This window comes from Colletotrichum fructicola (genome assembly GCF_000319635.2).
Source record: "Colletotrichum fructicola Nara gc5 chromosome Unknown KSG_Nara_v1_contig04, whole genome shotgun sequence".
Classification (NCBI taxonomy): domain Eukaryota; kingdom Fungi; phylum Ascomycota; class Sordariomycetes; order Glomerellales; family Glomerellaceae; genus Colletotrichum; species Colletotrichum fructicola.
Window position 1 is genome coordinate 878,406 of NW_027094054.1, and position 1,067,306 is coordinate 1,945,711.

A 1,067,306-nucleotide genomic window follows, 5' to 3' on the forward strand; every position below is an offset into this window, starting at 1 on the left:
AGATGTTCGCAGATGTTCGTAAATTGCCTTGGTAGTTGAAGTCGCATCGGAGCACTGCCTTTACCAGTGGAGACCTGATTAACAGGAGTCTGGCCTAGTTCTGCTAAATCCATGCTTATATCCTGCGCCATCACTTGCAGTCGGTGAAACGAGAAAAGGAACCCTCACGTGAGAAGGGGAACATTAAACTGGCAAGGTAGCTAGGAGGTTATCCAGGATAAGGACATGGCTGCGATGACATTCATTGAAGTATGTACGTTGTCGATGGTTTACCCTAGACATTAACCATCTGTCTACCTAGGAAACTCTGGTTTTTGACATGAATGGGTGTACTTCGTGGTTCTGCGTCCATCGTTGATTACCTGTCCATCGGCCATCATTTATGTGATTTCCTCTCGCCGTCGTCCCGGGATGGCTCTACCTTCGCATCCTTCAACACCGCGTCCACATGAGACCAGGGCAGATCAGAATCAAAATACAGGGCCAGCATATCTTTGAAACCCCAATTGATGTTTGCTTTAGCAGTCGTGATCTTTGTATCCGAACTTTTGGTGTTGGCTGCAGTGGTTTCGGGATGCTCCTGGCAGGGTTGGGCCTGGAAGCTGCGTTGAGACAGGGGTGTTAGAGACGGACTCTAGGCTAGTCTACGAAATCTATGAATGCCAAAGAGGGCTTCATATTGCAACTTACTGGTCTGGAAACTGGGAGCCCATTTTGGAGACAGTGAGATTTGGCAATGACATCTCAACGGTAGATATGCATGTCTCGCGGATCGGGATCTAAGAAGAATTGGGCTCGTGACTTGGGGCTACTTGAGGGTGTTGTATGTAGAGGTTGTCCGAAAACCAACTCATTTCTCTGTGGACTGCTGGCGCCTCTTATATGTTCCATAGCCGTTGCCTTCTTCGTACGCTTTCGCGTCATATTTGGCCAGGGCCTGCGGCGAACCTCTGGCTCTGGATCCGTTAAGTCTGAGGAATTGCGATGGTGTCTCGTCTGGAGACTGGAAGATGATCGCATGCCAGGTCAGGTTCAAGAGAGTGGAGTGGTGCCACGGAGCGCGATTGGCCAAGCCGTCATTGGGGAAAGTTGCGGTCATGGATGTGGAGGGCTGCCTCACAAAGTAATTGGCCAAGGGCTCACTAACGGGTATCCGCAATTGCGCTCACTCCTTTGCAAATAATGCACACTCCAGTCCACTACAACTACACTTTGAACATCAGAGTTGCCTCTTGGCGACGCTCGAAGAGGTTTGTCATCTAGGGAGTGCTTCGGGTGCTTTCGTCAGAGCCTCGTCTCGTCTGAGAAAATGTCAAAGTCTGAAATCGCAAGGACAGGAATGAGTTCTGGGCTAGCAGGGTCAGGATGGGTGCCGCTGGTTGGTCATGAGTTCTGTGTAGTTAAATGAGGAAGTATTGGTTGCAGATCAATGTAAGGGGCTGGCCCCTAGGCTTGTTCAACGTAGAGGTGCCGTCGATTGACTATTCTAAGCTGAAGAAGGAAGAAAGGACTTTACAAGGGTAGGCACCTAACAGCGGTGAAGCAGGCCGGGTTAGGCGGCGTACTGCGGCAGAATAGTGGGTCCAACGGAGCCGGATCTCGGTAACTGCTCCGGCGAAGCCGGAGATATCAATCCGGGCTCTAGCCCGTGACAATCAAGCATAGAAGGTGACGTTTATTCACCCTGAGTTCATGCTATCTTGTCCTAAAAAGCGACCAGCTGCTCAAGGATCTAACCACTCCTCACCTATAACTGTGTTCTAGGACCTCGACATCTAGTTCGATTTAAATCTGGAATAGTGAACAGGTTTATCTAAGCCTCGAGATCGATTACGAATGCTTGCCTTCCAACTGAAAACATCTTTAGATGACGACCTTCATAAGTCAAGATTGCATACCTAAAAAGAGGAGAGGACCACGAGTGACTGGCCTGTAAGCAGGTTATAAGGTAGTTCCTTGTTTGTCTCATAACGAGGTGCTGATGACAGAAATACACGCTTGGTTGAACAAAATACACCTATTGCTGTGAAATAAAACGGTGGTGGGAAATGAGCAAGTCATGTACATATGGGACTCTGATATTCTGTACGTTTGCCATGATCAGTTGTGCCTGCCTTGTGCCTTCGTCCTTTCCGTTTGTGTTCAACGTGCGGGCGACAAATTCCATCCAGCTGCATAATAATGGTGTCCATCTAACTGCGTCATTCGATTACGGGCGGAAACTAATTGGCCTGGCGGCCGGAACCCTGCAGGATTACTGGCACTATCTCAGGGCCTAATAGGAGGATGCTTCAGGCCGGGTTCAGATCTGGTGATGATTTTGTTGGCGGGGGCAGGCAGGGACTATTGATGTGATTTGACAGGCATTAGCTGGCCTGGGACCTGAGGCATGTCAGTATCGAGTATTCCGACGTGGCACATCACCTCGCTTATCCCAGTTCCCACGATGTAAAGGGTTATAGACGTGCTTGCATCAGCATATAGATTACCGCCTAGTCTAGCGTTGATGCGGTGTTTCCCCCGTATACTTCGTCGGCTTTCACGACACCTAAAACCCTCACTTCGTGAAGCTATAACTCCGAACCAGCAGGCAATTGGCACGTCTACCGTGCCATTTGAAGCCGTATTGGCGTGACAGAACCAATAAGCAACTAAATGCGCCAGGCAAATTTGGTCGCAGCGATTGTCGCGCGTTGATAGAAGGATCCTAACATGCAAGAAACATGTGAATGTTTACAAGAAAAGCAGCCCGGCGACGTATCAAGCTTTGATAGAAAATGCGACTTAGGCAAAACGTGAGATCTTGGCCATCTCCACGCATCTCCACGTTTATTGAAGTACGTACACCCATCCAAGACAGGATGTCACAGACAATGAGCAGCCACATCGCAATATCTCCTCGCCTCTACAAGGGCCTTCAATGGTTGGGGCTATACCAACAGTGTCCATTTCCTAGATCTAGGCTGATCATTATGTATCTTGTTCTTTCTTGTCTCCGTCTTTGTGCGCCTCTATCGTCGCCTCTCTTGATGTGGACATTGCGTCAATGTGGTTCCATGGCAGGCTTGACCCGAAGTACCGAGACATTCTATCCTCGAGCTCCTCGTTCTTCGTAGCCTGACCTCTAGTCACATAGGTATTCGAGATGTGAGCATGGGCTCCATCGGAGTCGGGACGCCGCTGGAGAAGGTGGGACTGATTGCTATGAGAAGGCAGGTACTATCAGCAACGGACTTCACGTTACGTGATGCGTTTGCTACGCAGTTGCTGTGGGGTCTCCAAGGTATGGGGTAACTCACGAGCTGGGAGAATGGGAGCTCATTTTGAAAGAAGTGGTGTTAGAAGAAGTCACCCCCATTGATGGCTTGTAAATGGGAACCCTGATTTGAAGGGACAGGCTTGCGACTGAGGGTTGAATGAACGAGGTGTTCAAAGCTCCGCACATTGTCTCGAGGGGGCGTTGGCACTTTATACGTTTTAGATGGTTGATTACCCTCGCTCTTGTCCTCTAGCTGTCAGGCTCCTCGTGCGGACAACATTGCAATTTCAATGGCTCTACTTGATGTTGCTGCACGACTGTGGTATCTGTCGCAGCGTCCTTCCACCCTCCCTCGAGACAGGTACGTATCTTTCCCATCCCCCATCCACACTGCAAAGCGAGAGCGTAGCGCATTTTGATTGGCCAGAAATGACAACGACCTCCTTGGCACCCTCCTCGCGGACTCCTCCCACCAGTAGGGATGACCAATGGAGACAGCTTGTCGGACAAATAAGGATTGCCGCAACGCCTCGGGAAGCCAGGGACCTAGAGAGGGGAGACCAGGGGCGGCGACGTCGACCGAAGGAGAGAACGGAGAGAGGGGCAACTGGGCGAAAAAAAGAGTGCACACCCCTCATACCTCAACAGCCTGTTTAGCCAGAGTGACCACGACTCTATTAAGAGAAATGACGTAATAGGGGACTTAAATTAATCCTGAAAATGAGAGCTATTTTCTGATTATTTCTTCGTTTATTTTAGTTGATCGAGGATTGAGGAAGTGTTCTAGGAAGCTTGGTGTAAATGGTAGGGTATGCGCATAATTTCTTCGCCCAGTTGAGGGGTGACCAGTGGAGACAGCTTGTCGGACTCCAGCAACGCTCTGGGGAGCCAGAGACCTGGAGGGGGGAGGCCGGGGGCGGCGCTGTCGACCGAAGGAGATCAAGCCCCGGCAGGCTGGAAGTCCACAGATTTGTGGCCGTCAGCGTCAGTGTATCCGTACACTGAGTACAATTGCACCAAGCTTTATAGGCAAGGATACCTCACAGTACATGACGTCTATTGTTCCTCACATGTCCTATGACAACTTACTCTGCCTCACGCTGCTTTCGAAGCTGTACTGCATGGATGAGTTTGTCGTTCTCCGCATGTAAGCTAGGCTGCCTTACGCGATCCCTGTTTCGCCAATATCTTTTGGCGGCGTATGTTGTGCCGCAGGCGTTCTAGCGATGTCCCTTGAGAATGAAATTGGGATTTGCCTTAGGTTGGCTGTCCAGGAGCAAACCTGCCCTGTATTGTTCAATCACCTGGCGACCAACTGCAGCGCTGGACTTCTCACAACTCAAGCCGTTTGAAAATGGCAAGGTTCCGAGCGATTCATGTACAACAACCCTTTTTCACAAGGTCCTTCCAAACATGTCCTACACTTCGTCACTTCCGGGCGGTATGTCAACAACAAGACTTCTCACATACAGAAGTACGTTAGTATCAGTGAGAGAAGCAGTCAGTTGATCGTTTCTGCCTTGGCAATCTATAGGGTGTATGACGGACATGATAGCAAGGCTATGGACGGCGAAGTACATGTATGAATCTCGGCAACACCAGACGCCAGACAGTGATGAAATCGTGGAAGCTCCTAATTTCTATGCAGCCCTTGAACCGTATAGCTTAACCTAACTTCCTCGTGGAGTACTCCATCGTCAGCCGCTATTCATCTCAGTCCTTCTTGCCATTCTCTTGGGATGAAGTCGCCTTCGAACTTGACATGGCGTCAACGTGCGTCCATGGCAGGTCGGAGCCGAAGTAGCGAGACATTCTGTCCTCAAGTTCCTTCCCCTTGGACTCTGGACGTCTCGTGGTATTGATTTTCGAAGTCTTAGTGCGCTTCATAATAGAGATGTGATCCTCCTGAGGAAGTTGAGGCTCGTTTCTTTGTGAAGTGAAAGAGGTGGATGTCAGTTTCTAGTACTTTGAAAACTAAGATATAGAGAATCAAAGCAGCTTACTGGTTTTGAGAGTTGGAGTGCATTTCGGAAAGGTTGATACTGGAGCTTGGAATCACTACTAATGTGCCGGCGGATTGAACTTCCAATAACAGAGGAGAGGCTTGGTAATGAGAGACGAACGAGCAAGGGATTGGAAATTCAGATCATACATCCATAGATACCAGGTATCTCTTATAGGTTCTTCGAGCTTCTGCGCATTCTTTGCGGACGTTGAAGCGACCCTCTAAGTTAGCTTAGATTTGATTATGCTGCGTGGAGTCCTTGCATATCTGTCGGTGGAAACCTCTTGTTTGGCCGGTTCAGATTGAGGCTTTGAATCGAACTAGTTGATGCTGCAAACTCAATACCTACAAATCTTACTTGTTCCATTCGTCGCAGTCCTCCACTCCGGAGGCCAATCCGCATCTCGCCCAAGCGTATCTCTATCGTTCTGTTGCCGAATGGTAGGCTGGTGGGCGGGCGCTCTGCATTCAATTGGCTAGACAGCCGGACTCTGCAGGACTCTGCAGGACTCTGCAGGGTTCCATACTATCAAGCTGACATGGGGCAACGTAGTGACGCAGCAATTGGGCTGGGCGCGGAGGCGTGCGGAGACACCAGTCCCGTTGACCAGTCCCGTTTCGGACGGGCCCAAGATCACTTAAGCACGGTATTCGGCTCCGATATGCCGAAGTGAATCACGGTGTTAAACCATCAAAGCCACGAGCCGCAACGCTTCAGCGATGAATTAAAGACAGCTACCGCAAAATGTATCATATTTTCAAACCCTTAATTTGTCGACATGGCTCGTGTTATTTTTATGTAGCAAGCACCCTGGATTATCCAGCTGAATTATCGCTGTCCCTCACCTAGTGCGAATTACCGCAGTCCAAATTTTATTTGTGCGACCTCTTTCCGTTCCAAGCTGCTGGCCTCATGTCATCATGAGTAGCGAGAATTCAAACTATGTCTGATTGGGATGTTGTTGATCTTGTGTTTGACTTGCTGGGCCGACTTTCTGATGGAATGCGTAAGTGAACATGTAAATGCCCTATTGGTCGGGCTGGACCCGATCCTCCTTGGGAGATAGGGAAGCTTGCTCCCGTTTGATCACTTAGGAAATGAACACGGCACAGGCAAACCTTCGGCACAGCTGCTGTCAAACCTGCTAGTAATCAGCAAGCTCTGGGTTTTTGAGCTCCGGACCTTGACGGCTCAGCAGACGGAGCGCATCCATGTGTTAGGGACCACTCGCCATGATGTAACACTGCACTTCAGACCTTCTGCCAGTCTCAGCCACCATTAGATGGTCAATATCGATTCGCAGTGATCCCTATGACTTATAGCATCTCCACAGGTCAATGTTTCAATAGCATACTACTATTTCGCTCGTCCTTAAGAATCCACGTCCAAGTACGGTATTGTTTGCGTGCTTATTGATTGGTATTTTGATGAACAAGCACCTACAGACTTGTCATACGATGCTCAACAGCCGACGTCTCAAGGGCTGCAGAACCGGCTACCATAATCGAGTAAGAATTGATATCTTTGCGCTCCCTACTGCCTAGAACATTCAAAAGCAACTTATTTATCGACAAAAAGTTCAATGCCATAATGGCTTTAGGTCGACGTAGGTAGCATCGCTCAACCAAGCCATGGACATAGAAGCCAGCAAGTGGCTCAGACGTGGCATATCTTCGCCGAAGTTACTTCGGTAATATGTGGTTTATCCCACCGAATAAGAGAGCCATCTTGTTCTGAAAATGATGAAATAAATTGGCACCGATTCTCTTGTACCGCTGGCACTAGCTGGCCATCCTAAGACAGTCGCAGGTGTGGTAGGACGCACTCCGTGAATACGTGGGATACCGCAGCCCTTTAACCTCTGGCTGAGCTGCTGACTCACCATTTTTTTCACCTGAATCGACTGACGAAGGCCATTTCAGCCCTTGTTGGCTGCCATGATCGGTCGAGGTCGAGACTCTCCCTCGTGGCTTATCCTATGCACCGGCCAGCGCTTCATTTTCGGTGGATCCGATGCGCCCTGCATAGTGGCATGATTACGCAAAGTCAGAAGATTTCGTGAAGAAACGCTTTGATGGCGGACTGTTGACACTGGCCTTGATAATAATGCTTGTTTTTATTTGCTTGGCTTTACTTCAGGAGCCAGCACCGACGTAACCAGGACCTGAATGAATCTGAATGCCTTTTGTTAGACCCGCGAAGCTCGCAATATGGGTCTTTTTGTGAAGTTATTGATCTTCTGGAAGTCAAGTGGGGAGTGTCAGGAACCGTTTCCGTTACAGGATCTTTGCATGTGCGCCCAGATTACAGGCTACAGCGGAAATACCCTCAGGTGTGTACCTTGCGTACGAAGACCATCAAGATAGACTGTGGAGATATTTTATACGGTCAGAATATGGCGACTTTTGTGAGTCGAACAATAGAGCCCTGCGTCAACGCGATGCCCAACCGATGGGGTAGCGTCTGTCTTGCATATTAAACCCTTTGAAGAACGCAAAGAAACACCCAGCGGCGCCTCAAGCTCTCAAGTTTCAATTTCTGGGCTTCAAAACCTGACCTACACTGTTAAACGCCATTTATAAAACAGTCTGCTTCAAGGATCGGGCAGAATTTGACGCACATTAGTGAATGATAGAATGAATATTACAAAATGCAGCAACGGACCTGGTGTTCTTTGCGTTTGCCCATCTCGTTGAGACGTTGTACCAGCTTGATCGCTCATGAAGGGGTAGATAGATGAAATTCGCTAAAAGACCTATCCGTACCATCACCATTTCCGACGTGGATCTGTTGTCAGTGTCAGGAAACTAGCGCTGGTGGTTAGGTTAGGTTCTGCGATGAGATGATAGATCAACTGGCCAGATGAAGTATGAAAAGGACTTCTTCATCGGTGACTGAGACGGAGCCGTTATGGCTGGAACTTGAAAGCATGCGAAGAGATAATCAGGTCACTATCAGACTCAGCATGTAGGGACTAATTTCTCTTCGACCTTATAACGACATTTCCTTTACCAGCTGACGCATGAATAAACCACACCACCAATGGCGAGACTGTACACATGCTTTAAGAGAAGATAGACTGTTTTATTATCTGGGTATGGAAATTTGTCAGTCCTAATGCCGGTACCCCATCAGTTTACCTACAAAGTAGCTAGCATCCCGGTTCCATCATGACAGCCAATGTACTCAAACATCTGCTGCTCCGCCTCCAAAACAAGCACTTCGTGGAATAAGCTCAGACTCATCTTATCTCCTAGTCTTTTGGCGTACTTGGCAAACTCCCCGAAGATGGCGAGGTGTGTCCTGTGCTCTTTGCTCCAGCTTTCTAAGGAGCTGAGGTTGTCGAAATACGCAAGGCAGAATGTGCGATCTGTGCCACCCTCGGCTGTGACCGGATCCACTACATCCATGAAGCGACAGCTGATACAGCCGACCTCGTCGCCGTGGTCACGTAAGAAGTCCATGCCTCTAGTCAGGGGTGGTTGCATAGAGTCGAGATAGATCTGGCGTTCTTCGGGAAGAGCGGCTGACCAGTCTTGGCCCGACCGGATGACGCAGAGATTCTTCTTGCCGTGAACCCGCACTATCTTTGACTTGGCAGCGCCATTCGTGGCAGAATCCCCGTTCTTGACAGTCTCAGTGTTCCCAAGAAGTTCGTCTATCTGTGAGATGGGAAGGCGGTCCCGCATGCTTCCCCAGTAGACATGCTCTTGTATGGGACCAGTGATGCTCTCTCTCAAGTTCCCAGCCCCTTCCGGTAATTGTGTCGAAAACACTGTCTCGAGGCGATCGATCGTCGGGTAAAAGACCTCAAGAAACCAGCCATTATCGTCAGACGTAAGATTGCTCCACCAATCGTGGAATCCGCTGGTGGTTGACCATTCTTGGTATGCGGACTTGCTAGGCCAGTATGCGAATACAGCGAGATTGTAGAAGCCGCGGTTGTCGGTCACTGCTGCGACCTCGTGAAAGCCGGGGCGCGATTCTGGAGTGGCTGAGTTGGAGGTAATGAACTCAGACATTGTTCTTAAGGCCGAACCATCGTGCTTCATATTTGGTTCGTATTGGGCGCCGATGACTGCCATGACAAGGTCTTTCGTTTCTTTTGGGAATCTGGACGTGTAAAGCTCGAAAGAAGGCTTGAAGCCCGGCGGAGCTCTCGCCGGTACTGTGCGATCCTTTCGCAGCCATTCTGGAATGGCGGACTCGAGCTCCGTCATCGTGAAGTTTTGAGAGAAATAAAACGACGTGCTCGAAAAGGTGCTCCAAACCTGGGGAAGGATGACTCGGGGTGATATCCAAACGTAACAATTACCACATCATGTCCTGCAGCAACCCCAGTCCGGACTTTTTATAAACTGCCGGCATCTACCAACAAGCGCCCAGTTCATCCGAAGACGATCTGTGACACCTTCAAAACCAAGGTTTGCATCTAGCTGATGTTGATTCGATGATACCGGGCGTACCGGGTCCTCGGTGCCGGAGCGAGAGCGAATCACGATCGGCGATAAGTACCCCGCACGGAGACTGACGTCCGCGTCAGCGGGGCCGATAGGGTAATGCTCTTCCGGGCCGGACCCACGTCGATAATGCGAGGTCCGGCATGAGTTAGCCAGGGTTTGGCCTGTGTTGGCTGGTTTGGGGAAGTGGAGGCCTGTTTAGTTTAGCCCAAAGGGTTTTGCTGATCCATCACGGATCCTCCATGTAGTCGATAGGGTAATGGTCGACCGGCAGAATCAGATGATGGGCATTTGGGGGTTTATCGCCACGCGTGTGATACGCGGGAGGAAGCATCAACGACAAAGGATAGGATAATGCTGTACCGATGTAAAACATGATAAACCCCCTGGTGCATCATGAAGATGATGAGGAGAAAGAGGAGAAGCAGGATCATCGACATTCATACTTAAGCACGCCTCTTTCACGATGAGTTCAACATCAGACGAAGCATCAGCACTCACAGATTCCCAAGATTCCTCCTACCTCTCCATTCGCCTGAAGAACTCAGAGAACCTACCACCTCCTCCATCCAAAACGACCTCTTCAAAGACCAAGATGGCCCCCAAGCTCAAGATCGCTGCTATCCAAGCCGAGCCTGCCTGGCAGGACCTTGAGGGCGGTGTCAACAAGTCCATTGCTCTCATTGAGAAGGCGGCCAGCGAGGGCGCCAACGTTGTCGGTTTCCCTGAGGTCTTCATCCCCGGATATCCTTGGTAAGTAGTCGCAAGACATGATTCTTCTGCACGAAGTCAACATTCGACTAACATGCGCCGGGAAAGGAGCATCTGGGCCAAGTCTCCCACTGACAATGCCGCCTTCATGGACGAGTACTTCCGCAACTCGCTTGTGAAGGACTCGGATGAGATGAAGCGCATCTGCGCAGCTGTCAAGGAAGCTGGTGTCTTCGTTGTTCTTGGTTACAGTGAGAGATACAAGAACACTCTCTACATCGCACAGGTATGCCCTCCATGCCTCGGTCGTGATAACGCCCGCAGTACTCACAAGCTTCAGTCTTTCATCGATGAGAACGGTGTCATCGTCCACCACCGCCGCAAGATCAAGCCCACCCACGTCGAGCGCGCCTACTGGGGCGACGGCCAGGGCGAGTCCCTCCAGACCGTCGTTCCCAGCACCGTGCACCCCGACGTCCGCATCGGCGGCCTCAACTGCTGGGAGCACACGCAGACCATGCTCCGCTACTACGAGTACGAGCAGAACGTCGACCTGCACGTCGCCAGCTGGCCTCTGATCTGGCCCCAGCCCAACGACAAGGACGGCAACCCGGACCCCAACTGGCCCGGCCACATCACCGACGAGATGTCTCTGCGCTTCTCCCAGATCGTCGCGCTCGAGGGCGCCTGCTTCGTCATGGTCTGCACGCAGATCTGCAAGGACGAGTCGGCTGCGCGCTGCCGCATCGACGACTTTGGATACGCCAACAACCACCCCACGCACGGCGGCGGCTTCAGCATGATCTACTCTCCCTGGGGCCAGGAGCTCGCCACGCGTCTGCCGCCCAATGAGGAGGGCATCCTCTACGCCGAGGTCGATCTTGCTGAGAAGGCCAAGGCGAAGCAGAACCTGGACATTGTCGGTCACTACTGTCGCCCTGACCAGCTGAGTCTGCGGGTCAACAAGTACCCCGCCAGACCTGTCCACTACGCGGCTGACCCCTGAATGCGATGAGTCCCTTGGCAAGGGAGGGAGGGGACGGAGATCTTTTTCAAATGTCTTAAATCCAGCCGCTTGGAATATTGGAGACGCTAGGCTGTGTTTTTCGTTAGAGTTCGACTAGGCACTGTTAGTGGATATGCGGGGAAAGATAACTCAGCACTGATTGATTCGTCGGAGTGGGGGGTTTCAGGTAGTGATAATTTCTGTTATTAGGCGCTCATGACACAACGCGGACGCTCATCTGAACTTAGTCTTCTACACCTCGGTGAAGTGACTTTTTTTTGAATGCCCAGCCCTACCCCAGCCTCGACGACGCCCTCTGAGAGCCTCACGACGCGCAGATAAGGCGCGATAAGACGACATGTCTGAGCCGACCGCTTCTGCGCCGCAGCCTGAGGGGAAGAAGAGGCAGCGGGTCTCAATCGCGTGTCTTGCGTGTCGGGGGAGGCGGATGCGCGTAAGTTGTGGACACATGAGCGCAGCCCCACGGAGTTCTCCGATGAGATCCGAATGAGTCGCTAATGAGATATTGCGGTAATAGTGTGATGGACAACAACCGATTTGCGGATCTTGTGTGAGAAGAGGGACTCAGTGTGAATTTCAGCATGCGGAAAATAAGCGCAGGTCGGATTCCTCCCTTGGGTGCTAAAGGGGGTTTATGTCGCGGCTGTTGACGATGAGATAGGCCACCGAGCAAGAAATATGTCGAATCGCTTCAAGCACGGATAAGACTATTAGAGGCCCAGGTCGTGTCACTTGGGTCGCAGCCGCCGATGACGCTACCCGAGACACAGTCGATTGAGCCCGAAGGAGCCGAACTCGATGAGAGCACTGGGGACGAACAGGACCCTCTCGCAGAACTTACGGGACTAGTGGGACGTCTCAACGTGATCGAAGACGGCCAGGTACACTATTTTGGATCACAAAGCTCCTATAATCTTGTCCGAGAACCAATCCGCGAAGCCGATCCTCACGAGCCATCTCTCCGTCTGCAAAGACAGGGCATTGCGGCCGCCGCGCAGTTAGGAAAACTTGTCACAATATCCGACGACATGCAAAATCACCTACTCGACATTTACTGGCGATGGCAGAATCCATGGAATTACGTCATTCACAAAGGAACGTTTTTGAGGAGTTTCAAAGGCGAGGATGGGGGGAAATACTGCTCACCATTACTGCTCTCCGCCATCTTTGCCATTTCGGCACGATACTCGGATCGCCCGGAGCTACGCTCAGACCCAAACGACCCGAACACCGCCGGCGATGCATTTTGCGAGCATGCTAAGATTCTGTTACTGTATGAGAGCGAGGCGCCTACAATCACGACCGTTCAAGCTGCGTGTCTCTTGGCTCTTCGCATTATGTCGGACGGCAAGGAAGCTCTAGGATGGCTTTACTCAGGTGAATGCCCTCGTATTTCCACAGCTATCTAAATCTTCTGACAGAACTTTTAGGAAACGCGACAAGAATGGCTCATAATCTCGGCTTAAATCTGGATTGTTCAAAATTTGTGACTTCAGGATTGTTGTCGGAGGATGAGGCCGATACGAGAAAGGTGACGTGGTGGGGATGTTACGTCGTGGACAAGTAAGCGAGCTTCTTCCAAAACCATTCAATCATAGAAAGGGTTCTGCGAGAAATACTGACTCAAACTAAGGCTTTTCTCACTTGGTTTAGGCAGACCAAGCAGCACACCAAAGTCAAGCATCACTTGCCCAAAGCCTAGCATCGATAACGAGGAGGAGTACACGCCTTGGAAACCGACCCCTGGCGGAGCTTTTGATGACAGCACTCTTGGCGTTCACTCTCACATCTCATCGACAGCTCACCATGTATCAGAAACCTATACAATTGCGTGTGAGGCTATGGACATGATGTAAGACCCTCACTTCGCAGCAGACTCTCTTCGTATTGACAATTATCAGATACGCGATCAACAGCAAACTTTCACCAAGAGAAATTGAGGACATCGTTACAAAGGCCGATGTCGAGTTACAGTCACACTATCGAGCGCTCCCTAGCTACCTCCGCCTACCTTCTTCCCCCAAAGTACCGATGCTTCCACACATCTGCTTGTTTCAGTGAGTATCGCCCTGTGTCATCTGCAAGTCCTCTTATGATTGAAGCTAACGGACCTGCTTAGCATACAATACCATGCCCACTTAATTCTCTTACACAGACCCTTGATGAGGAAGAGAAAATCAAGGCGTTCTGTAAGCAAGAGCGCATCATCCCCGGAAGATACAAGCAGCCTGGCGGATGACGAATACGCAAACGAGCATATGGCCACATGTCGTCATTCAGCGGCAGAAATTGCAAGACTGCTGAGGGTTTACAAGCAGCAATACACTCTGGTGAGTTTCTCACATTCTGTCATTGAGTTCCTGCTAGTTGCCTAAGTACAACCCAACTGATAATTCTCGACTAGCGTCGTATCCCGATCGCAGCAGTTCATCTATGCTTCTCAGCAGTTATCATCCATCTCATCGATGCTCGACCATCAAACCCCAAGAGGCAACTGGCGATCCATCACTTGCAGACGTGCATCGATGCGCTGAGAGATCTGAGGACGGCGTGGTGTGCTTGGAGTGACCGAGCACTTAGGGCGATTCAGCTACTTGCAAGAGAGTGGTACCACTGCGACGACGTGTCGCAACTACAGCATGTCAACAACACCAACAGAGGAGCTCGTGAGGCGGGCTACGTTAGTTTGGGAGATTTGACTATGGGTGCGGGAGGGGGCGCAGCAGGTGGCCAGCTAATGGGACCTCCGATTGCTTCACCAGGCGCGACTGTTGAGAGCACGATGGGGAACACGGGCCGAGAGCAGGCTGTGGCGGAGGGAGACCCGCTGGCCTTTCTCTTTGATGCCAGTATGCCAGATCAGTACACTGATACGCTGGTCAGAGAGTGGCTTGCAGAGAGCGGATACGATGATATGCTGAATATGGGCAACCAGTAAACAGACTGGCGGCCCTGAAAAATAAAAAATAATGATTCCTGGTCTGGCGTGAGGGGTTCAACACCCCAATGCCGCCGATCGAATATTCTCAAGCCTGGAATGTCCACGTGCAGGGTACGACGCGTGAGATACGGTGTTTAGATCTCATCAGGCAGCCAACGTGGGCGTTGAATGAAAATGTGATACCTAACGCGGACGTCATCAGTCTAGCGCGCTGCGGGAGTCCAGACTCCTTGCGTTAAATCGCTCAGCCGAGATTGTCATCGCAGAGAGTCCTCGCAGGGGATGAGAGAGTCCTGGCGAGACCCGCTGCGCGGCCGTTCAGCTCTGCACCAAATTGGTAAATATTGGGGAGATCATTTCTTGGCGGCATACTGCAGGAGGACTCCTCGGAAAGGCTCTCTCGTCTCGCTTTCGATGAGTTGCTATTGGCTAACTAGATTTCAGAGGCTGCAAGCCATCGGACTCCAACCTTTTTTGAGTCGCCGGTGATAGTATACAGCAGCGTTGCCGGAGTGCTAGGTTTGGGTATTTATCAGCGACCTTAGCACCCTAAACTTGGGATGCTTTGTATCCTTACCTTCACCCACTTTCTCTCCTGTTACTGAACACAACCCACCAAGATTTCGAGAGGCTTGCGAGTCTCTTCAGCAACTCTATCACCTGGGGTTTCCCGGGTGAACTTTTATCTACTCTTAGAAGGGTCGCCGTACCCCTCAAGCGGCGGCCCTTTGAACCCTTTCAATCGACCCACCAAGTTGGTGTGCTTTTGTCACCCAACAAGACTTCATCAACTTTAACGACAACACCTCACAAACCGTATCTCCAACCCCCTACCAACAACCACATGTCCCTTCAAGTACAGACGGAGCTTCCCGCGACCAAGCCTCTTTTCACTTCTTGCATGGATTCCCTCACCTCGATCTTACATCACCACTCTTTCAATGGTGTCTAGATTCCTATCTCAACTCGGAAGATGACTTCGGCCTTGACCCAACCAACGACGTCTCGGAAGCCGATTTTCAATATCTACTTCAACCAATACAACTTTCAGCTTCGGGAAGCGACTATTTCGCTGCAAACCACACATCTCCAGCCTCGGGACGCGACCATCTCGCTATAAACGACCCACATTCAACTTCGGGACGCGACTATTTCGCTATAAATCAACCAACATTTCCGGTCGCGCCAATCGCGATCTTGACCCCCGAATCAACAGATCCAGCGACTTCCATCTATCAGTCGCCAACAGAAACGCGACTAATTCGCAAACACAAATGCCAAGAACCTGGCTGCCGGTACTCCACCAACTCCCGAAAGGATCTGATCAAGCATCACCGCAAGCACAAGCCGCTGGCTCAACATGAACGCCCCCGGTGCCCTCATAGCGGCTGCGGGAAGACTTTCACTAGAGAAGACAACCGTAAGCGACACATTCGAAAGAGTTGTCGTTATCGATCGCACAACAAATGAATCCGTAGTGCGATGCTGAGGTCTCCAGTGAGTTCTTCCCGTGGCCCATGGGTTCCATCTAGCTAAGGTGCTAACAGAAACGCAGTTGCAGCCCGCAAAGAAAACATCACCACTTGTTCAATCAAAATAGAACGACAGCGAGCTTTAGATCGACGCATACGGCTATTATGTGGCACAACAAACTGTTCCAGAAAAGGAAGCAACGCCATCATTTCTTTGCCCAAATATGGCAACTACATCAAATCTAAGCCGAAAAAGGCTAACAATAATTAGCCGAGACACATCGCAGCTCATCAAAAACGATACACCGGATGTTGAGCTTCCTTACCTTCTTGTACTGAACTGAGACTGGTCGCAAAGCCCTTGGCTTGGAGTTTCAATGAGGTATAAGTTGGATAAGGGTACTTTCTCAGACAAGAGTGTTGAAAACGGTAAAACCTACCAGGCTCTCTTGGATCGCGCCATGGAGCGTTGAAACACCAGACATTTCTGCCGCTCAAATGGATTGCTGAGACTGTTACGTTGTATGTGTCGAATACCATAATTCGAATGGCAACACCAGAGAATACTTTGAATAGATCAGGCTGATCGGCCGATATTTTCTTGTGAAGATCAAATCACTTGAAGCCTTTCCTTGTGATGCCTGGACTGTTCCTTCTATTACAATACGTATTGGTGCTACTCCATGACGACGAATTCAAGAGTAGTGAACTTGCATCACGTTTTGATATTGATGGAGGCATAAGCGGCCAACTACAGACGGGGGACCGGAGTCTCTCCGTCTCTCCCCGCACCCTCCCGTCTTGGCTTCTCGCCAAACGGCTTTTGTCACGGTACATCTGCACAAAGGTTGTACATGTGACCAAGACAGTGAAGCCTGTTCCTGTCTATCCTTCATGAAGCAGCTTCTTGATCGAGTCCGCCCTCCAGTTACTTTGGCGTAAAGTCATATCGTACGCACCCAACATCGATGTAACCACCTCGGCCCTTATTACCGGTACCTGATCATAAGTGTGTTAGCCACGGCACTTCCATTCCTGTTTCAAGTTCGTGAACTCACACTTTTCCCAATTGTCCTGGAAGAGTTCCTCGCAAGCGGTATTATGAAGCATTGTGAGGTTTTCCGTAGGATTTGCGTAATTGATAGACTCGGTTGCTGACACGCACCCTGACCTCCAGCTGATTGACATGTCATAGCGGAAACCGCCCCAACTGTCGTCTCGCCTTCGGGTCTCTGAATCAGCTTTCATCGGCGTTTTGCACTCGGTGCAGGCTCTTAATGAAGCGTCGTATACCGAAGATTTCCAAATGTCCGTCCCACCAGTGTAAATGCTGGCGTCATGGCACTTACGCTCGCCGATCACAACTGGCGTCTTCGGCTTCTCTGGTGAAGTCGGTACGGGATCGGGTGGTTTCGGAGTGACAGTAGACAGAGTGGTCTGCACAGCCGTAGTCTTGGAAGGCAGCTCGGGCAAGACGCAGACACATTTCCCGTCGACGCAGCCGTTGGTCTGAGGTGCACTGCAGATGACTCCAGGGGAACACTTGTCGACTGTCCTCTCGGTGCAGACAAAACTGGTGGGTGCTGGCAGATCGGGAAGAACACAGACGCACTTGCCATCGACGCAGCCGTTCACCTTAGGGTTACTACAAACGACGCCGGGAGCGCACTTGTCAGCAGTCTCTTCGGTGCAGACGAAGGCCGTTGGAAAAGCAGTGGGTGCCACTGTGCCGCTGCCTGTGGGTGTTGCTGTTGCTGATGGAATGTGTGTTGAGCCTGCAGAAGCTGTTGGAGAAGTGCCGGGGACACATTGACCAGTCAAGGCCGCGCCTTCTTGTCGCCGAAGTCGGAATATGTTAGTAGTGCCTGCGATGTAGGGACAAAAGCCTTCGCGCTCCAGACTCTCAACAGTCGCGCCATTCCAAATTCCCAAGACTCCGTCGTTCTTCTCGTTTTGCCGTACCCAGCCGTTGTTGATGATGTACCTCTTAAGCCCAGCCGGACTCATATCAGGCTGGTTTCCCTTTTTGTCAGGACCTAGGCGTCCAAGCTGATGCAGTTTGAGGAAGTAGGCTGCAAGACCGGCGGTGTACGCAGTTGCTGTAGGTGTGATGTCAGCCATCCAGTCGGTCAACGTCGCTCAGATTCGTACTCACCATCTGAGGTCCCCTGGGAGAACTTGTAGGGGCTCTTTCTGTTTCCATTCTGTCTCTTTTCCGCATTCGCACCCTCAGACTGAGAAGTCTCTGGCCATTCGTCTCTGTTCCCGTTCGCAACCAAGAGGTTCGCGCCTGGCGCATATATGTGTGGTATCGCATCTGCCGTATTTGGTGGCTGTCCGGACATCCACCATCGATTTCCTTTGTCAGGGTGGGCGGCCCCCACGACTAGTAGCTCCGGTATGGACAGGTCGAAGTCTTTTGTCAGTTCAGATGAGAAGGTGGCAGGCAAGGTGTTTATCTGCATTTTCACATCATTAGCCCTTGATTTCCAAGTATTGGATGAACTTACCGCTGCGCCGTTTCCTGCACCGGTGACTATGAAAAAACCTTTTTCAATGAGACCAGTCAGAATACCATGCATGGACTTTCTAAATATAATCCACGCTTCTGATATTAGCTTCTCGTTGTCCTGCCCTTCTTTCTTGTTTGTCTTCTCCCAGTCACTCTTGAAATCATCAAACTTGTGGCCCTGTGCCATGCAAAGAATGGCTCTTGTCGTTGTTGTTTGTCAGCGAATACACCAGCAACCGCAGACATGGCATCTATCCAATCTTCGGGTGTTGCTCCACCGCCCTGCTTTTCACGGCGCGGGACACGAACCATAATCGGTTTTGCCTTCTTCGCAATCCCTATGTTTGCGCCAGCAACAATGCTCAACATAGAAGTGCCATGCGGTTTACACTTGCCAACTGGAGGACATCTGCCGCCCTTTGGTATATTGGAATCGTCCCGGTGTTGCTGACCATCAAAATCCTCGCCGACGAAAATGAACTCGGTTTTGGAGGCTATCTTGTCCCGGAGATTGAACTCCTTTACCACGAAGTCAGCATAAGCTGTGCACCAGACGGATGAACTAGAGATGATTGAAACTCACAATGTGATCCATCGTCGCTCCAGTGTCCACGATGTACACCGGGACGTCTTCTCCAGCACTGACGTCAAAGTAGTAACGTCCATTGTATCGCTCGTCTTGAGATCCCTCGTTAGCTGAGATGTATGACATCTGCGCTTGGTGATCCTCCAAGTCAAGTTGTTCATCGAGATACTGATTCTGGTATCGCCATGATATCTTCGAATCCTGCAACGTTGGGTCGGAGCAATCTGATTCACAAGGACGGTAGACAGACGCAACCTGAAATATTGTTTAGTGATGCACAAAGCAATTCCATGATTCTTCACTCACATTTGGCATCGTCCTCACACTTTCAGCTTGGTCTAGATCCAGATGTACTCGCCAAAAATTGACCCTCAGATCTTTCACAGCTGATACCTCGATCTTGCCGCCATCAGGGAGCATTTTCTGCATTTCGCCGTAAACTGCGGAAGTCTCATCATTTCGGCTCCCATCCCGAGGCCAGACGATGTATTCGTAAGTCATTGGACAGTCGGGCACATCACCTTCACCTGCCTGGCGCTTGTTGCTTCCGCTCGGTGCGGGTGTGCACGAGACGGTCGTTGTAGTTGCCGTAACATCGCATCCCGCTCTGGAGCTTCTGGTCCTCGTGGAGCAGGCCGTTGCTCCGCCACCACTGCAGGTGACGATGATGTCGCTAACAGTTGCAGTTTCGCATGTGGCTGTCGTCGTAAGTGTCGCTTCATGAGTCGAGTCCGCAACCAAACAACCACGCATCTCCGCGCATGTAGAAGCAGGTGCCCCAGTTTCAATGGTTGCCAGCACTCCGCTTACACTCGATACAATCACAGGGGTGGTTGTGGCGCAGAGTGATGCTGTCTTGGTTTCACACTTGGTAGGCTCGGGCTCGGGAGGAAACGTAGGAACACGATCATTCCCAACGCTAGTAATCAAAACATGAAAGTCAGATCATGAAATATGACTGAGAAAGACGGTTTCTGGGACTTACGTGAACTTCGGCCACGGGGGCAACTCGCCTTGAATCGATATTGATTGGGGAAGCTTGATAATCTGATCAAGACGTAGATGTCTATCGCCAGGCTCACATTAGTATTATGTTCCCAAGCAGTATATGTAGAAGGCGATTTGATCTCACGGAGGATAAATGCCAGGTGGCAATATGATTTTCCAGCCGAGTATGTTAATGTCGTTGAAACGGATGCAGAGCTAGCGAGACCAGCTCCAATTAGTCACTGCTCTGCTCAGTCAACATAGACATAGGTGGCGGAACTTACCGAGAAAAACCATAGGCTACATGGAATGACAGCGCTCTCGTCATCTTCCGAGGGCTCTGGCTTGTTCACACTAATTTCAACGGGCGTTATCAGGGCTCTGGGTGGCCATGTGGTGAAGGTGGCAAAGTCCGCAGTGGAGGATGTTCCAGTGGAGGATGTTCCAGTGGAGGATGTTCCAGTGGAGGATGGGCCTTCGGATGGCTCGACTATTGTGATGGTTGGGGGTCCTCCAGAAACCAAAGTGATGGTTCGGCCCTTCGTGGTGATGGTGCTGTCGAGGGATACCGATGGAAGATGCAAGGTGTGCGTCCCTATAATGGCCACGATAGATTCCGTTGAACTCAATACGGAATTCGTCGGTGACAAGGATGTCAGTGATGGCGATAGCGACTTGGTGGAGATGCTTGTAGTCTCGGATGGCGTTGAACTTGTTGATTGCGGTCCTGTCGGTGCAAGAGTTGGCGACCCTGGAGCTGAGGTCCCATCAGGAGGGGATGTTGGTGTTGGAGTGAGGCTCGTAGACATTGGCGGCAAGATAGTAAAGGTTGAGTCCAAAGTGACTAATGTAGTTGCTTCTGAGACTGAGGGTAAGGTGGCGGTTTCGGATCCAATCACCACAAAAGTTGGGTATGGCATTGTGTGATCTCCCTCTGCGGCCGGTGCAATAGTGAAGGTGTGACCAATGGTGGTGAGAGTCGTTGGCGAGGTTAGCTCGGTAACAGTCACAGTCTCTGTTCCAATGATGATGACAGGCCCGGCTTTTGAAGTGATATCAGGCATACCTGTAGACGTCAGGGAATTGGGTGGGATTTCCGTGGTCCCAGTGATACTTTCGTAGTTTGTGCCTGGTGATGAGGGTATTTCACTGCCATGGTCCGTGTGAGTGGTAGTGGATGTCACGTTGTTTACCGTAGATACAATCGTCGATTCCGGAGGAGAACCTGAGTAGATAGTTGTCATAGTGCTTGGCTGCACTCCCGAAGGGTAGGAGCTGGCGTCAGTGGTGTCGATTGGTTGGGCTGGAGAATGCGTTGGCTCATCTACATCAGTAGTGGACGCACCGCCGTGTGAGGAAAGTCCCGATGTTGTAGGGTATGGGTCGCCGGATTCATCGGGATTTGGCACGGGCGGGATGATCTGACCATCGGGCCCAGTGCAGCTGAAGTCGGCGTTGCAGGTGAAGGTACTGTCAGGACAACAACCAAACCCACAGCAAATTGTCCCTGTAACAAATTTGGTTGGACACGGTTATATGTTTGAGTATAGGAAACATTGCGTACCCGGACCGCAGAGATTGTGCTTTGAGCTGGGGGTTTCGCAACATGTGTCCCTGTCTGTACCGCAGCGATCCTGACACCAGTACTGTCCATCGGGGCATTCTTGTGACCTGACGACGATCGCACTGAGAGTCAACAACAGGAAGTAGAAAATGAGTCTTCGGCCTTGACCTTGCCACATTTTGGTACAAGCCTAAGAAGTAATGGTAGTGGTAGTGGTTATAAACGAGTTGAATTTTGTTGAAGAAGCAATTTGCAACAGGGTATCAAGAGGGCGTTCGCAACGTTTGGCTCTATATTTGATTTTTTTGACCGAATGAACTTCGTCGAGTTCTTATAAAATACCAAATGCCATCAAGTCTGTCCAACAACTTCGGCCCCCGTGTTGGCCACTTGACCATTTCATGATTCTGAAACTAGCTGAAGCCCAAGACGCTGGTAACCTGCCAATACTCGTGCCATTTTCGAAAACGAGCAAATGCTCCGTGGGGGCGTTGTGGTTTTCGAGGCAACACTCGCCCCCGATTTTGGCATCACGAGTGGCTTACTGCTGTTGGTATGACTGCTACCAAAATAGTTCAGTGCATGGTATGCGGGGGCGGGAATCATGGAATTTGGCTGGGTCACATTTTCAATGTGTGAACACGAGGCCAAGGTAATTGGTACGTTATTCTGCATGGTCTGGTAAAATTAGATGTTGTACATGCTGGTGCTCCGGGATTTATGCATTTGCCCTGGAACTCCCGTGAAAGGATGCGATTTATCATTGCCTTACCCTCTTGGTATTCACGGGGAAACAGGCTCTTTGTAAACAGAATGAAAGATGCAGCTGCAGAGCTTGTTCCTGGTGGCTTAGCTTAGAGGGGCTTGCGTCCTACTGATTACACCAAGACACAAATCATAGTTACAGATCCGAATTAGACCTTTAAACGGGAACAGGCTGGCGGAGTACTCAGTTGAACTCGGATGGGATTTGGTCATCAATTCCCCAATACGTATGCTCTAACCTAGCAAGTTATGTGCAATGATTGCCTCACATCCTTCCATTTCTATGCCCACAATCTAAGTTCTCAGTGGTCGTCTAAGTCTCCGCGGCAAAGGGATGCCAATTTCGTCGCCAGGATAGTCGGAAAACCAGTTTGGGCGTTCTACCAAACGGACCTATTCGTTGTGAGTTCAACACATCCCTAGACAAACAGGTTTAGAATTAGTACCTCTAGTAAGTCCTGTACCTTTGGAATCTCATCTTCACGAAGCTCAACGCGCCAATAGATGATCCCGGACGGAAGTTCGGTACGGTATGAGGGCTCAATGAGAGAGTTGGAACCAGTAATTGCGAGAAGGTTTTCCGAGCCGCGACTGGCTGTTTCATGGTTATTCCAGCAGTCGTCTGTACCCCAAACGATATACTGCTTTCTTGTGGGGTCTTTGGGCTCCGGGACTGGATTTGAAGTGTTAGACATCAGTTGCCCAAAGAATTATTTCAGGAATACCATACTTTGCAAGCGGTCATGTACTTGGCATCGATCAAGCAGAGAACCGCTTACATTCTAAATCAAGGTTATTACATGTATCTTCAGTACGAGCTTTTCAACAATACCTCTGACCAGGTGAGGGCTTCGTGGAACTCTTCCCTGGTGAGATGGGCACGCCAGAAGAGAAGTCCCAAGTCCCTCGTTTCACATGCTTGAATTCCCGATGCATCTCCAGTCCTTAAGAGGAGATTTTCGTACGCCCGTTCGTTCATTTGGACGTCGCGGCCGTCGCCTGCTGGCCATATACTGTACCACCGACGATCATCGCATGTGCATCTCCAGACTTTTGCGATATAAGGCTCAACTAGGGAAAGAGGAGATGCGCTTCTCGAGTCTGCAGATGGCAGAGAGGGTGCAGATTCCAGCAGACTTTGACTGGTGTTTGTTTGTCCAATCTTGTCCCTATAGATGCTCCCCGACGATGAGGAGGTTGTGATGCTGCACGTATTGGTAGGAGTTGAATCGCCACTTTTCCCTTTCGCTGTAACTGTATCATATTTCAGTCATGTTCGATGAAGAACACCGTGCCGTTCAACACTCACCCACAGCCTTTTTCAAATACCGAACACAGTCTCTGATCCTCCTCTTCAGGTTTTCGATAAGATTCATTGCTGAGAGCTTTGCCGGCGTATCTCAATCGACATTGTAAGAATACCGGCTGGTGTGGAAGTGGCAAGAAAGTGACGTGATACTTACTGTGTCAAAGACGAGACAAGAACTGAAGACGCACGCTCAACTGTAAGCGGGTCAGGGCAGCCGTCTTCCCTCACTACAGGAGAATGATCCGCCGCCCCCAGACGTGCGAAAAGGCTCTTCCGGCTGCGACGTGCTTGGCGAAGACAGTGAGGTCATGAGAACAAAGAAGTGGTACGTTTCAAAAAATATTAATATCGCGGGGAACAGTCGTATCGTTGGTTGTAGCCGCTGACCCTTTTGGCCCTCCGGTAGCCCCGTTGTATTCTAGCCCCCAACACCTCCTCTCCGCACCAACATGGGCGACCGAGACCATGCGATGCAGGTTTCTTTCATATCAGTTTGCGAATGTCGGCCCCTGAGCACCAACAGCCGATGTTCACCGCCTGTCAACTTTCGGGGCATTCTCCTGATTGATCGCTGCTTCCTGCGTGGTATTTCTGCTTGCCCCCACTTCCACAACCGTGATTGCTTCCGCGATTGTTTGTCACACACAGAGCAATAATCTACACGGCTTACCAACACCCGACCACCTCGGTCTGCTCAACGAATGCAACCGATCTGAGGGGGGCCCAACACCCCGCAGCTGCGTCGACCCCAAGGTATCCTTGCTCGAAGGATCTCCAACCTCCCTGGGTCCTAATCGGTTCTCGTCCATCTTGCCGTAGCACTGGCAATGCTTTGATTACGCTTCTAATACTTTCGACGGTTTGCGGTTTAGACTTTGATCAGCCGTGCCGTTCGTTGGATTGAAACCTGAAAATTAACAGAAAAAAAGGTGGCACATCGGAATTCTTTCTTCCCTTCTAAGTTATCTTCTCACAGAGGCCAAGACGTCTTCCCTAAAGAAAGTTTGCGCGTGGATCATCAATTTCGTTCCTCAGCCGTACGTTTAATGTCTGCATCACACTTCTTGGCCACTCTTGCAAAAACCGTCGGACTGCACGACACTTCAAGCGAAACTTGAAATTCACATGCAGTGGATACGTCTTGATTCCCTTGGCCTGTCATGCTAGCTAAATCTAGAGCCGCCAGACATCCTCGCGCCGATCAAGTCCAGATCCCTAGGCATCCATTTAGGCTTGGATGGTTTCATCGCCCTTTTCTCCCTGTTAGGTATAGGCTTTCCAACATCATAATGAGGATCGAAACTTGAGTTTGCAACCTCTACTTCACGAATCTGGCCATGGTTAGATACTATTATACGTGGTTGGGCCGCAGACAGGAAGTCGAGAGCACGTACTTCTGGGATGCTTTCCACTGCATCAATCTGTTCATCCAGGATGGTTATCTGCCAGTACAAGACTCCTGATGGATGGCCTGAAGTTTTACGGCAATGTGTAGCCTCCATACGCGAGCAGTGGCCTACAATGTCGAGGAGGCTTCTGGCCCCCCGCATGGCCACATCATGATCATTCCAGCACTCTTCTGTTCCCCACGCGATGTACTTTTCTCGACTAGGCTTACAAGAGCCTTGCATCAATGTTACAATCAATCTTTGAGTCTTGTATTCAGAAGATATACGCACCTTCATTGCGCGCAGGGCATTCCTGTGGAGCTCCCACGGGCGAAAGAATCTCGTGAAAATTAGCACTAGGCGTCTTGGCTTCAAGCAATATTCATACCTCTGCCCACATGCAACTAGAGACTTGTGCAGCCTCTTCCATAGTAAGCCTTACGCGCCAATTTATGACACCAAGGTCCCTTGAGTCGAAAACTTCAACATACGAGGAGCCGCCACAGATCGAGACGAGCTTGTCGTACGTCTGCTCGTTCAGGTGCTTATCAAGACCATCCGTTGCTGGCCACAGAACGTAATACTTGCTCTCTGAGTGGCATGTACATATCGCGGGAGTTGAGACGACATATCTCTGATTCAGATCGGACGGACCGGGCGGCGACAATTCTCCTCTCGGTCGGGTTACCATTGCGGTACGCGCTGTGTCGAGGTCGATTTCCTTGCAAACAGAACCGCGCAAGCTGGCCAAAGAGCTGTTAATCGATAGCCTTGAATTTGTGGGGCTGAGCTTTCCCATCACGTCGGGGTTTCGATATTGAGTTTGAGGTACTGAAGTTGCTTCAACAGATGCATTCGTGCGGAAAGTAACATCAGCGAAGGGAGGTTTCAGACCTACCTATGACATTTTCTAAGTATCGAATTCGTTTTTTGATGGTTCTCTTCAGCTTGCTAACGTAAACCATTTTTCCAGCTTTTGCTTCGAAGCTGCGTTTGGGTTGGAGAGCGATGCAACGATTCGGGCTACCTTCGCCAATTCTTTCCAGCGCGGGGCTCGTGAGTAATCCGTGCGGAGACATCTTTGTACGGAGGCGGTCCTGAAAACAGGCCAGCAGCCAAGGATTCTGATGATGCTGCAGCTGCAGGTTGCTATTTTTGACGCGGGGGCTGCTTGAATGATGTTGGCTGCAGCTGCCCGAGACTCGTCTGCTGAACGATTTCTGGCCTCCGAAGCGTGCTTTGCCCGCCGTCACGCTACCAACACTCTTGAAGATCCAAGCAACTTGGCTGTGTGTGTGGTCGATCGATATCTAAGCTGCGTGATTGATTACTGGCGAGCACCAACAGAGGCCAATGCTGCGGGTTTCATTCCTTCCTTGACCCGCCCCGTCAAGACACGGAGTAGCACCCTCTTCTGGTCTAGCCGCATTCAAGTATTCCAGTTCTGCATTTAGATTACCACAAACATCCAAGAAAGACAAAGCGCCGTGTTGAATCCCAACGTCTGCACGCCATAACAGACAGAGGTGTCTCGTTCCTCAAGGCTCCAGTAGCGAGCATTGATAACGGGCAGGGGTTTACGCCTATGGTACCGCCGCACCCACCCTGTAGCGAACTTCAAAATGGAAGAGGGTAGGTATTGAGGAAACGATTATTGGTGCGCCCAACTACCTAGCCGATGGATAGATAGAATCTTGCGTGGCAATGCGAAGCCACTACTCAATCCACCATTGAGGCCAGCCGTTGACGTTTCCCAGTTAATCACACCTTCACCTTAGCCCAACACCCCCCTGACGAGAGCTCTCATACTTTTTGAAGGGAGGATATGATATAGCGTGAATGAAGTCCACTGCTTCTATTTTCTGATCCCTGATTTACTGTTTTCTTTACTATTGTTATCCATGTCGCTGAGGCGCAAATGATTGAATTAACAGCCTCATTTGCGAATTGTGGGAGACCTATTTACAGCTTCCCTCGGACCCCGCACTATATTCATGCGGAGCCCCTCCTGAATTCCAGCTAGCATGAGGAAGCCAATATCGGCTGATCTCTTGCTTTTTGGGTTTAGGTCTCCAGATCAATTGGGCTCAAAGTACAAGCCGGCATGTGACGGTATAAAACTCTCCGAGGACGTCCCTGACCCTCTGACCTGCCGTGCGCTTTTCAACTCTTACGAGCCACATACCTGCTCGATCCAGACTCGAGATTATTCCCATTGATTATGGAATCATTCTCCTCGACAGCTTTGTTATACTGGCCAAGAAACTGGCCAGATCGCGAGACCTTGGACCTCCAGTCACTCATCTGTACAGTCTGGCCTCAATATCTCACCCTTCAAGAGGCCTGTGGCATACTTGACCAGTTTCACGGGCCGGTCTGGATGCTGGACAAGCAGGTTCTTTGGACAGGTTTAGGTCAAAAGTACACCCTGGTTGATTCTTACGCACGAGAACATGGAATGCAGACTTTGGGAATTGCTATGGGACCTTTGATGGATCCGCAAAATCCCACCTGTCTCAAAAGTCAGAAGTCAACTAAAGAATGGGGGAGATACATTAGGGGCGCCTCACTCATCTTCTCGTGGCGTATATCACAAGGAAATGTCGCTACCGTACTGACACAGCCCCCGCCAACTCGCTTCAATCCACATGGACGAACAGCCTACCAGGATATTGAGGAGCCAGTTCTCAAGGTTATTCTTGGAAATCGACCTATTGATCGAATCTTGGCAGTACATCCAACAATTGAGGACGCTAAAACGTTTCCACCATATGAGATATTTCCACAGGATCATCAGGACATCTGGAAAGATGTTTTCGGGGGTGTCAAATGCCCCAAGCATACCTGGAGGGGCATTGATGGGAACATACGTACGAGTTCACCTGTCCAAAAGCCTCATACCTGAAAGACTTCCTGATTAGTAGGCAGCTTTACCAAAGTGGGCTATCACGTCAGCGGCCTATGGGTTTCTCGGCAACGAAAATCCTAAGTCTCGCTCTGTCGAAATATTTCTCTGCGGGTTTTTGATTTGCGCTGGCATATCCTCCCAGCTGTCATTGGTCATTCTGGTGATTTCCTCTCTTCTAGCGGTTCAAGGCACGGTTGGAATTTCTTACATCTCCATGCACCTTACCGAAATCGACCCTGAAGATTGCTGTGAGCTCAAATTGGCGATTCCGTCTACCGACGACGTAATCGCCAAAGGCTTGGGTGAAAAGATCAAAGCTTTAAAGATCAGTGAGAATAGACTAGATGCTTCAGTTCCCCCGAAGGCAGCAGTGGGAACGGATCCAGGCAAGCCCCCCGACAGGGAAGAAGTAGCAAAGGTGGGCAATCCTGCGAAAGTACCCAAGACGAAAGATACTGCTGAGCAACCTTTATCGTCTCCGACGACTTTGGAGACTCAACCGTTACCCTTCGAGACCACTACGCCCCCAGTGAATCAGTCTAGTGTCCAAAGAAAGGGAGAAGTTAATCCGACTTCAACGAAATTGTCCAAAGCCAAGGCGGCGGGAGCCACCGAGGTAGCGCCCGAATTACCAACACAAGGACTGAACGCCCAAAGTCCTTATGGGCCCGGAGCTGAGCCCCACAAGAAGGAGAAGAAAAAGAAGAATGTGGGCGGCGGAGGAAACCTGGTCGCAAAAGCGAAGCCGAAGAAGTCGCAAGACAGGAAAATGGAAAAGGAGAATGTCGACTGTAAGGGAAAAGCCAAGTCCCAAGCTTCTCTAGACTCCAATCTGTCTACCGTTCCAGAAAGGCTGGTGGCTGGAGGAACCAAGAAGAAGAAGCAGAATAAGGTAAAGCCTGCAAAGGTGAAAGGCATAGCATTAACAACAAAAATATCTTCCCAGAGGAAAGAGGTGGACAACAGCAAGGAAATTGAGAACCAGCCGGGGAAGTCAACCAGACCTCATACTTCAGCGAAATGAACGTGGTCTGATAAACTGGGGAAATTCGCTTCAACTATCACTAAGACCGCAGATGCCTTTGTTTCCATGCACCTTCTGTCGGCGCGCCAAATAGTAGTAGGCTAATGATGAACTGTATTTAAATACAGGTCCGAGCCGTGGATGAAGTGATCCCGCTTATTCAGCTGCTCCCATGGGTTGGTTGTATGAGCAAGGGCAACTTGCCGATATTCAGCCTACATGAATCTGACAACGTGCCTCAACTTCCAGAACAAGATAATACGTACAAGAAAAGCGCGAGACAGTCTTTTTGCTCGTGGCTTCCGGGGCTCCTACTGATCAATGCTTGGGAGTATTCTCTGCCCCGATTGGGCGGCTAGTGGGTGGAGCGCAGTGCGTGGCAGAGCGGTTTCAGGAAAGAAGATAAAGTTGTGTGAAGCCGCAACCCAGCGGATTGCTGCATCGACTCGCCATTTCATTGAATTTTCATTGTCTTTGTGACTCATCTTTTGCGTACTATTAAATCCACATTCGTTTTGTTGCCTAGCTTGTACAGACTTGGCGTGTTAATACGGGCCCTCTTCCACTTGACTGTCCGGTGCTTGATTTTCTGTCACGTCTGTGTTCCCTGTTGTCTTATGAGTAGACAGCTAAGTATGATGTACCTTAATCTTGATGCGATTAAGCTTTCTCCATGCGATAAGGACACCCTGGTTTGGGAATAGGCGGAGAGGATAGGATGAAGCGAATTTGAGCTGGTGTTTGTCCATACTTTAGTTTCAACAGCAGCGTTTCAAGATGAGCACGACAAGTTAAACGCTACTCTACGGCGTTCTCTACGGCGCCCTCGGGAAACTATGCCAATTTGAGTCGTGGCCCGAAGTCTCCAGCATCGCGCTTTTTTGTAAAATCTGCCACATCCCGACATCTTTCACTGCATCTTCATTCAGTTCGAAAGTACAGACGGCTTGTGCAACGTGTGATATCTGTGACAAGGGCAACACGTGTGGCTCGGTACACGCGCTTCCAACATGAGGACCACCGTCTGCTGGACACTTGTTTACGCCGTTCTGGCGATTGCGGGCCTTCTACCCCGACGCACAATCAACTTCTTGAACGATGATTCATTTGCGATCGAAGACTCGGGTAAGGCGTTCGTGGCCAGCAGCGCCCCTGAGAGCGCATGTGCAATGGTGCAGCCGGCGGTAAACAAGTTTCTACAAGACAAGCCCAAAGGTACGTCAATTTACAGACCATCCTCTCCCCATCCCTTTACGATTGCTACACGTAAAAGAAGTGCCTGCGCCTGAAGTTTTGCTGTGGCTATTGCTAATCATCATGAACAGCCCTCCCAAGAGTGCCAGCAAAGCTTGCATTCGACTGTTTGCAATCTGTTCCAAATAAGCCCGACCCTGCCAAAGAACTGCTCAAAAGCCTGAAGACTTATGTGCAGCTTCAAAGCACACTTCCTTTTCTTAAAAACCCACCGGCTTCGTACAAACTTCCAGCAGTCGACATTGAAGGCGGTTTCCAATCCATTGGAGATAAGGTAGCCAACAACAAGTACCAGAGCGAATATGACTTCCAATTGGACATTCTCGACCTGATCTCGTCGGCTCACGATGGCCACTTTGTCTTCCGGGGCGATATGTTCAAAACATTCAGTTTTCGGAACGGTCTAGTCACTGATGTGGTCTCAATATCTCGCGACGGGGTCGAGGTTCCCAAGTTGTACCATCTCAGTACGTCACACGTCTCTCGCGAACCATGCTTTTACTAACAGCCCCCAGAGCAACTTCGTCAGAACGCATCCGCACCAGCCATTACGAAGATCAATGGAAAAGATGCGAACGTCTTCATCTCAGACCTGAATCTCAAGTATAGTGGTCTTCAAGATCCTGATTCCCAATGGAATTCCCAGTTCAATTCATACGCAACCAAGCAGAATTCCATGATCCTAGCTGCCTCGCCCATTTTTCAAGGCCCGATGCTCACTCTGACGTATGAAAATGGCGAGGAGCGCTCTGAAGAAAGTGTAGCTGTTATCCGTCCGGGTACCAACTTCACCGACATAAAGAACGGCGAGGACTACTACAACAAATTCTGCAATCCTGTCATGGTCTCCACGAACGGACTTTCCGAGGCATCAAACACAAGGACGCAGTCAAGAGCCAAGAGCCCAATGGCGTTGTCACCGATGGTCACGCCTATAGACGGCTATCCGGTCCCTGAAGTTCGGGACAAGGGCATCAACGCGACTGCAGGGTATTTTCTGAACGGCACTGGATATGACGACGTAGCTGTACTAGCTGTGTCTTCTTTTGCGCCGCCGGAGACGGTCGACAGCTTCGCATACCTAAATGATTTTCAACAAACGGTTGAGAAATTCCTGGCCGCCAGTCAAAAGGCTGGGAAGAAGAAGCTCGTCATCGATGTCACTGCCAACGGCGGCGGCTTTATCCTGGCTGGATTTGACTTATTTGCTCAAGTAAGTGGACGAAGTTGCTATGCTTCACCCAACGTGCGCTGCTGACCTCTTCTGTAGCTCTTTCCAACTGTCAGCCGCTTTCAGGCAAACAATTTGCGCCTTCCACCCAGTGTCAACACTTTAGCGCGGCTCGCTGCTGCTATTCCTGCGGACTTCAAACCCAACACACCCGAAGAGAATAAGGCTCTGGGCAACCTGCGCGGAAGTCCTATTCTCAGCAATCTCCTCCCAAAAGGCGTGTTCACACCAGATCGCGTAGCCTTCACTTCTTTGGAGCAGGTTCTACGCCCTGTTGTATTGAACGGCGACAACTTTTCGGCTTACCAGCAGATCCCGATGGATCAGCCAGATCCTCTCTTTAACCTCACTGGAACCGGCCCCCGGACTAACCCGCCTGCGAGTGTTTTCACCCCGGAAAACATCGTCCTACTCACAGACGGCACATGTGCGTCTACATGTACCATTTTCTCATATCTACTCATCCTTCAGATGGGCGTGAAGACTGCGGTGATGGGCGGTCGCCCCCAGACTGGGATAATGCAATCGATCGCAGGCGTCGAAGGTGCCCAGCTCTTTTCCTACAACGACATAACTATCGACGCAACCTCGGCTCTACTACTAGCACCCGAGAACCAGAAGGCTGAGCTACAGAACGGCGATCTTGGTGAGCTAGCTAAAGCATACGCCATAAAGCGCGCCGCAAACCCCAAAGCCGCCGGTGCCGTGAACGGTAAAAACGCTTTCGCCATGTCCAACGCCACGGTACCGTTGCAATTCCTCTGGGAGCCTGCAAACTGCCGGTTGTTCTACACATACGAGACACTTACCCAGCCAGAGGCTGCCTGGAAACGTGTTGTTGATGTGACGTTCAATAATCGCCCGCAGCTGTGTGTTGCCGACAGCATTGTGCCGGCCGTCAAGCCGGCTACAGTCGATCCCTTTTTCCAGCAGAGCGCAAAGGATCTAGGTCTCAGCAAGGGCGGATAGGCTGAAGAACGTTTTTTTGGGAGAGTGACGAGGTTTTCATCAAAGTATTGGAGTTCATGGGGGCGTCTCAGGCTGTGCGGATATTGCCATTGCAGCAGAAAATGACCAACGGGATAGACGGCAGGGATCTCTCCGGCCTTCGACGACCACATTAGGGTCCTTTTGCCGCATTGTTGAGTATAGCACCAAAATGCGGTTCAAATCGATATCAACAGTAATCAAACCGGCTAGCCGTGTGGATTCCAAGTCCCTCATCTTAGCACTGATCTGTTTGTAGTCCTGTAGTCCTGTAATGGACGAAGTTGCAACAAGCCCCTGATAGGTGTTGAGGGCTGGAGAGATCCAAACGCTCTTGATAGACAGATTGCTTCTGCATTCGTAGTATTCAGAGACTGAAGTGTTCGACTCATGCAATTCGCCCCTCAAGAGTGGCTTCAACTTACGGTTTCGAGGCCGGGCCTGGCATTCGTTATGTAAACGGCACCTGAACGAAGGTCAAATCTTTTCTAGCCAGCTGAAGGTAGAACAGACCGCTCTTTTCGTGGGCTGCCAAGCCACAGCTGAACTGCAGTATGCGGCAAATATATATAGAGGCTGATACTTCCTGCAATATCCTGCTGGTTTTGGATGATGGGCGGCTGACGCCAAGAGCGATTTTGAGTCATTTACCAGGTCTCATGCATACTCAATGTGCGGTTTTGTTCTCAATAGTGCCTCTATGTATCTGCTATGGTGGGAAGATGTAATTCAATAGAGTGAACCACCTCGCTCAGCTTTGTATTTGATCTTGCTCGTATTTTAGTATTGGCTGTGAAACATGCTGCCCTTCCTTCCTGATTTTGCCCAATCATCAGAGTCTGCAGAAATCCTCCGCCGCCCGAAGATTCAGCTGGTCGCAAGCCGTTCGAAGTAGTCATGGGCACTTGGCAAATACAATATCGCTCACAATCACATCTAGCTCACTTCCACATCTCTTTCTTTCTGCTTTCTCTCGAAGGAATCGTCCTCCTCCGATTTCATGACGAACTCATGACGAACATAATTGAGATGGGGAATGTTGAGAGGCAGGATGAGGTCCTCAGTGGTTTGAAGACCCAAGATGAAGTCATTGATCTGAAGAAATCGTAAGAAATGCGCCCCAATCTTGAGGGTCCCAAGTTCCAGTTGGTTGATATTGACGACACATGAGGCATATCTATTTGACTAGCTTCACCGAATCGGAGTACGGTACAGGTCCGGATGGTCGAGGTATGAGGACAAGAGATGCTCAGCTCGGGCCAATGGAGCTACTTGATCTAGACGACATCAACACTTCGAAGAAGCTATCCGAGAACCGCGGGTGGATTCACATACCAGCCAATGACATTGAAATGGCCGAAGTCACGCCCCCATCGATTCCGCAATACTCTGAGAAGTCTACTAACACGGAGGTCGTAGGCGTGTATGCGAATTTTAACAAATGACGATGTGGCAAAGTCGGTACGAGAATCATGGGAACGAAAGCTTCGACCAAAGATACCCGATCTCACGAAACCTCTACCAACACATGCATGGAACTTGGACGCTTCCGTTGAGAAGGAAGTGACGAACACGACAGTTGAGGTCACGCCAATGTCAGTTCAGCAGGGGAAAATCACAGAAATATTTGTGCGTCCCGAATCCCGTTTCCTGTACTCATCTTCAATTTTCTCGCTTTGGGCTATGTATCATCTGGAGCTGGCTCCATAGGCGTAGACCACGTATCTGAATTGGGAGTCCTACGACACTGTCTTGATGAATCCCGGGCATGGCTACGGTCTCACCAGGCATCAACGAAGAACACTGGATCAATCATACTATTCAGGCTTAGGAGACACGAAATCTCGAGACGCAGGGCAGACGGTCTCCAAGTGGACAGGGGAGAGAATACCAGAGAACGGGCACCAGGAAGCGATTGGGAGCAGTCTCCTCCTCATGGTAGATCAACTTTGGGTATGGGTTGTGGATGAAGGTACGCGCGTTCCTCGTCATTTATTTGACTATCACGTTCTCATGTTTACTTGTCACTAGCAACGATCGTTACCTGTTTCCCATTTCACGATTCTAGGGTGAAGGCGGACACTCAACTGGCTTCTTCCTTGGACATCATGTCCTCGGTCTTCTCACCATCAGGCATAGAGCCGTATTGGAAGTGGTACAACTTAGTCACCGCAATACTTGCTCGTTCTGTCATGGGTATTTTTCAAGTAACCGGGGACAAATTGGGAGATCCGCTGGCAATATACCGGTGGGCCATAGCGAACAAGGTATGTCACGGCGAGAGAGCACGATGAATGTTAGTAGGCTAACTCCGAGATCCGGCAGACTGCTCGTCACGCCACGCTGCTTGAAGCCTTCTGGAAGCGAAGATTGAGTCAAGCAGCTGGGGGTCGGTCTGATGAGGGGTCCGAGGAACTTGAGTTGGCTCTCGAACTTGCGGATATTTTGGACGAGCTGAATATTCTCAAGCGCTTTCTCGATCAGCAGTATATAACGCACTTGAAAGCGGTCAGAATTCTGGGTCACAATGGGAACCTAGAAGAAAGAGATCAGCTCCCAGCAATGAATTCGCGCAAAGCCGAAGTCAGAGGGCTAGTCGCAGATGCGGAACAAACGCATCGGATGGTATGTCACAGTGCAGCATCTCATGTGTTGGGCGGTGGGGCTTGTCATGCCTGCATGTCCTCAAGGTTTACTTACTTTACCAGGTACTCGAATTGCTAGACCTCGAGTTGAAGGCTGCGAGCCTTTCGGAAGCTCGCACCACCACCCGGCAAGGACAAGCCGTCATGCTATTCACAATCATCACCATCATCTTTGTTCGTTGAAACTCGCCTTCTCTAGACTGCACTTTGCTAACTAATGTAGCTTCCGCTTTCGTTCTTCGTGTCATACTTTGGGCAGAACGTCTCCGAGCTCACTGGCGACTCTCAAAACCCCACCTCCGGCCAGGTCTGGAAGATAGCAGGTGAGTTCGTTACGGCGGCACATTTCCCCATGGCCATGGATGAATGTTTGTGGGCTGACAATCGGTGTTCCGCAGCACCTATATCTGCTGTAGTGATTGTATTCGCCCTTGCTGTGTCTTTCGTTATCATGGACCCCTGGAAGTCTTGGAAGGATTTCGCGGTTAAGATATACAGAAGCTTCCTCGGAAGGCTTAGGAAGTGGAGAGGAGTGAAGGACATGGAAACTCGGCATCCAGAAGCCTGACTTACCTTGGTCTCGGAAACGTCAGCGTCTGAGAGATTGGATCCCAGTTTAATCGGCAGGCCTTGGGATTTACGACTCCTTGCTCTCGGTGCCGGCTCAGTTCTGATTAAGAGGGGTCAGATTTCAGACTAGAGAGTTTCTAGGAATGACTTTCTGTTGAGATCAGTCGCAGATATATTTTACGTCTACAGGCTATCTCTCATGCATCTTGAGATTGAAATAAATTCCAGCCTCATTTAGACAATTGAAAAAAGGTTGAGCCCACGGTAGCAGTGGACAGGAAGATGATGACGACAACCACACAGAAGAGATTGCCAGAATGAATTCTGACAATAAGAAGATCTTCTATGAACTGCAGTCCCTATTCTGATGGTTAGTATCTCACAGAACGGCGCCAGACACCGAAACAATGTGAACACGCCGGCCCCGCCCGCTCCGTAGCGTCACGGCCCCACTCCATACGGCCTGTCCCGAGCTACCCCGGCAATCCATCCCCCCCATTTTCCACATTACCAAAATCTCAAACCCCAGACACCCTCCTATGAACGAACCAACTCATCTGTCTCATCCAAGCGCTTCCAAATGGCGAACGCGTTGGCAAACCCAGCCTACCTTATCTCACCTCCCCCCCAACCTAGCAAACAAGTCCGGCCTTGTGGCACTCCAATCTAACCAATCAGCCCCACCCACGTCAAAAACCAGCCAACCTAGCCTTAGTCTCTTCTCTAGACTACCTACCCTCGAACGATACACTCCAAGAATCAAGATCACGATGCGACTCTACTGTCTCAGTTGAGCATGTTCTCGACCTGGCCGGGCCATCACGATTTCGTCCAGTTGATGGTGTTGTTGGGGTTCACTTCGTTTGTGGGTGTGAAGCGGGGATAGGTGGGTCGGTAAGGCTGACGTGTTTGTCTGTCTACGGAATCTGTGGGGGGAAAGAGGGGATTCTTCAACGGACTTCGTATTTTATCTGACCTGTCACTCTTGGTTGATGCCCAGTTGAGAAATTGTGAGAATCACGTTGCAAGTGTGAGAATTGATGGTATCGAGCAATGGCAGTTCTTTTTGTCTTCCCATGCTACCCTAACTAATCAAGCCAAATCAGGCCAGACGCTGTTTAATTGTAACCGCGTCCACTCTTCCCAACGCCCAGTGTATGAACCAGTGCCGTGTTCGTAACACGCGAACGAGTCGATGCTTCAATCTCAAGACTCAGTTGCTGAACTTTTGTGAATCCCAAAACCATTGTCCCCAAGCGACTGTCCGACACACCCATCGCTGCAGCAGGGTCAAGACCAGCGCAACCGATTGAAGCGGACGGCAGAGGCTAGCCCCGGAACGTTGGAGGCGGCGCTGCATCACGCGCTTGCCCAACGAGGACTTTCCCTGTCCCACGCCGGGGCCTTTCCATCCCATGACCAAAACACATATCCCATATCCTTCTAGACCCACTCCGTCGTTTGCTGGAGGTCTCTTGGTTCGGCCGCGAACAAGAACGCAATCTCAGCAAGGAAAATAAAAACACAAAAAATCAATGTCGATAAATCAGTCGCTGATGGAGGTCGAGAATGAAGGCGCGAGCGATTATGCATTAAAGGAACTCCTTGTATGCCGTCCGTTCCTATGTACCATCCGGAAAGAATAGTCGTTTCCCTCGACGCTGCGTTGAGCTCATCAGGTATGGGCAACGAAAGACTGAAATGCAAGGCTGTTTTTCCGTTCGACTCCGAAATCCCTATTCGTATGCTTGGATTGTAGTCAAATCGGTGTGAGAGCCGAGGACTGCGATAACTCTTTGAACGCCCCGCGATGCCGTGGCCGTGCGCGGCCGGAAGAGTTGAAATGCCCTGAACGCCGATGACCGAAAGATGAGCTCAAAAAATTGAATCGAAAAACATTCGAGAAACGTCAAATGACAAGTCCGTCGTGGAAGTGCGACGGTGGTGTGAGAGTGCGAGCAAGACTGCTATTAACCCCTAATTGCTGTCGCAGCATGAGTCTCGGTGTTGAACGGAAAGCGCTCCTGCAGCTGCTGGGCGTACGGATAATCATTCGGCGACGTACCGGCGAAAGGAAAGCCACCCACTGAGGCAACCGGAGAGGCCGACCTCATGGTCGCTGGGGCGGAAGCCTGACTCGGACGCTGGTTCGCAGTTCGTTCTGTATGGGGTTGGCTGAGTGGGGAGGCGGCCGGAGATGAGCCATAGGGTCCCAGTTGCTGAAAATAAGGGTTGGGATCCCGAAGGTGGAATGCGTGGTGCTGGGCGGGGCCGGCATGCTGAGCGTGGTGGGCCATGCTGGGGCTGCCATTCGAGCTCGAGCTGGTGCTGTTGGATCCTCGGGTAACGAAACCATCGTCAGCTCCGTCAAACTTCCCGCTCTTAAGGGTGCCGTCAGTGATCTGAGGGCTGGACTGCTTGGAGCCGAACTGTTGAGAGCCAAAGTCAGTACATGCTTTTCGGGCTGAGATTGGGCGAGCGTTGATGAGAATGATGATGAGAGTCGATGAAAGGGTCGTGCATCTGTGATTGTTGACCAAGAGTACGTACAAAGCAGTATTTGTTGACCAATTCCTCGTACGAGGACGAAGCGATCATGGCGTTGGGGGAGTCGTGGCCAGAAGCGGTCGGCAGGACGGGCTTGACAGCAGGGGCGGTGGAGGTGGCGGTCGGGTTCGGGGTTGGCCTGTGCTGTTGGGGTTGCTGGGCGGGGACCTGGATCTTGCGATGGCTCTTCATATAGAGACCATCGGCATTGCGATCCTTGCCAATATTGTCCTTTGCAGCCTGGACCGCAGCAGAGAGAGAGGCACCAAAGTCGTAGCGGTTGGCAAAAGCTTGTCCGCTAGGCGCTGACAGACGGGTCGAGAGGTTATCGCTAGCCAGGCTGCCAGTGGACTTGTTGCTCTTGAGGCGAAGGCCAGCATTGGGGCCTGACTCGCCAAGGTACTCGTGGATGGGCTGGTCAAAGTGGATCTTGCCCTGCTCGCCAAAGTCATCGAAGCCGACGGGCATAGACTTGGGGCGAGGATTGGACGAGGGGCTCGCACGACGGTTGCTGCGGGGAAGCGCAGGTCGGCTGGCGGCGCCCTGGAGTCCACGCTTGCCGTTCTGGGGCAGGTACTTCTTGCGGAAGTCAACCTGGAAGTTGGTGCCGTTGTTGCTGTCCCAAAACTCTTGGCCGTTCACGTTGTACCGAATGCAGAAAAACAGTGTCTTGCTCTCGAGGTTAGCCAGGTCGGACAACTTGATGGAGAACTGGAAGCGATCGTGAGAGACACCGCTCTCTTGAGGGCGGATCTCGTGGGAGTACTCGGCGCCGACTTCCGAGGTAGTCTTCCAGTAGTCGAGGGTGAATCTGCAAGTGACAGACTTCTGGAATGCCAGGTTGGCCACGCAGACGGAACCCAGCAAGCTCTTCTGGTCGCTGGACAGCCACACCCTCTCGAGGCGGACAGGCAGTGATTTTCTGATAGGAGTGTCGGCAGGGTGATTCGCCGCCACGATCTCCCACTCGAATGGCGGGGATCGGGAGGCAGGGCGCTGTTCATCGCCGGGGAAGGGGTACTCGGTGTCACTGTCGTAGGCGTCAACAGGCGAAGAACCGGCGCTGACAGCAAGCGGTCTGTCGACCTGGAGGAAGTGGCGGACATGTTCGAGGTGGGAGTCGAAGTGGACCGCCTTGGAGAACGTCGGAGTGCCAGGCATGCTGGAGGGTCTGCGGCGGGAAGGCGGCCTAAGTGCGGGGCGAACAAGCTCGCCTGACTTCTTCCGCACCATCTGTGGCTTTCTGGGTGCTTCCTCATCGGACTCCTCCTCAGAACCGGTCAGGGATGCATCGGCAGACTTCATGACAATCTTGGGCTCAGTGCTCGATCTGGAGTGGCCCACCCGGCGGCCGACAGTCTTGGCGAGGGCGTCCAGAGCACCGGTGCTAAAGCTGTGTGTGATGCCCTCGTTGGTGACGAGTGCTAGTGTCGGTTGTTGTTGTGATTGCTGCTCAGGCTTCGGGCTGGGCGATGCCTCGCGGTGGACCGGAATCTGGCTAATGGCATCCTTAAGCTCCTTCAAGTTTTCGATCTGTCTCCCGCGCTGTGCACCATCCTCCTCTTCGCTGCCAGAGTCCGGCGGGGAGATGATAGCTCCCTTAGGCATACCTCGCTCATCCGTCAGTGGCGGCGGTGATTGTCTCACGCTGCTGCTGGTTGCCATACCCTTAAGATCGTCCGACGTGCCCGGAGGAGTGGGCTGGTTGGGGGTGCCATTCGGTGCACCCGTCGCGGCGGATGGTGTCCTCCTGTGTTTTGTGAGGTACGATGCTGACCTTGGTAGTGATGGTCTCGGGCTGGACTGGAATGACGAACGGCGGCTCACGTCGGGCGAGGACGGTGCTGAGCTTGCTGGCGAGCGGTGGGAGGGTGGTGTATAAGGCATTATGGATGCCGGTTATGTGATGGGGGAAGAGATATAGGTTGTTGATGTCGTGCACCCGGCACGTAGGGCTGTGGCGGCTCGGGGGATGAGGTCGAAAAATGCAAACTGGTATCAATTCATGCGATTAGGACAGAGGAGGGAGCGGCCGAGGACGAGGTGCGGCTTTAGGATTAGGATCTGTAGGATTGGAAGGTTCTCGTCAGCCCGGTCGCGGCCATGAAGTATGAGAGTATCAAGTCGAGTAAGGAAATCGGAGCGAGTGCATTGGCTCCGGTCGAGTTGGAGTGGGTGGTTGAGAATAGGGAAAAGAGACAAGGACGAGGAAAAAAGAAGGCGCTGAGGCAGTAGGTGCTTCGAAGTAAGACTACGAAAAAAAGGTGCAGAGATAGGAAACAATTAGAGGTGGAGGTGCAAAGGAAATCAGGGCAGTGATGACGATGGGTGTTTCTTGTGTTCTTTTTTTGCTTTTTTTGGTGTTTTTCTGCGTCGTGGTTGACCACTTACATGGATGGAGAGGAAGTCGAGGGAAGGGACGTGGGCGAGCAAGAGTTTTTGCACTGGCAATATTCCAGCAACAGATGCACAAAACTCTTGTTTGGCGACGAGGAATGTCGGTAGCTGGGGAGGAGGGTCCCGTGGAGGAAGCCGTCAACGCACGAGGAATGCAATGACGAGCGTGGGAGGCGGTCGAGGTGTCTCGTAGAAGGGGCCGATGGAGGGCGAGACGACTGCGGATCGGGTGGGTAGAGGTCCTTCGTGGGTTTCTCTGGATTTTTCGTGGGGCGAAACGGGGAAGGCAGAGGAGACCAGCAATGTTGGGGCGTATTGCTGTTGAGGGTCAATCCTACAATGCCGTGTTGTCTTTCGATCTTTCGTTTCTTCTTTCTTGTTCGTTCCTGCGTGTTCTTCTCGAGTCGTCAGGAGAGGATTGGGTGGTGGAGGTGTTGGACGACGAGGTATCGACTTTGGTGTCTGGAGCACACAAAGGTTAGAGAGAAGGCGAAGCTGGTGGGCGGCTCCGGAGGGGACGGAGTGGTTTTGAATGGCAGCAGTCCCGAGCACCGCGACCGCACGCAGCAGGGAAAAAAAAGCTATCAGGCAGTTTCTCACACTAGCGTGCGGCCCCCCCAGCAGGTACCTCGTCTCTCTCTCTCTCTTTCGCTGAGAGAGTGTGTGTGTGTCTGTCTCGCTCGCTTTCTCCAGGCCCCAAGCCCCCCAGGCCTTGACTGGGGGGCTGTTCCCAGGCGGCGGGAGTCGCAGTAGCACGTACCTGATGGTCAGGAGCACCCCTGCAAGTGCGAAAGACGGCGAAGGACAAGGATGGGGCGAGTGTGGGCGAGGATGGCGGCAGCAGTCGACGAGAGCGAGGACTTGGAGGGGGGTGTGAGAAAAGAAAGGTAGAGGCAAAAACGACGAAGATGGATGTGTGCAAGGTCGCCAGGAAGGGCCGGGGGCTGATGGCGTGGACGTAGGGGGTGCGTGTGGCAGGGCGTGGACACTGGGGAGAAGAAGAGTCGAGGCGAAAAGAGTACGTACCGCATGCACCACCACACTACCTCCACCACGACCACCACAGTGTCGCTCGCTGCTGCTCTGGCTCTGCGCTTTTTTTGCTGGGGAAGGTGAGGAGGAGCCACCAAAAAAAAAAAAAAAAAAAAAAAAAAGAAAATACAGAAGGAGGGAGGGGTGGGGCAGGCGAGGCAACGCACCACGCCGCTGCACCTCAGCACCTCAGCGTGGGATAGTGGCACGGAGACGGCAAGCCGGGGGCTGCCACTGGCACGGAATCGCCATTGAATGCTACCACTGCAGCTGCCGCTGGCGTTGCTGGTAGCTTTGATAGCTTCGTTACCGCCGCGTCTCTCTGCTGCAAGAGGAAGTGGAGGTGAGAGGAGGCATGGTGGTGGTGGTGTTGGTGGTGTTGTTGGTCTTGCACCTTGGTGTAGGTTAGGTTGTTGGTGAAGGTCTTCTCCGGTAAAGGTGAAAGGTACACCCCGGCCCCTTCACTTGCACACGCACTGGCAAGACAGATACAGAGACAGCCAGATGCTCAACCACGAGCATGCGTCTGCCAGGCCAGGTATCGACGCCGGTGGAGATGATGCTCGCAACCAAGAGGGGAATGCCGTTGGCGTGATGGTGGTGCAAAACGCGGGAAAAAAGGCGAGAGAAAGAGAGAGCGAGTAGAGACCACCGGCGGCTGGATGCAGTCACACCTGAATCCCTCCAATGCTTTACAATCAGGGCCCGAAGGCCGGTCTCACAGCTTCTGCGCCGTTTCTCTGGGTGCGGGCACAGATATCGAGGCATGTAACAATCCAACAAGCCCGGTATCCTTGGTGTTGAGAGAGCAAGACGCCGACCGACCGACGGGTACGGCAGTCGGGGCAGGGAGAGACAGACAGACACATATCTGTTGCAGCTGTTGCAGCCATTGTCCGGCTCTGGCGATAGCCTTGCTGGTGTTAGTCTGCGATGATGTTCCCGGCTGCGAAGCTCCCGCTGCCGTTGCGTGCTGCCCCCCTGCCCCATTGCCAGTGGTGCCCCCCCTCCCAGATCGAAAAGCAACGTCCTGGGTGCGGAGGACGTTGAGGTTTCTGGTAGAGTCAACCTAGATCAGCGATGACCGGGCCTGGCTAAACCGCGTACCCCCATGCCACGATGCCGAGAGCAGAGAGGTGGAAAGAAAGCTGGCCAGAACGTTGAAACATCCAATGGCGAGGTCAGCCTAGAGCTATGCACAGAAACCAAGGACGAGTTCATCTTGTTGTAGCAGGTAAGCAGGCAGAGCGTGTTGTGTTGTGCCATGCTGCCGCTTGCTGGTTTCTGCGTCCCTGCCTTGCTTCTTGGTTTCCCTTCCCTGCGGTGCAGTGATGTTCTGTGCTGAGAGAGCTCCCGCCGTCGCTTCTCGGTCAGGATCAGGTCCAGTCGGAGGCTACAAGCAGCCCGGGCAACCTCAAGCCAAACCAAACACCACCACCAACCACACACCGGCCACACGCTCACGGTGCACAGTACAGGAAACAGCGACCGGGGGTTGCGACGGACAGTAAAAGATCTTTGATGGGACGGTACAGCCAGACTCCACCTTCGCAAAAGGGGTGGGGCGGCTAAGAGGCGCTAGCAGGGGCGACCGATGATACGTACCGAGTGGCTCGAAGGTGAGAAGACGGGCAGGAGCAGGGACAGGGGGTTGAGCCGGCTTAGCGTTGGTGCTGATTTAAAATAATGGTCCCATCATTCCCTCATCAATGAGCACCACCAGCCCGAATGAGAGGGCGAGAGAGCGAATTCGTACAACGCTGCAGGCACTGGCATTCGCAATCCGCTGCGCTGCACTCCTTCTCCTCCTCCTCACCTAAGCCTCGATGTCTGTAGCTGTACTCTGTAGCTCTAGCCGCGAGTAATAAAGGGTATGCATGTAGTAGTAGTAGTCAGTACAACTCCGTAGGCTTCTTCGCCTGACTCTGTAAATACCTGAGGCACGCCGACTTACACGCAACCATGGCGATGCAACGTTGAGAGTTGCGAGTTGCCAGCAGCAGCGCTGACTATCATGGTAAGCTATGCAGTTGCAATATCAACACATCACTATCATAGCATTCGTCCCGACTCCGGTCTGAACCAGTATCAGGTCTCGTTACAACATCGACAGAGTCGAGGAACGGGACGGGACGAAGGGGGAGACGACTGCTGACTGCGTCTGAGGCCTGATGCGTGCCTCGACTCTTCTTGTGCCGGCCAGATGCGATGCCAGGCGATCCGGGGTAAGGCAGAAGCATGGTAGTGAGGCCTCTACGATGCCAGTCGTGAACTACCTTATGCCCGCAGCCAGAGGAAAGCCACCCGGCATATGGCAGAGGAACGCGTCTGCGGTCACCGGCAGATATTGGCTCCTGGCGTTGGCTTGCCCCCGGATCGTCATCCTGAATCAACTACCCCCAGGACCCCGAACCGTTTGACGTTATTCTCATTTTACAGTTGGCGTCTGGCTTGCTCGATCTCGGCTGCGTCCCTCTAGCCGGAGCAGAACCCAAGTTGGCAGGGTGAAGTGTGAGAAGATGCTGTTTCCATCGTCATCGAGCTGGGGACGGAAATTGTGGCGTTGCGTGTCTCTCGTCGCTTCCAAGTTGCTGGCTGTCTGCGTGTACTGTGCGTGCCAGTCCGGCACTGCTCCCTTTTCGGCCGCAACCCCCCCCCCCCCCCCCCCCCCAGTCTAGCAGCAAGCAGCGGGCAAGCAGCAGGCAGTTGACGCAGGCACAGGCAGGAACGGCACGGGCGGGCATGGGGCATGGAGGTGTTTTGAGCCCTGCCTGCCTCGCCTGCCCTGTCTACTGCCCTGGCCGGAGTGTTCGCCGTGTCCGTACTGTACGGCGGCGACACCAAGCCCGCAATGCGTTCAAGACACAAGACGAGAGCTCTTGTACGAGCCGAAACAACTCTCAGCCCAAGAATCCTCCTCTGTGCAGCGTTGCTTCCTCATCGAGTTGGAAATTGACAATCGGATGGGGAAGCTGTCTGGTGAGGCGCAAACTTCCTGAACCGCTGAGACGGCAGGCAGGATGATGTCATTGTTGGTGTTGGTCCAGAGACGGTTGGGCAGGTGCACCTACCATCTTCATCCACCTGCCTGTGCTGCCATTCGTTGAGGGCTGACCACCGCTCGGCTTACTATGGAACGTGCCTTCCTCGCGCAATCATCGTGAGTTTCCAGGTGGGGGTGGCAGAAGGCACTACCTTCCCTACCTACTCCGTCACCAAGCAGGTGGGAAGGGACGGGCGGGAGCTTACTAACGGGCATTTGACCGTCCCGCTTGATACGCACCCGACTTCCCGTCTCCATCGCATTATCACTGTCGTTGATTGTCCTTGTCATTATCTCCAGCTCCATCACTTATCGCCAACCGTCCACTTCAGCTCACCCCCCTCCGTCTCCCCATAGCCTTATCTCTTGTCCCTATCATTTGCACCTCGAAAAAGCATCAGTCAAGGAAGGTGGTGGGCATGGCACATCTCGAGCCAACGGTCGTCGGCGCGTCTCGGTCGCGTCTCACAGGGCTTTTAGTTTCTTCTTCTTTTCTCGTTTTTAGCCCGTCAACCTGGTCGATATCCATATAAACAGCCGCTGCGCTGGTATCACGAACCTGGGCGCCACGGGTGATGACTCGGGTCGCCGTTTGACGTTGTCGATGGGCCCTGCTCAGCTTGAACCTTATTTGCTTCGACGACGGCGACGACAACGGAATTAAGAATGAGGGCAATTAAAAAAAGGTTGGCCAACTCAATTGCATTGGCGTTGACACGCAGCATCTGCACCTTGGAGGCCCCGGCCCTGCTGCGATGATCTGATCGCCCGGGCGCCCGTACAACACCTCATTCACCAATAACTGGGCAAAATATCACCCCAGACTCTGGAGGCTGCCGGGACCTGCCAGGTTTGGAAGCGACATGAAGCGAACCCCAGCGGAGCTGCGCAAGCACACGAGACGAAGATGGGGATTGTGGAAAAAGGCCGACTTCAGGCGACAAACTCACAGAGCTGCACTCCATCTCCACCCAGCATTCCGCTTTTTCTCCTTCTTCTGCATTCCACTGTGGGCTCTGCTGTTGTCACTGCAAGGTCTCTCCGCAGTTTACTTTGGGGACTTATCGACAGCGCCGCCGCACCCATGACAAACATCAAACACGCTGCGAAAAGCTTCGTCGATGGACGTTCGGCGTGGTTGGGGTGGCGGAATTCCAGAGCTGGCCAGAAGGTGTAGACAGCAGACGCAAAAGGGGCGAGCGGTATACACAACCTCTCACCAAGCGGACGTGTGCAAGTCCAAGTGCGAGTGCGGTGCAGCAGTGCTAAGACGAGGACGCCGCCAGCCGCCGTGTCACGGGGATAGGTGTCAGTCATCACTGCAGCCAGACCAAGGCCAAGTCCAAAGTCAGTGCTGTCGATGGTTGACAATAGTGAGGAATGGAAGACCAAAGAGGACCGACCGATGCCGGCATCAGCGCCAGCACCAACCAGCGTAACCGCAGCATTGTCAGCATCGGCATTGACGGATGCCAGTACAGCAGAGATGCAGCGGAGACGTCCAGACCGCGGTCGAGAATCGACGTCGACCCTTCTCTGGGTGCAGTGTGTCGCAGTCAGGGCCGCAAGTCTCACTCTCTGGGTTGGCAGCGGCATTAACAGCAACAAACTACGACTGCCACCAGCATGGCGGTACCGGCGTGAAGAATTTTTATTCTGCAAAAATGTCTCATTCCCAGCGACTGGAAGAATGTCTGGGTGGGTTGGCGAGTCGGGTTCACGCATTGTCGCAGTCACCTCGCTGGCCTCGCCGAGTCAATGGTTGCATTGGCGATGGCCACTTCTCTCATCTTTTTTGTTGTGAATTTTCACTTAGTCGAGTCAACCGACACGGGGCAGACTAGGCAAGCTGTCACCGCTTTTGCTTCACATTGCATCGGCGATGAGCAGCGCAGGGAGGGCCTTTTTGGTGGGAATTTCTCTGCCTCGCCATGGCCCAGCTTACCAGCACTACGAGCCAACCCCCGGGACGCTAAAGGAAGAAAAAAGTGTTTCGATTGGGGTAACAGAGGGTCCGCTTGGAGCGTTGGGCGGCTCAAGCGAGGGAGATAAGACGAGGGAAAGCAAAGGCCTGGCGCGAAAACGAGAGATAACGCGAGCTTCGCCATGGGGCCCCGGGGCAGCACCCAGAAGGCATTGGAGTGGCCCGAGCTTCTTCGTTCGGATTTCTTTTTGGATGTCGGCAAGGATCCTGATTGGCTATCCAGACGCTGGGCGACTGTTGTTGGTCACTGATTGGTGTCGCGCAATGTTCTGGAGCTCCGTGTGGAAGTTTTTCTCAATTTATTTTTATTTTGTCCTTGTCCTTGGAGAGCGGGACCGGTGCCAGGCTGTGATGGGATGAAGTGGATTCGACCTCGCCTTCATTCGCACCGCAGCAGCCATCAAACCACCAGACCTTAATATTCAGTAAAGTGTTCAGTCGAAAATTTGCACTGAAAGGGATGCAATGGATAAGAGTGATAGGGTCACATAATTGGCAGTCGCCAGCGGAAGGTGTGGAGGGGGGCACTTACCCAAAGGGACAAGTTCAGTGACGGGAAGGAAGGCATCGCGCCAACCAAAGGCAAAGAACCAAAAACTGCGCAGGAAAGTACGGAGTACGTACATGCAAACATCGCAAAGGAGAAGGAGGCAAGGAGGCAAGGAGCGCAGGAGGAAGGAGGAAGGAGGAGGGGCTCCCAGCCTGGCAGGACCCGCCCAATCGGCCTGGGCCAGTCTTTCTTTCCTCCCCACCAGAAAAAAAGAAGAAGCGAGGCTTCCATGGAAAGGATGTGAAGTGAAGCAAAACTGCCCATCCCCATCGAAAAAGAAGGAAAAAAGGCGCGAAGCCAACTCCAGCGTTTTCCTGCTGCTGCAACCTCACATCGCCAGCCCCGACGACCGAACTGCGGCGCGGACAATTGGCGCGCGGAGATGCCGCCCTCGTCCGTCCCCGTCCCATCCTTCGGGCTCCATCCTCACCGGCACCGTGGCACACACCTCTGAAGTTCGTTGAGAACCCTACAAAGTACGAAGGCCGCACAAACTCAGGGGGCCTTGTTCCGGACAGGGAATGCCTTCAAAGTCAAACACCGCCCAGCTCCGACCGGTAGCCCTGCCGGCGACCCACCCAAACACCTCCATGCTCCAGGGAGGGATCTGACGGCCAGGGACTAGGGCCCAGCTGTGTTCAGCTTTGCAGGACGACGACGACGACGACGACTCCACGCATTAGGGAGCCGTTGGTCGCATCACCACATTCCATTCGGCGTGGCACTCTGCTTTGTGTCACGGCTCGCAGCAAGATGCTCCTCCATTCAATCGCCGCACGCCTTCACCCATTCCACAGGGCCACGATATCCTGCTTCTGGCAAATCCGAACCCAGCCGAGATGCCTCCAAGTTGTCTCTCTCACGTCCCAACGCCCAACACCAATTGCCACAGGCGGTACATGAATTGACACCCTCAACCGCAACTTGCAAGGGGAGGAAGCCAGTGTGCCACCACATGGCAGTCTACGCCCTGGTGGTGTTTAATTTATATCGGGAGTCATCAAGAAGCTGCGAGTCTGACCTCCCGCAGCGGCTTGCTGCGGATATTCTACGGCCGAGACCAGTCGCCGCTCCAGCACTGGACGTAGTCCACCGAGAACCTATCTCTTTGGCTGATGTGCTTCGTCCGAGCATCGGTGCCGGACCACTTGACGGCCACCCTCACCACCGCCGCCCTGACCGGAATGTCCACCAAGTAGTCGCTGGTTATCTCGCTGCCAGTACTCGACCTTGACCAAGACTCGTCAATGGCAATAGAAGGCAACAACGGTCCTATTAGGGGCTCCCACTGCTACTCTATGGCGGGGCATTTCCCTTCCCCCGCCTCCGCGTCTCTACAAGAACGTCCTCGCTGGTGGTTTTCCCCTCCTTGGGGATACATGGCTGCCGCACGGAGCGTATGCAGTCACCGCTCGCTCCGGCAGCCCATGGCCTTCAGCAATCGCTCCTCCGCCTCGCCCGACGGCTTGCGCGCGATGCATCTATCTCTCAGATCATCCAGTCAAACGGAACTCCACCAGCCATGCTCCCCGTTCCCACTCACGCACATAAAGTACTTACATCCAAACATCCACTTCTACGCCCACGGCCGGTACGGAGCTCTTTCGGCACACATTGGCGCATGCAAGGCATGGCCGGCCGGCCTGTGATAGGTTGGACTCGCAAGGGCTGACGGCCAGTCATTGAGCTCCATGGCCTCGCTTGATGCCCCGAAGCCCACACACGCCACCATCCACTCTCCGGCCCAGCACCAGCCCCTCTTTCGCTGTCACCACCACTTGCCATGGCTGCCAGTGTCGTCGCGCATCGTTGGTCGTCTCATCGGGGACTTCGTCGTCCAGCCTCACGGAGAACGACATGGGTATCATACGACGCATACCTCTTTGGCCCTTTTCGAAACCCGTGCAGAAAGCCCATCGATATTTCAAAGTACCATGGCAGCCACCTGGTGGAGAATCGCTTCACCAAGACCTCCTCCAGCTGAAGCCATTTTGCATGGCACCAAGCCCGTGAATCCACATCACCGTCTGTCTCCTATCAGAACATCTGTCAAACCATTACTCACAGCTTGCATTCTGGGGAAACATACGCGAGGTCAATTGCCCCTCGCTCTCGCGGCATAGGCCAGACTCTGCTGTATGACATTGTATGCAGTCATTCATGTCTCCCTAGCGTGCATGCTGGTCTGGGTTTTCTCTATGTCTCCTTGGCCCTTACGGTCAAATTTTGCCGTGATATTCTTGGCATGGTCTGTCGACAAGGACTGGAACGATCTCACCCAACAGCAAACCAAATGAAGCCTAGGGCCGGCGATTCGATGGTCTGCATTCTACATACAAGCGCTTCCCGAGCGTTTCGACACCACGGTGAGAGATTTTGCAGTTACTAACGATCTGCTTGTGCGACAGCAACCACACCTCTTGGTTAAGGCTGTTGGCCACCACCTACCATAATCACGTCTCACCGCGTCTCGTTATCTTTGGAGTCGCAATCTGAGATGCCCAAAACGCACATCTTGGATCCCTGATTCGCTGCGCCGTCGACCTGGCCCCTGCCACCCGTGGCTAGGCTCATCCATGATGGCTGCTAATTTTGCCCCTGCCTCTGTCACACCGACAGGGATTGACGGCGCTGCCTTCACTGAAGCCATTCGAAGACAAAGCACGCAAGCCATGGTGCAAGCCACACCTGCTACAAGGTGATGCGGTGGGGCATGTTTCTGCGCTAATTTGAATCGCAGCGGGCGGAGATATGACTGCTCGGAGGTGAGGAGGCTTGCCCTCACCGGCGACGTGGACGGTCCGGACGGCATCTCCATTGCTTCCGGGACCTCAACAATGTGGATCGTCTCTGGTCCGTTACAATGGCTGGCGCCGATACAAGCTTGTGAGCACTTCAAGCTCATGTTAGTCTGACGTCCGTCCCATATGCAGGATCACCGACTTATGAGCTCAACCCCCTCTGCAATCCCCGCCTTTGCGTGAGGAACATGGTTTCCGGGTGTCAGGACATAGGACTAAGCACACGAGCTGCTGCATGTTGGCGGATATGATTGCGTCAAGCCTGCTCGACATGGCCACAGCTTCGGCTACAGTCACGTCAATTCATCAGATCAGACACGAACGAGTTGGAGACGGGTGTTTGCCTTGGCCGATAAGGGTCCCTTGAGCTCCATTCCGAGAGCGGACCCGAGACAGATCCCGAGATGAAGACCTCGTCCGTGGACCTCAGGCCGTGGGCTGAGAACCGGCGACCATGTCACATAAGTGCAAATCTATCACATTAGAGATGGTGGCGCCGCACCACTGCGCAGAAGCCTGGCAACCAGCTCCGCAAGTCCCCTAGCCTGCTAACGAACCCCCAAAACGAGGAAGACCCTATGATCATGTACAGAGGACCCTGAAGACCTGCATCGGTCCTCTTTTGTGGCGAGGATCGACGCGGAAACTGCAGTCGACGGCTCTAGATACGAATCGTTCCAGGCTCTTGTGGCCGACATGACGCGCCAGTGAAGCACAACCGCCAGAGTGATCGCTGGGACCACTGCACGCCAACGCGACCGACATCATACAACTGAAGAAACACCCGGTAGTGGCTGTCGATGATTCAACCTGGATCAGAGAGACGCAATCACAGCAATCTGATCGTGCCGTCATCCCCCTTCCACATGCTCGAAAAGCAACTCATGGAGATGCTGGATGGTGGTCTGATGGGCAACAGGCATTATCATATCATCCAATGTTGATTTCTTACAGCTTTGGAGCACCGGGGACATCTTGCCTGACACTTAGTGGGCCCGTCCCTCGTCAGCTTCATGCTGCGGCTGCGTCCGGGGTCCTGATTCGCCAGCGAGATTCGTTGGGAGCGGCGTAATGGCCTCAATTGGAATGAACCAAAGCTCAGCATCAACTCGCAAAACTTTGGAAGGGATGATGGGCGGCATCCGCCCGCACATTCTCATTTCTTTGTTTCCACGCGGCGGCGTCTACGGTGGCGTTTCCTTCCCCAGACAACAAGCGTGTTCTCCAGACACCGTTGCGGACAGGGTCCAGGGAGACGCCCGGGAACGACTTCAGACGCCTCCGTGTCACCAAACTGACTCTTACAACCACTCCCGCGCGACCCAGCAGCGGGTTGTCAGGCCATCGATCTGGATCTTGAGTCGACGCAATGGTGCGAAGTGAGATGTCGGGAAAATCAGAGACATGACGGGGACGGCAGCCGGAGTCTGGGGATATGTCATTGTCAGGCCGTCGTCTCCGCGATCGACGTCAAAATCCGGAGATGGGAGATCATCTCGTGATGGGTGACGGGGCGGCAGAATCGAGTCGCCAAAGAGAGACCAGCACACCGAGAGCAGCGCTGCACCCAAGTGGTCGGTGAGCCGGATGTGGACAAGGTGAGGGTGAGATGGGACGGCTTCGAGGTACGCAAACACAGTGCGTGTGGCTGCAGAGGACGACCGTACGTTTTCGAAATACGAGACACTGTATGGGCATGCCGTGTGCCAATAAGCGTGCCGAAGTCGCACAACATTCGCGTGCAGGGGAGAATGCGCATGTGTTTTCTGCAGGCCTGGGGTCGGAAGGGTGTTTCACTGCCAAATGGGCAACAGCAAAAAAACGAAGGCGACCACCACTCTTCAGTCCGCGCCGCGCCGTACACTGACAGTCGAGCGAGACGCCAAGCAGAAGCCCATCATCAATGCTTCCTTCGACTCGAGTCAGCCTGCTGTCGAATCGCCGATTGATGATGAGGCAAATGGTACGGTAAGGAGCGGTGAGGCTGGGCAAGCAATCGTCAACGAGCTCTATCGACGTGTCTGAAGAATGCTCAGGCATCCCAGGTCCTCGACGAGTCGAGACTCAAGTGAGCCTCAAATAAAGTTTGACTCTTCATCTCCACACTCGGCCTCGCAGTGGAGGCAGACTGCGGACGACGAGACAGGAGACCACCGCTCGGCTGCCGAGTGACTCCCGGAGCGCGTCAGCTTCCGGATCATCCGTGCCAGGCAACGTTCAAGGGGCACAGCCAGTGATTGTCGTCTAGCACAGGGCCTGTCCTTGCAGGCGCAAAAGTCTAGAAAGCTGCCTTCCCAGCGCAGCCAATCACGTCTGCAGCGCAATGTGCCTGTGGAAGACGAGCGCAGACGATTGGTCGGCATTGGGTCCTCCATGCTGCTGCTCTCGTAGCAGTAGCGGGTTTTCTGCCGCTCAACAGCTTGCTATCGAGGCTACTACGGAGCACCTGTGGTTCAGCAAGCTCCATCTACTATCAAACGCCAGCCAACGATTTGGAGAACAAACGCGATGGCAGCAGCAATCGCGCTGTAAACGATGGAACGATAAAGAGGCACAACAATTCGTCGACGAGAAATTCACCACACTGACGCTTGAATTCTATGCTGCTTGATGGCTTCTAGCCGGAAATAGGCGCTTGGTCTGTATCAAGCACGGCACCAAGAATTGACCAATTACATACCTCTTTGACGCCATTCAGTCCGGAACACAGCTCCCATTTGATGTGCAGCCAGGGGGGGTGTCGGATGCGATTCACAAGGCAGAAGCTTCCATACCCACCTATTCGAAAGTTGTTATCTGGGGAATGGGTACCAGGCACACGAGCAGTGGTAGGTTCGCCCAAAGAATACGCAGTACTTCTTGTTTCGATGCCTCGAACATCAGCTGTTTAGCCGTGGCTCTGCGCCCGACGCTGGCCACATGTACGGATGCCGGACGGCTGGCGTTGTTCCCCGCAAGCCTTGAACCATGCCAGGAATGAGCGGACCAAAGACTCCAAAACTCAGTGTCTTCGAATTGTCACGTTCAGACTCGGATGGCACGGTTGTTTGTGGGGGAAGCAAGCAATAAGCAATGCAGGCGTGCTCACGAGATCAATATCTTTGGCGCTGCTCACGTTCCATGGTCGGAGAGTGACCCAAAACTGATCGAGCAATGACGCAATGGAGTCGAGGGCAGCACAGGCGTTGGCAATGTCCCGCTTTACGGGGGCCTGCGAGATGCAGTGCTGTCCGTACGCGTGGGCAGATCGTGATGAGACGTGTCGTTTCGGTGTCGTCCTATTCTCGAAGGCTCATCGTGGCTCGGTCTTGACTCCCAGGCACGAAACCAAGGCCTGTTCACGTCTCCCACGCTCCGCCGCGCCGGGCCATACCATCCGCGTGGGTCGTGAAAAGAACAGGCCCCACGAGGCTCCCGGCCAGTGATGCCAGCTGATCGGGACGGATCGAGAACAATTGGTGGGATGCTATTTTGAAGCGAAATCCGGTATTTTGGCTCCCAGGCTGCGACGATCGAGCGCGAAATGCCACGGCGAGACGACCATCGCCAGACGGCAAAACCCTGATTTCCTTGCGGCGCGGTGCGTAGGGTCTTGGAGAAAGCTGTCTCTCAGCTAGCTGTCACCAGCTTGTCGGCTCAGACAGACATGCTGTTTCCCAAAGATGGTGCGCTGCCCTGGGTGGCCTGAGGGTGTCACTGCAATGTATCGCATCGCACACAATGGAATGCGTCGCGACTTTGACGCTACGGCGAAGAGGACCGGGGCGTTTGTCGACCGATGACGGACCCCACTGATCTGCGCGAGGTTTACCTCAACGAGCCGGGGTGCTGCCAAGTTTTGCATGCGAAGGCTGCAGGGGTGCAATACCCATCAGATAAAAAAAGGACCCATGGATGTGGTATTGCAGGCATGAGCGTCGCCCTGATAGGGCCTCTCCGCGGCCATCGCGTCCGCGGCCAGGGCCAGAAATGGCTACCGATGAAGGGTGGAATTCAGCAAAATTGAAAGGCATTTTTGCTTTCGAAAGCTTTCGAAGAGCACGACGCAGGTGGCAACAAGGATGTGCAATATCGAGCGGCGTCCCCCATCTCCGAAGGTATAGACAAGACGAGATGAAGGTGTACGATTACCAGAGCAGTAGTGTCCATATCTACAACAAGTTGATACGGCCTTGGTTCGGTATACCACTCGATACGGCGAAGCCACGAGGAGATATCCTCATGATTGCCTCGTTTGGAATCTTGGACCCCCAGACGTCCCGTGTATTGCCAGACAATGGGCTGTTTGTCTCGTGGGGTTTTGGAAACCAAGGAAGACTCGCCCAACTCATCGTCCATCGATTTGATCAGGCAAGACCAGCAGCCGCTCCAACCTGTTCCCCGCAGCTCGGCGCACAGAAAGTCAACGGGAGTGCGGAGAAGGCCATCGAATTTGCTGCTTCGAGGGGGAGAATTTGCTCCGGAAACGGCCAACTGCAGCACAGAAGCATCGTCCCATGTCCGTGCTGGATGCAAATGTCCTTCACACAGGCGTTGTCACGGATGGCCTCAAGAAAGTGAGCAGCGCATCTCGGCACGGCTCCCCCTCACTTCATCCCACCATTCAGCTTTCAATGTCGAGCCATCAACCCTGTATCGATATGACAGTCAGTGGACACCAGATGCAGCGTATCCACTGAAAAAGCTCATTTGTGCCTCCTTCACGTCAAAGAGACTCCGGAGCTTCAGATGCCCAGTCACAAGGGGGTTGACGGGTCTCCTATGTGACCTCCATCCCCCATTCTCAACTCCTCAATATTCCCCGCAGCAGTAGGACGGGGCAGGTCACGATATGGGCATTGGGCCAAAGAGGCAGGACAGATTCCAACGGCACGAAATCTCTTCAACCGCAGCACATGGGCTGCGCGTGTCGTCGCATCCTGCAGAGGCTCAATGACGTAGGGACCCGTTTCACGGCCCTCAGCCGTCATCGGGAATTAACATGGAAGATCGAGCTTTTCTGTGATGAGCCAGGCGCCGCGCAGCGCCCAGGGCTGCAAGTGGCCAGCGAGCCAACAGCAGCCCCCTACCCATCCCCACAGCGCCGGCCAGTTTAGTCCAAGTACGCTGCTAGTCCGCACCGCTCCAGGCGAGCTTGCGCGGTTGCTACAGGGGCTCAAGGCCTGCACAGGGGCAGAAAGCCATTGTTCGCTGCGCTAAAGGCGCTCATTAGAGCTTGCCGTTTCAGCGCCGGCCTCCACTGAGGAGAATTTACTTCGCGGGTCGCTGCAGCCCGTCTCGCGCTAGACAGGGACGGTCAACAGGCGGACGACACTGGGCGTTTGGCGGGCTCTAGGGCTCCCAGAAGCACTCATCGACGGCAGATACAGTGAGAGAGAGCCCTGGAACTGTCAAACCGGAGCATCTCAAACGGAGAGAGGTTGACGACCTGTGTCCACTTCAGATGGAAGAGCATTGTGGGCATCAATCACCATGGGTGCCCCTCGCAGCAATCGCCCCTCAATGCTGGATCTAGACCTCTCGCGGACCCGATCAAAGCCAGAATCTCCCGTCCGGGCGTTGGAAATTGCATCTGAAAATGGCATGGCCGTATCGAAAGAACATGAGAAGCAACCACTGCAAAAGCAATCCGCGACAAACCCATCCTGGTTGCTCCCCCACGCCCCTGGACAGGCTCTGGAAATCAGCCTCCTTTGAGCACACACTCTCTTGCAGCAACTTGGCAGGCCGTCGAGGCCTCCCCTTACTGCGACATGTTGTCCATGTAAAGGCTGCCCTGGCCGTTGCTTCACCGAGACCTTTTGGTGTTTGCCAAAGCATACAGCGCCCGGAGTTTATGCCGCGTACGGGCTTGACGCAATCTTGCAAGACAAACTAGTACAACACTAAGACGGCATGGCGGTACTCGGCACAGGCAAGCCTTCTGGATGTTTTTTTCCCTGCTCAGTCCCTTGCAGCCAAGGTCCTACAGGTTCGAGAAAGCTCACTGCCATTGGCGCAGCCACGTATCTTGGCTGACCGAGCCACACTTCTCAACCGGTTATGGCCCCCAACGAAGCCAGCTTCCGATTGAACCATCTCGCTTGTGCTTCCGCAGCATGGCTCTGCCTTGGTTTTAGACTATTACATTCCTCTCTCGAGCGAATGAGCAGGTGTCACGACTCACCGGCTCGCTGACCAGCTTCTTGCCAGGTGTCTAGGGGTATGAGACTGCGCAAGCCTCGTTCCACGATGGCATCATTGACGTGATCAAACCACTCAATGGATGAGATTATAGCAGTGACCTAATAACATGGTTCCCTGGCACTCGTCAAGCGAGTGTTTGGCGGCAGAGCCTCAATGTTGCCGTGGCCAGGAACCGCCTGCCAAAGCTGCCAAAGCTTCAGCGTGGCTTCAATGCCCTGATAGCCGTCTCAGAGACGGACAGCCTTGACCGCGTTTCTCATCTTTGATCAAAACAAGGCGCTACCAGTCGCCAGGGTGTAGAGCCAGCCCTCTGTGGCTTACCAAGACAGCCATCGACCGAGACACGCTGCGTGCGACAGACATGGCCCGCTGCGAACTACCACCAGGTGATTTGGGGTTAGGGCAGGCGCTTGCTATCCATGGAGCTGTCCGCCGACTTGTCTGCAACTGGTCTAGAACACTCGCCACACCAAGCTGTGGTGGCGGCTCTTAGTAAGCCTGCTCGGCTCTCTGACTGATGTTTCTGGAATACCGCAAAGCGAGACAAACGGGCTGGGCGGGAGTCCGAGCATCCAATGAGCTTACACTATGGGTATTCTTGGATATGCGACTTGCGCAAGCCGCAAGAACTAGGGGCTTCAGACCAGAAATGCTGATCTCTCGCGAGCACTCGCATCAAATGGCGGTGAGATTTCATCTGGTCTTAGCCATATATGCTCATCTTCGACGAAAGCACCCCAGTCCGCCACCCTCTATTGTCCACGGACTGCCGTGGCTCGCACCAGATCTACGAGATAAAGTTTCGCCCGCATGCCGGCGTCTTCAAGCCGCGGCCCACCTCAACCGCCGGGCGGACGTCGCCGTGTCGATCTACGGTGAGGCTCTTCGTGGTCCCCGGCCCTTGATTGTTTCCGTCGTACACATTGAGCGGAAACACGTGAGGGCGTCTGCCACCGGGAACTCTCATGTTGTTGTGGGGAACTCTGGTACCGGAGCGATGGCTCCAGAGTTTCTCAACGGTCCGAAGATGGGATTTTGCCTTTGCCATCTCGACTCAGGAATCTGGGGATTGACCAGACGGAGGCGTCTCCGACCGGCTCGGTGCAAGGTTCCGGGCCAAGCGGCCGGCTGGGCGCATGAGCTGGCCATTTTCGGACGGGACGAAGCATCTCGTGGGACTTGGACAGGTCCCGTGATCTCCTGCATATTCGAGCCTCGGGTTCACATATGCAGTGTGCCTTGACGAGAAGCAACCTCGGAAGCGCCGATTACGGGCATGCGCAGGCAAGTGCTGGCTGGGCGTGCCGTGGTTGTGTCGCTTACTACGACAACGTGGAAGCGATTATGTGGGCTACACGCAATCTATTGCGCAGTGTCTGTTTATGAACAGTCATGACGCGCAGCGTCGGAGAATTAATTGTTGCAATTTGCGGCTGCCGACGGGATTTCCTGTTGCGTCTCGGTCTGGGTCAACGGCGATGCCCGCCAGGAGCTCGATGGAGTATGCCATCTGGTCCAGCCTGAAGTTCAGAGGCACAGCTCCTGTCTTGGCTGCGTCTACTCCTATCAAAAATCGAAGCCGTCTTTCCTCCTTACACAGCATGAAAGCGTTTTCACCTTTGGGTCCTATTCGCTTCGCAATATCTGGCGAGTTGCCCAGGTTTGCACGCGCTTGATAGGATGGATGGTCGCACCGCAGCAATCTTACGACATTTGGGTTCGAGACTGGAGAATCTTCACCGGTGCGGTTGTACGACACGCCGACCAGATATCGGTGGGAAACGGAGAGTTCCTGGAGCAACTCATCATCTATCACCTGATCATCGAGCTGTCGAGTCGCTGTAAGAGCTGAGTATGAATTGGCAACCCCGCATATCAAGTATACTCGCGTGGCCGCCAGATTAACATGCACAACGTGCAGCGATGCAGTCAGAATCCGGGGATGAATCGTGGCTGGAGCTGTCATTCTGCGTCACGGCGCGCAGGCAGGCTTCACTTTGGCCATTGAGCCCTCTCCGTTGACCGAGTAAGACGAGCCCCTCAGAATGATCACCATGTTGACCGGTGTGTGTAGCATGTCGAATGGTGGTGCCATGGTGATGCACTGGGCAAATGCAACGACAACTACACATACCGGCCTCCGCATGAATCGTCGTGGCGCCTCGAGACCTAGACCTGGCCGGACGGACAGTTCTGTGGGAGCAGACTGCTGCCATGCCCGTTGATGAGACGACGTGCAGCGGCCGCTGGCCAACCACATCGGCACATCTCTACCCCACAAACGTCTGCTGCGACGACTACCACAGAGCGCATGTCCATGTTGACCTTGCATGTCTGCGGCACCCTGTGGCACAGAGAAGCTAAGGACTTGGGGTAAGATGGGAGCGGAGGGCGTTTCAGCATCGTCTCTTTGAGGCAGTCGAGCTGGGGAAAGCGGGGTTGGTTTGGCGACGGCGCTAGCAACCTCTAGTCTCACGGACATTTGCGCTGTTGGAAGCGGCACTTGGCTTCTTTCTGGCATGACTGGCAGCCGGTCGCGGACGGTGCGGTTTGCATTTCTCCTAAGGCAGTTGTTGAGGAGTCTATCTGCGCTTTGCTGCAGACTTGACGTTTCCTGCTACTCACCGCGGTGGCGGGATTTCTCCTGATGGCTGGGTTCACCGCTGCTGTCAAGGCGTTTGGCTTTACCCCGGACCGGCGCCGGATGGGGATCCAGAATATCCATGGCCCTTAGTTCGACGTCCCATCCGCGGGAGCCAAAAATGGGGAATCCTCTGATTCCCGTTTTGGAGGGGAGGCGTGTGTGTTTCGCCGTCGAACTCTCGACGGAACACGGTGCTGACCAGACCGTCGAGGACGGACTGGATCTACGACTTCAGTTGGAGCTGATGGTGTTACCGTCAGGGTCTCGCCCATGTTTGTTTGCATTTTGCCTCCCCGGTGCCGGCGCCGGGATACAACGACCTTTCAGCCACGGGAGGGGTTGGGGAGGTTGACGGCGGACGATACGACCAGTGTTTTGCGGGATACCTCGGTGGTTTGACAGTCCAGGTTGTCCCCCGCTTTCCATCTCAAGTTCCAGCAAGCGGGAGATACGGTTGGTATAGGCTTCCCTGCTCACCAACAGCTGTATCTTATGGCGGAGGAAGGGGGGTGCCAGATGCCCGCGCTAGCGTGGTCCGATACACGCGGCCGCTGGATGTTTGCCGGACGTGAAGGGTTTCCGGGCGTCTTGGCAAAGCTGGAAAAGACGATTTTGCGTCGCATTGCAGCGGGACCGGGGATATGAGATATCGGAGGGCGGTGGTCGTTTGCTTTGCCTTCTCCACGCATCCACCTCGGATATCCACATCGGTCAGCGACGACAGCTCTCAACCCGGAGATTATTGCAGAGCTTAAGAACGGGCCCAAAGATGCAGCTGCAGAGATGCCTTCAGTGAGACGGAGGTTTGCGAGATGAGGTGGATGTCAAGGACATCCATCATCGACGGACCCCGCCTCTGTCGCGATGGATGGAGCTCTACCTACGCAAGCTTCATCAGTGAGCTTCCAGACCTGGTCGGTGTGCCTGCCCGCAGTCAGCACACCTACTCAAGCCCAGCGGCTCATCTTAGCAGGCGCCTCAAGTTTCCATGGGACTCTTGATTGGACGATACCCCTCTCTCGGTAAGCCGTAGAGGTGGCCTTGAGGCTGGGGCGGGAGGGGGGACGTTGGGCGGCGCGCAAGCAGGGCTGCCAATCTCGTCCTCCCGCATCGATAGCGTATGAACCCGGCGACAGTGAAGTTGATGCTGGGTTGCATGCAGCAGCGGGGGCCCTGATGTTGCGTGCTGCTGCCATGTCTTGGACCTGACAAAAGCAGCGTCATTTCAGAGGAGCTGCTTCTGGCATGTGAACAGATTGGCGGTGCGTCCAGCGAGCTGCACGCGGTGAGAGTGGGGAGTAAGGGTCTTCATCGCCGTGGAGAGACGGGTTGAGACATGCTGTGTGAGATTTGCGGGATCTTCGACGGTGGCACCTGGGGTTCTGGTGGCTTGCGGGGAAATACTGGCTGCTTCTATGCGCGTTCTTTGTCGCTGGGCACGAGGGGACCTGCACAGCCTGGGAAAGGAGGAGGGGGGACGTCACGGCAACGGTTTTTGGAGGGTCCACGGCAATTCGAGGACTACACTGCGCGATGGCTGCTGCGAGTCGAGGAGTGCTTTTAGACGCGGCGACTTCACGGAGATGACGGGGGTGCTACCCCAGCGGCGGGCGAGAATGTCGTGGACCCGGGGAACCTGCGGTGAATGTGGACTCGGGCGGAGATGCGCTCTCTGTTGCTCCCATCGGCGCCCCGACTACGACGACCACAGGAAATCGTTCCGGCATAGTTCTTGGCCCCCGCATTTCTTCTACGACACAGCACGACAGGTGCAGCCGATGCAGTTTGTCCTGCGTGTTCATCGTGTATCGCGGGAGAGGAAGCCTTTTCCTTCGCTAACACGGCATCGCACTACATGCAAGGAGCAGGAGGCTCGGGATGGACAAAAGCGAGACACACAAGAATCCTTCGCGGAAATTTTCTTGATCCTCACAACTTTACGCGCGATATCTGCTCCTGGGAGACCCACGACATATTGATGCCACAAGATTTTATCGTGACACGGCAGCACGGATGGGGAGAGAAAGGTTACACCCCCGGATTTTATGTCTCGGCCGGGTGAGACCCTGAAGGATTTCCTATCTTGGCGGGGGAAAGGGAAGCTGTGAATTTTGTTTTCAGCTCCAGGTTCGTGGTGGTTTTCTGACTAAACTCCAACTGCACGGCCGTTGGCAAGGACGGGCGCTGGAATTGAATATCCTGGGGAAATGCGCGATGAATGAGTCGGGGGCGGGGACGGCATTCATTCGTACGACGGCGAGGCGTTTGATTTACGCGCGGGCTGCAGATGGAAAGTCTGATATGAAGGGACGTTGTTTGGCTGACCAGTCAGGTTTAGGTTTGGGGGTTGAGTAGGATCAGGGCAACATCAGCGGCGACGACGACGACGATGAGGCCAAAAGCACAACAGGAAAAAAAGTTCGTTGGGCTGGATGGAGGCATGCCGGGAGCTAGCCGCTGACGGGGGAGGCTGGCGGAAAAGGGGAATTGAGTTGGAGCTCGGATGTTTTTGTTTTGTTTGCATGTTCACTGAAGAGCAGCAAACTTTCAGCGGATTGCGGGGAAGCGTGTAGCAGAGCTTTCCTGTGCTTGCTTGCTTCCCCTGCCCAGTCTTTGAACAAAAGGTTGATTTTTTCCGGTCGTGGCGGGAAGGAAATGCCATGTCTAGGCGCCCATCGCCAAATACACCGCGGAGGATTACTGTTTTCCCTCCTTGTTGGGGAGGATGCGACATTGGCTTTTGCCTCGTACGCTTGTCTACTTCGTCTGATTTTCCTCATTGTGGAGGAGTGCAGACCGAGGAGTTGACACTGTGACGGCGAGGATTGTCTGATGGAGGGGAGGTGTTCTGAGAGATAGCGCCCGCCTGTGGAAGGGTCCAGCAGTCTCTTCTTTGGTTCGAATAGGAAAGCCGACATCAGGCCAGTGTTGCTCTCTGGATATTTCGGCATGGAAAGGTGGGAACGCCATGGCTTACGAGCTGTGGTTGTACCCTTTGCGCCGCGCCGCCTTCTTACCTGCCGTGCATGAAGCCCTGGCCTGGCCTTGTTGTGTAGGAGCACTCTTATTGCAGTGGTCCAATTTTTACAGCATAGGTAGGTGGTGGGTTTCGTAATGATGCAGATGGGCTCACTCAGGAGGGGAAGACGGGAGTGAGATGTGAGATGGGAATAGTGACGGTTTAGCAGGTGGTTTTCAGCGAGTATTTTGTGAGTGGTCATGTACGATCATGTCATGTTAGTCGCATCTGGCGCTCTCCCATCCCGTCCGTCCATGGAGATGACGAGATGGACGGGCGAGATTGGCGTGAGGTCATAGGGGTCCTTGGGATCGTCGCGTTGTGAGTAGATGGGAAGGGTTTCGCGGATGGGAGATGGGAGCTGTTTTCCCTGATTTGTGTCGTTGATGTGCGCGAATGAGGGCATGCATTGGACCCTTTCGGCGTAGGTCGCTCTGCTACGAGCGGGTTTTTCTTTTTCAGGGTCCGACGATCATTTGAAGATTGTGGCTGCGAGCGAGGGAGGGTGGTGCGTAGGGGACGGGTTGGGCGACAACGGCGAGACGCGAGGCGAGAGTGTGTGTTTGGATGGGTGGATGGATGCGGGAGGTGGGAGGTGGGAGGTTCGTGATGGTGGTGGTGGTGGTGATAGTGAAGCAAGTGGACCACTTACACTGGCGAGGGAGGTGGTGTGTCTCAAGCAGACGAGGTTTTTCTTCTTCTTCTTCTTCTTTTGGTGGAGGTGTTGGTTGGCTGTGGAGACGCCCCCCTCGAGGAGGCGTATTGGACATGCAGGATGCGGAATACGGTCTTGGAGGGGATGCGAATTGTGTGTGGGAGGATGGTGGTTGTGGTTGTGGGTGATGAGTGCAGCGCAGCGCATTGCAGCTTTACCACAGGTAGGCAAGGTGTGGTGGAGGCTCCCCGATGATGAGACGCTGTTATCAAGGGGTGAAGGGCCTGGCCTGGCAGGGGACGATGGGTGATGGGGATCCGGGGTGTCATTGTAGATTTACGCGTCCTAGGCGGGTTTTTGGCCCTTTGTGCAGCGGCTTTCAGAGCTTTGGGGGGTGGTGTTTGATATCAGACTTGATTAACTATGGCGATAAGGCTTCACAATTGTCATGTCGACTGGTGCTGTCTCTAAGTTGATGCTTCAGTCTATGGCTACTCGGGAAGTGATTGTCGTTCGTCGACGGGAAGCTAGAAGCTTTGCCAGCAGATGCGCAATGCCAATCAACACACTACCTGACTATCAAAGCCGGCTATCCTAAAATTCTCCTGCTGCCTCCTTCTTCAAGAAAGGGGACAGACACCACAAGACACCACACGGACAGACGACGGTCTGGGTGTTGGCGGCGTGCAGGGAGGAAGTTTATTCTTGTTGGGGAAGTTTAGTCCCCTTTTTTGCTTGCTCGCTGGCTGTTTAGTGCTAGTCCAGTGTGTTTAGTAAGGTCTCTTTAAGGTGGTGGTGGTTGTGGCCAGGTACTGCTACTACACACACCCTGTCCTACTCGAGGCTTGGGCGCTATTGTCAGTGCGGTGAAGAGCAGACAAGAGTCAGGGAGCGCTGGCGGACACAGGTTCAGCTATTGTTTCTACGGGAATAAACAACTCGATGGATGGGTGGGTGCTTTGACGCTGCGACTGCCGGGTTCGGAGGCTGGAAAGGTGGTTGACGGATGGCGGACGGGGTCGAACAACGAACGGCGGATTTGGGGGGCTTGCGTGCTATGCTATTCTGGCAGCGATGGCGGCCGCTTGCTTGGTTTTGTGCTTGTGGCGGGTGGGAGGAGCTGTTGCTGGCTGGTTTCGGTCGAGATGGAGATGGGCTAGTGCTCGCGAGAGAGGGGCGTGTGTGTTGGACCTTGAATGTTCCTTTGTTTGGATGTTAGATGGCGGGATCTTGCCAGATGGGCTAAGGGGGTTTAGAGCAGGGCCCTTTGGATGTGGATATGGTTACAAGAGGCGAGGTGAGGTGAGGCTCTGGATGCGAGGTTGGAAGATGCTTGGCTGTGATGATGCGATATCATCGTGCGTTTGATCCGCGATGAGATGCGGCCTTTTTTTTCTTTCTTGGGGATACAGATTGAGACTGCTGCAGGTTGGAGGTTTAGAGACTGCGAATGGGGCCCTTGGGGCTGGGCAATGTTGAGAAGGAGAAGGAGAAACGAGACGATCAACACAACCTAGGTGAGAACCCCAGCGAAGACGGAACGGGTCCTGCGGCATGGGATGGGGCCGTAAGCGCGGAGGCAGATTGGAACTGGAACCTCGAAATGAACGGCTGCGTCCAATCTGCGGCCTCGGTGGGCTGCGCTGCCCTCTCGGAGAGAGAATGTGGATGTGTGGGTTGCGTATGTGGTGGTCTGCGGAAAGGCGAACGGACGCGTCGATCTCCGTTCGTTTGTTCATTCAACCCATGTCCACCGCAAATGTCGGACAGAAAACTGCTGCGAGTGTTTGTCCTGTTCCAACACCCCCTGCGTGAGCCTGGGTGCGTGCTGTGAATAGAAATGCTGTTGGTGCTGTACCCGCAATTGTGCTTATGCTGCTGCTTCAACTGAGACAGAGAGAGAGCTCTTATCTCCAGGCCCCCTCAGGGCATATCCGTAAACAGATCCGGACAGGCGCATCGTGTCTTGTCAGCCAGCCGTTGCGTCTCCGTTCTCCAGAGAATAGACTACTTCTCACCCGTCTCCGCCTCCGCGAGGAGAACGATAAGCAACCGCTCGTGCATCCGCCCTCTCTCTCTCTCTGGCCAGAACGCCCCAACCCCGCGAGATCCAGTTTTCCGAAGCTGAAAAAAAGTTCCCAGTTCGCAGTTTGAGACGTTGAGGCTGCTTAAGTGGAGCCACCGAACCACGGCCACATCATCATCATATCAGCGCCGGATGGTGGTGGATACGACGCACGGCGTTGCGCGGCGAAATATCACATACTTGCCATGCCTGCCCCGTTGGCGCTACTCGCTTCTGAGAAACTTACACACTAACGGACTAAATGTGGCACGGTTTTCTTCGAGATGCCAACCTCGCCTCAGTGGAGTTTTTGCCATGCGCGCGTTGTTGTGCGTGCGGTGTGATGTGGATGGGGAACTAGACTACTGCCAACGTCGGTGGAAATGAGATGTGCGCATCCATCTTGTTTTGCCTCTCCCTCCCCAAAAGGGCAACAGAGAACCCTCTGTGCGCTCGCTCGCTCGCTGTTATTTTCTGCAGCGTTGGCAGGGTCCCTAGTTGCATCTACACTCCTAGAACTCCTAGAGGCTGGGCTGGTTGAGTTGGTTGGCTGGTTGGCTGGTTGGGGGCGTCTGTTCCCCCGACCACCCCGGTGCTTCTTCTCCCAGTCTCTCTCTCTCCCTTGGCCGTGGTCGGGAGGCGGCTAGCTTCGCGCGAGGCTGTGCGTTGTTTCCTGGGTCAGTGCTTGCGTTATCGGGAACAATGCTTTGTTGAGGTGGCCTGTCTCTCGCGTGTATGGGCTTATTGTTTTTGATAATAATGTCGTCAAATTGGTTTGATGTCCTTCTCGGTAAATTGCGACCCATCCATGCCCCCGTCTCATCCCAGATAGTCAGCGCGCATCGATCCGTACCGCTTTGAACCTGGCCTTGTAGCAGGCGTATCTCCATTTGGTATCGGTACTCTCTCTCAACAAGACGAACAATCTCGGACGATTGTTCAGGGAAATTTTTCGAGACGGAATGGAGGGTCGGGAATTATCATCCTATCCTGACACGCCGGCGCGCCGGTGTTTCTGGCATCTTCTGTCTAGGCCTGAAATTGACTGCTGCAGAAGTGCTGCAGAAGTGCTGCGACGGCCCATGGCGACGTTCTAGTTCGTCAATGGGTGTGAGATTGATACCCAAGGAGAGGGGACTGTTCTTGAAGTTCTGCACGACAGGTCGCGTCTGCAAGAAGACGTTTCGGGGTCCTTGAGGCTGCCTCGCATTTTGCTTATCACACCTCACCTCTTAAGATTGCGAGAGGGTGTCGTCGCGGCGCTGCTCCCTGCCATACACGGGCACACCCAAAGGACCCTGAGAGGGGGGAACGTTGGAGGGTGGTGGATGACGCCAGTGATCGTCCCGCAGTTCTAGACCGGCTCGCCCCCTCTCTTCGTCTGCTCCGCCCGTGGTTCGTTCGCGTTGCTGCTGTCTGGTTGGCTGTGCGGTCATCGCCCTTGGCTTCGAGCTGGACTGGAGGTTTCGTTGCGCCTGAAAAGAGGGGACTGCACGCCGTTGATCGTCGCTGAATGATGTGCTTTTTCTTTTGTGGAACAGGGGCGTTTCGGGGCACGGCGATGGGTGAGGTGAGGACGGCTTTCTGTGGGTTAGCTGGGGGAATAGGGGTCCTCTGGTGAGCTGATCCGGAGGATTTGTGATGTCAAGGGCGTTGCCTGAGAGGGTGACTCTTCTCGTGCTTCTGGGTGCGGTTGCGTGATGATAGGCAGGAGATGTGAGACCGCTGACGTCAAACCGTTTGAGAGGGGTTGAAGATATCGAGATTGAATGTGTGTTTTGAGGCCCGAGGTCGTCGGCGGGATGATGATCTCGGGCAGTTTTGCTTCTTGTGCGTGAGGTTGTGTCGGATTGATGTAGGATGACGGTCGCTCGATGCCTGAGGAGATCAGCGATCACGGCTGAGGGATCTGGCTTTCAGGTCTTCATCGAAGGCCGATGATTCAGTCTGACACCCGATGTAGTTGTGGGCTATCAGGTAGCACAAAGTCGGTCATCTTGCTGAATTCTCCGAAAGATTTACCTGTCGATCGATCATCAATGTCACGAAAGCCATTGTAGCTGGGTTGCAAGGATTGAAGTTTCTTGAGTAAAGGAAATAACAACTGTTTCGCTTTGCATGCGACGGGATTTTAGGATCATCCGTAAGTTTACAGGTAACTATGTTGAAAACTTCAGTACATATCATGCGTGTATTCGAGGCAAGAAGTCACGGTGCTGTCGGGAATTAGAGAAGTTTCGCCAGGAGCAGCACTCAGATATGCGTCGTCAGTATCCTATTTGTTGACGACTTGCTCATATTGTAAACTACAACAACGAAGTTGATTTACGGAACTTATTAACAGAAAGTCCGTTGATCAAATCAAAGGGTTCTTATGACAACGAGGACAACCAAACTAAGGCTCTGAGTCAGTTCCCATACAAAGTTACAATTTCTGATTGATATAACCAATTTTGGTCCCTAGGAAACGCCCGATCTTCTAAACACAGATACTGTGAAAGCCCAGCTCATCACCTCTTTCCACGCCGGTGTTACTCGTATCAATATCAAAACACCTAGATCATCTTCAGACCGAAGAAATCGTGACGCGTCGCGCCCGGTTCCGAAATGCCTTCTTCAAACTCTTGGGGTCCCATCCTCCAAGGCTCCTACATACAACCACAGTCGACTTCTGTGTAACAATGGGTTGAGAAGTACTTTCTTGGGGGAGAGAAAGCTTCTGGCGTTGCCTCTTCTTCAAGCGATGTGGAGGAACATCTCCGCTTAGTATGTCGGTAACTTTGTTTGCAACCAAGCCCTGATTCGCACTTGTATCCGTTCTGATCAGACCGGACTTGTGCGGCTTGGTGATTTTGGAGGACGTGCTACTTCCCAATTTTACCTCGGTCTGTGGCTCGGAGTTTTGGCATTCATATGTGAATTGCGTCGTAAGAGTTTCCAAGAAGACAATGAAGGGCAGTACGACGTGTAGGAAGATTTCGATAAACAACATGAAAGCGAGAAGCCCGGATCCTGGTGACTGGTTGACTTCGGACTTCTTCTCTTTCATTTGTGCCTGTTCCTGAAGTTGTCCTTGATGCTGTCCCTGACGTTGCTTGATCGTTCCCTGATAGTCATCCTCCAACATGGCTTGAAGCTGAGGAACGGCGGGGATGGGCTGCCAGATAGTCCGCGCTGTTTCTACGTTAGGCAATGCGTCGTAATACCAAAGAATAATCAAGATACCTCTAGTACGGCTTACGAGTCTCCATGCTTTGTCAGGGAACTCGCCAAAAGAAGCTACCCAGGTCGCGTAACGGTCAGAGGGCCACGCTTCATAGACAAAGCTCTCAGCGCCGGCGACCTCCGGATGAGCCATCATGATTCTCTCGACGGAACTTCCCAGTACACCTTTGAGAATCGGCTCCTCCACGTCCTGGTAGTTCGTCAACCCCGACGGGTGGAATCGATGGGGAGGCGGGGGTGTCAAAACTGTTGTAAATCGGCCTTGAGACACTCGCCACGCGAACAAAGCTGAGGCGCCTCGCATATACAGAGACCAGGATTTAGAGCAAGTCTTCCTCTTGCATCTGTCATTCCCTTGCTCCATCAAAGGACCCATCGCACTCGTGAGGGTTTGAAACCCGTTCAGTGCTGCCCAAATTGTGGTTTTATGCTTGTCTGCTCCGCTCCAGAAGACTTGCTTATCCTCGATCCAAGCCCTGTTGAATTCTTTACGTATCTCATCTGCTTCGTCAGTGGTCAGGAACTTCGGGCAAATCTGGAGGATAAGGCGTTTGTATCCTGTAGCATCGCCATCGACCGTCCCTTGGTTCGTGGTCTCAATCATCATCGTCTCATTCATCATCGTCTCTTCAATAGACCTGGAGCGGAGATTGTATCTCGGAGCCATCGTAAACGTAGCAACTTCGAGCTCGTGGTGGCACACACGCCTTTCACTCCCAATATTGGTCCCAAGGCGAGGCAGTATTTAACTTAAGCTGTGGCTGCCGGGGCAGCCGATGACTCTCACCTTCAGATACGTGCACCTCGGTATCTCGGGCTCGACTGGCAAGCTTCATCTACCCCTCTCCGCGTCGAGATGAACCTAACTTTGACTGAATTAGTTTGAGGGGCAGGAGCCACTAGGAAACCTCAACGTCGACTGGGCTTCATCGGGCAGCAAAACCTTGAGCGACGGATGTGGCGTTAGTATACCAAGAAAGTTTCAATTAAGGGTATCAATTCATTTCTCTTATATTTGATATGCAGTCTTCTACTTTGGAAAACCGGGCTTGAGTTTCGTGACCTTCAGAGCTTTGTTGATCATCATTAAGGGTACTGAACTGCGACATGAAAGTGGCGAGGTTGAACTTGGGAAGGGTTGTCATCAAGATGATCTTAATGGAATCAAATTTGAAAGCGGGAGGGCAACGGGATGTAATAGGTGATGGTGTGAAGGGACGATACCTACCTGGCATGATAGACTCATCAAATATGACAATGTGATTCGGAATGATGCTTTGAGAAGGAATTACAACACTAAACGTGATGACGTACGTTTTACCAATTATTAGACTTAATCTAGAAAAAGTCTTTCATGAGGTCCACGCAACATTCTGTGCAGGTGTACAACTCTCTAGAGGCAAGATGCAAATATTGGAACTGTGACAAGCACGATTCCCAATATTGGGTCAGGGGACGTGGCAAGTAATCTCGATGCTGTGAGGGATAAGGCTGTTATGGTGGCTAAATACATCGGTTTGGGCCTGGCTCAAGGAAGCAAACATTCAAGGGTTGAGAATTGTTGGACCTCGACATGGTCCGTTCTGCGAAACCAACCACCTTTTTCTCCTTTGCAGCAATTTCAACATCTTTGCCTCCCCCGCATTTCTTTCAGTCTCAGCATTCTGACCAAGACATTCCCCGACATTGTCATCAGCTCGCTCTCCACGGCCGGCAGCGATGGGCGGAAAAACGCTGATCAGAAACATGAAATCGAAGGCTGAAAAATGGTTCAGGTCCCTGAGAGATGCTGTTGGTAGATCTTCCCTGCTGGCGGGCTGCTCAAAGGCCCAACATCCTTCGGTGGGCTGACATTTTACACAGCTTCAAAGATCACAACAAGGCGCGAGAGACCGATGCTTGCCACAGAAGGGGAGGAGTTTGATGCCAAGTGGTCAATGAGCTCTCAATCATCCTTGGATCACCGACGGGATTTTGCGGCTGACCCATCGAACGATAACGTCCCCTGTACATGCGAGGTGGAATTTATGCTGCCCGAAGACGACGATCCTGGCAGCGATTCATCCGAGATTCGAGGCTATTGAAAGTTATCCAACGAATCCTGTACCGTCAGACCTTATGCGCAGCTGGACCAGGCCGCGCTACAGCGCAGTTACCGTAAATTGGAAGCTGGCTGTTTGCATTTCAGTCTGATTAAGGGAAATGGAAAAGCCGGCGCAAAGCTCATCGGATGGAATGTTGAGCTGACAAGAATCAACGTTGCCATGATGAAGGCTTCGCAGGAGGTAAGTTGCAAGAGTATGTCCATGGGTGACAATGGGCTGATTTCACCATTTTCTTTAGTTCAAATCCGCCGTATGGCTCGACCTATGCCGACGACATAACACGGACCGTTGGGTGCGGAAATACTTCGTCTGGACCTGGAATATCCATGATCAGGATCACGTCGACCGAGTCTACAAGAGCCTCATCAAGAGTTCGGGTTGCTCGAATGTGACTGTCAATTCAGAATGGGACACGCTTCGATGCCTTGGTGATGCTGAAAGAGATCACGGTCGTTATATTACTCGGGCACAACTTTTCCCAGAGGTGCGAATGAGTCAACGAACGTAAAGACGTTTTTGTGCTTTGCAAATGCTAATGCTACGTGCGGACTGATCAGATCCATTTCGTCGAACATGACAACGAAGTCGAAGAACAAAAGTATGTGGGATTGAGCTACTCGTTCCCTCGGCGGGGAAGTATTCCCTTCTATGCTAGAAACAGAAGCGACAACATTGAAGAACCTGGTGAAGGAGGAATACGCGATGAGAGGCTTCTTGAGAACACACAATATGGAGACGGGCAAATTTAGAGAAGGGAGTATACGCCACATAGCAGCCGATTCTGGAAACGCGCAATTGAGGCATATTCTGATTGGCGACAACAGAGGGAAACCACTGATCACTAGTGTGGCATCCACCAGCTGACTGCTCAGTGAATTTGCTATTTTGAGAGCTGTGTGGAGTTTGTAGGTAGGGTTTACTTTGTATATTCGGTTCAATGATATATATACGCTTTAGACTTCAAATTCATGTACAAGTGACGAACGCCTTGAGCATCATAGACTCCTTTCCAGGTCTTCGTTTGCAAGGAATGCTTAGGTGCACTTGCCATCCGCATCGACCTTGTAGCTGCAGCAGTCGTTCTGGCCGAGGGCGGGGACGGCTGGACACACGCTTTGTCAGTACTCAACACTGTGAAAGAAATCTCTTGGTTTAACTTACTGCCCTTCTCAACACAGGCTCTGGTAGAGTCGGTGCAAGTCCAGCCGGAGTAGGGGTCGCAGTAGGTGCAGCAGTCGTCGCCGCTGGTGCAAGGCGCTGTGAGGAGCATCATGTTAGTTCGAGTCCTTGTTTGCGCTAAGAAAAACCTTAGCAAGTACCTCCAGTGGTACCGCAGGCGCGCTCGGCAAAGCCGGGCTCCAGGGCGCGGGTGTCGACGGCACTGGCCATGGCGGTGGCAGCCAAGGCAAGGTTGAAGAGGACGGTGAAAGCCTTCATTTTGGAGTTGGAATTATGTACACGGACAAAGACAGGCTTGAGATGGTTGAAAAAGAAGGACTAATGGGCAGGCTTTTTGACTGGTTGATGATGATGTGATCGGAGGGATTTGGGACGAGATGGGAGCTGTCTTTATAGGAGTTGCCAGCTACCTAGTACTCATAGTTAACGGCAGTAAACTGATCTGCATGTTTTCCAAGTTCGGATTCGGAATACACCCACTGCCTAGTACCATGTCGTGCCATCTCTAATTGCAACTCTACACAGCTGTTGCGGAGACCTACTGGGGCGATGATCGTGGATCTTGACATGGATGCAGCGTTCCGATCCAGAAGGCACCCCCGCGAATGGGTCAACCAACGGCAGATAGTGACGTCTGTATAAGTGGAACGTATTTATGTGCAAAGTGCCGTGGACGATTATTACCTAAGTCAGAGCTGCCATTGTCAAATTGCGAGGCGGACACTACCGAAAAGGAGATATCCCCATGTTTTCGAGATAGACCCGGTCCGAATAGCGGCAGAATGCTTAGCCATTCTCTCAGTCGACTGTCAGCAATGCTTGATTCGACAGGCTCAAAACTCAAATTTAGTATATCCGGGGTAGCACGGCAACTAAGAACAAACAGCACGGTCATGCGGCATAACCGGGCAGTTTGCGCCCTACAGCTATGATCAGTATGATGTCAAAAATCTGATAACGGAGGCAGTTAAGTCCCATCAAGGCCAGCTCTTCGTGGAGCAGTACCGAGGCGCGGCTTCAATTCCATATTAACATGCCGCATGTTTTCCGGCAAAGACAATCTAGTAGAGACAACATGCGCTATAAATTCCGTGATTTCATGGGAACAGACTTTCTTTTTCGGGCTGTGAGAACCAACATGACCGGGGGTACTGACTCGCGGCGACTGGAGGACTACTGCCAGCCCCTGTTTTGGAATGTCACGCAGCGTGCCGGCCACCCGGCGATTAGCGGCACACACGGGATACACGGGATACGAGGGCGTGCTCATGTCAGCAGCCGCGCGACTGCTGTGCAGGTGGAACTCGGCGGCTGTCTTTTGCGTGGGGAAACTCGCGATCTGTCGTCCGATAAGCATTCGATCGACGCTGCCGAATGAACCGGCGTTCATCTGGACTAGCGCCTCGACAACATGTGTCATCAACTTTGAACAGCTAACAACACCTAAAAGCCGATGCAGTTGCCAGCTGCCACTGTGTGTTGTCATTCAATCGGGGAACGGAAGGGAAAGGGCACCCACAGCATTGGCAAATGAGGAATCCGCCTCAACGCAACATGAACTAATTGGCTTCGCTGTTGGACATTCTGAAGTTATCATCTGAGTCCAGAATAACCAGAATGGGAGGCAAGCAACAGGGTGTAGACCTTGTCTTATCCAAGTTGCCTTCGCCTAGTCCGAACATAAATAAACATCGGCATCCCGCCTTTTTATCCGGTCACGGTTGAGTGGGGGTGGGGACACAGATCCCGAAACTGCTAGGCTGTCCACCGAATAAGTAAAGGCAGGTCATAACAATCGAGGTACGGACGTTTGATTAATTAATGCCACGGAACCAACAACAGTCGTGGTAATTGATGCGCTTCCTCAAAGACATCTGTCAACTGTGTTGGTGCGAAATCACCACCGTTAATGACTCTGCTGCTTCTGATAGTAGACTAAGGTGATGGCGTAAATGTGGATTCATTGACGACACGAATGTTTGGTCGAAGCACGTGGTTCAAGATGTTGGTCTGATTTTGAACATTTGACCTCCGCCACCGCTTCCCCTCACTTTGCTGTGAAAGCCTGTCTCTCCCTGTACCGCATGCAGAGCACTGCCCTTGTTAGCACTCGTCAGACGGACTGCTCACCGCCATGGAAGGTCTCAAGGACGTTTGCATAGTTTCATATTCAAGCATTCTAGTTTTTTCTCATCCCCAATGCCCATCTGCCTTGCAATCATTTTGTTTCTGGGCTTTGGATGCTAGCGTGCGGATACGTCTGATCCAGTTTTCATCCGTTTACAGAACCGCAAGATACCTTGAGCTTAAGCCCTATGACCGGTAAGATATAACGGGCTTTGGCGACTACAGCGAGTCAAAAGCCGAGGGTATAGACGAGGTTTTGCTGAGTTCTGAATTCTCCTTCACCCAGCTTCTGCTCGGGGCCGTCGTCTTCGGCTTCATTCGACCGCTCGAGCGTTATAGGACGCTCCGGAGGACGTGGAATTCCTGAATCACTGCCAAATTAGCTCAGGCATATGTCGCCGCCTGCCGCACAGAGCGGACTGTAAAGCGATATGTCAGCGCCTCCGAACCGATGGTGGCGAGTCAAGATGACTCTAATTTTCCATATCCTTACAGTTGCCTTAGAATTGCCTTTGGAGTTCTCATTGGCCCCATTAGATAAATCAAAGTCGTTGGCCTAATTCCATCTTGTCGAGATAGGTAACGTCTTTGTCGGAATTCGTGACTCGCGGTGAATGAACTTGAACTGATACACTGCGTATGGCATGTTTTCTTCATTTTATTGGAAAGCGGGCATTGCTATTTCTGTTGCTGCTGCATCAATCCTCTATGTAGCTGTTAAGTGACATGACCGGACCGACGTTCGCCAAAGAGCAAGCAGTCCTTGAAAGAGAGTATTGATGTTCCTGATTATTATTGTTAGACGTCATGTACAGATGAACTGTTCCGCAGGAAGTGCAGGTCCTCAGCTTGGTGGCAATCCCTGCATGGAAAGCACTAAAGACTGAATTGACTCAATGCAACTCGGGATTAACAGCAATAAGCAAACCGACGGCACATGAAAACCTCTCGGAGTAGAAATCACTTCGACGGCTGAGACTCTCGGAAACTCATGATATTCTAGATTCCCTTCTTTAGTCTATGGCAGTGTCTACGAGAACCTGTATGAGAAATTCTTTTATCTTGCAAGACGCCCCAAAGACCTGTAGAAATGCACGACAGAAGGCAACCAATCCTCCCTATTGCTAGCTGTTCACAAATTCACTCCAGGTAAAACGCAAAGGCTATGGCCTGACATTTGACATTAAGTTCTGAAGTCTCTAGCCTAGTTATGACGGACGATTTCAATTCCATTGTAACTCTCTGGGCCTTCAGGCGGTGTATCCCTGCAACTGGAATCTTTGCCGGTGGCACCGGCGGCCTGACACATCACCCGCCAGTCGCAGTTGCCGAAGCCGTAGGCCTGCACGTCACCGCGGGGGCGGCGGGGATCATGGGGGGTGAATTTGGGACCGGCGTACTGGCATTCTTTTGCGCCGTCGGACCATTTGTTGACGTCGATCATTTTCGATTGGTCTTTGGGGAATCGGTTGCAGACCGTTTGGGTCGCGACGTCATTGGGCTTGCCATCGGAGTTGTAGCAGTGGCAGAAGAGGTAGCCGTCGCAGGCGGTTACGGTCGCAGAGAGAGCGGCGAGGAGGAGGCAGACGGGGGTGGTGATATTGAGGAACCGCATGGTGAACTCGTAAATTGAAGCGAAAGAAGGTTGTGGTGATCGTGTGAATGAGTGTTGGAGTGAATGGTGGAGAATGAATGAAGGAATCAAAAGCAGATGAAAAGAGTGACTGTTACTAAGGCGTAGTTACTTGAATTGTGATTCTAACGAACGCGTGGGTGCGATGATGAGCCTGTCCTCATTCCAGGGGAGGAGAAGATGGCTTTATATCGATCTTCGTCGGTCTGCTCGCCTTGTCTAGACTGTCGATCGATGCCATGTTCAGATCTGTGCTTCTAGCAACACTTAAATTTGAGGCAGACGGCCACCCCGAAATACACCGCCATGTTGCCGGAGGGCGGCATGTTTTATGAGTAGAACTGTCTGTGCCACCCGGATGACTCCGCCGATCCGGGGCGAATTTCCCCACCTGCATCACGGGTTGGTCCGAACATGGGGCCTTTTGGCCCGCCCAAGCACGGCGGGCTGCAAAATCCGAGTTTCACAGACGATTTGATCCTACGTCCAAGAATATCTGGCGTTGAGGGCCGAGTGCTGCGGCTATATTGCAGGCAAAGGTATTCTTGTTGTCCACCAACTTACGCCTGAAGGTCACCGTCCCAACGATGCTATGTAACAAGTTCATGGGCCGCGATTCTGGCCTGGAGTCTGCAAAGATTCAATTAAAGGTCGTCGGGTCTGTCAAGCCGGCCTGGAAGACACCCCCGGATGTGTTCGGAAACTACCGCGGCACGGCCGACCCACAAACCTGCTGCTACTCGGTATCGCATTGGCTCCAAGCGATATGCTTACTCCAAAATAACCCTTTGAATAATTCGCAAGGCCCTTCAGATTTTACGAGTCAAGATTTGTTGCATGTTGATTGTTATCTGCCTAAGAGCACCCGCAGCAGAACGCTTGAGACGTTTACCCCTAGTTGACAACCGAGCAAGTCCTTCACACGAGGTGTATTTCACCAAGGCCTAGATATCAGTGAAAACTCTAAATACTCACTGTTAGTTGGATCAGATATATGTAGACTGTCACGTTTTCTTTATGCTCAGTTACTCTATAAGTAGAATGCATGTCTCTTCGAATGAATTATATTTCACGATGGAAATCCTACTCCTCACTTACAAATCACCACCTTCAAAATGAGAATCTTGACATCTGTCTGCATTTTCTTTTCCTTCTTCGGCGTTCTGGCGGCAGCTGCTGTGCGCGATAATGGAGAAGGGCAACATGCATCCCATCATTTGTCAGAGAGTTACCTCCGTATACTACCATCAATCACAGATAAATTTCGCTGATACACCATGGTGCAGGATAAAACGAGCAAACTGTCAATGCGATAGCAGAGTAAATACAAAAGACTGCTGCAATGGGATCGGGTCGATGGGGGGTCTGTCGGGTCGGGAATGCGTAACCACCAGCAATGACAAGTTCTTGTCGTGCTGCTCCAAGAAGGGTGACCTTTTGAACGGTTGTGCTTAGCAAGTTGGATTGCGTCATATCACAGCCAGTTATGATTGTTGCTGTTGCACTGAGACTATTTACTTTGTTAGAAAGATATCGTTCCTCCAAATCTTTCCTCATGACCAGCAGTCTTGTTTCCGTTGGTGCATATAAAGCAATGCGTATGAGAGCCTTTGATATTGAACATCATTTCAAACGGTGCTTGTCTGGTCCATGATGAATCTCCATCACTAACTTCACCCAAACTCGGGCCTTCAAACCCTATCGGCTCTGTTCATCTCGAACCTGGGTCGCTGTGAGCGCCACAAAAGTGGCATTTCGTAGGATCCATACCAAGGACATCTTTGTCGCCGCCTAGCTCCTTGTAAAGCTTGGCAGGACGCTTCTCCAGCTTGCACTTCTCCTCAAACTTTCTATGCAGCTCGCCGACTGCAAAAATGTCATCCGAATCAGGACGTGGCGGCTCGTAAAGGGTGGGATCTGCGCCGCCACCTAAGCGATGGATGCGGCACGCCAGGGACCGTAGCTGCAAGAAGTCCCAGTTGGGGAGGTCTTTGATGTTGTCTGCACACACTGTGAAGATCTGGCCGTCCCTGATATGGCCTGCGTTGTGGCCCCCAAACTCTTGATCTCGCTCTTTCAAAGGCTTGAATATGGTGCGGGGATTAGTGCGCAAATCGGGCCCATCCGCTCTCAAGTGATGGAGGGAGGTTGCTGGGAGCCATTGGAATCGTAATTGGACACCATACTCATTAGAATCTGCGTCGGTTTGCTCCCGGGACCGATCATGGACGAGGTTTTGGGCGAGGGCATGCTTGAGTTTGGACTCCTGATTGTTGACCTGGTCCTTTCCTTCGGTCGATGTAGTTGTTTCTGGGGAGTTGCCGATCTTTGTAAATCTACTCCTTGATCTGAAGGCTGCTGCCATGAACGAGCCTGCGCCCCGGCTACTTGACTGGCACAACACATCGCCATCTTCTTTAGTCTTCTTTATCCTTGTGACGTAACCCACCGGTTCCAAGACAAACGCTCCGTTTTGCCAGATAGCTTTTAATCGTCGGCTCAGACAGAAGGTATCCATTAAAGATGGTTTGCGAAGCTCGAGATCGACCACCCACTGCATTCTTGACGCAGTTTCATAACCAAGAATGTCGTGCAAGTTACGTAGCAGGAAATCGGTTCTCTCACGTCTTATCGATGTCCATAAAGGTATAATGTGACATTGCTCAGCATCTTTCTGGCCCGTAATACAACACCTATTGCCGTCGCGGATGTCGGTCGTATTTTCTGAACGCTCTGAAGGGACACCGATGACTAGGTGGTAGCAGTTAGCTCGGACCATACAAGGATAAGGTAAGTGGTCAGACTCACACCACTAGACAAATTCCGGTATTACACCTAGAAAAAATCTGAAGATGTAACCTCTATCGTTCAGCGTGTCGTCGTGGAGAGCCCTCAGACGGTCAATATCCAAGGACAAAGCGTAGCCCATAAACGCGCTTGCGGCAAAACGTCGCCAAGCTGATATCTCAGCGGGCGGGTACTATCACCTGGTCTGCCTTATCCCAGAGAATATCATATCTGAGCGTCTCTTTGTCTGTATGAAGGTGGATGTGAATGCTGACAATGAGGTCAAGTCGAGTGGACAACTCATCTTCGAAAGGAGGGCTCAGGCTGGGACAAGCGTCCACATCTACCGTGGTGTTCATGTTGCGCACTGGTTGTTCCAGGGAATTACAGGAGACTTTGCTCGAATTCAAGCGTATTCATGGGTGAGAATTGTATGCGAAGAAGTAGTTATTGCATGGTTGTCAATGCGAAAAGAATCAACTTTCATTTTGTACGCTACTTTGTCCACACGAGTTCTTAGGCTAGGAATGTTTTCTGTGTACGGCCTAACTCGCAACAGGTAGTGACTTTTGCCCATCCAGGCATTCCGTGAAGTCTTTTATTGACAATCTACACGCAGAGTTCCGATAGTTAGCGAACATCTTCATAGAAGTTGATGGTATTGCGGCAGGTCCTTGCGTCATCGACGTTTGTTTCCTACAATGTTCCAGGTACCTTACCTCCAAGGTTGCCAGCGCATAAAGGTGACTAAAGCATATGCTTAAGCATCAATATGACAAATATGACCCAGAGACTGGAGAAATAAAAGACGAAGGTATCAAACATGACGAGGGCGACAAAGGAAGACAACGCTGGGCGACGGCGGTAGACGACAATAATGGAGGGCGACGGTGATAATTCAGAAGTAGTTGATGACGACGGTAGCGAAGATGACGAAATTGGCGATTGATGATGATGGGGGATGGCGACGCTAGGACACAATGATGGCCATAATATTTGTGGAAGCTTCTGGTTATGGGACCGATATTGGTACATGGCTTCGTTGGGGCTTGCTGCTACGGTTCCCGGCATCGTCAACCGGTCGCTAGACAAACCACGAATGGAAAAATCCCAAAAGCACTCCCAGACCCTCTAGAAGGAGATAACCGCTAGACATACTACACCGATTCTGTCACTCTTGCCCTTCTCCTCCCTATTCTTCCCAGCCAGCTTCCTCAAGCATCTGCCAGTCTGTTCTTGATACGGAGTTCTAGGTCCGCCATGCACTTTCGTAGTCTGGTGAGCTCCTCAGCATCCCAAAGCATATTATCAATAGCGCATACATCGTCCGAACTAGGGAAGAGAGGCTCATAAGCCTTAGGGTCTATACCCCCTGCGAAGCGATGAATAAGGCAAGCGAGCCATCGAACCCTAAGAAACCCAATGGCGGGAAGGTCTTCACGCCTGTCTGCCCAAATTGTTATGATCTTACCGCTATCGACGCGGCGCAGAGAATCGGTTTGGAGTTCGTCATCTGTCTCGAATGCTTGGATAAGGTCCCGAGGGCTGGCGTTGAGCAGGTCTGTGGACAAAGTCGCTCTCAGGCCCTGAACTGATGTCTTGGGCAACCAATGGAAGCGGAGCTTCAGACAGTGTTCGATATCTTTCTTCTCTGCGTGTTCCACCGAGGCACTTGTTTCACGATGCTTGGGTCTTGAATCGTAGCCCAGAGGTTCCAAGGCAAACAGACCCTTGTCCCAGAGCATGCGCAACTCTCGAATCATGTAAATGGTGTTCCAGGTGATGCCGATCTTATACTTCAACAATGCTACGCTGAGGCGAGGTTCCTCTGTGCCAAGAAAGCCTTCCAGATTGTACTCCAGAAGTTGGCTCTTTTGCGGCCGCGTCAGGGTCCACAAGGGAATGATATGGCAGCGCTCTGCATCATCACTGCCCGTGATGCAACACTTGCCACCGGCGCGATCAGGAGCCTGCTGAGCCGTAAGCGGCTTTGCTGCATGTTCCGATTCACCTTCTATGCATACCTTTCCCCTCTGAGCATTGTTTCGGCTGATTTCCGTCTCTCGGCTCTCTGGTGGCGCACGGGTGACTAGAAGAAACATTTGTTAGCCCGGAGAAGGCCAAACTGACTTGGCCAGACCTACACCACCATACAAGTTCGTGTATCACTCCCAAAGACTCAATGAACTGACGAGGAAAGTATTGTTTGTCCTTGTCCAATAGATCCTGGTGAATAGTGTCGAGACGCGGGCGCTCCAAGGACCACAGCGCCGCCCACAACCGCGCCTGGTTGACAAGATCGCGATTCTTAAACATCGAGGGCCGAGAAGAGTCGCCAGGCTTGGCAACATCATCTCTATTTTCCCAATCAAGCAAGGATTCATCGGCTTGAAGTAACAGTCTGTGAATGTCCTTGATGATGTTGAGGCGGTCGGATAGGTCCTCGCCGAGGAAGTCGTAGCGGCCAGTTGCGCCCATGATGGAACTGGTTGGCACTGGACGCGATCCGAAGTATTGCTTGAAGAATGCGAACATCTTGGTAACTTGAGCGTGTTTCGGAATCGTCTAGTCTTGAGTTGCTAAGGGTTAAACAAACTGTGGACAGCGCTGCCGCAAGTCCAATCAAGTCAATTTTGACCCCCCAACTTGCTAAATTGCCTCTTTTCTTTTGAGGCTTTGACTACTTGGTGAATTGCCAATTAAAATAAGTCAATCATCATACAAAAACACGTGCAAAACCCTTACTAATCAAGAAAAAGTGAAGTTATATACATCACGACGGCAACAGAGTAAAGCTCTGCAAAGGCATCAAGACCCCCCTCTTCATCCAGTTCTTACTTAGCTGGAGAGTCTCTATAGTACCCGGCACCATCGAGAGCCTCTGCGAAGTGAGGGTTAACTTGGCAGTACTAAAAGCCCTCTCACAGTCTGCCGCCATCGCCGGCACGGCGAAGACGTCGAGGGCAAGCCCCGAGAGCGCCGGGAAGGTCTCCGAATGGTCCCTCCACCATCGAACGGGATCGGAGGTGGTCTCCGGAGGCTGCCGGAGGTAGAGATCAAGCTCATCCGTCCGGGGCGGCGTCTTGCGGCGCCAGCTGTTAACCCATTGCCGGTAATGCACATCTTCTCCGTCCCCGGCGCCGGGATCAACTGGAAGCATGCCGGCTTGCCAGCTAGACGGATATATCTCGCCGGGTTGACGATACCACTGATCGAAGTACTCTGTGAGGGTCTTCAGAGCCTTCTCAACCCATCCCTCCTGGTGTTCTTGCCCCCATATATCTCTTAGGTATGAAATACCATATGACGGGTGCAGGATGATCGCACCAGAGAACAGTGGCGAGTCTCCGAGAAGATCATAATAATCGAAGAGCTTCTGCCACGCCTGCTCAACGCTGCTACGTAAGAAGGTCTGCCACTCCTCGTTGAGAGACTCGAATCTCGAGGCAGATTGAGAGGCTGGCGATGCCCAGTCCTGGTGTACATGATCGGGCAGGGCTTGAAGGTTATGATGACGGCGCCGGGCCCGCCTGGCACGCTTCTGAGATTGCTGCGACTGCTGAGAGTCACCCTCATCGCCGTGATCTATACTGGGTGATAAACTGGCGTTGTAGTAGATCTTCCAGTTGATGAGATGCGAGAGAAGGTACTCGATACCCAACGTGACCTCCCAGAGTCGCCCATGCCCGTCATTAATACCCCAGCCCTCACACCGCTTCGTCTGGAGGTAGAAGGGCTCAAGGATCATCCCGATCTCAGCGAGAACCTTCCAATCCTCACTCGAGAGTAGGTCCTTCTCTGAGATGTGCTGCCTGGCATCGTCGTCGTCGTTGTTGGCTAATAGGAAGGCTTGAATCTCCGTCTTCTTCTTCACAGCCCTCTCGATCATAAGATACGTACTATTCCATCGAGTGTCGTTATTCAGTATAAGCTGTGCCTCCCGGCGTGACTCCGAGAAGATCCGGAAGTCGGAGTCTCCGTCGACCTCCGCCGCAGCCTTCCGGTACCGCTCCGTCCGTTGCGGAGATGCCCGGACGAACTTGACGATATTCCGGAGCCGGCCCACGGGGCCAAGCTTCCGCCAGAGCTCAAGATCGTCCTCATACCGCTCACAGAGCCGGAAGAAGTCCGACTCAGCCTCTAGGACCTCCTTGTCAGCGCCAAACAAGAAGGCCCGGGCGGCGAGGTTGAGGATGTGGCCGTAGCACCGCATTCGCCGGGCCTTGACGTCCGCATCCGTCATCTCGGGCGAGATACTCCGGTAGAAGGCCCGGAGGCAGGTGTCGTTGTTCGTAGCGTTGTCGGAGATCGTTACTCCGATGCGGGGCCGGAGTTCATAACGGTCGACGGCGTCGATAAGGGTCTCCGAGAGGCTGAGGCCGCTGTGGTTGCCGTGATGCTGCGGGAAGGCTAAGAGACGAGACTGTATTGTGCCGTCAGCATGGATGAAATGACCAGTGACTGCCATAAAGGCGTAAATATTTGGTGATGACCATAGATCGAATGATAGATGGATCTTTGAGAGTGCAGAGTGAAGCTCAGACTTCACGAGAGCCTCTCCACGCCGGCAGAAGTCATCGAGACGGTCCCGAATCGCCGTCCGGCCCCACGGGATCTCGCCAGCGACCTCCGGGTTATGGTACCGAAACATCTGCTGCACGTAGGCGTTCTCGAAGTGGACGAATGGGAGATCGGCAGAGACGATGGAGGCAACGCTGAGGTCTCTCAGAGTCGTGATCTTGGCCCTCGGCACGTTACTGTTAGGTCGAAGTCGTTTGTACGAAGGCGGGCCTGATGTGTCTGCCGAGGAGGGCAGAGTACTGCTGTCAGAGTCCTCATCTGACACAGCAGAGATCCTGCAGACCTTATGGCTACTTCAGCTTCGTCAGTATATGACTTATATAGAAAGCAAGCTGACAGATACATACCGAAGTAAGTGCTCTTGAGGAGCGGAGGTGGCGGCAGCGCCAAACAGACGAGGAGACCCCTTCGCGTCGCATCGTCGACAGCTCCAAAAGGACGCGCCGGCGCGGCTCTGAATAACTTCGACGAGGAACTCGCCATGATCTCGAATCCAGCTAGAGCGCCCTCGGCCACGCCTTCGCGATAACTGCGTCTCAAGAACGAACTCTCGACTGCCTACGACGATGTGAGGAAGGTCGTCGATCGTGGAATTCAGAGGTGGGGTAACAAGCAGAGCCTGCGCGATCTGCGTCGAGATGCGGAGGCGCGGGGTACCTAACATCTCATACGCGTTGGCGTGAGAAGCGCTGGCAGCAGTGGCAGCAGTCGACATCGTGAGTATGGAGTCGGTGAAATTAAAAATGGCTGAAAATGGTGAAGAAGATGTGAGATGATGAACAAATCCCGCTAGAAGTGTGCAATCGGGATGAGTTCTATATCATTCGAACCGCTGTGATCCCTTCTACCTCCTCTGAAAGTTTCAAAGGAATTGGCTGTAAACTAGTATTTTGAGGGCAGTTCGAAAAACCACATCAAGATATGTAGTCATCGCGAGGTTGGCAATAGTGGCATGTTTCAGTGGCTGGGCATAACCGAATAACTAGGGCGCAAGCTGATCTACGGCCTCTCATTGGTCAGAAGTGAAACAATCAGGTATTTCAAGTCAATCGAGGGATGCGAGATTGACTACTTGAGGGATGGCGATGGCATCACTTTGACTAGTTGACTTGGTTAACTTGGCAAGTCAGATTGGACTTGCGGCAGCGCTGACTGTGGAGAGTGATTGATCGTTGTCGTCTGGGAAGTGGTTTTTAAATTAAGCACCAGTTGGGAAGTATTTGAAATCCTACAAGGTTCTGTACTTAAAGTTTATGTTTTGCCTAGTCTCCTAGCCATAGATGGTACACCTGGCAGGTTGGTCTTCATCGTCCCAATCACTGACGAACATTACGTCGAAGATTTCTCCACAAAGATAACGTGTTTAAGCTTTTCCACACAGGTTCGGCATTTTTGGTAACACCTAATATAAAATTAGTCACTGCATTGTGTTCTAACAATGCTGTATATCGTAAAGTAACTGGCCTGAGTTTCCGAGGTATGCTTATATATGAAGCGCTAATACAACTATGAACAGGAAATATGTTTTGTTCGCTCAAGCAACAGTCAAGGCCGTCTGCGCCTTGAAGTCTCTGCTGCTCGCACCGACGTACAGCCTGTACTCTCCGCTCTCCACCTTCCACTCTTGGCCAAAAACATCCCACACACTCAGATCCCTACGTCTCAGGGAGAACGTCACATCGGCGCTCTCGCCAGGCTGGATCGTCACCTTCTGGAAGCCACGCAGCTGTCTGACAGGCTCCCCAGCGGCGTCGGGGAAAGAGATGTAGAGCTGCGCAACCTCGGCGCCGGCAACGGAGCCTGTGTTCGAGATGCTGGTGGACACGGTAGCCACAATATTCCAGAGATCCTCGCGTCCCCCGACGGACTTGTCGCCAGTGGCAAATCCGCTGGTGAGGTTAGAAGACTCAACGGTGGCTGTGGAAGAGTACTCGAAAGTTGTGTACGAGAGACCGTATCCGTACTCGTAGCGAGGGGTGACGTTGTAGTAGTCGAAGTACTTGTAGTCAATGTAGTTGCCATCCGAGAAGTCCAGGTTCAGCTCCGTCTCGCTGATGATCGTGTCGGGGTTGTAGTCGCTCTCGTTCTTGGCGATGGTGTGTACCAGTCTTCCAGAGGGGTTGACGGCGCCGAAGAGGACGTCGTCGATCGCGTTTCCGGACTCCTGGCCCAGCGCACCGCCGTACAGCACACCAGTGACATTCTCGTGCTCGATCCAGGCGTCCACCAAACGCGGGCCGACAGTGTTGATCACGACAATGGTGTTGTTGCACACATCCGCGACGGTCGTGACTAGAGTGTCCTGGTCCGCGTTGGTCAGCTCGGTGCGGTCGGCACCCTCGCCGCCCCAAGCGTTCAGGAAGACGACGCACGCGTCCGAGAGGTCAGCCACGCCGGTCGTGGACTCGGTCAGCTCCGTGCCGGAGCCCGACATGCCGCTGAAGGACGTCTCGGAGGTGTCGTTGAGCCACCACCTCAACATGAAGCCGTCAGTGGCGGCGCGCTGGTTGAAGAGCTGCAGGGGCGTGGTGAGGTACGACAGCGAGCCCATGGCGGAGCCGCCGACGACGGCCATGTGGCCCTGCATCGTAGACGGCTCGCCGTCGTAGACGCCGAGCGCCGTGTTGGCGCCGACGTAGCGCGGGCCGGCGTGGAACCCGAAGATGCTGATGCTGGACTTGTTGACGAGGGGCAGCGCGTTGTTGGTGTTCTTCAGCAGGGCGATGGAGTTGGCCGCGTACTCGCGGGCCATGGCGCTGTGGTTGCCACGGTTGTCGACGCGGTCGGTCACGCCGGCGTGGGCAGGGTAGCCCTGGTCCTGGCCGAGGTGGAAGTAGCCCATCATGTTGCGGATGGCCATGTCGTCGAGGCGGTCCATGGTGAAGCTGCCGTTGTTGAGGCCGGCGCCGAGGGTGGTGTTGGAGAAGTAGGAGCTGGAGGAGAGGTCCATGCCGGCGTTAGCGGCGTTGATGCCGGTTTTCTGGGCGCTGACGTCGGCGTGGACGATGCCGGGGAAGCCGAGCTCGACCTTGAGGTACTTGGCGAGGAGGTCTTGGCTCTCGCAGGAGTAGGTGCCGTTGACCTTGTTCATGGCGCACATGGCGCCGCCCATGCCGTTGTAGACGGTGTCGTAGAAGGGCCAGAGGTATGTTTCGTGGAAGGCTTTGTCTGAGATGGTGACGGTGTAGGCGCCGGTGTCATCTGAGGAGGTCGAGTTGCCGGTGGTTGTACCGTTTGTTGAGGTCTGACGTCTGGTAAGTGTTGAGTTACCACCTGGCCCCGCGCCATCAGGGGGCGACCCGCCACCCATGCCACCTCCAGAGCCGGTGCTCATTCGGTTAGTCTCCTGTTCGTTCAGGATGAAGTGCTTGGCACTGGCGACGACGCCAGCTGAAGACATGCCCTTGACGACTGCTCCAGCCATAATGCCGGCTTGGTAGCTGTCAACACCGTACGTCTCGCCAGTACGTCCGCCCCATGCTGAGCGACCGAGAGGTTCCAAGGTCGGACCGTACGCCATGTTGATACCCTTCCCCTTGAACTCAACACCGACACCCTGGCCCTGGCCTTCAGCCGCCGCCGTGTCCCACGTCATGGCCATTGCGAGGCCGGCGGGCCATGTTGTAACGTAGAAGTAGGTGAGCGGGTTGGTGGCCGAGTCGAGATTGTGAAGGCCGGTGAAGTTGCCGCCGTCGCCACCGGCAGCAATGGAGATCTTTTCGTCCGTGGTCAGAGTGGCGACGAGGGCTGCGGCCTTGTCGTAGGCATCCTGCCAGGCTCCAAGCTTGACTGCGGAAATGATAATGAGAATCACTCAGAGGGAAAGAATGAGTTAGAGACAGGGGCAGTGCGTACTTGTGCCTGAGCTCAACAGCTGCTCAGTGTAGTTGGCCGAAGCATCAGCAGCCAGGGTGCCAGTCACATAGGTGAGGATGGCCAAAGCCCAGGCCGTTGATGGGCGGTACATGGTCGATAAGCGTTAGTGTTTACTCACTATGCTTAAAAGAGACGCGGCAGGGTAAAAACTGTGAATGAGTAATAAAAGGCTACTTGGGATGAGCGAGTGCACTGCAGCGACGAAAGAAGCCAGGCAGCTGGGACAGCGGGAGTAGATAACCCTTCTAGAAAGCAACAAGCATACCAAGCCCCTATTATAAACATTCTCAACCGTTCAATCGGAAAAGCTGCGCCTTCAGGTCAACCAAGAAACAATGCCCGTGGGCATGGGGGATGGCCAAAAAGTGGTGCCAAGCTTACGACGAGCGGTGTCCACCCGCCCCGTTCACCTCTGGCCTAGAGCGCCTTACTCGGCGCAATCGCCGCCGGCGACGGTCTCCGGGTACGGAATCCGCGCACGCTGGCGCCGACTCCAAGAGGGCGGAAATTGACCGCTGGCCTCATGATGTGCAAAGCGCCGGAGGGGAGGTGCGAAAGCAAGCTGCTGCGGCGGTGTTGTAAGACGAGAAGTCATGAGACAAAACGCAAAGCAGATGGGATGAACGGCATCACCGCATCAAGCAGGGCCCCATCGCGAGCGTCCTGACGACGCGTCCTTATTTAGAGAAAGCATGGGCCTGTCTTCCAATCACGCCGACCGGCGGGTGCGCAAGAGGGAAAGGATCTCCACAGGTGTATGGAAATAACTGTTCATCTGATGAGTCTAGACGGGAGAGGCCATGCAAACAAACCACTCATCAAGCTGATGTGCGACGAGGATAGTGATCCCCACTCGAGTGGGAAGAATGGAAAATGATGCACGCTGGTGGCAGGGGACTCCCAAGTGCCGGCCGGCAGTGATGGAGATATTCTACGTCAGCCATATAAGTGACAGCCCGATCGGTGGAGACAGGAGGAAAAATCCGAACCGTGATGGTGGTGTCGGGGACCGACGTATGGGTCTTGACACCCCGGTCTCTTAAGGGTTGTGGGTGAAGCTACCCGATATCTCCACGTTGACCGGATTTACGGAATTGGGAGTTGATAATTGATGAGTTAGCAAATGGACGCAGTGCAGAAGCCAGCAACATGCTACAAGTTACTGAATCACTTCAAATTCAACTCGTATATCGTGCTAGGTGTTGAATCATGCAGAAGAGAATCTAGCATCGCGATGCTTAAGTCCCCGAAATTTGGCGGCAGACTGACAGTCAGGGGTCAGGGGGCGGGGGCCACGTGTCGGTAGTTGCCGATGACATGGTCCCGAGGGACTCGCAGATTGTGTGGTCGGGCTGCGCCCGACGTGGAAACGGGGCATGCAAAAGCTGCTGTTTACCGCCGGGAAATCGGGAAAACGAAAAGCTTGTGCGGTGTCAGGCAAGCTTGTCTGGCGTGTATTGACGACGGAGATGGACCGCCCTGGAGCGGTATTCTGTGACCCACATTATGACGGCTCCGAGTCCGGTCGATTAGCGTATACGTCCCGGCAGAATGGACTTCTTCAAACTGACTCGGAAGTGTTCAAACGGGGCCGAATAATGTTTCCTAGATGCCGCATGGATATCAACAAGATGTACGGCTTGACTATGCAAGGCGTGCTTTCTTTTCAAACAACTGGCCGTCATGCAATACATATTCCTAGATTCGGTCCATCTTTTCCCCAGTCGAATTGTGTTTTTTTTTTTTCGTAAGTCATGTGTGATTGAAAACGCCCATGGCTGGTCCGCCGTTGGCCCGGACGTTATCCGACGCGGGACCAGACCTCCGAGGTTGGAGTGGGTCCAGTTGACATCCGACTCGGCCCCATCCGGTCTGAAAGTCCGGCCGATAGGCCGCACCGTGACTACACCTATCGCTCTACGAGCGGCTCCCACCAAGCTACGGCCAGCGACCAACCAAAGCAAACCTCCAGAAGTCCCAGTCCTTGCTCCTCTGCAAGCATGAACCAACATTACCAACCCGTCCCAATCCATCGAGTTCGGGCGGTCCTGAAACGCAATCTGAATCACCAACAGACCACCCAGCGACCCTCACCTCTCACGATAGTACCCCCGGTCCGGCACCGTTACATCGCAAAACATCCGATCAAATCTTGAGCCTCTGCCCCACGTCTCGGGAGCTGCCAAGCGGCAAATGCTATATGTCCAGTCTGTGCCCGCCTCTTGAGACGGCGCATCGAATTCCTTCTCTTCTTTCATCGCAACTTACCCCAGCCGCTCCTTACTATCTTCAGCCTTACATGCCGCGCATGATGGCCAAACGCACCACACTCGCTCTCTTGTCCCTTTGGGGTGCCTTCGCCTCCGGACAGGGCCTTCACGACCTAGCCGTCAAGAATGGCAAGCTCTTCTTCGGAACTGCGACGGACACAAACCTTTTCAACGACGCGGCGTACATGGCCGTCCTCAACCGCACCGGGGAGTTTGGGCTGGTCGTGCCGGAGAACAGCCAGAAGTGGGACGCAACGGAGAAGACGCAGGGGCAGTTCACCTTCACGAACCCCGATGCTGTCCGCGCCGTCGGACAAGCCAACAAACAGATGATGAGGTGCCATGCGCTGACATGGCACTCGCAGCTCCCTTCATTCGGCAAGTATTTCCTCTCGGAAAACGTTGCGCGTGAACGCTTTATTGACGAAAGCGCAGTATCCCAAGGCACATGGACCCCCGAGACCCTCACCCCCGTAATCGAAGCCCACATCTCCAACACCGTCGCCCACTTCGCCGGCGCCTGCTACTCCTGGGACGTCGTTAACGAAGCCCTGGCCGACAACGGCACACTCCGGGACAGCGTCTTCTCGCGCACCCTCGGGCAGGACTTCATCCCCATCTCCTTCCGCGCCGCCGCGGCCGCGGACCCCGCCGCGAAGCTTTACTACAACGACTTCAGCCTCGAGTTCAACTCCAAAAAGACGGACGGCGCGGTCAAAATCGTGCAGGACCTCAAAGCCGCGGGCGTGAGGATTGACGGGCTGGGGCTGCAGGCGCATCTCGAGGTCGGCAAGACGCCGTCGCCGCAGACGCTGAGTAAGGTGATGTCGCGGTTTACGGATATGGGGCTGGAGGTGGCGCTGACGGAGCTGGATATCCGGCATGGCAAGGTGCCGGCGGACGATGCGGCGGTGCAGCAGCAGGCGAAGGACTATGCGAGCGTGGTGAAGACGTGCGTTGACGCGAAGGGGTGCGTCGGGGTCGTGGTGTGGGAGTTTACGGACAAGTACAGCTGGATCCCGTCGACGTTCCAGGGGCAGGGGGATGCGTGTTTGTTTGATAAGGATATGAACCCGAAGCCGGCGTATGATAGCATCAAGGCGGTGTTGATGGCCGGAGCGACGAACGCGACGGTGAAGAGTACGGCCGGGTCGGCGGAGGAGGGGAGTGGGGCGGGACGGGGAGCTATGGCCGCTGTGCAGGGGTTGGTTTTCTCTTCGGGCGCAGCGCGGTCTAGACCGCTCGGGGCTATCTTTTCTGCGTTGGTGATGGGCATGAGTCTCGACAGTTGGATGTGAGGGAGGCCTTTGCGATGGTGTTCGGGCAATGGACTTGGACTAGTGCAAGCAGGAAATGAGATGAAATCTAGCACAGAATGAGAGAACGCCGAGATGCACGTGACGCCTCAACCGTGTGGCTGGAACTATGAACGTCCCGACCGTTCTTGTATTCCGAGGCGTCGCCGCCACACTTTATTTCAAGTCTCACCTTGCACAACATCCTATTATACCGCCGCCGAGGAGGTCTCTGTCCACAGGATTTTTCAGTGTTGAGTTACCGAGTTGCACAATCATGCAGCATGTAGAACACTCCGGGGGTAAGCCGTAGATCAAGTCATGTGAAAGCTTTTTGATGATCTAAGTGTAGGGTGAGCCGTTGCGAGAAGAGTCATTGGGACAGCTAAGACATAATCGGCAAATTGTGAAAGGTTGAAATTCAGTCGATGAAACCTATTCTTCCGCGATATGGCCCTTGAGAGCGAATCTAAGCCAAAGACAACAGTAAGCTTGTTAGCAGCGGCGATGCCGAAGCACTCATCCCACGTCAATGGCCCCCCGTTGCTATTTGGACCACATCTTACACCCAATCCTCACCTGTGATCCCACAAACAAAACCCAAAGCTTTAGCTTACCACGCAAAAGGAGATTTTGTCAGAGCTTTTCGCGTAAACAACCCCCAAGGAGCCAAGAGCCTACCGCTTGTTTAGACTATTGATCGTCAGCTGCAATTACCCCTTGTCGACAACCCCTGCCGATCCCGGGATCCAGACCTTGGCGAAAAGCCGGGGCTTCCCCCATCACAGACCCCCAAACCCGACTTTCTGGGTCGATTGGAGCTTCTCAGCTGTCCCTCCGCTCAGGGCTGAATTTGTTTGTCAAATTAGGCATTGAGGAAAGGGCCGGCATCTCCAGATTCCCGAGTTCACGTGGTGAAGGTATCCACATTCGTCAACGACTCAACCCAGATTGAGTCTTCTGTGCGACAGTAGCGTTGCAGAGTCGGACGGCAGCGGTCCAGACTTGCTGACTAGCAGGGGAGAAGAGAGAATTAGGTTATGGGACGACATGGCTGGCTATCCCGATACTGTGGTTCAGCTCCGCGATCTAATCCCCATCGGCTCTGGGGATGAAGTCTGTGTTTCGATACTATTGTATGCATCGTGAAATAGCCCGTGGGGAGTGCTGAGCAGGCTCATCCAGACCACGAACGTGATGGCGAGGGCAGAAACCGGTCGGTCACTAGAGCATGGTCTAAGAGGCATCAACAAATCTGTATAAAGTGCAACATCCCATCTCTTGTCTGGCAAGAAGGACACACAGCAATCGACTCAAGCTTCACTCCTTCCTACCCCCTTCCTCAGACTGAGCTCCAACACTTGGCAACAGTCCAGCGGTCTCTCTTTGACACCGCTAAAATGAGATCCGTACCTCTCCTCAGCGCCCTCGCCGCGCTCGCCAAAGCCCAAGACCTCGTCTGGCAAGTCATCGACGATGCTCCTCCCCCACCCAACGCCACTGTCCCCATCGGCGCCGCCGCGGAGACCATCGTGCCCTACGACGCCAACGCCGCCGCTGCCAGCATCGTCGCCGAGGTCATGGCCAGCCCGCTCCCGCAGGCAACCACTCCCGTCAAGGCGGAGAAGAACAAGCGGAGTCTCGCCGTGCGTGGGCCGTGCGACCCGCAGCCCACCGGCGCCGGGCCCGTCCCGAGCCCCGACACCGCGGCGGCCTTCTTGAGCTCCGCGGAAAGGTCCGCGGCGGCTAAGAATGCACCCACGCCTGCAGGCTACTTCAACACGTTCAAGAATCTGCAGGCCTCCAGCAGTGCGTACGGATACATGGGCTACACCACCCTCGACAGCTACGACACCAAGGCGTGCGCGGCCAAGTGCGATGCCATCAACGGCTGCGTCGCGTTCAACATCTACTTTGAGCGCGATCCCACTGTCGTAAGCATGCCACCTCTTTCTCTGGAAAACAAACCTCTTCTAACATGATACAGGAACCCGCCGACAGCTGCCCCAACCCCGCGAGCACAAACGTCATCAAGTGCGTCTTCTGGGGCGGCCCCGTCTACGAGAGCTACACCACCAACCGCGGCCAGTGGCGCGCCCAGTTCGAGGTCGTCATTGCGGGTTCCAACGGTTACGTCGCCCAGCGCGCCGACAACCAGGCCGGGTACGCCCCCGCGGTCTACCTCGGCGACGCCAGCATCAACGCGCCCCTCGACTGCGCTGGCTACAACACCTTCATGGGCTCCAAGATCTTCACCAACGGCCCCTTCGACCCGAAGCTCTGCGCGGCGGCCTGCACGGCGCAGTCCGAGTATAACGTCCGCCACCCGCCCAAGAACTCGCCCGCCCAGACGTGCCAGTTCTTCAACACCTTCTTTGTCCTGAAGAACGGGGTGCCTGAGGGACAGTACTGCTCTCTGGTATGTTTCCTTCTCATCCTCGATATTCTTGCGGTTCTTCTCTAACAGCGCGCAGTACTCCAAGTCCTGGGATGCCAGCTACGCCACCAACAACGGCCAATACCGCGGGAGCGACCATTACACCATCTCCTACAGCTTCTCCTACACCAACTCCACAAACGCAGGCAAGCCGCGCATCCCGTGCCCCGTCGCGTCCGCCAGCTCGGCAATCGTCGCCTCTACCTTGCAGCCGTACTGCTCGTCGCTGCTGGGGTACACCACGCCCACGACCACCGCGACGGCGACGCTCTACGCCACCGTCCCGTCTACGACCAACGTCGCGACCGTCACGCCGGTGGCGACGGCGTACAGCACCACCACGCAGCTTGTCGCTGTCACGAAGCAGCTCAAGCGCGCCCTGCCGCCTCGTCCGACGAGCAGTTGTCTGCATGACGACCTCACCCCGCTCGACCATTCAAGCAAGATCCGCCGCGGCCTTTGGGCAAGAGACGACCAGCTTGTTAACGGGACTAAGGACGCGGATGGCAACTTTGTCGACGTCGTCATTCTGCCTGAGGTTGCTGCTGCGTCTAAGAGGAGGGCAAGGAGGGATGCTACGCCGGCTGGGTTGGCTTCTTTCCCTGGTACGTTTTCACCCCCATCACTCATCATATCACGATACTAACCTCACCTCCAGCTGACGTCGTCTCCTCCGCCTGCTCTCTTCTCGCAACTCCCGTGACCACAACCGCCACCGTCTCAGCGACGACAACTCAGACCCTCACCACAGGCGAAGCCTCCGCCACAACCACCGCGCCAACCTCCACCCTCACCCTCATCCAGACCGTCACCTCAACCACGACCATCAACGTGGCCCCCAACGCGCCCACCGGCACAATCGGCTACCTCGCCCTCAGCCCAGCCGTCAACGCCAACTCGGGGTACGTCCTCTCCGACGGCGCGACGCACATGACGGACAACTACTACCGCCAGGGCAGCCGCGAGACCTTCATCGTGGCCGCCGACGGGAGCCTGTACTCTGTGACGCACAACGCGTACTACTATGTCTCGACCTCCGGGTCGTACAGTCTGCTGTACTGGAGCAACAGCCAGAGCGCGGCGATGAAGGTGTTCTCGTATGCGATGCTGAGCGATGGGCGCGCGCGGGTGCTGATGAGTGTGGCGGGTGTGGATTATCTGTTCTGTGTGAGAGCGGCGAGCTCGGGGGATGGGAACTCGGGGTCGGGGATGCATGTGTATGCGGTCAAGGCTGGGGTGGCGATGCCGGGGTGTACGGCGGTTGAGTTGATTGTGAACCCAGCGTAAGGGGAATGTGGTGTTCGAAGGGTGGTGATGGTTTCGTATTTCTGGTTAATTAGCATATTTCTACAGTAATAACAAGCAACAATCAAGTGTTTTCTATGAACGTGTAGCTGGTTTTGGCCCCAAGTCCAATGAGAAGGAGAATATTGTCCGAAGACGGGCCCTCCCCGGTCGCCGATGGCGGAGCTCTCCCGGGAGCTATGGCCTCCTACCGGACCCCACCGGAGCTTCATCTTCCTCTTCCGGCATAGCCTATCTTCACCCCTGGCATCCATCAAGATGGCGATGAAGCCTCGGCACATCTAGATGAGATGAATCTTTGAAGGTCGAGACATCCCATCCCATCTCGATGCTCAATGCGTGCTCAGAGTAAAGTAACGTATCCAATTGACCCGAACTGACGTGCTCGAGCTGCGACGTTGCGCGTGTCAATGCAGTGTGGTGAAAGTGAGGAGGTGGATGATGTCATCTGCCGTGCACCTCCGCAGCGGGGAGGGGAGCCGGGGATGGATGATGCGATTGACTGAGCAGGGGGTGGGAGGAGCATGTTTATCAATTTTGGGATGATAAGAGAATCAAAAAGGCGGGCAACCCCCCTCTTTCGTTTTTACAAAGGTTGAACAACCCCATCGCCAAACTGCGAGAGCAACGAAAACAGCTTCAATAATGGTGTACCTTAAAACGCTAGCTGCCGCCGCCGCCACCGCCGGGCTGGCCCACGCTGCCCTCCCCGGCCTCGACAAGATCCCCGCCCTCGGCCTGGGAACCTGGTTATCAGACAAGGGCAAGGTCGCGCACGCCGTGGAGTTTGCGCTGGGCGAGGTTGGATATGACCACATTGACGCTGCCAAGATCTACAGTTCGTCTTCCCTGCGTGGTCTGCGCGATGAGTAGTACTGACGGTGACCCCCAGGAAACGAAGACGAGACAGGCAAAGGCATCGCCTCCTCCGGCGTCGCGCGCAAGAACCTCTGGATCACCTCCAAACTCTGGAACACCGACCACCGCCAAAAGGAAGCCGAGGCCGCCATCGCAAAGTCCATCGCCGACCTGGGCGTGGACTACCTCGACCTGTACCTGGTCCACTGGCCGGTGGCCTTCGTGCCCGGCACGACGCAGCTGGACCGCGACACGTCCATCGTCGACACGTGGAAGACGCTCGAGGGCTTCGTGAAGGCGAACCTGACGCGCCACATCGGGCTGTCCAACTTTGCGAAGGCGGATGTCGAGAAGATTTTGGAAGTGGCGGAGATCAAGCCGTACGCGCACGAGTTTGAGACGCACCCGTACCTGCAGCAGCAGGAGTTTGTGGACTGGCACAAGGAGAAGGGGATCGAGGTGATTGCGTACTCGCCGCTGGCGAACACGAACCCGACGTACCGCGACGACATCCCGGCCATTTTCGATGATGAGTTCTGGAAGGGTGTCGCGGAGAAGAAGGGGGTGAGCGTGTTCCAGGCGGTGCTGGCGTGGGGCGTGCAGCGCGGGACGATTGTGATCCCGAAGAGCACGAAAGACTCGCACATTGTGAGCAACAGGGAGGCGCTGGAGGTGGAGTTTAGCAAGGAGGAGCTGGAGGAGATTGGCAAGCAGGATAAGAAGCACCGATTGAACAACCCTGGAAGGAACTGGGGCGTGAAGCTGTTTAAGGATCTGGATGATCCGACCAAGTTGGATGAGAAGAGCGAGGAATTGTAAGAGTTGTGTATGGGGTCTAGTCTATCGACGTATCTGTCTTTCTAGATTGAGTCATTTGGAGAATGTAAAGCTGTATCCAACCCGTCTCTTCAAACAGAACTTGACGGCCCATCTACTCAGTCCTCGCACTTCTAGCAGCGTACTTCCGTCTAGCCCAGTAGAATCCCAACCCCACCAACCACAGCACGATCAAAATGACAGCCTGCACCGGTGCGAAAATAGCACCACGCACAACAACAAACCCGCTCACAAGCGCAAACACAACAGGGATGAGCACAAACGGCTTATACGGCCGTCGCATCTTGGGCTCGCGCACGCGCAGCACCACGGCGCCGAGCACGGTCAGGAAGAAGAAGGTGTACTCCCCGAGGCCATTGAACGTGAGCAGGGCGCGGAAGTTGCCGAAGAGGATGTACAGCGCCGAGAGGACGGTCGAGAGCAGCAGCGCGTTGAGGGGCGCGTCGGACTTTTCCTTGGCCGGGGACTCGCCGTCGGAAGAGTCGGCCGGGGAGGCGAGGGCGTCGGAGGTGATGCTCAGGCGGCCGACGGCGCCGAGGAACTTGGGCAGCCAGTTGAAGTTGGCGGCGGCGACGGTCATGCGGCCTGCAACGAAGGAGTTGCCGAGGAGGGAGCCGGCGACGACGAGGCAGATGAGGACGGCGGCGAGGATGCCGAAGGCGGGGCCGAGAAGGCGGTTGATTGCGGTCTGGGGGTGGTTAGTGGGGGGTTGAGGGGATGGAAGATGGCGAGACTTACGACGGCGACGCTGTCTGTGGTTGAGACGACGGACCAGGGCAGCAGGATGTAGTAGGCTGCGTTGGCGGCGAGGAAGCACAGGATGATTGTCGGGACGGCGGAGTTGATGGCGAGAGGGAGCTGGCGGGCGGGCTGTTGCAGCTCAGCCGTGACGTAGATGGCCTTTAGATGTTAGATACGGCATGTTCGTGAGATGAAGGGAGGACTCACCTTGTCCCAGCCAGAGTACGCCCACAAGGCGCCGTAGAGAGCAGCCGAGTAGAACCCGAGCATGTCCCACGCGCCAACCTTGGTCCAGTCAATCTCCTCGCCGCCGGGGAGGACCGTCTTGCGGCTCTCGAACCAGGGCTTGGTGAACCAGTCGCGGCCGCCAATGTCGCGGTCGTGGTCTGCCGCCTGGATGATAACCACGACGAGACCAGCAACGACGACAGCGGCGATGCTGACGAACTTCGTCACCACGAACAGATTGTTGAGGCGGGTGCTGGCCTTGGTGCTGATGGAGTTGGCGCCGTTCATCACGATGAGGATGAGAATGGAAAACAGCTTGTGCGAGAGGGCACCGGCCTGGTCGGTCACGCCGCCGGCGGAGTAGATGCTCTCGACGAAGACAATCGACAAAATGGCGAGGGTGGCGGGCATGACGGCGACGATCCAGGTCCAGGCGGCCAGAAACCCAAAGACGTCGCCGTAGATGTAGCGCAGGAAGGGCTGGACGCCGCCCTCGCCGGGGATGGCGGTGCCCAGCTCGGCCATGGAGGCGGCACCCGTCCAGGCGAGGACGCCACCGACGAGCCAGACGACGAGGGCGGCGCCGGGGGAGGGGACGTTGGTGTCGATGGAGCCCGGGGAGGTGAAGACGCCGCTGCCGATGACGATGCTGATGACGATGGCGAAGGCCTCGACGGCGCCGAGGTTGCGGGTGAAGGTGCCGGCGCCGCGCTCGTCGGCGATGACTTCGGGGGGCAGGACGGCGCGGTCCGGGCCGCCTTCGGTGGCGCCGTACTCCTCGTGAGGGTCGGCCAAGAGCGGCCGCTGCTGGGCGACGTCTTCCTGGGTGGTGTCGTTCGGCGGCATCTTCCTTGCTCGCTGTTGGGTGTGTTTGTGTGACGGGGTTTGCCAATTGGATGAGGTCCCGGGCGATGTTTGAAGGGGGGACGAAGGCAGGTGGTAGGTCCTTTGACTCACGGAACAGGGATGGCGCCATGACGGTGGCTGGGGGGTGAAGGTCCGGGCGCTGGCCAATGACGAGTAAGGAGTCGACCCACTCTTGATGACGGCCGTTTGTAAGAGACGCGCATCGTGACATTCCTCCCCAAAGCGTGCCGAATGTCGTTTGTTGAACTATCACATTTCGAAAAAGGTTTCGAGGGGATTAGATTACTTTACTCTGATGTTGATCCGGATTCGTTGCTTTATGAACTCTTAGGTATCAACTGTGTAGGATGCAGCGTCTTTGTTGACAACACGCAATTGTGACGAGGAAGTAAACTTGGTAATGAAGGCATAGTAGTAGCTTTTAACTGAGTAATGGTCGGAAGAAGGCTGTTCAGAGCGAATATTTTGCATATCAATGGTCACTAAGGGAAGGCTTCATTAAATATAATGATGCAAAGCTTAACTAAGAGGTCTATTGCTACTTATTATTCGTAAGATGGCTAAGTAATTCGCAATGTTTAATGCATATTTCGAAGAATGGACAAAGAATAAGGAGCATAAAAGTAACAGGAGGGATGGAAAAGACGGAGGAAGAAAATCGGAGATGGGGTGAAGGGCTGGGGATGAAGATGGGGGGTACAGGAGACGGGAGACGGGAGACAGAAACGAGGACCACAGAAAGCACGGGGATGGATCCGGGTAAAGAGACGGGGATGAGATGGTGGATGGCGATGAGGATTGAAAATGAGAACGGGAGAATAAATTGACAACAACCTAAACTCAAGGACGAGGGGGAAATAAAGACAAGCACGGAAAGCGGGAAAACCGAGAAAGACAGGACGGCCTTTGGAACATCAATGACATAAGCAAGCTACCAGCCCTACCTGGATTTGGCAGGCACGCAACCCAGGTAGCTGGATACCTCTTGCCTGCTCTGATATTTATGAAGGAAGAAGGGAAGGCAAACCTCACCTCTGACTTTTTGCCATTCCTAGCGGAAGCTAAACCCTCTTTCTCTTCCACGCACCGCCCATACAAACTTCTCACAAGACCACCACGGCGAAAGGTAGGATGAAATTCCAATAACTTGAACTGCCTAGTAACTGACCATCGCAGGTCAATCATCATGGAGACCAAACCCACCCCCGCGGAACTCCTCTTCGCTGCCAATGCTCGAGATGAGCTCCCCAAGGACCAAGAGACCCTCGACGTCTACGGCTTCGCCCGTTGCCGCTCGCTGACCGATGTCGTCCCTCTCTACAACATGTACGACATCCTCTTCAAGTCCAGCGGTATCACCCCTCAGACTCTCCACCAGTGGCGCTCCGACACCATCCCGAACTTCATCGGCAATCTCAAGCGTGAGCTGCGCAGCAAGAACACCAGGGCGGCCGCGCACTGCTACTCCTGGCTTGTCCTCAACCAACGCGTCTTCGGCTTTGACCCCACTGGCGCAACAACTGCTGCCGGCACCCAGACTACAAAGTCCATGTCGTTTCCCGAGATCGACGCTTACATGAAGAACCGATGCCCAGACCGAAAGCGATACGAGGAGATGATGACCCAGACCATTCTCAACGATCCAAGCGTCAAGCGAGCAATTGAGACTGGCAAGCTGAATGTCGCCGCCCAGGTGAAGGAGCTCGCAGACTTGGTTTATGGCAACACCTCGTCCGACCCTGCCGGCAATACCAATGGAAGCGAAAAACCGGTGTCCCTGGCGGGCACCACAACGGAGATCCTCTTCAAGGATGTTGCCGCCAACCGGGACCCTACCGACCCGCAAACGCTGACCGACTACGGCTTCCGCCGCTGCCACTTCGAATTCGAGCGCCTCAAGCTGCTCAAGATCTACGGCCAGCTTACCAAGACTTGTGGCATCTCCGAGATGACTGTGCACAAGTGGATGAAGGAGGGCCAGAAGAGCTTGGGTCTACAGGTGAAGGCGGCCTTGGCCAGCAACAAGAAGGTCCCCGCCAGTCTCGTCGCCTTCGCCAACGACAACCAGTGGGTCTGGGACCACGAGGATGCTGAGGGCGAGATTCGCTCCCTCTGGTCCACCCCTGACCTGGAGCAGAGATTCAAGAAGCTGCTGAATCAGGTCAGACTCATGGACGCTTGAGCTGTTGCCGTGCTGTCGTCGTCGCCCGTCGCCGTCGCCCGGTTCCTGCTGCTGTCACTGCCGTCGGCCGTAACCACTATTCGTCGGAGTACGAACGCTATTACATTCTAAGACTTTCACCGAGTGTATCTTGGATCAGTGGGTGAGATGGGGCTTACCCGTGACTTGGCATGGGAAGCAGCATGGCTTGACGATGTCGCCCATAATCGCGGACATGAAGGGGGAAGAGAATCAGGAGAACAGCTACACCGCAAATACGAGCAATACAAAGAGATAGGCATGAAATTAACAAGAAACTACATTAAATGACTGCAGGCATTGGTTCATGCCCATTCCATCTATTGTGAGAAGCATCCCGCAAGCCACTCTATCCCTGGGCCACTGTTTCGTTTGCACTCTTTCTCAATCTGGCATGATGTTCTGCATCTCGGCCCCAACAAACAATGCATCCTTGTGCATGGCCGCCCGGCCGCTTGCCGTTTGTCTACCTCAACCTGATCGACTGAGTTTCTGACGGATCGCCAACATCGTTGCCATGTGAAGCCCCGTCAAAGGGGAGATTCGGCAGCTGGGCCCCTTCCCCTCCTACCTTTCTAGCAGACAGTCGCCCGCAACCTCAACCTTCCACCTACCAACACCATCCACACGACAGATCATCTCTGAGAAAAGGAAACTACTCGATTGCAATCCGGTAAGTTTGCCCTTACCGTCTCATATACTCATCTAACACATCTGACCAGACAGCGATTGCCATTCCGACAAGATGGTCAAGGTCAACTTCGACGCCGAGGAGTGCGTCGCCGACATCCGCGACAAGGTCCAGGAGGTCGCCGACGAGGAGCTGAAGTGCATCGCCAAGGAGCGAGGTCACAAACAGTCTGCCTCTTCGTCCACCCCTGCCGAGGCCCTCCGCGCCGCTATCGACAGTGACATGCCCCCCCTCGACCCCACAATGGCCCAGGCCTTCCGCTTCGACCGCGCCTACCAGGTCAAGGACAAGTTCGCCCTGCTCGCCCTCTACCGCGTCCTCGTCGACACCCTGTCCCTCGACCCCGCCGACATCCAGAAGTGGATCGAGAAGGACACCATGCTCGCCCGCCTCAACAGCCTCCAGAAGAAGCACGCCGGCGCCCCCGCCACGCAGCCTGACCTCGCCGCCGCGCTCACCTGGTTCGGCGCGCACAAGCACATCTTCGACGACCTCAACAGCGACGGTGACAAAGCCGCCGTCGAAGCGGCCTTCATGGCCGCGCCCGCGGGCTCGCAGCTCGCGGAGGTGTCCAAGGAGGTGGCGGGCTGGGACAAGCTCATGGGCGAGGACATGGACGCGCGCGCCGAGAAGGGCGAGTACATTGCGTACATCCTGACGCGCCCGCACGTGGATAACAAGGTCATGATGTTCTACTCGTACAGCGACCAGGGACCGCCCGACGAGGTTAAGACGATGCGCGCGGATGAGGAGTGCGTGATGAGTATTGTGCGCACTGGCCAGACGTACGCGGAGGCGATTGCGTCGGCGGAGAAGGAGTACCTTGAGGCGCAGGAGGAGAAGAGCAAGCGGAAGGCGGAGGAGCAGCGGAAGGAGAAGGTCAGTGAGCCCTTGGAGTGAAGATGGGGAGAACGTTGGCTGATGTGTGGTGGAGTAGATGAGAGAGGCTGGACGCTGGGTTACTCTTGGCTCGGCTATTGTTGGAGTCTCGTTTGCGGCTGGTGTTCTTGCTGCTATTGTCTCTCACTGAGTGACATACATGGGAAGCATCTGCTATCAAGTTTCGAGAATGTGATGGGATCTGAAGACATTTTACGGATGGGTTGGAGTTGGGAACATCAAGCTGGCTAGGATGGAGGTTCTAGTCGCTGGAGATGATACGTAGCTCGGTTATCATGGCCTCATGAATGGCTTCCTGTCCAATGATGACCTGAAAACAAGAAGCTCACGTAATACCAATGACATGACACCGTTAACAATATCTCTTCCTGTGAAACCTCATGCCTGTAGCAAGTGATAACGCTTGTTTCGTCTCCGCCTGCATCATGGCTGCCTCTGATCCAGGCAATCCAGGCAAATATCGATATCTCACGATCTGGAATTCTTGATCAGGGGCAACTGCGGCTGGTAGGCTTCCACGGAAGTGAAGTACTACTCTCCCCTGACCGCCTCGATGCTCGCCGTTTGCAAACGCGCATCGACTAAATTGCTCGAGGCTGCCAGATGCCGCACCCACCTACGACCTCGCCCCACCACCACCGGCACAGGCACGTCCACATCTCTTCCTCCTTTGCCTCGACACCTCCTCAACCTCTCTTTCTTTTCCTTTTCTCCTTCTTCAATTCTGGAATCCTTTTAAGACTGTTTCCTCCGTCATTCATCAACGGTCACTCATCTTTCTATTCCACTCACAACTTCTTCAAACATGTAAGGCCCCCTTCCAGCACAACCAATCCCCAACTAACATACCCAGACACCCCCTTAACCCACCATGTCTTCCATCCCCAAGTCCGACGAGGCCCTCTTCGCCGAAGCAGCCGCCGAGTGGCAAGCCGAGCACGACGCCGGCCTCGAGTCTCTCTGCTCCATGGGCGACGCGCTCATCGCCGAAGTCGAAGCCCACGAGAAGCAGAAGCGCGCCGCCACCAAGCCCAACCCCTGCGCCACCTGCCCGGTGCTCAAGTGCATCGACTTCGCGAACATGAACACCGCCGACATACTCAAGGCCTACATCGTCACCGGCATCGTCCCGGTCCACCCGCAGACCGTCTCGGACTTCGGTTTCGACCGCACCGTCACCCAGGCGGACGGCTACCAGCTGCTGGATGTGTATCGCCACCTCATGGTCACTACGCTCAGCGTCACCTCGGGCGAGGTGCACGCCTGACTGGGCGAGGGAAAGGCTGTGCTGTTGAAGAATGTGCAGGACAAGCTGCGAGCTGCGCTGGAGGCGGGCGGGGGTAGTCGGGAGGAGATGAATCAGTTGAAGGATACTTTCAGCTGGTACCTACTCTCCATCGCCACCTTCTTTGACACGATCAGACTGACACTGAAACCAGGCTCACCCGCAACCGCTACATCTGGGACACCACCTACGCCAACTCCGAGACGCGCGCCTACATGGACGCCGCGGGCGCCAAGCCCATCAACACCAAGGCCGACTTCCTCGAGCAGGTCAAGCTGATGAGCGACGGCCTGTTAAAAGTCGCCGACAGCCGGAAGGCGCGCGAGGCGCGCGGCGAGGCGGGCGTTGCGGCCGACGACAGCGGCGAAGCCAGTGTCCACCACCTCACGGGCCCGGGCGGCATGCCCTTCGCGCCGATCATGTACATGCCTGGCGCGAACCTGGCGGGCTTCGCGGAGGAGATCAAGGCGCAGCAGGTTGCGGCCAAGGTTGCGCGGAAGAAGGCTGCGATGGAGCAGGAGAAGTAGATTCGGGTTTGCTTCCTGGGATGTGTGGGTTGACTTGAAGCCGAGGAGATTCGGGCTTTTGGTTTTCACTGCATTAGTCTTCTTCGGGGGAAGTAGTGAAGCTCATGCTCTGTTATGGTCTTCGTGGTCTTGCATGAGCACACGGCGGGCAGGGATTATCAGTGAATCGGTTGCGGAAGGGAGAACTCGCTAGCATAGCTTTCTAAAGGATGGTGTCTACATCATGCGTCTCTGCCATTCCTTGCCATCGTCCCATGTCTTCTGAAGTAACTCAACCGTCATACCTATACTTTTATCACGGTGAATGGGATCACTTTCAATAAATCACTTTTCTGAACCCTTCACACATCACCATGACTGGCTAGGTACTGACATAAATACTGGACCATTCCGCTTACCTTCCCTCATCTTTCTTTCCCTACACGACCAATATCCTTTCGGCTTCTCCTCTTTTTCCAAACACCGCTCGCCATTCTGTTGGGCACATCAACTAGCCTCAAAATGCCCCAAATCCAAAACAGGTGGAACGGCTACGAACAAGAAAAGTACTATGCTTCTGATTCCATTGACTCTTACTCGTCAGATGATGATCTCACAGACCTTGAAGAGGACAGCGTTGTCCGGGAATTCGCCGAGTGTCTCCAACGGGACATGAATATGACGATCGCCAAAAGGCGGTTGGGGCAGACAGAAATCAAGAAGCCAGACGACTGTAGCTCTGATCTTGAGGGTCTTGCGCTGAACACCAGTCCTGCCAACGAAACCAAGGACGAGGACACCCTTGGTTCTGAAGAGAAAGACCGCCGTGAGCACGCTGATTGGACCGCCAGAATCAAACAGGATTTTAATCGCTGGAGCGGCCGACAGCGGTTGAAGGATACGGACATCGACAAGTCCGACGACCGCAGCTCCCATACCGAAGGCCGTTCGCAGAAGTCCAGTCCCGACAACACCGCCAACGCCAACAAGAAGGCCACAGAGCAGGAACAGGTCAAGGGCCTGTGCACCGTCTGCCAAAAGAAGCGCACCTCGAGAAAGTGCGCCCTCTGCAACGACTTCTGGATCTGCAGCCTGCGATGCCAAAAGAGCTTCGTGCTCGTCGGCGGTCATTTCGCCGGCCCTTTGGCCTCATGCGCCGACCACTTCAAGGAGTGCGTCCTCAACCCCAAGACGACCGCCAGTCTGCTCTACATCTTTGCCGCCGCGGAATGGCTTCCGTACTGCGCGGAAAACTTCCCGGAGATGTACCAGCGCGTGGTCAAGGACTACCGCTTCGACGTCTTCGACATTCGTGGCCCCACAAACAGGGAGTGCCTTCTGCGATTCTATTGGCAGGCCATCTATCAGATGGACGTCAGCGCTCGCGAGATACATCTCTGGAGGGAGGAGGGTAAGCTGTTTGAGCGCATTGCGGTGCTGTGCCAGTCGTACCCGAACATGCATGGCTATTGGGACCTGCAGTGGTTCAAGCAGACGCCGCTGTGGGAGAGTGAGCTTATTTCGAAGGCAAGGGCTACAATCGAGTTTGTGATTGCGCGGCAGAAGCTGGAAGGCGAGATGGAGGCGGAAGAGTGGATCAAGAACGGTCGTGATTGAGACGGCGTGAAGAACAGTATGCGTGGTTTATGAATCTTATGGAGACATTAACCAGCGGGCTGGCACACCTGGCGCAGGAGATAAAATGGCCAAGGATGGTTGGCCCGAAAAAATAGTGAGAGTTCATTGCAATCAAAATGGTGAAGAAACGTACTGTTAAGTGAGATGAGGTAAGTACGGCTGGCGCTTCCAGAAGATACTCGATTATGCTTGCCTGGAATATAATCTAGAAGAATGGGAAAGGTAACCGCGGCCACACCTCCGACTTGTTCCTATTTTGTATGATGCAGGAACAACATAGGAACTTACTTGCCTTCTGGGATTAAGAGCCCGTTGAACGACAAGAAGTAACCGCGAACGCCACCTTCCTTGCTACTTCAATTTTCTCTCACTTTCCGCCTCTAGTCTTCCGTCTATAAATATCAGGCCTCATCCTCCAACCCATTCTGCTTCTCCTTTCTCTCTCTACAACCAACCCAACTCAGCTCCTCTCAGCTTTCAATTTCAACAAAGGATTCATGCCTCAAGCGATTTGATATTTTCTATCTATCCACCTCAGAGACTAGACACGGAATGCCCAACATGAACGTACATCTCGTGGAATCTGACGACGAAGACGAGTTCGACACGTCTGGGCTCTTCCTTCCAGATTTTCAGCAGAAACGTCAGGACCACGACTACAACCAGGGTGTCGCTTTGCTGTCGAGCCCCAGTGTCGTCGACAGCTGCGATAGTGTGCACGACGCTAACGACGTCGACGACGTCGATGATGGATGCATCGTGTGCAAACAGCCTACCTTGAGAACATGCGCCCTCTGCAACGACGTCATGATCTGTAGCATGGACTGTCAGCAAATCGCCGTTATCGATGACGTTAACTCTGATCACTTCGATATGTGCGTCGCCGAGACTTCCGCCGATACTCTCTACAAGGATGTTCTAAGCAACAGAATCCCCAGAGACACCGAGACCTTCCGCGACTACCAATTCTACTGGCTCTCCAGCTTTATCGATCGCCGGAAGCTTCTCAAGATGTACACGACTATTATTCGCGAGATGGACGTCACACCCCACGAGATGAAGATATGGGTCAAGGAGCACAAGCTGTTTGAGCGCATCGCTATGCTATTTCTCTCCCGTCCAGACCTGATCATTCTCGATGATCTCAAGTGGCTCAAGAGAACTCATCTATGGACCGCTGGATTTAGCAACACGGCGCGGGGCATTTTCGAGGATGTGATCGCTCGCAAGCAAGAGAAGCTCCAGTCGGACTGAGGAAGTGATCCGTATGGATCATTGCGTCTTATCCCTCCAGAACTGGTATGGAGATGGGCCTGAAATGAGAAGTACGGCGGGTCATGGTGAAAAGGTCACTGATGGCCAACAAAAAACAAGAGAGGACCAACCAAGGTTCTTCAGTGAGTAGCTCCACTCAACTACAACTCGGCATCATTTGCTAACGATACTCAGTCTGCATTTTGATCTGCAGTCTTTGCGCTTTGAGGTTCATTTTGCGGCTTGGCGGATTAGCTCAGATGTGCCAGGGATAGAATGGGAAAATTTGGAACATTGAAAAAAGCGAATTGGGCTATGAAAAGGGCTGATAGAAGGGAGCATTCGGACAAAATGGGTAGTTTTCGGATATTTTGGGACTGGGCGATTCGTCTTTCCTACCTTCTCAATAGATTGAGTTTAGCTGAAGCTGGCAGTCGATTCAAGATGCTGATGTTCTAAGCATCAACCTAAAGTGCCAGTAATTGTCTTATATCATGGAGTCTCTTCTTTTGACAGACCTCTGCATGCCCCATGTTCAACGTTTGGTTGCTCGAGACAGTGCAAGTGCTACTAAAAAAAAGCGCTTTCAACTTGGCCTGCCTGCACCTTCCTTCCTACCCGTACCTTCTTCCTGCGGGTGCGTTCCTTCCTACTTCCACAACTTCGCGTGTTCTACTGAACCACTTGAGCCCCACTTTTTCGACTTCACCTCATTATGGCCAGCCTGGATTTCCATCTTCGACTGATTTCCAGATTCTCCCTCAGTTTAGACGTCCGTCTATCAAGCTCTCCAACTTCTGCCGCACAACACAAGAGATCATTCAACAATCTGCTCTGAATCCTACCAAACCCGGGAAACCAAACACGATTTACATCCAGCAATGTCGGCCTCTCCTCCCGACAACGAGCCTTCTCCCGAACGCGAGTCTCCTCCCAACCGCGCATCCCCTCCCAACCGCGAGTCTCTTCCCGAGGGCGAGTACCCCCTCATATTCCACCCTCCTGGTGCCCACCACTTCTTCAGATTGATCGACGCCATCCGGAGCGCGGGCACGTGCGAGGCTTGGACGATGCCTGACTGCGAGGCCGAACCCTACAAGTCGCCGAACCCCTTGGGCACCTGGGGCATTTGCATCATCTGCAAGAGGCTCCCCACCTCTCGCAAGTGTAGTAAATGTGGTCAGGACTGGGTCTGCTGCAGGTCCTGCGAGAAGTACATGCGTCTTGGCCTTGCCGACAAGCCTCACGAGGAGATGACCGCGCACATTCGCCTCTGCGACAACCGCGACGAGACAACCGCCGACATCATCGTCGAGGCCGTGACCCGCGGCAGGATGCTTACTCACCCTCAAGCCAGAGAGGACTACGGCTTCAGTCGCTGCCCCGAGCCATCCGACCGGGTCAGGCTCTTCACCCTCTACCATGACCTCGTCAAGAACCAGAGTGTGACCTCCGAGGAACTCAATGTCTGGATGCTGGAGGACACGCTGTACGAGTCCATTGGCGACAAGATCCACGCTAGACCACAGGATTTCAGTCCTGAAATTCGTGACTGGTTCGCGGAGAACAGGGTCGTCTTCGAGAGACCGGCTGCTGATCCTGAGACCTAGGCAGCATGAAGGTGGTCAAAACTGCCATTCAAGTCAAATGCTTTACTGATGAATATTTCTAGCCTTGTTTCAGCAGCCTTGCGCTTTCAGCATTGTTTGATTGGCACTTGGAGGCGGAAAGCTATAGCCTTTGATAGAGGGAGGTATGAGTAATGAGGAGGTGGAACAAGAGAGGCGGCTCCCCCGGAAGGGCTTTAGGATTGCAGGCCTTCTGAGCTGCCTTCAGTGTGAACATCGCATAGGTAATATTGCTTGGGTAGACAGAAATCGCGGTGACAGTAATTTCATTGCAAAAGGACCCATTCTTTGGATGTGACTGGAAGCCCTAGTCCCTCGGTTCAAGTACCCCGTCGGCTTCGGACCCTTCTGCCGTGTCATCTGCCCTACCACAGCCCAGAAGGAAAGATCGGCCTAGAGTTCCTTCCTATTTGAATATCACCTACCGACTTCCACTTTACCATCACCTGAAAAGTCACCTTGAGTTTCCCCCTCAGGCAATACCCGCCAAACTCACCTTGCTAAATACAAAGGTCTGAGTCTTGAGTAGCCCTGTCGCAAGACCTCTCATCTCAAACTTGCTTCCGTTCACAAGCATGCCTTTCCATCTTTCACTGAAAGGAAAAAAACCTTCATGGTCACAACACACACGTTTGAGCAACGCAGCAGACAACAACACAATGGCCAACAACAACGGCAATTCCGGCAATGACCCTCTCTCGGACGCAGAGCTCAAGGACCAGCCAGCGCCTCAGCGCCAGTCAAAGACTAAAGGCCAGTGTATCATCTGTGGCCAGAACACCATGCGCAAGTGCAACATGTACTCCATCCCTTTCATCTGCACCTCCACGTGTCAGTAAGGTATGGTCCCATAATTGATGGTTCGTGGGCGGAGCATTTTAAGCGTTGTGTGGACCAGCCACCCCGAACCACCGCCGACATTTTCTCCAAGAGCATCATCATCAACCAGGTTCCCACTGACCAGAAGACCCTGACCGACTGTCGCTTCGATGCCTGTATCAATAATTACAGCAAGAGACAGCTGGTTGCTGCCTACAAGAGTGTGGTGCTCTACCATAACATCAGCACACGCGAGCTGGACATTCGGATGAAGGAGAACGTCCTCTTCGAGCGCATGGGCACCCTGTTCTATGTCTACCCTGGAATACTCCTTACCCACAAGCTCAAGTGGTTTTGCAATTGTGCGATCTCAGAGAAGGACGACCTGAGCGGCAGGGTCCGACGCTTGCTCCTGCATTCCATTGCTGACAAGGAGGGTGAACGTATCTAAGAAGAAGGAAGAATCGATGGCGAGCTTCGCTTTCCATATCCACATGGCTGCGCTTAACTGACATGTGCTTCACGGCTTGATGAAGACCTCACAAATTGACGTTTCGGATACAGTGACCAGATTGGTTGGAGGAAAGGGCGATTGAGATGCTGCATTTGGCTCGTTTATTAGTGGTTTCCTTAGATAGCAGAGCTGAAAAAGAAGATGCCAGCGTCCTTGAAACAGCAAGACCGCTTCATAGAACAATCATCACAGACTGAGTACTTACCAGCTGCACCTTTCAAAAACTTCTGCAGTGAAAATATCTCTCTCTTTCTTTTTTTGATCTTTTGCTATCCCGTCTCTCATCGTTCTATCAGGGAGGACCCAGGATACGGCGTACCTGCCCTAAACAGCCCACCGTTGCTTGATCCCGAGACATGCGAGGCACTTTCCTTCTAAAACTCATTATCAACTGACTGTGACGGGGAAAGAGCTCTCCATTGGCTTCACATCTATCCTACCCGATTTGAACGTTTCCCACTAGATTTGTAGTGCAGGAGCCACGTCCCATCCACAAATATAAATATTCTTCTCGCCACCACTCACCTCCAAGATCTTGACTCTCCAACCTACAACTCAACAAAAGCCTTTCACAGATCCAATCTTCCTCTACAATACATAACAAAAGCAACAGGTATGCCATCAAACACCATTCCTCTTCTGAAGCTGAAGCATCAACTAACCCATCTCGGAAAAAAGACTCCCTCAGCTACAAAATGGCCACCTACAACAACGCCTCTCGCTTCGCAAGCTGCAAGACCACCGGAGAAATCCTCCACAAAGCCGTCTGCATCGACGAGATGATCACCGATGAGCAGACTCTCAAGGACTTTGGCTTCGAGAATTGCGTCATTCCCTCCGATCAGTTCACCCTGCTCGGCGTGTACCGAAGCCTCATCGTGAGCCTGGCAGTCTCGTCCACGAAGCTCGACGAATGGAAGGAGCAAGGCCTCCCAGTTGTCGGCGAGAACCTTCTCTCACGATTCAAGCGAAGACGCGGAACTATCCCGGGAGAGTTCTATGAGTGGGCCTTCAGCAACCAGTACATTTGGGGCCTGAAGAGCATGTTCGATGAGTGGGTGGAGAAGTCCAACCGTTACGCCATGTGGTACAATGGCGAGATCTCTGATGAGGAGTTCGAAGAGGAGGCACGTGCCAAGAAGTCTACCGCCTCGAAGGACAAGAAGCAGAAGAAGCATACTGCTACTTTGAAGAAAGATGATGGTGCTCCCGAGGACAATGGACAAGATGCCGAAACTGGCGCGAAGAAGAACGCCCCTTCCGATAAGAAGACTGGCAAAGGGGTTGCAAAGAAGAAGAAGAAGAAGTCCATTCCTTTCGACAAGTGGAAGTATGAGACCGTTAATCTTCCCTCTCAGTCCAAGAAGAGAGAGCGAGAAGAATCTCCTGGCGGGTAAGTTCTTTCGCTTGCATACTTATCATGATATCACACTGACACGGGAATGATGCAGCAATGTCCCCGAAGCATCTTCAAAGAAGGCGAAGCTCACCGGAGAGCCTTCTCAGGAGGCACAGAAGGATTGAGGATCAATCATGATGTCTCAAAGCTTTTCCGTCAGTACAAAAACTGTTCTAATGGCTGAATCTTCGCTGACCAGTTCTCCTGATAGCAGATTATCTTCTTCAGCACGACCATCACCTATCTGGTTCCGGAAAGTGGCAGAGAATGAGTGGGAAATCGACATTTTGGGGTGATGATGGTTGTGTTTCCCGGCACATCTACATAAGGAAGAAAAGGGGCCCATTTCCATCATACGGGTCGCGGATTGAACAGCAGATTGGTTTCACTTGCGAGCATCGCGTCATCATGGGAAAGCTCTAGCTTGAATTTAGTGGCATCTTTCTCCTCGGAAATGCTGGAATCTAAAAGTCATTTCTTACACATCGCCATGTTGTTGCTTTTTGCGCATCCCTGCATGAGGAAATGGTTACATCATTTCGGAATTGCTGCATCCTGTCTTATCCATGTTCTCAGTACGCAAATGCGATGTCGTCGACTGCCTACATGAGCTTCTGAGCTATCACATACCTAATACCGAAACCTATGGAATGGCATGTAGGCACCTGGTTCTATAGCTGTGCAGCATGAGCCGCAGTCTGATTCAATTCCGTATTATCCGGGCCCGCTTTCTGCACATCCAACAGTGCCCTCCATTCGCTCATCGGCCGATGCAAGGTCTGGAAATCCTCTCCGTTCTTTTCGTAACTGCCCAGCCAGCTGGGATACCTTTCCTCGTAGTACTCCTCCAGTCCCCTGTTCCCATTCAGCACCTCTCCTAACGCCAGCGCATCCTGGATCGCCGCGTTCGCCGCCGTCCCTGCATGGTTGGACCAATCGTGCACCGCATCGCCAATGAAAACAACCTTGTCCGACTGGAGCTCGGCGAGCAGGTCGTCTTTCGGAATCAACATGCTTACAAGCTGATGGTGAATCGTTCTATCACCTCGCGCTCGCACGTCTTCATAGACAGTCCTGAACGGTTCCACAAGATCCTTCGGCGGCAACGCCTCGACTTCGTCCCAGAAAGCGTCTGGCGCACTCCCCTTGTCGAACGACCGGTCCCCGTATCTCACGAACAGCGGATCGTTACCTTCTTTTCTCCTTCTGGATAAGCCCCACGACACATCGACGTAACCTATCTCGGGGTCCCAGTTGGCATCATAAATGGTGAGGGCGAGGACCTTTTGATCCCCGAATCCGGGGTACACCGCCGCATCCTGGATGTGCGGTCTAATCTTCGCGTCCCATTCTGCAAGTGAGAAGCGGCATGTGCCATTCACCATGACACCATCCCAGTCCTGCGGGACACAATGCGGGAGCAGGCGTGAGCGGATGAGTGAGTGCACCCCATCAGCGGCGACCAGCACACTACCTTCTACCACCATCCCATTCTCAAACTCCGCACGCACGCCGGAAGTTGTAGAACTAAATAATCGCAGCTTGCATCCATACTCCACCCTCCCCGCAGAATCACCCATGATGACGCCTCTCAACCTCTCTCTATTTGTCCTGAAGTCTCGCGAGCTCGCTCCCTCTTTGAAGCTCGCCGCCGCAAATTTCTCGCCTGTCGTTAAGTTGACCAAGAAGGTGTTCGTCTTGCCAGTTTTGCGATCCACAGCCACGCGAGTAGCAAAGTCGTCTTCCCCTAGGCCAAGAAGCGGGAGGAGCTTGGCGGTGGTGTCTGAGCGGAGAGTAAGACCAAAGCCCTGGTTCTTGAACTGAGATTGCTGGTCGAAGATGCGGAAGGGGATGTCGTGGGAGTGGAGGTAGCGTGCGAGGGTTACGCCGGCCATGCCGGCGCCAATGATGAGAATCATTATCGCAGATAGTTGACGAGACTAGGGCAGCTGATGGAAGGAATAGAAAGCCTCTTTGAATATGTAACGTGCGTCGCCCGCCGGAGAGATATTATATGAATGCTGCAATCTTGGAAAGGCGCGGGGTATTGATGCCCTGTTCAAATGACAAGCAAACCATCCTTTTTCATCCTAGCTCTGAGTCAGATTGTTGGTAGACATGATAACATGAAACAAGGTAAGAAGATACAGGCAGCTATAACTTCTCTTTAATTGGTTTGGTCGGATCACAAGGGCGCGAGTTGAAATGCTTGACGCTGACATGGCGTCAAAATGTGACATGGGTTCTAAGTAGGCCACCTTTTTAGCGTCTGACATGAGGTTTTGAGAGCGTTGGCACTTTACGAAAAGGCGTGAGCAGCATACCACTTAGTAAAGTTAGAAGCCTCTCTAAATCTGGCCTCGAAATGTAACACATTCTGTGGATTTGTAAAACTCGCCTGGGGATCAACAAAAAGGCGATGTTCTGAATGTCCGACATCAATAACCTGCGATAGCGGCAGATGAAATAGGTTTCTGATTCAGAACTATATGTGCTGTCGCAACTTCAAAAATGCAGAGTCCTACGACCCGGCAACGTCTTTATCTGGCTGCGACTTTGAATCCATCCAGCTCACCTTCATTCTGAAAAGCCTCAATTTCTTGCAGATAGGATGGCATTCCCGCGCTCCATGGAGCGTTTTGAGCCGCCTTCTCCATATCGCCGGGATTAGGCGCTTTCTCCAAGCCTAGTGCCATCCTTAGCCCTTGACCTTCATTATTCAAGTATCCTGGCGTGCAGACGGAAGTCACCGCGAGACGAGTTGCACCTTGCATGACCCGCAGGCTCCAGGCGTCTTCGGCATCAGTGTCAGCTTCGAAAACGCAGGTGCGGAACGTACTGGGATCGGAAGCAACACTATCCGCTCTGTCGTGCGCTTTCGCAATGATGTGGGCAATGTGTTGGCTCTGGGCGTCTATGACATGGCCCAGGTTTGCGGCGGACGGACCTTGCGATACACCGATCCAGACTAAGTCAGGAAATCCGTTCGATGCTACGCCGTGAAGAGTACCTAGCAAGACCTTGAGTTTCCCACTTCTCCGCCATCGGCAGCCCCGTACGTCCGTAGACCTCAACTCCGGCCCGGGCAGCGGGATCTACAGCCGTCGACGGCGATCCATATCCTGTTGCGAGCACAAGGATATCGAGTTTGTACTCAACTCCTTGGACTACCAGGCCATTTGGGGTTGCTCTCTCGACTGCATGGCCCTCCGTACATATCCACGAGATGGACGTGGGGCATGTTGAACGTCTGGAGGTAGGTGTCGCTGAAAGTGGGCCTCTTACACCAGACCGGGTACCATGGCGTGAGCTTTTCCGATGTCGAGTTCTCTTTGACGATATCAGGGACACAGTCTCGGAGTCATGATCTATTGAAGGTATCGAGCTTCAAGTAATGCGTAATGAGCCCGGGGACCTTTTCAGGACCGATGGAAGCCCATTCAGGGTCGCCGATAACACCGGCATATGCACCCTGTGTCGTCCATTTGTTGTTGACCAGGTCAGGCGAGCCTGACCACAGCTGTAGACGGCAGTTGGAGTAAGCTGGAAGACATATAACTCTCCAGCCTATTTGGAAAGGCAAGGGACGACCTGAATAGACGTTGCGCGCGCTTGTGCAAATCCTGAGGTTGAACACCAAACTTCCCCAATGGATCATTTTCAACCCCTCCTAATAACCAGATCTCATCATCCCTACCCTGGAGTGCCAAGGATCAAGCTTGAAAGATCTCCTTCTGGCCCGAACCATCGATTAGGGTGTGAGGCCGTGTAATAGAGACGAGCGTTGCATCGTGGAATGAGACAAAGTAAGGCCCACTTGAGGCAAGTCTGTGTAAAGATAGTCGGTAAGCTCCTTCGGGCCATCAGCGGGACGCGTCAACGGGTGCAATGCATTTGGATCCGCCACGACCGAGGGGGGCGTCGTTGACTTGGGTGAGTGACATGTGATCGGGTGTTCAGTTGTGGGCACGTTGTAGATAATATGGGAGAAAACAAAAGCTGGTATCGCGGCGCTACATTGTTTGGGCACATGGTACTCAAGTTTCCCTTTTTTTTTTCTGGTCACAAAACACGTTAGCAAGTCTAAACGTAGCTCTTTAGGCATAAACGGAAATTACTGAAACTGAAAAGTGTTCTTACGTTCAGTCTCAGGCGCCCTGTAAGTTTGCGCCAGCCATCTTCTCTGGTCACAAGTCTTTCCAAGGCTTGGCGTAGTTTCCCAGGATCAAGAACATCGTCAAACTTTAACATGAAGTTGACCACAATTCTCCGCAAGATTGAGTTGTCATCAAAATGATGCAAGGGAATAACGTCACCCGACGGCATCCGGGCGGGCGGCTTAGGAGAGTTCTTGAACTTTTTCCACATGTTATCGAATTCTTTGTTTGAGCCGTACCCATATGTGCCGTGAAATAAGGCTTCCTGGCTTTCTTAAGCCTAACGCATCAGTGGTACGGGTCGGCCGCAGATGTCAGACTTGGCCGTTCCATCCGGGTGGAGGTCCGGTAGGAAGCAGGAAGACTAGATGGAGGAGCTTGCGTCCGAACATCCCTGGCTTGTCAGTCTTACCTGCATATGGCATCCACTGAATTCCTCTCAGCTTGGCAGTTTGTCAGTTCTAGATCCTTTTCCGTTTATCTTCTCGGATAGTTCTAGCGTCTGGTGTTGTTGGTTCGACTCGATGGATGATTAATATGGGGCAGGCGAATACGATTACGACTGGATAAGGTGGTGACAGGGGGCCTTGGGAGCACATCCCAAAGTCCCCTGCGGCAGAGATACGTACCACGCTTCCTGGCAGTCTTTCGTATTCGTGTTCCGAACCTGTCTGTCCGACCACAAACAGTCCAGAGCATTCTCCAACCAATCAAGCATCTCAATCGTTAGATTATTCGGTCATGCAGGTACAAATGGGGTTCCTGAAATGTGATGGATGAACTTTTTCGAGATTGGAAGACAAAGGGGTTCGTCTTTTCTTTAACTACTGGAGCTCGCCTTTCTCTTACGACCAAGCTATTCCACGAACTTCTTCCTCATCTCATCTTTCAGTATCAGACCTCAGACAACACCATGGCGACAAGTAGAGAGCTGATCTCGGCCGAGCAGGTTAAGAACAACGCCTTCGATCACGCCCTGCATGGAGGCTCCGGCAAGACCCAAGGTGGCATCCGATCCATGATGGGCAAGGACAACGCCGCGCATGCCGCCGCTGTCGATGAGTACTTCCAACACTGGGATGGCAAGAACGCCGAAGACGAGACGGACGAGATCAGGCAGGCTCGCACAGCAGACTACGCGAGTCTCACCAGACAGTAAGGCTCACCTACAACCACTAGCTCTCAAGCTCTCTCGTGAACTGCCAACTAATTTCCTTGTTCAGGTATTACAACCTTGCCACAGACCTATATGAGTACGCCTGGGGTGCCTCATTCCACTTCTGTCGATTCGCATATGGCGAGGCGTTTTCCCGCGCCATTGCCCGCCACGAACACTACCTTGCGCACAACATGGGACTCAAGGGTGGCATGAAGGTTCTCGACGTAGGCTGTGGCGTTGGCGGGCCGGCCCGTGAGATGGTCAAGTTCACCGGCTGCCATGTGACAGGTCTGAACATCAACCAGTACCAAGTACAGCGGGCGACAAACTATGCTGCCAAGGAGGGCCTGTCTCACAAGCTTGACTTTGTTCAAGGCGACTTCATGGTACGTAGGTAGCAGCTTGGACCGAGATGGCCCAGATGGTTTCATCATCCTCCTCCTCAGTGGTGCAGTGATACTAATGAAGGAACTTCGCGTATAGAACATCCCCTTCCCGGCCAACTCTTTCGACGCCGTCTACGCCATCGAAGCCACGGTTCACGCACCGTCATTAGAGGGTGTGTACAAGGAGATCTTCCGCGTCCTGAAGCCCGGCGGTGTATTTGGTGTCTACGAGTGGCTCATGACCGAGGAGTTCAACAACGACGACCTGGAACACCGTCGCATCCGCCTGCACATCGAAGAGGGCGACGGTATTGCGCAGATGTTCAAGATCTCCGACGGGCTCGCCGCGATCAAGGCAGCTGGATTCGACCTCGAACTGCACCACGACCTTGCAGCAGACGACGACGGCCCGGCGCCGTGGTACTGGCCCCTCGACAGCGACCTGCGTTACGCCCAAACAATGTGGGATGCGCTGACGGTCCTGAGGATGAACAAGTGGGGTCGAGTGGTCGCGCACAACTTCTTCAGCGTCCTCGAGACTGTCCGCGTCATTCCAGCCGGCACTAGAAAGACGGCAGAGAGTCTGGGCAAAGCGGCTGATGCACTCGTAGAGGGTGGCAAGAAGAAGTTGTTTACGCCGATGTACCTCATGGTTGGAAGGAAACCTGCTGCCTAAGGGGAAGATCGGGGTGTTGTGGAAAACAGGAGAGCAAGACTGGGCTGTCGTCTTTCTGAAAGCCCGTAGAATTAATATTAGCGACGTAATAGATTTTAATGACATATGAGAAAATCTTGAGTTAAGGCTGTTTGGGGTACTACTGGTGGTTTGGCTTTGGATAGGACGCTGGAGAGCGTTGTACCGGGATCGAATTGCCCCATGAAAAAGAAGGGGACCAAGAGGTACCTGTAGATGTTATTCATGCTCGCCTTTCCGTCAGCTAAGAGCCACATAGTTCCCCTGATATAGACGGGTCCCTCTCATTCTAGTTCTGACCCCGTTCTCACCTGTAAGTGTGTCTGCACCTTGGATCTTTTTCCGTCGCTGTTCTGGACGTCAACTGGGAAGACAAAGTTCAATCTCGGCAATGCGTTGACTGGGCCTAAAGCCAAGTTGGAGAAGGTCATATATTCTAGAGGTTCTAGAGAGACCTTCTCCACGTGACGTTCAGCAACGATTGCTGTTTCAGGGAAGATAATCCCGAGCCTGGGTCTCCGAGTTGATTTTAAGGTTGTTGCAGGCATTCACAACCTCATGATTCACTCCTGTGCGACCAATGGACGCCTGTTGAGGAAGGGTAGCGTAGAGATGAAGTTTCCACTAGCGATTACTGCCCAGCATGATCGCAACATGCGAAAAGGATAAAGAAGGCTCTTAGACATTTTCCTTCGAAGTTGCAGCTTCGTAAACTTGCCATACTCGCTAAGTTCCACAAGATCCGCTTCAGTAAGCTTTTGAGTAGCGGGAGAGGGGGATGGTCCGGATATTTCCATTACGCTAATGGTTGAGCATTAGCTATAGAGAGTATCCGGAGCGAAGGATTTTGAGCCCGTGTCTGTCGGTCAGGCAAACGCATAGTCGATGGTGGCACAGGACTGCGGGTAAATCTTTGAGCTAGTCTAGCATTGGCAGACCTGTCGGGTTGTTTTGTTGACTGGAATTAATCGCAATCACTGAGATCACGCCACATTAGCCTCCTAGGAGCAGAAAATGTCCCGGAGAATCCAGAACGGAAAATAGCCAACTCCGCCGCATGAAATGTGGATGGACCTAGCTACTTCACGAAGCGAACGAGTAGAGACTTAGGAGTTAAGCCAGCTGGGTTCTAATTGGTGCCATTATTCCAGTCCTCCCTTCTCAGAACGTTCATCATCGTGGATTAATGATGAGATTGAACTACGCCTGCTAAAGTTAATGGAACGAATGCTATCGCCGCAAATACGATATCATCCCACGACTGCTAGTATGCCACGCTATAAGAAACGCGCCGGGGCTACGTCCAATCAGATACTGTCATAGATGGTTGACACATCATTGTACCCGTTACGATTTCCATGACTTGAGGGCAGCAAAGTTGCTGGATATCATTTGTATGGCAGCTTAATAGTACGTAGTGTAAATTACGATGTGCAACATCATTTCCTGCTTCAAGGTGTGATATGAGTTCATCTTCCAACTTGACTATGACAAGGGGCAAACGCATAGAAGTTGAGAAATACCTGTGTGCCTGAAAGGATTCATGTTATTGAGGCCCGAAGGCAAAACGCAGAATTTGGAAGTGTTCTCAGACATGTTCTAGTTGAAAGCGAGTGTCCATGAGTAATGACAGCATCTAGTCCTAAAAGCCGACAAATCTATGCCTTACAGGATTTCTCAGCCATCCAATGCCGCAGCCTCTGGTGTTTCTCCATTCATTCACGGATGACTGCCGAGCCTAGGAGACACCCACTTTCAGTGCCAGACATCAACCATCCCACTCCATCGCGTTCTTCTCGAGAACCCGAGGGCGCTGGATCCCTCTAAAGAATGTCCAGTTAGCACACATTCCCACAGAAAGATCGTGAAACCCAAAGGCTTACGCAAATTCTTCTTCCTCGACATCCCGCCTCCCATACTTACGGTTCGGACGCGTGCGTGAAGGCCGGCTTCGGTTCGGAACCGATTCCATGATCGGATCTCCTCCCCCACCACGCCCGCCTCCGCCTCCGCCGCCGCGCCCACCCCCGCGGCCCCCCCTGCCTCTGAACATGCCCATCATGAAGGGTGGCGGCGGATTCAGCATCGGAGGAGCCATGGGCACTCCAAACGCCCCACCGCCCATCACTCCGCCGACGGCCATGATCGGCTGCCCGTTGTGGCCCCTGGGCGGCGAGCAATCGCTGCACATGCCGGCGTTCTGCGCAAGAGCTGCCGTTGGGAGCAACAGAAGAATGAGTGTACGCATTTCGAGTGTAGCAAGTAAGTCAAGATCACCGATGCTGGCTTGAGTTATTGATTAAGTTCCCTTGAAGATGCTGTGATGCTCTTTGCTTAAATAAACAGTTGCTACCTGAAAATAGCCTTCACACGATGCTATTCCTGACGGACTTTCATGAGGTTGAATGAGGAAATTACAAACCGAGAGGCAAGGTGAAAGGTTCAACTAAAAGTCAGCTGTTGATGGCATGAAGCAGAGTTTGGTCCGGATATGCGATAGTCGAAAAGAGTTCCGCAAAGTATGTTTACTAAACCCCCGCAGAGAGCATTCAACAGGGCGTAAACATCCCGAACTTTTGAGGGGATATCTACTACCCTTCCTCAAATCAAGACTAGAACTCGCGCTTGCCCAACTTCCCCACAGGCTAGCAAGGCATTACGATCGTGCCCCTACCATCTTCTTCAGCCTTCACTCTTGATCTCCCCCAAAAATGCATCCAACGAAAGCCCTCAACGCGTTGATCTACACTAGACTAGCGTTCTGTTTTGATCTGTCTACCCTTTACACGCCTATAAGCGGTCACAGTGCTCACGCACTCGTACTAAATGTCAACGACACTGCGCTATGCCCTCTCACTCACGGACGACCCGAGATATATCTTTCCACGCCCCAGAACACCACCTTGTCTAACCAAGGGTCCACATGCATCTGGTCAGACAGCCACTCAAAGCAATACTGCATCTTCGCAAACCCGCAATTCAATAACGGAAAGGGAATCACCGTGATAACAACCCCCGAGCGCATCCTCCACATCGCCAAATCTATCGCCTCGGTGCCAGATCACCACCCCAGCCTCTCGCGTGAGCCGTCATTCAGAACGTCGCCAAGTGGAAGCAAAGGGCGGGGTATATTTGCAACCAGACACATACCCGCAGGCAGCCTCATCACCAACGAGGCCCCAATCATTTTTCTGGACCGCAACTGGGTCGGAGACATCTCGTCCGAAGAAGCGCGGACGTCACTCCAGGCGTTGGCTATTGAGAAGCTACCAAGAACCACACGCCAAACGGTTGAAGAGCTTTACACTGGCAATTTTACTAAGGGTTTAAAGCAAAAGATCTGGACGAATGGCTACGGCGTCTCTGGCGGACCCGCAGAGGACTGGCCGGGTTTGGAAGACGAATTGGACCTCGGCATGATTGCGGTGCATGCAAACATATCTGTGAGTTCTCAAGGCGCATCGCACAAAACCTTGATGAACTGACAGCATGGCAGAAAATCAACCACAGCTGTCGCTCCAACGCAGCGTCGCAATGGGATTGGGACTTGCTTGCACACAGGCTGTGGGCAGTCCGCGACATTGCCGCTGGCGAGGAGATCACCATATCCTACTTCGACCCTATCCAGACCCTCCGCGAGCGACAACGCTACGCAAAAGAGACTCTTGGCTTCGAATGCGCTTGCAGCCACTGCCAAGCCGCTCCCAAGTTCGCAGAACTATCAGACGACCGCATCAACGAAATTCACCTACTACAAGGGTACCTAGAAACTCGCGAAATCGCCCCGGCCGAGCCCACAGCAATGGCTAACCTGCTAGTCAACCTATATAAGCAGGAGGGGTTGGATTCTTACCTTTGCAAGGCATACGCTATCGCGGCGCGCGAGTGGAATGGCGCGGGATACGAGTACCAAGCACGCTCATGGGCCTATCAAAGTGTTAAGGCCGGTCTTGTAGCTGGTTCGGGAACCGGAATGGAGGAGTATATGATGGACATGGAGTCGTTGCTTGATGGGGCGAGGAAGCATTGGTCTTGGAGATATCGCCAACATTTCTAGGGAAATAATTATACGTATCTCTAGACCTTTTCGATCATTCGATGCTGTCTTAATTCTTTCCCATTTCGATCCTGACACAAACCCTTCAGATGCAGTAACAGTGGTTGGTTTTGACTAATGATAGGATGATCGCGAGCATGAGGCTGCTTCGGATGCCAAGGGGTGCGTGATCAACTTGAATCTGGTAGTTACGCAGGCCTGTTTGACTGCGATACTGAGCTTTGTCACCGTCGCCGTGGGTTCAATTTACGTATTACGGTGACATCAATCCGCCTGTCGGGGAGTAATGGAAGAGCAAGTCATGCCAGGGGCGATTGGTCTCAACTCTCTATCCAAGGCCAAGTTGTGGCTGAAACGTTAGCTTGATTAGTGGCTGCAAGGATCGCACAATGGCAAGACCGTTTTCTTCTTGGATTCAGTAATTTACAGCGACCAAATCAGCAAAATCAGTTGATGAAATCACGTTGCTGATTATTCATCTTTCCCGCGCTGCTCATACCTGCTGTTGTTCCAGCCCTTCAAGCCAAAGGATGGACGCCCAAGAAGGTGCAGGCTTGCCTCCCGGCTTTCTCTTGACCTCATTATGTACTGGAAGCTCTGCCCCTCCGGAATGGAATGATCATGTTAAGGGAGACGCCGATCTTGAGCCAAAGTAGGCTGAGAAAAATGGGACGATGTGCATCGCGGTGCGCCTCCAAGTATCCATGTATGTTGTATGGGTTCCCTAAGCGCTCCAATGCACCTTCGCGCTTGTAGAGTCTTTTGACTGGCGGACTGATCAGCAGCTGAAAATACGAGGCCATTCCTGACCATCTGCCAAGAAAACCTGCAGCTGCCAGAGTTCAGCTCAACAAAAAATTCATCGCCAACGAGATTGTTTATAAGCCAGCATCATGCCTTCTTCCCCAGCTGCTTTCCGCTTCTCTGGCTAAATGCATACACGATTTTTTCGCCTTTGTAACTTTATTCACCCTTTTGTCATCATGAAGCTAGTTCTGATTCACCTTCTTGGCTTGGCATCAATAGTCGTTGGCATCGTCGTCACACCCGGGGGAACGGACTATAACGCCATCAAGAACGCATTAACCGCTGCCGCTGTGAAGGACGGCAGACTGACACCAGTCGACTCTTCGCTTATTGCTCCCACGAAACGGCGAGCCGCTGACCCCGTGGAAGTCTGGTCAGCTGTAGGCACATTTACCAACGGGCCTGCGGGTTTGGAGACGGGTGTCATTCTCACAACCGGACAGGCGGCATCAGCGGCCCCCGGTGTCACTCTCGATGGCTCCTGGGGCTACGGCCAAGACCGGATGGTGCTTTGTCCTGTTGCACCATCGTGCGAATATTCCATTCTCCGCATGAACATCACGGCTCAGTCTGGAGTTCGGGCTCTTCGAGTGAACTATCTCTTTGCAGAAGAGTAAGTAGATATCTTGTACGCCAAAGCCGAGGTATGGCATGCTAAAACAAGCCAAAGCGGTCGTCGCTTCCAGCTTGATGCGGCACAGCTACTTACAGCAGGTAACAATCCGGTGCCGGAGAGCGTGGTGGTCGCCAAGCGCGATCCGCGAATGAAGCCTGGCGTGCCAGGAGAGCAGCTTGGATTGTCTTACAAGATAACATCTGGAGTTTTCAGCTTCGATGTTGCGCTGGGGTCGGGAAAACAGGACTTGACTTTCATTGTGTGCGACAGAGGCGATAGCGCTGGAGATTCAGCCGTGATGTTCAATATTGAGGGATTATCATGATGCCCAGCTCAATGCCAGGATGATACTTAATCAGCAACAGGTTGGAATCGAGTAGCACGCCAACAAACCCCAAGCGAATTCTCTAGATACTAGTCATGGTTTGCAAAGACTGCATTGAAGATAGAGACTACATGGATGTAGGGAGCGGTGAATGTGCCTGGATTCCGAACTTGACTGGATAATGACAGGCCAGAATTTGTTATGAAAGAACAGAAAGAATCGAAAACGCTGCATGGGACAAATTTTTGTGCCTATCATTACTGCCAAAATGCAGTTGTCTTGGAATCACATGACGCTTAGCGGTGTTGGCACACTAAATGGCCTCCCTTGTCAGCCTCACAAGCTTCCTTATGATGGCATACATTTGTCAAGATAACCTTTCACTTCCAATTTCTTCAGTATGGCGTCTGAATCCGAGCCAAGTCCCAGCAAAACATGCTATGCTTGCAGTCAAATTCTCCAAACAGTATCGATTGCATCAGATGCGGTACACATTCAACAGCACAGCCTGCAGACATTCCAAAAGGCAGCTTCAAATGGCTGCTTGTTGTGCTCAACCATGCGCAGAGCACTCGAGGACGAGACAGCCTACTGGAAAACCCTTGATGAGAACTCATGGACCCCATTATCGTTTGCCCCGCGACGCCATGTCGCAGGTGGAAAGGCGTATACGGTGCTGTACGTCTACGTCGAAAATCAGTTCATCAGCCTGTACAGATTCTTCAATCTGTTCCCTGCAAAAGGTATCCCTCGTCGTCGTTCTCAAGTATACTCCTGGCTGGGTGTGTGTTGTTTCAATGGCTAAATCAGAGACCATATAGATCACCCGACCTGTTTGAGCCCCTTTCCTCCAGTTGAGAAATCCACGTCATCTAAAACGTCTCTTGACACGGCACTCAATTGGCTTCGCCAGTGCTCGGTCAGTCACGAGAACTGTGCTGGGTTTTCGTCGCCAACGTCAGACTGGATACCCACGCGGCTGGTCGATACTGGCCTCGAAGATGACCAGAAATGGAAAGTCATCGTTACCAAAGATGATGTAGGGCCCGGTGTGCCCATTTCGTACATTACTCTGAGTTACCGGTGGGGTTCACGCCAAACCACCCTTCTCTCTTCATCAAACCTACCCTCTTTCCGGGCTGGAAAACCTGTCGCACTCCTACCTTTAACGTTTCGCGATCTCTTCGTTGTAGCTCGCCACGTTGGTATACGGTATGTTTGGATCGACTGTTTGTGTATCATCCAAGATTCCGTCGCCGATTGGGATGCCGAGGCTTCGAGCATGCGAAATATCTACGCAAACGCATTTTGCAACGTTGCGGCCACCGCTTCCAACGACCCTGACGGCGGTCTTTTCCGAGAGCGAGACACCGATACAATCCGCCCAGGCATCGTTGAATCTACCTTAACGACCGGAACTCTGGAAAGGAGTTTGATCTTTACTTCCAACTACTGGTACAGCCGGCTTTACCGCGGTACGCTCCACCATCGGGGCTGGGTCTTCCAAGAGTGCTTCCTTGCGCCACGGTTGCTGGACTTCACCCAAGATCAGATCATGTGGGAGTGCGGGCAGACTCACAAATGCGAAGGATTTGTCGATGGAGTGCCAGGCCACGAACCCTCTGTGGATCAGAGTCAGAAGACAGAGAGAACCTTGCGGGAGTGGACGCACCTGGTCATGCAGTACTCCGAATGTCATTTCACCCGACCTGAGGACCGCCTCAACGCATTTTCCGGGGTAGCAAACCTGTTCCAGGAGGCCACAGGATATCGGTACTTGGCCGGTATGTGGGAAGAGGAATTGCTTCATCAACTGTGCTGGACCGCAACAGAACCTGGACCAAGATTGTCGACGAAATATCGCGCCCCATCTTGGTCCTGGGCATCAATCGATGGGCCCGTGTACATCCGGGGCCCGAATGCGAAGAAAGCCATAGATTTCTTTGTTCGGGTCGAGGACGTGGGCATGATCACCAAAGGTGCAGACCCGACACTCAATGTGGTCGATGGATTCCTTACATTGCATGGTCCTTTTGGTACCGCTCGGTACTCTCAAGGGCGTGAAACTGAGCATTTGATTATTCATTTAGGAAATGGACGCTCTCCTGAGAAGATGAATGCGCGTTGGTTGCCAGACACGACGGATGACGAGAAGCTACCCAGAAGCGGGATCATTCAACTCGTCTTTTGGAAACGAGAAGCAGCCTGTGAAGGCTCGCCAGAGCCATATTTCATCGACTGCATTGTGGTTGAAGGCGCTCAGGAAGAGGGTGGAAAGTTTAGAAGAGCTGGCATCCTTCGCATAGATGAAGAACGGGACGTGTCACTCGCAAACACTTTGCTCTTGTCTGATCAGATAGAAAAGAGAACAATCACTCTTGTTTAATCAAGAACGACGTAAAGATCTGAACTCAAACACCGGCGGTTGGCACTTCGTCTTTCCTAACTACCACGAAATGACTCCCATTCACCTTTCGAAACCTCAGCCGCCCCTGAGTCTGCTTGAGTGTTGGTAGAACAGAGCTAACCCTCAACACCCTCAACCCAGGGAACGGGACCACCCCATCTTCACTCATCCCCTCCAGCTCATCAAACAAATCAAGCTGATCAACCCTATACACCTCCTCCTTCTCCCCATCATACACCCCCCCAAACCCCCCATCATCCAAATCCCACATCTCAACCGTAAGCACCCTCATCCCCGGAAACTCCTTCAAAAGCCCAAACGCATATCTCCACGGGCCCTTCCTCCCACTGTCAAAGAACCCATACATCAGCTCCACCACAACCTCCGCGACCCTGGCCCTCAACCCCTCCGGCATAACCCACTCCCGAGACTCGCGCTGCACCACCGCCCCGGCCTCCCTACAGTCCTTCAAGAACCTGTGCGCAGCCCACATCGTGCCCCCGTCCCAGAGCAACCACACCGCGTCCCTCGCCGGGCTGAACGGGAACCCCAGCGGGTCAGGCACCCCGTACGCAGCGCACGCCAGCCGCCGCGTCTCCGCGCTGACGGCGTACAGCACCAGGTCGCGCCAGGCCCTGATCGTGTTTTGAGAGAAGCGCGCCTGCGGCCCGTGGTTCCATTCAAAGTCCACCCTGACGAACGCCTCGATTCTCACGGGGGGCACGCTCGCGAGCAGGATCTTGTCGCGCAGCTCCTTGGGGAGGTGGGCGAAGAGGTGGAATGTGGGCGGCGGCGGCGGCGGTAGTAGCGTGTCCACCTCTCCGTCCGCCGACGGAGGAGGCCCTTTCTCTGTGTGCCCCGTGGTGTTGCTGTCGCCGGTGGGTAGGTTCACGCCCTCCGGGCAGGATGGGTCATATTCGACCTGGGCGTATCTGTCCGGATGGTGGGGGACGCAGCGCATGTGCTTCCGGGCGCGCAGGACGATTCCATGCCAATCTTCGCGGTTGTCTCTGTCGATGAGGATGTCTAGGTCGCCTTTGGGCTGAGGTACCTCTCCGGAAGAAGCCGAGCAACGGCGCGGAGGAGGAGACATGAGTCGTTCTTGGCGGTCGGACGATGCCATTTCCAGGCAAGCGCTGGCGTTTGTGAGGAGAGGAGCGCTTGGTGCTGACGAGAGTTTGATATCGAGGGCGCGTGGCTTGAGAGGCGTCGCCCCTTTTTTGCCTCTTTGAGAGACGTATCGTGAGTCGTTGAGTAATGTCAGGAACCGTTTTTTCGAGGTCCCATGAAGCGGTAAGAGGCGGAGAGCCGTTAGGCAACGGGCATCACCTCCGACGACATAATGATTCGGTTGTGGGTCGAAGGATGCGCCAAGGATCTCTCCCCTTTCGCGGCTGCCTATGCAACTCTGCTGATCAAACCCCATATCATCCTGCTATCGTGGGAGACATAAGCAATCCCCCTGATCTCTCGTAAGCATCTTGAACGACTCGTGGGTTCATCGGATAAGGTACCCAAAAGATCTCAATCTCAACTGCCGTACGCTCAGATTCCTCTCCTCCTTCAGCCCTTCCCCTTCGCTTAAAATCTACCGTCATCAAGGCGTTCCCCCAATCCGTGCAGAGTTGCCCCCTTTCAGCCCAACGTCCAAGCAAGAGAAAAACGTGGAGGAGGATCTCCCTGGACCACTTTTGGGCGAGAGATAAGCCTAGCCTGGCCCATGGATGTGTTCTGATGCGTGTTCTTCCACGCTTATGTCATGCAGGGCGCGCAAATCTGAGCACCGTCAGGGCTCATGCGAGGTAAACCAGAGGGTCGGGACGGTCTGTGGTTTTCGCTGCGTGGCCAGCCCAGTCTGGACCAGGCCATCGTCCATGACAGCTTTTGATTGGCAGAGGAGCGAGAAAAAAGCCTGGACCGTTTGCTTCCAATCTGGCCTCCCGTCGACCACCATGTTCTGGCTGGGAGACATCGTTACCCCGGTGCAGCGATGCAGTTCTTCAGCCGTCGGCCGAGTTCGCGCATCGCGCTGCATATCCCTCCCACGCGGGACGCGAGAAATGCCGGTCTGACTCTCCAATAGAATATGCACCCATTCGGGTTGCTTGGTCCCAGTTGGGTTATCCCTTGCTCTGCGCAGTTCCTCCGCTTCCAGAAGAAGACGAACCGTTTCATGCCCGCTTCTCAGCTGCCCATCCCCATCCGTCCCAGGCTTCAGCCGCGCTGCCGCCAAGACAACGCCGGAAAAGCCGTTCCAGCCAAATTTGAGATCTCGTTTCTCCAGTAAAACATTCGCGGCCCAAAAGATCAGGGACACCCCCTCCTCCTCATCCCTTCTGCATCACTCTCAAAATACTTCGGGCAAACGAGGCCGCGTCCTGGCCCGAACAGGTTCCGAATCCGGTCAGAAACTCATAAAGGGTCTTGCCTGCTTGAGACCAGCAACTACCAAACCACAGACCGGGGTACCGTAGCCAAAACGTGCCGCTGCCGTCGCCCTGCCTTCCCAGCGTCCCACGTGCATATGCCTGCTCATGCCTGCTCCTGCCCATCTCCCCCAAAAACCCGGCAACGAACCTCGGAGATTGAGGCTGAACGCAGGGAGGGAGGTCTAGCTTGCTTGTACTATTAGCCGACCCTGTGTACTGTGTTGCGCTGCGGTCCTTCCTTTTCAGCTGATGAAGCAAGTATCGCCACTCGGACGATTTCGACCGTGGTGCCAGCCAGCCAGCACCAACCAGCCTAGCCAACCAACACCCGTGGCCTGGGCTGGAGGACAGGAGGATTGGATTGCAGGAATGCGGAGGAGGATCCGTCGCTCTGCTTAATCTCGGGGCTGACACGCACTTGGGTTAGATTCGTAGGGCGTGTATGTAAGTGCGCTAAATTTCCAGAAAAGAAGTATCTATCGTGACGCGGATGAGGCGGACGAGGAACGCATGCACTCAGACCAAGCAGATGAAAAAGTGTAATCTGTACTCTGATTTTGATTTTTTTACGATCTCTTTTGTTGCAGGCATTGATGCCTAAAACTATGTACAAGAATTTTGAAAAAAGGTGTTGCGGAGTTTACCGCTGGGTATCCAAGGTTTCCAATGCTCCTCCCAAAAAATGTTCATGCCCATTCTTTGCAGGTCTGTCTTCTGCATTGATAATTTTTAAGCGCGCCGAAATCCTGAATCCGTCCCATGTAACCGTGTAGCAATAAGCAAGAAATGCTCCCCTCATAATCATAATAATGTGTGTGGTGTGTCGGCCGTTAGAATCCCTATGCGTTGGCGGCAACAATGCCCGACCTCAATGCACCAGTCGATGCCTTCTCCTTCAGCTCGCCGGATACCGTCGCGACCACCGGGCGGCGGAACCGCAGCTCCAGGAAGTGCCCCACCACGCTCCTGATCTGCTCCTCGAAGCCCTGCAGCTCGAAGCCGAAGATCTCCTCGGTGGCGGACGCGTCGAACTCGATGGGCGTGGTGCCCACGGAGCCGCTGCTGCTGATGAGCTTGCGCTGCACCGCCTCGGGGAAGCTGCGCTTCGCGATGAGCTTGGCGTCGTTCCACCGCGCCTTGGTGCTGAGGATGTAGCTCCTGTTGCCGGGGATGGTGGGCAGGAGAGCCTGGACGTGTGCGCGGGCGACGTCGTCGACGTGGACGGTCGCGCCGGCGAAGGCGCAGCCCCACTTCTTGCCGAGGAGCGTGGCGAGGACGACGGCGTTGGTGCCCTTGATCGCCTCATTGGTGTTGGTCGCGACGTCGTTGCGGCCGAGGACGAAGGAGGGGTGGAAGTGCACGACGTCGAAGTTGGGCTTCTCCCGCGCGAGCCACGCCTCGGCGCCGAGCAGCGCGGCGACCTTGCTCGCTGCGTAGGCGGCGAACTCGCTCTCGTACGGCTCGGGCTTGAAGCCTGCGCGCTCTGTGGGCTGAACGGCCGTCTCTCTCTTCTCGGCGCCCTCCATCTGCGCTACTGAGGTCAGGGCGACGATGGAGCTGGTGATGACGACGCGACGGACGGTACCCGCTCGCCTCGCGGCCTCCAGCATGCCGAGGGTGCCGCGCATGGCGGGCTGGATGAAGTACTCCTGGTGCTGCTCCGGGGGGACGGAGTCAGCTGTCGCCAGAGGCGAGGCGGAGTGGATAACATAGGAGACGCCGCGGATGGCCTCGTCGTAGGCGCCATCTGCCGTGATGTCGGGGACGATTGTGAAGTTGAGGCGGGCGCGGGGGAGGTTGAGGGCGAGGATTTGAGGGCGGGAGCGGATGAAGGCGGCCTTGGCCTCTGAGCGGACGGCGCAGCGGACGGTGTGGCCTGCACGCAGAGCGTGGAGGAGGACGCAGAAGCCAATGTGGCCGGTTGCGCCTGTGATGAGCAGGAGCTCGTCTGGCAAAATGCACAGCATGGTTGCTGTTGTTGTGTGCTGGTATGTAAGTGGTTGGGTGTTTCGATGGTTGGGTTCCTTGAGACGACGGGAACTGGTGGAGGATGTCCGGTGAAGAACGAGTACGACTATGGTAATTGTACTCGAGTTGCCGGAAACGGGTGCTTGTTCAACGATACAGATCTCTCTGAGTTGGGAAACTGGTGCGAAAGTTGAGGGATGAGGGGGGGAGGGTCATATATCTACATTCAAGCAAAAGGCGTTCCCACTACTTGCCTCCACGTCCCCTGGCTATGCCCAGGCTCCCCTCCCTCGGGACGTACCTCAGATAGACGAACGCCACGCGCATGGGGGTGAGACCAACGAAGACCCCAGTTCGTCCCAGGAAGCATTCCAGGTGCAAAGTCTAGCAGCCTGGAGACGGAGGCGAGGCCGAAAGAGGAGGCGGTGGCTTCCCCATGCTTGCGCGGTGCTAGCGTCAGCCAACCTGCTGAGTGTTGTTGTCGACTTGCTTAGTGGCTATGATGAGCTCGTTCGGATTGCTAGCCACACGTCCATGACCGCGCACTCATTTGCCAGCAGAAGAAGGTTACTGCACAGCACATGTAGGGCTGGCGTGTCTCCCCGCCAAGCCAGAGGTCACGCAGCTTCACGCAGTGCGCAGGACAGTTAACCGCTTCGGCTAGCTGCACCAACAATTGTACCCGAGTGGACGAGCCGGGTACTACGCAGCATGTCGTGGCACCCAGCGAGCCGCACTGACGGAAGCGTCCAGCATCATCCCTCCTCCGTCAGCACCAGGTCTGCGGGGTGAACTCGGCCAAGAGCTCCCAATGGGAGCGGCACTGGACAAGGTCACTTGATGAACAAGAAAAAGGGGGGCGCGGCATAGCCTAGCCAAGCAACCTAGCCTGCACATCCCAGGGGGGCAGTGAAGGGAGGAAAGACTCACAAAACACTTTCCACCCGCAGTTTGATGAGTTCATGCAGACTCGTAACTGGGAGTTTAATGCCCAACTGTTCGTGATTTATTTTTTTCTTTCCCTTCGGTTCGCACTTGATTGAACATGGTCGCACGCCGTAAGGTTGGAGCTACCAGGTCTAGTCTGGTATCAGAGTAGCTCGACCAAGGGAATGTGCAGAGACCATGGCTAGACGCCAGCCATCAAGCCAAGCTGAATGACTTGGCTCCTCCAGTGGCGCACCCTGGCTGGACCATTGGGTATCCAAGTGCTCACCTCGCCAGACTCGAAGCGCGGCTTGCCGCAGTGTACAGCAGACGAATGGGTGGCGGACCGTTTGATTGGCGATAACGGGCGGTCGAGACTCATCGCGCGGCAGGCTGGAGCTGAGCTCTTCGTCCTTTCTGCTGGGCCCCCATCGCCCGCGCGCATTCCCAACAGCCAGAGTTGAGATGTTTGTCGTGGCAACACCAGTGACTCAAAAGCGAATTGGTTTTCTTCTGTTGCATTCCCAGCTGTTCTGCAACCGAGCTCTCGGGCCCGTCAATAGTATCCCATAGCCGACGGTGCTGGTGCCTTGATGGGGACAGATTGGGACACTTGGTTGACGCCATTCATTTCCGGCCCTCGGTAGTCCCTCAATGCTCCTGACTGCCAGCCCCTCCACCCGCAGCCTTCAGTAACAGTCGACACCGGGAGATCGGCGGTGTGCCACCAACACAAGGTTCGCTACCGACTGTCTGGGCCGCCAGAAAACGCCCCCTCCCCTACCACTGCATGTCTTCCCCCTCACTTCCTCAATCCCTCAGCACAGCGTCGCACTGGAGTGGGGATTGGAAGGATGCAATAGATGCAGCAAAGCGACAAGCCAGTCAGCGAAGGCCTAGACCTTTGCGAGTCGGAATTGTTGGCTGCCTTGATACCCACGAGCTGCCAGGATCGTTGGGTGAGACAGCAGCGCGCCACCACGTCTCATCATCAACGCCTCTTGGGCAGATGAGAGGAGAGAAGAAAAAAGTGCGCGAGCACAACATTGCACATGCACAGCACAACAGAGTCCCCGCGGAAACCACACAGCGCCTGGAGATGTCACGCTTGTCAGCCGACCGGCCGCGGGGTGAAAACGGTCCAGAAGGCAGCAAAGGGCCAAGCCGTGGCACGGGCCCCTGCCTCATGGCCACTTGGGCTCGCGCTCAGCGACTGGCCCATCTGTGCTCATACATAAGCCTCCGTCTCAACTTGTTTGAGTTGTATTAAGGCTCGGAGTCAGACAATGAGGGGAAAGGCAGTCCAGAAAACCCCTCAAGGACTGTTGGTCCAACAGCAACTGATCGTCGTCAAGTGCGACTGTGACACACGGAAAAACAAGCGTGCAAGCAGCCGGTCCATCAACCAGTCGCTGTCTCGAAATGTCTATTCGCTGGCTCGCTGTTTGGTGTGGGATGAGTAGGGGCCACGAAGGATCCCGAGCACATCGCGACTCATGCGTCTTTTCGGACCGCGGAACCAGACGATGCAGTCCCGCCGAGATGATATGGTCGTGGTGAAGATCATCACAGCTGTGAACGGCTGCGTCCGAATATGCAGATCAGACTGCAAGGCGATGCCAGCTCCGACGTGCTTCCTTATCTCTTCACAGCTTGCGATCCATGCAGCCGCGATCTGAGCGCCGTCTAATGCAGTCGAAAGGGATGAAGCACCGCGGGAGGATTGGCGAGAAATAAGGGTCTCGCGGAAGAAAGCTGACGATACCTAGGACGATTCTCAGCTCGTGTTTAGTTGTGCCGTATCTTCCCACCTTCTTTCTCCCCTCCAGTTCAAACACTATGTTGACTGTGATTCACCGCAGTTTGAGTCAGTCCCTGATCGACAGAACCAGCCATGGCCGCGCGTTAGAGGCTCACCAATCGCACAAGATGCGTGGCGAAGAGATTGGCAAAGGGTCCCAGACAAGATTTGGAGACGGTCTTCTGATCGACGCGTCGAAGCAGCACCGGCGCCGTCCCGCCAAGAGGAGCCGCCCAGAGAACGGACCAACATGAGGCATGCCGAGAGAGCTCCGCCCAACGGCCGGGGTGGATCCCGTCCCGTCCGCTGCATCAGCCGGATTCGTCCGTTCATCCCGGAGGCGAAAAAGCCGTGCGACGGCGGAAGAAGCCGCGATACATCATCTGAAGACGCTGGCATTCGAGTAAGATTCATCCGCCGAAAGGCTCGGCTTACTTTGAGATACTCGGGACCGAATGCTAATGGAGGTAAATTGACATCATCGCTGTGGCTGAGCTTTTGAGGGTATTGCCGTTTGCCTCTCACGTCGAACATGACCAGTCGAAGTTTGATCGGACGACTATTTTTGGTCTGAGATAGTGACGCGTCGAGGTCTTCGAGCCGCGTTCGCCTCGAGCTCTTCGAACGGCATGTTCCGCGCCGTCGTCATTGATTTCGAGTAGTCTCTCGGGTACGCGGTCACCTCTGGGTATCCGCATGCACGTTGCGAATTGCCTCCCGTTGTCAAGATAACCAAGACCAACGCCGACGCCGTTTGTTGACGCGATCGACAATGTCTCCTTTCTCTGGCAAAGGGCAGTGAATGTCTTGCCGTGGATTGGCAGCCAAGCATCTTGGAGGATCGGTGCCAGTTCGAAACCTCCAGCAGAAAACTTCCGACGATCTGGCATCTGTGCTCCTGCCGATCACACAGATTTCTCCACTGCGTCGCGTGAAGTTGCGCCATTTTCACAAAAGTGAGTTTGATCACGCTGCCAGATCATGGGCGCACTTTGACAAGCGCCACCTTGGCATTTGTTTTCGGGCAACAACATGGTCTTTCGGACCCGATCTTTCGAGTGTCAGTGTCCGGCGATCTCCCGCCCCCGGACGCCGACCCCGCCCAAACGGCTCCCGCGTTGTTGACGTGTCGAGGTGCCCTGAGCAGCAGGTCGACGGCGGTCTCGCGCCGAAACTTTGGCATAGCCACTGCCGTCGGAAGGCCCGATGATGAGGTGCAACAGCCGCTTCGTCACTTGCCACCTTTATCAAACGCTTCTGCCTGCCTCCGCCTCGAAGAAAAGAAAACCTTGAAACCAGCGGCCAAAATTTCGAGTATGCTTAGCAAGCATAGGGATGTCAATTGCTTCGCATGTATTCGGGTGCACGTGATTGTCGTTGGAGCACCGATCATTTCTATCCGCGGTGTCGTTGCTGTTGTTGTTGTTGTTGTCTTCGTCGTCGTCGTCGCCGTCCTTTCAATTGTCCCTATCGTTGTCGCCACGGTAAACCCCGTCCTCAATTCGGATAACAGATCTGCAGATGCCCATGACAGCCTTTTCGTAGCAGTAGGTTGTGTATTTGAGCTGGCTGTAACTGAATTAGACGGTGGTTGTTCCAACATGGGGAGCAAACCACGTGCCAGATGAACCCCAAGGGCAGAGCAAATCTGAGGTTACATTTGAGCGACATTTTGCATCGAGCAGCGGTCTGGAACGGTCGATGGAAGACCCAGGCCCGAACCCCGACCCAGGTCCATCAGAGGAGGGACCGGGATCTCGCTGGTTGGTGGCGGTCTGCGGAGTGCATTCCACCACTGGCGAGTCGGTCGCAACGGCACCTGGATCTGAAGCCTATCGCGAGGTCGTTGTCTGCAACCTTCGCACAAGCGTGGTGGATGGAGCCGAGCCGCATCGCGTCACGATAGATTCCCTTTGCGGCGCGTCGTCGGATGACAAAGGGTCTGATTTGGGCAGGTGGACGGTTTCGGGATGACGGGTTTCTGACCAAATTATGACGCAAGCGGCAGGAAGCAACAGACAGACCGCCTTCCTCTGGCAGGGATTTCCTAAGCAAAAAGCTGGCACGTTGAGAATGCACTGTGCGGGAGCGCTGTTTCCGCCAGGCGAAATCGAATTCTCAGGGCCTGAGTGATGGAAATCTGCCCCCAAAATCGCAACTTCCAGATGGCTTGACAGAATTTGCCACTTGCATCCGCACGGTGTCAGAGTGGGTCAGGTACGTACTGGGTGCAGCTGCTTTACCTGCGTGCCTGCCCTGCCTGCTCTCTTCCAAGCAGCAGGAATGGGAAGCTGCTGCTCACCTGCTCCACTTCCAGCTTCAGCAATCGGTGCGGGCAGCAATTGGATGCATTTTGCTTAATCTCGATCGTCATCGTCGAGGGTGAAAGATCGGAAATGGCCCACTGTCTTTCTGACTTGTCGCCAAAAAAACCAAAAAACCGTCCGATAATTAATGCGAAAGCTGCCAAACCAACCTTTTTCGCCCCCGCCGTCCTGTGTGTGTGGCCTTGTGTCGTCCTGTATCCCGCCCTGCTCAAAGGTTTTCCGAGTCTCTCAGCACGCCCAAACTCACCCCGTCTCTCCAACATTTCCATCGCAATTCCCCAGCCTGTCGCGGGCTTTTTGGAAGGCAATCACCCCAAAGGAAAGGCCAGCTGAAGGTCGCGACAGGGTACCACCCGGCATTCCCAGCAGACGGTCTAGACCTGGCCATATCGGATTGTCCATCGCCCATCAACCATCGGCCACCGTACCAGCGACGGCACGGCACACCCAAGACCGGCTCCCATGCCATTTTTCAATTTGCCATCCGAATCTCCAATTTTCCGACCCGCCATCGCGATTGTTTGCTGCGAAGCCTCCCCTCCCCCTCCCCTCCGACTCCTCGTTCTCGACCTCGCCTGAAGCACACCCCGCGATCCAGACCACGCCACCACATCCCATACCTCACGCTGACCGACAACACGCTGCCGCCCGTCGTCTGCATCCCGCGCGTCAAACAATCTGCCACTGTCTCGACCATTTTATCATCCTGCATCGGTCCCACGCCCTTGCTGACTTGAGGCTCCAAGAGGGAGGGTCCAATCACCGTCTCCAACCATGGTCGGTGGCAAATCCTCCAAAGCCTCAATCGAGTCTGCCCGCGAGCGCGAAACCTTCAGGTCAGCACTCAACAACAACCTCATGCTTTGCTTTGTGAGCGCTATACTGATGTTGCCGCAGATACGATACCACCCTCATTGCCGCTACGCGCAAGAACGACCCTGCCAATCTCATCCCTCCGTCAGAGCTACGAGCTTCTTCTGATGCCTCCCTTACTGCTTTCGCCCAGCTGGGCGCATTGCGCATGGGAGCCTCTCGCGCCTTGATTTCCCTCTTCGATAGCAAGTGCCAATATGTTGTCGCCGAAGCCACTCCCAATCTACTTTTGGCCCCAAATGCGACGCCCGACTCGGATGCTGGAGAGAAGCTATGGCTTTGCGGGACCGCTCTCCCTCGCGCCCACGGCGTATGCGAATCAGTACTCGTCGCACCCCGCGCCGCAGAACGTAAGGCATCTGCCGACGACGCCCTGCCCGTGTCCGTCATATCCGATCTCGCCAACGACCCCAGGTCATCAGAAAAGGCTCATTACAGGGAGTGGCCGCACCCTCGCTTCTATGCCGGAGTGCCCATTAAGTCGCGCAGAGGTGTCAGCATTGGCGTCTTCTCTGTATGGTCGGACGAGCCACGACAGGAGCTGGGCGCCAACTCGACTCAGCTTCTGAGGGGTTTGTCAAGAATGGTGACGGACCACCTGGATTACAAGCGTACCGTCCAGAGGCATCATAGGGCAGTCAGGATGCTTCGTGGCATCGGAAGCTTCGTCGAAGGCAAATCTACCATGTCGAAGCTAGGGCTTCAATCTCACCCATACGATGAATCTGTCGAAGGTGCCCTAAACCTGCATCAGCAGCGGCTCCAGAGAAAGGAAGAGGAAAGCAACGCCCACGATGACGGATCTACACCTGACTCCATCACACCCCCGACTCCAAGCCCCCAGAAGTCTCCCTCCCTGTCACAGCACCGAGCCAATCGTCACCCGTCATCATCTTCGGATGTTTCGGTCGATAATACAATGTCAATGACGGAGAAGACGAGCCAAAACAGCCACGAGGAAGGCGTCTCTTACATCTTCTCCAAGGCGGCAAACATTATTCGTGAGAGCATCGAGGTCGAAGGTGCGCTATTCCTGGACGCTGCAATTGGCTCATTTGCCGGGATGGCCACCAAACCAACATCTTCCGGAAGCTTCAGCTCTTCTTCGAGTAGTGATGAGCGCAACAGTAGACACCCTTCAAGACAGGCCGGTCTTACCAACGTCGTGGATGTTCCTTGTCGTATCCTCGGCCACTCCAACTCTTTGACGTCTAGCATCGATCGGCAGATAACCTCTAGGGATCAGCGCCAATTTTCAGAGCGTTTCCTGGCAAAGCTGCTACGTCGTTATCCTGCTGGCCGAGTCTTTGCTTTCGACGAGAATGGGTCTCTGCAGTCATCCGACTTCTCGGAGGAGGACGCAGCGACACCGATTTCACCAGTGGCCGAGGAGGAGCTATCCACGGCGCAACTGTCTGATCGAGCCCGCAAACGGAATAAGAAGCTGCTTTCGCGTCAAAATGAGGGGAAAATGCTGATGACCCTCTTCTCTGGCGCTCGTAGCGTCGCCCTCGTCCCTCTCTGGGACGCCCAGAAGCAACGGTGGTATTCGGGCGGTTTCGTGTACACGAAGACCGCCAACCGCGTTCTTACTATCGAGGGCGAGCTCAGTTACTTGCGAGCATTTGGAACTGTCATCATGTCAGAAGTCGCAAAGCACAATGCTCGAATGGTGGATAAGGCGAAGTCGGACTTGCTCAGCTCCCTGTCGCACGAGCTTCGTTCGCCTTTACATGGTATTCTCCTTGGTGCCGAGTTGATGCAAGACACGCCTCTGAATGCCTTTCAAGGAGACGTACTGCACTCTGTGGAGACGTGCGGAAAGACCCTGTTGGACACCATGGATCATCTCCTTGACTACAGCAAGCTCGGGAACTTTCTGAGACCGACCGCTGGGCGGCGGAATAGCACTGCCGGTATGGAGGATCGGGGGCTTCGCACGGCTGATAAGACCCATACCATTGAGGCTGGTATGATGTCCCTAAGCCGCAACGTCAACATCGACGTGCTCGCGGAGGAGGTCATCGAGAGTGTGTGCGCTGGCTTCAGCTTCCAGCGATTCGCCGTTTCCCGACTGACTGGGAATCGACCGTCAGAGCATGCTGATATCGACGTTCTGCATAGACTTGACAGCATGCAAGCGCTGGAGAACATGTCATCGGAGAGCAACAAGGGTGGCGATTCTCAGATCCTGCTCGGGGAAGTCTCAGTGACGTACGATGTGAATCCAGCTGCCTCCTGGCGCTTCAACACCCAGCCCGGTGCACTTAGGAGGGTAAGCCGTTTCCCCCTCTGTGTTCCACTAAAAATTGAATGACTGACTGGTACAGATCATCCTCAATATCCTCGGGAATGCACTCAAATACACCACTCGGGGCTTTATCAATGTTAACGTTCTCCAAGTGGAGTCTTCGATACCAGGGGCACGAGAAATTCACATTGTGGTCGTTGACTCTGGGAAAGGCATGTCTGAAGATTACTTACGGTATCATCTGTATGCTCCTTTCCACCAAGAAGACACCCTTTCGGCAGGCACAGGTGTCGGCTTGAGTCTCGTGAAAGAGGTGGTTACTCGCCTGGGAGGGTCGATCCAGGTACAGAGTAAGGTCAATCGAGGCACCAAAGTTACTGTCAAGTTACCGCTGCAGCAGGCGTCACCGCCATCGCCCAAGACGAGCATCCCGAAAACGGTAAACTTTGACGATTTCCGCGCCCAGGTAAGTGAGTTGAAGGGACTCCGAGTGCGCCTTCTTGGGTTTCCAACCGAAGTCAGCACCAAGGTTGAGGACGATCTTTCGGCAAACGTGCCAAGTGAGCACACTTTGCTCGAAGGATTATGTCGTGAGTGGCTACAGATGGACGTCATCGACGAGTCTTCTTTGGACAGGCTGCTTCCCGATCTTGTTCTGGCCACGGAGCGAAATCTTGACCGTCTTCTCTACGAACGGAGACACCGTGGTGTATCAACTCCCGTCGTTATTGTATGCCGCAATGCATTGATTGCGAGACAATTGGCGACCTCTCCTCGGTTCACAGGCCGGCTGGTCGTGTTCGAATTCATATCTCAGCCGTAGGTTTTTGTGTGCCCAACGTACCGGTTTCAGGCTAACAACATCACAGCATTGGGCCGAGGAAGCTTGCTCGAATTTTGCTGCTGAGCTTTAGGCGATGGACCAAACTTCAAGCCTCTGTCATAAGAACCCCCACTGCTTTATCACTGGCCAGTGCCGACTTAGGACATGTTGATGGTCCCTCCACGCTAGAGTCGCTGGACGCTCGATCAACATCTGCCATGAGCACGGAGGCTGCCCCCGACAAGGCGGAGTACTTTGGGACTGCAAATGGAGAAGCAACACATTCGACAGACACAATCAACCAAGTAGAAACTGATGAGGTTAGGACCATGACGTTGCCAGAACGTCCAGGTCCGAGGTTATCGACGCCGACGCCCGCCAACCCAGAACCCAGCCAGTCACCCAACGACAGCGATGGCGATCCATACTTGTTCCTTCTCGTAGATGACAATGTGATCAATTTGAAGATCCTGTCCGAGTACATGAAGAAGCTTGGTCACAAATACACGACGGCAATGGATGGAAAACAGGCCGTCGAAGCTTTCAGGAAGGGCGAAGGCCGATACAAGTGCATCTTTATGGACATTTCTATGCCCGTTATGGACGGATTCGAAGCCACTCGAGAGATTCGCGTATTCGAGACGAGGAAGAACATGCCCCGGTGCCAGGTGTTTGCGCTTACGGGCTTGGCGTCGGCGAGCGCCCAGGAAGAGGCATTTGCGAGCGGGATCGATTTATTCCTGACGAAGCCCGTGAAGCTGAAGGAACTGAGCAAGATACTACAGACGAGAGACCTTGCGTGATATGTATACACGAAGGTAGATATTTCGAGGGAGGATGTAAGACGGTTGTTGACAGATGCTGGCATAGATACCCCATGTGGCAGGCACGGTTGCGGGAGTTTTGAGCAAAGGGCGACTGTCGCTTAGGTAAAACGAGAAGAATTTATTTGGGGAAGCCATACGATCTTTCTTGCAGATGTACGCGGAGTCATGATAGCCGGGGCATTCACCTATTCAACTCTTCTCCCCAATGTTCTGCCAAAAACTGCCGGTGATGTGGAACCCCATCCGGAGCACCGATCCACCGATCCAACGGGTGCGCCCATGCTGTTTCCGGCCTCACTTCAGTCAACTCGGCTTGAACTCCGGGTATGTGCCGCTGGCGATAGCTACTCATTCTAGGGCGTTACACGCGGCACCAGAGCTGTTGGATTGGTTGAGCACAACGAAAGTGGCCCTCGCTAGAAATGTAAATCTACCGAGTAAGTTCAAATTGCAGACATTGTTTGTATAGGAGTAACGCGATGATTTACAGGAAAATATTACACGTCAGTCAAGGAGGTAAAGGATGCTGCTATATTGGGTATAAAACAGATTTTTTCGAGCTCAAGACGCCATTGGCTCTCTGTTGTTTGATACATGATGGATGGTTCACTGGGCCCACTCACACAGTCGTGTGTGATGGATTCCCCTAATGTTTGGCACCGTGTCTTCCTTCTCAGCCCACATTGTGTAATACTTGGGGTTCGAAAGATGCAGATTGTGGGCTGCGGCTAGCTTGACTTCCGCAGCGGCGGAGGTGGCGATAGGACGGTTGGCGGGGATTCGGTTTCCTCTGCGTCGCTGTCGTCCTGCTCGTCGCCCTCTTCTTCCTCGACCTGCTTTTGGTCACACGCCTCCTCGGCCTGTTTCCAATTCTGCGTCAGTCTGTGTGAACAAACGGAGACACGAACACCCGAGTATGGGTGCTTTGGGGCCGGTGAACACGAACCCTCAAGATCGCAAGCCACTCCTCCGGAGGCCGCTGCATCGTCCTCCGAAACTCATCGCTCAAACGTATCGCCGAGGGAAACTCCATCAGCAACAGCGTATGCCGCGCGCCGCCCCCGCGCTCCCCGCCGTCCGTCGTCGTCGTCGTGCGCGACTTCAGCGTCGAATTGGTGTTCTTGCTCAGCGGCGGCGGCGGCGGCGGCGGGTGGACCTCGAAGATGCCGCGCGGCGAGGTGATGGCTGTGTCTACAGTCGGCGTGGCGTCCTCGAGGTCGAGGTTGTGCGCGGCCCGGACCTGGCGGCTCGTCTCGTTGCGCCGGGCTTGGTGGCGCTGGCGCCACTGGTCGCGCCGGAAGCCGCTGGAGTTGGTGCGGCGGACTTTGGTCGCGACTAGTTTGTAGAGGGGCCGGAGGGTGGCGATGGAGGCGGCGATGATGCCGACTCCTGGCTCGACGGTGCTCCAGATTGCGAAGTTTGTGGTCTCGTCTGTACATGCAGGCTTGTTTAGTCTGAGGCGTCGCCGCGGGGTAACGGAGGAACTGGCGTACACAAGAAGTTTTCACCGTCGAGTAAGGTCGGTATGTAGAATGCCCGGACGATTGTAGCCGTGCTCCCGCTATGCAACCATTAACATTAGTCTTGAAACTTGCGGGGGGGATAACTGAGATACGGAGAAGTTCTGCCTTACATCGCGGCAAGACCAAGTATGCCGACGACTACGATCTTGGTCCCCAGCGGCAGGTTCATGGACCGGACGATGAACCACGGGAGCGTGCCGAAGATGAAGTCCGCGCTCGTGTTGATCACCGTCGCGGCGATGGTCATGATGAGGATGACCTGCCGCGGCCAGCACTTTTCGGGTGTGCGCGGCCCTTCCTCCCAGTACGTGGGGATGGGTCGACACTGGAATGCGACCATGAGGAGGTACGTCGTCCCGAAGATTACTGTGCCGGCCATCAGGAGCCATATCGTCAGGATGTGAGGGCGTTCTATTGCGACGCGGAGGAGGAAGTAGCCGACGGAGATTTTGAGCAGGCAGGTTGAGCCGACGTTGAGCAGTTCCAGTATCCACCACAGCTGGGAGGCATAGGTGTCAGTATGTTTCTGATTGAAGAATGTTGGAACTGACTTTGAGTGATTCGAGCCTCTTCTGGGGGGTTAGGTCGACATCGAGAAGACCTATCCCACGCGTGCCGCCGTAAACCTGTAAACCTAGATAGACCGTGAACAGCACCTATTACAAGTGAATCTGTCAGCTTCAATACCTATGCCAGCTATGCGATCAACACATACCAAGAGTATTCCCATCACCTTATCATCATTACCAATGCACCGAACCAGGAACGTCCGGCAGTAAATCCGCAGGCCGACCGCGAGCCACGTCAAAACCAGAAACAAAATGGCCACGGCGATGACTTGCGCGCTCCTGTCCGCCATGAGGTCTAGGGCGTTGACAAGTCCAAAATCGCCATCGAACGAGTGCGGCCGGGTGACGAACGTAGCATCGCGGTTAACGTCATGGAGATGCGGAGACTACGGACGAAGGGGACATTTGTGGAACGAATAGCTCCCAGATGCTCACTGGCTGGCTAAGGAGGCTGGGAACAAAACTCACGCCCTACTGGCGGTAGAGCAGGAAACTCACCCCAAGATGTGCGAGAAGAGCAGTACTCAACGGGCATGGCCCATGCTTCGTACGCGCGAAGATCAAAGAGTTGCAGGGTATTGACGGTAAGCTAGGTTCCCTTGAAACAACTGCTCGTAAGACCAAGGAATCTGTGTTAACGGGATTGGAAGAATACTCAAACCTCCTTTTCCGATTGATTTAGGTGATTGGCCCTTGTGTGCGGAAGGAAACTCTATCTCACGTGGGAATTTGAGATGGAGCATTGGCCGCACGAAGACGTACATGTTTTCTACCGGATGAAGCGGATTGGAGCATTGATATCCAGTCCTCCATGACTGAAAGATTCTGAAAGAATTAGATGTGACTTTGGATACCGTGCTTCATTGTAGTAGCGAGAGGCTCCGGCTAGATTGACAGTAAGGAATCCCGTACATTGAATGCGTGCTTGAGTATCTACGTAGCTCTCTTGCACTACAAGAGCAAATATCAGTTGAAACAGGAGTTCTTCGATGAATGGGAATTAATCAGACGGAACGTGCACCTCAAAACTCAGAGTGGGCTCAGAGGGACAGGATCTCTCTATATTTGTGTTGGTGTCGTCGGACATAAAGAACGAACCGTCTGACATTACGCAGATGAATCTCGGATAGTCGGGTGTTGATGTGTAGCTCCCCAGCTTAAGTGTACGCTTCTTTTCGGTGTGTGTTCATGCCGAAATTGGTTTGGTTTTGATGGATAGAATCTTTCTTCCCTTCTAAGCTTGAATACGAGGGTATATCGTCCTTCTTCTTTTCTCGCAAAATCCATATTATTGTCAAGCATAATCGATCAGTGAAAGATGTGACTTCCTTGTGTATTGAACAATCTAGGTTGAACATTCGCTTGATGAACTCGACTAACTCATGTATTTCGTATGACCCCATCCGATCTCACCAGAGCATTCACTCCTTCACATTACACCGAAGCTTCCGGCTTGATCAAGCCAATACTGCTCAACAGCGGCCTATCACTCACAGCAACCAGGTACGCCGTTGTGGAAAGGTCATTGATATGTTGGATCTTGGACCACGCAGGCACGGCAAACGTGTCCCTCGAGGACCACTTGAAAATGACCCGGGGACCTGATGGCGGCTCCACGATGGTCTGCCCCTGGCCCTCGTAGCAGTGGTACAGGAACGAGGCCTGCTCGCGCACCTCTTTCGTCGTGTGGTGGCCATCGATGCGCTCAGCCTGGGCGCCGAGAATGGGGGATAGTGGCTTTCCGTTGCTGGTGTAGTGGTAAACGGCGTGAGGACCCTCTTGAGCCTTGAGCTCGACCTCGACCTTGTCCCATGGATGCCTCCATTCGCAGTCTTCAGTCAAACTATTGGATATTAGTACATATTCATAAAGCTTGTGGGAACGTCCTTACACGCTAGGGTAACGGCTCTCGTGATACTGTTCCGCGAAGTGAACAGGAGTGAATCTGAATAGTGGAAGGTTGAGAGCGTCCAGCCAGATGACGGGGGCATCACTCTCGTTGCCGTGGTCGTGCCAATGCCAGACGGGCGTGACGACGACATCACCTCTCCTAAGAGGCATCTTCTTTCCCTCGACGGCAGTGAAGCCCTCTCCATCAATGATGAATCTGAGGGCGAATGCAATGTGTCGGTGGGCTGGTGCGGTTTCTCCAGGATTGACGATTTGAAGACCACCGTAGATGGTGTCAGTGGTGTAAGGTGATTCTACGATGTGTAAGTCTCAGTAGTGGCATAATGAATCGTATCAAAACATACGCATGGTAGGGTTGACCAGCATCAGAACTCTCCTCTCAGCCTGCTTCTCGCCCACCATCTCGGCGGCCTTGTGCAGGAGGGGGAGGTTGTCGGCGTACTTCCAAATGTGTGGCCGTGCGACCGGCTGTGGCGTTGGTGGCACCATCACGTTCATCTGGGACCATAGTGGCTCGAGGTGTTGGGCTGGGAGCTGCTGCAGGTAGTCGGTCATGGCCTTGGCCGACTGGTCGTCCTCGTGAGGGGAGTCCATGATGGCGTTCGCGGTATGCAAGTGCTTCAAGGTTGACTGTGCTCGTGACGAAGTGAAAATGGTTTAGACGTTGCAGATGGTGAAAATGAAGTTTAATCGGCTTGGTCGGAAAGGCGCAGTTCAACAGATGAAGTTGGATGCTGGAGGGACCATCGACGGAGGTTATCAAGGAGCGTTTCCCCATTATCCCCGGATTGCTGACCCCCTTGCCCGCAGTAAAGGTGCGGAACGGCGCCACCCGGGACGGGTCCGGTGCATGCAGCTGGCTTCATTCCGAGTTCCGACGCGTCGCACAATTCCCCGACCACGACCACCGGAACCAACTATGATTGGCCAATCTTACAGATGCCCCAGTAAGGGACCATTGAGGGGAACATTAGCATCACCTCAGAAACGCGCTTTAAAGAGAGAATTGTCCAAGAACTGCGGCGAAACGGCACCGTTGTTGCTAAAATAGAAACAAACACCTATTTTCTGCCACACACCTGCCCATCATGTCTTGGAACCGTCTTGTCCGCTTCGTGGATGACAACGATGTCGAGCATTTTGGCGAGCCAGAGATCCAGAATGAGACGGAACTGACGGAGCGGCTGGACAAGAATGACTTGTGGGCCGTGGTCTTCGATGGCGCAAGTCCCGTCTCAACCCTGACCAAGGGCGAACGCGTGCACGTCAAGGCCCTGCGACCCCTCCTGGCACCGAAGGATGTCCCGATTGTTCGGTGTATTGGTCTGAACTATGTCAAGCACAGTAGGTTACATCCCTTAACAGCACAATGTTCACAGTAAAAGGCTAACTGTCAACAGTCAAGGAGGGCGGCCGAACACCGCCACCGTACCCTTCCGTCTTCATCAAGCCGGCGACCTCTGTCGCCGCGTGGAATGAGGATGTCCCAATTCCAAAGGTCGCTCAGGACGGTACAGTGGACTATGAAGGCGAATTGGTGGGAAACTTTCCCTTGCTTATCAAAACTTGAGCTGATGATGATTCAAGGCCTTCATGATCGGAAAAGACGCCAAGAACGTCCCCAAAGAGAAGGCTCTCGAATATGTCGCTGGCTACCTCACCTCAAATGACGTTTCAGCAAGGGCATGGCAAAGAGACCCCGCCAAGGCCGGCGGTGTACCCCAGTGGTGCTTCAGCAAGGGTTTCGACAAGTTCGCTCCGCTGAGCCCAATGCTCGTCTCTCCGGCGGTTGTTGGTAACGCAAGCGACCTGCTGCTTCAGACGTTTGTCAACGGCGAAGAGAGACAACATGAGAGCACAGGCGACCTGCTCTTCGGCGTCGAGGAGATTGTGAGCTTCTGCAGCCAGGGCACAACGTTAACGGCCGGGACCGTGATCCTCACGGGAACGCCGTCGGGAGTTGCTATGGGTATGAAGCCGCCCAAGTATCTGAACGATGGCGACGTCGTTGAGGTCAGGATAAGCAAGTTGGGTGGTGTGAAGAACAAGATGGTGTTCGAATAAAACCTCAGCAGTCGGTTTCAGTCTGGACAGTTGAAAGCATTGGACGGGTATCTCTGCGATGAATGAATGTTGTTATATACAAAGAGATGCTCGATAGCATCTTTTACAAACTTCCTGGCATACTGTTCAGCCAGGAAAAGTCATTGACATCAAATGATATTGCATCCATGTCAAATGCTGCGTCTTGTGCCATATATGTGAAAGGCATGTCGAAGGTCTCCTGTTCGCTGGGAACAGCTGGTACAGCTGGGTTCGCTTCGGAGTTGGGAATCGTCTGTGGTTGTGGTTGCTCCTGGAACATCTTGGTCGATAGAATTTGGAGTGCTGCAGCACATCTCTTGGGCGAAGGTCCGAGACTTTCGTGATCGTGTAGAAGAGCCATGGCCTGGTTCCAGGATTTGGAAATGTCGAGTGAAGAAAAGACTGTTGGGCGTAGTCTAGCTGCAATGAGAACTGTGGCGGCTGTGTAGATGTAGAACACCCGATACCACCAGGCGGGAAGAAGACCGAGCGTGCCATCGTGTCGTTGGAATTGGACAATGACTGAGATGAGGCTTTGCGCTGCCTCAACGCAGACCATAGCGCACTGCTGCATGACGCGAGACGAGAGGTCGTCGTGAGCTTGTGTTGAATCGGGGCATTGAGATAAACAGAAGCGTGTGAGCATTGGTCTCAGAAGCAGCATTCGAGCATGGAGAAGTCTAGTATTTTGTTAGAGATGAGCCCTCACTTCGAAGCCTGAAGACTTACCGTATCCGAAGGATGACAGCCTGTCTACGAAAGACTTCATCTAACTGGGTCTCCGGTTCGGCCATGGCCAGGAACGATGGCGTGTTCTTTTCCCACTTCGTGAGGCGCTGGTCCAGCTGCAAGGCAACACCCAGATCAAGTTCATGTCGTTCTTGAGAGTTTTGACCCAAATGACTGGGTGTTGTAGGTGACTTCAATTTCGGCGTAGCGGTGTAGAATGCAAGGACCGCTTGATTGATGACTTCGTATAGTTCTAGCGATTTCACGAAGAACCCCTGATACCTGAGACGATGCAATTCAACGGTGTTTCCGCCTTGGGCGTCTCCATCTGGTATCGAAGGAAGAACTACAGTCGACGCCAGGTGATCTGAGATCATTGCTGGTCGACCATGTGTAATGGCAATCATCCTAGACGATGGTGTGAGCGGCATGAATTCACAGCAGTTGTGAGTCCGAACTCACCGATCCATGAGGATGCAACCATGCCATATTCGTCGGACCAAGTCCCTCTCGGGCTCACTTGAAAGTTCCAACGCAGTCTCTGGAAGGTGAAGACCCAGGCCCTGTGCGATCCTTACGCAAGATCCCACAATCATCCAAGTTTGATGAGGATTGTTTGTGCTTTGCAGGTATTGGCTCATGATGAGCAAACACTGGATGAGTTCAACGGACCCTGTATCCCAAAGACTGAGCTGCAGTAGATCCTGGGCGCGAGTGAAGTACCCCTGACTTGATGAGTCCCTTTGCTCAGGCGGCATGGACTCGATCAGTTGGGTAGAGAGAGCAAATATGATGTTTAGTATGCTCACGAATACTCGTTCATCGGCGTCAAGTGATGTACCAGCGAAGAGAGCGCGATACGAATGGTCAAACCGTTGGCGGTCCAGAAAGGGATACAGAGGATCAACATAGTACCAGTATAGGTCCATCAAGTGGTCTGCCTGCTTACGCGCCGGAAGCACGTAGTCAGCTTGTCCCCCTGGGCCTCCTCCATTCAAAGGGAGTGATGACTTAAAGATAGATCCCCTTGGGCCTCTAGTCTCCGTTGTCGATCCCAATCTGGCATCTATCGCTGCCTTGATCTGGTTGGTGAAGGAGCCTGCACTGCTGCTACCGAAGTACTCGCCAGTCACTGTGCCATCCTCCCGCACAGTTGTCATCGAATCGACGACCGAGGGACTTGCATCGGACGGCGTGATGGGATGGCGATCCATCCGGCCTCGCCTTGTCAGGTCTGGACCGGACGATGTCGTTGACTTTGGCGTGGCATTGGGCCGGGGGCCAGGAGGCAGAGGAGGTTGCGCAAAGGTTGCTTCTGGGGTATGGAGGATGTTCGGCAACGTCATCTGAGGGTTGCCCGGGCTGACATCTGAAGTCCTTTCCCTAGCAGGAAGCGGCTTCTCTGGGGTTTCTGAGCTGTAGGTACAGCCATTTCTCAGGTCCGTCCTCTTCCAGCAATTTCCGCATGCTGTATCGCAGCGTTAGCATACGCATAGCATAATCAGATGACTTCAAGCTTCGGAAGAGACGAAACGTTCTAGAAGCCGCCGCAGTAGACTTCTGCTTCCGTGCCGAACCCCACCAGCCAAGCATCGGAGCACATCAGACTGGCCGGACGAGACCACTCACCGAGAACTCACCTGGGCGCACCCCATCGCACTTCACTTTCCTCCTCCGACATGCCTCGCATGCCACATCGATTTTGATCCGCTTCGGCTTGGGCTCCATTGTTTTCTCCATCCCGTCGCTGGCCATGCTTGGAACGACAGCGGGCGCACGCACGTGGGGATCGGTATCTCAACGCGCAGAGCCCCTCCCGAGAGACGAGGAGTACTCTCGGAATGACGTGGTGAGCGGCTCGGAAGCAGGTAGACGCTGGAGGCCAAGTCTAATCATGGACCTCGGACACCACTCGTCAAAGCAAGATAGGAGATTGCGGGGAGAATAAGCAAAGTTCGGGGTCGGACAGGAATGTTTGGATGGAGAAGAAGGACAATTTCTGGGAGCGCCGCCGAGTTCCGACACGACTTGAAGAAACTTGGAGGACTCTTGAACAACGTAGTGGGTCACAAGACGCTTTTGGCGGAGCACGGAAAACGGAACGCTGTCTGATTCGTTTAGTCTAGTCTTCCGGATGTTGTCCGAGTCATGTCCGGGGTTATCCACTGACTACGGAAACCACACTAGCTTATCTTCTCATGCCCTCCCATTGAACAGCTCCGTCCACCGCGTGTTGCCAAGCGGGCCGTGACTTCACAAATATTTCAGCCTCCGGCGTCAAGTTGGATCTTGTTCCGAGACTGGTCAGCGCCGTGCTTCAATTCGCCTATCCGAACCTGTGTATTACGGATACATACCCACCATCCAGGAGACTCGTCCGGATCAGGAGAAACTGCCCCTGGGCTGATGCGGGGGCTGTCCAGAGTGGGGTCCCGCAGACGCGACAGAACACCTTTTCTTTGGGTGAGCCGCTCGAGGTGTTACTGAGTGTGAAGTGGGAGACGAGGTCGGAACCGGACGTAATAGCTACCGATCCATGGGGAAATTTGGCAATCTGCATTGCTTCAGCTTTCTGTTGGGACTTTAGGGCTGTAGTCGTTACTGCACTTACCACTTGATGTGTGCCTCCCGCGCCTTTGCAGCAGTGGTCACAGAAACATGTGAATACGATGAGAGGGGTTGATGAAATCGACATAAAAATGCCACCACAAAGACACGAACCAGTGAAATATGACATATTCGGTATGCTACCCAAATAAACAAGCAAGGTCAAAGTTTCCAATGGGTGGGATAAGCCTTGATTTAAATATCTTTCTCTGGTTCTTTCCTATTCGCTTAAAACTGGACGTGATGTGGCTTGGAGCTCCAGACCTGATGGTAGCATTTTCTGCATTTTTTTGTGTTGAAATCAGAAGGCACTTAAGTGTCACTACTATTGATCAGGACTTGGAATTTAGTATGCGAACAGGAACTTTGTCAATTAGGACTGGAGGAGCATTGAATAGCCCTTTGGCAGCTCGGGTATGCTCTGAGCGTGCAGCCACCGCAACTCTAGACCTTTCTATCCGCAACGTTTTCAACCTCCACAAAATCGTCCTTCAACTTCTCCTCTCCAGCACCACTGATGCCAAGTGAATGGTTCTTGCCGTCGAAAACCTCGGCAATCTGCTCCAAAGTCCTACCCTTGGTCTCAGGGAAGAGGAACCAGATCAAGACCAGCAGAATTGCTAAGATGCAACAGAAGACAATGTAATACATCCAGCCCAGATTTGCCATACCGATGGGGTTGAGGAACTGTCCGATGATGAGACCAATAAAGGTAGATCCCAGGGAAATCGTCAAGCCCCTTCCGCGAAGCGTGTACGGCATGATCTCGACGGGGTAGGCCATGAGCAACGGCGACCAGGCGATGTCGTAGAAGAAGTAGTAGATGAAAATAAATGCCACCACCGTGTAGCCAGCTTTCTCGTCCTTTGTCCTTGCGAACACGCTGGTGAGGATGGTCCAGATGACGTAGCAGACCAGCATGCCGGCGGTTGAAATCAAGAAGAGCTTCCGCCGGCCAATGCGGTCCACCATCATCGCACCCGCAAACACAGCAGCGATCCAGTTGAAGACCTGAAGGAGGCCGTTGATGAGCGCTTGGTCCTTGGTAGCGGTGATTCCAACAGTGTTCAGCACGAGGGTAAGGTAGTACGAAATGACGCCACTGCCAGACTGTTACGAGTTAGCTACCGTTCCCGGGGCATGGATTTGTAAGACATTAAAGACATACCCATTGAGCACCAATACCAACGATAACTGCAATCAGAGTTCGCCGACGGTTGGGCCCAGTCTTGAGAAGGTCGAGGTAGGAAGACTCCTTGGATGCCTCCATCTCGATACGGAGGTTCTCCTCAATCTCCTTGATTTCATAGTCGACAAGAAGCGCGGATGAGTCGCCACCGGCGTGGTAGCGGGTGATGACTTCGCGGGCAACATCGGTCTTGCCATTGGCAACCAGCCATCTCGGTGACTCGGGGACGAAGTAGAAGAATACACACTGAATTGCGGGGAGAGCACCCTGCAAGATAGATGGGATTCTCCAACTCCAAGTCGAGGGCAAGCGGAAGGTTCCATCTGCGCAAGGTTAATCAACGAAGAGTATGGTTCAGGAGTTGAGAGGCTCACAGGTGGCCCATGCGGCGAGAATCGCCCCAAAGAAGAAGAATGTGTTGTAAAGCGCACTGATCTTGCCTCGTTGAGTCGGGTAGGCAAGCTCGGTGACAAGAATAGGCGCGGGCTGCGCGATGAATGCAGTCGCGGCACCGAGGAGCCAACGAGACACGATGAACATGGGCAAGCTGACACTGGCACCCTGAAGGGCGGCGCCCAGAAGGAGGAGGAAAAACCCAATCCACATCGGTGTCTTTCTACCATATTTGTCTGCCAGCCATGTAACAGGAACCAGACCCATGATCTTGCCGATGGGGTACACGGCGTTCATCGTGCCGAGGATCGGTGCGCTTGGATGACCAAAGTAGCCGCGCCATTGCTCAATCGTCTGCAGCCCGTTCATCATGGCACCGTCGAAGCCCACCGAGGCGGACGAGAACATCGGAACCAGAAGGGTCAGGTTGAGCAGAAGCAAGTGCTTGGTGCGGTACCATGGTGCAGGGTTTTCGGGCAGGACCTTGAGCTGATGTTAGAGTTCGTCATGACAGAGAGTTGAGGCATGTCATCAGGTGGAGTTTCGGGTGATGGGCGCAACGGCGAGTAAGAACGTACTGCTGTCAGGTCAGAGCCGACGGCCTGTTCGGCCGTCTTCTTTGTAGTCTTTGACTTGAGGAAACCCATCTTGAATGTGGTCGGGCTACACTGGGATTGTAATGGAACTCCGTTGCAATCGACTTTTGGATCAGTGAAGTCGCCGAGCCAGGGACCACTCCGAGGCTCATCAGAGGTTGGAGAAGGGAGACGCGAGATATATGCAGAATCACTCAAGTCATGATTATGACTGGGGAACGGAACAGGGTCCGCTACATCCACCGCCCTTGTCTACCCCAGCTGTCCCCCAAACCATCTGCAATTTTCCCCACGGGAGGTGGATTCTTCCCCAACTTGGCGCGTTGGCTAGCTTGGTTTAGTGGCTAGCCCACGATCCCGGGAATACGGGTTCTTTGACGGAACTCGGGAGTCGGATGACAGGTGGGCTGGGATGAACTCCAAGGAGGCTAGGACTTAAGTCATTTGTTAACGCCGCACGAATTCTGGATTCTCGGTGAGAGATGGTGAAGCATCAGAGTCAGGTGACCTTCACCGACGGGTAGCCGCCCCGAGCAGACACGTTTTCCGGAATGTTCCCCGGGGACGGTCCCCGAGCAGACTTTCGCGTGCGGTCAGACTCTATGACATCGACACTAGCGAGTCACGGCAGAGATTCTCGAACCCAAAAAGCTCCCCGAAGCCTCTGCGCAGCCGGTTCTGAAACGGTTCTGCGGGGGAGTCGGGGGATCAGTGCTGCATGATAATTAAACTCGAGATCCCCATCCCCCTCAACTTCCGTCGCTCCTCTCCCCGACACGAGATGCTTCCGAAAGACGAGGTTCCAACCGGCCATCTATCGTCGTAATGGACCCACCGCCGAAGAGGATGAGAATGGATGCCGGTCGGGGTCTCCCCGACATGGGACATATGTCCGGCGGCGGCTCTCCCCCCGTCCCTCGTCCTGGCGTCGATCAGGCGCACGCCGAGCAAGCTGATCCCAGGATCCCGAAGCAGAGAACGTGGTCGCGCGCGTCATCAGCCTGCCAGACTTGTCGCGGACGCAAGACAAAGTGCGATAACGAGCGCCCTATATGCGGCTACTGTAGGAGGGTCGGCGCAACATGCACTTATATCGAGGACTCGGCCCCGGCCATGTCGTTGTAAGTTGACCCTACACTAGCATGGCCTACAAACTCTGTCCAGCGCCATTGTGCCATATTTGGCATCGCGCAGACGACATATATCAGTGTGGTACTAATGGGTCGCGGCTGGTCACCAGATGCCAAGGCGTTGGGCCACGGCTACTTGGGGCAATAGAGAACCTAACCAACCTGATCCAACGGAACGAGGAGAACTTTCGTGCCATTCCTCAGCTGAGTCGAGACTTGTCTCGTGACTCTAGCGACTACCCAGACAGCCCAACAGCGCCCACCGGACGGCAGGACAATCTCAACCTATTCACGGGCCAAGACGGCAACGGCCATGATGGAACTAAGAAAGCGGGTCACCCTTCGCTTTCGGAAACCGCTGGCCTCGACTCGGTGTTAGAGTGGCCGATATTTCCCAAACCGGTGCCTTTCGCGATAGACCCCTTCAGCCATGCTTCTCCACGTGGGGAGGTGTTCTCCCCGAGATCCCCACCGGCGATGGAGTTCTACGAGCTTTCTAGACTCGTGGACCTGTTTCTGGCTAATGTTCATCCCATGAATCCCGTCATCGACGTGTCTATGCTTCGCCAGATGTTGAAGCAAGTCGCCGAGAACGGGCCTGACTGGTCAGCTGCTACGTGCTTAGTCGCGCTTACATGCGCCCTGGGAGCTATATCCCAACGGCCGGGACAGAGGACACCGAGCGGGACACCACGTGGCTACTCGGTTGAGCCCAACCGTCATCTCGCCTCGCGGTACTGGTCTGTTGCGGAGAAACGTCTTGGCTTTTCCATGGGCCAGCCCGGATGGGAGTCAGTACAGTGCCTGTGTCTTGCAGGGTAAGCGGCCCCTCCCGTATGGTTGACAAATCGAATAAACAGGGCTGACCGATTCAGCATATGGCACATGTACAACATGGATCCCTTACAAGCGTGGAAATGCTTCAGTATGGCGAGCAACACATGGTACACCACCTCGCTCACCAGCAAGTAAGACTACGATCCCTTCAGTATGGAGTCGCACGAGACTGACTTAAGTGCTCAGATTGACCTTGCCTGGAAAGGCAGAGACCCCCGAGTACCCTCAGTCTCTCTCACTAGAACAGATACTGTACTTCACATGCTATAAGTCGGAATCGTGAGTTCTTGGTCCCCGTACCTCTGTCATGTTCTCAGCCAGCTAAACCGGTTACAGAGAACTTGCTTTTGAGCTGTCTCTGCCGGGCTCGATTCTTGCCGGCATAGATTATCCCTACAACTTTCCCGCTCCACCAACACTGGGGGTGATGAATCTAGACAACAAGGCACTGATGATGGAGCAAAGATCCTGGTACTTCTATCTCGCGGAGATTGCCGCGAGACAGCTGATGAATCGCATTGTGCAAGCCCAGCGACGTTCACCTCCACACCCCACAGAGCATGGTATAGATCGGATGCTTGAAGTGTTTGAGGTATTCGATGCCCAGTTGACGGATTGGTATGAGTCTTTGCCACCACCGATCTCATTCCAAATACCCAACGGTGAGATTGCACCACTAGCGGATGATCTATGTCAAATGCTCCGCGGACGCTATCTCACGATGCGAGAGCTGCTTTGCCGGCCGTTTGTAAGGCTAGCTTCGACGATTTCGATTGGCATCACAGTGTCGGAGCACATGGTCACCAGGGTAGCTGAAATCGCTTCAAGGGGTCTCCAATATTGTTTATTCAGGATCCAAGCCACGTCTTCCACTCCTCATCATGGCCTGTGGCTGCAGCTCAGGGGGTTTGTCACTTGTTCTTTGATTTTAACCGCGGCAGAGCGGGCACAATCCATCCCTTCTTTAAACATGCCTACAAGGGTCGTGTATCCTCAGAATTGGAAGAGAACCATCCTAGCACAGAAGGAGATCCTATCAAATTGCTGGGAATACGAGGAGGGAGGAATAAATGACTGCGCCAGGGTATTGGATTGGGCACTTGCCAAGTTTTCAATGTAGCATATTGTATAAACAGGTCTATTCTACAAAGCAATGTATTTATGTGAATGTGCATGGCAGGACCATGTTGCGATGTTGCAGCTACTGCAGGGCATCAGATTCTTCTCACATGACAGGCGTTCCACGTTGCCTTGTGTTCAATATTAGGTTAACGAACTAGACTCACACAGGCCGATGAATGTCATTTTACTAGGCGCCACTGCTGGATCTGAGCGACGCTAGTCGAAAGGTTTTCGGGGACGCGAAGTTGTCGATCTTTAACGTTGAACCGGAATCCTTTGCCGTCGGGGAGTCGGCCTGACCGAGTCCCAACGGCCACTCACGAGGCCCCTTTGCCGACATTAGCGCGACCGTTGAACTTTTGGCTGGCAGATTTTCTACGATCAGACCGGGCTTGGCCGTCCGGGGTTAGCAGATACGACCAGCGCGATTACCGCGAGCGGACCCGAGACCCGAGATGCAAGACCTTAGGTGCGTGGCATGTTCGCAAGGTTTTCCCACGTCTGCGGCCATGCAGTCGGGGCAAATGTCCGACGTTCTCGTTTGTTTCCGGCTGGGGTTCTGCCAAGCGATCGGCCCGTCTCCCCGAGTGATCCGTCGGCTTAGCTCCCCGTCTGCAAGCTCCGGGGAACGATTAGGTGCGCCGTTAACTCAGGATCTAAAGCTTTTGATCGCCTACACGGAGACCTACAAGAACCATTGATGTTTTCTTCAATAAAAAGTAAGGTTAAGACGGGAGTTCCGAAACTCAGACGGGTCCCCCCACGGACCAACTGACGTGTGTCATTGGCTTCCCCCCTCGCCGTTGAATTGCGGCGCACGGGCGGCACAAAGGTTGGGATTAAGAGATGGTCGAACTATTCTGGAACCTATCTCACTGGTTGTCTGCTCGGTTTTGTAAACAAGAGAGTAATCTGGCCTGTGTGGAGAACTTCTTTCAAGATGCATCATGACAACACAAGTCGCCCTGCACAGTCATTACTATGAACATCCTAATGGCTTTCTGTACTCAAAACCTGAAGACAGTGAAAAGTCGAATTTCGGTGCGTCATTCTTAAACTGAGGACAGTTGAGAGTAGAGCGTGTTGCCTTTCATTGCGCAAACACCGATCGATAGCAGGTGTTTGCCAAGTCCCACTCCGTCAGCTTTGTACATGTAGCGCAGGCATTGTCCATCCGTATTGGCATCTTACAACTTCTTCTGCCACTGTCTTCTACGCAGTCGTGATCCATAGAGAGAGACTTGCGCAAGTAGTCTGATGAATTGTTCTCGGCCTGCTTCGTAACTACCAAAAATACATATTGTCCCCAAGACAAACCAGCTTCAGCTTGGAAGGCTGACAACCACGGTATAGCTGGACTCGTGAGGTCTAAACGGATACATATATGGGGATCGGATGTGGCACTGATAATATTCTCCCATGACAATAGCTTTCCTTCCACATCCATCGTGGCCCTGCTCCCTGGTCCATGGGCTGTGTGCAACTCAGCCTCCACGCCTACACATGAGTCTAGACCTCTCCGTGCTGCAGCTGTTTTAAACAGTCGGCTTAACTCCATCCTATATCGACGTGCTGCCATTCAGCATCAAGAAGGCTATTGCTGGTAAATACCCATGCATCTTGTTTGTGCAAACAGCTGAGCTCTTCTCGACACAAATGTGAAGACCAGTAGTCCAGTCGTAGGCTACATTTAGCACGTAGATTCCCGCCTCCACGCTGGCATAGACAGGCTCTTCAGATATTATTCTCAATGATCTCCCACTGTCAGTCCATACCGTGTCACCTCTGCTTCCAGCAACCATCATGACTGGTAATTTGCACAGCAACGAGCCTCTGGGTGATAGGTGGCCTTTGGCGACCGGCTTCATGTGCCATGAAGAGCCGTAAGAGTTGCAACTGTCACCCGCCTGGGACGTTATTCGGTGCTTTGTTTCGATCCCATGCACCGATGCGCGCTCCGGCGTGACGTACATCATATTTTTGCCCAGGCTTTTTGAATAAGCGTCCTGCCCCTTCGCGGAATGCCGTGACATTGTGTATCGCTGCCTCATTCTGAGGCCCCTACACGCCATCTTCGCAACTCCACCAACCACACTCAGTCTCCCCATCCCTCAGCCGAGTCTCTCTCCCTCCCTTTGCGAATCTACATTCCACCTTTTCCAAGGGAGAGCTACGTGTTCGTTGCATCATGTAACGCCCCCGATGTGCTGAAGTCGGGTCGACGCTCGTGGCAATCACCGCGTACGTGCCGTTCTCCTCCTCCCTTTCAGTTTCTCCTTCCATGTCCTGATTGCCTAGACCGGTAATAGAAAGCCGGCAAGCCATTTGTGGATAACGTCGCGTGGTGAGATTTATGGCCTCTAGGTACGTACATCTGTCGCGTCTCCGGCCTCTGACACACCTTTTGATGGTATTTCGGGTGAGATGCTGCGATTCGATGGTGGACTTTGCGTGGCTAACAATGCAGAGAATAGAATGGGGGCCAGAGACATCGCAGTAAGCAAAGGACAAAAAGGACGAACCGAAGCGAGATCAGGAAACAGGCTCAGGTGTGGGAGTAAAAGAAATAGATGATGACATCGGCAGACCCAAAGAGGAGTAGGAGCAATGTGCACATCTCTTTCGCGACCAATTGGGAGAAGTAGCTTAGTGGTCAATTTCCCCCCGGTGGTTGTGTCTTTTAACTTTAGAAGAAGAATGCCAAGTTGTGTAAGGATGGACACGATGTTTTCTTGACATGTCCAAGATCCGGTTGCTCATCGCGTCTAAAAAGCCTCTACGTGAGACAAAGGTAACTTACCTTCGAGAAGTTATCGCACGCAACGAGGAGGGGTACGTCCGGCGTACATATTCGTCCGCTGCCAACGGACAGTTGAGCCCAGCCCCTGTTCATGGTTCCTCTCTAACGGTTGGCACCGAGTATCAGCTCCTGGATGTGGTAGTCCGTATCCGAGTGGGGCCAAAGCCGTATGTGTATCTTCGACACCAAAATCATCTCTCTGATCGGAGTTCGGCACGGAGTAGCCTTTGACTGCTACGACGAAAACGGTTGGCTCAGCCGATTGACAACGCGAAGGTAGTCTTTGAGGCTGTGATGACTTCATCCTTACATCAGCTGTCGCGGTAACACGGAGCTTGCAGACACCGACGCCGGCCCCGTCTCTCCGACCTCCGATATCGTGAGAAACAAAGGTCTCTTCATATATCATCGACATATGATGAGATCTCATTAGGGGATGCCAGCCTAAGGACATAACAATCAAGTTTGAGTCCTCGGAACCATGGGCAGAATCGATACTCACATTCACGCTCTTCCCCCCGCGTACGTTGCTGCGGTTGAAGCGGCCGGGGGTGATCCATCAGGCTTCCCCTCGCCAGATTGGTCCTTGGAAGCCACCTTCAGCTCGATGAACTCAATCAGCACATCCATCGGTAATTAAGCCATCCTGAACTTACCTGGATTCACATATTGAGATGTTTTCCATAGCGATATTGTCAGTGTCGGCGCCGGGACCCTCCATCGCTGGCGCAGGTGCCGCGGGCCGCAAGCTGGCTCGAGATCTGAACCAGCATCTCGGCAACCTTACTACGAACCCAAAGTCCGAGCAAAGACTTGGGTTCTTCGGGGCGCTTCCAGATTGGCAGGATGTCGAAGGCACTCTCGCTGAGCTCGACTTTCTTTTCGGGGAACAGAAGCTGTGTTTTGGCGTTACCGTCTTCACGTCTTACGGTAACAGACTGCTCGGCCACCCTTCCTTCAAGCCGATCTGGCAGAAGCTTCAGACCTATAAGGTTCTAGTGTTCACGCACCCAACTTCCGTCGATGTGACACCCAAGTTCATCGCGGACAACCTCCCACAACCCATCGTTGAGTATCCCATGGCAACCACCCGCATGGCGGTAGACCTGGTGTTGACTGGAACACTGCGTACCTGTCCCGACGTCGACGTCATTTTGTCCCATGCTGGAGGCACTCTGCCCTTCCTTGCGAATAGGGTTATGGGCTCCTTGAGGATACCCTCAGTCGAAGAGATGGTTTCGACCGACTTCGACAAGGCCGAAGCTGACTTTGCTCGCTTCTACTACGATACGGCCTTGAGTACTAGTCCAGTCCAGCTACTTGGCTTGCTTGAATCTGCAGACCCATCGCACGTTCTATTTGGATCCGACTTTCCTTACTGCCCCCAGCCGGTAGTCGAGATGCAAACTCAGCTCTATGACAACTTCGTTGATACCAACCCTCGAGGGGCGGAAATCAATCCTGAAATTCTTCGACAAAACTCGAAAGCTCTTCTGACCAAGCACCAGCAAAATTGCAACATAAACTGGGACTTCGATGCTAGCACTGGGAGGGAGACAAAGATTTGAGGTCGTTTAAGTAGATTGAGCAACTCATTGAATAGTTTATGGATAATCGCTTGCGTTATGATATGCGTCTGTTGAATGGTTCCGTCTTTGGCATCCTGCTCTTCCAAGTCTACTCAGCATCAACCCACTCAAAGGGCAACTCGCCCTGTTGGAGCCTGTCAAATCTCTCCCGCTCCTCGGGCGACATGTCGGCGCGCAAAGCAGCCGCCTCAGCGCTCAGATCGTCCACCTCCACATCAGCCATGGCATCTTCCAGCCCGGAAGCTCCCTCCTCGTGCTCCACTTCATCGTCGCTATCATCCATTTCGAAGTCATCGTCATCCGCGTCGTCAGCGTCTTCCGCATCACCAACGGTTTGCGCGATGCGCCTTCGCTCCTCCTCCTGGACCCGACGGCGGTAGGCCTGCAGCGCGACAATGCACTCATCGTGACGGAAGTCGTGGCTCGGCCACCCGTGCGCGAGGTAGATCTCCCGGGGCTCGGCAAGATTGTCCTTCGGACCGAGAACCTCGGCGTCCAGCTCCTCTGTCGGCGGGAGCGGGATCAGGTTCTGGCCCAGCTCTGGAACTAGCTGGGCGAAGTAATCAGCCACAGAGTACGACTGAACGGTCCGCCACGGCTTGTTGCGCGGGACCTTGCCGACCTCATAGATCTTCTCTCTGAACGGGGAGAAGATTCCTCGACTGCAGTCCACGATCCACCAGTACGGAACTGAGGTAGTCGATCCCCAGCGCTCACCGTGAGTGAGCGCGACGACATCCGGAGGCAGGTCCATCGGCCCAGCTGGGGTCGAGCTCATCGGCAGAGCAGCGAGCTCCAGAAGGCCCGCGTCGCCGCGGTCAGACCACTGGCTGAAGTCACCCATGTGACGGAGGTAGCGCACGGCTTTGGAGTGTGGTGCGACGTTCCAAGGACCTGGACGCGGTCCATCGTGCATCGGTCTCGGGTAGGGGAGATGGCGCAGCAAGTCGATGACAGTCTCGGAGCGTCTCAAGGCGCGAAGGGCGCCGACGTCGAGCTCGGCATCGGTCCAGCCGCCTGGAGGAGGGAAGTCAATGTATGAGGCTGGGATGTATGCCGAGAGGGTGAGGATGCGGTAATATTCCGTGAGCCCCGCGACCACATCGTCACGATTGTATGTGCAGTTGAGAGGGTGATGGTTTGTTGGGAGGACCATGGTGTTGTTGGCTAATTGACTTAAATCGATGATAGAGGCAGATGAAGCGAACGCCTTGGACTGCAGAAATGAATGTGACACAGTTGAAGGAGTGAGAGTAAAACCATCTATCACTGTTTTGGCGGCGATCGTGAAAAGATGCACTGTTTGCTGCCTGTCTAAACTTCACGCGACGCGTTTGCTGTGTGTGTTGTACACCCCGCTCTGGACCACGGTCTAGCAGGCCTGGCTTGGCGAAACTATTGGTGAATGGTGGTCTATTTTCAGAGGGTGGCGCGGGAACATGCAGATATCTTTTCCCTCAACCACTCAACCAACCGGCGGCTCATCCAGCTGAATGACAAGGGTTTGATAGGCTGGTTTGACAGGGGCCTTTCGGACATGAGGCGCAATCGATCTCACCTCATATGGGAATGTTCACTTAAATCTCACATCATGTGTCGTTGAAAGTAGTATAAAGACGCTCCAGATGATTTCTATCTTTTTTTCGATGAAAATACCCTGGTATCCAAGCAAACAAGGCCCATTTGCACTTTGAATCCCTTCAAAAAAGACGGCCCCACCCGGCGACCCACCTCTTTGAACCCCGGCATGGCGACAGAAGCAAAGACCCTCTGCTACGTTCCCGCAGCTCGAAAAAGACGCGGCGGGAAAACCACGGAACAGCAGTATTTCTCTCATCTGTTTCAACATCTTTTGATGACTGGTGTAGAGCATCCTGGGGACGAAGATGTTCATGAAGAATTATATGAGATGGATCCTGTGGCGTATGAGATCAACTGCTGGATCAACCGTTCGCTCGAACCTGTCGATGGTATGTATCCGAATGCCAGGTTTCCACATGGGTAAAAGGCTCTCATATTTTGTAGACATTTCGCCATTCCTTGCTGTGTTTGCAGATCGTCATGAGGTTGATTCATTAGAAAGGGCTCTGGAGCAGCCGCATGTGAAATCACCAAATTATACCAGCAGTATGCGCAAGACACTAGCACTTTTGTTGTTGCGAGACCGTTATGCAAAGGTGTTGAAGTGGTTGTTGAGTGAAGTTATTTCATGTTACGAATCTACTTTTGAAGACGAAGCAATTCGCGTGAAGAAGGACAAGGATCCCGAAACGTGGAAAGTTCTCAAGGAGAGCAACTATGTGCCAACGCTGGAGTGGAGAAAGACGGGTGGCCTGTTGAAGAGAAGTGAACTACTCACTTGAAAGATCGCTGATTTCAATGGATAAGTGAATAGGACGAGGATAGCTGAGACGATAAAGATATCTGAACGGTGGGGCTGTTTATATCCAGCTTGGACCTACTCATATTCATCTTCGCCTCTTCAGTAAGAATGAGTGACCATGGAATAGACATGTGCTTTTATCATTCTGCAGTCTGACTTCTTGTTCGCTGAAAGCAAAAAACGTGCCTTCGAATCGTGCAGTGCATCCCCATCTTGGTGGTCAGCCTAACTAAGTTGTGCAGCAGCCCAATTTCTCATTCTCTTGGTCGCATCCCCAACGCGCCTAATGTTTCCTTCCAGTAAGATGAAATCATGCCCCTCATGCTCTGATAACTCGACAAGTAGATCTAAATCATTCTTACAGCAGCTGACGTACTCCGAAAACGACCGAATATCATCCCTGAATGCCTCCTGCTGACCTCCAGTAATGTACAGACTCTTCGTCGCGTTGGAGATATCATTCACCCATCCGAGATCTCCATCCATGGGCATAGCCAAGGCCAGATCGCTTTCGTCGGACTTGCTCTTGACAGGGAAACGGGGATGAAGCAGCTCGGCCGTGGCGCCGTGCATGCATGTCGTAGTGAGCATATCCACAAAGTTGTTCTCTTGAAAGGAACGCGTTGTAGTCTTGCTTGTTAGCCACGGTGAAACGAGAAACACGCCGGCGAGGCGTCCACTGAGGCTGACTGGTGCGATATCCAGCTGTGCTGGGAGACAAAGGTGGCGGACGACCAAGAGAGCCAAGTTGCCTCCCGCCGAGTCACCACCAATGATGAGATTGTCTGGCCTGACGCCGGATTGAAGCAGGTGATTGAGAGCAGCGATACCCTGACGGAGCTGTGTGGGGTACCGCGCTTCGGGTACGAGAGTGTACTGCAGGATAGCCACTGCCACTTCCGTCTTCTCACCTGGGCCGCCGGCAATGTATGCCTCCCAGCACCACTCGACGTGGCCGGGCAGTAGCGGTACGACGTAGCCGCCCCCGTGGAAGAAGAGCACGAATTTCTTGGCTTTCTTGCGGTTGCCGAGCCACATGATTGAGCCGTCATTCGCCGGAAGCATCTCGACATCTCGCTTCAGCTTTTCAGCAAGCTGTGGATTAGCAAGGCGCTTCTTCTCGATCCAAGTCTCGTACGTCTTGAGAGTAGGCGGCTGCAAGAACTGGATCTCCCGGGCTTTCATAGACCCAAGTACGAAGCGGTAGAATGCGCAGAAGGCGAACAGGCGGAGGGACATGCCTCTCGCGATTGCCAACGGTAGCCCATAGCAAAAATTCCAAACCAGCTGGAATGGGGCTACGAGTCCAGACTGTCAACTCAAGTTCGTCGTAAATTCATCAAGAAAGCATACCTCGGAACAGAAGCCGCAAGAGCAGATCTCGTTTTTCACCAAGCGATAGGTGGGGCCTAGACGATCGTGCAGACATCTTCAATGACAGGTTCGCGAATACGCGTCAATGAGCTGCAATTGGAAGTGGTGATTTGGGTTCGTCTCGTGTCAAACAGAAGCTTCGCCTACCCAAGCCAGTGGGAGGGAAATGTGGGCAAATAGGCAGCAGAGAGCAAGCTAACAGTACGGTACAGAATTTCGGGCGACCTTCTTGCGTCTGCTGTGCAATCAAATAAAGCGATTTGATCTCAGGAAACAGAAGAGGTGTCGCCCAAAATGTCACTGACATGTCCGTCCGCAGAGGCACGGGCTTAGGGGAAAATGTGTCAAACCCAACTACCGACCGTCCTGACCGAGGCATAAACCAGGGACGAGAGCTGCATCAGGAAACCCTCGCACTCGTTTACCGTCGCATACTATCGTAGATCTGCGTGGCATCTGAGCAATCGCATCGCCCCGTTTGGGTTAGAGCGCTGTCTCCAGCCGCGCACAACGCTGAATGGTCCCCTCATTTGATGTGCAGCGAACCAATGCACGGATGCTGCAACTTCATGCTCTGGCACATCCTCGGTGAGAGATTGGCTAGTTCGATCTCATGGCGCGGTTTGGGGACCTCGGCTCAGCTTCCCGGAATATGGTTTGCAGGGGTTGGAGTTGCTTCTGCTCCGGGTTGAAACGTGATCGTTTCGACTACAAGATTGGAGAAGTAGCCCTCGATGCTACTAGACCATCAATGAGAACAACGAAAATCATCCGACTATTTTCAGTTTCTGTGTACTGATTCAATTGTGAACTACGACAATGGCTTTCTCACGAGAAGGTTTTACGGTCGATGTCATTGCCCAGTGGGTGAGAAAATCTGTACTCAACCCGTTTCTATCAATACCAATTGCCGCCGGGCTAGCAGTGGCCGCAGCGAAAGGTCACGGAGCAATTGGGATTTCCGGAGTTAAACCCGAAAATGTTCGCAGACTAGCCTACATCGCTGCGCTCGCTAGTCTTGTTCTCTCGACGACGGAATATCTCAACAAATGGTCAGCAAACAACTGGGTGACAGACAACAAGTGGGACTGGGATCGAGAAATCATTGTCGTCACCGGCGGCAGCAGCGGCATTGGCGCAAGCATCATCAAGCACATCTTTGCCAGAAACCCAAAAGCGACAATTGTTGTGGTAGATTTGGCCCCGTTATCATGGGAACCACCCAAGGGTTCCAAGCTTCACTACTTCAAGTGTGACCTGACCGATACAGCGGCACTGAAGACGCTTTGCACACTCATTCGGACCCAGGTCGGGGATCCTACGGTTCTCATCAACAATGCTGGTATCGCGCGGGGAGCAACAATCATGGAAGGCTCATATGCTGATATTGAGCTTACGGTGAAGACAAATCTCATCGCACCCTTCCTGCTAACGAAGGAGTTTCTGCCGTATATGGTTCGCAGGAACCATGGACATATCGTCAACATTGGTTCGATGAGTTCGGTGGTTCCCCCAGTCAGGATCGCAGATTATTCTGCAACCAAAGCAGGACTGACTGCTATGCATGAGGTGAGACTGCAACAGATTGCCTCTTGAGTTGGGTGCACTACTAACAGACTTAGTCTTTACAACTGGAGCTGAAGTACATTCACAAAGCACTGAAAGTTCGACAAACGCTTGGAGTCTTCGGCTTCATTAGGACGCCTCTTGTTCCGTTCAACCCCGGACAGCCACATTTCGTTATGCCACTGCTTCATGTCGATACTGTTGGTGAGGCAATTGTGAATGGGCTTTACAGCGGATACGGCGGGACCATTTACCTTCCTAGAATCATGTCTTTGGTGACTGCACTCGTAAGTTGTAAAATTATCCCATGAACAGTTAGCATGAGGCTGACAAAATCAAACAGAGGGCAGGGCCAGAATGGATATGGCGCCTAGCGCGAGAGACAACCGCCAGTGCGAAGGATATCCCTTACACCCCCCGCCAGAAGATTGATGACTTGACGGGCACGTTTGACTTGGAAGAGGCTAGCAAGGCAAAGACCAACGGGATCAAGAATGAGGAGCTTTAATCATCGAAGCGTTTCATCAATGTAAATAAGTATATTTTGTTCACAAATGCCACGCCTCGCGTGATCTCTGCCCAATTCATCGATGTCAATCGTGACATACTCGCCGCCACGCTGCCAAGTCTTCAGCGTCAATCATCCAGCTCGGCTATTGAGCCGAGGTGATGTAAAGCGGACGACAGGGGCCAAATCGAGATGAACTAACCGGGGTCTTCGACTCACCGTTCCTCCGACCCTCCGGTCCTCCAACGGTTACGTTCTTCCATTGAGGCTAATGCAAGATGTCTTCAGTCGTCGCCATTGACCAATGGAGTGGTATTCATTTCATTGCACTAGCAGACCCAGCGACGGTTTCCCCTCACCTTCCTGGTCAGAGCTCCCCCGCTCATCGGCTCAGTTGTGCGAGCTGTTCCGCCACGCGATGAACACTGGCCGTTTCACAAGCCCGCGAATAGTTCAGACTTTCAGCGGAAGATCGCACGGATGTGCTGGTTATTGTCGGACGAAGATGCGCGAAACGTGGCACGAGCCGAGGTATGGGCGCTTCAGGCTCAGGTAACCAAATCAACTACGACATAACTTGTAGTCCCCGCACCGAGCAGGGTTCTGCTACGCAAGCTGGTAGACTTCTGAAACTGACTTTTTGACCTTACCCATTCTGTCTCTCTGGGTGCGAGCTAGATCATCGCCGGTATCCCACAGTGCTTGCAGATGCCAAAGGACAACCGAAATCATGTCGAAGACTGAGGTTCCCAGTTATAGTCAGTTTGCGTGCGTCGGCACTGGGTTTGCGGGTATTGGGCTTGGAGCGACGTTGAAAAGATGGTATGATATCGGCGACATCCAGTTCTTTGAACGGAACAGCAAGCTAGGTGGAACGTGGTTTGTGAACCAGTATCCAGGTATGAAAAACAACTAAGACATGTCCGGCGAGGCTCCTGACATTGATTCCAGGATGCGCTTGCGATATCCCAAGTGCGCTCTACAGCTTCTCATTTGAAGCCAACCCCAACTGGAGTCGGGTCATGCCGCCGCAGGAGGAATTATGGCGATATCTGGACCGTGTTGCGAGGAAGTACAACCTCATCAGTAAAATGAAGTTTGGTGTTGACGTCGAGAGATGCGAGTGGTCCGAAGTACGCCAGCGCTGGAGAATGACCATTCGGCGGTACAGCGATGACAGCATATTCAGTCATGAGTGTCAATTCCTGTACACGGCCATAGGGCAGCTCATGCAGCCAAACCCAATCGATGTCCCGGGAGCCGAGAACTTCAAAGGTGCCATCTTTCATTCCTCTCGATGGGATACGAGTGTGGACATTGAGGGCAAGAAGGTGGTCGTTTTCGGCAATGGCTGCACTGCAACACAGCTGATACCAGCGGTCGTGGATAAGGTGAAGCACCTCACGCAGGTGATCCGGACGAAGCACTGGATCATGGAATCAGTCGACTCTGCCAACACGACGTTCATGAAGAAGGTGTTCGGCAGCGTTCCCGGAACCATGACGATCCAGCGGCTTCTCATGTTTGTCTGGGCAGAAGACTCATTTCGTGGGTTCTACATGACTGATGCCGGGACGCGCTACCGCAAAAGAGTGCAGGCGCGGGTTGAGAAGTACATGAGAGCGACATCACCGGAGAAATACCACGACAAGATCATTCCCGATTTTGAGCTTGGCTGCAAACGACGCGTTTTTGACTCCGGATACCTCGAGAGCTTGCACTCGGAGAACATGACTCTGATGGACGATCCGATCCTTGAGATCGTACCAGAAGGAATCAGGACCAAGGACGGCATTATTGAAGCAGATGTAATAGTCATGTGCAACGGCTTTGTGACGAACAATGCGGTTGGAGGGTTGAAGGTGATTGGGCGAGGCGGCGAGACGATCGATCAACACTGGGAGAGCTTTGGCGGCGCAGAGGCGTACAACTGCACCATTCTAAACAACTTTCCCAACCTTTTTGTGCTACTAGGTAAGTCTCTTGGCGCGCCCTACACGTTTCATTATTTGCTGAGTGCGGTTTACCAGGCCCTAACTCCCTCACTGGGCACACTTCTGCAATCATCGCCGCTGAGAATTCTATCAACTTTTCATTGCGTATCATCAAGCCATTGCTAGATGGCAAAGGCACCATTGTAGAAGTCAAGAGGAATGCAGAAGAAGAATATGTCGAGCAGATGCAAAGAGACATGCAAGATAGAGTGTGGTACACCGGGTGCAATAGCTGGTACCTGAGAGGCTCGAAGGAGGGGAAGAAGTGGAATGGGTCAACATACCCTTACTCACAAGTCTACTTCTTGTATCGTTGCTTGTTCCCTAAGTTTGGCGACTTGCAAATAAGTGTAAGTCTCCGGTTTTGCGCGTCACCAAAGGACATGGAACATTGACACATCTAGGGGCCTACCCATCCCGGACGAAGAAGAAGCACGTGGCGGAAGCCAGCAATGATAGCTTTAACGGGATACTTATTGTCAATTTTCCTGGGCATCAGTCGGAATCCCCTCGCTCGAAACCGATATTGGCAGCAACTTCGGACAATCATGCAGTTGTTGCGACTCATGTTGATCATGAAATTGAGGAGCGCATGGAGGAAAGTACTGTGCTGTGAAGAAGTGGTTAGGTTAAAATCTAGACGGATTAAATAACTTGGCAAAGAGTTGACAGAAGTATCTCGAAGTAAGCCTTTATGGCGGAAACATGTTTTTGATACCGGGGAAAAGATTTGACCCCACATTTTCGGATGATGCCATCGCGGGTAAGCTCAGGGGCGCCAACCCAGGCGTGAGCACCATGGCGTCAGCAGCAAAGCTTCATCGTTGATCTAGCGATAAGCTGGGGTGCATCTCCAGGCTTATCTCGCGCCATGTCCTCAATCTTTTGCATCAACATGCCGTCTTTTCCTGGTACCTGCAGCTAGCCAGGGCGCTGTAATCCAATCAGGAAGGTGTCTGAATCCCTGAAAATCCGTGTTGGCCGTCGCTGCGCCGCTCGTATTCAGCTATCCCACATTCCACCCCTGCAGCTTGCTTTGGAGCCAGCGAGTTCATTGGTGGTTCGCCCCTGGATGTTTCGGAAGCGATGTCGGTATCGCCCAAAGGGACTTTGGTTCTTTGAATGTCAACACCGCTGCGCCTACTACACCAATGCTTGAAATGCTGAGGCTCGGATGGTTTCCACCTCGCCGATTTCGATTGTCGTTGAGAACCCTTCATAAACAAATCTACACGTCGCAATTGCTTTCCTCACCTGCTTTGCTTCAATCCCTCTGGGCCTACCTGAGCCCATCATGGATCACAACTCTCAGGCCATCTCCGCAGCAGCGTCGACTGTGTTCTTGCTGTTATCACCATTTCGGCTATGGAAACTGCGCCAAGAATCGATCAAAGTTGTGCCAGGCCATCGGGGATATGTGACACTTGTGGGTTTGAGCCTATGTTGGGATCGAGCGTATGGAGACTTACCCCAAGCAGATAATTGCAGTCTTGCTGGCCCTGGTGCAGATTTTCCTTGGCGGTACACGAGTCTCGCTGGTAACTGAATTCGACATCGGTCAGTTTGCCGCGATTACCTCGTTTTTGGCATGCATACTACTTTGCCCTCTGCTTTTCTTGGAGCACTCTCGCTCGGTCAGACCATCTGATCTGTCAATCATCTATCTGCTCGTATCCTTGGCATGTGACGCTACCGAACTTTGGTTGGCCTTTGCAAGCGGCGAACTAAACAACACCGATGCTCTCTATATGGGCATAGCCAACCTGACACTGAAATTTGTGCTCATTTTCGCTGGAAGCCGAGGCAAGGCAGCGATCCTGCGCAACACTGGCGAACAATCATGTCCTGAAGAAGTAGGTGGCGTGCTGAGCAGAACCTTCTTCTGGTGGATCAACCCGATTCTCGCCCGTGGAAACAAGTTCGTCCTCTCCGGAGACAGTCTTCCTTCGTTGCATACGGAGCTTTCATCAGAGGTGCTTAGACGTCGGACCCTGAGATGTTGGGATCAGCGAGGTTAGTCAGGGCCCTAGGGATCCAGATTTGGCATCACTGACTCATCTGAAGTCAAGCCAGAGACCAAGATCACCTTACCTCGCGTCTTACTTAGCAGCCTCCGGTCGCACTTCCTGGCCCCGATTATCCCCCGACTTTCACTCATCATCTTCCGCTATGCCCAACCAGTCTTGATCAGTGCGGTAATCCGATATCTGAACTCGTCATCTGTCGAGTCTTCGCAAACTGGCTATCAATTGATATTCATGGCTTCAATTATTTACATCGGCCTGGCTGTGAGTTTCCTGCCCTTTGGTGGGACTGAACGAAGGCTCATGTTCCATGACAGGTTTCCAGCGCTCTTTACTTTAATAGTTTGAACCGACTTCAGGTCATGATCCGAGGAGCGTTGGTTGGTCTCATCAACAGCAAGTCATTGACCCAGCAATCAGTAGGCTACGATGATGCCAGGGCCATCACGTTGATGAGCACCGACGCAGAAAATGTTGGGCAAAGCGCACGACAGTTTCACGAAACTTGGGCGCAGATTATTGAGGTTTTGATCGGTACAGTGATGTTGGCCCGACAGGTTGGTTGGGCTTGTGTGGTACCCTTTGTCATGATCTTCTGTGGGTTTTCAGCTCCTATGTCTGGCTTCGGTGAACGACTAATGTCCTCCTAAGTCTGCTCCCGCATGAGTAAATATCTTGCTCAGAACCTTCAAAGCAAGCAGAAAAACTGGAACGAAGCTACGCAAAAGCGCCTTGCCATGACAACTTCGATGCTGTCCTCGATGAAGGGGTTGAAGATGCTAGGGGTGACTAACTATGCCGCTGGGCTAGTCCAACATCTCAGAAAACAGGAGTTACACATGGCCAGCCGTGGTATGTTTTTCGTCACACTATACATAGACGGCCATTGACCCATACTTACGTGGAGTGCAGTCCGATGGATGATGGTGGCTTACAACGCTAGCGGTATGTCGTCCAACACACTGAGAAGGTCGAATTGCTTACTTTACCAGCCAATGCTTTGGGTCTCTTCGCTCCCATAATTACCCTAATGGTCTTCGTCATTGTTGCTAGTATTAACAATAAGGGCCAGTACCTTGATACTGAAACCGCCTTTACCACAACAGCCCTTCTTGGATTGGTGACGCACCCGGCAAACATGATCATGACGATTATTCCACAGGCTGTGGGGTCGCTCGCTGGCTTCCAGAGGATACAAGACTATCTACTGCAGCCTCCTCGAAGTGACAGCAGAGTCTTGTTGAGAGAGTCTGACGACGCAACGACCGAAGCTGCGCCAGCAATTGTTATCGAGCGCGTGGTTATTCAGCCCAATGCCTCAAAGGCTCCGATTGTCAGCAACGTCGACGTCGAAGTTGCCCGTGGCTCATTAGTCATGTGCTCTGGTCCTGTGGGATGCGGGAAGTCGGCGCTGGCCAAGGCTCTGATAGGCGAGCTCCCAATCAGCAGCGGAACAATCTCATTGTCTTCCAAGCGCATTGGATACTGTGCACAGTCACCTTGGCTGCCAGGAGGCACATTGAAGGAGGCCATTTGTGGGTTTCTGCCGGAGGACCAAAGCTGGTACGAAGAGGTGATCCAACTCTGCTGCTTGAAGGAAGACCTCGAAGCCCTCTCTACTGGAGACCAAACCATGATCGGAAGTCGCGGTTTGAATTTATCTGGGGGACAAAGACAACGCGTGGCTCTTGCGCGTGCTCTGTACGCGCGTTGCGACATCATGCTTCTGGATGACAGCTTCAGCGCACTGGACGGTAAGACGGAACGTCAAATCGTCGACAACCTCATCGGCTCAGAGGGATACTTCAAAAAGGCAGGGGTTACCGCCTTTATCATTACAAACTCGAGTAAGTCGAGCTCACCGTGAAAAGCTCTGAGGATCTTCTGACAGTCGTAGCTTCGTACTTTAAGTTGGCTGACCAACTGCTGATCCTCGGCAATGGTTCCGTGACCTACAAAGGCACCTGGGATGATTTAGCTCAAAAGCCCGGAGAGATTCTCAAGTTCAATGATGACGAAAGCCATGATCAACACTCGATGCAAGAGGTCAAGATGGACAAGACCGTATTGAAACAGAAGCTGAAAGTAGAAGAAGGCATCTCTGACTTGAGCCGAGCGGCCGGTGACTTTTCGCTTTATGGTATGGTCCCTCGCCATTTTGGCAGTGCTTATTATCTAACGTTCCATCTCTTTGTAGGCTATTACATTACAGCGGTAAAGCTTCGAAACTTTCTACTTCTGTTGCTGTGCACAGCTGGAAATGCTTTTTTTGCGACGTTTCCGCAGTACTGGCTGCAGAAATGGACTTCAGCACCTAATTCGGAGACCTGGTTCTACGCCGGAGGTTATGTCTTGTGCTCATTTCTCGCATGGTGTTCCACCAACGGTTCCATGTCGTGAGTTACAAGTCACATTGCTAGACATTCTTGAAGCGTGCTGATCCCGGAATAGTTCCACATGGCTCTTGATAGCTCCATACTCCGGCATGGAGCTCCACCGGCGACTTCTGGGAACCGTGATTGAGTTCGTCTCCTTCATTATGACGGCTTCGATACTTGACTGACAAGGCATAGTGCACCGTTGTCCATCTTCTCAAACACTGACATAGGTGTTACTCTCAACCGGTGAGTAGGCACTTAAGGCGAATCGGGTCCTCTGCTAAGTCATCACAGCTTCAGCCAAGATATCCAGTTGGTGGATCGGCAGCTGCCACCCGCTATCCTTTCTTTGACAGTCCGCAAGTAGCAGCCTTGGAAAGTCTTACTCTCGCAGCCGCTAACAAGTTCACTAGAGATCTTCAAGCTGATAGTGCAAACGGCTCTGCTATTCACCGCGCAGAAGATGATGACACTGACATTCCCACTTGTTGTGGTGGCCATTTACATCGTGCAGCGGGTCTACTTGCGTACATCGAGACAGTTGCGACTACTCGATCTTGAGTCACAATCAGCTGTATACTCAAGTTTTCTCGAGTCGGTAAGTCATCTCTCCACGACGCTTCTGAAATTTCTGTCTGACGTCAACCTAGCTGGACGGTCTTGCAACGATTCGAGCGTTCGGTTGGGTGAAACAAGTAGAAAACGCAAACATCCGATCGCTCGATAAGTCGCAACAGCCTGCTTACATATTGTTCTGTCTTCAACGTTGGTTATGCATTGTACTTGATCTGATTGTGGCTGCAATCGCTACAAGTCTCATCGCCTTCGCTGTTTTGATGAAGGGTACAACGACGGCAGGACAAATTGGCATGGCGCTAAACTTAGTGCTTGTCGTGAATTCGACACTGCTGAGTTTTGTGTCGGCTTTCACAAATCTAGAGGTATCTCTTGGTGCGATGTAAGCTGTTTTTTAAATTTCTCTCCTCGTCTCAGCTTCTTCCGCCCGCTACCGATTTGGTCTTGAGACGCGACCAAACCAATCCATAGGTAAGGTTAGTAATCTGATCGTTTCACTGACGAGACGACAGCTCTCGCCTAAAGAACCTCGAAGAACAGACGCCAAAAGAAGATAAACCAGGCGAGGACTATGTTCCCGAGCTGTCGTGGCCTTCAGCTGGAGTAGTCGAGATCAACGACGTGACAGTGGCTTACAAGTACGATCGAAGGCACTTCAACGTTTCGTTCTCAAACTGACGGTATTCTCCAGTTCTGAGGCCGTTGTTCTACAAAATGTCACCGTCAAAGTTTCTGGTGGCCAGCAACTTGTCATCAGCGGTCGCACGGGAAGGTATGTCAGCCTGAAAATAAGAGTGGAGCAGAATGGCTAAGGTAACTTCAATACAAACATAGCGGAAAGAGCACTTTGTTGCTGGCACTTCTCCGCCTGCTGGATGTCAGTTCTGGAAGTATTAAAGTGGACGGAGTCGACCTAAGCTTAGTCCCACGTTCATTGATTCGAGAAGACTGCTTCATCACTGTCTGCCAGGACCCTTTCATTCTAGACCAAACCAGCCTTCGCTTCAATCTCAACGTAAGCAGCTCCAACCTAACTCCGCAAGACGTTCCGCATATTTGCGCGATGCATGTGTACTGACACCCCTCGCTTCCAGCCCATATCCATGGTGGGATGGCGCGGCCTCGCCGATGTCCTTATCATCGATGTACTCCAGCGGACTGGTTTATGGTCTCACTTCAAATCGAGCGAGTCTGAGATTACTCCCTCGGAGGCCAAGGACATCCTAGATACCTCTATGTCATCTCTACCTCAAATGTCCACCGGTCAAACACAGCTATTTTCACTTTCAAGAGCAATCCTCCAAAAGTCGATTGACGCTGCTGAGGCCTCTGTGTTGAGTGGACAGCTTCTCGGAAAAAAGATTCTTCTCCTTGATGAGGCTACAGCTTCGCTGGATCCCGACACCGAGACTGCCATGAGCCGCATCATTCACGAAGAGTTTACCGCAAAGGGACACACGGTCATTGTCATCTCGCACAGACTTGGCGGCTTAGCCGAGAATATGCGGGAGGGCCAGGACGCGGTTGCCTTATTGTTAAACGGGAGGATCGACAAGATTGGGAGTGTGCATGAAGTGCTGGGTACTGCGGCCCTGGGAACTTGAAGGCATCATAATTCAAGGACTCAAAGCGTCTAGATCGTGAAGGAATTCCAGAGGGCGATTTAAAAACAATTGCTTGTTTTCGAGTCATGTACAAAAGGGCCCGAGGGCTGTAATGAGGGTTTTCATCGTCGTGGCGGTGTCGACCGGGTATGATCTTTTGTAAGTCGCATTATTAGAAATGGATTTAACCAACACAACAAATACGCAAGATATTTCGTCAAACCCAAGGTATCATTCAATTAGCGAATATAGTAACTGTCTCTGACCTCAAGAAATATGCTTAGCGTCATGCACACCTATTGTAGCTTCTAGATCGTTGTGCTTTCTTCCCCCTTCCTTATTGTATGTTCGAATGCTCCAGCTTCTACGACCCGGACTTTCCAAATCTGGCAATACGCTCATGCTGTTGGTACTCTGTGTGTTGTACTGACTTGATCCCACATCGGCCTCGTCTTCTTCTTCCTCGTCGCTGTCTGTGTCTTCGTTCTCGATAGTGGTCCTATTGCGCCTGAACAAACCCTTGAACTCGCCATATGGCTTCCTCAAGTCGACCTCTTTGATCACCCAAAGCATCGCTCCTGTGAAAACAAATGCCCCGGCTGCGGTGGCCAACATGTAATACAGGGTGGTGGTTTCTGGCGCTTGGTCCATGCTGAAAATGCTGGCGGCGAAGCCCAGCGGAACGAAGATTGTGGTGATGACGGTGAACAACTTGATGTTCTCGTCCTGAGTTTGATTCAGTTCGCTTCGCATAAACTCCAAGTCGCCACGCATCAAGTCCAGCTCCATCTCGATAAGATTTGTAATTTTGTCTTGATTTCTCCGCAAAGTCTGAATGCTGTCATCATTCGATGCTAGCAATTTCAAAATGATGACTCGGTATCGACTTTCGTCGTTGAATGTCCATCGAGGTCTCTCTAATTCGCGACCCTTTTCTCGATCGCACCAACGATCGATGTTCGCAAGGGCCTCCGCATAGTGCCTTCCCATCCTTCGAATGGCTTTCTGAAACTCCCGGAACTCCTTGATTGTGTCGAGCAGGTCTTTGTAATGCGGCCGAGTGGCCTTGGTCCCCTTAGTCGGGCTCAACGTCTTTTGCAGGCGCTTCCTCGTCCCCATCAAGACAGATGTTGCCCATTCGAGTATTCCTCTCGTACTCTCGTTCATCATCTGCATGATCCGTTCGAACAATATGAGCTCCAGAATTCTTCTCTGCTGCCAAGAGTTCTTCTCCACCTCAGTGATTCTGCCACCCTCGAACTGCCTTTCCAGCAAAGCCTGCACTTCTCTCTGCACTTCCTCTTGTACTCCTTCCTTCCAAGGATAGTCGTCTGCCCGCGATGGGTTGGCTTCCAAGAAATTGCATGTCCAGTACCGATCAAAGAAGTCGCCCTTCAATCGAAATCCTGCGGCAAACTTGCGGAGGTATCTTGGTGCCTCAACCCCACTCAATGTTGTGAAGTGGAAAGTTTCGGCCTCCAACGTGTCGTCTGAAGGGGGAGCACCAGGTCGGTCGTCGTGCAGCAGGGTGTAAAATGACAAATGAAGCTCTGTTGTCCAAGTGTTCAACAAGGCTGCGGTGTCCTCGGCGAAGAAATTATCGTAAGAATTATGCCTTTGGAAAAATGATCTCATCTCCTGCTCTTCCCGGTCCTCTCTCGATACTACCGGAATGGTTGCCATACAAACCTCATTCTCGGAAGGGGTTGATGCAAAAAAGGCCCAAAATCTCTTCTTCGCATCCTCGGCGGTTCTGCCTGCGTCCATTACGTTTTGAATTTCCGTAGCGTTTTGCAAGACTCGCATTGGAATTTTGTTTTTTGACATTTTTGTTTTCACGGGCCGTGACTTGGGAATGTCAACGACAGCCCCAGTGAAGGTGAGATATATCAGGTCCACAGGGATGGCCATTAGGTTACCAAGCTTTTGTTGAGCTTTCTGAATGGCAGCAGCAGAAATGAAAAACGTCGGCGGATTGTAAAGCCACTCATCTTGAAGCTCCCTTATGTTGCTATGAGACAACATGTTGTTAAGAGGGATGTGAGATGCCTTTTGAGATTGGTATCGATCGCGATGTACACCGTCCCATAGATGTGACTGTGCGATAGATTGCATGGCCAGTGGTGCCACATAGTCAGGCTGAAGCGGTCTATCCCAATGGTTGTCCCCAAGCTTCTTTCGCTTTCTACTGGGAGCATGTCCGAAATTTGGCGTGTGGGAATACTTCCACTAAAGGTACGGTATCTCGAACGTTGTTCCCCAGAACTTGCCTCGCAAAAGCTCGTTTTCGTAACAACTGACAGGCCGGGATCTTTCATCAAGTACCCCTGGAAATATTCCATTGTCCGAAGAGAGTTCTAGCAGGGCAAAGACAACTGCATCCGGATTTGACGTCCCCATCGTCGTATTGAAGGGTCTGAAATGCCCCATGACCACAGGCAGGGCCAATCTCCGAGGGTCAGTGCGATTGATTGTATTATGGGTGTAGTGATGAATCTGGTATTGTATCGTTCTCTCCCAAATATCCAGTCTCTTACGCAGTCCATTGGGACCATCTAATCGTGTCGGCCGGTCGAAGAGTCCCATTTCCGCCGCACGAAATAATGCTGTATCTGTAGACCGAAAGATGAATCTAGTTTTAGCGGGATTTCTCTTCACGGACAGAAGGCGTTGCTGTATGGAAGGATTTGGAGTGTCGAACATTTCGAGGATGCTCTCCTGGATGTGCTTTGACGAGCACTCTGGGGACGCAGGGAGCTGTATGCCTATATCTTCTGCAGACTTTATGGCTTGCCAGATCACTGCGTGGTCTGTGAGGTAGAAGGTCCTGGTTGGCTCCGTATCATATCGGGGGAAGGCGTATAAACCTGGGATGTTGACTTTGTGATTATAGATTTCCTGAATCCATGTCCGGACAATACGCTCAAGTGCCTGCATATCGTCTCCATCGAAGTTGTCACTGCTCAACTCGTAGAAGTCGCATACCTTGAGGACTTGGAAAGGTGTCTCGACCAGAGACTTTCTCGAAAGAAGATCCCCAAGTTGCCATTCTTCTATCTCGTCCCCGTTGACCCAGGAATATGGACAGAAAATCTTTCCAGATGTGTTTGACGTTTTGAAGAGCCACCTCATGTGACCCTTGCATACCCGCTTGATACGGCTCATCATTCCATAGACGTAAGTTTTCGTTCCATTCGTCGTAGGTTGGTAATTAGGGTCATTTTCGTATGCTGTCAAACTCTCATATCGGGATTGAAAGTGTTTCAGGGCCAGCAATAGAATCTGAAAACAGTAACTTTGAATATTCTGTCAGAAAGTCCATTGAACTCAGCGAATCCCATACTCACAACGACGCCGCTGTCGACACAAAATGACTATCCACATCGCCACAGGTGAGAGCGATAGTTGGCACCTCGTCGCCCCGTGTGGAAACCACTGGAATGCTGCAAACGGAGAGGACGTGCTCCAGGTTCTTTCTGAGACAAACATCGAGGTTGGGGTTGTTGCTGAAAATCTGAGCCTCATAAGGCATTGTGGATAGATCCAACTGCTCCGCGGACTGGACCGTGTCCACCGGCCTGACAGGCGACTGATCATACCCAAGTCTATACGCCATTGTCACTGATAGACGCCCATATTGATCAATGTCCTTGGAAGCTTGCTCGTCCCATTTGAGCAGATAATCCCACCCAAGAAGGTAGTCGGCTGGCATCTCCCCAATCTGTAGAGTAGGGGCCTCAACGATCTCGAAGACATGCTCGTCATTGAATGCCATGATAGAAAAGAACGATTGCTTGCCATCTTCGTCCTCATGCTCTCGAAAGATACTGCCACCTTCTAGTCGTGCCGGCTTGTATCCGCTGTCATCAGTATTATTGAAGGGATTCTGACCAGGCAAGGTGATATAATCCAGGTTTCTGATCAATGAATCACCCCTTAAACGAATAATCGGAGGGCTTGTGGGTTTAGATCCGTTCCTAGTGATTTGAGAGTAATCAAATTTGAACGTCTGATAAACGGTGCCATCCAAAATGGCATATTGTAAATCAAGATTGACATCCAGTGAGCCTATTTTGAATGCCGGCCACCTATCATGTATCAACTCTGAATAGTAGACTTGCCTATTCAGGTGGAGAGCGTCGACGTAAGTGCCGATGCCATTTTCGAAGGAGGGGTCTTCAGCTCGGTAGAGGAACTGCTTGAGTCGAGGAGTCACACGGAATGGCTCTTCCATGTCGGGTTCATCCACACAGAACCCTGCCCTCTTGCCAGGGAAATGTCGCGATATCCGCAGCAATTGCCCAGATGCCCCAACGGTGGCGGTGAGCCCCTCATCGCCGAAGGAATAGTACCCATTCTTCTTCGCACGATCCGAAGTGGAGTCAAAAGAACGGCTTGGCAGCATTTTGACGACCCGTCAAATGCCCCGACCTCTTTGATTGGGTTCAGCGTTGGCCACCGATGCTTGCAAAGAACTTCAAGGAAGAGGCGTCGTAGAGAGTGAAGTTTTCTTTCTTTCTGTGATGATGAGGGGGTGTCAGATACACGAACTGCGTGTTTATCCACTCGCGCAATTCAATCGATTGGGTGAAAAATGCATCGTGTCGTACTTGGTTAGCTCCCAAACATTCCATGGTGCGCCTGTATGCCCCAACAGGGGGACGGAGAATTGTCGTAATGGGTTTGGTTTCTTTCAGTGAACATCACCGCCCGTGACTGTGATCAATTATGCATAAGCGAAGTGGTATGTACAGGGGGCTGTGTATTCAATCGTTGGCGCAGAGTAAGATATCAAGTGAGCGGCCCACAATCCAACGTCCCCGCCAAACTCACAGATAAACCATTGGCGTTGAAACCCGGCTGTTGTAACCGGAAGTTGCAAAATACCTCTTGTCCTTTTACCACAACATATTACCAAATATTTTCTAGCCACCTAAAAGAACAAGACTTTGTCCCGGTCTCACTACATCGCGAGGAACGAACATGTGTAACGGGCTTCACTAACCGTTTCAGTAGACATGTCACCGGCCACAAGGAAGCTGATGTTTTCGATTTCTGGAATTATTGTGCCTGGCGGAGCCGGTGATAGAGGCCGAAGCGAAGCTGTACCACAAATCATGGAGAAGAAGCCCGGCTCACTCATCTCAACCGACGCAAAGAAAATGGCCCTCTTTCTTTTTCAACCAACGACAAAATTACAAGCAGGACGCAGCTTTTATGTATGCAGTCTTTCAGTCTGGCTCATAACACTGCCGTGGTGAAGTGGGGGAAACAACACGGTCGAAGCTGACGATGCGGCCTCAAAGTCCGCAAAGTCATTCGTTACCTCCTTTCCTATGACTCGTGCCGTTACATCTGCTGATAACGTGACAACGACACTATTCGGCCCCGAGAAAAGCGCATGTGGGCTGATGCGTTGATGACGGCTTGGCTACGGCCAAGCAACAAGGACATCCGTCGCGATTGAGTTGAGCAAGTTAGGGAGTGTGGGGATAAGCGTGAAAGATGCCAAGAATACCTAGTCTAAAGAAGCTTAAAGAGTCTTAAAGGAAATGAAGGAAGGGAACAACCCTTTTAAAATCGACTAATGAGGAAGGCAGACGACCCCCATCTGGATCGGGATATTCCCGATGGCCTCGTGTTTTTCGGGTGGACCATACGAACGTAAATATTTGTTTCATGAAAATTAATCACGGATCTCACCGAAGCCCTCGCCCTATGATACATGTTTTCGCCTTATACAGAGTATTCCTAAGTGTGGATTTACTGTCTGTTTTCGCGCAGAAGAGGACGTTTCCCTCGGAAAGCCTCCGTCTCACAGGACTTCCTGGACACCACAAGTTGAAAGATAGCCGACTCGAGCGACGGATGCATTCATACTTTTGTAAAATGCCTAAAAGCTTTTGCCATTCCCGACTATCATCGTGTCTGTGGAACTCAACTTACTGCAGTCCCTCCTGCGATCGCTTGCTTCTTGATTGCTACAAGCTGCGCCTTTCAACGCCGTTCTTTTCATCACCTGTACAAAATGCGTCTCTTATACACCAAGTTTGCCGCTGCGTTTGCTTTGCTTTCTGCTGTGTGAGTCGAGGAGAACCCACGTATCATGTTATCGAATTCCGCTGACGCGGGAGACGCAGCATGGCCGACCCTCACGGTAGTTGCACCTGCCACAACGGCGATAGCTACAACTGGCGCATGACCACTGTCGCATGCGCCGAGTACGACGCGAATGAACACCCGGTACGCAAATCCTCTTCGTCTTCGGACATTTCGCCAGAAGAGAAACACTAGCTAACATTTTCGCAGTGGGGAGGCACTTTGTATGACACTCCTTCTGGCCGTGTGAGTAAACCACAGCAACCTTCGGTACGATGACGGGAGCAAAAGCTGAACAGTTGTGTAGTGCCAGAGTCAAGAAGACGGCTACATCGAGGGAGACCCGTGGGAGTTCGCTTGCAAGACCATCGCCACCAAGGGCTTCCAGTGCGCCGACGGGCGTGGAACTTGCTTTGCCGACCCGGACCAGGTCGCGGGATGGTGCGATTAATAAGCAGGCCTATCCATACCCCAGGCTTGGCCCGATGGGAAAGGCAATCAGGAGTCGCGGTGGGCGTATTTACCGGGCTACAGAGGCGAGGATGCTCTGAAAGCGAAAGAGCCCGGCTGTAGGTTTTGTGACTAAGGATCTCTCAGACGTGGGGGAAGGCAATCGCGAACCTACTTTGGTACTTGCATGTAAAGGAAGTATAGATGCAGGCAGGACTCAGCAAGTTATGTGTTTTGTTGACTTGTCTTTGCGAGAGCCCTGATCCCGGACGGTGTGGGGCTGCAGAACCTTCCGTATGAAAGTAACTGACAATTCCATCCATGGATGCTTACCGGGCGCTTTTCCGCTACATATGAAGTTCACATATGGCCTCGATTGAAGGAATCTCGCCACATCAAGGCATCAATTAATTGAGATAGACGATCAGGCCACTGTCTCATCACAAAGTGTAACCACTCATTGTTCATACAAACTTTGCAGAACCGGCAAATTACAGTCATCAAGGGCATTTGCTCCCAAAGGACATCCTGGATCTCTTGAGATGCTCAATACAGTATACCTGCTTGCTTGCTTAGACCCAAACATTGTGCACAATTATCATTCGAGTGGATATAATATGTTTGAGTCGACCATGAAAGCAGAAGTCAAGATGTAGAAGTTGAAGTTGTCACCTACATTGACAAGCCCACACCCATTGGGAAAATATGAAACCGCAGAAACAACGCTATACAATACATACATCACCCCATTGTCCTTCTTCAGTAGGATTTGACCCTAACTTCACACTGCTCTGTGCGGTAAACAAGTCTTCTAAGGGGAGCAAGTGACGCTTGGTCTCGTCGACAAGTTCAAGCAGCATTTTCCATGCATCGCGCTCATTCCCTTTCTCCCATGAACGATCGCCTTGAACAGGGATGGGCTCGGCGAATCTTGACAGCCCATCCTCACGTCTCATGTATTCGCTATTCTCTCTGGTAATTTCTTCTTCCTTGCGTTCGCTCTGACTGCCTGATAATCCCAGTTGAGACAAGAGTTCCTTGAAGGAGACTGCCCATGGCTTACCGGAGGCCATGTCATTCGTGACCCGCATAGGATTAGACTGGTCGAGGTTCAAGCTCATCTCCAACCAGTTCAACAACGAATATACTCTTTGGTCTTCGTATAATGGATTTGCGGCTATAGTTGGACCAAGATACTCCTGAACCTTACCCTTCCTGGTACGATCGCTCCTGGATTCCCATCGAAGCATGTCGTTAAAGACAGTTGACTTTGCGCTTAACGTTTGAGACATTAGATATCCCAGAAATGTTCCCGACGATATGTCCCTCTTTTTCACGCGCCAAATATGATCAGGCGTGAGTTTGGCAAGGCCCTCAAAGATCGGCTCAACCGCTGCATCTTGGATATAATCTGGGTGCCAGCATAAACTGTACGGTTCCCTGGGCTGGTAGACTTTGAGCTCCCTACGTAGCCAGCGGTAGTCGGGCTGGTCTCTGCCAGCGTTGACGATCTTCCGCCAGTCCCAGAAAGCTTGCATTAGGGACGAAAGGTAGTCCTCTTCAGTCGCTATGGCGGGTGTTGAAATCGGTTGTGATGGACTGGAATAGGCCAACTTCGGTGATTTAACCCCACGGTCAGTCCCAGCGTCTGTAGCGTTGGCCTTAAGATTTCCTGCACTTTGGAGCTTTTGGCGCAAAAGCGCAACCATGTCAGATAGGGCAGTCTTTCCAAGACCGGACGACTCTGGGCAGTTGATTATGACCCTCTTGGCATCTTGGCTCTGCTGACTACCACCTGCTTCTTTAATACCACCAGACAAATCATCCGAATTGGGCATTCCGGAGTTCCCTTCCGTAGACCTCTGATGAAAAGATCTGATGAGAGCGCAAATTTTCTTGATCTCATCCCAAGTTTGGGATTGAAACCAGTTCTGGTGGTCCTCGTTTGACAATATCTCATTCCATGTCGACACAAGCAGAATTGTAACGCGGTCCAGCGATTCCAGCAAGTAAGCCATCCCGTTCTCATGCGGCCGCTTGCAAATAGCAACAAAATTATGCTTCGCCGTTCCTTCCAGTGGCCGTAGAATGAGAACGTGCTCCATACCCCGCACGGAAAATATCCTGTCTGATTGACGGGTTCAGCCGGGAAAGTCTCTCCGTTCTGGGTGGTAGTTTGGCTCGTGGTAAATACCAGAGAGAAGGCCAGGAGGCCCACGTTTCGCCCATCTATCGAAAAGGCAGTCATTAAGGTTCCAAAGCGGGACTCCCTTTAAGACAAGCGTGCCATCGCGATAGAATTCATACTGAGGGCTTTTGCGTCGGGATTCTCTTGGTTCTTGTCCAGTACAGTTGCCAGCCTCAAGACCCACCGAACGTAGGAAGTTGGCGGGAATGCGAAAGGCTGTTGAGGTCCAGTCTACAACCCAGGAAGGCAGATGTTGTGATGACGTCGGTTGGATCAGAGCAAGGATCCGCCAAGAAATTGACTGCATCATGAATGCTGTGACGCCACTGAGTACTTGGGCTAAGCTTAAGCCATAGTCGGCCACCAAGCCAACCTGTTCCGTCCCAGTGAGAAGTCCCAGCAGAGCAAAGACTTTGTCCCTTGGATCTGACGCGAGACATGCCGTGGTTGCGAGAAGAAGGTCAAGTAACTCGTCAACATCTCGATGTCTCCTCTGAGTGACAGAAAAGAGCCAGGGATGCGACCAGCTAAGCTGGTGTCGATTGTTGCTGTTCCGCTGTAAAAAGTCTTCCAACTGAGATCCCTTGGAACCATAAAAGCACCATGCATCCCTTGCGTTGGCAACTTCTTGAATAACCCAAGTTCGAGAAAAGTAAGGCAGATGCAAAGGGTTGGTAGGAGCAATGTTGCAACTCGTACTTCCTTTCTCAAATGAGAATCCTCAGATGAGGAAGGAAGGTTTCTTGTTCATCTCAGCTACATCTACATGCCCTTTTATCTTCGACCCTGATATCCTATCCCTTGATATCCTATCCCTTGATGTCTTACTCAGTGCCGAACATAGCCGAGAGCATCCCATGTGACAGACCTAGCCTGTTACAGCAGGATACTGAAATCAGCACGTAGGTCGATGTTGTTGAAGTGCTTCTCCAACATCCATGGGGTACAAGTCCTAGGGTTGGGATCATTCGGGTCCTCGCCCAAGAAGATGACGACTCTTATGGCAGTTCTATATAGTTATGTCCCTCATTTTGCTGACCTGGTGGGATCTCTCCTCGACGTTCCTCTGATTGATGCATATACTGTCGACCCATAGTGTTCTGGTACGATCAAGATAGCGAAGCCGTCGAAGAGCGTTGGCGCAGTTGCGTGTAATTCTGAGCCTATCAGTCCAACTCATGTGAATGATCCATATATGCTCTGATTCAGTCTTATCGCCAGTATTATCGGCCCAAGTGTACGAAAGAGCCTCGTAATCCGGCTTTGACTGAGAACTGAGTTCTGCGTTTTGCAGCTCGCAAAGGAGATCTTCGTCGTAGTCACCGCGATGTAGCTTGAGAAGGCGAATTTCGCCATTGCCCAACTGGCTGTACTCCCGTTGAGACGTGAGTTCAGGTGCCTCATTTGTTTGTGTTTGAGGAAGAGGACATTCAGCCGCCGGTTCATGCTCTGACTCCGCTTCTTCCCCAGTCTTCGCAGGGCCATCAGGCGTATCCGTTATGTCAGCTGCGTGGTCTGTAGGAGCATCCTCTTCTATGAAATTTACAGAAGACGGCCAGTAAAGATTGAAGGAGGGCCTGGAGATCGAATCGACTGATGGAGCTTTTGACTCGGTAGCTGTGTCGAAGGTGCCAGACATGGTTGCGTAATTATGGAGGTTGGGGTGATTGGTAGCGGTCAAGTAGTTGCTCGATGTAATGCAGCGTGAGATGGGAGAGATGTAATTGAACTGTACGGCACAAGCTGTAGTGAAGTTTCAAAGATTGATAGGAAGAGGTAGGTCAAGAGCTAAATAGAGACTAGGCCAAATAGAGTTGAAATTAGATGAAGGCTGTGAGAACAATTGAATGGGTATGGAATTTGGGAATGAGGCGGCCGCCCAGCACGTTGAGTGGCAATTGCTTCCGAGGCATAATGTCGTGTGCCCCAAGAGGAGGCGGTGTGACAGCCTTGCAAATACAGGGAAAACTATTCGTGGACAAAACCCAGGGCGTTATCATTGATGCTCTATTAAATCAGTGCTTCTGCCAAGGTGCGAAGAATGCCAGTCATCTTCGCCTTACGGCTCAACAAGCTTACATGTGTGACGATCACTGCGGCGGTAGCAGTCGGACAATTGTCAAGTCCTGTTGAGGAAACGAAAATGGATAAATGTTACTGGACAAGCGTCACGTCGTGTTGGGGAAATGTCACCAAACAAACGTCATTGGACGGGCGCCACGTCAGGCTCGACCGGTTGAGGATGTTCCAGCCAATGATGTGGTGATGGGCATCAACCAAGAGCTAGTACAAGCGTTTCGGAGGCAGCAATGAGGCGATACGAGGCACATGAGCAACGAAAGAGAGCGGTTGCAGGACGGTAAAACATGACCTGCGGCACGGCGGGGGAGGTAAGGCATCCCGCAATCACAGGCTTTTCGCGTCTATTTAGTGTTGCCCACAACTACTCAACGGCACTGCCCACTTATATATTTCAATGGAATGTGCTTCAAGTGTTGGGGTCGATCAACTTGCCCGGATGTCGTAACGTCTAGAACACGGTCTCTGGGCATCTTGCCATCTAATGTCTTCCAGTCATCGGCTCGAGGCGGAGCAAAATCATCACCCTCCTATTTCACCGCCTTCGCATAGAACTCAGACCCCGCGTTGCTCGAGGGAATGCCATCATTACCCAAGCTTGGGTAGGTGGCAGTTTCGGAAGAGGCGAACCCACAGGGTCCGGATGATAGCGGCTGGAGCGGGGTCGATGTGCCCGGACCGAATGGATCCCGACGGAGCTAGGTCCGGAAAGCGAGCCGTCAGAGTAACATTGGCGCAGATCAGTCACCAGCGGGCCATTGAAATGCGTGAAGACAACTTTTATTCACCAAGAACGTCGCAAGATGCATTCTATTCTGCCATGCCGCGCATTAAACCAAGTCATTACATGTGCCCCTACCCTTCTCTCGGATAGATATCAATGCCTCATCATCACAAACTTAAGAAATATTAAAACAACTTCGAAGAACACCCCCTGCTGTGTCACCAAAATCAGCAAGCTGATCTACCTCCCGAACAAACTAATCCGGAACTTGCCCTTCTTCCCCTGCATCGAGCTGCGCCCGCTCATCGGCCTCTCGTCGTAGCTCATGATGCTCGACGCCGGGCGCCCCAGCGTCCGCGGCGGGCTGTCGTTGTACATCTGGTGCTGCTGCTGCGACGTCTGCGGGTGTATCTGCTGCTGCTGCTGCTGCTGCGGTTGAGGGATCGGCATGGCATAGTCCCCGCGAAGCGCCTTCTCGACGTCGAGGTGCTGGCGCTCGTACTCGTCGTGCTTGCCCTTGGCATCGACAAACCGCTGCTCGGCCTGGCGCCGGCGCTCCTGCAGCGCGCGCAGCTCGGCGTCGAGCTGCGTCATCTGGCCCTGCGCCTCCTCCATCAGGTTGTGGTACTCGAGCATCTTGCGCTGCAGCGGCTCGAGCACGCTCTTGGAGATGGACGGGCTCTGCAGGCGCGAGATCTCGTCGCCGGCCAGGCCGAGGTTCATGCCGGCCGTCGGCGGGGAGGGCGGGCGCAGGCCGGCGGGGTTGGAGGGCGCGCGCTGCGGGTGGTGGTCGCCGTTGTTGTTGATTCGGGGAGAGGAGGAGGCGGCGCCGCCGGACATTTGGAGGGCGGGGTCGGAGGCGGTAGGCGCGCCGGAGGTGGAGGACTGGCGGCGCGCGTGGCGTTCTGTGCGCCGGCGGGAGTAGCCTCCTGCGCCTGCTCCTGATCCTCCGGCGGCGGCGGCGGCGGCGCGGGAGGCCGGGGACCACTCGTCTTCGGGGTTGCCGGCGTAGGGGGGCAGTTGGGAGTTGACGGGCGGCGGTTGAGGGTATGAGCGGCGGTTCTGGGAGGCGTTTGCCATGGAGGGGGGGCCGCTTCGGGGGCCGGCGGCGCGGGCTTGGGTGCGCGCGCCGGCGGGCTGGGTTGTTGGGACTACTCGCTGCTGCATTGTGGAAGACATTGTCAGCGGTTTTGTGTGTCTTTGTCGCGGTGTTCGCGATCGCGGTGGTGGTGGTTGTGGTTTGTGGTGTTTGTGTGAGGTAATGGATGTGTATGTGCGCGTAGGTGTATGTGTGTGTTCGTCTGATGTTTTTTTGGGCAGCACGAGCAAGCGGGTGTGCCCGTGTTTAGGTGTGAAAAGGGAGAGGAGGGGAGGTGGGAGGTTGGGGGGTGCGAGCACTGGCTCCTTGTACGAGAAAAGAGTTTGAGGAGGTAGTATGAGGTAAGAAATTCTGGAGGCTGGTGGCACGGTGCCTGTACCAGCTACCAGCTCCAAAGCAGATCTTGCTTTTCCCTCGGGCTCCGTGCTCTCTCTCTGTTTGTTTGTGTGGGATGTTCGCTGTAAGCCAAGGCAACCTAACTCACCTGTTGATGGGCGGCCTGGGCGAGGACGGCGTCGTGCAGCTCCGAGTTTGTCTGCTCGCTGGGGGCGCCGGTGGTGAAGCGAGAGTCGTCGTCGAGGGAGGGCGATCGAGGGCGGCGGTAGCGACCGTTGCCGGTGCCGTTGGCGGTGTTTCGCGGCTGGCGGTCGTTTGTCTCATACTGGCCGCCGTAGTCGACAAAGTCGCCGGGGAACATGGGCGGTGATCCCTGGTGGTGGTGGTTCTGCTGCTGGATGCCCATGGCCATGATTGCGAGGAAGGCCGCCGTTTGAGCGTTGTGTTGGGAGTGACAGTGGGAGGAGGACGAATGAGACACTACGCTGTAACTCTTCGTCCGGGTTCTGGGTTCGGTGTCTCTTCTGTCTCTCGATGGAGGCTGGGAAAGACACGAAGCTTGATGATTAGGGGCCAACCCTGAAAGACGGCAAAAAGACGTTGGTACTTTTTGACAGGTGCAAAAAGATCGAAGATCAACAGACTGGAACGACGGGAGCTAGGAAAGAAAGAAACACAGACATTTCCTTCTTTCTCGAGCGAAGAGCCAGACTATTACATTGACAGTATCCAAGTGGCTGGGAAAAGGCGACGACACTAACAATTTTCGCAGCAGAGCCCACAATGGCACGACGACGATTACGTGCATTGGCCCGTTGGGTGGTGGGCTGTCACTCTGTCTGCGCTGAGCTCGGGAATGTCAGTGGCTGGGTCCCCACTAAGCGTCTCCCGTCGCCTGTAACTGGTCGGCTCCCACGCCCCGCGGGTCCCCGTCGGGAGCAGCCAAGGAGCGTCCCCTTTTTTTCTCCCAGCCGCTGAGTTTCAACGGCCAGGGTCTATCATCCCACCGCACCCTGGCCTATTAAAAGAGATGGCGGCGGGAGGAGACTGGCAGACTATTGGACTGCGGTCGATGTCTGCTGCCGTGATTGCTGCATGCGAGATGTGTTGTTTGCCTGGTGGCTGCTCTTTTTTCGTATATGTGGCTGATTGCTACTTGACGCAATTGGATGCAGTGGTGCTTGTTCGTCCAGGGGTTGTGCGATTGGCGATCTCTATCGAGCTTACTCAAATGGTTGACGATGGTGATGGCTAAAGACACATTACAGCTTCAAGACCCATTTTGGGCTGTCATGCTTTGGGCTTCAAGGGTTGCCACGTTGTTCCTGCTCAGAGGAGACGCCAATCAACTGTGATGAGCGGGGCTGGACGTTGCTGAAGAAGAGCGTGTTTGATGCGAGAGATAAGAGGAAACCGCATTTGCAACAAGTCTTTGATGGCCTCATGATGAAAGACGGTAAAAACAACGGCCCCTACCCCACAAGCGGCATACCTGCCCCAGGACGATACCCCAAGACACTGAGAGACAGTATGTCTTAAAATCTCCGGTAAGCGAAACATGGCCACAACAAGCCTGCATGGAAAGGTGCGACATGATGCGGGTGGACTTCGTCATGATGTGCTGGGGATCGCGGGGTGATGGGCGGTGAAAGCAGCACACTGCCGGCACAGCACCGGGCCGGTGGAGAGATAGCGAGGACCGGAAGGCCAGTCGCCGATTCCGGTGCCTGCGAACCGGAGATTTCGGAGGGTGGATCGGAGGTGGGTCCCGTCACTAGCTCCGCGCACGGGCCATCGTCAAACCCAATTGGCCTGGGCGGTGACATTTCCGAATTTCGCGACCATCGATAAGCTCCATTCAGACCAACAACCTCTCACCAAGCGAGACCATTCATGAGCCACCGACGGGAAAATGCCAAGGAAAGCAGCCACCACCATGGGTCACAACGAGCCTCATACTCATAATGACGAGAAAGACACAATGACCGAGCAGGAGCGGAAGTATGAGTCAACTCATATCATGAATTATTATGACTTGCGACGGCTAACGGAATCTGTCTAGGCGACTACGCAACCGCCTCTCCCAGCAGGCCTTCCGGCGCAGACAGCAAGAGCGCATCCGAGAACTCAGCAACAGGGTCAACACGGATCAGAAACCAGAAGATGAGCGAGTCGCAGCTCTTCAGCAGGAGAACCGCCAGCTCCGGGCGCAATTGGTTGAGGTCCAGACAAGACTGTCTCGGCTCATGGCCAACTTGCAAGGGTTGAATGATACGGTGTCCAAGACGCTCAACGACACAGCTTCAGGTGGGAGCAAGACGCACGAGGGCCCGAGTGAGATAGAAGAAAGTCGCTTGCATCAATCAGGAACAGCTGATGCGCTTGCGCTGCGGCCGATGGATATGACGTCCTTTGACACGACACTATTTGACTTTGATGCTCACCTACGACATCAACCTGCCGCAGGTGGGTGCTCATTCTGTATCACCACGGAAACTCATTCTAACTCTCAAAAGGACAACTAGACGACACGGGTGCGCTGCCCGAACTGATAAACGCCGCCGGCATCAGCCCTCTTTATAACCAGATCCCGAATATCTGGAGTTTTGAGTACCAAACCGGTGTTGAGCCGTACCAGGCTGCCATGGCAGCAACCCAAGAGTCAAGCTTGGTCCTCAGAAAGAATTGGACGCTATCAAATTCGCCATTCTCGGACCACATCCAGCTTCTCCAGCGACTGTTGAAGACCAAGTTGGCTGCTTCCGGATTCTCTCCTGAAGGCCAGCCCTCAATGCAAGGGTAACCAACTCATCACCCCAAGCACAAACTCAATATGCACACCGGCTAACCATCCAAAGCATCTATCAACCAGTCCTCATGGTCCTATCCATGTTCAACAGCATGACTCGCCCCGACGTGATGGCCTGGTACGCCAAAACGCGCTTCTTCCACATCATCGAGCTCACCGCCTGGCAACTCTACCCCTCCGCCGCCACCTTCGACAAGCTTCACCAGCGCTACCGGCCAACAGAGGCGCAGATGAAGCACCCGCACCCCCGCGTCATCGACTGGATCCCCTTCCCCTCCATCCGCGACCGCCTCATCCAGCTGCACGCCGCCAACCCCCACATCGACCAGATCTTCTGCGACGCCGTCACCGGCTACGTCGTCGAGACCACCATGTCCGACCTCGTCCGCGGCGCGCCCGACGTCACCGTCTACATCCGCGTCACCGACCTCATCACGGCCATGTCTACCACCACCGCCGACGAGGATGCGGACCCGACGACGGCGGCGGCTCTCACGCTCCCGGCGCCGGATGTGACGGCCCTCTTCTCTTCGCCGGCGTACGCCCGCGCCGCGTTCAAGCAGCTCAACATGGACAAGGGCGCGTCGTATTACAAAATCGACCCGGCCTTCTACGCGAAGTACCCCGAGCTGTTCGACCACGCCAACGACCTCACCGCAACCGGCGTCCCCCTGCGCCCGAGGTCCCAAAAGGTCCTCACGTACCCGCGGCCCCTCGACGCCTCAACCGTGGAGACGTACCGCAGTTTCATCGACTTCTCGCTGGACGCGTCGCAGACGATATCCTCGTGACCACCCCCCCGACAAAACGCACGCTGAGGGACACGGGTCAACACCAAGCTCCCTGCTCCCTGCTCCTCTCCGTGCTCCCACAACCCAAAGATAAGACAAACCGGGATCTCCATCCGGTCCCCGCGATGCCGAACATATCCGCCACCACGCCGCAAGTAACCGTACTTCAATTTTAAAGTTTCGAGACACACGCGACATGTTCCTGTCAGTGTTTTGTTGAGCATGAGCACCGACCCACCGGGTTCCCGCACTGACTAACGTAGCAGTTAGTAACCCGCTCGGATTTTATGTCATCGGACGATAATGCGTTCCACGGCGCTCCATGCCACCAGCAACACAAAACAATCAAGGTCAAAATGTATATAGAAATTCCCCCGGGAGCTGCGGGTTGAGCACACAACCTTCCACCCTCCCTTCATCATCTCCCTAATCATCAACCCCCAGCCCAAAATGCCCTCCCAATTCCCTGCGCCCACAGCGGCCCCCCGCTACAGCTTCCTCGACGACTACTCCGAAGGCGCGCACCCAGCCCTGCTCAAAGCCATCATCGCCACAAACACAACCCAAGAAACCGGATACGGCGGCGACACCTGCTGCGAGGTCGCCCGCGGCCACATCAGGCGGCACCTCGGCCGCGCGGACGTGGGCATCTTCTTCGTGCCCAGCGGCACCTCCGCCAACGCCATATCCATCGCCGCGTGCCTGCGCCCGCACGAGGCCGTCATCGCCGCGTCCTCGGGCCACATCGTCACGCGCGAGACGGGCGCCGTCGAGGCGTCCGGGCACAAGATCATCAACGTCCCCCCGCTGGATGGCGGCAAGCTCACGCCCGCGTCGATACAGCGCGCTGTTGACGATAACTGGCACTTCCCGCACATGGCGAAGCCGAGGCTGGTGTACATCTCCAACGCCACGGAGATCGGGACGGTCTACTCGAAAGCCGAGCTCGCGGCGATCAAGCAAATATGCGAGGCAAACGGGCTGCTCCTGTTCCTCGACGGCGCGCGTATCGGGACCGCGCTGGCTAGTCCCGCCAATGACATGACCCTCCGCGACATCCTCGACCTCACAGACATCTTCTGGATCGGCGGCACAAAAAACGGCGCCCTCCTCGGCGAGGCCGTAGTCGTCAAAGACGCAAGATTAGCCTCTGAGTTCGAGTTCTACGTGAAGCAGCACGGCTCGCTGCTGGCCAAGAGCCGCGTCATGGGCGCGCAGTTCGCGGAGCTCTTCCGCGAGGAGCTGTACTTCGACCTCGCGCGGCAGGCGAATCTCTGCGCGGCGCGGCTGTCGGCGGGGATTGCGGCGGCGGGGTTCGGCGTATACGCTGTGACGCAGACGAACCAGGTGTTTGCGGTGTTGCCGGTGGGCTTGATTGCGGCGCTGCAGGAGCGGTTTGTGTTTTACGTGTGGGAGAAGAGGGGCGACGGGGAGGCGGTTGTGAGGTTGCTTACGACGTGGGCGACGGAGGTGGGGGAGGTTGAGAGGTTTGTTGGCGTGGTTCAGGGGTGGGGGAAGGCTTGAGTTGGGTGAAAGCGATTAATTAATGTTAAGAATGATAAAAATACAAGACTAATGCCATGATATCACTGGCCGTGTCTTGGTGCAAGGTGCCTCAGAACACTTCTAACGACAGATATCAATCCCACTGCAGCACCGGCACATAAGGACACCTGACCGGCCTTCTACCAACCATGCGGAAAGTGTATCCTCGGAACGCAGTGTAGTAAAGTATGTTGGTGAGACGAGGGAACTCATTTGTAGCGCGCGCCAGCCAAACGACACTATCGTCCCATCCCTTGGTCCTATCCGGGACACAAAGGAAGACCCTCTTCAGGGTTCGAGGCAGGCTTGAAACGAAGAGCTCAGGCGGACCAATGATCCAAGGCAGCGTGTGGAGGTTTGCCGGTTGAGATGCTGCGGGACGCCTGTCACTGCCTCCAGCTACGGCATCCAGGTCGACCCAAAGACTTTCCAGAACGTCGAATCCCCGCAGAGCGTCGATCAAAGTGTCAGAGCTGGAGGATCCGGTGACGTAGTTGTTGCCGCCGATGGGCAGGAATCTGAGGCAAAGTGTACGGAGGGTTTTGCCATGGCAGGCTCCCAGAACGGCGACGACTTGAGAGGGCAGGGAAAGACTTGGTGTCCGTGTACTGGTGGCGCTGTACTTGAAGGTTGAAAGCGGTGCGCAACAATGGAGGATGATTTCTAGTCCCTTGGGGACGAACGTGCTGTCGCTGAGAATGAGCGCGGTGACGTTGTCCAGGACGCCCAACAAAAAAGAGAATGGATTGTATCTCCATTCTAAGGTGCTCGTTTTCGAGTTCATGGTGTCGATGTAGAGATGTTTGACGGGTCCCAGTCTCATCAGAAAGTCCAAATCATGACTGACTAGACCGCTCGCTTGGGACCCCCTAAGAGAAATAGCCCTTAGCTGAGAGAGGTTCGGGATGAACTCGCGAGAGGACCACCCGTACCCATTGATCCTAGGTCTGAGTAGGTCCGAGTCCCTCACATCGACGCCAATGTCCTCCAGATTAATCATCTGCGCCAGGACAATCTTGACGAGGATGCCGTAGCGCCTGATAGACGCGTTCCGATTAGACTTCTCCTCATAGGTGGATAGAAAGGGGGAGAGCCAGTCAGGCTGCGGCATCTTCCCATAGTTGCAGAGCATCTTGAGCCTCGCATCCTCGTAGTCCAGACGCAAGTCCTTGATCGCCATGAGAATGGGCAGCGTGTTGTCGGGACCAAGGTCCAGCGGCCCGGGATCACGCCGTGATATGCAGATGTAGAGCTGTTTGACTGCGAGGGCGAGCTCCGGGGCTGACTTGAAGAGCTTCAGGAGGTTGAAGAGCTCATGAAAGGAGTCACGGATGATGAGCGTGCGGTGGAGGAGGCCGCGGTGCATGATGACGTTCCGGAAGTATCGGCTGGTTACGGAGAGGTTTCTGAGAGACCGCCATTCCAGCAGGAGGACCCTGTCAATGGGGTTGTTCTCATGAGTGGTCTTGGCGAAGCGGTCTCTCATCGGTTGCATCGGGCGAATGTAGTCGCATATCATCTCGATCAACTCAGACGGCAGACTGGTGAGGCGAGCCATTTTTGCGTGACAAGAACCGATAGCTGGTGGGTGGCACTGTGGTTCTGGCATACGACAGAATGTGAGGATGGATCGCTTGAACAAGCAATCGTTGATGGCGCCAGGGTCGCAATGGATGGCATAACAGGGATGGAGAGTAGAGCCAGGGAAGGTTAGGATTTGCTCTCATCGGGATGTCAACTTAATATACTTGAATCCACCTGTTGAGCGCGAATAAGTAGTTCTCTGCCGTTGGAGTTGAGTAGTCACTGCTTTAATGGCGTTGCACGGGTCTTTCTAGAGCTTCAAGTTCCGAAGTACATACAAAGCAGACACAAAACGTCTTTTTTCTTCAGCTTTCTTCCGGCGATCATGTGAAATAGAAGAGTCGACGATGCTTCAGTAAAATAGTAATGGATGGAACTTTTCAAATGTGCCGTTGAGCATTGAATTTCTTTTCCCCAAAAAGTTTACTTTAAGGCTCTTCTCCAATTCACCAGACAACCAGGTAAAATTCGTCGCCGCCAAAAGATTTGATAACTTCACTAAAGGCTCCGAAGGCAATTGTGACATGGACAAAGTGGGCTTTTAAAACGGAGTGAAAAGCAATCATGGATGCCCTTCTTCATTGAATCAAAGATTCTTTGCGTGTTTTCTCCGCCGACGGTTGTCACTAGTAAAATCAGCCATCATGATGAAAGACAAAGTCGAAAGTCCTTCCCGACTCACATGCATTGGAAAATCGACAGACCGACCACAAATGTGCCGGCAAGACAGGAGAAGCCTACAGCAACCCAGCCAATGGTGCCCACATACGCTACCAGTCCGAGCGAAAGAAACAAAAAAGCGAGAACTAAGAGAATATGAAGCAGAATAGAGGCGGCAATGCCCAAGATGTCCCAGTGCGTGTGCCATGTGTGGTCGTTGAGGCGCTCAGCCCTCTGTCGCAGAATGGTCAGAAGGCTTGAGCTATATCCGGCGATAGCAATAGTAAGGATAAAGCACAGCCATGCTGCTGCGAGGAACCGTCGAACGGTAGCTAGGCTGAATGGCGGAGGAGAAGGTTTCCAGAGCTCCGCCGGATCCTGCATTTGGCCTGCCAGGATGGCGAAGGTAGAAGCTCCGAAGATTGATATCGTTAGGACAATGGTGATGAACATCTGAAACTCCTTAACCGACCCCTCTCCGTTGATCTCGAGGCTCTCAGGTCTAGGTTGACTCTGTGAGGTTATAGGAGTTAGGCTAGGCGTCACCGGTAGTACCGAGTCTGCGCTCCCCATGGTTGGCTCTCTGGGAGGTGGATATCCCTTGGAAGACATTGTGCAAAACGCGACTGAATTGAGCCCGATGCCATACGTGGAGATCTCGCATCGATGGTGAGAAGGGCCCCGTGAGCCGCTGTTTGAAAAGGGAGGAAATGCCGTGAAACCCCTGACTGCGCAGCCTTCTCCAGGTCGCACCTGCGAGCTGCCTAGGTAGGGTATGCAAGAAAAGATGGGACCTCGTCAGCTGAGGGCCTGAACCAATAGAATTGGGTGATCGACTCTCTGACTAGGCACTTTCTTTTTTCAGGTCGCATACTTGCATGCTTAGTAGCTGCCACATCATCAGCAGGCGCCCATTGAAAGTTGAAGGAAGCCCCAGACCTGTGGTCCTGAGGCAGGAACATGATTGGTATTGACTGGAAACATATGAACCCCCGTCACCCCCGAAAGCTGCGGGTGTATGGTTTGTCCCCTCAGCTTCCACAACTTTTCAGCCCATTTGAAATCGGATTTAAAATTCTCTCCCGTTATCGAGCAGTCATGACCGCTCCCATTAAACATGCCATTCTATTCGTCAGCGTCATCCACGCCACTTTTGATGTGATGACGGTATTCTAACTAATCATAGTATTCTACAATTCTACTTTTCAGTCTTTGCATTGCCAAAAAGGATGGGTGGAACTATCCGCGAGTCGTAGAACCTGGCCGTGCTGGTACACTTGACTTGAATCTCCTGGCGAATCCAGAAGATGCATCAATAGAGTGGGTTCCAAAGAATGACACATTCGCGAACTGATGAATCTGATATGAAATTAAGTTTCGTTGCTGTCCACGGGATGGACGGTCACTGGCGAAGATCTTTCACAGCGGAAAATGGAGTCTTTTGTTACAGGATCTGCTACCGATATCGATGCCTCGCGTCCGGGTATACTCATTCAGCTATGAGTCAAGAACACGTGGGGGGGATATGCCGTTGACACTCGACATTTCTGACCACGGAAAAGAATTGGTTAGCGAGCTGGCAATTGCTAGACAACTTACCAGGGTATGACTGTCATAGATAGGTGAATGATAATATCCATGGGGTGCTGACTTTGCATAATATTGCTAGACCGAGAGAAGACCAATCATATTCATCGGGCACAGTTTAGGCGGACTGGTCGTCAAAAGTGTAGGATATTCATAGCAGCCAACCCAGACGGCGCCTGAGAAAACTGATAATCATGCTTAACAAGGCACTTGTACATTCCGAAATGGGTCGATCTGGTCATCTTGAAGAACAGAAGTTCATCAAACTGTCCACGTTCGCAGTAATATTCATGGGAACCCCGCATCAAGGGGGGCAAGGCGTTTCACTGATTGAAGCAGTGACACGGGTCTTATCTGTTGTGTCCCATACCAATACGAAAGTATTGGAGCGAATCAAGCCAAATTCAGAGTGGCTTCTCGACCTTCAAGAGCGTTACAACGCTATAAGTCAAGATTTCCGGACTGTTTATGGCTTTGAGCTCCAAGAGATGGCGGTGCCGGTCTTAGGGCGACTCCTTGTAAGAAAATCCCTGGCACAAAGCTACAGAATGATGAAAATAGCGGGAAGCCGATTTATTAATTGACTATACAGGTTGTCCCACGACCGTCTGCCGTGGTCTTTGGTGCAATCAATGCAGAGGCATTGGCGTTCAATGCTGATCATGGGACGATGGTCAAGTACATAGGAGCGGACGATCCTAATTTTCATAAAATTATCAACAGGATTGAGTTGTTCTCCAGGCTTGCACACAGTTCTTTTGGGAATGCCGAGGGCATGTGGGTCCACAATGAAGGCATGTGTTAAATCTCAGAATTTGTAAAAAACATTTTATTACTTTTGTAGGGCGCTGCTAATACTCTACACAGCAAAACGCTTGCACCAGAATTCATTTGAAAACAGGCTCGACATCGAGACTGATATCGAGTTCAACCTTGGTGTTACCTTCAAGAGCCACCGAAATCGTCACTTCACGGGCAGAGAGCACACCTTGCAACTGCTGACAAAGATGCTGACGCCGTCATCACTCGAAGATACATTTCAGTTAGTGGTCCTGTACGGCCCCGGCGGTGTAGGAAAAACACAACTGGCGCTGGAATATGCGCGTCTTAAACGATCTCGGTACAGCTCAATATTCTGGATTGACAGTAGTCGTCCAGATACAATCGATAATAGTGTAATAGCATGTCTTCAACATCTCAAAGAACACTACGAACTCCACGGACTGCATGAAACATCCCCCCGATTTCGAATAATCAACGACAGCTTGTCTTCTGAGGCAGCCATCCGATCCTCTTCACAGAGGTCTGTAACCGATTACTTCGTCAAGTGGCTTTCTTTTGAGCATAACACAAATTGGCTGCTCTTAATCGACAATGTGGATAATCTGGAAACTGTAAACCTCCGAGACCTCCTACCGTCAACTTCGTGGGGTTCAGTTGTGGTGACGAGTCGCCGCTCTGAATTGGCCATTAGCTGGGATTCAATCGAACTTTCCGTCATGGAAAAAGACGAGGCTCTTGCACTTCTCCAAAAAACTAGCCAATTAATCTTGACGAAAGATTCAGAAGGTACAATACATATCATCAAACACCATGAATTCTCAAATTTGCACTGACTGGCTAACAGAATGGACAAACGCCGTCACACTAAATGAGATGCTGGCGTACCTCCCACTCGCAATAAGTCAGGCAGGCGCCCACATTGCAATGCGAAAGTCTGGAAACCCAATTTCTACATATCTGGACCTTTATGCTCAGTATCCACGAGATATCTTAGGAAAAAGAGCTATCCATTACGAATGGGACATGAGGCAGGATACAGTCCTTACGACATGGGAAATATCGTTTCAGGACATCAGGAACAAAATGCCAGAAGCTGCAGAAATCCTCCAACTCTGCAGTTTCTTTTCCCCCCAAAACATTTTTCCCGATCTTTTCATCCGGGGAAGCTCATTCACTGGTAAACCTCAAACATCCTCAGCATTATTTGCATGCAGTTGGGGAACTAACTAATTTCAAATAGAACTCCAGGTTCATGAGTCGTTCGGTCTTCTTTACTCTTTCTCTCTTATTCGAGAGTCAGCTCGTGGTAGTGGGTTTTCGATACACCCACTTATACACCTGTGGGCAAGGCTGCGTATGACTCCAGAGGATCATGAGGCGAGATTGCAACAGGCTCTTCTCATTCTTCATGGCAATGGAAATTCATATCAAGCCACCCAGTCCGGGTGGCACTTGTTCAGTCTGCTATCCCAACAGGAGTCCCATTCGTGCTTGGCTCCGCCAGAAATGGTTGTTGGGCTCGCGAGTGTAAAGGAGACGAAGAATCTGCTGGCATTCAGCTTGTTCGATCGTTTGGCCGGTTGAACGCTCTGGATAAGAGGCTACTGCAATGAAGTCGGATGGTTCCTCGTCCAAAAGGCTTTTCGAGACAGTGACTACAAACTTTACGAATGGGAAATTATGTACAGGCTAATTGGTCAAAGTGGCGGACGACAACGCACCGATCTACTATCGTGGGTTGTGTGCAGAGGCATGAGGGTATTCCCGCCAAAGCACCCTCGAATTCTCGAGATCTTGGGAAACTACGCATTTTCCATGGTTGGAACTGAAAAGAACCACGCAAAAAGGGGCGACGCAGCGGAGTGGTACATGTGGCTACTAAGAGCACGTTCGCAGGTCCTAGGACCCAACCACCCAGCCACAGCCGGAGCATACCTCGGACTCGGCAAGTCGCTCAACGACTGCGACAAGGCCGTTAAGTACGCGAGCGCTGGACTCGAACTAAGACATACAATGCTTGGCATGAATGATGTCCTCACACTCAATGCTCGCAGAATTTTGGGCGAGACGAAGAGTCGCTGTATGCGGTTTGAGTTACAAGGCTTGAGCCGCGAGGCTCAGCTGCAGAAACTGATGACTTCTTGCAGGCGAGACGAATCTGCGTCTCAAGTTCAATTGCACGATGACATAATAGAAACCGACTTGACAGATTTTTATCACGATGGCCCAATTGCATCATTGGAGACGATGATTCAATATCTTGAAAGCGAAGGTCAAGCCTTTTTGAGATCTTGGCCGTCAGCCGTGGCTCACCTGGCTGCTCATTTCAAGCGCCTCAAAGCTAGTAAAGACGGGTACAAAGTAGTACAACAACTTGCCGATATATGGCGACAGGAACAGAGAGAAATAGGGCTTTCAATTGAACCAATGGTTCAAATGAGTCAAATAGCATTCTACCTTGCAGCATGGTGCATGGAAGCTCGCGATCTACAGTGTGCAGAGTTCTGGCTGTCAAAGCTCTTTTTCGCACCTAAGGATCAAATGAGCCAACATTGGCATCGAAGATGCACCTGGCCGAGGGATTACGCGCCAAACTGGAGCTCGAGTCGCAATCCTTTGCTTAAGGTCAATGTTAATTGGGGTTGAATTACTGGATTGAGGAGGCCTTCTGGTATGTGTCTGGAAGCATCCAGGATCAGCTTCGAGGATTTCACTTGGACCTGATGTTAGACACGGAAGACGAATTCTCAGATCACATAAAGGAGGCGACGCTACTTTTTCTTCGCCCAGGATTGAGGAAAGCTGCGACTACAGATTTGAACTTGGCTGAATTTCTGGTGCTAGCAGGAGAGTATCCTGACGATATCACCAAGTGGATGGGAAATACTTTCAGATACTGGGAAGCGGAAGGGAAGCGATGTCCTGGGATGATTCTTCGTGATAGGATTTTCGAGAATCTTTATGGAGATATCTCGGGCGACGAAATTGGCATGAGGTCTTTTCGAGACTCTCGTGTGTGGTATACGTGCCCAGCTGTGTAGAAATGGAAAAATACGCACTTTTGCCCGCCTACTTAGAAGATAGTGCTACTTGCGTAGTCTTATCCAGTCAAATTGATCTTATGTTGCACCTTTGTATCGATATGCAATGCTGGTAGCTCTAAGCGTATCTATGAGCAAGAAAGTGTCAAACTTCCGACGAGATAATACAGTCTACGAAGAAGTTGACAATGTCGTATGATTGCCCCAGTGGGAATATCAAGGAAACGTCTTGAGCCCTGGTAAGCTGCTGAGTGCGGAGAAGAGACCTGATTCACTTACATTGGTCTGGACGCACGAGAGCCACAGCCCCAACCGCAGGATCGACGCCGTATTTGGTGTAGGCTTCACCATGACCAGCATGATAACTCTGGTCATCAACGAACACATCTTGGAGACCTTAGTTATGGGATTTCTTTCGTCAGCAAAACGGAGCTTTGATGACATGTGTGGTGTTGTTGGACTTACGTCGCACTCCTCCATGTCCCGTGTTTGGTGTGAAGAAACTGGGGATCTTCCTCTCATCCAGCGATTTCCGGTCAGACTTGAGCACCAAGATTGGGTGGAAGCGGCTATGAACGTTAGAACCTCCGGGCACCAAAGTTCCAAAAGCAGCCGCTAGGTCTGAAGTAGCCTGGTATTATGGTCAGAATACGGACAACTCCTTCGTAGAAAAGCCGTGTTCCACAATCGGTGCTCAACCTACCTGTGACAGACGAGCTGCGCCTTCTGCATTATTGATATCTCCCCCAAAAACGACCACGTGCCACCGTGAATCAGACTGTAAGGCTTTCGACATTTGCATGACCCGGGCATCAAAAACGCGGACTACTTGCGCGCTTGGGAATCTCATGCCCACACGCACACCCGATGCCAGCTTATCAGCCTCGCTCGGCCGAATCAGAATTGAGGGCTTGTACTCTATTGCGAGCCCGGCTGTGTATCTCCCTGATTTGATGAAATAGTCCTGAAAATCTTCCGCAGTGACACCATGTTCCTTCCGATACGATGATGAAAATAGGTTGGTGAAGTGGCGATCAAACTCAATCAAATCGTTGGCAGTTTCTTGCCGCTCGGAGACATATGTCTCCAATATCGCGGGGTCGTTCTCCATTTTTATCACAGCCGCGAGTTTCCACCCAATGTTGTATCCATCCTGAAGACTCACATTCATACCCTGACCGGCTTTCGGGGAATGAGTGTGACATGCGTCCCCAGTCAGGAACACACGGTGGTCTTTGGTGAAGTTGTCTGCGAGGCGTTGGCCGATAGAATACGCGGAGAACCACGAAGTCTCTACAATATCCACTGTGTAAGGACTGAATATCTGGTCAACTCGATGCTTCACCTTGTCGGGTTTGACGTCGCTTGCCGCCCAGCCAGGCATCTCCATGTAGAATCGGACCTTCTCGTCTCCTTCTCGCGGTATGATCACGAGATTGCCGGCTGGAGACTGCAGCACGCACTTCTTGCGGATGTCGGGAAAGTCTGTTTTGGCAAAGACGTCCATCACGGCCCAGACGGCGTCGGTGCTGTCCCCGACCATCTTGAACCCCAGTGATCTTCTGACGGAGCTGTGGGCACCGTCGCAGCCCTTGTAGTACCTAGTTAGCCAATTGATTAGGTGTCGCAAATGATCGGAGTCGTACCAGGGCATATTTCGCTCGATACGTGCGCTCAACACCGTTTTCCACCGCCTTGACCGTGACGCAATGAGCCTTTCGATCCTTGGCTGACTGACTGTCTACCTCGACACTCTGGACGTCGCTGCCATACTGGATATGAGACTGCCCAGATACGCGTTCGATGTCTTTTATCATGAATTCGTTGATCCGGGCCTGAGTGTCTCATTAGCCCTGTTCTTAAAGCCCTTCATGGAAAACATGCGTACTTGATTCAGGATAACATGAGGCAGCCAACTCAACCCCGGCTCCGTGTCCGGCTCCAGGTGTGATCTCCGGATCCCGCCGTTACCGTCCGGAGTCCAAAATGCGAGCTCCAGGACATGATACGCTTCTTTCAATAAATCCTCCGACAACCCCAGACTCTCCATAATCTCTACTGTCCGGCACTGCACGCCGTCGGCTTGGCCTTGCTGGAGCGGACCCTCCCGGCGCTCGAGGATCTTGAATTTGACCCCGCAACGAGCTAGCCAGACCGCTGCGCAAAGGCCCGCTGACCCGCTACCGCAGATAAGAACGTCGACTTCTTCGTCGGGCATGGTGGTGAGCTGTGTCTTAGAATCCACAATCGAGAAAAAATGTCACAAAAGAGGCAATGATGCAGGGGATTTGAACACGAAGCGAGTTGACTACGATCAATTTGATCCAGTCAACGGCTCCATCGGGATGACCGGGCGATGCCGAGGGCGGGGTTAAGTCAATCTCCCCGATCGGATTGCCGTGCGGGGTGATCACTGATCGTGGCGCAACGGGCTTCTTTGTCTTTCATGAGCCGCGAAGATCTGTTGAATGATCAGGTCGGATAATGCCAGCGAATGAGTCGTCGTACTATAGCCGCAGATGAGATCGACTTAGGAGCCCTGCTGAAATGCCAATTGAAAACGGGGAATATTCTGCCCGCAATAAGCTCGGGTCATCATCAAAGCCTATTGTCAGGCTTAGTGAGCCTCAACCTTCTTTAAGTTGACGACTTTCCTTCCCAAGTGACCCCGAACGTATACCGCTTTCCATATCTCTCAAAAATAACCCATTCGCAAGCCTTACTGGGTTATTTGCCGCACTTTCGAAGCTCTTTCGGTAATCAGTACCGACTAACATTGTGCGGAGCCTAATACCTAGGTATTATCTCCCTTATCGCTGTTTCCCCTGATCCTTATCACCCAATGTCTGTTATCGCAACGGCAAAGCGTACATAATCTGCCCCAATCCCTTGCTTTCCAGAAGTGTTGGGACGGTTGGTCTCCTTACTTTCATGAGGTCATAGAAGCCTGATGCCCCCACAGAAGCGGATGTTATCACACGAATCCAATGCAAAGGATTCTCATATTTACTGTTGGAAACTTGGCGTCAGCACTACGCTCCCGGCAATTGGTCCCTTCAACACCTTGGCGATTTATCTTGGCGATTAAGATACCGCACTCCTGGTCGGCAAGAGGCCTTGCAACCATGCGGAGGGCCACTGCAACCTGAGCATCTGTGCCTCAATTGCGGAGGGCAGGGGTGATGGCGCCAACGCCACGTTCAAATGATGATCGGCCGGGGGAGACGCATTGCAGAATCGGCTTGGTCGCAGAGGCCATCCGCAGCCCCTCACCTTGCCTAGAACATCGAACTTTTCAATGCAGAAATCCCACGTCGCTGTTCTTGAGAGAATTGATCTTGAGGGATTCAGTAGAGATATAATGACATACAAAATTCGTACAAAAAAACAAATTTCATCCGACGAGACTGGTTGGCGTTACGTGATGAGGGGCTTCACGGCGTGTCTTGCCAACGGCCCCAACTAGTGGTAAGGTTCTTATGTTAAGTCGAATGAGGAAGGTGATAGTACTAGCTTGGGCCTTTTGTTAAGAACAGTCAGTGGGAACTGTGGAATTCGGGACCGCGGGCCAGTTCTGGGCGTTTCCCGCCAAACCCCTGTCGCGTTGCAGTGCTGCTACTGCAGAGGGGATATTACCATGACACCACGAGATGGTCTGCATGTTGCTATCTGCAGGCCAAGGAAGGAAGGTAAACAGATGGACTTTTGCCCGGTGCAGCAGCGGCGCATGCATGGCAGGGCATATAAAAGCGACTTCCATGCCTCCCGGACAATGCTTCATGAGCTGCTCGCCATCTTGTTCTGCTTGCACTCTGCAGTGGATCAGCTCAGCCATTTGTTGTTTTCGGTCTCGTCAGACTGAATATCAGACACAGCCATGAAGTTCTCTCTGGCTGATAGCAGCGCTGTTGTGCTTGCTCTGGCAACTCAGCTTGCCAGTGCGGCCGATTGCAATGCCGACAACTGTCTCCGCGCTCTGAGGGCCACTCAGACTCCGGGTCGCCTTGAGACAGCGCGTGCTTTCTGTGCCACTTTCACGGCTGGCACAGTTGCGCCTACTGCTACCCCGGCCTTCGCCCTCGACAACTGCAAGGCCAACCAAGTTGGCAATGCTGAGGTTCGCATCTCGAGTGCCTGTTCCTGCATTGCTGCGCCGTCGACCACCACCAGCGTGGGCACCCCCACTGGGGCTGCTTGCTCTGCAGTCAGCGCTTCATGGGCCGCCCAGCTCGCGGCTACGGCTACGCCGACTGTGGAGGCTAAGCTTGCCTACGACTGCATCAACTCTGCGCCTCTGAACAAGGCAGCGGCTCTCAAGTTCATCGACGAACTGAAGCCATACCTCGAGTGGCAGTCTGACTTGGCTTTCCTGAAGGACCCGCCAGCCGACTACTTCTTCCCGCCCCACGATCTCTTCGGTGCTCTCGACAAAGTCCGTGCCGGTATTGAGGCTGACCAGTACCCCAACGAATACTCCTGGCAGCAGGACATGTTCATCAACGTTTTTGGTCCTGGTCATGACGGACACTTGTACGTCTACTCGGATATCCTCACCAACGCCATTGAGTGGCAGAGACCCTACGGTCTTGTCTCGATCAGCGAGGACGGCAGCTCCACGCCGGTTATCAAGATCTACGAGGACATCATCTCCACTCCCGACACCGCGTCCGCCCTGAAGCTCATCAACGGCGTTGATGCGGTCAAGTTCATCGAGGACCTCATCTTCAAGGTCACCGGCAACCAGGATGCCGACTCTGCCTACAACTCCATGTTCTACGAGAAGGCCTATGGAGCCGTCGGGGGCACGGGCTACTTCAAGCGGGGCGGCCGCACCCGTTACGTCTACCCTGGTGAGGCCACTTCCTTCACCTTCGAGAACGGCACCTCTGTCGAGCTTTCCAACGTTGCCAGGCTCAAGGGAAACTGGACCGGCGTCGTCGACGGCACCACGTTCTTCAAGAAGTTCGCCCCCGGCGCCGTCGCCGCCAAGGAGGCCGCTCCTACCACTAGCGCCACGGCGACTAGCTCCGCCGCTCCCGCTGCCACCCCTACTGGAGTGCCCGGCTACCCTGCCCCCGTCATCATCAGCAGCGACGAGATAGTTTCCGGTTACTTCATTGATCAGCCGGGCTTCGAGGATGTCGCAGTCTTGGCTATGCTCTCTTTCTCACCCGAGGACCCTCCTGAGTTCCAAAGGGTTGTTCAGGACTTCTTCGCGGCTGCTGTCCGCGCCGGAAAGACCAAGCTCGTCGTCGATGTACAGGTTAACGGCGGTGGATACATCTTCCAGGGCTACGATACGTAAGTGACCTCCCGTCTTTCAGGTTGATGTACCTCAGCTTGACGAGAAGGGTGTTGCTTACACATTTTCACAGATTCCGACAGATCTTCCCCGACATTGTCCAGGAGGGCACTGGCCACTGGCGCTACTCCCCTGGCTTCAAGGCCGTCTCAGAAGTGTTCTCCAAGAACTGCGAGGGATACGACCCCGAGACAGCTTCTGACGAACTCATTCAACAGTGTGAGGCCGTTTACAACTGGGGCTATGACTTGGACAGAAACCTGGACAAGTTCACCTCCTACTCGGACAAGTTCCCTCCGGTGAGTTGCTATCTGCACACATTTGAATCAATTTCAAAAATGCTAACATGGACATTCAAGGCCGTGTACAAGGATGACCAGTACACAGACCTCATCCAGTGGGACTTCAACAACCCCTTGGACACCACCAACACCACCTATGGTATTGGTTACGACATCACTGGCTACGGCTCTCGCAAGAATTTCACCAGGCCCTTTGGCGGACCTGAGAACATCGTTCTTCTTTTCGATGGCTACTGCGCCTCGACTTGCACCCTCTTCTCTCAGTTCATGAAGTGGGACGCCGGAGTAAAGAGCATCGCCATGGGTGGCCGTCCTGAAATCAAGGGCAAAATCCAGGGCGTCGGCGGCGTCAAGGGATCGCAGAGCTACGGCTTCAGCAGCGTCTACGGCTACACGCAACTCGCGAAGGAAAATACCGAGGACCCCGCCCTGATTGCGGAGCTCGACCGCTTCACGACTTATGTCACCTCTCGTTCTTCAGCCGCCGGTGTCAACGTCAAGGACGAAATCCTCCGCCAGAACTGGGACGATGGCACCCCTGCGCAGTTCATTGCCGAGTACTCTGACTGCAGACTCTTCTGGGAGGCCAGCATGCACACCGACATCACCAACCTCTGGAAGGCCGCTGCCACGGCCGCTTTCAAGGGTGGAAAGTGCGCCTTTGGCGGCATTGACTACGCCTCCACCGGATCAGCTAAGAAGCGTACTGCTGAGCGCCCGGCGCCCTTTAACAGACCTCGTATTGGTATCCCGAAGGGTGTGCCGAAGCGCGTGCCTGTGGCCAAGCGCGACGTCGACGCTCCAAAGCCGTGGACCTTCGAGGCCAACCAGCTCATGGTTGCTGAGAACTAAGGCGGGATATGTTTGACCTCGAACAAGTAATACAGTAATCTAATAATATTAGTTATTAAGAGCATTGATGACCAACCTGAATCGTTATCAAATACACCTTCGCGAACTATTTAAGTTTTGTATGTGGATCGAATAATGTAGAGTGATCAGCCTTTTTTTCTCAACCTTGAACAGCCGAACGGCGAACGTTCACATGGCCACGACTGCCGTTCAATGACTGAAGCTCGAGTCTTATATATCCTTCGTCAAGATACAGTGAGAAGTAAACAATATACTTTTTGCTTCAGCTGCGCAGTAAAACATTTGGTAATCAGTGTTACTTTCGCCAATCTTCTACTGGGCGAGCACAGTGACTGATGTGTGTAAGCTTTCCCTCAGGTCGTCAACCCGAATTTCCTAAGACCGTTGCTCCATCCCCTCAATATGGATATTTAACACCAATTACCGGTCGTGGGCTTGACTAGAGTATGTTCGTTAGCGGTGGTGGCCTCTCACTTTCCCTGTGAAACCTGTCTATCAATTTCGCCGATGACGGCCTTGGGTGCGCTCATGACCGTTGACAACACTTGAAAGGTCATCGTCAACGTCCTCTGTGGAATGGTCTTGCGACTGATGTTGAGCGGGTCATTGCCCCCGGCGCGTAACTATTTGTCTGTTGCCGGTTCACTCACGACGTGCAATGACGTGGTGTTTGAAGTGGCTTTATTACCAAAACTGTCCATGTGCATCACGGTGTAGATCCAATTTCGGTATGAGATGTGCTAGAAACAAATGACATCACTGAGTGCGACAAATGGAGAGGCTTTCACAGATGCCAGATCTGAAAGGGCTGAGGGCCGGGCGGGCTGTAATGTATTGCCAAGAGACAGGGGTTCGGAAATCATTGCAATCAAGCTCATTCCTGAGTGCGTCCCCACAACTCGACCTGCATGTCGACGCCTTAGTGCTGACGTACCCGACCTTGAAATGCCCAAAATCGCTCAACTGGGCATGATGGTCTCGCATGTACCATCTCGGCCGGGCGCAAAGCTCGGTCTAGCGGCTGATCGTTTTCGAGATGGTTTACATGATCTCTAGGAAGCAAATGGGGAGCAAGTCGTAGGCTGCCCGTGTCCAGCCAGGTCGATGCGCTGACTCCCTTGTTTCCTACACCGGAAGAATCCAGCCTGCCAATGATTGGAGAGCTGGCTCAGAGAAGGGCAGGAGTTGCACTATATCTCGAAACCGTTATTAACCCACTCGTAGGGCCACTTTCCCCAGTCTGTACTCTCCCAGCCATAGATCCAGGCCTCTCAACTCCACTGCGTATCTTTAACCCCCTGGCGTAGTCGACCTAAAATATATTCATCGCCAAGCCAACGGTTTATCTTATTCTCCCCTGCGGAGGTTACTGCTCATCACCACCACAAATATGAGAAGTCCTATCTTTGCGTGGCTTCTCGCCGTATTTCCCATCGCTACAGCCCTCCCAAACACCACAGTCGAAGTAGATCTCCTCTTTTCCCGCGAAAACACGACCTACACCCTCAACTCCACAGGCATCCCCGTCCTGCTGTCGATCCACAACCCTTCCACAGCTAACGCTTACGGCTGGACGTTCTACTGGGAAGCATTTAAACAGCCACATCCCGACCTGGATTGGCGTCTCCCCGTGAACAATATCTCCGCGCAGTTTGGAAACACAACTAGGTGGCCAGACAACCCGCATCTGATCACCGATACGACGGGTCCCCTTGAGGCGGGGACGTACACCTTCCACTGGAACCTCCAAGGCGGCCCTTGGTGCAACTTCGAGCCGGGATTCGGGAATTCATCTAGGATTGCGCTGCCTGTTGGCGGTGGATCGTTCGAGTTTCTGGTAGCGGACGAGACAAAGGCAGCGCCTGTCCTTGCTGGAGTTTGCGGCGAGGTGGCAGGAATGATGGACTATGCCTCCACGACTACTTTCGCGAATGGCGGGATACCGGGGATGGGGGGTCACACGGTGACGTGCGGCGTTACAAGGAGCGTTACTGCTACGGCAGAGAGCTGTAAAGCCACACTCGACGAGGGACAAGCGAGGAGCGTGTCGAGTTTGATGGGTTGGGGGGAGTTTGCGACGGCCTCAGCGACGACAACGCCCACCACCACTGGTGGTACTGGCTCAAGCGAGGGGCGTGATGTCTCGGTGCCAGTCCGGTTGTTGAGTTTGATGATGGCTTATATGCTTGTGCATATTGTCTGAGGTATGGGTATGGTTTTGAGAATGGTGATGCTTGCGGCTATGATGGTGGTTAGTCCGAGTTCACGCGTTTCGTGGAGGTCTGATGATTGTAGTACCGTTGAAATTGTTGGCTTGACTGGCTATCTCTTGCACCGATTGCCACACACTCTAGACGGCTTTCACCAAAAGATTGTCGTTGGTAATTGACTCGCTTTAAACTCACGGAAACGTGCTAATTACTAAGGCCAAAAAGCCAGGCTAGGCTCACTCTTCGGAGCAAGTTCCGGAGGGTATCCACTAGATCTGCTTGATCGACCCCACCTGGATCGGAACACCATGAATACATGCCCGGTCGCAGACACCGAGTTCTCCGGCCATGGCTCGCTCACCTCGCCAAGGAATGGCACTCAGGTCGTTTGCAACTTGATTTGTGGCCAAATTCAACGCCCCAACAACTCTAACTCTGGTCAGCAACTCGAAATCTCATGGTGACATTAGAGAAGCAGGAACGGACCAGCGTTAAATGGGCCGGCTGCTGCTTCAACAAGTCCGAAGACCCTCCTGTCCAGATATGATCATAAGGGGACACTGGAGTTTGGAAGGGAACGTCCCATCCAGAGCATGAGCGGAGCGGAATCCTGGGGAAAATGTGGACTGTTGCCCGCCGGCGAGCGCCAAGTGCCAAGTCGCCGCCGGCGACCATAGCTGCATACCCGATTCCGCAGCTTTGATTTATCACAAGCGTCGGCTGTGACGAACCACAGTTCTACCTGTCCTTCCGTGTCTCTGGATGCGATGCGGCTTCTACTAGCTCTCTTGATTTGAAATTTTACTTCTAAAAAACAACGTTGACCGGATTCATGAATTTAAGGGGGTTGTGCGGGCCCAACCGCCTGGTGTTGGCGGTGTCGGCAATGGGCGGCAGCGGTCTAGCATTTTGAGCGCTCAAACGGACAAGTTTCCATCATTTCATATTTCAGGAGAGTATTTTCGGGTTTTCAAGCTTGTAGAATCTTTACGTTTCAGAATCGCAATTGTCACATAATCTCCTTGAACAAAAAGCCCAGCCGGACGAAGAGCTTATCTCCAATTGATATCTGATTGGGAATTGATAAGGGGACCTGACGTCCAAGAAATACTACTACCTTGGCCGCCCGGGTCCTAGCCAGTGAGAACCTAACACTGAACTCTCGGCTGCTGGGCACGTCTCGCCAAAGGAAGTGAGGATCCGCAAGCGAGCAACAAGCATTTTTGAGAACCACATTGGCTCCAGAGGTTCGCTAGATGATCCAATGGTTAAGATGAAATTGCTTTATTCTCTTCACAAAAAAGGCCCCGACGACTCCCACGGGGATATGGCTTATGCCGCCCTCGTGGGGTTGCTGTATTTCCATGGATTCTTAAGGCGACGCCAGCGGGTCGGTCACTTCTGGGCAGTTCCCCACGATGTCGTTCGTTACCGACCTTATCTCTTGGGTGAATCCATTACTCCGATAGATTGGAACAGTATGTCTTGGCTGAAGATGTTTATCTTTTTGCCCAGCATTAGCATTGGGGCGCCCGTATTGAGTTTTAGTGGTGGCTGATATCAGCGGCTTTGGCCCGTCGGCCCCTCAGGAATCAGGGGCAGCTCTATATAGACGGACGGATGTCCTTGCACGTAAGCGCGATATTTCCACCGCATCCATACAAAGAAGCAAGAGATATATTGCTCTCAATTGACATTAGTGGCACGAATTCGACACATCGCTGTTTCCTGCCGCCTTCGCCAGAGAGCATCAATGAGAGCATGGACTCGACTCCGGTTCTCCACCAAGGCTGGGGGTATGTCACATACTACAGTCTCTCTCATGTCACGCGAACCAGCTTTGACTGACAGATGACAGCTATGGCCTCATGATCGGCCTCGGATTCCTTTTTGCGTAAGCATGTGTATTGACACCATTGTGGATCGCCAGCTAACCATCGCCTCAGAGTGCTCATGATTGTCATCACGTGGGCATTGAAGAGATACAATTATGAACTACAGACTTCTGAGATGTTCACAACTGCGGGCCGATCGCTCAAGTCTGGCTTGGTACATGCTCAGCAGTCAGGCGACTGGACGATAAGCTGATGTTTAATAGGTTGCGTCTTCCGTACTGTCAACCTGGACATGGGCGGCAACCCTGCTGCAAAGCACCGCGGTCGCATACAAGTAGTACGTCCTCGAGATCTTTCTTCGATATCAATTTTCATCGCTCATGCAAACGCAGTGGTGTCTCTGGTCCGGTTTGGTATGCCTCCGGAGCCACGGTCCAGATCATTCTCTTTGCGACGCTCGCAATTGAACTAAAGAGACGAGCGCCGAACGCCCACACATGTAGGATGCCGGGAGCTAAATGACAGTGTACTGTTTGCTAATCAAGTTCAACAGTCCTTGAGGTAGTAAAGGCGAGATATGGCCCGGTAACGCACTGCGTATACATCGTCTTTTGCTGTTTCTGTAACATTCTTGGTAAGCCTTGTAACGAGGATCATGGCGGGACTGAGCTAAGTCTAGACCCCAGTGACGGCAATGCTACTCACCGGAGGATCCGCTGTGATCCAGAACCTTACTGGCGCTCCAGTAGCTGCCTCGGTCTTTCTCTTCCCCATTGGTGAGCATGCTCCATTTGAAACGCAGCATACGGTGTGCCTGATGCTCATATATGGACAGGCGTCGTAGTGTACACCCTTTTCGGCGGTATCAAAGCGACTTTCATCACGGACTACATCAACGGACTCGTCATTCTCATTATCATTTTCGTGTTTGCTTTTGCAGTGTACTCGACGAATGACATTTTGGGCTCGCCAGGACGCGTGTGGGAAATCCTAACCGATCTGGCTGCCGAGCGGCCCTTGTCAGGCAATGCTGGCGGTAGTTATCTGACTATGAGATCACAGGGTGGAGGTATGCAAATATTTATGCTGACACCAGTAGATTACTGACAAGCTTTTAGTTGAGTTTTTCATCATCAACCTGTGCGGAAACTTTGGCACTGTGTTCCTCGATAACGGATACTACAACAAGGCAATTGCAGCATCTCCGGTTGATGCACTGCCAGGATACGTCATGGGGTAAGGCCACCGCAATATGGGCCGACAGTTGTAGACTAATTCGTTGTGACAGTGGAGTAAGTTGGTTCGCCGTTCCTTGGTTGACGGCGACAACTATGGGTCTTGCTGGACTGGCCCTGGAAAGATACGACATATGGCCCTCATTCCCAAACCGGATGCCCGCAGCCGATGTCGATGCGGGCTTGGTTCTCCCAACAGTTGCCGTTGCTCTGCTTGGAAAGGGCGGCGCTGTTGCAACCCTCATTCTCGCGGTAAGTATTATCCATTTCTTAAAGAACACGGGCTGACACGACCAAGTTTATGGCCATCATGTCGACTTACAGCTCTGAACTCATCGCAATCTCGTCAATTTGCACTTACGACATCTACAAGACGTACATCAACCCCGCGGCAACTGGCAAGCAACTCATGCGCATCAACTACATCGGTATGGCCGCATTTGCCCTTGTCATGGCTGGTCTGGCGACCGGGTTCAACTACATTGGGATCTCCATGGGCTATCTGTACCTCATGATGGGTGTCATCATCTCCTCGGCTGTTCTCCCCGCAACTTTGACACTCCTTTGGTCAGGCCAGTCCTGGGCTGCGGCAACCTTCAGCCCAGTCATTGGCTTCGTCTTGTCCATGACGGCATGGCTAGTCACGACAAAGATCAAGTATGGCGAGCTGAGTGTTGAGACGACTGGAGCCAACACTCCGATGCTGGCTGGAAATCTCACTTCGCTACTCTCTCCTGTTGTCTTCATTCCGCTTCTCACCTTCATCCCCCCATTCAAGCATCAGAAGTACGACTGGCAAAGCATGCTCAATATCCGCAAGGGGGATGATCATGAGATTGTTGATGCTGCAAATGTCGACTTGGAGAACATGACTGAAAGGCCCCACGCTGTCGACAGCGACATAGACGAGCGGGTAAAATTGGACCGTGCCGCCAAGATTGCCCGCTGGCTTACCGTCGGTGTGACCCTTGTCTTACTGATACTTTGGCCGATGCCGCTGTACGGCAGTGGCTATGTTTTCAGCAAAGAAGTATGTGATCATCTCTTACTTCTCATCATATATCGAACTAACGGCTGCAAAGTTCTTCACCGGATGGGTCGTGGTCGGCATCACCTGGCTTTTCGCTTCAGTCATCATGGTTGTCTTCTTACCCATATTTGAATCTCGGAGTACAGTCATACGTACCACGCGAATGATGTTCAAAGATCTACTCGGTATGCGCGGCGGGAAGGTGATTAGCGAAGGTCACTCTCCTGGATCCAGAACGCCACCGGAGCCTGCAAGTATGGCAAAGATGGAGCTCAAATCGTGACAAACAGGGGCATAACATAACACAAGACGCACACCAAAGAGGCTTTGCATTTCTGCAGACGTATCATGGAAAACACATAGATCCTGTACAATGTCTTTTCGGTTACATACATGAGTTCCAAGCTCCCGCAATTACGCCATACTCGTAACGCAATGCTTGTCGGACAAATGCCTGCCCTTCTGCGAGTACAGATGTCTACTGCCACGCAGAAGACCGAATGTAAGTGTGCCTGGATGCTCCGTGACTGAAATTTGAGCCCACCCTGTCCACGGTGTCATTTATTGCGCAATGTAGCGCAATTTCCTCAAGTTCTGGGAACGACGGCCCTCCTTGATTGCTGATAAGCCAATCCACAGAATTTTCGTGCGCCCGAGAGACCCAATAGAAAAACGTTCTCTTGAGGGTACGAGGAAGCGTAAAGAAGAAGTGATTGGGCTGCGGGTTGTACCAGCTGGGATCATTGCCATTGCCCGTCTCATCCTCCACAAGACCGTGGGCAATGTTTGAGTTGTCTATAGACCCAAGGTCAATCCACAGGCTCTCGAGGTTGTCGAATGATTCAAGCGTTGAGATCTCTCCCAAACCCCAAATTCGACTAAACACGTGTATGCATAGAGTACGGAGAGACTTCGCATGTCTGCGCTGTAGGGCTTGAACGACAATACCAGGAGCTATGGCGAAGACGGAATAGTGAGACATTATGTATCTGAAGACCGATACAAGAGTGCAATTGTCGAGCATCCTCGCAAGTTCCTGCTCGTTAACCGGGCATCCGTTCAGTGTGATGTTCGTCAAGTTTTGAAACTTGGGTTCGGAAAAATGGGAGTGTGAAAGCGTCATGTATAGAGGGAGGCCCTCTGCTTCGACGTAGAGGTTTCTGACGGGGCTCAAATCTACAACCAGGTCAAAATCATGGCAAAACCATAGGCCTCCCCCAAGATGGAGTAGAGGCCAGTTACTGCAGTTTTCGAGTCTCACGGCCACAGACCGGAGATTGGGGAGGATCAGGCCTTTGAAAAGGGACGTAGAAGGCGGCTCCATTCCTCTAAAGACTCTGCTTATGATCTTGATGCCAATGTCTTCGATGCTGGGCATCTTGGCCAGAATAACTCTTGCCAGAAGACTAGTCCACTCGCAATGAAGACTGTCACTCGGGAACGGGGCTGTTGAGAATGATAACGCCGCTGGATACTGTACATTGCACGCTGTGGCCATCTCCAACACGAAGTCTAGGTGCCATTGCTGAGGCGGTGGCAATGAACCTTCCTTGGGGTAGACCTCAAAGGCAAGACCCATGTAGAGCATCCGTACCGCAGGACCCATTGCAGGGTTCTTCTTCAGACTCCATAGAAGTGAGACGACGCGCCAAATTGAATCGCCTTTGACAATGATTGTTCGATAGAGACAGCCGCTGTCGGCAATACAGCGCCTCAATCGTCTGTTGGTGATTGAGAGACGTTCTACCGTACGCCAATCGTGTTGTAACGTGTCGTAAACCGTGCCAAAGTCGTACGTTGCTCTGCTTGCGAACACCTCATGCATTGGCCGAATCGGACGAAGAAAGGAGCAAATCATAAAAATGAGCTCAGGGGGAAGCTCATCAAGTGCAGGTGTCCCCATCCCCGTGCGCAGAGACAGGGAATTGATGGCTTGGGCACAGTCGACATCATCTGGCTGTGTCCTGCCAGACACCATCTGTTCTTCCGACATTGTCCGGAGGACGTTGGTTGTTAATCAGAGAGTTGAAGGTTGCCACAGCTGTTTATCAGAGATGGAAGGATTACAGACGAACTCTCAGTTGACTCTTGGCTCTGAGCTCTTGGGCCAGCTAAGTAGGGTAAGGCTGGCGCGACCGATGCTTAAAGAAGAAGCTAGACCCGTGGTTCATTCTCGGCGATACGTTGAAAGGGAGAAAGATGGAGAGTCTTCATGCACTCTTCGCGGAAAGCCATAACAAAAAGCCTCTTCAGCCTGATGACTCAATCTTCAGACCACCTATTCAAGGCTTTGACTGAGCGACACCAAGACCTTTTCGGGTTCTATCATCTGGAAAGGATAAGGAATACAATGATGATCATAAGTATCACTTTCGCATTCATTTAGACTTCATCATCCTTTGCTAGAACCTCTACCTGATGAGGAAATTTAAAAACAATTCCCTGTGCCTGGTAAACTCATTTCATTGTGCCAACGTGCAAGTACCTAGTAGTCAAAATTCTAAGCTGCATACATGCCTTTGATGACCAGGTACTTTCCTCCAGACATGGTCGCATATCAAAACTTTCCAGCTCTGTGATCCATGTATCTCAGAATGTGCTCAACCTCAACATCAGCGGCCTCAAGAATATGAGTGGGGCAAAATCGCGGGCTCCATCCGATTTGGCCGCCATGTTCAGCCGTCAACGTGCACCTGAGATTCAATCAGCATGGGAAGCAAAGCAGATATTACAAGGAGCGTAAAATTGAGTCATATGAACTTACTTTCCTCCCACTCTCATTGCAACAAGAGAGGGATCTGTGTTGAGTCCCTGTGCCATTTTCACCAAAGCGATGTCGTCAACAGGAGCGACAGTCTCGTCCTCAATGATACCCCTGACTTTCAACCCCAGCGCCATCGCGGCATATATATCATCCCATGCGATACTGCCCGAAGCTGCTAGACAATAGCCGTTCCGGCCGTGCCCGATGTTTTTACCTTCGAGGATGGACCGCAGGATTTGCAGATAGAGTGCTGTGTTGTCGCTGATATGGCACACCGGCCAGGTCTAGAGAACTTGTCAAATCCTCTTCCCGTAGCCCAAGAGATGATTTGGACTTACAGGCTGATTAGGCGTAACTGAGTGAACCCGACCAGAAGCTATGGCTGCTTTGACGATGTCCGTGGTCTGGATAGACACGGTGTTCCCAAAACCTGCGCCTTTTCCGTCTACGCAAAACGTCAGCGGTTTAGAGGGTTCCTGATATGTTCGCAAATACGTTTGGCTCCTTAAGAAGATAGACATGACTGATACCGCAGCGGAGTGGGGTTGTGAGGGGTCAAGGGCATGACAGATATTGCGGAGAGAACGCGGACATGAGTGGTACCTCAAGATATCCCTTTCGAACATCCAAGGGTTGATGAATTTCATGCAAGACTTACACACAATACACGGGGCAAAGATGTAGGATCGTACCCCATGGTCTTCAGCTTCTTCGATGATCGCGTTATTGGTGTCAACACACTTTGCATACCTTAGTCAGACGAATGTGTTCCAAGTTGGCTGTTGAGAACCCGCCTTCTGAAGAATCTTTGCTGACGCTTTTTGTCCTTTCTGAATGTCATAGAGGTTGGGGTCGGTGTCCAAAAGCTCTCTGTCTGTGGGAGCGCCAGCGTCACTGGAGAAGATCTTTGCGCCAGATGTCTTGCGAGGAATCTGTTAGCTTGGGGTGGAACAAGCATCGTCGATTAACATCGGATTTACTGACGTGAAGAAAGTGCACATCTTGCCCAGTGGTCTGCCTCAAATCGCCCAAGGCCTTGATCAGGTTCTCTTGAGCGGTCGATTCGAAAACGTCGATCAGGTAGAACACCACAGATATCTTGTTCTGCATAACCACATCTCTGACTGCCTTGGCATCCTTCAAGGACACGCTCAAGGGCTCAGCGCCATATTGTTGGACTGCTTCCTTCTGGGCGTCTGATCGAACCAATGCGTAGATCTTGTCATAGCCGCTCAAGCCGGAACTTTTCAACCCAGCAACCAGGCTACCTCCGAGGTACCCAGAGGCACCGGTCAGGAGAACGTTGTGGGGCTGGGCACTTTGCATGGTTGCTGTTGAGTAAGAACATGAAATATCTTGTCGGATGGATGGTAAGCTCCAAGGAAGTCGGTTTCGGTATTGCCATTTATGACTGGACGGACCTTTCCATGTCATTACAAGGGATTTATTTTCCGCGTTCTTGCGATTACTCAGACCCAAGGAATTGGCCGAGCAATTCTTCCTCTCACCTTCGTCATCCGATGTTAATCCAGGCGGGCACTAGCGCGAGTTTCTGCGAGGTGTCAGCCACCTGCATAATATGTGGGACCGCAGGCACAAGATGCAGCACGAATACTATACCACCGAAATACACATGAAATTCAAAGCTGGAATTCTTGTAGATTTCTGAATGAATCTCGGCATCGCCAGGTGGACGTTGATCGCGCTATTTCAGTCGGTTCGGCCCCTCCTCGATCGCCTAGCTGGGTACGACGCCCAGCGGCAACAGGCTCAGGGGCAATCTACTCTTCCGTTCATCAGACGACGTTGTCTTGCAAGCACATTCTCCCTCATGCCTACCCAGCATGTGGTATAGTCCTCAGAGGCGTGCAAGTCAAACCCTACGCGAGAAGGTTGGGATGAACCATCAAGAAAGACAGAGGTTTTGGTTGGTAATTGGTTCCGATGTACGCCATGAGATATTGTTGAGGGATGCGTGTTCGCTCTATGTACAGGTCTATGTATGCCAGGCCGTAATCTAAAGATGCCTCCCTATGGTCATGGTGTACAGGAATATCTTTACTGGGACCTCAAGGAAAGTGGATGAAAACCTTGATTTCGTCGTGCGCGTTAAACCGGGCGTAGTATGCTGGAACATCCTCGATTGAGATACTTGCCGAAGCCACGAAATGAGGGCTCGCTTTACCGCTACTGATAAGCTCAACCAGCATCGGTGCATACACCTTTGGATCGACAGGGCCCGCTTGGAACTTCAAGCGTTTGCCAAAGAAGTCCGAAAGGGGAAACGAAGCGATGGGCGAGAATGTGGATCCGAGAGGGGAGCCGGGCGAGTCGGGTTGGGCCATGTACACCCCAACCTGACCGATCCCGCCCCCGACATGGGTAAGGTTGACCATCTGGTTCAGAATGATGTTTGGCTCGTGCTCCAGCGTCGAGTTCAGGGCTTCGATACCCACGCAGTCGATGGATCGCGTAACGCCGTTCGGCTCGGCGGCCAGGATTTGAGCGACGGGATCGCTGGTTACAAAATTGATGGGGATGGCTCCAATTGAGGCAGCGCGGTCAAGTCGGGCTTGGACATAATCAACCACATACACCTTTGAGGCGCCGCGAAGTACGGCAGAATAAGCCGCTAAAAGTCCGACCGGACCAGCCCCAAAGACCGCAACGGTATCTCCCGTCTCGAAGCCAGAGAAGTCAAGGCTAGCCCAACCGGTGGCAAAGATATCAGAAATGGTGAGATAGTCTTGCTCAATGGTGGTGTTGGTCGTCTCACGGGTCAGGGGAATTGGGATGAGATTGGAGTCGGCGAACCTGACTCTAGCATATTCGGCTTTGGCGAGGTCAGTAACGCATCCTTCTGCGGGTCGTCCTCTTGCTAAAGTTAGGTGACTTACATTGAAGACCGTCAGTCACGACAGCTCCGTTCCCGTAAAAGTCCAAAGCCGTAGGTTCCATCTCCAGCCGGCCATGGTTTACGGTATCGGGAATGATGACGTAGTCACCAACTTCCAATCCAGACACAGCGCTTCCAAGCTCCGAGATGTATCCGATGGCCTCATGTCCCATATTCCAAGGAGGAGCGCCACCTTGGTACCCGCGATAAACATGAAGGTCAGAGCCGCAAAGGGCTGACGTAGTGATTCGGACGACGGCGTCGGTCTGGTTCAGGATAGTGGGCATCGGGATATTTTCGAGAGTCATCTCTCCAGGAACGCCCCGATACATGATGCCGCGCATCAGAGCGCTGCCGAAAGAGCTGTTGAGAGCCATGTCGAAGAATGATGTTTGAATTCAACGAGTGTGATGAGAAACAGAGTGCTGATCATAATTGTGCCTGAGAAGACTGGCTTTTATGTGTCTTTCAGTCCGGCTATCTCGTATCGACGCGCAACTCTGGTCTTGGCCTTTTTTACCAGTAACTCCATTTACAATGCTGTTATTTCCTGATGCCTTAGTCTCTGGTTCCGCTCTAGGCTTGTGCAATCCATCACCGCTCCGTGGTCGAAGCAATTAGGCCAGCGCCCCCCGTAAGGCAAGTAAACTTGTCAAGTTCAATCAATCAATCAATCAATCAAGTATGAAGCCATCACCAGTCAATCAAGTCAAGTTTGAGCCTCAAACTTGATTGATTGCCTTGCGGGGGGCGCTGAATTAGGCCGGATGCCAATTTCCAGTCTCCACCCCGACCCGGACGTGAACCAAGCCATAACACCCGGACCATGTCAGCGTACTATATGCCTTAACTCCAGCCAATCGTCTCACATGTCGAAATCGCTACGGAATCCGGGAGTCTAGTTGAAGAGACCGCCATTGATCATGCCTAGATATCACTCAGTCATCCCTCGAAGGGACCCGATTGTTTTCGTCATCGACCACGCATAGCCACTCTGATCAACTACAAGATGGCGGCATGCTCATATGACGCTTCCATGCCCTGGTTACAGCTCGGGCTGAACGGAAATATTTCGGGGCGCTCAACTACTTCGACCGAGCCCGTTCAGAATTAATGCACCCTGACGGAGATTGCGGATCGAGCGAGATTCTTCGTTGGGCTGCATCTCCAGGCAATGGATTACAACTTCCTCTTGCATTCGGTCATCTTTGTTGCATGTACCTCAAAGCTTTGATATTATTCATTCAGTTTGCAGGTGGTAATGGTTTGCAGAATTTTAAGCTACCGACATATACTTTCTACATAAACCTCCTGATTAGGAGGTCTTGGGGGTAATCGCTTGAGGAGCTTCAACCCAGTCGAAGTTGCCCATGAGTTTGGTTAGCCATACGTCTCCTGGGTGATATGCGCCCCGAGGGAGACCGCCGAAAAGTGAGGTACCACTCAGGAAGGTGTGAGGAAATCCGGGATCAAAGTCATGAGACCTCTCAATCATCCGGATGTCCTCCTCGTTAAGACTAGTCCCAAGCCCCTTGATATTGCCCTCGATGTGACTCAACTTCCGGCCACCAACAATGGGAAACACGAAAGGAGCCTTGTGCGTCACATACGCCAAGGCGACATCTGTCAGGGATGCACCCTTCGCGTTTGCAACCCTTTCCAGTGCTTTTGACACCTTCTTGTCATGTTCCGATGCCGTGTTCTGTCGTCCAGAGTTGTGCTTCTCGCGCTCCTTGAAGCCTTCCTCGGTTTGAAAGCGGCCAGCATTGAGAACTCCCCAAGGACAGATGCCCATACCCTCACTCATGCACATTGGGATGATTTCTCGCTCAAAATCTCGCATGGAGGCATTCCAGTTGCCTTGATAAACGACAAACTGGCGAAGGCCCGACAGCCTCGCATATTGGTTCGCCTTGGCTACCACCCAGGCAGGGGTATCCGAGATGCCCAGGTAATGCACCTTGCCGGATACGATCAGATCGTTAAGCGAGTGCATCACTTCTGGAATAGACGCAGAATAGTCCCACCAGTGGAGGTACAAAATGTCGATGTAAGAGGTCTGTAGCGCTTTCAGAGACTTTTTGACAGAGTGCTTGAGTGACTTGACGCTGTTGCCGCCGTAGTTGGACTGGAGCCGCTTCTTATCGTGCGTCATGTAGGCGCTGCTGTACTTCGTTGCTAGCACAATGTCGTCGCGATTGCCACGAGACGCAAGCCATTCGCCTACCCATTCCTCGGACTGGCCAAGCTGGTAGTTGTTCGCGGTATCGATGAAGTTGCCGCCTTGACTATAGTAGTGATCCATAATGGCGAAGGCCGTTTCCTTGGTGCATTCTCCCATTCTTTCCTTCAAATTGTCTCCGAAGTTCATTGCCCCAAGGACAATCGGGGAGACGCGAATAGCTGCGCTGGGCGACAACTGGCGATGACGAGCCAAAGGTGAATCAAGTGCGAATTGGAGTTGAGGAGCCATTTTTGCTATCTTTCGTCAGCCTCATGCGGGAAGATCAAACGTAAGGTAGACTAATACTAGTCCGAGTGAACGATAAATTCTGATGAGATGTATTATATGATGCCTTACCTTCTTCTTGGATGTACGTGGTATTTATATTTCACGCCTCGGGAGGTAGATCACAGGGTTTCACGTATCACGATCTTCCTGCCATGCCATGTTTCCAAGACCCCTCCTCCTTTCGTTATCTCAGAGTATCTGCTGGATACGCTGCCGGACGATAGAGACGCTAAGGGCGATAAATCCGCGTTCATGACAGCTATTGTCACGAAACCCTGGCAGAAAGCCGGCATCCTGCCAGGGGGTTTCGCAATGGCATTCTGTACGCAAAATACAGCTACTCACCGCCAAATCCAGACACGAAGAAATTCTGAACATAATACGCTGTCACGGCTAACTCTCAAATTATCCCATACTCAGATACCGTGACTGAGTCACTAGGCTTATCTGCCCCGTTGATCATGCAACATGCCGAACGGATAGAGCCATGATACAAAAGAAAAGTGTCAGCGGGCAAGTCGGCATGGTCTCGACTAACTCCGCGCTTGACAAAAATTACAAACATTGGATAGATGACGGAGGGGAGATATTCGTTGTCCACACTGGACTGATGTGTATCCATGTCGTCGACGAAAGACCGCCCACTTGAATCGTGCACTACTGCAACCTGCTGACGCGATACGTACCACTTCCCATGCAACCCAACTTGATGGATACGAGCTTGTCAACATTGAACACACCTTCGGACTGGAGGTTGGCTCTTTTTTTCCATTGTTAATGACGTCGTAGGAACTCTCAAACCTCTATAGGAAGCTCTGTTATCATGTGACCTCCGCAGCAAACTGCAAACTCCGTGAATGAATTTTGAATAGGGCGAGAAGCTGGCTGCGCCCAATCTCTTCCTTGACGTATCTCAGTTATCTAGAGATCAAGTACCATTTATGAAGATGCCAGAGAACTGAGGGTTGTTACTATCACCTCTTATAAATCTTAATACTGATCTCATTCTTTCCAACCTTGTGCATTGACCTTTTCGAATGTGTACTGAAAGAGGATGCCATCCACGATCCAGTTTTCCGTTTCTAACACGCCAATTCTCATCGCTAAGTCGCCTCAAAAGTGAATTTCACATCTGAATCATTCGCCGATGCCGTAGAAAGTGGCTCAAGGCCAAATAGCTGAGCGGCATGCAGGCTTCGATTTGAGACCCTCGGCACTATTCAGCGGGTGGCTATCCCAAAAGTTGCTTGCGTGGGACTTCGAGGAGCCGATTGCCACCAACATCACCACTGGTATTGGCACTCGAAGAGACGCTTGTACACATGCATGGAAAAAATTGAATCATCTGCTTCCCTTGCAAATATTCCGAGAACATGAATCGGAGAACCTCTCCCTTTGCATGGATGGTAAGTCATTCTTAGTTTAATTGACGAATGTGGCTTGTCTTGCCATGGCCTTAACAGCAGGTAAGCTTCTCCACGTTCAGAGGCAGATGGCTTGCGCAGGGATAGACATTCGTGAGTTGTACGACAATTGTCTTAATATCTAAGACGTCGCACATCCCTTCCTTCAGCTTGGCTATTTCCGTTCTTAGGGATGCCCGACTGCATACCGAACGCTCAGCCGCTACGCCACATGTGGAAAATTGAGGGTGAGAAGCCAAGGCTTAGTCTACTTATTCAACAGATTGACCGTCCGGGTTATCGTCGGGGTCACTTTGCTGTATTCACGATTTCAAAATAGTTCTTGGCATCAACTATTTAAGATCGATGTTCCCATCGTGTCAAATGTAGCTCTATTTAAAAGTCCTAGAGCCTCCTTCAGCCTTCGATCAGCTTTTATCATTTCCTGACTCACCATGAAGTCGCCAGCAACATTAAGCATCTTCTTGTTCCTTTCCCGCGTTGCGTCTGCAGCAGTATGCAACAATAACTGCGGCCGCCAAGTTGCGGGCACGGGTAGGAATGATCCATCTCTTGCTTCGAGATCATCTCTTTGTGCGGCCTTCGTGAGTACCTATGCCACGGTGCCTGCTACGTAAGCTAGAATGTCCAAAACAACTTCCCCACTGTGGATCATATGCTAACCTGAGGAACAGACCTCAGCCGACTGTTACTCTGTCGGTTCCATCCCCGGTGCAAAAGAGAAACGTCCACGGCCCGCGTCAAGAGACCCCTGCGACTACGGTCCTTGGCACAAAGCCTGCATACGCCAGTTCTTGCCCTGATGCAGCTGCCTATTGGTCGGCATGTCAATGCTTTGAAGGTATCAAGCCCACCACCATCCCTGTGACGGCGCCCACAGGTGTCGCTTCTTCAACCGCTTCGGCTTCTTGCACGCCAAGCGCTGAGTTCGCTCTCCATGTGATTGAAGAGAGATCAACCTTGTGTAGGAACACTCTTCAAAACGCAGATGTCAGGGCGAATACGTATAATCTTAAGAATCTCGTGCAAGGTCGTGTTCCGGTAGGTATTGGACACACAGAAGTTCCAAGATACAGCCAAAACGACGAGAACCAACCAATCAACTATAGAGGGGTTCAAGGCCCCGCAGGATCAACGATCAAGTGCAACATTCTTGTCCATCGCGGCTACCTCAGGGCATCTCTCAGCGGATCTTACGAGTTCATTGTTGGTGAGGCTGACGACGTGGTGATGGTCTGGCTCGGGGATAAGGCCAAGTCAGGCTTCGACGCCAACAATGCCGATATCACAGTTCAGAAGGGTTTTCGCTCATATCCCTACAGCGAGTTCATCTACTTTGAAACCGTGGAGGAGTACATCCCCTTCCGTATCTTCTGGTCCAATGGCAGGGGTGGCGGAGCTTTCAGCTCTGGGGTCTACCCAGATTACACTCTAGGGCTGGACCTCCCGGAAGGTACTGTGATCGAGGACCCCAAGCTGTATACAAGCTGCCCTGGGGATGCAAGCCCTGCCCCGGCGTGGCCTGCTTGGCAAGATGAGGTCTGGGGCTAACGAGGTTTATCGAGTAAGAATCCTGTCACATGTCGCTTGGAGAGCTGGATACCTATCCGATGCTAATAGAGGATAGATTCGGTGTGAGAGAAGCCCATCAAACCCGGCACCCATGCCTCATCAAAGTCTCGGAGCCTGCGATGTGCGCGGAAATCCCCAGCTATTTAGACAAAATAATGCCTCCAGTTGCTCTGACATTATGAAATTGCCGCCATTTATTTTGTGCTTGTTCATGTTCTTCATGTTGCGATATCTTCATTCTATCCTCACAATACAGCCTGCATTCGTTAACCAATCGACACATCCTGCTAGTTCGTTCCAGAAATCCAGCGTGAGAAATTTGCCCTGTGTACTGTTACTTGCAGGAAATATTGAAAAAGATTCAAAGTCCATCAAACGCCCAACGTGCAATACCAGACGTTCCTCCTGTTCTGCAGAACACCATCCTCTGCGGCTCGGAGAACGCGGAGACGACATTTCCCTTGGCTAATCTGTCGCTTCTGGCATTGGAGATCGCGACTTATGTGGTGCAAATAATGTAGGTCGCCATAGGTACAAAGATCGTGGAGAGTCACTGGAAGGAATCACGAAATAGGAGTTCGGTGAACCATTCTGGCGAGAGCGACCTGTGAGATCCTATGGGGAAGCGGGATATCGCGGATGCTCAGCAAAAGTATCTCTTATCTGGGGAAAGCCTCCAGAGAGGTAATCACTTTCGGGCGACGGTCATGGAAGCTGAAGTCAATGCAGAGAGTGCGCAGCGTAGCGGCATACCCCTGCTGCAAGCAGTCCACCAGTAGACTCGGGGACATCGTGTTGTCAACAGGATGGCATGGGCGTTGTCCTTTGAACGCGAAACTGGCCAGTGGACCGCAAGCCGGGATGAAAGTGCTCATGACGACCAAGGACGCTGGAAAGTTCATCAAGATCAATGAGGTAACGCTGGGTAGGTTCATTTGGTAGTCGCGAAATATAGAGCCCCATGGAATCTTGATGTAGAGTGTGCGGGCAGGCCCCAGTGTCATCGGTCATTGTATGGTAGGCAGGAAGAATGTGTTAGAATTGGATCAAATCGATAACGATTGCAGGCGGGACATTTTGTTTTTCATTTCATGATCAACGAGGTGGGCGAAGGGTTGTGAGGGCATGTCGTAGCCGAAGTCTGAGACGTTCGGTGCAAATTTTAGGAGAGGTTTCTGTCGAATCTGTGCAGAGATTTGTAGCTCTCAAAGCATTTTCAGTGTTTGGGTACCAGCATTGGGGACGCCGTCTGACTGACGAACTTCAAGTCGCCGGGCTGAATTGGGGGACTGTTGTCGCACCGGGCTCTCGTGGAGTTGACATGTATTCGCTGGACCGGCCGTCCAAGTTAAGGCTTGGTGAGTATCTGGCTCAGAACACCGATGAACTGAGAAAAAGACCAGTCGACAGACACAGTGACGTAGAGAATGTCCTGTACAACAATGACATTCAAGTGGCGACAGACCGCAGGCAGATGGACACAGGTCTTGGGATCGAGGGTCAAGTACTTGACATGGTGCGTTTTCGGGATCGAGGTAGGCGCAAAGACGGTTTGCGAAAATATCGGGGCATAAGAAAGACCGGATGAGATGTAAGAGCTGGGGAGGTAGGTCTGTGATATGGGCCGTCTCTTGTGGGACATCGAATCCGTCAGCGTACATCAATCGAAAGTGATAACTCAGGTACGAAAAGCGAGGGAGTTGAAAATATTCATGTGGTGGTCGATTTGTAGACCGTGAAAGCTTTCTGAGGAGGAAGAGGGCTGATAAAGGGGTTTGGCACCCCTTTAAATGAGCGTCTTGGTTGCAAAGCGTTGCTGTCCGTTAGAAGGATTCCCAGTCCGATTGTTTTCATGGGACTTTCTGAAAGTTTTCTTTCCTCGTCTTATTGAAATTTTTGTCTATCAACCCTAATGAAATGACTCGATGCATTCTTCTCCACATGATTTAGTCTTTTGTTCCCTTCAGCCAAGCCCCGGCAGTTGCAATCATCAACGTTCACAGTCACAAAAGCTTCCCCTTTCTTGATTTTCCACACCTAAACACCAAAAGTAATAATTGAAAAAGAAATGCGCTGTCGTTGTTGCTTCTGGTCTTTCACAGGGTTCTTAGCAAAGTCTCTTGCATAAACACCTAGCGTTGCTGGCCATGGTATGCACGCTTGCCCGAGTCATGGTGACGGGACGCTTGAGCCGGGATGCCCGAATTGTGGGGGATGGAGAAAGGGACGCGATATTGTAGACGAGTCGACCAATAGTCTTGTCGTAACACTTAAAGCTGTTTATCTGGACGTTATCAGTTCTGTAGTCCTTCAAATCCATAGTTCTTCAAATCTTGCCGCATCCTTCGGTCGAGGCGAGCTTGCCTAGATATTCAGCCAAGCCTTGCATGACAGAGGCAGAATTGCTGCAACTCTTCAACGGCTGATCGAATGGTTTAACTCGGGAGCTATTAATGTTTTTGTTGACAAGTGCAAACTTTGTTTCTAGTCAAAAATATTTGCCGGTGCAATCGTTGCGGTTGGCCGTGTTAAGGCTGACAAGGGAAAGGATCGACGCGATCGGGCGGGCCGGGGTACGATGGCAGCCCACTTAATCTCGGCTTCCCCGTCCCGCACACAACATAGATCTCTGCGATAAGTCCCCCGCGACGAAATCTTCGCCTATGGATGTCGAGCCAGAATGTAGATTGAGCATCACTGCAACCAATATCGAAATAAACAAGTCAAGGAATTGCCGCCGAAGTTTCCAAGACGGACATGGAGAGGAAACTCCTGCCGCCTCCGAACCATCGCAGTTTTGCGTGACAGCGTCCTTCGTATAAAGCATTGCGAACATTCTCTCAACTCAGTCGAACTCTCTTCTATTCAACAGACACATTCACTATCAAAATACATACATCTTCATTTCTTCCTACAAGACAGTCCCAACCACACAGCCGCAAACTCTATAATACTACGCTCAAAATGAAGTTCGCTACCGTCTTTGCCCTCATGTCCCTGGCTACAGCCGTGACCGCGAAGCACTACTGCTTCGGTGGCTGCGTTCAGTGCTACTGCGGCGATATCCAGTACGACGAGCACAGATGCTCCATGTGCAGCTGCAACCACAACGCATACAAGTCGACCGACCCCAACAACAAGCAGGGCAACTGCGACCAGCCTGGTGGCTTCCACCTTGGCTGTGGCTACTCAAGCGGCGGAAAGTGCTTCTAGAGGGTTATGAACGAATGACGAGATCAAAATTTGGAGCGTTAAAAATTTCGGCGAGATTTAATAAGGATCGAACTTGCGCCAGATCAGACCAATTTCTGCCACAATCGAACGGAGGAGTCCATCTAGGGACAAGAGTTATGACCCAAAAAGGAGCGCGGAAAAAGCGGACGATGAGTAAACGATGAGGACTTAGACACAATGACAGCATTTTCATACCGTACAATACCAATCACAGTCCTCCTGAGCTCTTCTGTGGCCTTCGTCGACTGAAAAAGCATGGCTGGCCAATCATAACGAATCTTCTAGATCAAAGGTCAATTCCTCAAGCAAGCAGGTATGTGGATATCAGAGCCACGTATCAAGCGGAGAGCAGTATCTTTTGCTTTCCACAACTGTCAAACAACCTTGACTACTGATATTCCAATCTGATTGTGACCCCATCTAGATATTCTATGGGCTCAAATGCAGCAAATCTCAACAATATGCAGCCTTTGGGGGTCAAGATGGCACAATGGTGTATTTGCTGTTATTTGGTGCATTTGGAAACCTTAGCCAGTGGAGAAAATCCTTTGAAGTTCCACTGCCAGGAGAGTCTACTCACACCACGTCTTTGACCGCAGTTCACATAGAGACATCTCTTCAATCAAGCCCGTCGACTCCCCGAGGAAGCTGCTCCCGGCTGGAACTGGAGCAAGGCTTGCCATGTAGGCAGGCAAGTCCTCCCAACAAACTCCTTCCTCGACTTCTTTTCTTTTTTCTTTTTTCTCGTTGTAATCAAATCTTCGCCTCCAACTTGAGCAACTGGCGTCCATCACCATCTTCACCACCACAAATTCGAACAAGAAACTCATACCAAAAACTTGCTTACACTGCACTCTTGCATCCAGACTCAGGCAAAAGCACACAATGGCGAAGCTCACCAACCTTCCGGACGACGTTCTCTTCATCATCGCCGACTTGCTACGCCATCGCGGAATGACCATCGACGAAGCCTTTGCCCAGGCCCACAAAGATGATTCGGATCGCGCCATCAGCCGGTGTCTTCTGCGCGGCTTCGATGGTGTCCGCAATCTATCCTTCGCCTGCCATCGTTTCCAGTGTGTCATGAGACGGGCTTGGCCCCGCGTCAGCTTCACGGGATTGAACGCGACTCGGAAAATGGTCTCTTTCCTCAAATTTCTCGACAAATATCCTGAGGTCCAAGGCTGGGTTCGCACAGTTTATCTGAACCTTGAACAGTCCCAGCGGACGAATCACCGCTTTGACAAGACCTCGGTCGCTTTCCTGCGTCAGCAAGCTCAGCAAGTTTCCAAGAAGGGTGTCAAGTGGTCGGAGGATGCCTGGCTGAGCAACGATCAAGGCTGGCATGGTCATCGCATTGAGACGATTACTCTCCTTCTGCTTGCCAACCTCCCCAACCTGCAAGAACTTGGCCTCGCCCTCTCGGGAGGCGAGCCGATGACATCTCCCCATTACGACTTGGGACAGAACTCCGACCTCAGTTCGCTTACCCTTTGTCCCCAGCTCAGCTCTCTCGCTTTGAGGCCCGCCGACGGCACCTTTCCCGTCTTTAAGGGACTGTACTCCATTATCGGCAAGATTGGTGCTGAGCCCACGCACTTGTACATCGACAACCTGTATCCAGTGCGCATGGGCTTGGAGTCCGCAGGCCTCTGTCCCACCATCTTCGAAAAGGTTACGCATCTCACTATCGCCGGCACCATCTCAGGGGGTGAATACCGTGATGCGTTTGACTCCGTCATGGCGGACTGTGGCCCTCTCTTGGACTTTCGGCTCGTCGGTCACCTCAGTGATTCGGATACGGATCCCGGCTATGGAATCGACCCATTACACGCTCTCGAAGGACTCCGTCAGGGCGAGCGGCACACCAAGACCATCCGCAGCCTGGCCATCGACCTTTCCGATAATTGGGTCTCTTACGGGAAGTCTGGTATCGACTATCTGGACGAGTTTGAGAATCTCGAGAACCTCTGGATCGACGGAGACAGCCTCTACCGTGGAGAATTCGAAATTACGACCGTACACGAAAAAGGAGAGCAACTATATGATTACTACGAAGACGCGCTTTGGTCTCTACCAACGAGTTTGAAGAGAATATGCTTCACTCATGAGCTTGAGCTTTTCAAGTATGTTCTCCCCAACTTTGCGGAGAACCTCGACTATCTTACCAGCTTGGAGCGCGTCTACTTGAAGGACCTTGACAATTACGACGGCATCGTGGAGGACATGAAGGAAGAGTTTGAGAATTCGGTGTTCCGGTGACGATCACAGAGGTGGATGCGGCTATGTGGGAGGCTTCCTGAGAATTAGCTTTCGTTGCCTGCGTGGCGGACTTGTCTTGGGCCATCCAGGTTATGGGAAATGGACAGCAGGATGGAATGGAACAACAGTTACGGCCTCTCGCCCCGCGGTGACTTTATTTATAGAATCAGATCACCCAAAGTTTTCCATGGCCAGAATCCGTATGCGCCTGCATCACGTGTGATACCTTGACGAATGTTGCCGTCTATGTGAGCGCCCAATCGAAAAACCTGACTGTGCCATCCACAACACATATTTAACCCTTAAAAGTGCCTGCATTTGCGAAAGTTTTCGTGGAGGCATTTTGGACCTCGTTTCGCACTTCTTTGTGCTATCGTGGCTCGTTATTGGCATGTCATCATGCCTTTCATCACAGATCAACCACCAGCGCAGGCAGAAACGATGACAGGGCTCTGTGGTCTCCCCATGGAGTTGCTCCTAATGACCTACTCCTTCATTCCAGCGCCTTACACTGGCAAACGCATTTTGGATGAAATCGCCAGAGCCCAGTCCAACTCCGCCTCAGTCGCCCATGACATTACAAAACACATTCGACGCGATCAAGACGGACTCGTGAATCTTGCCCTCACATGCAAGAGGCTCAGCACTCTCCCTCTGGAGTCAACCTGGCGCGAGACCAACTTTGGGTTTTACGCCAAAGACAGTCAAGAGGCCATCTTCCTGATGATTCGTTTTCTCTGGAAGGCCAGGAAATACCCCGCGCAGTTCTCGTCGATCCGGAAACTATTCATATACGTTGACGAAGCGCACGCGACTCCTGCCGAGATTCCCGAAGACAGCCGGGACTTCGTCATCCAGGCTTTGGAATCCATTGGTTTCGACTACGACAGAGTTATCCCCGGCAGCAGTTGGCATTCAGAAGTCAAGCTCAGCGAAGCCATTCAAACGGACGACTCAGAAGCACTCATGGGGACCCTTCTCTTGGCCATCATCCTCCACTTGCCTCGTGTTGACGATATGGCTTTTAATGTCACGCCATACACGTGGAAATACTTACAGGAATTCTACAAAGGCTGTATGAATCGCCGGCTTGTTACTCAGAGCCTGAACTCCAGCAGCGACGACACCGGCACACGAGACGTCGAGGGTGATGGATCGGATGTAGAGCAGAATGCCTCGGCGCGCGGGCCGACAGGCCACAGGCAGAAGTACGCCCCGCTCAACACAGTGCGTTCATTTTCCTTTCGAAATCCGCAACGGACCGAGATAGACTGGGTCATGTGCAACCGCGGATACGACTGCCTTTTCCCACTTGCCCCGGGAGCCGAAGTCTACTCGCATGGATATGATCGCTCGGAGGTCTGTATTTTCGACGACTGCAAGTCCCTCCGCGGACAATTAACTCCAAACCTAACGTCGATCGTGCTGGTGAAGATGTTGATGGGTCCCAAGGCCCTGCGTCAGACGCTGTCCGACTGCCGGCAGCTTACAAAGTTCATCTACGTGGCACAAGGCGAAGTCGCTCACAATGGCCGAGATCTGACGGCTGGCGATGTCATTGAAGCTCTTGAGGTACACGCAAAGACCCTGAGAACGATCTGCATAGACTGCCGGAGTCTGAGGAAAGTCCATCCGATCAAGTCGCTAGAAACGTTCACCGCGCTGGAGAACCTGTGGCTGCATGTCGACTCCTTCTTCGAATTCAAACAAGGAGGTGCTTGCGATCCCGAGACGCTCATAGCAAGAAGCTATATGTCAGCCTCAATCGGATCCGTCCCCAGCATGTGTCGGAATATCCAAGAGAAATTGCTAGGACTAGCCGCCAATAGTAGCACATTTGCTGGTGGAAACGACAGTCGACTTTCGGATTACGAAATAATACATCCCGCTTTTCACAGTCTACCAGCTTCTTTGAAGAAGTTTCACTTGAGCGGACCGGTGAGATTCCTTCTCTCCGACTTGGTGTCAATTTGGGAGAAACACGCCTCACAACACCCTATCCAACGCCTGCCCAATGTCCTCGCCATCGATGAAGCTGCGCAGGACTGGCCCACCAAACATTTACTTCGATGTGGCAACAGTCATGGACTCAATATAAAATTCGAGATCGATTCTCTTCCACAACTGTGGTAGACTAGTCTTGGGTCATTTGGCAGACGAATGTCTTGTCGTACGTGGACCTAGAGAGCATGGTCGAGCGAGCTTGAACTTTTACAGATATTAGATTTCGGTGACATGTATACGTATTTTGGTTAAATATACACCATTAACATTGCCAAATGTCTATTTCTTATGAAGTGTTTAGCTCATGAACCCAACCTGCACCTTTTACGCTTAAGACGGTATGGACTTCCCTTTCGAATACATGTAGCGATCTGAAATCAATGTTGAGAACGCCTCGAAAACCATCGTAAAGCCTTGATCATGTGTTAGGCCGCCACATGAAGGTACGAAAGGTGTCACATTTTTCTTTCCTAAACTTTTAGCGCCACCAAATCTTCAAAATAAAAGCCGAGGGTGCCTTTTCCAACCTCTTTGATTCTGCTTTTCTTCGTCCGCCAAAACTGGTTCCTCACATTTGCAAAATCCCACTCCTGACCACGACCTCAATCTAAACGACCCTTTACCATGGGTTTTATCCAAGACCTTCCCCCTGAGTTGATCCTCCATATCTGTTCCTTTCTTCGCACGGACTATGGAGGCAAAGAACTCATTGCAAAAGAAATCAATGGCAGAATCAGCATTGCTTGCCGCGCTAAAGCCAGTCGGCACGCACTCTTTAACTTCTCTGCAACATGCAAGACGTATCGGAATATGAGTGTTCATGAATTACAAGGCTCCATCGAAGTACACAAGCGGACAGCTTGGCAAATTACGCGCAGATTGGTTTCCTTACTCCGACGTGCTCATACTGGCGCACTAAACCCAAAATCGGTTCAACAGCTCTATATCGGGTTTTGGGATGCCTGCTATCAACAAAAAGTATCAGTGGACGATGTTGCAGCAATGGATAGTGTGGCGTCGTCGATGGGTCTCGAGGCCTTCCGGGCGCCAACGTCGAACAGCTTCTATGACCCGCAGAGCGGGACGTGGTGCAGAGCCCTCTCTAGAAAAGGCTTCGTACGATTCTTCGCGCATCTCATCGGCATCATACTTTTGAAATTCAAGAGTGTGAAACACTTGGCACTATCACTTCCGACGCGTTTACTTTAAGGAATCACGGAATTTGCCTCACAGGTCATTCGTAAGCCGCAACAGGACGGAAAAGGAAACAGGATTCGCGAATTTTTAACCCTCCGATCTCTGGCCATAGGGCGAGACTCCTGGGATGCGGCTAAGACGGGCTCGGTAGCGCTGATTGACCCTGGATTCGGGGCTCTCTTTTCTTGGAATGCTGGAGCGGAGGTTTTCATACATGGCTTCGAGGTAGGAGATGCTCTCGCAGACATCGCACCAAACCTAGGCTCGATCGTACTGAGCGGCTGCTCCATCTCAAAATCGCAACTTCATCACGTTTTGAGCAGATGTCAGGCATTGGAAAAGTTCACGTTCATCTACAGCGGTATGAGTGGATCAGTTTCGTCTGCGATACCTAGTCCTGGGGATACGATTGGCATGCTTAAAAAGCACACTGCCACTCTGAAGACATTATGCCTCGATTTCCCCAGCTTCATTTACCGGAGAGATCATGGCTCCCTGCGCTGTTTGGGGGAGTTCACGGCATTGAGGAGGCTGAGTCTTTCGGCAAGCACACTACGGTGGATCATTACCGATGCTCTCTGGGACAAGAATATTCACAAAGAGGTCTGGAGCGAAGCAGCATTGGATGCAAGTATAACATACATCCCTTTCTTGAGGACTATCCCACCGTTGTTCAAGGTCTTCCATGTCGCCGGTGTGACTTCCAAAAAGTCCACATACTTGATCCCTGAAGAGAAGATCTCTAGTAGGGAACGATGCGTTGTGTTTTCAATATTCTGATTCAGAATTCACATGTTTGATATGGAACCATGAAATGTTGAGGAGAAGGGGAGTTCTGTTATGCGTGAATTCTAGTCAAACATCTAGTCAAACCCCAGCTTTTTGGTAGCCGCAAGCAATAAATTTACTAGAAACTCCGCAACTTAGGTATCGCAGTCAAATTCAATAACACCATTCTACGACGTTTATCAAATAGGTTACTGAGTAAAATCGCGTCCATATGCCAGCTGGAAGTAACGAGGTTGAGGTGGTGCAACAGAACGTGAAAAGCTCATGGCGTAAATCCTGAGATTGACACGTTCATCACGTAGACTCTTGGAAACCTCAGTGAAATAGGTTTGTCTCTGGAACCCCTGAAATCAAAAGTCGCAAAGAATTTCGAAGCAGGAAAGCATTTTAGAAAACAACCTACGTTCTAGTCTTGCCCGATTGCACTTTCCTATTTCGTTGCCTGCTTCATCATTCGCGCCTTCCACTGCGTTCGTTTGTTTGTTTGTTTTGTATTTAACGCCGTGGCGGCAAGGGCGCAGCCGCCCTTGCGGCCGACCTCCCGAAGGGTATGTGGCGTGGAGGGCCGTAGGTTCTCGCTATATACTATACAGTACACGCTGTCCCTCCCGTCCTCCAGATCTTACTCGTGAGTCACTTCCGTGTTCTATCCATCCCTAGTTCCCACTGGTGCCCTAGTTCCGTTATAGTAGTCTGGTCTCCCCTATGAGGTAGACTTTTGTTCGGAGTATAGGTTATGGCCTATCTCTCAGTACTGCGGGCAGATCTTCTGGAAGAAGTTTGTCACGCTAAGGAAGGCCTGGAAGCCTTCATGGTCAGTGATTAGCCCCTTGAAGTAGTGCTCAAGGGATCCTATAGGTCCTATAGGCTCCTGGCGACCATAAGGGTAGAGGGTAGGCCACTGTTGCCTCCTCACTAAGGTCTTTCGGCAGTAGACCAGATGGTCTGCTTCCTTAGCCTCCCCGCAAGAGCAGGTAAGCAGTGCTTCTGTATGGTTGAAGCGTTGATGATACTGTTCGAAGTCCCCATGGCCTGATCGGGCTGCTAGGAGATGATGTAGGATTGCCCGTGGTAAGGCTAGTTCAGGGGGGCAGGCCAGGGTAGCCTTAAGCCCTAGTTGTATATAGCGAGGGGCTGCCTCTTGCCTCCACCATTTCCCATACTGGTGTCGTTTACGCTCTTGAGCAAGCCGCTTGATCCCTGCTAGGGTAGCTAGTAGGCCTCTGGGGACTGGTAGCGTTGTACCCTCCTTAGCTAGGCTATCAGCCTCCTCATTCCCTCTTATCCCTTGGTGCCCTGGGGACCAGTGGGTTTGTATATTGTGTATCCTAGCTGCTTCCTGGATCTCTAGGAAGGCAGCTTGTGAGGATTCCGGGGCCTCACCTCGGATCCCCTGGATAACGCTAGTGTTATCGATACAGATGTGTATAGGCTGGCCTTGGGAAGTCAGGAGGGCCCTCCGGAGCCCTGCCCTCGCCCCCTCTGCCTCGCCGTCGAACACTTCTGCAATGCCGAGGCGGCTGCACCCTTGAGCTATGCGCTTGTTACTGCGGTAGATAACAAAGCCGAAACCTGTAGCCCCGTTAGGGGCTTTAGAGCCGTCTGAGTAGATGATCGTATGGTTCTCTGGCACAGTCTTAAGCCAGTCTTGGAACGCTTTAGCTGCTTTCTCCTTGCTTCGTCCATCTGTAGGGTCTTGTAGTCCTGAGAGGTGCTGCGGCTGTAGGAGTAACGGCCTTGGGCACCTAGGTAGGAGGGCTGCTGTTCTTTGTAGTCTTGTTTGCTGCCGCCCTGGCTGTGAAAGCCTAGGGACTAAAGGGTGCTGTTGGTCAACCTTCTGTAGGCGTGTAGCAAAGCGTAGGCGTGCCCCTTCGAGGGCTACTTTTGCTGTTGGCAGGCCAGCATCTCGAAGGAGGCTACTAGTAGGCGTAGTCTTCCAGACGGGTAGGATAGCCCTTGCTGCTGCTGTCATAACCTTCTCTACCCTCTTTATTAAGCCCTTCTGCCTTGTACTAACAGTAGCTGCCTGGTTATTAGCACTGCTGCTAGTAGCAGTAGTGCTGCTGTTTCTAGCTGGTCTCTTTAAACCTGCATACCAGGTCTCAGCTCCATATAGGGCGGTTGGGAGGACACAGGCAATAACAGCTTGGCGGGCAGCAGCAGCTGGGAGCCCCCCTTTAGTGTTTGATAGATGGCGTAGGAACTGGGCTACCTTCTTTGCTGCTGCTACCTTTGTATCGACGTGGTGCCGGAAGGTGAGTTTCTTATCAAACCAGACCCCTAGCCATCGTATAGGCTTAGTTGAGGCCTTAATAGTTAGGTCCTTTGCCTGTATCTCTGGTAGGTCTACCCTCTGCTTATGTTTCCTGCTGAAGTGGATTGCTTCACACTTAGCTGGGTCAAACGCAACCTTATTATCAATACCCCAGTTGAGGATCTGAGTTATCTCCTGGCCAAGGGCTGCAGAGTTTCCCTCTAGAGAAGGGCTAGTAGCTAGCAGGCCTATATCATCTGCATAGCCGAACCGTAGCTTCTGGTTATCAGCTAGGATATCAGCTATATAGAGCAGAAAAAGGATAGGGGATAGCGGAGAGCCCTGAGGGAGCCCACAGGATAGGGGGAAGTCCTCTGTAGTAGTCTCCTCTAGCCTGACTCGGGCGGTCCGGCTAGAAGCAAAGGTAAATATCAGCCTAATCAGACTACTAGGCCAGCCTTGCTGTCGTAGCCTAAGAATAAGTCGATTTCGTAGGACAGAGTCAAAAGCCCCCTTAACATCCATTGTTGCTAGAGTTGCAGTAAGCCCTAAGTCTAGAGCCCTTTCGATCTCATGGGTTAGACAGGTTGTTAGGTCGACTGCAGCCCTCCCTGGCAATGCCCCAACCTGCTGTGGGCTGGCAACCCCTTCTAGGATAGTAAGATAGGCCATCCTTTTTGCTATCAGCCGCTCTAGGCCTTTGCCTAAGCAGGATAGCAGGGATATCGGGCGCCAGGACCCAGTCTTAGAGAAGTCTGTTTTCCCTGGCTTCTGGATCATAACAACCTCTGCCTTGCGGAAGGTTCTTGGGAAGTAACCTGTCTGAACGCAGGCCTGAAAGAGCTGCTGTATAGGTGTAGCTATAAGGCCCCAAATAGATTGTAGTAACTTTGTAGTAATCCCATCAATCCCAGGGGTTGTAGCCTTTGTGAGAGTAGCCTGGCGTACTTCCTCTATGCTGACTGTGTGCTGCCAGGGTATTAGACGCCTTGCGACTATAGGAACAGTGAACGGGTTCCCAGGTAGGTCGTCTGCAGCATCAAATCTCTCTAATAAGGCCTTCCGCAGGGCTTGGGCCTTATTGTAACTGTTGTTGACAGCCTGTCCATCCACTATTAGAGGTGGGGCCTTGATAGCTAGCCCAGACTTACGCCAGCTTAGTATCTGGTATAAGTTCTGGTTAGACCCAGCCTCCTCAATCTTAGCAGCCCAGTAGGTGCGTTTTGCCTTCCTGACTGTAGTCAGAAAGGCCTTCTGCTCCTCTAGGATAGGCAGTGGTATTACTAGCCTAGGTTCTTGGGCTTGTCGTCGCCTAGCCTCAATAGCTGCTCGATGGGCCTCTGAACACTCTTCTGTCCACCAGGGGGCTCCCCTGCCCTGGTTAGTCCGTCTCTTCCCTACTGCTTCTATAGCTGTAGAGAGGAGGCTGACTAGTTGGGTAGCTAGAGTGTCTATTTCTGCTGGAGTAGGTGTATCCCTTAGGGTAGGTAGGGCTGGGATCCCCAGCTTAACTAGGTCAGCTAGCCGGAGTATAGCTGAGTCTGGGACTATAGGGTGGCTAGTCTGACGCCTCTGTTCCTGGGCCTTGCTTATCGGTATAATAGTCGTAATAGCTTGATGATCAGCCCCTGGGTGTATATGTGGGCTAATATAGGCCTCAGCAAAGGGGATGTTTGAGAAGGTTAGGTCGAGGGTGTGCCCATGAGTGTGGGTAGCAGCTCCAACCTCCCCAATAAACTCAAGATCGTGGCCTTCAGCCCATTCCGCGATGTCGTCTCCCCGGTTCCGGCTTCGGGAGCCAGGTTCCCAGTATGGGCAGTGCGCGTTAAAGTCCCCAGCTATAAGAGTTCCTGCTAGCGGTTGATAGCCTAGGAGGGTACTTGTTGTATGGTTTATAGGCTCGCCTGGTGGCCTATAGACGTTTGTGATAGTGAAGTTACCAACCTTAACCCATAGGATATCCCTTGATTGGGTAGGTCTTTGTTGTTGTATTTGCAGCCTTAGACCTTTACGTGTATAGGTCATAACCCTAGGCCTTGTGTCCCTGCTGTTCCAGAAGTCTACTGGCACATAAGAGTTATAGCCTGGGTGTGTGTTAATTTGCATCTTATCTCTATAGCCTATCCAGGGTTCCTGGATCAGTACTATATCGATCTGATCTGCCCAGCAGAGCTCTAGGAGAGCTGTGTGAGCTGGACTTATCTTCCCCACGTTACACTGGGCGACCCGTAGTACCCGTGGGGTAGCCGTTCTGAGCCTACTGCTCTGAGTCGAGGTCGAGGTGGGTATAGGCATTAATAACGTTATAGTCAGGCTTCTGTGCTACCCTCTGGCTTCTGCTGCTGCTTGGAAGCGGGCGGATAGGGCGGTTAGTTAGGGGGAGGGCATCAGAGTCCTCAGTTTCATCCTCATCCATACTGCTGCTGCTTCCAGCTATGCTAGCAGTATCTGCAACAACAATTGAGTCTTGTGTAGGTGTGGGGGGGCGAGGGCGCTTTGATGACAGCTGTTGCCTCTGTGTAGCGCTTAGCCTAGCTTTAGCTTGTTGTGTGCTTCCTGGGGGGCAGGTCTGACTGGTAGAGAGGTTCTTGGTTGCTTCCTCTCCAGCTTTTCTGATCCCTCGTAGTTCCTTCTGAGTTGGGATAGTGAGGCTCCCATTCACTAGTAAAGGTCTAGCTGGGCAGTCTGTATGGCTTGATGGGAAGGGCCCATAGCAGTTAGCACACTTAGATCTGGCTAGGCATAGCCCAGCCTCATGAGTATCTAAGGGCTTGCTGCAGTTCTCGCAGAGGGCTTGCCTGGTGCAAAAGCGGTTTGAGTGAAAGCCCTGGCAGCCAGGAGAGTGTCGCTTAGGGGTATGCTTCCTTGGGGGAAGCAGACGGGCAGGGCCTGACTGGCCAAACAGGCGGAAGCCTTCCTTAACCTCTTGAGGGAGGGCAATAATCAGGCTTTGCGTGGCTGTAGCTAGGTTAGGGCTATCCCGGGTTGGGCGCCAGGAGAGAAGTCTTTGCTTTGTCCTTAGAAGGACCTCCTCCTCTATTTCAGATTCTAAGCCTACCCTACTACCATCAAGGCTTGTGAAGTAGAGGGGGCAGAATGGGATGTTGTACTGATACCACTTTGTAGGCACCTCCACCTTTTCAGCTGTGAGACAGTTCTTGATCTCAGGGGCCCTCTGGAGGAGTAGGGCCTGGATTTCCTTGTTCTGGGGCCGGAGTGAGAAGCCTGTAGCAGTATGGCGGACCTCAACTAGGTCCTGCGGCTGTAGGTTGAGCTCCTTTGTTACTACCATCTTGACTGAGTGGGGGGCTAGGGTTCTGGACGTAGGGATATGTTCTGCAGGGAGCCGGACTAGTAGGCGGAGGTCCTGGGTCTGTTTTGGTTTGTTTGTGTTGTTGGTGGCCTGCCGGCCTGTTGTTCGGTTCGGCCTGGGGCCGGGGGTGGGGCCGGAGAGGGGTCCGCCTCTAGTGGAGCCTCCGGCGGCTTGGGCGTATGTTTTTCCGGGGCCGGGGCTAGGGGTGGGTCCAGAAATTTCTGAGGTTGCAAATCTGGCAAAAGAGTTGATAAGGTCTTGAGCTGTAGCCTTCAGACGTGCTGGAGCCGTCCCAATGAGGGCATCTAGACCTTTTGCGAGGAGGTCTAGGGCCTCATCTTGGAGGGCCCGGCCTTCCCGGGCTTGCTGAAGGGCGGCAGTGGCCGTTCGTGGCCCTCTTCCCAGGGGCCGGATAGGGGGGGGCGTGAGGCCCCTCGGGCGCGGGGGTAGGGAGGTAGGGGGGGGAGGGGTCTTCGGCAGGTTATGCATAGAGAGTAGGAGGCCGTTAGGGCCCTGCGAGGGGCCCGCGGCTGGCTGTGAGGCCATCGCGGGCGAGGGTTCTGGTCGTGGGGGGTAGATTTGGTGGTGTTAGTGTTAGGGTGGCGGACCCAGCGCGGCACTAACAGTGGGTGCCGGTGGGGTGGTATGTAGGAGGGAAGTCCTTCCACTGCGTTCGACTTTCACGTAGTGGACTTTCCACTCTCCACAATCTCACACTCACCTTCGGGCACCTACCGACATCACTTTCCTGTCCCACCACCACTCCAGAATAACAACACGCACAACCTGTCAATCGACGAAGCAAACTTCACGCCGTTGCCAGGAATCGAAGTACGACTTCTTCCGAGCCTGACGATCCTGCGTGCTCGGAAGAATTTTGCTGGCCAGGCAGCGCCAGGTGGCTATCCCGGCAGTGTCCATCGTCATCGTCCTTTGTCGTCGTCTTTCATCGTTCGTCGCTATCTTTATCGCTACCCCTACCGTTTCTCTGCTAACTTTCTTGTAGCCGTGCGACTCGCCAGAATCGACGCCGCTTCCCCCATTTGCGTCCCTGTTGACTGGACCTTGCTCGCCAGCGATCGGCAATCCAAGATGGCGAAGCTGACTGACCTTCCTCCCGAGATAATTCTCATGATTATCAAGATTCTTCGACCTCGATTTGATGGCAAGCTGTCAGTCGCGACAGGCCATGAGAAAGCATCGGCAGGAGATTACTACGACACTGCATTCACCGTCAGCGATCTTCTTCACGAAAACAGTCAGAAGCGCCACGCTTTAGCGAGCTTTGCCCTTTCTCACAGAGCCTTCACTCGAGCTTCAGTTGAGCAAAATTACACCATCGCCGGAATCCACAAGCTTTACGAAAGAACGGCATTGAAGAGGATGGTATCGCTTCTCCGACTTATCGACTGCAACAACACTGTACGCACCTCTATCCGACATCTTTACGTCCACGCACGACATCCAACAGTGACCAGGGATTTCATAGACTTTTATGAAGCGAAGGTGGCTACTTTACTGGATTCATTCGGGCCCATGAGCCTTGATGTGCCTTGTCTCGAATCTCTCGACTCGACCGCTGCTGTGCCGTCTCGTTACCTCATTGGTTACTGCGTTGCGCTCATTCTTATTCGCCTTCCAAGTCTCCAGGAGCTCACACTTAGTGTGGAGCAACCAACGCTGCGAACCATGGCCCAGGTTCTCTCGGTCGCTCGAACTCACCAGAATCCCAATTCAAACACACCCACACCGTTGTCTATTCCTATCCTTCAAGCTCTCAATATTAGCGATTTAGGGTTGGAGTACATCGAAGAACTGGAACCATGTCTGTGGACGAAACCCGGTTCTGAAAGATGCTTCCACAACTCCGTCCTCCGCCAGCATTTCAATGTTTCTACTGTCACTTCTTTGGTGCTCGACAAAGTTCACATGGAGGTACCTCTCCTGGTTAAGACGGTTCGCAACTGTCTAGCCCTGAGGAAGCTTGTCTGCGTTCGATTCGTAGCTCGGATGATGTCGTCCTCGGATCTCAATGCAATCATGGATGCCATACGGGACCAATACAAGACTTTGGTCACCCTTTGTCTGGACCTAAGCACCTGGCACTACGTGCAAGACCAGCGTGTATATGATCGCATTGCGACGCTTGGCGACCTGCCCAGTCTGGAGCAGCTATGGATCACTACATGCACCTTCGCTGATGACGACGAAGAAGATAACATCGATAACAGCGAAAGTCAGGGCCACAACAGTAATGAGAGCGACACAGATGACAGCAACTTGGCAGAACATGAGGTCTTCGAGACCTTTCTCCCAAGTCTTCCTGAGTCGTTGAAGCGTTTGCACCTAGCTGGAGGAGTGCGCCCGATCCGACAAAGTCTGCTGGACATGGTCCAACGCATCAAGATGGGAGGTCTGAGAAATCTACGGGAGATTGGTCTGAGCAGGAGACAGTGGGACGATGAGCTTGAGGAGGCGTTCGCGGAGTACGTCCCGGTGCGAACGACAGTTGATCCACGCCCTGCTACGTGGTAGGCACGATCTTGCTGGATTTGCCTGGTTCGGAGATGGATAGGCAGGAGAAGACGGAGACAAGTAGGCCTTGACAAGCGGATACATACGACAACAAGAGAATGACGCCCGTCGGTTGGGCCGATAGTAGTAAAGAAGACGATAGGGATAGCGAAAATGATGATAATGTTAGACGACAACGATAGATGATGATCTCGATGGATAGTGACCACGATGGACGATGACGATAGATGGCGATAGGCGACGACGGCGATAGATACAACAACAATGATAGACGATGGAACGACAGGAAAAGAAAGGGGGTCGCGCACAGTCGGATATACTGATTACAAGCGTTCATGATAGACACTGCCCAGCTAGCAAAAGTCATGGTTGGATGAGGACAGTGTTTTGAGGTGAGAGAATTGAGGCAGATGAGGATTGTTGCTGTGTCATAGACAATGAGTACCATCGTTCTTCATGGTCGGTCCTTTGGTGTCACTGGGCCTGCGTCGGTGGATGCCTATTGATCTTGAATAACTTTTCTTTCTTTGTGGTCATGCGGCAGCTTTCTTCGACCGTACAATACGAGAAGCAAGAAGGAAGCTACGTTCAGGTACTGGAGCCTTCCTTCCTTTCTCAGATTGAAGTGCGACACCTCCCACATGACCTTAGCCCAGCGCAATTTCTTCACCTTCCCTCTCAACACAACTTTAGCGCGGGGGCTGATTTTTGCAAATCACCAGGCTATCAGACTCAAGATTTTATCTCAAATCAATCTACCAGCAACACAGAGGTGACTGCGACAATAACGTCTAAGACACACGAAGATACAGAGAAAGTTATCGCCCTGAAGATAGCCGGTTTCCAGCTTCTCCTCGACATTTCTCAAGCTATCGATCGCCAAAGCGCACACGGCGAAGATTGGTCTCTGCCAGCAACGGCCACAGCGTGTGCAACGAACCCTTTTCATTGGTACCCAGTCTCCCTCTCCGTTGTTGTTCTCCTCTAACCAAGATATTTGGTCATAGGTACCTGCCATTTACTGCTCGACCTTTCAACCGCCGACGCAATCCTGCACCCCTCACAAGCACCACCTAATCGTCCTCGACGCCCTCATGGCCAAGCTTTCAGACCTTCCGCTGGAGCTGGTTCGCCACATCGCGTCCTTTCTTCGCCCTGACTGGCCCGGCGCACTGCTTTTGGATCACGATGAGGGCTGGGAATGGGTCCACGATATTCGAAAAGTCCACAACGCCAACCGAGCATCTCTACTCAACTTCTCGTACACTTCGAAAGCCTAACACCTTGGCCTTGCGCCCGAGCTGGTGCGCTCGCTTGGGGTTCTTGACCGAACTGGCGGAAACGAGCTTCGAATGCTGTTCAAGTTGCTTCGCTACTTGCTGCACAATCCGGCGTCATCGCCTAGTGCCGTTCGGAAACCATTCATTGGCCTTTACTCTGACAAACATACGGGAAGATCTTCCGGCTTGGACCATGTCTGTCAACGCGATATGGATCTTCTCAAGGAAGCAGCCCTCTGCTTTGGCATCAACATCTGGAGGGAAACGCTCGCTTGGAACGACGATATGGTAGGCTGGAGCATCGGAGAAGTCTTGATACATGTACCACATTCCCTGAAGGGGTTTCTGGTCGGTCTGATCATCCTCAACCTCCCAAATATCCGAGACCTAAGCATCATACTTCCGCCAGCGTCGCACATGGCTGTGACCCAGCTGCTGCGTCTTGTTCAGAAACTGAGGGCAGTCGACAACGATATGCAACCGATCCTTCACCTTGAAAGCATTGCGGTCAGAAACTGGAACTTTAACGACATTCAGCCCACGGGTTTTGAGACACTATTCGATTTCAGACCCCATGCATCGATATACTTCTGCAACTGCATTCTAGACGCGCCTCTGCCATGGGCCCCGAACATCACGTCGCTGGTATTCAGAGATGTCAAGGGGATTACGCTGTCGACCGTCTGCCAACTCATCAACGACACCCAGCGTCTGACGAAATTCATCTGGCTGGCAGCGTTGACATCCTTGAGGACGACATGTTGCGCTGGGCCGAGATACTTTCGGGGAAACGCTTTGATGAACAGGATGACGAGAGAGATGACGAGGCATACGACGAGGCATACGACGAGGCATACGACAAGGAAGACGACGAGGAAGACGACGAGGAAGACGACGAGGAAGACGACGAGGAAGACGACGAGGAAGACGACGAGGAAGACGACGAGGAAGACGACGAGGAAGACGACGAGGAAGACGACAATGACAATGACTATGTCCATATTCCAGAGCATCTGGCTTGGGACATCGGCTTGGACAACTTTGACCATGAGGTTCATGAAGCTTTTCGGGACAGCAAATGGGTTGACTTCTTTGAGGCCCCTTCCCCTTTGCCCGGTATCTTTTAGCTAGATAATCACAAGCGCAAGGTCACAGACAAAGATCAGACCGCGGGCAGGGTGCTGGGTCTTGCTTCAGACTGAGAAATGGAGTTGTGTTAGTACCTGCTTAGAATTAAATACCAGATGGAAGCTTTTCTCTGCACATAGCACATTCTTTGCGACCGATAACAAAAATGACTTGGAGAGTGTTGATGGCTTTAACCCTACGACCCAAAAAGGCAGGAAGGAACCCACGCCTACCCGCTGGAGCCTTCCTTCCTGCCATCGCATCTCAACGTCAAGTATATCACGTGATCATGGAACAGCGGTGTTTGCACAACTCACCTCGACAGTTGACTTTCACTCCACGTTGATTTTCTCAAATCACCCCTCGGATTTCAGCTTCGCTCTTCTATCGCACAGTGACGACGACGGCGGCAGCGATCAAAAAGCACACCCACGCAACGAAGTCGCCGCGCACAAACAAGCGGTTTCCTCAAACTTCCTTCACTTCCACCATTTCACGAGCTGCCGATTCCCGACGCGCAAACAACGCGGATCGATTTCTCTCCACAACAGCGGTAACGAATGCAAACAAGATCTCCTCGGTACCTGGTTTCACTCTCCACGATCGTTTCCGTCTAACAATTTTCAGACACCTGCCGATTTCCACCCGAGTCTCCACGGCCGACGCAATCCCCCGGTACCAACATGGCGAAACTTTCCGACCTTCCACCGGAAATGATTAGACACATCGGCTCTTTCCTTTGTCCCGACTGGCCCGGGGAGCTAATGTTAGATCACGGCCCCGAACACGACTGGGTCTGGGAAGTGTATGCGTCCCAAAACGAGAAATGGTATTCGCTTGTCAACTTCTCATACACTACGAAGGTCTATAACCAAGCCCTGTTATCAGAGCGATTGAGATCACTCGGTGTTTGTGATTGGACTGGCGGCCACGGGGTTCGACAACTGCTCCAACTACTGCGACTTTTTCTCCACAATCCGGCAGCGTCGTGCAATGTTGTCCGAAAGCTGTTCGTCAAGATGCCTTCGCACGACCATGCCTGTGAGCCTTTCGACTTGAGCAATCCCAGCCATCAACGCGATATGCAGCTTCTCGAGGAAACAGCACAGGGAGTTGGTTTTGATATCTGGAAAGAGACATTCGCACTACCCGGCGACACGCCAAGCCACATTATTGGGAAGATTTTGACAACCAAGGACGGATTTAAGCCTTATTTCCTGCAAGGGCTTTTGCTTGGACTTCTCATCCTTCACCTTCGGAACATACGAGATCTCACCATCGAACTCCCCGCTATATCGCTGATGGCGATTACCCATATTCTGCGTCGCGTCCAAGAGCTGAGGGCAAGCGGAGGCGAAAAACGTCCAATCCTCCATCTGCATTCCGTTGCCATCTCATCCTCCTGGGCCTTTGATAATCAAATGCCTGGAGACTTCGAGGGGCTATTCTCTATGCGAACACAAGCGTCAGTGTACTTCCGCGACTGCCAGATACACAACCCTCTCGCCTGGTCCTCCACCATCACGTCCCTAGCACCAAGGGAGTTGAGGGGCATCGACACGTCGACTCTCACAGACCTCATTTCCAACTGCACATCTCTCACAAGGTTCATCTACACCCCGACGTTGTGGACATGCCAGATATACCAAGTCCAGGTACAATCCTTCAGGCGTTGAAGAAGCACCGTTCAAGCCTTGAAATTCTCTGTTTGAGCTTCGTTTACGATGGAGGTCAACATCACCGTCTTCCTCCTCCTTACATCGACTCCTTTGACGATTTTTGGCGTATCCAAGGACTTTGGATCAACTGTGCTTGCTTCGGCGACGACATACAAAGCAGTGTGCTTCGGACTATTCCCTCATCTTTGGAAAAACTACACTTGGCCGGAGACGCGAGCGTTATTGCGGATGACCTGGAGTGGTGGGCTAAGTCACTGACCGGCGAGAGCGATGAAGAGGACATTGACCCTCTCGCCGGCTTGTGCTTTTCTTCGGATGACGAGAGTGAAAATGGTGGCTCCCACGATGGCAAGGGCGACTCTCGCGACCAAGCTGAAGATGACTTGGATGTAGAAGAGGACCCTTTGGAGCAGGAAGAAGATAACGTGGATGAGGGCGAGGTGTGCGAAGTGAGCGGGGATGAAGAGAGCGAAGAGGATGAAGACGATGACGGCGATGATGAAGATGAAGACGACGAGGACGACGTGAAAGACTACGAAGTGGAAGACTATGGTGATTACGAGCACGATGAGACCGAGTTTGAAGAAGATGAGTACGGACAGGATAAGAACGATTTGGAAAATTACGGAGAGAATGTGTGCGAGGCGGAGTTGTGCGAAGAGGACGACTATACAGCGGACGAGTACGAGTACGAAGTGGAGGAAGAGAGCGAGCGCAACAACAAGCAGAATACAGACCAGCAGGACGAGCATCGGCACAACGAAAACGACCAGAACGACAGCAACCAGAACGACAGCAATCAGAACAACGAAAACCAGGAGGACAGCCAGGAAGACGAAGACGAGACTGAAGCGGATACAAACGGGAAGAATGAGGGCCAAGGTGACGACCATAAGAAACGCCCCACCCGCTTCTACATACCGGAAGAGCTGGCTTATGACGAGGAGATTAATGACATCTCAATCCCCTCTGAGGTGTGGACAGCGTTTGAAACCTGCGAATGGATCAACTTTGTGGAGGTTGACACAGATCATGGCCAGTGGTACGCGCCAGTGAAGGATATGAAGAAGCGATTGTGGCGGGAACTGAGCTGATTGCGGATGGCAATTTGTGTTCTCTTTTCCATGCAGTCTCCACAGAGTAGGCGCAGCTGTCTTGATAGGTGCAATGTTAGCATGATGGGAATACTAGAAGCTTTGCGTTGTGCTCTGCACTACATCATGTTCGTTCCTGTGACAGGCGTGAAGCTTGGAGAGTTCATATTGCGACGGTGGTAGCGAGAGATGCCGGCTAAGAATATGGAAGTCTTCAAGGAGAACTCAAGCGCCACATCAAGTATAAGATGGATTTTCTCTTGATACAGTCCTGCTTGCTTTACTTGACAATTGTCGCTTCTCGTTGCTCATGTCTCGGTGGTTTTGATGTGGATATTGGTCGTCTGATGTTGAACATCCGGTTCAGTCAGAGCACCAACGTGTCCAACGGCGACAACCTGACTCAGACACCACAAAGGTCTTCAAGCACTATTCAATTGGGTTCTCCAGGGCGAATTCAGCATCTCCTCAGCCACCACAAGTGAGGTTGAGAATACGATGTTGCACTGCGCACCTTAAACATGTGATGTTGCATCCCGTCTGCTGCGGCCGCCAAGAGGACCCTTTTTTTGGGGCCAACCTTCGGGCAGAAACCGACATTGAAACCACGACATTGGCAATAAGCCTATTTTTACAATCCTTGCGTCATATCCTGATAAGAAAGAACAGAGAAGAAGCCAGAACTCCACAAACCGGGGGCCCTTAGATAATCACTAGACCGCCTCTTGTCCCAGTTTTAAAAATTCTAGCTTCCTCAAGGGTTCCCACAGAGCCGCCACCGGGGGACCCGATTTAAATCCAAGGTGAACACTGTGAAGCAGGGCGGGCACCCATCTTTGAAAGCACACACCACTTGTGTATCCATCGACGGGTAGCACACACCACCCACACACCTGCGGCCTCGTGGACACGGGGAGCGACCTTGGGGACCCTCCTCCGCCACCTTGATCCCCGACACTAACAATGGGGAAGTTGAATTGCGGATCCATCAAAGGTGCTTGATTTTTTTTTTGCTCAACAACCTGGCTGGAACGGGAACGTGCTTTTTCGCCCTCCAGCAGGTCAGGCCCAGGCCTCCGTAAAACTCGGTGCCCGAACTTATTCCGGATTGTGACCTGCCTGGTTTAAAAAGGGCTGACCTCAGGGGTAATCGGCGGTGAGCTGTGGTGTTCTGTTTCTCAATCATTCAACAACCTCCTCCTGCTGCGACTCACGATAACCCCTCAGTGTCCTCGTCCCCCTTAATTCTTCGTCCTCTCCGCCCGCAGAAACACCCGTCATCTCATTTCATTATCATCTTTTGTTCATCTAGCGAAAACAAGTCCCAAAAAAAGTCCTTTAGAATGCCTCACAGCACGGAGTCCCTCAAGCTCACCAGCGCCAACTTGTCCACGTTCGCTTCGCAGCAGGGTGAGAGGAGCGTCAAGACGCCGACCTACGCCCGCGATGGCGTGAAGCACGGCATCGTCCACGTCGGCGTCGGCGGCTTCCACCGCGCCCATCTCGCCGTCTACGTCGACCAGCTCATGCAGAAGCACGACCTGCGCGACTGGGCCATCTGCGGCGTCGGCCTGCGCCCCAACGACGCCGCCATGCGCGACGTCCTCGAGGCCCAGGACCACCTCTACACCGTCATCGAGCGCTCCGCAAAGGGCAGCTTCGCCAACGTCGTCGGCAGCATCACGGGCTTCCTCTACGCCCCCGACGACCGCGAGGCCGTCATCGCCAAGATGGCCAGCCCGGACACCCACATCGTGTCCCTGACGATCACTGAGAGCGGGTACTACTACAACGAGAACACGCACGAGATGCACGCCGACCACCCGGACATCGTGCACGATCTTGCTAACGGCGACGCCCCCGTGAGCACGTTCGGCTTCCTGTACGCCGCGCTGGCGAGGCGCCACGCCGCGGGCCTGAAGCCCTTCACCGTGATGAGCTGCGACAACATGCAGAAGAACGGCAGCATCACTCGGCACATGCTGCAGTCGTTCGCGCGGCTGCGCGGGGACGCGGCGGTGGCGGAGTGGATCGCGGCGGAGGGCGCGTTCCCGAACGCGATGGTGGACCGCATCACGCCGAGCACCTCCCAGGCGGATATCGCCTCGCTGGCGGCCAAGTTCGGCGTCGAGGACGCGTGGCCGGTCGTCACGGAGCCGTTCATGCAGTGGGTCATCGAGGACAAGTTCAGCGACGGGCGCCCGCCGTTCGAGAAGGTCGGCGTGCAGGTCGTCGAGGGCGTGCACGAGGTCGAGCAGTTTGAGAAGCACAAGCTGCGCCTGCTGAACGCGAGCCACTCGGCGATGGCGTACCCGGGCCAGCTGGCGGGCTTCAAGTACGTGCACGAGGTGATGGAGCACCCCGTCTACAGGCAGTTTGTGTGGCAGATGATGCAGCAGGAGGTGAAGCCTCTGCTGCCCGAGATTGCGGGGGTCGATATCGACGAGTACTGCAACACGCTGATGGAGCGGTTCTCGAACCCGACCATCATGGACGGCATCCCGCGCGTGGCGCTGGGCGCGTCGGGCAAGATCCCGCAGTTCATCATGCCGTCGATCGCGGAGCAGATCTGGGTTACCGGCCCGTTCAGGAGGCTGTGCTTCGTGGCGGGCGCGTGGTTCCGCTACATCAACGGCGTGGACGACAAGGGCGAGAACTTTGAGGTCGATGACCCGATGAAGGAGGAGCTGCAGGCGCTGGCGAAGGCGGGCGGCAACCACCCGGGCCAGCTGCTGACGATCAAGCACCTGTTTGGTGATGACTTGCGCGGCGACGAGCGCTTCGTGAACGAGGTCGCCAAGGCGATGGAGTTGATTGCCAAGGACGGTGTCATGGCTACGCTCCCCAAGTACGTCGACTAAAGAGGTCTGACGTTTGTTTTACTACATGCAACAACCAAAAAACTTCACGGCTTTCATGATATGGATAGATGGGATTTTGAACCTAGATGGGATAGACCTGTTACAGATGGGATAGACCTGAGATGATGCAGCGATTATGAGTGGACTATTTTGATAGAATTAATACTACTGGAGGATATGAACATTTCTCGCGTCTTCTGAAATTTCTTCGTGTGATCAATTGTGATCAATATGGTGAGTGAGAATCCCAGATGAGTGCTTTGTTGAGTAAAATGAAACGGTTTCAGTTGCAGACATGATCTCTGTCAACGCAAGCCTCAGCCCGTCAACCACCACTAAGGGTGATGGCGGGATGTGGTCCAGCAAAAGCGGTGAGTCCCAGAAAACAAACCCACGATGGTGCTCTTTCTCTCCAGCTTTCTCCAGATGGGAATTCTCTGGAGAAGCCGATGCCGGTTCAGGGGCTGGACTCTGGCGGGAGCAAGGGGGCAGATGCATCGTGACCTGCTCACAGGGGCCAGGGTTGGTTCCGGTTGGGGCCAAAGGGCCTGATCCGTTTGGGCCGAGACGGGGTCTCTCAGCCTCCCCGGGTGATCACCTGAGTTGATGAAACTTTTTAATGCAAGAGAAACGGAAATGAACAGAATAAAACAAATGACATTGAGTAATGCAGATGGATGCGGGATGAACTGCACGTGGTCCATCGTCTCGAGGGAAGGAGACAACAGAAGGAAGATGCAGCTGCTGTTGGGTTGACGTGCTTGCCCTCCCCGGGCAGTCACTGAGTGCGCTTGCACCTGCCTGCTGCCATTGGCTTCGGGACACCTTCCCCCTATCTGCGCTGCGACCCAGGCCAGGTCCTGCCCCCCGACCGGCAGCGGCGACCCTCCAACCGACGGGCACCGTGACACCGTGGGCCGTGGGCCGTGGCACGGTATCCGTACCGTAGGCGGCGGCCCCTTCCACGGCTGCGTCCAGTCCCTTGGAACCAGACGGAAGGAACGGTCTCCACAAAGTGGATGTCACGTGCATGGATCGCCCCCAGCGATGCCGTTTGACGCAGCCCGTGCTTTTAGCGAGCCAATGACAGCAGGAGAGTCACGATTAGCTAAGCTTGTGTCGCATCGCGTCGCGTTCGTTCTCTCTTACGTTATCAGTCCCGTTACCAGCAGATAGGCGCAACCCGCCAATTAGGTGCTGCTGTCTACTGCTGCTTGCTGCTTGCTGCAGGAAAAAGAGGCAACACACACCACCAAGAGGCCAAAGCTCCTCTTCCTTCCCCGAACCTAAGCTGACGTGACGGGTTCGCCGTAAACCCATCAGCGCACTTCACGTACAATCTCCGACTCCGAATCGCCCCCAATCGCAACCGCGTCGCAGATATCTGTCCCTGCCAATTGACCGCATACGCCTCTGTCGCGGTCAAACAACCCATTTTGGCAGCTTATCCATCAACAACGTCACCAACATCCACCGGATCGCGCGAGCAAAGGTAAGCGCAAACAACCTCCGACCCGCGACACGTCGTTATCCGTTATCCCACGGCTTCCGAGGAGGGAACGTTTGCACTAATCTGTCAACATCACGAAATAGCTCACCCAACACCGACACCATGGCCAGACTCAGCGAATCGCCAGCCAACGGCGCGAGTGGGGGAGGCTCCCAGCCCGCGAACAAGCACCAGATCACACTCAAGAACGGCGCCCTCGGCGGCTTCCTCTCCTCGCCCGCCAAGCCCTCCAGATCGCAGTCGCCACATGCCAACAAACGCCTCAAGAGCCTGACCAGCCCCCGATCAGACGCATCGCGCTCGCTGTCCCCCGTCCCGCGCCTGCCGGGACAAGCAGCTCTCAGCTCTCCCGTGCGCAAGGCTTTTGGCGAGGTCGTTACTGCTGGAGGTGCTGGCGCGGACGAGATGGACACGAGCGAGGACCGCGGCACGCCTGCCGATGTTGTGATTTCCGCTCCTGCTGCCGAGACGCCCATGGAATCTACGCCGACGCCTACTGCGCCCACGGCGGACATGGCGACCTCTGATGCAGAGAAGAGCGCAGCGGCTACGCCTGAGCCGATTGTTCCGCGCCCGACCGGCGGCGTGGTTTCTTCTGTGTCGAAGAAGCTCACCAACGTCTTTAACAACTTCACTGGTGCGCGCAACGGAACAGCCAGCGTCACGACGACTTTTGAGCAGACGATTGTGAGCCGGAAGCGCAGCAGAGAGCCAGAGGCTGAGGAGACGCCTGCTCCTCTCGAGGAAACGCCTGCGCCTGCGGAGAAGGAGACCCCCAAAGAGAAAGAGCCCGCCGAGAAAAAGATTGCGAAGGAGGCTGAGCCTGTCGAGAAGGATACTGCTGAGAAGACCGAGGTCGCCGAGAAGCAGACTACGGAGGAGCCTGAGCCTGCTGACGTCACCATGGGCGCAAACGACACCAACGTCGAGCTCGGCAACCAGCTTGAGGAGGATGTTGCTGCGGAGCGCGCGAAAAGCCCTGTCAAGGAGTCATTGCCTCGTAAGATTGTCTACTCGTCGTTGTGAACTAATTACTAATGTCTTGCAGCTGCTCCTAGACCTACCTCCGCTGCTGGCGAGATCAGCGTCACCACTGACGCCGACAACGCGGACACGATCCAAGCCGCTGAGACGACCAAGCCAGCGCCCAAGGCTGCCCCCAAGGCCGCACCGAAGGCCGCGGCGAAGGCCACACCAAAAGTCACACTCAAGTCCGCACCAAAGATCACACTGAAGGCCAAGGCCGCCCCCAAGACCGCCCTCAAGCCTGCGCCTGAACCCGCGGCCGAAGAGGAAGACGAGACAATGGTCGACGACCCTGAGAAGGGCCTGTTCGTGCTCGACACCATCATCGGCCACCGCAAGGATCCCAAGGACAAGACTCTCTTCCAGATGCACGTCCGCTGGAAGCACGATGAGCCGAGCTGGGAGCCCGAGAGCAACATCCAGGAGGATGCCGAGGAGGCGCTCTTCGAATACTGGGACAGCGTCAAGGGCGGCCGTTTGGGTGCTATGGCTGACAAGGATCTGTGGCACGTCCTTCGTGTTGAGAAGCACAAGCAGAAGCCTACGGGCAAGGTGGAGCTGTACGTCGCCTGGACTGGATCTCCCGACCGATCGTGGGAGCCTGAGGAGAATGTCACGCAGTTTGCTCGCGAGCTTGTGGAAGACTACTGGGCTTCCAAGGGCGGTCGCGACAAGGTGATCAAGCCCATCGCCGCGCCTGCGAAGAGAGGCCGTGGCCGTCCTCGCAAGGAGTCGGTGGTCGAGGATGCTCCCAAGGCGGCCCCCAAGGCAGCTCCGAAGGCGAAGGCCAAGGAAGTCAAGGAAGCCGAGGAGCCTGCGCCGAAGAAGCCCCGCGCCGGACGAAAGAAGGTTCCGGAGGAAGCAGAGGCGCCAGTTGAGGCCACAAAGAGTGCCGAGCCGGAGAAGGCTTCCGAACAGACGGAAACCGATGGAGAGCCGCCAAAGAAGCGCGGCCGTGGTCGCCCCAAGAAGACACCCGTTTCATGAGTTGGTCCGGCCGTGCCTACGCTCTAGCGGTTTGATACAGAAGATTATAGACATTTGGGGTCCCGGAGGAGACGGGAGATTTGGGTCACGAGGCTTACTGGCTAAATTTGCTATTTGGGGTGAGCTGTGGGGATTCTGATGAAAGAAGGGGCCTTAGGACGATGAGTCTGAACTGTGTATTGTACGTTGTACGTTTTCCTCATGTTTTCCTTAGCTCAGGCGGTTCATTATCAGGCTTTCCAATACTAGGGTGATTTCAACGTTCATGTCGTGCAATGTATCCGTCACCTCAATGGATTGCAATGTGCGGTGAGACGCTGGTACACTTTGCTAGTCTGTTAGACCAACAGAGTGAATGAGATAGGTAAGGGCTTAACGGATGGTTCTTGACCTCGAGTTCGCAGCTCGCCACGAAGCGAGTGTAGTGGAGGTTGGTGTGATCTCAATGGATGGGTGTGCTGAGGTTTTGGCAATCAATCCTGTAAAAGAACTGTTACAGCCATTTTGAATTTGTATGCCATGTGTTCCCAGCTTCCAGTCACTCGCATGTGCATATTTCGGGAGGATTACAGGCTTGATGGAAGTCTTCTCATCTATGTCACTTAGATTTCCGAAGAGGAGTCCTCAGTTTTCCAATTCCTTCTCTTGCGGCTCGTTGCATGCTAGCTCCGAATACTAATTAGCAGCTTATTGTGGTGAAAAGCTCATTCGCACAACTTTTTGTCCGTCATTTTGCCATATCAACGTCAAGCCATTGATAACCGGCGTCACCGCGTTTGACATCGAGTTCAGATCCAGTCTGTAATCCAACGGAATCCTCAGCAGTCTTTTACCATTCAGTAAAACCCAGTCTAGATCGTGGCTCAAGCCGTAGCCGGAGAAGCGGAGCGCCCCTTCACTGCCTTCGCTGTGGATACCTTCCGGATCTGGTGCTTCTTTGACGGAATTCGATGAGCCGTCTGTGCCCTCGGACGTCTGCTTTGGGCTCTTCGAGCACATACAGTCTAGGCCAAAGTCATTCAAGTCCATAAACCCGAATTGAGTGTGCAGACGTGTTTTGATTCTGCCGTCGAACGATACGTGAAGATCCGGATACCTCTGGTTCTCAATTTCCAGTACGCGAGAACCAGAATTCACATCCCAAAGATAGATCTTACGGCCTGAGCTGGATGCCAGCTGCTTGCTATCTGCCGAAAAGCTAAGCGAGGTGTTGTCCATCAAGGCAAGTTCCACGGCTGCCGTTGAGATACACTGCTTTGAGCGAGTGTCCAAGATTTTGATGTCGTTCACGGAATTATTCTTGGCGATGTAGGCAAGCCATCTTCCGTCTCGTGAACAGGCAATGCGCGTGCTGCGTTCGTCTCCATAATTAAACGTCTCTGCGCAACTCCCATCAGATATGTTCCAAATCGTAATGGTTCCAAAAGCACTGATCACCAGCTGAAGATCATTCCGAAATAGCAGCGCATCGAGCTTTGCGCCGAAGGGACTTTCTGCTGTTTTGCTTTCTCCAACAGCTGCGGTGTTCAAACCGCCCTCTCCAGGAATCGCGATTCTGAAATGGGATGCCTCAATGTTGTGCAATGCGCATGTAAGGGCGTCGGTTTCTATATCCCAGATCATGATTTTGTCCATGGAAGAGACAAATGCGAGTCGCTCGTTGCGTCTTGTGAAGGCTGTGGAAGGGATGCGGTCACTCCCGTGATGCAGTTCTTTTCCGTGCCGCGTGGCATCTGTACTCCAAATCTTAATCCTTCGACTTTCTCCGTAGCATATCGCTAATTGGTTCCCATCAGAAGAGAGGCGAATGGAGCGACGCGAATCACTGGCGTGATTCTCAATTCCATGCGCCCTCCGCCCAATTGACAGGTCCCAGACTTTGATCGTCGCGTCAAAAGCAGCTGACACAAGGCGTCGGGCGTTTGGCGAGAAAGCCAGCGACTTAATGTCGTCTTCGTGGCCGCGGACCTTCCAAAACATGGCATGTGTTGCTGTGTCCCAGACATGAATGTATCGTGCAGAAGCTGCGGCGAGTAGCTCGTCATTTTTGGAGAAGACTATTGACCCAACGGCTCGAGGAGAAAACTCCCACTCGAGCGGGAACTGACTCACCAGCTTGCCAGTCTCTGCTTCCCAGAGTCGAACCGTATAATCGCTTGATGCAAGCCATCTTCCCTCATTTGAGAAGACTGCCAATTCAAGAAAATCGTCATGGCCCTCAAGCGTCCGCTGGCAGATTCCGGATGCCAAATCCCACAGCTTGACAGTTCTGTCATTCGAGGCTGACACGAGACGTCGGCCGTCTGCCGAGAATGCCGCTGACCGAATGACATCCGTATGACCCTTCAGCGTTAAAGACGGGCCATCTCCCTCTGCATGCCGAACCTTGATAGTTTGGTCCGACAACACAAATGCAATTCTTCGTTGATCAGGCGAGATTGTGGTGAATTTTGCCTCGCCCACATTGTGTTGGATCGAACGTGCGCGGGTCCCATTCGCCCGCTTCCAACCGTTCACAATTCCGTTCAGTGATCCGGAGACAAGGCTTTGATTGTCACCCGAGAAAGCTGCAAAATACACTGCTGCTGTCTTCTCAACGCCGGGTCGAAAGCCGTCAGGCTGTGTCCTATGGCCAGCGAGTGTATGTTCACAGGTCCCAGTCTCGGCATCCCAGACCTTCACAGTACCATCTTCTGAAGCAGAAGCAAGCCAGCGGCCGTCAGGAGAGTACGTCGCTGAAAGGACTTGCTTCTTGTGGTCCACCAGCGTTAGCAGGCATGCGTTCCACTCTTCGTCCGGGCCAGGTGCCACAGTGACCCACGCAGGGGCCTCGTGCTGGAAAAGTCTCCTGATAATGCTGCGTTCAGGGCTGAATATGAGAGCTGAGGCATAAAGCTGCAGTGGGGTTGTTTCGATCACGACCCTATGGTACAGAAGAAACCTGTTCGCATCTTGTACCAAATCTGTAAGTTTCTCGGCCTCTCTGCTTGCTTCTGCGTCCTGTATTGATATTAGATAGTGCTAATACACCCAGTCCAGCCTGCAGATTGCCCTGAACTCACCAAAACTGTTTTGAGCTTTTGTACCGCTTGCACCGCCTGCGGCATAAGGTGAAGAAGAGCCAAAGCCTCAATCAGATACAGAAATTTGCTTTCCAAGAAGCTCAAGATAACGGGAATCTGTTCCGGTCCGACAACTTTGCATTCCTCATCCGGAATGGAGTCAATCAAGTGGTCTACCCAATAAGCACAGACATATTTAAGACCGGCCAACGGATTAGGCTCGGGTGTCGTAATAAGTTCCAGGCGTGAATCTGGCGCCTTCAAGTCGAATATATCGCGTCTAATGGTTCCCGATAGGATCAAAACTTGTAAAGCCCTTCTGAATACGGCGTAGTGTTCATGTAGGATTCCGCGAGGAAAGACTCTCTCGAATGCTCCGTATTTCTCGTCTTGTAGGAAGTCCTTGGCTGATTGGTGCACGAAGTAAATTGTTCCGTCTTGGAGATTAAGAAACGACCCGCATGAATTGATGACCTGTTTCAACACTTCCATCGCGCTGTCAGAGCTTGCCGGCAATCTCACCATGGAAACAAGCTCCTCGATCTTAACAGGGCGCTTCAAAACAGAGACAATGGCCAATATAGCGGTGCATAACTTTGCGTCCCTGGAAGTGGCTATATGGTCGAACGTTCGCTCGTAAAGGTCCTCAAGGCCTGGAGGAAACGTCCCCAGGACTTCTATGACGTGATCCTTTCGAGTGACGGTGCCGCCCGAAAGTTCCTGGCAGACAAGGGCCACCCAGAGGAAAGTTCCGTTTGAGTTTTCGACGAGGTGCTTCTCGACTTCAAAGCGGGTTGCGTCGTCATACTTCTTACGCATAGCGAGGTCCTCCACCTTTTGATGAATGTATGCACGCACCGCCCTGGCGATTGTCTCTTGATTCGTCTCGAGGGATAGAGTGCATCGACTTGCGGTATCACCTCCAAGCGCTTCGTCGATGTCCCACAAGTTGCGACTCGAAACGACTACCTTGACATTAGATGTGCCTGATAGCCGGTTAAGAAAGTCCAGAAGCTTCGGCCGATCCTCTAAACATTCGTCGAGAGCATCCACAATCAATAAAACTCCATCCAGGATCGGGTCGCTGAGAATTGACCCAAGGATTTCTGACATGACCTGCCAGGCGTTTCGACCCTCGAAACGTCGCTTGCCACCATCATCATACTGCTTTCGAACGTAGGCGAGGAGCCGTGGGTATTGCTTTACTAAATGATAGATCAACCCTCTGAGGACGGCTGTCGCATTGTTCAAGTCTCTCTCCGTAGCTTGGCAAAAGAAGTAGCACAGCCGATGGAATGGGTCTTGCTCCAGTTCTTGAATGATGCCGCAGAGAAGCATGGTCTTTCCCTTGCCTGGATCACCTCTGATCCAGAGTCGATGATTTTGTTTATCTGATTGCCAGCGCTGGAAGTAGCTGATGATCCAACTGTACGAATCCGGAAGAAGACCTCCTTTTGCATTCATAATGCGCTCCCTATCGTGTCGTGGGTCCGTGAGGAAGAGGTCATGTAGGCATTGCTTGTCTTCCTGATCATGTCTCATTTCCTCCAGAATTCTGGTTTGTTGTCGAATGGAAATTGTGGCCCGCTCAAGCTCTTTGTATTGAAGACTTGCACCACTGGACATGATTTCAAGATGACCAAGAACAACTTGGGTATTGAAAGTTTCCGAGTCGTCTCGAATGACCATTTCGGCTGCCTTGATGTCATCGAGCTGGCCATTCCAATCGTCCAGCTTGATAACATCTCGGAAAAAGACGACAAACTGGCTGCGCTAATAGCGGCATACGCTTTTCATTTGATACAGGAGAAGCTTCTGGTAGAGTTCTGTAAGGTGCCTCTCGAGTTGCTGTCGAAGTCCGGATCTGCGGTTAGGGCCATCTTCGTCGACCAGAAGACTAGCAAGATTCCAGTACCATTCCATTCGCGATACGACGTACATGATACCGGAGCGGTTGATGCCTGGCTCAGTGAAGGGATTGGACAGGATCTGTCATCGTCCAGTGATGGCACGTGACTCCCAGGAGCTACTGACCTCAAATGCGAAACAAACGCCAATCCAAGCAATTGCTCCTTCCGGGCTGGTTTGCACAGCCTTTCCTATCACTGCTTTGATGGGAGCAGTGATATTGATCCCCTCATTGATTCTCTGCTGTATAGCTTGAGTCTTTTCCATCTTATCAAGCCCAGTCAAGACGAGGTCTCTCATCTGGCACCATCTTCTTTCTGCGGAAGCTTCAATCTGGTTCTCAGTGGCGGCCGTTAAAGATTGCTCAGTGTCCTGGAGCCGTGCAGACAACAGCTTTTCGTATGCGTCGACAATGGCGGATTCTTGGAGTTTAAGTTCTTCGTATGCCGCATTCCACAGACGATTATGGACATTTGGTTCCGTGGTCTTGGCCGCGGGGGACGAAGGCTTGGATGTGATGGTCGGAGGAAGCGGGGAAGTGGGCGACCCCCCGTTCTTTTCTCGGCGTCTGCCCTTGAGTCTCTGGAAAAACTGAAGAGTCATCTTTCTGGGCGTGTGTGCTTTTGAAAAAGTCGTTGTGTAAGGCGGCAAAGCAATTGACAGGCTTGATCCTAACGTCGGGTGATGGCGATAGCAGCAAGGGAAGGTGAGGTAATTTCGTGTTTGACGGTGCCGGAAATGCTCGGCCGACACGATTTCTGGTCGTTGGGGTGCTGGTACTGACCTGGCTCCGTCGAGAATTTGGATTAATTGGTCGGGTCGCCATGCAGGGGACGACAAGCCTGTACGTGCCGCGTGGCTGCTTCCCGAGGTAACACTGCCAATCATGGGCTCTGCTCATCCAGCACCGCAATTCGTGCTGAAATGAAATGTAACTTTTGCGGTCGTGACACAACTGAGGGCCGTTTCCACAGTTATGTTGCTCAAGGTCGAATCGAGATCTAGCATGGCTTCTTGATTATCGGGTACCCACAACTGCACTGTTCGCACTACATAGCTATGAACTGCCAAGCTTCTTGACGCGGTCCGTATGTACTAAGCTGTGCCATCCTTGCTTTATCCCAGCGTCATGGACTTTCAGATGCCTGAGACCAATTATCAAATCCCAGCAAGATTACCTAAAATTATTTTTCCAACGACGTTAGCGTAACAGTTTCTTTGGCTTCTTATATGACCCACATGGAGAGTGGTATCTTTGGGGCCACAGAGTATTCCATCACAACGAATGGGGGTTAATGAACTTTATGACATTACCGAAGCTAGTAGACGTTTACCACAAGAAAGCAAACCGATTAGGAAACCGTAAGCAAAGAGACGGTGGCTGTGGTCTAGCTTGTGAAGATGCTAAGCTGTTACCCTGAAGTTTGAACGCGAATATCATCGGGCATCTGCGAACTCTACCTGTATGAGTTTTTTCACCAATGACAAACCATACCTAATAATCAATGTCTTTCCATCTATGATTAGTTTGTCATGTCCTTGTCAGCGAGTTGGTATTCAAAGGGAATTGGCAAGACACTCTTCCAATCTCGCAGCACCCAGTTGCTCTCGTGGCCGCTCCGGAGCTAACTAATCCCGTATCCAGAGAACAGGGCAGTATAATGGTGGTTGATACTCACTGCAAGATGTAAAACAAATCGAGAACAGTCAATGACGAGAGAAGATGCCCACTATTTAATCAGAACTGGTACTGAGGTAAACAGCTATCTTAGGCTAACATCATGGCACCAATCATGGCTCTGATAGCTCCAGCCGCAAAAGCTGATTGTACGATGATGATGCCCAAATTAATGTGGTTCCGTTTATGAACGGAGTTACAACCGGTTGATGATCATTGAAATGAAAGTCCGAGGGTATGCAAACCAGTCTTTCCCCATCCCGCATTATCCAATTCCGGCTATCGTCTGGTTTAAGGCCAATTCCATATCCAGAAAACGATATCTCCTCCAAATGGACGGGTCTGTCCGAATTGTTCGGAGAGACTGAGTGCAAGTCAAAAAATCCGAATTGGGTGTGAAGGCGTGTACTGAGATTTGCATCGAACGATACGTGCAGACGCATCTCCGTGGACAACGTCCACAAGCGGGAATTTTGGCCCAGATCCCAAACTTCAATCCGGGTGGGTGAGTTCAACAGAATCATCAGGTTATCCGGTGAGAACATGACCTGCCGGAACTCTTCGTATTCTGTATACAGCGTGCGTTCTCTTCCTCCAGCTCTGAGGTCCCAAACTTTGATAGCTGTGCTGAATCGTCCCTTTCGCTTATGACACGCGCGTACGAGCCATTGCCCGTCTGCAGAAAACGCAAGGCATAGAACCTCGCTGGAATGGTTTTTGAAAGTCTTTGTACACTCGCGCGTGTCAATATCCCAAATTTTGATCGCGTCGGATAACACCGATGCAATTTCTCGGGCATTTCGGAAGGCTACCGAGGAACGACCTTCGTTGTTGTTGGGGATTGTTTGCAGGAGGCTGCCAGAAGATGCTTTGAATATCATGATCTTGCTGGAAGTTACGCATGCAAACTTGTCTCCGTCATTGGAAAAAGCCAGACTTGAGAACTGTTCCTTTTCTAAAGAAACCAGTGATTCCTGCCAACCGGTTTCGACACTCCAGATTCCGACGGCATTGACATTTGCGGCGTAGAAAACGCTTTGACTACCATCTTGAGACGAGACCAACTGGTCGTTAATGGATTGAGATCTGGTGTGGATGGATTTGCCTGGATGCGATGATACGTCCCAGACTTTGACCTCGCCATAATCTGTAGCAGAAGCGATTCTTTGTCCGTCGGGCGAAAACGATAGCGAGGTGATAAAACAATCTGATCCATGAGTGCCGAGTTTCCATGTGGAAGCAGGGTTATTCGCAGGTTTACCCAAATCGCAAATGTTGATTTCCGACAACACAGACCATGCAAGCAGTCGGCTCCCGTTTTCGGGGGGAAACGAGACTTCTTTGCTGATATCTGCCCGATCAAGCATGATATTCTTTATCAAAGAGCCTGTGATCACATCCCAAACATATATGTTATCGTTGGCCGATGCTAGCAGACGGGAATCGGCTGAGAAGGTTATGGAGTCAACAACTCCGTCGCTATACCCTAAGGTTTGCGGAGAGTGGGTTGCCCGAAGCTGCCAGATATTGATTGTTTCTTCATCAGAAACAGTCGCAAGCATCAATCCATCCGGAGAGAAGACTGTTAGCCTTTTGTAACGCGACTTTGTTTGCGCAGGAAGCGTGTGATTCTGGGCACCAGTCTCGGCATCCCATATGAATACTTTCCCTCCTCCGTCGAGAGAGACTATTTGGCGATCATCAAACGAAAAGTCCAAAGAATAGACCTCTTTGTCCGATGCACTGATACCAATTTCCGCTTCAAAATATAGACTAAGCAAGTGAGTCCCGGTCTCTGGGTCTCAAACCTCCGCAATACGCTCACCATGTCCAATAGCGAGTTTAGCAGACTTTCCGATTCTACCAGAAAAAGCGAGCGACGTCGGGCTCTCAAAGATTTCCGGGAGTTTCCGTACTAGGATACCCGTTGCGGCGTCCCAGAGTCTAACGACTCCGTCTTCACAAGCTGATGCAAGCCATCTGCCATCTCTCGAAAAGGAGATCGAGAAGACCTCCCCGTCGTGTTGTAGGGTCTGCAGACATGAGTCCCAAGTCGGATTCAGCCCTGACAGTGTAGTAATCCAGCTAGGAATGTCATGCTTGAAATGCTTCCTGACAATGCTGTCTTCGGGGCAAAAAACAAGAGATGAAGTGTAAAGCTGTGAGGGATACCCTTCTGTTACTGCTCTATTATAGAGGACAAATCGGTTGGCATCTCGGATGAAATCTGTGAGCGCCTCTACTTCTTCGCCTCCTTGGGGTTCCTGCCTTCAAATTAGCAAACGAATTTCCATGAAGAGGTAAATATGTCTGCCTTACGATCAGCGTTCCGAGCTTTTGTATCGCTTGAATTCCCTCTGAAACGTGACCAAGCCGAATAAGAGCTTCCATCCAATAAAGAAACTTGCTTCGGAAAAAATCACTAATCTTTCGAATGATTTCCAGGTCCGTAAGCACTGGGCTCTCTCCCAATTGGGATGGCATGGATGTTAGGGGCCTCTTCATCTTCGGAAGAATCAACCCGGCTTGCAAGTGGTCAACCCAGTGAGCACAGCTGTATTTCAGACAAGCAAGTTGGTCGGATATAGGTGGTTTGGTGTCTTTCGAAGATGAATCCGGGACGTTCAGTCCAAGGATGTCGCGCCTCAGTATATGGGACTCGTGTAGTATTTTGAGAGAGTGCTGAAAGACAGAGTGGTGCCGATCAGCGATGCCAGCAAACCCTGAGAATTGCTCATCTTGTAGGAAATCCACTGCCGATTGGTGTACGAAACGTACTATTCCATCACGAAGAATCAGGAAGAACCCACAATCTCCCAAGAGCTGCTCCACAAAGCTCATATTCGCGGCTATGTGGCGTGGTAGCTCGGTAATGAGCGGAAGCTCCCATAGAGCAATAGGTCGCTTCAAGACAGAAAGGATTGCCAAAACCTTTCTGGGAAGCATGCTATGCTTCGATGTTGAAAACTCCCGTAACATTTGTCTGTACAGTGCGGTGAGGCCTTCCGGGAGGTCGTCAAGAACCATCTCGACTTCATAGCCCTGGATAGCCCCAAGTGTCTTGCAGACCAATGCCACCCATAAGAAAGTATTATTCGCGTTCTCGCTCAAGTGCCTCTCAACCATAGATCGAGTTGAGTAGTCGTACATCTTTACACTAGCCAGAAACTCCACATTCTTTTTAATGTAGTTCTGGATAGTGCTAGAGACATTGTCTTGTTGATGTTCGAGCGAGATGGAAATTTCGGTACTGGAGCTGCTTGCAAGAGCCTCTCTTACGTCTGGGATATTGCGGCTTGAAACGATCCATTTGATGAGGCTTTTAGATGACGCCCGTATGAAGCCTAGTAGCTTTCTGCGGTCTGTTACACACTCATCAAGGGCGTCCACAACTATTGTGACACCCTCTAAGCGTGAATCTTGGAATGATGACAGGAGAATATCGGACAAAGCATACCAGGTATTGGCATCTTCAAACAGCATCTTTCCTACGATGTCGTATCTTTCGCGGACCTTCAAGAGAACCCACGAATGCTTTCTTGCGAGTTGATAAAGCAGGCCTCGTATGACTGCTGTTGCATTATTCAGCCTCGAATCGGTAGCTTGACAGAAGAAGTAATAGCACACATATCCTCAAGAGAACTTTTCTCCAGGGTTTCAATAATGCCGCAGATCAACATCGTCTTTCACTTGCCTGGATCTCCTTTGATCCATAGCCTGGAGCCGTGCGGAATTGTGTTCCAACGCTGGTACTCGGGGAGGTCCAGAATCCATTGGCAGGAGCCTTCGAGAAGACCGCCTTTATCGAGTAGTATGCGTTTCATGTCGTTCACAGGATCAGTTTGGAAGAGGCCGTTGATACACTCTCTATTCTTGTTATTCTCATAATGAGTCTCTTGCCGTTTCGTGTGGCGTAAGATGGCTTCTCTCGTCTCAAGCAAGAGGTTGTGAATTTGAGGATCTACGATCAAATTTATTAGCAAGGCCGCGTCCTCTGAAGAATTTCTCATTCATAATAGCTGATAGCTCATTGATATTTAAATGCCCTATGTCAAAGACCAGAATTACCTACCGTAAAGAATGGGCTTTTCTTTCTCCACGCGCTGAGGAGTCACCACCGACAGAAGCTCCTTCCCATACGCCGCGGCCGTTGCGGCGGCGTATTCTTGCCATCTTTTATTCTTGTGAGAGTCCGAGTAATCGCAAATACCACGGATCACTAGACATGGAAACTCTTGCATCAGCCCTGCTGCCTCCATCTCAAAGCAGAGCACCCCAAGTTCCCTGCTCAGTCGATCTCGGGTCTCGGCATGCTTGATGACCTGGTTTCCTGAAGCGATGTTGCCATAGTGAGCCACCGGGTCCGTATCATCTCTTTTCTCTCGCTGCACCGTCTGCGCAGCATCGCACTCATTGCAGCCGATGTCAGGATCAACATGCTCGTATTCTGGGCGGAACAAACAGTCATTTGATTCCTCCTGATAAACGTATTTCTGCCTGATCTTTGGCTTTTGAATCTTCTCCACTGCCTCGGCCAGAAGCTGGGGCATGTCGCTTTCCCCTAGTGAATGGTTGGTTTCCACTTTGCCCGCAGCCGTCAGAAGGAGGGTGGGCGGCGCATTAAGCGACCCTATGCGTATGAACTCCCCTTCTTTTCCTGTTTTGCCCCGGTCATACTGGATCACGCCTCCGTCGACATCAGTAGGGATGCTAACAACGACGTCGCCAAGCCGAATATCGTGCGCCGAGGATGGTACTCCGCCTCCGATCCCAACCATTAGACCGAATCGAATTGATTTGAAAGTCCGGAGCATATCTTTGGCAACCGTGGCGGCCGTGACTGTTCCATAAACTCCCTTCGGGAGGCAGGCGATGACCACCTTATGGCCCTTCATTTGGCCTAGTATGTAGGCATTGTGGTCCCCGTCATCCTGCTCGACTCGGAACTCGTGAATCTCGTCTAGCATCAATTTGGCGGCCGCCATCTCGAGTGGTAGGGCACAGATCCATCCGACGGTGTATGCGTCTTTGCTGTCGACTCCGCTAGCCGCATCTTCACCTGCAGAGACTGCACTGCTGGTAGCGACGTCCATGCTGCGTGAACTACAAGTCAGTGCAAATGTCCTTAACAAGTCTTGAAATACACAGGCTCAACGTACGCAAGGCTCGGTGCTTCTCGGATTTCTTCTCATATGGATGTCGATATCAAGAGGATTGTGTGGAGGTAGACGCTTTGTCGAACGCCAAGTAGCTGGTCTCGCAAGAACAGTGAAGTTGGAGGAGATTAGGTGTGCTCGGGAAGGAAAGTCTCAAGGTCCTGGTGAAGGTCCTGGTGAAGGTCCTGGAGAAATGGATGTCTTCAGTCACTGCTGTAGACTGATGCACTTTGGTAGAGATACGGTATACCCACAACGGGAAATGTTGCAGTGGCGACTGGCGAGTCGCAACGAGTACGAGATGGGGTCGGTTTATGCTCTTCTAGCCGCCAACAGGCGCTCCTGCACATGCGAACACGGCGACCATCCAATAAACGATGACAACATGTCTGGTGTTTTCAGCTCAGCCTCCACTATGATGGGTCTTCCGGTGTGAATATTGAATGCCATGCATTTATTGATGACAATATCCAGTTAGTCCAGGTGGTCATCACTTTGCGTGCTCCTGCCTCGCCCGCCGAGCGAATCGCCATGGCAGAGTGAGTGGTCTGACGCTCACCGAAGCCTCATTATTATGTCGCCGAACGAATCGCGGTGCACGAAATGTGTGGTCTGATACTCACCGAAGTCGTGATCCCACGTCGCCAAGCATCCCTGTTCGGCTAGCCGGCCGTTGCCGCCATCTAGACTTGTCGATCATCCGTGCTTCCCTGCTTTACAAGTTCAGCTCGAGCTCCATTTGGTGATTTCCCCACTCCATGGCAGCGCGGTCCTTTTGCAAGATGTATCACAGATTGGCATGATTGCACCAGGTCGGGTATCTCGCGTGGCTGAAATATGCCCAACCATTGGCATAATTGCACAGATTCAGCCTAGCTAAATCTGTGGGTGTTTGCTGGCCAAATTCCTATTCGTCAGAGTTATGCAACGATGCTTCGACAGGCGAGAATGCATGTACCAGGACGCATAAAACTGTCATGTCTATCAATGAAGGGTGAGGGGCATGCTTGAGGTTGACGGTGCGCATGTTTCGCACAACCCATGAAGTGAGAACCTTACTTCAACCCCAAAGAGCATCAGAGGCATGGTCTTGGTGTCGTTCTCGCAGGAGCAGTTAGCTGAGTGAGGCTTGTTTACGTCAATAACGAACGTCGTTGCCTACGAGTGGTGATGTGCGGTACTTTCAACTTGGGCTGCCATGGAAGGCACAAAAGAATGGGTTGGGCGCGCCTTATCGACAGGTGGGCGGGCCTGCCTCCGCATCTCATGTGAGGAATCATCATGACGCGAGTTGTTATTAGCCACGTCGTATACCCGCAGACATGTCGTTGTATTTACACTTCGCTGTTGCACATTTGTGGCTGAGACGGTGAGAAATCTTCATGTTGGCGAGAAGGCGGGCTTGGCGAGTTGCTATTGGCTGCCCTACGAAAGTGATTTTGCTGTTGTGAACGAGCAAAAACAATTTCAGGGCAGCCAGCTAGATTAATTCCCAGAATTCTCTTTGGAACGACCGATAGGCACCCTGGATTACAGATTTTCCGAGTTCGAGACACGTTTCGTTGTACATGGCTAGGGAGCAAGTCTGAGGCGAACGTCCACCAATCCTGGCGTCCTACGGAATCCATCTTATGTGACGATCATCACACCGGCAGCGACTCAACTCTTAGGACATTCATCATCATAGCACCTTTTCCCTCTGTAGAGTATTTAAAATTCTCATACTAATAGTTTTCGATATCAATGAAGCCATGCTAGCGGCCTCATCACACGCAGACGGTCGTCACCGCAGCAGACCCGGCGCACTACCTCAGGTTCTCCACCTGAACGCAGGGTGCTTCCAATCCAGATCCTGGATCTCCTGCTCCGACATACCCGCCAGCTCCTCCTCAATACTGCGATCCTCGCGGCGCTTGTTATCCCATTTCATCCAGAACCAGGCTGTGAAGGCGACGATGAAAATCATGCTAGCCGCGGCCAAGTTGAGCCCGTTGCCGATGTGGTAGTCGGGCGAGTCCCAGGGGAGGTATGACCAGGTGGAGATGATGCCGCCGATATTGCCGCACATTACGTTTAACCCAATGGCGCTGCTTCGGGCCGTGTCGCTGAGGACGTTGGCGCTGATGTGGGCGTTGGACATGGGGCCGAGGACCATGGCGGAACTGTGGGGTGGTCAGTATTTTCAACATCGAAACTCAAAGTCAGGGAAAACAACTCACCTCGCAATCAAAAACGTCGCCGCGTACCGAATCTTCGCCACCTTCGACGCCAAAAACATAATATACCCCGTCATAACCATCGGCGCCGACAACCCAATCAGCACCTGCCGGCGATCCAGGTACCAACTCAGCCCCGGGAACGCCAGCGTGAAGAACGCGCCCACGGCGTACGGCGGCACGGAGTACAGCTGCTTCTGGACCGTCGAGAAGGTCGGGTAGATGGTGCTCACGATCGTCGGCAGGAAGAACGCCAGGCCCTGCACGGTGATGTTGTTGAAGAGGAAGATGAGCGAGATTTCCAGAGTGACGGGGTTGAGCATGCCGCGCAGTAGCTTCTTCTTGTCGATGCCGTCGATGACCTCCGTGGTGCCCACGCGCTCCGACTTGACGCGCGCGATACACAGGTCCTTTTCCTCCTGCGTGAGCCAGCGCGCGGTCTCGGGCCGGTCGGTGAGGGTGAAGGAGATGAGGGAGAGCGCGATGGTGACGATGCCCTCGATGGCGAAGATCATGCGCCAGCGGTGGAGAGTGCCGAAGTGGTCCAGCGTGAGAATCGCCGAGGCAAGCAGCCCGCCGAATGCGCCGGCCAGGGGCGCCATGACCATGTACAGCGACAGGCGGAAGGTGAGCTCGGCGCGCTGGTACCAGCGGGAGAGGTAGTAGGCGATGCCGGGGAGCATGCCGGCCTCGAAGATGCCGAGGAGGAAGCGGACGCCGCAGATGGCGGCGCGGGACTCGCAGAAGGCGGTGGCGATGGAGACGATGCCGAAGGCGAGGGAGGTGGCGGGGAGGAACCAGCCGGGGCCGATCCACTTGCAGAGGACGGTGGCGGGGATCTCGAAGAGGATGTAGGAGATGTAGAAGGTGGAGAGAATGATGTTGTAGTCGTAGCCTTTGAGGTTGAGGTCCTTGTCGAGGCCGGCGATTCTGGCATTTCCTTTGGTTGTTGAGTTAGATGGACGATGGGGGAGGGGAGAGAGTTTGGGGCTTACCGATGTTGGCGCGGTCGATGAAGCAGAAGAGGTAGAGCAGGGCGACGGTGGGAATAGTGTAGAGGTCGAGCTTCCAGCGCAGCTTGCGTTCTGCGACGGGGTCGAATTCGATGAGGGGGTTGCCGTACCTGGTTGTGAGTCTTCAGTATCTTGTGTTTACTTTGGTGAGTAGGAGTGTTGCTCACTTGTCAGTAGCAACCTGGCCCTTTCCGGCTGCGCTAGAGATGGTTCCATCGTGGAGGGGGACTTGGGTGATGCCGTCGGCGCCTTCCACGTGGGTGCCCTTGGGCGTTTCTTTCTCGGTAGAGGACATGATGAAGATGCTGTCTTGAAGATGGCCAAGGTGTTGTCGTCACAATATCTCAGTTGGGCGAACAGCCCGGCTCAATGATGAAAAGCCGAGGGCACGTGAGGATGTTCCGTGAAGCCGATTGAACGGTCTGGCGTAAATGCCGGAATTCGACAGCACGGCCAGAAGTAACCGAGGATAAAACGGAAGTCACGATGTTGTCGAGTCAGGACGGAAGCTGCGACACCGTGTGTGCTCAAAAAGGAAGGGCACTTCCAGGTTGCTATCAAAACCCAAGCAACCTCTCGAACTCGACAGCAAAGCCAGCGCACTCTCTCCCTTTTGACTCACGATGGCAATACCCCGTTTTAATACCTCCAGCAAGGACTCCAATCAACCCCCAGGGCAGAGGTTACATCAATACCATCTCCGAATAAGTGCCGACCCCCAAGATCCCTCCCCCTCACAAAATCCAGATAGAGCTCCACCCGGGGGACGCGAAAGGCTGCAGCTCTAAGCTGTTCCGCGCGCTCCAACTCGTCGCTTCCCGGGGATCCATGAGTGTGTGTGTGTGGAAATGGACATGGGATATTTCTGCGGGGTAAATCACATAGATTGCAGACGCGGACCGGGGGAGAGGGCAGGCAGGCAGGCAGGCGTGGCAGCTGCCAGATTTGCTTTTGCTGCGGCATTGGATGCAGGTTTTCTGGTTGCAACATTGAGGAATTTGTCACTATGCGTCGTTGCGTTGCTGCTGCTGCTGCGTTCGCTTCTCCTCCAATTGTGGTTCGCGGTGACATCGTCCGCGATGAGATGCAAGAGCGATGATCTCTTGTTTCTGATTCCGCGCGGGAGATCAGCGATGCCGAGACCTTTCTTAAAGCCTCGTCTCTACAGCAGATAAACATCGTGAACGAAGTTAACATTCATCGATCATCTCTTTCTTTGCTGGCGAATTACTTGCCGAAGTCATCCACGTATCCGCCCGCGCCGCATTCCCCAGATTCCTCCCCGCAATCCTGGGGAAGAAGGGCACTAAGAAAAATATTGAAGGGCAAGTTCCCACATTGGCTCCACGTGCCCCGGGCACAGCCAGATGGCCCAATCAGCGAGGTTGGATTGCAATGGAAAGGTGTGTCCGTCGTGGAGTCCGTCGTGGAGTCCGCCAAGGAGGCCGTAGACGGGCCAGCTTGTCTTCGGCAGCTGGGATCGGCAACTGAGGTCTGCTGTGTGTGGTTGTTCTCGTTGCGAACGTGTCGCGTTGAGATGAACGGGCTGTTGGTGAGTGATAGCGTCTCGCTAAACTTGCGGTTGGCCTGGCTAATTCGGGTGTCGTGCTAAACTCTGTTTTGCAGTAGTGAGGACGTCAGTTCCGAGGTGTCGGAATTCTGTCTTGTACGCGGAAAAGGTCAGATGATCTATTTATGGCATCTTGGGTTTGGTGATTAGCCTTGTGGTTAAGCGACGCGTGGGTTTCGGGAACAGGCGCAGGCGCTTTTGCGCTTGAATGGCGCGGAGCGTGAAGCTAAAAATCTACGGCAGTGCATGTCGGTTGATGAGAATGAATTTTTTGACCTTTGGAGTTGATGGGCTATTGTTGGGGCATGAATTGATCACATAATTGAGTTGAGCATCGTGCAATGCAGAAGCTTAGGCACTCGAGGCTGAGCTTGTCGTGGCTCAGCAGGTGAAGAGTACGGGAGCAGCAACACTCAATCTTTCATCTCATCATCGGCCGTCTAGAGGCGGCGCAGTGTTCGGCTGTCAAAATCCCGGTACGGCCCTAGAACGCGTCAACAGCTTACAATTCGCAAAGTGCCACAGGGCACAGTTCCTGTTCCTTCTGTGCAGCGGCGAGAGCGGTGACCATTGACCAAAAGGATCGCAGAAAGATCCGGATCGTGAATGCTTCCGATCTTTTTGGTGGGCAGACCGGTGTCCCGGCCGGGAACCCACCTCCAACACCACGCACCCGTAGCGACCCTACGGTTCGGAGCTGGAGCTTGTTCAGGTTGCTCTGCAGTTGGATCCCAAGGGATGAGGGTGTGAAACAGCACAGCATGCCTCGGTCGAGTCAGCCACATGGGCAATTGAGCGAGCTGCGTCTTTTGAGACAGGTCCATGTGGGATTGAGCGACAGGGACGTGCTTGGCGTTGACACTTCCAAGCTGGATTTTGGAGAATTGGGGTTCGGAGTTTGGGGGGCACGGGGTTTGACCTCGGCCGAATGAGCCAGCATCCTGCGAGATAGAATCTGCCGCGGATGATTCGGTGGTGATGCCAACGTCAAGATGCAAGATATCGCATGCAGCTGCCTGAATGGGGTAGCTCTGCTCTGCAATCTGCAATCTGCATGGTGAAAGGCAGGTTGACGATTGGAGCTCCGCTGCGATGCGACTGTGAGGGTTGGACGGATATTGACGTCTTGTGTTTGTCAGCTGGCGGATTACCGGCACATGATGCGGCGGCGCTCAAAAACCAAGAAAAAAGCCAAATGGGAAGTGCCTTCTAGATATTCCCTCACCGATGCCGTAGGGGGAACGTGATATCCGGCCTGAACAGTCCGGCGACACGAAGGAGCTGGCCCGGACGGCTTGGCGTCGCCGGACGTCGGTGAGAGATGGATGATCGGCACCGGACGTCCTTTCGTGGCACTTTTTTCGGTGCAACACACGTCAAAAGAAGCAACGCGGCGTTTGCGGGCGTTGGGCGATCTAGGTGAGTCAAGACATTTCTTCCAAGACAGCCGAGCTTTCCAGCGATCTGGTTGCAAGGAAACGTCAAACCTCACCGTTCGCATTTGGTGCGAAAGAAGGGTGAAAGGGCAGCCAAGACCAAAGTTCAACGGCCCAAACCTTGAGGCGTCGCGGGGCGTTGCGGCGTGGGAACGGCGCCCCGCGATGGTTGGAACGGGGGCGCCTCCTAACATCGGTGCCGGAGACGTTGGGGCCTTGGAAAAAAAAAAAAACCATGAAAGAAAAATTGAAGATCTGGGTCGTGTCCGGACTGGCCGCCGTCTCAGACCCCCGAAGCGGGGACGACCAAGCCGCAGAGCAGCTGGAGATCACGGAAGATCAGGGGGCGAGCTGAAGATTTGCGGCGGAGACGGGGTGGGAATGCCGTCAACGGCAGTGGTCTTTTGAGTGCCACGGTGTTGGCAATGAGGTAAAAGCAGGGACAAGAGGTGACAATGGCACCTTAACCAAGCAACCAAGCTCCTCGTTCCAACAATGACCCCGGTCGTCAGCTCTTGGGGTGTCTCGGAGGACCCTGTTTTGTCGGGCTGAGTGACATTGATGAGTGTTGAATCCACCGAGGGATGACTTTGACAGCAGAGACACATGAAAAAAAACATCCATAATAACATCCTTGGATAAGAAACAAACATGGATAAACGTGGATAAGATGGGATAAACATGCATAAACACGGATAGCCAGCTGGCATGGTGCACAACTCGTGGCTTGTGCACCTCAATGTGTGGCTCCTGCGCCGGAACGCTCACAGTCCGGACGACAGCAGCGGCTTCTCATTGGCCAATACTCCACACAAGAGAAGCTCTAGTGATCCTTCGGCCTGGGCTGGCCTTGGCTTGGCGAACCTACAGCACTCACAAACGGATCCTTCAGAGGGTTCTGTCTGCTAAAAGACTGAAATCCCTACGAGCTGCCCCTCTGAGACCGCAACACCGGAGACGGATCATCTGCACCCGTGCGCCAGATGACGTGAGACCGGACGGCGGCCACATGCATCTTCACAAAGTACGTCCTTGACAGAGAAACCCCGAACCCTGCCACCCCCCACCAACAACGCCTCCCTCCCTGCACCGCACCGCTCGCCCTGCCCTGCGCCGCCCCTCCCCTCAGAGAGTCTGCGCATCTTTTTGCGCCTGTCTAGAGGTGTGTGGTGTTTGTCTGTGTTTCGCTGGATTGCAGATGCCCATGCTTTCTGCCCTCCTCCTTAGCTCCAGGCCGAGAGCTAAACCAACCATGCCAACCTAGCACAATGGAGAGGTCCCGGCCCGGGGGGCTGTGGCATCCTTGGCCGCGATCAAATGCCTAATCATCAGCGGCACCTCCGTCAGCAGACAGAATACCCTATCTATCTCACCTCCAACATCCTTCTTTCATGTCTGGCGCATTTCTCCTCCCACAGACTTGCGATCCTACACCACCACCACCGACGACGACTCTCGACAGACAACCGCCGACGACCATCCATTGACGCCCCTTAACACCAGCATCACCGTCGACGCGAACCGACCACCCAGACGAACTCAACGAAAGACACGAGGAAAGCGCTCTGCGCCCAGCGACCCGTCACGATGCTGCGCAAAAAGGAGGTCTACACGACCATCACCCCCATCCCGGGCTTCATCCCCCGCCAGCTCGCCATCGACATCCTCCACTCCCACTCCGAGGTCATCACCCTCAACCCCCTCGTCCTCGACCACAAGCCCATCAAGGCGCCCCGCGACGCCGCCGCCGACGAGTACTACTCCACCTGGTACGAGATCACCGAGCGCGTCCAGTTCATCCCCGGAATCGGCAAGATGGGCTCCGGCAAGATCTCCTTCAACGGCTGCTTCCACGACATGCCCTGGGGCCTGCAGACGCACACCTACGCCCCCATGAACATCGACATCCGCATCAAGTACCGCATCGACGGCAACCAGCCCGGCGTCGAGCCCCCGCACCAGCCCGAGATTGGCATGGCCGGCCTCGGCGTCCCCGTCGACGGCCTGTATCTTCGTGAAGATATCGAGATCCGCTGCAACGTCACCATGACCAGCTTCGTGCGCACCCAGCTCAAGGCCGCCAGCAAGGAGATGGTCTCGCGCATCATCAAGAAGGCAGAGCTCCTCGACGCCGGCGTGTTACAAGCCATGATCGAGGACGGCAAGCTCAAGACCATCAACCCCGCCGACAGGACGAGCACCGGCATCAGCGGCGCGCGGTCCCCGACCTTCCCGCCTCAGCGCCCCAACGGGAGCCCCCGCCCCGAGTCTGTCTCCTCCCCGCGCTACCAGGTGCCTCGCCCCATCTCCATGGCCAGCATGGGCCGCCCCGGCTCGCAGGGCAACTACGCGCCGCAGTACCAGCAACACCAACACCAACAACCCATGGAGCTCCCCAGCTCCCCGCAAAACCAGCAACACACCGCGCCGGGCCACACCTCCTTCATCGCCGAGCTGCCGGGGAACTTCTACCACCCGCCCGAGAACAAGACGCTCTACCCGCCGTCGCCGCAGCCGCAGGGCTCCGGCTCCCCGCCGCAGTACGACCGCAACTCCATGTCGCAGCAGAGCTCGCAGCTCTCGCCGGACCCGAACTCGTGGCGCTGGTCGCAGGGCCAGCCGAGCCCAAGCCAGCAGAGCAGCCGCCCGACGAGCATGAGCTCCGACGGCAGCGGGGGCTACGCGAGCCCCGGGCTCGATCACAAGGGCTTCTCGTCCGAGCTGGCGACGCATGCGGAGACGCAGGAGGAGCACCGCCGGGACCCGATCAAGGTGGCGGACGCGTCGCAGCATAGAGTGAAAGGCCCGACGGCGTATCAGGCGTATCAGTATAATCCTGCAGACTACGCGCAGGCGGGGCGGTAATGGTTCAGGGAATGGAATGTAATTGTACGTTCTACGAGGGCACGGTGTTTAGGCTTAAGGATTGGCTATGTTTGCTTTCTATGATACCGCTTTGTTTGGGAATTCGGGTCCATCTATGGGATATATCAGCGAGTCACGGCGGATGGAAAAATGGCGTTGATGTTGATATCCAGTATTGCAATCAATTTTGAACACATCTTCAATTATTCGCATGAGCCACGCTTCTCCCGCAGTGCTGAGGAATCAGCGGTGATGTCACAATGCGGATATCGCCTCCCTGGGTCGGCAGTGGCACTCGTCATCTCACTGGAAGATCGGCAGTAAGCAGCCACTGCATAATCCACAACCAGCCACTGGTCATTGGAGCTGGAGGATTGCACTTTGTTTCGCTACCCATTTTTGCGGTTCCAAGGGTCGTGAGAACCACAGTTATTATCGAAGACCAAATCAGCGCCACGTCGTTCAGTCCAAATACTGAGATCAGTATGTCACCGTTGTGGGACAGGAGTGTCTTGCTCGCCGCACGATGCATTGACTCCCCGGTCTTCTACAGATTCCACACCACCGCTCTCTGTCCGCGTTCGAGAGTGCCATTGGCTTCTCTGGCGGCTCACCTCACCCATGGATGCCGGTCCAGCGGTCCGGCCTCGGTGCGGGGCCGCTCGAGTGGGGCGCCGGCCCTTCACTTCACTTCATCTCCTGCTGCAACGCTCCGTCCATGTGTCGGCTCGGTGCTCAAAATCAACCTCGCCCGTCCTAACCCGACTATCTGTATGCCCATTCACGCCGTCACCAACTCAGCACGAAAGACGGATGTATAGGGCATACTGGATGTGATGCCACACAAGCTAGGCCTTGACGAGAATACACCAGCAGCCTGCATGAAGGGAACGCGAAGCGTGATTAATGTACTAGATGAGTGTGATTTCTGATGACCCACAATACTGAAAGCTCTCTCAGCCGTAAAAGGCCATTTAGATGGGCTTGTATTTCTCCGGAATGGGAAACCCTCTCGGATGTATTTCGAATGGCCCCGATGTTCTTGTGTCACATGCGGGCACCTGTCGCTCTCATCGTAGGTTGGATATGCGATTTTCCAGCTAATTCGCAGAGGAAGATTCGAAACGAACCATGACCGTGATCTGGAAGTCAAACAATGCTTGATCAAATATTTAGCGTGGAGTTCTGTGCCCCAGCCGCAATGAGGCCGCCTTCAGCTGGCAGAAAATCTCCCCTGAGCGTTACCTGTACGTAACACTTTTTGTGCTGATGCCAGGCGCGCCTGTCTCATTTATCATCTGCACGAACACCTTTGGGGCAATACAGATTGCGTGACAAAGTGGGCCTGACATTGACCCCGACGAATGGAAGATTGAGTGTGTATTGAACATCGATTCGATGCCTGGATGTTGGGTGATCGTAATACCGATTCCGATTACCTAGGCCAGCCAAGGTTGGGCAGCATTCGCCTGCGGGGTACATCACTCCCTTTCGCTCTTCCCTCTTTTCCCAACAAAGTGCCATCTCGCCTTTCACATCCGCCACCCCGAACTCGACCTTCGCGGTCAGTTGTGCGGCAGAGACGGTTTTCGAAGAATACCACTGGCCTCTCGTTACGTAAATTGAAAGAATACGCCCCCCGTCCGGGCCCAAGTGGAAATCTCTCCTACAGCTCTTGCTCCGTGAAGTTCTTGCGGTTTCAAGTGAGTCAAACTTTACATCGTCTACGAGCAAAACATTCTAACCAACTATCAATTTAGATCGTACGACCAGTCACCGGCAGACAACAGCAAGCTAGCAAGAACCACGACACTTCGACGAAATGGCACAGCCTCCTGGGCAGCCATCCGGCTCAGATGTCTCACGAGTCGAGAGCGATATTGAACAGACTCTCAATCTAGCTGGCACGCTTGTGACCCTGGTTCGCGAGCCTATTGCTATGCTTTAGCAGAATGTGGTTAAAGCCAAGGACCTGAAAAGAAGCCTGGGAGTTTGGCAAGAACGAATGCTGGATAGCAACGGTTATTGCAACATCCCGGTGCTTCGTCTGAAGGAATTCGAAGAATACCTCGTGTCACTTGATGGAGTCATTCCTGCATCTGCAGAAGAGCAGCAGCAACAGGTCGCTCACGATAAACGAGGATTTAGCCTGCTCTGGGACTGGTCTAGCTGGCAGAGACCCAGGTCAAGTTCGAGCTCCGGACCAACTTTGCCTGCGTCTGGAACGGCGTGTTGGGGTTACTTTCTCTTCGCCATGGGCATCCAACCCGACACGGAAGTTGAAATTGGCGGCAACAAGAAGAGAGTGGTTGACCGGAAACCTCCAACAGACGGGTTCATAAACACTCAAAATGGTGGTATTGAATTGGAGGTCGACGACGCTGTCTTGTGTCACGTCTTCAACCTTTATTGTCGGAACTATCCTCAAGATCACAGAACCTTTCAAAAGGAGTGCTTGCTTCCTTTTGGGCGCTTCGCCTGGGATGCTCTTGGTAGCAAATCCCAGCTTCACGCCCACTTTAGTCCGGATGTGGAAACTGAATTGGTTTCCGAAAAGCTCCCGATTAATGGTTTTGAATTTCCGATGGACGGTAACATGATGACGTCCTATCTCAACGCATTACACCACAACGTGTCAGATTCGCGTTACCAGCTTGCTTCGCCACGTGCGCATGTGTCTGAACGACTCCACAGGCTTGTCACTTGCTTCGAAATGCTTACACCCCATTGGCCGCGGCCCAAGAAGCCCAAAGATCCTCTCGTAGTGTCATACGAGTGGTTTGAGGAGACTTCCAGGGTGAAAAGGCGAGTCTTAACTCAAGGTGGTAAAGATCACTCTTTCTTCGAAGATATTCTGGACCTTTGCGACACAGTCGAAGAAGAAATTAGATTGGAAAGTTTTTTTCTCCGCGGGCAGGACAAAATAAAGGTGTCCGCCAAACCCCCTGAACGGCTGCGATTCGCTCACAGCGTGGATCTCATACCACCCGTGGAAGCCGCGGAGGAGGTTCTATCCAGCTATGAGGCTTGTCAAGCTGGATCATGGAAGCGCAGCCTGTTCGAAATGAAGGAGGACGTTTTGAAATTGCTGGAAATTCCAAACGAGTTAGATATCGGGGGGAACATCGTTTGGATAAAGGTTCTGTGGTTCACGCCGGCGTCCGACCTATGGAACCAAACAGTTTTCTTAGGGGCACCCGTAACTTCTTGATTTGTTAAATACTTAAGAGTCCAAATCAGCGAAGCACAAATGTAGCGCTGTTTCTGCAAGGTAGATTAACTATGGCAAACTGAAAGACGGTACATCACATTATGCCGATACCTTCAGATGTTGACATACCTAGATACGGAGCTCATATCTAGTGCCTTTTAACATGATTTTCCTGAGTGGATGATACGCTATTTTTATGTTTGTTTATAACCAAGACTGATTAAGTAGATGTATCTTTTCGCTTGAAGGTTCGAATTTTACTAATTGATACCTCCCTTTGAGCTACGTCACGGTCCTCATCTCAGAGTAACTCGGCTTCCTCACATGCACCAATTTTGTGAAGAAAATGTCTGAAGAGCGAAAGCTTCTAGAATTGGCACTAATTATTGAGAAACTCTATAAGCATCCCCCCTGCATTAAGATACTCCCTTTCACATCTCATTATCGCCACCGTTCAAAGCCTTGCTTGATTTGTCAAAATATCATGCACCCCCAAAGACCGAAATGCTTTGAGCATTGACTAACCCGAATTTATGGCTACGTAATAGCCCCCTCCAACGATGTAGAGAGAACTCGGCCATAATCATTACGTTGATATGCTTCATGTCAACACCAACCTACCCCAATAAGTCCAACACCGCACACATCGTCACGCCCGAAGCAAATACATTATCCACAACCATAACTGATGCCCTCCTTGGAAGTGCCTCACGTTCCATCTCAATGCGTCTCTCATGCACGCCGTTCACGCCTGAGGATTTGTGCGAAGCAGACTTGGCGACAGAAACCACAGGTGAGGGCAGCTTACCGGCCTCGCGGATGGGCACCTGTGGCAGACCAAGTTGCGACGCCAGTGCTGACGCAAAGATGAAGCCACCTGCCTCGCAGCAGACGATGGCATCAACCTTGCCCCAATCACCTACGAAGTGAGATCGGAGCAGAGATGTGCAGAGGGCTAACCCACCCGGTTTCTGGGCGATGTCGAGAACGTGACGGAAGTCGATCCCTGGGCGCGGAAAGTTAGGTACGATGCGGATCATGTCGGCTAGCTTCTTCAAGTCGTCATGGTCAAGGGGCAGCAATCGATCCTGAGCGAAGACGGCTGCGGCGTCGTCTCCCTCGACGTCTTTGTGAAATGTTACGCTAGGCCTACAATTCGGGCCCGTTGTGGCTGGCCCTTCGTGATTTTCCGTATTGCCATTGTATCTCTCTCCTCCATTAGACAATCCTCTCCGGAGCCTTTTGTTCTTCTCGCTGGCGTTCACTCAAACATCAACAAGTCTACTATCCGACACAAGGTGGCCCAAAGCTGCAATTATTACGCCTAATTTAGGCGGTCTACGTACGACTCGGGCATCGCGCCCTGCGGCCTCCGAAACATCCACTATTGGTGCTCTTAGCTTTCAGACTCCGTTCCACATCCTGTCTCTCTCGGTAAGTTTAGAGCTCCGCTCCGCACAACATGACAAATCTACTATGATTTCGTCCGCCGAAGTCCGGTGTGTCTTATGCTGTCGGTTGACACTCGTGAAATATTTAGCACTCTGCAGGCGATCATTCCTCAGAGCATTCTTCTTCTCCTCTTTTCTCAGCGTGGTCAACGTTGCAGTCTGCATCTCAGTCTATCATTATTTGGCATCATTCAATATGGTCGTTGCGATTGCTGGTGGCACCGGCGATGTAGGTAGGACTATCGTGGATCAACTGGTGAGGTCTGGTAAAGACTTCATTGTACTTTGTCGCAAAGTGGGGAACCTAATAATAATAAGCTATAGCCACAACAGACGCTGACTGCAGAATAGGTCCCTTCCCCACCTTCAACAAGCGGACCCAGGTTCGTAGCTATCAACTATGATGACATCCAGGAGGCTTCAAAGACTCTTGAAGTTTACAATGTCGACACCATTCTCTCGACCTTGAACATCGAAGGACCCTCTGAGCAATCGCAGCTGAACCTCATCGCAGCTGCAGATCTGTCACCGATCACACGGAGATTCATCCCAAGCGAGTTTGCGGGATATGTGCCGTTGGGGTATTTGAAAACGCGGACTCAGTGACTGATTATTCTGACGTGAAATAGGGAAACTATCGAAGATGCCATGACTGGCCCTGGCCTGCGTGCTGCTAAGGCCCTTGCCAAGACAGGATTAGTCTTCACACGCGTGGCTAGTGGTATGTTCATGGACTATTTCGGCCTCCCAAACATTCCAAGCCATTTGAGACCATTCCAATGGGGCCTCAACGTGCCCGCTCGAAAGGCCGCTATCCCTGGAAATGGCAATGAGCAGTTCAGTGTGACATACTCCAAAGATCTTGCTCGATTTCTTGATCGTCTTCTAGATGAGACTTCATGGCCTGAGTGGAGTATTATCAGCGGCGCCGATACATGCATGAATGAATTGTTGAGCTTGGCTGAGAAGGTTACTGGTGAGTAACACGGGTACCCTAAGCTTTACCCGAGACAACGAGAAACTGATATTACTTAGGTGACAAGTTTGATGTGGTCTATGACCCAGTTGAAGACCTTCAAACAGGGAAGGCCACGCTCGTGTTCAAGGATGGTGCTTCGTATGGTGGCATGGACTCAGTATTGATGGCTGCGATGTTGGGATTAAGCATCGCTCAGAATAAAATGCTTCTGCCAAAGGACAGAAGGTTGAACGATAAGTTTCCAGACATTCAGCCAATCTCTGTTGACAGGTTTATGGCTGAGGCTTGGGCAAAAAATCAGGGTTAGAGTTACATGCTATCCGAGTATCTTGAGCAGATGTGGATATGGTCGGCTTTCTAATATTGAGATCTGCCAATAAATATTAAGGAATACTACCCCATACTGGATGTTTACTTTGGTTCTCAGCAATCATTGCGTCAATAGATTTGTTGCCAAAACTTTTCACTGGTTCTTGGGTTTTTACTTGTGTTTAATTTACTTCAAAAGAGCAAAACATTGAGCAAAGGTGCGACAAACATGCGGTCGAGAAGAGGGCGCTTTTTGGCCGTTAGCGCCGGGACCGGGTCCGATAGCAGCCCCACTCGTGCTTCCGGCGCCGACTTTGCTCTTCACATGCTCTAGATGATGGATAGTGCACGAGACCTGGACCACCGGAATAACTTGAGGTCTTCACATCGCCATTTTCCAACCCTCATATACACGTGTTTCTCTTTGTCAAGACACTGCAAGGCCAATCCTTCAATCCAGACCGGAGGCGACTTCATGTTGCGATGTTTCCCGAGACAGCTGTACTCGAGATACCCCACAGCCGTTCGCTTACGGACGTGCCCTGGGACATTGGACCTGACAATACAGACGGGGAGGCACCACAACTCAACGAGAAGGGACAACTCATTGTTATCAATCGTCACTGCCCCTAAAGACTCGCCAGTCTCTGCGTCGACCAGGTCGTCGCCCCGCTTGAGCTTTGCCGGGAGGTGCTTTTGGAAATCGTATTCAACATAGGGCACGTAATACGCCTTCCTGAGTCGACCTCTTACTCTCAGCAGCGGCCGTGGCTCATCCTGGCTCAACGCTTCAATGCCGAGAATGTCCAGCCATCTCGTATCAATGAACTCTCTAGGGGCATTAGACAGAACGAACCTGCAAGCCCCCGGCAGCGAGCCCCATGACCACGACGGTGCGCGATATGACCTTAATTCTCTCTGGGTCTTGACTCCTTCTGCCACCACCCAAATGAGTCCCCGGTGTATGTCGCCTTTCCAGAGTCCGGAGACATACTCATCCTTCAGCGCGAACTGAAGTGCCTGCATTATGCCAGCAACGGCATGAAAGATGTCGGATGGCATGGTCAATTTGCAGTGCGTGTACTCCCGTACGATCTCGTACCAGCCGTGATAGAGTCTGTGGGATGCGACAGGCGATGAGTACAGGTCTTCCCCAATCTGGGATGTAGACTGCGCACGCTGCCAACCCATGATCGACCACCGCATGTCCTTATCTTCTCTGCTGCTTTCCAAAGGCCTACCTTCTGGAATATTCTCTGATGCAATTTCTTCTTGGCACTGCCAGCTCATCTGTGTCAAGGAGAACAAAAGCAGTCTTGGTGACAAGACGCGCTCCTGGACAACCCACGCTCTTGTCCATAGCGGAGGCTTATGGTCGCCCCAGATATCGCGTGCCGGGTCGGGAAAGTATAGTGCATGCGCGAACCCTTTCATCTTTCCATCTTCAGGGAAAGTAATTTCTGTCGGTATCGGAGAGGTAAGGCCGGGATGCCGTGTCGCAAACAGGCCGCCCTCGCCACCAGATGAACTGACCCCGGAGATGGTCATGAGGGAGTTGGTGTAGTATTGACACATTCTTTTAGCCTCAAACTCCCAGTCATCTTTCGAATCTTGGATGATGCCTAGAAAGGACATGTATCAGCAGAACGACACCAAGAATACCTACAAGCACAAGACTTACAAAGCGAGTCTATCCACAGATACCGAATGCCTAATGCCCTCGAAGAAATAACAGCATCGCGGAAGGTCTGAGATAAGTCCTCTAGGAGAACATACTGTCTTCTTTGTGTAATAGTAGCCTGCTTTGTAGTAATAATCGTCGACTTGCCCCAGCAATGACTCAACGTAATGTATGGGCCGAAGCGTCCGGCACCGTCAACAAGGCGGAGTCCCGATGGACAGCTTTTTGCCATGACGTCCAAGACACGAGAGGGGAGCGGGGCCAGAGGATTAGTAACTAGGCTGCAAGAAGGATGGGTTGCGAGACATCGCTTTGCCCAAGAAGCTGCAAGACGAAAATCGTCATCTGTGCCAGTTGCCCATGAAGATTTGGCTGCTTTCGATGTCAGGATGGAGCTGATCCCGCCTGTAGTGGTGATTAGCTTGGATCATACTATGCCTTGAAGACATGAGCAAGAGCAACCCGACCTTCATACTGCGTGAAGTGAAACGGAACTTGGAACAAGCTGGGATTCGTTAGGAGAAATGCAGCTAGACAGCAATATGTCGCCCTGTCATTCCCAATACCGATTCGAACATCTGGATACCAGCGGATCTCGACTGCACTCTCTGGGAGCACACGAGGAGGCCTACTGCGGTCACCAAAGATACTGTGCTTGAAGTTGTCGAGTAATAGTGCGCATAGGTGACAGCCATCCTCTGCAGCGGCTCGCAGTGCCTTGATACTCGGCTGGTGAGAATATGGGTAGAATGACCCGTGAATATCTGCCGTTACATTCTGAGATCGAAATAGGTAGTACCATGTTGGCAAGCATTGGTCCGGTTGGAGAGAAACATCCCTGAACTTAATGTTTGCACAAACTGAGCATAACATAGTTGGCTTCAGGGAGGATGTGTAGGCTTTGGTTGTGACAGACAATTTTCCCGCCCAGGCTGCAACTGGTTGAAAATCCCCGCGCCTTGGCAGCAGTCGCCTTCGTCAGACTTCAGACCTTGCAATTGCATAATCGAGGCTTTCTTTACTGACAGGGGTCACGACTGCATGACATCTATGTGGGAGTGTCTGTCAGATTGGGTACATACGTATATGTAGAGGGGCGCAACAATAAGCGGGCCCGATGCCCTTTTGCGAATTTGGCAGTGTCATTGGGTTACAGCCTTGCTGCTGAATGAGTACTTGCGCGTCGAGGTTTTATGAATGGAATTCGCATACCTACTGGAAGATTGTCCCAGAAATCTGTTTTAAACAAGTTTCAGGCATTACACGAGATAAGTATACCAGGGAAAGAACATATGGTAGGGACCATCGACCCATGGAATTTGAGACTTTGGGATGCGCGCAAACATTTAACACATACGGCCATTGCGCAACATTAGGTACTCACTCGACATCTGGCCTCCTATCTTTCTTACGTTTCCAATAAAACTTTGTGCTCAATAGGATTAGATTACGTGACTTCTGAACGCCCTTTGTCCTAGGGAACAGGGACGCACCGGCGTAAAGTTACACACCTATACACACACAAATACAGGCCCTCTAACTCAGTGCTGACATAGACCCCTGAACAAAACATTCATGAGAAAAGGTAGTGTTTCTACCATCACAAATATTGGCGATGATGCCAGAAGAGTCTGTGATAAAGACTGTTTTGGGTTTAAAGTGAAAGTGCCTACGTGAGATTTCTAGTCAACATCCACCGTACTTCCATAGCAACATGTCAGCATGAATGCTGTGGAGCATTTTTAAGCTCTACTTCCGAGCTTGAAAACATCTTGCCCAAAGGTACCATCGCGCTCTTCAACCCAGCCCCGCGAAACTCTGGATCGGCCAAACCTTTGAGAACCTCAAGCATCCTATCTACAGGGACGTCAATCGCCTCATCTTCGAAGAGCCTAGCGGAGTGCCCAACTGGGGCAAGCTTCGAGATCAGCAGGATTCTCACAAAGCCTTGGAAGTCTTCGTCGTCCGAGTCCGAATCTGAGTCTTCCTCGAGAATTCTGATCATTGAGTTGTTTCTTCGGCGGCCTTTCTTACGTCCATGGTTTGCGACCGTTCCATCATTGGCCTTCAAATCATTCAAGGCCTTCGACCTCCGGAAGACTTTGCAGCTTGGCTCGAACACCGTCTTGAAGAACATGTTGCATTCTTGGCTTTTCAGGGTCAGTGACGGCAAGCTGGGCGCCAGGCTAGAGAGCTTACCACTGTACTTCAACGCCCGCCTCGTTTGGCGATGTCGTCCCGCACTTCGGGCAGCTTGCTGACGTCGCCCATTTCATAGTGCGTCGTGCATCTCTACATATCAGGCTCATAGAAACTCTCTGATAGGGTGAGAACGCGCTCTCCCAGTCGAGTGACCGATCCATTTCTCGACCAGTGGCTCGCTCCTGCAACGTATAGCGGCCCTTTTGGATTCGATGGGAGCCTTTCTTGCCTTTGAAGCGGTCGACGATAATGAACTCGAACACCTCCCATGACATGATAGTTCTAAGATATATCGGAAAGACTCTTCCTGTGGCATCCTCGAAAACAAAGTCTTCGTCGCTCATCGGTCTGTCTAGCCACATCGTACCTGTTCCTATACGACTAAGGTCGGCTGAGACTGCAAGCACTAAAGCCATAATTTGAGTTGTCAGGTTCATTAAATCTATCCCTAAACTCGAAACATACTCGAGCCTTGAGAGAACCTGCCGACCAATCACTCCTAGGTACCCCATAAGTGACTGGTTGGTGTCTTGGATGATAGCTGCTGTGCGCTTCTCGCTACCAGATATCTTCTGGATAGTAGCGACGTGGGCTTGACGGATAGTAAACCTATTAGAAGTCAGCATTGCCGCAGGAAATAATTTTGTTACGAGATGAACCGTACAATGTTGTAAGCTCCAACAACGTATTCATCGATATCGCATGTCGTAGCAATTCCTCGCGGAACTTCTCAATCTCTTTCTCCTCTAGCCTCCACTGGACTTTCCTAGCGGCATCTCTCAATACGTTGTTTGTCCCATGATTGGCAAAGCTAGGCCCGAATTTTCGAATCTTGTCGCAAAAGCCTACTAAGCATTGCCTGGTTTCCTCAACCTGGCGCAAAGCAAGCGTTCGTACTTCACCCCGTAATTCCTGATCATGACAAAGCTTCTCTATCTGCCGGACCGTACTTTCGAGAATTTTGAGGCTCTGTGCGACGCCTCGGTATTCTTTTCTTGATCCACAAGAATCATCTAGCGCTGCCGCAATGTTCTTGATAAGTTCCAGAACGGCGATGAAGTCGCCGACGGCACCGAAAGCAAGCGTGAACTCCATGTGGGAATAGGAGAGCGGCTGGCTGTTTGAAGGACGAAGCTGAAAATTGGGAAGGGAGACTGGAAGGGGTCACAAATGTCCGTGTCGGAGTGAGCGGTGAAGACCTCCCTTTTTCAGCGACGGTAGAAATTGAGGCGCCCACATGCGATTTTCACTGCCACTAGATACGTGCCTGGTGTGAGACAAGAAGGCTTACACATAGGAAAGGCAGGAAGGCTGCCTTGACCTGCGTTCCAGTCGATGTGGTGAGCCAAGGCTTCATTCCTCGAGTCTTGCCGAAAGCCTAGCCTACCATCCAATTTACCTGGAATCCTGAATGATCTTGACGGCGCTTGGCTGCAGTGAAGTCATTGTCAGTTGGTGAAAACCGACTTCGACATTTCGTGAAGCACAGAAAAGTATATATAGAGAAGAAAATACCGGCCATCTCGAGGCATATTTCAGAGGCAGCACTTGTAAAATGAGGACTGACGATGATCTCGTTGATGCAAATAGTCAAGCTCCATGATGAACAAATGGCGCCCAAAATAGCGGCATACGGAGGTCTTCCTCCCTGGCAGCCAGCACAGCCTCTTTCAACGCTGACGCCACAGCGCCGTCATGCCAGTCCATTCCGCCTTCTAACAGCTTCGAATAAAGTTGTTGGCCACCGTAACACAAGTTGTGTTGTCAGATTGCCATAGGCAGCCCACAACGTGCGGGAACCCGACAACTTGGAAACCGCTGACTACATGAATCATTCCATCTGCCAAAATTTTCTCCTTGTTTTCCGCCGTCGAGCAGGCAGACAGATACGCCACATGCGCGTTCGCGAGGTTAAGCCCCACCACGCTGCGCACCGTGAGCCGATCCTGTTCCTCTATCCCTTCATCGCACTTTCTCAGGATGAGTCCGCTGCTCAAAGGGTCGCGATGATCAGCGAATCCGTGGCATGCCATGTGGGCGATACTGCACTTCTTCAATGATTGAATGACCTGCCTGCCTGCTTTGCAGTCGGCATGTCCAGCACCCCAACAAGTGGATGACCCTCCGCTGCCTTCCTCACGTCATTCCTTTCATCCGTCACCCCAGCAAGGCTCCCTGCGCTCCCTGCGCTCCCTGCCCCTGGTGTCGTGTGCATCGTGGCGATGATGAGTGAGCCATGTGTGCCTTTTCGCACCCTTGCTTCTTGCTGACTGTGTGCGAGCGCCTTGATGGACGGCGCATAAGAAGAGATCACCCGGTTGAGGGTATTTTCGGTCGAGCCGCGGCGATGTTTCCCTGCTGCATGGAACGGTATGGAGCTGGCCAGGCCCGTTGGTCGACGTTCAAAAGCTTGATGATGATTGGAAGAGCCAAGATGTCTCTGGTGACCATTTCTTGTTCTCAGATGAGTACCTACACAGTTTCGCTTCTGTAAAATTGAAAAGAAAAATAAAAAATTCGTGCCTGCTTGTCACTGACTGAGACGAACTATGCTTGCAGATTTAATTCTGTTTCTGGAAAAGTAAAGGGTCTGCTGAAAAGCCGATCTTGAGTGCATTCGATGACCAAAGTCTAAACTGGACGTTCATTTATTTTGGGCGAGAGACATCAATTTTCCAATAGACTCCTTGTTTAGCCGTCATTATGCCCAATAGCGAGTTCTTCAAGCTGACTGGTGCGCACACTAGTCCAGATTATGGCTTCGTCAAGTGTGGGTTCATCTCAACTTTTGCAGTCAACGCCAAGCGAAAATATCATAAGCCCTCCACATAAATATCTATGCTACATACCCCAACAGTTTTCTCCTTCAATTTCTGGAGACACAAGTTCATATTTGCAGCAGAAAGTCGGCGATCCAGTTACCGACAGCTACTTGCTGTGATTTGCCGTGAAGGACGAGACTGAGCAGACGCCGAGGCCTTTGGATGAATCATAAGAATCCGCGGCGTGTCCCGGGGCTCAAGTCGAGGTTTCATCAGCACAGCCAGGGGTTGATATGCGCTGACTGTGCGCGTATGCATCAGACCTGCATGGAAGTTCCAGAACGTTGCATAGGTGAGCTCTCAGACTCTGAGTAAGCAATATGTCCCGCGCCTCAGTTGCGCATACTGGACCAAATGACATTTTAAACTTTGGCTGAAGTATCGCAGGCTTGGGGCCACTCAAAGCTGAGCAATCAGAGCGCAGGGCAATGCGCAGGGCTTTGCTGCATATCACTGGAAAATAAGCTAAACGGTTTTGTTTCCCGAGTCAGCCGGATTCCAGGACATCGTCAACGGTCGGTAACGTTTGATGAATAAGTTGAGAGGAAACGTGACGCTCACATGAAAGCGAGTCATGCGATGCCTCCGAGGCCCTGGGTCCACAAGATGCCCAATACCTACATATATACCGCTTCGTGCTTTCTTGGGCCTTCTTTGAATGCCTATCCTCTCATTTTGAATTCAGTAACAAGACACCGCTGTCAAGATGAAGCTGTTTCTTCCCTTGGTTATGTTCGCGGCGGCAGCTTATGCCGCAAGCCCCGAGACATTGATGGAGTTCCAAATGGATCTTCGTGACCCTTACAACCCTTTGACTCTCAGAGGCCACCCACCCGACTGTGGCGACGAAAACGAGGGTGAGAACGGCGGGCCTGTCGGCGACAATGGCGGATCTCCTAGCCCGGGTCAAGGTTCGAGTGGTAGATACAACGTCTGCTGTCGGTACAACGGTCAACACAATAAATGCGTAAGTCGCTCAATGATGACAACTGTACATGATGGCTAACACGTAGTGTAGATTTGCTTGGCTCGGTGCAGGGCGGTTCGTATCTCAACATGGACCATCTAGAGATCCGTTGGCTAATATTGATCTAGGACTGCAACGCTGGAATCTGTTTGATGTAAATCGCATTCAACTCTCGTGTGCCAATGGAAACGTACATACTCTGAGACGGAGTATTCGATCAACGGCAAAGTCCATACACACTGAAGGAGCATTTACTTGTTTCCACATGTCGCTCCTATTGTACGGAGGAGTCGATGACAGAAGTGTCAATTTAATGGTTAGGAGGGAGCACGCATGATTCATATACCCAATTTCAATTTGGATAAACATTTCATTTGATACATTTCCTATGGTTTGAGTGACCGTATCAGGTCCATTCACATCGAAGCCGAGCCTAATAAACTCAAATTCGAAATGTCGCCCTCGGCAAGGTAGTATAACATCCAACGCAGTAGCTAAAGCAGAATACGGTACAGATGTAGGTAAGCCTCGTGAATCATTTGATGTATGCGCCACAGCTTAAAGGTCTCGAGCGCGCAGCTCGATACCGGCCTGATGCGCTGTCTTTGTCTTAGCAAATTTCCATGCGGGAATACGACGCTCGAATAGTTCATCAAGCTCTCGATATGTGCGCCCCTTTGTCTCGGGATAGAGCAGAACACAAGGGATGAGGTATACAAAGGTGACGCCTCCAAAAAAGAGACCGATCTTTTGCTGCCAGCCAGCGTACTGATTTGAAAGCATCAACGGCACAGTGTAGTTCTACTCTGGTTAGGCTTGGATGGGCATGAAAATGACAAGATGTGATGCCATGACTTACAAAAATGATACCCGTGATGTATTGAACAGTTACAGCTAGTGAAGTTGTCTTCGCCCTCAGCTTCGGACTTGAGACCTCGACAAGGGAGATCCAGCCTAGAAATATTAGTATACGTATGATCGATCCCAGAAGGTTAAACTAATGACAGGCTCACCGATTGGAGCCAGTGAGTTGGCATACAGGAATGCCCAGATACCGCATAGAGCAATCAGTACAGGACCGGACGCCGAGGTGGGTTGCATAAACCCCAGGCCGCCGACGATGAAGCAAATGACCATCATGCCGAAACCCCCTCCGAGAACCAGGGTGCGGCGACCGACCTTGTCAACCATGTAGAACGACAAGATGATCCCGACCAGAAGAATGGCGTTGATGATGATTTTGCCCAAGAAGGGATCTTCGACGTTTGCCATGGAGAAGAAATATGTTGTGTAGCCAAACATGAGGGGCACGCCAACGACATTCTGAAAGGTCAGGGGCAGGGTTGAGATGATAGCACGCTTGAGGTTGATTGGAGTCATGAGGGCTTTCCAATCACTATCGCCACCGAGGGACTGGGAAAGGGCGATTGACTGGTCGATTTCATACCGCATAACAGCGTACTCATGTTCAACGTCATAACCCTCGACGTTTCCAACAAGTCTTCGGAGAGAGTTCTTGGCTTCTTCGTGTTTTCCCTTGGAGGCATACCAGGCTGAGCCTAGTTAGCTATGGCCTAACGCTGCTTTTAGGTGGTTTAAAACGTACCTGGAGACTCCGGTAAGAAAAGCATCGGCATGATCCAGAGTCCGCAGAACACAAACTCCGAGTAGAAGATGTTTCTGAAGTGCATGGGGTTGGTGTCCTCGAGGATCTTGAGTCCGATGGCAAGGAAAACCTGACCCAACGAAAAGGCGAGGGAAAAGCTGCCCAATAGCGCGCCACGGAACTGAGGCATTGCAATCTCGGACATGTATACCATGACGGAGGTGCCCATCATACCACCGGCACAGCCTGCGATCAGTCTGGCAACGAGGAGGACAATCCAATCCTTGGATATAATGGCGACTATGATGGACTTTTGTTGTTAGTCTTTGTCGGTTCTAGGGGTGTGGAGGATTATTGCTTACCAATGTCAGGAAGAACGTGACTCCCCACATGTTGAACTTCCGCCCGAAGCGATCCGCTGTGTGGGGAGCGATGAGCTGAATGGCGATGGCAGTGACGAAGAACATGGAGCTCCATAGGGAGACATGGTTGGCGTTGAGAGCCATTTGGCCAGTCTTGGGGTCTCGAACGGTAGCGAATTGCTTGATGAAGCCTTCGTTGGCGACGATGCTTCCGACTACCGAATTGGCATAGCCCGCGTACCTGGAAGGAAGCCTCAGCGTGTCTGGTTTGTGAATTCATGGGGAGCAAACTGACATTCCCGCAAGCGACACAGAAAGGCCGCAAGCGTAGAGCCTCCAGAACTTCTTGATACATTTCGCCCTACTCCAGTCGGCAAATGCAGAGGTGATAGGTGTTACTTCCCCACCCTCTTTCGAGATGCCGGCTTCATGGTCCATCTCGGCTGCTTCCTCGAGATGGTCGCCATTCGGCTTCTCGGCTATATGAGCACCGTCGCGATCTTGTGTTATCTCTTGGTGACAGAAAGAGAATGAAGAGAATGAATGACAATTCGAGACAGCGGCAATGAACGACCACGGACAGTGCAAGAAGCAACACAAGAGTTCAAAGCTCAAAAGTTGAGTAGTCGCAAGTCCCGACGTTTTGGAAAGCCCGGGGATGTGGGGTGGTTCTTTATGAAGACCAACCGTGGGGAAACAGGTTTCCTAGAGGCTAGAGCTCGTGGGGACCTTCAGCGACGACGCTTATTGTTACCATAAATGGTCAATACTGACCAGAGCAGCTTTAGTATCATGTCACATTACACCCATGAATATGAGAACAGCGTGATTTCTGGGGTTCAGAAATATGTCCCGGCCTCTCGACCATGCCCGATCCCTGACACCACAGGGCAAGCCCACCTCACTTCATCCACTTTGTTGATGATGGCTTAAGATGGTTGGCCGTTGCAACGTGAGCAGACCGGCCTTTAGCCGAACATTTCCAAAAGCCCGGCACTCGTTTCCATAGTTCAACCGTACTTACCCCATGTGTTTGGTGAATGCAGAAAATCCTAACACTCAAGCTCTCGGTGTGGACCAAAATGGATGTTTAGCCCCGGAAAACCATCGGCCGATGACCGGCCGACCACCGGCCGATCGTTGCCCGGTCTCCGCAAAGTGCACTCTGTCGAGATCAATCCACCTGTCCGATGCACCTATAGCTCACATGACGCCTACATGGGTACTCAGTTCATACCCCTCACTATGACACAATGATAGTTGGTAGCTAATATTGCGCTTCGTATTTGGTGGGGCCTATGGGAGCAAGTGTGCCCATCTTGAGCCGCGGTGTATTTCAACTAAATCATCAGTCGTATAGCCTGACCCCCAAGCTCACGGCATGTTTGAAATCGCATTCTCTTCCTCGAAGGATATTCTTTCAAGACAATATGCTCAAGCCACAGGCTAACCCTATTCGGGAACTCGTCTCACTTGACGGGGTCTGGAACTTCGCCTTGGAACCTTCGACACAGCCGCAGCCGAAAGCATGGGAACATGATCTAACATCTCAACTCCAAGTCCCTGTACCAGCCAGTTACAACGACATCCTCATCGATCCAAAGATTCGAAACCATGTCGGATGGGTGTACTACCAACGTCACACAACGATTCCTCGCGCGTGGTCTGGAAGGCGGTATGTCCTTCGCTTCGATGCCGCCACCCATCGGGGCCGTGTCTACGTGAACGATCAATTCATCACGGAACACACTGGTGGATATACGCCATTCGAGGCGGATATCACTGATGCTGTGTCGCCGGGGCAAGAGTTCCGTTTGACTGTTGCTGTCAGCAATGAGTTGGACTGGACGACGATCCCTCCAGGCAGGATCGAAGTCGAGGACGGGAAGCGAAAGCAACACTATCAACACGACTTCTTCAACTACGCTGGACTTGCTCGATCTGTGTGGCTATACTGTGTCCCACAGATACATATCTCTGATGTAACCGTCAACACCGACGTCACCGAAGGAGGAAGAGTTGGCATCGTCAACTTTGAGATCAACACCAGCCAGTCGATATCAGACTCCAAAGTCAATGTGTCACTTGCAGATGAAGACGGCAAGGTGGTTGGAAAAGCATCTGGGATGACCGGAAAGGTAGTGGTGAGCTCGGTTCATCTGTGGCAGCCGGGAGCAGCATACCTCTACCAGCTTCGTATTCAGCTCGTCAATGACGAGGATCGTGCTGAAGACTCTTACCATCTTCCCGTTGGCATAAGATCAGTCGAGGTGAAAGACAACCGGTTCTTGATTAACGACGAGCCGTTCCATTTCCGCGGGTTTGGGAAGCACGAGGATACCCCTATTCGAGGCAAAGGCCATGATGCCGCATACATGATCCACGACTTCGAGCTGATGAAGTGGGTCGGGGCCAACTCATTCCGCGCGTCGCACTATCCCTACGCAGAGGAAGTGATGGAATATGCGGATCGTCATGGAGTTATCATCATCGACGAAACGGCTGCAGTTGGCTTGAACTTGGCTGTGGTTGCCGGCCTTCACGGGTCGAAGCAGTTGCCGACATACTCCCCTGACACGGTCAGCGACAAGACGAGGACATCGCATGAGAAAGCTATTCGAGAACTCATCGACCGCGATAAGAATCATCCCTCAGTCGTCATGTGGGCCATTGCCAACGAGCCGGCGGCACATGAGCCCGGGGCAAGGGAATATTTCGAACCGTTAGTCGCCCTTGCTCGCCATCTAGACTCCCGACCGATTTGCTACGCCAACGAGTTCCAAGGAAGCGTCGACAAATGTCTTATTTCCGACCTGTTGGACGTGCTGTGTCTCAATCGCTACTACGGCTGGTACCTGCACACGGGCGACCTCGAGGCTGCTGAGACCAATCTCGAGAAGGAACTGTTGCAATGGCAAGCGAAGTTCAACAAACCCATCGTGATGTCAGAATATGGTGCCGATACTCTTGCTGGGCTGCACACTGTGGGTGATGTTCCGTGGAGTGAGGAATACCAGAGCCGCGTGTTGGAAATGAGCCACAGAGTCTTTGATCGGATAGACAGTGTCGTTGGGGAGCATGTGTGGAACTTTGCGGACTTCCAGACCCCGTCGACCTTCATCTTCCGCGTAGACGGGAACAAGAAGGGTGTGTTCACGAGAGATCGGAGGCCGAAGATGGCAGCGCATGTGCTTCGAAAGCGATGGACCGGAAGTTAGCGACACACAGCGAAAGAATACTTGCCCCTGGCAAATGTTACCAAATTAATTTATTTGCATCATCACAGGTTATGAATCATGTGTGGCCAAATTTAATTGCTATTTTGAATGGCGCGGAGACCTTTCAAGCCTCTGACCTCGGACTAGATCTAATTGGCATTTACTTGACTGACAAGGCGATTAATAAAACATGTTGTTTTCCACTGAAGTCAAATGGCATGACCAAATTATCAGGGATACTTGCGTACAAAGTCTCAGATCTGACAAAATCCTGAGTGCGTTTCGATTCAGAATGGTGACTCGGATACTTGAGCCATCGAATCTCGGTCCTCTTCCACGCAGCCTGCATGTCATTCAGCTGCATCAGACCTGCTGGCCTGGGACTTGGCGGTGTTGGTTCACACTTTGATCGAATGCGCCAATGACGAAGCAGATCAGGTTCTGTGTGTACTCTTGGAGGATCTCACTGTCACCGTTTGCGATTAGTGACACAATTTGCTCGTGTTCGCGTGTGGATAACTGTTCTGATTGACCGAGCAAAAGTTCTCTGCCCTCAACGGCGGGCTTAGATATGCTGTCACTGCCCAGAATTTGGTTGTTTGCAACCTTCTCATGTTATGCAGACAGCTATTTCCGGCCTCGAGGTCAGCACTTTGGTGTAAATTTACCCCTCTTGGACAAACGGCGCAAACACCCTGGTCTGTTTGCACAGCCGAGCCTAGCCCACAGGCGATAATTACTATGGACTGTCGGATCCCGCCGACTCGAGTCAATCTCACTCGTCAAAATCATTGTATGCATTGTAAGTGATAATATTAAAACCGCTGTAGTGAATGAATTTGTTGTTTCGTGGCGCCATTGTTGCCACGAGGCTGCCATCTCGAACCCACGAGAAGAGGCTTTCGCATGATCTTTCAATGTTGATACGTCAAATGAGCCTGCGATAAGTAGCATCACCCATGAGTCCTGATGATTCGTTCGCATGCTCGATCCGGGTCGTCTTTCAAATGCGAGTCCAAGCCCTGGACCCTCCCCCTCGGCGAATCCCACGTGGCGTCGTCAATTACATCTTCTCAGCTTTCGCCATGGGGTCGAGTCTTGTTTGACTGTTTGCTTTTCGTTTACAGACCATCCGTGCCCCCCATACGTCCGTAACCACGCAAGCATGCAGGTTCCAACAGGCAGCACTCCACAGCACGGATTGCCGTCAGGCCTCTAATCTGCCAGCCCAATTCCCGATTGCAACGCTTCTCTGCTTGTGCCCACCTCTTTCCACGTTGTTTAACGGGATACCCCGACGATCTTGGCTCTAATCAGCCACCAGCCTGTCAACCGAGATTCTGGGCAGATGCACCCGGTCGTTTGGCTCACTTACCAAGTAATTTGCACCCGCGCTTTGGGGCGTTCTGATTGCCCCCTTCCTCAACGCAGAACCAGGCCACGGGCAGCTGAATGAATGGGTCAGCATGCATATCCGCCTCAAAGGGAACTCCATTGTTCGTCGAGCGTCATGGTCGAGATGGGTGCGGGTGCTACATAACAAAATGGTGATGGTCGTCCTGCCAGAGACACCTGCGGTGTTCCAATTTTCAACTCGCTTTCTGCGCCTTCGCCAACACCTTGGCCTTCATCGGTTCCAAATTTCATTCCATTGTTTGTGCGACTGATCTTGCATATCGACACTCAGGTGGCAGTTTCATCTCACCGCCAGTCGCGCCTGGCGCTCAACACAACAAGCCAGCCACCTCTGCATAACACCTCCAGACGATGTCGGTCAAGGGGTCTGAGACATGGAGGGCCGAGGACAAAGGGCCAGAGATGCTATGGGTCTGTTGGACGATGGCTGGGTTGACAACAGTTTTCGTCGTGGCGCGAGTCTGGTGTAGGCGGAGGATTGGGAGGACGTTCTACAGCGATGACTACTGCTGTATCCTGTCATTGGTATGTGCATCTATCGGGAGCTTGGGTCCACATGTGGTCTCTCCTTCAAGGATGCCGAGAGTGTCTTCGCACTGACACTGGTTCATCATAGGCTTGCATACTTGCGTCTTGTGCAGCTGCCACCGGTGCCATCAGCTATGGCTATGGCAGGCATAAGGACGTACTCACATATGAGCAGAAGAAGGGTGCCATCTTCTGGTCACATGTGGGGTTTGCTCCGGGAATCATGTCTTTTGCGATTCCGAAACTCGCGGTTGTCTCATTGTTAACGCGGTTAATGAATCCAAGGCGATATCATCTGTGGTTCCTCTGGGGTATCACAATCCTGTGTTTACTTACACACATCGTTGTCCCCGGCTTACATTTCGGTCGATGCGTTCCCGTCGCTTCAATCTGGGACGAGCATGTTCCCGGCCGTTGCTTTGACCCAAATATCACTGTCGATTACAGTATCTATGGAGGAGGTAATCTACAACTACGTGAACCTTCAGTCATGGGAGTCTTGGCTAACATCCCTGCGTAGTACTGTCAGCATTTGTAGATGTCTACCTAGCGTTGTACCCAACAGTGGTGCTATTCAGATTACAAATGGCAATGAAGAGAAAGATTGCCTTGTCTTGTGCACTTGGAGTCGGTGCTGTGTATGGAACTCCCATGAAGACTGTCCAGTGTTTCGTGAGGTTTGGCTAACACTGATTCAGTGGTGGTGCTGTGGCAATTGTCAAGTCCATACGTCTGCCACAACTCAGGGAAGACGACTTCACCTGTATGACCCCACCCTCCTTGAAATGCCATGGAAGATACTGACACGCGACCCAGATCTCACCTCTGACCTTCAAATACGAACTGTGTGAGCATTATTCCAATTTCTCGGCTGGTCGGCTCCGAGATGTAGTTGATTCTTTGCGTCGATCATACGGAACTGACTAGAGTTTACAGGGTCGAAGGCAGCACGATCACCATTGCGAGCACCATCCCTGTCCTCCAGCCCTTGCTCGAGTTGATCCTGCGACGCAACCCCTTCAGCACCGCCAAAAATACGAACGAAGAGACGCCAAAGTTCTACGAGGACTACGCTTCTCAGAGGGAGTCTCGAGGAGGAAGCAAGATCGAGCTTGGACAGCGCAAGCCCAGGCCGAAACCTAGGGACGACTTAGGCTTCACAATCATGGAGGATAACAGCCAGGAGAACATTCTACCCGAGTGCAAGAGGCCAGCCCCGGCGTTCATGTCAGACAGGCACGAGACGACTCCGCCTCAGTCTGCGGATGGTGGCATCGTCCGAACCGACGTTGTCTGCGTCTCGTTCGAGGATAGGGGTCCACTTGGAGAGAAGCTAGCTTCAAGTAAATGGAACATTGTTTGAGGCTTTGGGTATTTGATTTTGGATTGCAAGGCTCGATTGGGCTACAGAGAGCGCGTCTTCTTTTGTTCTGAATATAGTTTACTACCCCTCTTCGGCCGACGGAGATTATCCTCTCCAGGTGGGGTTCTGTCGGTTGCGTCTCCGGATTAGCATCGTCTAAGGCTGATCTTTGTAAATACATGTTAGGCGAGTTTGATGTGCCCGCATCTCGTGTGAGGATGAAGTCTTTTGCGGACTGAATCGAGGAGTACTCTGTCACCATACATGCCACTGGAGCTGTGCGTCATACAGAAAGTTCCCTCAAATGGTAATATTTTATTTGAATAATATTTCAGGAGGGAAGCCTAGATCCTCAGCCCCGACGAGAATGGAACTAATAGTAGTCGGATGTCTGGTGGTATTCAAGTAGCCTAATTGGTACTCCTGCCGGCTGAATCCCGTCGAGGATCAACATCGTCAAGTCCCAGCCGCCCCAGCTCCGGTTCTTTCATTGAATTAAAAAGGAGATGTGGATAAAACCGCTAAACGCCGTTGCCGAAACCCATCCCAAGCACCGTCGCTTATCATCATGATGACCGCTTTGATATGTCATTCTCTAGCAGCCAGTAAGCGCCTAGAGGATGTCAGTAACTATTTCTCGGAGTGTCTTGATCATTGTCACGTACAGCTTGCTGGTTCTTCATGTTTTGTTGGATACCTCCAGAGAAGTCCATCTGAAGTGACTGAGTGACCGGGTTATCCTGCTGAGGGTTGCCAGTAAGGCCAGCAACCTTCTGGAGCTCAGAGAGCTGGGCATTCGCAACCTGTTGGACTGTTAGTTCTCATATACGATTCAATATCCTTTCCAGACACCACGTACAACTGCGAGACCCTGAGCGGCACCGTTGCCGGAGGGGGCGATAAGCTGGTTGGCCTGGCGGACCTGGATACCGTCGCTGACGAAGGACAGCAAGTTGGACTTGGCAACCTGGAACTGCTGCATGTTGACGGGGTTGGCCTGAAGAGATTGCATCACGGCCGCGAGACCGGCCTGCTCCTGTTGCTGGATCTGGATGTTCAGAGCAATACCGCCAGCCAGAATCTTCGCCTCGGCGCAAGCGGGGGTGTCATTCGGGGCCGGGGCCGGGGGCGGCTGGGGAGCCTGGCAGGCGGCCAAGGTGGCGAGGGAAAGGATGACAGCGTAGGCCTTCATTTTTGCGGGTTGCTTTTGTTTACTGATTATTGGTAAAGATTGAATAGTAGTTGATTAGGGTATGAAGGACCTGCCCGGGGCTGGTTGAGTAATGACCGTTGCTGCTGCTTGACGACGATGCCGAATCCAGATTCAGTACCGACCAGAAGGAAATGGGGGAATGAGGGTTGGGTCAACTGGTCTTATAAGTAAGTTGCAACGACGGGACGGCATTCAGTCCAACGCCGGCACGGTTCACGAAGCAATCATGAGATGATGCCGCGGGTGGGGGAGCCATTGGCGGCAGCGCAGAAGACAGGGCGGGCCAGCGAAGGAGGTTGAAACTTCCGGATGATAGACTTTCTGTAGTGTTTTGGTGCGGTCGCCGAGTCACTGTGCTGCTTGTTTCGAACCTTGAATACCATTGGGACGAAGGAAGGATTTCCCTGATTGTCCAGTCGCACAGACGGTGCATTGAGATGCAGGGTATCAGAGTAGCCACACAGCCCACGAATCACATCCCTGGTGGCAGGGCGCCGGTCCAGATTCCACCTGCCCTTCTCCCCCTCTGCCGACTCGTGGCCGGCTTCATAAGGCAGGACGAGTCCGAACTTGCGGAGCGGATTGGTGTTGGTTGGCACCTTCACAGGGGGGCCGCCGGCGGTCCCCGACCAGACGTCACAACTTTACGTCTCGGCCTTCGAACTTAGATTGGAATGGTGCCCTTCCTTCCCGCTTTCTTCTGGCCCAATCTCGTCCCTCTTCTCCTGGAAATTCAGGGGGAATGGTGAGTCTTGCCGACTGCCAACATGGCTACATCCATGACTCGTCTGAAGGATGTTTCCGCTGCCCACACCCATCAATGCTGAAAAGAGTACTTTCTCCGAGAAGCTTAATGACAGCGCCGTCGCTACAATAGGCTAAGCTTTTGGTTAGTCATCTCCCGTCCTTGGGTGATGCTACTACAAGCAGCCTCCAACAGGCCAAAGGTGGCCCAATCTAAGCCAAAAGGAACGGATGGCAGTTCAAACACCCGTCCTCAAAACCTGCAAGTTGACAACTTAATTGCTTGTTTGCCTGTCCGGGTCTCTCCCTTCTTGAAAGAAGAAGAAGGAAAGCGCAGTTTCATATGGCCCGTAGCGAAATTGAGTGTCTGGTGCTCTGGCCCCAATGGTCAACCAGGCCAGCAGCTAGCTGAGGCCCGGCCTCTTAACAGACTCTTAACAGACTCTTAACAGAGTGTCATATAATTTCCTTGGCAGTTTGATAGGGCTGCACATGAGCGGCCTGGATCTCGGTCACCCTTCCCTCCGGTCCCTTCCCACGTTGTGGAAGCTGCGGGAGGCGTTCGCTCAGCCGCTAAAAAAGTTTCCTCGGATCTACAGAAACTCTCCCTCTGGCTGTCCCAGATGTTTGGCTCTCACTGATCAGACTGAGCGCCACCATCTTCGCGGAGATTAACACTACTCCGTCGCCAACGGATGTCCATGTGCGCCACCACGCTTGCATGCAATCGAGCCCACCACTTTCGATTTTAAGAATCTGTCATGTGCACACTGCATTGTAGAATAGGCGAGATGATCATACCAACTAAGAAAGATGTTATGAGTGTCAGCCCCAACCACAAGCCTCATCCCGGAAACGCTCATGGTAATAAGCCAGCCCGTGTTTTGACCAGTACCACACGGCACCACACCACATTCATCTTCTCATGCAAATCAAGGCTCTTGTGTCTTCAATCTTGAAACCCTTGCTGGGATTTTCAAACCCAATATGATGGGCGAACACTCCTCTCGGCGCGCTCTTGGCAAAAGGCCGATCCCGAGACGTGCAACGGTGCAATGGAGGTCGCGTTCCACAAGAATCGCCGATGGTAGGCTGCATGACTTATCGCCAGATACGACAAGCGCGTTATCTTAGATATTGCATGCTATATAGCCCCAGATAACAGCATCATGAATCAGCTAAGCCATGCTGTGGAGACTGAAAATGCCCTGCGGAATGAGCCATCCCGGAGGATCATGACAGAAACGCGATCGAGAAACAATTGCTTTTACTACCTGTCATACCTGCAGAAGCTATGATCACAAGCCGGGCAGAAACTATCTTCCCGCAACTGTAGTTCAAACGCATTTTGAGTGATTTGCAAACACACTTTGAGTGCTTCTCGTTCACCGGCATCCCGCATTGGAAGACAAGTGAGACCGCAGGAAGCGATTACCTCAAGATCAGGGCGCTGAGCTAGAGGATAAACTCAAGCTTGTGGGGATCCGCGCCTATGACGGTTAGGCGATAGGTTGAGATGGTGTGCAGCAACATGCCACTTTTGACTGGACTTCTCCGCCTTGAATTTCCGTCCGAAGTCTGCATAAGGGGCAGGGTCGCCGTCGCGAGGTGTCTCGAATGTGAAGTATCCAGTCGCGCTGCGTCTCGCCCGCCAGTGGGGTTTCTGTCAACCATAACGCAGACAAGCAATGCCCAGAGTCAGTCAGGCCCAAGGGGCAGCGATCCTCACTGTCGTAGTCAGGGGTAAACCGAAAGACCCCAGCTGTAAGGCGTTTTCCCCTGCGCTAGTACCAATGAGTTTGTCGGAGAAATAATAGTCGAGGCCAACGGAAATCCCACGATGCCCAGCTTCCTCAGGCCGTTAGTGAGTTTTCCGGATCGACGGCTTCCATCTGAAATCTGACCTTTCCTAGCGCCACAAAGGTCTAATTGTAGAATAGGCTTCTGTGAACAGCCCGCCAGCTGAGAATTTCCCACATGCCGAACATTTAGAGTCTGCAACGACTTTTTTGGACGATAAAGGCAACGGCGGGAGGACGATAGAGACGAAAAAGGTCGGCCAGGACCGCGGCATAAACATAGGTGGGAGGATGATGGGATCAATCATCGAGTAATAGAATCTAAGTTATCGCTACTGTTCACGAGTAAGGCAATCGCACAAGATATCTCCGCGAAACGACCGTGCCCGAGTCGCTTGCGCCCTCGGGGCGCTTCGGATCCGTGTTGAGCTCTCGCGGAGACCTCGCGGAGTTCGGATATCCCTGTCTGTTCTTGTCACCGCGTGCCCGGGCGCAACAGGGATCAGCTTCCTTAATAAGCCCGCGCGCGCGACGGCCGGACTGGCCCTGGGCAAAAGTGCGGCCTCGATTAATATGGCGTGTCAACTCGTGTAGGGAGCTCATTAGAGGGACGGCCCATTGGAGATTCAATGCCGTTGAACTGGATGTTTCTTTCGTAAAGTCAATTTCAATTCCACGTGTGACGAGATAGGCGACCCTGGAGCTAGCCGGAGCTAACCTTACGGAAACGCAGATTCACCAAAGGGCTGTTGAATTGCTGGTAATTAACTGCCAAGGCTCGGATTCGCTGTTGGCGACCAAACACCTTGGCACGAATGCGACATCCAATCTCAGAATCGCCCGGCTGGCTAGGGTTTCCGAGGGTCCGTTTTTCCCTGCCGATGACCCCGCGCAAAGGGCGCCGACACGCGTCGGCTTTCGTTGCACAATGACGCTATTCGCATTACCGCCTGCCTGTTCGAAATCTTGGCGAGAGCGAAAGCGGTTAGCCGAGTGAGACCTCAACGCGTCGCCATCGCCAACACAAGCGAGCTTGGCAAAGCAAAAAGCACATATCACGCGAGATGGAAGAAATGTTTCAATCCTCAAGGTTGTCGGACCGTCCGAGAAACGATGTATTGGCTATCTCTTTTTCCGCTCTGCGCTACACAAGTCGCTGGGGCGTTCAATGAACCCGCGTTAAAAGTTCAAAACCCAGGACTAGACTGGACACGAGAATCTTTCGTCGAATCGTCATTTGAGGGGGATCAAACGCAGTCAGAACAACACAGGTTCTTGACCGAGAAGACCAAAGGTAAGGCAACAATCAAATGATAGTCCAGATAAATTCGATTCTAACACGACCAGGGTTTACTGTTGACGGAAAGACCCTCCCAAACGTTCACTTTGATGCTGGAGAGTCTTATGCGGGCCTGCTTCCAGTGAACTCTTCTGTGGCCAAGGATGACTTGCAAGAGCTATACTTCTGGTTCTTCCCCTCTAAAGAGCCACCGGCTGAAAAAGAGATCATCATTTGGCTCACTGGTGGTGTAAGTCTTCTTTCGGTTTCCATGCACATTGGTGGTGTTAAAGACGAAAAGCTAATCAAGATGCAGCCTGGTTGCTCTTCCATTGGTGAACTTCTTCAAGAAAATGGCCCCATATCGTGGAAGCCTGGAACCTTCGGGCCTGTGCAAAACCCCTGGAGCTGGCACCGCCTGAGCAATGTTGTGTGGATTGAACAACCCGTGGGAACAGGCTTCTCTCAGGGTCCGGTAACGGCTACTGACGAAAGAGATGTCGCAAGACAGTTCATGGGATTCTGGAAAGCCTTTGTTGACACGTTCGACTTGTATGGCTACAAAGTCTTTGTTACTGGGTCTTCCTATAGCGGCCTGTTCTCTCCGTACATCTCGAGTGCCATGCTTGATGCAGAGGATACGGATTATTTCAACGTCAAGGGCATGATGATCTTTGATCCTTCGATATCGCAACGGAGCATTGGTCAGCAATTTGGAGTGACCAAGACTCTCGAGTACTGGGGTCCTGTCTTCACGCTGAACCACACAGCAAGGGCGAAAGTCAATGAAATCGATCAAAGATGTGGCTACAGCGAGTATATGGACAAATATATGACTTTCCCACCGTCAGGAACCCAGCCAGTCGACGTCCCGAGAGCTTGGAACCCAGATAACGAGTACATTCCAGAGTGTGACATCCTGTCATTCGTCGTCGAAGCAGAGAGAGTTGCAAATCCATGCTTTAGTCTCTACAATGTCCTTCAGACCTGCCCACTTGCGTACGACCCCATCGGCTTTACCGACAACAGGCTCCGTCATCCGTCAGCTGGTCCGGTTTACTTTGACCGAGAAGACGTCAAAGCCGCCATCAATGCTCCTGTTGACAAGGAGTGGCGATTTTGCAGCAGAGAGCCCGTATTTGTAGATGACATCGACAACTCCAACAACCCAGGTCCTGGAAGTTTGCCTGTTATCCCAGGCATTATCGAGAGAACCAAAAACGTAATCATCGGGCACGGATTGCAAGACTTTATCTTGCAGAGCACTGGCACCTTGCTTGGTATCCAGAACATGACATGGGGCGGGATACAGGGGTTCCAAGTGCGACCTGAGAATACACTGAACATACCGCTTCACCCAGATATGGAAGCTTTTGGTGGTAGTGGTGAGCTTGGGGTATGGCATTCAGAGAGAGGTCTCACGTATTTCGAGACCCCGATGTCTGGCCACTTCGTTGGTCGTGATGCACCATTTATCTCGTTTCGAGCACTAGAGGTACTATTGGGGCGAGTGGAGGGCTTTGGGTCAACAGCCCCATTTACGAGGGACTACAAGGTGGACGCCCGGAGCGAAGAGCTCTGAGATACGACTCTATCAACAATATCAATATCGACTGATTGCTGTATTGAGAACGAGACAAGACCTTGCGATTAGCCTGATACAAATATTCACAGAAACCGCCTAATCCTTTGGTGGCTGCAGCTACATTTTCTCTCTCTGCACTTAACTTCTTCATTCGACGATGAGAATAATGGAAATGACGATGTTGTTAATAATTACAGTCACCTTATACTATCAATAGACGTAACGATGACGACAGCAATAATAGTATTTGGTATAAACCCGTGGGAAAAGTGGGTGGCCTCTATCAATCCCCTCTTTCTAGTATATACATAACCATGAAACAGATATCCTGACGCCATCCCATGCCAGTTTGACGTGAAACAATTGAAGCCATGCTCAAACTGACGCACTTTAGTACAGTCATTTCAACCCCAGTCCTCTCGGATCAAGCACTAACTGCCCACGCTCGCAGCCCCGCAACCTCGCCCGCTGTGCATGGCTTGTTATCGTACAACACGCGGTGCTTTGGAATCTCGTTGTCCTTGGTTGGGATCTGAAGGACAATGCTTTCCGTTGCGCCAGGAAAAATGGAGCCATGCCCTTCTTCGGTAAGGTCCGCGGTGTCAGTGGCAAACAGCAAGCCAAACTCTCCACCCTTCGTTGTCAAGGTAGTGGAGCTGTTGTCTGGCAAAGTGATGACACCAAGGCCTCCAACCAAAACTACCCACCTAAGCTGTGTCAATGTTTCATATTGTCTTCTTTGACCGGGTAAACGTACTGATTGGTGGGTGCAGGATGGAAACCACTGTCGAAGCCGGCAGGGACGACATTGTACGACATCTTTGAGACATCTCCGAGAACTGTTGTTTTGGTATCAACGAGTCCAGATTGGGTTGAGGAGCGGAAAGGCTCGTCCAACTCCCAGCATTCGAATCGCGAGGCGTTGTTGTACGTGCCAATGGCGGTGACGTTCAACTTAGTTTCCATCGCCGTGGTTAAGGCAGCAAAGATGGCCAGCAACCGGACTGAAGTTGAAGGAAACATTTTGGGGCTTGAAGTAGTTACAAAATGTTTGAGTTCTTTGCGATGATGACGAGCAATATTTAGATTGAAGAAGCCTGGCTGAAGTGCCTTTATAGTTTTTAAGCTGGTATTCGAGATTCTTCCATTGTCCCACACCGCAACCAGTTCTGTTCTTAGCGTTCACTAAAGTCAAAATGGTGTCTGTCGCCCTCGGCCTCAGCCTCATCCTCAAAACCTGTCCGTCAGAGCCCCTTTCCCCCAAGGTTGACATTTTTCGAAGGCCCCCATGTTGTGGATTTAGTTGCTTGGGGATGTTGAGTCTCAGCCAGGCAGTGAGCATACTGTCGGGCGAAAGAAGTGCTGAGTTTGGTGGCCTAAACGACTTCATCTTAGCTTGGCCAACCCTTTTCATAAGCTGCGCCACTGGCATGAGACCTTATAGGGCTACAGGTTGGGTTGCATGCGAAGGCTGAGAGCGGAGTTGGGTCCGGACCCCAAGGCTCATTTTAGAAATCACGTCAGCCAACCAACGGTCTCCAAAGCTGGGCGGACTACGCGTGACATTGTCAGATGCTTGGAAGCCCAGATGTGATAGGAATTGACCCAAAAGGGCAATGATTGCTTTTTGCTGAAGAATGTCGAAAGAAAACAGCAATTGTGATAGATCCTGTCAAATCGGGGGCCATGGTTCGCCCGAAATGAAGGAAATGTCAGATAAATATGGCCTGATGGGTGCGCAATGCAACATTCAATTGCAATGCAGTCAAGATTCGTTCTATGGGCTCTCTCTATACGAAGGGATATGAAGTTTGAGATCTCGCGTACCCCGAGATGTTTACAAGCAACTTGGTAGGTCATTTCGGCGTACAAGGTAGGGTTGCCAGCCAAACAGCGTACTACCATGGCGGACTTATCTTTTGAACTTCCTTGGAAAGGAACAGAACATCCTCAACCAACGAAGTATTCGTAAGTCCCAAGTGGAGGTTTAGTCAATGCTATCTGATTGTCAAATACCAATCAGAATTAACGTCACCCGGTCCGCGATCCACAAGAGCCACCGGAGAATGTCGTGGAGGTACCACTAGGAGTTGAATCACATGACGTTTTGGACGTCCAATGATTGATGGACAAATTTCAAATGACCTTTCCATTTCCTAAAGTTGTGAATTATTGAGAACAAAGAAAATCTGCATCGTCAGTTTTGACTGGCCGAGTCGACGGATGATGGGTGCGCCACCGTAACACAGGTTCGGGGTTTATCCCGGTTCCCCGAAAGTGGGTTTCTACCCCACCCCTCGGTGAAGAATCGTCTGTTTCGCCCCTCGATCCATCGCAATTCACGACACAAGTCCACAATGCCGCAACATACAAGAAGTCGAACAGGTTGCTTGACCTGCCGGTAATTAACCCTCATCACCTTCTGAGCTCTCAGACTGACTGAAGTGCAGAGACGATGGCTACAAGTGCGACGAGGCGAAGCCGAATTGCGGCCGATGCGTCCGGCTCGGTAAGGTCTGTAAGGGGTACGGTCTCAGGGTGAGATGGAAGGCTACCGATGTGTCGACGGTTCCCTCCAAGGTCACGAAACGACGGAGCCCAAAAGCGAAAGGCTCCACAGCACCTCAGAAAGGCGCGTTCAAGCCAACATCTCCTGAACAGACTGGGATGGTGATACCAGGTTTTGCTTGGCCATCATCAACTGCGCCATCAACTGAAACAAGCCTCATTCAGAATCCATCGTACATCCCATCGGATATCTCCTCAACGAACAGATTCTTACTCCATCACTGGAACTCATCTCTAGCGAGCGTAGTCTCCATGGCCTCCGGCAGACAGAACCCATTCCTCATTCACCTGACGCCCATGATGCTGCGCTCGTCAGCCCTCCTGTTCTCCATCTCCTCCATGGCTGCAGGACATCTTGCAGTACTCCGAAAAGATGAGAGTCTCCGGACAGTGGCATCGAGACACATGCTCATGGCCGTATCATCACTTCGAGAGTCAATCCAGACAGAGAACCCAGAGCTATCCCTCGCCACCATCATGATGCTCCAGATTTCTGACAGACTGTTCAACACGGACAGTCAGATTGATCACCTCGCTGGTGCGAAAGCTGTGATCATGCACTCAGGAGGACCTAGTAACTGGACGAGCTCTAGTGCGCAGTTTCTTCTGAGCCTCTGCTTTTACCATGACGTCATGTCATCAATTTCTCGCACAGCGAAGCCGCTCTTGAGCATGACGAATGTGGCCCCATTGGAGGGCTTGCACAGCCTAGAGGAGCTTACATCACTTCTCTCTATCGTTGGCACAATCAGCAAAATGCAGGGGCAGTCGGGCGAAGCACACCAGCGACGAGGCTTCAACATCAGGAAGAACTTGCTGTCCATGGACTCGTCCACAGATGGGGACCAGGACATCGAGAATACAATCCAGGCATACAGGCATGCGGCTATTGTCTATCTCTACCGAGTCTGGGACGATGGCACGGAGCCTCCAAAGCCATTTCATGCAGAGCAATGCATTCATCATCTACTGAAGGTCCCAATTACATCCTCGTTCTGCTCGGCCCATGCCTGGCCTCTCTGGACCGCAGGATGCGAGTCGGTCGATCCTCAGAACCGGCAGCTCGTTCTCGGAAGAATCAAAGAAATGTACGAAAGCAGACGGCTGCCGTCCCTGGCGCGGGTTCAACAAGACATGGAAGAGGTTTGGGTCGCGAAGGACGCCCAGCGGATGCAGTTTGGAACGGAAAATGTGGATTGCTGCAAGATGATTTTGGATAACCGTCACCGAGAGGCAGACCTAGTCTGATTCTATCTCTACGAAATCCTCTCTTCGCTATCTTCTCACTCGCTGTCTCTTGGGAGTAGCCGATGACTGTCCAAGGCCAAGGCAAGAGGCAATCTTGAAGAAGACATCCGTGTTGTCATACACGCCAGCGAATGTCTGTTGGCAGGGACCCATCGCGAAGAGTGGCACATCCGTAATTGAGTGGACGCCTGACGACGAAGATACCGGCAACGTTCCCTGAACAAAGAAGCCACCCTCACCATCCTCTGGGTTAGCCACATATCCATCATCTCCGCTGACGACCACCTTACGAGGCGACTCGTGCAGTTGGTAGTTCTCCCTCCGATCGGGGCTTGCTCCGAAACCGGGCGCAATGGCATAACGAGGGCTCCAGTTCAAGGGGAAGTTAGGACCGGTCCCATACTCGATGCCATCAGGTCGTTCAACAGTGTAGTGAGACAGACCAGAGCGCTCATAAATGCCGATCGCGTCACGCTTCTTGCGATCAGTGTCTTGGGCGGCAAGATACTTTGTGTCTGCTACGCCGAAGACGTCGAAACCATGGCCGTGGTCTGCGGTGACGACGATGAGGGTCTCCTCCAGCTCGCCGACCTCCTTGAGCTTCTTCACGGTCGCACGGATCGTATCGTCGAACTCGAGGAGATCGCCGAGGGCCCTGTCATAGTCGAGGGCGTGCATCTGCTTATCAATCGACGCACCTTCAGACATGAGGAAGAAGCCGGTGTCGTTGCTGCGCTCGAGCAGGATGTCGAGCGCCTTGAGAGTCATGTCCTTCAACCCAGGGAGGTCGAGCGGCGGGGAACCGTCTCCGGAGGGGTGGGTCTCTAGTTCAGCAATGTTATCGGTCAAGATGTTTCTATCAAGCCACACGGGCAAGTGGGAGAGGGAAAACACGCCCAAGGCAGGGGTGTCGATCGGTGCTTTCTTGAGTGATGTCGCGTTCCAGCTGACGGAGTATCCCTGGTTACGGAACTCTTCGTAGTAATCCTTGCCCAGGTATGAGGTGGATCCTGGAAGGAAGGTGGAGGCACCGCCGCCAAAGTAGACGTCTGGTCCGGGATGGGTGCTCCACGAATAGTTTGTCATGCCGTTGAGGGCTTGGTCGATGAGAGATCCGGCGTTGGAGCGGGATCGGCTGTGGCCAGTGAGAGCAGCCGGGGTTGCGTCGTCGAGGGCGGCGGTTGTCACTGCACCCCATGCGGATCCCTACCAGATGGTCAGAGATATTTCAGCCTTGCTTTTTGTAGTTTTCTTACCCAGATTCTTGTCACCATTTCCACAATGGTCTCAACCTTGGGATCGTCAAAGTCATCGTTGGATGAGTCAGAGTACACACTAGGCATGTTAGCTACCAAGGCACAAATATCGCCAATAGAACTGTCTTACCCCATAGAGTCTGATGTTCCCTTGTGGCCGGAGTATAGCGCCGAGGCTGAGTTCGCGCTGTCTGTGACAAAGCTGTCGACTGAGTGAGTCTACCCAAACGTCAGCCTTGACCTTCAAATCACACTCGCTTGATGCAACTCACCATCTGGTGACCGAGAATCGGGAACTCGTCCATCTGCATCCTCGACTGGTACTTCCCGTTCACACTCTTGTGACCCAACAATCTCGCCGCCGTGATCATGTTCGTCGTCATACCATCTCCAATGAACAAAATCACATTCTTAGCCTTCTTCTCCTCGGCAAGCGGCCGCACAAACCACTCCGCCAGAGTCTTCTTCGTGCCATTGTAGTAGCTCAGCTCGACCGTGTAGTTTCCCGGCTCATACAGCGACAAATGGCGGTACGCCTTCGACGCGACGTTGACAACAGACTTCTCCCCCGCATCCTGGGCAAAAAGGTCCTCATACCACGAGAACGTCCACGTCTCCAGCTGCGGCTCGTCGAGCGCGAAGAACTCCGTCACCGGCACGCCGTCGGGCTTGCTGTTGCTAGCGATCGTGAGCGTGAACTCCGTGTCCGGCACGCCGTCGTTGAAGGCCTCGGTGCCGTTGACGGGCGCGTGGACCTCGACGCGGATGTCAAAGTTCTGGCCGGGGAGGAAGTTGGCTTGGTCTGGCGGGAAGACGCAGCCGAGGTCGGGGCAGGCGCCGAGACGTTGGAAGGTTTGGGCGAGGGCCGCGGGGGCGGATGCCAAGAGGACCAAGGCGAGGGCGGACATCGCGGGTGAGGTGACGATGGGATGGTCCACCGAGGAGGGGAGGGCTTGGGGTGACTGCTACTGAGCGTGCCACGAGGAGGGGTTGCGGTCATATAAATATCCGCGTGTCACGATGCCAATTCCCCAACCTCCTCTTCGTCGGTGGCTTCATGATATGTGGCTAACTCGACATAGAAGGTTGTCCAAGGTGCCGCGCAAGCATTCTCCCAACTCCCGGGGCGAAAACCGGGGAATACTCCTCAATGGATCCATGCTGTGACCAGTGAACTCGACTTATCACGAAGAATGAGGATCGGCGTCGTCCGACAGCCACTGACCGACCTGTCATGAGGTGGGGGAAGACAGGCATTGCAAGCGCAGGATCATTCTTGGCTTGCAGCTTCATTGCTGCGTACCCCGCTCCGTTGGTGATTTTCCCCCTCACCAGGTCTCGATAAGCACGCGACCAGTTGCCGAGTTTGCTGGGAATGATAGGATGGTTTGATCTTGGCTGTTGGCAGTGGGAGGCTTAGGCCGGAGGAAGGGTGAGGGAAGATGCTCGGAGGAACCGGGGATCTGATCATTTTCGCCCTATTCCATCTCCAAGCATAAATGCAATGCAGGTGGAACATGCACAGGCACGTAAACTCAATTGATGACGCCTAAAGTATACGTAACAGTAAAGCAAAGACTTTTTTTTAAATGGATTGGAAGTATCGAACACCAGGTTGGTGAACGAGGTCCATGGATTTCGCTATTCATCGAAGACGACGTTGTAGGTTTCTGCCGAACCCATGGCCACGGAATCGTATGAAATTGGGGTTCATCCGAAATCCTCCCAAAAACAAGCCAAATCGCCAAGAAACGTTTCTTTGCAGCGATAAGGCTAGTTCCTGATTCATGCTCAACGGCCGGTGCCAAGACGAACGCCGTTTGCCAAGGCTTCGCCATATCTCTCGGCCACCAACGCACAAAATCACGCAGCGTACAAAGTTTTCAACAAGCAAAATTTCTCCAATGTATTGATTGCCATCTCTTCCATGGGGCTCCAACCCCGGACGTTCAAAGGTTATCTAAACGCCTCAAAACTCTCGTCCGTCACCCAACCCACCATACAGACCAGCCCGGTTCTAGCCGCATCTCTGCAGTCTCTCGCCAAGTCCCCTTGACCAGTAGCATCGTATGCGTCTGCAGTCAACTTCAATGCCTTGATGACCTCAAAGGTGGTCACGGCCTGCGTGTTCTTGTACATCCACAACCTCTCCCCACGAACCGGCTCAACGAACCCAAAGTTGCGGAAGACCTCGTTGCCCCATTTGATGACCTTGGCCCACTGCTTCCTCGTATACAACGCCTCGATAAGCCACATCGTCGGCCAGACGAGCATCAACCTCGGCAACTTCAACTCGTCGTAGACTTCGGGTTCGTGGAGAGCGGCGAGCTTGCCAGCCATCCTCTCAATCTGCCGAATCGTCGCGTCGGGGTGGAACTTCACCGGGTTCTTCTTCTTGATCGTGCGTCGCAGCTCAGCCAGCGCTGAGACGCGCTTCTTGTGTTGCTCCAATGGCGATTTGGCCTCCCCGTCACAAAGATCGCAGCTGCACTCGAAGCCCCACGTCCTCCGGAACTGCGGCACACGGAGAAGAAACGCGGCTTTAGGCGGGAGATAGATGTGCGTAATCTCTGTGCCCTTCGGGATATCCACGGTAGCTCTGACGAAAAGCATGTCTCCGACAAAAGACCGGTTGCAGTTTGGAAGGCAGGAGTGGTTGGCATAAGCTGAGTACACCCAAAGCCCGCGCGACATGCCATCCTTCCACATGTTCCACTCCCCGTTTGCGGCCTGTGCAGAGACGTGTGCACCGCTGAAGCAGTTCTTTCTTCGGATCGACTCGAGAAGGAAGACGTCGATGATAGGCTTGCCGTCGACTTCGGTCCCTTCTAGTCCGGATCGCTTGTATGTCCCACCATAGAGATCGAGAACCTTCTTATGCATGGTGGGATTGTCTGCGCAGAGCTCGATGAGTTGGGCATATGCAGCAGCAGAGTTGTGCTCTGGGTTGAACTCGTTGGGCACGCTGGTCGCCTTCTCCGCGAAGACAAGCTCGCCCGCCTTGATATCCTCCGTTGCGAACAGACCTCGCCCATGGTGTGGTGAATCTCTAATCTCGGTCCTTGAAAAGAAGCTGGCGCGGTCGATGTGGATATTCTCTGGGGTGACGTCTTTGGCCATGTCGGGAAAGTTGTAGACGCCCTTCTCCTCTTCTAGTCGTGCAAGACATCGTTCGTATTCCTTATCCACGTTGGACGTCGGTGGCTTGAGGGCAAGAGCGGACTCTAAGTGTTGCTTGCTTGTTTGGAAGTCGGTAAGTTCGTATGAAGCTCTCGCTGCAAGGAAGTAAGCCTTCCAGTCCGAGGAACCTCCAATCGCGGCAAGAGCGTCTGAGAATGCGTCATCGAAGCGTTTGAGAGTGAGATTTATGCTAGCACGTTTCAAGAAAATGCTGCTCCGGAAGGAGTGGTCGGCGTCACCTGCCACTTCGAGAGCCTTTGTATAGCTGTGAAAGTGTTAGCCAACTGGGAAGATGGCGAGCGGATCTGACGACACACACTTTTCAGCCGCCAACGGAAGTTCCTTGGACATGAAGGCTCTGTCACCTGCAGTTCCCCAGTCCACCGCCTCGCGGGTCTCATGTGACTCTCTCCATGGAGTTGGTATCAGAGATTCATCTCGGCCTTGCTGGAGCCTGATGATGTCTGATGGGTGATCGACGCAAAGCATATAATCATTTTCCCCGCTGAATTTGTAGTACGGTTCTTTGATAAGAACGATGGTTTCTTCTGGGATGGACTGAAGGATTTTTGAGGTGCTTTGGTTGTACAACGCCAGCTTGTCAACATTTCCATGCTCGTCTTCGACCACGGTGATCGTCCCAGCACCTTGGTAAGGCGGAGAGATCGCTTTGACGACCAGGTATTTGTCTTCGTGGTGAGTTTCTACAAGAAGCTCATCCAGTCTGATCTGTGATAAAATCAATACGTCGCATGCATGTACGAGAATAGGCTAACTGACAGGGGATAAATCCTTAATCGGCTTGCCTGACGGCGGATAGGCCAGAGCCAGGACCACTTTCTTCACCATTCGCGGGGCTTTTCCTTCACTGGCCTTCCGCTGTTGCTCGACATAGCGATTGTGCATGCGCAGAAGAGCTTCCTTGGGTGCTCTTGTCGGCGGCGGCTTGCCAGCATGCGCCTCGGCCTTCTGGAGGAACTCGAGGGAGACATCTGGGTCAACGTCGACGAGGATCTCCTCGACACCAATTTGGAGATTAAAGTCAACGGTACTGATCGTCGGATCCGTGGCCGGGGTTGTTTCGACGTCTTCGTTGTTGCCGACGGCCATGATCGGTATCTTTCGGATCGCAAGTCCTGCAATGTGAGGGGTTATATGGGTCAGGGTCAACTGGAGGGCACCTTCCATGGGAAGGTTGCCAAAGTTCACCTCCAGGGGGACAGAGCATATTTATGCATATTTTACCATCAATCTCCAACAGCTGTCATCTAAACGGTCTCGGCACGCTACCGATTAGAGAATCTCGGAAGTGGTGTGGCGTGTGTTCGATGGGGTCTCCAATTCAGGCAGATTCCCAAAAAGGGCACCAATCGCAACAGCTCCGTGATGATGACCAGGATCTCCGCACTGAATTGGCCTACTCTTCGGAATGTGTGAGTCCGCATCTTGGATTGATGCAACCTCATCGAGCCAGACTGTAATCTTTCTGCTTCGATATGAGTGAACGCCATGGTTTGCCAAGAATGACAGGCTGAAGCATTGGGTGGTCGAGTTGCGAAGCCTTTGCAGATAGTTCGTCCAGACATTTGGGGGATTGTGCAAACATGCTGTTACCAAGATTTGCGATCAGTCAACGTGAATTCAGTTCTTTGCTATCCTTGCCCAAATGGCGTTTTATGATGACGCAAACGAAAGAAGAAATCCCATAGCATAAACGCCTATGTCTTGCTATTTCCATCATTCGTCCAGACCGGAGATCTTCTCGTTATGCCCATCGCCCTTCAATCCTCCGCCAAGGCAGAATGCCTCCACGCAGAAACGACTTTCAAATTGTGGAGCCTCAATCTTGAAACATGTAATAGAATTTGAGTGCCTCCTCCACGTTCTTCTGCACCGCTTCGAATGACATGAATTGGCAAGTCTCCAATTCGAGATGATGGATCGTGCTACCCAGGTGGTTAAAAGCCTTACGGCAGCGCGGGTTTGGACAGTGATAGATCTTCTTCGTATGAGCGGCAGAATTGACGTGGAATTGCAGATCAGGTAGCTGCTTGAATAAGCGATGGCAGATGCGGCATTCATACGCCTGCGCCTTTGAGTTCCAAGTATCCGCAGTCACTTCGAATCGAGGGGTCCCAGTCCAGTCTTGAAGCTGCTTGGAAAGAACTCCCTTGGGATCGCGTTGAAGCACAGCTTCGTACAGAGTGTCGCTGTCAAGCTTTGAGTCGGGGCAGCTTCCACTCTCGAGGTGGCTGATCAAACCACCGGCGGACAGCTTCGAGCGATTGCAGAAGGGGCAGTACATCGAAAAGTCCTTGTGCATTCGGCCGCGAAGATGCTGCAACGATTAGAAATTCGTCGTGATATCAATATCAATGGGAAGCATCTTACCATGCTCAGTTCCTGGGAAGTGGGGAAGCTGACATTGCAGGGTCGGCATCTCAAGTGTATCTTGTGCTCGTGCTTCTCGGCATCCTCCTCATTCGAGAAACGCGAGGTGCATTTGCTGCACGACAAAGGAGGCGATGTGGGAATCCAATGGTCCTCAGCATCCATATGCTGCTTAGCATAGTATTGGCTTGCGAAACGGTAGTCGCAAGAAAAGCACGAGTAGAAGGTGCTTTGATGTCCCGTCACTGCGATGTGATTTTGAAGCTCTTGGTCGCCACCAGGGAATATGCGACCGCACGTGCCGCAAGTAGAGATCATCATGATGGCGTGTTGACGTTGGTAAGGAGAATGTGGGTGTGAGAGAGGAGTAAGAATCAGCAGTAGGATGAGAGAGTTGTGCGAAGCTGCTCAGGCGTGACGGCGATTCTGTTCGCGATGCGGACGGTGACCTGGAGACGCGCACGATTGTCGCAAATATTTGCGGTCAGTTGGCCTTCTTCAATATTCTGATGGAAAAGTGAAGTTGTGGAGGAGTGAGTTGTCGCAAGCGGACTTTTGCGTGCGAAGGTTGCGAGGCCGACTATTTTCGTTGAGTCCAATGGGGGGGTGGGGGGGGGGGGGGAGGAAATACAAAAGAAGCTCTACCTGCCCGGCAAGAGAAAAGATTTTCGTGGGAAGGTACCTGCCTGTCTGGCTTTGGCTGTCTCGTTTTCGGGAAGCTGCGATTGACATATGGGAAGGAAGTGCCTTCCTAAGTCACCACCATGAAAATAGAGAATCTTCCTTCCTTAGTCAAAGCTTGCCGTTGGTCGACGTTTGCGACTTCGAGTCGGCTTCAAGGCTCTTTTTGATTTTTGTTTTCTGGTGTCCATTGCTTGATTTGGAGTGGTTCACTTTGGACTCACTTTCTTGAAATCAAAAGGAAGATGAATATGCAGCAACAACCTACTGTGTACTACTTGAGAACATTTCCCGCCAGGTTCGTTTCTTAGCAATCCTAAGCTTGTCTCTACAAATTAGACCGCTTCAGTATTTCGAGAGTAGAAATTGTTCACCGGAATTGTTATTATTAAATCAAACACGCTTACGACTGGGCTGCATTCCGGTAATAGTCTTTAACTCCCCTCCTGAACTATCCCTTCGACGAGCGTTTCCCAGTGTCATCATACGTGTGATCTAGTTGAACATGAGTCTAGTTGAACATGACTCTGCTTGCTTCCAGCGGATGATGTGCACAGCCTTTGCTCTTGGATGCGGTGATGATTGCACTTGATGTTGTTGCCCGCTTCTCTAGCTTGCGAGACCAGTTAAAACGCTTAGGCGGTTTTAGTTCGTTCGGTGGAGCGCAACGAGGCGAATGAGGCTGGTGTTCTGAACCCACACTATCAGATCCATAAGTGAGCCAATGGTAGTCTTGCCGCGGGCACAGCTTGAGACACCGGGGACGACAGGACATGCCTATTTCCGGAGATGGTATTCGTGCTCATACATCGTTTTCGGTTAAAGGACCATGATAGCTGGCCAGGAGGAGACCAGGCTCCGTAGGCAGACCTCGGCCAGCCGAACGGCACTTATTCATGTACCTTGTCAACAGGGCTCGCTCGTGTCTGCGAAGTGCTTTCGTTGAGAATCCACAGTATGAGAGGACGCCGGTCAAATGAGAAGTGACTGTCTGACTGGCCTGATGAATTGCGTATAAAATGTCTCCATCTTCTCACAAACTGTCACCAAGCTTCACATGCCATCCAGAACATTATCACAACACCACTCAGACCAATCATTCTCACGACCCCATCAGAACATTCACTATGCGCTACATTGCCCTCATTGTTGCTACCCTTGTTGGTTTAGCGTTTACAGCGCCGGTGGAGTCTTCCACTGGGACTGTTGATTCATACAGGCGGGTAAGCTATCCAAAGACGGTTTGGCCGAACCACACTGACCACTGTTGTTGTTGTTATATTTAACGCCGTGGCGGCAAGGGCGCAGCCGCCCTTGCGGCCGACCTCCCGAGGGGTATATGGCGTGGAGGGTCGCCGGCTCAAGCTATATACTCTACAGTACACGCCTCTTCCTAACGTCCTCCAAATCTTGCCCGTGGGCTACTATGTGTTCTATTCGTCCCTAGTTCCCGCTGGTTCCCTAGTTCCGTTGTGGTCTTCCGATCCTCTACGAGGAGGGGGTTGTTACTAAGGTCTAGGTCAGTATTAACACTGACCACTGGTGTTGAAGCAGGATACTGTGAAGGTAATATCGAACCCCCTTCTCCGGTGTTGACCTTAATTTTCATCATACATTGGGCTAATCATATTGTTTTGCAACAGATTGATTGCCTAGGGGGTTGTGGAGTGAATGGGGCCGTGGATCAGGCAACTGCCTGAGCCCTTCAGGGGTGAATCATTCAGAGATTTATCCTCTGCTCTCATGGGCAATGCTATTTTTGGTAATTGAGGATGCTGCAGCAATGGAAAGGCGTGTTCTACGACATGTTCGGTTGTGGCTGGACAGATCAGACATCTTCCTTGGTAAACGATACACGCCCCCTTCATGTTGTCGTCGGTGTCTAGATAAAGCCGTCCGCAGCCAACAAGACGTATAATCAAACTCCATACCACAAGATATCACGTTTAGGACCAGCGTAACAAGTGCGAAGAGACAGAGAAATTTCTTTAGTCTGACAAGTATCATTAGATTAAAGTGTATTTTCCGTTGAACAGTACACTAGCTAATGTTCTTTTCCCCTCATGCTATTCGGCCAGTACAACCCAGTCCTCTCCGGCATCGGCCTTTGGCTCAACTCGCAGAGACGGCTTCTCCAAAACTCCTGTGGGCTTCAACCTGTACTCGTCACTCCATGCTGCACCACCAGCTTTGTGTTTGTCAGCAAGAATACGAATGCATTTTGTTGTGTAGAATTACTTACTTCGCCATTGATCGGGAAAGCACCCCGCGATTCCATCAGCCAAGTGAATGTGGCCAAAAGCGGTGTACCGACACCCGAAGGCTGTGATGGTCATATGATGCTTTCCGCTTTCTAGTTCTCCGAGGCTCAGTGTCCTGGGCTGAAGTGCAATGTGGTCGCTTCGCTCCTTGCCCCACTGAACCTTGACAACAGGCGTGGCGAAATGTGGAATCGAAAGAGTAACATTCGATGTCTTGTTGAGCGAGAAGCTGCAGTTGTAAGTCACGTTGCCCGCGTAGAAAGGGTGCCCTTGCGTAACAACGTCTCCCCAGCCTAAACTCTGTCGACGTTCTCGCACAACCGGCCTTTTGTCCTTGAGATCTATGCTGAAGCTGCCCAGCAAGTAAATTCTCTCAAGATTCGTCAACACACCAAACGGCATACTGAGCTCAATGACGTTCTTTCCCTTGCGGACGGCTCTCTTCGGCACCGGCACAGTTTTGATGTCCTCATCTACCCACCAAGAAAGCTTCGCGTCATATACGGGCAGCTTGTGGCCATTGATTGTGATTCTGGCGTTTTCGGGGTTCTCCATCGCCAAGTATGTAGGTGTTTTGATAATGAGCTCTGATTCGAACTCGAAGCGGAGGTCAACGTAGACCCTTGGCAAGCGTTTTGATGGGGGGATACTCCATGGTTGCTTCCATGCCATGCCCTTTGCCGGCAGTCGTAGCCGAGATCGGATCTCGTTGTCAATCTTGAGAATCTCTTGGCGATTTGAGTCTTCCCATGGCTCGTCGTCAATTCTGTAGCAGGCGTAGTCCAATAGCAAGACGTTCGGCTCGGACAACACCACTTCTTCAAGTTTCAGCTCGACTGACTCCGCTTTCGGCGGTGACAAAGTCACAGCGCCGGCAATATCGACGAAGGAGAGCTTTTCAGCTGGCACCGCAGATAAACGGAGCAACAGGCTGGAACATCCTTCAAACCTGTGGTCGAAGACTGTCCAGCCTCCGTCAATTTCTGCCTTGTGCTGATGCGTTGAGCCCTTGAATGTGTCCAAGACTTCAACTTCCCAGTCGCCTTTGATCTTGACCGTGGCATTGTGGGGCTTGCTACGGTCCGTATTGCAGATGAAGACAAATCTTTCTTCGCCATCTTCACGCATCTGATAAAGCAGAGTTTGTGCCGGCTTTCCATCCTTCACTTCAACGGCCACATCCCGGTTCTCGGAGAGGTTGTTCAATATTTCAGCCTGATCCCATGCCAACTTCGTACAGGGCTCAATGTCCAGGCTCAAATCCGGGGATACGGCCTGGGCGTCAACTAGGCTTGGCCCATTACCAGCGATAATGACCTTGCCCCCAGCAGCGGCGAACCTCTTGACAATGCTGAGCGTAGTTGAGCGAATGGTTCTCAGCTGAGGTAAAATGACCACATCGTAACTACAATGGCCAACTTTCAGTGGTGCAGACACATCCTCTCCGATCTGGCTGGGTAACAGACTCTCCGCGATGAAGTCAAAGTCGACCAGCCCTTGAAGCAGCCAGTTCGTCAACTCAGCGAAGTACTGATCCCGTCGCCCGAGTTCGTCATCGCCGCTATTGTTAGGTCCGAAACAAAGCCAAGCGCTTTCGATGGGGTGAATAACGGCCACTCGCGTCACGGCCCGCCCGCGGGTCATGGCGACGCCGACTCTGGCGAAGTGGTCTTCGATATACTTGTACTCCTTGTACCACGGGCTCTGATAGTTGATGCTCGCAGGAAAATCCCGCTTTGCCTCGCCCGCCATGCTGTACCAGCTCAAGTGCTGTACTCGGAACGTGATGCCGAGGGCGGCCTGCCAGTCTCCGCAGCCCTTGTGCCCCTCAAAGCTGAAGTACCAGTGCGTGCAGCCGTAGATCTCGCTCATAGCCCCGCGTATCCCGTTTTGGCGCGCGACGCTGGTGCATTGTTTCGCGGTGTTGTACTCTACCCCGTCATTAAGGAGGTCCATCCCGGGCAGTGACTGATTTCGGTAGCATCGCATGGCCTCGCCGTGGGCGGTTGTTTGTAGTCGGAGTGTCGGCTCTTCCATCATATGACCATTCAAAAGGATTTTATTCTTCTTGCACCAGGTGCTGAGAAGGTCAAGGAACGAGGTGACGAAGCGCTCACTTACGTGGTCATGGAAGCGGTAGCGTGTCAAACTTGGTGTGTCTCCTGGAAGGTCCCAGAAAAGCTCTGGAATCCCGCTGATCAGGTTGGCGTCGCTGCCAAACGCATCCTTGAAAGTATCGGGCAGGTCCTGCGTCCATGGCATGAAGACATCTTCGAGGCCATCAGGGCTGGATAGTTGACTCTTGATGGCAACCTGGGGCTCGTCCGTGAAGATGCACGGCACCGTCGAGCCGAACCTGTCTCCAACCGCAGTCTTGTACACCTCATGAGTGCTCTCAATGAAGCGGCCCATGGCTTCAGTGCTCATCGTGTCGATGTACGTCTGGCCGTTGAACCAAGGTGACGGCGGATTGTGCTCGACGTAGGCGTACCATACCCTACCCCCAGGATCGGCATCCTCATCATCATCCAGCTTGCGGCTTGATATGAGTCGTCCATTTTCATCCAGAGTAACTGAGAATTTCGCGAGGAGGTATCCCTCCTCACTTCGGCATGGTTTTGCCGAACTTGGAGAACATTCGCTAGAGGAGGTCAGCCGGCTTTCATCACCAGCTCTCAGGTAACAAACCCTCCTAAGTCGACCGTCCCATAAGGATGAATCGTGAACAAGATGTGCTTAGTCTTGTGTTCGGGGTACTGTTCAATCACCTTGCCCCCAGCAACCCCGGACGGCCATCGGTCATCGTCGTATCTAAACCAGAGTCAGCAATCCCACCCATCGTCATTGGGTCACATGCGTCTCACAAGCAGGCGAGCATGCCTTTGCTCTCGGCATGGTCGACGCAGTCCCGCACCCGATCCATAAACTCCGGGCCCATGTAGGCGGTATCAAGTCCGGTCCGTACATGCATGTGAAATCCACCCATGCCCATCTCCTCGAGGTAGTCAATTTGGCGCAGCAGCCTCTTCTTTTCCAACGTCCCGTTCCATGCCCATAATGGGCACCCGCGATACTCTGTTGTTGGGCTCTCGAATAGGTCCTGACTGAATGGCTTGGTGCTTTTCGGGTACGTTAGTGGATTCGGCCTCTCCCCTCCGGACTCCGGTCCGGTCCCAGGGGTTGTCGGCCGATCATCCTCAATGTCTACGAACGAGGATTCCATGTTGACGATATTCGAGTTTGCGGATCTATCTCATGGCCAAAGTGAGGATGAAACTTCTAGAGCAATATTGAGCGTGAAGAAAGAGGTCCATTCGCCCTGCAGAATTACACATCTGGGGACTAGCACCTGTGATCTCATGACTTGTTTCAACCTAGCGCGGGTCCCCCGCACAAGCATGTGCGAACATTTCGGCTGGAAACGGACACTGGCTGTCGCTGACTGAAAACAAAAACCTTTCTCAAATTCCCAACTCTGTTTTCTAGCTGGGTCAAAATTCCATGTGGCCTAATCTCCGAGACAATAGGCATCTTTGTCTGCGAATGGGGCATTTCACCTCGCGAGCGTTTGCAGATCTCCGAGACGCTTCATTTCAGGCACAGCCAACCCCGCCAAATACGTAGCGGTTCACGATTCCGTCACCCAAACATTCCTCAGCTCCTTGGCTACGTCGCGGAACTTCCTCGGCTGCTTACCAGTCACTGCTAGGACGACGCTATTCGTCCGGTTCTCGCTCCCATTCTTGATGCTCGTGTCCATGGCACCCATCATCTCCGCGTAGTCCTGCGGCAGGCCGTAGTTTACGTATCGATCCTCGAGCCCCTTTCGTGAGAGGTTCTTGTGAATGATTTTGCGACCGAGCACTTCGGTTAGAATTTGGGCAATCTGAACACCAAAGTTAGACATCAATGACCTCTGCCGACGAGTCTGCTGAACACGTACGCCATCGTAACTTAGTAGCTCCGACCCCAACAGTAGATATTCGTCGTTGGGTGCGTCATCTTGGAGAAGTAGCTGGAATGCGCACGCAGCAATATCCTCGGTCGCGATCCATGGAATCTTTCCGTCTGCGGTGGCGGAGTAGACAGTGCTTTCGTCCTTGATGGAATTAATGTGATTCAGCTGTTCAGCAAAGTTCTCTGCCATTTCATTAGCACCCATCTCATCTTTTTCAGTTGACTTGTACTCACGTTGGAACCATGTCGGTCGCAGCGCGGCCCATTCCACCTCACCCCTGTCACCAAGCTCCTTCAGGTACGCATGCGGCCGACTCATCCCCTGGCCATTGATATCTGCCTCCATTGGACTTCCACTTAAGAGAATGAAGCGCTTGGCCTTTCCAGCCAGCCGTGCCTGGTCAATAAAGGACTGCATTGGGGGCAGCATGTCGAGCACGGGCGGCGCTACGAGGAAGACGCTTGTTGCGCCGGACTTCAAGGCCGCAGCCCATGTCTTCTCATAGGTCCAGTCGAAGGCGATCGGCTTGACATTTTCGGCCCCCGGCTCCGTGGTGGATGCGCCGCTCCGGGAGGACTGGTAGGTGGGGGTATCGGTGTTGGCCAGAAGCTTGGTGATTTGCCGGCCAACTTTACCGGTGCCACCTACGATGAGAACCGTCTGTTGATTGCTGTTGGGAGACATGGTGAGATTTTCCCCGGCGGGTTGGTGTGAAATGAATGATTGTGAAGGTGCACACGACATGGGATATGTCTATTTAACATGACGCCAGATGATGCTGTATGCGATCATACTACCACGGTAACTGGGGTTTTAGCGGAGCTAAGAAGATCGCCCGCGGCGGACTTAAGCTCGCTGTCCTGCCTATCCTACACGGTCATCGGAGGCGACCAGAATCCTTCAGACCCGCAATCTATCCGACGGGTTAAGACTGACAAACTCGAAGTACAATCGGGCTTCAGGTTGTTCCTTAGTGACCTCGATTATAAATCGTGGCGTGATCGCGCGGTACGGATCGTACAAAAGTCCTTTTTTACGTGCTGGCAGTATCAAATTGTCACGGGATTGGCCATGTCGAGAAATGAACATGCAAGTCATCGATCGTTCTCATCGTTCCCAGCTGCAATTACGATCAAGACGAAATTGTCAATTTGTTCAATATTTAGATACTCGTAAGGTTGAAGATGCAACTTTTGGGGTATTCCTCAGTCAACTGTAATCCCTGCCTCTGCTCAGCTTGTCCATCCGTGGATCAGCAAAATGTCAACGCTTCTCCAAGTGAGCAGGCCATCCCTCTGCTAACATTGTACTTGCACATAACGATCCCGCTCGCGTCCAGATGTCTGCTCTCCACCATCTCCAACTTGAATCCGCCGTGGGGCATCAGCGATGCCTCCTCAAGCATCCGCGTCCCCTTCCCCAACATGACCGGCATGATCGCCGCCTCCACCGCATCTAGCATTCCGGCCTTCAGGCACAAGCCCGCTAGCTCGCCCCCGCCCATCAGCCAAATGTCCCGGCCCTCGCCGTTCTTCAACTCCGCCACGTGCCCGATGACATCCTTCGACACGACCGTCACGGCGGGATGATCTTCCGCTTTCAGGGTGCGACTGAAGACGATGAGATTTTCTTTTGGTTGTTTTCGCAAAGGGTTCTGCTCGCCCATGGCGAACATGCACTCGTACGTCTTGCGGCCCATCAGGAACGCGTCGAATTGTGCATACAGCGCGTCGAAGTCGATGTTCGAGTCCATCACAATCCAGTCCGTAGACCCATCGGGGGGCGCAATGAAGCCATCCACCGAAGTGGCAACGTTGTATCTCAGCTTGCGCGTGGGTTCTTTCATGGTGAATCGAGATGAGATTTAGGTTGATCGTGGGCCAACGGTTCGCAGATTTGCGGATGCATCACCTTTTAAGCCAGGCTCTCGGTCCGAGATCACCTGTCAGATCGAGCTTCAGAAACCTCAGGGTCGCATACGTGACTCGATCGCTGCCCTGTCCCTTGGCACGAGAACGGACTTCCGACAATTCGGTTGCTTTCTGATGTCATTTCGTCTGTTCCTGTGGCGCGCGGGATCCGTCGCTTCGCGAGGCGAGCCGCTGAGGTGCGAGTGCGAAGACTGTGCAGGCACGCCTACGATCGGCATCCCTACATGCTCTCCTGCAGGGAGACGGAATTGAGCCGTCGGGTTTGGGGCAGGTTTCCTTAAATGAACGCGGTGAGAGCTCGGTGAGGCCTAGCTAGGTGACTAAGTCTCAGGCAGGGGAATGATTGGGCGTTTCAAAAGCGGTAACCCTTGGGCAGCGTGTGAAACTGGGCCGATGCAGTGACGTTACAAAGCCGATGATCGGCTCAGACTCTTGTTTCTCTGCAATAATCCAGTAGCAAGTGTGATGTGAGCAGATTTACTTCCGAGTTGCATCTCTCATGATGAGTCGAAGTGTTACTTATCCAGATTTCTACTCCACTTCCGTGCGTTCACCATCCAACGGCCTCATACCTAGAGAGCGTGGGCTGTCTCTAGCAGAGTGATTCAGGGACCATGTCCGCGCGCGCATTTAGATCAATCACATTTTCAAAATCCAATGCTGTGCAGGAAAACGTAGACAAAAGAAAACCAGAGGTAGAAATGGCCAGACATTCCCGTAACTAACTTACCTTTTCAAGCCGTAAACTAGACCCACGCTGACTGTACCCAAGGGAATATGGCCATCATATCTGATTTTGATACCGCCTGGCGTAATACTTACAGTTTTGCGAAGAAGGTGACTATTTGTGTAGTTTATCTAGTATTAATTCCTTTGGTGCACATGGGTGCATCATTGTGCCAAATTGATTGAGCAAACAAGAGGACAGAGTCGAAGTGAGGAAATCAACGAAATCTCGAAACAGCGGGATCCATCAGAAGTATTTCTCTTTCCCAGTGACATCTAACTTTGCCATCCCTGGCTCGTCGTTTAGCACGAGCTGCACATTATGCTGCTCGTCCGCTCGAGCCATCACCGTCTTCTTCCACACACTAGGGGAGCTGACCCCCGCTCCAGCGTCTGCAAGGTCGGCATCTCTGGGAGGAGGCGTCTTGAGTGCAAGAACGATCAGGTCTTGTAGGTCCGCCCACGGCACTACACTGAGGACCCGTAGCCTCCTTCCCCTACCGGTCAGCTCGACAGCATGTGCAAAGCCGACTGTGAGGGCGTAGAGCACAACCGTTGCTAGGTAGATGTACATCATGACCCGTGCGAAGGTAACGGTCTTCCGCTGATGGCCCGTTCCGTAACCGTATCTTCTGACGTCGAAGTCGAAATTCAGAAGACCAGGGAGAATCGTGTCGTACAAGTCGGTCAGAGTGTAGTTCCTCACATCAACACCCCTGCCAAAGTTCCATTGAGTTTGATTTGAATGGAGCAGCTCGACGTTGAACATTCCATCGGAGTTAGTGTACTGTGTATTCAAATCGATGCCTTGCATCTTTTCGTCGTCGCCCTCTTGTATCATCATCATGGACCTGGCCATTCCCGTGCGTGCTAAAGCCTCAGTAAGGTAGACACCGAATACCTTAGATAGGAAGAGCTCCGCGTCTTCTGCCTTTCTATCATAGATGGGCCACTTCCTGGAACTGCTGGCCCTGGAACCTAAGCCGCTGATGAGGTCGATAATTCTGAGAACGGCTGAGGTATTAAAGCTGATGCCACCTTCAGTCGTCATCTCGTATGAAGGATTTAGGTACGGAAGCCAGGTGCGGTTGAACCTGATGACGCGGGCCTCTTCAACCGATGTCTGGTTATAGACTGACCGCAGCGTCTTTGCATTACTCAGGCTAGAGTACAGAACATCGCTGACTGCGGGGTCCAAGGAAAAGTTCGAGGGGATCCAAGTAGCTAGAAGGCTGCAGGTGTAGGCTATGTCCTTCGTGTGATCATCTGTGTTTGGAACTTGTCCGGCGATGAGAACCACGGAGCTTACTTTGCCACCCTCTATAGTGTACTCAGTGGAGATCGTCTCATCTTCCTCGGTTTCGGTGAATAGAAACTTCTCATTAAAAGTCGGTGGAGTGTCCCGAACTTGCTCACAGTCTCTGTCGCCAAAACAGTTCATGGCCTCCGTTGGATATGTCATGCTTTGACCCGGCTCGGTGAAGTATTGTTTTTCGTAAACCCTGCATTTAGACTGCACCATGGGCTGATAGATTGAACTGTCCAATTCTCGGTTGTTAGGGTGCGTGTAGTTAACCAGCCGGGGCGTGAGCTCGTAACGGGAGCTACTGTGTACAAGTCCAACATCGTGGCCATCAATGTACTTCTGAACGAGACCAAGCCCCATCATAAAGAAGTTGGACGGGGTGGTTGAGAGGACGGTTTTGTATTTACCATCGGCTTCGACGTGTACCAAATGTCGCCGCACATCTGTCGTGGGGAATTGGAACGTGAGGTTGTTCTTCAAATCGGTCGCGCCGTAGCTTTCGGCCCAATTCCATATTTCCGAATAGCCACCAGCCGGACACCATGCTTCGTACATTCCATCTATAGTCTTGCATTCTGATATGTCTGGTGTTGCATTAAATGTGTGCGGCCATACTCTTTCCGGGGTCGAATCATAAAATACCGGAAGCGAACGGTCGGAAAGGTTGCTGAACGCGAGGGAATGGGCCAATGGAAACCATCCGGGAGTCGGAACAAGAAGGACGGCCGATGCAGGTCCAACGACTGTGGACATGAGAGTGGCAAAGACAAGAAAAAGGGCGATAATAAACTCCCAAGAGATGGGGTTCTTGAGGTCTTGAGAGTGACGGAAGGGTTTTGAGGCGAGGTAGAGAATGTCGCCAACTCGATAACCGCCGGTAAGGAACCCCAAACTTACGCCGCCACCAATCAGTCGGCGACGGAGCATTGCTATAGCGATGGAGGAAAAAGAAGCAACGATGAGAAGTTCGTGGATCTTAGCGGGTAGCTGGAGTATGTTGTTGATGACATCGGCAGTGAATCCTAGATTAGGCCAGGGCCCTTCCATGGGGAACCAGTACCAGTCTTCCCAGCTGATCCATATGATGACTGCGGTGGAGGCGAGCGCCGGGATATGGATAAGCCATCCATTGAGATAGCGCGATAGGTTCGTGCGGGTGATTGGTTTTGGCTTGAGGTTGGCATCGTACGTAATTTGCTTCCCGACACTGTCTAGGCCGGGGCTGTGGTACGGATGGACCGATGTTATGTAGTCGTCTTTCAGTGTTGAGTCTGAGAAACGATGTTGAGAACTTTCAAAACTGACGTCGATGCTGGTGCGAGGATCTGGGGACTGCTCGAGCAGGAGCGGCTCTTCAAGCGTGGTTCTGGCACCTGCTGGAAGCGGCCTTCGACGTACCGGGGCAGGCTCTATCGGGTCATAAGAGATGATACTTGGACTGAATTCTCCATCAGACGGCGTGGCATTCCCCAGACGGGTGTACCGCTGATTGAGTTCCATGGCATCAGAATGCGAGGCCATCTTGGCAACAATGCATTGGGTATAAGTCTGCAGGTTTCTTCGGCACAAGAAAGAGGCTTTTTCGAATGGGGGTTTCGATATGTTAAATCCTTCTCCCGTGATTGAAAATCAGGCTGGCTATGGCGGCATGCGAGAATGCGAGTCCGGGTTAGCTACCACATGTAGGCTAGTGTACTCTCAGCCTTCGGCCTTTAGAGGGCCGGGGAGTGGGTGGTGATGCATCCTCGGTCCACTGTTTCCTGCATCTCTGCGGTGCAGTCGCAGGGCCGGGCTTCTTCGAATATTCATCCATGTGCGACTTCACCGGCAGTCGATAAGATATAATTCAGAACGTCACGGACCACGGCAATAAAAGACGAAGAACTATCACTCTCCATATTTTTAACTGCCTTGTCTCAATTAGTAACGTTTTCCGTGAGTTATTTGGGCAGTCGAACTGTGAACGTGTTTTGTACAAGACCCTTGCCGCTGACATTCTAGGCGCGGCTCCTGTACCCGGGACTACTCCTGCGTGGTTCAAGACAGGGAGTTACCAAGAGACTTTGCTAGAACGTGTCATTCAAACCGGCGGGTTCGATCAAACTAAGGTTGTTAAGACACATGGCGTCGAGACCAGGCTGGGCTCCTCTGGGACCTAACCCCCGCCCTCTCCAAACTTTGTTGGGGGCCGAAGGATCATTAGCAGACCATGTGATGCGATAAACAAGCACCGAAAAATTGCATCTCTTGCCTTTCCGTGCCCTTGTGAAGATTCTTCATCTCGAAACAATGACCGCGTGCCTGCTTTTTCCATATGCCGGGTGGGAGGGTCCAGACCGGTGGCGCCTGTTCACAAGGCTGTGGCCTTTTCGCTTGAGACGATTCGAATGAGACCTCTATCCCTGCCCAAGCCAGGCAGCTGTTTGTTTCACACGCGACAGCGGCTGGCGTCCGTTATCTTCAGCCGTAAAATGCCAAGGATTTGTCGCGCGATTTCGGATCGGATGGCATCGTGTTAGCAGAATCTGGTAGTTCAGAACAAGTTCTGGTGAGTTGTTTTTTGGACCCGGAGTACGAATGCAGTAGTGGGTTAGAGCGAGGAGATTACGGTGCGGCGCAGGCTGACATGAGCCGTTGATCGGCGTGATGGCGTGTAACGCTGACTGCGCAGCCTGATTGATAGTGGATTTCGAGTAGAGGCATTTAAAACCGGACTTTGCAGTACCTGAAATTCTTCGCGGGTGGTTGGGGCATAGGAGCGACAAAGTCGCGCTTGCCAGCCTTGTAAATACGAGGTTGGTGATTCCTCCCCATCGAGATAAGCCCAGCACTACGTAGTTGTGGTGTTGGAATCGTCATGAACACCGCTTACTCGGAACCCTCGTTGCAGCTTGAAGTTAGACAAAAACGTCTTAAGCAGTCTTTTCCAGGATAAAAAAGTGTCCTGTGTAGTAATGACAAGTCAAACAACGAAGCCTAACCATTACTTCCTATCCATTTTCAAATATCGGGTGTGCGAGAACATTCGCTTCTGCCAATAGCATACCTACCCAAAGCACGATGTTCATTTCAACTGTCGACATGTAGAGACGATTCATGCCAAGAAATGATCCACTGTAAGACACCCACCGCGTTTTGTAACCAAGAACCAAACGTTTCCTAATCACATATCACAACCATACAAGTCACTTACTTCGTCTGCACCTCAGAGGCATCGGCCCCAACGTCCCGCTGCCATAGTTGTTTCATCGAACCAGTCGCGTCGGTTTGATGTTTCATCCTTTTGACGCCAAGATGTGTTTTTAGCGCAGCTTCTGGTGTCCAATCAAATTTCCCCAGAATGCAGGTTTAGAGTAAATCAGATACTGCGAAGAGTCGTTTGCTTACTTACGCAAGAAACTGAGGAAAACTGGAGAGGAAAACCGCGCTAAGAATCACATCTCGGCATCAAAGGGATGAGACCCGGCGAACTATAAGCGCCGAGGCCGAAACGTGTGTCCAGGGATTGAACGAAATGTGGGGCCGTGTACCGGCGAGGATCCGGGCTTCAGTGCTCGGTCAGTTTTACGGCAGTGAACAAATCTTCGGAGTTATCGCTGAGGACTGACGTTGCGTGGTACGAGAACAGGCTAAAGACCCCAACAGACACTGTGCCCTCCATTAACTTCCAGATGGACTGGCTCGTTACGCCCTAAGGCGCTCTTCCAGCGCCAATCCATGGGCACCCGACTTCCGAAGCATTGTGTGGGTATCGTTTCGGAAGCAAAACGTTACCGCAATCAGTGATCGTTCAACATCGATTTATCATCGGGGCTAGAATTCAACGCACAAACTGCTCACCAGGACCAAATCTCCACCACGATCGTACAGCAAGATCAGTTACTACCCCAAAAAATGCGATCCGCAAGCCACTCGACGTTGGCATTTGGCTGTGGATGTGGGGCGGTGAGCGACTACTCGGGAACGAAGATGAACAGTGGCTAGTGACCCAGTCGATGATTGCATTAATATCTTGAGTCCAATGCATTTCTTCGTAAGCCATCAAATATTTTGGTCCCGGACATCCGATGCAAAGTGGAAGGAGGCTGCATGTATGTCTTAGTCACCGTTTTAGCCACGGACTATATAAACCAAATGATCTTTCCCTCATCTCATGTTCCGTGTCAATATTGCGCCCGAAGCCACATCTCAGCTGACCATGTCATCTTTCAACCGAATCGCTGTGTATGGCCATCGTGGCTGGGGAAGCTCTCGAATTGTGAAGGCTTTGATCGCCTCCGGCGCGCCAGTTAGGGTACTGACCCGTCCTGGCTCAGATGCGTCCAGCCTTCCGGATGATGTCGAGAAGGTTGAGGTAGATGTCAACGATGAGGAACGTCTAGTTAGCGCCCTCGAAGACATAGACATCGTCATGTAAGATTATGACATAGCCGGTCTACTTGACAACACTGACAAACGTTCTCGTTAGCTCACTTGTTGGTCATGAGGGGATTCAGGACCAGCAGGGCTTCGTGAAGGCCATTCCCAAGACCAATGTGCAGCTGTTCTCGCCATCGAAATTGGCCGCCCGCTACGATGAGCAGGGCATGCGTATCGAAGTCAACAAAAATAAGGACGACGTTGAGAAGGCGGCAAGGGCCGCAGGCATCCCAATCACGGTTGTCCTTATCGGAAACTTTGCAGAGTTTGCGCTGAACACTCTGTGAGTGCGATAAGCTGTTCAACTGAGTCATGTACTGATTTCCTTTGCTTCTAGTTGCATGGGTGTCGACATATCAGGGAATCGACTCACCAATTCCGCCAACAGCGCTGAGACTAAAGTTTACTTGTGGTAAGTCTGGAGCTGCTCCGTGCCGTTGTTAAATGACTTGAGACTAATAGCTTCTGGTGTGCAGCACAAGAGACTTTGTGGCGGCGGCATACGTCTCCATTTTCACCAAGACGCCATTTGCTCAAATTCAAAATCGTTCCATAGCTTTGACAGAACTATCACCAACAGGAGAAGACGTTGCTAATGCGCTGAAGGTGAGGAACGGAAACGCACCTCAAGTATCGAACCACAGCCTGGAGAAGATCAACCGAGAGATTGAAGATGGGCTTGCTTCAGGTAGTCTGTTCACCCTGGCGTGGTACTGTCGCAAGGTATGGGGCACAGGCCAGCAGGCGCAGATGCTCGGAACGGATCTATGGGAAGTTGAAGACTACAAGAAGGCGACATTGAAAGACTTGATTGTAGACGGAAAGCTTGAGAACTACCGAGAGCTGCCACCTCAAGTCAGGGAGTACTTTGACAGCTGTTTTTGAGCCACCATATAAGACAAGACAGAAAGTACGATGCAACGAAGTCATATGATTGCTGCAAACAATTTCTGGTACGGGCCCAATCTGCCAAAGCCGCCGTCGCCCGTATCTGCCCAAGCAGTTGATTAGTCTCGTGACTGGAAGGCATCCCATTTCGGCCCATCACCTTCCTTCTTTCTCCCATCCGCTACACTTCGGGAGTCAAAAGATACCGTAACATCGTCTGTCCTCAGAATGCCGCCTGGTCTGTGAGCCGACTTAGCGGTTCCAACGGTAATACCTTCCTGGCTACTAGCGTCATCTCGGTCATGCCGTGACTGAATGACAGTTGAGTTCTTGCCGACAACATTACCATTCCGGTTCATGGGTCTAGAGCCGTCCATCCCGATTCCACCCGATCGAAGACCACCTGTATTGCTCTGTTTCTGATATTTCCGGTCGGTCGAGCTTAGGACGCGACGGCCCAAGGCCAGCTCCACGAGGGGGCCGAGGACAGGAATGCACGAAGCGATGATGAGAGTGTTACCCTCGACTCTGCGGTGACATTAGCTTCTCCATCATCATGTTTCAAAGCATCATTTTACATACACTGTCCAAACTACAAGGTCCGCACTATCGTCTAGTTAAAATAAGTGAGTATGGTGTCGTCTGCGACTCGAGGTTGGCTTACAGGTGAAGTCTTTGCTGGCGAGAGATGGCAGCCGCGTGCTCTTGTAGATCGATATAAAGCAGGAACTGCCATGTACAGGTCAGTGTCTAGAGGCAATGAACAGCTTGAGTCGAGAATACCCACATCGATCCAATGCCCAACGCAACACTAAGAATAACCTTCTTTTTGATATTCATCTGAAGCCTCATCAGAACGGTGGCGGGGTATACTGCTAAGTACAGGCCAAGTGCGGCCGAATATGCTGCAGAAGTATGTTATCTTTCGATACAGCTCAGTGTCTGCGAGAGCTAATCACTTACCACCAGTCAAAATAGCAACGTCAATCAGCACCCAGGGGCTCCAGCAGCTCTTATCCGTGATCGTAAAGTCCCATTGCGCTCGTGATGGTGTGCATTGGGCAAACAGTATGATGATGCACAACATTACAAGCACCAGACAGATTGTTGCCAGTGACCATAAGACGATGCGATGGACCCTTCCCGGGTGAAGTATCCTGACTAGTAGCGCTACCACCGCGAACTTGGGCACCGTATATGCGAGAACATTGGGTGGGAAGCCGGAAATCGTTGACAAGACAGCGGCGGACTGTTGTTCTGTGGAAAGCGTACCGACGTGGCGACCGTTGCCACTTTGAACGGCCCATATCTCGAGTCCGACTGTGACATAACTGAGAAGCTGGAGAAGGGATGTCAGCAGTCTGAGGTTTCTTACTAGATAAATGAGCACTCTTACCAGTGACAGGACCGTCAAGTGGTCATCCAGGTGAGCTTTTCGAAGAATCTTGGTTCTCACAAACAATCTACCGAGGACGAAAAGAGTACTGATGCCTATAATGATGCAGATGGTTGCTATTATGCTTGTGCCTTTAGATTCGGCGGATGACTGACTTGTTAGTGACGTGTCAGCCATGTTCACGACCGCGATCGCAGAAGAAAGCGAGACACATGATGAGGGAGGGAAAACATTCGCAACTTTCCTTCGAGGTTGCTGCGACGCACGTAGACTTCTACACGAATTCCGCCAATGTTATTGCAAAAGAACTTGGAACATCGCGAGAGAACTGAAGAGACCCAGTTTTCCGCCGCTGTTGGTGCGATGCCGACATACCTACGAGCAAGGTGCATGTTCCAACGCAAGCCTGCTATCAGCCAACTCCCCTTGCCACGAGGGAGATACCTGCAACAGTCCGGCAGGGAACCTGGCCAAATATTCATAAGTCTCAATCAGCGAGGAGTGGCAGAGCAAGCAGACGCAGGTAACCCATCCTTCAACCTGAAGCGTGCATTAATTAGTCCCGAAGCACTTCTGAGTGTGGATACCGGTGAGCAGATTTTATGGCCTGGATATAGAACGACTTGAACCAACAGACAAATAACCATGCACGATCGTGAAGATTTCCCCATCAAGAACGCGCAATGCTCGGACAGGTCGGGCCCGCGGCCGCAACCGCGGGGATCACGATCCGCAAGCTCCACCGAAAGTCGTTCCGGGATCCTGGACAGTTTCCACTTTGAAAGCGTCCTCGTCCAATGGCCGGAGTACTTGTGATTTCTCTTGAACCAACAACAACAACATCAGCCCATTCTATGCAGGAACGTTGGAATCCCCTTGTCAAGTTTTTGTGTAGCCCCTGGAGATAGGAAGGTGCCCCTCAAACCTCCTTCAACAACAATCAGAGTGGAACGGATGAAAACACAAGTGTTAGCTCATGGAAACGCGTTGGAGCAAGACCAAGCAAGAGCGCCGAATCAGAAAGTTTCATGGAACTTGAGCATGGCGCAAGCTGCCTACGGTCGCGACAAGGTCCACCACCTTCCTCCGCCACCTCCCGATGGCAACTAATATCCGGCAACCTGCCTTTTTGAGACGAGCTCCTTAAGGGTCTGGCCGACAGCAGAGACTAAAAATCATGAGATGTGAGGGAGAGGGGTTGGATCGGTTTAAAGTATCATGGGCGGGTCCAGGAATTGGCCGGGGAAGCCGCTGGTTGCGCCGGGGGAATAGACAGTTGGGACGATGGTTACCCATGCTGTCAATGTGGCTCTGTTTCATTAAAGACAGGTCTATGGCCAGTGTCCTTACACCAGCAGCTCATCTTCGCGTTGCATATTCTGAATTCGGTAGTCGGCATTGCTTCCTTATTCCCCCTTTGTCGTCTTCTCTGTACCTTGAATTTCAAGTCGTGTTTGGTTTCTTCCACACCCGCAAAATGGGCTCCATACCAGAACCACCCAAGGAGGTTGACATCTCTGTTGCTTTGAGCGCGTGTGACCTTCCCAGCGTCAATCAACATGTGAAGAATATTGCTGGTCTGACCGAGGTTGTGGCTTCTGGAAATGACACTGCTCGTCTCAAGATGTTGGCAAACGCACGATCACTCGTCCATGCCCTGGAAACTCCGCGAGAGACTATGATCAAGCATTGCTGGGCGCAGGTGCGATATAACTTGACCTGTTCATTTCTTTAAGACATGTCTAACGTGTGATTCTGGTATAGCCCGCTGCATTCACTGCACTCACATACGCCGTGGACTCGGGACTCTTCACCTTGATGGCTCAGACTCAAGCACCTCAACGAGTATCTGACCTCGCTTGCAGACTCGGACATGATCCAGCTCTACTTGGTGTGTTGTCCCTTCACGAGCATACTTCACTTGAGACGTGTTGCTAATACCTACTAGGTCGGATCATGCGGCATTTAGGAGCGATGCAGTACATCACCGAAACCGGGCCGGATGAGTACAAACCAACGAACTTCTCCAACGCATTGACAATCACAAGCATGGGAGCTGGTTATCCTTGCGTGTGAGTGCAGTCCAAAGCATTCACGGAATCTTCATTTTACTAATGACCCAACCTATGTCCAGTGCTGGTGCCTGTATGGAAGCTCTTGCAAAGTTCCACGAGTTCGCCAAGAAGACCAACTACCGCGAGCCCCACGATGTTTTCAACAGCCCTCTGCAATACGGATATAACACAAAGCTCGACTGCTTCAGCCACTTTGCCGCCAATGCACCGTACGATATGCAGTTTGCACAACACATGGGCGCGTATAGACAAGGCAGACCAAGCTGGATGGATAAGGGATTCTACCCCGTAAAGGAGCGCCTTCTTGATGGTTTCGACCACTCCGAAGATGGAGTTCTCCTCGTCGATGTGGGAGGTAGCTTTGGTCACGACATTGACGAATTCCGGAAAAAGTTCCCAAGGGCTCCGGGTAGGCTTGTCGTGCAGGACTTGCCAAGCGTCATCGAACAAATCGACAACTTAGATGCAAAAGTTGAAAGAATGGGTCATGACTTTTTCACCGAACAACCAATTAGGGGTAAGTGTGCCAAACAATCTTCAACGTCGATGGGCCCCAGCTTTTGACCCATCTCTCACATCTGCCCAGGTGCTCGAGCATATTATATGCACTCAGTTCTTCACGATTGGCCTGATGCCAAGTGCGCAGAGATCCTTGAGCGAACTACCGCGGCGATGAGGCCTGGGTATAGCAGGCTTTTGATCAATGAGAACTGTATACCTGATACTGGTGCCGATTGGCAAAACACGGGACAGGATATCATGATGCTTACATTGGTCAGCAGCAAGGAGCGAACACGTCTCGAGTGGAATGCTTTGCTTGAAAAAGCGGGGTTGACGGTGATAAAGACTTATGATGTGGGCAATGGCGTTGAGAGTCTGATCGAATGCGAGCTGATGCAAGAAGCAAATACATCTAGTACGTAGTATGGGTTTGCATTCCTTTCAAGACCATATCTTGACCTTCCCTCAAAAAGTGTACGTTTGGCTATTGCTCCGTGTGGTCTTTGCAATCAGTCTCCTCTTTGAATCCCCCCTTTGCCACACCTAAGTCTAGCACTTCAAGACTGTAATGCACTCCAGTCTTCCACCTATTAATGCTCAGTTTATCCTACAGCTACATAGCCATATCAGACATTATGCGCCCTGCGTCAACAGTTCATCGCTCTTTCATGGAAGGTATCATGAAAGATCTGGGCAGTTTTAGCTCTCTTCTGCTCTATTAGTCGCGTCATGTTGTATCGGTACCTCGTTCCGTACCTCATTCAATCCTCGGATGAAGCATAAGGCTTATGAGCCATGTGAAATTTACACGAGACATGTTCATAGTATTGGTACCTGAGCAATTCGAAGAAGGAGAAATGGGATTTCCTTCTTTTCTGTAGTGCCACGATGCTCATGCTCGTTTCGGTTCTATCACCCAATACTCTTTGCAGGGAAGTGATGGATCTTGTCATTAGTTTACCGTCTTTTTATGGAAGAAATATTAACAATGACTGTGCTGTTAGCTTCTGATCTGCTGCTGATGAGCCGGTCAGTACTCGGGTGTAGCAGCTGATTTAAGTATCACACTTTAGCTACACAGGTCGACCCCATCGAGTACTGCATGACGCCCGTACAGCTTCGTGCGGAGTACGACCAATGCGCTATTATGACACTTTTTTCAGGCGAATCAAAGGGTCTACAAGACACTGAATCCGGAGAAAATTCGGGGATAATGTGGGTATGTACTGGCTTTGTGCCGCACTCGATGGGCACCTGCTGCACAAACAAGGCAACCAAATTGTCTACCAGTTGCATGACGCTAAGGATTCTGGCGGAGCGATTGACCCGCGAGAGGTAGCTATGGTACTGCCATGGAAATTGTGGAAACCAGGAGCCATCATTGGAACCACGCACCTGCGTGCCCACAGCACTGTCGAACGCGAGCGAATTGGAGCTGCAGGTCGCGTGACATTTCTCTTGTTGGGCCCGAAGCGCTTAGCAGTGGAGAGGCTCGGTGCGTCCCGTCTTCCCGATACATGATGAAAGCTTGCTTCTCCGTACCTCTCCTGCCAAATTCCCCGACCCTTCAAATCGAAGCACCACAATTCTCAGCGGTCACAGACCTCAAGCTTTTACACAACACTTGGCCATTGTTTGAACTCTTTTGTTTTTCAGGTCTCCATCATCGGCCCTATGTCCCCCTCACTAGTTGAAACCGCCAGCCTGGCTGTCACGATCATTTTTGGGATCATGAGCTTACTTGTCGCCATGCTGAACCTTTGGGTTGCCCATAGAACCAGAATTGAGCATCATAGAACAACCCACCACCATTTGGCACGCTCTATTGCGTTTGAGGAATTCATCCCTCGCCCACCCCAGGTTGGGATATCGTTTTGCTACAATGATGCAAGAGCAGGTTAGTATGCCATGCCGCCGAAGTTTCTTTTGCTAAGTACTCGAGTGGGGTCAGATTATTATTGGCAGCCGAGATCTCAACAGGTCCCACGCTACATGTCCCGTCCAGCAGACTATGCGCCTACGTCAATGCGCCCCGGGGTCGTTGTGCACGATCGCTCTGGTTACATGTAATTTACAACAAATCAACGATATGGATTCTGATATGTATGTCATCACTAGTTTCTGACTGGCTGTATCTACAGTCCATAAGATTCCGTGCCGCTGATATTTGACAAGGTTCATTGCGGCTAACATTACTCGCTGACGCATCACTAGCCGCTGTTGTGCATTTCTCAGCAGCGGTTTAGCAATTAAAATAGCGATGGAGTACTCCCTCAACCATCACGACTGCACCTAATATCCGACGACTGCGGGTTCTTCGCGTTTTTGTGTACATAATAAGTTTGGCTAGCACGCTCTTGGAAATGTTCATAGACACTCATGAATTCTTTCAATTACCTTACCCAGATCAGATTTTATCTTCCCCTTTTTCCCTCCAAGGTAGGTTCTCATTAATTACGCGTTCGCATAGCGCCTACGGGGACAGTGCTTTCTTCGCCAACCAATAAGAACTATTAAGAAGAGGCACCTTGAAGCAACGCTGCCGCACAATAGTAGAAAGCTTTGCCATCGGCGCCTCAGTTTCCTCCACGCTTGACTTCGTCTGAAATTCTCAATGCGATATGATTGTTGAACTTCAGCTGTCCACCACCTACGAAGACACATTTAATGTGTTGCGCAACTATGCATTCTGCCGATGCAGCGGTTCTGCGAGGCAATTTGTTTCTATTGCTGACCCAAACTGTGCTATGTATCATCCGGTATCCGTTACCCGTGTGGGCTCGCCCTTGTGGCGATTCGGGCATCCTGTTCGAACCACAGCCCAGAGCAAGACAGCTGAGTTGGGTCAGACAACCTAACCTGTGGTGGTTTTGTATCTATTTCCAGCCAATTAGATATCATCTGCAAGGGGAATGAGCAGTTTAGTTGGTTCAAGGATGTAGTGAAATTGTGCAGGCAATGTGATGGCTTGTGATGCATGGAAGGAAAACCAATGGGCTTCGTAGAAGTGAAGCTAAGGAAAGAGTACTAATATCCGTCAGCAAGGCATCACACCACGCCCACTAGGCAGAAAGGCCACCCTGATGTTCGCTCTGGAATGGCTTGAATATGTTTGGTATGGGTGCACAGCCACTACATTTGAACATCTAAGAAGTAGTCATTTTTACATGGGTGCCAACCGTCTATCCATCAAAAGGGAACATCGAAGTTAGGAAGAGTAAAAGGGGAGAAGCGGAAAAAATGAGAAAATGCCTATTGATGTAGAATACATTGTTCAGAATGGTGTGGTGTTCAAATTTGGCTAATGGATAACTGCGAAAGGTATAACGTTGCAGACTCGTGATTTTCAAACGCTGGCAATGTCTGGAGCTTATTTGGGATAACCTTTCGACCATACGTGGATATATTTCATCTCCTTTTTTTTTTTTTGGGACCCAACGAGGTTTTATCGAACTTGCATACAAAACTTGATCTTATGAATGAGACTATTTATGCTAACATTCAATAATGGGCACCCCTAGCTGGGCACTCGGTGAATTCCCCTGACACACTTCCCATTGTCAAGCATTGGCAAGCTTATTTGCACAAATGTGACCTTCTGCCATGGATCCACCAGTGCTCTTTTTCCGCTTCCTCGGTGACCTAGGATCTGGTGTCTACTATACTCATCGTCGATAGAGATGCGATTGCTGCACATGGTGTATGCAAGTGAGGATAACGCTGCGTAGTTGAAGACCACTCGTCTTTATGCCAATAGACTATCCTGTGAATGCCCAGCGTATTTGATTTTGCGAAAGACTATCAGAGCATCGCCTTTCAAAAGGTCATATTTAAAACAAAGCATGCCAACTGAGGTTCCAACCCACGGTCAGATATACTGTCATCACACAATCCAGCAGCTGATAACGTGGTTGACGAACTTTCATCCTGGATGGGCAGGCCTTTACATCCCAAGTCATGCATTGACTGCTTTTCTTGGCTGTATATTATTTATACCTTACTTACTCATCACCATCGACGTGTAGGCCTCACCGCTTCTTGGCAGAGAGGTGGACCCTACGTCCAACACCTTCGTCCACCAATGTGACCCTCAGCAGACCCCAATTCAGCCTCGCTTATTTCCTCTACTCGGCCGCCCACGCCACCACCCTTTTCAAGATCGCCTCCCCATCGTGTACGTCGTTGATACCCTTAAACCCTTCCGACGGTATCCAGTCTGCACGGTCCGACGCGCCCCCCGTCGCAAATCCGGCAAATAGTCTTGCGAGAGCGGCATCCATCTCTGGGTGGCCTTGGAAGGTGAGAATAGGAGGGCAGTGGGAGAGGAGAACCTCGTTTTGAGAAGAAGCTGAGCCAGAGGCGATAGGTGTAAGATATGACCCGGGATGAATTACAACAAGGGCGTGATTTTTTTGAATGTCCTACAGTAAAGATAGAGGCACAAGTTAGTTTTTGTGTTAGTGTGTAGGGAGATTGGGGGGGTATTGGGTAGGCAGGTCCATACAAGCGATTCAGTTTTGAAGAAAGCAGCGCCTTGAGAAGTGAGAGGGACGGTCTCAACACCAATTGATTGCCCGCCTCTCTCCTGCAGCACCTGTCCCAACCGCCCTCCAAGAGCCAAGGCAATGGCTTGGTGACCCCAGCAGATACCCACTAACTTGGCCTTCTTCTTACCACGTGGCTCACTGAGCCCACTTGCCTCGTGAAATTTCACAGTCTCCTGGATCCAGCCAAGTGTTCGCCGCACCCACTCTGGTCTCTCATTCTCCTCGGTGTGTTTCAATAGGTTGAATGGTCCTCCGGTCAGAATCACTAGGTCGTACTCGGACGGATCCGGGAAGGCATCGCCGCGGATGGCGGCATGGACAGTGATCTCAGTAGCACCTGTTCGGGAGCAGCGGAGGAGAGTGGTGATTCTGGATAACATTTCGCTCCCACCTGGTTCGTCCGGGTCGAAATTTGCGAGGATGGCGACGCGGAATGCCATGTTGGCTGGTCTGTTGGGAAATCGTCAAGATTGCTTCTGGAGAGTTGTGTGCTTGGATGATGGAGTTCTGAAGTTAGGGTTTCTGTGTTGAATTTATAGCTGATTCACCTGTCAGACGTAGGGGTCCACCCACCTTTCCGCCTAAAAGCGGAGAGAGATCCGGCTATTCCGACCGGCATTACTGAACTTCAGAGGTGAAGATAGGGGTTATAGCCAGATTCAGACGCAGATTGCAGCACAAGATATTTCGCTAGATACACACAAGACAACACACTGAGAAACAGACTTCTAAGGTGTCTTCCACGAGAAAAGGTTGTATTGGTGAGAATGTAGTGTGTGGAATGGTGTGGGCGTAATGGGCGCCATCCATGGATAATGAAGCTCTTCTAAAGTCACGCGTAACGTCTGATAGACAAACCTTTCTTAACTGATGGCATAACAATAAGAACAACATAAAACAACCCATCCCACTGTCTAATGTGGACCTAGCCGAAATAATGAAACTTTCTCACATGACCTTTTCGCCTCCTGCGAGACTCTCTAAAACCTCTCTGAAGCATCCCACAACATGATCCGCATCCCGTTGGCTCAACACCATGTTCCCTACCGTCAGCGTAATTTGCAAATTCCCCGCTTTCTTCGGCATAATCAACACATTCGCCGTCCTGGAGGGCTTATTGGGCAGACTCCACAGCCCGGTCTCACAGCTCTCTCCGTTCAGAGAACATCGCATGCCGTCATCGTCCTCAAAATTCTGAAACCTCACAAAGCTCCCAAACTGTGTCCCCGGTGCCCAGTGGGTACAGTGTTTCGCGATGGTCGAGAGGGACAGGTTCTCTACCGGGAGCGTGGCCATGTGCTGCGATTGGATCTGCTCCAAAAGCACCCGGGTGCTCACTGGGTCGTCCAGATTGGGCGTGGTGGGTGGTAGAAGAACCCGGACGGGGATGATATTCAGACACGGCCCCACGATCCTGTCTTCGTAGGGGAGCGAGAGTGAGCGGCCGTGGATGACTTGACCGAAGACCACACTCCTTCCGCCTCCCGGCCCCTTTTCGTTGGGTTGTTCCGGCAAGAAGAGCCTTGAGAGTGTGAGAGCCCAGGCCAGCTTCACCAACGTAGCCATCGTGATACCCGCTGGCGCCACCAACGGCGCTGTCTCGGTCATGGCTGTCACGACGCTCAACTCTTCCTTAACACTCTCCCCACCCTCCTCTGTTCTCGCCACGCTATTTCCGCGGCGCAGAATCTGGCCATCCAATCTGGTCATCTCCGCATCGTCAAGGATGTCTTTCCAAACTTGGTACGCTTCAGGTGTCGTTCTTGTTTCTGTCACGCACCTGACTTGGTCCGAGAACTGCGCGCAGGGAGCTAGAGAATGGCCTGCATTATCATCATAGGCGGCCGACAGGTCGTCGATGAGGACGTTGAGGGACAAGCCGTCAAATTGGGCGTGCGGGAGTCTCAGTGCAAGGTATCTCTTCTGCCCGCCACGGAGGGAGACAAGTTGCACCTGGAATCCTTCTGCTCCGTTGACCGGGGGCCCGTGGGAAAATGAATCGCTGGTGAAGTGCTGGTCCAAAGACTCGATTTCTTTGTGATATTTCAGGTCCACCGGGAGACTGCGGAGGACGAGCTGGACGACGGAGCCAGTGGCGGTGGTTGTGGTTGTGGTGTAAAACACGGTCCGCAGAATCGAATGTTTCTCCGTCAACAGCTGGCACGCCTGCTGCAACCTTTCAGTATCGATGGTGTCCGGAAGCGAAATCCACAGATAGCGCGAGTAAAAGTTGTACAGCGTCATTGTCTGGAAATCTGTCGCTGGTAGAGCCAGTTCCACTTGCTGCGCAACTTCCTGCGGCAGACCAGGCGGTAGTTCACATCCCAGGGCCTTTTCGCTATTGCTGTCGGTGGTCAACGAGCTTTCAGACGAATCTTGAGACGTGCTGTCGGTGATTGATGAGCTTTCGGAAATGTCTTGAGTGGTGCTGTCTGTGTCTGACTCTGGACAGCAAGAAGCTGCGATCTGCGATAGGATCTGGTGCTTGAAGATCTCGACGACGCCCAGCCGAAGTCCCTTGCGTCGAGCGAGCGCAGCCACACGCATGGCCGAAATAGAATCACCGCCTATGCCAAAGAAGTTGCCGTTGATGGGCACTTGTTGCGCATCCAAATGCAACACCTGGGCGATTATTTGGAGGATTTGGGTCTCATGTTCCGTGAGAGGAACCTGCTCTCCGTCTGCTGCTTGCTCGCGTGCTGTGCGCGTGCGAAGTTGGTACTTCTCCCTGTGATCCTGGCTGCTGAGGAGATTTGTCGATTCTTCCCGTAACAGTTTGCGGTTCACTTTTCCGGACAAGCTGAGGGGAATATTCAAAAAGGGAAGGAAATACGAGGGGAGCATGTATGAGGGTAGGGTGTCCTGGAGAGAGGTGTATAGGCTCTCGATGGTGTTGTAGAAGTTGTCGTTGGGGTCCTGGATCACTTCCAGTCCACCCTCCTTCCCGACTTCTCCCCACTCTTCAAACTCATGCGGCGCGACAAAAGCGACCAAAAACGCTCTCTGTCCTCCTCCTTTCTCCGCGATCTTGACACAATCCACCGCCACCTTGCGGACACTCGAGCACAGCGAGGTGATGCTGAGTTCCACCTCCTCAACCTCTAGCCTCTGCCCGTGTAGCTTGATTTGATCATCCTTGCGTCCGACGAACAACAAAGTGCCATTTTCTCTTTGCCTCACCAGATCCCCCGTCTTGTACACCCGGCCAATCTTGCCGCCCTGAGCTTTGCCGCGGATCTGGGTCAGCCATGAGGGTGGATTCGAAGGAGAAAGGAACACAGCATCCGTTTTCCTGGCGTCTCCGAGGTATCCTGACGACACGACGGGGCCTTCGACGAGCAGTTCGCCAATGGTACCAATCGGCACAAGCTTGTGGTGATCGTTTTGGCTCGCCACCCACGATACGGCGCCGGGACTGCGACCGATACACGCCGGCGGTGTATCTGCACCTGGTAAAATGCGCGAAATGTGCGAGATGACGGTACATTCGGCCGGCGCATACATGTTGAACAACCTCACCCTCCCTGCCCATCTCTCCACAATCTGCGACGTAAGTTGCTCCCCCGCCGACGCCAGAACTTGCAGCGTAGGCACCTCTTCAGGGTCAAGCAGGCCGATCACGGAGGGTGTCAGCAAAGCCCACGTCACGCCCAAATCCCCAGCTGCTTTGGACGGGTTCGCTCGTCTCTCTTCCTCGGTCGGCACACAGACAGTAGCGCCCGCGCTGAGTGAGAACAACAGTTCGCCGATGGAGAGGTCGAATGCAAACGAGGAGAAGTTGAAGACACGAGAGCATTGAGAGAGATGGCCGGTGGTGGAGAGGTGATACGCCGAAGTGGACAGCGCGTGGTGCGTGAGCTGGATGGCCTTTGGGAGACCAGTCGAGCCAGACGAGAAGACGACGCAGGCCGGGGCATCCATTTCTATCTCTGCCAGTCTAGCGGGAGCATCTTGGGTGCTTTGAGAAACATCTGTGATGACCTCCGGATCGAAGATAATCTCCGGCAGCAACAGATCGTTCTCCACCATTGTTTGATGGTGAGGGAAACACACTACTCTTCTGGCCGATAGCACGGTGCACATCGTGCGGAGTCTCCGAACAGGGTGTGAGAGATCAAGCAGGGCAAAGGCTGCGCCGAGTTTGAGGACGGCCAGCATCAGGACTGGCGCCCATGGAGAGCGTTCCAGTAACAACGGCACAAAGTCCCCCTTGGTGACACCCGTGGCGTACAAATGCTGTGAGAACAAGTTCGAGTAGCGCTCTACTTGTTCATAGCTCAAATTTAAACCATGAGAATGGACCGCAACCTTCTCCGGCTGCGAACCGGCTTTCTTGCGGATGGTGTGGTGGATGGGCGTCTCGACCCCCGCTGGTAGAATGCGATTCCATTTGAGCAACCTTTCCACATCCTGTCGTGGCATGAGGTCGATGTCTTTGATCCGCAAGTCATGCGCCTCGGGGGAGGAACAGGAGGAAGTCGATGACAGAATTTGTTGCACAACATGCGCCATCTGCCTCAGTATGCCGCGCGTGGTGTCCGTATCCAACAGGGTAGGATCCACGGCGGCGGTGAAGGCGATGGAGTGCTGGGAGGGGCGGCAAGTGAGGACAAGCGGATAACTTGCGAATGCCTTCGCGTTGTCAGGCGACTTTGAGCCCCCTATGCTTGCCGAAGTTTCGAAAATACTGCTGGGTGAGGATTGTTGATTGTCCATCTTTGCCGTCTGTTGCTGGACGACGAGGAGGTTTTGAAATCCACACGCGTTAGCCGCCTCGCCACTCACTGCTCTAATCCGCGACAGGCCCGTTTGTTGATATGCCATCATATTGGCAAAACCTTTTTGCGCTTCCTCCAGCGCCGTGTGGATGGCTTGGTCTCCTGGAACCTTGACACGAACAGGCAACGTAGCAAGCGTGGGTCCTGTGAGCTCCAGATTGTCCGCATTTCGACCCGTGACTGTTGCGCCGAAGACCACATCCGGGGAATCAGTCTGGTTTGAGAGTATGATACCCCACGCTAAACGGAGAGTCGTGGAGAGTGTGTATTTAGAGTGGGCACTCGTCATGGTCGGGTCGAGAGAGAGGGTGTGTTCGAGAATGACTTTCTCGGCGGTGGAGGACGTAATGCTGCTGCCGGGAGGAAAGTGTTCAGTTCGTAGGCCGGCGAAACTTTCTCTCCAAAACTCATCAGCGGCAACATTTTGCTCTTGAGTAAGGAGGTTTTGAACAAATGGTGAAAAGGGTCGGTAAGGCAGAGATTGTCCAGCATACGCCTTTTCAACCTGCTCAAGAATGAGATCCAAAGACCATTCGTCGAAGAGCGCGTGGTGAATGTCCAGCCGAAAGGCTTCCTTGCTCAGATACAAGCGTACAATAGGGCTCTTCCCATTCACAGCAATTTCAACTGATAAGCTTGATTCGTCAACATCGTCGACCATTGTCCATGGTATATCACAACCACTTTCAGTCACAACTTGAAACATCCCCTCTGAAACCTGCAAAACACGAGTCCGGAGAACAGGGTTCATCTGCCATACCTTCTCCCATGCCTGTTTGAGTTTTGCGACAGAGATATCATGGCGTATGGGCCAGGTGTAGCTGCCGATATACGCACCACTATACTGTGCCGTAAGCGCGATGAGGCCCGCTTGGATGTGTGTTGCCGGATAGATGTCTTCAATCTTCTCTCTTGAGAGACCGACTTCCTCGAGAATGGCTGGGATGATTGATTGGGGAGCTTTCAGCAGCGAGAAAGGAGGCGGGACAGCTGATGGCTGTGGTGATGCTTGGAAGAGGGCGGTGCTAGCGTTGACGCCTTGGACGAGGACAGGAAGAGCGGCCATGTCGGCGAGGGTGGAGTATTTGAAGACATCCTCAACGTTAATCTGAATCCGTTTCTCGCGAAGATTTGCGGCGAGTTTGATGGCTGCGATCGAATCTCCACCTCGTTGGAAGAAACAATCTTCCCTCGAGATGCCCTCCTCGTCGATGTCAAGTATTTTGGACCAAGCTTGGACAAGAATCTTCTCCGCGGTCGTCGTGATCTCGCTCCCAGCTTGTTCACCACCAACACCCGACGTTCTGGTCTGACGGCGGGCAAGTTCACGAATCGCTGTCTCCTGAAGCAACACCCTATCTATCTTCCCCGATGAAGTGAGCGGCATATGCTGAAGGAACATGAATTCGGAAGGAACCATAAACGCGGGCATCTGTTGCGAAAGGTGATTCTGCAACACGTTTTGCAATTCCCAGCTGCCTTCAAGTTTCGTTTCGAGGCTTGCTGCAGGTGGCCTGCGGGAGGTTTCGACGCCGAGAAATGCGACAAGCTTCGTGCCACCCCCACCTTCTTTCGTCTTCACGGCCACCACGGCAGCATGCTGAAATTTTACTGTGGACGGGTCGAGTTGCGTACAAGCCACAACTTGGCTCTCCACCGCCGCCAACTCTAGTCGCTGCCCATTGACCTTCACCTGATGATCTCTTCTGCCCACTAACTCCAGCGTTCCGTCCAAACGGGGACTGTATCGGACCAAATCACCCGTCCGAAACGCTCTTGTCCAAGGGAACCTCTTATCACTCTTCTCGTCTCCATTCGTATTCTCAGCAAGCCGTCGAAGAAAAGCGCTCTTCCACTCTGGCTCCGTCTGGAATGATCTTTCCGTGCGCTCCGGGTCGTTCAGGTACCCACGTGCAACGGATGGCCCTTCAATGACGAGCTCACCCATAGCGCCAACAGGCGCGAGGTGGGAAGGGTCGGTCATGGAGAGAACCCAGAGCGTGGAACCGTTGCCACGGCCAATGTTGGAGGGCGAAGAATCACCACCGAGCCGGACATCCTGAGCAAGAGCTGCGATTCCGGTGGATTCGCTAACGCCGTAGGCGTTGAAGAGCACCACTTTATTATCCTCGTCACTCGTCCAACTCTGAACGTGCGATTCCGTCATCTGTTCTCCGCCGAGCACAAGCCGCTCCAAGCTTGGAACTGAAGCTGGCCGCAGCGTTCCCGCCATACTCGGCGTCAAACTCGCCAGCGTGACACGCGTTCTCTCGATGAACTCGCCGAGATCTTCGACGCGCTCCCGCTCCGAGGGCACGCACACGCAGCCCCCAAACATGAGCGGGATGAGGATGTCTCGGTTTGCGACGTCAAACGTGTACGAGGCAAACTGCAGCATGCGGGTAGATGGCGAGATGTGCAAGGCAGAAGGGGAGGCTGTAGCCATGGCCATGTGGTAAAAGGCGTCATGAGAGGTGGTGATGGATTTTGGCGTGCCAGTCGTGCCTGAGGTGAAGGTTGCGTACATTGCTTGGGAGAGGCTCGGGGTTTCTTGGCTTTCTTCTTTGGGGAGGTTTTCGTCCTCTAGTGATGAAGCCTTGAGGTCCTTACCGGCCTCGTTTCCCAACTCCACGAACCTGGGAGCAAAGCTTTGCGCCAGTGTGTGGTGTTTCGGCGAGCAGACGGCCAGCTTGATATCAAATGGCTTACACAGCGTCCTGTTATACTGAATTGGATGCGTAGGGTTCAAGAAGAAGTATGCACCGCCTGCTTTGAGCACCCCAAGCATCGCCACGATCGCCCACTTCGACTTGTCGAATATAAGTGGCACAAAGTCCTCTCTCCGAACGCCCAAGCGCCTTAGAGACACCGCCAGTGCAGAAGAGAGGCGTTCGAGTTCGCCGTAGGTGAGGTCGCCATCCCAGGAGGAAACGGCGGTGGTGGAGGGCTGGGAGCTGGCTGTGACCGAAATCGCCTGATGGATATATTTCGCAAGGCCAATCTCCTTGTTTGGAATAGAGTTCCATTGCAAGATGCGAGCAATGTCGGTCTCACTGATGAGGTCGAGGTCTGAGATGATAGAGTTGGTGTGTTGTACAATCTGTGCGACTGCTCTAGCCGCTGTTGCCGCTATCATGCGAGCCTGCTCGAATGCAATAACGGCAGGATTGTGCTGGAGACTGATGCTGATCGTGTCTTCGCGGAAAGACACGGCAAGATCGAATTGCTTTAGAGTTGTCAGTCTTACTCCTGACTCCCCATGATGCCGATTCGCTTTGATGAAGCTGGGAGAGGGAGACGAAAACTTACCTTCACAATGTCCTGAACACCTTCTCCCTTACCCTCGAAAACAACCGAGCGTTGCCCCCAAAGTAAAGTTTCCCTCTCCTCAGGGGCATTCTCGCGCGGCTGAATTTCATAGAGCGAGCGCACGGGTTGCTTCGCCGAGGCATGAGTTTGCCACCAACTTGATTCATTCTATCAGCCTCCTGAACTAACTCACTTAAAAACGAAGCTGGGGGGATCCCATACCTAACCCCACCACTCTGAATGTATGAACGAAACCCCACATCCTCAGACCCTGTATAGCTCACCAGTGTGATCCCCCATGCTGCTTGCACGAGGTCTAGTAGGGTCTTGTGCTCTGATTCAAGCCAGGAGGTGAGGTTATCGCCAGAGAGGTCTGGCACCGCAGCGGTGACGGTGGCCATTGGTTCTTCGCAAAGGCCCTCTTGAATCTGCGGAGGCTAAGAGTGCGTTGGTGGTGGTGAGATGGTCCTTGTGAGGTTTCGTAAGGTTGAGATAGCAAGTCTGTGGTATTCAGAGATAGACGTAGTTGCCGATGAGTGCTAACTGTCTAATAGTATCTCCAGAGTCAGTGGAGCGGAAGAATACTGACCAGACCGGCTCGGGTCCCGGGACAGCTGCCATAAAACATTCGTCTTCTCCCTGATGAGAGCAGTTAGTCGGGATGAATCCCGCGAGCGTCTGGAGACTGAATTAACCGCCGCGGTAGTAAATGTGACTCGGGTGGCTCGGCTCTTTTTTCCTTTCTTTGCCGCCTTGCTGGTGCATCTCAGCTGCTCCCCTGTCTTCACGAGCTGCAAATCAGACTTTGTGGGTACACGATACATGGTATAAGATCCTGACAAAGCTCAAATCGCTACGTATTATCCGAGGCATACAGATCGCGCTTGGCGCTGGGTAAGAGCGCTTCTCCTCTGACCCGTCATGTTACGTAGGTCCTGGAAACAGACCGGAAAACTCTTGGTATTGTACCTTTAATCTGTCGATCAGTGCCCAAAAGTCGTGCTGATGAGCGTTGAAGAGTCCCAAATGCACGAACAAACCCAAAGTCTAGACCGTCGGGTTGTGCTTCCGGCCACCGTTTGAAGAGGTGTTCGACTACGGTGGTGTAATATCAGTCAGCCATAGCGTTGAATTGTGCGCGGCTGAATACACGTATCATTTCAAGCGGGAATTTGAGTTCAGAAACTCTGTCATTGTGGCACCCTTCGTCCTTTGGAGGTGTACGCAATGGTATAGAGCCCCGGTGGCCGGGCTAGACCCGAGGTATGCGTTGTGAGCTGAGGCATTTGGTACGGGCCAGTCTCAACAAATCCACATCTTCTTATTCCAAACACGAACTACAAAGTACGCCGCAGTTTGGCCGGCATAGTGCGTCAAAATGTCTTTTCCACAGCAGTATACGAGTCAGGTAATGTGACGATCCAGACGCCCGAAAGTCCCGCCCGGGGCCCCGGGCTTTGTCCGGACCGGCTCGCAGGCGGGAACCATCCTCTGGACCGCAGCGATGAGATGCATCTCAAGTGGGGCCGACTTCTTGCGGAGCAGTTACACTTCGCCTGCGTATTACTAAAGAGCTGGTAACGCTGTAAAGCTTGAACAGTGGGTTCAGGATACGGTCAAAGGTGACCCACCAGGCCCATTGTGGGACTTTGTGATGGATTAAGATGTGAAATATCCAATGATTCCGGTCTAGGTCCAGAAGATGGCATAAGCTCCGGGACCCATAACACACGCTTCAGCCCCCGCCCCCCATGCCATCACGACTTGTCATACTTTGACAAGGTAGCGGAAAGTCCACAAATCTGTTACAGACGCACCCTGCTTTGTACGAAGTACATTCCACTATATATCCTTGTAATAAATGGGACACGTGGTTCGTCCGTTCGTCCGCAGAACACTCTCCTCCGAAGATGGAGGCTTCCGTGATCGCTGTGCCGCGCTCGACTGGCTTACTTCCAGCGCGACGCTGGTGGAAGAGGAAAGACCCTGACACTTTGCAGTGGGGGCTGGTGGAAATTCCATGCTGTGCTTACGGCCAAAGCAGCATTAGTGCCTCCATCTCCATGAAGACCTTGTGTTTGAACTTGTGGACACTACCAAAGTCCTTTTAGAGAGCGAGCGCGAGTCTCAGGGCATCTGCTGTCGACACATGGAAGCTCGTCTGAATCAGAAGTGCCCGTGTTATCGATAGATAGATGACTCGTGAAATTTGTAATAATATCCTCTACTAGATTCGACGTTGACTAGCTGCCAGAGGCGTGAATAGAGAGGCCACAACGTCAACTTTTCCATGGTTCGCTTTGTTTAGGTCATTCCAACCCAGCAAACATGTGCGGAATCAGCGCCTTCATGAGCCATGGCTCCTCCAACCGAAGCCCCGAGGAGACCAAACAGGTTGTCGACGAGCTCGAGAGCAGCCTTGACATCATCGCCCATCGCGGTCCTGACGCCAGAGGAACATGGTACAGTGAGAACCACCAGGTCGGTCAGTATCACCTTACCTCGTGAAGCGTCCAATCGACAGCCGTTTTTCCTGACACCACCTTTCCAAAAGGCCTCGGTCACGTCCGTCTGTCCATTCTAGACCTCTCTCCTACCGGCAACCAGCCCTTCCACGACTCTCACCCTCCCGCCGCGCCCACCATTTCCGCCGTCGTCAACGGCGAGCTCTACAACCACGAGTACTACCGGGATCTTCTCTCACCCGAGTTCCATTTCGTCGGGACTTCGGACTGTGAGATTGTCATCGCCTTGTACAAACACTACGGCCTCTCATTCCTGGAGCACCTCCGCGGCGAGTTTGCGTTCGTGCTGTGGGACGAGAGCAAAAAGAGGCTGATTGCCGGACGGGATCGGTATGGCATCAAGAGCTTGTACTATACATGGCACGATGGGAAGTTGCTGGTGGCCACCGAGATGAAGAGCTTTTTGAAGTTTGGTAAGGGAATGGAGTGGGGCGTGAGGGAGTTGCGGGAACAGAGTTGGCGGGTTGGAAGCGAGACTTACTTCAAAGGTATCTACAGGGTGAGTAGATCTTTTTTTTTGGACTTTTGGGCGCTCTGTGGGCGAGGCGTGGGGAGAGATGACGAAGTGCTGATGAAACGTGATGTGCTATAGGTTCTCCCAGGACATTACTTGGTCGCAAGGCCTGGTGAGCAAGAATATCAGGTGCCTTATTGGGACGTTGAGTATCCAGACAAGGTAAGTCTCTGCCTGCATCTGTCCTATATGGCACATCAATTCTAAAGCCCACGTCGCAGTCAATCCCTGATTCTCGTTCCGCCACTGAACTCACAGAGAACGTTCGCACACGTCTCCTAGAGGCCACCAGAATCCGCCTCAAAGCCGACGTGCCGGTGGCCGTCTACCTGTCGGGCGGCATCGACTCGTCTTCGGTGGCTGGCATGGTGGCCCACCTCATGAAGCAAGGCCACCACCTCGGCTCCGAGTCGTCGACCGTGCCATCCAAGATGAAGTGCTTCACCGTGCAGTTCGACGAGGATACCGGCGCAGACGAGTCAGCCGTGGCGCACCGCACGGCTGCATGGCTGGGCGTGGACATTCACATGGTGAAGATGGACGAAGAGGCCCTGGTCGCGCGCTTCGAGGACACGGTGTGGAACGCCGAGGTCCCGCTGCCGGATCTCAACGGGATGGGACGGTACGCGCTCGCCGAGGCCGTTCATAAGCAGGGGATCAAAGTCGTCATTACCGGGGAGGGCTCGGATGAGCACTTCGGCGGCTACGACGCCTTCCGCGCCGACTGGCTGAGCGAGGCCGATCATTCGTGGGCGGCTCAGGAAGAGCAACTCTCTGCGAGTGACCGTGATGAGGCGCTGCAGACGGCTGTGGCCGCCAGCAAGCGCGGAATCTTTGGGGACTTTACGCCAGAGATCCCCGCTTCCTCCGAGAGGATGATGAACCACGGTTACGTCCTTGCGTCCATCGCGCGCGTGGGCTCTCTTCCCTTTGCAGAGTGGACCAGACATGCCCACGGGGACACGGCGCCAGAGACGGCGCTTGTTGAGTGCCTGGACGGCCGCGTGCGGGAGAACATTCGGAAGCGCTGGCATCCATTCCACGCGGCGGAGTACATGTTTGTGAAGACCTTCATGCCGCACTATATCCTGCGTTACAACGGTGACAACGTCGACATGAGACACCAAGTCGAGTCGCGTTGTCCGTTCCTAGACCACCATCTCACCGAGTACGTCAACAACATCCCGCCGGCGCTCAAGATACAGTATCACCACGGCACCAAGTCCTGGCGGGAGAAGCATATTCTGCGTGAGGCGGTGAAGCCGTTTGTGACCGATGAGATTTATAATATGAGTAAGAAGGCGTACATGGGGCCCAGGAAGTTTTGGGTCGGGGGCCCGTTGTGGCAAAAGGTGACAGAGCTGGTGACGAAGGAAAACGTCCAAGAGCTAGGCTTTGTGGACTGGCAGGCGGCCGAGGAGGCGGTGAAGAGGGCGTTTGAGGAGCAGGATGCATTGTCCTTGAGAAGAGCCATTACAGTGGCCCAATTTGTGGTGCTGGGGAAGGGATTTGGCGTAAAGAAGGCGGTGCCGGGGCAGTAGAAGGAGAGTTGCATATATCCACAATCGGTATCCGTAGAAGGATTTGGCCAGTGGTGATAATTTGCGTTCCACGTTCACTCTTCACTCGTTCTTCCATGGGAAACCCATTCCTACGAGCGCCCTTTGCCCCTAGTTAAGGGGGCCGATCCGGCTCTAAAACAATGCAATAACAGTGACAACTCCACGGGAAATCAATTCACAATTTGTTGCCAAGTTATGTACCTGCTTAGCTAGGTAGGTCGTTCCAACATCATCTATGTCCCGACTCCCGCCTCACCAGAACGCCGCAACCCTCACTTCGATGCTCTCACGGGCTTCCTCCGTGTCATCCTGTCCCACAAGTTCAAACGCACTATGCACCGTCCCGCCGACGCCCAATCCTCCCTTCCCTCCATCCTTGCGTGGTGCCCTCGCATTCGCCTCCATCTCATTGTCAAACAGCTGGATCACCAGGACCTCACTCGGTTCCTGGTCTGCAATGAAATGCCAGTCATGTGCTCCACCCTCCTCTCCATTCTTTGGTGCGTAGGCCAAATACCCCTCAGTATCATACGTAGCGTCCTCGGCTGAAGAAGGAGGGACAGTAGAGGCGGGGGCAGAGTTGGGACTTTGGGAACCAACGAGGCGCGACAGGTGAGCTGGGATAGTCCGGTCAAGAGGCTCCAGTTGGGCAGAAACCACATAATCCTCCTCTGGAAACTTGTTGGCTGGTGCGACGGCCAGCGGATCCCGCTTGACCGTCTTGGTCGGGCGCCAGATGGAAAACAGCGCGAAGCGCGGGACGCCGGCCTCGTGGTATTGGTCCTTGAGATCTTCCAACCGGACCCCAGAGGAAAGTAGAGCGTTTTCCGCCGTGATGACGTGCTCGGCCGCCGAAGTGATTTGGTTGGCGTACTTGCGAATGTGCAATCTTGCACCCTTGGGCGTGAGATCGAGGTGGACCTTGGGGGCGGGGGAAACGGCGTCGGACTTGGCGAGGCCGACGATGGGAGGGAACTTGGGAGTAGGACCGCTGCTGCCCTCTTCCCCCTCCTCCTCCCGTTCCCCTTCTCCTTTCCCGTCGTCTTCTGCTGAAGAATTGGAATCGCCGGTGCCCTCACTGTACGTCTGCGTCCGCACAACGGCAGCACTCACTACCGCTGTCTTGCAGCCCGTCAATTTCTTCACAAACTCCTCGATCTCGGGAAAATAGACGTCTCTGAGTGCCTTTTCATCTTTCCAGCTCGCATAACTGAATGGCTCAGCATGCAAAGCTGAGTGGTGCCGACGGGAGGTGAACCCATGCACCGAGAGCTTATAAGGCGAGGCATCGCCCAGGTCGAGCGTAGGCTTGAGGTCTGTGAGTGGGAGCGTGACGATAGAGCTGAACTCGGAGAGAGAGGGCAGGAGGTAGGCCTCTTTGGCCGAGGCGGGCCTTGCGTTGGGAGGCAGGTAGCGAAAGATGCCTTGATGGGCCATGACGAAAGATGGCGTTGACGATGATAAACAAGCGTGTGAACTATGATACTGACAAGCCTTATCCTTTTCACTTATTTCACTATGAGACTCTTAAAAACGACGAGGTACATGAGAACCTGTGCGCGTCAAATGCCTCCCGCAATTATCCGAGACATTTCTATGAAGGCAGCCTTATTAGAGGTTGCACCTCGTAAAACGGAGACTTCTCGCGTCGCCTTCACAGAGAGCGGCCCGGCACAGTCACACGCTCACTGAACAGCTCTGCAACTAAGGAGATGTCTTTCCGGCTAATCCTTTCCCGGCTTTTGCCCATGAGTTTGTTGCCAAACAAGGGTCTTGCACGCAAATGATCCACCCAAACTGCACTGCCCACTGCGGTCCCATTTCTCGGGATCCCACCCACGATTCATGAGCAACAAGTACTGACTACTTTGCGCATAGATCCGACTGAGGGGTGCGTGCAGGGCTGACAAGATTTGGCAAAGCCCAGATGGCATAGGTGCGGATGGAAGGGTAGAGCCGAACAATGGGCCGTGCCGTAGAGCTGGGGAAGGGATTTTAGACGTAATGAGTCGTGATAATGCCCCGGGGGCCCTGGGAACCATATCAGGGGTCCCGAGCTCGGCGCGAATAGCAGCCATACTGGGAATGGCAGTGCTCAGTTGCGATCGCACAACCGTTGTGGAGGGCTAACATTGCCCAGAAAGATATAGTGATTTTTCTAATTGAAACCTGATTCCTCTATATATCCAAGTACTATACTTTAACACTAACTTATGTATGATTGCTTCATTAATTATAACAGAAGCGCTCAATTTCAATGCTTACTATGCTAAAGCCTGCCACAGAGAGCAAAGCTCTAGTGGGGCAGCTAGTGCGCCTAATCAGCGGCTTTGCATTCGGCTACTAACGTGAAGGATTTCGCTATCCATGCTTTGTCGACATCGGAAGTGCTTTAATTAGCTAAGCGGCACGGACAAGCGTGTCACGGACGGTCCGGTGCCCGAATGCGACGCCGGGGTTCTGCCCGGGCCATCTGGACCTCAGTGGGGCTCGGCGGGGCTCGGCGGGGCTCCGGGGTTCCGGGGAACCGGGGCTGTCAGCCTAACCCCGCCGGTTCCCCTCAGGTGCCCCACTCCATACGCCTCACTTCATGTTGCCTGCCAAGCTGGCACAGAGGCTAAAAAGAACACACAAAAAAAACAGACTTGAACATCAGGCTGTGCCGCTTCTAATTACCGCCGCCTGACAGGTAGCATGCAGATGCTCCACCAAGAATCAGCTCTCAGTCCTTACTCCGATCCAAGCCGGTGATACGCAAAATGCCTCGTGTAATCGTTGCTACAGAACAGATCCACTTTACCATCAAGGATTTTTCTTGCTTCCGCCGCGATTCCACTTCCTGATGTCGTGACTCGTGAGGACCTCACCCGCTACATCCACTCACCATCGGTCCCTACAAAATCCTCCCTCATTTCTCTTAAGCTCCTGGTCGTCAAAATCACACCATCCCAACACAAAATCAATCCCGCCCCTGCAAACCTTCGCAAGTCACCCCAGTGAAAGATGGGCCGCATCCTCATCACCGGATCCACCGACGGCTTCGGCCTCGGCGCCGCCCGTCAGCTCGTCGAGCGCAAGCACACCGTCTATCTGCACGCACGCAACGCGGCCCGCGCCGAAGAGGCCAAGAAGCTCGTCCCCGGCGCCGCGGGCGTCTTCGTCGCCGACCTCACCAGCACGTCCGAGACTCGCTCCCTCGCCGAGCAGGCCAACGCAGTCGGCCAGTTCGACGCCGTCGTCCTCAACGCCGGCTTGCTGTACGGGCCCTTCCGCGAGACCGAGTCGGGCGTGCCCGCCCAGGTCTTTGTCAACTTGGTGTCGCCGTACATCTTCACCTGCCTGTTGACGCCGCCGAAACGGATCGTGTTCGTGGCGTCGGTGCTGCATCGCGAGGGCAAGCCGGACGTCGAGGACATCTTCTGGCTCAAGAGGGGCGAGAAGGAGTGGAACGACTTCGAAGCGTACTGCAACTCCAAGTTCCACGTCATGTGCCTCGTGAATGCGGCCGCGAAGAGGTTGCAGGGCAAGGGCACGTCGGTGGTGGCGATGCACCCGGGCTACGTGCCCACCAAGCTCACAAAGTTCGAGGCGCCTGACAAGATGGAAGACGGGCTGGAGACGTATGTCATGCTGGCCGAGGGCGAATACGATGTGAGCGGAGAGACGGGTCGATACTTTGATCCGAAGAAGCAAAAGGGCGAGCCGCTGCCTGCTACTGAAGACGTAGGCTTGCAGGAGGCAGTGGTGAAGGCTTTGGAGGACTTTACGGGACTGAAGCTGCCGGGTTCTGCCTGACGGCGCCGATGTCCCATCTGATGTTCAGATAGTCAAGTCACCTTGCTGATTACTCTCAAGTCAGTAGTCTTCGAGTTGACTCATGTCTGCGAGATTATCGTCGTACTTTTTCCGAGGCAAAGCGCGTGGTGTTACGAGCAAACTCATAGTCGTGACATTGAATTAAACCAAACCCTCCAAACCGAAATGAGCAGCGTACGCGTGTTGCGAAGCTAAAAGAACTGAAAATGATCACCAAAGCTCTATGGATAATCTAACACTCCCCCCACCTCAACTCACCTAAGCAATAGGTCCATAGAAGCTAAACAAGCCATTGGGATCATACGCCGCCTTCGCCTCTTGCAGGCGAGTCACACGCCACTCCTCCTGCCCGTACCACTGCTCCGGCCCCTCATTTCCAAACGCGTAGTTCAGATACACGGGAACAAAATCACGTCCTGTGCCTTCGTGGAGAATCTGGCGGAACTCGTTGCCTAGCTTCGCAACCTCCTCGTCCAGCGCCGCGTCCCCGGGCATGTACTGCAGCAACGGCCCGACCAACACATTCTGAGCGCGGTGCGCATACGCACTCGAATCATCTGCCTTGGCCTTGACCCCTTGCATGGAATAGTCATCAAAGGTGACCAATGAGTTACTGAGCGCCGAGTTGGCCACAATGCTGTTGGTGAAGAAATCAAAGGCGAGCTTCTGGGCGGTGGTGTTGTAAGTCTCGAGGTAGATGGGGAAGCGTGGGTTGTTGGCGCCGGTCTTTAGGCACGGGCCGTCGGTGGTCCTGACGCCGACGAACTTTGCGAGGTCGGTGTATACGCCAGATTCCGACGAGTTGGAGAGGGGCCCGAGGGCGTGGAACGGGGCGGTGTAGACTGGGTCAACGGTGGTGACGCCTTCTTGCATGAGGAGGACTTGAACGATGGGCTGAGAGAGCTAGTCAGATATAACGTTGGCACACTTTGGGGTTGGGTAGGGGTTTGGTAGGGTGCCGAGGAAGACGAGGGCTGAACTGACCTTCTCGGAATCAAGATCCGGGCTCATCATCCAATAACTCCAGTTGATCAAATCCACCGGCTGCGTCCCGTTCTTCAATATCTCGTTGTTCGTCACTTCATACACTTCCTTCACCAAGTCGCCGCTGAAGTTCATCAGCTCTAGCGCCCAGTCTTGATGTTCGACGTCGTAGATCTGGGATGTGACGCTAGTGACAATTCCAAAGTTGTGGCCCGCGCCGTTCATGGCCCACCACAAGTCCGGGGTCGCGGTTTCGTTGATCGTCACCAGTGTGCCGTTGGCGAGCACAACGTTCATGGAACGGAACTGGTCGCCAATCAGCCCGTGGCGGCCCTGGAGAAATCCGTGGCCACCACCGAGGCCGGGTCCGAGATACGAGACACATTCACATGCACCAGTGACTTCAAACCGCCATATGTTAGCATCATCAGAGATACACACGGGATCTGGATGGGTGTAGGAGGAGGGACACTTACCTGCCTGCTTGCCTGCATCCCAAAGCGCGTGAGAGAGAACATGCGACTTGGTTCCGCCAGCCACTGTCACCGTCTGGCCATCTGCGGCAATCTCCACACCTGTGAGATCATCGAGGTCTAACAGGATGCCGCTCTTCATCTTGCCCAGTGTGGTGATGGCGCCATGGGCACTGTTTGTGGCTAGGAAGGGGAGGCCTTTCTTGTTGGCAAACTTGACCTGTGCGCCAAACCGCCCGATTCCAATATCAGCCAAAGATCTAGTGAGGAAAGGTAGACAGGAAGTATGAAAAATAAAGTAAAAAATTGGACGATTCTTCTTACCGTCTCGACAACATCGTTTTCAGTGGCAGGCCTCACGGCCATATTCACCGTCGGCATGTCCAAATTTGACCACCGCGTCGTGACATTGTTGAAGTCGTCGGATCCCGAATAGAACACCTTGGCGGTGCTCGAAAGCGATGCGACAAGGGCTTGGTAGTCGGCGTCCTGCCGGGACCAAAGAGTATGGCCATTTACACCAACAGCAGTCAACGCCGTAGCGAGAATTTGCAGGCCGGTGGGATGCATCGTGACTGGAACTGCGACCCTGAGGGATGTTCAGGAACTGAGTACGAATATGACTGGTGAGTGATTGGGTTCCAACAAGTCAATCAGCGGCCGCAACAAGCTACTCTTGAAATACCTGAGATGGACTCAAGATGTAGTGCAGGACGCTGCATTTTGCAAAATAGCCCTTCCAAGGGAGACCGGCTCACGACTCATGAATCCTCGCCGACACGGAACCGGGACTAACGATGGCCTCACTTCCGAACCAGGACGGAAGCCGGCAAACCCATCACCCGCGTGCGTAGGATGCGGAAATTGAAATTGCGGCGAGTTACTGGCCAAAGCCAGGGGGGGAGAAGGTTCGCAAGGTGACAAAAATAGGCATCAGCCCGAGACATCGGTGTCCTTTCGAACAGCAAGCGAGGCTCATCGCCATCATGGGCCACACCGGAAGGAAGCTGACAGCATTAGCGTTGAGATACCATGATATCAACTCAAGAGAGTCGAGAAAGCAGGAAAAGCTTACAAGAACACTTCTCGTACTGGGAAGTCCCACCGCAAAACGTAAGAGAAACCAGGGGATCCATGACTGTGGGCTTGGTGGAGATTCAATTGAACTTTGGAAGTCGCCCCCCAGGAAAAGGGAGGCTCGGGGCAGGCCAGGTAAGTTTCGGGGTAAAAAGCGGCACTTTTTGACGGCCACACCGTAAGTGACCACACAATATACTACCACTATGCATACCTCGTCAGAAAACATGCGATGGGGCCTGAATTGTGTACATACCCCCAAGTCAGTGATCTGACCCTTGTCCACTGATACCGCACTGACATTCTTAGTCCCCCGATCTTTCCGTAGTCAGGGCGGATGCAATCCCGATGCTAGCGGTGTGGCTCTTCAGACGAACTAAATTGTGTCAGTCGGGGAGTCACTGTATGTATAATATGGACTGGGCATGGGCAGCGAACGAGCACGTGGTCAAAGTTGATGAGGCAATTGGAGTGAATCACTTCGATATTATCTCAGACAATATCAAGTCAGATTGATGTCTCGTCTGGTCTTCCTGAATCTTAGGAATAAATGTCTGTAAACAACGGCTCTGCCTCGGCGTATTCAGCTGAAGGCGATCCAATGAGCCTTGTCCCACGTCTACACAAGTACCCATCGACCCAAATCATGGCCAAGATAACGCTGTGTACTACCAAGAAAGAAAAATAGAACCCCCATCGATGAGTCATGTCGTATACTTTGGTGCTATACTGAACCAAGATCTGACCCACGGCGTTACCAACGCAGGACAGTGAAATGGCGGCCGCTGCCTCTGCCCAGCCTTGAGCGCTTTGCAGAATCGTTGACCAAAGTACTTTAAGTTGTGAGAAAGTTCGAGACCAAGTTGGAAGAGGCATGTACTTACATGGGTGAACAATCAGGCCGAGATTTACTAAAACTCGCAGAAGAAGGATTGCGTTCCTCCAATCGTGGCTGACATCCCGGGAAAGTATCATGATTCCCGGGACGAGACAGCTCACTACCATGACTGCGTCTGGCAAAGTCACGATTGTCAGTGCCATCCGTTCCCATTCGCCGTCGACAATGCGTTTACTCACAGGAAGCCGGGGGCATGCAATACGTGACTAGTCCTACTAACACAGTAATCACTATGTAAGTAACGCCGAGGCTTGAATCGTCGCGACCATCATTGTCTCTTGACTCAAAAAGAACCGAGGTTAGAAAGGATGCAGCAAAGACGAGGAATATCCTAGCAACAGAGCGTGCAAGCGTCTGCATGAAGATTAGCTCTTGAACTGTAATGTAGAGCACAACTAACCTGTCGCCGACTCAAATTCAACCTCGTCGTATCGTCAAAGAACTTGTGTAACCAAGTGCTATGGCGTTGCGCAATAGTTTGGCACGCATCCAGCCAAGAAACTTCGCCAGGTTGACCGATGGTTTGTGACATGCCAATCATCATGTGGATCACTAAGAAGATGAAGTGGAATATGGCGACGAAAAGGCGAAACGGCAGAGCTTTGGGAGCGACACACCCCCAGATAACCTCCACTTTAGGGACGGCAACGGTCACTAGGAGCAGTCTCAGTGGCAGCTCATTCGCTGGGTACCAGGCCAAGATGAGAACAAGGACTGTTGACAATAGGCACCCATCTAACGCGCCTTCGGGGATAAAACTGGTAAGAGTAGCATCGTTGGTGGCTTCAGCGACAAGTATGAATACTGACCATGGGAGATTAGCTGATGGTGGCCTCATTATGCGGCGCGAACTCACCCTTTGCGACAAAAATGTACGGAAAGACCAAGTTGAGCGGCAGCCTTGACAAAATAGTGAGCGAGAAGACTTGTCCAACAACAAAGGAGACCTTGTAGTTCAACAGATCGTAGGAACGGCGGTTGAAATCATATGCTCTGAAGATATTGACGCTGAGCTACAGAATGTCAGCCTCATTGGCAAATTGGGGATCAAAACAGAGGAACGCCAATGCCGAGTTGATGGCAGCAAGGACCTGGACGTCTCAATAAGACTCTTGGAGCTATACCACCCAAGTCCATATGACGGGCACTTGAAATGTGGTAAATCCCCAACATGCGAATAACAGTTGAAGTGGTATACCAGAGGAGTGAGGATACTCACAAGGATATGACGAGAAACAAAAATTCTGTTTTCCGTCGACGCGGTCGTTCCACTACTGGAGACTGCCTGCCGTGATTGCTTGTGTTCGAAATATCTGGCTGTAGACCGTCTGGTAGAGGACTTTCGGCGACACCGGTGGTAGTTGGATGTGGTGCAAGTGAGACGCTAACTTGGTCCATCAAACGCATCCCTTCCAGTTGGCGACGGCTTGATCTGAGGTTGGCTTGCCGATGATATGTCTGTGCTTTCGGGTCATATGAACAAAGCATGGCCCTGTGCATCTCGCGCTCCTGCCCACATACAAACATCGCAAGAGGGGGCGTGTTGCATTGTAGATGTGTCACCGTCAGGAGGTGCGTATCAATGAGGGTGAAAGAAAAGCTGTCCTCTGCTTGTTGCGCAGGAAGAGTCTCCGAGGGAGTGCTGACAGTGTCAGAGTAAGACTGTAAGGATACGTCTCTAAGGTTTCCGTGACTGGAGCCCCAGAGGTATGTCTCAACAGTTCCAGCATCCATGAAACCTTCAACGCCAATGAGGCGAGGGACGAATGGCTGCTTGGTGTTTCGCTTGGACCTGATGAGAAGTACAGGAAGTACTAAAGCAAACACGCCAATGGCGGAGAATATGATGGTCGCAAAAGCCTTGACTGGAACCAGTGAGCCAGACCGATCAATGGGTGGCCAATCCGGGTGAGGGAATTTGGGGAACCCTTCGGGCGGCTTCATTCCACCCATGTGGTCAAATGATGACACATAAGTCCCGATCATGATTAGAACCGGCACAGCTGTGCAACAGAAGAAAGAGAAAGAGAAGAGTGCGTTCTGGAATTGGCCCATACTCCGGTCACCATACGGCTCTGGATCGATGCGCTCCCATTGGATTGTCGCTCCGTAGACTCCATCAAGAATGACTGTGTCAGAGCCTGAAACGTCTTTCACTTTGAGAAATGGTTGAATGTCTCCTAGTCTTGCTCCCCATTGGTCTTGAGTGTGATACCAAGGAGCACCGGGTGGTGGAGAGAGGCAGATCAAGCGATCGATGAAGGCGCCACTGTCGTTGGCGAGCGACAATTTGGCAAAAGCCTGGAACCCGGTGTCTTCCTTGTTGACTTGCGGCCGAAGGCGACTGGGAAAGAGACCCATGATCGCGTAGGCTATGTCTCCCTGGCTGAACTGGTCGGTTTGGCGCCGAGCAAAGCATCTTAATGCTGCCTCGATCAAGTTCACCGAAGTCAGGATGGCTGAGCCCTCGAAGTGGTTGACCAATTCCTTGACAGCCTCTGCATCGTCCCAAGCCCTCTCTGCAAAATTCCGTTTCGCCATAGGCTTCGGTTCCGAAGGGTCTCCAACAACATAAAGCCGTATTCTGTATTCTGCTGGGCAAAGTAGCAGTTCCGGCAACGTCCAGAGTCTTGAGCCCCATTGTCTGAGCCAAGGAGTCACCTGTTCCCTGCGGTATTCAGGAGATTCTTCGTGGGCCAGAAGGCAGGCTACCTTTTCTGAAGCCGTAGGTCCGATAGCTATGATCATGGAGTGCGCCGCCCGTACGATGTCGCAGATTCTGTAGACGTCCTCGCTGCTGCTAGTTGATCTTGCGACTCCGTCGTCGTTTCGCACGCATTCAAAGTCCAACCAGAAGGCTTTCTTCCTGACTCGTTTGGCCGCGTCCATTCCCCATCTTGCCAGCGTCTCACGATCTCTCCTCGCGAGAGCTCGGTTGGCTTCTCTTGTCTCTTCATCAGGATAGTCATAACCGGAAATTTCATCGTCGGTGGCTACCCGGAAATGCATACGTGTGTAGGAAACGAAGACAAACTCCAGATCAATGTCATCTCCGTTCTCGACAAGGTATTCGGATACGTTGATGGTTTCATAGGTGCCCTCATCGAAGTCTTTCACAAGGCAAAGATACCTCGGACGCACAGAGGCGGTGGTATCTCCTTGATGTCCTCTTTCGTTGTCGTCGTAGGTGAGCCTTGGTTGGTCCTGACTGGGAAGAGGAGGAACCAAGCCCTCGTCCATTCGTATGTTGTCCAAATACTGACGACCAGTTGCCGCATTGGTATCAGCGGAGACAAGGGCGGTGTATGGATCCAGTCCTCGAGGGCCGCTATGTGCTAGGAGTTGTCGCTGAACACCCAACCCAGGCACGGAAAGCGAGTTTACTAATCCGTAAACCAGTCTATGAAATGTGGCCATGGGCTCTTGCCAGGATACCTGAGGGATATATGAGCAAAGCGAAATACGGCTCGAAGTCTCAAGCACGCTCAGACAAGATGCACATGGAGTTATCGTACCAGAACGCAAAACACAGGCCATGAAACAATGAATTTCAGAGCCGTGATGAGAAGAAACACAGGGTTTTTACGAATATCCCGGGTGCCCGGGGCGAATAATGACGACGCAACCCAATTTGTGAGACGGAGAAGGAGCGTGACTTGCGAAATCGGCTTTCCTAACCGCGTCCATCGTATCGTCGGAGGTAGAAGACTCGGGTCGCCGGCCGTTTGCACCACCAATGGAACCATCCGCCCATCGGATGCGCGTGGCCACCACCCATGCTGCGGATTCGCGTAGTCGGGCTCCATTGATCCTGTCCCAGCCATATACAAACCTTTGAAGACGCCAAAGTCTTTTGCCCCGCGATATGAGATGCTGGAGATGGTAGTCGGTTCGTAACCTACTCGTTCCTGAATGGACGAAGTCGTCGCGAAGAGATCGTAGCCTTGTGTGGTTGCCTGCATGCGCGAGCCGCACAGCCACGCTAGGGGGATCTGCTGAAATGGGGTTCCACAATCGCCTGCAATCAGAGACACAACATTCTTGTGTTGCGCGCTAGATGCTGACATATATGGGGCATGCTTCTTTTTGAGTCCGCCTGATTTCCCGATTTCCCGATGGATGTCTCCGGGCTGTTCCTTTCCACGCAAGATTTTTGCTATCTGGGCGGATACTTCTGGCTGACTGGGCGAGTAAGATAGAAATAATCGATGACAACGACGATAACGATGAAAATAGAGACAGGGCCAGGAATAGTGACGATAGTGTTGAAAGTTAATTAAGATAAAATAAACTATCAGACCTAATACAGGTAGTTATCCGCCGGATAGCAAGGCTCCGACGCAATGTTAAACATGAAGACGATTCAAGAAAGACGGTAGCTAATGGCGATGACAACGACGCCACAGCAGTTGACAAGTCTCAAACAAGGAGCTCAGAGAACATGAACACATGGGTAACGTGAAATGGTATTATGCATGGCCGAAATCTAAAGGCTTGCCGAGGTGCTTCGCTGTGAGGGTTCCCTCGTACCTAGTAGACATAGATGAAATCCTCGTTCTTAAGATCAGTCATGTCGCGCAGGGCATTATCCTCCTCAATCGTCCTGTGCTGCTGGCCGGCGGCATCACCCTCAACCTCGACAGCCTTGCTGGTCTCCGTCTCGTCCTTACGCAACATGGACTTGTCGACGATCTGGGCGCTCTTGCCGAGTTCCTCGCGGCGCTTGGCATGCTTGTTGTTGAGAAACTTGAGGTAGATGGGTATGAGACTGAAAAGGTAGCAAGTCAGCAAAAATGGTCATGGTCACTGGTTAAGAGGGGTTGAACTCACAGTCCCATGATGCCGACAAGAACGAACATGACCAAGTTTGAGATCAATCCAGGGCGGTAGAGAGGAGCGTCATCAACGGAATACAGCAAGGGTCCGATGATGTTGCCGACGCACATGCCGATGAAAACTACAGCGGAAGTCGTCTTCTTCTTAGTGTCACCAGCGGTGTTCTGCACCTGCCATGTGAAGATGATCGGGGTGATGGCAGCAAGGATAGAGACGAGGTAGTATCCAAACAGCAAGACACCCTTCTCATGACGGGGCACGGTAAGCATCAGGATGGAGCCGATGGCAGGCGGGACGGATAGCATAGAGATGACGACACCCTTGCGCTTGATCTTAGTCGCGAGCCAGCCGCTGCCCATAATGGCGATAATCTGGATGGCGCCGAAGGGGATGTTGAACAGGATCGTAGTGAAGCTGTCGTAGCCAAAGGACTTAACGATGAGGTTGCCAAAGGTGGAGATGCCGCCGCTGGCGATGGAGATGGCGATGATGAGGACGAACCAGCACCACGTCTTGAGGTCCATGAAGGTCTCGAGGACGTGGTCCCAGCGCCAGTGGCCTGATTGCATGCCCATCTGGTTCGCGCGGAGGCGTTCGACGGCGATGACCTTTTCTCTCTCGGTTAGGTACTTGGCGGAGATAGGCGAGTCGGGCATGAGGATGAGGACGATGAAGGAGTATGAGACGGTCAGCAGTCCGCAGAAGCTGTGATGATCGTTAGTTGTGTTTTGTCAACTAGGGGAGATGCAATTACTCACAGGAAGATGATCTGATACGAGTGCAGAGTCTCGCTCTTGATGTGTCCCAGTCCATACGTCGCCAAGCTACCCACGATGAAAGTCACACCGTTCATGGCGTTCCAAGATGTGGTAACGAGCGTCTGCTCACTGCGCCTCCACCACATAGTTGTAACACTCAGACATGAAGGCGCGATGAGAGCCTCGAATGTGCCAAGCATGAACCGCAGACCAAGAAGTGAGCCAAAGTTTGTGCATGAGGTCATGATGGCGAGCATGGAACCCCAGAGGAAGATGGCGGCGGCGATGACTTTTCCGTTGGGCAGCTTGACGAGAATGAAGGCGGCGGCGGGTTGCCAGACGAGTTGAGCGATGTAGAGGATGGAGCCGAGCCAGGAGTATTGACGGCCGACGAGGCCGGCGTCTTCTGTGATGCCGAAGATGGAAACATAGCTGTTATGTCGAGATGGTTAGTCTTCCGTGTCAGGAATGATGAATGTTTGTGAAGAATCGATGAGATGCGGATCCTGCTGATGAAACTCACCTGAGAGAACTCTTGTCGAGTTGCTGGAAGAAGTACGCGCCCAGGAGAAGAGGCAGAATGCGGAAGTTGATGCGCTTCAAGACCGCCTTCTCTTCCTCATAGGTGAAAGCCGTATCGCCGCCTCCATGTTCCGCCAAGAATTGAGCCGCCTTTTCCTGAAGGCTGTCACCCTGGACCGGCTCATGGCGGACGGGCTCAATCGCGTCGACGGCGTTGCCGCCAGTTTGGTTCGTGGCTGTTGCGTTGGTAGCCATCCTGACTCACGCCCTAGCAGGCCCTAAATGATGCAAGTAATGTCGAATCCCTTCTAGAAGACGATGAGAAGGCCAGAGGAATGGCGGCTGAAATGATCACGCAACACCGCGACGATGGAACCGGTGGGATGTCAACTAGAACCTAGCGTCGTATGAACCACCCAGAATCCGGGGAGAGTTCATCTTATCAAGTCGCACGCAGCCCACAAACCCCAGGTTCTACCCCAACATTCGGGCTCCTCTCAGCCGACTCAATTTCACGCAGCAAACCTGGAGAAAGCCCGGGGTAGACTGGGGCCAGAATTATGGATATCCTCGAACACATGACCTGGGCCGTTGCGTATTTCCGCTCGGTTTCTCTCCTACATCGCGTGGTCCTGGCGCGACGACCCATGGACGGATACGGTCAACGTAACCACCCGGATATTAATCCCATACCAAGGTCTTGGTCCCGTTGCTTGACCAACATCCAAGACATCGCACCCCTGGCCGCCGAGAAAAGTCCCCATTGGAGGAAGAATTTCAGCCTGAATGCTAGCGACGAGGGGTGCGACGTTTTGGCCGCCTCGTGTCGAATCATGCCCTGCAACACCGCATGATAAATGGCAGGTCTCCCACGAGTCGTGGAAGCGATTCCCTGCTCAGAGCCGGAGATCCACGGGCTTGGGGAGCGGGTGGCTGTCAACGGCCGCGCTGGGCAATGTGGCATTCAGCTGGGTACCGGCTGGGCTGACGTTGACGTTGCAATCAAAAGAAAGACACCCCAAACTCTCTCCGCATTCTCGTAACCCCGACTTCCCCCGCCCGAGGTTTGGTTAAAATGAGGAGAACCCACTTAAGAGCAATCCACCCCCGCGTCGCCCCCAGAGGATAAGAAAAAAAGAGTCGGACCACCCCCGCATTGCTGTGTGGGGATCAGGCCTCGGGTGTTCAAACTGCCGCAGGAGACAATCAACGTGGTCGTATTTTGGCTAAACTCGGGGGATGGGGGAGATGGACCCGAGATGAGGGTGTCGATGTGCCGGATGCCGTGCTGCGTGGGGTGTTGAGTGCCGTTCTTCGGAGTCGTGACGTCCTCGCGGGGTCACCAAGACTTGCAAATAACTTCAGGTCCATTTCCTTTTGCACACGTCTGTGCTGAGACCTGTTTCCGTTCGAATCTCAACTCTATCAAACACCAGCAAAATCGCCGAAACATCACCAAACATGGCCGACATCACGACCAAGAAGAAGCGCTACGCCATCGTCGGCACCGGCGGCCGCTCCAGCTTCTTCTACACAGCCATAGCCCAAGACTACAGCGCAACGTCCACCATCGTCGGCCTCTGCGACACCAACCAGACGCGCATGAACTTCGCCAACAGCAAGCTCGAATCCCTCGGCCACGGCGCAGTCCCGACGTACCTCGCCGCCTCCTTCGACCAGATGATCGCCGACACCAAGCCCGACGAGGTGATCGTCACGACCGTCGACCGCACGCACAACATCTACATCGTGCGCGCGCTCGAGCTCGGCTGCAACGTCGTCACCGAGAAGCCGATGACCATCGACGCGCCGCGGTGCCGTGAGATCTTCTCGGCGGTCGAGCGCACGGGGAACAAGGTCCGCGTGACGTTCAACTACCGCTACGCGCCGCACAACACCAAGATCTTTGAGATACTCAAGGCGGGCAAGATCGGAAAGGTGACGAGCGTGCATTTCGAGTGGATGCTGAACGAGAACCACGGCGCGGACTACTTCCGGCGGTGGCATCGGGATAAGCGCAACTCGGGGGGCTTGTTGGTGCATAAGTCGACGCATCACTTCGACTTGGTGAATTTCTGGCTGCAGACGCGGCCGAAGACGGTGTATGCGCAGGGTGACTTGAAGTTCTACGGGAGGGAGAACGCGGAGAGTAGGGGCGTTACGAAGTTCTACTCTCGCGCGCATGGCAGTGAGGCGGCGAAGGATGATCCGTTTGCGTTGCAGCTAGATCAGAACCCGAACTTGAAGGCGATGTATCTTGATGCCGAGCATGAGGATGCGTATTACCGCGACCAAAGTGTGTTCGGAGACGGTATTTCCATCGAGGTTGGTATCGCAGAGTCCTCTCCAGCACCAAAACGCTAACCGCCGTTCTAGGACACGATGAATCTGCTCATCCGATACCGCAACGGCGCTGTCATGACGTACTCACTAACGGCGTACGCCCCATGGGAGGGCTTCCGCGTCAACTTTAACGGAACCGGTGGACGTCTCGAGGTCGAGGTTGTGGAGAAGAGCTACGTCAACTCTGGGGGCAGCCAAGCTCTCGAAGGCGCGATTGAGAAGAGGACGATGTTGCTGCGGCCCTTGTTCGGCCCGCCCCAGGATATTGATCTCGGCGAGGCAAAGGGTGCACATGGAGGTGGTGATCTTGTGCTACTGAGAGATCTGTTTGGAGAACCTGTTTCCGACGAGTACATGAGGGCCGCCAGCCATGTGGACGGCGCCGCGTCGATCTTGACGGGAATTGCAGCGAACCGGTCTATTGCGACGGGACAGGTTGTGAATGTGGATGATATCTTGGTTGTACCAGAGAAATAGAAGGTCCGAGGTGTTCTCGAGGGACCTGGGGCGGAAAAATAACTTGGGATAGACTGGAATATGCTGTCATGATGTTTGAATTCAATCTGGGCTCCTTCGTATTGATCGAGATATCGCGAAACCTCGTGGGCTTTGGAAGGAAGACAAGCCCGCCAGACGATACCAAGATCATCGCTTAATCGGAAGGGACTTGTACTATACTGCGTTTCAATCTGATGGCGAGTCAGTTCTTTAACCTTGTTGGTCCCAAAGGCAAAGTCCGGAAAGAGCGACAGTTTGCGCTCCGATTGGAAATTCAAACTCCGTTGCGACTAAAGTTGGAAAGGCTGAAGTCTTTCTAATATCATGAAAATCATTTTGCCATGATGGTCTATTGATGTTGTATGTTTCGGCCAATGCCGACTAATAAACAAGATGCGCCCCAAACGCCTGACCTATCTTTTTCACACCCGTGTGCATAATACAAAAAGGTTGCTAGACTCGCGGAATACAATTTGGTCCGCCTGGAAAACCGCCTCATAAAGTAGGTACGGATGGTGCAAGCCCATCCCTGAATCAACCTCTATTGTACTTTTCAACCACCAAGTGACAACCTTAAGCGGGGCGGGCCGCGAATGCTGGACGATCGTGCTTTTCATCCGTCGAATGATCAGCAGTGTAGGCGGTCAAACGTTGACGATTACATGCATGCTATTAACCCCAGCGCAGCTTTTCTGAGCGGTGGCTAGCACACACACGTCGCGTCGTGGTAGCTTCCGGGATCCATTCGCGGCTGCTGCCAACCGACTCCGTAGACGTAAGAAGGCATCCGCAAGGGGGTGTAGTTGAGTGTGGAACCCCGCGAGGTCTTGCTGGCCACTGATCTGAACAGAATAAAGTTAGGCAACGTAAGGCGGCATAGCGTGCAGAACTGACCTGTGGCTGCATGATCGTGATGAAGTGAGACTTGGACGCGAGGTTGGTACACTGAGTACTGCAGACCCTCAAGCCTTTCGAGCTCTTCAGGCTTCTCAACACGATCCATGCGACCTTTATAGGCCACCCAGAGATTAAGTGTGGCTACAAGTAGGCTTAGTATGCCAAAAAAGATTGAAAGGGCAAGACTGATTGCTTCTGTAGATAAACCAAGCATTTTGACTTTATGTAATAGCGTTGTGGCGTGAAAGGTTCCGTCGTGCAAGTCGTCCAATGCCAGAGCTAATTGAAATCGGGATGGGAGAGAGGCGGGTGAAATCAGAAAGCAGGCAATCCTCAGGCTTGTCGTGTCGGTAGCCTTAGCTAGGATCCCAAAGAATGTCCAAATCGTGAAGGGAATAATTTGAAAGAGAAGAGGGAAACATTCTCGCAGCTGGGAAGTAATGGATTTGGGCATGGCGAGAGGATGCGAACCACGAGAAATGGCGAACCATTTTAGTGGCTGCCTTATGGTTCGCGCACCAGAAGCGACTCACCCTCCACCATTTCTCAGGGTGTCAGCTAGCCCCATCATTAAGCAGTAGGACCAGACTTATCTCTGTAGGTCCCCAGATGATTCTTTCTTAAACTAGCTGGATTGGCCTTTGAAAATCTCCCGTTGGAGGCTTGTGGTGGCTGTGGCTGATGCCTACCACCTGGTAGGTGCAATACGTACCGCCCTGAAGGAGATGTGACTGAAGGTAAAAGACATAAGGTAGGCTTAGTCACCCTGGCATTCTAGTTACCCTCACGCACCATCTAAGCAGTTCTGTGCCATCATTGCAAGCATTTCCGGAGCTAACAGCAAGTTAAGTATCTTTAAAAACCAATAGGCTCAGATGATTCTCTAGGATAGACAGCTGCAAAAACAGGCGTATTTAAAGAAAGGTACCTAACATGCCTGTACTGATTGATCGACCCTGTTTTCAAGCAAGTGAGATCATTTCAGACGGGCACATTTAGTGACACTGCTTGGTATAGTCCAGGGCACGGCCAACTTTTGTTTCCTCGCCGCGGTCATAGAAACCTTAGAGACGTATCGTTAAAGTCTTATAGTGACACTGTCAGCACTCCCTCATAGGATGGCCTGCTGGCTCAATTCGCTAGATTTGTCGGAGCAAATTTGGAGGGAGAGACGTAGATCGCGAAAAACGAAGTTGACGTGGATTGATCTTCTAAGGAGTCACCAACATCAATGATTTACTCATCTGATTATCATGAAACATACCTCATGGTATTTAGTGCAACACCCAGCGGCAGTTGATATGACCTTAACGCGAACATCCTCGGATGAGAAGGGGCACGGCTGTTGGTCGGGGCTTAGAGCCCGGGTAACAAAGACACTATCTAACGGCACGACGGCATTAAAGTCTGAAAAAGAGTTATGTCTATCAAACCACTCGTCCACTCCTGAGTTTGACGAGTGACATGAATGCGTTAGCATGGATGCATGCATGTGAGCGTTTCTGGAGACGACATGTCTGAAGCAGAGGAGACAGTTGTCTACCTAAACGATGATCGACTTGGCGCTAATTGAAGATTCTTCGGAAGCCACTTATACTATACTCCCTTGCGCTATGATGGTAAGCCATTCCTTTTACCTTGTAGGTCACTGATGCAAAGTTCGAAAAGAGCGACAGCTTCTGGTCCAATATGGAAGTCCAAACTCCGTTAAGATTCTACCAAACTCCCTGTTCGCTCAAGCTAGTGACTTGTCTCAGAACACGCCTGTCTGCCTGTTTTGAAGTTTCAAACTAGTTGGAACTCTTTACTAAGGACCACTGGAACCCCTTTCCTGTTGATCTTCAGCACTTTGATTTCTAGATCTGACGCTTTTGTTACATCCTGATGAATCATAGGCCAGTGCCAAACACCACGCAACAGTCAAAAAGACGCCGATCCATATTGCTTTTGAAAGTGGGTTGTTGCTATCTATAACGACCATAACACGGTATGCAACTATCGCCATTTGGGGTAGGCAAAGGAGACTACGAAAGGGGTTAGTGCTATTGTTGTGAATGTTTCTTAGTGGTTACTTACAGGTCAGGATGCTTGTGAACCCAAAGGATACATCGGTTGAAACGAGTATGATGTGTCTCTGATCTAACAGGGCCAAGGGCTTTTTCTTCGTTATCAAGTGGTGCTGTCTTGGCTACATCGATCTTTGCCTGAAACTCGCTCATGGCGACAGTTTGGAGTTTCATAAGAGTGACTTCAGGGGGGGTTTATCGGTGAATAGGTGGCTAGGTGCCTCCGCGAATAGTGTGTTTAGTGAAGGTTCGTCATCGCAAGAACCGACTTTTAAGAGACTGCCTAGCGGGGCCTGAAGGTCAAGAAACTTTTCGCTTGGCCATTGAGGTGTACATAGCTCATGGGCTGAGCGTGACTTTCGGCGGAATTGCTTCTAACCCGTACATAGGCTCGCCGGGTACCCATTTGACAGCGATGCGCCATTAAGGCAATCATTTGCCGAAGCAACAGCGAATTGAGTGCCCTTCATTCCGACTAATCTCTCATAGTTGCCCAGCTTTGGAGTTGACAGCTGTTTTGAGAAATGTATCTAATATGGCTGGTTGGATTGATCCAGCCTTCTTACAAATAAGTCAGAATGGATGGATTTATTGACACGGCTCGGTGTAGGCTCGGTGTACAGCAACGCACAGCCATGTTTTGTCTGCTTACCTCGGCCATGTCATTACATAATCGCTAATTTCCCACCATATCCAGGGTCTCAGCCACCAACTGCCGGACTGTCTTGATCATTAAAATACTTCCATTATTCAATCGGCTCGAAGGCCCTGCTCTTTTTCTGACGAGCACGAAACGAAAAAAAAGACAGACCGCAACGCTACATCCAGTGTATTTTGCCCACAAACTCCTCGCGCGCGTCGATCGATCGTCAAGACCGGATGCTCTTGCCAAAAAAAAAAAAAAGGACGAAAAACCTCCCGAGATATCGCATACGATGAGCCCTCCTCCACACGACGACCTCTCTTTCCCGGCCGAGCATCCAGCTCTGGCATGATACACGCACGACACGTCTACTTGCTGTTCATGGCGACGAAGTTGACGGCCTGGTCGACGTAGTCCTGCTTCTGGAAGTAGCCCAGGTGGACCGTCAGGTTCTGGCCCGACGCGCAGAACAGGTCCGTCTCGTCGCAAAAGGAGATGAACTTGGATGTCAGGCCTTGGCAGGCGCCGAAGTCTTGGCGGGGGAAGATCTGGTGGACGGTCAGCTACGGCGCCGTGTGCCGCCAGGAGGAGGGGAGGACTTACGCCATTCTTCTTGGCGGTGCCCTTCTGGAAGGGCTGCGTCGCGATGCTGGTTGGGTCACCGACCAAGACGACGGCTGCGACTGCGCAACATGTCAGCATGAGATACATGCTATCTTCAGGCAGGGAACTTACTCTTGTTGCCAAGCATCGGTGCTTGCGCCTGAGTGGCGTTGAAGTTGGGTCCGTCTGTCGTTCCGCAGAGGGTATCAAGCGAAACTTGCGCACCCTGTAACATGTCAGCGCTGGTTTCCGCCATCGAACGCAAGAGACCTTACCTGAGAGTATCCCATCAACACAAACTTGGTATTAGGGCACGCCTGGGCTTGCGAGGTGAGGAGCTGTGTCATGTTGCCGACGCCGGCAGACACTGAAGGCGGGTACGGGTCAAGCTGCGCAGGATACACCAACGGCGTGATGATGGAGCCCGGAATCGCCATCGACGACTTGTTGGCGATGTTGCCAAGGAGCCCGGCACCCTGCGCCTCGAGACTGCCGCGGGCAACGACGATCTGGACCGGTGCGCATGGCGCCGGCGGCTGCTGCGGCTGCGGCAGGGCGAGGACCAGAGGGGCAAGGCACGCGAGGGCCGACAGGCTCAGTTGGTGATGCATCTTTTCGCCGTCGGAGGATGAACTCGAGAGATTCAGAGAAGAATCCGTGCGTTTGAAGGGTCCAGCTGGTTTGAAGAAAAAAAAGGCTGGCGAGATTGTGATGGGCTGACGGGGCTTCTACTCTAGGCCGTCTTGGGGGTGATCAAGGCCTTCTTGTATTGCGCCCATCGCAGAGCCTCAGACGAGACGACATCCATGACACAGCCGCGGCATCTCTGCCATCGCCCCATGTGGATGGAATGGTGTGGAGGTGGTGTGCGAAAGCGAGGGAAGGACGGGAGGGAACGCACTGCACACGTCTGTTCGCGCATGGCATCACTGGCTGAACATCACAGGTTTGCAGGACTCCACATGGAAGAAACTCCAGGGTCTCATGCTGTTCAGTGTTTTGGTTTTGGAATTCTTCGGCATCCCACCTTTCTATCCAATCTCATCGGAGAGGCCCTTGGGCGGCCTTGACAGTCGAAGAATGCCAGGAATAGGCGGCCCGAGCTCGCAGCGAACCTCTCGCATCTCTGCTCTGCTTCATCGAATCGAGCGCGACTTTGCCCCGACTTGGGGAGATCTGCGACCTTTCCCCAAAGAGGCAATCGGCGAGAGCTGAGGCCCCCCCTTGTCGCTGTCGAGCGACAGGTTGTTGGGGCGGACAGTGCCATTGCTGCCGCGAACCCGGAAACACCACCGAGATGGGATGAAACCAAGCAGCATGCAGCCGCGGCTCAACACGAACGTTCGTTTGCAAATATGCCAACACTTGCGGGAGCCGAACAACCTAGCCAACCAACACAACCCTCTCCGCCGTCATCAAAACATCTAACCAATAGCCGCTGCCTGCCAAACACCACACCACACCACACCACACCCTTCCTTTCAAGCAAAGTCTGGAGCCGCCCAAACCCTCTTCCCCGCGAACCAAGTCGCCTTGATCTCCCCCTTGAGCAGACCCTGCGGTGACCAGTCCATATCTGCAACCACAAAGTCAGCGACCTTGCCCTCCTGCAGGCTCCCAATCCGATCTTCCGCGAACACGCTCTTGGCCGTCCCATACGCCCCGGCCGTGATGGCCTCGCACACGCCCAATTTGAAATGCTCATTCACCACCACCTCGTAGCCTGGCTCCCTCGCGGACCGCCTCGTCGCCGCGATGTACGCGTTCTGCAGCGGCGCCCAGGGCGCCGTGGGCCCGTCGGATCCGAGTGCGAGCAGCGCCCCGTGGTCCGCGAACTCGCGGTACGCGAACGCGCGCTCGCAGCGCCGCGCGCCAATCAACCGCGGCCACGCCTTGAGGATCGCGGGGTCCGCGTGGACGGGCTGCACTGACGCCGTGAGCCCCAGCTCGCCCAGGCGGCGCGCGTCCGCCGGCGAGGCCATCTCGATGTGCTCGATGCGGTGCCGGCGGCCCGGGGTTGCGTGCGTCGCGAGCGCGTCGACGGCCATCTTGATCGCGGCGTCGCCGATGGCGTGCAGCGCGATCTGCAGCCCGGCGGCGTCGGCGCGGGCTACTACGGGGTTGAGGTCTGAGGCGTTCCAGAAGGGCGGCGGGGAGCCGGCGGCGGCGTAGGGCTCGGAGAGGTAGGCTGTGCAAGCGTCGATGATGCCGTCCGTGATGACTTTGATGCCGACGATGCGCAGGTCGGGCGAGGTTGTCTTGTTGAGTTCCGTGTGCAGCTCGATGGCGCGGTCCACCTGCTTGAAGCGCTCTTCTTCTGTCTCTGAGGGCTTGATGAGCCAGTAGGCGTGAATCCTCATCGGTAGGTCTGGTTCCTCGGCGCGGAGAGAACACACGGCGTCCCATGCCGGCTCGTCCATGGCCATCTCGGTGAGACCTGTGTAGCCTGATGCATTGTACGATTCCACCGCCGCCTTGATGGCGTCCATCCTGTCCCTCTTTGGCGCGACCTGTGCGAGATGAGGCCAGACGAGGGTAAGCACCGCCGCCTCGCTCAGTAACCCCGTCGCCTTCCCCTCCGCGTCGCGGTGAATCTTCCCTCCGACGGGGTCCTTCATGTCCTCAATGCCGAGTTCCATCACCGCCGCCGTGTTGCACCACGTAGAATGCAAGTCCTTGGTGTCAATAAAGATCGGCCTGGGATCAATGTCGTCCAGCATATGCCTGTCCACACCACCCGGCGTGACATGCTGCGTCCACAGCTTGCACATAATCCGCGGCACGTCGGGGTTCGCAGCCGCAAAGGCCTTGATGGCGGCGCGGATCTCCTCGAGGGAGGTGCAGGCGTCGAGGGACAGCTTGCGCAGGCCCTGGCCGAGGAGGAGCAGGTGCATGTGGCCGTCGATGAAGCCGGGCAGCACGGTGCGGCCGGCGAGGTCGGTGACGCGGGCGGTGGGGTGCGCGGAGGCGAGGTCGGCGGCCGCGCCGACTGCTGCTATGCGCCCGTCGGCGACGAGCATCGCCTCGGCGAAGGTGGGCTCCGTGGTGAGTGTTGCTGAGGGGTTGAGGAGGAAGACGCGGGCATTTGTGAAGAGTTCGGGCGGTGGTGGTTCGGAGGCCATCTTTGCGGTGGTTTGCGCTTTCCGTTGCTCCTTCTGTATGTGATTCGATGAAAGATGCAGTGAATGATAACGTGAAAATATGGCAAAATGCAGGCAAAAAAATCTAAAAGACGCAGGGATCGATGAGAGTGACAGTCTGGTGTATGAGGTGTGAGGTGATGTGTTCTTGAGGGAAATTATCGGCTTTATGACTCGGGAGGGGCAGGAGCGAGTCGCGTGGGTTGCGAGGGATCTGGTGTGACGTTCGTGGCGGAACCGCGGGGTTTAAAGCGGGATGGACGGGGCCGCTTTTTGATCTGATAAGATCTTTGCCATGTTTGGGGCTGTTTTCCACAGGCGCGCTATCTTTTTCTGGCTTCCTTCGGCCATCTTCGGTATTTCGGTGTGTAGCGGGTGGCTCACCGAGGAGGCTGCTCTTGCCTCGGTGAGAGTCGCGGTGGAAGGAGCAACATCACCTCTTGCTCCCATAGAGGAAAGCTCTCAACATTAGGTAGGCACCAGCTGGTTGAAGCTTCCTCAACAATGGACTCTGCTGGCAGGAGTATAAATATCCTCACTTTCTTCACACTGAGCTTCCTCCAACTTCAGCCCTTTCTTTCACAACAACACCATCACAGCTTGGACTCTTCAACCACATCAGCAAGGCCTTGGTGCTTCAAGCCACTTACCTTCGATACTTCTTCCACCTCTTGCCTCTTCACATTATTCTCAGGGTTCACATCCACCTCTGCTTCACTCAAATGAAAAACACATCTTGATCCTCACACCAAGTCTTTCCCCCCACTCTTTGCTCCTTCCTTATCGCATCATCGTTCCATCTTAATTTTGCCTTCCGTTGCTCAACAAAATAGGAAGCAGCTCTCCCTGGAGATCTCACTTTTCTGCTTCCCGATTCTCCTAGCTCACAGGCTTCTATTTAACCTCCTCCATTTCCCCATCTCGCCAATCTTCACTTCCTCACTTCCTCACCTTCACCTCCGACATCACCATTCATTCTCCCGAATCTCACTACCGCTCTCCGATCCATTTTCCAGTTCAACACTTATCAGGCAGGCATGAGAGTCTGAGCAATTTATCATCACCAATCGAACAAAACCCTTCGGCCACTTCTCATCTCAACTACGAATAAAGATACATCCATCATGCCTCGCGCCAAGTCCGTCAAAGCTGAGCCGGGCTACGCGCCCCCAGGGCACAATGCCTCTCGTAATAAGCAACCTTCAGGCAACATTACCTTCCCCGTTCTTGACAGACTCGAGCATGAGAAGGATCCGAAGGTTTGGGAGAAACACATCGATAAGGCCTTGCCCATCTTGGAGAGATTGGAGCCCGTCTGCAAGAACATCGCTGAATCCACAAAGCTCAATATGGAGACGAGAGGTGTTGCTTCGAACTGGGTGCGGCAGATTGCGACAGTCCGAAAGCGAGCTGTTCAAACGAACAAGATCACCATCGGAGTGTTTGGAAACACGGGCGATGGCAAGAGTTCGACCATCAATGCCCTCCTGGGCGAGGCTAAGTACATATTCTCCTCTAATTTTGAGTTCAACCTGTGCTAACTATTTTCAGCCTGCTCCCGACAAATTGCATGCGCGCTTGCACCGCATGTGTCACAGAGATCTCTTACAATGACGACGATGACGATGAAAACCCATTCAAAGCAGAGATAGACTTCGTGTCTCCTGACGAGTGGATTCGCGAGATCAAGACATTTCTTGACGATGTTGCTGCAAAAAATGCTGCAGGCAATCTTAACCTCGACGATGAAGATGACAACGAAGAGGTGGAGAGCAATGACAGCGATGAGGGCCAGGATGAAAAAGACCTTGGCGGTGACGATACTGATCGCTCCGTTCCAAAGGCCAGAGCAGTATACGCTAACATGGACAACGAAGTTCTTCTGGAAAGCTCAGTGCATGATTTGATGAGACATCCGAATGTCCATGGAGTTCTGGGGATGACCCAAACATTCAAAGCCCAGAAGGCCGAAGAACTTCGTGAGATGATCGAATGCTACATTGACTCGACAGACAAGGACGACGTGGACGCAGTCGCAAAATGGCCCTTGGTTAAGGCTGTTAGAATCTTCACTAAGGCAGAAGCACTGTCTAATGGCGTGACGATCGCAGACTTGGTAAGCTTTCCGAATGTTCTGGGAGATACATGTGAGCTGATAGCAGTTCTCAATCACAGCCTGGAACCCATGACGCCGATGCCGCTAGGTCATCCATGGCAAGGGAGTACATGAGGTCTTGCGCCGGAATCTGGATCGTGGCTCCCATCGACAGAGCCGTCGACAACAAGGCAGCCAGGGATTTGATGAGCGACAATTTCAAGTGTCAGCTCAACCTTGACGGATCCTTCTCATCAGTCACGTTCATCTGTTCCAAGACAGACCACATCAACCTCAATGATGCGGTGAAGAACTTGAAAAGAAAGCTGAAGCCTGGGGTCCTGAACATGTGGCAGAAATCCCTCAAGCAGAAGCCGGAGATAAAGAATCTTGAGAACAAGATTAAAAAGTTACAAACCAAGTCCAGAGGGACCAATTCATCTGCAAATGATTCGGACCAGGAGCAACCACGCAAGAGAACGAAGATCTCTGAGCTTGAGGAATGCAGGAAGCAGCTCGACAATTTCAAGGATAATCATTATCAGCTTGTCGAGAATGTTCGCGTGGCCTGCATTGACAAGCGAAATGAGCTTTCTCGCGATACGTTGAAGAATTATTTCACCCGCGTGATGAAAGAGTAAGCAAGAAAGGGAAATATCCCCAATACCATGGATGAAGAAACTAACAAGAGATAGGGCCCGTCAACAGACTGCTAACCGGAAGCAAGATGCTGCGAAGGTTCGAATCGACAACAAGATCTCCAACAATCTGCCTGTTTTCTGCACCAGCAGCCATGCATACCAGTCCATGGAAGGACTGTCAGACGATGCTACGGGGGACGTTCCCGGTTTCATGGAAATTGAGGATACTCAAATTCCACAGCTTCAGCGCCATGCACAGAGCCTTACCGAAGAGCTGCGCATTGCAAAGCACAGGGAAGTACTCGTCGGCATTTGCCAGATCTTGAACTCTGTCTCTCTTTGGACGCAGAATCAACCAGGCTCCTCTGCAGGTCCTCAATTTTGGACAAGTTCGACACAGTAAGTTGAGAACAGATCTTGCTGTTATTTTTTGCATTGCCATGTTCCCCGACTATGTCTTTTCCGACTGTATTGCCCGAGGCTAACTTTTCGCAGGAAATGTCTTCAATTACCAACGATTGCATCGACAATCTTTGGAAGTCTAGGCACCAGCTTCTTAAGACCATGAATGTTGCCGCAGGCCATGCTAGCGAGGAAGCACCAACCTCTGTCGAAGGCTGGTTCAGCATCTTCCATTCGACGCTGAAGGCACTCTTCGTGCGGCGCGGTGTCTGGAGAACGCGGAACTTCAACGAAAAGCTCCTCGCGCCATTCTCCACCAGGTACTTGCATAAATGGGCTGATGTATTTCAAGGTTATTCCCAGCGACCTCGATGAGTTTCTTGTGAAACCATGGCAAGAACTCACGTTGACTCACAAGAACATCATGGCCCAGATTGGACAAGACGAGGACGAAGTCACGCAGATCGGCGCACCGCTGCAGACCCAGCTGAAAATTCATCAGGAGGGCTTCAAGCGCGTCAAGGCCGAAGTCATAACCAAGATCAACAGTGCTCAAAAGCTGGCAAGCCGAAAGCCCATGCAGGTTGTTGCCGAATTCATGAATCCGGGCTATGACAATTGCCTCAACGAGAAAGGTAGCACCCATTCAACTAGAAGTTCGACATAGCTGAAGCTAACAGTCTGTGTTTATAGGAAAAGGATCGATGGCGCGCATGAGAAATGGGCTCGTGGACCATGTCATGCTGCGCAAGGGAGAAATGTTCTCCAGCGTGGTTGACACCCCTGTGGAAATTCTCGACGAGGCAATTCGTGGGTCTGCGGAGTCAATGAAGAGTCGTAACAGTGAGATTGGACGCGCGGTTCGCAATGACTACATGGTAGCGTTGTCAAAGCGCGAGGAGTCCGCGCGTCACGAGGAAGCTATCTTCATGAAGATGATGGCAGGTGTTCTGGAGATCGCGGAGCCGCTGCTGAGATGAGCAGCGGGGTTTGGAAGACGAAGAAAGAAAGGACTTAATGGGACACAGGTACATCTCCACGAGGACGGAAACATAATTATGCATACATAGATAAATACCACACACAGCGATCAATTTCCATAGACACAGTACTTTAGGCAGCACTACAGATACAGGGATTTCCATATCCACGGATTCTTAAGTTGGTATCTCGGCCTGCACGCACTTGACTTGGACATGTCTCCAACTAACATAGAGCTATGACGGGACACCTATGCATATTTCTTGAACACATTCAATAGAGCGTAGTCATCCAAGCGGCCTTGGTAGGAACCTGAGAGCGATACTGCAAAGAGGCTGTTCAAATCTTAAGAATTCTGACTGTCTCAGCGAGAATTCGTGACTGTAAAAGGACTTCGTGTAAACTGTCAGGACGAAGACAGAAGTGATGGCAGGGGAAGTCACCCAGAGATGAAAAGCAGCCAAGTGAGCTTTTCAACGCTTGCTTCGGATTGAAGACTTGTTTGAATGCATGTGATTAACGATGCAGATAAGAGTTGGAGTTCCCCTGAGGCAACTGCACAGATGGGGCTTTGACCTGCTCCTTGCGACTTGCGCAGCTCCCCGGGTACCATCTAGTCATGTTTTTGCAACAACTAGAACATAAGAAAGAGTCGCTCTCAAATACACAGCTTACGAAAATTCTTATCACGGGAGATCATTTCTTGGTATCACCCAACGAGTCGCCATGCGCTGACCCGACCCAGCCGAGCGGGTTAAAGTCTCACCTCAGCTTACGGAGGCCACGAAACGAGCAGCTCGTACAACATACTCCGTGATATGATTTGCTGATTACATGCAGGCCTTGTTACGTTCATATAGCCCATGATCCTCATCACTTGGCTTGAAAATGCGCCGGGGTGTATCCCCGAGGGGCCACCACATTTAGAATGAACCCTCGCACGTTGTTCCGATCGATGAGGAGATGGATTTCCCTCTTTCTTCCATTGCCCTGTTCATGAACAAAGTACTTTCTACGGTCTACCCTAAGCCCTTCATCATGCCTTCATCATCCTCCGACAAAGATCCCCAAGCTGCTGACCCCGTGCCCGTGGACTACTACATCTGCAAACAAAAGCCTCTCCCGACTGACCCAACTGTCAAAGCTTACGTCCAGACCGTCCTCGAAAATGGCTACGTTGTGATCCCAAACGCCTTCACCGAGGCCGAAGCCAAAGATGCTGTCGCCGAAATCGACCGCCTCCACGGCAAAGATCCCAAAGGCGGCATGCACGCCTTTGACGGATTCAAGACGAACCGCATCTTCTCCCTGCTAGGCAAGACCCGCGCCTTCGACAAGTTCGTGGTCCTGCCACAGGTTCTGGCTCTGAACGACTACTTCCTCGACGAGGATTACCTCATCTACATCATGGAGACGATCGTAATCAACCCGGGCGAGAAGAATCAAGTTCTTCACCACGACGATAGTGTCACGCACCTCCCGCGCCCGAGGCCGCCCGTCACTGCGGCGATGATGATTGTGTTGGATGACTACACCGAGACCAACGGCGCCACGCGAATCATCCCTGGCTCGCATCTCTGGGGGAGTGATAGGATCGGGGCGGAGCATGAGGCAATTCCGGCGGTATGTCCGAGAGGAAGTGTGATTTACTTTTTGGGCACGACGTGGCACTCTGGCGGAGCGAATCGCAGCCAGAAGCCGAGGTATGCGGCGACCATTCAGTACTGCCAGCCGTATATTCGGCCGATTGAGAACTTGATGATTGGAATTGATCCGAGGAGGGCGCTTTCGGGAGAGATTCCGAAGAAGATTGTGGATATGATGGGGTACCGGAGTGCGATTCCCTTCATTGGATATGGTGAGTCGTAAATGCCCTTGCGAGATTTTTTTGATTGGTGCTAATCATGATTTCGAACGGCAGCCGATGGGATGAACCCACGAAAGGCGACGCAGAGGATGATAAGGTGGCTTCAGGGGCCCGTCGATCGGGAGCCACCAACGTTCCCTAGCGAGAAGGGAGATAAGGAGGTTCACGTTATCAGCAAATTGTAAAAGATGGAATAGGGTCTAAAGATTTTGGCTTGAGATGTCCATTCAATGTTGGCGCTGTATGGTATAACGCTGCTATCCACCAATATCTTCCCCGCAGGCTATCCTGCACCACTCCGTGGTGCCTCGTTCCTTCAGCAATCAATCCACACGGCTATGGTATGCTATCATTGCTTCCTGCTTGATGGCAGACGACCGTCTAAGAATAGGTTTATCGAGTCTTCTGCTTCTTGAAGCCAAGCTCTGCCAGGAATGAAACCCTCGCAACCGTCACTCCAATCGTGATGATCATCCCCACCCAGTCCCCGGCCTGCCACGTGGTCGGGGACAGGCGACCTTGGTTCCCAAACACCTCGAAGGTGCCTGCAAGAAGTGAAAGGTCGATCGCTAGAATAGCTGCTTGGGCGATCTTCCACACACCGATGTCTTTTGTATATCGTAGGAGGACGCCGTTGAGGATGGCACAGCCAACCATGGCGCCACCGCCCTGGTAGAGAAGCAGGTCGTGGGCTGCATCGCGCGTTCCGGTATGGGAATCGAGAAAGAACTGGTCAAGCATCCAGTCGCGCGTGAAGAAGGACATGAAAGCGCCCCATAGCGCACACGGGGGGTCCCAGTAGAGGAAGACGGCTTTGTAGATGGAGGGGATTTGGGTAGTCATTTCGAAACGCTGACAGCCTGTAAATGTGGGTGAAAGTTCAAGAAACTCGGTCGACGCATGGCTGCAGCGTAGGATGCAGCAGCTTATTTAAATCCCGGAGTGAATACGCCCAGCTTTTGAGGGTTGGTTGCGGGCGGCAAATGCTGAAAACTGCTTAGTGCTGATGGTCGAAAGACAAAGTTCTTCCTTCTCAGTTGTCAAGTGGCGCGGGGGCCCGAGCAGCGATTGTTGGATCTTTGGTATTGTGGTGTAGTGTACTTGATGTTGGTCATCTGCTCATCCAGACAGGTATCCTGTATGTGCGATCATCGGGGACTAGAAAACGCCCGCATGCAAGCTACGCCATCAGCGCCCGAAGAACGGGCTGTGGGAGATCCAGATGCAGGCTTACAGTGTTCAATTTCACTATAAGACATGGATTTTGTCAAAGTATGTTCCACGGTCAAATTAGTACGAAGCAGGCGTTATGGGAATCGCCATTGGCGCGTGGATAAGCGTCGAAACTTCATGTTGGACGAAAGACTTACTTATAATGTGGCTCAGCATGTACTATGCGCCTCCAGGCGGCAAACTGCGAAGAAAGAAATAAGAAGGGAAGAAGGTGCTATATGTTGCGCGTCTTCTCATCGTGGCCTCATTTTCAAGAATAGTAACTTCGCCAGCCCCGCATAGACGCAAAGATTCAGCCAGTAGTGATATGCGTTAGCTGAAAAGCTACGTCTTAGGGTCATTGAATTTCAGTAGAACATAACTTAGGGCAGCAATACTAGCGATATATGCAGTGATGAGGGGTAATTTTGGAATATAAATTGCAGTTGTTGTAGAATTAGTTTCTAGTAGAGTCGACAAATCTCATTCCCATGTACTTCACGCGAGGTCGGCGTGAGCAATGAGAAACAGTTTTATCCTATTCTCTAGTATATTGAAACAACCGCTGACTTTATTACCTGTTACCGCCCTCACTGAGAGAGTAGTCTATACTCCTATCGCCCTGAAATCAGTATTTCTAAGTACGATCAAACTCTAGAAACTCACGGGGATATAAGGCCATCAGTGCGCCAGTGGTAGCGAAGGTCTGAAATCTCTGTATTCCACTGCGGTTTCCGAAACCACACAACGTCCCACCTGTGCCGAACTTGAGGCCGGGGTTCATACCCTTTGACTCTAATTGTTTGAAAAATAATCATTCTCAGGTTGATTGCTTAATTACATAGCGCATTTATTGATTTAGCCAATTCGCGCTCTCAAAATACCCATCCACAAAGCCTCGACGACTGGTTCAACAATCCAGTCGTCGAGAAGAATGTCAGTGATTACCATCTTTGTCTGATACATACAGTCTGCTGTGCATAGCCCCTTTGCCTCCGATCTTCCTGAAGTTGTAACCGCAATACATGCTACCCTCTCGCCGAGGTGCAATGGGCGATCAATCAACAACATATCACAAGGAAAATCATCCTCGTCCCGACGTCCAGCCAATTGGTACACCTTGCGAGTTTCGGGAATTTTTGGCTGAACTTCTCGCCTCTTGATTTCGATAGCCATGTAAATTCCCTGGAGGCCACGGTCTGTGCAAATGGCATTCGCTTCCGTTCCCAATGGCCCGCCCCCAGCGCCCATGAGGGATATCGGGGCCCACCCAAAGCCAGGCTGGTCAATTTTTGGGCCGGCCTTGAATATGATGTCTTTCGGGAGCCTCTTGAGGTGCTTTAGCAGCACAATCATCCGCCTCTCGGGGGTTTCCTCCTCCAAAACTAGTTTGATATCCACTCCCAGTAGACTTGCAATCGCTATTGCTTCATCTGAAGGCTTACTCGTGTTCCTCCACTTAAGAGATCTTGATACATCGGCAATTGTGTATCTCGTGTCTGGAAACTCCCCCCGCCGAGATAACTTTCCGAGCCTATGCAGCTCTTGACTTATGCGTCCGACGATCAGGAAGGGTTTCGACTCAAGTCCGTCTCGGATAAGATCGGAAAGCTCAACTTGACGATCTGCGAATGCAACAACGATATTCTGCGCCAAGACAGCCTCTTGAAGTGTCCAGAGTCTTCGCATCCAACTGGAGGTGAGAAGGTGTAGAGTGGCCTCAACGGACGAGCTCTCGTATCGGAATATTTGCAGGCCAGCATCCAGAACGATTACTGCTGTAGCTCTCTGATATGTCTCTGCCATCATTTGAATAGCTTTCTTCCGCATCGCCGGTTTCTCGGGAACACAGAGGCTGTCGACCCAAAATGCAGCCCCTGGGCAATACTCAGCTACCAGTCCAGCTAGCCGGCCCAATTGACAGACAGGCATTCCCTTCTCGCTATGGCTGCCAAGCCCATCTGCCCAAACGTGGGATATGGCAACGTAACGAACGTCTGATGCCCTTCGCACATCAGCCTCTTCCTGTCCATCAACGAAGAGAATGACGGGTACTTCGCCCCCTTGAATGCAATCAAGAATGCGATTGACGTTGGGTCGCCAATTATCGCAGATACTGTGGGAACTGACGCAGCATTCAGTGTGTCTCTGGACGTAGTGGGCCTCGTTAACCTGGTCCGTCTTGCATTCTTCCGAACCACATTCGTTGTGGCTTTTACCATCTGGGAGCGGGTTGATTTTGCTGATGTACCTCAGCGACCACACATTTTGTGTGGAAAGCAGTTGCGTAATAGTCAACGGGCACCATTTGTATTGGAGCATTGCTTCACGATACTGTTCGTTGAATAACATGCCAAGGCACGGAGTCCAACTTAAATCGGGACTCGAGTCGGAATTTGAGGACTCCTCAAGTTCCTGAAGAAGTCGACGAACAGCGTCTGTAAGTATCTCGCCGAGCAGGCATATGAAGACCATCGTCGGTAGTTTATCGTCCCCGAGACCTTTTGCGGCGTCAGTCGAGATAAAAATGTCTGAGGCCATTGAGGTTTGTATTCCTAGGAGCCGTTTCCGAGCGTCTCTCAATATCGCTCTTCTGTCGTCCGGATCCATCTCAGCCAGGTGATTCTTCCATGTTGCAATCATCTCGTCCGTATTTCTTGTAGTCATATAACGGTACCCGGAGTTGTCGCAGCGTAAAAGCTGATCTTCTGACACAGGCATTTGCATGACATATTCCAGAACGCCAAATGTGAGCTGGCTCTGTGACGCGGCAGTCTCGCCGAAGTTGCTGCCAGGATTGTCTGGGTGCTCCTGAGCTTGGGCAGATCTCCGAAGGTTGGTGTATTCAGGCAATCGTACAACACGGTATCCGTCGTGAGGGTAGTTGAGCCATCTTGGTTCCTTGAAAATCTGGCATCGAGAAACCGTATAATCTGTAGGGTCCATATTTACTTTGATGGTGGTGATTACTGGCGCAACGAGGGTATATGTTGGATCTCATGAACGCAATACGCAGTGGTCTTGACGTCTATCACGAACGCGAAGAGCTGCTTTTGAAGCTTTGACAGATAAGCTTGACTTGTCTGAGGTTTCCGAGTGGCCTTTTCCGTGTATGATGCAGTGGCGGAATACCGGCCGGCCCTGCATGTCCATAGTCAGGTTGGGCGCCGACATGGTTCAAAAAAGTGCAGGTATCACGGCATAAAATTGAATTAGCGTTGGACATCAACACGCTTCGTATATGCACGTTGACCATGAAAACTGCCTTCGCTGGACCGGCACACCGGCGACTATCCTGCGGGCTTTTCTATCCACTCTTTACACGCGATCTACGGATACCTTGCCAAGATCCATCAATCGGACACGCGTGCGTCTAGCTTTGCTTTTCCAGTTACATAAAGCGACAGTCGTGCGACGTGCAGAGAACAATGCCATACTATTGGTGGGAATTTCCAAAAGCTGTGCATACCAAGACGTGTCGGGTAGATATTGGAGGCCAGCTCAGCTGTCTTGGGCAGCGACATATCAATAATCTCGGCGGAAAGGCGGGTTGCATGGCTGCTGTGTAACTTGCAAACGCGCAAGGGTTGCTAAGGCCCCTCTATGGCGGCTTGTTCCATTTTGTGGGCAGGATATGTGCCCACAAGGGAAGCGCTGTCGCTGGGAATAGCTCTCTTCCTTCCAATATCGGTTTTTAGACGTCTTCGCTTGTTTGCGTTCTGATCAAGTGCAAAAAAAAAAAAGTTAACTTCGCCATTCGGAGATTGCTGGCAAAGGCCGCAATTGTTTCCAAGTTCAACAACGTATTCAAAATGACGACCTCCCAAGCTCTTTGGCAGCAGTGGCTGAATCCAATAGATACAACCTCCTTGCTCATGGTTATCGGCGGAGATGTTGTGCAAAAGGCTTTGGCTGCCGGCACAGGAACATGGTGGTTCACACCGGTATGCTTCTCATTTGGTTGGGTGTCCTACGCCTTCGTGGCCCTAATCAATATCATTGGCGATGGTTGCCTGCTGCCGGAGCCTGACTCACCGGTGTTGGTTACCAATTTGGAATCTGGCTATACAAGGCAGAATTGCAATTGGGCTCTCGGTAGATTCATGCGGGATTGCGAGGCCCGTTTTGCACGAGAGCACTGGAGAAGAATGTCCCAAAACGACGATGAATATCACTTGGCAGGAGGAATGTCAACAGCAGTCGGAATTCGCATCACGGTCTTCAAAGGATATGCCGCCAGACTACCAAAAGATTCCGCAAGCCTCCCTCTCATGAAGATACACGCCGTGGGAACAACCTGCATAATCCTTCAACTTGCACTGGCCATTATTCCGATAACGCGCCTGGGGCAATGGGATATCATGTTGATCACAGCCGCTGGGACCTTTCTGGTCCAGCTCGCTGGGTGTCTACCACAATGGAGATTTGAGAAGCTTCCCAAGATCAGAAGGAAGAAAGCAATTGCTCTAACCAGAGGGAATGGTTCGCATGATATCGTGGTTGTGCTAGGCGACGACAGTTGCTGGGACCTAGAAACGTTCGCCGCGCCAAATAGTCCTCGCATCCAGAGAGGATGGACAACGAATTTGCACGTGAGCCAGAATGGTTCAGTCAGCTACGTTGAAGCATGGACATCACGAATGTTACTTGGCTTTCCGCGGGGATACTGGCTCACTATTGCGGTCACCATTTGCCAATCGATCATGTGGCTCGCTGTCTTGGTCAACGTTGCGTCTCCACGAGATATGAACTGGATATTAATCGCAATTGGCCTCATTGGAGTTTTTCAAAACGCATATTTGGCAGGAATGGAAGGGGATGAGAGGCAATTGAATCTTCACTTGGAAAAGCAACGCACATTTGAGACTGCAAAGGTCATGGATGGCATCATGGACTTTGAGCTTGAGTTTAAAAAAGGGAAACATTTGTTGCGGGAATTCTTTAACGGAGAGTTAAGGGCAGAAGAGAAAATGTGGTGGGAGGGTAACCGAGATCCATACGATAAGAGACGACAGAAACAAAGTTGGAGACATGGCCGAACGCCCACATCGTCATTTAATATCTCGGGGGACTCGAGCTTCGAAAACGATCCAGAAGCATTCACAGCCGTTGAAACCGAGTCTAAAGACAACCAGAAAAGAGCGGAACAGAACCACCCAAGCCATAGCTAGCGAAACAAGATCAGCGGCAAGTCAATGGAGAAGTCACAGCGTCTTAATGGCTTTTGGAAGCCACCGCCAGCCAGTTGAGCTCGATGGAGGCGCCCAAGCGGTGGGTCTGAGTGCGGTCACGTACCCGTTATCGATTAACTAGGCGCTCAACCTGAAAGACACTCGCCTTGGTCAAGCTAGTTTAATTTAGGGAAAGAATCGCAAGTAATAGTCTAGAGGGTGATGATGGTTTGTCGTGAGAATGACATGGAATCCTATCTTGCAATCCACATACCCCCGTTGCCGTAAGCTTTATCCCTGAAAGCTGCACCTTCAGTTCTGACACCAGCCAGATGTACAGGTATACGATCAACCTGCTTCTGCACCTTCTCCCTCGTCTCAACATAACGGTCAGCCAGACTCATCTCGCTCCTCATCGTCCGCATCCTTTCCCTCGTCTCAATAGGGCCCCAGTTGTCACGACTCAAGCTCGCAACGGTGAGCAAGACGTCCGTGCCATACGCCTGCAGGGCTGCATCCGACCCAACTGGGGGCGTAGACATCCGCAGTTGCCCCATTACCAAGACCTTCAGCTTCGTCTCCAGGAAAAGAGCGCCACCAAACTCGTGAATGATGTGTACCGTCGCGACATTTTCAGCCGCCACACGAGGAGTAGCGTAAGGGGCTGGCCCGACGGTGACAATACTCTCGTGCCAATCGGTGGAGATGTGCTCTAGTCCGCTTCTTGGCACAACACGGGCCCAACCGAAGTAGACTCCCCGCATGCGCATCTTGACGTCCTCGGGTATGCCGCTGAGATTCGCCGTCGGGATACCAAGCTCCATGCCGCCTCTTCCGGTACCCCGAACAATTCTTCCATCGAATTTGATAGGGAACGGGTCCATTGGTCCAGAGTCGGGGCCAATCACCTCCGGAGGTGCCTCATCGAACCCTGATTCGCCATCTTGCCAAGGGGCATAACCGCCACCTCTTGTGGTAGCATACTGCGCCTCGTACTCCGTAACAGTCGTCTTGATACCTGACTTCTCAATGGCCGACTTTCCGTAGGCGATATGAGTGGCGTGTTTTGTGACGAACTTGGCTGTTTGAAGCTTCTTCGTACGCGATTGCACCACAGCAGCTGCTGGCCCCACGTACCTATTGACAACGGTGTTGGCAACGATTGAGCCGGCTTTGATACCGAGTTCGAGCGGCATGCTAGCAAAGCTTGCCCCGCGGACAACACTCGCGTCCGTTGACGTGCTGGCAATGCGGAAAACTGGGCTGGGGCAGAGGACCTTCCTCTTACTGCTCCCACCATCGCCACCACCGGTGCAGAGAACGAGGCGGAAGTACCCATCATCGGCTGCCGCGGGGATACGGATGACGTGCGTCTCTCGCGGCATGTGCTTGCTGAGGTTCTTCGGTGCTTTTTTGAGGAACTTCTTGATGTCGCGTTGGCAACCCCTCTCGTCGCCTTCTGCCATATCCGTAGGCGAAGCTTGTGATGAGGGTGTGACATCTAGCCAAGAGTCGTTCGCTCCGACCAGGGACTTGAGGTTCATGCCCATGTTCCCTGAGAACCCCTTTCGTTGAAGCCATACCGTGCGCGTAGGAGGTAGTGGCGCATCTGAGAAGATGGTGATAGTGACTGAAGTTGAGGGGCCGCGATACCATACTAAGACAGTGGAGTGGCGGAGGATGGCGTAGTGCTTGGTGTACTCGAATGGGTGACTGATTAGTCCGCCAGCGAAGTACTTTGTCTCATCAAGCGCTGTTTGCCAAAACGTCTTTTCCTGTGTCTGTGAATCTGCGGAAGGTGCTTCGGAGGGGGCATAGCTTGGCGAGACTGGTGGTCGAGGCCCTGCCAAGGGGAATGTCTCCGCCGAGGGTGGACCCGGGAAGACTGGGGAAGCTGGAGGGCGCTCGTGTGCGGCCACGGGAAACGTTGCTGCATTCGATGGGGGAGGGAAAGGTGGCGGTGGCGGAGGGATGTAGTTGGAAGGGACTGCAAATGTTCCCGACTTGACCGGAGGATGGAAGCCAGTTGGTTGGGAAGGTTGATAATGAGACGCGGACGAAGATGCTTCTGACTTTGTAGGCGGGGTCGGACCCGTTGACATGGGAGAGACCGGAGAGACCGGAGATGCTGGAGGTCGATAAGGTCGATACTTCGGCTCGTTGAAAGAATCAGCACAAGATGGCGGACCGGGGAACAACGGTCCCGGGCTCGGCGGCGCTGGTGATGGAAGCCTCCCTGGGCTAGGGGGAATGATGTTGAGCCTACCACTCGCGTCCACGCCCGGAAACTCTTCGTAGGCTGGTGGCGGATCATAAATCGATGGAACCGCCGAATCTCTCAGGTTCGGCGTCGACCGCGCTCCGCGAAGGACGGGTCGACGCTGCGGAAAGGGGTCGAAGTCGGGAGGTGGCGGCATCGGCGGCGGGCCCGAAAACTGTTGGCCCGGCAGGGGTTTGCGCCTCACGGCCGCGATTGGGGCCGCCATGACTCTCGCTGGCGCTCCTTCTTGATTGCTGTGGGGGCTTTCTTTCGCTGCCGACCAGTATCCGTAGGTCTGTGTGGCGGAAAAGATGTTCAAGAACTTGAACTCCAAGGACGAGATGTTTCTGTTATGGTCTTCGTGTGTTTTTGTTGGGACCGGACATTCGTATTCTAGAATTGCGGCCCCTGAGATGAGGATGAATCTGGAAGTGTCTCATCACGTGTCGCCAAGTCAATAATTCGGTGGTGAACAGCGGTAGCGGGCATGGGTCGCTGATAATGTAAGCAGCATTCTCAACAGTGATTTCCTGGCCAAAGCTTCTATTTCTCAGACGTCGACAAGCGATTTGAAACATTAAATACAAGAAAAGAAGTGGCATTCCTGGCTTGGATCAATCAATCAGCAAACAGTGGGTTAGGGACATGCTTCTCATTGCGTTGGAGAAGCCAGGAAGTTCAAGAGGGACACAAAGCCAACCGTCCGCAATCCCGAAAACTTCACCGTCTATTTTTCGAGCTAGTCCCCCAACGATAGGCGAAATTGGGGGCCATTGGCGCTTCCCGACCCTGCCGTCAGCGGATCGCCCGCCCGCTCAAACGGGGTCGTCAACCAGAACATCCAAGTTTGTCTGGACGAAGTCAATTGGGTCTCTCATTTGCAACTTCACTCATTTCTAAAAAAGAATGCCCATTGATTACAGGAGGAATACATCATATTCAACTCAATCATTACTGTCCATATTGTGCATGATAAAACTGACCAGACTTCGTCCCGTATTTGCCAGCGAGGTGGGGGCTGCTAGGACCGAGCATTTTCCGCGATCGTCTTGGTTTGACAGGCGGTGCCGGGACAGCTCAAGAAAAGGGCTTGACCTGGGACTCACACCATTCCCAATACTTCGCGCCCAACTCGGGATCGATGAGGTCTTTCCGAGGCTCTTCCTTCTTACCAAATGGTGAAACTATTTTTTGTGTTGGTAGTAAGCAATAATTCATCTTTAGATGACTCAGTTAACGTACCCCAGCTACCATTGTCCTCCGAAGTGATGGACTGATCCAACCCAGCAAACAGCTCAGTGTATGCACCATTCTTTGGCGGATACGATATGAGTTTCTATATCTTGTTAAGCCCGCATCTGGTTACCTGTCTGAATACTCCCGACTTACGAACATGGCCAATTGTATTTTTGGCATATTTTGCTGGAGGTTGGTAACAAAGTTGCCGGGGTTTAATGACTATGAATAGTGCATGTTCAGTAGTGTGCTCGCCCGTGCTAGTTGAGGTACTAACCAAGCTGAGAATGCCGCTTCCCTTCATCCTACGCGCATATTCCGCCGCCTGAATCACGTTCCCAGCCTTGCTTCTGGAGTACTTGGACCAGATTCCCTCCTCTTTATGGTAGTCCATGTTGGCAAAGTCGATGGCCGGGCGCGGCGCACCATCAGCTGCACTTGATGACACCCATATGACTCTAACCGAGTCGTGTGGCGCTATCTGCGATGTCCTCTCCAAGAGGGGAGTCAATAGCTGCGTGAAGAGCTGATGACCGAGATTGTTGATGCCCAGCTGCAGTTCATGTCCCTGTACAGTCGTAGACCCCTGAGGTGGGACCATCACACCGGCGTTGTTCCAAAGCACATCTAGCCGGTTCTCTCGGGAAAGAAACTGCTGCGCTGATGCCTTGATGGTGGATAAGTCGTCTAGCTGGAGTTTCAAGAAGATCATCTCCCCAGTTGAAGTTGGGTGAGCAGCTTTGATCTCATTGATGACAGCCTGTGTTTTAGAATAGCTGCGAGCAGCCAGCCAGATCTTGGCATTCTTCGAGTAGAGAATCTTGACTAGCTCCGTGCCGATACCACCAGAGGCACCAGTAATAAGGAAGACCTTAATGGTAGTCGTGTGTCAGCCATCAGCGAACTCAAGATGCACCGGGAAGAGAGGGTCTTACCTTTCCTATTTGATCTGGCATGTTCTCCTCTGTGAGAGTGGGCTTATGGGGGCTGAGAGCACTACAACGGACGCTCATCGTGGCTTAAAGTGGAGGAATGGGGATTTGGACTGTCAATGATTGTATGTGAGTCTGATTATCCATGTGCACTGTGTCAAGACCTTTCCGTGGGCATGAGGATTTAAGTAGTAAAGAGAAAGTCACCTTGAGTGGATAAACACACGCTTCTTCAATGTGAAGGTTTAGAAAGCATGACAGCGGCCCGAGTACGATGTGCTCGGGTGCGGCCGCTCTCGCCGCATTCACCGCGACCCCACTCCGCCCCGCCTCCGAGCCCCGACTTAGAGGGGATTCTTGGACAAGCTCCTTGCGGAGTTGCGGGAGTGGCGCCCGCGTCCGCACAGGTTTGATCGCCCCTAGTGTACTGTGAAAGCTTCATCCCTGCTTAGTGAACAACGGATTACGTGCTCTTCTTTTCACTTCAATCCGAACCGGCCATCCACAAGTCAATAAAAATCATGGCTCGCAGCACGTATCTAATCTCACGCCAATAGGAGTACGGCCATGAGTCCATCCATTCAAAATGTGACTGAATCTTGAACGAAGGAACGCCCGCAAACTTGTTGAAAGTTGCCAATCCCTGCACTGCTGCCTGGAAAGCACGTGAGGGAATCCCCAATTCAGGAAGGTCGGGGACGTTTGCATCTCGACTCAGGATGGGGGTGGTGTCTATTTGAACACGCTCAGGGTTCACAGTGAAAATTATTTCTCAAAGACAAATGCTACATCGTTGAACACCCGTATCAAAGACATGGCCAGATACATCGCTGCACACCAAAATCCCCAGGGTCCGGGAGATTCACGACCCACCGCCTTGCAAATCATCGAAGATGAAGGACTCGCTGGTGACGGCCTGTCGGGAAAGACAGCACCTGTGACGGGAGCGAACAGAGGCATCGGTCTTGAAACGGCGCGTGCTCTACATGCAGCCGGCGCAACTGTCTACCTGGGTGTCAGAGACCTCGTAAGCGGTCGGGAGGCGATTGAAGACATCGCCGGAACTTCAAATCCAGACAGTGGAGCACGGCTTCAATTGCTTGAGATGTCTCTTGAGTCTCTCGCCTCTGTCTGTAACGCGGCGCAAACCTTCCTCTCAAAAACCAACAATAAGATCAACATACTTATCCTCAACCAGCGCTGCCGCAAGTGCAATCAAGTCAATTTTGCCCCCTATACTTATTAACTTGGTGATCTTTTTCCTAGACTTTGATTATTAGCTAGATTATAAGTTAGTTAAATTAATTCCTAGAGCCCCCTACCCTACTTATAATATACGCCCTCGCGAATGCCCTTATATACCCTTATATACCCTGATACCCTCATATACCTATATAAATAAAGCTAGGGCTAATCTATAGCCTCCTATTAATTAGCTATTTATATATAAAACATCAAGTCTAATAATTTAATCGAGAGGTGTGAAATTGCTTACTTAGGTAGCGGCGATGGCATCAACTTAGCCGATTGGCTTGTTCTACTTGCCAAGTGACTTGCACTTGCGGCAGCGCTATCCTCAACACAGGAGTCATGGCGTGCCCTAAGAGCAGCACTATTGACGGGTTTGAAACTCATCTCGCGACGAATCACCTGGGGCATTTTCTTCTCTTTCGACTACTGCAACCAGCGCTACTGGCATCTTCATCCCCTTTCTTTAACTCTCGCGTAGTCTCCGTCACCTCGTCTCTCCATCGACTCGGGGATCGACTTCAACGACTTCAATTTCGACCATCTACCATATCATCCGCTGAGAGCCTACGCCAGGTCTAAGACGGCCAACATCTACTTGGCTAACGAGATTGAGCGTCGATTTGGGGATAGGGGGCTTCATGCACTTCCGTGCATCCAGGGAGCGTGTTGGCCATGATTTCCAGGCACATGGAGGATGATCCGCTGAAGATGCCAGAGGGAGATTCGGAGGATACTCGGCATTTGAAGAGCGCGGCCCAGGGACCTGCAATGAGTGTGCTGGCGGCGGTCGCTGCCGAGTGAGAAGGGACGGGAGGACGAGATCTCGCTGATTGTGTTGAACAAGGTCTGGCGGTCGATCCCTCTTCTCAGACCGATATGGGACACGCTCCATGGGCTTTTTATGAGGGGAAAGCAACTATATTGTGGGGCGAGTCTTGCAAGATGAGTGGGTTTCAGTATGGTGCTGAAGTTCCATGTCAAATGCAGTAGTGAACTTCACATGATATGTTGGCAGTCTGGTCAACCCGTATAAGTAGGTATCGCAGTTCACTCTATAGTTTTTTTCACAGTACTTGAAACCCCATAGCAGCACTTTGATCTATGTTCAATGGCGTTATTGATGGTTTTTCTGGCCAGGCAACATAAGTCTACCTATGTTTTCGTGAATAGAATTTCTCTTTCTACCCGGACGGCCAAAGAATATAATTAGATATAATCATTAGAGCCTGAGTCAGGCAATAAATCACATAATTGATGTCGCAGTTAGAAATGGGGAACGAAAAGACTACGTAAAACAATTGATCCATTGGAAGGTTTCAGGTGGTTTATTGCGTGCCAAGCTCTTCATCAAGCCTCCAAGGCAGAGATAGCAACGTATTACGCCTCACTCATTGGGAAGACCAAAGTAAAAGTTCTCGCAACGGTATATCCATGGCATCACGGATAATGTTGGTGTATGAAGCACACCGGAGGCATCTACTAAGCTCATCCTGCATTCAGAGCGACTGCCTATTGAGTGAGTTGGAGCTGAGGCGCGGTTACGTGTGAGGCATTAATAGGTCATCGAGATGGGAAGATGTCGCTATGCGATGTTTGTGCTCTTCCCCATGAATTTGGCCGCCAATTAGGGTAAGACTTGTTGCATTACATAAAAGGTTGTGTAACACCATGGTCCTAATGCGGCATCCTGAGCGAGCCTTTCGGCGCGTCTACGAATCCGTACAGTGGGATGCAGTGGGTGTACTTGGTCTCATGGCAATGCCAAGCATTCTGGTTTGGAGTGTCAACGGCATGTCTAGAACATGGTTCCACGGAATAGCTCTGGGCAATTCAGGCGAACTGAGGTGGCCCAATCTTATTAGGGCAGTCAACGGACAATATGCATGCGCCTGTTGAGTTGGGGCCTCAGGCTTGGTGCTCATCTCAACAGTATCCAATACCACAATCACTGGACGGACAATAACGAATGCTTGTCATTTATGCCCGAACGGTGGGGGCTCAATGGCCAACCGAGCTCTTGCATTATCGTTGCCTGATGTCTCATTTCCTATTTGTCCACGTATTTTTGTTGTTCAAAATGTGCAGAAGCCTCCCTGCAGACGCAATGCTACCTACCTTGCTTGAACTTGCTCGTCGTCTCCGTGCGCCTTTCCGGCCTGCCCCAGTTTTACAGCGATACGTGGCTGCCACGACATCTTTGTCTCGGGGCTCTGGCTTCGTCGCGCAAGAAACGGGAAGTCAGAGGCCTAAGAGATTGCATTAATCGCTTAGTACTGGCCGAATCTATGGTCTCGCCATTCGTGCAGCTTGCGAATTGTTCGCAAGTTCACCCAACAGACGTTCTGTTGTCGGCGGGATAGATGATGATGCAGATCGTTCCATTCAAATGTGTCTCTTGAAGAGGAGCCTGCATGAAGCAGGTAGCAGCAACATCCGAGCAGAGACCTTACAGAATAAGCAGACAGATGCATATAGAAGACGCGTTAGGGCAAAGTGATGTGGCTCAGACAGGTAAGCCCAGACACCGGCGCATGCTCCTTTGGATCGCAATAGTTCCTCGGGGAGAGAGACTTTCCCTTTAGGAGGTTAGATTAGAGGAATTCATGTCTTGGGTTCAAGAAATTTCCACCTGTTCTACTGGTCCTGAAGTTTGTGATAGAAACCCCGTCACCTCTCGCCTTGCGAGTAGTATCCTACACGAGATTCATTTCGATGATGTCGTGTCGACCTACCAGAGATGCAAGTTGTCCCAAGCACACAGGAAGTCAAGAAAGGGTCTGAAACTAATGTCTTGAAGTGGCAGGCATTCATATATGTCTCCTTTGACGATGAGGGCGTGACTGGCTATCAGCAGGAGTGGGCGACCCTTGTCATGAATCGGTCTTATTACCTTTCTTATGTTTCACCGCATCGCCAAGCTCGCCAGATTAATTCAATAGTCGCTGCATGCTGCAAAGTAAACAGCCTGCATATCGGCTCGGGGCGTGCATAAGATCTGCGCAGTCTACACACAGTATTGACAATCCGAGGACCCGAACCCTAGCATAACAACGCCTGCTGCAAGTCAATATTAAGAGCAGCGAGCTGCTTTAGAAATTAGACCTGCCTCATGGCACCTGAAGCCCCGCGTTTGACGAGTCACTCGTCACAAACCATTCGGTAACTACCCCTGTCGCCAATATACGGGCTCCTGACCATTGTAACATCCACTGCGAAACATCAAGGCAGCTCTCATACAACCAAGGGGGAAGTGCTTCTTCGCCCAATATTGAGTGAGACAATAAATTGATATCTTTCTTAGGGTTGCGCGGTGGGAAGGGGGTGATGCTTCCGGCATTCTAATGTAAGTACGTATATGTATGATTTTCGTCTGCCCCCCTCGCCCCCGTTTTTTTCTCTCTCCTACTTTCCAGTCACAATTCAAACTTACATTCTTTCACCCCGAGACTTAATCTTTTATGTCATTCATCCATCATCAGTTGTTTATTTTCCCTCTTCTCGAAATCTTGCTGGAAATGGCAAGCCAAAACATTGGACTTGTCCAAACAATTGCTCAAGGTGGTCAAGAGAGTCTACGGCGCAAAAGCTTCCACTCACTCGGCGATGAAGGCCTCACGGCTACTGTCGGCGTGTCTGGACGCTTGCTGCAGATATCGCGGCATTTCCCAGGAGAGCCTAGAGGGTTCTGTGTGGACGAGAGAGATGTAAAAGCGCCCTGTTTCGTAGTTGAACGCCTCGAGCAACTAATATAGAGGGCCGATGATCCCTCTTTCACTAGGGGCATCGGTCCTCGGATAGATTATGGCGCTCGGTTCAGACAGCCGGCTTGTGTAAAGCTCGTATATGACCGATGGCCGGTGTTCAGTCAGGAAGCAGAAGATGGCATGAAGATCAAAGTACGATACGTGGCTTCGGGAGGTACACTCTATCAAAACTACACCTTCGATTACACCGGCCTGATCGAGAAGAATACTGGAGCCAGAACACCCCCTAGCCTCACGATCGCAGCTGATGTCCTCATCAGAAACCTCGACTATATGGAGTACCACAGACCTTTCAACAGACCAGATGATTCTGGATACGAAACGCCGCAAATTGTGAACGGTTGTATTGTCCGAAGCCACCAGACTGGCGATAGAGAGAAAGTATTCCTGTGCATTGCCGCATTCGACCAGCTTTCAACCCATTTTCCTTTCAAGCCGGCGACTGGCTTTAGCCAGTCCCGTGGCGTTGAACCTAGTCGTGATTACATTGTGGAATGGAGTCAAGAGTCATTAAAAGTCGTTGAAAAAGGTGGCAGGGTTAGTCTCACATTCGCATACGTACTTGGCTTCGGCGATTCTGCAACAACATCAATGATGTCATCGGAGACTGCTACCGAAGCACTCGGCTTGTTAAGCCGCCAATTCCAAGGACAGAGTTTCACGAACAATAAGCACATCAATCTCTGCCTGAGAAGAAATTTGGAATACATCCTGTCAGTCTGCAGCGTTCCTGTCTCAAAGGCGGGTGATCAGGAACCAAACGCTATTGCTCTTACATGTGGCGACATTGACAGCCACCGCATTGCTCCAGCAGCCAGCTTGTGAGTTCTATAACAAGCACAATCACTTCGCATTACGCTCACAGACACAACACAGCTACGCTTTTCAGATACTATTACTTGCCAGAAAGCATTTCCAGGATCGACATCTGGACAACCTGGCTAACCAACCCTGCGAATGCAACAAGAGGCTTACCTCCAAGATGGAGGGCCCTTACATATGCGTCATGAAGAGACGCATTGAGCGTGTATGTAAGGGGCACATCAAATGGGTTTTCGATTACGCCAACAAGCCAACAGAGACCTTTGGTTCTCACTACTGGGTTAATGGTGACAGGATCTCGGACGGCAACCGGAATGATCCCTCTTGCCCCTTTGAAAAAAGTCTTGTCGATGACCCTTTTCAAATAATCAAGGCAGGGGACTTCAGCCAGACATTCGACGATCCCCTGCCCAATAAGCCAGCTATTCAGCAGGCTATCGCACAATGGATCGCGGAGATTGATGGAATAAACAAGATGGGTGTTGACGCATTTCCCCGTTACGACAACAAACCTACGGAAACCTTCTATTTGGCTGATCATGCCTTGATCTGGCATGCGATGAAGTCTGCAGAAGCTATGAAGCTGCTTCCGATATCGCGAGCTCCGAAAGGGACAATCTATACGTCGAAGCGCCTTCAAGAGAACATCCTGAAGAGATTCACTACTGAGAACACATACTCCAAGACAATGATGATTGCTGTCACTCGGAGTCCAGCACATAGTAGGTTCCTCTTTCGCGCGAAGGATACCGTACTCTTTCGTGCAATGGAACTGGGACTATTTGCTGCGGATGGACCAAGTGAAGCATCGCCACTCGGGGAGGCAACGCACTGCATTGATCCATGGGAAAACATCATGAATTGCCAGAGATACCATGAGCATAATGATGACACCTTCTGGGATGAACCGCGAAGATTTGCTTTGTCCATCATGATGGCTCAATATGGGAAGCAGATGAACACACGATCGATCGAACAGATGCTTGAGCACGCCGTTTCAGTTCTGCTCGAAAGCGCTTCAACCAACGGGCTCTTTGCAGGCAAGCTAGATCAGCTTCAGCAACCAATTGTGTTTGACTCTGAAAGCCGGAGAGACAGCTATTGGGGGACAGCGTTTGAGGTCCCGTACATTCTATGGAGTTATCATTCTGCCGCAAACCCATCAGCGGTTGTCTCAGGAGAAGCACATAATTCACCTCCACCTCGGAATATGGACGACGTATCTGATCATCTCAAATCCTCGTCAAGCTCAGCAATCCCGATTGCTAACTTTGCCGGTGAGGCGGCGGGCCATTCAAGTACGGCAAAAGACACTCGACATTCCGGTGGTTATTCTATGAAAATGAGTGTTCCTTTTGGCAGTGCAGTGAATCCAGAGAACATCATTGAGCTTCAAGACGAGTGGCGGGCGGCGAAATTCGGACTCTGCAACCTCCTCGTGGTGCCGCCTGGGAACCTATCTTTTCTAAAGGTAGAGCCAGTGCAGAGACGTTACGGCGCGCAAGTGCAAGTGGTGGCGGGCGCTGCGCACGAAGTTTTTCTGGTGCGGCGGAAGGGCGGGATCGGACCAGAAGTGAGGGATTTTGGCGTCGCACAAAAATTGTCACACGCGCCACCAACCACCAAAACACCAGCAAAATCGACAGATATCGAGAGACCGAAAACCGAAATGCGAACGCGAAGCTGCCCAATTTCGAGGGAACTAGGTAAAAACCACCCGACACTGCTTCTCGGGGCAGAGACAGGGCACCCTCACGCCTCCCAGATCTGGGAAATACCTCCAGACAGACAGACACTGAGGCGGGTTAGTCATGGGATAGATGGAGGCTACGCCGGCTGGGTAGCCCTCAGGACAGCCTAGGGCAAGACATGGTCGGCCTGCCGAAAACCAGCTGTGAGGCTGGAAGCACGGTCGGAGACGGCGGCGGGTAACGGGAAGCTGGCCCGGGGGGTTGTGCCCTCGGACAACCAGTGGGCCGTAGCAAACACATTGAGCAGCAGGCTACAGAAAGGAAACAACCCCGACTCGCACTCGGGCTGCTGGAGGAAGGAGGGTGTTGAAGAATTGCCCCTAGGGGGACCGGTCGGATATGGTATCGCCTTAGGGCCCGGCCTCCGGGCCCGGCCCTCACTCGGATCGTACCCGGGGTATCACGGCATAACGGGAGGAATGCTTGGGTCACCGCTCGCGCCGGGATGGCGCCGCGCGCTTTGGAAGCTGGTAGGGTGTCGCTATTGTGGACTGGACGTAGGGGAGGACCTGAGAAGGGGTGTGTTTGGCTCGAGAGGACGGACGCGCATGTCGGTAGGCTTAGAGAGGGATATGCCCTTGCGGCCTGCTTAAGGTGCAAACTTCTATTTGGGTGGCTAAGGACTGGGCGGTGGCGAGCCGGTGGTCTGGACGCCCGCTAAAGGGGCTGGCTACCCCTTTGACTATTAGGACCCCTAGGTACTGAGAGGGCTCCAGTAGACTCTCTCTCCCTGTTTTGGGGAAAAGGTTAGGGATTGCGGACTGTAGGAAATAGAAGAGAAGGGGTTGCCAGCCCACAGCAGATTGGAGCCCTACCAGGGAGGGCAGCAGTCGACCTAACAACCTGTCTTACCCATGAGATCGAGAAGGCTCTGGATCTAGGGCTTACGGCAACACTAGCCACAATGGACGTCAAAGGGGCGTTTGATTCTGTCCTACGAAATCGACTTATTATTAGGCTACGACAGCAGGGCTGGCCTAGCAGTCTGATCAAGCTGATATACACCTTCACCTCTAGTCGAACTGCCCGGGTTAGGCTAGAGGACACAACTACAGAGGACTTTCCTCTTACCTGCGGGCTGCCACAGGGCTCGCCACTATCCCCTATTCTTTTCCTGCTATATATAGCTGATATCCTAGCTGACGACCAGAAGCTACGGTTTGGGTATGCAGACGATATAGGCCTGCTGGCTTCTAGCCCATCCCTTGAGGGTAATGCTGCAGCCCTCAGCCAGGAGATAACTCAGATCCTCAACTGGGGCACTGATAATAAGGTTGCGTTTGACCCAGCTAAGTGTGAAGCAATCCACTTAAGCAGAAAACATAACCAGTCAAGAGACCTACCAGATATACAGGCAAAGGACCTTACTATTAAGGCCTCAACTAAGCCTATACGATGGCTAGGGGTCTGGTTTGACAGGAAACTCACCTTCCGACACCACGTTGAAACAAAGGCAGCAGCAGCAAAAAAGGCAGTCCAGTTTCTACAGCACCTATCAAACACAAAAGGGGGGCTCCCAGCAGCTGCTGCACGGAGAGCAGTTATTGCCTGCGTCCTCCCAACAGCCCTATATGGGGCTGAGACCTGGTATGCAGGCTTAAATAGACCAGCCAGGAACAGAAGCACTACTACTACTGCTAGCAGCAGTGCTGCCAACCAGGTGGCTACAGTTAGTACAGGGCAGAAGGGCCTGGTCAAGAGGGCAGGGAAGGTTATAACAGCAGCAGCGAGGGCCATCCTACCTGTCTGGAAGACCACGCCAACTAGCAGCCTCCTCCGAGATGCTGGCCTGCCTACAGCAAAAGTAGCCCTTGAGGGAGTACGCCTACGCTTCGCCGCACGCCTACAGAAGGTTGACCAACAGCACCCTTTAGTCCCTAGGCTCTCACAGCCAGGACGGCAGCAAACAAGGCTTCAAAGAACAGCAGCTCTCCTACCTAAGTGCCCAAGGCCGCTGCTCCTACAGCCACAGTACCTCCTAGGACCGCATGACCCTACAGCTGGACAAAGTAAGGAGACTGCAGCTAAGTCGTTTCAGGCCTGGCTTAAGACTGTGCCAGATAACCATACAGTTATCTACTCAGACGGCTCGAAAGCCCCTGAAGGGGCTACAGGGTTCGGCTTTGTTATCTATCGCAGTAATAGACGGATAGCCCAAGGATGTGGCCGTCTCAGCATTGCAGAAGTATTTGATGGCGAGGCGGAGGGGGCGAGGGCAGGGCTCCAAAGGGCCCTCCTTACATCCCAAGGCCAGCCTATACACATCTGTATCGATAACACGAGCGTTATCCAGGGGATTCAAAGTAGAACCCCAGACTCCTCTCAAGCTGCCTTCTTAGAGATTCAGGCGGCAGCCAGGATATATACTATACAAATCCACTGGTCCCCAGGGCACCAAGGGATAAAAGGAAACGAAGAGGCTGACAGCCTAGCCAAGGAGGGCACAACGCTGCCGGTCCCTAGAGGCTTACTGCCAACCCTATCAGGGATCAAGCGGCTTGCTAAAGAACGCAAACAGCACCAGCATAGGAAATGGTGGAAGCAAGAGGCATCCCCCCGTTATACCCAGCTAGGGCTGAAGGCCACCCTTGGCTGCCCTCCTGAATTAGCTCTACCAAGAGCTATCCTTCATCATCTCCTAGCAGCTCGATCGGGCCATGGGGACTTTGAACAATATCATCAACGCTTCAACCACACAGAAGCACTACTTACCTGCTCCTGCGGGGAGGCTAAGGAGGTAGACCACCTGGTCTACTGCCGAAAGACATTAGTGAGGAGGCAACGGTGGCCTACCCTCCACCCTTATAGTCGGCGGGAGCCCCTAGGACCTGTGGGCTCTCTAGAGCGCTATTTTAAGGGGCTAATCATCGACTCAGAAGGCTTTCAGGCCTTCCTCAGCGTGACAGATTTCTTTCAGAAGATCTGCCCGCGGTACTAAGAGATAGGCTGCAGCCTACTCTCTAAGCAACCAAAAAAAAAAAAAAAAAACAATCTGTTATAACGGAACTAGGGCACCAGTGGGAACTAGGGAAGGATGGAACACGTAGTAGCCTGCGGGCAATACTTGGAGGACGTTAGGAAGCGGCATGTGCTTAGAGTATATAGCTAGAACCTGCGGCCCTCCACGCCATATACCCTTCGGGAGGTCTGCCGCAAGGGCGTTTTGCGTCCTTGCCGCCACGGCGTTAAATATAAAACAAAACAAACAAACAAACAAACAAGACGAGTGGCTTTACAACCAACCAACATTTTTCGTCAATGCGACTGAGGACCCAGACAAGGAGGAACTCTACTCGTTGGAAGAGGAGATGGATCCTTTTGTGGGAATACTTGTTGACGTCCCAAAGTCAGATCGCACCAAAAGAGCGGCTTCTGATCACCTCCCTCCACATACATTGCTGCACACTCAGAAAGTCAAAGAATTGCAGAAACAGGGCAGAACTGCGGACAAAGCCAAAAAGCGATTTTGGGCTTTTCTTTCGGATGAACCATCGAGCAACGCGATTTGCCTCGACACTGTTTCTGACAGAGAGGCCCAAACTGAGGAAGTGGCCAACTTCTTCTACAGACACAAGTCTCATGATAAGTTCTTTACGGATGAAACATCGGCGTTTTTGAACACTTGGACAACAGAGCTTCATATGTCATTTTATGATATAAATGCTCCTGCGAAGCCCGGAGACCAAATTCTTTCGACAACCCAAAAAGCAACAGGCTATGATGCGCCAGCCTCAGGAAAAGGCATACAGATGAATGACCTCACAAGAATTGTCATGAGCTTTCAATTTGAGGGCGACCTTTTTGACCGATACTGGACTTGCCGCTTTTTGCAGGCCGATCGGCCAGGGAAGAAGCAGCTCCGCAGATACGCTGAGAAGATAGTCCGCAGTGACCACGGACGGTGGGAAGAGGACGTGGACGACAGTCTACGGGCAAGACAACGGGCAAGAGATGAGATGGAGTACGAAAGATACCTATTTCGTTACAACCTGGTCCAAACTCTTGGAATCAACGCAGAAAATACTACCTGGCAGCAGCGAAGAGTTTTAGAGCTTTTGCTGTTTGATGAAATCATTGAAAGGATGTACGGCGGCGCAAGGAACATCTTTGCGCAGGTATGGTCCATTATCCACACGCCGAAGACCAGGGATCTGGACAACGTCGACAAGTGGGCATCAGACCAGCAAGAGTTTGGTCAGCAGCCATCTGATATCTTTTCTTTCACCGTGGAAGAGCCCGACGAACTGGACTACAATGCTTTCGAAATCACGACCGACAATTACTTGGCTAGAAAGAAGTTGATTGAGCAGGACCAGAGGGTTTTGCAGATCGTTGACAAGGACCTTGACGAAAACATTGCGGATATCGCGATCTGGCGAAATCGCGAAAAAGATCGACAGACAGAGAGGCCAAGATGGACCCTAAATGATGAAATTCGTTTCCGATCAAGTATACAGAAACTTAACGTTTCGAACGACCATGCTGTTCGAAAGCTGAAACGTATCCATCTCAAGATCTCGAAGCTGGAGGAGTCACTATCGAAGAAATTGGACACAATGCGCAGCGACATGGATGAGCAACGCAACAACAACACCCAAATATTCACATATGTGACCGTCATTTTCCTCCCCTTGGGATTCGCAACCGGGATGTTCAGCATGAGCGAAGTTCCAGCGGGAAACATGCTAGGCAATGTGGCCATCACCGCGTTTGGGGCCCTTGGTATTACGGCAGTACTGTTGATGGCCGCCAAAACCGCCGATTCCGCTGGTTGGATCAGAATGCCTCAATTTACCAACCGAACCCCGGAAGATTGGCTCGAAACAAGAGAGCGTTTGAACATTATGCTGCGGAGACAAGGGAAGCAGAGAAAAGGGGATTCGAAAGATGACGCGGTGGAGAGAAAAGAGGAGGTCTAAGGTGGATACGCGATCCGCGACCAGGGGTTGATTTCCTGTCTCGACGCGGGAATGACAACCGCAGGATGCATGGTTACTTTTGTTGTCAAGGAAGTTTCAGATGATCTCCTTGTGGTGTATTTGAGTCTTTCAATAATCCTGGTCTTCTAAGCTCACTGCGAAGAAATTAGTAATCTTATCCATAAATTGCTGAAATATCTGACAATTAGCGGAAGATGAAGCCTCTTAACTTGTCACAATAGGACAAAATTGTGGTGAACCTTTCTTTGAAGTCGTATAGCGACTGTCAATCGGGCTAACAGTATCGAATCAGTTCCTCTCGAAAAGCCTTCAAGTCCTTCCCAGTGCCCTTTTCCACTGTTTCTTCATCCTCTCTGGCATGGAAAGCATATATGATGTAAATGAGCCCTCGGGTGACGATAGTGTTGTTGAAATTTGCAAGAATTGCCCCGAAGGCTTGTGTACCATGGGAACGATTTAGTGCCTAATACATGACGAGGAGAATTGGGACAACATTGACGAAGACACTGCTATTTAATTGCAACAATTTCATTGCTAGAGGCCTGTTGATGCTTCTGTCTTACATCAATTGTTATTTGTGCGCCTTATATCCGAGTCATCATAATTTCTACTCCAACTTGCTGAGCTACTTCTACCAACAGGTATCGTTTCGTTAAGTCAGCGTCCATACTTCATCCACGCGATAGCTGCTCCAACAAAGAAGATTCCCGCCCAGATAAGATTCGTCAGCGCCCCTTCAACCCACCTCTTCGTCGCCATCTCCTCCCTCGCCTTCCACCCGCCTCCCAGGCCCGTCGCATTCGCATGAGGGAACGGCTCATCTGGAACTTCTTTGCCTAGAAACTTGCAAAGCGGCTCCCAACCATCATCAACAGACCACTCAAGCAACCTCTCAGGAGGCACCATGCCGCGGATCATATCGCAATGTTCTGTGTCACCGTCAGCTTGCCTTTCACACAACATTCTCCCCTCTTCAACACCAAGAAACTCACCTCGATAAACCCACTTCCCATTCCTCTTAATAGCCCCCGCCATATCCCCATCCGGCGCCCTAAAAAACAACGCCCACAGAAACCTCTCATAAACATGCCACGCCCAAAACGCCTCCCGATCCAACAAACTCGCCACCCAAAAGCTCCAGCTCTCATTCACATGCACCAGCGTCTTCACCGCGCTCTCATGCCACCCCTCCAGGTCCCTTCTCACATTCAGCACCACCTTCGCCTGCGGATACGCCCTTACCATCTCCGGCGCGAAACAGCTCGCCGCCGCGTCCGTCACCGCCACGCAGTGCCCGATCAGCTCGTCGAATTCTTCTGCGGAGATGCTCACGTCCCCCGAGTCGGGCGCCGGGTTGTCGTGCCCGAACCACTTCTTGCGCGCGAGCTTGACCCACCCCGGGGCGGGGATCGGCGGGTCCTCGTAGACGATGTCCCAGCCGTGGTAGGTGTGGTCGTAGCCGAGGGTGAGAAGGGCCTGTTGGAGGGACTCGGTGCCGGAGCGAGGGGGCCCGACGCAGAGGACTTCCATTGGTTTTGTGCGTTTGCGCGGGGGATAAGGGGGGAGGGGGTAGATGTGGTTTTCGAGGATGGACCACCACCAGGCGTTCATACTTGAGAGAGGGGTGAACATCTTAGTGTTTCTTGATGGTGCAAGACCGCCCTTGGTGATATGTCGACTAGTTCAACCTGAGCGACTTCGATTCCTTCTAGAAGGACGATCCCACACGTCCAAACACCTACGACACTAGCGGCCGACCAAAGATGTGTTTGCTGTAGCCAAAGAAAGACAGGGTGACAGAAGCCGAGCGTGCATACCCGACCCGCGCCGGACTTCAGACTACACCCACGAGAGTGAGAGCCAAGAGATATTTATATCAGCACCAGGTGAGCAATAGCAACAGGTCAAACGATTTCTCGGAATCGCAAACCCGCAAAAAACAAAATTTCACATCGACGATGGTTTCATGAAACAAACAAGAAAAGACACATGTGGACAATTGTGTACGTCAAAGCGCCTGGCCTTTTGTTTGCCCCCATGGGCTGTAACTCGTATGCAACGTATGCAAACACGCGCATGAACCATCCCTACTAATCCCCTTGGTTGAATTAACCAGGATTTCTGCGATGCATCAAGTGTGACATGTCATGTCATGTTCAAGACATGTGTTGTCAAATAGCAGACACCAAAGGGAGTGGCATGAAGAACCGGGTAGAGTTATTCTGTAACGGGGCGGTTGTTCGGAGGCGGAGGGTTCCCTGCAACACATCAACTGTCTCCACACCTCCGTTTCCTGCTCCCCCCCTTCTCCGCAAATCGCCAGTGCTTGCGAGCCCCCGGGACGGCTGTCTATTTGCTTTCCCAAAACACTGGTCGGGCGGTGGCACGCGACAGGGTGGGCTGCACGGTGCAGTTCGGAACCAGAAAGTCAAAATGCAACCCGAAGAAGGTCAAAATGCCTTTAAGAGGATTTTTGCCTGTTTGGGGTAATCAAAAGGAACGCCGCACTTCAGCGGGGCGATGGAATACATAAACCGGGGCCATTCGATGAACCGACCGGTGGCTAAAAGGGGGATGATGATGGCGGACATCAGCCATGCTTGCATACCCAGTATCCTGCCTTCGCGTCGCTCTCCCTCGCGAGCGAGCGCCAGAACTTCGTCCATCCGGGCCGTCCATCGCTCCTAAGATGCTCAACCTCCTTGACCTCCTCGCCCCGCTGCCTCTCCTCCGCGGCCAGCAGCGCCGTGTAGAGCGACTGGTAGCAGAGTACTTGCTTCTCAATTCCCAGCGGCAGCGCGTCGATGGGTCCGAGGACAACGCCCTCCAGCTCGTCCGCGTCGACCTCCCCGAGTGTGGAGATGAGCAGCGACGTTACATTCGGCTTTGGCACGGGAACGCGTCTGACGGACCCCTCAAACGAGATGTGCAGCCGCCGGAGCGCGGGAAAGGTCGGAGCGATCTGATTGATGATTTGGAGGTACTGATCGCGGGGGCTGAGCGCGCGCAGCTCCGTGATGAGAGGGGCGCCTGGCGATGGTCGTGGAGCCTTGTCGAGGGTGCGGTCGGTGAGAGACTCGTCGCGGTCCGGTATGCGGATTTCCAGCGACGTGATCCAGTTCAGGTGCGGCGTGGCGATGGCGTAGGGGAAGTACATGGACTCCAGCCTCTGCTCAAACTTGAATGTGTTACTGGCGTACAAGACCTTGATCGTCTCTTCGTAGCTGCGTGCATTGTCAGTCCTATCGTCTGATGTGTGTGCTTCTCAAGTCTCATGTCAAACTCACGCTCTCCGACACGTCAACAGCCACGGCAAGATTCCCAGATACGTCTCCTTAGGACCGCACGTCTGGAAGAATCCCCTGGGGCATTGGTCTCCCAGCTTCGTCTCGAGCTTCCGGTCATCCGGGGCGCAGACGCAGCTCCACCAGTACCACTGCGGCGTCATGCTCGCATCGACCGACGGCGGGTCCATGGGCGACACGCCGGGCGAGTGAGGGTACCATGCCGGCACTGGCTGGTGGCCTTTCCGCCACCGAATGTCGGGTTGCAGGCTGCGGCGGTACAGGAGGTAGAGGTGAAGGATCTTGCTGCCGAATGCGAGCTGGTAGATGTGATAGCGCAAGTCAAAGGTGAGGACCTCGAAGAAGGGGCCCAGCGAGATGTCATCGCCAGTGCCGGCGGGGGTTTCTCCGGTCAGCGGACGCGAGCGAATGGCCAGGGTTGAGGTCTGGGGTGCGGCGTCGGCTGGATCGTCGTGGTGCTGGATCGCCGTTGCCGAGGTCGCCTCTCCCGCGTCCGCATCCGCATCCGGAGCGGTCAAAGGCGCGTCACGCGGCGGCAGCGGCAGCGGTTCCAACTGAGAGTCGCGACTCGGGCTTGATGCGCCGAGATGCGGTTCTGACATGGCTGCAGAGTGATTGATCGGCCGGGTGGAGAGACGATCAGGCGTCCTGCATCTGCTGCCTGTGTTGTTTCTTCGAGAAATCGATGCTGCAAGTCGATCCGACGGGGGAAACAGGCTGTTGATGAAATTGTGGTCAGGCAGGTGCCGTCAGGTACAACTCACGCTGCGCTGCTTCTCAGCTGGGAGCGACGCCGAGCAAGTACCGAATCGGTGCGACTTCCCTGGAAATTGGTGATAAGGAAGGCGAGTGATACGTACCGAACCGCAACCATCGGACTTTTTGGGTCTCAGGTGGAGCTGCAGCACTGTGTGAGATCTCCCTTGCGGACGCCCTTGTCGCCAAAAATAGACCCGAAATGCGCTGTCGAGGAGGCCCAGAGCGCTTCATTGACACAGTCCCATCACTGTACCCCTGGATCCGACCACTGTAATGACCGCAGCAACCAAACCGCCCGCTGACCAAGAACGTGGATGCGTCGTGTCTGACCTCTTCCTCGCCCTGATGGATTCATCCCGAGCACTGTTTCGTCTCCAAGGCAACATCATCATGAAATCCTGCCGAGAGTCTTTGATTAGCCATAGCACAGAACCAGAGATGATGAATGAGACAGATGACTTTCTCGTATTCTTGACATGGCTTGCGCCGCGACTATTGTCTACATAATCTGCTTGCAACTTCTCCCAGCTTCATCACTTTAGGCCGGCAGTCTGTAACAGTGCCCGACCTCCAAAATTTCCCAAAAAGAAAGCGGCATGACGCCTTGATCTCCACTGACACCATCTGCAGTGGTAACATCTTTCATACTTCATATCAGATACCAACGGCCATGAACGCCATTGCAATAGCACCAGCCATGCCGGCGTTGACGCGGTGAGCCTGGGCCGTGGTGACGACGGCAGGGACAATCTGAGTCGCCGACGCAGGAGGATCGTCCGGCATGATGGTGCGGAACTCCGGCACCTCACGGCTCGCCGAGATTGTAGCATTGCCCGCGTTGCCCGGAACAGGTGATGCGGGGTCAGCCGGATCCGCGTACGGAACCAAGGTCGTAGGTTGACCCTGGGGAGGCCACAGAGTAGTCTCGGTGGCTGCCGTCTGGGGAGAGAAGACAACCGTGACAGTCGACTGACCCTGAGGCGGCCAGAGAGTAGTTTCAGTCGCGGCTGTCTGGGGAGGATAGGCGACGGTGACAGTCGACTGATCCTGTGACGGCCAGAGAGTAGATGTCTCCCCGACGGTGAGAGTCGGCACGACGAGAGTGGTCGCACCAGGCTGAGTGGCAACGGGAGGGACTCCCTGAAGCGTACCTGCAGGAGGATCGTCCTGCACAGTGTCGTATCCTTGCAGTAAGGAAGAGCTCTCGGCAGGCTTGTGGACGTAGACGGTCTGGACAACGACGATGGGACCAGTAGGTGCACCTTCGATGGGAGGCAAAGAGGGGGCAGGTGTGTGGTCATGCTCCGAGGCACAAGAAGTCGAGAGACCGCCGGGCGGGACCGTGTGAACCACAACCTCTGTAGACTTGGTGGCCAACTTGAGGGTACGGGTAACGGTCGGAAGACGAACGGTCAGGTAAGTGGTGGGCGCAGTCGAAGGGGTAGCAAGGGTAGAGAAGTAGGAGACAGGAGGATAGGAAAAGAGCGTGTTGGACCCAGGCGGACTGGCACCGGGAGGGCTCGAACCAGGAGGGTAAGGAGAGCCAGGCGAGCTGGGAGCAGGAGTGTTGGGGTCAGAGGGGAAGTCGTCGCAGGCCCGGTAGACGTTGGCATAGCTGCAAGTTGCATCGCTGAAGCCACAGAAGCCGTAGAAGGTGTTGCCGCCGCAGGGGTTGGAGCAGATGGCCTCGCCCACCTTGGGGAGGCTCACGATGTTGCGTCCACAGCGACAGCCACTACCAAGCACAAAACGCGTCAGTGAGAGATTCTTGACGGCAACGACGGAGGCTCTACTCAGGGAATGCAGCGGCGTAGTCGAAGCCGGTACAGGCAGACTCGCACTGCTCGGGGGTGAAGCCTGCGGGGAAGTTGACGAAGGCGCTGAACTGGTCCGAAGTGATGTTGACACAGCCGTAGTACTCGAAGCCATGGATGATGTGGTTCGCCTGGGCAGCCACGAGGGAAGCCAGCATCAGCTGGAAGAAGAGAAGGAGGGACATGTTGGATTGCAGAAGGACTGGATGAGTGAATGATAAGACGATCGCGAAATGAATGGAGTATTTTGGTCGAGGGGGCGGAACGAGCGAGAGGTGTCTCAACCTCGATGGTGATGGTGTTGAGGCTTTTGAGAAGAATCGATGGAAGGCGGTCGATGTGAAGAATTTTATACCGGGAGGGGTATTGCAACCCAAAGGAGGGAAGGTCCTGCCTTGTGAAGGAAAGAGCAGGAAGGGGAAGGGAGGGGGGCAGGTGCCTTCCTCGTCCTGCCTTCCGGTCGTGATGGGCAGGAAGGGGCGTCCCCCGCCTTTGCAACTTCCGACTGAGGAAGGGGCCACCTGGAAAATGGTTCGGGCGGGACGGTAGTCGTATCACGAACGATTGAGAACATGAGAATGGCGAAGGACACGCTTTTGTTATTCCACTGGGTCTATCTTGGTATCTGAGCTATCCGTCATAATCCAGCGTCTCCGATACACTACCACCACAGCAGACATTGCAATCGTCAGGGCTCTCTTTGATCATCATGATGCCGAAAGGCTGTCTAGAGCCATTCACAACGAGCCAACGGCGGTTACGCAGGTGTGCGAAACACAGCACGCCGGTCGTCCATGGCCGATCGAGTCTCATCATCCGATTGCAAGCATGTCTCCGTCCCGAGGCTTTCCGATACGGTTGGCCGGTCTCGTATATCAAGGCGACTGGCCTAGTGCTTCTTCCTGGAAGAGGACGACACCAGCTTCTTCTTCATGCTCTTCGGCATCTTGTCCTTGCGCTTCTCGCGCTTGGCTTCCTTGACCGCCAGCTTGTGTGCCTGCCTTACGTTAGTGATATCTTGGTGCCAGAGCTCGATAGCAACATACCTTCTTCTCGCCCTTGTCCTCGTGCTTGCGCCCTCTAGGCCTGCCCTTGTCGAACTTTGAGTCGCCCTCCTCGTCGTCATCGCTGCCGAGAGACGCTCCGCTGCCAGATTCATCCTCGGAATCCTCCTCTTCGTCCTGCTCCTCGTTCTCCTTAACAACGGTGTCAGCGAGCAGGTTCTTGTAAACAAGCTTGTCACCCTCGCCCTGCCCAATCTTGGCACCGTCCTTCTCGATGTCGTAGACCTGCTCCAGTGTCTGGGGGATGTACTGCTTGCGGAACACCTCGTTGTCAACCTCAACCTCCGCGGCAGCCTCGTCCTCGTCAGCGGGTCTGCTCTGGTAGATCTTCTCGACAGCCTCCGCCAGAGCAGGCTCCTCGACAGGGCCCTCCGTCGCCGTGATGAAGTCGAAGATGGCGCGGTCGGACAAAGTGTCGACGCCCTTCCTCCTGAAGAAGTCACCGACGTTCTTGATATCCATACGCAGAAACTCCAACGCGCGAGGGTGGTCGGGCTCGACACTCTGAGAGACATCGATGATGTACAGCTTGTTGTCGTTGTAGAGAATGTTGTACTCGCTCAAATCGGCGTGAACGAGCCTGCAAACCTGGTATATCCTGCGGTACAGACCCAGGAGCTGGATGTACAGTCCCCTCCACTGCTCGTCAACATCGTCTCCCGCCAACTTGGCGTCTCTCAGGCGAGGGTACGCCCATCCCTTGCGGTCACCCAAGAAACCCATCGCCAAAACATGCAGTTTCAGGCTGATGGGCTCCGGGCAGGGGATGCCGGCAGCGTGTATTCTTCTCAAGTTACGGAACTCCTTCTCGGCCCACAGCTTGACCATGCTTCTGTTGCTGCTCTTGTCGAAACCCTTCTGGAAACGGTGCTCGCCCGTGATGTATCTCTCGCGGTCCTTGAACACCAGAATCGCCGTCTTGTACACCTTGATGGCGCGCTGGACGGTCGGCCCATCGTCTTCGGGGTGCAGCACGGCATGGTAGACATTGGCCTCCTTTCCGGTGCTGATGGCGCCGTGAATCTCGCTGACCACGCCGCGGTTGATCATCTGCAGGAGGATCATGCGCGTGCGCTGGTCCAGCACCTGCTCGCTCGTCGCGCGGTCCGCCTTGTCTTTCGTCTTCTCATCGTCATCGCGGCCCTTGACGCTGTCGAGCCTGATCTTGGCAGCGTGCTTCGAGAGGGCGGTGATCTGGTCGTCGACGCTGGCGAAGGTATTCGCCGTCGGTCGCTGGGCGTTGGAGCGAGGCAGCGCGGCGCCGCCGTCGCCGTTGCCGTTGCTGTTGAACATGCGCTGGCGGTTGTACGACTTTGTCAGGTCGCCGGCATCCCCAGCCCATTCGTCGTCGGGGACGTCGTCGTCCTCGCCAAAGATGTCTTCCATGTCATCTTCGGCATCATCGTCGGCCGCCGGGGCGTCGCGGGGCACGTTCTTGAGCTCGGCCGGGACCTCCTCGGTCTGTTCGTAGCCCTGGTTCGGGCGGTATGTGTAAGGGGGCTCGTGGGGAGCGGCGGGAGACTCGTTGGAAGCCATGCTGGGCGATTCGAGAGTGTCGTTTGATCGCAGTCCAGTCGTTCGGATCTTGGCTATGTTGCGACTGATGATGGCGCGGCCGCTGGCTTGGTGTTGTCGCGAGTGTGCTCGAGAAATTGTTTACCCCTCTGCCCCTCCATCTCGACAGCCCGGGATTTTCGAATTTTTTATCTTATCAGCGGTGGCGGGGTTTATCGACTCATCGGCCAATGACAGAGGCCCGTGCGCTGTGATGACTCAACAGTGAGTCGAATTTCAGTGATGAAAAATGAATCACCGCTGTTGCTCTGGGGGCTTGCACGCTAAACGGCGCTAAGGATTAGCCGAGAGAGCGCTGGTTGCGTTTGGTAAGTGGGGCGAGCTGCCGTCATTTTGAGGCGGATGCGCTGGAAGGAAGAGCTCACATCTCATTCAACCTTGATGGGCAACGAACCAACTCCATCCCGGCCCTTACTTTGATGCATCCATCATGTACACCACATGTATGCATTTTGAGTATGCATTATTACATCGTAATCTCGCCAGCCTCGGCCCAACATCTGGATGTCCTTCGAAGGGGTCATCCAGGCGGCAAACCGCTAAACGCTCCGAGCCTGGGCAGCCAGACCGCTCCCCGGTGTTGCGAGACATGACTTTGGGGTCAAGTTCAGCATAGGAACGAGGAGACTTTTTGCCGCTGCTTCAGTCCCTGAGAGATTTTGACTCTCTTTGAACATTCGATCCCGCCGACTGGCTTACCCAACCACGATGATCCAAACCACATTCCCATCCGTAGGCCGCGTTGAGAAAATGACGCCGTCTCTCAAGCCCTCCAGAACACATGGTCTGACCAAACGGTTGAGCCCAGGAGTTTGGGCGAGGCCCGTTCTGGAAGTCTTCCGTGCATCTGGGCCCGAGACATGTCATCTGCTGTGACCCGGAGCTGACATCTCAGGCTCCACCAAGTGCCGAACTTTGCAGTAAGCTCATGAACTACACTTTTGATCTACCCTTTGACTTCGACTCGACCTGCATTTGACCTTCTAGCTTCAAAGCCAATGTCCAAATTCCCCCCACCTAGCTCTCATGACTCGAACTTGGGCAGGTTACTGTTATGTTTTCCATTTTGCCCGCAATGTCGTGCTACCGAGCGGGAAGGTTGTTGCCTTCGCCTATTTTGTTAGGACTATTGAGGCTCTTCGTCGCATGTTCTATGCGATGGTCGAAGCCAAACGGTATCTCGCCCATTCGCTATGGTGTCGTTGTCTTAGTCAGGTACAAAGACTAATGTTCTAACTCTGAGCCTCCAATTGCTAGTCCACAGGTCGTCAAGCGCATCATTTGCCTCTATAAGGTTGCGTTTGTCAAATTCCTACCTGTCCCCTTCTTTGCTACTGTCTCCTAGCTCATTCAATTCGGTACCACACGCATTCCCCGAAGCTGTCCCGAAAATTAGCGGGAGTGACCCCCATATTCTCGGCCGAGACGCAAGATGTTGCTTTTCATGAAAATGAGAGAGGCAACCACGTTGGTGTCGGTGCGCTTGACATCTGGTATGTGTGGAGAGAGCTCCCATCCAGGCACGGTCCCTGGTTCGACACTGTCAAAGTCAATAAACAACCTTTGATCCAGGACCTACCTAGCAGCCCTGGAGGTCTCTGATCCTCCCGTTGGTGAACAGGGTCAACACCACCATCAATGCTAAAATAACCTCTGTCTCATCGACTCAAGGTAGGACCCTAGAGTTCGCCAATCTCTGGTCGATGAAACCTGGTGGTCCCATGGATCTGCGCTACCAAATGGCATGGGCGGATGAGGGTTTTCGTATATCATGTCGAAAGCCCTGGACTGGGCCTGCCTTTGGGCATGCATAGCGTAACCTGGTCATCACCGTTCGTTATTGTCAGACCTCTTCAGGATATTGAATTCTGTTCAGCGTGATGGCTCGCATCGTGCGCTGGACTTGGATTCTGGGGGTCATCTACATCTTGTTGGCCCCCGCTACGCTAGCACAAGGGAAGGACAAGAGGCCTGCCTCGAATACTCCAACTACTCGGCCATTCACACCGACAGGTCGACCGGAAGCAGGACCAGAAGCGGGACCAGCTCCGAGCTCTTCATCACTCCGGCCTTTCACGCCAACAGGGCTACCTTTAGCAGGACAAAACGATGGACCAGTTGCGAGTCCTTCATCATTACGACCTTTCACACCGTCAGGGAGACCTCTTGGAGGACCGAATGGGGGACAGCCTGCAAGTTCGTCTTCGCTGCGGCCTTTCACGCCTACAGGAAGGCCTCTAGGAGGACCAGATGGAGGACCAAATGGAGGACAGACGAGAAGTTCGCCATCACAACGACCTTTCACACCTACGGGAAGACCTCTAGCAGGACCAAATGGAGGACAGCAAGGGAGTTCATCAACACTTCGGCCATTCACACCCACGGGGCTTCCTATTGCAGCACCAAACGCTGGACCACCCCAAGGCTCATCATCACAGAGACCTTTCACACCGACAGGGCTCCCGCTCGCAGCACCTAATGTGGGACCTCCAGGCTCATCAACTCCTCGGCCATTTACACCAACAGGTCTACCGCTAGCAGGCCCAGCAGCACCATCTGCGAGTTCATTTACAACTCGGCCATTCGTACCGACGGGACGGCCCCAAGCAGGACCAAATGCGGGTCCGCCTTCGAGTTCATCGTCGCTCCGGCCTTTCACGCCAACGGGAAGACCTGGTGCGGGGACAGAAAGGCATCGGGCGTGGCGACACGGAAGACAGTCCGCAAGGACACCGACGCGTCGACCATTTACACCGACTGGGAGACCACGAGCAGGCCCGACTGGAACGCCACTCGGGAACTCGACTAATTCAGGGAATTTCACCCTGGCCGATATTGATAGCGGAAAGGCGTTGGCGGAGCTTAATAAAAGGGCGCTCGACAACATCCGAAAACAGAATCATCGGCCTTCTTTCAGAAATTTTACCAATTCATGTTATGGAAACAACGTGTTGATGAGGAAGGAATGGTACGTTCATGGGTCGTTACATTGCTGGCCATACTGGTCTATAAATGCTAACCATTACTACCAGGAGGACACTCTCAACGGCAGAACGAAAGTCATTCGTCGCCGCTGTTCAGTGTATTATGCGGCAACCTGTTTTGTCAGACCCAAAGAGGGTGCCCATGGCGAAGTCGCTCTACGATGATTTCGTTGCCGTACATTACACAAGTTTTAGAAACACACATCTGACCGTAAGTCAAGTTTCTTTCTGTCGATTAATATTCCGCCCACTAATTCTCACAGGCTTCATTCTTCGCTTGGCATCGCTATTACCTGGCGACATTTGAGCAAAAGTTGCGAACAGAATGCGCATACAAAGGCGCACTTCCATACTGGGAATGGGGTCTCGACATCAACGATCCCGCTGCCTCCCCAGTATTCGATGGCTCCGAGACCTCCCTGGGCAGTAACGGTGCCTTCATCCCCCACGATGGCCTTCGTCTTCGACAGCCCTTCTCCAACAACCTCATCGTACTCGAGCCGGGGTCTGGCGGTGGATGTGTCAAGTCAGGACCTTTCTCCAAGATGGTGATACATATCGGACCAGCTGCACTTGCACAGTATGGTACCGACGTGCCGTTCAACGTCACGGATCCGCTAGAAGACTTGCCGCGATGTCTGAAGCGGGATCTGAACAAGAGCGTTGCTGCGAAATATTGTTCGTTCCGAAATACAACAAACCTCATCACCCAACAACAGACTATCGAGACCTTCGCACCGCTTTTACAGGGCGACGATCGCTTTTTCCCGAACACCCTGGGTGTCCACGGTGGAGGCCATTTCATTATCGGCGGCGATCCTGGCGCGGATGGATTGATCGCGCCTGGGGATCCCGCTTTCTGGGTCCATCAAGCCCAGGTCGATCGCGTCTACTGGATCTGGCAGAACCTCGACTTTGCCAATCGACAGGGCGTGTTCGGCACCTTTTCGCTCCAAGATAATCCGAAAAGCCCCGATGGCAGCGTCGACGATCTGATTGACCTGACACCGTTGACGACGCCCGTCAAGATCAAGGATCTGATGAACACCGTGGGCGGCACGCCGCTGTGTTACATGTACGAATAGAGACTCATCATTTTAGCCATATTTTTAATGTCTAGAATCACAATACCCATCAATCACCAAGTCTTCGCCGGATTCTACTGCACCGTGGTTTCACGTATGCAGCGCTGCCGCAAGTGCAAGCAAGTCAATTCTGACCCCCATACTTGTCAACTTGGTATTCCTTCCCCCTAGGCTTTGATTATTGGCTAACTTGCAAGTCAGTTAAGTCAATTCCCCCTACCTTACTTATAATGCCCTTACGTATACCCTCACGTATATGCCCTCATGCCCTCACGCCCTCATATACTTATATAAGTGGGGCTAGGGCTGGATTATAGCCTCCTATTAGTTAGCTATTTATATATAAGACATCAAGTCTAACAATTCAATTGAGGGATGTGAAATTGCTTACTTGGGTGGTGGCGATGGCGTCAACTTGGCCGATTGGCTTGTATTATTTGCCAAGTGACTTGCACTTGCGGCAGCGCTGCACGTATGGACAAGCCAAGCGAACACGGCTAGATGTGCTCACAGACGCCATTCAGTTACGCCCGTTCTCAGGTACGCATTCCATTCGAGAAGCTTGCAGCTAAGCTTAAGCATTGTTTTGAACGCTAGCTGACCGCCGCAGGCATTTGAGAAATGGTGTCCGGCCAATTTGGTCCGGATTAGGCAATCCTTTTGGCCAAGCATCCCGTCAGAGGCATTCCAGTCAAGAACCGCGAGCTGAGTCACGGCTCAGCAGCGATTGGCGAGCTGCAATGTCCAACTCAGCCGATATCCTGTCTCGCCGTAATGTGGCCTCGTTCTCGCTTGACACTAGCATCATGCAGGCAGCGAGGCGACAAAAACCCAGTCTTCGAAGGCAACGATACCGCCGTAAGTCCAAACGAAAGTCTGGCCCAGCTAGCTCAAAGCCACAAGCCACAACGATTTCCCACGACCACAACCTAGAAATATCCCACCTGGGGACATCCCATCGTCGATTCACGCAAACCAGGAGCCTCCCAGTTTCGCCCCCGAGAGCCAAGCTTTGTCGTAGTTGAGACGGGAGCGCCCACTAGGCCTCGCGCTTGCCCGCCGACGACCCGCTGGGGCTCCCCTTCATCCCTGCAGGTCGGGTGCGTGCTCGGTTGTTCGGCCCCCTGCCCATCAAAGCGCAGCAAACCCACGACCCGTTCGACCAACCGGGTCCGAGCCAAAACGGGCCCTGCTAGAAACGCGTGGCTTTGGCTGGTCCTCTTTCTGATGGCGCTTTGGTGGGCTTGAAACATCTGTCATCCTGGTTGGTGGTCTGTATTTAGTGCCTTGGGTGCTTGGGTGAGCTCAGAGGTACGTGAGCGGTGACGTTGACAACATGCTTAGCTCTGGGGCTGGTCCTTTGTCTCTCCCACCAACGGGTAAGACAAGTTTGCACACAGAATTCCTATTAAGCTATGGCCATGGGCAATGGGAAAATGGAGGTAGAGCTGGTTTCCCGTTCTGTTCGTCCCATCGTTGGAAAATTTCGGCAATGGTTGTTATTCCTGGATTTTATATGCCAATCGTCAACTTCGAGATGAGCCACATCGAATGACTGTGAGGTGTGGGTATCAACTTCAGTCAGCGCCAATAGTTGATGATGAACGAATGCGCCACGCCAGCTTGCGACAACAATTTGACCTGACGCAACCGTATGGAAAGAGGGAAATAATACAGTCCGCCTGCCGTGGGACTTGAGAAGGCAGCGACGCGCTGTTGTGCACCGGGAAACGGGAAGCATCAAGAATTGGGTCGTGATTTCCCAATCACCGCACAAACAATACGAAGCAAACATTCAGGAAGCAACAACCCGTTGGGCGATTACTTTGTGACACCGGCCACGACCCAGAAAGCTCCCTTCCTGGATCCTTCGGTGGCAAACAAAGAAGGTTCGCAAACAGAACTGGGTGGTCGCTTATTCGCCGAGTTTCTTACAACCTCAGGCCCGTGATATCACCACGACATCCATCATCACCACCACCACGACCTACATCTCAACTTTTACCAGACCACCACTTTTATTGATCGCAGTTCATACCTAACGCCATCATGATATCCATAGCAGCCCCGAGGCTGCTATCCACCAGATCCCGACAGCACTTCGCGTTCTTATACGTCGCATTCGCCGTTTGCCTCATGTTTGTCTTTCTGCAAACGGACCTCGGTAACACCGTTATCACCAGCGTCGCTGATAGGAGAACGAAAGGAAAGACGAACATACCGAAAACGCCGACATACAAGCCATTGCCGACATGGACGCCTCCACCCGTCAAAGACCCCTTCCCGATGCTCATGTCGTCGCAGCCGCCTCCGGTGCCCTCCTGGAACCAGCCGAAGGAACCGAACGTGTACCAGAAGTACAACCTCCCGATCGCTCCTCCATTGCTCATCGGCTTCACGCGCAGCTGGCCAATGCTGCTGCAGACCGTCGTCGGATACGTCACGGCGGGCTGGCCTGCGGACCAAATATACGTGGTGGAAAACACAGGCGTCCATGATTCCAACGCGTTGAACAGGTTGTCGCTTCAGAACCCGCTATACCTCAACCACACACAGTTGCACATGCTCGGCGTCAATGTCATTAGCACGCCGGTGCTGCTCAACTTTGCCCAGCTCCAGAACTACTTTGTTTCTGTTAGCAAGGAGAGGAAATGGCCGTACTACTTCTGGAGTCACATGGACTCGCTCGTGTTGTCTCTCGAGGAGGGCGAGGAGGGACTCTCAGGGCCCGTCAACACTCCCGAGTACCAAACCATCTACGGTCTTGCGGTGAAGGAGGTGAACCACACCCTCCATACTGACAAGAAATGGGGCGCGAGGTTCTTTGCTTATGATCATCTTGCTCTGGTAAACCCAGTAGCCTACGAAGACGTCGGCGGCTGGGACACCTTTATTCCGTACTACATGACGGACTGCGACATGCACTGGCGACTTGAGGAAGCGGGTTGGAGTATGCTCAGCGCCAAGGCAGGGGTCATCCAAGATGTGGCGTCGGTGCTCGAAGATCTCCGTATGCTTTACCGGGAGACCGAAGTACCAGATGGATTCAGCTTCACCGACCCCAACCCACCAGTACCAAAGGCAGCCGATGACCATTTGAAGAAAAAGACAGCAAGGGGACTGGAGGACAGTTTGGCTAAGCTGCCGCCAAACTCGGGTGACGGTGCCGTAATCGATGGCGCAGACGTCACCACAACAGTTCGCGACCCGATTCCATCTTTCAAGCGGCTCTTCCGTATCGGCCAGGATATGTTCAACCACAAACACGCCGAGCGAGAAAGGAACACATGGCAAGTGGGCCAGCGAGGCGGGGACCCGAGCGAGCCCTACTATTACGACGCATATGGCTTTCAGACAGGCATTGACGTGATGACGGAAGCTGGGCGCGAGGTCTTCAGGAGGAAATGGGGTCACCGGGGTTGCGACTTCGCTGCTGCTGGCTTACACCCTAGCGATGCTTGGAAGGTTGAGAAGGACTGGGAGTAGTACAAATGGCCTTTGGGATACTAAGCGAACTTGGTGTTGAGGCGTTTTGGCTAGAGGGTTTAGTTTCAATACACGACAACAATAATGTCTAGAAAGGACATCATCAGATAGCTTCCTAAAACACATCCAACTTTACAACTTCCATAAAATGTGAACTTACGCGTGACGCACCGCAGATTCCCTTCAGTGAAGATTGAGAGACTCTGCCGAGGTTTCATAGTCGAAACTTTCCAGAATGCCTGTTTTAAAGGACATCGACGTCGTCGCTAATGAGTATGGTCGAAGTTGATTTGTTTAGCCGGGTTTGTGAGCATCTTAAGCCCAGGTTCCAGAATAATGTGATTACAGTTAACAGCAATGATGCTCATGATGTTCTTCGTACGTTAGAAGAAATCAACGTTTTTCAGTCCAACAACGTCTTGTTCAAGTTGACAACCTAGATAGCCATCACATCAGTTAGCAATGAGGCGCCTGTACTCATAAGAAGCTTCTCGTCTGCGCGCCGCCGTTGCCCACCGTCCAGATTTCCTTCTTTTTCCTTCTAGAGATTGTCATGGAAATTTCAGGCACTGTCGAAAGTTCAACCACTAGCCACGTAATAAAAACACATTAGAATCAGCTCTTCATGTCGTTTGGTTGGAAATCTAATTCTTTCCAGATCGGTGTTCATTGAGACAGTGGACATGACTAAGTAAAAGCGGGGCCCATAGGCAGCCACACGCTAAACCGACCTCAGCAAGCTCACTGGGAAGTGATTTCAGGAACGAACAACTCAAAAGCAAATTTGTCGATAAATCATTTCTTAATGTGGCGATCATTAATATTGTCACTATCTTATCAGAATATCATCGCGTCAACGCACGATGGGAGAGCTGAGACTTGACAAGCTTCCGGTGGAGATTCTCCGACAGATCTGCAGCAAAATCCCTGACATTGAAGACGATGGAGACTATGAGATCGGAGCCGAACCAAGCCTCCTCGCGCTGTCTCACTTGTGTAGGCGACTTCGAAGCGTGGCCGTCGCTGAATTGTTCAAGTTTATCAACCCTCAGCACATGTACGGGGGACCGCGCCTAACGGCATTCATCCCACTACTCCTCAGCTTCATGGCCAACCCGGTGATGGCGGCCGAGGTGAAGGACATTTCAACCTATCCGGCACTCGACCTGTACCGTGGAACACGCGACAACCACATGGATCTCGTGTCGGCTGCAGAGGTTTTGGGCGTGCCGGTACCTAGGGTCCTAACTTGGAAGGGAGCGTCTGTCTGCCGTGTGGAGACTTCGGAAATGCAGGAGGAAACGAAAGGAAAAGCCGCCCAGTTTCTGACGGAGATGATCATGGCCCATACGCCCAACGTCCGCACCGTCTACTATCAAAGGCGAAACAATGCCACGTTCTTCAAAACACTCTCATCGGTAGCCAAGGCCACCGGAAAAGCGCGCCTGCTGGAGAAGCTTCATGACTTCAACATCGACAACCTTGGAGCTGCTGAGAACATCCAGCCGCTATCAGAGTGGGCTCCAAACCTCGACTCTCTATGGCTCGAGACCGTTCACGGCCCGGTCTCTGGGCTCAGGTTTGACACCGTCAGGGTACTCCTGCTCACGATGGCAAACCTTACTGGTCCAGAGATGAAGGAGTTGATCCGCGGATTTCCGAACGTGAAGAAATTCTGGTTCAGCTGGACGGATGACCTGCACACTGGCGACCAGGAGAATGCGTGGGCACATCGACAAACTGCTGGGGGCTCGCGTGGATGCACACCGCGAGAGATGGTGGAAGCACTCGAACCACTGCAACATCAATTGACAGAGTTAACACTGCACTCGAACGCGGCGCTTCTTCAAGTACCCAAGGCAAGAAGAGACCAGCTCCTCGACGTGATCACGTCGTTCAAGAACTTCGAAGTACTCGAACGTCTCGATATTGACGGGGTGAGTTTGTATGATCCATGGCATCATCTATACGATGGAGAGACCGCAGACACCGTGCGACGATTTGCGAGAATGCTTCCAGAGAGATTGGAGACGTTGGATCTCATGGACTTGAGGCGAGGTCCGGTGGATGATGACCTGCTAGCGTTTGCGTCGCATGTCGGCCAGTGCTGTCCCAGATTACGGAAGATACGATACCGGCGGATGCTTAGTACGACAGACAGGAGCGAAGTTCCTCCAGAAGAGCTTGAAGAGCTGAAAGAGTTATTTGGAAAGAGTGGAGTTGAGTTTGAAGCAGATGAGAGCGGCTACTACAAGGTGGAGTCTTGGAGAAGATAGCTATGGGAGCTGGAGAATTCAACAACGTCTAACCCTAAAGTCCATCGTCATCATGTTAGGGGTGATATCTCGGTCGGCCATCATCGTACTGGTCAAGGTCTCCAACCTCGTTTTCGTTTGGTCGATTGCTTGGCGACTGGGGTATCACCAGTCACGACCTTGAGTGTGGTCCCGCCGCGCTTTTTAGGGCCTTGGCAATTCCTCACCACCTTGGTTTGAGAGATAATACTTTGTGATCCCGCCATCTCCGGAGAAATATCGTTCCTTGCTTCTTTGAATGGATCAAGCCGATGATACCCACAACTTTGGGCCTCACACCAGCCGAATCAGAGAGAGAAGGCTGTTTCCAAAGGCTCTTCTCAATCTCAACGAGTTTCCCTGGGCCCAGAACTCGATAGACCTTTCAGAATAAGCTGCAGCGGTCGTGTTCACAACGTTGACCCAACCGGGATTTGGTCGCCGTCTGAGGTCGCATCGAGCGCGTGGCACCATACCAAAGCAGGCTCTTGCAGATCGGCTCATTCCATTAGTCCATCAATCACCCAATCGCCGCCACTAAGTAACCTTTTAAGCTTAAACTTTAAGGGCAGGTGGAAGGATTTTGAAGAGTTGCGTGCGAGTTGCGTGCCCGGCCAAGCTGCTTCGATCAGTGAGCAGGTTTCCCCCGTAATCATCGTGGGAGCCCGAGTCTTGGCTGTTCAAAGGTATGCTTGCCCGATTATCTTGACCTGTTCCTTTCGGGAAGGTCTGAAAAAATATTTACAGTCCAAGAGGCCAATATCCCTAAAGTCCCTGCTCATTGCTAAGCGAGCTCATGAACCGACAGCTGACGAATGTTCCTCACCTTGCCGAGCTGCCCGATTAGCTGCCCCGGATCGCTCTTCCCTCCGCATCGTGGTGGGTTTCTACTCGGCAGTGGCTGGCCAGCCCCTGGCAGTCGGCTCATGCCTTTTGAATGGGTCGCACCTGTCATTGATGTTGAAGCATCCCCGTTCGTCACTCCTACCTCAACAACAAGCAGCAGCTGCCATCCATGGGGACTCATTCCCCATAGGAAAGTGAGGGGTTCTATGACACCACCAAACACAACTTCCTTATCAATCAACGGGATAATGCAGCCTCAGATCACACCTACCGTTTTCTGCAAAGGTCGATCAGTGACACCATATGAAGTCGTACTACCTTATGAAGCCTTACCGCGGAAGACACAAGAATGGAGGCGCCTTCTTATTTCCATAAGAAGGGCGGATGATCGCCTGGAAGGATGTCTTTCTGACCTTTAGCACTTCAGCCTCCGACCTCCGACCTCCATCAGAGTGTGCCACTCACAATGAAGTTCCTCGCTGGCCTCTCCGTCGTGCTGCCGCTGGCCTCCGCCGCGGCCGTCACTCCTCTCGAGAAGAAGATTACCTACGATGGATTCAAGGCTTTCCGCATCGCCACCCACAACGATGCGGCTTCCATCAAGTCCAAGATAGCCAACATCGCTGCCATCCCCTTCAACCTCGATAACAGCGAGCACTTGGATGTGGCCATCCCTGCTGGCGACATCTCCAAGTTCGAGAAGCTCGGACTGGAGACCACCGTGCTGCATGAGGATCTGGGTGCCGACATCGCCGAGGAAGGCACCTTTGCTCCCTACGAGAGTACGTTTGCATTATGGCGATTGAACAAGCGCGTGAATACTGACTCCACCAGGCAACGGAGATGCCACCATTCAGGCTCTTCCGGACCTGTCGTGGTTCAACTCGTACCACGCCTTCGCCGACCACCAGCAGTTCATCCGTGACCTGCAGTCCAACTTCCCCTCCAACTCTGAGTTGGTGAACGCCGGCAGCTCGTACGGTGGACGCTCACTACTGGGCATTCACCTTTGGGGTAGCGGCGGCAAGGGATCTAAGCCCGCGATCTACTGGCACGGCACCGTCCACGCTCGCGAGTGGATCACCTCCATGGTAATAGTTCTCGCTCATGGATGGGTCAAGGACTGCTAATCAACGCATGATAGGTTGTTGAGTACCTCACGTACCAACTCATCGATGGATACCAGAAGAATGACGCTACCGTCAAGGCTATCCTTGACAAGTACGATTTCTACATTCTCCCCATCGTGAACCCTGATGTAAGAAAATCATTTCAAGTACGCAAGACGTGAAACTGACTCTCTAAGGGCTTTGCCTACACCCAAACCAACGACCGCCTGTGGCGCAAGAACCGTCAACCCCGATCTGGAAGCACTTGCATTGGCACAGATATCAACAGGTAGGCATATGACTATCCTCCAACAAACAAGTCACTAACCTCCCCAGAAACTGGCCTTTCAACTGGCAACTCCCTGGTGGCGCCTCCACCAACCCTTGCTCCGAGACCTACAAGGGTGTGGCTGCTGGCGATACTTCTGAGATGGTTGCTCTGAAGGCTTACACCGACCGCCTCGCCTCCGGCAACGGTATCAAGCTCTTCATCGACTGGCACAGCTATGGACAGTACATTTTGCTTCCTTACGGCTACGACTGCTCTGCTCGTGCCAGCAACCACGCGCGCCAGATGACTCTCGCCGGCAACACCGCTACGACTATCGCTCAGTCTTACGGCACCCGCTTCACCTACGGACCCAGCTGCTCCACTCTCTATGCAACTACTGGCAGTGCTCCTGACTACCTCACGGGTGCTGCTGGCGCGGAGGTGGCCTGGACCATCGAGCTCAGGCCGTCTGGCTCAGCTGGTGGTGGTTTCGTTCTGCCCGCCGCGCAGATTCTGCCCAGCGCTATTGAGCAGTGGAATGGCATGAAATACCTGCTTGCGAACGTCTAGAATAAAGATAGGCTCTTCAATTATGCACCTGGTGCTTACTTATTATCTCTCATGATTCATGAATTATGGCATGAGTCCAGTGTCTGCCGTCGGCCAGTCTGGGGAGTTCTAGGCCACGCCTGGTAAATTCCACGAATTGTTTGCGTGATCTCCACGGTATCTACGCTTTGCCGATCAAATGCCTGATTGCGGTTTTGAAACTCAACTTCCACTATTGTTCCAGTGTCAGTGTGATGTAAGGTAAGGTATGCTGATGGCGTTGATGTGGCTTAGCTGAAGACCTGCAATCATCATTCGAGGATGATCCGGTCCGGTCGAAGACAACGCCTTGTCTTGAATGTCAAGCCGCACGCAAGAAGTGGGATGATTCAGATCTGTTTCACTCCCAACAGCCACAGCCCGGTGCGAACCGTACCGCAATTGCCGATAACGGCTTCGGCACTTGAACGCAATTCCACGTGCTGATAGCCGACCAGCGGCCTAGAAAGTGGAAATCGCAGCTGAAGTATTTGCCACATTCTAAGACGAAGTAGTCTTAGGACCACGAAGAATCATGGTGTGTTCACTTACTCTGCGATCTTCGCATAGCCTGCTTTCTTGTTCAAGGGCCAGTTACTTCGAAGACGACGGCGGAGTCGGGATAACGGGGACTTAACATACAGTTCATTGGTATGTAGGTTTTCCTCCGACTGCTTGTATTTCACCAGCGCTTTGCATATTGATTCCGTTCGTGAAAAATGATTTAGAGTTTAGAAACCTCTTGCTAGTCTCTTTTATGAGCTGTGAAACATTCTCAATCTACATGCCAAGAACGGCACTAAAAATCTTCAAAATATTCCGAAAACATTCCTAGTCATCAGGTCATCTCACGAAAAGCCACTCAAATGCACAGGCCTCCGGAAAGCTAATCTTTGTGTGGTTCCGTGGCGAGTTATCGAAGCTGAACTAAGTAGCACATTCAGCCGCCAAGTGATATTGAAGCTCAAAAGCCTCCCGTTCAAGGGGGCTTATCTAGGATTTGCATAAATTCGCGTGACACACCGGATCAGAGTCATTTCTTCACCCTTCTGCGAAAGTTGCATGCGAGAACCCATATCGTCCTTCAGTTAACTCTTTGGACAAAACGGCGTTACCCGAAAGCTAACAGTTGTTAATCTACTTCAAGAAAAGTTCCGACATAAGCTTCTAACGACATGACAGCGGCCAGCATGAGTGTTGAGAGTCACGAAAAGCTTCTGGTCCCGTCAGGTACCTGCGCCGAACAAGATTCCAACGCCGACATATCAGTCACGCCGACCATCACCCCGCAGGCCCACTCACTAGCATACCGTGATCCCAAACGGCCATCGACGGTTGTCATGCTTCTAAGCGACTGGTGGTACATGGAGTTGCTGTGTATGGTCCTATCTTTTGCAATGTTCGGCTTCTATTGCTGGTTTCTACACCACATGGACGGCAAGAAGGATGCTGCCGCCTATTTTTTCATAATCAAGATATACAGCAATGTGGGAGCCGCAATTGCGCAGATGGCGGTGGTCCTCAAACTTCTCATGTTTGTACCAGTTTCATCGGCACTGGGTCAGCTCAGCTGGTACCGCTTCTTGAATACAACTTCGAAGCCCGTGGCAGATTTGCAAGCATACGATGCGGCGTCTCGGGGGCTTTCAGGATCAGTACGGTTCCTCCTATCCAAAAACCTGTTGTGAGTTTTAAATCACCCAGATGACATTCGAAGGCTATCTCACTGACGTTGATTTCCAAAGCAAATCTCCTCACGCCACATTAGGCGCTGTGTTAACTATCGCGTCAATCTACCTGGCTTCCTCGATGCAGAACGCAGTTCATTCTTTTTCAACTTCCCTGCGAGATCCTCAAGATGGCCAAAACGCATCTATGCCTTTCGCTAATCTCTTTGATCGCCACCCGCGAACTATTACCACAATCGTGGACGAAAGCAACGACGAGATCGACACCGGAATGGGTGCAGCCCTGTACTCAGCTTGGTTATACAACACCAATCCACAGAAAGCTAATGTGCCGGTTTCCTTCCTATCCACAACCTGCGAAGTCAACGAGCCGGACCGGGAATTTTACAAGTGGGAAGGGTACACAACACTCGCCGCCAAAAGTATGTGCAGAGTTGCGCCAGCGACCAAGGAGCCCATCGGATTAGGCCATTCTTACCAAGCAAACATCAACAGCTCTGTTCGCGCTGTTGGCAACCACAACGCTTCCTCCTTCATTCCCGCCCGACTGAAATTTGAAGCAAGCTTAAAAATCCCCAAAACTAGCAGCTTCGCAAGCTCTTTCTCAGACCAGTCGGCAGTGATCATCTACCTCGCAGCAATTGCCGACAGTGGACTCCCTAATATTGTAGCAACAGAGTGCGTCTTGAATTGGCAGGTGCAACACGTTCAAAACGTCGCATTATCCTCGTACACGGCATCAACATACAATCCATTGGAACGAAGCGACTCAGACTGGATCTACAAACCCAAAATAAGTCACCCAAGGATCGAAGATGAGACCATATTTGAAGGACCGTGCAACCCGAAGTCCGGGGGCTCGAATTGTGAATACAAGGTCAAACGAGCTGCTACACTGCAGGTTCAGAATTATCTCAAGGATTTCTTATCAGGCTACGTCTTGCCGGAGTCGCAGAACAACACGAGGTTCACAGCCACTGGTAAAGCCATGGAAGTCTTTGCACAGCCGTGGATTGACAGCAAGGATGCGGGTACGCAAACGTCTCTGAACGACACTTTGGCCGAGTATATGTCCAACTTGGCGGAAGGCATCACCGGCTACATGCTGTCCACAGCCACAAATTCGACAACTGGACAAATCTTATCATTCGGATTGTGCGAGATAGCATGGTACCACATTGCTTACCCACTTACCATGGTGGTTCTCTCTGCGTATCTGCTTCTTTTCACAATGTGGTGGACGCGACGAATGCCAGTCTGGAAGACTTCACTTCTACCTTTTCTCTATCACGGGCTCCAACACCCCCCTTACGAGCAGGGATACGACCTCTCTAGTCTAGGGTCGATGAGAGAGATGAGTAACTATCAGACGGTCGCACTGCGCGATGAAGACGACGGCCTTGGCTTGAGGCTAAGGAACCCTCAAGCAGATATTGCCAGCTGAGTTTAGAAATGCAAATTCTGGTCAGTAAACCTCAGAAGAGCCGATGGCGGGCTGAAACACTTGGTTATATGTATTGGGTCAGGTGCAAATATCTGCATTTTGCAGCTGTATACGCTGCGTTAGACTACCTCTATTAGACGTACGCTGTATTAATCTTACATAATTTCTTCATTGTTACCAGAGTTGATCGTAATACTTCAAGCCGTCCACTTCCTGATGCGATTACCGTACCAGAGCAACTCTTGTTGAGACGTCCGGTGCGTTAGAAGCCTAGGAAGTCATGCCGCTTCTAAGACGATATTAGCATACAATGGTGATTTCCACCGACAACTTTCGTGACTCCTTAAACAAGTTCTAGATGGTAAGTAACTTCGGCTCAACCTCGCCAGGGTCTGCTTCTTTCGTAGACCTCGTGGAGGTCGAACACTGGCAACGTGGTTTCACTTGTTAATCAAGATCCCACCTGTTGACAGCCTTCATAGACTCATGGCGTCGACGTGGCTTAGCTGAAACCCTGCGATCGGCTACGTAGTGACGCTAAGACGTGGGCCAGAAAAGCCCACGTCTTAGCCTCCGGCTACATCTTTTGGTACGAGAGCGTCGAGAGACATGAAGTCGCTTAGCCGCGCTAACTACCTAGATACCGGGCCGCGCCGCAATCGCCGATAGCGGCTTCGTAGCTCATTGACCACGTCCTGTGGGGGCGACTGGCCGCCAGGAATGTTGAAATCCCAGCTCAGGCCAAGGCCAAGCATTGAGACACCGGTTGGAGGACTCCCGGACTCCATCAGTTTACGTTGAAAACCCAAAATGGCATGTCTTACTCTCCAAGACTGACTGTTTGGGTGTGTCAAAGACGAATGCAACACTGGATCCCTCCGCGCCATCTCTAGGCATAGATGCTCTAGGGAGCAGCCCAGACGCTTTGCAGTGAAACATCGATGTTGATTTATTCCTCGATGGTTTCTCCAAAGACACACGCCATTTGGCCGACGGAATGGAATTCTTAGTCTTTAGGTCAGTCATTGTCTTCCTGCCGCGACGCCAGAGTTATGTCCGTCTTACAATATCTTTCCTACTCGTGTCTGGATATCCTTCGCAACCTCCGTTCACGGCTTCAGCACGGACAATTTCGTTGCCTCGAGCGGGTTATTTAGCCACTCCAAAGGCGATCAGTATTACTTCGCTTCGTCACATTTCAGACCAGCCGGAAAATCCACCAAATCTTCACTCCCATTCGCGCCTCTGGGCCACCACTGCTCACAACAATCTCAAAAATCCATATATGGCAATATGGCGTCAGAAAAACATAGAGACTATACTATTTCTACTATACTCTCTAAGGACTGGGAAACTGGCCCTCGCAGCGGCTCACAGCCAGCGGGACTACAGTCTCCCTCTCTACCAGAGACCAGCGCTGCCATCTGCCATGCTATCGAGCCACCTTCGACGGGAACCAAATTACTTGCTGGATGGTGGTATATGGAAATAGCCTGCATGACCATGTCTTTCGCAGTATTCGGGCTATACTGCTGGTTCCTCAATAGTTGGGACGGATATCGGGTGTCCGACTGGAACGAGAGAGTGCCGCATGTTTTCTCCAGCTTTTACATCAAGAATCTTGGATCCGCGGCATCTTCTATCATCACAATTTTGAAAATTCTTTCTTTCATCCCAATCACCGCCGCAATGGGCCAGCTTAAGTGGCACTACTTTCTACGCCAGTATTCGCGACCAGTAGCCGAGTTGGAAACATTCGACGCAGCGTCCCGTGGCGTATCTGGGTCAATAAAGCTTCTTGTTTCGGGCAAAAGATTGTAAGAGAACTATTTTTCTCCAAAGATTATGCTCTCGCTAACGTTGCAAAAGCCACTCTATCCACATAACGCTGGGTTGCTTGCTCACTCTAGCCACTATGTATCTCGGATCCTCGACTCAAAATACCATCACGTCTCCCTCCAGGGTATATTGGCCACTAAAACACACAATCAACGAAACGACGGTAGCGTTACTACCAGTAATTGAGGTGTTCAATGTCACAGCCCGACGTGATATTATTGGTGTCGACACTCAGAACTACAGCGAAGATCCGGGAATGCAGGCAGCGTTATTCACTGCTTGGTCATTCTACGAAAACCCACTGTTTGAGAACCAAGAAATCGATCAGGTCTCAGCCAACTGCTCGTCTACGTTTTGTCGATGGCATAATACAACTACGCTCAGCATGGCTGTGAAATGCCGTAACGCCGCAGCGACCTTCGGCAAAGATGGACATGGATACTCGGAAGAGGCAGACATAACCTCAAGCATTGACGTGATCACCAACGGATCATCTACTCGTCGACAAGCTATAATTAACCTCAGGGCAAGCCCTAACATACCGGAAAACAGCGGCTTCAATATGACCGACAGACAAAGGGCCGTGATAATTCATCTCGCGGCAATCGCTGAACATGATGAGCAGAGTTTTGATGCAGCGGAGTGTCTCATGTTCTGGACAGCCGCGCACGTATCCGAGACCGTCTATCACAATAAATCAGGCTCGACCCTGACGCAGACCGTCGCATCCATCCAGAGCCTTCCTGAGAACCGGACCTCTACAGAAGACAAAAGCATCGTGTTCAAGGCTCCCTGCAGTGGCAAAAGAAACACCGAAACATGTAGTTTCAAGATTACCAACGATGCAAATCTGGCCGTTAGGAAGCTTCTGACGGACTTCATGACCGGGTATGTGTACCGAGATCCGCATCAGAACGGTACACTCTTTATACCCAGCAGCACAGTCATGGATTTGTTTGCCTGGTCATGGAGAACCACTCTTGTGAAAGTCTCGATGTTTCCAAACCCCTTGGCCACAACCTTGGAGGTTTATATGTTGAATACGATTTATAGTCTCTCCGGATACATCCGCACCAAGCAAGCGACGCAGCTGGAAGGACAGAATGGGTCATTTGAGCCAATATTTCACATCGAGTGGAAGTACACCATTTATCCAGGGGCTATGTTGATACTGACACTCTATCTATTTGCCTTCACAGTATGGGCTACCCGCAGCATGCCGGTATGGAAGTCATCCCTTCTTCCATACTTGTACCACGGTTTTGATCGCCCAGCTTTGGACTCGAGATATGATCTTTCAAGCTTGCCGTGGATGGAGGAATTTAGCAAAGAGAAAAAAGTAGTCTTGCGGGACGCTGACGATGGTCTTGGCCTTAAGCTAAGAGATATGGATAGAGGCACTTCTGATGAAGGTTTCTAGCACCCGTGTTGAAAGATGCAGTGATAGTATAATAGAAGGCCTTTGCGATCCAGGATTGTGATATCTGGTACGGTGCTGGGTTCGTGTGTATATGTCTCCCATGGCCCACCTGTAATGGCACGGAGGCTGCTCAAGACACTGAACACTTCCATGGCGGATATGGAAGGCGAATTACCTGGGAACTGAAGGGACGCGCGAAGGTATGATAAACCTATGCAGATTTTATACATGATTACAATCATGAGTCAACTGTAAGTCTTCAGTACACAGCATATCACATCTAACAGCACTCTTTCCCAAGCAGAGACATTAAGCTTACATGACGGGATCGCGGTCTAGCTTTAGAATAGTCTCAAATAGTCCATTGTTAGACTTTCACACCCCACATGAGTAGACTTCGAGGCTCATACGGAAACAAACAAGGATTTCAGGCTGGGGAGCTCACGTTATTTCGAAGGAATTAGCATAAATTGACGTTCCCCATAAAGGACACCTTATAATTAAATTTATCCAGTTTCTCTACTCTCTTCTCTACTCATCCGGTCATCGCAAATATTCTGATACATGGAATGACATCTAGGCTTCATTGTTATGAAAGAAGAAGAAGGTTTGTGGCTGGAATGCATCAGATTATGGATTTGCGCTCCTAAGTTGGCACGACGATGGCGCGTGCAAAGAGAAGTCCAGAGACTTGAAGTGTGATTAAATGATGCTTGTCTAAGAGTTTCTCAGCTTAAGACCTAACCCGTCCCCATCGTCGCGCAGGACTACTTGCTTATGCTTGCTTGCTTCCTCCATCCATGCCAGGTTCCGGCAATAATAGCCTGGCTCGGTGGCCGGAAGCTCGAAGCCGTGATACAAGAATGGAAGCAAGGAAGTCTTCCAAGTAGGTCCACCTTTCGTCCGCCACATGGAATAGAAGAGGAGGTAAATAGTCAGGCCTAGCAAACACCCTGGATAAGCTACGTAGCCTTTGTTGATCTTGAAAATTTGGTCCTCCTGCTCGACTTGCCCAGACACTGTGTCATTGGATAAGGCTCTTACAGCAGCACCAATTCCGAAGGCAATCTGGCGAGCATAGATACCCATTGTCGTATTTAAGGCGGTCTGCGCACCTGGGTCTTTGAAGCTTAGTTGCCATGATGACCGAAAGATATTGAAGATTGTGTTGTCTGACCGAAATATGGTGTGTGTCTTTGAATTTTCTCGGTACGTGAACCCTCGGAGGGCATTTGCTAGGAAATTTCGCAGTCCCTCGTGTGCATGGTTCGTGACAGTATACGAGCATTTCATACCGCCTGGGTCTTCCTCGCTAGTAATGTTGTGTCCGGTGTTGCAAGGAGCATGAATGATGATATCCTTGTCCCGATTCATAGCTGGATTAGGCGTTACGTTGTGATAGTCTGTGTTGCTACCCTGGTCAAACGACAGGCTGGTCACGTTATAGGTGTTGAAACCCCATGTAGCCACCTCCCAGCTGAATACACATTCGGCCGCCTCAAACTCACCATCGCCACGCTCAGCAATGGCAGCTAAGTCGAGGATGAGTCCAGGGCTGTTTGAGTATGTAGATGTGAAAACACTGCTGTTGGGGATGGTCAAACTCGGTTTCAGACGGATTTGAGCATGCGCAAAAGCTCCGTTGAAACTTGGTACTGAGACGCGATTGGTGATATTGGCCTGACTGGAAAACGCGAAACCTTCGGCGTTGATAACAGCTGACGCATTAGCACATTGGTAATCGACAGCGATCGTAGTAACATCTTTCCATTGGCATCTCTTCGTTGAGCAATCAGCCGGTATAGTAGTGACTTGGTGGTCTATGGCCTTCGGCTTCAAGACGCGTGACCAAGCAGAAAGAAGGGCCGCACGAGTGCGTGGGTCTGCGTCTGAGGCTTGCTGATTCGTTCCGTTTATGCCGTTCCGATCTATGTCGTGCGTCTCTGAGATGTTGTAGAGTTTGCAGAATGGAATTCTTGCGTTCAAAACACCGGGAATTTCCTTTTCCCAGTAAGTTCCGGCGTGTTGCGTGATAGCGCTCTGCCCCAAAGTCTGCAACCCTTGAGTTCCGAGGATCAGAACACAGCCAAGGGAGATGTGTATAGAGTGGCTGGTGTGGCGTCAGCAATGACATGGCGTTTTTGAACTGCACACCCTAGAAATACAATAATAAGAATAACGTACAAGATGTTTTTAGAGAAGAGTAGTCTGGCAGACCCAAAAGTGCCTCGAGATGCTGCGTCAAAAGCCTGTAGATCTGCAACTGGTCTGGGCCACGGTCGTCCGAAGTGATGCCATTTCAACTGGCCCATCGATGCTGCAATGGGATAGCTCAGAAAGACCCTGAATGCAGTCATAACGATTGCAGCAGCGGCTGGAAGGTTCTTGAGCGGGGATAGCCGAGCCTGTGGGCCTTGCCACTTGCTTACAGGCTTGTCGTCGTAATGTTCAAGAAGCCACCAGTATGTTGCAAAGAAGCCAACACAAATGACGGTGGATGCCAGCTCCAGACTCCACCACGCACTGACAAGCTTGTACCCTGTGGAGGGCTGCCTGGTGGTATGGTGATATTCCTCAGTCGGAAATTGAGGATGAACACGTATCACGCTGGCCTTCTTATCGCTTCCGTATGCAGACTCGTGCAGAACAGTTCATGCCGCAGAGCCGCGGTGCTCATGTGAGGTCGCGTGCATAATGATGTGTGACATATTGCTCGCTAATAGAATGAATTGAAGATGGAGGCCAGCTCTCGTAAATCGCTGTTGCCAATGCAAGACTTGTCAACTACCAGAGTCTTGGAAGTGTTTGCCAAGGAATTTATAAGACGCAACTCGTTTTGCGGGCCTGCCAACGTTCTCGACGACATCCGGATTGATCGATTACATCTCTGAACTTGGAAACAGGTGGGAGTGTCACTTTGGAGTGGAACTGCACACGGCTCAAACACTTCACTGTTCCAAGCATGGCTTTTGATATCATCTGGCGACATTTTCGAAGGCGGGTTTTGTGGCTTGTTGAATAAGGCCAGGCCCAGCTTGCCTGACATGCATTTTCAGTGGTGAAGTGATGGGACTGTAGTGCTTGCGTCATGGATATTCCGAATATTCTAAGCCCATGCCCGAGAAACTCTTGGAGGGCAATGCGTTTTCAGAAGAATCCGTCTCAGCCTCAATTCCGACGCGAAACAAGATGAAATCTAGAATCTTCGCCACTTGCGGCCTGTGGGAGAAGCTCAAGGCTGGGATGGGCTTGGCTCCTACTGTATTCTGTACCTCGCCAGTTTAATTTATCAGTAGGAAGCATCTAGACAGGCTATTTAGTCGCCGTGGCGGTCGGCACATATTCTCTCGGTGCGGCCCGAATGTGATTGAGGCTTGAGACTCAGCTCTGTATTTCAAAGCTCGCGTGCCTCCACACGGAGTTGAAGTCCTAATTGGGTATGACGTCTGTATTTAAAGTTGAGACATCGGCCGAGGGATGATCGTAGGGTTGTGGTGGCGTCTAGTCTGGAATGTCAACTGAAAATCGATTTGGTCCGCTTTCCCTCACATGCGTCTTGCATTAGTTTGGTCCCAGTAACGGGGGCTTGGAAAGAGACACAGATAACCTTCACAAAAGGTAAGATCCTCACCCAAGCCGGACATTCAAACGGTCCAGCTGTTCCAAAGGCGGAATCAATTCCAAATGAAACGAACGCAAATGCCGATATGGTCATGCAGAATTCAGAACGAGTGGACCGGTGGAAATGAGACATTCCATCATCGCACTCACTTTACGTTTTTGGCCGTCTCCGTTATCATTACCGGAGTTCTTATTCCGCCATTGGTTCTATTTACATGCCATGTTTTGTGTAATGGAGAGAAACAAGCAGGTTCGCGCTTGAGGGCGTACGAAACATGTGGTATTTGAACCTGTCTAAGCGTGACGATTGATTAAGTTGTTAGAGCCATGTCTCTATTTGGCAGTCATGTGTCATGACTGACGATTTCACTCTGTGAGGCTTACCTTAACTCATGGTGACTCAGTGGGCACTCGGAAAATTCTCGGTAGCAGGTCGCGTTGGTGGTCAATCTAGCTGTCCGGGTTGACCAACTGATCGAAACCGCTCGGTTCGCTTGCCGTATATCCTATTGCCGTCCGTCTTCTCGGGGTGATATGCAGGGTTTGGGTGTCAGGAGACTAGCCAACCACCCAAAATCAGAGCGGGGTTTTACAATGCCGCCTTGGCAAGCGGTGATATATGCATGATACCGTGTTGAGATCCTCCGAATCCCCAGGAAGGCTCAAAGATGGCTCGATGAGGTGCATGCGGGGTTCCGGGGAAAACCAGGGTTTACAGAGTCTAGACACTTCACCCCACCCGAGGCCTTGGCTTGGGTTTATCCGTTCCTCAAAAGGTCTTTTTGTTGGTGCAAAATCCGTGGATACCGTCTCGGCGGTGGTTGGAGGTTTTTGCAGGCTACGTTATAAAGACTGCGGGGTGAGCCATCACAGACATGAATGTTTACGTGTTGGCAGAGCTAGACAACCCGAGGTAACCATGGAGAAGCATACTTCGGCTACAGAGCATCACATAGAGGCAACTACCTCTGCGGTAGAAGCTGAGAAGGGTGATCTCAACAACCGCCATGTGAAGCAAGTGAATGTGCAGTCGGTTGCGCTCGCTGATGCCATCGCCAAAGATAAGCCCGACTACAAGTCGGCAACGCAGATGACTTTGTACGCCATGATGGCACTTTGCGTTCTGAGTAAGTCGCAGAAAGTGTTCGGCGGATCTATCCGGTCTCTGAGCTAACGGGACAACTTCAGATGGCGTCATGAATGGCTACGATGGCTCAGTCATGAGCGCTATCAATGCGATGGACCCCTTCCAAGACCGCTTCAAGATTGGCTTGACTGGCGAGCTTAACGGTGCAGTATTTTCCATCTACACCGTTGGAAACATTGTGGGCAGTCTCGCGTGCGGCTACATCATGGACCGATGGGGCCGTCGAGCCTGCATGTTCTCTGGGGCCACGTCAATCATCCTCGGTTCCGTCCTTCAGGCGAGCAGTTATCAGCTCCCCCAGTTCTTCGTCGGCCGCTTCATTGTTGGTATTGGAACTCCAATGTGCGCAACTTCTGCGCCCGTCTTCCTCGTTGAGATTGCCTACCCAACTTGGCGCGGTCTCGCTGGTGGCTTGTACAACGTTCTTGGCTGGTATATCGGCGCGAATAGTAAGTACCTTGCGAATCTAGATCGTACGTCCCAATTTCGGGGAACATTTTCTGACATCTTGGACGTAGTTGCTGCATGGACATGCTACGGCACAAACTTCATCCCCAACGATTGGTCGTGGCGGATTCCATACATCGTACAGCTTACTCCAGCCACTATTGTTGTGTCCCTTGCCTGGTTCCTCCCCGAGAGTCCTCGATGGCTCTGGTCTCAAGGAAAGACTGAAAGAGCAAAGTCAATCTTGACCAAATATCACGGCAACAAGAACCCAAACTCGGCTCTCGTCAAGCTCGAAATCGACGAGATTCAAGAGTCTCTCGAGCGTGAACAGGAGATGAACAATCATAATTGGAACTACAAGATTCTCGTCAACAATCGTCCAAATCGATACCGCATGTGGCTTGTGATGCTTGTTGCGGTCTTTGCCCAATTCATCGGCGGGGCCGTCATCTCGTAAGTAGAGACTTCAGTATTTCCATGGGGAACGCACTAGCTAAACCGACTCTACCAGGTACTACCTTCCCGCCATGGTAAGAGGCATCGGTATTACAGACTCTCGCCGCCAACTGCTTCTCAACGGACTCAACACAGTCACTTCTTTCGTGGGAGGTCTCTGTGGATCCTTCTTTGTTGACAAAGTTGGTCGTCGTCCCCTCTTCTTATGGGGCACGTTTCTTACCGGCTTGGTCTACATCCCTATCAATGTGCTCGCGGCCAGGGCCGAGAACAGCGAAGAAGGCTCCCTCCCCACGTCGCAAGCATATTCTTTCATCGCAATGATTTTTCTCTACGGAATTTTCTGGTCATTTTGCTGGACGCCTCTGCAAGCCTTGTACCCATCCGAGATCCTCAACAATGAGATCCGCGCGAAGGGTATGGGTGTCAAGGGATTCATCTCGGGAGTTGCTAGTTTCATCAACACATATGGAACTTCCGTATCTTTAAAGCATATTGGCTGGAAAACCTACACTATTTTCCTTGTCCTTCACTTCGTCCATCTAGTACTGATGTACATGGCCTGTGTGGAGACGAAGGAGCGGACTCTGGAAGAGATCGAGGAGATATTCAACGATCCAAAGCCGGTCAAACGAAGTCTTCAAAAGACACGGGTGCTTGTCGACAGCGGAGGAGTGAAGGTGAAGGACGAAGTTTAAGGTTGATTGCAGCGGCCGGAATGCCTTAACAGAACTTCAATCATTTATAGAACATTCCACCTCAATCTGCTCACCAATTTCACTCGATATGAGTTCCCAGACATTATCAATGAAGACTTGCCGTATCAAGTATGATATTCTTTTCAGTTGTTGCAGAAAAATCATTCATGGTCTTGGGGTTATACAACACCTTCAAAATATCAGACGTAGCGCTCAAGATATATATTAATCATTAGGACCGGGGCAGGTGCACGCCGTTAGTCATCACAACTAGTAATTCAAGTTTACTTGGGCGCTTGCATCGTGCTCGATGACAGTGCATATTACAGGGCATAAGCCGCTAGGGTCTTGGAAGTAAGCGGCTTTTGAATTCCGCTTCTGATTTCCAACCGCCAAGATATGCAGTCAGAAATCAGTGGTCAGAACGCAGCGAAGGGGCCTCTAATCTACGAAATAGCACTGCCTCATGAGGTGATTGCACTGATCCTTCGCCAATCTAGTGAACCAACATTTCTAAGCTACTCTAACTGACACTCATGAGCAATAAGCGTTCCATAAGGTGCTTCAAATTCCGCCATCGTTGGAGTAAGTATAAAAGCCAACTGCGTCAGTTACAATATTCCCTCATGTCGACCTAGCTTGTATGCAAAAGTATAAGCCTTCGTTCAATTCCATTCGCGATGCCTTCTCACATTACCGTTCTTCCTGCATCGACACAGGCAGGTAGACACACCATTCGATTCTTACTTGAGTCGGAATCAAAACCATTTGTCCGCGGAATCTACCGAGACGTCACGAAAGCGCCCGTCGAATTTACCAGTCTTCCCAACTTTCAAGCGGTTCAAGGAGACATTGCCACTGGGAAAGGTCTCGACTTGACCGACTCAGATGCCGTGCTTTACATTCCGCCACCAACTTGGGATGGAACAGACCAAGCAGAATTCGCTCACAAGACGGCCAACTTTGTTGCAAACGCACTGAAAAAATCTCGAAGTGTCAAAAGATTGGTCATCCAATCGGCGTTAGGTGCCCAGCATGAACCGGAGAAGATTGTGAGTCTTGACTGGAGCAAGATCCACGATGCGGTAATCGCTGAACATATATCAAGGGCACACTCAAGCTCAACAACATCGCGGACAATATTCTTAGAGATGCAGCACCGGAAGTCATCATAGTACGACCGGGCTACTACTTTCATGTTTGGCAAGAGGCATTGAAGACGATGCAGGAAGACCCACCGAGGTTCGAGTCGCCATTCTCACCAGCAGACTGGAAGATTCCTATGGTAAGCTCATAATGTCAGGCGCACGAGAGTATTCACTGACGGCCTGGCAGCTTAGCACCAAGGACATTGGTCAATATTGCGCCGAGACACTTCTTGCCGACGCCATCGACCCAAGTAAGCGAGACGTGAGACTTTTTGGCCCCCAGCACTACACCCCACTCGATGTAAAAGAAGCTCTCGAGGTCGTTACCGGAAGAAAAGGCGAAATGGTTCTGGTCCCCGAGGCTGGACTTGCGGAGTACTGGGGTAAACAGATTCCAGAGGTCTATCTGTCAGAGTTTGTCAAGTTCATCAAAGCACAGTTGCCTGGTGGAGTAATGGCTGAAGACTATGAAGATGGGAAGGATACGGTCAGGTGTCATACCAGCTTGCAGGAAGAGTTGCGGGAGATGTTTGCACAGCATGAATGAGCGCTGTCGCTGTCTCGCCAGAATTTCGCAATTCAGCTTGCCCAAAGTGTTGCGATGAACGTCGGCCATTTGCAAAATGTCCGATGCCGTCCGTATTCATCCGAATTACGAAGCGGTCAAAAGAACAGCGAATTACTGTCAAACTGATTGTGGGAGGCCTAGCGGCCGGAGGGATGAGCTGGTCAACGTACGCCGTCAGTGAACTTCGAAGTCGACGATGAGAAAGCAGTATGATGTACCCTGAATATTTCTAGTCATCCAACGAGCTGAGAGATCTCAAAATGACGTTGTGATGCGTTGACAATCCTATCTTTAAACTTTGCTTGCTACGTTGCCCTGCAGACTTTGTAGACAAATAGGAGTTGGAGCGGTTCCCCCTCCCACCGGCTATGGGCTGCAGCTTCCGGACCCCGAAATAGTTCGCCTCGTCCCATTTTGACGTGACCCAAGAAATAGGCGATCCTTGTTTTCCACCCGCGATCTTCATTTTGGTTGGTCAACGAAACCATCATATTGACATTGATTGGCTAGCCTTCACGCTTGGGATGGATGCAGCTGGAACTAAAGCGAGCGGCTGCAGGTGATCACGCGAAGATCAAGGCAGACTTCCCGTCGACGAGTTACATCCCGCGGATTTTAAATCGCGCGACTGATCAACCATCTGCGTTTTAAGGATTTGACCCCGTTTCAAAACGTCTCTTAGGGTATTATCTGGGGTATCGGCTTACGGCTTTACTTGCGACTCCGGCGCCGAAAGTGCCAGCAAAATCAGTCAGAGCATGGGCTAAAGATTCTCCCACTTCTTTACGTATATGTTGCAAGGGAACTCACATCGTAGAACATACTCCTCACTTTCTTAGTTTATCGCCTCAACCGGTCTTTACAATGCACGCCATCGAAACTGGCATGCTCCCTTGGGCGTGTATAGGCCTTGCCGCATTCGCAATAATTCGAGTGAGTTCGGAACCCACAAAATCTCGATAAGAAAGAGGGCTTTGACTAGAATGATGATCTGACTATACGTCCAGTTACTATTTTTGGGCCTGCGTAACCCCTTAAATCATATTCCTGGGCCATGGTACACTCGATTCACACACTATGTCTTGAAATACAAGACTATGAGCGGATGCCGAATCCACTACGTGCATGCTCTGCATTCCCGCTACGGACCCATCGTCAGAATATCGCCGTTTCAAGTTGCCGTTGCAGACCCCGAAGGTTTTACCGCCATTCACCGCATTGGGTCAGGTTTCGTTAAGACGCAGTGGTATGAGGACTTCTCCGGTGGATCCGGTATTGGTATTGGGGTCTTCGCCGTGACAGACACGAAAAGACATGCAGCACGACGCAAGTTATTCGCCCGCGCTTTCTCCACCGCCAACATCCGACAGAATTGCGAATCAGTCGTGAGAGAGAAAGTGGTCAAAGCTGACGACAGAATCAAGGCAGAGGCACTGAATGGTGCGGCGGATGTGCTCCACTGGTGGCTGCTCATGGCCTCGGATGTCATCGGCCAGCTGGCATTTGGAGAGTCCTTTGAGCTTCTCGAGAGTGGAAAGGTTGGTGACACGCTTCTTTGATGCTACTGGCAACTACAATAGCCTTCAACCGGGTCAAGCATTCAGGCCTTGGAGTTCTCTGGCTAATGTACAATAGAAAAACGACTATATCGAAACCCTCCACATGGCCGCTATCAGCGCAACACTCAGCTATGAGTTGCCCTGGCTCCACAAAATCTCTGGATACATCCCCATCAAAGCATTGCAGAGGGTTCTTAACTCTGGCAATAAAGTCAGCGAGTATGGTGGCAAGGCCGTCTCCAATTTGATGAGACACAGAGACAACAAGGCAAACATCTTCGCAAACATGCTAGCCGAGTGCGATGCCAACGAGAAGGTAGATCTTACACCGCAAGACATCAGGATCGAGGCCAACAACTTTATCTTCGCGGGTGCTGACACAACATCATCGACACTAACCTACCTCGTCTGGGCGGTGCTCAAGAGACCTGATCTTCAAGCTCGACTGGAAAAGGAGGTAGCGGCGGTTGAGGAGGCGTTGCTGCTAGAGGATGCTTTCTTGGAGAAGTTGCCCCTCCTGAACGCGGTTGTTGAGGAGACTTTGCGGCTCTTTACCAAGCAATCTGTCACGCGTAGTCCCTTCAAAAGGCACAACTCTGGGAGGCTATTACATCCCGGCTGGTTTGCAGGTTGAGACACAAGCTTTTACCCTTCATCGAAATGCCGAGATCTGGCCCGAACCCCTCAAGTAAGTCGCGCACCGCCTATGTGGGACTACAAATGCTGACCAAAGAAGATTTGATGAGACAAGATGGCTTAATCCAAATGGCCTAAGTCCCTTGCAAAAGAGCACATTCTGCCCTTTTGGAGCGGGGACGCGCGTGTGCGTTGGGCTCCACTTGGCTCGCATGGAGCTCAGGATGGGTGCCGCATTGTTGTTCAGAAAATGCCCTGGCTTGAAGCTTTCGACATCAATGAAGGATTCCATGATGGATATGGAGAACTTCTTCATTATTGCGCCCGTTGGCCACCAGTGTGATGTCACGCTTGACGCTTGAGAAAATGCAGTGATTTCGCAAACATAGCATCTAATGAGTTCAAACAATAGAAACCATTCCTCTCCAGGCATAGGATACGCTCAGAAAACACCATCGCACGACTTGCTGTATTACCAGGCTGTCAAGATTGTGTCGAGAATAGTGATACACTTCTCTATTCACCACTTTTACCTCCGATTTCTAGTGCTATTCTTTTGAAGGTCCTCAACAACAAGACTTTGCAGTCCTGACCCTGTGATATTGTCAAGGGGAGCAACAAAGGCCATTTGGCTCCAGCTGAATTGAGTGTTGCGACCGCCGTACACGAATACCTCAAATCGTCCGGCAAACACTCCGTCGATCCATGCTACGCTGCCATGCAAGACATCGGTCTCAATTCTAATCTCTGCTGGTAGTGCCGACACCGTCACCGGATCATGTGTCGAGGTGCTCACATTCACCCAAATGCGTCCTGGATGTCCAGGATCAAGTTCAAGCGCGTCCTTCTCGTTCACAGATCGCACGGGGTATAGGTAGCCATCCGCATTGAAAACAAGGCTTCCATCGTTTCCAAGGGATAGTGTGTTGTCTGGGCCGGAGAGAGTGAAAGGGCCCGTCGCGTTGAGTGTAAGGGTATAGTTCATTCCCTTGCTTCCATGTCCAAGATGCACCTCTGCAAGGTTTTTGTCAGAGCGACTCCACGAAATGAGAGACTTGGAAGAACCAGTGGGCGGTAAAACTCGGTCCAGATTCTGGCCAGGTGCAAGAGGCGAGAAGACATCGATGCTGGATGAGACTTCGTCATCCACAAGCTTGGGCCCACGGCTGCCAGACCATGATCGGGCGCCAACCAGTGCAATTCCTCGACGCATTGCATAGTATGCTTCAAGCTGAGTAGATGCGTCTGGCCCGTTGTCATTCCATGCTGCCAAAATGGCGCCTTTGTTATCTGGAGATGCGTCCGGCACTTGCTCAGTCTTGTTGAACGGGTTGTAATCGGCCGGTGTCCACTGCCAACCGGACTCATCGGCGAAGTTGAGCACACGGCTCTCGTTGAAGAATTGCGGATATCTGGCCGGTAAAATGGGCATGTGGTCGTTTTTGATGGACATGTATGCCCACCAATCTTCTGAGTTGATGATATCGTATCCAGTGTTCGCAAGGAGCACTGGGTCTGACTGCCCGTATTGCCAATGTTGGATGATGACGTCTTTCGAGATGGTGAGATTCTCTGAGGGCTCTTCTGTTCCCCAGATACGGATTTTCTTGCCGGTTGTGTTGTTGATGAACTCTGACATCTCGTTTACAAAGCCGATGTAGTCGTCAGCAAGAGTAGCGTCGTACTCGTCTGCGCCCACATGCACTTCTTTGGTCTCGAACCAAGGGAGAAACTCAGACCAGATACGCTTCACTGTCGGGATGGTGTCCGGATACGACAGGTTAAGCAGGTCGCGTTTGGCCAAAGACAGTTCTGGCTTCCACTTCGTCAGATACAGGCAGTGGCCAGGTGCCTCGATCTCGGGAATGACAGTGACACCCCTTGCAGCGCAATGGCTTTGCAGATCGGCAAAGTCCTCTCGGCTAAGAGTCTCATTCTCACGGCCGTGCAGAATGGGCAGCAGCGACTCGTCCTCGGGTCTCAATGAGAAGTGTGAATAGACGTCTTGCCATGATTCGTTCTTTCCGCGATTGAGTGGGTAGTTGTCGGAGAGATGGTAGTGAAACTCGCTCAGCTTGAAGAAAGACGCGTAGCTGCACAATTCTTTCAAGAATTCTGGTGCATACCACTTACGCCCGGCGTCGAGCATGAAGCCGCGTGTCTCGTATGCCGGCGCATCAACCGTCGTTTCCACAGGAAGGCTTCCATTATGGGCAACGAGAAGCTGCAAGAGCGTTCTTGTTCCCCACCACATACCCCGGGCTCCGGTGCCACCGATAACTGCGGCGGTAGGCGAGACAGTGAGCTCATAGCCTTCCGATGTGGACTTGCCGTTTTGATAGGTGATCGCAGATCCGTTGCCCGAGAACGAGCCGAGAAGGATACCGCTAGCGTTGACATTGGCGATGCGATCCACCCGCTGCAAAGTCCAGTTCTCGCCTGTAAGCTTGCTGATGTCTTCTCGGAAGAGTGTGGCAAAGTCGAAGCCACTAGGTGGTATTAATGTGAGGCCATCCGTATCGGTTTTGCATGCAAGCTCGTTCTCAATGAAAATAGTCTTTGGGCTCGTTGCCGACGACCACACCGCTCCGGTGGCCGCCAATCCCGATGTTCGGAGCGGGGGCGGGAGAAGTTGGAGCCCCCAGGTCAATGCCGGAGCGCATAGCAGCGCCGCGATGATTCCGACTACCATTGGATTTGATGCAATGCCGTCACAGCTCAACGAAACTCCGATTGGCAACTGTATTCGAAAAAGGTGTGGTCGGTCAGCATTTTGACAGATCAACACTACTTGTATTGCGTCTGATCTCTCTCGTATCTTGGGTTGCCCCTCACGTCATTTAACCTAGATAAGAGAGACCCCGCACAACCAGCTGGGATCTTGATGTAACAACGCATGTTGTGCGATAGTAACGTCACGCAACGATGATCATTGATTCGGCGCAGGGATGCCGACTAGACCGCCATACCTTCGTGCCAAGGGCCCTTCTGCACTGGGAATGCGAGGGAGCCACTTAACCGAAGAAACAATTGATGATGACAAACAGTACTGGTTTTTCCAGAACTGCACGTCTCAGGAAATCGAGAGTTGGCTTTGGGACTTGCAAATGGTCAGAATTCAACGTCGCGAATAATCATTGAATTTGGCATGAGAAGTTACATGTGCAAGTGACAATTGTAGCAAGATGTCAAAAACGATAATGAGCGCAAGCAGTTTAGCCATTCATGTTGCATTCTATGCAGTTGAAGTAGTCAAGACAACAAGGTTGGGTTTTATTGAGATTAAAATTATTTGAAAGAATATTTGGTAATGTTAGAAGTGAACCGTAATATGATGACAGCTTTCAGGGTTGTGTACTACGAACGTGTGTTGCAATATTTCGAGGGGTGCTCAGTCTCAGCCCAATTACTCGGAGCAAGACCAGCAAAGCGTGGAGTTGGCACTGGCGCAAGAAGTATCCATGGTGGCCTTCTGAGGGTAGGGGCACAAAATCTGCTGCTGAGCAGTGTTGTTGGAGGTCGTTACAACAACCGGCGAAGATTGAGGTTCAGTGCCATTCTCAACCCAAGCCCGAAGCTGGGAAAACATCTGCTCGGGTTGGCCGCCGTTACCTCCCCAGCAGTGTTCAAGGCCGGGCACGCGGTAGTACTTGTAGAACGACGTGACGTTCCCGACAAAGTCTGCGACCTTGTTGTAGTAGCGAAGTGTGCCTCCCGGAGAGATGCTTTGATCGGCCTGAAACAGTCAGTTTCACCGCAGATCCAAGGGCAAAAGATGACAGAAAGGCAACTTACAAGTCCGTGGTAGGTCATCAGCTTTCCGCCGGCGTCTCTGAAGTCTCGCAGGTCGATTTCGTCGGTCTCCATGTTGGACGCAAAGACCAACTTGACGGCGCGGTAGATGGTGTCAAAGGTTCCATCAGTGATGTTAGGAAGCGTTGCGCTTGGATCTTTCATAACGAAGGCTTGCCAGGGGAAGAGGATGTTTGCACGGCCAGCGCTGGTGCACACCTCACCGGTGCAGTTGGTTGGAGCAATGACTGAGAGATCGCTTCCGATTTCATAGCCATCGTACAAGAACTTTCCGTTCGAGAAGCGAGGTCCGGTCCATGAGGCGTTGGCAACGGCGGCAGCGGCTTGGGTGATTGCGAGTGTGGTGTTGGTCGTAGAGCAGAAGAAAGAGTCGCCGATGTGGCTGAAAGGATCGAAGGCGGCCCGGCAACCTTCAGGGTCGCTGATGAGTCCATCCTTCACACCATCTAAACCGTCACAAGCAGCGATTCCGAGAGTAGTGAGGGCGTTGAGCTCGCAGTCGCGAGGGAACTGTTGCGTGTTCTCCATGTAGAAGCTGGGCCAGATAGAGTTGATGTAGAACTCGGCCCAGTTCAGCGCCGGGGCAGCCGCCATGATGCCGTCGTAAACATCTGGGTACTGCTGCGCGACCTTCATACCCATGCGACCGCCTTGGGAGCAGCCATTCCAATAGGAATAGAGAGGCTCTTGGCCGTAGTAAGATGAAATAAGTTGCTTCACGATGACAGCCTGATGAGACGATTAGCCAGTGCGGCGGAACAGGACGCGTAGCCAGACAATTAACTTACCTCGTCTTTCATGGCGACTTGGCCAAAGTTTTGCAGCGCATTCGTGTTGAGAACTCCGGGGCTCTTCAAGAGCCAGTCGGTGGGATTTTGAGCAGTGGGAATTCCGGCATCGGTGGTGACGGTAGCATAGCCGTTAGCAACCGCATTAATCATAGCAGCGTAGCTGAGAATGAAGCGGCCCGCCGTCCAGCCGCCACCTCCAACAGCCTGAAGTCGGCCATTGTAATTCTCTTCGGTTGGCAGCCAAGCCTCAACGGCGATGTTGTCATTCTCAGTTGTGTGGCTGTACGTCACAGTGACGTTGCAGAACGTGGCATTCCGCACGTCCAAAGCCGGTTGTGAATATGTCCAACCCTTGGGTACATCGAAACTGTAATCGGTGACAAGATTGGCCTCAACTGAGTGGATTTGAGCTCCAAAAAGAGTGATATTGGTGAACGCTGCAGAGGCGCAGCCCGTGGCGTTGACGGCGAGAGCGGACATGGTTGCTGTTGCAAAGGGATGCTGCAAGCTGTCGGAAGAGCAAGTCATGCATGCTCTGGCTTCTGGCAGAGCTTTAAGTACTGCCAGCAGAAACTGGATCGCCGAGATCTTCATCCTAACGACATGGAGCAAAATGAGGCATTGATCGAGGTAATTAATCTCTTTGTCATCCGTTGTCTAGATTCTCGATTGCAAGAGGGCCTCTTCCACTGACTGAGGGTCGCCGCCGTGGCTCGTCCACTCAAAAAATTCCGTATCGAATACGAGAGCGGATGTTGCCCCACAATTGAGCCGGATCCGTGCCGGCACTCCGGAGGCCCCGATGTAGCCCATGTCGGCACTCACAATTAGAGCATTATAATTGGCGTCAGTTCAAGAGATTTACATTTTGCAGAACAAATAGGACGAGATTTACTTGTCTCTTTACTGTAAACCTTTCTTTCCGGAGTCCACTGGCGTTGAAATCCGCAGCCGAGATCGAACGTTGCATTTGAAGAGACTTTACTAAACTGAGATGCGTCTCATTGACATTTGGTCTAACAGGCCGCGAGCTCGCATGATCAATCATCAAATCTGAATTCTTGACCAACAAGCTTCTCGCTCAACTCCCACAATCTCTTCGCATCGACCTCGCTGGTCGCCCACGAGTATACCTCCTCCAAGGCAGGATCTGCAACGTGGCAGTCAGACAAAAAGGCACCGTTCTGGCTCTTGATGGTCTCATCAAAAGAAGCAAAGACATGAGTAGCTGCCCCTTGATCCAAGGTCTTGATCTGCATATCTGCCATGCCAAAGAGCCACTTGTTCCCGTAAATATGGTCCATCTCCGTCAAGTCTGCCGAAAAGGCGGCTTGATCCTGTAGTCCATGTGTTGCGAGATTGGTAAAGCTTACACCAGGACACATGCCGAAGGACAGGAGGCCCTTGTCGCCGAGCTTCCTGGCCAACGCCAAGGCGGTGAGTGCATTGGCCGTCTTTGACTGGCCGTACGCCAACCACCTCTGGTAGTTCTTGCCCTCATTGAAGTTGTAATCGGTCCAGCGAATGTTGCCGACGCGGTGGCAATTACTTGACACGAAAACGACCCGAGGAGCTTTGGCGGCAAGGATCTTCTTGATAATCAAGTTGGTAAAGAGAAAGTGACTGAGGTGGTTTGTTTGAAATTGACTCTCGAAGCCATCTTCTGTCAGCTTAAATGGCACAGCCATAATTCCAGCATTGTTGACAAGCAGATCAATCGCAGGAACATCGACCCATGACATGATTGTCTCGGCAGCTTTGCGGACGCTGTTGAAGGACATGAGATCCATTGGAAGAAGCTTGACGATGATTTCCGGGTGGGCGGTCTTGAGGGCATCCGCAACAGGCTGCATCTTTGAGACGGACCGACTGGCTAGAATAACAGTCCCAGGCTTGCTCGCGGCAACTTGGGTGATGAAGCTCTCGCCAAGACTTCCAGGTGAGGGACCTGTGACGAGAATAGTCTTTCCGGCAATTCGAGGTGCATGGAACTCTACCAGCTCGCTAGCAGTGGTGTTGGAGTTGCAAGTGGGTCCCATGTTGATAGAATGCACTGTAGTGTCTAAGAAGGGAGGTACGATAGAGCTTGATTGTGAGATGAATGATGGTGGACCGAGAGTTGATGAATTGAGGTACGCTGTATCTTTTATGTTATTTTCAACATTTTGAATCGGAGTCATTGTCAATTGTGTGGCGCATTGCTGGTGCCGTTGATGTTGACCGTGATGATGGACCCACCAAATCGGCGTGAAATCCAGCCGTGCTCGGAGACTTAACGTCAATGCAACTATTCCCAGTAGCGGACTTCACGGTCTCCGCTGTGCGCCACTTTCCCGTCCCTTGGACTTAACGGATTTACGAATGGGACACTCCGTGTCATGCATTTGACCTTTCGTGATAGCTTTTCACATTGGGCGCAATCAAAATTCGCATCTGTGTTGAATTAAGTCGATAATTCTAGCTTCGGTTGCTCTTTGTCAACGGCGGTGTAAGTGAAAGTAGGGCGCGATTGAAACCTGACAACAGGCGGAACTTTCGCAGTTCTTCACCTCCCGTCATAGCTTGGCCAGAATTACACTGAGATACGTCAGCCAGCTCTTCCAATAAGGCAGCGTTATTGATCCTTCGGCAAGCTATTGCCCAAATTTCACGACACAGAATGCACAAATGCCGATCAGAGGAACAACTGCCTAAGTCTGGGAAGATCTGCCTAACTAGCCAAACTCTGTTACGTACAGCACCACAGGGTCAGTGCTGAAGCCCAACTGAACCCACACACAGGAGAACATTGCCTAAACACTTTTTAGAAGGAAACTCCGCTAGAAACTAGTCAGTACAAAGTCCGCACACCTTTTATGGTAATGCTTGCAACATCATACTCGTGAACGACCTTGGAGATATTACAAACCACGTCAATGAAGCTATCTTACTTTAGGAACAGGCTTACTAGGCAAAGAAACCGTCCGTCCGCCGTTTCAAAAGGCTGTATTGGGGAATGGACTCAGAGTATAAGTAAAGCCAAGTTGATGCCCAAGATCAGTTGTCGTCCATCTCATACTCGATCAATCAGCCAGCATCAACTGAACACACCATCTGTCATTGAAATCTGTTCAACCACCTTTCACCAATAACTCAACATGTCTTCCTCCAACTCAATCCGTTTCGACAACCGTGTCGCCATTGTCACCGGCTCTGGTCGCGGTCTGGGCCGCCAACATGCCCTTCTCCTCGGAGCCCTTGGCGCTTCCGTGGTAGTCAATAGCACCACATCCACCACAGCTCAAGCCACCGCCGACGACATCATCAAAGCGGGCGGAAAGGCCACCATATGCGTTGGCTCCGTCTCGGATGAATCAGTCGCCCAGGCCTTGGTCAAAACGGCCATCGATACTTTCGGCCGCATCGACATCATCATCAACAACGCCGGAACATTTTACCCCAAGCCGTTCGAGGAGACTACTGCGGCCGACTTGCGGGAGATGCTCTCGGTCCATGTTGAAGGATCCTACAACCTCACCCACGCAGCCTGGCCTCACATGCAGAAGCAGAAATACGGCCGCGTCGTAATGATCATATCTCACACCGTCTTTGGAATGACTGGAGCTTCGGCGTATGCAACTGCCAAACTTGCCCTCGTAGGCATGGCCAAGACACTTGCCGTTGAGGGAAAACCACACGGCATCCAGGTCAACTCGGTTGGAACGACAGCATTTACCGATGCGGCCCAGGCGAACACCGCCGACGCGGGGACGCAGGCATTCATGAAAGCCCACATGCCGGCCGAAGACCCGGCGCGGGCTGTTGTGTGGCTCGCTCACGAGGATTGTAAAGCCAGTGGCGAGATAATTGGTGCTCAGGGCCGAATTGTCAGTCGGATCTTTTTGGGCGAGACCAAGGGTTTCCAGGGATCTCGTGAGGGAGAATGGAAGGCCGAGAGCATTCGAGATAATTGGGCGCATATTGTTGATGAGAAGGACTATGCCATACCTGCGAACACGAACGAGCTCGGAGGCTTGCTCTTTAAGCGGCTGGCGTCTCAGTCTTAGTGGATTTTCACATCTCAGTTGCGAATTCGCACCATACGCAACGGAGGTTCATCGACACTCGGCTTCAACGATACCGTTGACTATGGCTCATGAGCGCGGATGAGACATGGTGCCTCATAACTGCTGCTAAATTTTCAAGATGATAACATTTTCGACAATGAGATACTACTAGGAACTTTAAAGACACTAGCATCTTCAAACAATTCTGACTATACTCTTGTCCTGCTCTTGAAACCAATTCATACCTGCAGCATTCTTAAATCTGAAATAACCTAATCTCTCCGATGTACCCCGCTCGTTGCAGGTGAGAATGATCCCAAAAGAATAGCGCACCGGCTTGATGAATGTGCAACGGAGCTCAAGAAGCTTCACTCTTTGATAGTCAGGCTCCAGTAGACAGTCCCAAGTGACGTCTACTGTCAACCTAGAAAGAGGTGGGTCGCGTTGTCGGTAGGAAGACGTAGCTAAGACCGATTTGCGCTTTGTATCTCCTCCTCCTCCTCTCTGCGAAGCGTCTGCTAACCGGCCAGTGGGCGACTGACTACGTTGTCTTGAAGCCAGCTCTCGGTCAGCTTGTGAAACATCATGCGTCATAAAGTTAAGACCGTTCCACAAAGCCGTGCGGACATTTCCCCTCAACGTCAATTGCTTTCCCGTTATTGCTCCCAAAAGATCCGAAACGTCTGCTGGAACAATGTCGCATGCTATGTATTCGGCAGTGTAGTCTTTCCCGTAGTCGCGGTCGTTGAGATCTTTCCATCTCACCGGCATTCTTTTAGACGCCCACGACCATGATGGTATCATCGTTTTTTCTCTCGTATTCTGCCTGTCTGTAGTGGTCTCGATGCTAGGTTTGTCAGCGGCGCGGCGACAGAAAAGAAGCTGCCTTGGCATGTCCCTTTCCCACAATGCAGCCTTGCATTTTGAGATATCCCACCGCGTGGCCTTGGCCATCAATTCGATCGCCCATAAGAAAGCCATGAGCTTATCATCTAAAGTGCCGCATTGGCGTCTTGAATAATCCGCACACATCTCGATGTAAGTCAAAGCACCCACTTTCCGGCCACCCCTGCATTCCGGCCACCCAAAAATGATGCATTCATAACAACCACCACTTTATTAATCAACTATCGACTGGGTATCGCTGCCACTATTATACAGCTTTCGGCCTCACTAGGGTAATCAGAGGCGCTGGATTCATGTGTATCATCGAGGGCATCGCCAGCCTCAATCTGGGCCTGCCGTACGTCGCTAATGGTCGCGAACTTCGTGTTTGGGTCGATGTGAACAGCCTTCCTCTTCCTAGTGATGCTATTGTTGACTTGGGCCTGGAGGAGCTGTATTTGATGCTGGGCGGTAGCCAACTCCATGGACTGCTCTTGGAAGCCTTTCTTCACCTTTCTAAAGAGCTGGCGTTGTGTGGCGATACTTTGTTCCAGTTGACTATACAGATGTAGTTGGTCGCCAAGGTCCTTCATCTTCCTTGGCGTAGACCACTTAACAGCAGAGGAACCAGATACCCATTCCTCGTTATCCTGGGAATTCTGGGCATCATAAGCACCCTTAGCCTTCTTGTTGAGTGGTGTTGATAGTGCTAGTGATGCTGATGATGCCTTGGGTAGTAGTAGGGAGCTCATAAGTGGCTTTGCAGCAGCAACAGGCCATAACCCAGTGTATTTCCAGCCACTCTTTATATTGCTTTCTGTTAGACCAGCAAGGCGAGCCTTCTGATAGCATGTTATGAAGTTCCTCTTGCCTATGATAGTCGAATCGTTCCACTGGGTGAGGTAACTAAGCTCCTTACGATAGGCTGCCTTGACAGGGCTGAAGACTGACTGATCAAGTGGCTGGAGGACATGGGAGGTATGTGGTGGTAGGAATAATAGATGGATGTTGTTGGTATAGCATTCCCACATAAAATCTGTTGTCGTATGGCTCCCATGCCCATCTAGGATAAGCAGTCTGACCTGGTCAGGTTGAGAGGGCCTAGTCTGAGGGAGGAAGACTCTTTGCAGCCACTCAACAGCAGTATCATCAGTAGTCCATCCATTTTCTGTTGCTGTGAATCCCATCCATTGTATGGGTCAAGGTCTAGAGGAAACCACTGCTGTTGGACCTTCTTGCCCTTATATATAACCAGTGGATGCAGTGCCTTGCCAACAGCAGAGATACACTCGATGATAGATACCCAGGCTCGTGATCCAGGCTGCTTTTTCCTAACTGACTTCGTGGCAGCCCTTCCCAGCACCAGCCCATTATCCCCCTTGCCCTCAAGGATGCCAGTCTCATCCATGTTATATCGATTAGCTGGTTTGATGGCTGTGATGCGACGCATCGCGAGATATTTGAACCATTGCCTAATAACCTCAGTAGATGCCCCATTAACACGCCTGGAATCAATAGAGCGACTTCTCTGGACCTTGATAGATGGGTTTCTTCGCAGGAATCCATCCATCCATCGCTTGCCTAGGGGTTGGGTATCCCCCATGGCATGGAGGATGCGCTGGGCGAAGTCCTTCACTTGTTGATGGGTTGGTGGCAGCCCGAGGTCAGCCTGGATTTGCACCCAGCTGGCCAGCTTAGCCTCCTGGGTATGGGATAGTCGCTGGAGGTCCTCAAAGGCAGCTGCTCTCTGTTGGGCGCCTTTAGTCCGGTCTTGAAGTGTTGATCGTGGTACTCCCCATCGCCTGGAGGCATTGCGGGCCGATATGCCATTTGCCATATCGGCAAGGGCTTGGTTAATCTCATTTTCGGTATACTGAACCATTAAGTAATCAAAAAGGTATCCTGAAAAAATGATGGAGTTTGGATAAAAACAGAAAATGTTGTAGTAGTTAGAAGTAGGAGGTTATCTAGAAAGTGGGTGGCTGGGCGGCATTTTTTGGGTGGCCGGAATGCAGGGGTGGCCGGAAAGTGGGTGCTTTGACTTATTTGCTTATACACATATCAAGATTGGATGAGCAGACCTTTTCCTTGCTCGCCAATAGCAAATCGAAAAAAGTCTTTGTCTCGTTCCCCTCGTATGGGTCTGAAAGATAGCCAATATCGCTGTCTGCGCGACGTGACTGTTGACATTTCCATACCACTTTCTCGGTGTCGAAAGCCAGAGAGAACAGCGCTGCTTCGCCCTCTTGGTATGTCCATACCCTCGAATACAATGGATCCGATTTCCTTTCGAACCCACGTTCAACAAGGCGCACTTTGTCATTGGTTGTTCCGAGGCCATCACTTCGAGACACTGGCAGCTCATACTCAAGATGTTGCAGGTTCCTACGTCCCAAAAAGCCTTCATCGCAGTGCGACGCTGAGCCAGCTCCTATAACAATAGCCGCTCCAGCGTAAATATCGGGCATGTTTCGTAAAATGTCCCTCATCGCTGAACGGCTTAAGTTCTGCTCAATGCAAAGGGCATCCACCCATAGATAGCGGATTCCGAGAGCCCTGGTGACTCTGACCGCATCCCTAATCGTTTTAGGCAGCTCATTCATAACCAAGCTCTCGAGACGGGCCGGCAGGTTGTCTGACGTAGTCATGTAGGCTTTAGAGCAGCCTTGCCCCCAGCAATGGCTGAGGATGGCATACTTGGTTATACCTTGACAATTCAAGCTTTTGACGAGACGTGCTTCACTATTTTCATTCCATCCTATGTCGATGAGAAATTTTGGTTTCTCAAAACATATCGCCTCGGCTCTAGCCTTTTTGCATTTGGGGTGCCTCCGTACGCACTTGTTCATGCACTTCCTCATCCATCGGACTCTCTGTTTCGAGAATGGGAGTTGCCCTGGAGGTCTGGTTCTGATTTCCTTCAGAGCGCCTAGATTATATGTGTTATTGACGAAATTTACAAGTGTCAAGGATCAACTTACGATTGTCAGTACACGCAAGAAGATCGTCATAGGCCTCGATATCGCGGCCATCTTGGTTCACCCAATTGCAAGACACAACGAGTATGCCATCATTCCACTCGTTCCGTATTTCCATTTCGAGGCTTTCGAGATCTTCAGGAGACTCTTCATCCTGTGGGATTTGTTGCTTGAGGATGTCTAGCTGCAAAGGGTTGGTAGGAGCAATGTTGCAACTCGTACTTCCTTTCTCAAATGAGAATCCTCAGATGAGGAAGGAAGGTTTCTTGTTCATCTCAGCTGCATCTACATGTCCTTTTATCTTCGACCCTGATATCCTATCCCTTGATATCCTATCCCTTGATATCCTATCCCTTGATATCCTATCCCTTGATGTCTTACTCCAGTGCCGAACATAGCCGAGAGCATCCCATGTGACAGGCCTAGCCTGTTACACTAGCCTTCGCTTGAAAAAGCTACACCCATCACGGGCGGCAACAGACACATCATCAAACGACAGCGGAGGAGAATTCTGACCATGACCAAGTTCTATCGATAGAAGCTGGCAATGGTAGCAACGATGGATATTTGTGTTCGAGGACGCCATTGCAGGTCTGGAACATAAACGCCGTGCACTGGGCAACGGTTGAGACGGGATCAAGGGATGACGGATTCGACGAGAGACGCGTTCCAACGCGTTTAAGCTACCCCTCAATCGAGAACAGGGGCAATTCGCTGCAGGCCAACGTTCGTTGGTCGAATTTTCTCGGATCAGGCTTACGTACTCCTAGGTTGATTGGTGCCCCTTAGCCCATGATGATTGTAACATCAGCAGAGCTGCTATTGGTCGTCACGTTCAGGAGCGTGAATATGCCCGCTTGTTGAGAACATTGAATCGGAAACGTGGTTTATTGACATGCAGTAGAGGCTGTCAGCATGACAGACAAAAGATCGGTGTTGCTTGGGCAAGTAAACTTTTCGTCCCCTATCATTTCTTGCTGAAAGCCTTTTCTCTGTCATTTTCTTCCCTTTAAATCCAAGAGGCGTTGGTGGAAAGAGTGAGGGAGTGTCTAACAGCTGTGATTACGTGACGATTGAGAGATTGCGACATCGAGAGGCTGTGAGATGAAACAATCAGACTGTATACAGTCTTTGCTAAAGGCTCATGCTACATGTCATGATAGACTTATAGAAAGCCGGCTTTAGTAAGGTACCTAACTTATGTCAGTATTCCGTGTTAGTGAGGTCTGTAACCAGACAGAGCACCATCAGGAACCATTGAAGGAAGGTGAACGAACCTTCAAAATCTTATATCCACTGATCTCTGTGCCCACAGTCTGATGGCTACACGACGACATTGAAGGCTTTTGCTAAGACATCCGCGGCTTAGACCGCTCGACAAACGAAGAACCGCACATGAACTGAATTCCACTTCCCGCATCGATCCACCGTCCGACCCCGAACAGCCGCTAAAACAAATCGCAATGTTTCGGGCTTTCAGATTAATCTAGTGTAATTAAGACGTTAAGCAGTCTAGCAGAAGCTTTTAGTTCCTTATTGCGCATGCCTGTCGTTTGTTTACTTCGCGACTCAGTCGCGTTGTGGGATCCAACAAAATGGCATGTTCGCGAATGGGATGTAGTCAGATGCCAAAAAATCGTCTGTGCAATTACGTGCTTACTTTAGCAGTCTGCAGACGGAGAGCCCGATCTGCAACGCGCCTAACCTGGAGATGTTATTTAACAGAGTGTCGATATACCGGGGTTACCGTTGGACAAGGATTATGAACATGGCCAGTGCTGCGCACAACGCGTTTAACGAATTTTCAGCTTTCTGCCTTCTCTCAACTTACTCATCATGATTTCGATTTGGTCATGACCATGCGAAGGATTCGCATCGGGGGCTTCCCCATTGGCCGCTCAAAAGTTCTCACGATGGGCTAGAACGATGTTTGCCAATGCGGACGAAACACCCCCAAGTCGCGCGACTCAAGCCAATGCGAGCCCCTTTACGAAGACATGCGACCTTGCCCACTGGCAAACTCGAGCCCCCCGACCGTTCTCGTATAGCCAAGCCAATGAGGGTTACATTATTAATTAAGGGAGAGTGGAATATCGACTAATTGGGACGGTGGTGGAGATGGGTCCACTTCTCTTTCTGTGTTGGTCGTCAAAATCCACCTTCTCCGTTTCTAAACTTCGCGATTCGAGCTTCGCGCCAAAGAGCCGCATTTTCTGGCGCGAACTGTTCAGCAGCGCAGATCTTGCTGCGAGATCGAGTGATCAGCGTGGGTTTCGAGATCAGTTCTTTCGGGGCGATATGTCTTGTTCCTCATAAGCTGCTCCACGTCCCGGTTCGGCCTCCTCGGACTCTTCCCCTCGCCTAATCCTCTTTGGACTTCCTCAAGTTTCGCAGCACGGTGCACCTGAACGGTTGCCATGGACCCGTAAGGGTTGACACGCCGGTGGATCTTCGGATGGATCCGCGGCCGGAAGCTCGTTCAAAACGGACAACCTCGACTGGATTGAATCGGTTGCGGCCCCTCGATCTGGAAACTCGCTCGTCCCTTGCCAATAGCACAGCCCGTTGTTGACAGGGGAATTTAAGGGAATTACCAGCGATGCGGGACCTCCTCGCTTGATCGCGGCGCAGTCACGGCGACGAGTCGAGCCATTTTGTGCCTGGTCCTCGTGGTCGTCGCCGCGAATATAATCGGCGAGATTCTGCTTTCACTTTTTGCACTTGCTGGTCTCTCTTGCATCTGCAACTGCGGCAGTTGAATCCAAGGTCATCACTCGTTCTGCCTTGTGCTGTTGTCGTTCATTTGATCCCTGCCGGGTATAATCCTCCAATCGTTAACCAACCCCAACTTTCTTTGCCTCTCGTATTGTCTCTTTTTATCTTTTCCTCTTGTGGTCATTAAGTTGTACCACAATACCTTAATCTTTTCAGTCACTCATCATGCGCTACACATCGACTCTCTCTTTGTTGGCCTCTGGGGCTATTCAAGGCGCCCTCGCCTTGGACGCCGCCGGATGGCGCAACCAGAGCATCTACCAGATCATCACTGACCGTTTTGCGACGTCTGATGGCTCGGCCCCAGAATGCGACACCCAGATCGGCAAGTACTGCGGCGGTACCTGGAAGGGCATCACGAGCAAGCTCGATTACATCCAGAACATCGGTGCCACTGCCATCTGGATCTCGCCCATCGTCAAGAACATTGAGGGATTCATTGAGAACGCGGGAGAGGCCTACCACGGCTTCTGGACCGAGGACATCTACTCCCTCAACGACCACTTCGGCACCGAGGCTGACCTGAAGGAGCTTACCGACGCCCTCCACGCCCGCGGCATGTACCTCATGGTCGACATCGCCCCCAACCACGTCGGTCTCAACCAAAACCCTGGCGACTACTCCAAATACGTCCCCTTCAACAAGCCCGAGTACTACCACAAGGAGTGCTCCATAAACTGGAACAACCTGAAGTCCGAGCAGATCTGCTGGCTCGAGGGTCTGCCCGACCTGAAGACCGAGGACGCCTACATCCGCAAGGTGTACGCTGAGTGGATCAAGGACTTCGTTACCAAGTACAACATCGACGGTCTTCGCGTTGATACGGTCCTCGAGATCGAGCCCGAGTTCTTCAGCGTGGGTGGCTTCAGAGAGGCTGCCGGCGTTTTCCTCCTTGGTGAGATCAGCCACACCAGCCTGGACACCCTGGCCCCCTACCAGCAGGTCATCGACGGCTTCATGGACTACAGCGCCTACCACCAGCTCGCCGACTCCTTCAAGAAGGTGAACAGCGACCTCGAGGCCGTCTTCACCGGCACCAACGAGATGGCCGCCAAGACCAGCATCGACCCCTCCCTGCTCGGCTCCTTCGCTGAGAACCAGGACCAGCCCCGCTTCCCCTACACCAACAAGGACATGGCCCTGGCCAAGAACTTCTACGCCTTCACCCTGCTCCGCGACGGTATCCCGATCATCTACTACGGCCAGGAGCAGCACTTCTCCGGCAGCACCACCCCCAACAACCGCGAGGCCCTCTGGCTCGCCGGCTACGACATCAACTCCGAGCTCTACGGCTGGCTCCAGCAGGCCAACAAGATCCGCGTCCACGCCGCCAAGGCCAACGCCAACTTCCTGACCACCGAGCGCACCCAGGCTATCTTCTCCTACGGCAGCGACGACCAGAGCCAAGTCATCGCCTTCCGCAAGGGTCAGCTCTTCTCCATGTACACCAGCGGTGGCGTCAACGCCGCCAACAACGCCATGTTTGCCATCGCCCGCAACGCCCACCTCTTCGCCATCGGCTCCGAGGTCATCGACGTTGTGAACTGCGAGTCCTTCACCGTTGCCGACAAGGGCCGCCTCTGGGTGCAGATGCCTGCCGGAGGTCTCCCCCGTGTCTTCCTGCCCAAGGACCAGGCCGAGGGCCTGTGCAACGACGTCAAGGCGCCCCTTTCCAGTGCCACTGTCAAGGTTGCCGTTGACAAGAACTCTGGCTACAACAAGCGCTCGCTGCCTTTCGTCACCAGGACGATGGCTTAAGTGCAAGTTGAAGTAGTCATGCCTGTGTAGATATGTTCAGATACGAAGCGTTATTTGTCTAATGTTTAATTTTAATCAATACTCGTTCATACAAAACAGCTCATGTGACATATCTCGTCCCTGTCCTGGCCATGATGACTGTGGCTTGGTTCGTCCATTAGCCATGCCATTGATATTCCGCATGAGCTCTTGCGTAACGTTCGTCTGCCAGCTGATCCGCGTGACTGCATAGCCGCTCTAAGCCGCACGTTGTCTCCATGATTCTTTTCCCGAAAAACAGGGAGGTCATTCCAACGGAGTCTCAGTCCACCATTGACACTGAGTGAGCTTGAGTCTGAAAAAGACCCGCCTTTCGGTTTTGTGGACCCATTCTAGGATTCAATCACTGATCAGGCTTCCATTATGTGGGCCAATCAGAAGCTTGAGGTGTGGGCGGTAGGATCGCACTGCTTGTCTTGAACCTGTGATCTGCATAGGATCTAAAGACGACGTGATGGCCTCCGAGCGAGGCTTGCGCAATCTGGGCAGTATTTAAAGTGAATGCAGGTTCGACAGGACGGTCGGATGTATGAAGCAAAACAACAACTGCATACATTTATCCCTCCTGACTACGACTTAATCAGCTAATTTCAAACTGATTAACGACTTCAACATGAAGTATTTCGCGCTTTTAATCGGCTCTCTCACTCTCCTAACGCCTAGTCTGAGCCTGGCAACACACTGCCTTCCCCGCTCTCCTGTGCCGGAGCCCGCGCCTGGAATTTTGGACAACATTAACGACTTCTTTGGCGACTTGGTCGACGATATAAGCGACGCAGGGAAGAAGGTTTGGTCCAAGCTCGACGACGGGCAAAAGAAGATCTTGGACGGCAACAAGAGCCTCACGGCTGATGGGTGCAAGATGGTGCCTTGTGGGGTGGAATTGGGTGTGACATCGGCGACTTGTCTCGTTGCTGTTCTGGGACGTAAGGGAGCTGGAAAGACGGCAGACCATCTGGGCTGCTTGGCTTCGGTATGTCTTACTGCCCCTAACAAAACCCGTGGCTTTCTTCGTTTCGTAATTGGAGCGCTGACGTCTGAGGCTGTCACATAGGTCGTCGAGACTGAGCAAGACCTCAAGAGTAAAGAAGTGTGCGGTCACTGTTGGTCTGCGATTACCGGCTTAATGGACATGGATAGAAAAGTGTAGACAGATGACGGAAGTAAGGCTGGAAAAATGCCTGCCACCAGTCAAATGGCGTCGCTAGCTCGAATATTGAAATCAAAGCTCTTTCGGAAGGCACATTTCGTCCCACACAATTGGCTTCCCAGCGCGAAATTTACCATATCATTCGCAGAGCTGTCAATCATGCTTACTTTGGTCGTTTAGTGCTTCGAATCTCGACAGGGATTCGACCGCTGATGGGGTGCAGGGTAAGCGCAGCCTGCTTCTACCTGCGAAGTTGTGTGACACAACGACAACGCAAACGGAAAAGATTCCCGTACCAACTCAGCCTGCCGCAAGCCAAGATGAAGCATCAGCCAGTTGATTCCAGCTGAAGGGAGTTCAGCGCCGAGAGCGTGCAGGCTCGAATTAACCAAAAGGTTGGCCTGTCCCGGATCACAGAGCGCGTGGCCTCAGACCTTTTCCTCCCTTTTTTCAATAGAATTTTAGGCCGTTGTAATTTCCTAACCGTTTTACCCAATGACCGTTTTAAAATCGGCGTTTTGGCTGTTTTCCCTTGCCATTTTGAATTTCACTGCGGCAAAATCGCAGTCAGCGGACGACATTCAACGGCTCATTACGGAACATGATGGTAACTCGAAAGCACTCTCGACGATCTCCGCAGCATCATGGGTAGACTCTCCCAAAGTGAGAGGCACCGTCGATATTTTATTGACTTGCGTTGTTACACTTTTCGCTTGCGTCTGGTCGGTACTTCATCTGAATATCCCAGTGAAGAGAGGGCGTTTTGCGGGCTTTTTCGACAAGCTTAGATGGACCGTAATCACTATTTTCTATCCCGACACGGTGCTCGTTATTGCAGCAACTCAATTATTTGCAGCTCGCTCACTGCGGGAAAAGCTGAAGAGACTGCATTCGCAGAAAAACAAGTCTTGCCCCATTGTTCGTTCTAAACCACTCAGCTTTTCAGTATACCTAGCTAATTAAGAGGTTCGTGAACAGAAGATTCCGCTCAACTTTTGTTTCTTTGTCGAGATGGGGGGTTTCCAAGTAGACTTGGACCGGGAGGGTATCAGTGTCGGTCCAGACTTTATGAAATTCAGCCCAGGGAGGTTGGCGATATCTCCTGCCGGCTTTTTGAAGTTGATCGATATGGGACTGTTGGATCTCAAAACCATGATGGAGCGTGCGAATGTCACTGAAAAGAGCAAAGCAAACGTATTCCAGAAAGTCTTGATTGCTACTCAAGTCCTATGGATGTTTATTCAATGCATCGCTCGAAAGGCGCAAGGGCTTCCAATCATACTTTTGGAGATACACACGATGGTTCATGTGGTATGCGCATTGGCTGTGTTGCTCTGCTGGACGTCAGTAAGTTGTCACAAAGGAAATGTCTATCAATCATCCCTTAACACCAATCCAGAAACCTCTTGACCTGAACACTCCCGAGCTTTTAGGCTCGGAGTCTGACGATGTTTTGGGATCCATAAGTCTCGCGATTCAATCACAACTTTGCCCCAATCAATTTGTTCTTGCAGATCCAAGGGACAGCTACAGTCACCCCGCTGATAACGATTCTATAAACGTGATTTCGGACACTTCTGGAATCCCGCAAGACATCAATCGGAATGACCTTGAGGTTCAGAGAGAAGTTCCCCACTCTGGAGGTCTTCGGCAACGCGAGACCCTGCCATTCGGTCTCAAGTATAACGGGAGGCCAATTCTGTATCTTCAGCCAACCGACATCGTTCGTCTACGAAAGGCAACGCAATTTATCCGCGATTATTACGGAGCCGACTTACAACCTTATGAACAGGATCTTTCTAGGACTGATTTCAAATCATTTTTCTTCGGGGGGGGGGGGGCAACTATGCATTCAGCATTGAAGACCGATACGATAAGTCAAACTCGTGGTTCTATGCTGCATCCGTTCTCATTGGACCCTGGTTCTATGGTTACGACGGGCACCAGACTCTGGGTGACCTCAGCTACCGATTCTCTGTGTCCACACTGGTTATCACACTGATTTACAGTGGACTACATCTGTCTGGATGGAACGGCAAATTTCCCACACAAGCCGAGGGAATCTGCTGGAAAGCAGCAAGCATCATGCCCGTTGGAAATTTCGTCGTTGCAACTTTGGCCTTCTATGTAGACATTGACACCGTCATCGGCACAGTCATGACGTGGACTTTGTTTGCATTTGGGGCGTTGAATGGGATTGCGCGTCTTTATCTGACTGTCGAATCCTTCGCAAGCCATAGGCGCCTTTTCAATGCCCGTGTGGTTGCAGTTATTTCCTCATCTGTAATATCACGTCGTTTGAATTGGGGTTACTGTAACAACCGAGACGTGGAAGTTAGAAAGCATTTTCTAGCGAAGTTTTACTTCCTATCACGACAGAGACGCACTATGTTACTGAGACTAGCAGGTAATAAATGTTACGGTTACAAGAACATTTAACTACAGTGTTTAATAGTGTTCTGAACGGCACGCATACATAGATGGGGACTTCTACTGTTTGTTGTACATCGTAGCCTGAGACAAAAGGGTAAATAAAGTCCAGGGAGCTCACCCACGAAAGGGCACTACATATGCTAAAAAGGATTGTCCTCGGAGAGGCTCGAACTCTCGACCTTTGGATATCTCTGTCTTAGACAGAGTCATATTGAATAATATGAGACCAACGCTCTACCGACTGAGCCACGAAAACCGCTTGATACTGATTGCACAGTCGGTAACGTCTAAAGATTCGAGGCCGGGACGGTCAACAGGTATAAAACATTCCAAGAGGCAAAAGATTGACCAGCCTGGGGGTCGAACCCAGAATCTCCTGATTTCACGATTGAATCGTAGTCAGACGCCTTGCCATTGGGCCAACCGGCCAGTTGTTACTGGGATGAATCCCAGTGGATGTTGAGGAGTTCGGCGGGTAGGGAGTCCAAGAATGCGCGGGATGCAGAATTTTCACGATGGAGGCGGGTGGATGCAGAAAGCGGACCGTCGTTTGCGAGAGAAATGAAATTTTGCGGTTGGCGACGAAAGTGTGGATAGAGGCGTGGCTCGGCCCCGTCGACGGCGTTCGGGGTGGGCCATGGGGACGGAGAATATTTTGCTAGCGCCGTCGGCGGGTCGTGGTTGAGATGCCGGAGAAAGAGCCGGCTAGAGCTCTACGAGAGAAAAGTGGAATGTAGATGGGCGGAAGGCGTTGTTAGTATGGAGAGAGTTAAAGAGAACGACGGGAACTGGCGGTGCTATGGATTACACTGGGGCTGTTGGACAGTCATTGCTCGCAGAGAGCCGTCGGGAGGACTTGGTCTTGCTGACCACCACACATACGTGACTCTGCATCTTCCTAACAAGACATTTCATACATACGTTGGTGTTTGTGTCAGAGGGCGTAAACCCCTCCGAAACCCTTCGGAGAGATGTAAAAGACCGTTGACTTGTACTCAGCTGACGGGACTTCACCCAGCTCCGTCCCCGGTGATCTTAGCCGGTGGCCGATGGGTATCCCGGAGCCGAAGCCGCACACCCCTTCAGACAAGACAAGTCACTTGAAACCGATCTTCTAAGGATTACAAAGATCGATGGCAATATGGCATTTTGATTGATACACGTGGTCGATAAAAGATGGTGTCAAGTTTCATCTCATCTAGACACAAGTGTGTCTCAACCCATCGCCACCACGGCATGCAAGTCTAGAACAGACGACGATCCGCCCGAGAATGCAACCTCACTTCGGCCAGAACGGTATACCTAAACGCTAGGTTTGCCCGACTGATAGAATCCGTGTGCCAGCCTGGTTGTTCGTCACGGATGTCTCCGTCATTCAGGCTCGCCGGGCGTCGCCGTCGCGGGCCGCCCCTGGCTCGAAACGGAGCCAGTCCTGCAAGCACTTTCACTAGCGTCTCGTGATGCGACCCTCACACTCAATTGCGACGGCCTCTGAACGAGAGGCTGCGGACGTCGAAAAAAGAGGGGGGCTGGGGCTTCGGCCGGGCAGGCAGGCACTCGTCGATCGGCGACCATGTCGTGAGCCCAGACAACCCACCCACAACTCCCATGTGGCAGCTACTGCTGCAGGGGTTTTATCTGCCCTTCCCGCTGATTAATTACCCTCCCACCATGATGCTGCAGTCTGGCCCAACGCGGAAGGGATTGAGCGCCGGCTCCTGTCGGCAGTATGGCACCTATTTCCTCATTTTGCTGGTGGCCAGCACAGAAACGGAGCAGACGTTGTGCGCTGCATGACGGTGCGCGAATCCAGAACGTGAGTCCGGGGGATGGTTTCCAGGGAAGGAAGGAGAATTTTGATGCATGTTCGGAGAATTCCACTCAGGGAAAGAGATGCGTGCTGCGGGGTAGTGCTGACGGAGCACACAATAAGCATATCGCTGCATGCAGGTCCCGGGGTTTTTACATGTCTGGTGTGGTGAAGGTCCGAAGGCTTCGGACAGGATTGCTGTTGATGAGTGCGTGTAGGAAGTCTGATTTTGGGGGCCTTTTACACTTAGTCTTCTTCGGAAGTGACATCGTGTGGGATGAAGCCGCGTGTTCGGACGGGGCCGCTGTCAATTGAACTCAATCCAAGTGGGGGGACTAAAACTGGTGATACTTCTGCTGTGTCGACTTTGTGTTGGTGTATCATCATTTCTCAGTTCTAACGAGTCTGAAATGCAGTTAATCGTCCCAAACCAAACTTGAATGTCCCAAGGTTTCGGAGTCGAAAGAACCAGATTCATCTCAGTCACATCATCATCTTGTGGCCGAGGCCTCACAAGAGCCAAGACTCACTTCTCTTCAGCCACCAGCACGCAAGTGAGTGTAATTGTTTCGTTTCTCATACCCAAGCACAATTCTACCATTCCGGCAACCCAGGCCTACGATCATAACAGGCGCATTATACCCACGATGCCGAAGAAGCTGGAGCCTGTGGTCGTTCAAGATGGGATATCAAAAGCGGGGGTTTCATATCGCAGCCCCCTGCAGATTCTCTCTAGACGCATGCATCCCCATTAGGAGGCTTGGGCCGAGGCCGAGGTGAGGTTCGACGTTATCGTCCGATAATTATTCCGGTAGCAGGATAAGATGGATGGGCGGTTCGCTCATTAAGGCGAAGAGTGTGTAAATGGAAACTCCCTATTGGTCTCGCGCCGGAACACTCCCGACGGCAGGACGGCAGGAAGGAAAGGGAAAAAAAGGTGTGGATGGGGCCGGGATAAAGAGGATGGTGTGGGTGATAATGCATCGCTTTTTCTCCTTCGACTTTTTGCCTCCTTCTTTTTTGGGGAGGGCTGCGATGTGGCAACCACGGGAGGAATGGGTGCGGCTAGTTGAGATGATAAATATACGATTCGGAATATGCCATTCTTGTGAGAACTTATGGTCTGTGCCTCTTTCACTACCGATTCATCGACGACATGGTGATATTGTGACGAGTCGTCCGTACCATGGCTCAGATCCCGGAAGACGCCGTGGGCACGGTCGTTGGGGTCCTTATTTACTCTGTTATATGTCTTTCGGGGAGTCTGATGGTAGTATGGCTTGCTTGGCAACATGGTGAACGGATCAGCTGTATGTTGTGCTCGGCATGAAGTGACTCCCAACAATAACTAATGAGTTTAGATGTGAATTGTTTGGCATACTTCACGACACTGAGCACGGTTTGCTCCATCATACAGCAAACGCGACTGGTATTGTACTGGGAGGATATCATGACTGCTCGGTTTGAGTATGCAGCGACCAATGTTGCGAGCCCTGAGGCCGTTATATCGAATGCTGCGATTGGGGAAGATTTGGTGCTGTACTACATTCGTAAGTCTTCACCCGAGCTACGCTGGATCATCACTAACATGACTAAGAATACTACTGTTACAACGTGCTTGCGTTGTTCGACATGTTCTGGTACGAATACTCGGTTTGGGCAAAATAACTGCATGATTCTAATCAAGAGCTCAACAGGGCTTTCGCACTGGCGCAATCCGTCTGGGGCCTGAATGAGAAGCCAAAGCTCAAGAGACCACTTCTGATTATCAACCAAATTGGCAAGATCTTCTCGCCCTTGTTCCCTCTAGTCACGACGACATGCCTGCAAGCTCCGTCAATACGGAACAACTTTGGTGGATTCCTGTTGCTGGCTGGACAGCCATGTAGGTTCTCCATTTCTCAACAAAACTTGAAGGATGTTGACAGCAAAAGTGTTATGGAGCATCGGCTTTGGCAGCGTTGCAACACTGGCCATACTGATACGATACATCCAATCCAGACGAAGGCTGCAGAAGCTGAACGTTGGGTACGGCCAGCCGTCATCTTCGAGAGGAACCAGCGGGCACAAGCCCCGCAAGACGAGTATTTACGACAGATGGCTCATGCTGCGATTCATGATTTCGTTTGTGATTCTGGCGTAAGTTGCATGGCATTCGCCCGAGATATCACGGAGAAGGCTAACTTTGGACAGTATGTTTGAAGTCACCATCATGCTGTTTTCGACGAGCGCGAGAAAGAACATTGCCGTGGACCACGCGCGGCTCACGCCAGACATCTCCGCCAAGCGAGCGCGACAAGATTTCCTCCTCTTCATGCCTGGAGTGACGGCGTCCCTCCTTGTATTTCTGGTCTTTGGCACAACGAAGCCATTCATCGAATACATGCGCAAGTGCCTCTCGAGACTCTTCACGAGACGCCCCAGGAGGAGGACCGCGTCGACGGAGGCACTGCCTCTGCGGTCAATACGCAGCCAAGACACAATGGCGGAAAGCTGCGGCGTGACGACGCCCGAGATGTCTCACCAACGAAGCTTCCGGGGGATAGTTGTGGATAGTCCCGGTGGAAGAAGGACATACGAGGTCTGGGTGTACGGGGGTAATCCAAATGCGAGGATCATGGGGGACCAGAACTGCGCCTGTCATTCCGAGAAGGTATGACGCCATGAGACGAGGCCTCAGCCGTGTCTTGCATTGCGTCAGGGGTTTCCAGCTTGTCATTAGACAGACAGACGTCAAAAAAAGTAATCATGACCAGAGAGGTAGATATCCCTGGCCGGTGAGACGAATCTGGCCGGCGAAGGGTGACACGGCACGGAGCTGAGCGAATCACTTCCGTTCGCAGCGAAACATGGCAGCGTTCTGGACCTTTGGCTTAGCGTTGCAGAGCGCTGGAGAAGCAGCAAGCTACGGGGAGCTTCCCAGACAGCGACAGCCAGTCCCCTGACTCTCGTCCAATCAGACGGGCCCAAAGTGACCTGCTACAGGGGGGAGGTACCCACTAGTGACATAAGGCTGCTGCGAACGGCCGAGCGCCTGCACTAACAGGAACCCTTACGGCGCGTCACCACGATGCGATAAGGCCGATAAGGGATCACACAGTACACACCTGACGAGCTCCAACCTTATCGCGACATCATCCTCGTCCCCTACACCATCCCATCTACCTACACTACCCGCCCGTCTTCCCGTTCCTCCATCCGCCCTCCGTTTCCCTTTCGCACCCTGCTGGACCTGACCACCTAATATCGCAGACCTCTTTACCCTTTTCTTCTAAATATGCATCGATTCAATTCCTGACCATCCCCGTGAAGTCAGCAGAACCCTTTTGGCATCCACCCTTTTCCTTCTTTCTTTTCCCCATTCAACATGGCGAACTCGCCGTCGCAGAGCCGGAGCGCAGCCTCGTCCACCTCCGCCGGCCGAGACTCCCTTTCACATTCCAGAGACCGCCGCGATCCCGCCCCCTCCGACTCCGCCTCCAACGCCGCCGACCCCGTCCCGGTTGAGACACTGGTGGAACACCTACTCGCCGCCAAACGCTCCCTCTCGTCCATGACTGCCGTCCTGCGCGCCAACGAGATCGCCACCGACGCCCGCCAGGCCCACGAGGAGGCCGTCGTCCTGTACGCCGAGAGCCAGTTCCTGAAGCGCGCCATCGCGGAGCAATTGGCGCTGCTGATGAAGGTCCGCCGCGGCCTGAAGAGGACCTACGATGCCGGCAAGCGCGACTTCAAGAACCTCGTCAAGACGATGGATGCGACGAATGAGAAGTTGCAGGATACCATGGCGATGCTGAAGAACACAACCGTTGAGTCCGTGTTTAGGCCGCCCGGGGAGGAGAGGCGCAATCTGATGGATTTCGTGGACGAGAAGAGCGTCCACGTAATGGTCGAGGCTCTGAAGCAGAGCCTCGGCGAGCTGCAGGTGCGTCATCCATCCATATGCATCCCACGCACATGACCGACTTTGATGTACAGGCTATCCAAACCTCATTCGACGGCGACCTCCTTCGATTCGACGACGACCTACGAGCCCTGAAAAAGACGATAACGACGACACCCTTACCCCGATCGCTATCGAATTCCTCCCATCACGATCCCATCCCCGAGTTGCTGGTGTCGCTCGTCGAACACTCCCACTGCATGGCGCAGCTCCTCACATCCCTCACAAAACACTTTGACCTCTGCGTCACGGCGGTGCGGACGACAGAAGGCGGCGCGGCTCTCGCCCGCCGCAGGGCAGCGGAAGTGACGCAGTCCCAGGGCGGCGACGGCGTCTCGATATCGGGCGTCATCGCCGACCAGGAGTCGCACATGCCGGACCTCGAGCCCATCACGACGCAGGACCGCGCCGACATGCTGGACATCGTCGTCAGCGACGCGGCCGAGGTCGACAGCGTGGTCCAGGAGATCAACGAGCGGCTGCACGCGATGGAGGAGGACTTCGCGGCGCTGACGGCGCAGACGGGGCAGACCAAGGCCGCGTTCATCGGCACGCTGGACGCCTTCACGGCGCTCGAGGAGATTGGCGGCCGCGTGGCGAGCTACATCGCCAGCGAGGCCGAGTTCCTGCAGCGGTGGGAGGACGAGCGGTTCACCATCTACGGCAAGCTCGGGGAGATGGACGACCTGAGGGACTTTTACGAGAAGTACGCCGGCGCGTACGACAATCTCATTCTGGAGGTCGAGCGGCGGCGGCTGGTGGAGGACAAGATCCAGAACATCTGGCGCAAGGCCAAGGACAGCGTCGACAAGCTCGTCGAGAACGACCGGCGCGAGCGCGAGGGGTTCCGCCAGGATATTGGGGAGTTCATCCCGACAGACCTCTGGCCTGGTATGGACGCCGGGATGAAGAGGATGGAGCTCGTGGCCGTGGTGGACGACGGGTCCGCGGAGGAGGATGCGGGCGGCGGCGGGTCGCGGAGCACGCCGGCGCTGGACCGGAGCGTTGTGGATGCGGCGCGGGACAGGCTGGAGCGAAGCCAGCAGCGGTAGTAGCGTTGTGATGTGTAGCGCTTTGTTCCGTTATGTGTTTTTTGTGTTAGGATTATTCTGGATGGGTCGTTCTCCTCTCTTTCTTTCATTTTACTGGCGTTCATAGATAGGATGATTGGCCTTCAGCTAGGCTCAGGAATGGAATTGGGTTGGGAAATCGGCACGGCGGCGATCTGTTTTTTTAACGGCTTTTTATTTCCTACCTGGCTGGCAATGTCGTTTTTTTTCTTCATTCTCCGCTTTGTATGAGTTTGTCGTAGTAGTGGTATTCTTAGCCCTTGTAGGATCGACAATTTCACGTCTCTGGTTGTCTAAGAATGGCACGAGGCCCTTTTTTGGAGACCGCCCTTTTCGTCTATCTCTTGCGTAGGATTGAGGGACACCACGGTCACACTTGGGGGCGCAACCGAGTGTACTGCCCGGGTTCGAAACGTCTGAATAGTGACAAAATGTAGCAATGGCAGAAACGATGGCCGAGACGACGGCAGCAGCAGTATTAATTAAGGTGACGACGATACTAGCCACGACAACGGCAAAGGCATAAGGAGATGCAGTCGCCATAGTCAAGTCAAAATAGGTGGTCAGTGGTCACCATCATCATTAATTCCAACGCCTGCTCGGGTGTCGCGCGCGATGCTACAGCGGCAGACGATGCGCTGCGACAGTCTGCGACAGCGACGATTGACAAATGGAGGCCATCAGCAGACATGCCAAACAAAAAGCATGGCGCTGGCCAACAACAAGTTTTAGGCTCGAGGGGACAGTCATGTTATTCGCCGCATGTCCCTGCAAGAAAACCTGCAAATCATGGCTGTGGTGGAGGAAACAGGATCTGGGCGAGGGATGATGCATGGCCTGGGCCGATTTTGCGTGCTTGGCTGGGCTGCGGGCGACCGGGGTTGCGATGCCGATATCCGAGGGAAATGTCTCGGCCGGGCGGTGGTGTTTCGTTTGGCATGCAACAGCAGAAGCAACACATTGTGCACCTTGTTAGACGTCATGTATCCGTAGGACTAGATTCACAACGCAGTTCGAGGCAGCCGAGTGTCACGGCCGGTGAGATGCGAGTGTGTTTAGCGGTTCATCTCATCTCATCCCATCGATCGACATCTGTCCGAGATTGGACCTCGTTAGACCCTTCGATAGAGCCGTGACCCAAAAAAAACCCATCTGCAAACAGCAGGTTATGTAAGCCAAGATTTCGACGATTGCTAGGGCCGCCAAGACTGGGATCTTCCCAGACAAGCCTTGGCACGTGACTCTCGGCAATTCGACGCGTAACCTGTATGAGCAGGCGGGGCGCCCTTTCCACTCTCCCCTGGTGCGCTTTCCTCAAGTTCAGCTTGCATCGACACAGCTAGCAGACGCAGCAGCCAATCCTGTGCCCGCAATCTGCTTTAGTCTTTGTGCTTTTTTCTGCCCGTGCACGGCGAGTGGTAACGTCATTGGACAGCTTTGGATTTGGCAAGGCCGCAGGGGCCACGGCGGGGCCCCGGGAGGTGAAGCTTAAGCCTAAAAAGTAGCGGAAGGTAGGTACAGGGGGACGGGTGGGCAGCCGGCCGGCGCCAAAACAGCTCCGTCATTGAATCTAAATCATTCCACGCGCCAAACACCTGAGACTGTCATTTCCTCTGCGACCAATTTCTTTTCTCTGCTAGCTGTTTACTTACCTCCCATTGCTTCCATCGTCGTCTTCGTCTCGCCATATTCACCATCGCATACCCCGATATACAACAGCGAAGACAGCAACGTCAGGCGCGGTCCCATCGCCAATCGTCCACCGGGACCAATGTCGCAACCGTACGGCGAGTCAGCTGGCTACTACGGTGGCCAGCAGCAGCAGCAACCCTACGATCCCAAGTATGCGCAGCAGTACAACAACGGATACCAGAACAACGGCCACCAGCAACCTCACCCGCCGCCGCAGCAGCAGTTCGCATACGACGGGGGTAATGGGTATAATGGCAGCAATGGCTACGGATACAACGCGCCGCCGCAGGGCTACGACCCGGAGAAGTATACCTTCGAGGAGGCCTTCAAGGTTGAGAAGCCCAAGTGGAATGATCTCTGGGCCGCTATTTTGGTAAGCTGCTGCGATGTTGTCACCTTCATCGTCCTTCGCTTTCGCCCTTCCTGTCATTCGTTCCCGTACTTCGTAACTGACCGTCTGTAGTTCTGGCTCGTTTTCCTCGGGTTTGCGGCAGTCTCAGGCCTCACCATCTCTGGCTACAGCCAGACCAAGTCGCTGAATGGCGGCGGCATCTACGATGGCGGCAACACTTTCGGCCTGTCCACTAACACGATCGTCCTCTTCGCCTTCTGCCTCGCAGTCGCCGTCGTCCTGAGCTATGGCTACGTATGGCTTGCCCGCCTTTTCCCCAAGGCCTTCATCTGGGTCACGGGCATTCTGAACATCGTCTTCGCCTTCGTCACCGCCATCTACATGCTCTCCAGGAAGTACTACTCCGGCGGCATCGTCTTCCTCATCTTCGGCGTGTTCTTGGTCATCGCCTTCATCAGCTGGATCCCGCGCATCCCCTTCTCGGCGCTGATGCTCAAGACCTCGATCCAGGTCTCCAAGAAGTACGGCCACGTCTACCTCGTGTCGTTCCTGGGTGGTATGCTCGGCGCCGCGTTTGCTGCGTGGTACTCTGTGACGTTGGTCGCGACGTACTCCAAGTACCAACCGTCGGCGAACAACCCGCAGTGTAGGAACGGTCAATGTAGTCAAGGAAAAGTGATTGGTATCCTCGTCTTCATCACGTTTGCGATGTACTGGATCTCCGAAGTTCTCAAGAACGTCATCCACGTCACCATCTCGGGCGTCTACGGCTCGTGGTACTTTTGCGTCAACAACTTCCCCAAGGGCGCCACCCGTGGAGCTCTCAAGCGCTCTCTGACCTACAGCTTCGGCTCCATCAGCTTCGGCAGCTTGATCGTTGCCATTATCAACTTTTTGCGCCACCTTTGCTCTGTCGCGAGGTCCCAGGCTGCTGGAGACGGTAACATTGTAGGATACATCCTGTTCTGCATCCTGGGGTGCCTGATCTCCATCCTGGATTGGGCCGTCTCCTTCCTGAACAGATATGCCTTTTCCCACATCGCGCTGTACGGCAAGGCGTATATCCCCGCTGCGAAGGATACATGGAAGATGATCAAGGACCGTGGCATCGACGCTCTGGTCAATGTGAGTAGTTGCCCCTGTTGTAAATCAGCAAAGCTCCTGTACTCATATTTCTAGGAATGCCTCATCGGCCCGGTTCTCTCCTTTGGCGCCGTCTTCATCGGCTACGCGTGCGCTTTCCTCGCGTACCTCTACATGGTCTTCACACACCCAGCCTACAACTCGACCGGCGCCTACACTCCTGTGGTGGTGGCGTTCGCTTTCCTCATCGGCATGCAGATTGCCAACGTTTTCACAACTCCCATCTCAAGCGGCATCGACACCATCTTCGTCGCAGCAGCTTGGGACCCTCAGGTCATGATGAGAGACCACCCCCAGTTGTACGATGAGATGGTCAGGGTCTATCCGGAGGTTCAGCAGGCTATTCACGCCTGATTGACTGCGAAGATGGATATAATGCAGCTTTCCAACTGGTTAGATCGAATCATTGAAGCCGCAGAATGAATGGGACGGCATGTTTAAGGCGAGGGCCGGGGCGCATGGGGATACCCAACTTTGAATTCAATTTGCGAAATTTGTAATATTGAGTACTGGTACTAATCAAACTCCTTCAAACCCGCCCGTGGGAGTGTTTTCTCGCACAGAGCATGTGTGCTATTGGCTGTATAGACGCTCGAAGCAAGTCGGAGTTGCTCCACATTCGCCCTACGTCAACTCAAAGTTTACCTTCCTTGATCTGTTGCACAGAATCATCTAAGGGGTGATGCGCTCTACCGACAGCTTGCCAACGACACTCCCACCTCCTGTGAGTTCATGAGCTACCTTGCCCAAAGACCTTCCTCATCTGTGGTCGGCTCGATGTGCGGTAGCACCAGTTTCTTTCACTTCCCCGACAGTTTACTTGACCCATTCACGATCTTGCTGTGGGTCTTTGGGCTTTATCCCATCATTAGTGCTTACATGACTGTCCGAATTTCCGTCACGAACTTGATTCTACATACTGGTATCTCCCTGTCCTGGACGATGGAGCAGACCGTCCCGAACGGCGTCAGGGCCCAGATACCCCGACACGGGGGATGAATACAATACACAATTGACGGACACGCCATGCTCCGAGATCCGGCCCTGCTCTACGATGTCCCCCATGGCGGTTGATGATATGCGTCTCCCCCGCTGACCCGCTTCGAGAATTCGCCCGTCTCCTATCAAGGTTGTCATCGGCACGGTTCTTAACCTTATATGCGAGATATCTGTTCGTTGGCGATCATTCATGGCGGCGAGACGCTAACTCGGCCCTCCAGGAGGATATGGCACGTATAGTGATGTTGTGATAACGCACCTTTTCTTTTTCAATTTCTAGGGAAAAAGTACAGTGAGCCTTATTGAAGATGGCCACTCCGCCGGCCTTCGATCGTGGAGCCGAACTTGAGTTTCAGGCAATTTATGTTGATACGAGGTAAGAGCGTTGTTTTCTCCATGTAAGGACTGTGTCCCACCAGCCAGCCCCAAGCGGAAACGCTGCCTTCAACGGCCCGGCCCGAGCGAGGACTAATGGCTTAAGGTGGGAGAAAGGGATTCTTAGAGCTGCCAAGGGATTGGGTCGTTTTGTAGAACCCCCTTTTTTTTTTTTTTTTTTTTTTTTTTTTTTTTTTTTGCGGATAAATCTTTCACGGTTTCCACCTTGCGATATTTGCGAAAGTTGCGACGGTGGTGCTACGGCCCCATTCTTGAACTAGCTCATTCGAGGTCACCAACATCGACAGTCTCAGACTTACTGGCACAAAATCAACGTGCGTAATACGAGTTCCCCAGATTGCACACAACCTTCATGCTGACCACACTTGGGTCAGGGTACAATACCGATTCCAACTGCTGCTGGTGTTGCGTTGTGGCGCTTCAGCTGACCTGAGACCTCGGACTGGCAACAGTAAGATGAGCGATTCGGACAAGCGACTGGCTACTGAGTATCCTTTCTCATCATGATCCTTTCGCTTCTGGACCACGGCAGTGCGTTTGGAGCCCACTGCTTTCCGAAATCCTTCCCATCAAGCTTGACAACCAGCCTGGAATAACCCGTCGATCTCTCGGAGCAGATCCTAGCTAGCTGTACCCCGTACACTTATGGAAAATTGTCATTTAGCGGTGCATGGAATATGGCTCCTTTTGGATTCATGTCGGCAGCCTGCCTCTCGAGCGGTATGGCAGAATGCGGGGCATGGGGTTCGGAATTCCCAGCTGGGTGTCACAACTGGTCTGTCAGACACCAACGTCGAATATGAGGGTGATCATTGACAAATCCTTGCAGATCCTACGATCAAATTGGCGTGTTGGTGCAGTCAATATCACCGTTGGGAGCGGCCGGGAGGCAGGCTGGAAGCAGGCTGCGGCTTGGCTGTTGGGGGCCGTCAGCAGAACGGCTTGGCTCAGGACTCAGCTGCGCAGAGATGGACTCCTGTTGGTTGGCGAGGACATGGAGAGAGAAATTAGAGAGTAGGCCTAGTAGCCTATTGTTCCACTTTTGTCTGGGATTCCTCGCCGTCTCCCGACTTCTTTGACTTCTACTTTCTTCCTACCCACCGAACAAGCTCAGACGTTGAATTGCCGTTAGAGCCTGGTCGACAGGTCGAACTGTCTTCTCGAAACCTTTCAAACCAGCATTACGAATACGATGTTCAAGGCGACATTCGGTACCATTCTTATCGTCTCGACCTCCTTGGTCACTGGGCACAAGAACTGGAACCAATGCTACTACCACGAGAACGCAGTCGCTCCTCCTGAACTGCTGCCATGTCAGAACGAGACGGACGTGGACCCAAATGACTACACCTGGTGCTGTTTTGCGGGCCATGAGTGTCTGGACCATAGCAGTTGCTGGGACCCAAAGACAACCAACACATACCAGTATGGCTGCAACGACGAAACGTATGCTCATTCAAGCTGCCCGCGCAAGTGTAATCTGGATCCAGGTAAGCTGCTACCAATCCTCCCGCCGCGGAGGTCTTGATGGCATCTGACAATGGTGTTCAGGCAAGTCGTCATGGACTGGCCTTGTCCTCTGTGAAGACAAAGACAGAGAAAGCGTCGACCAGCCTTGGGTCTGTAATCACCCAGAAACCTGCGGCGACAGGTGCCCCAAAGAGTCAGAAAACCCCAAGGCCACGCTATCTCCCTGGCCCTTCACATTGATCGAACTGCCGCGTCTGCAAGATCGCTGCGCAGACCTTGGCAGTGAAGTGACCGCCTTCTTTGCCCCCGACCCGATTCCCAGCAAGGGATTCGTACCCGACGAAGCCACCGATATAGGCTCGAAACCTCAAGCATCGAGAGTTGCCTCCAAAGACTCTGATGATGGTGGATTGAGCACAGGCGCCATTGCAGGCATTGCAGTCGGGGCAGCGGTGGGCGTGATTGCTATTCTTGCAGGCGTCTTCTTCATGTGGCGGCGACGCCGTGCACAGAAGACCCAGGCCCCAGCACCGGCACCGGCACCGGCCTCAGCACCAGCGCATTATCCCCAGTCCTCTCCGGCTCCTCAATATCACTCACCGGGAATGCCGTCTTCCCCTGAGCCGTATCCTGGTTACGACAAGCACAACATCGTGTATCCCAACTCGCCCTCGACTTTCTCGGACGGGACGGGCATCCAGCGGCCTGTGTCAGACATGAGCATGAGCACCGTCTCTCCGACGCCCATGGGATCACCACGGCCTCATCCTTCGCAGTATTATCAGCAGGGAGTCCACCCGTCTCAGGGACCTTATGGACATGGTTCGCATGCAGAGCTCTCGCATGACGCAAGGGCGGTGTACGAGATGCCCGAGATTCGGGAGAAGCCTGACAGATCTGAGCTACCGTGAAGGGAGTCATTCGAAGAGTGATAACGCAAGGTGGCGGTAGGGAGGCATGTCTACGCTTTGTGTCCGGGTGGTTTCTCGGGGGCTGCTGCTTCTTTTGTTCGGTTGGGACATTTTAAATCAGACGCGTGTCGTCGTTTTCTTACCTCTACGAAGATGGTCGGATGTCTCACATCCATGGGCGTACAATGTTGACTGGCCACTTTAAGCAAACAAGACCTGAAAATAAACATACTGCTTTCTTCAAAATTACCGAATGTGTTTTATGAGAGGTCGATATGCTTACTCTTCGCAGTAACATACCCACTAATTCGGTTTGACTGGCTCGCGGTATCTCGCAGCGAGAGGCGCAGCAGCATTTCCGCCAATGCATCTGCTATCCGCATCGCGGGGTACGCAGGCTATGAAGAGTAACAAATCAGCAATGATTAACCCCACGATGCCCCGCGTTCATCTCCGGAGTACCCCAACTTTGAGGAAAGATCATTCCCCAGCCTTGATCGCCCGGTTAAATCCTGCGGGGTTAGCCTGCGCATGTGGAGGGAATCATGGTAGTACTCAGGAAGGAGCCAGTGCTTGCGGCCGTTGGGGTTGAATCCATAGGCAAGTGAGGGGCCATCGAATTCCACTCCTGCGAGTGCAAATAGCAAACGCCAGAAGAGACGTCTCCTTTAAGTGTTATTGGAAGTGGATGCTAGTGGTAACTCACTTTAAGCTTATAAGTAATTGGGGAGACCAATGTCTTTCGCTTATTACCATGTAATAATGTTTGTTCAGACTTCATCTGCTTCGTTCAGTCAAGATGCACTTCTCAAACCTGGCCCTCGTCCTTGTGGCAGCCGTCGCATCGGCATCAGGGTATGATGTGCCGCCTCGCCCGAGCATCGTCCCGTTTCCAAAGGCTCCCGGCCGAGCGCTGCCCGTCAGCCCAGCAAGAGACCCTTCCAAAGTTTGCATTGTCTGCCCCAAGTCCGGAGGCGATTCGGCTGCTGCGATCCTCAAAGCCGCGCACGACTGCAACGATGGCGGCACCGTCGTCTTCATGCCCAATGCGACGTACACCATATCCAGCCGTGTCGACTTGACATTCTTGAAGCACATCGACTTTGCAATCCTTGGAACCATTGTCTTCAATGATGACGTTGAGTACTGGCAAACGAACACGTTTGCGTACCGTTACCAGAATGTGAACCTCATGTGGCGGTTTGGCGGTGAAGATGTCAACATCTATGGGCTTGGACAGGGAACTATCGATGGTAAGGAGGAGGTTCCATGCAGATATAGAACCCCACGGCTAAGACATAGCAGGTCTCGGACAAACATGGTGGAATGCTCTTGCTGGCAACTCAACCGTCGTCAGACCTCTGCTCCTTGGCACAGATGGCCTGAAGGGCGGGTCAATCACGGGTCTCAAGATGATCAACTCTCCCAACTGGTTCAACATCATTGCTAACTCTTCCGACATCTTGATCTCTGACATGGACCTGTCGGTTGTCGTAACAAACGTTACATCTCCCGCAAAGGTTAGCCTTTCTTCCTCCGGCAGAAAAGGGGCACCGTCCGCTAATGCTATTTCCAGAACACCGACGGTTGGGATACCTATCGCAGTGATAACATTGTCATTCAGAACTCTATAATCGACAATACCGATGGTAAGTGCCTAGCAACCCGGTCGAATTTCTAACCTAACGTTTTGTAGACTGTGTATCGTTCAAACCCAACTCCACCGAGGTCCTTGTGCAGGGTCTGGTTTGTAATGGGTCGCATGGCATCTCCGTCGGCAGCCTCGGTCAATATCAAGGGCAAGTCGACATCATTGAGGACCTATACATCTACAACATCTCCATGTCAAACGCGTCGGATGGTGCCCGCATCAAGATCTGGCCCGGCGTCCCGCCTAATACCACTGGGTCTGAGGCAGGAGGCGGCCTTGGCCATGTCAGGAACGTCACTTACGAGAAATACCACAATGTCAACAACGATTGTGAGTACATCCTGCTGCTATGGAAAGCATGAAACCCATATTAACGATTGTGACAGGGGCTATTCAACTGACCCAATGTTATTTTGCCGCAAGCGACGAAGCCTGCCAACAGTACCCAGTGAGCGAACAGAATTGCCCTGCTGGTGGGATCGATGTGCTAACGATAGTTTTAGGCCACCCTTGTCATTGAAGACATCTTATTCAAAGACTTCACGGGGACCACATCGAAGAAAAACGATCCCCGGGTGGGCTCGCTCATCTGCAGTGATCCTTCAGTAAGTGCCCCTACATGATTGATGGCAGAACAAATCTAACCGTGTGAAGGTTTGCAAGAATATTCAGGCTCACAACATCAACGTCTCACCTCCAAGCGGCAAGGACCCGAAGTGGACGTGCACCAACATGGATAACTCACTTCTGGACATTGATTGCATCTGAAGCCCCGTTGCATAACAGCATAGAATCTCAAACATCGCGTAGATGATTTTAATGAGTTGCAACCTGCATTCACCCGCCTACGTATTTCCCATCTTCTACATTTTGCAGGGACAAGGCTCTCTCGGAATTCGGCTTCCATCTCACCATCCATCTCGGTGCAATGTTCGTTGGTGGCTGAGACCAAGCCGGATCAGCCTGTACGCCAAGAAAATGGCTGCATGTGCTGAGCCAGAGCGAAATGACCGCCAAGCCTCTTGGCCAGCTCGGGGAGGCTTGTTTGTCAATCACAAGCAGAGGAGGAAGAGCCTTCTCTTGCTCTTGTCCAAAACTCCGTACTGAAGATCTGTGTTTTTCACCTTCACTGATGATGGTCGTTGAGTGCATCCATAAAAGTGAAAGCGACGGAGGCTTCTGGGTCATGTTGTGTTGTCTAAATTTCGACGTAAATCGACCGGTGATCAACCAGAAGCACATGATTCTCTTAAAAAAGAATTGCTGTCGCATGTAAAGTGTGAAAAACTTGACGTCGTACTCGGCAGGGGCAGATCATAGCTTTGAAGTTGGAGGAGGCAGGTGGAAGCAGCCAAGACGGTTAAATTGGCGGCCGAAGGATTAGAGGCTCTTCTTCAGCTTCACTACGAATACCAAACCAGAGGAAACTGGCAAAAATATCTCTATTTTGAAAAGCAAAATGAATGATTGCTGTCTAGCTACTGGGAGCCTGTAGCGATCAGGCTGCTGACGCGTGTGCCCGGCCCCCCTCGTCTTGGTATCTGGCGTTTTTCTGGTTGGAGGAATTTCTCCCCCGAACTCGGGCGAAGTGCAGCTACTTGTCACCTTTTATCGTGCGATGGATCGAACGAAAAAGTCCATTGGGGCGCCAACATCCCAGACGCGCCCTACTTGCTCCCAAATGCGGCGTTGAGTAGGCACGCATCCATGCGCCCGCAGATGCCCAAGAGCGACCGTGATTCATCGCCTCTGGGCCTTGCACTACCCCAGAACCCCAGACTGTGCCGCAATAGGGTGGGGAGTAAACACTCCACGGGGAAGGATCTGGGGTTGGTATAATATCCCCAGACGCCTCGCCGGTCACGGACGGGGTTGGTGTCCCCATCTCTCGATCTAACTTTCACTGACTCTCTCATCTAGCTAATTGTCTACGATTGAAGACGTCAAGATGGCGATGTCAGGCAGAGTTTACAGTTGGTAGGTTCAATGTCGCAGCTGCGATCCGATAGCGTGGGCTGATATATGTGCTGCAGGTACTCCGCCCTTTTGGCGGCAATGTGTATGGTGCTCTACGGCTTTGACGCCTCCGTGTTCAATTCCGTGCAGGCATCAGACAATTGGCTGGCTTACTTCGATCTCGATAAGGTACACATCCTAGGATAACGATGATATGCATGATGACTAGAGGCTGAGACACAGTTTAGGACGAAGACACGCAGCTCATTGGACTCATCAATACGGCATACACTATTGGAGCTATCGTAGCTGGTTTCTTCATTGGCGGGCCTCTGGTAAGAACACAACACACTTGAAGGTAACTCTCAAACTACGTCTGACACCTTTGACAGGCTGACTTTGCTGGACGCCGGGTTGGAATGGGTGCCGGCTGCCTCGTCACCATCATCGCCGCGTTTATGCAAGCTTTTGCGCCACGACATAACCTTGGAGTCTTCATCGCCGGACGTGTCATCATTGGTCTTGGGCAGGGGATGGCCTTGAGTGAGTTGTCACGACTCGACTTTGCAGTTCGAGAAATCCTGCTAATCGCGAGTAGCGGCTGGTCCCGTGTACATCAACGAGATTACTCCGGCTGAGATCAGAGGTGTTGTCATGACATTTTGGCAGCTGAACTTCAGCGTCGGGTAAGGAGGACTCCATCGTCAAGAATGAATCATAACAGGAAGGCTGATTATTTGCAGATCGTTCATTGCATACTGGATCAATTACGCATGCTCTCTCCGCAGGGAGGAACTTGGAGACTGGGATTGGCGAATGGTCGTCCTCTTCCAGATCCTTGTCCCGACTATTGTTTGCACCCTTCTGTGGACAATCCCTGAGTCCCCCAGATGGTACATCCAGAAGAATAAGCCCGAGAAAGCCCACAAGGCCATCTGCTCTCTCCGAAACAGCCAAGAAGAAGCCGAGCAGGAGCTCCTCACTATCAGAGAGGCTATTGAATACGAGAAGGAGGCTATCAGCACGAACTACACCGCCCTCTTCAAGGACCCTTCCGTCCGAAAACGCCTGTTCTTGACTATGATCCTCAACGTCGGACAGCAACTTACAGGCCAAGGTACTCTCCCCACCCTCTCACCTACTGCCCTGTTCCTGACATGAATCTTCCCAGGCACCCTCAACAACTACTCTACCGCAATCTACCGGAAGGTTTGGCCCGATACCAGAACAATCAACCTCATTAACGCACTCAATGGAACTTTCGGTATCCTATTCACACTTAATGCGATGTGGACTGCAGATCGGTACGGCCGCCGATGGCTGTTCATGGTTGGTGCCGTCGGTATGGGTCTGTGCATGCTCCTGGTCCCAGTTGTCAGCTTGGCTACCCCAGAACTTGAGGGAGGTGTCAAGTCGCAATCAGTCGGCATTGCAATTGTATTCCTCCTTTTCTTGTTTGCATTCTTCTACAAGCCCAGGTAAGCTTTGCTTCCGTTACACCCTTATCAACTACCTTGATTGTAATGCTCACGCTTCTTAGTTGGGGTGCAACTGTCTGGATCTACACCGCCGAGGTCTTCTCCATGAACATCAGAGCTCAAGCTGTCGGAATGTGCTCTCAGTCCCAAAACGTCGCCAACACAATTTTCCAACAATTCTTCCCCACATTTCTGAAGAACACCGGACTCAAGTGTCTCTTCTTCTTCATGGCGGTTAACTTCTTGCTGGTCGCATACGTCTGGTTCTTCATCCCTGAAACCAAGAAGGTGCCCTTGGAAGAGATCGACGTTCTTTTCGGTGGCGCCAACCATGTTGAGAAGGGTAGCCAGCTGGTCAGCCTCGGTCCCGAGACAACAACCAAGGATGCCGCTATTGGAGAGCAAACTTTAGGGAAGAAGCAGGACGGTGAAACCCGGCAAGTCTAGGACGAAACCTATCGGATCGCTCCATGGGTGGAAAACATTTCGGTTGCCGGATGAATTCTCGCTCGATTGGAATGAACGAAGCTTCATCCGAGGATAAGCTTAAACATCATTATTTTAACTCTTAATAACGTTAAGAATTGAGTTGCCTACGCCACGAAGCTTGGTTCTGCAGCTTAACAACCGGCTAGGATGTGTGGGGCATGCTCTACCCGATGCACTATGCAGGGAATCTAGTCAGTAGAACTATTGTTCAATTTTCAAATTCGTAACATGGGACACCAGAATTCCAGAAGAACGCGACACCAACAATATAAAGAGGAAACACATCCTCAAGTACTAGGCGGCCATTGGCGGGTCAGTTAATGACAGTTCGCAACCTAATACACAAACAGCTGACGAGAAGAGACTGAGCTTCAGGGGGTGCGGGGTAAATGCGGGGTTAATCTCGCGGCCATTGCCCCATTCCGTCCAGATGAGGTAACGAAACCCGCAAAGTTCCCTTCATATCTCACCGTCCCCAAATTTCCAGCAGTCATTCGATCCGAAGATATTGCGCTCAGCAGGCGAACATCACCAAGCTGGTGAATTTCCGTGTGGATAATCTGAGACCTTTCTTGTTCAGAGGATCACCTCATCGTGGGGATGCCTGAGCATGAGGCAGGAAATCTAACGTGGACCAGCTCATTACCATCACTTTTCGACGTCTACAAGTCTACATCTGGGGGACAAGTTGCCCGAGAAGCCGAGGATGAGTATGTTTGATCCATAGTGTTGAGACATTGTCGCATATCTGTTCAGCTAATACTGCTCACTCACAGCCGCCGCGCATCAGACCATTCGGCGTCTGTCCCGATCGCTCTCAGTCAGCACGGAATCGGGCGACCTTTCGAGGATAAAGAAAAGTCTAGGCTGTTTATGCACTATATAAATGATCTTTCCATGTGGGTAAGACTAGACTTCTCTCGTCTGTCAGGAAGGCTTGGCTCATCATCATCTAGGTCGATGTTTGCGACGTCAAAAGACATTTCGGCACAGAAGTCCCCAAGAGAGCTTGCCATTCGCCCTTGTTAGCCTACTCGATCATTGCCCTCGCATCTCGAAGTCTCTGCTCTATAGCAGGAACAGACGACTCAAAACCATCGACGTACTACAGCCATGCCCTTCAGTATCTCATCCCAATTTTGGACAGCTCATTTGAAGCATTGAACGAAGAAGTGCTAGCCGCGATTGTCATCCTCAGGCAGTACGAAGAGATGACAGGTAAGGCTCTGATATCCGTCACAAAAATGCACTTGTCTAATCCGATGTAGATTCTGACTTCGGTGTCCACCTTTCTGGCAGCTCAAAACTATTGAATTCCATGTTCAGCTTGGCAAGCAAAGGAGGTTTGGGAGAGGCAGCAAGTTGGATCGTCCTTCGACAAGATTATTGGGTGGCGCTTGTCAAGTCACAGCCCATGAGCATCAACTTGGATAGCTACAAGGGCTCGAGCTCATTTGTCCGAACTGAACCAGAATGCTTGGCCAACCGTGCCGTCTTTCTTTGCGCACAAGCCATCGCCTACGCCTTTCAACCAGCGGCAATCAGGGACCTCGATAGGTGGAATAAGCTGAATCAGGAGCTAGGGCACTGGTTGATCTCTAATCCATGGCACGCGGATCCTCTCTGGGTTGAACCGCCGCATACCAACAGCGCTAACGGCTCCGCGTTCCCCACAATCTGGATGACACATCCCGCTCACGGTAGGTTGAGGTACTTTGAAACCTTTGGGGTTTTCATGGCTGACGTATGAAGTGGTTGGATATCAACACTACAGCTTGGCACGGATGGTCCTGCACATCTTCAACCCTTATTTGAGCAAGCCGAGTCTTGACACTTTCAAGAAGAGAAAGGAGTCGGAGGTGAGCTCGTTGATGGAATCGTGGCGTAATTTTGGTAGCTAATGGTCGGACTATAGAAAGCTGTTCTCGACAACTTTCGAGTACTGCTGGGGCTTGCTATGAGCAACCCTTCTGTTGTCAACGCAGGGTTCACTGCATCGCATACCTTGAGGGCCTGTGAGTTGTTCTGTGTAGTCTCATGCAGCAGTCAAACTAACGTTTCCAGGTGGTGTCTATCTCACCGACCCCAAAGAACAGCAGGAAAGCCTGGAATTCCTCAGGAAGACTCATCTAAGAACCGGGTGGTTGACGAAGGATCTCATCGAGCAGTTGACAGTCCAGTGGTCTCAGGATGGTAGCAGCAGTGCCTTTGGTCATCTTTTCTCAGAAAAGACGTGACAATCTCTCGTCGTTTTATCTACTACTCGAAAGGTGTTAGACCTTTCATCATCTTCATAAGTACTTGAAAAAAAGCCCATAAACAGGTATAGATACCTGTCAAGCCGCTTTTAACGCAAAGCTCATTTGTGTGACGAATATTGGCAGGAGATTGCCGGAGAAAGTCTTTGTGTCCTCCCGGCCATTCAATAAATTGGCTAAGAAATCTGTTCTATTCTATTTTGCGAAAACTTCTACAACTTGCCCTGCTTCTCAATGCGACGACCAGTCTCATCAAAGTACAGCTTCTTTCCAGTCAACAGAGCCTCTTGCAAGTAGGAGCCAATCTGAACAGCCTGCACAGCCCCAGTCAGTTTCAATGGAAGCGGGGTGTTGTCGAGGGCAGCTGCTGTGAACTCGTTCGCCTCCTGTGATTATGATTAGCCTACTACTGATGGGTAATGAAGTACGGCGAGACACTTACGGCAACAAATGCGTACTCAAATCTACCGTAGTAGTGAGCAGGGACCTCTCTTGTGATACCCTGGGGGCCATAGATGTTGACAAAGTTGGACTGGGGGTTGCCGTTGACTGTGAGCTTGCCGGCAGTACCAATGAACTCCGTAGTGTCTTCCTGACCATGGGCCATCATGCGGGAGTTGTAGAAGTAGGCGATCTTGCCGCCCCAAAACTCGACGATGCCGACGGCGTTGTCACAGTCACCATGCTCCGCCAGCTCAGGGGAGACTGCAGTGATACCCGAGGCTGACACCGACTTCACCACTGAATCGTCACCGAAGAACCACATTGCCAGGTCAATGTCGTGTACTGAAGACATGTGTCAGTATTGCAATATCATTCGGGTCACAGGTCTGCTTACCACTCATGTCAACAAAGCAGCCACCATTGAGAGCGGCGTACTGGACGAAGAAACCGCTGGGGTCATGCTTGTCGCAAGTCTGCGACCTGATAATTGAAGGCCTTCCAATCAAACCAGCCTGGGTCTTCTCGAAAGCATCCCTGTAGGATGCATCGAAGCGGCGGGAGAAGCCGCACATGACCTTGAGGTGAGGCTTCTGTTGAGCAGCCTTCACTAGCTCCATGGACTTCTCAATGCTGAGAGAAATGGGCTTCTCGCAAAGGACGTGAAGGTTCTTCTCGACAGCCTTGAGGGCCTGCTCGGCGTGGACCTTGGTGACGGTCGCGATGACGACGGCCTGAAGCCCCTGATGCTTGATCATCTGGTCATAGTCGGTGTAGAGAGTTACACCGTAGGGCTCCAGGTTCTCTCTTGCCCAAGCCAACTCAGTCTGATCCGGTGTGAAGGCCGCGACGAGTTCCGCGCGGGGGGTACGGTGGAGGAAATTGACAGCATGACGCTTGCCCATACGGCCAAGGCCAGAGGCAGCGATCTTGAGCCTTTGCACCATTATGATAGTCGTGATATGAAAGGGTAATGTTCGTCCTTGCTGTCTGGGCAGTCGTCTCAAGGGTTACCAAAGAGTGTACCGGTAGAGACGAGAAGCTGTGGGTTGCGACTTGATGAGGGACAGTCGAACGAGACGAACTATCGTCGTCTTATATACAAGATGTCAGGAATCGCATGCACGAAGATGGAGCAAATACGGTTGTATCTACACAATACTCCGCGCGAGGTTTAACCCTTTACCCCAAGATCAGTAGTCCGGGGAAGTGCGGGATTCGGAAACTCATAGCGCAAGATGCCATGGTTGGAGGCTGAAGCTGTTGCATATGGCTGCGACCAACATCACTCTACAGGCCAATCATAAACAATCGCTGTCTCGTTGAAGCCGAAAATCGCGGAAAATGTTGCCTAGAATGTCAGACACAGAGAGCCGGACACGTCTCCGTGACGATCCCGACTGCGGGGAAGTGGAGTCCGGTTGGCGGCCGAGTCATGTGGGGGTCTCTTGAGATTCCGCGCACTTTTAACCCTTTTAAGCGTATGAGGTAGCAAAAACCCGACACCAAAACGTCACACATTTCCAAGGACGCGGAGTAGTCCTGAAAATAGATGAGGCTTTCCGGGCGGATACTGACGTCGGAAAGATCTGCCGTGATCTCTTCTTTTCCGATCAAAGCCAACTCTAAAGAGAGTTGTACGGTCGGCGTTGCTTGAATTAGCCAAACAGGAATGGCTGGAGGGGCAGAATTCCTGCTCTCCAGAGTCTAGACAGGCGCCCGGCAGCAGACGAAAAGTCTGGCAATTCAACAGCCTTTAGACTGAAGGAAGTCAGAAGCCAAGCCACAGGTTTGGTGCTTGGCATCGTCGTTACAGCTGATGTCAATCTCGTGTTTGAAAACTCAATCTGAACTATCAGGTAAGCTTGCCACGAGACCGTCGTCGCAACCTGTGCCGGCGACTTTGCGCGGCAGCGCCAGGCCGGGAACCCTCGGCGTTCTGCCCGCCCCGTTTCCCCCAATTTTCCCCCGCACTCAAAAGCTTGCCTGGCGCGCTGAATCTGGATAAAAAAGAGCGAAAGCCCACGGGATGCACGGTGGACGCCTCCCACCGGCAGACCGATTTACAGCCCGTTTTCTCTTGCCATTCAACACAAACCCCCCACCAAACGCGTGTATCCCGCGCACTCCGCAAGCCGTGTTTTCATCCCGCCGGATGAGATCACTGATCAATCTGGGGTTGTCTCAATGCCCGCTCCAGGGGCCGTGAGGAGGCGGGGCTGCGAGAGCTGTCGTGCAAGGTAAGTCTTTCCGCGCGCTTGAGGGTGTTAAGGCAATCCGCGGAGGGAAGCCTCCGTTTGGATGAACTAGACGCCACAGTCAGCCCTACCAACTTCCCCATGTTTGCTGATATGAGTTCGGTTGTTACACAGGCATATCAAATGTGAGTAGTGGGGTTAACACCCATCATCTGAATGGTTCCCGAGTGCTTGGTTAACCGTGACGGCTTGATGATGCAGGCGACAAAGGAGACCCGTGTGGTCAGTGTGTTAGTAAAGGGAGGTCATGTGTCCGAGCTACTAAGCTCAAGTTCAGACATATAACTGTCACTGGGTATGTCCATTTCTAGTAGAAAAGAAAACATCTTGGTTGCTGACAGTATGGGAACTCCAGTGATGGTGACGGAAACCGTGGCGAACCTCAATACGAGTTTTCCGAGACACAAAAGTGGTGTAAGATCAATAGCAAGAGAATACGCTTCATCGACGAGACAACAGATATCAACAGCATTCACAACGACGACTACGATTCAGACGAGGACATCGTTTCTGAAGAAGAACCAGCATTGCCAAGTCCACCGAAAGCGAACCAGCGTCGAAGGAGGGAAAGTTCAAACAGAGTTGCCTGGGCACCCTTCAGCGATGTTGGGAATTCAAACCTCAATCCTTCAGGGCCTGAAGAGGGTAGTCCTCTTCCCATCGAGCGAGGCATTCCATATCCCTTGACCAAGCTTCCCGCTCTTCACCCGCATGCTCCATACGACAGTCCAGATTCTGCAGGACAGGCCTCTTTGGATGATCTGCCTCGTACGGTCTCTCCGGTGCCACGAAGCCAGCTGTCTGGGCCCATCGGATCCATCAGTTCCATCGGTAGCAATAGTGTGAGCGAGGACCCAAGTCTTCCCGAACCTCAACGATCCTTCCATTCATCCAACTTTCCGCTCAAAGATCACCGAGAGGCGAACTTGGTACGATACTTTCTCGAATTCATCGCGCCCCCCTTCGACTATGGAGATCCACACCATCGGTTCACGACCGTGCTGCCACAGCATGCTGCCATCAGTCCGTTGCTGCTGAACGCCATTCTAGCGATCGCGGCGAAGTCAAGAGATGAGGAAGAGACGCTGGCATTCTTCGACAAACCAGCCGAGCACTATTATGCGGTAGCTTTGAACTTGCTGAGCCCGGTGTTGATCGATCACAGCGCGGAGGTAGACGACCTGCACGTAACTGCGGCGGTTCTCCTCCGACTCTACAACAGCATAAGCGGTGAGCGCCCGACAAGTAACTTGACATGAACGCGGTCGAAGCGTACTGACTCTGTCTTTAGAACTTGACCTGGCCTCTCTCGACAAACCTTTGGTAGATCATAGCACAATCTGGGAGTTTCTCACGTCGCGCGCCAACTTCACCACGAAGGGTAGTCTCTCAGAAGCGGCATTCTCAGGTTGGCTGCGGCTTGAGATCTGGCGCTCAGTGATGCAACAAGAAACCCTCGAGTTCCGGTTGGATCATCTTGACCTTGACCGCTCCCTCCAGCCTGCAGACGACGAGACATGGGCTTGGAGAATGATCTTACACACAATTGATATCATCGGGTACTGCTTCGGCGACGAAACGAACTCTGCAGTATACGAGAAGCTCTCAAACTACGCAGCTCAGTGGATGAAAGCAGCCCCAGAAACTTTCCTCCCCATATTTGTTGAGAACCCTCCTAACGAGGGCGTCTTCCCTGAGATACTCCTCATCAATGACTCTGTTGTCGTCGGGCTGCAGTTCTACCACCTCAATCGGATACTGTTGACAGCACACAACCCGAACGTGCCACGGCTGGGAAAGAACCTCAAGTTGGCGGCTCAGACACTAGACGTTGGTTTTCTCTCTTTCATCACGTACCCCGACATCGGCATGCTAAACTTTGGTGCCCTTGTCCAGAACGAAATCATCAACGACATCAAAATCATGTGCGGCATTGCAGAGTCACATGGGAGAAGCACGCCGGCGCACATGTAAGTTTCGATCTTCCTTTCCGGCGTCGCCGAAGGCCGCTGAATAACACGGAGATCCCTCCCCCGGTCGTAGAATTGCGTGTATGGGTATCGCCCTGGCCGGCGACAGATTCAGATCGTACCCCGAACAAGAAGCGCTGTGCCAGGTGTTCTCCTCGACGGCGGAGGCCTATGCCTGGGACACCGCTCTCATGTAAGTTTTACCGCAGCTGGGACTCGGTGATTTGATATTCGACAAGGCACTGAACTCTAAAGGACGTTATCTGACTGGAATGGCACCGATATTAGTTTGCAGCATCTGAAGGACGCATGGGGTTGGCCGGAAGACATGGTAGCCGAACCCACCTAAAATTTCGCTCGCTGCATAGCCCCCAGGTGGAGAGGGGAAGACGCATGCAGGCCCGGTCACCATACCACGAGTGCTATGCAATCGACTTAATTCCTGCGATATATGTGTTAAAAGTGTTTATATCGCTGGAGAAAACGAATCCTTCAGACGAAGGCGTTGCGCACAAGTAGCTTCCATACCAACGCTTTGTCCATCGCTTAGGGGGGCAATGCTACACGCGGATGGCAACGTTGTAGAACACCGACACATAGTTGCGCGACTGCGGATTGAAGACATCCGCGTTACTCGAAATGAAGCAGAGTTTCTGCCAATCTGTTTGACTTTCAACTACCGACATGCCAAGACGCTCCAACGACGATGGCCAGAAAGGCTGGTTGCCCTATCTCTGTCTCTTTTTCACCGCCTAAAGATAATCTCGAAGTTTCACAAGGCTGCTTGCACCTCATTGCCCGTCTCGGCTTGAGTGAAACACTGTCAGTCCCTGGTTGGTCGATCACTAACGGCGCGATGTTGCATTGGCAGGAACAGGTTCGTCACTCGCCAGGCACGTGAAGTCGCATTCTGGACCTGCAAAACAGAAAGAGACAGTGTTGATCTTGGTCGCTTTCGGTCGTTTTTCGGTGATGACAGCCCGGCATCTCCCTGCATCTGTAATTGTCAGAGCTCCAGTTCGTCCTGAACGGGGCAGGCCAAGAGTAACATCACTCCACCCTCTCCGCGAAATGCGTAACCGCATCTCCATCTGCTGCAGGCAGAAATCAGGAAAACCTTCAGGAGGTCTCTGCGATCAGAGAGGGGCCGTGCAGACGCAGTTCGCCCCCAAGTTGCAAGCCGCGCATTGATTCGTATTTCGCCCGTGCTGGTGATGGGTCTCTCGTGGGTTCCGGGATGAAGGGGGCCTATTTCCGGACCCATCAAATGATGCCAAGAGGGACTATCCGCTGCCCGTGTGTCATCTGGGTGGCCCCATAGATGGCCCCCAAGGCCCGTAGATGGGAAACCTCCGAGCAGTTCTTTGTGTGGGCGGGAAAGGAAGAGAGAGAGAGATAGGGCAAGGGTGGGTATCTAGCACATGAAGATTTTCCCTTTTGACAGTTTGCCCAACCTCTTCAAGGATTTGCGGGGGATAATGCAGACTATGATCTTCTAGGACACCGAACCTGGACAGATGTGCAATGTAGCACGAAAGTGACCTGTCACTGCTATTCTCCGAGCACATCGCAATTTTCCGAAGCTTGCGCGCTCAGAATGGCAGGGTTTCACAAAGTCCCTTTTTGCGTGTGTCTTCGCCATCACCCACTTCAGGCTTGCATTCGCTTGTTGGTGAAATCTCACCATGTGGCGACACTAGACACGCGAGGAGTGCTTAGCGCGACGGAGCTCAACCCGTATCAAGTTTCTGTCGCCGCCGTTCCCCTGAACGAGGCATGTCGTACACGAAATTGCTGTTTGACACCCCAGAAGTTCGCCCACTTTGTGCCTCTGCGTGGGCAGACCTTTTCCTCTCAAGTCTTCTTGTCTCACGAACTGCATTGCAAATCACACGCACTTGCGTCGACATTTGCGATCGCACCAAATGGCGAGCTTGTCTCAGGTCTTCCAGTCCACTGGGTGCACGAACAAAAGATTGGGTCGTGGACTCGTCCGGGCCGTGGTCTCCCACACAAGACTGAGGGCCGGAACGGATCTCTTTTGTCAGAGGCGCGCCGGTCTCGGGACAAGCCGTAGATCTATCTGTCTGCCCCTGAGGAGGAGAAAGCCCTTGAAGGCCCTCCCCAAAGGCGGCCCAGAAGAGTCAGGTCCGTTGTCGCTGATCTATTGGAATTACTCGCTGGGCTTCATCGTCTCGCTTCCACGGCTCCCTCCTCCTAGCCCCGGGCGCGATCGACAGGAGCAACAATTTGTCGTACAGACGGCAGTTGTCTAAGAACATGGTCACCCAGGCTAAACACGAAGGGAGCCCTGCCAACTCTCCCTGCACGGCCACGTTCCGGACGTGGCGCCCAGTGGGGGAATGTCGATTTTGTTCTAGCGTTTCCTTCGAGAAAACCAACGTCGTCGTCAGATCATTGGTCAGCCACAAACGTCTGTCCGCCGGACGTCCTTTCCGGAGCGGGACTGGTTGGGGTGCCCTAGCATAGTGCGGCTTGTGCGGATGTGGCATCTCTCCCGTCCCTCCCCTTCCGCCCGAGACGTTTGCCGGATTCGGGCATTCTGCAGCAACCTGCCCCCCCTCTCCCAACGCTCAACACGCTAGTGTTCTCCAAGGTGAGTGCAGTTGCTGCAGCGAAGGAGCTCCATCGAATGGACCAAGCTACTTAGTCTGACGCCTTATGAAGAGGCCCTGCCTTGTTGCAACACACTACTACGTAAGGAATATCAACCTCCCAGGTGGAGAGAGATGGTTGAAACGGCAAACGCCGAGCCTGTCAGGAGTGATGGAGCAGGCAGGCGGACGATCTCACATTGATGGGCCAGAAGAACGTCAGGCTGGGGGTCCGCAAATGGAAACACTGCACGTCCAACACCCTTGCTGGCCCGTTCTAGTGCCCTTGTGGGCGGGAATTGGTCAAGATTGAGGGAGACTTGGCAGCTGCCAAATGTCATTCTTCAATGAATATAAGAACGCATGACCCAGATCGCACTACCCCATCCTCCCCATAACCTTGCTTTCTTTGGTAGTGGAATGGGAGGGTCTTTTACTTTGGGGATCACCCCAGTCAACAAATCGCACACATGGCACCCATGGCTGAGAAGATTGAGAATCGAGGACCGGAGCTTCTAGGCGTCAACGTTTTCTTCGTCACGACGGCAATCATCGCCACGGCGCTGCGATGTTATGTGAGGATAGGGTTGGTGAAGGCTTTTGGGCGAGATGACTGGCTCATGGTGTTGGCTTTGGTATGGAAAGCGTGGTCGTCTTTTTGGTGGCTAGGATTGCTGACTTTTGATAGGTTTTCTTCATCTGTTACTCTTCGTTTTCGATTGCGGGTGTTCACTATGGCACCGGCCGTCACTTCAAGGACCTCACGCAGGACCAGATCCACAACGCGATGGAGGTAAGGGCTTCTGGTTGCGATTCGGGGTCGTCCGTAGGACAGAGCTAACAGAACTCCCAGCGCTGGTGGTACTGCTACCTCTTCTACGCCCTCAGCATGATCACATCGAAGATGTCCATCGCCTACTTCCTTCTCCGTATCGCGACGAAAAAGGTCCATATCTGGATCATCTACTGCGCCATGATTTTCACCGTCCTCGCCGGAGTTGTTTTCTTCTTCGTCTCCATGTTCCAATGTCTGCCCGTATCTCGTTTCTGGAACAAGGACATTCCGGGAACTTGCATCGACGTCAACGTGGTTATCGGACTCGCCTACCTGTACAGCGCCTTCAGTGTTATTTCCGACATGACATTCGCCATTCTCCCAGGTTTCCTCGTTTGGAGTCTGCAGCTCAAGACACGGGCCAAGTTGGCGTTGATTCCGTTGCTGGTTATGGGTTGCGTGTATGTTGCGTCCCCGCCCTGATATGCCTCATTTGGATACTGACAATCTTGGCAGGGCAAGCTCCGCAGTCATCGTCCGGTTCGGTTATCTCATGAACTTGAAGGACCCAGACTTCCTATGTAGGTTGCCATGATTCATGAACATCCCCCACTCGTAAGGCTGATTACTGACTCGTGATACTTGTAGGGGCCACACTCGACACTGCCATCTGGTCCTCAGTTGAACAGGGCCTGGCCATCACCGCCGGAAGTCTGGCAACCATCCGCCCTCTTCTCAAGCTCGTCGGCTACAAGCTCGGCATGACCACCGACCCATCACGACTCCGGATGACGGACGACGTCGCTCGTCGGCCCTCCGCCTTCATGAACACGAGTCAGCACCTCAAGAGTGGCCAGGGCAAGGAGGCCCAGGAGGACGCCTACGGCATGTCCATCATCCCGTGCAAGTGCTGCGGCAACTTCAAGTGCGACAAGAGGAACAGCGGAGCGTCGAGCGCGAGCAAGAGCAAGAGGAGGTCAAGCCTCGGGTTTCCGTCACGGATGAAAAAGGATGAGCCGCACGCTCTAGCCAACGTGAAGTCGGTCAGCGAGAGCGAAGAGGAGCTGAACGCGGGCAGGGTGAGAGGGGACTCCCACGCCCATGATACGCAGGGAGTGGTACCCAAAAGTTTCATGTCCTGAATTTTGAACCAAACAAGTTTTCAATGAGGGTTGTATAACACACACCAACATGAGCAAAGCGTGCATCACACTCGTTTTTTACCTGTTTCTTTTGCATGTCATAGCGTATAACCTGATTAGTCGATATATCCGCGCCGTTTTGCGGCTGTATAACGGACTTGATTAATGTCCTAATTCATAATCAAAACAGCTTTTGAAGAAAAAGGCACAGCCAACTAGTTCTCATCCGGCGTGAATCCCGACGTATTTGTCTCGGTTAGGTGAAAGAGCTGTTGCGGCTACAGCAGAGTCCGTCACAGTAGCACCCGCAACCCAATAGTCTGTAGCGTTCTCAGGTTGCAGTAGCCGAAGACATCGCAGCAGTCGGGTACAGACATCGCTTAGAGTCATCGCAACCTTCCGTATGTGGCGCTTGACTTGCCTCTTCTGCACTATCCTTATCACTATCACTGTTACTTGCATCTTTAAGCGATGGAAACCCAGCAGACTCTGTCAACAGATGGGCCACAGACGGTCACCGAATGGGTTGAGGAGCACAAACAGGCAAAGCAATAATCGTATGGCGAAACTCCTCATGGGTATTGTATTAAATCAAATGAGTGAACAAAAGAAGGCCTATCTACACGAACGCAACAGTTTCGCTCTTCCTCTACAATATGCTAGTCTTTATGCGGCTAAAATTCCATGTCATTGAAGTCCTTGGTGCTTGTTCTTTACTCGTTCTGGCTGAGGATGACGTCCGCGGCCTTCTCGCCGACCATGTAAGTGGAAACGGCGGTGAAGGTACCAGGGATGCGAGGGTAGACGGAAGCATCCACAACTCTGAGACCCGCGACGCCGCGGACCCTGAAACTGGAGTCCAGGACAGCCATGGCGTCGTCGTCGGCGCCGATGGGGCAGGTGGAAGAGGCGTGGTGGCCCCAGGCGGCGTCCTTGACGTACTGCTTGACAGCATCGACACCGACGATGTCGGCGCCGGGCAGCTCCTCGGTGATAGGGACGAGCTGGCGAGTGAAAGCGTCACGGGCGAGCTCGACGGCCTCGGCCATGGCCTGAAGGTCAGCATCGTAGTCGCCGACGCCGGAGTCGAAGTAGTTGTAGAGGATGTCAGGCATGTCGAGGGGATCGGCGGAGCGGAGGGTGACGGCGCCGGCGGTGTTTCTGGGGTGAGACTTGAGGATGGCCCAGGTGAAGAAGTCGTGGTTGACGGTGGCGTTGTAGCTGTACTCGGGGAAGTAGCCGCGGAAGTTGACGGGGCCGCCGAACGTGAAGACATCCCACTCGTTGTTCTCGGTGGTGGTGGACTTGTAGAACATGGTGGCAGCCAGGCCGGGAGAGCTGTAGAGGCCGTGGTCGCCGAGGATGGGGTTCTCCCAGCGGGTGATGCAGGGGTCGTCCTGGCCGTAGAAGCCCCAGGTGCAGCCGTCGAGAGCAGTGAAGTTGGTGGGAGTGCGGCCCTGGACGGAGATCTCGTAGTGGTCCTGGAGGTTGGTGCCAACACCGGGGAGGTCCTTGACGACGGTGATGTTGAACTTCTCGAGCTCCTCCTTGGGGCCGACACCGCTGAGCTTCAGGATCTGGGGAGAGTTGTAGGTTCCTCCGGAGATGATGATCTCCTTGGAAGCGGTGGCAGAGCCCTGGACACCCTCGCCGGCGTTGCGGGAGCGAGGGCTGGCGCGGTAGAGGTACTGGCCGTCGAGGAACTCAACGCCGGTGGCCTTGGGGGGAGTGACATCGGTGTCGAAGACAACCTTGGTGACGTGGCAGTTCAGACGGACATCGAGAGGGTACTTCTGGGTGCCGTCGGCGTTCTTGGCGTCACGGACAGCAACGACAAACTCGCGAGAGCCAGTGCGGTGGGCCTCGTTGGTGGAGATGGGGATCTGGTTGTAGCCGATGGAGGTGTCTCTGGTGTCGGAGGCGGAGTTGGCATCACCGGCAATGAGAGTGGCGAGGTTGATGACGGAGTCGGTCAGATTGCCCAGGGCGAAAGCACCGCCGGTAAGCAGGCTGAGAAGCTGGGGGTCCTCGAGAACGATGCTGAGAGGCGCAGTCTCGGTGGTGAGCCAGCCGTCGTAGCCGTGGCCCTCCTGGGCGGGCAGAAGGTACTGGTTCTTCTCCATGCGCTCGAAGTAGGTGCGCATGTTGGCCGCGGACCAAGAGTCGTCGCCGGTGATCTCGGCGATGTGCTCAAAGTCGGAGTTGTGAGGGTAGACGGCGATGAGGGCGTTGTGAGCAGTGCAGCCTCCGAGAGTTCCAGCGCGAGGGTACAGAGTGCCCTTCATCGTGGAGCCCTCGGGCGGGCTGAGACCGGTGTAGACGCTGCCATCGGGAGTGTCGTAGGAGGTCTTGAAGTCACGAGCCTGCTGGGTGTCGTCGGCGTAGTGACGGACGAAGAAGTCCCAGGACATGGCGTCATCCTCGGTGACCTTGGCGTTGTAGGCCGGGATGGTGTAGTTCTCGTTCGCCGACTGGTCATCACCGGCCTCGATGAGGAGGGTCTTCTTGCCAGCGAGGGCGAGGCGGGCCGCGAGAGGGCCACCGCCGGCACCGGAGCCGACGACGATGTACTCGTAGCCGGTCAGGTCCTCTGCCGAGACAACGGTAGAAGAGGCGGCCAGAAGGCCGAAAAAGTGCGAGAACCTCATTGTGAAGAAGGCTTTCTTGGCGACGGTCCCTGGTAGCGAATGGTCAGAATGCGACGTCGAAACGTGGGAGCATGGCTTGGGGTGGTGATATGCTGAAGACTTACCTGGTGTGTAAGGAGTGAAAAGGAATGTCTACCTGGTTGTTCTAGCTTCCATCTCCAAGCCGACTCATCGTGGGATGGTCGGACTTTATACGCCATGATCGACAACACACATGCGCGCAAATTGCGATTGTCTGCCTCCCTAGAATCGAAGCTTCGTTGCAACCCTTCCACGCCGTCGATGGCCACAGCAGAAGACGCAGCCCCTTGTCGAGGCGTCCACATCGAGGCCTAGTTCCGTCGACCGCGTTATCCGACCATGCAGTCCGGGCTCAGTTCCGCGCCTTCTCCGCGTGGCGTCCGGGGTCGGCCCGCTAAGATGCAGGTGGTGACCATTCGCCTGCGTAATTCTTCATCGATGACGACATCTGGAAGGTGTCGTATAACATTGGCATCGCCTCTTCCCTTGCTGTAATTCAGGGGACACTCCAATGCGTAAAGGGGGGTATCTCGTGCGGGGTGCAGAGTATCCTCGCTGCAACACCGAATGGAACTACTGCCAAGTGCTTACACCTCGGTGTGAAGATGACTTGCTTGATGTGGTTGATTTACTACTGTTGGTGATCACTTACAACTCAGAGATGTGGTGTTGCATTCTCGAGTCAACTGGATCATCCGATCTCTTTCGTCCGTGAAGTTGAGTTTAGATTCGCATTCGCCCAGAGAGACACCCATCATCTGATGCGATTACAGTTCAGTAGACTCAGCGGGATCTCCCCTCGCCGAAAGGACGACCCATGTTCCGGATGCCTGCAACCTCGGAGATTCAACGACAGGGCCCAGAATGCGTGGCAAGCGTGGAGGGCCCCCCTCATGGTGATCTTCAGTTTTTGACGACTTGCCGAGCTGTCTAGGCTGCCCCGTCTTGCCTGTTCAGTGTTGGCGGTCCACTAGTTTCGTCTTAGTGCTGGCCCCTCGCACTCCCTGGTCGCGAGGTTCGAGCGCCAAAATACGACCGCAGCCCTGATATTTGGTCACAGCTCCCCGCACATCAGTTGCGAAGCCCGTTTGTCTTGTTCGTTTGCGACATGGGTTTTCTCCCCATCCTGTCCACAAAGGCCATTCAAGCCGAGGCTAACATGGGGCTTCAAAACTTCCCGACTTGATGCTCAACTGTCAGAGCGGATGAACAAGCCAATTCGAGAAGCTGCCCCGAACCTCAACGCCTGATAGCTGTCAGATTTCAACTCTCGCCGGTATCCCCGGGCTATGTCTTCCAACGGTCGCTAGGCTCATTCAGCCCTTTTTCATGTGATTACGTGTATCTGTTGGGGATTTTAGAATTGCGTCCTGCATTGCATGCGCGCATCTCAATACGACGGGATCTCAGCTGAAGCTCTGTCAGAAATCGAAAACGAACTCCTTTCTCGATGTCCTCTTTCAGCTTTGACGGAAAGGGGCTAGACGTCAGTGCAGCCATGCGCCGGTCGCCAAGTGAGTGTTGCGGCTCTGAGCCACGTTTTCGCATTGACGCCCAATTTTGATGTTCCGAGTTGCTCGCGTTGTCAGTCGACAAGACAAGAGCCAGCAGAATGGCCCAAATGTAATCAAAGATGAATTTTGTGATGGCCCTACAAAACGCCACAGGGGGCGCTAATAGATTGCTAAAGTGGCTCTGCCGCCGGCGATTTTGTAGCCGAGTCAGGCCGGATACAGAGGCTCCACGAAAGCTCAAGCACTGTAAATAAGCTTAACTGACTCGATTCCGGTACCATTTGTTTCTGTTTGATGGGATGCGCAATCATTGTTGTCCTCAGTTGCGTTTGGCACTCTTTCTTTCAAGACTCGATGCATGTATCGGTACATGAATCTGCTGTAGAAGCTCAACCGCGGGATTGCCACTTTGCGACTGTCTGTGCTCTTCAACATGAATGAAAGAATCCTGCATCAGGCTGGGCATCTTCAAATGACAGCGGAACAGTTCCTCTCATCTCCACATCCCTGGGTGAGGCGTTCGGGAGGGAGGCTCCGGCGGCTCATCTGAACTCAGCGATCCATGTCCGCTCTGCTGTCCCACCCGAGTTCATCACGAACTCTCCGAAACTCCCCACTCGATCAAGCGAGAGACATAGCCCTAATTGACGCCAGCCACAATATAATCATCACTGCGGCGCCAGCTGTCAACAATCCGGGATTCCTCCAGATCGACAACCAAGCATTCTTAGTGTAGCGGTTATCATCCCAGCCTTCCATTCGAGAAATCGTGATAGCTGGGGACCGGGGTTCGACTCCCCGAGGATGCATTTGCTTTTGCCGTTTTGCTCTTCTGCATTGTGTATTGTTGAGTTGTTGAATGCTGGGGGACGCATGTGGGCGTGGATGGTGCTTGGAGGTGTGATGCGGCAGCCCACGGAGAACGTCAGTTACCCGACGGTACAATTGATTAGGAAAGCTCTAAATCTTGGGACAGTCGGTGCCTGGTGGCTGGTGCCTTCTAAAAGTGAAACACTGTCCTGCTAGAGCGATATTGACATTGATGATGACAATGACGGACAAGAGCGCCAACCAGGGATAACTCACGGCGACGCGGGACGGCGAAGGACGATGATGATAGACGACTAGAAGAGACAACAACAAGGGAGAATGATGGCTAACAACAGGTGACAGCGGCAGAGGAAGGAAATGACAACATACCATTGGATGGGTAATTAGAGACACCGGCGGCGGCGGGACACCGACAACGATGACGACGACATCATTGTAGAAGGAAAACGAACTGGAAAAACCTTCTTCTACTTGATACCAGCAACGAGAAGTGATACAGCACATTAGTCATTTATCTTGAGCCTGTTCAGTTGTGTTATCTAGATCAAGAAGTGCGGCAATTGGCACAAAAAACATCATCATGTCCGCACTTCATGTCAAGATGATCATCGATATCATGAAGCTATCCAGAAGCCCTAAACTACCATTCATTCACCTCACCATCCACCTCAGAATTAGACATTATCCTTCCATCTAAATAGTGAACGTGCCGTTCAGCTTCAAATCGCGACTACTCGCGCCAACCCACACGTCAAACCCCCCCTCGGGCAGCCGCCACTGCTGCGCGACAACGTCCCAGAAACTCAGATCCCTTCTCACCAACTTGAACTCCACCGTCGCGCTCGCGCCCGCCTCGAGGTACACCCTCTCAAACCCGCGGAGCTGCCTAATCGGCGTGCCGTCAACAGGGATGCCCACATACAGCTGCGCGACCTCATGACCCGCCACATCGCCCGTGTTATGCACCTGCGCGGTCACGGAGTACACCTCCTCCCACAGCTGCGGGTGGCCGCCCTGCACGATCGCGACGTCCGCGTCCGGGAGGCCGGCGACGGGGCTGCCGACGGGGGACGAGGCGAGGGCCGAGTAGGCGAAGGTGGTGTACGACAGCCCGAAGCCGAACTCGTAGCGGGGGCTGATGTCGTCCTTGTCGAAGCCGCGGTAGTCGATGAAGAGGCCCTCGGTGAAGTCGTCCTGCGGGAAGGGGCCGGTCTCAGCGCTGGAGTTGAGAAGGACGCCGAAGTCTTCCTCGGCATGCGCGACGGTGTAGGGGAGGCGGCCGCTGGGGTTGACGTCGCCGTAGAGGATGTCGACGAGGGAGTTGCCGGATTCTTGGCCGGGCAGGCCGGCGAAGAGGACGGCTGTGACGTTGGGATGGTCGACCCAGGCGTCGATGACTCTTGTTCCTGCTTGGTGTTAGTCTGGTTCGGTGAACTGCTGTGTTAAGGGGAGGACTAACCAGCTGAGTGAAGCACGACAATGGTGTTGGGGCAGTTTGCCGCGACGTTGTTGACGAGATTATCGCTGAAGTCGTCCTTCAGGCTGGGACGGTCATATCCCTCAGATGCCCACGCGTTGATAAACACAAAGCATGCCTCCGTGTTGACGTAGGCTGGGCTCGGGTTCTCAGAGTAAAAGTCCCACTTGACGATACCCCCATCCGCAATGACGCGGTCCTGGATGGCCTGGAAGGGGCTGATCACATACGGCGGGGTGGTGATACCCGAACCGCCGCCGGCAATAATGGTTCCGTTGTACGTGTTGATCTCGTCGGTGCCGAAGCCAGGGCCGTAGCTGGTGCTGGCCCACGGGCTCGGGGGAAGAGCAGCGTCGTAGCCATAGACGCTCAGGAACTTAGGGCTCTTCAGGGGAAGAGTGCCGTTGACGTTCTTGACGAGCACAGTTCCGGCGGCACCGATTTCGCGGATGAGGGCCTTGTGTCCGTTCTGCACGTCTACGGGCGCGTGCTTCTGCAGGTTGGAGTAGACTCCGACCGCGGGGTAGTCGGCGCCGTCTTGGCCGGTGTAGTACCACGCAGCCAGGATACGGGTGGCCATGTCCTCAATCCTCTCATGTGCGACGCTGCCGTTGTTGACGGCTTCGACGAGGGAAGCGCCCCAGAAGCCTTCACTGGGCATCACGAGGTCCAGTCCTGCGTTCGCGCTCGCTACGCCGGAATGCTACACCCATCATCAGCATACGATCTACAACTCTCACAGTTGACAGACAAAGACGTACCTGCGCACCCCAGTCAGACACCAAGAACCCTTCAAACCCAAGCTCGCCCTTCAACACGCCGTTGATCAGCTTCGAGTTCTGGCAGCCGTACGAGTTGTTGGACCGCTGGTAAGAGCACATAACGGATGCCGCGCCCTCGCGAATGGCGTCCATGAAGGGGAACACGTAGAGCTCGTGCAGCGTACGGTCGTCGACGTTGGAGCTCACGGCCTCGCCGAGCCCCGTCTCCGGGTTGCGGCGGTACTCCTGCTCGTTGAGGATCCAGTGCTTCGGGCACGCGATGGTGCCGGCGTCTTGCATGCCCTTGGCGATGCCGCCGACGCTGATGGAGGCGAGGTACGGGTCGTTGCTTGTGCCCTCCCAGTTTCGCCCACCGCGGGCGATGCGGCCGAGGGGTCCGCCGACGGGGCCGAGACCGACGTTGATGCCCTGAGATGCTCGTCAATGGGTCTGTGTCTTTGATTGGGATGTTGGTGTTCTTACCTTGCCGCGATACTCGGCACCGAGGGCCTCGCCGTACTGGTAGGACAGGTTGCGATCAAACGCGGCACCGAGATGGATGCCAGCCGGGAAGGCAGAGACAAACTCCTGCGCGCGTACGCCGTCCGGACCGTCCTGGAGGCACAGGGGCTCGATGCCGAGACGTGGAATGGAGCCGGTGTTTCCCGTACAGAGACCCGTCCAGCCATGAGTGAAGTTGGCGAGCTCCTCAACGGTCATCTGCGTAGTGAGGGCCTTTGCGCGCTGGTAGGCCAACGCCCAAGCCTCATTGGTAGTGCCGTTTCCCACCGCTAAGTGGTTGTAAGTACGTGAACTGCCTTGCTTGAAGGCTGGAGAGAAGATGACTCACGGGTGGGATAGACAGCAGGGCTCTGGCCGTAGTAAGGATCTGTCTCGTTCGTGTACTCGCTCTGGGCGGCGCAGAGTCGAAGACCCGCGAGGGCCGCCACGACGGTTGTAAGCACGGCGTTCACCATGATGACGAGGAGAACTCAATGGTTTGACCGGGAAGTGTGCGCTGCTTGAGCCAACTACACCAAATTCTCGAGATTCCCAGCTACTTATGACTACTTTCTCTGGCTCGGTTCGGGAGAAGACTCAACGAACGGCCGCCCTCTAGTCCCCGACGCCGCTGCAACTTCAATCCTCTAGGCGCATACGCCGTCGGCCCTTCTCCATTACCCACCCAGTCCCATGATCACGCCCAACTTTCCCCAAAGTCCCACCGCGAGGTTCCCAATTCCAGCACTGAAATCCGAGGGGATGAGATCATCGAGGCTGCGAGCCTGCGAAGCCGGCCACTCGGACCAAGCTTTTCGGTAGTAGTCTGTCAATCCGGTAGTAGTTTGTGGGGTAGGTGTCATCCGAACGGTGCGGGGGAGGGGGAAGAAGGCGATTAGCACGCTCTTTTGGTTCTGGGATGCCCATGGAGGCTCTTCGGCGGTATTCTGGGTGCATTCTGCAGAATAACCATACTGGCAGAGCACGCGGGGAATCGTGGGGAAGGGCACAGGGGTGGTTGAGTGGATTGTCGGGGGAATATCGCATGTCTGTTGGCGTGAGTCGAGGTGATGCCGTGATGTGGGAGTGCGGGGAAGGTCGTAAGATTGGTGGGCTGGTGTTGGTTGGTGACTGGGATTATGGCGGAAATACTTCGGCAAAGATGGGCTGTTTGCTCGTCTTTGACCCGAGGCTGCGCAGAGAAGCCTTGATTGGGGAGTCATTTAAGCTGGCATCGCCGATGGGGGGAGCGGGGTTGATGGAGCTGGGTGGTTAAGTTGACTGCTTTAGGGTTGCGATGAGGGTATATCCGCTCCTTTGGGAGTGGCCCTGGTAAGAAAGTGTCGGTCTGGATTTTCGCCTTCGTTGAATTGATGTTGGGTATTGGTCAGCGATTAAGAATCGCGCGAGGTTGAGTTGGTGTTCACTCCTCGGCGGGAGTCACATCATCATGGTTCGCGAGGAACGGACCGATAACCACGTTGTGTGCCTGTACCGTGGTGATGAAATCTCATCATGGCCAAGTCGGAAAACCCGGATCGCCTTCATTCACAAAGGTGCAGGAGAATCCTCGCCGGGTCGGTCGTATCCCAGCTTCGGATAGGGAGCTGGGTACTTCCCATCGTCATCAGTCACCCAGTTGGGGTAGCCGAGGTCCTGCAGTAGTCGCATATCAGCCATATGTGCAGTTGTTTGGAGGGTTTTACTAACATAGAATGGGTTTCCAGAAGTTCCAGCCCTCTTTAACTCTGTCGCCTCATTCCACCACTCTACCTCGGGCCGGTGACGGCGTTTACACCACATGCACCTGGGATCGATCTCGTCAGGGACGGTCGCGCCACACTTGCACCAGAACTGTTCAAACCAATCAGTATCATGCCATCAAGTAATGGAAAGAAAAAAGACTCACAACCCGATCATGCTGATGATCGTGCAATAGTTTGGTGATGGGCTCGTCTGAATCATCCTCCGCCCAGCCCCCCTCAAACTCGGTGTGCTCGTTGTAATACCGACCGGCCTCCCGGTCAAACTCTCTAGCACATTTCAGACAGATCCAACGACTGTAGACATTACAGTCACACCTCTCATTCAAATACCTTCCCTTGACTTCCTGCTCCTGCTTCTCGTCGCACGGCGGGCACAAGCACATGACATTGTAAGACTGACAAGGCTCATTGAGATGCGGCCGGCCAAATGAGTAGATAGAGCGGTTTGGCCAGCGCGGGTAGTCCCTGCATTCTTCGCAAATGTTGATGCCGCACCTGACGCACGGCAGTGCGCCGGTCTCGTCGCATTTGAGGTTGAACAACCGCACCTCAATGGGCTCGTCAAAGTCGATTCTGGGCTTTTGCCTGAGTTTGAGCTTCCAGTAGTGGATGCGGTGTGAGCCAGTGAAGTTCTGGCGTCGGGCTAGGCCGCGACCGTCGCAGAGACACGAGCGCTTGAGGCGGTCGAAGATGACGGAGGAGCCGAGGATGGAAGCGTGATTGGAGCGATTTGTGAGAGCGAGGTGGAAGAGATCTAGGGTTGAGACATATTCGGTGAGGCTGGAGAGAATAGGGTAGGAGGAGATGAGGTTTGAGAGGGATGGCGGTTCGTGGGCCATTGTCGAATCTCGGGCTGCGATGAATGGAGACAAGGTAACTATACGTCTTGTACTCGAATACTTTTGCAGCTCTGCGGGCTTCGAGTGGGTGATTTGGTCAGCTTGGTTGGTAAATTGATCGTGAAGAAGTGAAGTCGGTCACAAGTGGCGGTGCTGCTGCCTGGTGGCGGAGACATTGCGCATCGTCCCATGTTTCTTGGCGGAGCCACTTGGTCGATCCATGCTTCAGCCTCTGTTGCTCGGATGTGTGGCTTGGCATGGTTAGCAGTGATAAAAAACATCGGATTATGTGACATCATCTGGGCAGTGGCAGCCAGATCCAGCAATCGGGCCATTGTGGTTGTTATTCTGGCGAGTCGTATCGCACCCATGTTCATTTCGTAAGACAAACTCGACCAAAACTGGCTCGACCCTTTGCATCCATGGATGCTTGATAGAAACATTTGGAGACGAATAATGAGACACAAGAAGCCATTGCCATTTTTTAAGAGCTACATTAGAGGCTGCAATGTTCACAGCCCAGGGAAACGAGTATGCATATCAAGCTGCGAGTAAGGCCTCGGGATGTTAACTCGCATAGGATGACTACTCAAACTTCGCGTTTCACTCACCGTCGAAGGCTTTCCAACTCTACCGAAGCATACGTAAATTTCGTCAACAAATCAAGGGAGATGGGAGAAGTCTTTGATAAGTAGCTTGACGTGACTCAACTTCTGCTATTTCTACCTGGTCGCTATCCGGCACAAATGTTGAGTCAACGGTCAGTCGGACATGCAGAGCTAAAACTTCTGTTCATTTCTTGTTCGTTGCAAGATGAAAGCCAACTGTGGAGGAATGAATAGGAACCTGGAGGCCTAATATCTTGCAGCGTATTTTTCACAGCTGAAGTTTGAGCACGGTGAATGTGACCGCGGAAGCGAGTTTCAAATCATCGAACAAAACACATCTATCGATGGTATGATCTGACACATAAATTTCCATCGAGCTTCTAAGGACCTCAAACCATTTCCATATGAAACACCCCATAATCTCCAAAGCAGCTTGAGCCCGATGCCTTGATTTGTGCAGTCATGCCGGCCGCCCAGTCTGCTTCAAACGGATTCCTTTAGTTGCAATTGCAATATACGCTGGGAACACCAATTAGCCTAGCGAATATGCCAAAACTCAGGGCAAATACACTTACTTGGACTGAGAAACGGAGCAGCTGTCAAAGGTGCCACTCTGTCTCGAACACTACTCCGACGAATCAGCAATGAATCCTACCATGGCTTGGTGCTGTTTGTACTCACGTCTCCAGGGCACCCGCTCTTGCAAGCGTCCTCAGTATCGTACACCCCTCCAGTCCAAGCAAAAACGGCGAGGGGTGAGACGATGAGCAACAGGAGAACGGGAGACTTCATGGTGGATGGATGAGTTGGTTTTTTTTCGAAATCTTTCTAAACTGTGGTCGACAGACAAATGAGGAAAACGAGTTAGTTAATGGTGATAACTACGAAGCCAGGAGGTGCAAAAGCGACGGCGGTCCGTCTCCTTATATATTCATCGAAAGGAGCTCGTTCTCTGAGAATTCTAGGGCTGTGTTTTCGGACTTGATGTGATTTGCGGGTTCGCGGCGATCAACGAACTATAACACGAGCCAATAAACCTGCTACTGCAACGGAGGCTGTGCTATCCATGTCTTTCTCAGGCTGCCAACCTTTCCCGTCTCTCTGTATAAAACCGAAACTGAAACCTGAAAAGCATGAAACAAGACAATTAACTCCAGCAAAAGTTCACCCCAACAACATGACAGAAGTTAAATTTATGGGTAACAAGCTGACACCACAAATACAGGCCTAGTAAGGGTTACATGATCATGCCTGAGAACGACGCGGCGTTGATTGATGTCGTATGAGTTGAAAGCTGTTGCAGTTGCAGTGACCGCTGCAACAGGCAACAATAGCAAAAGGCGTATTACCGTGCAGTATATTTGGCGGTGGCATGTGGTTTTCACTTGACTCGTACTGTGCGGACATGCCGAGCGGGTCGTGGGGACAAAACATGCCTAAGAAACTTAGGAGATATAGGATTTACTACTGTGGCTTCACAACATCAACAAAAGCGAGACCGAACGCTTCTTGATATCGGACTGGGATTGTCTTCGTTTGTCTCGCTTAGACCAACTAAGCGAGCCAAACGTTGCCCCGTGCCAACTCGTGGGAAATAGGCCGCCAGAGGACAACGTGAAGCAGCGCGGCCGTACGACGGCAGTTCCGAGATGCCCTTCCATGGCAACATTAGCATCTCACCGCATTTCTTTGTTTTGTTGTTGACTTCGGGCAATGAGGGCCAGACGGAGGCGTCGACATGCCGTTGCTGGGGAACCGAGACACTGGAGACTGCATCATCGTCGGCGCTTCAGGATTATCCTGCGGTTAACCCTCACGTCTGACACAAGGCGTAACCCATGTACTTTGATGCGGCTTTTTTGGCTGCGGATGATCGCCATCAACTCTACTCAAAGACAACCGAGTGGCCAAAGAGACCCGAGAGGATTTGCGGTCCCCAACAGCAAGGGCCTGATGGCGCGAACAATCACGCAATAAGAAAACTGATGTGATCTCAGCAGAAACCACAAGGCAACGACGCGAAAATCAGGGCATTGAGGAGTTCCCTGTCGGTTCCGATAGACCATTCGACTGGAGGAACACCGTCCCGATTTCCCTCCGTCAAAATACCGGCTACCCCGAGACGGGGCCGTGTACGAGTGGAGATGACGGACGCCGGAGACCGAAATCGTTGTACCGGTGCGCTACGACGTTAGAAGATTTATGTGAGCTTGTCCGGGGTTGACCCGTACGGGGTCGCCGGTTTCATTCTTGATATTGTTCTATGGTTCTAATCCTTCGATGGAATGAACAAACTTACAAGCTTGACCTCATCTTAGGCCCCAAGAAGCACTAGCAATGCTCTTGGCTATTCTCTCCATCGCCACGACCTCGACCTCGCCCTAAAGGGGAAGGGGCACTCAGCTTTGTCATTCTCGTAGCAAAACAGATTAATTCATCAAGCTGTACTGAGAGAAAAAGCTGTTAACTCTGATTAGGCCCTCTGTCACGACATAGGTGAATAAGCCTCTCCGCGTGTTAGCGAAACAGTTGCCGTACTGACTGGAGGGGTGCGGCAGTGCTGTCGCACCGGTAGGCGTTCACGCAGCGGCATCACGCCGCACTGTACTGATTGGTGATCCTAACAAATCGCAACTGCACTTCGAAGCTGGGCGAAGAAATTAACCGAGAAGCATGGAGGAGTGAGATCGACGATCCGGTGTAGGTTGCTTCAAAGCACCATTCTGATACGAAAGCCTTCCCTAGAGCTTCTCCTGCGGCCTGAAGCTTGGTTCGACTTGGACGTCAATATTGACCGTGATCCTCGCCTACGACCTACTTCATTAACCAGCTTTTATCTACTCACAGGATATAAGATCGCAGAGAGGCCACCGTCTTGTATTGCAGTTGCCTAACCCATGGCCTTCAGAGCCGCCCTCCTCGAGCGCTGGATGACGGCAAGTACATGTAGTCTCCCCACGTTTTCTCCAAAAGGGCTAATTCTTGATTCTTACCTGTGCTGTTTCAGAAAGATGGATGTGGATAATGTAATCTTCTCAAGTTGTAGATGGTTAGCTTCGACAAAGTGACTATTTGGGAGAGTCGAGAGTGAGGCTGGAAGAGGGTGAATTTCAAGCACTCAGATTGAAAAGGTGAATTTCAGCTCCAGGTGGCACAGTGTGTTAAGAGTGTGTTAAGGGTGTGGTGAGACTGAACTTGACATTAAAGTATTCCAATAAGAGTTGCCGTTCACTCGTACAAGTGGACCTCAATGCAAGGCTCCCGGGGGGTCCGGTAGGGGGCTGTCCAGCTCACTCGTGTCACCCTTGGCGGCATTCTTGAGGCACCAGACGGCCAAATCGGGAGCCAGTCTGAGAGCACCGCCAGTCACAAACGCCAGTGATTTTGCATTTTGGGGGTTTTTAATTTAGGCAGCGAGCTCACATACTTCGCCGGAATATCGCACAAAAGCAGGCCCTTAGAACGCACAGTTGCCCGAGGACTGACTGGCCGGATCAACTTGAGAGAGAAGCGTCATCCGTGGAAAGAGCATTATCCGACCAAACCAAGAGCTGCCTCCTATAACGTTTTGTGACTGGTTTTCTACTAGTCTTTTCCAAACACCAAAGATCTGAACATCCAGTCCCGAAGATGCGCAAAGCTTCCGCCCGCCTTCGTGAAAGCCCTCGTCACCACGGCCAGGCTAGCGCGCCAGAACACGACCACCTCATGAACGACTTTTTGCCTCCACCCGAGCCTGAGACGTCGCCGCAGCCGATAGACTCGACTAGTGTCATCGGAACCGAATCCATGGTCAGTGAAGAGCTTGATAGAGTGGACGAGGCAAAGTCCGAAACGGCTGCGACGGCGATTTGGCAGCCCAAATGGCTAAGACCCATTGTTCTCGTATCTTTCGCAACCCTATTCGTGGTCTTTGCGTTGGTTCTATCTCTCCTCCTCTGGTACTCTCAGCGCCACGATGGAGTCGTCGCAGCTCGACAGAGCTTCGTGTACATATGGCGGTTTGGCCCAACAGCTGGTGAGCCCCTCCACCCTCTCATGAGTCAGTTTCAAAGGCGGCGTGGACTTGTTCTAACGTCGCGCAATGCAGTAATTACTATCATCGCCGCATTCTGGGCAAGGGTAGAGCTACAAGCCATGAGATATATGCCATGGATCGCCTTACATTCCAGCGGCCTGACACTGAACAAAACTAAGGCAACGCTTGACTATACGTCGATGTTATTGCCCAAAGTCTTCATTCAGTCAATTAAGCAGAAGCATCATCTTCTCTCGCTCGTCATCGTCACGTCGATTATCCTTACGGCCCAGATTGCACTAGCCCCCGGCTTGTTTAGCCTGGCTACCGTTCGTGCTGAGTACGATGTCAGCATCCAGACGCTGGACTCCTTCGACACCGAAAAGTATGCCAACGCAAGCGAGATCCCGCAGGAAACAAGCGCGTTCTACAACGTGCGCGCGATCCGGGACTTCGACATGGCTTATCCCTTCGGTGTCAACGACGAACTCGCCTACCAAACCTTTAGATCCCGGGGAGATACGTCTGACGGCTCTCGGGGTACTGTCCGAGAACCGCTGAAAGCCGTGGTTGACGGTCTTTTCGCGGAAGTACAGTGTCTGGAGTTGGAAAAACTACTCTGCAAATATAAAGCGTGAGGAAAAAAGTCAGCCTGGAATCTACAGGTACACTTTCGACGTCGAGCTATACTTCGAAGGGTGCGACAAGGCCATCTCGGTGGAGTACGAGTGGAATCCCCCACCACGACCGAGGAAGTCGGGCCAGTGGATGATCGACAATGAGCTCTCGCCAGAGAGATCGTGTTCGAGCCTCCCGCAAAAGAACAAGCAGTTCGTTTACTACGCGGCGCAGCTCGGACCATTGGTCAAGAACTCTTCGAGTCCTCCATGGCCTGTCATTGGCAAGGCTGCCGCTGTGATCTGTACCTCTGCTGCATGGTTGTCAAAAGTGGAGGTTTCGGATGACGGTATTAGTCCCAATGTCACTTTGATCTCGAACGAGGAAAAGACACCAATTGCCGCCAACCCGTGGGACTTGGTTAGCAAAGCAACTCCATCCACACATATTCTCCGTCAACGGCTACGATCCGGAGACCACCGAGCATGTCGATGGTCCGGTTAGTTTGGACTGGCTCAGGGATGGCGCTGCTAACACATCCGACTCTTCTTTGTACGAGAACGATATTCTGCTCAATTCAACTAAGAAGGTGGTGCAGGTCATGATCCCATTTCTTGGCCACTATATCATCCGGGAAAAGGGTGGTGTAGAAGCCATGGGAACTAGGATATCTACCGTTAATAGGCTGGTAGTGAACAGGTGGATTTGCTTGTCAATGGCGGTTCTGTTCGCTATTATTGCTGCCGCCGTCCTTTCCACCATTCTGTGCTACGGCCGTTTTAGAAATACGTCGACTTGGCGGCGGGATCCAGCAACCATTTTCGGAAGCATGCTCTTTTTCCGTGAACATGCGGTACTTCTCGATCAAGTTACACTCCTCGCTTCCGAGAAAACTTCCGTGGACTGGAGCCAATGCAAGTACTCACCTCTGACTGTGAGACGTTCATTTCAAGCTCTATCTGGAGCAGTCATCATTGGTGTCGTTGCTGGTCTAGCCGTAACCCAGAGTATTTCGGCTTCGTTTGACGGGCTAGCTAGCGTAGACAAGGAAGGCTACACGCACCTCTTGTGGACGTCGATTCCAGCCTTGACAATGCTCGGTATATCTCTATATATGAGCTCCTACAATACGGCATACCGATCATTATACACCTTTTGGAATTTATCCACCAGGACGTGCAGTAGTAAAGAGATAGACTCTTCACTTCTGGATAATTATGGTTGGTATTCGAGCGCTATATCGATCCATCCGCCTGAAGTATTATACCGTCACCATGTCACAGCTTGTCGCACTGGCCTGCGGACTCTTAACCACATTCACATCCGTTCTGTTTGACGGGAAACACACACCCCCTCACCAAGAACCTGTTCTTTTCCAACAGGAAACTTGGTTTGGCTCTCGACCAGTTGAGATCCCGTCCGTAAATGCCACCACACGACAGTCATTGAGCAGTCTTCTCATGCGTCAAAGGGAAACCAGCCTCAACTATCCCCTGAATACCTACTACGATCTACTTTTCCCCGCCCTGGGAAGAATGCAAGACATGGAATTGTCCCGCACGTTGTCGGTAAATATCACGACGCCAGCCGCGCAGCTTCATTCCACATGTAGGAGGCTTTTGGGGAACGACTACAGAGTGGTGTCTGAGGCTCGGGAAAAGTTTATTGTCTCTCGACCATACACCTGTTCGAACGGCACTGAAGTCCAAACAAGAGACGTTATCCTTACCCCCAAAGACACGAACCCCGAAGGTAAAATGTATATCGGAACTTTTTTGACAGCAGATGTGACTTTTCCATGTCACCTTGGTCGTAACTCCAGCGAGTTCGACTTTGTAACCAAGAGACACGAAACCTACCTCTGGGGAGCATACTCCGATGGAACCCATGTTTCTGATTCTATATCTATATACTCTTGTACTTATGAGTGGACGGAGGTGACAACGAAGGTGCAACTTGTTCCCATTAATGGGGTCCTTACCATAGACCCGGAAAATCCTCCACAGCCTGATAAGGCCACAAGAAAGCCATGGAGCTATCCCTTCGAGATAACGAGTTCGCTCGTTTTTCCAGATATAGTTTTACATGAGAAATGGGTTTCTCTCAGGAACGAGTACGGAGTTTTGATGCAACCGTATGGAAAGTTTACCTATGAAGACCTTGGAAACCCATCGAAAGAGGGGGAAATACTAAACGGACTGCGCGGAAACGTGGCCTTTATTAGCGCACAGCTGGCGAATATCGAGAATCGATTAGATATCAACGTCAGTTCAAAGACTGGCCCTCCCCCGATCGAGGGCCTCCCGGCGGTGGAAGCAACTATTTTCGGTGAGGGAGACTATCGTCTTGTACAGGACGCGACGGCCACCTACGTTCTTATTGGCATCCTAAGCTCAGTCGTACTGTTTAACCTGTGGGGTCTGCTTTCCGCTGCCCTTCGATGGTGGGGTTTTTCAAAGGGGCGGGCGCTATCCATGGACGTGAAGGGCCTCGCTCCAGATGGCTTCAACAGTTTCGCCGCTCTGGCCAGCTTGCTGCGAGACTCAAACGCGTTGTCACACCTGCCGGAGGGCACCGAGCTACTTTCGACAGACGAGCTGCATGGAATGTTTCCCCACCTTGGTTTTCACCTGGGCTGGTTCCAAGATGAGACAGATGAAAGCAAGCACTTTACAATTGGTGTGTTGGAGGATGAAGATTTCAAATTTCTGGCCCGAAAGAAGTAGATCTAGGAGCTCTGGGCGATCAAAAGTTGTGTTAGGGTAGTGGGCTCTCGGTGCCTGTATGGGAAAATGTTCAATCTGTAGCTGGGTTTGACTCGATAAACAAGACATGATAATCGTTCCATGAGGGATGAGAGATGCTTGCCGCAACATGGAGTTGCAGTTGACTGAATAGTGGCCATCTTGCCATTTTGAAGAGTCCTCCAGCAATCGGAGGCGTTCCGCAACATACCATACCGTCGAAATGTTCTCTATATCAATATACTGTCACATCTGACTTCAGACGAAGCGGGCCAATTGCCGACAACTCATCTTCGCTTCGTCTTGGCGGCAGTCATCACAACGCCTTATCTCCATGGTGTGTAAATCCGAACAATGCAACCGGCTGACACGGGTTCCGCGGTGCCCACGCCGGACTGAGGGACCAATACTACATTTCCAGGATATTTCCAGGCCATATAATGTGGCCTGCCTTCTTGAGAGTTCAATGGAGACTGTGAAACATACCATAGAGAAAACTCAAAGCTTTTACAACGTCATGATGGAAACCCCGAGAGATGCACCCGGCTGACAGTGTCATCGAGCGAGATCCACGCCGAGATGAAGCGCAATGCAGCCCCGCCCCTATACGTCGAGTTGTCAACTGCCTTTTTCAGACCTTGTTATGAGCGATCAAGAAAGAAGTGAAGGACCGGAAATGGCCATTGCAAACTATAAAACACGCTGGGTTCTTGGCCATAACCAGATGGATAGAACGCTCTACACACCCAAGCAACCTCCATCATGAAGGCGAACTCGATCGCTCAACTCGCCCTCGCCGTCCTTGCCTCCCCCGGCGAGGCTGCCGCTGCACCATGTCAACAAAGCGTAACCTCTCCCTCATCCCCTAGACCTCAGATCCCGCAAAACTGACACCTCCACGCCTATCCCAGTGCGCCGAGCTCTCCTCGACCTTCGGCACCGCGCTTTTCTACCCCCGAAACGACACCACGCAGTTCTGGGACCAGAAGCAGCAACTCGCCGGCCAAATCTGCCGCATCGAGCCCTCCGCCCCGGAAGACGTAGCCAAGGCGCTCGCCATCGTGATCACGAATGCGTGCCCCTTTGCCATCAAGGGCGGCGGCCACTCGCGCGAGGTCAACGACTCCAACGCCCCCGGCGGCGTGACCATCGACACCGCGCGCATGCGCAAGGTCGTGCCGGACGAGAATGACAAGATGGTCGTGACGCTCGGCGCGGGGCATAACCTCGGGAGCACCCTGACCGCACTCTCTAGCCTGAACTTATCTTTTCCTGTCGGGAGGGTCAGCTCCATCGGGCTCGGCGGCTTTCTCCTGGGCGGCGGACAGGGCGATCTCGGCGGCAAGCTCGGCTTTGCAATGGACAATGTGCTCGAGTACGAGGTGCGACAGACTCTGACATACCCGACATGTTCCCACAACGATTCTTGATCATTAACAAAAACCAGATCGTCCTCGCCAACGGCACCATCACCACCGCCTGTCCCACCACCAACCCCGACCTCTACTGGGCCCTCCGCGGCGGCGGCGGCAACAACTTCGGCATCGTCACCGCCTTCAAGCTCCGCGCGGTCCCGGAGACGCCCATCTGGGCCGCCACGACGCGGTTCGCCGACAACCAGACGGCCGCGGTGACCGAGGAGCTCGACAAGCTAGTCACTGCGTCCAGCGCCGACCCGAACGTGAATTTCTACACCGACTACCGCATCGCGCCCGCGACGGGCGAGTTCGTGTACACGGTGCAGCAGCGGTACCTCAACGCGACGGCGTCCCCGGCGGCGTATAATGGGCTGAACGCGGTACCGTATTTGTCGAGGACGGGGAATTTGACGTCGCCTAATTTTGCGAGTGATGTTGCTTATGGCGTTCGGTATGTTTCTCCCTGGCTGATGCATCTCACCATGACGAGCTCGAGACTGATTTAGCTGCCTCGCCGTAGACACATCTTCGTCTCTCTAAGCTGGCACTCCTCCCCAGCAATGCTCCAACGCGCCGCCTCAATCTTCAAAACCGAGGCCCTCAAAGTACAGAACGTAAGCGGCCTCACCGCCGGCATGGACTCGCAACCCATCACGCTCTCCGCGCTGCGCATCGCCAAAGAGCGCGGTGGCAATGCCCTCGGTCTATCCGGCGACAAGGCCATCCTCGGTACGCGGCCTTCCTCCCTCACTGTGCCCATGTCTAACATTGCCATGCAGAGAACCTCATCACCATCGCCTGGGCCAACGCCACCGACGACGCGGCAACGTACGCCTTCGCGGACGCCTGGCTCGCGAAGACAGAGGCCGCGTCCCGCGAGCTGGGCGTCTTCGTGCCGTACCGCTACATGAATCACGCGTTCCGCAGCAGGCAGGACGTGCTGGGCTCGTATGGCGAGGAGAACCTGGCCCGGCTGAGGACAGTGCAGCGCGCGGTTGATCCGGCGGGTATGTTTACGAGCAAGGGGCTGTGTACGGGGTATTGGAAGCTTTTGTAGATGGAACTCGGGACGAGTCAGCATATCTTGGTCTTGAGCTGTGAGAAGAAGTTGTATGTCGTGGAACGGAGAAAAGCGGGCTCCGCAGGAAATCACCGGCTCGCATTGGCTACTTTCTCAAATCCGGAATTGTGTGATTCATCGCTCTACCTTGACACCAAAAGCTTCACATCACAACCCATCCCGCCCACCAACAGACTCCCCAAGATGACCCCCCTCAACCCCGCGCGCCTACCCTTAAAATCCCAACTAGCCCACCTCCGCGCAATCCTCTCCACAAACACAACCCTCACCACCGTCCTCGCCCGCGCCGCAGCCCTCAACCTGCCGAACTGGTACCTCGCCGCCGGCGCCGTCTCCCAAACAATCTGGAACCACATGAGCGGCCTCCCGCCCGCCACCGGCATCCACGACTACGACCTCGTCTACTTCGACGACACAGACCTCTCCTGGGAAGCCGAGGACGCGGCCATCCAGCGCGGACGGGCGCTCTTCGCCGACATCCCCGCTGAAGTCGAGATCCGGAACCAGGCGCGGGTGCATCTGTGGTACGAGGCCAAGTTCGGCGCGCCGTGTCCGCGGCACGAGAGCGTGGAGGCGGGGATCGATAGCTGGATTGCGACGAGCGCGATGATTGGCGTGCGGGTGGAGGCGGATGGGGAGTGGAGGGTGTATGCGCCGCGGGGGCTGTCTGATTTCTTTAACATGGTCGTGAGGCCGAATCCGCAGATTGGGGTGCGGGAGAAGTATGAGGAGAAGGCGAGGCGGTGGTTGGGTATTTGGAAAGAGTTGACGGTTATGCCTTGGGTTGAGAAGGAAGAGCCCCTGAAGCTGGTCTCATGAGAATAATGTACATCGTCTTAATCAAGTCTACAAACCACACTCAGTCCCTCTTATCAAGCTTCATCTCCCCAAGCATCCTTTCCACCGCCTCCCGCCCCTTAACCGCATACCCCTCCAAATCATCCCCATACTTCTCCCCAAACTTCCCATCAAACACCTCCACCGACAACCACCCCGTGAAACCCGTCCTCATCACCGCCTCCAGGAACGGCACAATCGGCAGATAGCCCCCGTCATACGGCAACGGTCTATAATCATGGCTCCACCGTCCCCTAGGCCTCAGCCCCTCCTCGCCCACCACCCGCGCCTCCAGCGGCGGGCTGACCTTATACGCATCACTAATCTGCAAAAAGAAGATCTTCTCCTTCGGCACAGTCTCCGTCAACTCCCGCAGGCTCCTCTCCCAGCCCTCCTCCGCGCCGGCAGCCTCAACGCGCCCCGACGCCGTCGTCGGATCCCCCCACTCCCCGCCCGCAGACTGGAACGTGTCCAGACATAGCCCGACGTTCGCCCTCTCCACGCGACTCACGACCTCCCACACGTCGCGCCACCCCGGGGAGCGGGTCGCCCAGCACCAGTTCTCGTACGCGACCTTGAACCCCCTGCTCCCTAGCAAATCCGCCAACTCGCGCAAATCAGCGATCACATCTTCCTCCTGCGCGTCCTTGATGGCGGGCGAATCCGACGATCCAACCTGCAACATATCCGTCCCCACGGCGCTCATGATCTCCGTCCAGCCCCTGGCGCGTTTGAACGCCTCCTCACGTTCTTTGCTCCCGCGCGGCCAGCCTTCGAAGTTGGCAAAAGGCTGGAGAACCATGATTTGCAGGTTGAGCTGCGCGCAGAGCGTGCGGACGGCGGTGCCGGCTTCGCAGAGGGCGGGGTAGTCGTCGTCGGCGATTTGTTTGTGCAGGTGCGTTTGAGCGAAGGATTGGAGGTCCGGGAAGGAGAGCTCGATGCCAGAAAAGCCGCCGCCGGCGATGGCGTGGAGCTTTTGGGGGAGGGTGTGGTTGGAAGTGCCGATGGAGCAGGAGGCGAAGGAGAGGGGGTTGGGATATGCGGACGACGTGTTTGCCATTTTGTCGGATTTGATTTCAAGCTTGTGTTCTTTCTGTGAAATGTTTGCGAACAGTGACAATGGTTGATGAACGATGGTTGAAGTCGTGGGTGAAGTAAACTGAGATATGCGCCTCATCTGTTCGATGATGTCAGCGCTGTGATGTCAAAGACATGTCACCCTGCACCGCCAAAATGCAAAACACCCCACACTGGATGGCCAAGATGTTTTGTGTGATCGATGTGAAATGTACAGTCTATTGATGACCCGAATTTTAATCTAAACCGTTTTGATCCCAAAAAGAAGAAACTCGCCTGCTATTAATACAATCTTACCGCTTCGCCCAATGCAACAAGTTTAATCCACCTTGGGCTGCTTGTTGTTGACTTCCGCTCGCTTCACCGCCTGGATGAGCCCGATGCCAGCAACCGCGCTCGCGCCGTCGTCGGCCTGGGTGCTCCAGAAGGACTCGTGGCCCATGACGCGAATCGACTTGCGGCGCTCACGCTCGGCGACGGAGAGCATCAGCCCGGACTGCCGGTTGGCCTCGAGCTCCTCGAGGTGCTTGACGCGCGTGGCGTAGCGCTGCTGGCGCTGTTTGCGGATCTGCTCGGAGCCGATGCGCTGCAGCACGAACTTGACGACGGCGCGCAGGCCCAGGAAGATGTGCTCGCTGATGAAGATGGTGATGGGCAGCGCCCACCACGCGCCGCGGCCAATGGTGTTGGCGCCGAAGAGGTGCACGATGGCGCCGGTGGAGATGGAGCCTGCCCAGGTGAGGACGTCGAGGGAGTTGATCCATGGGCCGATGCCGTCGGTGCGGACGGGCGCGGGGCGCTGGAACTCGTTGCAGATCTTGAGGAAGTCGGTGCGCAGCTCGATGACGTTGTTGACGAGGAAGCCGATGGGGATGAGGGGCCAGACGGGGGAGAAAAGGGAGAGGTAGCCGAACTGGAGGACGATCTCGGCGATGTCGTCCTGGACGTTGTACTTGTCGAGGGTGGCCTGGTTGCGGGCGGTGCGGAGGAAGCGGGCCTCGTCCGGGTCGTCCTTGACAATGGACAGGAGCATGGCGTCCTTGGAGTGGGCGCGCTTGTAGTCGCGGTAGAGGCCCTGGGCCTTGTGCTTGAGGACGGGCATGACGTTCTCGTCGAAGAAGCCCGAGATCTGGCCGGTGACGACGAGGGCGATGACCTCGTCGCGGAGGCGGTCCGAGTCGACGTGGAAGGTGAGGTCGTCGTCCATGTACTTTTGACCGATGGCGCCGAGGAAGGACTTGGTCATGCCCTCGAGCCACGGGACGACGTCGTCGCCAAAGGGGACGTAGATGAAGGCGGTGATGAGAATGGGGAGGTAGTTTGTGATGATGTTAAGGACGAAGATCTTTTGCGTCAAGGACATCTCGTGGTAGTCGGCGGTGCGGTGGTTCTCGTACTTTGTGAGAATGGTGGCGACCTCCTCGAGACCGCTGCTGATGTACGGCAACGCGATGGCGAGCAAGCAAGTGGGGACGTATTCCTAGTGATGTGTGAGCCCATGGCTGAGATTACTTGACGATAGCAGCTTACCATCAGGTTCTTGTACGGCCCATCATATCCTTCTGAAATGAGGACCTCGATGGCGAAGACGAGAATGATGATGGTGCCAAGGGCGACGGCAGAGAATAGGATGAAGGGAATCTGGAGGAGTTGGCGAGTCACCTGCTTCCACTTTGGGAAGTAGTGCTTCTGTTGGCCGGTCTCGTCGATGATGATCTTCTCATACTTGAACTGTGGACGATTGACCTTGACCTTGCCGATGCCTTGGACGTTCCAGCGGATGCCGAGGTCGACCTCCTGGATCTTCCAGTACTCGAGGAAGACTGTGCACCAGACACATGTCGCGATGGCGTAGGTCAGGGAATACTTATCGAGATACATCCACGCAATAACACCGGTGATGGCGGGAAATGAAAGGAAAACGAGATAGGTCTGAATGAAAGCAAAGTAGAAGGCGACCTTGAGAGGGTTAGTTGATGATCAGAACGGCAGCCAATAGATCATACCTTAGATCCCCAGAGGTCGCGAATGGAGTCAAGGTCGTCCATGGTCAGGAACAGACGCTTGCTGAGATGCTTCAGCAAGGACTCGTTCGTCTCCTCATTGTGAAGAGGAAAGATGGACTTGACATTCTTCCACTGTCCCGTCTCAGGGGTGACGCCAGCACCGCCAAGAGATTTGGGCCAGTTGACGAGATGGTAGACCGAGAGAATGTCCTCGGCCTCATACGCGCCGTCGACGACGGTGGTGTTGTTGCCGCCGGGGTGGTCGGGGACGATGCCGTAGAGCCAGTCCTTCACTCTGCAAACAAGCGTCAGCTGGCTGGGCGGGGTCCTCTGGCAGAATATGGAAGGCGGTCTGACCTCGACTTGTAGACCGTGTTCCCAAGAAGCTCACGCGGGGCCTTGACGAAGATGAGGAGCGTCTGCTCATAGCCGGCTCTCACCTCGGTCTGCAGACCTGCATGCTCTAGGTCGTTGAGGAGGGTGGTGAGCTCCTTGACAGCCGTCTCGGAGTCTGGTTGGTGGTCAGTCGGGGGCCCGTTTCGTTTCACCACAGATATCTGGGACAAAGAGACTCACCGATCTCGCTGAAGTCGTAGGCTACAACGTACTTGTCGTTGTAGCTCTGCGGCTTGCGTGGCATGCGGTGAATGGGGTCCGTCATCACCCTGGCTAGCTTATCCATGATGCCCATCTTCCCTCCACGTGAACCGCGACAGCGGCGCGGGAGAAGGCGTGATTATGTAGTGCGCGGGGCAGGCGGCAATGGGAAGAGTCGGCACGGCCGATGTGATGTGCGTGTGGTGACCAGACCCACGGATTGGGGCCGCCCTGAAAATGGCAATTAAAACAGGTCGACGTCGACGTCGGAAGAATGAACCGGAGGGGGAAAGGAAGAATGGAGCTCTGCGGCGGCGGCGGCGGGACCCCAGTTGAGGTGTGACCCAGCACGATGGCACCGTCCGAAGATCTGGAAGGGTGGTATGGTGTCACTGTCACAGTCCAGTGTGTGTGCGTGTGTGTGTGGTGGTGGAAGAGTGTGTTTGGTAGGTAGCAAAGGCCGATGCTCTGACTCCTGGGTGTCGGTCAGCCAGAACAGACCAGCAGCAGCAGCAGCAAGGCAGAAAGAACAGATTGTTGGCGAGATTGAAACCTCAGCCGCCTGAGGGAAACAGTGCGGAAGCAGGCTGGAAAGGGAGAAGGCGGAAAAAATTACAGAATTGTGGCCCTGGCTCTCCCCTGAACTGGAACATCGGCAGCCAATGCGCGCCGCCGCGATGGTCTTTTGCCGGGGTCAGGTCGCTGGTGTGTCGCTCACCAAGAGCTGAACGCGTCAGCGGACTCCACACGCCCAGAGTTTCCGCTGCCGCAGAGCCGCGCACAAGGCTTAGCTCGCCAGAAGAAGCGTAGCCTTTCTTGGGGTCGAAATTTGGAGCTGTGGCTATCCCGACGAGGCTTGTCTGCTGACCCTTCTGTTGAATTGCATTGATTGAGGTCAGTCGAAGGAAACCTGGGGTAAGGCGACGAGACGCGAACAAGACGCGCTGAGCCGAGACATTGTCCAGCCGGGAACGCGGCAAGCGAAAGTGTTATCGACTCGACAAGTACCCCAACTCTGGCATCGTCACGACAAACAGCGTTAGGGCTGAGTGATCGCAATCAAGGATAGGCCGCGAGATCGGGGCTGGTGCCGTGTTAGCCATGATGGGACGATTGTGATGGGACGGCCGGCACCCGAAGACACCGCTTGGCGAAAATCGGTCGCGCCTATTTTTAGCGTGCGAATGCTGACTCAGCTGGCAGATGCGGGGCAGCGGGTGTGACATCACCCTGTCCTCAGCTTGCAGACACCGACACCTACACCGGAGGTGGGGATCTTCACCGAGCCTGTTCCCCGAGACCTGGCAGTGATGGGCCATTTTCACATCTATCAGTCCGTTCGGCTCCGGCTCAGAGACGATTCCGTCTACTTCACTTCGGATCCCACTTCTGTGCATGAAGAAAGTGACACCGCATTCAATCTGAAATCGCATTACTGTCCGAGGCTTGACGTTTACTGACGTTTACCTCTGCTAACTTCAATAGAGGTAGGTCCCTTGCTCGACGTCCCGTGCTCAAAATCCATACCCACCAACAACCAACACAACCCCCACGGATCTCAGATGTTGCAGTCCTCAGTCTCTCTCCGAGCTTCCTTGCAGAAAGCCTTCTCGACCTCGATTCCAGGCACTCCGCGAAGCGAATCCATATCCAACCCTTCCCTCGCCAACCATCGCCCATGGACTTTGAGAGATTGTCTCCAATCGCGATAGACCCAGTCAAGCTCATTGCCATCTTCCGGTTCCAGGACACTTCGAATTTCGCAGATAGCTTCTCCTAGAGTCGATGGCTTCTCGAGACAGTCGCAAGCCGGGAGCTTCACGACATCGTAGTTCTCCAAGATATGCTCCAGACGCGGTCTCAATGACTTGCACTTGGCAGGCTCTTGTGAGTGACGATCCGAGGAGGAGTCGTATGACGGCAGCTGCCTCACGACTGGGATGAACAGATAGATGTCTGTGAGATTCGGGAATAGGCCACGCAGATTTCCGAGAAGCAGGCGCCAACGGGCGTCACGTTCAATCTGGGTGAGGAAACGTTGCTGGCCTGCGTGGAAAGCTGACCACGGAACTGCAATTCTTCGAATTTTGTGAAGGGTTTCTTTGTTCTTAACCTTCAACCACTCGATATTTAGGCCGTAGGAATTTGCTTTGAGGCGAGACAACATGACAATGTCGTGGTGAAAGTCAAACCATACTGGACCAGAAGTCAAGTTGTGGGGATTGAGTATAAGGTTTGTGAATTTCGGACGTCGCAGAGCTACCTGTCGAGAGGTGTGGCACACAGAAAGTATGGCTGGGGGAATAGCCTCTTTTTGCGCTCCTGGAAAGACGAGAAGGTGATTGTAGTGTGTCCTCATATACCATACGTGCTGATTAGACGGAGGCCTTGTTTTATCGTGATTTACAGGCTGTCCATTAATGACCTGCTGCTTCTGCTTTGTTAGCTGATCGAAGACCGCCTCCCAAATGAGCAACTGCAGCTCGTACGGGAGCTTGGAAAATTGGGGGAAGGAAGCCTCCATTGTGTAGATGACGATGAGGTGACGACGAACGTTGCGACGCGTCTGTTCTAGGTCAGTGAATGTGAGGAAAAGAGGCGAAAGGGATTTCTCACCCGATAGGCTGTTATGCAGGCGGCCGAATCTGCCCAAATTGCCCGCGTTCGCAAACGCAGAAATGAGCCTATGAGGTGGCGAGAATGTGAGACACTGCCGACAAGGGAAAAGCGAATGGTTCCTGCGATACTGAGGATTCAACGCTCACAAATTTGTGAAAGGTTGAAGGGAAGACTGAGGTTTTCTCACGAAAGAAAAGTCAGAAGTGGAAAGGAAGACTGGGTTTTGCTGAGGTGCGGCTCAAAGAAATGGGCAACAGCAGACTTTTCCAGTCGGGTGAAGTCAGGTAAGGTAGGCAAGTACTGTAATCCTGCCCTCTGAGGAAGTCGCGCCTGCCTCTACTTCCTGCCTCACCAGAACAACCTTAATTTTGCCGCTGATTGAGGTGTTCTAGCTGAGGGAACTCTGAAGTGCTTTATTCCGAGGCTTCCGCCAGTCCAGGAAGCTTTCTCTTATCAAAATCATTCTGCGAACGTCTGGTAATACCTATCCTCTTCACAAAGGTTTACCTCTACCGATCTAGATGCACCGTCTTCCTAAGACCTACAGTCTAAATGGATAGACTGCACCACCCATGACAATCTAGCTGGTCTTAAGACACTCCAGCTACTTGCAGGCCTCTGTGGAGTTGAGTCAAACGTCAGTCTTGAACGAATAATTAGTTGAGTCGGCTTCAGGACTCACTAACCACATTTGGGGATGAATATTTGGTCATGAAGCCAGATTTACACAGATACCACACCCACACAAGGATTCTTTCTAAACCGCTGAAGTTGATAAGCTATGGGTCTACGAAAATAAATTCTTTGACGCCGACAATGCTCAGTCGTCGCTTTTTCATACCAGATCGCAGTTGTTCAGCCCTGCATCCAAAGCCAGTGACTTATGGTCGAAGACCCATGAATTTCTTGTATTCTCCATTTGTAGCTGGACTCTGTCTGGATGTTGAGAGATGTTTTCGGAAATGATACATGCTGTGCTGTGCGGGGGAAACTTATACCCGAACGATACGAACGGTTCGCATATCGTAAGTGCATTACTTACCAATCAACCAGATTATCATTCTCACTGCAAGTATCGACTCCAAACGGCAAACTTCAACGGCAGTTGTCGGCGCCGCAAATGGACCCGAGCAAGTGAGCGGCCGGTGGCTCCCGCCCACTCGGCGCCAATCGAACCCCGCGAAAATAATACCCTTAGACCTCGCCTACGAAGATTCTTTCATGCCCATCGTACTAGAAATGACTTCTAAGCGCGAAGAAGATCCATTGAATGCTTCGCCGCCGTTTAGATAAGCTTTCGGACATAACGTTCGTTGTGCTCCGCGTCGACTGTGCGGTGGCATGTGCCGATGTCCGTAGCTCTTACATGGCGGTGCCTAACTTACTCATCAAGCTAGCGATGCAGATCCAAACGTGAAGGCCAATCTTGTATCGCTTGGTGAGTCGACGGCTTTCGTCGGCGCCGAGAGGGCCGAGCGGTTGTGATATCGTCATGTTTCCTGCCGCCGCATCTCGCGCGCTCGGCACCATGGACCCCCGTAATGTGTTTTCAATCAAGAATATTCTTAAACATCTGAAAAAACGCCCTTTCTCTTAAGACTAGCCATTGGCATCGCATCCAAGTATTGTTTCACCTCATGTCGTCAACCACGTCCATCAACCTACCTACCTTACGCATAACATCCCAATCTCCACAGCTATCACCAGCCGGAAACGACATCAGCATCTCAACACATCGTGGTGCAAACTCCAACATCTACCAAAATGCCAAAAAGCACCAGGAACATCTCCAAAGAGACCATCACCACCCTCTCCGACGCGCCAACACCACCCCCAGGCAAGATCCTCCAAATCCGCTCCGGCAAAGTCAAAACCCTCGTCGCCGAACCGTCCGGCATCTTCAAACAAGTCCAACCCGGCCGCGTCTTCGTTAACGAGCACGGCATAGGCAATGACGAGCACGTCTACCCCATCCACTGGAGCCCCGACCGCGCCCTGCACCAGTACGCCTCGGAGCACTACGCCTCGTGGCGGTGCGAGGACGCCTGTCCCAAGCCGGAGCTCTTCGACTACGGCGCGTTCGGGGAAAACATCGTCGGCACCAATATGAACGAAGAGAACGTCTGCGTCGGCGACGTCTACCGGATTGGCAAGGACGTCGTGGTCGAGGTGAGCGAGCCGCGCAGCCCTTGTTATAAACTGAACCTGCGCTTCGAATGGGGCAGGGCGCTGAAACGCGTGAGTCGCACGGCGCGGACGGGGTGGAATATGAGAGTCAAAACGGCGGGTTACATCTGCGCGGGCGATGTGATACAGCTTGTGGAGCGGCCTCATCCGCGGTGGTCGATTCTCAATATCAAGCGCGTGATCCAGGGGAAAAATGTCGCGCTGCATTTGGTGGCGGAGCTGTGCAACCTGGAGGTGGTGACAAGTATGGTCCGCGACTTTGCGCAGAACCGTCTGCAGTCGACGCCGAAGAGGTACGAAGTCGTCGACATCAGACCCGTCACGTCGCGGATCAAGCAGTTCACCTTTCAGCTCCAGGAAACTTTCACAATCAATGAGCCCGCGTTTAGAGAGTTCACGTTTGCACAGATTGAGTTTGGAACGGGCGATGAGAAGTATTCGCGTTCATACTCAATTGTGTCTGGAGATTTGAACCGGTTTTCGCTTGGTGTGGCCCATGACGATCATTCCAGGGGTGGATCGAGATATCTTCATACGAAGCTCAAGGTTGGGGATATGATTACCATGGCCCCTGGCGGGGTTCCGAAAGCCGTTGAGGACGAGCAGAAATGCATCAAGGATGGGCTGGTTGGAAGACGACTCGTTATTATCGGAGGCATTGGCGTCACGGCCTTTCTCCCCAAGATTTCCGAGTGGGAGAAGAAGGACATTGACTACGAGGTACATTACGCAACACGAAGCCGCGACGAGGCTGCTTTTCTGGACCGCTTTCCCGACGAAAAGATCACACTCTATGCCAAAATCGAAGGCAAGCGCCTGGACTTGAACACCCTGATCCCGGGTCCTGACAAAGATGGAAAGCACACCACGAGAATCTACTGCTGCGGTCCAGAAGGACTAATGAACGCCGCTCAGAGACGAGCCGAAGACCTGGGATACCCAGACTATATGCTGCACTTCGAGAGCTTCGGAGCGGACTCCGCTGGGACGAAAGGTGAGCCTTTCACCGTCGAAGTGAATGAGCTCGAGTCACGACGGAGGGAGAAGTTGGATGTGCCCTCGGACAAGACGCTATTAACGGTGTTACGGGAAGCTGGCTTCGACATGACGTTTTTCTGCGAAATGGGCGGCTGCGGTGCTTGCAAGGTGACTGTCTGCGATGGCAAGGTTGACCACAGGGGCACGGCGCTCTATCCGAAGGAGAAAAAAACCAATATGCTCAGCTGTGTGAGTCGCGGGAGTGGGCACATCAAGATAGAGCTAGATTGAGCTTAAATAGACGCTTTTCTGGATTCATGTCGTCTCCGTCGTGGTCTGGGTCAATTGAAATGATGCTTAGGTCAGAAGCGGCTTAGTTTGTGAAGAGTCACGTATTGGGTGGGACAAATCCCAGCTCTCATTCTTGGTGCTATCGCGATGAGTCAATCCTCATGCATTGAGCCGCTGCAAGGCGAGCTAGGGAGATCAGCGGCCCGTCTCACCAGCATGATCTCCCAGATCATTATAAAAGCCAATGAGAACGCCTGGCATCTGAACATCAATTAACCCCAATTCAACCCCAATTCATTTCCTCCTTCTGCTTGCTTAAAGTCAATCATCCCACTCATCACCATGAGGACCGTCGAAGAGTTCAAGATCGATCAATGGAGTACATCAATGCCACATAATTCCATTATCTTTGAACATCTGACAGCCCGCTGACCGAACACAGATCGTAAACATGCAGTATGTGCAATTGCTCTATTTCATCTCCTGCAGGCACAGCTTCTGACTCTTCCTAGTCCGGCAGCTTGTACGGGTTACATGGTAAGAAGCGTTCTCCTTCAATTGTACTCCGACCCATACTCACCACTAAGGCTCGTTCACTGCCGCCCCTTCCATCAACGAGCTGAAGAAGCTTTCCACCAACCCCGAACTCGAGATCCTGAACCCCGACCTCAAGCTTAGCTATGGAAACCACGACGGCAAAGACAAGCTGCGCGACAGCATCGCCGCTCTACACTCCTCGGGAGACAAGAAGCTGACCCGCGACAATGTCATCATCACGCCCGGCTCCATCATGGCCAACTACATGCTTCTGGAAACCATCTGCGGCCCAGGCGATCACGTCGTCTGCCAGTACCCAACTTATGGACAACTCTACCTGATCCCCAAATTGAACGGCGTCGACGTCAGTCTCTGGAAGATGAACGACGGTAACGCGTGGCTTCCGCGGATCGAGGAACTGGAGCAGATGATCAAGCCCAACACCAAGGCCATCATCTTGAAGTACGGCCCCCTAACTCTGGGGCAATCCTCACCTTCGTGTGCACCGCGATCTAACCTGACTTTTAGTAATCCAAATAACCCGACCGGCGCCGTCCTCAAAAAAGAAACCCTCCTCCGCGTCATCGAAATCGCAAAGAAGACCAACATCACCGTCTTCAGCGACGAAGTCTTCTCCCCGTTATTCTTCACCGACGCGAAGCCCCCGTCGATCGTGTCCCTCGGCTACGCCAACACCGTCGCCACCGGCTCTCTCTCCAAGGCCTTTGCCCTCCCCGGCATCCGCCTCGGCTGGATCATCACGGAGAATGCCGAGCTCGTCAAGGCCATCAACATGAAGCGCGCCTACACGACCATCGCCGTATCGCAGATCGACGGCGGCATTGCGTCGTTTGCACTCGACCCAGCCGTCACGCCAGCCCTCATGGAGCGGAATATCCAGCTGTGTCGCGAGGGGCTGGACCTGATTGAAGGGTTGGTGAAGCGGAACCCGGACCGCGTGAAGTGGGTTAAGCCTGAGGGCGCGGGCACGGCGTTCATTCAGGTCCTTGATGGGAAGGGCGCGCCGGTTGACGATGTCGACTTTTGCACGAAGCTGGCGGAGACCGAGAGTGTCTGTCTCATTCCCGGAGGATTCTGTTTTGGCGAAGGCGGGGAGGGTGACTTCAAGGGATACATGAGGATCATACTTGGAGACCCCGAGCTGCTGCGACAGGGACTCCCAGCCATGGAGCGCTTCATCCGTAGCTACCCGTAGACTGGGCCTTAATGTTGATCCAAAGACCCATTATTAGATGTCATGGAATGACATATGAGTCACAATAGAATCCCCCGTAAAATGATCGAAAACACCGACCATGTAAGCGACGCCCTTCCCGATGTCAATGACAGATTCTGCCGCAGGTGACCGCCCCGACGCGGTCTCACGCCACGCCGCCCGCGTCGATGCGGGGATGACTTGGCGATCAGAGTCTCATCTTACACTCACCTCGTCAAACCACTTCAATCAACTGACTCAGCATTCATGTCGGAATGGGTGCCAAAACGCATGAAGACCAGACGCCTGGGGGAAATGGTACGCCAATCCGTCTAAACCTCACCAGCATGACTGTTAACAGAAAGCAGACGGCCCGATCTCGTCCAGCCCCTCTTCAACCGGCGGCGAGCCCCGCGGCGCGCACCTCTCGCGCGACGGCGACGGCAGCCTCGGGGACGGCGGCGATGATGACGACGACGACGATGAGGCGGCCGCCGTAATCGGCTCCACCGACAACGGCAAGAAGAAGCGAAAGCGAAAGCCCAAAAAGAAGAACAAGAAGAAGGCCGCTGCGGCCGTCCAGTCGTCGCCGCCTCGCGTCCCACTGAGCGAGTTGTTCACCGCGGGGGATTATCCCGCTGGCGAGTTCCTCGACTACGAGCATAACTTCACCACGTCTCGCACGACGGCTGAGGAGCTGCGGTATCTTGACCGGTACCACCTCGACGATCCTGCGCTGCTGAACGACTATCGCAAAGCCGCTGAAGTTCACCGGCAGGTGCGGTACTGGGTCCAGGACACCGTGAAGCCCGGACAAACGCTCACTGAGATCGCAACCGGGATTGAGGATGGCGTGAGGGCTCTTCTTGGAAACCAGGCTATCGAACCGGGAGATGGGTTGAAGGCTGGAATGGGATTCCCGACCGGCCTGTCGGTCAACTCATGCGTGGCGCATTACACGCCTAATCCGGGCCAGCAGGACATCGTCCTCAAGCATGAGGACGTCATGAAAGTCGACTACGGCGTACACGTCAATGGGTGGATCGTCGACAGCGCCTTCACCCTGTCCTTCGACCCCGTGTACGACGATCTCCTAGCCGCGGTCAAAGACGCGACGAACAACGGTATCAAAGTAAGTCACACCCGCCCACCCATGCCTGCGCCGGATACCTCACTAACAGCAATAGACCGCCGGCGTCGACGTCCGCATCTGCGACGTCTCGGCCTCGATCCAAGAGACCATGGAATCCTACGAAGTCACCATCGCCGGCAAGACCTACCCCATCAAGCCCGTGCGCAACATCTGCGCCCACGACATCAAGCACTACCGCATCCACGGCTCCAAGCCGATCCCCTTCATCAAGAACGACGACGAGACCAAGATGGAGGAGGGCGAGATCTTCGCCATCGAGACCTTCGGCTCGACCGGCCGCGGCAAGACGTCCGACGACGTCGGCGTGTACGGGTACGGCCTGCGCGACGACGCGCCGAAGCACGTCAACCTGCCCTTTGCGAGCGCGAACAAGCTGTACAAGGTGATCCGCGAGCAGTTCGGCACGCTGGTGTTCTGTCGGCGGTACTTGAAGAGGCTTGGCGTGGAGCGGTACTTGGCTGGGCTGAACTGCCTAGTCAAGGAGGGGATTCTGGAGTCGTATCCGCCGTTGGTGGATATCAAGGGGTCGTACTCTGCTCAGTTTGAGCATACGATTCTGCTGAGGGAGGAGAGAAAGGAAGTTATCAGTCGTGGAACGGATTACTGATCGAGCGTTGTCGTGCGACGACCAGGGGATGAACGGAGATTACGCGACGTGGTTTCAGACACGAATTCAACACTACCCAGGCGGCTAGATTCAACATCATCGTGCTCCTTTTCCTTCTTTCTGTTTGGCGGTGCGACATTGCAACTTCAACATTCGCTACAGAGGTTCAACCCACCTGCTTTTACTCTCGTCCGCGACCCCTCAAGTCTAGATTTTCCACCGAAATACAGTCATTACCGAGTGTCCATCCATCTGAAGAGATAATATCATGCCTTCATCTTACACATTGCCTTCGAATGTTGAGAAAACATTCAGACGGGTTTGACTCCGACATACCGTTCATCGGAACTTGGCAAACCCGATCTACCCACTACTCTCCGTCGCAGACCCACGCAGAACCAACAGCCGAAAGCCCCAAAACAGGGCATCGTAACAATTACTAGCAATCTGTCATGCATGAGATTTTGCGCAGCTGTTTGTTCGACTAGCATTGGCTGGCACGGGCGCAAGAAATCGCGCTAAATCGGTTGGGATTTACGTTCACTAATCACAAATCCCGCCGCCCTGGATCGCAGGACACCAGTGTCAAGCCAGCTTCTACAGAAGATCCATCTGAAATAAATGCTGATTGAGATAGCTCGGTATCAGAAGTTACCAGAACACAACGCCTTCGTTACAAACCTTTCCTTCCAGCGTTCATCTGGAAGCAAAGCAGTTCGTCCCAACACCAGACCATCCTCCCAACGTCCGCACCACCCATGGATCACTATTCAGACCTCTCGCGCAGATCACTAATCACACCTTTCCAACACTGCACGCTCATAGGCCGAGGGTGGCTGTCTGGATCAGGCTCAGATGTGATTACCAACTGAATCCATCTCAAAGTCCAAGGGAGGACCATTCTCATTTTTAAGCTTCTCCGATGACAGGCAGCCTGGGATGTGCTCCATCGCGCAATCCGGCCAGACGTAAACTCATGCCATCTGAAGTCCGAGAACTCTAATCAATAATACGGATTTCGCCCAAGTCAACCGCCGATATCAACATACAGCGCTGAGTCTTTGCGTGGTTAAATCAACGTGTGTTCCCCGTCGGCTGGTGGCAGAGGAGCAGCAAGCGATGCCCTCGTGTTCCCTCTACTGAATTTAATTCGTACCTAATCATTGTTATTCTTTCTTCGTCATGGCTCTTGCCAGTAATCCACCAGCACAACCCCCTCCAGGACTTGAACCTCCGTCCGAGGACATCGAGAAGCAATCCGGAAACGACACAACCTCCCTCGAAGATGGCACCCAAGCCCAGCAACCACTTGCCTGGGACGACCCCCGTGAGAAGCGAAACCCTCAGAACTGGAGCCACCTCGTCAAAGTCCTCCACACCATGATCCCATGCTTCCTAGCATTCGAGATGTACGTTGCCCTCCCTTCACCCCTCCTCACCAAACAACCCATCAACTAACACCACCGCAAACAGCACCTTCTCAACCTCGATCACAGTCCCCGCCACCGCCCAAATAATGACCGAATTCTCCGTCTCCCGCACCCGCTCCCTCCTCCCCCTGACCCTCTACACCCTCGGCATCGCCGTCGGCCCCGTCTTCATCGCCCCCTTCTCCGAGGTCTTCGGCCGCAAGTGGATCTACTTCAGCACCTGCACCTTCCTCCTCGCCTTCCTCGGCGGAGCCTCCGCCGTGCGCTCCTTCTCCGGCCTTCTCGCCTGCCGCTTCCTCGCCGGCACCCTCGGCTCGGCCGGCATCGCCGTCGGCGCCGGCACGATCGCCGACATCTGGGGCCTCGGCGGCGGCGCGGGGGCTTCGCTGCTGTTTATTCTCGGCCCGTTTCTGGGCCCCACGCTGGGCCCGCTGGCGGGCGCGTATGTGCTGCAGGACCGCGGGGGCGATTGGCGCTGGACGCAGTATGTGCTGCTCATGGTGGGCGCGCCGATTTGGGTGGCTTCGCTGCTAATGCGGGAGACGTCCAAGGCGTGGATTCTGAGGAGGGAGATGGGGGAGCATCAGGATATTACGCTGTCTCGGTTGGGTACGCTGGCGAAGGGCGCGGTGATGCGTCCGACGAAGATGCTGTTCACTGAGATTATCGTGTCATCCCTCGCGATCTACTCGGCGTTTGCGTACGCGATGATCTTCAGCTACTTCGCTAGCTGTTCCTACATCCTCCAGAAGCTGTACGGTTTCAACCTGCAAGAGGTGGGTTTGAGCTTCATCAGCATCATCATCGGATACATACTCGCGACTGTCATGTATGGAGTGTTTGATGCGAGGTTTCGGGGCCCGGCGCTGAAGGCTGGAACGGCGACGCCGGAGCAGAGATTGTACGCGGCGCTTGTGGGAAGTGTTCTGCTGCCTGTCGGACTATTCTGGTAAGCCATCCTGTTCGGAGCATCGACTTGAGATGCTGACATGAACTCTAGGTATGCATGGGAGGCACACGCTGGTGGCAACTGGGCTGCGTTGGTCGCGGCAGGAATCCCATTCGGCATGGGGGCATTCTCTCTCTTTGTAAGTATCCGTCAAGTTTCTGTCCGAACTAGTTGCTAACATAATCCAGCTGTCCGTCATCACTTACATGGTTGACTTCTACGGCGCCAAGGCGGCTGCGTCCGGTAAGCATGGTCATTCTCGCCTCTTCAAATCACTTGCTAATCCCCAATCAGCTTTGGCCGCCAACGGCATTCTTCGATATATTCTCGGCGCAGTGTTTCCTTTGTTCACCATTCAGATGTACGAGAAGCTGGGTGTTCACTGGGCGGGAAGCGTGTTCGCCTTCCTTTCTCTGCCACTGCTCCCCATCCCCTGGTTGTTGCTCAAGGACGGACCGAGCTTGAGGCAGCGAAGCAAATTTGTCACGAGCAACCCTTGAAATAAACAGAAGCAGTGGTCTCGTTTTGAGGGCCATATCATTCCATTGTTGCAATTCAGACATAGACCGAGCTACCAAACGATTCCAAACATACGTCTCGTGAAACGCGAGAATCCTAGTAATGAAAACTCAAGACATTGGTACGACCATGAAACTTTACCGATCCGCTTCTGCGCTGTGACTGGGTCTACTGACGGCTTCGATCTTCTGCGACGAGGTCAAGGGGACATGAACGTTGCTGCACACCGCCAATCTGGTCGAGCTGATGCGCACTTTGATTCCGAGAAACGGTCTGACGGGATCTACCCTGTCAAGGGGCCTCGTCCTTGTCAGCGCCCGTGACTTGACCAGGTTTCGGCGCGAGATTCGAATGCTTTTGAGATCATACCTAGCTACATCCATTTGTTATTCATCTTTGCACAGGGAACTTGATCGCCACGCATGGCGCGACTTGAGAGAAGTGATTCTGAACCTGACAGAAGGAGACCGTCATTGTCAAGTCCACGATCGCAACTGGCCATCGAATCTTCCCGCGGATAAAGAACATTCTGCTCAGCCTCATTGAGCTCGATATTTGCCACGACATACTGCTAGTCTAAGAGTTATAATACAAGCGTACAAGCAATTATTCTAAGTTTCATTCTCCATTGATATCTCGTGTTCTCACCCAAGGTGAATCACAAGGACCGCCGGCGTCACCCAATAACTGCTCACATCCCAATACTTTGGCGATCAAGCATGACTTGATAAAGAAGAGTGGTTGTCAAAACCTCAGAAACCCACCATCGACGTCCCTTCCACCCCCTAACAGTGTTCAACAGTTCCAAAACGCTCTGCCCTTTGTGGTTGCGAATGCTCGGCTTGGCTCCTGCAATGATGAGAGATGTTAATGATTGGTAAACCCAAGCATCGAGATTGACGTGATAAGTATCCTTCTCAACAGCGCTGATTGTGAGCGCGAGAAGATATCCCAATGGCGTGTGTCCATCCTCGTCAATTGCATTGACATCCGTACCACTTCGAATGAGTTGCTTGAAGAAGCTCCAGTTGGTTATTCTTGATCGAGAAAAACGGTATCGAATTGCAGCGTGAAGTAGTAGAGGGTCTTTGATGTCTGAAAGACCTCCTCTAGGATATAGAGCAAGAATGGCTGCCGCATCAGACCAATGCCCATTGTTGATCTTGTCCTCTGCAATAGAACGATACTTGACCACTGTTTCTGCATCCAGCTGTGGCTCGCTCTCCACGAGAAGCTTCACAATGGTATGCGAACTCGCCCAGATCTCGAGGGCAAGGCTCAGTGGCGTTTCCCCGCCCTTCGCAGAAGAATGAATCCTGGCACGCATGGCGACCAATCGACGGCAAACAGTCGTATGGCCGAAGCGTGCAGCGAAATGAAGCAGGCTCCAGCCATCGAAATCGGAATCGAATGAACTGCTTCGGTTTCGCACAGGGATATGGTCTGTCGTCTTGTTGACCCAGTCCTTGTCGAGGTGAAGATGTGGTTCCATCAGATTGACAACCGACCACGCCCACGAAGACATGGCAGTGGCAACGAAATATGGATCTTTGAATATTCGACCCTCCGATTCAATCGTAGCGAGAATCTGGTAAATCTCGTTTGCTGGCTCTTCGCAATACGGTTGTGTGTCGAAGTAGAAGGCATTGCTCCACAACGTGACCAGATTATCGCGCGCGCCAAGATCGAAGAGGCCGCGCAAAAGACGACAATTTCTCATGCCCGCGGCTTGCACCATGAGAGTTTCGGTGCCGACACGATGATTGACGTCCACCAAGCCCTCTGAAACCAAAAGGAGGATTGTGTCTGTGATACACAGTGCGGCGTCTTTGTCTTTCCTGGCAGATGCAAAGACCTTTAACAACTTCTCGGCCACGGCCACGCCTTCCAACTGTCGCCCTGTGTTCTTTGCATGGTTGATAATGATTGAGAATGTTGGCAGCAAATCCTCTGACCATTCTTGCAGTCCCCATTCTGGGCTGAGCCTCGTCGCATGGTCTAAGGCGCTAGAGTCATCTGCCTCTGGATCATGGAGATCGCCACCCACCTTGAGCAAGAATTCAAGAGTATCCACTCGATGAAAACGTGCGGAGGTGAGAACAGCGACGTTCTTGATGACATTTTTCACCCCTGAATCAATGATTTGACTGACAACCGCCAAGGCTGCATCGCAAGATGGAAGGCTGACGGGAACGCTCCACACCCAAGACGGATGTAACCCGCAGCATAGATCGAGGATGGTGGTTGCATTGAGGGTCCAATGATTCCGATCCTGAATGGCCTCCTCCATGTTCGTGCCGGGGCCAGGGTCATGGACACTTTTGTTGAAGTTGGCTCCAGCGTCGATCAGGGCGAGGGCTTCTCGGTAATGGCCATGGTAGCAGGCTTCGACAAGTAGAGTGTGTCCGTCTCCCAAATCGTGTTCCAGGTCAGCCCCGTGACGCAGCAGTATCTCCAGAGCGAGTTCGAAGTTTTCCAACTCCCAGAAGGCTCTCCACACCAGGGTGCCGTCGAAGACATCTGGGTGAGTCTCCTCAATGGCATCAAGCTCACGCTCGAGACAGAGCTCCGCAAACTCTGGGTAGGAGTGTCGCATGGCTGTGATGAACTTAGGAATTGGTCGGGTGATTCCGTCTCCTTCGAACAAGAGTCGCTCGCTGATATGGGGGCATATTTCGAGAATAAAGTAAGCTACCCCTTGGTGTCCGTGGCATAGGGCAATGTGGTAAGGTGTCCAAGCCGGATACATCACAGTCGGGTCAAAACCGTCTGTCCAATTGGGGAAGTGGAGACAATCTTGATTGTTCGGATCCGACGCATGAACACAAAAGCCTTTTGAAGAAATGTTGAGAAGGGCCCCGAACTCAACAAGAAGAACGAGGGCTTCAAAGTTTCCTTGTCGCGCGGCGATGTGAACCGGAAACCAATAGACGGCCTTTGGCTCCTTCAAGATGTCGAGATGGTCGAGGTCGTCACCTAGCCATCTGACGACTCCGAATACTTCGGCGTCAAATCTCTTCCACAAAGCCCAATCAACACCATCTTCATTATCATCATCATCGTCGTCATCCTCCTCCTGCTGCTCGTCATCAATGTAGTCCGCGATTGAGTCCCGGTACTCGCCGAAATCACCGTTCTTGAGCCAATCAGACCGAACCTGAAATAGCTCACCATCTCTTCGATAGTGCCGATCAAAACGTTGCTTGGCGGACTCGGTGTCTTGGTTCCACTCCTTGTATTCATCCTGAGGGCGGTAACGAATGACGCCGGCGTTGGCGTGGAAGCCGGATACGGATAGGATCTTCTTCATGACATTAAGATAACCAACGTCTGTGGCCCAGCAGAGAAGGTAGGGATGTCGCAAAACCCCGAGGTTGTAGAGCTTCGGTTCCGCAACTAAGTTGAAGAAGCGGTCGGCAAGTGAGAGGGCCGCGAGTGCACTGATGACGGTGTCCCGGTGTTTGAAATCTTCACTTGGCGAACCCTGGTCGAATAGGACATCGACGATGGCGATCTTCAACTCCGGGGGGAGTCGACCGAGGTTTGCCATCTTGGCGTCGTCAGTGGGTTCTCGGTTGGTGTCGATGGGCTGTCGGTGGTGTTGTGGGAAAGGTTGTGGATTTTTCGTGGCTGGCTTTGGTAAAGGTGAGGCAGGCAGTCGCAAAGTTGAGTGATGCTGCCTTCCTTTCTGGAAAGAGCGACCTCCCGCACAAAGGCTTTGAGGAAAGCGCGACCCCTTCCATGGCTTCCATGAACGCAATTGCGAGCACCTTCCACAAGATCCCACAACACCAACCGCATCTGAGGTAGATGTTCTAAAGCTTTCTCCGAACAATGAATGTACTTGTATCTACCCTATTTCTTTGTTGCTGTCGACCACGGTCGTGCCTGATCTTCTTCCATCTGCTTTGGCCATGCAGTCTTCCATTGGGTCTCCCTCATTGTCTTTCTGGTCCAATTTGCAATCCCTTTCTCGCCCTCGAACAGTCTCTTATCCGACTCGCAAATTTGGATGCGGTATCTTGTTTCTTTGCTTCACGATGATGAAGTGCGGCGAAATCAAGATGGAAAGCCCGTCCAATGAAGCCCCTTTCCTTGCTAGGTTTACGTAAGACACGGCATGACGTCGATGGCAGCAGTCAGCCACACCCAGCATCAAGTCTTTCCTACTTCAGCTGCCTGTCCCTTCGGGCATCAGTACGAGAAAACACCCGTGTCAGTATTCTGACGCGTAAGTTACCTTCCCTTCCCCTTGAGTCCATATTATTTGAGTGTCTTGTCAGTAACCATCACCTCCAGGGCATCATGCAACAGCAGCCTGCTCTGTGCCACCACGGATCTTCACCAAGACGCCGGTCCCCGAAAGTGCTTGCCACGCAACGCCCGCCAGTATCACCAAACTTCGCGTCGCCGAACCAAAAGCATGAGTCGTCAGCATCAAAGCCGCATCGGGGGTGCCACCGTCCGCGCGGCGGAGATATCGGTGCCGAAACCAGCCTCCAACCCCGCCCCAACCGGGATCCAACCGCCCCCAACTCCGCGCCGTTATTCCTCGCAGATCGTCCCCGCATCGCCGCCACGCCACTGATGCACCCCAGATTGAAGCAGGCAAGGGTGCTTCTGCAGGAAGGGCCCCCATCGTCCGCCACCAACAACACTATTCAGCCTCTCGCCTCGCCATTCCCGCATCTCATGGCAAGGACCTGTCATCTAATCGACTCAGCGCCGTCAATGCGAACCAGAGAATCTGTCATCGTATTCTCCTCCTCGCATTCGCTCTCCCGCTCGAACACACCCTCAGGACGCACACAGTCTGATGTCACCGGAGCCCAACGGCACCCCGAAATCCGCAAACCAACCACTCCTTGAAGGAACACAAACACAAACCCCTTCATGTCGCGTCCCGTCGTCGTTAGGGGATACGCGCGAAAACAATGAAACAACCCCGTCCCACCGTCCCAAATGCCAGCTACGCTCAGGCCCCTCGTGGCCTTGGAGCAGCACACCCGCCTTGCCCCAACAGAGCTTCGCCCAATACGGCGTAAAGAACGCGAGAGACTGCCGCCCCCCGTCATCATGGGGCCAACAGAGAGTAACGTCAGCGCCCAGAGATCAGACGGGAGCACCCGCGCCATCGATTGGCTGCGCCCTGCACCGTTAATCCCGGCGCGGCATCGGCTCCGGTGATGAAGAGTGGCGCCTGTTGCCTCGGCGGGCATGCACCCGGAAACAAGTTGTGCACCTGCATAACTGGGGCATATATGATGGGCAGCGCCCTCTCGCCAAGATGGTGTATTGATCTTGGAATTTCGTTCAGACGCCATCGGGCATCTAGAAGAAATTCACAAGCATTTCGACAGACACAGTCAAAATGATCATCCCAAGCGATATCTCGAGCCTCAACAACGTACGCCTGGCAGTGGCTCTGCCACTTGCCCTGGTAGCTATTGTAAGTCTGCCATTGCATTCAAGCTCGCCCTCTCTAGAGGTATCGATACTGACATTACCACCAGGGCTTCCTCCGCGCGATATACAGAGCCGTCTACAACATCTACTTCCACCCCCTCTCCTCCTTCCCAGGACCCAAGCTCAATGCAGTAACGCGCCTGCCCTTCACTCGCATGCTCACCGCCGGCCATGCCCACAAGACTCTCTTCGACCTGCACCAGAAATACGGCCCTATCGTGCGTCTCGCCCCGGACACGATCGACTTCGCCGACCCACGTGCCTTCAAGGATCTCATGGGCCACTCCAAGGGCGGCGGCTCCGGTGGTGAGAATTACAAGGACCCCGTCAACGCCCGTTACAAGCCCCACAGCATCATCAACTCCAACCGTGAGGACCACGCCCGCATCCGCCGCGTCCTCGCGCACGGCTTTTCCGCGCAGAGCATGGTGGCGCAGGAGCCCCTGATCCAGAAGCAGGTCGACCTGCTGATCCAGCGCCTACACGAGAACTGCGAGGGCGGCAACAAGGCACTGAATATGGTGTCATGGTACAACTGGACGACGTTTGATATTATTGGCGACCTGGCTTTTGGGGAGCCGTTTGGATGCCTTGAGAGCTCCGAGTACCACCCCTGGGTGTCTGTCATTTTCGACAACATCCACGCCGGGGTGTACAGGAACCAATTACAGCGGTACGCGCTGACGAGGCCGTTTGCGAAGTGGTTGATGCCTAAGGACTTGAAGGAGAAGCAACGCATGCACAACAAGCTGAGCCAGGAGAAGGTCGAGAGACGGATGGCGTTGGGCGAGTCGAGGCCAGACTTTGTGCAGTCCATGATGATGAAGGAGGGCCCTCTGGTAAGTTTAGCTGCCCTTGTGGCCACAGTTGAGGTGACTGACGTGCCCTTGCAGGCAATGTCCAAGCCCGAGATTGAGCAGACCGCCGACACCCTCATCATCGCCGGGTCCGAGACAACGGCATCAGTGCTTTCCGGTGTCACCTACTTTCTGACGATGTACCCCGAAGCTATGGCCAAGCTCGCCGAAGAAGTGCGAACATCCTTTAATTCCGAGCAGGAAATCGACATTCTGAGTGTCCAGCGCCTCAAGTACATGCTCGCCGTCCTCGACGAGAGTATGCGCGTCTACCCCGTCGTGCCGTTCGGTCTTACCCGAGTCGTCAAGCCTGGCGGTGACTACATATGCGAGACCTACGTACCCGGAGGCGTAAGTTTGAAGGGATCAATTCCACAGTGACAGAAGCTGACAGATTCTACAGACGAGAGTCATGGTCTCCCAATGGTCCATCTACCGTAACGAAAAGTACTTTGCCCAACCGACCACCTTCATCCCCGAACGCTGGCTCGGCGACCCCCGCTTCGAGAACGATGACCGAAGCGCTCTTCAGCCCTTCTCATTCGGACCTCGCAACTGCATTGGAAGGAAGTGAGTTCTCCCCAATCTCTCCTGCCGTAGCATATTTCTGAGAATTGATTCCCAGCCTGGCCTACTCCGAAATGCGCGTCATCCTCGCTAGAGTCATCTGGAATTTCGACCTTAAGGTAGCAGAGGACAGCACCAACTGGACGGAGCAGAAGCTCTACGGGCTGTGGAAGAAGGGACCTCTGAACGTCCATCTGACACCAAGGAAGATGGAGTAAAACGCTGGTCATTGGATAAAAGCATCCTTGCTGCGTCGCCTTTGGTGCAAAGATGCAGGGCGGAAAATGGGACAGTTGCATCATACGGGTCACGGAATCCATAATTATTGTCTTTCGAAGGCATCTCATACATTGCTCTTTGTAATCAAATCTCATTGTTCTAGTGAATAACGGAAGGTGTCTTGGAGTTTTGTTGTGAAGATGTGCCACTCGTAACATCTGTTGTCCCGGACCTAAGGCAATATCTGGCATTCTCCGTATGGACTCAACCATTGGGAGGGTATCGGCATTCTCACGGGACGTCCATATGAATTTCCAGACCGAAGAAGATTTGGAGACATTATTTTACTGAAGCCCTAAATCAGGAGCTTGATAGGACTTTACCCCCCCTCAACCCGTCAACAACAAAGCATCCACCCTGCTTGCTCCTAGCTTTCCCAAGTCCACCATGAAATCTCCTTTCATCTTCTCTCATCCAGCGCCACTGCGCCAGAGGTCTTCTGCGACGGTTTCTTTCATCCCAAAAAAGCCCATATTCTCCTTCAAGTGTCTTCCCATTGTCGCAAAGACCTGCAGCAGCCCCTAAGAAACCAGGCTCCATGTGTTGAGGACCTTCCACAGCCCATCTAGCAAGAGAAAGAAACAACCCCAAACCACACCAAAGAAATTTCAGCCTATTCTCCTTCCAGTGCCAAGGACCTGTCCTGTTGGCTGTAAGTTCCACCAGAGTTCACAACCGAGAGAGCTAGCAGCGAAAGTGTTCTCATCCACCTGGTTCAAGTTGGTGTTCATCTGTGCCCAGTACTGCCGCAATCTGAATGCACGCGCTTGGAATGCGGCATCAATGAACTTCGGAGAGCCATTAGAGCCCTTGTCGAACATGACGAGCACGGGACCCAGAACCAGGGGCACAGCAGTGTGCCCCATTGAAACAAGCTGCCGCCCGCACCAAGATGATGCTAGGATATTCTCCTTCCAGTGTTGTCCCTGCTGATGTCTCGGGCCCACCAGATTTGACAATCGAATGAGCTCCCCTCTTCTTGTAGCTGGAGAGGTTGCAGGGCCATGCGCAGCGAGGCCGCGGACGAAGAGAAGGGAGCCATCCCGTGAAACAAGCAACCATCTGGGCGGCCCACCCGGTTGGGGCAGGTGTCCATGGAGCTGGTGAACGAAGAGGACGGACAAAGCCCGCTGCGATAGCCACCAGATTCCCACCCCAAATGACGTGCTGCTGATGGTGGGGAAATTACGACACATCTCGGTGCCGATACCTGTAGTAAGTTGAGAAAGTGAAGCCTTTGAAGATGGAAAGGAGCTGAGGACATACCGGTGAAGCCGCTTCCGCCAGTAGGGATCGGCTTGTGAATACTACCAAGAATGATGGCGTTGCCCTTTCAACCCAAAGATTGCAACAGAGCAAGCAAATACTTCTTTTGTTGCATTGAAACCACACCCGAGTGGCCCTTGACATCGTAGGTGTAAGAGACACAGCCCGAGAAACTGTTAATAGACGGAATTGGCCCGGCCAACCAGGCCAAAGCCAGATCCTTGTGTCAGAAGACACTGCAAATCGACTTGTAGTAGGTCGCGAAGACGGTGTTCGCGCCAGAGATTGTTGTCTTCCAGCTGATCTCGGAAACATCATCCTCCGCGTCGTCAGCGTTTACATCGGGCAGCCAGATAATCGAACGTCCTGCGAAAGGGTAGCCACTATCCCGCATCGGGGCCATCGTTCGATGGGGGAGGTGGCAGACGCAGCCGCCACCGAGAATCGATCGTACGGGGTAGCGGTGTCTTGGGTGTTCGAAAGTCTCTGCTCAATGTCAGCTTTTGGTTGCAGGTTTCTGCTGGGTGCGTGTCTTACCGTGAGGAAATTGAGAAGGTCCCCAGTTGAGCACTTGAAGACTTGGGAACACGCGAACTGCGTGCTCCGGAAGGTCTGAGCTCCTGGCGCCGGAGCCCACCCAGACGAACTTGGTGGCTGATCTCCGACGCCTCGGAGAAAGTGAAGGCTTGGGTGTTCGAAAGTCTCTGTTCAAAGTCAGCATCGCGAAGATTTCTGTGGGGTGTGTGTCGTACAATTGAGAAAAAGGAAAAGTGAGCGTGTAGTCGGCCTCGAGGCCCAGACGAAGTTGAAAGCCTCGAGGCCCGGTCGAAAGGCTGGGTGTTCGAAAGTCTCTGTTGGAAGTCAGCACCTGTGCGAAGGTTTCTGTGGAGTGTATGCCCTACCGTCGGGAGATAGCGAATTAGAGAACGCTGAACGTCCAGACGAACTGGACGGGCGCCGAGGCAATATCGAAGCCGGGAGCCTGGGTCTCACCGTTGTTGATAGCCTGCCACTCAGCCGTCAACAATCGGCGCAGACTCCAGACAGCTTCCTGCTGTTATGATAGCGCCCGTGGCATGAAAACCCACCACGAATCTTGAAGCAAAAACCTGTTGAAGATGGACGCGGCACTTGATGCATGGTGCGGTACAGCTTTAGAGCCACGTGCTGCATCATCGGAAGTCTGTGAACAAAGCCCAGAAATGGGTGCGGACGACCGGGCTTCGGACTGAGACCGAAGGAGACGATGGATTCGACATCAGCATTTCTGCCGCCAACCACCCAGCCGCGTTGGCCTCGCCATTGTCGTTGACGTCGCGTGAGATCTGCTGCTCTGCGGTGAGAGTCAAGTGTCGAAGTTGCTCCAGTGGCGAGAATCTGGAGATGAGCTCCTGGTCAATAAATGGGCAGATTGAAAGGGCCCGCCGTCCTCACTGGTGATGGTGACGCGAACTGCCGTCGCAACCACTGCGACGAGGGTGGCATGCGGGTTGCCAGAACGGCTTCAGAGAAGAGGGACCATCTTCGCCAGAACGTAGGGCATTTCGAGGCGGCCTTAGCCCTCATCAGCAACGTGGACGGCCTGTGAGAGCGATCCGACCAAACTGTTCCATGCTCATAGAGCATTTGACAGCTTCATGAACGACGAGAAGGGTTGCACGAAGAAGCGAGCGTCAGAAGACCTCAGGAAACTATTCCATTCCCCTCATTCTCATCCCCTTGTCCCCCCCATTACCTGGAATGTTTGAAAAGAAAACGGCAAGAGGGGGGGAACTGGGAAGGGGATGATGAGGTAGTTGAGCACCACCACAGATTTCGATACTGAAAGGGTAGCCCGCGCCAAGTAAGAGAAACTCGGTACCCTCTTAGTGTCAAAATCTGTGGTGGTTGATAGCTTTCTAGGCTGGAAGGCATGTCGGCGAGGAAGGTGTCAGGGAGGAATGACATCTGCGAGGAGCATGACTTCTTGCGCGAAGCGCCCCATAAATTGGCGGCGGGAAATCCGCGAATCTTGGGTGTTTAGCGTGGCATGCCGAACAAGAAACCTGTAGTAGCTCATGTTGTCGTCGCTGCGCTGTCCGTTGAAGTTGGACACTTGGGTAAGCTGTGATCGGGATGTGGTAGAAGTTTTGTCCGTCGATTGGCTTCCACCAAGGCAAATCCATTCTTGATTCACTGCAGTTGCCAGACGAGCGTCGCTGATTGTTGAAGCTGGGGCCGGCGGCCAAATGCGCAGTTTGGCCGTATGTAGGGTCCCATCGGCGAAGCTCTCTGTTGGCCAGGCGAGCGTTGCTCAGTGTCAATGTTGGACATTTTGCAGGCAACTAATTTCTGAGATTAGAGCCAAGGAAGAATCAATGTCATCCCGCGGGCGGATGCGGACGGCATGGGGTGCTTACCCAAGTGCAATTCAAATGAGGGAAAAGAAACCACCAGGCCCAAACATGTCGTTGCCGTTGGAAGGACGGATGACGTATGCCCGGGCGGACAACAACCACACCTGGGGCGGAGGGAAGGCGAAAGGCACCCCATGGACGTTGAACATGGACGCGTGCCCTGTCTGTGAAATAGGTTTGGTCAGTGATGGTTCCAGCGAAAGAGACATCCTTCCTGCAACATACGGGCCGAGTCTGAATGAGCTGGTGAACGAAGAAGACGCAAAAGCCAGTTCTGCCCTTTGTGGGCGTTCTTCTCCCGGCAATTTCGGGTGCTTTGTGTGCTGTGAAGTGGAAGGAGGGGTTAAGTTCCCCGTTGAGCGGGCTAGTGCGACCCAAAATTGGACGCAGAAACAGGACCTGTTGTGGGCGTCAGACAGCGAGTATGACGATGGGAAAAATCAACCCCAGAAGATGATGGTAAGTAGGGTCTCTGAGCTTGAAATGCTTGTCTGTCAGTGTTGGTACCTACCCGAGTTGATGGTTGGTATTGTTGTTTGGAAGTTGGAAAGTGGGTAATTTGGAGCTTTGATTCGAGCCCGGAAGGTATGGTATATAAATACCATCTTACGGTCTTCCCCGTCTGTTGGAGCTGATGTTATTGATGATGCGAAAAGTTCGCCGAGATTCTGTCTTCAGAGGGGGCTGTGTTGTTGTGAAAGTTCTTGATGGGTGCGTGGTTGACGAGGGGTGTTTTTTGGAGGAGTTTTGGGGATGGTGGAGGTTGTGGTGGTTTTTGTGGGACTAGAACTTGGACGTCAGCCGCCCAGAATTCTTCTGCAGGCTAGGTAGGTAGGTAGAGACGGGAAGGCTGATGGTGCGAGGGTTGGGGTGGCCAACCCCCAAGCAGCCTCAGTCGGATTCCAGACCATTATCTTGTGTGGTTGTCGTTGCTAAGCGAGGGTAGGGTTTTTATTGTGAAAGTTGTCACGAGACGAAAATTCTTTAATCGCGCTTTCTTCAGGTGGTGTGAAATTTCTGGTTCGCTGTTGCTGATCAGGGACAAAGCCGCTGACTGCAGCCGGTCTTTGTTTTCCTCTTTGTTTTGTTACACTTCGGTTTCCTTTTTGTGGAGCCGTGTGTTCCTATCACCAACTGCAACCTCTTTCCATAAATCTAATTCAGTCACTGAATTAGCTGGTTTTTAAAACTTTCCTTCATATTGTCAGAATCATATAAACTTGGGCTGCTCATAGCCCTAGATCGCAAGGGGCACACTATCATAAAATACCAGAACCCGCTCCTCATTCTATATGCGCCTGGTTTACGTGCCCCGAGGGGTGGAAATCATGCCCCTGCTACCAAGAATGGCCACGAGCGTATGAGAGCTGAAAATTCTCAACCACGACTTGGTAATTTCCATTATTCCCTCAACATCATGGCCTCCGAGATACTCGTGGCGACCTACGGATAGTTTAGGCCAACTACAGTCCGTCTGCAGGCCAAAGATGTGACGGGCAGGCACTCAAAACGATGGCTAACGCTCAACTTGTGATGACCTGGTTCAATTGATACTGAGATGAAGAAGGAAAAAGTCGGAAGTGGGGGCGCGAGCACGTGAGGGCTCTATGGCGTGACACAAGAGCGCCGACGGCAAGCTCTGGCAGACAGCGATGAGCATCTGGCCCAGCTCCTCCAGAACTTCAGGGGACGACAGCAAGGTGGACTTGAGTAGGACCGCCTTGTGACTGGCGTTGTTGATGTCTTTCTGCGTGGGAAGGCCTTCTGCCTTTCGCGACAGCGCGTCTGCTAGCACATTCTCGCGGTCCGGACGGTACTGAACAACAAAGTTGTAGTTAGACAGATGGCCTGCCCAGCGGTCTTGTCGGGCGTTCAGAAGCCGTTTCACCATCAAGAAAAAGAGGGCCTGGTGATCCGTGATGACGTTAAAGCGCTGCGATACAGATATCAGTTGCCCTATCTATCACCCTCGCAAAGGGCCCAAGGAGGAGCCTTGTTTACGAAGCAACGAAACACAATTTGGTGGATGCATTGGTGCCCCTTATTTTGTAAGTCCATGCGGTTTCATGCCGGAGGTGATGATCGAAGAACCTGGTATGTCCTGTTGGTGCCACTTCAACCGGGACCAGGACCCGAGATGCCGATGTTCTCTCTACTCTGTTTTTTGTTTTCCCAAGGCCACAGTGCGAGCTTTTAAATCTGATGGATTCTCGGACCTTGCACTCTAGGCTTGACGTTGCAGCAACCGGGTATGTCCTTGGGCCGGTCGGCTCTTGCAGTCGCGTGATGGGCCACCGGAGCAGTTGCGCCGCAGGCGAGCCCCCAAGGAGCACTCCGTTGAAGATGACCCAGTTCGCCAGTTCATCGGAACCGTTCTTCATCCATGCAAACCCATTTGGTACTTGTGGCGATTCTCCTGGGAAAGAGCTCATTCCGCCTCAAGTTATTCGATGAACAGAGCTGTCTTCGGTGTCTATGTTTCTGGCCAGCAAATAATCAGCTGCCAGCATGGAGTGGGATTATCTTCAAGGTCAAATAATATGACGGCAGAGAAATGCGGTCCATGCCTCCGTTGCAGATATCGCTAGGTGAAGTATCTTGCAATTGTCCAAGTCCATGGCAGTGCCAGTTTGCCATCGCATATATCTGCAGAGTAATCGTCGACCTGGGCCTGCTCGGCATGCTAGTCCAACTGGCTCGGCTGGCTCGGCTGGCCCTGCTGGGCCTTCCAGTCGTCCTGAGAGTCCTTTACAAACTAACCGTTGAAGGGGCCCGACTTCTGGGTTGCTGACCCTACTTCGCGATGTTTGGGCTTTCGAGAATTCTCTCAATTCCGACCATGGAAGGCATTGAGGGAAGATGCTGCAGGGCCCCAGCTACTACCTTCTTGGATTCTGGCCGCAAGATGATGAAGGAATCAGTTCTCAGGACGTCGTGGCCACAAATGGAAGGTACAACCGGGGTGAGATATCCACTACCTCTGGCAGAATAATACCGTTGTTTTGAATGTCTCTTTGCTGACACACTCACGTAGACAGCCCACCAACAACAAAAATGATTTGCTGAGATCGAGTGCTCTGGCTCAACTAGTAGAAACGCATGCGTAATTAACGACATCCACATACGCGCACCCAGTGATTCGTATCCGGGAAACGGATGCTACATCCAAACAACTCTAAACACGTCCTAGGATGTCTGATGTGCATGGAAGTTCCACAATACTCCGGGGGATAGGTGTTTTCCACTGCGATTTCCAAATCTCAGTGGTCCTGGCTCGCCAACGTTGCCATCATCCTTACAGCCATCTTTCATTGCGGCCACTGTTTGCCTCTGTCAACGCCCGCGTTTCTATCCCATGATCCTGCAGGAAACACATGTGTCGATATCGATCGGCTCGACTTGACGAAGCTTGACAATGGAAGTCTGTTACCAAAGTGAAACACAAATTGCCCGGGTCAACACGTTGTTGCGTAATACAAGCGAGAAAAGAGTAAAATCTCCTGCTCCCGCGGATGTTGCCAGCTTAGTAGACTTATGATCCACTTTGATCCAGTATTATAATAAGCCAGGGCTCTTTTTGGAGACTCAGCAGTAATTCATCAATCCCGCGGTTGGCTGGCTTGTTCTCCATGCTGGCTATTATGCTGAACAGATGCGGACTGCTTCGAAGATGGAAACAAACCAAACAGTACTCTTGTCTCAAAGTACAACGTGCTCAACAGCTTTCGACACATTGCTCTGGTGGTTCTCCAGCATTATGCGGAACCATCCCGGGGGGCTATGGGGGGTGGTTACGGTTGCCCACCCGTCGCCCCTGAACATACCGTCACCTGTCGGTCGGCTGGCAGCCAACGGTTGGGCAACCGTCGTAGGATTCCTAACGTTAGCTTACGTAGCTATCGTTGGAGGGCAAAAGGAAGGCCTCTGATTGGCTGCGCAAGGGCTGGAGTGGGGCGCACAGGCCAATAGGGCCCTGCGATGAAAGCGAAGTAAAGACTGAAAACTCCAAAAAGAACGTTGCGATAATTTGTATAATTGAACCCTGATCCTCTAGGGCCTTAGATCATTTAGATCAGAGGCTCTTACTAACTGCGCCAGGCGCTTTTTCGATTGATAGAAGGAATCACACTGAATTTCAATATCAATTGGCTAGCGGCGGTGGGTCCACTGATCAGGCCAATAGGAGCCCTCCATCCTACCCACTCAACGATAGCTACGTCAGCTAACGTTAGGAATCCTACGACGGTTGCCCAACCGTTGTGTGGCGGTTAGGAGGCAGGAACGGTTAATTAACCGTAAGTAGAATCCTTACACCCCCGGTAGGGAAGGAGAATTGGGCCCGACTTCTCGTCTGCTGTAGGTTCAAATACACCCTTCTGGGCCCGTCCGTTGTGCTTCGTGTTGATCTGCAGTCTGTACAGAGTTTCCACGAGTGCATAAAAAATTGTGTCCGTCGTTCTTTTGTTGAAACCTTGGGACAGTGCCACCGCGCGAACGGTTGCCCGACGAGGTCTGGCCCGCCCTGGTGTGGCGATCTTGGCGCTGATAGCCGCCGTGGCGTGGTCGTCATCGTTATCATCAGAATCGTCTTCATGAGCCGAGTCATCACGGCCGTCATAATCGTGATAATCGCCGCTGGTTCAGCAGTCTCGCTAGAAACTGGAACAACGTGCATTTGGTTCATAACTGCCATGGCCTCACCTACCGAGTTCCATGTTCTCGCCGTCAGGGCAACGTCACCTTCGTCCGCGCGTTCGTAGCCCGTTGCAGAACCGCTGATCTCGCTGGGTTGGCGACGCCACCGCTTCGAAGAGCCGGGCGGCTCTATCTGCATAGCCTGCTGCCGGTAGACTCCATTCCCTGATCGTCATACTCTCTTTGAGGCAGATTCGTGACAGACCAGCGGACTACTAGGCTCCCCGTTCTCCCATGCCGCGGCGACTGACGTATGGCGTAGACTCCGTTCAATGATGATAATCATTGTGATGATAAGCTAGGAGAATCAAAGACAGAGGGGCCGAAAAGATACGACAAGTTACTGGGCATTCTCCTTTGCTCATGTTGAAGAGGCACATGCAACACCCATATCCCAGTGCCACACCTTCGTTTGTGGGGCTTCCCGGATCCCTCCAACAACTTCGTGTTGTCGTTCGGGTTGAATATATCAGAACGCCCGTCCATGTATAAAGAGGACAAGATCGTTTGGGTCGCTCATCGCGTTCTTAACGCGTCGCGTCCATTATTGTTATAGAACCTTAAGGAGAAGACCACGCCAGCCAGGCAGACCAAGTCCTCTGCTTCAATGGTGATGATCATCGTGGTATCGAATATTCCGTGGGCGATACACTGGGTAGCTCATCAACAATATCCAGACCAGAGCCTGTCGCGGATGAGCGCCTTCTTGAGTGTCATTGCGGCAACATTGATGTATCGGGCGAAATGGTAGCTTGAAAAAAGACTTTCAGCATCCTCGACGCTTCATCCGAGTTGCTCCCAGGACACCGTTGCAGACATGGCCTTTCCCAGATGGACCATCATGTTCCAACACAGCGCGCTCTACCCTTACGGTTACTGCTAACACACAGACAGCAAGGAAGGCTGAGACCATCTGCTAGCGATTGCAATAACCCAGCCATGACGCTAGCCTCATGTCGGTATCATCATTACCGCCAATCATCGAGCCCAGAGCCAGGTTGGTACGGTCTAAGCGTGCCTCATGGCGCAACCCCTAGCTTTTGATGCTCTCTTTTGGGCCCGGTATATATCGTCACGTTTTCTCGGAGCAGACTCGCGCTGCCATCGCAAACTCGATTTCTTCATCGGTAAGAATCGACCTGCCTGACGGGCTTTCTATTTGGCCTTTTGCGGTTGCCACGTCGCCCAGCATGTGTTGAGGACAATTAAAGACCATCGACTACGTCAGGGCCTTCGGCCTGAGGGTAAAGTATTGCCCAGGCACAGGATCAGAGTTAACGTTCGATGAGGACCTCTTCGTTGATCGACCATAGACAAAATGTGCAGCTGGATATTTTTGATAGCTCGAGCAACAGACCAATGGCTACTGGTATACCTGAGCCAGGTCAGACCCCCAACGGTACAGACTGCGGACTATTTCTGCCTGTCTTTTCGATCTGGGCTCGAGCTGCTCAGAATACAGTTGTCATTTAGACAGTTAAGGATATGTTATGGCTAAAACGCAATTTCGTATTGTTGCCACGATACATTGACCGCAGTCAACAAATGTCGTCCATGACATTAATCCGGAAGCGGGGTTATCAGTCCCCTTAAAAAGGCTTGCCACAGTGGGCAACGTCATCGCAGATTGAATCTATTCGAGACCATCAAGCCGGCTTTCTCAAGCGGCCAGAAATCCCAATGTTGTCGCTGCTATGTCGATTGAAGGATTTATATTTCAGTATTGCCAACAGCATTTGAAATCTTTTGGGGCTCAAGAAACCCAGCACTGGCGAATGCTTTCGTGCAGTTCTTTCATCTGAGGTGACAATCTATTCAAATCGTGGTAGCTAGACATCGGTAACCGGCCTCGATAACACCGTCCTGCGACGCTGAGAAGTCTCGAGTCGACCTCGCTGTAATGTATGCCTGAACAGTTATCCTAGTGAATTGAGATACTGCTACGTCGTCGCTGCTGTAGTAGAAGGGGTACTCAAAGGTGGCAAACCCATTCCCTGTAAATAATGCTCCGACTAAACGCCCACTGAAAGCTGCGTCATATGCTCCCAATGTTTGGTCCCGACTGAGATGCGCGGGGAGAGACAGAACTAGTCAAGTCTCTCAAATTGTAGGAATTGACGTCATGAACGGCGCCCATGTATAGGCAAGCGACCGCGATACCCTTATGCCCTGAAGAAATAGTGGCAGCATCTCGATCTTCGGCAGGCTGTTTTGGGGCTGGCTTGTAGTCGGAGCAAGCTCCACGCGAGCACGCCCAGCGTTGATCTCGGCTACAAAACTACAATACCATCTATCCGTCTTTGGGAGTGGGCACAAGCAGGCCAGTCAACCTTCAGATGGTTCTCAATAGTACTAGGATAGCGAATGAGGTTTAAGGCTGTCGGCACGCCATGAGACACAAGTGGTGTGCTCGTGCTGGCGTACCTCGCGGTGAGACCTTCCATTAGACAAAGAGCGAGAAGGCGGGTATACACTGCGTCAGAGCATCTCGATCATGGCTTAGGTTGACAGACATTACTGTCTACTTAGCCGTACCCCTTCAAGAGACAAACTATTCCGCGAACATGTGGCACCCGCGGCTTGATGATGCCCGTTTTAGGTCGTTTGGGTGGGTGCCGTCAGCCGCACTTTTCTTGATCAGCGGGCAGCATGCTGATATGCATCAATGCTTCTAACTGAATCTGCCGCTGTGTTAACAGGAACTGCATCATGTTGCATTGATGGCTGGCCTGAAACTGGATGGCAGACATAGGCTGGCTTCTTCATGAGTTTAAAAGGAGCCCGGTCCTTCGTTGTATAGTATGACAACGTCCTTTGCCCATGTCTCCGACTTGGGCCCGAGTTGCTGGAAATTCAATTGAAGGTAGGAGGAGGGCGTACGAGGGCGTCTTTACCAGGTAGAAATGTGCGAATATTTGAAAGCCGCCCTCGTTGCGGAGAGATGGTCCACCTCTGGAAGCGGTGGCGAGAAATTGAGGAAGTCTGACCGGCTGCCATGCTTCCACACTGCCAGGTTGAGGCTTTCCGTTTCATCCTAGATCGAACATTTCAGGAGACCGAGAAAGCCGCGAATGAGTGCCAAGTCTTAGGCTTCAATAGTCATCTCAGTACCCATACTTTCGGACCCATCGTAGCCTCCCGTTTAAAGTTGATTGACAGAGCACGGTCGTTCAATCGTGGATATTAGTAAATTGTCAGATGATCTTTTGATAGATATCTGTCTTGATGCGCCACTTCTATGACATGTCAGACCCCGAAGACATACTTGCCTCCTTCTGAGAACGCGCGCCCTGGTCCTCATATAGAGAATATTGAGGGCCCGGGGACTCTTAAAGAAAGATGAGATATCTTGGAAAGGCAGTGGGATAGAGGTTTCCTTCCGGTCAACTGCGTGGCCTTCGTTGGCATTCATCCTTGGTGGTTTCAGCTGATGTGAATATCTCCATTGGGAGAGGACTATCCTGTGCCAACGGCAGGCATGAGGTGCTGGAGTAAGGGAATTTCCAAACAACATGGACGGTCGAGGGTATAGCCACACAGCGTAAATCATCCAGATGTTCTTTTGAGAGCCTTGGCTTTCAAGGTAATGATTTTGGGTCAATTGCGGACTTGGTCTGAGGATTCATACTGGACAGTCCTGGAAGCCGTCGAGAACTCCATGTTCGGAAAGCTCTCGGGAGCGTCGAGCTATGTTGATTCAAGTCTAAATGATACTTAAAGACGAGTTGATCGAGCACATCTTTACGTGGCATTTTTCTTGCGTGTTGTGTGATGCTCTAGTGTAAGATTGAGTCGAGTAGTTGCTTTTACTAATGATTCGGAGTGCCCTGACATAGGGCGTCTCCAGTCTTCAAGTTAGGTAATCCAAGTAATATGACGATATCAAGAGCATCGATAACCGCTACGCTTCATCGGAGACCTCGTCATCTTGGTAGTAATACTCATCATTGACCCTCATTCTTGGAAAACGTTCTATGTCCATCTTAACCCACGACGGGTAACATAAGTACTTTTGGGACCTGGTGATCGTAAAAGCCCCAGATGGTAACATCGGGAATGCTTCCTACTGGTAGGAGGGTAGGAAAGCAGTGCAGTACCATGCGAACCGTCAGTCCCTGGTATGAGCAGTCTCTGAAGGCCACGACGCCACTGATGTTTCCTGGATCTTTTCGCGACCACCGGTTGTGGCACATAATGGATGGTGCAGGTAGAAGTAAGCTGGGTCCGGGGGAGTTGTGAGTGGAAGTGGTAAACGCGCTTTAGCTTGAATGCACTCGACCTTGGACGCACAATGTATACCGTCCTCGTCATTCATCCTGGAGGCCATAGGGTAGCGCTGGTTGAAAAGTGTCATAACAGCCAAACAACTCAGAAACGGTCCTCCACATAGGTTACGAGACGAGAATGGAGGCATAGATTGTAGAACGGCGGCGACGGCATCTTGGTGGAAAGCACACGGAGCCAGTCTCGAGGCAGCCGCGTACGTGCTAATTGCGACTAACCTGTGAACCGTTGTCTGCTGCCAGACCATCGCTTACCGCGGCGAGAAGTCGCAACTATCCAACCGGAAATGTACCTGAAAGACCCAGCTGAACGATACTACCATCGGTTTATGGGTCTAGCTTTAGTCCTAATGGCATGTTACCAGGGTGGAACGCCTGATAACTTCTTAGGTACAGCATAGTAACTAGAAAATGAGAAGCCCTGTGCAGATCAGCTCTTTTTGAACAGCTTTGCGGTCAAGGTATCCGACACATGTAGGCCAATTGTGCCCTCGGCCTGATCCGTAATGACACTATCGTACCCCTCCTCACGATGGACAGCCTGGCGAAACCGGCCGTCGCTGTCATCAACTTCAAGAATAACTGTGTTCGCTCTATGGGCATCTACTAACGTGATGTCCAAAGTGAGAACCACAAGCAGCCAGGCAATTGTTGGCCTCTTCTCCCAGGTCTGCGTGAGATGAGCATATTAAAAAACACGTATTTAGCTACAAGTTACATGGTGCGTTTCGCCGATGTAATAACAGGACCTTGGCGACGATCTCAACTACCCTTCCCGGATGCTTCCGAGAAGAGTTGCAGAGCATGCCTGCACCAAGCTCCGAGCTAGTAAGTAGTTGAGGTACCCATCCTTATGTTGGCTCGGGTCAAGTGACATTCCCGCGCCTGAATCATGTTCCGCCGAAGCGAGACCCTTGGTAGTAAGGTCTGCAGCCTGGTTGCTCTTACGCCATAGGAAAGGGCTTGATTCGTCGCTTCAAGGGACGACTGGGGAAGATGGAACCTTCAAAAGCTCTCGTTTTCCGACAGCCAGTCGAGACCTATCCCGAATCCCGATGCCAGCTTTGGTATGCTTGTATGACAGTGCTAGTAAAATCATTCCCGATGAAAGTAGGTCTTATCGAATAAAGACGTACTTCGAGAAATGTTCCAGTCCTCGGGATGCGTAAGTGATACACTAAGATGGCTCTCTTCACCGTTTCAATTTCTCGATCATAGGCATATGGCGCTCTGGAGAATTTATGGGGCCCGAGGTGTATTGAGTGAGATGTTAATTTGTAAGGATAATGAGTAGGCAGTAGCTGGTAAAAGGTAATGGATCGCCGTAAAGATAAACTTGGTAACATTTTATAGCTTAGATTTGTACAGCGCCTTCTGCTGTTTCTCTGCCTTTTCCGTCTCCTTCTTCCACCAGTCTACTCGAGCATTGATGACGTCGGCGAATGCCTCCAGCCATTTCGAGTCAAACTTGGGCAGTATTCGTCCCGTTGAGCCAGGCGCAGGCTCACCGGCAATGGCGCGCAACGTCTCAAAGTACTCCTCAAAGTCTGGAGAAAGGGTAAAGAAGGGCACGCCGTCTCCTCGCTTGGCCAGACGATTCTGTTCCCACCTTTCCATCTCCGTTGTTGACGGAAGTTGCCCGCGTCCCGCAAATACGCGAGCAGCCGCTACTGCTTGCCACTCAAATACACGGAAGGTGAAGCCACCAGTCACCTAGGTCGGTTAGCTCAGATTTGATGCTTGAAGCGAAGGAAGCTTACCATGCCTACAAATGCCAAAGACGGGTCATCGGTGTGGAAAACGTGTTGGTAAAGTCTCGGGATACGCCGATTTTCAACCTTCAATTTTGGCAAGAAGGGGAAGCTGAAGTCATAGCCTGTAGCGAACAATACGATATCCACGTCGTCCACAGTTGACTTGTCGCTAAATGTAATGCGGCCGGTCTTGTGGCAGAAATGCGTGATTTGCGGCTTGACCGTGATGTCGGGATGGGTGAAGGGGGCCCATCCGAATGCGGGTAGTGGTTCACGAAGAGACGCTATCACGGGAGTTTGTGATACCAGGCGGATGTCGTGTAGTGCGTCAAATGCCGAGACGGAACCACCGACGACTACGACTTTCTGATGCACGTGTTAACCGATGCAAAAGCCTCCCCGCAGATTACTAACCTTGCCCCTGAACTCCTCGGGATTTCGAAAGTGTTTGCTGTGTTTTACGCGCCCCGGGAACTTCTCATCGTACTTGATGAGGCCTGAGATGTCAGGGATGTAAGGCAGGTAGAAATGACCAGACCCGACAACTATCGCATCGAAAGTTTCTTGCCACCAGTAGTCTTTTGACTTGCCTGGGACTACTTTCCTGAGCGTCAAGACCCACTCGTCGCCTTTCTTCTCCGCCAGCTCGACCGTGGTGCTGAACTCGACCAGCTTATCATGGCCGCCACTGGTGAAGATTGCCTCAACCCATTCTCGAATGAGCTCTCGGTGTCTGAAAGGCGCGCCGGGCCCATACTGGGCAATCGTGCGCTCCGAGAGTATCTTGGGGATGGGCTCTTGCGTGAAGGCCATGATCTCGGGCGTAATGTTGCTGTGGAGGGCTTCGTGTACGCCGCTATCCGCATAACGCAGCTGGTGCGAGTTGATCTTCTCGGTCTTCGGAGTCCATGTGGGAAAGGTCTTGGGGAGGTCGACAGGGGGATTGGCGCGTTGCTCGACGAGATCGCGAAGGGAAGGGATTCGGGGCGGAAGCTCAGGGCTGTAAACCCTAAGATGGGCGTCAGCGACTGAATACATTAGATCACTGCAATCATTAGTTGGACTTACCAAGTTCCTCCAGCGAGATCACGTCGCTCAAAAACGCGGACAACATCGAAGGCCTGCTCCTTCACCAGGGCATCCGTAGCAATCGCGCCCGCCGGACCGGCGCCGATAACAGCCACTCTGCGTATTTTCTTGGCCATCTTGATGTTCTAAAATTTGTTGAAGAGGTTACGAAGACGAACCCAGATGTTTTGAGATGGATTTCCAGGCGCGCATCGCAATTCATGAACACTCCACTAAATTGGTGACATCCGATGCTGATGAGTGCCTTTTCGGAGGCGTCCGCGTGGACAGGGCATTGAGACGATATCGGAGCCATAGACGGACGCGTCGGGGACTCTCCGACATGTTGTGATCCGAAAATGTGCTGATTGTTGGTTGTCCGAACGGGCGCTGTCCCATGGTGGAGCTCATCGACGATTGCATCACGACCCCTGAGAAAGACGCAAGTGGGACAGCATCCTTCCATGCCACCCAAGTGTGTGATTACAGACACATTTCAGATAACCTCCGGGAATAAGAAGAGTGAGAAAGATAATGTTTGATAGCAGGCGAAGATTACATGACGATGCAGTTGTGTTTTTGAGGTGTGCTTCAAATGTTCAAGTACTAGAATCACCATCTTATTGGCCGAATACTGCTGTAGCTGTCATGATGACTGAAATAATAAGCTATAGGACGTATCTGAAGTGAAGGTTCTCCTTGTCTGTGAGGTCTTTGAATGCAAGTCTGTCCCGTTCACTCTCATCTAGGTCGAGACTGTCCCGCCTTTTGTTCTCCTTCCACAGCAGTACGTACAGCACGGACGCTGAGACGATGGTGATGCAGTAGCTGCAATTGTTGGTTAGCCATTTATCCATCGGAGGGGCCTTGAAAACAGCATACCAAATGATCAAACCAGTCCACAGCTCCGGATAATGCTGCGCTTTCGTCTCGCTCCTGACAAGCTGCGGGCCGACGATGTTTCCCACGCAATAGGCAATAAACACGGCAGAAGCCATGAAGCTTTTCTTCGTCTCGCCCGCAACGTTACCTGCGCCTAGAGTGACCGTCAAACTGACGACAGGCCCGAAGAATCCGATCAGTGAGTAGCCAACGACCGGTGCGACCGGCCGCACGCCCCAATCTGACTTCCAGATTGTGACAAACCCCGCAATAACGGGAAGAGTGCATATGATGAGCGTTATGATTCGGATGTTGCGGTATTTAGAGCAAAGCCAGCCAGTAAGCGGAATGCCTACAGCGCAAATAGCACCAAGCGGGAACTGAAAGAGGATGCTGTCCAAGGCGGAGTATCCGAATGTCGATACAATAAGGGGACCAAATCCAGAGACAGCGCCGTTGACAGTGTATCTATTCCCAAAATTAGCTTCAGTTTCAACATCTTATCATATGAAACCTCTCACCCAGATGCCATAGTCAAAGCCACAAGCCAAACCTTCGGATCCAGCACTGCCTCCTTGATCTGGCTCCCCTTGATAATCTGATTCTTCACACCAGTTTGCCCCCGCCGCAAACGCTCCACAGCAACCGTCGGTTCCTCGGGCTTCAGAAACCAAGCCGTCAGCGGCGAGTTTGGCAAGAAGAAGCACCAAATGCCAAACAGAAAGGTCAGCCCGCCAGCAAGCACGTAGATGTACTGCCACGGCGCTAACGCGCCGCCCTTGATCTGCGCAAAGCCGTAGTTCAGGGCGCTCCCTATTATTGTGAACCATCCAGTGCCCGAAAACCACCAACTCTGTCGGAGTGCTTGTTCCTTTTGTGTGTAGTAGCCGCTGACGGTTATCATGAAGGCCGTTGGGATGATTGACTCCGTGAAGCCTGTCACAGAGACTAAGTATGCTTTTTGTGTCTCGTGTGGTCATGGTGACTCACCTAAGAAAAAGCGTTGAACAAGCAGGCCTTGCCACGAGGTAACACCGGCAGTTGCAGCACAGATGATTGCCCAGATCATGACTACTGGGCCAAGTGTCCATCTGGTATTGAATCTTTGCAGGAGGTATGTCATCGGGTATGATCCGATGAGCTGGCCAAAGTAGAAGATGGATGTCACCCAGCTCAGACGTGTTGTGTCCGTCTTTGGTGGTGTCACTGAACTGTCGACGACTGATAGTTGCAGGTCTCCGGTCATGCCGAATAGTGCTGCACTCCCGAGAATCGCCTTTTTCCATGCGTTAGACGCTGCTAGCGACCGGGGGAAGATTTTCTCACCTTGTCATAGTATACCAGTCCATAGCCTGAATGAGAGTGTCAGTATATTTCTTGTTGATAAGCTTATGTGCTACGCTCTTACCAATGACCATCGCTGGCATCAGGAAGAGATCAATCTTCCTCACGACGCGGGCCTCGATCTCAGGATCAACCACTCGAGCGTGATCTCCGACCGCTTCCAGGACTGAGGATTGATAACGATCATGTTTCTCCGACTCTGCCTGTCTTGAATGACTCTCGTGTTCATCTTGCACATCTGTCAGTGACGCCATCGAGCTTTACACCGCGAAAATGATATCAAACGAGGTTGATATCTCGCATCCAAAACGACTGTATCACGCATGTGATACTTCACTTTAGTTATATGATCTCGGGAATATGCCTATGGAAAATGATCCCTGCCAGGCCCAGAATCTGGGCAAAGTCTGATGCTACCCATCACCACCTCTTCGGGGCAAGGCCGGATTGCCTCATCCGTCTCCATCTTGATGACAGCTTCGGCCCCACACCGTGAATCCTTTCCTGCGCAACATCAAGGAGCATCTCGGTACAACGTAAAGAAGTCTCGTCCTCGCCCAATGGAATTTTGCCGTCTTGAAGATAAGATAATTCCCGATGTCGGTCCCAGTGGTTCCAGCCCTCCGGTAGAAACACCCGCCCGGTGGCATGCGATCCTGCAACTTGACCAGGATGGCAGAGGATTAATAATGCCTAGGTTGACAGTAAATTCTCGGCTCATTGTCGGTATTCTTGACTCCTGGGATCGGTGTCAGGAGTGTGGGAAGGGGATGCGGGGAAGTTATTGATTGCTCGCGAGGACAGCCCAAGTATATCACAGCCGTGGATGTCACTAAACCAGGCTGCTTCGCAGTTAGAGTCGACTTCTACGTCTTCGATTTCTGAACCCTCAATCGACAATAAACGATCAAAATGGCTACCACAACTGAGACTGTCACTCTTCCATACATCCAAGCGCCGGAGACGTCAGCGTCCTTGGACTGGGCCGATCTAGCCGCCCTCGACCTTTCTAAATTCGACCAGCCGGGGGGTAAGCATGAGCTGGCAGCCGAGCTATCGACTGCTATTGAGAAGATTGGTAAGCCTAGCCCCGGATACCCAACAGCCTTTCATGGAGGGGTTGACTGACAAAACCTGCGGTTCCAGGCTTCTTCTATGTCATAAACCACGGCCTGAGCAGAGAAGACATCGATACACAGTTCGCCCTCGCGTCATCCGTCCTCGGGCTCTCAGATGTGGAAAAGACACCCTATCGAGCGGCACTCGAAGCTGGCGACTACAACGGCTGGAAGCCCGCCGGTACGCGGGAGCTGATCCCGGGGGTGCGCGACAATTTTGAGATTTACAATATTCCTAAGTTCATCCCGGAACACGCCGATCGACCGCACCCTGAAGTTGTGAAGGAACACTGGGCGACCATCGAGAGGTTTTCGAGGCATGTGCATGACCATATTGTCAAGAAGCTGTTGGTCATCTTTGCCCTGGCGCTAGGACTGGAAGACGAGGAGTGGTTCGTGAAGAAGCATCGGTATGAGAAGAGCAGCGGGGACCATCTCAGGTACATGAAGTATTATGCGAGGAGCGAAGAGGAGAATGAGAAGCTTGACCGGGTATGGCTGAAAGGGTATGGCTTATGGTCCTCCGTCCAAGATGCACTCCCGAAGCTGACAACGTTTGCGGTATCAGACACTCCGACATGGGCAGCTTGACCCTCCTCTTCCGCCAACCAGTCGCCGCCCTCCAAGTCCTCACAAACGAGGGCACCTGGAAATGGGTGCGGCCCCAGACCGACGCCTTGACAGTCAACATCGCCGACGCACTGCAATTCCTCACAAGTACCCATCCCCCGCGCCTCACACACACACGCAAGCCGTCGCTTACTGACCCCTTCCCCAGACGGCTACCTCAAATCCAGCATCCACCGCGTCGTCGCCCCGCCGCGGGACCAAGCACACATCAACCGCCTGGGCGTGATCTACATGGTGCGCATCGAGGACGACACGGAGCTCGTCCCGATCAGGGAGTCCCCTGTCCTGCAGCGGCGCGGCCTCGCGGACGGGGCCGTGCTGGGCGCCGACGGGAAGCCTGTCACGGCCGGGGAATGGGTCCGGGAGCGCATCATCAAGAACCTGGGCAGCACGAGCTCGGCGGCCGGCGACAACGCGGTCAACGACCTCGAGGTCATCAAGGGCGTCAAGATGAGGTACTTTGACTGAACGTCAAAGGTTTCTGGTCTGGCGACCGAGGCGTCGCGGGGGCTGGCGTATGCTCAAAGAGGATGACGCTAGCAGGGACACGTGGACGGGGCTGTTGGGCCACAGGGCGGGAGCTACGCTGCCTTAACCTGCATGTACCAGTGGCAGTTGAAAGGAATGGTAATCGCAAACCGCCGAATGGTCCGACGCGCTCTGTTGAGAGGGAAATATCTTTGGACGGTTCCGGCCTTTGGGGACGCCCTCCCTTGGGGAATGTGACCAATCCCGGGCTCCTTATTCTTGATTACGACCCGCTCGAGGTGACGGGCCAATCGAGTGCCGCGTTCCTGATGATCTTGGCGGGCTGGAAGTGGTGTGTAGCGTAGATCCTCCCTGAAATCCCAAGGAAGCGAGACCTTTGATCTCAGCCACGCGTTTGAGGGTCAGCTGGTCGTGGCCTGTTTACGACGTGTCCAACGGCATGAATGTTGGGGTATAAAGATGAAGGCCCCCGAGTCCGTTTTCGTCGAGAATCAAGGAGGTTGACAGACATACCACTTGACAACTGAACGAAGACACTCCCAAGAACACACTGCATCCGTCGAATCAATTCCCCAAGAAAAGTCCTGCCCATCGAGACTGCCTCAACCGTTCATCTCCAACCTCCAAAACTCAGCCCCACACCAGCCACAATCATGTCCGGAATGCCGTTTACCGCCGGCAGCGAAGCGTACGGTGGCTGGCCGCACCGCCGCTCGATCATCGAGTTCAGCTCGGACTTCAAGGACGCTCTCCGAGCAGACATCCACGGAGCGGAGTCCTCAGAACGCTGCGACGAGGCGGCCCAGACGCCATCATCTCCACCAAGCTCGTTCAAGTCCAGCTTCCTGGACTGGTTCTTCACATCAGACCCGCTTAAGCCGAGGAAATAAGGGATGCTAGGGGCAGAATGAGGATGTTTCTCTGGCCGTCTGCAATTTTTTGACAGCTCGGGGATTAAGGCACTGGGGATCCGGCGGATGGGGCCGCGGTGCGGGGGTTCGGGAAGTTTATCTGCCGCTTGGCGTTCACCTTATAATATTTTTGGGACACGATGAGATGGGATGGCTGTTGCCGGCGACGGCTCATGATTACGGATGGCGCTCTCTCGACTCTATCTACGTTTGACGATTATTCGCACGATGGGAATAAAATGATACCCTTTCAATCAAGCTCTCTTCCACTGTGACTGACAGTTGGCCGTGGCACTAGTCATGCGGCCTTGCGTCTGCCTACGTCACTCAAGCCATCCCTTAATCCAGCGTCAGCGCTCTCTTCACCGAAGGGGAGAAACAAAGTCTCTTGTAGACTCACGAAGCCACGTCCTGGAATCCTTCTGACGCATCACACGAATCGCTCCCTAACATTCGCTGTGCATGAGCCACAGACGTGACCCTGTTGGCCGCTGATCAGTAAGCCTACGCCATGCCGACCATCGAAGCGCCAGCTCAGCGAAAAGAAGCACAGGAGGAAGGGCTGGGCATTCTTGTGTCTTCTCGTCGAATTCAAGGGAGGACCCTGAGTGACGCACGTACCGGGCGGGTGGGCTCACTTGGGCAGGCTGTGCCCAGCTGCGCCCAACGTGTATGGCAGCGGACCTAGCCGGCCCTACGTCATTGGCCGATCCCGACCGGCGATCGGGGGCCCCCAGCCCCGGCTAGGCCGCCCGCACCTGTCAGAGGCCACTGAGATTCGCGGGACCCACAAGCACGGAACCGCCCCCCGGGATCCACCCTCCCGTCAGCTGCACCTTCAGCTCCCCCGTTTTGAGTTAATGTCAAACAGAATCTGGGTGGCAGTGGTGCAAGGCCGAATTTTCGAATGCAGGCTGAAGCGTTATACGTTGGGTAATTGGTCGATAGGCCAATTTGTGCCATCATGCTACGTCTTCCATGATCCTTCCTCGCGCTAGAAGGCTTCTAGAAGGCAGAATTGCCCGGGCGATCCTGCGTCTTGGTGAAGCTTGTCTCTAGCCGGTAAGGCAGTCACGTCAGAGCTACGACTGCCTAGCATATTTAAGAATTTTTGTATTTAATCAAAGCAGTTGCGCTTGACGACTTGTCATTACTTCTTGCTATCTCAAAGCACAAAGCAACTTCATGATCACAACTTCAAACCATCTCACGAACATCTCAATACTACTCCCACACACAAACAATCCTCAATTAAAAACCTGAACACGACGATACATCCACTCCCAAGACAGACAACTCTGAAAATGTGTCTCCCATTTTCCTCAAAGAAGCACACCTACGAAAAGTCCGAGTACGCCCCCAGGCCAGCACCGGCATGGAGCAGCAACTACGGCACCACAGGCCGAAACACCCTTCATCGCAATGGCGGCCACAGACACCACTACACCAGTCCTGGCTTCGCATATGTCGGTGCGACGGGAGGTGACGGCGGCGGCGGAGGACATCATGGCTTCGGCGGCGGTGATGGCGGAGGTGGAGGATGCGGAGGTGGTGGTGGTGGTGATGGAGGCGGTGGCGGCGGCGGTGGTGGTGGCTGCTAAGGGGTCCAACTCAAGACCTACGCGAAATGACTGATGGAGTTTTCGGGGAAGCTGCATTGATACCTGTTTTATGACCCATGATACCTGAGCCAGAAAATTGGCAATAGACTTTGATGATACTCCGCGCCCCTCGACTGGCCAATCACACGATTTGGCGTACACAAGCGTGATTTTGTTGCGATAGGCCACTTCAATCTCACCTCTGCCTGATTTGCAGCCCCTCATTTCTATGTTCTAAGGACCGTGTGGCTGCGCACTCGAATCTCGACCTACACAAGACGCCCACGATGCCACTCTGCAAAACATGTAAGGCCTTTGACCTAGCCAGTTTACTCGACCAGGACCGCGAAGTTCATGACCTCGTCTTCCACAGGTCTTTCTCAAAGCTCAGGACCAGTGCATCTATATGCGATTTCTGTCGACTGCTCTGGACGATCCTGACAAAAGACCAAGCCGAAGACGGCGAGTTTTTGTCCACACTCGAGGGAGATGATGACGACCAGTCCCCGGTCGTCCTTCGCGGTATCCAGTACGTCAATGATGACTACGAACCAGGCGGGGTTTTTCGCTGCAAGGTCCGATGCGACCGCTTTCGACTCGCAGGATATTTGAGCTTCTACTCGACAGAAGGGGACGGGAATCGTATAACGCATCTAGACAACATCATCTTCGGCCGGAGAATCAAGCCAGCTGGGCAACAATTTGACTTGCTGCGAGAATGGGCTGATGACTGCGATCAGAACCACTCAGGCTGTCATCGGGATATTAGCAAGTTGCCAACACGGGTGATCGATGTCGGGTTGGACGGAAAACAAGAGCCTCGACTGGTGGAGACGGATGGGGAAATAGGCCGGTACATGACGCTGAGCCACTGCTGGGGCCTTCATCCCGTCATCCAGACAACGAGCCTGACAATTGGCGACCACCTCAAAGAACTGCCACTGTCGAAGCTTCCCAACACCTTCAGGGACGCGGTCATCGTGACCAGGGCTATGGGCATCCAGTACTTGTGGATCGACTCCTTGTGCATTATCCAAGACTCTAAAGCGGATTGGGAACGGGAAAGCGCCAGCATGGGTTCAATTTACTTTTCATCTTACCTCACGATCGCGGCATCGGGATCAACAGACTCAAGAGGGGGTTGCTTTATTCATCGGGACACATCCAGCCATGTAGAGCTCAGGTGCTCGCAGCCAGACGGGAATGACTCGATCCGAGTTATGGTCCGGCCTCAACCTGGAGACTTTGTACATCTCTCCAAAAGAACTTTGCATACCCGGGCCTGGGTCCTCCAGGAAAAGATACTTTCGTCCCGAATGATCAACTTCGACACCGATCAGCTACTTTGGCATTGTCAGGAACGCCGTGTCACGGAAGATGGGATACCCCCCGGGTGGGAGTTCTCTGAAGGGACTTTCTACGAGGAGCCGAATGATCTTAACTTGTCCTTTCCGTATACCACGGACTCGAGCGAGGGTTCCAGCTTTGAAGCGGACTGGAATGGCATGGTGGCACACTACGCCAGTCGAGGTATCACCAAGTCTTTCGACAAACTCCCAGCCCTCTCGGGTCTAGCCAAGGCTATGGAAGATCGTACGGGGATTGGGTACGCCGCGGGGCTCTGGAAAGCCAACCTCGCCCACAGCCTGCTCTGGGGCCGGGTGGGGCCTTGGCTTAGGACGCCAGCAGATGGATATCGCGCTCCGAGCTGGTCGTGGGCAGCCCTGGAGGGAGGAATCTCCATGACGATTGGAAACGCACATGGATTGGATATTTTTGAGCCTATGGTGGAGAATTTGGAACCGAGAATTGAGCCAAGTGGTCTTGATCCGAGGGGGATGGTAAGGTCCGGCCATCTTATGCTATCTGGAAGAGTCAGGGCTTTTGACAAACGGCAAAACCCTCAGGACCCGGGATATTTCCACGTTGTAGAGGTGAATTCTCGCGCAGAAGGCGCGGTGTCCGATTACCTGCTGGACAGAGGTGAAGTTGCTGGTCAAATAATCTTCGACGAGCCTTTCAAAGCCAACGATCAGTCTTTGTACTGCTTGCAGGTGGTGCGTCGGAAGGAGAATCACACTAGCTGGCATGGGCTCATCTTGGAGTCTACCGGGAGAGAGAAGGAGTTCAGACGCCTTGGCCGTTGCTTTACCGAATACGTCCACAACAAAATGTGGTTCGATGATGTACCCATGGAACGGATAAAGATCATTTGAATACAGGGTACACCTAAGCCCCGCTGCCGTTGTAGCTCTTCGTGGCACATGAACCGGACAACCAGTATTAGGCTGAGTATAATCCTATCTCTGTGCTGCATATCCTGCATGGGTACGCTGTGCGAGCTACAAGAGCGGCTAGATTAACATAACAATATCGATTAGATACGGTTGCTACATTCTTCTTCAGCAAGAGATCACTTTCATAATGTTACATAAACAGCGCCCCATGGGCCATAAATATATTTGTCGCAGTGCCGTCAAAGTAGGCTTTGTTATGCTCCGTGTCCACACCCTCATCCCAAGTAGAGTACAAAATGTACCATCACCTGGACTAACTCAGCCCATACTAAAGCTGAGTCCATGTTTCTTCATCACCATACTCAGCCCACGCGGCCCATACGCACGAGGATCCGGATCCGCCCACAGCATCTCCATCGCCTTCGCCGCCACCTTCACTCCGCCCGGCGCCCGTGTGTTACAGTTCAGTCCCATCCTAAAACCATCGGCAAGCTGCGGTCGCCTGCAAAACGAAGCCAGAATACACGCCGGCCATAGCATCATCCTACGAAAAGGCGCGGCGCTTGAGTACACTGCCCACATCAGTGGCAAAACCTTGTCTATGTGCAAATCGATTTCGACGCAGAGGTCCTCGCGCTCATGCAAGTTTTCATGAAACGCAGAGTGAAGATATACGATCAGGGCGGTCCGATAGATGGCGACTGCTGGGCCCTGTTGGTATCGCGGACTTGATCCCTCGCCGGCGAGAACGTCAGAGAATGCATCCCAGCTTTCTAAGCGTTCCACGAGGTCCTGATAGGCATCGTTTGAGGCTTCAGTTTTGGCATTGTTGAGCTCCTCCAAACGCCTTTTCTCGACCAGACTGGCTATCTTGGGTATCATCTCGAACAGCCCGTGTCCGAAGCCGAGCATGAAACCACAGGACTTGTACTCGCCGAGGAAGCTCAAAGATTCTAGGAATGGGTCCAGCATAATCGGGTGATTCTCCATTGCGCCTCGTGGCGTGATTGCCAATTTCAAGGCCATGAAAGAGTAGATCTCCAGCAAGAAGCCTCTGATATGGCCCAGCCGGTCGGTGCTTGGATTCCGCGCTGTTTTTGTGAGGCTGAGAACGTAATGGCGGCTGGCTTTGATGTGATGGAACACTGAGCCGTTTACATCTCCTTGTGTATGCTAGCACAATTTAGCAAACATGCCTCGATAAAGATCTCGGGAGCATTGCTTACCTCGTAGACACACAGCAGAAGAAGTATCAGTAATACGTACTGGGCCTTCTCCTCCTTGCCACTCCCAAAATAAGGCGTCACTTCACCGGCAAGAACTTTCTGCAGCCCGGACAAGACACGTGCATAGTGACCGCGGGTGGCTACCTCCACATGTCGAGCACCGGGATCGAGGGCAACCATGTGGGCCCCGCCGATGCCCAGGATGCAGTCCATAATGAGCCCGTCCGACAGTGCCAAGGGGAGTACATAGTTGATGAAAGGGTTTCCATCGGCACTTGGGCCTCGCGCTAAGATATCCGCCGTGTTGGAAAGATATTGCTCATATAGCTGGCGGGAGGTGTCACTCAGATTTGACAAGATCCCAGGGGTAAGAGAAGCGCGGAGGAAGAGTGCATTGGCAGATTTTCCCTCCGAAACCACTGATTGAGCGAGGATCACTGCTTCAGAGTGGTCCATGCCAGGTATATCTTTCGCTGGAGAGCTTGGTTCGTCCGATGAACTTGACAAGTGCTCTTTCAAGTCGCTTCCAGTCCGGGATGTATTCTGGCTGGCATTGTTCTCTTTGACAGGCCAAGAGCACTCCCGCCCACTGCGGCTGCATGATGTGCAGCTCGGCTTGACCTCGTCGCACTTTCTCCGCCGCGCGCGGCATGACAAACAGCCGTTTTTAGAGCGAGGCGTGTTGCGGCGATACTTTGTCGGGAACTTGGCGGTTCGGATTGGGAGGCTTTCCGCACCTCCCACGTCTGGGGAACGGTTCGCGCTAGGTGGGATCGACGCGACTGACATGATTCTGACAGGGTGCATTGGCTGGAGTTGACGGAATAGGGTGGGGAAGCAAATCATTGAGGCTCCGGAAGACGTTGAAGTTTCTGCCTTTTGCGATCCGCCTTGAGCTTTGATCGGTGAGTCTTCGAGATATGTCAAGAAATTATGATCTTTTGAAGTGGCCTGCGAGATCTACGTGCTGCGCAGCGTAAGGCGAAGGATCGACTCAGCCATGCTTGGCGTCTAACCAAAGTCCCTTGTATTCGAGTCGCTTTCTATGTACTGCGCCAGAGAGGTATCATTCGCTGGACGAATTTTCAAGCCATTGGCGCAAATTATGTCGTAGAGCATCGAAACTCATGATACAGTCAATTCAGAGAAGGTCTTGTGAGTTCACCTTTTTACAAAACACGCATATAGAACCGGCGGACTTGCGAAAATTGAAGACTCAGTTATCCTCAGTCAAAGTGACAGCACGCTAGCAGTATGGACACTCAAGACTGCAGAAAGCTCTTATCTAAACGCTTATCTATCCATCATCTCAACCAGGAGGCCAATCGGGCCCAATGTGGCTTGCAGTGAGCCGACGTCAGCGCGGCTGGGCCGGTCGTACAGCCCTCAAGATGGCGGAAATAAGCATGCGGGTAAGCTGCATGTCGGCAAAGTCAAGCTTCTCCAGAATGCCTAGCAAATCGCGTTTCGATAAGAGCAAAGATAGCAGCATCTATCACACAACTACGCCGTATCACTGCTGCCGGCAGAACAATAGCTGGCCAGCTCTGTATTAGCTGGCTCTGGTATGTTGAGTTTTTACCATAAATGGAGTCTAAAATTGACGGTCATTTACGAATTCCAAAGCTAGTGCTGTCGTCACTTTCTGTTTCTTGTCTCATTAATCGGGCGCATGCTGAGGCGAGAATAATTCAGCCTTGGCCCTGCCCCAACTTGCCCGCGTCAGATGGGCTGGCGTGGGGCCTTGAGACTTTAAACTGGTAATGCCTCGAATTCTATAAGAACTAAACGACGGGAAGTCTGGAAATGATTTCTCTGTCGTTTGAATCCATATTACAATACATACAACCTTCTCGCCATCAAACTTTACCATGAGATTAACACTTATAAACGGAGTCTTGAGCCTCATCAGTCTTTCACTAGGCGTTACAATCCCCAGGCATGAATCTCAAAACGCTTTAGCTTTTGCGTACACGGTATACCGCACCTGATTCCTCAATCATTTTGGCATTTAGAAGACTGACGTAGAACACATAGTACGGCTATTCTCTGTATGCCTACGGAAACGTCGCGAAGCCAATCCTCAGAGAAGTCCCCCTGAAACCAAACGTCAACCTCCCTGACCCAGAGCCAAATGAGCCAGGTGGTGTGGGGGTTGTACGGCCAAATGCCGACACGATGTATTCAATCTTGTTTATTGACCTGTCTTCGGATGACATAGTGGTCAACATCCCAGAGATGCCACAAGACCGGTACTGGGTCTTTCCCATATGCACGCCGTGAGTAATTAAATGCACCTCAATTGCTTCTTCGGCGCTCACATTTCCTCGAACTCAGGTACGGCGACAATTTGATCAACATTGGGAACCTTGGAGTCAGCAAGCCTGGAGAGTATCTCATCCAATACGACCCGGACAACTACGGCCTCGAGACCGAGAACATCCCTGATGGCTTCGCCGGAGTCATCAAGTACCCCATGGCATATGGGCTGGTGAACTCTAGAATCCTCACAGACCGATCCGAGGAAGACGTCGAGATTGTCCAAAAGCTTCAGCTGGGCTTCAACGTTTCTCGCACTATCCCCAGACCTGAGCCGCCGATCGCTCCGCCACTGGATCTCACCATGTTCACCAAACCAGAGTACAATGACGGCAACATATCGTCCTGTCACGAGGCCGTCATGAAAGTCGCCGCCGCGCTCGCTCCGTACAATCCGCCCTACGTTACCTCAGACAGGGATTGGGTCGCCGCGGAACTGCGCAAGGCGGGTTTCAACAACGGAACATTCACTCAACCACGAGGATCCAACCTGACTGCGGCGGTAGAGCTTGCCAAAAAGACCTCCCTCGCTTTCATGGACAAGCCTGGTGTTCGTCAAGATGTTGGGAACGACTGGTTCATCGTCTCTGAAGGGTATATCGGGAAGTTTGACTCTCACTACGAAGCTCGATACCAGATCGCAACCACGGCATACTTGGCTCTCGACCCTTCAGAGAGCGTGTACCCCTTTCACGAAGGGGATCTTGTGGTCGAAGAGGGGAAGTCTATTTTATTTACCTTCCCCGAGCCCCCGAAAATCAAGGATGGCGGGTTTTGGAGTCTCACGGTGTACGGTCCGGACCAAGATCTCGTTCCAAACGACATGGAAAAGTACATGGTTGGTGATAGGAGCAATCTGACATTTCCGGATGGAACTCCAGTTGCGAAGGGGGATCATAGAGAGTTTCAAGTACTGCTCCAGGCCTCTGGTATTGAGCCTCCTACAAACTGGACAGCTAAGTGATTTGTTTATTGGATGTTCACTGAGCAACAAATTGCTAACAAAGGCATGCAGCTGGTTGCCAATTACTCCAGGGGGGGCAACGATATCTGTCACTCGTGAGTTAAGGCCGCTTAGGCACGAATGGTACGACATTCTGTTGCAAGCTTGCTGACCTTCATCCCAGTCCGTTGGTACGGAGCAGAAGAATACACGGTCAACGGGTCTTACATCCACCCTCAGATTTCGACCATCGATGCGATGCGAAGTTGATCTGGCTCACCGCGTTCACGAGACCGCTTCACAGGCACTATTACAGATGAACTCAACATTAAGCTTTAGATTAAGTCCGTAAAAGACAGAATTCTTGCAATTCCAACCCTTCAGGAGGATTACCTATACATGCAACTTAATAAGCTACCAATGAGTCAAACCACCGTGAGAACAGGTCAATCTGGCTCTCCTTTGCAATCGGCAGAACCTGGAATCCCTCACCCAGCTCCATCACAGTAGCATTGGCATCCGTTGCTGGTGCCCAGTCCGCAAGCCCCTCCGCGTTGGGATTTCCGTTCTTGATGAAGGCAACCCAGTACGCGTTCATCGTCTCAGCAATCGCGTAATCCTCGCTCGTCCACGGAAGATCCGTTCCGTACAGGTTGTTCATCGCGTAGTTGATCTCGCTCTCGTGGTACGCCCCCTGGGTCTGTCCAGGCGGCGCATGGTCCCAGATGTAGTTGTACACCGAGGAGGTGGCGTTCTTGGCCCAGAGCTGGGACCAGAAGTAGGTGCCAACCTTTGACCGGTCGGTGAACTGCGCATTGTAGGCCGCGGAGGCTGTCGCGGAATCGTTGGCGAGGTATGCTGCGAGGAACTCCTGTTGCCAGGTGCCGTAGGTCTCGTTGAGGTCGGAGAGGTACGTCGCGAGGGTGATGTTGAGCCCGTACGAAGCGCCGCTCTCGTCTTTGGTGTTGCCGGTCATGACGGGGACGTCCTGTGCGATGCCCTTCTCCAGGGTGTTGAGGTAGGTGTCGGGCATGGCGTAGTAATCGAGCGTGGCGGTGAAGTCGAATTCAGAGGACAGAAACTCGGTGACCAGGTCGTCCATCGGCAACGCGCGCATGCAGGCGATGTCGGAGCAGTTCAAGGACGTCATGAACCTCGCCGCAGTGTCCATGTTCACATCCAAAGTTCTGTAGTTCTCCGCGAGACTCGTGGCCAAAGGGTCGTGAGGGTCCCGAACGCCGCTCTGGATGATGGCGCCGTGGATGGTGACATTATGGAGCGGGCTGTTCAGGATGTGATATGTGGCTGCGGACCCGGCGGATTGGCCCATCACCGTGATGTGATCCGGGTCACCACCAAACTGGGCAATGTTCTCATGGATCCAAGTAAGAGCCGCGAACTGGTCAAGCATTCCCCAGTTGCCAGAGCTGTTGGACCCAGCACTCGCAAGCCTCTCCTCGTTGAGCTCGGGGGTAGCAAGCCACCCGAAGGAGCCAGTGCGGTAGTTATAGTTGATAAAGACCACGCCCTTATCAGCTGTACCGGCTCCGTCGAAAAGGGGGAACGCAGAGCTGGATCCGGCCGGGTAGCTCCACATCACGACCGGCAACTTGGCGTCGGAAGAGTTCGCCGCGCTCCAGATGTTGAGGCTCAGACAGTCCTCGCCGATGGAGTACTCGGTTTCGCCGGTGCCCAGTGCAGACGGGCAGGTGTTGCCAAAGTCTTTGGCTTCGAGGGTCGTGTTCCAGGGAGTCACAGGCTGAGGAGGCTTGAAACGGTTTTCGCCGGCGGTGGTTGCGGCGAAGGGGATGCCTTTCCAGACGGTGATATCGGCCCAGTTGGTGAGCGACATGTTGGCCGGAGTGCTGTTGAAAGCAGGATAGCCCTGCACGGATCCATACTTTGTTTGGACAACAGTTGAGAAAGCCGCATTGGCCTCTGCGAGGAGTGTTGCGGCAGCGGCGAGCTTCCACATGTTGAGGCGTTGTGTAAGGGAAAACGAATGTGGTAGTCGGTATGTCTGTGGAAGATAGTAGCCTTATTCCAAAAGCTATGCAGCTTTCTTTTGGTCTTTATATGAGCCCCTGAGCCACTTCATGATGCAGACGGGTTAGTCCGTTTTGTTTACTGAACACTGCCAACTCTAGATCGTCATTGGACAAGGGAACAAAGAACAACTCGGCCACGCCGTACGTAAAACAAACGCAGATCGCTTGTTTTCTTCATATTGCTGAGCCTCGATGATGCGACTCAGATTACGCGGCGAGCGCTTTTCTAGAAGCCGTAGTTTGGTTCTCAGTGCCGGGTCATGAACATCATCCCTTCTTAAGACCGTGAAAGCGAATCCGAAGTGGAATCCGAGGTGGGGCTCTTCCGAGCAACAGGGCCGTTAAGGCGTGACGAGGCGTACGGATGTCGGCAGTTATGGTCCACCTTAGATCAGCATTACAGAGCTGTACGAGTAGTATTTATATCATTGACGTGTGAACCTTGGGGGACAGGTCTGTCGTCTTTATAAAGTAGTCTTAGAGTTTCGGGAAGGAAAGACTTTACGAAACTTTTTTTGGCCTCCGTGGAGATCAGCCGGTGACACTGTTTCGCTGTGGAGCACAACACTTGGGCGGGATTGACTTCGTCTTATTGCCCCTGGCCAATCATCTGTCGATTGAATACTATTATGTCAAACTCAACTGTTTCTTTCGAAATGCACATATCATTTTGTTTCTGCTCTCTATCAACTTGTTCTACTTGTGGTCGCACTCTCCTGGCATAGCTCCATTGAAGCCCGGTGACCCCTGTCCCCTGAAGAACACTCAACGCTACCTGGTCTTCCAAAGCTTCCAAGCGGTAAATGAAACCACGCCAGACGCCGCAAACATACCGCTCCATATGCCCATCAACTTGACAATGACCTCTTGGGCGGTCTTCTCAATTGCAGCCGCATCGTTCGCCCTCGGCAACGGCTCATCGGGAACAGGCACATTCAGAAACTTGCACAGAGGCTCCCACCCTTCTTTCAGATCCATGATGAGCAGCTTATCGGCCGGCACCATCTGCTGCACAGAATGATTCCAATTCGGAAGTATTGCTGATCCAAAGGTTAGTATTGGCACGCACAAATCTCTATGATCTTTGGGTGGGATGCAGAGAAAGGTCTCACAGTGATAATGGTCCTGGCCATCAGACGGGCCCTTGATCTTCATCGCCGAGTTGGTGAACTCATTCACCAGCGTCGGGAACCAGCGCCAGCCGGGAACTGGCCACATCACGTACGGCAGCCACCACATGGAGGCATTGCTTCCCACCAGCTGGATACTTTTCGCAAACTTTTCGTTATCCCGTGTCGTCAATACCACCTTAGCGTCCGGGTACAGCTCCAGTAGGTCGGGAATAAAGTCGATCGGCGGCATGTCGGTGCACCCGACGTACCCCGCGAAAATGTCTTCTAGCAGCCTGTGGAGTCGCGCTTTATCGCCGGCGCGCTTGGCCTCGTACGCCTGCGCGAGCTTCTTGCAGTACGCTGATTTCGCACCATCAATTAGCACAATCTCTCACATCTAGACGCATCAACTACATAGTGTAATGGGCAAACTTACCATCTTCGCGGTGGAGAACTTGCGTGCCGCCATGCATCACGGGTCCGTCGAGGAGCTTCTCCAGCGCCAGCTGCAGAGAGACGGTGCCGGTCCGGGAGTACCCGGCGCCGATGACCTGGATCCTCCGGGACGGATCGGTGGGAACGGACGGCGCTCCGCCCATTTTTTCTTTCGGCGTCAGAGAAGAATATCGGCGGCGTGCTTCGGTCTAAAATCACGACATTTGCAACTCTGCCGGCGATTGCGTGATTTTTAAAGGCCGCCGATGTTCCGCTATCTGGCACCTCCTTCAAACGGACAGGGTGGAGCGGCGGGGGAGGATGGCGGCCATGTGCGGGATGGAGGAACTTCAGAATGGATAGGATGGATGGGTGCGCAAGCGAGGCGGGTCTGTTGGGGCGCAGATGCCCAGAAATGCAGCGGAAGACAGGCCTGTCTGCATGATATTGGTTGGATGTTACCTCGCGCTGCCCGTTTAGATTGTCTCTCTAAGCGATCATGTGCTCGGTTAGATATGGTTTGCTACCTTCTATTACCTAGTTGGGAAGATCATCGGGCGCTCGATGATCACGATGGCCTTTGAAAGAATAATCCGGATTAGAAAGCTTCATATTTTACGATCTTGTCTTCCCTCTCAGTTGGTAGTAAGATGAAAGCAGCCAGTTTCTGACCGTCCTTTAAATGCGTCCTCCAGCTCCTTCGGTACCATCCAGTGCTTGTCAAACTTCCGGCCCCCAAGGAGAAACCAACGCGGCCGATCGACATGTTCCTCGTCAAACTTCTTCCGGCCGTTGAGCTGGCTTGCCCCACGATTTGCTTCCCCAGGCGCAAAGTAAGACATTTCCAGGGGTGCTCGGGTATTCGCCGCCGTTCCCCCAAAATGCACATCCATTCGCCGCAGCGATGGCATCTTGGCAACAGCTTCGGCGAACGAGACGGCCAGGGGTGTGAAGGTGGCTGGGTCGGGGGTCAGTCGGAACCAGCGCCCGGGGAATTCGCCGGCCTGCTTGGCCCACTCAAAGTCCGGTTGGAAGTCTGAGGCGTCCGAATCATCTGAGTCCAATGCCGCTAGAGATGCGTCAGAGGTTGTCGCGTAGCCTCCGTCGTCCATCATGGCTTTTTCAGGGTTCCCGGTCAGCAAGTACTTTCCGTCTGGGGTCGTGACAGCGCAGTCCACGTAGAGATATTCGAGGGACAAGGACAGCAAGTCTTCTGGATTCGATCGCGAGCCAAAGGCGACTGGCGACAAAATCCACAGCGACTCTAGGTGTAACCTCCGAAGCGTGGGAAGCTGGCAGAGTCGCCGCACACCAAGACTTAATCTGTCCTCCGGCTCGCCGTTGTATAACAGATTGCCAGGTTCAAACGTCTCATCATGGGGATCCGCATCCTCCAGTTTGACCTTGAACTCAACAAGACTCGGAAACGCCGTGTTCATCAGCGCATTCCCCAGAGAGGACCGAATTTCTCGCCGCGCAGACATGAGACGGCGCGTCAGCAGCCTCAACCTCCACTCCATCTTCCTCGCCGACGTCAAGGCGCCCGAGATGGCCGAAATCACGTCGGGATGCAGATTGCGACCACCTGGCCCCCCGTCGAACTCAAAGTCCGAGACGCACGCTACCTGCGGCAGCCCGGATGATCCAGTCCCGGACGGCGGCAGCACGCTCTCGTCGAAACGGATGTACCGAAAGTGATCGCGCACCTGCCATATAGGAGCGACCCGATGGTTGTGCGCGTTAACCAGCTCCCCGTCCTCTTCCATCTCCTCCACTAGCCAGTCTGTCGGTGACGCGACGACCATCTTCAGCGTGATCCCCGGACCATACCGGCGGCGCTCCCATTTCGCCAGCCGACCGAGAAATTTTGTGACAGCTTTCGTGAAATGTGCGTTGTTTTCTGCGGCTTCTTTTGAGCTCTGTATCTTTTTCAGGCGCTTATTACTGATGGCTGGAAGGACGATGTGGAAGTCGATGTGCTGGACGTATGCGCGTTGCTGCGGGTCCAAAAATGCCTGATTGAATTGGCTGAGACCCTCGTTGGTGCTTGGCACCTGGACCCGGACCGAAGGGCCGAAGTCGTCGATTTCAAAGGCGTCGAATTCAGTCTCCATATCCATGAGAATGTGTGAGTAACGATCGATGGTGAGTGAGATTTGAGAGATGGGGTGAGCGGATGCCCAAAGAGTCAAGGTGTGCCTGCGAACAGTGGCGGCAGAGTGGGTAGTTGCGTGATGTTTGCTTCTGGCGCCACCAACCGGAGCAGTCCGGACAAAATATGAAGCGAAGCCTCAAGCACAACACTCCTCAATGATTCTCTATAGATCTTTACATGGACGCAGATGGAAACGACGGATGGACGCATTTCCTGAGGGTTTTGCTACCCGGGCGGGGCCAGCTTTGAACTACAAATTGAAATTTTCCAGACTTGATTATGACTCTCGAAGGAATCTTCGCATCTCAAAACTGCATCTCGAAGGAACGTTAAAATTCCATAACTCTGCATAAAGCTCTAGTGTGGAGAGCAGCTCAAAACATGTCACCTCTTATTACTACTTCGGCTCAGTTGTGCCTACCTAGCCTCAGTCAACACCAATAGATCGTGGGCGGAATTCTTTCTCCGCGCAACAGTGGCACCTGGCCTTAGGCCATTTTTGTACGATTTTGATTCCATTCATACTTAAACGCTCCCCCCTTGCAGTTTATGGCAATGAATCGGCCGAGAGCTTCGCGCAAGCGGGCAGATACAAAAGGCGCGGAATATTTCGCTTACATGGATGGATCTCCCCGGCGAACCCTGCGCTAGCGGTGTTTGATAAGTCAGATTGAATCTTCTCCAATGTGTTCACATCGTACCTAGATTTGGCGTTACCTTCAATAGTTAGTCGCGGGCCGGGTCGCTGCATTGTAACCCAGTTGATGGGGAGTATCCGAAATCCGAGCCAGCAAGCTAGATCGTCGGGAGACTCGATGCTCGGGGGTTGGCTCCACATTGGCACTTAGCCAACGCGTACCTGAACTATTGTTCTTAGCAACAACAAGGCTGGCCTGTGGCCAATTTCTTGTTATGGACTCACCGGTGAAGGGTTGTGGGTTTCTTTCAAGAGCACCTTGGTTTACAGCCGCCGTACTGGAACTCAGGAAAGGTTGCGATTGGCTTTGCTCGGACTCAATTAGGATAGCATCTACCAAAACTCAACATGGAGTTCCCTGTGTTTACCTATGGAGGTTTGCGGAGTAAGAGTAAGCTCAGATGTTGTCATACCGATGAGACTCGATGGAAAATTCTTCTGTCAAATGTTACCATGTACACTGTAGCAGGGCGCAGCTTGTCAGTCCAAGGCTGATAGGTACTACTTTATTGTGCTGCCAAGACGAACTCGATTATGCGACTAGCTTAGTCTTTGGATTTGATCTGGACTTAGTACAAATTCATAAATGCTGCCAGCGTCTCCGTCATCAACATCCGCCTCCACGTCGGCGGCGGCTACGGCGGCTCCGGTCTCGACATCTTCCCCACCGTCGGCTTCCGCGGCATCCCGACCAACTGGGACCTGCGCCAGCCAGGTTGAGCCGGACACCTTACTGCTTGGGGATGGTGGCAAGTTCGATCTTGCTGCTTTGGAGGGTGCTCATGTCACTGACACTGAACTGGTATGTGACTCTTTATCTTGAGATCTTGTGATCGCGGCTAGCTGACATGCTTGTGCAGTAAGCAATTTTCTGCCCAACATGAAACGGCGTTGAGTACATCCGCTGTCGCGGGTTCTACTGACCGCATTTACTTTTAGCCTCACGATAGCAGCTAGCGGCGCCAACACGACTGACATTTCGGAGCAGTTCAATGCCTTAAGGATCGAGTAATGACTCAAAATGCCATAGGTGGAAGCATCTGGCTCCTGTCTTCGCTCAAAGTTAATGCTCACTTAGAATGGCCTATGACGAGGACGAGAAATCTATGAGACGCTGTAACATCGCTTCAGAAGTTGGTTTCAGTCACTTAGTTGGGTTGGTGGACAAATATGGTGCGTTGTGGGAGGAGATCAAGCCAAGATTGAAATAAAAGGTTCCAATTAGTTTCATTCAATCCTCTATCGACTCAAAGAAAATTCCCAGCCGCGATTTATGCGCATCGCTCCCGTTGTTAATGACTGTCTATCTCTACTCCGCCGGCTACACCTATCTTACAGGAAAATATTCAACCCGCTTTGATTCTCAAGTGAAAGGACTTTGCTTTCACAGGACTCTCAGGTTGACGTAGCACTGCTTCGGCTTACGAGTCAACCCCTCAACGTCCTCGTAAGTCGACAGCTCCGTTGGACAAGGTAAGAATCCAAAGGTCCACACCAGGAGAGTAACCAAGAGCTTCAACTCCATGTATGCCAGTCTGCGTCCGAAACAACCCCGAAGACCGAGACCGAATGGGATGGTAGGCCCAGCCGCCGAGTCGAAAACCTGCTCTCCGGTCTCCTTGTTCGTAACCAACCACCTCTCCGGCCAGAACTTGTTCATACCCTCCTCATTCCAGGATCGCATCCCACGCTCCTCCATGGCATTTTTGCACGACTCACTGCGGAGAGGGTTGGGAATATCGAATGCGGGCTCCGTAAAACTGGCGCCTTGATTGGCGACGAAGACGTTGGTACCTTTGGGGATGCGGTGGCCAAGTACAATGGTGTCCTCGCTAGCCTGGCGTTCTTGTATGATAGTTGTGTGGGCTAAGCGTAGCATCTCTTCGACCAAGGCATCCAAGTATGGAATGCTGGTTTGTACAATCTCGGCGTACGTGGGAGCGCGGCCGTCAGCTACAGCAGCTTCGTGCTTGCTCCGGAGGATCTGGCGTAATCGACTTTGGGCTTCCGGGTTGTCGGAAAGGAATTTGACGCCCCAGCACAAGGTGGTGCTTGTGGTGTCATGTCCGGCGACGATAAAGCCAAGAGTCTAGCAAATACAGCCCGTCAGATCGATCCAGCTCAAACAGGGCAGTCTACTTACCTCATCTCTCATGGTTTGGTTCCAGAACACCGGCTCTCGTCCCTCCTTCTTGGCAAATGTACCTTCCCTCTGCACCATGAGGTCGATGGCCGATTTGACGTAGTCATCATTATCATCCGCGCCTTCATCCTTGTATCGATCGACCGCCTTCATGATCTGCTCTTTCAAGAACTTGTCGAGAATGGCTCTGTTGCGCTGCACGCTGGGTCTCCATCCGATAAACCACCAAGCAAGTTTGGGGAAACCGCTCGCGGCAACTGGGCCCACGTTCTCGACGGAATTCAGTGTTGCTTGAAATGACGGGTCGATGGGCGCGGAAGGGAACTCGACGGCGTTGTTGCTGCCGGCGTTATTGGGTCCGTTGATTTCGTCCAGCTCAGCTGCCGCAACCTTTTCTATTTGCGGGATCAAGGCTCTCTGTTCGATTGCATCGCCAAAGCCAAAGTCGAAAACGGCATCTAGCGCGGCGTAGAAGATGTCCATGTCTGCTTGAAACGCGTTCCCCGACGCGGTCTGCGCCTTGATTTTCCAAAGGTCCAGAAGGCGCGTGGAACTATTGTAGATATTAGGGGCCGCGACTCCGTGTAGGAACTTGGGCGTCATCAGATCCTGCAGGAGGCGCCGGTGAGCCTTCCACTCCGGTCCTGTTTTGATGTTGATGTGGAACTTTGGGGCCTCTCCGCCAAGAAGTGCAATACTGAAGTCGGAACGCTCGAATTCCTTGCGGCGCATCAGGATATCCTGGCCCTCATGAAAGTCGGCGACGAGGACCGAGGGCTGGTGGAAGGGCTCGATGAAGGCCTGGATGATAGGGCTCTTGTGGATGCGGGTCTGGTTGATAAGCCATCCGTAGACATTTGTATTGGCTTCTTTTTGCAGACGGGGTATGTCTCCCAGCAAGTTCTTGGTGGCGTCGACATTGTATGGGATTCCAGGGATTGGCTTGGGGAGTAGATATTGGTACAGGGAGTAGAGAAAGAAGGAAAGCGCCGCAACGGCAGAGGCTACGACGTAGAACATGTCCGTGGGTGATTCTTTAGAAAATTGTGACATAGGTAGAAGGAGTGAAATACGATTAGGCTTGCTTTCAATTATTGATTTGATGGCGATTGAAAACAGCTTTGAAGATGAAGCCCATGGCTCCTGTTTTATCACCATGGCTTGTCACGGTGGAGCACAGTTTCGGGTCCGCGGAAACCCGTTGCGGATATCGCGGGGTGTAATGCGAACATTACAAGTGGTCGCAACATAGTAGGCGTCCGCGGATGACGACAACTCCTGCAACATAATCTGCGATTGAAATTTCAACATTTCTCCAAGATCTCTTGGCGGCTCAGTGCAGGATCATCGCGGAGAATAATTCAGCGGGCGGCCGGTGGCGGCGGCTGTGTCCGGTGGGTAATTCCCGCCGCCACCCCTGACTTACGGAGCTTCGTCCGGCGCTTAGCCTGCCGGAAACGGCAAGGGTGCCGCCGAGGCTTCCAGCGGACGCGGTCTGAACAAACTTCCGACGGAGCTGAGCAACAGCAGAAAATCTCCAGGCTGCCAACACCGCGCTCTTAACGTCAAGGCACAGTGGCGCGCCTGAACTATCAGATCAATATTTCTGTCGCGGGGTAATTGGGGCAGGCACTGACGGGAAGAATGGGTCTAAGTTAGACTTCCAGACCTCCCGAATTGTGACGTCGCGTCATGGAGGCGCGCAACTCACAAGTATATAAATCTTTCTTCCCTTGGCCACACAGGTAAACATGCGTTTCAACTCAGCATCATTCAAATCATCATCATTCGCAAATCCTTCAGCGCTGTTCAGAAATCATGGCTTCGACCACTTTGAACTCCTTCGACGGAAAGGTGATTGCCATCACCGGAGCTGCTAGCGGCATCGGACGCGCAGTCGCGACTTACCTCGCCACCCGTGGAGCATCTCTTGCAATCTCAGACGTTCAGAAAGACGCCTTGTTAAGTTTGGCTACAGAGCTGTCTGCTTCTGGAGTACGCCTTGAGGCCACTGTTGTAGATGTCAGCGATTCCGAACAAGTCAAAAATTGGATTGAAGATACAGTCAAAATCTTTGGAAAGCTCGATGGTGCGGCCAACATCGCCGGCAAAGGGGGATCGACCGTGGATCGCCTCGAAGCGCAGACCGATAAGGACTGGAACCTAGTCCTCGGCATCAACCTATCTGGGACTATGTAAGTCAACGTACCCACTTCCGAAACACCCCCCCATGCGAAACACCCAAAAATAATGGTATCGCAACAACACCACCAATTTCAATTAACTATCAACGAGGCATAGTTGCAACCACTATGCAGCTTTCTGCCTCACTAGGGTAATCAGAGGCGCTGGATTCATCTGTATTAATTTCAACCTCGCTAGCCTCAATCTGGGCTTGCTGTATATCGCCGATAGTCGCAAACTTAGTATTAGGGTCGACTTTGACAGCCTTTCTCTTCCTTGCTGCACTGTTGTTAACTTGGGCCTGGAGAAGCTGGATTTCATGCTGGGCAGTAGCCAGCTGTATAGACTGCTCTTGGAATCCTTTTTTGACCTTTCTGAATAACTGGCGTTGTGTAGTAATACTTTGCTCTAACTGACTAAACAGCTGCAGTTGACTATCTAGATCCTTCACCCTCTTAGGTGTAGACCACGCAACAGCAGATCCAGCAGATGCTAATCCACTTATATCCTGGGCATCCTGGATGCTTTGAGCAGTCTTATTGAGTGGTGTTGATGGTGTTGATGGTGTTGCTGTTGTTGTTGAGGCCTTAGGCAACAGCAGGGAGCTCATGAGAGGCTTGGCTATAGCAACAGGCCATAATCCAGTCCACTTCCAGCCACTTTTGATGTTATCTACCGTCAGCCCAGCCAGGCGTGCTTTCTGATAGCAGGAAATAAAGTTCCTTTTGCCTATAATAGTGGAGTCGTTCCATTGGGTGAGATATCCAAGCTGCTTTCTATAGGCTGACTTAACAGGGCTGAAGACCGACTGATCAAGTGGCTGGAGGACATGTGAGGTGTGCGGCGGCAGAAACAACAGATAGATGTTGTTGATATAGCACTGCCACATGAATTCTGTTGTTGTATGGCTCCCATGCCCATCCAGAATAAGCAGTCTAGCCTCATCAGACTTGCTGGGGGTAGTCTGAGGGATGAAGACTCTCTTCAGCCACTCAACAGCAGTCTCATCAGTAGTCCAGCCATTCTTTGTTGCTGTGAATTCCCATCCATCATATGGGGTAAGATCTAGAGGGAACCACTGCTGCTGGACCGTCTTGCCCTTATATATAACAAGGGGATAGATAGCAATGCCCTCAGCTGAGATACACTCGATGATAGAAACCCAGGCTCGCGATCCGGGCTGCTTTTTCCGCACTGACTTTGTTGATACTCTTCCCAGCACCAGCCCATTATCCCCCTGGCCCTCAAGGATCCCAGTCTCATCCATATTATATCTGTTGGCTGGTTTAATGGTTGCAATCTGGGGGATGGCGAGATATTTGAACCAGTCCCTGATAATCTCAGTAGAAGCCCCATTAACGCGCCTAGAATCGATGGATCGACTTCTCTGGACCTTGATGGATGGGTTCCTCCTGATAAAGGCATTAACCCATCTCTTCCCTAGAGGTTGGGTATCTCCCATCGCAATGAGGATGCGATGGGCAAAGTCCCTCAGTTGCTGATGGGTTGGGGCAAGCCCAAGATCAGCCTGGACTTGCACCCAGCTGGCCAGCTTGGCCTCCTGACTAGCAGAGAGCCTCTGGAAGTCTTCGAAAGCAGCTGCTCTTGGTTGGCGGCCCTGGAGGCGATGGTGAAGAGTGGCGAGTGGGATGCCATATTCACGAGCTGCCTCCCTCTGACTCTTGCCATTGCTGACAGCGTCAATCGCCTGGCTGATCTCAAACTCGGTATACTGAGGCATATCGTAAAAAGGAATTTCTGTGCAAAAATTGAGGTTATTTGGATGAGGGTTTAAAATATTGTTGTTGGTGAAAGTGGGAGGTTAGTGGTGGCGGTGAGGCATTTTTGGGTGTTTCGCATGGGGGGGTGTTTCGGAAGTGGGTACGTTGACTTACTCCATGCGCGAAGAGCTGAAGCATCTTACGGACGGAGGGTCAATTGTCAATGCCTCAAGTGTTCTCGGGCTGCGAAGCGCGCGTGATGCTGGCGGATCGGCTTATGTTGCTAGCAAACATGCGGTGCTAGGGATGACCAGACAAGCTGCGAGGGAATACGGTCATCGCAACATCCGTGTCAATTGCGTCAATCCGTAAGTGGATACTTTTTGGTTAGTGTCAGTTCGCTTGCTGACCTCCTTGACAGTGGTGCCATCGACACCCCGATGATGGCGCAGGCAAAGGCGGAAGACTCTGGTGTTTACAGTCCTCCCATCCCGAGGTGGGGTCAGCCTGAAGATGTTGCTGCTTTGGTAGGCTTTCTGCTCGGTGATGAGTCGACGTACATCTCTGGGACATCAATCGTCATTGATGGCGGACTTACCTGCTGAGTATGTCTGCATCGTTCAAATTCCGTTATTCAGACACAAATTGGAACGAGTTCTACGCTCAAGTGGAGTCTGATAATCATGTGACGGGTGTTCATGGGCCGGGATATATCGCAGTCTGGTAGCTGAAGGGTTATGGACGGACCCTCAATACAGCCTATACAACTGGCGGCAAGGTTTTCATGAAATGGGAAGAAAAGAACGAATTCTTTGCTATGGTGTTGCTTGCTCGTATATTCTGTGTTGCGGCTGGATGTCGAATAATTTGTTTGTCACTGAGCGATATAGGAACATGGTTATGTGCAGCCAGGCTACCTCCCTAACCAAATAGTACCTACCTTACCCTAGTTGGTCCTCGCCCATACTATGATTTTTACACTGCTTTACAAATGTTCCGACAAAACACGCAGGCGGTCATAATTTGTCCGTAGCAACGAATCACAAGTAACAGAGATAGACATTCAAACCTAGCAGGCATTGTTGTGTGTAAAGTATTACTGGTCGACTATTTTCGAGGGATTTACAGTTCGCTGGGACGCAGCTCTTACAACCAAAGAGCGGAATAATTTTCTATTCGGCAACCAGTTCGTCGACAGAAGTCTTTCACGGTGGTCAGAACAGGCTGGCGAATCGCGACCCAGAATGTCCTCAACCTGCGGGACGCATGCATTGCACCGCCACTGCCACCGCCCATAAAGCAAAGTCAGCCTTGATAAAAGCCTTGAGGACGTAAGACGTAGGTACTATTTAAGTAGGGGTTGGCCCGAGGGCAGATTCGTTTCAATCATTGATCTCCGCACATCTTAACTTGTGCTACGTCAACGTGCACCCAGCTTCCCCCCCAACCCGGGCACGTCTCTTTGACACATCTCCACTCCAAATCAGATTCTCAAATACAGCTGACATCTCATTGAGAATTCTTGGAGGTTGTCCTAACATTTAAGATGGAAGCCCTTGGAGCGGCGGCTGCGATTGCCCAGTTCGTCAAACTGTCATTTGAAGCAAGCGAGCTGGCACGCAGTGTCGTTTCGTCGTTTCGACACGCACCAGCAGAGATTTTGGAGCTTGAGACCAAGCTCCAACGCCTTCATTGCCTTCTCACGCAGGTCGCTTCCATGTGTGATGAGCTGCCGGAAGCACAGACGCGGCTACCTCTGCTGCCGAACCATCACATTGGAGTGCTCTCCATGGGTATGCAAAGTATCTTGGATTCATTGATGCGTCTCAAGAGTGTCGTCATAGTCCCAGTTGGAGGCTCGTACAGTGTGGGCGATCGGTTGCGTTGGGCTACGTTGGACAAGAAGAAAGCACGGAATCTGCTTCAAGAGGCTCAGATGGCGAATGATGAACTAAGCATCATGCTTCAAATACTCACAACGTTAGTTTATTATGTTCTATTTTATATGTCCTTTCAACCAGCTAAACCGTCTCCAGGCGATTATCATTCTTGAACCAGGACTCTCTTGCAGCACTAAACATAGGCCAGTCGTTCATCATACGATCTCTCGATGACATCAAGGGCATGTTGTCCATAGATTTGACACAGCTCACAGTGCGTACATACTTTTCCAAATCCAAATTCCACAAAGGGGGCCTGCTGAATAATGTGAGAAGGCTGCAGTTCCGAGACATACCACCGCAAAGAGTACTACGCACAAGACAACAGACATCAATGATTACCCGGCGCAACAGCAGTACGAAATCAATCCTGGCTACATGTTAATGCAACACAACAGAAATCTCTCTCGGAAATACCTGATAGCAAACTTCGGGAACACCGAAAGACCCCAAACATCCATCGACGAATTCTATAGTACAGGGGGAAAGCTGACCTTGGAATCAAAGATGAGGTCTCAAAAGGCCGAGCTTCTGTTCAGTATGTGCTTCAAACTGCTAGGTCATCATATTCTGCGGTTTGAACTGCAGGCCCAGTTGCTCTGCCGCCTTTGGAGATTTGACCCCTCTCTTAGAGCGTCATTGACGATCGTCAATGTACGGCCTAGCGATACCCCTATCTTCGAAGCCTGTCGGAACTGGAATCTTCAAGAAGTTCATTATCTGCTGGAGACCGGACAAGCCGGTATTAATGACACGGATGGTGAGACAGGAGGTCTGCTTGAGGTCAGAAATCAAACAGTCCCCCCAAATTATGTCTGTTCAACAACTGACTCATTCAAAGCACGTTATTTCGGGAAACCAAGAGGTGATCTACGAACCTGAATTTCTTAAAGCAGGCCAAGTGTTATTGGAGTATCTAGTAGATCAAGGCTGCGATCCGTCCATCACTCATGCGAGAAATGACAAAGCACTGTGAGCTCTGCACGCTGAAGTAAGGGTTGAACCAATTTTCTAATGTCATTCGTAGACCGGCAGTACTTTCTGCATTCTCTCAAGGCTACAAGGACGCTACATCAACTTTGGTGTCTCATGGAGCAGACATCGTATCTTTCGGCAACAAGGTAGGAGGGCTTTTTGAAGTTTACGGCACAAACGAATCGCAGATTCTTTGGAAGTTTCGACTCTTACAGTCCATGGGATATACTGATTGGAAACTCGATGGGTCGGCTAATAACCTTCTCTACGGCGCCTGTTGGTCAAATAATGCAGACGTGAGTCTTTTTGCGTTGGAGATAGCTGGCTTAGATCCGAATCAGTCGGGATTCCTCGACAGGAAACCTATCGGCAATGCAGCACAACGAAGATGGATTGAGGGTATCACAATTCTCCTTCAGTATGGAGCTGATGTTAACGTCAATGATGGTGCTTGGAACGGACCACCTCTTCGTCGAAGCATGACTTCTGGCATCATGACTGATACATCCCATTTTTTGCTACTCAAAGGTGCCGAACCAGGGCTAAAGAGCACCGATGGACTTTCTGCGTGGGGAAATATGATGGCACGCCAGTACGATCCATCATTTGGCTGGTATCTCGAATTCTCTTACCTCGCCTTCGAAGGTTCAGTCGCTCATCTGCTTCACCATGGTTCAGACCCTTTTGAAATCTTTATTTCTGAGTACGATATTTTCAAGGGACCACACCACATTACTTGGTTCACTCAGATGGGGCATCTACAAGGGCCAGACATTGCCCGGTTCAGGAGCTATGGCATGTCACGGAGGAAGGATAGATTTGAAGGTAGGGACGCCTTCCGGAATGGTCTACCTGAAGACCTTGTTGCGCGATTGGAGATGTGCGACCGCTCCCGTAGTTTCGGCTGGACATTTCGATGGAACAAGGATGGTCAGATCAGCTGGAATCAAAGTTGCTCGTCACCAAGCCATGTGGAAGTAACAGGTTCAGACTCGTATGTTGACGATGAAGAGTCTTTGACTGGTTCTTCTACGGGATCTGTGGACGCATATTCCGAGAACGAGGGTTCAAGATACGATGGTAGTAGTCCCTACATCACTAAGGAGGGCAACTTCGTCGCAGTATGGGAACACGCGGATTCACGAGCCCCGGATCGTACAGCTCCATACTTGTCGGAGTATTTGAGTCCTTCTTTTTTCACAAACGCGACCAACTTCTATCGTCACACTGCAACGCTGCAGGGCCAGAGGCAACTTTCACGCTGGCCTATGGTCAGGGCTTTGTGCGACGGCCTTCAACATGCAGGTTATCGCGTTGAGATGGACGATGATGGCGACTTGTGGTATGATTGCGACGATGGGGACAGATACTTCGATGCTCGGACAGAGCCCGCCGAAGACCATGATAATTGGCTGGTGGATTTCTGCCCAATTTGCAAGAACCCTGAAAAATATGGCCTGGGTCATATTCTGAACATCGAAAAAGAAGCCAAAGAAAAGGTGCGAGAGTATAGGAGGCAGGTGAGCGAAGGAAAATGGAGATATTACTTTTGATGGCCTTGCAGTTCTCTTCTCGGGTAGTCTCGTCGGTTAGCCTCAGATCATTTTCTCGGACCATTGAGTGCCTACCGCCTGACTGAACCAGATGCCTTGGAAAACGGTTACTCTGCTGGAAAGCTGGACTTTCTGGCCGTTCATGATTACAATTGCGGAATTAGCTAGTGCACATACAGCTCGGGAGCTTAGGTAGCGCTCTTGATCAAATACCTGCCATCTTTTCTTAACGTACCTGACCTCACCTTGCTACAAACGATGGCCGATTGGCCGACAGTCTCCAGCGCAATCAGCGAAGTCTAGGCTTTTCTTCGCACTCTAGCCTGTCCGAGGTTTGGGATGCATGGAGATCATTGCTAACGTCGTGCCGTGCCTGCCGATCCTCCTTGTGGGTGGGTGTTTGCTCTTAGAAACTAAGGTACCTAGTAGGTAAAGATTACGCGGCTTTCAATTGGCCTCTTGTGACCGTTTCCCGTTTGACATTCATTGCCCTTCCCGTTGCATGTGATAGCTGCATCCTTTCCCCTTGCATTGCGCGCAATACTATCACACCCACTCGAGCCGATTGAGGTTATTCCCAATTTCTACCTCACAACATACCTACGAAGTCATCACCTGAACAGGAAGGCCAAGAGATTCTTATCTAACAATTTCCAAAGAGAGAGTCGGCGTACATTTGTATGACATGTCTACTTCTCCCCCATGAGCTGATCACAATACAAGTCGGCAGGGTCCGATCTCAGCTCCACCTGAAGCTGACAAGGCCTCAAAATCCCCGCATTGAATAGTTCTCTCGCCAAGATCGTTGGGCGCCCAACAAAGGCACATCATTACACAAAACTCCCACCTTGAAGTTCTTGGGCCCCGGGATTCTTCATCAAAAGCAGAAGGTCCTATCTTGGTCTGCGACCCACGTGTTCTCTCCCGACAGTCAGCCCAACCACCCACCTCTAAGCGCCCCGATTACCCCGCGATCAGCGACGAACTCCGCTACGATTGGGGACTAGGCACCGATTTGCTTGCCTTTAAACGGCCGACATCTCCGAGGCGATGCTACTCCAAACCCTGGCTGGCGGCCCACGGCAACACCCACGGCGGCCACGAGACTCAATGACAGGCCAGGGCGCCCCTCTCCCGAGAAATACTGCGAACTGCCGGTCCTATCAGAACCTCCTATGACGCCATGGGCTCCGATGGGATGCCGATGATCACTTCGACTTCAGGATATACGCGCATTCAACGCATTCCACAACACAGCTGTCACCCGTGCAGTTAATCAACACCGTAGGCACACCTGAACCTTAAGGAGGGGGGCCGGTGCGGGCCGAGGTGCTGGAGTGGGCATAGTTGTGCTGCAAGAGCAACATCTTACATCGCAAAAACTTGCTTCCAATTTCCCCAGGGCAACGCAGCTTCCTGTTCGCTGACCGATGTTCCCGGTTGGGGGCGGTTTCTGAATGGTCAATGGGATGGCATAACCTAAATGTGCCATGCACAGGTCAGCATGAGGCTCGGCCGACGGTCTCAAGTTGGGATGGTTTGACCGTTGAGGGCAGCACCGCTACTTGCGGTGGAGGGTTGGTCCCTGGCCCTGCGACGCATTGCAAACTGGCAGGTCGTGATGCGACGACGACAGCCAAGGGCTTGGCCTGTGAGTCGCTGGTCAGGTCCACGCGCGGCACGCGCACGCCACGAGGGAATAGAGTTGATCAGCCACGGGAGATGCGCAGCCATCCTGCTTAACATTTAAGACGAAGACGATCCCCCCTCTGATTGCACGTCACGGAAGATCGTCAGAGCTTCAGTCTCCCACCGCCGACAAGACCGCCCTCCTGCTCATCATCAAGCCCCAGACCCATCCCGGTCCAGCAGCTGACTCGTCACCGTCAAGATGAAGGCCGGTCTCCTCCTCGCCGCCGCCTCTGCGGCCATGGCTGCTCCCTTCGAGAGCGTCGCTGCCCGCAGCGAGTTGGGATCCTTCCCCATGACTGAGCTTGAGGAGTACTACAAGCAGGCCTTTAGCAAGCCTTCCACTGTTGCCTCGATTTCTCCCTCCATCTCCAAGCGTCAGTACAACGGTGACACCTTCAACCAGCTGACTGACGGCACTGCTTGCCGTGCTGTTACGGTTATCTGGGCCCGTGGCACCTACGGCGCCGGCAACGTCGGAGAGGCGGGCTCTGAGGGTCCTACTTTCTTCAACGCCCTTGCTGGTATCATTGGTGCCTCGAACCTCGCCGTTCAGGGTGTCAACTACAGTGCCAGCGTCTTGGGCTTCTTGTCCGGCGGTGACGCGGCTGGCAGCACCACCATGGCCAACTTGGTCTCCCAGGTGAGTCTTGCTCGTCAATTGCTCTCCATTGACTTCATAGCTAACCACACCTTCAGGCTGCGAGCCAATGCCCCAACACCAAGATCGTCATGTCCGGCTACAGCCAGGGTGGCCAGCTCGTCCACAACGCTGCTTCCAAGCTCAGCACTACTCTGACCAACAAGGTCTCTGCCGGTATGTCAAGCCTTTTCGAAACACCGCCTTCGTGGCTAGAGTCTAACATGCGACAGTCCTCATCTTCGGCGACCCATTCGATGGCCAGCCCGTCGGCAACATCCCCTCCTCCAAGGTCAAGATCATCTGCCACGATGGTGACAACATCTGCGACGGTGGCATCATCATCACTGCAGACCACAGCAACTACGAGCAGGACGCTCCCGCCGCTGCCGCCTTCGTTGCTGGACTCGTCCAGTAAAGCGCTGAAATATGCGGCTACATGGTTCAGGTGACAGCACTATGGATGGAAATTATGATGACACGGCTACATGTAGTGAATGCATCACGTAGCATAATGAGAAATGTGAATGATAAAGATCAAAGGCGCCTCTGATCGGTGTGAACTATCTCAGTCTGGTCCGCGGCACTATAATCATGTTCTGAGTATCTTACTGAATGGGGCATGTCACAAGTTTTTGTTCACTTGTCCTACTTCTCTTTTAGACCCTGATCGGCGACCCGATATTGGATTTTGGATATTGAAAGTCGGTACATCTAACTACAATATGAAGTAAGTACGATCCCTGGGTACGTAAACTGCGATCTTCTTACTGGACGAAGCACCCGCCGAAGTGCTCTTACTGGATTTATCTACTGTGGACCCTCTTATAGGGTGGGCTATGAAACTTGGTCAACATACCTAGTAAAGTAAGTACGATTGAAAAGCGCCCGCCGTTAACCACGCGAGTGGCGTACTTCTTCGAAATGCGATATTTAGCGCTTAATTACACCTCTCTACAAAATTGGTTATTACGCTCAAAAGGGTGCTTTTTGAGCTATTTTGCTTAGGTTAGTTGGGCAGTACATTGTATAAAAAGCCTCCTATGCGGGCGTCATATAGCTCCGAACTTCCTATACGCCTTCTACCTAAAAGGGGGGAAGTGCCCTGTCAGAATTTGGTGGCTTTCTGCAATGTTATCTAAGCCGATATTCGATTCTCAAAACTGGATTTTAGGCTGCCGACCAGGGCCTTTTAATTTTCTGTTCATTTTTTTTTTGCGTGTGGCAGGTTAACGCCTGCGGGCACACCTTTGATGACTGCCGCAGGACTCTGGCCGGGAAATGTGTAAGGACTAGCATGGCTTTAAAGAAATGTCTATGGCCACTTCAATCTAGACTGAGGGGAGCTCCCTCTTTTATGTTGCATTCTTCCGTCCACAGACACGGTACCGCATAGGTCCTTATTACAACGTTACTCTCCAGTGGTTTTTGACCGTAAATAAGATGGCTATGCAAGATGTCAGAAACATGCAGTTAGGGTTCACTTGAGACGACTCACAAGTCAAGCTGGGCATGGAACAAATGACGAGTCCTCAGTTCCTTGCGGACCACATCAAGGAGTGCCTGGACTTCCGACTCTGTCTGCCCGAGAATTCCGCAGAAGACTCTCATAGAAAAGCCTTCTAACCCGTTCAGAAGCTGCGTAAGGTTCATAGCCCCAAGATCGCTAAACCACTTGTCTCTAGGCCAGGGACCGACAGGGACTTTGATCCTTTTGTGCGAAATCTCCTGAAATCCAGCATCATTCACCCAGCCTTTCAGCTTCGGTCCCGGGCAAGGGTCACGTCTGATGGACTCAAGCGCAGAGACGAGACTTTTGCTCCATTGCTTGAATTGATGTTCTTCGGTTAGCGTGCCATCGTCTGAGTAGTAGTTGAAATCGCAATCTTGAAACTCAACCCAGCCCCCGGGGTTGAGGTTGCTAAATGATAGTCAGTCATCAAACTCCCGAATCCGATGATGGATTGGTCTGGTAACACTCACTCGTAGATCGTGCGGATTAATTTTGGCCAGTCGGCAACACATGCAGCCATGCACCGACAGAAGATGTAGTCGTACTTCTTACCGCCTACCCATTGGCTTTCCACATCATCGACAACGAATTTGACATTCGGGCCAACCCTTTTTCTGTGTGAGATAGCGCTTCTGATGGTGATATTAAGCATTGGATTGCATCATAACCTACCAATCTGGCTGGATAGCGCTGAGGTCAATGCCGGTTACCTGTTTCAATGAGTCAGGGTCAAGATTGAATCTAAATCGCCTGTCAGGTGGCTTACCTCGGCGTTCTCAAAAACATCTCCCATTTCCATAGCCCCTGGGGTTTTAAGCTGCGTCAGCCTTGTTACGCACTGCTGGTATGAAGGAATATCCTACAGATCCCGGTGCCCGTCCCAATGTCCAAGATCCGGCTAGCTTTGTTTTTCTCAAGGGGTGCCGTGTACAGCTTATTTCCGACTGCTCTGACCAACATCGCATGCGTAAAGTCCATACGATCCATCTCGTACTGTGGAGCTGCGTTAGACGACCTGTGTTTATTACGGAGCAATCACACACCTCGTCATTCGGCATGATGTAAGCTATTTCATGTCAGGCTTGATTTGTTTCGTCGATAACTTTAACAGAGAGAGATCACCCACATCCTGGGCGAAAAGCGTGGTAACGACGACCATATTCTACCGGATAGTCCACAGCACTCGAAGCTAGCGATGCCGTGTAGGAAGACCTATCGCGTTGGTTAGTCTCGTTGCCAAAGGCTCAGCCAATTTGTGCCCTACAATTGGGCATCATCAATCACTAAAAAGCCATCTTCTTCCGGGTCGTTAGCCTGCAGAACATCGGAATCGTCGTTCGTGGATCTGGCAGGTCTGGCCGCTGCGTAGGTCGACTGGCCTTCCAGCTGGGCTGCGACTGTCGGATCGGTACGGACCGTCTGTGGTGGGATTGCTCGGGCTTTCAAAGAATCATCCATGATGTCTGTCCAAGACGCGTGTGGTCTCCAAGCTGAAAGAAGATGCAGTGCGCGATCGATGCGTCTGACCTCCAAAGAAGAGAGGAGAAGGTAGAAACGTGGGAGAAATTGTGTCAGAGTTGACGGAGAGAAGAGGGGCCGGCCGGCCTAGCTTTTTGAAAGCTCGGCAATGTTGGTGCAAGGTTGTTAATGCAAGGCGTTGTTGAAGCACCAACAATCACACTGTCACCTTGAAATGATGGACCCCCTTTTTTTGCCGAGATAGGAAGCTGCTTAAATCAGATGTTCCGTGTGTTGCTCCTGTAGCTCTTTGGCGCTGTAGTGATACCATGCTACCTAGTTAGTCGATTCAGTTTCATCTTCCAGCTTGGTTGATTGTTATCTAGTTAATATCTTGGCCGTTATATCAATTTTCGGCAGCCGTTCATCTATTTGCATCACCAGCACGCTTATCTACCAGGATCAGTTCTCAGAACGACTGTGACGCTATGGGTTTTACAGAGCTGAAGATGGCATGTATAGCCCACGAGATGTCGTTTTCCCTAGAATCTTTCCAGCCCAAGTAGGTTATCTGCGTGACAAAGGGCATGGCTGTAAGCTATGGTCACTGAGAGAAATGGAATCGTTTTGCCCATAATAGGTCAAATTCATTCTCAAAAAGACAGATTTATGAACTTGAAGATGCAAATCGTCAACGACCTGATCACTCCCAGGCATACAGGTATCAAAAGCCTTTTGCAGAGCTTATTCATCCTCTTCCAAAGGCTTTTGTGCGTAGACAATGTGACTTGGACTATAGTCAGATGAATATCCCCAGAAGGAAGTCACGAGGAAGCTGACAAGTCGAACTGTGAGTGAAAAGAGTGAAGCTTCTTGAGCTCGTTGCGCACCGCGGCCATCATGACCTGTACCTCTTCCTGCGTTTGTCCAAGGACTCCGCAGAATACCCTCATCGTGAACCCCTCAAGACCATCCAGAACTTGCTTCAAGTTCATTGCCCCCAGGGCCTTGTAAAAGGGATCTCTTGGCCAAGGTGCCAATGGGATCTTGATCTTTGAATGGTTGATCCTTTGGAACCCAGTGTTACGGATCCATCCCTCGAGCTTAGGACCAGGCGAGGGCTCACGCCCAATTGAGGCAATTGCTTCAACAAGGGTCTTGTTCCACTGACGGAAAAAGTGCTCTTCAGTGAGAGTTCCATCGTCCGAATAGTACTCAATGCTTGTGTCTTGGAACTCGACCCATCCGCCGGGATTGAGATGGCTGGAATCCGATGGTTAGATGTCAGCTCTTACTATTTTAGGGGGTTCAGGTACACCTTCGTAAATGTTCTTCACGAGCCTTGGCCAATCTGCGAGACAAGCAGCCATGCAGCGACACATGATGTAGTCGTACTTTCTGTCACCGATCCATGGGCTTTCGACGTCGTCGATTTCGAACTTGACATTGGGCGGAACCCTATTCACAGGTCAGGACAAAGCTTGGTTTTTCTCTCACGTTCAGGAGGTCCTACCACTCGGGTTGGATAGCGCTGAGATCGTTGCCAATCACCTGTTGGCTCAGTCAGAGCTAATATATTGTAGTTGCAGGCTCCTACATTCTATACACATCTTCATAGATAAGGTAATGGTAGGAAGCTCGTACCTCGGCGTTCGGGAAAATGTCACCGATTTACATAGCCCCTGCGCAACTTAGCACTGAATATTCTGATGCTCCATTTGATTTGGCACCTACAAATACCGGTCCCAGTTCCGATATCCAGAATCTTTTGGATCTTCTCCGTTTTAAGAGGCGCGAAGTAAAGCCTGTCTCCAAGAGCTCTTACGAACAACGCGTGGACGAAGTCGAGACGGTCCATCTCGTATTAGATACACCTGATAGTGAGAGCTTGTCGCAGTAGTAGGCGTGAATCACGAACCTCATCGTTGGGAAGAACATATGCTGAAGTCCTTAGTATCAACGGCGTTCATGTATCAGAGTATGAAAAGAGGGTCGAAGAATTCTCTGCGAAGGAAACTACTGACAGCCTGGGCGGAAGGCGTGGTATCGGCGTCCGTATTCAATGGGATAATCGACAGAACTGGAAGCCAGCGACGCCGTGTAGAATGACCTCGCCAATTTATCAGCTGATTTCGTAGGACTGTCGGACAAGCCAATTCACAGTCGCTCAGTGTCGATTTCTTGAGGCTTCCTGGAAATTAGACAAGGCTGCTCAATAAACGGACGAGAAGTGAATCGTACCAGATCTCAATCAGCCTGTAGTGGTGCCGGATTCTCAACTGGGGATCCAGCGGGCGGAGGCGAACTTGTGGGCGAACTCTTTGGAGATGAGACCACTGGACTCGAGAGGTTGCCTCGCGGCGACCTGAATTTGGCTCTCGATGTATCACCCATGTTGAGACCAGCAATGCTACGAGAGTCACACTTGAAGAAAGTTCTGCGGTGGAAGATGAGGAGAGAGCCTGAGGTAAGAAAGAAAACAGGGGCTTTTTGAAATCTCAAAGAGGAGGGGACACTCACAAGCCCGGTTTTCTGAATCCGCGGCGCTGTAGGTGCAAGGGTTTCGCTGCATGATGTTGGTGCAAGGCCAACAGTAAACATGCAGAACAGCAGGCTCGTTTGCGAACACTCGCCAATCATAGAGTCTAGTGTCCCATACAAGGGTGTGGCCTATGAGAGCAATCACAAATTCAGTGACGGCTGCAAAGACACCCCATTCTTATGGCTGTGTGTCTCCAGTAAAAGTTGACGGGCTCTACCGGCTTTTCCACACGCATCTGATTGTAAAACTCACAATAAGCTTGGGCAGGGCTCATCGTGTTGTATATAAGCTTTGAAAAATGTGAATGAAAACAAATGAAAAGGAAATTGCGTGCCAGCTGAATTGAAGACATCGGAACTGACATTGCATATGTCAAGACACCATCAAGAATACTTGGTTTAAGACTTCGGCAGCTTCACAGGTCAGCAAAGCGAATGGATGTACCTAGCGGACCTGCACGCGGAGTACTCCATACATTTTCATACAATTCCAGCTTTACAAGAAGAAAAGCTATCTGTTGGCAGGAGAATTTGAGCAAAGGATCCATACAAAACAGCGTGACTTCGTTCAGGACGTTTGGTCGATGTGAATGTTCATTGGGCAGGCAATCAACAGCCCACATTTCCTCCGCAACGGGTGCTCTGTGGAAAGTGGCGCCTCCTTGCTCAAGACAGGCTTGCCAAGCCCTTTTCCCACTGGTCGACATCCGAGATCAAATGATGCGAAAACATGTGCCGTGGTATCTTGGTGGGATGGCGGGGTTTAAATGCAGCCTGTTCCGTTCCCTCGGACTGCAATTGACTGTTCCTTCAGCCACCGCGCTGCAGACGACCCAAACAAACGTTTTCCGAGCCTGCCGTCGTACGTTGTACCCCAGTTGTGCACAGTTCGGTGGATACTCGCCCGACCGCTCAACCTACCGAACAGGGTTTGGACTCTCCACGCAGCTGGCTGAACAGCGTCATTATTGGGCCGGGGAGACGGCCTTTGTTCCAGACCCTTGGCTGCTCATCCCTAGCCCGTCCATTCATAGATTGCATATTTAGAGCCAACAAGAGCATTATTCAGATCATACAAAGGAGGGGTCTTCCCCCGTTAAATCCTGGGACGCGCACAACGTCTCAATCATCACCTGTCACTTTGCGAACGAGAGCAATTATGCATCAACCACCTGCAGATGGCGAGATCCCTGCCGTATGTTACCTCCCGTCCTCGTTGCAATGCGAGGTTCATTTCTAAAACCACCACTTGCCTGACGTTTGGATATTTAGGGACCCGTGTTGGGGGGGCAAGCAGAAGACGACCGATCTGAGACGCAGAGGTACGAGATAAATGGCGCTGTCGTTTGAGCGAGCCGACAATATTGATGCATTTGGTGCTAGTGTCTCAACATCGTCCACGGCATCGCTCACCGACAGTGTTCGCGAGTATCGGCTGCTGCATGGGAGAACCTACTCGCAAAAGACGGAGTACTGGGCACCCAACGACAACAAACAGACGGAGGCTCTCGACTTCAAGTAAGATCTTGCATGGTAGCCGGAAGTCAATACTAACGACTTTCAGCCACTTTTGGCAGCTTGATTACTTCGGCGGAAGGTTGACTATGGCTCCTATTGGAGACAGTCCTCATGTCAGAAAAGTCGATGTTCCTCTTCGCTTTCCCTCAAGGCTAACAAGCGCTGAAGCATGTTCTCGATGTAGGCACTGGCACTGGCATCTGGGCGATGTGAGTCGACCTTGACTGTGAGACTAGCGCATCGATTGGAGCTGACTGACACTTAATTGCAGCGATTTTGCCGACACCTATCCTTCGGCGGAGGTCATCGGTGTTGATATTTCCCCAATCCAACCTTCCTGGATCCCGCCGAACGTCAAGTTCCAGATTGATGACTTCGAGCTCGACTGGACCTTTCGCGAAAACTTCTTTGACTTCGTCCACATCCGGAATCTTGAGGCTGCCGTCGCCGACTGGCCCAAATTGTACAGCCAAGCTTTCACGCATACCAAGCCCGGTGGATACATCGAAGTCAAGCAAATCGATATCAAGACACGGTCGCAAACTATAGAGTTGACATATGACCACATTTTTAGCAGGTGGTACAAGAATATTAGCGAGGCCACTGAAAAAATAGGCAAGTCCGTTAAAAATGTGGATGATCACGGTCTGGCCAAAGGCGTCAAAGATGCTGGGTTCGTTGTTGAAGAAGAAAAGGTATACAGAGTACCTATTGGAGGTTGGAGCAAGGACGCAACCCTCAAGGAGCTTGGCGCTCTTAACTTGGAGTTCAATGACCAGTCATTGGAAGGCTTCGGTCTCTATCTGTTGAAGGAAGTCCTCGGGTGGGAGTACGTGGAGGTCATGGTGTTCGTCAGTGAAATGCGCCAGGCCCTCCGGGACCCGAAGAACCAAGCGTATTACAATCTGTGAGTCGGATCACATTCCTCTGTGCGACTTCGCTAATGTTTCAGGCACTTGGTGTATGGCCGCAAGCCAGAGGAGACTCAAGAGACCCCTGCTGCTTGAATGCCCTAGAACGGGAGGTGTTGTGTGGGGAGCTTGCTTATTGATTGATGAAAGATGGCAACTTCAGTTACAATCATTTGGGGTCATGGTACTTCATCAAGACAACTCAAATATTAACAATGACAAAAGTTCAATTACAGAAACAACTGTCTGAAACTACAATCAATGTCCAGCTTCGCGAATAACCCAAGCATCTCCCGTGATATACCCCACGGTGGAGACAAGCCAGATCTTCGAGATAAAGGCCGATGTCACCCCAGCTTAGGACCCGCATTCAAACTGCGCTATTTGATCTGGTTTCGAAAAGCTGACCTGAGCGGTGAGCAGAACCCGGAATCCGGTTTTGATGCTGGCACTCCCGAGCATCTTCAACCGCAAAAACCCCGAAATTTCAATATCAGCATTGGTGAGGGACACAGAATCCCGATGAGGAAACTAAGACCCGACATTCATGAAGGCGAGGTGATGAACAAAATCCGGGCTGAGCCGCTGTCATATCTCGAACACATGGCCAAGTCTAGGGTCTACGAATCAACCACGTGGAAGCAAGAGCTATGGCGCGATATCCCTCCAGACCAGACCCAGGCGAACCTTTCTTCGTCCGCAAAGGGTATCCAACCCGCGGTCGCCTGAGAAAGCTTGATGCTTCATTGGTGCGGGGGCACGGACGGACAGGGCCCCTGGGCTGCTCGGTCTGCGACACACAGAACAGGATCGGACGAAGATAGGACGCCATGCCGATACAAATGCAGAGCGTCTTCCGTCCCGACAACTCGGGCGGTTTTTCTTCCTTTCATCCATTCTTGCTGCCCGTTCGTTTTGCGTGATTCTAGCAACGGCCGACACGATGTGCGACGACGACCCTCCCAGGCCAAGGCCTTCCGACAGCAGTGACAGTGTGATTCCAGTGGTGCGGCCCCCTATCCGTCTGTGGCATTGTCAGGGGTTGAGATGGATTCGGAGGTTTACTGACTCGCGCGACTCGCGCACCTGCAGGATCCGGCCGTTGAAGCTGGCACGGACGATGATATCGCCAGGTAAAAAACGAATCTCCACATGCAATGTTGCGCATGAATTTGAGGTGCTAAGGCGGGTTTGGCTGCAGTATCTATCCGCAGTCAACGGTATCATTGACTGAGAGTATCATGCAATATCGTGAGATACATGGACGAACATATACCCAGAGATCAGAGTATTGGGGCCCGAACGATGAAAGACAAAGTGAAGCTCTCGACTTCAAGTAAGTTGTTTTCCAATCGCAGGTATTCCTGAAAGTGGTGGCTTGATATCAGATGGCCAATTGCTAACTATATTTCCCAGCCACTTCTGGATTACGGACTTTTTCGAGGGCAGATTATTCCATGCTCCCGTCGATGACCATCCTCAGGTATAATTCTTCTTCTTGGGCTAAAAATTGCTTACAAGCCAGGCTGACAAGTGCTATAGAGAATCCTCGACATGGGTACCGGTACAGGTATATGGGCCATGTGAATAACCTCAACCTCTGGACCCACACTGCATACTGACATGAACCAGAGACATGGCCGATCAGTATCCCTCCGCCGAGGTTACTGGAGTCGATCTGTCACCCATCCAACCCACTTGGGTACCGCCCAACCTGAAGTTTCAAATCGACGACTTTAACCAAGAATGGACATGGCCGAAAGATCACTTTGACTACATCCACGGACGCAACCTTGAAGCTTGCTTCACCGACCTGCCGACGACAATGAAGGAGGCGTACAACCACACTAAACCGGGCGGGTATATTGAGTTCCTGGAGTTCGAATCACAAGCCCGATCACAAGTCGCGGAACTGCCAGAAGAGCATATCTACAGGACTTGTTATACGGCCTTGATTACTGCTGCGAATAAGCTCGGAAAACCGGGAGAGAACGTCCGGACGGGTGCGCTTCAGAGGGCGCTAGAGCAGGCTGGCTATGTTGATCTCGTGCATCACAGGTGGAAAATTCCGATTGGCGGCTGGTGTGCCGATCCAAAGCTTAAACAACTGGGCTGGACCATTCTCGACTTCTTGAGCGACTCCTTGGAAGGGTTCGGGCTCTACTTGCTGAAGGAAGTTGCCGGCTTCAGTTACGAGAAGTGCCAGGTCATGTTTAGCGAATACAGGGCTGCGATGCGAGATCCGAGGTTGCAGTCATTTTACTACATGTAAGTGTCATTCACAACGAGACGATAACTTGGTTTTGTCGTCATGCTAACCGGCATCAAGGCACGTCATCTATGCTCGCAAACCGGAAGTCTCAAAAGAGAGAAAGGCAGCGATCGCCAAGGAATCTCAATCTCATGACACAACATCGGCGGTATGAAGGGCCTGACACTTTATGATAGGATCATCCAAGACTTTGCTCCACGCATCCCATGTTTCACGATACACGAGATGAACATGTCATTAATAAATTGAGCAACATTCCAAATCCCCTCGTACACGGCAGACGCTGTGCGATCACTTTCACCTGACCTCGTCTGATTCTTGTATTCTTTCAATTGATTCTGGATCACAGTCAGCAATATTTATGAAATTCATAATTGGTGCCCCATCCTGGCGGAGGCGGCCTTCGGGGCCGATCCCCCAACCTTTCCTATCGAACCACTTCCGAGGTTGAGGGAAAGTAGGCGCTCTGATTGGACAAAAACATGGACCGGCGAATAACCCCTGCGAATGCATCTGCATTCTGCAGAAGTCCCGCGCATGAATGAACAACACGAGAGAAGACACGATACCAGATACCAGGGTAAGAAAATTCAGACCCATACGCCAAGTGTTCTGGTCATCCACTGTCATTTTCGGTTTAGGACTCTTTGAAGATGCAGCTACTCCATCAAAGAAACAGGTGCCATACTCAACACTAACTACATAGTATTACCGACGTATCTCCTCCCTACAGGCAAGTTGCAAAGAACAACCAGTTCAGTTTTCACCAGATCCTGCGATATCCGCAACATCCGCATTTCCTTTTCAACGCTTTGCCGATTGGTACAACACAGACAATGTAGATTTAGGGCAGCTTCAGTCTAGATTGCCACACTTCACGACCAAAGCACCCTGGTTCACCACGCGCTCAGCGACTGTGGCCACCCAGAATGCGCCGGTATGAATGTGGCATCGATTCCGTGGTTAATTGAAGCGCTGTGGATTCTGATTGGATCGGGGAGACGGCCCAAAAAGTCGCTTCCACCCTGGCTTGCAGATTGCGCATGTGCACGATGCATTCACTTCTTCAAGAATTGAACCAACAGGTTCCAACACGAAACGGGGACTACAAAAGAGGGGTCACACCCCTCGCATGTTTTGTCGTTATGCTCTCCCTGTTCGAAAACTCTTGAGAATACTCTGTTCAACATTCATTATTACCTCGTCCTGCGAATTCCCTCAAAATGAGTACTACTGCACCTGTTGCGGCCCCGATTACCGTCGTATGTGTTAGGAATCGTCTGGTAAAAGTTGCCACTGACAAGTCTTGGCGACATGCAGGATCCTGGTCTAGAATCTGAGGTCGAAGACGACCAAAGTGACCGGAACAGGTATGCTTTGCCGGCGCCCCCTCCGCAAGCATTTGGTATGAACTAATGCTGAACCTTGACGCACAGCACGTACAGTTCATCCACGGCGTCCCTCACCGAGAGCATCAAGGAATACCGCGAAATTCATGGTCGTACGTACACACAGAAAACCGAGTACTGGGGACCCAACGACGAAAAGCATAATGATGCTCTTGACTTCAAGTGAGTCTTCCCGATGGAACTTTGCGCAGGAGGCCCACATCAGTGGCTTCGAAAGCATCGATTAATGTCATTCTAATACTCAACAGCCACTATTGGATGACCGACTTTTTTGATGGCAGGCTGGCATTGGCGCCGATTGGAGACAGCCCCCAGGTAGAGGCAAAGCCCTGACTTACTGCAGGAGTGCGGTTACTCACACATTTTCAGAGGGTTCTTGACCTTGGTACTGGCACGGGTATCTGGGCCATGTAAGCCACCATATCTCCTGCTCCATACTCGGTCTATTTGCTTACACGTCGCTGGAAGGGAATTCGCCGACGAGTACCCTTCAGCCGAGGTCGTCGGCACCGATCTATCGCCGACTCAGCCTACGTGGGTTCCTCCTAATGTCAAGTTTCTCATAGATGACTTTGAGGAAAAGTGGACCGGCTGGCCCAAAGATCACTTCGACTACATCCATGCTCGGAATCTAGAGGCTTGTTTCAAGGATGTGCCGAAGTTCTGCAAAGAAGCATTTCATTACACGAAACCTGGAGGATGGTTCGAGATCATCGAATTCGATACGAAGGGTCGCTCTCAAAATACCGATTTGGACGAAAACCACATTTTCAACAAGTGGCATGCGTGGACTTGCGAGGGCCAAGCTAAAATGGGCAAGCCTTCGGGTAATGTGTCCTCAGGGAAGTTCAAGCAGGGGCTTCTCGATGCTGGGTACACCGAGCTTGTCGAGAAGAAGTGGAAGATCCCGATCGGTTCCTGGCCAGCGAGGCCAGATCTCAAGAGACTTGGTCAGTGTAACCTAGAGTTCATGGAGATGTCTCTAGAGAGTTTTATGCTCTATCTCCTCAGAGAGGCTCTAGGTTTCAGCTACGCTGAGGCTCAGGTTACCATCACTGAGGTGAGGGCGGCTTTCAGGAACTCGAAGATCCAGCCATTCTACTACATGTGAGTCATTGGAAGAGAGAAGAAAGAATCTTTCGGAATGCTAAGACACACTCAGGGACGCTATATACGCACGCAAACCTCTGGAAACTGAGAACACGGAGGCTTAAGACACAAATTGCAAATGTCTGGACAAGTTTGGTGATGCGAGCGTGTGCGAACACCTGGGATGGCACGGGGCACAGCTGTAGCATTCTTCTTGCATTTTATGAATCTCAATCGTCCATAGAATCCATAGTACAGTTTTTCAATGATTAAGATTGTCAATATTATCTTTCCCCCCACCTCAGCCTATTCTATCTTATGCAGATTGTGCTCTATCGTCGCGCTAGAACCTGTCGCACGATGTAAAGAATGCCTACAAAGCAGTTGTTCGCAACCCTTTACTTTGCCTGTCTAAACGTAAACTGTTTACCTCAGTTTTGCCCCGATGCAGGCAATTAATTGTCAGTTGTTTCTTTTCCGACTCTTTCCTCATTCGCCACAAAGGTTCATGTCAAACACACCATACCAGATACCACCACGAACGCGCCAGTTGCACAATTGACTTGCGACAACCTTTCAGTTACTTTTTAATGGCGAGTGGCGATGCTCGGAGTTTCGAAAATGCGATTGGACATGTCGCCGCTGTTCAATCTCGCGTGGCGTCCGAAGGTATCTAGGGCCCCCTAAGCGACTCAACACCACAACCAAGCACCATGACAACAAAAAGAAACGTTGCGAGAGCGCCAAAAGGCAAAAGAAATGACCCCAACCCGATTTGAACGGATAACCTTTCGATATCATATCAGAAACTGTCGCAGGACAGGATCTGGAGTCGAACGCGCTACCGTTGCGCCATAGGGCCTCTTGTTGATGTCCGACTTCGCCCAAGACCAGCTTATGTTGTGGGCAGGCACTAGGGCTTGCCTCGCAGACCCACTTGCTCGAAAAGACCTGATGCTGCAAGCTCCACATTGTGCAGACAACATGGATGCTGCTTGTACATGTTGGGGTCTAGTCATTAAAGATGGGCACTTGTCACGGGGCAAGACTTTGAATAGGAAATGTCCGATGTTTAAAGACCCAGAAGAAAGTGTATTAGACAGTTGCAATCTCAGTTTAGACGAACGAAACATATGACAGAGTCCGAGCAACAAACTCCTCTGTCCTTGAAGACCCAACATGACTCAATCAACAACTTGCTCAAACTCCTCTAGACGTAGGTAATCTTCGAGCGCTTAACGCATTTGCACTCTATCTGGCGAATGTATGCGACGGTATTCTCGACCAACATCTTGTCTACCTCCTCTTCAGAGAAGCAAGAGCACTCAGGGTCGCATTCAGAGCAGAATCTGCGAAAGGTGTGGTAGTGAATATGGGTTTGGTCGGGGCAGCCGGGATTGGATTCGCGATAGAGGTCGCAAGGCCTTTCGTCAGATCCAGTGACGCGATTGATGTCCTTGGCGCAAGAGTTGCAAGCGATGAAAGCGTATTTGTAGGTGCACATTTTGAGTGAGGGTGCTGTTGCTGCGCTTGCCTGATATGTTATCAATGGTTCTTGAAGAATTTGAGTAAAATGTGGTGTTTGAGAAGTAGAATGTCGAGAGGTTGATCCAAATTAACTCAGGCTTAAATACCTAAACCCCAGGATAGGTAAGGGCTGTTGAACAAGTCATACAATCATGATCATCGAGAGAGGGCGAACGCAAAGAGAGTTACACAAGCTGCTTTCGGAAAACGAGTACCACTTGGGAAGAAACACATGTCATTCATCAAGTTGAATAAAGAACTTTTGATTGAGGGTCATCCATTCGCGTCTAAAAGCTATGTGCAGCTAGAAAGGAAAAAGAGTATGTACAAAACTCATGTGGTATCATAGTAGGTCGTGCGAACTTCCTGGAACAACCCTCCCTCGCGACATTGTGCTACCTGGCACGTTTAAGAGTACCAGTTGTTGGGGGTCCACTTGACGTAGCTGGCGTCAATCTTCTTGAGGTCGGGAACACCGAGGTTGGCGGCGTCGATGGCGAGCTCGTGCTTGATCATCTGGATGGCCTTGGTGACACCCTCCTCACCGAAGACGTTGGCGAACATGAAGGGACGGCCCATACCGACGGCCTTGACACCGAGGGCAAGGAGCTTGAGGGCGTCAGCGCCGTAGCGGACACCACCGTCGGCGTAGATCTCAATCTTCTTGAAGATCTCGGGGTCCTTCTCGTAGATCTCGATGGCGACCTCGAGGGAAGAGGGGGAGCCGTCAAGCTGGCGACCACCGTGGTTAGAGAGGATGATGGCGGGGACGTTGTTCTCGATGGCGGCCTCGGCGTCCTCGACGCTCATGATTCCCTTGATGATGAAGGGGAGCTTGGTCATGTTGGCCAGGCGGTGGTACTCGGGCCAGGTGATGAGGGAGTACTCAGAGTCGGCGGAGCCGACACCGAAGCGGGCGGCGCGGTGACGGTTGCCATCGGCGGCAGAGTCGACGGTGTAGACGACACCGTTGGCGCCGGAGGCCTCAATCTGCTTGAAGAGAGCCTGCGTCTCGGTGTCGTTGGCAGTCAGGTAGATCTGCTGGAAGGCGACCTGACCCTCCTTCTTGACGGCGGCGATCTCCTCGATGGTCTTGGAGGCGTACAGAGAAGGCATATACAGGATGTTCTCGTTGCCAGCGGCCTTCATCAGGTTCAGCTCAGCATCCTCGTGGGCATAGCCGGCACGGGCGCAGGGGCTGATGAAGATGGGGGCAGAGAAGTTGTGGCCCAGGATGGTGGTGCTACACGAGTCAGCATGAGAGTATTTTGACATGATCATATGCGCAACCGTGGAAACGGTTCGTCTGATGACTGCGCGAGGGAGCCTGGACTTACCTCAGGGTCTGCTCAATGTTGGTGATGTCGACCATGACACGGGGGCGGAGGCGGTAGCGGTTGTAGACCTCCAGGTTGTTGCGGTAGGACCACTCGCCGGCGGCACCGTTGCGGTAGTAGGTGTAGTTGCGGAGGGGGAGGTAGTTGCGGGCAGCAAACTCGAAGTCAGGGAGGCCGACCATGTTGGTGAGGTTGGGCAGACTGCCGACCTGGAGGTCAGGCAGGACGCCATCAATGCCGGTATCCGGCTCGTTCAGGAACGGGCGGGCGGCGATGGCGCCGGTCGCCAGGGCGGAGGTGATGAGAGCAGCGCGCATGTTGTCCAATAATGAGTGAATGGTGGTGAGTGATGACAGTCAAGCACGGATGCGATGAGGTAGATCTTTTTCTGAACAGCAAGAATACGCGGCCCTGCGAGGCTATTTATCATTCCGCCGCGATGCCACGACGTCGAGCTGTCAACCCCCCTCTCCTTACTATAAACCTCACCTTCTTGGCATCCCTCCGAGGCTTCTGGATCAAGTCCGCATTCGGGCATCGGAGCGGGCCAGACGCTTCGCCCAAGTGACCAGCTCCATGACGTGCGCCATGGGTGTGGTGTTGTTGAGCGGTGCATCCATGGGCCCGGGTGCCCCGTCCAATGTTGGGATGAAAGTGACTTCCTTCCCGTCGCATGAAGGCCCGATGGGAGAAGCTGTCTGCATCCAGGGAAGCATGTCTTGGCAAAACGGGCGCGGTCTTGATTTTTTTTCGGACATGTCGGGGTTGGGTGACACTCGGTAGTCCCAGCGAAGCTGGACGGGGCGGGTCGCTCGATAGACCTAATGCGGAAGCTTGAGTGCCTTGTCACGAGAGAGTGACGGAGGGATTACAACGGTGGTTTGAACTCAGATAGACGATGTCGACCCGCTGCCAAGTGTGACGGTGCAAAAGCGACCTCCTGATCCGGGGAGAAGACCGTTATCAGATCTTGGACGGTGGGCCAGCAAATACCGTCCGCGATCCATGGGCGCACGACTGACGTATCAAGTTGATGGACGACAGACGGGATGGAGCCAGTTTCACGTTTTTTACAGTGTTCTCCTGGAGTCTTCTACAAGCGAGCCCCCCTGGCAGTTGGATACAGGGATGGGACGGGAAACTGACTCGCCCTGGCAGGAGACATGCTAGCGCTATAACTCGCCTGTGTAATAGCTGAATAATAAGTCAGCCAAGTAATGAGCCAAGTCGTCGCAGTGGGTGATGGCTGCGACCTGATGACAGTTCAGGGCTACGCGAGGGAGAAAATGGGGTCCGCCGTGTGGGCAAGCGCGCGGGTGGTGACAGTGTTGGTTGTGACGCTGCGCCTGGCGAGGGAGCCCGTCCCGGAAGTCTGGATGAGTTTGTTGGCCCGGTCCTTGAAGAATCCCACGTCACGGACAAACTGCTGCTCCCGATTAAAGACGATCTTGGCCTCGGAGGCTCGGTCGAGTTCCGACGTGGTGAAGAAGAGTCGAGGCAAGTGAATCCCAACTTTTCATCATTTACTGTGCGGTGAAGCAAGCAACCCACGTGTCTGTCACTGCGTGACCAATGCCCCGATTCCCCAGTGCATAGGCTTGGTCCTGTGCTAGTGCAGTTCATCCCTTTTCCTGTTCCCTTAATCGTTTGTTTTTTTGTTTGTTGTTGAGTGAAAATCATGCTTGAATCGTCCGGTGTCTGAGAAACACTTCTACATTTTCTTCTTCTTCAAAAACAGGGATGAACCTCCCTCGGTTCGCGCAAGAGGTAGGTCACATTTCCGGGTGCTCATTACAATGCTACCTACCAAATCCGTGATGACGTATTTTGAAAGCGAGATTTGGCTCGACAACTCCATCCAGTTTTTTCCTTCAATTGGGGCATTTCCGAAATCAAAAAGAGTAACTGTGAAAGAAAAAAATTCACTCGCATTCCATTCAACAACATCCCGCTTTTTCTATCGCGAAAACTCCCGAGGTCGAACATGGGGTTGCCTAGAAGGCATTGCCAGTCGGACCTATCGCGGACGAGGCCGCGGTCCCCGCGATGTCTTCCAAAGCCACCCGGATCTAATGTGCTCCCGGTGGGTGGTGGTGGCGACCGGGACGCGACAGAATATCGTGGCGGAGCCTCAAATGTCAAGACAAGCATTTTTTCACAAGAGAAAATTGATGCAAGATTCGCAATCCACGGGAGGCGGTGTCAGTTGCCAAGTAGTCTTGTCTTCCGTGAGAGCCGCCCGTTGTGACGCTGTCTCGTTGAGGCCGAGTTTTTCCATTTTTTCTTCTCTAAACGATAACGAGGGTTTTGACTCGTCTTACAAATCCGGAGGGCAACGATCAGCGTAAAATCAACTGATAGACCTAGGCGGTCTACTATCTGGTCATTGCTAATGTTGCGCTCTCTACAGCGTGCTCTGTAGACACTCTACCACTGAGTTGGCGAGTCATCGGTAGTAGACTGCACAGGAGCTTCCAAATTTGTCTTCAGAGCCGCTTCTTGCTCGTGTAACTCGCTTCTCTCCCTGCTTGAACACCATGTCCTATCTTGTTTTTGCAAGACACTTGCAGCCGGGAATTATTTGTCAATCACCATCAACGCCCTACGCATATTGAAAAGCAGAAATGCGACATACTACACCATCCATGCATATACATAGAGCTCAACCCGGGCAGCCAGCCACGGAGCGCAGAGTTTTTCTGGAAGGTGGGAGCGCGTCGGGATCACCAGTCCAATCGCTTCCATCGCAGATCCATTCGCGCAGGCCTGCGATCGACTCCCATGGCTCGGATAGAGCTTGCCCGCCCCAGAGCTCACAGCACCTCCATGTCTATAGTTGCATTTAAGCTACACGGCCTCCCCTTCGATGCAACGAGTATCGGTTCAACTCTGATTCTATTCACAGCTCCGAGCTACCGGGCAGCCGAGAGATAACGCCTAGCGAGCCGAGTCGATCTCGGTCGACGGCCGATCGTCCGAAGCCTCGAAAGCATCCTTCCGGGCCACCACAATGCTAACGGATCCGGTGGAGAGCGCCCCGTCATCGGACATGAGGCCCGGGGCTATTGTGGGCTGCGGAATGTTCTTGACACTTGCATGCGCAGAAAAAACAAAGAAATCCCCGCATTCCCAAGTTCATTCCAAGTTTGGTCCGGCTCATGACCGACCGGGACGGTTCCGGTTTCCTCCGCCGTAGGATACAAATGAGGCAAGTCGACGGCGGAGGACCATCACGAAAAAGAAAGGTCTAATCTCGTGAGATGCCAAGCGGTCTGGATTAAGGACGTGAGAGCCAACCATGGGCGCGGACAGAGGTGGGTAAGGATCGAGTCCACACTAATGAAACCCGCGCAGGGAGCTACATATTGATCTACAAATCTAGGCCAGGCACCCGACCGTCCAGCCCACTCGCGTACCAAGAATCAAGGATTTACAGGTGGGCTGTCCAAAATTTAGGTGTGAGGAGAACTGCACTCAGCACCTTCCAGAAGGTTAAATCCGCCCTGTGATATAACTGCAACTCCGTCCCCTGAGGTCTCTTTTTTGGTGGTAGCAATGACACTCTGCAATCGTCCTTGCGCAGGTTTCATCACCCCCACGGCATCCACGACTTGGCAAAATGAACCGGTAGGCAGGCATGCGTCACAGATTGAATTTCTCTCTCTCAGCCCCATGGTCGTCGCTATTCCGGGTGAGCGAGGGCGCGTTTGAGCTGTTGGTGCGAAAGTTTGCTCTATTTAAAAACCTGGACAGCCGCCATTTATTTCGAGACGTTGATGCGAATCGCGAATGCGTGAGGCCTGTAATTCCCTGATTATGACGTTTTTAGGCCTGTAGAGAGTTTTCCAAACTATGGTTGTACCGCGGAATGCGAAATTCATCGAATGTTGAGGAATCGCGTGTCCGACAACACCGATCCGCGTATTCATACAAAGGGTCGCTGGGACCCGTCGGCCAAGAGTCCTTCATCATTGCACATGCGACAATGTTGGCGAAAGTGATAGTAGCTGTCCGGGGGTGGACATTCCCGTTGTTAACACCTTCGTTCATAGAGAACCGAGTAATTCATAGACGGAGTACTCCGGGCACGAGCAACACGATTGTGCATCTCTGAAGAGGTACTGATAGTCCTCAACTTTCAGGCAGAGAACGACCCAATTGGTCAACAGTATGAATCCTAATCAGATATCCTCTCGCTCTGGTAGAGAAAACGTGCATTTTGGACCTCGTATTGGGACCATCGCAATTGTCGTGGCCCCTGGGAGCGATGCGACTCATTCTCGAGCACCTGCTTGTTCAAAACAGCTCGTCATGCCTGTGAACATTTCAGGAATCTCAACCCCTTTTTTTCAACGACCAGAGTCCACAATATCACCAATAACGCCGAGAAGTTGCGCCCGCTTAGCTTTCCTATCTCAAGAGCTCTTTCCTATTTCGAACATGCCTTCGGCTCTTGTCCGAGCCTAAGTTGACATCATCATTTCAGCCGCAATCGCGATCCAAGATAGGACTTCTCCGATGCATATTATCTGTCTTTTCATGAATACTATACAGGATCTGTTTCTCGATTGCGGGATTTGGAAGGTTTCAATGATGAGCCTCAACTCTGTCTTTCTTGGCTGCAGAAGCCTGGGCTTGAAAATTGGGCCTTTTCTCCACCAAGCGGATCCCGCAGGCTCTATCAATTGCCAAGAGCTGCCATGAATGCTTGTGTCAGAACTCACTTCTTTTCTTCTCAGGGGCACGACATGTCTTCAAGAGTGCCGCTGTAATGACAGCTGACAAATGTCACATGCGAATTGGTCCATTTTCCTACTTCTCGTTTTCCGTCATCTCCATGAAATATTTCTACATATCAGGCGGGAGTATCAAAATTGTTATCACTGCTTCTAGTGCTGCTTTATTATTTTGCCGTCCTTTTCTGTACTGAGAAGGAATCGTTTCTGAAGAAAACCTCTGATGGTGTGACGACTTTCTAGAATACGATATGTCCGAATGCATCCATCTTTGACGCATTAGAGAGATGATGTGTACCATGAACCGCGCGATTCAGTCTATGGATGGATGATACCAGGCTCGGCCGTGAAGAATACATGTGAGCCATATGTTCAAATGGTCCCAAATCGCGGCATAGGCTCTTATGGCATTCATGAACGAGTAAATCTTCACCACAGTCGCAAACAGATGAACTAAAGCGCCTTCATATCATGTAACAGCCCCCTAGAAGAAAACAACGATTGTTGAATGTACCACCCCTCATACTATGATCTCACTGAGAGTAACTGCTCAAGGGTCCCTAGGTCCCAATTTTTTGGAAAGAAACAGCACATATGAGATTTTGAACGTTCAGGCAAACCAATGACCCCGAAAACTGGTCGTCATAAGGTATTCCAACTGATTCGACCTCCTTCAAGTAACCAAGCAGTCCAGCCGGCAATACTCTCATGTTGAAAGAAATTGAAAGCAGTTCGCAAAAAATCCATGATGAGGCACTGGGAACATGCCCCGTAACCGTTGACTTTAATACAACCTCAGAGCTTTAGTGACCTGTTCTCCTCGGTGCATACACTGGGGCAAGTTACCCACGCATTAAGTTGACATCAAACTTTGACGGCATTAGTGGGTTCTTGAGGGAGTCTGAAAGCCTCCTTATGTCCTTGAGGGACCGGCGACGCCGAGGCAACGCAGGCGAGGGCGAGGGCAATGCTTGAAGTGAAATGCATTATGAGAGGGCTTCAAATACAGTGAGTTGGAGGAGAAGATCGTATACAGATAGGTCTCCTGACTGTGACTGGTCGGTGTTCCTTCGTGGTAGGAGGGATTCCGAGAACTTGATCAGGATGAGCAGCAGTATTTATGGTTCTCGTCAGCCCAGCCGACAGATTGACCATACGACTTTCTGCTAGGATGTTTGCACTCTCACACCCTGCACTGGAACCAAATAACAGGCAAGGGGTGAAGATGATCATCCAATATCACCGAAGTTCGCTCCGTTCCGGCTCAAGGTTGGGTTGCACATACACAGCCGTCACTGCAGCTCAATGAATGAACTTAGGTTTCACAGTTACTCTTTTCAGAGGTGAGGATTACAATTACGGTTTCCAACACACCACAGATGTAAGGCGTGACTAACGGGCCGAGCTGGCTGCCGCATAAGGCTTTCACTTATGACGAGTGCTTTCATGGAACATCGCGTCGACTTCGGCGACAACACCTGGCCAGACCGCAATACCTTCCGATTCTCCGACACCGTCGCTTAATGAGAGTTAGACAACGTACCGACTCCCTGAAATCCCTTCCCCCTTTCGCGTCCCCTATTCAACAGCTGTCGCAGCTAGAAATGTAGATGAAGATAATCATCAAGCGAATGTTTGCTTTCAGCAAACATCATTAACGATAATTAAATTGTTTCACGGGCCCGCGCGAGCGTCTCGAAAAGGGTTCTTGCCCCGCGTTGGTTTTGCCATTTGTTTGCTAGATCAAGTGGCCACAATGTGAACAATGCTGCTGGAACTTTTCATGGAGGTGGCAAGCAAGTGATCACTAACGCCACGAGCTTCATGTCGTGCAACCAGTGCAAGTGCGTGTGCGCTTTCCCATGATCAACGAACAGGCTTTTCAGGTCTTCGAGCATAAGTTCTTTGAGATATCGAAGTCAGACCATTTCAATTTGCGTAGTTATCACCAATGATAAGGTCCTCCAGTACGAAATGGGAGTTAAGGACGAAGAGGATTGGAGGAAAGTATCGGTTCGCTTCTTTGCAACGACAAGATTCAATTTTCATCCAGCTTTCACAGTTGGTATCCCAACTTGCGCACAGCAAGAGATGGTGCGCTAGCAATACCATGCGTCTACGATTCGTATTTTCAACCGATCAATTAGGCAGACGCTTTGATCCTATTGGGAACTTGAAGGTAGGTAATGTGACAGAACCTTACCATTGGTAGGAGGCTCATCCGAAACAGCACTCCTATGGTGACTGGTTGATATCGGACGGTCTACACACAGCGCCTGCCTAGCGCTGCCTTCACATGGAGAGTACTTGGTGGAGATCAGTGGCTGAAGGATTGAGCTAAATCGCAGCTGCTGCCTCGAAGGAATGCGGGGCAGCTCAGGACGTCACCGCCGCATTGACATTCACTCTTAACTACAAAACATCTTCAACGTCCATTTGAACTTGGCTAGAACGATTATTTCGGAACATCATTGTCAGATTGTTGAATTTCACTCTGCTACCAAAACAAAATGACGTTGCTAGGACTCCCACTCGAGCTACTTCAACGCATCATCAAAGAGACCATCCCCGAGTCCATCGAGAATGTCGCAGTCACATGCACCTCCTTGCATAATGCAAGCAAAATCTATCTAGACGAGCACAACCGCCTCCGAAAGAGATACAAACACTTTTCTTACTCAAAATACACCTTGTTATCGCAGAGAGGGTAGGTTAAGGTCCCAATTATCTCCAGCAATCACTGCTCACTAGTTGATAGCAGGCCGAGGCACACCTGGAAGGGGCATTGGGACCCTGTCACCCAGGAGACTGGCATTGAAGTTCAGGGTGCCACCGAACTCATCCAGGAAATCGTCCGCAACCCAGTGATTCCTCGATATATCGAAACGGCCGACCTGAAGGGTAACGTGGGGATGACGGATGCCCCTGATGACCTGGTTGATGAAAACCCGGCGCTCCATCCGATTTTCCCGCGCATCAAGAATGAAGATCTCATCGACAAAGTTCGGAATCTTTTGAATGACTCGCACTATCTGGCGGAGGCTGGTGTAGATTCGGAGGCTTGGCTTTCGGGGATGCTCGACGATACGTCCGGACATGCCGAGGTGTACGTGCGTGAGCTTGCGCTGCCACAAAGTTGGGACCACCTCCCCGGCCGAAATTCAGGACATCTTCGCTATGGAGAAGAGACACCACGCTCCGATCGGAAGATCATCTGGCCGGTCTTGGATGCTCTTGTGCGACGTGCAAACGACCCGACGATTGCACAAGCAGGTCTATCCAAGTTGGAAGTTTACAGACCGTTTGCGGGAACTGGGTATGAATGCAGGAACGAGATGACGGTCAACACCCCTTTCTTGGCTATTAAATCCGTTCGCGAGGCCTACATTGGTGGCTGTATTGCACTCGATGACGGATACACTGGAATGCCATTCGATCCCGAATACCCAGAGTACAGTCCACGCCTTGAGAGACTGGAGCTCGTGGGGTGCACCTTCGGGCCAGAAGAGATGCGCGAATTGCTTTCGCGCTTGCCGAACTTGAAGTGCTTGCACTTTGCGTACGAGACGAAGTGGCACGGGTGTGGCCACAACCTTGACGCTGGCGCGATGATGAACGCAATCATGGAATGCACCGGTGAGACCTTGGAGGAGCTATCCATGTGGATGATGGTTCATTATGCCACCGCCGGCCGAACACTGGTCGATATGAAGGGCTTCAAACGACTCAAGTCACTACACATTGATGGTCTCACCTTGATGGGACCAGAATTCGACAAGGTCAACGAGGAGTATGAAGTCGCAGATGCCCCTGACGTTTGCCCGTTGGACGAGATGGCGGCGCCGCGAGCCCTCGATCTACTGCCGCCATCCCTTGAGAAGTTCCATTTTCAGACCGAACCGGTGGGAGATCATAGCAGAGATTCCTCTGACCAGCTGAAGAAATGCCTGGCAGCCTTGTTTGACGGCTTTGAGGAAGGGAGGGGGGAGAGATTGCCAAACTTGCAAGAAATTGTCGTTGAAGTCGTTCAAGATGACATGAATCAGGAGATGAAAGAGCAACTGGAAGGTAAAGGAGCTCAAGTGGTACTCAGTCCTGCAAAGGCGGATCCCGACTTCGTGACAGACTTTTACCGCCGGTTCGGGGTCGGGATTGTGCATTGAAAATCTGGCAGCTAACCTGGAGCGGATACATCAATCTGTCTTTGATTATTGGATGTGTGCCCTGTAATGTCAGATGAGCAGCTCGGCTGTATTGATTGAATCTTTTGACAGCCCTGTCGGGAAAACCTTCTGTAAATTCTCGTTGAGGAAAATATAAAGCGAGGTGGTGACCCGAGTATATTGACAAGTAGTAACGACTGGTCCCGGGGAAGTGGATGCCGAGATAATGTCATGGTAGCTCTCGGGGAATTCCATGATGTTGCGTTTCCCCGCATCGAATATCGTGGGGAATTATCGGTATCGCGTTAGTCTTGCGGTGGTGATGGCGGCAGTCTACCATGAAGGAGGATCACACGAGCAACTGAATGGGCATATACAGCTGAACAGGGGTACACTAATGGACAAGGTGTCGCTGAAGATCGGAGCACCTCCCAGTCATGGGAGATACCGGTGATGCTCCATTGGCTGTGGTCTCGTTTAGAGTCAGGTGGCACTTTGATGACGCAGAAAATAATACGATATACGCGTATTCGCAGAATATGTGCAAGTCCTGTCCCCCGCCATTTAGTCTTTGAACTTGAAGTGACACCGCTCTCCGTAATGATGTCAAGTTCGCCCGTATTTGAGCCGAAAATGCGAAGCAAAAGAAAAGCAACAACTGTCGATGAGAAGAGGTCCATCGCAATTGTATGAATCATCTTGATGGGACATTATTATATACATCTGGCTATTGCCATTTACCTCAGTCTAGAAACATGCACATTACAGAGGAAATTTCTCCAATCATCCTGCAGAATGAAGATAGTTTCATGTGTTCAAGTTTTCGCTGGTCTTATGCTGTTCGGCCCTTGTCAAGCCGCCCGACAAGATCGCAGTAATGACTTCTTTGATCCTCCTGCTGCCCAACGACCCAGGTTCAGATATTGGCTTCCCGATGGCACCGTTGATCCCGAAAAGGTCAAGTCAGACATCCAGTCTGCTGGCAACATCGGGGCGGGAGGAGTCGAGTTCTTGCCCTTCTACAACTATGGCGGCCAGCTAGGACCGCCGCCTGTGGGGGTTAACTGGTCGACGTCTGGTTTCGGAACCCCAGACTTCATCAAGACTCTCATCGCAGGCCTCGAGGCCCACAAAGAATCTGGTCTGTCGATGGACTTTGCGGTTGGTCCGAACCAGGGTCAGGGCGTACCTGCTGATCCTAGCAATGAAGGTCTTCAATGGGATCTGGTAAGTGTTTTTGACGATGTGGGGTTCTCGAAGTTCACTAAGCATTCAAAGTTCGCCGAGACACAGGCCGTTACCGCCGATGGGCACTTCAACGGCACCATCCCGGGATGGGGAACCGGGCAGCTCGTCTCCGCTGTGTCAGCAATTGTCACATCCAGAACAAACGTAACAGTCAACACAACGTCAATCATCGGGACGGCAGAAATTTGGTGGGAGGAATTGGTCTTGCGGAATGGCTCCTTGAGAGACATCACTTCCATGATCTCACCTACTGGCGAACTTTCAATCGATCTCCCCAACAGCTCATCCAACGCGTCTGGCTACGAACTATTTTTCTTCTACCAGAATTTGTCTGGACACAAGAACCTAGTCTTTGCATCTAACAGAACCGAGGCAATCTGGGACAACGGGTCCTACGTTGTCGACCACTTCAGTAGCAAAGGCGCCGAGGTTGTCCGTGACTTTTGGGAGCAGTACATTTTCGTCGACAACGTCAAAGAGCTTCTCACGGAGATTGGAAACTACGGTAAGTCAAGCAAAAGAACTGCTCGTGGTGGTGTCTGACTGACCTTTTATCCAGGCTGGGAGGACAGTATGGAAATTCTCTCTAACACATCGTGGACACGGACCCTTCCCGAGAGATTTGAGAAACTCTTTGGCTACGACTTGCGCCCCTACCTCCCTCTCATCATATTCAACAACAACAATATCAACCTCCAGAATGATGCTCCCGGCCATACACGATGTATTCTAGATATTTATGACAAAGGCCAGGGCTACGTCAACGACTACCGTGCTGCGCTCGCCGATGGCTACCAGGAGTACGTGACCACTCTTGCGAATTGGACACACTCTCTTGGTCTAGGCCTATCTTCGCAGGTTTCATACAACCTACCTATGGATATGGAGGCATCCATCCCATTTGTCGACGCTCCTGAGTGCGAAAGCTTGCAATTCCACGATAACCTCGATGGGTACAGGCAGTTCTCGGGACCAGCCAGTCTGGCAAGGAAGACCGTTATTTCCAACGAGCTTGGTGCGGTGTTTGGTAGTGCATACCGCTTCACCATCCCAGATCTGCTTTTCGCCATGAACCGCGCTGTAGCGGGAGGGGTCAACCAGTTCGTCATTCATGGGCAATCATATTCGGGAAACTACCCTCAAACAACTTGGCCTGGATACACGGCATTCAGATACTACGTTTCCGATTTATATTCTCCCAAACGTCCCGACTGGGACCATGGCCTTCAAGCTGGGCTGGACCACATGGGCAGGGTTCAGCACATCCAGCAAACAGGCGTCCCAAGAACCGACGTTGCGTTTTACAACAAACAGACAGCAACAGATCCTAATATGGGTACACTTTATACATTTGATGATCTTATCTTGAAAGGTATGCTGGAATATGTCGCAGGAGTCATGTTGCGATTACTAACTATATCCAGGGTGGTCCTACAACTATTTGTCTCCTGATAACTTTGCCCTCCCACAAGCATACGTAGGGGATAACTTGCTCGCGCCCCAGGATGCAAGATACCAAGCGCTTGTAGTGCTTGGATCACAGAATCTTACCTCATCGGGTCTCCTCAAGCTCACTGAGTTTGCGGAAGCTGGGCTGCCCATTATAATTGCTGGCGGCTCCCCCTGCGAGTATCCGACCGAGAATAAAGCATCCGATGTCAGCTTTTCTTTCGACACCAGCTTGCAGAAGCTTCTTGATATCAGCTCTGTCTACCAGGTTGCAGAGGGCCAAATCGCTGAGAAGCTGGAAGGACTCGGTCTCAAACCAAGAGTTGGCGTCAAGACGAACGGAACATGGCACACCACCTGGCGCCAGGACTCCTCCGGTAACATCAGCTATGCATATGTCTTCAGCGACGCTGAGTACTCAAATGGAGAGCTCATTGTGCAAACTCGAGGAATTCCTTACTTCTTTGATGCCTGGACGGGAGCTAGAGAGCCGGTGTTGTACTACATGACGGAAGGCTCGACGACGACTATCCCTCTCACTCTAGCAGGAAACCAGACCAAGATCATCGGCTTCGCTGATTCTTGCCTTGAAGACGTTGTGACACCTGAGCTTCACTTTACGAAGCTCTCTGGCAATGTTCTGGGCTATCGCGCAGATGACCAGGGGATCGTCGTCCATGCTGCTGCGTCCGCAGATCCCACAACTCTTACGTTATCAACGGGCGACAACTTCTGCTATTCAACAAATGCGGCGTCGTCATTCGAACTTACTTCTTGGGACCTGGTCCTGGAGCATTGGGAAGCCCCCGAAGACATGTACGATGCAGCAGTGGCAGCAGTTAAGCGGAACACCACGCACCATCTCGACGGTCTCGTATCTTGGACGGAGATTCCAGCAGCCACCAACACGTCTGGTGTTGGCTATTACTTCGCCAACTTCACCTGGCCACCCAACCTATCCGCTGAAGCGAATGCATCGGTCGGTGCCTACATTCAGTTCTCTCCGGCTCTGAATTCGATCACTTTGGAAGTCAATGGTGTCCGCGTGCATCCTCTCGACCCGACTAATCCTGTCGCCGATATCTCGACTTATCTTGTTGAAGGAGACAATCATGTTCTTGCGATAGTTCCTAGCACGATGTGGAACTATCTCCGTAGCATTCTAGGAGACATCAAAAATTTGAGCGCGACGCCTTTTGGGCCTGGAGAAACCCTTTCTGTTGATATGATTCCCAAAACAGAGAATGGGCTGGTGGGTGTTGTGGACATCATTCCCTACGAAGCTCTGCGGGTGGGTGCGTCGGATGGCCAGCAAGAATGTTTGGCACCCTAAAGGGCGGAGTCTTGGTAGGACAATGTGCATTTTCGAGCTGTCAAGTACTTTAGGCTTTGCGGACAGATGGCCATGAAAATCAAGTCACTCAGTGCCTGCTTGTAATCTCCGATGCGTTCGTGATCATGAAGCTGTACCCAATTGCCATGGACACCGAAACTTGGAGAGACAAAACCCTGCCCGGTGTTGTTCTTAGAAATCGGGCAATGGAAACGAAAAACAGGGCGAGCGAATCTGCCTTGTGCTGCGTTTACAGAAGCACACCAAGCTCAATCAGTGACATGAATGACACTGAACAGCCTCAATCGGGCGGTAGTGACCGGGGTTTGATACGCTAAACCCATTCTCCCGTGTGAGTTGTAGTGCAAGCGATCAGCTGAATGCGGGATTAATGTGCGACGTCCGCTAGGCACACCAGCGCGGAATGTCCGCCGCTATTTAACGACTTGGCGGTCATTCATTGACTCAAAGGCTCGTATCCGTACAGCATTAAAGAGATCGTGTGTAGACGCCCCCGAGATGACCTCAGATCTGACCTTCTGCAAATCTATCCGCTTCTCCTAGTTGAAGATGACCCCGATCACTGTTTTTGAAGATCCTTGGCCAAAGGATAAGGCCAAAATTCCGCTCGAGACCGTGTCCCTGGTGAGTAATAGAGGGGCATTGCCGTGCCCACAGAGTACTAGATGCTAACTGAACATAGAAACACTTCGAACTCATTGAGATATTTATGAAACTTATCCCCCACTTCCAGACAGATGAAGAGGGCCAGATTTTGCAAGAAGCTCTGGCATACTCAGAATGGCGTTACATCAATTACATACGATTCCTGCACCTGAAGGGGGTTTCAGCATACGACTGCCCACCGCCATGGTCCGTTTCTCCCAGAGTGACCCAGACACGTTTAATGGGCCGATGAAATAGACTGACAAGGACTCTAGGGACGTTGCAATGATCTGGTACTGCCACCTACTATCTCCATACCGTTTCCACCGGCATCTCTGGGACAACGATCACATATCCTACGGCCTGAACCACCACCAATTTCCAGTCACGAAACTGGTGCGACTCTATCAGGCTGGCAAATGGTCGGATAGTAAAAGCCAGAAAGAATGGGATCGTTGGCACAGGAAGCCAGCTTGCCCACGGCTTCCATTTCAGCTGTGGCCATCGCCGCCTTGGGAGAGCAGGCGCAAGTCCCGGCTATCGTCCCTGTTTTCCAAGAAAGATACACCAACGGAAAGTCCTGATGCGGATGACATTATCCAGAGACAGTTATGTTTCTACGGAAGACTGTGCCGGATTCCACTCATAAAACCATGTTTAGTGGGGGACTACACGTCCCTGAGGAGACGAGAATGCAAGATGCCATGTATCAAATCCTCGCAGCATAGTCTATCCGGACATGGGTGCGAGTTGACGCCATGGCAAAACGTGGAGGATCTTGCAGAGGTCTTCAACCGTCAAGTCGCTTTTTGGAAGGCTGTACTCAGGGCACGCGACTCGGATCCGGATTTCGCCTCGCGACAACACCTGGCGGCGTCCTTGAGGGATTACGAACGATTCATCAAGCTCCATGGAATACCTCCGACGATGAAAAAGGCACCTTACAAGGATACATGGAAGCTCGATATGGATGCGCTCCCAGTACGTGGGGCTATCATGTCGGAGCCGAGGAATCGCGAGTTCGTGCCTCCCAACCTGATGGTGGATTTTCTCTGGCATACGCATCGCCTCTACCCAGCCAGCTACTGGGTTTGGAGTTTCACTACGGCAGGGAGACTGATAGACTATGAGCCGATGGCTTCGGCCGAGGCAGCTAAGCGGACTTTGCGAGAGACTGATCTAGAGTGGAAGAAGAGGAACGGCATCTGGTATGACAAGAAATACTCTTTGCACCAAGGTGGCATGGAAGGGTATTTCCCAGACGCGGCTATTGTTCCACCGGGACACCCTGCTAGAGCTAAAGTCCAATGGATTCTAGGTGGAATGAATCCTGTGAAAGAGAGAAGAGTAGGAACTAGAGGAAGGTACTATGTGTTTGAGGGGCTTGACATACCATTTGACGGGGGCACTTGGGACTTCGGTGGCAGCGGTGATGGAGGAGGCGGAGGAGATGGAGGAAGTGGAGGAGGAGACGGCGGGTGTGGCGGTGACGGTGGAGGTGGAGGCGGGGGTGGTGATGGTGGAAGCTGATGCTCACTTGCGAATGCATGTCATGAATATTGTGGTAGTTACATCATCATTAAATGTCCATTCAAAGTATATACTGATGAAAGTAAATACACCTCCGTTGTAGATCAATTGAGAGGGTGCTTCGAGAAGAAGTCCACGATGTACGACGAGGCGTTGTACGACGCCGGACCATCTCCGTGGGCCTTGTTGTCGTCATTGGCTCCGGTGTAAGGCCAGCTGTGGTCGACATCTTTCTCAAACACATGAGTCACCAACCCCTTCTTATCTCCTGAACCCCATTGATACCTCTGTGCCCTAGAGGTGATGTTGCACTCAGTCGGCTTCTCTCCAAGACCGTCACGGACCGCCCACTCCGTGACCCAGTGGAAGACGTCTGGCAAGCACGCTCCTCGTCGACTATCGCTGCCGTTATATGGAATAGTGCCGTCGATGCCGCCGTGGAACTCGATCATTGGAATGTTCGTCCTGCCAGCGTCGCAGGGAATCTTCACGGTCTTTGGGTCGCAGTCCGTCACATTTTCGATGTAGTATGACCCAGACACAGGGGCGAAAGCAGCAAAGCGCATCGAAAGTTGTTTGTTGCATGCGGCGAAGTTGGTGAAGCCACCTCCGTTGGACTTTCCGGTCATGAATACGCGAGATTTATCGATGCAGTATGCCGACTCAAGATCGTCGAGCACCGTGTTGGTATAGAGGACGTCATTTCGCGGTGTAATATTGGGCACGCCCTCCCATCGTCCCTAGTTTGGTCAATCATCGTTGTCCGCGATATTGTGCGCAAAGGCTCTTACCTCATAACCCCGAAGATACACAACAATATGGTCCTTATTGAAATACGCCGTTTCTAGAAGATCCAAATCCCTTTGCTCTTCGGGAGTCTTGGTTCCTCCATGGTATGAAAAGATTATCGGGTTGGGACTCGTTTTGGAGTATTTTGGTGGGATGAACAGCAAATAGTCTCGGTCATGACCTTGATCGTCCTTGTAGGGTATCAGGTACTCGTGCCCAGCTGATCGGTTACTCGGTAGTTCCTGTTTGCACCCATCGGAGGAGACCTCTCTTTTGACCGCATCCTGAATCGCTGCTGAGGCGCAAAGTCCTGCAAGCAACGTAACAAAGTTGAAGTTGACCATGATGGATGTTGTTGTCTGTAAATGCGCATACCAGCCGTCCAAAGTATTGAACTTAAGTTGCGAAGCCAAGGCCTTTTAACATCGGACGAAGCATGACCTTGAGGGACCGTGACGCGACATCGAAGGCTTGGACGAAACCTAGTGTATTAGTGCCTCCCTCAATCTTACGAACCGTCGGTGTGCTAATACGAGTCAACGGGCGGCGATCCAGACTAAATCCCGTCGGGCGTCAGCCCAGGCACCAGCGCACGCAGTTGGTCAGCAGTCTAAATCCCCGTATTTTTGAAAGTCGATGCCGCGTTGAGACGAGGCTTACGGCACCAGCACTACCAGTTCGGGACCGGATGCCACCGAATCCCTCCGAAGAAAGCTTAGTTTTCGGCAGAGGGCGCCACGCTCTGGCGCATCATTTCCTGAATTGGCGCCAGGATCGGGATCCCGGCATGGTAACTGTTAGCACGGCACTCCCGGGATTCTTGACCTCATTGTCTTTATTACAGCCTTACCTGTTGATTGAATCGGCTGTGGGGGAAATGTTGTTGGTCGAGTTGGAAAAGCTTACTGCTAGAGGAGTTATCTTGGATCTAACTACCTAGACTTAGTCCCGTACCCAGTGGATGAGAGTAGTGTGCTACGCGGAGTTTTCATATGCATTGGAAACCTGCATTGCAACACATACAAATCGCTCTTGCTACACAGTATTCAATGGGATAGTGTACAACTAATCAGTACGGAATCAAGTCAAGGATACGGAGTAGATAGGCTATGCCGAATAGCCGACTACTCCGATTACCCCATGTTGTCTCCACTCTTCCATTCCCAGGGCTAAGCTGTTCACCATATTCCCGGAGCCATTTTGAATTCCTCTCTCTATTCTGTGACGACATTTCACAAACCCCCTTAGTACCAGTTTCTCGAGTGCCTCCGTGACAAGATGGCCAGTGTCGTTTCAGCAAGTCCCACCGGGCCAGTCAAGCGGCGTAAACTGCCGGCTTGTGACCCTTGTCGCTCTTCCAAAATGGCATGCGACCACGGACAGCCCGTCTGCGCTCGATGCACCGAGAGAGATCGCGCCGATAGTTGCACATACCGCACAAGACCGTTCAAGAAGAAACGAGGCCACTGTAGCTATGTAGAGCCTGCATTATCACAACCTGATCCGGAGTTAGTATAATATTTCTACGACCATGCCATCGCACCGTCAATTGACTCAAATTACATCAGTCATGGTCCTCATGTCCCCAGGAACGCACCACAGCCCAATATTTCTAGCATCCTAGTAAGGCCTCATACATATCCAGACCCAGGATACTTGGGACACTCGAGCCATACAACTGTCTTCGGACACCTTTCGCTAGAGCAAGGGGGTCTACGCAACGTCGTCGGCAGACAGCGGATCGACAGACCGGGACAGCAGATCAACGAAGCGCAGGTAGCTCGAGGTGCGGATCTGATTGAACAACTCTACCGATTTCCACATCTCCATTCCTGTTTTAAACTCGTCAAGACATGGCTTGGCACTGGAGCAAACCTTGCACTGGCTGCCTCTTTCACCGAACAATGCACCTTGACCGCCGAGCATTTACTATCACCTTCATCCGACAGATTTGATGCTGCCGAAATTTCCGCAAGTCTCTTCAAGTCCTCTTGTCGACCTTTGGAAGTGGTCACTTCGACCACACTAGAAGCCTTTTGCAGTCAATTCAATGGGGGTGCTGCTAGGTGGGAAACGTTGGCCTTGTTCTGCATCTCCGTTAGCCGCGCCCTTTTGGCATGCCGGTCTTGGGCGATGCCCCCTTTTGATACTCAAAACGAGCGTTGCAGGGTTCAGACATTATTTATGCATTTTGCAGACTCTTGCGTTGATATATGCCTTTCACTCGACTGTTTAAACGACCTTCATCTAGTATTACAGTACGAGAACTACATCATCCATTCACTCATTGATGGGGACCAGAGTAAGCTATCCCCACCTGCTCATTGCGCAGGCCATCTGACGTGTGCATTAGGCCTCGTAACCTGGCGAAGGCTAGGTGACCTTATCAGCTGCCTCTTGGCGCTCGGCTATCACGAAGAGATGGATAGCACCAACTCACTACCTGGTTTCGTAACGAGTCTGCGAAAGAGCGCATATGCCTACTCGTATACTGCTGATAAGAACCTCTCAATATTTTTGGGAAGACCACCACGCATCCACCCCAAGTTCGGCCGATTTCATGTCGCTTACCTGAACGTCTCTGGTCAAATGGAAAATGAGGCTCAATCACCTCTGTGGGATGCAACTACACCTTTCGATTTCCAAGCTGAGGCTCAGTGGTCAGCAACGTGTGCGGCAATCAAGGAAGAAGTCCTCCATCCTTTGTCTGAGAGTCCTAGTGAGCATCGCTCACAGAAACTAAGGTATGTTTCAACTTACTCTCGGGTCAGTCAGGGCATTGATGAACATCCAGGTCCAAGGCTCACTTTAAACGAGATTGAGTCTCGCTGGGCTTTGCTTCCGCCACACTTTCGCCTTGAGGAAAAACTCAAGTTGTGCGACCGCACACCACTCGAAACAGCTCTCCTTCTCGATGTTAAGCTCAACTACCTCCATATGCTGTTCCTTGTTAGGCTTGCACTTATGCGGAATATTCTTGAAACTGATAACGACTTATTCGCTATCGCTTTTGAGATGTTTGATCTCGTCATCGAGGCGGTGATGCTCAAAGATAACGTGGCCCATGGCAGCACGTCACTGGTGTGGAAGGTGAGCACTCAACTTGGTGCCATGGTGACTTCCTGGCTTACAATTACTTGAGGTCTCCTACTTCGGGCTAGCATCAGCTGGGACTATTTGTTTGTCTTTGCTACAGCCCTCGTTTCTAGCCGAGCAACATGTTTCTGTTCAGTTCAAGATTTTCCAGAACCTTGCAATTCTTGTTGCCGAAGTTGAGTCGGGGACACTTGTCGCGCCGGAGGATGCCAACTACGCACTTCTAGCCAGTGCTACTCAAACGATCACTAGTGTTCTTCAGAGCTTGCTCCCTGGAAGAGGCGAACAGCAACAGCAAGAAAGACGACACCAAAACTGTGAGGCCTCGCCTCGGGATCTTGAGCCCCAGAGTCTAACAGAAGAATTGCACGAACCTTGGAGCCCATGGCGGCATAGCGGTTACCAGGACTTTGAGTTGGATTTCTGGAACACTCTTGCTGAACATCCGTCTTTGGTTGGAGACGAATCGTACCCAAGCCAAGTTTAGGAATTCTGAGAGTCGAACTAAATTATGTCTCGGTGTTGACGTCAAACTATTGCTCAGTACTAGGTAGCATTCGAGGTGTTTGTGTACATCTCCCTTCGAAAAAAGGAATACGGTGTCATCGAAAGGAGTTTCTAGTTGCTTTCATCAGACTTTAGCCCGTCGAATAAGCTCAGGGAATGAAAATTTGATCGGATTTCACGTAACAATGGAAGGTAGAGTTGACCCAGTGTTCTATTAATAGCGCAATCTATCGAAAATTACGAGGGCTGCAATTGCTCCTTGGCAGCAGAGGCAAGACACCCTACCGCAATATCGAACTCCTCGTCCGAAGCATTCGCAAAGCTCAGCCTGAAGCAAACCTTGTCGAGATCTAGATCAGTCGCGAACCAGCTTCCCCTGCTGACAAGAACACCATTTGAAAGAGCTGAATTGTAGATATTGTCCTCCACCATCAAAACAGCGTCATAGTCCCCAGCCGCAGCATGTTGTGACAACCTAAACTCGATCCAGAGGAACATTCCCGAGACAGGTGTGGCCCAGTGGGAAATCTCCAGAGGCAGGTAGCGTTGACAAGCTCGATGAAGGACATCTCGACGGTGGCGATATTCTGCAGACAATCTGTGCAGCCAGTTGAACAATCCTTTGTGCCCCCAAAATTCATCTAGCAGTTTATACGCCATAGCCTGTGAGACTCCGCTAGGTGCCAGAGGCCCGGACTCCATTTGCTTCACAAACTTCTCAACAACCTGTGAGCTTGCCGTGATCCAACCGAGACGCAGACCGGGCGCGACCATCTTAGAGGTGGTATCCATACGCATCACGCGACCGGAAACGTCGAGAGACAGGTATGATTGGGGTAATTGGCGGAGCCAAACCTCCAGACCTTGATCCAAGCCACAGCTCTGATCAGAAATCTCTCCAAGGTGCAGAAAGAAATAGGGATCATCTTCGAGAATATAGAGGTCATGTTTCTCGGCAATATTGTAGATAGCCTTGCGCCTGTCCAGGCTTTGTGTCGTTCCAGTTGGATTCTGACCAGAAGGGATCGTATACAGAACAAAAGGCTTCTTCCCACGTTGAACATCCCAGTTGCAAAGCTGCCTGTCCAGATCATCAGGGCAGAGACCAAGGTCGTCTAGTTTGATACCCAGTATCTGGAGACCCAAGCACTTGGCAGTTGTTACTGATCCGGGGTAGGAGTATTGCTCCACTAGGATGCAGTCTCCTCTGTCACAGAGAAGTCTAAACGCCAATTCAATTGCAGAGGTTGTCCCGCATGTGATGGTGGACTCCCAATCTGCGTAAGGTGGGTTGTGCACAAGTTCGGTGTGCTCGGTGATCCATCGGAGAAACTGAGGTGACCCAGCCGAGTATCCATAGTTCATGGCGATGTCCAGGTCATACGCTGCCTCCCCTTTGGCGCAGACCATCGTCGGCTCAGCGTTGATGGTGCCCAAGGCCGCGTCTTGAGGAGTATTCATAGCATTCATCTGAAGTGAAATGAAAGGGAAGTACTGCGGGGCTGGTCTGCCCGTTCCAAGGGAAATCTTGGGTGCTTTGCCAGTCGGGCCGCCACCCCTTGATGCAATCTTGAGTTCGGAGGTGAATTGTGTGAGAGCTTCAATGCTCAAGCGGTGATCCCATCGCTTCGCCTTTGGCTTTTCGTCAGATGGCGGTTCTCGGAAATGAAACGAAGACGTATGGGGGCCGCTGCCACCAGGAAGTGGAGGTGCAGCAGCGCGCCTAGCCTCAATCGAGGCCAGTCGATGGTCCAAATGCGTGCTCATGGTCGGTTCCCAAAATATTGGAAGAGTTAGTCTTTCGATACCATGGCTTAAGTTGCATCTTACTCCCTTCATAGGAAACACACCCGTTTAATGATATCCTGACAGCCTTAGCGTGTCCACCACGGGATAGTCTAACGGGGTATTCTAGCATAGAGATAACCTGACGGAGTAACCTAACGGAGTAGTCTAACGGAGTAGTCTAACGGAGTAGTCTGGAGGAGTGGTCTTACGGAGTAGTCTCACAGAGTGGATCCATAGAGTAATGTAACGGAGTAGTCCTACGGAGGCCTGTGATTGGGGACCAAGAACATACGTGTTCTAGCCAAAATGCTAGCATGAGGAATAAATCTGTTTTTTCACGTTTTATGAGTATTCGGATTGGTTAATGGAAGCATAGTTTTGTTCGAAATTGATTGTGATTGAGCCTACCCCTCATCGTATCTAGGGAGACTACTCCGTTTAGGATTGGATTGTATTATAAAATACTCGCATCTGTTATCATATACTTTGATTCCAATCTGCTACAACGCGCTCGAGAAAAAAGCAAACCAAAACCCAACAACCTGCTTTTCTATCCCCTTCTTCGTTTTACAATAGGTAGATCCTTTTCAACATGTCCAACCGAGCTACCCCTCCTCCCCGCGGCGTGCTCGTGCCTGCCCCCACATTCTTCAAATCCGGGGGTGAGCTTGACCTTGAGACTCAGTGTGCCCACGCCGTCTACCTGGCCAAATCTGGTATTAAGGGAACTGTTGTACTGGGTAGCACCGGAGAGGGCGTTCACGTTCACCGCCGTGAACGTATCGAGATCATCCGGGCAGTTCGAGAGCGTCTCAACGATGAAGGCTTCAATGACTTCCTTGTCATCGCTGGTACCTGCGAGCATAACATCGAAGAGACAGTCGAGCAGCTTCATGACGCCAAGAAGGCCGGCGCTGCTTACGGTCAGTCGCTTGTGCCGGGATACAACGCTGCGGACACCACTGACGACGGTCTCGTGAGCTGGTACACTGCCGTCGCCGATAAAAGCCCTATTCCTATTATGATGTACATATTGAACCCGGAATATTTCGACTGTCAAGTGTTCGGCTAACAGGGGTTTCATAGCTACAACTTTCCCGGAGTTGCCAACGGCCTTCGGATCAAGGCGGACGGCCTGTCCAGGCTCGCCCAACACCCCAACATCGTCGGCGCCAAGCTCTCCCACGGCGACGTTTCTCTCATCACCCAGGTTACATGGAACCCCCAGGTCAATCAGGAGCAATTCCATCTCTACACTGGCCTCGCTCAGATCCTTACACCTTTTGTCTTCCTTGGTGGTGCTGGTGCTGTTGATGGAACCGCTGGCTACTTCCCCAAAACCCTTGTCAGACTCTTCACGCTGGCTAGCCAGGTTCACCTGAGCGATTCCGAGGTAGCCGAGCGGAAGAAGATCCAGTACCGCGTCAGCTGCATGGCTGAGTTCGTTGTCAAGCACGGTGTTCCCGGTATTAAGGAGGCCACCAGCCGCCTTCGTGGTCTTGGCCAGATCGGTGGAACTCGACTTCCTCTTCTCGGCGGAATCATCGGCGGAGATGCAGAGTGGGCCAAGTGGGAGGAAATTTTCAGTGCTGTTGAGGAGATTGAAAAGTCTCTTTAGATACACTAGATAGTTACATAATTTTGAGGAATACAAGTTACTTATAACCCTCGCTTTCTCTTTTCATTCCCATACTCAACTCTCATTGCAGAAAATATTAAGGAGATTCAGCTATATTTCATAACTCCATGTCATCAGCTCATTCACAAGAGGCGCTATGAAACAAAATGTCTCGCCACCTCACTCTTCGGCCCGGTAGTCGTTATGTCAACAAAGCAGAGGTCTGGTCCATGGCCCGCCCACTGCCGTCTTTGTGGTGGTAGTACGATATCGCCTCACAAGAACACGGTCTAGACGGCACAGGGCCTACAGCATTATGGGACCGGAGTAAATAGGGACATCGCGGACTATGCGGAGTAGATTCCGGCGTAGACTACATAAGCGGGTCCGGCGCAGAATAAATAAGCGGGACTGGTGTAGCTGCTATCAGATCTACTCCGTGGTACTCTACTGAGTAACCTGGTGCTAGAATGACAATATCCTGACTAGTACAAAGAAGGCTGACGCTTCTTAAGAGGTTGAGATTGGCAACGGCAAATTAGTCAGCGGACAAATGGTGTGGAAATGGGGTGGGGGTTGCGTCCCAGCATGTCTGCATGGCGACGTGTGATCTGAACACATGGAGTTGGAACGCGGGGGATTAGATGCGGGGGACAGAGTCTAGGGTCTTGGGCCTAGGGCACAAGGTTAAGGGGATAAGAAGGGAAAATAGCGAGAAACAGCTGGTGTAACTTAAAGATAAATAGGTGAGCCTCCTTATCGTACCTAAGTCGCAAACTTTGGTGCATGCCTGTTTTACAAAACATAACTGACAAGGTGTTGATCTTCCCCTCAAACATTATCCAACTTCTCAACTTCAGTTCCATATATAAATCATGGTTGACTGGTACACTGTGGGAGTCGCCTTGATTGCGGCAATGGGCACTTTATTGTTCGGATTTGACACTGGCATAGCCACAACAACTATTGCCCATGGTAGTTGGAAAGAGTACATGAACCATCCTTCTGATGCTATGACCGGGGCGGTTGTTGCGCTTTATGTGAGCCTCATGTGCATATTGTTCTTCACTATGCTAATGCCAGATTTAGATCATAGGGGAGACCTTGGGTGCCATTACTCAGAGTCTTCTTGGCGACAAAATCGGTCGGATCCATTTCATGCAGATGATGTGTATCATCGTGACTATCGGAAGTACCATACAGACAGCCGCAATTAACATTAGCATGTTCCTGGCCGGACGAGCTATTGCTGGTATTGCAGTTGGAGGAATGGTCGGAACTGTTCCGATGTACCTGTCCGAAATCAGCCGACCGGAACAGAGAGGACTCATAGGAGGTATCGCAGGAGCAGGCATATCATTCGGGGCTATGCTGGCCAACTGGGTCGGATACGCAGGTTCCTACGCTCCCGATGACGCTATCCAGTGGCGCCTCCCGCTCGCCCTACAAATCCCTTGGGGGCTTATAATGCTTCTTGGCCTTGTCACCTTTATGCCAGACTCTCCACGGCAACTCATTCGTGCTGGCAAGATCGAGGCTGCTCGAAGGGCGCTCTCCAAGATGCGGAGCGACACCTCGCCTGACGAATTTGTAGCCGAGTTTGACCAGATGCAAGCTCAGATCGAGTTTGAGATGGAACGCGAGATTGCTTCCTTTGGGGAAGCTTTACATTTGTATCGCCACCGTTGTCTCGTCACTCTAGCGGTACAGGTCATGACAAGCTTAACCGGAGTGAACGTGGTTCAGTATTACCAAACGATCGTGTACAAGTCACTAGGTATGGAACCCAGGACTATCCTCGCGCTGGCTGGCGTGTATGGCACTGTCGCATTTGTTGTCAACTATATCGCCCTCGTATTCTTCATGGATCGATGGGGAAGACGCAAGATGATCATCGGTGGCCTTGCCAGCATCGTGCTTGTCCTGATCTACACTGCTGTCATGCAACGGCAGTTCCAGGAGACGGATAATCGCGTCGGAAAAGGTTTCACGATCCTTGGCATCTACATGTTCGTCACGGCTTTTTATGGTCTCATCAACAGCGCTACATGGCTCTACAGTGCTGAGGTATTGCCCCTAGCGCTGAGGGCCAAGGTTATGGGTCTTGCATGCGCTTGTCATTTCATTGTCAACATTGGAGTCACGCAGGCTGGTCCGAGTGCCTTTTCCACAACCCACGAGAACTACTACTATGTATTTGTGGGATGTACGGCATTCTTCACAGTCATAGCCTATTTCTCCTTCGAGGAAACTCGACACAAGACTCTAGAGGAGATCTCTCAGGCTTTTGGTGACGAGGTCACATCGAGCGAGGATATGTATGTTGCGCGAGCTAAACTAGACGTTGAGGAGAAAAGCCAGCAAATTGAGCATCGTGCTTGATTAAATAGCACAGAGACAATTTGTGTTGCGAGCAGTTCTATCAAAGACAGTCATCATGGATAGGTAGAATACTATGAAACTGGTCTATTGATAAGTATTAAGGTCTCACCAATCCTCAGTGAGTATGGTTTATATCTGAGTAGTGAAGTTTGAGCATAATCCGATTCAACTTTCCAACACATCCTTAAGGATTTCTATCATCCAGTAGTATCCAATCCGCCGTATTAACACCCTCTTGACTGCCTCGTAGATCTAATTGCAGAGACGTGTCATACTGTCCCGGGAGTATTTGATCATAGGGGGCTCCAGCGGTTGAAATGTATGCAACGCGTTCGGTCAGCCTATTGCAAAACACACTCACCACCAACCTCACCTGGATCAAGGCAAAGAGCTTCTTCGAGCCATTTGTCGTCTTCCCAAACTCTTGCAGCCTCTTCCTCATTTGCCTTCTGGTGTGAGCCAGTCGTTTCCATTGGCATATCTTCCATACTACGAGACATCAATTGCATGTCAAACCTGGGACCTCCCGCCCTAGCGAGAACAATGCCGACTGCTTGGGCGGCCTTCTTGGCCTCCCTCGAGTGGGGGCCTTTTCGCATCCAGATTGCTCTAGAGTTTCCAAGAGCTTCCATGATCTCATCCTGCCCAAAAATTCTTTGCCGGTGCACCACCGAGCATAGGACCATGGTGGCTGTCAGGAAATGATGGTTCATAAGCGATCCAACTCGCCAGTGCATGATGTGGAGTTGTCCTCGCGGGCGGGTCTCTTCGTCCAGGACCTGCTGAATACGCAACGTCTCCAGCGCCGCGTTGATGCAAGCCTTCCTGGAATAGGTGAATGTGTCAAGATCATGCCAGATGGATTCTGCGAACAGGAATCTTCTATGAAGCATGATCTGTCCCTTGTAATAGATGTGGCTCAAGAACAAGCGGGCCATGATCGTTTGTGGTGAGTCGGTGACGCTAGATGCCATTGATTTGGGCTGCAGGGGAGGTGGGATACTTGCTTTTGCATCGTTCAATATCTTATCGACCCTCATGTACTCAGCATATCCTGACGGCTTGAGGGACGAGGTCAGATCTGAGACGGCACCCAGAGCTATGAGAATTCGCCTCCTTGCGATGATACCCAAGGCAGTGGTGTGCTCCGTTTCCGGGCGAGGCGGAGGCAGCTCAGAGATGTCCCCTTCAATATCTGAATCATTCAGATTTCTTGGTTCTTCGGTGTCGAATTGATCGCTTGTGATCATACGCGGCATGCCCATCTGGCCTGAAATGAGACTATCGCCGAGAAGAACAGTCGCCCACACCCTTCGCCTCATTTCTCCTTCAAGTGGGGTGATGCCAGGGAAGTGCTTGGGATCGCGATGATAGCCCATGCGTTTTGCCAGGTTCACCTCAATCCCCAAGAGGAACCAGACATCCTTTTCGGCATCTTCGCGGATTCGAAATTCGATATAGACGTAGTTCATGAACGTCTCCAAGGCATGGCTGCCGCCATTGGTGTATTTGCCCATGATGAGACATTGAACTACCTTCTCCCTGTACACCTCAATATCTAGATCGTAATGAGTCATTTCCTTAGAAAGCCCCTGGCTACTGGTGTCTGAAGCTATCAGGGCTAGGCAAATCATGCTATACAGCAGCCCAATCCACATGATTCTGGCATTGGAGGGATCGTCCCAGAAGGCTTCATACTGATTCGCTTGGTCAGTCGTAGTAAGAGGCAGATGCCAAGTAATGCGGATCACATACCTCTCGAAGAAACGTGGGACCATGGACAGAAGCTTTCCGCCTGAGGGTTAGCGACTAGATCATCGAAGAAGTAAGAGAACACTCACATGAAGCTACTAGGTCTAGATGGTTGAAGTATCGGGAGACATAACGATCGACAGTAGACTTGGGCGGTAAAGCAGATAGAATCTCTTCCCTACATCTTGCGGGTCTGCATCCGTAGAGCAAAAGCGCTCGTTGCGGAGGGAAGGATCCCGAGGCCGTATTACCACAAACGTCCTGGGTTGGCTCTGATGCAGGCTCCGGGCTTTCACCAAGCCTGAAGTGCTCCTCTCGATTGAAGTGGTCTCTGAGGTCCGCGATGCTATCCAGAATGGCACCCCAGTGGTCACCACTCACGTATGAGTGATCTGCAGCGCCAGTGCGGAGACTTCCAGTCTCAGAGCTGTCGTCTATGGGCGTGCCAACAGATGCCTGTGCCGATTCCGCCAATTGACTTGAGCTCTTCTCAGGCCCGAATGTCATCACCAAGCGCTCAAGGTGCGCAAGACGATCCTGTAGTGTTGCATCGTTTGGTGACACTGTTGATGATGATGCCATCGCAGAGTTCTCTGCGTAGACGCACGAATGACCTCGTGAAGAGCAGCTGGAACATGGCTTCTTGCGATCGCATCGCAATCTAGTAGAGCGGTGTCAGTGACTTTTTAGATGAGTAAGGAAGTATCAACTTACTTCCGGCGACGACATAGGTTGCAAGAAAGCTGCGGCTTATCACGTCGGCGACTGGCAATGGGTCGCGGGCGATGGACGACCTGTTCATGATGCGTAATTATTGAGGGCCCATTTGCCACTGATACGGGTCTTGATTCAGGCATTTTGTTTTTGGCCAGCAGCGGTCCGATGGCTACCTCATGTAAGCGTCGGGAGGAGAAAACAATCCTCAAAAAAGGCCAGGAAGCAATGGTTCAAGAGAAGCTATAACTATCGGTGCAGATGGGAAGTTGATGAATGTCAACGTATGGCGCGTGAATATAGCTGACTGACCTTGAATCCTCGAAAAGTAAGCACTAAACTCGGTGGGATCATTCGCCTTAGTGCGGCCGGAAAGGAGTTAATGTCCTGACCCTCCGATCGTCCGGCCGATGCTCCGGCCCCACACAGCCGGTAAAATCGCGACAGTGCACATCATCAAATGGCATGAAAGGACTAGACTGCACACGCTTTGCAATTGGATACCGATGAAGGCATATCACGTCGTATAAAATTGAAACTATTTTGAGGGCGCCCGGAATGAGTGATGTAAATTGAGTTGCCGCTTGTCCTTGCGGCAAGAAGTCAAGAAACACGATACAAAGAAACACTTCTAGATAGTGCAGCCGTGTCCAACAGCTAGCAAAGTCCCAAAAGTTCCATCATGTCTTCAGATGTAATATCCATACTTAAGCGTAAGCACGGAGAGCATCGGCAAGCTGGTTGTACTGCTCAGGGGTAAGGTTGCTGTAGGAGAGGCAGTCAGAACCGCAAGGGAGGGCGAAAGGCCCGGTGCCATCACCGACGAGGACGTTGGCCAAATTCATGCAGGTGGCGGGGACACCCGAGAACTGAATCTCTGCAGTGGTTGTTAGCAATGAAGAGCTCGATTTGATGAATCATTGGGTGACTTACCAATGTCAGAGGGGGCGGTGGCGGTGATAGTCAGGCCAGAAATGTCGTCGCGGCAGCGCTGGTACTCGAACTCAGGGACACCCTCAACCTGGCGAGGACGAACAGTTGTGATAAAGCCATCGCGCTTGCCAAAGATGGTGGTGAAGAGCTCGGCGATGCCGCCACCAAAGAACTCGGCGGCCAGACCAATGCCGCGGCCAATGTCGGCCTGAGCGGGCTGAGCGACCATGAGAGCGACGGGGACGATGACAGCGGAGGCCTTCATTTTGATGGTTTGAGGAAAGATTGATGATTCAGAGCGAAAGGTTGTGTATGAGATTTGAGAGTTGAGTGTGAGAGCTGTGTGTGAAATGTTTGTGTTGATGCGGATGAGGACAGAAGAATTATTTCCATGGAGTGTGCAAACTGATTCTTATATACAATTTCTCTACCAAAAGGAACTTGTTCAACATGCCCGTGTTGGGTCGTCAACATGGACAGCTCCGGTTCACAAGTTGCATGCAGAATCACTGGCAAAGATCGGCGATGGATTATGGGCCTCACAACCATGAACGAAGTTCTCACGAGGCGAAGCCATTCAGGTGTTGCCTACAGCCTGCTCAGTCTCAAGTATACGCGTAAGCCAAGCTAAGAGGAATCAAATCCCAAAACTATTGGTGAGATAACTCAACACCAGGAAGGGTGCCAGGAATCGTGCCATGCAACTAGCAAGGCCTTTCAGCATCGTGAATGCTCTGCAATCGAATTCGGTAGCAGCATGTGTCAATGTCTCCACAGTTTTTTGTAGACTAGATACCGTAGCGTAGGCTGTCACCTATCCCTCGCCAAGTCTACAAGACCAGGTTCGACGCCGAGAACCCGATATGAGTGATGACACTCAGGGAGCTCGAATGTGTGATCACAGCCCACCTGGCAAGATTCCTTCGTCTCTATCCACAATCTATATGTCACCGATACCAATCGGAACCAATTATTGCTATGGGGTGTGGGGGGGGTTCTGAAGATGTAGCCTATGTCGAGACGTTATCATAAAAGTCCTGGGTTATTAATGTAAAGCCTTTGAATGTGACCCACACCAACTAAAAGACCAGGGCAACTGTATTAAAAATAATGAAGTAAATATGATTAGCGCTTTTTATCGTCTGATCTGCTGCCATTTCCATATTCATAAGTGGTTGTGTTTTCGTCTTCATACTTACTTAGCAGGTTTGAAATCCGCAACCAACGTAAATAGTCCTTAGCAGCGCACTTAGTTCAGTGGTGTGAGTGCGTGTATCTCTTCAGTGCCATGTTTCATTTCAAGGGAAGCACCCATTGTCTTACATAACCAGCTGATGTGCCTCCAGGTATGGTAGATTTGTGGGGTAATTTGCGCCAAGGATCTCGGGCCGCACAATGGGACAGCCGTCCTACGAGGCGAGGTTGCCCTGATCCACAAGAGACTTACCTGGCTGTCAGCCTCCTATCTCCTTCGGGAAAACGAGGCCAGATTCAGTTCCTCACTTCATCCAAAACTGGTCATCTCTGATCCGATTATGCCGGGCCAAGACCACGTGTGGGAGCAATAGGTCCTCTAGGCAACCGTTTTGCACGTTTGAGGCAAAGTTAACGGAAATTTTGTACCTGACTTAAGGTTGGTAGGGCGAGGCTTTAGCGAGAAGGAGTGTGCTGAGATTCCTTCGGGTCTGGGCAACCCATGTTCAGAAGAGGATGAAAGTATGGAATTTGTGGGACATGGTCCAGTGGAACCCAAGAAATCCTTCTTTCTTGATCGAGTTTCATCTCGCGAGGCAACACGCTGAGTTTGGAAGAGTTCTAGAACGTGCGGCTTGCAGATAATGAGACACAATCGACTCCAGTCAGTCTTGATGGCTCACACTCTTCGCCTCGAAATCCCTCGACGACGTCGTGGCTACTGAGGTCGAAGTCACTTGTTTCTATCAATTGTTGTTTCGGGATTTTGAAACTTCTGATGTAATGGAAATGTCCAACCGAGCATACAGTGATCTACTCAGAGTCTGCTAATCTGAATTCGATACTGGCCTTCTAGCCTGACTAGGGAAGACTTGAAGCCCTCCGTCGAGTAACAGGCTGCGTGAGCCATGAATCAAAAGAACCAGGCCCACAATCCGCAGCTAACATACTGCAACCCCGAAAGTTCATCCTTCACCAGGATAAGCCCAGATTCATCCCATCATTCGACCGGGACAGCCCCACAACATACTCAGTCGTCAAAGTGGAAGTTTGGTGCCTGGCCTTGGCCATTTACATCCTTGCCAGCGATCGGCGATCGTCGCCTCAGCCGCGATGGAGCCGTTGCATGAGCCCGCAAAAGTTCCGGGCGAACCATCTCTCAGCTCATCAACTGCAGTCAAAGGATTCAACGTCGGGCTATAATTCCTGCCGACTGAAGGCACATCCGCGAAGGATTCAATTTTAGTTCTGACGGTGTCGTCAGCCAAGTCGACGACGAGGCCGTTTCCGAGAAGGCTTACTGGATGTAAGTGATCTAAAGTCCGGATGACTTCGTCGATTTACAAACGCACTCTTTCAGCGCGAAACTCGCCCTCATTTAATGCATGCGATCATGGAGATTGGTTTTGTTAAGTTACTCCGCAACACGGAGCTGTCCGCCGTTCTACACGGACTAGTCCCCGTGGCGTGGTTCTTGACTTCCCTGCCAGCTTTCGTCGTCACTATTCACCAGCGACCTGGCCGTCGAAGATGGCTTTTTTTACCGTTCAACGTCTTTGGGCCAATTGTATGCTTTCTGCAGGTCGGCAGGCTTAAGGCAGGTCTTGACTGGCTTTGGGCTTTCTCGTCTATCATTTACATTTTCCATGCCATTTCGGCTCTTTATCTTGAACAATGGACTCTGCCTGTTACCGCGTCAAGGCCAGGAAATTTCCCAGCAGAGAAAATCTACGCTTCAGTCAAGGCATGGAACAACCCTCGTCGGCTACCGCTTCGTCCGTCTCTACACCAACGCATCATTACTCAACGCCAGCGAGCTTACTTCACTTTCCGCAAGCTCGGCATAATCTGCATCCATTGGGTCATCTATCTTGTCATTGAAGTCGGCACCTTATTTCTCCTACGACCTGCCCCTGGGGAATTTGTGTCACCAGGATACTTCCATTTCGCCCTCGACCGCGGAGCTCTATTGCGGGCAGCCTACTGTTTGCAGTGGGCCTGGCTGACATACTTCATTCTCACCGTCGCGAACGCGGTCGTCTCCATACATTTCGTCAGCATCCTGCAGCTTGATGCACCGGACGAGTGGCCGTCTCTTTGGGGAAATCCCTTCAAAATCCACGGCATCAGAAGCTTCTGGGGAGTATTCTGGCAGAACATCGGAAGCCCGTCGCAATTGACATACGGGCGCTTCATTACTCGAAATCTACTGGGCATCAGGCCCAAAAGTACAGCGGAGAAGTCTTTTCTGGCGCTCTTTGTCTTCACGGTATCGGGGACGATCCACGCTGCCACCAATTGGATTACGAGGGATACGGCTCCTCTTGAAGACATCTATGGAGATATGGTTTTCTTACTCTTGAACTTCGCGGCCGGGTTGCTGGAAGTTTTGATGCAACAAGCTGTCTCCACCAGACTGAACATCAACAGGGACAAAGATAGACCGCACTCGATCCTTCGCAGAGCACTTGGTTTCTTCTGGGTGTTTGTTTTCTTTTATACTATGGTACCCCCTTGGCAGTTCCCTTACATCGAGGCAGACCTTCGACACCGCTTTGTCCCTTTCAAGATGAACATTCAGCTTGAAAGACCTCAGATACTATGATCATCGGGAAGTCAGCTTTGCGGCAGATAAAGAGAATATAGCAATGAGAAAAACGATCAAAGTCACCACCAATGATGAAATGGACAGTTCTCCTATCTGTTAGATGTACCCAAGCTCCTCCATAGCCTCCTCCTCCAGCCGAGCATCATCTTCAGGCTTGAACACCTTGTCAACATTTTCCGGTCTCACAAAGCCATCCTGGCCATTCAATCCCCTCACAAACCTTTCTCTGTCCAACCACTTCTCTTGCACTCTATTGCCCACGTGGAAGCCCTGAGCATTCTTTCTCGCCGCATCTGTAAGGACAATGGCTCTGATTAGCTTCTCCTGGCTGCTCTCATTTCCAGTGGGATTCTCATGCACCCACAGAAACCGGTGCGTCATATCCTTGTACAGCTCGTACCAACTCGCGCACCGGTTCTGCAGCCCAAGGAGAGTGTCCTTGATAGCCGTCTCATAGGCGAAGGGGAAGAAACCTGCCGAATCAAAGTTGGTTATCGCCACAAGCCCATAACCTGGGCCAAAGTCAACCTGCCGCGGTCGCATGAGGATATTACGAGGTTCGAGGTCGTTGTGACAAAAGGCGCTGGAGTATGTCAGGAGAGCGAGGTTGTCTGGGGTGAACTCGACCTGGTGGCGCATGGAGCTGTCCTTCTTAAAATCGCCGTCAAGAAGGATCGAACCGTCGTTGGAGGTTGCGAGCTCGTACCTAGCGTTGCCTGGTGAAAGTCTCTTCGTTAGGAACGAGGCCATGTCACTGAACCAACCCACTTGCGAATTGCCTACCGCAGGTATTTCTTCCATTTCTTGTGTCTGTAGGCCATTCTCGGAAAGGATGACCCAGTCCTCCATGTCGAGATCACCAAAGTTGATCTTCTGCAGCTCTGACATAGCGTCGATGATGTCCTTCATGAAAGCTTTCTTTACGACCGGGTTGAATTCGTCCCAGTACTTCTCAGCGGGCACAGCGTCTTGATAATGCTGGCTGAGGAGGTAGTGAAGCTGAAGACCGTCTCCGGTGCGCGTAGTCCCGGCACCCCAGACCTTGGGCACGAGTGAAGGCAACTTCCGATGGGCCAGCTTCTGGAACGCTGCCGAGCATAGGAGCTGGTTATTCCGGCGGGGCTTCTCGATGCGGGCCATGAGGTGCGTGGGTAGTCCGTCCGGGGGCTCTTCGCGGTCGGTCAAGTCAATGACGAACTCGCAGGTGTCGATGGTGTTGAAAATGATGGTGTGCCTTGGGGAATGCTGCCAGTCGCTGCCGAACATTCCTTGAAAAACGGCAAGATCGGGGACGATAACCTGCTCGCCCATATTGTTGTCAACGTGAATATAAGGCCCAGTGGGCCCCTCGACTCTCGACTCCATAATTTGGAGGTTGGAAAAAGGATTCTCGATATCCCAAGCCATGGAGTCAACGGTCCTGCCCCGGGCAGATCTGCTTACGTCCGTGAAGCCGTAATCGGCGAATCGGCTGGAGATGTAGGAGCCTTCGCTGTCGCTGTCACTTTCGAATCGGTAGGCCATGATGAAATTGGCGTGTGGGTAATCCCGATACACAATGATACAGGTAGAGGTTTCTATGTTTGGGGTTGGAGACTCACCGCGTCTAAGGATGGTGTTGGGGTCTTCGTGGAGGTGATGAAGGGCTCAAGGTTGGAGGTGTTTGAATTGATGATTAAATTGAATCTAGAGGGTACTAGAGTTTATACTGTATTTGTAGACTGCTACTCACGAGTGTTTGGGGGGTACCTGGAAGGCTGTTGTCAAAGTCCGGGCTGTAACCTATGCGCAACAATGCCAGGTGTTCTTCACTTGAACAATGCAAGGGTCTTTAGCATTGCGACTAAGGCGTTGATGGCTCTGTTGCCAACCAGACTCAGTAGATTTCATCCGCGTGTATCATACGTTGTTTGTTGTCGGTCTTTGTTATTTTCTGGAGATAATTCGAGTTGGTTCAACACAATAACTCGGGCCTTCCAAAAGACAAAGAAGCGAGTCATCTGTTCTGCAGTAGTACCTTGAGAATGGCACTTATGCTACGATTACAGTTATCAGTGGTTACATCAGTCTGAGAAGAAGCCTGGATATTCCGTGATTTCAATGCATACCTAGTAGGCTGTCGAAGACGTGTCGGCCACTTGCAATTGTCTGAAAATTGTGACATCGAAAAGCTTTTAGGCAAGAGTGATGTTTCATCAATTTGGTCATTGGCTTGATATTCTACAGTAAATGAGACACTATAGAATCTATACAAGACTGACAAACATTCTATCCATTTTCTCCGCAAGACCGGTGAGCCTAGGAGTGAACTTGCCGTACTTCCTTCGTGATCATCGCCTTCCTCACCGAGGGGACCTCTCGGTCAACACGTTGGCCCAAGCTTCTGCTCACCGAGCCCCCACGAATCCTGCCCCACCACACCTCGCGCATCCAGTGTCTTCCGTGCTCCTACCTCATCTCAACTCACCACCAACCTCATCCTCCAACATCAACCACAACCGCCGCCATGGACACCTCACGAGACTCCTCCAACCTCCTCGATACACACAACCGTCTCATCGCAGACGTCCTGTCGCGCTTCCGCATGCTCACCATGCTCGCGACAATCCAGGCCGAAGGCGAGCGCAAAAACGCCGAGCCGCAGACCGTCGCGGTGACGGGCATGTCGATGCAGATGGAGTTCGAGGGCCTGGTGCGTCAATCCCTCTCTCCTCCCCTCCACGCATCCCAATTCCCAGCCCCTTTTCTTCCCAATTCCCTTAACGAAACAAGACGAAGACAGGAAAAATATCTATTGACGCCAACCCCCACAGCACACCTCAGTCAAAGACCTGCTCGCCCTCTCCCGCCGCCTCAAGGAGCTCTGGCTCTTCGGCAAGCTTGGCGCCGGCGAGAGCGACGCGCGCATCCAGGCCGACAAGCTGCAGGCCGACGTCGTGCGCTGCGCGGAGATGCTCAACGCCATCCAGGAGACGCGGTACAGCGGGCTCGCGACCGCCGCCGGGGGCAAGTGGGCGCCGATCGGGAGGCAGGATGCGGCTGCTGCTGCGCCTCCGCCTACTGCGGCGCCTGATGGAGGAGCTGCGGCGCCGACGCAGCCTGGTGGTGCCGGTGCTTCGTGAACGCGGAGGCAGAGTGGAAGTTACGGAATTGATGCATTTTATTCGGCGTTTGGGGGTTGACTTTGGGTTTTCACATTGCGATAGGACTAGCTGATACCCACGAGGACGGGGAAAAAAGAACTATTGATGCTTTTTGAAATTGGTCTACCGTGTCTGTTTTCTCTTGATTGTGATGCAACGTCTACTGTATACAACGACCAGCAACGACAAAGAGGCTCGTTTAACCCTCGCCGTTCTCGGGGTCCTCATCCTCGTCACCCATCTGCGCCTCCAGCGTCTTCTGCTTCTCCTCTCCCTTGGCGGTCATGATAGCCCCGGCGTCAATGCCGGCGGCCGTGAGCCAGAGGAAGTAGTCGGACTTGAAGTTGTCCACCTGCTGGAAGAAAGTGTGGAAACTGTTTGACACGCGATCAGTAAAGTTCGTCGACAAAATTGCCCCGACTCGGTGTTGAAAACTCACACATTCTCCTGCTCCTCCACCTCGAAGATGCGCTGGTAAATCTGCTTGTCCTTGAACGCCTGCAGCTTATCGTCGTACTTTGTGAAGTCGATCGTCTCCTTGCCAAAGTTGTCCTGCGCGCGGCGGTTGTACGCGTCGAAGACGGGGCGCTCCAGCAGCAGGCCCAGGCCAGGCGCCTTGGGGATGGCGATGCGCGTGGGGCCGTAGCTCTGGCGGACGCGCTCGAGCGGCGTGCCGCAGCGCACGACGAGCGACGCCATGCCGACCATCTTGCGGATCTGGTGCATCATGAAGCTCTGGCCGTGCACCTTGAGCGACACCCACTCGGTGTCGCGGATCTGGATCGGGCTCATGTTGACCTTGAACGACTTGATGTGCCGCTTCGCCGAGGGGTCCTTGAAGGTCTTCTGGACGGTGTAGTTGTGGAAGTTGATGGTGCCGCAGTACTCGTTCAGCGCGGCCTGCAGCTGGTTCAGCCGCTCCGGGGTCACGCGGTACCGGCGCTTGGCGTTGATGTAGGCGGCCTTGATGTCGCGGAGGGCGAAGTCGACGGGGGTCAGGTCGCGGTTTCTAGGCTTGAGGCTGCCCTCGGGGACCTCGGCGGGCGCCTTGTCTTCGGCGGGCGCGGTCTCTGCGGCGGGTTCAGGGGCGGCGGGTTCGGCAGCCTTCTCGGCGGGCTTGACGTCGTCGCCCTCGGGCTTCTCGTCCGCGTGTATCCTCTCGAGCACCTTGGCCTTCGTCTCGGGATCGAGCTTCGCGAGGATCGGCTTGATGTCCTTCTCGTCGACCTCCTCCCAGTACTTGATAACATCCGCCAGCTTGGACTGGAACTCCTCGTAATGCCCGTGCTCCTTGGCCTTCTCCACGAGCTGCTTCCACAGGAAGCTATCGGGGTGAGGAGGGAGCAGGCAGTACGTCGGCATGAGGTACTCGTACCACCTCGAGTCGCAGGTCTGGTAGCAGCTGAAGGAGTTATTGGTGCGCTGGATGCCCCAGACGCGGATCTGCTCGGGCAGGGCAGCGTTGATCTTCTCCACGACATCCTCATCCTCGATGATGAGCTTCAGGCTGATGACGTTGCCCGCGGCGTGCACGCCCTTGTCGGTTCGCGCGCAGCGCACGAGGCTCGACTTCTTGTGGTCGTCGGCGTTGGCCTTGGAGATGGCGCCGGCGGCGACGAAGGCCTTGAATAGGTCGCCCTCGATCGTCTTCTCCTCGTTGTTGATCTGCATGCCCTTGTAGCCCGTGCCGGAGTACCCGACCATGACGGCGACCTTGCGCTTCGGGCGGCGGGCCTCGGCGGCGATCTCCTCGGCGGAGAAGGGGTTGACGGTCTGCTCGGCCTCGCCATCCTCGTTCACCTTGCGGCGCTTGAACTCTTGGTACTCGGTGTTGCGTCCGCGCTTGTCGGTGGCCTCGCGACTGCGCCGGCATTCTCGTCAGCAAGACACGGCCAGTAACACACATTGGGGCGCGAAAGTGACGGACAATTCGCGGTAAAAGATGTTGAACCTACCTCCAAGACGACCTTCCCTGCTCTTGCTTGCGCTTCGGGTGCCGCTTGTTCTGGTTGCGGCCTCCGCCACGCTGACGACCGTTCTGGTTGCCATTACCGGGCGCAGAGGCAGCCGGGGCGCTGCCGCCGGAATTTGAAGGATTGTCTGTCGCCATTGTCTGGTTGCCGTGACGGACGCTCTCATCGTCCGGACGGTGTAGGTGGAGTGGTTGTGCGCGCCGGCCTGCGACAGAAGGCTTCGTCCAGATTTTTTTTTGGGCCAGCTGCAAGGCTGCACTGTGAAGGTCCGTGTGAACCCTTGGAGGTGCGGGGCTCTTCCGGCTGAACACCAGTTGGTGGGCCCTACATTACCTAGTCAATGAAGCCTTGCCACTTTGGGACTAGAAAGGTTCACGGACCATTTTCAACTTCTGGCATCGTCTTGGTGTTTTTGCGATCGAATTTCCTCCAAGCCAACATTTTCGGCAATGCAAGCAGAGGCAGACTCGGCTGAGAGAAGCAGAACACAAGGCTAAACACTATCATCACAGATCAGGCACGAAATGCAATAAATACGTCGATTCCTCTACCTTGAAGCGAGGGCACTCTGTCAACCTGTCCAATCGACAATGCGTAAGTGGGGCAGCAAAAGTGGGTGTTCTCGGACAGAGATGGACGCTATTGGTTCGCATTCAGTTCCGCGCATTTACGCCTTCAGATGGCGGTTTCGGTCTCGGTCCCCAACATCAACATGCCAGACTCTCTGATCTTTAAAGGCATTCAGCGCAATATTTTCCGAGTCCATGTATTCTACAAAGACTTTTTGTTTTATACCCATTTTTTCCGGCTGTCGATCCCTCTGAGTCGACTCTCGCTCCGCGACAACTTACACACTAAGAACTACCCAACATGCGGAAGCACAAGAAATCGCGGCTTGGATGCAGAGAGTGTAAGCAGAGAAAGGTCAAATGCGATGAGAACAGGCCATCCTGTGTCAAGTGCCGAACGGCGGGAAAGACGTGCTCATATGTCGGCATGCAGAGTAGCCTGCCCGTTCCCCCAACTTCATCACACCTCTCTACGACATCATCTCCGGGTCCCCAGTCGACTCCAGACTCGGGAGCCTCCCCGTACGCCTTTTCCCCGGCAACGCCTCTATCTGATTCAATCGTCTTCACTCCATCTTCCGCCGACACTTCTGCCTCTATAACATCCCTTCAACCACCGACATCCGTACCATGTGTCCCACAAGATACCCTCTTCGCAGAAACCTACAGCCTCTTCCACCTCGACCTCCTCCGCCACTTTCAGGGCCCACTCACAGAGGTCACTGTATCAAGCCAGTCAGAGACGGAAATCATTCTTCGCGTGACCTACACGCAAGCCTTGAAAGCACCCTACCTCATGGACGAGCTCCTTGCCTTCGCCGCAGCCCACAAGAGCACTGTCTCATACGACCCCGAGATGAAAGTTCTCTACCAGAACGAATCGACCCGCCTCCAGAGCCGCGCCATCAGTCGACTCGGAATCACTAACGAGGACGTCACTGAGGACAACTTCCTCGCCCTGTTCTCCTTTTCCATCCTCCTCGGCCAACACGTCCTCTTCGACATCTTCTCCAACGCCTCCTCCCTGCCCGGCGTCCTGGACAAGTTAGTGAATTGCTTGGAACTGCACTCCGGCATCAAATTCATCGTCGCCCAGTCCATGGTAAGATTCGGGGACATGCTACGAGACTTGTTCCCTACAGACCCTGTCCACTTCCAAGTTGACGTCACCTCTTCGTCCCACGGCACCGAGTGTGAGGACCTTCTCCGGCGCCTCGAGGAAAGCGACATGAGCGATTCCACGAAAAAGGTGTACCTCGAAACCACCAAGATCCTGCAGTATCTCTTCGACACGGTGCATACATCGGAAAGTCGTCGCTTCGTCGCCGTTCAGGAGTGGCCGGTCCGTATATCGCGGGACTACATATCCCTGCTGCAGCAACGACGCCCCGAAGCGCTCGTCATCATGGGGTATTACGCGGTCCTGTTGCATCGGGCAAGGGACTACTGGGCCGTCGGAGACTCGGGGAGGTTCCTCGTCAAGACCATCTCAAATCACCTCGGGAGTTATTGGTCTGAGTGGCTGGAATGGCCGAATCAAGAACTTGATATGCCATGAAATCAATTACCAATTACCTAATGCGCCGTCCATCTGTATACAAAACATTATCCAAGCTGTGATCAAAGCCCGCAAAAAGCTCTGTCTTCAGCGCAGCTCGAGGTGTCTAGGCTCGCTCCGCTTAGACGCAGCAGCGTTTTCCGACCCAGAACAGGACCAGCACTTCTCCAACGCGGCGTCGCCACACGAAGCAATGTATTGAGCCTTTTGCGGGTAAGGGCACAGGATACGGTTTTGGGTCTCATCTGGGCCGACGTTGAACTTAATGGGGGTCTTCTCAGGCGCAGTGCCCTCCTCAACCCAGTCGCGCAGCTGCTGGAAGAGGTTGTTTGGCTGGCCACTCTTGCCGCCAAAGCAGTGAGCCAACCCAGGGGCCTCGAAGTAGCGGAAGAAATCTTGGATGTCCGGGGTCATCCTGGCCACGGCGTTGTAGTACTCCTCCGTGGATCCAGGCGGGATTACAGTGTCGGCCTGCGAGGAAGCTGTTAGTATAGATATGACCACAAGACCTTGAAAGGTACATACCAATCCATGAAAAGAAATAATCTTGCCTCCAAGATCGCGGAAGCTCCTCAAATCCGGATCCGCAGACTCCACCAGCGAAGCATATTGCTGGCGCCCAGAGCTAACAAGCGCGTCAAACTCCTCGCGGCTCAGATGCCCGATATCAAATGCAGGATCCTTGGCCACAAACAGCTGAAGCCAGGAACCCCCGAGCATACTTGGCACGCCCACACACCCCGTGGCATTGCATCTCGTCTGCACAATGCTCAACATCCCCGTCAAGTCCGTCCCCGGGACCAGACCGCCGTAGTACTTCTTCGCAGAGTACCCATGCCACGTCGCGTTCGCCACGACCGCCGCAGCCCTGCTCACAGCCATCTTCGTCCCATTCGTCTGCGCGCACTCCACCTCCCTTCCAACGACAGAGAAGGCGCCAAACTTGGCCAGGCACGCGTGCTGGTCGGCGACAGCCCCGTCAACGACGCCGTCCAGGCCGTCGCAGGCAGTGAGCGCCGCTGCGGAGAGGGCGTCGAGCTCGCAGGGGTAGGGATACTCGCCGAGCTCGTTCATGAGCTGCTGCGGCCACTGGGAGAAGGGCATCAGCTCGTTCCAGTGGATGGCGGGCGCGCCGGCGGCGATGCCGTCGTAGAGGTCCGGGTAGCGCTGCGCGATCATGAGGCCCTGGCGCCCGCCGTTGGAGCAGCCGTTCCAGTAGGAGTACTTTGGGTCGCGGCCGTAGAAGCTCTTGATCAGGGACTTGCCGATGATGGCCTGGCGGGTGGTGTTAGTGGTTGAATCAACAGCAATACGTAGTTATGCGGGTAGAGTCACTTCATCGTTCAAGGAGACGGAAGCCGTGTTCTGCAAGTTGTACAGATTAACGTTCCCGGGGCTGTTGAGCGCCCACGGCCTCGGCTCATCCGCGGCCCCGAGACCGGCGTCGGTGGTGATGGTCGCGTACCCGTCCGCGATGGCGCCCTGCATGCCCCCGTACGTGAGGAAGAAGCGGCCGGCGACCCAGCCGCCGCCGCCGATAGCCTGGAAGCGCTCGTTCCAGTCCAGCGGCAGCCATGCCTCGGTGACGATGTGGTCGTTCTGGCCGGGGTGCGTGTAGGCGATGGTGACGTTGCAGAAGGAGACGTTGTCGAGCGTGACGGCGGGCGCGACATAGCGGAACGCCTCGGCGACGGAGGCGCTGTAGTTGGTGACGAGGTTTGCCTCGAGGGAGAGCACTTGGGCGCCGAAGAGGGAGGGACTGAAGGTGCTGGGGACGCACGACTGTGCTAATGAGAGGTCCATTGCTGGAGATTGATCCTGTGGTTCGGTCTATGGATCGAGTTGTCGAGGTTGGTCTTGTTGTCCATCCTGAAGGAAGTCCCTCGGCTTCTGGCTTTATATCCATCGTTGCGATGGCATAGCCTCATGCGAACTGCAGCAACGGCCGCCCATGTTACTTCGCATAGATAGTTGTAGAATACAAAGTAACGAGACATGCAACATGTTCCACGAAGGATTCGGTTAGGTACGTGTAAGCTTGTTGTTCCCTTGCATTCATTCGGTGGGTGAGTCACCCGGTCACGTCAGGGCTTTCAGGGGGAGCTGTTGGGCAGAATTTCCGGTGTTGGTTCCCGCGTATGTAGCTGCTGCCGATCCACTGCGGGCCTGTCGCAGTGGCTGTAATGCGATTTGCTCAGTGTGAGAACCCGATGCGACGCTTCTGCTCGCCGTGCTGTATTTGGACAATAGTGGCTGTGGGGGAATAAGACGGGCTGTTCGTGTAAGCTTACTTACATGCTTGGCCTGCGGGCTGTTTGTCGGCGTACTGGACTTGGAAGTGGGTTGTCCGGAAGCATTGGATCATTCAATCAACCGACTTGATTCGGAACGTGGGCTGACGGATCCTTGAAACATTGACAAACATTTTGGTGGTTCTTGAGACTTTCTTGACTGAATTTCACTGACATTCAAGTACCCAAAGTGATGTTCAATTATCTCGAATGAGAACTCTCTATAACGTCCATCTACGACTTCATCCCAATCCTCCAAAACATCATGTACCTATGTAATCACCCAAGACTCGTCCCTAAGCCTTCACGCTGTTTCTCAACTCCACACTCTCCATGCCAGATACCAAATCATTCGCCGACGAAGTCGGCACCCAGTCGCCTTTCCTCCCCACAGAAGACGGGAACCAGTACCAAAACGTGCCCATAACCGCAAACATCGGGATCGAGTCAAATATATACAGCGGCCACTCCGTACTCAACAAATACCCGTCATTACCCATAACAAACTCAATAATCCGAAAAACCGAACGCGCCATGATCAGCCCGCTCGCCCCGTACAGCATGCGCAGCGCCTGCTCCCACTTGACGTCGGGCCCGATCTCGTGGTAGCCTGGGTCCTTCTTCATGCGCGAGTGGAACGTCCACGCCGTCGTCCAGAACACGCCGAAGACGCAGATGTGGAAGACGAGCCCCGCGACGACGATGCCCTGCGCGATCTTGGCGTACTCGCTGACGACCATCAGGCCGGCGGCGGAGCCCTGGATCGCGAGCGCGAGGACGTCGCCCGCGACGAAGACCTTGGTCAGCCGCGAGGGCCGGATGATGGAGTGCCGCTCTCCGTTGACGATGCGGATCACGCGGCCGAGCGTCATGTAGATGGACGCGGCGAAGAGGACGGGCGCGAGGAGAATGTTGTTCTGCGAGGCGACGAAGGGCATGAGTTTGCCGGTTTTGTTGTGGGCCACGGCGCGGAAGACGTAGCCGAGGAATTCCACTGTGATCATGGATGGCTGGTTAGCATTGAGTTTCTCCTGTCTTGCGAGTCATCTCAGCTTTGGGGGAGTGGTTGAGCTTACTGTAGCCGCCAATGGCCATCGGGATGCAGAACCAGGCGCGAGTTTTCCAAATCTTCCACATGTATGCAAATGTGGTTGTGAGAAAGATGATACAGAAGATAACAGCTGCTGGGACGGATGGAAGGTATTTCCATAGATAATAGTTGCCTCTGAAGGGTTCAAGAACAGCCATGGTGCCGGTACTGAGGAATCAGGGTGATTCTCTGGACAACTATGGAACAAATTGCGTGATGATGACAAGACCGAAATGGATGAATACAGGGTTCAAGTCTAGAGAAAGAAAAGGTTCAACGATTGGAATGGTGATATGAGCTTGAGGGGGGGAGAGTTCGAGCTTCAGAGGCAGGCCTCTTCACGAGGATATATGGATTTTCGTACAGAGGAAGGCATGTAGTTGACACCCTCTGAAACTGCAACATATCCCATCACGAATTGTTACATCCTTCTGAGATTGGAAAGTCGGTTTGATCTCTTGCGCGTATCCTGCGGATCTGTATTGTAGAGATCGAATCCAGACCAATCGCATTCGTCTGTGTGCGAGAGGGCCCGCTTCAACTGTGGCTTGGCTCCTGGCGGACCCGGGCTTCATGCACCACAGAACGCGCAATGGTACAACTCCGTGAACTGGTGCGGTTGACTAGGGCCAAACCTCATTGCAGATTCAGTCTGATAGCTAAGGAATCACAGTTTACATCGGTTTCGACAATTGTTGATCTCCGCACTGCGCCACTCTCCCTATTGTCGGGACCAGCTTGAACCAATCAATGTTGGACCAGTCCGAGAGCGCGTAACCGCCGCATTCAACTGCCGGTCTGTTGGCAATGCTGAAATCAAAATCTGTCGGTCCAATTTCGGATTGAAGTGTATCACTAGAATTAGATGCTTGGCTTTCAGGAGATATCATGGCCTACCTAGTGATGTGGATATCATTAGGAAAACGTCTTTGATCCGATCTACGCAAGGACTACTCTTGGCTACCGCGATTCGATGTTCGTGTTTATAAAGCCTATCGATCGCAAGAGGATTCGGGATTTGAACTCGTAATTCTTCATGAGTCTACTCCTCTAATAACTCATACGTTCACTAATATCACCACATTCATCATGATCCCTTCTCTCTTTAACGGCACCGTGCCACCCAGCGCCTGCTCTGCCGCCCTCATACCCTACCCCGATCTATTTGGCGCAGAGTTTCTTGCGCTTCAAACCAACTTTATAGCCAACCACTCTCAAAACGTTCCCCCTGGATACTACTCCAACCACGGCTCCGTCAACGTCCAGAACGCCAACTTTTGCAACGTCACCGTCACATACACGCACCCGGGCCAGAATGACACAATCAACGTCCAGGTCTGGCTACCTTCAGACACCTGGAACGGCCGCCTCCAGCACATCGGAGGCTCCGGCTGGCAGGCGGGTCTTCACCAAGCTGGGCTGATGGCCATGATGGCTTCCGTCGGCGAGGGCTACGCCACCGTTGGAACCGACGGCGGCTTAGGCTCTGATGTCACTCCCGTCAACTGGGGCTTGCTAAGTGAGGGGAACGTCAACCTCTACCTGCTCCAAGACCTGGCTTCCACCACGCTCAACGACGCGGCCGTTATCGCCAAGAGCGTCATCGGCAGTTTCTACAAGACGCCGCCCAAGTACTCGTACTACACGGGTTGTTCCCAAGGAGGCCGCCAGGGCTTCCAGCTTGCGCAGCGCTATCCTGATGCATACGATGGTATTGCTGCCAGCGCTCCGGCGATCAACTGGAACCAATTTGTTATGCAGGGCATGTGGGGTATGTTCGTCATGGATCAGCTCGGCGAGTACCCTCCCGCGTGTGAGATCAATGCCATTACCAGCGCGGCGTTGGAAGCGTGCGATGGAGCCGACGGGATTGAGGATGGCGTGGTAGCCGACACTGACAGCTGTGATTTTGATCCTGCGACTGTGGTTGGAAGCACGGTCAACTGCACTGAGCTTGGTTCGGAACGCAGGGTTTCAGCCGCCGCGGCTGAGATAGTCCGCAAAGTTGTAAGTGGGCCTCATTGATAATGTTTGTAATGGATGACCACGACTGACTTTCATAACATAGTGGGATGGCGCTCGACGAGAAGATAACACGGCGATTTGGTTCGGCCCCTCCAAAGAGGCAGTCCTGACCGGCTCTATCACGGATGTCGCCATCGTCCCGACCACCTGCACGGCCAACGGTACCTGTACTAGAGGATCATTCGAGATCGCAGACGACTGGCTCAAGCTCTTTCTCCTCAAGAATTCCAGCGCCAGCACAGCGAACATGACCCAGGCCGAGTTCGATGACCTTGCCCACCTCTCAGTCCAGCTCTACGAATCCATGATGGGAACAAACAGCCCCGATCTTTCGAGGTTCCGCGCCCGAGGTGGGAAGCTTGTTGGGTACCACGGAACGGTCAGTTCTTCTATCCCAAAAATCTGACTTCATCTACTAACTGTGCATAGACCGACACCTTGATCCCCGTTCGCGGAAGCACGCACTACTACGACTCAGTCCTGGCACAGGATGCGCATGCGGATGACTTTTTCCGTCTCTTCCTGGCTCCTGGCGTGAATCACTGCTTCGGCGGCAACGGAGCGTATCCTGCTGGCACATTCGATGCCATGCGCGAGTGGGTCGAGAACGGTGTGGCTCCTGACACGCTGATGGCTTCGACTGTTGGCGTAACGCCGGCTTTCAAGAGGCCCCTTTGCCCGTACCCGAAGAAGCAGGTCTATGATGGTGTTGGTAACAGCACTTTGGGCGAAGGCTTCTCCTGCGTCTAAGCTGGGCATGATCTCCTGCAGCGTTGAGGCTATTTAGTGCTGGTAACCAAACGCCGGGGTTACAGAAAACCATCACATAGTTCACTTCTTTTGTACAATTTGCATAGTTTATCGAACTAGTAAATTTGAATCTTCGGGAGTCCCCAAAATGAGATTACCCGTCAATTGAGGTCCCGTTAAGAACCTCAACGAAGGTGATTAAATCTGTCAGAGCAAAAGCCTCAATCTGAAGGTGAAAACAATCCTAAAACGAAACCATTACCTGCTTCCCTGATCCCTAACCCTGCTACCTGCTTCCAACATGAACAATAATCTTTCCCCTGGCTCTCCCCTCCCGGAGCTTCTTATAAGCGCTGGGCACGTCATCAAACGGAAATGTCGAGTCGATAATTGCTCTCGCCTTGCCCTCCGCCATCCACCCACCAATCCGACCAAAGAACTCGCTATCGTTCTTCTGATGAACGAAATAGAAACCTCTGCATCCCATAATCGCAGGGCGCAATTGCCTGCTGAGATTCGAGAAGATGCCAGAAATCGACAGGTCTGCGCCAACGCCGACCAAGACGAATGTCCCCCCGGCCTTCAGGTAGTGATTGCTCTGGTCGTAAAGCTCCGAGGTGCTGCCCACATTGTCGATAATAAGATCAAAGACAGGACCTCGCGCCTTCAAAGTCGCCACAACATCTTCCGTCTTGTAATCGATAACTTCGTCGGCGCCGAGCTGTTTGCAAAGCTCAACGTTTGCAGTGGAGCAAGTCGTGACGACCTCCACGCCTAAGGCTTTGGCAATCTGGATGCCCCAGGTCCCCGTCCCTCCACTTCCACCGTTGATGAAGACCTTCGCGCCGGGCTGAAGCGTGTCGGGCATGAGGGACTGATATGCGGTCGTTGCCGCAGTGCCCACCGCCGCCGCGTGGTCCGGGTCGACCCCCTCTGGCAGAGGCGCGATGTTGGCCATGGGGATAACGGTGTACTGGCTGAGAGTGCCCCTCTGATTGATCATTGCATAGCCGCCGAAGACAAGCTGTCCCTCTTTGAAAGTGGTATTCAACGAGTGTGTGCCGACGACGCGGCCGCAAAAGTCCATCCCTGGGGTTGCAGGGCGGGATATCAGCAGGCGGCCGATGAGAGGCGTCGCGGGGACCTTGTAGTCGGCGGGGTTGAGCGATGCGCTGATGACTTCGATGAGTAGCTCGTCCTGACGAAGGGAGGAGATGCTTGGTACTGGCGCGTCCTTGTTGAGGGTGAGGCAGTCTTCGAGGTTGCCGTTGACGGCGGAGTACTGCCAGGTCTTCATTGTTTCCGGCATTTTCGCGATAATGTTTCTTGAAGTTTTTGGATGTAGGAAGCATTCATTCGCGAAGATAGACGTAGTGATCGGTGAAGTTTATCTACTCCCGCAGGCGAGACGACTTTCGTTACCGTGGTGGTTCAAAGAGGAAACAAGTTCCGGGTATTGACATTTCCGCAGGTGCGGGGCTGCTTTGCGGAGCGGAGTTCACATTGGTGTTCGGACGGCGACCCACAAAAGTCTCCGGCGTTGCACCGGCTCCGATCGACTCGTCAGCCCCTTTTCGGCCAAGGATCTGATCGCACCGCGGAGCGAAACCGAGCGGAGATTGACGGGCCAGAAAAGAAATGCGGCTAGATGAGACCTGGAGCCCAGAAAGATTCAAATGGCAAATATTGAAGAACGCCACTAGATCAAGCTGGAATGTTATTTCCGATGATACCGATGAGACGCGCCTCTTTCGGGCCGGGACCTGTCTCACTTCCAACAATATGTGAGACTGCACACTGAAATTTTGGAATGTGCAAGTGGACCATATTCGTTGGCCCTTGGAAACCAAATTGGCCTCTCTATGACGACCAGACGCGTAAGTAAGCAACCAGCGGCCTACTTCAGAAGCATGGTGACAGCTCTCACCCCTTTTTCAAAACGTCTGCTCTCTCTTTGCATTACCAGTCTCTTCGTTAGATCGTATGAGACGGTCTTCATTTCGTTTTGTATCGTCATCACTGTACAAGATACCGTCATTTACTCATCATGCGATCATCGCTTCTGCTTAGTTTCGCCTTCCAGTTTGGCCTCATCTCCCTTGTCAGCGCTCAAGCCCTTACACCAGCTCCAGTCAGCCCGTATCAGTATCTCGGCTGTTTTTCAGCAAACTCGGTCTTCAATATCGTCTATCAAGCTGTCGGCGGTGGCAATCCGGGAAATTGTCAGTCTAGATGTCAGGCTCAAAACCGGAATTTCGCAGCCCTCATCGGCAACGTCTGCTATTGTGCCTCGGCTGGAAATCAAGCACCATGCAGTAGCTCCGCCGCGGCTGATAGTAACTGTCCCTTCCCTTGCTCAGGGGCCCCAACTTCGCCGTGCGGCAATACCGGCGCCAATCCATACTTTACGATATATGGAAATCCGCCACCGCCTGCATCCTGCCCGTCACCAACCAGTTCCACCTCATCTCTTCTGACTTCGTCGTCATCGTCTTCATTGTTATCTTCGCCATCATCTTCTTCGTCGTCATCTTTGTCATCCGCGTCTTCATCGTTGTCCTCGTCACTCTCTTCAATTTCGTCGACGTCATCGTCAATATTCTCGTTAGCATCTTCGTCCCCCGCTTTATCTTCGTCTTCATTGACATCTTCATTCTCGACGTTCTCTCAATCTACGTCTCCGTCTTCGTCACCATCCTTTGCTAGTTCTACTGGGTCACTCACAACATCCGGTACCTCTCCCCTAGCATCATCCTCAACATCATTCTCCAACAGTTCCACTAACTTGGCGGGGTTCTCTTCAACAGGAAGTAGCATTTCTAGGACGTCCGGAACGTCCAATTTAGCTTCTGTCACAAGCAGCACCTCCAGCATCCCTGTGTCTATCTCAACAGGGGGTGATTCGGGATCTGCATCACAGTCCGTTTCTTCAGGATCGACGACCCGACAGTCTGGCACCGTATCGACAACCGCAACTTCGGTATCTGCAGGTTCTAGCAGCAACCCCAGTTCTACCAACACCTTGAGCCCCCTCAGTACCTCAACCAACAGCTCGGGATCGGCTCCGCAGTCAACGTCATCCAGTACCCTGCCCCCAGTCACCCCTCAGACGTCGACGGCTAGTTCCGGAAGCGAAACCGAGAACAGTACACAGACAACCAGTAGCTTGACATCTCCAGCATCATCCAGCTTCGACCTTGGCTCGTCCACAAGCTCAACCAATTCGCTTGCGTCCATTTCAACCGGCGAAGTTCTCATCGAAACTCCGCTGGTATTTACTATTATTCCACTAGCAACAACTCCTACGCCAAGTGCCGGTTGAAGAGGGTCTGGTGCTTGCTTGATTTTACACTTGTTAGGTCTAGGGAAGCAGGACAGTGCTATTTGAGGCAGGATATTCATGGTAAAATCTTGGATTGTATAGAATGTAGTGATGGTTATGGATACATCAAGCCGTTGAGTCATGTGTACTAGGTAGTTTTGTAGTTTGCACCATTCCCAGCTGCATGTTGGATCCATCGGTTGGAAGTGAGTGACGTTCATAGCAGGGAGCTGAGAGAAGCGATATGAGACCTACCAGACAAGCACGTGGGTTCAGGTACGCATCTCCAATTTTTAGGCGAGTTTAGCTTCACAAGTCTTCAAACGATAACTATGATTGTTGATTGCCGTAAGAGATATGTCCGCATTCTACTGAGGGGGTTCAATCGTCCTCACTGTACATCATGCAAATCAGCCAACCCCGGCTGTTGATCGGGAGCGCATGGCCCCCTAGCATTTCCAAGCTCACATCTCACAAGCCATCACTTGTAGCACCTCGTGGCTTTCTCCATTCTGGAATACCCAGGGAGGTAATATACAATTCCTTGCAGTCATCCGCAACGATGAGATCTCCGCTGTAACTTCATGGTCAGGCCATTACTGCGAGGCTGAACCTAGGAGAACAACTTAAGTTTGACTACAACACTGCATCTCATGTAGTCTTTGGGTCGGGCTGAACGAGTGTTGCGTCTTCGGGATGCAACCTCGGTGAAGTAACATAACCTACTTGGAACCTTGGTAGCAAGTGGCGTAAGCTAACATCACCTACCTACGTCGATGTCACAATGATGTTTGGTAATCAATGATGTAGCACTCGAAGACTCATTGCACAGCCAGCCTGCGAGATCACAAAAGTTTACAAGATCAACCACAGTGAAGAAGAAGATGAGTCTCGGGTCTTCCTCGGCCCAATAAGATTATGTCGGTTGAATCTCTAATGAAACCGGTTTGGCCCGCTCACTCACTTACTTGCATGGTATGAAAATGTGCACTGAGCTGTACCTTGTTCATCTCTCCGGCAGCATGGTAATCCACATTGAGCCTTTCAATGAGCAACTTGGCATAACACTCGCCGATCATTACAATGAGGCCCTCAGCCGCATGGAATACTCGAAGCCGGAGGCAACTCAGACCCCGTATCCACCGCCCGCCGTCCCACTAGATACGTGGCCTGTTTGCGATGGTTCTCGTCTATAGAGTCCACCAGCTTTCAAAGAGATGTTGAGCCACAACTAGCCGGGGCGTGCCTGGGTCAATCAGCTCATGCTGAAACTGTGATGTGTCGTGTCTTGTGTACTGTGTACAGTCATTCTGGGTCAACTTCGTTCTCGTCGTTATTATTCGGGTCAATCGGTTGATTTTTCGTGATTCTTTACCGTATGTATGTACAAGTCTGGTACAGTTCGTCGTCTAATGCTGTGATCGGCAGGAGTTGGTTAGTACAGGGCAGAAAAACGACCCAAGGCGAGTCAGGCCGTTGTACGAGGGTCCCACCATCCCACGCCCTCGCAGCCACCCCGGTCCCGACGATCCCCGTCAGCCCCGTAGCCCTACCCCGCCAAAGGATCCGTCCGGTATTGGAATACGCCCGCCGAAACCAGCCCCCGTCCGCATATCAGCTGCCCAAGGAGAACTTCTCCTTTGGTCTCCGAATTTTCCTTAATCACCGCTGAATACATGCAGCTGTCAGTTGTCAACCCCAACATCAGCCTAGCGCCCCAGTCTTTCCACGTTCATCCATGAAATAGACCAGCCCAGATTTCGTGTTCGTCTCAAGGCCGCTGCGCCTTATTTCACGCACCATAATCTATGCACTTACAAGGATCAACGGATCACGCCCAGGGGCTGTAGATTCTACCGCCGGCCCGGCATAGTGTTACAACCCGCAATGCAAGGATGACAGCTCGATAGCCCACAAGGCGTGGGGCAGCTAGACGAGCACAACAACATCCACAGCTTGAGTGAATAGAAACGCCAAGTACCAAGAGGTGATGGAGCCTCTTTCTATCTTATCAGCCCAGCCATATTCCCTGTGGGGTTCTTCCGAGACTCCCATTTACGCATCGCGATCCAAGAAAAGGGACTCGTAGCTTAGAAGGCAATTTGATTGATTGAAACATCAATCCACTAAACGCCGGACTGTCCGCATGTTTTTCTCGATGTTGCCAGTGCATGACTTTCCAAGACGAACGATTGCAAGATCTTTGGTAGATCGCGATCAATTCACCGTCAGCTGATTTAGAGTTTACATCTCAACGGCCTTGCATTAGTCCTTGTTTTCTTCTTCCAAGTATTCTACCTAGCATGGTTGTGACATGTTGAAACTTGAGATGAACGCACAGCGGGTCGCATCGGTTTAGGGTAGCGGAGTGTCCGCCCGAATTCGAAAGAAAAAGCCGCGCTCTTGGCTCTCATCTTCTTGTTGTCTCATTGCTGCCTCCTGTCAAAGGACTTCGGACCTCTGTATTCTTCCGTGATTCTCGGTTGACCCGACTGAGTGGACCCTGCACGCATTCCCACCTCGCTTAGGTGACCCATGACTCTTTCATGGTTGCAACTCGTTACGAGTGCCTCGGATACTGTTTACCCTCCCACCTCCCGGGTGGAAAGTTTATTTCTACCTTGGTTCTGCTCAGTGATCAATCTTGGCGCAGAATACCGAATTCTTTGTATGTCACATCACAACTCGTAAGGCTAGCTATCTGAAGCTGTATATGATAAACAGCATCACGATGCTTAGTAGGCGTCTATCGAAGCATAAACATAATTTTTCATAGTTAGCGGAATCCTTTGAAAATTGAATGTGGCTGGTTTCAACAGATAGAAAGTGAACTGAGTCTCGGCATTTTGTTGCCTTTTGGAGACACTAATACCGAGGTCACCAGCCCGCCACATTGAATGATAAAAGGCCGGTGCCAATGGCACAGCCTGGTAAACCTGTGGCAAATGCAGTTCTAGTGTCTTTGTATCAGTACATTTGTTCTCATACTCTAGCCTGACTACACATTGCTCTGTGTTTCCCGAGGAGAAGACATCTGTCTCTCAACAGCCGTGCCTCGCCAAGTCCTCTTGAACAAGCTCGGCATCCTCATCACCCCATGCATGCTTCCCTTCAACGCATCTGATGAGATCGACGGACCTATCGCTTCTCGGCTTGATGCTGTACGGGAAGTCGACCGGGCGACAAATCAGGCCACTCGTAGTCTGGATCTTCGGCGTAATCTCGTGGCCCGACTCATCAACAGCCTTCTTGATGTCAAACGTCGCCAAAAGACGTGCAACGGTGATGAAGAGACTCTCGTCTGCCAAAAACCGACCAGGGCAAATTCTGCGGCCGTATCCAAAGGTTTCGTCTGTGGGATCCGGCTCATTGCGAGGAGCCAGATACCTAGCAGGGTCAAAGGAATCCGGCTCCGCATACGTTGCAGGGTCGTGCAAGAACCACCAGATAGACGGCAGCAGATATGCACCCATGGGAATGTGGTACCCTCCGTAGGTAATGTCTTCGTCAGTCCGGTGAGCTACGCCCAAGGGCGCAACGTGCAGCCAACGGAAGGATTCCTTCACCACGCCATTGACATACGGTAAGCGCTCTCGGTCTCCAAACTGAGGTAGGCGGTCTTTTCCGACAACGCTCTCGATCTCCGCTTGTGCCTTCTTCTGAACATCGGGGAAAAGGATCATAGCTAGAATGAAGCTGTGAATGGCCGACGCAGTGGTATCGGCACCACCACCGTACATGACCAAGGCTGTCTTCTTGATGTCATCCTCCCAGTGCTCGTTCTTGGCCTCGCCAGTGGCAGTGCTTTCTTGCTCAAGAAGTGACGAAACAAACGACCGTTCGTGAGTTCCACTGGCCATTCTCTTCTGAACGAAACCATAAGGGACATCCTTCGTCGTTTCCAGGAGCTTGCCCCATTCTCGGCCCTGCTTCTTGAACGAAGTTCCCGGAACACCTTCTGGGAGATGCTGGAGAAAGGGGAAGATGTCCACTGCCCAACCCAGAAGAACGGTTGCGAGCGCAAAAACATCCATGGTGCGCTCAATCAGATGCACCAAGGGATCACTTTTACCAGGCGAGATGGAATAGCCATAAGTGATTCGCAGAATGATGGCACTGGCCTCACTATGAGAATGAATCAGCGGCAAGTTGACAAGTCAGCTGCATCCATCCAATGGATGAAGCCTTGGTGGCTGAGTAGACTTACGTCTTGATGTGCGAAACCAGGTTGGCAGGGTCATCCAGCACACGAAGAAGGAAGCGGTGTGACTCTGGTTCAATGTTGTCTCGATACCGGGCTGCTACGGCTTTGGTACCGAACTGCTGGTGCACCAACTTGCGGTGCCGACGAAATGTCCCATCATACTGTTGGAGGTTCAGAAGCGATGCGAAGCCGCAGATATCCGCAAAACGCATGAAAGGGCGTCCTGATGTTTTGGTTGAGGACTTCACCAACAGGTCATGTGTCGCCTGACGGTCGTGGAGGATGATGATCTTCTGGCCGAGAATGTCAATGGAACTAATGGGTCCATAGATGTCTTTGAATTTCAGCCAATGCTGGTACTCGGGCGTCCCACTCGGGGGTAAGTCTCTGAGATTGCCGACGATGGGAAGCGGCTTAGGCCCGGGCGGGAGATTGGAACTGCCTTTCCCCCGAAGATAGAGGTAACAGAGGACACCTAAGATCCCCAGTGAAATGGCCGCCAACATCTTGTCGTCTGTGTCTCGCTTCTTCCACGAGAATCAGATAGATGATGGGTTTCGAAAATAAGAGAAAAGGCGACAGAGTGAATGCCACCAGACAGACGGGACTGTGGGTTCCGTTTTGTTTACACCCCGTTTATCCGGCCTCTTATAACACAAGTCCCGTTGAGCCCTAGGGCAGGTAGTAGTTTGTAATCGGCCACGTCCGTGGGGGTGACGGAGACTCTCGTGGGCTGATATGCCGCTCTCCCTCGAAGCATTCTCTCTCGACTGCAATCACCACGTATTCCTTTACACCCATAAAAGCAAGGGTACAGCGTGACAGAAAATTCACCGAACGATATTGCAATTATGCTACGACAACATGGAGAACAGGAGGCAGTGACACGTACCCACCATGAGCGGAGCTTTCACTTCGTGGGGCAGGTGGCAGCCCTGGCCCACGCGCAATCTATTCCGATGCTACCTGAACTGACTCTCCAAGATCCAGTGAATCGGACCCTTGAGTTTGAGACGCTTAGGACGGATACTTGTAGACCGCTGTTTGGTTTCCGATCGAATGGACTGATGTTGATGGGCCATGTCGGATAAACACAAATCGTCTGATGCACCTCGTTGTGGTTCGTCTCATATCATCGAGCTCAGCCATCTCTGACGTCTTTTCAACTACGATTGCATTATTGTTCAACACGTAATCATGTCTTCGCGGGAAGTCTTTCAACTCCGTCCCTTGGGTTGGGAACAGGATCCTGAGGAGGAGAGATTCAAGCTCTCTGTTCTTGATCCTACGCCTCAAGCCGCGTACAATCATTACGCACTCTTCTTTCGCTTGGACGACGCGAAGAAGAATGACGCTGTCGAAATTCTCAAGGCTGGCCTGCAAAGGACCCTCAGCCAAGCGAGATACATGTGCGCCACCATTGAACGAGACCCCCAGGGTGGCTACTCCTTTGTGAAAAGGAAGGAGTCAGCAGTACAGTTCGTTGTTCATCGTTTGGATCCTAATGGCAATCATCCATCATTGGACTCTATCGAGGCGTCCTACTTTTCTGGAAACAGTCTTGGAGATGTCAATCTGTGGAGTAAGTCTCCAGTCTCACTATTGTCGTCCCCGGATGACCCAGATTATCTGTTGAATCTTACTAACACTCCTCTGTTTAGGCATTCCTGAGTTGACGTGGGGAGAAAGGCCAGAAGCCGACCCAGACTGCAGCCCAGTAGTCGCAGCGTATCAGATCAACATTATGGACGGCGGTCTGATCTTCAGCATGCACAACCACCACTACTCCTGCGATGTGATGGGTTGGGCCAACTTCACACGCCAGCTTGCCGAGAACTGCTTCGCGGTCTTCAACTCAACAGACTTCCCGCCGTGGGATCCCGCATGCATCGACGCATCGCGCTTCACCAAGGATCTACCGGCGGAGAGCCTCGTGGACGGACCCGCTATTCCACAAATGCACCCCGATCATAAGGAGCAACAAGCGGTGCTGTTCCATTTGCCTAAGAGCAAGGCTGAAGCACTGAAGAAGCTTGCGATGCCAACCGATCCTGCGTCGCATTGGATCTCAACCTACGACGCCACGTGTGCATACGTCTGGCGTATGCTCACGAAGGTTCGCGCTCCGCTCCATAAGCCGGACTCTTCCACACCCCTCTGGTGGGGAGAAGCTGTGAACATGCGACCCCGACTTAGCAATCCTCCTGTCCCAGAGCGTATGATGCGCAACGTGGTTGCGGGAGCGTTCTCGGACACTGCTCCAGTTCCGCCCCTGACAGTTGCCGATGTCGTCGAAGGCGCTCCTTTATCGAAGCTTGCGGGCTACATCCGCGCGTTGACAGAGAGTTGCAACGAGGAGCACTTGGAACGCTTGATTGGCTTCATCGCACCAATCAAGGACAAGCGAACAATTAGCCTGCGCGTTGATGCTCACCCGCCGATGAGCATGTTCGTGACTGACCATCGCCCTGCGGATGTCAGCGGCTTTGACTTTGGGTTTGCCAAGCCTATCACGCATCGTCACCTGTGGGGAGGTCACAAGACTGCAGGTGTAGTTCTCATCTACCCGCCAGTTGGAGGAACTGCAAGTGCCGATGAGGGATTCATGTTCGCGATTACCATGGAGAAAGAGTTGGTTGCCAAGTTGATGGAAAGCCCGGAATGGACGGAGTACTTTGAGTACCGCGGGATTGATTAGAGTGCGAATATCAGCATGCAAGATTGAGTTCGTGTTTGTACAGAATCAACAACTATAGTGGTGCTGCGTTAAGTGTTATGAGGTTCGGCACGAGCGGCGCGATAAGCGCGCTAGTCGCTCTCAATGTTGCGGTGAACCCTGAAGATGCACATCTTCGACACGAACGCTTCAACTACCGTTTATTTCCCTTTTTAGACTTTATGCTTGGGAAGGTACAGATTGCGGCAGTTAACTGCCAGCTTGATGCTTCATCTACACAACCCTGGAGTTCCCAGTAACGTGGTCAACGTCTTCATAGTAGTACGTGTCGATCACGGATGCCCCGTAGACGCCCCCACCGTATAAGCTACGCCTCTACACCGTTGCGAGTTAGACTGATGTTGATCCCATTTTCCATTATCGAGTCATGCATTAAACGGAAGCTTCGTGCGCTAAGTTTATCCTCTTATGAGCTATGTGGAAATAAATGGCGATTTAGATTAATTTCCAAGTTTCTACCGGTAGATACTGGCTGGGGGTGGAGTGTAGGCCTTGCTGCTGCATTATCGAGTCATGCCCTCATACGAACATGGGGGCTTTGGGACCAGGTCCGGGTGTGTCCGGCAGCACGGAGAGACCCCTAATGCTTGTATTGTACGTTGCGCAGGTTTTTGTGCCCCGTACCGCGTCTCGGCCCCGGGGCCCCGGTGCCCCGGCGACACCCCCCGTTGACCCGCCGACCCTCCCCCACGCCTCCGTGCCGCCTTGGCGCCCAGACGAGACGATGCGATCGTTTCGTAACGTGGCCATTGCTACGTCCAATATCATTTCTGCAGCATTCCCGGCCTCGGCAATTACGGGGCGATGGAACATCCAACATTTCGACTTCAGTGGATTTGGCATCGAGGCGTACGAGGTTATTCCGTGTTGCCCACCTTCCGCGTGTTCGTGAAGACGCACCGAACTGAATCATGTAACTAAAGACGGTGAAGAATTCGTTATCACACTGCGTGGAGACTGGTGATTTGACAACAGAACTCTGCTTGAAACGTGGGTTATCAGATTCTTTTCTGAATGAGGCATGTACCTGCCGAGATATTGCCTTACGGGTGGGTGCAAAACAACGACTGCCAAGGACAGCTTGGGTCCTGGCCTCATCAACATCAACATCGAATCCACAGGACTTACTCGTACGCTGCTTGGTAGGGGCTAAGTACTAGTTTGAACCATTGCGGCGGTGTAAGACAACTCACATACTATCACCTCCTTCACCGGAGACTGCCCATGGCGCGTTCAACGGCGGCCTCGCTTCCGTGCTGCATCTTTGACCCAGAGAATTTAGGTTTCCTGGAATTAGGGGTCCTTCAGGGTGTTCACTAATCTATCCTTGCCTGTGGCCGTGATCGGGGCAAACCCGGTCTCTGTGTATGAAGCTCGTAACGCCGATGAGTGAAAGCTGGCGGGAAAAATAAACATCAACCAGCCACTTAACGGAAACGAGATCCCGATGTATATATCGAACCATCCGCAGATCTTCAGAACTCTCAAGTCAAAGTTCTCGTCATTCCTGTTCTTCACGCTTGATTTTGCTGGCAAGCCATACTAGTGATCAACACTCCGACCTTATTCCCATCTCACATACCCTACCCTCAAAATGGCTGAGCCTCTTCCCGAACCTATTGCTGTTATTGGCTTGGATGCCAAGCTGCCTTGCGATGGAGACAGCGTTGAAAAGTTCTTTGATTTTCTTGTTGCTGGAAGATCCGCGCAAGCCCCCGTGCCAGCAGATCGATACAACGCGGAAGCCTTCTGGCATCCCGACAACCACAGAGATGGAGTTGTAAGTCACCATGCCACCCTCGATACCTGGATGAGTTTGGCTGACGTTGTCATAGATTGGCGGAAAGTTGGGACACTTCATGCAGGCCAACGTGAAGGCGTTTGATGCCCCCTTCTTCGCAATGACGCCCGCAGAGGCGGCGAGCTTAGATCCCCAGCAGCGCATGCTCCTCGAGTGTGTCTACACAGCCATGGAAAACGCTGGCTACACCATGCGCGACATGGCTGGCTCACCAACTGGTGTCTACGCGGGAGCTTTCATGTGGGACTACCGTGATCTTATGATCAAGGACACAGATACCCCTATGACTTACACGGCATGTGGCACAATCGCCAGTACGCTGGCTGGACGTTGTTCATGGTTCTACGATCTCAGAGGACCTGCTCTTAGTGTTGACACCGCCTGCTCCAGTAGTATGGTGGCTCTTCACCAGGCTGTCATTGGCCTGAAGTCACGAGACTGTAATATTGTAAGATCCAGAATTCTCCTAGCTTGCTCTGGTACTTTGTGCTGACAAGACTGCTCAATAGGCCATTGCCTGCGGCACCAACGTGCTGCTTTCCCCTGAAATGGGTCTGGAACTGAACGGTCTTGGTGTTTTGGACCCGGCCGGTGCCTCATACAGTTTCGACAAGAGGGCAAACGGCTACGGAAGAGGTGAAGGTATCGCTGCTGTCGTCCTGAAAAGGATGTCTGATGCGATTCGTGATGGAGACAGTGAGTTTTCCTTCCCGCATAATCGACCTGACCTCGCCGCTGACATTCTCACCAGCTATTCGTGCTGTTATCCGCAATTCTGGATGCAACCACGACGGTCACTCGCCCGGTCTTACCGCCCCCGCGAAGGAGGCTCAGGCTGAGCTTATGCGCTTGACGTATGCCCAAGCCAAGCTTGACCCCGCAGACACGCGCTTCTTCGAGGCCCACGGAACCGGCACCAACGTCGGTGACCCGACGGAGGCTGGTGCTATCAGTGAGATGTTCTCTCAGTTCCGGTCAGCCGAGGAGCCTCTTCACATTGGTGCTCTCAAGAGTAACATCGGACACACTGAGGGTAACTCCGGTATTGCGTCTTTTATCAAGGGCGTTCTGTGCGTGGAGAAGGGTATCATTCCTGCGAACGCATGGTTCGAGGAAGTAAACCCCAAGATTCCAGCCGAGTGGCATCTTAACTTCCCGACCAAGGCCATGCTGTGGCCCAAGACCAAGACTGGCGTCCGCCGAGTCTCCATCAACTCGTTCGGTGTTTCCGGCACCAACGCCCACGTCGTCTTGGAAGATGCGCTCACCTTCCTGAGAGAGAGCGGCCTCGAGGCGCCTCACAGGACCATCGAGGCGCCCCAACTGCCAGGCACATCCCGTAAGTCTTTCTAGATTGCACTTGCTGAAGCATATGCTAACACGCGATCGCAGTTATCAAGGCGCCTCCTGTGATCAACGGCTCTCTCTTCTCTCCTCAGCTGTTTGTCTTCAGCAGTCACGACCAGGATGGTATTGCCCGTCTTGCCGACTCCTACAAGACCTACCTGCCCAACATGACCGAGTCCCTGTACAACCTCAGCTACACCCTGGCAGCCAAGAGGTCGACATTCAACTGGCGCACCGCGGTCGTCGCCAGCTCGTCAGTGCAATTGGAGAATGCGCTGGCTGAAGGTCAACAAGCCACGCGCGTTGTCGCTGACCCCGGCGTCGCGTTTGTGTTCACTGGCCAGGGCGCCCAGTGGGCTCGCATGGGCAAGCAGCTGATGCACTACGACGTCTACCGGGCAAGCATCGAGCGCGCTGACGCGTATCTGAAGACGCTGGGATGCGAGTGGTCCGCGATTGAGGAGCTCGAGAAGACTGCCGATGATTCTCGTGTCAACGCCGCCGAGTTCTCGCAGACTCTCTGCACCGCTCTCCAGGTCGCTCTGGTCGACCTCCTCAACGATTGGGGCGTCAACTTCCGTGCCGTTGTCGGCCACTCTTCCGGTGAAATCGCGGCCGCCTACTCTTCTGGCGCAATCTCTCAGGAGAGTGCTTGGCGTATTGCCTACTGGCGTGGTAAGCTCTCCGCCAAGCTGGCCAACTCACCGGAGCAGCCGAAGGGCACCATGGCAGCGGTCGGACTGTGTCTCGAGAAGACGCAGGATGCCATTGACCGCGTCAACAAGACCGGTTTCGAGTCTGTCGGCAAGCTCACCGTTGCTTGCATGAACAGCAAGACCAGCCACACTGTCAGCGGAGACGTTGCGCAGATCGAGGCCCTTGTCGACATGCTCAGCGCGGAGAAGGTCTTTGCCCGTAAGCTGAAGGTGGAGATGGCGTACCACTCGAGATTCATGGACCCCATTGCCCAGGAGTACACCGAGTGCATTGGAAAGATCCAGCCTGGTTCCGAATCCAGCGGAGTGCAGTTCTTCTCGTCCGCGTACGGAACGCAGATTCAACCCTCCAAGCTGCGCGACGCCGGCTACTGGACCAAGAACCTCACCTCCCCAGTGCGATTCAACGAGTCGGTGACGGCAATGCTCCAAGCCTTGTCCGAGCCCAACGCCGATGGCAACCAGTCACCTCTCATCACCGACCTCGTCGAAGTCGGCCCCCACGCCGCCCTGCAGGGTCCTCTGCGCAACATTGTCCAGGACGTCAGAGTCAACGGTGATGTGAAGTACCACCACCTTCTCAAGCGTGGCGAGTCCGATGTGGAGATGGCCATGGCCGGAGTCGGATCCTTGTTCACTCGTGGCATCCAGGTCGACCTTCTGAAGGTCAACCACGTCCCCGGAGCCAAGCCGCTGATGATGATTGATTTGCCTCGCTACCCCTTCAACCACACTCGCGAGTACTGGAACGAGTGCCGTCTGAGCAGAAACTTCCGCTTCCGCCCTTACCCTCGCCACGAGCTTCTCGGAGCTCCTGTCAACGACTGGGACGGCAAGCACGACGCCATCTGGAAGAACTGGATCAAGCTCTCGGAGAACCCATGGGTTGAGCACCACACCATCTCCGGATCCGTGCTCTACCCTGCTGCCGGTATGCTCGTCATGGCCATTGAGGGCTGCAAGCAGCTCGCGGAGCGCTCGAACCCCGGCAAGGCGATCAAGGGAATTCGCTTCCGTGAAGTCTCTTTCCACTCCGCCCTGCAGGTTCCCGAGGGCGCTCTGGGCATTGAGTCGCACTTGTACCTCCGCCCTGTGAAGCAGGCTGCCTTGGAGGCAAAGGCTGCTGCTTGGCGCGAGTTCCAAGTCCTTACCGCCCAGGAGGATGACGAGTGGCGTGAGCACTGCTGCGGTCAGGTTCTCGTCGAGTACGATGAGGGTGCCACGGCCGTCGACGGCGGCCTTGAGGAGAAGGCATTCAAGGCCCACTGCGAGGCCAGGATTGACCAGGCTCAGCAGAACTGCAAGAGCCAGGTCACTTCTGACAAGATCTACGGCGCTTGGGAGAGTGTCGGCTTGACTTTCGGTCCTACTTTCCAGACCGTCGAGTCCGCTGTTGTCGACCACGACGCCGGCGTCACCCTGGCCAGGGTCAAGCCCACCACCGCTCTTCTGAAGACGATGATGCCTCACAACTACCTGCAGCCGCACTTGATCCACCCCACCACTCTGGACGGTGCTCTTCAGGCATGCTTGGTGCCTCTCGTTTCCAACCCCTCCAGGAAGCAGAAGAACGCCATCGTCCTCTCCTTCATGGAGGAGCTTTGGGTCTCCACTGCTGAACACAAGGAGGATGGCTACGTTGTCTTTGCGGACTCTGACTCTCACGGTCGCAAGAAGCATCTCATGTCCTGCACTGCTGTCGACCCTGCCTCCAAGGAGCCTATGATCAAGGTGTCCGGATGCATTGTCACTGAGGTTGATGGCGATGAAGACGCAACCTCCGAGGAGGACCCCAGACACAGGGCGTGGAACTTTGACTACAAGATCGACCCCGACTTCCTCAACGCCGAGGCGACTGAGAAGGCCTTCGCCGGACCTGAGGGTTTCCAGAAGTACCTGAGTGCCCTTGCTCACAAGAACCCCGCGATGAAGATCCTTGATGTCAGCAACACTGCCACCTTCACCAACGCCGCTGCATCTACATTGGGCCAGCGCTTTGCTCAGTACGAGTTCACCGCCGATTCTTCTTCCTCTCTGGAAGAAGCACAGAGGAACATCGCGGAGGACTCTGTCCAGTTCAAGGTTCTTGACATCAAGGATGAGCCTGCTTCCCAAGGCTTCGAGTCGGCATCTTATGATGCTGTTCTCGTGCCCGTCGGCCTCATTCCCAACGACGACATCGACGGTTTCCTCAGCAGATGTCTGGGTCTCCTCAAGGCTGGCGGTAAGTTCATCTTGACTGCGGCCGAGAGCTCGGACGAGGCCAGCACCTGGGGCGAGTACTTCAGCGAGTCCGGACTTGTCAGCATCGATGCTGCGCTTGCCGACCAAGATTCGTCGATCTTGGTGTTGAGTACTTCCAAGAGCACCAGTGGCACGTCGGCTTCTGGCAGCTACTTCGTCGTTGGCGATCTCTCTTCCAGCGTCCAGAGCGCCGTTGCCGAGAAGCTGGCTTCTTCTCTGAAGGCCAAGGGCGCCACGGTCAAGACCGCTGCGGTGGCTGATCTCGCTCTTGAGGGAGAGATTACGGAGAGCACCTACATTGTTCTCGCGGAACTGGAGGCACCTCTGCTCGCCTCTGCCGATGCCACCGTTCTTTCAGCTGTCAAGAACATGACCACCGGCAAGCGCCTGCTTTGGGTCAACAAGGAGCTGTCTCCCGAGTCCGCCCTCATCAACGGTTTTGCTGCCAGCATTCGTCTGGAGAAGCCTGAGCTTGAGTTTGTCACGCTCACCTTTGACCCCAAGGAAGCCGACGACACTGTTGCAGACAGGATCGCCGATGTCGACGCACGCCTGTCCAGCACCGAGGGCCCCATCGAGACCGCGTACAAGGTCACCAACGGTTTGATCACTGTTCCTCGTCTTGTCGAGGCCTCCGCGATCACCAAGCACATCAAGCAGACTTCCAGCGACGACACCACCGAAGTCGCCTTTGGAGCCGACCCCAGCCGCCCTCTGCGCCTTCAGATCCAGACCGTCGGTCTCCTTAGCTCGCTGCGCTTCACAGACGACCATCTGTACTCCACTCGCCTGGAGGATCTCGAGGTTGAGTTCCAGGTTATGGCTACCGCCGTCAACTTCAAGGACTTGGCCGTCATGCTCGGTAAGATTCAGGAGACTCCTGTCGGTCTCGAAGCCGCTGGTATTGTCACCAGAGTCGGTGCTGGAGTCACCCGCTTCAAGCCCGGTGACCGCGTCTTCGGCTTCACTTTCAACGGTGCCTTCTCTACCTACGGCAGAGGCGCTGAGGGCACCCTCGCTAAGGTCCCTGACAACCAGTCGTTCGCCGAGGCCGCGGTCATCCCCATCGTGTACACCACGGCGTACGCCTGTCTCTACGACATCGGTGACCTCGAGAAGCGTCTCCGTCGCGGCAAGAAGCCCAGCTTGTTGATCCACGCTGCCGCTGGTGGTGTCGGCCAGGCTGCTATCCAGCTGGCCCAGCGCGAGGGTGTCGAGATCTTCGCGACCGTCGGTAGCATCGAGAAGCGTGACTTCCTCGAGAAGACCTACGGACTGCCCCGCGACCACATCTTCTCCAGCCGTGACCTCACCTTCAAGGACGGTATCAAGAGAATGACTGGTGGCCGTGGCGTCGACATCGTCATCAACAGTCTTTCCGGCGACACCCTTCGCGCCACTTGGGAACTCGTCGCACCCTTCGGAAGCTTCGCCGAGATTGGTCTGGCAGACATTGAGTCCCGATCTCGCATTTCCATGGGCAGCTTTGCCCGCGGTGTGAGATTCGAGTCTCTCGAGCTCAACTACATGCGCCAGACGGACGCCGACCGCCTTGACGATCTCTTCGCACGCGCCATGGAGAGTGTCATTGGCCGCGAGCTCAAGATTGAGACGCCCATCACCAAGTTCCCTGTCTCGAAGATCCAGGATGCCATGCGCTTCATGCAGTCGGGCAAGCACATCGGCAAGATCCTCATTGAGAACCACCCCGAGGATCTCATCCCTGTGGTTGCGCCCTCCAAGCCCCGTGCCGAGTTCGCCTCAGATGCTACCTACGTCGTTTCTGGTGGCTTCGGTGGTCTTGGACTGGAGATTATCCGCTGGATGGTCAGCCAGGGCGCGCGCAACCTGATCGTCACGTCAAGGAAGGGACCCAGTGATGAGGCCTCCAAGGGTCTCGTCAACGAGCTGCAAGGCAACGGCGTTAAGATTGTCACTCCTCACTGCGACATCACTGACAAGAAGGCTCTGGAGAACGCGATTTCTTCTGCTCTTGCCTCCTTGCCTCCAGTCCGTGGATGTATCCAAGCTTCTACGGTCCTCAACGTAAGTCTTTACGAACCATCACTTGCCGAGGATCCAACTAACATCTTTGTAGGACAATGCTTTCGGTGAGATGACCCTCGACCAGTGGAACACTGCCGTCAATGTCAAGGTCACCGGAACCAAGAACCTGTGGGAGGTGCTTTCCGGCGCTTCTGCGCTCGACTTCTTCGTCATGCTGTCATCCCTGACCAGCGTCACCGGCAACCAGGGCCAGGCCAACTACAGTGCTGGCAACTCGTTCCAGGATGCCTTCGCCAAGTTCCTCTCCGCTCAGGGCCACAACGTCGCGGCCCTCGACGCGCCCGTCTTGACCGATGCCGGCATGGTCGCTGCCAGACCCCATTTGAGGACCTACCTGCTCTCCATCGGTTGGGCGTCCATGTCCGTCGGGGAGCTCATCAACGCGCTCGACTACTACTGCCGCCCCAACTCGCAGAGCGCCGAGGAGAAGGTCAAGGAGGCCCAGGTCGTCCCCAGACTCTGGCTCCCCAAGTACTCCGCAGACGAGGGCGCCGAACAGCCTACCTGGCAGACCGAGCCCATGTACAACCACCTGGTTCTTCAGGGCGCCGGAAACGGTGGCTCGCTTCCTGGAAAGCAGGGCTCTTCCAAGCGCTCAGTCGGCGACCTCATCGCGGCGGCCGAGACACTGGAGGACGCCGAGCAGATCGTCCTGGACGCATTGCTGGCGCAGCTGTCCAAGATTCTCAGCTACGAGTTGGCCGACCTGGACCCCTCCAGGCCCCTGAACGCCTACGGTGTCGACTCGCTTGTGGCTGTCGAGCTTCGCGTGTGGATGACCAAGGAGATTGGTGCCGATATCTCGGTCTTCGAGATCACCAGCGGCCAGCGCATCAAGCAACTTGCCGGAAAAGCCGCTGCTACGTCGAGATTCCGCCCGAGCGCGAAGGCGGAGTAAAGTGTTTGTTTAGTTGTTTTAGATACCATGAGGAGGGAAACAGAATGGGAATGATAGAAAGATCAGAATTAGCTGTTGATAGATTATTCATGTCACATTTACTCGTAAGCCGACAGGCACCATACGTAGTGTAAAAGTCCTCGAGCTTTCCTCAGCTCTTTCAATTGTCTTAAATGGTATGCTCGTTCGCGGTCTCTCCGCTTACCCTCCAGATGAAGGAGGTTTTCTCATGGTGATGTTCATATCTCAGCTTGCGTGCTTCTGCGGCCCTCTTCGCCGACGGCTCTCTTTTGCTGCGTTTATCTCAAATATGATATACTTTGCTCTTATCCCGTTGCATTCTCAATCCTTGATACATGTACGTAGTTGATCGCTTTAAGAGGCTAGTCTTTCCGTCGGATTGGTGTCATTCCCGTGCTCCACAGTGTGGATTCAGTTTGACGTGTTGCAATAAGCGTGAGTTTGATAAACCCCTCACAGGTAGGGTGACCCTGGACAACAGTGGATGCAGAGTCATGACAGGGCGCCATTGACCCAAATACCGACCGTACCGCGCCTGTTTCGATTGGCCGCTGTGCAGACAAAACACAGTGCAAACCAGGGGATGATGTTGCGGAGCTTGCGGTTGTTCCCCTGGCCATCGCGTAGCAACAAGCGGTGATCGACCCGATATATTGAAAATTGGGTCAGAGAAAGTACGATACCACGTTGTCATGTAGAAATTGCACATATAAAGACCCAATACCGCCTGTCTCACCTCTTTGAATGTGAGTTTTTCGTCACAACTTGAAATCTGTCAACGCCTTCCTTTTCTCAACACCTACTACTACCCGTCATGGCCTCCCAAACGCCCCTCAAGATCATTCTCGGAACACACAGCGTGAGAATCCTAACAGGACACCAAGTAAACGTTGCTGAAATCATAACAGGTCGGCGATTCCGTTGTCGACCCTGGGTCCTCTCACTTTGACAGCGAGCACGATGTCCAAGCTCTTTTGGATGCGTTCCACGCCCGCGGATACAACAACCTGGACACAGCTCGTGACTACTCCCCAAGCGTCCAGGGCGCTTCCGAGTCACGCCTTGGTCGGGCCAACGCCGCCTCTCAATTCACCATCCACACCAAAGTCCACAGCGCAGACCCAGGTGATCACCAGCCTGCAAACCTTGAAGTCAGCATCGGCAAGTCGTTGAGCGATCTCCAAACATCCACCGTCGAGACGATGTTCCTGCATTTTCCAGATCGCCAGACTCCCTTCGAGGATACGGTAAAAGCAATGGACGCTGCTCTGAAGCAAGGGAAGTTCAAGAACTACGGCCTGTCGAATTACTCTGCGGCTGAGGTGCAGAAGGTTCTGGATATCTGCGAGCAGAACGGGTACACTAAGCCCAGTGTGTACGAGGGGCACTACAATGCTATTGTGAGGGGAGGCGAGAAGGAGCTGTTTCCCCTGTTGCGCAAGCACAACATGGCATTCTATGCGTACAGGTATGTCATTGACTATTTTGTGAGGAACTCAGTCTGACATCCTATCAGTCCCGCAGCTGGCGGCCTTTTCTCAGGACACAAGGCTTCATCAGGCCGATGGAAGAGTGATGTAAGTTCCAGTCCATGCCATGAAAGTCTCACCTACCCTAACACTAGAACAGAACTTTATTGGCAAGGTCTACACCTATATGTACCGCAAACCTCCGGTTCGTCTTGCGGTGTCTACGATCCTCAAGCTTGCAGAGAAGCACGGTATCAGCGGACACGCAGCCGCTATGAGATGGACGGCGTTCCACAGCAACTTGGATGTGGCACATGGCGATGCGATAATCTTTGGCGTTTCCAAGATAGAGCAACTCCACTCAACACTTGACGCACTTGAGGCTGGTCCTCTTCCCGAGGATCTTGCAGCTGCCATTACTGCTGTCTATTCCAAGGTGGAAGGCGCAGAGCCTCCTTATCACCTCTAGATCAATTTAATAGTGGTCTCATGAGAAATTCGTGCGACAATGGAATCTGGAGTCATCTCGTTCAATCTTGCATCATCTTGATTTTTTTTCTGTAATCTCAACTGTGATCAGGCACATGCCAGTTGGACAACCATTCTGTAAATCCTGGTCGACTTATACTTCAGCTGCACTATTCAGTGAAAGCAATACTCACTTGATGCTGATCAGACCTTGCTAGATATGGCCAAGATTATTTCATTGAAACGATTCCAGCCCTTTGAATCTCGTTTTGTTGCAGCTGTGGCCCTGATTCTGGGGACCAACTAAGCTTTGGGGGATCCGCCGGAACACCCATTCATAGCAGAACGATGCAGCGTTCCCAGCCCAACGGTTCCGGGCCGGTCAACGTCTTTGTGTATTGGTTGGTGAGTGGCGTCAAGAAATTTGCTAGTGCTATCGTCTACAAGTGCGCGAAAAGGGGCACGGTACTGCGAATGCCCCTTGCAGTGAGATTGCTCTTGTTTGACAACGAACTGCCGGGTGCACAGACTAGAGACTTGTTTAGATAGATCAATCTTGCCTTCATCTTTTGAACATGAAAAATGAGAAACGTGTGGAGGATTGCAACATCACTGTGTTATTGTGATGCTCAATCAGAAGGTCTTGCAACATCCGGCACGATATAACGAAGTCTTAGAGATGACAAGTTTTGTTTTCGCGTCTCTACTAGGTAACCATGCAAACATTTGAAATCCTTTGGCAGCTCGCTCTGTGATGATACGATAGTTTCTGCAAAATCTCGACATGTTTTAGCATGGCGGCTGGTTCCTTTAGTGGCTCGCTAGTCTCAAGGAGTGGCCCGGATGTCTTGGGCAGCGACGGGTATAACATGGTGTTGCCTGTGGTCCATCAAAGGCCGGGTGTCTCCGTTAGCAGCATGAATGTTGTGATGAACGGAGCGCAGAAACCATTTCTGATGTATCAAATCGAATGTATTTCAGATCTGAATTCGCAAACATCGATTGTCGGTTTCTAGAAGATCATTGGAACATCGTCATACATACCTTTGATGTCTGCTTTCGTAAAGAGCTTTCACATGGTCCAGGCCTTTGGGACCGAATGCGGTGCCTCCATGTCTTGGATTTCGCGTGTCTGGAGACTGTGGCGGTCCACTCGAGCAACCGGCAACGGTCACCCGCGTCACAAAAAACACGAAGAGTTTACCAAAACAGACCAAGATGCGAAAGACTCGGGTACTCGTGCTGTAGCATCACCGAACTGTGGCTATGAAGATCTTCAGAGCATTTCAGTGTACAGCCTAGCGCTGCCAAGCCACATCCCGTAGCAGCTAGCAGCCGCCCGCCAGACACCACGGGAGTCTGTAGCCGTCGATAACTGCTCGTTCCAGCCCTGGGTAGTTCCCCTGAATTCTGGGGTTTCTTCCAATGAGACCTTGCGTCTCTTCAACTCCACAGCTTGGTCTGCCAACACCGGTCCCTCGCGGCTTCCGGGACCCGCACCGGACTTCCAACACCTTCCCCGATCTAGATGGCGAGAGGTAGTTAGAGCAGAATCTCCAGATCGACTAGTAGCCGAGCTCGAACCAAAGGTCTAGAGACAAGGGAATTTCAAGCCACGTAAAGCCGGCGCAAGGAGCTCTCGCTGGCTCGTGGTCCCTGCGATTCTATCACTGATCGGTAGTTCGATCACTGAGAAGAATGTGGCGTCGGCATCGTCATTTGCGCACCCCTCTTTCTTGTCCCGTCGTCCTTTATTATTCTCACCATTCCTGGGCATGTCCTTGTTCTGTGCCTGACTATCTCGACTACCGCCCGGTGGGATGAGACCCTGAGAACACCACAGGACGGCACGAATTCGAGATCCGGGTCCACGAACGCATCTTTCGATATTGATCACCACCAACAGCCAAGATGCGGTTCCTTACTCTCGCTCTGGCGTTTCTGGGATTCTTGGGCATGGCCTCGGCGGCCATCGACCTGGATGGTGTCCCGAGTTGTGCAGTATGCAAGCAGTCTCCATGGCACTTGTAGTCGCTGACATGTATCTACTAGGTCAGCTGCATGATCAAGGCGCTCACGCAGTCAACGTGTCCTGCCACCGACGCAGCGTGCCTCTGCGTCGATCCAAAGTTCAATGCAGCCGTGGGACCATGCATCCAGCAGACATGTAGCATCAAAGAGATCCTGAGTGAGTACATCAACATCACGAACAGCGCGGTAAATCGGTCCATCTAACATAACATGCAGTCTCCACGAATGCCACTTGGTCGCAATGCCATTTCCCCCTTACCGATGAGAGGCCTACGATTTACTGGATCAGTGGCGCCGTGACTGTCGTTACTGTCGCCTTCATGGTTATGCGGCTTGCTTCCAAGGCCATGAAGCTTTCAGTGTGGGGAGCTGATGATACTGTCATCATGATTGCTTTTGTAAGACTACCTACTGGTTCTGTTTCGAAGGTACAGGTACTGACACTCATTAGGGCATGGTCATCGCTTACTACATCGAACTTTTCTTTTGTGAGTATCCAAACAGCCGTGTACATATATATGCTCACGAAACTTGGCTAACCTCAATTTAGTCGTTCGTGCTGGGCTTGGCAGAGATATCTGGACGCTTCACGACTACGACATCACGTACTTCTTAAAGGTCCGTCAAATCAGGCATTCATGGGTGAAAAGTTTTGATGGGTGCTAACCCCGAAGCAGCTCCTCTATGTCTTCGAGTTCTTCTACTACATCGGTCTCGCCTCCATCAAAGCCTCGATTCTGTTCTTGTTCCTGAAGATCTTCCCGGACAATCGCTTCCGCAAGATCCTCTGGCTGATGCAGGGGCTCAACTTGCTCGTCGGTCTATCCTTCATCATCCTCTGCTTTTGCGAATGCCAGCCTATCAATTTCTTCTGGAATGGATGGGATGGAGAGCATGAGGGGAAGTGTCTGGACCTGAACCGCGTCGGACTCAGTCACGTTGCCTTGAACATCACCCTGGACGTGGTGATGCTTATCCTGCCCATCACCCAGCTCTACAAGCTTCAGATGGACAGGAAGAAGAAACTCGGAGTGATGGCCATGTTTCTTGTCGGTATCTTGTAAGTTTTGAGAATGTAATGGCGTCGATGGGTACATCACAACTAACACCCGACCAGCCTCACCATCGTCAGCATCCTGCGTATCAAGACGTTGACTGCTTTCGCCACCTCACTGAACACGACCGGTATGGACACATCTATTCACACCATATGACTGTTTGCTAACATACATTAGCCGATTCCGTAGCAGTCGTACTTTGGGCCTACGTGGAACTCGGCGTCGGCGTCGTCGTCGCCTGCTTGCCCAACGTGCGCCAGCTCCTCAAAACGCTTCCCTCCAAGGTTGTTCACCTGTCGAACGCCGTGGCATCGGCAATGGGCTCATCAATGTCAAGCAGCCGCACGGTGTCAGTATCTCAAGTGTACCACGACAAACCGAACAAGTCGTTCGGCGACACGACGACGACGATGGCGACCGACACGACAATAGCTCCTTCGGTAGCAAGTCGCTCGCCTCGGGTCTCGCAGTAAGAGTGTGGTGGAGGTCACGGACTCATCTACCTATGTAGCGAATACATGAGAGAGCACATCCTGGTGCTTGTGGTGTGAAGACTGTTGGTTGCTGTGCCATGGATTGTATCTGTGAAAATTGACAGTGCCCCGTGAATGGTGTGTTGGTCGCTTGTATCCTGGCTGCGTAGCGTGAGTGCCTTACCCTCGGGGTCTAGCGGGGGGAGACCAGCACAGCGGCTGTGTGAACAACAGCAGTTTTCGTCATCGAAGAATTGGACAAACCAGTTTTCCGGAACGGCATTTAAATTGCAATTGTCCAATCAAGCATACGAATTGGAAAATCTCGTCGAACAATGGCTATCTAGTTCTGTTGCGGCAAGGATGTTCGAGTCACAGGGCAGTGCTGCGTCAGACATCGGGTATCGAAGCATGCATGCATCGAACCCAATTGATCGCTGTGCGCCATGTTCAGTGACTCAACCCGATTCCTCGGGTCTATCGACCCAGTGATAACCGCTTCAACACAGACAAAGATGCGAAGACGGATTGAACATCCGACAATAGCGTTACGTTCAGGATGAATCATATCTCTCTGTTTCATCAAGAGAACAGCATGTAGCTGTGTTATCTTGAACTTATCCACGGTGCTATGTGCTGTATTTCGGCCTTAATGCTCCGTTCAGCGGGTTTCATCCACCCATGACTCCCCCGGAACTTCACTCCGGTGTTGCCGCCGAAGCTATCCGTTCGCCACGTTGTGCATGTGAGCTTGTTTCTTCCTCAGTCTTTCATTTCAGACCACCAACTCTCAATAGAAAAAAGCACTCCAGGTGGGATGCCTCTCGGCCCCGGAATCTGGCCTCTGCAAACCCTGCCTCCCAGTCACAGGCCCTGTAAGCATGCCTGCCAGGTAACCAACCGCGCACTCCGCCTCATCATCGCCAAGCATGACTCACTCTCCGCCATCCAGCCGGCTCCCAATCACCGGCCGCCGCAACCCTCCCTGAGCGACCCCAAATGGCCGCTAACAAGTCGACAGCGAGGCCCTGAGACGAGCGTTCGGCCGCCAATGTGCAGGGATTCGAGAGACGCCTACGACAACAGCCTACACCATGCCCAATCCATCCACACGTAGGCGCAACATCACCAACACTCGTCAGCCCAACACCAGGCAGCCTGTTCGCCATATATATCTGCCTCCTTCGCCGATGTTCTATCATCAGCTAAGACACGCACACATCAAGAAAACGGCAACAAGCCACGCGCCCTTGCGCCCTCATCCCACGCCCTTCGGCGAAGACCCCCTCTCCTCCCACTTCGATCAGCTTCTCCTTACACCGATTGAACCACCCACCACATATATAAGCACACCTCCCGAAACACGACCACCATGGGTCTCTCACTTCACAACAGCGCCGATGCATTAAATCTTCTCTCCCAAGGCCCCTCGCAGGTCACCCACCCGCGCACCCGCGCGCACTACAAAGGCGCATTCCTCCGCGCCGACGGCTCTCTGTCATTGAACAGAGAATACGCCGACCAACGATTCCACCTCCTCGATCTCGTCCTCCACGCCAACCACCAGCGACGAGCCCAAAGGCACCGGACCCGCCGGCGCCAGCAGACCAACCGCTCCATCCAGCAATGGCGCTCTGACCAGACGGACGAGGGCCGCGAGCTCGCGGCCCTCGACGGGGTTAGAGTTCCGGGCGAGGCCCCACAACGGCGCCGTACCCCGTCCCTGGAGCGGCAGGGCGCGTTCCGGCTCTCCGGCACGACCAGGAGTCGAACCAATCAAGACGAAGAAGGTCTCGACGAACTTTATCGCCTTGGTCTCCTTTACGACGATGAGCATCTCCGCGGCGAGGGCTTCGAGTTGGGCTCAATCGCGCACCCTGAACCTGAGTACACCGTCCGTCCCGCCAAGCGGGCGCAGAGGAGTCAGGCTCAGCGACGCTCGTACGAAGATGATTTACAGCTGGCGTTGGACCTTTCGCTCGCCGAGCTAGGCCGCGACGAATCTTTCGCCCGTTATCTCTGTTCGCCTGACCTGGACGAGCCTCGGTCTGAGGATGACGACTCGTCCCAATTCACGACTTCGCAATTTGACTCCGGGCTCCTGAGCCCTCCCGATTCCGACGCCGAGGATACCCCCGACCTGACAACTGATTCTGATTCCGATCGCTTTTCTCTTTCTTCTTTCACTTCCTCGTCTGAGCAGCAGCATTGGGCGACGGCGCGTCCGAGGAGTAGGAGAGGACGTGCTGCTGACAACCACGGCGTCTCCGACAATGCCTGGATGGTGCTGGGTGACGGCTCGTAGCAGGTCCGCATAAGAGGTCCCCGCGCGCCATTCGGATCTCGGCTGTGTTTTTGTGGTCGGGTAAACCCCCAAACGGACTGGTCCTCATTAGCCCAGCATTTCCGGGTGTCGGAGCGCGCGTGTTTCTTGATTTCCATTTCTATCATTTTTCTTGGGGACGGTTGTGTGCTCGTGGTTGGAACAAGACCACTGAGCTCGCCGTCAATCATGGACGATTATGTTTTCAAGGGCGCATTCACATGGGGCGTTATGTGCAACACATTAATGAGAAATAAGTCAATTAGAGTCTTCAAGAGCTACTTGTGAGAACGGTCGGATTGTGACAGACTTCAAGCCGTACTTCTGTCTCGCGTACTGCTCATAGTATTGCGGTTGAAATGCTCTCATCCGGTTGATGAGTGATGTTGCCACCTCTATTCCGAGGGTGTTGGTGCCATTTTGCAGCCACTTGCTGACGTCGAAGCGATGAGCCATTTGATCGAGAGCAGCTAGCGCTTCCCCATTGATCCTAGCCCTGAAAGACCCCTGGAACATATCGAGCTCTATGTATGTACCCGTGTCAGAACCGTGTGGTGCATCCGCAGTTCCGAGAACGAACTCTGTCGAGTAGGTCGCGTTCCCAGAGACATTCTGCAGTCCATCTATATCTGACCAAGGAGTAAGTGTTGTCAGGTTCAGACTGTGGTGAACGAACTTAGTCGCTACGATATCCTCCACGTCGTCTGAAGGGTTCTCATTTGCTGGTTGCCAGTCATCAACCTCCACGGCCCAATCCGTGAGGTCTAATGCAGGCAGGGGAGCTTTGAAGGATGTTGTAAGTTGCGAACCATTGCTCAGTACGATCGTGTAATCTCCAGTTTCACCATTCCGAACAAAGAGCTGGCCGCTTGTGCTGTTGCGGAAGATGGAGTCGGCAGTGGAATTCACTACATGTACGACATCCGCCGACGATGGAGCGACGATGATAATCTTTGACTGTTGTGGCTCGAGGGACATCCCAATGTTGAGCCGGCCGTTCACAATGGTATACTGGCCAGCCAGATTGACCTCGCCAGACCAAGGGTCAAGTTCAAGCGGCGCCACATGTTCATGGCGGATAGGCAGCGAGACATCTTGGCTCACACCCGTCGATGACGAGTTGGCAGTGAAGAAGTACAGATCAAAGTCGCCATGCTCGCGGCGGATGTGAATCAGTGGGGATGCCGAGTGTGTGACAGCTGGGGATAACCCAAGTTTCTCGAGTCCAGTAGGGATGTCGCTTGAGTTGGCGACGTTCACGACATTGCTCAAGGACAAGAGATGCTTGACGTCTGTAGCGACACCAGTAGATCCAGCTTCAGACAAACCCAGAGAACCTGGTGACGTCCAGTCGCCCAGGAAAAGCATCGGTAGTCCCTCATCGGCAAGGTCTCTCAGCTTCCTGGCTGATGTGGGCGTAAGTTGGGCCTGGCCTGCATCGGGATCTTCTGCCACAACAAGCAAGCTGTAATTCCCTGCGTCAGGTGCAAGGCGGCCGTCTTTGACAACAGCCGACGGTAGATGTAGCAAGTATTCGTCGACGTACGTTGTCGTCCATCCAAGTTGAGCGCCCTCGCTGGTGAAGTATGGGCCGACGTAGTGATCGTCGGAAGCTCCATTCTGTCGAAAGAAAGCGCAATCATACTTCGGAGTACCTTGCGAGGTGAAGTAGGAAGCCCTTCCCATGTAAGCTGTGAAGTCGGAAGCGTGCATCCAAGTTGGTGTGCGAGGACCCCAAGACTCGGAGTAACCGATGCGTCCTTTGTACGGTGTGAAGGCTCCCCAGCCTGGCCATGACGTTTCCGGACCGTAGATATATGAGAACCCGTGGAGAACATTATGAGTCAGGCCAGCGGCGAACTGAGGATTGACGGTGCCCAGAATCTTGGCCCATGTAGTTGCGTACGCGGCCTTATTGTAAGCTCCCAGCTCATTCGACATGATGTTGACACCAGCGAAGCTGTTTGCTCCGGCAAGGACACGATAGTCGTCAATGAACTGGAACCCGAGAGACTCGCCTTCTGGAATGTCCAGCGTTGTGGCGATTCTCATGCTGTCCAATTTGTCGATGCCATAGGGCTGCGCCCTGTATCTCATACCGAGAGAGTTCAGCCACTTCCGGAGGGGGGCAATGTGATAGTCAGCGTAGAGATCGGTGATTGTCTCGTGATAGTCGTGAAGAGATCCTCGTTGCGCCTCCGAGTCGTTGAACAGGAAGAGATAGGCGCTGTTCTTGTACTGCGTGACGACAGGGAGAATATCCATGACGCTGTATCCGCGGCGAGACAGGAACTCGTCGGCAAAGTTGGGCGTCCAGTAAGTAGCAGAGACCATCTCCTGGGAATCCTCAAATAGCGATGTGGGTGTCTGGGCTATGAGTTCAAGCATCTCCGGCGTCAGAATTTGATCTTCCCAAAAGTCAATCACGGCTTGAGCGCCAGCTTCGCTGAAGTGATCGACGACGTAGGAGGCTGGTGTCGTGTGGGGATAGTCCTCTGGCTGTTGCCCTGTGCCACGGATGATAGCGGAGAATAGCAACCATGAAGAGTTGTCTGGAGGGGAGAAGGCGACTTTGCCATCCGTCACTGCATCGGTCAAGTCGACCATGGATCCGAAGTCCAGATACACTGGGTTGCCGTAAGGATTGGAGTCTTGAGTAATGCGCCAGGCCTGAACAGCAACTAGCTCCTGCTCATTGACACCATCCTTTCGCTTAGAGAAAGGACCCGGAACAGAACCATTGTAGGTAGTCGTGGCATTGATGATGGTTTTGCCGAGAACAATCTCCTTGGCTGCGGCCTCGTCATCAGGGACAATAGTCGGAACTGCCATCGGCCAGGCGGGACCAAAGGCAAAGTCATGGCCCATGCCCCGTGAGTTGGCTTCGGTAAGAGCAGCCTTGACAGCGTCTAGCCAAGGCTCGGAAGCCCAGCCATTCGTATCGGTGTGCCACTCTGTGCCTTCACTGGTGCTGTGGTGGACATCCTCGATTTCGACGCCGCCAAAACCAGCTTCGGCCATTTGGATGACCTCAGCCTGGATCTCATCGTTTTCAACGGCGCCGTGAGGCCACCACCAACGGACGTACGGGCGAAACAGAGTGGGCGGGGATTGGAAGTTGTTGAGAAAGTCTGCCGCCACACCTGAAGCATTCCAAGATGCGAAGAATGGTTCGATGAACGACTGCTATGCGTTAACTCGAGAAAAGGCACGTAGGAGGCCATATACAAACCATACTGAAGGTTGCCTCAGCAAGAGGTTTGACTGAATCGAGATCTTAGCAAGACCAGGCTAACATGGCGCACGCGAGCCCATCGCCTCTGATGGGCTTTTTTCTGAGCTAAGGAAGCATCTCTTGATAAAAGACCGCCATGCAACAGGAAGATACATGAAGACTTGCAGGTACCATGTCTCGCACCCTGTTATACCGTGTGGCCTTGGGTGTATGAAGCCAGCCAAGAAATGCATTTCCCATCTTGGACAGCGGCTACCTCATGTTGCACTCAACCGTCTTGTTCCTCCCCAATTAAGCTACTGCTTCATGACGAACGGAGAAAATAGTCTCGGCTCCGTGGTAGATTTGTCAACGAGACCCCGCAATTTCATACCGGATGGCTCCGGTTGACCATGCACAGAAGGTTGCAGTGAAGGATCTCTCCGCACGAGAGCTATCCAATGGTGGCGTCTAAGCAATGTAAAGACAACGATCACTCAGTACGAACACAAACTAGATCTTGATTCGCATACATGACAGGTTATTTCGCGGAAAATATGTAGAGACGCGGTAATGATAACCCGAGTAACGTCAAATTTAGGATGCCCATTGCAGAAAGACTGACGCAAGAGATTAGTCCCCATATAGGGCTCATCTTCTAATCACGCTCCGTCGAGCCTTCATGATCCCCGATTTTCATCCGAAATCATTCTTCCGAGCCTGCTTGCAATGCATTTGTCAATATTCGCGTTGGGCTTGCTCTCCTTATTCGGGGGCTCCCAGGCAGCCGACAACGATACCTGGCCGATCAAGCAAACTCCCTACACCGATGCCGTACAATGGGATCACTACAGCTTCATCATCAATGGACAGCGGAAGTTTCTCTTCGGCGGTGAGATGCACCCCTTTAGAATCCCTGTCCCACAACTATGGGAAGACGTCATTGAGAAGATGAAGGCCATGGGTATGAATTCCATGTCGTTCTACTCACATTGGGGCTATCATGAGCCACTTGACGGCGAGTTGGACTTCTCCAGTGGTGCTCATGATCTCGGGCTCCTGTTGGAGTACTCCAAGAAGCATGGCATCTTCGTCACGCCTCGGCCTGGTCCATACATCAACGGCGAGCTCAACGCAGGAGGTTTCCCACTGTGGATTACGACCGGTGCTTACGGAAAACTTCGATCGAACGGCACGAGCTACACCGATGCGTGGAACGGCTACATGTCATCTGTAGCCGAGTTGGTCGCCCCGTACCAGGTTCCCAAGAACGGAACTGTCATCAACTTTCAGATCGAGAATGAGTACCCCCAGCAGTGGACAAACCAGAACGAGAAGATTCCGAACTACAATTCTGTCGACTATATGGAAGACCTCAAGGCAGTCGCAGTCAACAACGGTATCGAGATTCCTCTCACTCACAATGACATATCTGGATACATTTCATGGGCTTCAGACTACGACACAGTTGGTGCAGGTGGAAATGTCGACGTGCATGGCTACGATTCCTATGTAGGTCACAAGTCAGGGCAAATCTTTGAAGACCAATAGTACTAACATCGCCGACAGCCCCTTTGCTGGAGCTGCAACCCAGATCAATGCAGCTCCGGCAGCTCCGGAGACTGGGTTCTTCTAGACTATCAGCCAGACTTCCAAAGGTCTTCACCAAGTAATCCAATGTTCAGCCCAGAATTCCAGGGCGGGAAAGTGGTACCGATTGCTGGATATCCGGATGGCTGCGCAGACACAGTTGGTGCCGATTTTCGCAACCTCTACTACCGCCACAACATTGACCAACGTATGACGGCCTTCATCCTGTACATGACCTATGGAGGCACAAGCTGGGGCTGGCTTGGCGTCCCGTTCCTCGGCACCAGCTATGACTACTCTGCGCCCATCGCTGAGGATCGGTCTCTCAGGGACAGCTTCTACGAGATCAAAAACTTGGCGCTGTTCACAAGGGTTGCTCAGGATCTGGCCAAGACTGACCGCATAGGTAGCGGCAGCAACTACACAACGAACCCATCCGTCTCTGCAACTGAGCTTCACAATCCAGACACAGATGCAAGATTCTACGTTGTTCGACACACGGACTCGAAAAGCGATGAGGCTGTCGCCTTCCAGCTTCACGTCAACACTTCGGCTGGGCCCCTCACTGTACCACAGATCGCGCCGGCGACGTCTCTGAAGGGCCATGTTGCCAAGATTCTGGTGACAGATTTTCCTATTGGTCAGGACAAGCTACTCTACTCCACAGCTGAAGTATTCACGTACGCCGTGATGGACAAAAAGCCGACGCTCGTGCTTTGGGTTCACCCTGATGAGTCAGGAGAGGTTTGCTTTACTGATTCTCACCAGGGGAAGCTGCAGACTTGTGACGGTTGCAGAGACGTTCAGTTCAACGTTACCGAGAACGGCACGATACTGAAGTTCACTCAGGGCCCTGGACTTAGTGTCGCCTTCGTTGGAGACATAAGGGTTATCATGGCTGATCGATCTGGTGCCTATGCGATGTTCGCACCGACTCTGACTAACGATCCTTTGACTCCGGTCAATCAGACTGGTAAGGTTCTTCCCTTGGAACATTGGTAGCCAAACTTGACTAACTCCAAAAGTCCTGGTACACGGTCCTTCTCTCGTCCGCGGAGCACAAATCAGCTCAGATGTGATGGCGATCACCGGAGACACGGTTGAAGATGCTCAGCTTGAGGTGTACGCCCCTTCCAACGTCAAGAGAGTTACTTGGAATGGCAAACCAGTCGACACGAAACCAACACCACACGGCAGTCTCATTGGGAGAATTTCAGGACCACCGAATATAGAGCTACCGAGCCTGGGCCCCTGGAAAGTTCAAGATTCTCTGCCCGAAGTCCTTGTCGACTATTCCGATGACGGGGTAGCCTGGGTCAATGCTGATCACCAAACCACGAAGAACTCAAAGAACGACGCTACCATTCCGTACCTCTACGCTGACGACTATGGATTCCATACTGGATCATTCATCTACCGTGGCAGATTTACTGGTCGTGCAGATGGAGTATCACTCACCCTTTACGGCGGTCAAGCCTTCGGATTCTCGGTGTACTTAAACGGCCGTTTCTTGGAGGCATTCCCAGGCAGCCCAGGAACCAAGGTGGCCTCCGGAAAACTACTTCTAGACTTCCCAGTAGACACGTTGTCGCAAAACACAACTAATGTGCTTACTGTAATACAAGACAACTCCGGCCATGACCAAGGAGCCGGAGGGGCCTTGTCAATCCGAGGAATCCTCAACGCAACGCTGATTGGCTCCGAGGGCTTCGACTCTTGGAAGCTAACTGGAACTGCCGGTCGTTCAGAAGGCAAGATTCTTGATGCCGTCCGCGGAGCTTACAACGAGGGTGGGTGGACTGCTGAACGGCTTGGCTGGCATCTTCCAGGCTTCGATGACTCGAAGTGGCCGACGGCGTCTCCATCGGAAGGTTTCGACAACGCCACAGTCCGTTTCTACCGTACGACTATGCCTTTGAGCATACCTACCGGTGTTGATCTTTCGGTTCAGTTCGAGTTGAGCACTCCTGGGGGCAACAGCACGACACGAGCCCTGTTGTTCGTCAATGGATACCAATACGGCCGCTTCTCACCGTACGTCAACTCGGCCACCAGATTCCCGGTCCATCCCGGCATCCTGAACTTCAATGGGGATAATGTGATTGGGGTCCTTGTCTGGGCGCAATCTTCGAACGGAACAAGCGTTGGAGTCGATTGGAATATCACAGAGGCCCGGGCCAGCTCCTTGGACACTCACTTCGACTCTAAAGATTTGCAGCCGACATGGGGGGAGGAAAGGTTGCGATATGCTTAGTTTTATTCTTCACGCGGAAGCTTGTTAGCAGGGAAATGAACGCCAGCTTTGGATCATCTGAACGATGACACGCGTTCTGTTCATAGACTCTACTCTGCATGCAGCGCAGTCGCTCCGTTGGCAAGACTTCAATTTTTTGGGGCAAGCTCAGGTAGACAGGCAGAGACACACCCATGAGACTGTTGGTGACATAGGCCATCGCAAGGACCGGACCGGGGAAGTGTTGCCAAGCAATCGCTGCCTAAATCAAAGGAACGAATTTTTCGGAGGCCTCGCTGCGAAATTTTCATCCTCCCTTTGCCATCGGTGTCTTGTGGCTTGCCGTGAACTCGTTCCTACATTGTCATAATGCAAGACCCATCTATCGAGCCCACATTGTCAGTTGCACCGTCCTTACCCCCGCTGGAGACGTTCATCGATCGCCGAAACCCTCAACCAATTTCTCTAAACTTGGGGTTCAACCGGTTCCGATGGCCTGCCTTTGCTTCGCTCTATGAGATCAAAGTGCTCCGCGACCCAACGAATGCGGACTCTGAACAGGACCCGTACCAAACCCAGACTGGAGAGGGTACTTCCTCGCTACACCCTATTGCCATCGAATTGTACACCGATCCTCCCATATCCTCGTTGAAAGCTTCAATCGATATTCTCGACCATTATGGCAGTCGCGATGCATGGGAAGACCTTCACACGGTAGATCGCCCGGAAGATGACACTGAGGTGCCATGCGAATGCTGCGATCGGATGCCGTATCGACCCCCAGAATCACTGATTATCCGCGCAACCTCGGATGCTGGTGTGACCATCGGAGACATCGTCTTCCAGGTGAACAAGTACGTGAATGGCCTGCAAAAGGATGTTCTCGAGGCCTTGGATGCTGTTGGGGAGTATGCCGGCCAGAGAAGCCCGAGCCACTCTTTCTGGATTGAGTTCTGCATCAACAACATCGTTATCGAAGAAGCGCAGTCTTCCGAAGAACTGGAAAAGAACTGGAAAGATGTTGCAGATGTGATGCGGGGTTTCGCTTCGGGTCAGCAGTTCCAAGAGATGAAGAACCGCTTAGAAGCATAGTCGACTGCGTCCTTTGAACTGTACACAAATACACCAAAGCAGGGGAATGACAGCGCTTAGCAAAATAGGAGAAACTAGAATAAAGTTTCACTAAGATTGCTATTCAACAAGGCCTAGCTGGTACCAGGCTGTGCGCGGTTCGAGTAAATGGTGACCTCAGACATCATCAGAACCACGAACTGCTGACAGATAAGGCTTCCATCCCACCAGGTGAGAAGTTAATATAACCAAAAGACAGCCTCAAGTAGACCTTGCCAGCAGCACAGTCAATACCACAATCATCAAGGTCCAAGCTACGTGATACTGCATACGCGTAGCGTCATTCTCTTGCCCCCCTCCATTTTCGTTCTCGTCCACCGGCAGCTGGGTAGTGTTCGCCCTATACAATGAAGCTGAGTTTCTCCAAGACTTCTGTTTCCAAATCCATGACTGATCATGAGGAGTTGAAGAGAATTCGCGGCGGCCAAGTATATATCCGTGGCATTAGCTCCAGGGATCACTCCGCTATGAAGGCCCATGAATCCCTTCCCGCTAGTTATGCCAAAGGTTTTGTTGAGTTCAGCTGACGAACTGGCATTTGGCGAGTTGGACGGATCGGGGTTGAGGTTTGCTGTTGCGACGCCACCGCCAAAAGTGCCGTTGAACAGTTTAGAGTCTAGGCGTTCCTCCACGGCGTATCCGATAGTATTATTGCACTCGGGAAGCGTGCCCCACAACTTCTCTGGTTGGTTGCATGTTATTCCTCTGCTGAAGTTGCTGCCTTCTCTGAGAATGGCCCTTACGCACGCTTCTCCCAAAATTGGCGTGCAGTCAGTGTTGTTCGCATTTTCATCCGTGTAAAGGTTGGTGACGTTTGCTGGGTACGCCACGATGTCCAAGATGGACACGCAAAGCGGTCCTGTTGAGTTGCCCAAGGCCTGTGAGATATTCCCACCACTGGACCACGCAAAGTCCCAGGTTGTGCTGACGTAGGAAGGGTTTTCGACGGGCTGCTCGGCCCCGGTCACGGCATCAGTAACGTTGATTCCCGGGGGAAAGGCGAATTCCGTCACATTAACTCCTATTGACTTTTTCAGTCCTATCTTCGTATTCAACTCTCAGTACCACTTACTCCAAGTCCAGTAAGGGTCCCTTCCGTAGACCTTGGGGCTTATCAGACCCGAGAACGGGACGAATTTGACGGACCGCATAGCTTTCGGGTTGGTAATGGCTTCCCGGTAGATCTCATCTGACTGGTTGTTGTTGAAGAACGGGTCACTCCCGAATGGCCCCATATCAATTTCCCTCCCAGTCCAAAACTGGTCTGCAGCTGCAGCTGCCTGAACAGCGATGAGAATAAGGGTAGCGTGCGGCTGCATCGTGCGTTTTTGTAAGACTTTTAACAAAGCTTCGGTAACAAAATTTTAGCATGGATAAACTTTCCAACATGATATTGGTCGAAAGTGCGAACAAAAGTTGATTTCTATAGGAAGAGATTATGTTCAACTTTTGCTTCATTGGGGAAAGTATTGGGCGATCTTCTCGGTCTCAAATCCGAACTGCATGGTGGACGGGTGCGTTATGAGACTACGTACGCCAACTGTTTTTGTCTCACTCATGGCACAAGTTCTCGGCATCTGAGGCCGCCTAGGCAGGACGAATTAAGGCAATGTGCTACAATTTACACCTCTTCTTCAAATGATTGGATTATGAAATTAGGTGGTCAGCTTAGCCACCAAGCCACAGTCGCCCGAGGAAATGCTGCACAATTTCTGATCTTCCCGATTGGCACCCAAAGAACCTTGAAGTGCGCCGCGTCGAGCGCCACAGGCACAAGGCGCATTGCTAACATGCACTGTCTAGTAGCCCAAACAGCAGACAAATTGGTTGGCCTGGTTTTGCCACATGTGCGCCACATCGGAAAATGCATCAATCAGCCATTGGAAACTCTCAAGTGAGGTTATTCGCAGATTTAAACTCGATAAAGACTTTGCCGTAATCGCAATAGAAGTTAGTAAGTATGCAACTATCTTCTACCAGACGTCAGAACACTTGCCTGTACTGATCTTCTTTCGGTGTAAAGCGTCTGCAACTGTTGTGTAGTATTCGGGGCTTTCAAGGGTCTCGTCTACCAGCGCCACTGTCCGTCCAGTAGGCGAAGAAGCTCATATAAGTTAAGAAGTACCTTAGCACTTTTTAATAGTTAACGTCGGCGCATAATTTTTTTTCTCCTTCATCGATGCTGCTTTGGAGTTTTGAGGACGATGGTCATGACCACGTTACGCTAACCCCGCAGCTAGAGTTGAAGACGGCGGGTGGCAAGGGCCAGGATGCGACGGGTGGCCGTGCCGCGAATAGGCGAGTTTGGACGACGTCACAGACTTTCGGTCCCCTCCGTCCGAGGTCGACTTCATTCACTACTTTCAGTCTATCAATATTTCCGCACCATGAGATATTGCTGATCGTGAAAGTCATCGAGTAAGCGAGAGCAAAGTAATAAGGAAGCAACAATCATGGCTATTGACAACCGCTCTTCGTCAACGCCTCAAACACTGAAGGTCAGCAATCGAGCGGCTTGGGCTGAGGCCCTCCAGAACGATCGGCCCATCCTCATTCACCTCAACGCCGATACCACATGGCTCATTCAACTCCCATATCCTGACCCCGAATTAGCCCCCGATGGACGGAAGCGATTCAACATTCTTCTCGACCCTTGGCTGCAGGGTCCTCAGTCCGATGTGGCGTCTTGGTTCTCGACACAATGGCATCTCGTCGAGCCCAGTATCAAGACCATGGCCGAGCTGAACTCATTGCTTGCCAACCTTGAAAACGAATCTGATGGAGCCGATGACGCTGAGAAACCTTACATCGATGCAGTCGCCATCTCCCACGAGTTTACAGACCATTGCCATCAAGCGACACTAGAGGAGCTACCCAAATCGACGCCCGTGTTTGCGACCGACAAGGCAGCCGATCTGATCCGATCATGGAACCATTTCGACTCCGTTGCAACAACTCCAGCATTTTCTTCGTCGACTGAGGACTGGAGGGAAACTCTCAGCGTCGCTGGCTTACCACCGTGGCTGGGTATCGGCCGCGTCGTTACCGCAGGCAATGCACTCTATTACCACTCGGCCGTCATGATTGCCTTCGACCTTGGCAACCCAGAAACAATCCTCTACTCACCCCACGGCATCCAAGCTTCAGACTTGACTTCCGTTCGGGAGTCAGGTTTCTCCACGCTGGCCCTACTTCACGGTCTCCACGACGTGCGCATTTGGATGACGAAACAGCTGAATCTGGGAGCATTGAATGGTATCAAGGCCGTCGGAGAAACCGGTGCAAAATATTGGATAGCGACGCATGACGAAGTCAAGACGGGCGGCGGGCTTATTGCGCCTCTTCTTGTGAGGACGCGATACACGCTCAAAGAAGCGGTGGAAGCTGAGGAAGAGCGGCTAGGGGACAAAGCTCCCGATTATGGGTTTGTGGAGCTGGGCTCTGGAGATGGTCTTCTGTTGAAATAAACGACGGGGCGGAAAAGTTGAACCACTTCGATTTTCAGGAAACTCGAGCGACATTTTATTGTGCGGTAACATGAAGTCTGCGACCGAGCTGGAACAGCCTTGTTATGGCGTTGAGCTCAGGTCGCTATGTTCATAAGACAGGTACCTAGTACTGGTTACTTGATAACACCAGACCCAGGAACATGAAGTTTCCATCGAGTCGGCTTTTATTGAGCATGTTACTATCCAATGCGCAATCACTATCTCGTTTGGAGAGACCGAACCCAAGATGAGATAAGCCGCGCCGAGTACAGCTCCGTCTTGTTTTGCCAAGCAAGCACCTGACCGCTTTTCAAGCATACGGCCGCTACTCCCCATAGGACAAGCTACGAGCGGCATGAATTTTCTTATTCGGCTACCCAGATTCAGATTAGACCTCTGAGACGAGGAAGTGGAGCGAGCTCGTCCAGACTGTCGGGACTGGTTCCGGGGTTCTTGTCCAACCGTTGGTGCTGTTGGAGCCAGCAAACATCGCGATCCCGGAACCTCAACCTTGCAAACTGCAAATCGGCTCTCCTCCTAATTTCCCCCGTGGAAAAAGATTGCGGCACAGTTCTGAACATTTCCGCTCTCGAGTCCCGCGTCTGTTTTGACGGGACGTCTCTCCTGATCTCCTCCTTCCGACTCCTTTTGGTCTGAGATTCCAGTCCATTCGGCTTAACACCACGAGCACACCTCCGCCGTCTGCGACTCCCAAGCAACTTGTCATTCCGTTCGAGTCTCCCACCCTATCTCACACGGCGTACCACGAACGATGCGAATATTACACCTGGTGTTCAATGCGGCTTGGGCATCCGCTGCGACGCTCTTTTTGATGAACGAAGGGGGCGATTCAAGCAGTGATGTAGATGGGCCATGGAACACAGCGAGATTAAGTGGTTATTTCCCAGTCGACCAAGTCGTCGATGGCGAAGTGGAATTCCGCGCACGTGTGTGGCCCTCGGGGAATTCACCTTCTCAGATGTTGTCAGTAGACGCTGGTGGCAACTTTCGGGGAAGCCTTTCGAAGAATGACGCCGTCAGTTACATCTCATGGGGCTCTCAGGTTGACGCGCTGAACTACTGGCCGACAGAGTACATGATCTGGAGCCCTTGGACATCGATGTGGTTCAATGTATTGGGCCTCTACCTGGTAGACGAATCACTCGAAAGTTACTCTTCAGATTTCAACATGACTATTGCAGAGGTGAATGAATGGAGCCACACCTACATCAATGTCACTTCCAACGTTCCTGTAGGCATCCTCGGCCTGGGAAGAGGCATCAGGGAAAGCTACGAACAAGCCCGGATCGACGAAGGGATTCCTCTCGGGATCACCGACCAACTCGTCAAGAACAAATCCATTACATCGAATTCATGGTTCATGCACCTGGGCAGCAACCTGCTGAACCAAGCAATCTCTTTATCTTTTGGCGGATACGAAAAGAATCGTGCATTAGGAAGAGTCGCCATCTTCAGGCTATCCCCATACGGCGCCTTTCCAGTCGCCTTTCTCATCGACATTGCCATGGGGGTCGAATACGGAGGTTCTCCATTTCTGCCTGGCCAGCAACTAGGCAGCGTATGGGATGCGAACAATATCACCAACACTCAGAAGGACATGGTAAAAATGTTCAGTGGCCCCCCGGGCTCCCTCATGGTCAATCCAGACGCTGCATTTCCGTACCTATACCTGCCGCCAAGCGTCTGCGCTGCTGCGGCCGCGTACTTGCCGGTCTACTTCCACGACGACTTGGGCTTGTACATTTGGAACGAGACCGGCGAGTCGGGGCGCGTCAACCGAATCGTCAACTCTCCAGCGTACATGAGTTTCGTCTTTTCTGACATGTCAGCGGAGAACCTCACCGTCAAGATCCCTTTCAAACTACTCTATCTCAATGTCTCTCCCCAGAGGAACGGTTCGAGCGCTGACATGCGGTACTGGCCTTGCAAGCCGTTGAACATGGTAAGTCAAAGCACCCACTTTCCGGCCACCCCTGCATTCCGGCCACCCAAAAAATGCCGCCCAGCCACCCACTTTCTAGATAACCTCCTACTTCTAACTACTACAACATTTTCTGTTTTTATCCAAACTCCATCATTTTTTCAGGATACCTTTTTGATTACTTAATGGTTCAGTATACCGAAAATGAGATTAACTAAGCCCTTGCCGATATGGCAAATGGCATATCGGCCCGCAATGCCTCCAGGCGATGGGGAGTACCACGATCAACACTTCAAGACCGGACTAAAGGCGCCCAACAGAGAGCAGCTGCCTTTGAGGACCTCCAGCGACTATCCCATACCCAGGAGGCTAAGCTGGCCAGCTGGGTGCAAATCCAGGCTGACCTCGGGCTGCCACCAACCCATCAACAAGTGAAGGACTTCGCCCAGCGCATCCTCCATGCCATGGGGGATACCCAACCCCTAGGCAAGCGATGGATGGATGGATTCCTGCGAAGAAACCCATATATCAAGGTCCAGAGAAGTCGCTCTATTGATTCCAGGCGTGTTAATGGGGCATCTACTGAGGTTATTAGGCAATGGTTCAAATATCTCGCGATGCCTCGCATCACAGCCATCAAACCAGCTAATCGATATAACATGGATGAGACTGGCATCCTTGAGGGCAAGGGGGATAATGGGCTGGTGCTGGGAAGGGCTGCCACGAAGTCAGTTAGGAAAAAGCAGCCTGGATCACGAGCCTGGGTATCTATCATCGAGTGTATCTCTGCTGTTGGCAAGGCACTGCATCCACTGGTTATATATAAGGGCAAGAAGGTCCAACAGCAGTGGTTTCCTCTAGACCTTGACCCATACAATGGATGGGAATTCACAGCAACAGAAAATGGATGGACTACTGATGATACTGCTGTTGAGTGGCTGCAAAGAGTCTTCCTCCCTCAGACTAGGCCCTCTCAACCTGACCAGGTCAGACTGCTTATCCTAGATGGGCATGGGAGCCATACGACAACAGATTTTATGTGGGAATGCTATACCAACAACATCCATCTATTATTCCTACCACCACATACCTCCCATGTCCTCCAGCCACTTGATCAGTCAGTCTTCAGCCCTGTCAAGGCAGCCTATCGTAAGGAGCTTAGTTACCTCACCCAGTGGAACGATTCGACTATCATAGGCAAGAGGAACTTCATAACATGCTATCAGAAGGCTCGCCTTGCTGGTCTAACAGAAAGCAATATAAAGAGTGGCTGGAAATACACTGGGTTATGGCCTGTTGCTGCTGCAAAGCCACTTATGAGCTCCCTACTACTACCCAAGGCATCATCAGCATCACTAGCACTATCAACACCACTCAACAAGAAGGCTAAGGGTGCTTATGATGCCCAGAATTCCCAGGATAACGAGGAATGGGTATCTGGTTCCTCTGCTGTTAAGTGGTCTACGCCAAGGAAGATGAAGGACCTTGGCGACCAACTACATCTGTATAGTCAACTGGAACAAAGTATCGCCACACAACGCCAGCTCTTTAGAAAGGTGAAGAAAGGCTTCCAAGAGCAGTCCATGGAGTTGGCTACCGCCCAGCATCAAATACAGCTCCTCCAGGCCCAAGTCAACAATAGCATCACTAGGAAGAGGAAGGCTGTTCACATCGACCCAAACACGAAGTTCGCGACCATTGGCGACGTACGGCAGGCCCAGATTGAGGCTGGCGATGCCCTCGATGATACACATGAATCCAGCGCCTCTGATTACCCTAGTGAGGCCGAAAGCTGTATAATAGTGGCAGCGATACCCAGTCGATAGTTGATTAATAAAGTGGTGGTTGTTATGAATGCATCATTTTTGGGTGGCCGGAATGCAGGGGTGGCCGGAAAGTGGGTGCTTTGACTTACCTGATATGATCGTAGAGAGTAGTTTTCCCATATCTCTTGGGAGAGCGTTCTTACAGGGTGCCTTTATTGGCTACAATTACGACAGAGAGAGGTTCTACATGGCGCAGGCACCAGGGCCAAACGTGGGGCAGAGAGTGGCTGTAGATGACGATTCCGAAACCCTTAGCTCGAACCCTGCCGATTATTTCGCAGATACGTGGCGGGGATCGTGGACAGCACTTGATAACACTTCGGACGACGGGGGTATTGGCGGCAGGAAAACGGCTGGGATCGTCGCCGGGGCCGTCGCCGGGATCTGCGGGGCAATCGGCGGAGGGTGGTGGTATTTCAAGCGCCGTCGACAACAAGAAAATGAACAGAATGCCACTGCTCAGTCCGGAGATGAGTACCATGCGCTCGGAGGAAAGCCAGAGTTGGACGGAGACGGTATCCCGATAGCTGAGCTACACCCTGACACAGCGAAACGAGAACTGCAGGTACTGGCGGAGCTGCATTCGCCATCGCACCGGGATGAGCTGGAGGTAGAGAACATGGTGTACGAGATGCCCGCCGGAGATGTCTCGCCGAGCCTTAGAGAGCAGCCAGCAAGTCATGAGAAAGGGGATCAATCACCGCAGAAGCCGAGAGACATAGAATGAGCGCCAAAAAGACAATGCCAAACTTTTATTTTTCATCATAACCCTATGCGCCCCGGATATCCAGCTTAGTTGAAAACAACAGTCTTGGTCTTGTTGAGGAACACGCGGCCCTCGGCAGTCCACTTCACAGCGGCCGCCAGAACCTGGCTCTCAATGTTGGAACCCTCCTCGACGAGGTCCTTCGGGCTCATGCCGTGGTCGACCCTGGCGATGCGCTGCTCGATGATGGGGCCCTCGTCCAGGTCGGCGGTGACGAAGTGGGCCGTGGCGCCAATGATCTTGACGCCGCGGTCGTAGGCCTGGTGGTACGGCTTCGCGCCCTTGAAGGACGGCAGGAAGGAGTGGTGGATGTTGATGATCTTGCCGGACATGGCCTCGCACAGCTTGGGCGAGAGGACCTGCATGTAGCGCGCCAGCACAATCAGCTCAATGTCGTTGTCCTTGACGAGCTTGAGGATGGCCTCCTCCTGCGCGGCCTTGGTGTCCTTGGTGACGGGCAGGTGGTGGAAGTCGATGCCGTAGTTGCCGGCGAGGGTCTGGTAGTCCGGGTGGTTGGAGACGATGAGGGGCACGTCGATGGGCAGCTGGCCGGACTTTGCGCGGAAGAGCAGGTCGTTGAGGCAGTGGCCGATCTTGGAGACCATGATGAGGGTGCGCAGCTTGCGGGCGACGGGGCGGATGCGGTACCAGTCCAGCTGCAGCTCGGCGGCGAGGGCGTCGAACGGGGCCGTGAGGTGCTCCGTCGACTCCGTCTCGGTCGGGCCAAAGTGCACGCGCATGAAGAACTTCTCCGAGACGGGGTCGGAGAACTGCTGGAGGTCCAGGATGTTGAGCTTCTGCGCCGCGAACACCCCGGTCACGGCGTGCACGATGCCGGACTTGTCCGGGCAGGACAGCGTGAAGATGTGGTCGTGCTTGGCGGAGGCCATGTTGAATGATGGTCGGAAGGGGGGTTGAAAAGGTGTTTGTGGTTGGATTAGGTTGAGAGGTGAGAGGGAAGTTCCTGTGATCGCAATGCAAAATCTCAGCCGCCTCCAATGAGTTTTCTCTCCTGAAAGAATGAGTCAAACACTAAAAACGGCCGCGGGGCACCAGTTCCGTTCTGAGAGCCCCTCCCGAGCTCGGGGATGATTCGGAGACCCGCAAATAAGCCCATCTAGCTGCTACTGAAATGTGATGAGTGAAGGGAAGTGAGAGGCTTCATGTGTGTGAGCCTCGAGTGAGTGAGTCTCAAGAGAAAACATTGAGAGATGAATGCGATTGAGTCAATGGGGAGAAAATCGACAAGATGAGTGTACCTGCATGTCTCACTGGGTTCAGGTGTGGTGACATCACCCCTCCTTCAGTGACGATCTCAGGGTGCCCCTCACTGTCTTATCGAGGGGCTGACCGTTAATGAGCTGAATGAAGGCTGCATTGGCTGTACAGGACCAGAGATTCGGTATTGAAGGTGGCGTTTTCCTTTTACTCATTCAATGTTTCATGTAAACGGCTTTTTCAATTGCAATTGTCATTTCTGGCTCAAACTTCCCTGTGAATATGGTCAATGGCAAAGTTGAAGGCCGAGTCAGTCACAATGTGCGCATGAAGCGCGTCTGGATTTATACAGTCTTCACAATTTTGACATGTCGATGGATTGCGAATTATCAGAACGATCTTTAGGTAGGTTTCGTTCGACTGTCTATACCAATTCAACATTCTTGCTTTACGAAAGAAATATTCGGTTCTCTGGTTAGACAGGATAATGCCCCAGAAAGAGCCTTCTCCATTTGAAAATGAGTACTTGAGGGGCTTGATCTGAGGGTCGAAAGGGTTCGCAATATTGATTATCTCGAGTTTAAATCTTTTCTTTTTTCCTTATATATAACTTTGGAGGACAAACAGGCCAAAAGGGTTGGCAGAATCAATAAAACCACGGTCATGGGACGCGCGCGCTGACCTTTCGCCGTCCTTCCTCATCGTGGCCCTTCCTCGTCGTCCCTCATCATCGTCTAATCCCAAATATTCAGTGATATCAAACTCGTACCTTCAATCCACCCACGATGGCAGGCCAAATATGGCCCAAGGCTCTCGACTTCAAGGCCCACATCCTCAAGGCCTTCATCTTGGTCGAGGATCTCGTAGGCTGGCACCCCGTCGGCCCCGATGGCGTCGCAACACCAGACCTGTTCCCGTCCATCTGCCCGATCGAGGCTCCCGGGCTCGCCATCAACCACACACCGCAGCAGGTCGTCTGGTCGCACAAGCCGGTCTGCAAAGGCTTCGTCGCCGACCCGGCCTCCAAATACTGCGTCTACACCGACACGCAGTACGGCCCCAACGGCATCAGCATCATCGCCAAGCAGCGCGTCATGGACGCCAGCATCCTCGAGTGCGTCGCCAACAACCGCACCATCCTCCCCAAGACCGCCCAAGCACACTTCTCCAGATCGAACAGCCCCCAGCCGTACGAGGTCGTCGACATCGAGGGCAAGGGCAAGGGCCTCGTCGCCACGCGCCCCATCGCCGCGCACGAGGTCATCCTGACCGACGAGGCCACCCTCATCATGGACAAGAACATCCAGCGCTGGATGACGCAGCCCGACGGCTACACGCTGCTCAACGCCAGCATGGCGCAGCTACCCTCGCCCGCCGTCATCGCCGACCTGCACCGCCTGCCGACCGCCAGGGGCAACCTCGTCTTCGACACCCTCAACGCGAACAGCCTGACCATCAAGCTGCGCATGCCCAACATGGCCGTCCTCCCGCGCATCGCGCGCATCAACCACGACTGCCGCCCCAACGCGTACATGCGCCTGCCCACCGACGGGCTGTCCGGCACCGTCGTCGCGGGCGAGCAGGGCATCGCGCAGGGCGAGGAGATCACCATCAGCTACTTGCCGGTCGAGTTGGCAAGAGAGCGCCGCCGGCGGAACCTGCAGAAGGATTGGGGGTTCGAGTGCGGGTGTAAGCTGTGCACCGCGCCGGAGGAGGTGGTGGCGGCCTCGGATGCGAACAGGAAGAGGCTGCACGAGCTGGAGACGAAGTCGCAGTATGCCTCGTATGACAACAAGACGGAGGAGGCGATTCAGCTTACCGAGGAGAGCTTGGAGGTGCTGCGTGAGGAGGACTTGATGATTACGGCGAAGTGGCGGTATATGTGGCTGTCGATGTTGTACGAGAAGCTAGGTCGGGAGGATGAGAAGCAAAAGTATGAGAAGCTGGCGGATGAGTGGAAGGAGAAGTGGCTGGGTGATGATGTCGATTGGGAGATCCGAGCATAAAGATGTCGCATCATCCTGAATTTCGTCGGGATGTGTAGGAGTTGTTCATTATTCGATTCTGTACTAGGGCTCCTTTCGCACCCAATAATATCTACAGTGAATTAATCTACTTGTTCAACCGGGGAGCCCTCTCTGGCTCTCTCCAGTAAAGACACGCCTCCCTGCGAATAACGTCCTCCTCGACCCTCGTGCCGTTGTTCGGCTCGACAACAAGCTGCAGCGCCGGCTCCGACTCCAGACCATACCCGGTGGGCTTGTAGCTGGGCCACTCGGGACTACCAGGGTACCTGTGCGTATTCGGGTCGCCCGACAGCACGAAGCTGGACAGGTAGCCGTGGTAGACGTGGCTGATCTCGGGGTACTGCACGACGGGCTCGTCCCAGGTGTACTTCGTATCCGCCGTGTGGGGGATGCCGCGCCACGCGGGCCACGAGTTGTTCGTGTTGAAGCGCAGCTTCCAGGTCGGCACGTCCGCCAGCGACGCGCGGTACGCGGTCTCCTGGCCGGGGCAGATGTACGCGTAGTCGCTCCACGCGGCCGAGAGGCGGTTGTACTGCGTGCTGTTGGGCGAGTTGGCAAAGGGCGAGTCCGGGTGCGTCGCCGGGTCCGGGTAGAGCTCCTGCAGCAGCGCGAGGTCGGTCTCATTGAGCGCGGGGGACGTGTTGTGCATGTAGTCGACGAACTCCTCGTTCGTCTCCTTGTCGCCGGCCATGTAGTACTTTGCCTCGTCGTTGACGTTGGAGGTGATGGTCGGGACGTGGAAGAAGGTGCCGTCGTAGCCGGACTGCGAGCCGAACTTCTCGAGGAGGGGCCCGCCCTGCGTCGGCTGGAAGGGCCAGGTCAGGGCCGGGTCGTAGTCGTTGTATAGCTGGGTGCTGATGTTGCGGATGGCGTTGATGTCGGCGGCGCGCAGGCAGGACAGGGCGGCGGCGTTGTCGGCGCCGTCCGTCGGGCAGCCGAGGTAGGCCATGTAGGTCTCGAACTGCTTGACGTAGAGGGGGTAGGTGGCGTTGGGGAACGCGCGGGCGGTGACGGAGCCGGACTGGTGGATGGCGCGGGCAAAGAGCGGCTTGCCGGCGTCGGCGTCGTAGTTGTGGAAGTAGTGGATGCCGACGGAGTGCCCTCCGGCGGAGCGGCCGCCGATGGTGACAGCCTCGGGGTCGCCGCCGAAGGCGGAGATGTGCTTCTGCACGAACTGCAGGAAGAGGCGCTGGTCGAGCACGCCGAGGTTCAGCAGGCCTTCCTCCTCGAAGAGGGCCGACGGCAGGAAGCCGAGGGAGTTGAGGCGGTAGTGGAAGTTGACGACGGTGATGGGTTCCTTGGAGGAGGCGGCGAAGGCGGCGCCGTCGAAGGACTTGTAGCTGCCGGCGACGAAGGCGCCGCCGTGGATCCAGACGAGGACGGGAGTCTTCTGGTCCAACGGGACACCGCGGGTGCGGAAGACGTTGAAGTTGAGACAGGCCTCGTCCTGGGTGCTCACGTCGGTGGAGGTCGGGTCCTGGACGCACGTCTTGCCGAAGGCGGTGGCCTGCTTGGTGCCGTTGAAGGAGGCGGGCCAGGAGACGGGCTTGAAGCGGCCCTCGGGCCCGGCGGGCTGCGTCGCGTAGTCCATGCCGAGCCAGGCGTCGACGGGCGCGGGGAGCGCGCGGCCGCTGAAGGTCGAGTTGACGACGGTGCCGGCGAAGGTGCCGTAGTCCTTGAGGGTGACCGGGTTGTAGGCGGCGGCGGCGGCCGGGGACAGGACGACCTGCGACGCCGCGAGGAGCGACGAGGAGAACTTCATGATGACTGACTGCGTCGACCCCTCGTCTCCGTGATGTCTCGGCTGTACTTCTTCACCGTGGATGAAGGAGGTGAAGAGGGAGGAACATAGCAGCACCGATGCGCAGCACCGGATGCCGCCGATCTTTAAGAGCATTTTTTCGGTCTTTCGTTTCCTCTTCCGCGTTGCGCCGCTTCGTGTTTCCCCTCTCGTTGACGACAATTTCCCGACGACCCGCTCACAAGACGACCCCTTCTGTCGCTGGGATGGTCTTGATGGAGGCAACGTTGACGGTGTAACCCATTGACCACTGACGTTGGAGAATTGAGAAGAGTTGGAGAAGCCCGGATCCCTGACTCAAGCATCAAGGCACACCCGGGCAGCGGAGAGCTCGCTGCGAGCACGCTAGATTCGTGGAGATCGATGTCATTGCTTAAGCGAAGAGGGGTCTCTCTCCGATATCGTCGGCGTGCACTTTTGGAGCCCGGGGGTGCCAAGATCCAAGATGGTGATTGTGGATGACTTGACGCTGTGCAGCCAGTGAAGTGAGCGGTGTTGATAAGAAGCAGCGCAAATGACTAAATCTCCAAACACAATGCTTCAATTGCTCACCGAGAGAGAGAAAGTGAGCCCCGCAAAGAGAGGCCTTTTTGGGGATCGGCAAGGGTAGCATGTACCCCAACCTCCCTTTTTGCCAGCCGGTCGGCTCTTTTCTTCAGGAACGTCGTGGATTTTGGCATCAACGAGTGGAGTTTTGGGGGAGGCAGTGCGCTTGATGATTGATGAGCAGAACAGGGTCGAATAAGGTGTGATAAACACGCTTTGATAGCGACCGCCAACATCCGTCATCCGAGGTCGTCTTCCGCGATCCGATATCTATCCTCTATCTTCTTTTTTGCGTTTGTCTTTCATGTTCATTCGTGATATCGTCATTGATGTCTCCCCGTCCGCCACGTCTTGCGGAGTAACCCGAACATTTCTGAACAGCCCGACGGCGCAGATCGGGTTCATCCCATCCCCGAAGACCGTGCACTAAGTGATTGATTCCCATAGTGTTCGCTCATAGTGTTGATGAGAGCAGGGTATGCCTCATGCTCACCTCAACCAGCCATCTCCTCATCCTCATCATCATCCCCAAGTCCCGCCTCCAGGAACGACGCGCGGTTCTGCTCAACGGCCTGCACGAACTCCTCCTTGCGGAACGCATCGGGCCATCCGAATTCCCGGTACAAGCCCTTGACCAGCTGCAGCAATGTGTTAGAGTCGTGTTTTCGCAAGATGGTGTTTTCGGTGCTCAATTGCAAAACTCACCTGTCCCTCCTCGGTGTGCTCCTCCACAACCCGCGCATCCCACTTGCCCGACCGCGGCGCCGGGACGACGTCCAAGTTGCCTACCTGCGCGTAGACGTTGTCAAAGTAGGTCTCAATCGGGACGGCCTCGACAGCCTTCCACGGCTCTCCCTCTGGCGCATCCTCATCGCCCTCGAACTCGGTGCCGTAGGGGTAGATGCATCCTGTATAATTGTTAGTTACTCATCAGGTGTGTTCTTGCGCATTACCCGTAGACCTGGATCAGGACGAATGAAAAGGAAATGCGTGAACATGAACATGTAAAAAAGAAAAGAAAAAAAATGAAACCAACCCTCATCCGTATCAACAAGCCACCAAATCCCCTCGTCCGCATGCGTCAACGAGACCATGCCCGCCGGCACGGGCCCGTCAAACGGCGCGAACCCCAGATCCAGCATCGCCGTCGTCGCAAAGTCCTCCCCGCTCGCCGAGCCGAACCAACGCCCGTCCCGCAGGTACCGCAGCGGGAACGTCTCCGTGTACACCTCGACGGGGTCCGCCGTCTCGTTCTCGCGCAGGTACGGCATGTGCCGCAGCAGGTCGATCGCCGTCTCTGAGCGGCCCATCGCCCGCAGCGCGTCGACGCGCAGCTCGGCGTCGCTCCAGCCGGTCCCCGAGGGCGGCAGCTGCACCACCGAGGCGTCCATGTAGCCCATCCGCACGAGCAGCTCGTAGTGCCGCGTGAGGCAGTTCACGACGGTGTCGCGGTTGTAGCCTGACATTTTTCCTTCTTTGTTTCTTTTATGAAAGGTAAGAAAAAATGTGCTCTGAGAGCTCTGGCTGAGGGGTGGGAATGCTGTATGGGGATCTTGTTGGTGAGGTGAAGATTTTTGATTGAGCGGTCCCTCTCCCCTCGCCCCGGTGTGGGGCGCGTCGTGGAGGCGGGTTACTGGTTCCTGAATCGACTGCAACAAAGACGATGAAGACGACATCATCAACTATGATATCGCGGTTTCCGCTGTGTATTTAAACTTTGTGATATGTCGGAATGATCAGAAATCACACCGATTTCTTTACCCATGCCAATTGGGTGCTTTACATCAATGCAGACCGTAGTAATAATATTTCTAGTCATTTTGTTTCACTTGTTAATGCCCAACATAACGCTCAGTAACGTTTTTACCTTTTTCGACCAATGTGGTAGAAATCTACGCAACTTCTAAAAACATCATACGGCGTCTTTTGAAGTCATCTATGCGGGTAGAATTTTGTTTGGAAAAATTTGTAATCTCTGGGGAGCTGAGGGGTGGATGTAGACGTTAACTTGCTTACTTCTCATCATCAAGCACCAGCAGGTTCCTGTACACAGCATTAGAAAAGAAAACGTCGCCTTCAGTGAAAGCGAAACTCACCATGAGACATTCCATCCGTGGCGTCCTCCTAAGCTCTTACACATCCCCCGACTGCCCAAGTTGTCCGGCGCAACATCTGCAGAACACCATCCGTCCGGGCCATACTCGAACGTGCTCCTCTTGAACAACTTGGCAGCAAGGGCCTTTGCATAACCTCTCTTACGATAAGGTTCCTACGAAATATTAGCAATGTGTCCTGCTAGGTTATTAAGAAATGAAATACTTCGCAGTGAAGACTCGACAGAGAAGCATCAGTCCCTAAAGCCAAAGTCAGTATCAGTCACCCCCAACATACATGCCAATCTTTCAACCTACCCAAGAACGACCACGCAATGGGCGTCCCATCCTCCAACTTCAGCACCAAACTCGGAAACGTCAACAACGTCTTCCTATTAAAAAAGTCAGCAACCCAGCCCCCTCCCCATCTCCCACATAAAACTTACACCTGCCGCGGAATACTCGTTCGCGAAATAACAACCTCACAATCCCTCTCATTCGCCCTCTCCCACCTCGCCCCCTCCGGCAACTCAATCTCCACCTCCCGCAAATCCTCCACCCGGAACAGCCACTTCTCATACTCATACTCCTGCCGCGCCTCGATCCCCACCCCGCGGCGCACCATCGCCTCCTTCACCGCCGTCGCCAGCGTGCCCACCAGACACCGCCCCGGGTACCCCCTGTGCTCAGGCTGCTCGCGCGCCACGGCCTTCACGGCATCGACCACCGCGCCGATCTGCGCCTCGCACACCTCGCGGTCCTCGGCGGAAACGGAGGAGTCTTCGAGGGTGGAGTACATGAAGAGCGAGGTCTCGATGCCGCTGCCAAAGTCGAGGTACGCGGCTGCAAAGTTGTGCGGGGCATCGGATACCGGGGCGTCTCCGGCAAGGATGATGCGCGCTGTGGGCCGTTGGCCGCCGGGGAAGCGTGTGAACTGCAAGCGCCGGAGGATGGGGAGAGAGTGTGGGAGGTGGGATTCGAGGAGGGGGATGAGGCCGTCCGGGACGGAGGTGTGTATCGAGGCCATCTCTGATATTCTGAGGTTCAGTGAGAGGGAGTGTGAAAGTTCGATGTTTTCGTGAAGCTGGCTGTCGAGGGGATTGCGTGCTGAGGTTGATATGCGTCACGTAGCGGGTGGTGGTTATCGGCGTTAGGGAATATCCGCTTGGTGCGCTATCACATCAGATGATTGGTGTGGCTCGATGAGGAAGTTGCCAATGGAGACTTGAGAGTGACTCACTCATCACCCTCATCGAGAGTGTCTCTTGCGCTGAAGATTGATGGGATGAGTCAACTTAGACATTGCTATTTTAACGTTCATTGATGTCTTATTTGAGAATTGCAATAATCGGTAATATTTAAGATGGTTATTTACAACCACGTTAAAATCGTATGTGAAAACATCAATATGATCATCAGCAACCCGAGCTTCAAGCCAATACATGAAACTTAGCATTATATGATGCAAATATTAAAATTATGCATTGTCGAAATACATACAGACACTTAATTTTGGCTCCAAATTTGAATTCGTGATGATCTCGCCATCATGTTTGGGAGAGACCCAGGTCGGCCAATTACTAGTATTTCATAGAATTTCAAAGCCATCATGGAGATGGACATTTCATTTTTGTAGTAGATACTTGCTTTTCATGATTCTCTGCATCAGTTTGCTCTTCCAGAACAACGTGCCAGCAATATTTGCCCTCCACCGTACACCAAACCCACCCGCGCCCCCAAAAAGCTGTGCTCCTACACCACGAAAACTCAATTCCCTCAACTCCGATGCCAACCGCCGGTGACAGCTTGATAATGATCTACTCTCCCGCCCACGGAGATGCACGGCAGCGGGGTGCGCCCTTTTGACGTTGGACGTTGTAGGCTAAGCCCCGATGGACCGTGTGGGGGGCTGCCGCCAAATGTCTCGGTCTAAAAAATCTCCTCCCAACCCCATTCCGGATCTGCACCGGGTGGCCGCTCAACAAGAAAAAATTTCCCCCATGTCGCGATGGCGGTCGGTGAGCCCCATGTGCTGTGAGGTAGTGACTCACCGGCTCACCTCGCGCTTCCCCAACTCCCAAGAACCCCGCACCAGTAACCCAAGCACGCAAGTCGCGATCACGACTTACGCGTCGGGGAGGTGGTAGATCTTCTGGATGTCGTGGAGCATGGACTCGTGGTCAATCTTCAGGTCCTTGAGCAGACCGTCGTTGAAGCCAAAGACCCAGCCGTGGACGATGGGGAACTTGTTCTTGGCGTAGGACTGCTGGATAGCAGCAGTCTTGATGACGTTGCGGCACTGCTCGATGACGTTGAGCTCGACCAGGCGGTCGTAGCGGGCCTCCTCGTCCTTGATGGCGTCCAGCTCGGCCTCGTGGAAGCGGTAGACGTCGCGGATGTTCCTAAGCCAGGGGTTGAGGAGGCCCAGATCCTTGGGGGTCATGGCGGCCTTGACGCCGCCGCAGCCGTAGTGACCGCAGACGACGATGTGCTTGACCTGCAGGTGGCGGACGGCGTAGTTGATGACGCTCATGACGTTGAGGTCGATGTTGTTGACGAGGTTGGCGATGTTGCGGTGGACGAAGGCCTCACCCGGGCCGAGGCCGGTGATCTGCTCGGCAGGGATGCGCGAGTCGCTGCATCCGATCCAGAGGTACTCGGGGGTCTGGCCGGCGGAGAGGGTGACGAAGAAGTTGGGGTCTTCCTTCTTCTTCTGCTCGGCCCAGGCCTTGTTGTGCTCAAAGACGCGGTCGTGCGTCTGCTTGAGGTACTTTTCAATGTCGTTTTCGGCCATCTTGTCGAAGTCGGGCTGCTCAGGGATGGGCTTGGTGACCTTGGAGAAGCTGGCGTGCTGCTGCTGGAGGTGGTGAGGTCTGAGGGCGGCGATGTTGGGGAAGAGTCTTGGGGGAAGAGGACGGCCGAGTCGCGCAGAGGATAGAAGAGAGCGCGGGACGGGGCTGGATTTAAACATTAGAGGAAAGGGAAGAGGCAGAAGCAAGGGGGGAGGAGGGAGGAAATAAGAAGTGAGAGGAAAGGGAAGAAGGATGACGGGAGGACGGAGGAAGCGGAGGTGATTCGGGAGGAGGAGCTACAGGCGAGGCGGCTGCAGGTCCGGAGGTTTGGCGCGATTGGCTGCTGGATCTGGATCTGACCGTAAAGGAGGAGGAGCCAGAGAAGCCAAGATTGAAGAAATGTCGCAGCAAGCACGCCTTTCCTTTCCAATTGCTTCTTGGCTGCGGGCTGCCGTTGCTGCTTCGTCTTCGTCTTCGGAAGATTTGTTGGGAAGGTCCGACGATCGCGCTAGAGACGTCACTGCGCAGAACGGTGCCAAGACGGTGCGTAAACGGTGCGGCGCTCTTTTTTTGTTCTGTCGATAGTCCGGCGCTCCGGCGGGGGAGAGGGGAGGTTGGGCGATCAGGTACGGAGTGTTGAAATGACTTGGGGGGAAAATGATGAGGTTGGGACAGTGCAGATTCGCAGTCAGTGTCACTAACTAAATTATCACGGGAAGGGTTCGAGGGAAGATGATGGGACCTAAAAACGGAGACTAGGTGCGGCAAACGGGAGCTTGGCGAAACAGACGAACAAAGCTTCATCTGTTTGAAGAAATCTGGGCGGCTAATTATAAGATCTCATATAATATCTCGCTCAAAAAGAACGCTCGATCGATCTGGAATGGATCTGAGAAAAGCAGCAAGGTACAGGCATGAGTCAACAACGGCTTAAAAGCGCTCACAGCCCAAACGGCCCAGCAGGACAGCGATGAACCCCGCCGGTACCCGTCTGCAACTCTGGAAAGCCCACGAAGCCCTCTCAAGCCATTAAAAAAAGCCAGAAAAGTTTCAATAGCGCCGCCGGCCCCCCGTTTCAATGTGCGCGGCCAATTTCTTGGCTGACAACTTACGGAAACGCGGCCCTGCGACTGCATCTCGCTGCCGACGATCTTGGCCAAGACGGCACATACTGATTTCCTGCCTGGGTTAGGCGTCATCTCACCGACAGATTCCCGAGGGGTGATTTGACATGTGCAGAATTTCATGGATGGGTGGATGGCAGGAAAAATGGAGGCACGTTGCACCGGAGCCTTGCTGAATCTGGGGTTTGAGTCAATTCGAAATCCGTTGATTCGTCTCCATGCTCTTCTCTCAACATCCAGCCCTGCCCCCCTGTTTCTATTTCTTCCTGCACTGTGTCGCGCCTCCGAACCGGTGACCGCGCCGTTCTTGCGCCGTGGAAGGCCGGCTCAGGCTCCACATATTCTCGGAACCCCGGCGTCACTGGACCAAGCACCCCCGGCTAGCTGTCTCGTCTGTCTTGCCCCTCTCTCGTCCGTCCAGTCCCGTCTTGATCCCCACCCTTTGACTCGTAGTGCCTCTCATCTGTACCATGCATCCGCTCACATAAGAGTGTCTCATCAAAGTGCCGAACCTTGCAGCTGATGCTCCTACGTCTCTTGAACTCAACGGGGTTCCCGGGGACGCGAGCTCGACCTTGGGAAAAGAGGTCCCAGCGAGAATCCCGCCATGACCCCCATCGGCACAGTGCCCCCATCCTCCTCCTCGACAAGTCGCATCGACTTGCAGACGACCTTAGCTTGGACCCCAAAGGTCCCCGAATTCCTTTTGTCATTCAACAGAGGCACATCCGCACCATCAGTTCAGGCAGTAAGGCCACTCTGCGCTCACTAGTCTGATGCCCTGTGGCCCTTTCCTTCCGAAGGAAACATGCCAAACTGGGTGAAACCGGAGAGGGGAAACCCCTGCGTGTCAGTGAGCGGCCCCCGCGTGTTCTAGCTTTGCTTTTGTTCGGCTGACAGAGCAGAACCATGGACGGTTCGTCTCTTTGGTCTAGCAGAGAGAAAGCTACTTTGCCATGGAGCTTGTTTTGATCTCGATGGAGAGAACCCTTCATCGCTAGCTGCTTGCTAGTAGCTGTCAAAATCGAAATAGCAGCACTAGATAGCCGTTAGTCTATTCAGGAAACGCGGGGTAAAGAAGACATCTGCAGTCAGGACAACTTGGAACATCATGAATCGCAACCAGCTGCGTCGTCTGGTGCTTCAACGTAGGAGGCAACACGTGAGAGTTTCAAGAAGGCAAGATTAAGGTGTCCCGTGAGCAGGAAGTCACGCAGGTTAAGCCTTCAGTTCGTCGCAATTTTGCATGCCCAGTGCTGATTTCCTGATACTTAACAGCACCCATTTCCTTGTCGCCCCACGTAGAAAGCTCGGGAGTCCCTTTTGTGAACTTCTTTTCGTTTTTCTTCTCTTCGTTTCGTCCCGGGTTGCCACTTGCTGGCAGTGAATACCGTCTCATTATTCATACCTAATCTTTTTATTTTTTTCGTCTTTGCTTCGGTCAACCATGGTCACCTGGGGTGCACCATCACGAGGAGGCCTGGCCCTCCTGGCCGCCTCCCTAGCTCTCACCCAAGCGGCAATCTTCCCCCGGCAGAGCAGCGAGGCCCCGCGCGCCTGGGTCACCGTCGAAGCCGATGGCGCCACCAAGACCATCACACCCACCGTCAACGACGGCAAGACCACCTCGGCGTTCCCCGGGAACACCGCCCTCCCGACTGCCGAGGCACAGGGCGGCGGCGCCTTCGTCCTCTGCAACCCCGCCGCCGGCTCAGGGGGCCTCGCGCAGCCGTTCTGCGCGCCGGCCAAGGACAACCAGGTGGAGGGCGGCAAGACGTACTTTGGTGAGCAGCAACAGCTACAGCAGCAGCAGCAGCCCTGTCCCCCCATGCATCGACTGCAACTCGTGGGACGGCCGCTAATCGTGTACCAGTCACCTGGGACGCCTCCCTCTTCCCCTCCACCAACACCGTCGTCCAGGTCCAGGGCGACTACGGCGTGACGAGCACCATCAAGGAGCCCGGGCACGGCTTCTCGTCGCTCGAGATCCCGGCGTCGGTGGGCTTCTTCGAGTGGGCCGTGCTGGGCTACGACATGCCCGCCGGCGAGGCGATGGACGTGCAGCTGTTCCTGGCGATCCCGGCGGCCAACGGCAGTATCGTCGCGCGCAACGCAGGGCCCAAGGTGCGCGTCATCAGCAACAACCGGACCTCGATCAACGACCCGGTGCGCCGCAAGGTCAACGTGCTGGGGATTGTGCTGCCCATCGTGTTCGGCGTGCTGTCGCTCTGCGGGATTGGCTGGTTCGTGTGGTGGTATGGCAGGAGGAAGGGCATGTTCGCGTCGCGCAGCCAGGGGTATGGTATTGGGAAGAGCCGCGGACAGAGGACGGACGGATTGAGGCTTGCGGACGGCACTTTCACGTCGGCGAACCGCGGCGGGGTGGAGATGATGCCGCCGCCGAGACCGCCTCCGCCGACCACCGGTAATGCCTTCCGCGATGAGTTGAACAGACAGGAGCGGAATAATGAGGCACGCAGCGATATGATGTAAGGAGTGGGCCAGATGCCTGGGTCACTTGACATGAGTAACGGCTTGTAACAACATTACGCTCGTTGAAAATGGGAGGTTTTGTCTGATTATGGAGATGGTAGACGTCAACGGCAAGGTTCCGAATAATGGATCTAATTCAAATAGAATATCCAAATCAAAAGCTCTGGGTATGAGCTATACCACAAATGACAGAGACCTAGGATGGACGATAATCGTACACACCACATGATTATAGGTGGTGGCATGGACCCGTGAACTCATCATCGCTTGATGCGACCTCTCATCGAACATGAATGCAGACTTTGTGAGTCGAATGGGGCGAATGAAAAAACAAGAACAAAAAAGGATGTGGCAGTTCCGTATTTCTGGGCCAAGCTTCAGAGCCACTGGCTAATGGATCGACAGTACTCATGATATGGGAGCCTCGCGTATACTCGTATGTCATGGCCCAACAAGACACTTGAGAGGGATGAGGGCAGAGAGGCTCTTCACCAAGACCAACATCAACGGCTTTCGTGTTGTTCTCTGACAGCTGGAGCTCTGACGGTGGATACCATCCCAAAACGGAAAGGTGGTGGATGCAGCGAGCGGGGCCACAAGGACCACCCCATTGGCTGCACTGAACCCAAAAATTAGGCGAGTGAAAAACGCACTGACCAGCACCACAGGGCTTCCAAACCCCAATCGCTGCCGGCAGCGCTCGTTCGGTGTGGTCGCGAACATTTTCGACATCTCGAGATTTTTTCCCCTTCCGACCTCTGTCCCGCTCGAGCATCCCGTCAACTAACCCGACCACCACGTCCAACCAGCCCCAACCAACCGCCAAAATGAGCGCCGCGTTGAACAAGATCGCCCCCAACAGCCCCTCGCGGGCCAACCCCTCCGAGCTCGAGCAGAGCATTGCCCAGGCTCTGTACGACCTCGAGAGCAACACCGCCGACCTCAAGGTCGCCCTCCGCCCTCTGCAGTTCGTCTCTGCCCGCGAGGTAAGAAATACCTGAAGAATCCGCCAGAAAGGGCTCGCACAAATGTCTCGAAATCGACAATCCTGTTCCTGCCGCCACGGAATGCCCAGCCAGCCAGTCGACCGACGAGAGAGAACCCATGGATATTTGACTCGCATACTGCCGTTCCCCCAGTTCCACCGATTGAGAGATATCGAGGAGAATATGGAAGGAGCCGGAGCGAGAGATGTCCTGCCATGGTTGAAGATCTCGGATCTGGTCGAACTCTGCGCTGAAATTGCTGCAGCCGTGGCGGCAAAAGATTTGAACGCTGAAAAGACTCATAATCTCAGGAACAGGACGGGAAGCGGTCCAAGGCATTCGTCCTGGAGCTCGCATGCTGACTTGTGATCTTTGGTAATAGATCGAGGTCGGCCACGGCAAGAAGGCTGTCGCCATCTTTGTCCCCGTTCCTTCCCTGCAGGGCTTCCACCGCGTCCAGCAGCGGTAAGTTCCACTCCACCAATCTACTCTCCCCGAACTCGCGATGCTAATACCGTTCAGCCTCACCCGTGAGCTCGAGAAGAAGTTCTCCGACCGCCACGTCCTGATCCTGGCCTCCCGCCGCATCCTCCCCCGCCCCAAGCGCTCCGCCCGCTCCCGCAACACCCAGACCCAGAAGCGCCCCCGCTCCCGCACCCTCACCGCCGTCCACGACGCCATCCTCACCGACCTCGTCTACCCCGTCGAGATCGTCGGCAAGCGCCTCCGCACCAAGGAGGACGGCTCCAAGGTCCTCAAGGTCATCCTCGACGAGAAGGAGCGCGGCGGCGTCGACTACCGCCTCGACACCTACTCCGAGGTCTACCGCAAGCTCACCGGCCGCGGCGTCACCTTCGAGTTCCCCCAGAGCGGTGCCTCTGACTTCTAAGCTACTCGTCCTCGTAAAGATGGCTGGGTTTCTTAGGGGAGAACTCCCTTCAAAAGTGTTTACTTGGGTCGGTCAATGATGGATGGGGCATTTGGCATTTTAAGGTCTGCTGCAATGAAGAGCATGGCAATGACTGGTTGGTCAAAAGGGTCTGGCGTCTAAAGGATGTAGCTTGGCGGATTCACTCAATGACCGCCCCCAAAAATGCATATACCACACACTTGACCGCTCCCTTCCGTACTGTCCCTCTTGTTAGTGACCATGAAGTGATGTAACACTATAGATGTCCTCGGTAGTCGTGCCTTGAGCCCATGATGAAGTGCGAAGTCAAAGTTGGGGTATCATTCATTCAGACATCTACTCCTGGCTGATGCGTCCAACTCCCAAGACGCACCAATATGCTAGCTCCCTCTTTTCTCTAGCCTCCTTGTCCTTACCCTGCGCCGTGCCGACATCCCCCTGGCCTTCCGTTTCCCACTCGAGGCGCACAAACATGGGTATCTCCAGCACATCCTCGTCCCCAAGGAGCGCATCTTCGGCAGCCTTGCCGCTGGACTCCAGCCTGAGCGAAGCCGGGACGACTTCCAGCACGATGCTGACCCAGTTGCGGCCGCGGTCGTAAATCTTGCCGACCTCGGCCTGCTGCAGCGCGCCCTCCTCGCCTCTCCGGCGCTCCTTTTCGGTGTCGTCCTTGAGCGCGTCGTCCCACATGTCCGTATTGGCGTCAATCTCGAACTGAGGACAGAACACCGTCACGGTGCTCGCGAACCGGCCCGGCGTGCTGGAGGGCGTGGCCAGGGACACCTTGACCGTCTCGAAGATGGGGTTCTTGAAGGTCAAGAGGTACTGCACCGGCTTCAGCGGGGCGAGCCACAGCTCCTGGGGTATCGGCGGCCTGGCCGTGGAGGGGATGTTCTGTGACTCCGAGGCGAGCGGCCGGATTGTGATGGTCGGGATGTAGCTGCCCGCGACGAGGCGAATGCGGAAGCGGGTGTTGGAGATTTTCGCTTCCGGCTTGCTGATGATGTGCCTGCAGATGGGGCATCGCTTCGACCGCTTGGTTCTCAGCAGGTAGGGTATGGGCCTCAGCTCGTCTCTGAAGCGCACAGAGTCCTGCTGGTGGGCGTTCTGGGCAATGGTAGCTGTGTCGTCGAGGACGGTCTGGCGAAGCTTTTCGATAGCCGCCGACTCGTCCAGGTCCGTCTCCTTCAGCCCCTCGTCTGTGCTGACTGCCTCACGCATGATCTGCACCTTGCCCCGCGCCTGCTTGTGGCCATAGTTGTTTCCCGTGTACAGACTCATGATACGCGACAGAGATCCGGGAGAGGAGAGCCCAAGGTCCCCGAGAGACGACAGCCCGCCTGCAGAAGGGTTGGAGTTTGCAAGCTGGTTCTGGTAAAACGACTTGAGTTGCGCAAACTGCAGCTCCGTGTCCATGTCCTTTGCGTCCAGCGAGTAGTCTGCCCCGCTCTCCTTCTTCCTCTCCTTGTGCTCCTTGGGCGTCAACTTCGGCTTGCCGCCGTTTTGCAGCTTCGCCAGTTGCCCGTGGATGCCATTGGGCCTGTCAAACTTGATGCCAATCTCGGTCGAGCTCCAATTGCAGTATGAGCAGTTTAGGACGTATGGGCCACCCTGCGGGGCAGAGGCGTCAGCGGTGAGGAGACTGCTGGCTTCGGACCGCTCCTCGAGACTCGTAACCGCGAGGGGACCGATGCAGACGGGACATTGGAAACAGCTTCGAGTGCACCTGCGGGGAAACTATCAGCAAGATCGTCCCAAGTGGTGTCGCAGCACTGACACGCTCACCTGTTGCCCTCGCTTTTTAGGTTACTGCTAGGCACCTCAAACAAGCAGTTGGGACAGTAGTAGGTGACAATCTCCTCGTTGACGCAGCGAGGACACCTGATCTGGTGGCAGTCCTCGCAGTACATCAAGTGCTCCAGGGGAAAGAGGCTGAAGTTGGCGCGCGGGGCGCGGGGGTCGAAGGTGCGCTCATCGTCCTCTGGGCTACCGGGCGTCGAGGAGCCGTCTTCGCTTGCCCGCGTCTCGGAACAGGGGCACCGGATGTAGGTGTATGGGGTCAAGGGCGCCATTATTGCTCCGACATAGTGGTTGGCGGAGACGATTCCGGGGGCTGGAGATGTGGTTCGGGGCCGACTGAGTTGAGCTGATCGAGAGGCGTTTGAGGTTCTGCACAGAGCTGCTGTCCCGGACGCGAAAGCGATGCCGTCCGATTGATCCAACACGGCGCCGAATCAATCCCACCTCAGATTTGGTGGACAGCTCTTGCCAGGTGGCGGGTCTTTGCTGCACCTGCCCGAAGATGAGGACGGGCTTACCTTGATCCCGGGGCCGATCGTTATCTCCCGTCGTTATCTCGATAAAAAAGATAAGACGAGACGATTAGATAAGCGGGGTGAACGGTTCGCAGTGGAGCTTGAACTCTCGTACCCTCCATTTCGGCCGGACGAACGACTTACACGAACTTTCACGGCCTTCCACTGACTACTCATTGACCTGGGATGTCGATGGCCACCTTAGCCCTTCATCCATCGCCTATTGACACGCGCTACCGCTCGAACACTTCGCCCATTCCATTGGAGACGATGGTCGTACGAACGGACACTCGCTTCTCGCGTGGGCGTGGTGTCAAACCCTCAAGATTACCGACCGTCTCTTGTCACTGCATCGCCGGCTGCTTCGCCAAGCATGCCCCGAATTAGCCGTCACAGGTGTCACCCATCGCCTTTTCATTTGGTCTCCCACGAGAGACTTGGCTCCTTCAGGCGAATCTACAAATTCGAATCCATCTCGATCAGATCCAAGGTCTCGGTGTCGCCGGGGATGAGGTGAATGGCCACCAGCACCGAGGACAACGAGACTCGAGTCCGCCTTCCAAATGCTCAACCTTCTTCGCTCTGCCGGCCGCCACGCCCCCGGCCAAGCTTGCCTCTCGTACCTTATCTCGTCCAAGTCTCGTCTAAGGCTTCCTTTTGCCGTTCAATGGGTTCCACCTGGCTGGAAATTCTCCTTCAGCTTCGACGTTTTCGTTGCAGCAACAGCGCCGCGCTAGCGGCTGGTGGTCCAGACCCCTCTCAGTAGCGGCGGTCTAGGTCGCGCAAGCCTCCCGAAGCGAGCGAGAGCTGAAATACCCATGTTCTGGGAAGCGTGTCTCTGCCCCGGTCCGGCACTCGACGGCGGCCAAGGTTGATGGGATCCGTCTCCGGAGCTCCTTTGTGCTTCTCAGCTCGTCGAGCATGACTGTAGCCCGGCTGCAAGGGATGGCAGCACTCTGCACGGTATGCGTCCCGCCGCGCAGGCAGAAGAAGCAAAGCACCAGAGTGCCTGCATTTTCTGTGCCGGTCCGTCGTTCCACCCACAACACAGTCCGTCTGGGCGTTGATTGTGCATTTCGCTCCAGAAGGTCGTGTCCATCGCAACATCGACTAGCCCAGCGTTTTGGCCTCCCGAACACTCGCAGGCCATAGCTTTGTCAAGATGTGCCGCCGACGAGGTGGCGACCAAAGAGGAAATCCGGCGAAGCGAAGCCGGGGATTTCTGGTCTCGAATCGTCTGATGTCGCGAGCACGACAATGCAACTGTCCACTGGCTGGCCCTGACCAGCAGACAAGGTGTTCAGGTCGGCCGACGGCATAGAGCGAGGGATCGAAATGCGCACTCGCGGTTCCATTGCACTGGATTCCGGCTCTGGATCATCCTAGTACTATTTGACGAGGGTGCACAACAGCGGGAGCATATCTCTCTACCTAGGGCGCTCCTTTGAGACTCTGCAATGAGCCTGCAATGAGTGTCCGAGACTCTTCGGTTACTTTTCCGACAAAGAGGGCGGGCGAATCGGAGCACTGTCAAAAAACAGCTTCTAGGAAATACCGTCTGGCAGTTGTCGTCGTGAGGATGCCTGGCACCATTTGCTAATGACGTCGCTTGGCCCTCTGAGTTGTCAGTCAGCAGGCCTGTGAACCGAAGGCCTAGAATCAGGATGAGGTCTGAACAAGATGAAGACGGTCGAATTTGAGCTCTGCTGGCTGCATGCGATCAGGGCCGTTGGGATTTTGCTATGATTACACCACATCCTGCACCAATGACTGATGAATCAGCAGCATGATCCAATTCCGACATTACTAGAAGAGATGGCAAATGGAACTCAAGCTCCCGGTGCTGGGCGCCAACTCTTGATGAGACACTGCTCCCATGGAGAGAGCCGCTCGCCGTGGTGGCCAATCAGGAGGCTCAGAGGTGCATGCAAGCTTACGCCGAAAGATGCATCGAGGACGGTGATCCCCCATGTCAACCCTCCGAAGGGTGGGTGAGGGGAGCCAACAGGGACGCTTTGCATCACCACCACAGACTAGCACCCTGCTCGGCCCCAGAAGGCAGGCCCACGGTGCAGAAGTGCTCTTGTCATCGAGGGAACTACAGGTGCCCCATCCTGTCGATCACTTCAACGTCGTCTTCTTGGACCGCGTCACAACAGCGTTTGTGGAGACGCAGAGAGTGTTTGAGACTTTCAGACATGTTCTGTCGCCGTTGAAGTTGCAAAGTTAGGACTGAAGTATTTGGGGAGGGTTTTGCTGCGAAGCTCTGCTCACAGACGGGGAACCTACTGCGGCGCAGCGAAGCTGACGCCTACTACTGCTGCATCATGTGCCAGGCACAGGCAGGTCGATTACACACACGCACTCGCATAATCAGAGCTTGACAGCGCATCCAATACTGCTGTGGATGACAGGCACATCCGCATGGTCGCCTTCTCTCCCCATGCAGGCCAGGACAGGGCTGTGAGTGAGGGGTTCGTCCATCCTACCTAGTGGCGGCCCGGCCTAAGACATGGCGTGAAGCCATATCCTTGTTGTTCCCGCCGCGTCACTCGAAAACTGCTCGGACCGTGAGGACGTCTACTAGTCCCACCACGGCGCTGGTTCAGACCAGTCCCCGAAAGTCGGGTCAGTTTGTTCTGATCTGGGACAAGTGACATAAAGCCATCACGACGCCCGCCCGAAGACGTTTTGTAAGGTTTGCGGCGTTGATTTTTCCCACCCAACCACAACTTCTTGCACACCTGGATCTGCTGTTTTCGTTGAGGTTGTGGAATGCAGTGACGATCCAAAGTCATTGTTCCCTCATACGGGCGTACTGGTCACGCGCTAGTCGGCTCAGTTCTCCCATCCACCCCTCATCGACAAACGCAGATCTGCCAGGGGTACTGACGGAATTATTGGAGGTTTATTGGCGGCCCGGAACACACTCTGCAGTCATCGGCGCCTTCCAGTGCCATCAGCTCTTCAGCCATGAGGCTGTGGCCGCATCCAGCAGGCTTGCCATTTGGCTCGTGGAGGAAAGAGCCGTCCAAGGGGTCATCCAAAGCGGCACCCAAGGATCGTACATATCAGCGACACATTCCCACCCCGCTGTCTCAAGATGCCGCTTCCACCAAGACCGTTCGTCGTGAACCCCGTCCCCGTTTGTCGCTTCCCCCGCCAAGTCCCACGATGTCGACATCATCTCAAGCATGGAAGTCAAAGAAGCTTGGAGTGCCCATGATGGATGGAAGGGCAGCTCAGATCGCAAAGGTGAAAAGGTGGGATGGAGCTGCGAGGTCATGCAGTGACTGGGATAACCTGAGGAGGGTAAGTTTGCATTTACGCAGCTGTTGTCGTCAGCTGTGACTTTTGTTTTCTCAGCTTACTGACAACATGCTCAGGATCCGGAATTATGGTTCCGTGGTGGTAACTGTTTTGTGCATTTGTATGGCAAGGGACAGTCGAGAAGAGGACCAGCATTCAAGGTGCCGTTCGGTGCCTTACTTTCCGCAAAATGTCATCCGTTCGTCAGGAAATTCATGTCCCGCGACATGCCTGAATCTCCAGGGTCATTTCATGACCCGTACGAGGACCTCGACAGATGGAACGCCCTGAATCCTCACGAGAGAATCGAGCTTTACATACCGGCTCCCCCCATGGCCGACAAGGAACAGGCATTTGCTTACCATTTGGCAACACGTAATTTCTTTGCGTGGATCTTCAGGCGGTCGGTTGTCGGAGAACATCTGGGAAGCGCCCTCATCGGACTCATGAACAGCATGGCAGAATTCAGGAGCAACGGCGAAGACCACATGATGGATCTTCACTCTTACTTGGATGAGGAGGGCTACCTGGATTTAAAGGGCCATGCGCACCACGCCTTGGCAATCTTGCATCTGGCGGAGTTCTTCCAGGTGCGGGACATGTACATTGACGCCTTCAGTCATTGCGTTGGAATGAGCGAGGAGCTCTTTTGCAGCCCGGAATACCAGGTATGCTCGTTGGAATCCATTGTCTCTCAAGCGAAGTTTGACTAACATTCCGCAGCACATCAGCTCCATTTCCCGTACTCTTATTCGCCGAGCCCGCGCAGACATGAACAACCGGCTGAGTCTGGCTGGTAGCATGTTGAAATCATTCCTCGAGGACGAACTCTCTGAAGCAAACCTCGGCCTGCCAGCCGGAGGTCGGGCACACCTGGACCGATTCCGTTCCTTCGTACTCTCATTCTACCAGACACGTCTCGGCTATTTCCCGCCGCTCTCACTCGATTCGCGAAGCACGATATTTGACCCGGAGATTTTCGAAATCCTACGAAAGGACTTCCGGGCAGTGTACGACCTGCTTGTGGACGAGAGCTTCACCTCAGACGACAGCAGTCCCTTGCTTGCCCAGGGCGGCATTTGCGCTGTGCAAAGCGTGCAATCGTTTGATGAGAGATGCGACTATCCTTCTCTCAAGCACCCTCTACCACTATTGCCCGAGATCGACGATGACAAGGCGTCGCGGCGCATGTCTCTGGCATGGCTGGCCAACACCGCCCGCGGAGACAAGCTCAAGCCTGACCACCGTCTTCTTGCACACGCCGCCTTGATCAAGGCGATGAACGTCCGCGACTCGGAATTGCTTGAGAACGACTTTGTTCGGGCCTATCGCAAGTTCGAGGAAGACTCTGTCATGCCACACACCAAAACCGACAAGACAGAAAAGATCAACCCGGTCGATGCACGCAAGGTGCGATGGATCTTGATCTACGCCGTTTACCAGGTCCTTCGCAACTGCACATCGCCTCCCCTCGAGGTTCGCGACTCAGCCGACGCCGATTACCATCTGGCTGTCTCCACCGAACAACTGCCCCCTTGGAAGAATGGACGTGGCGGCCTAAAGCCGCTTCTCCAGACCCCGATGAACTTCATTCCTAACATGCAGCGTTCTCAATCTGTCTCACAATGGAGCTCAGAGAACCCGATCTCCCCTGCTCTGGTCTCACCGAGCATTGTCATTCAACCGGATATTGACTACACCGCCCAGTCACGCCGCGAAGAACTCCTCGCCCGGAGGCAGACTATGGGTGGCGCCCCGGCCGTACCGCCCAGATCACGCAGCCGCAGCTTGTCCCGCAACAGCCCCTTCCGGAGAACACTCAGTATTTTTCGCAAGCACGAGGACGAAGCTACACCAACCCCTCGGAAAGCATCCTACTGCGAGATCGTGGTTCACGGTTACGGTAACGGCACTAATGCCGTAAAGAAGCTTGCCAACCGCCCCATCGAGCCGCCCGAGCTGTCTCCTTGCACCGTGGCGCCTCGTTCATTCTCAACCTCTTCAGAGTCCAGCGCCATATCAGAGGCATCGGCCGGCGGCATCAGCTATGCTACCGTCGACTCGACGGCACCGCCGACCTCGCCCGACGCGCCGGACAAGGCCTGGCCCAACCAAGAGTCTCCGATGTTGAGCCCCATTCCCCTTCGTGGGCGCCGGCGTGTCAGGGACGTCCTCTCCTTTGTCGGGACCCCGCGTGCCAGCTCTTCGGAATGGTCCACTACCAGACGCCACAGCGTCATTGGGGCAGGCAGTTACGCCCACGACTACGAGGAGCTTATCAAGGAGCAGGAGGCAGAGTTCCACCGCCACGAGCTGGAGCCCCTCCCGCTGCAGATTCGCAAGACATCGGCACCGCTGAGCCTCGAGGCTATGGTTGAGGATGCTGATGTCAAGCCCGAATGGGAGCAGTACAAAGACCTTGGCGGGCTTACCAGCCTGTCGCCGCTCAACATCTAATGCGGGATTTACTCATTCAATTTGCCTTTTTTTCAAATTTAGATTTCTATTATGTCGGGAATGCTGGGAACGAATACGGCGTTCCATTTTCTTTGTACCTATTATCATGGATTTGATGAGAGATACCCATCGCACCCTCCTTCAGACGGTCTTCTATGTACCATTATCATATCTAGGCGTTTAGTCGGGATCGACTTCACCTGCATCATGTCGCGCGACATGTCATGTAATACTAGAGGGGATGGAAATCACACAGAAAATGATTCTCTCTGCCATCTTGTCTTTCGCTTGTGATTAGAATCGACCTCTAGGGTCGCAACCAGAATGCTGCCCTACACATGCCATTCAGTGATTCTGTCAAATCAAGTGTCCAGACCATGTCGGCCATATTCCCATTTGCTAGGATGCCTAGCGCTGACAATCAAGTTGATGCCGCTCATCCACATTCCCTGAAGCTGCATGATGACAGCCTGACTTGGTGGATGGAGCGCGACCACGTTAGCCAGCCCGACGCCCAACTGCACCGATAAGAAGCCAAACAAACAACCTTAACACACATGCAAGCCCATGTCCCATTTCGCCATATGTACCGTATCAAACCGTCAATAACCCGGCCTCATTTAGCCATTTCTTTATCTTGTTCTTAGCTCCCGTCGCCGAAACCTGGTAGCCGGGACCACGTTCCTTCTTTGTCCGTCACCCCCGTGATTGTTCCAGCCAGCCTCCTTTTCGATTGTTTCGACTGCCTCTCAGCCTCCCTATTGTTCGGGTCGTCGATTCGCAATCGTATGATGATTTACATGGCGCTTCGTTCGGTGCTTGGCACGTGGTAGTCGTGTGCGTTGCGAAACTCTATTCCGTCTTGGTCGTCTTCGAAGCCAGGGCCAGTCCGTCGACGATCTCGCCGCCGAGGGAGACGATCATGTATCCTGAACCAAGTAGCCATGCGCCGCTGTCGCGAATGTGTTAGTGTCTTTTCCTCTTTGCCGTGCGATGGAGGCCCGGGGACGCCGCTGAGGGTTTACTCACTTGGGGATGATCCAGAGGAAAAGGAGGTCCATAGGCGGGTTGTGGCCGATGTTATCGAAGCCGGAGAAGTACTCGTTCGCCCCTACACCGTCGTTAGCACTCACCATTCCCACTCGTCTTGCATTTTTCTTTAGGAACATCACTCACAGTACAGCACAGTCTTGCTCAGCGTCATCACCGCCGCGCTGAACCCGACAACCACCCCCAGCGCGCCCGCCCTCCCGCCGACGACCTTCTCGATCCCCGCGGGGCCCTGCACCGCCCGGCCGCGCGCGAAGTAGATCCACACGTAGACGAGGTACATGACGCTCTCGACGAGGTTGAGCGTGCCCTGCGCGGACGTGAAACCGTTGCGCGCATTGAAGGCCTTCCAGCCGTAGATGTGGTCGACGGTGCCGTAGAGCGCGTACGGCACGTACAGCGGCCAGTGGAGGTGGCCGCCGGGCATCGTCCACGGCCGCAGCAGCACGTAGCCCGTGTCCCAGGCGACCAGCGGCAGCGAGACGAGCAGCCAGAAGAGGGTTATGGGCGTCGGGGCGTGGGACCAGCCGGCGGCGGTGGAGGTGTTGTCTTTGGGCGGGAGGGCGGCGGCGGCGGCGCGCGTTGTTGGTCGAGATGGAGGGGGAGGGGAGGGCGTGGTTGGGCCCTGGGAGAGGGCGCGGGAGGCGGAGCGGGTTGAGACCATTGTTGCTGGTTTTCGGGTGTCAGGTGGACTGGGAATAGCTTCGTTGTACGAGAGGAGGAAGGTTGTCTTCGCAATGTTTACGGAAGACGCGGTATGGTAAGTAGGGTGTTGTGGTTAGAGGATCAAGCTTCGGAGGGACCAATTACCCCGTCGGCAGATTAGAGTAACGGTAGTCGAACACCCGAACACCAAACACACGTAGACGCATGGGCTAATGGTTAAACTGTGATCCGTGTGTCCCGCGTCTCCCGTCGTGCCGGGTTCTGGTGCAATGGTTCTCCCGGGGTCCAGTGTTTGCCCCCCCCTTCTGGGGATCTGAACCCTTGGGCCCCTCTCTCGTCCCGCCTCGGCGCGGACTTTGTGTGAGGTGCCGAAACACTAACGGTTCCTTGGTGTTTGGAGGGGCTGTCGGGGATAAGACGGGAGATTTTCTGCACGCTCTAGGGGATTTATGGCTGTCTTGTTTCCTTCTTCAGAGTGCGGGGGAGGGGCCGCATACTGCTAAGTCGGAATTGCAGCGGGAAGTTTGACTGCGTGGACACTTCATTTCATGTTCAACGGAAGCTCAGTGTATTGGGAATGTTGTTATGTGTGAAATGCTGCGCATAAGGCCGCTGGGACTTAAATTCGATTCTAAATACCGTTGATAGATATTCGAGCTGTCGTAAGCTCTATGCTGAGTTTGCAAACTCTGAAAGTTGGACATCCATATTCCCATTTCCATGACACCCGCGGAACTGCTGGAGTGTGGGTGATAGTTCCCAGGTCCAGAATGCCTCCCTATCCAAACACCTTGCAAATGACCGACTTTTTTTTTTCTCTACGCACAATGATAACGCCGAGCAATGCATCCTAAGCACCCAGGCTTCTTCCTTACACGCCTTGCTATGTCATAACCCTCATCGACTAATGTCCATTACTTTGTGACAACAAAACCAAATGAATGTCAGTGCAACCTAAAGTACAACATACGCAACGACCAACTTCGCAGATAGAAATGGGAGTAAACGTAAAAGAGACTCAAGATAAACAATAAGAAAACCGGTAAAGAAGAGAGTATCAAAACGCCTGCCGGGGTATTTTGGAAATAGACCTATATAGGTGGACAGAAGAAAGGAAGAGAGATCATGAAATCATGGGTATCACACATCGAAATAGTCTGAGCCGACTTCAGACAGGGTAGTGGGTGCGATGGGTGAAGGAAGCCCCTGTTCAGCTTGCAGATCATCAGCATCTGCACCAGCAACAGCGTCTGCGTCTGCGTCGGCATCAGCAAAAGCATCTGCATCTGTTTCGGCGTCTGCATCAGCGTCTTCATCAACCTCGTGAGGTACTCCTGGCGTGGTGAACTGGGCAGGCTGAGTGGCATTGGGCGAACGAGGCCGTCCAGCTCGGTCGGCCTGTGAAGGCTCGTTGCGCGGCAAGTTGTGATCTATATGATACACAACATTGTCAAGTATCATGAGTTGTGGCCCATTGGTGTCCTGGTACATGGGCTCGCCAGTCCATGCACGAGGAACCTCAGGAGAGAGTAAAACGCCCTCCCCGTGCGGGGGCTCCATCTCCATGATGTCGTTCCAGTCTTCGTCCGACACTGTGTATCCATAATTTATTTCGTTCGGCGAGGTGTTCGTCGCTGCGCGGGCTTGATATGGATTAGGATCGGCGGTGGGCATACCGCCCGGCGCCGGAGCGTACCGGTGCGGCAGGGCGTTGTGGGCCTGCGCCGACGGCAGTGATGCGCTGGATCTTTGGACATGTGGATATCCGGTTGTCACTGACGGTGACATGTTTGTGTTCGCTGGGTACTGGGGTGGATTTCGATGTAAGGGCTGAGCGTTCCGTCCGTCAGGCCAACTTGGCTGGTTATGCTGCGGGAATTGCCGAGGGTACACTTGGTGAAAATGTTGTTGTCGTGGCTGCTGCTGCTGCGGTAATGAGGGCCTCCCATCGTAGTAGCTGGGCTGTAGCACTTGGGGCTGAACGAATTGCTGAGGTCGAGGATTATTCCGCAGCTGCGTACGCTGAACCCCAAATCTACTACCCAGCGGGGGCGGCTGCATGGATTGCAAGGAACTAAATTGACCACCCTGCTGCAAATACTGGCTTGGGCCTTGGCGTATCTGCTGAGGTCGGGGGCGTTGGTCGAACTGAGGTTGCTGCTGCGCATCAAACCCAAGAGGATGACTTGGTGCCTGCGACGAAGACCCAAAGTAGGCAGCGTGATTCGTGGGTAGGGGTTGTTCAACGGGCGGTTGAACCGGCTGTTGGTGACTTGTTGGCTGACGGCTCGCGGGGGCGGTTTCTGGCCTTTGAGATGCATTCGTCCCTACTAGAGCTCGGCGGAAAAGGCCGATGACTTGCTCTCTGTTCAGGTTTCCTTGCTGCTCCAGCTCAAGAAGCCCCTCCAGGAATACAGCTTCCCGCGCTTCGCGGACGGCATCCACAACAATGCCTTCAAAGTCGCTGGGGTCGACGCGTGGTGAAGCTGGCCGGGTTCTCCCAGGGAACAAGATATCCCACATCTCATACCACTTTGCATCCTCGTTGCTGTTGCGTGGCATCTCTCCGAGTTCCAACCACTGGTCCTCATTGATTCCATCTCTTTCAGGGGGCTGTGAAGGCGCCGTGCAGCTTTTCCCACGGACATGTGTATCGTGCAAAGCACGAGTCTCGAAAGTTTCAAAGCAGATTGGGCAACATGGCGACAGCATATGGTCACGTTCCAAATGCGTCTTCATATGGCGGGCAGCTTGCTGGAGGCGAAAAAGACATCTCAGATGCTTCAGGGGACATTTCTTAAAGAAAGGACATGCAAAGGGTAACCCCGCTGGATTCGATCCCTTGCTGTTGCTCTTTTTTGGTAGGTTGGGATTGTTCTTATTCGGGGGGTTATCGTCGTTATTGTTGCTGTTGTTGTCCTCGCCGCCGTCCTTCTTTGGACCACCGCCATTGCCGGCGGATTGCCTCGGTCTTTTGGCGCGTTCCGGTGCGTCGGACGATGTGTTATTTGGCCTCCTCTTCTGATTGTTGGGATGAGTTCGAATGGGAAGTGTGTAATAGAGATCAGACGGCCCAGCGAGCTCTTGAGCGTCAATGGTGCATTCCGAGCGTCGCTGACAAGCACCCCACAAAGCACGAAGACGAGCTGGATTAACCCAAGGAAGGCCAGCAACAGGCGAAATTGCACCGCCGTGTAAGACGCTGTGTGCCGTCCGCCAGGTGGTGTCAATCCAGTCTACGCTGTACTCGCCAATCCAACGACCTGGGCGCCAACCTTTCTGATTCTCCAACAAGATAAAAATCCAGGACTGTGGTTGAAGCGCCGAGGATTGAACTTCAAGTATGACAACAACGGTGGCAGACGTAATGAACACAGCCATCTGCTGGCAAAAGCGGCGCGATGGTAGGCCAATTGCGATGTTGTACCACCAGACAAGCAACACATACAGATCTGTACTTTTCAAGAACTCTTTCGAGGCGGACTGCAGATTGTCACCGCCGTTCCTCGTCAAAGACTTGGTCGCGCTAGAATCTTGAACAACCTGTGCTGATAGACGTGCTTGCTGCGCTTTCAATGGGAACTCTCCCATGTCCGCTGTTGTTGCAGGGCTCCCGGGGGTGTTCCAAGGATCATCCCACTGCTCGCCCCGTCTAGCCTCAAATTCCCCATCTTCAGAAGTTGTTGAGTCGCTCAGTATATCCACTGTCTCGAGATTTTCCTGTGGGACGTCGAGAAGTCCCTGTCGATAGGGACAAATCCCATATGAGCGATGAAACTTGGGGCTCATATCTTCGCCGAAGGTCACGTCCATTGGACCTGCCATACCGTCATCTGCAGTCGATTGGTCGTCTGGTGGTCGCAGCTGTAGGTGCGGCTTTGAGATGCTAGGCGGGAAGGCTGTGGTGGCCATTCCTTAGTCTCCAACCAACGCAGGGTTGAGGCGGGATTTACGATGGATATCCCGTCCTTAAAAGAGAGGCGACAAATCTTTTAGTTGTAAGATGGTCACGACAGGATGAAAGGAAAGGGGAACGGATGGCCTAAGGATCTGGTTGGAAAGAAAGATTGATGCAGAGCCAGAACTACGGAGAGTAGGCGGATCATCAAGACCAATACGCCCACATCGGTGCTCTTTTCCATCGCGAGCAAATGCGCACCATACTTATCTGGTGCGCTCAGCTTGGGGATGCCTGACTTACACCCCTCATTTTCGCCTTTTTCCACTTGCACCGCTCTCCGCGAGTGATCCCCTCTGTTGGAGGTCTCTCCCTCTCCCCCGCGCAGATTCTCGGTGGGTGACCGGGGACCAACTGGCAAGGCATCTCACTCACTTAGCTTCGCCCGATGCTAGGCGTTCCCCCACCCCCAACAAGTTAACAGGACCTCAGCGAACTACAAGAAAATGAACGACGTGAGAGGTAATTGTCCAGCCCTCTAAGCGGACATGACGAGCGGGAGTAACGATTTTTGATATTCTTTCTGGAAACAAGGAACCGAATTGCACCATCCGGTCACCTGCATCGAGTCAAACACAAACGTTACCTGCAGGCTGCGAGCTTCCGAGGACTGTTGAACAGTTGGCCGTTGCTCAGCCCCTCCAAGGGATGCCGCCGTCGCAGCATGTCACATAATGTCCAGTTTCTGGCCTTGCCCAAAGTAGCACATCAAAGGGAGCGAAATACAGGCAACAGTATCAAAGTGCAATATTTCAAGTTGCCTTGCTGCCTGTCTGCGTGCTAGTTCGAAAAAGACGACCAGCCTTGGGTAGCCCCGGCCATTCTACTGGATGTAAAGGGTTCCGAACTAGCCAAGCGCGAGCATCTGCGCGCAACTGCTATTGGCTGGGCTGTTTTTCGAATCCACGATTGTGCGTTGGTGAACGAGCAAATGCGCACTTCCATCGTCCCAGTACACGCAGCCAATCTACTGCCACACCTCTGCTGAACCTGGTCTCTACGCCCCCTTTGGAACTTGTCAGTGGCTCTCTCAAAGGAAGACTCGATGTGGAAAATTGAGATTGTTGTGATCGCCGAGCATTACGGTATGAGTCGAGCGCGCAAAATCGCACCGGGCAGGTTGAACATTGAGCGAGAGAGACGAGAGAAAGAGCAACGGGCCATATCCAGGAGGAAGAAGGTGATGATTGATATAATCTATATTCTCCATCGGTTACAACCACGCAGTCATTTGGTAACCATAACACCAACATAAATTCATCATTACCTAAAAACTTCACGGCCTTTCTCAATCACACTAAAAAAGTAAAGCGACAAATTGCACAAAATGCCGTCTCGATCGTCTGCTACCGGATATGGCGCCCTGTAAGTGCCAGCCCCACGTTGCTCCACGCGAAAGAATGCTAACGCCCCCTTTCAAGATCAGGCTCTGGTACTAAAGCCGAAAGAACTGCACGACATGACGATTGGATGAAGGAACAACCTTCGGTCCAAGAGCGTTTAATGTCTAATGCGAAGAGCAAGGATAGAAAGTCATCTATGCAGAAAGCTATTGGTGGTTTCGACAAAAAGTGGCACAGCTCGACCGCGCGATAAACATGGAAGCAGGAAGCCTATATTGATAGTACTGTACAAGGTACATGTTCGTTCGCACTGCATCCTCATTGCCGTCTATAATGGAGTGAGCGCAGTGTGGAATACACGACGTTAGGACTAGACGCCCAGCTGGACAAGGCAAATCATTACACAGCAAGCCATAAGTAATACAATATTTACCTCAGATTTCTCAATAGGTGACATCATGTCACACGAGAGGAACCCGTGCTCTGTCGAAGTCTCTTGGAGATGGTGTCGCGGACCAGGTGCTCACCACCCCCTTACAGAGAGCTAGTGGTGTGGAGCTATCCAAGGCGGCGGTGTAAGTCAGGGCACCCAACCCACTGTCGCATCCGGTTTGCATGTGGAGGTCGCGGATAGGCAGGCAGGCTTAGCCGCCTATCAATACTGGCACTCATCTTTGATATGATGTCCCACTGCTCTTCAGTCCGATTCCTTCCATGCTACTCTGTCCGTTCACCGAGAATTGCTGTCCGACAAAACTGTCATGAGATTTGGGTCGGAATCTAGCTTTGGTAGTCAGACCCAGGAGAGGGATTATGGAATTCGGAATCTTCTCGCCTATCCCACTCATGCAGAGACGACACTCTCTACGGCGATCCGAGGGGATCCAGAGTCGATCAAGGGTATTGGCAGATGCACCTGGCCGGATTTCCGCGGTATACAAAGACTTCATGGGCCGCCTCATGTCAGCAACGACGCCTCGAGCGTCTCGTGGGCCTGTGCATCGAGAAGTTGAAAGTTCGTGTAAGTTTGCGCCTGCCTGGTTCGTAAGCAAATGTACTAACCGATGGCAAGTGGCTTCGTGGGAAGTTTTGCCGGTGACGATTTCGTCAGGCAATTCTGAAGCACGAGCAGGCGCTATAGAACTCAAGCAACATGTGGTAGAGTCTTTTCAAAACGAGAAGGTCATTGCTGAGGGCGAAGAAGGCGATGATGCTGCCACCATGGTGGGAACCCTCAGCGGGTCTGAGACTTCAAAGTCGGTGGGAGAGCACATGGACTTTGTTCTAGCAAAAGGTTTGTCAGACTTCATTGATCTACCAATCCCAGCGAGGGCTCAAAATATTAACAAGAGACAAAACAACAGATGCTGAAGTTGCTGATCAACTTCAGTCCCTCCAAATCGCTTCGCCTCAACCGCTCATAGCTCAATTCAGCACAAATGTCCAGCTCTTACGAAACCCACTGTTAGAATCCACGAATCACTCCATTTCTAGAGGGTATACTGCAAGACCGGCAAATCAACGGAGACCTCCCAGATCCAACACATTACCGACAGGAAGCACTGAAAGACCCAAGTTCGAAAAGAAAGTAACGAAACGGAGGGCCACCGAAAACAGCGGCAATGGGCCAGACAGTGGCCGAAAGCGAGACAAGACATCTTCAGCCCTGGAGGACGAAGAGCGATTTGCCTGTCCGTATTTCAAGTCGGATCGGGTGAAACACATCAATTGTCTTCACTTTCAGCTCAAGAGGGTCAAGGACGTCAAGCAACATATATTCCGAAAACACGACTTTCATTGCGACACATGCTATGAGGTTTTTCCGGACTGTCAAAGATGCGAGGATCATACGGGACAAAGAACATGCAGAATCGTGCCAGTTCCACCATCCCATGTAGTATTGGAAAGCATATCGGAAACTCAGAAACATCAACTCACCTCCAGAACCAGCACTGGTCGGCCTGAATCTGAACAATGGTTCGGAATGTGGGATATCCTATTTCCTACTAAAGAAAGGCCATCGTCTCCCTATTTGAAGAGCCAAATTGAAGAGACAATTATGACTGCCCAAGAGGCTTTCACAAAACATAGATCACAGGTCTTTGGTAGTCTCAACTCCATAGTCCGTCTCAATACCGGCAGTCCCGACAACTTGGTGGGATCCAATAGCGCGGCCCAAAGCGTGCTGGCTCACAATACACCCGAGCTTGCGGACAACCTCGTACAATCAGTGTTTGACGAGCTTGTGAGAGTCAGCGCGCCGACCCGCGGCCCTAGATTTGATCCATTGCTTTCGAGCTCGGAGCCCTGGACCCTACAGCCCTGGTCTTCACCGGAAGATAGGCTTGAGCCACAACATGCCGACCAAGATCCTGCCAGCTTTCTGCTTTCCTACGACCAAATGAACTCTGATCCAAGCAACGATTTAATCGACAATGGCGGCATTGCAGCCCAGAGTTCGGTTCCGGCTATGTGGCCTGGAACGCAAGATGGTGTTTGTGCGGGAGGACTGGAGCACATCCAGTCGGACAGTTATAACATAGAAGATAACACAGACATTGAGTCTTCGCTACTATTAGGGTATAATGTGATTGGGCCTGGATCTGCGGACTTCCTAAAGTGGGAGGGAAATGAAGATTTTCAGCTTTGGAACTAAACCCCACAGTGAAGGTTCTGGACACACGGTGGACAGAGGACGGAACGCGCGCGATACGCCGTTGAACCTTTCTTGTCGTAGCCACTCTCGTTAAGTAGCCCTTATTCCTGCGATGGAAATCTAGATAGCCATTGGAGAAGCGCAAGAATATGTCAGCAGCTTGGGGTGAACGACGACTTGTGAGCATGACGACCTTGGGAAACGTAAATGGTGCATCTGATTCACTAGGTAACTAGATTGTGGTGAATTCGCCCAGATGGTTATTGGCATGCTCAAGTGGATGAGTTCCTCACGCTTCACAATGTAACACGATACTGGGGGAAGTCGGCGGTACACTTGCGTATCCGGGAGAACGGCTAAGAATGACTGAACTAAAGAGGCCACAATACTTATGTTTCTTCATGTCTTTTCATTTCTCAAGCCGAACATCTACCTGGTTGTTCTCTTGTATCTTTTGTCTGCATGCTTAATCGGGACGATTATTTGAAGCATCATCTACGTTTGCTTGACGATGTTTTGTGAAAGCTTGGACACGTCATCGGCATGCATTCGCTGATTGATATCAGTCGCTCATTTCCATGCTCGCGCCACAACGAAGACATAAGCAAGAGGAACTTGATTTTCGGTGACAGTTACAATTCAACAGAAATCTATTCAGCAAAAACAAAACAGCTGCAACTTTCAGCATCAGTCTTGCGACTTGGTGCCTGGGGTTGACGAGCGTATACAAACAAAGTTTCCCGTTGGGTTCAAATCTCGTCCCAAACTCAAATTCAATATCGCTGTTCTATGATAAGAAGACATTGCCGTATGAAATGAAAGAAAAGATGGAAGACGGAATCAAAAGAAATGGACCGGCGGCATGTATCCCAAGTTAAACCAAATCTAGCCCCAAATAGCCTTATCAACCCCAATGAAGGAGAAATTCATGACCTCGTTAAACTCAGTTGGCAATCTGGAACCATGTGGTGTAATGCGAGGAAATACGCAAAACTCCGAATGAGACTGCAACTTTGGTATCTTCTCCCCCGAGCCCTTGATAGCCAGGAAATACCTGTAATCCATCATTCACCCACAACAATCGTGTGGTACAAAGGTCGGCGGCTAAACGTATGCAGGACTCTGACGCTCTGAAATGTGAGCTAGAGTCCTCAGTGTGTCCGAGAGGACCTCTGTGGAAAGCTTTTCCATGCCAATTCCCTGGATTGGAATCCCGTCGTGTCGATCGGCGAGAGACTCTTCCAAAATGCTTCGCCCATGTCTGTGCCAGAATGTTCTGAAGTTTGAAATGCTGAGACCCAGACCCGTTTGAAGAAAAGGGGAGCAGGGTCGCTCCAAGTTGAGTCCCTCGAATAAGATATCCCACGCCCGATACCACTGGTCTGCGTCACTCATGGCCCGCTCGGTGTGCGACAGAAGCCTTCTCTGGTCCTCGGAGACGCCCTCAAAGGGGAAGAAGTCACTGGGGTCACAGTTCTGTTGAGTGATGTGCCCATCCCGCTCCGAGGCTGATCGGAACCCGCTTTTGCAGATGGGGCAGTAGGAGGGAAGTCGGTGTTGTAGCCAGAGATGTCCCCTAACGTCTTCCATGCTTCTAAGCTCGTGGCTCATAACGCAGGAAGCGTGCCTCACAGGATCCTTCGCGAAAAATGGACATGCGAATTCAGGTAGCCCTAGCGTTCGTCTTCTCCGACTATTGGACGATTGTCGAGAACGGTCCCGGGATCGTCGTTCTCGTCTGATGCGCTTTTCAGCCACATGAGTGTCAACCTCTTGCGATGTAGAGAACCGAGCAATCAGAATGCGAGAAAGATGTGCCCTGAGTTCATCGTTGCCTAAAGTGTTGCTGTGATTGGACTTCGGAAGTAAGTTATTGTATCTTCTGCCGAGGGATTCTGCCTGTGTTTGGAATTGGCTACAGGTATGCCATGAGTCGTCACCCCCGAGCTGAGGTGAGCCCAAAGTTGTCGCTTCCGAAATAACTGACTGAGCCGAATCCCATTCCTGATCCACATCGGTGTATTGTGAGGTTTGCAGAGAGTCGTACCCGTCCACTTGACCGCAATCATCAGAATCAGTCTCTACGTCGCTAGTTGGCAAAACCTGGACCCATTCCCTGTCTTCTGAATTTGAGAGGCATGAGGTGTTGAAGTTGGATCCGGTTGGTGTTGTTTCAGTTTCGAGAGAATCCTTTGATTGTGGTAAAATACGTTCAGGTGTTGTTGGCTGTTGTGACGAGATAAGCAGCAAATGTCTCAGTGCCGGGACGGAATCTGGTGACTGTTTGACATCAACAGGAGCGTCTGTCATGTTGCCATGAGACATTTCAGTGACATCCAAATCTCCTCTCCAGGCAATTATCCTCATTGTTGTGGAATCGCCGCTGGTAGGTAGCTTCTCTGCTAATTTGCATTCGGTGCGCTCGAAAGTTCCGTCGGTTCTCTTCTGAAGAACGATGCCGTAGCGTTTAAAGTTGTCTTCATCGCCCTGCTGGACCCCTAAATCGAGGAAAAGGGCATCGCTCTGCTCGGAAATTTGACCTTCGATCAGCACGCCCCTGCTTGTCAACGCTGCAAAACCGTCAAAAACGCATGGAAGACGCGCAAGTGTTGATTTGCCGAAGTCCAAAAATTCCCATGGCCCGTCAGCAAAGATCCCTCGACGCTCTTCGCTTTCCGTTCCTGTCCAGGCAAATAAGGACATGTCATTGGTTGTCTTCAGAACCTCTTCCTGCAGGCGTCGAAAGGCACGATGTTCTCCTTCTCCATAGACGATTGGCATGCGGACGCCGAATATCCCGAGGAGAGAGTAGGCGACATCTTCGGACCTGGTTCCTTCCCTGCGAGCGGCCCATGACATCTTGCGCGCAACGGACGTTTGGCACAAGCTGCGCTGTTGGGTCAGAATGTCCTCGTCGATGCCGGTGGTATCCGAGATCAAGGCTGGCAGGCAACCTGCTGCCCGTTCACCTCGAAGATGCCACTCGACATCGTAGAACTGAACCTTGGTAGGAAGAAGTAGCTCCTGGAGTGTCCAGGCCCGGTTCCAGAATCGACATTGAGCCCAGGTGTCTTTCCAGGGCAGGGTTGGCCCGCAAGGGAGGTCCGATAAATAAACGAAGCATACGCCAGCCCCTTGGAAGTACCTTGGCAAAGAGTTGATTGTCTCCGAGACGTCAGCACTGGAGGTTTTGTCAATACAGACAGCGTCGACCCAGACGTGTTCATAGCCCTGCGCACGCGCAAGGTGGCAAAACTTGGTAATAATGCCGCCAAACGCCGAGATACCTCTGCCAATGACCGCGTTGCTTGGATTGTATTGAACCCATTCGTTCTCGGCCGGCGATGACCAGGTGTGGGAGAGGATGGCGTATGGCACTTGTGGTGGGTACGGGAATTTGTGTAGTGTTCCAGTATCAATGCGCAGTAGTTTCATTTTCAATGATTGTAGGAATGGCAATGGCCGTAAAATAAACACCGCGATATGCGGGCATTGAACGAGTGACGTGTCAGCAGGCGTTGCTCGTGGCGAGAAAATGAGTTCACGGGTTAAATATCCCCATGCATGGTAGTTATCCTGGAGAAGTGGGTGATGCTGAAAGTATCGAGGGAATTCCTGCCTGGCCACAAATGTGCCGCGCCTAAGGCATCCGACCCGTGTGTTTTGCATATTGAACCAAGGTAGGGAGGGGTACTTTGCTACCAGCCACACCTGGCCGGGTGCATTCGCTCCCTTCCCCGAAATGGGGGCCGGAGAAGGCTGAACAAAGCCGCAGGCCATCAGGCCGTACGACGGTGTCAGTCACATTGGCGCATGATGAGTTGAGGTGATTCAGAAGGCTATAGATGCATCTTCTCATTCTGAGAGTCATTCTGTATGACCAACACAGCTTTGTGTTTGATGGGCAGGCCGCTGACTCCCTCGGTATTGCCTAAAGCGGTATGAACACTTTTGTAAGACGACCGCGCACTCACCGAGCTGAATAATAGCGAAAACGCCCAAAGAAATGGAGAATTGACTCGGTTTGAGGTAGAATTTCCGACGGGCCGCTTTGTTCGACTAATTGTTGAAATTGCGTGGCTGTTCAGTACGAGGCACAGCAGCGGAATTGCGAACACACGAGGGCTGATGGCGGTGTCGTGGCACACATTTGAGAATTGTTCGTGGACATCCCTTGCTTCGTAAGGAATATTCAATGTTTGTGCGAGAGAGATTGTTGTTACCTTCATACGAGTTATTCCTGAACGTGAAAGCCAGTGACCAATGTCAGTAGGTATGGCGAGTATTTGCAAAGGCATGATATGATGTTGATGTTTGACGTCGCGCAAATAGAGCCGAGCATTTCACAATTGAACAGCCCTTCCATGAAACTCACTTTGCCGTTCCTCGCAGCACCGGTTCTCTAAAAAGTTAAGTAGTAAATGTAGTCATGTCTCGCCAGCGCTCAGGAGCGTGCCTGAGATCTTCGTGCTCACTTGGATACGAGTACTTGATTCAGCCTTGCAGCTTTCTCCCAGGTAGTAAGTGTGGCGCTGCGCCATTGCCAATTGCTCTTTCAATTGAAGAGTACTTCTGCCTTCGCAGTGACAAGATCACTGACCGACAGTGGTGAGTAAGTGCAGAATGTGATTGGTCATAGACATCCAACTAACTGAGGCGGAGTGCCTGTGCGCATCCATCTACCATTCAAGTTGGACGGCACATTTGTGCTGACACCCGGTACGTCACGTATGCAACCCTTTGTCCGCGCAATTGCGCGCTCAACATCCTGCGTCGATGGATGTGCCTCATTGAAGGAGGTCTAGTCTGATATCATCATTTCGGGATTCGGGCACGCATGTGTATCAGGGGGATCAGCCTCTGACTAGTCATCGTACCGAATGCGCGCGTGGCCGAAGCAGCTCAGGCATATTCGTTTGGGCTCGAATCTAACAGATTGGTGAAGTGCGGTTCTGCGCAAAGTTCGCTAGTGAGCAGCTCGACCTTGAACGAATTGACTCACATACCTTGAGCAGGTAGACATCAAACGAGCCGTGTGCAGGGTTCTCGAACGACAGCACACCTCCAGAACGACATCGGGGAATCCAGGTGGCTCAATATTGCAGCTCTTCATGTCAATCTTTTGCCTAATCGTAATATTGATGCGTCTCGACAAGTTGCTTCATAGTTTGATGGACACCATGCATGTTCTAGATGAGCTAACCAAAAGGAAATACGCGGACCCATTGTAGGCATTGTCGGTTTGCGAGTTCCGACTTCAGAAATCGAAGCATTTTTCGGATGCCTCATCATCATCATCATCATCGCGCTTCCTCCGTCGTGCTATGGCCATTCAGTCAGCAAACTAACTGAACAACCAAGTGCTAAGAAGCAGCTCCACAGTCTGGGTGGTTCGGGTAGAATGCCAATCCAGACGACTCGTCCAGCCTTTCTGCGTCTCCGTGGTCCTCAGAGACATCTGGGGGCCAGGAATCATCAAAACAGCTGATCTCTCCGACGTGACCTACACCACACTGCGAAAATGTTCCATGTGTGATAGTCAGTGAGAATGAAGGCGTTGAAGGATTCAGCTGAAGTTCGCTTGTGGCCGTTGCGCCCCGTTCAGGAAGATGCCATCCAACAGGGGAACTGGATGGGATAACAACCGTCGACGGATTTGAAGAGACAGCCAGCCTAGTGGGTGACATTCCACTTCTGCTTGAGCAATCGGCAGCAAAGTGATGATTTTCGGGAAGCCTCTGGCCCTCATCAGAAGACCCAGCTCGAACAGGAGAGACTCCAACAGCCCTAAAGAGAGCGGCTTCCATTTCCTCCAACACTATCTTGATCGCTTGATCGGTTTGCGTTTGGCCTCTTGTCAGGTTTTTCTCGGACATTCTCTCCTTCGCCCGTGTCCGCCATGGATCATCAAATATGAAATCCATGCCTGAACGATAGAGATCGACAACCTCCCAGTCATGGATGTACGGTGACTGGAGACACCGATCCGCGCCAGGAAAGCAGATGTCCCATATGTTGTGCCATCTTTGAACCGCGGAAAGGGTTCTTCCTTCTTTCTTATTGAGTTTGTCGATCTGGTCTGTAGACAAACGCTCCTCAAAGCCCGTGAAGACCCCCACCGGACATGATCGGGAACGTATATGTTCATCGCGAGCTGTCTGTATGTTGAAAACCTCCCCGCAGGAAGGGCAGTATAAGACGGGGCACGCATGAGAGCGGCGGAGATGCTGCTTCACGTAACTTGTGGCTTTTAAAGTCTGCTTTAAACAGTCAAAGTACTTAGATGGGTGCCACCTGTAGTAAGGACAAGCCATCGTCATGTTGTCAATGTCGTTCTTGAATTTCTTCGGAGTGGACTCTTTGTCGTTCATGCCATCGTCAGACTCCTCGCTATAGCTTCGAGGTCTCGGTCTCTTTCTGCCTTTTGATATGCGTCCAGTACCACTCGTAGGATGACCAGAAGAGCTCGAGGGTGTTGTAGTGACTTTGACGGTTTTCTGGTCGTTATCAAGATCATTCTGCCATGTTCTCAGTCTTGGCGGGGCCGTAGAAGCTTCTTGTTTGGGACTCCTTGGAGCAGTGCTGTTGCGGTCCTGACCGAGTCGCCCAGTCGGTTTCTCAAGGCCCTTTTTTAGTCCAGATGTGCTATTTTGCCGACCACCAATAGGATAGGGATCCTCCAAAGCCTCTGAAAATACGGTCGATTCTTCGTCGGTTAGTGGAGGTAATGAATCTGGAGGTCGTTCATTTTTTAGAAGACCCAGGTTCCCGATTAGATGAAATGCGTGGTCATGGTTCTGTTTATGTCCGTAAAGATCCGGCAGAGTCCCATCGTTCAATGCATAGCTTAAACGTTTGGTTGTGTCAACTGCTCGAATGAATTGCAGACACGGCTCATCATCCTCAGGTTCGACGATGCTAACACTGGTCGCGTCTAGGTCCTGGTGGACATGACCTATGCCAGCTAGAAGACCCGTGTCCAGTCCTTGTCCCAACCTCTCACCTAGATCATCCATGCTGACTTGGGATGGCTGCTGGGGAATGTTGTGTTCGTCTCTTTGGTGTGAGGGAGGGGGCCGTCCAAAGAATGTAGGCCAGACGTGGCGGTTTGCGTGATTGGCAATCTGAGTTTTTTCCAAGGAATTGCAAGTCAAACTTTGTGGACTCTGCAATGTGACTGATAAAAGACATCTGAACTCTTGAGTAATGATGTCTGGCTGTTGTATGCAGTTCCAAGATTGTGCGTGGTCGGGCATCGAGACGGCGTGGGAAGAAGAGGCGGATTGGGCTACAGTGCAGGAGCTAAGTAGTATATCAGCGGCTTTTGGTCTGTCTTCCAGGCGGGCTACACCATGGGATGCCAGACTAGCCATCGTTCGAAATTTGCCAGTCTGTTCGCTGGTACTTTGAATGAAGCACCGATTTGAAGCTCGGCTTGTTGTGGTCGACTTTATCTCCCGCAAAGAGCCGAGAGAAAGAAAAGTTGTTTGTTTCAAAAAGAAATTGTCGGGAGAAACAAAGAAAACAAGTAAGGTCGCGGCAGGCTCTGGGAAAGCGTCCAGCTTCTGAACGCACAGTTGTGGACAACACTTACCACCACAACTATGCATCGACGCCACCATCACGAAAATACACGCCCCTCCAACAAGACTCTGTTAGCGCTCGCCCGCACCCCACAGTAAAAGTCTGGTCGCAGAGATTGGAAGCGCAACCCACAACTTTGCGTTCAGCGGAGAAGGAACTCTGAGTTGAAGCTTACGACGTTTTCCAAGTTGATTACCTTACAGAAGGTCTACGAAGTTCCCGACTATGTATAAAAGCACACTCAAAGACTTTGCTTGTTCTACACGCCATTATCTGCGCTCGTACTCATCAAGAATTCTTCTACTAGTGCAGCCAAAGGTTTACATTGCAGTTGAATTCAAAACTCCAACTTCCAAAAATTACCTTAGTATCGACAACTCAATACGATGATTAGCAGTGTTCTAAGCCTACCTACAGAAGCGGGAACCAATGGAGAGACGTAAGAATACTCGATAAATAGTAGATGAATCGTTCACAGAGACTTTCTTACACTCCGGAGCAGCACCCCTGGAAATGATCGCTCCATTTTTACTGCGCGCCTCGAAAGATGGATGCAAGAGCCGATGCCCGTCGCAGTCCGAACAATATCAGTGTCAGCAAAGCAACGTAGGATATCAATGCACTTGGCACTTTCAGAGATTGAATATTCATGGAGTAAGGCATCTGATCAGAAGGATAAGAAGAGCACAATTTCTTTACGACTAGATTAGGATGCATAGCTTCTCAAGTTCATAATTGGATTCTAAGGAAATGCGAGTTACAGCTTCAATATACTTGCGCCCCTGGACCACCACTAGTGTACGAAAGCAGGGGCGAAAATCTTATTGAAGCATACTTAGGATTAGTCTTATTGATGATCTCATGAAACCAGAATGAGCACCTTGAAGTTCCAGTCTCATTCCTCTGTGAGCGACATGTACTGGAACCCACTAACAGCACTTTTAAGCAATCTGCACATTCAGTCCCGCTGCTGTCTATCCTTTTCGTCATGTTACTCGGGAAAGTGTAAGAATGGGCTGCATGTACGGTATTTTTTGGTCATGTTTGTTAGGCACCAACGTGTAAGGTGGTCAGCATGTCCCTATCTAACTGGCCACCGATGTGCAGGCGGCCCCTCGCCAAGAACACGGGCGTGGCTGTATCAAAGTACGGTGCAAAGGAAATCTGCCTGCCTGCTTCTCCTGCCATTTCGGCACGACTCTGAGCTTTTCCCAGAAACACCTCCAGCTTTCTGTGTCCCATCTTCGAAATGGGTGAGCAGGCACCTCTAGGTCAGCTTCGAGATCAAACGGATCTCGTTGGTGTTCAAAGCCCCGAAAGGACAGTAACAATCCCCAAAATCAAAGTGCATGGTCCATGTACCCTGGAGCTTCCAGACTGCGGGCGAGAAGGGAGGGCAGGAGGTCTAGATGACTGGACAAAAGTTGGACGACAAACTAAACGTACGATGAGATCTTGACTTCCAGTTGACGCACGTGATACTTCTGAAGGAATCTGGTCGCTAACAACTCATAGATTCAAGACAACTTCAAAGGGATCTTCGAAGAGTTTCTTCTTTGGAATGGCGCAAGAGTCTCTTTCTAAATACTGCTGGGGATCTTGAGAGTGCTGATATGATCAACACTATGAATTCCGAGGAGGGTAAACAGCTACCTGAACCAGACATGCGAGGAAGCCATGCCGATATCTGTCCCGAAAGGATCGTACATTCGTACTCTGTAGACTCTCTGGTTGCGGAGTCTGCGACTCACGAGCGTCAGGAGGACAACCTGCCATCGTGGACTGGCCGTACATGCGCCGAACTCGCTCCCAAAGTGAACCGGTACGAACAAGCTATGGAAAATGTCATTTCCGCTTCGGCATCGCCCTACAATTTGGGAGATCAAGATGCAAACTATGACAACATATTTTCAAGTGATACAGGTCAGTCTGTATTCTTATCCATTATGATTGATCGAATCTGAATATCAAACTGCGTCGCATTTAGGACTTGGTGTATATTTAGCTTCAAATGACCATTTCCAGCAAGCGAGCCCTTTTACCACTATGCCATCGCATAGCTGGACAGGGTTGTCTTACTTGACTGCGCAGTCGGATGTCTCTTGGGTATCTCGCGGTACTCCTGGGACTCAAGGGTTGTTTGAAGTAACTGATCCAATGGTCTGTCTTCCAACGCATGGTGATGAAGGACTTTCCTGCACCCGAAGCCTGAAGATTCCGCTCTCAGAAGGTGTATACCGCTTCGGGAGAATCGCCAATGGCAAAGATTGCCTCGGAGGCTTCGCAGGTGTTCCCGAAGAAGGCAGCTACCCTAAAGACGAGGTTGGTAGCATGGTCTCCACGCAGAAAATAAGGAACGATCGTCTAGGATACCATGAGACTTCCGGGGCAGCCCGAAAGCAAAACCCTGAAACTTTGACAAGCAGTTCTGAAGTAATCAAGCCACAACTAAAAAAAAGATCTCGAAAGGATGATGAAGAGGTTGACGGAAACCCGGGGGAAACCGTTGAGAAACAACACAGCCTCGACCCAGAGGACCTCGAAGCGACTGCAAAGCAGAAGTTCCTTGCTTGCCCATACTTCAGATACAATAGTGTGAAGCATCTGAAGTGTTTCCGACGGTTTCAACTCAAAAGGGTCAAAGACGTCAAGCAACATCTCTATCGCAAACACTCCCAACCTTTGTACTACTGCCCGCGCTGCTGGGTAACTTTCATAGCCCCGGTCCAACGTGACAATCATATCAACAGTCAAACATGTCACAAGAAAGATCGCCCTGTGTTTGAGGGTATCTCAGATGGCCAAAAGAGTCAACTCAATCAGAGACCATCCAGTGGGTCAGGAGAAGAGAACCAATGGTTTCAAGTGTGGGATATCTTATTCCCAGGAATGGAAAGACCTCCAACAGCGTATCTTGGGAACGAAATTGAAGAAGTTGTCTCAACCGTGCGGATGTTTTGGAATGACAACAGGAGCTCAATTGTTTCAAAAGTTCTTTCTTGCGAGAGTATGAGAGCGGGGCAGGCAACAGCAGGTGGTAATTCGATGGAAGATTCCGAACGAGTCACATCTGTGATGGAGACTCTTCTCTCGGAGTTTGAATCCAAGAGCAAAAAGGCTCCGGTGAACGAAGTTTCTGCCGGCGATGTCGGCCCGGCCCCCGGAGCAAGTACCGTTTCACCAGGACTTCTATCGTTACCGTTCGCGAGGAACTCTCGAAGCTTATCGAATGCCAGTGAGGAATCAACGTTCTCGTTTACGCCACCCAGTCCACTCATAAGTGTTGGCTCCGATGCAAACGTTTCATCTTTGTTGCCGGAGATGGAAACAAAAGCCCCGCAAACTCCTATATCCAGACTAGATGTGGTCAGAATTTTGGATGACACATCGCAGAACATTGGTTCGGATTATCTGATGGAACTTTTCGAAGCCGAAGACACTGTCATAGAGATGGACAACAGTATCAAGGGTCCTTGAAGTGGTGTGTTAGAAAGTGGCCAGAAGTAGAAGGGGCCAGGAATGTCACGTGTCAACGATGTGGTGAGAGGCAATCGACAATTTCTTGGAAGTGCAGGCAACAGATTTTAGATAGAGGTCGGCCCAATTCCGGCTCGTTTGTTATTCAGAGATGTCTGGTTAGTGTTCTAAATTGACTAGCGAATCGTTTGCGAAGAACAACTGTCGATTGGCTGATAGAGCTACCGCGGTGAGACCACCCATGCCGGCTGACCCAATACTGTGGCTTATTTATAACTATCCCCAGCTTGACGTTCATCGTAGTGTGCGATCGGTGGCTTTGGGCAAACATATTTGAGCGCCTGTACTTGGAGTGGAATTGGTTGATGACCAATGTTGGATATCGCCGCCTTCCTGAACCAAGGCACCAGCATAAACCAAAGCTTGCGCAGAGGCCTGAACAGCGGCGGATGTTCGCCACAAGAACCTGGCTACACCTAAGCATGTAACACCAAATAACGATGCCTGTGACAACTTCGCCCTGCATAAATGATTCCGGTCAGTATGAAAGTACTTCTTGAATACTTGGAGCATTCTTGCGGATATTATACCGAAGACAAACAAAGGTGTGACGGGATGGATCGCAGATCACGATACCGCCAGGCTACCTTGGGCGTGCGATACTGCCAGGATTACACGAAGAAAACACAAAACCTTCAGTGCACATTGGCTTATGTCAAGACATAATTATGCCTTTTCAAAATAGACGCTTCCCAGCTTGCTTGTCAGCGTCTGCTGTACCCGCTAGAGGCAGATGCTTACAGTTAATCTCCTTGAATGGCTACGCCAGGCTGTGCAATTAAGTTCACTGCTCATTGAAGCAGCTTTGCCAGAGCTGGGTTGACGTAGGAAAGTTCGCAACAGGAGTATTCTGGCTTGACGATATGAGTCGTCATGACGGTAAAAGTCTGAATCCCCGGCCGTACCCAGGCAGAATAATCCGGAAATCCAAGAAAGCAAGAAGACTGCATTGGCAAGCGTGGGGAGGTCTCTCGTGAGCCATCAAGAAGTCCGAGGTCGGAGAAATTAGGGTTCCATCCAGGAGGTGTTCCGTGATTTATTAGTCTGATAGGATCCAAGGTAGAGACTGGGCCTGTGGCACATAGGTCATTCCTATTTGTCTGCGGTGGAGTGCAGATACTTTTCCAGTTCACGGGGAAAGATGATGTTGAAGTCCAATGGAGTAGAGAATATGTTTCCCGGAATAGAAGATGTTCCGGAGATCCAAGTTTCCGGCAATGGAAAACTTTCAGACCAGATGGCACTGAAAAGTGTGACTGGAGTTCCAGACTCGGCAATGAATCTTGTGGGCCTCCATGGCATTGGTTCAAGATCATGACCTCCGGTTGGAAGTTAAGACCTTGCAACGGCCGACTTCCCAGGGGAATCTGGTGCAACCACTCTAGGGCTTCCGGCTAAAGGCCCGGACAAGAGTCCTAGAGCATCCACACGGGAATCCGGGACCTGATGATCTGCAGGGGTGGTCCAAGGCCTTGGTATCCTGATGAGGGGTTCATTGCCTGTAATTTGAACTCACGTGTTTCCAGAATCATCCCAAGGAAGAAACAAAAGTTCCCAGAGACAAAGGCAACAAAAAGAAGTTCCAGATGAGCCCAAAGGAATTGTTTGAGTCCTGAGGAGTCGTTGATTTGGTCTAATAGATCCTACTCACCGGCAAAACGCCTTGAGAGAAGGAGCATGATAGTAAATCAGCAAGAAAACTCCATGTGATGGATATCGCCTTCTGCATGGAGGTCCAAATGGGCCAGAAGGCGACTGTTACCGAAAGTGGCTTAATGTAGACCTGGGAAAGATTCAGTGACCAATGTGTCAATAATCTCAGTCTCCATTCTGGAGTAGAGAGATGGGAGCTCCTCCTCTTCAATTCCAAGATCGTGCCCGTCCAGACTCTTCTGGTGTATGTATTCATGAAGTGACGCTCGACCGCATTCCTTCCAATACCTTCTGAACTGAGAAACAGCTTCAGGAAGGTCTCCTTGAAGGTAAGGAGTAGCTGGCGTATTTTCCTTAGGAAAAGCTATTCTCCAGACCGATTCGTAGCGACGCCATTCACTATTTCCTCTCACCTTTCGTGACAATTGTCTTCTTTGGTCCTCTGAGATACCCCGAGGGTCACTGCTGCTAACCACATCACAAGATCGCTCAACAATGTGTGAGTCTCGTTTTGCAGCAGTTTCGAACGTATTCTTGCAGGCAGGGCAATAGAATGGCTGTCTATGCCGATACCAGAGGTGATCTATAAGATCCGTCGTCGTCTTCAATTGTGCGTGCTTGGCGCAATCTAGATGCGCACTCGGACTCGTAAGATAGAAAGGACAGGCAAGCTGTCGAGTGAACTTTTTGGCTGCTGGTTTCGCCGGTACCTTCTCTCGTCGCAGGACTGTGAAGCGTTTCTGGGAGGCATGCTGGTGCCCCACATATTGGCGACTGGGCTCAGGAGTTTTATCCTTCCATCGCCTGTATCGATCCAGAGCGAAGCGAACAACGCTATTTCTTTGTTCCAGAAGAAGGTTGTCGCATAGAGAGCGATGAGCTGAAGCTTTCTGCTCTACTGGGACGTTTGAAACATCCTTAGGACTAGCACGGCAGCTCTGGTGGTCACTCGGCTTTTCAACTTCTATCAGACACGCCGAAAAGATGCGAATATCAGACCCTGGCCGTATTGTATTAGCTCATCAACACGATTGATAGACTGAGAATCATGGCTACCTCCGCCGTCTCCCTCCAAATTTCTGATGAAATTGAGATTAGGCTGCAGCATTATCGAGCGGTCACGCAATGCTGCCCCGCATGCATATGTTGTGTTGCTGACCGTCAAAGCCGACAGTTTGCTTGAATTTTCGACCTTCAGTCAATCACCCATATCGTCAGCTTGAAGACCTTTTAAAAGATGACGAACTGCGTATGAAGAGAATTGACTCACGTCGCAGCAGACTTTGCGTTTCGGAATAAGCCAAATGACTGAGGCTGAAGGGGGACTAAGATGGTTTTGCGCGCCTGATACATTGCTTGCCACAGTCATCGTTCCCAAGTCGCGATCAGAATACAAAGTACTTTCCACTGATTTCCCTGTGCCTGAATACACCCCAGTTGTTGACTTAGCTGGCTGAGTCTCGTGAGGGCGGGAACCCCCGAAGAATACAACTATCGTAGGTTTCTCATTATCCTGGCGAATGTTACGTTGCCTAGGAACCATGGTGCCTTGGCGCTTGGAGTCAGAAGCTGCGTGATTGCAGCTGTCTTGATGACGAACCTGTTCGTTCATAGTGAGCTACTTCTTTCTTTGTAATCGGACTTGAACAGAGCCGTATGCTTACATTCACACGGTTCTGATGGAGGTCTTTCCATGTTTCTTCGTCGCATGCGAAGTGAGTTGAGTCCATTCGAGTCTGTTGACAGACTAATGGCAGTAATTTTGATGTGGTGAATCTTTCCCCTCTCAAATGCCACTTTGAGTCGAAGATTTGGACGACAGGGCAGTAGGTGAGTGCCTTTCTCGACCAAGGTCGTGCCAAGAATTCACTTATCTCAGTAGCGGTCGGGTTGATTTCAGATCCGACGCAGGAAAGGTCTGGTAAGTAGGCAAAGCAGACACTCGCTGTCCGATACCATCTTTCAAATGTGTCCACACACTGTGCTAGTTCGGATCGCGATGGTTTGTCTGTACAGCAGGATTCAGACCACAGATACCCAATTCCTTGCGCTCGAGCAAGGTCCGAGGTCTTCTGGAGATGCCGCCAGGCAGCCGTGTTGCGTATCATCTGAGATCCTCTCCCGTCTTGAAAGACTTCCTCGTCGCGATCCCACGCGTCCGACAGTATCGCAAACGCCGGGTTCGGTCTACCACTCCAAGATTCGAACTCCATGGTAGTAGTATTCAATAGCCACATCTCAACAACCTATTGGGTGAGTATCAAGTTTCGATTTCAGAAATGCTTTACTCACCAGTAGTCAACGGTTCGCACAAGTCAAGTCGATGCAATCTCACGTAAATTGGTAGCAATGAATGAAATCTACGTCCCTTTCGGAGCCATGTGGGAATAAGACAATAATAAGTCGTCAGATCAGCCTTGTTCTGTTGAGGCTATGGATAACACATGAACAGGCTGAGAGTCAAGTGCTTTTCCTGACATGCATCCATGTCATCCTACTAGCGCCACACGCACATTTGTGCCGTGGCGATGAATGTCGTCAAGGCCCCTTGTCCAACCAAATTGCGAGGCGAGCAAGCACACATTGTGGACGTCCAATGACATACACCATACCACAGCTTTTGGCTTATTTAGGTGCACGCAGGCGATCCCGAAGCTGAGATCTTGATGCAAGGCGTCTTTGCAAATGCATGGTTCTGCGCGGAATCCGAGACTCGTAATTGAGGCAAGATTGGCTGGGCCAAAAATTGTGAACAGACTCACGATTGCGATTGAAGACGGTTCCATCAGTCATTGGTACGACGCCAGGTTCACCCAAGACCGAAGCATGCCTGGTATTAGAAGGCTCATTGCGAAAACGCAGGTTTGTGACAGACGCATCTCAGGCTCAGACGTTGGAGGAAAGAAGTGGGCATCATTGATCAGAGCAATGAAATTAAGCAGAATTCTTACTGAAAGCCTGCAAGCTTAGATGCCTGGGCCATAGACCGCCAGGGCAAACCTGAATTGCCTTGCTTGGTGCCTATTGTTGCCTGCTATCCCAAACAAATGCCTTGGAAAATGAACTTTGCAAATGAAGAGGTCGGCTGACAGTTTAGATTGGCAAACTCGCCTCGACATCTTGCCCTCTAGTTTCTTCAGTTTCCGTCGCGTCAGCGAGAAGCGTGACTCGGAGAATCTCACGAGGCGATCTCACCAGTGTATGTGACTACGATGCCGGGCAGTCATAATGTCATTTGACACGAGACAGACAATGCAAACAATGCTGCAGGCACTCTTTGTGTCTGAACTCTCACGTGAGGTCTGCTTTGCGAACGTGGTGACTGTGGACTGACGAAACTGACACTTAGGCAGCAGTAAGGCCGACTTGAAACAACGGTCTGGGGCCAGTTCATAGGCGTCATACTAGCTGCTAAAATGTCGTGCCCAAAATACCCCATAAGTGAGCCCTGCGGTGTTGATAGGCCATCGAGTCGCAGCTTCGAAGATGAAGCGGCGCGATCTAGAAATATGAGTCGCTTGAATTATGGTGGGGCTGCCTGTCAGGCGGTCTTGAGTTTTGTATCTCGCCTTTCAGTACACTAATTCATAGCATGTCAAGAGATAAACTTGAATAATATTCTGGACAGGACAGTGTCGAAAACTATGTGACGTCGCGTGTGAGTACGAGTTGCTAGTACGAGTTGCTGGTAATGTGAGGAACAATCCCTTATCTTTTGTGATGAGCACCTACGGCCGTTAGATACGACAGGATATCTTGCTCCCTGCTCCGACAATGTCCTTCATGCGCAACATCATGTTTTCCCATTGGTATCCGCTTAGCTTCACAAAACTATCGACAGCCGAGCCAATCACAGCAGCGGAGAAGGCAAGCCGTGGGGGGATCATGCCAATCAGTCCCAACCCTCAGATCGACCAAGCAGAACCAGGCCGAGTAAAAGTTATTGGGATTACATATGAAGTAATGTCTTCGGATAACTCTGAACTCAGACAGCTCTGAATATGAGTCGATGTAAATCTCGTAGCAAACAGACATTGATTGATAAAGACCAGTGTCAGTCATGTTAAATATGGCCAGCAGTAACGTCATCAGCGAAGCTTCTTAATTGAACTTGATTGCATGCTTCACGACCAGTTCTTTCTGGCCGACAGACTCTAGGGTAACCACTCGATTCTCCGGGATTTCGGACTCAAGACGACCTACCTAGCTACGAAAGTTGTGGTTCATCTTTCTTCCGTTGCACTCAATCACTTTGTTACTATAACAAACGAAGAGGACCGCAGTTTCCAAAAGGCATATTGACAGAGGTGTGAAGAAGAGAACCTCCAGCCCTCTGAAAGATCCCGTTACTAGCCTGCTTACCTATGTCTACTCAGATTTGAACATCGTTTTAGGTGTGTATTCCCGGTGATATTTAAAGACACTGACGGATCTCGTCTACCATGTCATACGTTTTCTACTTATGAGGCTACGGCGTTTTGTACACCCTCTCGTTCACACCCCATTGCAACCTTTCATTTGTCACGTCTCCGTGGTTTGTTTTGGGCACATGGATACAAATCGACGACAAATGGACGCTTACTGCGAGTGATATCTTGGGGTGTGGATCGGGCGCCAGGGTGTTGATAATTAGAGGACTTCAAGAAGAGGTAAAGAGCCAAAAGCTGTATATTTATCCCAAACAATCCTGTTATCCTGTCTTGACATGACTACTGACATGTCGGCAAATCAGGAGCCTTGACACTCAAGAAATTTGAAAAACAAAATGGAACTCAAACCATTCCACAGAACACATTGCTAATTACGAGGAAGTTTAGCTACATACCGCAGCTCGAATTGCTTAACACTTCTTCGATATGAGACCGATGTAACAGCTCCCAATCAATGCTACAGTGAGCGTTCATATCATTGGATGCATGTGGCCTGCCCATTTGTGGGAGACACGTGTGTGGAAGACACATTCGTGGAAACACATTTGTGGCAGGCACAACTGTGGCCGAAAGAACAGCCCAACTATTTAATTCATTGAAGTCGTCATCAACTTTTCGTTTGGTTATATCTCCTCCATAACTAGTCCACAGTCGTAGAAAGTCGCTAAGTTCCACTCTTCACTTGTTCATTATTATCAACAAGAACCATTCATTTCAAAAGTCATGCCTCCGAGCAACTCAACTCTTCTGTCCGATTTCCAACGCCGGGATAACAGCCAAGAGTAAGTAGGGTACCACAGCAAAAATCATCATTGTTTTTCACTCTTTGTCTCGATATTCAACTTGATCTTGACTCACCATTTACCAGTAGAAACCGGTCCACTCAACTTGCCAGACTCAACTTGTGGCACAATGAACAATCACCGCCGTTCACAGCCCGCCTGATCAGCGGCGCATCAATTGAGCAGAAAGCCTCAGGAGTCAGGGTTCAGCTAGCGCAGTTCGATCAAGTATTCAAGAGAGTTAGCAAGTGAATTGAATCCATGGGAAGTATACTATTCAGCTTAAAACTACTTTTAACTAATATTTCAGTTAGAAGTTCTCGAAATCTATATTTAGTAAGAACATAACTAGGTAGATATGAGAGAAGGGCAAAATCATAGTGGCAGTGGTATTAAGCTTTTGATCTTTTGCTACTAGTGTTTACGCGAACCTTCGTATATTGTTCTAGACACTGGCACAATCCGGGCAACTTTTAGTTACGTATTTCTTGTCATGTGTATAATCTTACAGAATGTATAGAAATGCTAGGTTAAATGTGACAATCAAGCCCGTGGATTTATTTTTCCCGATATATCTATGCATACTAGGTACCTCCGAGCACCTGCATGTAGAGAAGGGAAGCTCCCTTCGTCTTCTTGGTGATATGGCTCATAGCAGAGCAATATGTTAATGAAAAAGGCCAACTCAACCGAAGATAGCGGGAGATCTTTTGCAAAAATTTCACGTCCTCACCTTTCTTGCTTTAGTACTCTAAATGGGGTATTTGGTGGACTTTCTGAAGCCGTCTTTGGGTCTCTCGTGATCTGTTTGGGCTCGTGCTGAAGGAAGGGACACCAACGCTAGGTCTCTTGGCCCCTTGTCCCTGTCACGACCTGTCTTACACCCATGAAAACCTGTTGTCCCTGATCTCTTGCCCAACTACCTGGACTAGCGGAGGTATGCCTGAACGGGCTCCGGCTGCAAGGAGGTATCTCGCTGGGGTGGTGTACCTGTTTCCATCACAAAATCGACCACGTCCCGTACCGACACAATCGTGCCCATGCACAACCGGTGGTGCCCGGCGTCGGGGAGTCAAATATGTGGCATTTCGCAAATTTGACGATTTTTGATGAGTCATACCATGGTTTCTTCGCTCCCTAGACACCTCAGGTATAAATGAACGTAGCTTTGCATCTCTTCTTCACTTGTAATCCTGCACTTCTACCGGGAGCAAACTCAGACATGCCTTAAAGCCAGACATCATCCACAGCTCTTTCTGGTTCTAAGCTTGGCTGCACCGGTCACAATTAACAGTTTGCAAGATGAGCTGTTTGTACGTAATCGCCTTCCCCCAACAATGCGTTCCTCTGCAGGTTGCTCTATTCCTTGTCTTGATATCTACGAAAATTTGCTCAACACATGCATATTTACAAATGTCTTTTCAATTGCCAACAATGACATCCCTTTCAGTAGCGGTTTGCAAGCGGGCAAGGGCTGCAACGAAAGCGAAATATCACGTAAACACTACCAAAACACCGATGTTGTCTCCGTAGAGTGCCAGGGTGATCAGTATAGCAGCTAGAACACCACCCTCATCGCACAAGTTGGGAAAGAAAGAGCACAGGGAAAGTAAAAATCATTTGACATGATTGAAAAAGGAAAACTATCCGCCAGATCTGAACAATACGAGGCCAAAAAGAAGATGAAGGAAAATAGAGACAAACATCATTGATGGTATATGTTGAAGTACTGTCGCCGGATAACAAAGCCTCCGTCATCAGAAACTTGTCAACAATAATTATCCCACTCAAAGCCTTCCCACAAGTGATGGTCCAGACATAACCGTTGGATTATCGATTCCTCCCCTTGGATACTTGAATCATTTAGGTCGGCGATCCCTGCGAGAATGGGAGGACTCGTTTCTTGTCCATGAAGTGTGAAGAAATCCGATGACGGAATACGATTGTGCGTGGGCTCAGGTAGTTCTCCACTGGATGTTGGTTCCGTCACCACCAAACCGGCTTCTCGTCGGGAAAAGGCGCGAGGGTGAGCTGTGGCGGGGTCCGCATCGTCTCTGAGTAAGCCAATGAAACGATTCGCTACTGTTTCCGAGGCTGCCGTCGATGTGACCAACTTCTCATTGACAAGTGCAACGTCGAAAGATTGAGGTCGATCAGACACGCGCCGGATAACGTGGTCAGTTAGCTCGTCAATGAGGCCCTGTGCGTATGGCGTTTTCGGGGGGTGTGCCTTGGGGAAGATGATGCCCCATGCCACACTCCATCGCTTTCGATCGGACATGTTTCTTCCTTTGGTCTTCTTTTCAATGTGGGTCATTTGGGCTTCGCCAATCTGATCAGGAATACTGGGTGTCCCTGGGACGCAATAATCGTGACTGCTGACATCATTATCGGATGGCGCCTCAAACTCCTCAAAAGAGGGGCGGTAGTGCTTCCTTCTGAGATGTTGTTTCACATGAGCCCACGTCTGATATGCGGCTTTGACGCAGTCCTGATGCTGGGCAAGATCGTTTTTGAAGAAGGGGCATGCAAGACGGGCATGCGATACAGGGGATGACTTCAATCGCTTGCCAGCCTTAGGCCGGCTGACATCTGGATCGCCGCCACCGAGCTCATTGTCACTAGTAGATCTTTCTCTCTTGAGTCCAAGGAGCTGCGTGGTAGCGCCAGGGGTAGTTGGGGACCCCATGGTGGGTGGGTGGGTGGGTCCGGTTGGCAAAGGTACTATGTAATCTTTGTGATAAGTGACAGGGGGGTGGAACGGCAATAGGTATGACCTTGGGAAAACCTGCGGCACTCGTTAGCATTTCATGACACTTCGGGTTACCCGAGATGATTGGAACAAACCCAAAGATGCACTGTAGAGACATGCGCTCAGTGCTGAGATGAATTTGGCCTGACGGTTTTGGGTTTGTGGAAGCTAGATTCAATTGTTGCTGTTGAACTTCATGGAAGATAGAAGGCGTTTCTACTTGAGCTCATTTGTATCCGTTGGCTCACAATATCCGTTAAAATAGAATGAACTGCTCGCCACATTTGTGTCCAACGATGACAGCCGCGTCTGAACCCCTGCCGCGGATGCAGGACTAGGCGAGTGAAACCCTCACCGTTCGGTGTGTTATTGGACGAGAACCTGGACTCAGACCTCAAGACCTCCACTTGGGAGGGGCAATACGTACCCGCATGTGACTGCGCTGCGGAAGGTACATCTACTGGAGCTCGCCCGACCTACGCTGCCATATCACCATCAGCCGGCAGCTGGCGAACTCTTACTGTCCAAGTGAGATGAAGCAGAGGAGGTTTAGAGAGCGGTGATTAATAGTTGTCACGCCTTGAACTATAACTTCAGAAGATTTTTCTTTATCTGCCCTTTGTTTCTCTGATTACATCTAGGGACAGCCTACTAGCACTAAAGAAGGAATGTTTATTAAACGACTCACTTAAACTAACTTATTTCTAGTAGTATATCTTAGAAATCTTACAACGTACACATACTAGCAGGTGATTGTCTAATCTCTTATGCCCCCTTTGAATACCTTCAGACTGATTTATGTATCTATAACATCGTTTAAAACTATCGCCTAGTTGTTAGTATTATGAAAAATGCTACACCCACGAACGTGCGCGGCCACACGTGTGTATTGCACATCTGTGGTTGAAGGTTGGTTGAGAAATTATTTAAACACATTATCCTTCCTTAAGCAAAATCAAACTGTTCCTACTTTCTCTGCCCAGCTGGCTTAAAACTGAAAGGAAGAAAAGGCCGAACTGCATATATCTCTATACCCTGACCATTGCGACAAATGCAACCAAAGCAAACATCTAATATCATGTCGAAAAGCCTGACGCCTTCTATGGCCGTTTCCCGCAATCAAACTGTCGACGTGGAGTAAGTACCTGGGATCATCCAGACATATCTAACTGGTTCACGATTATATATATATGCTAAAGGCTTTCGTTGCTTGTAGTAATGCAACTGAACAGCGGGACCTTCGATCCACCCAATTACGATCATGGAATCGGTATCTTTCACCTCTTACATCTCGCCTGCTCAATGGTGTTCAAAATGATGGAAAGTCGACTCTAGTCAAAGATCAGCTAGCACAGTTTGATTATTCTTTCAATCAGCAAGCATGAAATGTACGGTTCTTGTTTGAGGAATGCTTTCACAAATATGGACTCAGGGTTGGAGTTTGTGAATATGTCGACCGTTAAAGGGATTTAAGACCACAAATGTATATAGGGGCATTGGAGCAAGATCTGGAAACGCTCGAAGACTCCTCCATAGGTGAACCGCAATCATATTACATTATCTGTCAGCATACAGCCCCCTGCGTGATATTCTTATCGGCGAAAATCCAGAGTTTCGAGTATCTCATCGACTGCTGCATAACGCCAGTATAAACGCGTGCGAGGTACCGCTAATAAAGTATTATTCTGATTAATCAACACTTTTTTTAGGCGAATCAGAAAATTCAATAAGACTAGAATTAGAGAAAATCTAGGTACTTGATGTACTGGCGTTATGCAGTAGTCGATGGGATAGTAACCCAGTATACATGTCCTAGCTAAGTTTAGAACTTGTAACATGTAGCTCTTCGTAATCCCACTAAATATTAGTGACGAGGGTATCTGCTCACATGTACTGCGTACCTGCTTAATTGTAGGCGTTGGGCTCGTCATTAGGCCTGATTGGTGTTCACTTTTGTAAGTCATCCTTGGCCTGGCGCCCGCACGGCTGGGGGTTAAAATTTGCTCCTTCGTCGTCCAGTCGCGAAAAGATGATTATGAAGATTCTCAAGACACATTCCCGGGTTGTGAATTCATCCTAGTAGCCCCCTTGCCCACCGAAACCGACATGCAGACCAACGCACATCGAGGCTCGCACTCAAACCACACGAATCGACCCATCCCCACTGTATTAATGAATGAAGCCTAAAGGTTAGACTTCTATTGTATGGTTCAAAGGACCTCTGGTATGGGGGTGTGATTTCAAGCCACGACTTTTCCTTTTTTCTTTTTTTTTTTGTCCCTCCTTGACTTCACACACGAACACACTCCAAGGATGAATCTAACCACTGAGTACGGTATAATGTAGTATTTTGCTCTCGAGCCATCTCAAATCACACAGCATTGTGTCGGCGCTTCGCATTCTGATTCAAGGGATTGTTGAAAAAGTTGAATCAAACAAGCGCTATCAAGACCGATGACAGGGACTTTACTGTCAATTCTATTAAGCTGAAAGGCGGCGAGATGTGCGACGTAATCTTCAATCCAGACTTCAAGCCAGGCGGTCGCATGGATCAGTTTAGTAACATTTCATCTAACTACGTCCCGAGCATGGAGTTCATCATCGAACTTGCCTGGGAATTTGTAAGCAAAAAGACAGTCCATAATTCTAATTTCTAAAACATGGAGTCAAGCGAAGTTTTTGCGTGCCTTGTCTTTATGCAGCGCCACAAGCAACCTACATACCTATCCCATCAAGTGCTACATGACGCCATTATAAGAGTATGCGGGGTATTGCGAATCCAATATTATTCCAGTTAATCGATACTTTTTTTAAGCGAATTATAATATTCAGTTAGGCTAGAATTAGAGAAATTGTAGTACCTCAATGTACTGGCGTTATGCAGCACTTAGTGGGATAGATACTTTCACGCATTTTCACTTTGTGGTTGGTTTGGACACGTCAGCTCCTTATACAACAGATCCCCTAAATAATTACTATGTTCTCTACCTCTGTTTCGTCCCTCGATTTAAATCTTCAGGCTATATTCTTGTAGAATGCGCACAAATTAGACGCTGTCTTTCTTCCCTTCTAACCTTTCTTCTTCGCAGTTTTCCGCCTGGAGGCGCACCTTGTTGACTGCCGTATGACTCTCACGGGGAAATATTCGAGGGCCAGAATGGCCTGGGAGAGAAACCACGAGCGTCAACTGGCTTTCATCAACCATGGCCACGGTCGTCTTGACTTGGCATGTGAAGAGGTGTTGGTGAAGTAAACGAAAATGGTGACATTGGGAGGTTTTCAATGCTTTTCGCTGCATGAACACATAGCAATTGATTGAGATACAGTATAAGAACTCGCCATTCAACAAAATTGCCCAAAGCCGCCAGGATCTGTTTCTGGCAGAGCTTCCTCGCTGACGAGCACTAGGAGAATTGCTCATCTAATTGTGTAAAATTCAACATGCCGCCGACCGGCTAGGTGTAGGCAACATCATAAATACCATCATGATGCTCCAACAAATATATCCGATGAGAGAGCAGTCCTTGCGGACTTGGAAAGGTTTGGAAAAAGGGGCAGGTAATTTCATGATGTGCTCCCTCAAATCGTGGCCTGTGAAAACCATGTCAGAGGCCTTAGGTGCATGGTTCATGTCGTGATTCAGTAAGTCCTCGTGGGCCCGTGAAGTTGGTCCCTACTTCCACGTACTCAACTCAGGAGTCGGGGGAAATATAGGCAATTTCCGTGGAACATCGGAAGTAAGGAGGGCCGTTCTGAGCCGAAGTAGGTGACCGGCATCTCTTGGTCGTGGCTGCAGGGCGACGTGGGCCCATATCCTCCCACCAGATTAGAATCCCGTCCAACGGGGTGGACACCAAGACCTTTCCGCGGCAGGTGAACTATGTACAAGGCTGCAGTGCTATTCTATGACCACTCTGTCAATTTCGTGCGCTATTGATCTGGTCCTTGTGCCGTAGGCGGAAAGCCAGCAGCATGGGAGTTTGCTGAAAGTTGTGGTAGCTTTGTGCCTGCTGGGGTTGAGGTGCACCCTCGAAAGCTGGCTCCCGCATGGCATCCAGAACCAATCCGTTCTTGAAGAAAGGTTCCATGAGTGACCAGAAGGGTCGGTGGAACACCCACTTTTGCGAGGTTAGTGTCTGATCAAGAGAAGTACAAGAGATTGAAAACTTACTAGTGGCTCTGGCTGTCCACGTACGGCCTCACTCTTTGACGGTGGGACGTTAAGATACTTTGGAATCTTGATGTAGGTGCTTAGCTGCTGCTTGCCGGTGTTGGGATCCTCGTAAATCTCCATGCCGCGATGGCCGGCCGGTTTTGAGAATGCGGGGTGAAGGTCAACGACCACGACACTGTCAGATGTCAGTAGATATTATGTGTTCTGCAGTCGAGAATGCTAACCGTCCACCGGGCTTCAGCATTAGTGGCAGAGCCTTAGCGACCGGATCTAGTGAAGGTAGAGATTTCAGTGTTGTGCTGATGGTTATGATGTCAAATCGCCTGTTCGCAGCTACTTAGCAGGTGGATGCAGCGGTGTTGGGAGAGATAGAATTACTCTTGTTTCTTCATGTAGGCGGCCATTTCATCGTAATTCATAAGATCGATTTTGCCATAATCGATTTTGCCTTTGAGCTTCTCTCGTTTACTACGCTCGCGGCCTTTGTCAAGCATGGCTTCTGAGAAGTCAAGGCCGGTCACATGGGCACCCTTTTTCGCGAACATGCGCGCAATTATACCGCTGCAAAATGGCAAGGTCAGCTTGCTTGCGCGTTTCGCGCGTCGCAATTTCAATTTCAGCTGCTCACCTCCCTGCGCCCAGATCAAGGACGGTCTCGCCCTCTTTCCAGGCGGCCAGGTCGTCAGTAGTCTTGGTTTCAGTTGCGAGCTCCCACACGACAGGCAGCAGACACTGGGTGAACATATCGCTGCCGTCGTCTTCACCGGCAGTGTGAAAGGTCTCCCACTCGTTAGCAATATTGTCCCAGGCCTGCAGGTTGTCTCTGGCGTAGGCGGCCTGGTCTGCCTGGGAGACGTTTGCGCCGTTGACGAGCACCGGCTGGGCCATGACGGCGGTCTTCTCCGACTCTCTCGGGGCGGCGTTGGTGGGTTCTATGGTAATGTGAGAGGATGGATGGGGGGAAGAGGGTCGCGATGAGGAAAACAGGGAGCGCAAGAAATGCTGCATGAAGCGTACCCCTCTTCGCGGTTTGCTCCTTGTTGGCAGCGATTTCCTGGGCACGTCAGCAAACGGAAGCGGGTGTGGATATTTCATCAGGCTCTGAAGCGGCGACGCACGGTAGATGTATTCGTATCGCGAGAGAGCTGTCGGTTGAAGATGTGTTGTTCGGAGTCACATCAAGGCAGCACCAGCACCGTAAATGGAAAAAAGACGATGACTGACTGCCCGGATGGGATTCCCCACTAAGGTAGGTGAGAATTGAAGGCAGCTGCGACTCTGCGAGTGGCTTGACGGGGATGTTGGAAGTTGGAAGGCTGACACCGAGGCAGCTTCCTGTCCATTGTATAAGGTACGTGCACAGCCCCCAAGTCAGGTGTCTGGCTCGCTAGCGCCGCAGCGGCTCGACTCCTCGAGCTCAAGTCAGCACTGACTGCATGCACTGCGCCTACTTTGTGACTCGCCAGGGCAGCCGCCCCGGCCGTGCCTGCCAATGGAAATCGAATGGCACTCGACTTGCGCTGCCCTCTCATGTGGAAGGCACGAGCTGCCATGCAGTATGCCCTTCCACGCCCACCCGCAGCGACACAAGCATATTCGACAGATATAGCTAGCTCAACTGCTGGCGGACTGCAGTAATTATGGTCGGTGAATGACCCCGATTTTCTCCAATTCTGCTCAACCACAAAATTCACTATTGGCTGTAAAAAAAAGTGTCGATTCTCGCATAGGATCTCGTTGGCCAAACCCCGCACCCTCATGTACTGTAGTCCACCAGCAGTTGATGGGATAGCTGATTAGCTCAACAGCTCAACTGCTCTTGCTGCTGATCACGGTATCTACGGCATCGTCCAAGACTTTCCATGCAGCCCCAAGCCCCACCTCTGCAGTCTCACACTGCATCAAGCAGAAGCTCGTCGGCCAGCGCACACCAAGCCCACCATGCCTGAGGCACCGTCAAGACTATGGCTCCTCGCTCTGCCGTCGCCTCATTATCTGCTTCGTTCGTCTCCTCTATTAATACCGCGCCATCACTAGTGTCAGGTCTCCCGTGCTAGCCTCCAGGATGGTTCAGATGTTTTCCACCGCCAGTCCGGCCCGCTCCAAGGAAATGGATTTCGAAAATCCTCCACCAGACGGCCCTTCCGCCAAGGCTCAGGGCATCAACTATGAACTTCTCTGCCGGGAGATCAATGACCTAGAACCTCACGAGAAAAAACAGTGGAAGGACTGGAAAGAGAAAGAATTTGCCATTCTGCCTCATACCGATGCCGCTGGGAACACATACTACATTGGCGATCTCTACGAAGGCGTCAAGTGCAAAACACAGTGGGAAATCAAAGAGTCCGTCTGTTTACTCTTTGAAATGAGAGTGCTTTCACTGACGCTCCGCCTCGCAGGCCAAAGCCGTACCTGAAATTTATCAAGAGTCTTTCGCAGACATTGCCCCATCTGGCTTATCTGGGCTACTGGATGGAAGTCACCGCTGCACCGCCCAAGTGGAAATATCTGCAGTGTTTCCCAGGGAAGGAACGAGGCCATAGAGAAGAGCGAGCAAAGCGGTCTCATGTTTGCGTCGTCGACTACACGGGCAACCAGGCCAAGAAATCACTGGACTTCGTCAACGACGTACCCGGGCTGGAACGCTTCCTCCATCATCAACCGCAAACCTCCACGACTGCTCAAATTAGGCTCATCGTTGCCGAGGATCTCTCCCGTGATCTTGTCGAGTTGCTGGGCTCCTTCTACGATATTGATCCTCAGTTCTTCCAGTCACACATTGACGACTATCTGTACCATAATCCCCGTGACCCGTGGGTAGAGCTTCCCAGCCTGGATGTCGATGCCCGTCGACGCAACCATTTCACTTTGCAGTACCTGCGAGCTCGATACTTTGAGAACGAGGCAGAGTTCAAAACAGCCGAGTACGACAGCGGCATGTTCAATGTATTGCGGCGCATCGATAGCGATAGGAGCCGGGAACGTTTGAAAGGCGGTCTGCTGGCCAAGACTGGTGACAGCATCACCTTGACACGATCCAAAACTTCGCTGTGGTGGAAGCCACGCAAGGATGCGTCTGAGCCCGTCACAGGTTTGTTCGATTGGTTGCCCTGCGTCAGGTAAAGACTAACCACCCCTACAGCCATCTTGCTTGTCGATCCTACAGTCTCCAGTGGTAAGCCTGTATGGGGCGGCTATCGTCCATTCCAGCAGACTCCCTCCATGAAGACATGGCTGGAGAATGGAACCCAGCCTGTCGATGCACCTCCACTAGGAACTTTGTACGAGGACGTCGTGTATTGGAGTCAGCGCATGACTGCCCACGAGCTCGATCTGGTGCGCAAAGACGTGCGCAACATCGCCCTCGGAATGTATCGCTTGGTCATCGTTGACTGGCTGCGGGCCCTAAAATATGTCACGACCACCCTCACTAAGATCGAGTGGGAATTCGAGAAGCCTCACTGGGATGACAACTTCAGCAACATCGATAACATCCTCAAGAAGCTATCCCCATGGCGTCGTAACATTGGCTACTACCAGGCCATGATCAGCGAGGCCATAGCGCGCCTCTTTCCTCCGGAGATTCACGCACCTATCCGGGGGATGCAACCTAGCGGCGCCATCATTGAGATGGATAACCGACCTCCTCAGCCTATCGCGGAAGAGGACAACCACGGCATCAGAGCTCTTTGGACGGATTTCAGGAATGTGAAGCAGCAGATGAACGAAAGCCAAGCTCGCATCCGCACGATCGAGAACATCGCCATGAACGGTATCAACGCCGAGGAAGCCAGACGAGCAGTGAAGCAAAATGGGAACCTGACCCGACTCACTGGCCTAGCGACCATCTTCATCCCGCTCAACTTCACCTCCAGCTTCCTCAGCATCTCCCCGGACTTCTCCGCGGCCAAGATGAGCTTCTGGCTCTTCTTTGCCATTGGCATTCCTCTGACGCTGGGTGCGCTCTTGATCGTCGACCTGTCGCACCCGAAGGGAAAGGGATTCTTGGTAAAGAAATGCGGACAGTTGAGGGAGAAATTTGCAAGCAAGAAATTTGACGAGCCGATCCTCCCGACCAGCAACGACACACTACCACCGCGACCGAAACCACCAAGACAGTCGACCATCGAATGGTTCCATTGGTTTGGAAAGCTGAATGATAAACGAAATTGACGATAATGACGAAAAGCATTCTGTATACACAAACACACTTAGCGGGCATCAGCTTAGCGTTGGCATTCAAGCATATCATGATTATGTTCTTGAGCAAGTAATGATGATGACCGGACGATATTTACGAGATATGAAACCAAAGATTTTCAGCACCCAAGACATAGGGAATGGAGTTTTTATATATAATTGTCAACATAGAATACCTTCACACAGTATCATCTTACCTGTATTTCTGACATCTGCACTAGTCCCACTCAGTCAAGCAGCATTACGTATTCCACTTTCTCTATAAGAGAGAGGCGCGCTTCCCACTGGAACATTTGTGTTAGCGTTCTGGTGATGTGGAAGGAGTGAGGTGAGGAGGTGGAAAAGATGCAGCAAGGTGCACAACGTAGCGTAGATTTATGGATGCCACAAAGCAGGGTCAACATGCACCCCGTTTGACTCGTCGTCAATTGTCGTCTGAGAGCCTTCCGGCAAGGGGAGTCATAATGAAAAGACGTGGAGGAGTCAGGCGACTGGGATACGAGCAGCTTTCGGCGGAAATGCAAGGCATAAGCCGAGGGCATATTTGTGCTGGGGCCAATATCACCCGGACCCTTCGCCCAAAAGTGTCTGTGGCTCCTGGCCGCGTTCAGTACAATATCGTTGTTGGGCGACCAAGGACTGCGGGGCGGCGGCCTTCGCCAAAGGCAACCAGCGAAAACGAGGTTCCGAGGCAGAAGTCGGCATTCAGACCGAAAGTGTCATAATCTCAAGACCAAATCGAGAACGAAAGTGGGATGAAGGAATAATGAGGTGTCAAGGCGGGGTCAGCTGGATCGTCAGCAGGCTGTATGCGAACCACTAGGCGCAAGTGGTCGAGAAACTGACCTGTCAGCCAGTGCACCCTCCAAGGTTTTGTCCTACATAAGATTGGCCCTCTTAATCTTAGCCAATCATACTTCAATACGTTCACACCATATATTTGCCCTTTGAAACTGCGCATCAGTAATCCCGTGACCAGTCGAATGACGGTTGTCATCGCGATGGCGTAGCTGGACTTATCCGGAAACGTCGCTTGTCCTTTTTCCCGGCTGAACTGACTCCTCTGTAAGTGGCCTCTCAACTGATTCACTCCGCTTACCTTCAGCTCTCTCTTTGGCAAATATAATTTCATCGGCTGAAATGGACATATAAAGCTGGAGAACGCTTGAGATTGCCATCTGTTCGCTGAAGGCTAAGCCGCGTAGAGCCATAAGCACGAGGCTGGCCCTTGGCCGGGGCCAGTCATACACTCACTCTCACGGCAGCCCTTACACCAATGGTATCGCTGCGTGAAAGCGCAGTGTGTCAGAATTACAAAGCTTCGAACGCCTCAGCCGAAAGAAAATGCAGAATTATGTGCTTGCATACAAAGATGGTATTTTATTCGTGGTTGCCTGCTGTTAGCTCCTGTAGTTGTGTGAAGTAGACTGATGAATGTGCTAGAATGGGCCTCCAGATGACGAATTTTTAAGAATCAGGCTGGGCTCTCGTGAGGGCAAATCAACAATGTGAAGTACCAGGCCAGGCGAATTTCTGAAATACCTTGAGCGCAGTTGCCACACTTAGAACGAGAATCCAGGTGCTGCCGACGTCGACTGGAGCACGCGTTAAGTTGGGATGGTAAAACGTGAGATGTGGACACATTAGCCATGTTTTACATGTTGTTCACAGCTTGTCAACCAATTACACTATACAGCCGCTTAATCCGGGTTAAGCTGGCACCTTGAAGCTTTCCCTGAAGTTTCGTAGCAGACGTACATAGACTAGACACGGAGGTAACTGTGATAACGTTTAAGGAAAAAGTGTTAGATCTTAGTATTTCACGTTCGAGAAGAATCGCTTCAAGAGAACATGGCTTTGAGATTGACTGGAAATTTGATCCTTGCCATTCCTTGATTGTCGTCGTGTCTTGTGGATTAGCAGTTTGGAGAATCAGTCATCACAATAATTCATAGTAGCTTGAATGATGTGTCCTGAAAACCTGGGCGTTGGCTAGTTTATCGAGGCTCAAATCTATAAGCTTTGTGGGGATGCTCGGCTCAAATTCGCATTGTGCGACTTTGGCTATGACCTTTCCGCGTTACGGGCTTTTCACGGCAGCGGAGAGAAAAAGTCAAAAACGCTTCGGCGCAAGAAAGGGGTGCGATTTTGGGAACCGTCAGATGCACTATGCTGAATGATCAAGCAAATACCCTGCAAGACACACAAGTGATAGGACATTTGCAGATTCCCGTTTCCGCACTTCCTCAGAATAGCATTCAGATCCCAGTGACATTTTAATGTGGTTACCTTCAACATTTCTATCAACCTATTAATGACAAGGCTATATGGGGATTGACAATCATTTTGTTTCACATTAAATGGTAACATTTTGCACGACTGTCTCTCCGCGTCTGGGGAGATTTAACATAATCATGAAGTGCAGTGGGGTCGCGCCGCAGAGGACAAGATAGAGTCCATTTGTACATGGGCCCATTAATCACATCAAGTTTTCATGTACAAGATGGCGAAGGGCTCACATCGATGGCACTCCCTATAAGGCCCGCCATTGTAGAATCATGTTGACAAAGACGAAAGTTCTTCAAGGATACCCGCGATGTTACAAGATTGGAGAGCCGAGTTTGAATGTTGCATCCAAGACCTTATCTTGTGTTATACAATAATATCAATGAAAAGCAGATCTGGTTCTGTATAATCCCAAGATATTGTTGGATTTATAACATTCCTGTGGGGAGCCACCAAGTTCCTCAATATTTTAGCCAACTATCAGACGTCATCAGAACATCAGATAATTGAGTCATGGGCGTGATGATCTCTCACCTTTTCGAGGTATCCCCAGAGTAATGTTCTCCAATTTGACGCCGTAGACAACAGACCTTCAAACAAATGAGAGAACACGAAACGGACACTGATGCTTGGCCGGCAGATCGCCCCCACAAGCCGCGAAAGCTCGGTCTCGGAGACGGTGCCGTCTCGTGCCGTCCAGAGTCTGTCGCCGGAGGGACACTTTGGAACGAACCCCTTTGTGTGTTGGAGTCTTTCCCCAATGACGACAATAGTGAACCCTGACTCGCATTCCCACACTAAAACATTTTTACCCTCGTGCTGATCTCGATTGGAGTGACGCACGTTCCTGCGAGGCCAAAGCTTAATTCCCCAAGGGAGTCTAGGGTGCCCCTTACTACGGGAACTCGCTGTCCCAGTGTCTGTGTTGTCGGGCCGGAGATCGTGAACAGGTATGCATGGGCAGAGAGCGGACAATTCACCGCTGTTAAGGCTTAGCCAGCCCGTTTCCTATTACTTAATTCTTTTCTGGAACGGCATCTCCCGAGTCCTGGCGGCTTTCAGAAGACGCGGCTGTGAGAGGTTTGGGCGTTGGCGGCAATCCGGTTGCACCGGCGTCCAGTCCGATCTCCGCGCCGTCCGTCAGGTTGCAGTCGTTCAACGGCGCCATTACCCATATCCAGACCGTGCCTTGTTCTCGCGGCAGCTTCCCAGCCCCGCCTCCAGGGGAGCCTGGCATAACTGTCCGGAGATCATCGTTGCAGGCATCTCACTTGGAACGGCGTGGCGAACTCCCATGTGCCCCAAAAGCAACTGCATACTTCATTTGCCGGCCGCCAACCGGCTACAGGGAAAGTCTGTTCGATGCAGCAAGACACCACAAGAGGTAAAATTTGCCCATAAATCCTTGGCATCCAGCTAAAACGGGTTGAGTCTGAACGTTGCCCACGGACAACTTGACGCCTGCAGGGTCCAAGGTTATCCAGTTCGGCCAGCACTGACGTTCCCGAGTCGGGGATAGGGAATCTTCGACGGCGTTTGCTCTGCAGACCAGTCACTGCGCTTGTGTCGCACCCTCCATTCCACACCAACCTTCGAATAAACTCCCCCAGACTGCCACCATACGCCGGCTTGATTCCTCAGATTCTAGCGTGTCTATTCGCCATCATTGCTAGCGCGGTACAGAAGTTCCGATGAGCGGCGGTCAATGGGTTCCAGGCCTTCTTATGGACAGCCGTGCCCCAGCATTTTCGCGCCCCTCGTGGAAAAGTTTCCCTGTCCAGCAGCATTTCTCGCTCTTCTCCCTCGAGTCCCTGCGCTTCGGTCGGGGATGAAGGTGGACGTCTCGTCCAAGATCCTTCGCAATCGACTGATGATCATCGACATCTAGCTTCACGATGGCGGGAACTCTTGTTCCTCCGTGGTACGAGGAGCATCCACCCTCGGTCAACGACATGAACATCGCCAGCATGTTTTGGGGATTCACGCTTGGAGTCGGGCTATGGAGCGGGGTCAAAGGGTACCGACAGACTTTGGCGAGCTGGAGAAGGATACACCGGATCAACACGTATGTGTGGCTGATATGGTCGGAATGGATTGCGAGTATGGTTATTGGCATCATATCTTGGTGCTACCTTACGGGCAGGATTGACGCAAGGTATGCGCGGCAAATTCACACCCCAAGAAACCAAAACTGACGGCTTTCTAGCTTCGAATACTTCTTCTTCCTTCGTAAGTTCCATCGAGTACGACCGACTTCTTCGCGGCACCGTTAACGAATCGGCTCCTCCAGTCGTTCTGTGGTCTATTCAAGTTCAATGTCTGATGCAAATCATCATCAACCGTATCGCGATTCTGATACCGATTCAGTCGCATGCAAGCCGGCTGAAGTGGGGCGTCTTCGGGATCCTGCTCGCCGTCAACATCAGCGTTTTCTGCATATGGATCCCTGCGCGTCTTCAAATCAACCACACGTACATCCATGTCAACGAGATCTGGGATAGGATCGAGAAGGCAATCTTCTTGATCGTTGACGCAAGCCTAAACCTCACCTTCATCTATCTCGTCAAGTCACGCTTGATTGCCAGCGGCCTTACGAAGTACACGAGGCTATTTAACTTCAATCTTCTCATGATTGCAGTGTCCATGTCACTCGACGTGAGTACTATGCGTGTGAAACCGTAACTGAGTCAATACTTACCCAAGTGGATACAGGTCATCTTGATAGGACTCATGTCTCTTCCCAATACTCTCATGTTAGTAATCCCTCGGGTGAAATCCTTGAGTAGACACTAACTTTCTCAGCTACGCCCAATTTCATCCCCTTGCCTATCTCTTGAAACTACACATCGAGATGGGTATGGCCGACCTCATTGCCAAAGTAGTCCGCGAGTCGCACTCCATGAATGCACACCTTGAATCCAGAAGAGACAGTAACGAGGGTGCTCCCGTTCCCAACCAAAAGAAATCAATATCAAGATCAACAGAGTCAAGATCCAGGAGGTTCTCCATGCCATATCTGGGCAGTCGATTTGTCCTATCCTCACAAGAGACAGCTTCGAAGAGGAATTCAGGAGAAGATACCCATGACCCCGGCCAGCAGGAAAGCTCAGGGTCAGGGCGAATAGTGCAAACAGAGATTCCCAGGCGGCCGCGAGCCATGTCTCGTCGTCTGACGGCACCAATCGGCTTGTCCCCACTTGAGGTTGCTCGACACTCGAGCTCAAGCCAGCCAGACTCTGGTAGTACCATTGTGGACCACGAAGCGACGGAGTATGTTTGATGACCGATCCGGGCAACTCATGATACCCCAGGAGTTAAGGGCGCTGGAAAAACGTTCAAGAGCTGAACAAAGGTACTTGGTCTCGGCGGAATTTATAGGTTAATGATTTTCTGTGGCTGAATTAGTCACACTGATTGCATACGACTTGATGTGTTCCAGTGAAGGTATAGAAGTGTTGTGGTAATCTTGGCAGATGACTGGGCTAGCTGGGCTTCTTCTGTGGATATCCACTATCAGCAACCTCTCGAGCATGGGCTAGCTTGGCGATGATGATCCGCTTCACGTCCTTGAACCAGCATCTCCACCTCAAGTGGGTTCCGGCGTTGTGGCAGAGTGGTCTAATGCGCAAGACTAGAAATCTTGTTCCTTCGGGAGCGTCTGTTCGAATCAGGCCAACGTCGAGATTATATTTTTGCCCCTCATCGCAACGTGCGGAATTTTGATTCTCTACGCAACAGCACAGCGAATTTTGTCCCTAGTTACGCCCAAAGACACTAGCAGCTGCCTCACTGTAGTGGGGTCAACTATCGAATCCATGGACCAGAGTACAAGACAAAAGTGTAGTCACAATAGCGGACGTAAGATGGTGAATGAACGGAATGATGGTAAATGAGGACTCAAAGCCTGATTATGGCAGTAAGGTCTTGTACGAATAAAATCTATTGTATCTAAAGCAACTCAAATGAACATGTACGTAATTTTCTACCGATCGTCGGGGTATTGATCAACAAAATCTGTCCTCCCATCAAGCAACGCATCGGCATTGAGCCTCACACTCCACCTCACCATGTCGGTCATACTCTGATCCCTGAACCCATCACCGTGGTTTCCAATGTCACTCATTGAGTTAAGAGGACCAGCCGCGCGATGATGATGAAACAGAGCTGGCTGTGTCGTCAAGCAGTTGTGAGGCTTCCTTCCCTTAGCGCCCTCACAGAAGAACCTCAGAAGGATATCAACAGCATCACTGACATCCTTCAGAGCAACCTCTTGCAACAACTTCCTCGCGCCCTTCTGGCTGACCGCATATCCAAGTGTGCAAACACCCTCTTGCGCGTGGTGGACAGCCCTGGTGTGCTCCGGGTACTTCTCCTTGAGAGTGAAGGGGATGTTGAAGGTCCAAAGGTTCTTCTTCGGGGCGACAGTGACATCGTTTGTGTGGATGATGCGAGCCTTGGGCACCGTCTTGCTGTCCTCGAACGGGAAGTGCATGCCACAGTGTCCGATCCATAGAAGATCCCAGTCATCGCCATATGGCGAGACTTTGGGTGGAATTGTAGCGGGGAGATGCTCAAATGGGATGTCGGGTATCCTACCCAAAGTGTTGTCGGTTGGCACTGGGTAGCTTGGGTCGACGTAGGACAAAGGCGCCTCCGCCAAGGGTTGGATGAGTGCTTGCGTCGACAAGGCGAAGTCGTGTAACTGGTGCCTAATCCTGATGTCCCAGTCGACGTCATCTTCGAGGATGAGGGCAGAAGTCAAGTTGCGACGGACGATTCTATGGAATGGGTCAGCGAGGGAGTAAGTTGTCTGGGAGGACAGACGCGTCTCACTCTCCAAGCGCGTTCATGTGTCCCCGCCAGCAGCCAATGGCTCCGTTGTTGAGCTTATCGTGTTCGCTCGTCTTCGGGATAGCCTTGTCCGGCACCTTGTCCCCGGGAACACCATCGACGAACTCGATTTCCATGTCGCTCAGAGCGGCCTGTAGAAGAACACCATCTCGACGGTCTGTCCTTGATGGAAGGCCGATAACGAATACCTTTTCAAACTATTACTGTGTCAGTACAACACCCAACTCAGAGGCCAAGAGGAGACTCACACCCAATGTGCTGTTGTTAATCTTGCTCATCAAATCTGGCAAGGATGAGCTCCGCCTTTGCCGGATCTGGCCGAGGAATGGATTATGCAAGAAAAACACAAGTGTGACAAACGCTGCCCCAAGGATACAAAGATCCCTCTTGGACGTCGACCTGACGGGCATGAAATGCATCTTCATCTCTTCTCGCGAAAACAATGGGGGAAAAGAAGAAGAACGAGGAATTCCTAAAATTTTGCGCCATGGGTTCCGCGAGTGCCGGGCGCTTCTTCTTAAAAAGCAGATTTGAGCAAACAGACCGTATCAGGCATGATGGTGTGGGTTGTCAAATCTTACCCGGCGGGATGTATGGGGCCGGATCAGCCAGCCCCCAACGTCCAAATTTGCGAATAGCAGCTTTCCACTGATAGGCCACGATGCTTGGGGGGGCATAGTGTGCGGCATGGCTCTCATGCATCAACTGCGCCGGGATGCGTATCCGTAGCCCGAAGCGAACAACTTGCAGGCGAGTTCCAAATTAACGTGGAGCTAAGGGGTCCGGAGCAGAGGGAAGAAAAGGGGAATGATTTGATTGTTTGCTTTGCCTCACGGAGCTGAGTTTTGGTTGTGGTGTTGGACCTGAAGCGGTTAACGCCATCGCTTGGCAATACGAGTTTGTGTTGGTGCAAGTTGGGTTAATCTGCATGCGAAGTGGATCGCTAGACTTTCGTGATTGGACCATTAGCAGGGAGCTGAATCGCAAGCGCCGTAGCCGTTTTCCAAACCATCGGCAACGCGATAAAGCCCCCTTTGGTGGTCTATCCACTATTGAAAATCCACATTGGCTCTTTATGTTTAGTTTTAAGCTTGAATTCTCTACGAAAGTCCAGGTATCGTAAATCGAGGATATGCTATGGTCGCAGTGGGAACATCCCCCTTACAATGACCTCGGGGCAGATGGTTGCTGGCTTTTCCCAACAATGTCGGTGTCAACCCTGGCTTATCGCCGCAGGCTGCAAATTGCGCCTCGACGATCTGCGCACGTGGTTGGTCCAGTTGAGCAGGGTGTTGCTGTTTGTTGTTCCAACATGATACCAAGGAGTGGGCCGGGGTCCCGAGCTGTCGGGTTCAACTCAGCAAGGACCATGATCAAGCCGGAGCATCTTAATAAAAGAACAAATGTCAGAGTCAACGGCTCTTCCTCTCATCTTGCGGAAAAGCAAGCCAATTCAACATGCTCTTCCTTGCTGTGTTACTGTTCACCACTGTCCCTTTGGTGTCTTCCCAGTTCCTCAACCCGTCTCAGAGTAGGGAGCTTTGGAGAATTGGGCAGACACGGAAGGTTCAATACAACACTAAACTCGAGAAATACACCATTGCCCTTTGGCAACAGGCCATTGCAGGAGGTTCTGCGACTCTGGGACCGATCATTGTTGGTAAGAGTCGACAGAGTTGATTGTCTCACAAGGTCACGTCTAACTTCATTTCAGAAACAACAACAGGTCCAAAGAGAGAGTTTGAATGGAAGGTTGACCTCGAGGAACTGGACTTGGACGCCTCAAATGTCTTCTTCTTCTGGCTCTTCGAGGGAGACAAGTCCGTTCAAGGACAAGTGAAAAAAGGACAAGCCTTTTCTTCAGCTTTCTTCAACATCACTGACGAGCCCGAACCGAGCAGTTCATCCTCCATCAAGTCTTCGACAATCCGAACTTCGACTTCAGTCGCTTCCTCGTCCACATCGTCCACCACGTCGCTAGTCTCATCGACGACAGAAAATGAGCTGGCTACAACTACACCAGAAGCAGCTGCAACAACACAGGCGCGTATCTTGCCAACCGCGCAAGAGCCGGGGCCGACAGACAAGACAAAAGCAGGTGACGCTTCGACGAGCAACGTCCCAGAAGTCGTTGTTGCAGACCCAAACAGCCTTTCTGTTGGGGCGCAAGCGGGCATAGGTGTTGGGGTAGGGCTCGTCGGCGTGACCTGTGTTGTGTGCGTTCTGCTGTGGTACAGGTACCTCAAGAAGAAGCAACAGACAATTTCCGAACTCCATGGTAGCACGACCTTCCCACAACTGCCTGGATACTCGAGAAGCCACGAGGTTGGGGGTGAGGATCCGGAGTCCCCTGTGGATAAGCCAGGTTATTATGTGAACAAGAGGCCTGTGGAGATTGACTAAGGCTTCAGTGACAGAAGTTAATGTGGTTGGGGTTGTACAACACACTACGCTGGGCGTGTATTATTCATAGATGGCTTTCAAATGACAAATCTTTACAACTTTGGGCATCAGCTCAAGCTCAAGTCCAAGTCCATACACTACTTACTCTCCGTCGACTTCTTGTGCTCGGATACCCAACATCACCTGCCGGAAGTGGGGTCCATCTCGGCGGCATAAGAGAACACTGCCTGCTCAGAGGCGACTGATAGTTTTCAAAAATAATGAAGACCCGACTACTGTTGAATCGGGCCAGCCCCGAAATGGAAAAATGTAGGTTGCCCAACCAGATCAAGATCAAGTTCGCACCTGATTTGTGAAAGACCCAAACGGGTGTTGGTCTTAATCAAATCGGCCATGATATCTAGGCCGTCGACGTGCATCATTCTGCGCCCTACTCCTGTTTCCTGTTTGACTACCTAATAGTTGAATCAGTCAGTAAAGCGGCTTTACATCCGGACAACGGCTGTGGCGGAGCTGCCTGCCCTATTAAAGGGCGAAAATGTGAAGCCCGCTTCTGGCTTGGGCAGTCAGAGCGGAGTCTTGCCTGTCGCAGCTGTCGTCGGCGGAGCTTTTACCAACGAAGACCTTGAGGCTGCGAAGGCGGCATGTGACCCGGTGAAGCAGATTCTCTGGTTCAAAAAGGTCCCTGCTGGACCTGGTGCTCCTCCGGCGGAAGTTCTGGCAATAGGCAAGTTCTGGCAATAGGCATCTCGGAAAAGTTAAGCGAGGAGTTCAAGAACGGTCTGCCAGCACCTGGAGCTTACTGGTGGTGAAGCTTCTGGGTAATTGCGGTGTCACTGAACAACATTGAAAACATGACTGGCGATGAGGCAGTGAACCAGACATACTTTTTACAGTGCCCCAAGAAGAAATTAGATACGATTCACTCACTTGTAGTTGCTCTTGGGAAGAAAGTTGACCTGTGTTATCATTGAATGAATGACAAATTGTTCCAGCCGCAAGTGATCGTGAACTAGAGCGGGGGCAAACTCAATTGGACCTTTTCGTGTAAAGCGAAAAGTAGCGGTAATCTGCGAAGATAGACTTTGTCCAGGGCCCAATAACATTTTGCCCGCGCCCTGGCACCGGTATGAACGCACAGCTGCAAAGGCCAGAGAAATGTTGAAGATTTGGAGATACATGACAGGCTTATCCATGGGTATCACTGCAGTAGTCTGCGCATTATTCGCTCTCATAAACTATGCAAAAAGGCCCGAAAGGCAACTTGACTCGGTTCTCCCCCGCACGAAACGTGCGAAAAACGCACGAAGAAGATCAACGGAGCCCGGGCGCCACCGGCTTGGCATACGGGTTCGCTCCCACCGGCCCACGCCCACCGGCCCGCACCGGCCTACCTCCGACATTCAAGACCCGCTGCCGTCACTCATGCCACCACTGAAGAGGATTTCACAATTGGCGTGAGAATGATTTGATGAAAGAAACCGTCTAAATATCAACAAGTTCAGTCTCGCTCAATGAACCTGGACTGTTGACCATTTGGTTTTATTACCCGATCGCATGATTAGCTAGGCCTAGATCATTAGACCGCTAAAGAAACTTTGGGTTTCAACGCAACTCGGAACTCTCGGACGGGACTACTCCAGACTAATTCACGATTGCAGAGGTGCACTTAGCTTTGCTACTGCACATGGGAATTCAACATGCGATTCCCAGTACCCATGCCCATGCGTCTCATGGGTCGAAAAGATCTTATCACCCGATAAACACTGAAAGAAGGGTTGCGCTTGACTTACACCCTTGGATTAAATACGTGGTGGGAACGCTTTTCCTTACTGCGAGCTCCTAATTCTTTCCTTTTTGAAGGAATAATCGCTAAAAGATACTAAACTCCATCATGATATTGATACCGCTGGCAATCGTTCTCAGCGCGGTTGTGATATACGCTACAATTCGTGGGATATATCTCTTGTGGTTTCATCCATTATCAAAGTATCCTGGACCTAGGATCGCTGCCATATCCAATCTGTGGTACATATGCGCCTGGTATGCCTTCCTCCAGGACTCTATGTAGCATCAGAATACGGCTGACCAGGAGGGCTCGGCTAGGCTTTCCGGAAGATATCCTTGGATTATTGAACAGCAATTTCAGATTTACGGTATCAGATTACGCACCACCTCTCACGAAACACCATGCTAACTAGAACAGGCGATGTCGTTAGAATTGCGCCAAACGATTTGGTGTTTCGTACACCGCAGGCCTATAAAGACATTTATGGAAGCACCATAAGGCGACGAGAGATATTCGTCAAAACTGACATGCAAGACTTGTCGGAATTTACTGGATTTCCTGACCTTGGTGTCGCGGCTGAGAGGAACCCCGAAACTCATGCTCAAGTTGCGCGTGCACTGCAGCCATCCTTTAGCTCGCGCGTTCTCCATGGCTGTCATGATGTGATTCATCAGGTTGTTGACGAGTTTGTCACGCAGCTTGAGAGAAGAGGCGAAGTCAACTTGACAGAGGTAATTCCTCGAAGGTGACAACCACATAATTCGCACTGTTGACTTCAGCTAGTGGGTCGATTACTTCGCCCATGACATTTCCGGCGAGTTGGTATATAACAGGGAGGCGAAGATCATGAAGTCAGGTGAGGCCCAAGTTGACATCACGAGAAAACAGTTGGCTAACTAAAATTTCCAATCACAGGGGATCCAACACCGGATGTAATTGCATCCCGAAAAATGTCATATCTGGGAGCAGTGATCGTGGCATTGAAACGGTTCCCCCTCCTGAAGTTCCCTCTATTCGTTTGCTTGATTCCGTGGGCTTTAGCATCTGGCATATCCACCTTCGGCAAAATTGTCCAAGGGTACGCACGCGCGCGGATTGCAAAAGGTGGCAAAGTCCGGCATCTAGACCTCTTGGAGCCCATCATACCCCCTGAGGGGTCGATCGTATCTCAAGAAAGCAAGAAGCGCAGCGACGACTGGCTCGTTGCCCAAGCCAACTCACTCATGGCAGGAGCTTTAGGTCCGGTCACAAACGCCATTATTTCGTCGATTCTCCTCTTGTGCGATTCGCCAGATACAATGAAGCGATTACAGGAAGAGATTCGGACCACGTTCGAAAGCTACGACGACATCACAGTGGAGGCATGCCAGTCTGCGTGTCCTTACCTCAATGCCGTAATTGAGGAGGATTTGCGTCTCGTAACACCAGCACCGTTCGGCCTGCCAAGATACAGTCCAGGTGCAGATGTCGATAGTCATTTCGTACCTTCAGGGGTATGTCATCCGTATCCGTCCGTTTCAGAGTATGAGACTTACTGTGAACATAGGTCACTGTACAGACCTGCAACTTCGCAGCAGCTCGCAGCCCTGATTATTATTTCTTACCACGAGAGTTTCACCCGGAGAGATTCCTACAAGAAACTCATCAGTGGTATGATCGACGGTTCAGTAACGACACCAAGCACGCCGTCATGCCCTTTTCGATTGGCCCACGACGGTGCACTGGTGCAACTATTGCGTACACAGAGCTACGCCTTATACTTGCCAAGTTGGCATGGGCACTTGACGTAGAACTGTCTGCTTCGCGCAAGAAAGTGACCTGGGAAGACGACGTAAAGGTTTATGCAACATATCGCTTTCCAAATGTGTGGATCAAATGCCAGAAGGCAAAGTTGATACCTGTAGTTGCGTGACGAGACTCTAGTATTGTTCATCGTTGTCAGCATGGGCTTCTACTCGTTTCACAGCAGAGTAGGCTGTAGAGTGAGAGACTCGTAGTGGGTGGCAACACTTGAATGAAAACAAGAGCTTCGGCTTTCTAACCTGTCGTCTTTGCTTTCTCGAGACCGATTCGATATAAGAACTTTGTGATGTGGCGTATTGCAATTTGACCTCTGTACTGACTCATTATTTTCTGTGATGGATTTGTCACAAAATTACTGGAAGAAAGACTTCGAAATGTTCACAGCAGCGTCGCCCCCGACATCGGCAACCATGAAGCTTGCCCCTTTCCCGAAATGATTATCACTGATATTCGACCTCGATTTGCCCGCGTCGGACACACCTTCAATGCCAAGGTTTCCAACGAAGATCCGCGGCTCGTCTCCAGTTACGTTATTATGGAAACGCAATCTCTCACTTTGCTCATGAGGTCGCGGATGTGCCGAGTTACCTTGGTCGGGATTTGGTTGGTCTGATAGTCCTAAGGCAATAACATCGACAAAATCGAGTAGAAATGTGTCTGAATCTGATAAAGAATAATCAGCTCCCGTATATGTTGTAAGCCATGGGTTTATCTCAAACCCACCTGCCCTTCTCAAATCTCGATTTCGGAGTCTCTCTGCAAGCGTCAAGTTCAATCCCAGAACTTGCTTGACTTTGTTGTTTGTATCTTCAAGTATATTGAATGCAACACGATATCCTTCTTGGAGATTGCCAGACAGGCCAACATGGATGACGGATATACGTGTGTGTAGCTCGCTTCTGGCGTTATCAAGACGACTCAGAATGTCGGTCAAAGACTTGTCGTCAGCCTCTCCCGATTTCAAAGCATGAGCGATCTTGTGAGCGAGACCCCGCTGTCGTCTCTCGTGGATTTTGCTAAGCAATTCTCTAAAATCCAACGCAATGTTCTGTATGGTGCCGACCTGAGCATCAACTTCGAGAGTCTGGAGCTGAGGTTCGTACTGAACGAGGTTTAGCGTTTGGTAGACGGCGTCCAGAACAGAAGAAGCATCTGCCAGTATTCGCGGCGCCTCTACGATCCTCTGTGGAGTTTGTCGTACAGCTTGAATGATCTTGATGGTCGCACCTATGAGTCCGACGATGCTTGCCGTTGTGCCTATTGGTTCAGCCTGGAAATCTCAGCGGAGTTTCTCACACATGTAGCACCATAGAGTGAATTATTACCATCTTGATCCTGGGTTGAATTTGATTTTTAGCTTACACCGTGTCATTCGAGAAACATCGGTAGAAAGGCAATCGATGATGTGTTCACCGTTGGCACAGCCTCATCAGCTGTATCTGCAGCTGACCATCCATCCCGCTGCAGCCACGTCATTCTAGACGCCTGCTTTTCGGGACAAAGCTCTTCCGTCGCTTCAGTTTCTAGGCCTGATGCCTGATTAGCCAACGTTCATGGCAAACCCCTCTCGATAAATTTTGCGGTCGTAAATTGTACCTGCACCACTTTCGCCGCGATTAACGACACGGCAGACATGAAGCCATTGTGCTCCAGCGATATTCGTCATGGAAGACAGAACGCGCGAGAACTTTTCGCAACATGCACGGAGCAGCGAGCTGCGACCTGCATCGATCGTCGGATCTCAGTTTGGCGATGGAAATCATTTCTTTCTAGGTTCACTCAATATGCATCTCTCACCAGGCAAGTCCTTGATTCTACAACGCACCCACAAGAAATCTTGCCAACAGCCTAAATGCAGAACAGAAAATACCGTTTGTTGCGACTGCTAGGCGCTACCCACAGAGTCCCGAAGATTTCATCGCAAGCCTCCTAACCTATGATCCCCGAGATCGAAGGGATTATTTCGAACGCCCAAGTCCAAGACAGAAGAGTGGTTGCTTTTCTGCCATCAGTGACAAGAAGTGGTGGCAAGACAATGCGTTCGAAGATCATGTCAGCGATGGATCAATATTACATGACTGGCTGAACAGCGAGTCTAGTCAGTTTCTCTGGATAGAGGACGAGACATGCGCGGGTCATTCCTTGTTGGTTACAAAGCTCTTGGGCAAGGCAGAGGAAAGCACTCAACTACACGACTACATCATTACGTACGCCTTCTGCGATAAAAGACCCGACGGAACCGAAGAACCGAATCAATTTACCGTGGAGAATGTTCTTGCGGAGTTGATATACAATCTTCTTACCGCCAATGAGGATATATGGGAATTGGTCTTACCCCAGATACAAAATCTCTACGGCAATCGAATCAAACCGCGCGAAACACAAAGCTCACGATATACTGTCTTCGAGAAAGTACTCAGACATATCCTACGACTTTCAGGCCGTCAGAAAAAGTTCCTCATCTTAACCGACGCTTTAGACTGTCTCCCTGCTGACAGCTTGGCTAATGACGTTTCTTCATTCGTTCTGTTCATGGATTCCCTTGCAAGTGAGTTTCCCAATCTGAAGTGGGCGTTTAGCACGGGCAATGGTGGTCAGATGACGCAACTCGTCAACGAGCTGGACACGTCCGTTCAGAAACTCGTCATCGCACCTGGAGACGTAGCTGAGGCCTTCGATCTGGACCAAGAAGTACGACAAGTTGTGGACTTCGGCGCAGCTTTGCACGCATTCCATCTGCAGAGTGAAAAGAAAGCACAATCAGACAGTTTTGACTTATCTTGGTTTCGTCAATGCATTTCTACCAGATTCTGGTGGGAATCACAACCGCTTACCTGGAGTCAAGACAGCCGTCTGCTGTGGTATCGGAAGCGTGGCCCTGACTTTAAGCCAACCGCGAGCCCCTTAGGTTTTCATGTTGCAAACTTCAGACCCGAGGTCAAGGGTCAATCCTCAGTTGCAATTCACTTTTGTCTAAGCTCATTCCGGACCGATGAGCCCTGTACCATAAGGGTTTCGGGGAAAGACGAGGACGCAATACATCCTTCTCGAGTATTGTGGGCAGTCTTTGTTTTACTCGTCACCGCTCGTTATGACGCCAACTCCTCAACGATAAAAAACATCATGTCACTGTCGCATCCTTTAAGAGAGGACCTACGCAAACTCCGCGCACGGATGGATGTTTCAAGAGAGCCTCCAGAACATACAAAATCCCGTGTTGATGAAGGTTATGCCACCCTGAGGACAACAATGCAGAGGCTGCATCAACGAACCCAGGGTTTTGGAGACGATGAGCTGGAATGTTTAGGTCGTCTTATCGGCTTCCTGCTGAGAAATAGAGCAGCCAAGAAGAATGAGGTAATGCTGATATTGGACTGTGTGGAGATTGGAAAGGTGAAAGACGACAAGCGGTTTTTGACTTTGCTGGGGAAATTTGGGTTTGGGACCAGAATCCTGCTGTGCTCTAGTGCGCTTTGCCCAGGTTCCTGCGCCTGTCTCAAACCCTCATGCAAGCTTTCAAAGGGGTGGATAGACGAATCCACAGAATACAGAGGTTTGAAACTGCATTTGTACTCCTCCTGGAATATACGCAATTCTAACAACCCACAGAATGTCTTGAAACCCTACGCTTCAAAGGAATGCATCAAAGAAGAAGCGAAGTAGCTACTGTTTCCTAGCACGCCAATCTCTGGCTGTGGGATGCTAAAGAGTAGCAGGGTTGGGAGAGGGAAGGTGGAGTCCTTTGGGTATCCGGAAAGCCTGGAAGTGGAAAATCGGTTTTGGCCAGAATGATTCAGCAGCACTTTCAGAGAAGAGCAGAAGATGGGTTGAACGGCAAGTTAGCAAATACCTGCGATTGGTTCTATACATCGCAGGGCTCCGCCGAGGGCAGGCAGCATTCTGCAATGCTCAGAGCTGTCATTTCAGGAGTGCTAGCCGGAAACGAGGACATATTCCAACTGATACGCGAAGAACATCGCGAGTTGGTCAACGCATCCAACGGAACACCCATGTGGTGCGCAGCTCGGCTCATGTCTCTTTTCGAGAAGATATGTCGCTGGCATGATACACCAAATACGTTGGTTGTACTGGATGGCCTGGATGAGTCTCAAGAAGATTTCGAGTCCGAACTCAAACGATCATCTGTTCTGAGAATGTTTCGACAGCTGAGTTCATTACCCTCCTCTCCGCTCCGATGTATCCTGCTCAGTAGGCCAAATCCAGACATTGAGAAAGAACTCAAAACTTCACATAGGATTGTCATGCAACATCATAACCATGCCGATATATCGGCTTTGGTGGAGACTGGCATCAGTAAACTACGTGCCGCTGCGAGCCTCAATTCTTCGAATCATCTTGGCACTCACTGCCAACATGAAGGCTTGCCCCTGGGCCCGGTTGAAAAAAGCCTTGCAAAAGTCAGGAAATATCTCAACGACAATGCCTTCGGCGTAATTCTTTGGGTCGCATTAGTTCTCCAAGAACTTCAGCGGGAAATCGAGAATGATTTTGGTTTTACCTTGAACAACATCGAGGCTACCTTGAGCCACCTTCCTTTGGAACTGGAGAATTTGTACTCATATTCCCAGTCTCGCCACATTCTTGCATTCAAGAACTCGGAAAAGTGCTTGCACACAGCTAGAAGCTTATGGATGTGGATTCTCGGATCTCAGCGATGGGCGCCGTTGTCTCTCGGTCAACTCTGGGAGGCAATAGCAGTCACTCCGTGTCAAAAAAACCGACTTTCAGAACTCGCAACAACCGTCTCTCCCGAGGCAGTTTCAAAAAACACGATTCAAATTGCAGGGGACTGGGACAAGTTTCGTCGCATCATTGACCAATATTGCGGAATGCTGGTGGAAATATCTCCGACTGAAGATCACGGCCGCACCCACAGCGAGACGAAAATCCCGGGCGTCGCTTCGTCTACATGGATAGTACGGCTTGCTCATCAGACAGTCAACAACTTTTTCCAGAATCCCAAAAATTGCGGAGACCTCGATTTCGACATTGAGTACGCCCAAATGATGATCGTTACAACGTCATATTATTACCTGGGCGTTTCCCTGCCCCTGGGATCGACTGAGAATACATCACTTGGCATGGTTTCAGTCAATGCCGCAGTAAAGGATCTTTCGATGGCTGTCTGTAGGGGATCCGAAGGTGTGCCTCTGGAACTCTTGGCTACGAAAGACTACTTCAAGCTTCGCCCTCTTTCACGATTTGCCATACAAGTGGTAGGCTGTCAGTCCAAAGAACCAATCTTGAAAGTTTTGAAAGTCCCTGCAACCGCACACTTGAGTTCTGAGCAACTTTTCCTCCCCCATTGGCTTGCAGATCTCTGTTTCGTTCCATCTACCTCCGCGACAGACATTCAGCCCCTCATCTTGGAATTCTGCTTGAGCGGGAGTTTTGACGCCGTGTCATACACTGTTCGCCTGATTCGAAAGTACCAGCCTCAGTACTACAACGCGAGGCCACCTCGGAGTCTTCAGTATACTCGATATCATCAGATTTTGGGAGCAATCGTCGAAGCATTTGGATTCATGTGCCCCGAACTATTCCCCTGTCTCCTTTCCGTTGCAGGGAACCTATCTCGAGAGCCTTCACTTTATGATCTGCAGCACCGGATTGTTAAAGAAAAAAGGCCAGAGCCAGGATTTGAAAATATTAAGTCTGTTCTATACCTGAAAGAAGATCCAGGCCACAAGTGCGGGCGGTTGTGTCCTTCCGTAACGGCGACGCCCTCAGACGAAAAGACAAATCAGGTGGAGGGTGCACATATTGTCTTGGTACTGCAAGAAGTTGTTGAGTGGCTCAAACTGTTTCCAGAACCACCGGTATCAAGTCACAGTTTTCCACAAGACCCGCTTCCTGGGTTTTGACATTCACTGCACCCTGTCTTCTTTTGCTACCTAGGTAGGTAACAAACACGGTTCACTATAACCCGACATCCGTCAAAGTTTGCAAAACTGAATCCAATAGATTCAAACATATTCTGAACTGTCTGAACGCAACTAGAAAGCTAGTCTGGTACCTATCACATGCTATGCGCACGATTTCTTGGTGGCCTTCCCAGGCCCTATCTCATAAACTTGTTCTATATTTCATGTAGATGTTTGGGCTGATTTATGCAGAGTCGCTTCGAAGGAAGCGTCCCTTGATGTTCGTTTGTAGTTTTACCAATTCAACATGCCGATTTGGATGCCAAGACGAGGGCCTCAGCCGCAGTATCCAGATTGATAGACATCATCGCTAGAAGCTTCGCACTATCTCGGAATGGCCGTCTGTTGACCTGTCACTTGTAGGGCTGGGTCATGACCCCCACCTAGGTATGGATCAACCGCCCTTCCAGGGTGCTGTTTGGGAATAGCGGCATGTCAACGGGATCAGCCGCTGCCGAAAGATTGCGCGATAGACGATGAGCGAGGCAACACGAGCATCTTAGCGGGAGGAAAGGTAGTAGAATAGAATCTCAGCCCGCTTGATATTCTTATGCATCTTCTGTTTCTTCACTGTATGTTCCATTCTATCATCAATTTGCAACTGTGTGAATGGACCTCCTTGACCCGTTGTCTTGTAGTGTGTTGAAGCTACCACCTGCAGTTGGAAGACTTACGCCTCTTACGTCAGGCCGAATCGAACCCTTAGAATCATGTTGTCTTCATCGAAATCGTTACCAAGTTCACTACTGATAATATCGCGAAACCGAGACCGTAGAAAAGAGTATACGCCACCAAATCTGCGCGCGGTGGAGCTTGACGCTTCACCCTCAGCCCTGGCCTGAGATTCAGCTAATCAAGACGGTCTTTGTATATCGGACTGATGACTACGGTAGTCGGCACGCTAGAATACTGGAGATCCATCGGATACTGGCTTGACATGTCCCGAGACGAACGGGAACTGGTCCACAGGGGCATGCCGTCACTTGTCATGACTCTTGGTGCACAGACTCTCTGAAGGTCCCGGTGTTGGCGCGGTGCAACACACACAGGGAGAGGGAGCGAATGAATATACGCGTATCCTAGCAATGGGACCAGTGGGTTTCTTAACAAAGTTTAAGCTGTTAGTTGCCAGAATTCATCCCATTGTCTCTCTGGGCGGGGATCCACCTTAGATTGCTTCCCACTTCAGCTGTCACAGATTTAGAATGCCATCGATCATGACTCCAGTCGTACATTGACCAAAATCCTTCTTCGACTTTCACGTACACTGCTGTTCTTCGCATTAGCCTAGAGACAAGCAAGAAACAGCGCGAGAATTTCCGCATATATCCCGACTTGACTTCGCAGAATTCGTTCTTGAGTCAAAGCTGCATCCAATGTGTGAAGATGGATGCCCCCATCTGATTCCCTGAGTCACAAACCTGTCACTAACCTCTAAGTGAGTCGCCAGGCATGAATTGACTTCGGCGGGGCCGTCTCCCCATGTTCTAAAATCAGTACAGGATATTCTGGTTGTGTTCCTAATCCACAGAACCCCCGCACTACCCCTAAGAAACATTCTAACTGGATGAACTGCATAGTACTCTTGGCTAAAGAAGGCTAAGTTAGGGAAAACTACCCAGCCATCAAGGGCTCTGCCCAGTAGGATGCCCTGCTTCAGCGGATTACGACTTTAATGAGATTGCTTGTATGGTTGGCAACTCATGCTATCCATGGAGTATGTCATAGATGGCAATCAGTCGGTATATAACATTTGGACTCTGTTCGCATTTTAGAGTTATCTCGATGCCCCAAACACCCGTCACTCATTTCTTTTTACCTTCGAGCAGCTCTTGCGCAGCTACCACCTAATATCTGACCGTATTCAATCTTTCAGCTCAATATGCTTTTCCAACACCTTTGCGCTTTTCTGCTCGCGGTCATCCCGCTGACTTCCGCGGCAGTCATCCGTCCGTTCGCCGTGGGTACCCAGCAGGTCCAATCGACAACTAGTCGCTGACAAGAACACAGAAAAACAACGCCTACTGGGTGGACGTCACAAAGTCTCGAGGCGGCCAGGTGTGGGACTTTGCCGTCTACGGCGACGGCTACGCCAAGTTCGACGACGACGGCGACCGCAAGAACCTCGACTACGTGGAGGTCGACACCACGGCCAAGCGCCTGACCGTCCACAACGCCCAGAACGCGTACGACACCACCGACCCGCGCCTCAAGATGCGCGAGGTTCTTAAGGAGTGCTGGACGATGACGGGCCTCCAGCCCGCCGAGCTGCAGGAAGTGGCGGGCACCTGGATCCAAAACAAGGACATGAACAAGGCCCTCGCGGACTGCCGCACGGAGTTGAACAAGGGCCCCAGGGGGAATTTCGAGGTGTCGGCTACGGACGGCGGCAGCGCTCAGAAGGCATGCTGGGCCAGGCTCGGAAAGACCATCTTTGCCGCTTCCATCACGGGCGCTATTGCGGACTTCGACATCAACAAGAAACTTGTCAAGATGGAGGTGACAAACTCGTGGACAGGAGATGACCTCCTCTTTACTTTCTCTGCTTAATGGGTGATGGCGGACAACGTATAGCGACCCATAAAACAAGACCAAGAGGTCTGCGGTAGAGATTCCTGGAGCAGTTTTCAAGTAGTTGCAATATACCCAACAGACCCTTTCACTTGTATCCGCTGCTCGCATCATGATCTTTGTCTCCTTGTCGACGAAAAGACTGTCTTCTCATCAGAGCACTGTGGACATTGGCAAATCTTGCCTCGCTTATGTTTGTTGTCGCATTTGACGGCGACGAAGAAATACACCACGTCTGCGTGCCTGGAGTCATAGAGACAAAATATAAGAACAATGTTTTGAATATTTTTAAACTTGGTATCTTTACAACAACATTGCCACCGCCAAACCGAAGCCAACCAGGCTTCCCATAGCATCAACCCGAGCGCCAGCCGCAGTAGGCAGCGACGGCGTGCTCGTCGTCGTCGTTCCATTACGGCCACGAGTCCCGGTGGGAGCAGGAGGTGTCGGGGTCGACGTGTCAATCAATAAAGTTGTCGGCACGGTCATGACAGTAGTCGGAGGCAGAATAGCCGAGCCATCATCACTGGTAACCGGCGCCGCGCTGGGAGCCGAGGTAGGCGCCGAGTCCGGAGCGGAGATGGGGACGGATGCGGGCACTGAGCTCAGGGCCGCACTCGGCTTCGCAGAGGCTGCCGGCTTTGAAGGCTGGGCCGAGACAGGCGTGGTCACGTTCAGCTCGGTATTCCACGTCGCAAGGACGCACTGCTTCATGAGGTCGTTGTCTGTGTAGCTGTTGCCGGATTTCTTCGGCGTCAAGCTGAGGACGTAGTCGGTACCGAAGCTGCCGGCTGCCCACCCGACGAGGCCAATAAAGACGTCCGAGTTCTGGTTGATGAAGGTGTTCTGCGCGCAGAAAGCCGTGAAGCACTGATGTCCGTCAGCCCTATGCTCTCGGTTGCGTCGATCATACGGGAACATCATCTGAAACTTACCGAAGAATCACTTGAGGCTCCTGTCTCGCTGACCAGCCCCTTACGGCCCTTGGACCGCAGATACTCAGCAACGGTCCTGAAACTCTCCACGTTATCCGTCGTGCACGGCTTGTGCGTGCCGCTGTTGTCCTCGTCCAGGTACTTGTGCACGTCGATGATCAGATTATCGGTAGTTCCGTCGGGGTTCGTGATGGCCGTCAACGCATCCGCGCTGCCGCTGCTGACCAGGAACTCGGCCGAGTTGAAGTTTGTGCCGGGCAGCAGGATCATCTGCTTCGTCGCGCCGGCTCCGCGAATCGCCGTGACGACCTTCTGGCAAGTCGCCGCCCAGATCTTGACGTCGAGGTCGTGGGGCTCGTTCATGAGCTCGAAGACGACCTTCTCGTTGTCCTTGTACTTCGTCGCCAGCTGCGTCCACAGGGACACGAACTGGTCGTCCGTCGGTCCTCCCTGTCCGATGATGCCGCCGTTCCATCGCGCGAAGTTGTGGATGTCGAGCATACAGTAGGCGCCGGTCGCGAGGCACTTTTGCATTACTTGATCGTATTTGCCCAGGTTGCCAGCGTTGAGGGTGCCTCCGAGCTGGTTATTGACGAGGAACTGCCAGCCGACGGCTGAATGGTGTTAGTGGCATGATTATTTACGGCAGAATCGAGGGTGCATACGCAGGCGGAACATGTTGAGCTTGTCATCGTTGGCAAAGTGATTCATCTGACCCTCGCCATCACCGCCGCCGAGAGAGCTGAGAGGCAGCTGGGTCTTGCCGGTAGGGCAGCTTCCCTGTCATGGATCGTCAGCACCCATCATCAACACCAGCCCTGACATCATGACTTACATCGATCTCACAACCAAAGTCACCACCGGATATCGCAACTCCCTACAAGCCAAAGTATTAGCTGTCGTCCCATGTCTCGCAGATCATATGACTTGCCAAGAACTGCACCCTGGCGACCGCCGCCGCCGCCAACCCCAAAAGCGTGAATGTCTTCGAGACCATATTCGAACCTGAGCGAATGAAAAGAAGCGAATGTGAAAGTAGACGGTTACTGGGTAACCAAAAAGAAGGGATTCAATCCGAAGAATGAAAAGAAAAGAAACAGCGCGTGGCCTGGAAGAAGCGAAGGTACAGACGCAAAAGGGGCCTTGGTGTTGCAGCAAACTCCCAAAAGGAGAACCAGAGGTTGTTCGCAAACGGGACGGGCGGCGAGCCGCATTACATATTCCTCTCCTTGCCCCTCGGTGGGATGACCATGGAACACCCACGCATAAGAATCGATCACAGGGAAAATGCTCGTGCACCCAAGAATAGCAGCTTCCATACGACCATCATTTGCTGACGGGGGCGGCAGAGAGTGGATATTGTTGGCTCCTGTCCCCCAATCGTGCGCACCCGGGCTGAGCGAACAGAGAGAGAAAAGCCAAGCCCCAGGCATGCCATCTGATTGATGGTCGTTTCTGTGCGACAGATTCATGCGGCGAGCGCCACGAAGCCCGGTCGGACGAGGGCCTGCATCAGACGGTGGGAGTTTCATGTGCGGGCACCAAAGCCAGGGGATCCCGCGGGTCCTTCCCCAGGGCGAATACCACCTTAGCAAGTCGAAAGAAGACCAGACTAGACCTTTTTCTCTCTCTTCTGCACTGACGGGTTGCCGAAGCAGTGGCACACTGCCCACATTGTGTGGAAATCAAGCGATTGGCGATGGGGCTCGCGGGGGATTCGACGCCATGGATGGATCTTGGGGACGGTCTTGAGCCTTGGCCGGAGAGTGCGACTTCAAGCAGGTTAGATCATGAGCTGCGGGAGAGCGAAAAGATGTGCCTAGAGGCGCTGGGGTCTCGGGCTGGCCGGGGTGCAGCAGGATGACCCGCCGGTGCGGCGAGTCGAGCGTTCCAAGTCAACGGTTTGCAATTGAATGCGGCTTGGATTCGATTGCTGCGAATGGAAGTTGCAAACGGCGTCAGCCCCAATGCGCCACTTCAATGTCACTGTGATTTGAAGGATGATGGCCGATCAATCGAAGATGTTCATGCTGAGCGCGCGATGGGCTCAGCTGACTCAGTGACAGAAGAGCGAGAACATGAGCCAAGAGACGATTGAATCAACAAACGGCAGCCGATTCTCGGGCCGATGGCGTTGGTCGTATTGCTCGGGATGTTTGCTTCGTGATCATAAACGACGTCACACGGCAGCATCGCAAAGTGACCTTGCGTTCATCGTGACCTCTTGTCATGGATACGTCTTCTTGTCAGCTCCATTCTGGCACGAGCCTGAAGTGCAACGGCGCGAGCACTGATAACTAAATTGCGGGTGTTGGTCGACATCCAGGGGCAGCCCAGCAAGCCACGAGAGCCTCTAAAACTAGGGCGCCGCCGCTAGAGAGGGTTCAAAGACACACATGGCGTTTAAAATGTCCGTGACAGCCGACACATCGTTACGCTCGTCGGTTTCTCTGCTTTGTCTCGCAACAGCTCGTATTGAAGACTGTAACGGCGCCATTTGTGGCCTTCGAGAAAGTGACCTGTTGTGCTATGCTGTGTTGCCAGAGGGAGAACTCTCCGCATCCGAGGCGTTCGGGAAACTTTGCCGACGCGTGTCCCAACGGCTCGAACCCCCTGGCATGCAATCAACGCCAGACCGAATGAGAAGATTTTGATCGTCTGATGAAAAGAAAAAAATCTTCCGAAACTAGGGGCACCGACGGGATGGATGCAGTTGATCCTGATGGATGGATTCGTCGAGAAGACGCCCAGAGCGGCAATGATGAAGGGGAAATGGCGGGCACGTCGCAGGTGAAGCAATCTTGGCTGGTCATACATTTCCTCAAGCCACACGATGACCCCTCCATCTCTTGATTAGTAAGTCATTTCCGGTGTCTTTCAAGATGCAGGCCCACTTGGCGTTTGAGGTTTCTGTTTCTGTTGTTCATTCATGTTGAGATGTTTCCCATCTTCGAACCTTACAGATGCCAAGAGACCATTTCCCTCAAGTACTCTTCAGCAGAATTCTGTTGTTCTTCGTAAGGATCACCGATAGCGGACTGCATCCTTCTCGTCGCAATGATTGTCTTCAATGGTATCATAGTGGGGCGCGCGGGGAACGTAATGAACGCAAAGATAAATACCCGATGAAAGTAGCATGATGACTTCATGAATTATGAACAGCGTCAATTCGCATATTCTTTCGACTGTCATCAAGAGCTAAACTCAACAGTCTTCACATCAAACATCTCAAAATGGCTTCCTCAAAGCAGAATCCGCCCCTCCTCGATCATATCGTCATCCTCTTACCCCACCAAGTCCTCGCCAGCCTCCCACCCTGGCTCTCGGACGAATTCACCATCCTGACCGGCGGCCGCCATGCCGATGGCCGCACTGAAAACAAGCTCGTAATCTTCGCCGACGGGACCTACCTGGAGCTCATCTCCTTCGTCGAGGGTATCAGCCCGGAAGAACGGCTCAAGCACAAGTGGGGCGCGAAGAAGGATGGAACCATCATCGACTGGGCCTACTCTCTCGTCGACGAGTCTGGCTTCTCCGCGATCCAAAAGCGAGTGAGCGCCGTGCAATCCCTGGCATCGTACGACGACCCCGTCCCGGGCGGCCGGATCAGACCGGACGGCGAGGAGCTGAAGTGGGCCGTTGCGCTGCCCGGGCCGGAGGGAAAAGTGGAGCGGGGCGAGTTGCCGTTCTGGTGCTTCGACCGAACGCCGCGCAAGTTGCGGGTGCCGGACCATGTCGAAAAGAATGTGACGCATCCCAGCCGCGCACTGGGAGTTCACTCGGTTGAGGTTGATGTCAGCAGTGAGGACTTCAAGAAGGCGTATGCTGGTATTATCGGACAGCCCGGGCAGGGAGAGAATGGCGGCACGTGGGCATTTGACGTTCCTATTCGCCAGTTCGAGGACCCCAGACATATTCAAGTGACTGTTTCTGAAGGGAAGTCACTTGAGGGATCTATTCGTCTGGCGCTGTACACCGCTAAGGGCACAGAGAAACGCGAAATTCGTGGAGATCTCGGAGCCGGCGTGTCAGTGAAGATCGATCTGATCCCAGTCTCTGGTAGTGCTTGATTATTATACAGAGGTACTTGGAAACTCAAATTCACGACTAAACTGACTATCAATACACTGTTCCATGATGTATACCGCATCAAACTACGTCCCTCTAGCTGGCTCCGTCACCGCAATTCAACAGGGATCAGTCTTTTCAATCCCTCCGACGACCACTTAATGCTGGCAATGATGAAATATGTGATAAGTAATCGAAATTTGGAGTGAAATCATTGGCTATTACCGCCCAGACAGAGCTCCAAGTCCGCTCACCTCCACCTTGTCATATGTTCTTACAAGGCTCGTGGTTCCCGGCCCGGATTCCACCCAATTACCATGAACCTGGCCCTTGGTCTTGAACGGCAGTTGCACGATCGCCACGGGCTTCTCAAAGCTTCTGGTATCCAACACCACCAGCTCACTTCCATCCACGTCATGATGATGAACCATCCCCAAGACCCAGCCGTCACCCTCGGATGCTTCGTTCGATCGCGGGATGAAAATAGGCTCTTCCACAGTACAGTTCGGCCCGGGGTCAAACAGGATCTCCTTGCCTTCGTGCTTTCCTGACTTACTCACGAGCATGTACCCGTTCAACCCAACGGGTAGGATCGGCGGAGCGGAAGATGCCTTGTTTGACATGATGACAGGCAAAAAGATGTTGTTGTATGATTGCGTTTGGAATCGCTCATCAATCCGTGCCATCTCGCCCGGTAGGTCAACGATCACCGTGGGGTCAACCGTCTTGGTCTTCGTAGGCTGGCTCAAGTCAATGGACCACCGCACGTAATCAGCCTTCATATCGCCGCATGGGTTTCCCTCCGTAGGCGTTTCGAACATTGGAAAGGGGCTGTACATCATTCTCGAAGACTCCATGGAGATCTTGCCGCTGTTCGCACCTTCATCCCACTCTTCCCAGGCTCCGGCAGTGTGCAGAAGCATGGCGTGCTCCCAGTGATACACGCGATACTCGCCGGGGCTCCAGCCTGCCGGCAGTCGACTTGACGCGCGTCGCGGAACAACCACGAAGGTTGCAGGACGATCTCTCCTGTACTGCCAATGATGGCCTCCAGCCTTCATCTGAGTCTCGTCGGCATCGTACGGCCACAGGACTAGGATGATGAAGTTCTCCGTGATGGCACAGTCGTGTATGAAAGCCAGCCAAGGCGACTTCACCCACTGCTCATCGCGGACTTTGCCCTCTTTGTCGAGGGTGTAGATTACAATGTCGTCCGTGCAAAGTCCTTTAGCTTCGTAACCGAACACAACCAGCTCGTTGGTATACGGATCAAACTTTGGGTGCGCAGAGAATGTCAAGCCTGGGGACTTGAACGGGTCGTAACCCAGGGTTTCGAGAGTGTTGGGGTCGATCTCATATGGCAGCGCCGATTCCTTGAGGGCCAGAAGCTTGCCTGCCCAAAAGACAAGGTTTGTGTTGGCTGTTGAGTCGATGGCAGCCCGAACACATGGGTGGTGAGAGAAAGGATTGCGGTAAAGACCAAAGAGTCGCTTTTTGGCATGTCTTTCCAGTCGGAGACGCTCAGTGTCGACGTATCGTATTTTCAAGTCGACACGACCATCTTGAATCCGGAACGCGCAAACGTTGCCGTCCCCCTCGATAGGTGGATTTTCTTCGGGAGGAGGGTAAAAAGGGTCGACGAGGATACGATAGAAGGTGCCGCTGAGTTGGCTAGGGATCTTCCCAAAGACGGGAAGGTCTTCAACCTCACCCTCAAAACGTCCTTTGACGCCGTGATCTGATGGTCTCAAGTGGCGAGACCAAGCTGATTCGAGGCCAAAGACCTGGTTGGCACCGTTGGCACCGTTGGCGCTGTTGGTTTTCAGGTGTTTTTGTTCCATGATAGAGAAAGTTCTCCAGACTTGACTTGGGGTAAAAAGATAGTTACGATGATTTTGAGAATTCGATGAGGCTTGATGAACCGGTGGGATGCTTCGAAAACAAGCTGACCTCATCACCAGCTGGACAGCACTTTTCTTTTATGCTTCATCTTACAGCAGCCATCTACATCACCACAGCCGCCCAGTGAGACGCTGCGGATTTCTCATCAGCAGTCTCAAGGCCGTCAAAAAACATCCGGATCCGAAGTTCATGTTTGTTACCAAGACTCAGTCCTCTCTGACCCGGCCTCCAGGCCAGCTAGCATAAGGCCGTGCGCAACTGCCGTGGTCAAATGCCGTTTCATTCCTAGTCGTGATCTCCAGGACACGGAGGTAATTGCACGAAGACTTGCCGTTCCGTCTCAACTTGAGAAGGTGTAGGTCGGCGACCTGCGGCCATGACTAGTGGGTAATGAACTACCTAGAGAAGTAGCACAACCCGTCCTTGGCGCCGTCCAGAGTGGCCAGGAACTTCAGACGACTATTAATAAGCGGCCATTCATTGGGACTGTAGCTGGTAGGCATGCCTAACATCAGATGTTCTGACGATCCCGCTGAGCTAAGCGGCGAAACATGGCAGTCCGCCCATGCGCCGGGTGTGGGGATTTGAGGCTCACCGACGGTACCAAACGGAAGACTTACAACCCGTGAGCTTGGCTGGTTATGACGACCTCAAGCAACGAAAATGAAAAGTTCCCGGTGGGATTATGTGAACATTTTCGGTATGTGGGCGAGCACTAGTATCGACATCTTTACATTGTCTGCGCACATAATTACTTGGACCATCGCCGTGGACTTAGGCGATTGACGCGAGTACTCAGCTCAGTCTGCATCTTTGACTTACAACCATGTCTTCGTCTTCTCACAATGTTGAGTCTTCACCTGCAAGACTTTCAGAGTTTTTGGACATCGCGTCAAGCATCGTTGGGCCGGAAAATGTCTCTAGAGACCCTTCTTGGGGAGCACCGAAAGGGCTTTACGGCGCCGACAATTACGGCGATCCCTTTCCGTTGAGCAAGCCTCATCATGCAGCGGCAGCCGTGAGACCTGCCACCGTTGACCACATCCAGCAAATTGTCAAAGCAGCAAATGACACTCGAACGCCGCTCTGGACAGTCTCCCGAGGAAAGAATCTTGGGTTGGTCTTGATGTCTCATGTGGATTTACCTGCTAACCTTTGACTACCCAGGTACGGCGGTTCAGCGCCTGTCGTTTCGGGAACAGTGATTCTCGACTTACATCGAATGACCAACATCATCGAAATCAACGAGGAGTATGCGTACGCCATCGTCGAGCCGGGTGTCACCTTCATGCAACTTCACGCTGAAATCAGACGGCGGAACCTGAACCTGTGGATGTCCGTACCAGCTTTGGGCTGGGGCTCTGTCATTGGAAATGCTCTGGAGAGAGGTTTTGGTTACACCCAGGAAGCTGTGCACTACAAACAGCAGTCCGGTTTGGAAGTTGTCCTGCCCAACGGGGATCTTCTTAGAACTGGGATGGGGGCTATGGAGAATAACAAGACTTGGCCACTCTACTCGGGGTATGTAATTGCCTATGCATTTTCTTCGATGGTTCCTCAGCTGACTGTGTTAGGGGCCTGGGGCCGGGTGTGGATGGTTTGTTCTTTCAGTCAAACTATGGTTAGCACTTTTCTCTTTCACTCTTCTAAACTCCTGCTAACTTCACACAAGGCATTGTTACCAAAATGGGCGTCCACCTTTCTCATGCCCCTGAAGCATATACCCGCATCGAAGTGGATTGCTTCGATGACGAAGATGTCGTTCCTCTTACAGGCGCACTCACAGAGTTGATGCGACGGCGCGTCATTACCAACCCGCCCCAACTCTTCAACACCATGACCATGATCACCGGGATGATCGGCACCAGCAAGGAGCTCACCCAAGCGCTGGGACAGTATTCGTCTCTGAAGCACCGGATTCCCGCCGATGTCGTCGCCGACATCACCAAACGCTTCAAACTCCCCGCCTGGCGCACCGCATTTGCCATATACGCGCCCCGTGAGGCTCATCCTGGCCTCATCGAGGCGATCAAGCGCCGCTTCGAGCTTGTCAAAGGCTCAAATATCACGACCGAGACATGCACTGCTCCACCAGGCGAGTACCTACGAGGCGAGGATGTAGCCCCGGACTTCCTCCCTCAGAACGGCGTTCCGAGCATTGAACACTTGAAGATGCTCGAGGGACACAACGACGGTGACGGCCTCTGGCACAACTCCTACTCTCCCGTCATCCCACCGTCTGGCCGCGAGTTGTATGAATGGTACCTCGGCGTGAAGAAAATCACTGAAGACAACGATCTCAACTTCGTCGCCGATTTCCACGTCTTTGACCGCTACGTCATCGCCATCAACCTTGTCCTGTTTCACCCTTTGGCGAGACCCCGATTACATCCCCTTCAAATGGCGCTCATGGAGCATACGCGGAAGCTTGGGTATCTCGAGTACCGAGCGCATATCAGCTTCATGGACGTGACTGCCGCCCACCAAAACTTCAACGGAGGTGCCTTCGGACGGTTCACGACATTGCTCAAGGATGCTATCGACCCGAATGGGGTGTTATCGCCCGGAAAGCAAGGAGTCTGGAACACGGGTGCAGGCCCGAAGCTGTAAAGCACTTCCGCAAGCCACAAGTGCCCTATTTCTGTGTTATTCAATAAGAGTTGTATTGATAGTAGACTCGCGAAGAATTGTCAGGTGCTCGGTCTTGATTTACAACTGCAGGACTTTGTCCCTTAGTGTTGCGGTACACGGGTTCGTTGTTGTATCAATGGTATAGTACCGGTCAGAATGAGGTAGACGAAGTAAATCATGAGCAGCACCCCGAGAACCCTGACGGTTTCTGACGCATCATGACTCTTTCTCCTTTCCACGGCGATATCCATTTTGGGAATACTTTAAGGTTCGAAGAATTGCATGAGCCGGGGCTGTCAAGGTGCGGACAGCGGTGGCTTGTATTTAAAGATGAACCGCTGTGGTGTTACACTTTTCGGTGATTCAGTAACCACCTGCCTGGTAGGCATGGTTTCTGCCCTAATTCTTCGCCTTGCAATCACTGCCGTCCTGAAGAAACAAAATAATCTTTGAATGATCATTGGTCAAGAACAACCCCTCGAGGTGCATGCAAACTTCTTTGCAACTATCTCCTCAACGAGCGTCAAGATACGGCATTTTTGCTCAAACACGTCATACCCATCACCACCACCACCACCAGTATCATGACTGATAAAATATTCTCTACATATAACTACGAAAATCATCGGAACTACGCAGCAAAGATGACGAAAATCAAGCAACGCAACACCCAAGCCAAGCCGAGATACCACGATCAAGGCACCATGACAGAGCCACCGTACCCCTATGTTCGGCTCAATGTGTGCAGGACAGTCGCCATAGTAGCTTGGACGATTTGGCTTCTCCACGCAATGTACGATCAATTTCGCGGATCCCTAAGGGATTTTCTCTTCATCCCCGCTGGAGTATGCAGTGTCTTGTTTTTCATTCTTGGGACCCAATTACCTGGCGACATCGACACGGATAATCTCTTCATCCAGAGTCTCTGGGCTGGTACGTTTCACTTCGTGGTTTTGACAATCACCGAATGGCTCTCTAGTTGTTTCATCTGTGAGTTGCCTAAGTCATGGGCTCTTGGATCGAGGATTTGCTGGTTACTTGTTTGGATGTGGTCATGTTGCGTCGTCTGGGGCTGGATAGTTGCGATAGGACCCCAAGACAAGGAAGACATCAAGGTGCCGCTTTGGATGAAGGATTTTCTGCCTCATGGAATCACCAAACTCATTAGGAATAAGGAATAGACCACGTACGCTTTTTCAATGGAAGGCTTCGCGCGATCTACTTCACATACCGCCCGTAGGATGAATGCAACCTTTCCCTCCGCCCCTTGTTTGACGAGACGTAAAGAGAGAGTTTCGAGTCTTATGTGTGCTACTGGACAGGCAGTAGCAATTTAGCTGTTGGTACTCTGGGGTGTACCACAGACTGACCCCAAAGGGACAATGCTTTCTTGCTCGAAGTAGCATATAAGAAGAAGAACCTCTGCTGCGGGTCCAAATTGTTCGATTCTTCGAGACTGAAGTCTCGAAAACTTTCCGAAGCTAAGATGACCACCGACACCGAATTACGTAGGATTCCTCGCGCTGAGATGAAACCGACATACAGACATAAAAGCACGATGACCGAACTTCCAGGGCTGCTGCCATCACAAACCTCATTCCTTCGATTCGCCGGCATCGTTGCCTGGATTCTTCAGGCTTTGTGGTGGCTATACGCGACACATTGGGTCGGCACTTGTATCGACCCTGTTTCCAACCTTGCTTACTTCTCTTGCGCTGCCTTTGGGATCGCAACCATGTTCACACACGTTCCTTGGACGACACGGGCTAGGCTTTGTGTACAAGCCTTGATGCTGCACGCCTTCTCCTACCTGTCATCTTCTGTGCTTTGGCATGCAGCGGATACTTGGCGAGATCCCTCTTTCTTGATTCCGACACGTATTGCGGCCATCTACATCTGGGTTGTGATTACACTCCTTGTCTGGGGTGCCGTTGTTGCGATAGGTCCTCAAGATTTAACGGATCTCACATTGCCATATTGGGTGAAGGAGAATTCCTTATGGAATTGCAAAGCATATCAAATTCAACGAAAGGCGCTAAAGACTGATGATCTGTTGGGTGAGCCGTTGAGTCCTTAAGGTTCATAGACCGCAAATGATTTCCACGTATTGGAAATGAGAAACAATGGCACCTTTAAGCTTGATTAGTAACAGTTTCAGAGATTGAATCAAACATTTTGGGCGAGCATGTTACCATACCCAGCCACAACTTGTGACAGTCTCATACTTGCCCACACATGTAGAGATCACAGGGTAAACCTTAGCCCTCGGCCATGCCGAGATCAAGATACCCTGTGAGCTTCTCTTAATTATTAATGTCTCCGTCTATTTAAGATTATTCCCTCGCTCTTTCTAAATAAACTGCACTTCAATCGATTCAACCAAGATCACATAATTACCCACGTCAACATGACCATTTCGAACGAACTCCCCGCTATTCGGCAACCGAGACCAAAGCAGTCCGCGGAACATGAGGTCATGATTTTCAAGCAACGCCAACCGCTCATGTCGCGCGAAAAGGCGATGGTCTACCGATTCATTGGCATCACCGCTTGGATTCTTCAAACCTTTTACTGGCTGTACGGGTTCTTTATGAATATAGATGCCTGGAATCCACTAAGACCGCTGTTTCTCGGCGCCACATTCTCACTGGTAGTCGCTCTCCATTTCAAAGACACTCCTATAGCTACTCGGGTCAGATTCTGCGTACACGCTACGTTGTTATATTTCGCCTTCAATATTTCCGGCGGATGTCTTTGGACTATGGCTTCGATGTTTGCAAGAGCCGGGGGGTCCAGGGATTCTATCATGGTATGGCTCGTCGGTGTATACTGGTGGGTAATCGTCACCGCTATTATCTGGGGCTTCCTCGTTTCGATAGGACCCCAGGACGAGTCCGACATCAGGCTGCCATTTTGGTTCAAGGAATTCCTCCCATATGCCCTGGCGAAGCATATCAAAGAGCGAGATTCCAGCCAAGAGCGCTCGTGCATCGATAAGAAGGAGCAGTGATGGTGTCGGCTGATTTGGCGATATCTCAAGGATGGGTGACAGATGGAAATCTACACTACTTTATCCACGCGTAATATCAGACGTATGGTCACGATCACTGTCACCGCGTGCCGGTACTCATTTCGCCAATAGTGGTTCTCAATATCTCGCGCACTGTATCTGGGTTCAACGAATTTGCCGATTTCCAGACGAGGAGCCGTAGGTGGATTTAACAGTGGAACGGATGGGGGTGGAACGTCTCCAACCGTGGTGTGGAAATCGTGGAGTAAAAATGGAATCGACCGATGACCTAGTGATAGACCAAGAACACGCTAATTATTCATGGCATCATTCATACATCATGGTTCAGCATCTGCAATTCCTCACTGTACCAATGCTGCGATACCCAAGTAAGACATCGATGCATGACTGCCAGTCACATTGAATGTACCCATCAAGGTCCCGGATCATGCGTCCAACACACCGCTTCGCTTCCTCATGCTAACAATTTGCGACCTTCTCTATAGGCATGTCGCATTTGCAGTGTCACACAAGTATTCAAGGGCTGAAATTTAATACATTTTTACTTTTTTTCTATTATCCAACAAGTCATAACATCATATCCAGAGCCCTTTCATACCCTGTATCCATGTCCTGTTGCTCCTAAAATCCAACGCTTCGCTAAAAAACAACGAGCATCTATCGGCAGCAGTAACCGCCGTCAATGACGATATCAGCACCGGTGGTGTAGGTGCTGGCATCGGAGACGAGGTAGACGTAGGCGCCCTTGAGCTCCTTGGCGTCGCCGTTGCGGCCCATGGGGATCATGCTCTTCCACAGCTCCTGGGTCTCCTGGGCGACGAAGTCGGACAGGCCGGTGTCGATGTAGCCGGGTGAGATGGAGTTGACACGGGCAAAGTCGCGCCACTCGTTGGCGAGCGAGCGGGCCATGTGGATGCAGCCTGCCTTTGCGACGTTGTACGAGGTCTGCTCCTGGGGGTAGTTGGCGATGTGGCCGGACATGGAGGCGGTGATGACGAAGGATCCCGAGCCGCGCTCGCGGAAGTGAGCGCCGACGGCCTTGGCGCAGTACGCAGTGCCGTTCAGGTCGATCTGGATAACGTGGTCCCAGGCCTCCTTGGAGCCGTCGATGACACCAGTGTCGGCGGTAGCACCGGCGCTGTGAGAGACATATGTTAGCAACTGTCATCGCCTCGGAAGGCTGTGTTCTGAGTGAAGACCTACTTGGCGATGAAGGCATCGATCTTGCCAAAGTCAGACAGGATCTGCTTGACGGTCTTGTCGACATCCTCGTAGTCGCTGACGTTCAGCTTGTAGATGTTGACCTTGACGCCGTACTCCTTCTCGAGCTCGGCCTTGTTCTTCTCGGCACCCTCCTTGCGGCTGGAGTAGGTGAGGGCCAGGTCGGCGCCCATCTCGGCGCAACCACGGGCAGCCTCAATGCCCATGCCGCGGGGTCCGGAGGCGCCGGTGACGACGACGACCTTGCCCTTGAGGCTGAAGAGGTCCAGGAGACGGGAAGCGGTGGGGATTTCTTGAGGCATGGTGACGGTTTATTTGGTGTTAGTTTGGAAATGAAGATGTTGTCGATGTGGAAGAGAAGGTTCAATGGGTATCAAGGTATGTTTGGATGAGGGAGAAAGAGAAGTAGAAAAAGAAAACAGATCGGCGCGAAAGATGGCTTTAGATAGAAAGCTCAAGGGCCTTGGAGGGGCATTGCGGTGGCATGATGGAGGGGTAGCTTTTGGGTTTCGAACCGGCCGTGACGGCATGCCAGAACCCCGCTGATGTCATTGATCAGGCACACGGACTTGACACCGGCGGAGCTAATTGATACGGGTCCTCACTCAGCAATTTGGTGGTTGAAGCCGACGTGGACAAGGGCAGACATCCTTGAGTGGGTGGATCTTGAGATTTTTTTCTGGAGACCCGGATGGGCCGCATGTAGAGGGCATGTACCTGAGTAATGCCCATCTGCAGTGCAACAACACCTGCGGCTTCGACAGCTCATCGATGATCGATCTTGGAGCTCTCTTACTGCTTGGTAATGCGGCTAAGAGCTGCGGGAGCGACTTGGCGGGAACCAGCCTGATTAGGGATGATTATCTGAGCGCTCGCAAATTGGGCAATTGCAAGTCTTTGCTCGGCAGACTGGATGCCAACAGCGACGGCTTATCTCAGTCTGTACATGATGAAGCTCTTTGTGGTACAACTCACGCTAAAACTGTCAACTCCAAGGTTGCGGCCAAGACTAGCTGAAGCTCCACCAAAGTCCACTACCAGCCCCCCAGTCCTTGTGCTGCAACAGGAACATTAGTCAAGGCCTCGCATCATCGTTGCTTCACTGGCTGGACTCGGTCGGAGAACGAGGCCTGCTTCTGCGGGGCTATTCCTGCGTGTTTGCTGTGAATGCCGCATTCTTTGTGCCGTTGAGATAACGAGCGCGAAGAGGGGCCATCGATGTCGTGGACGTGTCAAATGAAAGTACCACACTTGTACACAAAGCTCTGGGAGCTCCTGTTGGCTTGTCAACGCGGAGCTGTCGCGGAGCCATGTCGGTGAGGGGTTTAGCGTGGGGTGGAATGGGCCTTCGAACTGAACCACCATTTGGTCGAGACTCTCCCTCGCCTCAGCTAGGCGGTGGTCTGCGCACCACTGTGGATTTCCGAAGCTGTATTACCTGTACAGGTGATGCAGACGAAGACGGGGCCTCACCTCGCGTGCAATGTTGACGAAGATGGGGCTCTGGATCTGTACAGTTGGTGCAGTAGTCGCGGATCTGTACAGGTGATGCAGTAGCCCTTGGATCTGTACAGGTGATGCAGATTGAGGCGACGCGGAGCTGTTTGAAGATGGTTCGTGCGATCCGCGGTCGGACTGCGGGATGGGATCCGGGGACGGGCCTCGGCTCGCGCGGGTGGACAAGCGTCATTTTCCCCGTGTTGCACCCGGCCGTCGACATGGTCTCGTATCACGACCGGAATTACCATCGGTGCAAGATACTGTCACAGAAGTTGCTGAGAGTTTGCGAATTCCAAATGCCAGAGGACACGGAACAGCGAAATATTGCGATTAAGTAGTCGTCCATGATGGTCATTGATGCATGGCTGTTCTTGAAGCAGGTCATCTTCGGGGCTGTTGATCCGAATGTCACATCACGCCTTCGAGTTCACCAGATCAAGCTTTCCGCCACTGGCTTTTCTCATGATGTTCACGGCGTGCCATCCAGGTAGGAGGCGACTGCAATATTCAATCTAGGAGCGCCGTGCATGGCGAGGAAAGTTTGTTTTGAAAGCAGTAAATGCAAAGCTCTCGTGGCTCCTTTCACGTGGTTTTGAAATGAAAATATAATCAATCGTACAGCCGTGGTTCATAGCTAGATTTTCAATTTTCCGTAGATTTTCGCAACGAGTCCGAATCCTCAGTTACGCAGTTCACATCCTGAAACCAAGGGAACAGTACGGGCTTTCTCATCACCAAACGACTGAACAACGGCAAGATGTCCCAGATACCCGGACTTGGTTTCCGCGAATGCCATCATTCCTGCATGCCCAAGCGCGATAACCGCAGCAGTCGGATTGCACGTTCCATATCGCTACGTATACGGGACGAAATTCCTAAGAAGAGCCTGATCGCCCTCCTGCCAAAGACGGGATATCTCCTCATCGCAGTCTCTATAGCCGCCGCCGCCGTGAGCAGTCTCATCATGAGCGGGATCCTCGACGCATCTCAGACGACGCGTTCCCTTGTCCTCTCTATCATCTGTTACTTGGCATCCAGCATTTTCATCATCTCCGTGGCTTTCTGTAACGGAATTCGACAGGCTGCTCAAATTCCGGGGCCAACCACCTTTGTGTTCTTCTTCGTCTGGGTTGTTATTCAGGTCCTTTGCTTCTTCAACACGAAGATCCTGTGGAGTCAGGATTGGCCTACTGATACCAAGAACCTAGCGGTGGCCTGGATGCTGCTGAGCCTGGCCTCCATAGCAATCTACATCTTTGCCCTCATCCAGATCATGGCTGTTTCGCGGAAGGAGCTTCACTCGAAAAAGCTCGACTTGGAAGCAGCTAAGCCATCGTCGTCGTTCAGGAGGGCGTCTTGCGATCATGTCGAGCACGGCGAGCCGCAGCCACCAGTTTACACTCCGCGGAAGGAAAATTCGGAGAAGCTTTGTTCGGAGGCAGCTGCAGAACCAGCGTCGCCGTGGGAGAAGGCGTCCTGGGAGCATGTTGAATACGGCGAGCGGGAGCCGCAACCACCTGTTTTCATTCCGCGAAAGGAATTCTACCAATTGCGGGGTGTTACCTGTATTTGCACCACCCGTGGGCCGTGAACAACTAGAGTGACTGCGAAGACTTGGAGAAGTAGAAGAGAAAATGGCTGTCCGTGGCAGACATGAGATGCTAAGTCCCACAGGTTTGGGGTTGTAGTTAGTTTCTCAAAAGTAAGGGGTGTCGGAGAAAGCTTGGATGGACTGTGTCTACAATTCAAATATGTTTGCGTATCAGGCATGTAACTGCACCGGGTGGTCATAACAAGAAGACGTTTTCGTTTTCCTTCACATCCGGTTGCCAACTACTGGCATACGGGAATGTTCGTTGATGTGTAAAGGAGATGAATGTTAGAGGGAAAAAAAGTGATGAAACTACGATATATTTCTAGAAACTTCAAGCTACCCCATAAGACAGCTGAGGTAGCATATCATCCTAGGGGTTGTTATAGAACCGAAGCGCATACAACACAGCAATGCAATCGTCTACTCGAGTAGGCTTTTGTTCTTATGTACTACTATATTTAGGCAAGATTTGGTACTCGGGTATCCCCGTTCATTCCCCAGCTACGTTGCCATGCTTCTACGGACCTCGACCTCCTCAGCCCCAGCCTTTTCGGCCAGATCAGCGTCCAATTCGCGAACGATGTTGACATCCCCAAAGATCTCGTCAATTTCCTCGAGGGACTTTCCTCTGGTTTCGGGGTAAAAGAGGGCGAACACGACAGCGCAGATTGCATTTGTCAGTATGAACAGAATCTGTTGATACAAATGAGCGCCAGACGTGTTCCGTATAGAAGAGGCGACTTACGTAGTACTTCCAGCCAACCTCAGCGAGCGCAATTGGTGAACATTGCGTGATGACGAGACTGATGGAGTAGTGGATGACCTGGACTATGGCATTCGCTTTTGCGCGCAGCTCGGTTGTGAAGACTTCAGGGCTGTTCCAAATGTTAGTCTCATTGGGCAGGAAAACCCCGTTCTGGATCTTACGGAATGATCCAAGTCATGGGCCCCAAAAGGGCCGAATAGTTTGCAGAAACAGCAAAGATGCAGGCAATAAGTCCTCGTTGAGCAGCTTCATTCGTAGGGAATCCAGGTCGTGCTGGGTACACTGCTGCCAAGATGGTGATAATCATGTAACAAACAGACAGCAGCGATGAGCTGAAAATGAGGATTTTCTTTCGTCCAATGCGGTCGACAAAGAACAGAGAGAGGAAGCAGGCCACGGGGGCGACAGATCCGTACAAACCGCTGACAAGAAGCTGCTGGTCCTGGCTGAACTGAAGGGTGGCATAGATGGCTGTCTGATAGTACTGAACGAATGAGATGCCCGACAACATGGCAGCTGCCCAGACGAACGACCCGACAAAGAGCCGCTTGCGAAATGCAGGGGTTTTGAATAGGTCGGCCCACGATAGACGCCCCTGAGTTTGCAGCTCTTCGGCGATGTTGACTTGGATGACGGTGAACTCGGTGCGGCACCAGTTGTCGTTGGAGCCGTTGTAGTGGTAGTTGCGGAATGCCTTTTCGGCCTCTTCGTTACGACCTTTCAAGCATAGCCATCGTGGCGACTCGCTGAGGAATAGGACACCAACGCCTAGGATCAACGCTGGTATGCTTTGGATAGCGAAGCCGAGTCTCCACTGATTGGAGTTGTGCCATTTGCCCTCGCCAACTCCGGTCCAGAGGGCGACAAAAAAGCCCCATGCAACCACTATGAAGAGTCAGAAATCGTAGTTGTGAGCTGTTTGGATACTGACTCATCTGGTTAACGGCTGTGACTCTGGCTCTTTCTTCAGTCTGGAGTTGTTGGATCAGCGGTTTGATACAACTTGCACGAGTGGAGTTACCTTTGCAATCTCAGCGCCAAAGACAGGAGCCACACCAGTGATCGTACCAACAGCATAGCCGACTAGAAGTCGTCCCATGATGACTGATAATGAGTTCAGCTAAGACAACTCAACATTCATAGAACAGGCAAATACTCACGCATAGCAACATGAACAGCACCAGCCATCAAGGCTCCACCGATGACACCCCAAATACACCCAAAGGCGATGGCCCTGCGACGGCCGAGCCGATCACTGGTGATGCCGACTGAAGCACTGCCCAGCCAAGCTGGATCATTCGGTTAGGGTTGATGAGAATGAGAGATCTGAGGGTGCCTTGCCTCCTGCCTGGTACACCGACACAATAGCTCCTCTCAAGGGGGCATCGGGATTTCCAAAGTAGGTCAAGAAGGACTTGAGCGCCAAGCTTGGTGTGATGATACCGGAATCACTGATCGATCACTGGTTAGTAGTGGGATTCCAACATGTCCATGCTCACAACTCACTAGCCGTAGAGAAATCCCCCAATTCCCAGCAATATAGAAGTTAGGAAGGGCTTGCTAAGCCAAGGTGAAGTATCTCGTGCCATGATTACAGGAGCTGTGTAACCCTAATTCAAAGAAACGAATCACTCAAAGCAAAGTTTCAAAGTCTGAAGACAAAAGTCACAGATAACTCGACCTCTAAATCCTTCACTATGATACACGACACCACTGCTATTTAAAGCAGGGGTATACTTACCCGCCTCCAACCAGATCCTTTGTAAGTTTCGCGTCAGCAGGCCGACTATGTGGGGGACGACCCCAGACTCAACGCACAGGTCCGCTTCCCCGCGCCATCCACCGTCCTCACAGCAAGCAAACTGCGGGGTTCCGACCCTGTCGCATCGCGATATCAAGCTAGGCTTTTCACATTGCAACTTGGAAAGGATTCTGGAGCCCCATCAAGTGATCTTTGGAAGCGCGATATCAGTGGGGGTGGCTTACTGCAACGTCTCGCCAAGGTCGGCAGTTCGTGCTGGCAGATTAGGCGACGAGCCGAAGACGCAACAAAGGCTCAGGAACCTCGGGCCCTCGGTGTTTCAGTGCAACGCTGCCGGCATCGCCCAAAGAGAAACATCTCGACGGTTTGAGTCGGGAGAAATTTGCTGACAAGACTTTATGAATCTTCTCGTTCGCTCATCAATACTCCTGGATGACCGACCGACGAACAAAATGATCACACACGTCCTGGCATGGGCAACGGCTCTGGCTTCTCTCACATACATCGCTCTCATATTTCCTAAGGTAGGTCTCAACATCCAATCATAGCCCCCTGGTCACCACTCAATAACCGCCCTCGCAGCTTCAACAAGAATGGAAGCTATATTCGCACCGCTCTCAACTCCCGCCCGGACCAAAGGTTATCAAGACCGGCATCCGCAAGCCATGGCTCTGGTTCCAAGAACTAAGCAAGCAATATGGCGATGTTGTCTACCTCCAACTCGGGCCGACACCAACTATCATCTTGGGTTCCGCTCAAGCAGCATGGGACCTCCTCGAGAAGAAAGGCGCGATCTTTTCCTCCCGCCCGCGCTTCATCATTGGAGGCGAGCTCCTTTCCGGGGGTATGAGGGGCCTGATGGCACCGTACTCGTCCTACTGGAGGCGCTGGAGAAAGCTGCTTCACAGTGGCTTCATGCAGCGACAGAGCGAGACGTACCGGCCGATTCAGAGTCTCGAATCAAAGGTTCTCATGCATGAGTTACTTGTGGACCCAATTAACTTCAGGAGACACCTGGAGAGGTATGCTGCCTCCGTGATCGTGACCGTCACCTATGGCAGGAGGGTTGAGGATGTGACGACGGATATTGTGGTGCAGCGCAACGCCGAGTCCATGGGACGTTTGACTTCCGTCAAGTGGGTGATTCTCATCAACAAGATCTGGGTTGTCTCTAACAGATATCTACAGCATCCCCGGCAAGTTCGCAGTCGAGCGCTATCCAGCACTCAAGTATTTACCCACCTTCCTTGCCCCGTGGAAAGCCGAGGTCTTGAAACAAAGACAAAAGGACATTAAGCTCTACACCGAACTCATGGATGAGGTTCGGGAAAAGGTGGCCAGAGGTGTTGCGCCCGAATGCTTCGCCAGACATCTTTTAGAAGAGCAAGCAAGCCTTGGCATGTCGGATCTGGAGATTGCATACACGGCCGGCTCACCTTTTGGAGCCGGCGTCGAAACTGTGAGTTATCTACATTACCTCATCTATCGAATTGGCTCTTACAATATTAGTCCGCTGGCTCTCTGGCCAGCTTTCTCCTCGCATGCGTCAAGTTCGGGCCACGCTTTATCCCTCAAGCCCAAGAGGAGCTTGACAGGGTTGTCGGCACGAACCGCCTTCCCGCGTTCGAAGATCTAGAGAACCTCCAATACATTCGGGCCATAGCATCGGAGACGCTGAGATGGAGACCGGTCGCGGTCCTCGGCGGTACACCACACGCCAGCACTGCCGACTATATGTACAAGGGCATGTTCATCCCGAAGGGCAGCACAATCATCGCCCCTCTCTGGAGTCGTAAGCACAGTTCAGAGACGCTCACTTTTATCCGCACTAATACCTTTTAGTCCACCTAAATGAGTCGGCCTTCCCGCAGCCACACGAGTTCATCCCGGAGAGATTTCTCGAGGATCGTGAGTATCCGGGGTCCTTCGGCCACAGCGCCTTTGGCTGGGGTCGCCGTATCTGTCCAGGCATGCATCTCGGCTCTGCCTCAGTGGCAATCAACATTGCGCGTATCCTCTGGGGCTTCGATGTGAGGCCAGGAAAAGACGAAAAGGGGCGCGACGTTGATGTTGACATGTGAGTGAGATCTATCGACTTGCTTTTCATGACTAACAGCGTTCTAGCTTCGCCTATTCTGACGGGTTCAACTCCAGCCCCCTGCCGTTTCCCTGCTCCATCGCACCTCGTTCACCACACCATGCGGAAATGGTCGAAAGGGAATATGAGGATGCACTGAAATCATTGGTAACTTACACGTCTGTCTCTAGTAAGATATCATGAGGAAACTCTGCTAGCCGGGCAGTGTCAATCATATACGCTTTTAATCTGTACCTACATCCTGCATTTTCGGTACATTAAAGTAATTAAGGTTTTCTCAGTCGTCGCCTCTAATCGCATATGTTGTCGTCTTCTATCGCCGTCGTCTATTGTCACTATCGTTATCCCTATCGTTTCATTCACTACTATCATCAATGTCGAAGTATTGGTTACGTTACGATTGAAGTTATAGGGGTCACTACCCGGCTCGCAAAGCTCATCATGAGGAGCAGCGTATAGATCAGACAGGGACATACCAAGTCACATCCACTCCGATCAATGCCTTTGTTCATTCAGCTTCCAATTTGACACTGTTGCTACCTGATATCTACGCTAGCTGCACATCCTCAAATGTAAAGGGTATCTTCCAGTATCTCAAATCATCAAACTCGGCCTCGGAGATGTACTCCCTCGTATTCAACGTCAAAGCCCAATCGACATCAGGTCGACTTGACGCAAACGACCTCGCACCCACAACAGTACCATCGCGCTCAGAATAGACCGCTCGGCCACCAGTTCCCGCCACAGCATGGGATCCAATAAACCTCGCAACTGTACTTGCGCTGGCCGCCAAAGAGAACCCTCCCATGCACTCCTCCTTGATGGCGCCGTCGCCTCCGTACGGTCCCGGGACAAGTCGGTATGCGTCAGGATCCACCGGGTCGTAGCCCGTGTACTTGCTCTCCTGGACGATGCGGTCGTCAACGTGCTTCGCCCCGTCCGTTTCGTAGAGCCTGACGTCGAGGTCGCCGAGAACGTTCTGCTTGAGGAAGTCGAGATACGGGACGCCGGTAACGTTGCTCACGACGTAGCTCGCCAGCATGGTGCCGTAGTTGGAGTAGGAATAGTCCGTCCCCGGCGCGAAGTCGAGCGTGCGCGTGAGCTGGTACTCAATCACATCGCGCAGCGTCGCGGCGCGGGTGCCGTTGAAGAGCGCAAAGGCGATGTCGCGGAACATGAAGCCCGGGTCGCCGGACTTGCCACGGTTATAGCCGGAGGTGTGCCTGAGGAGGTGGTCGATGGTGATCTCGTTCGCCCGCTCGTCAACCGGCTTGTATCCGAGTAGGGGATAGACAGGGGTGGAGTAGTTCAGCTTCCGGGCTTCGATGAGGTTGTAGACGGCCGCGTGGACGAAGATTTTGCTGACGCTGGCAAGCAGGAAAATGTCATCTGGCTGCACGACGGCGCGGTTGCTCTCCGCCCAGGTGTAGCTGCGCTCGGCGATGGCGGTGCCGTTCAGCGCAATCGCAATCTGGGCTTGGCGGACGCCGTTCTTCGTCATCCAGGTCTGCATGGTCGAGTCAAAGGCCGCCGCCGCGGCGTCGTTGTCCTTGAACCCGGTGAAAGATCCGGTGGCGGACCACTTTCGGGTCTCGGGGATGTCCTGCTCGGCAAAGATGACTGAGAAGCGGACGTCTGCTCCCGAGACGCCGCCGTGGAGGTCAATTGGGTACAAGCCCTCCGCCTTCTGCGACTCGATCTCGGCGGCCAGCTCAGCGCCGGTGAGGCCATCCAAAGCTACCCACTTGCCGACCGAAGTATCGACGAACTGGGGCGTGATCACCTGATCGTCGGACAAGAAGAGACGGGAGGGGCGCCAGAAGCGTTTGGCAAGCTCGGAGGAGTAGATATCCGCGTAGTTAATGGAGTAGTTCGTGGTGTAGAAGATCGTGGAGAGCTGGTTGCCGACATTCTCGTGGCCGAGGATGCAGTACCTGCGGTCTCCGGGGGTGCCGTACATCCGGAAGTCTTTCACCAACATCGGGATGCCGTCCGTGGCGTTGTCGTACGCGTAGGGGCTCTTCATGCCGCACAGCTGTGCCCAGTTGGTGACGTTGGCCTTCTCCATGACGCCCGCGAAGACGGCGCTACCGGCCGGTCCTGTGGCGGAGACGTGCGTTGAGACGTAGCCCTTGGCCTTCCACGAGTCGAACCACGAGTTGTAGGTTGATTCGTCTGCGTCGTAAACCACTTCAAAAGGGTTTCCATCTCGTTTGACCCAGACGGCGGCGTAGTTTGCGTTCGGTGCGGTGCCGTATGCGCTCAGGGAGATCATCCGGTAGCCGTCTGCGGTTAAAGACTTCGATCTCTCGCCATGGGCCGCGCCATTAAGGTTGAAGTATGTCTGGACACCGGCGGAGCTGTCGTTGGCGACCCGGCGCTCAGTCGGAAATGCGAACGTGACGGAGCATATTGAAAGACAAGAGGTCAAGAGACCCATGAACGAGGGCGTGTACATGTTCAACGATCGAAAGCTGCCCAAAGGCGAGCGAGGAGGGTGGTGTTGACGAAGAGGGAGCAACGATGCTGCCGACTTCCACCAGCTGCAACCTCGAATGTGTCTCTTCCATGTTTTTATTCAGCATCAAGTGCTCTTGATAGAAATCCACGCCATCCCTATTCTTAGAGTGACAATTTAGGTTGTGATGATCATCTTGCGATACGAGATGAACCCCGTCCATGCCCCCACAACTTGGCGCTCGGCGAACCGCGCCCAAACCCTGGCCCCCCGGTTTAAGCACCCTGCAAGAACCGGCTGAGCCCGCTGTTTGAAGGGATCTTCGCCTTTTGGCAGGGGATGGGATCTCTGGAAGCATGTTTTTTACCTCATGGGCCCTCGGTTCGATCCTTCCATCCCCCGTGTTCCACGGCCGTGGGTACAACACGGTGTGGCCGGTTCTTTGGTAACGTCACTTGTGTGGATTTGTCCTTGGCTAGAATCGCCGTTGGAGCCGAGGAAAGATGCGACCTTGGACTTGAATACGAGTATAAACCAGCTTCCCCTGTTGAGTGTAGTTCGTCTCGCGGGCTAAACTCTACGTCGCCGTTTCACGGCCACGTGCGTAATGCGCTCTTGACATATGCCCACCGGCAAACAACATAGGCTCCCGATCTGAACAAGTTTAGGTTTCGTGGGATATATAAATCAGACACGCTTCTTTTCTCAGCCAAGATCCTCAGAAAGTCTCAGGACAAAAAGGCAAGGTGATCCCACTCACAGGGATCAAAAATGAGGTCCATCCAGGATTCGAACCTGGGCTTACGGAACATTCCAACTCATAGAGAAATCAGAATCCGACGTCCTAACCAACTAGACTAATAGACCGAAGGAAAGAGGGCAGCGAGAAGCATCTCGGAGCGGTCCTCGTGAGAGGGGCAAGGTCCATCCAGGATTCGAACCTGGGCTTACGGAAGGGAACCGATGGTTTTCATCATCAGAATCCGACGTCCTAACCAACTAGACTAATAGACCAACTGAGCCGAAGCTACTGTGCTGTGGAGGCCGGTCGGGGACAAGCAGAATATGACGTCGCGAATTCGCGTGTGTGAGAATTTGCGCGAGCCCTGGGTGGGTATCGCGGGCGGGGATCGTGACGGGGCCGGGGTGCCGGATCGGAGACCGGGGATGGGGCGGAGGGGATAGCCCGGTCAACTTCCGACGACGGACTTGTTGTGGCTTGATTGCATTTCGGCGAGTCTGGAGCGGTGCGTCTGTAGCTTGACAGGAATTGGGTTGAACTTAATGTTATCTTGAATAGGTCACATCTCAGAAGCAAACCGATTCAGTTCGTGATCTTCGATAATGATTATTGAGCACTACAGGTTTGAATAATGTTGAAGCGGGCCTCTGGCCATGTTCATATCATATCTACAAGATATCTCCTATATACAATCTCAAACCACGCACAGCATGTACAATTCAACCCCCCATCCACACCTCACCTTCCACTTCCCCCTATCCCCAGTTCCCCAACCTAGCACCCGCTAGTCTTCACACCCTCCGCAACGCAAACCTTCCCATCAGGCCCCTTGCCCGTCAACTTCGGCTCCGCGCCACTACTATTCCCCTCGAACATCTCGCACACCTCCGCGCCGCCCAGCACGCACGAGTTCTTGATGTCCACCCCGTCGCCCAAGTTGCCGTTGACCGCGGCCAGCACTTTCCCGCCGTCGAGCCGCACGTTCTCGAACGTCGCGTGCCGCGCCGTCTGCGACTTGCAGTTGCCGCAGCTGCGGTACATCTTGCTGCAGCCCTTGCAGTAGAAGTCCTTGACCGCGACCGTGCCCCCGCCGTTGTGCTGCAGCACCTTGTCCTCGGCGTTCTGCGCGCCGCCGCCGTTGACGAAGGAGGTGCCCGAGGTCTGCTTGAATGTGATTGCGTCTTCGCAGACGTCTTGGAACCAGCTGGTTGGTGTTAGTTTGGGGACATATTGCAGGCCAGGCTAGGGCTCTGGGTGATGTGATATGACTTACACGTTGTTGATGGTGCAGCTACCAAGGCAATGGATGCCCTCGCCGTTATTAGGCCCAATCACAACATTGCTAATCGTAGCCCCCTCCTCGAGAATGAACACAGCATCCTTGTTCCCGCCCTCTGTCTGCCCCTTGCACGTGCTCGGGCTCCGGTCCCAGAGCTGCATCCCGCCGTCGAACGACTGGCCTGCCGCAATAGTCTTGACAGCGGCGATGTTCTGCGAGCCCTTGGGGGTGGGAAACGTAGTCTTCAGGCCTCCACCGCCCGAGGTCGTCCCGTTGTTCGCGGCCCCCGACCCAGATCCAGTCCCAGAGTGGCCCGTTGAGATGGGCACATGGGGCGCGGTCTTGGACGCCGTGTGCTTCGCCTTCTTGCTTCCCTTGGGGCTGCCGCTCTTGGAAGCCGGGGACGCAAGGGCAGTAGCGGCGAGGGCCAAGAGGAGGATGTTTCGGAGAGACATTGTGGAGGGGTCGTAGATGGAGTGGGAGATGCGTCTAGCGTCTTGGCTGCGAGGTTGAGATGAAATGAAGAAAGGCTTGGCCGTGCAAGCTATGTGGACAACGTGGAGAAGCAAAGGCGGGATGAGACAATAGACCAGCTGTCAGTTTGGAGACGAACCAGCCGTATTGAAAGTATTGAGACCAATAGTTGTTAAAATCTTTTGAGCTCTTAGAAGCTGATGATGATTTTAAGACTCTAATTCCCAAAGCTCGAGAGAACTCTATTCTGTTTATATACCAAAACTCCCATTCACAACTGCCCTCGCGAACCCCTATACCGCCATCCTCATAAGACAAAACTCAATCGCATCTTGGCTTCGAAAAAGAGACCTCCAAGCCAACCCGGGGCCCGAGCTCTCCAGCATCCTGCCCCCATTCTCCATCAAACATGCTCCTTCACAGAGATATATCAAAAGTCCCCAGTGTAATATCTATCCCAGGGCGACGGTGCGCTTCACGTTGAATGAGGTACGTGCGTTCCCAAAGATCGTCCGAAACTTTGTCGTCAACTAAGCTTTTTCTGACAGATCCATCTAGCCTGGGATAGAGTGACCTGTTGGCAAAAGACCACCAATCCAGTGTGCTGCTGTTCCTCTGTCAAACATGGGCCATCGATGTTGGCGCTAACCTGTGCCATCTGATGTCGGTCATGCGGCGGGGGTCTGCCCTGTGTAGAGCCGCACATGCAAGCAACCGTTCATCTACTTCTGGTATGGCCCTGACACGGGCTTTCATATGCTTCAAACGGCCCTCTTTGTGGGCTTTTGGCTCTTATGCATGCTGTAGTTCGGTCGAGATACCGAATATCGTTCCTCACGACTGGGAGAGTCCCTTGTACCATACCCAGGAGTCCAGCGTTGACCAAGCCGAGTTCTCGGAAAAGTGAATGACACGAGCAGCCTTCTGCCATCTCTGCGTGAAACAACCAGACGGAGCGACTTGTGGCATGACCCGAGCACCTCGGAGCAACACCGGATTAACGATTTCAGACTTGATTGAAAAATATCTGCTTGAAATCAGCGCCAAATTATTCCGTTTTTCCAGACGCTTGTATTAACACAACACCCCAGGGCCTCTAGGATGCTGTGGCGAGACATCAATCACCTCCACTGCTGTTGCGGCGGCCTCTGCTGCCTGTGTTGCTGTTCCGCCTTCAACTGCCTCTCAAACCTCTTCCCGTCCGCCCGGGCATCCTTCTCTCCATTCCCTTTCCCATTTCCTACTCTTTTCAGTTCTTCCTCTACCATGCCCACTGCTTCAGCAACAACATCATCGCCCCTCCGCCATGTGTACAAGGCAACTCCGTGCTGCTCCAATACTTCCTGTGCGCGCTGCAGACGACGCATCCATAACTCGTGCTTCCTGTTGGGGTACGTGGGTCCCATCGTCGGAGACCCCAACGTTGGAGAGGTGGCTCCCGACTTGAGGCTATTCGACTTAGTCTTTGCGAACGCGGGCGGCTGAGGACCGGCCGACGGTGGGAGGGCTTCAAAGTCGATGTCATCGTTATTTGACAGTCTCTGCCGATTGAGCGTCCGCGGGCTGAGGCTTCGGGCCCCGGACGGGGTGTCCCTGCGGCGCGGAGGTGGCGGCGGTGGTGGGACTTTGAATGCTTTGCTCATCTCCTCTGGGGTAGTCGACGCTGGTATCTTTGCTGTTTTGGGTAAGCTGCTGGTGCTACCAACCGTCTGTTGCGATGCGTTGTGTATTTGCGACAGCGGATGAGGGGCGGATCGGTCAGCAGACGGCTTTCTCGACCGCGGTGCAGGCGGAGGTGGAGCAGAACCGCCATTAGACCCCAGCGTAGGCACCTTCGTGTCTGAAGGAGCACTGCGAAGGGCTGCTGGCTTGACTGGACGAGGCGGTGGAGGTTTGCGAATAGGAAGATCCGACGTGCTCGCACTCGAGGTAGGTTTTGGCCTTGCCTTGAGTTGAGCAAGCGCAGCCGCGTCGTCCAGGTTCGCCTGTTCCGGCTCGTCAGAGAAGTCAATCAGATCGCCCATGACGGGTCCAACTGTCTTGATCTCGCCGCGTGGTGGCAGACCAGGCCTGTTTGCCGGCTCGTCGCTGTTGTCCTGAAGTCTGATTGTTGGGGCCTTCTGGCGAGCAGGGCCTTCGAACGATGAATCAAAGTAGCCGCTCTGCTCAGGTGTCGTAACATCACGGATGAATACTGCAATAATTCGTCCTGGATGAGTTTCGACCAGCTCAGTGTAGACTTCCAGATCAGCCTCGCCGCTGTCACCCACCAACAGGAACTTCCGCTCGGGGAAGTCCTTCATCAACCGCGTAAGTGTACTCTTCTTCCTTTCGGCCACCGGCTCGAAGATGCCCTGGAGCATACCGCTGTACTGTTTGAGGTGGAGAGATCCGGGAGGCAAGCCGGCAATCATAAAGTAGCTTGCCAAAACTGGGAATAACTGCCATGGGCTGTTTGAGCAGTAGTGTATGCTGACGCCCATCGCGTGCAGCTCGTTGTACCACTCCTTGACGCCCTCGACCGTCAAGTCCTTCAGCTCGCGGATGAACGTATTGCGGAAGATCTCCTTCGCGCCGCCAGAGATATTGGACCTCTTGATGGTGTCGTCGATATCGCTAATCAGACTAACGCCCCTTGGTTCAATGATCTTGACTTCTTGAACTGCCGACAGGCTTTGGTTGGCTAGGACTCGGACATGTGTCGGAACGAAATCCAAGGCGGCTCGTATGACAAAGTGGCCGGCATCATTGGTCTGCACCGTCCGCGAAGCCGACTTCTCATCGTTGTAGAAGAATATGGTGATGGGAAGCTGGATCAGGGGTGTCGTCATGAATGGCGCTATCCTAGCCATGAGGTTCGCGTTTGCGACGGATAATTCAGCCTCCGACAGCTCGTTGCCGTTCGTGTACTGCCTAGCTGGCATCTTGGGCGATCCCGGGGCTGTCATGGGCGTCCGGGTGCCACTACGGGATCTTGACCTCGCAGGATATATGCTACCGGCATCGTCGTCGTCCTCCTCTCGGGCCGCTTCACTGAAGCCACCGCGATTTGCCACGCGCCTCTCCTCCTGGCCCCTCTTCTCAATCTCTGCCGCCTCTTTCGCAATCTTCTCCTGCTCCCTCCTCTCTTCATGGGATTGGTGAAGCGCCCCCAGCGAGTCCGAGGGAGGGGCATCCTGCCTGGGTGCGGGGATGCCGCTCAACTGGCGCGCGAGCCCAATCAGAATCCGATTGCGTCTAGTCATGGGCCCTTTGTGCGGCGAATAAACCCATCCTCTGACGTCGATATCCACGATTGCCCTTTCGTCTTCGTTGCGCTCCCACTCTTGCCTCCAGTACTCCGAATCTCTAATGGCCCCGTGTGGTTCGTTGGAGATATACTCGTTGTCGTCGCCCCAATCTTGCTTAGTGTGTCGCTTCGCATATGACGGAAAGATGACCATCTGGTCGTCGCCTTGCACCGTAATGGCAACATCCGGGAATGATCCGGGTATCGTCGTCCTCGGCATGCCGTCGTCTGCTTCAAGCGACCTTACCCGCGTCTGCGCATATCCTTCTCTTATTTCGTTCATCGCAACTGCACCGGCGCGGTACATGCTGCCTGCCTTTGCAGCCAGCCATTTCCGACGGAAACCTCGCTCGCCTTGTGCCGGCTCGCCCTCTGGCGCCGCGCCATATCCGTAGCCGTTCCCGTCCCCATTGCGGCTGGAGTTGGCCGCAGCTCCTCCTCCTCCGTTGCCTGTGTAGTCTGACCAAGTGGGCATCTTTTTGCCTGGGCGTCCTGCTCTCGCATGCCTCGCCGGCCTCGCTGGGGGTGGGCCCAAGAGCAGCCGGCGACTTTGCCGCCTGACTACGTCGACGAGCCGCGACTGCTCGTTCCGCTTGCGCTGGCGCTCAAGAATCAACCGGTAAATGCGGGACTGGAAGCGATGCTTGAGCTGCGGAAGGGTGTCGAGCCGGAAGTTTAGCACGCGCTCGCGATATCGATCTCGGACGGTTCGCGGGAAGAGGTATCGTAGTAGGCTGAGTCGATTATGAGGATGCGGATGCGGGGGTCCAAATCGCCTGAAGGGCCTGAAGGGAGCCAGCTTGATCGTTGTAGGTGCCTTGGACAAGATTCCAAGACGGGCGCGATGGTGTGCGGAACGGCCCTGGTTTTGTTCGTGATGCAGGAAGGGTCCCTCCGCGCCGTCTGTTCTCCGGAGGCGGCAGGTCGTGGGTTCAGCGACGTCGATTACTCGTCCGAGGCTCAACGAGGCAGACCGGAGGTGCACGAGGCTGCGCAGGCGACAGCGTCTTCTGACCCCCACGCTCTACAGCTGATGAAGAAGCGGCAGAGAATGATGGAAGCACATGATCTGGGCGACGGGTTTGGGAGGCGGAATCGGCGGTCGAGGGGTTGAGGCAGAGTAGCGGGAGCACGCGGGTAGGGAGGGATGAGCTAGGAGCTCGTGACGACGGGCGGGCGAAGCTTTAGGTTGGTTGTCTCTGGTCTCAGAAGCTGCCGGTGCCGGGTCGGGGTGTCTCGATTTCCAGATGCGACCAAGTGCCAGAAATGCATGGAATATTATGCAGGCGGCGTAAGACAGCGGCGCCTCCTCAGCGAGCACCTCAGCTTATTGCCCGCTGAATGAGGTCCACGTCCAAGCGAAACGAGATGTTACGTCATCCTTTGAGCTTGCCGAGCTCCCGCTGAAGCTTCCAATGCGCTGCGTGAGGTGCCCTGTGCTGCGATCGTCCTCAGCGCTGGTTCTGGCCGAGGCCCACTGAAAAAAGGACGCTGCAAATGTAACGTGCCTGGGCCAGACCAGAGTCCATCAACTGACGCTCCGGCGCTGGACACGTGAGGGCCTGTCAACTCGCTCGATGTAACTGAACTGTCGCATTTCGGTCCTTTTGCTGGCGCATTTCCCCATGATCCATGATGGACGAAACTCCGTGCCAAGAAAGAATTAGATGGTATTTCAACATGGTATTTTGGTCTAAACTTTTCCCTCCGTTATGCCCACCGACGCCTACCTCTTTCCACGGGCCATCTTCGCCCTCATTCTGCCGTTCTTGGGGACCTTCTTCTTCTTGAGGTTCAGCACGGCGCCTTGTCCAGCACGCTCCGCCTTGCCCTTCTTCCATACGTGGCCCTCACTCCTCGTGGCCTTGGCGTCGAGCTGCTTTCTGGCCTTGTTGCTCATCTTCACCTTCTTTTTGCCCGGGCCGCCCTCGCCGTTGAGCTCAGCCCGGCCCGCGTCCTTGGCCTTCTTCTTGTCCTGCTCCGTCTCGAACCATGTCCTCTTCGGCCTGGACTTGATCTCGGCCTCGTGCTCGAGGATGTTCTCTCCCTTTCTGACCTGCATCTCGGCCTGTGCGAACTGCTTCTCCTGCTTCTCCTCGACAATGATCTCCTCAATCTCGTCTTCCATCTCGTCAACCTGGGCTTGCCACTTGTCTGCTTCCGCAGGCTCGATGACACGGCTCATGATCTTGGCTCCCTGGGACTTGCCCGCCTTGACCGCGGCCTTGACGACCTTGCGGTCCGGCTCGGCAGCCAGGGTGACGGCGACACCACTTCTGCCGGCACGCGCAGTACGACCGACTCTGTGCACGTAAATCTCCAGCTTCTGGGGCGCCTCGTAGTTGATGACGGTGTCAACGCCCTTGATGTCGAGACCACGAGACGCAAGATCGGTAGCCAAGAGGTAGTTCACCTTGCCGTCACGGAAGTTCTCTACACTGGCAATTCTCTGCAAGGTTGTTAGTGACATTCTCATCGGGTTATAAGAGAGGTGCTCACCTGAGCCTGGTTCATGCTACCGTGGAGCTCGGCGCAAGACATGCCCAGCATACCAAAGATGATTCTTGCCCTGTGAGCCTCCTTCTTTTGGCGGAAGAAGATGATGACCCTCTCGGTGTGCATCGTCTTGCAGATGTGGATCAAGTAGCCCATACGCTTCTCCTCGCGGCCGGGACGCAGGCGGATGAACTCTTGCACCAGGGTGCCGACTGTCTTTTTCTGGGAATCCACCATGACCCTGGCGGGCTTGTTCATGCCAACGCGGACCAGGCGGTCGACAGACGATGTCATGGTAGCAGAGAACAACATGGTCTGTCTTGACTTGGGGAGTGTGGTGAGAATCTCGTTCAGTTCGTCGGCGAAACCGTCTTCGAGCATACGATCGGCCTCATCAAGCACCAGAATCTCTACAGTGTCGACGTTGAAGCTGGCAGAGTTTCTCATGTGATCGATGAAACGACCGGGAGTGGCAATAATGACATCCGGCCGTAATCTGAGCTCGACCTCTTGCTGCTTCAGACTGAGACCACCAACAGCCAGGGTGAACTTGATGTCCGTGTAGGCTGCCAGCTTGGTAGCAACGGCGTGGCACTGGATAGCCAACTCACGGGTAGGGGTGAGGATGACGACACGGCTGGTGGGCACCTTCTTGGGCCTGTAGAGGAGACGCTCGAGAATAGGAACCACGAAGGCGGCCGTCTTTCCGGAACCAGTGACTGCACCACCGACGACGTCCTTGCCCATCAAAGCGATAGGCACGGTCTTGGCCTGAATGGGAGTGGGCTTGGAGAAGCCAACGGCGGCAAGACCTCTGAGAAGGGGACGCGACAGAGACATGCCCTGGAATGATGAAGCGATATCCTTCTTGCCGGGCTGTGCGGGCTCCTCTGGCGCGAAGAAGGCATCGCGCTTGGCTTGTTCCTCTGCATCCTCCTCTTCGTCGTCCGAATCATCGCGAGCGTCGTCGGGGTGGTCTACGGGTGTCGCAACGGAGTCGTTGTCTGATGCAGCGGCGTCCTCGTCTTCTGCGTCTTCTGCGTCGGGAATCTCCTCGTCGGCCGACCCCTCGTTCTCAGGGTCAACACCCATGCCGAAGGCGTCGTCGGCGAGCACTCCGTCTTCATCGTCGTCGAGGTCGATATCCATGTCGTTCTCTGCCTCCTCGTCGTCGTCACCAGCCTCCTCCAGTACAGCGGCCTCGGGCTCCTCGTTGCCGGTCTTCTTCGCGCGCCTCCTACGGATGATCTCGTCCAAATCGACGCCAACCGGGTCCTGGTTCTTCATGGACTTCTTTGCGCCGTCGAAGCCCCAGCCCTCGAACTCGTCGTCGCCGAATTCGACAGCGCCGTCTTGGGCAAACTCGAAGTCGGAGTCCATGGCACCGTCGTCGTCTTCATTCTTGCCCCAGATGCCTTCGCGCTCTTCCTCCTCCTCTTCCTCGCCCTTCTTAGACTTCTTTGACTTCTTGGCGGTCTTCACCTTCTTCTTCGGGGGCGGCGCAACAGCCTCTTCTTCCTCGACAATGTCCTCGTCATTGTCGGAGATTGTGTGGACAAAGTCGTCGTCAATTGGTTTGCGTTTCTGAGAGGGAGCCATGTTGGGCGGTTGAGAATTGTTGAAAAGCGAAGGAGTAGTCCCGCGGGGTATCGTCTGCTCTAACACGCTTTCCCAATCCCCCAGCTCGATCTTCAGCGCCAGAATTTTTTCTGAACGGACGGTGGAGCTTGAACTTTTCTGCCGCCAACGGGCCCCACCTTGACTACCTAGGCGGTCAGACGACTCGGTCCCATCCGCCGCGCTGGTCAGTGCGTTACGTGATCGGAGTACGGACACGTGACGGTGTTTGTCATCAGCAGAGAAGGGCCAGGGCCGCCAGCCAGTCATTGCCAGTGTTTAGGGGGGACGTGGAAGGTAGGGGCAACTCCCGAGTAATTGCCCCCACCACGGTTGATTGGGCGACCACTTATTGCCAACAATTTTGGCAGCCTTCACGCCGCCGGCGACAAAGCAACGAGATTTAATTTCTGCCACTTCGACACTTGCCTGTCTTGTCCTAAGCCCAACTTCGGTGCTCTAACCACCCACGTCTCCTTTCTCTGCGCCTCATCGCGTCTCTGCTTCTCGAGCGTCCTTTCGATTCCCGGTTTTTTGCGCGCGCATTCTTCATCCAAACACACGAAAAATCCCAGAGATCAGACACATACGGTCAAGATGGGCGAATCCAGGTTCGTATCTTTCCACGGCCTTCCATCCCGCGGCGCCCACCACCACCACACGACGGACTCGGCGCGTCGCCGCCTCGACATCGAGCTCTCCCAGCTAACAGAAAAGACTATCCAGACAGGAACTCATCCAGTGGTTGAACCAGCTGCTGTCCCTCAACATCACAAAGGTCGAGCAATGCGGTACGGGGTAAGTGCAGCCCGATACCCCTCCCCCGCCATACAGCGATTTGTGGGACCTGGTGATTTTCGTGATGGTGTTGCTAACGCCGGTTTGACTGCAGCGCGGCGCTATGCCAGGTGTTTGACAGCATCTTCATGGACATCCCCATGTCCAGGGTCAAGTTCAACGTCAACAGCGAGTATGCATACATACAGAACTTCAAGGTGTTGCAAAGTGAGTCCAGCCCTCGAACCTACCTTGCATTTGGTGCCCAGCGAACCCGACGCTGACAATTGCTCTCTGCAGACACCTTTGCCAGACATCAGATCGACAAGCCCATCCCCGTCGAAGCCCTCGTCAAGTGCAAGATGCAGGACAACCTCGAGTTCCTTCAATGGACCAAGAGATTCTGGGACCTGAACTTCCCCGACCACGACTACGATGCCGTCGCCCGCCGAAAGGGCGCTCCCGTGTCCGGCGGTGGCGGTGCCGCCCCCCGCGCCGCTCCTGCCGCCGGTGCTGCCAGACGAGGAGGCACGACCCCCTCGGGCGGTCCGCGTGTGGCCAAGGCGGCTGGCCCCGGCAGCGCCGCCCTGCAGCAGGAGAATGCCACCCTCAAGGAGACTGTCGTCGGCCTGGAGCGTGAGCGTGACTTCTACTTCAGCAAGCTCCGCGACATTGAGCTTCTTGTGCAGCAGGCCGTCGAGGAGGACCCCGAGCTGGAGAAGCAGGAGGACGGTCTCGTCAAGCAGATCCAAACGATTCTGTACTCGACAGAGGAGGGCTTCGAGATCCCCGCCGAGGGCGAGGCTGCCGACGATCAGGAGACCTTTTAGGCGGGTGGTGCCATGGACCAAGGTGTGAGGAGGGCGCGGGCATACCCAAGAGTATTGGATGGGCATGCAGATTGGGGTTTAAGCAAAAGCACATGGGTTTGGCTGTAGTACAAATACCCTGAGGCACGTAATAATCGTATACTGGCGATGAGGCTGAGCAGCACTCGGACGGCGTTGGCAGCCTGGAATAGGGTCGGCCGGCTGGTCAGAGCTTGCGGCGCTCTTGTCCCAGCATGAGCAGTCATGATAGAATCAAAACTTTTTGGTCTGGGAACACCGAGTCATTTATGTGGGTGTGGTGTGAGTGAGAGCGAGGCACGTCTGGTCCCGGACCACGCGTCCGAGACGGCTCAGACGATTCGTATGGGGTATTTTGGTTCGGCACAGTAGTCTGTCTGGGCTGAGAGTGATCCTCCCAAGTTTCAATCTACTAGTCGTCGGAGAGGTGAAGCTTATGCATGAACATGACTACTGCATTTCGGATGAATATTCTGGAAGGCTTCTTCTCGCGCTGTCACTCAGTTCAGTCGATCTAGTGTGGAAATGCGGACAATGGCAGCTGTCATGGCAGAGAAGACGGTGTGCCCGCGGTGAGAAGACACAGCGTCGTATCCATCTCAGTCGGGATCTTCAGGCAGTGACAATCACTCGGGCTTCGGTGTCTCTCTTTGGCCCTCGTCATGAGCCCAAGCCCAGGCCCTTCCTGATGAGGTGTCCCAGATATGCGGTCATTCCTGCGGCAGGCTCCAGTTTAGTGGTTCCATGCAGGCGCCACAGGCGTCAAACAGCGCACACGACCACCAGCCTCCCCCTCAGGCTGCTGTCTTTCAGACCCAGGCACGCCCAGGAACCCAGGAACCTGCTGCTCAACAGTGGGCCGTCGTCGTTTTTTAAGGAACCGACCACCTGCGTCTCGCGCCCGGCTGCAGCACACCTCGCTGGAGCATTGCATACGTTCGCTGCGCTGCTGCTCACCGGACTGAACTGGAACGTGAACCTTGATTGCATCTCCCCGGGACCTGACGCAAGCAACGAACCAAATCCGTCCTTCAACAACATTGATTTTTACCAGCACGACGACGCGCTCGACAACGTTTACGATTGTGTTTCATTTGCGAATTATCCACATCATCCCTTCGAGGACGCCATTGCGACTGCCAGCAAGCAGCAATCACCCACGCCAACCGACTAAGCCACTTACACTCCCACCCGACGAAGCGAGCGAGCGAACCATCACCGCAAGCCAGCCCAGCTCAGCTCATCCGAGCCCAAGCTCGTCCAAACCCGATCAACGTCCCATCATCTCCAATCGTCGAAAGAACCAAAGAAAAAAACCTTCCCATCCGTTCACAACAACCGCCGTCACAATGGCTCCCCCGGCCGAGATCTCCATCCCCTCGACCATCCTCTCGACCGGCGAAGCGAAGCCCTACACCCTCTACAACATCACCCTCCGCCTGCCCCTGCGCTCCTTCGTCGTTCAGAAGCGATACTCCGACTTCGCCACCCTCCACCAGTCCCTCGCCGAACAGGTCGGCGCCCCGCCCCCGAAGCCTCTGCCCGGCAAGTCCTGGTTCAAGTCCACCGTCTCCTCCCCGGACCTGACGGAGCAGCGCCGCCAGGGCCTCGAGGCCTACCTCCGCGCCATCGCCGAGTCCCCCGATCGCCGCTGGCGAGACACCTCCGCCTGGCGCTCCTTCCTCAACCTCCCCAGCACCGGCGGCGGCGGCAGCACGAGCAACTCCGCCGCGAGCGCCCACGGCCTCATCACGAGCGGCCGCGCCGGCGCCGCGGACCCGACGACCTGGCTCGACCTGCACCGCGAGATGAAGAGCAACCTCCACGAGGCGCGGCTGAGCCTGTCGCGCAGAGATGCCGCGGCGGAAAACAACAATAGCACCGCGGCGGCGGAGGCCGGCGCTGCGGCGAAGAGGGCGCTTGTCAAGGCGGGCACGCTGATCGGGAACCTCACCGCGGGGCTGCGCACGATGCAGGAGAAGGGCGCCCTCGGCGACGGCGAGCTGCGCAGGCGGCGCGACCTGCTGTCCTCGGCCCGGGTCGACAGGGAGGGCCTGGAGCGGCTGAGCAACAGCATGTCGCAGAACGGCCGGGCCGCCAGGGAAGGGTGGGCCTCGTCGGGGGACAAGGCGGCGCTGCTGGGAGGGGCTGCCGGCAGCAGCAGCGGGGCGCGGACCGGCGGGCGGGTTCTCGGCGCGCCGCTGCCCGAGACGGAGCGCACGCGGGAGCTGGACAACGACGGGGTCGTGCTGCTGCAGCGGCAGATGATGAGCGAGCAGGACGAGCAGGTGAACACGCTCGCGGCGATCGTGCGGCGGCAGAAGGAGATGGGGCTGCAGATCAATGACGAGGTGGAGGCGCAGACCAAGATGCTCGACCGGGTCAACGAGGACGCCGACCGCGTCGGCGGCAAGATCAAGGTCGCGAACCGGCGCATCGGCAAGTTCTGACTGCGGCGCGCCGTCGGGGTCGTCGCGCGGGTCGTCGTCGCGGCGATGGAGGTCGTCGTCTGGCTGCTTTGGGTCGGGGCCGCGGTTTGGGATGCTTTTGCGTGGTGTATGGAGTTGGGCTGTCTTCTTCTCGTTGCAAGGAACGCATGACACGGGGGAAATTTTGTTCTTACTACGGCATTTTAACTTGCAACACAAATAGCGACAGGTTTTAGGTTGTCGCCCATGATCGCCTTCACCAATTCCTGTTTTGTTTTGTTTCTTTCTTCTGACGCAAAGGCATGACGGAAGCGGGCTGGGAAAGGGGAACTCAGATTGTGCTACGGCGAGCCCGTTCTGGATGGGTTAACGAGAGAAGGGAAATTCTGAGATGCGTTTGGATGCGCGTATATAATCACGACGGATGGAATGAGATTGGACAGTGTGATAGGAATGAATACCAAGGCTGCTTTGGCGCTTACGTATGGTCTTGTGTGCTTGTGGTGAGGTGGTCCTGCTGGCAAGTACATACTATCTCAAGGCTGAGAAGTGCGATCGAGGTATAAATATCTTTGAAGAGTCCGGCTTTTTATTTGCGATCACCAATACTTGGCCTTGATAGCGCTGAGTGGTTTGAGTGTTGCCATAAGCATGTTGCGTAGCACACAGAAGAGGCGTCGTGTGATGGATCTTCGGTTGAGCCCGTGGTATACAACATCAGCATTAATACACGGTTATCGGTTGCGAATAGCTCCATGACGATAGTGGTGGATGGCAGACGGACGACAGACGAGCAACAGCCAAACGTTGATGAGAGGCATGTGAGGCGACGAGACCACACAGCCAAGCAGAGCCTTTCAGACAACATCCCTCACTCCCAAAGTTTGAATTGTGCTTGAAGTAAATCCAACCAGGTGGGTTCGTTCGCTGGGTTTATAGATTATTACTTCCTACCAGCCTATAACTGTAACAGATGGCTTGTTCGCATGCCACGTAACCGATCTCGACGGAAGGAATTGGGTTTCAACCGTAAGTGAATGCTTCGACGATGTTTAATCAATATCTGCTCTTGATCTTGTCTGGTTTCGCGCCTGCATCGACTGCAACGAGGTTGTGTTTGCCACTGATTTGCTGGTAAACATCATGAGATCTCGTCCTAAGCAAGGTTCGAGGTTGTCATGGTCTAGAGATTAAATCATGACCCTCGTCCACAATACTGCGGTCGCATTTGGTCACACAAGGTTGTAAGATGTCCAAGACTGAAGCATCCTTCCACCTGCCACGGTCACCACCAAGCTGATGCTCGGCATCGACCCGGAGCTAATGTGTCAAGTCACCCCAAGACTGCGGGATGCAAGGAGAGCCGCATGACGGGAGTTGTTGACACTGGACGCGACGGAGTGTGGCCGCGGACCGTTCCTCATGCACATGCAGACGGTGCTTATTGGGTTGACCCCTGCCCATGGGGTTGCATGCATGTAGCGCTTGTCACATCGCTCTCTTTTCTTGCAAAATTCATTTCTCATGGGGAGAAGAAGAAGGTTGAAGCGCCTCCCTAGCCTCGACGCTACGTTTGATCGTAACGATGCCTTGGATGTTGGCAGTGGTGATCGTGTCCGAGGCCCTGGCAGTTTGTTAACCACCCCGGAATTACTGACGTCTTCTCCGCCGTCGTCACCGCAAAACACCGGTTTTGCCCTCGACCCGGAACGTCGAAAGCGTTGCCGGCCGGCAGGCTCCAGTCGTTCCAGAAACGTTCAAGCGTGGGCGTGAGCAGCGCCCACATGGTGACATCTGATACGTCACTCGTGCTCATGGTGCAAGGGACTTCCCGCGGTTGCCGGGCAACGAGACCGTTTGGGTGGGAAGAGAGAGGGACAAAGCTCCACCGTCCGGCTTGCGCACCGCAACGGTTGGCGGTCGAGAAGTGTGAAAGAAGAGTTGAGATAATGTCACAGTTGGCGCCCGACAAGTCCAACGGTAGCGATTGTGGCCCCCATTGTGACCGTCGCTGTTGCATTCGCAATCGCAATCTTAACCGATCACCCGCAGGATTCGAGGTTCGTCTCGAAGGGACGTCCCAGACATCTGGTAGGGACGGAAGGAAGAGGGCCTCACCCTTCGCAACGGGGCACTGGCGGAGGCCGCGAGCGAAGCGTTCCTCGCCAGCTGGCATATGGCCTTTTCCTCATGAGGCATTGCTGAACAATGCTGGCGCCGACGCCTCCCGGGGAGGATAGCCTCAGACTCCGCGATTCGCTGCCGGGGGTGGATCTCAACCCCAGCGAGGCACCGCTTCAGGACCACAGGCGAGTGTGCCAAGGGCCTCTCATAGGCAGGAGATTGAGCAATTTCTTGGGATTGGGCCGCCGGCCAGAAGTCTGCAGAAGTCTGCTCGAAAGCGAGAGCGGGGAGAGGGGTTCTTTGGCTGCGGTGTTTGCTTGAAGATGGGCGGTGGACATGGCAACGGGGGGAGTTTGTTTTGGCGATCTGTTGGTGGTGAGTGGTCGAGGATTTCGATATGCTTTGTGGCCTCTTCCAGTTGGACGATGGGCGGTGTGTATGTTCGTATTTGTGTGGCAGCAGCTGTAGGCATCTGCAGTTGTAAGCAGTCAGGAATCAGTGGCCATCGCGATGACGGCCAAACCACTCGATCGCGGAAGGTGGGATGAACAGTTGCCGGGATGAGGGGAGTAACACGCTGCGAACTGAAGGCATCGTGGGCAGTGGCATGAGTCGGGGGCGGAGGTTGGAGCTCGGTCATCCGCCTGTTTGGCTTTTTTCAGGGTCTTGCCGGCGCAGGGAACATCCTCTGAGCGAGAGCAGACGCCGTGGCTGGGACCCAATGCATGATGGCTGTCTTCTGCCGTGCGACTCTTCAACGGTCTTGCGTCTTGTTGCTGTTGAATGCTGCCGGATGATAACGGCCCCCAGGCGATGCATGCAGACGCAACGAACACAACATCAGAAGCAGAAGTAAACTATGAGGCTAACCTCAGACTGTAAGAAGGCCCAGCTGGTGACAGCACCTGCCATTTGGTAACCTAAGAAAGCGCAGATGTCTATCAAATGTCACCATCCTTCGCTTAGCCGGCTGATGCGGTTGACGGGGAGGTCAGTGAGCTCCAGGTGGGTCCCTGCCCACTGGAGCAACAGCGTTCAGTGGGCTGACGGTGGGAGAACAGCCACTGAGACTGCGCAGCCGGTCGCTAGCGCCCAGTCACACCCTCCAAGAACTGAGGTCCCCCTCCTCGCCTCAGTGAGGCCAGACCTGTCCAATTGCCATGAGAAATTCCCAAAGTAAACAGAAAAGAATTCCTCCCCCTTCCCGCTTGCCTCTTCTCGTCGCATCTTCCCTCAACACCTCGCCCAAAATCGACCTCCACCAAGAGCGGTTCTCGTGATACCATCCCGATCCGTCCCTCGACCTGCCCTACTAACCGGCAGGTCGATTCCGACAACAACAATTCTGTCTCATTGCCCCGCGATCGGACGCAATCCAGCCAGCTAAGCACCACCGCCAGTCGAAGAAAAAAAAAGCGCGAGGCCGGAGCGACAGCCCAGCAGCTGCAACCACACTGTCAATCGACAAAATCCTCGATACCCGCTCCGTCGCTTTGACATCCGTCTTTGCCCGTCCTCTATTCTGGGTTTTTGGCGTTTGTTTTTGCTTTCTTGCTGCTTGTGAGTCCGAACCCTCCCAAGCCATGCATGACCTTCCTGTTCCTCCCGACTTTTTTTTTTCTGGTCCCTCCATCACCACATGCCAACCGCTCCTCTACTGCTGGACAAAATGCTCATAACCTTTATGCAGACGCTTCACGACTTAACGATTGCCAATGGCCCTGCAAAGATATCACTAGAGCTCTTCATTTCCACCAGAGACTGAGTCTCATTCGAGCTGTAAAGCTCGATCCGACCAGCTACTCCAGCCAACCGACCTCAACCGCAAGTGCTGAGGTCTCCACGACATGAGCGGACCTCCTCCGCCACCGCCTCACGGCGAGAATCCCAAGACCACCGCCGGCTCTCCCCCGCCTGGCGCTGGCTTGGGGCCAGGCAATTACGACATATTCGTCATTCCCCAGCGCGATAAGGGCGGCGGCTTCATCTACCTCCCGTCCCTTGCGCCCAATGGCCCCAGCTTCGCAGCCGGCTTTGCCTGCGCCCTGGTCATGGTCGTCATGTTCCAGAGCATGGCCCCCGCCTTTCGCACATGGTGGGGAACCTACCAGGGCATGGGAAACATGGGAATGTCGCTCCTCGTCATCGCCGTCGGTGTAGGAGCATGGGCATGGGGCAAGTCGCAAGCTCAGCCGTCTGCCTCAAACGGCAACGGCCCCAACGGCGGTTGGCGTACAGGCCCGGGAGGATATGGTTCTTACGCGGGCAGCGGCAACTTCGCCAACGGCTTCCCCGGAACCGGTGCTCCTCCTCCCCCTCCACCTCATGGCACTCCCCCTCACGGCAGCCAAAATACCGGTCATTCGAGCGGTTCCAGCTATGGGTCGGGAAATGGGGGGCCTAGGTCTTCCTGGCAAGAACGACCACAAGGGCCTCCTCCTCCGCCACCCCGTCAGCCAGAGCCCGAGCCTGAGCCCGAGCCTGAACCCGAACCAGAGCCTCGCAAGCCGGATCCTCCTCCAAAGGCGAGGCCTGAACCAAAACCCGAACCTAAACCGGAGCCCAAACCAGAGCCCAAACCTGAGCCCAAGCCAGAGCCGAAGCCTGAACCCAAGACTTCACCACAGAAACCGCCACAGAAATCCCAATGGGAGAAGGCTAGAGAGGAGACGAGAAAGCGCGAGGAAGAGCGCAAGGCCAAGGAAGAGGAGGAGAGGCGCAAGGCCGAGACGGCCCGCAAGCTGAGAGAGTTCCGGGAAAGAGAAGCCCGTGAACGTGCCCGGCGAGACAGAGAGGAGCGTGAGAGACGGGAGAGGATCGAGCAAGACATTCGCGAAAAGGAGGAACTCAAGCAGAAGCTGGAGATTGAGCGACAGGAGAGGGAAAAGCTCCAACGCGAAAAGGAAAAGGCCGAGCAGGAGGCCAAGGAGGCCAAGGAGCGCGCCGAGAAGGCGGCCAAGGAACGCGAAGCCCAGGTCAACAAGGAGCGTGCAGACAAGGAACGTGAGGAGGCGCGCAAGAAAGAGGCGGCCGAAGCTGCTGCCCGCAAGGCCCGCGTCGAGGCACAGCTCGAAGCCTTTCGGAAAGCTAAGCGGGAGCGTGAAGCTGCCGAGAAGGCCAAAAAGGATCGTGAAGAAGCAGAGAAGAAGAAGGCGGAGGAGGAAGCTGCCCGCCGGGCCAAGGAGGAGGCGGAGCGCATCGCAAGGGAAGAGGCGGAACGAAAGGCAGAGGCTGAACGAAAGGCAGAGGCGGAAAGAAGGGCAGAGGCCGAACGAAAGGCCGAAGCAGAGCGCAAGGCCAAAGAAGCAGCAGAGGAGGCCGCGAGAAACACTCGCAAGAGTGGCTCTTACGCCTTCTCGTCGGTCGGTGAGAAGACAAGTATGTGGCCCAACGGCCGACCTCCCGCTCCCCCCACCTCCCCATCCGTGGCTTCGTCGCAGCCGTCGCGACCTCCCCCGTCCGCCGCGTCGTCTGCTCCCCCAAGACCTCCCCCGTCTGCGTCTTCTTCTGCTCCCCCAAGACCCCCTCCATCAGCCAGCTCTGTGCCACCGAGGCCCGCGCCTTCTGCGACATCTTCGAACACATCGAGACCTGCGCCTTCTGCGACGTCCTCGCACACATCGCGACCAGCGCCTTCGACAGCATCCTCGAACACGGCGAGACAGCCCCCGAGGCCGTCAGCACGAACAGAGCGAACCGTCGACGAAGAGCAATACTCGTACCGGCCATACGATAAGCCGAAGCACAAGCCGGCATCTTCCATCGGCTCCGAGTCATCATGGGCCCCGTCGGCCACGACTACGCGAACGACACCGCCACCTAGCATGCGCGCTCCGTACACGACGAAAGACCCCGACAAGATTGTCATCAGGGCGGTCTATCTGTTCATGAATCAGTTTGCCAAGACCCCGGCCAGCCAGCTCGTGTCGGGGTTTGGCACAGTGACAGATGGACTTATCCTGCGAATAACGACCGAAGGCCTCTTCATCGACGACGATGTCCGCGGCGTCCCGCAGCGCGAGTGGGACGTCAAGGCCTGGACGTTAAAGCTGGTCGAGGTATGGTGCCCCCCGCACTGCTTGAATTCCGCTGCTGCTGCTTCTACCCCGTCGAATTCTGCAAACCATCCCTCTGGCTTGTTTCAAAAAATGGCGAATCAGCGAGCGCGGACGGCGGATAGAGGCGCCACCAAAATGCTCACGGGAGACGAAGCTGATGCCTACCTGACCGAAATGTTGCGTGCTTGCAAGAATTGCTGCCGTCTTGGCTTGTGCGACACAAAGTTCAAAGATACTAACATCCCATCTTCGACCGGGCAGACTGGGGAGTGGAGACACAAGAGCCTCCACGTCCTGCGCGCAACTATCCGAGATCAAGAAGGCAAGCGTTACATGTTTGTCCTGGACGAAGAGGAGGCCTGGAAGGTCGCCGTCGGCGTGCAGAGGCTGCGCAAGGGCACCCAGGTGCGCTCGCTGGGCGTCAGCGGCATGTCTGCGTCCGATGCCAGAGGCACACTCGAGACCCTCGGCTGGGGTTAAAAGCTTGCTGCCGACTTTTGCAGCTTGAAGGTCGATATCTGGTCGTCGATAATATCTAAACGGCTGAGAGGATGACGGGCAGGCAGACTGCTATTTATGAGGCATCGAAGGAAAGACGCGGGACGTGCCAGATGAGCATTTCAGTTTGGACGTGGAATTCGGTTGCATAGCAGAGCGAGGGTGGCACATTCCAGTGAGACTGGATCAAAACATGGCAATGATTTCTACAGCATCGGTGGGCCGGCTTGGTCCACCTTAGGATACCTCCAGCTTTCGGACTTCATCACCGGTTTGATGGCTCAATAGGTCGTCTGCGGGTGGTGATGGTTCGGTTAATGATGATACGATTTTACACATTTTGCGCGGTGTTGTCCAGCCACTCGACTTTGCATATTAAGCTATGGTTGCCAACCAGGCAACCCCAGCGTTGGAGTCGTTCTCCGATGGGGTCATCCTTGTCGGGCTTATCACCCTCGACATCGTTTGGTCAGCACTGTGATTGCTAACCAGCGTTTGTTTACTCTAGTGCCTACTAAATGGACCCTGAGAAAACCCTCTGATCCGGGAATGGATGACTCCTTGGCACTGACGTCGTCGTTCGTCTTATCGAAACGGAGGTCAGTGTCATCACCACGTCTTATCTTCAAGAAGAGGTTTGTCAATGATCGGTGAGGGTCTCCGGGCGAAGGGTCTTGGCCCCCACTTGGAGTATCTCCCGAGGTGAAGAGGGAAAGACCTCGTATTCTCCAACTTTGTAATTCATCCGACAAATGTTCGTGGAGACCTGGTGGTCAGCATCCATCGGGCGTATTTGTTATAAGTCCGCGTGGTTCATGAGGCAGAAGCTGGCGCAGTAACAGGCAAGGTACTTTTTTTGATGACGGAAGTACCATAAAGTTTACCGTGCCGTTGGACAGGCACGTTGACAGGTCCGGTCCGCGTGTGGGGGAACCGTCTGCTTGGGACGGCGAACGCCAGTTGGATCTTGCACCCCGCGGCGATGGACTGTGAATTGTTTCACACCCAAACTTCTATTTCAAAATCTTGCAATGTCACCTCTTCACCATAAAGATGTCGTCTTCACAATTGTCCCTCGATAGCATCTCGTTCGGCATTTACTCGTCGGCAAATTCCCGCTCGTCCAATCTGCCGGGCCCCCGGCAAACAGCTGCCCCCGGTCCATTCCCGACATCGGCCGGAAACCTCGACGCCGCGATAACACCTCCTGCCCCCGTCCCAAAAGCTCCCCCCTCCATTGAATGACCAAGAGAAACATTCTTCACCGAAATAAAAACGGGTCCGGCCTCTGCTTAGTCGGCAGACCCCCGCTCGACTACCGGGAGGCATCAAAGCTAGCGATGCAACTGAGGAGTCCCGCGATAAGCCAACCCCCGGCGGCCGCCCCATGCAGAGAGAGATGATTGCATATTGCTTATGGCAGAGGTCCTGATTCTAAGGAATAAGCAGCGTGCACTTATCAGTCAGGGCGACAAGCGGATATCTCAAATCGGGTTCCTTTGGAGCAGTGCTCCAACGAGGTTATAAAGATGCCGCCGTCGTTGCGTTACAGGCAGTCCGGCTCGCCTCCCCAGCCGTGATCTTAACCCCTCTCGACAGTCAATGATGAAGGCCTTTGCTTTCCTCACAATGGCCGGCACCGCCGTCGCCGACCTTGTGACGACCGGTGCCTCGCTCAAGCTCGACAATGTGTACTACTTCGTCTCCCCCTTCTCCCAGGGCAAACCCTCCAACGCCTCGCTAGACCTTAAGACCCTGCCGCGCGCCTTCGGCTTCACCCCCATCACCGTTGTTGCCGAGACTGTGGCCTCGCACGACCTGACGAGCCTCTTCAGCAACTGGACAGCCCAGGATGACGTCTGGCAGCCCGCCTTCCTCAACGCCATCTTCCTCGCCGGGGCCGGCTCTAAGTCTACATACGCTCGCGGCAACACCACCTCCGCCGTCCTCCCGCTGTCCAAGCTCGCCTCGATCCCGTCCGGCCCGTACTTCCTCGACACCACCACCGGTGAGGTCCACCAGGCCTTCCGCCTATACCCCGACTTCGCCGGCGCCTTCTCCGAGTCCCTTCTCCAAACGCCAGACGGCACCTTCCAGACCCTCTCCGCGCAGGTCCCCGCCTCCGCATCGCTGACCGTCGGCGTCCCCTCGCGGCTGTACTTCACCCCCACACCCGAGAAGCCCCTTGCCGGCGTCCGCGTCGGCGTCAAGGACATCTACTCCCTCGCCGGCGTCAAGGGCTCCAACGGCAACCGCGCGTGGTACGGCCTGTACCCGCCCGCCGCCAAGACCGGCACCGCCATCCAGAACCTCATCGACGCCGGCGCCGTCGTCGTCGGCTTCCAGAAGCCCAGCCAGTTCGCCAACGGCGAGACCGCCACCGCCGACTGGGTCGACTACCACGCGCCCTTCAACCCGCGCGGCGACGGCTACAACGACCCCTCGTCGAGCTCGTCCGGCGCCGGCGCGAGCGTCGCCAGCTACGAGTGGCTCGACATCGCCGTCGGCAGCGACACCGGCGGCTCGATCCGCGGGCCGTCGGGCGTGCAGGGCTTGTTCGGCAACCGGCCGTCGCACGATCTCGTGAGCCTGGACGAGGTGATGCCGCTCTCGCCGACGCTGGACACGCCGGGCTTCCTGACGCGGGACCCGCGCATTTGGGACGCGGCGCAGAAGGCGCTTTATAGGGAGAACTACACGTCCTTCGTGGGCGCGGACGTGGTGTACCCCAAGACGGTGTATACCCTCGGCTTCCCCTCGGACGAGACCCCCGCGGGCCAGATGCTGAACAAGTTCGCGGCGAGCCTGGCGGCGTTCCTGGACACGAACGTGACCGAGTTCAACCTGACGGAGGCGTGGGCTTCGTCGGGGCCGGAGAGCGTTAAGGGGTTGAGTCTGACGGAGGTGCTGGGCGCAACGTACGCCACGCTCATCACCAAGGAGCAGACTGCCCTTGTCAGGGACCCGTTTTACGCAGACTATGCTGGTGAGTTTCGGCCGCACTCCAGAAGATGATAATAGTCACTAACACAACGCAGCCGCCCACGACGGCCGCCGCCCCTTCGTCAACCCCGTTCCCCTGGCCCGCTGGGCCTGGGGCGACACGCAGCCCGCCTCCGCGCTCGACGACGCCAAGGCGAACAAGACGCTCTTCATGGACTGGTTCAACACGGCGGTCCTCGCCCCCACCCCTTCCTCGTGCTCGTCCGGGTTCCTGCTCTACGTCGGCAGCGCCGGCACCGCGAGCCCGCGCAACGCGTACCTCGAGGCGCCGAGCACGCCGCCGCTGGGTTTTAGCAACGGCCGGCTGTCGGTGTTCAGCGGCGCGCCGGACCATGTGTTCCCCGTGGGCCAGGTGGGCAGTGTGAGCGCGGTCACGAACCACACGGAGATGCTACCTGTGACGGTGGATGTTATGGCGGCGAGAGGGTGTGATGGGTTGATTGCGAGGCTGGCGCTGGATTTGGTAGAGGAGGGGTTGGTGGTGGTGCCGCAGGTTGGGGCGGGGTTGGATGGCGGGGAGATTTTGATGAGGAGGGATGTGGAGGAGTGGGTTTAGAGGAGGTTAATGATAATGTATTGATGTGATTGTGAATATGAAGATTATTCTGAAGAGGTTTGGTTGCTTTCATCGTATCTCTTGTGATCAGTGTTGCTGTCAACGTTGTCTGGTCCGGAGATCTTGTTGCAGGTACTCTCCCTCGCTGCTGATATATCATCAGCCAGCTGGGTTTCGATCCTAGATCAGGTCATGTTGCAAACATTGGTGTCATAACGAGAATGTCAATCCCAACAGCATGGCTATGTCACTTACAACAGCATTTCAATGCGCCTTCTCGGCGTTTAGGCTATGCATTTCCTCCTCCCAGTGTGATTGGGCTAGCCGCCCGTCGATCAGCCTGCGAATACGCAAATGCGAACTGCGTTCGCACCTGTGAGTTGCCTTATTCCTGGGTCCAATGAGCGCGCTGCGAAGGCCAGAACACGCAGCTGCGCAGAGAATCGACACCATACATCATTGGGTAGGCGACGGAGGTGGCGTTTTCGGCCCGAGAATAAGTTGGCCTGACCAGCATCGATCTTGAGTGACAACGTCCACTCTTTGCCTCGTTTATTTCCTACCGCCATTCTATCCAACCTTTTGCCCAAAAGTTCATGTTACCACATTATCAGCATCCATTGCAACAACAGACCGCCGATACCATGGACCCTAAAGCACCGAACGTGATGGGGCAAAACTCGGTTCACGCCTTCGCCGAGACGAACGCGGAGACGTGCGGTTACGATTCTTTGGGTGACTGGATTCGGGCCTCTATGGTGAATACCATGCCATCACCAGCGACCTCACAGCCAAGCACGACTTTCCTACCCTGCGACTACATAGACACCATCATGACCCCAGACTTGGTTCGAGAAGAGCTGAGAAAAAGTGCGCCTCATATACCGGAGATATTCAGAGCCATGTACACCAAGGCGATTTGCAGCCCAAGCAAATCCCGACGCAAGATTTTTGCGATTCTGGTCCTTATTAATCAGGTTTCCGTGATTTCTAAGTTCATGGACGACGACGACTTCAGAGATTCCAGTCTACCATTCGATTTACCCGACGATGGCACGAATTCAAAGGACGGAATGTCGTCCTGCAATAATACGCTTGCACGCTGTTTCATTGGAATGCCAGATAGCTTTCTCCACGCGTTTTATGAAACTCAGTGGATTTGTCTCGCGCCGTTTCTTGACTTCAGTTCCGAGAACCTTCAGGTGGCCAATTTGGAACCTGCCTCGATCCTACCCTTCATTGAGCTGGGACCCGAACAGGAGTCTTCAGTGGTCAGGGGCGGGTTCGGTTCCGTTTGGAAAGTCGCAATCCATCCCGCTCACCACGATTTCCACCGAACTGGGGCAACAACGAAGAAGGTATTGCGCCCCACGTACGATGAGCACTTGAAATACATCGTACTAATTCATGAAAATTTTAGAATACCTACTTTGCTGTGAAGCAGCTCCGCGGGCTCGATAGCAGTGCATACAAGGCTGAGCTCGATGCGCTGCAGAAAATCCACCACTTCGAACATCCCAATATTGTCAATGCCCTTTTTTCATATACACACATGGATAGCCACTACTTCGTGTTTTCATGGGCGGATTGTAATCTCCGACAGTATTGGAACAGACATTCGGACTGCAGCCACCGGTCAGGAAAAGAGGTTGCGAGATGGACGCTCCAACAATCTGTTGGTCTTGCGTCTGGCATAGAATCTCTCCACAACACAGGGCCAAACTATGGCAGGCACGGCGATCTGAAGCCAGAAAATATCCTGTGGTTTTCCGACTCCGATGAGAGAGGCAATATGCTAGGAACACTCAAAATATCCGACTTCGGTTTGGCGAAATTTCACGGCGAACAGACACGGGCCAGATACGCCGTAGACGCACACAACTGCGGAACCGCCATCTACTCCCCGCCAGAGGTACAACAAACACGGCGTGTTTCTCAATCGATGGATATATGGTCGCTTGGCTGTGTCTTTCTGGAGTCTCTTACGTGGCTTGCTTCGGGCCGGGAGGGACTGCAGGCATTATCGACATCTCGGGCGTCGACATCAACTGGGGCCGTACAAAACAGGTTCAAAGATGCATATTTTGAGATTTCAGACGATGCAGAACAAGTGCCAGGTTCTGCGCAGCTCAAAGCAGGGGTCGCGAAAGTGAGTCTCGAATCATGTGCGATAATTTCCTCCATCTCGATGCTTACGATGATCCAACTAGTTTATCGACGAGCTTCGCACCTTTCCCCAATCTTCTTACAGTTTTGACGATGTCTTGAGTTTCGTACAGCACCGCATGCTTGAACCGTCACCCGACGGACGCGCTGGCGCATCAGAAGTGGTGTCGATTCTGACCTCACTCCTGGCCCGATATGAAAGCACCATGCTCAACGAAGGAGGGTCAGGGATAGATAGCATCGTCCACGTTGAGGATGAGAAGTGGGACGAATACGGAGTTGACGATGCCCTGCAACACAACCTGCTTGCTGATGGCGTTGAATTACTCCATACAGTGGAGATTTCCTCTGACTTGTCGTCCAAGTCCTTGTCTCAACAAGTGTGGGACGCCCAGGATATCTCGAGAGAAGAGTTGTCGGCCTCTATCGCTCCACCCCGACCTTCTCCGAGCCCAGAACCACTTTCAGTCCTTCCAGATGTAGATGAATGGAACAACACATTCGACAGCGGTTATTATAGCATACCTTTTCACGCACCAGAACAGTCCGGGCCAGTAGAGCCTCCCGCTCCATCATCAGGACCAAAACGGCGTCCGGAATCACCGCTAGCCAGACCTGCGGCGCGCATCAAGCGAAAGAAAGGGATCACAGATCTATCCACAACGCAAGCATCAACCACCATTCCGCCGAGCCATTCAACTACCGAAGACCTCAACAATTCATCGCTCTTCCCTTGTCCTTTTTATCATCATGACCGCGCAAAGTATGGCGCCCGACCATGGCGCTGCATGGGGCCTGGGTGGAATATATCTAGACTGAAGTAAGGCGGTCCCTAGCTGGAGGTGTTACATTCACGGTAGACCGAGATTAGTTGGCTAATTGTTCAACAGAGAACACCTGTATCGCGTGCATTCTTTGCCGGAGCATGCTTGCCAGGCATGTCTGGCAGAATTCAAGTCAGACTCTGAGTTGGCAGGTCACAAAAAAGAGGCAGTTTGCTCCAAGCTGAGTGACACAGCCAGCGGCAAGATTGGCAAAGTGAAGGAAGGGAAAATTCGCCAACGACGTGTGAAGGTACCAAATCATGAGAAGTGGAAGGCCATATATGAAATCTTGTTCGACTGCATACCATTCCCCCTCACGGCACCTTCATCAGGTAGGCAAACCTTTCACCTAGGCCACTAGTGACCGTTTCCGTGTTCATCGCTAATGCCCATCATCAATCGCAGATGCTCAGACCACCCAGCCAACGCAGACGACGGAAGGTTCAGAGACAGTGAGAGGCCTGGAGCAGTATCTACAGAACATGAAGCGACTCAGCGGAAGCGAAACTTCCCTCGAACGATTGCAAGGCTTTCTTGACATAATACAAGAATACCGCGAACAACATCATTCGAAAGATTCGACAAAAGTCTTCCAAGATCCCTTCCCTGCACTCAACACAAATGATCTCAACATCGCCCATGTTTCCGTTCCGCAATTGTCTAGAAATGAGACAGAACAGTTGACTCATGTCAGCATGGAAGGTGTCATTGCTGACTCCCAACTCTTTTGTGAGGCCAGTGGAGACTGGTGTTTTCCGGATGGATTACAAAGCACGTTTGAGGTCACTGATGAGTATATGTCTGAGGCGTTTCCTTGCGAGTCCCCAGGAGATCTTCTAGGAGATATCAGCACCGCTGCTGAGGGATGCCTGTATGTACCTGGACATTGGACTTAATGTTTATATTGGCGTGGACTCTCGGGATCGTGTTACGTCTAATTTTGCAAGGAGGATTCTTTTGACGCCTCAGACTGTCTACGTAGTTTTGCTTCAGGGCAGCACGTTTATCTTGCTTGTGCCTCGCTTCCATCTCTTTCTAATTGAACTTATGTTGCTCAAAACGTGCCAATCCTACTGTCTGACCTATGTAGTGGAACTCGCGGTTTCCTCTGGCGTTTTTCGAGCAAGCGGCCTTAAAGATCGACACAAGTGGATTCCTTATTAGTTCCGGCATAAATTCGCAGGTAACGTCCCGTCTCAGCCCTCTCCTTGTTCACCCATAATTCGAGTGCAGGTCACGGGCGAATGGCCTTGATCCATTAGTATCCCTACGACTAACAGCCTGGGAGAGAGCGATATGTTTGTCATACACCCGAACCTTTGCTCGCAGCAGTGACGTGTCATCCTTCGGCTTGTGTTCCGTAGAAGGCAAAGAAAAGATTGTTGAACTATAATAACTTCCCGTGTCAAAGATGGTCAGAGACGCCGGGAAGTGCAGTGGAGCCTGGAATTCCGGACATGCGCTTTCCCACATCAACCAACAGCTCGCTACAGCCGAAGTGGGCGAATGAGATTGATCTATCTGTCGCGTACCAACAAAGAGCCCAGACGATGAATATCATTGTCCTACATGTTAATTCCTGCCTGCATAATGCATAAGTGGCGTGTTGCCACTCACACTTTCTCGGACTAGGAAGGAGGGAATCAGTATAAAGCCCCGCCTTCATCCAACCACCCCCAACGATGTTTCCCCTCGTCCTCCCATGGTAAAATTGTTTTCTCCTGCAATCACCTAGTCGACACAACTCTCGATCAATTCTTATTCTGCAATATTTGTCGGTGTACATCATGGGTGACTCTTCGAAAAAGGATTTTAGCCCACCACGAGCGGTCGAGTCCGCTCCAGGTGCAGCGGACCCGGCTTCTCCTCATGGTCGTGTCGCGGAGCAATCCACTTCCGATCCAGCTACATCACCTCAAGGATCTTCCCCTCATGCCGCTGAAGATGTTTCCCATGCATCTGAGCCTGATGGTGTTGCTCTCGAGGCGGACGCTGGGAACACAGTCATATGCCACGATCGAAACTCTCAGTAAGAACCATGCTGACTTGGAAGTCAGCCCAACGATCCCGCGGAGATGGATGAGCGCATGTACGGATTCCTGCCACCGTTTCCTGGACGAGTCTGACTGATATAATTAGCTCGAACTACACTGCTTCGCTGGCCTCAAGTGTTGTCGATTATCCCATCGAATACGGGCGGCGCTACCACGCTTTCCGACCCGGAGGTGAGTGGTCCCCTGTTCCAACACTTTAACAATGTTTTATTTTACTAACATCATTAGTCTATGCCTTCCCAAACGACGAGGTTTGTCTGTTTTTAAGAGCTCTCATCCCACGTAATCTTGGTCGCTGACAACAGGATAGGCTGAGATGGACCGTCTCGACATGTCTCACGCGGTGAAAGTAAGGTCAATCGGCAACAAGCTCTTCCTTGCGCCTCTTGAGAAGGAGAAGGTTCACAGGATTCTTGACATTGGAACGGGAACTGGGATTTGTATACACCGAGAGCAGTCCCGGTTCAGACACTTGCATGCTAACTTTGTTGTGCAGGGGCAATTGAGATGGGCGATGTCTTTGAAAATGCAGAGATTATCGGCATTGATCTGAGTCCTATCCAGCCTAAATGGTAGTTTCTGCTCCGTTGCCTCTACCATGGGAACTGGCGGCTAATACATGACACAGGGTTCCTCCGAATGTGAAGTTCGAAGTCGACGATGTCGAGAGTCCCTGGGTTGTGAGTCGAAAGTACAACTACATCATGTGCAGACACATGGTGGCTTCAATTCTGGACTGGCCGAAGCTTGTCCGCAACATTTACGAGTAAATAACCTTCCTTCAACTACCCAGCTTCCAGGACTGTTTCCAGAGACCTGCATCATAAGGCCAACACTGACATACCAATGTCCAGCAACTTGGAACCAGGCGGATGGGCTGAATTTCAAGAATTGTCCGTGAAGTACCACACTCAAGACGGAACGTTCACCGAAGACCACGCTACATACAAGTGGAATAGGACCCTGATCGAGGCCTGTAAGATGATTGGCCGTGACGCCTGCCCGGGACCGAAAGTCGAGGGTTGGGTGCGGGATCAAGGATTCCGGAACGTACACCATCAAAAGTTCATGCTCCCGGTTGGCCCCTGGCCCAAGGACCCCCACTACCGAGATATTGGCATGCTCAATCTGGCCCAGACACTGGAAGGTCTGGAGGGCTTCTCCTTGAAGCTCTTCTGCGGTGTCCTCGGACGAACGAAAGAGGAGGTGTTCGTTGAGCTTTCGCAGGTGCGAAAAGAGCTGAAGACGGGCGCGTTCCATGCCATGTTTGACTTGTAAGTTATGAAGAGCCGAGCTCTGATCATGTTGCTGATTTTGTGCAGACACGTTGTCTATGGACAGAAGCCCTTTGAGACGGAGGCAGAAGAATGAGCTACACGGGCAGCCAGAGCCTGGACTACACGGCAGGAAATCTTTCTTTCGAGACACAGATTAGCAACAGCAGTCTTTGTTATTTGGTGCAGCAACATGTTCACCCAGCCACAGAATTAATCGAGTATTATGAGGGTTAGTGCGCAGTAAGCAATTGTTCCTTCAACGCCTCTGATCAACTCAGTGTCACTTGAAATTGCTCCCCACGAATGACGTCTAATACGGTCTATCTTCGAACTGTCAAAAGATACAAATTAAAACTTGAATATTGGTCAAACAAGTTCGACCTGTAAAAGAAATTTCCCAGATACGTAAGGCTTTCTACATGCTATAGCAACTTTTGCAAGATGTCGGACCAGAAGAGTGGTTTGCCATCTCCCAGTCCTCCGAACGTTCCGTGATCTTTGCAACGTCGTCGGGATGCTCTTGGTAATGTCCGGAGTCATCCAGGGCCGCATCGGCGGGAGAGCGGAGCGCTCCGTTATCATAACGCGGAGGACGTACTCCCAGGCGGCCCCGTCCCCGCGTCATCCGGACCTTCGGCGACACGCCGATCCAATCAGTCATTAAGGAACCGCAATCATCATGCAATCTCCAGTGGAAAAGAAAACCTACAAGTCAAGACAGACGAACGGTCTTCGGTGACTCTGTCTCCTCCGCATCAAGCCGCCTCGGCTCCCCCGCACGCCAGCATCATCCCATCTTTTCCCCCAGCTTTAGACTCCAATATCCCCGCTTCCCACGCAAGTTGGAAGTCTCCAAAACGCGATTCGTTGGAGAAAGGAGAGAAGGTGCCCACATCATACCTCGGCTCCCCAAGTCTTGAGATCCTTGTACACATCGATAAGTGCTGCAATAAGTCCAACCGTCCCTCCCGCGTCTTCAACATCATCGTCGCCGGTCTTCTCCAGAAGGACTCCATCATCGCTTTACAGATACTCGGTCTTTTCCAGCAGTAACAGGAACTAGAGACGAATCCTCGAACCTCGGCTGGCCCATATATTCAACGCCGTCCATCCCATCCATCCCGTCCGGCTTCGTTGACTGATTTTGTATAAGTCCTCCAGTGACTCTCAGCTTCACGACGTAGCCTGAGGTTCATCAACACAGAACTCTCTCTCATCAAACCTCACGATACCGAAGCTTCAATCATAATGGCAACTACCAACACACCTCAACCCAGCTACCAACACCTCATCGACCACGTCGAAGAGCACGGCTACGTAATCATCCCCAACGCCTTCACTGAGGCCGAGATCGAGGAAGCCACCAGCGAACTCGCCCGCCTCGCAGCCGACGCCGCCTCCGCCGGGCCCGCAGGCGGCGACCGTGCCGGCCGCAACGACTTCGAGGGCCTCAACACCAAACGCATCTACGCCCTCCTCAACAAGTCCCCCGTCTTCCAGAAGTTCCCCCTGCACCCGGCCCTGCTCGCTCTCAACGACCACTTTCTCGACCCGGGCTTCCTCCTCAACTCGTTTCACAGCGTGTACATCCAGCCCGGCGAGGCGCCGCAGATGCTCCACCACGACGATGGGTTTGTCACCGTCCCGCGGCCTCATCGTCCGTTTGGCACCGTAAGTGACCCTTCTATCAAACACAACGGCTGTTTCTGACTTGTCAACAGGGCGTCATGGTCGCAATAGACGACTTCACCCCCACCAACGGCGCCACCGTCGTGATCCCGGGCTCCCACAAATGGGGCGACAAGGACAACGACCGCGCCCCCCGGCGCGAGGACGCCGTCCCCGTCGTCATGTCCCGCGGCAGCGCCGTCTTCTTCGTCGGCACGCTCTGGCACGGCGGCGGGCAGAACACCTCTGACCGCGAGCGCAGGAGCATGACGGTGCAGTACTGCCAACCCTGGATCCGCCCGCTCGAGAACCAGATCCTCGCCGTCGACTGGGACAAGCTGGACGGCATGCCGCGGCGGCTGGTGGATATGCTCGGGTACGGGGTGGGCTCGCCGTTTATTGGGTACGCGGACGGGATTCACCCGTGGAAGGTGGCGCAGAGGCGGATCAGGGAGCAGAAGGAGCTGCGGGCTGGGTCGCGGCAGGGGAGGTTGTGAGATGGGATGTTTTGATATGTGTGGCTCTTAGATTGGCACAGGGTTTTGGGAAGATGATAGAATTGAGCTGTTCTTCGCCAATGCCATCCATTTCGTCTACCCGGTATTGGCAAGAGACTGACTCTGGTCCCAGAACTTTGCATAACTATAAGGGAGTCTATGATCCTTATTGCCCCTTTGATCATTGCCATCGTCCTTATTTGCCTCACTTCCACTCTTATCGTGCTTGTCGTCGTCGTCTCCATGACCTACAACCCCTTCCCGGATTAGTCAAAGGGCTACGCCCAAGTATCAACATTCCAAATCAACGATAACAGAACAACGTCCATGAGAGATTTGCGATAGGCACTATGCTTGATTTGTAGCGATCCACGTAAACTCAATCTATCTAATTTGACAAGAGATGAAGCTCGGGTTGAACCCTTGATTTTGTACTGGCTTAACAGACGGCTTGAAATCGCTCTGTAGGGCCTATTCCACCTCAGTCCCTGCTCCATTTCATCTTTCCTTCCACTGAATACCTCGAGCTCGTTGTCGAGAGGTTTGATGTGAGCTTCAGTCTCGGCTGACTCGAGGTCAATCCTCAAAGCCACTCCATGCTACCGGTTGTAGAGAGCTTGGAGGACGGCTATCATCGTTGAACAATGAGAAGTCTGCCCATTCTACCAGCGGTATCGGCACTGACTGACGCTGGTGATTTCCATGGCAAACTCGCTCCCATTTATCGTCTCTCAAATCTCTTTCTTGATACTTTTGTAGTCCTCTTGGTGACGGTCGTCGTAGTCGTACCGTCGCTCTCGGTTCTTGTCTTCGTGGTTGTCTTGGTGCGAGTCTTCTTGCTGGTAATCGGTACCAACTCGCCCTGTTGACGTCGTACAACCCTTTCCTACTCGACTTCGCTGTCCTCTGGTCCCTCCCCACGACTAAGATTGGTCCCCGTAGGATCACCTCGTCGTCCTTCGCGCGACGGCAGGCGAGCCTGGGAGTTCGTCGCGTCCAGTTCAACATCTGAGCCTGCGGTGCTGTCGAACCACTCTGGAACTGCCTCGTCCGGGTCCCCACGATCCGGTGACAGTGAGCCCGCCCCCTTGATACGTCTTCTCTTCTGCGCCGGCCTCTCATGCTCCTCCTCCCTATCCTGATGGCCGGCACCGCTTTGTTGGTCGCGTGCCTCCTTCATCATAGGGCGACGTGAAATCCCTTGCTCATCAGCCTCCTCCTCTTCTTCTTCTTCCTCCTCCTCCTCTTCCTCCCAATTCTCACCCTCCTCGCCATCCACATGGCTCTGACGTCTGCCTTTCAATTCGTGGTCCATCGAAGCGAGTCTCTCTTTCTGCTTCAAAATAAGACCCTGGACCCAAAAAGGCATGCTTCTTAGTTGATCATCAAGGTCTTTCTTGGATACAAACGCTGCCGTATTGTCGAAAATTTTGCCCGCAACCCGCCGTAACGGGTGTTGGATCTGATGCTCGTTCTCGTCGCCCCTGGCCCGCTTACTGCCGCTTCTCTCTTCCTGATCGGTCATCGTAATTTTTGTTGTAACAAAGCCGAGATACTGTGCGACTGGTGGTAATTTGAAAGTGAGTCTTGGTGGTTGTTGTTTGCCGGTGAGGTAAGTGGACGAGTGTTGGCGGTGAAGAACTGGAAGGAGAATGGTGGTGGTCAGATGGGTGAGGAAGGCGCGACTTACACATTCAAACCTTTTTTTTTCGTGGCAGCAAAGAAAATATTATGCTTGTTCTATTGTAGCTTTTTGGTCGAGGCATGTCTATGTGTCCTTCAAATTTGTTCCTTCTCCTCGTCTCAGCTGGTTAATGTTTCTGCGGACCACTCACATCAGATAGCTCTCAACCTCACGCACCGCTACATACCCACGAGACGCTGAAAATGCGAAGAAAATCAACACATATAATTGTAATCACAGAATAAAATACGTTACAATTCTCCGATCTTGAGCCCCGCCCTTGACTGGCAAAAAGAAAGTGTAGCTCTTTTCTTCGCGGAAGTGCCTGCCTTGACGGAGCGGCTTCAGAGTTTGAAGTGCAACGCTAGAGGAGGAGCTCTTACATCTTCGAATGCTTGCACCTGACACTGCGAATAAGACAGGATCAGCACGCCCAAGAAAGGATCAGCGCTCTCACATCGGATCGTCGTTGCACAAAGTTTAGTTTGAACCCACAAAATCTGCAGCCAGCCCAGCCCAGCCGTTTCGTTGGTGTTGGTGGCTTGGACAAACCTGCATGAGAGGCAAACAAGCTATCGGGTCCGAGGACTAATCTCACACCCAATCATTTTTCATCACCATGTCGCGCAAGGAAAGCTCAGGATGGTTCTACTTATTGATTGTATTGAGATGACCATGATAGGTCGTTGTCTTCTTCCTCTCACTCCCCAAGATAAACCACCATCTTCAAGAGTATCTACAAGAATAGGATTAAGACTCGCACATGCGAAGATTACTATTTGTGCCGCATCTCATTGGATGCCGACAATGTGCCAGTATGTGGCGCCGTGTGCCTTCCTACTCTTCATCGCTGCCCTCAGCGAATATTCCCATATGATCATGATCAGCCTTCCCGGCTGTCGTGTAAATGCCCAGTCAAATCGACAAACCGCCAACCAATGCCAGCTCTTGGCTATTTTTCTTTCCAGTCCAGCCATGATGTGACGCAATAGAGACTAATATAAAAGGTGTAGATAAAGACCGAGTGATAACTCGAGAGGCCCGTGGGGGCGGCGAATTATGAAAAGAAGTAAATGCGAAAGAATGTTTGAGGGGTATCAAGGCGCTTGCTGGAAAATCAAATCTCTAAACATGACTCATAACCATCCGTGCAGATTGTTGAACAACCTGGTGTTGCTGTACTGCTGGCGTGATGCTGTCTACCAGAAGTTGAACGCCATCGCCAGCACGATTGCTGCTGCTGACAGGGCCCATGACGGTATTGACAAGCCCGCTTTGCTGACGGCCGCTAGCAGCGTGATATTGACGTATTCGGGGCCACAGATGGTGTTGACTTGGCTGGCGGCATCCTCGTATGTATACGAAATAGGGAGCTTCCGATTGGACGTGTACGTCTGGTAGATTTCCATGGTCCGTCTGAGACACGAGCCGCAAGTAGGGTTGGCACTGCCGGGGAGAGTCATGTTGAGAGGGAGGTAGTAGAAGTAGACATTCGAAGGCGTGGTCAGGTTGGTGACGGCGTTGGCGAAGCAGTACATGGAGGTGTCGGGGTCGGTGAGACAGGTGGCCTTGTATAGCATCTCATACGACTTCATGCCGAGGTAGGCTTGCATGACGATGGGGTTGCCAGCTTCATAGTCCGATCCGCAGTTGGCGGCCAGAGTCAGGTTGCTGGCCACGCCGTTCAAGTACGTTGTGCAGAAGTCGACATCCGCACTGCAGGTGGCGTCGAGTACCTTAACAATGCTCAAGAGCTTCTTCTCAGCCTCGAAAAAGGATCTCGAACCCTGGACAAGTCAGTACACGTTTTAGTCGGCATATCGTGAAACTCACCTGAAGAAGCATGGAGAGCGGGTAGCACTTCTTAAAGTTGGAGTTCGTGAGGACTTCGTTGATGAAGCGGGGGCAAGAGGCGCCGTCGTTGCTGGTGAAGTTGAAGGCCAAGCTGGTGTCGAAGGGAGAGGGCAGAGGCGAAGCAGCCTCGACGGTCGCAGCAGGAACGGTAACAGAGAGAGTCAAGGTGGTCGGGTCGTCCGTTGCCTTGACCGTCTGGGTCGCAGTCGCTGTTGCGCTGTCGTCGTCACGCTTCTTGAGCTCCTCGTAAGGCATCATGGTCCAGCGGCCCTTGATCATGGTCGGGGTGCGGTCGTCGACGACGAGGGCGTCCATGGGGGCGATGACTGCGGGGGCGGTAATCTGAGCGGGGAGTTCAGAAAGAGATTCGGAGGTGGCCGAGACCATGGAGGCGATGGTGAGGAAAAGGAAAAGCCATAGTGACCGTGGCCTGCCGGGGGAGGTTGAGTGTGTAGCGAATGAAGACATGATGAGAGGTGAGGCCATCATGAGGAAGCTGCGGGACGCAGGTTGAAGATGCGGAACATAATCCTTTTGCCGGACTGTGATGGCAAGATTCGAGAAGAGGTGCCTCTCGATCGATGTTGGCTGGGCAGATAGTTTTGTTGGTTTCCCTGGGGAACCCCACGCTGTGATCGGCGTCGATTGTCTCTAGCCGGTGATCGACCAGATCACGCACGCGATGGTGGATATATTATGGCACCAAGGAAAAACAAGAGCACCACTCCACTGCTTGCACCAAGGTGGAGGACTTGTGCAGGCGACCTATTCGGTGCTTGTCGAGAGCCGGTGAGTTCGGATGCAGGCGGGTAAACGAGTGATCCGCCAGATGAGTTTCCAACAACACCAATGAAGGAGTCGAATGCGAGCTGAGAGCGATGCAGTCGAAGGATTAATAGCGAATCAGTTCGGTAGCCTCCGGCGTAAACCCTCAAGTCGGCGAATCCTTCGCAAGCGGTCGTTTTGAGATTATTCGGAGTGATTAAATAGTTGCTCGAGCGATATCCAAATGCTCGAAGCTTTCCCGGTTGTCGACGCGCTGGTTGACCTATCTCGGCGGAGCGAAGAAGACAGGAGTCAGATGAAGTGCGTGCGGTCTCGAGGTCGTCGACTGACAGGCGTATTGTCGTGTCGAGGCGAGCAACTCAGTCGGCTTGGACGGTTGGCGACAGGAAGCAGGTGAGGCTCTGAAAGGGCGACGACGATCCCTGGCTCTGGCTGGGGGAGAGGAGGTGATTAAGAAGGAGAAGCAACGAGTGGATGGGTGGACGGGACGGGACACTATGGAATAGATGGGATGGGATGGGGGAAGAGCGAGCAATATTGGCTTGGCTTGGCTCGCTCGCGTGGTGGGAGGCACGGTTGGCCCTGGCTTGCTCGGTTCCTGGGATGGGATGGCACCAGGGGAACAGGGGTCCAGGGGAACGAAGCCTTTGACTGCTGCCGCTGTTGCTACTGCAGTGCGGTATGTCTCCGTACCTTACTCAAGGAACGGTACGGATAGACGAACCTGCGTTGGGTGTAGAGAGCAAAGGGCCGGGCGCTGGCTTCTGCAGTGGAGTCTGGACGAAGCATGGACGGCACCCGTGGTGGGCTGCGTCGTATTTTCATTCAGGAATCAGAGCAAAAAGGGAACGGGGGCTTGGGGGCAAAACTTGTCAATGATTCCGCTGTCGCGCAGCAGAACGCAGCACAGCGCAACGCAGCGCAGCCCAAGACAAAAACCCGGACCTGGACAGACAGACCCAGACCCTCTGCACCCTCACCTGGGACCTGCACACGCACCGGGCCAGCAGACGAACTGATGTGGATGTGGCCAAAGTGCGCTGCCCTGAACTTGGACTGGTTCGTGGCCGGTGGTCCATGGTCCAGGTCCGCGAAAGAACCGGCACCCCTGGCAGGGACAGGGGGCTTGGAGCAGGGGGACAGGGGTAGGGCAGCAGCACGCCAGCCGCTAGCCGCTTGAGGAAGGGCGCCGGGAGGGGGGAAAGGAGGAGATTTGGCGTCAAGCCACTCAGCAGCAAAAGCCAATATTCTCAATCTTGTACCTGGCCGCCCAGGTCAGTATGAGAAAATACTTTGACGACTCTCTCTCCACTTGCCTGCGATGCACCGCACATAGGGACACGGGGACCGGGGGCGGAAGGGGAAGGGCTGTGTTGCCCAGGGCAGTCGAAGCTTGGAACCTTGGAAGCTTGGGAGTTTGTGCTTGACAGCTGTGATTCCCGGGCTGCGGGTTTGTTGACGTCGTCATTTGTTTCCTCTCCGGGTCCCGCTCCGCTCAAAAGCAATCGCAGATGACTGGGAAGGTCGATGTCGTCCCGGCAGATGCCTTGTTGAAGTTGGAATCTGCTCCTTGGCTTGAGTCCAGTTGGCGGCGGCACGGCGGCTGGCTGGCTGGGTAAGGCGGCATGAACAAAGAGAAACAACCTTATTATCGGCACCAACGGGCGACCAACCGGACTCTCGCGGAGTGTTTTGGTCGCATCGGCCAGGCGGTGACTGCAACGGCCGATACGACGCAACGCAGCAGCCCAATGCAGTGAGCGAGATATGTGCCGCGCTGCAGCATATTCCCAAGGATGGCTATAGTCAGTGAGATGAGGGTAAAATGTCGCGCGCGAAATAATGGTTCAATAGGCGGCTGGGAGACAAAAGCAAGCGAACCGGGCAGAGGCAGAGGCAGCAGGGCCCAGCATGCCTACCGGTGGTCTAGAACAGCATGATCGAGGCAGGATTCCAACGAGGGATGAGCTTCTCAGACGGTTGATTGGCCGTGAAAAGGAACGAACAACACGTCAGACTGCTAACTGGAATTGTCGAGTTGTCTCTGATGAGTAGTCGAGGTAGCCAAATCGGTGCTTTCAGTCATCGGTCTCAGTGTCTTGTGCAGTGTTGTTGTTTGGATGCAAAAGCAAGAGCCAACCACGACGAGCGGGAGATGACCACCCTCATGCCCGAATCGGGAGGCAGGAGGCCCACCCTTGCTCCTGCTGTTGTTTGTGTGTCGTGCTCACGATATGGAGGGGGCCCAGGCATAGGCATGGTCGAGGTCGTGGGCCGCTGCGGGCAGGAGCGGGTTTTGGTGGAGGCAACTGCCCAGGTGGGAAAAGCAGGTGCCGCCGACTGGCATTGCAGCGCTGGCTGGAGCCCTGGAGCACTGGGACGGAGGCCCTTTCACCCGTTCTGGCGGTGCATTGCACTCAATGTCCGGCTCGCAGCGTGCTGCGCCTGAAGTTGTGGGGGCCGGATTCGTCTGTCTTCAGGTGGGAGTTGGCGCCGTTGATCGTCGCTCACCTGTCACAAATCTTTAGTGTTTTGCAAAGTATCGTAGAGTACATGCCTTGGGTAAAGAAAGCCTCCGCTCACATCGTCTATTTTGAACCACACTGGGCTGCCCCGTTTCCCACGACGACGACGGAGCTTGACTGCCGACTGCCCAAGAAGGTTGTAGCCAAGGACCAAGGCAGAGAGAGCGTGACCCCTCGCAGCTTGCTGATAACGAATGATGGATTGCGTATCGCCCCACATACCAGCTAATGACCTGCACAAGGCAAGAGCAGCTGTGCGCCTGCATATGCACATTCCCCGACCCCGACTCGACCGCGAGATGTGCATCGCCGGCTGGGGTGTTCCTGTCGGGACACGAGGAGCAGTTGTGAAAATGCGGAAGGAGCTCCAGATTGGCCGCGGTGCACAATGCCTGCACCTGAAAAAAATGCAGATTAAATCGGCGAATCATAGCGGGCTCTGCTAAGATGGTGGGGCGTGTCATTGGTCCAAGTGTCGCGTCCACCCCCACTTCCCACTTGACGGCGCGACAGGCAAGCGCACAGGAGTCAGGGAGTCAGGACGTGCATTCACATTATTCAATATTTGCCTGGAAAGAGCTCCCCAGGCCTCCTTCTTGCTCAGCTTCCAATCCAACCAATCCAACATCACCACTCCAAAAGGGAAGGCTCATCTCGTTGAATGCTGCCTTCCAGGTTGCTTACCTGGCACGAATGGGCCTGGCCTAACGGGAAACGGCGGGACACGACGCTGCCCTGTGTCTAATGATCCAATGATCCTCCCGGCTGTCAAACTTTGTTGCTTCATTTACAATTGGGGGCTTCGAGATGGTCTCTCCCAGTAAAAATAGCGACTCCCGACTAGGCCATCCCTGGACAAACAACACTCGAACACGTCTGTTCTCGCCTCTCTCAGGAGAAAAGAAAGAAAAAGAATTCTTTGCTAATTGCCCATCTCCGCTCTCCATTCTCCGGCTCTTCTATCCAGCTTCCGTGCGTCTTTTCCGATCCAGTCCAAGATTTGACAGCCATGCCGCATACCGCAATTTGGACCCCATCGTCTGAGTCGTCGTCACCCGTTGGCCTGACGTGGCCCGAATAAGGAATTTCAAAATGCCTCTAGCCTCGATTCGTCTCAATAAACATTTGCCATGCAGCTGCGGTCATCGCCCGACAGATGCTGCCTACGAGCATGACAAGCTCACGCGATGGCCTTCCTCCTCTCATTCATCCTCGGCCGCCAATCCCGTCGAGCCGTTGGGAGGATCTCCAGCCTCCAACCTGCAGCTGTCATTTCGTTGTCATCCTCGTGCTCAATTCAATGACATGCGCCAATGAGGCACCCAAATCAGCCGCCATCGTCAACAATGTCAGAGTCTAGGCCAAGGCCGCCGAAAAGATTTGCACTGGAATCGACCGATTCTGCAAGGCGCCAGCCGGCCCGCTGGGAATCCAATCACGTCTTGTGTCTCCAGCTGCTCATTTCCTGCCATGCCGCCCACGCGGGGTCCCTTGCCATCAGCCGCAGTTCATCCACACGCACATGCGCTGGTCGACTTCACTCCTGCAACGAAGAACCCTACCGTCGTCCCCCGCGCGATCCCCGTCGGAGGGTTGACACGAGCCTTTCGTCTTCGGACGATTACGCCAAAGTAGAGTGTCCCGGCATAGACTTCATCTATCAACAAAGTCAAATACATGGTCCGAGAAAAATGTTCAGCACATCTCCCAATATCGGATGGAGCGGCCCGACTAACAACCACTCAATTCCGATAACCGTATTCGTCGGCTCCCTGCAGACAGGATGCTCCCTCCAGCCTTCGAGAAGTCTTCACAGAACCCTCTTTCGACTGTTTACCCTCTGTCGTCAAGGCTCACTACCTATCCGAGGTGGTGTCAAGTCACTTGGGTCTCATTTCCCTCGACCCGATACGCCGGTGAGCACGTCAGGAATGCCATCTCCCGCCGCCGCGTGTCTGACTGCCACACGGCCCTGAAGGAAACGGCCTGTCTTGGTATTGGTCCGCGGCGTTTATGGCTGCCTTTTCCTCATCCACAGCTCGCATTTCTTGAATGCTCCCAACGCCGTGGCTAGCGTACAGGCGGCGCAAGGTCTATCGATTTGTGGCTTTCGCGGTGCCCCTTTTAGTCGACGGGTACCTGCGCCTCCTTGCATACCGCCCGCAAACCGTTCACTTGGGAGATGCTCAGACCTCAACCGTAACCCGACAGGTTTTGTGCGACGACGCCACGGATCGCGTGTGTGTGATGAAGAGTAATGCAGCAAGCTGATGTGATCAGTCGGGCCGCGGTATGATATCACTGCCCCTATTCGGGCTATCCGGCTTCAATGGTCTTGCTCTGGTTGCCGGGTCCCCGTCCAGCGACCCGAGTTACTGGAGATCGGCAAGGACGGCGCGTTGACTGCGCGTCGACGGCAGCTCGGGCTCGCATATCCTCGTCAAGTGTGCTCCACGCCAGCATTCCAACCACGTTGAACGCCCATCATGGCCAAACCTAACAAGGTTGTGATCATCGACTTTTCATGGCTGGACGAGCACAGCTTTCATGGTTGAGTCGGGCTGGGTCTAGACCGTATCCCCCTTCCAGAGCTTGAATTATTGTCCGTCGGCGCGCACAGATGTTCCACAGACATGAGACGACTGAGGCGATGTTGCTCAGCGGCAACCTGATACAACTTCGCCCTGCTTGCGTACTACCCGATGTATCGTGCAGGTGAGGCTCAAGAATCACAACAATGCTTTTGAGTGACCACATCAAACAAGATGTGAGTTCGCAACACGAAGTCACCGAGACACAGGTGCTGGCTAAATCCTCCGCCACACTCGGGCGGACGAATTGGGAGCCAAAGTCGGCAGCCCGGCTTGCGGTCCTCCTCGCTGAAACTCAGACAGGTCTCACCCGCATACCTTGTGGGACATGGGCAGATGCGAACAACCTGACGACACCACTTTGACGCTGGCAGTATCCCTTCGAGCAGGGAGGCAATCACGACATGGCGTTGTCTAAACCTGACCCGAAGTGAGGACACGAGCTGCTCCCTGACAGCTTTGGAGCTGCCGAGACGAAACAGTCGTTGACTGCCCTAAAAACACTCCGAGCCTTTGCTTCACATCATGTCCTCAACTAATGTTTCAGCCACGCCGCGAACACAGGCCGGGTAGCCGCTCAAATACCATGTCGTCGTCACCGTGTTGCCAAACAACAACAGACGGCAGCCCTATGTCCGTCCGTGTAGCGTTGCGATCGCATCCGCGCGGCACCCGGGCACAAGGACCGATAGACTACACGCGAGCTCCGTGTGACGGCCGCGCGTCGGGGTCGAGCGGGGCCCAGTCCGGGCTGTCCCGCCCACAGACCACAAACAACCAAAATATCCCGGACAGCACGCTCCTTGGCATTGCGGCTCTTTGCAAGGGCCTGAGGGATTCTCGTTTGGACGTGCGCATGTTTGTGTTTCCAGAAGGACGAAGGATTGACTCGCCCCCACGCCGGTCATCGGTGACGCTGCAGACGCATTGTGTTCCAAAGATAACAACATCGAGCGGGAAGCCTAGCATCAGATCTGGGAGTCCGGATCCCTAATGATCTTGCACTGGCTCACAAGGCTGATGATGTAGGGTCCTGGAGTCCTTGTTGCTGTAGCACAACACGATAGAGCGTCCGGGACATGATAAGAAGAACAGGTGAGCACGATTATGATGGTATGGATCGCACGAGACTTTGAATCCTGCATGTCGATGCAACTACCGTGTTCAATCCCAGGGCGTCTGAAGTGCAGTTGAACAGAAGGCGGGCCGATTTACTGCATCGTTCGGTTCCCCTGAGAACCCAATGACCGTGAGGTACCGCGCATCCTTTCAGAGGAGAAACACTTGTTCCTTCGGGCCACAGTGACAATTTTCAATGGTCAGTGAGGCGTCACAAGCGAACTGTTAATTGAAGTGCCGGCGATATCCAGTCACCCTGGCTTAAGAGGGTTGAGTTGAGGAGGTGACGAGGACCTTAGCTCTCCAGAAAACCTGAGTCTCAACATGAATCGATATTAAAAGGATCGACTTCATCTCAGCGAATTCGCAGGATGTGCCATGCCAATGTAGCTCCTAGCTAGCTTATTTCTCTCTTTAAGGGCGACAATGTGTGCACGGCAGACTGTCAAGTCGGCATCTCTGCCACGGTCTCAACGTCACTCATGGCGGCTACTCCTCCATACAGGCATGTATAAGGTACACACAAGTATCATTGAAAGACGATCAGGGACGACGGCATACTAGTCCCGTCGCGATCAAGTTTCGTTCCTGATGTATTTAATGTTTCGTAGCGGATAAGAGAGTCGATCGTTGTGATGGAGATGTCCCACAGAAGGAAGTTCTCCTCCGGGAAGACTCCCGGATTGCTGGTGTCGTCAATGTGCCTTCGACAGGAGAGTGTTTATATAGCCAATTCCTGGATGCGCCGTAGACGTGCTCTTCGAAAGTTTGGTACGTGTATATATTCCATTGCGATGGGGTATAGTTGAACCCTCACATCCAGACACAATCGCATGTCGAGTCTCCACAAGCTCTTCCATGATCAGATTCCTCGAATGGTGTGTCATAACGGGCGGAGAGCTTGGTTACGGAGAATCGTGAGAGATGTCGTACTGGCTTATACACTTCTGCATACGTGAAGAACAGAGAGAGACGACGACGAGGACAACAACTAGAACGACAAGAACCAGGACACTGTTCAGAGCACTTCAGAAGATCTTACAGGGCGGCATCAAGAAAGCTACGTAAAGATACCTACCCAATACCCAAAGACGCCCCGCGACGCCTACCACGACTGCACCCCAGTCTGGCTCACAATCCTACCCGCATCCCCATCCCTCTCCCCCTCCAGAACCTTCCTAACAAGAAACCCTCCAAGACTCGGATCCCCCGCTCCCAGCTTCTTCAACAACCCCGGGTCCCCGCCCAGGTTCGTCGCCAACTGCCCCGGCGAAATCCCCCAAACCCTCACCCCGTCCGCCTTCAACGTCCAGTGCCACGCCAAGAGGAGCATGTTCAGCGCCGTCTTGCTGACGCGGTACCCCGTCGGCGCAAACTGGCTTGCCGGCTTCGGCCACCCGGCCGCGGGCGCCTCGCCGGGCCAGAACTCTTCAGCGAACCGCGCGAGGTGGGCCGTCCCGCTGGTGAGGAAGAGCAGGCGCGGGTCGTCGGACTTGATTAGCAGCGGCGCGAAAGTCATCGTCACGACGTGCTGGCCCGATACGTTTGTGTTGTACATGACGTTGAGGGCTTCGCGGGGGGGGGTGTCTGGCTCGGTGAGGGCGCAACCTGGCCAAGTCAAAATCAAAGCGTCTTCAAAGACACGAACACGTTAGTATCTTACCAGCGTTGTTCACCAGGTAATCCAGGCGGCCATGCTTTGACTGGACGAAATCAAAAGCTCTGGCGATTGAGTCATCGCTGTCGACGTCGATCTGGACTACTTCGAGGGTGCTCGCCGTGGAGGGGACGTCGTCGCGGAGTTGCGCGGCGGCGGCTGCGCCCTTCTCCATAGATCTGGATCCGAGAAGGATGTGGTAGGATCGGTCGGAGGAGGGGAGCGCTTTGATGGTCTCGTAGCCGATGCCGGTGTTGGCGCCTGTTATGAGGGCGACTCGTTTGGCGGACATTGTCTACTTTTGAGCCTCTGCCGCTGATAGGAAGACCGTCTTATCTAAGTTGATGTGAACACACTGTTTTGTATGAACACCTTAAGGTCTCGAGACTCGAGGTTGCGGTCTCCTTCTTATGCTATTCTCGAATAACCCTCAAGGAGTAAGTCGGCTGCAAGTGACCATCGTGTAAGTGGGCTTAAGGATCGGATTTCCAAACTCCGCAGGCTTGGCAAGACGCGGACGGCGGACGTGTAACTGCAGGTACGGGCCCGGGATTGAGATTCTAGGCCCGGAATGACTTGATATCCCACCGGCTCCGTGAAGCGCTAAAGACGCAATTGTAACGAGCAGCTGGAATGAATCAAGGAAGCCAAGTTGAGGCACGGTGGTCGATGTATTGCGGTGGCTCTGGGCAGCTTTTGCGGCAAGTAGAAGCCAAGATATCATCAACCATGGGCGACATGCTGCCGCAGTCTTCCGAAGAAATCATATCAGCCTTTACGAGTAGTTATGTGGCGTATCATGCAAACGTATGTACTACTGGCAGTACGAGACGACGTGTTTAGAGACCGAGCGAGGTTTCCTGACTAGGGGGCCTCTGGGGTCACATCAATGTAACGATTTCACAAGAAACATTCACATCCAGGTGGAATGACATTTGATCTTGTCCACCCAGACCTCCTAGTCGTCGATCTTCCTATTCATCTTTATAATGTCCGCCTCTGGTTCAGAACACTGACGACTTATAAGGCGGGCGGTAATAGGGTGGTTCTTTCTGTTCCACACCGAGAGATGCTTCTCTTTGGAACATTCGGCATTGGAAAATGCAGACTCAGGTTGATTCTACCACGAGCAGCGGCATCCAGCTGAGAGCCCCGTTTTGAACCGAAGAAATTCACCACGTCAGAGCATTCATTGCGGAATAAAACAGCGTAACAATCCCCATTTTCAATCAAAGACGAAGAAGGACGAGTAAAAACCACGAGGATTCAGTGAGGCCCGTCAGGGACCCGGAGCCTCTCCACATGGATATCACGGCATGATTCCATGGATACCGTGGAGAGCCGCTCTGTCACGAAAGTTTTCCAGTTACTCCGCCGACTCATTGGTGTTGCGACTAAGGCGAGGTTTTGGGCCATCTTAACTCATTTTAATGCCCACAAAAATAAAAAACAAAGACCTTGTGAGTCTTGAATACCGAGAATCGACAGTTGCATTAACGTGGTTGTCTGTGGAATGTTTTTGTGTTCCAAGAAGAGATATAAAATAGCACCCTTCTGCTTTGTAGTTGTGCTCTAAACAGCACAATTAGAACCAGAATGATGTGATATGCGAGATGGACCGAAGGGAATCCCTCCAAGGTCTCAACGAAGTCAGCGCGCCGCACACACCGAAAGCAGATGCTCATGTTCGCGAGATGTTGTATCACCAGGCGTGTATTCTCTCCTCATCAGCCGGGAACGAAGAAGGAAGAGGGTGTACAGGAGATAAACACATACATGTACGTCACATCAGATCGGCTGCTTTCTGAGCCTTAACAAGGAGAGCCATCGGTCTGCTTTCCTTCATTTGGGAAAGAACTGTGCGAAAAGACAACAATGTTGGGCCCTCGGTCTCAAAGTTTCCCAATACAAATTATACTACCACTTCCCACGGCAGCGAAACCGCGACTTGAAGCCGCCTAGTGGAATACAAAAGCCTACCAAGAAGCAAGACACCTTCCTAGAGTTTAAACCAATTCCACCAGTACAAGAAAGATCGTCGCGTGGACTTCTGTGGTAACACCATCCACTCCTCAAACAGGACCCCCCCGTCAACCGCCATCGCGTATCGCCCAAGACTCGGGGAACTCTCAGACACCTTTGCAGAATTCACGAATAACATGAATGAATACAGCCAAGACGCAACCAAACGATAGAACTAGAGAAAGCCGGGCATCATCAAATCGACGGCGTCCGTCCCAAACCCCAGATCCAAAATGCATTTGATACCAGGATGTTATTTGTCTGGGTAAGATTGTAGCCAGCTGTGACTACTACCACACTTACTACCACATTTGCTGAATGTCTTCTCAATGGATAGGAAGTTGATTTAAATAGGCCATAAGTGACTAGCACGGCGCTCAAGGCTCATCAAGCGCCTACAGCTGCTCATAATCACGGATCAGCCAAAACGAATACGATCGAGAAAGCTCAAGACAACGGAAAATGAAGGGAACCAGTACTTCGCCAGAGCGAGCTGGTCTGTTCGAGCCCAAATTACCCTCCATTAGCGAGACGGGACGTCAGTCACCTCGCCGCAACAAGATCGCTTCTCATCTTGCCGAACATCTCCGACTCCTCGGAAGATAGATGGTTTATACATTCGACTAAGCTTAAGCTGTAAGAAGACGGCCTATTCTGGGCCCGTGTACTGTCCTCTGTCAATATGCATCATCGATGCCTAACACACACGCGCACCGCCTAGCATTCACATCGCAACGAGAGAACGCGATCATCTTGAATGATTGGAATTATGTCTATCTGACCACCGTACAAAGTGGGAGGGGAGTCTACTTTCTCAACCCTAGACCATTAAAAAAAAACCAAAGGCTACAGCAAAAACACGTCGAGATCATACATCTCTTTCTTCTCGTGTGATCGTCAACAGTAAAAGCCCCCCTTTTGTGAGCAAAGTGTAATCTGTCCCACGATTGAGACAACAGGTATCATGGCCAAGTTCTATCTCCCGCCATCTTGCCCCGGAAAAATTCAACAAAACGCCAAAACAATGCAGAAAATAGACATGGATCGAGGTCTTCGATCCGGATATCTCAGGAGACAACGCGATGGGGACCTCCGCTAGCATATGCACTTTTCTTCCCTTTTTTTTTTCTTTCCTCTCAAATTCACACTCTAACCGAATCACCGGTTCTTCTCCAGCGACTGGAGGTTGACCAGCTCGGCGTAGCGGCCGTTCTTCTTCATCAGCTCGGCGTGGGTGCCCTGCTCGACGATGCGGCCCTGGTCGAACACGTAGATGATGTCGGCCTTCTGGATGGTGCTCAGACGGTGGGCGACGGCGATGGTCGTGCGGCCCTTGGCGGCCTTGTCGAGGGCGGCCTGCACGACGTGCTCCGACTCGGAGTCGAGCGCCGAAGTGGCCTCGTCGAGGAGCAGGATCTTGGGGTCGCGGATGAGCGCGCGCGCGATGGCGATGCGCTGCTTCTGGCCGCCGGACAGGAGGGCGCCCTTGCTGCCGACGACGGTGTTGAAGCCCTCGGGCAGCGAGACGATGAAGTCGTAGATGTTGGCCTCGCGGCAGGCGTGCTCGATGGCCGCGTCGGTGACCTCGGACGCGGCGCCGAGCAGGATGTTCTCCTTGATCGTGCCCTGGTAGAGCGTGGGCTCCTGGCTGACGAGGGCGATGAAGGAGCGGTACTGGTTGACGTTGAGGGAGCTGATCTCCTTGCCGTCGATGTAGATGCCGCCGGACAGGGGGTCGTAGAAGCGCTCGAGCAGGGCGATGGTGGTGGACTTTCCGCAGCCGGACGCGCCGACGAGGGCGACGTACTGGCCGGGGTGGATCGATAGGTTCAGCCCGCGGAGGACGGGCTGCTCGGGGCGGGTGGGGTAGCGGAAGTGGACGTCGCGGAACTCGAGCGTGCCGTCGACGGAGTCGAGGGAGGCGCCATCCTCGGACCAGGTGTCGATGGTGGGCTTGCGGTCAAAGAGGATCTTGAGCTCGTTGGCAGCCTGGTGCGCCTTGCCCATGTCGGGGGCGAAGGAGAAGATTGAACCGGCAGACTGGGCACCGAAGATGACGGCCGAGAAACACACAAAGAACTGGAACATGTTGTACTCGAGGTCGGCAATGAGAGTACCGCCGTACCAGAAACCAAGGGCGAAGGCCAGGAACATGAAGGACTGCGAGGCGGCGAAAAGCAAGCTGGACTTGAGGATGGAGATCAAACTCGCGCGCTGCTGAACAGCCAACGAAGCCTGGTACTGCTGGATGACGTCCTTCTCGCGAGTGAGCGAAGCAACAGTGCGGATGGCCGAGATGGCCTCGGACGCGTAGCTGGCAGAGTTGGAGTAGGCGGTCTTGGAGCGGCGCTGGAAATGCGCAAGCATCCAGAAACGGAAGAAACCACAGCCGATAAGAATGGGAATCGTCGCCGTGCAAACCAACGCCAGCTTCCACCCGATGGCGATGGCGAGAGCTAGGGCGGCAATCAGAGTGGTAGAGACCATGAGCAACGTGCCCAGAGTGACACCACTGAGTCCGGCAAGATGGGTCGTCTCGGTCGAGAGGAAGGAGGTGAGCGCACCGGCAGTGTTCTCGTCCTTGTCAAAGAAGGAAACGTCCTGGCGAAGCATGGTGCGGAAAGCGCGATCTCTGACGCGGTGAACCAGCCTCTCGGAGCACTTGGCAAACAGGACGCCCTGGATGACGAATGCGATGAACTGGACACCAGCGAGCATGAGGTACATGGCACTCCAAAAATCGGAATCCTTCTTCATCTGGTGAGCGTTTTCGGGCGTGACGGGGACCGAGAGGGTCATGATCTGCTTGGCGAAGAAGACGGCCTGGGTGGGGTTACCACCACCGCAGATGATGGAGAAGAAGAGACCGACGAGCATCAGATGCCATTCCTGCTTGTTGAACGAGCCGATAAGCTTGATCAGGGTCCAGAGACCGTACTTAACCTCGCCGTCTTCCTTCTTGCTCTGGAGAGCAATGCTGGACAGGGACTTGGTAGTGTTGGTACGCGCGAGCTTGGCGGCAATGTTGTCCTCGGGGTCGGGAACGAAATCGCCCTTCTCGGAAACGCGGGACTTCTTGCGGATGAGCTCGTCGTCTTCGGCGTCAATGGCAGCTTCCTCCGCGGCATCCATCTCGTTGACGCGGGCAATGTTCTGGGCGCTGACGAGGTTGTAGTAGGCTCCCGACTTCTCGAGAAGCTCGTCATGGGTTCCCTGCTCAACGATTCTTCCGTTGGACATGACGACAATGTTGTGGGCATCCTTGATGGTTGACAGACGGTGGGCAATCGTGATGGTGGTGCGGCCCTCGGAGGCGACCTCAAGAGCTGCCTGGACCACGCCCTCAGACTTGGTGTCAAGAGCGGAGGTGGCCTCATCGAGAAGGAGAACTGGGAAAGTTAGTAGAATTCTTTGTCACTATCGCCGGAAAACTCACTCTTGGGGTCAGACACGACGGCTCTGGCGATGGCGATACGCTGCTTCTGGCCACCAGAGAGCAGGAAACCGCGCTCACCGACGTTGGTCTCGTAACCCTCGGGAAGACCCGTGATGAAGTCGTGGGCATTGGCCATCTTGGCGGCGTTCTCGATCAACTGGCGCTGCTCCGCCTCGCCGGCGTTCTCGTGCTTGGTGCCGATCAGTCCGTACCTGATATTCTGGTAGATGGTGGTTCCGAAGAGAGTGGGCTCCTGGCTGACGAGAGCCATCTGCTGACGCAGCCAGCGCAGGTTCAGGGTGCTGATATCGTGGCCGTCGAGGAACACCTTTCCGCGGACGGGGTCGTAGAAGCGCTCGACGAGACCGACGATTGTACTCTTTCCAGAACCAGATGCGCCAACAAGAGCCGTCGTCTTTCCAGCGGGAATGGTGAGGGTAACATCCTCCATAACAGTGACCTCGGGGCGGGACGGGTAGATGTGCTTGATGTTCTCGAGGCGGATCGTACCTTCAAGCTTCTCAATCTTCTCGCCGGCGTCGCTGGACGGGTCCAGGGGAGAAACACGGTCGATGGTGTTGTAGATCTTGGCAGCCGCAGCGATGGCGGTGGTGAAGGCCTGAACGTTGGGGGCGACGTTTCCGAGGTTAAAGGCACCGATCATGATGGACATCATGATAATCAGGATGTTGGACAGCTTGATGCCGTCGTCGATGAGAAACTTGCTTCCCTGCCAGAAAGCCAGACCGTAGTTGAGGTACAGAATGGTCATCATGAGAGCAACCATGACACCGATCGTGGCCTTGACCTTGTAGCCGTAAAACTCGGCCTTGGTGAGATGCTCGTCGTACTGCTTCGCCAGACGGTCCTGGGTGCCAAAGGCCACGGCGTTGCGAATGGAGCTGATGACCTCGTCGGCAAGACTGCCTCCGTGGGCGTAGGACTCGATCGACTGCTTGCTGTACTTGACGATAAAGGATGAAGCACCTCCCATGCTCAGAAGCAGCGCCACAACGGTGGACAGCAGAATGAGCGTGAGCTTCCAGTAGTGGATGAAACCAATGACAAAGGCCGAGATGAAGGTCGCAATTGCGGCCAAGGTGAGGCCGACCTTTTCGGAAATACCATCCTGGATCAGGTTCGTGTCGGCGGTAATTCGAGTTGTGACCTCTCCAGCGCCCAGCTTATCGAAGAAACCAATGTTTTGACGCATGCAGCTCTCGAGATAATGCTCGCGAATCTTTGCGCTAATGTGCTCTCCCGTGTCTGATTCGGCGTGTTAGATATAAGCTTGCATCCTCCCGGCAGGGGTTCACTTACAAATGAAGCCAACCGTGGTGACATACTGCGCCACGAACACACCAATGGCGAGGTAGACAAAATACAGAACCAAATGGGCCATCTCGCTCTTGAATGTGCTCTTGGCCTCGTCGGTGGGCGGGAATTCATTAAAGTAGTTTTGGAAGGTGCCCTGCAGGTTTCCGAAGATGACGGTCATGAGCGGCAGGGCGGCGCCCACGGCGATGGACATGAAGGACGAAACGGCGAGGATGAGAAGATCGTTCGTGGAGGAGTAGCGGTACAGGGTGAGCATGCCGGCCTTGATCTCGGGCGTGGTGACCTGGCGCTTGAGGATCGAGGCCTCGTGCTCGGGGAGGTGCTTGTAGGGGTCATCGTTCGGTTCTTTGGGCGCAACGACCTTGGAATCGGCCTTCTCGAGGGCGACGGACTTGGTCTTGGGCTGGCCAGGCGCATCCACCTCCGTCGACTCGCCGTTGGAGGAGGCTCTGTCGGAGGAGTGGCCGCCGTTGCTGGGGGCCTTTTCGACCGCCGGCTTCTCGCTGACGGACTTTTCGTTTTCGGGGGCCATGGTGGTGGGTGTGGGCAGCTCCTAGCAGAGCCGAGGAGAGCTACCGTTGGGGGGGATTATAAGAGCGCGCTCGTTGCGCGAGAGTGCGCCGCGCGCAAGCTGTGCGGTTGTTTCGTCTGAAGCAGCTTGGGAGGCGCAGGCGTGTTGCGGGCCGAAAGTGGTGATGTCGTCGTCGCGAGTTATGTAAGTAAGGGCAGGCCGAGCTCGAGCTCCGAGTGAGTGGGACGGGACGGCGCTTATCGCATGCGGTTGCTGGTGTTGTTGGCTTGGCGACGGCGCCGAAAGGTTTGAATTATTGCTCGCAGATATGCTGCGAAACCCCAGACCAAGTCGGGAAAAAAAGAAAAGGAAGAAAAAGTGGCAGTAAGAGTGGTGGGAGTGGAAGAGGGCGCGGCGCGGATGGCGAAAGCCAAGAAAAGATTTGCAGCGATCGGGATCGTCCTTGGGGATCAAAGAAGGAGGAACCGCAGCAGGCAAACCAAATCAAATCCAATCAGCAGGACGGCCGAGAATAAGAGAAGAGAGAGACGATGTTCGCTATCGGCAAGGTAGGGCGTGTGCCTTCTTCAATCATTAATAAAAACAAGAGGGAAAACAGAGGCGTTTCCACCCGGGGTGCAGGCCAGGATAGGGATTAGTGGTACGGATAGTATGTACTTTCCGTATGGACCTGGATGCTGTAGCTGGGCAGATACGATTAGGCGGAGAGGAAGAAGAGCCCCTGCAACCCTGGCCAGGACAGGACTGGGGTGGGACTTTTGAGATATACCCTGCCGGTGGACGGAGCTGGACTGGGCCGACTTTCGACTCTTCACCTCACAGGATAAGGTACCTTAGGTGGTGGTGTTGGACTGGGGTGGACCACCGTGACCCTCCTCGGGTCGGGGCAGCGAGGGACACTCACCCTCGAAGGCCCGGGGTCGACGAGTAGGAAGCCAGCAGCACGGAGAAAGAAGGCGGCGGAATGCAGCCGATCCGTAGTCTTGCCCACGCAGTAAATCACCTCGCACTTTCTCAGCTGCCCGAACTGACACTAGCCTCCACTGTTTGCGCCGCAATCCAACAAGAGTCATAGTCGGCCTCGTCATACGGCCATGCAGACGTCGTAACGGTCGTATCTTACTTCTTCTGCCTAGGTGGATGGCTTACCTGGCGGATAGATACACTGCATCTTCAACCTGATGACCCGCTCCGCTGGTTGAGTAAGACTTTGAAGATACGCAAAGAGCAGTCACACGTACTACGGCAGACCGTAAGGCGGAGTTCTGACTGCCTGCCCGGTGAGATACATGGGGAAGCGATACGCAGTATCTGATGTGAGGCGCATCCGTTAGCCTCTACAGGACAAGCTATGCGTACTTGCTTAGTATCCGTACTTTGCTGCATTCTCCACGTCCGGGGTTGCGAGAAGTGCGAGGACCGGGGCCCGGGATTCAAACGGGCACATTAGCCACGTTGCCCATTGCTTGTCTGCCTGCTTTCAATCTTACTAGTCGAATTCTGGGGAAACCATTCTGTACTCTGTATTACCTGAAGTTGATTTGTGTATCAACGAAAGCACTGAGCATTGTCTTCAGCCGATGTCCATTGTTTGAATTGCCGCCATCTCGCTTGTCTTCCAGGGGCCTGGCTGGTAGAACAACTGCTTGTGACAATTGACAATTGCCCGTTGGGGAGCGTGTGGGTGTGTGGCCACACATGCGACGAAAAAAGCTGGTTCTGGCCCTCCTGCTCCTCCGCCCGTGGGTTGAAAGGTTCGTTGAAGAACAGACGGATTCAAGCTCCGAACATGGTCTCTCTCCCTCTATCCGAGGTCCCAAGCGTAGGCGCCCAGAGACTTGGGTCTTGGACAGTGAACATCCAGGATCAACCACACAAAGCCCGCTCCGCTCCCTCGGACTGTCCTTGCCATCCAGTTTATCTCTATCTCTCAAAAGTATCCGTATGTGACGCACGGCATGTGGTAGAGTTGAGAGTTAGCTGGTACATCTCATTCGGTCATGACAAAAAAGGCGCCCAATAACATCACTCGCAAAACAACAAGAGTGACACAGAAAAAAAGTTCCCCCGCCATCATATCATCATCCTCCATTTTTCCTTCCAGAAACAAGCAAAAAGCCACTAAGCCCGTCCCGTCTCGCCGCCCTCGGTACCCCCTTCCCGCCACCCTAGTCGAGTCAGCCAAACTAGCCGCACTCGCTTACCACCTCGCAGCACCGCAGCTGGGGCGGGCTCCTCTCCTCCACGCCTCTGCTAAGCTGAAGCACTGCTTCTTTATTATTCCTGCCCCTCCCTCGGGCTTCTCGACTGCCCCGAAATCCGGTCGTCTTCATTTCCTGCTCTCCCCAGAGCTGGCCCGAAAGATTTCGCTTCCAGAACATCTGCGACAACCGGTGGGGTTTTTCGAATCTGAGATGCGCAAGCAAGTCTCACTCACTCATTCTTCTTACGTTGACACTGTCAAAAGATGCAACTTGAAAACAAGGGAACACAAACAGAAGAAAACCCCCTGGACCTGAAATACCCCGGTGACAAGGTCCCCCCCATCAGCATGCCCGTTTGCCTGCACAAGTACAGCAATCGTGCGCCGGCGATAGCGTTGCTCTCGGGCCCGACGATGCGGGTGCGCAAAGAAAAGGAGGCTTGCAGGTTTGGCACTGGCACCAACAAGTCTAAAAGTTCCAAAGAGAGTCAGACCTGTCGGTGACACCTGCCTGTGCCACCAACGGACAAGACTCCGTCTGGGCGCTGGGCGTTTGGCGCGGTTACCAGCTCTCCTACTCTTCCCGCGTGGCCGTACCATTGCGACGACTATTGCTTCACCATCCGAGAAGAAAGAAACGCCTCTAGTTATTGACATATGAATGATTGTCACTTATTGTCCGAAGGTCTCTTTTGCTGTGCTGAGTTTGAGAGGGGTGTTGGTCTTCAGGAACAAGCTTTCGACCAATCACCCCCGTTCCTTTCCTTACGGACGGGACGATCTGGACTTTGGGCATAAGGTTCCCTCGTGCCGGGAAGCGGTGGGCTGCCGCCAGATAACACCATCGTCTCAACATTTCATTCAGCATTGTGAGGATATCGGGTGAGAGTTGCTAAACTCCGGGACGAGGATGTTGCCTGAATAGCATCGTCATATACTCAGAGGGGTTCTCACAAGTCACTACGATTTGGAGACACATGACACTGGGGAATACGCGTAGATTACGGCGATACGCGGTGAACCAAATCAAAAGAGTTCGGATAAGCCTAAGGTACCTAGCTACGTACAAAGTCTTCCAGAAGGGGGACAGGGGTTGAGGCCTTCCCTGTCAATCCCGGCGTGGCGTCCGCCCATCTAAGCGATGCAACAATCTAAACGGAAATGTAACATGTGCTAGCACCGAAGTGCTTGCTAACTTGGGACAAGTCACCACGCGCTACCGATCGCCACGAGAGATAGTCACTCCATATCGAACTCTTGGCGATTGGATCCGCCGTCAGTTTAGTAGCAAAAAAACAGGAACCACGATTGTCCAATCGCTTTTGCGCTCGCATTCCAATGCGAAGTTGGGCGTAAAGGAATGTACGAATGTACGATGTAAGCGACGGCGGGCAAACCGGCAGCGCTAATAACGACGGCAACGGGTCACCGAGACAACTGCTGACATCTCGGAAACATTTGTTCTATCATCAAACAGCGGTGATTCACGGGGGGCGGCACAGCATGATGGTAATGAAGTATTACTCACATCAACCAAGAATGTATCGACAGAGGGTATCGAGATTGTCCGTTGCAAGAGCAGGTGGACAGTCACAGGCCGAAACTAGCTGGAATAGCTTCATGACTCCTTCCTGCCCTATCTCGTCTATCTCTGCTGCCATCCTACCGTCCTCTACCACCACCAGCCTCAAGCGTCGCCGTCGCCGCTCTTCCTCCTCAGATGACCCTCGATGAGCGCAAGTTGAGCCTCAAGAACCGCCGCCACAAACTCCCGTGGCCTCCCCTCGCAAGCGCCGCGTATCATCCGGATATACCCCTCTCTCTCCAGCGCGCCCTCGGGTCGGAGGATCGCGGGCAGGTAGCCCTGCCGCGCCATGTAATCCTGCATGACCATGCGACTGACGCGCCCATTCCCGTCGGGGAGCGGGTGGACACTCACAAAGTACGCGGTCATCTGGCACGCCAGTACAAGCGGGTGAAGCAGTCCTGCCGCATGCTGCGCGTCCCGCCACGCAAAGAACCGCCGGACGCACGCCGGCACCTCCTGCGGGTACGGGAACACGACAAGCGGGCTGCTCCGCACCGCGACCGGCAGCGTCCGGTATGCCCCCAGCGGCACCGGCCCGCCCCATGCCATGCCGTACGCGGTGGCCTCGGAGGCGGTGCCCTTGATCGACAGCGCCGCGAGGTCCCGCATCTCGGTTTCCGTGATGCCTGAAGTGTGAAGCTTCGCGGTCGTATTGTCGGCGATCCACTGCGAGGCGATGATGTGGTTCCGCAGCTCGGCCGTCGCGGAACATTCGTCCGGCTCCGCGAGATCGGGAAGCTTGCTCGACGGCATCGAGAGCATCCCCACAGGCCCGAACCTCTGCCCGAATTTCAACTGCTCAAAGATGCGGACCGCATCGACGACCTGCAACGGGTTGTGCTCGATCATGACGGACTGCTGCGCGTAGCGCGGGACCAGCTTCCTGGCGAGCTCCAGGAGCGGCAGCCTGCCTCTAAAGTCATCGATCCTCTCCAGCAAACCGCTAAACTCCTGCTGCAGGTCTACGTATCCCAGCCGGCGGCTGTCGCTGGGCTGAAAATGGTCTTCCCATACCCTGCCCGAACTCGCCAGTCTCTCGTACTCCTCGGATCCCTTTTGAAGGTTGGCGAAGGGTGCGTAGATTTCCTTAAGCTTCGCCTTGCGTGCAAGCTGTTCCCGCATGTGCTTCAAGGTCTTGATGTACATGGTTGGGATTGTGCGTTATTATTTGACTTTTCAACTGCCGGATTAGCAGTTGGTCAGTACGTTCGTCAACGTCCAGGCATGAGCCCAGTTGCTCCTGGTATTCATATAAATTGCTGAATGACCTTGCGAGGTCCAGCTGGAGGAACCCTTGGGGTTGCTGAACTTTGTGATTCAAATGCCGGTTACCCAACAGGGTTGGGAACTAACACTGAATAGCTCCTGGTATGGAGATGCTACGGTTGTTGATACTGCCAGTGTCCTGTCTCAGCCATTGCCTGTTTGTGCGTCGTTCACCTCGATGCCGTCCATCATCCTATGCGTCGCCTCCGTCTTGATTCTCTTTCAGAAGTGTCATCTCCATTGCAGCTACCATTTTTATCCTCTTCATCGAGTTGCCGATAATAAACTCAGTCTCCTTGCTGGCCCGTGACACCTTCAGCCCCAGACATCAGCTGCCGCACACCAACGCCGTCTCGGTACCGACTCGCGGAGTTCCCAGCCGTCGTCCGAAAACCCAAGTCAGCTTCAGACAAACTCTCCGGACGTCAATACCAAAAGCCCTGGACCAAGCCAACCAAAGTCCCTCCTCCTGCGCAGTGCTGACTCAACAGGCGCGCTCACATACAGCACGGCCCTCAAAAGACGTTGAGCGGCGGGGTAGAGGGAACAGAACCACACGTAATACAGAGGACGCAGCCAAAAATATTTGTATATCCCCACTTTTAATCATAGTGCAGCTAACTAGAAGCTGGCTAAACTTTAGCGCTAGCCCCTAGCGCCTCTAACTACCCCTCCACCCCACCTCAACTAACGTAGTTAATTTTACTACCGCTACAATTATAAAAAAACACTAAATTTTTGCTATACTACTAAAAGCACCTTATATAATATAAATATTATATTTTTAAGGTTATATTTAATCTCTTCTACTTTTTTTTACTTAGATTCCTAATTTTCTATATTAAAATTGCTTATATTATTAATTTCTAACTATTCTACCTCTTTAGTAGTATATATAGTATATCTACTAGCTTTACGATCTAAGTTAAGATTATTAAGCTTATTAACTATCTCTTACTATAGATTATTATTATTTACTACTATATTATCTAGCTTAGCTAAAAAAGTATTAATCTTAGTATATAGTATTACTTCTTCTGTTAACACAAGTATAAGCGTATTCAGGGGCGTGGTATATACGCCTATATAGTATAGGGTTATAGATGGGCTTATGTTATGATGAAATGTAATAATCCTAAGCATTTATAGGCATTTAATCGTATCGAGAATAATAAAGGAATTGATGCATTGTGATTACTCTTGTTGTTGTTGTTGGCAGGTTGCATCCTCTAGTAGGGAAAAGTGAGGGGAAAGATAATCTGAAACGTAACCTACTAAACTGCTAATTACATAAGGTGCTTACGTAGCTATACGTATTACATAATCAATATTATAGTTATAAGTTGTAATAAATAGAGTATTTTTATATAAGGTTTTATACCTTAAATGTTATTAGTTTATTTTATATAGAATATTAAAGTAAGTTAAGCGTTACTATTATCCTTATATTATTATCATTATCATTATTATTATTATTATTATTATTATTATTATTATTAACTATTATTATTATTATTATTATTATTAACTATTATTATTATTATTATTATTATTATTAACTATTATTATTATTATTATTATTATTATTATTATTATTATTATTATTATTATTAACGTGGTTGATAAGCGAGTCGATCAGACAAGCGAGTCGATCACCTTAGCAAAATTATAGTAGGCTGCACGCGAAAATTTGGTAAGAAATTGTTAGTACGTCTTAACAATTTCTTACCAAATTTTCGCGTGCAGCCTACTATAATTTTGCTAAGGTGATCGACTCGCTTGTCTGATCGACTCGCTTATCAACCACGTTATTATTATTATTATTATTATTATTATTATTATTATTATTATTATTATTATTATTATTATTATTATTATTATTATTATTATTATTATTATTATTATTATAAAAGAATGTTATATGTTAACATCTTCTACTATTATTAATATGAGTAAAGGTAACGTTACCTCTTTTTTATATTTATTACCCCCCTTTAACTAAATTACTTATTAGATATTTTATTAGATTTACTCTATAAAGTGCTATAACTTTTTAAGTAAGAAGTTTTGTTAGTTTGCTTTCTATGTTTAGGTTAATCTTATATAGCTATTAATACTAATAAGCTTTTATTGCTATTTTAGATATACCTATTACAATAGGGTAGTAGTCTATATAGAGTTCTTATATTGCTTTTTATGCTTTTTTATATCTTAGTTAGTAGGTAGTTATCTTAATTAGGTTGCTTTAATAGGAAGCTTTAGCTTTAGGGGAGATAGTAGATTAAGTAATATTATACCTTTTTTTATACTTTTTAGAGCGTTTATAAGCCTTTAAGGTACCTCTTTTAGACCTCTAGCTAGCTTAATTGAAAAGTAAAAATACTTGAAAAAGATCTATCAACTTAGTTATAAAGGCAACTTATTAAACCTATTTAGTAGTAGTAAGGTACTAAAGTAACCTTTTAGTTTAGGTTTTGAAAGCTTTTACTTAAGGCTTTTAGCTATCTAAGGACTCCTTTAGTAGTAAGTTACTCTTAGTTTATTAACTAGAAGTATATAATATATATAGCTTAATTAGAGTAGTATAGAGGGTATTAAGTAGGTTAGATAATAGTAATAATAATAATAGTAGTACCTATTAGATCTTAAGGGATCATAATAATACTAATTAAGGATAATAGATATTAATAAGGGTAATAGATAATAATACTAACTAGAGGGTGTAGGATAATAACGCTAGCGCTAGACGCCTATATTAGATAAGACTAATAATAATAATACCTTCTTACTTTCTGTAAGGGGCTGGCCCCTAGGCTTGTTCAACGTAGAGGTGCCGTCGATTGACTATTCTAAGCTGAAGAAGGAGGAAAGGACTTTACAGGGATAGGCGCCTAGCAGCAGTGATGCAGACCGGGGCTAGGCGGTGTGCTACAGCAGAATAGTGGATCCGGCGGAGCCGGATCTCGGTAGCTGCTCCGGCAAAGCCGGAGATCTCGGCCGGGCTCTAGCCCGTGGCACTTTCTTAAGGTTAAGCCCCTATATTATTCTACTATAGAGGCTTAATTACTAAGAGATCTAAGGAATTTACTAGCTACTCTATAAGGATTATATCTAACTTTACTTATAGCTCTTAGTTTCAATATGAAGCGTAAAGGCTAGCGTTATCCTCTTATATTACTATAAGTTATCTAAGTAGGTATATTACTATTACTTTATAAAAGGTATAAAAAGTAATTTTAGAATTAGATACTAATATTAGTATTAGTTAATACTACCTTTTTTTAAGCTTTATTTTATAATATTAGTTTTAGCTATATATTTCTACTACTTAGGTTTTAATAGCTTCCTTTATAAGCTAGCTACTCTTATAACCTCTATAGCCTTTTATTTTACTTAATCTACTACTTTATAGTATTAATTATATCTAGCTATCTATTATATATATTACTCTTACTTATTTTTTATTTCTTAGCCCTATATATAGTAAGGCTTAATTTTATACTAATAGAAATATCCTTAGAATGTAAACTCTTTTCTACTGTTCTACTTATATTTAATAATATAGTAGTAAAAAGCTTTATAAAGTCTCTACTATACTTTCTACTTACTATAAACTATCCTTAATACTATAGAGGTTTTATTACTCTATATAACCTTCTTCTAATCTTTAATTATCTAAGAACTATACTATAATACTTACTATAGTTATGCTTTTTTATTAATTATTTAGCTTTAGCTTAGTTATTAGTTTAACATTATAAAAGCGTTTACTTTTAAGGTATTAATATATAGTTTACTAACTAATTAAGAAGTTATTTTAAATAAATATATAGTAGATTATATTAGTAATTTACTATATTAAGTACTACTTAGTTATTAAATTTTTTATTAGAATATCTAAAATTAAAACTTTAAGCTTATTAATAATAACTAATAGGTGCCTATATTAATAGCTATTTTTAATATATATATTAAGTATAGTATTTCCTAGTTACTATCTTTAATCTATAGCTTTCTTATATATTAAGTTAAATATACTTTAAAGTATCTTAAAGTCTCTATAAATCTTAGTAACTATTAACTTACTTAACCCCTATAGGGCTAGGATTTGTAAGGGGCTGGCCCCTAGGCTTGTTCAACGTAGAGGTGCCGTCGATTGACTATTCTAAGCTGAAGAAGGAGGAAAGGACTTTACAGGGATAGGCGCCTAGCAGCAGTGATGCAGACCGGGGCTAGGCGGTGTGCTACAGCAGAATAGTGGATCCGGCGGAGCCGGATCTCGGTAGCTGCTCCGGCAAAGCCGGAGATCTCGGCCGGGCTCTAGCCCGTTACATTACCTCCCCGCTCCCCTCCGGCGGCGCGTCCGTGGCGCTAGAGCTGGGTCTCCGTCGTGCTTCATCGCAGGGCCGTAACGTTGTTCGTAAGCCTCCATCGCTTCCGTCCCCTGGAGCGTCTCGATAGGCTCCCAGGTTCTCTCTGCGTATCCTTCCCACTTAACCAGCACTTCACGGCGTCTCCCACGCCCTCGACGCTTCCAGGCGGCGGCGTCGATACTCTCTACATTCCAGGTCTCCTCGCCTTCGTCATCTATAATTGGGGGCGGCTGCTCGTCGTCTAGCGTTTGCCCAGGTAAAGGGTCGTTACCTGCACGCTTCAGGGTATCCACGTGGAAGCGTGGGTATATAGCCGTTGGCACGTTAAGCTCTACCACGTATGGTGAGATAACCTTCGTAACGGTATACTTATGGTGCAACCAATCCAGTTTCTTGCATGGCCTAGGAGACCTGTAGTGGCCCATGTGAAGCCAGACTTTGTCGCCTGCTTCTAGTCTCTCCGTAGGCTGGCGCTTCCTGTTAGCCAGCTCCTCATAGCGTTGCTGCGTTGAGGCAAGGGTCGACCGTGCCATATCCATCACGTCCTGGAGCCTTGTTACCAACTTGCGTGCCAGGTCCTCGCGACGGCCCCCATGGTCTTCTGGGTCTGCCTCTTGAACCCGGACAGGCTCTGGGTGGTATCCGTGTTCTAAGAAGAAGCTGCTCATGCCTATAGCGCTGCTATCGCGGCTGCAGAGCGCTAGTTGAGCTGCTGGGAGGTTATTCGCCCAATCCTTCTGCGAGTAGGTAATGTAATTGCGTAGGTAGGCCTGGATCTCTTGGTTCATCCTTTCTGGGCCGCCATCAGTCTGTGGGTGATAGGCAGTACTGAGCCGCTGTTCTATTCCTAAAAGCTTGCAGAATTGCCGCCAGAAGCGGCTCGTCCAGTTGCTTCCTCTGTCGCTCACGATTGAAGTAGGGACGCCGTGGAAGCGGAAGTGGCAGCTCAGGAATCGTTCAGCGCAGGCTTCAGCTTCCATACTTTCCATAGCTTCAAGGGTTACGCCTTTTCCTAGCCGGTCGATAATTACCCAAAGGTATCGCTCACCCTTATCCGTAAGGGGAAGGTCGGTAATGAAATCCATAGCGAGGTCGCTTCGTATACGCTGCGGTATTGGTAGAGGTTTCAGAAGTCCTTTTCGATGCTCTCTCCAGATGTGGCTTCGCCCGCAGCCATCGCAATTGCGGCAGAAGCGTCGTACTAGCTGTGACTGGCCAGGCCAGTAGAAGCGCCTACTGACTAACGCGAGGGTATTATCTCTACCAGGGTGGCCACTAAGTACTGAGTCGTGGCTGCTTTGAACGATACGAGTACGTAGTGTGTTCGCCTCGCTATCTAGGTCTTCGCTACCTGGTACCCAGATCCGGTCTCTGAATAGTAGTCGGTTGCCATTATCGATCTCACACTCAGCAATCTGGACCTTTAGCTTGAGGCTAGGAGGGAAGCTTCTTTCTCGTTGTTTCACAGCATTATATGCCTGCTGGTAGACTTGGTCTTGCCCTTGGGTCTGGTCCCAGAGTTGCTGTAGTTCCTTATCGTCGGTGAACACAAGCACTGATGGGGCTGCCTCTACGCGTCGTGTACGCGTTGAGGTAAGGGCTACTTCGGGAAGAAGCTGGAGAATCCGGCCTTGTTCGCGCTCGTCCTCTAGAGACGTAGGTACGTCTTGTTCGCGTCTAGAGAGTGCGTCTGGCACTACTGCTTCACTTCCTGGCCGGTACTGTATCTCGAAGTTGTACTGAGACAGCTCCTCTGCCCATCGGCTTTGTCGTTCTGTGAGCCTCTGCTTTGTCATGAAGTACTTCAGGTTCTTATGATCAGATAGAACCTTGAACTTATTGACGCTCTGCAGTTCCGCTCTCCATGCTCGTAGGCAGCTAATAATAGCTAGCATCTCCTTATCGTGGATTGGGTAGTTGAACTGGGCGGCATTCAGCCGCTGCGAGTGGTATGCTACTGCGTGACGTCTCCCATGCTCATCTTCTTGTGACAGTACTCCTCCAAGGGCGAAGCCTGAGCAGTCAGCCTCAACGTAGGTTGTACGCTCAGGGTCTAGTTGATGTAGGATAGGCTTGGCTGCAAAGATCCTCTTAAGCTCCTGGAATGCTACTTCCTGCTCTTTACCCCAGTGGAATAGGACGCCCTTCTTTGTAAGAGATATAAGGGGTCCAGCAATCTCTGAGTATGCTGGGATGAAGATCCGATAGTAGTTTGCAAACCCTAGGAAGCTTCTAACTCCCTTAACCGTCTTTGGCGCAGCCCATTCCTTGATTGCCTTCAGCTTCTCAGGATCGCAGGAGATGCCTACTCCTGCGGTGATAATGAACCCTAGGTACTTGACTGTCTTCACAGAGAACGCACACTTATGAGGGTCTAGCCGGAGCCCTGCAAGAGCAAGCTTCCGTAGTACTAGCTTAACCTTTGCTTCGTGGTCTTGCCGTGAGCCGTTTGAGTAGATCAGTACGTCGTCCATATATGCCGTAGCGAAATCGTCTAGGTACTCTCGAAGCACTCCGTTGATATATCGTTGAAATGTAGCGGGGGCTCCTGTAAGCCCAAAGGGTACAACTAGCCATTCGAATAGCCCATATCTTGTCCTGAAGGCCGTCTTATGCTCCTCTCCTTCAGCAATTCGTATCTTATGGAACGCTGCAACCACATCCAGTTTCGTGAACCACTTAGCAGCACTAACAGTGCGTAGTGTCTCTTGGATTAAGGGGAGAGGGTATCGGTCGCGCTTAGTGAGTTCATTAAGGGCGCGGTAGTCAACACAAAAGCGTATCCCTCCCCCTGGTTTACGTACGAACAGTACTGGTGCTGATGCCTCTGAGCTGCTGGCGCGGATAAAGCCTTTATCCAGTAGGTCTCGTAGGGTCTTACGGAGGACGAGGAGTTCTTCTCGTGACATGCTATAGAGCGGCCCCCATGGTAGTACAGTCTCATTACCACTACTATCCTGTTTGATAGGGATCTTATGGTCGACCCCAGGACGATGTGGTGGAAGGTTGGCGGCTTCGTCAGGTTGGAACAGCTTGTGGAACTCAGCTAGTATAGCTGGCGGAAGGAGGGCCTTTAGATCTGCCTTCTCAGTCTTCTTCGTAAGGGCCTTCTGTATATCTGCTAGGCTGATGGCTCGGACTTCGTATCCTGCAGTTCGTTTGGTGTCTCGTTGTGCTCTCCTATAGAGTGCAGTGAAAGGAGCTCCTGGAAGGAGACGCGCGGCTCTGATCTCCCTTACTCGATCTGGTTCTTCTTCGCCTTTTAAGCGTAGGTCTACGCCACCCCTCCTATGCCGTATCCGTTGTGCAGCGGCATCGTATAGAATACGGTTCCTCTCCATCCAAGGCTTCCCTAGGAACAGGTCGTCACCAAGGCTACGTACGGTATATGCAAAGATCTTCTCATCATAACCACACAGCTCTAGGTTGAAGACAACTACACCTGTTGCTTTTGTAGCGCCTGTAGCGTCGCTAAAGCTGCCTAGCAGCCGCTCAGAGCGGTCTACTACCGGTAGGCGGAGCTTACGGGCGAGGTCGTGGTCGATAAGGGAGTATAGATCGCACCCAGTGTCTACTAGGGCGTCTGCTTGAGTGCCCTTGTGTATGCGGGTAGTGATCACTGCTGATTTGCTGCTCATGTGATGCTTGAACTGCTTCCATTCTGTAATGTCACTAGGCTTGGCCTCTAACGCCCGACTTCGCGTTAGAGTTACTCTTTTCCCGAGCTCTCTTCAGCTTCAGAGCTTCCTAGCTCCTCTATAGCATTACTATCGCTGCTCTCCTCTCGCCTCTTAGCTTTCTCAACCTTCTTGACCTTCTTAGGCCCTGAACGTCTTGGCTTAGGGCACCGTGTAGCAATATGGCCGATCTTATTGCAGTTATAGCATTTACGGTTATCTTTCTGGGGCCTTATGTTGTCTTCTGATGAGGAAGAGTCGCTGCGGTAGCGCTGTGACTTTGCGGCTCTTCTGGGCTCCTTAGTCCGGCTGACTCCAGCCATGAGGGTGTCCCCATCGGCATCTCGGTATCGTCGTCGTTCGTGACGTTCCTGGTAGGTCCTACTATCTAGCCCTGACCCTATTATCATAAGGACCCGGGCGTATTCTGGGTAGGTTTTCGGGGGATCGATTACACTAATTAGACGGTCCCGCAGAGTGGAGTTCAGGGCTCCTTTCAGATAGTTGATTCTGACTGCGTCTGCCCAGTGTCCTCCTCCACCTTCTGCTAACTCCTTCTCAAACTTTGGGAGGAATGTAGCAAAGCTTTCGTTTTCCTTCTGTCGGATAGTACGTAGCCTATCCAGTGCCCTGGCTTCTGCATTGGGATCTCCATAGCGAGTCTCAAGGTATTGCATAAACTGATCGGAGGATTCCGCTCCATCTGCTCCGCCTTGAGCGTAGTAGGGTGACGCCATGGTTTGAGCTGTGCCTTCCAGCCTTGCGTAGATGTATGCGAATATATCGGCATCACAGTCGAAAGCTTCCCTATCTCTTCGTATCTTTCCCTTCATCTCTAGGAACCAACGTTGGAAATCTTTACGTATGCCGCTAAACTTTGGTGGGTTTGGTATTTGATGTTTCCTCCGCCCTCTAGCTGCCATCGTTATACCGTCGCTCGTTGCCTGTATAGTTGTATCGGCTGTGGACGGGGTCGTTACGCTGCTCGCAAGCGGCGTAGGGGTTGCTCTATCCGTTGACATAAGCCCATTCAGAGCTGTCAAGAGCTGCGTCATCTGGGCCGTCTGCTGGGCCATCTGGTCCTGAAGAGGACGGACGCTTGCGTTGACCGCTTCGTTGATCCGGCGATCAATCTCAGCATTCATCGCGTCGTTTACGCTACCCTCTGGCGGATCCATCGTGCCGCTCTCGTGAGGTTCCATATAGCGTCTTCTCGTTGCGCTACCCTCTAGCGAATCGTCGTGTCGCTCTCGTGAGGTTCCGTATAGCGTCTTCTCGTTTGCACTACCCTCTAGCGAATCGTCATATCGCTCTCGTGAGGTTTCGTATAGCGTCTTTTGTTGTCGAGCTTAGAATATGTAAGGGGCTGGCCCCTAGGCTTGTTCAACGTAGAGGTGCCGTCGATTGACTATTCTAAGCTGAAGAAGGAGGAAAGGACTTTACAGGGATAGGCGCCTAGCAGCAGTGATGCAGACCGGGGCTAGGCGGTGTGCTACAGCAGAATAGTGGATCCGGCGGAGCCGGATCTCGGTAGCTGCTCCGGCAAAGCCGGAGATCTCGGCCGGGCTCTAGCCCGTTACAGGATTAAAGCCTTTATTATAATATCCTATTCTCTTAACTTTATTAGTATTATACTAAGTATATAGTAGTATTAGTAATATTTAGTTTAAAATAAAGGTTCCCCCCCTTTAAAGCTAACCTCTAAATAGGATATTAGTATTAATATAATAGTATAGGCTAATTTTTAGTTAAAGTATCCTCATTTTAATACACTAAAACTACTTCTAAAATAGGTAGAAGATTATCTATAGTCCTTAAGTCCTAAACCCCACTAATAATTGCATAGCGATATAGGACCCCTGATATACGAATACTTTTAGCTACGTCCTCTGTACATAAGCTAGGCAGAAGAATAGCCCGAGCTGCATTATCTGATCTCCGCAACGAACATTTTGCACCCACGATTCACATGTCCAGCACCACCGGGTCTCTGGTGGAGTTCCGCTGGACAGAGATCCTCCCAACGTTCCTGAAGCCAAGAGCAAAAAGAAGGTGAACCACAAAAACTGCAAAGGTGGGAACCTTACCGGCAGGCACTCCGAGACAAACGATAGCGAAAGCGAGCAGAACGACGATCGTCAGTCTAAAGAAAAAAACCGGAGCAGACCCCAAGATACGGGATTCCCAGAGAATTCCACGTCCGTAGGGATGGGAGACCGCGCGGCATTCCCGTGAGAAGGGCTCGATGGGCGGGTTAGCGCTGTCAGCGTCTCAGGTGCAACCTATCGGCCCCGACATGCCTACCCTGGGCGTCGAGGGACAAACTGCCAAGGAAGAGGCTTGATGACCACAGCTCGGGGAATCGTTGTTCTCCGAAGAATTAAAGAAGAGCAAAAATCGTTCCCGCGCTGCAACACCCCGCTAAAAAGATGACAACAGGCAAATTGCCTTTCGGCTGTCTAGGTGAGAAAGGGGAAAGGGGGGCCCGTCAGCATGGAAAAGAAAGGGACCCGTCTTGGCGATCTGCTGGGCCTACTATGTGCAAAGTGAAGCAGAGCAGTGACCATGTTCACGTCCAAAGGACGAAGCTTGGCTTTTTTGGCGTTGAATATCGTATTTTGCGCATGCTGATGCGATAATTTGCATGCATCTCGCAGCCTCTGTCTCTCCTGGTTTTCGCTTTTTACAGAATTCCATGTTAGGTCTCTGATGTTCTCTCTCTGCATTCGAGTCCTGAATTATTGGCCGCCAAGTCGAAGAGAAGACGGCGGACTTCAACATGCACAAATGGTAGAAATGTTACATAAGATGAGTGCACCGCCACAGCGAAAATGACTCCAATCACACTCCACTACGTACATGTGGCGCACTGCTACTCGCCCGCCACACATACGCCACTTCTTCACCGACGCCACGGGACCAATCCCATCGCGACCTCGTCACTGTCGCCTCCTCACAGCACCCCAATTACACCGGGCGAGGAGCCTGCTCCCAACATCATATCTGTCCTTAACTTTACCCTCACTCAGCCTCACTGGACAGATATCCTTCTTATCATCCGGGCTACCTATACCGAAATACCACACTGTCTCACGAGGAAAACAGCTTGAAACCCTCTCACCTTCATGCTCTGACATATCACCAACTTCCTCAGGCAACCCCCGCCACACGGGACACACCCAAACCCCGAGAAAAAGCGACCCCAGCGTCGCAACCAACGGGCACACTCAACACTCCGGCCCCCAAAGCCGACAAAAAAAAAACAAGATGCACCTCTCACTCACCCTCTCGCTGCTGCTGCCCCTCGCCGCAGCAGCCAGCAAGCCCAAAAACGCAATCCTCCTCTCGGACGTGCAATCCCTCACCCTCCGCGGCAATGGCGCCCTCACAACCCACCGCCGCGCGCCCGCCGCCCCGCAGCTCAAATGCCTCTCCGCAAAGCCCCTCTGCGACCTCTTCGCCATCGACGTCATGCGCTGCACCAACCAGGGCGCCGGCTACAGCTCCGAGGACATCCAGTGGTCCTGCGTCGCCCAGCTGCCCGAGGAGCTTGAGCTCGGCTCCACGGACGTCATCTGCGAGGGCTACAGCTCCAAAGACGACCCGTACGTCCTCAAGGGCAGCTGTGGCGTCGAGTACCGCCTCGCCCTCACCGACAAGGGCGAGCGCAGGTATCCTGACCTGGGCCGCGGCGGCGGTGGCGCGAACGGGGACTTCGACATGAGCGCGGTCCTGTTTGGCATTCTCTTCTTCGCTGTCCTGGGCTGGATCATGTACTCGGCGTGTGTGGCGGGTGAGCAGAACCGGAGGGCCGGTGGCCGGCGCCGCGGGGGTGGTGGAGGAGGTGGAGGCGGCGGCGGCGGTGGTGGTTGGAATCCCGGATTCGGCCCGGATAACAACGATCCTCCACCGCCGTACCCAGGGACGAAGCCCTCCGGCAGCAATTCGCAGCAAGGATGGCGGCCTGGTTTCTGGACCGGGACGGCAGCAGGCGGCGCTGCTGGGTACGGAGCGGGTTACTACCAGGGACGGAACGCCGCCAGAAACGAACAGCGCGGCTGGGGCTACGACGAGAACCAGTGGGGAGCTGGCCCTTCCACATCTTCTACCAGGTCGTCCTCGTCTTCGACCTCTTCTGCGCGACACGAGAGCACCGGCTTTGGCTCAACCAGCAGAAGGTAGATGTTCGTCACGGAGAAGACAATTCCATAGAAATACTTGGTATGGATGGGTCAGTGGTAGGATATTCTAGATCTATCCTGTACACCCCAGCTTTCGTACATCAGTCCTCCTCTCGCCGGCCACCTGCTCTTGTGAAAACCCTCAAACGGGGTGAAAGTATGTACATACTCAGTCCAGGCCGTCTTCCATACACGTAAAAGTACAGCAATCCATCGTGTCCAAGTCAAACATCCTCTGGGCCAACCCCAAGGTATCATGCCATGAAACCCCTTGCTCTGAGAAACAAACTCCATATGGCACACAAACATGTTCGAAGTAGTCGAAACATCAGCCCGCGCGTCGAAAGCCCCAGGGCTCTCAAATTAAATGCGTCGGACGTCGAAGCGAAGCGGAACTGCCAAGGGCTAGTGGTGGACACTCATAACATCCAGCCGATCGAATGCCCGCGAACAGTTGGGGCACTTTCGCATGCGGTTGCTGATCCGGTCATCCACGCACTGGTGGCAGAACAGGTGACCGCAAGTCTTGAGGGCCGTGTCCTTGAAGTTGTTGCGGCAAACAGTACATAGTGCAAAGGTCTGTCATCTGTTAGATACTTGCATTCTTGGGCAGGAACAGGGGGGCAGCTTACTCTGAGCATTTCCTCTTCCTCCGACGAGTTGCTCAACGCCTTGCGTTTCCACTCGTCCTTGTCCTTCTGCACCATGTCTGCGCGCACCTTGAGGCGCTCCACCTCCGCTTCTTGAGTCGTCGTTCGTTCTCTTGCGGCAGCAACGGCCGCATCGCGGGACTTGACGAGGCCCGACAGTTCGTTGATTTGGTTCTTATACGAATCAGCGCGACGCGCAGCGTCGGAGCTGGTTGCCTCCATCTTCTTGTGTTCCGCCGCCATGGCCGCGTTCGCCTGCTTCAGGTCGGAGAGCTGCTTTTCAAGGTTGCTAATGAGAACTCTGTGCTGCGCCTCAACTTCCTTTAGCTGCGACACGATTTCGGAGCTCTTGCGATGCTGGCTCCTGAGCACACCGAGTTCTCTATCCCTCATGTCGGCGTCCTTCTTTACTGCAAAGTACTTCTGGTCGGCCTTTTGCTTCTCAGCGAGCGCTGCTGCGACCCGCTCTTCGAGGGCGGTAAAGTCCATGACCTTCTTCTGTGCCAGGGTCATGGATCGCTTGTACGCTTGCTGCAGTGCCGGCAACTCCTTGTTGATAGACTCGAAATCTTGCTGCAGCTTCTTATACTTGGCAAGCAGTTCTTCGGCGGGCAGGGTATCCAGTTCGGGGTCCGGGTCCGCCATCTGCTGATCTTCGGGCTTCAATCGCTGCAACTCCAGCTCCATCGATGTGATTCGATCTTGTTGGGACCCGGTGAGTTCCTTGAGGTGCTGGTGCGCCTGCTTCTCCTCCCTTTCTCGCGTCTCCAGCATGTTCGCCTTGGCGTACCACTCGTCTCGGGCGGCTCGAATTCGGGTCAGATCCGCGTCGCGCTCCTCAACCTGCCGCTCCAGTTCAATAACCATCCCCTGCGCCTCATCATGCAGCTTGGTTCGGAAGGCCGTTCGCTCCGCCTGCAGCTTCTCAGCCTCCTCCTTGAGCTGCTTGTTCGTCGCTTCCAAGTGGTTAACTCTCTTGATCAGGTCCTCATTCTGGCTCTTGAACTGCTTGAAGACATCGGTCCTAATGAAGTCTTCATCGGTGAGCCCTTCGCGTCGCGCCTTGAGCGCCGAGTTCTCCTCCTGTAGTGTCTTGATATCGGCCTGCGCAGCCTCAAGCTGCTCCTTTTGCTTTGCGACGACCGCCGATGCCTCCTCGAACTTGATCAAGGCCTCGGCGGCATTACCATTCGCTTCGGCATTATCGCTGCCATTCTCTCCTCCAGCGGCTGTCGGCTTGGCACTAGCAATAAACTGCTGCTCGAGCTTTTGTACTTGGGCGCTCTTAAGTCGGTCCATGCGCTTTTCCGCCTTAAAGAATCTCAGGCTGGCCTTGTTGAGATCCTCTGATAGTTGTTCATTTTCCTGGTTCGCTCGGTCGAGCTTCACCAGGTAGTCCTTCTGTTGGGCGAGAAGGCTGTTCACTCTAGTTTCCAGGTCGGCGATGTTTGGCGTTATTTCACCTCTGGCGCTTGCGATCCGGTTAATGACTGCTTCGGCTCGCTTCCTTATGTCCGCGGTGGTGTCGCCCAGGTGCCGTTGGAATTCTTCGTTATCCTTAAAATGCGTGCTAGTAATGTATGGGGGGCCTGGAATTGTCAGCAGCAATCCGCGTCGATCCGATCACGGGCAAACCTACTGGTTGGGCCTGACGGTGGTGGTAGCGCAGGATCCACGAGCTGTTCCATCTCCTCCAATACCTGCGACAGTCAGCCCCAGCCACACGAGTCACAAGGGATTCAATCGAAAACCGACCTGCTTCCACCATGCTTCGATGATGCGGATGTGATCCTCCCGATGGTTGAGGTTCTTCTGCAACTGCTCGACGCGTGACTCGAAATCGGCTTTTTCCCTCTTTGTTTCCTGCAGCTGCCTGTATATGGCGCCCTTTTGGTAATTCTGAAGTCACTTCATCAGCTTCGGGCCCTTTCCATGTATTTCGCGTCATGCGATCGTCTCCAGAGGCAGATGGTATGGGAGGGAAATCGGATGCGTGGTGTGGTGGAAGACAGGGAGACGGCATCGTCTTCAGCCAGCCTCGTCGCCCTCGGCCGCCGACCGAAAGGCCATTCCAGACCAGTCGACCGCGATCCGCCAGTGTTGGGCGTGGCTAGGGGCTGTCGATGATCGTGATGTCGCGCAGCCATTGACGGCAGAAGGGGGTCGCGTAGGGGTCCATTGATTGTTGAGAAAACTTGATGTGTTGGGAAACCGTGTCTCGTGACACTTACCTCGATCCAATGCTCCTCGGCAGTATCGCCGCTGTCACCTTTGGACTTGCTTCCATTGACGGTTTGGTGTCGCTTGCTGGGAGGAGCGAGATCCTCAGCGGTGCTGATGGGAGGTCTCTTCCTGTCCTCCATCTTGGATAAGGTGGACGGACGCGGAGAGGCAGTCGGGGCTGAAGTCGCTACAGGCATGAGAAAGGCAGAGAGAGGCTGAGACAGCGCGAGCAACCGGGTCGGCGAAAGCGATGAAGGGGACTGGATGATGAAGCCAGATGATGATTACGCGTTGATCCGGGCCACGCGCGGTGTCGAGATGGTCGTGGCTTGTCGAATTCGCGCAGAGGATGGGGGGTGGGAGGCAATGCTTGGGCAAGGAGTGAAAATTCGAGGTTGCCGACGCTTCACGTCTCTTCTCCTGCTGAGATCAAGCCAGCCCGGTCCACTTCTCAAACAGGACTAGCTTTACGCTAACCAGATGGGGCCTCGTTATCAAACGCCCCGCAGGAGCCGGTTAATCGTCGGTCGTCTTTTCCCTCCCGTATCTACCTTTTTTTTTCTTATCCCACCCGCAGTCAGTCACTCTTGTCCCTCCCGCGGCTCATCAAAGTCTTGCGCAAGCCAAATCTCCGACGAAACAATCCACTGCAGTCCGCAACCACACACCAAAGACCCGGCCATGAGGCTATTTCCACATCGATAATTAGAGGACCCTCAACAGAACCGTCATCATGAGCTCCATGTTCAAAAAGAAGGGAGGCATGGCTTTCAAGCCAAAAATGCCCATGGCCCGTCCTCGAGCGCCTGGTGCTGCTTCCTCCCAGCCATCAAAGGCCCCGTCGACGACTGCCACGGAACCGGCGACGCAGTCAGAGGCTCCCACCCCGGCTGCCGGTCAGTCGGCGCAAAATATCGACGATGCCACGGGGACGAAAGAATCCAGCAGGGTTCAGGTCACTGATACCCCACCATCGACGAATTCAGACGCGATACAGACGGCCACGCCGCAAACACAGAAGCCCATCAGCGAGCCCGCGACTGCGTCAAAACCTACAGCACAGAGCGAAGCGACAACAGAGAACGCGACACCATCGGGCGAGACCTCCACCAGCGAGACTGCTTCGACACAGACGTCGGCCACTCCCGCCGCAAGTGCCCCTCCAACCGCCGCTCAGCCAACTGAGACGTCGACGCCCGCTCAACTACAAACCCCTCCAGCCACCCTCCCCTCTGCCACCGACGTCGTCCCTTCCGTCGAAACGCCTGCCGCCCCTCCTGCGAACGAACCGTCAAAAGCCCCCGCCAAGCGACCGAGGAAACGAGCCCCCCAAGCAGAAGACGACGAGGCCGCAGAGGCCAGCGAGAGCGCAGCAGCCACAAAACCGAAGCGACAGAGGAAAAAGAAGGACGACACAACAACCGCAGACGGTAGCGAGACCCCAAAGCGAGCGGCCCGCCCGAGGAAAAAGAAGACGGCGGAGGATGGTGCAGCAGCAGCGGCGGCGGCGGCAACAACCGATGGAGGGGAAGACAGCGCAGGAGCGGAACCCAAGCCAAAACGTCCCCGACGAGCCCGCTCTATAACACCAGAGGACGCCGAGAACCAGGAGGCCGACCTGAGCGTCCTCACGATGGGCGATCTCACACGAGACCTGCGCATCGGCAAGAAGTTCAGCCGGCACGACGAGCTCCTCGAGCGACACCGCGAGAAACAGGCAAAGGCCAGGGAACGGCTCAAGAGCAGGCGCAACGGCACCGAAGACCCCTCCGAGAGCGGCACCCCGGGACCGCGCAGCGCCAACGGCACCCCTGCCCCCGCCGCACCTGCCTCAAAACCGCAACCCGCCGCCTCGGCCAGCATGGGCCAGACCGGGCCCCAGTTCCAAATCATCGACGGCCAGATCGTCGTGGACCAAAACTCCCTCGCCCTCGACCGGCACGCCATCGCCGACGCCAACGCCGAGGACATGCTCGAGATCGAGGAGAACGACTTCACCACCCTCACGACGCAGAACAGCTACCGCACCGGCTCCAAGCTCAAAGGCCCCAACGTCTGGACCGAGGACGAGACGGAGCTCTTCTACCGCGGCCTGCGCATGTTCGGCACCGACTTCCAGATGATCAGCGGCATGTTCCCCGGCAAGAACCGCCGCCACGTCAAGATGAAGTTCAACCGCGAGGAGCGCCACGCCCCCGCCCGCATCGACGCCATCCTCGTCGGCAAGAAGGAGCTCCAGATCGACCTCGAGGAGTACAAGACCTGGACCAAGGCCGAGTACGAGCCCGTCGAGGACATCATGGCCGCGCACCGCCTGCAGCAGGTCGAGTTCGACGCCGAGCAGGCCAAGGCCAAGGCCCAGAAGGAGGCGGACATGGCACGCAAGAAGGCCGCCCTCGAGGACCCCAGCGACCGCCCCGGCGGCACGCAGGCGTCGTCGTCCGGCGGCAAGGGCAAATCGCGGGGCCAGCAGTCCGGTGGCGGCGCCAGCGCGGGACCGCAGATCACCGTCGACGCAGACGGCATGATCACCATCGACGAGACCAACATGGACCCCGACGCCGGGACGCGCAAGAAGAGGGGCGCGGGGAAGGCGAAGAAGAAGGCTGTGGAGTACAACATGCGCGGAGAAATCATCAGATAAGATGGGCGGCGAAGAAAGGGATGGACACGGGCGGGCGGGCTACTACTTCTCACTACTACTACTACCACAAGACAGATACCCTTAGCACTCGGCTCCAGGACGCGAAGCTTCCTGAATTAGGGGGGAGGCTTCACTTTGCATCAAACGGCGTTTGGTTTTTCCTGGCTTTTCTATTCTATTCGCAGTAGCTTGCGCCCTCGTTTAGAGCAACGGGACGAAGAGAAAAGAGAGATACAATCACTTTTCAAAGTTAACCACCTTCCTACCATCCCATGGCAAGTCCCAAGCAAGCAATGACTACGCCCATCCCACGCATCTGAAGCTTCCACAGCGACTACCATCCCACCACACCTGACCCATACCATGTCTTCAGTCTTCGGTCTTCTTCTTCGTGTCGCCGCCCGCAGCGACGAAGGCCCACAATGAAAAAGAGTGTATGATAGAGAAGAAAGCAAAAATAAGCCCAGTACGGCCTCGCAGCGGAGCAACCATACGATGAGGGGCACAGCCGCGGTGTGTGCAATGCAGGTCCCCCAGCACCACGGCCCGGTTCTCTTGATCTCCGGACCGTTCAAGCAGGTAAGTATACAGAAAAAGAAGAAAAAGTCTCGAACAACATCGGGGAAGAGTCGATTTTTATACCCGTGGGGAATGGCTTTACTTCAGACAGTTGAGGGCAAAGTACGTACTGAGGCCAAAAGGTGAGGCCAAACCTTCAAATTGGCCTCACAGGGACGTACCTCTGTCCAGACACTTGCACATCACCACGAGACAAATAGGACAACACACAGTTGGCACTGAAAAAGTTGAATTACCTGGTACTACCTGGCCTGGCTACCTGGGACCGACGCCACGCTCTCTTCCAAGCCAGAACAGGAGCAATCCTGGTTAACAGATGAAGCAAGTGCATTTGCAACCGTGAATATTTTGCAACCCTCGTATGCTTCAGCTCGTCCTCCGCATACCGATCGTCGTCTGGCCGCCTCCGTGCCGGCCTCTCGGGGAAAAGAACCTTCTACCTCCACTGCGAACGATGAGCGTCCATGTTGCCCCTGACGGTTGGGACCTTCGTCGTCCCGACCAAAGTATGCTCAAGTCTCCTAAGTCTTTGTTACCAAGCCAACACCGTCCGGTAATTCCTGTGCGTGTCTGTCGTAGATTGGGTTTGTCATGCAGTCGTTCAAGGGTGGCTTAGTTCTGGGGCGGGTCATCATCGTCGGGCTGGTCAAACAAAAAGTTTGCCGCGAGCTCCTCGTTCTTATCACACGCGAAGTAGGCCTGGATGGCAGCGTCGCGGTCGAAGCCGAGACGGCATAACTAGGATCTGTCAGCATCAATACGCGAGTTCAGATATCTAGGTGACGCACCCGCTCAATAGCATCGCGCTCCTCTTCGGTGACGGCAATGGCCTGCGCGCCAGGGGGCAGAGGCACGTCATCGTCAACCTCCTCGCCCAAAAGCTGCAAGAACTGGTCGGGGTTGTTGGCGATCAGCTGCGCGAGCTGGGGGTTGCCGGCACCGAGCTGCTGGAGGATAGGCTCGAGCATCTGAGGCTGTTGCTGGACGACCTGGCGCAGCTGCTGAAACTGAGCGTTGTTTCTCAGGAAGTCGAGGTTACCGAAGCCACCCTGAGCAGCGGCGGCGGCCGCAGCAGCAGCCGCAGCCTGTTGGTTGCCACCAGCGCCGCGAGCAGCACCACCACCGCTGCCACCACGCTGAGCAGCGAGGTCGAAGAGGTTGACGCCCTCCTCACCGCCCGCGGCAGCGGCGGCGGGTTGTTCGGCCGGAGCAGCGGCAGCAGCCTGGCGCTGGGCCTGCTCTTGTTGGACGCCTTCGGGGATACCCTGTCAAAGTCAGTTTCTGATCAAGACAGCATACGAGCCAACCGTTCTTACGTTGAGCAGGTACTCGACGGCGCGGTCGGGGTTGTAGAAGGCAGCACGCATGGCAGCGTCGATCTGACTACGCTCGAAGCCCATGGCCTCCATGTTCGCAATCACCTCCTGGCGCTGAGCACCCATGGCCATCGAGGGGTCATTGCTGGCGGCGTCACCACCACCGGTAGAGCGAGCAGCGGGCGTCGGCGTGGAGGGAGCGGCCGCGGGCGCAGCAGCGTGAGCGGCCGGCGCGGGAGGAGCAGCCGGGGTAGCGGCGACGGGCTGAGCCGGAGTCGCGGGGACGGCGGGGGCAGAAGAGGATTCGGCGGGGGCTGGCTTGGGTGCCTTGGGCTGTTTGGTTGTCAGCATTCGCGAAGCCGAGGAGCGTCTCCGGGGTACAGACCTTGTTCACCATGCACACGACGAAGCCCTTCTCCTCAATCTTGTAAGACTCGACGGTGTCGTCGTCCTTCAGGATCTTGCCTAAAACCCAGTCAGCCGGAGCTATCGCAGGGTGCCTGCGCCGCGAGAGCACCTACCAGAGTAGATAAGCTTCTGGTCCTTGGGATCCCATCCCTTCTCGCCGGCAATCTTCTGCTTCACAGCAGAGATCTGTACATCTTGTTAGCTTCGGGTCGGAGGTCGCAAGGCAGCCGCAGACGAGAAATATCGGAGGCGGAAGTGGGGGGAACAACGCACCAGGTCGGTGGGCTCGACATCGAGCGTAAACTTTTGTTGCTTCAAGTCCTGCGGAAGAGTAAAACGATTAGCTGGAGCTCGGGGCGGGTCGGCTGAGAGGGAAGAGCGCAATGCGAAGAGGCGTGGGATCGCGGGCTCGGAGGGCGGAGCTGCGTACCTTGAATGTGACCTTCATCTTGACGAGGTTCAAAGCAGCAAAAGGCTGCGATCACGGTGGGGAGGACAGAGGGTGGCGGAAAGATGAGAGGCGGACGATGCCGATGGGGACGGGCAGTTGCAGTTGTAGATGCGCAGGAATGGAACGCGTGGGAAAAGCAGAGGCGATCGAGATATGAAATCCGTCACCCAAGCTGGAAGGGTTTTGTTGTGCGCAGGAGCAGGCAAGGTACTCAGGCACAGAATTAATGGAGATGACGAAGGTAAGTGGTGACCTGAAGTCAGTTTTGGTTGTGTTGCCGCTCAGTGGGGGGAGGGGACTTGGGAAGGGAAGGCGTCCGGCGGTTGGTTGGCTGAGGGAGGTAGCTCCACCGATCCAATGGCGGGCAGGGTACCGTAAGGTAGGTGGGTAGCAGGTACCGTGCTGGTGCTGGCTGGCGCTGGCGCTGAGGTGGTGCTAGTCTTTCTTTGCTTTGAGGTCACAACAGCGTCGTTTGGTGCTTTGGGCGGTGCTGAGGTGAGGTTTGGGTGGTTCAAGTTTCCGCTCTCCCCACTGCAGCCGAGCAGTCACAACACACTGTGACGCTGCCAGACATTGACGGAAGGCAGAAGCATTGCTGACTGGCCGTCTACAAGTTACTTTACCTACCTACCCAGGTGCCTAGCGCTGCCGTGGCTCTGGTGGCTCTCATGGTAAACTTCTGCCCATGTGTGTGTGGTAAGGGTGGCGGTGCAAGTAGCACTCTGGTGACTTTTAGGCAGGTGAGAGAGGCCAAGCAAAGGTGAGGCGGGGGGAACCTCTTTGCAGGTGAGGGGTGACGGGCCTGTGTGGACAACCAGGGAAGCCGCTGGAACCATTGGATGAAAGACACAGCTGTCGGCTGTTTTTTTTTTTCTTTTTTTTTTCTTCCTGGTCGTCTCCAATGGCAGTCATATGCGCCTCAACTCATTCGTTCCCTCAAGGAACCAAAACCCAGCAGCCATGATTCTCAAAACATGTGTAGCCTGCAGACATTTGTCAAATATCATGATGCAAACCTATCTCTGATTTTCTTACATGCCTCCACCCTCTGTGATCCAGATACCTACCTCGGCAAGTAAGCTGCTTGTAGGAGCGAGCGCCTTGACTGCTGGGACCAGACTACGCAGTAAGTGTTTGCTGAGGTAAGAAAATACCCGTCCGTGGCCGTGCCCTTTCCCACCCGCCGGACCGAACGGTACACCCGTCCCGACTAGCGCATCGGGATCATCTATGTTCCGAGATCTGGAGAACCCCGGAAGCCTCCGAGGCGCCCCGTCCAAGTCCGCCTCTGCGCCGGCGCCAACACCTATGCTCAGCCTATCCCTTGTTAGGTAGTGTGTTTGGTTGTGGAGGATAACGACTTCACTCTGCACCCATCAACAGAAGATTCATTTGACTCGTTTGATTGTTGTAGCTACTGTAGCTATTCTACCTGCTCGACGGTGTTGGCTTCACGACCGCCAGACTGACTTCCTCTCTCCCTTTTTTCCTCCATACCTACCTCCCGGGACAACGCCACGCTGGAACAAAGAAAAATGAATAAAGCCCTCAAATATGGTATCACCGCCCGAGTTTGTGTGTGTTGTACTCCGTTTCGTAAGTCACCGAAGGACGTACTACTAGGAATTAGACATTCATGAAGACCACGCCGGGTCAGGGTATTTCCCTTTTTTGTTTTCTTTTCCCTCCTCGTATTCCTGTGGGAAGGGGGCGTGTTGTTGCTGTACCGCTTGCCCTCCCCTCCGTCATCATCATCATGATTGTTCCTCCTTGACGTCCCCGTCTTCGATCCGGAGCTTGCGGCTGTGGTACCCGTTCAGGCTCGTCCGAGCACCGGCGGTGAGTATCCACTCCGGGATCGGTGGAGTCATCTGTCTCTCGTTGGGATCATCGAGCTCTTCCTTCTCCTGCGGCGACTCGAGCTCCTCCTTCTCCTCCTTAACCGGGTGCCCGTTGGGGAAGAAGTTGTCGATGCTGCTCGTGCGACTGAGCGGGCTGGGCCCGGAGGGCAGACTGCCGCTTCTCATCCGGCGCACGCTGTGCCTGTCCGAAATGACACGGCCTGCGTCGGGCGCAGCTACCACCATGGTGCCGGGCGTCACCATCGGCGGGGGGTCTGGCGAGTCAGACCGGAAAAGAGGGTGGATGTGAGATTCACTGGCGGAGCCTTGCATCGTGAACGCGGGCTCCGGTCGTTGAAGCTCGCCGTCACTCGCGCAGTTTTGCATGGTGAAGGTGGTGTTGGGGCGGCGGAGGTCGGCGACAGGGCTGTAGCTGCGACTTCGGCGGCGCGCGCGAGGAGGCTCCAGGTCGAGCGGCGTCCCGGGGCTGGGGCTGCGACTTGTGGTAGGGCTGGCGGGAATCGTCTCCAAGAACCGGCCGGGGGGAGACGATGTGCCGAGAACGGTCATGCGGCTCTGCATGTCAACCGAGGAGGTGTCCCAGGAGTCAAAGGACGAGTCCTCATTGACGCTGCTCGACCGCGAGCGGTAGTGGTTTGAGTCGATCGACTCGGCCCTGCGCTTCTCCCGCAACGGCAGTAGGCGCGTCCTGGAAGAGATGGGGCGGACGACGTTGGACAGGGAAGAGCGGATGGAGCTCAGGGTCTCAGTCGCCGAGCGGCCGCTGCTCGACTGGGGAGGGGTCTGAGAACCCATTGAGGTGGAACGACTCCGGCTCTCGTAGGTGGGCGAGGTGCGGGTGTAAGGAATCGACTTGACCGACTTGGTGTGGAAGTGAGGCGACCTCCTAGTCGACTCCTCGTCGGTGTTGTAAGAGTCTGCCTCCTCACGGGCAGACAGGCGTGCCAAGACAAAGTGAATGACAATGAAGATGAGCTGACACGCGAAGCAAAGACCAAGCGCAACGGACGAGGCAATGAGGAAGCTCGTCTGCTTCGCACCGAGAATCGAATCCGACAAGCCCCTCGTCGCGTTGCCGAGGCAGATCATGGTGGCGACCGACGCCGCGGTGGCCAGAGTGCATGTCAGGACGCTGACGCCGAACATTGCGCTGATGAGGCGCTTCGAGGAGTTCCGGAACTTGGGAATCAAGTTTGCTGACAACATCCATCCCAAGACCGCCAAAAGAATGCTTTCCAAAACCGAAGACAGGACGGACGACGTCCTTACGGGGGTGACCTGGGTGATGTGTGCGGCGAGCACGACGTGGATGACGACAATCGTGATGGTAGCGATGAGCGCTAGTGCGCCGGCCACGATTGGGAGCGCTCGCGGTAAACCCATGGTGTAAACTGGGGCTGTCAAAGCCGAGAACTAAACGTATTCGAACCGGTGTAGTTGCTGTGCTGTATATCCTCCTCTTTCCAGATGAGGAAGACGGGCTGACAAGGGTTGCTTCAAGTGAGCAAACGCCGAACGGGATGCGTAGTGGTGGTCTGCCGGAGACCGGAGTGGGCCAGAATCTGTTTGCTCTTCAACGCCGTATATCCAAACGCTGAGAGGACCTGTCCGAGCCGTGATCGTTGGTGATATCACAGACCAGCCGGCAGGTTGGTGAGTGCCTTGCAAAGGGCAAGCGATGCCGACTACCTTATACGATGAGGACTGGGCCCCAGAGAGGCGAGACGGCCACGGGATGTCAACTGTTGTAAGCGACTAGTTGACGAAAGGGTCCCGGATAGTAGACTGTGGGAGAACGAGATAAATGGGGGACGCGGTTGACCAGCCGTGTACATGGGCACTGGTGGTTTATTCGATCTGTAAGAGAGCTCCGTTACAGAAACTCTCTCGACAGGTTGAATGGGTAAAACTGGGGTCGTGGTTGTGACGAATGAGATGCCAGGCAATGAGCAGCGAGATTCTTGTATGGAACTGCAAGGTTGAGGCGAGATAGAGATGGCTTGAGTCTAGGGCCGCGAGAGTAGGTCGTTGGCGAGCCAGGTTGTCGATGATGGGATTGGGTGAAGTGAACAGAGCCCAGGTGAGGTTTAACGAGAGAATAGTAGTTGGTGAAAAACGAACGGAATGGGGGGTTGTGGGAAGAGGCGTAGGTGTAAGTAGAGGGGACGAAGAACGAAACCTGGGAACCAAACGCATAAAGTATGGCAGACGGTCGTGGACGCGTTTTTGTGTGTGCGGTGCCTGGGTTGGGGGTAGATGGCATTCCCTGTCGAAGTGGAGGAGGAGCTGGGACTAGAAGGTCCAGCGTCGCGTGGGCAAACGGCAGACCGAGCGAGTTTATTCGTAGCGCAGGTACTCTGTGGTCTGTACCTTACGCTCACGCCTCGGCCGGCCGGTGGGCTGGAGTCTTGTCTTGCAGGACCCAACCCGACCCAGGCTTCTTCCAAGGGGCAGTGAGAGGCGAGTGGATGAAAGGACGACAATGACAAGGGTGGAGGGGTAGTGATGCCGTGGTGGAGTGCTCGGAACGAAACACTGGCAGCTACCCTTGTCCGTGCTGGGGGGGGTGTGCTCCTGGGACAGACTCCGGCTTTTGGTGTGAAGGTCTGAGATTTTTGGGATTTTTTCTTTCTTTCGAATCTACTGCGACCGGGGGGGAAGTGACTTTGGGGCCAGGGACTGGGAGTCCGCGGCGGCAGGGGACTGAGGCCCGGTGACGAGATGATTCGGGATCTGTGATGTGCTGCTGCTGCTGCTAATCCTGCTGACGCTCTGCCGTGCCTGGGTCGGCGTGCATGCCATGTACCGCAGCTGCAGATATTGTATTGCGGGAGACCGCCAGACGTTTAAGAAGAAGGATCAAGAGGGCAAAATGCAGGGCTCTGTCGTCCCATCCAGTGACGATGCTCCCGCTGCCGCTGGTGATATGCTTCTGACAATGCACACGCAGAGCCAGTTAGAGAATTGGACGATGACCGGACGATGCGACGGCTATGTGCTCTCTGACCTCGACCTCTCGTCCTTCCTTGTGCTTGTGAGACCCGGCAGTGGGCAGCACAATGCGAGAGGGAAAAGAAGCTGCCGTGTACCTGTGGCAATCTAACTCGACTTTCCAATTGAACACGTTGATTCGACTGCACCCTCGACGTTGCGCATGATCCGGCCACTTCCTCGTGGCTTCTGAGTCGAAGTTTGTGTGTCGTCTGCCTCTCAGCAGTCAGCACACACGCTGGCGGCGCAATGGCAATGGCATGGCGCTGCGGTGTTAGCATGACACGGCGACGAGACGGCGAGAGCTGACAGCTGGGCTGCCCTTGGTGATTGGCCACGGCTTCCGGATTAGATGAGGACAGCCACAAGCGCCATATAAAACACTGAGAAAAAAGAAGCCCAGAGACGCATGGCGTGAGAGAAGGGAGAGAGAGGGGGATCATCCATCATCCCGCCATCGGTGTCATCGGGAAAAGCAACGATGGGGCAAAGCGGGCATCGCCAGCCACAATAGGATGCGGAAAAAGAAACCTGCAGACAATAGGCAAATAGGCTACGGCAAACGCTGCGGCAATAGCAGGCAGCCGGGCGAGAGAGAGATGATAGACTAAACCAACACCAACAAGACTTGATTGATGATTGCGCTGTTTTTTTTTGCTGGTTGCGCTCCGCTATATTCATCTCTCATCTCTCTCTCATATAGGCTGTTGGCCGCAATAAGACCAAAGTTGGAAGTGTGAGCGCTCCTGCGTGGTTATCCCTGGTCTGGTTTGTTGATTAGCACGGACGTTTTATTCCTTTGCTTCAGTTCCGATGGCATCGACCACCACAATGTTTCCCGCCCTCATGACGCGCGACTGGGTGCATCCAGGAAGAGGCAGGTGACGTTTCCACGCCGAGCGGCCCCTTCGCTATGGCATCTCTCCTGCTCGGCGGTGCGGAGAGGCGAGATGACGGGCGTCGAGCAGGAAGAGCGCACCCCCGAGAATCCGTCGATTGGAAGGAAAAAAGTGAGGCTCTGGGCCGTTCTAGCTCTGTTTACATCGTGTCGTTTTTGGCATGGTTGCAGCGACGTGTCGAGGGAGGCCACTAGCACAGCGAGTTGGCGCAGGGTAAGGCTGGACTTGTTCTTCATTTGGCAGAGGGCCTTCGTTGCATCTCATGTGAGGGGTGTGCAGGCACAATCTCCGGTCCTGCCCTCTTTGATGTTGTTCCAAACGTCCAATTGTGAGTGCGCCCTTGCGTCCATGAATCAGACGGGCGATCCGTCAATTGTCCGTCAAGCCGTCCTGGCGTCGCAGCGAGGGACGCGGTGCTGCTGTGCCTCTTTTTACCTCCTCTCTGGGCTCAGCTCAGTCATTTTACCCCAAAGAGAGGACGGTGATCGACGGGGCTAGCGATGAGATGCGTGGCGTCGTCCCTCTTGCATGTTGTTGTTTTTGGGTGAGACAAGACGCGGATCCTTGTCCGTTGGTCGCGAACAGAGGGAGACAGGAAACCGTCCAAGACCGGCTGATACTGTCTTCCAGTCGGAGAAGGTGCCACTGCCAGTCCACGATGGCCTCAAGACAGAGGGGCGAGTGAGTTTTTGGCAAGACATTTTGGCAACACGACTGCTGAATCGCCCGCGGTAAACAAGCGACGGTGGTTATCGACGGGAACTTCGTGTCCTCCACTCGTTTCCATGGCAATTAAGCTGGCTGAATAAAAAGAGCGGAGGCGCCAGTGAGAGAAAAGCCAGTGCTTCTTGTTTCGAGAGGGGGTGTTCCCTCCTCCCGCCTCCGTGCCCGGCGAGCCCTTCTCCACGAGGCGGCAGCGGTTCGTCCAGTGGAGAGCGAGGTGCGTCTGGCGTTACGGCGTACCTGAGATGCCTTAGCCTCTTGCTCCGTACCGCCGTAGGTACCTGACAGTGCCTGAGCAGTGAGGAGACTGAAGGTCTGCCGCTGGAGAGGACGGGGACAGGCCGTTGGCGTTGGGAGGTTGAGAGGTTGGTTGCATGGGTGGACCATGTTCTGAGGGGAAGCTTAGGTTGATGGTCCTAATGCTGGCCAGTGGTTGTGCATGACAGAGGGCTTTTTTGTGCCGCTTCCCCGGGTACGCTCGGGACGCCGAGTGCATAAGGTTGAAGTGGACGGTCAGATAAACATTGGATAAACTACTGCATAGTAAACAGTAGCTGCTCTTAGCTGAGCCGAGCTGTGCAGAACGGGCCAGCAGATGTGCAAAGCTCCGGTGATATCGACGTCGGTATCGATATTCGTCAACTCTCAAGTGGCTTCTTTGATCTCAGGCCTCCCTCATTATGACCCCCTGCCCGGCTGGCTTTGGACTATTGCCAACTCTGGCAGCAGCTGAGTGCGATCCGGATCCGTGGACGCCGAACTGGGCCGAAGACTGACTCGGCCTCCAACACACAAGAGTCTGGAATTGCGCAGGTGCTGGTGTGTGTGTGTGCATGGGAGGAGGAGAGATTTCCCGGGGGTCCTGTCTCTGGACCTGACATGATGGATGCAACTGTGTAACCTCCCTTGGGAAAGGAGAGGGGGTAGAAAAACCAGCCTTGGAAAAGAAAATTCTGGTAGGACGAAAGAGGTCAAAGATAAGACGGAGAGCCCGACCGATTCAAACATTGCTGAAGATGACACGAATCTCGCTGGATGAAGATGTGCGACTGGCAGTCAATTCTGAGAAGGCGCACTGGTCAGCAGGTGGAAGGTACCGAGCTGCCAAAAGTAAGCGCAAAAGTACAATTGATTACCTCCAAGGTGATGTCCGGCCTTGAGGTGAGGGAGGAAGGTACAAAGTACAAAGTACCTACCTACTCTGTGGCAGTTTGTACTCTGTAAGCCGGCACCTTAAAAAAAAAAACATGAGGTGCTGATTATTACCGAAGGACCCAGGTCGCTGGTTGGCCGTGGAGAGTGCAATAAAACGCAAATGCAAATGTAAAATGTCTCATACGCACTTTGCTGTTCTATTCTCGGGATTGCCCTGCGACTGCATTTGACTGCCTGCCTGCCTTGCTGCCTGCTGGGGGCAGAGAGGCGGAGGGGGGAGACGGAGATGCAGACGGGACGGACGCGGGATGACGCCAGAGCACTATCAGAACGAATCCATTCATTCCAGCCAGCCCTGACTGAGCCCGGGGATTGAGTGCTGGGCAGGCCAACATTGTGCCTATTGTCCCTTTGTCCCTCCCGTCCCCGTATCCGCACCGCCTCACCTCATTAAGCCATGCCATGCCATGCCATGCACCAACCTCTCCTGTGTTGCCCGGTAAGTTTTTGCAACCGTAGGCAGGTGTCATGTATGGGACTTGAGCCCCCAATGCCACAGCGGGAGGAAAATAGGAGAGGACAGGCTGCGAATGGGTCGGGAAGAGGGGCCAGGAAGCTCTGATGAAAGGGCGATGAAAGGGCTTGAAACAATGGCAGATGCTACAGTACCTGGATGCTTGGCCGTTGTATGTACCGTGCCCTGCCTGCCTTAGGTAAGTACGGTCGGTACATGGTGCAAAGTACCTTTCTCACCGGGAAGACCCTCTCAACGTCTTTTTCCACCTCCTCCTCCTTCTCGTCAGTGCCTCACACCTGGGACCTTCTTCCCGCTCACGCCTCCGCCTGCCTCCGCCCGGTCCGCTGTTACCATCTCGTCGTCTTGATTCGCCAACTTTTCATCTCCGTCTCCCCACTGCAAATCTCGCTCGCTGTGCCATGGCCCATGGGCCTTGATCTCGCTGTCGGTGACCAGGCTTCACACTCACAGAGAGCCCACGGCTTCCAGCCTGTCGTCTCCGTCTCTCTCCACAGGGCCACACTTCCCACGACACAGCCCTGCCTTCCATCCGTCACTCCTGGAAGCGACCGGGAGATGCTGCAGAAGAGTGCAGACCAGGCCTTATTCCCCGGTTAAGCGAGGACAGGGCCGTCAACAGGGCAGGGCAAAGACAGGCCACCATTACCGCCTTCCGTGACAGTCACGACAGTCGACAAGGCAGAGACGGCACTACATACGGATACCAGGACACGAGAGAGACCACCGCCCGGCGCCACCAACCTCCGATGCTTCTCGACGGGGTCTGCGGGAATTAGCTCCACGGCCAGAGGCTGGACCTCTTGGACCTTGGAAGAATGGCACAAATGACGAAAGGGATGGATCTGAGATGCACCATCTCCCAGATTTCCCAGATTCGCTACCTGCATTTTTCTGAGCTTCCACGACCAGTCGCTTCTCAGGTCGCCTCTGGAATCTGGCTGGCTCAGCGATGAGATCGCCTCCCAATAGCCTGGTTGTCCTCCTCCCACGCCTCCCGTCCTCCTCCAGCCAGCCGAGAGGGCCACCACCAGTCAGCGCCAGCCCGCGTCGGTTGATGCCTCGGGGGGCTTGCGGCACATTTCCACATGTTCTATTCCTGCTTCCTTTTTCTCCGACACCTCCCAATCAGAGACACCCCCTCCACGCCTCCCCCGCTGGTCGTCATCTCTGGGACTATCTCTCTGGAGATGGAATAAAGCTGAGACAAGCCCGGCCTGGGACAGGATGCTCGCCAATTGGGCTGGCTGGAATGGAGGAGTCTCTGATCTCCTGATCCGAATCTCTCGGCGCCGGCCATTGCACCTTGCGAATAAGGGTCTCTATCGCGATGGAGGGTCGGAAGTGCGGCTTTGGACTGACGCTAGGAGACACAAATGCAGATGCAGTGTCTCTCTCTCTCTCTGCTGCAAAGTACATTCGCCCGTACGTACGGATGTTGGCCGTTGTCTGCCATCGCTTGTCCCCGTTCGCCAGAAGGAAACCCGACGCGACGTCTTACAGGTTACCAAAAAGATACGTACCCCCGCCGCTGGTACCTGAACCAAGAGCACCTGGCACCCTGGCATGATGCGCTGCGATGCGATGCTGAGGCGACTTCTCGCCCTTCCGCGGCCCAAGGATCGAGCAAATCCGTCGCTTCTCATTCGTCCCATCTGCATCGGACGAAGACTGCTGGGTCCAACAGATGCGCCTGTTCCTGCGTTTAGGGCTCACGCTGATGCACCTCTTGTGGGGACGCCCGTCTGCGCCATCTGCACGATGCTCGTTGCTTTGTCATTTTTTGAGTCTTTTTTCTCTGCCCGATTCCAGCTTTTCACCGCGCGCCCAGCACGTCAAGTGAGGGGAAGATGCAGACGCAGACGAAAAGAGGGATAAAAACGAATGAAGAGTCATACCCAAATCTCTGATCCCACACCCTGCGGAGTTTGACCCAGAGTTCTGACTTCTTCGCAGCAATGAGAACGCGAGAGGAGCAACTTGGCCAGGTGCTACTGTACAATACCTCTCCCTAAGTCCGACCTGGACCGTTCCCATCGCTTCCCATTCGCAGACCTCTCTAGGATCTTGCCTGAAAATGCCGCTGTCAGTCGAGAGGATCCCCCCCCCCCCCCCAGCTGCACGAACCAGAAGGCGGTTGGGTCTTCGCCCAAGGCGAGAGAGGGAGGCAGAGACAGACAGAGTTTGCCTTACTGACTCGGTATCATTCTGGGGGTTCGAGAGGCCATCCCCGCCATGGCCAAAGCACCAACGATGATGTTGAACCCTCGGTGCAGATGGCACGCCGTCGCTGCGAACGGCTCTCTTCTCCAGGTCCACTCGCAACGTGTCAGCCCGCACACATGTTTGACGGCCGTGAAACAAAAAGAAAATTCTGCTCTTTCAACCCGCTTCTCCATCCTGTCGTGCAATCGCTCCGGTTCTGTCAGGCCAAAAAAGTGTTGCCAAAATTGGAAGAAACGCTCGGCAATCCAACACCAGAGTTTCGTCTTAGTCGGCGCCCCGAATGGCCAAAGCCTGGTTAGCCCGATAGTCACCTGCGCTCAGAACGGACGAGCGCTGCGACCTCACGTTGCTTGTCACCACTCAATGTCACTGTCTCTGCTCTCCTTCAGTCCTTTCAGGAATAACTGAAACGGCACGATGGCAGTCAACGCGCGCCCAACACGTGGGACGCCTGCCTTCCGGCGCGCTTTCGGTCACCTGTTTTGTTTTGTTCTTCTGCTTTCTACCATGTTGGGTCTCGCGACCAGCTAATCCATCTTTGGTTCTCCTTCATTTCCTCGGCCGAATCAAAATAGCCGGGACAACGTTTCGAAGCACGATGGCTTCTAGACGACGCCACATACCGATCGACCCTGCTCCATGGAGTTCTCACTGGACACGCTGCCAAAAACCTGTGTGTGTCCTGCCTCTTGAGACAGGATGAGTTGGCTTTCACGGTTATGTCTGGACATTCCCTCCGGCTGCTGATGGACGTCCGTCACGATGTCACCCGTGCAACCCATCGGTCTGATGTCCGAGGCGTGTAGCTGATCGTCAACAGACAGTTGAAGGACACCTCATCCCGCCATCGCACGCGGTAACCTGCAGAGCCGTCGGGTAGATCCTCACGGTGGCCATGAAGAAGTGGCAGTCGCTGTTGCTGGTGCGCCAGCGCCAGGACGTTGCCAACGTCTGTGCTGTTCGCTGCTCAGCCATCGCACGGTGCTGGCCGCCACCGGCTCGTTGTCGGCCACGAGCGTCATCGCACCAAGATCTGCTGCCCACGGAAGCAAACCAGGTGCGTGCACCGGGCACAACGCCCAGGGCGCCAGCTTGCCACTGTTCTCGGTCAACGACTCGAGAGGTCCAGATCGCCAGGATCCCATCCGTCTTCGAGGCCGACGTCGCACCTGCACAACGTCGCCAGGTAGTCGCCGACTTCACCCGTCGTCTACGTTGGTGCTACTGCTACAAAGTCGTTGGCCAGGGTGGTTGGTGGTCGAGGGTTATTCTCCGACTCCCGCACGGCATTCAAGGGTCTGCTTGAGAATCCGGGGTGAGGGAAAGAAAATTGGCCGACTGAGCGCCTCTGCTTTGTGCAAAATTTGATGAGAGGGGCATCCTGCCAAGTGCCATCACCGCTCGAAAGGGGCTCGAATGCACCCTTTTCTGTTGCATTTCGCTTCCCTTTGTATTTCGCCTACCCTGGTCTTGTTCAGCGGCACGTCCAGCATCTCTCCCCGGGAGAGCATTTCGCCCCTGTTTCTGCTAGATTGCCCGCAATCGCTGGTAAGATGGTTGGTACCAGATGTAACCTCGCTCAGGGGTTTCATAGAAGCTTCGGCGCTATCGATTCACCAACAAAGTCAACCAAGTTTCTAGGAAGCGTGGATGGCTGGGTTCAGTTGACAAGTGTCGAGCAACTCGTAGAGCTGAGTTCGGATTTCGACATTCAGGCCTGACACGGGCGCGCGCGCGCCCTGGGAGGAACCAATCGCCCGGCTACTGTGGACATGGGGCTGATGGTCCATCGCCGACCTCACCGACCTCAAAAGGCCGTCGCGGCGCTGCCAGTGATCGTCTCGAGCAGGCGGTTTGAGTCAGGTTCGATGCTGAATTCGTGTTGGTGGGGTCTTGGCTGGACAGCCTCGAAAACAGGAGAGTCGCGATATCGTCTATACGAGTCCCGATGAGGTCACCTTCAACCACAGAATTAATACTCCGCCTGCAGAGATGCGACCATGTCGTCAGCTATCATTCTCTGTCGCCAGCTTCAGGTTCACCGGCGACGTCACGCAAAGGCCAACTCTCACCGTCGCGCACCACCTTCCGTTCCGAATAAGTCATTGAGGATGTTGAGGATTCTAACGCCCGCATCGACTTGGCTGGCAACATCTCATGTACGAGATCACGGTCGGGGCTACGTGAGACGCGTTGGAGCAGCTTCGATGGTGTCTTCGTCTTCCAACAGGCACGTCGCGCGATTCGATCCGACTGATGGGTAGGATCAGCCCCGGACCCCATCGTCCATTGTATGCTTGCAGTCGTTCGTGTTCGAACTCGGCGGTCTTGTCACCTTTCAGGTAGGTTGTCCTTGGTGATAGCCTCGGTCCCGATGTCGTCATGGTCACGGAGGTTTCTCGTTTCCATTCCTCTTTCCCTTCTGACGCGATGAGCGTATGATATGGTCGACATCCGGTGCGCAGTCAACAGCTAAGGTCTTGCTGGCACTTCAACCGCGAGGATGGACTTGTGAAGTGCAGATTGTTGGGTATAGGTTTCCGCTCGCGCTCTCTCTGTCAATTAGTATCCGATAGTGTGCCACAATCCACTTTTCGACGTTGGAGCTTGTTTCGCTGATTCCCCGGTCCTGATTTTGATTCAAGAAATACATTCTGGTTCGAGGCCTTCGCATCAGCAAGCATGACTCATTGCAATTTCCATTGACACCAAAGATGGACTCGACGTCAAAATTAACGCTCAAGTCATTGCCTTCGGCTTCGGCAATCCGGCCGCAGTTAAGCTTACCTACTTGAAAAGCTGAGGCTGGTTTGCAGCAGCATGTGCAGTCAAGATGCAGCACAACATTGCTCTACTTGAATAAAATCACGTCACGTTTTGTCTTGGACGGAAGAATCGGCCAAGATGCATCGGCGCGTTCCCCAAAAAGCTTGTCTGCACGTAGACTACTCGCCATCCGACAGGCACGCCTATCAGCCCCTCTGATCTCCAGGTGATCACAGTTCCCCAAACCCCGCAATCTACGGACAACAGCCCAAACCCTCGGTTGCCATAACGCCGAGATCTCCATCTGGCTCTCTCCCAAACTGGCAGCTCGACCTTGCAAACCATGCCCTTTTGCCGCTGGCCATAGTTTGGTCAATTCACACGTGAGCTAACGGAAGAATTGCACCTTTCGGCCCGCCAAAAATCTGCCTCGAGCGCGTAATGGCAATATGGCGAGAGACTGGGATACCCCGCAAGAGAGGTAGACGACAGTGAACCTGATTGCTGGAATGACGAAACTGTCGTGCTCGGCCTCATTTCCCGCGATAGCGCGCGACCAAGGAGGTCTCATTATAAGCTTGTGATTGACGTGAGGCTCTGTTTTAAAAGACTACGATCTGGCGTTCCATTCTCGGGGGAAGATCTCTTGGCTGCTGCATTCCGACGCGAGCCATTGCGATTTCGACCCTGCCAAGATCTGGGCGAACTTTTTGACGGTATTCCAGCATGCGGTTCTTCAAGGCGGTGACGGCCTTCATCTGGCTGTTAGTCTCTGGGGCCGTTGCGACTGACAATGGCCTCACGGACGTGGTGTCGTGGGACAAGTACAGTCTGTCGGTGAACAACACCAGGGTCTTTATTTAGTCGGTTCCCCTCCCACCATTGGGGACTTTTAGCAATTGCTGACGATGAGAAAAGCTCTGCGGAGTTTCACTACCAGCGGTTGCCGAACCCAGATTTATGGCTCGTACGTCACAGGGTTGTTGCTCACCATTGTTCTTCCTACTAAGTGTCTGCAGGATGTCTTGCAGAAATTCAAGGCCAATGGCTTCAACACCGTGAGGTAGGCAGAACGTCTTGCAAGTCAGCCATCAAGTGGGTGCAACACTGACAGACGAAACCAAAGCATCTACTTCTTCTGGTCCTACCACTCCGCCTCCGAGGGTGTCTTCGACTTCGAGACAGCCGGGAAGAATATCCAGCGTCTGTTCGACGACTGCAAGGCGGCCGGCCTATACGTGATCGCCCGAGCGGGCCCGTACTGTAATGTGAGAGAGACGCCAAACTCCTGATGCTCGAGAATCCTTTGCTGATTGCCACAAAGGCTGAGACCAACGGCGGCGGCCTCGCGCTCTGGGGCTCCGACGGCCGCTTCGGCAAGATCAGGACCTCTGATGAGAACTACTACAAGGGATGGCTGCCGTTCATCACCGAGGTCGGAAAGATCATCGCCGCGAACCAGATCACCAACGGCGGTGTAAGTGGCTTCAAACGTCTACATGGAAGTTGTAAGGGGGCAAAGCTGACTTGGAAAACGCCAAACAGCCCGTGATCCTCAACCAGGTCGAGAACGAATACCAGGAGACGGTCTACCAGGCGAACAACACCGCGGTGGTATACATGGAGCAGATCAAGAAGGCCTTCAAGGACGCCGGGGTCATCGTCCCCCTCACGCACAACGAGAAGGGCATGCGCTCGCGCTCGTGGTCGACGGACTACAACAACGTCGGCGGCGCCATCAACGTCTACGGCCTCGACAGCTACCCCGGCGGCCTGTCCTGCACCGACCCGACGGTCGGGTTCAACGTGGTGAGGACGTACTTCCAGTGGTTCCAGAACTACTCCTTCACCCAGCCGAGCTACCTGGCCGAGTTCGAGGGAGGTTGGTTCTCGAACTGGGGAAGCCAGACTTTTTATGACCAGGTACGTATAGGAAAAGAGTAGAAACGGGGGATGACTGACGACGTTTGCAGTGCGCCTCGGAGCATGATCCGGGCTTTGCGGACGTTTACTACAAGAACAATATTGGACAGCGGGTCACTTTGCTCAGCCTGTATATGACGTACGGAGGAACCAACTGGGGTCATTGTGAGTGGGATACCTCCCCTGCTTTTGGCATATCTAACGACATACAGCTGCTGCACCCCAAGTTTACACATCCTACGACTACTCTGCCCCCCTTCGCGAGACTCGAGAGCAGTGGAGCAAGCTCTTCCAAACTAAGCTCATCAGTCTCTTTACCAGAGTCTCCAGCGAGCTCCTCAAGGTTGAGATGGTCGGCAATGGCACCGGGTACCAGCTCTCATCGACGTCCGCCTTCAGCTGGGTCCTCCGGAACCCCGATACCCAGACCGGCTTCACCGTCGTGCAGCAGGCCAGCACCAAGTCCATGACCCCGATCCAGTTCGACGTCACCCTCAACACGACGGCCGGCGCGGTCACAGTTCCTGGTGTCACTCTCAACGGTCGCCAGAGCAAGATTCTCGTTTCGGACTACACCTTTGGCAAGCACACTCTGCTGTACTCGTCCGCCGACGTCGCCACCTACGGCGTCTTTGACAACGAAGTCCTCGTCTTTTACCTTCAAGAAGGCCAAACTGGACAGTTTGCTTTCAAGAACGAGGGCAATCTCACTTTCGAGGTGCACGGCGATACCGATGTGACGGAAACCAGCAATGGAAACCATACCGCCTTCACTTGGAAAGAAGTCGCCGGTTCCACGGCCGTCAAGTTCTCTAATGGCGTCCTCGTATACCTCCTCGAGCAGAAGACGGCGTGGCGCTTCTGGGCTCCCGCCACAACGAGCAACCCAACCGTCAAGCCCGACGAGCAGCTCTTCGTCCTCGGCCCCTATCTCGTCCGCAGCGCCAGCATCTCCCACGGCGTCCTCCACGTCTCCGGCGACAACGACCGCGCCACGACCATCGAGGCCTACGTTGGGGACAAGCCCATCGAGACCATCGACTGGAACGGCATACGCCTGCCGGCGACCAAGACCGCCTACGGCTCCTTCACCGCCGCCATCCCCGGCGCCGAGGACCGCACTGTCGCCCTGCCGGAGCTCAAGAACTGGCGCTCCGCCGACGCCCTCCCCGAGGCGGCCCGCGACTACGACGACTCCCGCTGGGTCGTCTGCAACAAGACCACCACGCCCAGCCCCTACGCCCCCGTCACCCTGCCCGTCCTCTACAGCTCCGACTACGGCTTCTACTCCGGCGCCAAGATCTACCGCGGCTACTTCGACGGCGCCAACGCCACGTCCGTCAACATCACCGCCTCGGGCGGCCTGGCGTTCGGCTGGTCCGCCTGGCTCAACGGCCAGCCCATCGGCGGCGACGTCGGGTCCGCCGCGGCCACGACCACCAACAAGACCCTCGCCCTCCCGCGCGCCGCCCTCCGCGCGACGGACAACGTCCTCACCGTCGTCGTCGACTACCACGGCCACGACCAGGCCTCCACCGGCCAGGGCATCAACAACCCGCGCGGCATCCTCGGCGCCCAGCTCCAGCCGGGCGGCACCCGCACGGCCACCGGCTTCAAGCAGTGGAAGCTCGCCGGCGCGGCGGGCGGTGAGGCCAACATCGACCCCGTCCGAGGGCCCATGAACGAGGGCGGTCTCCACCCGGAGCGCCTCGGCTGGCACCTGCCGGGCTTCACACCCTCGTCTTCGTGGGCGACCAAGTCCCCGCTCGACGGCCTGTCCGGCGCGGGCATCGCCTTCTACGTCACGACCTTCACGCTCAACATCGACTCGGACCTCGACGCGCCGCTGGGCGTCGAGTTCTCCGCGCCCGCGGGCACGACGGCGCGCGTCATGTTCTGGATCAACGGCTACCAGTACGGCAAGTACGTGCCGCACATCGGCCCGCAGACGCGGTTCCCCGTGCCGCCCGGCGTGATCAACAACCGCGGCCGCAACACCATCGCCGTGAGCCTGTGGGCGCAGACGGACGCCGGGGCGAAGCTGGACGGGCTGAAGCTGGTGCAGTACGGCCAGTACCAGACGGACTTCAAATTCAACCGCGACTGGAGCTACCTGCAGCCCGGCTGGGAGGATCGGGCGCAGTACGCATGAGTGGGATGTACCTGGATAGAAAAGGAAGGGGAAGAGGAATAAGAGAGAAAATGGCGTCGCAGTTCGGGTAGTAATACATTTTGTTCTATTTCACAGTCCTCCTATATTTGAGAATATTTCCATATTCCGCCGCCCAAAACAGGTGCTCTTCCGCGTTTTTTTTGTCGCCCTTCTTCCTGTACTCGTCTGACAGCCTCAGATGCTCGGTCATAAGAGGCTGAAAAGCCTTTCTGTATCCAGAGACGGCCGCCCTGGTCAGGCGAGGGAGATAGTCACTGCTTTTCGGGGCCGACATGGCCAGCTCATACACCCCATCCGCGTAACCCTTGTCCGCCAGCAGCCGGTACGTGTCATGGGCCTTATGCTTCATTTTCAGACGCTTGTACGCCTCGGCCATGCCCGTGAGACAGCCCGCCTCCCAGTCGAAGTACGTCATCTCGTCGCCGAGCACGCGCGCGCGCTTGAATGCGGCGAGGGCCATTTTGTCGTACTCCTCGGTCTTGCGGCTGAGGGCCAGCATGCCCTCGAGGACGATGGCGTTGGCGTCGCGGCCGAGCTTGATGAGGTAGTCGACGTGGTCGCGCATGTGGCCCCATTGGGGCGCCCAGTAGGAGTACGGTGAGGTCGTGGGCACCTGGTTATGGATGAGGGTCCGGCCGAGGGACAGGGCCGAGGCGTCGTATCCGATGCCGGAAGCCGTGTTTAGGACGTAGAAGAAGAGGTCCTTCTCCTCCTCGCGCATGTTGGGAAAGTCCAGGATCAAGAGGGCCAGGTTGTGGAGGTCGGTGCCGTTCGCCCTTGTCTCTGTGGCGGAGGCAGGTCAGCAAATGTGTTTTGGATATCGAAGGGGAGTCGGAACGGATCATGTAGCAAAGCTGACTCACGTCCAAGGAAGTTGGACTCCCAATTCTTGACTTCCCTGCGCTGGGCGAGGGCCGACAGGTAGGCGCTATAAATTTTGTATGTCTGGTCGGGGTCGCCGTCGGGGATTTCCAGCGTCTTCCACAGCATGCGGAAGAGAGCGTTGGAGCGTTTGGGTATCGTCACTGTTTGGATCCTTATGGGCACTCTCTCGTCTCTTAGGTTGGGGTCTGGACGGGCTTTGCGATGTCCGGTTGCAGCCCGTTGAATGGTTCTTATGCTCGTCGCGACGGCTGGTGGAGGGCTGAGAGCTGGCGATGGCCGGGGGAGAACGCCGGCCATGAGAGGCCGAGCGTGAGAGGCATGAGCTCTCGCGAGGCGAAACATGATGAAGGATGAAGTGTGTGAAAGTGGCGCGATGAGCGTGTGATTAATGATGGTCTATCGACAGCATCTGAGCGGGCCGAGAGGATGAAAATCGGGGTTCTAGTGTAGATCAATTGAGGCGGCAAGCCTGCTGCATTGAGACCGCCTTGATCGTCTACCTCGCTCAGAATCTCAATGACAGATTCAAAGAAATTGGTCGCCCGGGTCAGCTCATGCGGTCGTGGGTGCCCTCGGCGCATTGGTGCTCAGATGAAGCTACGATGTAGGAAGCTCGACTGAGGTTCACGATGAGTGAAGTGGGTCGGAATTTTACAGCCAATCAAACACCGTCTGTTTGATGGTTTGCCCCACCTCGAGAAAAAGTTGCGATTGCACCCTTCCCTCGACGACTTTTCGGTCCTCACTCATCAACACCATCGAACTCACACACTCATCCGTCGCCAGGAATCTGAGGTGTTTCGCGTGGGGTACTCATACGGAAGCCCTGCAAAAAACTGCTGGAATACATAATCCCGCCCCGCGATCGCATTGAAACACGGTTCGCCACCTCCCCCCCGCGGGAAGCCATACGACCTGCCGGTCTCTCATTCACAATGGTCACCACCCGGAACATGCTGCGCTCGGGAGTCGAGTCGCCCGGAGAAATCACCACACCAAAGAAGCTGCCCGTCCGCTCAAAGGACGCAACCCCCAAGGGCACACCCAAGTCCACACCCAGAGCCACCCCCAAGAAGGGCTCCGCCAAGAAGGATGAGAGCGCCCGGCCGTCTTCAAAAAAGAAGTCGTCTCTCGTGGTGGAGCTGAAAGCGGACTCGACCCCGTCCAAGAGCGCCGACATCCAGGAGCCGTCCATCATCACAGGGCCCGAGCAGCCGGCGCCGGAGGTGGAGGACAAGGTCATCAATGACTCGGAGGAGTCGCCAGAGCCCGTGAACGAGGAGGGGCAGGAGGCGGAGGAGAAGGAGGAGGCACCGGCTGCTGGGGCGGCGGACGATTCAGACTCGGACGAGGCCCCTGAGGCTGTTTCGACGAGCAAAGCTGCGGTGCAGGCGAAGAAGTCCGCTCAAGCTGCCAACAAGGCCATTGCAGAGTACGTTACACAAGTGACCTGATTGCTTTTTAAAAACTAACCATCTCGCAGACAAGCCGCTGCTCAAAAGCGCAAGCGCCAGGAGCGCAACACCCGCCTCCAGGAACAGGCTGCAGCTCGCAAGGCGCAGAAGCCCGCGCCCGCGGAGAAGGTAAATGACGAGGACGAGGAGATGGAGACCGCCGCAGCGGAGGCTGAGGACTTGGCGGACGCAGAGCAGGCTGACGCGGCGGCGTCCAAGAAGCCCACCCGCCGGAGACTCGATCTGCCGGCCGAGCTCCCGGCCGAGTTCCTCGAGTCCGACTCGGAAGACGACGGCGAGGACGGCGCCGAGGGTCAGCCCCGCAAGGCGCGCAAGCTCAACACCGCCAAGGCGCAGATTTCGCGCGAGGGCCGCGGCCCCAAGGACGAGGTCGTGGGGTCGACCGTGTTCCGGGTGGTGAAGCAGGAGGACCAGAGGCTCGCGCCCAAGTCGCACAAGTACTCGATCGGCACTAAGAAGGCGATGCTGGCGCGCGGCAGGACGGCCGTGGGAGTGAAGAAGGGATTTTTGGTCGGCACGACGCAGCAGACAGATAAGAAGGTGAAGGATAAGAGGCGGAGATGAGCTTGCGGCGCTTAATGGGGGGGATGGGGGCAGTAACTGAAAGATTGACCCGGAGAGGCTGAATTATACAAAAGTTTGGATTTAGGGGCTCCAGCGAGGCAATGAGTACTACTAATGAGACTGTTTCCCGTCAGGACGGCTTTGTAACTCGCTTTCTTTTCTCGTAGGACATATCTCAGCCAACAGAACAATCCAAGGACAAAAGTAAGCACTACGTTGAATGAGTTCGTGACCCATCCCACCGGTTCCCGGCGCCTCAAAAGCTTAGCACTGGTTAAGTGGACAGCCTCCAAATGTCAGGGTCTTTTATCACAGACCCACCCTTTGGTTTTGCAGAATGCTACGCAACGATGAGGTCTCATTGGGAGACTCGGATGGAGATGCCATGTGCTATCATAGTGGGCAGCGATTGCGCCATCGCGTCGTCCAACCATCTCTGCGGATGCTGGCCGAATGGGGAAACGAGCTTCTTTGCCGATGTGCGAGTCGGTCGTTCTTCGTTATCGATATGGTTGATGAACTTTTCCCTCATTTCCACGGATTGATATAAACGTGATGCCCCACGATGTTTTGCAGTTGGCCTGACAATTCCCTTGAGCTCAACTCAGACGCCGACTGTTACGATGGCTGCGCTGACGGAAAAGTTGCCAGCCGTGGCTGATGGCCCGGCTGATATCACCGAGGAACCTCGGGAGTCCTCTCGTGAAGGCCCGTGGATTCGCCTGATGACCGTCCTCCGATGGTATTCGCGCGACACGCCAAGCGAGGAGAAGAACCTCGTCCTGCGGCTGGATTTGTTGACCCTGATTTTTGGCTGTCTTTGCTTCTTCACCAAGTATCTTGACCAGTCATCTCTAACCAATGCCTACGTTAGGTATGTTGCTCTGCTCCCGCTGACAGTCTCCTAAGCTCACTGGGACAGCGGCATGAAAGAGGACCTCAACCTCGTCGGCAACGAGCTCAACTACATGACCATTGTCTTCTGGTCCTCGTACTGCACCTCCATGATCCCGGCGTGCTACTATCTGACCCGGTACCCCATCAACATCGTCCTGCCAGTCCTGGAAATCGGCTGGGGCCTGTCGACGTTCGGTCTTGCCTGGGCTCAGAGCGTGCAGACAATTTACGCCATGCGCTTCTTCACAGGCCTGTTCGAGAGCTCATCATTCACCGGAATAATCTACGTAATCGGAAGCTGGTACAAACCTTCAGAGATCGGCCGCAGAGTCGCCCTGTTCTATATCGCGGCGCCGCTAGGAACCATGTTCGCGGGCTACCTCCAAGCGGCCGCCTACACGAACCTGCACCACGTCCACGGCCTCGCCGGCTGGCGCTGGCTCTTCATCGTCGACGCCGTCATCACCATCCCCATCGCTCTGATCGGCTTCTTCGTCTTCCCCGACGTGCCCTCCCGCTCGCGGCCGAAGCTGCTGCCCGCACGCCAGTACGCCCTCGCACAGAAGCGTCTCGAGGGCCTCACGGCGCCGCCTCAACTAAAAGTCTCACGCGACATCTTCAAAAGGGTCTTCACCCGCTGGCACTGGTACCTCTTCGTCGCGCAGTGGACCATCATGAATGAGAACCTCCAGCCCAGCGGGTCCCCCTTCTCGCTCTACCTCAAGGCCTTCCCCGAGACGTACTCCGTCACGCGCATCAACACGCTGCCGACGGTCGCGACGGCCATCTCCATCGTCTGCGCCTTCGCCGCGGGTGCGCTCGCCGACCGCACGGGCTGGTATGCAGGGCTGTCCATCGCCGCGACGGTGCCGTCGTTGATTGGCGTGGTGTTGCTGGTGGCGTGGAACGTCGGCGAGGGCGGGCGGCTGGCGGCCTTTATGCTGAACGGCTTCGAGGGCGCCATTCCCTCGCTGACGATGGCGTGGGCGACGGTGACGATGGCAGGTGACGCGGAGGAGAGAGCCATCGTCACGGCGTCGATGAACGCAATCGGGCAGGCCATTGTCGCCTGGGCGCAGCTGCTGCAATTTCCTGCCGTCGAGGCGCCGTACTTCCGCCGCGGGTTCAGGAGCGTCGTGGGCACGATGGTTGTTCAGTTCTTTCTGACTGGGGCGATCTGGTTCTTGGTCAGGAGGGACCGCGGTCGGGTGGAAAGGGGAAGGGGTGAGGAAGACATCAGGAGGGAGGAAGAAGATGGTGTAAAAGGCAAGAGAAGTGTTTGATGAAGAGACTTGTGTAGGGGAAAGAGTCGGGAAATTCATCTTCTTAGCAAACGTGCATTCTGTGGCATACATGAGGGACGGTCTTGCCATCACATTGTCATGCCTGATAACTCATGTTGCTCCTATCCCTACTGCTGTCGGTTGTGGTCACTCATACACCTATTGTCCTTGCTACTGCCCTTCTTGTCGCCTCGCATCACTCCAGAAAGTCAGATGTGACGATCTTCTTTCCGGGCCACTCCTTCATGATTGTTGTCTTTTTAGCTAACGTACCTTCTCCGCGTCATACTGTCTCTACTGCCCCTGCTGTTCCTGTTCTCGTTGTTCTTGCCCTTGCTGTTGTCGTCCTCTGTCGTCCTCTGTCGTCCTTGTAATATGCCGTCCTTGTCTCTGACCCTCGCTCCTCGTTTTCCAAACATCAACGTCAGCCCAACATTGGAACACGTTTTCTTCGACTACAAAATCCCCAAGACAGTCTAAATACATCCCATGTATCACATCGTAACATCCAAAAGATGCCTCATTCAACCGTCGATGACGAGCACTCAAGCTCTACTGTCGCCCAGCCGCCCGCTCGAGAGGATGCCGTCCAGCAGCCCCCTACTCAAGATCAACAGGCTGCGGCACAAGGCCCTCGCTCGTCAAGACCATTAGTGAACGGCGGCTCTCCCACACCCCCGATACCCCGGAGCATTCGCGTGTCTTCACCCACCGAAAGTACTTCAAATGGTGTGCAAAGCCCACAGTATGCCACATACCCTGCGCCTCCGCCGCCGCCTCGGCCTCAATTTGCAACCTTGTATAGCCCTTCTCAAAGTACAGCTGCAAATGCGTCTCTACCCCAGGCTCAAAGTACAATTGCGAATACGTCTTACTCCCAGTCTCATGCCCTCTTCGTGGAACTGTTACCGGCGGGCAGCGGCCAGAACAACCAGAAATTCCAAGGCTACATTGCCTGCGACCATAATAAGCCCGCTCGCCTGGAGCTTGTTGACCTCAACAGCCTGAAAGACCCCGCGAACACAACTTACCTTTCCTCTGACGACTCGTCTGACGCCAGTGAGACCTCGACGGTAGTGGGCATAGAGCAGGACGGCAAGGGCAAGAGCAACGGCAAGAGCAACGGCAAGAGCAACGGCAAGAGCAACGGCAAGAGCAACGGCAAGAGCAAGGGCAGGTGCGAGGACGACCACAAGGGCAAGAAAAAGTACGACAACGAAGATGACAACAACGATAAGGGCATGCGCAAGGACAAGGCCCGTCCGGACACTTCTCGTCCAGATGTGCCTCCCCCAGATAAGCCTCGTCCAGCTGCGCCCCGTCCAGACACACCTCATCAAGACGTGCCCGACGACGAAAACCCCCAGTTCACCCGTCAGTACATCCGGGAGCACTTCGGTCAGCCCGTCGTTTCTCAGCCCTACCTCAAAGGCCTCAAAGGCCTCAAAGGCCACAAAAGAGTCCACTCCAACCTCAAGGACGAGCAAAGAGTCCAGCTCGACCTCGAAGGCAAGAAAAGAGTCTACTTCAAAGACCAAAACACAGCCAAACAACCTGCGCCTTCCTCTCCATGGGGTGCCCCAGCTTCTCCCGACCGCAAGAGCAAGAAAAGAGCTTATTTCCAAGGCCAAGAGACAGTCAAACAACCTGTGCCTTCCTCTCCATGGGTTGGCTTAGCTTCTGTACCGCAGAATACGTGGGCTCTAGACAGCTATCCGTCCCCGGACGAGTCCCCTGCTCGTACTAGGTCAAGTGCAGAATACGCAGTCTACGACGACGAAGACCGCGACGGATTCTACTATGGCCCAGCTCACGACTCAAGCTCAATGCGGCTTCGGTACTCAAACGAAGAAGAGCATCTGACCAACTTTGAGAGGATCATGCAGCATAACGTTACCGCTATGGCTGGTGAGGTAGCGTATATAGGGGCATCTGTGCGCAACATGGAGAACACATTGAGACGATGGGAGGACGCAAGCAACGCACGGAACAACGGGATCTTCCCCCCAACACACCAGGGGCAGCTGCCCCCGAGTGCCATCCCTCACGACGTCTTGCCGCCCCCGCCTGCGTGCATGCCAGTTGAACAGCAACGTCTGCGAGCATCAGAGGCGCCCGCAGGGCCACCTGATGCCCAGCAGCAGTCGTCACGAAGGCCCTCATATCAGCCAATGACGCCGTCTCCACGCTCGAGTCAAGTGGGCACGAATTACCAACAGACGACGGAGAGGACGACGGAAAGGACGGCGCCAACGGACGACAGTGCTGGATATCGGATCCGTCAGACGACGACGACGCCAACGGACAATGGTGCTGGATATCGGATCCGTCAGACGACGACGACACCAACGGACAATGGTGCTGCACGTCGGGGCCCTCAGACCAACGAAGAACCTGGACCTGGGCCCCTTGGGACCACTGGGAATGTGATCTTTGGTCTCGTAGCTACTGCCTGGATTTGCATGACTGTCATGAGCTGTCGCCGATAGCGATGAAGTTGTCCAGGACTTCTATTGGGAAGTGCATGTCTCTGCAGGGAAGCAGGGAAGCAAGAGCGATGAATAAGTAGCGAGTATACTCTTGTCTAGTGTTAGACAGAATGGAATAGCGTCTTGGTCTCTCACTCCGTCCTTGCCCATCAGCTTTGCCATGTGATGCCTTCAGAAAACTTGCCACAGGTCATTAGGCCAGAAAGAGTCTTCAGAGAAACTTTCACTATCTACCTAGTGGATTGGACAGTTGTGACTGAGTGCTTGAGCTGGAGGGTATCCTGGGTTCGCTGTTTCTGAAATCCTTGATGCCAAATCGGTTTGGTGGTGAAAGTTTCAGCCCCGGATCAAACAATGTTTTGGTCAGGCATACAATAAACAATGCGCGACGTAGGCAAAATCATGTCGTTCTTTGTGATGAATGAGTTAGGACATGGCGGTTCTGCTTGATGCGTAGACAATCAAGGACGAATTATGTTGTTGTGGCATCTCTTGGGAAGGATGCATAAGCAGACATTGACAGGTCATCAGCGCCATTCGAAACAATTGAATCCAACTCATGAAAAGGAAAACGGCTAGGCGGAATAGAGTTAGGATAGGCTTGAAGACACGAAGACGTCGCTTGCTGCTGAATATCAGCATCATCATGTTCACCAAAAAAGCCGTCCTCTTTGAGCAACTCTCCAGCAAGCAGCACGCGCTCTCCTCTTCTTTCCGTCTTTTTTCATAACCAGGAATCAACGGTAAGACACTATCATAAAGTCAGAAAGAGTCCCGCGTCCGCCCTTGCCACACACGCGTCGCCCGGACTATGTGCGAACATCACCACCACAAACCATCAACTTCGCACAACTCAACGACGAGGCCAAAAAGAATGATTTGAGCGATTAGACGCTCTTCTGGATGACCCCAACCCGATTTGAACGGATAACCTTTCGATATCAGCTCAGAAACGGTCGCAGGACAGAATCTGGAGTCGAACGCGCTACCGTTGCGCCATGAGGCCGTTGTTGGGTGAGACCCACGATGTTGTGGGATATGAGGTTGTGCGCTGCGAAGCGGTGCAATTCGATTGGTCAGAAGGGATTCGACCCATAATTAAAATCGATTAAACATGTCGGTTTAGGGTCCTTGCGCCGTTACCCGGATTGCTCGCATGCAAGACAGACAGATTGTGTGTGTGTGAGTGGGCGCCGCGCGCGCTCTCTCTCCGGAACCACATGCAAAAGAGAAGCAGCAGCAGCAGAGAGTCATGCTAGGTGCGGCAGCCAAAAGCACGAAGCACGCGCAGCAAGCACCCACCGCCAACATGACTTCGAGAGCGGAGCGCAGGTGTGGGCTTGAAACGAAATACCCTCCCCGGCCCAGCCAGCCAGCCCCAGTTGCGAGTCGCCCCGGCGGCGTCACAACCAAGAAATGCGATCCGGCGGCCAACAATTCGTCATACGAGTGATGGAGATAGATAGAGGGGATACGCCCCAAGCGGCGCTTTGCCTCCTCCCGGTGTGGAGAGGGAGAGGCCGTTCGCTGCCCCAAATGCCCGCCCGCCAAACGAAATCCTCCGTCTCTCGCCCCCTCTCTCTCTCTTTCCCTCGTGATAATTGATCGACAGACAGGCACTGGGAAAGTCGGAAAAGCCAGCCGCGAGTCGGCGACCTCTCTCTTCCTCTGTGTGTGTCTCTCTCTCTGCCCCTCCCCCAAAAAAGGCGGCACACCTTACGGACCCTGAACTTGGATTTGCTGCTGGGAAGGCTTAGCCCCGACGGCGATTTGGCCGAAGCCGGGTCACGGTGTCAACCCGGTGGAGACCCTACGGTTGCTTGCGATGCGGCAGGGCGGGGAGTTCACATTGTTGCAACAGGAACGCTCTCGCCGGTGTGGGAAGAATCGTAATAAGGGACGTCTGATATACCCTCCCCCCTCCATCCATCGAAGGTCACACCCTCTTAAGCCCCCCCCCAGTGACAACAAGAAGGCTCAGCTTTCCGAAAGGGCCCTCCCAAATCGCGCCCGGCCCATCGTTTTCTCCTTCTCTCTCTTGCTCGCCTTGCATACCGGTGTGGTGACATTTTGGGCGGGGGCCCTTTCTCGGATTTGTCCCCTCCTTGGATTCCAGCTTTCCTTCTTCACGAGTTAAGCACAGACGTCTGAAACAAATCCGTAATGTGTATCCGTCCCATGTAGGAATGGCAATCGTTATTGCGGCGCAGCTATGACCTCTTTTTTTACTTTCTTCTTTTGTGAGATAGGTAGGCTGCACATGGGTTGCAACAAACACACAAACACACAGTCGCCACCGGCCGGCCGGGCAGTTTATGTCTGTGGGTTCCTTCTTTTGATGGTTGACAAGTTTGACAGGAAAGGCATGAGTCTAAACTCGTTCGATTCGAGAAGAGCGCGTCCAGAAGCATCCGTCTGTGCGGGATGAAGGGTTTGGTTGCGTCGGATCAGCAACGTCGTCTGATCCAAAGCAGCGGGCGCGCGCGCCGCTCCAACGACCTGATCTCTCTGACACGGAGCGGATCTTCCAAAAGGTCCCTTTTCCCTCAAAGATGAGATGGTCACTTGCAGTCATCAATCGGCGGCGAGCAGGACGACGCAACGATACCCCGCCCCTTCGGTGACACGACGTCTTGGAGAAAGAAAGCAAGATCGTGTCCCGTGGAGCCCAGTCTCGGGGCAGAACCTCGGCGAGCAGCCGGGCCCTGGATTTGATCCAGAAGCGAGTCTTCTCCCCTTCTTTCTTTAACACACACGCGCTGCTCCAGGATACGCTCGTCTTGGGGGATGTTTGAAAATAAGTGTGAAACACTTCCCATCAGTGGGGTAGGGGGATGGGGATGGGACGGGGGGGAGGGAGGGACGACGAGATCACAGATCGCGCAACGCTGGGCTTTTTTGCATGGGCCCCAGCCTTTCCCGACATTTTCGATTTGGAATGGACAAGCAACCATGTTTCCGGGTGTTGCACGACGCATAGATCTCAAACTTGGGGGACTTTGGGAATTCATCCGCGGTCTTCCAGTCGTCGTGGAGAGCACGTTGCAGCGGTAGATGCAACTTCAGGCTCCCCAATCACAGTATCGGTGAAGGGGTTAATATGTGTCTTTCTCTTCCGCGCGTTCCTCGCCTCTCGAATGCGACAGAGTTCGGATTCGGTCACCGAGTTGCCGACCCTGTGCCTACGCCTGTCTTCCCCCGGATGCTTTCCATTGCGCTCATCCGCCGACTTCATGCCATGTCTCGATCTGAGACTGAAGAAGCGACGTCAAGACACACCCATCTGGCTCGAAGCCGTGTGCGTGCGTGTGTGTGTGTATGCATGTGTCCCGCTGCAGGTTATATTGGACATCGTCATCGTTATGAGCATGCTTGGAAGACATGTGCGTGATTCGGCTTTTCCGACAAAAGCTTGGCCGGAGAACGATGTTGTGCGCGCGGTGTTGAGTCAGCTCACTGCGAACAGGTTCAAGTCCGCTTCTTCGTCCCAACCACAGACGCCGGCTGCGCATCTGTAATCTCTTGAGGTTCTGCGGGCTGAGCCTTATCGGGCCCGCGACCTGCGGTGGGTTGTGTTCAAATCGGCGCCAGCGATGGAATGGACCTGGCCGGCCGATTTCCCACAGTTTGATCGACGCATGTTCGGAGGACGGCGGCACACACACGCACTCACACATGACTAACTGACTCAACGGCCAGGGTTGCGCGCACACAAGGAGGGATATCCCGCGGATGGCCTAGTCCCAATGCAAATACAGCTTGCGAGCCGCTGGAAAGGAAGTAGGAGAAGGCGGGAAAACGGTTTCGTTGCGCCGCGCTAGTCGGCAAACGGCGGTATTCTAGAATCGTGTCGTCCGAAGGGGGCTCGAAGCTTCTAGTGTGCGATGTTGATGAGGATCGTCGTCGCCAATGCGTGTGTGTGTGTGTGTGTGCCCCTCGTTAGAAAGACGACACACTTGAACGTAGAAGGTCGGTCCGTCGATAAGGTACACACGCACGCCAGCAGCAGCTCTGGCAGGTTTGACAACAGCCACACTGAACGCCTGGGAGCGGATCTCGACCTTGGACTACAAGCAAGCCACATGCACGCTTCTCGGACGAGTACGACGTTGGAGGGGGAGAGGGGCCATCGCGCGCGCCCAAAACCTGCTTGTTGAAGCTCTCACGTCCACGACAGTCGAGCTGTAGTCGAGCTGGCTGCCCAAAAAAAGTGAGGGATGGTTGTTTGATTGACCCTGAGCAGAATTTCCAAATTCACGGTTAGGGAGGCCTGTCTTTTCTTGTCATTACTGCTGAAACCTATTTATGGTGTTGACGGGCTAAGGACAAGCCGATGATTGTCGCAGGCATGATGGCATCTCGTACGGCATTACCACTCCCACGGTGCTGCCCTGGCACGTACATCCGTGGAAGAAAAAGCCAGCAGGCGCGCTAGTGCATCTTGATCGTCTGATGTGTGAACGAAGAGTTCTACACAGTCCCGACCCGAGAAGCCTGATTAGCTCCAGAGAGAACGTCGGCCGGTGTTCGCGAAGCATGTTCGGGGGCTCTTGCAGGCGCGGAGACCAGCCGTGGGAGATGGTGAGACACTCAAATGTCTTGGCTTGTTCCCGAGACATGGTAATCCAAGCTCCAGTTTTTCCATCATCTGTTCCTCGCATCGATTCGAACAGAGTCCAGTCCAAACTCTGAAGGAACTCTTCTGAGGGAGGGAACTGGCACAACCGTTCGAATGAAAAGGCCCAAAAACTTAGAAGCAATGCTCTGCCACGTCGATATGTCCGTCCTGCTTCGGCACCGAGGGCTGGAACTACGCAGGTCGACGCAACGGGTCGTGATCCTGCTCGATGCGGACGCTTCTGCCGGCAGTCATCCCCCAAAAAGTCCCTTAACTGTCGCTGGAATATATCTGAAGCCCCTCACCAGTTCTTTTCATCCGGTCTTGGACCGCATCTTCTTGTCGCGTCGAATGCGACATGTGCTGCAGAGAGTGTGCAGTGCCGTAACGCTAGCAAGCCCAAAAGGGTCCGTGCCACGGCGTTTTCGAGATGCAATGATGCAGCACACCCTCAAGAGATGGCTTCACATGGAGGCTGCGCCGCCGTCTAATTAGGTATGGCCCATATGGATTGACAGACACAGTGTAAACTCAATTCCACAATAGCCCGGGGGGCAAGTACAACGCCGTCCTCCCACCTCGACGTTGAACGGCCTCAACCGCTAACCGCCGTCTCCCGCGTCCTGCTGCGTACCGGCCAAGAGAAAGACTGACAAAAGGAGATGGTCGATCCTACCCAAATCTTGGTGCTGCTTCGTGTGCTTCTGCAGAAAAGTGCGGAATGTTCTCACTAGCCGCACGTGGCGAGAAGGATAACACTGGAGATGGCTCACTAGCCCGAGAACCGGCTTGCGTGGATCATTGCCAGAGTCAGCAATCACATCGCCAAAACGAGGTTGGGAACTTTGGATATCTTCAACTCTTTTACGAAAGAGGCCGGGTACGCGGGCACCCGCTGGTCCTGGCGTTGCAACCCTGTCCTGTCTCCGGCCGGGCCGCAGGAGAAACAGAAAACAGAGAAGCTGGCCTGTTCTGACGACCTGGCGAGATCTTCATCGAATGCACAACGCGCATCTTTGTGCTGCTTTACCTCACATCACTGGCTGGACGTGAGGGGTCGTCGTCCATCATGTACGCCCGGACGGTTGCTGGTACGGTGCTGCGAGCGGGTGTAACTTTGTCCTGGCGGCACATTCGGCTGCGGTGCCTATGCGGGACGAATGGGCCCGCATCGTAGCAGAAGGATTCCGATGCGCTCATGTAAGTGTCTTGGGGCGCCGAGAGTTTTGTCCGGATAGCTGGCACAACAGGGAAACAGATGAGCCCACCACCCACTCTCTGCCTGTCAGTCGGTGACGGAGGAAAAGAAAGCATATCCAACAGCCCCAATGGCTGAACCACGGCCACTCATGCCCTCAGTCCTGGCCGGTGGAAGATACCAGATCGGGCTTGGTGTCCGTCTCGTGGAAGAAAGATTTGGGGCGAACCATAGTTGGATTTTGATATTGTTACGTGTGAGGTCTCCCGTGGGCTGCAGTTGCAGTGCTCGACACCGCCTGATGATTGGCATATGATGAGCGCACATCATTTCGAGCTTTGGCCACTTTCGAAGCCAGGGCTACCGGTGCTGTCCGTCATCAGATTTCGTTTGTATTGGCACCAGAACGAAAAGGCCCACGGCGACGGCGCTGCGCCTGACGGAACTGTCAGTGTCAATGCCATCCAGACAAAAAGTCTCCGTCTGGCAGGTCTGGTTAAAACAAACAAGGCCGTGCCAGCAGGACGGAATTCCCAAGGAGGTTCCGTCGCACGCCCTAAGTGCCTAGCTCGAGATCCGGCAGCGGGCAAAACTCCTCGTCTTTGATCAATTTCCGATTTGGCCCCCGCTGGTGATTTCGAACCGCAGCCACAGGGATCGCCCTCCTTTTGCCGCAAGGAAAACTCTGCCACCAGAGAGAATTGGGACATCGGCTGGAGGTGAAAAGGTCTGAGAACGATGGGACATCTGGAACCCCAGTGATGTAACTCCAAAGAGGGACTCCCTGGCAATATTCAGCATATTGAACGGGTCCCCTGGCCCCAAGAATTGCCTCGCCTTGGTCCGCGCCAGACGCCGGTTTTACGTGGTTCAGGAGGCTTGAAGAAACGCCCGTGAAGCAAACATTCGTCCTTCTTGCCAGAGTCATGGCGAAGGAGAGACATGACAAAACCATCCGGCACCCGTGCGACAGAAACATTGGCCCTTTCAATCGAATCAAGACCTTCTTGCGCGACTCGGGGGTCGGCTCTGTTGGGATCCACTCGCTGGATGATCATAAATGTTCGATTCCGGGCAAGGCGGTGACCCTCGTCGACGGGGAATTTGATGCACATATCCGTCCCCACGAGCTAATTAAGCGTCCCCTTTTTGGTGCGTCGGACCGGCCAAGGCAAAACGGTCTTGTCTGGCATCACGTTGGAACCGTATACACACTTCAAAGTACAGAGACGAGACGCCCGATGATGGCATATTGGCGCGTCATACGCTTGCTTGGACGTGTTTGCCCCTGGACAAGAGCCACGAACGAAGTCCCTAGACAAAGTAGCAAAACCGTTTCCGCAGGCCTAGCACCAGTCGTGCAGCACCGGCGCCTCGGTATGTCTTGCTAGCCACGCTAGCTTAGCCTCCGAAAGCACCCAGATCCCCGACTGACGGACTTGATTGGAGAGGACTGCCATCATCAACCGTCTATGGGCGTGACTTCGCCTAGCTGGCCGCGTTTTCTTCTTCTCCTTCGCATACGTAACAGAGCCAGCACGGCATCTCATTCGGTCGACAGGGTCTGCAGCTGGAACTCCTAGTGTGTGATGACTCTTGCTGATGTATCCAAGTTGATGAGCAGTTTCGCGAGGCACACGGGCCGGACACTGTGTCGTGGGAAGCGGGCGGACGGGTGAGAGAAGATCGACCCGCCCGACACGCCGAAACCTGGCGCTTCCGGGGGTTCTCAATGACGGCGCAGCGCGCCTGTCGCGGATGTCAGAGATGGAGCCCTTCCGGAAGACGGTGATCCTTAATGCCGTTTTGGAGCCATCGTGTCCAGGCAATCCGTCAATGGCGGGGTGGCTCCGTCCAACGAGGGACAGGTGGGACAGACGGACGCCTCATCTAAACCGTTTCCAACGTTCCAGGGCGTTGTTGGTAGGGAGGGAAAATGAGGACAAGGCCCTGAAAGTTGGCAAACCGCTCAGCCGACAAGCGAAGGTTTGCGCTTGGCCAAGAACGTCTAGGGGTCCCGTTGACCCATTGCTTTTCGATTCTTCAGTGGAATTTTAGCTACGGTTACCAAGCCCTTCCTTGCCACGTGCCGCAACTCATAAAGGCAACCTTTGACCCTGGCGGTTTGCCCATGTGGCTGGCTATCGTGCCACTTGGAGGGCCTGCACAGCGACGAAAACGTTCCAATGGCACGGGAAACGAGATGAATCGGCTCGTTATCTCGCAGCAACAAAAAGGGTTCTCCAGGTTGCCCATGGGTTTGTCTGAGCTGGGGTGGAAACTGTAGGGGCTAGGTTAGGCGGCGTCCAGAGAGGGATGCGTTGCAACTTTTGTTGGAACCTGGATATTGATCCAGATAATATGTACGGGCTGGACGACAAACATGGTAAACTTGTCGGTTGCCAATTTTGATACCCTCCTTTTCGAGATGGGTCATTCCTTACGTACGAGAGCCCAGTACGCGCAAGACGACCTCCTCTGTCACTAGAGGCGTAAGACGGTCGTTGCGCGAACGCCTTCAGAGTCACGGCATGGTTGTTTGTGCGACGATGATGCGTATGCCGTGCTTGGTAGACGTAGTGGCTCATTCAGGGATGATACCGAGAGATTGAATGGGGGGATCCAATAAGATCTGGAGACGGGCAACCTACAGAGGATGATGGCGATCGTGGTGGTGTGGTGATTGCCCGTCGGTATGCGATGCGGCAGCGGTTCCTGAGCTGAATCTGGCGGGCCTGCTGGTTCGGGCGGCATGTTGAATGCTGGCGTACCAAGATCGAGGCTGGTCAATGCAGACAAATCCGCGTGGTCTCGTGGAGGGCAAGTGATTGGAGGCATGGGAAAGAGTGTTTGGAGGCGGCGTAGAGATGTAAGTGGAAATGCAAGCAAGCACAGGCAAACCTGCGGCCCATATCGGTCAGGTCATGGACAATAATAGCGTCGTAATACGGCGGGATCCCTGGCCATGTGCGACAGACGGTCCTGGATAAATGCGAGCTCGCAGGAGAGGGGAGCGTATCCGGCGACGAGGAGGGTCCTCTGGAGTGTCCGACGTTGATGAAGCGGGAGGCTCATCCCAGCTTTGGCTCTGTCGACAGCTTCATCAAGGCGACAGCAGGATGGGAGTTTGAGAGGTGGTGGTGGGTGGTGGGATGGAATGCGAGAGGCTAGTGGCCTGGGGTCCAAATGGCAAGAGGGAAATTCCCAGGCGGCCGTTTCCTTCCTCTGGAGAGAGACGCACTTGCCGGGTTCAAGGGGGGAGGCGTTCGTGGTGCACTTGCCCGGGGCCAGGTACCTTAGGTAGTGGACGGGGGGTAAACGGCGGGGCAGCTCGTCAAGGAACGCTCCACTTTACCACCGCCTTACTAACGCAGCACCTAGTCGGTACGTACTCTTAGTGCCAGTGGAAAGTGGAAAGACACCGGTTCGGGGCTCCTGGTTGCGACTGGCTGAGAAGAGCAAGCATCGAATTTCCAACCTACCATCCGGTGGCCCAGAGCCCTGGCTGGTGGAGGCTACCTGAGTCGCAGGTACATGATCACACGCAGCAAACACGCAGCTGAGGCAGGTATCTGCTCCGCCAAGGGGGCAACACTGCAATGGCAATGGCACTGGCACTGTATTCGCAGGTAACTGACATCCACCAGGTCGGACAAGTACCTTCATGTCTCTCTGGAGCAGAGCAGCATCGGAGGACGCTCTCACTCTCGCCTGCAGCGAAGCACCAACCTACGGATACGGTACTTTACCTCAGTTTGCTTGACTTTGGATGCAAGAGCCACGGTAGACGAGAAGGTAGGTAGGTTGCTTGCCTTTCGGCGTTGAGACGCTACACGTCATGTGTGTTGGTATGAATACTATCGACATTATGAACTCTGGCGGGGGAATGCCCCCCAGCAGCCAGTCACCACCACCACCACTTACACGCCATGGCATACCTACTTACGAACAGTAGCAGCTCAAAGAGGCATTGAATCACGCCTTGCTTTGCTTTGCAGGTACGCCACCGAGCGAAGGAGGGGCAAATCATCTACACTTCGGAAAGGCCTGCTGTTGACTTTTACCCACAGACAGTAAGCCCGGGGTGGTGACGGAAGGCCTTCTCCAGACTTTTCTCGTACGGCGAGTTCGTGATGAGCATCCAATTCCAGATGCAATGCACCGCACATAGGACGACGGGGCCCCCGCGCAGGGTTTGCTGATGAGAGCCAGAAAGCGAGGTGCCAGCCCAGAGCTCACTGTGACAGACCGGCTGCAGAATATGTACGCAAAATGTACCTCGATCGAGTGCAACATGTGCAGCCAGACCGGGGTCAGCGAGTTGTACTGCGAGACCCCCGGCCGGCGTGTCATTCTTGAGCACGGTCCCCTCGCCAAACTCTCATTGGGTCTGGGTTGACACGGTTCGACGACCAAAAAGCGACCTGACGGCCGCTGTGAGAAGAAACGAGGGCGAGAAGAAGCAAGATGACTGCTGGGAAATCGAAAGAAAGGGCATCCGTACGACAGGAGGCGAGAAGCGGAAAACATCCAGAGTCCATGCCCGAGCAAGGTTGGCTGTCGGTGTTGGTCACTTACCAAAGTTGGCTCATCAGCCCTGTCTGGCTCTGTGGCTGTGGCTGTCAATCAAGCAGCTCATGCAAAGGTAAAGTGCACACAGCAAAGACAGACACACAGGCCATTTCCATTTTCACTAACTGAAGATGATGATAGTACAGAGACGAAGTGACGCAGATGAAAATCCAATCAAAACCAGCCAGGACCGGCCCCGGTTTTCCTGCCTATTGTCTCCTTCTTGAATGACTATCACCGACATGGCACGTAATCGACTGCGGCGCACCACCGACGGATGGATTGGTTTATGTGGTTTATTCTGACGGATACGGAGTACCTTGCGGAGAGTATCATCGCCGCCCCCCGTTGACATATTTCCTTCATTACCGTTAGGCGAGGGGGGGACATTAGCACAAGGGCGAAGCGGCCCGACCATTGAATCGCTAAGACAATAAGATCCGCCTCGCCTTGGGCTGCCGTCCAATGATGCGATCCAGCATCTCACAGTACCATGTGCTAGACCACGGCATCGTAATTACCAACGTTGCGTTGCTTGTCTATTCGTACTGCGTGTCCGTACTAACAGAAGCAGCAGCCCTCTTCGAAAGCTCCCTCGTCCGGCATCTGGAGAAGTCTTGGACGCCAACACCTCCTTTTTATTCTCCGTGACGGAGACCTCGTGGCGGATTAGGATTACGCTGGAGCGATCATCTCCCCTGGAGCCACCTTTTTACTCACGGTAAACCTCATCATCCCAGCCCAGCAGCCCTCTCTACCCCGTAGTTACGAGGGCGAAACTTTGAAGGGCGACGACAAGATGGGAGAGGAGCTGTGTTAGTTTGGCCCAAGGCTAAAGAGGACCGCCCCCATCGCATCTCACTCGCGAGGAAACTTTGATATGGCCCGCGAGTCCCTGCCCGGCGCCATGCGCCATGTGCAGAAGAATCCAAACCAATCTCATCCAATCTGAACGAGCGGCGCGCGCTCAGTGCTCTCGCTGCGCCGCGCAAGACAAGCACAGCCGTCGTTCATACCGGCAGAACACGGTCTGAGCTGGGTTGGTTTGGTTTGGTTTGTTCGTGTGGTCATCCATCGCATTGCCCGGCATTGCATAGTACGGAGTAATCACACACCACTGGCTGCTACCTGGTTCTGGCCGTGACTGTCGAGCAAACAATGTCGTCCACGTCCGAATTCCCGGTTTCTCGACACACAAACACACACTCATACGTGCTGAACCCTGGGGTTTTCGCTGTTCTAGAAGGGCCACCGGACGCACGCACGCACCACCACCACCAACTCAGATACGGCCGTCAATCCTCTCCATCCCAGGGGGGTGCCTCCGCCTTCTTTAGTGCCTGACGAGATGCTTGAAGGATGAATAGGAGAAGATGTCCGGCAAGACAGACAGAGAGTTGAGAGTTGAGCAGGAGGAAGAAAGAACAAGAAGAGCAAGAGGAGGGGGCCCGGCCGAACCAGCCTGGGCCGGGCCAGGAACCCCGGCCACCCTGTCTCTCGCGTCGACCATGGGCCTGACCTGCCTTAAAAAGGACCTGGGCTACCTGTATTTTAGTGGAAAAGGAACCCTGCCCTTTTGCCATCGTCCCCAATGTTCTTCGTACCTTGGCTCGTCCCTCGCAGGCACTGCAGCAGAGCAGGGCCCAAGGGCACATCCATCTGCAAGACCACCCACGCTAGGCAGTGTACCTACATGCTAGCCCTGGTGTAGATGGACATGTACTCGTGATACTGCGTACCTAGTGGTGGGGAGGATGCTGTGAGAGTCTGCAGCAAGAGCCGGCGCAGGAGGGTCAGTAAGACCGACACCAACAACCTAGCCAGGCACAGGACACAGGATCCCAGGTACAGCCAGGTACCAGGCCGTGCCTGGGAGAGAGAGGCAGACCAGGTTCAGGTAGGTAGGCAGCGAACAAAGAAAAGGGAAAACGTGCAGTGTCCTCCACTGTCTAGGTACCTTACTGAGGTGGCCCCTCGTCCCCTCCCCACAACAGGCCGCTCGCTGGGCTCTGTGGTGGCTCTCCCATCTCAGTCCATCCCACCCGACCTCACCCCGGCGCCCCTGGGACCTGGCCTTGCCTTGCCTTCCCTTCCCTCCCCTTCCTTCGCCCGTCACTCCCCCGTCCAGTCCAGTCCAGTCAAAGTCAGTCGGCCAAAAGAGTCTTGGTTCTTGCCAAAAACCAAAGCTCTCTCGCTGCTAGAAGTATATACCTCGCCCCTTCCCCGTTTCTGCGACCGGCTGCCATACATAGTACCTTTCCCTACCGTGCTGGCGGGCGCTCCCGACGAGACAAACCCAGAAGAAACCCCGACTCTGCGTCCTCTTCGTCGACCTGACCTGCTGAGAATTACTTGGAACCCGGAAACCGCAAGAGGAAGCCCGTCTTCCCATCATCCATCCTACGGGTCATCGCCGCCAATTCGGAATTGCTCCTGTCCGCCGCTTCAGACAATCATCGCTGCTGCTGCTTCTGCAACACCTAGCCCAGCACCGGCTGACTCTTTCTGCCCACTCATTTCGACTAATACACGTGTTACGACCGAACACGACGCATCATTCGCACACGACGCCGCCGCCGCTGCCGCTACCACTACCGCTACCGCTAGAGAAAGAGAGGGATCCAAGAGGAAGAGACAGCTGAATAGAAAGTGGAAGAGAAAAAAAAGATTCAGGAGAAACAACACGCCATCTACGGAACCCTCCATCCAACAAGAGGATAACTTGCGACGACGCCAACACGCGCGAACCTGCAACAGCATCTGGACGTGCAGCCATTACAGCAATTCTGCCGAACTCTGGATTGACTTTTCGGCTGTTCTTCTCGACTGCGGTTTTCCCGTTTTCTCCGTCCGTCTGTCAACCACCATCTTGGCCACCCTGCAATCATGCAAGTTCAGTCTGCATACCATTCGGCCCAGCATTGTTGATACAACCATTTGAAACACCCTGCCAGGCGTCCCAGTCCTTGTGTGACACCCGCCACAGCCACCCACCTGGAGCCGACCTGACCTGGCCTACCTCACCTTACAGAGTACACCTACCTTACAGAGAGTGGCCTCTTTTCTTCTTTCTGCGCTTCAACCTTGCAGACAGACACCGCACCAGAGGTACTCCAGAAGCCGGTACTCCAGCATCTGCACCTGCATTGTCCAGTGTGCATTGCATACCTGACTTCTGTCTGTCTACCTACCTGCCTTACCAGTCACGCGGGTGGAGCCCACCCAAGATCCAGAGGCGCGACCCCCCCTCCCCTCTGCTACACTGAAGTATACCGGCCGCTGCTCTGATATCACCTTCCATTCTTAAAATATACTTCCCGCCCAGCCCTCTTCCACACCAAACCAAACCAACCCGCCCAGCTCCACGATTCCACGATTCGCGCACCCCGAACCGGTTCAATCCCACTGCCGACCCGACAAACTTACGACTTACACTCCAATCTCAACCTCTAAATTGTCCTGCCTGCCCACCATCCTCGCCTGCACGACTGACCCCGAACACCCCTTCTACCACGCGCCAAATTCCTAATGTTTCGGTCTCGCAAGGGATCGAAAGCATTCGGCTTTGGAAGCTCAGGCAGCACCAAGGACGGCCACAGCAACCACCATCTTGACTTCGGAATCGTGAGCCCCAAGGCGGTAAAGGACCCTTATCGTCCTGGAACCGCCACCACTACGAGATCGAACAACACCTGGACAGATTGGACGGATGCACAACCTTCTTTCCCTGAAAAGAGTACGTGGGCCCCTCCCCGATGCCGACTTCAGACCGTGCCGAGCGCAGAACATTGCGCAGCCGTCTCAATTGACAGAATTTGACGTGCCGTCAACGCTGCGCTCCTCTCCCCGTGCTTTCAAACTCTCTGCGCAAACTTTCGCTGACAGCTCTTCCTCACAGACGTCTCAATAGCCGCAGGTACCATTCGCGGGCAGGCTCACAGACCCGAGACAGCAACCAGCAACTCGGAGGCACATCGAAGAGGCGACAGCTACTCCTCCAGCACCATGGCATCCGGCGCCGGTCGCAATCGGAGGGAGCGCACCTTCGTAGGGAGCGAGTGCGCCGTCTGCGAGGAGCCGCTCGAGCACACCCTGCGTGGAGAGCGCATCTTGCAGTTCTCCTGCTCTCACGTGTCGCACGAGGCATGCTTTTATGAGTTCATCCGCGAGTTCGAGTCGCAGTACTGCCCCTCCTGCGATGCGCCGCTGCATCTCGACACTAGCAGGGGCGGCAATGTCTTGGATATCGGTAAGCGCTTTGGCCTGTCCTTTGTCTGAGACAATGAATGCTAATCTTCAACTCGCCAGAGAAAATCAGCAACCTCGTTCGATCTGTCTCATCTACCGACACTAGATCAAACCACACCCCTACGCCGACGGCCCAGCCCTGGGAAAACCCGACACCGACGCCGCAGCGCCCCACCAGCATCGAGTCGAATCAGCGCAACATGCCCAGCACGCACACTCGCGAAAGCCTGCCAAGGAGTACCGGGCGTGAGAGAGAAAGCAGTCAGCCACCTACCTCAGAACGATACGGCCCCTCGAGACATGCGCGTAGCGACAGTGAGGCCACCGGGGCCACCGGCGTCGCCTCATCCGGAGGATACCCTGAGACGACGCAGAGCGGCCCGCCGCGGAGACACGACTATGATGTCCAGGCAATGGAGACCACACCAGGCAGCCCGCGCGCCATCACGAGAAACCCGATACCCGCTCCGACAGTCACGGTGCGATCCGAGTTCCCCACCATCAACAGGTCTCGAACGCAGCAGACATTGACCTGCTTGATCACCGTCGAAGTGCCCGACAACAAATGGCGACCAGATCCCGAAGACTTGGGATCTGCCCCTCCTGGGCCTCCCGCCGTGAATGCGAGAATCGACGAGGCGTTCGCCAGGCCACCGTCACCCGCCCGCAGCGCGCCGCGTTTCTACCCCTACGAGTCACGCGAAGTGCTCGAGGAAATGACGGAGAATCTCAGAAACCGGGTCGACAACTGGCATGGGCTCGATTTCAGCAGGTGAGATTATCGAGCGACTCGCGCTGGCCAATTAGAGTACTGACAACTACCAGATTCGGCAAACTGCGCCTATATGGCACCCTACGTGTCGGCAAGGATAAGGCGTCCTGGCAGGAGCTGGAATGCTTCCTGTTCGCTGAGATGTTGATCTGCGTGAAGGAGAAGAAGGTGCCCGTGCCGGGGCAGTGGGACGAGAACGGAATGCCCAAGAAGGCCACCAAGTGCACACTGAAAGGATCCATTCTCATCAAGAAGCACCTCAACGAGGTCTCGGAAACGGGTAATAGTGAGTGCCCCTCATTTTGGCAAAGGATCTGGCGCTAATCAATCAATAGTCGATGAGAACGTTCTCACGCTAAACCTCTCGGTGGCCGAGCTGCCGCAGTTCCATCTCCGCTTTGAGAACCGCAACCAGCTGAAGCTGTGGCACCAGGCTCTGCTTGACTTGAACGCCGTTGAAACCTCGCCTGTCCGCAGTCCGGAATACGACCGGGGCGAGTTCTCGGAGACGGAGGAGGAAGAATGGCAGCGCGGATCACGACAACAGAGAGTGTCGTCGGTCGCTTCATCATGGGGCGGAGCCAAGTCCGTCACCACTGCGCCGACAGAGTACACTAACTTCCAGAGAAGCCCGACAATGCCCGCGTCTGTCCACGTGCCCATCGACGTGGTTGTCGTCGTGCCCATCTCGTCCTCCATGCAGGGCGTCAAGATCAACCTGGTCCGAGATGCGCTCAAGTTCATGGTTAACACCCTTGGCGAGCGGGACAGAATGGGTCTCGTCACTTTTGGCTCTGGTGGCGGCGGCGTGCCCATCGTGGGCATGACGACCAAGGCCTGGCCTGGCTGGAGCAACGTCCTCGGTTCCATCAAGCCGGTCGGCCAGAAGAGCCACCGCGCCGACGTGGTCGAGGGCGCCAACGTCGCCATGGACCTGCTGATGCAACGCAAGTACAACAACCCGATCGCCACCATCATGCTCATCAGCGACGCATCGACTTCCGACGCAGACAGCGTCGACTTTGTCGTGTCGCGTGCTGAGGCCGCAAAGATCACCATCCACTCTTTCGGCCTGGGCATGACTCACAAGCCCGACACGATGATTGAGCTATCGACTCGCACCAAGGCGTCATACACTTACGTCAAGGACTGGATGATGCTCCGCGAGTGTCTTGCCGGCTGCCTTGGCTCGATGCAAACCCTCTCTCACCAGAACGTGAAGCTCAAGCTCAAGCTACCGGAAGGATCGCCCGCCAAGTTCCACAAGATCTCTGGTGCCTTGCAGATTACCAAGCGGGCTACTGGACGCGACGCTGAGGCCTCTCTGGGCGATCTTAGGTTCGGCGACAAGCGTGATGTCCTAGTGCAACTCGTCATCGTACCGGACAACACCTCGCAAGAGCAGCTCCCGCAAGACCCCTGGGACAATATCGTCTCTGGATTGGAGGCTCTGGGCGGCGCCGCGGACGGTGACGACCAACGCATCACTTCCGTCGAAGAGGTACCGCTTATCCAGGCGGACCTCACCTGGGGAGACATCTTGAGAGACGGCACTCTCTCGCATCTCCCCCGCCCTTCTCTGCTCGCAATCACTATGCTCCCTGCTCAAGCAAAGCGAAAGGAATCGTGGGCAAACTCGCCCCCCATTCCCCCTCACCCGCATATCGTCCAGCGGCGCATGGAGCTGCTTACGTCGGACATGCTGACTCGCGCCTTGACCCTCGTGTCGCGCGGCCAGCACGACCGAGCGCACACCCTACTGAACGAAACCCGTTCTATCCTCAAGGGACTTGGAAAGGGTGGTCTTCCTCCGATCCCTCCGCCGGGCGCCCCGCCAAACAGGTCCCTCCCATCTACTCCGCATCCCGGAAACGAGGGCTCGCCCTCCCTTACCCCCGACAGGAAGCAATCCCCATCGCCAACGCAGTCTGCCAACTCTTCCGCTGCCAATGGGTACCCGGCTACCGCAGCAATCGGCCGCAGCCGCTCAAACGACGGCCTCGGACTCGGGGCTGGCATCGATGCCAACACTGTTGCAGCCCTCGACTCCGAGCTCGAGAGCAGTCTCGAGTGGATCAGCCACCCTGCAGTGTTTGGCCGCGACAGCCGCAAGGCTGTGCTGCAGGCTATTGGCGTCATCAGCTCCCAACGCGCCTTCACGTTCCGGACGCCCATCGAGTCTCTGTGGGCCGGGCGGGTCGCCGGCGTGAAGAAGCTCACATCAAAGAGCCGCGAGTGGCGAGAGGAAGGAGGCGGCGAGGGCGGCATCATGGAAGAGGCCTAGATTGCTCTCCTTCCCGACTTGCTTGTTTTATATGGCTGGCTTTTTGGGGACACTTAGACGTTTGGACGACCAAGCGGCGGCGCATCGGTTTCTTGGGACAGACGTATTCTTACGGCCGTTACCCGGCATGGCTTGTCTTTTCCACCATCATACCCCTGATCTACAGCACACTTGTTTGTTTTTCACCGATATAGCTGCTTCTGCTACGTCTTTACCGCTCCGCAGCGCATGCTTGCCCGGAAAGATACCACACTTGTTTTTTCGTTCTCTTCTCTACACCCTGTTGTCCACGCCCGTCTGATGAGACACCTGTTTATCGTCGTCCTACACGATAGGACTTGCATTTTTGTAATTTCGCGTTTGTCATGTCACTGATGCCGGAGTGAGGGAGGGGATGGTCATGTATTGGATGGGGATAAGGAGGGGATTTCGGCTGCGAAAAAGTACGCTTCTTGTTGTACATGATTGGGAACGGCCAGAGCCGACGTGCGGGAGCTACGAGCAATATATACCTTGCTGTTGACATGCCAAAACTTTGGTGCTTCCGTGATATGATGTATCTTGTTCATTGACTTCTTGTCAATGGCTTGGTAAGTCCTCAATCAACTGCCGCATGCGCTCTAGTCTCACTTCTTTCACAGCAGGATGTCCGAAGAACACTTGAAGAGAAAAGCCACAATCATGAATATGCCTACAACGAATCATCTAGCCGTCCCAAACTGGTAGCATCATGAGACCACCGTATGTTCCCAGTCTTTCAGACGCCAAGAACTCCCTTCCATTCCCCAAAGCCAAAATACTAATCAACCTCACTGCCGCTTACTCGGCGACAGTGGCCCTCTTCACCCCGAGCCGCTGCGAGAGCACAACCCAGGACGCCGCGCAGATGAGCTTGCGGAACGCCCTCGGGCTCGCGTCGTCGCCGAAGCCCTGCTCCAGCCACCTCGCGACGTTCGCCCACTCGAGGAAGCCGAGCCGGTCGACATTCTCCTCGGTGAGGATCTCGCACATCTTGGAGTGGATGGGCCCGCCGCGAGGCCACTTGACAGGCGCCGAGAAAGGGTGCTTGCGTCGCTCGTACAGCTCCTGCGTGATGAAGGGCTTGGCCGCCTCCTTGAGGATCCACTTCTCAATCAGGCGCTGGCGCGCCGTGCCGTGCGACTTCCACCACATGCTGGACCCCGTGCCGTCTTGGCCTTCTGCGGCGGTCGCCGCTTCCGCGCACAGGACCTTGAGGCTGGGCGGGAGGGCGTTGACGTACTCGACGAGGTGGTGGTCGAGGAAGGGCGGGCGGGCCTCGATGCTGTGCGCCATCTCGGTGCGGTCGCCGAGGCAGGTCAGGATCATGTTGGCGAGCGGGCCCTTGGTGTAGAGGTACAGGCTGGTGTGCAGCGCGTGCCAGCGCTCCTTCATGTTGGCGATGACCTCGGGCGACAGGGGCGGGTCGTGCGAGACGTTGGCGACGTAGACGTCGCGGACCCAGGGGGCGAAGGCGTCCCACTCGGGCTCGAGGCGCAGCGCGGCCATGGAGGCGTCGTCCTCAAACATGCCGATGCTGTCGAACATGTCCTTGATGTCCTTGAGCATCTCGGTGAACATGGCGACGCGGGTGGCGTCGTCGTTGAGCGTGGAGGCCGGCCAGGAGGGGTCGCCCTCCATGAGGAAGGCGGGCAGGACGAAGGGGTAGCCGGCGAAGTGCTCGTCGGCGCCCTCGCCGGTGAGGACGACGGGGATGCCGGCGGCGTGGGGGAGGGTGGAGAGGCAGAACTTGCCGACGGAGTTGAGGTCGAAGGTGTGGTGCTCGTTGTGGTAGACCGAGTCGGTGAAGTGGGCGGCGAGCTCGGCCTCGTTCATGTCCTTCTTCTGGATGCGGACGCCGAGCCATTCAGCTGTGCGGTCGGCGATGTCTGGGTTTGGTGTCAGCGGTGATGGTGTGATGTTTGGGGGAGTGGGGGGGACTCACCGGCTTCGTTGAAACCTGACGCTTCTGGGAACTGAATCGTGAAGCAGGTGATTCTCTTGGTCGCGTCCTGGTTACCGAGCTTGACGCCTCCCTCGTGGACCAGTTTCGTCGTGATGCCTGCGACGACGGAGGAGTCGATTCCTTGAGGGCTGTCAGCGGTGTCCAGATTGAGAGAAAGGATTGTGCATACCTCCTGACAGGTAAATGCCAACGGGCACATCGGCGCGGAGGCGGAGCTTGACCGCGTCAACCAGGTGCTCCCTCACGCCCAGAACCATCTCATCCACGCTGCGAGTCTCAACCTCGCGCTGCTATAAGTCAGCATCTTGTCACATACAACCAGTGTGCAGCAGCCCGGCTCACCTTATCCCTGAACTCCTGGTTCCAGTACAGATGCGTCTTCATCTCCCCCTCCCCATCAATCTCCATGTACGTGCCCGGCTCCAGCTTGAACACGTCCTTGAAGCACGTCTTGTCGTTCTGCATCGCGTTGCCGCTAATCACCCCAAACACGTTCCACTCGGGCTCCCAGCCCAGCGCCTTGAACCCCTTCATCTCCGAGGTCAGCAGCAGCCTCTTCCCCGCGGCGCCCTGGTCCTGGATCGTCCAGAACATGGGCTTGATGCCGAACCGGTCCCGCGCGACGACGACACGGCCCGTGGTCTCGTCGTACACGACGAACGCGAACTCGCCGCGCAGGTGCTCGAAGAAGCAGGTCCCGTAGATCTTGTACAGCGCCACCAGCACCTCGCTGTCCGAGTGGCCCTTGAAGCGGTACCCGAGGTCCACGCACCGCTCCCGCAGCGCGTCGTGGTCGTAGATCTCCCCGTTGACCACGGCGTGGATCTTGCCGTCGTCGCTGTGGATCGGCTGCACGCCGTCCGGGGAGAGGTCGTTGATGGCCAGGCGGCAGTGGCCCAGGCCTGCGGGTGTCAGTCGAGTACTTGGTTACTCTCAATGTTGTCAGACTCACCAATGGAACCGTCGTCGCTGATCCAGACCCCGGAGGCGTCCGGGCCGCGGTGGGCAATGGCTTTCAGGCTCTCCTCCAGCTCCTTGCGCAGCGGGCTGTTGTCCGCCTTCTTCACATGGCCGTTGGTCTTGCTGCCCTGCCCGAGGGCGATGGTCGCCGTGATTCCGCACATGGTGTAAATGAACTACAAAAGGGGGGCCCAGAACGAACGGAATGCAGAATGATAAGGAAGCCGATCAACGAAGGAGCATGGGGCTTGTCTTCCTCTTGTTTTCCCGCAGCAGCATCTGAACTATTTAAGATGGCATGCTCGATGAGAAGAACATGGCTGAGAAGTTTCGACGTTTCCGACGCCGCTGCTGCCGCCTCCTGCCGCTTCATCCATACTCTTCGTCACCCCAGCAGCCCGGGGCAAAAGAGTCCCAAGCGTACGGAGAAGCATGATCTATTTTGCTAATTTACATTACCTAAAAAGACTACATTGCAGTGTAGATGCAGATGGAGAAACAAAATGGACAGAAACAAAAGAAGGGGAGAAACAGAAAACAGCTGATGATCGGGCCGAGGGGTACATACGGGGAGATCGTTGTCTGAAGATTTCCCCTGCGTGGTTGCGAGATGTGATGCGAGCTGCACCCAAAGAAGAGAACTTGAGACATTGACGATGCGGGGAGGAGGACGACGCAGCTCTTTAAACTCTCACGGTCTACACTACCATGACCACCAACTTTCTCCATGCCGATTTACCCCGGGGAAAGCGGACTTGGCCCGGTCTCACCCAAGAAAAGGGACGGACGGCCTTTCACGCAACACAGACCTTGCAGAAACGTTCCGTCGGGCTTGGGTTGGCTATGCATGATCGGTACAACGCCCCGTGCGTACTTCATTGGCAGAGTCCGTAGAAGAGGTGAATGAGCCACGATGCGGGTGACGAACTTGGCATTTAAGGTACTACTTGAGACTCCGCGGCAGCGAGGGTTAAGGTGAATTGGAACTCAGACTTGGCAAGTTGTGGTGGGATTCCGTGTTAGTCCGCGGTGGTTGGTTGCGTGGTGCCAGTTTGACATTTGAGGAAAAAGAGGGCAAAGCGTCATCACTCCATTCCTCGCCTCGCAGCCTACTTCAAAACGCCAATGTCCGGCGGCGGCTTGGCCTGGTTCAGCCAAGGAAGTGCTCGCGTTGAAGATGACGAGTGTATAAGGGGGCGCAAGCGCCGCAAAACAAAATGCTCGTGTGGATGGCTGGCTTGTCACGATTGGTGCAGGTAAGAAGAGCAAGTTTAACTCAAGACTGCGTGATTGTATTGATGTGTTCTACTTCATCTGCGTAGCGAGAGAAATATCCTCCGAGAGTCCATCTAGTCCAACCACTGTCGCATCGTCATGATGTCTTGCGATGCTTCTGCGTTTCTGCGCCCGGGCTCCATTTATCCGCTGCCGCCCTTGCCGCCCTTGCCACCATCGTTGCCGCCTCCGGTGCAGCCACCGCTGCCAGAGCTGCCGCCGTTGGGGCCCTTGCTGCAAGTAGGAATGTTGTTGGAAATCATGTTTGGCAGAGTGAGTTGGAGTTGTGAGGTGATTGTAGGTGTGAAGTGCTGGAGTGTGATTGATGTTGTTCTATTGTGTTGTGCTGTCGTGATGATTGGCATTAGGGAGCAGAGAACGGCAGTTTATATAGCTGTCCAGTCTGCGAGTGTTCCAGGTGAATACGTCGTGTTCTGTCGAGGTTAGTGAATTTCATCCCGTCTGGTGATATGGTGGTTCGCGATGGTGATGCGGCATGTCGACTCCACCCGCCGCAGCGTCGTCAAATTCACATAAACCAAGATACGAACCAAAGCCAAAACATAAGAGGGCCGAGAAAATCACCGAGTCGCAACAGGGCACTAGCACTTGTCTTCAGGAATCTATTCGGGATATCTCGACGTGAATTTTGACGTAGTCTATGGTCATCAAAACCGACATGAACTCCATTACCAGTCTTTACCAGTCCCCTTTTTATCCCGTTTAGTCCTCATCCCAGTTCTAAGTGGCAGGTCAGTATGTTGTCCAGCAAGCAGGTCGTCACGAAAACTTACGGGATTGGGGCCAGGAGGCTTAGGGCCACCCGCCTGGCGAGCCACAATAATCTGGTCGACAGACAGAACAGTCCGAGCCGCCTCGGTAGCCAGCTTGATGGCCCACGACTTGGAAACCAGCAAATCGAGGATACCCTCATCACGGGCGTCAAGGGTGCCGCTGCCGTCGTCGTTCTGTGATAGTCAGCATCGCGGTCACACGCGGTCTCAGCGGGCGGTCTTACCTCGATATCGACACCGGTGGCCCAGTCGTCCTTCTTGTGGTGCGCCATGTACAGTCTGCTGAGAACCTCGGTTGCGTCCAGGCCGGCACTCTCTGCAATCGTTCTGGGGACAACCTCGAAAGCCTCGCCGTACTTCCTGATGGCGTACTGAGACAGACCAGGGGTCTTCTCACCGAGGGCGTTCAGTCTCTCGACAAGCTGGATCTCGGTGGCACCCGCACCAGGCACCAGGCGGGGGTCTCTGGTGATGGCCTTGACGACGTTGACACCGTCGTCGACGGCACGCTCGATGTCGTCGAGGTGGTTCTGGGTGGCTCCTCTCAGGACAATGGTTGCTGTTCTTGTGACCTCGTTCTCTTGTCTGAAGACGGTGACACGGTCACCGCCGATCTCAAGGGTCTCGACAACGTCGATTGAGCCCATCTCGTCGGGCATGGGGGCGCCCAGACGGGCAAGGGGGGTGGCACCGACGACTCTGCAGATTCTCCGCAGCTCAAACTTGCTGAGAATCTTGATGAGGAGGATGCCGTATCTGTTGAGGTAGTGCATGGCCAGGTCGCCGACGGTGGAGCCGGCAACGACCACCCTGATGCCGACGTCGTGGAGCTCCTTGATGGAGGCCTCGAGCTGAGACTCCTCGCCCTTGGTGAAGTCCATCATCTCCTTGGCGTTGTGGAGAAGCACGGTGCCCTTGGTCTCGGTCTGGCTGGTGTCGATGGGGCAGGAGAAAACACCGACCTTGGCCTTCTGGGCCTTCTTAATCGATCCATCCGGTTCCTTGGGGAAGACCATACCCTTGACGACACGACTTTGCTCCAAGCTGCCACCCATGATCTTGACTACTCTGATGTTGTCGACGTTGAAGCCGACGGGGTTCTTGGGGAGAACGGCGAGGACGGCCTCGGCGGTGAGGTTGGCCAGGAAGTCCTCGCTGCCGTTCTGCTTGCTGGCAATAACGGTGCGGATGGCCTTGCTCAACTCCTCCTGAGAGCGGATCTCCTCAACCTTGTCGACGGACAGCTCCTCCAGGGTCTCGAGGGCGAACTTTTGGGCGCGCTCGTACCCGGTGACGATATCTGACGTCTTCAGGCCCATGCGCAGCAGGTCCTCAGCCTTCCGCAGAAGCTCGCCGGCAAGAACGATGACCAGGTTCGTGGCATCGCCCATCTCGGCTTCCTGCTGCTGACTGGCCATAACCAGGAGCTTGGCGGCGGGGTGAACGACATCGAGTTCTCTGAGGATTGTGGCGGCGTCTGAGGTGAGGATCATCTTCTGGAGGTGGTTGATGACGATCTTGTTGCGGCCGTAGGGGCCCAGAGAGGTCTGAACGGTCGAGGCGATGGCGCGGCAGGCGTCGATGTTCCGCAGGACGGCTCCATCTTCGGAATCGTAGCTGTTGCGAAGGTGGTCAGTCGGTGACGGTGGGATGGCGGGGGAGCTTCACTCCAGATAGGAGAGACTCACTTGTTGTACCCCTGCTTGAACAGGCCCGCGTTGGGGGCGTTGGGGATGTTGAGAGACATTATGGACTGACGACCAGGTACGGTTTGGGTATCAGGGTTGTGTCAGTCTCGCCGCTCGTAACAGTGTGGGAGTACCCTGAATGTTGACGATGTGGTTGCGGGAGCTCCTCCAGACTCAAAAAAAAGTCTGGGTGCAGTGCGGGAGCGTGTGCTGCAGCCTTGGTGGGCTGGAGTGGGAGATGACCAATCACGATGCTGCAGGCGTGCTATTGATCCGATCCGGCAACTGGAGTGGCCTAATCTCGGGGGTGTCTCCAGCGACGGAGCGTTTCTTCAGTGTTCTATCACGCAAGAGAGTTTCTCGTGGTTGTGTCTTAAGCAGAGTTTTACAGTCAAATTGTTACACGGGCATTTACAATATTAAGAGAATATCTGGTGTTTTTTGGAGCATTTTTCAGTAGATGTAGATACTGATCTGTCGTCAATTCTACCGTCTGGCAGTCTTGGTTCTATGACATTCCCCAGACCACAGTTCACCTCCTCAGGTGCAGTTGAGCAGCCCCATATTATCCAGCCCAGGCACCTGAAGGTACCTAAGGTAAGGTAAGCAGCGGGTGTTATTTGATCACCCCCGGCAGGTGGCCCACCCCCCTGCTCCCCTCCACTGTTCCTGCTTCGGTGTAAGACAACAGCTGCCAGCCTCGCACTGCCCAGCTGGCACTGGATTGGCGCAATCGGCTGGTTGGTCCTGACGACAATCCCGTCCCGTCGCTCAGATCACGCTGCTCAATAGCGAGCGACCTGAGGTGCCTTACATACTAAGGTAGTCGCAGTCTCGGCTGGCTCAACCTCCCGTCTCTTCCCCCGTCCTTTCAGATTCGCGTCCCATTCAAGCTTCAACTCAATCTACCCTTAGGTTCTCCCGCTTTTTGGCGCACGCAGGTAAAGGAAGCTTCCGTGTACCATCCATTGTACCTTCCGTTATAAAAAAAAACCACAATGGCTCCGCAATCTGGTACGTTGGTCACTTCAATGTCCTCCTGCCCGTCCACATCCGCGCTCCCTTGAATCAAGCAAGCTCGTAAAAGCTCCGCTCGACATCCGCTGCGAACCCCATCCCCATCCCATCCCGTCGCAACTCTTCCCTTGACCCGTCCTTGCCCGCAAAGGAAAAGGAAACAGCCATTGTCCGGATTGATTTTCTGCATCCAACTACAACCCCACGATATTCGCGCCATCCCAGCCCTTCCCGCGCGTCCGTCGCCCAACATCACAATGCCTCCGAAAAAGATTATTCGAGCTAATCCACCCGCCGTCGACCTCTCAGCCATTCCGCCTTCCCTCCCACCCTCCGTCGAGGAGGCGTACCGAAGAAAATGCATCCAGCTAAAGCAGCGCACGAACGAGGTCGAGGAGGAGAACGACGCGACCCGCGTGCGCCTCGCCCGTATCAAGCGCCAGGTCGAAAAGATGCGTCTGGAGCGCGCCTTCCTGCTCGAGCAGCTCGCCAAAAGAACCAGCACAAACGTGGAGGATTCAGACGGCAGCCCGAGCCCACCTCCGACAGTAGGCCCTCCGCCAAGCCCACCTCGACGACAAAGCAGACTGCTGACACCATCTCAGCCGCAAGAGAAGCCTCTGCGTACGAAACGCGGACACCGTAAGCCCTCGGTCCTGGCCGAGATCGACGCCGCCGCCAAGAACGACTCGCCGAATCCCCAGAGCCAGAACGCCGCCACCGTCTCCCCGAGCTCCGAGACCTTCTCCCACGCCCACGCTGCCGAGTCCCAGGCCTCCGCTCGTACGAACGGCGTCGCGAAGCCGCCCAAGCGCCCGGGCAACGCGTTCGAGCTCTTCTGTAGCGACAGTCGCCCCGCCTTTGAGGAGAAGAAGAAGGACGATGCTGACCTCAACATCGACGAGGAGCTCGCGCGGGCCTGGAAGGACCTGCCCGAGGCTGAAAAGGAAGAGTTCCAGACCCGTTCCGACCAGGAGATGGCCAAGTACCAAAAGGAGAAGGACGCCTTTGCCGCAAAGAGCAAGAGCGCCGAGCCGAAGGAGGAGCGCGAAAAGACTCCAGATCAGGCCCCTGCAGCTTCACAAGATGAGGACGTGGAAATGACGAACTACGACACGGAGGAGCAGCCAGAGGAGACGCCAGCCGCGGACGACAAGGACGACAAGGCGGACGAATAGAGCCGTCTTGATGAACCGGGTTGCTCAATTATCAGGCGTTCAGGTTTTGGCGTAGAGGGCTCTCGCATTTATTTGTACACTATGCGAAAACATCAATAGCTCCAGACATATGGGGCGGGCGGCTTTCAGTTTCTTCAAGTATGCACCTTCTTTGCACTTTTGACGCCGTGAAGCTCCGTTTCTATGCACTGAACTGAACTCCAGGTGTTCTGTGTGTCCTCTGAATTACGTCTCGTCACTGGATTTTCCCATCCCAACCATGAATGAAACCCTACTCCTAGTGCCTACAGTCCATATTGCTAGTCCGATGCATACAAGTCAACCACAATGTTGATGGCCGCGACGACGATTTCAGCCGCGATGAGTACAATTACTGCGCGATATGTTAGCTATGATTAAATAACGGGCTTTCAGGGTGAACTAACCAATCCATTCTAGCTTCTCGCCATGTCCATGACTGAGCTGGTCCTTTAGCACAGCCAATAAGTCAGCAATGACATCGAGTCGTTCCGTCAGGAGACCGACACGCTGGTCCATCTCCAAATAGCTACGGACAGCCTGGTACACCGGCTCCAGTTGCGGCTCGACCCAAAACAGCTCCGGCGTGTCGAGCACGGAGCCGTTGAGGTGGATGTTGATGCGGAGGATGAAGAGCTCGCCAATCTGCATGTTGATCTGGGTCCGGCTGAGGGCGATCTTGCCCGTCAACGCGATCTGTGTGGGGATGTCTTTGCAGGTGTCGACGGTTGAAGCTATCAACTCCTCGAAAAGGGATGTCTGCATCGGGTCAGCATCATGACATTAGAGCTAGATCAGATGGCACGTACCTTGACACTTTGCGCCAGCGCGTGGGAGATGGCCAGCTTGGTCATGTAATTCCTCTTGTCACGCAGCGTGATGAAGTCGTTGTATATACGAGCCTGGTACTCGCGCGTGTAGTAAAAGTTAAAGTGCTCCGTCTCGACGTCGTCCGGCGCCAGCTTCTCCGTCTCAAATTTTGCAATCTCCTTGAGGAACCGCTGCTCTTGGGCCAGCGTCATGCCCCATATCACAACCACGCCGTAGTCGAAGAGGAACACCTCGGGGGTGTGCACCTGCGTGTCGAAGTCGGGATTCGTCTCCCCGACGATGGCGGTCTCGTTGCCGCCGTCGTACCCATCAGCAAACCCCGAGTCGTGTCGGCCTTCCGAGTGCAGGTCTATGAGGTTGTCTCGGTGGAAGCCGTTGTCCGAGACATCGCCCGTCGAGTGCCGCCTCTCATACGCCTGGACGGGGTCCGGCTGCGCACCCACGCGGCGGTCGTGCCTATTCTCGACCGTCTTGCTGTAGTCGTAGGCCGAGTAGATGCACTCATCAATCAGCTTCGGGCTGGCGCCCCTCGTCTTGCCACGCCCCTTGAGGAACCGCATTAGGCCCTCCATCTGGTACTTGTTCGCCGTGCAGTAAGCCGTCACCCTGGGCAACCTGTCGCGGTCCGCCTTGCCGAGACGCGCGGCGTCCCTTCGCGCCGTCGGGTCCTTGATGCGCGTGTACTGCGAGTACACGTCCCTGCCGCTCTCCTCATCTGGGCTCTCCTCGCCCAGCTCCGGCGCGGGCAGCAGCTTCAGCTTCTGCGCGTTCTTGGTGCTTCGCTGCGGGCCGATCTTGGGCACCAGCTGGGCCGGCAGGCTGGGGACAGCGCCGTGGCTGTTCCTCCGGCGCAGCTTGCTGTTGATGGCGGAGATGGCAGAGCTCTGGCCGGGGCTCGTGGCGAGGGCGTTGTGGCTCGTCCGCGGCCGCGGGACGTCTGGCTCCGGCTCTATCGTCTTCGAGACGGGGTTCGGGTTGAATGTGACTGTTCGCGCCGACTTGGGGCGGTTCTCTGTCGTCGGGAGGAGTGGCGTGTTCTCGGTGGCCGAGGCCGAGCCGGCTGGTGATGTTGTTGTCGTCTGATCCATCTCTGCAAGCTTTCTTGTTTTTCTTCCCTCCGGCTTTTTTTTCTTTCGCCTCGTCGCTCAAGGGGTATCACTAAATGAAAGAAAGAAAAAAGAGTCGTGAGACCTGGATGATGAAAGTGGTCGGAAGCCGATCGTGTTATCGCATGTCGTAAAGGGGGTTTATTTTTTGGCGATTGGGTCGTTCGATGGTGTCTGGGGGAGGGAGGTCATTGCTGCGTGTGGAAGCGACAAAGCTGCTGGGTCCGGACGGGTGCTGGATTTGCAGTCACCATGTCTGATGACGTCCTCAGTTTTCACGAATTGGGTGTGCTCCGGAGGCCTGTCTCTTAGCTGTGGGCTGCTGTATTTTGCGGGGAAAGCTGCATTCGGTGCGCCAATTACCCGACCACTGCCGCCGCTGGGCAGCTTAGGTTCGGTTGTGTCGGAGGCACTCACCCACAGTGGGAACCTGCTGCGTTCCTAATCATCACGACTCGACCTTTTCAAGACGCATGTCATTGTGGCCTTCGTCGTTGAAGGTGCAACTGGATACAGTAGTGCGCTTACCTCGAGTCATATCTGAGCCCTTCCAACAGCTAGCTAGCTGCTGCAGCTGTGTGGATAAGCTACAACAACCCCTGAGCTGTCATCATGCCCCTGGCAAACGACAACCTTGGGTTGCAGCTATCGCTACTTAGAGCAAGTTAGGTGCATAAAAGTGTTTTCTATACATGCGCTATCAGTATCAGAGGATCCAGGAACGCGGATGACAGCGACGATCGCTCCATTTGCTAATACTCTTTATAAGAGCCGCCGGAATAACACACTCTTCCGTCGTCCACCGTGCAACTCCTCTCTCGATCAGAGTTTCAATTGCATGCGACTTCCGGACAACCAACCGAGAGCCGAGTCAGCAGAATCGTTTCCTTCACATCATCATGATTCACAGCGGAAACAAAGTTGAACCTTGCGCATGATTACAATTGACTACATCAAGATACATACTTGAACACAATCCGTCTGTTCATCCGTCGCATACAGGAACAACGATCTTACACTACTGATCCAAGATCTTAGTCTCAAACTTGAAGCCAACATCATGCAAACGATCAATGTACGGCTGTCCCAGGCACGCGGCCGTAAAAACACCTCCAGGCAAGTCAACGTCATCCTCCAGCAGCGTCGACGCAGCCTGTGCCAACAACATGCCCGTCACTATCCAAGTCAGCAACTCGTCTCAAGACACCTTCTGGCGGACAACTCACAATAATACATGCTGCCAGTGTACTTGGCACGGCAGTATGCCTGCGGATTTCCAGTCTTGGACGCCTTGTCGGGCACAGCAATTCCACGGTACTCAATCTCGTCCTTCTTTGCCAGCTCCTTATCAGGTCCTTGGCCTGGCTCGTAGACAAACTGCTTGGCCAACGCCCTGAACGGCGGCATCGTCGCGAGGAGCAGACCAAAGAACCCGAGCGCCCAGTGAATGGCGATGCCGCGAAGGTAGCCTTTCGCTCTCATGTACTCGTGGAACGAAAAGTTGGGCCCGTAAAACTGCTTCTCTCGCGAGGGCAGCGACGCCATGAGGCCCCACGATCTTTGGACGATGGGCGTGTCCGTCATCCCGGCAATCGATGTAGTCATCAGTCCCAGGTTTGGGACGTTACACAATCCCACCAACTTGGTCAGCAGGGACTTCTGCGACTGAACCTTATTGCGATTGGGCACTGGCGAGAGAGCATATGGCTTGTGCTGCGCTTTCACCTCCGATATAGAGAATGACTCAAACAGGCCAAGTACCGTTGCCAGGGTACCGCCAGACGGAGCCGAACTATCGAAAGATACGGCGTTAGAGCGACGTTTGTCAATGTTTCAGCGCGCGATGATGGGGACTGGACATACTCTAGCTGATGGATAGAGACCGTCACTGCTGCCGTCTTGGCCGAGAGCTTCTCGCGGACCTCCTTCGTGAGCGACCAGGTGACGAGGTCTGGCGGGGCGGATTCGATACCAATCTGGGGAAACATCATCGCGCCCGTCTCCTGGGCTGCACCTTCGTATTTGTTGATCATCGTGCCGGTCCAAGGTGTCTCGCCGGTCACATCCATGTAGTGCGTGCCATTCTCGGCGCATGCCCTAAAGGCAAGCTCGCCATACTGTGCATAGGGGCCGACGGTGGTGATGAGAATGTAAGTTTTCTTTACGAGACGCTCGAGATCCTCGTCGTTGAGGCTGCAGATTTCGATCTCTGGTAATAGTCAGTTATACGAAGCTGCATATGGTGTGCACGAATAGCGGTTCGCCAAGCCCGCATGAAGCCGCATGAAGGATCCAACCCCTCAGAACACCCGTCATCACTCTTCTCCCTCCCTCGCTACGCCGTGTAATCGCCCGTTCCCATTTTCTTTTGGCGTGCACTGGTATTCATTCTGATGAACACCTAAGGGAAAGAAACGTCCAAGCCGCTTGGCTGGAGAACTCCCGGGGAAAATCAGACACCCGTCTGATGTGATAAGAACTCAAAATCCTTCGGCTCACCTGCCTGCACTCTATCGGAATTCAACTTCTTCAACTCTGCAACGAGGCCTCGAAGTTTGGACTCTGATCGGCCTGCCACCGCCCATTTCAAATTGGATGGCAGGTGTGTTGTAATGTGCTCCGTGACAAAATTTCCAGTGTATCCTACGGGCTATTGTCAGCGCTTGGCTTCTTGTCAGAAGTACATGTTGCATCATCACTTCACAAACAGTTCATCAACTTGCACGTACCCGTGGCGCCAAAGACGACCAAGTCGTACTGACGGCCATGCTGCTTGATCGGCATCTTGAAATCGCTGGACAAAATCACTTTCGAGCTTGTCGTCGTGCAGTAGAAGAAAAAGCAAGAGGTCGAAAGGGAAAAGCACAGTTACAGAAGCCTCAAGGTGGTCTAAAGTCTCAGACATCTCGAAAAGTCATGCACGGCGGCTGCCATCTTTACATATCCCAGCACGCCACGAAAAGTGGCGCCCCCGCGTCCGCGTCTCCCTTCCGGCCCCTTTCCAAAGCATGAAGGTACGGACGATGATCCCTCACTATTACCGTTTCGTGGTCCATTTGGTGACACATTCCTTCGCCTGCGGCCGTTGGGAACGCAAACTTTCGAAGTAGCAAACGGCGATATGGACTCGTAAAGGCATTTGGCCCGCGCTGCCTCGGCCACCCTAGCGCTTTCTTGACGTCCACTCGGACGCTGTGCTTTCCAAATGCGGCCTAGGAGGGCCGAGCGGAGAGGTGTGACGCCGATCTCCCGGGCTGATTGAAAGCTCCGTTTGAAGAGAGAAACCGGTGCAACCTCGCAGAGAAAGGCACACCGCCGCCCAGCCTCCACTCACAGACGGACAGCTCCAGGATCCACCAGCCAGCCGGCGATGGTCTGTCACATGATTAAGCACGTGCGCTCGCTAAGATATTTTTTTTCTCCCGACTGGCAATTGCGATGGAAGCAGATGGCAGCCGAGCGGACCCGCACTTACCTCACTCGAACGGTAGGCTTGCCCTAGGTACGTACTCATTTCGACTTTGGCCCACGAAAAATCTACTTGGGAATTTTCTCGAGCAAGTCGCCCTGAACACCTCCATCGTCGAACTTCAAGTCAACGAACCCGTTCCCCTCACACATCGACAAAATGGCCAAGCGCACGAAGGTTCGTACTGCTCTACAATTAACCCCAGGAGGATTGGCTTCGTCGAGTTCTCGTCATGCTTCGAATCCCCCAACCCCGCCTCGACGACCGTCCGCGATTTGCTCCATTGGCGACAATGGCAGGTGAACCGTTAAGGCATCGTGGGATGCGGGATAAGGTCGACTGGATACATCCGCCTGCGCGACAGCACCACGCCCCGAGTTGAGATCGAGAGAGAAAGAGAGCCGAACGATTCGATCATGCCGCCCGACGTCAAGCTACTAGCCCGAGATGCTGCACCCACAACTTCACCACCAAAATCCCTGCCCCGACTCTGACACGACACAATGGGCCGCCTGCTCAGTGACGACACAGCGAATCTCCATGGACACAATTCCAACCCCCGTACGACGCAATCTCCCGGACTCTTCTCTCTTGTTCGCAACTCGGCGGTGGAAAGCAGCGCCGCATCCAGGCACGAACAGATGCATGACGGAGCCGACGAAGCCATGGCCCTCGCTCAACCTCGCCAACCACAGATGGCTAACAACCCTACAGAAGGTCGGAGTTACCGGCAAGTACGGTACCCGTTACGGTGCTTCCCTGCGTAAGCAGGTGAAGAAGATGGAAATTTCCCAGCACGCCAAGTACACCTGTACTTTCTGCGGAAAGCCCACCGTCAAGCGCCACTCCACTGGCATCTGGAACTGCCACGCCTGCAGAAAGACCGTCGCCGGCGGTGCCTACACTGTTGCGTATGTTCAACCACATCCTTGGCTTCTGCCTCGATATGTCGAAGAGACATCAGTCGCTAACCAGATACACAGCACCCCCGCCGCCGCTGCCATGCGCTCTACTCTCCGTCGCTTGAGGGAGATCGCTGAGGTTTAAGGATGAGATGACGGAATGGTGGACGGCTTCTGCTTTGCATTTTCGGGCGGTGTATGGGAAAACCGGATATTCATGTCTACCCTGACGACGGCCACAATGGAACGGGTCTTCAGTCAGCTGCCAGAGGGACCACTTGGTCAGCAATGAAAAGAACAACTTGACGTACAACAACGTCCCCTCCCGATCGCTCTGTTTTGGTGTGCAGTCGTTTTAGCTTGCGAGGCAAGTATTTCCGTGAAGTGACGAACAGTGTGATAGGGGTCAGTTGAACATGGAGTGGAGACCGGCCGGCGTGGACAGAATGACCAACCTCATCAGATAGCCGCGTGGTCTGGCGGGCCCACGCTTTGTCGATCGGCGCCATTCGTCATAAGGAGGCGCCTACGAGGCTACGCTACGCTCGCAGCGGCACATCTCAACATTCTGATGTCGGGCCAAGACAGTTCGTGGCGTCCCGCTGGGTGCCTGCATTGGACCGAGGCAGCACGACCCAGTAAGGTACTCACGAGAGGCCACAATGACTCCGTTTTGTATGTACTCACAGCTTCATAGTTGGATTTAGAATGGTCTCGAAGCTGTCATAATTTCATGCAATAGCGGTGCCACGTTCGGTTGGCATTTGAGTCATCCAGGTGCCCTGGACTGGCAAAGCGCGGTCGCCGCTGGCCAGCGCCAGGCGGCCAATGAGACGCCTGACTAACACCGATGGAAAAGAGGACACCACAGGACGGCGGGTTTGCACCATGTAAGTCGGTGAGTTCTGATTGTCACCTCGTCCCTGCTCGTCAACACGGTGTCTGAGAGACATACGAGGGACGCATCATTGCTGGCGAAGATGAGATCTTCGTACCTCAAGATGAGCCGCGCGAGAGCAGCCAAATTTGGGGGCTGTTCCCCTGCGGAATGGCCGCCATGGCTGCCGTGTCCGATCGAGACACACATGGGTATAAAACGGTGCATCCGCTTCAATTTACCTTCCCTTTCGATGATTTCACCCTGGGCCATTTCAATTTGCTAGGCAAGGGAAATAACACGCATTTGTGGCCGGGACCGGGACGGGCGGCCGGCGACGGAATCTCAATCAACTCGACCGCAGTCGACTCCAACCCATCCTATCAACTCTACTCGCTCGGGCACACCAAGGAAGAGACGGACTCTGGCTTGGGTCGCAACCTGACGCAGGCCAGACGACCAGCCAATCTCGTCAACCTCCGAGACGACTCGAGGGGCGTCGAGGTCTCACGTGTGCCTTGCGTACAGCAGCCATATCCGCGTCTACCTCGACTTTAAGGTGTTCACCACCACACACCAGAAGAACAGGGCTTGGGTGGTGGACTTGCCTTACCTTGCCTGCCCGCCCCTCCCAGCTGCCCCCAACTCCCGTGATGACAGTGAAGGGCATCCCATTTTTGGAAGCGGAGATGGCACTTTGAACAGACCTGACCCCATTCCAGCGCCAAATAAGAGTATTCACACCCTGCGCCCCGGCTTTTCCCCTTCAGCCATCTCGTTCCGCCCTCGATTCAACCGTCCTCTTTCTTCTTTCTTTTCTTCCGTTGTTCCACAACCCGTTCCTCATCCTTCAATCACCTGCGCCTCCATCTCTCCCCTCCCCCTATCGTCCGGCCTGCCGTTGCCGAGTCTGCGTTCCAATCCGGAATACCACCTCCCACCTCCTTGCGTTAAGGCACCGCCTGAGTTGTGGATTACACCTGACTGTGTGCCTGTGTGCCTGTGGGTGTGTTCTGACGTAAACGCCTCGCTCGCACATCCCGATCTCACTCTCAGGTCGCCTCAACGCAGACACTGCAGACGCAGACTCCAACCTAACACACATTATTGTCTATACTTTGCCCACCCTACCTTATTATTACTTCAACCCACGACGTACCTACCTCACGCTCAGCTGGCTTGAGGTACCTGACCCGAACTGACGTCGCACGAGCCAGGCGAACCCATCGAGAGTGTTTGACTCGCCCACTTGCCCTGACACCACTACCACCGCCCTCTCCCCTCCTCTTCCACACCACCCTTGCCCTCCATCCCCGGCCCACGATTCGTCCAGTCTTGGAGGGTCGCCGCGGAAGTAGAGAGGTTGCAAAGGGTCAGTTAAGGAGCTAGGAACCGAGAGGACAAGGCCGGCAAGCGCAACGCGAGGAAGCAAAGGCAACGCAACGCAACGCAACACACGCAAGCTTCCCGCAGGCGTGTCGTGTCGTGCTGTGTCGTCTGGGTTTCTACCCGCCAAGTCCCCATCCATAGCAGGCAGGTACGTATCACAACTCTCTTTTTTCACTTGCTGCTGCTGCTGCCGCTTCCTGACTTGCCCGATTCGAGGGGTTGCCGAGGAGCAGGGGCCCCATTCACTCATGACTTGCCTTACCGCGTAGCTTGCCCGCCCTGCGTGTGGTGAAGGTGAGGAGGTAGGTGAATGAGGTGAGTGAGTGCTGCTTGTTTGCTCGATGTTGCTGCTGCTGCCGCTGCTGCTGCTAATGCTGCACGATCCATGGATCCTTGGGGGGTTGTGCTTTGCAGCGGCCCTAGTGGGCTAGTCTGGTCCGTCGGGTTGCAGTCCGCCTCAGTCCAGTCAAGTTCAGTCCACCTGGCCCAGTGTCTCCGATGTCCAGCGTCAAGCGTGTGCAAGTCACCATCCAGACAGACAGACAGACAGCCAGCCAGGCACTGAGAGTTGCGGACTGCTGCGGGTGGTGGTGATGGGCTACCTACCTACCCGGGCCGTAGTGTCCACAGTCCAGCAGCAGGTCCCTGTCCAGCCCACTGGGCCACGGTCTGAGGTCTGTGGTCCTGCGGTCTGCGGTCTGCGATGGTGTGTGTGGCGTACCGCTGGGCATCAGCCGGCCGTTGATTGGCCGCGGTTGAGACCAGCTGCTGCAGGCATGCGCTAAGCTCGCAAAAAACCGCTTTGGGGCTCCGGGTCCTCAAACTCTCTCTCCTACAAAATTCCAGGTCGCTCGTGGCTTTCAGCGGCAGGGCAGCGGCAGCAGCAGGTACAGCAACGCAACACCACCCAGTGAAGCAGCAGAGTCCACTTCATCTTCATCACTCAGACCCCCCAAGCCGGCAGTGCGCTTCTCATCCACCTCACCTCTTTCGTCCCGTCTACCAGCTGGCAGCAGCAGTTATCTTACCCTCTTGCCAGGCTTGCTTGCCTCCCTCACCACCCTCACGGTTTACCTTACAGTCCTGGTCTTCACCTCACCTCTCACCCACGCCCTCATCCCATTCTCTCCGTCACCTCAAGCCGGAAGTGCGAAATCCCCCTCCCACACTGGCCTCTCGCAGCTTTATTTTTTTCGGTTTCTCTTCCAGCGGCGAAACATCCCCGAACCGGCTGACAGTTCCTCTCCCGCTAGAAACGCACCACACACCTGACACCAGACCAGACCAACCTTGCCTCCTGCCAGCCAGCCAGTCACTCAGTCTGTCTGTCTGTCTCTCTGCTGCCTACCTACCCACTTCCACCTCTTCTTTTTTTCCCTTTCCCACTCTTCAGCAACCAGCAAACCCAACCCAGTGCAGTGAGTGCGCCTAGCACCACCAACAACACTACCACCACCCAGTCGCCTCAGCACCAGCGCCCTACTCACCTTTGCCGCCCACCTTTGCACGCCTGACAACAAGGCAAACAAACCAAGGTTTCCAGAATTAAAGAACAATCTCTCAGGCTGTGAATTCTGGTGAACATCAAACGCCATATATTGGCCTCTCCCTTTGACGAATTTTATGAATTCTTCAAATCTGAAGCGATACTACCACTGTTGCCACAATGACTGAGCCGGATCAGTGCATCATATGCCTGGAGTCGCTGCAGCCCCCCTCGATGCACCAGCCAGACAGTGCAAACGGGTCGGGTCCTACAGCACTCCCAGCAGCACCAGCAGCGGCACCTCCATCAACAACAGCAACAAAACAAGCCGTCTACCAGCGCATCGACTCCGACATTGAAATCCTCGAAGACGAAAACAATCTGATTGCTACTCTCGTCGGCTGCAATCATGTAGTCCACGATCGCTGCATCAGGAGCTGGGCCAAGAACTCCAACACCTGTCCCATCTGCCGCACGCCTTTCAATGAGGTCAGTCTATCATCTGAGCTCAACGGTACGTATCACCGCAAACCACCATCCCACCCTTATTACTGCAACAGCAACAGCTAACGGCTTGGAATACAGGTCCTTCCGTCGACTCGTACGCCGTCCAGGACAAAAAGCAAGAGCAGGAGTTCGATATCCATAGATGGCTCGAAGAAAACCCCGAGGGGCGAGAAGAGTCGGAACCCGCTGCGGTCTGCCCTGTCTGTGAGTCCTCGGACCACGAAGATGTCCTCCTCCTCTGCGATGGCTGCAACGCAGCCTACCACACCCACTGCATCGGCCTCCCTGAGGTCCCCGAGTCGGAGTACTGGTTTTGCTTCGAGTGCAACGACAACTCGGCCGGCCGTCCGCGTCCTGCTGAGATTTCCCAAGGCTCCGTCCAGGAGGCGCAGGCCATCTCCCACGCCATCGCCCAGGCTGCTCGCTCCTCAAACAGACGGGGCAACAACAACCGACGAGGCTTCCTGCGTACACAACTCCAGGCCAGAAACGCAAGGCGCGAGGCAAGATCTCTCGAATGGGTGGGCGCTTGGGACCATATTGCCAGCCGCATCTACGACGCCACCGAGATCGACCTCGATAACCACGAAGAGGACGATGCTTTCCAGAGCTTCCGCCGGGCCCAGGCGCAGAGAGCACAGATGAGAGAAATGCAGGAACATCGCGACTGGCAGCAGCGCATGTCCATCGCCAGCAGAATGGGCGCCAGAGAGGCGTTTGCGCAGAATATCCGGCCCGCTGTCGGCCATCGCCTAGGTGCCGTCCCCGTCGCCCCTGCAGAAACGACCCCTCCTCCTGCTCCGGAGACTCGAGATGAGCAGCGAGCCTGGGGCGCACTTGAGCGCGCCCGCGAGACCGAGACACCCCCCAACACCCGGAAGCGAAAGTCGAGATCTGTCACGGCTTCCCCGCAGGAGCCCGCACAAGAACCCGAGCGCAAGCTGAAGCGTCCTCGCACTCGCCGGTTGCCTTTGCAGGGAGAGCCATCTACGTCTGCCTCAGCCGCCTCCGGCTCTGCATCCGCTTCTGCCCCAACATCGGCCTCCGCGTCTGCTCCCGTGTCTACATCCACATCCGCAACTCCATCTTCGCCCGCGCCGATCGTTGTGCCGGCTTCGAGGCCTCAGACAAATGGCACCGCAAGCGCTGCAGCTCTTCGCCCTCAATCCCCCACCGGCACAGAGACAGGTCCATCTTTCCTCTCTTCGCTACTCAAGGAGGTCGAGATGAGCACGCCGTCGGAAGACGAAGCGGCGCGGAATTATTTCAGTACTCGTTCTGGCGTCGACCCCTCGTCCCCAGTCACGTCCCCCTCACCATCCTCGCGAAACTCTCCCCGGGCGCTGTCTCTCACACCGCCACCCCACCCCCGGCCTAGTTCCCCAACACTGTCTCTGAGCTCCTACATCGAGCCAAGATTCCCCAAGGCCAACTACTCGCCGACTCGAGCTTCGGGCGATAGCAGCGACTCCGACAGTCGTTCGAACGGCGCTGAAATCCGCCAGCCCCGGCCCCAGCGGCCCATGCGCCACCGACCCAACCTCTCCCGGTCGCAAGACTCATCGCCGACCAGGCATGGCATCACCTTCGAAACCAAGGAGAGAATCAGCAGCATCGTCCGGGCCGCGCTGAACCCGCATTATCGCGCGAAAGAGCTCACATCTGAGCAGTACGCAAACATCAACCGAGACGTCTCTCGAAAGCTATACGAGGGGTTGCGCGACCCTCAGGCCCTCGACGAGGATGCTAGAAAGACATGGGAGAAGATCGCCGCCAAGGAAGTGGCCCGTGCAGTCGAGGAACTGAAGGCTTGATCGAAGTCACGAGTGGCATGGGCATTAGGCGTTCATGGTGTTTGGCAGCGAACCACGCGGTTTGATACCCAACACTTCATCTGAAAGTGGCTTTGAATTTTGTCTCGGCTTAGGACCGAATGCTTTTTTTCGAATAGGGTAGACCCGATCTGTATGCTAGGGGTCTCGCATGACTCGATACTCAACGGTTCTGAGATCGAGAGAAGTTTCCTGTATTGTGTAGATAAATGACGATACGATGAATGGACATAACGACTTTGCTCAATGAGAACTTTCCGTGTGACGGGGTTGGATGTGGCTGGTTGGCAGCCCACTAAAATTTGGACATAGTTAGCAGCATCGTAGTACGTGAGCAAAAGAGCAGAGGCAGCACGATGACGCTAGGCAGAATTCAAGAGTAGAGTGCGCCTTATTTTCAGACGTGGCTCGTGGAGCTGGGAAATCCTCTCGGAAATCCTCACTCAGGCCCAGCTTGGACCGTTGAGAATGAAAAAAAATCAGCCGCCAAGAAACAACGTCGCAAGGGGGCTGAAATGTTTGCAGTATCTATCTAACAGTGAATCCCAGTAGAAAAGATGCAGGCGCTGCTAGCGAAAAAGACTGCTTATTTACTCTGGGCACTCGAAAAATGATCCGGACGTTCTGGAGGCGGAACAGGTCTAGACGATAAGGAATGGTGCCGTTGACGAAAAAAGAAGAAAGGGAAGAAAACTCAGCCCGCCGTTTGAGATGATAAAGACTTTTTGCGGTGGATGTCCGCTGCTGACATAATTCGATGTGGATGCCTCGCGTCAGTGCGAGCTCCTCAGGCCAGAGAGCTGGTCGACGGGCGTGGACCGTGCGCTTCGGAGCGGGATACCTATCCACCACGAAGCTCGACTGCACCTCGCCCTTAGGTAAGCGGTACGTACCGCAATGCAGCAAAAAAGTTCAATCCATCTGGAGATCTTGACTGAGGCGTTGATGAGGAGACTCAGTACACCCAGACTTTCAGCATGGCGGCCTCAAGCAGAGGCGCATTTGCCGTCCTAGGGCTTTTGCGAAGTAAGCCTGCGCTGTCGTACTCTTGACCGGGACCCAATTGACTGACTGCAGACCCCGCAACAGCATCCCCCAGACTCTGCCGACAATGCGCTAGAGTCCAGATCAGAGCTCCCTCGCGAGCGTACTCGGGTGCCGCCGCCGCGGCTGCCACGACGACCCCTCCGAACCCCCCGCCGTCGACCCCGAGCAGCATTCCCCCGGAGCCCAAGGCCGCGACGCCGAGCGGGCCAGGCTACCGCATCAAGTCGGGCGCCATCGTCACGCGGGCGCCCCTCCTCACGCGGCCGCTGACGGACTTTGAGCAGGCGTACTTCTTCTACCAGAAGCGCCTCGAGGAGCGGCTGACGCTGCCGTTCATCACGTCCGTCTACTTCAAGCAGGACACGCCGGCGCTCATCGACTGGAACATGAAGGTCAAGGACCGCCAGGGCACCGTGGGCAAGGACGTGGGCGTGTACAACGGCAAGGCGTCCCGCGCGTGGGACGACGAGCTGCTCGTCGGGGACAAGCTGAGCAGGCACGAGACGAGTGTTGAGTTGTTGCTCAAGGACGCCGTGATGCGTGTGAGTGACGATGCGGAGATCATCCCCGAGGAGGACCGGGTGCCGCCCGAGGCGCCGCAGCCGCGATTGTCGGAGGCGGATAAGAAGGGCGACAAGACGAGGCTGGACCGCGCGATGGACCGGACGCTGTATCTGGTTGTCAAGCGGGACGGCAAGGATGCCAAGTGGGAGTTCCCCGCGGCGGCGCTCAGCACGGAGGAGAACCTCCACGAGGTGGGTTTTTCTTTCGTCACTCTCTCACGGCTTCGTGGCTAAGTGAGAAAACATGTGATCACTGTACTGACTTGGACACGATAGGCTTCCTCGCGCGTTCTCGAGCAGACCGCCGGCGTCAACATGAACACGTGGATGGTCGGCCGGGCGCCGGTGGCGCACCACGTCGTCAAGCCCGTGGCCAAACAGGACGGCAGCGTCGAGCGCAGGGGCGAGAAGACGTTCTTCCTCAAGTGGCGCATCATGGCCGGGCAGGCGGACCTGGCGAGCAACGCGTACGGGTACAAGGAGTTCCAGTGGCTGACGCGGGAGGAGCTGGAGAAGGCTCTGCCGGAGGAGTACTACCGCAGCGTGCGGCTCATGCTGGCTGACAGGTAAAGCGACCGGTAGAACGATCTAGCCAGGTGAGGAATGAAGAAAGGAAAAAACATGAGTGGATGAAAGGGGAAAAGTGTAACGCTGTTGTATCATAGATGAACTGTACAATCAAATCTTCACTGGATGGATTCGACCGGTTGGGTTGGCTGTCTTGATCTAAACGTGGGCTTTCCTGACGATGGCTTATGGTGAGTGAGCAAGGGGTGCCGCAGAGTAAAACGGGACCCTGTCAGGTTGGTGCTCTCTTGATGAGCGGGTATTAGCGTGAGCTTTGTGAAGGTCAATAGGCTGGAGGCACCACGGCACTCCAATGGCAGGCTTGAACATCATTAGTTGCTATCACTACCTATTCCACTACATTTTCTTCAACCAGATTGAATTCTGTCATTCATATTGTTCAATGGGATTGTGTCTTTGTTTCTGGAGAGCTGGGGGTAGGAAGCTGGCCACATGAGAGACGCTTTTGGGAAGCAGAGTATGGCGACGCAGAGCACACTCGATTTCTCTATATTCTATTCATTCTTCAGCATTGTGATACGTCGTCCGACGTCTGTATTGGATAAAAGACATCGGTGTTGACTTCAGGGGTTACGAACCAGGTAATCGCCGAGACAGGTTGAGGATACTCGAGGCCAAGTGAGAGAACCTGGAGTCTATCAAATGTCTGTCCTGCCTCCATCACATTTAAATTGTCTACATACGGTCATCTTGGCATGTTGTTGTTCAGTTAGTGAATAAAAGACAAGCACCAATACCTAACTTAGGGAGTTAGAATCTGGACAGTCTCCTTGCCCCGGGAGGAGTGTTGAAACATTGAAGGCCGGACAAAGGACAGTCGGCTTAGCGGGCAGCTGCCTTACCTTGCCTGCCTGAGTCTCAAAGTCCCAGGCACCAACCTGAAGCTATCTTCACCTTGTCGCCTGACGACCAGCTCCACCCGCACCTTCCTCCCACGCTCGACGAACCGCCCAACCAGCCACCCACCCCTTATGTACGAAAGTATCACTAGATCTTTCAACAACAGCCCGTGGTCTAGTGGGGTAACTAGGCGCCTCAATTGAGGCGAGTTCTCGAACGTCCCACGCCACGGGTAGGTAGGTTCGAATGCCGCTGTCGACAGTCAGCGGGGTCCTTACTCTGCCGCCATTAGCAAAATCCATAGCATCGTTACACCTGAGGTTGGTAAGAATCTCCTATGGATTTTCATAAGGCTCTGCCTGAACTTTTTGATTTTTTTGATCAATGTTTGTTTTGCGATTTTGGGCTTGGGCGTGACGGGCAGGTGTTCTGGAAGAAAACATCTCGAAGCCAGGCCATGCTCAGTCTCGATCTACACGTGCGCGTTGACGACTTCTGAAGTTACTCAGCTAGACCAACTTCTTCGCTCTCCCCATTATGGTTCTTGACTGATATCGTCCTTGTTCATAGTGTCGCCACCCCTCCCGGTACGAGACTTTCTCACATCTGGTCCGCTACTGACGACCCTCCTCCGTTGCCATTTCCTTTTCCTGCAGCCTCCTTACGTCTTGTTAAGTTTGAGAGGAACATACTATCTCCCCCTCCCTCCAAGGGGGGAAAAAAAAAGTGGTGTTGTTCTGAGCCACTACTTCCTCACTCCCCTCCCGATTTCCTTGCCCACCTACAATATCCACCACCACCTTCACTACACCACCATCGTGGGTGCCACTCACACCCGTAGCCATGGAGATCACCATGGAAAACTTTTGGCGGCAGCTGCCAAGAATATTGATTTCCATCGCAGAGTCGAATTTCGTCGCTATCGACGTCGAGATGACCGGCATTGCAGACAAGATGTCGGAGAATTTCTGGAAAAAGACCAACCAAACCCGACAGGGGATTTACGAGACAGGCAAGCGGATCGCGTCAACGTACAACGTCTTTGAGCTGGGTCTCACCTGTGTCAAGCCTGACGGAGGCGAGTACTTTCCTCCACCTCTCGCGACTTCTTGCTGACAAGCCACAGACGATTCGTACAAGACGGAATCTTACAGTTTTTATGTCAGCCCTTTACTCCTCGAGGATACTCGCGAAGACAGCTTTTTCGCCAAAGACTTGGGCAGGAACTTGACGGCATCACTCAGCACCCTGAAGTTTATGAGAAAGGAAGGCCTCCAATTGGAGAAGATTTTCGACAACCCTGTCCCGTACTTGAGCCGTAAGGAATCGCGCGACGCAATTGAACGCCTGGAGTCCCGAGCGCAGACACAGCCGATCAAGGACCATCCGTACGACGAGGACGAGGAAGGCCTTAATTTCTTCAGCACGTACGTTTTTGACGAGATCACTTCATGGCTCGGCGACCGCAACGACGATGTAAGACCCACGGTTGAGTTCATGGGGATTATGGCTAATGCTTGTGGTCGTGCAGCGAAAGTCAGAGATCGAGATCCGGATCCCCTATTCGGGTAGCAAGAAGAGAAGCAGTGTGTACCACAAGATCGTCCGAGTAACAGCTCAGAATCTGGTTCCGCACATGAAGTGCCGCACCTGGAACCATGGTCTTTCTGTGATTATTTCACCAGAAGATTCCGACGAGAATCAAGAGGTACGACCCCCCAGAAACGTTGCGATTGTTGGTTGGCCCTGTTTTGCGCCCCCTACTGACAATGTCCAGAGGCAGCAAACGTTTCGAGATAACCTTTCCGCCTCAATCAGAAAGCAAACAGGTAGGTCTCATTGACAAGACAGCCGGCAGATGCTGACCATCCCAAGGTCTTCGCCTGATTATGGAGGCCCTTTCCGGAGGGCATTTTGCGGATATCATTGACCCGAGCTACATTATTGAGGCTTTATCATCCTGGCCTGGCGGCATGACGGTACAGAGCTTTTGTCAAGAGGTTCAGCAGAAATTTGGAAACGCGCCGCTTTTGAGTCCGGAGCGAGAGTCCGGTGAGGACAGCGAGGGAGTGGCGTCGACGACACCAGAGCAGGAATCCAGCTACTTCAGCGAAGAATCACCCAATAACATCGGGAACTCCCTGGAAGAAGCAAAAGGCGAACAATCCTGGCGATTGCCGGAATCATCGTCGGAGTGGATTACAAGTTTCCCGCACACGCCTGTGAGTCCCAGCGGGTCTTAGGGAAATCCTGCCGGCTACTCTGGAGAGCGTCACAGCGAGGATGATATCTCGGAAGCAACGCTTTCCGATCAGATCCGGGCCGCCCTCTGGACACTCGAATCCAAGCTCCAGCTCCAGCGCCCACCAATTGTTGGTCACAACCAGTTCTTTGACTTGTTGTTCATTTACCAAACCTTCTTTGACGATCTCCCTGCTTCCTGCGGGGAATTCTTTGCCAACATCTACGAGTTGTTTCCCCACATAATCGATACCAAACTCATGGCAATCGCCGATCAGGCGATCGAAGGGGAAGATCCGCTGGCGGATATATTCGACAGATTCATTGGCGATGTTTGCAGGCCGTCTATTGGCTGGGATCCGGCCCATGGGTACAGTCGAAGGGCGAACGCCCATGAAGCAGGCTACGACAGTGCGTCGATATATTCCCACCTTTTACTTTGTAACTGACCTGGCGATAGGCTTCATGACTGCTGTTATCCTTCTGCGACTCGCACATAAACTTGCTCGAAGGACACTCGACAACGTCGACGAGGGTGAGAGCTGGGACAAGAAGATGCGTCGATTGTACGACAAGGGCTGGCTACTAGAGATTGGACGTGACCCCGAATGCTTTGGATCGGACTCAGGATCGGACTTTGAGAAATCGACGGCATCCTCAGACGGCGATGACGAAGAAATCGGAGAGCTCTACTGGGGTCATTCTGTGTTCGACATGTTCCGCAACACTCTGCGAATCGGCCCCTCCACCAATGTTTTTCTGGAGAGACAGTGGGCAGCCGATCGAGCCTTTCGCCAGGTTCCGCGTCCGACGTCAGACACGGAAGGATGCAGTATTCGTTCTTGAGACGCGTTAAGTGGAGGAGACGCGTTGTGAGTCGATATATAGCGATGGGCTGTGTAATAGACTGAATTGGTGATGGATGATCCTTGGCTTTCGAGTGACCCCGCCAGGCTGTCGTATCTTACATTTGGCCAATTTGTTTCCTAGAAATGGCTTTCACAAGAATGATCCTTTCTCACCGGCCATTGACCTTCTTCCACGTTTCTGACTTTTTTTGATCGCTTTTGCTCAGCTCAGGGGCGGCAGAGGGGTAGAGGACGATTCGGCTGTTCGAACCCGCGGGCCTCGGGATAATCTGGGGAAACAGGGGCACGCGAACTCTAAGTTTGCACGCGTTTGAATGGCATCTGATGGGTCAATTAAAACACAGAGTAATAATAGTTCACTTAAGAAGGCGATGCCGTGGAGGGGGAATCCCAAGTTGGAGGGCAAGATCACGAAGATTTGAAATGACAGGCGGCGGCAGCATGAGACGATCGCTGGAAACGGCTGTTGATCTCCGCGAGTTGAGATGAAGCTCGGCCGGTCGTCGAGGGCAACCCCTGTTTCCTCCGTCTGGGCCTGCGCTCTTCCCCGATCAGGAAGCTACGCCCAATGAGAAGAACGGACGCCGAAGGAAGCCCGCGTGGTCGTGGAGGCTAGAGGGGTACTTCACATGCGAGGCATCCGGTGCGACGTCACTGGGGCGTGCTGCACCAAGACCATGTATTCGCTTATCTCTTTGTTTTTCTGGCTACAGCGAACGACTCAATGTTTCTGGCGGTCAGCTGGCCAGGAACGCCAGGCCGGCGGGCACACACTCAGGCACTTTGCATGCACTCTGCAGGAGAGCCGGGATGAGCCCACCACACTCGCGGCGAGACACCGCCGCAAAACAAACCGAGGCTAAACTTTGGCCACGGCCGAAAAGTGTAACCGTGCCTGCGCAGCTGCGGCCGGTGATTGGCCCAGTGCACTCCATTCCTCCTCAGTCAGCAGACTGCCCCAGCTCCATTCTCCATTCTCTAGCAGAGCAGCAACCAGCAACCCAGCACCACCACCGAGCACCGGCAATCCGAATCTAACCACGACCACATGTCGCGGCTCTCATCACTACCCGCTGGTGGCATTTGAGCAGGAACGCGTATGATGGCCGCCATTCTCCGCACGCCGGATACATAACAAACCCCGTTTTTTTTCTTGGTCTTCCCCTCGTCAATTTCCCTCCCGTCTGGGGCACGTCAATGCCGACAGATTGAATCCGACGCCGCCCTGCCTGTTGCTGCTGTCCATCCTCTAAATGCCATTGCCCGCCAACATGTCGTCCCTCAACGGCTCCTACACGGCGACTCTGAGTCCCACGCTCGCCTCGTCCGAAACCGCATCCGCATTCCCTCCGCACATGCTCTCGAGCTCCATCTCCTCGCTATCCTCATCAACGTCTTCCCGCCACACCTCGCAGATCTCAAAGACTTACCGCCAGGCCTCGACCCTGTTCCTCACGCGTCGCCTGCCCGAGGCCCTATCCACCATCTTGCCATTGATCACACCGACACCGGGACAGTCGGACGGCGCCCCAACAGAGCCCGCGCCCGTCGCGAGGGCGTCTCGATCCACGAGAATCAAGGTCTGGAGCTTGTACCTGACGACGCTCAACGCCATCGTCGAGCTGGAGCCGGACGAGGGAAAGGATGCGTTTGGAAGCCAAGAGTGGCGCTCGCTGTGCACCAAGGTCAGGGACGGAGAAGTGTGGGAGGAGGTCGTCCGCAACGGATACCACGGCGTCGAGAGCGACGTCGATTCCGACGTCGTCATTAACCTGTAAGCAAAATTGTTTATTTGGGTGTCGCCTGATGCTGGATATCATGTGCTAACCGGGACCCTAGCGCCACGCTGCTCTTAGCTCACGCCCGGACGCAGGAATTGAACCAAAAGAGGCTGGAGAGCTATCTCGCTGCCTCAACCTCACCAAATCTGGATCTCTCGCAGAGATTTTCCGACACGCCGTCGCCGTCCCCGCGGCTGAATCACCGGCACAGGTCGCCGGCGAAGGGGACGAGCGGCGCTGACACGCCAAGAGACCTTAATGCGAGGGTGAAGATCCTCGAGCTGTACACGCTGCATGTTTTGTTGCGTAATAATGAGTGGGATTATGCCCGAGAATTCATCAGCGTCAGCTCCGTATTAGACGACGAACGCCGCGAGGCGTTCCTGCAAGCACTGCAAAGCTTGCAGGAAGAACAGCAAGAAGCAGAAAGGCGCGAAGCCGAAGACAGACGCCAACAGGAAGAGCAACTAAGGCGCGATATTGAGGAGGCCAAGAAACTGAGAGCTGAAAATGAAGAGAGGGAACGCAGGCGATTAGAAGAGGAACGAGCCAGGCGAGAGGGCACCGAGGTGGACTATGGCATCGAAAGGACACCGAGCAGGGCGGGCTCTAGCAAAGCAGGGTCGAGCAAGGGGCGACATGCCAGAGTCGTCTCAAACGCTTCAGGGTCAAATTCAAACCCAAAGATGCCTGTATCACGGGCAAAGGGCAAGTCACCAGCCAACCCTACGTTCGGAAGCAGGGCATCTATGGTCGTGTCTCGGCTGAAAGAGCTCATCGACCAGCTGGGGGCGTCGTTCAAGACGAACCCGATGCTGCTGATGCGGCTTGTGGCTTTTATTTTGGGTTTGGTCGTCATGTTTGGACAGAAGAATGTCCGAGAGCGGATACAGCGCGTGCTTGGTAATGGTTGGAACAAGGTAAAGGCGACAGCGGGAATGGGAGTCAAGGTTAGCTACATATGATTACGACGGACACCGGCTAGCTTTGACTTTCACTGTACTATAAGTATGAATCTGGATGAACGGCCGTAATTGTTGTGGCCTTGGATATTTTTTTGGTTCAAAAATGGGAGCATTTCAACAAGTTGGCAACTGGCTGTTCCGTCATGCAAAGTGGGATATTGTTCTTTTCGATCTAAATGGTGAAACCCTCGTGCGTTGTCTCTGATAATCGACGCCCAAACGCCATGTACACAATGCCATACCCATGTGTCGCAAAATTTTCTCGTTCGTATCCATGCTGCCTCAAGCCGAAAACGTAACCGGTGCCCAGACCCGGGCGACGTAGGGACTAGTACGTCGCCGTGCGATTCGTTTTCTTCTGGTAGAACAGGTCGGTTCGCGAGCTTCCGAGGTTGATGATCTTGGGGCAGCCGTCGCGGTCCTTCTCGAGCCGCGTGCACTCGAAGCAGTAGAAGGCGTCCGAGATGCCCTCACCGCCGCAGACGACGCACTTGTTTTGGTAGTTGCCGAAGGAGCACTCGTCGCAGATACGGACGAGAGTCGTGGGGCGGACGTAGGAATCGCAGACGGGACACTTGCCGTCGCACTTGTCGCAGAGGCGGCCGATGGCGATGCCGGCCTGCTTGCGGCACATGACGAGATCGCTGGAAAACGGTCAGTACGCGGTTTTGTTTAGGTTGGGGCGTGAACTGGACTTACGGGTGATGACGCGACATGGTGGGCGATTATGCGCGAAAGGTCGCCAGGTGTGCTGAGGTTGAAAGTCGCGGGGTCTGAGAAGCGACTGCGGTGTTGATCGCAAAGTTGCGATATGCTTGCAATGATGGCGACGAAGAGGTAGTCAACACCGTTCAGCCTCGCCACCTCTTCTCGACGTTTCTCCCGCGGTAATTGGTACGGCCGCCGTCTGATCCGTACCGAAGTGGGGTCATTTGCGGGGCGCCCTCTTCTGAGTGGCCAACCCCGCTGACAAACCTCAGCCTTGGAGCTTCACGCAGGAGCTTTTGAGCTTCAATAGGTACTACGGCGAAGTCGCATCCAACATCACCCGGCCGGGACGATACCGATTTTTATTTTACATATTGCAGCATCGTCGCAAATAGTCTAAAAGACTCTGGAGTCTGCGCGACGTCGATAATGGCGACCCTTACGGAGTACGTCTTCTCAACACTTTTTGGGAAAGAACAACGAGCTGACACGCATGCTAGGGCACCACCCGCCGACGCCATCGATCCCGAGCCGGTCAGCCCCGAAGCCGAGGTTTCCCAGAAGCGCAAAGCTGCATCGGTATCTGAGGAGCCCGAAGAGACGTCGAAAAGACCGAGAATCGAGGATGCCGACCATCGCGACCAGCGCGCGCAAGAGCCCAGAGTCTCGCCAACAGCCACGAGGTCGCGCGATGCGGACGTAGGCGGCAGCGCCGCCCGTCGGGGCAATCTGTCAAAAGAGGAGGAGAAGAAGCGCGGAAAGAGACTATTTGGCGGTCTGCTGAGCACGCTCAGTCAGACCAACACCAGCTCCCAGCACAAGAAGCGCAGGGAGGTCGAACAGCGACAGCAGGAGAGGGCGCAGAAACAAAGGGCGGAAGACGACAGGAGGCGGGCGGAGAAGCTTGCCAGGATCACCGAGGTGCGCTGGCAAGAGCAGATCAAGTTTGATGAGAAAGTCGTACGTGGACGGTTCCTCCCTTGCGAGCATGCGCTCCGGTTTCGCTGATTACCCCCTCACAGATGAAGACGCGGCACTCCAACATGCTTGCAATGGCGCATTCGCTCCGGACAAAGACACAGCCTCAAATCGTATGTATTCCATCGGTACTTGTAGGTATCATGCTGACTGATGATGTAGTTCTTCCGGCCATGGAAGCTCACCAGGGAGCAAGAAGACGAGATAGACGATCAGATACAGGACGCCAAGGCGACCATCGCGAGAGAGGTCGAGGTTTTCAACGAGCGAAGAGAAGAGCACGAGCGGCGCTACGGTCGGAGCAGGCCGCCCACGAGACAAGAGCAGTCTGCGCCGGTGACTGCTGAAGCTTCGACAGATGCAACCTCCGCCCCAGAAGCTCCACCAGCGGAAGCTTTAAAAGCCGACACTAATACATTGTCGCACGACACTGAGAGACACGACCGAGAGCCGCACGATGAGTCTGGCGATGTTGTCGAGGACGCCGAGGAGGATATGGTGATATACTAATGAAGAGAGCCGAAAGGTCTGTTGCGGCTCTCGAATATTCTTTTCAAACCTGGTATGAGGTTACGCTTTTTATCATTTTATCCAAAACGATTGGCGCCGGTGGACGGAAAGCGCTTTTTCTATTTCATGAGGGGCAAAAAGATTGAACGTCGGGTCACGATATACCAATTGGAGTTCAGAGCGGCATTGACTTAAAGATATCCACGACCCCCCGGAGATATGCAATACGAAAATCAAGGAACTGCAAGACATCAATTCATGGAGCGATCGAGACAATGAGCTGACTCGGCGTCGGCCGAGTGACGTGTGATGCGCGATACCGCCTCGGCTAGTGGGGACCCGTCACCTTTAGCAGCCGTTTGTGCCGTTGAAGAATCGGCGACTACCTCTAGATGCAGGCGGCATATTTACAGTTTTCCGATCTGCAAGCTGCCGACGTCCTCGGAATCCGATGCTTTGTTTCTGTTGGGATGACACAATGGTGGTGTCTGGTTTCGAACCAACGATGCAGGGAGCTACTCCAACTCCCGGCGCGAGAGCGTTCGTTGCATGTCTCTGAGCCTCTGAGGTGGTTCCTGGGCGCTGGGCCGAGGCATCGCTGCAACGCGGACGGAGGCGCTAGGACGATTCCATCTAGGGACTCCGATGGCAGACATGCGAGAGCCCCGCGCGGGTGGGGTTGCCGGCCACGCCGGTCGCCAACGCAATGCGGCCCTCTGGTCTTCTGTGGCCGCGGCCGCCCACGGACCCCACGTCACGTCCTTGTCACTCGAAAGCTTGCCCCTCTTTCTCTGCTCGTCTGGCGCCGCCATCCCGCTCTTCTGTTACAGCTTGCGGGAAGCTTTTTGGGCAGTGTCGTTCGAGCTACCTTAGGCCGAGGCTCATTTGCACACCGCTCGTACGTTTTGGGTGATTCTACCCAGTTTACGTGGTGCAACACGCCTATTTTTAAATGACTCGGGCTTGACGACTCAACTCTTATAAGAGAGGATTTCGGGCGGCGTAGATCCCGCAACTGGCTCCGGCATCCTGCATACCCAACATCGGACTCGGATTCGTTGCTTCTCACCTCATTCCCCGCATCGGCACGGGATTCACCTTTCGGAGTAACGGCCGCTTTCTGGACTAGGGCTTCCTCCTTGGCAGACGTTACAAAGCCAACCTGTATATAAGGGACGAACGCCTGCTGCCCTCGACAAGAGCCTCACCAATGTCGTCTCTATCACTCGACCCAGACCACTATCTCACCTTCAACATGGCTGTCGACAAGATCGCGCCCAACGACCCCCGCATCGAGCGGAAGCAGGCCGAGGTCAGGGGCAAGACCTACTCCTACCTCTACGGCAAGCCTGAGGGCACCCCCAAGGGCACCGTCGTGCTCATCCACGGCTTCCCCGACATCTCCCTCGGCTGGCGCTACCAGATCCCCTTCTTCCTCTCCCAGGGCTACCAGGTCGTCGCCCCGGACTGCCTGGGCTACGGCCAGACCGCCTCCCCGGAGAAGCTCGAGGAGTTCTCCCTCAAGAGCATGGCGGACGACATCAAGGCACTCTCGGAGCACGTCGCGGGGCCCGGCGAGCAGATCATCCTCGGCGGCCACGACTGGGGCGGTGCCCTCGTCTGGCGCGTCGCCCTCTGGCACCCGACCCTCATCAAGGGCGTCTTCAGCGTCTGCACGCCGTACAACTCGCCCACGACGTACTGGTTCGACCTCGCCGACCTCATCGCCGCGGGCAAGTTCCACAACTTCAAGTACCAGCTGCAGCTGCGCGGCCCGGACGTCGAGGCCAAGGTCAAGACGCCCGAGGACATCCGTCAGTTCCTGCAGGGCATCTACGGCGGCCGCGGCCCCAACGACGAGCTCGTCTTCACGACGGAGCAGGGCGTCGTGTTCGAGAACCTCGGCAAGATGGGCCCCACGCCGCTGCTGAGCGAGGACGAGATCGCCTACTACGCCGAGCAGTTCTCCCACAGCGGGCTCCGCGGGCCGCTCAACTGGTACCGCACGCGCAAGATCAACTACGAGGAGGAGCTGCCGCTGGCGGAGAAGGCGGAGAAGGAGGGGGCCGCGATCAAGATCCAGCCCGCGAGTCTGTTCATCCTGGCGAACAAGGACGCGGCGCTGCCGGCCTCGATGGCGGCGGGCATGGACCAGCACTTTGTGGACCTGACGAGGGGCGAGGTGACGGCGACGCACTGGGCGCTGTGGGAGGCGCCGGAGGAGGTGAACAAGCAGATCAAGGAGTGGCTGGATACCAAGGTCAACAAGCCGACGGCGAACTTGTGAGTTTTGATTTTGATTTAATGGATTGGAAGAGCATGGCATTAACGATGTGGGCAAAAAAGGCAGGAGTAATTTTGTAGTCGGGAATGACTAGAAACGATGAATATGAAATTTTTTTGTCAAGCATTGCTTGCTCTCTCTATGCTTCTGAGGTTTGCCTGCATGGCATGTCTGCGCTTACACGTGCGAATGGTTATCCTATTGCGGCCATGCGGTGCGACGTGACCTTCGACTGGTTTGACCAACCTCAGCTTCAACGGGCCAAGCTATCCGCGCATATTCCTTATCAGCCACCTACTCCCAGCCGTCGTCTCTTTCTTGATCGAATCGGCGTTTACTTGTTTCCTGGCGGATTCTGACCCAACTGTGATGCACTGCTTGCGCGCAGCTATTCCGGACCACCTCGTATCTACCGTCATTTATGTATCGGCTAGAAGCGTACGATAATTCTCATCGACATCGGCGCAACGTCCTCTTCTATCATGTTATCTGAATGCCCTGATGTCCTTCACTTCAACGTAAACTTCTGCCCCGCAACAGCAGGCGCGGCGGTCTTCTTCTTGTTGGGCTTGCCGCACGAGGCGCAGGAGTCGGCGCGGTAGGCGCACGACTGGCAGAGGGCGTGGCCCTGCGAGACCTTTGTCTTGCACTTGGAGCACGCGCTCGAGTACTGAGCGTAGGGGTTCTTGGCGGCCTTGGAGAGCAGCTTGCTCTTGCCGATGCCGGTGCTGCCCAGGGTCGCTTTCGAGGAGGACGCGGAGGATGTGGCGGAGCCGTGGTAGATTTCGCTCTTCTTCTTGACGGAGGGCGTCGCGAGGGTTGTACCGCCCTTGCCGAGCTTCTGGCACTTTGCGCAGACCATGGCGTGGTTGATGGATTGGTAGCTGGAGATGAACGATGGGATGGGATTGAGGAATGGTTGGTGACAGTCGTGATGGTCAAGACGATGACCGAGGAACCGACTATCGATAAGATAACGGTTGACGAAGATAGCGCCACTAGCGGGATATATTACCTAAGACGTGGCTCGGGTGGCTGGAAAGCTAGACTGCGAAGTGACGCAACATCACAGGCTTCCGCGTTTAGAGTGCAGAGCGGCGCCGTGTTCTGCTGAAATCTTTGGTGCAGAAGGTGGGCCGGGACCAGACCAGAGGGCGGAGCTAGCGCCCTACCGAAGCTGGGATTCGCAAACGACACCTGGCGGGATCGTGGATTAGCGCAGGTAGCCACAATAGGGGCCCTCTGAATGTTTTCTCTCTTTCGCTGACTTTTCACGGGGTCCCCAGCCAGTCTGGAATTGAAACTGGATCTGCTCATCAGCTTTCTTCAGCGATACGTCCGCCTCGCCAGCCAACGGGGGCCACGGTGGCAGGCCAAGTCAGGGGCAATGGACGTTTGCGCAGGACAATGCTTGGTATGGTTTCCAACTTTCCAAGATGGCCGAGCCAAATTTCGTCTGGTCAATTCGGACGAGCGAGATATCGTATCCACACGTAATCACAGATCGCTCGGGGCGAGTGGACGAGGGAAATTTTTTCTCTGGTTCTGCGGGAGATGCTTAATTCCTTTCCCTGGTGACCTTTATCTCACGGGCTGGAAGGGGGGCCTGGCTCTAGCAACCTGGCCTGGGACCTTTCGCCTCGTCTTGTTTTGTTTCCTCTCGCCTGGCTCCAGGGCCGGCGTTGTCGGTTAAGCCTTGGCAGTTGGGGGGTCACTGTCTGAGCGACGGCGCAATTGCTCGAGCAATGACCGTTGATAACCCCAAGGGAACAGACTAAAGTGCTGCTGTGCTGTTGGCTCGCTTGCGTCAATCTCAGTGGCTGACTGACGGACGGTCTGACAGCTCCGAGATTCCGCAGGTCCGTCACCTCATGTTCCCCAGATTCGAGTGACGATGGAGGGAGAAAGCACGCAAGACGGAGAGATGCATTCCTTAGGTCCTGCCATCGTCCAGTGTCCGGCATGAGGTACATAGTCAGTCAGCCCTGCCGTCGTAGGTATCGTGGCTGAAGGACACCGGACTGGCAGACCCCATCGTCTTGGCCCGTCAGCTCGTCCCATCCGGTACGAGAGAAGACGATTGTCGTGGAGGTCGACTGCTGCCAGTCGTGCGTCTAAGCCGGGGAGTTGGAGGTCTGAAGCCCATGGGAGCGACCACTAAACGGCCCACGAATAGTAACATGCCCCACGTGCCCCTATCGGTGGAGCTGGCACCCCCAAGGGCCAAATCATGCCCAGGCTCCAGGTTGTTCGCAGGTTTGTGTTGTGTTGTGCGTGAGTGAGAGTGCCTGGCTGGTAAGAGCGCAAAAGAGGTGGAAGCACTGCAAAACAGCGCCGCAAAACAGAACCTTTACCGGGGAGACAGACGCACTGCCAGCTGCGACCAGCCCAGGGCCAGGCCAGACACTGGACCGGGACCACCTCAGACGGATGAGACTGGACCCCTTCAGCTTCTCCAACCAACCAAGGCGCCCCTCCCCTCCTGGGTCTCCTCCACCCTCCTCCTCCTCCTCAGCGTCCCCCCAATTGACCATTGCCCCAACCAGCCTCATCAGTTACTGCCACCTGCGCAGCACCATCCATCCATCCATCGCACCCGCACCCGCAGCACCACCTACACCTTGTTGCCCTGCCTGCTTGCCTGCCTGCACCGCTGCACTGCTGTGCTTCTCCCAGGTCGTCTCGTCTCGTCCCGTCCGTCGCTCCCTGGCGCCGCCTGTTCAAGCAAAGCACCCAGCACCTCAAACACGACCATCCGCAGATCCCATCTCTTCTCCCGCCAGACGAGACTCCTCGCATCACCTCAATTCCTGGCCTCCCGGTCTCAAAAAACATCCCCCTCTTGTTTCCGACTGCCAATACATACACAACCAACATACATCATACACCACCCATAGCGACTGCGTTGCTTTGCATTCTGGTACTTTGCAGTACTACGGCACTCTTGTCCGACCATTCCAGGCTCAGCCTACGTCGACTTGCGTCTACGTCGCCTCCGTCCAGCACCCTCCGCCCGTTGACGTAGCGCGAACCCGACCACTGTGTAATCCTAATCCTGCGCCAGAAGGAGGCTGTGCTGCAACAAATACGGATTGCTGGGCCACTCTTTTTTCCCGCCAGCAGCTACTACCGCCATTGCCCAGCTGCGGCGCCCATTCTCACGCTGATCAGTCTCACTGCCGTCGTCGTCGTCGCCTCGTCGTCTCTCTCACCCGCTGCCGCCGCGGTTACGAATTCCATTGACCTGTCGACCGACCAAAGGTAGCCTGCCGAAAACGCTCCGCGCTTGCCGCCTTTCGCCCTTTTTCGATTCCCATCGCTCCTTCCTTCATGTGTCCGGAAACACGACCTTAATCCACCAACCCCCCGACCTCGCATGCTGGACATTCCGACACCTTCACACCTTGATCGCCCAGCAACAGCAACACAACCAGTCTCCCCCGCATGGCTGGACGACCGACGGGAGGCCCTCCTGGAGGACCTTCCAATAACGATCTGTTACTAGATCTGGAGAACGACCAACCCGTCTACGGTGGAGGACAGCGATCCGCGATGAACGATGACGACCTGTTGCGATCCTACGCCCACGAGCAGGACCAGGCTCAGGGTCGCCCTTCCGTATCCTACGACGACTTTGTTGGTGGCGGAGGAGCTGGAGGAGCTGGACACAATGCGCAACAACCTTCGACATTGAGACCGCAAGCCGCCGGCCCCTCGTCCCCCGGCGTCGGTGGCGGCGCTGCTTCCGGCACTCCCTACATGCAGAGGCATTACAGCCAAACTTCAGAATTGAACAATTATCAGCGATACGCCGACGACTTCGACGACTACCCGACCGAACACGATTCTTACTACCAACAGGGAGGAGCTACCACGAGCCAGAACAATGTCGCGGATCCCTCCGGCAGGGCCAACGCCCGGAACCGTAACAGCGTTCTCAGCCTGGGCGGTGGCTTCTTTGGCCGCATGAAGAATAGACTGGGCATGGGCCAAGGGTACTCGGAGATGGATCTTCCTTTAACAGAGGCTGGCCAGGGACGAGCTGCCGGCGCGGATCAACAGGCTAAGCAGGGCAAGAAGTTCGACATGGGCAACTTCAAGTTTGGCTTCGGTCGCAGCAAGCCGGACCCCTCGACTTTGGGTCCCAGAATCATCCACCTCAACAACCCGCCTGCGAACGCCGCGAACAAGTATGTCGACAACCACATCTCGACGGCGAAATACAATGTCGCAAGCTTCCTCCCCAAGTTCCTCTTCGAGCAGTTCTCCAAGTTCGCCAATATTTTCTTCCTGTTCACGGCTGCGCTGCAGCAGATCCCCAACCTCTCGCCCACCAACCGATACACGACGATTATCCCTCTCTTCATTGTTATGCTGGTCTCTGCGGGCAAGGAATTGGTGGAGGACTACCGTCGCAAACAGGCTGACAATGCGCTGAACACGTCCAAGGCGCGCATCTTGCGCGGCACCGGCTTCCAGGAGACCAAGTGGATCAACGTTTCAGTGGGAGATATCATCCGTGTAGAATCCGAGGAGCCGTTCCCCGCCGATCTTGTTCTCCTTGCGAGTTCCGAACCGGAGGGCTTGTGTTATATCGAAACAGCCAACCTTGACGGAGAGACCAACCTGAAGATCAAGCAAGCTCTCCCGGAGACATGTGCCATGGTCAGCTCCAGCGAGCTGAGCAGGCTCGGCGGCCGCATCAAGTCTGAGCAGCCCAACAGCAGCTTGTACACGTATGAGGCCACTTTGACGATGCAGGCTGGCGGCGGAGAAAAAGAGCTGCCTTTGAACCCCGAGCAGCTCCTCCTCCGTGGTGCCACTCTGCGAAACACTCCCTGGATTCACGGTGTCGTTGTCTTCACTGGCCACGAGACAAAGCTCATGCGCAACGCCACGGCGGCACCCATCAAGCGCACAAAGGTAGAGAAGAAGCTGAACATCTTGGTCCTGGTCCTGGTCGGCATCCTCCTCGTCCTCAGTGTTATTTGCACAGTGGGCGATCTCGTTCAGCGCAAGGTTGAGGGACAGGCCCTGTCCTACCTGCAGCTCGACTCCACAGGTTCCGCGAGCGACATCATCAAGACCTTCTTTAAGGACATGGTCACATACTGGGTCTTGTTCTCCTCTCTGGTGCCTATCTCGCTTTTCGTCACCTTGGAGATGGTTAAGTACTGGCACGGCATTCTTATCAACGACGACCTGGATATCTACTACGACAAGACGGACACCCCGGCAAACTGCAGAACATCCAGTTTGGTGGAGGAACTGGGCATGGTTGAGTATGTCTTCTCCGACAAGACTGGTACCCTTACCTGCAACATGATGGAGTTCAAGCAGGCCTCAATTGGCGGAATCCAGTACGCAGAGGATGTCCCGGAAGACCTCAGGGCTACGATCCAGGATGGTGTTGAAGTAGGCATCCACGACTACAAGCGATTGGCCGAGAACCTCAAGAGCCACGAGACCGCCCCCGTCATTGACCACTTCTTGTCTCTGCTGGCTACCTGCCACACGGTTATTCCCGAGCGAAGCGACGAAAAGGGCGGCAAGATCAAGTACCAGGCAGCTTCTCCCGATGAGGGCGCCCTGGTCGAGGGCGCGGCAGAGCTTGGCTACGTCTTCACGGATCGCAAGCCGAGATCAGTCTTTATCGAAGCGCATGGACGGGAAATGGAATACGAGCTGTTGGCGGTCTGTGAATTCAACTCAACCCGAAAGCGCATGTCGACGATTTACCGGTGCCCCGATGGAAAGATTCGCGTTTACTGCAAGGGAGCCGACACTGTCATTCTCGAGCGTCTCAACGACCAGAACCCGCATGTTGAAGCTACCCTCCGTCACTTGGAAGAATACGCCTCCGAGGGTCTGAGAACACTCTGCTTGGCCATGCGCGAGGTTCCCGAGCAGGAATTCCAGGAGTGGTACCAGATCTACGACAAGGCATCCACCACGGTCGGTGGTAACCGTGCCGACGAGCTGGACAAGGCCTCCGAGCTCATTGAGAAGGACTTTTATCTCCTTGGTGCGACCGCTATTGAAGATCGTCTCCAAGATGGTGTCCCTGAGACCATCCACACGCTCCAGCAGGCCAACATCAAGGTTTGGGTTCTCACTGGTGATCGTCAGGAAACCGCCATCAACATTGGCATGAGTTGCAAGCTCCTTAGCGAGGATATGATGCTTCTCATTGTCAATGAGGAAAGCGCTGCCGCGACCCGAGACAACCTGCAGAAGAAGATTGACGCTATTCGAACTCAAGGCGACGGAACGATCGAAACGGAGACCCTAGCCCTCATTATCGACGGCAAGTCGCTTACTTTCGCTCTCGAGAAGGACATGGAAAAGCTCTTCCTCGACCTCGCTGTCATGTGCAAAGCAGTCATTTGCTGCCGTGTCTCTCCCTTGCAGAAAGCCCTGGTCGTCAAGCTGGTCAAGAAGTACCAAAAGGAGTCCATCCTGCTCGCCATCGGTGATGGTGCCAACGACGTCTCCATGATTCAGGCTGCTCACATCGGTGTTGGTATCAGTGGTATGGAAGGTCTCCAAGCCGCCCGAAGTGCCGACGTGTCCATTGGACAGTTCCGCTACCTCAGAAAGCTCCTGTTGGTTCACGGTGCCTGGAGTTACCAGCGTGTCGCCAAGACAATTTTGTTCTCATTTTACAAGAACATCACCCTCTACATGACCCAGTTCTGGGTTAGTCTCCCCCAACTCCCGCCTAACTGCATGCTTGCTAACATCCACAGTACACGTTCCAAAACGTCTTCTCTGGCGCGGTCATTTACGAGTCTTGGACGCTGTCATTCTACAACGTTTTCTACACCGTCTTACCCCCCCTGGCCTTGGGTATCCTTGACCAGTTCATCTCGGCTAGACTTCTTGACCGCTACCCCCAGCTGTACACCATGGGCCAGCAGAACCAGTTCTTCAAAATCAAGATCTTCGCCGAATGGGTCGCCAATGCCATCTACCACTCCATCATCCTCTATGTGTTTGGCGAGCTCATCTGGTACGGTGACCTCATCCAGGGCGACGGACAGATTGCCGGTCACTGGGTCTGGGGTACTGCACTCTATGCCGCTGTTCTTCTCACCGTCCTGGGCAAGGCCGCTCTGATTACGAACAACTGGACCAAGTACCATGTCATTGCCATCCCCGGCAGCATGCTCTTCTGGTGGGGCTTCATCGCTCTCTACGGTACGGTCGCGCCCATGATCCCATTCTCGGCCGAGTACCACGGTGTCATTCCCAAACTGTACAGCAGCCCCGTCTTCTGGTTGCAGACCATCTCACTGGCCATAATGTGTCTATTGAGAGACTTTGCCTGGAAGTTCGCCAAGCGCATGTACATGCCGCAAACCTACCACCACATCCAGGAGATTCAAAAGTACAACATTCAAGATTACAGACCAAGGTATGTAGCAGCTCTTTGCGTGTTGTTGGATGTGATAACTAACATTTATCAAGAATGGAGCAATTTCAAAAAGCTATTCGCAAGGTGCGCCAAGTACAGCGCATGCGCAAGCAGCGTGGCTATGCCTTCTCGCAGGCAGACGAGAGCCAAACGAGAGTTCTACAGGCCTACGATACAACGCAGCAGCGTGGACGGTACGGCGAGATGACCAGCTCGAGGCCTCAAGGAAGGTAACCTCGCACTGTCAGCGCTGCCACCATCGCCCCTAAGGAAGGGCGGCGCTGCGAAAACAAAAAAAGAAGCCTATGATGATCACGATGAAAGGGGCCGGCTGCGTTTTTTACTTATTATTATTACTGGTGTATTCCCAAACGAATGGTAATGCAAAGGCAGCGACGACAGCACGATGTAAACTTTTGTTGGTTTATTTTTTCTTCACATCCCTTCTCGCTTCCTATTCTTATATGCATGGTCGGGATCTCCCTCATCAGAATGAGCAGAGGTCCCAATGGGCTGGCGTTTTCGCTTTATTTATTCTCCAAAAAAAAAACTTGATTACCCGCTTCCCTCGGGCTGCCTGTATCCCAACACGTGTGTGGTTTGTTCTCGCAAACACACATGTATGGTACACGGGCAAGTCGGCACACAAGCACCCACGCCAAAGCACCGAAGGAAAGGCCGCAGGGCGAAGGAATACTACGCACGTGGGAATAACGAAAGGACAAGAAAACCGGATTAGGCAATGGAAACTCATGTCAAGATGCGGCAGGTCCGAGGAGAGGAAAGGATTTGTTTTCTGGGATGACGCTGGAGGGCTGTGTGGACGAGGAGACAGGGAGGTGATGATAGTGTTGTCAGTAGAGATTTGACGAATCGAGAGTATCCGATTCGCGTACGTTGGTTCTTTTTTTCAGGGACGGCGGGCGTTTTGGTTCTCGGACCACAATGAATTGACCCAGTATCCTCCTCATTCATCCGTTCCAAATCGTTGAGACCCGTATTGCGAGAATGTTCGTATAAAAGCATACATTCAAAGCTATGGAGTGGCAGGGGCAGGTCTAGTTCATGGTTGATTGTATTGATACCTAAAAGTCGTACTCTATGCCTCATTCTCAACGTGGACGGGCGTAAACTATACACAAGAAGAGAGATTTATCCCCCGCTGACAGCAACGGGCAACCCTTAGTCCATCGCGAAACGGTCGGTGAACCTGAACGTCGCCAGTCCCGCCTTGAAGTCCTCCACGAGGGCACTCACACCATCAGCCGAGTAGACGCCGTCGCCGTCCTCCACGCCGAGCGAGGGAGACCTGCTCAGCGCCGTGTTGAGACCGCCGACGGGCTTGCCCCACCTGTAGGAGTCGATGACGAGCTGCGCGGGGCGGCCGGCCGGGTAGAGGGGCGACTTGTTGGTGCCGTTGAACAGGCTCTCGGCGCCGCTGGCGACGACGACGCCATCGAAGGAGGTCGCGTCGGCCTGGGCGTACGTCATGTCCACGCCGTCGGCAAGCTTCTCGGCGATGACGGTGACGAGGACGCCGTCGGCCGCGAAGGCGTCCTTGAGCTGCGCGCCCTGGGCCACGGATCCGTTGACGGCCTGGCTGGCGAGCACGCCGACCTTGAGCGTGGCGATGGTAGGCAACTTCGAGCCGAAGATGGAGAGGCCCTGGGTGGTGTTGTCGTGGTAGTACGTGGGATCGGGCTGGAGGTGGGCCATGCCGAGGGCGTCGGCGACGCGGTTGGCGATGTCGTTGGAGATCTTGTTGAGCTGGGTGAGCACGTTCTGCTTGACGGTGTCGGACTCGAGGTGGCTTGTCTCAAAGCGGATAGCGTTGACGAGGAACTGCTGCTCGGCGGGCGTGAGGGAGTTGTAGAAGAGGCGCGGCTGAGACCAGTGGTCGTCGAAGGTGTCGGAGACCTCGCGGACGAGGTGGCCGGTGACGGTGCGTCCCGGGGCCGTGAAGAAACCCCGTCCTTGGGTTTGGTTCGCCTGCGCGGGGAAGCCCTTGTTCAAGGTGTTGGGCGTGTCTGCACTTGGGTCAGCATCCAGTCATCTCATCTGGGCAAGATCATAACTCACATGGGTATTTATTGCGGTGAATAAAGTTCTGGCCCGCACCGTCCCGGTTGTTGTTGTGGATGGGCGTTGCTGGACGGTTGATGGGCAGCTGCTCAAAGTTGGGGCCGCCGTGGCGGTTGATCTGGGTATCCAGGTACGAGAAGATGCGGCCTTGGAGCAGGGGGTCATCGGTGAAGTCGACGCCTCTGACGATGTGGCCGGGTTGGAACTGCCGCTGGTTAGTTGTGGGCCAGGGGTGGCTGGGATAGAGACATACCATGATCTGCTCTGTCTCTGCAAAGTAGTTGACCGGGTTGGCGTCCAGCTTCATCTTGCCAAGTCTCTGGAGAGGGGCAATCTCCTCAGGGACGATCTTGGTAGGGTCCAGGAGGTCGAAGCCGTACTTGAGGGTGTCCTCCTCATCGAGCACCTGGACGCAGAGCTCCCATTCGGGGCCGTTGCCGGACTCGATGGCATCCCAGAGGTCTTGGCGGTGGTAGTCGGCGTTCTTGCCCGAGACAATCTGGGCTTCTTCCCAGACCAAGCTCGCCTTGCCCTGGAGAGTCTTCCAGTGCCACTTGACGAGCTTCGAGGTGCCGTCCTCTTTTACGAGGCGGAAAGTGTGCACGCCGTGGCCGTCCTGAGACTGTTATTAGCTATGTTTCCTGAACTCCGAGACAATTATGCTCACCATGTGGCGGTAGCTTCTGGGAATGCCGTATCCGGCCATGGCCCAGAACAGGGTGTGCAGAGTGCTGGTCTGAGAGCTGAAGAAGTCCCATGCCGAATCGTGAGCGGTAGCCGCCTGGGGGATCTCGTTGTCGGGGCTTGGCTTGACGGAATGGATCAGGTCGGGGAACTATGGATCGTTGGATCAGTGCTTTTGGAGCTTTTCTCGACCGGCACTCACCTGGATCGCATCCTGAATGAAGAACACGGGAATGTTGTTTCCCACGATATCAAAGTTGCCCTCGTCCGTGAAGCTATTCCGTTAGCGCATGAAGTTCACCAGATGTCGGCCAGTACATACAATCTCGTGGCAAAACCATGGACGTCTCTTGCTGTATCGGCACTTCCCTTGGATCCAGCGACTGTAGAGAACCGCACGAATGTCGGCGTCTCCTTACCATTCTCACTGAGGAATGACGCCGCGGTAAGATTGGAGTAGTCGCCATAGCTGGTGAATGTTCCGTAGGCACCGGCCCCTCTGGCATGTACGGCTCGTTCAGGGACCTGTGGGCGCATTGGTTAGCCATGAAAGCGAACGACAGCTCAGGAGATTCTTACTCTCTCGTGGTCAAAGTGAGTAATCTTCTGGCGGAAGATAAAGTCCTCTAGCAAAGTCGGACCGCGGATGCCGGCTTTCAAACTGGTCTGATCCTCGATTGGGCCGCCAACGTCGGACGTCAGGTAGCCTTCGCTGTCGTCGACTTCGTAGCTCGCAACGTGATCGCGCGAGCCATCATCATCGGAGCGCGCCTTGATGTTGGCCGGGTCTGCAAAGGGGCAGCCGGCGGAGGAGAGGGTGGCCAGGCCGAGACCGGCCAGCAGCAGGGTGGTATGCATATTGGGTGTGCGCCAAGGGCTGACTGTGACAAGTAGCTCGCCTGCTGGATATCGGAACCAGCTTCAGACCACGGAACGTTTCCAATGTCTTGTACGGAAAGGATTGGTACTTTTTCAAGACTATCGACTAAAACGAGAAAACAATGGAGGGCGGCAGGCTACTTATGAACACCAGAGGTTTATATTGACAAGCGGAGCTCTATACAAGCTAAAGACGACTAGGGGAAAAGCATTATGAACTCAATGCGAGGGCAGATCGGCAAGAGAATGACACTTGTCAGTGCACAAGCCCAAGAATTGTGCCGGTATTGCTAATCATGAGCTTGTGGAGGAGGTCTTCACCGGCCCGGCAAAGGCACTAAGGCAGGAAGGCAGCTTTGCCCAGAACAAAAACACATCCACACCCCGGGGCAGGTGAGCACAACAGCACTGCTTCCTGTGAAGGAGGCACGGCCAGGACTGAGGAATGACAGCATCATAATCACATCAGGCAAGGAGCCCCCCACAAAAGGGGGGGCGCCCAAGGAGGAAAGAGAGGGGTGACAGATGTTGAGATTGGAAAACGAGTTGTTGTGATTCATCCCAGAAGCGTCCACAGTCCCGGACCTCTGATGTTGTGTGCTCATGGCATGCCTTGGCCGCAGTTTGTGTGCCTCACGGGCGAGGCAGGCAAAACATTGACGGTACTACCGTCCATGGCCCATGGATCCAGCCTACGCTCGATATAAGGTTACATCTAGACAACGTGGGCTATTGGAGGGGCTAGAGCTCGGTCCGGGTTGTCTAGTGCTGGCGTGAGAAGGGCGATGGAGCGTGGTTGGAAGAAGGGTGGAGGGGGCGCCGTTGCGGCAGTTGTGAGGCCCAGGAGGGCGGCGGCGCTGCTTGGCCTTACTTAGATTAGTTCAAGCTAGGAACAGAACATGCGGCTGCGGGAGATCGAAGCCCGGCACCGGACGATGCCATCATCCCAAGTCTGTGCGAGTCTGTGTGCTTCCAGGAGGGCTGGTACCTGGGTCTTGGCCCAGCACCCGTGTACAAGGGAAAACGCAAAACACAGAAGCGACCGCGTCGTCTCGTGGTGATTTTTGTGCGACATTGAAGGGGGAAGCGGCTCAGGCGATGGACCGGTGGCCGCCGAGCAAGGCACCGGCCACGGCGTGCGTAATGTTGGGATGGAAATGGGAGTGAAGAACGGCCGCGGAGACGACCGTCTGTCCGCCATGTCTAGTCTATGACGAAGAATGGAGAAGCAAGAAGTCGATTTGGGATGGGATTGGGGGCTAGTAAACCTGGCCTACGGGAGGGCCGTTGAGAGATGAAATGGTCCCGGGGACCCTCGTCGACCAGGACTTGAAGCGTTCTCTAGACATGCTCAAGTGTGATGGAAAGGGCTAGGTACTTTTGCCAAGTCCCAGTGCTGCAAAGTAAGTAGAGAGGCGGGCGAATGAGACAGGGGACCAAATCCGCATGCAGATTCAAATCCCGGCGCTGGGATGGAAAAGGAAAAGAGCTCGCTGCATGAGGTTGAGGTTGAGGTTGACAAGGCCGAACCGCCATCGTCATCGTGCGGGCCCTCTGGTGGGGCCGTTCCTCGCTGATCACCCAAGAGGAAAATATTGTGCTGCGTTGCCCGGGCCTCTGTGATACAAATCACCTCAGTCGAAGCGAGAGACCGGGGTTGTTGCTGCCGCCTTGGGATCGCGTGGACGGGGGTTTTCACGGATGGGGGGTTGCAGCGCAGTCTACCCAAAAAGTTTCCGTGTGAGTCCCAGGATTGAGGTTCGTCTGGGCCAGATGAACGGTCGCAGGCGGCAGGCTCATTGCGCCGGGATAATACTCTGAGGCATCTTGGTGGTGATTGAATTGCGGCTCGCTCGCGGTTCATCATGGCCGCGATATGAGACTGTTCTCCAGGGATTGGGTCAGGATAAAGAGCCCTCGGCACTTTTCGGAGGCAGCATTAAGTGTAGGAAGACTTGAAATGGCTCGAAAAGAATGTTAGAGATGCGAAATTACGATAATGACGCAAATTAGATGTACTCTTTTTCGAGCGATAAGTCTCTAGAGAGCTGGGAGAACTACATGTCTTCTTGCGTTCAGAAAGACGGGCACATCCAATTACACAGATGCCGACTCCTGGTTCCGTTACAGCAGCCGAGAAGCCCTGTAGTTTGCAAATCTGGATGGTTTGGCAGCTGCACACCGAAAGCAAATGCAAATATTCAACGCAAGTCACATATGCGCAAACATCTAAAGGTTGGGACGAGCAGAGGGAAACAAGTCCAAGGAAACGTGCCCTGCAGGGGAGCGCACTGCAACCTCCCGGAGGTCTGTCCGGGACGGAGCCGGGGTTTGAGGGGCACTACGTACCGATGGCGCGCAATTCATCGATCGCACAGAGCTCTTTGCTTCCTTTTCCGCTGACCTGCCCCAGCCAATGATCGTGTCTACATTAGCACAACAGAAAACGGTGGGAGGGATGGCCGTCATTTGACTTCCCGTCATCCCATCTTGCTCCAGCCTCTTAACCGTGCTGCCGCTACCAAGACGTGATATTCCATAAATAAACCCAAGCTTCACGGTATTCACATCTAGCCTTAATTCACACCGCATATGTGCGCCTCTTCCCCTCTCTTATTTATAGACATGTCAGACCATTTAACCAGAGAGCCAAGCTTCAACGCGGATGGTCAACTGCTCTCATCTGCCCAACCGTTATGAATCTTGGTGACTGTCGTCTGCGAGAGCACCGGACGCGCGCCCAGTGTCCCGCAATTGCTTCTTCCGAACAAGACCGTCCATGATCAACCCAGAGTAGCAGGCGGGATGCAAGGCGGAAATCCCGCAAAAGCAACAATCACGGTACAACCTTCCAAAACGAAAAACAAGGCCATTCGAAACCGGCAAGGCTCAGCAGTTAGTCACTTTAGTCTCCCTGGTTCGCATGCCACCCACTGTGGTGGTGAGGTCCCGTCTCGCTTCCCTCTTGCGGGGCCTCCTGGCACCTGGCTCCGACCTCTCTGCCGAGCCGAGGCCGGGGACAAACATCGCTTGCGGGCCCGTTTCCCTTAGCCTGGGTAACCCACCAGGACTCCACGCAAAGTTTGTGGTGATTTGAAATCATGGGGAATCGTTTGGAAGACCGAGACTACGTGAAGAATTTGTCCGGCATCGGCTCGATCTAGAGACTTCTATCATGCCGATTGAGCCGACGTGCTGTTGAAGAAGGAAAGACAACGAGAATCCGAGCCTACCCTCGCAGCCATCATGTAAGTATGCAGACCAGTTTCAAGGGTGCAACGGCGTTGTAGAATTCCGGCGTCAGGTGTATTGCTCTCCGACCCCAGCTCAGGGTTCTGCAAAAGCAACGGGAACATGCCTTGACGTGAGATAAACGAGCTCGTTTCCAGATTCGCCTCATCCATTTTGACTCGGCTGGTCGAGCGACGTACTTGCAGTAGGTCGAACTCCTTCAATATTCTCGGCTCAACCCGATCCAGATTCTTTCGCATCTCACAACAGTGGCTTACACGCACACGCACACACGTACACGATAGTATGGCACGGAAAGAGTGGTCGTATTGGTGGGGGTCTTGCTTGAAGTTCATTGCTTTTGGTGTAAATGAGATCCTAGCTCGATGGCGTCCGCTGGTATCCGGCCATGGCTAACCCAAATGTTTCCCCCCAAACGCCTTGAAAATCCATGCCCCATTTTTCATCATCCATTTTTTTGATATCCCGGTCCGCTTAGTAGAAGAAGCCGATGACCTTGCCGGCAACGTGCTTGCGACGGGCCTCCTCGTGGTCCATGATACCAGCGGAGGTGGTGAGGATGACGTAGCCGAACTGACGGGCAGGGAGCAGCTTGACAACCCACTTCTCGAGGTCGGCGAGGCGGACGTTGTAGCGGGGGGAGATGACACCGCACTTGTTGAGGCGGCCGTTCAGCTGGACGACAATCTTGCCGGAGCGGTGGTCGTCGACCTCCTCGAACTCGCCGATGTAGCCTGGGAAATGTATGAGCGATGTGTTGCGGAAGACTAAAACTTTGACATCACGAGGTAAAATCCGAAAAAGGTGTAAGATCTCCGCGTTCAATATATCGGCAACTTATAGGGGCTGGGTCGTGGGAGTGAAAGAGACGGTCGCCCTAGTTATCATGCCGAATGTACAGGCCCATATTCCTCCAAGAAAGAAAGAAAGAAAAAGGGTATAGCAGATGGGTAGGAAGTTGTCGTGACATACCGTGGCGCTGCATGACCTGGAGGAACTTGACGATGACCTTGGAGCTCGGGCGGATGAGGACCTGGCGCTTGCCGGCCTTCTCGGCGTTGTTCATGCTCTTGAGAGCATCGTGGAGAACGGAGGTGCGGACCATTTTGGCGGTTGGTGAATGCGGAGATTCTCAAGTCTTGTGTGAAATGAGGTATCTGCCAGCGAAGAAGTAAATGTTAGCCTTCCGAGGCCTGTTGAGCGTGGAGAGTGCCCTCCCAGGCAGACAAGCCTTGATCGAGGAGAGGGTTCCGCCAGCTCGTTGCTGAAGAGAGGAGCGTATCAGATGTCATCATCGTCGTCGGCGGCATGCAACAGAGGCCTCGAAGAAACCATCGTGTTCTCGTGTGTCGCGCGCGACTCGTCTGATTGCTCCTCTCCGGCATCAAGGAAAAAGCGAGAGTTCCTGCTTTGATCAAGGCGGCATGATGAGCATCTTTGCACGTACCTCGTTGAGTAGTGGTGCCGCTGAAGGTTAGGCAATTGGCGATGGATAGGGATCGGGACGGAGGAGAACAACGGAAAAGGGCGAAGCTGTCGTGGACCAAACCCAGGCAAAAAAATTCGCCAGTTCGGTTGTGGGTGGTCCGTGCCCGAGAAAAATTGCCCTAAGCGCACGGTTGGGCGACCCCACCGGCCAGCCAATAAGCGATCTCTGGTACTCTGTAATTTTTTCGAGCGCTGAACTCCTCTCCCGTGGAATCGCACAAGCACCATATTATTCATAAACTACCCATACACATCACAACACCACTCTTCGAGGATCGCACCGACAGAGACTTGACGCAAAATTCCAAGATGGTGAGTCTCCGCCGACTACCCCCCGCACGAATCCCCCTCGCCGCGCCTTTTCGCATTGTCCGTCGCGTGCTCAATTGAGAGGTGCCGGACAATTGGAAAATATGCGGCGTGCGGGCGAGGCCGATCGAGACCCTCCCCCCGGGCTTCCTTCATGGGGGCTTCGCGCCCCCTCTCCATTGTCGTTGCAGGATCAGACTCGCTGACTGATGAGTTGCGCAATTGTTGTAGTCGGACGTAGAAGAGAACAACGCCCCCGAGGTGGCCGAGGAGGTCGAGGTTTCCGCCGATGCTGGCTCCAAGGGCCAGATGTCCGTTCTGGACGCCCTCAAGGGTGTTCTGAAGCTGGCCCTCATGCACGACGGTCTTGCCCGCGGTCTCCGTGAGGCTTCCAAGGCCCTCGACCGCCGCCAGGCCCACATGTGCGTCCTCAACGAGGCTTGCGAGGAGGAGGCCTACAAGAAGCTCGTCATTGCTCTCTGCTCCGAGCACAAGATCCCCCTGATCAAGGTTCCCGACGGCAAGCAGCTCGGCGAGTGGGCTGGTCTTTGTGAGTTACCCCGCCACGACGGATGCGATATTGGAGGAGGGAGTGGACTAACAGGGAGACAGGCGTGCTGGACCGTGAGGGTAACGCCCGCAAGGTCGTCAACTGCTCTTGCGTCGTCGTCAAGGACTGGGGTGAAGAGTCCCAGGAGCGCTCCATCCTCCTCAACTACTTCCAGACCGAGCAGTAAATTTGGGTTGGCTTTCATGATTTGAATTTGGGCGTCACGACGGGGGTATAGAGGGGCGACGGGGAAAATCTGGAACCGCCGCAACGAACGAATCTTTCGGTTGTACTCTAGCTTCTTCAGCTGGCATCTCGAAACAAAAAATGGAGGACTCCCTCTGGAAGTCAGGTCATCTTGCATCAGGGCAAACAAAGAGAAACGGCATTGGGCACTCTTGAACCAAATTACTCGCGCACTTTTGGATGCTTTTAGTGATGTGGTGCTATGAATGTGGGCCGCTGCCCGGGAATCTACTTCTTTCCCTCCACCTGGTCGTAGGTCAGCATATGTGTAACAACACCTAGAGGCGGCTGTAATCAGTGTACGAACCATAATGATGTGGTAACCAAACTCCGTCTTCGCCTCCCCGATGACAGGGCTTGATGTTGAGCTTGTCGCGAGAGCGAATGCGACGTCCTCGAACTTGGGGTCCAAGCTACCCTTCGTCTTCCAACCCAGCGAGCCTCCTATCGAGCAATCAGAATCATTACCCCTCATGCCGTTGGTGAGTCACCCTGTCACTCGTTTCTTACCTTGCCTGGCCTTGTCTTCAGAGAACTCCCTCGCAACCTCATCAAACTTGGCTCCGTCTCTGATCTTGGCCATGGCCTCCTCCTTCTTTCCATGCTTCTCGCACTGAACCACTCGTCAGATGAAATCTCCGCAACCCCTCAACTCAAGCCTGCGCTCACCAGAATGTGGCGGACGTTGATGGACTGCGCGCCCTTCGCCTTGCCGCCCTTGTCCTCGCTCTCGCTCTTGCCTCCCTTCTTGCCACCGCCGGACTTTCCGCCGTCCTTCTTGTCGGCGGGCTTCTTGTCGTTTTTACCCATGCTGGCTGCGTGAAGTTGGCGTGATGGTGGTGTTGAAAATTGGGTTGACCACATGCGGTGGTGGGGGTTAAGGCACACCCTCTGTTTCTCAACCCAACCAACCAACACCCTGGGAGAGGGGTGTGACGAAATGCGGGGGAGATGACCCGAGCCGCCGCCGCCATGTCGGAGAGCAACACCACGAGTCTCACGCTATCATCGGACGCGCTCCAATTCTCAAACATGGCCTTTCTTAAGCTAACAAACACGTCTTCACTATTTAGCAGCGATCCAAATCATCCATCAAAAAACACGTCGTGACCCAAGAACCTCAGCCGTTCGTCATGGCTTTGACGCCCGCTTCACTGGACAGTCTTCCGACTGAGATCCTGTCAGAGGTCATCTCGTACATTGCCGATCTCAGGACACTCTATCATCTCATAACGGCTTCTCCATCCGTATCCCGCATCTTTGACAGCCCGACCATGGGCCCTGAGGCTTTCGAGCACGTCCTGGCAAACTCAACAGCTCCCCAAGTGTTTGGTTTAATCCGACTCGTCGCCATTGTCCGAACAGCAACAGCAGATGACCCACCGGCAACATCCCTTGATGCCTTCGTCAAGCGGGCCAACCATCACATGCAACACAGCGGCCGGGGACAGTTCTACAGTAGCATCCCACCTCTGACCCGTACTTATCAACGTCAAAAAACAGGGGCCGTCAGGAGCCTCCTTCAGATCGCTCGCCGAATTGCTTATCTGACCCCAGCTTGTCTCTCCTACTACCGTGAACAATGGCTCTCGGCAACTCCCTCACACGCAGAAGGCGATATGCGCGGGTGGGTGTACAAGACTTGGAAGAATCGCTACGCGGGCCGCCCGTACAGTCCCGATGACATTGGCCCGCCCGTCTGGATCGAAGAGCACAGGGTGACGCGAGGGTTTTGGAGGCTGCAGCTGCTTTACGAACTCCAACGGGCAACCTCGGAGAACCGACTAGGCTGGAAGATGGATGAGACACGCGGTCCGGTCTCCGCGGAGGGCCTATACGGCGCGTTGCGTTATGAGAAGGAGGAGTTCTTCACGGTGTCGGACTTCGTCAACCGCATCCAGGGGGAAAGCAGCTCGTGGAGTCTGCCGTGTCCAACTACGACGGCTTCAGTCACAGAATGGCCAGAGCCCGCGCCGCCTCTCGCAGTTGACGAGCCGGCAGGTCATACTCGCGGTTATCTCATGAGTCAAAACCCCGTCGGATGGGTTTACGCAAACATACGCCTCCGACACTTCCCGCCCTCGCCCATCCGCGGCGTTCCTCTGCAACCGTTCCGCCGGCTGGGACTGTTCATATGGGAGTACGACAAGTTGGTGAAGATGGAGCTGATGTCTCCCACAGGATATCCGTTTAGCGCCAAGGGGGAGCCGTCCAAGATGTACACATGGCGTAGCCTGCTGAGCCAGGAGATTCTGGCAGAGGTTGAAGAGAATCTGGACCTGGGGAGCAATCGCCGGCAGACGACGCATACCGACGCCGCGTTTGGACTGCCTCCTCTTTGAACAGTAATTATACTCAATACGATGTTTTGTTTAAAAACCAGCTTGCTCACGTTGTCTAGGGTGATTGGATGTTCCAAGTTCGGTCCAAGTGCAATCTTGTCGATTCGACCAGAGCGTGGGTCACTCTGTGCAACCGATTGCCTATCAGCTGGATAACCCATTCAAATTGTAGGTACCTCAGGCTAACCACCTCGAACACCTTGGAAGGAAGGGATGTTCTCGCCGGGATCTCCAGAAGCACGATCGGTCAGCACCTCAGGCAACCGCGAGCACTGGCCAGCCTCTGTCGCCACCACCCTGCTGACTCACATTCCCAACTGCCCTTATCTATCGGTTTCTGTTCCCCTATTTTCGCCTTCGGGCATTTGGTCAATTTGAAACGATACAGAGAAGATTAGCATGGCCCCTGCACTAAGGATGACACGCTCAATCAAAGAGAAGCTACCAATTTTTTCGCATTTCTTTTGCATCGGCTTCTCCTGATTCTTGCGAACACGACAATGTAATTTTTATTGCTCGCATCGTACTCTTTGAGGGTGCAAAATTGGATTGAAAACTGCGCAATGGGAGCCTCGAACAGAAAACCTCGGCGTTTTGGGAAACGGGCCCACATACTTCCTAGACTGCATCTTTGACCACGGGTTGCATATTCAGACTTGCATAGTATCATTTTATGTTCTGCTGCTATTTTGATGCTTTGGAATCATTGTGAAAATTGGCTTGTTTTGTCTTCTACTGGGCATGATGCAATCTTGATTGCCGCCTTTATTCGGCCACCATGTGCTTCATCATCCGGTCCTCTTTTGGCATGCTTCTATTGCATCTGTAGGATCTTGATGCGATGAACGTCTTCGTCGACCACAGGTTGAAGAACTGCCCGTGATGTTTCCGTCGTGTAATACACAAATCAAGAAAAAAAGGCACAATGAACAAAAAGCTCAGATATGGTTCATCATTCGTCATCATTAATCATAAGGTGGTAGTGGTACAGGTGTCGTAGGTAATACAGGGTATTCGTGAGAAATCAATCAAGGCCCAGGCTGCTTCCTTCCTCCATTCTGACCGTTTTCTCCCAGTTCACACAGGCATGATGAGTCCCAGACCGCATCCCTCCTGGCAAAGAGAGGCCTTGAACTCGCTCGCGCGCCTCCAGTGCTCGCGATCGATGCGCTCCTCTTCCTTGCGCATCTTGAAGTCGAGCAGGCCGTCGTCCCCCTTGCGCTGGCGGACCATCTCGGCCTCGACCTTCTTAAACGCCTGCCAGTCGTCAATCTGCGACGGGCGGGGGATCTGCTGCACCTGCTCGAGGTCCTTCTGGCCATTAACACGCTCGAGAAGGAGCTCGAGGCGGTACTTGTCGGTGGTGGCGTCCAGCTTGTTGCCGTACTGGCGAATGGTGTAACTAACATCAAATTAGTCGAGGATCAAAAGAGGGTAAGCAAGTAATAATACTCACAGGCCATCATATCGCACACCAGCCTGGGGAGCGAGGGTGCTCTTGAGGCGGTAGCCCCTGAGGATACGGATCTGGGTGCCGACTTGGGTGAGGAGGGAGACATGCATGTCGGACAGGCGACCCTCGCGGACGTATCGGTAGAGGTTTCCGCGGATGTGCTCCTCCCGGCCGGTGAGGAGAGGAAGGGCAGTAATGCCGTACTTGCTCTTGGTGGGCTTCTCGACTGCGGTGCCGAGGATGCCGTCGCGGTGGGCGCAGGCCAGGTTCAGCCACCAGCTGCGATTTGTAAGTATAAGTGCATGTGATGAAGATGGGCAATTACTAACTGGCCAGGCTCGAACTGCTGGTTTACCTCGAGCTCGGAGATGGGGTCTCGGCAACTAGCCTGGACAGTCCAGGACTCGAGGGGATCCTTGCCGGTAGCGGTAAAGCTAATGTCGCGCATCTCGCCGCCGATGGACAGGCTGCGCTGGCGGACTTGGTCGATGGCGAAGTATTGGTCGCGGAAGCGCGCGCGCCACATTTTTTGCAGGCTCTCGGCGACGGCCATGTCGGCGCGGAAGCGGAGAGGTAGTGGCGAAGGCCGGTTGGCGGGGTCGACGATGTCGGCGAGGAGCTTGTCGAGGCGGGCGTACTGCAGAGTCTCGAAGTCGAGGATCGGGGTGTGGCGCAGCTCTTCCTTGAGGGCCTTCTCGAGGAGGCTCTGGATTCTGTCTGCATTGGGCCCAAGGCTTCTGTTTTGGCGAAGAGAGGTTCGGACGGTGTCGCACAGTTCGAGAAGCTCCTGCTTGGTGGGGAGAGGCTCAACCGAAGGGGACGGGAGCGCGGCTGCTGGCATATTAGAACGTGGTGGGTGCTGTCGGATGCCGGGGTAGCTGACCTGATCCAGGGTACCTCATGAAGTATGTCTCTGATGATCCGTCCAGCTGGAAGGGCGAACGGCAGGGCCTCATCATGACTTGAGTAGGCGACATGGCGATGCTGATGATATGAAGCTGATCTTTAGGGAATCGATGTCGTGCTGTGGATATTCGTGGGTGTTGGAGCTTGCATCTACACGTTGATGGTTTCGTGTGTTCTTGGACTTGCTTGCAGTCCTGGCTGTTGAGGCTGAGGTTGAAGACCAAATGGAATCTCAAGATTAACGAGGATTGAAATGAAGCTTATATGAAAAGCAGGAGATGCGGATATGGCATGAAGGGAAGAAAACATGGCGTTTGAACTAGCCAAGCGTGCGCCCCTGGACCAAGGCAGGGGGTTTGGAGCGATGGGGATTCGTTCGGAAGGCGGTTTGGCTTGAGACCCCCGAAGACACTTGCCATGAGACAAACATGCAGAATGGGAAAGCAAAATCCGTTGGACCCAGAGCTTTGGGTGGCAGGTCTCAGATCGGGGACCAGCAACGATGAGTTCATCGTATCATTTCAGCTGGTGGCGCACGCTACCCGAGGGTTTGGGTCGGGTTGACAACGAAATTTTGGGGGGGTCAGTCAGTGGCGCTGAAGAATCTTCATCTCATCGAAAACTGCCAAGCCGGTGGAGGTGGGGGCCCGTAAGCCATCGAAGATCCGGCGTGCTGGGTGGCTTCTGAGAGTAACTGGGAAGGCGCCCCGATGGCTCAGGGTGTTCCAGACTGGTGGCAGTGGAAGGCCGCACTTGAGGTAGCCGCTAGTATCTCGGGGGACGTCTCAGGATTCCTCAGAGGAACGTGGGATTGCTGAAACATTCTGTCGGAGAGCTCCAAGACTCCGACTCGCTCGTTGCATACGTCTTGGGCGTCATCTGCTTGTGAGGTTATTCCCAGTCCGGCGATGCTGCAAGACATCGTGTTACAGATCAAACATCTAGTCAAACTCAGGCGACTGGTGTTGGCGAGGACGCTGACACTGCATGGACGGGCTAGCACGGGAAAGGCCAAGACCCCCGCCCGGCCATTCGGTCCCTCGCCGGGCCATGTGGTTTTGCTCCGGAAATGTTGTAGTTCGCTTCCGGGTCGGCAGTGGTTAACCTTTTCCGGCCTCCACACGGAGTGTCTGTGGTCCCCGAACACCTAGTGCCATTCAAAAGTCTTTGACAACTTCCGCCCAAGGTTCAGATGGTACCGAAACCGAGATCAAGCCGCTTTTTGTCGCTGCTCGTGTCTACCAACGTTGCTGTCGAGACTTTTCACCATACTTGACTGAACTCATCAGTGGCGGCCACCAACCCGGTCGACTTGCATCAGAGTCAAACTCTCAACCCAATCTTGCCCAATCTACCCGACGCCTCGGGACAAAGGTGTGGCCCTCACCATGTCCACCCAACTCCTCGACTTAACGGCTGTCATCACTCCCAAGCCGGGTAAGGCGGAACAAGTGAGTGCGACCCGGTCGGCATGCTGCCTTGTGTGCACCCATTACCTCACCCCCCAGCGGGCGTCTCAGCGGCCACCTGTCTCACTCCGAGACGAGTAGCGCAGTACTGACGTCCTGAAACCAGGTTTTCCAGCTCTTCAGCAACTGCGTCAACTATTCCAAAACCAACGAGCCAGGCACTCTGCGCTACGAGATCCACAGGGGGCTCAAGGACAAGAACGGCGGTCTCGAGGAGTTCGTCGTGAGGGAGACGTAAGTGGAAGAAGTCCTGACGTCGGCGGAAGCGGGAGATCAACTGACGATCCCAACCAGGTACGCTGACGAGGATGCATTGAACAAACACATGGGTGGTCCCGACGTCGTCGCTCTCGTGAAAGCCATGGAATCTGGCGAGCTAGTCGAGAGCGTCAAAGTCATCCACACAAACCCTGGTGCTGGATACGAGCGCCCCAAAATTTGACACGAGGACTGTGAGAAGTGTGACCTGTGAACTGGGGGACACGATGGCTCTCGCGTGTCTTTCTGGGCCTTCCACTCGAGCAGGCCTCGGACGAAAAGAGTATGGCGGGATGCCTGAGAAGCCTCCCTCGAGGGCGCCGAGGGCGAATGACAACAGGCCGCATCAGGTCAAGTAGGGAGGTTGAACTCGTGGGCGAAAACAAAGACTGTGCATACTCAGCAACGCCAGGGAGTCAGCCATAGGCATGCAACTGGTGGTAGAATGAGTTTCATGACTCTGAGGAAGGGTGATTTGCCTGCTGCGGAGCAGAAATGGGAGTGATTTGTGTAAGACTGCATCTGAATCATCGTCGGGCGAACGGAAGTTCAGTAATCTATGATCTGTACTTGAGTATGCCATTGCCATGCTCGACTTTACGGAGGAGAGCTTTGGACATGAGTAGACTTGAGAGGAAACCTAAGCATTCCGAGACATCACGGACCCAAGTGTTGATGGGGATTCGAACATCCATCGCATCCTTGCAGAACGGTTGAAAATGCCATGTGGTTTCTAGATCAGATCAGAACCGCCGCCAAGCAACGGCGAAGGTGTACGGACGTAAGATCGAGCAGAGTGTGCAGATCCATGTGTCTGGCGCTGTGGTTTGCTGGAGTACGGGAGTACTTCAAGCCAGGCGCTGCCGGAACGCCATCCATTGAGCCCGACGATGCCGTCTAACTCAAAGGAACAGTAGCTTCTGAGAGAAGGCGTCTGAAGGCGATTCTTCGAGAATACGTGCCATTGAAGCCTTAGAAATTTCCACATCAATTTGGAGGGCCTCTGCATTGATGTTGTAATTACTGAGAGCCGCAGAAATGAGGCTCGTATTCACGTTGCTTGGAGGTAAGAAACAGCATGGCCGAATCGACTGAGTCGAAGATTCGTTTGACTCAGGATCTGCAGAGAATTAAGATTTTGCAATGAACTCTAAGGACGGAAATTGGCAAAAGAAAACGCAAGAATACGCAACAGCGAATTCATCATGGGTTTCTGTCGATGGTGCAAGAGATGGTAGTGCAAGAAATAAGAAACACAGAAGGCGTTGGTGTTGGTGTACGGACGTAAATCCCGGACCCACCTTTCTAGAGCGCCCGTGCCACCTGCCACATTCTTACGCGACCACCGGATTATCTTGGCAGTCTTCAACCCTTCCGTCGTTCAACATCTTTCACATCGCAACACCTACCTACCAACGAATATCCGGAAATGGTAGACAGCAACAAGGACCTCATCGCTAAGGCGCAGGAATATTCGACAAACAATGTCGATCTCTACGAGCTACTCCAAATCGAAGCGTCCGCGAAGGACGAGAAGGAAATCCAGCGCGCGTGGCGCAAACAGTCCCTCAAGTACCATCCCGACAAGACCAAGGACGCATTCGACCCCGAGAAGTGGGAGCTCATCGAGAACGCCCGCGACATCCTCCTAGATACCGCCGCCCGCGCTGCATACGACAATGCGCGCAAGGCGGCCCTCCTGCGCAAGGCTGAGCGCCAGCGCGTGGAGGGGGCCCGCAAGCGCGTCATTGACGAGCTCGAGGCTGCTGAGCAGGAGGCCAAGAGGCAGCGTCTCGACAAGGAAGAGCGCGAAAGGGAGATGGAGCGCGAGAAGGCCCGGCTTCGTGCGGAAGGCCAGCGGCGGATGGCCGAGGAGGCCGAACGATTCAAGAAGGAGCAGCTGGAGCGCATGGAGAGGGAGCGGGAGCCGGACGAATACGATGAGAAGCTGGCAGAGCTGCAGAGGCAACTGGACGAGAAGAGGCGGCTGAAGGCTGAGAAGAAGGCTCGGAAGAAGGGCAAGGCAGACGGCGCCCCGATGCCCGACCCAGTGCCTGCGCCAGCACCAGCACCCGCTGCTCCTCGAGCACCGCCCAAATGGGAAGATCTCAAGGCGCGCATGTTGGAGGCTCAGAGGCGGAAGGAAGCCATGAAGGCAGCGGAGGCCACAAATACACCACCCGGGACGGAGACGTCAACGAAAACAGCGGAGGGAGAGGCGGCGACGGCTTGATTATACAATTATACCCCTTTTTCTATTCTACAACTGGAATGGCACTGACTTCTCTACTGGGCAGGTGCCTCGTTCAACCCATTCCTCAGCCATTCGGGCACGAATGCCTTGATTTTCACCGCGTTGCTCTTGTCTTCCTCGCCCCACTGTAGCATGAACTCATTGGCGGGGTCGAACGTCGACGCGGCCGTCTCGCCGGGGAGTACGACGTCCGTCATGATCTCTAGCCGGCAAAGACCCAAGCCAACGTTTCCGATGCCCTTGAGCCACTTGCCCGCGCTTCTTCCCTTCTTGCCAGACCGGCCGATACTCGTCTCTCTCGGGATCGTCTCTGCCGGCAGGCCCTCGGGACCGTGATTCGCATCTTCGTCCGGCCTATACTGCAGTGTCTGGGGCGCAGCTCTATCCACATCGTAGATCATGCATGGGAGTATCCTCTTGCGCACCACCCCGCGGTGCTTCGTCCGGATCGTGAGCTCCTGTCCAACGTAGCAGCCCTTGTGATAATCAATGCCGTTCATGTAATCCATATTCGTCTCCTGAGGCAGCGCGTGCTCCCTGATGATCTCATCCTGCCCCTCGGCAACCCCCTGCAAGTATCGCCTGATGATGTAGCTATCCTCCGTGGTAGCCTCAAGATCCAGCTGCGGCGGCGCATCCCTGCCCCGCACCAACCGGTACCCCAATCCGGGCGTCCTCGGGTCTCGCGTCAGCGTGCTCAAGGTCGCCGCATCGGTTGAGATGGGCTTCCCGCTGTCGTCCCACGCATGCCACACCGTCGCCTCGTCCACCGCCAGCAGCCGCACGTTGAACTTGGCGCGCAGCTTGTACCGCTTAATATGCTTCGCCAGCCTCTCGGCCTCGTTCGCGTCGGCCTCGATCAAAAACCGCGTGCCCGCCTGTTGCTCTCCGGCCGCGGCGCCGCCGCCCAGGCCGGCGGTGTCCGGGTAGATGAAGACGTCGTGCAGCACGCGGCCGGTGGCGTTGAGGAATGCGGCGTAGAAGCCCGTCTCCCGCGCGCGGGCCTCCTTGGAGGCGATATTGGCCGTGATGACGCCCTGCAGGAACTTGGCGGCGTCCGGGCCGGCGACGGAGATGAGGCGGCGCGAGGGGAGGGCCGTGAAGCCGGCGGCGGGCGGTGCCGGGGGCGGTGGGCTGATGTTGCTCGAGTACGGGCGGTGTTGTCGCTGCTGCTGCTGGCGACAGCTCCGGCAGACGAAGCTGGCTGCGGACAGCTGCTTGCGCGCGGCGAGTCGAGGGATTCCGTGCATTGTTTGGAACTTTGTGTGAACTCGTACAGAACTTTTGCAGCTTCCGGAGCTTGGAAAGAGGTTTGCTCGGTCGAGTCGAAGTCCGAGGCGCGTGGGTTCGAGTCCCGTACCCCACGATAGCTATCGGGTGCTGGAAAGAAAATTGTTCCAGGGTTGGTTTGTAATGACGCACTGCCAGCCGTCCGGGACGCACGGGGCAGGCCGGGAATGGGCAATCGGACGACCACTGTAAGTCCGATTATTTCCCGGCCTCTGCTGAATTTTCGGATAGAGAGCCAGCGGATAAAGGACTGGAAATCCATTCAGGGCTATCCCTGGACGTACGTGGCCTGTGCTTGAACATTGAGTTGCTGCCTAGCACAACTGCAACTTGAGCTCCAAGCAACTCCACAATTGAGCATCGCGAGAATCACCTCTCAACTGTTCGTCTCCAAACCCAACAACTCACGGTATCCTCTCAAATAGGCAACTCTGTGAAACGATGCCAGACTGTGCCCCAAATTGTGTCGGAAAAATCGTTCCTTGCAGCAAGCGACGCAGGCGCAGGCTCATGCACTCACACCGACAGCGCAGCCACTCCCGTCTATCCCGCGCAACAGCCCCAAACAACCGCCGGCAACCACACCACCGGGCAAGGCTGAAGGGGATCGATGCAACCGCATGCGCTTCAGTGGGCTCCCAAATTTCCCAGGATATCGCAACCCTGGCCGTTGCAGCGCCAATCACCATGATTACAGTTACACGCTCTGTGGGCGCAGGATCGCGCTAGCCGTCTGACACCCTGTGGCTATGAGTGCTAAGTGCCCGCTAGCCGGGGGACTTTGGTGCGACCCCCAAGTGAGAGACGACCTCCCATTAGCCAGGCACGCGAGACACCTCGACCAAGATGCACCCACAGAGTCGCGGTAAAGGATCGGCATCCTGGCACTTCCTACGTGGTATGCCATTCGATATGAAATGTCGGCGTCAGGGACTGAAGCTGATGCTCCAATGCATTTCGACATGGAGCGGAACCCCAGTATCCGTTGATTGAAGCTAGCCTGGCCATCTGTTTTGCCGATCCGTCTTACATTTTGGTGACTTTTCTGTGAGGGCTGTCCCCCTCGCATCCTTTTCTCCCGCCTTTTCTCTCTCCCTGGCGCGAACTCTGCTCTTGAATCCTTCGTGATCGCCGGATGGACGGATTGGAACAGCGTGGTTTCTGGTCTCGAAGCTTGATCGTTTGGACGAAGAGATCGCCGTCACTTTGACTCGGCCCCCCGCAGCTACCAAGACCGCGGTCTTTTATCGCGACAGAACGCCATATCTCGAGGTGGCCCGAGTTTCTCTCCAGCCATGGTTTCACGGTGGGCGGCGCTGCTCGCCGTTGGGCAGCTCGCGACGACATGTTATGCGCAAACCGCCGCGCAGGTATCAGACGTCCCGTCCGTCGACAACTTTGTGAGGAGGGCTTTTGCTAGGAGTATGTCCTGTCTGCTTGACTAGGGTGAGAGTCGCGACCGCTGACGGCGAACAGCAACTGTAATCGACAACTATCTCTACATCGACGGCGGCGAAGTTTCACAGCTAGTGAACGGGAAGAACCTCACATACCGCCCTTCAAACCCAAGTTCGTCTGCTCCGCCGGCCACCTCGTAGACCGCCCTACTAAACAATGCCAACAGTGAACAGCACGCTGTCAATTGACCTCACATCATATTGGACGCCCTCAAACGTCACCTTCACAGAGACCAAGAAGACCGACGCGCCGACGATGATGCGCCAGGCCATCCTCAAGGACAACTCCAGCGGCATCTTCTACATCTGGGGCGGGTTCATCTCGTACGACAACCCGCTGCCCAGCGCCCAGCTGTGGAGGTTCAACCCCGACAACAAGGGCGGCGGCTCCTGGAACACCGAGATCAAGCCCGGCCACAGCACCTTTCTCGACTTCGAGCGGTCCCAGGGCGGCGTCTTCGTGAGCACGCCCGAGTCGGGCTTCTACTTTGGCGGCTACTCCCAGTCGACGTCCGACCCCACGCCCGCCGGTCCCGTCCCGGGGTTCCTGGAGTTCAACTACGCAAACCAGACGCAGGCGTGGACGAACCACACCGACGCCCCGTACTCGCCGTACGGCACCATAGCCGGCGGCGCGGCGCAGTACATCCCAACCTTTGGCGACAACGGGCTCGTCATGCTCTTCAGCGGAGGCACGTACACCGTAGGAGAGGGTGTGGCCTCGGACGATGTTGCGCTCCAGGCCTTTGACACGCTCTACTTTATGGATCCCGTGACGAAGAAGTGGTACACCCAAAAGACGTCCGGAACACCGCCCGCGCCGCGGCAGTGGCACTGCGCAGTGGGAGCGCAGGGACAGAACAACACATATGAGATGTAGGTCGCTGAGGAAACGAGATGTCAGGTAAAGACTAACCAAACGCGTAGCTTCATCTTTGGAGGCAGCAGCGGAAGCACCTCCTTCGACGACGTCTGGATCCTGAGTCTGCCCGGCTTCTTCTGGACCAAGGCCGACTACACGTCCTCGAGCCCCCGCGACGCCATGGGCTGCGCCGTCGGCGGGCAGCGCCAGATGATCACCGTCGGAGGCATCAACCGCAGCTTCGTGCAGTCCACAAAGTTCTTTGCGAACAAGGACCCGTTCCCGCAGGGCATTGGCATCTTCGACATGACGGAGCTGAAGTGGACCGACAACTACAACCCCAGCGCTGCCGCGTACCAGACGCCGGACACCGTGCAGGCTTGGTACGACGAGGGGTAAGCATTGTTTGCGCCGAAGTTGAGAGATAATGTAACTAACATGGACGAAGCAAACTCTCGAGCGTGACTTATACGAGCGACGAGGTCGCGGCTCTCTTCAATGGATCCAGCTCCGACTCCGGTTCAGGATCTGGCTCCGGCTCCGGAAGTGGCTCTTCCAGCGACTCGGGCTCCAGCTCTTCGAACGCCGGCGCGATTGCCGGCGGAGTCGTCGGAGGTGTGGCCGGAATCGCGGCGATCGGTCTGGCTGCCTTCTGCCTGCTGAAGAGGCGCAAGAGGCAGCAGGCCCAGAGCGCGAACCAGCCCGCCGTTGCGGAGGCGCAGCCATACGCCCCTCAGCACGGATACTCTCCCGTGCCGCCGTCGGCGACGATTGCGGCCTCGGAGTTGGAGAGTGGGCGGACTCCTCCCCCTGACGTGCCCAAGATGATGCATCCTCCCGAGTTGGATGCCAATCCCAGGGTGATGTACGAGCTTGACGGGTCGGGAACGCATAAATGATGAAAAGTGACCGTAACAGGGAGGAAATGGCCGAAGCGGTAAATATACCTTCATGAGATACCTTTAGACTGTAGACAAATAGTTTATAATGATGTTCAACTCTCCTGGACCTGATAACCGCCAATGGGGCAGTCAGGGGGTATTCCGCGTCGCGCCACGTATGATTCATGCCGGTTCCAAAGGCAAAGCCATGTCTAGATGCGACCCGCACGTCGAAGAGGTACGGGGGAGGACGCTCGGTGAAGGTCATCCGCAGGCTATTCAAATGCAAGAATTACCTCCATGGGTAAGAAGGCAAGGCGGGTTTTGCCGACTTTAATATGTCCTCAACTTGTAGAGAGCTAATACGCAGACACTAATCTTGTGTTGTATGCCCACCAGAGACCGAGTTACATTTGGTGTTGCTGCGCCGCACGAGACGCTGTTGGTGAGGCTGGGCATGCAGAAGACAAGCGCAGCAGCCAATTGATCCCCGGCCTCGGCGGTTGGAACCAGGGTATAAAACTCAGCTGAAAGCACCTTTTAACAAGCTGAATTCCTAACACCCAGGAGCAACTCCTCCTCTTCTTCCCCTGAATTTCAAGCGCTTCACCTCACAGCAGCCTTTCCGGCTTTGAATCTTGGCTTCCAAGATGGATCCTCTCAGTGTAGTCAGCTCAACCATTGGCATCATCGGAGCGCTTTCCAGCGCCTACGAGACCATCAAGAAGATCCAGAACCTTCCGAAGGCTTTCGACGAGGTGAACAAAAATCTCCCTTTGGTCCGGGGTGTTCTTCAACGTGTCTATGAAAGAATCCAACGGATAGATCCCAGTGTCGACGAGAACAGCGACTCTATCCGCGAGGCCATCAACACCTGCCACGACAAAGTCGAGCTGCTCCAGAAGATCTTTGCCACACTCGAGGAAAAATGCAAGGATCGAGACGCCGACAAGACTTGGAAGAGGGCCCGGGCCTGGTACCGTGAAGCTATGCGTGGCATGCAGGCTGATCGTGTGGAGGGCTTGATGAAGGAGATTTTGGACCGCATGCGAATCCTGGCCATGAGCCAAGTCTTCAGTCTCAACGATGACCTTGACGAGATCAAAGAGGCCATCAGCTCACTTTCAAAAGTAGAGCCATCCCTGGATGAATCCGAGATGGAGATGGGAGCGATCTACGCGCAGCAAACAAATCGGGACCACACCACAGGCACACAATATAACATGTCTGGTGGTGTAATGAACACAGGGAATAACTCGGGGAATACTTTCGGGGACGTTGGGACCTTGACATTTGGTAAGAGCTAGGACAGATACCAACTCTGCCAGACATAGAGTTTAATCAACGTCACAGTTTCTTGTCCCGATCACCTTGACCATACCTGTCTGTCGCGACCCTCGAAAAGGAAACATGAGTATCAAGGCAGATCCAAGCGTGAGTCGACCGCTCCAACGGGCGATGTGACAGAAGCTATGGCGTGCTGACAAAGCTGAGCAGCATCGCATCAGATTCCTAATGGGAAGAATTTGAACTTTGTTGGCCGTTTGGAAATCATGCAGAAACTTCAAACAATGCTGCGGGACAAAGAGTGCGAATCAGTCGCTCTCTGCGGCTTGGGCGGCGCGGGCAAGAGCGAGATCGCGCTCAGCTTCGCGCACTGGGTCAAAGATACCATGCCAGTTCACTCCGTACTCTGGATGTCAGCTTTGAGCTGCGGGAGCATTGATAAATCCTACGGAGATATTGCTCACAAAGTTGGTCTTGACTGTTCGGAGGGTCTTGGGGTGAAGACGGCGCTGCAACGATATCTGTCCTCCGGAGTCGCTAGCCCTTGGGTTCTCATCATCGACAACGTTGATGACGAAGCTATGCTCAAGGATATGCTTTACGATAGCGATGGAAATAGCGTACTCCCACGAGACGATGGTTGTCTCACGCTGTTCACAACACGATCATGGGATGTGGCCCAGTGCGTCTCGCAAGGGAATGTGATCGATGTGGAGGCCATGAACGAAGACGACGCAAAGAACCTCTTGGCCAGGCTTATTGGCAAGAACGCATCGTCAGAGCCAGACGAAATGGTTGATATTCTTCTGGAGAAGCTCACTTGCTTGCCGCTTGCTATCGCGCATGCTGCAGCTTATATGAAAAGAAACAGAAAGTCCACAAGCGACTACGTCAATCTTATGGCTGGCACCGACGAGAATTTGATCAAGCTTCTTCAGCAGCGGATGGCAACTGGAAGAGCGACGGCTTCCGTCTTGACCACATGGGCAATATCATTCGAACAAATCAACATGCATCACCCGCAAGCCGCCACTTTGCTATCATTTTGCTCTCAGATTGAGCCAAAAGGGATACCACGAACGATGCTTCCCAATTTCACAAATGAGATTGAGTTAGATCAGGCTGTTGGAACGCTTCTGAGCTACGCCTTCATCCGTGATCGAGGCGATTTGCGACAGACGTTCGATATGCACAGCCTTGTTCACTTGGCCGCGGGAGTTTGGCTCAGAGAAATGAAGGGTTCCAAAGCCGCCACCGAAGCTGCTGTAATTCGTCTGGCTCAATTGCTACCAGAATCACCGCAGGAAATTGTCGAAGAATGGTGGGCGTACCTCCCGCATGCTTGCAGACTTCTTATGTCAATAGACACGGCCGAGATTGATCTGACTGAGAAAGTATGGGAGGTGGGCTATTATGCCAACTATTTCCTATATAGTGACCGCAGATACCACGAGTCTGCGCAAATAACCGAACGCGTACTCGAATTATGTGAAAGGAGGTGGGATAAAGACGAACCGTTCATTATATCCACACGGATCCTTCTGTTCAAATCTCTCTCTGAGATGGGGCTCAGGCAGAGAAAACGAGCAGTCGAAATCGCAGAGCTTGTCCTTGAACAGACAAAACGTTCACGTTGGACTGATGCAGCAAGTGAGATCAAAGCAGAGCTGGATCTTGTCTCGGTATACCACTCGGCGGGTCAAAAGAGCGAAGCTTCTGACCGGGCAGATATATTGGTGGCAAAGCTGAAATTCTTCGACGTTCATGAGCACACTTGGGTATTAGAAGCAAAAGCCTATCTGGGTCAGGAACTTCTCCGCATCGGAAAACTCAATGAATGCATCGACATGCAGGAACAGGTTCTTGTACTGCACGATGAGATGGAGCATGACGACAAACTACTAGTCTTGAGCGTGAAACAACAGCTTGCATTAGCCTACGAAGCCGTAGGTCAGCCCAGTAGGGCAATAGACCTATTAGAATCCACACCGGGAGAAGACCTGACGTTATCATGCCAAGACTTTCCGCAACTGCAGCCCCTAGAATTTCGGCTGGCGCTTGGGACTGCGTACATGCGCAACAATCAGTGTGACGACGCCATTCGGACTCTTACAGCTGTTGTAGAAGAAATGGAGGGTAGGCCGAGCTTGATATATCAGACATTCCATCAACGAATCCATCTCAAGGTAAACGCCTTTTTGGCGATAGCCTACGCAATGAAGGGTCAGATGGTAAATGCAATCAAGTTCGGTCAGGAGCTCGAAGCAACCGAGAAAGTAATTGCTAAGAGGCGAGGAGTCCGTGAAGACGACGGAGAAGACGAAGATTTGATAGCAAGGCAAAGTGTTCTTGCGGGGATTTACTTGGCGGTGGGGACGTCGACAACAGGCAGACCTCTGATCAACCACATGATAGAGGCGCAAAGCAGAACTTTTGGCGAGAGTCATTCCCGGATTGTCTCAGCACAAGATCTACTTGCGAAGTGTGAAGAGATAGTTGCGAATTGTGTAGAGGAAGAATGAGAAAGGTTTAGCCAGAGGCGCCGTACGTATACATCTTTGGCTCTGAATAGAGTGACTTTGGAGAGCCTCATCAACCGGCACGGATTCTGGCCCGGAATGCAACCCGTCCAGTGCCTGCTCCGCTCCTCCGGCACTCGGTGCCCACACCCGATCCGAGGCTTGAATAGTGTTCTCGAGAACCGTTGATGAGCCGAGCCTAATCAAGCACAACCTCCACGGACAGACGTTGACTCCCAACCACTCGGCACCAGAACCCTGACAAACGGCTCCCAACTCCACAGACCGTTCTCATCGATCCAAACCCAAAACCTAAACGTCAACAACCCCGGCCCCATCATCCCCGGCCCGCCGATTACCCTTCCATGACAGCATCGCCTCCGAGACGGACACCATGCCCAAACACCTCGTCCGAACCAATCTCCTCCGCAGATCAACTCGCAAATGACTTCATCCATTCTCCAAGGGTCCAAACCACCGGGCCCCGCGGCTTCGGTATTGGCGTCAGCCACACAAAGAGCGACGACGCTAAAGCAAGGGAACTGTTGGCACTCGAATTACGTCTAAACAGTGGGGACTCTTCCCCCTTCGCAGCGAGAGATCCGGACTTTGGCATGTCCCCGAGCTGTGAAAGTCCCGGGAGGCCGGCAGGCCTGTGCGCAAAGAGTGATCATCCCATGCCTGATAAAGTCAATGACACTGACAGCGAAAGTGTGTCGTCGGCGTCGGGGTGACACACGAATACCGCTCCGCGCCGCGGCCCTCACACTCACAGTCCGCGTGGTCATACACCACCACACCCCCACGACGTCGAATACGCGGGCAAACACCACCACCGCGAGAGCGAAGCCTCGCCCAGCATCACCAGATCACCCCTCCAAATCAGAAGCACACAGATCGTCAACATCACGCACCTCACACACCCCCCTCCCGCACCATCGGGTTCCGGATGATGCATCTGCCATTGGATGACAGCTGTTCTTAATTCCGAATATGTCCCCCAAGACCGGTTCACCAGGCACCCGCTGCAGTTCAGCCACAACCATGTTCTCGCGGACGGGCCAACTCTTGTTTTCTCGGAGTTGGTGATGGGTTGAAGGAACCGTTGGTCTGGAACGCCCGGATAGACAACAACGGCGGTGCATAGTGGGCTGAGGTGAGAACGGCATCTCACGAGGGCACGTACGGCTCAATAAGGGGCTTTCTCATTTTGTTTTGCTTCAGATATTCTTATTTTGAAAGGTAGCATCATCATGACTCCTAATATCTCTGACATCAGAACCCCAAGCCATCGCAAACCGTTGCAACCGTCTCAAGTCTCGTCTGAAGGGGGTTCTTCACCTCGGTGAACCATCCCAGCCCACTGGGCTCCGTAGTCGAACCCCTCCTCGGTCACTCGGCATCGAACTCGTCCCCAGGCAGTGGGCGTTGGTTCGGCCGAGGGGAGAGAGAGCACGTCCCAGGCCGACAGGGCCAGCCGCCAGACAAACAGCCGCGGCCGCACCCGCTCTGCACCCAACGCGCGGAAAAGTGTGGAGTCCGCGTCACTTGCGTGCTGGTACCTGGATGAATAATCGGCTTGTGCTCGGCTTCGGCTTACCCAAGCAGCAGCACAATTATCAATCCCACCAGATCTTTCCTGATAGACTCACACCCCATGGAATCTTGCCGGCGGGGCTAAAGGTCTGGACTTAGTGAGATTAACTCCAACGCCAAGCTCAAGCGGGGTGTGCAGCAGAAGATGCGCGCATCAGAGGATCAAGAGTGGGACGCGAGAAGGTAACATTTGTGTGTGAGTGACTGTGCACGCCGCGAGTCTCTCTCGTCGTGATGACTCAAAGAGGTGGAGAGCCCGGCCTTGGAACGACGTGCTCAATCTCATCTGCCTCGCTTCTCTTGCACCTTTTCGACGATGGTCGATGAAAATCACCGCCCAGCCCTTGCGTCCGTCCCACAGCTGGACATGGTTCTTCGCAGAGAAGAAGAAAAAAGTCCACCCCCGCAGAGGTGCGTCGTGCCTGGATGGAAAGAAGCCCACCGCCCCGCCGGTGCCGAAAGACTCACATTCTTTCCGCATCTCGTCAGTTCGCCGCAAGACACCCCGGCGGAGGAGCGGAGAAGGGGGTGTGTGTGAACCTGCTGATGGAGTTCGTTGCGGCGAGCGGATCGGAGGGGACTTCAGCGGGGTCGGCTGCTGCAGCGCTGCCGCCTGCGGGCGGTGCGGCGGTCGGTCGGCCTGTTGGAAGGCTCCCGTAGACCACAGAAGGATGCAGCATTATTCTTCGGAAGCGAAGCCGTGCCCTTATCAGCAGATCGTCGAGGCCAAGATCGCTCGATAGTCCTAGCGGGCCACTGCAACTGCCATCGTGACCCGTTGTAGGACTCTAGCAGCATAATCATTGTAGCATTCAACTTATCGCGAGGGAGCAGCGCGCACAGCAGGTAATCAGTGTTTCCTATTGCGATCGAAATGGCGTGCGAGACACGCCCGTCTTGTGCCTTGCACAATCCCGCCTCAGATGATCGACCTGGGCCAAGGCAGATAGGGTCAACCCCACGCCCAGTGTCTCATCCGGGGTGAACGTGTCACCTGCACGCACTTTGCAGCGAAATTTGGCTGCTGGCGTGCTGGCAACGCGCTGGCCCAATTTCGCATTTCAATGCTTGTTAGGCTCAGGCACAGGCAAGGGACCCCCCTTTCACCGCCCTACGTTGCCCGGTTCAGTGTTGAGGCCCTCTCTCAACTGCAGCCCAGAAGCTCCACGGTAGGGCAGCAGCAAAAATTTTTAAACGGCGGGCTGGTGGACGGTGAAGCGGTTGGCGGTCAACAAGTGCGTTTGGGAGGTATCGTGGAACGGGGCATGAATTGAAAGCGTGGGATAGCGCAGAGGCCTAGCCTAGACGCTGGCAAGCTGGGCACGCCAGGGAAACTTGTCTTCCGAGACCTGATTGACTCGGTTGATTGCGTGCGAGCAGCAAAGTGTCAGTCATGACTCCTCTCCGGACAATCTCTCTCGCGGGCAAAGGATACTCGATCGGGAAGGGCCAGCTCTGCTCAGGTGAAACAAATAAGCGTCGCCTGTCGCTGGCCGTCTGCTAAAGTGCTTCCCGCCGAGCAACTGAACCAACACTTTTAGGCTTGCCGAGACTGGCGAACGGAAAGGCGGGGGGTCTGATTGCGTCGCATCGGATGCGAAGGCCGAATGGCGGGCGGGAAAATGTCACTGGATCGTCAAATTTTCCATCCGTCCTGCTTTCCCCTCTTCGTTATCTACTGCATAGTATCGTCGGTCGGCTCAATCAATTTTGTTCCGTTTGCGCGAGAGCGAAGTCGGACTCGTTCTTTTTTTTGTGTCGCTGCGCTCTCAAGGTTGGACGGTTTATCCAACGGCAATCGTGCCCTCCTTCTCAGCCCTGTTTGTCGGGTTGAACTGCCAGTAAGATTAGACAACGGCTCATCACACACAAACCTTGGTCCGCCTGGCGTTTGGTGTCAGCATTGAAGGATCGGTGAGCTGAGCAACGAGGGGTTGGCAGTTCCAATCTCGTCGGGCCACGACCAGGCACAGTAAGATGCCAGACCGGGACCCTGGGTCGCGCAATAAGAAAGCCAAGCGAACCTCGTGCCATTTTCCATCTCCAGCAGTCCCTAATCTCCAAACTCCAATCTCAGCGAGATCTATTGCACAGCTTCTGCTGCGCCTTATGTCAGCTGGGATGATGGTCGCAGGGGGCGGTTGATGGGGGCTGGAGATGGAGATTTGGGGGTGTGCCAGAGAGGCAACACGTGGTGTACGGCGGCCCGAGCGCAGGCAACACGGGCCCCGAGAGGAGGTCGAACGGGCTCCGTTGGGTGATCTCTCCCTCGAAAATTTCCCCTTCTTGGGCTCGCCGACTCCATTCGGGCGGGATTCGTCCGTCCTGAAGAGTGATGACTGATTGATTGAAGCCTGCCAGCCTGCCAGCTGCTGGGCTAGATTTCTGCCACACACCCCTCCCCCTCGGCCACTCGCATCTGCTCGCGAGGCCGCGCACTCCGCTAGATTCATCCCGCGGGTGCACACGCTGTAGGACTCGTGTCGTATCGTCGTAATCGCTCAGGACTCACGACTGCGCCGCCTTTTCTCGCTGCTTCTGCCGTCCGCCATCGTTCGCACTCGTTTCCGCTATTGCGTCGCCATCGAAGCAATCAGACCATGGTCGAAATTGCATTCATCGCCGTTTGCCTCAATCCCTAAGATCCGTCGGGGGAGCGGCGTAACTCTCGTCGTTTGGTCCTGCGCGGTACCATTGTAGTTGACGGCGACCTGTAAATGACAATTTCGATTGACTGCCCGAAGCGGCCGCAACGGGAATAATCACTGGCGTCGGGGTTTTCGCTTGCTCCAGGCAGCCCTTTGGTAATTCCGACTTTTGGAGGGAGTTAAAACACACCGCCAAAGTCCGAATGCCATCGCTCCTTTGTGATTCGTCCGCAATACGGCTTGCTGAGCTCGACAAGGGTGTGTCGATAGAAAGTCGGGGCGGTCGGTTCGTTGAACAGTTTGGTTGTCGAGTGCTGCAGAGGGCGGACAGCGGGAAGAGCTGAATGAGGTAAGCAGCAGGGAGGACGGAAGTTGAGCGACGCCGATCTGCCGAGATCGCTGTGGCTGTTGGTTTGTCTCTGCTGCTTAGGTAAAGCGTCCCGTCGCCTGCGCCTTCTCTCTCGCTGTCTGGCTCGCTGCGCTGCAGCGCATTGTCGTTCCTGCTGAATCATGTGGACTGCCTGAATGACTCGTCAGCCAGTTTCAACCCCCGAGATGAGGCGAATGAAGTGCAATGATGCAATCGTGATCTCTTCACGTGTGCAAAGCAAAGGCGAGGGGAAAGGGGGTTCAGATTGAAATCTGTTTCAATTGGATATTTTGCTCGCTGATGGGCACTGTTGCAACCCCAGCGGCTCTGTTCTATCTGTCTGTAACACAATGCTGAACCACTCGACCACGATGCTCCCGCGATCCGAGATCGGGGGAGTCGGGAGCGGCAGCCGAAGAGAAGTAATTCCAATAGCCATCCATTATCCATCAAGGTCGTATGTGGTCCACCCGACCAACCCATTCGTGCCTTGCTTCCCGGTTCCGACATAGGAAAATATTGTAGTAAATCCGTAGAGATGAGAGGAAATTCCTGAGTGGACATTGCTGTCTTTTTGTAAACCCGCCCGTTCAAAATCATGAACCATGCCGGTCTTGGTATCGATATGTAAAAACGCCATGCTATGCAAACGCTCGCTGTAAAACCAAAGAAGAGATCAAATCACAGTCGAAGTAGTGAAAACGTCCCAAGTGTCTAGTACACTGAGATGGCAGACACAAGCCTCGCTGGGTTCCTGGGCGGCAGGTAGTAGCCTTCAGAGTAGAAGGCGCCGTCTTGTTGTTGTGAGATCTCTTCCTTGGCTTCCTTCTCGGAGAAGGTGAGCACTGCGTTTGGCGGTGATGGGGGCATCGACTCGTCGTCTGAGATGTCGGAGTCGTGCTCGAGCTCTGGTGGTGATGAGCTGCTGGAGTGGGAAGGTGTGCGGACAAGCTCGAGCTGTGCGTAGTCCTCCTCGAGGTCGTCCTCCTCCATGTCGTAGTCCTCGGAGACGGAGACGGTTGTTGTTCTCGGGGAAGCGGGGCCGGAGGGCATGCGGCGGAGGGAGACGGTGTCGGCCATCTCGATGTCGTCCTCCTCGTCGTAGTCGTCGTCGGAAGAGTCTGAGGAGTCATCCGAGTCGGAGGCGTCCCAGTCATTCTCAGGATCCTCGACGATGGTGTCGGCCCATTGCACGTGGCGCTCCTCGCTCTTGGTGGCTCCGCGGACGGATTGGTTGAACCAGCTCTCCTGTTCACGCTCGGCATCGGCAAGCTCAAGCATCAGGGAGTCGAGAAGGTTGGCGTGGCCGACGAGGAGGCGGAGGTCGTGGTCGGCGCGGGCAGCCTCAGATGAGAGCTTGGCCCGGGCCTTGTGGGCAAGGTAGTAGGTCTGAGTGATGCTCATCTTCTTCTTGAGGGCGGTGATGTGCAGAGGTGAGGAGGAAGAGTGAGTATGGGGACGGGTGGTTGTTGTGGACATTTTGTGTGACTTTGCACCGACGGTGACTGATGTCGCGATTTTGGCTGGTATGACTCAAAGCGAGATCGGGGGTTGTTGTGGTGCAGGGGTGCCTAGGCTAGTGTTGCCGGTGTGTGAAGCTTTGATAATCTTCTCCAAGGGGCTTTTCTCGGGTTGGACTCGGGAGTGGTTGATGATGTAAGGCGAAGAGAAAGCTTGAGATATCCAAAGATGGGGATGAGATGTGTTTATATGTTTGAAGCTTGTTGGGTTAGATGCTTTCTTGTTTTGGAAATCTGAGGCTGTTGATTGTGAAGCTGAAGCTGGTGGACTGGAAAGATGGGAATCTAGATCGTGGTGGGAAACAGATTTCTTTTAACTCCCTCGACCGCTTCGCTGGACTGTCGGGCTCGGAGAGAAGAAAAGTGTGTGAGGAAGCGGTGACAAGGGGAGGGGTGTGGTGTCGAGAGTGTGTGGCAGGTGCAGGTGCAGGGGGGGAGATGACCACGGGGGTGTGAGGACGGGTGGACGGGTGGAGAGGCTTAGGCTGAGGACTCACACACTTGCAGCGGAAAGGTGTGGGCTTGTGGACTTTGGAGTTTGGGCGGCTTTTGTCATCAGAAGCCCGAGGCGCTTCCCGAGCCTCCGCAGCACCCACAGGCTGCCATTACAGAGCACACCTCAGGTCGACTTTTCCGCTCTTTCGCCTACTGCCGCAGTACCTGCTGTAGGTACCTATCTCACCGTGGGTATGTCTGCCGTCGTGGTTCGGACTTTCCAGCTTACCAGCGCTGTCCGGCGCCAGGTACGTGGCTGCCCCGTCAAGCCCGTCTCAGTTTCTTCTCTGACGCACTCGGCCAAAGGATACGTACCTTTTTCGAATACCATCCCCATTACTGTACACCTCGTTTTGTCAGCCAGTGCTTGTAATCAATCAGTTCCATCAACGTCGACCGTCCAAACTCTCCGGCCGCTATCCCTCTTCCCGCCATCACGGGCTCGACCCGAGGCCTTGGACATAGGGGATAGGCATAACTCCGCACCGACCACCGATTCCACCGTGATTCCATTGGCATCCAGGTACTGACTGTTCTGCTCAGTGATTACCCATGCCGACCGCCGCGGCCCGGCCTCTACAGCACAATCCCCGTTACCCATCCAGCGCGTCATCTCGAGTCTCGAATGCACAATTTCATCTGACAAACCTCTGCACACAATTCAATCACTGGTGAAAATAAGGGCGTGCCTTACGTACGACGACCCCTACGCCTCGGCCGTTACGCGGTTATGCGCATTCGCACATCTTACCTCGGCGCACCCGTCACAATCGCCGTGGCTCATCTCCCTTCGAAACTGTAACTCTCGACACATCTGCCATCTGCGACAGGCTGAGGCGGACAAGCGAAAGAAGGACGGCCTCAATATTGGCCCGGGGTGGTGCTTGGGCGTGATCGCCCGGCCAAGGCCTGCAATTGGCACAATTACCAATTCCTAATCCCTAGTCCTTTACCCCAGGGCAGGTACCGCACTCGAAGCCTAATTGTGTCCAAAGGACTAAAAGAGCAGACCGAGTGCGGTTGCTACCTCAACCTGGGCACCTATCCGTACCCCCGTCGGTCGCTGGGCCTCATGCACGGCGCCGAGGGCCGCGAAGGGCACCGCGATCATCAATCATTGCACCAATATGGATAATACTCTGGCAGGCAGCGCTGGGCGGAACAGCACAGCACAGCACAGCATCAGCATCAGCACCAGCACAGCCCGCCCGTCGGCTCCGTTCACCTGGCTGCGAGTGCGAGCCTGAGACTGGGGGCCATCTAACCAGCTGACTGGCTTTGTCGGACACGCACCAATCACAGCACCTTGCGAGGAACACGAAGCAGATCTGTACGGATTTACGAGTGGCCCCGAGCAGTAATTACAGGAGAGAAGCGCAGGGGTGCCGAGTGTACGTACAGATACAGCACGCCGAAAGAGAGATAGGGCTGAGGGCAACGTAGCAGCAGCCAATAGGCGAGGTACATTTGCTCTCCGCGTTGGGCATAACGCCGCCTACGGGATTCACAGGCTACTGCGTAACGCACACGCCGTACTCGCTCTCGCGGTGTCCCTTCTTTTACGGTGATGCCTAGAACACCAGCCACAGTCGTGATGAGTCGGCCTGCTTGGTACCCCACGCCGGCCTTTCGCGACTGGTCAATTGCCCGGGGCGACGGAGCATCCACGGGGGCTGCTGCATCAGCGGCGCCGTTGGGGAGCCTCGCGTCTGCCTACGCTTTGAGGCGTCTCCCCGTACCTGTCTCTGTTCGCCCTTCCTTGCGAATGAAGCAGAAGAAACCCGCAATTGCTTCTTTGAGCATTGATCCAATGTTTCGCACGGGCTGCCGTCAGATTGAGCATCGACAACAGTCATACTGCCGTACCAGTTCGCCGACTTGTCCCGTCTCCCTGGATACCGACGAAAAGCAAGAGGACCCCGGCTCCGCACGGGAGCTGTCAAGTGATGACAAAAAAGCCAGATGGGGGGCCGTCTCCGACTTTGCCCATGCCGAAAGAAAGCCTCTCTCACAAGTTTACTCTCCGAGATTGCTCTGGGCGTGGGGTTGTCGGAGACCAGCGGCACCGCACTCGGGGGCACGGAGCAAAGGGAGGAAACTCAAAAAAACACTCATCCTGAAGCAGGATTGCTCATCGCTCATCAGTCATCTGCCAGACTTTTGGCAGAGGTCAAGCCACATCCAAATTCCGTTTCCCCTCCAAGCCCAATCTGGCGCGCTGTCGCATGCGACCTGCAGCAAGACCAGCCAGTCGCGAGGACGACGGCTTTTGAGTCAACGGGACTGATGCTCTTCTGCTGCGCATTCGCGTGGACGGCCACGTACGAATCCACGGCATCAGAACAGGTGGCTTGCATGGTGGCCGCGACACAGCGTGCCAATACTTCGTAAACCCCTTTCGCGTTCACCGCGAGTTCGGTTCAGCCAATTGAACCAGCTGCTGTGTCCCCCTTCCAGAAGGAAAAAATACCGTGCAGGCTTGCAGCCGTCTCTCGTGAGAGGGGAGGACAGGACCCAAGCCACGATGGCAGCAGTGGGAAGCGGTCGCTACTTGGAGCGGCAGGGCGGACGGCCGGGCTGGTGGATTGGACCGCCGGTTCACGCGTGACCGCCTTCGATTTGGCTCCCCAAGTTGCGGAAATTGGGGGCTGCCCAGACTCGGGGCCCCTGACTCTGCCGCCGCCGCCGCCAACAACGTATCCCGCACTCCACGATGGCTACGGATCGCGGGTTTACGGTTTACGGCGCAACACGGAGCAACGCCAGTGCTGGTTCCTGGAAACCCTCGCGGGATGACAACACAGGACCCGTGCTAAGTCGTTGGACCCTTTCCCGCGCCCGTCTTTGGCTCGTGTACAGGGCTCACGAGTTGGCCCCATGCCGTCCGAAAGTTCCTGTCGATGATGACCCGGGTTTGGGGGAGGAGTTCGGCATCTTTCTCTTGCGGCCTGCGAGTCACCCAGAAAGCACCCCTCGCAAGCTCGCACACACCCCTCGTCCCCACCCTGCCGAGCTTCCCGCACGGTTCACTCTTGACACCGCGGTCCCGACGGACGGTCGGCGGGTCGGAGAGAGGACACTTCTTTCACGAGCGCAAGAGATCAGCGCAAAAATTACTCATCACTGCAAAAGTTCAGACATCGTCGCGCTCGCGTCATAGCAGACTGTTGCCGAAAGGCTAAAAGCTTCTCTTCTTTGCTGGGAGTGGGGACTGCGCTGCTGAATTCCCAATCCCGCGGTCCTGACAGCTGCCCTATGCTTTTCTCCCCGCCAGCGCTTGCCTGTGCGACCATCACCACCTTATTTCCGTGCTCCCTCGGGACTGATGACGCGAGAAGCCAATTGAGGGTTCAGACGGCGTCTCATGGACTCTTGTTGGTCTGACGTGCTCAGGTGAGAGGGTGCCTCACGGTCAGCCTATGGACATGGCCGAGGGCGATGGAATGCGAGGACAGAAAGACCCTGCAGCCCTGCGAGCGGGCCTCGGTGGACACACCAATTGCTGTTGACTGATGAGAAATGAGAGACGCCGACGGAGCTTACAGATCCCCCAAGCCAAGTGCGCAAATGGGGACCGCGATAATGACCAATGCAGAGTCATTGGTAAGCTTCTTACATGGCAGAGCCAGGGGTCAGCACAGCACACCTACTACTCGTCGACATACTAAGGGCACAATGGAACGTAGCAACTCGCCGACGACGATGATGCAGTTACACAGATAGGGCTGTTCCCGCGACTCGCAAGCCAACGATCAATTTTGCTGTGCAAATCCCTCCCTCCGCTCTTTGGGGTAGGTAGGTATGCTGACTGCATCGCGCCCTTACGATGATTCGCTCCTCGCATCAGCGCCCTATCAGAAGACTGAGGCGGTGCAACCCCAGCTGCGTGTTATCCTCACCGCTCGTGGCTTGCGCTGCGAAGGCTTGGTATGTGTACCACCGAAAAGAAATGCAGCCACGGCGCTCATTGGCTATTTGCGCCAGCTTCCCCGATGACTGTATATGAAATGGCATGCATTGCTTCTCTGCTGCATTGGGTGCTGGCGGCACAGCTCGTATGCGCAACGGGAAATGTGAACGAACGGGGCGGCGTGTGGAATTTGAGGCGCCGGAATGTCGCCGGATTTTGCATCGGTCTCGTCCGAACACGCCCTGAAATCTCTCCTCCCCCACACAAGCCACAATGCAGCGGGAATCGCTTTAGATTGGCATCGTTCGAGAGGGCGTGATGGAGGCGTCCCGTATATGTTCGGTGTCTGCGGTCCTGTAAAGGACCTCCTGGCCGGTCTCCGCTGGTCGTCATCAGCGGCGCCGAATATGTATGCGAGACGCCGCGTATCTGGATCACTCGCAGGAAGAGAATGCAACGTCGCTCCCGTCAGAGAGGTGTAAAGTGAGAGAGGTGCGCTGGCAAGTTTCTCATGGGCATGCCAATTTTGCGTGTTTGATTTGAGGATTGTCGCAAGATGGCTTCAAAACAGCGAGACCCCTGCCCTTCTCCCGCCCTTCTAGCGTCCTTCCATTTGAGCTGATCTCCGCTTTTCTGGACCGTGCACAGCTTCTAGCGTGGAAAATGTGGCCTTCTAGCGTGCTTCTAGCGTATTTCAGGGGCTTGCGCGATTCCTGTCTGGCGTTCCTGGAAGTGGATGCGCGGAATTGTGTGGCTTCTGTGTGTGTGTCGCGTGGTGCAAGGTCCGCGGTCAATGGATGTGTTGGGTGTCCGGTCATCCACCATCCTTGCGAAGAGAAATTCTCTACTATTCCGCGTATCGGAGGGGTTGCGAGAACGAACTCTTCAGGTTCTCGAACGGTGGAGTATTCGAACCGCGAGTCCGCGAACACTTGGGTCCCGGGCGCTGGATTGGGCAACTAAAAAACCCAACCAACACCATGTGGAGATTTTCTTTTCCTCTCTGGAAAACTTTTTTTGCAGGCATTTCCCTTTTTTGACCTCAGCAGACTCACACACAGTCACACTCACAGAGGCCCGGTTCGCGTCGGTAAGGCGCCGTGGGGATCCATCGCGGTGGATATCGTGATGAAAATTTTATGCTAGTTTTTCTCATTCTTGCTGGTTTCCTCCGTATCCTTCTGGTCGGTTCGCGATTTTCACTGGGCTTTTGTGGGCTTGGGTCTAGATTTTTTTCCCTCCCTCTTCGCTACGCTGCGCTAGGTACACCCACGTGGAGGCTGAAGGGCCCCACGAAAGGGTGTGTCGATATCTGCGGGACTGTGAAAGAACATGGGACTCGTGCCTGAAAAGAAGGCATTGATGACAAACGCGAGCATGGTATGGCGTTCTCTCGGCGCCGTGGCGGTCGAGCGTCGGGGAGCGGCCCCGGAGCTGGGCTCCGAAACCCGGATAAGAGCCCGGTCTGGCTGGTCTGTCTCTTTCTTTGGTTTGGCAATGCCCGGAAATGCGGGAGCCTTCAGCGACGCGGGCCCCCTCGGGTGATGTGTGCGCTTGGCTGGACGATCAAGCACTCCCGTCACGTCAGGTCCGATCAGATAGTGAGAGGTATCCTGGTTTTGACTCGTCTGAAGGGCGTTTCAACTCCTGACAGAGGTCTGGACCGAGCCACGAACCACGCCTTGCCTGCTCCACACGAGCTATGTGCCGAAGCTGTCTAGCTGAAGCTATCCAAAAACAGATTGCTTCGACCGCCGCATCACGTCTCGCTTTTCTTTATTTTTGTGCCTGTCCCGCTACGTGTACCGCAAGAGAGCTCTCCCCTTTCCCCGGGGACCAGGCTGGCTGGGGAGGGAGGGAGATCTGACTTGTCTGACCTCAGCTCTTTTGCGATGTCCGTGAAAGCGGATTGGTCGGGGAACACGCCTCCCGCCCCCCGGTGCCGGAAACCTGGGATCAGGTCCCAGGGCCTTGTCCGGTGGCGTTTCCGCGGTGAGACAATTGATGCGGCCCCCCGGCTCGGGTCTTGCGCTTGGACTTCTCTGTGCTACAATATTGATGAGCTGAGGGTTGAATAGGGGAAAAGTAAACAAAAGGGAGGGGATGTTGTCCTGGAGTTCTTTTTCGCAGGTTGCATGTAGATAACATTCTATCGCAAGTGTTGCTATGTCTGAGATCTGTGATTGTAGATCGTTGGGGGTAGGTGATTGAGGCTGACCCGGGTGCCTGGTCTCACTGCGGCAGAGTGCGTGTTTCTTCATCGCGGCTGGAAGCTAGCCCCGTGTCTTGGTACCAAATCTCCGGGACCACAAATGACGATCGTTCGGTAAAGGTGAATCAATTTGTTGGCGTGCTACCGAAAATATCCATCTGCATGTGTGTTAGTCTGGGGGGGGTGTGTCTGAGGCATACTGGTTTGGAATGCAGATGCGACATGCCAGTGTCGACTCAAAGTCCCTGAGCCGAAAAGATGCAATAATACGAATGTAACGTGTCGATGTCTCCCAGTTTGGGAGTAGGGCGGACGTGAACCCGAGTGTTTAGCAAAGGCATGACATCGGCAGAGCGCTTAATGAGCAAGTGGTATGTTAGCCATGTTATTCTTGGAACAAAGAACGGCGGCAATGTGGGATACGAGGGGCGTCTATCGCGCCAGTGATGTCTTTTGAAAACTACTGCTGAACGAATCCGAGTAGCGGACGCCTCTCAACGCTGCTGGTGTATCTCCGTTTCTTCCACTTGTAGATCATGCCGTCATGGTAGAGATTAGGTTTCTTTGAGCAAATCATCAAGCTGCGCAGCTGCTTCTGTTAGCCTGCTCCCGAAGCACTTAGTCCCAGCATAGGTTGATGTCAGAGAACTACAGAATAGTGCGACAAGGTCTTTGACTTTTTTAGTCCTGTTCTAACTGAAGTACGGCATGATGTAGTCGCAAAAGGTGTGAGGCTGTAATTTAGGAGGCAAGAGTCACAACGGCAGGAAGAAGAACACGCGATCTCAGGGACGTTTGGCACAGCACTAGCATTCCCGTGCGCTCATCATGCTTTTGACTCCTGTGACGTGGAAAAGAACGCAAGGGTTGCCATCGTCAGGGTCAGTGCTGCATGGCAGTCTCGCATATCCGGACAATACCTGACCAAGGAATAACGTTCACGATGTTTGTGTCTCCGTAGTCTCCGTCTATTGGTACTAATGGTCTGGCTTACACGGGTGTACTTCCTGGATGGTTTTATACTCTACGGGTGGAGCTTAGCTTAGAGATGCCGCACTATATAGCACTTTTCATCTGGAAGTCAAAAAAGGATAAACATATTAAATAAAAATAATAAGCAAAGAACTTCCAACTAGACACTGCGTTAATTGCTGCTAAAACTTTCTATCATGCCGTTCTACTCCCGAGAGAATGCACATCCTATGATCGCGTGATGCCATTCGTCTACATTCACACGTTGACATAAGCTGGCGGAGGCTTATTATGTTCAACGTGTTAGTCGAAAAACTTTTCATCGTCCGGGACAGCATTTGTATGCAGCGGAAAGGCGTCTGCAAATATAAACTCAGCTGCCTCCAGAGCTACCTCCCGAGCTGCCTTCCTAGCTGCTTTCATAAATGCCTCCCTAAGCTGTCTCCTCATTTGCCTCCAGGCGACCATGCAAGCGACCATAGCAATCCACATCAGAGCGGTCATGCATTCATGTAATATGATGGTCGTCGCAAGGACGTCGCCCAAACGAGAACTACCTGCATCAACCAGTCTGACGAAGTAGGTGGCTGGTGCCACGGGCCAAACCACCAAGATAAGGGCTTCCAACACAGAAGGGCCTCTTCTATCCGGTTGAAAATTTGTATCAGTTTTTAAAATGGCAGTAGCAATGATGCTTGTCAAGAGACTGAGAAGGGCGAAGGGGATCGAGACGAGGCCGTTGGTTGGTGCAAGGAGGGTCTGGCTGTCAAAGACGCTGTTGACAACGACAGGGAGGATGATGGCTGCAGAGATAAGATACATTATCTTTGGCCTGAGGTGGAATAGCCTCCCGGATGGTCGAGCCTTGATATACGGGCGTTTGACCGCGCAGGATGGGCGTGCCGGCGGACCTCGATGGTCGCTGGGCCTTGCCAAATTGGTATGCTTGCTGCTGATCTTGATTTGGGTCATTGTGAATATCTTGCTGTTGTGTAAGAGCTGTGATGTAGGAAAGAAAATGCAATGTGTGATTTGGTTTCCGTTGACGACGTCGAATGATGTGTAGGTTGTTGAAATAAGGAAGAGAAAATGCAGTCAGTAAGCTGGCTTTCTGGTTCATTTATATACAATCCAACTGCGACCTTTTTGCGCTGGTGGCGATGTCGAAGCAATCTCCGTGACCAGAGCTCAGCGACCTCATGGAAAATGTGAGCTTTATGTCTTCTATCTGTACACTTGATAAAGATCACAGCAGCGTTCCAGCACCTGGATAGTATGGTGTTTGAGTTGTCTCATGACTCATCGAAGCCGAGACAACTCAGGCAGGTCATCAGCCCTATCTTATTCGTTATCGTCTACTCGGAAGAAAGTGACAGATACCGTTAGAACATGAAAAAATTTGGTAGACGCTCTTACTCCCGTACGACAGTCGAGATTGCCCCCTTTAGCTACCTTTCTCGGGTGTCCTGATTTCCTTAATCAAAAAGGTATAATTGTTTGTTGCTGACGATTTAGATATTGGACTATCCGGCTCTTTTATAATAGATTATTCGCCCCTGTGAAAACTTGGTATTAGGGATCTGAAGTTGGTTGGGGGATAAGCTCGTATCCTCCTGATTTAGAACAAGGTCTGAATGGTAGTTGACAACTCTCTATTATCGGCTCATTCTCTCTGCGAGTTTCGGTTCATTGTCGGTGCAACTTTTAACAGCCCATCGCGGTGCCCATTGTCGGAGAGCGTGTGTCTTGGCTTCATTAGACGAGGCAGAGTGTGCAATTCAAAAATCCACCGCCTAGAGGGACAGATGGAGGAGAACGCCAACACACAAATGATACGCTCGTGAGACTTGGTGCCATGAGTTACAAAGCACGCTTCACGAGGGATCCTTGGGTCTATCGGGGCCTATCTTTACAACATATTGTCAGAAACAGAAATCATCTTGTTGTCATACATCGGCTGAATACAAGCAGGTATACGCCAGGGGGAGAGATGACCAACTGTTACGCGTTCACAAACCTCTTAACAGAGCCTAACGTCGACCTCAGATTCGTGGGCCATTGATATGGTGCCTCATAATATGCCTGGCCCGCGAAGTAATACCGACCAGCCTATTGTTTGTTGGATAAGAGGCTCTGGGGTGGTGGTGAAGAGGGGCTATAAATACTCCAGATGGCACACATAACCCTATTGCCTTAATCGCTATTATGATATCTAAACGAGACCTCACGATGGTTGGTATAATACTATTGATGTGTCCCCTTTCATGATCCTTTTCTTTTCAAACAGGAATGTACTGCGTGTACTCCTTTCTGAAAAGAATGGGTTTTGGCACATCATGATTAGAGTTCTGTCCAAATCAACACGTGAAGCAAACTGCGAAGCCAGATGACTTTCCTACAGTTCTCCTATAACGCAGGAATCATCCGACGGGGATGATAGACGACGATGGAGCTGGGTACTTGAGAAGGTATATTCGACCACGACACAGGGGTGAGCCTACATCTACTTCTCACACTCACAGCTGTGTAAGGATAACCATCGCGAAGACTATGACTACAACACGTTGCAATACCAAGCACGCGTCCCTGAGGCGAACAGGTCTCCTCGAAGGCGCAAGCATGATACCACATACTCATCTTACATTGTCTGCCCAGCGATACATTGACGATTGATGTTTCACGCACAAATCGACCTATTTATCTCAACCAAAGCATTAGTCTCAAAACCTCGGGTATTATTTTGTCTATTCCATGTATTCCCATTTTGCAAAACATTACACATTCCAAGGGCAAACCTACGCCCTGAGCTTCTGCTTCGCCCTCTTCCTCTTTCCTCCAACCTCCCTCCCCTCTTCCAGCTCCAACAACGCCTCTCGCTTCTTCTCGCTCACAACCTTGAGCGCGTCGCGCAGCACGCGGGTCTCCAGGTTGACGCCCTCCTCCTTCCACGCCTCCATCTGCCGCCCGACGCGGCCCTCGATCGCCAGCACCAGCTCGACGTCGCGCTGGCCGACAAAGGTGACGGCCTCGCCCTTGCGGCCCGCACGCGCCGTACGACCGACGCGGTGGATGTAGTCGTCCGGGTTGCGGGGGATGTCGTAGTTGATGACGAGGGCGACCTCGGGGATGTCGAGACCACGGGAGGCGACGTCGGTGGCGACGAGGATGCGCGCGGCGGCTGCGCGGAAGCGGCCGAGGTTGTCGACGCGCTGGCGCTGGGGCAGGCCGGAGTGCAGCGACGTCACGCGGTGCTCGAGCAGGCGGAGGAGGTGGTGGAGGTAGTCAGCCGTGGAGGTGCGGTTGCAGAAGATGATGATGGACTTGTCGGCGTTGCCGTCCGTGAGGAGGAAGGTGTGCAGGTAGTGCTCGCGGTGGGTGACGGGGACCTGCAGGTGCATCTGCGAGAGCGTCGCGGGGATGGCGAGGGACTGGGTGTCGACCTCGCAGACGAAGACGGGCTGCTTGCCGGGCTTGATGGGCATGTCCTTCAGGGCGCGGACTTCGGGGGTGATGGTGGCGGTGAAGAGGAGGGTCTGGCGCTGCGACGAGGGCGGCAAGACGGACAGGCACTCCTCGACGTCGGGGATCATGCTGCCGGGGCCGGTGGCGTCGAGGAGGCGGTCCGCTTCGTCGAGCACAACGTACTTGACGCGCCGTAGACCGCAGATGGTGTCCTCTCCCGATGTCCTGATGTGGTCGGCGAGACGGCCGGGGGTCGCGATGACGACGTGGGGTCGCTGCGCCAGAGCAATCGCCTGAGGGCGCATGTCTGAGCCACCCGTGATGAGGATGGCCTTCAAGCTCTGCGGCGCAGAGATGGCCTTGAACTGCTCAAAGATCTGCAGGGCAAGCTCGCGCGTCGGCGTCAAGACGACGGCGAAGATGGCTGTGGGATCCTCTGCCCATTTCTGGAGGATAGGCACCGCGAACGCGACCGTTTTACCGGAACCTGTCCTGCTGCCACCGATACAGTCCCTGCCCTTCAAGATCTCTGGTATACAGCCCTTCTGAATGCCCGTCGGCCGCTTGATGGCCATGTTGGCCAACGATTGGACCAGCCATGGGCGCACGTTGAGGGACGAGAATGATGTGTTGGGGTCTGTCGGCGCAGTGATTGCGTTTTGCGACGGCGCGGGAAGGACGGTCTTTGGTGCTTGTTCGGGGACTGCGGCGCGTTTGAATCGCGAAGGGGCCTGGATGGTAGAAACAACAGCCTTGAGCTCTTCCTCGTCATCATCGTCGTCTTCATCGATGATTTCGGCAGCTGGCGGCTCGGTCCTCCGTCTCTTGCGGGAGCCGGGGCTGTCGAGGTAGTCGGACTCGGATTCGGCGCCGGAGGAGTTGGCGGACGAGGAAGCCGGATCCTCGTCGTCGGCCGCGGGGCCCGGCCGTCGGGGAGCTGCGGAAGACGGCATTTGAGGTGATTGATCACAAATATGTCGGCTTCGACTGCAACCTGAGACGTTATGCAACTTGTTCGCGGTGGACGGTGGTGACGGGTGGACGGCGGCGCTGCACCAGCGTATGAGAATTTTCCTTCAGGGTCCCTCCAAAATTTTTGGACTGACGGAGCCAAAGCCAAAAAGCTTGGGCGGATTCAGAACGTTGCCAGCTGCCGGGATTGGGCGGGCAGGCGGGGTGATGCAGGGGCTTAGCGTGGAAGAACCCAATGGGAAGCCAGTAACTGCCCCGCATTGACCGGGTAGACGCGCGCTTGGGGAAACGAGCCACTGAAGCCGGATGAGAAGTGATCACCAGCCATTCACAGGGCGCCAAAAGCGTTGCAACGAAGCCTTCGACCACTCAGACGCCCACCTCAGAGGGTAGGTTTGCAGCGACGAGCGACTGTCATCTGTTGGTTGCAGATTTCATCTGGAGCTGCAATGCCTCTGGCCCCCCGGGTTGCAACCTGTGCGTTACGCGACGGCGCCGCATGGATCGACCTGACATGACGAGTCGAGGCAAGGCCTTTCCACAATGCGGTGCAGTCCTTTTGGCGTCATGTGTGAGCTAGCAGGCCACCTACAAATGTTGGACGGCCAGGCACAAATACTTTGCTGGCAACCCCAGGGCTGAGGCTGATGACAGCATAGCGTTGCTTCCCGTCCAGGGATGCCGCCAGCTCGACTTCATTTTCCGCCCTATGTGCTTGGCAGACTCCAGGTACCGGTTCCTGGACGCTGTGTGCTTATGCCCCCAGACCCCGTGCATAGCATGAGCCTCGGACATGGACGACTCGGCCGCCGCCGCGGCGCCCATGATCGCATTGGCGTCTTTGAAGCCAGGTGAGAGTGCGGCACGTACCCTACGCGGCAGTGCGTTAGGTGTGTGTGTGTGTGATGCTGGTGGAGAGGATTGACGAGGCATGTAAAGCAGAAAGGAATCGGGTGTCGATCACTGACGTCTCGGGGCGCACCTACTGCTGCCCCAAACCGTGTAAGCGCTTGTCCAATAGGGAATCTCGAGGAACATTGTCGTTTCTCGTATCAAGCGAGTGCACCTTGGTGTACCGTCTGACTGTCGGTGAGTTTGAGCTCTCATCTGGGTCCCGGTACAGCGGATTCGACAGATGGATGATGTGATGTGACGGCCACGGCAACGCCTTGCCATCACCCAAGACGGACTGCGAAGCCGTGTGGTAAGGCAGACAACTCAAAGAACGGAGATTCAGATTCAGGCATCGGCAAATCCCCGAACCAGGCAACCTGTGCAGCTTGATCGCCGAACAGCGGTGCACCACGTACGTGTCCTGGACAGGGCTTCATAAAATCGGGCCTTCGTCCGAAGGTCGTCGGGATCCAGCTGCGATGCGGTGAGGAAAATGAGTTGCGCGGCGTCCGAACACCGCAGACACGCCGCCGCCGCCGCCTACCGTGTTGGCCGCGTTGGGTAAGAAAAAAGGCAGAAAAAAAAAGAGAAGACGATAAAAATTTGTGGTGTTTCGGACCCCAAAGGATTCCTTGCCCCTCCCGTCCGTATCTGGCTCACCCTCCATCTCGGGGCCCCCTCCTATTCGTGCCGCAGGACCGGTGGAGAGGATGTTGGCGCGGTGGTGCTGCAGACGGTCTGCATCCTCCATCGGTCGCGTCTATGACTCTCTGCAATCAGCTTACTGGAACCTGCCCAGAAGGATGGATTGCTGTGCCGATGGTCTGTAGTGTTGGGTCGCAATGGCAGTCACAATTCCTGAATGATTTGGAATGGAAACACGGCAGCAGCCAGTGCAAGAACACGGAGGGTGGAAGGCTTGCCAACACAGGTGCCGAGGGGAGCTCCGAGTGGTGCCCCATCCTGTCCCCTTCTCCTTGCCGTCCCTCCCTTCATGTCCACGCCGTTTGTGTCTCTCTCAGTCCCCTCACCTCGTCTACCGCCGCCGGAGATGCCCCATTTTCCAGACAAAACGACGTTGTCAACTGGCTTATGCGAGTTTCATCGACACGCTCTGGACCACAATGGCAATTCTGTGGATGGAGATTGGCTGCCGAAAGCCTGCCGAAAGCCTGCATTAATTTGGACCCCAATCCCGTCTTGGTTTATCGGTAGCAAGCAGGCAGGCACTGTGCAGTAGTCAAAAGGTTTCCCGGTTGTTAATTAGTGTATGCGCGAGCGAGGCGACAGACTGCGTCGTGTGAGAGTGTGACGGGAGTGATTGTGATTGATGGCTGGCTGCCAACAATTTGTCTGGCTAATTATCGAGGGGCGGCGAGGAGGGGCCTGATAGCCAATCCAGCTGACAATGCTCAAGAGGGTAAAGCCATCGTCCGACGACGTCTGCTTTGATTGAACAGGCGGGATATCCATATTGTTCTGTCGATCGACACCCCATGGCCTCTGCTTCGACTAAAGAGTCTTGATGCATCGGGGGCGGCCCCCGCTTGGTGCAGCAGACACAGGCGAGAGCCAGGGCGGGATGCAGGACGCAAGACGCAAAGGAACAGCAGCTCAAGACTGCTTGACGACGGACGACAGTCGTCAGCGACATGGGAGGCAGGCTCGAGGGCACAAGCAGCGAGCTTTGGGTGCAGGGCAGGGCATCGAATGGCAGCCCAAGACACAGACGACACACCACCAACTGCAGGACAACCCCTGTCGTCTCTCTCACGCCCCCATGCTGGTTGATGCATCGCAAGTGCCCTCCCAAATCTCGTCGCCCGAGAGCTGCGTGTTACTGGCCAGACTCGGGGTCACTGTGCACCCAGAGCCAGCCTTGGATGAAATGGGCGACTCACCACACAGGCGATGAGTGAACATGACACTAAGCTTTGTTGGCGAGGTGGCTGCGTTGCGGTGGTTTCGATCAACAGGTACCTGACGCGTCTCGAGGCGAGAAGTTGAGGCAAGGAAAGTCAATGTACTGGATGACTGATGACTTGAGTCGGAACAGCGGCATTGCTTTTGTTGTCTCGTTTTCGTTTTTTCCGCCGCAGAGCTGCTGTTCTCTCCCGGCAGGACGTTATGCGTATAGACATATCCGTGGGTGGATTGTTTCCGGTAGACCTGCTCCTGTTGGCTCGTCAGGTCAGGCTGTCCTGTCCAGGTCTCATATGTCGTCCTCTTGGACCAGCACGGCGATTTCGGTCCATGCTTCAAGGTCGATGCCGTTCCTGAAAATACCAAGGTGGGAATGGCAAAACCTCAGACGACTCAACGCAAGGGACTCCGTAATGTGGCGCGCGTAATCGTCCCGTATGGCACACTTTGGAGAGAAAAAGAGACAAGAAAATTCAATGACCAAGCGCGGTCCTCTTCTGATTCCAAGCTTCATCCTTTTACTCGTCGCTCTGGTGCCGGTTGACTTTGGGTTCGTGCTCTGGAGGCGACGGCAGGTACAGCCCAAGTGACCTGAACCTGGCTAAGGTACCTTAAGGTATTGATGTAAGGCGCAATAAAGGCAATGGAAGAGCCCCTGGCAGGGTGATGGAAGGCCCCGACGGGATGCTCGAACTCTGTAATAGCAGCTAGAGCATGACGGACGTAGGTGCAGATGGGATGAATACCCAAGGATGATTAAGGTACACCTTTCTTGGGCAATTACGTGTGTTGTGTTGCGTTGCGCGCGGTGCAGCATTCAGCATTCACACAACCGCAGCAGGGCATTGTCATCTCAGGCAGGCTTCCTGGTGTCGTCGATTGGAACTTGGCCTTGGAATTAGCGCCCAAGCTCAAGTCCCTCGTCCCTCGTCCCTCGTCCCGCCCGCTCCCCGCCTTTTTTCACCCACTTGAATCCCACTCTCAGGCGCTCCCAAAGACTGCGACCTTGGACCTTGGTCTCGCCACAACTCGTCGGGTCCCTCTGGAGTCTGTCTGGTCTGGTCTGGTCCCCCCTCCCCTCCTCCCCGTCGGTCGGTCCCTGTCGTCCTGCTTCGGCCTGCTTGCTGCTGGTCCCTCACCAAGTCCCTCCAAGGAAAAGAAACCCCCTCTTCCAGACCCCGGTCCCAATACCAGACGTCGGGCCTGAAGACCATAGAAACCGCGTACGCATCCACGGCCGACTGCATTTCTTCCACCCTCTCACCACCTTCCAAGGCCAGCTCCAACACTGTCCGTTCCGATTTCCGACCTCGACCATTATTACGGTGGGCAGATACCGAGACCTACCTCCATTTCAGCCTTGATCCATCCCGAGGCGACACCTAGCGGGAAACGCACGCTGCTTATCGTATCGCCCTTTTGGTCGTCAAAGTCGTCGTCGTTTCTTCCTTGCATGTTTCCCGTCTTCCACTCGCTCCGACACCCATATTCACGAAACCGCCTAAACGGCCGACCTCGACGGGTACTAACGCATTTTGCCCTGAGCCAGAGGAACCACCCGTCCGCGAATCCCATTGTCTAGCCCCAACTGCTACGTCAGCTTTTCCTCCCACAATCCCTCGAGCACGCTACCTTAGCTCTCGTCTTTCCGCCCGTGCCCTGTGCCGCAGCGACCACACTTCGACCTACATCCAACTACGTCGTCGGGTTGCTTGGCTTCGGCCCTTTTGCGACTTTGTGGAATCCTCTTGTGTATAACCCTCCCCAGCTTCAACAACCATCTTCTGGCCGCCCCAACATTACATCGCCGTAATGGCCGACCAAAACTCTTCACAACCACAGACCATGGACCCTCCTCAGCAGGTAAGCTTCTCGCCAGCGTCCATCTCACCGGCCCTCGACACGCACGCTGACTGACACCACGCAGGCTCCAATCCCTTCTCCCCTCTCTACGCCCGGATCCGTCCCCATGATGAACTCTCCCGTTCCTCTTCTTCGTCCTGCCATCCCCGGATCGAGGCCCGGCGGCGGCGCCCGCACACCGAGACTCGGTCTTGCGATCCCACCTTCGCCAAATGCAAAGCCCGTCGGCGGCACTGCGCCCCAACCCGTAAACTCTCGACCTCCTCTACCGACCCTTCACCTTGCAACCCCCATGGGCAGCCAGACAACCCCCTATGAGCAGCCCCAAAGGCCAGTCGGGGTGGGCCAGTCAGCCAGCGGTGGCAGCGAGAGCAGCGCGGCCCACTCTAGGTCAGGAAGCTTCGGCCCTCTGGATGGCAGGGCCAGCAACCCCACCTCGGCCGGATCTCAGTACTCGGCATTGTCGTTTGCCTCACAGTATGGTTTCGGTGCGCCACCGAGGGGAACGCCCGACCCGTCGTCTGCTGTTGGCTCCATATACTCGGAAAGAAGCGACGGCGGCGTGGGCATGGAAAGAGATGGTAGCTTACAAGGTCTGGAGGGCTTTGACAAGCTCTCTCTGGAGCGCGGCAGGACGTTGGATGTTGAGGAACTCGACGCAGATGGGTGGAGGGTCGCAAGCTTGGAGAAGAGAATCGAAGAACTCGACTCTCTCGGCGAGGGTGCCGGTGGTGCCGTCACAAAAGCCAAGCTGAAAGGCGGCAAGACCATCTTCGCCCTGAAGGTGCGTAGATATGGACACCACACTTGAACTAGACTGACACTCGCAGATCATCACCACGAATCCCGATCCCGACGTTAAGAAGCAGATCGTGAGAGAGCTCGGTTTCAACAAGGAGTGCGCGTCGGAGCACATTTGCAGGTACTACGGCGCTTTCGAAGACAACACTACTGGCACCATCTCGATTGCCATGGAGTTCTGCGAGGGTGGCTCTCTCGACAGCATCTACAAGGAGGTCAAGAAGCTTGGAGGTCGCACAGGCGAGAAGGTGCTCGGCAAGATCTCCGAGGGTGTCCTCCGCGGTCTGACGTACCTGCACGGCATGCGCATCATTCACCGAGATATCAAGCCTTCCAACATCTTGCTATGCAGGAACGGAGACGTCAAGCTGTGCGATTTCGGTGTTTCAGGAGACTTTGGAACAAAGGGCGAGGCAAACACCTTCATCGGTACAAGTTACTACATGGCCCCGGAGCGAATCACTGGCCAATCATACACCATCACATCCGACGTCTGGTCGACCGGCGTCACCCTCTTGGAGGTGGCACAACATCGCTTCCCCTTCCCCGCCGACGGCACCGAGATGCAGCCTCGCGCCGGCCTTATCGATCTTCTTACGTACATTGTGCGGCAGCCCATCCCCAAGCTCAAGGACGAGCCGGATGCCAACATCTTTTGGAGTGACAACTTCAAGTACTTCATCGAGTGCTGGTGAGTATACCTCGAGAAACATTTGAGCTATGACTAACACCTTGAAGCCTAGAGAAGGAGTCTACCCGGAGAGCAAGCCCTTGGAGAATGCTTGAGCATCCCTGGATGGTCGAAATGCGGTCGAAGCGTGTCAACATGGCCAAATACCTCGCGCAGGTATGGGGCTGGGAGACCAAGTAGGCTTCGTTCAGAAGCGACCGAGTCCGCAATGCGTGTTTCGGTGCACTCACCATTGCCGAATTTGCATATGTGTCTGGATCTTTACACTCGACTGCGTTGCTCGTTGGTCTACAGAGGCACACGAAAGCAACGCGTATTGAGTTAAACTGCAACAATCAGAGGCGAGACGAGCCGTTAACGGCAGCCACAACAAAGAATTTAACATCACACCGAACCTAGAAATCCAGCGATCCACCAGCAAGAGAAGGGGCAGATTTTTCACCATTAGTAAACACGGCACGGCACAGGACTGCCGATGTCACCGCCTTTGAGGGAACAGGGCTATTTGGACACGAGTCGTGGTATCCGAGACGGTCGGGAGGAGCGGGGATATCTTCGCACCAGACTGTTGTGTATTGGGTGGTTGTCAGCATGGCATTGTTATCACGACACTGGAGCGATGGCATGTTAAGTATGGTACAATTGAGAAAAAGTACACAAATGAATTTTTCAACATTTTCCTTGGCCACGGAACGGGGGGAGTCTGGTCATTTTTACAAAGGCTAGGGCGTTGTACATATCTTATTTCACCCAACAAATCTCTTCAGGGGTATCTAGTCTACGGCACGGTTAGATGCAAAGTGGGATTGATGAAAGGCCTCTTGAAACGTTTCCTCCAGTGCTCTCTTTCATGACTTTGCAGGGGCTGTCATGACCTCGGACTCGTCGACGCCCATCAGCTCACGCAGGGCGACTGTCGCGTAGGCGCTCTTGGGGAGCTGGAACGTCACCACAACGGCCGTCTTTTGGACCGCCGCCGGTTCCGGCTCGGCTGCCGCAGCATCCGTCTCCTGGGCCTGCGCCGGCTTGTCTTCAGCCTCGGGCTTCTCCTCGGGCTGAGCAGCCGCAGCATCCTCCATCGTCTCGTCGGGCTTCACCTCGGTGTCTTCGTCGGTCTTGGCCTTCTTGTTCGCCTGCTCGTCGTCCCCATCGGTGCGGCCGCGCTTCTTGGACGAGGGCGGCTGCTTGGCGCGGATGCGGTCCATGTCCGTGGGATGCATCTGCTCGTTGTCATCCGTGTAGGCGCGCACCTCGAAGCGGGGCTCCGCGAGGAAGCGCGCGGTAAGCTTGCGGTAGGCGCCCGGCAGGCTGAACTCGCGGTGGCGGCGGATCATCTTCTCCGGGTCGAGGTCGCCGTTCTCCTTCATGAAGGTCTTGTAGAAGTCGCCCAGCGCGTTGGTCGGGTAGAGCACGGCGTGGCCCGGGGACGGGAGGATCACGTCGTGGATGGTGTAGCGGCCCGAGGCGGCCTCCTCGGCGGTCAGCGCACGGGCGTCGGCGGTGTCGTCGTCAGCCTCTTCCTCGGCGGTCGCGTCGGCCTGGGGCTTCGCGTCGGCGAAAACGAGGTCGCCCTCGACGACCTTGTCGCCGTACAGGCGCCAGCGGTGGCTGGCAGCGTGGTTCCAGACGTAGGACTGGTAGGCGTGGAGGTACATGCTGCGCAAGCCGCGGGTGATGCTCGTCAGAGCGCCGATGAAGTCCCGGCGGGAGGTGGCGCGGCCGAGGTGGCGGATGACGCTGGCCTCGGCGTTGAAGCGGCGCGGGAGGATCTTCATGGCGTCCTCCTCGGAGCCGCCCTGGCGGAAGAGCATGCAGGCGTGGTGGCGGTTGAAGTCGTCGCGCTGGTGGCCCTCGGCGGGGACCTCGCCGCCGGCGGCGCGCTTGGCGATGTCCTCGTCGTAGGAGATGATGGCGTTGATGGCGGACTCGAAGTCTTCCTGGAGGATCATGCGGCCGACCTCGTGCGTGCCGACGGCGTGCGTGCCGAAGCGCTGGTGGCCAAAGTAGTTGATCCAGCCGCGGGAGTGCATGCTCTCCATGGCGGCCTTGACCGAGGCCTCGATCTTGGACTGGCGCTCGTCGTGGGGGAGGTCGGGGGACCCGGCGACGGCGCAGTCCTTGAGGGCGATGACGAACTCGTTGCCGGTGTGCGCGCCGAGGTGGATGGGCGTGGTGGCGTAGACGTAGTCGCCGGTGGTGACGCCCTTGAGGCGCGAGTTTGCGCGCATGAGGTTGTCGGCGCGGACGTGGCGGACGGAGCACCGCTGTGTCGTCGCGGCGCGGCGGTCCTTGGTGCCGGCGGTGCCGATGGACTGCGGCTTGACGCGCAGGGCGCGCGCGATCTGGTTCGTCGCCTCCATGGTGTCGCGGTTCTCCTTGTAGAGCGTGAAGTGCAGGTACTCGCCCTCACCTGGGGCCTTGACCTTGGGCTCCTGTTTCTTCTTCTGCTGGGGGCCTCCGCGCACGCCCCTGCCTTTGCCCCTCGGCGGGGAGATCTTGGCGATGATGGCGCCGGTTGGGTCGGTTGTTGTGTCGATGACGGAGTTGAAGATGCGGCGGACGGCCTGGTGGAGCTGCGAGCGCTGGTCCTTGTCGTCCATTGCGGGTGAGGTGGCGGGCTCGACCTTTGCGTTCTTGTCGGCGGAGATGGTCTGGAACATTGCGACGAGCTGCTTGGCGAAGTCCTCATTTGTGAGGGAGGTGAGGGTGGCGATGTCCTCGGGAGAGATCTCGGGGATCGTTGGCGCTGGGGCTTCGCTGTTTTCGCCGTTCTCGGGCTGTGGTTCGGGCTTCACTTCCTCCTGCTTCTCCTCTGCGGCCGGCGGCGGAGGGGTGGGCTCCTTGGGGGGCTGCGGGAGCCGTGTTTCTGTGAGATGGAGGACGGAGCCATCTTTGTTGATCTCGTAGACTTGAAAGTCGGTGTATCTGGGCTTGGTTAGTGACGGGTGAGTTTAGAGGTTGGGATTGCGCACCTCTTGCGCATGTCGCCGGTCCAAGCAGTCATGCTCGGGGCGATGCGCTCTGTGATGCCGAGAGACGCATCGAGGCGTGTGCCGTTAGCACGGCGCGTTTCGGTCGCCATATTGATGTTATGATACCAAACAAGATTTGCGATGTAATTGCAAGCAATTTCACTTGTATCTCGATAAAAGTAAGTGAATTGGGCTTGTAAGAGTTGAGATGTCTGATGGAAAGCGTCGCGGGGCCAACAGGCATATTTTCAGGAATTGCCGGCAGAAACTGGCGAGTGTGAATGAAATGGCAGGCGGTGTGTGATGATTCCGCCGGTCTTGGTTAAAAGAAGAAAGCGGTGAAGCGAATCTCATTGAGCCACTTTTCATATGAGATCCCACGTCTCACTAAATCTCATCGCAATGTTTTAATTCAAGGTACTTTTCATTTTCGTTTAATGCCATTACTCAATCCGCCTTCAGATTCAAAATCTCAATCGCGTTTCCGCCCATGATAGCCCTCGCTTGCTCACTTCCTTCACCGACAGCAGCTGCCACAGCATCCGCGTTCATGCTCACGCTCTCCCACTCACCCTGCTCATCAGTCGTCAACGGAGGGAAGAAGGGGTGATCTGTACCAAACATGAGCCTGTCGGCTCCGCTCGCGTCGATGGCCGCCTTCAATCCAACTTCGGAGTAGATGACTGCATCGAGGTAGATCTGCTCCTTGAGCACGTCCCAGATCTTCCGACGGCCCTTGCCGACCTTGCCCTCACGCACCAGCTGTCCGTCGTGCAGGATGCAACTCTCAATTCTGCCGGCGAGGAAAGGCAGTGTGCCGCCGCTGTGAGCAAGAAGCATACGCAAGTCGCGCACCTCATCGAAGACGCCCGCGAGATACATGCGCGCCACGGCGATGGTGGTTTCCATGGGGAAGCCCAGCGCCAGGGGCAGGACATGGCCGTACTCGTTGCTCGCCCTCGGGCCCCAAACATCGTTGGGCAGGCCATAGTGCGGGTGCAAGAAAATGGTCAGACCGGCGGCGGCAATGGCCTTGAAGATGGGCAGCAGGTCTGGGTCATCGAGGCCCTTGCCCAGTCCAGACGTGCCTAGGATGATACCACGGCAGTACTTGACCCCCTTGACGTGGTTGATGGCTTCGAGGATCGTCTCGAGCGACGCGGTCAGGGGAAGGGCAGCGAAGAAGAACAGACGCCCGGGATGCGCAGCGCACATGCGGTCAAACTCCTCGTTGACATCCCGCGCCATGGGGCCGGACTCCGAGGCGTCGATAAAGTCCAGCCATGGGTTTGCCAGGGAAACGACCGAGATGTCGATCTTGTGTGTGTCCATGAAGTGCACCTTCTGCTCCAGCGAGGCATAGTGAGAGGTCAGTGGCCGGCCCGGGGGCTTTGCCGTGGCATCCTTGGTGGCTTCGTCGAGGGCCTGCTGCTCCGAGGCGAGGAGGATAAGGCGCGGATCGGGGTCCTGCGGAAACCGGCGGACAACAGGAATGGTGGTTCGAGACTCGAGAATCTTGATGTACGACGGGGGGTACATGTGCGTGTGGATGTCGACCACCCTCATCGGTGTTGAAGAGGCCATTCCGTCTTTTTTTTCGCCAGATGCTCAAAGATGTTTGAATTCCTTGTTGTTTGGTGAGGTGCGGGGTATGAAGGGAGCGCCTTGGATGTGTTCTGTGCTTGATGTGAGTCTTTGGCTGGAAGATTGAAGATGCGACGTTGGAGGTTGCCGACTTACAAATGGTCGAGGCTCAATCGCGAGTCGTGAAGGTTCTCAGCTAACACGCAATTGCAGGAAAGAGAAAAAGACACAACGTCGAGTCTTTGAGACGAGTATTTCTTAAGCGCTGAGTATTCTCGTGTTCCTGAGTTAAGTACCAGCTACCCGAGGGCTATGTCTTTACAGGAAGGTGATGAAGTTGCATCCGAAATGCACGTCTCCGCATCAAGTCGCCCACCCCACACGCGGGCGTCTTGCTCCAACTGCGCTGGCTGCCGATTGTCCTACCCCGCCGTTATCTTCGCCGGTCCTTTGCGCCGCGCCGGCCTTATCTTTCCGTCGTCTTTTTGGCGGGGTAACGCCACTCTGTTTTATTGTCTTACACGTTGGTATTATGAGCACAGCGTAGGAGGTCTCCGATGGCCTTGGTCGTGCGACTCGCCCGGTTCGAGCCGACCTATGACCCCTCAGGGATTTGTATGGCTTACTGCTTCCTCCATCACCTCTTTGCCGGGATCAGCAAGGGGCTTTGGCCTGCTGGACTGATTAGATGCCCGGGCTGAGGTCAATGCCGGCCATGTGGTTGGTAGCCTGAACTCGCACTTTCACAAGGGTCCTGTTGTATTACCAGACGAATATAAGTCACTCAAATGCCCTACCGCACGGATCTCGCTCGTGAACCTTATCGCGACGCCGTGGAATCTTCTACGTCTCAGTCCGAGTAATGGTATCTGATACACTTGACCACTGACATCTCATCAACTGTTTGCAATCTCGCGGTGCTCATTCTCATTCTCAGCTGTTCATAACTAAATCACAATGGCGGCCACCGCGGTAGACAAGGAGGGCCTCTTCATTCCCGTGAGTTCGCCAAGCATCTCCGACTTCACTTCTCACTCACACACCCCAGCTCATCGACTTCTCCGCCTTCCTCAGCGGCGATAACGCAAAGCGCACCGAGACCGCCAAGCAGATCCTCGACGGTTTCCAGAACGCCGGCTTCATCTACCTCAAGAATGTCCCCATCAGCCACGAGCTCCGCGCTGCCACCTTTGCCAAGTCGGCCGACTTCTTCGCCCAGGACGACGATGCAAAGACCGCCGTCGGCTGGACCACGCCCGAGGCCAACCGCGGGTACTCTGCCCCCGGCCGCGAGAAGGTCAGCCAGTTCATGGACGCCGCCTCGGTCGGCAAGGAGCGTGCCGGCAACCCAGACCTGAAGGAGAGCTACGAGATTGGCCGCGAAGGTGAGCCCACGCACCCGAACCAGTGGCCCGTGGAGAAGGCGGGCAGCCCCGTGGACGGATTCAAGGCCCAGATGCTTGACTTCTTTGGGCAGTGCAAGAACCTCCACGTAGAGGTCATGCGCGCCATTGCCGTTGGCATGGGCATCGATGAGCACTACTTTGACGGGTTTACGGATGTCGGCGATAACACGCTCCGTCTGCTGCACTACCCGTCAGTCAACCCTGAAGTTTTCAAGATCAACCCCGGCCAGGTTCGTGCCGGAGCTCACAGCGATTATGGCTCCATCACCCTGCTCTTCCAGGACGACCGGGGCGGTCTGCAGGTGAAGAGCCCCAACGGCCAGTTTGTGGATGCCACGCCCATCCCCGGAACGGTGGTCGTCAACGCGGGTGACTTGTTGGCGAGATGGAGCAACGACACAATCAAGAGCACGATCCACCGTGTCGTCGAGCCCCCAAGGAAGCCGGAAGATGGATCCGAGTACCCTCCGCGGTACAGCATTGCGTGAGTCAGATGACCAAGGAAAGTGAATGAGATGCTAACGATGAGAAGCTACTTTTGCAACCCTAACTTCAAGAGCCACATTGAGGCCATTCCGGGTACTTACGCAACAGAAGCGGAGAAGAAGTACGAGGGTATCAACAGCGGGCAGTACCTTGTGCAGAGACTGGCTGCCACGTACTAGGAACCTTGGTGTTTTCATTAGCGATTTACTAAAAGCGAATTGATCGTGTTTACCAAGGGTGATCTGCAGGTCAATTGACTAAAATTGTCTTCTACCGAAGAAGGATCAAAGTTGTATGCCAAAAACATGATTGAGACTGATCCGAAGCATACTTAGAGATGATCAATCATGGTTTACTATACTTCCGATCGCTCGTGCTTTGACTTTGCTCGGTCATGTTTTGTACATCATCCTAGTCAGTTACACGCTGATAAAGCATTGTGGTTCTCTGCCTAAGTCTGTATAACTCGGGTGGCTCTTCGGGCGTGGGCTCATCTAGTTTTGGCCACCATTTCCGTCAATAGGCTATATAATGACATAACCAGGAGAAGTATAGACACATTCAATGCAAATACACGGGAACGCAGCCAAGTCTTGACCAGCCGTTCCCTCCAAGGCGTACCAAGAGTCCTAGGTCTTTGACCCCAGATGGAGATCGAGAGTAGATGAAGGCCTAGCAATGCAGTATTGTCCTCGCCAAGCCGATAGCAGCGAATGAAGATGAACACGTTGATAAACGTGAAACAAACTACAAACGCCAGGTCCAAAGGCCAGTAACGAAATGCGACTTCGTACTCAGATGTATCCACGTTCGACACATGGATGGCGTGTGCGGCATGTCGAGCTTTGAGGCGTATTGCAAAGTAAGAGAGACTAGATCCGGCCAGCACAGCAATTTCTGCTTTGCTGACCGTACTGCTGAGCAATGCCCAAGAGAGAATCGTAATGGGGACGAAATAGAATTCTCGCCAACTAAACATGCAACTTTCGTAGACGTAACTGCTTGCAGCGTCCGCATTCATCCCGGCCCCAGCAAAAAGTCCTCGTGAGGGTGCTCTGAAGATCCGATTTTGGATTGGCAAACATGATGGATAAGAGGAGGAGATCGTGACAATGAACATTTCGTGCTTCAGGAACGCATCGCGTCTCACTGTGACACTCCGAGGTCCATCCGGGCACACAACCAAGTCGCCTGCTTTGGATGTATCGAAGTTCTGTGACATGTCTTCGAGAGACTGGTCCTTTTTCTTGGCGACAATGTGACAGACGAAAGGTGGTGGAACCATAGTATGCGAGAATATTGCGCGGATCAAGGTCCGCCGCTCGAGGACGACAACGAACCCATCATCTTCACCGTCGTCCTTTGAGTAGTGCAAGAGAATGCGTTTCCAAGTCTGGTCAGCACCTGAAACGGGGCAAACGCTGCTCCATTGCCTCTTGTCCGCCTCTGTCGGTATTACTTTCACCAACCGCTCCGGTAAATCTGGTGCAGCGTCGAGACGGACAAACCCACACTTGATATCCGTATTCCAGATCGGTTGCTCAAGACGATGATCCTGCTTGTCCTTCCTTATGTAGATGGTACGATACTGCATGCGCCGTGTAGTGCTCCAGGGGAGATCCAATAAGCATGGGGGCTGCTTTGGTCGGATGTACTCATCACTAATAGCGGTCTGGAACAGAGGGATCGCAACGACTTTTCTGAAATCCGTCCCAATCTGACAGTCAAGCAGACCGTAGGCAAGCTTCTCAAGTTGGAAAAGAGGAAGCGTGATTCGCAGGCCTCGGCTCGTCATTTCAGGCACCGAGCTTGTTCCACCCATCGGTATGGCGGAAATGTTTGACCAGCAAGCGAAGTCTCTGGGACTCTGAGCGAGTAGCCTGTGATACTCAGGTCGATGTGAGACTTCTCGGTAGTACTCCTTGGAGTACTGAGTTTCTTGAGGGTCGGCGGATAGCAGGTGTATAACGCTATAATAAATCCGGAAACGCTTGTAGAACACATCCGAAGGTTCCTCTTTCAAGGTAGTATCCAGCGGGCTCCACGCAAGAACGGATTCGTCAGTGTTGAGCTTTAGGAGCTCTAGCTGGAGCCTCTCAAATGCGCGATCGCCTTCTCCATAGAGAAGCGGCATGTTTACATTGAATATTCCCAGAAGCGCGTACGCCCTATCCTCGATCCTGGTAGTCTCTCTATAAGCTGCCCACGACATGCGGACGGCGATGCTCGCTGAACGAAAATCTTGTTCCCTACGAAGGTAAGAAATGGGGATATTTGTGATGGCATTGATATCAGCAGCTAAGGAGGAGCGGTCGCCAAATTGCCTCCAAAATTTGTCGTAGAACAGCACACGTTTGGGAGCGAGAAGCTCTTGCAAAGTCCAGCCTCTCGTGAACCAAAGACTCTCCTTGAATTCGCCATCAACATCGGGCTGGCCCTCGTCCGCTGGACCTCTGCCTACGTCGTCAAGGTAGGCGTAACAAGTTGACGCATTCTCGTACCACCGGAACATAGAATTGATGGCTTCAGAGAGTTCAGCGCTGCTCGTCTTGTCGATGCAACAGGCGTCGATCCAGACATAGTCGAAGCCATGCTCCGCAGCCAAGACGCAGAAGCCGTTGACTTTGGCATATCCTCTCATGAGTTGATAAGCTGGAGCGCTGAGGTCTTGGAGAGTGACCTCTTCTTCGCCCCATCGATGAGAAAGTATCGCATACTTCGGGATGTTGTTGAAATACTGCTCCAACGTTCTGGTCTTGACGTTGAGAAGACGCATTTCCCATATCTTGAAGTGTTGAAGTTTCGAAGTTGCAATCGATGCAATGGAAGCGGCGTCAGCTACAGGTATACGCACTTTATAAAGTGGCTGGCTCTTGCAGCCTGCATACCTCATCAGGTGACAGGATTAGCATTCATTGATTGGTTTTGGGATGAGCTACCCGCTCGTTGCCTGCACACTGTGCCGTAGGTACGCCATAGTGCCAACGGAGAAAATCAGAAACGGCTGCAAGTATCCAATCTGTTGACTCTCATGGTCAAGTTTATTGTCAAAACACTAATGAAGACAGACTCCCACAGTAACGTCATTCTACTCCAAGATGAAGGAGAGACATGCTTGATCGAAGTTGCCCTTCAGAAGGGAGTCACATGGGTGGGGTGGCGATGCGGGGGCAGTCGTTCATGCACTTTCGCACTGTCCTCGTACTGTCAGCCGACAAGCCCGTAGGCTGAAGCTATGCCAGCTGTCCCGAACATCCAACTTAAAGCAACCGTGGATGGCGATCACAAGATGAAGAAGACATTACTTCTTGTGTTTATCCACGGCTTCAAGGTATGTTTTCCTCGTCGGGGGGACTTCAACATGCAACCAGCTTCTGACACTTCACAGGGAGGTGACGACACCTTCGGGGACAAGGATGGCTTTACAGAGCAGCTCCGGGCCCAGCTCGCCGCCGCCCTCCCCAAAATCAATGTAAAGCATCTCGTGTACCCAAAGTATGAGACGCGCGGAGATCTGGGAGACTGCGTCAGCCGTTTCCGCGACTGGTGAGTTCCCTCGCTTCGTAGTATGCCAGGGTCGGTCACTGACACCCAGGCCAGGCTCCTAGAAAAGGTCATCGACCTCGAGGTCGCAAACGCCACCCCGTCGCCGACGGTCGACCCGTCCGTTAGGATCGTGCTGATCGGCCACTCGATGGGCGGCATCGTGGCCGCCGAGACCGTCGTCGGGCTCACCTCCGAGCACCCCATCTACTCCGAAGACGGCGTCGAGAAGTCGGACAACCCGTCCACCTTCAACGGGCTTATGTTCCCCTACGTCCAGGGCGTGCTCGCCTTCGACACCCCCTATCTCGGCATCTCGCCCGGAGTCGTCGCCCACGGCGCCGAGGGCCACTACAACACCGCGTCCGCCGCCATGACGCAGCTCAGCGGCCTCGGGACGGCCATCTGGGGCGCGAAGCAAGCCGCCTCTCCCGCGCAGAACAAAGCTCCCGTCGCGGCGCTTCCAGCACCACCAGTCAAGAAGGATCAGCAGCAGGCTGGCTGGGGATGGGGCAAGATTGCCATGGTGGCCGGCAGCGCGGCTGTTGCTGCGGCGAGCGCCGGGGCGGCATATTACAACCGCGAGCAGATCACGCAGGGGTTGACGTGGGCGACGTCGCACCTCGAGTTCGTCGGGTGTCTGGCCAAGGGCGCGGAGCTGCAGAAGAGGGTGCAGTACATGGTCAAGCTGAACCGGGAGCTCGGGGTCGGGTTTGCCAACCTGTACACCCGGCTTGGAAAGGCGGCGGGCAGCAAAGAGGTCAGTGTAGTCGGGACGGTGCTCGGCAAGGACCGCACGTTCTGCAACCTGCCCAAGAAGGGCCCTGCCGGGGTGTGGAATGAGGCAGTCAATGATATGGCTACCGACGAGACGTTGGCGCATATGAGTAAGTTGCCTGCTACCGACCGTGGAGCTGAGTACTGACGCCGCCGCAGACATGTTTGAGGCGAAGCAGAACCCTGGTTACGAGAAGCTGAAGCAGGATGCGGCGTCGCTGATCGTGCAGTGGACGACGAACGACTGGTACGAGACCAGCGAGGAGCCGAAACTGGCCATCACGGAAGCGGGAGAGAGTGCGACTGCTTGATGCACGAGAGGGTTTCCTTTTTATCTATTTTATTACGAATGTTGCGCCTCCAGAGCAACGAAGGACGCGCTTTTAGATACCGGTTTTGTCTAAATCCATACCCACGTAGCCTCCAAATACCCACCTGTATTTTTTAACCTCGTCTTGCAATGCAATCACTGCGTCTTGGAGAGACCCAAGTCGTCGGCCTTCATCTGGCGCATGACCTTTCTCCTCTGCGCCATCATGTAGGTGTAGAGAATGTAGGAGCCTGCCGTATGTCAGTGTCGAGTCTGCATTTCTCTTGCGCAACTAACGTACCAGGAACGTAGATGGCCAGAACCATGTAGCCAATGGCCGGGAGCAACGGGTTGAGCTTCGCATAGGGGCCGGTCGAAAGGTAAATCAAGGCGCACTCGCTGGTGATGCCAATTGGGTACAGCACGAAGAAGGTGTTGTAGCGCAGCCAGACGAGGGGCTTGGGCTGGATGCCGCTGAGGTTCAGGGCAAAGTAAGAGTAGCGGATGACCTCGGTGACGCTCCAGGCGAGGAGCATGGACGAGTACCAGGTGCTGCGGGCGAGGTGAGGGAACGGGTAGACGATGCCCCAGACGAGGACGAAGCGGCTGAGGACCTGCATCACGGTCGTGAAGACGGGGGCGCGGACGACTCCTGTACATGATTCCCGTCAGTTCTTGAAGCGATTGGCTCGGTTGTTAAGGGGACGCACCAAGCAGGGCGTGGAGGACCTCCATAGCGGCCAGAGTCTGCGTCCAGCGCGTCCAATCGCCGACGCCGAGGAAGACGAATTGAGGGCCGCGCATGGTGAAGAGGGCGACTGTCCTGCCGAGGACGACGGACCAAGCGACGGCCGAGACGAAGTTGTAGAAGATGAGGTAAGCATTCTTCGCGGGCGACGAGGGGCGCCTCTGGGGCTTCGTCGGGACCTGGTCGACCATGATTGCTTGCGGTTGGCAGCTGTGGTAGATTTGGGTTTTGTGTTGCGTGGTGATCGTAGGATTGCAGCTTCTGGTGTTTTTGACTGCCAGCGGGATTGGAGAAGTTTGTTGAGGGAGGTTGAGCTGCAGCAAGGGTTTGGAGTTGGATCCTCTCCCATTCGCTCCCGTCCCACCCCTCCATCGAGGCCGAGGCTTCTTGGCTTCTCACCTGGGGGCCGCTGTTTCTGCAGGGCGGCCCACTGTACAAGGTACGCCGTAATGCCCGGTTTGGAGATACAGGGGTCGAGCTCGCTGCATTGTTCATCCCTTCAGAGCGCTGACATCTGTGATTGTCTGACCACCCTGGTCATGGGGACAAATGAGGATCAAGATGTGAGTAGAGAAACAGCTGCGAGAATGTAATCGTAGACTTCGTTATCTATCAAGATACAGATGCATTTTAAACCCCTTGCTATGCTGGAAAGAGACCACACACACTCCTTAAGACAGGACATGGAAGAACATTGCCGACATGATGAACACCGGCACCCAGAAGACCAGGGCCCGGGACTGGGCGAGCAACAGACCAGGCGCCGTGCCGTTGTGCAACATGACGACTTGACCAAAGTCGTGCGCAGAGTCGATGCTGCAGACGACCTGGCACTGTCCATCTCCGTCGCGACGCGCCAGCTTGCCCTGGGGTCCGTGAGCGTGCTGCGAGTCGGCGGCACCGCGCTTTGTGACGGTTGTGGGAGAGTCGGTGGTGTTGAAGACCAACTCGAGCCATTGCACCTGCAAGACGGCCGAATTGCCGACTTCCATCACGCCAGACCATGATCCACCATCACTCCAGGAGTTGATCATAACACGGCTGGGATCGCGAGGGACCTGGAACTTGATGGTAGAGACCTTGTGGCCGTCAACCAGCCAGACGCTCTGCTCCGAGTCCCAGTCCAGGCGGTGGATGGCCCAGTCGCGCCAAGAGACAGGCACCGTGCCGTTCTGGGTCGACTGGTCGATGGTGTTACCGCTGTCGTCAAACGAGGGCTGGTTCGTGTACTGGATCCTGTTGTCGGGATCCTTGGTCAGGACCTCGATATCGGCCTCCTGGACGTCGGCATACTTTTCGGCTTCGCGGTAGGTAAATAAGGCCGTGCAGGCACCTGGGTCGCCGATGGTGCGGGCAAACATGCGGACTGAGACGAAGTGGTAGCCCATCGAGACAGACTCCATCTCGGCAGAGGTCTGGAAGTCCTTGAGACGCGCGGTGCGGAAGCTCATGTAGGTGTCCGACTGGGGATTGGAGTCGGTGTTCTTCTCGATGTAGATGTTATTGGGAGAGTTGACCATGCTGATGGTGGCATCGTTGCCGCTCCTGCCCCTGTTGCCGCTGTTGTTCCAGCTCTGGATAGACCATATTGACGTCCATGCATCGGAGTTGAAGTAGTCTGAAGTTACCGAGGCGTTGCCGCTGTCGTTGTAGCTGGTGATGATGTCAGGGACACCGGCGTACTGGCCGAGGTTGCGGAAGTCGTAGAACAGATGGTTGGTGAAGTAGCTCTCTGAGGTGTTGGTGAGGAAGCAATTGCAGACATCGTCCGCCACGACGGGGTGGTCGTCAGCCACAGCCAGAGGCAGGAGAGCGAGGGCCAGGCCCAAAATAGATGACCTCGTTGACGGCATGGTTGTGTTTGTCTGGGAGAGTGAGTGGCGTGCGGCTCTGTCGGGGACGGGATGAAAGAGAGAACGCGGGGATGGGATGATTTAAAAAGAAGAGGCGACAATACATCGTTGTCTTGGCCTGGGATGGTGTTGCCGTAAACACATCCCCAAGCAACGGCGCACCGGAATGTGAGACGTGATCGTGCGTTGTTGTTTCCTTCCAAATGTCATCGAGCCACTAGCTGGCCAGACCATCGCCCCGGCCGAACAAAAGCATAGCAAATCGAGTGACCAACAGGTAGAGAGCTACTGGGGATCGCGCGAGATCCCTACGAAAACGGCGTCGGGAGCTCCTTGGCTAGCGGCCACTTGGTCGCCATGATTTGAAAACGCTGCAGAGAGTTCAGGCTTAGCGTCAAGAGTGAGCTGTTGCAGTGGCCAGCGCGACTGGGCAATGGCGATCCCGTCGTACCCGTTAGGGACCGGGCGGGAAGCTTGGAAGCGGCGGAGGGCAGAGGAACGAAGAAAATGAGCCTTGACTAAGAGGAGGAGCAATTTGGCACACCAAGCCAACCTAAACGGCCGGATGCGGTGTTTGTTGCTCAGTTGCTCTCTTAGTGCCGTCTCGTGGAGCTTTCCGTGTCGCTCCAGACTCCTAGGCGGCGGGTAACAGGGACGACGGCGGCACGGGTGTCATTGAGCTATTTGTGGGTTGTAACGGGAGGCCTGCGGTGGCATTTAGAGGCTGTGCGAAAGGAGGTCATGACCGTGGACTGCAACGCTATCTCTGAAGGGCCGATGTCCTTGTTGTGATGGGAGATTGATGAGAGATGTAAATGAGAGGATCTGACGCTGCTAGCTCGCGAGAGGTCAGTGCGGTACGATGTTCCTGGCCATGTGGAGGTGGAGTGTTTTGTCCAATCAGGAGGGCGGTCGGCACCCCTGTCAACTCAGTTCACGACTTACACCAGCTGCAGGGCTTAGAGCAGACGGTGGTGATTTCCTGGGGACGAGGCAGACCGAGGTCTATATCCTAGGTATTTATCTACAATACGAACAAAGTTTGAGTCTAGCGGTACTAACAAACAAGCTTCTTCGAACCGCGATCCGATTTGCTGTAGATGAGCACTGAAGGCCTCCAGATCCCAGAACAGTTCACTCCTTTATGGAGAAAATCACTTTTGAACTCCGAACTCCCATTGGAATCGCTCCGTATTTTTTTTTATCCGCCGGGCATTGCTGCCGTCTACCATCTATGTCTCTTTGTTGTTTAAGCAGAGCTCTCAGAACCAGCCCCTTGGCTAGTTACAGTCACTGACCGTCACGAAGTCCTCGTCCATAGTCTTTTGTGTTGTGCCCTCGCCGTATTCCAGCTTCGTTTCCTGTCTTCTTCGTGGCTGAGTGCCTCGGGTCTCTCCGCGAGGGGTAATGAAGCAATCTTTTTTACTGTCAAAAGCCTTCTACGGCGTTCCTTCTTTCCTGCGTCAAAGTTGAAAGCATCTTGCGATGTGACTGACAAGATGTCAGCCAATTTCAAGCATAAACATCGGCTGAATGCTTACCATCCCGTAAAAATTCTTCCTCCAACTTTTCTAAATCTTGGATTTCCTCTTCAACGAGGCGGATACCGCAGAGAAGAGTGAGATCTTCCACGGAATCTAGGTCGAAAAACGAATCGGCGTAATCGGAGAAAATATTCAAGTCAAAGAGGTAGTCTTTGCTCAAAATGATATCCGCAGGCAGACCATCTAGCACGTGAAAGTCGCACTGCACTGTGCTCTCTCCAACAGTCCACATCGCGTTCTCGACAGTGCCATGTGTCCATGTTTTCGTGCCATCTGCAAGCTCGACTTCGCTCCGGTACTTTTTCCCAGTGTTCACGGAAAGACCTTGATGTAACGCATATTCCAAGGATACAAGCATCAGGTCGGACCCAGTATCTGCAAGTGCCGACGTCATGCGGTTGTTGAATATCCCCGATAGACGCAGCTTCTCTTCGCTCATGAGTCTCAACCGGAGCTTCAACGAAGTGAAGACTTTCTTGATGCGGTGACTGAATGCCGTTAGAGTTTTTGTCATGTGTAAGAACTTGCTTCCCAAGACAAAGTCTTTGGTGCAGCCTGGCAGAACCCAGCATTTCAACCTATGACGTTTTTGGTCGTTCGCAAATTTCCAGAGCACCTCGACCATCCCTGGTGATTGAACTGTTTTTTTGTTTGCGAGAGTTATGGTTTTTTCGGTACCAGGCACCAGTTTTCGACGTAACTTAGACGCAAACTGGGCCGACATGATGCATTCATCTGAGCCGGTGTCTGGTGACGCTTCTGTACGTATACCGTCGACACTTCCCTCGACCACAAAGTCCGTTGTTCCTGATGTATATCGACTCTTCTCACTGGGCGATTGATTTGAGTTGCCTGCACGTGTTTTCCGTTAGCCTTTATAGGGCAACACACAAGGAGTAGCAGACTTAGGTCAGGCTGTTGCCTCGCTATTGGAAAATGCTCTGATTCGAGACGTTTGGTATTACCGGTATCAAGGAATATCCCAAGGCGTGAAGGGGATGGTCTGTTGGAAAAAAAAAAGATCTGTAGCCCCCCTTGTTCGGGGAGGTTCTTGGTAGGAATGAATGGCATCGTCACACCTAACAAACTCGTCACGCCTAACGGCATCGTCAATCCAAATGTTATAAGAAGCGGGAGAGGTTTTGAAAGAGGACACCCTGGTCGTTCTGCCCAAGAAGTCGTAAATAACTTGATGCGATATTGAATCATCCATATTGTTGGACTAGACCAGTCGTCGTCGTCTGTGTCTGGAGGGGGAAAACTTGGGAGCAAACCAACAGTGAGGGCTAACTCAAATTTCAGGATGACGGTCAGTAGTTATCGATTTTGGTCCTCGTTCTGTACCAATATACCGCAGGCAACCCGGGCAGACGCACTACGGCCCAACACTCACTAACATCCAATGAAACCTGTCGAAAAGCTCGCCGAGACATCACAGCCTCAAATTGTGCACATTCGAACGCCACGTCAGCGAGCGGCATTAGGACTCTAAATGATTGATTGGCAGCCCAGCCTCTTTTCGGGCAGAGCTCCGGCGGACTACTGCACGCTGGAGAAGTTCCGAGTCACATATGGCTGCCCTCCAGAGCTAGGTTGGTGATTACCATACAAGTGCAAATCTTTGTCGGCAAAACCTCCGGGCACCGGAGAATGAGGAAGGCTTCGGAGCTCATGCTTTCATAGTTTTGCTAGTAGATATTGCTTCGTTTCGTGTTTCTCCAAGACCACCCCAGTTGCTGCAATTATCAAGCACAAAGAAACGACATGACAACTCACAAGATAGGATACGCTGAAGTCGCAAATTGGATGGCACGGGATGTCGACAACGAGACGCTGATCTATCGAAGATTTGACGAGCTAGCAGCCCGCAATTTGCTATATCTCCAGTCCGAATTACTGGGGCTCGAAAACCAGCTAAATGAGCTCGATAAGCAAGATGCCGAAGACGAAGACATGGACTGGCAGTTAGTAGTGTGTGATTGGGAGCGACTGGATAATCTCGTGCAGTCAAGCAGTACAAGCACAGCAGACCATGTCCAACTATCAAAGGCGAAAGCTCGCACGGAATTAGTTGCAAAATTGCGCCAGAAATTGGAAGAATATTGTATGTCGAATGTTGCTCAATCCCACGATCCTCATGCTCACAATCCGCCAGATGAGACCTTACTTCGCCAAAGTGAAATCGCTAAATTAGACAGACCAAAAAGGCGAGTTTTAGAAGCCTTCAAAGCATGGTTCACAGGCGTAAGTGAACTCAGCGGGAGAGAAAGAGATATCCTCGAAAATGCGAATGACTTGATTGCTCTGAATCCGGCCCAAGAGACGGACTTTTTATCAGAGTACCTGAGAAGAAACTGGCCTGTAAAAGTAAGCGCGCACGCAAAAACAAGGGGATGACCTGCTCAACTCCTATCAGGCAGATACCAAGCAAAACGGAGTACAAATAGGAAGATACGAGGAGCGCTCCATATCCATCGCAGTCGCGGTTATCAGCACCCTCATCGCAGCAATCCTCCTGATAGGATCAATAACAGGACTGTACTTTGCCAAAAACGACACCGCAAAGCTTGGCCTCATCGCCTTTTTCACAGCTCTATTCGCTCTCAGCGTCGGGCTGACAACGAACGCTCGAAGGGCGGAGATATTTGCCGGAACCGCAGCGTAAGTCAAGCCTCGTCACCACTTGAGAGATATCAAGCTAATGTACCTTTAGATACGCCGCGGTGTTAGTAGTTTTCGTGAGTGGTGACCTCTCGAGCTCGCAAGGGTCATGAAAAGGGGTGGATTTTCGGCCCTCAAAGCCTGGCAAAACAATAAAGCAGACAAGGTCAACGAATCAAAAAGATTTCCCACTACGAGATTCGAACTCGTGTCCCCGCGGTGAAAGCGCGATATGCTAAACCTCTGCACCAAATGGGAGGTTCTATTCACTGTTGAAAGGAACAGGAGCGACGACAGTCATGGAGCTCTCTGGAGGCGGGACGTGCAATCAGACCAGAGAGGTTGCGGTGAATTCGTTTTCATTCGTTTGCTTTCTGTCATGGATGCCTAGCCGGGCTGCACTTGCCCGAGACACGGTATCAACTCCCAAATCACCTCTCATGTAACTCCAACAGTGAACTCCTCTAGCAGCGTTAACTCGTTAAACTCCTCAATGAGCCTGTCCACCCTCGCCGCTTCCCGATCCCTCACGGCGAGGTTGAGATCAGTGACGAACAACCCCGTCGGAGCTACCGACTGCCCGCTGCTCCTCTGACTGTCCGTAGCTCGAAACTCCTGCCATATCGCATACCCCTCCGCGGCATTCAGCGTCCCCTTCTTGACCGCCATGCCCAGCAGGCCCTGCGCTATCACTCCGGCGACGGCGAAGGAACGGTAGAGACCCAGATAAGCATAGATGCATTTGAAAAAGTAGTGGCGTCCGTCGGGATCGCTTGCGTCGTTTGCCGCGGCGTTTGCCACGTGCATTAGGGCTATGTGCCAGAAGATGGAGTAGGTCCTTTGGGGTAATGTCATGTAGGTGTCTACCAGGCTTTTAAGCTGCTCGAGGGAAGCGGCGAAGATGGACGGTACGGCTGGCGCAGACGGCGACCACGAGTTGATTGTGTGTTGCTGTTCGGTGGGGATGAACGGCCGGAAGAGGTAGAGGATCGTGCCGTGGAAGAGCATACTACAGACGGTGAGTCTTGACTACGTGCGGCCTAAGCTACGGGGTGACATACTGGCAAACGAGCACATGGCCAGGGCTGTGCTCATTACGTGTTACACCTTCGGGCAGGTTGGCTGCCCATGACAGCAGTTTTTGGTATTTTTGCAGGGCGAACCCCTTGGCGGCCTTTCCAGGGCCGGTGTCATGCTGATAGTACCACGTTAATCGTGATGAGATGACCCATAACTCGCAAAGAGCTGCGAATGTCGCTGCCCCTCGTGGTGGTTCGCTTCTTTTCCTGCGAGAACCAGAGGCCGCGGAGTCGAGAGGACTCTCGCTTCTCGTACCAGCATGTACGATGGGATCCTTCCCAGGTATTGGAAGAGCTGGCGGATACTCGGTAGTAGCTGGCAGATAAAATTGCGAAGCCATGCTATTCCCATTATTAGGGACACTCTCGTCGCAAGGGTGGTCTTCTCCGAGACTCACCTCAGATTGCTGAAGACCCCCCAGGCGACCTGTGCTTTCGCCCTTGCGTCTTCCTCGGACAGTTTGCCGAGGTCTTCGGTGGTGCAGGAATCAGGAGTGCCGAAGAGCTTCATGCGTTTTGCCATGGCTGCCGTGTCTTTGATGTACTGAACGTCGAGCTCGCCGTCGCCGTTGCAGCCCACAGACTGAATGAGGAAAGCCAGGGCGGCAACAGTCGTCAGGGAGTCTTCTCGATCTGCGCGCCATAACCTGTCTGCTTCTGCCTGGAATTCGTGACTCCAACCAGAGGCGGCAGGGTCGTATGCCGCATAGGCTTGCTACTCAGGAGTCAGCTGTGGTTAGACTGGAAAGGGATGCCAAGACTAACGCAAGCAAAGGCGAGAAGGGCGCTGACGAGCAGCGGAGAGCAGAACTGGTATTCGTAGTGGGTGAGATCATGCACGAACAATTCGGTATCAAACAAGCCTAGAATGGCATGGTCCGTCTCAAGGTAAAGTGAGATGACATTCGCAGCAACATCGCTTGGGATGGACACGGCAGTCCAGTGTGTAATGTCGAGATCCTTCAAGCGCGAGTCGGTCTGGATGGGCGGAGGGCGGGTAGACTCAACCGAGAAGACGCTGGACGTGCTCGACGGAAGGACCATGGACTCGTTGGAGGTTTCTCCCGATGAAGAACCGGCCACGGACACGTTGCTGAATACCATGCTCGGTTCAGGCGATGACGAGGCCGAATCAGACGCTTCAGTGATCCGACGCATTTTGGACGGTCTGGAGTCTGTGCTCTCTGGACTGGAGAATCGAGGGGCGTTTCCTGAAATAGGGTACGCAGTCGGATAGTCTCTCATGAGTTCAAACTCGACATTGGTGTGCAGCTGAGGCAGAAAGCGTCGAGGGTCAAGGCCGGACGGGGTGATGGAGCGGAGAGGAGCGTTTGGGTCGACTGCGAACTTGAATTCCTTCACAGTCCTCGCCATGGCCTCTGGTGACATGTAGCTAAGTTGGGCCAACATTGACTCGAGAGCCTGGTTTTTGCGCTTCTGGACCTCATTCTCGCGCTTGTTAGCTTCGTTCTCGGCTTTGAGAGCCTGGTTCTCGCGCTTGAGAGCCATTGCGGGCGTCTCCTTTTCGTCTACACTGACATAGGCGCATGCCACGTTCAGCTCGACACACGATGAACATGCAGGTCTCTTGCCATCGCACTAAAGGTAGATCTGTTAGTTGACTTGGAGAGGAAGACTACGGGGCGGTCCGGTGCTTACAGCCTTTTTCTTGGCACGACAGGCATTGCACGCAACTTTTGTCGCTGTGGCACGTTTTCGAGAGGGGGCAGGCGGTGGACGTGATAGAGCTGGAAGGGGGGGTTTTGGGGCAGGAAGCAATCGACGGAGACTCTGGTCAGGCATGACTCCGACTGGGTTTGCATCGATGCCCTCGACTGGGTCGGGGAGTTGCTGCTTCAACAGCAGTGCTCGTACGACTGGGGAAGGGTTTCACGATGGAGCGAATTCGCCCAAGGTACCAGAACGGGCTTTAGTCGTCGTGATGGGGAAAAGAGGGGTATTTGGCATGAGGGGAGGCAGCATAATAACCGAGGGGGCGAGCAGAAACAAAGAGCACACGATCGTCTGTATACCGCGCAGGATGGAACCCGTGTCGATGAGTTCCAACTGACGCAGACATTGGCTGGGACGATCCAACGACGGCGAGGATTTGCGGCTCCCCGCGCAAGATCATCAGCGGTGGTGCGGACGATGCGGCGGACGAGGCAGGTGATGGCGGAGATGAAGGGTGGGCAGAATGAAGACGGTGAGACTAAGAGGGCGGCAGAGGCTCAACGGGTTGGGAGGGAGTGAGACGTCGGCGTAGGAGAGATAACAGCAGGTCAATCGTCAAACAGAGAGGACGGCAACCATCAAGAGGAAGGAAAGGCAGAGGGAGAGGCAGAAGAAAGCTCTGTTCAGCTGGCTGGGTGCAGTGTGAGTGTGGTAGTAGTAGGGCAAACCAGAGTGACAGAGACAGACAGACAGACGAAGGAGAGAATCCGATCCGTCCCTGGAAAAGACCGGACGTAGCTCCGTCGACTTCCATCAGGTTCCGACCAGTGAGTGTGATTTTAATCTGCCCACCTCTGTCGTGCCCTCTTTCGAGTCTTGCATTGCCTGCCGTGTACCAATGGAAGGCATGCGGGCAGCACCAGGCCAGGCCGTACAGTGTTGCAGTCTGTCTCTACATTACCAGGTAGGCGGGCTCTGCGGGCAGCAAATCCATCCGTCAGACCCAACCCGACTACAACTGCCCATCCCACTCCCGCCCGCCTTCCCTCGTCCACTTTCCGTAAGGTAGTTAGGTATTGCCACCAGCCAGAGAGAGGTCTAGGTCTGGGTCTGGCCAGCAGAGTGCGTGCCTGCAGCAGCTGTGTGGTCCATCGTCACTTTTGGACTAGGTTCTGACAAGAAAAGGACACTGGCCCCACACGGTGCCACTAGATTCGCTCCGTCGGTCTCGGCACAGTGCGTACAGACAGTGCCAAAAGTGGTGCTGTGGTGGCCGTATGCCCCCTAACCCTGGCCATCCTTCACCTGGAGCCTTCCAGGTTGAGTGCCCTGGCTGGCTGGCCTGGAGGGGGCCTTGGGCCTTGGGCCTTCCCCTGTCCGTCCACCCAGCCCGCCGTCAGTTCACAGGATTGCAACTGCGGAACCCCATACGGCCCATCACCGGCGCGGCGTCTTCCTTGTATCCAAATTTCAGGTGATGCACTCATCCGAGCACTGGGTCTGCGCGACCTGCCAACCAACCTCAATCTCTGCCTTGTCTTCTCCCACCACCCCCAGCACGCGCGCGCACTCTCCGATTCCGTTCGTCGACCTCTTCACCACCAAGCTATGAGGGTCCAGCCAGGTCGACAGACTCTTGTTACTCGGTGACAGACAACTGACTTACTTCGCGACGCACCATCGAATTAAACCCTGCATTCCATCTCCCTTTGAAACCATGGCGTCAGAGTCGCCGCGACCCGCCTCCCCGCGCGAGGCTGATCCCGAGCAGAGCACGCCTGCGGATGCCCCGGCCGACGACAAACGAAGCTCCTCTGCATCGCCAGACGATTCTCGCGACAGCCGCGACGACGACAAGGCTGCCGCGAGTTCCCCAGAGTCCGGCGAGGCCAGCGAGGGCGCGTCCCCCGCGACCGCCGACGACAAGGCCCCTGCCGGCGACGACGATGCGCCGCCTCTTCCCAACGAAGCCCCGCCGCTGCCCTCAGGGCCGCCTCCTGCCGCCGAAGACGACGGCTGGGACTTCCAGTGGGATCCCACCTCCAACGCGTACTTCTTCTTCAACCGCTTCACGGGCAAGACGCAGTGGGAGAACCCGCGCGTGCAAACCGGCGCCGCCGCGGCCTCATCCTCAACCGACACGGGAGCAGCTCCCGGCACCACCGCGACCGCCGCGCCTCTTCCATCAGGCCCTCCGCCCCTACCGGCAAACGACCGACCCGCCGCGGGCGGCTACAATCCCGCCATCCACGGCGACTACGACCCGACCGCGTGGTACGCGCAGGGAGACAAGGCGAACGAGGACGAGGCGCAGCAGACCGCCGCGCTCGCGGAACAAAACTATGGCGCAATGGCACAGTTCAACCGCTTCACCGGGCAGTTCCAGGCGGCGGGCGACGGGCCGGACCGGCACTCAGACGAGGCCAAGAGCAGACGGCAGATGAACGCCTTCTTCGACGTCGACGCCGCGGCCAACTCCCACGACGGGCGCAGTCTCAAGGCCGAGCGCAGCGGCAAGAAGCCCACGAAGCAGGAGCTCAAGCAGTTTAAGGAAAAGCGACGCGCCAGGAAGGAGGAGAAGCGCAGGGCCTGGCTGCGGGATTGAACGAGACGACACGCTACGGGGGTTTCTGTTTCTACGGTCTTTGGTTGCAAATTTGCTTTTGAAAAATATCTTGGCTCACACATGGAACGGGGGTTTGGTGGAGAACCTCTTCACTGGGCGGCGTTGCGAGAGGCTATCGACGGGATTGCCTTGGGATTTGCATTTCTACACTCTACGCCCGTTTCTCACGCGGGATACGCTTTACATACTCCGAGAATAGTCAACGGCCTCGTGGCCCTGGATACTGCGATTTCACAGTGTCGTGTAAACAGGATACAGCTTAGACCATGGAGTCGCGAGCTCGCACATTTTTTCCTCAAATTATATACCCTGACTTCACAAGTCGAAATGCTGGAATCTCCCTCGGGGGTATCATGCCTATCTGCACTTGAAATGACACGAAATAAAAAGACGGTCTGGCCTACTCTTCATCCTCCTCCTCATCGTCATCTAAATCCATGTTCAAGTGGACACTCTCGTCGTCACTGTCGTCGTCACCCGCCTCATCGGGCTTAGCAACCGGCTCGGGCACCACGGCCCGCTCCACCTTCCTCTCCACGCTCTGCCTCTTGGGCGGGCTAGCGTCGCTGTCGTTGAGCTTGCGCTTCTGCGCGGACGACACCGCGAAAGGGTTCGCGACCTCCGCCGGCGCGGCGTTGGCGCCCTTGGACGTCTTGAACGGGTTGCTGTCGTCGTCGTCGGCGGCGACGACAATGGTCCCGGAGGCGTCCTTCATCTCCTCGTCCTGCGCGACCTCGATCTCGGAGACGACCTCTTCCTCACCGTCCTTGGCGGCTTCCTCGGCCTCGAGCTCCGCGAGCGTCGCCGTTGCGTTGGCGCCGAAGTCGTCGGCGGGAGTGGGTGTCTGCGTCACGGTGCGGATGTTGGAGCGCAGAATCTCGACGCCCTTGTCGTTGGGGTATTGCTGCGAGAGGTAGGGGAGGATGCTGGGGTACATGGCGCCGGCCTGGTTGACATAGGGGTTCAGGACGCTGGCGAGCATGGCCTCCTTGTTGCGGGAGAGGATGGCGGTCTGGTCGAGGAGGCCGCGCAGGCCGGGCTTGAGGTGCTGTTGGGGCAGGTGCGACAGGAGACTGGTGAGGAGGGTCTCGGCGGCGGCCAGATGGTCCTTGGACAAGCTGGGTTTTGAGGACGACTGGGCATCCGATGTTTGCGAGGGGAGGAAGAGGTCCGCGTTTGCCGCGATGCCGTTCTTCTTGGTGTCTGCTCCGTTCTTGGTGGCCGCCTTGCTCTCCTTGACGTAGCCTGTCTCCTGTTGGATGTCACGGCAGCAGGCGAGGATGATAACTCCGAGAGTCTCGACGGTGAGCTTCTGCAGGCCGGGACCGCACACGGGGAGGGTCTCGTTGAGGAGCTTGTAGGCTGCAAAGCGCACCGAGGGGATGTTGATGCCGGATTTGAAGACGAGGAGGAGGTTGTCATAGATTTCCGGGGCAAGAGGGAGGGAGTTGTTCTCGAGTCTTTGGACCAGAGCCAACAAAAGATCGAGCGCAGCAACGTGAATGTCCGGCATCACGGCCCACAGCTCCTCCTTCTCTTCTCTACCAACAGCGGCCTGCGTTTCGAGGGCCTCGTCCCAGGATTGCGACTTGGAATTGCGGCTGATCAACGAGACTCTGGAGACCACGTCCAACAAGGCACCGACGGGCACGGTGACGGATGCTTTCGTAGTGTAGCGAAGGGAATCTGTGAGGTACTCGAGGAGACCGACAAGTCTATCGCGACCCGCCGAAATCCCGGTCCAAGGGGGCAGCTGGGCTGCTCCTTCGGCTCCGGCCGGGGGTGCGTCAAAGTCAACCTTGGAGCGGGTGTAAGGCGCAGATGATTCCCACGACTCCTGCACCGCGCGGAAAACCTGGCCGGCGCTGGAATGGAAGTCCTTTTTCAGCTCCTCGACCAGCTTGTTCCAGTCATCAGTAGGTCCTGTCTTGCCGGCGGTGGTGAAATGGAGCGAGAGCGCCAGATGTCTGCTGGCGCGGCGGAGAGGCTGGGGGATCGTGATCCCATCCGAGGAAGTTGGCGCCAGGTAAGGCCGGATGGCAGTCCTGGTCTGGCCGTTGAAGGGGCGTGACGTGGTCGGGTACAGAGGGATGAGAGTTGAGAGCGCATCCAGGATGGTCTCGACAACAACGAGGGGCGTCTTGAGGCGCTGGCCAGCTGGCGGGAGCTTGATCAGCTGCAAGCATGCGTTGAAGAAGGTTGGGATGGTGGGTGTTGCGATTTCTCTAGTGAGAGTCTGGTAGTCATGGATGAGAGAGTATATCCTAACGAGAGTGACAATGGCAACCTCCTTTACTGGGAAGGGGTCATTCTTCTGTGAACTGTCAGCGATTGAACCTACGGACATACAACTCTACTGACCTGTATCATAGCCAAGAGGCTGCGAACCCAAGGACCAGACTCCTTGAGACACTCCCATCCGCCGACATCAACGACCGCCTTGACGAGAGTTGCGCCAGTGAAGCGTCCCATGGCGCTCTTGCCATTGAGAAGAGTCGTGATGATGGTCCTCAACTTGTGGACCAGAGACGCCGTCTCGGATGATGCGGCGTCTTTGGACTTTTGGTCTTGGGGCGCAGAGAGAACATCTTTGCAGCGGAGGACGTGGTTGATGAAGGCCGGGATCGAATGAGGCAACTGGGCAGGTGGTGTTGAGGTCAAGCGGCGGCAGAGCACCTTCAGATCGGGGGGGAGAGACATTTTGACTGCACCGCAGACACTGGAAAAGATACAATGACCCAATTGAGTCTCCAAGACAGTTTTCGAGGCCTGCCGACTCGATAAATGATGAGCACTGTCTTCGTTTCACAGGCTGTTGATGCTGAATGAAACTTTTTTTTCTGTAAGTGAAAAAGGTACATTTCACATGTACCGTCGACTCCACTATTGCTGTCGTCTGATTGGACGCATGAGACTCCCTGGTCTGTTATGTAAGGGGCACAACGAGCATAAAGATACAATGGTACAAAGAGGCCTTTCACAGGCTCGACTGGCACTGACAGGATCCCCTGATCTTCACCCGTTTACTGGCCCGTGCTCCCTCCAGGGACCTCGCAGTCCTTGGAGGTCCAGCCCACCTCACCGTCATTTTTAGTGCAGCGAGTGGCAGCAGCAGCAGCAGCACTACAAGCGTGTCATATCGCGTTAGCTCCCAATCACTTGTGCAACGTGCTTTCTCCTAATTAAGCCATTTCTCGGCTCCTAAACATCGCCAACCACCGCCGGCCCCCCTGCTATCTTCAACAAAACATGCTGTATGCCCAGATGCCGTGCTAGTAGAATTGGTTCTCATCTTCCCCCCAATATTGGCACTGGCCGAGGCATCGCAAAATGGCTGTGAGTGTGCTTTTCCCAGGGGCTGTGGACAGACCGCCCATCCCATGCCCCAACCCATGACGTCGAAGCTGTGTGTGCTGGACATTTTGACTGACCACATGTTTGTCTTTGTTCGTTGCAGCCCGACCCGAACAAGGCCGCCCACTACATCAAGGCCCTCGACGATGCGAGATGCGACGGCAATTGGAGCGCTGTTCCCGAGTTTGTCCGCAAGATCAGGAAACATGCGCCTGACCGAACCTGTCGGTGCCCTCGAACGAAACCTGCACACGCGGCCTCGTCCACCCTACTGACTTCGAACCCCCTACAGGTCTGACCTTGGCCGCCGAAACCGAATGCGCAATTGCAAAAGCGACCGATCCCTCAGGCGCGGGCCGACCAGCAACTGCCGTATCCCCGAAGGACCTCGATGCTGCGAATGTCATCACGAAGCTCGAAGCGGCCGTCGACGGAGAGTCACGGTTCCCAGAGGACAGGTTCCAGGCTCAGGTCTGCGCTGGCTTGCTGCATTGGGTGGTTGGCGAGTTCGATCAGGCTGCCGCGAAGCTGCCATCGAACCTCGAGCAGGAGCTTGCGCAGCTCAGCTCTACCGATACGCTCTCCGAATGGACCAACATCAGCGCATTGAAGGCCGCTTTCATCAAGGCCAACTGCCTGTCTCGAAACAATGAGACCGCTGAGGCCCTGGTCGTTTTTGACTCTGCGCTGCCATCCGTTTCCGCGCCCTCGGCAACCCGCAACGCCCACAAGCAATTCAGAGTATGGTCGGAGCTCTTCCTGACGGAATACTGTGTGCTGCACAGCCTAGCTCTGCGCTCGAACGAGAGATCGCTGGAGGATCCCAACTCACTCGCCTGCTTCCGATCATGGGCCAGATACTGGGAGTCGATGACGGGACCTGTCACAGGAGGTTATGGATATAGGGGTTCCGTGCCAAGGCGACAGGTGTGGTTAGAATACTACCTGGCTCTCACGAATATTCTCGAGCTAGATCTGCCCTTCCCGACAGGGTTCCTCGGCAAGATCACCAAAGAATCCTCAGCACGGAACCAGATGAGAATCGAGCTTAAGAAGACTGAAGCGGCATACCAAGCGCTCCTAATTAGCGAAACCACCTTCCCTAAAGCCGATGAAACCAGGGAAGAGGTTGAATCATTCGTAAGGACTGTCGTCAGCAACTGGTCTATCCTTTGCGGCCGCGGTTGGAAAGAACAGGACCTTGGTCAAGGAGGACGCGAGAGCCTCAGCAGAGGTGTTCTCGATACTCTCTACAACTGCGCAACCAAGACGTACCACTCCACCGCCATTCTCCGCTGCCTGTTTACGGTTCATCTTGCGGTGGCCGAGTTTGATCTCGCTTTCAAGGCCTTCGACTCATACCTGGATCTGGTGAAGCACGGCAAGGCCAGAGTCGACAAAACGGGCCACCTCGAGGCCAACCTCGATGATGACGGGACGGTGCTCGAGACAATGTCGCAATGCATTCTGGCTTTGTGTCGCTACGGTGGGAAAGACGCCGTCGAGAAGGCTCGTGACATTGGCAATGTGCTCGAGGACTGGTTGTTCAGACTGCCGCAACTGAAGAATGGTGTCGAGAACGAGAACAGTGTCCCGGAAGAGGATGAGACGACCACCATTCACCCCAAGATCCGCCCCCACCTGATTGCGCTGTCGTGGCAAGCCATTGGTCTCTCGCAGGCCCACTGGTCGAGAATCACACACGACGCAGCGTCACGAACCGAGATTCAGACAAAGGCGATCAGGTGTCTGAGAAAGTCGCTTTCCCCAGAGCTGGGGCGCACTAGAGATGTCCGCAGCCTCTTCGCCCTGGGTCTTTTGTTGGCCGAGCGGCGGGAACTTACCCCCGCAATTGACATTGTCAAGACAGCTCTGATATCCAACAAGTCTGCGGACGAAGAGCATAGCCTCTACCACGGCCCCTTTTGGCAGGAGCGCTCTCTAGTTCCCCTTTGGCATCTCTTGGCCCTCCTTCTGAGTGCAAGACAAGAGTACAACATGGCTGCCAAGGCCTGTGAGGGTGCTTTTGAGCAGTTCCGTGACCCCTCTGTCCTATTCGGACGGCAGGATCTCCACTTCAAGAGTGAGCATCTGAATGATGCCGAGGCTCAGGACGAGAAGATTGCCAACGAACGTAAGGGGGTTGTGGACGACATGGACGACACGGAGAGAGAGAGCATTCTCGAGGTCAAGATGACGCAGCTCGCACTGGTTGAGCTTCTCGAGGGTCCCGATGTGGCTGTTAACGCAAGCTCCGAACTGTTGTCGCTGTTCAACCGACTTTTCGGAAGCCTCGAAGCCAAATCTACAACGCAACCGCCCAAGACGGGGGCCACAATGCTCCCACCAAAGAGCTCGGCAGGCACGTTGAGGAGTCTCAAGGGCAGCATCTTCGGTTCGCAGCGAACGAGGAGGGCAAGCATAGCGGAGACTGAGAGGACAGCGCGCCCAATGACTACCCAGACCTCTGCAAGTATCGCGCCTACCATCCAGGTCACTCAGGAGAACGGATCGCCAAACGAAAAGCGGTCGCGCAGACTCTCCAGCGTCACCCGCCGGGCAAGAAGCGAGTCTGGCAAGAGGCACAGTCTTCGCAAGCGTGATAGCAGCGGCGGCCGCAAGAGGACATCAAGTGTTAGTAGCGCAGGCACGAACCCTCACGCGCCAACTGTTCTCGACGGCGAGGTGTATTTCACCCCCGCGGACGAGCTGCAACAAAGCGAGTTTCCGCTTGGAAACCGTCAGGCCTCCACGGCATCAACCATCTCTCGGGGCCGGTCACTCCATCACCTTGAGTCTTATACTTCTCAGAAGTCACGGTCTACCAACTTTTCCGAAATCTCCGCCAGTGCTACATATACCATCTCGAACCCCCTGCCATTAATACACTTTCCCCAGGACCTGGAGCGGAGACAACGGGCTGCTCTGCTGGTCAAGGTGTGGTTGATGATTGCGGGTTTCTATCGTCGGGCGGGCATGTTTGAGGACAGCAAGGACGCCATTTCAGAAGCCCAGAAGCTCATCGGCATCCTCGAAGCTGAGGTCGCCAAAGATCCTACCGGCGCTTTATCTTTGAAAGGCGATGGCTGGGCGGAAAAGAAGGGGGTTGACGAACTGCTCGGAGACGTTTGGGCGGAGGTGAGTATCTTTCGTCGGTATACTGCACGTAATCACTGACAACACGCCTAGTTGGGATATCTCTCGTTGGCCAAGGGATCGCCGTACCTCGCGAGGTCAGACTTTGAAATGGCCCTCACCCACTTCCCAGATCACGCTGCTGCGATCGTGGGCTTGTCCAATATTCTGCTCGATATCTACACCGAGAAGGTCTTGCCGCCGCCAGCAGTTCCGGTTCTAAGTGTGCCAGAAAACATCTCAAGTCTGTCACTGCCAGCGCCAGATCTGCCCAAGATCTCGGTACCACAGCACGGCCTTCCGTCAGAGCCACTCGGACTGGGCTCCAGTGCGTCGGGCTCAGGCGTCGGCAAGACGAGTGCTCATCAGTCAGCAACGACTGCTTCGTCCATCAAGTCTCTGGAAAAGGCAGAGTCGGACGAGAAACTGCCTGCGCCGTACAAGGCAGCTTCACTGCCAAAGATTGACCGCCTCGCAGCGCGCGACCGTGCCTACGGTCTCCTGTCGTCGTTGACAAAACTAGGCGTCGCGTGGAACAACTCAGAGGCTTGGTTCGCGCTAGCCAGAGCCCACGAGGAGAGCGGCCAGATCGACAAGGCGAAGGAGGTGCTCTGGTGGTGCGTCGAGCTCGAGGAGCACACGGGCGTGCGGGAGTGGCAGTGTCTGGGAAGCGGCGGATACGTGCTCTAATTACTTGTTGTAATCCGACCATCTCTGGTCCTGATTCCTGTCTACCCATTTCTTGGTTTACTATTGAGACATACAACGCACTCCAGTAGAGGCTTGCCGACATCCTGGCGGCCCGTGTTTTGTAGCACTATTCGATATCCGATTACTCTTGGGTGCCTCTGCTCGCCTTCATTCCTGACGCAGCCAACAGTGTATGGTTGGAATCTCGTTGGCTAGGGCTACGCGCCAACCTTCAACGCCAACGGGCCGCTCTGCACTTCTGCAGTCTCGCGGCCCGCCGCGGCCATCTTGCCTGTAGCTACCTAGATCGTAACTTAATCGAAATGCATTGCTCCCACCGGGCCAACGTCAGGAGATTTTGCGCAAACGAACCGGGGAATGGGTTCAAGCAAGGCCGGAAACCTCCGCCGGAGGTCACTCCTGTCTTATGTGCAACTTCCATGGAAGCCGATATCCGAGCGCAGAATTCGACAATGGAAAAACCTTACTTCTGTACACATGCAGGTAGGTCCTGTTCTCGCGCGCGTATGATCGGTCTTGTCAAGGTTTCCCTTTGCCGCTGGCCGCCCCGATTTCTTGCATGGGTGTCCGTGTCTCCCTAACTCTGAGAAACTCTGGACGGCGTACGGCAGGTAGATTGCGGCGCGACTGAGAAAAAGAGGACGACAGAAGAGATCTGTGCGACATCCAGGACGTGGGGGCGTCGCCCTGCACAAGTTGATCACCTTCATTTCCGACCGCCTCGCTGCCGGGATGGGCCGACTTACGGAGGATCTACGTCTCAAGTTGCGTTGTTCAAATGGTTATTTCGAAAAGTTAATGATCTATGCCATACATGACTCATTCCACGAGCTGTCTTGTCCGCTTTCCATTCAGGAGCAGTCCTCCAAACGCCAAGCCAAATTCAGTGGTAACAACCACCTGTAATGTAACAAACTTCGCCCCATGCGCCCTCCATGGCTCGAATTGTGGTCCTTTGCAGATTGAAAGTGAAATTTCGCATACAGAGCAAGGCGCTACCACATCATCAAGTTGGGTGGCAGCTTGGGGTATTCTTCGCCGTCAATCATCTCGGTCCCGAACGGGTAAGCCGAGAGAGCCTCCTCCTCGGAGATCTCCTCCTCGCGTTCGACCAGGCCTCCGTCCTCGTAGATGTCGATTCCTCTCTTCCAGTTGGACTTGCATGTACCCGGAACGTACTTGGCGGCGTCCATAGCCAACGTCAACTTAACCTCCGGGCAGTAGTCCCAAATGTGTTTGCGTAGGGCCGGGGTACCCCAGATGGCGCTGTGTAACCAGATACCGCTGCCACCAGTGTGATATCCCATGGGCTCGTAGTAGCCTTCGCGGTAGTCGTCGATGCCGGCAACAAGCTCGCCTTCAGCGGCCGCCTCCAAAGTCGAGTTGGGTCCGTCGTGGTTGATCACGGTGCCCGGCCCTGTATGCATTTCGCCGCTGAACATCAAAGAGACGGTTCCGTTGGCAACCTTGCTGCCTGGGCGGTGAGCGAGACGCTCGGCGAGCCAGACGTCCTCGGGTTCGGATCCATCGACACGCTTCTGGTTACGAACGATATCGATCATGGCGCTGACACGGCGGATGGACAGACCGCCGTTGCCACCCCAGCGACCGCCAGGGTTCCAGGGGGCGCCGATCCAGTCATACTCGAGGTAGTCATTGATGTTCTGCCTGTTGTTGGCGCACAGAATGCTGTCGGTCTGGAAGACGAGCAGCCATTCGGCAGGCTGCAGAACGGTCTCGTAAAGCCACAGGTTGGTAAGGAAGCGGCTGATCATCTCCTGGCCGGCGGTGCTCATGTTGGAGGGAATGTAGGTCAGGTCCAGCTTGCCGGCTGCGACTTGCTCGCGAATGGCGACAGACTGGTTGATTGACCGGACCGAGTCAATGGAGCCCATGAAGCGGAAGCGCCAGTCCGGGGGCACGACAGAGATGAAGTGCAGCATCAGAGGCGCCAGAATAGGATTGGGTCGGTTCTCGACGAGGAGAGCGACCTTGGAGTGGTTGTATGGTGAGTGTGCGTATTCGAGCGTGACCTTTGGGACGGTCATCGTCTTGATCGTGGGTAGCGAGAGCCATACCGACACGCCGCTGTCACCTCATTGTCAGTAACTCGTGCGGCGCACGTCCACAGGCGCAGCGAACAGCCCGTGATAATTCAGACGGTCGACTTACAGGAAGAGGACGAAGGCGCCGGCCACTCTCATCCGGCGGCTCGTCAGAGCCCACAGGGAGAGTAGCAGGACCTTGACCTGCTGCTTCACATCGGCCATGTTGGTGTCTGGCTGAGGTGGTAAAGCCATCTTGACAAAAGAGCCAAGACGGCTGGTAAAGAGCGCTGGGAGACGGGTCTCGGCGCGGCAGTTGTAGCGAGGAGATGCTTCTGTCGGAAATTGTGTCGGGGGAGTTGGCGGCCAGACCGGCTGTTGGAGCGGGCGTGTTGGCGATTCGCAGAGCCGTCCGGTCCACAGCGATTACGCAGGTCGATGGCGCGGATGGGCGGTAGCGTGCCAGGGGAGGACTAAGGCATGCCCGGATCCGCGGCCGGGTGGTGATTACGACGACGGCAGCGGATGGCGAATAGACTGGGCTACTCGCGCGGATACCTGCTCATGGCCCGCGATGGAGATGCAGGACAGAGGAGGTGTTGTAGGTTGCGAAGGGAAGGAAGAGAGTGAGAGGGAAATAGAAAGCTGGCCAGAGAGCGTGATGTGACAGAGGCGCTGATTCCACTTGCACTAAGTCGGCGGCAACTTTCCTGCGGAAGGGCCTCGAAAAAGCGAACCCGCAATGAATGTAGCTCTTGCCTCCCTTCAAAACGATACCAGGCTGCTCGTCGAGGGTCGCGGAAGGAAAACTATCTGATGATAAGACACTGCACCCCTTCCCTTCCCCCCCTTACACTTGGCACCTGTCCACGCCAGCCTCCCACGCCTGGGCCAGACAGAGTTGTGCCAGCGAGTTCCAATCAAACAGGCCAGGCCCCGGGTCGTGGAAGTTTCAACCAAAGGGATGGCAAATGGGACGTTTTAGTGGGCTGCTAGTGCCCCCAGACGGCCGAGCCGATTTTCTTCTTTTCCCACACTGGAGCACCCAAGCACCGCTCCTAATGCAACTGAGGAGCGAGAGAACTGGAGGTGAAGCGAGCTCCCCTGCAGCCTTTCCACCCCTGGCTGCCGTCGACGACCGCCGAGCCCCTGTCAAACCGCGCAATGCAGCCACTGTAGCAGCATCTAAATCGGTCGAGTACCTGTTAGGTATCACAAAGTATCCCACCGATGATGACGGCCAAGCGCGATGATGAGGACCCAGGATGCTTTCGCCAGGCCACCTATCCGCACTGCGAGTGCGGTTCCTTCGCCGTCCCCTCCATTATCCTCTGACTTGCAGCTCTCCTCACACGTTTGACCTGGGGTGGGATCCTCCAGATTTAGAATGGAAGGGTTCGATTCGGTGTGTATTATGGCAGGGGAATAAGGAACGAACGGCAGCGGGACGTCACGCCACCATTCACACTCCAACTCGACAACGTCTTCCAGCTGCTGGATGCCGCAACTGATACGAAGCGCCACGAAGCTGTCGGTCGGTCACAGGATGGCATTTTACGAACGGCGGTCGCGGACAGAATGCAATTTGCGGCGGGCGCAGCGATTTTCGTCTCATCAACTTGCCCTGCGAACCGATTCGTGAGCGCCGGCGACTTTCGCAACAGCCTCCGAGACTCAGGGTACCTTGCTCTTTACCGAGTACGTGCAGGCCATGGTCGCAATCGCAAACCAACAGTCCCCCGTGCCGCACTCTCGGTATCGCCGGCCGTGTCACCCATTAGCCGGATCGTATTAAACCCCAGGGGTACTAACCACAGCGCGTCGCCCAATGCTAGCAGCATGATGGTGTGTTGCGCTGTCTACGGGTAGCACATGGGCTCCCGATAACCGCTTCTTCGAGACGAATTGTCACAGACTCACGGGAGCCTCGTCAATCGCTTGATCCAACGTCAAATCAATCTCGGTTCCCCAGCGAGTACAACAGACCGAGACCCTGGGCCAAAAAAGACTGGATGCAAGGGCACACAAGGGAGGACCGTGTGTGGTGCTGTCTCAAATTTCTCGAGGCTTCGAAATGATCATCGCTTTTGAGTTTTTCAGACGAAAGGCTATTACATGAACGAACGGCGCGCACACTGATACACTGTGACACCGTCAGCAATCCGCCCGACTGTGATGGCTCATGCAGCCAACGGATGATGCTGTGTCTTGCTGTCTTGGCACTGGAGGCCGATGCGTTGGTTTGCTTCGCTCGCGTACATTGTACGATTCTGTGAATGGGCGGTTTTCTAGGTCGAGTCAAACCCGGCGGGCAAAACCAATCGTAAGGCACAATAGATGGCCCTTGCTGCACATCGCGAGCCCTGTTTCTCCAGGCTCCAGCCTCGCTCGGCTGGTTCCTCCACACCATGCAGGGAGGACGTGAGATAACAATGTCTTGGCCGTACCCATATCGCTCCTCGGACCCGGAGAAGCTCCAACTTCCTTCTGGAGACGACACGACGGCAGCATTCTTGTTGCTCGCATGGGAAGCGTGGAGCGGAGCGGGCGTTGAAAAGCAGCGTTATAGCGTTTAATCAAATAGATTCATCTCTCGATATGGAAAAGAAACGGTGTCCTGAAGTCCGCCGCTGTTCTCGGGCGGAAGGCTATCGAGCGCAGCCTGCTCAGAGCTTCAGCTGGGCAGCGCCATTATTACCAGGCACATCATCCGCATATGCAGACGGCCGTCACTGAGGCCTTCATGCAGTGGTGTTGCTGCAGGTTCGACTGTCATCTGGAGTTGCGATAAGCCGTGCACGAATGGGCGGTGGTTCCATATCAGACTGTATGCAAGGTGAGGTTAATTCGAGTAATGATAGTTCGTGGCAATCAAAAGTTGGGGCGATTGAGGAGCTGCAAGATGATTGACGAACCCATTGACAGAGGAAATGATCTCAAGTGATTGTGATGGGCGGCAAAAGAGACTGGACGGAGAGACAACGACCCGGTGCTGAATCGCTCACCCCGGATCACGAGAGCGAGTCGCAACGCAGGGAGCCCTTTCCCTCAGCCGGGCGCCCGCCGCCCGCCGTGGGCTCTTGCAGTGTTCACTGTTCAGTCCACTGGACGGCCACGGGCCTTGGGTTGACGCAGGGAAGGGCGACGTGGAAGGGAGGAGCGACCCGGGAAGGTGGGGTCCACGGGAAGAGCTCCTTCCCTGCATGCCACGCCAGCACCAGACGTTGGGCGGCCGGGTGGTACTTGCGGGTACCTGCCGGTCACTTCCATTTCTTCTGTCTCTCTTTCCTCCCTTGCGCCCATGTGCTCTATGTGCCACCACCAGTCCACCACCTCCACATCCTCCCCCAAAGGCCGACTCGATCTCGAACACCATCAACCACAGTCTAGACGCTTTGCAGGGCCCTCTGCTCTCGCTCCCACATATCCCGCGCCTAGTAGCTCCCTCCCACCCTCCTCGCCAAATCAGTGGTGCTAGTGCTGGTGCGTGCTCTCTGCTGTGGACGCAAGTGGAATTGCTTGATTTCCAGGCCTCCCCCTCCTCCCGCGCCCCAATCCGTTAGACCCCCAGGCTTGCGCTGTGAAGCGGACGTGGCCAACGGTACGGACATTTTGATGACATTCGACTCAGCAGTATCGGCACCTCCTGCAGCGACTCGTCATCTGCCATTGCGTGCCCTATCTATCTCAGGTTCTCTGATCGCCCTTGAACCCCTTGTATTTCGTTTTCCTATCCCTCGCAGACCTTGTCTCTGAATTCCTCCCGGCACACCGAACCCGAACGATACTCAGCCTCAATACCTGGAATTCCTGCGCGTCGGGGCGAACTTTCTGGACTCCCTCCAATTCCCTTCTAGGGACCTGTCAAGCTGTCCACAACGCGAAACCAAGTCCATATTGGCATTCTTTCTCGGCGGTTTCACAACTCGATATGACGCGCCGCTGATTTTCCGCCGACCCCGAGCGTTTCGTTCCCTCGACTGAGAGTATTGCCTCGACATTTTTTTTTCGACTTCACCATCACTCACTACTGTTCCGTCCAAAACACCCGACAGCCGATCCCTTCACGTTCGTCTCGCTGCGCGTCCTTTGACGTCGACGCCTATTCGCCATGGCTGCCGCAACCTCCTCAACGAGCGCTTTTGCCATTACGAAAGGCAAGCTCCTGCTTCTTGCCTCATTGGCTATCACGTTCGTCTTCCCGCCTGCATATGCAACCATGTGCTCTTCTACCCAGTGCGCGCAACTGACATTTCGTGCAGATGGTGGTTCGCCCACATCCTCCCGGGCTACCAGCCCATGATCAAGGCGCAATTCAGGTCACGATTGGATGAGGCGAGGCAGAAGATTCCCAAGATCAAGGTCGACTGGAATCCGACCGACGACCCGAGGGCTAGATACAATGCGTCTAAGCTTGCGCTCATCATCGAGCCTCGTCCGCTCCCTCACCTGGTTCCCCAGCTGCTGCATATGACGTCTGTTGTGCCTCCCGACTGGAGATTCCTGTTCATCGGCTCCAACAAGAGCACCGTAAGCATCTCTCGGAGTTACGGCGTCAAGCACCAGCAGATCATTGGCAAGCTAGACTTGATGGTCCTTCCCGAGCCTTGGTCGATCGAGTCCAAGGAGCACATTTACCGCCTTTTGACCGACCGACGTTTCTACGACGAGTTCCTCCCTGGTGTGGAGTGGATCCTCAAGTTTGAGTCGGACAGCATCCTGTGCTCGAACTCTCCGACGAGTCTGAATGAATGGTTGGACTGGAGCTGGGCTGGCGCGCCCAAGTAAGTCAACCCCATACATTAACACCATTGCCGTCCTAACCCACCCATAGAACGCCCGACGACCGTTTCTCAGGTAACGGCGGTCTTTCCCTCCGTAGAGTGTCCTCTATCAAGAGGGTCTTGCAATTCCAGGAGAGATATAACAACACAGAAGCAGAAGATGAGTGGTACGGCAAGAGACTGTGGGTGATGCAGGGGGAGAAGGTGGCGCACGGGAAGAAGGGCGCCCTCGCCGTTGAAGAGGTGTACATGGAGAAGCCGATGGGATACCACATTCCCGACGGCGGCAAAAACCTTCCCGACAAAGTCTGGAAGAACCCGACCCAGCGCAAGAAGATCTTTGACTACTGTCCCGAGGTCAGCCTGATCATGGACATGAAACTCGAACGCGAACGCTGCGACGGCGACAACAGAGAAGGAGGTATAGGCCCCACCGACGCAGAGAAAGAGCAGGCAGAAAAAGAAGCTAAGCAGAAGGCCGAAGAACAGGCAAAAGCAAAAGCGGAGGAGGACGAGCGTCGTAAAAAAGAAGGTGAGGCAGAGGCCGCAAGACAAGCAGAAGAGGAGCGCAAGAAGCAAGAGGAGCAGAGGAAGCAGCAAGAGGAGCAGCAGAAGCAGCAGCAGAAGCAGCAGCAGGAGCAGCAGAAGCAGGAGCAGCAGAAGCAAGCCGAAGGCGACGCCCAGAACAAACCAGCTGATACCAAAGCAAATGGACTAGACGACCTTGACGAAAATGACCTCGACGAAATGCTCAAGCTCGACTACGGTCTGGGGGGCGACGGCTCCTCTCCGTCCGGCCCGGGATCCACTGACGACGCCGACGCCAAGGCTAAAGCGATGGCTGAAGAGGCGAAAGCGATAGCCGCCGCGAAGGAATCGGGAAGCACTCAACCACTCTAAGGACAGGACCGACCGGAACTTCAAGATTCGACAAGCGATTGCCGGGCCCACGACATGCCACGACTCGGCGAACCGATTAAGTTGACCGTTTACCACAGTCGAATCGGAATGCTCCGAGGAAACGTCAGCGACACCAGGACGACAATGCCAGTTGGTACAACAACAAAAGTTGAGGCGACAAGGGAAGTCATGTTCTACGTCAACTAATCCGAAATGACGGTGCTTTAACAGTATGGAAGGGAGGGATCTTTAAGATGCACACCGTGGTTCAATACGAGCGGGGGCACTGATTTTTTAGGTTGCCGCGAATGCCGAGGCTTCCGCAAACGGCGTTGGACAGAGGGTTGTCGTGCGGTTGTGGCCGACGTCACCCAGACGAGGCGAGGAATGGTCCGATAATGGATTGATATACCAATTCCGGAGAGTGTGGCGTCGGGCGTCATGGAGTTTATATGCATAACCTCATTCAGCACAATGGTGGCCGGGTTACCGGCACATCGGGGACAATTCGGGAGGGCAGCGTGGGAGCTGTCAGGCAGGACACAATTTCAAATGAACATTCCGCGGAGAACAAGCTTGTTTTCGCCCAGCCAATTGCATGGTTTCAGTGAGAACTTGACCGGCCACATCTACAAGCAGCGGGCACGCCGTCACGGGAGCTCGGGTTCGGTTTGCTAACGACGGTCCCAAAGACTCGGTTCACCCTGGTCCAAATGTTATCGCGCGACTCGGCCCAAGCAGCCGGCCGAGAGGCGAGATGCATGAAGACGATGGGATGACAGCACCTGTGCCATGCCGATCCTCCGATGAAGTCTGCACTGCTTTGTTTGTTTGTTTATTCCGCAGGCGCTTCGTCCAGCTAGGCATCATGGCTCCAGGCTTCCATGCAGGCGCAAGGACGTCATCTGTAAGCTTGACCAGACCGGTGGGCTCGCGTCTGTTCTGACCTGAAGTCAAATCTGCATCTCAACATCTGAGCGACGGCCTGCCCTCTGGTCAGGATCGGGTAGTTCAACGCCAAGACCACATCAACACATGGCCGGGCGACGGATACTGACGCAGATTGCAGGATACGCATTGAGGTGTCAGGGGACGCTGCTCACCTACGCGGTGCGGCAGAGCCAAGCAATCAGGGTTCCCCGTGGAGGAGAAAGGAATGAAAGATGAGATCGACCGGCAACCCGAATGCGTTCGTCCCATTTCTATTTTTTTCTCCGATCTTGCCAGCAATGGCCCAATCAACGGGGTGCGCTACTGTCAGGCACGTCCGGGTTCGGTTTAGTGCTGCCGCGTTCTTGACTCTGAACCAGAATCGCTACTCTACCCGGAGCCAAAATGGACAGACACGGAGGTAGGCTTCAACACCACGGAATAGGCTCCCAAGACAGCCTTGGAACGGGTGATGTCTTGTGGCGCGCCCGACCAGGCTTGTCCATGATCGGCTCTCTTTCTTGTTCCTTCGACAACCTCCACAACTCGCTCCGTTCGTTCGCCTTTCATAGCGGACGTCCAGAAGGGTCCAACGATGTGACCACGGCGTGGCATTCCACACCCCTCGAGCCTCTTCGAACCCGTCGGTGCGGCCCCATACAGCCACTGGCGTCTTCGGCTCGTCCTGGCGTTTCCTCCCACAGTCACAGTCGCAACCGGTGGCTTGTCGCCCAGCCCGCTCTGACCGCGTTTCTTTCGTGTTCACTTACCGTCCCCATCGGTTCATCAGTTCCTATTCCCGTCTCGCTGCCTTTGGTATGGTCTCACCTGAACACCACCATGGCATCTTTATCGCTTTCGCTCTTGGCGACGAGCTCAATGAATTTCTTCAGAGCGGGTGGACCGGTTTGCAGCGTGTCTAAGGCTAGGCGCGCACATCACGGCGACTCCATGCCGATGAGTTCGTTACTCCTTACCGTCCAGATGGTGATCGAGAATCTTTGACGCCACGCTAAGTTTCCCGACCCGGCTACTTGGCGGCCTCGCCTCTTGACCCTCTAATTTCCATCCATCACTGCTCGAGCCTCCCTGAGGGGGGTGGGGGGTGCTTCTTTGCGTTCATCAGCAACCATGTTGTGGAGAATGTGACGCCGTTTCTGATGCCACGACTTCATCCTTGACGCCTCCCATGCTGTATATAACTTCGATGGCCGCGCTTGAATCATGAGAGGCTTTTTTTCTCGGTATCCTCTATCAAGGTGCTTCAGTGTCCCTACAATAAGCTTGGAGTCATTCTTTTATCTCCTAGCCCTTTCCTCTTATTTCTTTGCACCACTCACTATACTTATCTTAGTTTTGTCTAATACAGCGAGCCACAATGCGCTGGTCTCCCCTCCTCCTCGCCTCCCTCACTGGGCTGGAATTTGCTCAAGCACACGGCCACGATGAGCATGAGCCTCACATGAACGTTATTTGGGGACGCGGTGGCCCCAATGAGTTGCGACAGAAGCGTGATGCCTACCAGGCATTGAATCCTCCAACAGTACCCCGCAACCCCGCGGATGCTGCAAGCCCCCTCGAGGCACGACAGACATCCGGTCAGACGCAGCCCCTCCCCTCCGGAATTGCAGTCGGAGATGGACAACAGTGCGGTCCGACATACGGAGCTTGCAACCCGGGCGACTGCTGTTCGGCTTCTGGGTATGTTCTAATGCTTCTCTGGCATGCAGTCAGTGTCTAAACTTGCATAGATGGTGCGGTCAAGGTTCTGCCTACTGCAACTCTCCCGATTGTCAAATTAGCTACGGCCCTGCTTGCGACGGCAACCAAAGACCAAGCGGCCCGGATACCTCTGGTGATGCCAGACCCAAGCTCGGCAGTGTCCCGTACGGCGGTGTCGGCATCTACAACTGCGTCAAGCAGGGAGATGTTGCCATCACTTACGACGATGGTCCGTACATCTACACAGATGGCATGTTGGACGCTTTCAAGGCCCACGGCGCCGTTGCTACTTGGTTCATCACTGGTAACAACATCGGCAAGGGCATGATCAACGCCAACTACGTCAGCACCATTCAGGCAAGCATCCCAGTCATCTTCGTCTTTCGGCAATTTCTAACTGAAGCAGCGTATGATTGCCGAGGGTCACCAGGTTGCCAGCCACACGTGGTCTCACGAGAACCTCGATTCCTTGACCCTCTCTCAGCGTGCTAACCAGATGTACTACAACGAGATCGCGTTCACCGACATTCTGGGCTTTTACCCTACCTACATGCGTCCCCCTTATTCCATCTGCGGATCCGAGTGTCAGGGACAGATGGCCGACCTCGGCTACCACATCACCTTCTTCGATCTCGACACTCAGGGTTACCTGCACACCGACCCCAGCCAGATTGGCGTCAGTGTCAACCTTTGGGACCAAGCCATGCTGGCGAAGACTCCTTGCAACGGCTCGTACCTGCACATCGAGCACGACATCCACCAGCAGATCGCTCAGGTCCTTACTCCCCACATTCTGGACTCCGTTGTTGCAAACGGCTGGAAGGCTGTGACCGTTGGCGAGTGCTTGGGTGATCCCGTTGAGAACTGGTACCGCCGCGGCAACCCCGGCTACAACTTCAACATCACTGCGGTCAGCCCTACGGTATGCACTAGCACGGCAACTTCGACACAGGGTTTCTCTACTGGTGGCGCTACCACTCTTCCCACCTCCACGTCCCTGGCCGTCTCAACTGACGCTTCCTGCGGTGGAACCAGCGGAAACACCTGTCTTGGATCTAGTTTTGGAAACTGCTGTTCCGTCAACGGCTGGTGTGGTAGCACCAACGCGTACTGCGGATCAGGTTGTCAGTCCAAGTTTGGTAACTGCGGAAGCAACGCCGGCTCCAGCAGCACAGGTAGGACTTCATCTACTTCTCGTCGCAGCACCAGCAGCTCCTCCTCGCGCACCAGCTCTTCTTCGCGTGGCAGCTCGTCGACCGCTCGCACGAGTCCCAGCTCGTCCTCGCGGGTTTCTAGCTCCAGCTCGCGTTCCAGCACTGGCACGTCGCGCATCAGCTCCAGCTCAAGCACTCGTAGCAGCACTGGTTCCAGCTCTCGCACTTCCGCTACCGGAAGCGTCACTGCTGCCACCACCGGGTCTACTTCTCGCACAGGAACTTCTTCTCTGACTCGATCATCTTCAGTCTCGGGCTCTACTTCAGGCTCTGTTTCCGGGTCTACTTCCCGTTCTACTTCTTCTGCCTCCGGATCTTCTACCGGCTCCACTGGCTCCGCCACTGCTGCGTCCGTCTCCGGCTCGTCCACCGGCTCGTCCACCGGCTCAGCGTCTTCTTCTGCATCGGCTTCTGGCTCCGTCTCCGCCCAGGCTGGCTCATCCACGGCTAGCGGCACGGCTTCGGGCTCGTCGTCTGCCTCTCGTTCCAGCACTGGCACCGCTGCTCTTCCCTCTTCCACCCTTCCCGTCTCCGACAATGGCGAGTGCGGAAGCAACAACGGCAGGACTTGTATTGGCTACTCGCAGGGCAGCTGCTGCTCTCAGTACAATTACTGTGGAAGCACTGATGCTCACTGCGGCACTGGCTGCCAGAGTGTCTTCGGTACCTGTGGCAGCTCTGTCAACGCCACATCTCCCAGCGGCACCGCAAGCGCCGCGGCCGGCTCTAGCTCCCGCGCCAGCTCTGCCGGTACGGCCTCTGCCTCTGCTCCTCTCGCAAGCTCTACCTTCCCGGCCACCAGCGATGGAACCTGTGGTGCCGCGGCGGGCAAGAGCTGTGTCGGCTACTCTGGAGGCACCTGCTGTTCTCAATACAACTACTGCGGTAACACCGATGCCCACTGCGGCACTGGCTGCCAGTCTCTCTTCGGTAGCTGCCAGAGCTCCGCGTCCGGCGCAAGCTCCGCGGCAAGCTCCGCTGCCGGCCAAGCCAGCGGCACTCGCACTGCTTCCGCCTCGGCATCTACCAACACCAACCCTTCCAGCGACGGCTCTTGCGGTGGCACTAAGGGCTTCAACTGCTTGGGTACCAACTTTGGTGACTGCTGCTCGCCTTACGGCTACTGTGGTAACACCACCGCTCACTGCGATACGGGCTGCCAGAGCGGCTTCGGAAAGTGCTCTGGCACCGGCTCGGATGTGAACGTGTCTCTTGATGGAAAGTGCGGCACAACGGGCACCTCGGGATCGGAGACCTGCCAGGGCTCCACCTTTGGAAACTGTTGCTCGGCTTACGGCTACTGCGGTAGCACTGATCTTCACTGTGGCACTGGATGTCAATCCAGTTTCGGCACATGTGGTATGTCAACCGAGGTCACAAGCGCATCGACGCTGACCTCTTCTATCTTACCTTCTGCTAACACTACTTCTCAGGCTCTTCCTCCGCAACAACCTCCTCTGCCAGATAACACCTCGACCGTATCTTCGTCCCAGTTGACCACCGCGGATAGCTCGACTGTTGCCACTATCAGTAGTGCTTCGGTTGCTGCTGATGTCATTGGTAGCTCTTCTGTTGTCACTACTAGTGCTTCCGTTTCTGCCGATGCCATTGGCAACTCGACTGTTGTTACTGCTGGTAGTACTTCCGTTTCTGCTGATGCCATTGGTAGCTCGACTATTGTCACTACCAGTAGTACTTTTGTTTCTGCTGATGCCACTGGTAGCTCAACGGTCGTCACTACCAGTAGTGCTTCTGTTTCTACTGATGCCGTTGCCAGTTCGTCTGTTGTCGTTACTAGCAGTCCTGTCGTTGTTCCAGCTGTCGTTGTCAGCTCCTCTGTTATCATTACCAGTAGTGCTGTCGTTTCTCCCGATGTCGTTGTCAGTAGCAGCTCCAGCAGCTCGTCTTCTAGCAGCGTCACCAGCAGCAGCGTTCAGTCTTCTAGTAGTAGTAGCAGCAGTTCCAGCAGCGATACCAGTAGCAGCGTTCAGTCCTCTAGCAGCAGCAGCAGCAGCAGCATCTTCAGCTCCTCCACGTTGTTGACATCCACCACGACCTCCTCCTCCGCTGCCCCTTCGCAGACGGCCAAGGTCGTCAAGGTCGTCAACAACGTCGGTGACTCCTGTGGTTCGACATTGGGACAAAAGTGCGGGACGGGTCTTTGCTGCACGAGTAAAGGTCAATGTGCGACTACAAAGGTGTGGGTTTGGAACAATAGCAATTGCTACGCGTTCAACGGCTGCCAGCCGGAATGGGGTACCTGCTTCTAAAAAAGGAGAAGATGAAAAAAGTTTAGCGCTGCTTTTGATGACAACAAAAACTGTTGTCTGCCACCAAAGTACATGGGGTGGGAAGAGAGGTAAACTTCTGTTGTAATCACTAATTTCTTTTCTTTTTTCTTATTCTCTTGTCATGTCTTTCTTTTATCTATTTGTTCCGGAGTTTCATGGATTGGGGAGCATCATCATTGACATAGAGCGATCAATACCTCTCATTTTTTGGGCAGAACAAGCTTGTAAAGTAGCCCATTTGGGTTTATTAGAGAAAGAACTAATTGATCTCTCGTTTCAATTAATTCTTGAGAGTTTCATCTGTTTAAGACATCCTGCCTGAAGCTTATCTGCACTGCGTACTAAAGGCAACAGCGGAATCTCATCACAGCAAGCATATGACAACGAGTAGTCTAGCAGTTAGGCATCATGGTATGTCAACAACATCATGAGTGAAAGCTTCTCATTCAATGCAGTGTATTCAGCAAGGTCTGGCCCAATCTATCTAGCTTTGCGAAAAACAATCCCCTTCCTGGGTATCTGAATCCTTGTCCAATGCCTTGAATACTCCTGAGCTTTCCGGACCAACTTCATTACCTGCCAAGCCTTCTCCAATCTTCAATTCAACCTGCAAAAAAATCAAAAATCGCCCTTAATCTCATAAGTTTGGGCATGGTTCCAAATGCTTTGTTCGTACAAGCTGCCTCTTTGACGGACGTGCTCGTTCAGTTCTCAGACTCGTGGGTGCGGTTGAGAGTGCAGCGGGCGGCACTACCGATCACGCTGAGAATGCTCTCCATGTGGTTGAGCCGGTTGAAGGAGGCATTGTCCTGCTCACGCTGGAGGCGGACGGCCTCGCTCAGATCCTTGATGGCGCTCTCGTGGTAGGAGTGGATTCGGGAGTTGAGGCCGTTGGTGTGGGTTACGTGCTCGGCCAGAGCAGCCAGGTCCATGTCAGCGGGCTGCTGGTCGAGGGCGGCAGAGTTCTCCTTGCGGAGAGCCTCAGCGTGGGCCAGCTTGTCGGTGGCCTGCTTGTGGAGGATGTCGATTATGGCCTGGGTCTGGGCTGTCATGGCGGCCTCCGGGTTCTCTACGGGGCTGGCTCTAGTGCGGTGAGAGCTGGCATCCGGAGTGACGGGCATCTGACGGTGGGCCGTGTTGTTCCTGTCGGAAGTCGCAGCGTGGTTGCCGGTCATGGGAACGCGGGGAAAGGAGGTCACCATCAGGGCGGCGGTCGGGCCGGGGTTGGCGTCCTGGCTCTGGTTGCGGGAGGATGAAGCAGCGGTCTTTGCGGTGCCCTTCTTGGAGGACTTCTTGAGAGGAGCCAAGGCGCTGGCCATGAGCTTGTTGAGGAGGGGTGTGTCCTCGTTGTCAGTGTAGTCGTTGTGGGAGAGGCGAGACAGCCGGGCGCGCTTGGCGGCCTCGTCGTCCTCGTCAGAGGCCTTGCGCTTTCCCTTATCCTTGGAGCTCTCGGACGGATCATTGAACAGCCCAGTGAACGGATCAGGCTGCTGCAGAGAAGCATAAAGGTCGGCAAACTCGGCGTCAGGAGAAGCGGTGCCGCTCTCATCCGTCTCCTGGACAGGCAGGCCGGCGATGCCGGCGATGGTCCACTTGTGGATGTTGTGAGCGAGGTCGGAGTGCTTGGCATAGTATTTCTGCTGGATGTCATAGATGCCGCCTTCAATGGCGCCCTTCTCGTAGCACAGGGCCAGGGCGACGACCTCGGCGGCCTTGGGCTCGCGGTCGTTTTCGTACTCGTTCTGGATGTACCACAGGAGGTTGCAGTCGTTGGGGTCGGGGAACTCGACGCGCTGCTCGATGACGTCGATGATGGCCATGCGGAAGGCGTCGGTGACGTTGGAGGGAATGCGGTTGATGAGGAACTGGTGGTATTCGACCAGCTCGGGAGACTTGGTGTTGACCATGGTGGCGATTGTCGGGTGGGATTGGAAGGATGATGTTGATGGGTGGTCGTTGATATATACCGGGTGGATGGTGAATGCGAATACTGTTGTTGTGGTGAATCACTTTGTGTGGTTGTGATGTTGTGTTGTGTGGGGACAGTCGAAGCGGGTGACGGATATTTATGCTAGTGATGAGGTGAAATAACCAAGGGGTGGAGGGAGGAAGGAACGACACGTCAGTCCCTTTCGATCTTGTTTTCGTACGTCTGACCGAACTGGTCTTCAGCTAGGTGGTTGAAAGTCGGGAGCTAATTGATGATTCGTTGTGGAGGAGAGTTTGGCGTGGGGGGTTGAGAACAAAAAGGGTGATATTTGTAGGCTGGGTTGAGGACTGCAGATGAGGAGGAATTGAGGAAGCTGCGGCCCCGGTATCAGCTTGTCTTCTCACTCCAGGTAGCGAGTTTTTGGTCGTGTAGTGAGAAGTAAGGATGCAATGTCAAAGACTTGGGGAGATGTGGTGTCGTGGAAACCGGAGTGCAAAGAGAAAATTATTTAATTCGTAGGGTGCGGTAGCAAAGAAAGCGCAGTGACGAAAAGCACCAATGTGCAGCCTTCTCAGTTCCCGAGAGTGGATGACTGGGAACTGATGGTGAATGTGAAATGTTGCTGTGGAAGAGGAAGTCAGAAGAGCAGAGAGGTGAGATTTTGTGGGGTCCTCAGGGATGAAGCTATCACCAGGACATCAAAAAGAAGGAACGACTAGGTAGTCAGTGGTTCACTGATTCTACTCTTTTAAAAGCTGTATCTCAAAGACACCTGGAGAGTGCTGGCGGTTTTCACAGAGAGGTTCACAGAGTGCCCAGGAAACATATAACGCGAGAGACGTAGTGGCAAGAATTTGGGTAGAAATGGTGGAAAGAGCGAGAGGCAGTGATTCATAGCTTTTCCTCCAACACCATGACATGCAATACTTGAGGGGCTCCGGGCGGCTGCCAACAGTGTTGCTCTTTGGGTGAAGCATTGGGGAACTTTGACGGACCGTTAGATCATGTCGACAGAGAGTGAGGGAAACAAACATACAATGACGAGAGAAAGCATAGTCTCAGTACACACCATGTGTCTTCCTGGGTATGCGTTTGACAAAGGATATGACTTGTTTAAGCAATACAGGCCGAAATTGAATAGACTGTTCCCCAAGGCGGTCAGTTGCTGGAGTACAGCGTCAGGTTGTACGGGTTTTCAAGAGGACCATTCTAAATGGGTAGCGTTGGCCGTGTCATGTCGTGATATCCCGATTCAGGATCTTGGCAGGAGTTACTTTGGCAGGACCCAGGACGGCAGGTCTCTTTGGACGGCACACGAGGAAAGGTGGGACGCCACGGTAAACTGCGTCCCTGTTGGTGATTCTTGCCGGGGGGTTGATCGCACGAGAACCCAAGTGGATATTCGACCGTGTGATGGCGCACCAAACCCTTAATCCAGTTTGAACTTGTTGTCTCTATATTGTCTGTTGTTTTCGTTGTGTTCGAGGTGACTGCCGTCGTCAATGTGTTATGAGCTCTTGTTGGGAGATGATATCTGATGGAAGGTGTGATCGAAAGCCAGGTAGACTTTGGAAGCAAGAGAACTTCGCAGATAGGGAAGGCCCAGATCAAGGTCGCGTAGGTAAGGCAGGATCCCGCCCTTAACTAGGTAGTCGCGCTTCAGCTACCTTCCCCATGGCCACCTGCTTCCCTTCTCCTCAAGTATCTCTGGGGCTCGACCAAAACCAGTCGTATCTTCCAGAAACACCTCCCGCAGGCAACGACCAGAAACATCATTCAACTGAACACAGACCTTCACGACAAGATTCTTCCAGCAGATCTCAGTGCATAGGTCAGTAAAATGAACGGACACGGCGGCGATTGTGTACTAACATCACTCACACCAGGATACCTTACCTCGGAACCGATAGCTTCTTTAGATGCCAATCGCCATCAGTTTACACGAAGCCCAAACTCGAGCTGAGAAACGCCACTGAATGCTGCGACTTGCCCATATTGTCAACCATGGACTCACTCCAGGGTCCCGAACTCCGGGAATATATCCGTGAACTCGAACAGCAGGTTGTGAGCTTGACAAGACAGAACACCTATCTTCAACACAAGACCAGCAGATGGGAAGGATTCTTCATCGACTTTGGCCTTGAATAGGAACTCAAGAAAGTCATTTCGAAGGAAGCTCAGCCCACATCCCTGAAGTATCGCCAATGGTCTATCGAGACCACGTGGAAGCCAGATCGTTCTACATCTGCATGGGATTACAGCTGCGTGAGAGTAGTGGGCCAGCTGTTCATCCATATCCTCCACATAATCCGGCAGGGACGCCTAGATACGCCTGAGCATGAATTCGTTGCCGCGATGAATAAACTAACACAAATAATCTCGGACAGCTCCCAAGCCAATAAAGCCGCTATCCGCTGGCTTCTGGGTGTCTGCAACGGAATCTACGAGAACGACAACGGTCCGGTCAAGATGGCGATATGGGCACTTGCAGACGTTCTTCACAAAAGATGGGATCCACAGCTATCAAACGCTTACATCACGGCGCCGCCCATTTTCACGGAGGCGTTGAAAATCGATCAAGCTCGCCAGGCAAACGATCCTCGCGGGGTCTATGCGGTGCGTGTTCGAGTCGCACCCGAGCAAAAGATAGCATCATTTGTCAAGGTCCCGTCTTCGCCATATCTTGTCTTGTTATACCCAGAAGAAGACGGAAAGAAGTTCGCATGCGTTGATGTAGGCCTGCTGTCATAGGATGGGATCGACGGTAGAGTACGCGTCGCCGGCCCAGGCGAAAAATTCTTTGAGCTTGACCGAAACCAAACAGACCACGAGGACTTTTTCATGAAGTGTTTAGACTGGTACTCATGAGATGAAGTCAGAGAGCCATTGGAGGCCAGGCAGGGGCGGTAACAAGACCAAAAGTAGTAGCATAGACATGCGAGGAAACCCACGAGAAGCATAGACTTGGAGCATTAGTTCAACCGGATGAGTTATAGAAGGCGCAAAAGATAAATACAAAGAGACTGATAGAATACGTCGTGCGGTTGCAACGTGAAGCGTGCAACCAAATTTGATCTGGTATGAGACAAAAAAGCATCGAAACTTTGTCGTATTGCATAAGTGAGGTTGCGCGCACTGCGACAAGAAAAGTCATCCAAGGATATGCTCCTAGATCCAAGAGGACATTCGGGGATAAGACATCTCTAACGCCTACCGAAGTTGAACCTAGACGCTGTCGAGGGGACCCCTGAACCCTTGATGTGATCAGAGGGGAAGGCCTCGGACACAGCGCTCAGGCAGTCGGTCGCCAGGCTGCCGCAGAATTCATCGGTCGCTGAACTCCTCCTTTCTCAATGGCTTCGCCTCAGAAATAGTATTAATTCTCACCACAGCTCATCAAATTGTCTACGAATTCTGCCAGCGCGGGCCATTTCGTTGACCAAGATACCCCTTCCAAGTCATGACGTCTAGCAAACAAGCTCAGAATGACGGCTTGAGTTTATGCAGGGCGAAGGCCACATCGCAGCACGCGACGGGCCACGCGAGATCAAACTCTGTGGTAACTTCTGACTAGCGCCTCACTGAGTTCTGTCACCTTTTTAAGCTTATCGTTATTTCTCCACGGGCAGGAATTGACTCGACGTCGTTGAATATTTGACGACGACCAACGTCCTTCTCAAGGAACAATAAGCTGAAAGAGACAAACACAGCACACAAGTCTGTGTACACTGACGGCAAACAGGGCCAGTGTCGAAACAAATGTGTAGTAAGCATCATCAAAAAGATCACCGTGCCGCCAAGATGTGAAGACGCAACAAAAAGTAACTTGACCAGCCTGGGGGTCGAACCCAGAATCTCCTGATTGCACGATGAATCGTAGTCAGACGCCTTGCCATTGGGCCAACCGGCCGCTTCAGCTGAATGAGCCGAGGTGGTTGTTGGAAGACGAGACGCAGAACCTGCTCAAGACGCTAGGAGGGGCCCGGCGAAGAGATTTTTCTTTGCATGAGCACGAGACTGGAGACGATGAGCTAGTTCAGTGGAGAACGGGCGGGAGAAAAGAGAGGAAACACCAAGGAAAAGTGGACTCGACGTTGGTCGGTGGATCAGGTATGACGGCGCAGAAGAAGAAAAAAACGCTCGGATGGGAAGGGAAGCGAAAGGATTCCCGTCAAAGGCTTGAGTCGTTGACGAGGGGTGCTCATTGGCTCATCGCAGGCCGGGCTCCCGGGTGGATCGGCCGGAGCATTTCGGTCACCAGAGCCCATCCCGGAACAGTTTCCAAAAAGGCAACATGTTTGCGCGCGAGGGGCGAAGCGAAGCGCCTTTGTCAGATATTTCGCCAAGTCCCGTCAATTCCAATCAAACAGAATTGTGCGATTGTGATTCAATGTCCGAGTGGACCGCCATCCACTCCGCAAAACCCATCAGAGAGGGTTGCATTCGCAATGGCGATCAGATTCCGGAGAGATGGAGGCCCGTCTTGTGCCAACCTTCTTTTTTCCGTCGCGTTCTTGTTCGAATCAACCACACCCACACAGCGGCGATTTACGCTTTTTGCACGCAAAGAGACGAGACGACCGCAACGTACATGGCGTATTACCCGCATGCGCCCGAGCACTGACCAACACACGAAACATGTTTCTGTGGACGGGCAACCCATGAAACGATAAACCCCTATAATTGGCATCATAGCGCCAAGATATCTCGTGTCATATCTATCGGATCACGGTGTTGTTGATGTCACTTGGGCCAATACGGACCCGATTCCGAGAAGACTGCAAACGAAATCACCAAACACATGACCATTGAGAAAGAAATCGTCTGACGCTTGAATTGCTCGTCGTGGCTATGTACTTCCGCGCTCCGGTCTCAACTACCCCTGAACCCTCCGTACAGCGCCGGTCCAAGCCAAATGGCTGGAGAACCCCTTAGGACCGGACTTCCTGTGTAGAATAAGCTTTTTTTGTCATATCGTTACAGATCCAGTAGTCCGTAGACTGTCCTGGTACTCTGCTTTCCGTAGCCCTCGTGAATCAAGCAACCGGCACCAGTGCCGGCGACCCTTCCATTACGCCTCCAACACCGCAAAAAGCAGATAGCTTAGTTGGGCTTGGCGACGGGGAGCGCAGGAGCGACAGGAGCCGGGGCGACGGCGGCGGGAGCAGCAGCAGCGGGCTTCGCAGCAGCAGCAGGGGGAGCGGCAGGAGGAGCAGCAGGAGGAGCGGCGGCCGGGGCGGCAGGAGGAGGAGCACCAGCAGCACCACCGGCGGGAGCAGCAGCGGGAGGGTTGGTTCCCTTGCCCTTGGCCGCAGCACCGCCAGCCGGGGCGGCGGCGGGGGGAGCAGCGCCCTTACCCTTGCCGGCAGCACCAGCAGCGGGAGCGGCGCCCTTACCCTTGGCAGCACCGGCAGCAGGAGTGGCCTTGCCCTTGGCCTTCGCGGCGCCGGCGTTAGCCTTGGCGGCCTTCTTCGCCTTCTTAGCCTTCTTCGCCTTCTTGCCCTTCTTTCCCTTCTTGCCCTTCTTCTTCTTGAGCAGCTGGCGGGCGCGGACGGGGACGGCCTCCTCCTCGTCCTGAACGTCGGCGATCACACCGCTGGTGGTCTCAACTCCGTTGAAGGAGGGGACGGAAACCCCGCGGGGCTCCTGGTCGCGCTCCTGCAACTGCTGATCATAGTTGGTGAAACTGCGATGCGTGTTAATAATGTTCGCTGAGATACTGCAACTGTGACTTACGTAACAGCCCTGCTATCAACATCGGCGGGAGCACTGCTGACGCTAACGAGTGTCGAGGCGAGGAAGAGGGAGAATGTGAGGAACTTCATTTTGTTGGACTGAAGTAAACCGAAGTTATTGATGAATTAGATAATCGAACCCGGTCGATTTGATGAACTGAAATTGGTTGTAAGGGAATGTATGTATTAAATCTGGTATTGTGAGGCCTGCCGTCGAATCAATCCAATAACCGCCAAGAGAGAGGATGGGTTGAAGCCTTTATGTACTCACCCGCCTCTCGTCCCAAACAAGGACCTCAACAAGACTGAGAGTGGCGTGAAGCGGAACATGTCGAGAGAGGGTGACCGAGAGCCTGAAACCCCCAAGCCCAGGGGCAGACAGATGTCAATGTCCAGGCGCGATGTGCTGAGCCACTCCCAGGATTCGCGTGAAGAGACCGGATTGTGTAGATGGTGCATCTGCTGCTGCTGCTGCCTCTCTCATCGCATCATTCAGAATAGCAACACCGTTGAGTCAGGCCAACCGCAGAGTCGTGTTTCGGAACTCGGTCCATCGTCGTCCAAAGTCCCTTACATCCAGACCTTCAAAGGGGCAAGGTGCTCGAAGCAACCGAAACTCTAATCCTTCGTCCGATGTCGCCAGTCTCCCTCACCCTATCTCTCCTTTTTCTTTTTTTCCTCCTCGCGTATCATGCTCTGCAGACGAGAAAAGACCCCCACAGCGCCAGCTAAGGTTATTCATGCTTGATTCGAATGCGCTCTCATCTGTATGGCCGCCCCTGGCCTGGTCTCAGCGACCAAGCAGGAGGAACAGGAACCCACACACTGGTATAACCACAGCCGCGGGTGATCGGCCCTTGTCTGGCTCGTGCCTTTTTTGCAAGATCCCCCCTTGCAGTCCTCACCACGTTTGAGGCAGTAAGCTTTCTGGCCCGAAGGCGTCGGGGCCACAAGCTGCAAAACATCTTGCAAGGAGGCGAGAAAAGTCAAACCGCCTCAAACCACCTCGCCTCGTCCGACCTGGCTTCGCTTTCTGCCCAGAGCCATTCGTTGCATTGCCATCCACGACTCGACACCGAGAACGAAGGCTTTCGATAGGCTGGAAGTTCAGCCGTTCCCTTGGAGGATTACGCACATTGTAACTTCTGTCAAGAACCGTTTATCTTCCCAGTTTACAAATGACCAGGACATGGTGATGTCAAGTAAGCATACCTGCCTAAGCATACTTGCCCATGACGCTAGCGTCCGGCCCCCAATGGAGCTCGATCCAATTCCGGATCTCTTCGTCGCCGAGTAAAGCTCGTTGAAAATTTGCATATTCGCGATGCAAAGGATCAAAAGACTGACGCGTCGCGGGTAGAAAGTGCCGGTCAAGGTCGATCGCCGCTGTCAATCAAGCTTTCTTGACACTGGAAGGCTTAGGTTTGGGAAGCAGGCGGTACTCCTCAGTAGCAGAATGCGCCACAAAACCTGCCGGAATACCGAGCCATTGGGAGCGCCATCAACTGCCTCGAACTGCTAGTGGATTCCTGTCTGGCGAGCTCTCACGCGATCCGTAGGTTCCGCCCCCGCGGGGAAGAAAAGGGGACCCAGTCTGCTGGTGTTCAGACCCCCCCTGGTCCAGTATCAGAACGTGGTAGTGTGTAGGAAAGACCCGGCTGCGAGTCTGCCTGCATGCAGCCGCAAGGCCCTCGCTGGCCGAAAAAGCCTGGACCGCACCACGCAGAACCTGAGAAACGGGCTGTGTCGCCACGGGCTTCACATGATGTCGACGTTGAGGTGCAACGGCGGTGGCCGAGGGATCCAGGGTGACGCCTTGTACAGAAAGGGACGTCTGCCCCTTCTCGTGATATTTGCAGATCCTTTGTTCCAAAAGGGATCCCACGCCCGTTTGCAGCGGTTGCATGTTGGTTACATGTCTTGGCAACCCCAGATTCGCGAGCCTACTGGATCTCCAAGATCGGCTTGGTTGGGTGATTTGGAAGAAAATCTTTGCGATTCGAGACACGGGCCAGGCGGTGGCCTGTCGATGTATTTCGGGAAGTTTGAGCCGTGGTGGTTTGGAGACAAGTTTTGCCGGAGTCGCCAAAGCGCATCGCGAAGAACGTCGCAGCCGGGTTTCCACATTATGATCGCCTGCTCTCCCGCGGCGGAGACGAACAGTTGCCTCGTTGAGGTCCGGTTTGGAATATCTGCTTCATCTGGAGATGGTGACAGTCCTTCTGACATTGCCGATGGGAGCAATTGTTCTGCGGATGATGGCTGCCGTTCGCTAGCGACGGCCTATTTTTGAGACGGCGACTTTTTTTTCCTGATTGTGGACGCTGCTGTCGTCTGGACGGACCTTCAAACATTGATCGCGCCATCGCAAGAATTACCAAACGGGAAATGTCCAAGTCACCTGACCGGTGTAAGAGAAGCTGTCGCCTGAGGAACCATCCGGAATCTGTCGACGTGAATCATCTCGTCGAGGAGCCCGCGCGTCCCAGGCGGTCGGTTCTGGCCGCATTAACGGTCGATCGTAACCACCTTGTTGTTCGGGCGCAGATGAGGCAGCAATGCAAGAGTTGAGATCAGAGACGGGCACTGGCTGATGTCGCGGCGGGAGAGACGTGAAGTCGCAGATGACATGTAGTCACCACCCGCGCCCATGATGAAAAGACGTTGAGAGTCGCGCATCCCACGTAGCTTTTACGGGCAAGGCTGACAGGTGCATGAGCTGAGATAAGCTTGGGGAAGCGGTTCAGATGGATATAAAGAAGACTAAAGGCAAAAGAAACTCCCGTTAGTGCAGATAAATTCAGCAAGCATTTAGGTCAACTTTATTGCGCGCAGTGGGCGTCGATAGGCCCCGGGCGGGCGGGCGTACTAAGGTTGCAAAGTTAACCTTAGTTTTAGGGGCATTCCGTGATGACGCCAGGCACCGGGGCGGCAGGCGTGTCTTATCAGCCTTATCAGTGGGTATCTGTCTGCTTAGATGGATATAATTGCTTAGACGACTATCTCTTTCGTCTACCCCATTAAGCAATGACAGACTCGCATAATGTACCATATGCATCAATCGAGCGTCCCCCTCCTGTACGTCAATGCATTGCAGCTCCGGCGCGGTTCTTCAACAATGTCATACCGCTCCCGACCGCCTCCGATCTTTCTTCACCACCACGCCGCATCCGCCCGCCACCCACCACCCACCACCTCCGAGGCAGTCAAGTCAGATTGCGCGTGCGCGTGCGTGTGCGTCACAATGCCCGGCGACGAAGGAACGGCACCCGCAGCCACGGCCGTATCTTCAACAGCGGGAGATCAGTCTGCAGCATCAGCAGCAGCCACCACCACCACACCGCCGCCCGACGCCAAGATCAACGCCAAAGATGGCCGTTCCTACTGGCAGGGCATCGATGCCGACGTGAACGGCATGCTGGGTGGTTTCCCCTACATCAGCAAGGTCGACCTGCAGGGCTCGCGCAACTTTCTGGCCAAGCTGGGCATCGGCACGAAAAGCGGTCTGCGGACGGTGAGCCGCGCTCTGGAAGGCGGGGCCGGGTGAGTTTTTCTCTCTCTTCGCTTTCCTCTTGTCATTGTTCTCAGGTCCGAGGGGTTCGTCAATCCGGTACCCGTTACATTCAAGTGTCATGTATCCGGCGGAAGGTTGACGGCTGGCTTGGTTCTGGTTGCTCCCATCTCACATCACCAACACCACCACCACCACCACCGACATACACGGACCCCCGTCGTTATTTTCCCTTTTCACCGCCATATCGTCACTCAACTCCCTCACCGCCTCTCACGTCCTCTCAGTCCTACCCCTTCTTTTCGCCATCCCATGCCCATCACCTCTCCCCTAACCCACCGCAACAACGACACTGCAAGGCGGGCCGAGCTAATGATTTGCCTCGCCTGACCCCGTTGTTCTGCGCCCTGGGCCTTCTCCATTTTGCCTCCTCGTGTCGGAACCTCTCACCGGTACCTCTGACATACACCCCCTGCCCTTGTCTCCCCGACCCAAGTCTCCGTACCATGTCACGACCATCCCTGCTGACCCTCGAACCCCAGCATCGGCCGCATCACAGAGGGACTCATGCTTGATGTAGCCGAACAAGTCGACATTGTCGAACCCATCGCCAAGTTCACCGCCGCTCTTCAGGAGAAGTTGGGCGTCGGTTCCGTCTTCAACATTGGTCTCGAGGAGTGGAAGCCCCTCGACGGCACCGCTTACGACCTTGTCTGGAACCAATGGTGCGTCGGCCACCTGACCGACGAGCAGCTCGTTGCCTACCTGCGTCGTTGCAAGGAGGTCATTGCTCCCACCGACGGCGTGATCGTCGTCAAGGAGAACCTGAGCACTAGCGGTGTTGACCTGTTCGACGATGTCGACAGCAGCGTGACAAGGTGAGTTAGCATGCGCTCTACCCGGCCCCGTTCATCCTTCCCGAGCTTTCGTCCCTTACACTCCATCACCAACCACCGCGGTGGCAAAATTTCTGCCG

The 1,067,306-nt window shown here is 53.3% G+C and overlaps 341 protein-coding genes across 341 annotated transcripts in view; 178 read left to right on the plus strand and 163 right to left on the minus strand.

Moving 5' to 3' along the window:
- Positions 1–376: 376 nt before the first annotated feature.
- Positions 377–713, minus strand: CGGC5_v007033 (uncharacterized protein; the record flags this gene model as incomplete). The annotated part of the gene is made up of 2 exons (XM_032034666.1): positions 377–602; positions 691–713. 2 exons carry the CDS (start codon positions 711–713, stop codon positions 377–379), a joined length of 249 nt encoding a protein of 82 aa, XP_031892866.1.
- Positions 714–8,405: 7,692 nt separating this feature from the next.
- Positions 8,406–9,485, minus strand: oxd-4 (Phenylacetaldoxime dehydratase; the record flags this gene model as incomplete). The annotated part of the gene is made up of 1 exon (XM_032034688.1): positions 8,406–9,485. One exon carries the CDS (start codon positions 9,483–9,485, stop codon positions 8,406–8,408), a length of 1,080 nt encoding a protein of 359 aa, XP_031892599.1.
- A 706-nt stretch (positions 9,486–10,191) lies between these two features.
- Positions 10,192–11,442, plus strand: NIT (Nitrilase; the record flags this gene model as incomplete). Its single annotated transcript, XM_032034700.1, has 3 exons — positions 10,192–10,478; positions 10,545–10,722; positions 10,777–11,442. The coding sequence occupies 3 exons, from the start codon at positions 10,192–10,194 to the stop codon at positions 11,440–11,442; spliced, it is 1,131 nt and encodes a 376-aa protein (XP_031892598.1).
- A 358-nt stretch (positions 11,443–11,800) lies between these two features.
- CGGC5_v007036 (Nitrogen assimilation transcription factor nit-4) lies at positions 11,801–14,401 on the plus strand (the record flags this gene model as incomplete). The annotated part of the gene is made up of 8 exons (XM_032034712.1): positions 11,801–11,896; positions 11,981–12,063; positions 12,125–12,840; positions 12,894–13,026; positions 13,097–13,315; positions 13,365–13,520; positions 13,583–13,793; positions 13,868–14,401. 8 exons carry the CDS (start codon positions 11,801–11,803, stop codon positions 14,399–14,401), a joined length of 2,148 nt encoding a protein of 715 aa, XP_031892597.1.
- A 1,363-nt stretch (positions 14,402–15,764) lies between these two features.
- On the plus strand, positions 15,765–16,147 carry CGGC5_v007037 (uncharacterized protein; the record flags this gene model as incomplete). The annotated part of the gene is made up of 3 exons (XM_032034722.1): positions 15,765–15,824; positions 15,883–15,901; positions 15,960–16,147. 3 exons carry the CDS (start codon positions 15,765–15,767, stop codon positions 16,145–16,147), a joined length of 267 nt encoding a protein of 88 aa, XP_031892596.1.
- Positions 16,148–16,804: 657 nt separating this feature from the next.
- On the minus strand, positions 16,805–19,289 carry SUB2-3 (Subtilisin-like protease 2; the record flags this gene model as incomplete). Its single annotated transcript, XM_066151787.1, has 7 exons — positions 16,805–16,875; positions 16,935–17,975; positions 18,032–18,335; positions 18,387–18,566; positions 18,698–18,907; positions 18,972–19,229; positions 19,281–19,289. 7 exons carry the CDS (start codon positions 19,287–19,289, stop codon positions 16,805–16,807), a joined length of 2,073 nt encoding a protein of 690 aa, XP_066008873.1.
- Positions 19,290–22,584: 3,295 nt separating this feature from the next.
- CGGC5_v007039 (uncharacterized protein) lies at positions 22,585–23,269 on the minus strand (the record flags this gene model as incomplete). Its single annotated transcript, XM_032034744.2, has 4 exons — positions 22,585–22,683; positions 22,737–22,963; positions 23,021–23,072; positions 23,123–23,269. The coding sequence occupies 4 exons, from the start codon at positions 23,267–23,269 to the stop codon at positions 22,585–22,587; spliced, it is 525 nt and encodes a 174-aa protein (XP_031892602.2).
- A 190-nt stretch (positions 23,270–23,459) lies between these two features.
- On the minus strand, positions 23,460–24,408 carry CGGC5_v007040 (uncharacterized protein; the record flags this gene model as incomplete). The annotated part of the gene is made up of 4 exons (XM_066151788.1): positions 23,460–23,544; positions 23,600–23,689; positions 23,754–23,793; positions 24,270–24,408. The coding sequence occupies 4 exons, from the start codon at positions 24,406–24,408 to the stop codon at positions 23,460–23,462; spliced, it is 354 nt and encodes a 117-aa protein (XP_066008731.1).
- Positions 24,409–24,762: 354 nt separating this feature from the next.
- CGGC5_v007041 (uncharacterized protein) lies at positions 24,763–25,678 on the minus strand (the record flags this gene model as incomplete). Its single annotated transcript, XM_066151789.1, has 4 exons — positions 24,918–24,920; positions 24,994–25,223; positions 25,279–25,327; positions 25,376–25,678. 4 exons carry the CDS (start codon positions 25,676–25,678, stop codon positions 24,918–24,920), a joined length of 585 nt encoding a protein of 194 aa, XP_066008732.1.
- A 1,530-nt stretch (positions 25,679–27,208) lies between these two features.
- Positions 27,209–28,919, plus strand: CGGC5_v007042 (uncharacterized protein; the record flags this gene model as incomplete). The annotated part of the gene is made up of 2 exons (XM_032034767.2): positions 27,209–27,857; positions 27,916–28,919. 2 exons carry the CDS (start codon positions 27,209–27,211, stop codon positions 28,917–28,919), a joined length of 1,653 nt encoding a protein of 550 aa, XP_031892600.2.
- A 1,010-nt stretch (positions 28,920–29,929) lies between these two features.
- ustP-9 (Peptidase S41 family protein ustP) lies at positions 29,930–32,373 on the plus strand (the record flags this gene model as incomplete). Its single annotated transcript, XM_032034778.1, has 4 exons — positions 29,930–30,134; positions 30,245–30,640; positions 30,689–31,386; positions 31,444–32,373. The coding sequence occupies 4 exons, from the start codon at positions 29,930–29,932 to the stop codon at positions 32,371–32,373; spliced, it is 2,229 nt and encodes a 742-aa protein (XP_031892595.1).
- Positions 32,374–33,420: 1,047 nt separating this feature from the next.
- On the plus strand, positions 33,421–35,604 carry CGGC5_v007044 (uncharacterized protein; the record flags this gene model as incomplete). Its single annotated transcript, XM_032034789.2, has 8 exons — positions 33,421–33,497; positions 33,563–33,752; positions 33,811–33,986; positions 34,460–34,658; positions 34,717–35,016; positions 35,100–35,210; positions 35,260–35,359; positions 35,435–35,604. The coding sequence occupies 8 exons, from the start codon at positions 33,421–33,423 to the stop codon at positions 35,602–35,604; spliced, it is 1,323 nt and encodes a 440-aa protein (XP_031892594.2).
- A 1,972-nt stretch (positions 35,605–37,576) lies between these two features.
- PPP1R3C (Protein phosphatase 1 regulatory subunit 3C) lies at positions 37,577–40,040 on the minus strand (the record flags this gene model as incomplete). The annotated part of the gene is made up of 4 exons (XM_032034801.1): positions 37,577–37,590; positions 37,672–38,035; positions 38,157–39,763; positions 39,821–40,040. The coding sequence occupies 4 exons, from the start codon at positions 40,038–40,040 to the stop codon at positions 37,577–37,579; spliced, it is 2,205 nt and encodes a 734-aa protein (XP_031892861.1).
- Positions 40,041–40,151: 111 nt separating this feature from the next.
- CGGC5_v007046 (uncharacterized protein) lies at positions 40,152–41,581 on the minus strand (the record flags this gene model as incomplete). Its single annotated transcript, XM_066151790.1, has 4 exons — positions 40,152–40,217; positions 40,545–40,658; positions 40,698–40,884; positions 41,577–41,581. The coding sequence occupies 4 exons, from the start codon at positions 41,579–41,581 to the stop codon at positions 40,152–40,154; spliced, it is 372 nt and encodes a 123-aa protein (XP_066008733.1).
- Positions 41,582–67,095: 25,514 nt separating this feature from the next.
- Positions 67,096–68,421, minus strand: CGGC5_v007047 (uncharacterized protein; the record flags this gene model as incomplete). The annotated part of the gene is made up of 1 exon (XM_032024316.1): positions 67,096–68,421. The coding sequence occupies one exon, from the start codon at positions 68,419–68,421 to the stop codon at positions 67,096–67,098; it is 1,326 nt and encodes a 441-aa protein (XP_031878907.1).
- A 1,079-nt stretch (positions 68,422–69,500) lies between these two features.
- Positions 69,501–70,608, plus strand: CGGC5_v007048 (uncharacterized protein; the record flags this gene model as incomplete). The annotated part of the gene is made up of 5 exons (XM_032024317.2): positions 69,501–69,549; positions 69,618–69,687; positions 69,943–70,039; positions 70,098–70,343; positions 70,417–70,608. 5 exons carry the CDS (start codon positions 69,501–69,503, stop codon positions 70,606–70,608), a joined length of 654 nt encoding a protein of 217 aa, XP_031878933.2.
- Positions 70,609–70,893: 285 nt separating this feature from the next.
- On the minus strand, positions 70,894–71,296 carry CGGC5_v007049 (uncharacterized protein; the record flags this gene model as incomplete). Its single annotated transcript, XM_032024318.1, has 3 exons — positions 70,894–70,961; positions 71,021–71,116; positions 71,179–71,296. The coding sequence occupies 3 exons, from the start codon at positions 71,294–71,296 to the stop codon at positions 70,894–70,896; spliced, it is 282 nt and encodes a 93-aa protein (XP_031878908.1).
- A 3,073-nt stretch (positions 71,297–74,369) lies between these two features.
- Positions 74,370–74,780, minus strand: CGGC5_v007050 (uncharacterized protein; the record flags this gene model as incomplete). The annotated part of the gene is made up of 1 exon (XM_032024319.1): positions 74,370–74,780. One exon carries the CDS (start codon positions 74,778–74,780, stop codon positions 74,370–74,372), a length of 411 nt encoding a protein of 136 aa, XP_031878932.1.
- A 1,729-nt stretch (positions 74,781–76,509) lies between these two features.
- CGGC5_v007051 (uncharacterized protein) lies at positions 76,510–77,163 on the minus strand (the record flags this gene model as incomplete). The annotated part of the gene is made up of 1 exon (XM_032024320.1): positions 76,510–77,163. One exon carries the CDS (start codon positions 77,161–77,163, stop codon positions 76,510–76,512), a length of 654 nt encoding a protein of 217 aa, XP_031878931.1.
- A 1,636-nt stretch (positions 77,164–78,799) lies between these two features.
- CGGC5_v007052 (putative AC transposase) lies at positions 78,800–82,881 on the minus strand (the record flags this gene model as incomplete). The annotated part of the gene is made up of 5 exons (XM_032024322.2): positions 78,800–79,555; positions 79,610–79,674; positions 79,730–80,128; positions 80,424–82,459; positions 82,514–82,881. 5 exons carry the CDS (start codon positions 82,879–82,881, stop codon positions 78,800–78,802), a joined length of 3,624 nt encoding a protein of 1,207 aa, XP_031878949.2.
- Positions 82,882–83,700: 819 nt separating this feature from the next.
- Positions 83,701–86,133, minus strand: bglD-1 (putative beta-glucosidase D; the record flags this gene model as incomplete). The annotated part of the gene is made up of 2 exons (XM_032024325.1): positions 83,701–85,955; positions 86,022–86,133. 2 exons carry the CDS (start codon positions 86,131–86,133, stop codon positions 83,701–83,703), a joined length of 2,367 nt encoding a protein of 788 aa, XP_031878910.1.
- A 2,220-nt stretch (positions 86,134–88,353) lies between these two features.
- On the plus strand, positions 88,354–89,610 carry XYL5 (Endo-1,4-beta-xylanase 5; the record flags this gene model as incomplete). Its single annotated transcript, XM_032024326.1, has 1 exon — positions 88,354–89,610. One exon carries the CDS (start codon positions 88,354–88,356, stop codon positions 89,608–89,610), a length of 1,257 nt encoding a protein of 418 aa, XP_031878970.1.
- A 1,397-nt stretch (positions 89,611–91,007) lies between these two features.
- On the plus strand, positions 91,008–93,331 carry CGGC5_v007055 (uncharacterized protein; the record flags this gene model as incomplete). Its single annotated transcript, XM_032024327.1, has 4 exons — positions 91,008–91,541; positions 91,595–92,026; positions 92,082–92,649; positions 92,703–93,331. 4 exons carry the CDS (start codon positions 91,008–91,010, stop codon positions 93,329–93,331), a joined length of 2,163 nt encoding a protein of 720 aa, XP_031878945.1.
- Positions 93,332–93,994: 663 nt separating this feature from the next.
- Positions 93,995–95,026, plus strand: CGGC5_v007056 (putative oxidoreductase; the record flags this gene model as incomplete). The annotated part of the gene is made up of 2 exons (XM_032024328.1): positions 93,995–94,187; positions 94,242–95,026. The coding sequence occupies 2 exons, from the start codon at positions 93,995–93,997 to the stop codon at positions 95,024–95,026; spliced, it is 978 nt and encodes a 325-aa protein (XP_031878909.1).
- Positions 95,027–95,138: 112 nt separating this feature from the next.
- Positions 95,139–96,859, minus strand: SLC7A9 (b(0,+)-type amino acid transporter 1; the record flags this gene model as incomplete). Its single annotated transcript, XM_032024329.1, has 3 exons — positions 95,139–95,732; positions 95,783–95,944; positions 95,993–96,859. The coding sequence occupies 3 exons, from the start codon at positions 96,857–96,859 to the stop codon at positions 95,139–95,141; spliced, it is 1,623 nt and encodes a 540-aa protein (XP_031878997.1).
- A 1,207-nt stretch (positions 96,860–98,066) lies between these two features.
- On the plus strand, positions 98,067–99,062 carry CGGC5_v007058 (uncharacterized protein; the record flags this gene model as incomplete). The annotated part of the gene is made up of 1 exon (XM_032024330.1): positions 98,067–99,062. The coding sequence occupies one exon, from the start codon at positions 98,067–98,069 to the stop codon at positions 99,060–99,062; it is 996 nt and encodes a 331-aa protein (XP_031878906.1).
- Positions 99,063–99,825: 763 nt separating this feature from the next.
- Positions 99,826–100,671, plus strand: CGGC5_v007059 (uncharacterized protein; the record flags this gene model as incomplete). The annotated part of the gene is made up of 1 exon (XM_032024331.1): positions 99,826–100,671. The coding sequence occupies one exon, from the start codon at positions 99,826–99,828 to the stop codon at positions 100,669–100,671; it is 846 nt and encodes a 281-aa protein (XP_031878904.1).
- Positions 100,672–101,542: 871 nt separating this feature from the next.
- Positions 101,543–102,483, plus strand: CGGC5_v007060 (uncharacterized protein; the record flags this gene model as incomplete). Its single annotated transcript, XM_032024332.1, has 3 exons — positions 101,543–101,926; positions 101,978–102,054; positions 102,111–102,483. The coding sequence occupies 3 exons, from the start codon at positions 101,543–101,545 to the stop codon at positions 102,481–102,483; spliced, it is 834 nt and encodes a 277-aa protein (XP_031878905.1).
- A 501-nt stretch (positions 102,484–102,984) lies between these two features.
- On the plus strand, positions 102,985–104,079 carry CGGC5_v007061 (uncharacterized protein; the record flags this gene model as incomplete). The annotated part of the gene is made up of 1 exon (XM_032024333.1): positions 102,985–104,079. One exon carries the CDS (start codon positions 102,985–102,987, stop codon positions 104,077–104,079), a length of 1,095 nt encoding a protein of 364 aa, XP_031878929.1.
- Positions 104,080–104,661: 582 nt separating this feature from the next.
- On the plus strand, positions 104,662–105,354 carry CGGC5_v007062 (uncharacterized protein; the record flags this gene model as incomplete). The annotated part of the gene is made up of 1 exon (XM_032024334.1): positions 104,662–105,354. One exon carries the CDS (start codon positions 104,662–104,664, stop codon positions 105,352–105,354), a length of 693 nt encoding a protein of 230 aa, XP_031878911.1.
- An 881-nt stretch (positions 105,355–106,235) lies between these two features.
- Positions 106,236–106,964, plus strand: CGGC5_v007063 (uncharacterized protein; the record flags this gene model as incomplete). The annotated part of the gene is made up of 1 exon (XM_032024336.1): positions 106,236–106,964. One exon carries the CDS (start codon positions 106,236–106,238, stop codon positions 106,962–106,964), a length of 729 nt encoding a protein of 242 aa, XP_031878959.1.
- A 677-nt stretch (positions 106,965–107,641) lies between these two features.
- On the plus strand, positions 107,642–108,252 carry CGGC5_v007064 (uncharacterized protein; the record flags this gene model as incomplete). Its single annotated transcript, XM_032024337.1, has 2 exons — positions 107,642–107,817; positions 107,994–108,252. 2 exons carry the CDS (start codon positions 107,642–107,644, stop codon positions 108,250–108,252), a joined length of 435 nt encoding a protein of 144 aa, XP_031879000.1.
- Positions 108,253–109,010: 758 nt separating this feature from the next.
- Positions 109,011–109,839, plus strand: CGGC5_v007065 (uncharacterized protein; the record flags this gene model as incomplete). The annotated part of the gene is made up of 2 exons (XM_032024338.1): positions 109,011–109,708; positions 109,767–109,839. The coding sequence occupies 2 exons, from the start codon at positions 109,011–109,013 to the stop codon at positions 109,837–109,839; spliced, it is 771 nt and encodes a 256-aa protein (XP_031878885.1).
- Positions 109,840–110,385: 546 nt separating this feature from the next.
- On the minus strand, positions 110,386–111,633 carry vrtH (FAD-dependent monooxygenase vrtH; the record flags this gene model as incomplete). The annotated part of the gene is made up of 1 exon (XM_032024339.1): positions 110,386–111,633. One exon carries the CDS (start codon positions 111,631–111,633, stop codon positions 110,386–110,388), a length of 1,248 nt encoding a protein of 415 aa, XP_031878960.1.
- Positions 111,634–113,751: 2,118 nt separating this feature from the next.
- On the minus strand, positions 113,752–114,082 carry BOT5-2 (Acetyltransferase BOT5; the record flags this gene model as incomplete). The annotated part of the gene is made up of 2 exons (XM_066151791.1): positions 113,752–113,772; positions 113,855–114,082. The coding sequence occupies 2 exons, from the start codon at positions 114,080–114,082 to the stop codon at positions 113,752–113,754; spliced, it is 249 nt and encodes an 82-aa protein (XP_066008743.1).
- Positions 114,083–114,784: 702 nt separating this feature from the next.
- erg6 (Sterol 24-C-methyltransferase) lies at positions 114,785–116,092 on the plus strand (the record flags this gene model as incomplete). The annotated part of the gene is made up of 3 exons (XM_032024340.1): positions 114,785–115,026; positions 115,095–115,416; positions 115,514–116,092. The coding sequence occupies 3 exons, from the start codon at positions 114,785–114,787 to the stop codon at positions 116,090–116,092; spliced, it is 1,143 nt and encodes a 380-aa protein (XP_031878957.1).
- Positions 116,093–118,170: 2,078 nt separating this feature from the next.
- SMYD3 (Histone-lysine N-methyltransferase SMYD3) lies at positions 118,171–120,167 on the plus strand (the record flags this gene model as incomplete). Its single annotated transcript, XM_066151792.1, has 3 exons — positions 118,171–118,372; positions 119,267–119,553; positions 119,607–120,167. The coding sequence occupies 3 exons, from the start codon at positions 118,171–118,173 to the stop codon at positions 120,165–120,167; spliced, it is 1,050 nt and encodes a 349-aa protein (XP_066008742.1).
- A 983-nt stretch (positions 120,168–121,150) lies between these two features.
- On the plus strand, positions 121,151–121,915 carry CGGC5_v007070 (uncharacterized protein; the record flags this gene model as incomplete). The annotated part of the gene is made up of 2 exons (XM_032024343.1): positions 121,151–121,587; positions 121,645–121,915. The coding sequence occupies 2 exons, from the start codon at positions 121,151–121,153 to the stop codon at positions 121,913–121,915; spliced, it is 708 nt and encodes a 235-aa protein (XP_031878958.1).
- A 559-nt stretch (positions 121,916–122,474) lies between these two features.
- Positions 122,475–124,301, plus strand: CGGC5_v007071 (uncharacterized protein; the record flags this gene model as incomplete). The annotated part of the gene is made up of 2 exons (XM_032024344.2): positions 122,475–122,658; positions 122,737–124,301. The coding sequence occupies 2 exons, from the start codon at positions 122,475–122,477 to the stop codon at positions 124,299–124,301; spliced, it is 1,749 nt and encodes a 582-aa protein (XP_031878927.2).
- A 25-nt stretch (positions 124,302–124,326) lies between these two features.
- Positions 124,327–125,445, minus strand: CGGC5_v007072 (uncharacterized protein; the record flags this gene model as incomplete). The annotated part of the gene is made up of 1 exon (XM_032024345.1): positions 124,327–125,445. One exon carries the CDS (start codon positions 125,443–125,445, stop codon positions 124,327–124,329), a length of 1,119 nt encoding a protein of 372 aa, XP_031878961.1.
- A 2,145-nt stretch (positions 125,446–127,590) lies between these two features.
- On the minus strand, positions 127,591–128,718 carry FUM13 (NAD-dependent epimerase/dehydratase FUM13; the record flags this gene model as incomplete). The annotated part of the gene is made up of 1 exon (XM_032024347.1): positions 127,591–128,718. The coding sequence occupies one exon, from the start codon at positions 128,716–128,718 to the stop codon at positions 127,591–127,593; it is 1,128 nt and encodes a 375-aa protein (XP_031878895.1).
- Positions 128,719–134,548: 5,830 nt separating this feature from the next.
- mak1-0 (Peroxide stress-activated histidine kinase mak1) lies at positions 134,549–138,524 on the plus strand (the record flags this gene model as incomplete). Its single annotated transcript, XM_032024348.1, has 4 exons — positions 134,549–134,610; positions 134,672–136,922; positions 136,978–137,717; positions 137,768–138,524. The coding sequence occupies 4 exons, from the start codon at positions 134,549–134,551 to the stop codon at positions 138,522–138,524; spliced, it is 3,810 nt and encodes a 1,269-aa protein (XP_031878897.1).
- Positions 138,525–139,276: 752 nt separating this feature from the next.
- On the minus strand, positions 139,277–140,930 carry CGGC5_v007075 (uncharacterized protein; the record flags this gene model as incomplete). Its single annotated transcript, XM_066151793.1, has 6 exons — positions 139,277–139,408; positions 139,495–139,979; positions 140,042–140,109; positions 140,182–140,570; positions 140,623–140,727; positions 140,787–140,930. The coding sequence occupies 6 exons, from the start codon at positions 140,928–140,930 to the stop codon at positions 139,277–139,279; spliced, it is 1,323 nt and encodes a 440-aa protein (XP_066008590.1).
- A 1,144-nt stretch (positions 140,931–142,074) lies between these two features.
- sdgD (Gentisate 1,2-dioxygenase) lies at positions 142,075–143,145 on the minus strand (the record flags this gene model as incomplete). Its single annotated transcript, XM_032024350.1, has 3 exons — positions 142,075–142,483; positions 142,532–142,844; positions 142,896–143,145. The coding sequence occupies 3 exons, from the start codon at positions 143,143–143,145 to the stop codon at positions 142,075–142,077; spliced, it is 972 nt and encodes a 323-aa protein (XP_031878951.1).
- Positions 143,146–143,639: 494 nt separating this feature from the next.
- fahd2-7 (Fumarylacetoacetate hydrolase domain-containing protein 2) lies at positions 143,640–144,615 on the plus strand (the record flags this gene model as incomplete). The annotated part of the gene is made up of 3 exons (XM_032024351.1): positions 143,640–143,895; positions 143,952–144,088; positions 144,139–144,615. The coding sequence occupies 3 exons, from the start codon at positions 143,640–143,642 to the stop codon at positions 144,613–144,615; spliced, it is 870 nt and encodes a 289-aa protein (XP_031878952.1).
- A 103-nt stretch (positions 144,616–144,718) lies between these two features.
- On the minus strand, positions 144,719–147,093 carry sor3-1 (Sorbicillinoid biosynthetic cluster transcription factor sor3; the record flags this gene model as incomplete). The annotated part of the gene is made up of 4 exons (XM_032024352.1): positions 144,719–145,316; positions 145,366–145,773; positions 145,828–146,833; positions 147,006–147,093. The coding sequence occupies 4 exons, from the start codon at positions 147,091–147,093 to the stop codon at positions 144,719–144,721; spliced, it is 2,100 nt and encodes a 699-aa protein (XP_031878953.1).
- A 460-nt stretch (positions 147,094–147,553) lies between these two features.
- CGGC5_v007079 (uncharacterized protein) lies at positions 147,554–148,102 on the minus strand (the record flags this gene model as incomplete). Its single annotated transcript, XM_066151794.1, has 4 exons — positions 147,554–147,653; positions 147,723–147,919; positions 147,977–147,999; positions 148,087–148,102. The coding sequence occupies 4 exons, from the start codon at positions 148,100–148,102 to the stop codon at positions 147,554–147,556; spliced, it is 336 nt and encodes a 111-aa protein (XP_066008589.1).
- A 314-nt stretch (positions 148,103–148,416) lies between these two features.
- On the minus strand, positions 148,417–150,201 carry CGGC5_v007080 (Lactose permease; the record flags this gene model as incomplete). The annotated part of the gene is made up of 4 exons (XM_032024353.2): positions 148,417–149,082; positions 149,141–149,484; positions 149,536–150,037; positions 150,133–150,201. The coding sequence occupies 4 exons, from the start codon at positions 150,199–150,201 to the stop codon at positions 148,417–148,419; spliced, it is 1,581 nt and encodes a 526-aa protein (XP_031878954.1).
- A 774-nt stretch (positions 150,202–150,975) lies between these two features.
- Positions 150,976–152,686, plus strand: OAF3 (Oleate activated transcription factor 3; the record flags this gene model as incomplete). The annotated part of the gene is made up of 6 exons (XM_066151795.1): positions 150,976–151,271; positions 151,514–152,098; positions 152,156–152,248; positions 152,304–152,396; positions 152,454–152,588; positions 152,650–152,686. The coding sequence occupies 6 exons, from the start codon at positions 150,976–150,978 to the stop codon at positions 152,684–152,686; spliced, it is 1,239 nt and encodes a 412-aa protein (XP_066008754.1).
- A 3,834-nt stretch (positions 152,687–156,520) lies between these two features.
- yanB-0 (Decarboxylase yanB) lies at positions 156,521–157,607 on the plus strand (the record flags this gene model as incomplete). The annotated part of the gene is made up of 2 exons (XM_032024355.1): positions 156,521–156,671; positions 156,727–157,607. The coding sequence occupies 2 exons, from the start codon at positions 156,521–156,523 to the stop codon at positions 157,605–157,607; spliced, it is 1,032 nt and encodes a 343-aa protein (XP_031878901.1).
- Positions 157,608–157,716: 109 nt separating this feature from the next.
- Positions 157,717–158,784, minus strand: CGGC5_v007083 (uncharacterized protein; the record flags this gene model as incomplete). The annotated part of the gene is made up of 1 exon (XM_032024356.1): positions 157,717–158,784. The coding sequence occupies one exon, from the start codon at positions 158,782–158,784 to the stop codon at positions 157,717–157,719; it is 1,068 nt and encodes a 355-aa protein (XP_031878902.1).
- Positions 158,785–160,236: 1,452 nt separating this feature from the next.
- Positions 160,237–161,250, minus strand: est-3 (Esterase; the record flags this gene model as incomplete). Its single annotated transcript, XM_032024359.2, has 1 exon — positions 160,237–161,250. One exon carries the CDS (start codon positions 161,248–161,250, stop codon positions 160,237–160,239), a length of 1,014 nt encoding a protein of 337 aa, XP_031878947.2.
- Positions 161,251–162,204: 954 nt separating this feature from the next.
- On the plus strand, positions 162,205–163,459 carry RED2-4 (Dehydrogenase RED2; the record flags this gene model as incomplete). The annotated part of the gene is made up of 3 exons (XM_032024360.1): positions 162,205–162,954; positions 163,008–163,238; positions 163,295–163,459. The coding sequence occupies 3 exons, from the start codon at positions 162,205–162,207 to the stop codon at positions 163,457–163,459; spliced, it is 1,146 nt and encodes a 381-aa protein (XP_031878966.1).
- A 730-nt stretch (positions 163,460–164,189) lies between these two features.
- CGGC5_v007086 (Baeyer-Villiger monooxygenase) lies at positions 164,190–166,281 on the plus strand (the record flags this gene model as incomplete). The annotated part of the gene is made up of 5 exons (XM_032024361.1): positions 164,190–164,358; positions 164,411–165,433; positions 165,490–165,803; positions 165,858–165,931; positions 166,182–166,281. 5 exons carry the CDS (start codon positions 164,190–164,192, stop codon positions 166,279–166,281), a joined length of 1,680 nt encoding a protein of 559 aa, XP_031878965.1.
- A 466-nt stretch (positions 166,282–166,747) lies between these two features.
- atnG-9 (ABC transporter atnG) lies at positions 166,748–172,035 on the plus strand (the record flags this gene model as incomplete). The annotated part of the gene is made up of 18 exons (XM_066151796.1): positions 166,748–166,879; positions 166,932–167,466; positions 167,518–167,741; positions 167,795–168,074; positions 168,129–168,329; positions 168,390–168,422; positions 168,470–169,324; positions 169,375–169,617; positions 169,675–169,873; positions 169,929–170,000; positions 170,051–170,101; positions 170,150–170,171; positions 170,250–170,453; positions 170,506–170,813; positions 170,944–171,069; positions 171,123–171,203; positions 171,266–171,446; positions 171,526–172,035. The coding sequence occupies 18 exons, from the start codon at positions 166,748–166,750 to the stop codon at positions 172,033–172,035; spliced, it is 4,257 nt and encodes a 1,418-aa protein (XP_066008753.1).
- A 267-nt stretch (positions 172,036–172,302) lies between these two features.
- On the minus strand, positions 172,303–173,802 carry CGGC5_v007088 (uncharacterized protein; the record flags this gene model as incomplete). Its single annotated transcript, XM_032024363.1, has 1 exon — positions 172,303–173,802. One exon carries the CDS (start codon positions 173,800–173,802, stop codon positions 172,303–172,305), a length of 1,500 nt encoding a protein of 499 aa, XP_031878986.1.
- A 1,576-nt stretch (positions 173,803–175,378) lies between these two features.
- CGGC5_v007089 (uncharacterized protein) lies at positions 175,379–176,440 on the minus strand (the record flags this gene model as incomplete). Its single annotated transcript, XM_032024364.1, has 1 exon — positions 175,379–176,440. The coding sequence occupies one exon, from the start codon at positions 176,438–176,440 to the stop codon at positions 175,379–175,381; it is 1,062 nt and encodes a 353-aa protein (XP_031878985.1).
- Positions 176,441–178,063: 1,623 nt separating this feature from the next.
- CGGC5_v007090 (uncharacterized protein) lies at positions 178,064–178,585 on the plus strand (the record flags this gene model as incomplete). The annotated part of the gene is made up of 4 exons (XM_032024365.1): positions 178,064–178,116; positions 178,176–178,278; positions 178,345–178,380; positions 178,442–178,585. 4 exons carry the CDS (start codon positions 178,064–178,066, stop codon positions 178,583–178,585), a joined length of 336 nt encoding a protein of 111 aa, XP_031878943.1.
- Positions 178,586–183,815: 5,230 nt separating this feature from the next.
- On the minus strand, positions 183,816–185,422 carry CGGC5_v007091 (uncharacterized protein; the record flags this gene model as incomplete). The annotated part of the gene is made up of 2 exons (XM_032024366.1): positions 183,816–184,736; positions 185,159–185,422. The coding sequence occupies 2 exons, from the start codon at positions 185,420–185,422 to the stop codon at positions 183,816–183,818; spliced, it is 1,185 nt and encodes a 394-aa protein (XP_031878984.1).
- A 1,569-nt stretch (positions 185,423–186,991) lies between these two features.
- Positions 186,992–188,610, plus strand: CGGC5_v007092 (uncharacterized protein; the record flags this gene model as incomplete). The annotated part of the gene is made up of 4 exons (XM_032024367.1): positions 186,992–187,011; positions 187,073–187,476; positions 187,527–187,809; positions 187,869–188,610. 4 exons carry the CDS (start codon positions 186,992–186,994, stop codon positions 188,608–188,610), a joined length of 1,449 nt encoding a protein of 482 aa, XP_031878964.1.
- A 450-nt stretch (positions 188,611–189,060) lies between these two features.
- Positions 189,061–190,134, plus strand: ltaE (Low specificity L-threonine aldolase; the record flags this gene model as incomplete). The annotated part of the gene is made up of 1 exon (XM_032024369.1): positions 189,061–190,134. The coding sequence occupies one exon, from the start codon at positions 189,061–189,063 to the stop codon at positions 190,132–190,134; it is 1,074 nt and encodes a 357-aa protein (XP_031878974.1).
- Positions 190,135–190,249: 115 nt separating this feature from the next.
- On the minus strand, positions 190,250–191,713 carry CGGC5_v007094 (uncharacterized protein; the record flags this gene model as incomplete). Its single annotated transcript, XM_032024370.1, has 1 exon — positions 190,250–191,713. The coding sequence occupies one exon, from the start codon at positions 191,711–191,713 to the stop codon at positions 190,250–190,252; it is 1,464 nt and encodes a 487-aa protein (XP_031878975.1).
- A 612-nt stretch (positions 191,714–192,325) lies between these two features.
- Positions 192,326–192,972, minus strand: CGGC5_v007095 (uncharacterized protein; the record flags this gene model as incomplete). The annotated part of the gene is made up of 2 exons (XM_032024371.1): positions 192,326–192,365; positions 192,422–192,972. The coding sequence occupies 2 exons, from the start codon at positions 192,970–192,972 to the stop codon at positions 192,326–192,328; spliced, it is 591 nt and encodes a 196-aa protein (XP_031878972.1).
- A 525-nt stretch (positions 192,973–193,497) lies between these two features.
- Positions 193,498–194,143, plus strand: CGGC5_v007096 (uncharacterized protein; the record flags this gene model as incomplete). The annotated part of the gene is made up of 4 exons (XM_066151797.1): positions 193,498–193,530; positions 193,586–193,719; positions 193,990–194,002; positions 194,069–194,143. The coding sequence occupies 4 exons, from the start codon at positions 193,498–193,500 to the stop codon at positions 194,141–194,143; spliced, it is 255 nt and encodes an 84-aa protein (XP_066008600.1).
- A 3,812-nt stretch (positions 194,144–197,955) lies between these two features.
- terD (FAD-dependent monooxygenase terD) lies at positions 197,956–200,028 on the minus strand (the record flags this gene model as incomplete). Its single annotated transcript, XM_032024373.1, has 6 exons — positions 197,956–198,038; positions 198,090–198,206; positions 198,276–198,441; positions 198,514–199,401; positions 199,457–199,645; positions 199,699–200,028. The coding sequence occupies 6 exons, from the start codon at positions 200,026–200,028 to the stop codon at positions 197,956–197,958; spliced, it is 1,773 nt and encodes a 590-aa protein (XP_031878978.1).
- Positions 200,029–201,687: 1,659 nt separating this feature from the next.
- On the plus strand, positions 201,688–204,266 carry ustP-8 (Peptidase S41 family protein ustP; the record flags this gene model as incomplete). The annotated part of the gene is made up of 3 exons (XM_032024374.1): positions 201,688–203,111; positions 203,186–203,411; positions 203,472–204,266. The coding sequence occupies 3 exons, from the start codon at positions 201,688–201,690 to the stop codon at positions 204,264–204,266; spliced, it is 2,445 nt and encodes an 814-aa protein (XP_031878979.1).
- Positions 204,267–205,677: 1,411 nt separating this feature from the next.
- On the plus strand, positions 205,678–206,490 carry CGGC5_v007099 (uncharacterized protein; the record flags this gene model as incomplete). The annotated part of the gene is made up of 1 exon (XM_032024375.1): positions 205,678–206,490. The coding sequence occupies one exon, from the start codon at positions 205,678–205,680 to the stop codon at positions 206,488–206,490; it is 813 nt and encodes a 270-aa protein (XP_031878976.1).
- A 1,425-nt stretch (positions 206,491–207,915) lies between these two features.
- Positions 207,916–210,880, plus strand: dur3-1-2 (putative urea active transporter 1; the record flags this gene model as incomplete). The annotated part of the gene is made up of 14 exons (XM_032024376.2): positions 207,916–207,945; positions 208,110–208,129; positions 208,198–208,293; positions 208,356–208,391; positions 208,444–208,546; positions 208,596–208,669; positions 208,725–208,831; positions 208,886–208,966; positions 209,019–209,108; positions 209,168–209,401; positions 209,451–209,568; positions 209,621–209,819; positions 209,866–210,597; positions 210,650–210,880. 14 exons carry the CDS (start codon positions 207,916–207,918, stop codon positions 210,878–210,880), a joined length of 2,151 nt encoding a protein of 716 aa, XP_031878977.2.
- A 2,274-nt stretch (positions 210,881–213,154) lies between these two features.
- On the minus strand, positions 213,155–214,687 carry CGGC5_v007101 (uncharacterized protein; the record flags this gene model as incomplete). Its single annotated transcript, XM_066151798.1, has 6 exons — positions 213,155–213,290; positions 213,362–213,645; positions 213,700–213,806; positions 214,020–214,111; positions 214,178–214,281; positions 214,346–214,687. 6 exons carry the CDS (start codon positions 214,685–214,687, stop codon positions 213,155–213,157), a joined length of 1,065 nt encoding a protein of 354 aa, XP_066008800.1.
- Positions 214,688–215,430: 743 nt separating this feature from the next.
- Positions 215,431–216,634, minus strand: adhB-1 (putative zinc-type alcohol dehydrogenase-like protein AdhB; the record flags this gene model as incomplete). Its single annotated transcript, XM_032024378.1, has 2 exons — positions 215,431–216,194; positions 216,259–216,634. 2 exons carry the CDS (start codon positions 216,632–216,634, stop codon positions 215,431–215,433), a joined length of 1,140 nt encoding a protein of 379 aa, XP_031878971.1.
- A 938-nt stretch (positions 216,635–217,572) lies between these two features.
- norB-1 (Norsolorinic acid reductase B) lies at positions 217,573–218,730 on the minus strand (the record flags this gene model as incomplete). The annotated part of the gene is made up of 1 exon (XM_032024380.1): positions 217,573–218,730. The coding sequence occupies one exon, from the start codon at positions 218,728–218,730 to the stop codon at positions 217,573–217,575; it is 1,158 nt and encodes a 385-aa protein (XP_031878919.1).
- A 1,897-nt stretch (positions 218,731–220,627) lies between these two features.
- On the plus strand, positions 220,628–222,286 carry pfl4 (putative cell agglutination protein pfl4; the record flags this gene model as incomplete). The annotated part of the gene is made up of 5 exons (XM_066151799.1): positions 220,628–220,806; positions 220,868–221,646; positions 221,699–221,757; positions 221,821–221,827; positions 222,162–222,286. 5 exons carry the CDS (start codon positions 220,628–220,630, stop codon positions 222,284–222,286), a joined length of 1,149 nt encoding a protein of 382 aa, XP_066008664.1.
- Positions 222,287–224,729: 2,443 nt separating this feature from the next.
- Positions 224,730–224,978, plus strand: CGGC5_v007105 (uncharacterized protein; the record flags this gene model as incomplete). Its single annotated transcript, XM_032024383.1, has 1 exon — positions 224,730–224,978. One exon carries the CDS (start codon positions 224,730–224,732, stop codon positions 224,976–224,978), a length of 249 nt encoding a protein of 82 aa, XP_031878920.1.
- A 906-nt stretch (positions 224,979–225,884) lies between these two features.
- Positions 225,885–227,261, plus strand: CGGC5_v007106 (uncharacterized protein; the record flags this gene model as incomplete). Its single annotated transcript, XM_032024384.1, has 1 exon — positions 225,885–227,261. The coding sequence occupies one exon, from the start codon at positions 225,885–225,887 to the stop codon at positions 227,259–227,261; it is 1,377 nt and encodes a 458-aa protein (XP_031878962.1).
- A 399-nt stretch (positions 227,262–227,660) lies between these two features.
- On the plus strand, positions 227,661–229,394 carry CGGC5_v007107 (uncharacterized protein; the record flags this gene model as incomplete). The annotated part of the gene is made up of 1 exon (XM_032024385.1): positions 227,661–229,394. The coding sequence occupies one exon, from the start codon at positions 227,661–227,663 to the stop codon at positions 229,392–229,394; it is 1,734 nt and encodes a 577-aa protein (XP_031878922.1).
- A 7,907-nt stretch (positions 229,395–237,301) lies between these two features.
- Positions 237,302–239,353, plus strand: CGGC5_v007108 (uncharacterized protein; the record flags this gene model as incomplete). The annotated part of the gene is made up of 3 exons (XM_032024386.2): positions 237,302–237,312; positions 237,711–237,769; positions 237,825–239,353. 3 exons carry the CDS (start codon positions 237,302–237,304, stop codon positions 239,351–239,353), a joined length of 1,599 nt encoding a protein of 532 aa, XP_031878924.2.
- Positions 239,354–241,253: 1,900 nt separating this feature from the next.
- Positions 241,254–241,760, plus strand: CGGC5_v007109 (uncharacterized protein; the record flags this gene model as incomplete). Its single annotated transcript, XM_032024388.1, has 1 exon — positions 241,254–241,760. The coding sequence occupies one exon, from the start codon at positions 241,254–241,256 to the stop codon at positions 241,758–241,760; it is 507 nt and encodes a 168-aa protein (XP_031878926.1).
- Positions 241,761–243,394: 1,634 nt separating this feature from the next.
- On the plus strand, positions 243,395–244,534 carry hmu (Halomucin; the record flags this gene model as incomplete). The annotated part of the gene is made up of 1 exon (XM_032024389.1): positions 243,395–244,534. One exon carries the CDS (start codon positions 243,395–243,397, stop codon positions 244,532–244,534), a length of 1,140 nt encoding a protein of 379 aa, XP_031878925.1.
- Positions 244,535–245,877: 1,343 nt separating this feature from the next.
- CGGC5_v007111 (Mannitol 2-dehydrogenase) lies at positions 245,878–247,395 on the plus strand (the record flags this gene model as incomplete). The annotated part of the gene is made up of 1 exon (XM_032024392.1): positions 245,878–247,395. One exon carries the CDS (start codon positions 245,878–245,880, stop codon positions 247,393–247,395), a length of 1,518 nt encoding a protein of 505 aa, XP_031878996.1.
- A 1,612-nt stretch (positions 247,396–249,007) lies between these two features.
- CGGC5_v007112 (uncharacterized protein) lies at positions 249,008–250,918 on the plus strand (the record flags this gene model as incomplete). Its single annotated transcript, XM_032024393.1, has 2 exons — positions 249,008–249,905; positions 249,954–250,918. The coding sequence occupies 2 exons, from the start codon at positions 249,008–249,010 to the stop codon at positions 250,916–250,918; spliced, it is 1,863 nt and encodes a 620-aa protein (XP_031878934.1).
- Positions 250,919–251,605: 687 nt separating this feature from the next.
- On the minus strand, positions 251,606–256,491 carry CGGC5_v007113 (Vegetative incompatibility protein HET-E-1; the record flags this gene model as incomplete). Its single annotated transcript, XM_066151800.1, has 4 exons — positions 251,606–253,918; positions 253,981–255,714; positions 255,769–255,969; positions 256,015–256,491. 4 exons carry the CDS (start codon positions 256,489–256,491, stop codon positions 251,606–251,608), a joined length of 4,725 nt encoding a protein of 1,574 aa, XP_066008809.1.
- Positions 256,492–259,368: 2,877 nt separating this feature from the next.
- On the minus strand, positions 259,369–260,716 carry CGGC5_v007114 (Vegetative incompatibility protein HET-E-1; the record flags this gene model as incomplete). Its single annotated transcript, XM_032024395.2, has 3 exons — positions 259,369–259,830; positions 259,886–260,319; positions 260,377–260,716. 3 exons carry the CDS (start codon positions 260,714–260,716, stop codon positions 259,369–259,371), a joined length of 1,236 nt encoding a protein of 411 aa, XP_031878989.2.
- A 536-nt stretch (positions 260,717–261,252) lies between these two features.
- Positions 261,253–262,551, minus strand: CGGC5_v007115 (Vegetative incompatibility protein HET-E-1; the record flags this gene model as incomplete). Its single annotated transcript, XM_032024396.1, has 2 exons — positions 261,253–261,527; positions 261,639–262,551. 2 exons carry the CDS (start codon positions 262,549–262,551, stop codon positions 261,253–261,255), a joined length of 1,188 nt encoding a protein of 395 aa, XP_031878896.1.
- Positions 262,552–264,532: 1,981 nt separating this feature from the next.
- CGGC5_v007116 (putative transporter) lies at positions 264,533–266,246 on the minus strand (the record flags this gene model as incomplete). Its single annotated transcript, XM_032024397.1, has 4 exons — positions 264,533–264,884; positions 264,942–265,878; positions 265,934–266,061; positions 266,119–266,246. The coding sequence occupies 4 exons, from the start codon at positions 266,244–266,246 to the stop codon at positions 264,533–264,535; spliced, it is 1,545 nt and encodes a 514-aa protein (XP_031878998.1).
- Positions 266,247–270,544: 4,298 nt separating this feature from the next.
- On the plus strand, positions 270,545–271,822 carry CGGC5_v007117 (uncharacterized protein; the record flags this gene model as incomplete). Its single annotated transcript, XM_032024398.1, has 1 exon — positions 270,545–271,822. One exon carries the CDS (start codon positions 270,545–270,547, stop codon positions 271,820–271,822), a length of 1,278 nt encoding a protein of 425 aa, XP_031878886.1.
- A 1,201-nt stretch (positions 271,823–273,023) lies between these two features.
- Positions 273,024–273,723, plus strand: CGGC5_v007118 (uncharacterized protein; the record flags this gene model as incomplete). Its single annotated transcript, XM_066151801.1, has 4 exons — positions 273,024–273,069; positions 273,271–273,439; positions 273,495–273,525; positions 273,583–273,723. 4 exons carry the CDS (start codon positions 273,024–273,026, stop codon positions 273,721–273,723), a joined length of 387 nt encoding a protein of 128 aa, XP_066008678.1.
- A 2,957-nt stretch (positions 273,724–276,680) lies between these two features.
- On the plus strand, positions 276,681–277,770 carry swnN-0 (Oxidoreductase swnN; the record flags this gene model as incomplete). The annotated part of the gene is made up of 4 exons (XM_066151802.1): positions 276,681–276,779; positions 276,836–277,065; positions 277,114–277,460; positions 277,520–277,770. 4 exons carry the CDS (start codon positions 276,681–276,683, stop codon positions 277,768–277,770), a joined length of 927 nt encoding a protein of 308 aa, XP_066008679.1.
- A 332-nt stretch (positions 277,771–278,102) lies between these two features.
- CGGC5_v007120 (uncharacterized protein) lies at positions 278,103–280,148 on the minus strand (the record flags this gene model as incomplete). Its single annotated transcript, XM_066151803.1, has 4 exons — positions 278,103–279,394; positions 279,454–279,858; positions 279,921–279,958; positions 280,030–280,148. 4 exons carry the CDS (start codon positions 280,146–280,148, stop codon positions 278,103–278,105), a joined length of 1,854 nt encoding a protein of 617 aa, XP_066008708.1.
- Positions 280,149–281,170: 1,022 nt separating this feature from the next.
- CGGC5_v007121 (uncharacterized protein) lies at positions 281,171–281,930 on the minus strand (the record flags this gene model as incomplete). The annotated part of the gene is made up of 2 exons (XM_066151804.1): positions 281,171–281,603; positions 281,653–281,930. 2 exons carry the CDS (start codon positions 281,928–281,930, stop codon positions 281,171–281,173), a joined length of 711 nt encoding a protein of 236 aa, XP_066008707.1.
- A 106-nt stretch (positions 281,931–282,036) lies between these two features.
- CGGC5_v007122 (uncharacterized protein) lies at positions 282,037–282,750 on the minus strand (the record flags this gene model as incomplete). The annotated part of the gene is made up of 4 exons (XM_066151805.1): positions 282,037–282,061; positions 282,121–282,264; positions 282,320–282,503; positions 282,606–282,750. 4 exons carry the CDS (start codon positions 282,748–282,750, stop codon positions 282,037–282,039), a joined length of 498 nt encoding a protein of 165 aa, XP_066008817.1.
- Positions 282,751–285,183: 2,433 nt separating this feature from the next.
- On the plus strand, positions 285,184–285,602 carry CGGC5_v007123 (uncharacterized protein; the record flags this gene model as incomplete). Its single annotated transcript, XM_032024403.1, has 3 exons — positions 285,184–285,444; positions 285,496–285,519; positions 285,573–285,602. 3 exons carry the CDS (start codon positions 285,184–285,186, stop codon positions 285,600–285,602), a joined length of 315 nt encoding a protein of 104 aa, XP_031878890.1.
- Positions 285,603–286,002: 400 nt separating this feature from the next.
- HXT5-0 (putative glucose transporter HXT5) lies at positions 286,003–287,850 on the minus strand (the record flags this gene model as incomplete). Its single annotated transcript, XM_032024404.1, has 6 exons — positions 286,003–286,245; positions 286,304–286,398; positions 286,458–286,997; positions 287,051–287,360; positions 287,413–287,653; positions 287,708–287,850. The coding sequence occupies 6 exons, from the start codon at positions 287,848–287,850 to the stop codon at positions 286,003–286,005; spliced, it is 1,572 nt and encodes a 523-aa protein (XP_031878891.1).
- A 992-nt stretch (positions 287,851–288,842) lies between these two features.
- uidA-1 (Beta-glucuronidase) lies at positions 288,843–290,630 on the plus strand (the record flags this gene model as incomplete). Its single annotated transcript, XM_032024405.1, has 1 exon — positions 288,843–290,630. One exon carries the CDS (start codon positions 288,843–288,845, stop codon positions 290,628–290,630), a length of 1,788 nt encoding a protein of 595 aa, XP_031878894.1.
- Positions 290,631–292,397: 1,767 nt separating this feature from the next.
- Positions 292,398–293,937, plus strand: CGGC5_v007126 (uncharacterized protein; the record flags this gene model as incomplete). Its single annotated transcript, XM_032024406.1, has 6 exons — positions 292,398–292,571; positions 292,663–293,035; positions 293,095–293,212; positions 293,273–293,337; positions 293,391–293,421; positions 293,511–293,937. 6 exons carry the CDS (start codon positions 292,398–292,400, stop codon positions 293,935–293,937), a joined length of 1,188 nt encoding a protein of 395 aa, XP_031878888.1.
- Positions 293,938–294,532: 595 nt separating this feature from the next.
- On the minus strand, positions 294,533–295,129 carry CGGC5_v007127 (uncharacterized protein; the record flags this gene model as incomplete). Its single annotated transcript, XM_032024407.1, has 3 exons — positions 294,533–294,550; positions 294,603–294,740; positions 294,797–295,129. 3 exons carry the CDS (start codon positions 295,127–295,129, stop codon positions 294,533–294,535), a joined length of 489 nt encoding a protein of 162 aa, XP_031878935.1.
- A 3,677-nt stretch (positions 295,130–298,806) lies between these two features.
- On the plus strand, positions 298,807–300,554 carry CGGC5_v007128 (putative serine carboxypeptidase; the record flags this gene model as incomplete). The annotated part of the gene is made up of 3 exons (XM_032024408.1): positions 298,807–298,987; positions 299,041–299,222; positions 299,289–300,554. 3 exons carry the CDS (start codon positions 298,807–298,809, stop codon positions 300,552–300,554), a joined length of 1,629 nt encoding a protein of 542 aa, XP_031878928.1.
- A 427-nt stretch (positions 300,555–300,981) lies between these two features.
- On the minus strand, positions 300,982–301,580 carry CGGC5_v007129 (uncharacterized protein; the record flags this gene model as incomplete). Its single annotated transcript, XM_032024409.1, has 2 exons — positions 300,982–301,264; positions 301,315–301,580. 2 exons carry the CDS (start codon positions 301,578–301,580, stop codon positions 300,982–300,984), a joined length of 549 nt encoding a protein of 182 aa, XP_031878889.1.
- Positions 301,581–302,914: 1,334 nt separating this feature from the next.
- On the plus strand, positions 302,915–304,373 carry CGGC5_v007130 (putative transcriptional regulatory protein; the record flags this gene model as incomplete). The annotated part of the gene is made up of 2 exons (XM_032024410.1): positions 302,915–302,958; positions 303,008–304,373. The coding sequence occupies 2 exons, from the start codon at positions 302,915–302,917 to the stop codon at positions 304,371–304,373; spliced, it is 1,410 nt and encodes a 469-aa protein (XP_031878899.1).
- Positions 304,374–304,400: 27 nt separating this feature from the next.
- Positions 304,401–306,537, minus strand: phoA-3 (Alkaline phosphatase H; the record flags this gene model as incomplete). Its single annotated transcript, XM_032024411.1, has 4 exons — positions 304,401–305,579; positions 305,630–305,708; positions 305,760–305,848; positions 305,902–306,537. The coding sequence occupies 4 exons, from the start codon at positions 306,535–306,537 to the stop codon at positions 304,401–304,403; spliced, it is 1,983 nt and encodes a 660-aa protein (XP_031878900.1).
- Positions 306,538–307,585: 1,048 nt separating this feature from the next.
- SMYD4 (SET and MYND domain-containing protein 4) lies at positions 307,586–309,919 on the minus strand (the record flags this gene model as incomplete). The annotated part of the gene is made up of 3 exons (XM_032024413.1): positions 307,586–309,074; positions 309,129–309,538; positions 309,590–309,919. The coding sequence occupies 3 exons, from the start codon at positions 309,917–309,919 to the stop codon at positions 307,586–307,588; spliced, it is 2,229 nt and encodes a 742-aa protein (XP_031878992.1).
- A 730-nt stretch (positions 309,920–310,649) lies between these two features.
- Positions 310,650–311,521, minus strand: CGGC5_v007133 (uncharacterized protein; the record flags this gene model as incomplete). The annotated part of the gene is made up of 2 exons (XM_032024414.1): positions 310,650–311,147; positions 311,201–311,521. The coding sequence occupies 2 exons, from the start codon at positions 311,519–311,521 to the stop codon at positions 310,650–310,652; spliced, it is 819 nt and encodes a 272-aa protein (XP_031878990.1).
- A 2,426-nt stretch (positions 311,522–313,947) lies between these two features.
- Positions 313,948–317,365, minus strand: CGGC5_v007134 (uncharacterized protein; the record flags this gene model as incomplete). The annotated part of the gene is made up of 4 exons (XM_032024415.1): positions 313,948–314,069; positions 314,124–316,783; positions 316,831–316,953; positions 317,007–317,365. The coding sequence occupies 4 exons, from the start codon at positions 317,363–317,365 to the stop codon at positions 313,948–313,950; spliced, it is 3,264 nt and encodes a 1,087-aa protein (XP_031878887.1).
- Positions 317,366–317,770: 405 nt separating this feature from the next.
- Positions 317,771–318,784, minus strand: ifgF2 (Festuclavine synthase II; the record flags this gene model as incomplete). The annotated part of the gene is made up of 3 exons (XM_032024416.1): positions 317,771–318,028; positions 318,086–318,282; positions 318,334–318,784. The coding sequence occupies 3 exons, from the start codon at positions 318,782–318,784 to the stop codon at positions 317,771–317,773; spliced, it is 906 nt and encodes a 301-aa protein (XP_031878993.1).
- A 568-nt stretch (positions 318,785–319,352) lies between these two features.
- Positions 319,353–319,946, minus strand: yyaP (Uncharacterized protein; the record flags this gene model as incomplete). Its single annotated transcript, XM_032024417.1, has 1 exon — positions 319,353–319,946. One exon carries the CDS (start codon positions 319,944–319,946, stop codon positions 319,353–319,355), a length of 594 nt encoding a protein of 197 aa, XP_031878994.1.
- A 1,058-nt stretch (positions 319,947–321,004) lies between these two features.
- CGGC5_v007137 (uncharacterized protein) lies at positions 321,005–323,584 on the minus strand (the record flags this gene model as incomplete). The annotated part of the gene is made up of 1 exon (XM_032024418.1): positions 321,005–323,584. The coding sequence occupies one exon, from the start codon at positions 323,582–323,584 to the stop codon at positions 321,005–321,007; it is 2,580 nt and encodes an 859-aa protein (XP_031878914.1).
- Positions 323,585–326,216: 2,632 nt separating this feature from the next.
- Positions 326,217–327,367, plus strand: EGS1-1 (Eugenol synthase 1; the record flags this gene model as incomplete). Its single annotated transcript, XM_032024419.1, has 4 exons — positions 326,217–326,476; positions 326,532–326,765; positions 326,820–326,894; positions 326,959–327,367. The coding sequence occupies 4 exons, from the start codon at positions 326,217–326,219 to the stop codon at positions 327,365–327,367; spliced, it is 978 nt and encodes a 325-aa protein (XP_031878995.1).
- A 122-nt stretch (positions 327,368–327,489) lies between these two features.
- On the minus strand, positions 327,490–328,943 carry CGGC5_v007139 (uncharacterized protein; the record flags this gene model as incomplete). Its single annotated transcript, XM_032024421.1, has 7 exons — positions 327,490–327,898; positions 327,953–327,983; positions 328,035–328,099; positions 328,158–328,275; positions 328,334–328,709; positions 328,767–328,861; positions 328,922–328,943. 7 exons carry the CDS (start codon positions 328,941–328,943, stop codon positions 327,490–327,492), a joined length of 1,116 nt encoding a protein of 371 aa, XP_031878969.1.
- Positions 328,944–330,243: 1,300 nt separating this feature from the next.
- mpaG-1 (O-methyltransferase mpaG) lies at positions 330,244–332,064 on the plus strand (the record flags this gene model as incomplete). Its single annotated transcript, XM_066151806.1, has 7 exons — positions 330,244–330,468; positions 330,531–330,657; positions 330,715–330,838; positions 330,901–331,358; positions 331,428–331,696; positions 331,746–331,816; positions 331,956–332,064. 7 exons carry the CDS (start codon positions 330,244–330,246, stop codon positions 332,062–332,064), a joined length of 1,383 nt encoding a protein of 460 aa, XP_066008805.1.
- A 3,402-nt stretch (positions 332,065–335,466) lies between these two features.
- chyE-2 (Glutamine amidotransferase-like protein chyE) lies at positions 335,467–336,329 on the minus strand (the record flags this gene model as incomplete). The annotated part of the gene is made up of 2 exons (XM_032024425.1): positions 335,467–335,763; positions 335,847–336,329. 2 exons carry the CDS (start codon positions 336,327–336,329, stop codon positions 335,467–335,469), a joined length of 780 nt encoding a protein of 259 aa, XP_031878917.1.
- A 508-nt stretch (positions 336,330–336,837) lies between these two features.
- On the minus strand, positions 336,838–344,377 carry chyA (Nonribosomal peptide synthase chyA; the record flags this gene model as incomplete). The annotated part of the gene is made up of 4 exons (XM_066151807.1): positions 336,838–343,893; positions 343,977–344,133; positions 344,199–344,212; positions 344,261–344,377. The coding sequence occupies 4 exons, from the start codon at positions 344,375–344,377 to the stop codon at positions 336,838–336,840; spliced, it is 7,344 nt and encodes a 2,447-aa protein (XP_066008804.1).
- Positions 344,378–346,304: 1,927 nt separating this feature from the next.
- chyD-3 (Amidase chyE) lies at positions 346,305–348,556 on the plus strand (the record flags this gene model as incomplete). Its single annotated transcript, XM_032024427.1, has 4 exons — positions 346,305–346,461; positions 346,531–347,000; positions 347,094–347,177; positions 347,237–348,556. 4 exons carry the CDS (start codon positions 346,305–346,307, stop codon positions 348,554–348,556), a joined length of 2,031 nt encoding a protein of 676 aa, XP_031878916.1.
- Positions 348,557–348,829: 273 nt separating this feature from the next.
- chyM (Oxidoreductase chyM) lies at positions 348,830–350,014 on the minus strand (the record flags this gene model as incomplete). The annotated part of the gene is made up of 1 exon (XM_032024428.1): positions 348,830–350,014. The coding sequence occupies one exon, from the start codon at positions 350,012–350,014 to the stop codon at positions 348,830–348,832; it is 1,185 nt and encodes a 394-aa protein (XP_031878938.1).
- A 1,566-nt stretch (positions 350,015–351,580) lies between these two features.
- chyC-1 (Short-chain dehydrogenase chyC) lies at positions 351,581–352,372 on the plus strand (the record flags this gene model as incomplete). The annotated part of the gene is made up of 1 exon (XM_032024429.2): positions 352,064–352,372. One exon carries the CDS (start codon positions 352,064–352,066, stop codon positions 352,370–352,372), a length of 309 nt encoding a protein of 102 aa, XP_031878942.2.
- A 279-nt stretch (positions 352,373–352,651) lies between these two features.
- chyH-3 (FAD-linked oxidoreductase chyH) lies at positions 352,652–354,420 on the minus strand (the record flags this gene model as incomplete). The annotated part of the gene is made up of 4 exons (XM_032024430.1): positions 352,652–353,287; positions 353,378–353,778; positions 353,854–354,070; positions 354,175–354,420. 4 exons carry the CDS (start codon positions 354,418–354,420, stop codon positions 352,652–352,654), a joined length of 1,500 nt encoding a protein of 499 aa, XP_031878903.1.
- Positions 354,421–355,510: 1,090 nt separating this feature from the next.
- On the minus strand, positions 355,511–359,631 carry CGGC5_v007147 (uncharacterized protein; the record flags this gene model as incomplete). Its single annotated transcript, XM_066151808.1, has 9 exons — positions 355,511–355,546; positions 355,645–355,760; positions 355,812–355,940; positions 356,005–356,179; positions 356,226–356,629; positions 356,682–356,838; positions 357,045–357,110; positions 357,347–359,260; positions 359,341–359,631. 9 exons carry the CDS (start codon positions 359,629–359,631, stop codon positions 355,511–355,513), a joined length of 3,288 nt encoding a protein of 1,095 aa, XP_066008806.1.
- Positions 359,632–360,355: 724 nt separating this feature from the next.
- CGGC5_v007148 (putative transporter) lies at positions 360,356–362,196 on the minus strand (the record flags this gene model as incomplete). Its single annotated transcript, XM_032024432.2, has 4 exons — positions 360,356–360,593; positions 360,656–361,366; positions 361,420–361,851; positions 361,943–362,196. 4 exons carry the CDS (start codon positions 362,194–362,196, stop codon positions 360,356–360,358), a joined length of 1,635 nt encoding a protein of 544 aa, XP_031878941.2.
- Positions 362,197–363,402: 1,206 nt separating this feature from the next.
- On the plus strand, positions 363,403–364,761 carry yteT-1 (putative oxidoreductase YteT; the record flags this gene model as incomplete). Its single annotated transcript, XM_032024433.1, has 2 exons — positions 363,403–364,266; positions 364,318–364,761. 2 exons carry the CDS (start codon positions 363,403–363,405, stop codon positions 364,759–364,761), a joined length of 1,308 nt encoding a protein of 435 aa, XP_031878915.1.
- Positions 364,762–365,454: 693 nt separating this feature from the next.
- On the minus strand, positions 365,455–365,785 carry CGGC5_v007150 (uncharacterized protein; the record flags this gene model as incomplete). Its single annotated transcript, XM_032024434.2, has 2 exons — positions 365,455–365,624; positions 365,677–365,785. 2 exons carry the CDS (start codon positions 365,783–365,785, stop codon positions 365,455–365,457), a joined length of 279 nt encoding a protein of 92 aa, XP_031878937.2.
- Positions 365,786–368,756: 2,971 nt separating this feature from the next.
- Positions 368,757–369,602, minus strand: axe1-1 (Acetylxylan esterase; the record flags this gene model as incomplete). Its single annotated transcript, XM_032024436.1, has 4 exons — positions 368,757–368,936; positions 368,992–369,071; positions 369,124–369,217; positions 369,267–369,602. 4 exons carry the CDS (start codon positions 369,600–369,602, stop codon positions 368,757–368,759), a joined length of 690 nt encoding a protein of 229 aa, XP_031879001.1.
- An 870-nt stretch (positions 369,603–370,472) lies between these two features.
- Positions 370,473–372,113, minus strand: ytcJ-4 (putative amidohydrolase YtcJ; the record flags this gene model as incomplete). The annotated part of the gene is made up of 1 exon (XM_032024437.1): positions 370,473–372,113. The coding sequence occupies one exon, from the start codon at positions 372,111–372,113 to the stop codon at positions 370,473–370,475; it is 1,641 nt and encodes a 546-aa protein (XP_031878898.1).
- A 1,142-nt stretch (positions 372,114–373,255) lies between these two features.
- On the plus strand, positions 373,256–376,249 carry Nuggc-2 (Nuclear GTPase SLIP-GC; the record flags this gene model as incomplete). The annotated part of the gene is made up of 7 exons (XM_066151809.1): positions 373,256–373,632; positions 373,683–374,247; positions 374,307–374,863; positions 374,922–375,165; positions 375,363–375,589; positions 375,633–375,904; positions 375,963–376,249. 7 exons carry the CDS (start codon positions 373,256–373,258, stop codon positions 376,247–376,249), a joined length of 2,529 nt encoding a protein of 842 aa, XP_066008657.1.
- A 1,039-nt stretch (positions 376,250–377,288) lies between these two features.
- Positions 377,289–378,302, plus strand: CGGC5_v007154 (Uncharacterized protein; the record flags this gene model as incomplete). Its single annotated transcript, XM_032024439.1, has 2 exons — positions 377,289–378,108; positions 378,172–378,302. The coding sequence occupies 2 exons, from the start codon at positions 377,289–377,291 to the stop codon at positions 378,300–378,302; spliced, it is 951 nt and encodes a 316-aa protein (XP_031878982.1).
- A 208-nt stretch (positions 378,303–378,510) lies between these two features.
- Positions 378,511–378,960, minus strand: CGGC5_v007155 (uncharacterized protein; the record flags this gene model as incomplete). Its single annotated transcript, XM_032024440.1, has 1 exon — positions 378,511–378,960. The coding sequence occupies one exon, from the start codon at positions 378,958–378,960 to the stop codon at positions 378,511–378,513; it is 450 nt and encodes a 149-aa protein (XP_031878981.1).
- Positions 378,961–384,754: 5,794 nt separating this feature from the next.
- On the minus strand, positions 384,755–386,986 carry fmn1 (Riboflavin kinase; the record flags this gene model as incomplete). Its single annotated transcript, XM_032024441.1, has 1 exon — positions 384,755–386,986. One exon carries the CDS (start codon positions 386,984–386,986, stop codon positions 384,755–384,757), a length of 2,232 nt encoding a protein of 743 aa, XP_031878893.1.
- Positions 386,987–387,837: 851 nt separating this feature from the next.
- CGGC5_v007157 (putative oxidoreductase) lies at positions 387,838–389,009 on the minus strand (the record flags this gene model as incomplete). Its single annotated transcript, XM_032024442.1, has 5 exons — positions 387,838–387,944; positions 388,003–388,096; positions 388,150–388,218; positions 388,274–388,867; positions 388,932–389,009. 5 exons carry the CDS (start codon positions 389,007–389,009, stop codon positions 387,838–387,840), a joined length of 942 nt encoding a protein of 313 aa, XP_031878892.1.
- An 11,589-nt stretch (positions 389,010–400,598) lies between these two features.
- Positions 400,599–401,435, plus strand: CGGC5_v007158 (uncharacterized protein; the record flags this gene model as incomplete). Its single annotated transcript, XM_032027732.1, has 1 exon — positions 400,599–401,435. The coding sequence occupies one exon, from the start codon at positions 400,599–400,601 to the stop codon at positions 401,433–401,435; it is 837 nt and encodes a 278-aa protein (XP_031875897.1).
- Positions 401,436–402,113: 678 nt separating this feature from the next.
- Positions 402,114–403,088, minus strand: CGGC5_v007159 (uncharacterized protein; the record flags this gene model as incomplete). Its single annotated transcript, XM_032027733.1, has 2 exons — positions 402,114–402,385; positions 402,449–403,088. The coding sequence occupies 2 exons, from the start codon at positions 403,086–403,088 to the stop codon at positions 402,114–402,116; spliced, it is 912 nt and encodes a 303-aa protein (XP_031875896.1).
- A 958-nt stretch (positions 403,089–404,046) lies between these two features.
- CGGC5_v007160 (uncharacterized protein) lies at positions 404,047–405,363 on the minus strand (the record flags this gene model as incomplete). Its single annotated transcript, XM_032027734.1, has 2 exons — positions 404,047–404,680; positions 404,744–405,363. 2 exons carry the CDS (start codon positions 405,361–405,363, stop codon positions 404,047–404,049), a joined length of 1,254 nt encoding a protein of 417 aa, XP_031875895.1.
- Positions 405,364–406,174: 811 nt separating this feature from the next.
- CGGC5_v007161 (uncharacterized protein) lies at positions 406,175–407,519 on the minus strand (the record flags this gene model as incomplete). The annotated part of the gene is made up of 2 exons (XM_032027736.1): positions 406,175–407,255; positions 407,314–407,519. The coding sequence occupies 2 exons, from the start codon at positions 407,517–407,519 to the stop codon at positions 406,175–406,177; spliced, it is 1,287 nt and encodes a 428-aa protein (XP_031875914.1).
- Positions 407,520–408,223: 704 nt separating this feature from the next.
- On the minus strand, positions 408,224–409,934 carry CGGC5_v007162 (Serine/threonine-protein kinase RIO1; the record flags this gene model as incomplete). The annotated part of the gene is made up of 2 exons (XM_032027737.1): positions 408,224–408,331; positions 408,381–409,934. The coding sequence occupies 2 exons, from the start codon at positions 409,932–409,934 to the stop codon at positions 408,224–408,226; spliced, it is 1,662 nt and encodes a 553-aa protein (XP_031875915.1).
- A 469-nt stretch (positions 409,935–410,403) lies between these two features.
- CGGC5_v007163 (uncharacterized protein) lies at positions 410,404–411,318 on the plus strand (the record flags this gene model as incomplete). The annotated part of the gene is made up of 4 exons (XM_066151810.1): positions 410,404–410,416; positions 410,869–410,893; positions 410,969–411,148; positions 411,231–411,318. The coding sequence occupies 4 exons, from the start codon at positions 410,404–410,406 to the stop codon at positions 411,316–411,318; spliced, it is 306 nt and encodes a 101-aa protein (XP_066008795.1).
- An 87-nt stretch (positions 411,319–411,405) lies between these two features.
- On the plus strand, positions 411,406–412,782 carry CGGC5_v007164 (uncharacterized protein; the record flags this gene model as incomplete). Its single annotated transcript, XM_066151811.1, has 4 exons — positions 411,406–411,466; positions 411,560–411,586; positions 411,821–412,169; positions 412,467–412,782. The coding sequence occupies 4 exons, from the start codon at positions 411,406–411,408 to the stop codon at positions 412,780–412,782; spliced, it is 753 nt and encodes a 250-aa protein (XP_066008794.1).
- Positions 412,783–412,927: 145 nt separating this feature from the next.
- Positions 412,928–414,042, plus strand: CGGC5_v007165 (Tyrosinase-like protein orsC; the record flags this gene model as incomplete). The annotated part of the gene is made up of 3 exons (XM_032027738.2): positions 412,928–412,941; positions 413,006–413,168; positions 413,221–414,042. 3 exons carry the CDS (start codon positions 412,928–412,930, stop codon positions 414,040–414,042), a joined length of 999 nt encoding a protein of 332 aa, XP_031875912.2.
- A 2,049-nt stretch (positions 414,043–416,091) lies between these two features.
- CGGC5_v007166 (uncharacterized protein) lies at positions 416,092–417,528 on the plus strand (the record flags this gene model as incomplete). Its single annotated transcript, XM_032027739.1, has 1 exon — positions 416,092–417,528. The coding sequence occupies one exon, from the start codon at positions 416,092–416,094 to the stop codon at positions 417,526–417,528; it is 1,437 nt and encodes a 478-aa protein (XP_031875913.1).
- An 863-nt stretch (positions 417,529–418,391) lies between these two features.
- CGGC5_v007167 (uncharacterized protein) lies at positions 418,392–419,804 on the plus strand (the record flags this gene model as incomplete). Its single annotated transcript, XM_032027740.1, has 1 exon — positions 418,392–419,804. One exon carries the CDS (start codon positions 418,392–418,394, stop codon positions 419,802–419,804), a length of 1,413 nt encoding a protein of 470 aa, XP_031875911.1.
- A 1,330-nt stretch (positions 419,805–421,134) lies between these two features.
- CGGC5_v007168 (Metallocarboxypeptidase A-like protein) lies at positions 421,135–422,618 on the plus strand (the record flags this gene model as incomplete). Its single annotated transcript, XM_032027741.1, has 5 exons — positions 421,135–421,450; positions 421,503–421,759; positions 421,813–421,926; positions 421,975–422,066; positions 422,114–422,618. The coding sequence occupies 5 exons, from the start codon at positions 421,135–421,137 to the stop codon at positions 422,616–422,618; spliced, it is 1,284 nt and encodes a 427-aa protein (XP_031875916.1).
- Positions 422,619–423,811: 1,193 nt separating this feature from the next.
- CGGC5_v007169 (uncharacterized protein) lies at positions 423,812–425,768 on the plus strand (the record flags this gene model as incomplete). The annotated part of the gene is made up of 2 exons (XM_032027742.1): positions 423,812–424,320; positions 424,382–425,768. 2 exons carry the CDS (start codon positions 423,812–423,814, stop codon positions 425,766–425,768), a joined length of 1,896 nt encoding a protein of 631 aa, XP_031875909.1.
- Positions 425,769–427,457: 1,689 nt separating this feature from the next.
- CGGC5_v007170 (uncharacterized protein) lies at positions 427,458–429,027 on the plus strand (the record flags this gene model as incomplete). The annotated part of the gene is made up of 2 exons (XM_066151812.1): positions 427,458–427,585; positions 427,638–429,027. The coding sequence occupies 2 exons, from the start codon at positions 427,458–427,460 to the stop codon at positions 429,025–429,027; spliced, it is 1,518 nt and encodes a 505-aa protein (XP_066008613.1).
- Positions 429,028–430,067: 1,040 nt separating this feature from the next.
- On the minus strand, positions 430,068–431,339 carry CGGC5_v007171 (uncharacterized protein; the record flags this gene model as incomplete). The annotated part of the gene is made up of 4 exons (XM_066151813.1): positions 430,068–430,095; positions 430,143–430,148; positions 430,205–431,137; positions 431,212–431,339. 4 exons carry the CDS (start codon positions 431,337–431,339, stop codon positions 430,068–430,070), a joined length of 1,095 nt encoding a protein of 364 aa, XP_066008614.1.
- Positions 431,340–433,567: 2,228 nt separating this feature from the next.
- CGGC5_v007172 (Lactose permease) lies at positions 433,568–435,399 on the plus strand (the record flags this gene model as incomplete). The annotated part of the gene is made up of 4 exons (XM_032027745.1): positions 433,568–433,775; positions 433,837–434,244; positions 434,314–434,698; positions 434,757–435,399. The coding sequence occupies 4 exons, from the start codon at positions 433,568–433,570 to the stop codon at positions 435,397–435,399; spliced, it is 1,644 nt and encodes a 547-aa protein (XP_031875908.1).
- Positions 435,400–436,079: 680 nt separating this feature from the next.
- Positions 436,080–437,094, plus strand: CGGC5_v007173 (uncharacterized protein; the record flags this gene model as incomplete). The annotated part of the gene is made up of 3 exons (XM_032027747.1): positions 436,080–436,451; positions 436,508–436,684; positions 436,735–437,094. 3 exons carry the CDS (start codon positions 436,080–436,082, stop codon positions 437,092–437,094), a joined length of 909 nt encoding a protein of 302 aa, XP_031875919.1.
- Positions 437,095–438,212: 1,118 nt separating this feature from the next.
- stcB-3 (putative sterigmatocystin biosynthesis P450 monooxygenase STCB) lies at positions 438,213–439,308 on the plus strand (the record flags this gene model as incomplete). The annotated part of the gene is made up of 2 exons (XM_066151814.1): positions 438,213–438,653; positions 438,751–439,308. 2 exons carry the CDS (start codon positions 438,213–438,215, stop codon positions 439,306–439,308), a joined length of 999 nt encoding a protein of 332 aa, XP_066008837.1.
- Positions 439,309–439,839: 531 nt separating this feature from the next.
- On the minus strand, positions 439,840–442,002 carry exoI-1 (Beta-hexosaminidase; the record flags this gene model as incomplete). Its single annotated transcript, XM_032027749.1, has 1 exon — positions 439,840–442,002. One exon carries the CDS (start codon positions 442,000–442,002, stop codon positions 439,840–439,842), a length of 2,163 nt encoding a protein of 720 aa, XP_031875906.1.
- Positions 442,003–442,716: 714 nt separating this feature from the next.
- CGGC5_v007176 (putative feruloyl esterase) lies at positions 442,717–444,394 on the minus strand (the record flags this gene model as incomplete). Its single annotated transcript, XM_032027750.1, has 3 exons — positions 442,717–443,046; positions 443,106–443,852; positions 443,912–444,394. The coding sequence occupies 3 exons, from the start codon at positions 444,392–444,394 to the stop codon at positions 442,717–442,719; spliced, it is 1,560 nt and encodes a 519-aa protein (XP_031875917.1).
- Positions 444,395–444,954: 560 nt separating this feature from the next.
- Positions 444,955–445,953, minus strand: CGGC5_v007177 (Short-chain dehydrogenase TIC 32; the record flags this gene model as incomplete). Its single annotated transcript, XM_032027751.1, has 1 exon — positions 444,955–445,953. The coding sequence occupies one exon, from the start codon at positions 445,951–445,953 to the stop codon at positions 444,955–444,957; it is 999 nt and encodes a 332-aa protein (XP_031875902.1).
- A 1,098-nt stretch (positions 445,954–447,051) lies between these two features.
- Positions 447,052–447,960, plus strand: Hsd17b4 (Peroxisomal multifunctional enzyme type 2; the record flags this gene model as incomplete). The annotated part of the gene is made up of 1 exon (XM_032027752.1): positions 447,052–447,960. The coding sequence occupies one exon, from the start codon at positions 447,052–447,054 to the stop codon at positions 447,958–447,960; it is 909 nt and encodes a 302-aa protein (XP_031875921.1).
- A 1,127-nt stretch (positions 447,961–449,087) lies between these two features.
- On the minus strand, positions 449,088–449,597 carry CGGC5_v007179 (uncharacterized protein; the record flags this gene model as incomplete). Its single annotated transcript, XM_066151815.1, has 1 exon — positions 449,088–449,597. The coding sequence occupies one exon, from the start codon at positions 449,595–449,597 to the stop codon at positions 449,088–449,090; it is 510 nt and encodes a 169-aa protein (XP_066008615.1).
- Positions 449,598–450,263: 666 nt separating this feature from the next.
- Positions 450,264–450,682, minus strand: CGGC5_v007180 (uncharacterized protein; the record flags this gene model as incomplete). Its single annotated transcript, XM_066151816.1, has 2 exons — positions 450,264–450,317; positions 450,380–450,682. 2 exons carry the CDS (start codon positions 450,680–450,682, stop codon positions 450,264–450,266), a joined length of 357 nt encoding a protein of 118 aa, XP_066008771.1.
- Positions 450,683–451,593: 911 nt separating this feature from the next.
- On the minus strand, positions 451,594–451,941 carry CGGC5_v007181 (uncharacterized protein; the record flags this gene model as incomplete). Its single annotated transcript, XM_066151817.1, has 3 exons — positions 451,594–451,603; positions 451,687–451,774; positions 451,827–451,941. 3 exons carry the CDS (start codon positions 451,939–451,941, stop codon positions 451,594–451,596), a joined length of 213 nt encoding a protein of 70 aa, XP_066008829.1.
- Positions 451,942–454,763: 2,822 nt separating this feature from the next.
- AMYA (Acid alpha-amylase) lies at positions 454,764–456,356 on the plus strand (the record flags this gene model as incomplete). The annotated part of the gene is made up of 1 exon (XM_032027753.1): positions 454,764–456,356. The coding sequence occupies one exon, from the start codon at positions 454,764–454,766 to the stop codon at positions 456,354–456,356; it is 1,593 nt and encodes a 530-aa protein (XP_031875920.1).
- Positions 456,357–457,008: 652 nt separating this feature from the next.
- CGGC5_v007183 (uncharacterized protein) lies at positions 457,009–457,545 on the plus strand (the record flags this gene model as incomplete). Its single annotated transcript, XM_032027754.2, has 2 exons — positions 457,009–457,368; positions 457,450–457,545. The coding sequence occupies 2 exons, from the start codon at positions 457,009–457,011 to the stop codon at positions 457,543–457,545; spliced, it is 456 nt and encodes a 151-aa protein (XP_031875901.2).
- A 5,693-nt stretch (positions 457,546–463,238) lies between these two features.
- Positions 463,239–464,447, plus strand: CGGC5_v007184 (uncharacterized protein; the record flags this gene model as incomplete). Its single annotated transcript, XM_032027755.2, has 5 exons — positions 463,239–463,338; positions 463,386–463,428; positions 463,486–463,673; positions 463,723–463,927; positions 463,982–464,447. 5 exons carry the CDS (start codon positions 463,239–463,241, stop codon positions 464,445–464,447), a joined length of 1,002 nt encoding a protein of 333 aa, XP_031875923.2.
- A 708-nt stretch (positions 464,448–465,155) lies between these two features.
- ATG17 (Autophagy-related protein 17) lies at positions 465,156–466,783 on the plus strand (the record flags this gene model as incomplete). Its single annotated transcript, XM_032027756.1, has 2 exons — positions 465,156–465,713; positions 465,767–466,783. The coding sequence occupies 2 exons, from the start codon at positions 465,156–465,158 to the stop codon at positions 466,781–466,783; spliced, it is 1,575 nt and encodes a 524-aa protein (XP_031875922.1).
- Positions 466,784–468,572: 1,789 nt separating this feature from the next.
- On the plus strand, positions 468,573–470,342 carry PNS1 (the record flags this gene model as incomplete). The annotated part of the gene is made up of 3 exons (XM_032027758.1): positions 468,573–468,866; positions 468,957–469,970; positions 470,025–470,342. 3 exons carry the CDS (start codon positions 468,573–468,575, stop codon positions 470,340–470,342), a joined length of 1,626 nt encoding a protein of 541 aa, XP_031875903.1.
- A 1,771-nt stretch (positions 470,343–472,113) lies between these two features.
- CGGC5_v007187 (uncharacterized protein) lies at positions 472,114–473,764 on the plus strand (the record flags this gene model as incomplete). The annotated part of the gene is made up of 4 exons (XM_032035723.2): positions 472,114–472,158; positions 472,213–472,397; positions 472,563–472,873; positions 472,935–473,764. The coding sequence occupies 4 exons, from the start codon at positions 472,114–472,116 to the stop codon at positions 473,762–473,764; spliced, it is 1,371 nt and encodes a 456-aa protein (XP_031885138.2).
- Positions 473,765–474,563: 799 nt separating this feature from the next.
- On the plus strand, positions 474,564–476,183 carry pgxA (Exopolygalacturonase A; the record flags this gene model as incomplete). The annotated part of the gene is made up of 7 exons (XM_032035724.1): positions 474,564–475,017; positions 475,070–475,284; positions 475,341–475,413; positions 475,461–475,745; positions 475,802–475,863; positions 475,919–476,020; positions 476,070–476,183. 7 exons carry the CDS (start codon positions 474,564–474,566, stop codon positions 476,181–476,183), a joined length of 1,305 nt encoding a protein of 434 aa, XP_031885142.1.
- Positions 476,184–477,363: 1,180 nt separating this feature from the next.
- Positions 477,364–481,575, plus strand: qutD-16 (Quinate permease; the record flags this gene model as incomplete). The annotated part of the gene is made up of 15 exons (XM_032035725.1): positions 477,364–477,392; positions 477,449–477,560; positions 477,620–477,706; positions 477,764–477,914; positions 477,970–478,057; positions 478,115–478,488; positions 478,543–478,849; positions 478,912–479,276; positions 479,919–480,048; positions 480,115–480,241; positions 480,295–480,556; positions 480,607–481,038; positions 481,091–481,197; positions 481,254–481,353; positions 481,403–481,575. 15 exons carry the CDS (start codon positions 477,364–477,366, stop codon positions 481,573–481,575), a joined length of 2,844 nt encoding a protein of 947 aa, XP_031885143.1.
- Positions 481,576–481,808: 233 nt separating this feature from the next.
- yrbE-1 (putative oxidoreductase YrbE) lies at positions 481,809–482,984 on the minus strand (the record flags this gene model as incomplete). The annotated part of the gene is made up of 3 exons (XM_032035726.1): positions 481,809–481,982; positions 482,039–482,382; positions 482,435–482,984. The coding sequence occupies 3 exons, from the start codon at positions 482,982–482,984 to the stop codon at positions 481,809–481,811; spliced, it is 1,068 nt and encodes a 355-aa protein (XP_031885139.1).
- Positions 482,985–484,224: 1,240 nt separating this feature from the next.
- Positions 484,225–486,614, plus strand: AHR1-1 (Adhesion and hyphal regulator 1; the record flags this gene model as incomplete). Its single annotated transcript, XM_066151818.1, has 8 exons — positions 484,225–484,277; positions 484,410–484,420; positions 484,497–484,590; positions 484,651–485,525; positions 485,587–486,125; positions 486,192–486,265; positions 486,339–486,458; positions 486,521–486,614. 8 exons carry the CDS (start codon positions 484,225–484,227, stop codon positions 486,612–486,614), a joined length of 1,860 nt encoding a protein of 619 aa, XP_066008631.1.
- Positions 486,615–489,350: 2,736 nt separating this feature from the next.
- On the plus strand, positions 489,351–490,797 carry CGGC5_v007192 (Satratoxin biosynthesis SC1 cluster protein 4; the record flags this gene model as incomplete). Its single annotated transcript, XM_032035729.2, has 5 exons — positions 489,351–489,515; positions 489,569–489,673; positions 489,734–490,116; positions 490,172–490,236; positions 490,304–490,797. The coding sequence occupies 5 exons, from the start codon at positions 489,351–489,353 to the stop codon at positions 490,795–490,797; spliced, it is 1,212 nt and encodes a 403-aa protein (XP_031885144.2).
- Positions 490,798–491,510: 713 nt separating this feature from the next.
- On the minus strand, positions 491,511–493,645 carry betA-9 (Oxygen-dependent choline dehydrogenase; the record flags this gene model as incomplete). Its single annotated transcript, XM_032035730.1, has 3 exons — positions 491,511–493,474; positions 493,550–493,577; positions 493,634–493,645. The coding sequence occupies 3 exons, from the start codon at positions 493,643–493,645 to the stop codon at positions 491,511–491,513; spliced, it is 2,004 nt and encodes a 667-aa protein (XP_031885145.1).
- Positions 493,646–496,504: 2,859 nt separating this feature from the next.
- On the minus strand, positions 496,505–499,026 carry bglM-1 (putative beta-glucosidase M; the record flags this gene model as incomplete). The annotated part of the gene is made up of 5 exons (XM_032035732.1): positions 496,505–497,217; positions 497,271–497,991; positions 498,050–498,478; positions 498,533–498,840; positions 498,900–499,026. The coding sequence occupies 5 exons, from the start codon at positions 499,024–499,026 to the stop codon at positions 496,505–496,507; spliced, it is 2,298 nt and encodes a 765-aa protein (XP_031885284.1).
- Positions 499,027–500,098: 1,072 nt separating this feature from the next.
- Positions 500,099–501,155, minus strand: CGGC5_v007195 (uncharacterized protein; the record flags this gene model as incomplete). The annotated part of the gene is made up of 4 exons (XM_032035733.1): positions 500,099–500,206; positions 500,261–500,404; positions 500,460–500,583; positions 500,647–501,155. 4 exons carry the CDS (start codon positions 501,153–501,155, stop codon positions 500,099–500,101), a joined length of 885 nt encoding a protein of 294 aa, XP_031885283.1.
- Positions 501,156–505,393: 4,238 nt separating this feature from the next.
- On the plus strand, positions 505,394–506,903 carry CGGC5_v007196 (uncharacterized protein; the record flags this gene model as incomplete). Its single annotated transcript, XM_066151819.1, has 3 exons — positions 505,394–505,781; positions 505,854–506,376; positions 506,447–506,903. The coding sequence occupies 3 exons, from the start codon at positions 505,394–505,396 to the stop codon at positions 506,901–506,903; spliced, it is 1,368 nt and encodes a 455-aa protein (XP_066008632.1).
- A 3,002-nt stretch (positions 506,904–509,905) lies between these two features.
- On the plus strand, positions 509,906–512,461 carry CGGC5_v007197 (Bifunctional solanapyrone synthase; the record flags this gene model as incomplete). Its single annotated transcript, XM_032035737.1, has 6 exons — positions 509,906–509,989; positions 510,055–510,525; positions 510,591–511,012; positions 511,082–511,290; positions 511,341–511,568; positions 511,872–512,461. 6 exons carry the CDS (start codon positions 509,906–509,908, stop codon positions 512,459–512,461), a joined length of 2,004 nt encoding a protein of 667 aa, XP_031885287.1.
- Positions 512,462–512,501: 40 nt separating this feature from the next.
- On the minus strand, positions 512,502–513,539 carry qa-4-2 (3-dehydroshikimate dehydratase; the record flags this gene model as incomplete). Its single annotated transcript, XM_032035738.1, has 1 exon — positions 512,502–513,539. One exon carries the CDS (start codon positions 513,537–513,539, stop codon positions 512,502–512,504), a length of 1,038 nt encoding a protein of 345 aa, XP_031885290.1.
- A 336-nt stretch (positions 513,540–513,875) lies between these two features.
- On the minus strand, positions 513,876–516,244 carry CGGC5_v007199 (Uncharacterized protein; the record flags this gene model as incomplete). Its single annotated transcript, XM_032035739.1, has 5 exons — positions 513,876–515,036; positions 515,087–515,515; positions 515,563–515,857; positions 515,920–516,073; positions 516,139–516,244. The coding sequence occupies 5 exons, from the start codon at positions 516,242–516,244 to the stop codon at positions 513,876–513,878; spliced, it is 2,145 nt and encodes a 714-aa protein (XP_031885289.1).
- A 1,473-nt stretch (positions 516,245–517,717) lies between these two features.
- On the minus strand, positions 517,718–518,326 carry CGGC5_v007200 (uncharacterized protein; the record flags this gene model as incomplete). The annotated part of the gene is made up of 1 exon (XM_032035740.1): positions 517,718–518,326. One exon carries the CDS (start codon positions 518,324–518,326, stop codon positions 517,718–517,720), a length of 609 nt encoding a protein of 202 aa, XP_031885292.1.
- A 2,216-nt stretch (positions 518,327–520,542) lies between these two features.
- On the plus strand, positions 520,543–522,234 carry yeaX-2 (Carnitine monooxygenase reductase subunit; the record flags this gene model as incomplete). Its single annotated transcript, XM_032035741.1, has 1 exon — positions 520,543–522,234. One exon carries the CDS (start codon positions 520,543–520,545, stop codon positions 522,232–522,234), a length of 1,692 nt encoding a protein of 563 aa, XP_031885291.1.
- Positions 522,235–522,576: 342 nt separating this feature from the next.
- Positions 522,577–523,987, plus strand: aspC-1 (Aspartate aminotransferase; the record flags this gene model as incomplete). Its single annotated transcript, XM_032035743.1, has 5 exons — positions 522,577–522,613; positions 522,677–522,690; positions 522,747–522,771; positions 522,822–523,233; positions 523,300–523,987. The coding sequence occupies 5 exons, from the start codon at positions 522,577–522,579 to the stop codon at positions 523,985–523,987; spliced, it is 1,176 nt and encodes a 391-aa protein (XP_031885131.1).
- Positions 523,988–524,262: 275 nt separating this feature from the next.
- Positions 524,263–525,747, plus strand: CGGC5_v007203 (Methionine aminopeptidase 2-1; the record flags this gene model as incomplete). Its single annotated transcript, XM_032035744.1, has 3 exons — positions 524,263–524,305; positions 524,356–525,119; positions 525,175–525,747. The coding sequence occupies 3 exons, from the start codon at positions 524,263–524,265 to the stop codon at positions 525,745–525,747; spliced, it is 1,380 nt and encodes a 459-aa protein (XP_031885132.1).
- Positions 525,748–526,929: 1,182 nt separating this feature from the next.
- TPO4-2 (Polyamine transporter 4) lies at positions 526,930–528,626 on the plus strand (the record flags this gene model as incomplete). Its single annotated transcript, XM_032035745.1, has 5 exons — positions 526,930–527,156; positions 527,221–528,126; positions 528,178–528,265; positions 528,315–528,369; positions 528,421–528,626. The coding sequence occupies 5 exons, from the start codon at positions 526,930–526,932 to the stop codon at positions 528,624–528,626; spliced, it is 1,482 nt and encodes a 493-aa protein (XP_031885133.1).
- Positions 528,627–529,336: 710 nt separating this feature from the next.
- Tnni3k-5 (Serine/threonine-protein kinase TNNI3K) lies at positions 529,337–532,195 on the minus strand (the record flags this gene model as incomplete). Its single annotated transcript, XM_032035746.1, has 1 exon — positions 529,337–532,195. The coding sequence occupies one exon, from the start codon at positions 532,193–532,195 to the stop codon at positions 529,337–529,339; it is 2,859 nt and encodes a 952-aa protein (XP_031885134.1).
- Positions 532,196–534,016: 1,821 nt separating this feature from the next.
- CGGC5_v007206 (Trichothecene C-15 hydroxylase) lies at positions 534,017–535,753 on the plus strand (the record flags this gene model as incomplete). Its single annotated transcript, XM_032035747.1, has 5 exons — positions 534,017–534,094; positions 534,159–534,950; positions 535,005–535,319; positions 535,372–535,538; positions 535,594–535,753. 5 exons carry the CDS (start codon positions 534,017–534,019, stop codon positions 535,751–535,753), a joined length of 1,512 nt encoding a protein of 503 aa, XP_031885127.1.
- Positions 535,754–541,019: 5,266 nt separating this feature from the next.
- Positions 541,020–541,367, minus strand: CGGC5_v007207 (uncharacterized protein; the record flags this gene model as incomplete). Its single annotated transcript, XM_066151820.1, has 1 exon — positions 541,020–541,367. The coding sequence occupies one exon, from the start codon at positions 541,365–541,367 to the stop codon at positions 541,020–541,022; it is 348 nt and encodes a 115-aa protein (XP_066008668.1).
- Positions 541,368–549,801: 8,434 nt separating this feature from the next.
- Positions 549,802–551,413, minus strand: fmo1-5 (Thiol-specific monooxygenase; the record flags this gene model as incomplete). Its single annotated transcript, XM_032035750.1, has 4 exons — positions 549,802–550,167; positions 550,215–550,574; positions 550,623–551,217; positions 551,277–551,413. 4 exons carry the CDS (start codon positions 551,411–551,413, stop codon positions 549,802–549,804), a joined length of 1,458 nt encoding a protein of 485 aa, XP_031885130.1.
- A 531-nt stretch (positions 551,414–551,944) lies between these two features.
- On the minus strand, positions 551,945–553,576 carry CGGC5_v007209 (putative transporter; the record flags this gene model as incomplete). Its single annotated transcript, XM_032035751.1, has 6 exons — positions 551,945–552,104; positions 552,159–552,626; positions 552,680–553,094; positions 553,149–553,434; positions 553,485–553,510; positions 553,567–553,576. 6 exons carry the CDS (start codon positions 553,574–553,576, stop codon positions 551,945–551,947), a joined length of 1,365 nt encoding a protein of 454 aa, XP_031885135.1.
- Positions 553,577–554,414: 838 nt separating this feature from the next.
- CGGC5_v007210 (UPF0676 protein) lies at positions 554,415–555,718 on the plus strand (the record flags this gene model as incomplete). The annotated part of the gene is made up of 4 exons (XM_032035752.1): positions 554,415–554,580; positions 554,649–555,126; positions 555,189–555,337; positions 555,399–555,718. 4 exons carry the CDS (start codon positions 554,415–554,417, stop codon positions 555,716–555,718), a joined length of 1,113 nt encoding a protein of 370 aa, XP_031885136.1.
- Positions 555,719–556,392: 674 nt separating this feature from the next.
- Positions 556,393–556,629, plus strand: CGGC5_v007211 (uncharacterized protein; the record flags this gene model as incomplete). Its single annotated transcript, XM_032035754.1, has 1 exon — positions 556,393–556,629. The coding sequence occupies one exon, from the start codon at positions 556,393–556,395 to the stop codon at positions 556,627–556,629; it is 237 nt and encodes a 78-aa protein (XP_031885278.1).
- A 1,325-nt stretch (positions 556,630–557,954) lies between these two features.
- On the plus strand, positions 557,955–558,251 carry CGGC5_v007212 (uncharacterized protein; the record flags this gene model as incomplete). Its single annotated transcript, XM_032035755.1, has 1 exon — positions 557,955–558,251. The coding sequence occupies one exon, from the start codon at positions 557,955–557,957 to the stop codon at positions 558,249–558,251; it is 297 nt and encodes a 98-aa protein (XP_031885277.1).
- Positions 558,252–560,806: 2,555 nt separating this feature from the next.
- On the minus strand, positions 560,807–561,927 carry CGGC5_v007213 (uncharacterized protein; the record flags this gene model as incomplete). Its single annotated transcript, XM_032035757.1, has 2 exons — positions 560,807–561,661; positions 561,715–561,927. The coding sequence occupies 2 exons, from the start codon at positions 561,925–561,927 to the stop codon at positions 560,807–560,809; spliced, it is 1,068 nt and encodes a 355-aa protein (XP_031885275.1).
- Positions 561,928–563,892: 1,965 nt separating this feature from the next.
- CGGC5_v007214 (uncharacterized protein) lies at positions 563,893–564,997 on the plus strand (the record flags this gene model as incomplete). The annotated part of the gene is made up of 2 exons (XM_032035758.1): positions 563,893–563,993; positions 564,052–564,997. The coding sequence occupies 2 exons, from the start codon at positions 563,893–563,895 to the stop codon at positions 564,995–564,997; spliced, it is 1,047 nt and encodes a 348-aa protein (XP_031885282.1).
- Positions 564,998–565,382: 385 nt separating this feature from the next.
- On the minus strand, positions 565,383–566,951 carry fumD (Fumonisin B1 esterase; the record flags this gene model as incomplete). Its single annotated transcript, XM_032035759.1, has 1 exon — positions 565,383–566,951. The coding sequence occupies one exon, from the start codon at positions 566,949–566,951 to the stop codon at positions 565,383–565,385; it is 1,569 nt and encodes a 522-aa protein (XP_031885281.1).
- An 844-nt stretch (positions 566,952–567,795) lies between these two features.
- CGGC5_v007216 (uncharacterized protein) lies at positions 567,796–568,735 on the minus strand (the record flags this gene model as incomplete). The annotated part of the gene is made up of 3 exons (XM_032035760.1): positions 567,796–568,064; positions 568,137–568,496; positions 568,573–568,735. 3 exons carry the CDS (start codon positions 568,733–568,735, stop codon positions 567,796–567,798), a joined length of 792 nt encoding a protein of 263 aa, XP_031885280.1.
- A 471-nt stretch (positions 568,736–569,206) lies between these two features.
- On the minus strand, positions 569,207–570,691 carry CGGC5_v007217 (uncharacterized protein; the record flags this gene model as incomplete). The annotated part of the gene is made up of 1 exon (XM_032035761.1): positions 569,207–570,691. The coding sequence occupies one exon, from the start codon at positions 570,689–570,691 to the stop codon at positions 569,207–569,209; it is 1,485 nt and encodes a 494-aa protein (XP_031885279.1).
- A 1,318-nt stretch (positions 570,692–572,009) lies between these two features.
- Positions 572,010–572,286, plus strand: CGGC5_v007218 (uncharacterized protein; the record flags this gene model as incomplete). Its single annotated transcript, XM_066151821.1, has 2 exons — positions 572,010–572,225; positions 572,284–572,286. 2 exons carry the CDS (start codon positions 572,010–572,012, stop codon positions 572,284–572,286), a joined length of 219 nt encoding a protein of 72 aa, XP_066008692.1.
- A 521-nt stretch (positions 572,287–572,807) lies between these two features.
- On the minus strand, positions 572,808–574,586 carry CGGC5_v007219 (Cytochrome P450 monooxygenase TRI13; the record flags this gene model as incomplete). The annotated part of the gene is made up of 2 exons (XM_032035762.2): positions 572,808–573,512; positions 573,567–574,586. The coding sequence occupies 2 exons, from the start codon at positions 574,584–574,586 to the stop codon at positions 572,808–572,810; spliced, it is 1,725 nt and encodes a 574-aa protein (XP_031885060.2).
- A 798-nt stretch (positions 574,587–575,384) lies between these two features.
- On the plus strand, positions 575,385–575,765 carry easD (Chanoclavine-I dehydrogenase easD; the record flags this gene model as incomplete). The annotated part of the gene is made up of 1 exon (XM_032035763.1): positions 575,385–575,765. The coding sequence occupies one exon, from the start codon at positions 575,385–575,387 to the stop codon at positions 575,763–575,765; it is 381 nt and encodes a 126-aa protein (XP_031885274.1).
- Positions 575,766–577,036: 1,271 nt separating this feature from the next.
- On the minus strand, positions 577,037–577,491 carry CGGC5_v007221 (uncharacterized protein; the record flags this gene model as incomplete). The annotated part of the gene is made up of 2 exons (XM_066151822.1): positions 577,037–577,081; positions 577,144–577,491. 2 exons carry the CDS (start codon positions 577,489–577,491, stop codon positions 577,037–577,039), a joined length of 393 nt encoding a protein of 130 aa, XP_066008689.1.
- Positions 577,492–577,648: 157 nt separating this feature from the next.
- On the plus strand, positions 577,649–578,076 carry fabG-17 (3-oxoacyl-[acyl-carrier-protein] reductase FabG; the record flags this gene model as incomplete). The annotated part of the gene is made up of 2 exons (XM_032035765.1): positions 577,649–577,839; positions 577,893–578,076. 2 exons carry the CDS (start codon positions 577,649–577,651, stop codon positions 578,074–578,076), a joined length of 375 nt encoding a protein of 124 aa, XP_031885125.1.
- A 941-nt stretch (positions 578,077–579,017) lies between these two features.
- CGGC5_v007223 (uncharacterized protein) lies at positions 579,018–581,939 on the plus strand (the record flags this gene model as incomplete). The annotated part of the gene is made up of 5 exons (XM_066151823.1): positions 579,018–579,451; positions 579,508–579,625; positions 579,919–580,194; positions 580,253–580,383; positions 580,439–581,939. 5 exons carry the CDS (start codon positions 579,018–579,020, stop codon positions 581,937–581,939), a joined length of 2,460 nt encoding a protein of 819 aa, XP_066008597.1.
- A 1,891-nt stretch (positions 581,940–583,830) lies between these two features.
- On the plus strand, positions 583,831–584,686 carry CUTI-2 (Cutinase; the record flags this gene model as incomplete). Its single annotated transcript, XM_032035767.1, has 3 exons — positions 583,831–584,271; positions 584,328–584,445; positions 584,502–584,686. The coding sequence occupies 3 exons, from the start codon at positions 583,831–583,833 to the stop codon at positions 584,684–584,686; spliced, it is 744 nt and encodes a 247-aa protein (XP_031885123.1).
- Positions 584,687–585,594: 908 nt separating this feature from the next.
- CGGC5_v007225 (Secondary metabolism regulator LAE1) lies at positions 585,595–587,239 on the minus strand (the record flags this gene model as incomplete). Its single annotated transcript, XM_066151824.1, has 9 exons — positions 585,595–585,715; positions 585,767–586,189; positions 586,252–586,389; positions 586,454–586,491; positions 586,548–586,585; positions 586,645–586,774; positions 586,825–586,847; positions 586,908–586,993; positions 587,046–587,239. 9 exons carry the CDS (start codon positions 587,237–587,239, stop codon positions 585,595–585,597), a joined length of 1,191 nt encoding a protein of 396 aa, XP_066008596.1.
- A 744-nt stretch (positions 587,240–587,983) lies between these two features.
- tdiE-12 (putative methyltransferase tdiE) lies at positions 587,984–589,811 on the minus strand (the record flags this gene model as incomplete). Its single annotated transcript, XM_066151825.1, has 13 exons — positions 587,984–588,026; positions 588,080–588,502; positions 588,558–588,590; positions 588,635–588,697; positions 588,753–588,790; positions 588,915–588,921; positions 588,974–589,013; positions 589,065–589,113; positions 589,158–589,180; positions 589,264–589,349; positions 589,401–589,426; positions 589,481–589,485; positions 589,760–589,811. The coding sequence occupies 13 exons, from the start codon at positions 589,809–589,811 to the stop codon at positions 587,984–587,986; spliced, it is 888 nt and encodes a 295-aa protein (XP_066008595.1).
- A 1,128-nt stretch (positions 589,812–590,939) lies between these two features.
- On the plus strand, positions 590,940–592,305 carry CGGC5_v007227 (Secondary metabolism regulator LAE1; the record flags this gene model as incomplete). Its single annotated transcript, XM_032035769.1, has 7 exons — positions 590,940–590,975; positions 591,053–591,102; positions 591,164–591,298; positions 591,345–591,411; positions 591,467–591,507; positions 591,570–592,205; positions 592,251–592,305. The coding sequence occupies 7 exons, from the start codon at positions 590,940–590,942 to the stop codon at positions 592,303–592,305; spliced, it is 1,020 nt and encodes a 339-aa protein (XP_031885121.1).
- An 847-nt stretch (positions 592,306–593,152) lies between these two features.
- Positions 593,153–594,635, plus strand: CGGC5_v007228 (Secondary metabolism regulator LAE1; the record flags this gene model as incomplete). Its single annotated transcript, XM_032035770.1, has 7 exons — positions 593,153–593,215; positions 593,302–593,342; positions 593,411–593,545; positions 593,626–593,692; positions 593,752–593,792; positions 593,842–594,477; positions 594,539–594,635. The coding sequence occupies 7 exons, from the start codon at positions 593,153–593,155 to the stop codon at positions 594,633–594,635; spliced, it is 1,080 nt and encodes a 359-aa protein (XP_031885122.1).
- Positions 594,636–595,704: 1,069 nt separating this feature from the next.
- Positions 595,705–597,104, plus strand: CGGC5_v007229 (Secondary metabolism regulator LAE1; the record flags this gene model as incomplete). Its single annotated transcript, XM_032035771.1, has 7 exons — positions 595,705–595,743; positions 595,802–595,851; positions 595,918–596,052; positions 596,139–596,205; positions 596,260–596,300; positions 596,359–596,997; positions 597,053–597,104. 7 exons carry the CDS (start codon positions 595,705–595,707, stop codon positions 597,102–597,104), a joined length of 1,023 nt encoding a protein of 340 aa, XP_031885119.1.
- Positions 597,105–598,914: 1,810 nt separating this feature from the next.
- On the minus strand, positions 598,915–600,160 carry CGGC5_v007230 (Cytochrome b2; the record flags this gene model as incomplete). The annotated part of the gene is made up of 2 exons (XM_032035773.1): positions 598,915–599,749; positions 599,844–600,160. The coding sequence occupies 2 exons, from the start codon at positions 600,158–600,160 to the stop codon at positions 598,915–598,917; spliced, it is 1,152 nt and encodes a 383-aa protein (XP_031885117.1).
- Positions 600,161–607,089: 6,929 nt separating this feature from the next.
- CGGC5_v007231 (uncharacterized protein) lies at positions 607,090–608,742 on the plus strand (the record flags this gene model as incomplete). The annotated part of the gene is made up of 2 exons (XM_066151826.1): positions 607,090–607,286; positions 607,341–608,742. The coding sequence occupies 2 exons, from the start codon at positions 607,090–607,092 to the stop codon at positions 608,740–608,742; spliced, it is 1,599 nt and encodes a 532-aa protein (XP_066008864.1).
- An 834-nt stretch (positions 608,743–609,576) lies between these two features.
- Positions 609,577–612,772, plus strand: CGGC5_v007232 (uncharacterized protein; the record flags this gene model as incomplete). Its single annotated transcript, XM_032035777.2, has 4 exons — positions 609,577–609,969; positions 610,021–610,495; positions 610,550–611,362; positions 611,415–612,772. 4 exons carry the CDS (start codon positions 609,577–609,579, stop codon positions 612,770–612,772), a joined length of 3,039 nt encoding a protein of 1,012 aa, XP_031885269.2.
- A 570-nt stretch (positions 612,773–613,342) lies between these two features.
- Positions 613,343–614,968, plus strand: CGGC5_v007233 (uncharacterized protein; the record flags this gene model as incomplete). Its single annotated transcript, XM_066151827.1, has 4 exons — positions 613,343–613,417; positions 613,476–613,645; positions 613,714–613,860; positions 614,167–614,968. 4 exons carry the CDS (start codon positions 613,343–613,345, stop codon positions 614,966–614,968), a joined length of 1,194 nt encoding a protein of 397 aa, XP_066008841.1.
- A 104-nt stretch (positions 614,969–615,072) lies between these two features.
- xynS20E (Bifunctional acetylxylan esterase/xylanase XynS20E) lies at positions 615,073–616,101 on the minus strand (the record flags this gene model as incomplete). Its single annotated transcript, XM_032035780.1, has 2 exons — positions 615,073–615,708; positions 615,760–616,101. 2 exons carry the CDS (start codon positions 616,099–616,101, stop codon positions 615,073–615,075), a joined length of 978 nt encoding a protein of 325 aa, XP_031885266.1.
- A 1,018-nt stretch (positions 616,102–617,119) lies between these two features.
- On the plus strand, positions 617,120–619,340 carry CGGC5_v007235 (uncharacterized protein; the record flags this gene model as incomplete). Its single annotated transcript, XM_032035781.1, has 6 exons — positions 617,120–617,265; positions 617,326–617,380; positions 618,017–618,059; positions 618,111–618,501; positions 618,559–618,847; positions 618,900–619,340. The coding sequence occupies 6 exons, from the start codon at positions 617,120–617,122 to the stop codon at positions 619,338–619,340; spliced, it is 1,365 nt and encodes a 454-aa protein (XP_031885265.1).
- A 257-nt stretch (positions 619,341–619,597) lies between these two features.
- swnA-2 (Aminotransferase swnA) lies at positions 619,598–621,127 on the minus strand (the record flags this gene model as incomplete). The annotated part of the gene is made up of 1 exon (XM_032035782.1): positions 619,598–621,127. One exon carries the CDS (start codon positions 621,125–621,127, stop codon positions 619,598–619,600), a length of 1,530 nt encoding a protein of 509 aa, XP_031885268.1.
- A 613-nt stretch (positions 621,128–621,740) lies between these two features.
- Positions 621,741–622,766, plus strand: CGGC5_v007237 (putative 4-hydroxy-2-oxoglutarate aldolase; the record flags this gene model as incomplete). Its single annotated transcript, XM_032035783.1, has 2 exons — positions 621,741–622,174; positions 622,235–622,766. The coding sequence occupies 2 exons, from the start codon at positions 621,741–621,743 to the stop codon at positions 622,764–622,766; spliced, it is 966 nt and encodes a 321-aa protein (XP_031885267.1).
- An 875-nt stretch (positions 622,767–623,641) lies between these two features.
- HXT5-1 (putative glucose transporter HXT5) lies at positions 623,642–625,148 on the plus strand (the record flags this gene model as incomplete). Its single annotated transcript, XM_032035784.1, has 2 exons — positions 623,642–623,806; positions 623,856–625,148. 2 exons carry the CDS (start codon positions 623,642–623,644, stop codon positions 625,146–625,148), a joined length of 1,458 nt encoding a protein of 485 aa, XP_031885264.1.
- Positions 625,149–625,489: 341 nt separating this feature from the next.
- On the minus strand, positions 625,490–627,702 carry fsa6-3 (Fusarisetin A cluster transcription factor fsa6; the record flags this gene model as incomplete). The annotated part of the gene is made up of 5 exons (XM_032035785.1): positions 625,490–626,845; positions 626,904–626,935; positions 626,990–627,463; positions 627,508–627,561; positions 627,615–627,702. 5 exons carry the CDS (start codon positions 627,700–627,702, stop codon positions 625,490–625,492), a joined length of 2,004 nt encoding a protein of 667 aa, XP_031885263.1.
- A 619-nt stretch (positions 627,703–628,321) lies between these two features.
- CGGC5_v007240 (uncharacterized protein) lies at positions 628,322–628,812 on the minus strand (the record flags this gene model as incomplete). Its single annotated transcript, XM_032035787.1, has 2 exons — positions 628,322–628,491; positions 628,548–628,812. The coding sequence occupies 2 exons, from the start codon at positions 628,810–628,812 to the stop codon at positions 628,322–628,324; spliced, it is 435 nt and encodes a 144-aa protein (XP_031885102.1).
- Positions 628,813–632,445: 3,633 nt separating this feature from the next.
- Positions 632,446–633,873, minus strand: CGGC5_v007241 (uncharacterized protein; the record flags this gene model as incomplete). Its single annotated transcript, XM_032035789.1, has 1 exon — positions 632,446–633,873. The coding sequence occupies one exon, from the start codon at positions 633,871–633,873 to the stop codon at positions 632,446–632,448; it is 1,428 nt and encodes a 475-aa protein (XP_031885104.1).
- A 982-nt stretch (positions 633,874–634,855) lies between these two features.
- Positions 634,856–635,471, plus strand: CGGC5_v007242 (uncharacterized protein; the record flags this gene model as incomplete). Its single annotated transcript, XM_032035790.1, has 2 exons — positions 634,856–635,041; positions 635,163–635,471. The coding sequence occupies 2 exons, from the start codon at positions 634,856–634,858 to the stop codon at positions 635,469–635,471; spliced, it is 495 nt and encodes a 164-aa protein (XP_031885105.1).
- Positions 635,472–635,691: 220 nt separating this feature from the next.
- PUS1 (tRNA pseudouridine synthase 1) lies at positions 635,692–637,602 on the minus strand (the record flags this gene model as incomplete). The annotated part of the gene is made up of 3 exons (XM_032035791.1): positions 635,692–635,866; positions 635,932–637,353; positions 637,448–637,602. The coding sequence occupies 3 exons, from the start codon at positions 637,600–637,602 to the stop codon at positions 635,692–635,694; spliced, it is 1,752 nt and encodes a 583-aa protein (XP_031885106.1).
- Positions 637,603–638,461: 859 nt separating this feature from the next.
- CGGC5_v007244 (uncharacterized protein) lies at positions 638,462–639,592 on the plus strand (the record flags this gene model as incomplete). Its single annotated transcript, XM_032035792.1, has 1 exon — positions 638,462–639,592. One exon carries the CDS (start codon positions 638,462–638,464, stop codon positions 639,590–639,592), a length of 1,131 nt encoding a protein of 376 aa, XP_031885107.1.
- An 87-nt stretch (positions 639,593–639,679) lies between these two features.
- CGGC5_v007245 (putative feruloyl esterase) lies at positions 639,680–641,395 on the minus strand (the record flags this gene model as incomplete). Its single annotated transcript, XM_032035793.1, has 3 exons — positions 639,680–640,063; positions 640,118–640,867; positions 640,928–641,395. The coding sequence occupies 3 exons, from the start codon at positions 641,393–641,395 to the stop codon at positions 639,680–639,682; spliced, it is 1,602 nt and encodes a 533-aa protein (XP_031885108.1).
- Positions 641,396–642,179: 784 nt separating this feature from the next.
- RTM1-5 (Protein RTM1) lies at positions 642,180–643,131 on the minus strand (the record flags this gene model as incomplete). The annotated part of the gene is made up of 2 exons (XM_032035794.1): positions 642,180–642,877; positions 642,960–643,131. 2 exons carry the CDS (start codon positions 643,129–643,131, stop codon positions 642,180–642,182), a joined length of 870 nt encoding a protein of 289 aa, XP_031885109.1.
- A 931-nt stretch (positions 643,132–644,062) lies between these two features.
- On the plus strand, positions 644,063–645,748 carry CGGC5_v007247 (putative feruloyl esterase; the record flags this gene model as incomplete). The annotated part of the gene is made up of 3 exons (XM_032035795.1): positions 644,063–644,980; positions 645,042–645,377; positions 645,428–645,748. The coding sequence occupies 3 exons, from the start codon at positions 644,063–644,065 to the stop codon at positions 645,746–645,748; spliced, it is 1,575 nt and encodes a 524-aa protein (XP_031885110.1).
- Positions 645,749–646,034: 286 nt separating this feature from the next.
- CGGC5_v007248 (Zinc-type alcohol dehydrogenase-like protein) lies at positions 646,035–647,057 on the minus strand (the record flags this gene model as incomplete). Its single annotated transcript, XM_032035796.1, has 1 exon — positions 646,035–647,057. One exon carries the CDS (start codon positions 647,055–647,057, stop codon positions 646,035–646,037), a length of 1,023 nt encoding a protein of 340 aa, XP_031885111.1.
- A 1,001-nt stretch (positions 647,058–648,058) lies between these two features.
- CGGC5_v007249 (uncharacterized protein) lies at positions 648,059–648,454 on the plus strand (the record flags this gene model as incomplete). The annotated part of the gene is made up of 2 exons (XM_066151828.1): positions 648,059–648,063; positions 648,109–648,454. 2 exons carry the CDS (start codon positions 648,059–648,061, stop codon positions 648,452–648,454), a joined length of 351 nt encoding a protein of 116 aa, XP_066008654.1.
- Positions 648,455–652,111: 3,657 nt separating this feature from the next.
- CGGC5_v007250 (Multifunctional cytochrome P450 monooxygenase) lies at positions 652,112–653,780 on the minus strand (the record flags this gene model as incomplete). Its single annotated transcript, XM_032035799.1, has 2 exons — positions 652,112–653,195; positions 653,278–653,780. The coding sequence occupies 2 exons, from the start codon at positions 653,778–653,780 to the stop codon at positions 652,112–652,114; spliced, it is 1,587 nt and encodes a 528-aa protein (XP_031885249.1).
- Positions 653,781–654,471: 691 nt separating this feature from the next.
- CGGC5_v007251 (Trichothecene 3-O-acetyltransferase TRI101) lies at positions 654,472–655,972 on the plus strand (the record flags this gene model as incomplete). Its single annotated transcript, XM_032035800.1, has 2 exons — positions 654,472–654,856; positions 654,936–655,972. The coding sequence occupies 2 exons, from the start codon at positions 654,472–654,474 to the stop codon at positions 655,970–655,972; spliced, it is 1,422 nt and encodes a 473-aa protein (XP_031885248.1).
- Positions 655,973–657,605: 1,633 nt separating this feature from the next.
- FUB1-1 (Reducing polyketide synthase FUB1) lies at positions 657,606–665,084 on the plus strand (the record flags this gene model as incomplete). The annotated part of the gene is made up of 6 exons (XM_032035801.1): positions 657,606–657,791; positions 657,847–658,260; positions 658,322–658,508; positions 658,564–659,151; positions 659,205–664,165; positions 664,218–665,084. The coding sequence occupies 6 exons, from the start codon at positions 657,606–657,608 to the stop codon at positions 665,082–665,084; spliced, it is 7,203 nt and encodes a 2,400-aa protein (XP_031885247.1).
- Positions 665,085–665,919: 835 nt separating this feature from the next.
- AKR7A3 (Aflatoxin B1 aldehyde reductase member 3) lies at positions 665,920–667,043 on the plus strand (the record flags this gene model as incomplete). Its single annotated transcript, XM_032035802.1, has 4 exons — positions 665,920–665,964; positions 666,014–666,573; positions 666,622–666,682; positions 666,735–667,043. The coding sequence occupies 4 exons, from the start codon at positions 665,920–665,922 to the stop codon at positions 667,041–667,043; spliced, it is 975 nt and encodes a 324-aa protein (XP_031885246.1).
- Positions 667,044–668,953: 1,910 nt separating this feature from the next.
- CGGC5_v007254 (Satratoxin biosynthesis SC1 cluster protein 4) lies at positions 668,954–670,642 on the plus strand (the record flags this gene model as incomplete). The annotated part of the gene is made up of 9 exons (XM_066151829.1): positions 668,954–669,043; positions 669,095–669,230; positions 669,290–669,471; positions 669,525–669,561; positions 669,624–669,691; positions 669,751–670,133; positions 670,191–670,258; positions 670,309–670,415; positions 670,472–670,642. The coding sequence occupies 9 exons, from the start codon at positions 668,954–668,956 to the stop codon at positions 670,640–670,642; spliced, it is 1,242 nt and encodes a 413-aa protein (XP_066008811.1).
- A 1,334-nt stretch (positions 670,643–671,976) lies between these two features.
- On the plus strand, positions 671,977–672,909 carry CGGC5_v007255 (uncharacterized protein; the record flags this gene model as incomplete). Its single annotated transcript, XM_032035804.1, has 1 exon — positions 671,977–672,909. One exon carries the CDS (start codon positions 671,977–671,979, stop codon positions 672,907–672,909), a length of 933 nt encoding a protein of 310 aa, XP_031885244.1.
- A 276-nt stretch (positions 672,910–673,185) lies between these two features.
- CGGC5_v007256 (uncharacterized protein) lies at positions 673,186–676,162 on the minus strand (the record flags this gene model as incomplete). Its single annotated transcript, XM_032035805.2, has 1 exon — positions 673,186–674,295. One exon carries the CDS (start codon positions 674,293–674,295, stop codon positions 673,186–673,188), a length of 1,110 nt encoding a protein of 369 aa, XP_031885243.2.
- Positions 676,163–676,870: 708 nt separating this feature from the next.
- lacB-1 (putative beta-galactosidase B) lies at positions 676,871–679,985 on the plus strand (the record flags this gene model as incomplete). Its single annotated transcript, XM_032035806.1, has 3 exons — positions 676,871–677,653; positions 677,711–678,704; positions 678,757–679,985. The coding sequence occupies 3 exons, from the start codon at positions 676,871–676,873 to the stop codon at positions 679,983–679,985; spliced, it is 3,006 nt and encodes a 1,001-aa protein (XP_031885252.1).
- A 348-nt stretch (positions 679,986–680,333) lies between these two features.
- Positions 680,334–681,056, plus strand: CGGC5_v007258 (uncharacterized protein; the record flags this gene model as incomplete). The annotated part of the gene is made up of 1 exon (XM_032035807.1): positions 680,334–681,056. One exon carries the CDS (start codon positions 680,334–680,336, stop codon positions 681,054–681,056), a length of 723 nt encoding a protein of 240 aa, XP_031885251.1.
- A 496-nt stretch (positions 681,057–681,552) lies between these two features.
- On the minus strand, positions 681,553–682,414 carry CGGC5_v007259 (uncharacterized protein; the record flags this gene model as incomplete). The annotated part of the gene is made up of 3 exons (XM_066151830.1): positions 681,553–681,560; positions 681,628–682,116; positions 682,168–682,414. 3 exons carry the CDS (start codon positions 682,412–682,414, stop codon positions 681,553–681,555), a joined length of 744 nt encoding a protein of 247 aa, XP_066008816.1.
- A 1,134-nt stretch (positions 682,415–683,548) lies between these two features.
- Positions 683,549–684,562, plus strand: CGGC5_v007260 (uncharacterized protein; the record flags this gene model as incomplete). The annotated part of the gene is made up of 1 exon (XM_032035811.1): positions 683,549–684,562. One exon carries the CDS (start codon positions 683,549–683,551, stop codon positions 684,560–684,562), a length of 1,014 nt encoding a protein of 337 aa, XP_031885080.1.
- A 1,000-nt stretch (positions 684,563–685,562) lies between these two features.
- On the plus strand, positions 685,563–686,743 carry CGGC5_v007261 (uncharacterized protein; the record flags this gene model as incomplete). Its single annotated transcript, XM_032035812.1, has 2 exons — positions 685,563–686,546; positions 686,720–686,743. 2 exons carry the CDS (start codon positions 685,563–685,565, stop codon positions 686,741–686,743), a joined length of 1,008 nt encoding a protein of 335 aa, XP_031885083.1.
- A 12-nt stretch (positions 686,744–686,755) lies between these two features.
- Positions 686,756–687,174, plus strand: CGGC5_v007262 (uncharacterized protein; the record flags this gene model as incomplete). The annotated part of the gene is made up of 2 exons (XM_066151831.1): positions 686,756–687,058; positions 687,121–687,174. 2 exons carry the CDS (start codon positions 686,756–686,758, stop codon positions 687,172–687,174), a joined length of 357 nt encoding a protein of 118 aa, XP_066008669.1.
- Positions 687,175–687,841: 667 nt separating this feature from the next.
- CGGC5_v007263 (uncharacterized protein) lies at positions 687,842–688,351 on the plus strand (the record flags this gene model as incomplete). Its single annotated transcript, XM_032035813.1, has 1 exon — positions 687,842–688,351. The coding sequence occupies one exon, from the start codon at positions 687,842–687,844 to the stop codon at positions 688,349–688,351; it is 510 nt and encodes a 169-aa protein (XP_031885082.1).
- Positions 688,352–689,143: 792 nt separating this feature from the next.
- purU (Formyltetrahydrofolate deformylase) lies at positions 689,144–690,007 on the minus strand (the record flags this gene model as incomplete). The annotated part of the gene is made up of 1 exon (XM_032035815.1): positions 689,144–690,007. The coding sequence occupies one exon, from the start codon at positions 690,005–690,007 to the stop codon at positions 689,144–689,146; it is 864 nt and encodes a 287-aa protein (XP_031885084.1).
- Positions 690,008–691,120: 1,113 nt separating this feature from the next.
- On the plus strand, positions 691,121–692,341 carry ASHR2 (Histone-lysine N-methyltransferase ASHR2; the record flags this gene model as incomplete). The annotated part of the gene is made up of 1 exon (XM_032035816.1): positions 691,121–692,341. One exon carries the CDS (start codon positions 691,121–691,123, stop codon positions 692,339–692,341), a length of 1,221 nt encoding a protein of 406 aa, XP_031885087.1.
- Positions 692,342–692,447: 106 nt separating this feature from the next.
- ACHE-2 (Acetylcholinesterase) lies at positions 692,448–694,124 on the minus strand (the record flags this gene model as incomplete). Its single annotated transcript, XM_032035817.1, has 1 exon — positions 692,448–694,124. The coding sequence occupies one exon, from the start codon at positions 694,122–694,124 to the stop codon at positions 692,448–692,450; it is 1,677 nt and encodes a 558-aa protein (XP_031885086.1).
- A 1,079-nt stretch (positions 694,125–695,203) lies between these two features.
- On the minus strand, positions 695,204–696,175 carry CGGC5_v007267 (uncharacterized protein; the record flags this gene model as incomplete). Its single annotated transcript, XM_032035818.1, has 3 exons — positions 695,204–695,347; positions 695,415–695,617; positions 695,746–696,175. The coding sequence occupies 3 exons, from the start codon at positions 696,173–696,175 to the stop codon at positions 695,204–695,206; spliced, it is 777 nt and encodes a 258-aa protein (XP_031885089.1).
- Positions 696,176–696,721: 546 nt separating this feature from the next.
- CGGC5_v007268 (uncharacterized protein) lies at positions 696,722–697,829 on the minus strand (the record flags this gene model as incomplete). Its single annotated transcript, XM_032035819.1, has 5 exons — positions 696,722–696,752; positions 696,806–696,978; positions 697,029–697,063; positions 697,121–697,194; positions 697,249–697,829. 5 exons carry the CDS (start codon positions 697,827–697,829, stop codon positions 696,722–696,724), a joined length of 894 nt encoding a protein of 297 aa, XP_031885088.1.
- Positions 697,830–698,927: 1,098 nt separating this feature from the next.
- On the minus strand, positions 698,928–699,773 carry CGGC5_v007269 (Carbonic anhydrase; the record flags this gene model as incomplete). Its single annotated transcript, XM_032035821.1, has 1 exon — positions 698,928–699,773. One exon carries the CDS (start codon positions 699,771–699,773, stop codon positions 698,928–698,930), a length of 846 nt encoding a protein of 281 aa, XP_031885227.1.
- A 2,392-nt stretch (positions 699,774–702,165) lies between these two features.
- CGGC5_v007270 (uncharacterized protein) lies at positions 702,166–703,211 on the plus strand (the record flags this gene model as incomplete). Its single annotated transcript, XM_032035822.1, has 2 exons — positions 702,166–702,502; positions 702,592–703,211. The coding sequence occupies 2 exons, from the start codon at positions 702,166–702,168 to the stop codon at positions 703,209–703,211; spliced, it is 957 nt and encodes a 318-aa protein (XP_031885228.1).
- An 827-nt stretch (positions 703,212–704,038) lies between these two features.
- On the plus strand, positions 704,039–705,086 carry crp-15 (40S ribosomal protein eS7; the record flags this gene model as incomplete). Its single annotated transcript, XM_032035823.1, has 3 exons — positions 704,039–704,197; positions 704,580–704,662; positions 704,720–705,086. The coding sequence occupies 3 exons, from the start codon at positions 704,039–704,041 to the stop codon at positions 705,084–705,086; spliced, it is 609 nt and encodes a 202-aa protein (XP_031885225.1).
- Positions 705,087–705,443: 357 nt separating this feature from the next.
- Positions 705,444–707,179, minus strand: Dctn4 (Dynactin subunit 4; the record flags this gene model as incomplete). The annotated part of the gene is made up of 2 exons (XM_032035824.1): positions 705,444–706,833; positions 706,893–707,179. 2 exons carry the CDS (start codon positions 707,177–707,179, stop codon positions 705,444–705,446), a joined length of 1,677 nt encoding a protein of 558 aa, XP_031885226.1.
- Positions 707,180–710,596: 3,417 nt separating this feature from the next.
- Positions 710,597–713,188, plus strand: CGGC5_v007273 (uncharacterized protein; the record flags this gene model as incomplete). Its single annotated transcript, XM_032035826.1, has 3 exons — positions 710,597–710,734; positions 710,809–711,399; positions 711,455–713,188. The coding sequence occupies 3 exons, from the start codon at positions 710,597–710,599 to the stop codon at positions 713,186–713,188; spliced, it is 2,463 nt and encodes an 820-aa protein (XP_031885232.1).
- Positions 713,189–714,040: 852 nt separating this feature from the next.
- CGGC5_v007274 (uncharacterized protein) lies at positions 714,041–714,902 on the minus strand (the record flags this gene model as incomplete). The annotated part of the gene is made up of 3 exons (XM_032035827.1): positions 714,041–714,140; positions 714,218–714,299; positions 714,365–714,902. 3 exons carry the CDS (start codon positions 714,900–714,902, stop codon positions 714,041–714,043), a joined length of 720 nt encoding a protein of 239 aa, XP_031885229.1.
- Positions 714,903–716,044: 1,142 nt separating this feature from the next.
- CGGC5_v007275 (uncharacterized protein) lies at positions 716,045–716,692 on the minus strand (the record flags this gene model as incomplete). Its single annotated transcript, XM_032035828.2, has 1 exon — positions 716,045–716,692. The coding sequence occupies one exon, from the start codon at positions 716,690–716,692 to the stop codon at positions 716,045–716,047; it is 648 nt and encodes a 215-aa protein (XP_031885230.2).
- A 3,497-nt stretch (positions 716,693–720,189) lies between these two features.
- CGGC5_v007276 (uncharacterized protein) lies at positions 720,190–720,458 on the plus strand (the record flags this gene model as incomplete). Its single annotated transcript, XM_032035829.1, has 2 exons — positions 720,190–720,227; positions 720,284–720,458. The coding sequence occupies 2 exons, from the start codon at positions 720,190–720,192 to the stop codon at positions 720,456–720,458; spliced, it is 213 nt and encodes a 70-aa protein (XP_031885233.1).
- A 695-nt stretch (positions 720,459–721,153) lies between these two features.
- On the plus strand, positions 721,154–722,861 carry CGGC5_v007277 (uncharacterized protein; the record flags this gene model as incomplete). Its single annotated transcript, XM_066151832.1, has 4 exons — positions 721,154–721,226; positions 721,278–721,499; positions 721,570–722,021; positions 722,304–722,861. The coding sequence occupies 4 exons, from the start codon at positions 721,154–721,156 to the stop codon at positions 722,859–722,861; spliced, it is 1,305 nt and encodes a 434-aa protein (XP_066008797.1).
- A 1,104-nt stretch (positions 722,862–723,965) lies between these two features.
- Positions 723,966–726,296, minus strand: CGGC5_v007278 (Vegetative incompatibility protein HET-E-1; the record flags this gene model as incomplete). Its single annotated transcript, XM_032035832.1, has 2 exons — positions 723,966–724,323; positions 724,849–726,296. The coding sequence occupies 2 exons, from the start codon at positions 726,294–726,296 to the stop codon at positions 723,966–723,968; spliced, it is 1,806 nt and encodes a 601-aa protein (XP_031885099.1).
- Positions 726,297–740,788: 14,492 nt separating this feature from the next.
- CGGC5_v007279 (uncharacterized protein) lies at positions 740,789–741,099 on the plus strand (the record flags this gene model as incomplete). Its single annotated transcript, XM_066151833.1, has 2 exons — positions 740,789–740,847; positions 740,934–741,099. The coding sequence occupies 2 exons, from the start codon at positions 740,789–740,791 to the stop codon at positions 741,097–741,099; spliced, it is 225 nt and encodes a 74-aa protein (XP_066008693.1).
- Positions 741,100–742,615: 1,516 nt separating this feature from the next.
- CGGC5_v007280 (uncharacterized protein) lies at positions 742,616–743,717 on the minus strand (the record flags this gene model as incomplete). The annotated part of the gene is made up of 3 exons (XM_032035835.2): positions 742,616–743,571; positions 743,625–743,635; positions 743,695–743,717. 3 exons carry the CDS (start codon positions 743,715–743,717, stop codon positions 742,616–742,618), a joined length of 990 nt encoding a protein of 329 aa, XP_031885096.2.
- Positions 743,718–747,516: 3,799 nt separating this feature from the next.
- On the minus strand, positions 747,517–749,305 carry ubiG-1 (Ubiquinone biosynthesis O-methyltransferase; the record flags this gene model as incomplete). The annotated part of the gene is made up of 8 exons (XM_066151834.1): positions 747,517–747,717; positions 747,771–747,948; positions 747,998–748,096; positions 748,152–748,334; positions 748,402–748,705; positions 748,791–748,827; positions 748,892–748,918; positions 749,225–749,305. 8 exons carry the CDS (start codon positions 749,303–749,305, stop codon positions 747,517–747,519), a joined length of 1,110 nt encoding a protein of 369 aa, XP_066008705.1.
- A 533-nt stretch (positions 749,306–749,838) lies between these two features.
- CGGC5_v007282 (uncharacterized protein) lies at positions 749,839–751,946 on the plus strand (the record flags this gene model as incomplete). Its single annotated transcript, XM_032035837.1, has 3 exons — positions 749,839–750,116; positions 750,173–750,864; positions 750,916–751,946. 3 exons carry the CDS (start codon positions 749,839–749,841, stop codon positions 751,944–751,946), a joined length of 2,001 nt encoding a protein of 666 aa, XP_031885094.1.
- A 4,208-nt stretch (positions 751,947–756,154) lies between these two features.
- CGGC5_v007283 (uncharacterized protein) lies at positions 756,155–757,539 on the plus strand (the record flags this gene model as incomplete). The annotated part of the gene is made up of 5 exons (XM_032035838.1): positions 756,155–756,414; positions 756,466–756,488; positions 756,550–756,914; positions 756,972–757,012; positions 757,062–757,539. The coding sequence occupies 5 exons, from the start codon at positions 756,155–756,157 to the stop codon at positions 757,537–757,539; spliced, it is 1,167 nt and encodes a 388-aa protein (XP_031885093.1).
- A 702-nt stretch (positions 757,540–758,241) lies between these two features.
- colgalt1-0 (Procollagen galactosyltransferase 1) lies at positions 758,242–759,787 on the minus strand (the record flags this gene model as incomplete). Its single annotated transcript, XM_066151835.1, has 5 exons — positions 758,242–759,037; positions 759,093–759,307; positions 759,359–759,424; positions 759,471–759,626; positions 759,692–759,787. The coding sequence occupies 5 exons, from the start codon at positions 759,785–759,787 to the stop codon at positions 758,242–758,244; spliced, it is 1,329 nt and encodes a 442-aa protein (XP_066008701.1).
- Positions 759,788–760,568: 781 nt separating this feature from the next.
- On the plus strand, positions 760,569–761,113 carry CGGC5_v007285 (uncharacterized protein; the record flags this gene model as incomplete). Its single annotated transcript, XM_066151836.1, has 3 exons — positions 760,569–760,770; positions 760,825–760,946; positions 761,012–761,113. 3 exons carry the CDS (start codon positions 760,569–760,571, stop codon positions 761,111–761,113), a joined length of 426 nt encoding a protein of 141 aa, XP_066008702.1.
- A 2,716-nt stretch (positions 761,114–763,829) lies between these two features.
- BOA3-5 (Cytochrome P450 monooxygenase BOA3) lies at positions 763,830–765,214 on the plus strand (the record flags this gene model as incomplete). Its single annotated transcript, XM_066151837.1, has 4 exons — positions 763,830–764,033; positions 764,086–764,158; positions 764,218–764,795; positions 764,849–765,214. The coding sequence occupies 4 exons, from the start codon at positions 763,830–763,832 to the stop codon at positions 765,212–765,214; spliced, it is 1,221 nt and encodes a 406-aa protein (XP_066008703.1).
- A 243-nt stretch (positions 765,215–765,457) lies between these two features.
- On the minus strand, positions 765,458–766,433 carry CGGC5_v007287 (uncharacterized protein; the record flags this gene model as incomplete). The annotated part of the gene is made up of 3 exons (XM_066151838.1): positions 765,458–765,768; positions 765,829–766,375; positions 766,431–766,433. The coding sequence occupies 3 exons, from the start codon at positions 766,431–766,433 to the stop codon at positions 765,458–765,460; spliced, it is 861 nt and encodes a 286-aa protein (XP_066008704.1).
- Positions 766,434–772,932: 6,499 nt separating this feature from the next.
- Positions 772,933–773,600, plus strand: CGGC5_v007288 (uncharacterized protein; the record flags this gene model as incomplete). The annotated part of the gene is made up of 2 exons (XM_032035844.1): positions 772,933–773,010; positions 773,061–773,600. 2 exons carry the CDS (start codon positions 772,933–772,935, stop codon positions 773,598–773,600), a joined length of 618 nt encoding a protein of 205 aa, XP_031885237.1.
- Positions 773,601–773,924: 324 nt separating this feature from the next.
- On the minus strand, positions 773,925–775,553 carry egl2 (Endoglucanase EG-II; the record flags this gene model as incomplete). The annotated part of the gene is made up of 5 exons (XM_066151839.1): positions 773,925–774,491; positions 774,557–775,170; positions 775,222–775,336; positions 775,392–775,429; positions 775,484–775,553. 5 exons carry the CDS (start codon positions 775,551–775,553, stop codon positions 773,925–773,927), a joined length of 1,404 nt encoding a protein of 467 aa, XP_066008706.1.
- Positions 775,554–777,789: 2,236 nt separating this feature from the next.
- Positions 777,790–778,626, plus strand: CGGC5_v007290 (uncharacterized protein; the record flags this gene model as incomplete). The annotated part of the gene is made up of 1 exon (XM_032035846.1): positions 777,790–778,626. One exon carries the CDS (start codon positions 777,790–777,792, stop codon positions 778,624–778,626), a length of 837 nt encoding a protein of 278 aa, XP_031885239.1.
- A 219-nt stretch (positions 778,627–778,845) lies between these two features.
- LSDX1-2 (Lignostilbene-alpha,beta-dioxygenase isozyme I) lies at positions 778,846–780,465 on the minus strand (the record flags this gene model as incomplete). The annotated part of the gene is made up of 1 exon (XM_032035847.1): positions 778,846–780,465. The coding sequence occupies one exon, from the start codon at positions 780,463–780,465 to the stop codon at positions 778,846–778,848; it is 1,620 nt and encodes a 539-aa protein (XP_031885240.1).
- Positions 780,466–781,352: 887 nt separating this feature from the next.
- VAOA-3 (Vanillyl-alcohol oxidase) lies at positions 781,353–783,136 on the plus strand (the record flags this gene model as incomplete). Its single annotated transcript, XM_032035848.1, has 4 exons — positions 781,353–781,642; positions 781,694–782,047; positions 782,101–782,147; positions 782,199–783,136. The coding sequence occupies 4 exons, from the start codon at positions 781,353–781,355 to the stop codon at positions 783,134–783,136; spliced, it is 1,629 nt and encodes a 542-aa protein (XP_031885043.1).
- Positions 783,137–785,564: 2,428 nt separating this feature from the next.
- CGGC5_v007293 (uncharacterized protein) lies at positions 785,565–786,167 on the plus strand (the record flags this gene model as incomplete). Its single annotated transcript, XM_032035849.1, has 1 exon — positions 785,565–786,167. One exon carries the CDS (start codon positions 785,565–785,567, stop codon positions 786,165–786,167), a length of 603 nt encoding a protein of 200 aa, XP_031885241.1.
- A 678-nt stretch (positions 786,168–786,845) lies between these two features.
- On the minus strand, positions 786,846–787,711 carry lxr1-1 (NADP-dependent mannitol dehydrogenase; the record flags this gene model as incomplete). Its single annotated transcript, XM_032035850.1, has 2 exons — positions 786,846–787,326; positions 787,392–787,711. The coding sequence occupies 2 exons, from the start codon at positions 787,709–787,711 to the stop codon at positions 786,846–786,848; spliced, it is 801 nt and encodes a 266-aa protein (XP_031885242.1).
- A 1,955-nt stretch (positions 787,712–789,666) lies between these two features.
- Positions 789,667–790,500, plus strand: CGGC5_v007295 (uncharacterized protein; the record flags this gene model as incomplete). Its single annotated transcript, XM_032035851.1, has 1 exon — positions 789,667–790,500. One exon carries the CDS (start codon positions 789,667–789,669, stop codon positions 790,498–790,500), a length of 834 nt encoding a protein of 277 aa, XP_031885235.1.
- A 504-nt stretch (positions 790,501–791,004) lies between these two features.
- On the minus strand, positions 791,005–792,858 carry CGGC5_v007296 (High-affinity glucose transporter; the record flags this gene model as incomplete). The annotated part of the gene is made up of 8 exons (XM_066151840.1): positions 791,005–791,196; positions 791,249–791,378; positions 791,431–792,154; positions 792,201–792,240; positions 792,291–792,373; positions 792,430–792,545; positions 792,631–792,720; positions 792,776–792,858. 8 exons carry the CDS (start codon positions 792,856–792,858, stop codon positions 791,005–791,007), a joined length of 1,458 nt encoding a protein of 485 aa, XP_066008852.1.
- A 625-nt stretch (positions 792,859–793,483) lies between these two features.
- Positions 793,484–795,312, plus strand: COX2-3 (Cytochrome P450 monooxygenase COX2; the record flags this gene model as incomplete). Its single annotated transcript, XM_032035854.1, has 6 exons — positions 793,484–793,555; positions 793,614–794,167; positions 794,220–794,490; positions 794,541–794,823; positions 794,874–795,108; positions 795,156–795,312. 6 exons carry the CDS (start codon positions 793,484–793,486, stop codon positions 795,310–795,312), a joined length of 1,572 nt encoding a protein of 523 aa, XP_031885057.1.
- A 364-nt stretch (positions 795,313–795,676) lies between these two features.
- Positions 795,677–797,587, minus strand: pbpE (Penicillin-binding protein 4*; the record flags this gene model as incomplete). Its single annotated transcript, XM_032035855.1, has 1 exon — positions 795,677–797,587. One exon carries the CDS (start codon positions 797,585–797,587, stop codon positions 795,677–795,679), a length of 1,911 nt encoding a protein of 636 aa, XP_031885056.1.
- Positions 797,588–799,103: 1,516 nt separating this feature from the next.
- plyD-2 (putative pectate lyase D) lies at positions 799,104–800,063 on the minus strand (the record flags this gene model as incomplete). Its single annotated transcript, XM_032035856.1, has 2 exons — positions 799,104–799,533; positions 799,603–800,063. The coding sequence occupies 2 exons, from the start codon at positions 800,061–800,063 to the stop codon at positions 799,104–799,106; spliced, it is 891 nt and encodes a 296-aa protein (XP_031885059.1).
- Positions 800,064–801,203: 1,140 nt separating this feature from the next.
- On the minus strand, positions 801,204–803,846 carry CGGC5_v007300 (Uncharacterized protein; the record flags this gene model as incomplete). The annotated part of the gene is made up of 1 exon (XM_032035857.1): positions 801,204–803,846. One exon carries the CDS (start codon positions 803,844–803,846, stop codon positions 801,204–801,206), a length of 2,643 nt encoding a protein of 880 aa, XP_031885058.1.
- Positions 803,847–805,097: 1,251 nt separating this feature from the next.
- DRS1 (ATP-dependent RNA helicase DRS1) lies at positions 805,098–807,466 on the minus strand (the record flags this gene model as incomplete). Its single annotated transcript, XM_032035858.1, has 2 exons — positions 805,098–805,820; positions 805,871–807,466. 2 exons carry the CDS (start codon positions 807,464–807,466, stop codon positions 805,098–805,100), a joined length of 2,319 nt encoding a protein of 772 aa, XP_031885053.1.
- A 615-nt stretch (positions 807,467–808,081) lies between these two features.
- On the plus strand, positions 808,082–809,091 carry mal3 (Microtubule integrity protein mal3; the record flags this gene model as incomplete). Its single annotated transcript, XM_066151841.1, has 4 exons — positions 808,082–808,095; positions 808,202–808,282; positions 808,377–808,489; positions 808,562–809,091. The coding sequence occupies 4 exons, from the start codon at positions 808,082–808,084 to the stop codon at positions 809,089–809,091; spliced, it is 738 nt and encodes a 245-aa protein (XP_066008686.1).
- A 1,367-nt stretch (positions 809,092–810,458) lies between these two features.
- Positions 810,459–811,559, plus strand: CGGC5_v007303 (Vacuolar morphogenesis protein 7-like protein; the record flags this gene model as incomplete). The annotated part of the gene is made up of 1 exon (XM_032035860.1): positions 810,459–811,559. The coding sequence occupies one exon, from the start codon at positions 810,459–810,461 to the stop codon at positions 811,557–811,559; it is 1,101 nt and encodes a 366-aa protein (XP_031885055.1).
- Positions 811,560–815,509: 3,950 nt separating this feature from the next.
- Positions 815,510–818,200, plus strand: CGGC5_v007304 (Reticulocyte-binding protein 2-like protein a; the record flags this gene model as incomplete). Its single annotated transcript, XM_032035862.1, has 4 exons — positions 815,510–817,040; positions 817,103–817,338; positions 817,406–817,720; positions 817,982–818,200. 4 exons carry the CDS (start codon positions 815,510–815,512, stop codon positions 818,198–818,200), a joined length of 2,301 nt encoding a protein of 766 aa, XP_031885051.1.
- A 1,647-nt stretch (positions 818,201–819,847) lies between these two features.
- Positions 819,848–821,777, plus strand: AMI1-5 (Amidase 1; the record flags this gene model as incomplete). The annotated part of the gene is made up of 2 exons (XM_032035863.1): positions 819,848–821,204; positions 821,257–821,777. 2 exons carry the CDS (start codon positions 819,848–819,850, stop codon positions 821,775–821,777), a joined length of 1,878 nt encoding a protein of 625 aa, XP_031885050.1.
- Positions 821,778–822,421: 644 nt separating this feature from the next.
- Positions 822,422–825,663, plus strand: CGGC5_v007306 (uncharacterized protein; the record flags this gene model as incomplete). Its single annotated transcript, XM_066151842.1, has 6 exons — positions 822,422–823,135; positions 823,198–823,366; positions 823,874–823,926; positions 823,988–824,763; positions 824,834–825,099; positions 825,173–825,663. 6 exons carry the CDS (start codon positions 822,422–822,424, stop codon positions 825,661–825,663), a joined length of 2,469 nt encoding a protein of 822 aa, XP_066008685.1.
- Positions 825,664–826,554: 891 nt separating this feature from the next.
- CGGC5_v007307 (Secondary metabolism regulator LAE1) lies at positions 826,555–828,192 on the plus strand (the record flags this gene model as incomplete). The annotated part of the gene is made up of 9 exons (XM_066151843.1): positions 826,555–826,770; positions 826,825–826,856; positions 826,907–826,992; positions 827,050–827,072; positions 827,132–827,261; positions 827,318–827,393; positions 827,450–827,587; positions 827,676–828,095; positions 828,144–828,192. 9 exons carry the CDS (start codon positions 826,555–826,557, stop codon positions 828,190–828,192), a joined length of 1,170 nt encoding a protein of 389 aa, XP_066008684.1.
- A 1,154-nt stretch (positions 828,193–829,346) lies between these two features.
- On the plus strand, positions 829,347–830,263 carry CGGC5_v007308 (Uncharacterized protein; the record flags this gene model as incomplete). The annotated part of the gene is made up of 2 exons (XM_032035867.1): positions 829,347–829,769; positions 829,820–830,263. 2 exons carry the CDS (start codon positions 829,347–829,349, stop codon positions 830,261–830,263), a joined length of 867 nt encoding a protein of 288 aa, XP_031885195.1.
- Positions 830,264–831,149: 886 nt separating this feature from the next.
- CGGC5_v007309 (uncharacterized protein) lies at positions 831,150–831,788 on the minus strand (the record flags this gene model as incomplete). Its single annotated transcript, XM_032035868.1, has 1 exon — positions 831,150–831,788. The coding sequence occupies one exon, from the start codon at positions 831,786–831,788 to the stop codon at positions 831,150–831,152; it is 639 nt and encodes a 212-aa protein (XP_031885196.1).
- Positions 831,789–833,146: 1,358 nt separating this feature from the next.
- On the minus strand, positions 833,147–834,269 carry CGGC5_v007310 (uncharacterized protein; the record flags this gene model as incomplete). Its single annotated transcript, XM_032035869.1, has 2 exons — positions 833,147–833,734; positions 833,781–834,269. The coding sequence occupies 2 exons, from the start codon at positions 834,267–834,269 to the stop codon at positions 833,147–833,149; spliced, it is 1,077 nt and encodes a 358-aa protein (XP_031885193.1).
- A 7,658-nt stretch (positions 834,270–841,927) lies between these two features.
- On the minus strand, positions 841,928–842,771 carry tropE-8 (Short-chain dehydrogenase/reductase tropE; the record flags this gene model as incomplete). Its single annotated transcript, XM_032035870.1, has 2 exons — positions 841,928–842,430; positions 842,486–842,771. 2 exons carry the CDS (start codon positions 842,769–842,771, stop codon positions 841,928–841,930), a joined length of 789 nt encoding a protein of 262 aa, XP_031885194.1.
- A 2,888-nt stretch (positions 842,772–845,659) lies between these two features.
- Positions 845,660–849,807, minus strand: pmd1-4 (Leptomycin B resistance protein pmd1; the record flags this gene model as incomplete). The annotated part of the gene is made up of 3 exons (XM_032035871.1): positions 845,660–847,890; positions 847,938–849,203; positions 849,258–849,807. The coding sequence occupies 3 exons, from the start codon at positions 849,805–849,807 to the stop codon at positions 845,660–845,662; spliced, it is 4,047 nt and encodes a 1,348-aa protein (XP_031885191.1).
- A 3,890-nt stretch (positions 849,808–853,697) lies between these two features.
- On the minus strand, positions 853,698–854,744 carry FICD (Adenosine monophosphate-protein transferase FICD; the record flags this gene model as incomplete). Its single annotated transcript, XM_032035872.1, has 1 exon — positions 853,698–854,744. The coding sequence occupies one exon, from the start codon at positions 854,742–854,744 to the stop codon at positions 853,698–853,700; it is 1,047 nt and encodes a 348-aa protein (XP_031885192.1).
- A 4,453-nt stretch (positions 854,745–859,197) lies between these two features.
- CGGC5_v007314 (Transposon Tf2-6 polyprotein) lies at positions 859,198–862,875 on the minus strand (the record flags this gene model as incomplete). Its single annotated transcript, XM_066151844.1, has 1 exon — positions 859,198–862,875. The coding sequence occupies one exon, from the start codon at positions 862,873–862,875 to the stop codon at positions 859,198–859,200; it is 3,678 nt and encodes a 1,225-aa protein (XP_066008836.1).
- A 3,306-nt stretch (positions 862,876–866,181) lies between these two features.
- Positions 866,182–867,096, plus strand: saraf (Store-operated calcium entry-associated regulatory factor; the record flags this gene model as incomplete). The annotated part of the gene is made up of 1 exon (XM_032035873.1): positions 866,182–867,096. The coding sequence occupies one exon, from the start codon at positions 866,182–866,184 to the stop codon at positions 867,094–867,096; it is 915 nt and encodes a 304-aa protein (XP_031885189.1).
- Positions 867,097–867,500: 404 nt separating this feature from the next.
- Positions 867,501–870,108, minus strand: BRE1 (E3 ubiquitin-protein ligase BRE1; the record flags this gene model as incomplete). Its single annotated transcript, XM_032035874.1, has 5 exons — positions 867,501–867,674; positions 867,728–869,334; positions 869,385–869,445; positions 869,501–869,644; positions 869,977–870,108. 5 exons carry the CDS (start codon positions 870,106–870,108, stop codon positions 867,501–867,503), a joined length of 2,118 nt encoding a protein of 705 aa, XP_031885190.1.
- Positions 870,109–870,701: 593 nt separating this feature from the next.
- On the plus strand, positions 870,702–872,612 carry bdp1 (Transcription factor TFIIIB component B''; the record flags this gene model as incomplete). Its single annotated transcript, XM_032035876.1, has 1 exon — positions 870,702–872,612. One exon carries the CDS (start codon positions 870,702–870,704, stop codon positions 872,610–872,612), a length of 1,911 nt encoding a protein of 636 aa, XP_031885075.1.
- A 1,191-nt stretch (positions 872,613–873,803) lies between these two features.
- On the minus strand, positions 873,804–875,363 carry rhp23 (UV excision repair protein rhp23; the record flags this gene model as incomplete). The annotated part of the gene is made up of 7 exons (XM_032035877.1): positions 873,804–873,929; positions 873,980–874,456; positions 874,508–874,840; positions 874,893–874,972; positions 875,029–875,101; positions 875,189–875,236; positions 875,346–875,363. 7 exons carry the CDS (start codon positions 875,361–875,363, stop codon positions 873,804–873,806), a joined length of 1,155 nt encoding a protein of 384 aa, XP_031885074.1.
- A 1,757-nt stretch (positions 875,364–877,120) lies between these two features.
- Positions 877,121–878,611, minus strand: CGGC5_v007319 (uncharacterized protein; the record flags this gene model as incomplete). Its single annotated transcript, XM_032035878.1, has 1 exon — positions 877,121–878,611. One exon carries the CDS (start codon positions 878,609–878,611, stop codon positions 877,121–877,123), a length of 1,491 nt encoding a protein of 496 aa, XP_031885073.1.
- Positions 878,612–889,249: 10,638 nt separating this feature from the next.
- Positions 889,250–892,598, plus strand: lacC (putative beta-galactosidase C; the record flags this gene model as incomplete). Its single annotated transcript, XM_032035879.2, has 8 exons — positions 889,250–889,386; positions 889,442–889,490; positions 889,543–889,586; positions 889,650–889,791; positions 889,848–890,000; positions 890,069–890,446; positions 890,497–890,611; positions 890,659–892,598. The coding sequence occupies 8 exons, from the start codon at positions 889,250–889,252 to the stop codon at positions 892,596–892,598; spliced, it is 2,958 nt and encodes a 985-aa protein (XP_031885072.1).
- Positions 892,599–892,683: 85 nt separating this feature from the next.
- CGGC5_v007321 (uncharacterized protein) lies at positions 892,684–893,846 on the minus strand (the record flags this gene model as incomplete). Its single annotated transcript, XM_032035880.1, has 2 exons — positions 892,684–893,402; positions 893,483–893,846. 2 exons carry the CDS (start codon positions 893,844–893,846, stop codon positions 892,684–892,686), a joined length of 1,083 nt encoding a protein of 360 aa, XP_031885079.1.
- A 593-nt stretch (positions 893,847–894,439) lies between these two features.
- On the plus strand, positions 894,440–895,543 carry CGGC5_v007322 (uncharacterized protein; the record flags this gene model as incomplete). Its single annotated transcript, XM_032035881.1, has 2 exons — positions 894,440–894,936; positions 894,988–895,543. 2 exons carry the CDS (start codon positions 894,440–894,442, stop codon positions 895,541–895,543), a joined length of 1,053 nt encoding a protein of 350 aa, XP_031885078.1.
- A 623-nt stretch (positions 895,544–896,166) lies between these two features.
- On the plus strand, positions 896,167–897,723 carry SEO1-6 (putative transporter SEO1; the record flags this gene model as incomplete). The annotated part of the gene is made up of 2 exons (XM_032035882.1): positions 896,167–896,417; positions 896,466–897,723. 2 exons carry the CDS (start codon positions 896,167–896,169, stop codon positions 897,721–897,723), a joined length of 1,509 nt encoding a protein of 502 aa, XP_031885077.1.
- A 515-nt stretch (positions 897,724–898,238) lies between these two features.
- On the plus strand, positions 898,239–900,212 carry CGGC5_v007324 (uncharacterized protein; the record flags this gene model as incomplete). Its single annotated transcript, XM_032035883.1, has 1 exon — positions 898,239–900,212. One exon carries the CDS (start codon positions 898,239–898,241, stop codon positions 900,210–900,212), a length of 1,974 nt encoding a protein of 657 aa, XP_031885076.1.
- A 13,916-nt stretch (positions 900,213–914,128) lies between these two features.
- CGGC5_v007325 (uncharacterized protein) lies at positions 914,129–917,904 on the plus strand (the record flags this gene model as incomplete). The annotated part of the gene is made up of 5 exons (XM_032035886.1): positions 914,129–914,336; positions 914,499–914,849; positions 914,909–915,620; positions 915,674–915,900; positions 915,956–917,904. The coding sequence occupies 5 exons, from the start codon at positions 914,129–914,131 to the stop codon at positions 917,902–917,904; spliced, it is 3,447 nt and encodes a 1,148-aa protein (XP_031885070.1).
- An 819-nt stretch (positions 917,905–918,723) lies between these two features.
- Positions 918,724–921,012, minus strand: chyD-2 (Amidase chyE; the record flags this gene model as incomplete). Its single annotated transcript, XM_032035888.1, has 5 exons — positions 918,724–919,811; positions 919,868–920,008; positions 920,058–920,175; positions 920,231–920,790; positions 920,841–921,012. 5 exons carry the CDS (start codon positions 921,010–921,012, stop codon positions 918,724–918,726), a joined length of 2,079 nt encoding a protein of 692 aa, XP_031885207.1.
- A 1,834-nt stretch (positions 921,013–922,846) lies between these two features.
- On the minus strand, positions 922,847–924,664 carry cct8 (putative T-complex protein 1 subunit theta; the record flags this gene model as incomplete). Its single annotated transcript, XM_032035890.1, has 4 exons — positions 922,847–922,864; positions 922,918–923,091; positions 923,142–924,534; positions 924,606–924,664. 4 exons carry the CDS (start codon positions 924,662–924,664, stop codon positions 922,847–922,849), a joined length of 1,644 nt encoding a protein of 547 aa, XP_031885209.1.
- A 939-nt stretch (positions 924,665–925,603) lies between these two features.
- Positions 925,604–926,800, plus strand: CGGC5_v007328 (uncharacterized protein; the record flags this gene model as incomplete). Its single annotated transcript, XM_032035891.1, has 3 exons — positions 925,604–925,619; positions 925,932–926,170; positions 926,228–926,800. The coding sequence occupies 3 exons, from the start codon at positions 925,604–925,606 to the stop codon at positions 926,798–926,800; spliced, it is 828 nt and encodes a 275-aa protein (XP_031885210.1).
- A 299-nt stretch (positions 926,801–927,099) lies between these two features.
- Positions 927,100–928,737, minus strand: RMD1 (Sporulation protein RMD1; the record flags this gene model as incomplete). The annotated part of the gene is made up of 3 exons (XM_032035892.1): positions 927,100–927,173; positions 927,226–927,577; positions 927,628–928,737. 3 exons carry the CDS (start codon positions 928,735–928,737, stop codon positions 927,100–927,102), a joined length of 1,536 nt encoding a protein of 511 aa, XP_031885203.1.
- A 1,036-nt stretch (positions 928,738–929,773) lies between these two features.
- SCCPDH (Saccharopine dehydrogenase-like oxidoreductase) lies at positions 929,774–931,539 on the minus strand (the record flags this gene model as incomplete). Its single annotated transcript, XM_032035893.1, has 5 exons — positions 929,774–929,931; positions 929,982–930,547; positions 930,619–930,964; positions 931,255–931,398; positions 931,485–931,539. The coding sequence occupies 5 exons, from the start codon at positions 931,537–931,539 to the stop codon at positions 929,774–929,776; spliced, it is 1,269 nt and encodes a 422-aa protein (XP_031885204.1).
- An 844-nt stretch (positions 931,540–932,383) lies between these two features.
- On the plus strand, positions 932,384–933,271 carry RPL43 (60S ribosomal protein eL43; the record flags this gene model as incomplete). Its single annotated transcript, XM_032035894.1, has 3 exons — positions 932,384–932,401; positions 932,939–933,135; positions 933,208–933,271. 3 exons carry the CDS (start codon positions 932,384–932,386, stop codon positions 933,269–933,271), a joined length of 279 nt encoding a protein of 92 aa, XP_031885205.1.
- A 3,787-nt stretch (positions 933,272–937,058) lies between these two features.
- On the plus strand, positions 937,059–939,199 carry CGGC5_v007332 (PHD and RING finger domain-containing protein; the record flags this gene model as incomplete). The annotated part of the gene is made up of 2 exons (XM_032035895.1): positions 937,059–937,392; positions 937,464–939,199. The coding sequence occupies 2 exons, from the start codon at positions 937,059–937,061 to the stop codon at positions 939,197–939,199; spliced, it is 2,070 nt and encodes a 689-aa protein (XP_031885206.1).
- A 995-nt stretch (positions 939,200–940,194) lies between these two features.
- CGGC5_v007333 (mitochondrial 54S ribosomal protein mL46) lies at positions 940,195–941,397 on the plus strand (the record flags this gene model as incomplete). The annotated part of the gene is made up of 3 exons (XM_032035897.1): positions 940,195–940,243; positions 940,295–941,019; positions 941,104–941,397. The coding sequence occupies 3 exons, from the start codon at positions 940,195–940,197 to the stop codon at positions 941,395–941,397; spliced, it is 1,068 nt and encodes a 355-aa protein (XP_031885212.1).
- A 1,701-nt stretch (positions 941,398–943,098) lies between these two features.
- Pnldc1 (Poly(A)-specific ribonuclease PNLDC1) lies at positions 943,099–945,342 on the plus strand (the record flags this gene model as incomplete). The annotated part of the gene is made up of 7 exons (XM_066151845.1): positions 943,099–943,337; positions 943,410–943,731; positions 943,787–943,963; positions 944,033–944,084; positions 944,131–944,477; positions 944,571–944,907; positions 944,957–945,342. The coding sequence occupies 7 exons, from the start codon at positions 943,099–943,101 to the stop codon at positions 945,340–945,342; spliced, it is 1,860 nt and encodes a 619-aa protein (XP_066008843.1).
- Positions 945,343–946,636: 1,294 nt separating this feature from the next.
- On the plus strand, positions 946,637–948,111 carry CGGC5_v007335 (uncharacterized protein; the record flags this gene model as incomplete). Its single annotated transcript, XM_032035900.1, has 2 exons — positions 946,637–947,139; positions 947,205–948,111. 2 exons carry the CDS (start codon positions 946,637–946,639, stop codon positions 948,109–948,111), a joined length of 1,410 nt encoding a protein of 469 aa, XP_031885034.1.
- Positions 948,112–948,439: 328 nt separating this feature from the next.
- CGGC5_v007336 (PHD finger-like domain-containing protein 5B) lies at positions 948,440–948,827 on the minus strand (the record flags this gene model as incomplete). The annotated part of the gene is made up of 2 exons (XM_032035901.1): positions 948,440–948,755; positions 948,811–948,827. The coding sequence occupies 2 exons, from the start codon at positions 948,825–948,827 to the stop codon at positions 948,440–948,442; spliced, it is 333 nt and encodes a 110-aa protein (XP_031885033.1).
- A 421-nt stretch (positions 948,828–949,248) lies between these two features.
- Positions 949,249–950,307, plus strand: CGGC5_v007337 (Pinin-like protein 1; the record flags this gene model as incomplete). Its single annotated transcript, XM_032035902.1, has 4 exons — positions 949,249–949,265; positions 949,320–949,779; positions 949,842–949,910; positions 949,960–950,307. The coding sequence occupies 4 exons, from the start codon at positions 949,249–949,251 to the stop codon at positions 950,305–950,307; spliced, it is 894 nt and encodes a 297-aa protein (XP_031885036.1).
- Positions 950,308–951,562: 1,255 nt separating this feature from the next.
- On the plus strand, positions 951,563–952,663 carry Ephx2-1 (Bifunctional epoxide hydrolase 2; the record flags this gene model as incomplete). The annotated part of the gene is made up of 2 exons (XM_032035903.1): positions 951,563–952,590; positions 952,654–952,663. 2 exons carry the CDS (start codon positions 951,563–951,565, stop codon positions 952,661–952,663), a joined length of 1,038 nt encoding a protein of 345 aa, XP_031885035.1.
- Positions 952,664–953,099: 436 nt separating this feature from the next.
- CGGC5_v007339 (uncharacterized protein) lies at positions 953,100–953,453 on the minus strand (the record flags this gene model as incomplete). Its single annotated transcript, XM_032035904.1, has 1 exon — positions 953,100–953,453. The coding sequence occupies one exon, from the start codon at positions 953,451–953,453 to the stop codon at positions 953,100–953,102; it is 354 nt and encodes a 117-aa protein (XP_031885038.1).
- A 2,690-nt stretch (positions 953,454–956,143) lies between these two features.
- Positions 956,144–960,242, plus strand: DRS2 (putative phospholipid-transporting ATPase DRS2; the record flags this gene model as incomplete). Its single annotated transcript, XM_032035905.2, has 3 exons — positions 956,144–959,290; positions 959,341–960,008; positions 960,062–960,242. 3 exons carry the CDS (start codon positions 956,144–956,146, stop codon positions 960,240–960,242), a joined length of 3,996 nt encoding a protein of 1,331 aa, XP_031885037.2.
- Positions 960,243–961,190: 948 nt separating this feature from the next.
- On the minus strand, positions 961,191–963,632 carry cat-3 (Catalase-3; the record flags this gene model as incomplete). Its single annotated transcript, XM_032035906.1, has 7 exons — positions 961,191–962,035; positions 962,088–962,295; positions 962,344–962,706; positions 962,758–962,925; positions 962,977–963,049; positions 963,097–963,299; positions 963,354–963,632. 7 exons carry the CDS (start codon positions 963,630–963,632, stop codon positions 961,191–961,193), a joined length of 2,139 nt encoding a protein of 712 aa, XP_031885040.1.
- A 3,747-nt stretch (positions 963,633–967,379) lies between these two features.
- crp-27 (40S ribosomal protein uS8) lies at positions 967,380–968,010 on the minus strand (the record flags this gene model as incomplete). Its single annotated transcript, XM_032035907.1, has 2 exons — positions 967,380–967,639; positions 967,878–968,010. The coding sequence occupies 2 exons, from the start codon at positions 968,008–968,010 to the stop codon at positions 967,380–967,382; spliced, it is 393 nt and encodes a 130-aa protein (XP_031885039.1).
- Positions 968,011–968,702: 692 nt separating this feature from the next.
- RPS12 (40S ribosomal protein eS12) lies at positions 968,703–969,439 on the plus strand (the record flags this gene model as incomplete). Its single annotated transcript, XM_032035908.1, has 3 exons — positions 968,703–968,705; positions 968,934–969,252; positions 969,315–969,439. The coding sequence occupies 3 exons, from the start codon at positions 968,703–968,705 to the stop codon at positions 969,437–969,439; spliced, it is 447 nt and encodes a 148-aa protein (XP_031885032.1).
- A 287-nt stretch (positions 969,440–969,726) lies between these two features.
- PIN4 (Peptidyl-prolyl cis-trans isomerase PIN4) lies at positions 969,727–970,308 on the minus strand (the record flags this gene model as incomplete). Its single annotated transcript, XM_032035909.1, has 4 exons — positions 969,727–969,744; positions 969,806–969,942; positions 970,009–970,111; positions 970,168–970,308. The coding sequence occupies 4 exons, from the start codon at positions 970,306–970,308 to the stop codon at positions 969,727–969,729; spliced, it is 399 nt and encodes a 132-aa protein (XP_031885031.1).
- A 323-nt stretch (positions 970,309–970,631) lies between these two features.
- CGGC5_v007345 (uncharacterized protein) lies at positions 970,632–972,026 on the plus strand (the record flags this gene model as incomplete). The annotated part of the gene is made up of 4 exons (XM_066151846.1): positions 970,632–971,647; positions 971,745–971,843; positions 971,900–971,955; positions 972,013–972,026. 4 exons carry the CDS (start codon positions 970,632–970,634, stop codon positions 972,024–972,026), a joined length of 1,185 nt encoding a protein of 394 aa, XP_066008677.1.
- An 891-nt stretch (positions 972,027–972,917) lies between these two features.
- On the minus strand, positions 972,918–974,270 carry CGGC5_v007346 (uncharacterized protein; the record flags this gene model as incomplete). The annotated part of the gene is made up of 4 exons (XM_032035912.1): positions 972,918–973,242; positions 973,297–973,572; positions 973,623–974,124; positions 974,177–974,270. 4 exons carry the CDS (start codon positions 974,268–974,270, stop codon positions 972,918–972,920), a joined length of 1,197 nt encoding a protein of 398 aa, XP_031885171.1.
- Positions 974,271–975,587: 1,317 nt separating this feature from the next.
- Positions 975,588–976,110, plus strand: CGGC5_v007347 (uncharacterized protein; the record flags this gene model as incomplete). The annotated part of the gene is made up of 3 exons (XM_032035913.1): positions 975,588–975,650; positions 975,775–975,902; positions 975,963–976,110. The coding sequence occupies 3 exons, from the start codon at positions 975,588–975,590 to the stop codon at positions 976,108–976,110; spliced, it is 339 nt and encodes a 112-aa protein (XP_031885168.1).
- A 1,245-nt stretch (positions 976,111–977,355) lies between these two features.
- cwf23 (Pre-mRNA-splicing factor cwf23) lies at positions 977,356–978,159 on the plus strand (the record flags this gene model as incomplete). Its single annotated transcript, XM_032035914.1, has 1 exon — positions 977,356–978,159. The coding sequence occupies one exon, from the start codon at positions 977,356–977,358 to the stop codon at positions 978,157–978,159; it is 804 nt and encodes a 267-aa protein (XP_031885169.1).
- A 53-nt stretch (positions 978,160–978,212) lies between these two features.
- CGGC5_v007349 (putative transferase CAF17) lies at positions 978,213–979,430 on the minus strand (the record flags this gene model as incomplete). The annotated part of the gene is made up of 1 exon (XM_032035915.1): positions 978,213–979,430. The coding sequence occupies one exon, from the start codon at positions 979,428–979,430 to the stop codon at positions 978,213–978,215; it is 1,218 nt and encodes a 405-aa protein (XP_031885174.1).
- A 1,335-nt stretch (positions 979,431–980,765) lies between these two features.
- CGGC5_v007350 (Kelch repeat-containing protein) lies at positions 980,766–982,688 on the plus strand (the record flags this gene model as incomplete). Its single annotated transcript, XM_032035916.1, has 5 exons — positions 980,766–980,892; positions 980,947–981,039; positions 981,095–981,803; positions 981,855–982,184; positions 982,238–982,688. The coding sequence occupies 5 exons, from the start codon at positions 980,766–980,768 to the stop codon at positions 982,686–982,688; spliced, it is 1,710 nt and encodes a 569-aa protein (XP_031885175.1).
- A 632-nt stretch (positions 982,689–983,320) lies between these two features.
- On the plus strand, positions 983,321–985,392 carry afsR-2 (Regulatory protein AfsR; the record flags this gene model as incomplete). The annotated part of the gene is made up of 4 exons (XM_066151847.1): positions 983,321–983,966; positions 984,024–984,104; positions 984,168–985,278; positions 985,353–985,392. 4 exons carry the CDS (start codon positions 983,321–983,323, stop codon positions 985,390–985,392), a joined length of 1,878 nt encoding a protein of 625 aa, XP_066008697.1.
- A 6,412-nt stretch (positions 985,393–991,804) lies between these two features.
- CGGC5_v007352 (uncharacterized protein) lies at positions 991,805–992,569 on the minus strand (the record flags this gene model as incomplete). Its single annotated transcript, XM_032035919.1, has 1 exon — positions 991,805–992,569. One exon carries the CDS (start codon positions 992,567–992,569, stop codon positions 991,805–991,807), a length of 765 nt encoding a protein of 254 aa, XP_031885166.1.
- A 10,425-nt stretch (positions 992,570–1,002,994) lies between these two features.
- On the minus strand, positions 1,002,995–1,004,614 carry DBP8 (ATP-dependent RNA helicase DBP8; the record flags this gene model as incomplete). The annotated part of the gene is made up of 1 exon (XM_032035920.2): positions 1,002,995–1,004,614. The coding sequence occupies one exon, from the start codon at positions 1,004,612–1,004,614 to the stop codon at positions 1,002,995–1,002,997; it is 1,620 nt and encodes a 539-aa protein (XP_031885167.1).
- A 4,681-nt stretch (positions 1,004,615–1,009,295) lies between these two features.
- On the plus strand, positions 1,009,296–1,010,985 carry MKK1 (MAP kinase kinase MKK1/SSP32; the record flags this gene model as incomplete). Its single annotated transcript, XM_032035923.1, has 4 exons — positions 1,009,296–1,009,313; positions 1,009,378–1,010,097; positions 1,010,144–1,010,805; positions 1,010,853–1,010,985. 4 exons carry the CDS (start codon positions 1,009,296–1,009,298, stop codon positions 1,010,983–1,010,985), a joined length of 1,533 nt encoding a protein of 510 aa, XP_031885187.1.
- Positions 1,010,986–1,011,653: 668 nt separating this feature from the next.
- On the minus strand, positions 1,011,654–1,013,887 carry PUS7 (Multisubstrate pseudouridine synthase 7; the record flags this gene model as incomplete). The annotated part of the gene is made up of 2 exons (XM_032035924.1): positions 1,011,654–1,013,730; positions 1,013,778–1,013,887. 2 exons carry the CDS (start codon positions 1,013,885–1,013,887, stop codon positions 1,011,654–1,011,656), a joined length of 2,187 nt encoding a protein of 728 aa, XP_031885188.1.
- Positions 1,013,888–1,014,224: 337 nt separating this feature from the next.
- acmsd (2-amino-3-carboxymuconate-6-semialdehyde decarboxylase) lies at positions 1,014,225–1,015,361 on the minus strand (the record flags this gene model as incomplete). The annotated part of the gene is made up of 1 exon (XM_032035925.1): positions 1,014,225–1,015,361. One exon carries the CDS (start codon positions 1,015,359–1,015,361, stop codon positions 1,014,225–1,014,227), a length of 1,137 nt encoding a protein of 378 aa, XP_031885185.1.
- Positions 1,015,362–1,016,318: 957 nt separating this feature from the next.
- Positions 1,016,319–1,017,432, plus strand: htyE-1 (2-oxoglutarate-dependent dioxygenase htyE; the record flags this gene model as incomplete). Its single annotated transcript, XM_032035926.1, has 3 exons — positions 1,016,319–1,016,360; positions 1,016,410–1,017,251; positions 1,017,300–1,017,432. The coding sequence occupies 3 exons, from the start codon at positions 1,016,319–1,016,321 to the stop codon at positions 1,017,430–1,017,432; spliced, it is 1,017 nt and encodes a 338-aa protein (XP_031885186.1).
- Positions 1,017,433–1,018,224: 792 nt separating this feature from the next.
- On the minus strand, positions 1,018,225–1,020,029 carry CGGC5_v007358 (Vegetative incompatibility protein HET-E-1; the record flags this gene model as incomplete). Its single annotated transcript, XM_032035927.1, has 2 exons — positions 1,018,225–1,018,236; positions 1,018,404–1,020,029. 2 exons carry the CDS (start codon positions 1,020,027–1,020,029, stop codon positions 1,018,225–1,018,227), a joined length of 1,638 nt encoding a protein of 545 aa, XP_031885183.1.
- Positions 1,020,030–1,020,542: 513 nt separating this feature from the next.
- On the plus strand, positions 1,020,543–1,021,884 carry CGGC5_v007359 (uncharacterized protein; the record flags this gene model as incomplete). The annotated part of the gene is made up of 4 exons (XM_032035928.1): positions 1,020,543–1,020,584; positions 1,020,642–1,020,799; positions 1,020,854–1,021,683; positions 1,021,733–1,021,884. The coding sequence occupies 4 exons, from the start codon at positions 1,020,543–1,020,545 to the stop codon at positions 1,021,882–1,021,884; spliced, it is 1,182 nt and encodes a 393-aa protein (XP_031885184.1).
- A 155-nt stretch (positions 1,021,885–1,022,039) lies between these two features.
- On the minus strand, positions 1,022,040–1,022,822 carry CGGC5_v007360 (putative very-long-chain (3R)-3-hydroxyacyl-CoA dehydratase; the record flags this gene model as incomplete). The annotated part of the gene is made up of 3 exons (XM_032035929.1): positions 1,022,040–1,022,134; positions 1,022,185–1,022,535; positions 1,022,594–1,022,822. 3 exons carry the CDS (start codon positions 1,022,820–1,022,822, stop codon positions 1,022,040–1,022,042), a joined length of 675 nt encoding a protein of 224 aa, XP_031885002.1.
- Positions 1,022,823–1,023,302: 480 nt separating this feature from the next.
- CGGC5_v007361 (uncharacterized protein) lies at positions 1,023,303–1,024,484 on the minus strand (the record flags this gene model as incomplete). Its single annotated transcript, XM_032035930.1, has 1 exon — positions 1,023,303–1,024,484. One exon carries the CDS (start codon positions 1,024,482–1,024,484, stop codon positions 1,023,303–1,023,305), a length of 1,182 nt encoding a protein of 393 aa, XP_031885155.1.
- Positions 1,024,485–1,025,709: 1,225 nt separating this feature from the next.
- Positions 1,025,710–1,027,099, minus strand: CGGC5_v007362 (uncharacterized protein; the record flags this gene model as incomplete). Its single annotated transcript, XM_066151848.1, has 6 exons — positions 1,025,710–1,025,724; positions 1,025,783–1,025,860; positions 1,025,911–1,025,975; positions 1,026,026–1,026,516; positions 1,026,742–1,026,880; positions 1,026,934–1,027,099. 6 exons carry the CDS (start codon positions 1,027,097–1,027,099, stop codon positions 1,025,710–1,025,712), a joined length of 954 nt encoding a protein of 317 aa, XP_066008727.1.
- A 693-nt stretch (positions 1,027,100–1,027,792) lies between these two features.
- On the plus strand, positions 1,027,793–1,028,802 carry CGGC5_v007363 (uncharacterized protein; the record flags this gene model as incomplete). The annotated part of the gene is made up of 4 exons (XM_032035932.1): positions 1,027,793–1,028,132; positions 1,028,184–1,028,395; positions 1,028,445–1,028,689; positions 1,028,742–1,028,802. 4 exons carry the CDS (start codon positions 1,027,793–1,027,795, stop codon positions 1,028,800–1,028,802), a joined length of 858 nt encoding a protein of 285 aa, XP_031885001.1.
- Positions 1,028,803–1,029,127: 325 nt separating this feature from the next.
- nirA-5 (Nitrogen assimilation transcription factor nirA) lies at positions 1,029,128–1,031,571 on the minus strand (the record flags this gene model as incomplete). The annotated part of the gene is made up of 5 exons (XM_032035934.1): positions 1,029,128–1,029,698; positions 1,029,751–1,030,110; positions 1,030,167–1,030,483; positions 1,030,534–1,031,367; positions 1,031,428–1,031,571. 5 exons carry the CDS (start codon positions 1,031,569–1,031,571, stop codon positions 1,029,128–1,029,130), a joined length of 2,226 nt encoding a protein of 741 aa, XP_031885066.1.
- Positions 1,031,572–1,033,159: 1,588 nt separating this feature from the next.
- Positions 1,033,160–1,034,047, plus strand: CGGC5_v007365 (WW domain-containing protein; the record flags this gene model as incomplete). The annotated part of the gene is made up of 1 exon (XM_032035935.1): positions 1,033,160–1,034,047. The coding sequence occupies one exon, from the start codon at positions 1,033,160–1,033,162 to the stop codon at positions 1,034,045–1,034,047; it is 888 nt and encodes a 295-aa protein (XP_031885065.1).
- A 421-nt stretch (positions 1,034,048–1,034,468) lies between these two features.
- Positions 1,034,469–1,036,768, minus strand: rix1 (Pre-rRNA-processing protein rix1; the record flags this gene model as incomplete). Its single annotated transcript, XM_032035936.1, has 2 exons — positions 1,034,469–1,036,382; positions 1,036,430–1,036,768. 2 exons carry the CDS (start codon positions 1,036,766–1,036,768, stop codon positions 1,034,469–1,034,471), a joined length of 2,253 nt encoding a protein of 750 aa, XP_031885068.1.
- Positions 1,036,769–1,037,398: 630 nt separating this feature from the next.
- Positions 1,037,399–1,041,247, plus strand: ypp1 (putative cargo-transport protein ypp1; the record flags this gene model as incomplete). Its single annotated transcript, XM_032035937.1, has 4 exons — positions 1,037,399–1,037,404; positions 1,037,526–1,037,646; positions 1,037,715–1,040,560; positions 1,040,612–1,041,247. 4 exons carry the CDS (start codon positions 1,037,399–1,037,401, stop codon positions 1,041,245–1,041,247), a joined length of 3,609 nt encoding a protein of 1,202 aa, XP_031885067.1.
- A 1,016-nt stretch (positions 1,041,248–1,042,263) lies between these two features.
- Positions 1,042,264–1,043,568, minus strand: CGGC5_v007368 (uncharacterized protein; the record flags this gene model as incomplete). Its single annotated transcript, XM_032035938.1, has 2 exons — positions 1,042,264–1,043,356; positions 1,043,441–1,043,568. 2 exons carry the CDS (start codon positions 1,043,566–1,043,568, stop codon positions 1,042,264–1,042,266), a joined length of 1,221 nt encoding a protein of 406 aa, XP_031885063.1.
- Positions 1,043,569–1,047,424: 3,856 nt separating this feature from the next.
- CGGC5_v007369 (uncharacterized protein) lies at positions 1,047,425–1,048,997 on the plus strand (the record flags this gene model as incomplete). The annotated part of the gene is made up of 4 exons (XM_066151849.1): positions 1,047,425–1,047,504; positions 1,047,576–1,048,097; positions 1,048,148–1,048,518; positions 1,048,582–1,048,997. The coding sequence occupies 4 exons, from the start codon at positions 1,047,425–1,047,427 to the stop codon at positions 1,048,995–1,048,997; spliced, it is 1,389 nt and encodes a 462-aa protein (XP_066008662.1).
- A 2,308-nt stretch (positions 1,048,998–1,051,305) lies between these two features.
- On the plus strand, positions 1,051,306–1,055,133 carry CGGC5_v007370 (Chitin deacetylase; the record flags this gene model as incomplete). The annotated part of the gene is made up of 6 exons (XM_066151850.1): positions 1,051,306–1,051,628; positions 1,051,679–1,051,991; positions 1,052,056–1,052,824; positions 1,053,113–1,054,168; positions 1,054,209–1,054,222; positions 1,054,297–1,055,133. 6 exons carry the CDS (start codon positions 1,051,306–1,051,308, stop codon positions 1,055,131–1,055,133), a joined length of 3,312 nt encoding a protein of 1,103 aa, XP_066008801.1.
- Positions 1,055,134–1,055,858: 725 nt separating this feature from the next.
- On the minus strand, positions 1,055,859–1,057,061 carry CGGC5_v007371 (uncharacterized protein; the record flags this gene model as incomplete). Its single annotated transcript, XM_032035941.1, has 1 exon — positions 1,055,859–1,057,061. One exon carries the CDS (start codon positions 1,057,059–1,057,061, stop codon positions 1,055,859–1,055,861), a length of 1,203 nt encoding a protein of 400 aa, XP_031885152.1.
- Positions 1,057,062–1,062,187: 5,126 nt separating this feature from the next.
- On the minus strand, positions 1,062,188–1,063,149 carry CGGC5_v007372 (uncharacterized protein; the record flags this gene model as incomplete). Its single annotated transcript, XM_032035942.2, has 4 exons — positions 1,062,188–1,062,770; positions 1,062,821–1,062,918; positions 1,062,978–1,063,026; positions 1,063,091–1,063,149. The coding sequence occupies 4 exons, from the start codon at positions 1,063,147–1,063,149 to the stop codon at positions 1,062,188–1,062,190; spliced, it is 789 nt and encodes a 262-aa protein (XP_031885101.2).
- A 2,914-nt stretch (positions 1,063,150–1,066,063) lies between these two features.
- tae1 (Alpha N-terminal protein methyltransferase 1) overlaps positions 1,066,064–1,067,306 on the plus strand; it is a gene marked incomplete at both ends in the record, with an annotated part of 1,486 nt that continues 243 nt past the window's right edge. Inside the window, 2 exons of the mRNA XM_032035945.1 lie at positions 1,066,064–1,066,362; positions 1,066,873–1,067,208. Of these exons, the coding sequence (XP_031885178.1) occupies positions 1,066,064–1,066,362; positions 1,066,873–1,067,208 (635 nt within the window). The remainder of the gene's footprint in view (positions 1,066,363–1,066,872; positions 1,067,209–1,067,306) is intronic.